Source organism: Tiliqua scincoides, chromosome 3, assembly GCF_035046505.1.
Source record: "Tiliqua scincoides isolate rTilSci1 chromosome 3, rTilSci1.hap2, whole genome shotgun sequence".
NCBI lineage: Eukaryota > Metazoa > Chordata > Lepidosauria > Squamata > Scincidae > Tiliqua > Tiliqua scincoides.
The window spans coordinates 49,982,471-51,124,143 of NC_089823.1; the positions used below are offsets into that span (position 1 = coordinate 49,982,471).

General features: G+C 42.1%; 1 protein-coding gene and 2 pseudogenes across 4 annotated transcripts; all 3 read left to right on the plus strand.

The window, feature by feature from the left end:
* Positions 1-79,724: 79,724 nt before the first annotated feature.
* ROBO1 (roundabout guidance receptor 1) lies at positions 79,725-778,889 on the plus strand. 4 transcript variants are annotated; one of them, XM_066622672.1, is made up of 30 exons: positions 79,725-79,812; positions 321,044-321,127; positions 468,388-468,714; positions 652,674-652,831; positions 671,653-671,773; positions 672,274-672,412; positions 674,132-674,259; positions 701,585-701,709; positions 703,857-704,028; positions 707,390-707,595; positions 710,556-710,637; positions 710,787-710,955; positions 711,054-711,220; positions 713,442-713,563; positions 718,446-718,677; positions 720,224-720,345; positions 724,790-724,961; positions 729,577-729,774; positions 733,735-733,761; positions 735,886-735,928; positions 740,296-740,450; positions 742,357-742,692; positions 746,880-746,984; positions 750,058-750,202; positions 750,389-750,640; positions 754,143-754,552; positions 757,040-757,192; positions 769,533-769,841; positions 777,213-777,412; positions 777,972-778,889. In XM_066622672.1, exons 1-30 carry the CDS (start codon positions 79,725-79,727, stop codon positions 777,984-777,986), a joined length of 4,962 nt encoding a protein of 1,653 aa, XP_066478769.1. In that variant the 3' UTR covers positions 777,987-778,889. The 4 variants fall into 4 exon arrangements, with proteins under 4 accessions (XP_066478769.1, XP_066478766.1, XP_066478768.1 ...); XM_066622669.1 differs by lacking the exons at positions 79,725-79,812; positions 321,044-321,127 and adding an exon at positions 410,558-411,043; XM_066622671.1 differs by lacking the exons at positions 79,725-79,812; positions 321,044-321,127; positions 742,357-742,692 and adding an exon at positions 410,558-411,043.
* LOC136646954 (5S ribosomal RNA) lies at positions 765,346-765,465 on the plus strand (annotated as a pseudogene).
* A 43,063-nt stretch (positions 778,890-821,952) lies between the features above and the next one.
* LOC136647283 (5S ribosomal RNA) lies at positions 821,953-822,069 on the plus strand (annotated as a pseudogene).
* Positions 822,070-1,141,673: the final 319,604 nt, after the last annotated feature.

The window sequence follows — 1,141,673 nt, forward strand, 5'->3', positions numbered from 1 at the left end:
GTGCTGGGAGGGCAGGCTGCTTCCCTCTGCCCCCTGAGCTCACTGCCCTCCTCTCCCTTCACCCCCACCTGCCCCACATTGGTTTCCCTTTTCAGTTTTGCCCGCTCTGCAGGCTTAAGCTCCCTGTTTTTCCCTTCCCCAACTCTCCAGTAGGATGCCCTCCTCCTCAGCCCTTGCATGTCCCCACTCAGTGCAAGGAGAGGCTTTTCCTCCACAGCAGAGGAGACAGCCTGTGTGTCTACTCAGTAGTAAGCCCCATTACAGCGGATGAAGCTTACTCCCAGGAAAGGGTGCCTGAGATGGCAGCCTTGGAGCCTGCTCAAGGCCAAGCGCAAGGACGGGTGAGTGGGAGCCTGCTCAGGTCTGTTAGATGTAGTCCCTGGGTTACTCCCAGGAAGGTGTGGAGGGCTGTAGCCTCAGCCCCCTCCTGTGCAGGTCTACTCACAAGTAAGCTGTAGTCAGTGGGGCTTCCTCCCAGGAAGGTGTGGAGGGCTGTAGCCTCAGCCTCGTCCTGTGCAGGTCTACTCACAAGTAAGCCCCGCTGTAGTCAGTGGGGCTTCCTCCCAGGAAGGTGTAGAGGGCTGCAGCCTCAGCCCCCTCCTATGCAGGTCTACTCACAAGTAGTCAGTGAGGCTTCCTCCCAGGAAAGTGTGGAGAGGACTGCAACCTGAGAGCTCCAACCAACTTGTCTGATCAGAAGTCCCATTGTAGTCAATGGGGCTTACTCCCAGGATAGTGTGGAGAGGGTTGCAGCCTGAGTGAGGGAGAACAGGCAGGCGGAGCAGAAGCTGGCCTGTGGCTGCCCCCCCTTCTTCTCTTCCCCACCTCTGGAGTCTGTCCTTTTTTCCTTCCAGCAGGGTGCCTCTGAAAGGTGGGGGGAGCTCTTTAGTATCCATGTAAGATAAGCAGATGTCAAAACCACCATAGGTATTGGAATCCTGGAAGATCTGGTGAGGAGGTAGATGTGGTGTCAGCAGTGGCCCCTTTAAGGGTAAGGCCTGGGCATCCAGCAGAGTGTGCTGCACAGCTGCAGCCACTGGAAGGCAATATGGCCCTCAGGGATATAAGGAGCACCTGAGGTAGGAAGGGGTGTGGGTTGTAGAAGGAGTGCAGGTTGGAGAGGGGAGGGTGTTGCCTTATTGACTTTGAGTTGGATAATCTGACTGACTTACTTTGGAATCTGATCTTGGACTGTGACTTGGCTTATTGACTTTGGACTCTGCCCTGGATACTCTGACTGACTTTGTGACTAATGGACTGCTGGAGACACTGGAGTTTGGTGTGTGGCTGCTGTGCCCTAGACCTGCTGAGGACCAAGGGGCTGCTGTAGTGGTGGGAGGCTGCTGGCAGGAGAAGAGGACCTCTGCAGGTTGAACAGGCGAGCTACTCTGGAGGTGGGGTCCAGCAGGAGTGCAGGGCAGAACCAGGGTCATTTGTTGTGGGAAAGAAGGGGAGCTATTTTGCTTAAAGTGGGCATAATTCTCCAGGCAGAGAATGGCCTTGGAATCAGGCAAAACACCATAGAGGACCAGGCTTCTGAAAACACAGGACAAGAATGTATGACAAAACTAACTGAAAGCTACAAGAGAGGGTTACATTATAAAAATGGGACCTATAAGAGCATAAAGGTAAAAAAAACTATATATGCAGTGTTATCTTCATTTTAGATGACAAAAGGGTTTTGTGGCTTCTGAGGTTTTTTCCCCTCCGGAAAATGGGTCCAAATGGCTCTTTGAGTGTTTAAGGTTGCCGACCCCTGACCTAAACTAACAACTTGTATAAGTGCCCATTAACAGTTGCAAGGGTTTTTCCTGAAATACCCAGCAAGGTCCATCAATATGCAGAATGTTTTATTGTTTTCCCCCTTGTATTCTGCTATTTGGATAAGGAAAATCTTTGTAATAGTGGTGTTAGATGTCAAGGTTCTGAAAGAGGTCACTTTGAAAAATTTCATTTAGTCAGTCATACAAATGCCCAGATCCTAAATCATTCTGTATTAAAAAATATATATATTGTGGTAGAGTGTGTCATGATAATTTAGCTATGCTGCCTCCATATTGCAAAAAATGTTGAACTGCAATTTTAGACAATCACAGATAGCAAATAAGTCAAGTGAAAATGGTTTCCCGAGGGCAAGTAAGCTAACTTTTTATGTTTCTAAGGAATTTATTTGTAAGGAAGAATTTTTCTCTAATGAATATATTGTCACCTCAATTATAAACATTGAGCCTCATTAATTTAATTTGCTAAATCATCCTGCAGGCACTTGATTACATATTCAAGGAAATCTCTTGGTTTTAAAAACCATTTCCTTAAGTCTTTTCTTGAGGGATATTGTTAATGATGTCTGTAGGTGTTGTGTCTCACTTTTTAAAAAGGTCAAATTAAAAGTTTAATAAAAATATCTTAATTAGTAGTTATGTTTTAATCCCTTTTAAGAGACAAGGCCTGTCTTTATTTTTGTCATATATTATCGGTAATATTTCGCATTTGTATACTGTTTTTTAAGTGTGCAAAGTCCAACATGTTGGTTCAGTTTATAGGAGGAAAACATGCAAGATCTGGCATTTAAACTGGGCAAGAATAGTTAGTTCCTTGGGCCACAATGAAACATCCCCAACTGGACTCAGTTGTGTACCTCCCATAGACTTCCCCCCCTGGGGCAGATACCCCGGGCACTGGCTGCTAGGACCCCATGGAAGCCTCCCTGAGGCTCCCAATGGGGGGGTGGAAACTGTGCTTCTGGTTTGTCGGAAGCACTGTTTATAATGTCGGGGAACCTCACAGAGGTTTCCCCAATGCGGGAGAAGGTTGTATGAGGCTCTGTGAGCCTCTGGTGAGTAGGGGAGGTGGCGATAGCCCATAGGGGGCGCCATCTTGGAATTCTGCCTGGGGCGCAGGGCTGTGGAGGTCTGCTGAATTTAACCAACTGACTGGACTAGCTTAAATTCATCTTGAAGTTTCTGACTTGTTGATGACTTGGGTTGGTTGTCTCCAGTTTTTCCACAACCTGTCTTTCAAACATGATGGGTTATACAGCATTTACTAAGTGCTTTAAATATGCACAGAATGTCATAATCTTGTCACAAAGAAGCAACAGCTAATATATACCTCCATGGATAGGGAATAGCTTTCTATGGAAGTGGGTATGGGCACAACTTCCAGACAAAATAGAGTTGAGGAACTCTCATTTAGAAATAAGCCATAGCACTTAAGCAAATGAATTTTTGCACTTTTAGGGGAACACATAAACAACTATTGCTAAAAATTCAAGGAAAGGAAGGACTTTGTTAGGGAACACTTGCTTCTTGTTGCATGCTAGGTTTGTTTTCAAAGAATCCCATTCAACCACTAAAAGAACCAAAGAACTCCCAGTAGGCAATCTACATTCTAGTTGCAGATTTTGGACTGGGAAAAGACACGCTCACTATATGGGAGAGATTTGTCTCTCCCCATTACAAAGAGATGAAGTAGCCCTGATTTACCTTGTGATTCATTTGTGTATGAATCTGCCCTTATACTGACTGACCTATCTACATCTAGCTCCAGTGGCAGACCTCCCCAGCCCAGCTCCCTGGGGCAAAGGTCCACAATGGTGCTCCCGTGGGCTGTCATCACCTCTGTGTGGAAATCCACCCCTCCCACTCACCTGAGGCTCATAGAGCCTTGTGCAACCTGAGCCTATGTCAGGGAAGCTTCCTAAGGCTTCCCTGACGCTCTAAACTGTGCTTCTGGGAAACTGGAAGCACAATTTCTGACCCTGTTGGGCATCTCGGAGAAGCTTCCGTGGGGTCCTTGAGGGTTGTGCCTGGGGCATTTACCCCATCAAACATAATGGTCTGCCACTGTCTAGCTCAGGTTACTTTCCAGGATTACAGTTCTGTGGGCTCCCCACGCCCCTGGGAGCCTGCTGCTGCATTAAGTAAAAGAAAGCCCCTAACCCCCCCAACAGCAGTGCAATCTTGGGAATTGCATTGATGCATCCCCCCACCCCGTCCCTTTAAAAGTGTAAAGACGGAGGTCCTCAGGCTGGGGCATTATGATGCCCCAGTTTGAGAACCTCTGTATTAACCTAATCTTGTCAAAAACAGTAGTGGTGGAGATTATTTAGTCTTTGAATTTCATACTTGAAATATGTGTTGTCAGTTTGATGTCTTTAATTTCAGGAAGCCTATTCAGAGTTTTGTTTGAATGTCTGTGTATGTTCCATGAAAATGGTTAGAATTATGAAACGTGAAACCTAAAATAACAAAGTAGAAAAGAAAGAAAAAACCTCTGTGGACAAAAAGACTTGAATTTGTACAGTTTGAAGAACAGTTCTTAAATAATTATATTATCTATACTGACACAAATGAAAAATCTTTTGACTAAATTATTCCACTTTTTCCAAATTTGGAAGATGAATTAATGTGACAGTCTGTTACTTTAGCTGCTTTTCCTCAATTTTACCACAGGCTTTATTGATTGGTTTCAATTAATGTATGCCAGTAAGTAAATTAACATATCACCTGAGGCATAATTCTCTAGCAGATCATATACACTGACTTTTCACAATTCCTACTGGTTTAACTCCTGTTGAGAATATTGCTAGGAGGTGCAGTGTTTTTCATCTGGACCTGAACATTACCCATGGCTGTAATGACAGGTCACTTACAGCTAACCCATGTTTCACTGCAGAGGTGTCTCTTCAAGTGACATCTTATCAATAGCAATTCAATTAGTCAGTCTTAACACCAGAATACATTTTGCATTCCACCATGCAAACTTCATTGGGAATGCATTTCTAGAGCCTCTTGACGTCTTTGGTGCTGATTTTAGCATATCATATGAAAAATTCATAGCATGTTATAAGAATGCATTGTCACTCCTGATTTTTTTTTCTGTTCCTGATTTGTCCCTATGAACATGTGAAACTGCCATATACCGAGTCAGATCACTGGTCCATCTGTATTCTCTGTTCTTTGAAACCGAACTATGGATCTTTAACAAAGTGACAAATTACTCCTGCTTACAAGTAACAAATATTGAGTTATTCCCCTAACTTTGAAGAAGTATAGCCACAGCCTTCTTTTCTCTGGTATCAGTTGGCCTACTGGTAGTATTCAGAATAGTTAGAGCTCTGTCAAATTCTAAGCATTTCCTGCATACTGGAAAAAAGCATTGAAATTAATGGTGTTTGTGAAGTTACAATGCAGTTGATGCCTCTGTAGGTATGCTTTACAACAAATAGAAAAGTGTGCGTGAACAAGAAATAATTATTGTTGTGTGTATAATTTTGTACACACACAAAGAACCAAAGCATTCCTTTATCCCTCAGAGGCAATTGATTTGCACACACAGGTGAATTTTCCATTTGGCATACAAGAGAGCAGAGATGCTTGATGACGTAAAACAGTGTGGGCCCAATCTAGAGGTGCCCTTGGGCCAGCGCAAGTCCTTTGCGCCAGCCCAGGAGGGTTGCAAACGTGCTGTAAAGCACATTTGCGCCTCCTCACGAGCAAGCCGTACCAGCGCATGGAGGTACGCTGGCACATGGAGGCTGAATCCAGCTTCCTTGGTGGCTTGCATGGCAAGCCCTGCGACAGCCCAGCTGGGCTGACACAAGGCTCTGGGGGGTGTGGGGAGGAGGCAGGAGGGAGGCATTCTGGGGAAGGTGAGGAGTGGGAGGCAGGGCTGAGATCCAGCAGTTATGCTGGATCCCAACCCCTGTTCCTGGGGAGTTTGGAGCGGCTTCAAGCCGCTCTGCTCTCCTCGGACTTGTGCCACCTCAGGAGGTGGTGCACGTCTGAGGAGACCCATGGGGCCAGTGTGCCTTACCCGAAGGTAAAGGGAAAAGATAGGGAAAAGCTTTGGGCCCCTATCCCATGCTGGATACAGTGCAAGTCTCTTAGCTTGCCTGTTCCAGTGCAGGATAGGATTACATAAGAACAGCCCCACGGGATCAGGTCATAGACCCATCTAGTCCAGCTTCCTGTATCTCACAGCGGCCCACCAAATGGCCCAGGGAGCACACCAGATAACAAGAGACCTGCATCCTGGTGCCCTCCCTTGCACTGGCATTCTGACATAGCCCATTTCTAAAATCAGGAAGTTGCACATACACATCATGGCTTGTAACCATGGCTTGTAACCCTGGCTTGATTGCACCCTGTTTCTCAAACTGTGGGTCAGGACCCACTAGGTGGGTTGCAAGCCAGTTCCAGGTGGGTCCTCATTCATTTCAATATTTTATTTTTAATATATCAGACTTGATGCTACCATGGTATGTGACTGTATTTGGGGAAATGTTACAGATCTATAATTTTTACAGGCTACTATGTATATCATGTCATTTTAACAATGACAGTAAATGGGACTTACTCCTGAGTAAGTGTGGGTAGGATTGCACCCTAGGATGGTAAAGAGAAATTTTCCTGCTTGATGATGTCATTCTGGTTATGACATTGCCTCTTGTGGATCCCAGATTCTCATTCTAAAAAGTGGGTCCTGGTGCTAAAAGTGTGAGAACCACTGATGTAAAAGATTTCCCTGATGGTCGAACTGTCCACACATTATGGTGGCACCTATACATGACCCTGAGATACTATTAAAGATTCAAGCTGCCTCTCCTGTGAATTAAGAATAATCATATTCTCCTTTCGAGCACTAGGATCTATCTTCATACTGTAGGAAAGCAAAGAGGGATTGACATCTGACAGACTTCTTCATCCTGGAACAAATGCCTCTGATGTCAAAGGGATAGTTACAAACAAACCCCAAGGGGGATCTAGCTTATCCAGCCAAGGGAACAGCCAGCCAGCCTCACCGACCCAGTGGGAATTATGTAGGAGCCGTTCTCACACTTCCCTTGACTTTGTATACCCAAGCATGGACACCAATAAGATAATTCTGCCTACATGATACGTGCCAAGGTGACCAAGTCCAAACACTGCAACCTGCATAAATTAAATAGCATCCCATCCCAAAACCCATCACCAGTCTGGGGTTGCTTTGCTTTTAATGCTTTTTTTGTTTGTTTTAGTGTCAAAATTAATATTTTAATGGCTTGTTATGATGTGTTTTTTCTCTTATTGTGTTTTTTCCATTATGATGTATTGTACATTTATTATGAAGCTCTGTAGCCATTTTGGGCATTGGCTTCAGTATGGGAAAGGTGGGATAAACAATTTTTTTTAAAATAATAAATATCTGCATATTAATTTACAATATCTTCACTGGCCCTCATTAAATAGCTAATCCAGATTTGTTATCTAACACTATGTCATCCCCCAGTTTGCTACTGTACATGATTCTCAACCAGCTGAATCACAAATGGCATATACTTAACTGATACACTGCTCCACTGTAATGCCCATGCTTTTTATATTAAAATTCCATATATAAAATAAAATGCTATAGAGCAAATTAAAAAAATGTATATCCTGCCTTTCCAATGTCAGCGGAAATGCCCAAAGCAGCTTACAGAGTTCCATCAGTTAATATACATACACTATTTAAATATGCATCCTCCAAATAAGCACATGAGACACAGGCTTGGATATTAGAGCCACTTGATTAAAATATAACTATCAAAACGGCAGCAGGGATTAAGTTAAACCACTCATTGTGTGGGCACTAAGGCTGGGGAAGAGCTAAAGTTATCCCCATGTAAGGAGGGCGTAGCCATCTGACTCCAAGCCAAACTCGGGGGAAATCCAAGTAGCTCATCACTATCAACCCCAAAGAGTCAAGGCAGCAGGGTAGCTTCAATACCCAACACACACTGTTGAGCTATGGGGGACAAGGACAAATCAGTCCAGCCGCAGTTGAGCAATCAAGCTGCAGCACTATTGCAACAGTACTGGGAAATTACCAAAAAAGTATCTTTCTGAACACTGAGAAATGTTCATGAAGGACAGTACAGGTTGAGACTAATTATTCGCTTGGGTTCCGTTCCAAGCACTCACGTGGATGGCAAAAAACGCACTATAGCAAATCAGTTTAAAAAACAAAGTTTATTTGCTCCAGTGATTTAAAAACAGCCTTGCAGATGTAAGATAAGAATCATTAAGAAGACAATCCATCAATCAGTCTTCCTCCAAGAGCTTACAAAGGTGCCCCTTCCTTCACCAATGCAAAGTGATCAATATGCTCAGGGGGAAGGGAGGGGTCGCCTGGAGAGAGAAGGATTGATGGATTGTCAGCCAGCTGCCCCCCCTCTCATTAAGGAGGCTATTGTTAAAGGACTGTTCAGTTTTTTAAACTGATTTTAAAGGGGTGCATTTTCCCCTTCTCCAGGGATCAGTACATTCCTTCTCATTTGCAGGGACCATTAGTTTTGAGTCAAATCAACACAAATAAAATCTGTGTATAAATAGGCTGGACCTGTACATCATTTTAGTTCAATTTTATCTATGTTCGTCAAGAACGTAAAAAGAATTTTTTTGTGAGTCAGAGATTCTATTTCAGGGGTGGGTAATCCATATGATTTTTAATGGTTATTGAATTCTGATTTTAAATGACTCTCATTTAAATAAAAACATTTTGTATATTTAAAACCATATTTAGTCCAAAAACATGTTGACTAACAAGGAGATCATTTCAGTATGGGGACTCTCTTCTAGATATTTTTTCTCCTAGATAGGAAGAGATGACAACAGGACAGTGTAAGAAAAATATACTGATTGCAATTGTGATTGATGTATGATTACCTAGAACAAATGGCAAGGTGTAGTGACATCCTATTGTGTCTATTTGGGATAATACTTGGATGCACTAATGTTACATTTTATGGTTATTTGTCCCCTGACACTATTTAACACCACCAATTTTCAAGATAAATGTGTTAAAAGCATTTTTATCCCACTGCTATGAAAATGTGCTTTTAATAAATTCCGTTTCTTTCAGGTCAGTGGGAAGAAACAAAGATTTTGAAGCTTTCTAAAGGCCCATATTATTTACAGAGTTTAAAATGTCATAAAACAGCTTGACGCACTATAGGAAGTCTGCTGTAATTGGAAAAATGTTTCCATACTAATGTTTGGATTACGGTAACTTGTGCGATTGGTACACATCTGGTGATAATAAACGCGTTTTTTCTTAAGTTTAATTCTGATACTGGCTTTTAAAAATGGTACTATTGGTCAGTGTTAAATAATGATGTTTACAACCCAGTTTTATACAGGATCAGGCTGTTGCACATAAGGGTTTACAACAGTGAAACAGAGTTCTGCTGTCATAAAATGCGTACTAATGAAACTCATAGTGCTCCATCAGTGGCCATCTTGTGACTGCTACTGCTACTGCATTGCTGCAACTCTGCCAATGGACCCTGTAGCGTCTGCCAGACAAGGTAGTGGTGGGATCACGGTGAAACTGAGCAGGGGCAAAGAAGCAGTGGGACGGGATGGATACAGCAGCAATGACTGTATTAACATAAGAACAGCCCCACTGGATCAGGCCATAGGCCCATCTAGTCCAGCTTCCTGAATCTCACAGCTGCCCACCAAATGCCCCAGGGAGCACACCAGATAACAAGAGACCTCATCCTGGTGCCCTCCCTTGCATCTGGCATTCTGACATAGCCCATTGCTAAAATCAGGAGGTTGCACATATACATCATGGCTTGTAACCCGTAATGAATTTTTCCTCCAGAAACTTGTCCAATCCCCTTTTAAAGGCGCCCAGGCCAGACACCATCACCATGTCATGTGGCAAGGAGTTCCACAGACCAACCACACGCTGAGTAAAGAAATATTTTCTTTACCATCCCTCTTTTTCAAACTCTCCTGCCCCTTTCTTCTCCTTAGACTTGCACCAGCTAAAGAGCTGCCACAGGTCTCAGAAGACACATTGCAGAGCAACAGGTTTACAGAGACCTAGAGAAAATAATTCCCCTTTCCCCTCTGAAGCTTCCCGATCCTACCTCCCCAGCTGGGTACAGTGTGCTACCTTTTTGGAATGGCTGCGTCAGTGTGTGTGTGGGGGGGGGGGCAGGAAGGATAGGATTGGGTTCTTAAACTAAGGGCACAATCCTAACCAGGTCTACTCAGAAGTAAGTCATATTTTGTTCAGTGGGGCTTACTGAGGAAAGTGTGGTTAAGATTGCAGCCTAAAACTAGTAATTAGTGAGGAAACCAAAGCCTTAAGTTCAGTGCCTAAAATTCATTAAAAGCCTAACCCTATTCTTCCCCCTGCCAGTGCTAGCATGCTGAGCAAGGGGGACGCTATATCCATCAGGAGGGCAGATCTGGAGGCTTCAGAGGGGGAAAATGAGGTTAGATCCACCCCTGCTGCCACCTCCCTACCCGCTGTTCCTCCCCCCCCCCCGGCTTAGTGGAATGAGTTCAATATCATTCTTTCTACTAAGAGCCAACTGTTCGTAACATGAACTGTTTTGGAGCTCCTTTCATCCTGAATTTGTACCTTGATGCATGAGTAACTGATAACATAAGTGGAACCACTTGTAGATTAAGTCTGCAATCATATACATGCTTACCTGGGAATAATTATAGAATTGTATTGTAAGCCATCTAAATCCATAGCGTTTTACAGTGGGCCACTAAGTAAATTTTGCTCCGACATATAAAATATTAATCACAATATGCTGGAGGCAATCCAGTTCTGTGACGTCAGGGCCAGACCATAGTGGTAAGCTTAAAGTAGGCTTAATGTCAGGACATTCATTATTTGTGCTGATATTTCCTCTTATATAGCAGACTCAGAAATTAGGCTCATTCATGTGGAATAGAATCTACCTATCCTGTAAATTATAACCCAGTCCTACCTAACTCTTCGCTCAGCAGTATAGTCATGCCAACATTTGTTCCTTTGCCCAGAGATAAACCTTCATTATCTGAGTAGGTCTAAGAGTTGGTCTAAGAACCAGTTGGTCTAAGAACCAGTACCACCTATGTAGGCAGCGCATGTCCAAGTGGGAAGGTAGACCGAAGCTGGGAAGGATAGGGTATCTGCTAATACTGCCCCTTACTGACCTCGAGCCACCCTCTTCCTCCCTGATCTCCACACCTTCCGTACCCCTGCCCCATTCCTTTTTCTCCCTACCTCTCATCCCCGCTACTGACTTACTGGTGCCAGGGGTTGTGAGTGGCCCATGGGTGTGCCAACCCATCTGCTAGCTGCTTATGGTGGTGGCCAAGCTGCATGGAATGTCATGTCATGTTTTGTAAGAGCTGTAAAGAGCCTTGTGCTACCAGAATACTACTTTCAGCAGCATAAGGCCCTTTTAGGATTGGACCCTATTAAGTCCCTATTTAGAGGAATATATTTAATTTATTTTAATTTGTCCTCTCCTGTTAACTCTTACCTGTTACAGCCATAAACAAAACCTATAACACTGAAAACACTTAAGTATTTTATAATTCTTTTTAAAATACATAGATTGCAAATAGTTTCACAAGAAAGAAGTTACAGTATGAGTGGCCATTGAAAATGTATAGTGTGTGTATGCCCACTGTGTGTGCTTTTGGCACCATTGATTTGTACACTGTGGTGTGCACTACTAAGCATTGTCACTGATTTTGATCTTATTAAAGATAGCTCCCTGGACTTAAAGTGAAGCAATTAGACAGAGCTTCATGAAAGGACCAGAATGTGTGAGTTTGGGTCATGTATTAGGTTCCACTGAGAATTACTTTAAATAGCATAAGCATTATGTCATTTGGAAATGTCATAAGTACTCTAAAAAAAAACCACAACTGTCAAAGGTTCTATATTGCTGTGTATGTGACTTCTGCGGACGTATGTATGGAGTGGGGGACGGATCTTGCCTGCTGGTTGGGGTACTGCTTTTGACTTTCATGCTTTCAAAGGTACCGTGCACAGAGCTGAATGCATATGGGCTCTAAGGCTTGATCTGTCAAAATATATATCCAGGTTGTGTACACAGGTTCTGTGTGAAAGAGCCAATGAGTATGTGAAATGCAACTTGGGAAGTGCAGTAAGTGGGTGTAGTCCCCACATGTGCTCCTGAATGCATACACACATTTTGATCATGTCTAGTTTTCATCTGCATAGTATTATAATGTTTTATATTTGGAGAAACAGTCCAGTCATTTGTTTCGTAACTGGATCTAACTCTGAGTGCCATTACTGCTAAGCGAGTTAAGTGCAACCCAAAACTAAAGCGTGTAATGAAAGCGATCTAGACAAGTTGGGATCTGAAAGTGGGATCTGAACAAATATCTTGCATTATGTTTTTGATTCCCAATGCTAAATGGCTAAATGCTAACCATTATGCCTAACATTATGTTTTGGCATCTAACCCTAACTGGAAACCCTAGTAATGCCATTTGCCAAGCAGTTCACCAAGGAAGTTGGTCACAAGAAGTCAGTACGTGACCACCTCTGACCTGACTGGCACCTCTTTCCCTGTGAAATATGAGGCCAGTGGGTTGGCTCATAGGCCCCTGGTATCTTCTCTCACTTTATATCTTACATGTAGAGTCTTCAGCTCTGACTTCTTCCATGACCCTGATTATCTTGCAGAACTCAACATCTAAAATAACAATATTTCCTTAAGCAGCATGGGATAATTGTAGACATTCAAGCCCAGTGAAAGTGGTTGGCAGCATGTATTTATAACACAAATACATTTGCAATAAAATATTTTGTACTCTGGTTTACAAAAATATCTGAAGAAACTGGATATCAGTCTTGCAGCTTTGTTGCCTCCTGTTTCGGCTCTAGGCTTTTAAAATAGTTTCCCAGATTTCTTCAGTGTCTGCAGTTTTTGAAGTGAACAATGAAATACAGGAATGTTTCTTCCTGGTTTTAAACCCCTCTATTAAAAAAAAGCACAAGATTTAAAAATCATTATAGAGGACAGAATTAACACTTTGATTGCTCATTAGTGAGGATGATCATTTAGTCAATATTTGCCACAAGGAAGTGACAAGAAAACTGCAGAGCCACTGAAACAGATAAAATATTGGCATTTAAATAAATGCTTTTAAAGCATTTTGCTTACTCTTCTAGATTTTATCATAAGGAAAACTACAAGTGTATACAAAACTATAAGTGTTTTGTCATATGATACTGAGTTTGAACTTAAAAAAGTAAATTCATTATTTTTTTCAGGCATATCACAGGACAATAGAATTAAAGGTTCATATTGCTTATATCGGCTTGTCAGACTCATTTCATTCAATGGGCTGAATAGCATTCATGGCGCCTGCTGAGGGCCAGAAGTGTCGTCAGTAAGCAGGAAGTAATGTCATTAAGCAGATGAAGACCAGAAATAAGCAGTTTGTTCTCACCTAGAAACCCCTTAGCTGCAAATAACAGTAGAGGAAAATATGCAAATCTTGATCATATTTTCAAGGTATGGGAAAGCCCAATTATATTGCGGGCCGCCTTTTCAGAGGTACTGCTTCGTAGCTGAGAGGGTCTCTGCAAAGTGATACCTCAGCAGAAGCAGCACTGCCAAAATGGTGGCCCACATGATAAACGAGATTTCCCAGTTTCTCAGCTCTATCTCTATCTCTCACCCCTCTTGGTTGGTCCCTTCCCCATAACATTCCTTGACTTCTGATACGTTTTTCTGTCATTCCCTCCCAGAGTCTTGGTGGGCTTGGAGCTTCTGGAAGGGTAACGCTGGGAGAGCCCAGCTATCACATGGGCTGGATAAAGAGTTTCTGTGGGCTGTATCCAGCCCACAGGTCTTAAATTTAACACCCCTTGGCTAGAGAGTCTCTGAGTGGCTAAGAGTGTTGGATATTGGTGGGGGGAAAACCCAGAAATTTGACGATGAAACTCGGTGTTTGCCTTGGGCTGGTTCCAATTTTACATATCTGAAATCGTTCCTGAGAGCACTCATTATGCCTGCCTTCCTGAGAATAAGTCCCATTGAACACTGTAAGACTTAACTTCTGAATAAGCCTGTTTAGGCTTGTGCTATACAATTCTCATCTATTGCAAGGGTAGCAGAAAGAGAGTCTGTTCCCCCATTCTTTGTAGTGTATGACCTGGCTTGTAAATATGTGGTCCATATTGTTCATTGTACATGGATTCAGCTGTTGTCATTTGAGAGCAATATGGGAACATACTAATAAATGTGGTATAAATGTTTTGCCAGTGCAATTCATGTTACAGTGGAGCTCTAGTTGCTTAAATTTTCTTTGCAGCCAGTCTGTGTTAGAGTAAACAATAGCCTATGGCAGCAGTTCTCAAACTGTGGATCTGGGACCCACCAGTGATTTTGCTCCTTAAACAGTGGGAAATGGGCTCTTTAAATAGTGGGAAATGTGGAGCATTCTGCGAGTGATCCCAGCGAATTCCACGCTGCCTGTGATGATTAAAGAGCCATGGGTCTGATAACAGGGTAGGATCGCTGCATTCCAGTTCTCGGAGTGCAGTGGTTTGTCCCTCTGCCTTCTTCTCTTGCTGCTCCTTCCACTACCAGGCTCATTTTAAAGAGTCCAGTGGAGGAAGGCACAAGGTGGGGGAGCTTGATTGCTGTGCTCTGAAAACCAGAATGCATCAATCTCACTCCTTCCTCTGTGCAGGCTCCTCTTTAAATCAAACCAGAAATGTGGAGTGCTGGGAGTGATTCTAGCATCCTCCACTTTTCCCGCTTTGATTAAAGGGTCTCTGTTAAGGGGCAGATGAGGAGACCAGTTCTATCTGTAGCAGCAAAGTGGGGGGAGGCAGCAGGCATCTGTTTCCTCCCTCCCCTCCCCGCTCCAGCTGTGCTCCATTTCCTCCTGCAAGCAGCATCATTCATTTCTTGGACAGGTAGATATAAAGCAAGTAAAGTCATATGTATGTTTTGTTACCAAGCTGAAATTTCTAAATTTAAGGTGTTTTTTTTTTGTTTTTAACCAGAACTGTAACTAATGTGATTTAAACCCCACTTCCACGTCCTTGTCCCCCTTTTTTGTTTGGTTTCTAAATCCTGAAGCCATCAAATCTTCTAGTGGTAGTTTTGCCCTTTTTAAGGGCTGAAAGATATGTACTCACTTGGTTCCATCCATTACTTTTTAAGTACCCTTCTGATGTGTAATGCATGGCACCAACTCACTCTCATTTATTTGCCATTTCTATCTTGATCAAAGCCAATCACAATCAAATTTCAACAAAAGCAGTAATCTATCAATGTTATTAGTCAGAAGCATTCACTATGTTTCTTTTGTCTTGTGAGGAGCAGGATATGAAATCCCCGTGAGATATGTGTCTCATCAAAGGCTGACAGGGACAAACTACAGTGTCAGATTTCCCTATAACATGTCCTTTCACACACCAACAAGTGAAGAAGACATCTATGCTTTTTCCACAGAGAAATAGCCAAATATATATGCTTTTTTATTTTAAGAAGTGTTTGAGTATGTATTCTGCTATCATAATTCACAGATGTTCTTCTTTCATTGTTGGAGGGGTGGGGTGGGAAATGTCACATCCAGTTTTATAAATTTATATAATGCATACTTATGGAAAATTTCACATGAAGATTGCCTTATGGTCCACACTGTGTTGCATCTAATAATGTGGTATAGAACATATAGTTGAGTAATTTTCTCCTCATATGTATATTTGTTCACAATGAATTTTTGCCCTAGTTGTCAAATTCAAATACCGTTTTTAATGTCACTTGAAAACACAGTTGTTTAGAAAAATAAGGGCTGAGCCAATTGTACATGATGTTCAAATTCATCTCATAATTTTTGGTAAAGTTGAACTTCTCATAAAAAAGTAAGCAGGTTGTATGAAAAATTGATTTTTTTTTTATGGATGCAGTTTTTTCAGCCTCAGAGTTTTCTAATTCCTGAGCACACTCCAAAAGGACATGCTTTTCAGCCAAAACTGGTTTCCAGAACAAGCTGCAATTAAAATGCAGTGGAAGATATACAGCCACATATCCTATTAGAATTGTATGCATGCACTCGCACATTTTTGTAACCTTCCCTGTAAGATGTGTGGCCACTCAGCTGAAATCTAAGCCCAGTGCACCACCTGCAATCCTGTGGTCTTTCTTTCCCTCCTGGTGCTCCAGAGCTTAGCCAGGACAATGACATCACTGAGCACTCCAGGTTCCAACAGCCACATCTACGTGGCAGTGGGGGAACTGTGTGTGTGTGTGTTAGATTCTTCTGGTTCATGACTTTTTTCAGAGAAAAAATAACAAGTGTGGCTTCTGTGCATCTTTTTAGTAGAGAATTTTGTCCACATTCATTTGAGCAACATTCCTCCATCTCATTTTAGCTTGAACATTGTTGAAACGCTTCATTTGTATTTTTGTAAATGTAATGTAATGTACACCTTTTGTACTTTTCACTTCTGTTTTTCATTTAATAAACTTTAACTATAAAATGCCTGTGTGAAGACCTCCACAAAGGCCAGATCCTCCATATAAATTTTCTTGGTTCTACAGCACTAAATGGGGTTGTGCTGATTATAGTTGGTCATGCTGAACCCTTAAAATTCATCTTACTTTATTCATGCACAATTTTTCTTCTTCGCCTTGTGTCTCCCAAGAAGCATGACAGCAGTTTAGCAGAAAGAGGAGGAGGAGTATCTAAATATACTGCATTACTTAAAGGTCACCTGCAAATTAGACTGACAATGCTTCTGTCATTTTCAGCAATGCATAATATTACCAATGATAACCAGGCAGTCTACAGACGATCATCCAGCCTCACTCAGCTGAACCATTGACTTCCACTTAAAAACTAGTTTATTGATGTTGCATGAGACTGAACCATGAAACAAAATTACAGGAAAACAAGTTTTGTTTGCAAAACAAACATTGCAAAGCATATTGTTTCTAACAAAAAGATGGTAGTGAACTTTGAAGCTGTGGAGCATGAAACCTTATTTGCAAAGAATTAACTGAACCATAGCTACAGTTTTATTCAGATTTAAAGTGAAACTCATCCGGATACAAAGGACTTCCAAGTATGCATAGGATCCAACTGTGTCTATTTAAGTAAAGGATTATATCTTGTGTCGCAGCTTGAAAAGCATAGTTGCAATGGAGGAAAGAGGGCGAAAAATGAGAGTGGTGAGAATTGTTCAGAGCAGAAGTGGATCACACAAGCCATAATGTCATACAACTATTTTTCAAAATGTAGGATTATAAGTAGGTAACATCATAAGCTTATGTGGCTATGTAACAGATATTGGGTTCTTGCCTTGGAAAGGGGTTGACGTGATTGTAGAGATGGGGGAAGGGAAGATGGACTTTATTAGATTGTTCTCATTGTCTGGAAAAGAAGTGGACAGCAAGAGGGAAGTTCAGCACACAGATTAGGTGCCAAACAGAAGGCAACAGAGCTTGTTGACCGAAGGGGCAGAGGGAAAATCTAGATTTTCTGAAGGAGATGAATTGGAAGAAGAATTTTATCTTCTAAACTCGAAGTCTTCCATTTCTCAATTTGATGGTGGTTTTCAGGATTGGCTGGTTGAAACTTCACTTGTGGAAAGGCAATAGTTTTGGTGGGGGGCTGGTGTGATGATTGACTGAACAGTTGCCTGCACTGGGCAGGGGGTTGATCACCTCCAATATCCCTTCAAACTCTCATTCTATTTTATATGTGTGGTGAATGTGATTTATGCACCCATTCTTTGCTTTGAAAAAAAAAATGCCTTGGAATGCAGCAAACATGTGGTGGTACCATTTCTACTGCAATTCTATCCGCTGTCTGTCTGTGGCATGCAGCACTGCTGACAGGTTCACACTGCATGCTATGGAGGGTTGACAAGATGGCCTGGGAGAGGTAAGTAAAAATCATTTTTACTTCCCTCTCCATAGGCCGCCTAGCTGTCAATGGGTATCCTCTGGTCTCTTCCGCTTTAGCTGGCATAAGTGTAAAGAGACACCTGGAGGTGGGTCTGGGATGGGAAAGAGGGGTAGGATCTAACACATACTGCTGCCACCAAGTTCTGTCCCCTCCCTTCATGGAAACACTCCATGCCCTCCCCACTTACTGCCCAGAACTGCCCCTTCTGCTACCTTACCTGCTCCAGTGCAGTGTCTGGGATGGGGCCTCCAGCTGTTTGCTCTGGCAGCCCCAAAACACATGACAGTGATGCACCTTTTGTGATACTGCAGCCATACCTATGGTGGCGGACTGGGATAAATATAATCAAAACACTAACAAAGAATATGTGTGCTCATGAAGATCTTGCTCAGAGTTTTCTCTACAGGTACACCAAGTCCCGAGTGCCTAAGAGCAGATTAAAAACCAGAACTAATGATCAGAGCATCAGTTTTTAATCAATGGCTATTATCTTTACTGCAAATGTTCTGTGTAGTGCTTCGGTAAATCCAATGTGCTCCCAAATATGGGTGTTCTGGTTAATGATGCATTATGTGGCTTATTGGCAAATCTCTGTTCCTTCATATTGTAAAACATAATCTCTTGTACAGTTGTGCATTTCCTGGTATGATGCAGAATCAGTATATGATAACTTCAATTTCTCTGGTAAGTTCAGCCCTTCTCTTAGCGCTATAGTACATAAACAATTTCATTCACTCTTTGTTTATTTCCTCCCCTCTAAATAAGTTATAACATCTTTAGAAGTCTTTATTGGGGATGAGGGAATAAGAAGGGAATCTGAAATTATACTCAGAAAATGAAGTAACAGTTATAATTAATAGTGCTTTCAAAATATTTGGCATTTATTTGTTGCATCATTTTAATGGCAGCTAGAGGAAAATACTTTCTCCTGCCTTGAAACACACATCTTTAAAATATTATCCCCTGAGCCATCTTTAAAATATCTTAAATATATTACCCTGTAAAATGTATTGGAAAACAAGTATAGTGTGTGCACCTCACCCAAAGGAAAACTCAGTAGGAATAACAATAGCTATAAACTCGTATCCCATGGGTCTCCAAATGGCACTTGCATAAATGCAGCAAGTGAAACTAAAAATGAAGCTTCACTGAAAGTTGCCCCATAGAAAACCGTAATGGATACTGTTAGCTATAAATACTAAGAACAAATTATCCATGTGGCTTATGCAAAATTCACTGTGCAATCTTATGCATGTTTACTCAGATGTAAGGCCCATTGGGTTTAATGAGTTTTACTCCCAGGTAAGTCTGTATAGGATTGCAGGCTCACCTGTCTTTCAAAGGTGCACTTCATATGCACAGATTTTGATCTGTAGCATGCAAATAAGACAAAATATCTCAAGTGTTAGATTTGTTGTGTGCCTATTTTGTAGCATTGTTCAGCTGGGGATGGACATTTAATTTTAATTAGATTTTCAACTAAAGTCATTTAATACAACTTATGAACCCTGGGCAGATCTGCTTTCTCTCATTGTCAGTGTCCAAAACTATTTGACTACTGCTGTGTTGTCAAGTGATCACCTTAACATTTCTAGTCTCTTTTTTTAAAGACTAGAAAAGACTGACTGCTGTGTATTTTATCTTGTTTTTAATTTTTAATTGTTTTTATTTTTAATGTTTGTATTTCATTCTGTATTTTAATGTTTTGATTGTTAGTCACCTTGGATGGACTTCAGGAAGAAAGTCAGAAGATAAATCTAATAAATAAAATAAATAGGAGTCTCATTTTGTGACTATAACTTGCTGTTAAATAATCTCCCTTTTCTCTGAAGGAGGACAGAATGAAATGAATTCTCTCATGTTCAGAACGTCTGAGAATTTACAGTACGTTGGGGACAAGCTTATATGTTTTCTGGGTAATCCTCATATTGAGCATAGTACAGTGGACCCCTGCTTCCCAATGGGTTCACTTTATGACCAAATAACTTTGCAATGGACTCTCCATAGTAAAACAAAGTTCACTATACAATAAGGGTTTCGAAACAGCAAAAGATGGCTCAATTGGCAGCAATTTTGGAGTGCTGCTGCATGAGGTGGCATCCATTGGCAGACCTCTCAGCAGATGCCAGAGCAGGTATGGCTGCAAAGAAGGTAGGGGTTAAACTGGGTGAGGAGGGCGAGTAAAGGGGAGGTGGTAGATCCCAGTGGTGATGGTATGTGCTGGATCCTATCCTGTTTTTTGCAGCCTCCCCACCCTTTATTCTCCTTGCTCTTGCTAAAGAGCTGGTGTAGGTCCAAGGAGACCCACTGTGGAGCAGGAGGCTTATGTAGGGGTAAAATCCCCTTACCCTTCTGAAGCCTCCTGATTTCCCCCTACCCCGGTATGTGCCTTTTTGGTTTAGCTGCACCAGTGAGGGGAAGGGTAGTATTGGTCTGGGTTCTGATCTGTGGGAGGGTCTGCTCAACCCAAGGAATGGATTTTTTTTTGGCACACTCGTTAGCATACAAACTTTTGACTTTAATCCTGTTAATATATCACAATTATCAGGGTTGCTTTTTCATCTTGAAATAATAAAAGAAAATAAAGGAAAAAAGGCTGTTCAGAAGTATACACCAGTCCTATCTCTGCTGATCAATACGTGCTTATTGTAATGGCTATGTATTGTATTGTATTGGCAACCTTCAGTCTCGAAAGACTATGGTAATGGCTAATTTAAACACATATACTAAGATATATATCTAATCACTTTTGTTGATAGCTCACATGAAGTTCAGCAGACATATTTGTGTACTGTAATTGCCACCAGCAGATGTGATAGATTATAATAAAAGGTTTGGCTCTGCTTACAGTTTGGAAGTACCTTGTACTGAAGAGAAGTTATAGTCTGCCTTCTGGAGACTATCACTCTAAACTTAATTGGCACCAACATCCTAGCAAACTTGGCCTCATACTTCATGAATAGGCAAAATTCCTATGAAACAGATGGACCTAAGTACTGGCATGGTAGAGAGCCAAAATTTGCATTCTGTTTGAATATCATTGACTGGATTTTCCTTTAAGAATGTATGAATTTGCAAAACAGAGGCTCTGAGTAAAAAGAGATGCCATAACTATCCTTCTTCAAATTTAAGTGAAGCCACGGAAGAATACAGGCTATTATGAAAGAGTGAATTAGGGGGAAAAGATAAAGATGTTTGTAGCGTCACCTCTAGTGTCTCCATCTCTTGGAGTGCATCAATCTGTTAAAAAACAAAATAAAACACACATTTGTGTATGTGTGTGTCATACAACACCCCAGTCAAATTATCTCTGGGTCACCCATGTTTCTTACATTATGGGCACAATCCTAACCAAATTTGAGCACTGGCATAACTGTGCCAGTGGGGCATGTGCTGCATCCTACAGTTGGGGGGGCAGTTACGGAGGCCTCCTCAAGGTAAGGAAATGTTTGTTCCCTTACCTCAGAGTTGCATTGCCCTTACCTTGGTGCTGGAAAGTTGGTTAGGATTGCTCCCTAAATCTTTGTGGTAATTGAACCATTTTGATGCAGGGGCTTGTGTATTCTAGCATTAAAACATGTTTATGATGAAAGGGCAGGACAGGTCAATAACTTATAAAGCCTCATAAATATTGAGCTAAATATAATCAGAAAGATGAAACCTATAAATCCATTATCTGATTGTTCTGCTGCATTTTAACATCATCTCGCCCCCCCTTTATTCAAACAGTTGGTAAGGTATAAGCATTAAAAAAAATCTAAAGTATCCAAGAGGGGATACTCTTATCCTCTTGCTAATTGCAAATACAGGCTGTAAATATAAACCAGAAAAGTATTTACCAACTGGCAAGGGGTGCATTATTCTAAGTTGCTGCGTATTATGTGTGAAGAGTGCCCCAGCTGTGTCATTGGTGAGGTTCAAAGGTGTTAGCGCTTGCATCTTTTAAATGAGCGTAGTAAATGAAAGTGAACAATTAAGTAAGAAATTTGGCTTGGTATCTGTGCATGCTGTGTTTTATTGTGGTGTTGCCAGCGTCTCTAAATGAAAATGCAGGAGCAAATTAAACAGCTTTATGAACTGGCAGGAGGAGCAGTTGTTCTAGTGGCTTTCATACAAATGTCTAATTAATTCTTGAAGTAATCCAAATTGTCCTTTTGTGATCAGTGAATGGGAATTTGCAAAAGAACCTGTGCAGATGAACCTAAGTGAAATAGGACTTAGGATTTAATGATTAGCTGGCAGTTTGCAGTTGCAAACTGCAACCAGGACCAGGAAATTTTAGTTAGTTTTCTCATTAATATTACATTAGTAAGTTAATGAAACATTTGGGTGAATATATTATGAATAATAGAGGCATTAATGTTATTTTTGAACACTCAATTATGCTAATTGGCATCTGTTATTTTATCTCCAAACATAAACCTTAGCTGACAAAATTCAAGAATAAACATCAATAAACACTAAAGATGGACATTCCTCCCAAGAAAATAATGACTTTTAAATAAGAGAGTGTGTGTGAGTGAATTATTACACTATGCTTTTTTCACCTTTTTGCATTAGTATCATATATCACTGTTTACAAAGGTACTCTGCCTAAACATACTTCTCTATTTCAGAGCTAATACTGTGGACATTCCTTTACACATTCAAATAGCTTCCCAATTTTAAATGGTGAAGATGTAGAACATTCCATATCAGTGCATCCCTTGTTGCCCCACCTACTGAGGTTCAATTTACATTCTAGGGGTCGGTACTTAAGTCTAACATCACTATTATTGGTAGTGAACTTGTGAAATATGAAAAAAAAATCTATTTACAATACGGTATTCTAGATTGTGTGGTCTTTTTTGAAAAGTGGTCTGACAGGGCTCTGTCACTGGGGTTGGCTGTTGATGTGGATGCCACTGGTTCTTCATGTATTGCTATTTTCATCTGGTCCTTTTGTTTCTTATTGCCTCTCTATTGCACTTCCCAGACATGATGAATTGATAATATTTTCTTCTCTACCCTAGTTCACTAATTCCAAATGTTTGCCTGTGGGCAAAATTATGATTCTTGAGTGTCCACTGGGGCAAAGCAATTGCAACAAAGAAGGAAGCCGTCATAAGAATTTCTTGTGGTCTTAGTTTTAGTTACACTAATCGTAAGTAAATTATAAGATTTACAGCCCAGACTTATACTCACTGTCCATCACAAATCCTCTTCTTCTGTTGGCACTGACTGCTGTAAAGGGCGAAGTGAGTCCCAGGAGGGGGAATATCCTAACCCCCTTCCTGAGGCCTATCCAGCAGGTCAACACAGACTTGTGACAGCAAAATAGGTTTTGCAGATTCAAGTAGAGCCCCACACACACACAGCGTAGAGTTTTACCTCCAGGAACAATTGTTCCTTACCTAGAGGGACATCTAGGTAAGGCAGCAGCCCCATACCATAGGATGAGGTGGTCACTATTTTTGCATTGCTGCATCAACTGGGGGAGTGGGCAGAAAGGATAGGATTGGGCTGTTAGACTGTATGATTGTTTCTTGGTCATTCTGCTTTCTTCATCCTCTCCTTCCTTTCTGTTCCCAGGGTACATGGCAGCAGTGGAGGGCCTTGTTAAAACTCATTTAACCCTCTCCTCCTTCCTTTCGTACTTGATAATGGTAAAAAGTGGCTGTGTTTTATTCATTGTTGGAGTTACTTCCATTCAGGGCCCACTTTTTCCTCATACAGTATTAATGCTCCTCTGGACCTTGCAAAATCTCACCTCTCTGTGTTCCCAGTCAGCCTTGGTCATGCTGCTTCCTTCATCCTCTCCCTTCCTTCTGTCCTCATGAATCCCTACATTTCTAATGTTATCCAGTGTTATCGAGCTATTGGTTTCCCCCATTGCCAAAGCAAGGGCTTGCTATTTTCAAAGTTATTGAGCTGCTTGTGATATCTCCAAGCAGTTTGTTTGTTTTGCCGATATCTTCACAGCTGTGCCTGCTTCAAAGCCTTGACCAAGCCCATTTGTAGGTTGGATAGTCATACCTTGCAAGTCTGTGTATGGGGGAAGCTTCTGTACTGATTACAAGAAATTGATTACTCAGCGAATAATTGGGTGGTTCCATCTTCCACGCATTACCATCAAGCTGTCAATGACCATTTAGACAGCATCTAATAAATTCATCAATTGGTATTAAATGTAATGATTATTTGATCCTGATAGCAATTCCAGGGAAGTTATCCTGGAATTTCCCTTCTCCTGATTGCTGATATATTTCTAATTAAGTGTCTAAATTAGTGATTTTCAACCTTTTTCGTCTCATGGCACACAGGCAAGGCACTAAAATGGTCAAGGCACACCATTGGTTCTTTGGCAATTGACAAGGCACATTGTGCGGTCAGTGGGGGGGCTCACGTCCCCCAATGGTTCTGTTGATAAATGACCCTCTCCCAAATTCCCATGGCACGCCTGGGGACCAACCGTGGCACACCAGTGTGCCATGGCACAGTGGTTGAAAATGGCTGGTATAAAAGGAAAACTAAACTTGACTTTGTACTCATATATTCTTGCATTTGATGTGCTTTGAATTAAGGCAGTGGTTCCCAATCAGTGGGTCTGTGGCCCACCAATTGGTCAAGACCCAATTTTTGGTGGCTTGCAGAACTGAGAAGGCAGATTAGGCTCTGTGCATGAAAGGGTTACACAACCCGCTACTTGGGGAGAGCACTGCTGCCCAGTCACCATTACCAGCTGCTCAAGCTTCTGTGGCTATAAACAAACTTTTTTTAGGTGGATCCTCATGCTAAAAAGTTTTGAAACCACTGAATTAAGGCATCCATGCTAAGCTGTTTGAAATTCATTTTAGCACTGGATAGCATCATACCCAAATTAGGTCTGACTTGTGTTTTATATGATATGCTCCCCCCTTCTCCAAGAAACCCTTGGAACAAAACATTCATTAAATATTTTCATCCAACTGTTTTCATTAGAAAGAACCATTGAAAGAGAATGCTTGTTACTAGCTAAGAATGCATTTCAGTGAGTGGACAGATCATTCCACCTGCATAATGAACAACAATACAATTTATTGAGGCTAATTTCACATAGCTTTGTAAAGATGGTAGGTTGGTGTGTTTGTCGTCATAGTTCCAATCAATTATTCATTAACAGGTGTTTCCTATAATGTGTATTCTGTGGTCATTGGTGGCAAGTCTGTTTGTTACATTGATTACTACTTACTTCAATTGGTTATGTAAAGTGCCTTAAAAGTGAATGGAAGGCAGCATGACTGTTTTGTTTAAGGGCCTAAGCTGCCTCAGAATCCACAAAACAGATTATATTTTATTCTTCTTTGTACTGTCATTCTCTTGCTCAAAATTCTCCATCTCCAAGAATGTTTTGAATGCTAAAAAGAATAATAGTGGAATCTATATTCCTGGCTCATCCAAGTCTTCACTCATGGATGGGTGTAAATTGCCACATCTTTGTAATGACTGCTTCAAGATGTATGGGAGATTCTTGACAGTTTAACAAAGTTGTCTAAATTGCTGTCACCTCTGTGTCAAAACCCTTCCATATAATCTTGCAGATTCAAGCAATGTATAGTGACATGGAAGAGCTGTAACAACTGATAATATGATTTGTTTAAGGTCATATGAACTAAACTTTTCCTAGTTTATTTTTCACTGCGATCAATGGGATTATGTCTACAATGGGAACTTTGCTCAAATTCTGTAGAAGAACTATATTCTTTACAGCAGGACTCTTGAAATGGCACTTGTTTCTTGCCAGGTTGTCTCAAACTCAGATATCTGTAGGATACTAGAGCAGAGCTGTGAGTTTTAATGTTGTTGACTTTAGTTCCAGCAGACTGTGTCAAGCACCTTAATTGTGTATAATGCCTTCAATTTCTGTCATTTGTCTTAATATACTATGTTATTTTCATAGGCCTTTGGCTTATGACCGTGCTCCCTGAAGACTGTGAGTGACAGCTCTGTCACTGTGACAGCCTTTTACCCAGTCATTTTGTTTTTGGTTTTATAGCAACATCCCCACAAAAGAGGCACTGAGGTCCATTGCAAGACCTATTGGGAGATATTCGAATGGAGGAAAAAGCTCCAGTAAGAATGCAAGGTGCAGTGCACACAGTAGCAATGTTTGCTGAGCCACTTGCATGACATATTTGTTGGTATTGTAATCAGGCTTAAGCTCTAATGAATATGCTTGGGTATTACTAGCAGTACGCCTCTTGACAAAATAGCCTTTCAGGCAGAATGGAGGCTGGCAAACATAGCAATTATAATGTAATCAGATATATCCCAAAGTAGCTCCCCTGCATGGCAAATGTGAGATTTGAGAAAGATTTCATTATGCAAACAACCATGATATTATGCAAGTTAAAGACAAAGCTTGCTTCTTCAAATTAATTCCTGCTATGCATGGGTGTGACTCCTGACATTGCTGGAATTGTATTTCTGTGTGCCAGTGGTGAGCAAAGACCAATATATCTATGAATGAAATTTCTTTAAACAAAATTGATAGAAATAAATTGAAATCTAGGTCACTAAGTGCAATTCCAGCAAGGTCTTCTGATTCGGCTCTGTGACAGCTTAAAATTGAACCCTTGAAAGCTATTTTACAGTCATTGTAATGAACAGCAGGCTAAATAATTGCAGCCCTCAAATTTGGAATTGTGCATCTTTATCCTTTACTGCAATGCTTTCCCTCTAAAAAGTTGAGTACTATATAACTAAAGTTTTGGAAGCGCATACTGCAAAATAATCTGTGACTAGTTGGGGTGCTCCCTTAGTCGCCTCCTGGATTTAAAATTAAACCTCTCAAAGCTCCTCATTTGTATTCAGAAGGGGTCTAGAAAATTTCAAAGATATAGCATTGTGTGCATGTAATAGTATCCCTGGTTATTTTGTAGTAATTTGCAGAGTTATTTAGATAACACAAATTTTTCAGAGTTATTTAGATAACAGATTAGCCTAGAGAAAATTATGTAACCATCTCTTCTGTATTGTGATCTTTTCAAAGGTTAAAGTGGCTTTTTATAATCTATTACTCTCATAGAGAATTTTTTACTGTACTTATTTTACTTATTATTTGCATTATATCCTTCCTCTCATCTAAGTTGATGTTAAGGTAGCTAACAAAATGTACATAAAACACCAATGTACATTTACCAATTTTAATTCAGTCCTATGTATAATATATATCACTTTAGCAGTCTTTGGCCTTTTGGGCCCACAGTGACTCTTCAGGAATTCTTCATCCAAAATATTATCTGTGGTACTATCATCCTTTCAAAGAGCAATTTTTTTTAAAAGGAGAAATGATTGTTATGCAGCACAATCCTAACTTGCGCTGGAACAGGCGGGCCAGCAGGCTCAAGGTTTGGGTGCTTAGTGGCTTAACCCGGTGCAAGAGGAATTGCTTCTCTTTACCCTGAGAAGAGCCACTGCAGCTCCAATGGGGCTACTCGGATCTACACCACCTCCGGATGTAGTGCACATCTGAGCATCCCAGGGCTGGCCCAGGCTCCCTGGGAAGGCAGTTAGGATCTGGCATAACCACCAGATCCTGGCCCCACCTCCCACTCCCTGCCCACCTATCCTGGGAATGCCCGCCCTCCCCCTACCCTGGAACGATTTCCTCCCACCTCCCCCCCCCCAGAGCCCTGCACTAGCTGACCTTGGCCAGAGCGAACTCACTTTCCCCGAGGCCTGCGATGTTGTGGGGAAGCAAGTGCATGTCCTTTGCACCGGCCTAACTGCCTCTTTAGTGGCACGAAAGTGCTTTACAGCATTTTCAGGACACTCCTGGGCTGCCACAAGGGACTTGCACTGGCCTAACGTCATGTTAGGATTGCGCCCTAAATTAAGAAATCTTTCCAGTTTTTATGAGAACCAAATTTACAAAATAAAAAGCCATAAGGTTGTTCAAACTAGACTGAACAGGGAGATCCAGCTCAATTGTTGGTTGGCAACCTTCAGTCTCGAAAGACTATGGTATAAGCCTACAGCACCCGGTATTCCCAAGCGGTCTCCTATCCAAGTACTAACCAGGCCTGACCCTGCTTAGCTTCTGAGATCAGATGAGATCGGGCATGTGCAGGGTAACAGTCCTCCCACAAAATACCAAAGGAAGATGCCACCCCTTAGCAGACAAAAGAATAGCTCACTCAGTTTCACCATACGCCCTTATTTTTCACCATAAGGTGCCCTTATTTACTAGGGGTTATCCCTATTTTCTGGTTCCTGCTGCTGAGAAACCACCTGAGTCATTTATTTTGTCCTTGTTTTGAATTTTGGGAAAATGCTGGGGGTGCCATGTTAGGATGATGTTAATCTGCACCCATGTGCACTAGAGTTCTAATGTCAGCCAGCTTCCATGTCCCTAGAAGCTGAAACTCTGATATGCATATATCTTGATGCTTATGCATATGTATGTAAGTATGTCTTACATTTTAGTAAGATTTTTAGTGCATTGCTTTCCTACTGTCTCTGCTCTGAAGACTGCTTCCTGTCTCAACCCATAAGCACCTTTGAGAATACCTTTTTACTGAATGTATTTGTACAGTACAAGATACTCTGTGATATTAAACATTCTGAATTTGGTTTGTATTTAACAGCATATTCTTAATATAGAAGAGTCTGGAAAAGAATCTTTAGCAATAGGAATTGGGAGTGATGTGATGTCAGAATAGGGTGTTGGAAGTATACAAGACCTTGTATATTCCATTATTTTCATGAGTGAAATATTAGAAGTAGTCTTCAACTGGCCCAATCCACTTTCTTCCCTTTGAAGACTTTTGAAGAATGTACCTTATAAAATACCAGGCTCAAAACTCCATAAAGGGTCAGCCATAACATGGTGGATCATCACCCCAGATTTCAGCCTATTATGTAACAAGAGGACTGCTCTTTCTGTGGCTGCTTCACCATGTCTGTCATTCTCCATAATAGGTTTCAATACGTTCCACTAACTTTTCAGTTTGGTAATCTATGGCCTGGGTATAACGTGAATACTGTTTCACTGATTCTTTTGAAAACTGTACGACCATCTAGCCCGGTGGTTCTTGAACTTTTCCGGCCCGCACCTCCCCTGATCCTTGTATCCATTGGCCACGGCTCCCCATTACAACACCACACCTCAGTTACCCCCAAAATGGGGATGAAGGTGTTATAATTATACGCTAGAAACAAGGCTGCCAGCATTCTGAGGCTGCAATCCTAACCACACTTACCTGAGAGTAAGCCCCATTGAACAAAATAGGACTTACTTCTAAGTAGACCTGGTTAGGATTGTGCCCTGAGTTTGTTAGCAGCACACCTGGAGGGTTTTGGAAAGGGAGGGGGGAAGTGATGAATTTGCAGGAGGGGAAGACATTGTTTTGTGTGTATCTGCTAATTGCAAACTGAGACCTAGAGACTGTTTGGCTGGAATCCTAACCCACCTTCCTGGGAGTAAGTCCCATTGAACACAATAGGATTTACTTCTGAGTAGACCTAGCTAGGATTGTGCCTTTTGTCTTACAATAGCAGCCAGCAGAGTACCCCCCCCCCCAAAAAAAAAAGGAGGCAGGAGGAAAAAGGGGAATGGCTAAAAAGGAATGGGGTTTTTATTTTTAATCAATTTTTGGAGACAAAACCATCAAGAGTGGCTTTTTTTCTTTTTTGAAGGGGGAGGAACATAAGAACATAAGAACATAAGAACAGCCCCACTGGATCAGGCCATAGGCCCATCTAGTCCAGCTTCCTGTATCAAACAGCGGCCCACCAAATGCCCCAGGGAGCACACCAGATAACAAGAGACCTCATCCTGGTGCTCTCCCCTACATCTGGCATTCTGACTTAACCCATTCCTAAAATCAGGAGGTTGCGCATACACATCATGGCTTGTACCCCATAATGGATTTTTCCTCCAGAAACTCATCCAATCCCCTTTTAAAGGCGTCTAGGCTAGACGCCAGCACCACATCCTGTGGCAAGGAGTTCCACAGACCGACCACGCGCTGAGTAAAGAAATATTTTCTTTTGTCTGTCCTAACCCGCCCAACACTCAATTTTAGTGGATGTCCCCTGGTTCTGGTATTACGTGAGAGTGTAAAGAGCATCTCCCTATCCACTCTGTCCATCCCCTGCATAATTTTGTATGTCTCAATCATGTCCCCCCTCAAGCGTCTCTTTTCTAGGCTGAAGAGGCCCAAACGCCATAGCCTTTCCTCATAAGGAAGGTGGCCCAGCCCCGTAATCATCTTAGTCGCTCTCTTTTGCACCTTTTCCATTTCCACTATGTCTTTTTTGAGATGCAGCGACCAGAACTGGACACAATACTCCAGGTGTGGCCTTACCATCGATTTGTACAACGGCATTATAATACTAACCGTTTTGTTCTCAATACCCTTCCTAATGATCCCAAGCATAGAATTGGCCTTCTTCACTGCTGCCGCACATTGGGTCGACACTTTCATCGACCTGTCCACCACCACCCCAAGATCTCTCTCCTGATCTGTCACAGACAGCTCAGAACCCATCAGCCTATATCTAAAGTTTTGATTTTTTGCCCCAATGTGCATGACTTTACACTTACTGACATTGAAGCACATCTGCCATTTTGCTGCCCATTCTGCCAGTCTGGAGAGATCCTTCTGGAGCTCCTCACAATCACTTCTGGTCTTTACCACTCGGAAAAGTTTGGTGTCGTCTGCAAACTTAGCCACTTCACTGCTCAACCCTGTCTCCAGGTCATTTATGAAGAGGTTGAAAAGCACCGGTCCCAGGACAGATCCTTGGGGCACACCATTTTTTACCTCTCTCCATTGTGAAAATTGCCCATTGACACCCACTCTCTGCTTCCTGGCCTCCAACCAGTTCTCAATCCACGAGAGGACCTGTCCTCTAATTCCCTGACTGTGGAGTTTTTTCAGTAGCCTTTGGTGAGGGACCGTGTCAAACGCCTTCTGAAAGTCCAGATATATAATGTCCACGGGTTCTCCCGCATCCACATGCCTGTTGACCTTTTCAAAGAATTCTATAAGGTTTGTGAGGCAAGACTTACCCTTACAGAAGCCATGCTGACTCTCCCTCAGCAAGGCCTGTTTGTCTATGTGTTTTGAGATCCTATCTTTGATGAGGCATTCCACCATCTTACCCGGTATGGATGTTAGGCTGACCGGCCTATAGTTTCCCGGGTCCCCCCTCTTTCCCTTTTTAAAAATAGGCGTGACATTTGCTATCCTCCAATCTTCTGGCACTGTGGCTGTTTTGAGGGACAAGTTGCATACCTTAGTCAAGAGATCTGCAACTTCATTCTTCAATTCCTTAATAACCCTTGGGTGTATGCCATCAGGGCCCGGTGACTTATTGATCTTTAATTTATCAATGAGGTCTGAAACATCTTCTCTTTTAACCTCTATCTGACTTAACTCCTCGGTCAGGAGGGGCTGTTCGGGTAGCGGTATCTGCCCGAGGTCTTCTGCCGTGAAGACAGATGCAAAGAACTCATTTAATTTCTCTGCCATCTCTAAGTCTCCTTTTATCTCCCCTTTCCCTCCCTCACCATCCAGAGGGCCAACCGCTTCTCTGGCGGGTTTCCTGCTTCTAACATATTTGAAGAAGCTTTTATTATTCCCCTTAATGTTGCTGGCCATGCGTTCCTCATAGTCTCGCTTGGCCTCCCCTATCACCTTCTTACATTTCTTTTGCCACAGTTTATGTTCCTTTTTATTCTCTTCATTAGGGCAAGACTTCCATTTACGGAAGGAAGCTTCCTTGCCCTTCACAGCCTCTCTAACTTGGCTGGTTAGCCATGCGGGCACCCTCCTGGATTTAGTGGAACCCTTCTTTCTTTGCGGTATACACCTCTGCTGGGCCTCTATTACTGTTGTTTTAAGCAGCCTCCATACACTCTGGAGAGACTGGACTCTTTTTACCCTCCCTTTCAACCTCCTTCTAACCAGCCTCCTCATTTGAGGGAAGTCCGCCCGTCGGAAGTCAAGGGTTTTTGTTAGAGATTTGCCTGGTATTCTTTCCCCAACGTGCACGTCAAAATGGATCGCAGCATGATCACTGTTCCCCAATGGCTCAGTAACGTTTACATCTCTAACCAGGTCCTGCGTACCGCACAAAATTAAATCCAGAGTCACCTGTCCTCTGGTGGGCTCCGTGACTAGCTGATCTAAGCCACAGTCATTTAGCACGTCAAGAAATCCGGTTTCCTTATCGTGACCAGAACACAAATTGACCCAGTCAATATGAGGATAATTGAAGTCCCCCATGATTACAACCCTGTCCTTCCTTGTCACCTCCCTGATCTGTTTCCTCATTTCAAGGTCCCCATCAGATTTCTGGTCTGGAGGACGATAGCACGCCCCCAGTATTACATCGCTGCACAAGCCTGGTAATTTAACCCACAGAGATTCTACGGTGGAGTCGGACCCACCTTCAATCTCTACTTTGCTGGATTCTATCCCTTCCTTAACATAAAGGGCCACCCCACCTCCAACACGCCCCTGCTAAAAGGAAAAAGAGAAAGGTGAGGATCCTGGGTTAAGCTGACACAGACCCCAAGCCTATGTAGGTCTACTCAGAAGTAAGCCCCATTTGAGTCAATGGGGCTTACTCCCAGGAAAGTGTGGAAAGGATTGCAGCCACACCCAGCAAGATTACAACTCACCCCAAAGTAGATGGGGGCTGCTCACACACATTCACCTAACGTGCAGATGCCAACCCTGTTCCCCCAGGCAAGACGGAGGGATGCAGGCTGGGGCATTTGGACACCCCCCCCCCCACTAGGAGCAGGCTGGCTCCTTCCTTCCCAAGCAACCTTGATCAATCCCAGGATGCCCAGGGTGAGGGGCACACTGGGAAAAGTAGTCCTTGGGGCAAGGTTGCACATGGAGAGAGTTCCATGATGAGATGCAGCACCTCTGCCTGCCCAGCCAACCTTCTCTCCCCCTCCCCCCACCATGTTTCACAGCCCTCCCAGCCTCACGCTGCCCCACCCACCTCCTTCACAGCTGCAGAAAAGCAGCAAGTCAGGAAGCAGCACATGCAACAGAGCAGAGCAGAGCTCAGCAGCAGACCAGCTGGCGGCCATCTCTCTCCCTAAGATGCCTGGCAATGCCCCTGGAGGCTAGCCACATCTCACTAGGGAGGCGGGATGCACAGATTGAATACCTCAGATCTAGCCTAATGCTAGTCATTTTACCATAGTATCCAATGTTTTAAAAATTGTCCTACTTTTTCCTTTGTCTGGAAAGTAGGAATAATGTAAAAAGGGCTAAAAGCATTTTAGTGAGGGAGGCCACCTAATGCTACACCACTGTTTTCCTTTATGTGATTTAACTGTAATCAGCTAGTTCAGTTGCCTTGGACACAAGGTATAACCCATTAACTGTAGTTGTTAAAAATTTGCTTTTGGGCGAGCATGCAGGGTGATGTGAAAATTTATATCCTGAAGTAAACAACAGGTTGATGTATACCTGCCCTCCCAAGTTTATACCTGGTAATAAGAGCCTTGTCAGAAGCAGCTAAGGACTAAAGAATATTTTTGTAGTTGAGAGAATAGATAACCATTTCTCTCAGCCAGGGAAAACCTTGCCAAAGTTTCCTAACCTTTTCTTCAGCCTTTTGAGTGAACTAATTTCAGCAATGGACCTCTTTCACTCAGACTTCATGAAGTGACTGGCAAGGTTTGTGAGAGTACCATATGCAAATAAAGCAATTGCATTGTTTCTGCCAAGAATTGAAAAGTTAGCCAACAGCAGAAAACCCATAGATTGTGGCCAGCTGCTATTACACCTTTTCTATTCTACACAGCAAGAAACATCTTAGTACAATCTTAGCATGTAATACAAAATGGGTTGTCCATCTATTTCCCTGCCCCAGTTTGCAGTCTTACAATAATTGTTGCCACTTTCAAATGAATACTTAGAAGCCATTTATGCAAAAATGCATATAATTAGGTGGACATTTTGCTCATTGTTTTGTTGCATTGTTTGCAGAAGAAGCATATAATGGTAATGGCATGGGAAGCAGTGTTACTTCTTGCAAAGGATAAACAACTTGCTTCTTAAGTCCATTTAGTGTGTGAGACTCAAGCAGGCTACCCTACAGAGCCATGAGAAGTGTTGCTGAAGTTTAACATGCATATACATGATCATGTGCAGAGACCCAATGTAGTAGTAGTAAATCTTTATTACGGTCATAAGACCAGCCACAGAGACCCAATGTAATGGCCAATGATACAACTGTATAACTCAGCAGTGAAAGGAAAATGAAAATGAGGCTGAAGGTGCACAAAAACTTTCTATAGTGGTCCACAAATAGGTTCAAACTGGACATAACTGAAATAGCTCACTCACATTCACTCTAGACAGAGGGAATCTACAGCTAACATTCACACAACAATGAAGTCCTTGGGGACAATGGTTAGGAGGAGGAGAAATTAGGAGTGGGAGAAGATAGGCACTCTTAGAGAATAAGTGCAAAGAGGGCAGAGAAGGGACATCGGAAGATTAGGTAGCCTTCCCAGAGGAATCTGGGAGAAGGATTGGTAGATTTTGGGGTTCAAGGGAAAAAGAGAGGAGAAGGAAAATGGGGGATTTTACTAAGGGAGAAGGGTTTGGGCAGGGGCAAAAGGCTGCGGCTGGACAGCTGTCTGTATCCTGTAGTGTATCCAAGCTGGCTGCTTGTTGCTTATGGTCAAGCTGCACTCTCTGGTTTGCTGCCTTTTAAGACAGCCAAAAAGCTGCCTGAAGCCTCTGGAACGTTTGTTCTGGCAATGTTGCATGCCCATAGAATTGGACTGTTAGTCTCTTTTTTGTCTTTTGTGTATCTTATTTCTGAACCTCCCCTGCTTTCTTCTATCCCTTGTGTTTCTCTTTCATATTTCTTGAAATGATCTTTCTGTTCTTTTGTCTTAGGAGACTATTTCTTGTTCTTGTTCGTTCCTTTGTTTTATTAAAGGTGACCTTCTCTGGTTCAGTCTGTAATTGGGCTATGAAAACTGATTTATATTATAACTATAAGAAAATATTTTGTTGCTGATATTTATGTTTTGTAGGTTAAACCCCCTCCTATATTTTTTAAATAAACAATACTGTTTTAATTTTATCCAGAGGGGTAGCCATGTTAGTCTGTAGCAGCAACAGAGTGACAAAGCAACAAATTTTTGTGACTCTTTAAAGGCTAACCAATTTATTGTAGCTTAAGATTTCATCAGCAACAGTCTATTTTTGCTACAATACTTAGTTAGCTTTTAAGGGGCCATAAGACACAACGTTATTTTAATTTTAGTCTTATGTTTCTTATTCATCCTTTGTTGTGATGGCCATCATATGGTCCCTTTCCAGAAGAGCTGTCCTTGAGCATGTTTTTTAGAATGACACTATTGCTTGTCCATTACGGCATTCTTTACGAGTTGAGCCAATCAGTCTGGGAGACCTACAAACAGTAAATTTTCTTTTGTGTGATCTGTCTGTGGTTGGGCAGCTAAAAGGCATGTCCTAGGGTAAGAGATTGTTCATTAATGTCAGATGAATCCCTGGAGTCATGCACTCTGTCATATTATTTTCTGCAAATGTTGACACAAATGAAGTGAAGCATTCATTTATATTCATACACACATGAATATGATAATGGAACAGTTGATTGTAGTTTCAGTTTCTTAACTTGAGTACAAATAATATATACTTTTACAGGCAAAGGGTGGTTTTAAATTTTGGTTGCCAGAATTGTAATTGTAATTGCAATTTATCAAAATGAAATAGAATTCTAATAGTTAGAAACATCAAGTCAAATGTTAGCTAGTATTTTAAGGTACCTGTGTATGTGTGGATAATGCACTACTGAGAGAGTCTAGGAAAGGATAGTAGCCATTTTCTCTGCCCACAACTATGTCTCATTTCCCATTATAGAACTGCACTCAAAGGAGAAGAACTGCCTCACAGAAAACAGTCAGACAACCATGTAGTGGTTATCTACACAGGCGCTAGCCTTAGACTTGTATGTTGGCAATGAAGCAAAGTACACTTTTCACATGCGCAGAGCAAACTTGCGCGGCCTTGGCAACATACTGAGTCTGAAACTTTGTAGCCTGTCAACAAGGCGATGTTATAAAGAATCATATCTAGGAATGTGATTGTGGTTTAGCTAGAAGGACTACTGGTTACAGCCAGTGTGAGTCTTAACATCCTCTTAGAAAAGTCCCTATTATGCAGACTATTGACTCATGGGTTAGTATTGTAAACAAGATGAAAGAATGGAAAACCCCAGCCTGTTGTGTAATGTTTGGAGAAGGAATAAAAGGCAGAGAAGGCTGGATCCCACTTCTGCTTCTTCTTCTGCATCTAGCCTTCCTTCTGCATCTAGCTACTATACTTGTCTGTTGTATTCATTGCTCTAACTCTTTGCTGCCTCAAGATCTAACTTTCAAACCCTCAGAATGCTTCTGCATTTAAAACTCTCCATCAGGCCACAAGATATAGTCTTGTGTGTCTCCCACCAAGCACCAAGGCCCTCAAAAGCCTTGGGTGCTCCCCAGAGCAGCATCTTGCGCTGCTACACATCCACAATAAATTAAGGTCCTAACATGAATTATAATATAGCCTGTGCAGTTTTAGTGGCTGAATAATGTTTGTCATGGACACTCTTTCCATTTGTAGTATGTTGTAGCAAAATGTTTTTATTAATCAGTATTCTGGTTTTCTTGTTTCCTACACATATCCAAAGTACTATTCGTAGCACCTACTGATTGTGGAAAGACAATTACTGTTGTGAAAGATATGAACACGAAGTGTACATATGAGCTAGTTAACAGCCCAATCCTGAGTTGCCTGGTGCACAGGACGGCTATGGCATCCTGAGCACCCTGGGCAGCCACCAGCAGCTCCTTGCAGGAAGCGGACATTTGTCCCTTTCCACTGGGTAAGGAAAGAACCCCTGCAATGGGGCTACTCAGCTGCACCAGCTATTTAGTAAAGGAGTCCTGTGTTGAGCCAAGAGGCCCGACGCAGGGCTCTGGATCCTGCAGACGTGAGCTTCGCTGGTCCCGCCCCCTCCCATCTTGCTTCTTCCTCTTCCCACCGCCCACCTTAGAATGCCTCCTCCCAGCCGGACTTACCTTCTACCTCATGGCCCTTTGCAGAGAGCACCAGGTGGCGCTCCACCAGCCACCAACAGAAGCCGGCCCAGTGCGATCTTGCAGTGAGACTGCTCCGGTGCTGGGCTGGTGCTAACTCCCGCATGCGTGCTTTACGGCCTGTTTGCAACAGTGCGCACCAGTGGTGAGCTGGCACGCCACTGTTCAGGATTGGGCCCTAAGTTCCTTAAAAATTAGGAAAAATAGAAGCAGTGTTAATTTGCTCTATGCCTACTAAAAATAGTTTATTTAGACTGAAATTTTGACTATCAGTCATCTTCAAGAAGTGTCTTCCTGTTGATCCCTAAACAACTTTTGAACCTGATTAAAGCTATTTCTAGAGACTCATTTATCCATTTAGGAGATTACACCATCAAGTGATGTTTAAGATGGGGTGTCAAACATAAGACCCATGAGCTGAATGCAACCCCCAGAAGGCATTTATCCGGCCCCCATTATAATTGGGCTCTCCCAGCATGATACTTGGGTTCTCTTATATCTTGAAAATATGAGCAAGATTCGCACATTTTCTTTTCTGTCATTTGCAGCTAATGGGTTTCTGGGTGAAAACAAAGTGCTCATATCTGCTTAATGATGTCACTTTCTGCTTAATGATGTCACATCCGACTCATAGCAGGCACCATGATTGACCCTCTGTGTGAATGAGTTTGACATCTCTGAGCTAAGAAAACACTTGAAGCAATGTTGCCTTCTCCGTATCACACATTTTTAAACATATGAAGGTGCTTTAAACAAAGTCAGCCTGCAGGTCCAAATAGCTCAGTAGTACCTACATTGACTAGCAGTGGCTCTCCAGATTTTTAGACAGATCTTTTCTAGCCAAACCTAGATAGCCAGGATTGAATATGTGGTCTTGCACTTGCAAAGCATGTGCTCTGTCACTGAGCTATATAGCTCTTTCCTATTTCTGCCTGTCCACCACTGCCTATGTTTTAGCAATGAGTCTGCATTAATACACAATTTACAAATAGCCAACATTTTGCAATAAAGCTCTCCTTGTTTCACAATTTTATTGCTCCTACTCTTGATTTTTCAGTGATATTTATCATACCTGCTTCCGCAGTGATTTCCAGCACCAACAATACACAGCTTTTGTTTGTGGAATAAGTCCAAAATATAGAGAATATACTTTGCATGTGAAAGTACTTATAGTTAGAGTTATGCAGCATATTGTCTGCTTTGAAGAAAAACATTACAGAAGAACTGCTATAAAAAGTGGTTATTATCTTTGTGTCCACACAAAGCATACAGCACATCTCAGAAGCTATGCTTCATATTTATATGTAATTAAAAAGCTATGGTGAAAAACTACTCAGTTAATAGCAGATAACAATTTATTATCCTTCCCGCCACTGAAATAAGAAAACTTCATTAAAATTAAAATTATAGCTGCTAAGTTACATGTACATAAATGGTAAGTAATGTTCAAATTTGAGTTGTCTACCATAAACTTAATTCATTTTTTTTAACCTGATAGGCACACTTATCTAAATGTAAATATTCATAGTATGTTTCAGCAGATAAATAAGTATCTTGGGATAGACTCATATATAGGGATGGACTTTCACAGTATATCTCAAACATCAGCTGCCCTGGCCTTTTTAGGAAACTGCCTCTGAAATGGGAAAATTGAGAAAGCAGCTTCTGATACAGCACAAGGGATTTGGTTCAAAAAAGGAGGAGCAGTTTGTTGAATATAAGGTGGTGTGCTGCAACAGTTTTTGAAAGAAAATCAAATGTATTGTGAAGAAAAAGTCTAGAATGAATAAAACACATCAGAAACCTCTAAGTCAATCTCACAGATAAGTCAAGGGCTGGTGTTGAGCAAAAATTCATTGAATTTTCTGTTACCCTCGGATAAGTTGGGGATTAAACTTAGGGAGGTGTCTAACTATAGTTTTTTCTGATTTCACCCAAGGCCAGATCCTGAAAAATAACCTACCAGTAATTGTTACTTAAGAACTGAACAGTCTCTAATTTATTAAAAAATATAGTAGAAGATCATAAGATACATTTTTAGTCTTTAACTTTTTTAATTCAGGTCTTCACAAACTTTTTGTAAACACTAGCAGAGTAAGTGCACTGTAAACACCATACCAGCAGAACAGTGGTTCCCAACCTGGGGTACATGTACCCCCAGCTGGCACTTGACAGGACTTTTATGGATACTTGAAAAAGAATTGAATAATGGCAAAAAAGGCAAGTAGTGCTGCAGCATGCCTTGCAGGGCCAGCAAGGCAGGCAGAGAGGTATCTAGTTGACTGTGAAAGCCCTACCAATAGCTAATTTTTGGTGATCAATTCATGTATGAATCAGTGATTGAAAACCAGCACAGTAAAGAAGCTGAAACATAATATGGGGCATTTGGTGGGCCGCTGTGAGATACAGGAAGCTGGACTAGATGGGCCTATGGCCTGATCCAGTGGGGCTGTTCTTATGTTCTTATGTTCTTAATATGGAAAGTGATCAATCATCAAGAATTTCTCAGGACACTTCTGGTGCAAAACAGTGCAAAGGCAGAGTCTTCTGTTCTTCAAACAGATAAAAAGTGAAAATACTGTGATGAATATATGAAGTATGGGTTTTAATATGGAGGAGATAAGGGCTTGTATTATTAATTACAAAAATTAAGTAATATGAGGGGTACAATTTATGGAAATGGGCTGCCTAGGGGTATGCCAGTGAAAAAGGTTGGGAACCACTGCAGGAGGACCATTATCAAATCCTTCTTTAAGGTGCCTGGTGTGTTAAGCCAGAGGCTCTACATATAACATACAACTTATAACACATAACTGGGAGTGTGCAATTCAATTCACAGCAGAGAGACAAGCAACAAGGAATGAATGTGACCAAGTGCATTGCACATAGTTGCAACCCTGTTTGCTCAGAAGCAGACCCATTGTTTTCATCCGGTGTTATTAAGCAGTGGTGCACTGAATTGTAACCTGGGACTTTCTTTCAGGGAATGAGGATTACATCCTAGTGTCTCAAAAAAAAAAAAAAAAAAAAAAAGACCTCCGCCAAGCATTTTGCAACATGGAATGAGGCTGCAACAGGGTTTGCTAAAGAGAATGAGGCGAGTATTTACAGTAAAACAATATAATAAAGAAGCCCATGGTGCATTCTCAAAATTCCTACTATTCCCTGCCATAAACATCTGTTAAAGAGAGTGAGTGTGTGTGTGTGTGCGTGAGAGAGAGAGAGAGAGAGAGAGATTCCGGGCCCAATCTTATCCCCATTTCCAGCACTGATGCAGCCGCAATGCATCTCCAAGATAGGGGAACATTCTCCCACTTTGAGGAGGCCTCTGTGATTTCCCTTCTCTCCCCCCCCCCCCACTGCAGGATGCAGCACACCCTGTGTTGGCAAAGTTGCATCAGCATTGGAAAATTGGATAGGATTTGGCCCTTAGTTAAAAATCCTCTGTGTTCTGCAAGATTTTAGTCTCCTCCCTTTAGCTTACTTGCAATCTTCTTGGGATACTCTGCAGTTTTTCTACATCTATTTACTTGAATTGTGCTAAGGATGGACAAAAAATACTTGTATAATTTATCTTTCATTTGCATAAAAGGCATATGGGGGTGGTGGTGTAGCTTAAAGTAGAGCATATGTTTTGTATTTCAGGTCTTGGGTTCAGTCCTCAGCATATCCAGGTCAGACTGGGAAAGATTCATACCTAAAACCATGGGGAACCACTGCTAGTCACATAGACACGCTGAACTAGATTGACCAGTGTTCTGACTTTGTACAAGGTGCTACTGGGTGTGCAACCAACAGGGCCATGCAATCTTTTGGTTGTACTCAAGGGAGAGAAGGAAAATGTGGGAAAGAAAAAGGAAGTCAGAGTTTAAGGATTCTGGGTGCCTTCTTGGTATGGAAGTCCTTGGAATGCAGCTAGAATGATTGCACACAGTGCTGCCATGGCGCCAAAATGGCTACTGTGGCATCCTGAGATGGCAGAGGGGGGGCATTATGCAAGGGAGGGCACCAGGATGCAGGTCTCTTGTTGTCTTGTGTGCTCCCTTGAGGCATCTGGTGAGTCACTGAGATACAGAAAGCTGGACTAGATGGGCATATGGCCTAATCCAGCAGGACTCTTCTTATGTTCATATGTTCTTATAAGCATGCCAGACACCTGCTGGCAGCTTGTCGGGAGAATGGGACATTCATCCCCTTCCCCTGAGTAAGGGAAATAGCCTCACAATGGGGCTACTCAATTCTGTGGTGGCTCTTAAACTGGCAGAGAATCAAGGATTCCTGTGTTGGGCCTCAAGGGTTCTATGGATCTGGTGGAACTCAGTAAAAGTGGTGTTTCATGAAATGAGTGGTTTTTTGTGTTTTGATCTTAATACCGTTTTATATTGCAATTTGAGCAGAAATTCTCATTATTTTGTGTCCTGTGGTGTTTCACTGAAAAAAAAACCACCTCTAGTTTGAGTAACGCTATGCAATTTTATACTTTTGATTGAATAATTGCTTATTTATAAGCCTAAACATCACTGCCAATGATCTTGGATCTCAACCCTGCCTGCACACCACAACCTGATAAAACTGCCAATGTTGTCTATGGCTTATTTCTTTTTTGAAGCTTTATTTGTGTACGTGAGGGTCTGTTTATGCGAGAAAAAGAGGTTAATAGAGATGCCAAATAATATTTATGTTCTTCAAGATTTTGTGAGTTTTTTTTCTTGAAGATAAAGTAAACAAGATTTAAGAGATAAAATCATTTATGTTTGTGATCTTGCATCATAAAAGAGACCTAAATGTAATGCTGCTGCAAATTTAAGCCAAATGTTGCTATATATCCGCTCATAAAAAGAATAGCAAAATGTGGAATGGAATAAAATATTAAACCAAGCTATACATAAACTGCAGGCAATTTATAGGGCAAACACATCAATGCTCATAATATTGTTTGAGGGGTGAAAATACGTGACGGTTTGACAAATGCGGATCTAAAGTTGGTATAAAAGAAAGATGTGTGTTCTGAATAGATAAATCCTTTTTTAAAAACAAAATTTTTTAAATAATTTTTTATTAATACACACAAACATACACTATAAACACATACTCCACAAACAATAGAGGTTGCAGGACATCATCTACCAAATTATTTAATACATCATTCTACATTCCTAATCTGCTATTCTTCTACTTTTAATCCTCATTAACCTAAAAAATAAGGGAGATAATTAAATTTTTTAAAAATAGAAAATATATAATTATCTCTACATACCCTTTATTACACTTATATACTATATATACTTCTTATACTTTCTATATCATCATTTCTACCATTACTGTTTATATCAACCTTCTAGACTCCTTCCAATACCTAACATACAAAATACATATGTTTTATTAATATATGTTGCTTTTTATGATCTATAAAATCCTTCTTATCTACCTTTCCCTTTCTAAAAATTAAACACTTATTATTTTACCACACTAATAACCATTTTTACTATCTCTAAACTTAACATCCCCAAGTATATTTTCAATTATATATATTTTTAACATACAAATTTAACCATTTTTACCATCATATCATTCCAAAGCAATCTCAAACACTTTAATTCCAATTCTAATTCTTCTAAATTAACCTATAAAATACTAACATATCTCTTATCTCAAATATAAAAATATCTACCAAATCATTAATCTATTTTGAATATCAGTTCTTCTCCTTATCTCAAATTCTGTCGACTCATCTTAATATCTTACATTTCTTCAATATCTTTTTCCTTGTAAACTTCACATAAATCTTTCTCCACAATTGGTGCTTTAATAAATGTCCTCAAATCCAAATTCTGGCAGATCCTCTCCTTCTCTTGATCCATTTCTATGCCTGTTGGTCCAACTGTTTCTTCTCCGCTCTTATCTGATGACATCTGAATACTTGTCTTCTGAGCTGTTCCATCAGTCTGCAACTCTATCAAAGTTCCTCTTCCATGTTGTTGATCAGTAATCTTCTCCTCCATTACGCTTTTTCCTTTCATGTCACTCAGTTTATTTATCTTTTGAATTAAGATTTCCACATTGATTTGAATTTGTAAAAATCGAATTCCTTGCTGAAGACTCAATAGAATTAAAGTTTGTAATTTTTCTTCCATGAGGTTTCCCCATTCTTCCTCCGACATTTTTCCCTTTGCAATTCTCTTTTAATCCACTAGATGTCATAAGCAGCTCTTTTTACTGTGGAATGTGAAATACAAGAACTTCAGACTAAACAAAGTCAATTCGCCACTCAGTATCCTTCCGCATATTTAAATAGTCCAAAATACTCCAAGATAAAGTCTAATAAAATTTGTATCCAATACCAATTTGCAAAATTTGTAAAGTTATATCAATCAGATCATAGTCAATATAATATCAAAATCGCACCATATCGTCTCAGGTTTTAAAAAAAAACACCAGTAAGTTGAGGGAATATCCCCCCTTTCTCCTTTTTCTCCAGAACGTTAACCCAAATCAACACAAATCAATCTTTTGAAGCCAAGATTTGCATAATACAGTCAGCACTTACTTTGATCTTCCAATTTCCTTCTTTCGTAGATGGTATCACCGCAGGGGTTTTCACAGCTTAGTGGCAAATTTCGCCATTTCTCCTTATTTGCCTCAACGGCTGTGTCCCCAGAGGAAAGCCCCCCCCCCCCCCGGCCAGGCTCTGACCTTCTCGAGACACTTTATACCTTCAGGATGACAAAACCTCTCCTGGCTTTGTCCTCAGATTTCCTTGAATCCACAAAAAAAAAGGAGAAAAACAGACTAATTCCAAGAGCTCTGGAATCTGCTACTCATGCACTGCTTGGCCCCGCCTCCTCTGAATAGATAAATCCTTATGTAGCATGTTCTGACCACCACAGATACTTTTCTTTAGGACAGTAATTACTTCACATACCAAAGTGTTGGAGGAACTTCGTAAATATTTTGTTCTAGATATTTGTGTTGGGAAAAGACTTGGGTCTCTATCTCCTCAAGAAGCTGTTCTAGGGAAGAGTTTATTCTAAATTTCACAATATTTGGGAGGGGAGTCATTTCCACTAATCTATTTTTTAGAGATTCTTTTGACTCTCTTTTCAAACAATTGACACGTGAGTGCTACATTAACAATCTTTCCAGTAGTTTTCTCTTTTGAAGGCCATCCAATGTGCCTTCAGTGCTTTCTGCTTCTCTCTTAAATTAACGGTCCAATGTAATAATGTTAAATTAAATTACAAAGCTGAGTTGGACTACCTAGCAAAGAGCTACCTCTTTATTCTTCCATCCATATACAGGTGTGCATCACCTAACGATGGGTATACGTTCCCCGAGCCCTGTTGTTATGAGATTAGGTCATTAAGCAAACATTCACCCCAGTCTAGTGCCTTTGTTGTGTAAAAAGACACTCCCTGCCAGACACCAGTTGGCTATACAGGCTACTGGATATAGATTGCCATTTCTTTGCATTAAGAGCCTCTTCGTTGTGTAAAGAGACACTCTTCTGCAGTCTATGGGAGACCTGACTGTCTCATTAAGAGCCCCTTTGTTGTGCTTTGACCACCGTCAAATATGCAGTCTGTCATTAAGTAGAAAGTTGTTAAGCAGTGCATACCTGTACTAGAAGTGTCAGTAGAAGGTGATTAAAGGCTCATGCATGCTTCTGGGCCACTAGGAATCTTCTCACAGGCAGTGCAGTGATTTCTAGTATTACAGTATTACATTTAAGTCTAGGCGAGGACCTTCATGACATTTACACTCTTCCCTCTGTGTAATTTTGCTGTACAGATTTTCACTTATCCTTACTGCACTTATCAGACCATCCCTCTTTAACCATAAAAGATTTTCAATATAAGGTCCGGTAGTGGTGGGGGGAAAGGAACAGTATAATATAAAAATTGCATCAATACATTTTTAAGAAATGACTTTTGGTTACACTGAATTGAAGACAACATTTCCTAAGCACTTCTACATTTCATTTTTGCCTCCAGTTTAAATAATTGCAAGTATAACAAACATAGGCAGTCATAGCTATCATTTTTTTTATTTCAGCAACCTTTAATGGCATAGCAAAAAGAATAAAAGAGCTACAACATACACACAACATACATAATTAGTTAAATAGATAAATAAACTGCACCAATACAAACCATCAGTTAATTATACGTATATAACCACAGAGAAATTACGCCCACATGCGCCAATCAGGACTGCTTGGAACTATTAGCAATAAGGACCTTTGTGAGGAATTCAGCAACGAGAGATGTAATATCGTGCGAGAAGTCGTGTAGAAGAAACGCTGCGAGAAGATGAGGGGGGCCAGAATAATTAGAGATAACAGGGCCCAAAATGGAGCGGCGGAGTTTGTTGAATGTTGGGCAAGTACAAAGAAAATGGATAACAGAATCAGGCTCAATACCACACCAGTTACAGCGCCTTTGATCAAAGGGAACCCGAGAGTAACGGCCATTCAACATCGTGGAGGGAAATATGTTAAGCTGAGCTAACATAAAAGCCCTCCTCTCAAGGGGGTTCACAAGAAGTTGAAAATAGGAATGGCCATTGGCTAAGGCGGGAGAGATTCCATAATAAATGGGGGAACAGATCCGGTTCATGTTAGAAAATATCCACCGGTGTTCAGACTCCTGGAGTCTCTCAAGAATGTGGGATAAAGCCTGATCAAAGTTATAATTAAAAAGAGAGTCTAAAGAAATGCCAAGAGAGGCAGTCATAGCTATCAATTTAAGGTACTTCATCAGTTGATTTAATTAGATACTTCCCTCCTTGGAATCAAATGTGCAACTCGGATGCTGAGATATTGCTTCAGGCATTCCTACTAAAGTGATAGAAGGAAGCTGTGGGGTCCACTGTGAATGGTCACCGTGGGCGGGGGGAGTAAAATTTATGTTGTGTGTAGAGAATAAACAATTCAAATGCCAACTAGAAATAAGAGATACTTGCTGTTGGCATTGTAGTTGTTTCACTTCACAGCAGACTGGGGCTATTTTAGCTAATGTTATGTGCTATCTGTACGACATTTTATTTTGTCTTGAGTTTAACAGGAACTTCTAAAATCACCAAAGAAGACAATTTGTAGGCATAATGGAAGGGCATTGCATGTGATTATTATAAATGGAAACGAAAAACATTCATGTTCTGGGAGACATCTGACAATGAAGTAAGAAGGAGTAGCATTGTGAAACCTGATGCTTTTAAAATTTCACTAAAAATGACTAAGGACGCAGTCCTAACCAAACCAATCTTCCAGCACTGGGCATAGCTGTTTCACTGGGGCATGTGCTGCATCCTGCAGTTGGAGGACAGTCATGGAGAACTCCTCAAGATAAGGCAATGCTTGTTCCCTTACCTCAGAGCTGTATTGCCCTTAGGTCAGTGCTGGAAAATAGGTTAGGATTGCACCCTAAGGGTCCAATCCTATCCAATTTTCCAGTTCTGCTGCACTTGTGCCTGTGGAGTGTGCACTGCACCCTGTGGTTGAAGGGCAGTCACTGGGGCCTTCTCAAGGTAAGGGAACATGAGTTACCTTACCACAGGGCTGCATTGTAGCTACACCAGAGCTGGAAAGTTGCATAGGATTGGGCTCTAATTCATCTTTGACATCAGAACATAAGAACAGCCCCACTGGATCAGGCCAAAGGCCCATCTAGTCCAGCTTCCTGTATCTCACAGCAGCCCACCAAATGCCCCAGGGAGCACACCAGATAACAAGAGACCTCATCCTGGTGCCCTCCCCTGCATCTGGCATTCTGACATAGCCCATTTCTGAAATCAGGAGGTTGTGCATATTAGAGATGGAATGTATATGAATAAATGAAGATCTTGCAGTAGCTCAGAGCCTATAAAAAGCCTTACACAAAGCAAGGCCGGCCTTTCCATCACTGCCACTGCTGCATCACTGACGTGAAATAGCAAGCAGCGTAGGGAGCCCTGATCCCACAGCTCACACAAGAGGTTGAACAGTCACCCTCATGCTAAGAGCAGTTGCGTGGGGCTAGCATGGGCTCCAGCGAGTCTCTGCAGGGCCAGAGGCTCATTGGAGACTGGGGGCTCCCCATGGGCCTGATTGGGAGTCCCTGAGGGCTGCAAGTGGCCCCCAGGCTGGGGTTTGGGCACCCCTGGCCCAATCCTATGGGCACAGTACCTTGATGGATCTTGTGACTGACCATCACCCCAGCCTCCCCACCATTCTGTAGCCCAGTAGTGATGGTGCAGCAGCTGGGAAGCCCCATGCCACCAGCGGCAGGCCCCAGATCACCTGCCAGAGGTAAGGTGGTGGCAGTTTAGTGGAGGATCATGTATTGTTCGGGGTAGAAGACTGGTCTGGGAATGGGAGGTTGAAGATCTAGTGACAGCAGCACATGCCAGGAAACGTAGAGATGTTTACATAATCCTCAGCCCAGTGTATGAAGGTGATATGAATATGGAAACCCAAGATAACCTTTCAAATATTGTTGCATTTTATATCTTCCAAATATTAAACTGCACATTTCAGCTACATAATGCAGCCTGTCTGGATTTTGAAGTAAACCTGAACTTTGTTTCCAAACGGAGCCTACAGGCGTGTTCCATAAGTAGGCCTGCATCTATTGGCTTCTGTAGGAACTACACTGATTAATCACAGCTGAGGTGATGTCCCACCGTGCAGAGGATTCTCCCGTCCTTCTTAGAATTAAATTATCTCTTTACTTCAAACACTGTAAAGTATGTTATACATATGTTGCCCATGGTCATTGAGAAATGACAACTTGGAAGGATAAAGAATATTGTTGCCTATATTTGGGCAGGTGAGGAATTGGGGATTAAGATCAATAAATTGAAACGGTGGCAGAAAAGGAAATTGCTTTCTCATATCTTTGTAAATATAATATAGCAAGTTAGATGAAGCATGGCCAGAATGGGATGTTTTGCTACTCTAATATATGGATGGTTTTCATTAGATGTTCAGCTAGTCTCTTCTGTTCCTTGGTTACAAGGTGTGCTACTGTCTGATGCCAGTACTGTTCACTTAACAGTCAGTCACAACCTTCCCCATGGCTCAAAGTGCTATCAGTTTTCATCAGCTGCATTTGTTTTAGAAAATTGGATTTTGAATTTGCTTCAAACCATTTTTACCGATGACAATTTTGTTTTAAAACACTCTTTGACTTTCTTGGCTATTCTGGTGGTAACAAGGTTAGTAATGTTCTACTGCTGCATTCTCCATGGCAGTTTGTTATCTGGAAGTTCTTCCCTCTCAGGTAGGCAGGCCAGGTTACAAAGTCTTCCTGAGGGAAGAGGCTCCCTCATTTCCACAGACTGATCTTAACTTTAGGCTCTTTATTTTGGAACTGAAGCAGGATTTTAAGTCACATTGCTAAAAAAAATGTTTGCCTTGACTCCACAATGTCCAAGTTATAGGGAAGTCTACATCAGTTAGGGCAGGGGTGGGCAAACTTTCAACTTTAGGGATCCTGAACCTTTAACAATTGTGTAGGAGAGGGATTTTCAGCAGGTGCAGCTTGCCATTTCACAGTTGAGAAGCTGCACCTGCTGAAATTCCATCTTCTATACAAACATTAAAGGTCCAGGATCCCTAAAGTTGAAAGTTTGCCCACCCCTGAGTTAGGGCTTTTCCAATGTATGTTCACTGAAGGCATGCCAGGAACTGATCAAGGGCCCACACTCATCACTTGTTCAGTCTGGTCAGACTGGTGCTGGTGGTAGCAGTAGTGCCCCAATATACTAGTCAGGGGCAGGGCAGGCAGTGTGCTCAGTACAGGACTTTGCCCCAAGGCTGGAACCAGCATGAGCACCCAGTACTACCTAGAGCACATATTTAGCACCAGGACCCACTTTTTAGAAAGAGAATCTGTCAGGACCCAATGGAAGTGATGTCATGACCAGAAGTGACATCATCAAGCAGGAAAATTTTTAACAATCCTAGGCTGCAATCCTACCCACACTTACCCAGGAGTAAGTCCCATTGACTATCATTGTTAAAAGAATATAAATAGTAACTTGTTAAAAGTACAGGTCCTAGTGTTCAAAAGGAGAATATGATTATTCTTACTTCACAGGAGAGGCGGCTTGAATCTTTAATAGTTTCTCAGGGCATGTATAGGTGCCACCAATCCATAATGTGTGGACAGCTGAACATCAGGGAAATCTTTACATCAGTGGCTTTCAAACTATTAGCACAGGGACCTAGTTTTTAGAATGAAAATCTGTCAGGCCCTGTAATGGAAATGCACAAGATCCCTTGAGGAGATAGAGTGTGGTGTCAACAGTGGCCCCTTGCTCTGGCAGGCAAGCATGGGGTTAACCCCAGGGCCACAGATTGCAGTGAGTGTGCTGCACAGCTGCAGCCACTTGGAGGCAGACAGGCCCTTAGGGTTCAAAGCAGCAGGTGCTTTGGGGTGTGGGTAATAGGAGGAGGAAAGCTTGGAGAAAGAAGGAAGGAGTCAAGCAAGCAAGCAAGCAAGCAAGCAAACAAACAAACAAACTAAACTGATGGATTACTGGACCTGTTGGCTGACCAATGGACTAGCTGATTAATGAACAGATGGATGAATAGACCTCTGAGGACTACTGGAGACTGCTGGAACACAGACTGCTGGAGACACTGAAATTGGTGTGTGGCTGCCACGCCCAAGACCTGCTGAAGACCAAGGTGTTGCTGTAGTGGCTGGAGAAACTGCTGGCAGGAGAGGGGAGGAAGAAGGACCTCTGCAGGTTGAAGAGGCAAGCTATCCTGTTGGTGGGGTCCAGCAGTGCTGCAGTGGAAAATTGGGGCCATTGTTGTGGAACACAGGGGAGTTAATTGGTTTAAAGTGGACATAGGTTCTCTAAGTGAAGCTTGGACTGGGAATCTGGCAAAACAGGCCTCACCACAGAAGCGATGTCATAACCAGAAGTGACATCCTCAAGCAGGAAAATGTTTTGACCATCCTAAGGTGTTTAGTGTTAAGCATATCACTTTGTACTGCTGCTTTTATTAATAGGTATTTAGTTCATTTATTCTTACAAAAAAAGCAAAATTAGTTAGGTCATGCTCACCAATTACCAAAGGATGAATGTGACCAGACAAAGCATGTTATTTGTCCTTTCTGCAACAACAGCTTTAGCCTGCCAGTTTCATTAGCAACAAAGGAAGGACTGGACTGACCAACAATCCAGAGAAGCAGGGAACACAAGACTACCCTACCAGTATTTAAAGGAATGAAGGAATGCTGGTGACTAGATTGCTTTGTGAGTGCTTTCACTTTCAGTGATACACAAGAACCTTGTACTCTCTCTGCCTCCTTACTGGTGGTGATATTATTGTCCCCCTCTGTCTTCCCCTTTCTTGCTTCTACTTGCAGGCACAAACATCAGATATGACAGGGAGCCAGCAGGGACCCTCTTGGATCTCTGTCACTCTGCCGCTACTACAATTACGGGGGATGGGTCAGAGGACCCTTCCAATAGCAGACTGCCACAGAGCATTTGTGTGGCTGAATTAATTGCTGTCGTGATAGCAATGCCTTGTTGCATCTCTGAGGAAGCCATCATTGTTCTGGATCCTATCAATTCTTGTACAATTTCTATATTTTCATGTTTATATTTATTTATACAGATTTTTTTCCTTTACTGAGTTAGCCAGCTTCTGTAGTTTTGTGAGATACCTTAGCTATGTGTATATTTATCTGGCTGCTTTAAAATCATTGCCAACTTTTTTGCTAATATCCATATCCTTTTCTCTAGTGTAAGACATAGAAAGGTGGATTGAGGCATGTGCTTGTGTTAACCATAATGAAATAGGCCATTTATTCTTACACTTTTATTTCCTTTACTAGTTTTTCACTTGTCAATTTTGCCCTCTCATCTCATAATTATGTAACTTTTCTCAATCTCTTGTGGGACGTGTTTTCAAAACTCTTTGAAGTATAAATAAATAATTCTTAGTTGCCTGTAGTTCAAAGCATTATTTCAGAGTAGGGAGATAAGATTTCCCTTGGCTTGAAAGCATGCAGTTTCAAGCTGCATTAAGACATCAGGGTGTTTAGCTAATTTTTAAATCAATATTTTTATTAATTAAAAACAAACAGATATGATCTCCCTAAATAGGATGAATATACACAACCTAACGTTTGCTGTCCTTATGTACAGTAACTCATTTTTTGCACTTACATAGGGAGTTAAAAATGAATTCCATGATCAGCAGCTTTGCACCACGTATCTATTACTGTTATGTACTACTTGAAACTGCAAGTAGGGACAGACTGTTTGCATGCTACTCTGTGTAAAAATTCCCTGCATGTACTAAATTGCATGTCAAGAAGATAGCAAGAACAGAATTTCATCACTGAAGGTTTGTAGATAGTGTTTAGATTTTAACTCTAGATTTTAACATATACATAAAAGTATAGGCTTCAACTGCCATTCAAAGACCAGAACGACATGTCCCATGATTTTTTCCCCTCAAGGGCTTTCTTTTATCATATAAGGTAGCTTTGGGGTGTGGAGAGGTACAGTGAGAAACAGGCTGTTTAGTCTTTTTGTTCCCAGCCACCTGTCCACTCCAAGTCTGCATCTGGACATTTTTCCCTGACTATTAAATGATACAGAATCTGAATTTTTACCTCTGAGGGGAGACAAGCTTCTTTTGAGTAGTGATTTTGAATGTTTGGGAATGAATAAAACAGCCCAATCTCTCCTGGTCTTCCATTCAACAATGAAACGGCCTACAGATGCTTTGCATAATTTAAAAAAATGGGGGGGGGGGCCTTCAGGAAAATTCATTGTGGAGCTGCATGAACATGTAGTTCTGCCCTAAAGTACATTCTGATAAGGTACCTTATTTCATACCTTATTTCATACCTTGATTACAAGCATATTAGATTGGACTCACACAACCACTTTAGGGGGTATGACTAAAATGGCAAAAGAATGTATACCTCACTCAATATATATCTCGCTCTTACTCCAAAGGTCTCAGGACTGTGTGCATGGTTTTTCCCTATACAGCTCTGTGGGGTAGGTTAGGATAAGATATAATGACTGGCCCAAATTTACCTAATAAAGTTTATGTCTGAGTGGGAATTTGAAATCCAAGGAGTTCAATGTGCATGTACAAGACAAATCCAAAGAGAGCCAGGGGGTAGAAAAATGGGGATAAGTTCTCATGTGCACAGCTGCCACTGGCTACACCTTCTCCCTCACCCAACACACCTAATTCCTTTTCCAACATGCCCCATTACCACCCTCTGCTCATGCCTTCCCACTATCAGTTTATGGTCACTTCAAGTCCCCATTAGGAATGAGACCAAAATCAAGTATACGGCAATAACTCAGGTTCATGTTGTCAGGGGCACCCTGATGTCCAGATCCTTTGTTTGTCCAAACAGACTTGTTCTAACTCTGAAGGCAGAATGTCACAATGTTTGTGCCATGTCTTTTGGGTTCAGATAGGGCTTTAACATGCTTTTATATTACCTTTGGAAAATGCTATCTTTTGTGTAACTTTTCAAGAGGAAGAGAGTGAGGAAAGGAAGTAAAGGGGGGGATACCTTCCTAGCATTAACCCTGGATTAAAAAACATGCATGTAGTACCCCACAGAGTATATGGGAGTTCTGTGACCCTGTTACTCTCAAAACCCTTAGGCTAAAATTCTAACCTTTGCTGAAATTTTTTATTCATAGGGATACGAATTGCAGGCCTTAGAGCCTCCTTTTTCAGCTCAGGGCACACTGTCAAGGCACTAAAATTGTCAAGGCACACTCCCAGTTTTTTACTTACATTAAATTACTACATTACAATTAATTTTTAATTAATATAATTAATACAATTAAATCATTACATGAGAAAGGGCACAATCCTAACCAGGTCTACTCAGAAGTCAGTCCTATTTTGTTCAATGGGGCTTATTCTCAGGAAAGTGTGGTTAGGATTGCAGCCAAAGAGGGGGGGGGATGTGCCTTTGGGACTTACTTCTGAGTAGACATGCCTAGGATTGGGCTTTTGGTTGCACTCTTTTTTCTCAAATACACTAGCAGGCAATCAGCACGCAGGGCAAACAATGGACTTGATACCCAATGCTAGGCATGTCTACTCAGAAGTAAGCCCTATAATAGTCAATGGGGCTTACTCCAAGGTAAATAATAATTGGGTTGCAGCCTTCCTCTTGCTCAGCTGAGGCTGCTCCTTTTTCTCCTTTTAATTGGAGAGGGTCAGAGCAGCCGCTTCTCCGCCCAAGGTTGCTGCCTGTCTCCTCTGGCCGCACAGCACACCTGAGGCCCACGGCATAGCGGTTGAACAACACTGCCTTAGAGGTTCACAATTTTTTCTCAGAGATACATTGGAGGCTACTTACAGTGCAATCCTAAGCATGCTTACTCAGAAGTAAGTTTCACTGTATTTAGTGGAACTTACTTCAGGTAAGTGTGTTTAGGATTGCTTTCATCTGTTGAAGAATTTTCAGTTTTTAAAAGTAAACCACTAAGGAACTTGTCATATCGTCATTGTAATGTTTGGCTGTTACACACTCTTGCAAGTTCTAGCCAGGGTGAAACTGAAGTATGTACTCCAGGTAATTTTGGGTATAATAAAATCAGCCTGAGAGCAGGTTACCAGAGGCACACAAGCATACAGTTTCTGGAATACTAGAGAAGGATATGTAGGGCATTATTGCAATCAAATGATGGGTATGTGTATGGTTAAATAAAATCTAGATGAGAAAAACAAAACTTTGAAATATGCATTATTGCTCAGCATTCCCTTCTTTGCATGTAGCATAATAGAATCATACAAAAGATTGATATTCAGTTACTTTAAGCTAGAAAACCAGTCATGAGCTCATAAAAAAGAGAGAGAGCATTATATAGCAGTAATCAGATTTGGATAAAAACTAATGACATGAAAGCAATTTTTGTACAGTCTGTAAAGAAAAATTTCAGTTGTTAAAAACAAAAGTATTGTACTTCACTATTTTTTAACAAAAGGGATGTGTATGTATTTCATACAGTATTAAAAACACACTTCAGATGTATTTAATCCCTATCAAACAGCATCTCCAGTTTCAACAGTTTCTCAAGATGAAGTTAACATTCTGATTTCACAATAGGTGTAAATAAGTTTATTTTTTAAGAACAGTTCTTTATTATTGTGTGGAATATAAGCTCTGTATGTGCACATGCATGGATAAATATGTGTAAAAGAAAAGTTTGTGCACAGAAACTTTGTTTTCTTTTTTTGCCATAGACTCTTTTGCCTCCTTTTCTCCTCTCTCTGATTTTGTTCGTGTCAGTCAGGGCTGCACTTGAGGCTGTTTGAGAAACAGCAGATCAAAGGAGAATCCAGAAACCCTTCTATGTATATGAGGACATACCTTAGATCAGTGTTCTTCAACCCAATGGGGTCACAAAGCCTCAGTTGTGGGGACAGCTTACGGGAATGAAAAAAGATTGCAGACCACTGGACTAGAGAACCTCTAAGTAAAGGTGTACACATCTGGTGTACCCCTTCAGGTACCAGCAGTGGCGTCACTAAGATTCGCGTCACCCGGTGCGGGAGGTCTGCGCATCACAGCATGCAGTGGGCAGGGCAACACCCCAGGTGGTAGGCGTGGTGATGTACCATTGCCCTGCCCCCACTGGTTTTTGGGCTGTATCTTTTGATAGAACCTTTGGGCTGTACCTTTTAATATTTCAATGTGGTTTGTTTCATTGCATTCTGCATGAAATTACACATTGGTTGATATATAACATGATGGTGGTATTCCTCCAAATTCTGATTTTAGTGATTTTGAACACTTGTAGAGTCTCACACACACACACACACACACACACCCATGTCAACTTACTAACACCTTATTACAGCAGTTCTCAAACTTTTAGCACCGGGCCCACTTTTTAGAATGACAATCGGTCCAGGACCCATTGGAAGTGATGTCATGGCCAGAAGTGACTTCATCAAGCAAATGAAAATAATGGTAAATAATTAAATTAAAATAAAAGAAATAATTAATAAGGGGAAGCCAATCCTGTTCCACCAAGTGAGTTTTCTCTGTAGTCTGCCTGCAATAACACCCCCCCCCCAAAAAAAATCAGTGAGATTTCCAGCCCTCCCCAGTGCCCAGTTTAAAGTTCTTCTATTTCAAGCATGCCAAGATTAAGACCCACCTGGCTTTACAAGTGCAAAATAGAAAACATTCCCCTTATCAGTTCAAGCCTCTTTTTTTTTTGTCCTTTTTAGTGGGGGGGGGGGGAAGGCTGCCTTCTGGAGCATTTGTTGTGTTCCAGTTTCATTGGATTGGGACCATTCTGGTGTCCTCACATTCCCCTTTGCCTGGCCTGATCACAAGCCAAGGCACGTCTGCCTATTCCTCCTCGGGTGTTTTTGGGGGCTGCATTCATTGGATTAGGACCATTCTGATGTTGGAGTCCTCTTGGCTTGCCCTTTCCTACGGACTAAGGCAAGCTTGCCTACTCATGAGTAAACGCGGCCACATGGCTTCGTTTTGCTTTCCATAGGGCTGAATACACTTACAGCTGGAAGGGAGGGACCTCCTTCTTGAGTGTTTTTTTTTTTGCTGCATTCATTGGATAGGGACCATTATGGCTCAGTTTCACTTTTCATAGGGCTCCATGCATTTTTTTCCTTCTGGTTTTTTGGCAATAACCTTTGAAGGAAAGGAGCTATTTCACTCTGGTTTTTTGTATTGCATTCCGCTGGAAATTCCACATTCAACAATGTACGGCATGGCAGGGTTACTCCTCAAACCATGATTTTAGCATGTCATCCCCAAGTGCGTGTCACCCCCCCTTGCGCGTCACCTGGTGTGGCTCACACCCTGCTAGCAATGCCACTGGGTACCAGGAGACTGTGTCCCAGTCCTGCTCTCAGATTCTTAGCAATTGTGGTAAGTGGGCAGGGAATAGGTGGTGATGGGGGCAGGGAAGGGCAAATAGGATCCTGGGATAGCAGTCTCATACTTTATTGGAGTCATGGCATGAAAAAGGTTGAAGATCGCTGCCTTAGGTGAATGAAAGGTGTTTGTGTATGAGGAGAAGGTAAGATGGGTGAAAGAAGGTTTGAGCCTGCAATTCCTTTCCTCTCATTCATGTATCATTAAGCTATGATTTAGGATTACAGGTTGAGACTAATTATTTGCATGGGTTCCGTTCCAAGCACTCACCTGGATTAAAAAACTCGCTATAGCAAATCAATTTAAAAAACAAAATTTATTTGTTCCAGTGATTGAAAAACAGCCTTGCTGACCTTTTGATTTTAAGATAAGAGTCATTAAGAAGACAATCCATCAGCACTTCACTCAGCCCCTCCCTTCACCAATGCAAAATGATCACCTTTCTTTCATGTGCTGGGGAAAGGGAGGGGTCTAAAGGAGAGAGAAGGATTAATGGATTGTTCGCCTGCTGCCCTCTCTTTCTCTCATTTAGGAGGCTGTTATTAAAGGACTGTTCAGTTTTTAAAACTGATTTTAAAGGGATGCATTTTTACCCTTCTCCAGGGATCAGCACATTCTCATTTGCAGGGGCCATTCGTGTTGAGTCAAATCTGTGTATAAATAGGCTGGACCTTTATATCTGAAATAGGGCCATTGCCAGTGGAATAATCAGATACATGTGTGTGGAAAATGGCATTTGAAAGAGAAAACTAGTTTGGTGGTGATTAGCCACATATCAGGACTAAAGAATTACCCTGTGAAAAATTACAGTTGTGTGAAAAGTCTTAGAGAAATAAATAAATGAGTAACAAGTTATGCACAGAGTTGAAGAAATATGCAAAAACATATGATTTAAAGATGCAAAGTTTGTTTAGAGTGAGACTCTTCAGACATAATTTTGAGACTCTTATCCAAGAAGGCATGGGCAGTTCATTTGAAGTGTAGAGTTTTTTGATAATAAGGCTGTAGTAGGAACGAACAGGTTCAGCTTAGTTCTTTAAGGGCCCAATCCTATCCTATCCAGTTTTCCAGCACAAATGCAGCCTTGCCAATGGGGTATGTGCACCGCATTCTGTGATAGGGGGACAGTCACAGAAGCCTCCTCAAGGTAAGTGAATATGGCCACAGTAACCCATGCCCTAGTGACATCTAGATTAGATTATTGCAATGCGCTCTACGTGGGGCTGCCTTTGAAGACAGTCCGGAAATTACAACTAGTACAGAACGCGGCTGCTCGTGTGGTTGCCGGGGCATGTCAGTTTGACTCTGTCGAGCCGTTGCTCCGGCGGCTACACTGGTTGCCGGTTCTGTTCCGGGCCCAATTCAAGGTGCTAGTTTTGACTTTTAAAGCCCTTTACGGCTCGGGTCCGGGGTATTTGAGGGACCGCCTCCTTCCCTACAATCCGGCCCGTGCTCTTAGATCTTCTGGGGGGGCCCTTTTGACTGTGCCGCCACTAAGAGATGTGAGAGGGGTGGCGGCCAGGAAGAGGGCCTTCTCGGTGGTGGCCCCCGAACTGTGGAATACCCTCCCCTTAGAACTGAGAACTGCTCCCTCGTTGCTAACGTTTCGGCGTGGACTGAAGACCTTTTTATTTCAAAAAGCTTTTAATTGTTCACAGGCTGGCTGGCGTTCTTGCTTTTTATATGAATTCACGGGGTTTGTTTTGTTTTTTAGCTTTTTATCATTGTAAATTGTGTTTAACTGTTTTTCATGTTGTATTTTTAAATTGTTTGTTAGCCGCCTTGGGTAAAAAGGTGGAGTACAAATTAATAAAATAATAATAATAATAATGTAAGGGAACTTATTTCAGGGCCTCATTGTGGCTGCATTGATGCTGAAATGTTGAATAGGATTGGAGCCTAATCTTGCTTACTCTGCACCCACACTAAAAACATAAATGTACGACACTGCAAAGGGGCTTGTGCAAAGGGGCTCAACTTTTTGTTCAGTTAATAAATATTCTGCTGCCAAAAGTCAATTGCCTCCTGCTCAAGAATCTCCCATTCCCTTAGATGCAGCAATCTTGATTTATGTCTGAGCAGAGACCATGTTTCCTTAAAAAAATTGCTGCAATGTTGGACTACCAGAAAGGACTGCCAACTCTGCAAATAAGAAATTCTGCACAGTAATGATGAAAAGGGTCTGCTTTTCTGTCCGCTGCAAGTTTATAGATTTGTTGTAGTAGGAAGCAGTTTCTGAAGTATGACCACAGATGCATTTACATTTCACATGTTGAAGGCCCAGATGAAGGATTGCTACCAACTCTTCAAACTTGCTTCTCATCAAAATTATCTGAGGTTGGCTCATTGTGTCTTCTTCTCTGGCCAGTTTTTTTTTTGTTTTTTTTTAAAGAGTGATACTCTGGACACAGATAGCCCTGCTGCACTCTTAGTTTCTTTACTACTTTTATGAAAGCAGTACTGTTCTAAAAAGTCAGTCTATCCTCTTTGACATGACAGATACATATGAACACCAAAGATGCCCTATTGTACTCCATTTCTATTAAAGGGAAAACTCCATTTCCAATTCCAATTATATATAAAATTCTAGACGCTAGCCATCCTAGTCAGAGTTCAAATGTCTCTTGAAAAACACTGTCCTGCTTCTGGACTGTCTAGGGCAATTTTTCCTCAACAGCTCTGACAGCCACACAAATGAATCACTTCATTTTCTACAAATAGATGTAGTGTCTTTGGTTCATAGTAGCGTGGACAACTTGCTTTACAAGAAAGATGTTTTTATTGTATTGTGCTGCCTTTGAATACTTTTTTCGTACTGAATCTTTATTTTTGAGTTGGTCTGCCACATGTTTACTCCCATTTACTGCATAAATACTGTATAATTGATCCTTATGTTATGGAAAGCTAAACCCCAAAGTACTGCCAGGTACAAAGTAAATAAACTATTTAAAAGCAAGTGTTGATATAGTTGAGTTAATTTGCATGTAAATGGGAGCCATTCTCTTGTAGATTACTGTTGCTAATTGACAAATGCTATTATTTCCAAATGCAACACTGTGATTTAAAATTTTCATATAGAAATTTGATTTTGAGCATATCAAATCCTCCCATCTGTGTTCTAGAGAGATGGTGCTTGTCCCCACTGTGTTATTCACGAAGTTAGGTGGTATTCTTCTGCTTAGTCTAACTTGATTGAATCGCCGGTTCTGCATGTATTATTCTGATGTGTCTGTTCAAGAATATATTATGTCTTAAACATATATTTAAGAGAATATATATTTCTTAAAGGAAAAAAAGCTATTTCAGTGGTTAACAGCACAATCCTATGCATTTCTACTCAGTAGGTCCTACTTAGTTCAGTGGGACTTACTTTCCCATAAGTGTGTATAGAATTGCAGCCATGTAACCCCAGTGCAATAACCCTTCAGTTATGTTCCAGTCACTGTTGTAGCCTTATTGCCCTTGAATAATATCAATAAACTTTTGGCAACCTTGATGTTTAAAAAAGTGAGTTTGGGAACCTGAACACTCTTCCATGCTGCTTCCATAGGCATGTTGGTAGTAGGATAATGCAGAGGCAAAATGAATTTCTTAACCATTCCTTTTTCTTTCTCCACTTGATGCAGTAAATGTACATGTAGGTATCTTGACTGGACAACAGTGTCTGGTGGGGAAGTTGCAGGGGAAGGGGTGTGCCTATCTGCTTCCTTTCCCCCACAAATCCACACCTATCCAGATGCATAATTCATGTTCCCAGATTTGTGTTGACTGTTGAATATTCCTTTTGAAGTCATGCTCATGTCTGGAGATGACAAAACAGTAATATTTGACCTATAATGTTCATATATACCTTGGAGAGAAACTTCCTGCAAAAATCCTGATTCTAGAAGGATTTATAGGCTCCAAACATAGCATTCATTTCTCAGAGTTTGAAATGGCCCCCTTTTTTCCTTGACATCTATCCTGATTTTGGCTTGACCCTTCTTTCTAAGTTTCTTTATGTATCTTCTCAGTTCATTGTTTCTAGTTGGGTTAATGCCTGAATCCATTTGCAGTTTTTACAAGAATATTCGATTTCTACATCTACATCATTTCAAGGGGCCGGGGGGCGGGGCGGAATATGCCTAATCACTTCTAACCTCCTGGAATTGCAACTGGCATACATCCAACTGCGAATGATATCCACCCTAATCTCCTTTTGCACTCTTCTCTGTTGTGGTAGTGAAAGTTCACATCAAGAATTATCTTTGTTTTTCAAGTGTTCTGGCAGAATTGGACATTTGCAGGTTTGACTAGTACCCATATTGCCACCATGCACAAATAGCCTCCCACCTGTGCCACATCCTCCTGCAAATGTCTTTTTATTTTATTTGTTTATTTTATTTTGAGAAATGTATATCCCACCTTTCCCATGGGCAAATACCCAAGGTTCCATAGTAAAGTGCAAACGAGTTTTTACAGGCATCTTGTAGAACCCTTCTCTTCCAGATGGAATCCTTCACATCGTGGTCATCTCATTTGGCATCCAGGGTATGCCTTCCAATCTTCTTTCAAAGGAATATGTCTTGCAAAGGAATATGGAGTGGAGGTGCTGCAGTATAACTGGGACATTGAGGAAGGCCTTTAGATGCCATAGTTAGTGGCTGCATAACTCTGGGCTGATGAAATGTCTGGACTAGCCTCGCCAGCAAGCATTAGGGATATGAGTTTGCACATCTTTTGCCCCCCCCCAGCACACCTCTTCTCCTAATTATGTGAGCAAAGGGGTTCATCACAAACTGTTAAACACGAATTTGTGGTTCCATTTGGCAAATGTTCTTCAAGGTGCAGTGCAATACGATCAAGATTGCCTTCAACCTTTAGTGCTGGAAATGAACTTCGGTACAATGAAAGGTGTGGTCCCTAATGCTATACCAAATGCCTTCATCGCTCACCTAACATCTTCAGTCTAATATAACATAGCTGTAATAAGTATTAATTAGCCTACAGTGAAGTTTACTTTGGGTAAGAGTGGGGAAGTAGCTCATTGAAGGCTGAAGCCCCTATGCCATAGGGTCTATTGCTTTTGAAGGCTATGGAAAACATGAGACTGACCCAAGGGGCAGAGGCCTATGAATGGTGAAGAATCTCTTTAGGTATGAAGTCTCAAGACAGGGGGAAAAGGGACCATTCAGCAAATGACTGAGATGCTATTTTGCCTAAAACACAAACCAGCCTGAGGACAGCTATGGTCTACCAGAGACAGAGCACTGAAGGGCTTACACAGTCCAGGGCATTAACCTTGTCATAAGAAGCTTCACCAAAATCTTTTCATCAATCTGGGAAATGTCCTTATGAAATTCTTATTTTTTTTTAAACACTTTTAAAATGCTTTTTAAACACCTGAAGAATTTTTTTTAAAAGAAAAAGAAGTGTGCTTAGGGGTGAGGTATTCAATCTGTGCGTCTGGCCTCCCTAGGGAGGCATGGCTAGCCTCCAGGGGTGTCGTGAGGCATCTGGGGGAGAGAGGTGGCTGTAGCTGCTTTGCTCAGCTCAGCTGCACATGCTGCTTTTCTGTGGCTGTGAATGAGGTAGGTGGGGCAGTGTGAGGTGGAGTTGTTGGCAACCTTCAGTCTCGAAAGACTATGGTATTGCGCTCTGAATGGTGGTTCTGGAACAGTTCTAGTGTGTGAAACTTGGTGGGGGGAGGTGGGGGAGCCTCCCCTGCTGAGAGAGGTTGCTAGCCTGGCCCTTCCATCCTCCTGCACTGTGTGCACTTGGGCTTCCCTCCCCGTCTGGAGAAGGCTTGGCCAGTGATTGCACTGAGCGCTGTGCAGAGTAGGACTGCTGGCCTGGGCTTCCCTCTTGGTCTGGAGAAAGTTCTCTGTACGGGGAGAGAAACCTGAGGTCAGAGAGGACCAGGGTTAGGCTCCCCTCCTGCTGCGGAGAGGACCCGGCCAGTAAGCAAGCTCCCATGCTGAGCACACTTGCCAGGCAGGTCCTCCCTGGTCTCTGGCTTCCCTCAAGGTGAGGAGCAGGCTAAAGGAGCAGATTGTGCTTGCTAGCCAAGCCTTCTCCTGACTGAGATAAATCGCCAGAAATCGCCCTCCCGGGCCAGAGAAGGCTCGACTGGCGAGCACAAGCCTTATCCGTACCAGGAGTAGACCTGCCTAGGATTGGGATCTGTGTCAGCTTAACCAAAGATCTTCACCTCTTTCTGTTTCTCCTCCCCCTTCAAAAAAGGAAAAAAAAAATCACTCTTGATCAGTCGAGCTTTATCTCCAAAAAATGATAAAAAAATAAAAATAAAAAACCCATTCCTTTTCAACCATCTGCCTTTTTCCTCCTGCCTCCTTTTGGGGTGGGGTAGACTTCCCAAGTTGGCTGCTATTATAAGATAAACAGGTCTCAAGTGTCACATCAGTTTGCAATTAGCAGATACACACAAAAAAAAGTCTTCCCCTCTCCCTTACAAGAAAGAAAAATGTCCCTTTCCAAACCCCTCCAGGTGTGCTGCTAACAAACTCAGGGCACAATCCTAACCAGGTCTACTCAGAAGTAAGTCCTATTTTGTTCAATGGGGCTTACTCTCAGGTATGTGTGGTTAGGATTGCAGCCTCAGAGTGCTGGCAGCTGTTTTTTTGTTTCTACTGTATAATTATAACACCTTCATCTAAGGTAACTGAGGTGAGGTGTTGTAATGGGGAGCCGTGGCCAATGGCCACAAGGATCAGGGGAGCTGCGGGCCGGAAAAGTTCAAGAACCACTGGTTTAGGTTATCATCTGAATTCTAGTCATGAGAAATTTAGATAATCATTTTTTTTTCCCTGAGAAAATGTTTTGTTGGAAATCTCTTGCTTCTGAAAACAGTTACAACTTTAACTGTTGATCCTTCAAGGTCTAGAAATTTGCAATGGTGTTAGCTTTCTCTTTGTTACATTCGTGCTTTTATGTGATCTCATTGCTTGATCCTTATATAACCTACTAAGAATTGTTATACAATACCTTTGGCAGTGGAGAAGGTCATTCCACTAGAGTACCATCCCTTAAAACAACAACTTTGTACGCTATAGCATTCTTTTTATTTACAGCATGTTCAACGTGCTTGATGTATAACTTATCTGGCAACATTGTTTCAAAAGCACAGATGTATGAAATAGAGCAGTGGTTCCCAAAGTCCTCCTTGAACTTTGGGCCTATGGTAAGTATTGGCAGGGGTGGGGCGGAGGAGGCCCCAACAGAGCTGCAGCAATCAGGACCACTGTCCTCTGGGAGGGTTTGACAGGCTCACAGCCCCCTCTGTGGGCTTCCCCACTACTCCAAATAGCTCCAATCGCCCAGTAATAAGGGCTCAATTAGTGAGGCCAGCGCGACTGCCCAAGTAAGTTTAAAAACCCGTTGTTTCCAGTGGCAGCATGATTGCTGTGGTGCTGTCAGGGCACCCATTTCTGGGCTAGTCACCTTAAGGGGGAATGGCCCTCTTCTTGTTTCCCTGGTGGGTCGTGACGCACCAGTTTGGGAACCACTGAATTGCAGGCTTACTACTATCCATTGCAACTGGACTTTAATGCAAACGTTTTGATTCTAAAGGATGCCAGTGTTCATGTTTGTAAAAACAATAAAAAGTTTTTATCACAGTTTGTGTTGTCTATTGATTGACTTACCAATTTAGCTATGGATATCAGTAGAAACAATATTGTTTTATGCCAGCAGGGAAATACTATTTTGTAATACATGTATTCAGTTCAACACAGTTATCTTAATAAACATCCCAATATGATTACATAGTTATTGAATTTCACAGTATCAAATAAGGCCTGAAGCTGCAACCTTATACACACTTACCTGCAAGTACTACCTGTTGAATTCAGTGAGATTTTCCTCTAACTTCACATACATAGGCTTGTGCAGTGAAAGTTCCTGTTATTTATACAATTTATCAAAATAATCTTGTGTAGCTATCCACCTATTTTTTCTCTTTTTTAATAACTGTGGATGGTACAATTCATAAAAATGTTGCCTACATTCATATATGCCTGGTGATCAAATTTTGGAGCCTTACAGTCCAATCCTATCCCATACCAGTCCAGAGCATGAAGCGCAGCCAATGCAATGTGCATTGTGTGGTGTGGTGAAGAGAGCAAGCAGATTGCCCGTTAGAAGTAAATAAAAATCTTTTTTATTTACCTCCCAGGCTTCTGATGGATCTCCTTGGACTTGCACCAGCTATTTAACTCCCACTGCTTGAACTACCTCCACTGCCACTTAACCAGCTCCAGAGGGCTGTATGGGAAGGTTCTTGTGCAAGGCCCTAAGCTGTTTAATCCTGGGTCCTTCCAATTGAGAGGGCAGGGGCTGTCTCTGGGCATGCCTTCTGACCCAAACTGTAGCAGCAGCATTTCCCTGTTCTCAATTCTAGCTGGCTCTTGATAATTCAAGAGGATCTAACCAGTCCACATCACTCCTGGGATAGATGGCTTGGGTGGGTGGTTCTCTTTGACTGGTCCTCTCTGATTCCCTTCCTAGCTGTTGGTTCTGTCTATCTTTCAAATGTTTGTGCACTTTGGCATGAAACTCTAGTCCTGTATCAAGCTCTAGCAACTGACCTTAGTGATTCTGGGTTGAAGAACACAAACTCTAGGTTTTGATTTAGGTATAGACTATATGTCCATAGCTTTTGCAAGCTCTAAGCAAAACTTGCTTTCAACATGAACTCATTACATGGCCCTAGAAAGTCATTGTACCTCAGCAAAAACGAAAACAAAACAAATCTTGTGCATGTGCATCATCAGCTCATCATACTCTTAAGTCACTAGCTGTTAAAAGTTCTTCATGATTGACAGGGATATTTAGAAGAATATTTTCAAGTGAAAGATAACATGGTAGAGGTAGGACACAGCAGATTTTTACATAACTTCAGATCCCTTGGTAAAACACAAAACTGATCTTACATATACAAAAAATGATCTTACATTCAGGGAAAAATCCAGACTAGAAACAAGGATTTTTTTTCTCCTTAAATGCTACTTATGTTGTTTTCAGTATAGTAGTAAAAGCAATGTTTGATTTTCTGAGTGACTTCATGGTATAGAAATATCAGATGTACAAAGATGGGACCAGAGAGCATCGGAGACTAGATTCATAGTCGGTCTTGCTGCAGTGTCACAGTGCAAAAAGGATCCCACTAGAGATGTTTAAATTGGCAGAGTGTTTTGACCTAGTAAGTAAATTGCTTTGTTTTATAGCATGAGGTAGAAACGTAATGAGATTCCTTCAGCTGTAGCACATTACTATTTTCTTAGGCAAAGATTACCTTGGCTTCTTATTTGAGAACATGCTCCATTCCCATTGCTTTCTTCTTGCTATGCTTACTTCAGGTCCCTGCCTAACAGCAACAACAGGTGACTTCAGGGCTCTCCTTGAACATTTCTTCTGTAGATTTCAGGAAAGAATGTTTGTCTTGGTAGTCATATCAATTCATCAGACTGATGACAGAACAATGTTTGTTTATTTAAACTATCTTGAGGAAAGAGCCTGGAATACTTCTCTCTTTGGAGTATGTTTGTTCTCTTTGTGCACATTTTAATTTTCTTGAGCTTAAAATGTAGGTTAGAATGATGTACATAGAGTGGGACACTATTCAGAAAAAGATTCATCTTTAGTACAGAATATGTTGCAGGTTTACAGCTTTTATTTCCTCTTACTTATATTCATTTATAAAGCCATCTTCCTAATATGAATAACTGTATGTATACATACATATACATGGACACATATAAAATATATAAGGAATAACTATTGACTTCTAAATTAGTTATACATAACTTCTGAGAAGCATTCCTTTAAAGTTTACCCTTATTAACATATGTAGATATGTGGACCCATTGGACTTGTAGGATTACAACCTGAGCTTATAAATGGTATCAAAGGATATACAATACTTTTGTATCGAGTACAGTGATGCCTTGCAAGACGAATGCCTCGCGCAATGAAAAACTCGCAAGACGAAAGCGTTTTGCGATTTTTTTTGGTGACTCGCAAGATGAATTTTTCTATGGCCGTGCTTCGCAAGACAAATTTTTTTGCATTTTTTTTTGTTTTGGTTTGTTTTAAATCACACAACCGTTAATACCCAGGATGCATTGAAGTTTTGTGCTTGAAATTTTTGAAATCCTCTGTACAGTATGTATGCCTTTAAAGAGCACTTAATAAACACTTTGTAAACCAAATTTGACTTTGTTCTGACTTTTTTTGCCCATAGGAACGCATTAATTAAATTTCAATGCATTCCTATGGGAAACCGCGCTTCGCAAGACGAAATTTTCGCAATACGAAACAACTCGCGGAACGAATTAATTTCGTCTTGCGAGGCATCACTGTACGTGTATTGCTCACAGAAGCTAAGTGATTGTGTCCTTAAGACAAAATTGAAACAGTGCATTTTTGTGGTCGTGAATTGTCTTAAATGTTTTATTAACATTCACTTTCTGAATGTTTTATTAACACACACAAGTTAATGGAATTCCTAGTTTTGTGGAAGCGTTGCATAAATACACCAGTACAAACTTGCACTGACACAGAAGTTTATAAAACCAAGAGTGGAAGGGAAGATGAGCCAAACCTGTCTTGGATTCAAGATGTATTGAGGTATTTTGTGTGCTGTTCTGCATGTTGCACTGTAAGAAGAATGTAGACAAATGGGAATAGGTTTAGAGGAGAACACCAAAGCTGTTTGTGGATCTTGAAAACAAGTCCCTTGAGGAACGTTTGAAGGAACTGTGTATGTTCTGCCTAGAGAAGAAAACACTGAGAGGGTACATGATACCTGAAGGGCTGTCACATATAAGAGGGCAAATTCTCTGTTGCCCCAGAGGCTTAAGTTACTTAGGCTCAAGTTACAGAAAGCTAGATTCAGTGCAACCAATTATCTAAGGTAGAGGGTTCTGAATCATTGCAGGTCTTCAAGCAGAGCCTTGACAGCTGTCTGTCAAAGATGCAGATCTGGATTTCCTTTTAAAAGTAAGAGGTTGAACTAGATGGTCTACAAGGACCCAGCAACTGTGTGATTCTTAAAAAAAGAAAAAAAGTGCAATTGGGTTGTTCATGCCCACTGCTTAGTATTTAAGCCCACTGCCTGCAGTATACACAGGGGCTTTGGGGATTTCAGAGTGTTGTTTTTGCTTTAAAAGTAGTGCTGTCTGCTATGGATTAGTTCCATCCCCAGTAATTGTTGACCTGTAAATGAATAGAATATTACAGAGTGCTGTAAGTGTGCAATGCTGTCTTTTCCAGAGGAAATTTCAGTATATAAAGGCTGTTTGGAACTTCTCACCACTTGGGAAAGGTGGCTCCTGAAACAATATTGATTGCGAAAAAAGTTCACTGTTTTATTTCTATTTTGTATTCTCCAGAAAGAGTCCATTTTGTGCATCTTGTCAGCTAAGTGAAATAGTTCACTGTCCATCAATGACTCTGGCGCACGTTTTAATTCCTTGTAACCTCCTGTCAAGCCCAGCTGTGTGGCTCTGAAATCACTTGGCTGGTAATTTGGTATTTATCAGATTGTTTCTGAAAAGGGATAAGGCAGTTATCTGACACAATTATCTTTGAAAATTGAATCCCCCTTTTCTGGTCCTGCTGAGGACATTGAGAGGCACTGTGAATGTTTAAAGTTAAATGCCTTTGAAAAATGCTCCTATTTCTTTTCTTTTTTTTACATCTTGTAAAAGTAGACTCACATAGTAGCCAATTTTTAAAAATCTTTCAGCCGCTATGACTTCTTTTATATAATGCTGTAGTGATAAAATGTGTGTGGGCTGTTTCCTTTATAAGACTGTGTTTATAAATTCTTACTCTGTAGAGTTGGCTTTTTGAGATGGCTTCTTGCTCTGTAGAGAGATGTTTTCTTTTTTTATATTGGGGATTTTTTTTTAAGAAAAAGTACTCTTAATTTTTAAAACATTAGCAATATATCAAGCAACAATTTCCACAGATTTTGAGGTGCACGTTTCAAAATGTTTGAAAAATTCAGAACCTCTTAAGTTCAGATTCACTGAACCATAGGATTATCTCAGTATCTGCTCATGGACATGTTGGTCCCCTATACCTCCCATGGGAGGGTTGGTCACCTCTCGTGGGGTGAAGGGCTGGATGTGAGGAAACAAGGTTTAATTAAATCTGGACAAAAAAGAGACCTGCTGATTTGGCAACTATGTATCCAACCGTTTGGGATGGCTTGGGAGTATGCCCAGGTGATGGCTTCAACTGGTGTGCCTGCTAGATATGTTTCTTTCTCAGTCAGACCTGGTTCTGGTTTACCCATGCTTTGGTCACCTCTCATTTGGAGTACTATGGTGCACTCAGTGTGGGGCTGTCTCTGAAGAGTGTTCGGAAGCTTCAACCGATACAAAATGGAGCCTAAAGAGTTTTGAGACAGGCAACATAGGTGGCCAAACTTGCTTAACGAAAGAACCACATATGGTAAACCTATTTGAGAGTCACAATATTTAAGAAGAAGCATTTAAGTTCTTAAATATATTTACTCATCATGAACATTTAAAATTGTTTTAATCCAGTGGACTCTCAGTTTATACCTGGTAAATAATTATAAGTGTGAAATTTTGTTTATCTTTTATGTTAATTGTGATGCAAACAGGAGCTCAACCAACATATTTTCATGAGCCACACATTATATGTCAAAGAGCTGCATGTGGTTCAAGAGCTGCAGTTTGACTACTCCTCCAGTGTATTATGATCACATCTTGTCTTTTGTGATTCTGGCTAGTTGCCAGTTTACTTCTGGGCACAATTTAAGATGCTGGTTATTATTTTTATTATTATTTAAAATATTTAATTATTATTATTATTATTATTTAAGGTGCTGGCAATCTCATGATTTGGGACGAATTTGCCTGATGGGCTGCCTCCTCCCATATGAATCTACCCATGCTTCTAGACCCCCTGGGGAAGATCTTCCCCTTGTCCCTTTTATCTCTGAGGTGCGGTTTGTGGAGATGCACTCTGTATTAGGCCCCCCTCCATGTGAACCTGGCTCCCCCTCTCCTGCAGTTTCAGAGAGTGCTTAAGATGCTACTCTTTTTCAGATTATGTTTAATAATAAGCTGCTTATTTGTATTTTATTGTCTTTTATCTTGTTGTAATTGGGGTTATTGCCCAGCCGCTTGGAGGCAGGTTGTGCAGCATGGCCTTTCCCAGTTTGAAGAGACACTTGGCCAACAGTCTGAGGCAAAGAGGCAAAGAAGGAAGGCCCATAGCCAGGGAGACAGACCAGGGACAGACTACACTTGCTCCCAGTGTGGAAGGGATTGTCACTCCCGAATCGGCCTTTTCAGCCACACTAGACGCTGTGCCAGAACCACCATCCAGAGCGCGATACCATAGTCTTTCAAGACTGAAGGTTGCCAACAAAAATTGGGGTTATAGATTTTATTAATATTGCTTTTCTGCTTGAAGCAAACTTGCATTTCTCAAGAAAGGTAGGATAAAAATATTTTTAAATAAATAACATTCTTTGTCATTATATCCTGTTGCATCTATAAAAAGTACTCTGTTTAAAACTGTTGCTCTACCTATTTTGCACCTCTGTTTAATACGTAATATCTGAAAGCAAGTAAAGGAAAACTTAGAGCCCAGTCTAATCTTGCTCCATGCTGTATCATGCAGCTGTGTCATGGAGGCATACACATTCTTTGGTGATGGTGGTGGTGATGGCAAGCAGGAGATCTGCAAGAGGTAATGGAAAATATTTTTCTTTTACATCTCTGTAGGTTTTGTGTTGGCCTATGTATCTCCTAGGACCTGTGCCATCTACATAACTGGCATAAGTCTGAGGACAGAAAAGGAAAATCCTGTTCGAAAAAGGATAGGATCTTGGCACATGTTAGTGCCACCAGGACCCCGCCTCCCTTCCCTAGTCTGGCTTCTGCCCTCCTGAACCGCCCTGCCCTCCTCCTCCCTGCCTACGATAGGCTCCTGCCTATCTTATGCCTTTTCTTATGCCTTTTCTTATGCCACCAACTTAGTGAAGCTGATACAGTACATCCTGGGGTCTGCAGTGGTATTGCTCCAAAGCCAAAGCTGTTTTGTAACCGTGACTTGGACTAGCCCAGTGGTGGTGTGTTTCGTGCGCTATTGCTGGGCCTTTTGCAATAGCAGGACACTCTTCCTGCTGGTTAGATGCATGATAGGATTGGGCCTTTGCCATTTATAAACTTATGTCCTGATTGTAGCTGAGCTGATACTCCATTTTCTAGTCCAAATATAAGAAAGGTCTTAATTATGATCCTGTGAAAGTTTAGGTGAAACTTAGAAAATGCTTTTGTATCTGCTTTGTAGGATGGTCACAGAATGGCTTTGGGTCACTTCCTTCTCCTTTTGTGAAAACAGTAGTAGCATTGATTTCTGTGGAGCCTTTCACTGCAGCTGAAAGTAGCATTCAATTTTCTTCCATACCTATACCAAAGTGCGCAAACACCATATCTATCCCTGAACAAATACAAATCATGAGACTTTCTTCTTGCTGCCTTTTAGAATAAATCTAGTTTATCCCAGACAAGCTTAAAGGATTATCGTTAAAGTAGTGTAGTACAGCTGTTCATTTCAGTGATGTATAGCTTAAACAGCAGTACTGTAAAGGAAGAGTATGTCTAGGAGTACTATCACTTCAAGGACAAATTACCAGCTGTCATGAGTATCACCAATTTTTATCTTGTGGAAATGATTGAAAATCATGGAAATGTAAGTTCATCAGACACTAATGTTCATGAACATTATGCATCACATGTTAAAAACTGTCTTTTTTTGCCCTTTAGAGTTCATTCAGTACTCACTTTAAGGGACAGCTCCTTTGACGGCCTAAATCTGCCCAGTTTATTTCCACAGGTGAAAGCAGACACAAGGTCCTACAGTGCTGCAAACCAACCTTGATAACTGAACTGTCAGATTTGCATATCATTGAATCAAATTTAGATCAAACCCGACCTCCTTGCCTCTTCCATTTAGGCCTTTGTTCACCAGAAGGGAGGTGAATGAGAGAGCAAACCAGCTTTGGAGGAGTGGAAATGATGGGATTGTTCAATGTTCAGTCTGCATTCCTATAGTTGTGAAGGAATCTTGAGCTGAGATGAAGTTATGCCTCTTCATATCGGAACTGGCGTCTTGGCAGCCAATATTTTGTGAATAAAGTAGCTGGTTATGCACAGCACAGTTCTCATGAAAGGATTACTAGATTAGTTCATGTATTACTCTCTTCCAGCCCAATCCAAATTATATCTCGCCCCCCACCCCACCCCCAATATCTCCAATCTGGAGACCTCTTGAGGTCAGGGATCAAATGTTGCATTACCTTGAGGAAAGCCTCCTCTGGCCAAATAGGTCTCCATGGATCTACACCAGCTATTTTCGCTGGTGCAAAATCCAAAGAGCATAAGGGAAAGGGAATGGGCTTAGGGCTCACATAGATTCATGGTGTAACATGATATGATGGGGCTGTAAGTAACTTAATAGGCAAGTGGCTATCCTGAAGTATTGTTATTTTTTGTCCTGTTACTATACAAATATCATTCATAAAAATAACTATTCCAGGTCGTGGGTGAGCAGAGTCATTCTGGAGCCTGAGATCTCTTCATAACTAGGGAATCTTCTAATCTGAGACCCTGTTGACTAACATCTCAATCCTATGGACCTGCCACCACACTGGAATTCACATTGGTGTGACTGCATTAGAAGGGGGGGGCGTGTTATGTTAGATTGGGATGCCCTCCACCAAAGGCACCCTATTCTTCCCTCTGTACCTTCTTACATTGTATAATACAATTGGAAGGAAAAAAGGCAGTAAAGCTAACGTCTGCCAAGACTATGATTGTTCTGTGCTTACACAATTTTACTTCTACAGCTGTGTGTTATGCTGATAACACCAAAGTTCAGGAAAGCAGGAAAGACCAACATTGATTAAATCCTTTCCCCATATTAACTGCAGTGCTTCTTTCCCCTTAGGGCTTGTGGACTTTTAATTTGCCATTGATTTCTTAATGATTATAGCTTCAGAAGAGGAAATGGTGTGTTTTTATTGACCCCATGGATAGTTCCTCAGGCTTGAGTCTCTTTAATTTCTGTACTTCAGAAGAAACATCATGGAATAAAATGTAGTTAAACTGGTAAAAGTTGCTGATTTTCATTATCTTGATTTTTTTCCTCTCTGTTATAATCTGATCCACTATTCAATGGCTGAAAATATTGTTTCTGCAATCAGGATTGCATACAGTGTAAACGGTTATTTTCTAAGTCAAGCAACTTTTGTTGCTAAGCAGGGACTCTGAGGGGTACTAAGTTTATTTGGACCCTCTCCCAAACAAGAGAAAAGAGGTGAAACAGAGCAAGGGCAGGGTGCTGATGGGGGGCAGAATGGGGGAAGAGAAGAGGTAAAACAGGGTGGGGGAGGGTGGTGACAGCCAGAAGTCTGGAGCCCAGGCCTACCCGGCTTCCTGATGCAGAGCCCAAGTCTACCCGCCTACTCAGCATTGGCAGCTAGATATAGTAATATGGAAAACCGAACATACTCCTAAAATCTTTTAAATATAGAAAAGTGTTCATAGAAAATTAGTATCATTGTATTTAGGTTCATACTAGAATGGAAAGTGTCCTGTGTATACCAAACTTCTACAGCAGCTATAGTCCCGCAGTTGTGTCCCTGAGCTGCAATACGCTTCTTCAGAGATACTGTAGTTAAAGCTACTCTAGCAGGCCAGTTTCCTCACAGATTTGACACTCTGCTGAGTAAATATGTATGTATTAGCATATGGCTTGTGACAGCAGTCACTGCCATGCACTGACAGTAGCGCCTCCAGCATTCTATGTGGGCAGTGGGTTCGGGTGAGATCAGAAAATGTAAGATCCAAGGAAATTTCTGGGGCCTCTCCTTTGACTCCTGGGCCCCTTTTGTGACCCTGGGCCCATGTACAAATTACCCCCTAGACCCCCCTTCTCGTGGGACCTGTTGCTAAGTAACTTGATTGATGCCATTCACTTTATTTCATAGCGGGAGGAAAAACTCAATTAGTGTAAGTGCCTTGATCACACCTTTTCACTTTGGATTTAGGAGAGAAAGCAAACAGATTCCAGTGAAGAGGAAAGCAAGATTCATAGCAAGATTTAAAGGCCTGCTCCAACTTTGGTTTCTCAACTCCCTGTACCAAACAGTCATGAAGGGAGGCCTGTGCAGTAAGGAGTTAAATATGGTCACTGTATAGGCATCACCATGACAGCCATCCTTTAATAAACTGTTTATTATGTTGATCTGGATTTAAGCAATGATCAAGGTCCCATGTCTGTCAAAGGGCATATCTGGCCAGACTTTCCCTGAAACTTCAGTATTGGTGGCAGTGGTAATGCTCTATGTACCATCATGGGAATGGTGGTGGGGTTTGCTAGAGGGGCCTAGTGCAGCTCTTTGGCAAGGACTTCCAGCAATCTGGGATGAATACTAGCTCTGACAATTTCTCAGGTATATGACTTCGTTATGGGACAAAGAGCACACAAGACTTCAACACCAGTCATTTCTGTTTGTTTTTTAACCAGATTGGTATGAGAAGAGCACTGTAATAACACAGGCCTACAAAATTGAGGGTCAGAAAATTTTTTCCCAAACTTTATAGTGGTTTGATATGAATTTGGGGTGCCAATTCCAAAAATGGCATCTGTTTTGCCCTATCACGTCTAATTATAGCCTCATTAGTGAATGGTTCAAGCAACTTCCTCATGAGGAAGCCATGGTGTAGGGTTCCTCATGAGGAAGCTGCTTGAACCATTCACTAATAAGGCTATAACTAGACGTGATAGGGCAAAACGGATGCCATTTTTGGAATCGGCAGCCCAAATATACCTAGGAATTGGTGTAACGTTTTAGGAAGCAAAACGTATGTTGGCCTGTGTGATCAGAGAAATTCTTATTTCACTTTGTAGTACTGTTTCTAACCCTTCTAACTGTTTCTAGCATCCCCACATAGAATTCCAAACTGTAGTGGACTTGAGAGTTGTGAGAAGATCTCCATTAGAGGCAAAAATGTGGCAGGATGACTCATGTCCCTATCCATGTCCGTATTTGTTCAATGTCTCAGTGTTTACCTAAGCTTTACAGCAAGTTGCTTTTTATTTTGGTGCATAAAGTGTGTAAAATGAATTTAGAATGACCAGGTTGAAATAAGAAATATAATAATATGCTGGAAATATTGAAAATGGGCAGGAGTAGGGATGAAAATTTCATTGTGAGATCTAAACTGTGCTTTGGTGGTAGATAAGAACACAACCCTGACAGTAACAAAAATCAGCTTCCTTGGAACCCAAGGGTAAAGAAATATCTGCTAACGTTATCATTTTTAAATTTTATCTTCACCTTGTATTCATTTAAACATTTCAAAATGGATGGAAATGAACTGAATTGTGTGCTATCTCCTCCCCTTTTATATGTGCAAGATTCAATTATAATGGATTCTTTATACTGAAATGTTGACATTTTCATGACTAAGGATAAATATCTGACCCCCCCCTTTTATTAACAGATAGCAACAATCATTGAATTAAAAAAAACCTGACATTTTCTGTGATAAATGTTTAATAAGCAACAGTGAAGATTAACATGTCCATGAAGTCTGCATCAGTACAATGCTAATCACTGTGGGCCGAAAGGTGCAAAGAAACTACCAAGAGGAAGAACGCGAAGTTCATTTTTTTTTTCATGGCAGGTTGTCATGATAGCAGGACCTAAACTGATAGTACTGAAACAGCAAACCAGAAAGAGATTTGAGGACTGATCACCATTATTTGCTTTTCAAAGCTTTTACATAAGCTCGCTTTAAATTACATCTTTTTTTTAAACACTTTGAGTTCAGTATCTGCTTTAAGGTACTTAAATTATCTTCATAACTGTCTATATCAGCCAATTTCAACCATGGTGTGCCACGAATGGTCCACAGGTGTGCCGCGGGAGTTTGGGGGGAGACTCATTAACTAGTAGGACCATTGGGGGATGTGAACCGCCACTAAGAGCATGCTGTGCCTTGTCAATTGTCAAGAAACTGATGGTGTGCCTTGACAATTTATTACCTTGTCAGTGTGCTGTGAGATGAAAAAGGTTGAAAATTGCTGGTCTGTATCAACGATTTTCAACCACTGTGCCGTGGAACTTTGGTATGCCACAAATAGTCCACAGGTGTGCTGCGGGAGCTTTGGGGAGGATCATTTATTAGTAGGACCATTGGGGGTTGGGACCTCCACTGCCCACAGTGTGATATGCCTTGTCAATTGTCAAAACACTGATGGTGTGTCTTGACAATTTTAGCACCATGTCAGTGTACCATGAGATGGAAAAGGTTTTAAATCGCTGGTATATATGTTTCATAATACTGTGGACACCTGTAGTTTAAACTAGGAGACAGTAGTCCATTGTTTGGAGCAGTGGTTCTCAAACATTTAGCACTGGGACCCACAGATTCTTTTATAATGAGAATCTGTCAGGACCCACCGGAAACGATGTCATGATTGGAAGTGACATTAAACAGGAAAATCTTAAACAGTCCAAGGCTGTAATCCTGCCCATGCTTACCCAGGAGTAAGTCCCATTTACTATCATTGTTAAAAGCATATACACAATAGCCTGTTAAAAGTACAGATCTGTAATATTTCCCCAAATGCCATCACATACTATGGTAGCATCAAGTCTACTAAGTTAAAAATAAAATATTGAAATGAATGGGGACCCACCTGAAATTGGCTCGCGACCGACCTAGTGGGTCCCAACCCACAGCTTGAGAAATGCTGGTTTAGAGCAGGGGTCTCTAAACTTTTCAGCCGAAGGTTCACATCAAATATCTGCCAGTGTCGAGGGCCAGAAAAACAATTAAATATAAAATTTAAATAAATACATTAGAGGAGAACTTAGATGAATAACTGAAATGAATGAATGAATGGGCTCAAATGTCTAGGATTTCTCCAAGCACCAACACAGCCCAAGGAATAAAGCACACACACTAAAATGGACCCCCATTCCCCCACTTCACAAGCACAACTCTGGTTGTGTTTGGTCAGCTGGACCAGAGGCTCTCAGGGGATCAGAGGCTGGCCGCGGGCTGGATAGAGCGTCTCCGCAGATCACATCTGGCCCCTGGGCCGGGGTTTGGAGACCTCTGGTTTAGAGGATGAAACTGTGTTCAGGGATATACTACAGTTCCAGATTACAGCTGCTTGAGCAGCTGAGAAAATGCTTAATTGAAGGCCCAAATTACTTAACCACAGAGGAAATAGCTTATTGCAATTTAATATGGCATTGAATTACCACAGATACCTGCCTAAAAGTCGACCCCACAGATAAGCCAAGGGCAGGTTTTGAGAAAAAAAAAATTCATGGAATTTTCTGTGACCCTCGGATATGTCGGTTAAGGGGTTAAACTTAGGGAGGTGTCTGACTATAGTTTTGTCTGATTTTACGGGAGGCCAGATCCTGAAAAATAACCTACCAGTAATTGTTACCTAAGAACTGTACAGTCTCTAATTTATTAAAAACATAGTAAAAGATCATAAAATTTTTATTCTTTTTTAAATTCTGGTCTTAACCACCTTTTTGTAAACACTATCAGAGTAAGTGCACTGTAAACAACATACCAGTAAAACAGTGGTTCCCAGCCTGTTATTCATGTACTCCCAGGGACACTCAACAGGACCTGTAGGGGTACTTGAAAAAGAATGGAATAATGGCAGAAAAAGGCAGGTCATGCAAGGCAGGAAGGGAGGTAGCTAATTGGCTGTGAAAGCCCCACCAATAACTAGTTTTTGGTCATCAATTCATCTATGAACCAATGATTGAAAACCAGCACAGTAAAAAAGCTGAAACATAATATGGAGAGTGATCAATCAGCCAGAATTTCTCAGGACACTTCTGGTGCAAAACAGTGCAAAGGCAGAGTCTTCTGTTCTTCAAACAGATAAAAAAAGAAAACACTGCAATGAATACATGAAGTCTGGCCTTTCATATGCAGGAGATGAGGGTTTGTACAAACATTGTACAAACAGCTTGTACAAACATTTTGCTAATATGAAGGGTACAATTTCTGGAAATGGGCTGCCCAGGGATATGCAAGTGAAAAAGGTTGGGAACTACTGCAGGAGAACCATGAATCAAATCCACCTTTAAGGTGTCTGGTGTGTTAAGCCAAAAGCTCTACATACAATCCATAACATATAACTGGGAGTGTGCAATTCAATTCACAGCACAGAGATGCAGCTGCATATATTTGCAACCCTTTTTACTCAGAAGTAGACCCACTGCTTTCCATGAGTGTTATTCTTAAGTAAGTGTGCACTGAATTGTAGCCTGGGACTTTATTTCTAATGGAAAGGAGGATCCCATCCTGGTGTTGAAAAAAAGACTTCTGCCAAATGCATGCATGCATTTGCCAAAAGGAACCAGGTTGCAGCAGCAAAAGGGAACAGAGGAGAACAAAAGGTTAAATTTGGCTGGAATTTCCCAGGAAAGTTACTATAGAAACAATCTCTGTATTGCTTCTGATGGGCAAGAGGTGCCTACCTGAGCCAGAAACAAAACTGTTCAGAGTGGAAAGCCTCTGCCCTCTGATTAACCCGGAGATAAGGCGAAGTGTGAATTGGAGCTTGAATACTTGGCAAAAATTTCACGTATGTATTTAACTTTGCTTTAGTCCAATCAGTCTTGCCTACAGGTAGATAATTGTGCTGTGACTCCAAGTATGATCACATTGTTCAGTGACTTTTGATGCAAAACATAGCAGAAGTTAACCAGTTTCAGAAGAGACGGCCTATTACGTCTCTGAACAAGTCTTACAGATCTGATGTTGCTGACAGGCTCACAACACATGCAGAGGCGCATATAAGTTCCTTTTTGAAGTGTGAGTAAAGTCAGAATGCTTCCTTTTAAAATCTGGAAATCAATAGAGGTGAAGAAGAAACATGATGAAGAAATACCTTTAGATCAGGGACATGAGGAAGACATGAAGCACATTTTTTTAATCCTTCACTTCCTTGAAAAAGTTGATGGCAGTATACGAGGTTGTCTTTTCCCCTCCCTTGTTGTCTTAATAACAACTGTATGGGATAGGTTAGACTGAGAGATGCAGATTGGTGCAAGGTCATAAAGTGAGGGCACAATCCTAACCAGGTCTACTCAGAAGTAAGTACTGTTTTGTTCAATGGAGCTTACTTTCAGGAAAGTGTGATTAGGATTTCATGACTGAGTGGGAGTTTGAACTTGGGTATCCTCAATCCATCTCTGGCACTCTGCTCACTACAGTACACTGGTTTAATTACATACTCAGTGACAAATGCATATCTAATGGAACAGTTGTAGTCTTGGTCAAAATTGGAGTGCTTTGACCAACTTAGAGTTAATTCAGAGCACCTAAGAACTTATAAGCAGCCCCACTGGATCAGGCCATAGGCCCATCTAGTCTAGCTTCCTGTATCTAACAGTGGCTCATCAGATGCTTCAGGAAGCTCTTCACTGTCATGCATAAGCAAAAATGGCTGGAGGTCCTGCATGGGTGCCAATGACTCACTCAGGCCACATTGGAGCAAGTGGTGGGGGCAGGTCTTGGGCAGTTTGGGGGAGGATCAGGGTGGCGTGCAGGGCAGGCATGGGGTGCTTTGAGGGTGGGATGTGGTGGATTTTGATGGGTTACACACACTGGGATCTTATCCCCTTTTTCTTTGACTGACATACCCCCTGAAACTTCTCAAACCTATGCCAAATAAGTAGCTTATGTAGGTTTGAGGAGACTTATGGGCAACCAGGCAGATTATGGGGACATATTTATTTACTTCCCTATGCATTGCTTAGTGGGGTGGGATAGGATTGGGCGCATAAGTGTTCCATTCAAGTGTTCAGTTCAACTATTTTTTTGTAGTTGGAAAAGTATTAATGCCACAGAACACAAAGGCAACCGAGTTTTTTTTCACAAAAATATGTACAGACCATCTTTCAATAGTAATATTTCCAGTGTAGTTGAGAGAATCATAATAATAGTATCAGAAAAGCTGCAGACTTTATGTGCTTAATGAAATGTTGGAACACTACTTGTATGCATCTTTACTGAAAAATCATTTTATTCAACTATGTTCTTATTCTTTTTAATGCAAAAAAGTTGTATTTCTCATTTTTTAATATTGAAATGATGACTGAAGACACATTATAGGTTCATTCAACTGTTGGTGTAGTACTAAAAAACATTGTGTCCATCCCAAGCACCAGACATCTATAAATATCTTACCGCCAACTGGTCTTCTGGCTAATTAACACCACAAAAACAGATAACCTCTTTTCAACAAATATTGTAAAGAGTTTAGGTCTGCTTAACTGTTATGAAATGTCAAGCACATAGAAATTTAAATAGGTGCTTTCCAAAGCAGGAATGGAGTGAAATAAATACTAAGATAACTTGCTGAATTTGGTTTATGGGTAGCTATACTTTAGCTTGAAAAGCCATAAATGTTATAGTCCTGCTTGCATTGTAGTCCACCCTTATTGGCTGAAACATTTCTAAGGTTGCAATCCTAACCACACTTTCCTGAGAGTAAGCCCCATTGAACAAAATAGAACTTACTTCTGAGTAGACCTGATTAGGCTTGTGCCCTAAGTGTCAAAACATCTCCTGCTGCCACACGATAGTGTGTTTATCTTTAATCCAGCTGTGTTTTCTAATTTTATGGCTAGCTGCTTATTTGTGTGATTCATAATCTCTAGGACAATTATATTGCAATTACAAGGAAATTTTTTTGCAGGTTGTGTGTGCATTGCTATTTTGTTCAGATAAATTGAGCAAAAAACATTGAAAATATATCTAAATTTCATTGAGAATGTAAATGTTCATTCTTTCATTCTATGTTGTTGCAGATAACATTTCTAGAAGTGCTATTGGACTGGTGTGATGCAAGAACAGAAGCAACATGAAATGGAAATGTTGTTATTTTACTGTCGTGGTAGCTGTACTCAGCCTGTCCCGGATTCATCAGTTACTTGGTCAGCTTATTCCAGGTAGAATTCAGTTTATTCAAAACACTTGTAGAGTCTTTTGCATTTCAGAATGTGCATGTTGGTATGAGTGCCTGTGTGTGAGAGGATCTGAGAAACTGATGATTTGTGGAGTATGCTCAATTCCCCATTGAATTATCCAAATGGCTTCTTTGGATTTGTCAAGAAATATACATAAAAAGGTCCAAAGAAACAGGAAGGGCAAACGTGAATTTAAGGATTAAAGACAACAGTAATAAAGAATAATTACAAAACTACAAAGAAAAGTACCAAAGTAGAGAAACCTGAAATGGTGAAAGTACACATATAATGTAAATTACTAGCTATGGCGTGTCTTCATTCCATACTGCTGCTGTCCAGATTATTATAAATTCTAGAGAAGACCCACTGAAATCAGTCTAGACAGGTGGAGCAATGCAAAAGAAAAATACACTTCTTATGGATTAGATTTTTGTCCAAACAGACACAAATTGATCTTCATACAGACATGGAGCACTGAGAGAGGTTATAGAGACGACAAGCATATATACTGTTAGGCAGAGTGTATCTAAATGGCTTCAGCATAGCTTTAGTAATTTGTCCCACCTAGCAAATTTTCTTGAATATTAGGCAACATCTCAAGAAATTTCTCTTTTCTCAACAGTTTTTTTTTTTAATCAAAGTGGGCTCCTTCAGGGGCTCCACAAGCACACCATACATGGCCACCACCGCCCCCTGCCTGATTTACTTGACCATACCTCCCATCTCCCTGTTAACAGTTTTCCTTCCTTATTTCCCTCCTATTCCAACTCTTCACTGGTGTTTGGAGTTGAACTTGGCGCTGCACCATTCTGTGCATGTCCTGGTTTTCTGGGCCTCTCTGAGACTTCTTTTAGGAGTGTAAAGGACTCCAGACCAAAAAGGAGAACCACAACTAGAGAGAGTGTGTTGCATGCAATGGGCTAGTGCTGAAGTTCACCCAAAAGTGAATTGCAGCAGAGATGCTACTAAAATGCAGATATCACTGTATTTTAGCACCCGGTTCAAGCCAGACTCCTGGGAGACTTTCCTAACAATTAGCAATAATCTAAAAAGCCTGTGTCTCTGCTGTTTGCATTATTTCAAAATTGTATTCAGGTACTTGTGATGGCAGCTGTCTGAATGGGCAATGTGAAACCTCTGGGACACATGGAAATTTCAAAATGCCAACGGTTTGTTTTTTTTTAAAAAGGAACCTTTAATAGATTTGAGCTTGCATTCTGAAAATGTAATGATGAAAACTTTGGTTGTGCCCCTTAGTGCCAAATGACTTACCCATCTCTATATTTCAGTGTTTGGAAAGCAGTTGTTTCAGAACTGTTTTCTTCTCCTGTAGAAACCCTTTTTTTCTATAGGAGAAACTTCCATGTTTTGCCTTCACAATGAAATACCATATTACTGAATGACAAGGTGCTGTTATTGATATCAAATTGGATGAATGGAATTTCAGTTCAAAATAGAATTTTAATATTTGATATTACCTGCTGAGATATGTAAACTTGGTGTGTGATATTCAACATGTATACTGCAATAACATTTTCAAGAGTGATGTTTGAATCAGATGCAAGATCAAGATCTCAGAACAGGAATTACTTTTATCTGAATTTTTTTTTATGCTCAGATGACATCTAATCAATGTTCTAATTTTACTGTTAATTCACATTGAGATTTTTTTATATGTGTAAGCCAGGTCTCATGACTTATAGTATGATAAAATAAAATCCAAAGGTCTCCGTCCTGAAATAATTCATTCTGAAATGACAAAGGGTCTACTTCCAAGATCCAAGCTGTAGAATCATTTTCTATGCATATAGTCAATCAAGAAGAGCCTAGTCAGTAATCAAGAAGGTCAGGTGCGTGAAATGGAAATAGGAGTCTGTGGAAGTAAGATTCGTGACCAGTTTCTTTATAAGTTTTCTGAATGAAAGAGTTTTATGATAGTATGCAGAAGAAAAATGGCAAAAACTGAAGCATCTTATTACATCTGGAGGATCTTTTGTGGCATAAGTTTTCATGGACTTTATCGCAGCATTATGTGTTCTCAATTGGCTGACACATGTGGGATCAAAGGCATGAAATGTGGTTGATACAACAGGCCTATGTCATTTCCACAAGAAGCTCATGTGTATACTGGCTAGAATTGTGTAATCTATTCATAACAGCAATCATAATATTTCATGCTAATTTTATACCCATGGTGGGAAGAAGTCCTCAGTTTGGATTGAACAGAACAGAATCAGATATGTTGAAAAATCCAAGTTCATCATTTTCATATAGGAACCTGTTGTGGTGAAGAACAGTGATTTTCAGGTCAGCAGCAGTGTGTCATGGGAGTCTGAAATGTTCTCCCTCTGGATTATCAATATTAACTCTTTATTAAAATCAGATTTGTATCAATTTATTCCCTTGCATAGAGACTAGACAAACTATGTTAAAGAGAGAGAGAGACATTGCTGACTGTTAATGGCATATATTGGAGGATGCAAAGGTGAATGATCACCAAGTGATATGGCTGATATTTTTTGTAGTAATGTTGCCCAGGTAAATGTGGGATAAGAATTGGTTTTGATTCAGGGTTTAGTCCTGGATTTGTACATCTGTTGTGTGATCTGTTGTTGGTGGTGAGTAGCCATTTTAAATTAGGGAGCCATCTGTGAGAAAGAGTTGTAGATAATTGAAGATACTGGTTTTAGATGGGAATTGTAAGCTATAGCAGGTAGTGCCATGTCACTTTTTCATTTTGGGATGTTGCCTTTGTAGGCTAGTGATGGGTATCAGTCCCGCCTTATTGATCCATTTCTTCTCTATATTTGGTGAATATTGTCTTTTTTAGAATGCCTAATGAAAATCTTTCAGATATGAGTCACTATCCAAGGAATAAAAATGTTCGTATTTTAAAGTGTGGTTATTGATCATGTGATAGATGGTGTATATACTGTACTAGGTAAAAGCATGTAGCTATGTATAATGGTTGGAGGCTTTATGTGTCCTAGCCACAGTAATACTTCCATGAAATGAAAGCACACACTATGAGCAGAGCTCCCTCTGAGAATTCTTGTGTAGTTATGTAACTAGTTCTTCATGGTTCAGCACATTTGGAATTTTACCCTCCTTTACCCTAATATCACCAAATTACTTGGTTTACTAAACCTTGAACATGCTAAATAACATTGCCTATGAGAGAAGCAATTTAGCTTTATATTGATGCCAGCCTGGGTGTGGCTGGGTTCCTAGTGCTCACCATTGGGCAGTATTCCTGCCACGCTGGGGAACGTGGTGGTTTTCTTACCTAGCCCGAAGGCCTGCCAGGGCCTGTCGGGCTGCTGTCGCTGTTGGGCTTGCCACGGGTGCCAACTGCCCTAGAGGAAGGTGAGTCCAAGGCCAGAGAAATACACAATACTGATAGCAGAGAGAAAACATTCAGAGACCACCATATTCAATAGTGAGAAGCAAGATGTAAAAGAAATGTTTTGATGCTTCACTGGAAGGTCAGCGGGGGGGCAGGGGGGGTAACCATGTATTTTTAATTTCACCTGGAAGGGGTTCCATAACAAATTGTGCGACTGCAGAGGAATACTCCATGAAGTTGCACACTGGATATGAAATTCTTCTCAATTTAAAAAGAGGTTTGCTGTGGCATATAAGGTTTCTGTTTGAGAAAGTCCAAACCTACCTCGGGAGTGGAGAACTAGTAGTTCAGCTCTCTATATCAGTGCCTTCTATTGCACAATATTGCAAACTTTAAAATTTCTTAATGCTCTTTGTTGTACTATGTTCATCAAACATAATATTTTTAAAAAGATTAGATGTCTCTGCTTAATGTGAATGCATGTAAAGTCATTTTAAGAACTGTCTTACACTGGTGTATTTATTTCGTGGACTCTTTTACATATCCCGGCAGATTCTTACTACTTTGCATGTAGTTTCCATGGGGAAATACTGTCTCATTCCTTTATTAAAATCGCTGCTGAGCCTTTCAGCTGGTGTCATTATATCTTACCTATAATTCACATATAAAATACACTCTTTCTACTATGGTTGTCTCCTGAGGTTTGTACTATACGTGCTATGCCACAATTTTTTAAAATCAAGATTTAAGAATGATCTCAGCACATGATTTCTAGCTTTCTCAATTTTAACATATGCTTAAGCACCATACGAGATGGTTCAGTTCAGTAAGACCTTTATTGGCATAAAACATATGAGATTGTAATGCATGCTTTACAGTGCAACCCTATGCTAACCTATCCAGAAGTAAATCCAGCTTTGTTCAGGGGAGCTTACTCTCAGGCAAATGTGATTAGGATTGACTGTAAATGTGATCTTCACATTTTAATTCAATTACTCTTATTTATTGGTCCATTTAAATTATGGCATGTAGCAAAACAAAAACAAAAAAGTTTGTAAAACAACATTCTGCTTATCCTAGTTATGAAATACTTACCCAAATAAAATCTTTCTATGCTATTGCACTTCTAAAAAAAAACATTTAGACTTAAGCAAATCTGTCAAAATTATCTCTGCAGGCCTATATTTTTACTTCATGCAAACAGCAGCAAAAGCCGAAAAGTTGGTCCAGACCAGCCATTTTCAATCACTGTGCCACAGCACCTTGGTGTGACATGAATGGTCTCCAGGTGTGCCGCGAGAATTTGGGAGAGGGTCATTTATTAGTAGGGCCATTGGGGGGATGTGAGACCCCACTGGAAACATAGTGTGCTTTGTCAATTATCAAAAAACTGATGGTGTGCCTTGACCATTTTAGTGCCTTGCCAGTGTGCCGTGAGACTGCTGCTCTATGTAGTCTAGACTGACTATATAGAACAGTAGTCTCCAAACTGGAGAATGCTGCACACTGGAATGCCTTCACCAGAGCGGCAGTTGCGTCTGTGGTGCAATGCCCAGGAGGCATTGTGCCCAGATTTCCAGACAGAAACGACTGCCCAGGGTGTTGCATTGTCCTGATCTGGGTAAAGTAAAAGCTGAGGTGTGCCAGATTGATAAGTGTCGCTCGTGCAGGGATAGGATTCTCCCAAACCCTGGCTCTGGCCTGTGGTCTGGGGGTTTGGAGAGACCCATATAGAGTGATATCTGCAAAAACAGGTTCTAGAATTTGCAAGGTTCAAGCTGTTAGGAACTTTATATTTCAACAGAATAAGTTCTTTGTGATCCACTTCTGCAATGAGCCATGTTGGTGTCTTTCATATTGCAGAAATACCTTTCACAAGGTGGCTTCCTTTAGTGCTGTTACAGTGCTACTCTTCCTGGGTTGATTGCTATCAAGATAGCCAATTTAAGATAGCCAGGGTAGCACATTCTGGCTAGTCAGTGCTACTTTCCTTCAATGATGTTTCCTATAGTGGTGTTTCAGACGGAGCTCAGCTTTTCAGAAATGCACCACCAGGGTTATCAAAAGTATTACTGGGCTCCAATTTCAGTATTACTGGGCTCCAATATTTTTTTCTATGTAGAGTAGTAGTAGTTGAAGTTGAAATGACATGAATGAAAATTGCTCTGTCTAAATGACAAGGCCTCAGCCATTACCCTATAGGGAGTTGGTGAAGCTGGTGCTAGTTGCCCCCTCAACTTCAAGATATAATTCAGGGAGAAGTCCTCAGGCCTACGCTGTATGCTTGAACAATGAAGAGATATCTGTATTTCAAACTAAGTAAGGAATCCCACAGAGCACCTTTTCTTGCTAACCATTATTAATCCAACAAATCTAGATTCAACTTAATATATGTTAAGCGCGCAGAAGTGCGTGTGGCCTCTGGGACACCAAGTGCCTCGGGAACAAAGTGCCAGGTAAGGCACCGCGAGTTTAGCATCTGTGTGAGTTTAACAGCAAGGCGAGGAAGCCAGGGCCCCAGACACTGCCCTTCTCTTCCCTTGAGAAGAGGGCAGCAAACCAGTGTAGGGTTTTGTAAGTACCCCTAAAAACAACAACAACAACAAAAGCTATGCAGTCAGCCAGCCAGCATCCTGGTGGGGGCTATCCAGTGTTTTGCATCGAGTGCAACATGTATGACTATATACCTCTGGGGCATAAGTCATGGGTGTGTCCTCGGTGCAAGGAGCTCTAGGGACTCAGGGAACAGGTCCGCTCCCTTGAAGCCTTGGTGGCTGACCTGGAGAAACAGAGGCAGGCAGAGAAGGACCATGGGGAGACTTCTGGGGACGATCAGGCTTTGTCCCACCCTTAGGCGCGCAGCTCCTCAGCTGTCTGTGTGAGAAGTCTCAGGGCTGGAGGACATCATCCTGGAGAGGAGGGAAACAATCCCTTAGGGGGGACCCCTTTTCCAGGGGACGGGCCCGTATCTGAACACACTCGGGATACTCCTCGGTGGGAGGGGGGTCGGGGGCTTCTTGTAGTGGGGGATTTGATTATTAGAAACATAGAGAGGGGGGTTTGCGACAGATGTGAGGACCACATGGTGACTTGCCTGCCAGGTGCGAAGGTTGCAGATATCACTTCTCATCTAGACAGGCTGGTAGACAGTGCTGGGGAGGAGGTAGCAGTTGTGTTGCATGTTGGCACCAACGACGTGGGCAAGTGTAGCCGGGAGGTCCTGGAGGCCAAATTTAGGCTATTAGGTAGGAAGCTGAAAGCTAGGACCTCAAGGGTAGCATTCTCTGAAGTGCTACCTGTTCCACACACAGGGCCAGCTAGGCAGGCAGAGATCAGGGGTCTCAATGTGTGATGAGACGGTGGTGTAGGGAGGAGGGGTTTAGATTCGTTAGGCACTGGGGAACGTTTTGGGACAAGTGGGGCCTGAACAAGAGGAACGGGCTTCACTTGAACCAGAATGGAACCAGACTTCTGGCGCATAACATTAAAAAGGTGGCAGAGCAGCTTTTAAACCGATCCCTGGGGGAAGGCCGACAGGAACCAAGGGGAATCCAGTTCGGGACTCCTCATCCCTATGGGGCGAGGATGGGGAGGTTAGAGAACAACAAGGCAAAGGCAGAGTAGGAGACGAAATTGGGAATGGTAGCGTGATGGAATGTGACAGATGGTTTGGCACAATGAGAGGATGTGGGGACAAAGGAGCTAATAAGCAGCGCATCCTGGGGCATTCCATGTACAAATGCTTTTAGGCGAATGCCCGAAGTCTCTGAGCAAAGATGGGAGAACTGGAATGTCTGCTGACTAAGGAAAACACTGACATAGCGGGTGTAATGGAAACCTGGTTGAATGTGGAAAATCAGTGGGATACCGCAATCCTGGGCTATAAACTCTACAGGAGGGACAGGGAGGGGCATGTTGGAGGTGGGGTGGCTGTTTATGTTAAGGAGGGGATAGTATCCAGCAAAGTAGAGATTGAAGTGGGTCCGACTCCACCGTAGAAGCTCTGTGGGTTAAATTACCAGGCCTGAGGAGCGATGTAATACTGGGGGCGTACTATCGTCCTCCAGACCAGAAGCCGGAAGGGGACCTTGAAATGAGGAAACAGATCAGGGAGGTGTCAAGGAGGGACAGGGTTGTAATCATGGGGGACTTCAATTATCCTCATATTGACAGGGTCAATTTGTGTTCTGGACATGAAAAGGAGACCGGATTCCTTGACATGCTAAATGACTGTGCCTTAGAGCAGCTAGTCTTGGAGCCCACCAGAGGACAAGTGACTCTGGATTTAATATTGTGTGGTACTCAGGACCTGGTTAGAGATGTCAATGTTATGGAGCCATTGGGGAACAGTGATCATGCTGCAATTCATTTTGAAATGCACGTCGGGGGAAGAGCACAAGGCAAATCTCTCACAAAAACCTGTATGAGCGGACTTCCCTCAAATGAGGAGGCTGATTAGAAGGAGGTTGAAAGGGAAGGTAAAAAGAGTCCAGTCTCTCCAGAGTGCATGGAAGCAACTTAAAACAACAGTAACAGAGGCCTAGCGGAAGTGTATACCGCAAAGTTAGAAGGGCTCGACTAAGTCCAGGAGGGTGCCCGCATGGCTAACGAGCCACGTTAGAAAGGCCGTAAAGAGCAAGGAAGCTTCCTTCCGTAAATGAAAGTCTTGCCCTAATGAGGAGAATAAAAAGGAATATAAACAGTGGCAAAAGAAAAGTAAGAAGGTGATATGAGAGGCCAAGAGAGACTATGAGGAACACATGGCCAGCAACGTTAAGGGGAATAATAAAAGCTTCTTCAAATATGTTAGAAGCAGGAAACCCGCCAGAGAAGCAGTTGGCCCTCTGGATGGTGAGGGAGGGAAAGGGGAGATTAAAGGAGACTTAGAGATGGCAGAGAAATTGAATGAGTTCTTCTGCATCACAGCAGAAGACCTCGGACAGATACCGCTGCCCAAATGGCCCCTCCTGACCGAGGAATTAAGTCAGATAGAGGTTAAAAGAGAAAATGTTTCAGACCTAATTGATAGGTTAAAGATCAATAAGTCAGCGGGCCCTGATGGCATCTACCCTAGAGTTATTAAGGAATTGAAGAATGAAGTTGCTGACCTCTTGACTAAAATATGCAACTTGTCCCTCAAAACGGGCACGGTGCCAGAGGATTGAAGGATAGCAAATGTTACACCGATCTTTAAAAAGTGAAGGAAGGGGGACCCAGGAAACTATAGGCTGGTCAGTCTGACATCTATACCGGGTAAGATGGTGGAATACCTCATCAAAGATAGAACTTCAAACCTCATAGACGAACAAGCCTTGCTGAGGGACAATCAGCATGGCTTCTGTAAGGGTAAATCTTGCCTCACAAACTTGACAGAATTCTCTGAAAAGGTCAACAGGCATATGGATGTGGGAGAACCCGTGGACATTATATATCTGGACTTTCAGAAGGCGTTTGACATGGTCCCTCACCAAAGGCTGCTGAAAAAACTCCATAGTCAGGAAATGATAAGGCAGGTCCTCTCATGGATTGAGAACTGGTTGAAGACCAGGAAACAGAGAGTGGGTATCAATGGGCAATTTTCACAATGGAGAGAGGTGAAAACCAGTGTGCTCCAAGGATCTGTCCTGGAACCAGTGCTCTTCAACCTCTTTATAAATGACCTGGAGACAGGGTTGAGTAGTGAAGTGGCTAAGTTTGCAGACGACACCAAACTTTTCCAAGTGGTGAAGACCAGAAGGGATTGTGAGGAACTCCAGAAGGATCTCTCCAAACTGGCAAAATGGGCAGCAAAATGGCAGATATGTTTCAATGTCAGTAAGTGTAAAGTCATGCACATTGAGGCAAAAAATCAAAACTTCACATATAGGCTGATGGGTTCTGAGCTGTCTGTGACAAATCAGGAGAGAGATCTTGGGTTGGTGGGTGGACAGGTCAATGAAAGCGTCGACCCAATGTGCGGTGGCAGTGAAGAAAGCCAATTCTATGCTTGGGATCATTAGAAAACGTATTGAGAACAAAACAGCTTATTATAATGCTGTTGTACAAATCGATGGTAAGGCCACACCTGGAGTAATGTGTCCAGTTCTGGTCGCTGCATCTCAAAAAGGACATAGTGGAAATGGAAAAGGTGCAAAAGAGAGTGACTAAGATGATTACTGGGCTGGGGCACCTTCCTTATGAGGCAAGACTGCGTTTGGTCCTCTTCAGCCTCTTCAGCCTAGAAAAGAGACGCCTGAGGGGGGATATGATTGAGACATACAAAATTATGCAGGGGAAGGATAAAGTGGATATAGAGATGCTCTTTACACTGTTACATAACACCAGAACCAGGGGACATCCACTAAAATTGAGTGTTGGGAGAGTTAGGACAGACAAAAGAAAATATTTCTTTACTCAGCGTGTGGTTGGTCTGTGGAACTCCTTGCCACAGGATATGGTGATGGCATCTGGCCTGGATGCCTTTAAAAGGGGATTAGACAAGTTTCTAGAGGAAAAATCCATTACGGGTTACAAGCCATGATGCGTATGTGCAACCTCCTGATTTTAAAAATGTGCTATTTATCAGAATGCCAGATGCGAGGGAGGGCACCAGGATGCAGGTCTCTTGTTATCTAGTGTGCTCCCTGGGGCATTTGGTGGGCTGCTGTGAGATATAGGAAGCTGGACTAGATGGGCCTATGGCCTGATCCAGTGGGGCTGTTCTTATGTTCTTATGTGCAGTGCTTTTTTTGTTAAAAAAAATGCGCAAGAACTCACAACTTAATCTATTTATTTAATCTATTTATTTATTTATTTATTTATAAACCATTTTTTAATCAGAGAAATAAGTAATGATACATCTAGACGTAGTCAATAACTACACACACACACACACACACACACACACACACACACACACACACACACACACATCCATTCCGTGTGAGCTCCCTGATAGCAAAAGCACTCCTGCCTCAGCTGGAGTGAAACACCCCATTTTTTTTAGGTGGGGAGGTGCTCCATTGGGCTATAGGAAACTCTCTCCATTGGGCTATAGGAAAGCCTATAGTTAAAGTGTTCAGAACTAATATATAAGGTCTTGAGCCCAGCTGGTGGCCATAAGCGCCTCAAGTATTAGTTCCAAACACTTTGAGCCTAAGAGCTCTTATGGCTCAATTGCTAAAGTGCTGGTCTGTGGAGGCAGAGGCTAGGGGTTCAAATCCCTAAATTTTTTTTTCTTCTTTCTTTTTGGGTGGGGAAGTGCTCCATGGCTGCAAAATATAAAGGTTGGTTGCCCGTTGCCAAAAGGGGGGCTAGTTGAGGCTGCAAAACTCAACTACAAAAGTTTTGTAGTTTCTGGCTCCTCAGACCAGCACTTTAGCAATTGAGTCATAGGAACTCCTAGGGCCCTCACGACTTACATTTGTACAAGGGCTCCTGGACCTTTACACATACGGATGAGTTAGTGGGTTTGTTTCCGTACACCAGCATTAGGCATCCATGGCAAGACTGGGCAGAACACACCCAGTTCTTGTGGACTGGAACTTAAAAAGCCTTGGCTTGATGATATCATCATGTTACCTGATTGGAGGCCTGAAACCCACCTGGTTACTCCAACCCATCTCTTGGACGTAGACAAACCACTTTGCTACCCAGCTGGCAGTTGCAGATGATCTTTAGGCTGAATAGCTTTTGCAGACAAGACAACTCTACATTCAGCGCATGGCTGGCTGGGAATGGCATTTTTCAGAGGACAAAGGCTGGTTGTAGGGGTATTTTCTAGCAGCTTTTAAAAGTCTCACTCACACTCACACGCACTGTATTTCACAATGAAATAGACATGAGTTTTAAATAATGAGTCTAGACTTTGGACTGACTTTGAGAAGACAACATCTAGTCCATCATGATAGAGAGTTTGAAAATTAGTGCTTTCTTAAAGACTCAGTAAAACAATTGAAAACAAACTTCTGGAATGTATTTCCATGGTTATGAGGAACTCCCAGCTAACTGATTGAAAGTTTGATAAATTCACAGTAGGCATTATCCCATCCATTGGGAATTTAGCCAAAAATCTCATTGGTCTTTGGAAACTGGGAATTATATCAAGAGTTTAATGAATGACAACTATTAATTTTTAATACCAGTATTTAATTGCACTGGTTTGCGATAACTTATTAAATTTTAGGGATATTTCATTTTTTTTACTAATTGTGGGATAAAGTCAACTATTAATCACTGTTTAATAATTAGTTTTTAATTTAATCTAGTTTGTTAAGGATGCTTCTTATATCTGACATCTTTATATTTCACTCCATCATAATACATAGGGTGATGTCTGAGAAAACCTGATCCCAATCAAACATCATATGTCATTTTTGCCATTCATTTTTGTTTGAAGCACATTACAGAAAGCTGTAGGTTGGGAGAACATTATTTCACACCAGCATAAGTCATATAGTACAGGATAAATGTCAGAGTTCAGTTTTATTTATAGAAATGATCTTGTGTGTGTGGAGCTGTAGCAACATGACACATGCCAATCATTGTGTGTATCTTTTGCAAACAATGCTAGGCTATTGTGAAGCTTTTTTCCCAGCTTTTCTGCTGCACTCACCTGTCACTCTTATCCTCCAGTCATAAAACACATTTACTTGGCCGAGAGTCTCTTTGGTCCTGGAGAATTTAACTTCCTACTAAATATGCTTAGGGTGCTACCATGGGTGATCAGTCCTGTTCAAAAAGGTAGCCATTTGAAACCATATCTTTAAAGAGAGAATCATATGTGCAATCTTTTCAGATCATTCTTCCAGGGGCCCGGGTGTCAGTCACCCCCCCTTTTCTTTCTTGTTTTATTTTGATTGACGCAGAGAAATTGTCAAAGTCCTCTGAATGCTTCATTTTCCTCAACTCTAAGAGTTGACCTTTGTTTATTCTTTGCCTTTTTGTTAGGATTTACAACCCTTTGTTATTCTGTCAACCAAAATGTCACGCCCGAAAAAGGGCAAATATTAAAGCAGAGGAGAAAAAAGAGAATGAGAAAGCAGCCCACATGCCTTTCTTTGTAGATGTTGTCGTGATCTGTGCTACCAAATCTTAATAAGGGAGAGATTGCCAGCTGCACTTCAATTCGAGGTCTCTTTATTAGCCTTAGTTTATCCAGCATGAGGTTTTATTTAATTGTCTGAATAGATGGTGACAAACCAAGAGGCACAGTCAGCTGCATGATACTTAATGAAGAAATCCATATTTCTAATCTAGCTGTAGAGCATACAACTCTCCAGCTTTGATGAACTGGCCTTTTGTGATGAACCGGACTGGAAAGCCACATGTGTTACACTGACTATCTAATTAAGTCATCAGAATGCATTGGAGCAAACGGAGTGGTTCACATGGACTCATATAAATAATTTCAGTTCCTCTATTACCTGGCTAATAGAAAGTGGCACTGTTCCAGATTATAACTGATAGGGGTTAGATAGTACAGCTGCTGCAATTATATGAGCAGGTAGATTTCTGTGAAACCCTTTTTCCCTTTTGTCCATGAGAATTGTGGAGTTACTTTGTTTTACTCATCGGTGTTTTGCAAGGATGTGCTGATACTGACACTTCAACTCCTCTACTATTGCCTCTTCTTCCCAATCTATCCCATACTTCTGCTGCGAGCATGTTATGTAGAAACCTATGTAGTACCCTGCTGTCATTATTCTTCAGTTTAGTGAGTCGTACATTTCCTATAGAATGCAGTGAAATGTTTTTATGTCACTGTGAGTGTTTTGTTTTCTAATTTAAATTGTGTAGCAATGGATGAAATCAGCAGGGCTTGGTTTAATGAATCCAGAGTGTGTCTTTCTGTATGTTTTGTCTATGCCATGAAATCATGCCATAATTTTTTTGTGTTTCATGCGTGCTTAAGTTGATGTTGGATACTGAAGACCCTACACCAGACACTACTGAAGATGCTTCTAGTTCATTGGTAAAAGTGGAGTCCTTGATGTGATACCATAACTTGGTCCCTCCCATTAAACTTTTTCTGGGAATTTAAAATTGGCCTCAAAGACTCTAGGCACTGGCCTGCTAGAGGCTCTACTCCTTACATATTTGGGGGCAGAGGTTCAGAGGAGGTACAGGAGGTACAGAGGAGGTGAGACTCCCTTCTTTTTTCTTCCTGCACTTTGAACCACTTCTTAGTTTGTTTATTTATTTAAAAGATTTTTATCTTGCCTTTCCTTTGCCGGACCAGATGTCCAAGGCAGCTTACAATTTATAGGAAAAAATTAAGTAAATACAATGTATAAAAACAATGAATAAACTCAAAAATAAATAAAATAAAAACCAGTTGGAGGAGGGCAAAACTATTAACATTCAAAGATTAACATTCAAAGTTCATTTGGTAAGTTGGATGGACTGCTAATACACTGGTTGGCTCCACATACAAACTAAGGGTTTGTACTAGAATGGAACACAATAGCCATGGCAGGTTACTCTCCCCCTTTATTTTGGATTGGGAAAGATTATTTTTGAAACCCCTCTCTTCTGACAGCCATAGTGAAGGGGAAAACACACTACAATGTGCTATCATCCATACATAGGGACAATATTTGTTACCATGCATTCCCCAATAAATACAGCCGACAACAGGTATGGGATTAAATGGGCCACTTTATTAATTTACAACAAGCGCAACAAGGCGAAATAGGAAACAATACCCAAACTAAGTGCGGGGTTCTAAATAGGGGAAACGACCTAGCCGTCTACGTCCCCCAGTCTCATAGGGCATCCACCCAACTCCAGGCGTAGCTCAATTGTTATTAAGCCCGCCTTTCACTGTCGCCCAAAGAGGGTAAGCCAGCCAAACTACTCTGCCTTCAGGTCACCCCTGCAAGGCCCCAAAGTTCAGACCAGGGGCTAGCCAGCCTGCCTGCCTCCCCGAGCCGGTCAAGCATCCAAAGAGCGGTTCTGGTTCACCCCTGCCCTTGCTGGCTTAGATTGGACGCCGGAGAAGGTCTTCTGTCTACCCACCCCGCACTTCTACCGCCAGTGACCAGAACAGTAAGTGATATCTAGCAGACCCAAACGTGCTCCATAGCCAGTCTGAGGTAGGCAAAAACAAAACACCATCATATTGCCAATCAGATGATGCTCAAAAATTCCTACCCGGTCCTCCGTAGAACGACCAGCTAATCCCAGACGAGCTACAGTGCGGGTGGGCGGGGGTCGCTTCCAGGAACAGAACGGGTCTAGCGCCTGCGCGCTAGATCAGGTTCAGTCGTCCCACCCCCCCAAGGCCAGCCAGCCAATCAGCTGGCAGCAAAGCCCTGCTGCCGGCTGATAGGGGGATAAGCCTGGCAATCATTGCTAGCGTGCCCATACAGGCATGCTAGCTGCCTTTCTTCTGAAACAGACCTCAGATATGCAAGCAAACAATGCATCTTCTAGCATCAAAAGATGCACAAACAAATTCTCAAACCGAGTCAGAGCTGCACATCTGTATTGCAAAACAGTGTGTGTATGGCACCAATCAGCTCCTTGGAAGCTGATTCGTGTCACATCAGTGTCTTCTGTTTCTTGACATGTCTTGGATCTGTCCAAGTGGACAGCACAGTCCACTTGTTCGATTGGAAGATCATCACGCACAATAGCCCTCTAATGTGTGAGAGTGCCTGACATTGCTTTAAGTCTTGTCTCTGAACTTGCACCATTGTTATCTTAAACATATAATGTGACTGAATTATGAGAAGGATGAATATTTATATACTGGTAAATCTTTCAGCTTTAGGACTCCCAGATCTTTAACAGTTGTGTAGAAGGGGAATTTCAGCAGGTGCAACTTGCCATCTCACCCCTGTGTTAAGTGGCAGTTTATATATAAAAAACCAACTTTATAAATGCATTTAAGTTCTTTTTTTTTTTTGTTTCTATCTTTGGTAGAAAATCAAAGAGAACACCTTTTCTTTAATTAGTTTTTGCTTAAGGCATTGTTACAGGCATCAGTGAAGATGAAAGATTCCCTCAAGGGTGCTGCAAATCCCATCTGGTTAACCATTTAAAACAAGGTTTCCATCTTTAGGCAAACAATTTCTTTCATTATGGGGGGGCTTGAGCAGTATGCATGGGACAAAATTGTAAGATGTTATTATGTATACCTTGCATTTTGAAACCAGAAAAATGAGAGTTGCATTTGCTTCATTTTGATAAATTGCCTTATTTTTGAGGTCAGAATTTTAACACCTCAGGGGAATAAACCTATTAGAGGTCTCAATATAAGCTTGCTCAATATAGAGGTTATGACCAATAGATACTTGTCCCTCACAACACTAAACTTTGGGCCACAAATATTCACAGTAAAAAAACTCAGATAGCATTTTTAAGAGAGAAACTAACTGAATGATACAACAGTAATGAAAGCATAAACTGAATTCAGAACATCTGAGTTCCGCCCCCCCTCAAATACTAGGCATTCTGAAATTAGTAACAGAAAATGTTAGCTTTTTTAAATGAATGCATTTAAGGTATATACCCTAAACCAGTATTTCTCAGCCAGTGGTACAGCTACCACCAGTGGTACTTGATGTGATGTCTGGTGGTACTCTTGGGATTCCTGGGCACCTGCCGCTCAGCATGAGGCCAGGAACGCAACACAACAAACAGTGGTAGAAGGTGGGTAGAGTGCCAAAGCATGCTTTTCTGCACTCAGAAAAGCCCTCCTGTTGACCCTAAGCCTCTTACTGATGTTTGTTGCATCACATCTGGCTCCCTGACCCAGAAGTAACTGATGATGATGTCATCACAAATTGCTTCTGGTGGTACTTCAAATAGGTGGACCATGTGTAGGGATCTGGCAGAGGACAAATGTTAAGAAAAACTGCCCTAATCTGAATTGTATGAGTTTCAGTTCTTTGACTAGATCTTTAGTCTACATGCTGTTATACTCCAACTCTCCTTTCAGGGAGTTAAGTGAATTCTAAAGTTAACAATGTCTTAAATTGATGGAATTGGCCTTATTGAGAAGCTTATGGCCGCAATCCTAACCAACTTTCTAGCACCGACATAAGGGTAATGCAACTCCAAGGTAAGGGAACAAACATTGCCTTACCTTGAGGAGACCATGATTGCCCCCCAACTGCAGGATGCAACACGTGCCCCACTGGCACAGCTATGCCAGTACTGGAAAGTTGGTTAGAATTGCACCCTATGTGATATAGTTGCAGTCATAGTGGCATAATCTTTATGCGAAGTAAGCCTGCATTTCCCAAAACAACAACAAACTGAAAAAGACAAATATTCTTCTTAGTTTTGAAAATGATGTACTTGAATGTTTGTTTTATTATTCCATCTTCAACATCCTGAAGAACAACCTCAACAATAAATTAACAGGAAACTCCAGTAGATGTAAACTAGGCATGTGATTTTAGAAGTGACATGTCACTACACTTCCACTGAATTAAGCAGGAAAAAAGTGTGCGTTGAAGGTTAATTACAATTTACAAAGGCATTCATTCAGTGTCAGGTTTGACTTTAAGATCTGGTTCAAAATATTTAACCTTTGTATTAGTGCAGGTTCTGTAATCAATCAGTGTTACAGCTACATTGCAAGGACCAAAGGAAAACCTTCAGCCAGCATTTGCAAGACCTTTTTTCTTGTTGTTGATGTTAAAACAGATAACAAATAATCTGGCGATAAAAGTTTGGCATCAGAAATAAACATGCAAAATACAGTAAAACTGTAGAGTGCAGACATCCATTATTAGATCAACTCACCTAAAAATAGTCAAACAGTTTTCAGGAATGGATTTGCATAAATCTGATTTTGCTATATGATATTGTGATAGTTTGATGGTAGTTTGAGTTCACGTAAGGACTAATCCTATCCTCAAGATATACCAGTGTTCCTCCAGATATGATGGTAACTATCTTCCCAGAATAGAAGTCTGCCTGATGATGGATGTGCTACTGATACTGGTGTAATGCTAAAGAAACAACATGCTGACATAGCTTGGATATCACTCAGATGCCCATGCAACTCTGCTGGCAAAGAAGCCAGAGGAGGGAGGAGTGTGACATGGGAAGGACGAGGAGGAGTTGACATGCATCATACCCCCTTCAGACAACAGATATGTTTCTGATGACAGAAAAATGCTACATCAATGTTACACTGGCATAGACAGAAATTAAATAAAGAACAATGGGAAAGGGAAAAACAGAGTAGGTAATGGGAGGTTATTTTTCCCCGCACAATACCAGAACTGGGGTCATCAATTCAAATTGACTGGCAAGAGAGTCAGAAGAGAGAAAAGTAAATGTCAGGTCAGCAGTATCCAGCAGTGAGATTCACACGTAGGGCAAGGTGTTGCCACATACTTGCCAGTTCTTGGTAGAAAAGAAATCTGATACTGGAATATTGCATGGTAATAAAAGGGCAGAGCCTAGTGATGTGAAGACCAGAAAAATAAAGGGAGAGGAAACCAAGATAAACAAAAATGAGGGAAATTTAAAAGTACCTTCATGCAGTGTTTTTCTAGAATGATGGCGAAACATTTTGTGAAGTAGTGTTTTTAAAATAATGTTATAGATAATTACACTGTGCCACTGCTCCTGAATTCAAACTCCATAGGTAACTATAGTAGTGTCCATACTTATTCATGCATTCACCCATCTATCTGCAAACACACACACACACACACACACACACACACACACACAATTCTTACCTGCTGCTCTGCTGGCTGAATCTTCATCTGCATGGGCCAAGGCCCAAACTGTGGCATGTAAAGCTTCCTTATCATGTAATGCAAAGTAATATCTACAGCGTGAAGGTAGATGGATAACAAAAGATTGATGCAGTAGCTGTATCCAAAGGTGGCTTCTGCTCACAGCAGGCAGGTTTACTCCTTGCACTAAAACAGTGGTTCCCAAGCTTTTTAGCACCAGGACCCACGTCTTAAAGTGACACTGTATCACAGTGGTCCCATGTGATGAAGGTTGCAATCACTGTACATGAAGGTTGGAGCCACTGTGTTTGTGGGAGAGAGGCCGCAGTGGCAGCACCTCTGCATTTGTATCCCAGCAGTGAAAAAAACTTTTTTAAAAGGTACCTGTTGCTTGTGCTGGCCCTCCAGAGGGTTTGGTTCCCTTTGTGTGTGAGCCCACGGTTCCCTCTGTGGGCCTCCCCATTCTGTGGAACAGCTCCCTGATGTGATAGTGACCCACTTCCGGTTTTTCTCCAAAAACCGGAAGTGGGTCACAATTGCATCAGGGAGACATTCTGATGCACAGGGAGGCCTACAGAGGAGGCCATGGGTTCCCCACATGCTCTGGAGGGCCAGCACAACCAACAGGTACTTTAAAAAGTTTTTTTTGCTGCTGTGGTTCAATCTTATCACCACATCACCCGCTAAGAGGGTAGCAACTGGTTCCCACTGCCCTGGGTGTTCGCGATCCCCAGATTGGGAACCACTGCTCTGTCTGAACCCACATAGCTTTATCATACTTTAAAAACAAAAAAATTTCACCTTACCAACTGAAGCCTCTGTTTTTATATTTTTTTTTACTATGGAGAGGGGCATCTTCTGAAGCATTTTTGAGCCCCACGTTCATCGGATCAGGACCATTCTGTTGGCCTTGTGTTCTTCTTTGCCTGGCCTTCGATAGAGCCAAGGCACGTTCACCTACTCCTGAGTGCGTGTGGCTTAGTTTCACTTTCTATAGGCTCAATACATTTTCCTTGTCAGCTTGGAGGGGAGGGACATCCTTCTCTAGTGTTTTTGGGGCCTTGCCTTCATCATATTCAGACCATTCTGGTGGTGTTGGATTCCTCTCTGCCTGCCCTTCAAAGTAGGCTGAGGCATGGTCACCTATTTGTGAGTAAACACACCTGTGTGGCTCAGTTTTATTTTCTGTATGAGTCAATTTATTTTGCTCTTCAACTGTCAGCTTGTCGGTTTCAGTTTTGTGTCCTACCGGTGGGCCGCTACCCACAGTTTGGGAAATGCTGCACTGAAATGTTATTCAGGAAAAGTTAATCACTTGGCCCAGTCCGGTCCTCACAGTATGCCAGTATTCTGTGATATCTGCTGGTGCTGCAATCTCTCTGCTAGTCTATACAATGCTCCTTCAGGTGCAAATGCTGGAATCCTTCTCCCTCTGTCAACACAGCATAGATTGGCCACCAGTAGAGTTCTGTGGGCACAGGGGTGGATATCACTGGGGTCCGTCTTATCTGGAACTTCCATCCTGGGCATGAGATGTCCCAGCAGACTCCTCCCAGGAAATACTGGTGTCTTCTCTTTCCTCTGAATCTTACTATACATTGTTTAATTCATGTTATATGAAATAAAATTATTAAAAACCATGGAAAAAATATGGTCTTTAAAAAATGCAACATAGAGAATATCGTATAACATTTTAATGCAATTCATTATCAATTTGATTACTTTGACACTGCTCTGTGCTCAAAAATCCAGTGAATATTGCAGATAGGCATTTGGATGCGTAGGATGTGGGGTTAATTTAGCTCATGCAGATACAACTTCTGTGTTCATGTCAACAAAGTGACTCCTGGGAAGAACTTCAATCACAGATGAAAAAGAAAATAAAATGTTTGAATAGAGTAATTAGGGACTGCATTCCTAATCTAAAATAGTGTATAATTGAATCAATTTAAATTTAAATTACAACTGAGGCCATGAGATACCAGAAATGACATTCTTTTAATTTCACAAATAAGAAAAAGCTCTAAAACATGCTACCGAACTTTCAGAATTAAATTATTTCCACATTTGGGGCCATTGATGAGATTTTCATGCATGGCTCTAGTCATTGATATTCAGTTCACATGGTAAGTTCTGTTTATGTCCCTTGATATCATCCTTTATTCCCTCAACTAAACTTTAAAAGGTTGATTTATTCTCACAGAAATTCCCTGAGATGCCAGGCTGACTTCTCCCATGGATTATCAAAGGCCTGCGATCTTTAGAAAACTCACATTTTTAGAGATATTGCCCTAGAGTGACTCATTAAAGCAAACTCAAGCTCACAACTGTAATACCTTTCAATATTTGATTTCTATAAACATTTTGTTCCACCTGGATATATAATACAGCCCTAAGTGAGGTCAGAATCTGTACAAGTTATTGCCACTCATAAAATGATATAATACTGCACAGCATAGCTCCACATGTTGGTGATCAATATTTCATTGCTTTTCCATTTTAAAACATATAGTCAGTTATTACTGCTTTACGATATACATGATATTAACTGTGTGTTTGTGAGACTTTTTATGAAACAAACTGCTTCAAGGTTTGTGTTCTTAAAAGCCCATTAAATACAGGCAGAAAGGGCATAGACTTTACTAATTTTCAAAAGTAAGCTTGAGCTGAAATTCGAATAGAATGTGTTTGCTGTAGAGATAATCATTTGTATTTAAAAATGAATTTGCATTTGTCTGATTTAAGAATTAGGACTCAGCAGTAGATGTCTAAGGATTTCCAATCTCATTTAAATGAGAAAATTACTGTTGAAAAATGACACTTTATTCTTTTTTGTATATTGTATATTTGTGTAACAGTTCTGTTACACTGTTAACATGTTCTGTTAATATGAAAGAACAATATTAGAATTTATAAGAACAAACAGTTATTGCTAGCTAGACCAGAAATTATGACAGCAGTAAACACTTATTTATGGATAAAACTATCTATAGCTTATCTAAATCTATAACTTTACCATACACTTCTCATGTACCAATGTTTCATGCTCTGAAATGTCACTTCACCTTTTAGTCTCTCACACATGACAAAGATAATCTTTTCATCCTTCCCTTTTGTTTCCAGCTTTTCAAAAGACTCCTTAAATAAGAAGTGTGTATCTAGTTGTTTAAAATGCATTGGTTTACTTTAATGAATAAAGTTTCCACTGATAAAGTATCAGTTCATTAATTAGATGTAATTTTAGTTACAAATGTGAATGTTTCAGGAGTAATGATAGCATTCCTTGATAAACAATGGAGTAAAAAAAACTCAATTAAGCATATGCTATAAGAACTATAAGAGCTAGGATTATTTTAATACCAGAAATAAGGAACAGTAAAATTGGGCAGTTATTGCCCTCAGTAGTAGTCAATGTTTATGTTTTGCTTTGAGATGAAGAAATAAAATGATCAGAAGCCTTACAGCAATCACATACATGTTATTTTACTGACACGATATTTAGACATTTGCAAATGATTAGATAAAAAACATAGTTTAAAATACTGAATTTGGATTGATTGAATGTGGATCACAGGTCATGTTAGGTAAGTATTTCCCATGCCATGGGATAGCGGCAAGAAATACAGCCTTCTCAGTAGTGGCACCAACATTATGGAGCTCCCTTCCTCTTGATTTACAAACTGCTCTCTCCGTGAAAATCTTCCAGCAAGGCCTGAAGACATTTCTTTTTAGACAAGCCTTCTGAGTTCTTGGCCTTTTTAACATCTTTTTAACATTCTGGCATTTACGGGCTTGGGGTATTTTTAAGATTGCTGCTGCTCTTTTTACTGTATTAATATTTTATTGCTGTTTTTAATAATGTTTTTAATTGTGAAGGATTTTTAATGTAATTTATGTTTTTAATGGTGATTTTGTGTTTATACTATTTCGCCATACTTTTGTAAGCTGCCTTGGGTCCCTTTGGAGGGAAAGACAGGGTATACATGCAGTAAGTAAGTAAGTAAATAAATAGAGCAGCTGCTTTGGCTTCTTGGCTAAAACAAAGGCCTGCTCAGATCTCCTTTAGGCTGCAGGACAAGAGCATAGAGCCCATCATAGGACCTTTCAGATACTTGCCTAGTCAAAATATCTTGTTTCTGTAGAGGAAGAACAGAAGGGTGTGCCTGCATCCCTGATGTTGGGTTCTGTCCTAAGGAGCATGCATTGAAGTGTGATCCTGGAAGTGAATTTCCCCAAAGTTTCTTCAGCGTAGCAGTCTTCGGTGCCTGCCAGAGTGCCTCCAAGCTGTGGAGTTGGGGGAACTCCCAGAACAGGACAATAAGGATTATTAAGGATACAGAAGGAGAGATTGGGGGGGGAAAAACTTCCCCTACCTGTTCTTCCCCTACCTTCCCCTACCTGCCTTTTATTTACAGAAGAGAAACTTCTGGTGCAAGCTAGAATGTGAAACACCATATCATACTAGGATATGGGTGCTTCATATATGCACAGAAGGGCAAATTACACAAACTTTCTTCATTTATTTGATGGAGAAGAATACTAAGATTAAGACCTCTGTACACACAAGTTTACACATGAATCGTCTGCATCACATACTACATTTTTAACATAGTAGAGCAGCCATTTTCAACCTTTTTCAGCTCACGGCACACTGACAAGGTACTAAAGTTGTCAAGGCACACTACTAGTTTTTAATTACACTATTATGTTACAATTAATAGAACTAAGGGCACAAGCCTAACCAGGTCTACTCAGAAGTAAGTCCTATTTTGTTCAATGGGGCTTACTCTCAGGAAAGTGTGGTTGGAATTGCAGCCTAATCCACTGGGGAGAATCCTAACCAGATCTACTCAGAAGTAAGTTCCATTTTGTTCAGTGGGGCTTACTCTCAGGAAAGTGTGGCTAGGATTGCAGCCTAGATCATTACATGACAATGAAAGAAATTCCCCAGAAGCTTGGAGAGGGAGGTGTATGTGGTTTCTGGAAAGGAAGAACAATGTTTTGAAGCAGGTCTGTTCAAACTGTTATCAACTGATATGCTCTGGATGCCAGGAGGTGCTGGCAAAGAGAGATGAGGCTGAGCATACTGGAGAAACGGGAGGGGGGTGAGGGACAATGAGGAGATGTGGCTGAAACAAGTGCAGGATTCACTAGGGTGGTGGGGAGAGAGAGAAAGAGAATGGGAGGCAGCTGGTTTTGAACTTTGGAAGGTGGGGAAGAGGGAGGGGTGGGGAGGGGCAGTCAGGGGTTAACTGCACTTATGATGGGGGGATGTGTGTGCAGGAGGTGGGGTGGGGGAGAAGAGAAAAGCATCACTTGGCTGCTCACGTATTAACGAAAGACTGAGACCAAGCCTCTGTACGTCTACTCAGAAGTAAGCCCCATTACAGTCAATGGGGCTTACTCCTAGGTAAGTGTGGATAGGATTATGGCCCAGTGCCCTTACTGCCAAAGCCTTGCCAGGGGAGGCAACGCAGGGAGGGTCACTTTGGGGCATTGCAAGCAAGGAAAACAGTATCTCCAGGATCCTTTTCCTGCCAGCTGCTTCTGGCTCTTACCTGCTTCCACCTTCAGGCTCACTCGCTCTCACTCCCTCCTCACCCTTGCCGCTCACCCTCACTCCCTCCATGTTCCTGCCTGCCCGGGAGCTCTTCCCGGTTCTTCTGGCTGCCTGCCCAATCAGCACATGGGGCAGGCACCAACAACAGCAGGAGTGTCCAAGCCCTTTTGCGGCTGCTCCTTTTTCTCCTGCTGCTGCGCGCAACTCCGAGCAGCCACTTCTCCCATGCGCGCAGCTGCTGCTGCCGCCGCCTGACTCCTTGGCCCTGTGGCACACCTGAGGCAGCCTCACGGCACACCAGTGTGCTTCGTTACAGTGACTGAAAACCACTGTAGTAGAGGTACAATTCATGTACCCTTTTGGCCCAGAACTCAGAGTCCCAAATAGATCTGGAAGGAACTTTTGTTTCAATTCCAAACCTGCTGCTAAAATTCCATAGAAGTTAAAACAGCAGGTAACCTAGCCAGGGGACTGAGCATTATTCTTCAGCAGGCTATTTATTTTCTGGTTTTGTACTGAGTTGAGGATGAAGTCTCTAAAACAAAAATACAGTGAGGCTCATATAGATATACTTTCTTTCCTAGATGAACTATACAACATATTATACAATTCTTCCTTGCCTACAGGATAGGCAGGTGGAAGGCTACTGGAGAGACTGACTTAAAAACTGCCCATTCAGAAATGTTCTGGCCAAGTTACTAGATGTTAGCAGATTTCTTCTTCTTTTGTATCCCTCTGGTTCGTATGTTCTCCCCTAGTCTATCAGAAAAAAAAGTAGTCTTCCACATTGAGTTTCACAGCAGAGTTGCGTAGTAGAAGGTGGAGGGGGGAGTTGGAGTATTTCAGTGATAGCTGTATTTGTTGCATGCAGTCAAGGACTGTTAACAAGTTAGCCTGTTAGTGTTAGTACTTTCTAGCAAGAGAGTGTCTCATTGCAATCAAAAGAACATTTCTGCGCAATGGCCCTTCCTCCTGTTTGAAATATCACTTTGAATATATTTTCACGAACATGTCATTTGCTGCATACATCATTTTTATCTCTTGTTAAAGTTGTTCAGAATACTCCCATAAAGGGCTTGTGTACGTTACGGCTCGATGTTAGCCCCTTTGAGATGATACACAGATGGAATGAGTGATTGACAGAGAGCAGTTTCCTTATAAAGATCTGACAAGTCATTCTAGGGAAGAAGTAGTATGATGTATGTTGACACAACATTTAGTTTCCTGTTGAATAAATATACCAAATCTTTAATGTAACAGTACTAACACCTCGTGCCAATCATTCTCAGGCTCATTAATTCTGACAATGTTATTTCATTTTATGGACTCAACTTGATGTACATAAAATATTTCTATTTGCCCTGCAATCATTTCTAGGCAAGAATTATATTTCAGAACGTGTACATTTGACTTCATTGGGTAAGAGCTGTCACAGCAGGCTTATGTGAACAGAATCTTCTGTGGACTTTTGGATTGTTGAAGATTATGTCATCAGTCAAAAGTTGATTTTCAGAGCAGTCCTGTGCATGTCTACTCAGAAGCAAGGACCATTAAATTCAATGGAACTTACTCCCCGGGAAGTGTGTATAAGATTGAAACCTTGATTGTTTGCTCTTAAGAATATGATGCTGAATACAACTTTGCACGTAACTAGAATTTAAAGTAAATTTGGAGGATTGTTTGCTACAGTAAGGACAATAAATAAATGTCCAATCCTATGCATGTCAACTCAGGAGTAAGTCCCATTATAGTCAATGGGGCTTACTCCCAGGGAAGTGTGGATAGGATTGGGCTGTAAGTCAACAAAGGGCATTTTAAAAGATAGACAAAATTCCTGTCCTGTTTCATAGTTTCTCAGGTGAAAGTATTAGGCTGTATCATTCTGTAAATTCCAAAATATAGACAAGCATCATTTTCAATTCATATTATGTTGTAATATAGAGCATGAAAACAGTAATATGAAATAATTCACATATTGTTTAATTAGAGCTGCTTCGTATGGACATATGAATCCATCATTGGTCGTAGCAATGTGTTGGCAGTAGCATTATGTAATGACTTCTCTCGGAAGGAGGGGTTTGTGACAGCAGAAGACTCTTCTGCTCTCTGTTAGTGGCCAGTCTGCAAGTGTTCCCTCAAGAGATTGCAGCACCAACCTTACTATGCCAACCAGACTTGGTAAATCAGCAGTGGGGTCAGGGGGTGGGCCAGGAGGATTGGAAGTGTAACTGGATGAGGAGGGAGAGGAACCAGTGTGGAGAGCAGGTGAGAAGGGGTGGTTCTGGTAGCAATGGTGCATGCTGGATCTTACACACTCCATTGCAAACCTGCCCCCTTTCTCTTCTTGAACAGATGCTATACAAAAAGGTGGCATGTGTCCAAGGAGACCCATAGGTGGTCCCAGGTCTTACACAGAGGTTAGTATAATTGCTTTTTACTTACCTTCCTCTTACTCCCCCCCCCCTTGCTGGATGCAGTGTGTGCCTTTTTGGCATAGCTGCATCAATATTGCTAGTGGGGAATAGGATTGAGGCATCAGATGTTAAAATTTGCCATCATAGATTAAGCACAATGTACAGAATTTTCCATATTGCCCAGTTACTATTGAGATATGTTACCCTGCATCAACTCAAGTACGAACTCTTGTTTATAACTTTTCAGCAGAGACAATTCATACATTTTGAGGCTGAGTTCCAGTGATTAGAATGAATGTGTACATCAGCACTTATTCCAGGCCCAATCCTATCTAACTTTCCAGCACTGATGCAGCTGCAATGCAATCCCAGGGTAAGGGAACAAACATTCCCCTTCCTAAGGTGGCCTCCATGACTGCCCCCACCCCCAGAATGCAGCACATGCCCTGTTGGCACAACTGCAACAGTGCTATAAAGTTGGATAGCAGTGGGCCCTCGTTCTTGTTTTGGAAGAATTGCAATATTAAGACTGTGATCGTATTTTTATTTGCCTCCATGAAGGGAGATGTCTTAGCCTTTTTTGCACTGTCATTTGAAATACATGGCTATTAGGTTGCTGCTGTTTCCAACGTGCACCCTGAACTTCAGTACATTCACCACATAATAAAGTCTCACAATATTCCAATGAGCATATGGAATTTAGAACAAGTTAGGACTGCCCCATTCACTTCCATGATAGCTGAAAAACAAAGTGCACTTCTGCATTGCATATTTGGGAATGAGCAACCTGGAAGTCTGTCTAGTCTTTGTTACATATACATATATTGTATGTTTCCAATTCAGCTTCCCTATGCTTGTGATCAGCTATATTCTTTCTGCGCCGAGGTAAAATATATGTGGACAAAATTATCACAATAAATAACCCTTATTATGTATTGGGAATTTGAAGCCCAAGAGTTGATAGCAAGCAGTAACATAATTAATTCTGTTAGAAAGAGAAGAACGCTTATGTGCATCTGCATATTGAATAAAGCATAACAATGCAAAAAGGCCCTGAAAAAGAAAATTGTTCAACCATACTACGCTATTCATCTGTAAATATTAATCTGTTTCTTCTTTTCGAAACCAGCTAAACCAAGCAAAAACTACAAAACTCAAAAAGATGAATTGTTGCAGTTATCTGTATGGGCCACATGTGTTGAGCTTCTGATGCCTGAAAGATAAGGCACTGGGCTACTTTTCACCTAGCAGGCATTAATCTTCGTCATATAAGCTCTGTGTTTGTGCTTCTCTGCGAAATGTTACCTTGCGGTTGTTGGGACACCCTTCTGTGCATGGAAAGCACTATCTCAATTTTAGTGCTGGCACAACTCTAAATGTGCAGCTTTTCTCCTTGCTGAGGGTCATTTCTCTGTTTTGAATATCCATGGAGCCTACTCTTTTTCCACATTCTTCACTATGTTTTATCTCAGTTTGCCAAACAAATATGTGTGCAGTCATATCCTAACAAACAAAGACTTTCAGTAACATGTAGAGAAATGCTTTAAAGGTCTCATGAACTTGGACACACATATTCAGAAAATGGGTTAGATGCTTGTCTGAAAAGAACCTGAAGAGTAATCTAATTCTCAGAGGAAGTCATGGGAGTGGACCACTTTTGGGAACACTATCATTGATTCTACTTGGTCTCTGAATTGATGAATGCCATTTTGTTTTGAAATGGTCAAGACACACATAGATTTGGACTTCGCAGTTGTCCTGATTCTAGCATGCATTGGAAGGTGTTCTAGAAGACAAATATTTTGGCTACTATTAAATTACCAGGATATTCACAGGCTGCATTTCATATGCATCATCCATCTCTCAGCTAAGCAATTCTGCCCATACTGCCAGCCATTCTGCACCAAGGTTGTACTGACGTGAAGCTTCTAAGTACCCACATGGCACAGAGGCAGCTGCAAGAATGCCTGTTATTCTTCAAGCTGCTTTTGCAATATTTGGAGACTGGGGGACCTGGGAATTTTACAGTGGTGCCTGGGAAGAAGAAGGACTCTCTGCTGCAACTGCTACTGTGTCCTCCCCATTGTTTGGTAAGCTACAAAGACACTTACTGGGTTAAGGTGAGGGAGAATCAACAGCCACAGTGGACAGAATTCTGATGAAGTGTGTGCGCACAAGAGGGAGGCCCGTGATTGTGCTCAAGGTTACTTAAAAGCTTTGTTTAGCTGTGTCTAAGCCTGATTAATGGAATAGATTTCATCTAGAACCTATTTCAGGTTCTTCTAAACCAGCGATCTCCAAATTTGGGACTGCTGCACACCAAAAAAAACCTCCCCGATGTGACCAGAGCTTAGCATTCCACAGGGGAGCCTACTATCTTTGTCTTTGAAATCTCCCAAAGTTTGTGCCGTCCAGCTGCATCTGCCAGAAATCCGGGCTGAGAGCCTGTTGGGGCACCATAATGCAGAAGCTGCTGGCCGGGGCAAACTTTGGGGGAGATTGGAGATGAAGATTGAGGCTCTCCCATAGAATGGTAAGCTCCGTTCACACAAGGGAAAGGTTCGGATCCAGCCCACGGGCCAGGGTTTGGCATCACTCTTTAAACAGAGTGACAAAGTGCAGCTCTGACAGACATGAGTACTACCCTCCTTAGAAAGCAATTGTGAAGCAGGATAAAACATTACATTTGGTATTTGATATGAGTGCCTGGTTAGACTTATTTTTATCTTAAATCTTTCAACAGGCATTTAAGCTTCTTTGTATGAAAGACTTCACAAACTTTTTTTTACTCTGACAGCTCCATATATCATGTTGATGTTAAATCCTGTTGGCACTTTGCCCTTGACAGTCTTCAGAATGTTACATTACATCTTCTAGAAAATTAAATCACAATAGGAGATTAACTCATCATCATCATCATCATCATCTACCACAGTTTAGGAAGGTTGTAAACATCTATTTAAACATGTTAGGGCTATTAGCATGCCTCCCTGGAGCGCTGGCAGTGATTGCCAGGCTTTCCCCCCTAGCAGCTGGCAGCAGGTGTTTGCTGCCAGCTGATTGGCTGGCTGGCTGAAGGGGTGGGATGGGAGAGCAGCCCAGGGGGAGGGGTGAGGGGTGCCTTCCTGCACCCATAGATGCCCCCCACTGAAGTTGCCAAGGGATACCCCAAAAAACAGTGGGGGGGGGCAGCCAGCAGGAGCTGATGGGCAATAGGGGTGTGTGAAGAAATACCCTCCCAAAAAAAACCTAAAGCCGCCCCCAATCAGGGTTTCCGCCTGCTTTGGGGGACAGGGCAGTCAGCAGGAGCTGATATGCAATGGGGGGGGTGAAATAAGTACCCCCCAAACAACCCCTACAGCAGCCCCTTTGAGACTGGGGGACGAGGAAGGAAAGTGGCGCTGGCTCTCTCAGCCACGCAGCACCACACGGTCCCCAAGATGGCTGCTGCAACTCAGTGCTATCACCCCCAGGTGCGGCTGAAGAAGGCTCTGCTGTGCACGCAGAGCACCCAGCCTGCAGCCTCAGCGGCAAAAGGTGCCCACCGCCCACTCCGCTCCATGGGGCGATTTCCCCCCCAACTCTCTCCCGCTCACTTGGGTTTGAGGCCAGAACTATACGGATTTCATTCGTTTAGAATGGTGGCAGCATCAGCAGCGGCTCACATTGGTTTTTCGTCCCAGGACATCAAGCGCATTGGCAGATGGCGCTCTGGTGCGTTTAAATACTACGTTCATTAATGCTAGGCCTGTTAGCATAGGCCGTGACTCCCTGGGTGAGCCTGGGGGGTAGTTATTCTGCAGTTGCATTTACCCCAAGGTGCTATGCCATGTGGGCGCGATGTGTAGGTGCGTCTTTGGTCTATAAGGACCCCTGTTGATCAGGCTCAGGCCTGGATCATGTTTGCCCCCAGTCCTGTTTCGGATGGGGTGATGTGTTTGTGATGACCAGGTTACTGGCCACGCAAGTGTTTGCCCAGACCTATTTGGGTGGGGCGATGTGTATTCCTCACAAGGTTGAGGGAATTGGTTATACCTTTTTAACCGTGAGCTATTCTAAGTGGGTGATAACTGAGTTCGCCTCATGATGTGCTTTTCTTTCAACAGGTCCGCGAGGGAGGTGCCCAGCCAGGGTCCTGATCTGCGGATATTCCATAGTTTTTAGGGCCCAGAAGCACGCCATGTCATCCAGTTTCGGCTCTCAACCGGAGCTGGGTGATGTTGCGCACATTGATTGGCTGGCCAAGAGGGGTATGTGTTGGAGTCAGTTTTTCCCAGACTTTCTGGATTTTATCGCACTCAACCTCCTGCCCCAGGTAATCGTTGTCCACTTAGGCGAAAATGACTTGGGCCAGAGGACGTCTATGTCCTTGAGGCTCCAGGCCCACAGGGATTTTACAACGCTCGTTAGTCGGTTCCCTGGAATTCCTATCCTGTGGTCTAATATGCTGCCTAGGAGGGTTTGGAGGTATAAGCATAAGCACAGCATAAGAAGAATAGACGTTGCCCGCAAAAGAGTCAATGCTTACCTGGGCAGGGTCATCATGGAGCTCAGGGGGAGTGGCTATCCTTCATCCTGGAATTTGTTTTGGGTAGCCTGCTCTTTACCATGGCGATGGAGTGCACCTTTCCCCTATGGCTTATGGCCTCTTTTTAACAGACTTGCAAGAGGGCTTGAGAACTTTTTTGGGTGCAGGGAAGGCCAAGCACTAGGCTGACCTCCCCTTGTGGCGGTAGAAGTGCGGGGTGGGTAGGCAGAAGACCTTCTCGGTGTCCAATCTAAGTCAGCAGTGGATGTGGGGTGAACCAGAACCGCTCCCATGATGCCTGACTGGCTAGCCCCTTGTCAGATCCAGGGTGACCTGAAGGCATAGCAGTTCTGCTGACTTACCCTCTTTGGGCGACGTTGAGAGGCGGGCTTAATAACAATTGAGCTACGTCTGGAGTCGGGTGGATGCCCTACGAGACTAGGGGACGTAGACGGCTAGGGCCGTTTCCCCTGCCTAGAACCCCGCACTTGGGATGGGTTTGTTTAACCCCTTTTGTTGCCCTGTTGCAATGTTTGATATTTTAATAAAAGTGGCCCATTTTAATTCCATACCTGTTGTCGGCTGTATTTATTTGGGAAGTGCATGGTAATAATTAAATGTCAGCAGATCATAAATACATTTTTTACCTCTGATAACAGTAGCGAAGACTCAAACACTCAGAAAAAGGTGGAAATTCTGAACATATTTGTTGATATATATGTCCTAAGTAATGAACTTATGATACTACTATGAAAAGGTTAATTTCAGTACAAAAATCAGATTACTGTTATTGTTGGTGTTTAACAGTCATGGGGTCCAATCCTATCCAACTTTCCAGCACCGTTGCAGCCGCAATGCAGCCATGAGAACAAACATTTCCTTACCTTGAGGAGGCCTCTGTGACTACTTCCCCACCACAAAATACAGTGTACACCCCATTGGCATAGCTGCACTGGAAATTGGATAGGATTTGGCCCATAATAAAGCAAGATACATAATTGGCTTCTAACTCATTACAGGCATATTCAAGTAAATAAATATTATGGAGTGTATTATGGAGTGTATCATAGGCGTTCTAGTAGTAATCCAGTAGATTAAATTTCTGATGTAGATGTTATCATTTTGTGGGTGTAGATCAGTGTTCTTCAGCCTTGGGTTTGGGACGTCAATGGGATCGCAAAGACTCAGTTGTGGGCTTGCAGCAACTTACAGAAATAAAAAAGATGAAGACCACTTATAAAAGCAGTAACAGTGAAATAAACTACCTTTTCTGTTTTGTATCTTTTAATACAATATAATTTTCATTCTTATTGCACTTGGACTGATCTGAAAAGTATGATTAAACATAGATTTACAATGTTGTAATGAGTTACTTTTTTGTTCGTCAAAATTACTTTGTCCTTTTATTGATTTCAAACATGCATTAACAAAGCACACATTTAGTAACAAATTGTTACTACTTTAAATTATTTTGTAATAACTGATTATAAACAACAATATAACCATAAAATAATGCAAATATCATTTTCCAATTCAGTGAACATAATATCTAGTAATATAGAAATTCAAATATTAATCTAGATGAATAATTCAGTATTTCCTATGTTGTTACATTTTAATTTTTCAGTGATCTAATACCTGGTATAAAAAACATTTATTTTACCATTCATATCAAATACAGCTTTTTTGTTTCCTGTTCTGCACTGATTCTAATACATCAACATCAGAATTGGCAATGTTCTGTAACCTCTAAACCAAAAGGTTTGCAAAATAAAACAATTGATTTCTTACTTATCAATTATGGCTTATTTTTCAGCTCACCAGGAAGCTTTATAACAAATGATAGGAAATCAATTGGTAGCTGTTGCACCTCTATTCTACCCAGAGTTTGGTCAAGCATGATAGCTAGTTTAAAAATATAGAACTGGACTTTAAAAATATAAAATTAGTTTGTCTTTTTATTGATTTCAAACTTGAATTAACAAAACATCATAACCAGTGAAACATGATTGTTAAGCGGCAGCCTAAATCACTTTCCTTGTTTAAATCAATGCTTGAATCGTAACAATTTTTGTTTGGACTGAGCTGATTAACATACATGATGTTCTCTTGCCAAAGAGAAACCGATGGCTGCAGCACAGAATTGTGTGGTGATTATTGCTTGATTCTCTTAGGGCGCAATCCTAACCCCTTATGTCAGTGCTTTCCAGCAATGGCATAGCGGTGGCAATGGGATATGTGCTGCATCCTGCAGTTGGGTGTCACTCACGGAGGCCTCCTCAAAGTAAGGGAAAGTTCATTCGCTTACCTCAGAGCTGCATTGCCCTTATGTCAAAGCAAAGCACTGACATAAGGGGTTAGGATTGCGCCCTTAGCCACAATATGTGATTATTAGTTCCTTACAGTGGCCTACAGTAAGAGTGCATACTTACCTGCAGATGGGCACCAGGCCAAGAATGTTACAAATGTGCCAGAAAGTACATCTGCACCTCCTTGTGAACTGGGTAGGCCAAACATTCGCCAGCAAAAGAGCTGGCATGGGTCCATGAAGACCCACTTACAGCCAGGTGGTGTGTGGAGACGCAAGTGTAAAATATTTTTACTAACCTCTCCTGGGCTATCTGGTTGGCCCCCCCCCCACTTTAGCACACAGTGCTCTCCATTGGTGGCACTGCACGCTTTGAACTGGTGAGGAGTGCAATTGGGCTGTCATATACATAAAAGCCAGTTATTGGATCCTGTCCTTTTGATCAATGTGGCCTGACCAAAATATGCAGAATAGTCCAGAAGACAGTGTGGTGCTATGCAATGAGAAAGCCTTGGTTCTTAATTGCCTTTCTTGCCAAGTTTCCCCATTTTCCCCTCCCTCCTGAAATTGATTGCCATTTCAAGAGTATGGTCAAGCAGAATAGGGCCAAAGACAGTGAATGAAGTAGCCTACAGGCAAGAGACCGTCTCCTGACTCTGATGCAAGTAGCAGTATTTATTCTTTGCCCTGATCCAAATTGCTTTGCCATGAAGTTGAAGGAGTCCTCCAAACAAAAATGTGTGACTTCAGAGAGGCTGTAACCCAATAAAGGACATTCCTATAGTTGCACCCTTTTGTGATGATGGGAGCACCAAGGTAGCAAAAGGTCCCTTAACATATGTGCCTTGGGGTGCCTGTATTTATGTTAGAACCATTTTTCCTTGATGCTGAGAGATCTGCTCTCCATTGACAGGAACTCCTGTGCTACCTCATCCTGCCACAGATCTATAGTACATAGGCCCTTTCTTTCCCTTGTCCTCATGATCAACAGTTTACTAGTAGAAAGTAAAATAAGTCTACAGAGAAGGATACTGAAGGATGGTGCAATATCATCATTGCAAGATACAAACTAAGCATGCTTGTTAAAATGTACTTGATCTGATCAAGCAAAGGTTTATTGAATACTAGCATCTTATATACAGAATTTTATCTATGACAAGAGAAGTTTACAATAGCTTTTGTTCGGATGTAAAATCGGCATGATTAGAGTCAGTGCAAATTCTAGGCCCACTCCATGACAATAAATAAATGGAGGTGTCGAGACTCATTTCGATCACCTTCAGTAACGACCTTGAAGGCATGCAAATGTGAAATTTACTCAATGGGGACTTTGTGGCAACCCTACGATTCAACTGTGAAATTAGAGTAGCTTGTCCTTAAATGGGAATTTCACACCTGCTGAACTAGTAGAGTCTATTTGTAAAGACCAGAAGCTGTGTAATGCCATCTATCAATCTGCTTATATGACATGGTAATACTTGAATTGCCTTGTTTATATACTTATGCTTAAACCAATTAATTACAGTACTCGCATGTTAGACTGCAAAAAGTCATCCTATGGTATGTTGTCTAATCTTATTACAAAGTTATTCACTATAACTAATTCTGAGAGTTTGAGTACATATTATTGACATCAAGCATCATGTAAATAATAAATGACATAAATCTAGATCTGTTTTTTCCACCCAGCCATTATAAAATGGGAGGGGTAGGGGGTCATGTTTGGTAGCCATCTTTGGAAAAGGAGGTTTCTGAGTTTTAGGTAGGAAATAAGGTGTATAAAATGTAAAAATATATTATGGTGGAAGCTGATGATATAAGACATCATGGATATGCTCAGTAGAAATTCCTTTCATAGCTTAGAACCATATTTCGTTTGCATAACCTCTGTAGTTTGCCCTTGCACACACAACCCATAACAATATTCCTAGTCCCTCATGTACATTGGAACATCAATATACTGTCATTCTTACCCTAAATATCCCAAAGAGCTTTGCAAGATAATCAATTTGATATTGACTTTGTAGGCACAAAGCCCACACACTTAGCAATTAATCGCATGCAGAACTGCTCATTAGAAAGAAATGACAAAGGAATATTTTCTTTTGTCTGAATAAGGCTGCAATCCTAACCAGGCTTTCCTGAGAGTAAGCCTCATTGAACAAAATAGGACTTACTTCTGAGTACACCTGGTTAGGATTGTGCACTAATTCTATTAAGTGTGTGCTTCTCTGTTCTGTTGAGTATTAGATCTACAAATGGTTTGTTCACATTATAAAAACAATAAAATATCATACAAATGCATATCCCATGTACTTTTTCATTCTCTCCGTCTGTTCAACTATCCTCTCTCGAACACTTTCCTGTTCTCTTCCTGGGTCCTTTTTCAGTTTCTGCTAAAATGCTTTCTTGCATGAAACAAAGCTGTCTGCTTCCATAAGGAAGTCACCCTACTGTCTTTACTCTGTCACTTCTTCAGCTGTCTGTGACAGATCAGGAGAGAGATCTTGGGGTGGTGGTGGACTGGTCGATGAAAATGTCAACCCAATGTGTGGCGGCAGTGAAGAAGGCCAATTCTATGCTTGGAATCATTAGAAAAGGTATTGAAAACAAGACAGCTAATATTATAATGCCATTGTACAAATCGATGGTAAGGCCACACCTGGAGTAATGTGTCCAGTTCTGGTCACCACATATCAAAAAGGACATAGTGGAAATGGAAAAGGTGCAAAAGAGAGCAACTAAGATGATTACTGGGCTGGGACACCTTCCTTATGAGTAAAGGCTACGGCGTTAGGGCCTCTTCAGCCTAGAAAAGAGATGCCTGAAGGGGGACATGATTGAGACATACAAAATTATGCATGGAAAGGATAAAGTGGATAGAGAGCTGCTCTTTACACTCTCACATAACACCAGAACCAGGGGACATCCACTAAAATTGAGTGTTGGGAGAGTTAGGACAGACAAAAGAAAATCTTTCTTTATTCATCATGTGGTCGGTCTGTGGAACTCCTTGCCGCAAGATGTGGTGAGGGGCTTGGACAAGTTTCTGGAGGAAAAATCCATTATGGGTTACAAGCCATGATGTGCATGTGCAACCTCCTGATTTTAGAAATGGGCTATGTCAGAATGCCAATGCAAGGGAGGGCACCAGGATGCAGGTCTCTTGTTATCTGGTGTGCTCCCTGGGCCATTTGGTGGGCCACTGTGAGATACAGGAAGCTGGACTAGATGGGCCTATGGCCTGATCCAGTGGGGCTGTTCTTATGTTCTTATGAGTCCTCTCTTCTTTCTGTTCTCCCCTTTTCATCGTATCTGTTGGTCCTTGTTTCACTGTGTGAAACAAGTGTGGTTCCTTGTTTCACTGTGGTTAACAATGAACTTCTATGTAATCCTAAAGCAGCAGTTCACAATTAGCACATCTTCGCAGATGATGCAGTTTGAATTGTTGCCGTGCTTATTTATGTGGCATGATCCTCCTAGGATTTTGAAGGGTGCTTTCTCCTTCTCTAGACCAGGGGTGCCCAAAGCCCAACGCTCAGGCCACTTGTGACCTCGGGGACTCCCAATCTGGTCCGCGGGGAGCCCCCGGTCTCCAATGAGACTCTGGCCCTCCAAAGACTTGCTGGAGCCCATGCTTGCCCGACGCAAGTGCTCTCAGCATGAGGGTGATTGTTCATCCTCTCGCGTGAGCTGTGGGATGAGGGCTTCTCCATTGCTTGTTGTTTCATATTAGTGATGCACAGTGCTTTTTTTTGTGAAAAAAAAGGTGCAGGAACTCACAACTTGTTAATCTTTTATTTATTTATTTATTTATTTATTTATTTATTTATTTATTGACCATTTTTTATTGGAGAAATAAAATATTTTTATGTGCTTCCCCCCTAAAGATGAACTTACTTCTGAGTAGACATGCATAGGATTGGGCTGTCAATCTCCACATCCCCTTCCCCCTAGCTACTTCTTCTACACATGGGGAAAAATACTATACAGGTGCACTTGTAGCGTGTAGTATATAGTGTGGCACTACTTCGAGGAGAGGAAGCAGTGAATGGATTCCAAAAAATGGCTTACATGAGTTCCATGTAGTAAAATTACTCTAAGCAACTGTGAGAGTAAGAACAAAAAAGGAATTCTTACACGAGAGGGGTCCTTAGGTGCACATAGAAGCAGCTACTTTTACAAACAAGCGATTAAATATGGTTTAATTCAGGTATCAGAATACTGTGTCTTTGGGAAGGCGCTTGGCATGCAATTGTATGTTCTCTGCTGCCCTGAGCAGCTGCTTTGCATTGCTGGAGAGGAGCTGCAAACGCTGGCTGGCGGAGGGCATGCTTGTGGGGGAAGGACGAGGAAGATCTCTGGCAAGGCTGGACAGCACGTTGTACACATGTAGAAACCCTTTTCACCTGCCCTTAGCATGTGAAAATGGGTGCAGATATATATCTCTGCCAGGATTAAGAGCCCAATCCTAGGTATGTCTACTCTGAAGTAAGTCTTGTTCTAGTCAATGGAGCTTACTCCCAGGAAAGTGCCTAGGATTGCAGCCTAAGAGCCCAATCCTATGCATGTCTACTCAGAAGTCCACTTTAGTGAATGGGGCTTACTGTGGATAGGATGGCAGCCTTAGAGTCCAATCCTGTGCCTGTCTATTCTGCCTCTGTTTTGCTCCCCGCCCTCCTGGAATGCCTCCGAAAGGGAGGGGCCCCTGCAAAAAGGTGCCGGAACTCCGTCCCCCCGCGTTCCATTAGAAAAAAAGCCCTGGTGATGCAGCAGCAAAGGCCAGCCTTGCTTTGTGCAAGGCCTTTTATAGGCCCGAGCTATTGCAAGACCTTCATTCATTCATTCATTTAAATTTAGTCAAATTTGATATGTAAATTAGTTTTTTTCCCCGGCCCCCTAACACAGTGTCAGAGAGATGATGTGGCCCTCTTGCCAAAAGTTTGGACACCCCTACTCTAGACTGTAATGCATGTCTCCACAATTCCTAACTTGTGATTACACTCTGATACGAACATTAAAAATTGTCCACCGTCTCTCTTACAGAACATTGTATCGTTTAGATTTAACATTTTGCCTCATCTTCTGGTCAGGTGACATACTGCTGAGCCCCTCTCCTTGCAAGCAGCTGGCTTCATCACTATTAGTGAGCTTCTGTGAAGCCAGTGAGCTTCTGCAAGACAACTGGGGAGCGAGGCAATTCTGGTCCTTATCTTCAGGTGCTGGGAGGTGTCAGAATGGGATGTTTGTGCTCCTGCCAGCACTATGCAAGTGAACAGTTGACCTTTGTGGACTGCTGACTTTGTAGACTGCTGACTGTACAATGTAAGTTGTGTACTTACGTGGTGCTGAATGCATCCTCACCTATGCCACTCCCTGGTGCCTGAAGATAATGGCACCAATTTCTCCCCCTCGATCACATCATGGTGGCAGGCAGCACTCTTGCCTAGCGAAGCACGTTACTTGCTGCAATTGCTAACTCCTGCCAGTAACCATCAATGAGGCAGATATTTTAATTCTGTCCAAAATATGTGCTCATGTGTGATAATAATAATAAATAATAAACTTTATTTATACTCCGCCATTCTCCCCAAAGGGACCCAGGGCAGCTGGTGTATTCAGCTGCTGTTCAGCTTAAATCTTATTACTGTTTCTGGTGCTCCAAAACCTGAGTCCTTATCTATCTCCATACAGGGAGCTCCCACCCCAGAATTCTTCACATTCCTTACAAAACTTTTCCCCCTGTCCTAAGGCTTTTAACCTATCACCCATATAACTTCTCCATAGGTATATACTGGATATACACTTTCTGTTCATGTTCAAATAGTTTTTGCTTTTCTGTGCACTGTGTGTGCTTTCCTTCCGACCACTCTTCACCCTGCTTACCTCCCTGCTGCCCTCCTTTGCAAAGAACTTGCAGAAAGCCTATTGCGTGGCAGCCTCCTTGTTTTAGAATACTCTTGTCCTGAGGTTTTACAAACTTTACAAACAACAATGAAATGTTAGTTTTTGTTGTTGGTCTACTCAGCCTGCAATCCTATACACTAAGGGCCGAATTATATCCATCTTTCCAGCAGTGATGCAGTCATGCCAGCGGGTTGAGCACTGTATTTCGGGGGTGGCATATTCACAGAGACTTCCTCAAGGGCAGTGAAAGTTTGTTCCCTTACTTTGTGACTGCATTGTGGCTGCATTGGTGCTGGAAAGTTGGATAGGATTGGGCACTAGATCTCCTACTTATGGAAGATTTTGGGTTCTGGAGGTCTGTTTGTGGCACGAAGCCGAAGGAGGTTGGGTTCTTCCTCACTCAGCGTAGTGGCATCTGCATAGAAGCACCAGCCAAGGATGTTCTGTGCCTGTACAAAAGTGTCGACAAAGCCACCTATAAATTGGATGTCCATAAGTCAGATGCCCATAACTCGGGGAGAGTGTGTACATATCTATGTGGGAGCAAGCCCTATTGAACATAATTGGATGTACTTCTGAATAAATATGTATAGATTGTGTTAGAAGTGGAATAGGAATGCAGAAATACTGTGAGAGAGTGTTGGTTTCCCATTATGCAAATAGAATACCCTATAGCATCTCTTTTCCCATAATACACTAGAACAGTGTTTCTCAAACTGTGGGTTGGGACCCACTAGGTGGGTTGTGAGCCCATTTCAGGTGGGTCCCCATTCATTTCAGTAATTTATTTTTAATATATTAGACTTGATGCTACCTTGATATGTGACTGCATTTGGGAAAATGTTACAGGTCTGTACTTTTAACAAGCTACTATGTATATTCTTATAAAATGATAGTAAATGGGACTTACTCCTGGGTAAGTGTGGGTAGGATTGCAGCCAAGGATTGTTAAAAATTTTCCCTGCTTGATGATGTCACTTTCGGTCATGATATCACTTCTGGTGGGTCCTGACAGATTCTCATTCTAAAAAGTGGGTCCAGGTGCTAAACGTGTGAGAACCACTGCACTAGAAGATCTTGGCCAAAGCAGAAAGACAGTATCCTTTCTAGTGTGCACCTGTTAAGGATAACCACTTTTCAGGAGTTTATAGCAAACATCTCAGTGACAGTGCTTTGTGAAGCAATAAAAACATTTTAACAAGTGTTGTGTAAATTCGAAACATTAAATAAAGCAGCATGTTGACTGGTCCCTGTCACAAGGATTTCAATGCATAACTTAAATCTACTGCTTTTTTGCTGTTAAAACCACAGCGTAAAATCAGCATGGCTGAACTGCCCATGTATGTGAAGCTCCATTAAGATTAAATAAAGGAATGTGATTATTTAATGTTAATTTCTTTTCCTGCTGTGCAAGAATGGCTGTTGAGTGTAATCTGCATAGTTAGGCTGATTTAATAAAGAGAATAATAGCTTGTAAATTGAATTGCTTTGCATTAGAGAACAGTTAGGTCTAATTTAGCTGCAAAGGTGCATTGTCTTAATGCGTTTATCAATGATAGCTGAAGGGAAACCATGGACAGTACACTTTAAACATGACAACTATTTCAGAATGTTTTAAAGAACTATATATTGTGTAGGTATATATTTCTTGCATTTGTGATTAATATATGTTATATTTTCAGTAACTTCAACATGCTTGATTCTGATTTCCAATCATGTGTACCATGATTGGCGCATCACATTGCTATTATTCAGGCCTAAACCAATGGCCCCTTCCAATGATGAGATACTCTTCTTTCCATGGACTGATCTGGAAGTAGAGAAGAGGTAGGGGAAAGGACACCTTTTCTTTTAACTTCTACTCTTCCTGCTATTGCCCTGCTACAAATACCTTGTCAAGCATATTTTCCCCTATGTCAGTGGTTCCCAAAGTCTCTGGAGATTGTCTTCTAGTGTTTAAATTCCTGTAATTCCCACTTCCACTCTTGTCTTCTCTTTATTTACGGCCTGCTTGTGTTCCCAAATGTCTATTCACTGAGCTGTGGGGCTGAGCACCTAGCAGTGATCTTGACTCCTACTTAGTTGGACTTTATATTCACTCCTTCACTCCAGCATAGAACTCTGAAGTTCCCTTCAGGTGGCACATGAAGAATTTCTACATGCCATTTTCACTAAACTGAAGATATCACAGTTGAAGATTTTTTTGTTGTTATTGTTGAAAGGGAGAACTTTTGCCCATGGTATGTGCTTGAATAAATGTATATTTTCCTGCACATCTACAGAATGTGACATTTAAACATTGAATCAAAGTCTTTAACGTCATGTTCAGCAAGTACTTTTACTTCCTGTTCAAATGCATCCCAATAACAAACCGAGTAATCGTGGGCCCTGGGGCAAAATCTTGCACTGGAATCACCAATCTTGTTAGCAGTGGTGATGATACTGTTACCTCCCACTCTCCTTATCGGCGAATGAAAGAATTTGTGGCAGCTGACCACAGTCCTGGGGGATATAGGGCACAATCCTAACCAGGTATACTCAGTCCTATTTTGTTCAATGGGGCTTACTCTCAGGAGTGTGGTTAGGATTGCAGCCATAGGGAGCTGGACTGACTGGGTGGGTGCTCTGATGAATGTAGGCCTTTGGTTGACACATGATGCTACCCATGCATAAAGAGGTCACTATTTTCTGTGGAGGATTTGTGAGGTTTAGAACATACATAGACATATGCTGTAATAAAACCAGAATAATAAAAAATGCTTTCCATGTCATGTCCATATCTTGTGTTGCATTCTGTTGATAAGCCACGTGAATGTCAAAACTCAATTTTGATTTTCTCTGTAGTTTGCCATGGGAAGGAAATCAATTTCTAGAAATGTTCAAGAAAAGAGAGAAATGGAGGGATAAGATACTATTGTCATGTAACTCAAATAGATAGCTCATCAGACCAGAATAACAATTGCAATTGGTCTGGGATTGATTTTGCCACAAAGAACTTTTCAATCATCGTTTCCTAGTACCTTTATAAATGAGATCATAAAATCTTTAGTGCAAACAAGCATAAAATCTGTATAAAGAAAACTACTGGAAAATAAACAAATCACAAATTTGTTTCGCCTCTCCCCAGAACTTAGTAGCCTGAAGTTAAGTTGTAAAATTCTTTGTAATTAATTCATTTTGATGACATAATGTGGCCCAGATCTCACTTGGGTGAACTTGGAAGATTGGTGTGGTGGCAGGATTGGTCTATATCAATGGTTCTCAAACCATTAAGCACCAGGACCCACTTTTTAGAACGACAATCTGTACGGAATCCATCGGAAGTGATGTTATGGCCTGAAGTGATATAATCAAGCAAATTAAAATAAATAATTATAAATAATTAAATTAAAATAAAACAAATAATTAAATAAGGGGAAGCCAGCACTGTTCGACCAAGTGAGTTTTCTCTGCACTGCCTGCAATAACACCCCACCACAAAAAAATCAGTAAGGTTTTCAACCTTACCCAGTGCCCAGTTCAATTTAAGTTCTTATATTTAAACCATAACACTCTCAGGACCCAACTATCTTTACAGGTCTTAAAAGGGGAAAAAAAATCACCTTACCAGCTCAAACCTCTGTTTTATACTTTGGGGGGGGGGGCTGCCTTCTGGAGCAGTTGTTGAGTTCCACTTTCATCAGATTGGGACCATTCTGCTAGCTGTGCATTTCCGTTTGCCTGACTTGACCACAAGACAAGGCATGTTTGCTTGCTCGCAAGTAAATTCGATTGTGTAGCTTCGTTTTGCTTTCCATAGACTCAGTGCATTCATCAGCTTGGAGAGAGGGACTTCCTTCTCAGGTTGTTTTGAGGGGCTGTGTTCATCGGCTTGGGACCATTCTAATGTCATTGGATTCCTCTCAGCCTGCCCTTTCCAATGGACTAAGGCAAGTTTGCCTACTCACAAGTAAACACATGATATGACTGTTTCACTTTCCATAGGACTCTGCATTTGCCTTTTTAGCTCTCGGCTTTATCAGCCAAAGCTATGCAACCTGTAATCAGGTTGTGACCACCAAGTGGGTCATGACCCACAGTTTGATAAACCCTGGTCTATATGATAGTGGATGGTTTTCATTCTGCATGTTTTCTTTTGCCTTTAAATGACCAAAGAACTGCTCTGGCTGTCTTTCCCACACTACCTGTCTCTCAGGGACACATGCTATTAATGGCAAAGCTTCACACTCACAATACAGTCCTTGATCAAGATTCAGATAACAAGATGCAGGGAAAGACATGATGCTGGCTTTTTCTGTCCCTCTATTATTGAAATATCTTGTCTTACAAAGCTGATAAAGTTATGAACTTGAGCACCCTCTGTTTTGTAAGACGTGTGTTTCAACAAAACTTTATTATTTAAGATTATTAATCCAACAGAGGATTGATGTTAAATATTTGTGATAAAGTTTTTATTGAATGTTTAATTGAACACACATTCTATTTTAATTGAGACTTTCCTAAACTTTCAGAGTGGAGAGGACTATACATTTTTTTATGTGACAAACTATGGATACAAGGATAAATATTAAATTATGTACAGGGTCCCCCTGGTATCCCTGATCTGGAGCTAGAGTGCATGACTCAGTGAAAGTTAACAGGAAGCACATTCGCTGAGTCATCTTCAATAGCTGCAGGCTGCCTCCCTGCTTGTCTTGCTACAAGCTTTCTACTTATACTACCTGGTTAAAGCAAGTAGTACACAATTCCTTCGCATTACTATAAACAATATAAACGAAGGGTAATGGGTGCAGGAGACTGCAGAGACAGAGTTCCCCATATCTGCAGTTTCCTATATCCATGGTAGGGCCAGAAACTAATCCCCTGCAAATACAGGGGCAATGTCTGTACATGTGCTCTCAGAAAAGAAATACTGCTATAGAAATTCATATTTTTGCTATCTGAGTTGCAGTCTTAAGCACGCTTATTTGGGACTCAGTGGGAGATTCTTGTTACACCCATAGAATCTGGCTGCTAGGCTGTACCTAAATCACATCATATTCTATCCTAGGATTGATGCTGCAATGCACAAGTTAAATTGCAGTGTGTGAAGTATCCCAGAGAAGATAGATTTCATGTTTTCCTGGTACATTCTCATGTTCACTGGAAGGAACCAAATGTATGGCTCATCCCAGGATTGGGTATTTTAGCACAAAGGACGAACTTTCTTATATCACACTTGACTCTAGGTTTAGGGCCATCCATAAATGTTGTCAGAACTAACAGGGGATCAACATGGACAGTGGCATAGCTAATGATCGTGTAGCCTGGTGCCAAGCTCAAAATGTTGCCCTGGAAGTGATGTCACAACCAGAAGTGACATCATGCCTGGGCTTTTAAAAAGTGAAAATTGGGAGGAACACGCCTTCCATCCCCAACAGCTCTCCACCCACTTGCTCTGCTGCCTCCCCCCCAGTCAGTGGAATAGCTAAGGCATCTATCCGCTACCTGGGGTCAAAAAAGATTTGCAGACCCCCCCCCGACAAAATCAAATTTAATTAAGTAAATAAATAAAAAGTGTGCCCCCTAATTGGTTCGAGACACTGTGCTGGGGTGTAGAGGGATGGTTATTCTCACCCTGCTAAATATAAAAGGGGCACCACTTGAAAAAGTGCCTGTTTACCCAGTTAGCAGGGGTAACTGTATTATGATACATGGAAATGAGAGCTGACTCATATTAACACTTTATTGGTTTCATGATGTATCATGATAACATGTCATTGCAACATGTCAATAACATAATAATATATCATTAGCTCTCAAAACAATCAGTCTCATAGGTCAGTTTTGAGTTAAGCAAATCCACTTTTTGTTCCAAAAGGCATTTGTGTTTTCATGTTCTGGTTAATTGGCCATGACTTTTGATAGAATACAGATATTCCAATGCAGTTTGTTTCATTGCATTCTGCATTAAATTACCTTTCCAGTGATATATAACATGATGGTAATGTTCACGCATACCAAGATTTTCACAATTTTGGTAACTAGTGTCAAGCTCAGATTATTGCCCCCCTAAAGCTTGATGCCCGGTGCAAGAGCTACCCCCTGCACCCCTTAGCTATGCATTCATTGTATCTGGAATCAGGAACTGAATTGAATTTGAATAATGTTATTTGTTGATAAACCCCAAGTATGTGCCTCATTTCCTCTCACAAAGGTAGAGTTTGGTGGAGTAATTGTCTTTTAGAATGTAGGCAGTAGAGCATGACAAATTACCATGCCTTAAAATAATTACAGGATTCCACTTTTTTTGTGAAATCAATGAAGTATGTTCCATGTTATTTAAATCCTAGTCCTAGATATTGTGTGTCTCAGTTCAACTTCTAGGATAATGCTGAATTAACTTCACATTATAATGATTGCGCTGGCACTATAAAGCTAGTTATTAGTACCTATTAGTCTTTTTTTGAACAAAGAAGGTGTTCTGTAATTCTCTCCTCCCCCCCCCCAAAAAAGAGTCAATTAAAAATACTGAAAACCATCCAAATTAGGAATAGACCTTTTGCTGTTTTATTTGTTTCAAGCACATGTGGCAGGGAAGCCTATGCCTACACTGAGCTAATTGATAATCAGTGAATTTTTTGTGAGCGTGAAGCTTGCAAGACAGGCAATTCCTTGGTGGATTGCAGTAGCATGCGGTACAGATGTAAGGGGGATCTCCATGTCACTCAGTAAGGAATCCTGTTGGTATGATTGACACATAAAGCAAGATTTTTTGCCATTCTGGTATATTTTCATGTGGAGAGATATCTCAAAGAGCACCTTTGGAGTAATCCCTCCCTATTGTCAGATGTTAAGGAGGTTTTTTATTCTAATGAAAATGATATGCCTTGTGTGCCTTTGCTGTTTGATATGCACAGAAATTCAATCAGATGCTTAATTACATCTTAACATGAGTTCCAAACAGCTGGCTAATTCCCTTGTTTCTGATTAAAGAGATTAAAAAAATAAAATTTAACTTTGCATTTACATACTGCTCTGAAAGGAAACATTTGCACATCGGTTTTAGTCATTTAGGAAATTCATGTCTGCTCAGCACTGGGGATCAAAGCTTTTAGCACTTGAATCACTGAGAGATAATATGAAGTTTTACACAGAAATTATTGGTTTACAGATCTTTTCAATATAAATTGCTTTTAGATTGTTAACATTAAAGACATGGCCCTTGATAATTTTTGACCAATGTATCATTTAGTAACTTTTATGTATTTTTAGAAATATCTGAAAAAGGTAGCACATGTGTACTTGTTTGATTTCCCAGGAGTTAGCTTTCTTATTAATCATCTCTTGCTGTCTTCTGTATTCTCTGACTTGCACAAACTCATACATTCCATTCTGAATACCCCAAATTGTTTGATGCACAAGCCACAACTACGTTTCTAGAAATCAATTGCACGCAAGAAGTCAACCAGTTCAAATGGTAAGGCATTATATTCTCATATGACACAACCATGTCCATTATTCAGGAGCCCTTTCGAGTACTGCCACATAGCAAGGGCATGGGTCACTCATGTTAGGGACTGGCCAAGACTCCAAACTTATCAGAGGGCTCTTTGGCTGGTGCAACCCCTATATCCTCACTAGTGGTGATGGTGGTAGCCCTAATGCAATCCAGAAGGAGCAGGCAGGAGACATCATGGGTGCACCACTGCAGGACTTTGCATTAAGGGTCCCTGGCAATTCATCTGGCATTGGTGGGGGGCACTAATACTGTGCTCTCAAATATTTTGCCTATTTTGTAAAATTTGGACCATTTCAGATACTGAAAAACAGACATAATCAATACAATGTTTATGTAATAACTTACTATTTTTTTTTTTAAAGAACCTTGTTTTGAAACCAAGATCATTATCAAAAGTGAAAATTCCATAATTTTTCCAAAAGCTCCATAAAGTTTTCAGTACTATAGGGGAACAATTACTCCTCACCGCTTTTAGTCCTCATTTCAAATTGAAATAAAGCTAAGGCTATAACCCTTTCTTATTGACCCTTTTCATCTTTACCTTTTCATCTACCTTTCTGTCATTTTCCTCTTCTACCTTTCCCTTTCTTTCATTGCCTACTTTTTATTGTACGAGTAAGTTCAGAATCTTTTAATGGCCTTGCTGTCTACCTTACATTCATTTTGCAAAGGCTTATTTCTTAAATAGCATCTTTCTTAGTTGGCAAATGGGTGCATGTGAGTTAAGGATATTCCAGTATGTGTACACCTGAAAAGACTGAATAAAGTGCAAGCAGATATGTCGGATAGCTGGGCCATATGTTGATGGAACTTGTGAAGAGGTACTGGTAAGCTGTCACCAGCAAGTAATCATCTTTGCTTCCTCTACATTTTCATTGCAGCTCAGCTTTCCAGCCGTGATTCATAATAAGTTTGGGAATGATTTTATTTTCATTGGTCAAATCTGACAGCTGCCCCCCCCATTTCGATTTGCAGTCACCCCACCTAAGGATTCTATAGGGGAAAATCCTGGACTGTAGAGCCTTGCGCTGTGCAGTCCATTATTCTTTATCCCTGGGTCATGGGGATTCCTGCCTTGCCACCCTTTGGATTTTTAGCTTGCTGGTACTGCTTTATGCCACCCCTGTTCAGCTTCCATCTGAGAACCACTGCTAATGTCTCCAAGCATCCTATCCCTCCCAAAAAGGCAGTGTGGTTCTCTTGCCGTTTCTTTCACGGCCACTTTCTCATTGCATACTAAGGACTTGTGTCATCGACCTCTTTCTGTCTTTTAAGACCCCTCTTTGCCCATGGAGAATAGCTTGGTCAGTACCGTTGACACCATGGTCTGCAACTTGACAAGCCTCACAGAGTACACCTTAAGAGTAAGGTTAAGTGACCTTTGTCCACAGTGCAGGCTTGCTGAAGACCCATCACTGTTTTCCTTGTCTTTGTCTAATGTGAAATCACATTGACTGCACGCTAAGTGTTTGTTGCCTTTTTTCTCTGTTTGTGAGTGCTGTGTGAGTGAAGCAATTTTCTGTCTTTGTCACCTTTTTATGGAGACAAGCAGGGCTTTTTTTTCTAATGGAATGCGGGGGGACGGAGTTCCGGCACCTTTTTGCAGGGGCCCCTCCCCTTCGGAGGCATTCCAGGGGGGAGCAAAACAGAGGCCTTCACTGGGTAGGTGCTGGGGGGTGCAGGGTGGGCAGGCGCCTGGCCCCTGTCTAACTGCACAACGACCCCCTCCTCCCCATCTCCAAGCTCTCTCCTAAGCCCAGCCCACCTCCCCTCCCCCCGCGCTCCGCTTCCCTGCACAGCTTCCAAGCCAGTGGAGGGCGCGGGGGACACATGCCGATGCTGAGGAGGAGGATGGACAGCCAGCCAGCCAGGGAGATGGGCTGCGGCACCCATGGAACACTCAGGTACTGGCTTGGTGGAGGAGGAGGAGAAGGAAGCTGGCTGGTGCAGCCCCCGTGCCAATCTGCAGCACGATCCTAGGCGTGTCTACTCAGAAGTAAGTCTCATTTCTCATTGTGCTCAATGGGGCTTGCTCCTGGGAAAGGGTGCATAGCCTTGCAGCCTGAGAGCCCAAGCCTATGCAATTCTACTCAGAAGTAAGTTCCATTGTGTTCAAAGGGGTTTACTCCCGGGAAAGTGTCATAGCCTTGCAGCCTGGGTAGACAGGTAGAGGAAGGGCTCTGAGGCTGCAGTTCTCTCCACACTTTCCTGGGAGGAAGCCCCACTGCCTTTACTGGGACTGACTTCTGAGGAGATAGCCATAGGCATTGGCTCTGAGGCTGCAGTCCTCTCCACACTTTCCTGGGAGGAAGCCCCATTGACTCTAATGGGACTGACTTCTGAAGAGACAGGCACAGGATTGGGCCCTGAGGCCGCCATCCTATCCACAGTAAGCCCCATTCACTAAAATGGACTTCTGAGTAGACATGCATAGGATTGGACTCTTAGGCTGCAATCCTCGGCACTTTCCTGGGAGTAAGCTCCATTGACTAGAAGGAGACTTACTTCAGAGTAGACATACCTAGGATTGGGCTCTTAATCCTGGCAGAGATATATATCTGCATCCGTTTTCACATGCTAAGGGCAGGTGAAAAGGGATTCTATGTGCGTACAACGTGCTGTCCAGCCTTGCCAGAGATCCTCCTCATCCTTCCCCCACAAGCATGCCCTCCGCCAGCCAGCGTTTGCAGCTCCTCTCCAGCAATGCACAGGAGCTGCTCAGGGCGGCAGAGAACATACAATTGCATGCCAAGCGCCTTCCCAAAGACACAGAGTATTATGATACCTGAATTAAACCATATTTAATCGCTCGTTTGCAAACGTAGCTGTTTCTATGTGCACCTAAGGACCCCTCTCGTGTAAGAATTCCTTTTTTGTTCTTACTCCCACAGTCGCTTAGAGTAATTTTACTACATGGAACTCATGTAAGCCATTTTTCGAAATCCATTCACTGCTTCCTCTCCTCGAAGTAGTGCCACACTACATACTACACGCTACAAGTGCACCTGTACAGTATTTTTCCCCATGTGTAGAAAAAGTAGCTAGGGGGAAGGGGATGTGGAGATTGACAGCCCAATCCTATGCATGTCTACTCAGAAGTAAGTTCATCTTTAGGGGGGAAGCACATAAAAAATATTTTATTTCTCCAATAAAAAATGGTTTAAAAATAAATAAATAAATAAAAGATTAACAAGTTGTGAGTTCCTGCACCTTTGCTTTTACAAAAAAAAGCACTGGAGACAAGAGACCAGCCTCAGGCCTTCCTTCCCCAAACAAACTCCCCTGACTGACCTATTAAGTACTCCAAGAAGAAACTGAATCTCACTTCTCCATGGCGATTCCCTGTCTGTCAAGAGTGTTTGTTTAGTAGGAGAAAATAACTTCTGCAAGACAAGTTAGTGAAATGTAGTCACAGTCCGTTCCTAGGCTCACCACTTGCCTGAAGCCTTGGTACAGGCTATAGAGAACCCCCTCCAATTGCAGTCTTTTGCTGCAGCCTGAATAACCAGGTTCTCCACTAATCTCCTCTTTTTTTCTTTCTTCCTCCTCTTTTCCTGAACCCTGAAACTACTTTTCTCCAAGCCTCTTGGAAGCCCATCTCTAATCTCCCTACATCCCTTCTCCCCTCCACCATGTTTCTCCCTCTTTCTCCTGTTAAAGAGTTCCTCTCTCCTAATGTCTCTCCTTTTAACCACTTTTCCCAGGGCTTCATTGTGTGTGACTATAGACTGAAGAATTCCCCATTTTGAGTAAGTTTGTGTGAGCTTGTGTAGTTAGGTGTCAGTGTAGTTTGTGTAGTTAGGTCTCAGTTGGAACCCCCATTTTATGTCTGTGTGTACTAAAGTAAATTCTTTTTGCAGCTTCACATTATCTCTGCTTTCCTTTCCCTCCTGAAGTACATAGCTGTGTTATTGGTGCTACAATACTATGCACAATCCCTGCACGTGATTGATTCCCCTCCTTGTATTCATGTTACATGTGTTTTGAAAAGCAATACCAGGAACACAGAGCCTCTGAGGACTGTGCCTGGGCAAATATGTGTTTTTCACATATTTTTCAGAGTCCTCTGTTTAAGTCTAAAACCCTGTACATCAGTGGTTCCCAAACTAGTGGGTCGTAACGCACCAGCCTGGGAAGTACTTGATCCTGGCCTCTTAAGGGGGGGGGGGAGAGACAATCCCCAGGATTGCACCATTGCTGGGGCAGGGGATTTTTAACTTACCTTTACCTGCGCTGGCCTCCAGGGAGGAAGGGTGTGGGGAGCCCCGCAGACGCCTCTGCAGGGCTCCCCAAGTCTTAGAAAAGTTTAAAAAGTTAAAAATCGGAAATGGTTTCCAATTGCTATTTTTAACTTTCCTAAGGTTTGGGGAGCCCGGCAGAGACATCTGCAGGGCTCTCTGCACCTCCTGGAGGCCAACACAGGTGGAGGTAAATGGAAACCCCCCCATCCCCTACAGCAGTGTGATCCTGGGGATCATGTGGCTATCTGTTCCCTGTCCCCACAAAGACTTAGAACTACTGCTCTACATACTTACCTGGGAGTAAATTCCTTTAAACTCAATTCTGCTTCTTCTTTTGGTGGAATCCTGCACCTGAGCTCATTGAAATGAACGTGCATGTCTCACAGGGCATATGTGATGGGGAGTTATGATTCATTGCAACTCTCTACCCATAGTCTACAGGGATTTACTTCTACTGTACTGTCACTTCTGTCACCTTTAAAAGGACGCCTTTAAAAAGGGATTGGACAAGTTTCTGGAAGAAAAATCCATTACAGGTTACAAGCCATGATGTGTATGTGCAACCTCCTGATTGTAGAAATGGGCTATGTCAGAATGCCAGATGCAAGGCAGGGCACCAGGATGCAGGTCTCTTGTTATCTGGTGTGCTCCCTGGGGCATTTGGTGGGCCGCTGTGAGATACAGGAAGCTGGACTAGATGGGCCTATGGCCTGATCCAGTGGGGCTGTTCTTATGTTCTTATGACACTATCATTTCAATAGTTATACTACATGATGTAATGTGTGAATTCTAAAGATGTTGTTTGTAGCCAAACACAATCTTATGAGTTGATTATCAGGTTCTTCCATACATTGTAACTATTCTTAGTACATGCTAGTGGCTAATGTGTTATTTCATATAAACACAACTAGAAAAAAGTAATAGAACTATGTAATTCTGTTTTTCAGACAAACTATTACAGGGCAAAATCTTGCTAGGTGTTAATGACTAGTCCTCAACAGTACCACATTCATTGCTACGGTACTCATGATGTTCATGTTACACATCATTTTAATATAAAAAATGTCCCCTGAAGTTATAATTCCCTAGGGAGCACCAAACATTAGATAACAATCATTCTCTGTAATTGTTTATATAATGGAAGGTATGTAAAAAATAAATTGCAGCATGACTAGCACAACAATATGGTTATGGTTGAGAAAGCATTTTCATTATAAGCCCCTGCCTCGATAGAACGCATGAAATTAAAGATTCATAAAATCAGTTGGGTCATTTGGTATGTGCAATGTGGAACAATGTAACATTCCATGCTATGTGGTATTTTCCAGTTACTGTTTAAAGCTTTAGGAAGAAAACATTCTAAACAAACACATTTTTTAAAAAAGTTTTTCTCCCAGCTGATCAGCTGTACTCATTGCCATACAATGTTATAAAAATCCATATCAGATTCCAGTGAATGGGAATCGAGTGAAATTATACACAAATGATGCAGTCCTATGCCAGCATTGTGCCAATGTTTGTGCTGTATTGATGCAGTGGCTATCTTATCCTAAACCCATCCATCACAATGAGGAAACAAGAGCCCAGGCAACTCATTGGTGCATCTTTCTCGGTCATTTTGCCAGTGTTTATGAAAATCTTGGCACAACCCACCAATCATGAAGTGTTATCTTGATGTCAGCCTGATGTGCAAAAAGCCAGTCACTGCATCTACAAAGCCCCAAAGCCAGTGGCCAGAGAAGCAGTATGAAGGTGAACCAAGCAGAGGTGGGAACCTCTGCAGATCCAACATAGTTTATTGCAATGGCACATTTGACCCTACTGAAGAGTCACTATTGGCGCGAGATAGAGAAATGAAACAGATATGCACCATCAGTATGTTGCAGCATAGGATTTTCTCCCCTCCATTATTCTACCTATGTGGTTACATTGTCTTTGCTTCCCCTGTTGGGATGGTGGAGTGGAGGTTCAGCTTGGATGTTTGTGTGTGGAGTGTGGGCACAATCTCTGCAATGAGAAGTCTGAGAAGACAAGTGCTAACATACATGCCACACATGTATGTGAGGAACAGCAGGGTGTTCACACAAAGTGCCTCCTTTGTGTGCAAAGTGCCCTTTCTCCATAGTTCTCATCACCACAGTTCCCATGTAGGTGTACTCTAAGTGTAGAGACATGAAGCCAAAGAGATACAGCCCCATGCCACACACCTGGTTATTTGATTTCTACTTTCCCTGATGGAGTCTTTTGTACTGGAGTTAATGTGCTGTCACTGGGCAGAAGGTCTGGTCTAGAGGATTGAGCTATTGTTAAGCCCAAAGCCAACTTCTGAAGGTTGCCAGTTCAAGAACACTCGAAGTTTCCGTGTGCAGCGAGAAACTGCTTGTCGAAGCTGAAAAGCTGAGTTGAGCTCTTAAGTGGGAAACAAGAAGTCTGCTGCAGCTATTTCTCAGTGTGGGAGGTGACACAACCAGAATGAAGAAAATATAGTGTATGTCACTCCTGCTCCTGACATTATCCCTTCTATGACATCGCATGTCTTCACCCCATTTGGAGGTTTGTGCTGGCTGTAATGTAGTTGTTCCATAGTTGGAGATATGTCAACATGATGTTTCACTGGTGTCCATGGCACATCAGTTGGCAGAACTGGAACTATGATGGTGGAGCTGTCATTGTACTCTTAGTTGTTGCAACTTGCAACACATAGTTGTTGTTGTTTCCCTGGCATCAAAGAATATGTTCCATATCCTATGCCACTCCGGTTGGCGTTTCAGAAGTATAGGATTGCACCATGAAAGTGATACTATACACAAAGAATATTCTTAAGTGTCGTTCAACCACACTGAAATTATTGAGGAGTTATCATTTATCTTGTCTTCCAAATTTCAGTCTTGTCAGCCAGTTTTCAAAGCATTTGCATTGGTGGGGGTGTCATTGCATATAGTAGATTGAAAAATCAATATTTAAGTTAAGTAGAAGACAAATTAGCTGAAAAGTTAAACTTCTAAGTTAAACTTGTCCCTCAAAACAGCCACGGTGCCAGAGGATTGGAGGATAGCAAATGTCACACTGAATTTTAAAAAGGGAAGGAGGGGGGACCCGGGAAACTATAGGCTGGTCAGCCTAACATCTATACCAGGTAAGATGGTGGAATGCCTCATCAAAGATAGAATCTCAAAACACATAGATGAACAAGCCTTGCTGAGGGAGAATCAGCATGGCTTCTATAAGGGTAAGTCTTGCCTCACAAACCTTTTAGAATTCTTTGAAAAGGTCAACAGGAATGTGGATGCAGGAGAACCCATGGACATTATATATCCGGACTTTCAGAAGGCGTTCGACACGGTCCCTTACCAAAGGCTACTGAAAAACTCAACAGTCAGGGAATTAGAGGGCAGGTCCTCTCCTGGACTGAGAACTAGTTGAAGACCAGGAAACAGAGAGTGGTTGTCAATGGGCAATTTTCACAATGGAGAGAGGTGAAAAGCGGTGTGCCCCAAGGATCTGTCCTGGGACCAGTGCTTTTCAACCTCTTCATAAATGACCTGGAGACAGGGTTGAGCAGTGAGGTGGCTAAGTTTTCAGATGACACCAAACTGGATGACACCAAAGTGGTAAAGACCAGAAGTGATTGTGAGGAGCTCCAGAAGGATCTCTACAAACTGGCAGAATGGGCAGCAAAATGGCAGGTGCGTTTTAATGTAAGTAAGTATAAAGTCATGCACATTGGGGCAAAAAATTAAAGCTTCACATATAGGCTAATGGGTTTGGAGCTGTCTTTGACAGATCAAGAGAAAGATCTTAGGGGGGTGGACAGGTCGATGAAAGTGTCAACCCAATGTGTGGCGGCAGTGAAGAAGGCCAATTCTATGCTTGGAATCATTAGAAAAGGTATTGAGAACAAGACAGCTAATATTATAATGCCATTGTACAAATTGATGGTAAGGCCACACCTGGAGTATTGTGTCCAGTTCTGGTCGCCACATCTCAAAAAGGAGATAGTGGAAATGGAAAAGATGCAAAAGAGAGTGACTAAGATGATTGCTGGGCTGGGGCACCTTCCTTATGAGGAAAGGCTATGGTGTTTGGGCCTTTTCAGCCTAGAAAAGAGACGCCTGAGGGAGAACATGATTGATACAAAATTATGCATGGGAAGGATAAAGTGGATAGAGAGATGATCTTTACACTCTCACATAACACCAGAACCAGGGGACATCCACTAAAATTGAGTGTTGGGAGAGTTAGGACAGACAAAAGAAAATATTTCTTTATACAGTGTGTGGTTGGTCTGTGGAACTCCTTACCACAGGATGTGGTGACGGCATCTGGCCTGGATGCCTTTAAAAGGGGATTGGACAAGTTTCTGGAGGAAAAATTCATTGTGGGTTACAAGCCATTATGTTTATGTGCAACCTCCTGATTTTAGAAATAGGCTATGTCAGATGCAAGGCAGGGCACCAGGATGCAGGTCTCTTGTTATCTGGTGTGCTCCCTGGGGCATTTGGTGGGCCGCTGTGAGATACAGGAAGCTGGACTAGATGGGCCTATGGCCTGATCCAGTGGGGCTGTTCTTATGTTCTTATGACACTATCATTTCAATAGTTATACTACATGATGTAATGTGGGTAAAAATATGACACCTGTTTGTACAGAGAATGGAAGCACATGCCCTTGAGCTTCTGGAACTCAAAAACAAACTAGCAATAGCATCAATTAAATAACACTACTAAACTATGAAATACTACTAAACAAAGGCCAAAATAAGTACTGGCAACTTTGTGGAAAATGATCAGGTTTGTTACTGGCAGTGGTTTTGAAAACGCATGTAACATGCACACACGTGTGGGAAAAAATAGTCTGCAAGGATCCAGTGTAATGGCCAGTTGTGTGACAGAATAATATGATGGTTAAAGTAAAATAGAGACAAGAGGTGAAGGTGCACAAAAGTTTATCAACGTGCTCAAAAACCAAAAAGGGGGTTCAAAATGGGCTTGAGTTTCCTCTCAAATTTACATTTAAGGATTAAACATGCTTTTGTTCAAATTTTGATCACTGAAACTCCATGGATCAATTAAGGGGGGAGGGTGATTACATTGTTCAAATGAACGTGTGGTTTTCTGACCTTTGGATTTGTGACCTCTTGCCAGCCATTCTATAAAATAGCAATGTTACTGGTCTAGCCCTTTCCTCTTTGGGCAGGTCAAAATACATGTGCTTACATGCTTGTCTCCTGCACACCTTGAATTAAAGGGAATAAATCGAAATAAAATATTGACCATGTAACAGATTGCTGTTTAAAAGAGTTGGTTGAATGAAATTTAGGAGTTGCTGGTTATGTCCAAAGGTTATTTGCAGGAAAGCAGTGGCCATGGTGGATCAGATGGCATTTACCTGTTTCTTCTGTTTAAACACTTATAATGTTCTCAGGAAAAAGAATTAAAATCAAAACAATATGAATGCATTTCAGTTTTCTGATAATGGTGGACTTTTATTTTTAGTTGTTTTTTTTTTAATCTTTGTGTTATCTTTAGTACTATGTACCTTTGTGTTTGTTTAAAAGTTTGCATAGGATTGCAGTGTAAGTGGGTACAAGTACTGAAACCTGAAAACGGCTTAAAATTTGTTAGTTTAAAAATGTTTTTTTACAGAAAAGTTTGGCATATACCACAGATTTTACCTTAATCCATTAACTCAGAATGCACAAATGGATGTTTACCTTTTGTGCTTTGTTCATGGAGATCAGAAATCAATGCGAGTTTCCATAAACCTTTATTGTCACTGCCTTATCCCTTCTCACAAGCATATCTGTGTTAGCCTCTAAGGATCAAACAGAATAATTTCCTGAGGAAACCCTAAAGGAACACACTTGGTCAGTCTTCAGAAGGGAAAGCTATACAGCAACAGAGCTAATCCAAGAGCCATTTTCCTTTTGTTTTAATGTCACCTTAGGTTCACTGCAATTTGGATTGTGATCCGGTGCGTCATTGGGGAGTACAGTATTTAGCAGCCTTATTTATCCTTGGCCACAGAAACAATTGTGGTTTTGCAGAGAGGGGGAAGATATTGATAGCCCTTTCTGCAATACAAAAATGCAGGAAATTGCTTCTGGCCTGTGTGTTTTTTTGTGTGTATGTGTGTGTGTTGTCAGAAGTTACACTGTTTACTTATAAATTACAGAGCAACTTGGAAACCATCCTGTGAATGAAAGAGAAAATTCCTCAGTGTTGTTTAGTTCCTATTTGTAGGACTTATTGCATGTAGGTATGTCTGAATAATTAGGGTTTGGAATGGAAGTCTTTTTCTGTGCCAGATCCTGTCTTACTCTGCCATCTAGTGTTCAACAACCATATTTCCATTTCTTCAAATAAAAGGCAAATTTAACTTATGTTTCAAATTAGTTACAATAACATCATCTTTTTTTGCTAATTTAGATTACACATTAAAATTACACAGCATACATTAATATAGTATCTTCCACATCTTTGTTATAGACATAATCATTAGTGAGGCTGAAATATTACAAGCAAAAATAAGTGACAACAAATTACTTGAAAAAGTTTGCAGAAACTAGTTGCACATAACTTTGTGTGCTTAGAAAGTAATCCTTAATTTTTAAACCTTAATAATCAAATTATTAATAGGGAATTTCTTTATATTAACATTCAAATACAAAATGTATTGATGGATAGATCTATCTATCCTCAAACTTTTAGCACCAGGACCCACTTTTTAGATGAAAATCTGTCAGGACCCACTGGATGTCATGACTGGAAGTGACATAATCAAGCAGGAAAATTTTTAACAATCCTAGGCTGCAATCCTACCCACACTTACCCAGGAGTAAGTCCCATTGACTAACATTGTTAAAAGCATATACATAGTAGCCTGTTAAAAATACAGACTGGTAACATTTCCCCAAATGCAGTCACGTGCCATGGTAGCATTAAATCTATTAAAAATAAAATATTGAAATGAATGGGTATCCACCTGAAATTGGCTTGTGACTCACCCAGTGAGTACCAACTCACAGTTTGAGAAACACTGCTAAAATATTGGGTGCCTTTCACATAAGCATGTCCAGTAGCAAAGCTGTTCAGCTGATTGTCCTACTGCCCAGTCTGGTCTTGTATTTTCTGCTAGCAAATGTTATTTAAAGAAAGCTCCTCTGTAATCACTGATACCCACCATGAATTAGGTTATATGCTCTGTGAAGGTCCAGTAGGTTCTGTGCTCTGTGAAGGACACAAGATATGCTCTTCCTTCAGCTGGGTTTATCTTATATCCTGCAGTTGTGGCAAAGTGTACATAGGCATAACCAAGAGGAGCATGACCACTAGGATAAAAGAGCTGAAGGCAGAGAAATTAGTGGCGGCAGAGCTCTAAAAACTGGCAATGAGATGAAATTTGACCAGACTCAGTTGTTTATCAAGAAAAAAAAAATTTACCAGACTTGCATCTTTATAGAAGCAATAGAAATACAAAATCATGATGCAACGTGAATAGAAAGGAGGAACTCTGCTAAAGAAGGATTGGCAGTGTGGGATGAAAGGCTAGCATACCTTTTGCCATGAAGAATGCCCCAGATTGTAGTGAATGTATGGTTGCAAACCTGCATGCGGTGACTTTCACCATTGTCACTCATGGATACATTTTGCCATGGAGCAACTGCATATCTGGTGTGTGCCTTTGATCCAGTGGCATACAAATGGAGGGTACACTGGGTGACACCAACCCTAGTGATCCCACTGGTGTGACAGTTCAGTGTTGTTGATCACTGGCTTAGATGACTTTTAAAGTGGATTCTAAACATTCATGGTAGACGATAGTCTTTCAGTGGTTATTAACTATGATGGCTGCCCTGAACCTACAGATGCAGGGACAGTATGTCACAGAGTCAGGGACAGATCCAGTGTTTGTGTTGGGGGAGATGAGCACTCTTAACTCCAGAGCCCGGGTCAAGCAGGTGGGTAGATCTGGGCTCCTGGTTGAACTTTGGCCTCTGTGGCTGAGGTATGCTGAGCAGGTAGACCTGGGCTCTCACCCTGACTTGAAGCCCAGATTAACTTTGTTGTTATTGGGGGGTGGTCAAAAATTAATGGGCCCTGGGTGCCAAATGATCTAGCTATGTCATTGCTTTGATCAAAACAAATCTTCCCTCTCCCCCATTTCCTATGTTTAGAAATAATTTTGGTTTTCCTTCCTTGCTTCCTTTATCTCTGTCTGACTTCATCTCTGTCTGACTCTGTCCATAATCTATATGTTTTATTTCTCTGCCTCATATCCAAAGCATTGTTTATCTTTCTTTTTTACTATCTTACCTTTGCAATGCTGAGGCTACAATCCTATACACACTTATCTAGGAGTAAATCCTATTGAACTTAGTGGGACTAACTTCTGAATAAATATGCAGAGGATTGTACTGTGGATTTATCCAGACCTGATGTTATCCCATCATACCACCCTATATGTTATATATAGTTTTTTCCATTATTGGCTTCAGTAAGAGATTGGAGTTTTTCTCCACTTCCTATTCAGATTTTAAAAGATCCATAACCTCAAATTTCTGCTATTTTTTTTTTTTTCAAATACTGCACAAAAAATAACCATTAGGAGTGTTATCAGGAGTGGGCAGGAAGTCTGTTCTAGAGGGTAGAGCCTCTGTTAGCCCAAAGTTAATATTGGAAGGTCGCCAGTTCGAGGCCACTGGCAGCTCCCTGAACGGCGAGACCTTGAAGCAGCTGACAGGCCGAGCTGAGTTATTCCATCTGCTCTTTGGTGTGAGTGAAGAAGCGTCTTGGCTGCCCTCCATGTGGGAGATGAAGGAGCTGCTTGTCAGCCTGTGTGGGAGGCAACGGGAGGCCAGAAGTGATACCAGACCAGAAAGATCCATCTGAAATGTGGTTCCTGCAAGACAGAACCTTTCTTTGATTGTAAAAATGCTCTCGGGGATTTAGAAACAGCCTGCCTATGTAAACACCTTGAATAAAGTCAGAGGACTAATCCAATGACCACAAAGGCGGCATATCATAAATACCGCAGGCACCCGCCTATAAGTTGATCCCACAGATAAGTCGTGGTCAGGTTTTGAGCCAACAATCATGGAATTTTCTATGACCCTCTGATAAGTTGGGGGTTAAACTTACGAGGGTGCATGACTATATTTTTGTCTGATTTTACTCGAGGCCAGATCCTGAAAAATAACCCTCCACTAATTGTTACCTAAGAACTGTAGTCTCAAATTTATTAAAAACATAGTAAAAGATCATAAGATACATTTTTATTCTTTTTAAATTCTGGTCTTCACCACCTTTTTGTAAACACTATCAGAGTAAGTGCACTGTAAACAACATACCAGTAAAACAGTGGTTCCCATCCTGTTATTTATGTATTCCCAACACTCAACAGGACCTTTAGGGGTGCTTGAAAAAGAATGGAATAATGGCAGAAAAAGGCAGGTCGTGCTCCAGAATGCCTTGCAAGACAGGAATGCCTTGCAAGGACCAGCAAGGCAGGAAGGGAGGTAGCTAGTTGGCTGTGAAAACCCCACCAATAGCCACTTTTTGGTCATCAATTCATCTATGAACCAGTGATTGAAAACCAGCACAGTAAAAAAGCTGAAACATAATGTGGAAAGTGATCAATCACCCAGAATTTCTCAGCACACTTCTGGTGCAAAACAGTGCAAAGGCAGAGTCTTCTGTTCCTCAAACAGATAAAAAGAGAAAATGTGGTGAATACATGAAGTCTGGGCTTTCATATGGAGGAGATGAAGGCTTGTATTATTAATGACAAACATTTTGCTAATATGAAGGGTACAATTTATGGAAATGGGCTGCCAAGGGATATGCAAGTGAAAAAGGTTGGGAACTGTTTTGCCAAATCCCAATCCACTGGGCCTTGTAAACCAGTCCAATCAATCAGAGTTGCCAATAAGCCAAGTTACAGTCCACAGTCAGGTTCCAGGTAGGTCAGTCCAATCCATCAGGGTATCCAAATCAAAGTCCAAAGCCAAAGTCCAGTCACAATCCACAGTCTGATTCCCAATTCCATAAACCAAGTCAGTCTCCTCTCCAACCTGCACTCCTTCAAAACTCACCAACCCTTTCTGCCTCAGGTGCTCCTTATATCCCTGAGGGCCTTATTACCTTCCAGTGGCTGCAGCTGTGCAGCACACTCTGCTGGATGCCCAGGCCTTACCCTTAAAGGGGCTACTGCTGACACCACATCTACCTCCTCGCCAGTTCTTCCGTGATTCCAGTACAGGAACCACTGCAGGAGAACCATGAATCAAATCCACCTTTAAGGTATCTGGTGTGTTAAACCAGAAGCTCTACATACAACCCATAACACATAACTGGAAGTGTGCAATTCAATTCACAGCAGAGAGATGAGATATTTGCAACCCTTTTTACTCAGAAGTAGACCCACGGCTTTCCATGGGGGGTATTCTTAAGTAATGGTGCATTGAATTGTAGCCTGCTTCAAATGGAAAGGAGGATTTCTATCTTGGTTTCAAAAAACAGACATGCTTTGCAAAGCATTTGCAAGCATTTGCCAAGCAGGACCAGACTGCAGCAGAAGGAAGGAGAATAAAAGGTTAACTTTGGCTGGAATTTCCCAGTTGCTGTGGAAACAAATTGCTTCTAAGGAGCTGTGCCTGCCTGCTGCTTGAGAAACTTGGTGCCTGTCTTCCCTTGAGAAATGAAACTTTTCAGAGCTGAAAGTCTTTGCCCTCTGATTGACCTCCCGGAGATAAGTCGAAGTGAGAATTGGAGCTTGATTACTTGGCAAAAATTTCACGTACTATAGGCGAATATCTGTGGTACCTAGTTATTATTTTATTACTATTATCAGAAGGGAATGTAAATAGTGGGGAGTTAATGCTCTTAAATGTGTGCCAAGAACCTTGAAAATTAGAATGTCAGGGTTCAATTTTGGACTTGATACCTGAGACACATTGAGGGCATTTGACTAATATTTAATATAAATTCAAGAAATAAATGAATAAAATGACTGGGGGGGGGGAAGGGGTGAAGCAGCCTTTTTCTGCAAGGAGCCTCCCATTCAACAACTGTCCCAGGTTATGTGTTGTATGTGGAAAAATATAGAGGTGCCAAATATGAATATGTTGATAGAAAAAATTTATGAAATAGTTGAAATGGACATTTTATCGGAAAGATTACATGATGATGGTAAACTAGATAGAATTAAGAATATATGGGCAGCTTTCTACAATTGGTTAGAAATAGAATAAATAGAACAAAATAATTTTAAAAAAACGTGGAGAAACTTGGAACTCTGTAGAAGAAATAGTTTGAGGGCGAACTAATTGTGCCATGAGAGTTCTGTGATTGGATTGCTTTTTCTTTTTCAAAAAAGCTACTACAGTCATCCAATTTGGACAGGGCTTAACCCTTCACACTAGTCTCTTGATTTAAATCACCCCATGAAGTAGTCTCTTGTAGTCTAGATGAGAAGTTTATCATCATGGAGAATAATGCTTAAGGACACAATATTCTATAGGAATGATTTGGATGGGGTTCAGGGTGTACATCCGGAGGAGAGGAGCAGGAGAAAGGGTTAGACTACATCTTCACTCACCACACTGAGATTCTGATTCGTCCCCTACTTGCCCTTTGAAAAAGATGTTGGGAATGTAGATCATTAACTCTGCCATTTTGTCTCTGGGTCTTAGGAGTACTTTTTAAAAAAAACTTTGGAGTTTAATTACAGGAAGTTTAATTACAGCATGAATTGTGATTCTCGTGATTTGGCTCCTTAGGGTCATCACAGAACAACACTCCAAAAGTTGTTACTTTGGTGAAAATTTACCAAGTGATTTCCCCATGGTTCCTAAGGGAACAATGGCAGTCTAACACATTGGAGAGCATGTTAAATGGCAACATCTCTACATATACACATAGCTGTAGTGTTCAGTTTACATGGGACTATGATTCCAGAAAAATCTGAAGTTTGCTTTTATTTGCACTGGACAAATTATAGTCTTACATTTATTTATTAGCTAAGATAGGTTGTTTTGAGACTACAATTAATTATTAATCTCTGCATTTTGGCCCAGCTTCAAGAGAAGCCACTTTAGGCTTGCTCATAGGCTTGGGCAAACCCTACAGGAATTTGGAAACAGTCAGTTCTTATGCTGTATCACAAATAAATTTTGAAACTGTCCAAATCTATGCATATTTATGCAGAAGTAAGTTCAACTAAATCCAGTGGGATTTGTTCGAGTAAATGTGCCTACAGTTGTCAACTAATCATTGTGAGCATTTATGCAAGATTAAAGCTGGAATTCTGGCATACTTACCAGGGAGTAAGTACCATTGAAATTAGTGGGGCTTATTTCTAAGTAGTGATGTTGCAATCAGGTGAGCTTAAAATATTAAACTTCCCTGTTCAAATGTTTGCATACAGAATCAAGGCAATTTCAACATGTGTACAAAAATCTGAATATCTGTGAGCATAACAAATGTTTGCAAAGATTCTTTTTCACTCGGGGCCCAATCCTATAAAATGCATGCTGGCTCACTGCTGGTATGCATTGTCGCAAACATGCTGTAAAGCACATTTGCGGGCCATAACACCAGTGCTAATCCAGCACTGGCCGGCACTGGGCTAGCACCAGGTGAGCACTGGAGCTCCTCTGCTTGGCAGTCTCATGGCAGTGGAGAGGTAGGTGGGGACATGGGCGGAGGCAGAGAGGAGGTATTCCGGGGTGGGGGGAGGTGGGCGGAGAGTGGGGACTTGGTGTGGCAGGGGAGGGAGTGGGGCAAGAGAGAGGTGGGACCAGTGGAGCTTTGCTCCACCGGATCCTGAGCCTCTATTTCTGGCCACCAGCCTGACACAGAGGCTCAGAATTCTACACCTATCCTTGGGCTGACATAGAATTGAGTATCCCCATTGCAGGGTTACTTGGCTTACCCAGAGGAAGGGAACAAAAGTCCCCTTCTCCCGAGGAGCCACCTGCAATGGCTGCAGAGCACACGGGATGCAGTGGCAGCTGTTTTCGACGCCACTGCAGCCCTGGTTGCTGGGAGTGCAGGATTGGGCCATCAAACCTTAGAACCTTCAAGGTAACTGAATCTAATTGCCTGTGAGGGCAAAAGACATCCATTGAAACAACAGAAATCCAATGATGCTTGTTGTGCCCCTTAATGGCCTACCTAATGTGAGTAACCTACCTCATGAGGATGAACCTCATATTTTCCTGAGAAGCCACACAGGGTAGAAAAATGCAAAATTAGTGGAGCATATAAAGCTACATTTGCTGAGTCAGGTACTGTACCCATGAGCTCAGTGCTGTCTACACTGACTGGCAACAGTCCTTCCCGGCTTAGGCAGAGGCACTCCCTACTCTGCCTGAGAATAACAGGGAACTTGATTAAGTGCATTGCAAGAATAACTATGGTAGTAATTGTTGGAAGCCTGTAAAGGATATGTAGCAGCTACTACTGCTGTCCTCTGCTGAGAGCTGGGATGTTATAGGAAGCTAGCCAGAGTCAGCCCTTGCTGACCTGCAGAAAAGTTACATAGAGTCACCCATGAGCTGCTACAGTCTCAGAATGCAGAAGGATGGAGACTGTCTTTGGCTCCAGTTTTGACTTGCTGAGTCACCAATCAAACACCCAACCAAATCCTATGCCTTGTGCAGACAGGGACCAGGGAAAGGGTACCTGTGCCCAAGTCAATCACACTTCTGTGAAATCAAACTGTCCACCTAGGAAGCCACACTGATTGACAATCAAGTTCACATGCTGTTGCACAAAGGGAGTAGACAACAGGTGGAAATCATAGGCAAGTAACAAGACACCCCCAATAAAGGAGTTGTTCTGCAGGTGGTGACCACAGACCACTTTGCAGTCCCTATGCTTTCTGGCTGATGTTTGGGTGACCTTTGAATGCTGGCGGTGCTGTCACTCTAGTGGCAGCATGAGGCGGAGTCTGCAACCCACACAAGTGGCTCAGGTAGTGCAGCTCATCCAGGATGGCACATCAATGCGAGCTGTGGCAAGAAGGTTTGCTGTGTCTGTCAGTGTGGTGTCCAGAGCATGGAGGCGCTACCAGGAGACAGGCCAGTACACCAGGAGACGTGGAGAAGGCCGTAGGAGGGCAACAACCCAGCATCAGGACTGCTACCTCCGCCTTAGTGCCAGGAGGAGCACTGCCAGAGCCCTGCAAAATGACCTCCAGCAGGCCACAAATGTGCATGTGTCTGCTCAAACGGTCAGAAACAGACTCCATGAGAGTGGTATGAGGGCTCGACGTCCACAGGTGGGGGTTGTGCTGACAGCCCGACACCATGCAGGATGTTTGGCATTTGCCAGAGAACACCAAGATTGGCAACCTCGCCACTGGTGCCCTGTGTTCTTCACAGATGAAAGCAGGTTCACACTGAGCACATATGACAGACATGACAGAGTCTGGAGACGGCAGGGAGAACGTTCTGCTGCCTGCAACATCCTCCAGCATGACCGGTTTGGCAGTGGGTCAGTAATGGTGTGGGGTGGCATTTCTTTGGGGGGCCGCACAGCCCTCCATGTGCTCACCAGAGGTAGCCTGACCGCCGAGATTAGGCTCATCTGACTGCCAAGATGAGATCCTCAGACCCCTTGTGAGACCATATGCTGGCGCGGTTGGCCCTGGGTTCCTCCTAATGCAGGACAATGCTAGACCTCATGTGGCTAGAGTGTGTCAGCAGTTCCTGCAAGATGAAGGCATTGATGCTATGGACTGGTCTGCCCATTCCCCAGACCTGAATCCAATTGAGCACATCTGGGACATCATGTCTCGCTCCATCCACCAGCGCCACGTTGCACCACAGACTGTCCAGGAGTTGGCGGATGCTTTAGTCCAGGTCTGGGAGGCGATCCCTCAGGAGACTATCCGCCACCTCATCAGGAGCATGCCCAGGACATTATTGCTTTATGGACATTACATCGAAGTTGGATCAGCCTGTAGTGTGTTTTTCCACTTCAGTTTTGAGTATGACATCAAACCCAGACCTCCATGGGTTGATAAAGTGATTTCCATTGATGATTGTTGTGTGATTTTGTTGTCAGCACATTCAACTATGTCAGGAACAAAGTATTTAATAGGCATATTTCGTTCATTCAGATCTAGGATGTGTTGTTTAAGTGTTCCCTTTATTGTTTTGAGCAGTGTACATACATTACTTTTCCTTTTCTTGTCATTAGACACACTTTTTCCATATTTGTCTTTTCCCTAATCCCTCCATATTTTACATTATCTCATTTCTAATTAATCCTATTTAAATAATTGTAGACAGTTTTTTAATAGTGAGGAATGGTTTCTATAGTCAATGCATGATTTCATTTTTCCACTTTTAGGTGTTTTCATTTTCATTCTCGTTCATGTTTTTTCATGTCATATATAAATATTGGCAAAGACCACTTCAAAAATTCAATGAAAACTTAGAAGGAAAGTTTATCAACCCCTGTATGTTTTTGGTCATGCTTGGAGAAATAGCTTTTTCCAAGGTTTACATCATGCAGAACAGACAATCCTTTGTCTGAAAATTAAAGTACTTAGTCTCAAGAACAAACCCTTTTAAGTGTACAATCAAGGCTAAATTGTACAACTTTAAGACTACAACTAAAGGTGTAGACTTAGGACTGAAAGCAAGAAACTCAATAATTCGTATGATTAACAATCCAGCACATTCTTACAGCAAAATCCTATGCATGTTTACTCAGAAGTTAGTCCCATAGTGTTCTGTTAGGCTTATTCCCAGGTAAATGTGTATAGGATGACAACTTTTAATACACTAAAATCAATATTTAGATAACATTGGAAACCACATTTTACAGAACAATCCTATGCAGATTATACTACCCAGAGGTAAGTACCCAGGAGTAAGACCTGTTTATTTAAATGGGACTCACTCCCCAATAAGTATGGATAGCAGCACAAATGGACTTAACTGGATTCGATATTACCCTGAATTCAAGTTCCATGCTTTTAGCTGGCTACTATCTATGTTTCTCACAGATTTTAGACAGATGCACTTTCTATTCTGTAGAGCAGTGTTTTCTCAAACTGTGGGTTGGGACCCACTAGGTGGGTCACAATCCAATTTCAAGTGGGTGCCCATTCATTTCGATATTTTATTTTTAATATATTAGACTTGATGCTACCATGGTATGTGACTGCATTTGGGGAAATGTCACAGACCTGTACTTTTAACAAGCTACTAGTATATGCTTTTAACAATGACAGTTAATGGGGCTTACTCCTGGGTAAGTGTGTGGGTAGGATTGCAGCCTTGGATTGCTAAAAATTTTCCTGCTTGATAATATCACTTCCGGTCATGACATCACTTCCAGTGGGTCCTGACAAACTTCTTATTCTAAAAAGTGAGGTTGGAAAACATAAGATCCCAAGAACTGCCTTATTGCCTGTGTGGGAGATACCTGTTATGTAGATGGGGAACAAAAACAAATAAAGGAGTTTTTATCATGATATGGCTCAGCCAGAACTATCCTCTCTTCTGGCTGTTTGAACTATGCAGTACTGTACAACATTTGTTGGGCTGTCTAAATTTTTGGACCTGATTTGTATTCTATATGTTAGTTACAAGGAACCTCAGTTCCACTTGGCTAAAATAAACAGAGCTAATTTTCCTGTTAGTGTTAGTGCTTCACTGATTCAGCTCTTTAGTCCTTGTTAAATGGGTCTTAGGAGAGCAGGCCTATCATCCTGTGCTGAGCTTTACTTATATGTGTATATGAGAGAAGTGGTCTTTTGCTATGTAAACCATTTTGTGAATGTTTTGTTAGATAACAGTATATAGTACAGGTTGAGACTAATGGGTGGGTTCCAAGCACTCATTGGTGGATTAAAAAAATGCACTATAGCAAATAAATTTAAAAAGCAAAGTTTCTTTGCTCCAGTGATTGAAAAACAGCCTTGCTGACCTTTTGACTCTAAGATAAGAGTCATTAAGAAGACAATCCATCAGCCCTTCACTCGGCCCCTCCCTTCACCAATGCAAAATGATCAAAATTTCTTTCACATGCTGGGGGAAGGGAGGGGTCTGAAGGAGAGAGAAGGATTGATAGATTGTTAGCCTATTGCCCTCTCTCTCTCATTAAGGAGGCTGTTGTTAAAGGACTGCTCAGTTTTTTAAACTGATTTTAAAGGGATGCATTTTTCCCCTTCTCCAGGGATCAGCACATTCTTTCTTATTTGCAGGGGCCATTCGTGTTGAGTCAAATCTGTGTATTAAAAAATCCGTGTATAAATAGGCTGGACCTGTATATGTTGTTGCCAACACTGTTCATTCACATGTATACATGTCTATTCCTGCATGTGTCATGCACGCACAGGATAAGCTCATACCGACTGATGATGTCTCTTCCTTTGCAGCCTGTTATAGAAAGCTGGTGAAGGAATGGGAGAACAGTCAGTCAAAACATTAGAAGAGGGAGACAGCCTGAACAGTAACAGGAAGCGTCCTGTTAGCGTTCTCTTAGTCTTTCTCCTCTAGTGTTCCAGCTGCTGCTTCTCCTGTTCCTTCTCTCGAGTGCTATAATAGGCTGCAAAGGAAGAGACATGAGTGCTTGGCGCCACATTAAGTATACAGTCCCCCTTTAGGCATGGTTTTGGTATCCGTGGGGTGGGTGGATGGGAGGGAACTGAGATACAAGAGTAGAAAGTCATAGAATATACCCTTCATAAATTTATTCAATTTTTTTTGATCCGGTGGGTTTTTGCACACCACTACCAACAGAGAAACACTGACATGTACACAGTCCATCTTCAGGTTTAATGAAAAATTAGAGCAAGATTAATGGGATGCACAACTTCTAAGGTCATCTATTACCGATACTTCTAACTTCTATGGCAGATAATAGAGGTGTCCAACAGAGCTTTTAAAATTTTTGTCAAATTTCCAGTGTTCCTCAAGACATGTCAAATATTTTTTTAACTCATGCCAGTTAGTTATGTTTAATTCTCTTCTAATCTCTTCAAACTTCTAATCAAACTTCTAATTAAACTTCTTTAATTTAATTTAAATTGTTATGAAGTAATTAACTAGGATTTTTTTTAACATGTTGATTATAGAATGAGTGCCTCATCAAATATTCATATATGCAGGATTAAATCCATAATTCCCTGAAAGGGGTTTATAAATTAAATTGCTCTTAAGAAATTTGAGGAAATCAACAGAAACTCTGTTACACAGAACTCATAGAAAACACAGTTTAATAAGATATCCATGTGATTTTCTGTTCCCAATGTTTGCTTTATAGCATTTTAATTTTTTTTAACAATTTACAAATTATGGTACTTATTAGAGCTGAAAGTGTTGGTAGGCTAATATCTGTAGTTAATTACTTGATTTATCATGGGTTGCTAAGAAGGTGGCCTCTTTATTACTGATAAGTTAGAATTTTGTTGATGGTTTCTGTTCATTTAAATCCTGCCTAAAATCCTTGAAATTGAATTGCGAACTTACTAATAGCCACTTCTTGCTTAACATTTTGTACTCTGGTATTTGTATGGATACTTTTTATTTATTCTGTATAGCACACTCATGTTGGGAAATACATTTGTTGACTGATTCCACCAGGAGCTGGGAACTGGAACTAGAAGCTAGCTGGAGGAACCTGATTACCGTATATACTGACATATAGTACCTGAAATTTCTGCCAAGTAATCAAGCTCCAGTTCTCACTTCGCCTGATCTCTGGGTCAATCAGAGGGCAGAGCCTTTCCACTCTGAACAGTTTCCTTTGGCTGAGCTGTTGCTCAGCTCAGGCAGGCACCTCCTTAGTTGCTATAGTTACTTTCCAGGGACATTCCAGCCAAAGTTAACCTTTTATTCTCCTTCCTTCGGCTGCAGCCTGGTTCTGCTTGGCAAATGCTTGCAAAGCAAGTCTGTTTTTTGAAAAACCAGGATGGGATCCTCCTTCCCAGTGCACCATTACTTAAGGATCACACCCATGGAAAGCAATGGGTCTACCTCTGAGTAAAAAGGGTTGCAAATATCTCATCTCTCTGCTATGAATTGATTTGCACACTCTCGGTTATGTGTTATGGGCTGTATGTTGTATGTAGAGCTTCTGGCTTAATGCACCAGACACCTTTAAGGTGGATTTGATTCATGGTTCTCCTCATGTCCACCTTAGAGGTGGATTTGATTTATGGATCTCCTGCAGTGGTTCCCAACCTTTTTCACTTGCATATCCCTTGGCAGCCCATTTCCATAAATTGTACCCTTCATATTAGCAAAATGTTTGTCATTAATAATACAAGCCTTCAACTCCTCCATATGAAAGCCCAGACCATGTATTCATCACATATTTTCTCTTTTTATCTGTTTGAGGAACAAAAGACTCTGCCTTTGCATTGTTTTGCACCAGAAGTGTGCTGAGAAATTCTGGGTGATTGATCACTTTCCATAATATGTTTCAGCTTTTTTACTGTGCTGGTTTTCAATCACTGGTTCATAGATGAATTGATGACCAAAAAGTGGCTATTGGTGGGGTTTTCACAGCCAACTAGCTACCTCCCTTCCTGCCTTGCTGGTCCTTGCAAGGCATTCCTGTCTTGCAAGGCATTCTGGAGCACGGCCTACCTTTTTCTGCCATTATTTCATTCCTTTTCAATTACCCCTAAAGGTCCTGTTGAGTGTCCCAGGGAGTACATGAATACCAGGTTGGGAACCACTGTTTTACTGGTATGTTGTTTACAGTGCACTTACTCTGATAGTGTTTACAAAAAGGTGGTGAAGACCAGAATTTAAAAAGAATAAAAATGTATCTTATGATCTTTTACTATGTTTTTAATAAATTAGAGACTACAGTTCTTGGGTAATAATTACTGGTAGGTTATTTTTCAGGATCTGGCCTTGGGTAAAATAAGACAAAACTATAGTCAGACACCCCCCTAAGTTTAACCTCCGACTTATCCGAGCGTCATAGAAAATTCCATGATTGTTGGCTCAATACCTGCCCTTGTCTTATCTGTGGGGTCAACTTATAGGCAAGTGTCTGCGGTGGTTTCTGCCTTCTTCCACAGGTATAGGACTGAAGGTTTGCCAAAGGGGTGAACCTCTGGTGTGAGCCAGAGGATAAGAGCCAAAGGGCTCTTTGCTCTTGGATTCTAGCCTGAGAAGATACCAGCGAGTTGGGCTGACTCCAACAGCAGGTGTCAGACCTCATCATGATCACTGTTTGGTTCTTCTCTCTGCTCGTGGTCATCGCGGCTAATATTATAATACAGTTATACAAATCAATGGTAAGGTCACACCTGGAGTTTTGTGTCCAGTCTGGTCAGCACATCTCAAAAAGGATATTGTGAAAATGGAAAAGGTGCAAAAAAGAGCAGCTAAAATGATTACTGGTCTGGGGCACCTCCTTTATCAGGAAAGGCTACAGCGCTTGGGGCTCTTCTGTCTAGAAAAAAGGCACCTGAAGGAGGACATGATTCAGACATACAAAATTATGCAGGGGAAGGATAAAGTGGATAGAGAGATGCTCTTTCCCCTCTTACATAACACCAGAACCAGGGAACATCCACTAAAATTGAGCGTTGGGAGGGTTAGGACAGACAAAAGAAAATATTTCTTTACTCAGCATGTGGTCGGTCTGTGGAACTCCTTGCTGCAGGATGTGGTGATGGCATCTAGCCTGGATGCCTTTAAAAGGGAATTTGGACAAGTTTCTGGAGGAAAAATCCATTACGGGTTACAAGCCATGATGTGTACTGTGCAACCTCCTGATTTTAGAAGTGGGTTAACTCAGAATGCCGGATGCAAGGGATAGCACCAAGATGCAGGTCTCTTATTGTCTTGTGTGCTCCCTGAGGCATTTGGTGGGCCACTGTGAGATACAGGAAGCTGGACTAGACGGGCCTATGGCCTGATTCAGCTGGGCTGTTCCTATGTTCTTATCTTTTGCAGGAGAGACTGAGTAGATCAGTAGCAGTGAACAAGGCAGTATGAAACACCTGCATAATTCAGGAATGAGATCTTCCTCCTTACTTAGGTGTTACAGTTCTGGAAGCCATCATTCTGGGGCAGTTTACATTTGCAGTGTCATAGGAATTACCCTTCCGAATGTTGAGTGGAGCGCCCTGTTTTTCTCTGCTTCAATAATCCTGGTGAGAGAAGGATGGGAACTCGGAGGAAGAATAGGGTACAGTGGAACTCTTTCTGGATTTGGAGTTTGGTGAGAGCATCTCCTGTCTTCATTGTTTTCCCACCTTTAAAATTGCTATAGAGACAAAGGAGGTAATGATGTGTGTGTGTGTGTGTGTGTGTGTGTGTGTGACAGAGAGAGAGAGAGAGAGAGAGAAAGAGTTTTCTTTTCCTACTCCCTTTGTGTGTGTGTGTGTGCATGTGCTGTTGTTACCATGATAATGTGTTTGAATGATCAACTCCAACTATTTATATTAATTTGTTATATTTAATGTTTTATTTAGTAAGCTACATTGTTCTTTTTAATGAAATTTGTAAGCCACCTTGGGCATTTGCCTTGGCAAAGGAAGGATGGAATACAAATTTCTTAATTAAATAAATAGAACTAAGTGATAACTGGGAAATGGTTGGGCTTCTACAATTTGCCCTGCCTTTTTACTGAGAAAGTCCTGATTGAAGTCGGTGAATGCACTGGAAGCTGGCATCCGCTGTGTTTGTGTGTTTCAGCTCTGATCAGTGAAAAATACCAAGGGCAAAGTACTACTTGGAGCATGTTCAAAAGAAGCCAAGAGGCCAGGAAAATTAACAAAGCTGACACAACAGTTCTGAATAAGTGTTTCTTTATTTAGATAGCGTTTTAGAAGAGTTACTTGAGCTGTTCAGCTGGCAACAGATACCCTGATTAAAGATTTAGGAAGAAAATAACTTTGGTTGGAGAAATGGTTAGAGTGAAAACAAACAGGCTAAAAAATCTAGTGTCTGTAGTGGTGAAGAGAGACTGAACTGCAAGTGAGGATCTTGTCAGTTTGAATCTTGTCATGAATTTATTAGGTGTTTTCAGGCAAGCGTCTTCACCTCAGCATCAACGGCAATATGGAGATGATACTTTATTGTAAGAGGAGCAACAATACATTTGAAATCTTTTGCACCCTCAAAAAGCCCTGTGTAAATATTAAGTAAAATTACTTTCAGTGATGGGGTTGGACTAGATCAGGACAGTCCAACTTTGGTCAGCCAGAGGGCCCCATGACTGTTGCATGACTCCTGCCTGGGCTGATGCTGGCCAACCCGGGTGGATTGGTGGTGGCATGATGACATCATCACCAATTACTTGCACTTTTGTAGCCTGCCAATTTGGCAGGCTCAAAGCAGAGGTGGGTGCTGCAGGACTTCTCGATCTCCCTGCCACACCTTTCCAGTTTCTCAAAGGAGAAGCTGGAATAGCATGGAAGAGAGACTGGGAAGCCACCTTGCCCCACTCCAACTGATGAGTGTGAAGGAGCTGGAGTACCTTCGTGTTTGTTAGCTGGAGTGGAGCGGGGCATGCTGAGGGAGCTTTCTTGAGGTCAGTTTCACAAGAGCTCCTTTTCCCAGCATCGTCTTGCAGACAAAGGCAAAGGTGCAGCGTGATGAGGAGAGTGGGGCAGGCAGGCTGCTAAGGATCGCTAGACTGGGATGAATTGGGGGGGGGATTGACAGCCTCCCGAGGGCTGCTGGAACCTGCCTTGCAGGCCACATGCAGCCCATGGGCCAAATGTTGGGCCACAATTCACTAGATAATGGTTCAGCAAGACAGTTTTGGAATTCTAAACCCCTGTTACAGTTAGAAATGGAAACTCCATGTCCAGAGGCAGTCTACCTCTGCATTCCAGATACTGGGAACAGAGACAGACAGTTAACTTCACACCCTTCTTTTGAGCATTTCAAGTCATCCGGCTGTTGAAAGCACGATGCAGGCCCACGAGGACCCAAGTCTAATTTAATGAGTGGTCCAGTTAAGTTTAAAAACTTCTTTCATAGGTTGTGTTAAAGGAGTAAAACATGCCTGTGCTCATTTCACAAAATACTTTATTAGGAGAAGTTGATTGAGCACCCTAAAGTGATGTTTTTTAAAAAGTTTTTAACTCACAAGCCCCATCATCATCAAGTCTTTCAGAGAGTAAAAGATGGTGCTAAGGTCTCTAAAAAGATGTGTATCTTGGATCCAAGCATGTCCTCCAGTTTGGGCATGCCCAGTTGAAGTCTGGCCTTTTTCGTATTGAATTGTAAATTCTATGCTAGATCACAAGCTGCCTTTCAGCCTTTCCTCAGTTTCAAAAGAGGTTTGCTATGCTGCGTTAGAGGGCTACTGATCAAGAAACACAAGTCCAAATCTCCCTTGGGCAAGATTTAGACTACTCCCTTCAAACTAATTAGATCAATTTAGATTAATTAGTCTAATTTAGACTAATTTAGATTACTCTCTTTAGACCAATTTACTTTTCCTTGCATGTAGTGTAAGCTCTGAGCCACATGCTTAACTCTTTCACTAAAATTAATGGGACTTACAAGTTCAGTTAAAGTTGCACTGAGTTGGCATGCAAGAAGCTCCCAATTTGGTCCATTTGTTGTTTGTTCTGATTAGCAGGTGCTCTCTAAATTATGTACTTTCACTTTTGCTTTAAATCTTCTGCATGCAAAGAATTTGCTCTGAAATCTTCTGCTTGCAAAGTATGGTGCTCTGCCATTGAGTTATGCCCTCTCTACAACTGCTCATCAGAAATGTGAAAGAGTAAAAGAAATGAGGAAATTACAGTATAAATTTAAAAAAACCAGATTTAATTTTTGCTGAAATTAAACATATTCCATTGTACTGCAATTTAAAGTCTGACTTTGATTACATTTTATCAGTTGCTTTTATTGCAACAGATGAAGAAAGGTTTTACTAAACTGTAGGAATGAAACAAAGTATTAATCCCAAAGCAAGGATTTTTGTGTGTATTAGGACAGCCCATTTCTGTAAGCAATGCTTCCTCACAAGTTCAGGCATATCTGCCCATACTGATATTTGTAATGTTGCAGTGGTGTTGCAGTAGGAACTATCCCAATCATTTGCCTACTTATACACCAGAATAAAAATGCAAGTTTTGAAAGTGTGGATGTCTTGTTCAGTTCTTGACTGCTGCAGAAAATAATTATATAGCTTTTACGGTGGAAGAAATGCAGTGAAACAGTGCAATGAAACAAGAGTAGCACTAAAAAAAGAGAATTTAATAAGTATATGTTTGCACTTTCTAGAAAAGTCCACTAGAGGGCAACATGTGCTAGGCGTAAGTTTTTAAGCTTTTTGATGTAAACCCACAACAGTCCTTTATTCAGCAGATGTGGATGAAGTTCATTGATTTTGTATTTAGCATTCTCCTGTATTAATTAGTATTGTTATCTGTCCTTAACACATTGATATGTGTTAATAGAAACCCCCTCTGTTTTATTAGGTTGTGAACATGGGCATTGGTGTGTATATGTAATTAATTACAATTAAATTTTAATACGTGCTTCAGTTTATCACTTGGACTGCCTTATTACCAATATTCTTGTCTAGAAATGATTTACCAGTTAAAAGGAATGCTTGAAATGCCTGTAATAAGATTTTACATTCAGGATCTGTGTGGAGTCATGCAGGAGAATGGTATTATTGTCAGCCTCCTTGAAAATAAATTGAAAATATTAACCAAATGTTTCAGAAATAATCACTTGGCACTTCATAAAAATATTTATTTTCGAACAGTAATACCATTCGTATAGGCTGTGAAATGCCGTTGACTGGATATAATGAGAGCTTCCCACAGAAAGGGTAAGACTTAAATGTGAAGGTATTATGGCTCAGTCCTATCTCCCACTATTGGCCTGGCTTTAGTGCCACTGTAAAGGACCTTGCAGTGCCAGAGCACTAAGAATTGGGGCCTTAATGAAATACTCTGCTTCTCACCTAGGTAAGGGGCAAATTAGATGCAACTTGAATTGCATGATTGAGCCTGGTGTACTTGCCCCCCCTGTAAACAGCATTGTACATGCGCGCGTGCTCTCTCTCTCTCTCTCTCTCTCACTCTCTCTCCCCCCCCCCCCTCTGTTTGTTCCATTTGCCCTGGGAGAATAAATGCTTCAATTGAAGCCAACAGCAAATTGTTCCAGTGAAAATAGCATATTCAGGAGGACTGATTCAGAGTGGGATCATGGTGGGGGGACAGGGTTAAAACTCCTCCACTCTCTTGTCTGGTCTGGAACCTGATTTCTCTCAATGCATCCCATGCATACTACTTACAGAAAAAAAGAACAAGCACACCAAACCCAACCATATGATTAAAATCACATATAGTTTGACCCTCGTGATCATACACTGTATTAAAAAAAAAAAGTTATACCATTTCAGATTGGAAAAGATTAATCTTATTAATTATTAGAACCAGACTTCCCTAAATAAAAATAAATAAATTGCTCTTATGAAGAATGCTTATGAAATAATGCTTCATTTAGGGCCCAAACCTGAAGCCGGTGGAGCCCAGGGCTCCAGTGCTGCCAAAATGGTGACCGCTGAATGCTGTGGATGCCATGGCTACCACTGGGGTCTCCTCAGGGGACGGGAAAGTTCGCTTCCTTCCCCAGGTGTTGCCAACACTGCTCCTTCATATGTACACATGTGACCTACATGTGTCATGTGCACATACACAAATACCTGAAATTGGGGAAATTAGCAAGCAAGAGGTAAAATCTAGCAGTGTGTCAAGGCTTGGGATGGTTGACATGGATGAGCACTGCAACCAATCTCATAGCGCCTCAAGATTAGGCTAACAATAACCACAAGACAGAGCTTTTCAAAGAAGATAGAGTTTATTGAAGAATCTTTTGTGGGGGGAGAGAGAGAGAGAGATCAAAAGGGGGGAGGAAATCACCTATCCTAGACTGCTGGTTATGGCTTGAATGGCAGCAAGGCAGGGCTGCTAGGTTCCCAGGTTCTTAGTAGAGAGAGAGCTGGCCTTAAGCTGCTTGCTTCTGAAGTGACCAAACTCTTTCCCAATCTGCTTGCTTCCAAAGTGAAATGCCAGGCTGTACTCCCCCACTGCCCAAATCTGCTTCTGAAGTGAACAAACTCTAATCTGCTTCCTGAGCAGGAAAGTTGTAGGACTTTTCACAAAGGAATATCTTCAGGACAAAGGGGTTTGTAGCTTTTTCCTGAGCTTCTTGGCCTTGATTGAGTTTTCCAGGAGAACACAAAAGAGCTTGATGGCCCATCCAGGAAGTTCCTGCTGAACAATAGTGTGGCAGGGTGTGTTATCTCTGGTTCAGGTGGAAGGAGTTCTTGGCCTAGAGCAGGGGTGCCTAAACTCTGGCCTGGAGGCCACTTGCGGCCCTCAGGGGCTCCCAATCCAGCCCGCGGGGGAGCCCCCAGTCTCCAATGAGCCTCTGGCCCTCTAGAGACTTGCTGGAGCCCGTGCTGGCCTGATGCAACTCTCTCAGTGTGAGGATGACTGTTCAACCTCTCACCTGAGCCGTGGGACGAGGGCACCCTCCACTACGTGGTGTTTCACATCTGTGATGCAACAGTGGCAGCAAAAGAAAGCCCTGCAGTGGGGCTACTCAATTCTATGGCAACTCTTAGGTCGCCATAGAATCAAGAGCCTCTGTGTTGGCCAGCAGACCCAACACAGAGGCTCAGGATCTGGTGGAGTTGAGCTCTACCATCCCACCATTCCCTCCTCCCAGCACACCACCTCCTGGCCCTCCCTTCACCTCCCCCTGCTGCGGAATACCTCCTCCCTGCTTCCCCTCATGCCTCCACTCAGCTCTCCGCCACCTGGTGGTCCACAAGACCACCAAGCTGCAGAGCACTGGCAATCCACCAGCACTAGCCCAATGCTGGCTGCCCGGCAGTCAGCTAGCATCGGTGCTGGAGTGGCACCGAGAGTCCTAAACATGCTTTATGGCAGGTTTGCGACACTCACCACCAGCAGAGCACCAGCGATGCAAGCTCAGGGTTGGGCTCTTAGTCTGTGATCCTGCAACCAACAATGCAGAGATAAACATAAATATATTTATAATGCAGAAAAGCAGAGGATTTTCTAAGGTGCCAGAAGCAAATAAAATAAAATAAAAAAGATCTTTTGGACATGTTGAATAACTTCTCACTTTTCCCCTGCATGGAAGACAGACGTAAGGATAAGCATACTTTCCATGGCAAATTATTTCAGATAGAATTTTGAAACTGACTGATCTTGGAAGCTAAGCAGGGTCAGGCCTGGTTAGTACTTGGATGGGAGACCTCTTGGGAATACCGGGTGCTGTAGGCTTATACCATAGTCTTTCGAGACAGAAGGTTGCCAATCAGAACTCTAAAAGTGGCTTGTCAAGTGGATCAGAATTCAGAACCATTACACAGCTCCCTGCATCACAGCCAATTTCTTAGAGTATTTATGTAGATTTAAACAACCTACATCAGAGGAAACATTTTCTTTTGTTGAATTATTATTAAAAACAAATTCAAAATAATGTTAATGAGTTAAAGCTTAATGTGCCGTTCTTCAAACCCCACTGGGCAATGAAACAGCCAATTCAGAAGTAGTGAAAAAAGAATTATCCCAGATGTGCTCTACAATGCTGTATGTTATACTAAGATAACAGAAAGAGTGTGGAACCGAGGTGGCACAGTTTGTTTCACCCTTGGCTATAGGATTTTCTCCAGAAATATATGTGTGGCAAAAAATAAAAAAAAACATGCAGGTTTTCTTAACAAATCTTTCAACATTAAGACAAAAGGATTGAGCTGATAAATGACAAGAAAAATGTATGACCCCATCCTGACTAAAGGGATGTGTGTTCTGCCAGCAATGGCTAATGCAAAAGCACCATAAAGGCCTTTGAGGTAGCGCAGGGAGCCTACGCACAGGAGCCTTCCTGTGTACGCTGGTGGAGTGACAGAGGCCAACTGGAACAGGTAAACCTTGAACAGCAGCCGGAATGGGGCAGGCAGAGAGCAAGGAGGGTGGAATGGAGAGGAGATGGGATGGGATGGACGGATTGGGCCTGGGAGGAGGGCAGTTCGGCAGTAGCAGTACACACTGAATCCAAACCTCTTCCCAACCCCGATCCACCTGCACAGATCAAGTTGGACTTTCACCGGTGATATTGTTGGCTCAGGTCCGAGTTGACCTGTTGCAGCTGCTGCACCTGTTGGGCTGTTGCAACAAATGTCCCCTTCCAGCCGCCAACTATGAGCTGCAGCGTAGCCTGTGCTGGTGCCACTGCACCGCTGCACAGGGATTTAGGTAGGATTGCACTGTTATGCTACTAGTTCTGCTTCTGCCTGCGTGCACTGGCCTATCTTCCCCCAAGTCTTGTTCCAGGCTGTTCCAAGGCTCTTGTGCAAGGCTCTAGAACTCTGGAAGTTAAAACTTCAGACTCCTTTGTGGCTGCTTTCACCAAATCCTGTTTCTGGGTTGGCTTTCCAGCCTAGCGAACTTGTAACTGACTGTGGGTGAAGCTGTTCTGTAAATTTAAAATAAAGCACAAAATGGCAAATTACTATTCAGCTAGCTTTTAGCCAAGTCAACCATCTTAGTTGATGCTTTGAGGAGGGAATCGGGGTCTTTTAAAATATGTTTTTCAGTGCCTCAAGGATAGGCATATTTTCCATGGCAATATTTTCTCGCCGGCTGATAAACATTTGCAGCATGGCACAATATGCCACTGTTTTATGGTGTGAATTTATTTCTGTTGACAGGAACCTGACCTAGAGGCTGATACAGGGCATTTCGTTATTGTTATTTAAATCAAGTAAATAAACTAGGACATTCTTTGCTTGATGGTACTACATGTCAAGGACCAATCTTCTGAGAGCTTTAAATCAACACTTTATTGAGTGTACAAAATCCACACTTGTCTGGGAGAAATGGCACAATTAACATCTTGACAAAAACTCATCTTGAGGACATGAAAGGACATCCTTATTAACAAGAGGAAAACACAAACTAGACATAACCAGTGTTCAAGAATAAAATTCCCTGCTGGTCCCAAGTTGGAAAAAAAAATGTAACAGTTATTACAAAATAATGTAATGATGCAAAATAACATAATGATTAATTTCTTTCTTATTGGTGATGATGATTTATTTCATTATTATGCACTTCCTGCATTCTTATTATAAAAATAATGCTTTGGTAGCTCACAAAACAAACTAAAAATATCAATAAAACAGGTCACTAAAGAATCCTATGTATGTCGCCTCAGAAGTAAGCACCATTGAGTAACGGCTTACTCCCACATAAGTGTGCTTTGGATCACACCACTTATCACTGAATTTGAGAATTCATATTGATATAAAGTGTGCAAAACAACTGTTGTTGAAATGGCACTGCACAGAGATGATAGTACAGGTCAGGTCTGGTTGAGCTCATGCTCAGGACCAAAGCATGTGTTCAGGCATACCCCAACACTGCTCTCCCTCCCCCACACTCAGCAAGGGTTGTTGTTGTTGTTGTTATTTATATACCGCTTTTCAACTAAAAGTCCACAAAGCGGTTTACAGAGAAAAATCAAATAACTAATGCCTCCCTGCCCCAAAAGGGCTCACAATCTAAAAAGATGCAAAAGAACACCAGCAGACAGCCACTAGAACAGACACTGCTGGGGTGAGGTGGGCCAGTTACTCTCCCCCTGCTAAAAAGAGGAGCACCCACTTGAAAGAGTGCCTCTTACCCAGTTAGCAGGGGTTCCATGTCTTAAAGGGTGAAGGGGGGGAAGAAGTGGCCAAAGCAGTCCTTCTTCTTGGTGTCTACCAGGATGTCTACCAGGTCATGTAGGCAGAGAAGCAGCTCCCACTCAGAGGAAAGATCTTTTTGTTCTCCTTCATACTGAAGTTCATAGTGGCACAATGGAGAGCTCTCCATCCATTTTGCAAAAGCTGGACATCCAAGGTCTAAGATGGCGGAGTTGTTCTTTGGTTGCCATTACTAGCCATGACATAAAGGAGAACTCTTGTTTTGTGTCTAATTAAGCACAGGAAGAAGCTTACATAGTGCATACTTATACATGCATGAAGGAGGACCTGCAACAGGGCTTGACCCTGAAGGCCCTCATGAAGTTGGTACCAACACTAGATGTACTTTTCCAGATCTGTGTGCCAAAATTGTATTGTTCCTATTTATTTCTTATTATTCTGGTAAATATTTTCCTTTATTTTACAGATTTATATTCAAGAATGTGCATTTTCTGTCTGTAATGGGAGCTTTGTTATGTCCAAATATCTAATATTCCTAATCCTAATATTATGTGTTTCAGTGATACACATTCTGATTTTAGCCTTGTATTCCATAACTAATAAAGTTATTATTGATTTTCATTTCGTATTTATTTTTTAATGCAGTAACGCTTCGGGTAAATTAATACATTTTTTTAAAGGAAATTAGACATTTTAATGCTGTTCATATCACCTTTAGATGGAAGTTATGATCCAGATGTTTTAAGATGAAGGAAAAGCATACTTTTAGAGTAACTTTGATACAATTAAAGCAGTCACACTAATGACTAAAAGTGGCCCATTTGTCAGAAGTTCCATCCAAGAACAGAAAGAATGTTCTGCTCACACAAGGACCTTGTGTGAGTGGAGTGCGCCTGTTGTTGACTGAGAGAACTTCTGATGATGGAGACCTTGTCTGGATGCTTCCTACTCCCATTCATTTCTGGTGAGGATTCGCTATTACTTCTAAGGCAGAACACCTTTAAATTAAAAGACGTTACTATCTGTATTTTTAAAACATTAACAATCCATTTTCTTACAAATAAGAAGTGCATATTTCTGTATCACTTGATGTGAACACTTTATACAGTGTACTTCCTGATCCAAAATCAAATCTAATAGGCTTAATCCCTAGAATACAGATTCTATCTGATGTATTCGAAAGTAAATAACCTATAGCAAAATGTAATGAGACTGTCCCTTTGAGTTATATAGACAAAGGAATCAATGGGGCTCATTTCACAGTTTAAATGAGGTGTCATTATTTAGTGCCAAAATCCTGGACAATAATTGATAATGAATTGCAAAGATAGTGTGTTGCTTTATTTACAATTATGATTCATCAGTTAAAGTGCAGTCATGAATAATTCCGGACAGGATGTTACATACAGTTGTAGAGGGCCTTTTATATTAGTAGAATTTTACAAAGCAGTAACTTTTTAATCATGTAGTGTACTCTTATTTCTTTGAAACATGGAGCAATGTGGCATAACGATTTGCAGTAAAATTAGAATTGAGCCAAACAGTCACAATTCACAATATCTAAAGTCACAATATTTAAATATCTGTGCACTCCTGAATTTAATGCAGATAGTTCTGTTGCCTTCATGGGATAACTCATGAGCTGGTGGTTTCAGGTTTGCTGTCAAACCATACAGCATAGAACCTTTTAAGTAGCATTAGCAATAAAACATTGAATAATGTATGGAGCATTTGAACAGGTATGGAACTGGAAAATTATATTATTTCACTTGACTGCCAAGTTTTTTACTTTGGTCTCTTACTGCACACGTGATCTCTCTCAATCTCTCTCTCTCGCATGCACGCACACATACTGAAATATCAAAGTATGTTAAAAATGATTTTTAAAGTTGAAAATTCTTCTCTATTTTGTCAAACACCATAAATCAGTGGTTCTCACTCCTTTAGCACCGGGATCCACTTTTTAGAATGAGAATCTGTCAGGACCCACCAGAAGTGATGTCATGACTGGAAGTGACATCATCAGGCAGGGTAATTTTTTAACAATCCTAGGCTGCAGTCCTACCCACACTAACCCAGGAGTGAGTCCCATTTACTATCATTGTTAAAAGAATATCCACAGTAACTTGTTAAAAGTACAGGTCTGTAACATTTCCTCCAGTGCAGTCACATATCATGGTAGCATCAAGTCTAATGTATTAAAAATAAAATATTGAAATGAATGGGGAACCACCTGAAATTGGTTTGCACCCACCTAGTGGGTCCCGACTCACAGTTTGAGAAACACTGCCATAAATTATTAGAAGAAATGGATAACACCTTTCTATTGATTTTTGGCTGAAAGTTTTAAAGCATGCTGGCATGTGTACACTGAATTCATATTAGTCGCTTCAAATAATCTTGTTAAGTGGAAGTTGATCTAAAAACTGTTCTGTTAATTAACTCTAAGAAAGTTAGGCATGCCTAAGTTCCATTGATTTCCTTAGTCATGACTAACCAAGTTTAGGACACAGGCTTGTGTCTATCTCTGTTCCGTATTGTATTACTTAATATGTTTTGCTGATATCATTTTGTTCTATTAGGGCATAACTTTCTCAAGTCTACTATTGAATGGTCTGCTTAGCCACTAGTACCCTAGGATGAAAGCACTGCAAATAAACAAACAAACAAACAAACAAACATTCCTGGAGCAAGAGGTTCAATTACCACTGTGTGACAGTTTTGGGATAGTTGACGTGGATGTGAAATGTAAACAACTTCAAAATGCATCAAATTAGACTTTTAGCAACCACAAGACTGAGCTTTAAAAAAATATATAGATTTAGAGACCTTTATTGTCCTTTAACATAAGAACATAAGAACATAAGAACAGCCCCACTGGATCAGGCCATAGGCCCATCTAGTCCAGCTTCCTGTATCTCACAGCGGCCCACCAAATGCCCCAGGGAGCACACCAGATAACAAGAGACCTCGTCCTGGTGCTCTCCCCTACATCTGGCATTCTGACTTAACCCATTCCTAAAATCAGGAGGTTGCGCATACACATCATGGCTTGTACCCCATAATGGATTTTTCCTCCAGAAACTCGTCCAATCCCCTTTTAAAGGCGTCTAGGCTAGACGCCAGCACCACATCCTGTGGCAAGGAGTTCCACAGACCGACCACGCGCTGAGTAAAGAAATATTTTCTTTTGTCTGTCCTAACCCGCCCAACACTCAATTTTAGTGGATGTCCCCTGGTTCTGGTATTATGTGAGAGTGTAAAGAGCATCTCCCTATCTACTCTGTCCATCCCCTGCATAATTTTGTATGTCTCAATCATGTCCCCCCTCAAGCGTCTCTTTTCTAGGCTGAAGAGGCCCAAACGCCGTAGCCTTTCCTCATAAGGAAGGTGCCCCAGCCCCGTAATCATCTTAGTCGCTCTCTTTTGCACCTTTTCCATTTCCACTATGTCTTTTTTGAGATGCGGCGACCAGAACTGGACACAATACTCCAGGTGTGGCCTTACCATCGATTTGTACAACGGCATTATAATATTAGCCGTTTTGTTCTCAATACCCTTCCTAATGATCCCAAGCATAGAATTGGCCTTCTTCACTGCCGCCACACATTGGGTCGACACTTTCATCGACCTGTCCACCACCACCCCAAGATCTCTCTCCTGATCTGTCACAGACAGCTCAGAACCCATCAGCCTATATCTAAAGTTTTGATTTTTTGCCCCAATGTGCATGACTTTACACTTACTGACATTGAAGCGCATCTGCCATTTTGCTGCCCATTCTGCCAGTCTGGAGAGATCCTTCTGGAGCTCCTCACAATCACTTCTGGTCTTCACCACTCGGAAAAGTTTGGTGTCGTCTGCAAACTTAGCCACTTCACTGCTCAACCCTGTCTCCAGGTCATTTATGAAGAGGTTGAAAAGCACCGGTCCCAGGACAGATCCTTGGGGCACACCGCTTTTCACCTCTCTCCATTGTGAAAATTGCCCATTGACACCCACTCTCTGCTTCCTGGCCTCCAACCAGTTCTCAATCCATGAGAGGACCTGTCCTCTAATTCCCTGACTGTGGAGTTTTTTCAGTAGCCTTTGGTGAGGGACCGTGTCAAATGCCTTCTGAAAGTCCAGATATATAATGTCCACGGGTTCTCCCGCATCCACATGCCTGTTGACCTTTTCAAAGAATTCTATAAGGTTTGTGAGGCAAGACTTACCCTTACAGAAGCCATGCTGACTCTCCCTCAGCAAGGCCTGTTCATCTATGTGTTTTGAGATTCTATCTTTGATGAGGCATTCCACCATCTTACCCAGTATGGATGTTAGGCTGACCGGCCTATAGTTTCCCGGGTCCCCCCTCTTTCCCTTTTTAAAAATAGGCGTGACATTTGCTATCCTCCAATCTTCTGGCACCGTGGCCGTTTTGAGGGACAAGTTGCATACCTTAGTCAAGAGATCTGCAACTTCATTCTTCAATTCCTTAATAACCCTTGGGTGTATGCCATCAGGGCCCGGTGACTTATTGATCTTTAATTTATCAATGAGGTCTGAAACATCTTCTCTTTTAACCTCTATCTGACTTAACTCCTCGGTTAGGAGGGGCCGTTCGGGCAGCGGTATCTGCCCGAGGTCTTCTGCCGTGAAGACAGATGCAAAGAACTCATTTAATTTCTCTGCCATCTCTAAGTCTCCTTTTATCTCCCCTTTCCCTCCCTCACCATCCAGAGGGCCAACCGCTTCTCTGGCGGGTTTCCTGCTTCTAACATATTTGAAGAAGCTTTTATTATTCCCCTTAATGTTGCTGGCCATGCGTTCCTCATAGTCTCGCTTGGCCTCCCCTATCACCTTCTTACATTTCTTTTGCCACAGTTTATGTTCCTTTTTATTCTCTTCATCAGGGCAAGACTTCCATTTACGGAAGGAAGCTTCCTTGCCCTTCACAGCCTCTCTAACTTGGCTGGTTAGCCATGCGGGCACTCTCCTGGATTTAGTGGAACCCTTCTTTCTTTGCGGTATACACCTCTGCTGGGCCTCTATTACTGTTGTTTTAAGCAGCCTCCATGCACTCTGGAGAGACTGGACTCTTTTTACCCTCCCTTTCAACCTCCTTCTAACCAGCCTCCTCATTTGAGGGAAGTCCGCCCGTCGGAAGTCAAGGGTTTTTGTTAGAGATTTGCCTGGTATTCTTCCCCCAACGTGCACGTCAAAACGGATCGCAGCATGATCACTGTTCCCCAATGGCTCAGTAACGTTTACATCTCTAACCAGGTCCTGCGTACCGCACAAAATTAAATCCAGAGTCACCTGTCCTCTGGTGGGCTCCTTGACTAGCTGATCTAAGCCACAGTCATTTAGCACGTCAAGAAATCCGGTTTCCTTATCGTGACCAGAACACAAATTGACCCAGTCAATATGAGGATAATTGAAGTCCCCCATGATTACAACCCTGTCCTTCCTTGTCACCTCCCTGATCTGTTTCCTCATTTCAAGGTCCCCATCAGATTTCTGGTCTGGAGGACTTTATATAATTAAACATTATAGACAAACATGAAAATGGCATGTTCACTTTTAGTTACTTTCCTTAAGAGATCACTTACAAGAGCTTTAAATGGTTCCATTTGAGACAACCACATTTCCTCGCCAGCCAACCAGCAGAAGAAGATGAATGGGAAACTTTTGAAATACGGACACAAAAATGGAAGCTTTAGAAGGGCGAGAGAAGTGTTACGTGAATCAAATAAGAAAGAGAGATTACAGATCCTATTAAGCTGGGCAGCTCTTTGAGTAAGAAGTTTGTGTAAGCAGCAAGGACTGGGCTGCAGGATTCCAGGTGAGAGATTATGACAGGAAAAGGTGCTCTTCTGAGTTTGGGAGGTAGCTCCTTCAAAGTCAAGGGCCAGCGACCAAATGAGGTGGCTTAGCAAGAGGCTTCCCAAGTGCCCACCAAACAGGAACATTTCCCAACTATTGAACTGCGTGGCAGACCAGATAATGTGGAGCAATGGTTTTCCTGACCACGGGACAATCCAGTAAAGAGAATAGTGTGGAAGGAGTCTCTACAGGGAAGAGTCTGCAAAAAAGCACAGCAGCATGAACATTTTTATTTGCCAGAGAGATGACCTAAAATGGAGGAGCCTCCTTTGGGGGAAGAGACTTCCAAGATGCAGCATGGACACCTCCAAGACTGAGAAATAACAAAAACACTTAGTAGCACTAGCACCTCAGTGCGCTTGTGGAGTGAAGACAACAAAAAACACTGTGGATGCACCTTCAAGGGACTGAGAAGTGACCTAAAATGGAGGAAGTTTCTACTGGGAAAGAGACTCCCAAACACACAGTGTGATAACACCACTCATCCCTTGCCTTCCATTTAAGGGCCATCAGAGCCCCTGGCTTGCTAGATGGAACTCTACATTGCATCAACTAAGAACATGTCATGGCATGCTAGAAAGAAGGCCATGCTAAAGGGAAGTTGGGCAGAGCTGCCTGACTTTGCTCCATATACCTATATTAGGATATAGCTTTGGCTGCTGTAGTACAACCTTTGTACAAGCCACAGCCTAAGATTAGGTCATAAATTAAAAAGAAAAAAAAAGTAAAGGTCAAGTGCAACACTTCACATAGATTCTCCTTTGTCTTTTCCTAGGCATTGCTTCAGGGAGGCTGTACATTTTGTTGTCTCATTTGAACAACGTTCCATTTTTGTCTCCTTCACCTTTGCAGGCCACTTCGTTTTAGCATTAAAATATCTTCTGTCAATTTTAAAATAACTTGACAATTGATGGACGTATTAGGTAAATTGCAGCCATGTGTCTGGAGTCAGAATCAACATAAAGAGTTCAATATTCCTATGGTTTTTTTTCCATCATGGATTTGCAGATCAAGGTTGGTTGCAGTTATTTACATGTAATACATATGTGTGAGTTATCAAAGCCAATATTTTACTGATAAGACTATTATTATAAAAGTACGTAGTATATAACCTTTCATGCAACCTTTGATATTATTGATGTCAGATAATTTTCAATAGAAACTATGGGAATTTATTTTGTCAAGCAATGATATGCTGTTGTGAGACATTCCTCAAGGCATAATCTTTAGAAAGCGTTGCAAGATTTACCCATCACCACTCCCATGTGCAGGAAGCAAAGTAGGTGGACAGGGCCCATCTTAGGGAGTTTGAGGCCCCCTGCCACAGGGTCCCTGCGGGGCTCCACACATTTGTTTTATGCAGGGGAGGCCCTGCTGCATGGCCCCCCACTTACTGCAACAAGCAGCAACAGCCCGGGCCAGGCCAGGTGTCAGCACAGCACCCAAAAGTAGATTGACATCCTTGCATCACCGCCAACTGCTTTCGGAGTGGCCCAATTGGAGTCAATCTCAAGCAGGGGTGGGTAGGAGGGCCTTGCAAGAGCTTTCCTTGCTTTTCTTGCTGCTTACCTCCATGCAAAGTGGCGGCGGGCATATCACTCCTACAAAGGGGTGGCATTTCCCAGGATTGGAGCCTGATTGAGCCAAATCAGTTCAATGGGCTAAAGCTGGCCCTGTAGGCAGAGCTAGATTTAACTATGGCCCCAATGAACTCACTAGTCCATACACAATTAAAAAGTCATTGAGTACATATTCGTGATAGTTCATGGGATAGAAAACCCATAGTGTTTCTCAAACTATGGGTCGGGACCCACTAGGTGGGTCACAAGCAAATTTAAGATGGGCCGCTATTCATTTCAATATTTTATTTTTAATATATTAGACTTGATACTACCCTGGCATGTGTCTGCATTTGGGGAAATGTTGCACATTTCTACTTTTAACTTGCTACTATGTATATGCTTTCAACAATGATAGTCAATGGGACTTACTCCTTGGTAAGTGTGGGTAGGATTGCAGTGTAGAATTGTTGAAAATGTCCCTGCTTGATGATGTCACTTCCGGTCATGACCACTTCCAGTGGATCCTGACAGATTCTCATTCTAGAAAGTGGGTCCTGGTGCTAAAAGCTTAAGAACTACTGAATAGATTTTTCACCACCTTGAATCCATTGACAAATCTTGAGAGCAGAAATGCCAAGGGATTGTTCAGGGATTGTTGGTAGTCCAGGCTTCATGAAAGCTCAAGGGTGGTTGGCAACCTTCAGTCTCGAAAGACTATGGTATAAGCCTGCAGCACCTGGTATTCCCAGGCAGTCTCCCATCCAAGTACTAACCAGGCCTGACCCTGCTTAGCTTCCGAGATCAGGCATGTGCAGGGTAACAGTTGAGGTGAAGAGTTGCTCTCTTCAAGGGGGTTGTTGAGAAAGTTCCACTATCTTGTGAAGATGTTAACGTCTTCCTTCATATTTCTCATCAAGGTACTGATGCTGCTAAATGCAGCAAACTTTAACAAGCTCGGTCTTGACACATCAGTGACCATGCAGCACATACAAGTGGGCTGCAATTTGTGGTGATGAAAAAGAAAGAAAAGAAAGATAATCTACCTACTTCTTTTTGAACAAAGTCTTCTAGGGAATCAGGATAAACTCCTAAACATCCTACTAAAACACAGTGTCTATCTTTGTGTCTGAACTTCCATATAAAGGGACAGACAAGAAAGCTATCTTCTGTAGTGAGAGACAAATAGGATGGAGTCCAAGCTGAGGGTCTCCAACGCAGAACTCAACTACTGACAACTGTGACAGTCTTGCATTCCTGTTGTTACCAGTTTCATTTATCCAACCCAAGTCTATAGTTTTCCTGTATGTGTCCCCCGCTTGACCTTATGAGGCTTATGAGGAGTGGTCAATAAATAGTAGAGGATAGGCATTGCATGTGAAAAGTTGCAGGTTTACTCCTTAAAATCTATAATTAAGTGCTGTTTGTAGCAAGACTGGGAAAAGACAGAGGAAAGGTGTAAGACAGAGCATTGTTAACATAAATAACACTATATGGTAGCTTCATGTTTTATGGATTTATTTAAAATATTTATACCTCGCCATTGCTGCACCATAGCTGCATTTCAGTGATATGATACCTCTATTCATGTTATCAAAAATGTCTCAAAATGGTCTCTTATACATATGCCTGTATATGCTGGGGTGGGGTTTAAAAATTACTAGGTTTTCTTTGTTAGAAACATGTGCAAGTCAGCCCCATTGTAACTGCCCTCTAGCAACCCCAGGCAGCAATCCTTACTGTGCTTAAAGTGATTATGTTGATCATCTGCTTCACTGCACTTACTTCTTGGAGTAGGGCATAAATGGGGCTTTATGGACATGCATGCTACTGCATTGATAGGCAGAAAAATATTTTTCAGGATCCAGATTGACTGGGAGGAAGACTCTGAGGGCCCAATCCTATCCAACTTTCCAATGCTGGTGCTGTAGCGGTGCAGCCCTGAGGAAAGGAAACAAACATTCCCTTACCTGGAGGAGGCCTATGTGATTGCTACTCTACCACAGGATGCAGTGCATACCCCATTGGCACACCTGCACCAGCACTGGAAAGTTGGATAGGATTAGCCCCTAAGACTATTACCATTCTCATAGTGCAATCATATGCATGTTTACTCAGAAGTAAGTTCCATTGTGTTCAGTTGGGCTTACTCCCAAGAAAGCACACATAGGATTGCAATCTTAGAAATGTTTTAGGGCCCAATCTTATCCAATTTTGCAGTGCCAGTGCAGCTGTGCCAATGGGGCGTGCACTGGATCCTGTGTTGGGGAGGCAGTCATGGAGGCCTCCTCAAGTTATGGGAACATTTCTTCTCTTACCTCGAGTCTGCATTGAGGTTGCACTGGTGCTGAAAAGTTGGATAGGATTGGGCCCTCAGTTGGCCAGATGAAACTTCAGTGTTTCCAAGCGGCCACATTTGGATATTGGACAATTTTAATTGTTTTCAAGCATAAAAAGTGCATTATCATATGATCACCTGTTTTGACCACATGTCATGTAATATATGTGGAAAATTGTTGCAACCCTTTGAATTACTTGCTATCAGTGGGACCCAGAATTACCTGCTGTTTTCTATTAACCAGCACTTTATGATTCTTCATTGTCAACAAAAGACAAATTCCTCTATGAAGAATTGAAGTAAGAATTGAAGTCAACAGACAGAACAGAGTTTAGTGGCAGTTAGATCTCATTTCATAGGGAAAATATTTTTTTCTTTGGATAGGACTTTTCATCTGGTATAGATAAAACTATAGTAATCTATTTCATGCTAGCATTGGGGTTTTCTTTCAAACGGGGTGGTGGTACTTTTTGAATTGTACACACATCACTAAAATTAAAAAGAATTTAATGAAGTATAATGCATACCTGGTTCCAGACTACTGAAGCTAGTCATATCTGCTTTGAATCGTTCATTGAAAGTTTGAGATTTTTTAAATTCTACTAGGATTTTACAACTCCCGCAATACTTTTAGTTTTTTGACAGTGTACTGAAGTATTACTTTGAAATGTGGTTAAAATGTTTTGGAAGCTTGGGGAGGGGAGCCTTTAAAAATGTTACAAATACACAATTTATATTTATAATATGCTACACACACACACACACACACACACACAAATTAGAGTTTTTATTATGTGCCTAAGAGCCATATAATACTATCTGACTCGGACATCTGGCTTCATTTATGCATGTAAGGGGTTGACAGCAACCTTTCCTAGGTTTGTGAAGGCCTGCTATTGTGTGTGTATTCTCCAGTGAAATGCTCTCCACAGCTTTTACGCTTGTGGTGGAAGAGCTCCAAGTGTTGTTTGATTTGTAGCACATGGCAATCATTCCTCCAGTATAGATCTTTGGTTGTAATATCAATTATGTAAATATCAATATTAATTTTTATTACTTTCTATATAAGGATGGAAAGAATAAATAACTGAACAAAAGTGTCAGTATTAAAACACGTTAGCGCTTACCCATATCTTTGACATCTTCTAGAATTTACACAAAAATATTCCCAAATAATTCTACCTACATTTGTGATATTCTTGTGTGTGTGTTTGCACCATGTCCAGGGTTTCTGTGTGCCACTTTACAGATTACCTATTTGAAGGATATTATCATTTTATGCATATATCTAGTGTAATGTGCACAAGAAAATATGTGTATTCAGTTGTGTGTGTCTTATAACACATGCCAGAAAGCCAGAGATTGGCTGCTGCAACATGCACACATGATGGCAAATGCAGGAGCGTGTAAAGCAGTTATTTTAAAAGCAGTTCTGTATGAGGTTGCAGGAATATGTGTAACTATAATCATGTGTACACTTCTATGGAACTCCATCTGGATGTGGGCATCTACATGTTGGCTACTAGTGGTGGCTGATCCCAGCCTATGCAGTCATAGTAATCAGCTGTAGATTGTAACCATGTTATCATGAGCCTATATTCTTTAAAACGTTAATTAATTTTGTATCAGGGATCTCTGCTGATTCAAAATGTGCTTTTTAATGTATGTTTTTAATCATTATTGCGCAGTCTAACTCTATGAACTCTTTATGACTGGCTGAAACTCCTTGCTGCCTTTACCAGCAGACATCAGTCCACATTTAAAGGACTGTGCCTTACAAATATAGAATTGGTTTTGTATTTTTTGTTTCCTGCACATGTTGTAGATATGTGCAGAGGTCCTTGTTTCTAAGGAACCTTTACAAAAATGACCTGATAGTTTTCAAACGTAGATTAACAGCCTAATCCATGCCAGTTGAGTGCTAACATAATGTGCGTTGTACCTGTGGAAGCTGCTTTACTGCATTTGTGAAGCAGTCTCTGCCAGCTTCACTGGTGGCACGGAGAAGTAGCCTCCCAAACGTCCATGAGTGACTGAAGACCTCCTGGAGCAGGTAAGGAACAGGGCAAGGGCAGACAAAACAGGGGAGTGGGTGGAGCAGGGCAGCGTTGGGGGCAAGGAAGAGAGTTGATCAGACCAAGGAGGAGGGTGGGTGGCTTGAGTGGTGGCACATATCAAATCCTGACTCCCTTTCCAGCCTCACCCACCTTCCTGGGTCAGAGCACAATTGAACCAGCTTCAGAGCTGGTGTAGGTCCAGATTGACCCACGCGGGCTTACTCCAGGCCAAAGGAACAAATGTTCCCTTACCCTGAGAGGTCTTCCCAAGGGTGAAACTCCCACATAGGATTCAGCAGAGCCCATGCCACAGGACTGGACTGTAACTGGCCTGGACACATCTGCAGTCATTCAGTATTGTGGCACAGATATAATACAATAGAAAGAAAATGAAACAATATAAAATATATTAGTTAAGAGCAGTGTAAATATTACTGTAACTGGAATTGCATTGAAGAGATCTACAAGATGAATAATATGAATATGATTTTCATATGCAACCATTTCTTAGAATCTGTAGACCTTCCCCTTTGTTCTAGTTTTCCTAGAGCAGCAAACCATTCATTCACTTATAAGTAACTCCAACCAAATCAATTAATTCTTCATGACACTGTTTTAATAGCAGAGGGTGGATAGGAATAATACCAACTATTTTTTTTATTTTCTGAATAAAATTACCTCCACATTTTTCCTCAAGCTACACTTTAAAATCCACAGTGATCAACTAGAGTTAATCTATGAAATAAAGCACTGACATTCCGTGGTAGCAGCACATTTTAAAGACTACTGCATCACTCCCTTAAACAGTGAGCCATTTGTGCTCTGGTTACGACTTCAATCAATTTTACAGCAGACTATGTAATACAGATTCATGCTTTTCAGACCTTCTTTCCTACCACTTCTTCCAAATCTATCCAGGTTTTTTTCCCATAACTTTTTTTTTGCATAATATTTCTATAGCTTTTGGATCATAATTTCTTTCTTACTATGCCATATTGAAACCATGGAAGAATATTTTAATTTAATTACGTGGCACAAGGCATTTTAGTTTAAGCAGAATTTTAATCTGATAATTATGTGTCCTTCCTGGGTTCATTTGCATGGTCAATCCCACTGGAACTATGACTGATTCTTCTTGATCAGCCTTTAAACCACTTCTCCCCATGGGCATTAGCCACCCGCACACATGGAACAGCATTCCTACCTGAAGTGGTGACATTTAGACGGTTACTGCTTTATTTACAAAATACACTATACCTTTAATTGTTTCTTCTCTATGACTCATTTTTTTCTTGCAACCAGACCAACCTCCTTCACTGTTTTCTTTCTCCTCCCTATTCACTACCATTTTCTTGAGGTTTCTTTTTTTGTATTTTTGGTCTATTCATTTTTGGTCCTGGTTCTCCGTATCTCTGGAGACATCTTGCCGTTTTATGTATTCCATCTTTTTTCTTCCCATGCGCTGTGGATCTCTTCCAACTCTATAAAAAAAAAAGATATTTTCATCCATATTACTTTGAAGATCCCCCCTGCAAATATAACCAAATATCATTATGTCTAACAGCCTTTCCAAATTGTGAAGTGGGTTTCGCTTTTCATGTTGAAGTCTGTCAGTACCATTATTTTTATAAGACAGTTCTGCACTTCTTAAATTATAGTGGCTGTGCAAAGCTTATACAAGCCTTCTTTTTATTTTCCTTTTACCTGAAAAGATATTTTGTTGGTTTTTTGTTGTATTTTTATCAAAAACAGAAGGAACTATTTTCTTATATCATTTGAAGTAGTGATCCACAAATTCAGTTGATTTCATGGTTACATGAATGTAATAGACAACCTATTTGGTCAGATAGCCCTATTAAAGTCAATACTATCTGACAGTGAGATTGTGGCCAGAAAAACAGATTTTTATAGTCCAATCCTTTCCCTGGTGACCAAGGAAGAAGGGGAGAATATGGACACCCAATTTCCCACAAATAACATTGGCAGATTACACATTACTTTGAGGCACAGCTTCCAAGACATAATCATGGCATCAACAGACAATTATTCCACATGACGCAATTTACAAAACTCTGGACAGGCTGTAAACTGAGTTCTTAGCAGAAATATTTGTTGTGATCCAAACAACAATAAGTTATCATAGGTCCTCTTACCTTCAGAAATAGCTTTTCAGGACAATGAGGAGTTTCTGTGGAAATGGGGGAGGGGAAAATCTCATTGCATGTAGAAGACTATATGCAGTATGGGAATTGCCTTTGTTATTTGTGATTTGATTAATGTAAGGTTGGAACAAAAATTAAGGCTGCAGTCCTGTAAGTTTTCCTAGAAGTGTATACAGCTATCTACTCAGAACTAAGCTCTATGGGACTAATGTCTGAATAGTCATACATAGATTTACCCTGTTGAAGTCTGAATAGACTACCACTTTAATGGAAAAATCTCCCTTTTAAATTTTTTTCTTTCGTACCTTCTTTCAAAAAGTTATGATGCTAATGTGAAATCATACTCCGCATTAACCATCAAGCAATATATAGAGTATGCAGGAATTTAGGAGACTTTTTGTGAACCTGACTGAAAATAAATATTAATTTTAAATTGTCATGATTTTTCAGGTGCTAGTGTCTAACTGATGTATTTTACAATGACATGTGCACAGATACATTGCCTTCGTCTTGCTGTCAGTCAACTGAATTTGGGTCAGCACATTTGACATTTACAACTGCCAGCTGGCAGATGCAGAAGAGTTTACTATTAAAGTCAAGGCAGTTCTTAGGTTAAGTCTAAAGAATTAGCAATAAAGCCAGCAAGAGTTCCAGAATTGTGCTCCCAGTTTCTAATGGCAAATTGTCTCCCTTGATGTGTGCTTAATCTCTGGTAGCATCATTAAAGAATGTTTCTAGTAACTATGACTGGTATACTCAAACATTTATTTAGGTAAAAAATATGTGGCTAGACTTTTAACCTTAGTGAGGTCCCTGAAGGACCACTATAATTGGTTTTAAAAGAATGTATTGACTTATGGAGCTGAGTTTCGTGCTGTGAACGTGTGACACTATAACTCTGAATGTGGAAGAAATGCTTGAAAAATCTCAAGATGACTTTGAAAACATTGCTTTTTGGCCTACAAACCCCTAAACCAACAGATGTGCTTAAGAGACCTCTTCACTGCCTATACTGTTCTGCCATATGTGCCCTGATATTCACAGAAGTCCTTTGACAACAACAGCCTTGCTGGAAAAAGGCTTGGTGATTGAATTAACTTGCTCTTACAGTAGAATTTTAATTTTCTGAAGTCTGAGACTATGGAACAGACAATAGCAATAAATGTGCTAAACCCTGTATGTTTCACTTGTTACATTTCACAATCAGCTTTTATTACTACTTGCATATTTTCATATTCAAGTTATTTTTCTTTTCTTTTTTTAAAGATCACTGTTTCATATTTAAGAAGACAGCAAAAACTAGAAACTCAAGAGATGATTGGCTGTAATACACAGCTATTTTTTGATGCTAATAAAGCAAAACTGAAACTGCATTCATATAACATTAAGCTTTTGCAATCCTACATGTTTTTACTTGGCAATATGTCCCACTAAATTTAGTGGGATTTGCTTAGGATTGGCCTTTTAGGGTTATTGTTAAAAAATAGTGCTGTTATAAATAAGAGCTAGTATTTTCCTTCATTTAGCACCAGTTCATAGGAACTGGGTCCATTCCATTGTACAAATGTTTGAAAAACACAGCTATATTTGAATTTGCAGATTACATTGGTAATATCTAGGCCAGCAAATGCAGTCTGATCTTGGCATAGGTTGTTGACCACATGATTCAGGTTACCTGTTTTACAGCCCAATCCTGAGCTACCCAAATGGCTGCCACTGCATCCAGTGGATGTTGGGCAGCTGCCAGCAGCTCCCAGTGTCTCCTCAGGGAAAGGGACATGTGTAAGCGAAGCAGCCCTGCAATGGGAATACTTGACTCTGCCCCAGCTATTTAGGCTAAGTTGGGCTGGGATCCAGTGGAGCTGAGTTCTGCCAGTCCTGCCCCCTTCCCGCCCCCTCCTTTCCCACCACGCCTTCTTCTCGCCCTCCCCCACCCCAGAACATCTCCCCCATGCCCCCACTTACCTCTCCGCTACTTACCTGGAGCTCCAGGCAGCAGTCGCCCTTCCTCCAGGCCCACACTGAGTCAGCATCAATGCTGGCCAGGTAGTAAGTGTCACAGGTGTGCCTTATGGCACATTTGCAACACTGCACGCCAGTGATGAGCTGGCACGAACAGGTCTGGATCGGGCCCTTAGGGCCCAATGTTACCTAACTTTCCAGCATTAATGCAGCCATGCTAACAGTGTGCTCATTGCATCCTGCAGTGGGAGGAGGACAGTTACATTGGTCTCCTTGAGGTAAAGGAAAGTTTGTTTCCTTACTTCAAGCCTGCATTGTGGCTGCATTGGTGCTGGTAATTTGGATAGGATTGGGCCCTTAAAGGCTTAATAAATGCCTGAGGTTTTTCTCTATAACGATTACACTTCCAAAATTATTGTTTTATTATTCATTGTCACAGGATATTTGTATGCTTAATATATTACTTTTAAGACTATGTGGCACTGAGCAAAGATTTAATGTTTGATGGGAAGACATTCTCTGACATGCACGCATACATGAGAGTATTTGGTCAATAACCTGATGGTTCTTATAAAGAGCTTGCTGGTGTTCCCATGTCAGGGTGCTGGGGACAGGACCCCAACTACCCCACTGCCACCATCCCAAGAGCATGGATCGCTAGAGGGATTCCCTGGGCTAAGCGCCCAATTATGAGCTCTACGTGCTCGCTTGCTGCCTGCGTGCACTGTTACAAACGTGCCATAAGACACTTTTGCGGGGCTTAGCACTGGCCCAGCACCATTGCTAGCCCAGCACAAGCTCCACTAGGCCAGCACCAATGGAAAGCCGGTGCTCCGCTGCTTAGCGGTCGACTGAACCATGGGGTGGCAGAGAGGCAGGTTGGGTGTGGGAAGAGGCATTCTGGGGAGGGCACAGAGAAGGTGAGGAGGAGTCATGCTGGGCAGAGGGTGTGGGCCAGAGAAGGGCAGAACCAGTGGAGCTCAGCTCCACTGGATCCTGAGCTCCGTGTCAGGCCATGTCACCTGACACAGAACTCTTTTATCCAGTGGAGGCTCCAGAGCTGCCGCAGAATAATGTAACCCCATTGCAGGTCTACTTTCCTTACCTGGGGGAAGGGAACAAACATCCCCTTCCCCCAAGAAACTGGCGGCAGCTGCCTGGTTGTACTCAGGATGCCACAGCAGCCATTTTCAATGCCCTGCGCTCCTGGCCACTCAGGATTGGGCTGTAATCCCTCTTCCTTGCAACATAAGCTATTTGACTGGTTCTCTTTAATTCCTCTCTTTTATTCCCTATAAGGGAAGAGAATAATGGTTCCCAGATACCTCAATGAGACCCAGATGAAAAGGAATAAGACTTAACACAGAGATTATCAAGGTCAATTCATTATTACAGACTATCAAAAAGGAGCTTCTGCACAATCAAGATATACAGTTGGTTTATAGGAGGCTCCCAAACCTGTAGGACTCCCCTAAGCCAGAACCCTTTTGTGAACTTGCTGGAAAACAACTATAAAGAAAAGTGAAAACCCTAACAGAGCCTAACCCTTTTACTGACTAGTCAGAATTAGTTTAATTCCTCTCATTTACTCACACTACCAGTATGCAGCTAACTCTCCCTTACCTTCCTGGTCTTATCTACCAGAAAGACAGCAGTTCCCTTTTTTAAACTGTTTTTATCCTCTTCACTAATGAACTCAACCATTCTCATCTGAATCTTTTACACCTGAGGAGCCCCAGCTACTCTAATTCCAATGAAAAAGAAAGTAAAAACTCACATAACACAACAGTTTCATGACAACCCTTATGTGTGCTTTGTTATGTTTCTTTGGTGTTGTCATGAAACTGTTGTGTTATGTAAGTTTTAGGAGAAACTGAAGCAAGCACTTAAGAATTTTGTACTTGAACTTTAAGAAATGAACACAAAATTTTGAAGTAGAATTGGTTATTTGTGGCATATAAGCAACATCATAAGAATATCTGCTTTGTTGATTTGTAATAGAGATTGGTTGATAGAACCACTGAGTCCCTGTTTTATGATATGGCTGGAATGTTTTGTGCAGGGCAAAGTTATTTGCTGTAACCAGAAAATAGTTTCACAGCAGTATTTGGAGACCTTGATGAGTTATCTTTTTTAACTACACAATTTAACATTAAGTGAGCTCTGAGGATGCAAAATTAAAATTCTGAAAATAAACAAGTCAAGGTTTTCTTCTCTTCATGTCTGGCTAAGCAGCATTGTCATTTACGTTTTCATGCAGTTTTTATGGCATTATCTTTCCCTCTCTTGGTTTGGAGAGAATGAAAGAGCAGATTGTATAGTATATTGGTCTGAGAGGCACAACACTCAGGCTTCGTTCCCTGTGGATCTGTATACTTTGTCACACATCCGTGTAGGGCTCATACCAGCTGTCTCTTATTCACTGTGGTTGTGCACATTGAAAAATGAGATAAGGACTGTAAGAATAGAAAGAAATTGTAAAAAAAAAAAAAAAAACAGCCACAGGAAAAAAAGAGTAACAATCAATCAAATAGACCAGATGCCCCAGCAAAAACTAGTACCCCAGAATATTGGGAATGACTTAGGTCCAAATCCTAATCCACTTTTCAGCACTGGCATAGCTGTGCCAATGGGGCATGTGCTGCATCCTGCAGTTGGGGGGCACTCATGGAGGCCTCCTCAAAGTAAGGGAATGTTTGTTTCCTAACCTAAGAGTTTCATTGCCCTTATGTCGATGCTGGAAAGTGGGTTAGGATTGCGCCCTTAAAGACTTTCACTCCCTCAGTACTTCACAACCTCTCTGAAGTTTCTGTATACAGTGGTGCCTCGCAAGACGAAATTAATTCGTTCCGCAAGTCATTTCGTATTGCGAAAATTTCGTCTTGCGAAGCGCGGTTTCCCATAGGAATGCATTGAAATTTAATTAATGCGTTCCTATGGGCAAAAAAAGTCAGAACAAAGTCAAATTTGGTTTACAAAGTGTTTATTAAGTGCTCTTTAAAGGCATACATACTGTACAGAGGATTTCAAAAATTTCAAGCACAAAACTTCAACTTTTTAATTTTAAAAATTTGTCTTGCGAAGCACAGCCATAGAAAAAATTCGTCTTGCGAAGCACGGCATAGAAAAATTCGTCTTGCAAGTCACCAGAAAAAATCGCAAAAACGCTTTTGTCTTGCGAGTTTTTCGGTGTGCGAGGCATTCGTCTTGCGAGGCACCACTGTAATTGTGCTCTCTCTCTCTCTCTCTCTCTCTCTCTCTCTCACACACACACACACACACAGTGAGAGAGAGAGAGAGAGGGAGAGAGAGAGACTCTGTTCCCTTCAAAGGTCCTGCAGTCAGATTGATGCTAGCATGTCCTTTACAGTTCCTCCTCCTGCCTCCAGGATCTGCACAGGCCAAACCTAGTTCAGCACTGCCAATACTGCAGCTTACAATGAGTCCATCAACCTCTAATTTCACCTCACCCAAAGACAGCTCAGCCACGGCTCATGTTGAAATCCCTGGCTTCAGAAGGGAGGGGGAGGGGATGGTGAACTCGGAGGTGCTTGTGCCAATCTGCCACATTCCCTAATCCTCCGCCTGCCCAGCAACTATTCAACTGCTCCATTCTCTATTTTTGTGTTCATTGAGCAGGCAGGAGGATAAGATAATGTGAACTTGACTGGCAGAGGTGTCAGAGAGGGTTATACTCCAACTAATGACACTTCTTGTAATATAGCTAGTGCAGAGAATGGTGCTGCGAGCAGGATGGTTCCATTACCAGAACTCACTTAACTGCATGAGGTCAAGACTGATGAGGTTTCCTCATCATTTGCAGGCATGGACACATTTTCTTTTGGGTGTTGGAGATATTGGACCCTAGTATGTTTTCATACAATGAAAGGCTGGTGTCAGGGTTAGTGATGGCAATTCTTAACAGCCTGATTCTTCTGCACGGTTATTCTAATGGCAAGGATGGATATATTCCAAACAGTAATTGACCCAATACATATTGAAGAATAAGCTGGTCTAGAAACAGATGATATACTAATGGGTGTGCCATTATGTTATCTTTGGCATGGTAGAATCATTTCCTGCTCAAGTAACACTTTCTTGAATTTCCATCTGCCAATGTCTGACTGGTCAGTCCCAAAGATACATGCACTTCACTGAATGTTAGAGTTCAGAATTGGATATTTCTGGGATTCTAGACTTGGAGAATTGTTCTTTCAGTGACCTTTGTAGAACTGCAGATTGGAGAAAGTGACACAGTGGCATCTTATCCCACTTCCTTACACACTTCCTTGGTTTAAGTGGAAACTGAGTCAGATGATAGATGAGCACATCATCAATGGCTTGCAACTAATGACAAAGCCAAGTGAATGTGATAAGTAAATCACTCCGTAAACAGCGGGTGCTACTTGTAAGAGAAGCAATCAAGAAGTCTTCTCCTCTGCCATTGGAAAGGAAAATGTCACCCAGCATTGGTATTCCAGTGATCAATGACCTTGTGAATCCAAGCTGTCTTTCCCTGGAGATAGAATTATATTTTGCTCCTTACAGTTAATTTTGCCACCTGCTCTGTAGAAGAAATTGCTTGGACTTGGCTCAACTTTGGAACTGCCAGTTTAGAAACAACAGGATCATAGACACAATCTTGTCTAGTTTGTTTGTATTGATTTCAGTCAGTATCACCCACTGAGACAATGCTGGCCTTGGGGTTGTATTGATGTTCGTATGTGAACTAGAGAAAGGCTTTTTCTGTCTCATGAAAGCCGGCTGGGTCATCTGCTGGCTGAAATAATCCGTGCATCCTCAGGGGAGAACAGACAAAGGAATGGTCTGAAGTTTGTGATAGTTTGGTTTCTGCTTATAAAAATAATTTTTTTGAAGTATGTCAGGGCATAAATTCATGTAGACAGTTAATAACTGCTCTCCCAGTTTCTCTTTCAGCAAAAGCACTGAATAAGTAGTTATGGCTGAAACTGGGCAAGATTAAGTTTCTGTATTCCCTTTAATTTGACTGTTCTATAGCCTTGTCCATCAGTAAGACAAACGTTGTCCTTTTGATCCTTTTCATATGCATCCTCTTTCTTTTTGTATTTGTCTTTGGTGCCATTCAGGTGTTAGTGAACAGTACCAGGTGGATATTAATGAAACTTCATCTGGGGTGGTTATGCAAATTTCTGAGAGGAAACTCTCAAAGGGTGATAATGGGAAGTGACTAACTCTATTTATAGGTTCGCACAGCTGCTCAAACACAATGTCTGATATCCACGTTGCCCAACTTTTTCAATTTGACCAGCCTGACATGGAGGAAAGAACATAATTGCATGGTGTTTATGTGGCCAGCTTCATATTCAAACCTGACTCTCTGCCAGGTCATGGCTATGAATACCTAGAGTGCGTTCTCCTTCATGTTAGGCAACCCAGTTTCTCATTGCATATAGGTGCCCCATCCCATATCCATGGGGGATACATTCCTGCTGTGATCACGGATACCTGAAACTGCAGATAATAGCGAACACTACTCAAATCCCCCTTTAAAACTAATGACTCGCCTGTCTTCATTTGCAAACACTTTGCAAAAGGAAGCTTTTTCTTCCTTTAGCTTTGGAATGCTTTGGAAAAGGAAGCAGACAGCAGGAACCTAGACTCATAGCTGCTAGAGGATTGCTAGAGGAGGAGACCATGAGATTTCTAACAGGAAGTAGAGAGCAGAGGAAGCAGACAGCAAGAATGCTAGACTCCGCTTCCTGTTATAGTGTTCTTGCTGTCACCTCCTCTAGTGATCCTTTAGCAGCTATTAATCTAGATTCTCGCTGTTTGCTTTCTTTTCCAAAATGATCCAAAGCAAATGGAAGAAAAAGCTTCCTTTTGCAAAGTTTTTGAAATGAAACGAGTGCGACAGTGGAAATTGGAGAACTGTAGAAAAGTAAAACGCAGATATAGGGAAATGCCTGTATGCATAAAGGAATATGTAACAACATAAAGCACATGGTATGTACCATGTAATGAAGACTTGAATTATATCTGGTCTTCATACATTCACATTCAGGAACCAAGTAACAGAAAAAAGTATGTTCACTTCTTCCCCCCCCCTTAAGTGAACATAACATATTTTGTCAATCTAACCATGACAGCGAGTCTCCATTATCGAAAGAGCCTTAGCTTCATTGTTGGTTGTTTTGAAATGAGCCACAAGCTTGCTGACAGCATCCTGGCTGCCATCAGAAACTTCTGAACCATCTTTCATTGTGGGTGTGGAACGCCTCAAAAGAAAGTGTTCCTTAAATGCCCCATGTCACAGTTAAAAGTCTGCTATGTGAGATTATACGAACGTGACATGAGAGGTGAAGATATGAGATCTGAACATCTGGATTGAAGCACATTTCTAAACTGTGCGTTAGGGCTGGATCAGGATTTAGTGGTGTTCAGTTTCAAACAAAACTAGAAACTTGAGGGCAGCCCCATTCATCTCAGCCCACAGTACATATAGTGTTATCCAGTTGCCATTTCTTATTGAGCTAGCTTATGTGGTTCTGATAATTGGAGTGCATGTTTAAGAACTCAGGGAAGTTAATAGTGCAAGTTTCTTGATGGTTTGGCATTTGAGTATCAAAGGGATTGGGAGTGAATCTGAAATAAAGTGAAGGAATACATGATTTGTTAATAGAAAGGAGCTGTATCCACAGAGAGCAACATATCCAGTTCACTAGGAAAGTGCTTGATTGCTTTGTTTTTACGTAGCTGAATGTTGAATAAGTTTGAAGAGGTTTAATAGAAAATCAAACATCTATATGCCTGTGGGTCATTTAAAAATTAAAATCAAGTATTAATGGGGCCATTCATATGTAAGTTACTGGATGGTTTCATTGACTTTGATAGATTTGTAAAATGTTTCTTTTCTTAAACTGCAATTCTGTATACACTTACCTGGGATTAAGTTCCATTAAATTCAATAGGACTTCTGAGTAGACATATATAGGATTGCAAATTGAATTACAGGCCAATCCTAACTTGTGTTGGAGCAGACAGGCCAATGAGGCTGCGCTGTATCCTGTGCAGGTTTCAGGCAGCCAGAGGCTCAGCCAGGGGCAAGGGGAAACATTGCCTCTTACCTGGGGAGAGCCACTACAGTCCCAACGGGGCTACTCCGGAAGTGGCACAGGGACTGCCCTGGGCCACTTGTCAGATCCAGGTCAGGATCCGGCATAACTGCCAGGTCCTGGCCCAGTCTCCCACTTCTCGCCCACCCCAGGAATGCCCACCACCCACTCTCCCCTGCCCCGAAACACCACCCTCCCACCTCCTCCCACTCCTCCCCATGCCCCCCAACCCCTGCAACCTACGAAGCTTGGCTGATGCAAATCTACCTTTCCTCAGAGCCCACGTTGGTGCGAGGAGGCCGGCATGCGTCCTTGTGCCAGCCTCCCTCCTCCTCCTCTTCTGGCGCAAAAGTGCTTTAGGGCACTTTCACAAGACTGGTGGGCAGGTGCAAGGGACTTGCTATGGTCCATCTCCTTTTTAGGTTTGTACTCTTAATAATAGCAATAATAATAATTGCACTGTTACTTTCAATTGCTATTTTCCTATTCCTAAATCTTCTCAACAGGTCAATTTATGCTCTTAATTAAAGCCTGGGCTTTTTGACCCCCCCCCCCCCCAAAAAAGATTTGCACTTCTGTCTTCAGTACTCATTGAAAATACCACTAAAATACTGTCTGAAACCCTGAAGTGTCTTATTCAAGTCACAATTTTAAAATACTTAGTGGAAATAGTATAAGTGACTTGAAATGCCAGAATGTAAGGTTGCAGCAACTATCTGTGATACCACTATGAGAAGCAAAAATGTCACTTCACAAAAATATAAGCCAACTAATTTTCAAATAGTTATTGTGATACATTGTGGGGGGGGGGGCAGGAAAAGAGTGGCAACCTGTTGCACAGATTTTTTGGTTCCATTCAGCATTCAGCCACCCTTGGCCATCAGTCTTTCATATTAGGAACATTTTCTTTTTATCAACATTTGTTTTAACAATTTACATTTTATGGAATAAGAAAAATCTCAAGCATGCCATCACTTTTGTAAAGATAAATTTGATGTCTCCTGAGTTGCAAAACTATCTCTTTATCCCCATGAATATAACAAGCATTCTTTCACAAAGTGAATAGATGATAGTTTAAAATGGTGATGCAGGTTAACACAGTGCTAAAACAGATACAGGTTTACACAATGCCACAACAGATTCACAATGATAGAACAATACAACTAGCAAAAAAGGGAGACAAAAATTTAAAAGGGAGATAAGAAGGAAGTTTTTGATTCATTTTTACATTTGTAAATACATAAGAATGGCTTTCTAAGATGCTCTGTGCCCTTAAACAAGCTCAGTCTTATACAGATATGTCTGTAGACAATACTGTCTCTTTCACACTGTTGTGTTGAAATCTTGCCACCTAGCTTTCAAGCATCTCCCAGTAATTGCTCTAATGATCACTATAGAAGGTGTCCATTTTTCTGCTCAGGATAGCTCTCTGATATTATTCCAAAGCACCTGAAAGATAATGTGAACTTGACTGGCAGAGGTGTCAGAGAGGGTTATACTCCAACTAATGACACTTCTTATTAATAGTGTTGGATCCAATTCAAGGTGGCCCAGAAAAATTTACATATGACATTCTCTCAGTGTTCAGGAGAGCCTTTTGACAGGAACAGAATACATGACTGGATGAACAAGGTACTTAATGAGAAACAGATGTGGTCTCCTATGTTGCTAATGAACAAAGGCTACTGTTTCATACATAAATAAACTGCCATGAAAATCATAAGCTAAAATTAAGTAGATTACAGCAGGACATTTTCTTTAGTTTTGCTCTTCACTTGTTAGGCAGTGCCTAAAATTATGTTTATTGTGCTTAGGTAGTGTTACGTGTAGCACTTGCAAGTGGTAGGCCCATTTTATAGGATTGCAATAGAATTCTGAGTATTGATACAGTTAACATGTGAATGATCCATGATCACATATGAACAGATGGTGCACTGGCCTGAACCTCAAGGCTTCCTTGGTGACCCTAGACAAGTCACAGCCTCTCAGCTTAACTTTCCTCGCAGGCTTGTTATGGATCTCTGAGTAGCCTCAAGAAATAACATCTAAAATCAACAGACTGAAGCATAGTTACATTTTCTTGTGAAAGATATAAAAGGCCAGTATTATATGGTTCCTAGTTTGTGTATAAGCATTTTATTAGGACTCATCACCTGCCTATCTACAATATCTAAAGTTTATGTAAACCAATAAGCAGTTCAATTAAAATTCATATCCAACAGAGTCGTTCATTGTAACTAGTGGTTTTGGGCACAGTCCCCCATGCAGGCTTGCACAGTCCCCATTCATTGCATCCAGACAAACGTCACTGCAATGAACCAAAGTTGCGCAACAGCAACCCAAGGCGGATTGCTTCCTTTATGTCCTGTCTTTCTTGTAAAACAAGCACATGGCTCAGGTTTGTGTTTGGCAGTTTTGTAAAACCTGCTTAGTTTCTTGCAACACTTTGACAATAACATAGCATTCAAGGACTGTAAACATTCTAGCATGTGCTTTATATACAGCACCCTTAAGGAATAACTGGACATGTGATAGACTCTCTGTGCCATAGTTATGTACACAATGTGAAACTCAAATAACAGCCAAAGGAACTATTGTATGGGTGGATATAGACTTCAGCTTATTTTTGTCAATATCCCAGGAGTGCCTGTTGTATCTCAAAGACTCTTTGATATGAAGTGTTAGAGAAATATGGCAAGGCAGGTGTTAAAGCAGAAGTTTGACAGAGTTTGAATCCATCCATATAATTCTTTTTGATTTGTTAAGTGCTAAAAACTTAGGCTTACAGTTTCACTTTCCCGTAAACACTAAATCTTTAGATATGTGTTTTGAATTGACAACATTTCCTCTACTGTCCTTCGTGTGAATGCTGTAGACTGCAAAGACTGCACTAGGTCTAATTAATTTTTGTATGCATTATATATTTATATTTCAGAGAGACAAACCTTACATATAAACTAACATTCAGTACTGGGTAACAACCATGTTCCAGTATAAGAACTGTTTCCATCTTTCACACATGCTTTTTTCCATTACTCATCCATTTTCAGGCCAAACCTATCCTTTCCCCCCACCAATGCAGCTACACGAGAAAGGCACGTGCTATATTGGGGGGGGGAGTGGGTCGCCAGTGGGTCTCCTTGGACCTGTGCTAGCTCTTTAGCTGGTGCAAGTCCAAGAAGAAGAAAGGGGCACAGAGCTTCTGAACTGAGGGGATGGCATCCATTGCATTGCTGCTGGATCCACTGTCTCCCTGCCACCGTTCCCTCCTCCCCCCTGCCCAGTTTCACCCCTGTCCACACCCATCAGTACTTACCTGGTCCTATGGCAGAGTTGCAGTGCTGCTACATCTTGCAGCACATGCAAAATGGCAGCTGACAGAGCGTTGTGCACTCCATCAGCAGCCTTTTCATGATAGCAGAAATGTCTTCTGCTGTTGTAAAAAGCTCCATATCCTCTCTTAATATGACTGGACTGTTGATCTTTTTATGAAAACATATATAAAATGATTTATCATGTAGAGGTAACTCTGTGAGCTTAAATTTTTAGCACTAAACAAATCATTCATTTTATTTTTTAATTGTTTAAAAGTAGAACATCATCAACAGGAAGTGACAACAGAGAAAGCAGATTGTGATCATGCATCCTGTTAGCATTCTCACTGTCACCTCCTTTAGCGTTCCTCTAGCAGCTATGACTCTAGGTTCTCACTGCTTGTTTTCTTTTCCAAAGCATTCTAAAGGTAAAGGAAGAAAAAGTTTCTGCAAAGGACAAGAGATGAGTCATGAGTGTGACAGAGGAATTTGAGAACTGCGGATAAGTGAAATTGTGGATATGGGACCTGCAGCTATGGGGAGCACCTGTATAATGAAAAAACTTTTGTGCATATATGCGATCACAGTTGCTGCCAACGTTGAAATACAGTGGACCCACATGTTGCAAGTGATAGACTTGTGCAAATTCAGCTTTTACACAGTTGGCGAACAAACAACAACAAAAAACCTGGCAGTTTAAATACTGCAGGCAATTCTGCTTACTAAACACATGCCCTGGGGGGAGACTGTGATCAGAGAATGAAGCTGTTGTTCCCATCTGGTCTCGTCAATTTTAAAGAGACAAGATTGGAATTTTAGTGTATTTGCAGTGTTCTCTCAGAAGTGCTTGTGTGTGCAAAACATAACATTCTTTTTCAAATTGAAAATAACTGCACTATTGTCATGTTCTAAATACATTCCTTTTCATCTAAAATTCAAGTTATAATCAATTTAAAGTAAAACATGAACATTTCAATACCACCTTGTCAACTATTCTAAATAAAGAGGTAGCCTGGAAACAGTTCTAAATCTTTAACAATATCACACATGGAGAAAAACATATAGGGTCCAGTATAACACATGTAATATATCTTTCTGTCAGTGTGCTAAAAAGCAAGCAAGATGGATATGGAGCAAGTAGGAATATTGTGTGACTTTATGTATGGGTATAAAGAGCAGTGTGTTACCTATATTTTAAGATTTGTGATCTTCAAGCCAATCTGTAGGCTGTTTGACCATAAATTCTATTGAGTTCAGTGGTTTTTAGGATGTGGAACTGTGAATTAGATGGGAACCATGGTATTTATGTGTGCAGATGCTGTTCAAGACTTAGAAAGGCAAGCAACAAATGCTTCCACTTTCCTAAACAAAAAATGCTTTGGTTTCAAGATCAAATAGGCTATTGAGACTTAAAACCTGGCCCAAGAAGATACTCCTTGGATTCATGCCAGTCAACCAGTTACATGAATGTCAGTTGTAATTGCTATTCCGGGGATCTGAAATTGACTTTTCATGCTTCATGGGTGGCAAGGCAGTGCCTATTTTTCAAACTGTAGCTGCATAGATGTTGGTTTGCATTTCTGAGGAACAGTCAAATTACTGCAGATAAGCTTTAATGCACTCTGTTAATGCATTCGTTTTTACTGCAGTTATTTACTCACAGTATCATACTGCAGAGTTAGTCCCAGTTTTATACCAGACTTTAGATACTTTTAATAAACCCACACATAACAATGATCTAGAATCTTGAAAATATCTTTGGGTGTTGAAATGCATAGTATTTTATGTTCATTCTACAGTTAATGATTAAGGGCCCAATTCTATTAAACTTTCCAGCACCAGTGTAGCTGCAATGTAGCCCAAGGTAACAACAAATGCTCCCATACCTCGAGGAAGCCTCTGTGAATGCCTCCCTATCACAGGATGCAGCACATGCCCCATTGGCATGGCTGCACCAGCACTGGAATATTGAATAGGATTGGGCCCTCCATCACAGGTATAAATATCGAATTGCTTGAAATAAATTTTATGAATTCAATGCTCAAAAACAGTCATACATAAACTGTGTTTGAAATGAAATGAGAATTCATGCATGACACTATCAGTATTTTGCATAACTTTGCCATATTGTTCTTGTCTTGTGTTAATATTTCTCTGGAGTTACAAAAATGTTTTGAAGTATTCAGTCCCTCAAACCTAAAGCAGAATTCCTTGTAACTGGAAACAGCATGTTAAAAATGATCATCAAACTAGAAAAATGGAGTCTATAGTATTTAGTTCTTAAATATCTGCAAATACATACTGTAAAACAGTAGCATGATCTCGAAGACATAATTTCCCCATCATTCTGTTCTTCCATTCTCATTTTGTTGGCATTATCCTTTATCTGGGATCTCTGGTTTGTGCAGTCCTGTATAAAATTGTGCTGCAACTGATAGTGGCTAGTGTTCTCTTCCATAAAACACCATGGAACTGATGTGGCATCAGGGATTGGTGAGGTGGGGCACTGGCTGATGGTCCACACCCATCCAATCATCCACCTGGCCAGGTTGATCCCTGATCCCTCAGTATCAGTGGTTGGGGTATTGCCAAATGCACTATCAGCAGATGGGTGGGAGCGCCATGCGGGATATTGTCCAAGGCTTTGCCCAAGTGTCCCAAGCTACTCAGTGCTGGTACTGCATGGGACATAGACTTTATGGGCCGATCAGGCTCTGTATGATCAAAAACAAAATAAGCTTTATTATACTAAGCATCCATATATTCTCTAAAAGCAAGATAAACAAGAACAGATTTTATCATCCTGAAGAAAAGTGTAGGATACGTTGTAGGATAATAACCAGGATACAGATATGACTGTACAGTTAGTTCTGTGAATCCAAGAGATCTTTTGGATTGTAGCAGTGCTCTCCCACACCACTTCAAACCCCCCAAATGATTTCCCCTTTCCACTGACCTGCCAGAAGCACAGCATGCAGCCTTTCCTGCATCTGTTAGGTGAATGGAAGCCAAGCAGTCTGGGTTCCCAGCATAGCCTGCTTCTGTTTCATGTAAAAGAGAAGTGGTATGTATGGAGCAGAAAGATTGCACTCCTGCTCAGTGGCGTAGCTAGCGGGGGGCAGGGGTGGGGGCGGTCTGCCCCGGGTACCACACTTTGGGGGGGTGGAACACCACAAATGCCCCAACATCGCTAACATCACAAAGGTTAGGCGTAACCCCATCATGCCATATACCGTTGGATGTGGCATTTCCAGCAGAATGCAATGCAAAAAGCCAGATTGAAATATCTCCTTTCCATCAAAAGTTATTGCAAAAAAAAGAAACCAAAAAATGCATTGAACCCTATGGAAAATGAAACAGCCATATCGCACGTTTACTCATGAGTAGGTGAACTTGCCATAGTTCGTCAGAAAGCGCAGGCTGAGAGGAATCCAATGATACCAGAATGGTTTCTATCAAATGAAAGTAGCCCCCAAAAAACACCCAAAAAGAAGTCCCTCCTTCCAAGCAGACAAATGTATTGAGCCCTATGGAAAGCAAAAGTTAGCCACAGGGTCACCTTTACTCACGAGTAAGCAAAAGCACCTTGGCTCCTGGTCAAGTCAGGCAAAGAGGAATGCATAGCTAGCTGCATGGTCGCCATCTAATGAAAGTGGAGCTAAACAAATGTTCCAGAAGGTAGCCCCCCCCCCCCAGAGAATAAACCAGAGGCTTGAGCTGGTAAGGTGGGCACTGGGGAGGGCTGAAAATCTCACTGATTTATTTGTGGGGGGTGTTATCACAGGCAGGCTACAGAGAAAATTCACCTGGTGAAACAAGGCTGGCTTCCCCTTATTTGTTTTTCTTTAATTTAATTATTTATAATTATTTTATTTTGCTTGATGATGTCACTTCCAGCCATGACATCACTTCCAGGGAGTTCTGGACAGATTGTCATTCTAAAAAGTGGGTCCCAGTGTGAAAAGTTTGAGAACCACTGCCTTAACTCAAAACAGGCCAATGAGACATCGGGGGGAGGGGGGGGTTGACATCCTAGTGACCAAAATTCTGGAAATTATGGCTTTTCGGAACAATACCATGTTATATACCATTTGATGCAGAATTTCATCCATTGCTTGTGGGGAAATATTCACTGCATTTATTTTTCTGGCCGTTATTATTATTCATCCCATGTCATGACTATTACTATCTCTCTGTCTCACCTACCTCACAGGGTTGTTGTGAGGACAAAATAAGTGGAGGAACCATGTACACCACCCTGAGCTGCTTAGAGGAAGGGTGGTATAAAAAGTGAATTAATTAAACAATATAATTAATAATTAATTAAACAATAAAATTAATTATTAATTAAATTAACTTAATTAATTAAGTCATATGGGATGACAAAAATTTATGGGCCCTGGGTGTCAAATGACCTAGCTACGCCTCTGCTCTTGGTAATTAACTCAGGGGAAGGGGGCAGGCTCCAAACTGCCTTCCCCTTTGTATGCACCACTAGGCAAGGGAAGGTGATCTGGAGCACAACAATCTTTTAGTTCCCCTTCTTCCAGAAACACTGGAGGGGTTGTGGGAAGCTCCTTACTGCCTCACCATTCTCCATCCTTGTATAGACTTTAAAGTTGAATGGGAATATATCTCTTCAAACTTTAAAACCCTGTGCAAGCATGGAGCAAGGGTAAGGCACAGCAGAAAACTCCTTTCTCAAGCAGCATTTAAAGTTTAAAGGGACACATTTCCTTTAAACTTTGTGAAAGAATGGGAAGGGAGGGGGGTGATCTGATTCCCACTTGCATTTGGTGTGTGGAATGGAGCAATGCAGGTCACATTCACTGTGGGCTGGAGGAAAGTGGTAGCAGACTTGAGGTGAAGGGCACCCTGAATCTGCCACTCCTTTCCCTACCCAGCATGATACAAGCTGTATCACATTGCCCCATCCCCTTCTGTGCTCTATCCATCCCCTGCCCTCCCTCACCCATCCCCCTCCCCTGCACTGCTCAGAGCACATCTTACCTGCTCCGGTGCTCTTGTCCTCCAGATCTGGAACCAGCAGGATGACCCAAGCCTTCCTGCATGTGCTCCTAAGTGCTTTATGGTACGTTTGCAACAGCCTAGGCCACTGTAGTGGTCGCTGGACTGGTGCAATGCCGGGTTAGGATTGTGTCACAGGGATCGTTACGACTGAAATAGTTTGAGAATCTTTTAAAAGTAAAAACAAGTTACAGTTGAAGGAGGAAAAAACCGATAAATGCTCATACCACTGAACTTATAGAACTCTGAAATTCAACAAGTGGCACAGCCGTTGAAGGAAAGAGATTGATTTCTTTGCTCACTGACATAAATTATTGGCAGCACATTGCTTAGGGCTTCTTGTTGCTGCTGTTTTTAGTAAGTTGCTGCTGTTTTACTAAAAAAAACAAACAGTAAAAGTAAGTTTTTGAAGTACAAAAAGAAGTGTATAGATCTTCTCCTGCCTGTTTGTCATCTAGGTCAGTGCTTCTCAAAGTGATGGGTCGCAAACCACCATAAGAAGAGAAACTGGACCATTCCCCCTTAAAAGGAGTGACCCAGGATCGGGTGCCCTGACTGCAATGCAGTGATCGTGGCACCATGGGGACCCAGGGGTATGTAGACATACCTGGGGAGGGTCCTGGAGGCTCGCAGCCTCCTCCACAAGCCTCCGCTCTGTGCAGAGAGCGCACTTCCGGTTTTCAGTTGGAGCTCCAATCAAAAACTGAAAGTGCACTCCGAATGCAAAACGGAGCTCAATGGAACAGAGGGGAGGCTTGCGGAGGGGGCTGTGAGCATCCAGGACCCTCCAGGGGCTTCAACCCCCCCCCCCAGTATGTCTACATACTCCTAGGTCCCCACAGCGCCACAATCACTGTGGCACCATCAGGGCACACCCCCTCCCAGTTCCTGCCCTTGCCAAAATTTACCAGAAGTTCTCAAACTCCTTGAGAGTTTGAGAACCACTGATCTAGGTGTACCTTGATCTATGAATGAAATTAGTAAGGTTCTTATACTTGCTTAGCATAAGGGAATTCATATGACTGCAGAAGGGAAATTCTAATTTCTTATTCTCAGTAGCCCTATACAGATGTTATTGTAACCATGGTTCCAACACTGAGAGTATACCAGCAAGCCCATTTCCCCATACTGACACAGCTCTGTCACTCTCTCACTTGCTTCCTTAAGGAAAAATCTCAGTGAGAGCTGGATCAGAAAGAAGTGTCAGAAAGGATTGGACACTGTAGGACTATAGAGATTACTCATTACAGAAGAACTGAAAGAGTCAGCTCTGGTTTCTGCCTCTGCCACAGGTTTCAAGAAACTAATGAAATTGAAAAGTGGAACATTTAAAATAAATAAGCAACAGAAGTAAATGGGATTTTTGTTCCAGATTTTTATTTTTGTTCCTGTCATAGGTCTCAAATTTTTTATTGCATAGAACTGGCTGATTTGTTTAAGCATGAATCAAAAATAGTTCTCACTTGTTCTGCAGATAAACAAATGTATAATTATTAGTATAGAAAAAAGGAAGGTGAGACCACTTTTTAAAAATCTTGATCAAAATATTCATATTTGCAGAGATTTGCAACAGTTCCACTTATAAATATTAATTGGGATTGAGTTGCTGCTATATTTGGCTATAAACCCTATGCTCTTAATTACAAAGGTGAGCAAAACATTTCCTTTGTCTGGTCATCCTGCTGTTGTGAATAATTGCCATGTGCCTTAAAATTATGTTATAAATGTTGACGGTATTTTCAGGGCTTAATTACAGACTGCTTCAGCCTATAGGCCTTGAGGTTTTTAGTCAGGAAAATCTGGGTTTTAGTCTTGTTTGCTTTCAGTTTTGGCACTGGATCACAGCCACTCAAAGAGTCACAGTTGCAGTGGAATGCAGAACCTAATCCACACAGACATGTGTTCATGTTAGTAGTTTGTCACAGTTTATTCAGCCCATGAAAGTGGAACTGTAAGTCAGTACAGTTCCTAACAGGCTACTTAAAAAGTTTAAGTGCTTTCACAGGGTGACGTGACTGATCAAATATATAAAACATTAATGTATTAAACTATGTATTTCCCACCTTACCAAATGCAGTGGATGTATCTCTTAATATTTATCACTTTATCAAGTGTGTAAAATGGGCTTCTTTAAGAAACTAGACAGCTGCGTTATCTGGGTGGAAGGCCGTTTGTGCATAGATGCAAGACAACCAGTTCTCACAATCTTTCATAAGTCTTGAACTTTTCCTTAGAGGCATAGCTACTGAACCTGTCAGTGTTTTCACCTTGCAGTGTCTTGAACATTGCCTTAAAAGTTAATGGAAGATTTTAGAGTGGTCAGATTTATGAAGCACTGTTGCTTTTTGTACTTAAAATTGTGCAAGAGAGCTAAAGAAGTGTGAGTAGGATGGGAGCAAGAAATGTTTTTCTTGAAGATCTGAGTAAAGATTTTTTTCATCTGTCCTGCTTTATTTATGTTTTATCTGGGCATAATGTTATGTTAATCTGGGCAATATATTCAAGAACGACCATCGTGTAGATGGATACTGTGATACTACATAACTGGGTGCCTGAGGTGTCAACATAATATTTCTGCAACTTTTGTATATGTTTGTATATGCATTGTATATGATGTCACATTGGCATTTTGGTAGATCAGTCAGTGTTCTACATATTAAGTGCAAGTGTTTAATTGCCATGCAGAAAGTCTTGGGACCAGGTGCCTTTTCAACTATAGCCGATAAGTGGTTATCTATGTGGCGGAGTGTATAGATCAGAGTTTTCCTGAACCCAGCACAGATTCATAGGATGCCTTGATGGTCAGACTTCCTACTTTTACAATGTTCAGTTTTCCTGAACTAGAAGTAAAACAATTAGGCAACTACTTTTCTATCATCTGTTAAAGGATTTCCATTACAAAGGCAACCTAATATGAAGATCTAGCTTCTCCAGGAAATCAAAGACATCTGACATTTTGCTAGTCTCATTTGTTGGCAAAGAGTACCTTAAAAGTCATAGAAAATGCTGTGTATTATCAGAGTTAACCTGCTGAACTGAGATGAAGACCGAATATAAATGTATTGCTTTTTGTACACAACTGTAGTTTTAAAATGCAGCTGTGTTAGGTTCTTATCCCCTGAAAGATATATGCAATCCTAATGAAGCAGCAACTTAAGATAAACTGTTTGCCCACAGTTCTTAAAATACTCATAAACTTTCCCAAATTCTGGAGAGCAAAGTAATCAAACCTTCAATTTATACAATGGCTCAGCTTACTCCCAAATGACTTTCTAGCCATTCATCCTTGTGATGAGGAAACATTTGCCATAAGAGTGTAATCTCACACTGTGCAGTCAGAATATCTAATGTAGGTGTGATATGCAGACACAGCAGTTTGTATTCATTTGTACTCAGCAGTGAGAAACTAATTACAGCTAAGGTTGGCTAAGGATACCAAGAGAGTCATGCTTCCAGTTTTCTGTCACCAGAAGATTCCCCAGGTTAGAATTTTGCTTCTAAATAACATACAAAATATTTGATCAAGATAATTCAGGTGTTATGTAGGTTGTATCAAGTAATGACTTTATGTAGTACAGCTTTGTACTAATTTGTCAATTAATGTTCCACCTCTGATGTAGTCTTGGAATATGTTCACAACAATTTATCACTGCAGAAAGCATAATGAGCTGGTGCAGCCCTCCCCCCATTCTGTGATGTTTCTCCAGTTACGTTATACTTCCTGAGGTTTTCTCTCCCACACAAACATGTTCATGTCTCATTATTGGGTTGCAAAAGTCCTGAAATTGCAAGATGGATCTTGCGATTTCCCCAGCCATTATCCAATGATTCCTTTGTAATTTTTGGAACCTTTTTCTTTGCAAAAATAAAAAATAAAAATTCTATGTTGACTTATGGAACTAAGCCCTTTCACCATATAGTCCTTGCAATTTATGTTTTGGAAAAAGGGAAGGTATGGGTACTAGCTTTGGGACATTTCAGAGACCAACTCTGAAACAGAAAGCTCAGAAAGATGCAGGTCAGAAAGAATGTGCTTCAGAGTTTTAGAATTCTCCAAGCCTGCCCAGTGTTCAATCAGAACAGGGTGGGTGGCTGGGGAAAAACAGAGCCTATTCTGCAGAAGCTAATGGTGCCTGGGCCAGTGAATCAAGTGAAGATCTCAAATCTGCCCCCCCTCCCAGGTCCCACATTCTCCTATAACATCCTTGTTAAGAAATAGAAGGTGGTTTCTGGGACCAGCCATAAGTGACAAAGTACACAATTTCAAACTATGACTCTTCCTCTTTTAAGTTCCAGGTGACTGGATGCTGAGTATTGTTGCAGTTTGGACAGTTTAAAGATCTGTTACACATCTCAAGAGTTCAGTTGTACCCTGTATCTGTGCTTTGCTGAGCATCTGTTTCTTGGGACTTTGCCAGTCCCAAAATTCCAACTCCGGAATCTGACTTTGATGGTGCTTAAAATGTTGCTGTTCTGAATACCGGTTTCCTTCTCCGTTCTTGTTGCTTCTTGTTCTTCTTGTCTTGTCTTGTTCTTCTTGTTGTCAATAAAGATATGTCCTTATCTTTACTGCTGGTCACTAGCACCTTGTGCTCCAAGTCAGCAGTCACAAACCTTGCAGAGTACCCTACAAACTCTCAGAAATTCCAAATGACATCAGACATTGAAAAGGTACTTCCAGAATTTCTCTAGCCTACAGTAAAATCTTATTTCAAGATTTTTTTCTCTCGCCCTTTAGTGGAAACCTTTTTTGTTTGTTTTTTTGTAATAAAGCTTATATCTTCAAATCTGCACTTTGATCCAGTAGTCGTATACATCTTACTACAGGAGAGCACAACACCCAGCAACAGTTTGCAGAGTACAGTGGCACTGGGCCAGTCCAAGCCACTGCCCTAAATTAGTGGCAGCATTGGTACACTGCAGTTGTGAACCCTGGGCTGTGTCAGCCTTGGTAAGTCAGCAGTGGATGTGGAGAAGAAGAGAAAAGGGGAACATTCAGAGAGGACAGGGCAGGTGGCATTTCAGGGGGAAGGGGATGGATCCCAGGGCAGTGACTTGTGCCAGGATTCTATTCTCAAAACCCCTCCTCCAAACACCGCTTGGCTCACCTCTTACTTAAACCAGCTAAATGGCTGGCATGGGTCCAAGGAGACTCTGTAGGTTTATGCAGAGTTTAGTTTAAAAGTTTTGTTTTACTTCCTCCTAGTTTGCTTCTAGGTTGCCCCCTTCCTGTCCCACAGCATGCAATGTGCACCCTTTTGATGTGGTTGCATACTGCATCCTATATGTGTGGCTGGGAGTAGGATTGGGCTCTTCGTGTTCTTATTTTTTCAAAAGTGTGTAGTTATGCTACCACATGTTTTGTGATCACATACTTATTTTACTTTGCACGCAATCCAAAGCACCCATTTGGCTGGTTGGCCGAAGAGTATTGCAAAAGTGCCATAAAGTACCATTTGCGCCATTTTCAGGCAAGATAGGCTGGCTCACAGATGTGTGCTGGCCTTCCATTGCCAATGTGAGCCCCAGGGCTCAATCAATTTGTGTCAACTGAGCTCAGCCAGTGCAGGGGTTGGGGGGACAAGGGGAGGAGGTGTTTCGGGGAAGGACAGGCGGTGGGTGTTCCCGGGGTGGGGAGCACTTATGCTGGATCCTAGCCCTGTTCCGAGGCAGCCTGAAGTAGTCCCGGGCTGCTCAGATTTTTGCCATTGATTTAGGTGGCGTAGATTTGAGTAGCCCCATTGGGGCTGCTGCTGTTCTACCTGGGGTAAGGAGAAAGGTTTCCTCTTGCCTTGGACCAAGTCTCAGACAACCTGAAATTTGCGCTGGATACAGCGTAGGCCCACCAACCTGCCTGTTCCAGTGCAAGTTAGGATTGGGCTGCCCCTCATTCAAGTTACTGTCACCATAGCCTGTCTTTCTTGACCAAACTTTGAACATGGCAGTGCTTGCCAGGAGGGTGGGCAAAAATGGTTTGGCAGTGCACAATGACCATGTCTTTTTAGTGAACAAGGAATTATTGCCTAGGTCTGTTGACCCTTCAGTATGGGTTTTGAAAGTTTAATAGTTGTAAGACATACATACTTCAACGTCTCACTTCTGTACAGTCTGGTTTTGTGTTACCGGAATAAGCAACTGCCATAAGTAATGAAGTGGTCTAAGGATGGCAAAATAGTGGAGAATAAAGAGATAGATCAAAAAGAAAAACAACAAAAACATGATTTTCCTTTTTTCTTCATGATCCATCAATGTAAGGAAAATCATCTTTAACATTAGGGCAAGAAAGTAAAAATGCATTGCATTAACAAGCAGTATCCTAGTGTATTATGCTAATGCAGTGGTTCTCACACATTTAGCACTTCCTAGAATGGAAATCTGTCCGGACCCACCGGAAGTGATGTCATAACCACACAAACCTGGGGGTAAGCCTGGTTGCATATAATGAAACTTACTTCTGAGTAGATAAGCATTGGATTGGGCTCACAGTTTTGTTGCTAAAATGGAGCTAGAGAATATTCCAAGTATATGATCTGAAGGCCTTTTGTTAACTGCAACCAAGTTGAATTTACTTCATGATGAAAACCACCTGATAATTCTGGCTTGAATCCAAAGAGCTGCTTCGGAATCTTTGACTTTTTCCTTCTGAGTGACAGGTCCTCAAGCCGTATCACAGACTGCTTTTCAAACTTTGGGGAAAGTTTGAGAAGAGGTTTGTGATTATGGTATGGGGAATTTCTCACCCAGAAGGAAGAAATTAGAGATTTTGCTGGGCAAGCCCAAACTCTTCTTTGGATCCAACTTTCTAAAAAGAGAATGTATAAGTGAAAATTGGTTTCTGAGCCTGACAGTATGAAATATGGGTTATTTTTATTATTATTAAATAATTAATATTGTAATGGATACCATTAGACATAGATAATTAGATATCAAATATCAAGAAATCTGCAATGTAAGCAACAGCATGAGTGTATTGTATCAGACTTGGATTGGCCAGTTTCACTTGGCTCACTCTTCACAATTGCATCTCTGCATTATCTTGGGTTGTTTAAAATCTGGAGGGGATACCGGTGTAGAATTGCATCTGTTAAGCAGCAGTTAAAAACTTCATGAGGAGGAATAAAGTAACACTTTTTACTATTCACACTGTAGTGTCAAGTCTTTTTCTTAGAATTGTTTATTAGAAAAGAAATCAGTGCATTACATAATATTCAGCACCAGCAATATTTTGCAGAAACATATTTTGCATGTTACATCTTCCCCCCCCCCCAAGATACCTTGACAGTCCTACATGAAGAACAGTTGGAAAAGTACAGAATTGGGAGCCCAAACCTATCCAGCTTTCCAGCACTGATGTATCTGTGCTGGACCACCAAAGACAAAAACAGGGTAAGAGCTGCATCCTGCTGTGTGCAAGGCTGTCACGGAGGCCTCCTCAAGGTAAGGGAACATTTGTTCCTTTACTTAGAGGCTGCATCAGCACTGGAAATTTGGCTAGGATTTGGCTGTAAGAAAGAACTTTGTACTTTTAGATAAAGCAAAGAAATACCTAAAACATTTCAGCAGTAGTAACCAAAATAAGAGTATGTATATTATTTCTTTTACTGACCTACAGAGGGCAGAGCAACATAACAAATGATAATTAGCGAATGCAATCCGTTATTTAAAAAAAATAGAATAGTGACCATTTGCATTAACTGAGATTAATAGCATTTTTCCTATCCAAAAATTAGGTTTAAATATAATGCAAATTCATTTCGCTAGCTCTTTTTCTTAAAATCAGGAGTATCCAAATATACTTAGTTTTCCCTGTGTTATATGAATATGAAATGCACTCAGTTCATTGTGTGTTCACTCACTCTGTTCATGGCTGCTTACAAAATCTCACAATATAAAGGAAGAGAATATTTTGCACTTGGTTAAAATGGGACATGCTTCTAGAGTTTTTAACTGTAATATGCAATATGCTTAACTATGTGCTCTCAGGAGAGGTCATTTTACCCCCAAAATAGCATTTGGAATAGTGCCTCTTAGCATAGTGGTTTCCCTTTTTCATCTGATTCAAAAGAAAACAAAAAAACTAGTAAGGAGATAATGTATATTTTATGAATGGAATCTCTCCGGGACCAGGGCACAGTGGTTTGATGTCTTCTACCTATGTGTATTTCACCAAAGGTGTAAGTAGCTCAGCATGCCATATCCTTGGAGGTAGGGGTGTATGTGAAAGGGGCAGAGATGGGGAATAACAGATAAGGAGTGACATGCAAAACTGTGTCATTGTTAATGGCAGCCGCTCACATCTTTTGGCCAATTGGTATCAACAGTGCAATTGAAAAGTTATATTAATGCCATAATTCAAAATTTCAGCAAACTATTGTCTAAAATACACTGGAAATGAAGAGAGGGCCCATATAACTATGTTTTCCACTGCAACATGATTTTTGCAACCTGTTAATGACAGCTGCTCATTTCTTTCCGAGTTTTTGCATGATTCAGTTTGTGTTATGGTCACAGGCCTTCTCTGTGTACAGATCTTCAAGAATCTATATTTTTAAACATGGGTTAGCCCCAATCTGAGCACGTATCGAATTAGTGGTTGGTTCAACAACTCAGTTGTTATCTGCCATGGCACCTGTGGTGACTGGGGCATTGGAGCCCTAGTGCCTTGCTGTCTCCTCAGATCTGCCTTTTTGCCCTGGGCCAAAATGGTAGGCTCCTTTGCCATCACGAACACTGAAACCAGCCAGAGGGAGACCATCTTCAGAAGTCCCTCTCCCACTTGAGTAGAAAATTTCCCAAGCCTATACAATGGCAGGTAGCCACAATGCAAGAGAACTGGGCCAGGTTCTGGCTTAGTTCAACTGACAATACGCATGTATAGATTAAAAACAGAAAGTGTTTATTAAAAATGCAGGGAATGTAATATAATACAAAGTGGAATAAAAAGAGCAAGCAGACTTAAAAAAAAATGACTTGGCTAATAGAACAGCAAAAGTATAACTGCCAATTAGAAGCAAACCTTAAAACAAATCCATAATTTGGCTGACTGATTCTAACTGTACTTATTTAGGCAACAGTGCTGCTGAACTTCATTACACTCTTCCAAACCCAGGGGAGGCAGGTGAGCTTTGCCACAGACAGACAAACTTTGAGAGAGCCAAGACAAAACACATGTGAACATCCTAGGGCTTGACCTCAAGTTAACTAGGTTTGAAGAGGTCATTGGTCTATCCCAGGGGGTCTCCAACTTTTTAACACGACGCCACACCATATATCTGACACAGTGACAAGGGGCAGAAAATAAATAATAAATACATGGAGAACCAACTACTGAATACAATAAGTGGGTGGGAGTGAAAGGAGGAAGAGAGCAGAGGGCAAAATTGACTTGAACAGGAAGGGGGCAGAGTTGATTTTGGAAAAGTATTGGGGGGAGCAGCCGGCAAAAAATTGATTTACACAGGAAGGGGGGGAATGGATTTTGAAAAAGCATCAAGCAACCTGCAATGCAAATTATAAACTTTTTTATCTCAGTTTCTGCTCCATTTTAAGTTTAACGAACTTTATATTCCAGGTCTCCGAGCATTAGTATATACTTCATTCAGGCACTAGAGGTGCTGAATGTAATGCAATGTAATTGAATAATTTCTTTCCATCAGATTGCATTACATTCAGCACCTCAAGTGGCTGAATGGGGAATATATCCTTGAGTGCTATTCTGAGTTATTTTTAGTACTGAGAGGCCGCTTGGGGTCCGATTAAAATCCTCCAGAGAGCAGATTTGGCCCCCAGGTCGGGGTTTGGAGACTCCTGGTCTGTCCAATTGGTTTACCACCACCTGGGCAGCCCATCCCACATGCCAATCCCAGCAGGAAGGCTGTCCAAGTTATGTTGTGCTTGCTGAACTCAGATGATGAAGATAGCTAGTCCACAAAATGACCTGTGTGGCTGTGTGCTCTTAATGCAATAGCAACAATTTGAAAATGCCTTGACAAGACAGTTTCCTAGTTACCCTAACATTGGGGCTTCCCTTGAAGAGAATAAATGAAGAAAAGAAAGTAAGGAAGCTTAAGGGAAGTGCAGGAGGTTTGGTCTAGAGGGTTGAGCCTCCATTTGCATGAAGATAACATCCGAAGGTTGTCAGTTCGAGGCCACTGGCACCGTGCCATCTTGAAGCAGCTGACAAGCTGAGCCGAGCTATTCCATCTGCTCTGAGCATGGGAGGATGGAGGCCAGAATGTGCGGCCAGATCAAGAAAGAAACACCTGAATGTTGTGGTTTCTTGAAAGATAGAAACTTTCTTTCAAACTGTAAAAATCCCTACGGGGATTTAAAAATTGCCTGCCTATGTAAACCGCCTTGAATAAAGTCTAAGGAGAAATCTGAGGACCAAGAAAGGCGGTATAGAAATACCTGTATTATTATTATTTATTATTAATAATAATTATAGTAGCCCTCTATCCTGCACCAGTAGTGGAGCCAGACAGTAGGGCTCATTGAGATCAGATAGTAGATTGTAGAGAGAACACTGTGGAGAGAAATGGGAATGGGGTGCTAGACGGGAGGAGAAGAGAGTGTGGACTAGGAGACTGACAATGCAATCCTATCTTGCACTGGAACAGGCAGGCCAAAAGGCTTGCCCTGTATCCAGCACAAGTTAGGGCACCAAAGTGGCTCAGCCAGAGGTAAGGAGAAACTCTTCCCCTTACCTTGAGGTAAGCCACTGTAGCCCCTATAGGTCTCCTTGAACTTTCACCACCTCCTGAGGTGGCACAAGTCCAAGGAGAGCAGACCACCTTCAAGCCGCTCCGCACTGCTCGGGAACGGGAGTAGGGATCCGGCATACACTTGGATTCCAGTCCTGCCTCCTGCTCCCTGACTGCCCACCTCCAGGACTGCTCTTCATCTACTCTCCCCCCACCCCAGAACACCTCTCTCCCACCTGCTCCCCACCTCTTCCCCGCTCACCCCAGAGTCTTGCGTCAGCTGAACTCAGCCAGCACAAGGCTTGTTCTGCAAGCCACCATGGAGGCTGGATGCAGTCTCCGTGCTCCAGCGCACCTCCGTGTGCTGGCACAGCTTGCTCCTGAGGAAGCACAAACATGCTTTATGGCACATTTGCAACCCTCCTAATGTGAGGTTAGGATTGCGCCCTTACAGAGACCAGGCTGTTAATAGAGAGAAAGTTGACAGGGCTATAAGGAAATGGACCCAGGATCTATGTATTATACTGTATTGTATGTGAAAGTAACAATTTATGTGCAAAGCAACTAGAAAGCTTCTTAGTGCCTGATGATACTAGTCTAGACAGTGCCATTAGTCTCCTCATGTTTTGTGAAAATCAGATTTCCTCACAAATGTTTAAGAATAAATTAAAAGACAAAACAGATCACTTATGACTCTTTTACACTTCTCAACTGCAGTATGTGCAGATATTTAATTGAGCAACTCTCTTGATGTTTCACAATTACATTGTATAGTTCATGTGATTTAGTTTTCCTTTAAGTGTTGCAAGCAGATTAATCTATTTTAAAATGCTGAAAAAGCAAATAGAGTATTTTCTCATTCTAGGCTGTTTGAAAATTACATCAGCAGAATAAATATGGCAAATAATTTTAGAGGACATTGTGAAGGAGATGGAACTCATTATGCATTAGATTGAGCAACTTCCTATGATGGTGGTATTGTAGTTGGTGGAAGTAATTTCTGGGGTCCTATGGGTAATCTCTTGCTTTTTTTGTATTACATTGATTGAATTTTTTCCCTCTATCATTGAGGTTTTATTCCTCCAGTATTTTTTATTCCTTTTGGAGACAGAGGGAATTACTAGACAATGTGCCTATCAGAGCAAGGTCATTGCAGGGGAAGTTGTATTTGCAAGTTCTTCTGACTTCTGGTTCATCCTTCTTCCAAAGAGCTTCTGATTGCCATGGCAGCAACCAACTCATTCTAGAGGTGCTGCTGTGATGGCCATATTCTGGGCCCCAGGGATGAAGAATGAGCTTTCAACTGACCAGCTGGCAGGACTTGTTGCTGATAAAATAATGGGTATCAATTCTAACATTAGAATTGTGTGGTCCCAATATAATTACCTTCAGTATCTGCTTGTCCCCAGTTTGCGACCAATGCACAATTCAACTGAAGCAACACCTTGCTGGCACAGTAACTCTGAACTTGTGATTATAGCCACCTCCTAACTTTGGGAAAAGCAAATTGTTAACCAAACAAAAGAGAGATTCCCAACTGTGGCTGTCCTTATCACCTTAATGGCTAAATTCAATCAAGGAGGCATGCTACCAATGGATCACCTGAACTAGCCACCATACCCTCAGCAAAGTGCAAAGACAAAGGCTGAAATCCTGTCCACACTTTCTTGGGAGTGAGCTCCATTGAACATAAGGGGGTTTACTTCTGAGTCGACATGCATAGGATTATGCTGAAAAGCAACACCCATCAAAGACTCTCAGGAAACAAAGAAAGCTCTTTCATTCCTGGAGTAGCTAATCCATAGGATCCTGTGGGTGAAAACAACCTATAAAAACATGTGTCACTTACACCCTCATGTTTTCATCCTGTCTTCTTGTCCCTCTGTTTGATATTGACCCTTTGGTTCTGCATGAAGCATTGCCCATTCCAGCTGCAATTCAAGGACCACTGTGCCAAACCTGCACTCAAGATCAGTACCTCCTGCTCCCATTTCCTTTCCACCCCTTTCTGTCCTCTCCCTGAATCCAGCTTGAAGTAGCTGTGCCAGCATGGGCTGGGCAGCCAGTGTTTGTGGGTGTGGGGGGCCCTGCCTCTCCTCCACCTCCCATGGCAGGGGATTGACATCAAAGGGGGTGGGGTAAATCAAATTGGGTTCCATGGTGAAGGCAGCTGCAAAGAATTTATTTAGCTCTTCATCCTGCCTCTTCACTGTTCCACCCTCACCTACCCCATCATGCTTCTTCTTATCTGAAGAAGATAAGAAGCCACTCCATGTCCTGCCACTGTGTGGAGTTCCTTTGGTCCCATCAGTGGTGTCCCAGAAGCATGCAGCTCTATGTGCTTTCAGAAGGCTTTTTGTGATAGCTGGAAAGTGTGCCCTATTACTGGAACCCTAGTTCTGGTGGTGGCGGGTAATAGCATTGGGCCGTAAATAGTGTTAGATCATCACAAGATCTACTTTGCAATAATCTGTAGTACTGTTAAATCACATAATAGATAATTTAAGAATAAATAAATTAAAATAAATAGGTAACACTGCTTTAAAAAAAAACACTGTAAAACTAAAACATACCACATGTTTGTGCTTAGTATCTCTATCATATAGCCCAAATCTTTTATGTCTTAAAACCAGTGTGTTCTCTAATATTTTATTACTTTGGAGCTTGCTGCATTTATTTTTTAACTTTTTTTACAAGAAACAAAGTCCAAAGTTTGAACAACATGAAACTGCATGTCAACAATTATTTTTAAGGTTCCCCTAGGCAGAAAGACACCATATGACTTTAATTCTTTTTAATGAAGAAAGCAACTATTTTTCCTTCCCACATGCTGTTCTCTTGTATAAACATATTAAAAAATTTTTTTACAGGATGGCGAGAATACATGAGATGGATTTTGCACTGGTCAGAATTCACTCTGTGCCTTCTTTGACTCTCCAAATATTTTGTCTGGTGCTACTACTGTCACTATATGAAGAATTATATCCTTTGAATCTGCTTAAAATGGCTTTTGTTTAGCCTCATGATCATGGAGATCAAGCAAGCTTTCAAATATTATAGGTTAAGTAACTGCATTCATTTTTGCCCTTCCTTGACTTCTGTTTCCTATATCCCAGTGTTTCTCAAACTGTGAGTCGGGACCCAGTTGGCAGCTTGGGACCCAGTTTCTCGTGGGTCTCGCAGAAGCTCCAATGAAAACATGGGTGATGGAAAGATTACTAATAGCCTTGAGCCCTAAGACTATTCAGAAATCAGGTATCTGCTAACTGTCCTGCAAACAGCTGAGCTCCTGCAGTTTGCAACTTGCGTAAATATAGGGAGATAAATGTTTGAGCATCTTTTTCTAGTTGTTTTTTTTTTTTGTAAGTTTGTCAATGACAGGAAGTGGGGGTAGGTGAAGGCTGGGTAACATAACTAAACCCCCCAAACCTTGAGGCTACTCATTAAGGCTGCCTAATTATGAATGTTTGGCAAATAAATAAATATTACTTGTATGTAAATCAATAAAATATTTCTTTCTAGATCACCTTTTTTTAGAGTCTCGTCAAGTTTGGTGGATCCTGATAGAGTGTCATTTTAAAAAGTGGGTCCCAGTGGTAAAAGGTTTGAGAACCTCTGCTGTATCCCATTATTGATTTCCATTAAATTTGCCATATATTTAGTTACAAGAAGCCATGTTCTTAACATGCAGTTAGTTAGATGCTGACTTGGGTTTGTATGAGCAGAATGACACTTCAGTCATGAAAGAATGGCAAAATGTCTACTGACTCGGTCCTCCATTGAACAGCCCCCTGCCGCCATGCCATGTTCATGGAAACCCTACAGTCCTCAAGCTTGGTTTTTGGTGGAGGCTGCAGAAGGGAGTGGGAAAGTCCTATTCTGCAATAAGTGCTGCACCCCTTGTGGTTTTCTGAATTCAAGCTTGTGTCAGACACTAGAGCAGCGATTTTCAGCCACTGCAGATGATCCACAGGTGTGCCGCAGTAGTTTAGGGAGGGTCATATATTAGTAGAGCAATTGAGGGATTTCAGCCTTGTACCAGCAGCATGGTGTGCCTTGTCAATTTTAGCACCTTATCAGTGTGCTGTGGGTTGAAAAGGGATTGAAAGGGTTGAAAATTGCTGCGCTAGATGATAATATTGTGGTCTTTTGCTCTGTTGCTTTCTGTGTCTTTACTTTTCATCTTTATTGTATTTCCTAAAATATTATACTTAATTCCGTTTGAAACAGTCTTATTTTTCTATGGCCAAAACACTCCCAGTAGTGTCTTTCTCCATAAAAAAAAAAAAAAAAACAACCTAGGGGAACTATTAGTTTCTAAGAGATAAAAATGCAGTTACAAGAGGAAAATAAATTCTGTCTGAGACATTCTCTGATATATTGAGACAAGTCCAGGAACTCATAAAAGTTCCTTATAATAACACTATGGAGTTTAGCAGTTCAATATTCAGACTGTTTGCCATTTTAGATGATATCACTTCCCAAGGAGGATTAATCAGCAGGAGGAAGCAGAAGCAGTGGACTATCATAGCTTCTGGCCAGAAAGAAGCCTGTGACAAGGAGCTGAATCAAAGAAAGATATTGTTATTCAGACTGAATGCCATTAATCTAGTAAGAAAGAGTTTTCTTTTCCTGAAGATGGCCTTATTTTCTCTCCAGGACTTGAACCAGTGTGAGTTTTAGTGAGGAGCGGGGGGATCTTAAATGTCCCCTCTTTTCTTGGCAGGCACAACTGGCAGAGTTTTTCTCAGTTGGGTTTAAAAAAAAAATTGTTTTAAATTGCAGTGTGATTTAAACATGTTGGAACTGGAGGTCTACACTGGCTTCATTCAAATCACACCTATTACATGTTGATAAATTGTGCAGCGGTCTGGCAATGTGGAGATTTGCCAGAATAATTTAGAATCTTGTGTTCAAACCTGCAGAAAAGGGATTTTATTTAAACACTTGCTTGATGGTTTGTCTTTACATATAGTATGTAGTGATTGGTTAGACTTTGAAGCAGAGTCCACCTGAGAAAAATTGGGCCCCGCACCAGGAGGAGCCCTGCGCTGTGGCAGCAAGCAGAATGAGGCAGCCACAGCTGGCAGCTTGCTCTGCAGGTGATACTCTGGCTTGGAATCTTCCATGCCAAGATAAGGAGCAGAGCACTGCTGCTAGACAGCCGTTATTCCTGCCCAACCGTGGGTCTGATTGGCTTGAAATTGCCTTCCTGCAAGCAGTTGGTGGTGACGGTGATGCCACTGCTGGGTGGCTTGCCACTGCAACTCATCCTAGTGAGTAGGGGACCACCCCCCCCCCCAAAATGTATTGCATTGGGCCCTGCAGCTCCTAAGGCCAGTTCTGCTTTGAAGCATGAACTTTGGCTGTAGGGGTGCTTTATTCCCCTCCCTCTGTTTTTTATGTAGTAATTGAAAATTTCCTGAACATTGAATGTGTAATAAGGGACAAGAAAGCTACTGCTTGGGAGTACCATGTCATGATGTCGGTGCAGAAATAGGGACAGGAGCTACTGCTTGGGAGTGCCGTGTTATATCTGATGCCGGTGCAGAAATTCTGCTTCTCATCTGTTTCAATGGTTGTGGTTCAGATGGGCCTGAGTGGTGATGTAATAATCTAGGTTTATTTTTGCTAGGTGAGCAGGCTCCAGTACAATGCAAGCAGATCCTTTCGCACACATATGTACCTACACTTTACTATGCAGCCCTGTGTGTGCCTATTCAGAAGTAAGCACCACTGAGATAAGTGGTTCCAAGGCTAGTGAGTATATAATTGGAGCCTAAAAGTGCAATCCAATGCAGGTTTCTGCAGAAATACTTACTCCCGGCAGAGTGTGCATAGGATTGCATTGTAAGCGCAGTTGTAATTAATGAGTACTAGTTTTTAGTGAAAGAAGTACTGAAATATTTCCTGAAACTCTGTGAAACTGTTTCCTTTTTCCCAGGCATTTTGTTGCCCTTGCTTTCCCAACCTGTTTTGGTTTGGGTGCCATTTTTCCCTTCCCATTAGCATCTTTCATTTTTTTAATAGTTGTATGTGTGATCCTAGCTTATTGATTTCAGTGGGGTTAACTTCCTTAGTCTTGACTAACTAAACTTAGGTTATAATCCAATAATTAAAATGACATTACAGCATCACAAAGACAATGAGATTTGACTATATAATGATGTCACCAACAGCAAATACGGAGAGTATATGTATACTATTGACAGTGCAGGCAATGCTTCCTGAATAGGTGAACACTTTGAAGTAATCATTAAAAAGAAGCAAACACTCTTTGTTAAGAGATTTTTTTTTCACACTGCTGGCTGAAAAAATTCAGAAAAATCCCATTCCTCCTCCCCGCTTGGTTCATCAGTATGTCTCATGGCCATTAGTCAATAAACAATAGACAGATATTAGAAAATATTACAAAATACTTCAAGTTGGAGATATACTGCATACTAGAAAGAGGAGCAGATTTCCCACATGCAGCATTCCTAGATTCATGATAGAGTAAAAATGGAATTTTTGTCTAAGCCTTTAAAGGTCCCTTATGCCCTATATACATTCCTGGGTAGTACAATGTAGCTCTTTCTGTTTGCATATATGCTATAGTTCTTAAAACATAGTAAAATCTATTTTAGTTAGCCTGTATGGTGTACAAGTAATGAGACAAAAGGCTCTTATTTATTTTCTGTATGTTCTTTAAATCTGTTGTAGATATAGATAAAAAGTTGCGTAAGAACAATGTAATAGAAACTATATCCGCATACAAAAAATGTAACTGTTAATAATCAGATTAATGAAATGCAAAGGTTCTTTGTGAGTTTCTTAAAGCTTATGTTCAGAGTATCTCTGTGATAACTTAACAGCCTGGTACTATCCAGGCTTCAACTGGAAGAGTTTCCAACAGTGGAAGTGAGTTCTGCTGCCCAAAAATGGCTGCAAGAGGTGGCAGTGCTCCAAGCCCACTGACGGACTCTGCCATACCCTCTGGAAAAGGAAAGGTGGTGGGGAGGGGGAGAAATGGAGATGGAAACGCTGTGGGAAAGGGTGGATCCAGCTGCAATGGTGCACACTTGATCCTATCCCCTCTTTTTCAAGCCTCCTCGCCCTTTTCTTCTTCTCAGACTTGCTCCACCTACAGAACTGGAACAAGTCCCATTGTGGAGTGGTGGGTATATGGAGGGGTCAGGAAAAATAATGCCTTCCTCTCCAAAAGTTTCCTGATCGGCCTCCCTTTGCTGCTGGATACTACATGGCTGCATCAGCGGGGGTTGGGTGGGATAGGATTGGGATCTTAGTCATCCCTAAAACTCATTTAAAGACAAGATTCTTTTTTTTGTGCAACCTAAAACTATCAGTCTAGAACACTTTCCTTAGAGTAGGGGTGTCAAACATAAGGCCAGATGTGGCCCCAGAAGCAATTTTCTGGTCTCTGTTATAACTGGGCTCTCCCAGTGTGATAACTGGGCTCTCTCATATCTTGAAATTATTAACAAGGTTTGCACATTTTCTCATTTGCAGCTAATGAGTTTCTGTGTGAGAACAAAGTGCTTATTTCTGACCATTATCTGCTTAATGATGTCACTACCTGCTTCATGATGTCAGTTCTAGCCCTCAGCAGATGCCATGAATGATAGCTTCGGCTCTCTGTATGAAATGAGTTTGACACCCCTGCCTTAGAATGAAGAAGCACTACAGCATTTTTAGCACAGCTAGGCATTTTAAATACATTTGAGACTTCAGTGATTTTGCAACACAGTGGTGGCAATCTTATGCACACGTCTTTGAGAACGAGTTCAACTGAAATAAGTGGACTTACTTCCAAGCAAATTGTAAGTAAAACATGACAGGTAATAGTATTGTCTTTAAATTCATTGGGCACTGTTGTGGAATACATTAAAGTCTGTCACTAAGTCTTCTGAAAAATTCCTGCCTTGCAACATCTCAAGAGTAAAACAAATTATATTGTATGCAGGATCAAATTGTTGATCTAATGTTAATTTCCTGGTGTATTTAATCTCCCATTAAATTTGGATTTACATTTTTATTGGTTTGGAGGTCATTATTTGTGTATGCTGTGGTATCAGTTTTCTAAATTGCAACTTTGTGCTTTCAAGCATAGCAATTTTCATTTCAAAGGGGATATATTGATAGGGCACTGAAGAGTGCCAACTGTCACACAATGCGTTCATGGGATTTAGTAGTTAGTCCTCTTATCTGACCCAGAGAGAAATTGGAAGAATAGTAATATTTCTTGTCCACCTATAGAGTTTTAAATGTTTTTAATGGGAAAAAATATATTGTTTTCTGATGTCTTCTGATGTGGTTTGGTTTTTGGTTAAAATGATTTCCATATTAAAGCTTTGCTCTCATTTCACATGACCTTAGCCAGATGCAACCTGATGTCTTCAGAGGTGAAAGGCCAGTATAATAATTTTGCCATTTACATGCTGACTCCAAATAAATGAGTACCTTTGGATTCACCAGTTTCTGTTTGCTTCTTTACACCAGATGTTAAAATTCTGTAAGGTCCCTGGGTGACCATTAGATCATAGACTTCTGGGATTTGTGGTTTATGTTTAATTTATTATTTCACTGTTAATCTAGCTGATTGTCAGAGAACTGTTTCCTTTGCATAGTTTACAGAAGTACTTACATTTAGGGACGGTTTAATTTCCCTCTAGATGGGATCATTGGCCTTCTGGCTTTAAATTTACAGAAAATGGACTTGGCATCAACATTTACAATGCCACTAGCAGTAACTATTGTATAAACATTTCTAAATTGCCTACTATAAGCACTGATGTGCTCCTTTCATTTTGTACCCTCTATAATGCCGAAATAAGCTGGTCACAGAATAACTTTCAAAACTGCACATTTGTATATGGAAGTCAGAAACATTTTCCATTTAACAAACATTTTAATTTAGATTATCAGTGTCAAAACAGCTCGTTGTGATTGGCAAATGGGTATCAAGTCTATAGCTAGATGTGATTAATATTGGTAGTCCAGAGAGAGACTTTGGATTATTGGGCATAATTATCTCATATCCAACTTTTTAGTGTATTGCTGAGTTTTGGCAGACCTAATGTGTAATAAACACAATTCATTCACTGTGGCACAATTATGAAAGTGAAACATCTAAAACTACTTTCAGTTAGCTTGGGCAAAGATTGGTGCCTCCTGTGCGTAAGTATATTGGGAGGGAAAAGGATTTTGAAAAATTAACTAAGTACTTCATAATTGGTGCCTCAGCACCTGCCTGTTCACAACCAACATACACACTAACACTTTCTTTCTGGAAATCATTCACATTTCAATGAAGAATTGCAAAATAGCAGTGCACTCCAAAGGTACCCAGGACCCTGGGTTCATTTACCAGGCATTAAAACATAAGATACTTCTTTTGCTATTATTCATGTTCTACCATTGTTTATATGGAAACTAAGGTCAGCTTTTAATACTGTAAGATATACTGCCTTGGGTCAGGAGTGCCTGGAGCATTACGCACATCCTGTTTCTGTATATTGTAATCAATGACACCATCTCTGGACATTCAGCCAAATTCCAAGGTTGCTGAGCAATGTGCTGCATGGATGACATAATCACATCATCGCCAGGTTGCTGAGTTCCATGCTGCATAGGGCTCAGCAGGACAGTGTGTGACCACTTGGTTGCACACCTTTAAGGGAACAGTGATTGTAATATGTCTTAGAACACTGTAGATATGTTCCAGGCAAACAGAGTGCAGTGTGAAATAGCGTAATAGGAGGTAAGTATAACACTGTTCTAAAATAGATGTGTTCACAGTACTGAACTCACCAGTGCATTAGGTTGGAGCCTGCTGCTTCATTGACCACTACTGCAGTCACTCCACTTACATGGCAAGGGTGGAAGATGGTTGGAGGATCTACTTTCAGGAAGATGACACAGGCTATGACTCATTCTTGGGGACTATGAAAAAAGGCATCTACAACAGATTGCCTTGCCCACTGTTCCCCAAAGTACTTCCTGGTAGCAGGTGATTGGCCCCATGCTAGTCAGAATACACTCCTCTCATTGGTGCAGCACTAGCCAGAATATGTAGTTGAAAGCTCAGCTGTACTTTGATGCACTAACTTTTTGAACTGTTCTATGAATTTTAATTTTTTTCTTCTGTTAAAATGGCGCTCAGAACAAGGAGTGCTATAATGAAGCCATTTTTAAAAAAAAATACATAGAATATTCACAGCTACTTTCTCGCAAAGTTCAGTTGTCACATGGAAAAACAAAACAAAAAAAACCATTAATCATCAACTCATTTCAAGAAACTTAACAGTTTTAGAATTGTCTGAATAATCAGAACATTTCTGAGACTTCTGAAATGCTCTTCTGTTTAAAAAGTCACTTCTTGAAAAGCACATGTGGAATGAGACCAGTGTTTTTCTTAAGGTACTGTGGTTCCATGTGACCAAATCTGACTTTGCCACATTTTTGTATGCTTTTGGCAGATTCCAGAAGCAAGTTTGAATTATTCAGCCCACATCCATTCTTTCGATCAGTGCCATTAGGCATATTTCCAAAATGAAGATTCATTTGAAAATTTGCATATCCCACAAAAATATTGTGCATATGAGTAAGAATGTCTCTCTATTTCACAATATTGAAATCTACTGTGGTTCATTGACTGATGTGTAAGAAGGTAAACACATTATGATTTAGAGCTCTGAATTCACTTGCTGAATAACAGCAAGTGATAACTTATTATTTTGGTTTGAACACAGTATCAAATCACGGTTTGGTATGACATAGGTAAGCCTTGCTCTTTGCAGTCCAATATTTTCTCATTCATATGACAACATAATTTGCCTTTTCATTCAAACTTGGCAAAATATAATTTTGTGAAACCACAGTTCACCTACAGACCAGAATCAGAAACTATAATCAACTATAGTTTCCAGTTTTGGTTTGTGGCAAATGATGGTTTAGGCCAGGGGTCGGCAACCTGCGGCTCTAGAGCCACATGTGGCTCTTTCAGCTGTCTGCTGTGGCTCCTCCCGGTGAAAGTGGCAAAGGGGTTAACAGGAGGCACCTGTGTTAGGAGGGCAGGCTGCTTCCCTCTGCCCCCTGAGCTCACTGCCCTCCTCTCCCTTCACCCCCACCTGCCCTGCATTGGTTTCCCTTTTCAATTTTGCGGCTCTGCAGGCTTAAGCTCCCTGTTTTTCCCTTCCCAACTCTCCAGCAGGTTCAGCCAATCAGCATCCAGCAGGCTCCTGGCTTTTTCTGTTGGAATGGCTCAGAGCCCTTCACCGGCTGATCACCAGCCAATCCTGAGCTGTCTTCCTCCTCAGCCATTGCAAGCCCTTGCAGCCCCCCACTCAGTGCAAAGAGAGGCTTTTCCTTCACAGCAGAGGAGACATCCTGTGTGTCTACTCAGTAGTAAGCCCCATTACAGCAGATGAAGCTTACTCCCAGGAAAGGGTGCCTGGGATGGCAGCCTTGAAGCCTGCTCAAGGCCAAGTGCAAGGACGGGTGAGTGGGAGCCCGAGCAGGTCTGTTCAAGAGTAAGCCCGGAAGTAGTCCCTGGGCTACTCCCAGGAAGGTGTGCAGGGCTGTAGCCTCAGCCTCCTCCTGTGCAGGTCTACTCACAAATAAGCCGCGCTGTAGTCAGTGAAGCTTCCTCCCAGGAAGGTGTGGAGGGCTGCAGCCTCAGACCCCTCCTATGCAGGTCTACTCACAAGTAGTCAGTGAGGCTTCCTCCCAGGAAGGTGTGGAGAGGACTGCAACCTGAGAGCTCCAACCAACTTGTCTGCTCAGAAGTCCCATTGTAGCCAATGGGGCTTACTCCCAGGACAGTGTGGAGAGGGTTGCAACCTGAGTGAGGGAGGGCAGGCAGGCAGGGCAGAAGCTGGCCTGTGGCTGTCCCCCCTTCTTCTCTTCCCCACCTCTGGAGTCTGTCCTTTTTTCCTTCCAGCAGGGTGCCTCTGAAAGGTGGGGGGAGTTCTTTAGTATCCATGTAAGATAAGCAGATGTCATAACCACCATAGGTATTGGAATCCTGGAAGATCTGGTGAGGAGGTAGATGTGGTGTCAGCAGTGGCCCCTTTAAGGGTAAGGCCTGGGCATCCAGCAGAGTGTGCTGCACAGCTGCAGCCACTTGAAGGCAATAGGGTCCTCAGGGATATAATGGGCACCTGAGGAAGGGGGTGTGGGTTGTAGAAGGAGTGCAGGTTGTAGAGGAGATTGACTGACTGGGTTTATTGACTGGCTTGGATACTCTGACTGATTTGACTGACTGACTTTGGAATCTGACCTTGGACTGTGACTTGGCTTATTGACTTTGGACTCTGCCCTGGATACTCTGACTGACTTTGTGACTAATGGACTGCTGGAGACACTGGAGTTTGGTGTATGGCTGCTGTGCCCTAGACCTGCTGAGGACCAAGGGGCTGCTGTAGTGGTGGGAGGCTGCTGGCAGGAGAGAGGACCTCTGCAGGTTGAACAGGTGAGCTACCCTGGAGGTGGGGTCCAGCAGGACTACAGGGCAGAACCAGGGTCATTTGTTGGGGGAAAGAAGGGAAGCTAATTTGCTTAAAGTGGGCATAATTCTCCAGGCAGAGAATGGCCTTGGAATCAGGCATTGGAGACTGGGGGCTCCCTGAGGGCCGCATTGAGAGGCCTCTAGGGCCGCAAGTGGCCCCAGGGCCGGGGTTTGGACACCCCTATGTTAGACCATAGTTTAACATTGCATATGAACTAAACCCAGTGTCTTCTACCTTCAGTTCACATCTGAAGAATGTGACAATCCTCCTTGCAAAATTGTAGCTTATTCAACTAAAACCTTTTGTTTTAGGCAGATCAAAAATTGAGCTTGGATCAGTGGCAGCTTTCACAACTCCAAGAAAACAGATTTGTCTTAAATGAAAAAAAAACTCACCTGGCAGGAGTAAAACAGAGCTTTTGTTTATGGCATTTACATAAGGAAAAGGCTGTCATTAAAAATTGCTGCATTAAAAAAAATGTATGTGAAGGTGGTAAGAGTCACTCTGTAATGTTTACTTAAGAATGCTACATAGATTTAGATTTATTCTCCCCTAGAAACTCAGGAACAACATTGTCCAATGCTTAATGAGAATTGCACGTGTGCAATGAGGAGAGAATAAACCTGCTTGAAAATAAATCAACATTTTAGTGCAATAAAGGACATTAGCTGTGATTTATAAGTGAGAGGGTATGAAAAGATTTTGTTTCCTTTCACTTCCCAGAGGTATTCCATTATACTCTAATAATTGCCACCTACACAGATAATCAAATAGCCTTAGCAATCAGTTTGATATAAATCTCAAAAAGCAATATTTGAATCACACCATTTTGCAGCTTTCAAGTAGGTTTATGAAGCTCAAGGGTTAAGAATTCAATTATCCACCATGCTTCTGAATTGCTGGCTTTTGCAGACTGATGCATGCACATGGGAATGTGCCAAAATCGTAATATGTCAAGTGAGCTGTTCCACTGTAAATGAAATTCAGTACCAATATTTACATCTTACAATATCTTGAAATTCACCAGTATTTCCAAACATTTAAATGCTTTCTGCCAATATTCATGTTCAAAGCTGATAAAGAGTTTAAAAATTATTTTGTTAAACAAGATCCAAAGAGAATGTAAATATAATTTTGCTAGCAAAGCTCATTCATTAATTCATGAAATATGCATGAATTAACAATATGTTCACACTGACATATTTGATTGAGTTTGTAAAGGATATACCTTGTATGGCCAGAATTCAAAAAGCCCTCTGAGTGTGTGTGTGAGAGAGAGAGAGAGAGAGAGGTCCTTCAATGCACAGATGGGGAAAAAGCTGTTTAACTGTACGACTGTTGCAGATGTTGCTGCTACACTGAATGTTTCTGATGTTTAGCAACTTTCTGGGGAGAGGGATCCAAGAGGCTATAATAGGAAATAAAGCCCCCCAAATAACACACAACCTTTGGATCCTGACTAGTGAATTCATGTTTGATAGTGGAACTCTGTTTTTATTGTGAATCTCTCTCTCTCTCTCTCTCTCTCTCTCTGGTCACTTTATTAATAAGATCTACAGCAGGGCAATCTTATTAAAACCCCTAAACCTTAAAAGCGCATGGGTGGCTAAAGTGGAGAAACTGTGCTAGCCGCCTACCACCCAAAATGTATGATAGCACTTGGCTCGAGGATGCTCCTGAGGTGAGCATGTACGCTCGCTTCCCAAAGGCCGGCCACACCCCCCAGTAGACCCGGGCAGCCTAACATGGCTGCGCAAGCCTCTGTCCTTGCACGCGAGCGCTGGAATGGAGCAAATTACAGTGGTGCTTTAAGCGTGCTACCATACTTATAAAAAAGATAAACTCAGTACTAAAACAAATTATATTTTAGTACTGAGGTTGTAACTATGAGGAAAAATGCTCAGGATTTGCAGAGACCCCTGTATATGTTTGTAGCATTCATTTAAATAAAGTATAAATGGTAGTTAACTATCTTAGAGCCCAATCCTGTGGTCCGCAGCGCGCCTGTGCACCACGGACCACTGTCACAAACGTGCCGTAAGCCACACTTACAGGGCTTACCGCCGGGCTCCCACCGGAGTTGGCCCAGCACCAGCCGGATCTGGGCTGGTGCGCAGCGGGCACCCAGGCTCCATGGCTTGGTGGTCTCCCGGACCGCCAGGCTGAGGAACAGGAGGTGGGGGCATGGCCGGGGGTGTGGGGGAGGCATTCCAGGGAGTGGGAGAGGCAGGGCTCAGGCAGGGCTGCTCACCCTACACAAGTGCCTTTACTTTAGTGTTGACCAACAGGTCGCCGCTAAAGTGAGTAGCCCCATTGCGGGTCTGCTTCCCTTACTGGGGGGGAGGGGACAATTCTCCTGAGGAGCCTCCTGTGGTAGCGCAGGAAGTGCAGGATCCGGAGGCAGCCCTCCATGGAGCCGCCGGGTCCGGGAGCTCCAGGCAGCTCAAGATTGGGCTGTCCAGCTGCAGTCCTAACCACACTTTCCTGAGAGTAAGCCCCATTGAACAAAATTGGACTTGTTTCTGAGTAGACCTGGTTAGGATTGTGCCCTTAATGTTGGAGGAGCTGGAAATTTCCACAAAGGTGTAAATATTCAGTTGATATGCATGCGCATGAAAATGTCTCACAGAACTTTCCATGTGCACATGAATATTCTCTCATGGCATTTATGAAATATGTGTTTCAACATGTGCATCACTCATATATGCAATAAAACACTTAACTTTCACATATAGTCTAAAAGTAATAAATACTTAAATAATGCTTCCTACTTCCCAATAACTGAAACTTCCATCTGTTGTTTGGTCTTAAGTACTGGCTTTTTAAAAAAAAAAAAAAAACACCTTTGCACAGTTAGGACATGTTTAAACGTTCTATAATTTAACTAGCGGCTAGGGAGGGCTCATTTTTGGTCAACTGAAACCAGAAATCTCAAGCCAATTGCTCAAAATTTTTGAAAGAGGAATGGACAAAACCAGCATTTTTCTGAAAATCTGGTTGTGTTGAGTTATAGTTTGATGTCTGATTTCTCTCTTTACAACTATGTACCTTTTAAATTTGTCGAAAGCCAGCTTTGATTTTGCAAATACCCATATAAATAGGTTGGCGTATAGCATATCTTTCTATATATTATTTCTGTGTTCCAGTTCTTCTTCATCATTTTGTAAAGCTATTGCATTAGTGCTCTGAATCCAAATGTCACACATTCCTATCCTTACAAGCTCATTATTTCTAAATGTACTGTATTAACCCTAGTCTGTATCTCTCCAAGTGTGGAAGCAGAACTATTAAACCTTCTGTTATTTGATGTTCAGTGGTTATTCCTTCATTTTCATGCTCCATAGTTGCAATACCATGCACACTTAGAAGTAATTCCAATTGAGCATAGTGGGGCATGTGTAAACATAGCACTATATATTAAAGATACCTTCCAGATATGCTTGCAAGCACTTCACTATTTCTTTTTTATTTAATTTAATTAATGTCTATTTAATTTATTTAATTAAAGTTTATTAATTTTTTAAATTAACACACAGACATCACACAATACAAAACAATGCAAATAATACAAACATAACATACATTTGAGAGTGCTGAATACCATATACCAGTACTAATTAATCATACTATACCTCCTAACCTACTTACTTAACCCCTGCTAACTGGTTAAGAGGCACTTTTTCAAGTGGGTGCTCCTCTTTTAATTAGCAGGGGGAGAGTAACTGGCCCACCTCACCCCAGCAGTGTCTTTTCTAGTGGCTGTCTGCTGGTGTTGCATCTTTTTAGATTGTGAGCCCTTTTGGGACAGGGAGCCATTAAATATTTGATTTTCTCTATAAACCGCTTTGTGAACTTTTTGTTGAAATGCAGTATATAAATACTGTTGTTGTTGTTGTTACTCATCTGCTTCTACCTCTTATTGATTTATCCATTTATGAATATCATATATAAGTTCTTCCTAATGCCCTATACTGTATTTTCTAAATAGTCACTTTCTATCAAGCGTAAACTAACTTCAATTGCTCATTAATATTAAAGCACTTCACTATTTCTTGTTGTGATGCTACTATCAGATTCCTTTTTGTGACACACCACTGTCAATATCAGCTGGCAACTATTTCAGCATTCATTCAATTCTTTAAAATATATCTCAATTTTTTTGCTTCTCTTCTATTTCACTGATATTTGTTAAAATTCATTTATTTAATGAATTTGAAATTGCCCTCTCTTAATCTTCATTGAACTTTATTGTGCTTCTATTATAATGAGACATAGTTAGCTTTAAATGAACAAATTCATGAAAATAGCCTTTCTTCTTAGTTTGTCCCTGTTTTGCTTACTATGACTTATTTCAGGGTTCTTCTAAAGTTTACTGCTTATCTCTCTTTACAATTTATGGTTAATCTGATTACAGTTTTTCTCATGAACTGAATAACACACAAACATATAAGCACATTCGTGCGCGCACACTATTACACTTAACAGGGTTTCTGTCTTAGTTGAGTTATTGTTGTGACTATCACATGAATTCACTTTACCTATTGTGACTTACCAAAGGATTGGGCCCTGAGATCCACAATGTTTGTTTTAAGTTTATACTGTACCATCATGGTTAAAGACACTTTGACATTCCAGGTATGTACAGATTTCTGGAATTGCAAGTTCCTTTGTCTAAATCCTTTCCTAGGATTTAGTTTTATTTTCATAACCACAATCCCATTTCCATGACATGAAGTCATTAATCTGTTGCCTAAGCCACAACCCTTCCCTATAATCATTCTATCCGTCCACAGAGCCATTGCAATGTATAATTCTGGTACATGATGTTAGTCACTGAGTGAAGGGTTATATGTAAGCATTGCTTTAAAATATGATATGGTAATGATATTCACCAAAAACATGTAAGACAGCTGATGTCTGATACATTTGCTTCCTGATTCACATTTCCAACATTCCTCCCTATCTTGTTGCTTTCTCTCCACATGTATGAACCAATACCACAAACAATATTCATTGGGCTGCCCAATCCTGTCCTGCACTGGAATACACTGGCCTGCGCTGTATCCAGGTGCAGAGTAGGAGGTGGACAGAGCACAACTCCCCTTACTCTAAGGGGATTTATTTCCCCTTACTGTATGTTGCGTAGCAGTGCTGGAGGCCGATCCCACCCCCCTCCTGGCCCCAGTCCACCCACTAGCCCGCCTGCTGCCTGGCTCCCACTGCCCTGAAACACCCCCGTTCCTCCCACGCCGGCTTCCCAAGGCTGGCACAAACTTACCTCTGCCTGGTGTGAATATGGCATGGGGAGGTTAGCGTGATCATCACACCAGCCTCCTTGACATGTGAGTTGTCACAGACGTGCCTTACAGCATGTTCGTAATGCTCCTGGTCTGGTGCAAGGGTCTTGCACTGGCCCAACAAGCACCCTGGATTGTGCACTAACAGCGCAATCCTAATGCAAGTGCAATACAGGCAGGCTGGTGAACCTGCACTGTATCCATCACATGTTTGGGCTAACTGCAAGCCAACCCAGGGCAAGGAGAAATACTTCCTCTTACCCCAGGTAACACTGCTGCAACCCCAATGGGAGTACTCAGATCTGTGCCACCTATAGAAGTGATGCAAATCCGAGCAGCCCAGGCTGCCCAGGAACAGGACTAGGATCTGACATAAGTGCCAAATCCTGGCCCTGTTTCCCACTCCCCACCCACAGCTCACCCTCCCCCACCCCAAAACGCCTCCCGATGCCCCCATATCCAACCTGGAAAGGCTGGCACATACTTACCCATCTGTCAGCGCAACATGATCCAATTCAGCATCCAGAGGCTGGTGCATGTCTGTACTCTGGCCTCCCTCCTCATAAGTCGGTACGAAAGTGCTTTATGGGCTGGCACAAGGGATTTGCATTGGCCCAGGGCGCCCTCTGGATTGCGTCCTAAGTAATTTACAGGGAAGAGAGCGAAACAGAATGAACCAAACAGTGTAGCGGTACCATGTGTAGCCCATGGGCTTGTGCAAAAGGCAGCATCACTGTTTCTTGTGGCAACGTTATGCTCTATTGTGGATCTGACTGGATACTTAAACACTCCTGAAAAACGTACCTTGGCTTAGTTGCTCAGCAATGATGAACAGAGTGTAATTCCATTCATGCTATAGTATTGATATATAATGTGGAAAAGGTTAAAATAGTTCAAAGGATCATTTGGCCTGATTTGTGCATGAAATCCAGAGAAAGCACACATGTGGTTTCCACCCTGCCTCAAATGCAGTATAAGCCATGTGGTAGATAATTATCCCTTTCCCCCCCATATGTGTGTGTCTGTGTGTGCACACGTGTGTGTGTAATTTTAGCACTTAGAGAAATGGTATCTTTGTTTACAAGTGGTGTTCATTTTTCATGTCATTGTTCTCACAGGAATTAACATAAATCAGTGGAGCTCAAATGTTCTTAGTTTCAGTGTGAGACCCACAGCTGTTTCCCAGAAGTGCAGTTGTGAGACATGAGAGGCACTTCGTGAGTCACAACTTAGACAGGCAAAGTCAGATGTATCCAGTTTCACACTATGATATACTCACTTTACATATGCCCACCGGAGATTATGATAACAATGGAATTGTGTTCCAACTTCCATGGAGTTGTGAGTTTAAGAAAATAGTTTTATAATTGTCCCTGTAGCATTTCTTAACTTTAGTGGTATATAATACAAATGCATCAGTAATGTATTCTCTGGAAATATTCAGTAGTGAATAGGCATAAAATTGAACCATTCTTCAGCAGCACACTTGGCTGTATGTTAAAAAGCTAAAATTGTATTTAAATGACTGTTAATGTATTTATGCATTTAATCAACACCAGAAATTATAAAAGTGACTGTGAAACACTTTGGCAACTAAAAAAAAGATATACTTCCTTGTTCTGTTTTTTAAAAAAAAAATGCTTAAAAAAGAATCAAAACCTCACTGATTGCAGTGTTTTATTTTAACTGTTTTTTGTCCAGCTCACAGGTATACATATTTGATTCCTGTTGCATATATGCAACATTGGGCAGAAATGGCTTTAAATGGTTTTATTCTTTCTATGTTGTAGTTACATTCAGATATGATACATTTGAAGCTCCATGGGCCGTACTAAAAAGCCACACCTATCGTGTGGCTGGGTCTGAAGGCTTAACATGTTTTAATATAAGCAGCACATGCAACAGTGCTGATTTGGATTGGGATCATGGTGGATGAAAGGGGTCAGTAAAGACTTTTCTTTGGGGGGGGGGTGAGAAAAAAAAGATGTGGTGATCCAGATAGAAACTGCAAAAGGAATAAGACTTTAATGCTTCCTTTTCTTGTGATCTCAATTTGGATTGAGCTCCCTACCCTTTTTGAAAACTTACAAAACTTATGGAAGTTAAAGACTGAGTTTGGTCATATCATTTTCAGGGACATCTATGAGTTTAACTCAGTCAAAGTTAAGTACTTAAACACTCATTTAATAGAAATGGAAAAGTGAAGCTCATGATATGGAGTTTACAAGTGCTTTACTTTTTCTGAATTATGGTCAACATGTGCTTGGAAGAGGCTTAAACTATGTTGGGCTCATCCAGTCCTGATATTTTGTTATGATTCTATTGCAAATACCACATTGCTTTGAAAAATAGAAATGCATTTGGAGGTTGCCAAAGATGCATTTTTGAGAGTATGCACACAATGAATGAGACATAAATCATGGGTCCTTTAAGCTATTCATTGTGAAAGGCACACTAGGGTATAATTGCTACAACCAGACAATATAATGTACTCCAGTTCCCAACATTCTCTTCCGCTAATTCTGATGTGCTGTAGAATGACCAAGAAACAGAATCCAGGATATAAGCATGCTTAATTGGTGGGACCACCACTGCAGCAGTACAGATTCAGACCCACTTCAGTGATATTACAGTTTTCATTCCTTTTCTTGCTCCTATGTAAGTACAGTCGTACTTACAGGGGTTTCTGTTCCTGGAACCCCTGTGGATGCTGAAACTTGCAGATACAGGCCGACAAAACTGAGGGTCAGAAACGTTTTCCCCAAACCTTATGGTGGTTTGATATGAATTTGTGATGCTAATTCAAAAAAAATGGTATCCATTTTACCCTATCATGTCTAGTTTTGGAGATACGGCATAGTTTCATTAGTGAATGGTTCAAGCAGCTTCCTCGTGAGGAAGTCATGGTGTGGGCTTCCTCATGAGGAAGCTGCTTCCATTCACTAATGAGGCTATACTATATCTCCAAAACTAGACGTCATAGGGCAAAACGGATGCCATTTTTTGAATCAGCACCCCAGATATATCCAGGAATTGGTGTAACATTTAAGGAAGCAAAATGTGTGTTGGCCTGTGTAATCAAATCCATGGGTCAGGCACCCTGTTGCACTCCAAATGCAACCCGAGGCCAGGGAAGTCCAGACAGTCCACAGGTTTGGAACCCATGGTTAGATAAAACTGTGGGTCCCAAATTAACGGATAAACAGTCTGGAACTGTGTATACTAGGCATTCATTCTAGTGGGAATGCATTTAGGGCAAATTAACCAGTGATTAAGACTGTGAATAAAGGACTGTGTCCTTCTTCCCCCTTCTGAAGGCAGCTCCAGGGCTGTGTGGGAATGACAATATATTCCCTATGCTTTTTCCTCAAGAGAAGTTGGATTCAGGAGAAAACAGAATTCCTAGGTTGAAAAGCAGAGGAAATATTTCTCATTTCCTTTTAACTGTGGCTACATTCCTAACCACACTTTCCTGAGAGTAAGCCCCATTGAACAAAATAGGACTTACTTCTGAGTAGACCTGGTTAGGATTGTGCCCTAAGTTTGATTAGGAGTAAAATGCAGAGCCAGGATTTGGTTTCCATGTGGCCGTACAAAGGCACAAAGGTCATGTCACTATTGTGCATGACGGAGCTGTTGGCAGAAATGGCAAGTGGTTCCACATGTGCACTGGACTCACTTGGACACTCTGCTGGCCCAGGAAAGGCGGGAGAGGGAGTAGGTCATGGTTGGGGGGGCAGGTTGTGGGCGAGGAGGAGGAGGATGGGAGTGGATCTCAGCAGTAAAGGCATACACTGGATCCTATCCTTGATTTTTTTTTCCGAACTTTCCCTGTTCCCTTTCTGTCCTCGGGTTTACATCAGCAAAATAGCTGGCAGGGGTCAGAGGAGACCCATTATTAGGGGATTAGGCAGCATACCAGGAAGTAAGTAAAAAAAGGTTCTTGCCTCTTGCTGGTCATCTGATTCCGCCCCATAGCATGCAATGTATACTCCGTCAGCTTGGCTGCATGGCAGAAGATGGTGTGGGCCAGAATTGGGTGGACGGCATGGAATACCAAAGCCAGGTCTCACTGAGGAAGAAACGGGTGCAGCTGGCATACCAGTCAGGCCCCTGGCTGACTCAAGATAGTGGTTCAGAGTATCCACAGCTTCTTTAGTTGGGGATGACAATATAAATGGGTGTCATCAGCATACACCTGACATCGACCTCCTAAATGAGCTTCTCCAGCAGTTTCATGTAGTAGTTGTTAAACAGCATGTGGAACAGAATGAAACTCTACAGAACACCAAAGGCCATGGCACAAAGCTGGAGTCCCCCAGCACTATCTTTGGGAATCTTCCCTCTAGGAAGGGCTGGAGCCATTGCTTTACAGTGACTCCAGTACCCATCCTAGCTAGGTGACTTTGTGACTATTGCCTATTTGTAAATTTGTATCTACACATACTCTTACACTAAGGACACAGCTAGACAACTTGGCAGGAGAAATGTAATTTAAAACAACAGTCATGTTAAAGGGCTAAATGCATTCACTAATGTCTTTGATTTGGACTGGGACTTTCAGCGGAGGAAGAAATTTCTGGATGAAATGGCTGGATAACAGCCATTGTTAACCAGACTATGAAGGCCAAGCTCACTAGACCTTTTTGAAATTTTAATGAAGTTATTTGAAGTTATATGAAGTAAGTTAGAAACAGTGATACTGATTTGGAAGATGGATCGATGGATGCAAGTTCTGCATCTCATCTCTTTGTTTTATATGTTCTTCAAATATAGGAACTATAAACTAAATTTTTCAGCATATGAAGATGGCTGCCAGAGACTATTGAAATCAATAGGTTTTAGCGTTTGCAATTGTGCACTATATTACAGTGTAACTGAATTAATTTATGCATTCTTTTTGTGCCAGCTGTTTTTCTCTCTACCTAAAGATATAAGAGAATATATCTGAAATCACACTATATTTTGGGTAGTTCCATTGTCTTCAGTAGAGTATTTATAATTAATCTGGATGAAAACTATGCACAGCAGAAATATGCTGGTGTTACTAAATTAGACAAATGGCTATAGTGCAATGGTTTCAGGACTGTCGCTTAAATCTAATCGTCTGTTAAAAATGTATTAGCCAATATCACAATTTGGAAGGCAGTACCTTTGTCAAATGTCGAGTTAACCAAATAGTTGGCTTATGTTGAGTCATCCATCTCCTCCAGCATCTCCTGCTGGCGAAAAGAGCCAGCTGTTTTAAAGCCTTTTTTTTATTATTCGCAAATGGTCCTGGCAAAAATCCCTGCCATTCCTTCTCTCAAGAGAGTGGTTTATTTGCTGAAGTCAGTGGTTTATTTGCTGTACAAGGGCTACATTATAGAATTCCATTCTGTAGAAAATCTAGAAGTGAATTTAAATATCAGATTTTAAAGATTATTATTATTCATTACTACTATGTCACACAAAGATCTGCATAGGTATAGGCTGAGAGACTGGAATAATTGGGGGGAAAACAATGAAACTGTTGCACATTACCTAATTTTTAAAACTGCTACGTTCTCTGTGGCTGTTAAATTGGTATGTAATTTTATAAACAAAATTAGAAGGCTGTGTATAAAATCTTGGCTGGCCAAAAGCACCAGTGAAATGAATGGAGACAGTGCAAAAACACTACAAGGATTTGCTCATGAGAATTTCCTGGTGGGTTGTCTCTGAAAGATTTTGTATGTTGAAGCTTGCAAACATTTCATTTCAAGAAGCAAACTCAGTATAAAATTTGCTTGTGTATACTTAAATTTGACAAAAGGTCGCTGCTTTGAATTAGCTTGGTTTGTGTTCCCTTTGTACTTTTCAAAGGAGCAAGGATTCCCCTTGAAACTTCCAACATTTCTGAGGAACACATTCAAAAGGCCTTGTGATATTCCCAGGGGATTATTCTGAAGATATTTTCCTGCAGGGTAAGCAGGTGCAAGCAAGCAGAGTAGCCAAGACTTTTACGATACTATGTCAGATGTTTATGCTCTTTAGAAAACATTGATAAAAACCAAGAGGTAATAAAAATCTGTTCAAACATTTACATTACACTATGTCAAGAGATTAATAACAAAATTAGTGTCAATTTCATAGCTAGCAAAGGAGGTAGGGGGGAATTTGGGGGGCAGGAGGCACACTGCCTCAGGTGTTGGGAGGTCTTGAGAGGGCCCTCCTCCTATTAATTGTCCCTGTTTGCCAGTTGCATTTGTAAGCTCACTACTGGGGGGGTGTCTCCTACGAGAGCTGAACCAGAGTGAACTAGAGTGAATTCCTCCCAAGTAAGGAATGTTGCTCCTCTCCAAAACTGTAAGGGCTGAATTGTATATTATGTGTAACATCATAATTGTGTTTACTAACTTTTCTTAGGGCACAGCCAGTTTTCCAGCAGCGATGGAAGGGCGCGCAGCTCCGCGGTAAGGGAGCAAACATTCTCTTACCTTGAGGAGGCCTCCGTGACTGCCCCCCAACTGCAGGATGCAGCACACGCCCCACTGCCACAGCTGTGTTAGTGCGGGAAAGCTGGTTAGGATTAATCAAGTAAAAAACCCCACCAGAGTCTGGAACTTTAAATAGAAGTCTGGAACTTTAAATAGAAATGATTTCAGGGAAAGAGGCTGATTTTGATATGCTGTCTGTTTCCACTGAAAATCTCTCCCCCGGCCAGAGATTTTTCTCCCTGTAGGTATGGATCTACACCAGCAGTTCTCAACCAGTGGTACTCGTACCACCGGTAATACTTGAGGTGGTGTCTGGTTGTACTTGCACGACTCCCAGATCCCTGCTGCCTGGCAGTGAGAGCAGCAATGCAGTACAGCAAGCAGCAGTAAGAGGCTCGGCTTGGTGGGCAGAGCTCCAGCGTGTGCTCGAAAGCACCCTGAGTCTTTTACCGGTGTTTGTCATGTTGCATCTGGTTTCCCAATCCAGAAGTAACTGGTGATGATGTCATCGCCAGTTACTTCTGGTGGTACATCTGATAGGTAGACCAGTGATTTACAAACTCTTACAGGGGAGTTGGGAACCAGGTAAGTGTTTGTGTGGTCAGGGAGGGAGGGGAGCAGCAATGGTCCTGTAGTGAAAACCTGCAAAAACAGAAGTAGCTGTTGACTAGAGATAAGGATTGTTTACAGACACCTCAGAGGGCATTGGAGGGGGCTGCAACACTCCAGGACCATGCAGGAGGCCAGCTTTGTCCCCAAGGTAAGAAATAAGCCCCTTGGCAGTGGCAGCATTGCAATCTCTGCAGCACTGTCACTGCCATTGGAGCAGGGCCACTCCTCTTAAGGGGAATGCCCTGCTTCTGGTTCCCTTTGTGGGTCACAAGCCACCACTTTGGGAACCATTGAGGTAGACCACTCAAAGTGTATGGCAAGGAGCAAATGTTGAGAAACGTGGATCTATACCTTTTCCCATGTGGTTAGGAAAGCAGCTTGAGGGGAGGGTGATTTTGAGTGGACAAAAATGGAAGGTTGAGGTTAAAGCTCTTTTGCTACCATCTTTCTCACTGGTCATCTGCTAAAGATCTCAGCCTTTCATAGGTGTTTTATTTCAGGGAATAGCAAGAACTATGGCTAAAGCAAAGACTCATGTCAACTTTATGGCTAGCCGCGAGGTGTACTATATGCAGTTAGAATTGTATTAGAATTGTATTCATGCTTTCCAGATACCTTTTTTCCTGGATAAGAGCTGAACTCCAGATTCTGACGTATAAAATGTTTAGCTAACTTACTATAATTTTATTTAACAGCAACCTTGGGACAATCCAGCACAAATTTAAAACAATGGAAAAGATTCAATAGTAATTCTAGGGTTTCCCTTCAGGAGAATATTGCCTCATGTGATCCCACCCTGAGGACCAAGCCAAAGCCTTGATAGTTGACAAATCTGTTGTATTTTAAAATGCAAACTGATGTGTATTTAGAGTGGTAAAATAGGCTTATAAACAGTTACATTTATTGCACCACTGTTCCTCATAGGAAGAGCCTACAGTTTATTGGAAGTCTGTATTTGTGTAAAATTCACATTCAGACCACCCAGTTCATATTGTACAGACATTGACATAAAAGAGTATTATGATCACAGCTAGTTTTAACAATAATTGAACATTTCAGAATTTTACCATCATGAATTCTTCACAGATTATATCCAAACAATATTACATGCCTAAAAATTACAGTTTACATTGTCATTTCACTATGAGGAAGGTGATGACATTAAACCTGGTCTACACTTGTGGCAAAACAAGATGGATATAAGGTGATAGAGTTCTCTTGGGTTAGAATGAACTAAATCACCAGACTGTAAGCAGATAAATTTTGTTAAGTTTCCTCTTATATTTTTTCTTTTTTACTTTCCTAATAAGTAAAAAACCAGCACAGGAAAGAGTGGGCCAGACTGAAATCGTTCTCTCTCATGTGATAGCAAAAACTATCAGGGAGTTTCTTCCTGTTTGAGGACTCATTAACAATGGAGTCTTCCTATTATCTGAATTGCAATAGCCCACTTTTGTATGATAAAAACATAGACGGACAGCTCAGTCCTACTGACTGACTGACTTACTATATTTCTTTCCTGCCTTTCTCCCAGAAGGGACCCAAGGTGGCTTACAACATAGCTTGAATACAAAAAGATAAATCACAACACAAATTAAAACATTAAAACCATCACAATTAAAACTAAAAACATCTCTAAAAAACAGCAATCAGAGATTTATACAATAAAAAGAGCATCAGCAGCAATTTAATGAAACCCCAAGCCTGTAAAAACCATGCATTAAAAAGGTTAAAAGATATTTAAAAGGTTGAGAACTCAGAAGGCTTGTCCTATCCTAACCCTTGCCAGTCCATAGCATGCAATCCTGCCAATGGAGCACATGTTGCATGCTGTGGTGGGGGAGCAATCAGATGGCCAGGGAGAAGTAGGAAAGAATATTTTATCATTACCTTTTCATAGGCTACCTGGCCATTAAAGGGTATCTTTGAATCCATGTCTGCTCTTTTACTGTTGTAAATCAGTTTAGGGGTAATTCTTTGTCAGAAAGGGGTGGAGTGCTGCTGCCACTGGGATTCTCCCACTTCCACCCCTGATCCACCCCTGCCAACGCCTTACCTGCTCTGGTGTAGCTTTGGTAGTCCATTGGTGGCACCTCCAGCCATTTGCACACATGGCTCCAGAGTGCCCGACAGCAGTACACCTTTTGCACTGCCATAATTGGATTTATGGCAGTGGATCACAAGGTCCGCTGCTGTAGGCCCAGGATAGGATTGGGCTATAGGTTAAAGAAAATGGGAATGAAACCACTGGACTGTGCACTGGAATGGAGCAAGCATGGTCTATTGGAGTAATGAGCGAGGTAAGTTTGTTCCCTCTATTTGGAGAAGGATGGAGGTACCTCTGACTTAGGGTGAAAGATTGGAAATAATAACCATTAACAGAGCCTTAGGCTGCAATTCTATACACACCTGAGAGTAGGTCCTATTCAGTTCAATGGGACTCACTTCTTTAGATGTGCATAGGCTTGTACTGTAAGTAAAGCCATTCAGTAGATACATCATGACATTCATGGGATCTGTTCGAAATATGTAATTTGAAAATCTGTTAACTTTCATAAAAAAACTCTCTCATTCATAGCTATTGCTGATAACTTTAATATTTATGTGTCATTCATGTTTACATATTTTAAACTCTATTAAGTGCTATGATTTGCATTTATATGAATGAGTTCAAAAACCCAAGTTCATTTCATGTTGAATTTTGCCTAATTCCCTACTTACCCCTACTCAAACAGACATGCCTCCTTATCCACAGGGGTTCCATTCTGGAACCTGCCGAGGATAGCTGAAACCACAGATATGGGTGACCGGTCATCCTCACGATCCCGGGGGCCGCCCCTCTGGCTTCTGTTGAGCTCAGACCGAGCTCAGGTTTCATGGAGAAACCGGAAGTGACATTCTTAATATCTTATAAGTTTATTTTTCAGTTTTACTTCTGTGTAACACTACATTGAGCATGCAAATTGATTAGAAATGAGCTCTATTAAAGTAATCGATAGTCTCATTATGTTTAGTGCTCTTTAATGGTTGCACTGCACCTAATTGTTGTGTAAGAAGGGTGCTCTTATTAGGAAGTTTGCATTTAAGAACTCTGACATATGGTGAGAGGATTTAAAAGAAGTATTAAATGTATGCATCTCAAGTGAATTGGTAGGCGATGCAAATGTTATTTTCAGCTAAATCTTCAGTAATTGCTTCCTTTCTTACAGACATTGTTCTAAAGATGTGTCCTGAATGTAGACTGGAACTGTTTAAACATGGGGGGGGGGGGGAGAGTATGTTCAGACTCTGATATTGTTCCCATTACAGTTAATGATGCTTCAGTGACCTTATTTTGTGCAGTATAGGAGATACTGAGATTTCCATGAGACACATTCTAGCAAATAGGCAGACAGGGCTTGTACCATTGGCACCATTTCCCGATTTCATATATCATCTTCTGGCAACACCTGTCTCTTATTCCCATGCTGCTATCTTTGTAACTTTAATAAATACTGAAGTGTTGAAAATAGAGGAATAACTAGCATGGATGTGTGACGTAATGGAAGTGCCATTTTCACAGTGTCCGTTCTGTGCGTCTCTGTAGTTTTATGTGAGTTACCTAGGAAATAAGTGTAGCATGAGAATGAATTGGTTGTGCTGTCAAAAATATTGCCAGAGTTACCGGCTGTTTTGGATAGTACTATATAAATTTTGTCATTCTGGGACGTTGAGAAAACGCTTGATAATCCTGTGGATATTAATCACTGTGATGATAAACAAAGTGGCCCCTGCTGACTACAGCAACACCTTATACATACCAAATATACAAGGGTGCCATTATGCGTGCCTGTTGCAATCCCACTGTTAACTGTTTAGAAACTGGTAAGCTAGCATAGCACTTTAAGGACAGATGAAATGTGATCCCTCTCCCCAGTCTCTGTTAGAAGTCCTGCTGCTGTAAAGCACTTTGGAGAAATGCGGTGGCGTAGCTGGACGGGGGGTGGAGCACCCAGTCTGGCGGGGAGCTTCAGCGTGGTGGGCAAGCGGCCCCTCCCTTCGGAGCCATTCCCGGCAGGGGGGACACAAAGCCGTAATGCTCCGTTTTGCCCCCCCACCGGGAATGGCTCCAAAGGGAGGGGCTGCTTGCCCACCACGCTGAGGCTCCCCACCATACTGGGTGCTTCACCCGCCCTACACCACCGGGGATATGTAATCTAGAAGTTACTAAAACACGTGCAGTGAATCCTTGATTTGCTAGACCTTGATTTGACAGACTGCAAAAGCAACTAGCTGGGAGGTGGGTAAGACCAGAAGACCTCCAGACCTAATGGTTTGTAGAACATCTCCAGGGTGTGAAGCCAGAAGTTTCCTGGGCATGATTGAGTTACATTGTGTGCTTAATTGCACCCTGATCCAGGAAGGTCTTGAAGGGACAAAAGGTATGGCAGTGTGTTCAACATCCAGGCTTAGGTAATTGGTAGGATAAACATTTGGAGAAAGAATTTGAAAAGACTGTCCAGGTGCCCTGGCTACTGGGCAGTTAGGCCCAAATGAAATACGGAGATATCCATGTGATAATGGGCATTTTCCATTGAATAAGCGTACATTCAAAAGCAATCCTCATTTGGGTTTCCTTATCCCATGGGTTTCAGGCCATGGAACATTTAAATATCTCTTTGCCACGTGTTGTCCTCCTAATCAGTGAGTCTGGATATTACCATGTGGGTTTTGGAATATGTGATTGCAAAACCCTTGCGGATCTTGATATCCAGGAGTTTGGTAGATGAGAACATTCTAGAACACTCTCCTGGGGAGCCCTTCTTTGCCACATCTCCTCCAGTCACTGGTCTTGCCTTTTAAAGGCAGCTGTCTCCTCCTCCTCACTTGTGATGAGTAGAAGAGATAGCTGCAAAAGTGTTGCGTGTTAACCACTGTGTCTCATTGTCATAAAGCCCAGTTAGGATTGGTCTGTTGATATAGTAGGATACAGGCATGTTCCTGTATGTGTGGTTTCAATTGTCTGCTAATGGGGGGGGAGGGGGCTCACATACACCTGACTCCCATTAACATTCTTTAAGTGCTTACCAGGAAGTATTTCTTGCTTAAAACAGGCTGCTTTAAGAATTAATTGTTATAGCTTGAGAAAAGGAGGCTACCAGCAGCCTGAATGCCTGATGAAACTAGATGGAACACTAAACAGGAAGCAGTTAACTTCTGCATCCTGTTTAGTGTTCCATCTAGTTTCATCAGACATACAGGGTGTGGGCAGCCTCACACTGTATGTCTGATGAAACTACATTTGTTCTTATAGCAACCTGCTTTAAGCAAGAAACACTTCCCTGTAAGCATTTAAAGAATGTTGGGTGCATGTGCGAGGGGTGCCATTAATACAGATGCCTCCATAGCCACAGTTCCCCTATCCATGTGGGGGGTCCATGGAATTGATCCCCCACGGAATCAGCAGCACACAAGTATATTATAGAAAAATTAATATTATCACTGTCCAGCATAAATAATGATATATTAAAATATTTTAATGTGGTTTCTAGTGTTTTCTTAAAATGTATTTTGAAAGCATTGTTTAATTCTAGTGATCTTTCTACAAGATATAAATTCTGGCAGTGATTACCATTTTAAGGTATGCAGAAGTATATTGAGGGGAAATAAAATTTTCATGTTAATCCAATTGGAAGTTCACTGCAATCGAAAAATAACCTTTATAAGCACAATGGTATTGAACCAACTACAACTGGGACTTGTTTTAAATAGATTATAGTATGTACATCATTCTGAAACAATGTATTTATGGACTGGTGTTGATAGCTTGTAGAGACTCATCCATCAGTATTACATTTATTTAGTTTCTTTGGAAAGTGAACAATGCTTGTGGTGTCTAGTGACACTACCTTTGCTATTCTAAATCAGATTACTGACCCACTGAAAGTAAAATGTGCAGGACAAAATTAAGAAAATTTTCAGCTGTATAGTTTGAAGCTTTTACTGCTATATGTTTTTCAAATGACACCAAATACTAACACTTAGCTAATTTTCCATTTTGTTTAATATTTTTACTTGTAGCTTATTTATGTTCTAATTAATTTCTAAATGGATCATGGTCCATTTCTAATGGACCTTCATAAGCTTTTAAAATTATTTTTCTATTTTTTTGCACTTTGTGCTACAAAGGATCTATTTTAAAATAAGAACAGAAAGTGAAAGGCAGAATAAAATCCAGCTTTGTGGAAACTAGTCAGAGTTTGGCTACAGAAATGCTATTTTCGAGCTGCTTTATGGGGAAACATCTTTGAAGTAACACCTCTGATACAACCCAATCTTTCTAAGAACCTTTCCAGATGATGGAACAAATGAACCTTTGGGTTCATGCTTGTGATGATGTAAGACTTGACCTCCAGTGTCTGTACCACATGTTGAACTTGGCAGGAAGAAAAACCACACATTTTGTGAGGTTTAGTTGGTATTTGAATGTTCTGCACTCCCTCTCCATTACTGCACCAAACATCTCCCCAATTCAAACTAAATGGGGGAGGGGAAGAAGTGCAGTCATTCCATGTAGCAGTGATATCAATCTTTGGGCACAGCGACTGCCAATCAATGACATAGAAACAAGGTCACAGTGCTAGTTTGAACAGTCCTGCACATTGCACTGAGAATAAAATGTAAGTTTTTAAATTAAGAGATAAAAGTCAAGGTAAATTAAAAATTAGTACAGGCGTACTCCTCCCTCCTAGGAGGGCTTCCCCAGGCATCCTAATGCCTTATAAGGCATTAAAAATGTTTTGAGCTCTAGGGCTCAGTTTGAGCCCGGCAGAGGTCAAGGTTGGATGTCCATGGCCTCTGCTGGCCTCAGAGGACACTCTGGAGAGGGGTCACATGGGCCGTCCATGGACCTGATCCACAGATAACTGAATCTTTGTATATGGGATCCACGGATATGGGCCCCCCATACTACTTTTGTGTTTTGCCCACTGTCTGTGGTGGGCTTCTTCACAAGCCGATGTAACTCCACTGAGTAATGCCTCACTTTTTCCAATCATATTAATAGCTGAACATTCGTTTTTTGTCTACTAGATTGCATCCTTATTTAGGGTGTCACTTAGCATCAATTATGCAGTTACGTTTTCTGATCTAGGTTTATGCCAAACTATAATTGGTTTTCCTACAAAAATGCATGTTTCGTGTTGTGGAACATACTGGTTATTGCGAATAAAATTAGCACTTCCACAAGTATACCAATTTTCTGCCATATGCACATATTGCAAATATCAATCATAGTGTTGTGGAGTATAATGTGAATGTGTGCTGTTTCTAAGACTTTGCTGAAATTTATTTTTGTTCAGGGTACAGTTTCCCTTTTCCCGGTTGCCTCACAGAAATGTGTTTTCATATCAAATCAAGTGATAATAATCTTGGGCAAAATTGTCTTGAAAAATAGTTTTTAAAAAAGAGTGTTTCTGGGGTGCATGTATTAGTCAGTCACAGCAAAATCATGTATATGCTAGTCATAAACACAAAACTACATTGTTTTAAAGAGATAAGAACTTACCTAAGGTTTGAAATTTTTCAGTGAAATCTTAAAATCAATCAGTGGGTCAAATAACAACCCAATGAAAGCCTGCCTGGCCTTTGTGCCATCCTGCTAATCATAGTTTAAACCAATATAATCTTCTTGATCCTCTGGTAACATAACAGCTGTAACCTAAAATTCAGTGTTTCAGTTGCTCACTCGAGCAGCACTTTATTTTGGGAACTAGCAGGCATTTATGTCCTTGCCAAATCTCTCAGAGCCCCTTTGACCATTTGGGCTTGGAATGTCATAGTGCTTCTCAATATAGCAAACAGGAAACCATATTTGTATTGTTTTGATCTCCTCCAATCATTAATGATGGTAGCTTGTCATCCTGCCAAGCATCAGATTGTACCCAAATACCAAACTGTAAATTTCCACCAAGAGTATAGAAGCCTAGACTGAACACTTAGAATACAGAGTCTCAAAACAGTGCCTGAATAGTAGTAGTGGTAGTAGTAGTTAAATAACCTGTCTAATGATATGACTTTCAACCAAAATAGCTGAAGAAACAGAGCTGCAGCGTGTCCATTATTAGTACTTTGCTATTAACCAATTTTTAAGTAATTGTAAACAACTATGAACAGCTTAAGAAATCATTTGCTTTTTCTACTTAGCAAGTCATGTAAAAACTTTTTATCTTCTGTGTTATCAGTGTCACAGTTAACCTTTCTCCACACTTCTCTAGTCCTGTATCTTATGTATTCATTTATAACTTTTGTAAAACACATTCTGTGGAAAATGCTCACGGTTGTATACAAAATAGAAACACCTCTCTGTTTACTGAATATGCCCTTTCACTACATTCAAATTACTGCCTTTTTGTTGTTTCATATAATATCCCAATACAGCTGTAAGAGTGCTAGCATGTGAATGTAAATGAATGTCCTTCTGATCACACGCTTTATTTTGTCTATTTGCAGTTGTGTTTCATGTTCTATTATTCTAGACTGTAGTTAAATTGGAGGTTTTGGTGGTCTGCCATATGCAGGGGTCAATCCCTTTGATGCGATAGTGCAGTGATTTTCAACCTTTTTTGTCTCAAGGCACACCATCAGTTTTTGGATAACTGACAAGGCACACCATGCATGGTGGCACACCATGCTCATATCCCCCAATGGTCCTATTAAAAAATAACTCTCCGCCAAACTCCTGCGGCACACTTGGGAATTATTCACGGCACACCAGTGTGCCACGGCACAGTGGTTGAAAATGGCTGTGATAGTGGGTCGTGACCACAAAGCCTCATTTGGGGTTTTCAGCAACCTTTCAAAGCCTGTGTAAGAGACAGCTTGGATCCAATCCAATAATGGATCCTTACCAAAACTGAATTTTTAATATAATACTACACAGCCTCTTTTTACTGTCCTATCCTGCAGCTAGTAAGGCCAGTCCTGCTCACAGGACCCCTCATAGGGTTTTTGTGGAGACACAAAAGGTAGGGGGAAATGGGGCGGGTTGGGGCAGGGGTGGGCAGATGCTCCTGAGGAAGGATCGACTGTGGGTCCCCAGTTGAATACTGTATTTTGGCACACACAAAAAATTGAAGATCACTGCGAAAGACAGTTCTGACCTGCAGCCTATTTATTCATTTAGTCTAATATTTTCCTGTTAACAAACCTTACTGATTATTACAAGTGATAACCACAACACCAGGGAGTATGGAAACCTTTTGCACATTTATTCTGTAGTGCTTTGTATAAATACTATCAGGGATTTATGAGCTAATATTGAGAACTTATTCCTTAATTAAAAATGAGAACACGTTATTCCATCTTTCCATGCAAGAATTTCTGGGTAATAGTGCTCTAGTTCAAGCTTTTATCCTGGATTGACCCTGAAGACTGTGATTCAGTGTTGTAAGATAAAAGCTAAGCTTGCTGTGTAATGTTAATGAAGACCCTTTGTGCAAATTTTTATAAAACCAGTTTATACTATCACAATGCCAAGCTCATTAAAGTGTGTTCTCATGTGCTGTAAACATTTGGAACGCAGGAAAAAATAGGATGAGATTGAATCGGGTATGCAACCTACACAGATGCATTTCTGCTATTTATTTTCCAAAAGTACAAATGTATTTCTTTACTTGTCTGAATCACACTTGTATAAAAAGAGACTCCTGGTCCCACCATCTTGGTGCCATTACAAGCAATCTTTGAAAGAGTGGAAAAAGCTATGTCTGAGTACTGCTTCCACTATTCTTGCGCTAAACAGGCTTTTTGACAACAAGGGACCTGTCTTCACATTACAGTATTTTTTTAGTCAAAACAGGGGGGAAAGAATCCCTTCCGCTTTCTTTTTCTGTTTGATTTTCCCTTTATTCCCCTGTAGTGTTCCAGGGAATTGATGTGGCTCAGGATTCTGTTCCAAACACATGTTTTTCTCTGCATTTGGATACCTATAAAACGATACAGGCAAAGAGCAATTTTATACTGTTCCCCTTTCCCTACATCTGCATTCTATTGAGCATTGAAAATGAATTTCCTCATCTTGCTATATGACACTCAAGGCCAAGGTAATCCCTGCTTTAAGTTCCTGGAGTTGCACCAGAGGAGTATATTTTGACCGTTGCAGCTTGTGCTCTTAGATCTTGGTAGCAGCAATAGCAGATGATGGTGCATTGATTCAGGAAGGAAGGAAGGAAGGAAGGAAGACTGATGTGTTTCAAGGAAGTCTGGTTAATTTTTGCCCAACCCACAGGTGTATGCATTTGGTCCCTGTTTCGTATATGCAAAGTTGGGCAGAAATGGCTTAAAAGTAGAATTTAGTGGTGAGGATTCAAGCAGGAGAGTGTTGTGACCTTGAAAGAAAGTACCATACAAGTGCATCTATTCTTGAGATGCCACACATTTTAATGGTACCATGCTGGATAAAGGTTGCCTACATACGGTCAAGACTGCCATAGTGACAATCGAGATGAGATTCCAGAGCAATTGAATGATACCATCAGGAGAGGCATCTAGAGAGTGGGTTTCTGTCTACTATCCCTCATATATTACAATCATTAGCAAACTATTTAGTGAAGACTTTTAGGGAAGCGCCAAAATAAACACACATACAAAGACTTGTTTTGTCTTGCCACTTGCCTTACTGTAGGAGGCAAGTGGCAAGGAACACACAAAAGAACTCTTGTATCCAACTGTGCATATGTAAGAGCCTTTTTATGGAGTCGAGTCTGTCTACATCTTTCCACAGGGCTCCACTACTTCTCTCATTGCACTATATATGAGAGGAAAATATAGCTGACTACAATCTTAAATACTGTATTTATTTTCTTAACTCAGCTGTCAATTGCAATTGCCTATCCACTTCGATATTGAAATTGATAGCAATGGAGTTGGTGGTGCAGATCAGTATGCAGCAAATGTGCTAGTTTTTAGTTAAAGTGAAAAAAGAAAACGGCAATACCAATTGAAGTGAAAGCCCCCCCAGAGGCAAAATATAATAATAATACTCAAAGTGGAAAGAATTCTTAGAAATTATAACTCAAAATGTTTTGGCTGATTCTGTATTTTGGCTTTCAGGGTCAAAAATGCCTTGTTCCAGTTAGATCAGGGCAGCAACACTATATTCTCTTGCACTGACAAGTAGTCAAAGACATCAGTAAAACAAATTAATGTGTCAGCTTTTCTATCGAAGTGACTTTTGTGAATTTAAATCTTTCTGTAAAGATGAATAAAATCTTTTAAATAAAATATGACTGTTTGCATTTCACTCCAGAAATATTTAAATCTAAATACCGCATACAGATTTTTGGATTCGGTTAAGTTTTCATGGCAACCTAAGAACCACCAATTTTGTTAGCTTAAAATATGAATGGTTGGCAGCAGACACCGACAAGCAAAAGTGAGCTAATAAAGCACATTGTTGAACATGCTACTGCTCCTGATATAGGTTGGAATTAAAAGAAATGGCTGCAGCAATTCCTCCTCCTAAAGAGATGACCTGCTGTTAAAGTCAACAGCTTTTTTTCTCTTTGATGGTCAGAACTCTTTCAGTAGCAATAAAAAGCAAAGCTTGCTACCTGTGTGATTCCTTCCAATGTGAACTTTATTGTGATTTGAATCTTGACTTTAAACATTTGCATGTAACCGGTCTGGCAAAGGCATTGTCATTTCCTGTGAGCATTAAGCGAGGAGCATTTCCCAATACAGTTGTGCACAGCTTAATGACCTTCCACGTAACGATGTTACATATATATGAAGGTGGTCAAAGCACCACAAAGAGGCTCTTAATGAGGCAGTCAGGTCTCCCATGGCCTGCAGCAGAGTGTCAACAACAAAGAGGCTTTTAATGTAGAGAAGCAGTCTATATGGAGTAGCTTGTGCAGCCAGCTAATGTCTAGCTTGGGCTGAATGAATGTCCATTTAACAACATAATCACATAACGGGAATCAGAGAACATATCCCCATCATTAAGTGATGCACACTTGTAGAAGAAAAGATGGTCATCGTCACCAGCCCATTGATTGGTTTCAGAGAAGGGTGGCTTCTCTCATTAGGAGGGCTACTGTAGACACTAGCTGTAGACCGTAGCTGCTGTCTCTCAGGTTGTAGGAACCTGTTCTAAAAGGAGAGTGAAATTTAGATTAGAGCATTTCCATTGCAGATTTAATTACATAAATAAACCTTGGCCCATTTTAACTAGCACCATCATGTCTTCGTTGGAGAATGGGCAACTGCATGGATATTATTTTGAAGCAAATTTCAGTACACCATATCTAACCATTTGTTTACTTCCACATCAAGTTTTAGGATAAGGTCATTGCAGAACCTAACCCTTCACCAGATGATTTGTGCTGTGAAAACCTGTACATTTGTACCTCTTAATGGCTACTTTATCTACTATTAGAGATACTTTAATGGCCATAAAGGCACACTGCACTTTGGAAGTAACTGCACTACCTTAAGAATAAATGAAGTGTTGAGTGTGTGTCACGTATTTGCTGAGACTGCAAATTAAAGCTGCTGTAAGGTTTTCCATTCATGAATCTTTCCTCTTTATTTGTGCTGATGCTGTACCTTAGAGATGATGTACCTCTTCCTTTTCTGTATATTGATTTTTATTCCTAGTGAACTATGAAATTGTATTCCTCTTTTTATTTGCCTTTTTAATGCACTTATTTTGTATGAATTTATTCTTTGTGGCACTAGGAGACATGATTAATATATTAAATTAAAACTTGGCACGTATTGCCTGAGCTAGGCATTAGATTCATGCATGTTTCATGGCATGGCTGCATTACACAATTCCTTTACAAATGGCAAAGGAACTGCCATAAACAGAGCAATAAAACATTTTGCCCACCTTTCTCTCATACAGTTCATAACTTTATTTTTCAGATGCAAATTTATTGCGGTAAAATAAATTGAAAGAAAAGAAAAAATGGAGCAAAATAATTACCAATGCAAACCCAAAAGGGAGAGGGGGAATCCAAAGTACTGAAAATACTTCACTGTGAAATACTTGGTTTAAAATATTTAGACCTGAAAACTTCCAGCTACTCACACTTATTGTGGTTAAGACTTTATTGTTCTAATTCATTTCATTATAGCCTCTGAGGAAAATCTTTCAACTCAAAACAAGTCAGGTATTAACATTTCATCCATATATTTCGCAGCACAATTTTGTCCGCACTTTAGGGTCATCTCCTCGTTTTTGATCGCTAGAACAATAAGATTCATAATGCAATGCTGGAAAAGCATGTGGTTGGTTTGTGGAACTCATTGCCACAGCATGTGGTGATGGCATCTTGCCTGGACACCTTGAAAAGGGGATTGGACTAATTTCTGGAGGAAAAATCCATTACGGGTTACAAGCCATGATGTGTATGTGCAACCTCCTGATTTTAGAAATGGGCTATGTCAGAATGCCAGATGCAAGGGAGGGCAGCAGGATGCAGGTCTCTTGTTATCTGGTGTGCTCCCTGGGGCATTTGGTGGGCCGCTGTGAGATACAGGAAGCTGGACTAGATGGGCCTATGGCCTGATCCAGTGTGGCTGTTCTTATGTAAAAACTAAGGGTCCAGTCCTAAACAGCAGAAGCGCTGACACTGAGCTCTAGTTCTGGTGCTGGGTGTCACAAACATGCTGTAAGGCACATCTGCAGTACCCGGAGAGGAAGGGCCAGTTGGTGCTGAGCCTCAGCACCTCTCAGAAGGTTGGCTGGTGCTCCAGCAGTAAGTAGCATTGGGAGGCAGGGAGTGGGTGGAACAGAGTTGGGGGAGAGTGGGGTGGGCGGAAGAACTGAGACAGGAGGTGGGTGCAACTGTCAGAGCTCTGCTCTGCCGTATACGGGACTCCATGTCAGGCTGGAATGTACAACACAGAGTCCCTCAAGTCTATACCAGCAAAATAGCCAGCACAGACTTGAGAAGTCCCATTTCAGGGCTTGGGTCTTTCCCTGGGGAAGGGGACAAAAGTTCTCTTCTCCCAAGGAGACCTCTGGCAGCCTCTGCAGTGCCACTGGATGCAGCAGTAGCCATTTTGCAGAGCAGAGGAGAGCTGCCGGCTTAAGGATTGGGCTGTAACACTCCTGACCTGTATCAAATATGTGCGCCATCCCCTACTGGCAATTTCTGAGATAGGGAAAAAGGTTGGCATATTCTCTGTAAATGTAATCACTGGTTGTTTTGATCAGAATGGATTTAGAACCACCTTTTCACTTGCTCCATGCAGGAAATCTGGCAGGCATGCCACATGAGAACAAAGGAGCTCCACCATCACGCACCAGTTCCTGCTAAGGAATTGCTAATCTGGTTCCAGAGTTATGGTCTTCACCCTCCCTTTCTTAGGCCATGAGGGATGGGCATCTCTAACTCAATTTCTGCCATGTGAGGGAAAATGAGATAGCGTAGCTTTGTATCAATGAATGGGGGTGGGAGAGGTCAAGGGAAAGAGAAACAAGGGATGTAATTGTTCCCTGAGTACCAAGATGGGCGATTGAGTGTTCGATCCTGTGCTTCATTTGCTGGCTTACTACCAGCACGCACTGTCACAAACTTGCCATAAGGCACATTTGCAAGCAGTACCATGGATCTAGTGGCAGAGCTAGCCCAGTGCAAGCCCGCGCTGGGCCAGCTCTGGTGCTGGACCCATTTTCCACTGCCCGTGTTTGCATGGACCTCCAGGCAGTAGAGAGGTGAGTGGGGGCTTGGGGGAGGTGTTCTAGGATTGGGAAAGGTGTGGCTGAAAGGGGGCAGGGCGGGAGTGGGGGTGGGACTGGCGGAGCTCAGCTCTGCAAGATCTGGATCCCTGTGTTGAACCGCACAACCCAAAGTGGGATTCCTTGACTCTGCACAGGCTAAAGAGCTGCCACAGAAACAAGTAGCCCCATTTTGGCGCTACTTCCCTTACCCAGGGGAAGGGAATGAAAGTTCCCTCCCCCCAAGGCACTGCCAGTGGCTGCCCAGCATGCTCAGGATCCTGTGGTAGCTATTTTGGCTCCATGGGAGCCCCACATGCCAGGCAGCTCAGGATTGGGCTGCCCTACAATCAGGCATGATGTGAGAGTGTGAGGAGGAGGCAGATATGGACATTTGAAGTGAGATTGGCAGTGGGTACACAGCTGGGGGGTCAATCCTAACAAGTTGCCTGGTCATGCTGACTGCTGCTGCTGCTATATCAATAAGTGTTCTGTAGAATATCTTTCTTACACTCATTTATTGGCTACTGTTTAATAATCAAGAACAAAAATGAAATAATGAATTAGCTTGGGTTCTCATGACGAATGGAGATGACCCAAGATGAATTCACACATACATTCTAAGACCCAGACCAATATGCAGTTGTTCCATGGCAAAATGCATCTGTGAGAGTCATCTCTCGGGAAATTTACAACCATAAATCCACAATAATCTGGGAGCTTCTTTGTAGCCAAAGTGATGCTGGTTCCTCTTCCAGTCATCTGCCAATCATCTTGCATAGATTTCTGGTCTCTGTATCCCAGCAGTACTTGCCAGCTGGGAGTGGTAGGAGCTTCTCCATGAAAGTTTGTCCTTCTGAGGGCAGTAAATGTCCTGCACTTCAGTGACAGCAGAATTCACATGCTGTTTGTTTTTTCTGCCAGCATGCATGGAGGGCTGACCCGCTCATGCCGGAGCAAGCTGCAGGTCATTCTTTGGGGCTTCTGAGCAAGTGGGCATAGGGCCATGCGTCAAAGCAGGTAGGTGGGAATTATCACCCCAGCAGCCACCCTCACACTCAGAAAAGCAGACAAACAGCCTGTTCCTATCCCCCACTGCTCCATAGCATGCAGCCGATGGCAGCAGAGTGCAATGTATGCTACTGGAGTGGGGGATGACTAGAAGGCCAATGGAGGGCAAATAAAAACCTGTCAGAAGGCCTTTTGGCCACATATCAGTATCCTTAGAGCCGCCCCAGCTATGTAGTTAACATAAGTCCGAGGAGACGAAGGAGAGAGGACAGGTTAGAAAATGGGGGATTGGATCTGGTGTTGCATTTGCCGCTGAGATCTACCCCTCTCGCCTGCTCTATGCCCCTCTCCCAAACCATCCAAAGCCTATCCTGTCCTTCAGTTTACCTTCAGCCAGAGGCTCCAGAGTTTGAGGGATGCTGTCTTACCTTCTCTGAGTATGCCAAATTCATGAATTATCCATGTGAGTTATCCTATCGTATGTTGTTGTGAACACCCATAATTATGCTATTCCTGGAATATTTGAATTTGGATTAATATTTTGCTAATGGAAAAATGCTCTGCTAGCTAAAATACCAATTCATCTGTTAGAGAAAACTATACGTTCTTGTGGAATTCTGAATGTTACTGTGAAATGCTGAGAACAGCATTTCTAACTACACTTGAAGTACTAAGATATTTATGATGATAAAGAATGTATAGCTGAATTCCAACCTGATCCCTTGAGGCTCCATGCTTGCATAATTAGGGTAGGTACAAATTAGATTTCCATTAAATCCATTGACAATTTCCATAAATCATAAAAATAAAAAATAAAAAGACAGGAAAAAAACAAGGTAATTAGAGTCAAGATGCTCAAAACTTGTGTCTCCCTTTTCAGATTGTCTGTTTACAAATCACTGCTCCACATGACAAAATAAACAAAGCTGGAGTTAAGCAGGGCATACCTTTTGACCCGCAGATGGTTAAATCAGGTATTTGCTGATGGTATAATGAAGACAGATGGCATGATCATGGATAAATGTATTTATGTTTCATTTTGATTAGATTATATTCCTCTATGAAGATGAAGCAAGAATTTGGAGTACTGAATCATCAAAGGCATTAATTGTCTTACAAAATACAAACTACTTCACATTGACGTTCATATCCAAGCACTTAGAGCATGCTTTTACGTATCCTTGAGGACTTGCTGTTGTGATTTTGAAAGTTTCTCATATTTAGATAACCAAATAATATAAGCAGTTTCAGTTTGCACTTCAATAATCTATATGCCGTATGCTTAATATTTTCATTAAGAGAGTTGATTCTCTGATTTTATGATTACATTGAAAATATGCTCTATATTCTGGGAAGTGTTATATGAAACCCATGGCTAGTGGCAAGCTATATTTGAATTAAATGGAATTACTAGGCGGTGGGGGTGGGCAGAAAGATGCTAGCCCCCTTACCTGTAATGGGTCTCAGTTTTAGAAGGGTGCAGGGGGGCATGAAATGAATAAAAATGGAGGTGGGAGTGAGGAGTAGTCTTACAGATTGAGAAGTCTTACAGATTTTTATGGATCTCTACCTCACAACCCCCCTTCTCTGCTCATAATTGTAGCCCTAAAGGGAAATAGTAACAACAACAACAAACCTTTATTAGGCATAAAAATTTGATAGGTGAAGACTCTGCACAGAGGCTGTACAGAGAATAGAAACCTAAACAGTACACACAAACAACAACAACAACATTTATATACCGATTTTCAACAAAAAGTTCACAAAGCGGTTTACAGAGAAAATCAAATATCTAATGGCTCCCTGTCCCAAAAGGGCTCACAATCTAAAAAGATGCAACACCAGCAGACAGCCACTAGAAAAGACACTGCTGGGGCGAGGAGGGACAGTTGCTCTCCCCCTGCTAAATAAAAGAGGAGCACCCACTTGAAAAAGTGCCTCTTAACCAGTTAGCAGGGGTTAACACACACACACACACACACACACACATGCACACCTACTTGTACATACAGATACAAACATACATTGAATTATACATACACACATGGATTATTTTTAAAAACAGAAGTTACTTTACAGACATTGCCAAGATATAATCTACTCAGTGGTTGCTTGGTACAGAAAGCTTTGCTCGATGCAGGTTACTCAGACTTAAGAACTGTGCAATTGAGAGGGTTGTATGCTCGACGTCACCTGCCAGAAGGAATTGAATTATAGCATTCTCAGAACGCCCTGTTTTAGCATTGAGCAAGGGAGAGAGAAATAGATGACTTAGTGCTTGATATTTGGGACAGCACAGCATAATGTGTATGGATGATTCTACTTTGCCTAAATTGCAACTACATAAACGTTCTTCCCAGGGGGCGTTTCTGCCAAGTAAGTCATTAGAGGGGATCACATTACAGGTAAAGGCCCTTCTCTCCATGGGGTGCACTAGGAAGGACAGATATTTTGGTTGTTAACCAGTTGTACTTTTGAGTTGAAAATTCAAAGGGGAACATTTTTTTCGTGCTGCGCCTAGAATCTCTTGCCTTTCTATATTTTGTAGCCTGGTTGTCAAAAGCCTGGTGATAACCTCAGGAGAGGGAACCCCTTGTAGTTAGGCCTCAAGGCCCATCTGTTGAATTTTTTTATAAAATAGTACTAGGCAAGGAGTTAGCGTTGGATCAGTCAGCAGCCTCTTTAGCAGCAGATCGTGATCAGCCCCGAAAAAGACTTTGGCCCAGTACTTTAAAAAACTGGACCACGCATGTAACTCCAGTCTATGTTGACCTGATTCCAGGCAGAGTGCTGCATAGCGAGAATTTTGTAAAGAAATTTTGATTGAACCCTTTCAGTTTTGTTATTTAATGCCAGCATCCATACTGGGATGCCATATAAAATTTGTGGTATGACTTTGGCATTGAAAGCTTGTAAAGCAGCTGGTACCAACAGATTGCCCCAGGAGAAAAAAAAAAAAGCGAGTTATGGCTTGAACCACTGGTTTGGATGAATTAATTGCAATTGAGTGATGAGAGGACCAGGAATGCTTGTAATGGAACTGAAGACCAAGGTACTGAAATTCCTTAACCTGTTGTATTAATTTTCCACTGAAAAGCCAAGACTGTGGTTTCCGTGTGTTCCCAAATACCACAATTTTGGACTTTTCATAGTTTAACTGCAGAGTGTTTATTGTAAAATATTCAATGCAGGCTTTGACCAGTCTTCATAAGCCTATTTTTGTACGTGAGATCAGAGCCATGTCATCAGCATACAAAAGTAAGGGGACGTTCACCGGTCCCAGTTTGGGGCAATGCATGTCAAACTTTGTTAGGAAGGGGGCCAAATCACTGATGAAAAGAATAAACAAAATGGGTGCCAGCACACAACCCTGCTTGTTGATTGGGATTGCAGCCGAAAGGCCACCTTGTGGGGATAATTTCACTTGACAAGACTTATTTAGGTAGAGGACACAAATTAGTTCTAATAATCTTTTGTCAAGTCCCATCTTCTCAAGTTTTTCCCAGAGTCTGTCTCTATCAATAGAATCAAAGGCAGACTTTAGATCCAGGAACGCCATATAAAGTCGAGATTTGTTTTGAGTCACCTGTTTGAAAATTAGATGGGACAGTATCACACAGTGGTCGACCGTGGACTTATTTGGTCTGAAAACTGCTTGCTCTGGGCCTATGGTGTTATAGTCAAATATCCAGGAAGAACGTTTCCTCAGTAAGTGAGATGCGTACATTTTCCCTGCGACATCCAGAAGACTTATCGGCTTGTAACTAGAGGGAAGGTTCTTATTTCCTTTATTAAAAATAGGGACCAAGATTGATCTGGTCCAGGATTCTGGAATTACTCCAAATTTATCGATTCTTGTGAATAGTTCCGCGATAATTGGGGCCCACCAGTCTGGCGCTGCTTTATAGATGTCTGAGAGAATTGCATCTGGGCCAACTGCTTTACCCTGTTTTAGTTGGTTAATAATTGAAACGACCTCATCCACTGAAACAGCAGGCCAGTATGGGAGGTCTGACAGGATAGATGCCTGAACGACAGAGGTCGATTTGGATTCATCAAAAAAAAAAATGATTCATCAAAAAAGTGCGATTCCCACAGTTTAGCAGGGATTATGGTAATACTAATTGACTCTTTATGAAAGCATCCTGATATAATTTGCCAAAAACACTTGGCATTTTTTGATCTAACAGCGTTGATTAGTAGTGACCATCTTGCTTCTGCAGTACGAGGCATCGAAACTCTAACAGCTTCCTTCAGGTGGGCAGTCAGCTTGAAATATTGGTGTAAAAGTGATCTACTGTTAATATCTCTGAATTTTTTCTAAGTGCTGCGAACAGCAGATTTCAGAGATAAGTAGATCTGATCAATCTTAGAATCATCTCACCGACCCTCAACTCTTCGGGATGAAGGGATCTTACCAAATACATTCAAGAGAGTAGATATTCTTGAAAGAGTGGACAATCCCTGGTTGATCCAGAGTGGACAACTGAGGGATTTCTTTTGTCTGTATCAATGTGCAAAATGAGTCCTTAGAGTCTTAGTCCCATTTAATTCTTTTTGTTATACATCTGGGTAGCCGTTTTCCACCTGGGTGTTAGCATTATGATAATGGTTTGGATGATAATCTAAGTCACACAACAGAGGAAGGTGGTCACTAGACTGAAGATGGTCACTTATCCAACACAAAAATTTGCTATCTGGGGAAGAAGTGGAGGAGCCACCAGAATATAATCAATAACACTTGCACCTCTAGGTGAGATGTAAGTAAATTCTCCATTATCCCCCAATGCATCTAAATCATTTAACCAAGTAAGGCCGTAAGTAATACAAAATTTAGCTAGAAGAAGCCCTGCTGCATTGATTGTTCTATCTTTCGATTGCCTTTCAAATAGACAGGTCTCTGGCAATATCTTGTCAGTAGGTAAATCCCAAAGTTGATGAAAGATGTCAGAATTATGCCCCACCCTGGAGCTGAAATCTCCTACGATTAGAATCTTATAAGAGGGAAATTTACCAGTCAAGTCATTGATTATACCACTTAGATATGCCCATTGCTTTCCTGTTGCAGATTTATCTTTTAAAGGAGGCATATATATATTAATTATCATTATGCTTTGGGGCATTAACTTCAACCAGATCACTTGTATTTTGCAAAAACTATCAGCCATAAATAGCAGCTCATGCTTAAAAGCAGGTTTTACTATTATGGCAAGGCCTCCAACTGGGCAGCCTTTTACTGCATTCTTCTGTGCGTATAAAGATATAGAAAGAAACCCTTCAAACTCAATAGGTCTGATTGCCCAATTTTCCTGCAGTAAAATAATATCTCGGTTTCTTAGAATAGTATCTAGTTCTTTTCCCTGAGTCTTTGCAAACCAGCTAGCAATATTCCAAGATGGGATTTTGAGCTGGGCCTGTGGGATGCTCAGGGAGTGGTTAGATAAAAATCAATCGGATGAAGCTGAAGGGATTTGAGTGTCTGGATCCCTCTGATTTCTTATAAGAAGATGTTGTGTCTCTAATTCAGGAGTAGAATCCTCAGACAGTCTTGACTTGGCAACCAAGTTGTTCAGCAGATTGGCCCCTTCGGGGGGGGGGGGAATAGTAGAAGACTTTGCATTTTGATTCTTGAGAACTGTAGTAGGTGGTTTATAATCACTACAGCCATCTCAAGAGTAAGTTTTGGATGTTTTTTCATAAGAGTTTTGTTTGTTACTAGCTCTAGCTAGTTTTTAAGCTATTGGGTGCTAATTATTTTACAAAATATAAGAGTAAATTTTGGCTTCTGCAGTTATTGATTGTACTGTCCTTGGTGAAGAATGAAGATTTATAAGCATTAGAAATGAATATTGATCACAGATCAAATACAGTGGTCAATGTGTATTAAATTAAGTCTTTGTTATGTTTGCAAGGTTAATACTTGCAGAATATATGTTTTTGCCATTTATTATACTGCATAGACTTTGTGATTGGAGTAAACTACAGACATGATAATTACATTTCTTACCAGTGTGCTTATTAAAGTTTCTGGTTTTTAGGCTTTTTTGTTTTTGGTTTTCATTATAAATGACATCACTGAATTTAAATAATTTAACAAGAAACTGAAAATCTAATCATCTAGTTAGAGTTGGTATTTGTTACGAGCTGCTTTGCACAGCAGTTTGATGTTTCTGTGCCTCACGGCCGAACCACAATCACCCCCGGCGACAAGGAAGACTCAGAGGCAGAAGTTCTCCACCACACTCCTCCTTTACTTATGTACAGATATTTACAAAGTCCAAGTAGTACAAACGGTACACGATCCACTCTCCAACCAACGTAGCCTCTGGGTCACAATGCTCTGCTTCTCCCACACACTTGCTTGCCTCTGCTGGACATTTATATTTCTTGCAGCCAATCACAGCATTGGGAATTACTGCACTGTCATGCTGACTGTGCAGCTGCTGCCACACACACACATGAGATCACCTGATGCAATATCACCAGATATTGCATCAGCATGAAGCTCCCAGGATGCTGAGCACTCCTGGTTTGGCCAAGGCTTCAGGCCTGATACTGTGCAGCCAGTAAATTACCAGTCAGGCCGGGGTTCAACCCGTGACAGTATTAGATTTAATACTAAGTTATTTGGAGGAGATCTGTCACTTTAACAAACATATTTACATATATAGCTAAAGGTTTCTATATTAGATGGTTTTTAGTTGTACATTCCCCCGGGGGCTGGGGGATAAGAATAGGCCCTCAGTTTGACTGTACTTGTCGTAAGAGGCGACTAAACAGCCACCGGGTAGATGGAACTCAATAGCCTGGGAAGGCAGCTCATCTGAGAGAAGAAAAACTCTGATCCCAAACCTCCACTGCCTTGTGGCTACAACCAGTTATGGAAAAGGCTTCAGGAGTCAACCGCGAGGCAAAATCCAGAGCCGGAGTCCCTGAGGCAGTTCATGGCTGAACACAGTCACGTTCTGGCAACTCCTGCCACGCCACTGGAACCAACCGTATTGGCTTCTGCCTTTCCATTGGACCATTTCAGCGACATGGAGAGGGGGGATTTGCTGCATGGGTAACAGTCTATCCTCCATACCTACTTTACCCAGGCTTCGCACACTGGAGAGGATACTCTGTTCCAGAACCACCATTCAGAGCATGACACCATAGTCTTCCGAGACTGAAGGATGCCAACAACACATAGTTGTACATTAAACTTGGATTAATAATAATGACAACACCTGAGTGCAAAGTGTTTCACATGCATAATCCCAGTAATCCAAGGCTACTGTGAAACTATCCATCGTGAGGGTAATGTGAAAGAAAGAAAATTAGTTTGTGTCTTTAGCTGCTTGCAGTATTAACTTCAGTAAGGCTGATCTGGAGTAAATGGCTCCAGCATTCTAAGCTTATTTGCAGTGCAAATTAGATTTTAACTAATTATTATTTCCTCTGGGTATTTTTGCTCTTAATATTCCATATTCCGTTTAGTTTATAAAGATTACTTTGCAGAAAATGCTTTAAGTGTGCATTAAAACAATATCCCATTTTGTAGCAATTGTATTTTCCTGCTGTGGATTTCTTTTAAGAAAGGTTTTTATTTGACATTCATGATCTGCTACCAACCAACTGAAGTTCAGTTTTAGCAGAGCTGGGTGATAACCTGAGGAAGGCTGAAATGACTCAAGGTACCATACTTTCTCAGAATCTGCACCATGTTCAAATAAGAAGCCCATAGGAGACATGAACTTATATTTTCTGCAGTGCATGAACCACAGATCGTAAATATTAAGGGAGAAAACATTAGTGCTTATCTAGCATTCCCGACAAATAGCACATTGTCTGTTCCTGCATAAAAAAGACTGAAAGGAAAAATATACAGGATAAGGGCAGAGTAGGAGAGAGGGATGGACACAGCAGAAGCTGGAGGGAGGCAATGGTACCAGCCTGATGCAAATCAGACCTGAGCTTACAACCCAATTCTATTCAGATAGTGCACTAGTGGTGCACAGGCACAATGCTTATCATATCCTAAGCTCATCAAAGCATCATTCCAGTTCAGCCTTCCTAGTAACAGTGGTGCAGTCCTCCCCTTATCCCTCCTAAATTAGCATATGTCCAAGGAATACCTTTTTCAGCAGAGCAAGGGTAGACAGATAGCACCCTTGGACGAGGGCAGCTAGGTGGAATATTTATTTATTTTAGAGATTTATATCCTGCCTTTCTGTCCAATGAAGGACACTCAAGGCGGCTCACAATTTAAAAACATTTAAAACATAAAATATGCATATATAAAAGACATTAAGAACAATAAAACACAATAAAAACCTGGATCCCAAATTAAAATTCATTCAAAAAATGCCATGCCCTCTGGTGTCAGCATAAAAGGCCTCCCTAAATAAAAAGGTCTTAAGCCTTCATCAGAAGGACTCTAAAGAGGGAGCTGTTCTCAATTCCAGGGAAAGGGAGTTGCACAAATGGGGAGCCACCACCAAGAAGGCCCTCTTTCTTGCCACCATCCCCCTCACCTTCGCTAGTGGCAGCAAAGTCAGAAAGGCCCCCTCTGATGACATGAGAGGACAGGTTGGATTGTATGGAAGGAGGTAATCCCTCAAATACCCTGGTCCCGAGCTGTTTAGGACTTTAAAAGACAAAACTAGCACTTTGAATTCAGCCCGGAAACGGAATTCAAATGGAATTTGAATTCAGGCCGGAATAAGCACACAGGTTTTTCCATGCCAGTCGTTTGAGTCTCTGTGGGAGCATGTGTGAGCTGGTGGGAATCCTTTTGTCAGGGGAAGGACTGGGTTGAGTTGCAGGTGGAGCCACAGCAGCACTCAAGCAAACTAGAGTGCTGGTGGCTCACTGTGAAGATATAGGCTGTGAGCCAGGCAAAACAGGTTTGAGTCCAGCCAAGCAGGTGACCATAACTAGCAAGACACTTATCTGACCATGACTTAGCAGAAAAACCCATGGCAGGGGGAATGAAAAAGAGAGGCAGGTCTAAAACCCACTTCGTCCACTCCATAAAGCTGCTCCCTCACCACCCAGGTACAGCAAAGACAGGCAAAGAGCACTCCATCTGACATTTAGCACCTGGCTGGGTGGTTGTGGCACATGACCTATCGGAGGAAGCAGAGTAGGGGCCAGTCATTGGGCTGGCATGTGACACAGGGCACCTACTGTACTTATAAATATTTTCAGGTAATACTTGAGCCAACTGGGTTATTCTCTACTATTGATCTACATGTTTAGGAACTCTTTAGAACCCTGTTCTTAAGGTTAATTTATATTTATTGCTAACCTTCCTGCCAGTTTGCTTGTTACATCCTGCTTGATTCCTTCCAGCCTCTTTTCCTGAGCTCCCTTGCACCCCCGCCCAGATCAAACACAGTCTTGTATTTAACCAATGACTTCTCCTGAGCTGCACCTCTGAATCATCTCTTGGCTTCATTGTCTCAGGTTCTGCATCAATCTTCCAATTTCAGCCAATACTCTTGCTTTTGTGTACTAAAGCTGCCACATCTGTAGGGAGTTTCTGAATTAAATGAAATTGTTTAGAGCAGTGTTTCTCAAACTGTGGGTCGGGACCCACTAGGTGGGTTGCGAACCAATTTCAGGTGGGTCCCCATTCATTTCAATATTTTATTTTTAATATATTAGACGATGCTACCCTGGTATGTGACTGCATATGGGGACATGTTATAAATCTGTACTGTTAACAAGCTACTATGTATATTCTTTTAACAATGATAGTCAGTGGGACATACTCCTGGGTAAGGGTGGGTAAGTGTGGGTAGGATTGCAGCCTAGGATTCTTAAAAATCTTCCTGCTTGATGATGTCACTTTCAGTCATGACATCACTTCTAGATTCTCATTCTAAAAAGTGGGTCCTGGTGCTAAATGTGTGAGAAGCACTGGTTTAGAGACTAGTGCTTACTGATTGCTATGGATAGGGCTGTGTCTATGGTCCTGCCTTAAAGCAATCCCTGATCAGTAGTCTGGGATTTGGTAAATACATTTTAATGTTTCTTATGGCCAGTGCTTTTTTTGTAAATAAAAAGGTGCAGGAACTCACAATTTGTTAATCTTTTATTTATTTATTTATTTTTATTTATTTATTTATAAACCATTTTTTATTGGAGAAATAAAATATTTTTTATGTGCTTCCCCCCTAAAGATGAACTTACTTCTGAGTAGACATGCATAGGATTGGGCTGTCAATCTCCACATTCCCTTCCCCCTAGCTACTTTTTCTACACATGGGGAAAAATACTGTACAGGTGCACTTGTAGGGTATAGTATGTAGTGTGGCACTACTTCGAGGAGAGGAAGCAGTGAATGGATTCCAAAAAATGGCTTACATGAGTTCCATGTAGTAAAATTATTCTAAGCAACTGTGAGAGTAAGAACAAAAAAGGAATTCTTACATGAGAGGGGTCCTTAGGTGCACATAGAAACAGCTACGTTTGCAAACAAGCGATTAAATATGGTTGAATTCAGGTATCAGAATATTCTGTGTCTTTGGGAAGCACCTGGCATGCAATTGTATGTTCTCTGCTGCCCTGAGCAGCTGCTGTGCATTGCTGGAGAGGAGCTGCAAACGCTGGCTGGCGGAGGGCATGCTTGTGGGGGAAGGACGAGGAGGATCTCTGGCAAGGCTGGACAGCACATTGTACACATGTAGAATCCCTTTTCACCTGCCCTTAGCATGTGAAAACGGGTGCAGATATATATCTCTGCCCAATCCTAGGTATGTCTACTCTGAAGTAAGTCTCATTCTAGTCAATGGAGCTTACTCCCAGGAAAGTGCCTAGGATTGCAGCCTAAGAGCCCAATCCTATGCATGTCTACTCAGAAGTCCACTTTAGTGAATGGGGCTTACTGTGGATAGGATGGCAGCCTCAGGGCCCAATCCTGTGCCTGTCTCCTCAGAAGTCAGTCCCATTAGAGGCAGTGGGGCTTCCTCCCAGGAAGATGTGGAGAGGACTGCAGCCACAGAGCCTTTCCTCTGCCTGTCTACTCAGGCTGCAAGGCTATGACACTTTCCCGGGAGTAAGCCCTATTGAGCACAATGAGACATACTTCTGAGTAGACACGCCTAGGTTCCTGCTGCAGACTGGCATGGGGGCTGCACCAGTCAGCTTCCTTACCCTCCTCCTCCGCCAAGCCAGTACCTGGGCGTTCTGTGGGTGCTGCAGCCCATCTCCCTGGCTGGCTGGCTGGCTGGCTGGCTGTCCATTCTCAGCGTCGGCGCGTGTCCCCCACACCCTCCACCGGCTTGGAAGCTGTGCTTGGAAGCAGAGCGCGGGGGGAGGGGAGGCAGGCTGAGCTCAGGCGAGAGCTTGGAGATGTGGGCAGGAGGGGGTTGTTGTGCGGTCAGGCAGGGGCCAGGCGCCCGCCCACCCTGCACCCCCCAGCGCCCACCCAGCAAATGCCTCTATTTTGCCCCCCCTTCTGGAATGCCTCCAAAGGGGAGGGGCCCCTGCAAAAAGGTGCCGGAACTCCGTCCCCCCCCCCCCCCGCGTTCCATTAGAAAAAAAGCCCTGCTTATGGCCCATTATAGTTCAATTCTATAAAGATAGTTCCTTTATCTAGAAATCACTCTGGAATTTTTGGAATGGGCAAGCCATTAGAGCCTGGAGAAGTGACACATCCCAACTGCTCTGACTAGAAGGGGAGGGGAGGTGTATGGGTGTGACTGAAAAAAATGAAGCACCTGACGGTATGCAGAGCTTCTCTCAGGGGATATGCTGTGAGATATCAGGTGTGCTGCCTAGTAGGTGCATTCATACTGTTTTCTTCTACTTTGTGTGGCTTATGTCCTAAAGAGTACCTGTTGAAATCTGCTCCAGGAAGTCAGGGGACACCACAGAAGAAAGGGCCCAGAAAGTGGCAGAATTCAAGAGAGATTTTCAAAAATCACTCACCACTGTAAATCTAGTGCACTTTCCCCCCAAATAAACCAAAATCTGAGTAGCACTGTGGGGACTGAGAGCCCAGTTCTGTCATCCGTTTGTCCCCCCACACACACTGGTGCAGCCACACCAAAACAGGGGCACTGTATGCCCAGAGGGATTGGGAGGGATCAGAGGGATTGGGAGGCTTCAGAGGCAAAAGGGAATTTAAATCCCCTTATACCTCTGTAAGCCTCCTACAATGGGTCTCCTCAGACTGTGACAGCGAAACCACTTGCACAAGTCTGAGGAGAGAATGGGGTGGGGAGGCTGCAAGAAAAGAGGATGCGATCTGCTGCACACCATCACTGCTAGATCCATCCCTTCTCCCAGCCTCCCTGCCCCTGTTCCTCCCTCCTCCCTCCCAGTTTCACCCCCTTCTCACTATTGCCTTACTTGCTCTAGTGGGTGTAGGCAGCTCCAACAACAGACTGGGAGTGCTGCCGCCTCAACACTCTCAAAATGGCCACCAACAGAGTGCTGCACAATCAGGGCCCAATTCTAAGAAGTGTGCGCCGTCGTACTGCTGGCACACACTATCACAAACATGAGCTAGCGTGGATCGCAGAACAGTGGAGAGTTAGGTGGGGACATAGGGGGAGGTGGGGAGGAGGCATTCTGGGGAGGTGGAAGGAGGGCAGGGAGGAGGCATTCTGGGGAAGGGGCAGGGCGGGAGAGAGGCGGGACCGGTGGAGCTTTGTTCCACTGGATCTAGAGCCTCTGGTTGGGCTGGCTGCCTGACACGGGGGCTCTTGATTCTATGCCAATCTTCAGGTAACCGTAGAATCGAGTAGCCCCATTGCGGGGCTACTCAGTTTACCTGGGGGAAGTGGACAAAAGTCCCCTTCTCCTGAGAAGGTGGCTGCCTGGAGTGCATAGGATGCAGCAGCAACAGCCATTTTCAGTGCTGCTGCAGCCCCGTACATCAAGCAGTTCAGGATTGGGCTGCCCATCAGCAGCCATTTTTTGACAATAGAACTTGCTTCTGCTGTCTCAAAAGACTGTGCATGACAGTCTACTTCTCAATAAGATTATCGAAGTGGATTATCTAAGGCCAACTCGTGAATTTATGACAAAGATGAGATTTTAACAAAGAAAGGCCTCAGTACTATGGAGTACAATTCTCCTAAATTAAAAAAAACAAAGTAAAGATTAAAAGTTAAAATAATTGTAAAGATTAAAAGTAAAATAATTGTTTGTGTACTATCAGACTAGGGCAACATATGTGCAGGACTGGTTTCCAGCTCATTATGCATGCATTTTAGTCTCATTATGTATTGCAGATTTGTAATACAGATTTGTTTGTAACCTTCCTTTAGTTGAATATGAAGCTAGAACATTAAAAAAAAAATTCTTTGTGTACTGTTTACTTATTTTCCTTCAAATACAAACATTACAGTTTCAACGTTGTAATGGTTTGTTTAGTCTATTTTCAGATGTCCACTGAGTTTGAAGGGCTTTAACCAATTGCATTGGAAAATTTCCAGACAAACATAAAAGTTACTGAAAAATTGTTAGTCTGCCAGATTGTAAAACGGATTAAATGACGTGTGCGCAATACCCTTCTGTTAGGCTGCACTCTACAACCTACAGACTCTAGATATGTCTCATTGATTTTGAGATTATGGTAGACCAAACTACACATAAAGTTGAGCCTAACCGTTATTTACACATGCACTTAATCAATCAATACATCATTTGATAACTTGCACCTGAATGTATGAGCTCCCAAACAAAGTTTGTGCTCATACTGCAATATTTTAGTTCAGTGTTTCTCAAACTGTGGGTCGGGACCCACTAGGTGGGTCACAAGCCAATTTCAGGTGGGTCCCCATTCATTTCAATGTTTTATTTTTAATATATTAGACTTGATACTCGTGTTATGTGACCGAATCTAAGGAAACGTTACAGCTCTGTACTTTTAACAGGCTACTATGTATATGCTTTTACCAATGATAGTAAATGGGATTTACTCCTGGGTAAGTGTGGGTAGGATTGCTGACTAGGATTATTAAAAATTTTCCTGCTTGATGATGTCACTTCCAGTCATGATGCCACTTCTGGTGGGTCCCAACGGATTCTCATTCTAAAAGGTGGAAGCCAGTGCTCAAAGTTTGACAACCACTGTTTTAGTCTAATGCAGCTCTTACAGCTCAATCCTATTGTCTGAAAGAGCTGGTGGAACAGTCCTGACAGTGCTGGCTGCTGAAAAGAAGCCATGAAGTGCTTTCCAGCAATGTGCTGAGTAATGTGCTGCTGGAGTGCTGGCAGGAAGACAAGATGGCAGGGGAGGTGGGAAGCGTGGAACAGGGAACAAATCGTTAGGGAGGGGTGGTAAGTACAGGAAGGTGGCGGGAGGGTTAGATCTGGCAATGGTGCATGAATCCTATCCCCTTTGGCAGCAGCCTCCCTGCCCTCTTTCTCTTCTTGGATTTGCACCGTCAAAATTCCTAGTGTGGGTTCAAGGAGACCCATTGCAAAGTAGGAGGTAAAGGATAAGGATAAGGGGATTTAAATTCCCTTTCTCTGATTCAGTCCCAGATCCAGTTTTTGGTGCAGCATTACTAGCAAAGGCAGGGTAAGATAGGATTGGGCTGTCAATCTCACAACTGATAATAATAATAATAATAATAATGATAATAATGATAATAATGATAATAATTAATAAACTTTATTTCTATCCTGCCCTTCTCCCTGAAGGGACCCTGGGCGGCTATGTTGTCTGTAACAGTGAAAGCCTATGCACACTTTGAGCCCCATTGAACACAGTGAGATAGACTTCTGAATAAAGATGCATAGGATTGCACTGCAAGTCACTCATTGTGAAGCCTCTGCATCTAATATTATGGTTACCTAGTATTTTGTTGTTGTGGTGATGACTGAAGAGCATTCTGTTCATGCTTAAGCAACTCTTCTGTATTTTGATTTCACATATGACATTCAAAGGCTTGTCCATGTTCATGCATTGGTGAACCATGTCTCTGATTGAATACTGGTGCTATAAGCATACTCATGGCCCAATCCTATCTTGGGCCAGCCTGTATGGTGCACGGCCACTGATGCAGCATCTGTTGTATCCTGTGGGCCAGCTGGTGGCCAGGCCAACTGGGAAGGGTAATTAGAGAAAAATTTCATTTACCTCTTTGACCACTGCCTATGGGACTCCCTATGGGACTTCTCAAAGCCACACCAGCTCTTTGGCTGGCATAACCTTGAAGAGCCTTCGGTGGGCATGTCCAGGACAGGGGTTCCAGTTTTGGCATGCCCCACTGCCACTGAGATCTGCCTCAGTCCTGCCCCTGATCTGCCCTGTCCTGGCCCAATCCCTGCCCCAATCCATCAACACTGCCAGTACAACATGGTCAGCAGCTGATCTGTGGGATCCTGTTGATGGCATGCAGCCTTCTGGGCCTTGCTTTAGCAGCAGCACTCCATTTACCAACTGAGAGTCTGCTGTGACAGAACTCATGGTCCACCTGCATAACATGTGGATAGGATTAAGCCATTAGTTTCTTAGATGTTAGTAATGCTTTCCAGTTTTGGTTCATCAGTCCCTCTCTGTAATGAGGAAATGCCTGTACATGGCCAGTTTATGGTTTTTATTTTTATTTTTATTTATGTTTTGGTGACTTTCAGGCAGGAAAATTCCAACTGGTGCCCACTGTACATTCTCCCATAGACTAATGGAAAGAGGTAATAGAATATTTTACTGCAGTGTTTCTTAAACTGTGGGTCGGGACCCACCAGGTGGGTCGTGAACCAATTTCAGGTGGGTCCCCATTCATTTCAATATTTTATTTTTAATATATTAGACTTGATGCTACCATGGTATGTGACTGCATTTGGGGAAATGCTACAAACCTGTGCTTTGAACAGGCTACTATGTATATTCTTTTAACAATTATAGTAACTGGGACTTGTGGGTAGGATTGCAGCCTAGGATTGTTACAATTTTCCTGATGATGTCACTTCCAGCCATGACATCACTTCTGGTGGGTCCTGACAGATTCTCATTCTAAAAAGTGGGTTCCTGTGCTAAGAGTGTGAGAACCACTGTTTTACTGCTACTTCAGCTTTCCATCAACTTGGTGGCAAATCCAGTCTGCTAGTGTAATGGGAAATGTACTGTTCTTCCTGGAGTGAAAAGGTAGTTTTTCCAGGTGATGGGTCTATCCAGATTGTTGTTGTGGCCGGGCACATATCTAGTGTTGCTTTTCTTTGTGCCATGTGTAGGTATCTGTTCCAGGTAGTGGTAGCAGCTCCATTCTGAGTGGTTATACAAAATTACTTAACTGATCAACAATACCTTTCTTATATAGATAGGATCAAAGTTAGATTCTAAAAAGAAATGTAAAATGTGGGCAAATGGAAACATTTGCCTCTTGGTTTGGCAGCAGTTTAATTTCAAAGGAGATCAAAATGGATGTTTACTCACTGAAGAAAACCCAAGACTTCATTCCAGAAGTCTCTCTGGTGCAAAGGGAGTTGATAATGTAGAGAGTTCCAGCAGAGACACATTCTTGAATTGCACACACACACTTCATTGAGTGCCTGCGTATTTTGCTAAAAGACGCTGATTTAAGTGCGTTACAGCTTTCCAGTTAAAAATACAATCTTTTTGCTTTGCTGCTGGGTCCACTTGTGTTTTCATTGATTCTGTCCTTTCACCTGCTATTTGGAAGAGTGTGTCACAAAGCTTATTGAAGATTCAAGTTGGCTCGTGATTGTGTAGTATTAAAACTTAAATGTTTGCTTTCCCCCTCTGACTCAGTTTTGAAGTTTAACCAGCTTTTCAGCCATTCTTATGTAGCTTTTGAAAAGCTTCTGTTGTGAACAGTGTAAGGAAAATAATACCACTGACAAATTATTTCAGTTTTTTTATTGTTGCTGCTGCTTCTTCACCCTGCGTTAAACTTTCTAACCTGCATTAAACATACAGAGTCCTTTCCTTCTATGTTATTTCCTACATGAACTAGCAATAAATATTAACCCCATCCTTCCAGTGATTCCAGCATCAACCAAACTTGCAGTTTTCCAACGATGCTTTGAAGGAATATTTGGGATGCAAATGGAAAAAAGGAACATTTGGCAGATTGCTCTGCCATAAAGGATATGAAACAAATGCAACACACATGATGGTAGGGCTTTGGGAGGACATAGTAATTGTTTACAGAAAAAGGATGTCGTTATGACACAAATGCAATGTTTCCATTCCTCTGTCTCTAAAATATCGCAATCAAATACAGATGAATTGTTCTTATGATAGTATGGTCAATATTACAGGGGGGGAAAGACCAGAATTTCAGCTGGTTTAAATAATTGCTTCTTTAAATGTCCATCCTTAAATCTTTTAAAGCTGCTCTCCAGCAATGAATGATGAAGTACAACACTAGCAGCCCAATCCTATAGAGAGCCTATGGCAGGGGATCTCATAGTTTGCTGCCATAAGTACTTTACAGCCTTGCAAAAGGTGTGCTGTTGTAAGAAGCAGGATCACCAGCACTAAACAACACTAAACAGTCTGGGGGTAGGTGAAAACAAAAAACTTCCCACCAAAGCCAATAAAATGGGAAGTGGAAAATTTCTACCCTCCTCCCCAAAGGGGTTTCCAGCTAATTTCAGTGTATCCAAGTGGAAGCGGGCTGGGGCACAATGACATCTTGGCTCAGAATGCTGGGTTTGGGGCATGGGTGTTGAAGATTCTGCCTTAGTCCCACCCAGAAGGGTTAGCGCACCAATCAGCTGCTGCCTTTCCTTGTCTTGCCTCAGGCAGATTGTGACTGTGCAAAGAAGCCTGTGCCCTAATGCAGCAGAAAGACTGCAGTTCACAAGGCACTTTATATAGTGCTGTATTTCCCATGAAAACCTCTTAGGTTCAGTCTCAATTGGCAAGCTCCTAATAAAAGGTACTCAGAAGCAGCAAATATCCCACTTTATCCATCTGTTAGCCTTCTAACTAATGGTTAGATAGTAGCTTCCAACCTAAATCAGTACTTAGTGGGTTTTTTTTTCCTTTGTAGGGGCCCACCCCTGGAGAGGCCTGGAACAGGTTTGTTCTACCCCCACGGAGGCCTCAGATTGGCTGGAGGGGAAGGGGTTCCAGCACCTTGTCCTCCTCCTTAGCAGAGCTGCCACACCTGGCTTGGGAGCAGGAGCTGTTCACCTCACAGCGCCCTGCTTCACACTGCCTGCCTCTCATCCCTGGCTTCCCTGTCTTATGGAGCAAGCCCGCCCCCCTTTTGGCCCCTCCCCTTCCTCCAGGTAGGGCAGAAAAGGCCTTTCCTGGTCCTGGCTTGTTTCCTTCTGTGTTCCTTGTTTGCCCTGCCAGCCTCCTCTGTCTGGCTGGGGTGAGCCAATCTTCTTTGCCCCCCCCCAAGGGCAGGGAAGCCTCCCCACCCTGGGCATGGGGTGCTTGCTCCAGGGTAAGTCGGGAGTCAGGGCATCTGGGTGGGGCCCCGACATCCTTGTCTGTTATGCTGCTGGCCCTTTGTGATTTCCTGCTAGTTTGTACACACAATTGGTCATTTATTTACAGTGAACCCTCAATTTAATAGAATAGCAGCAGGAAAGGGCTGTCTATAAATGTTGAAAGTTCATTAAACCCAAATGCATTTATTACAGTGCTTATGCCACATGTCAGTTTATGCACATTGCACAACACATATGACTGGTTTTAAAGAAAATGACAATGTCCGTTATTTCTGAAGCCCACTAAATCAAATCAAGGGTTTGCTGTGGCTATTTCCTGCTTCCAACCCCAGCAATCTCCCTGTTCAGTCATTAATTTATTTCATTATTTATTATCACAACTGCAAATTCAGGAGTACTTCCAAACTTCACACATATATTACTTTGTTGTACCTTCTCCCAAACAAATATTTTCAGGACAAGAATCTCACACTTACAGACATTATAGTGAACAAGACTTGTGCGCACTTAACAAGGAACAGTAGCTCATTAGCCATTGACGCTCCTGTGCTTAGAATATTTATTATCCTGTGAAATGCCGTCTCCAAATTATGTGTAAGTGAAACCTGCAGTTCTGTTCTTGTAGATCTATAAAATTTCAAGTAAACATATTTTTCTCATCTAAACATGCTATATTTCTTCCATATTTAGCACTGTGAATTCATTGGCACAGACTGTTTTTTTTCTATGACACTTATGTCTGAGAATTACAACAGCTGCTCTGGTATTAAAAAGACCATCCTTCACTGTGAGAAGCATCAGCTTTATTGTCTGCTCCCAACCCTAAGGAAGGAATTTGCTACCTTTTGTTACAACACAGATAGTGAAATAAGATTTCAGTACTGCCTCCTAGTCATCATGTGTTTTATAATACTATGCGACATCCTAAACTATTTGTCTGATAAGATTGTTTGGTAATTCATTGTGTACCATACAGGCCAGAATTTCTGTTTTCCCAAAAATCCAGATCTAGCATGCAAGTAACATGGCATTGACCTTTTTTTTTCAAAGTTAAGTCAGTATGGTTGATAGTTTTCTCCTATGCCAATCAGTTTAGTTGATTAAGGATTTTTTTAGCCAATATTTTAACTGGATGGGGAGGGGGGGTTGGAGGGTAAGGTGGGGTTGGAGGGTAATGTTGAAACACCTTTCAACATCTTCCAGAAAACTCTGAAACTGAATTAATGCATTTCAAGTTTAACATCTGTATGCATAAAGCACCATATGAAAATAAATCATAGCACATTCTAGGGATGGGCAAGGTGGAATACCTCTGCTAGCAGAGATTGAATTTTGTGAATGAAATAGATCCAACTTCAATATGTCACAAATTGGAATATATGTGGTGGTTATATAATATTGGTTGCAGATTTTTATAGTGAGATTCAATATTTGTCAGCTGTACTGCTTATATTGAACTTTGGAATATATATGAATCCTATTAAGCGAATCTTAGAAATTTCAACAGTTGGGTACTGAAGCACCTCTGCTTGCAGTGATAGAGGGGCATCTATGTGCAAGAATAGCTGAGAACGGTGATTGTGAAACAGGCAATCAGGTAAATTGGTGTTTACCAGTTTATTATTACACAGAGACAGATAGATTCAAAGGAACGGGCCATCTGTTGGTCTTGAACTGGCGGCCTCAGTATTGTTCAGACAAGGATTCAATCTAATCACCATCCAGTCTAGCCAAAAAAGAAGGCCTGCTCTTGCTGGCTTCAGATGGGCTTGGACAGCTCTCAACTTCATAGGAGTTGCATGTGATGGGAAGACACAATGCTTAATATATACTATTAGTCAGCTTGGGTATATGTTCCATTTGTTAACTTTACTGTGCAGATATTTTGATGAATCTGTGATGCATTTGGTTCTAATGTTTTTGAAAGCCCAGACTATGGGGGGGGGGAACCATAACTGACACCTATACTGATAAAGAGCTTTCCCTTTTATAGGCCGTCCAGTGAGGTGTAGTGGATCATATGCTGAACTTGGTCTCAGGTAACTTATCCTGAAATCCCCACTTAGCTGTAAAGCTCACTGGGTATCCTTAGACTAGTCACTGTCAGTCTAATCTGCTTTGCAGGGTAGGTGGAGAATATTCACATTTCTTCTGCTCTGAGCTCTTGAGGATGGGCAGAACAAACATAAAAAACATTTCCCAATCAGTCCTTTTGGTCTTCCATAGTATGTGGCACTTAACCACACAGATTAAACCACAAGAAGGAATGTGGTGGGCAGATGGATACATTCTTCTCTTGAGTATCAGGGTTAATTTGGGTTTCTCCATGTGCAACCTACAGTTCCTTTGGAAGTGTTACTTTCAAAATCTTCTTCTGCACTGCAGTTGGAGATTGATTTCAAGAATGCCTTCATCCCACCAAAGTTTCATAGTGGCACACTCCATTTTATTTCTGTGGTACTTGTTCTTTACAGAAAGTGAAGTTGACATGCCCTCAGTTTTTCTTCAGGTGCCATGTCAAGTTAGTGGTGTAATTCCTAGTCAGTCGCTTTCAATCTCTGGTTTGAGGGAATTGAAGGCTGCCATTTTGGGGTCAAACACAGCCCTACAAAAGACACGGTTTGGAAATCATATTGATTATAAAGATCTGTCATTAGAGAAGCATTGAATGATAACATTGAAACAATGATTGTATTCAGCAGGAATATAGAAACAAATTGGTCTTGATTACTTGATTTAAAAACATGCATGTATTATGTGAAAAGGAAAAGGGTGGATGAATTAAGAATGTAAACATTGCCTTGGTCGCTCAGAGGAAAGGCAATTGGATTGTTTGCACACATGACTAACATCTGCACTGTTTTGTGCTAAAATCAATTGTTTGGAAAAGCCCTTTTGAAGTACTATGTGGAACAGATTTGTTTTTGATAACATGCATTTCCAGTTAAATCATGAACAGTTCATAGTGTTTTAGTGCCATAATGCACATTTTGAAACAGATTGCAGTAATCTTCAATGTGTCATAATTTGCAGAAAGACTGAACAATCCCTGGCCTTCTTATGCAATCCACAGAAACTATCAAAATACACACACAGCTGAACTTATATTTCTCCATTTATTGCACTCTCTCTCTCTTGATTTTTTCCCTAACCATAAAACTCTGTTTGGCAAGGCAGCTGTTGAAGGTAGAGTAGCCAATGGACCCATTTCCTCATAACTGTTTCCATTTAAAATGGAAATTATTTTATTTCTGATGCTATAACTTGTGATGTTCTTTGAGGCGTTAGTCTTTCCATTAACATTTGGAGAGTTACGGAGTTCATTGTAGATTACTAACCCTTCATTCTCCACAACCCAGTCATAAGTACTAGGAAACTGGTGAAAACATAAGTGTTTAGTAAACGTTTGCTGTGATCTTCATTTTATTTTTGCAAATAAATTCAACTCAGATTTTTATGAAGACTATGGGAATTCATTTATCATAATGTAGACTAAAGTTAGAGATAATGTAAAGATATCTAAAACAAATTTATATTTCCCCTCTCTCTATGTATGAGCTGAGCCAGAAAGTAATAGCAAATTTTGTCTACCTTCTAGCTCTTCTTTTGCATTTTATGATGCTGGATTACCAATGTCTTGCTCATTGACCTGTACAAATCAATAGATCGTCTGTCCATTTGAGAGATAAGTACAGATGAGTAACATGCCAACAGTCAATGTAATGTTGATGCCTATTTCTGAGCACACCGTTAACTTTCTCTTCTACTTTTCTCTCTGAACTCCCAGCCTTTCTTAACTTGTATTCAATTTTCATGCTCAAATGCTGAGGAAAATGATGGTGGTATATTAGTGATATTTCTCTTGCCTTCTCTAGCACTTGATTGTGGTCAGGTAGAAACAGGAAAAAAAATCTGATTTCAATTGCAAGAAAAGAGCAAACAGAATAAGGGCCCAATCCTGTTCAGTTCATGCAGGCTCACTGCCGGTGCGCACTGTTGCACACATGCCATAAGGCGTGTTTGTGGGCCCTAGCACTGGTGCTTCACTGGCTGGCACTGGGCTAGTGCTGGTGGAGCACCAGAGCTCTGCTGCTCAGCGGTTGTGTGGACTGCTGAGTAGTGGAAAAGTAGGTGGGGGAAGGCGGGGAGTAGGCGTTCCAGGGCAGGGGGAGGTGGAAGGAGGGCAGAGAGAGGGCAGGGAAGAAGCATGCCAGGGAGGGGGCGGGGCGGAAGAGAGGCAGAACTGGTGGAGCTTTGCTGCTCCAGATCCAGAACCTCCGTGTCAGACTAGTCGCATGACACGGAGGCTCTGAATTCTACGCCGACCTTTGGGTTGACATAGAATCGAGTAGCCCCATTGCGGGGCTACTTGCTTTATCTGGGTGAAGGGGATGAAAGTCCCCTTCTCCTGAGGAGGAGGCAACGGATGCCTGGAGTGTGCTGGATGCGAGGGCAGCCATTTTTCAGCACCGCTGCAGCCCCACACATCAGGCAGCTCAGGATTGGGCTGCCTGTCACCTTGCCATCCCTAACTTGTAGTGGTTACTTGCCCAGTTCATGAAGGGTTGGAGCTGTGGTCAGAGTTGTGTAGGGACTTTGAAAGCTATCCGAGACAGAGTGTGGTTAGAACTCAGAATACATAAGGAAATAGGAATATGTGTAACCAGCCCCTACAATTAGCTGGCACTATGAAGCCTCTGAATTTAGCCAATCCTGGTATAAATATTAAAGATTTGTCCTTCTGGCTCTGCATGGTCAACCAAAATGACACAAACAATTACTGCTGCCTGACATCACTGCCTACACCAGCAATTTTTCAGGCTTTTTCATCTCAAGGCACACTGACAAGGTAGTAAAATTGTCAAGACACACCATCGGTTTTTATCATTGACAAGGCATACCGTGCTGTTGGTTGGGGCTCAAATTCCCCAATTGCCCTACTAATAAATTACCCACCCAAAACTTGACTTTAAACTTGAAATGAGGCATGTAGTGCTAATTCTGTCTTCATTACTATAATCAGGCCATCTAAAAATATATAAAAATCTGAAGAACTAAGACCACCAATATACTCCTGTGGCTTAAATCAAGGTTCATAACAGAGTTTGATTGTACCCTGGGAACGCCCATTTTGAACAGATATCCAACTTTTTAATATGTAGCCTTTTTGATCATATCTATAAGAAACAGAGCAGCACATCACCATAGAGTCATGGGAGGGGGATGAGCAGAACTGTTCAAAAGAACCAAGCAATTAATTAAATGATATGCTTGTTCATCTTGCAGGTCATGCTGTTAATTGTGCTGAGAATTGCTTTGAAATCCTGCATGCTTCATCTTAGACCTTTGGGTCTCAAAGGAGTACTGCAGGTCATATTGTGAATCACACCACAAGCAGCTAGCAGAATTATACTGACTAATCCTGTTAGCATTTAGGATGAATTCAGAAGTATCTAGATATCCATCCTTATATGTACTGAGTCTGCAACTAGGTTATGTAAAAGTTGCAAATTTTAGAATTTTAAAGCAGCAAATAGTATATTGCTTTATCGACAAAGTTAGTGCCATGGATTCTAAGACATGATTGAATTATGTTTACTGTCTTTGAACTATTACATGCATACAATTAATTTGGTTTTATACTACTTGGAAAAATTCATCTGTACCTGGATCAAAAGCTCTTCTCGCAAGGCCATTTTCCTACTTGTCTTGATTAAAACAAAAATTGTGCAGACCAGAAGAATATTCATTTGAGGACTAAATTAAAGAGCAATTCTGCTGTTCTTTTGGAGTAATTGGTAACACAGGACAGAATTCCACAGTTTTCATAGTTTTCCCCACCAAAGGATGCTACAAATTCCAGTTATTCTTTTCAGCAGCTCTGATGGTGCACCAGTTGCATCCCTACCTGAAGAATTGAAATCTGGCCATATTCATCCACAGTCTTGTTGTGTGTAAGTTGTTTTCTGTAATGTGTTGTGTCTGAGGCTGTCTTTGAAAAGTGCTCAGAAGCTTGAGTTGACTTTGAAATCTGTTCTGGAGCAAGAATCTTGTTGATATCATGCTAGTATTATTGCAGCTGCACTGGTTACCTCTTTGTTTTTGGGTCAGTTCAAAGTGCTGGTCTTGATTTTTAACTCTTTTAAAATTATTTTTAAATAACATATGGGACATGGATGTCTCAAGGACTGCCCCTTTCATATGAACCTGCCTAGGAGCTTCACTTTCCAGCTATAAACTCATTAAACTATGGAATCTCTCTCCAAGAAGTCTATTTGTCTATGTCTCCTCTTAGCTTTTGGGGAGCAGCAAAAAGGAGGCTCTCTAAGACTGAGTTAGCTGTCAAGTGTTTCATTATTATATTAGGTTTTTTAATAAATTGTGTGGCTGCTTGTTTAGTTTTATTTCTGTTTGAAATTGTTTTAAAACTTTATAATACTGAGATGTCTCAAGTGCATTTTAATAGAAAGGTGTGGGTGTTAAATATGTGAATAAATTGATTCATCAACGAAATGCTGCAGCCCTACTTTTCGCAAACCTTCATGTCGAACTGTATATACAACCACAAAGTAGTTTGTATTTCAACATACCATGCCTAGGTGAATCCCTCTAGAGACTGCACATTACTTCTTAGGCATTTGGATAAGAACAATTCTAACTTCATAACCAGCAACGTATTGATTAGATAGCACAATATTTCATGCCCTACACTTTCAACAACACATTATTAAAAAGGAAAAGGGGGAAAAAAGTCATGTTGATTCCTCAGTTCAGCAGAGCTCTTAACTGTGGAGTTCTGGTTCACTGACTTCTAAAAGGAAGCCTGTGCTTGAGGTTAAGGATGAGCTTAAGTGTTCCAGGGAATGGAATGCTGTCTGAATTTGAGACCTGCTGAATCCCAGACCCTGCAGCCTGTGCTTTCAAAGTGGAACTGGAAGTTAGTGTTGCATCTCAAGGTTGATGAAAAATAGGAATTTAATGGCCTCAAACACTAATCAGGTATAACTGGAATTAGCTAGTTTTCACAGTTTGCTGATGGGAACTAGAGAGAACAGAGAAAAGGAAGCATTCTGATTCCCTTAGCTGAATATTTATGATGTCTTAGCTTTGTTGTGAATGAATCTCTTTGTTTCCTGAGACGAAGTCCAGCATGAGTAATGACCTCCACTGAAGTGTTTCTGCAAAGTCCACTTACATCTCAGACCCAAGTGAAAGACAACATGCTCAACCAGTTTTGCCTTGTTTCTTAGCATGGATAAGCATTGCAAGTCCTTGAGTGCAGCATTAGGTTTAAAACTTCAGTTTCATGGACTGGCTTTGCTGAATTTTGTTAAATGTTCTTTTGACTGCAAATAGGAGAACTAAATTTTGTATTTTTAAACTAAAGTTTTGGGCATAATTTTTAATGCACATTCTTTAAGTGGCGTTGAACTATGAAGCAAAATGTTTTTGTTGTTTTCAGTGGAAAGATTTTGTATCTGTGAAAGACGACTGCTAGAAACTCGTAGTCCCCCTTCAACTTGTGTTCGGATCCGGAACCCAGAAGTCCGCCTTATTCCATAACACCAAAGGGAAGAGTTTCTCTTGCAGAAAGATCAATTACCATGCTCATGAAAAGCCTGTTATCTGAAACCATCACTGCTAGGAAAACCTGCAGCTGTTCATGTTTTCTCGCCATAGCACGTGTCACTGTGGCAAATGTAAAATATTTTGATCCACTAAGATTACAGAGACTGCTGAAAAGCAATAAACAAACACATAACAAGAATTGTACATAGAAATGACAGTTAATGGCCTGTCTTGAAAGAAATCAGTGGAAAGAAGAAATACATTGGAAATATTTGCTTGTAGCTAGGTTTCAGTCAAACGACTTTCCTTGAAAATTGTGAATGCTGTAGTGACACAGTCACTTCATAATCAACCATGCCTTATTAAACCTTTAACGTCTTCTATGAAAAGAAAAAATACAGCTGAATTTTTAGAACTCCACGTGCTTTTTGATATAAAATGGGGTATGAAAGAGTCAAGATTTGAGATATTGGGTAAGACACTGAACCTGAGAAGACCTGTGTATGGAAAGATAAGTGTAGAATAAAATTTCAAAAAGCCAAAATCTCCCTGTGAAACTGACAAAGTTTATAGCCCAGTCCTAACCCCATGGCACTGCCGGGTGCAGCACTGCCGAAACGGCTACAGCTGCATCCAGTGGCCCTGTGGAAGCCACCAGGGGTCTGTGGAAGGATAGAGCCCTGAGTAAGGGTGCAAGCCCCGCAATGGGGCGTCTCACGTCTGCGCCAGTTATTTTGCCAGGGCAACTTGGAGAAGCTCTCGATTGGGCTATTCAGCCTGACATGAAGGGTAGCAAAGGGTAAGGAAAAAAACCTATTTACAACCTTGATTCCACAACATAATATCCTGGACTGCAGGGTTGCCAAGATCGGCTTGGAAGAATGTCAGCTTATCAGAGCCACAGTAAGCCACAATTTCATAGGCTGGAAACCCAGAAAAATGAAAGCAATTGCAACTAGCTTATCAGAGTCACACTAGCTACCTAATGCACCAATCCCAAGTCAGGCTTACAAAACTGTGACTTGGGCGCACACCAACAAGGCTGCAAAAGAGAACCAAAGGACAGACTTCTGCCTTGCATTTCAGAGACTATTCATTGCACAGGATCAACAGATGCACCTTCCACCTCCAGCTCTAAACAATTTCAAGTGGTTTTTAGGTAGAAGTAAGGTTTTCTTCCACCACTTTTCAAGGGAAGGAAGGTGTATAATTGTATAAGCAAGTAGGGGAGCAGATGAGGAAATCAGAAGGTTACCCAGGGGAACTTGGGGTTTGGAAAATTGGGGATTTGGCAGTAGTGGGGAAAGGAAGAGGAGAAGAACTGGATGAAGAAAGGAAAGAAGTGGAAGAAATTTTCCTCAAAATGGTCTCTGAGAATAATGTAACATCCTCACCATTCCAAGAGACATTCAGGTTTTTTTGTTTTTTTTTAAAGGGCAGTTGCCAGGACAACCACCACCATTGCCATCACCACAATTCTTTCAGCCCATTTCACATACCCCTGCAAATCACAAGAATACTTAACTCACCCCATCTCTCCCACCCCATTTCACGTATCCCTGAATATCACCAACTTGCTTAATTCGCTCTCCCCGTTTCCCCCACCCCATTTCACATACTCTTGCACTCACCCACCCCAGCAGCTCTTCAGTCCTGAAGCCTCTCTAGGGTCTGACTGGAAACTTTCAAAATGGCAGTGCCCAGGCTTGCCAGCTTACAAGATACCACCACCCAGCTCACTTGCGATCTTCCAAGATGGTGCGATCTTCCACCAGCCTATCGTAACCCACCAGAGATTGGGTTGTGACCCATCATTTGAGAAATAGTGGACTAGATCAGGGGTCTCCAAACCCCAGCCACATCCTGCCCTCCAAAGGAGTTTATCTGGCCCTCAGAGCTAAAAAAATAGCCCAAAAGACACTTCTGGGTCTCCCATCATGGGTTTCTACCACATTCAGCCATTAGAGGTGCTGAATGTAATGCAATGTAATGGGGGGGGGGAAATTATCCTATTACACTGCATTATATTCAGCACTTCTAGTAGCTGAATGAGATATGCAGATTCTGAGAGGCCTCAGAATGTACCTGGAGACCTGGAATATAGCAACAGTATAATTTAAAATGAATGTCTACATTAAACTTATATGGAGCAGAAACTGAGAGAAAAATAGTTTGTGATTTGCATCATAGGTTGCTTGATGCTTTTTCAAAACCCATTCTCCTCCCTTCCTGTGCAAGTCAATTTTGTCCTATGCTCTCATCCTCCTTCCACACCCACCCACTTATTGTATTCAATCAAACTCTCAGCACATTGGTTCTCCGTGTATTTATTATGTATTTATTTTTCAGAACTCAACACCTTGTCAGATATACAATGTAGCCCTCGTGCCAAAAACTTTGGAGATCCCTGGACTAAATGAACCTTTGGTATGATCCAGCAGAGCTCTTTTTATGTTCTTTTGTAGAGGGTTTTAGTTGATTATTCTCTTGGATGGATTGGGTGATTGAAAAATAACAGAGAAATGTAAGGTACTTTGCATTATTGGAAGGATATACTTTGAACATCAAAACTTGGTTTAGTCTTAAATTCATATTTCTCTGAAGTTAGTTATGTTTGAATAAAGTTTCAATTTTTTATGTGTTGACTAACATTTATTATATGTTTTGAAGCAACTTGAAGTATTTGTCTGTGGGTGTGAGGGGTGCAAAGTGTGCCATGCCTATTGAACGAAGTGATGAACAAAAAAGAAGTATTTGAATAAACACAATAGCATTTTTGAATATAATTATGCAGCATGCTGTTCAGGAAGATGAGATAAGTATGCCTTTGTATTAGAAACTGAGGAGACCTTGGGATACGTTCACACAAATATCAACTTTTTTACTCCCTGTAGTGTCTGGGTTATAAGGATTGGTTGATTTATGGCTCAGTCCTATTCAGTTACTGTGCCGGTAGAACACTTTTTCTGCTGGCACAAGCCAGCGCAAAAGCACTGTAAAGTGCTTTGTGACAGCACAGAGAGCAACATGACAGCAGGAAGGAAGGCACCTTCCTACGCATGCGTCAGAGTGAAGGACTCCTGCAAAACCAGGTAAGTACAGTGCAGGAGCAGGGAGGAGGTAGAAGGGATGGGGAGAGTGAAACAAAGGCGGGGTGGACAGATTGAGCCCAGGACCGTGGTGGGATCAGCAGCACTGGTGCACGCCATATCGAAACACCCTTTTCAGGCCCAATCTGCCTGCATGGATCAACTCGAACTTGCACCAGCAATATTGCTGGTGTAGGTCCAAGATAACCCATAGTGGCTACTGAGGCTTATCCAAGGGCAAGGGGACCAATGTCTCTTTATCCCGAGAAGACCTCCAGCAATGGAAAGCATGTCAAAGCTGGAGGGGGTGGCAACCCATGCAGGCAACTTGCACCATATGCTATCCCCTCCCTTACTTCCTGACAACCTTCCATTCTCTCCTTGGAGTTGCGCCACCTAAATAACTTGTGCATGTCTGAGAAGACCCACTGGCAACTGGGAGGCTTATGAGGATGTAAGGGTAAATATTTTACATTCTTGTCCCAAGCCTCCCAATCCCACCCCCATCCCCATATCATGCTATGCAGACCATTTTGACCCGACTGCTTGCTATGATGAGGGAAACCATAGGACTGGGCTGTCAGTATGTTTTCTGTAATGGTAAATCCACCTTACTAACCTTTTAGAGTTCTTTGAGAATGAGAATGCAAAGAGGTAGGTCGGGATTGGTGGTCCATCTGACTTTGAAAATTGACATTGTGCAAAAGCTTTCAACAATTAACTCACCAAGCGTTCTTGGGTAAACTTAGCAGTCATGAAAGATGAAGACTGATCCTTTTATGGATAGTTAATCAGTTAGAGAACTGGAATCAGTGAGTAGGAATGAATGGGGAATTTTACATTGGAGAAAAGTAAGAAGTGGTGTTCCCTACGGATCTGTACTGGAACTGGTGCTTTATAACGAGTTACTAGAAGCTCTGGACTTAGGGGTAAATGTGGAAGTGGCCAAATTTGCAGATAACACTAAACTATTCCCTGGAGCAGACCAGATTTGTGAAATTCCCTCCCTCTTGAATTCTGATAAGCCCCTGTCAGTGTTCAGCAGGGCCTGAAGACTTTTGTACTATTCTGCATTGTCTGTTCTGTTATGAACGTTCTAAATTTGTTTTTGTTTTTTTGTTGGTCAGTGGCTGTTTGTCTTATGACCCAATTCTGTCGTGTGTCCCCTCCCGTGGCATAACTAGCCATAACTTGGACTTGTGGTGGAGAGCTCTATGAAAATATCAACCCAACATGTAGCACTTGTCTCTCTCTTCAGCATCACTTTCTTACATCAGAAAAAGGCAGTGCTCCCTTCAAGGCTATTACCTCATTGGATGCTAGGGCTTGCTTCATAGCCCTCTTTCTGTCGCGAGACCCATCTCTACACCCAGAAAGTTCACCCCCATGGTCCTGCAATGTAATGCTCTCGATGTAATGCTCTCTCACAGTGAAAGGATAGTTAAATTTAGCCCTCAGCATAATCTTGCCAAAGACCCAGCAAATCTCTATTGCCTGTCTTTGCCATTGTCTTGTGTTAATTGCAATCACACTCAGGGCCCAATCCTATCCAACCTTCCAGCACCAATGCAGTCTCAATGCAGCCCTGAGGTAATGGAACAAACATTCCCTTACCTTGAGGAGGCCTCTGTTGCTGCCCCTTCCTCCCCCCAGCTGGATGCAACACATATCCCCTTGACACAGCAGCATCAGTGCTGGGAAGTTGGGTAAGATTGGGCCCTCAGTGTTTCTTGCTTCCTTCTCTGTGTGCCAGTTTGAATTCCCTTTTAAATTTGAGACACTAAAATTCTTCTGTGTTCCTTTCACACTCACCTCCATTTTCCTTTTACCTGCCAAATTATAAAGCTGTACCATTGGCCACTACCCAGGATCCCTTCACACAATTGTCTTTCCCTTGTGCGTGCATGTTATATGTGTTTTAAAATACACTACAGGTAATACTGAACTTAAAAATTGTCTTCGTGTGTACTTTCCTTCCTTCTATTCTGTAGCTTAGAGCAGTGTTTCTCAAACGGTGGGTAGGTCACAAACCAATTTCAGGTGGGTCCCCCACTCATTTCAATATTTTATTTTTAATATATTAGACTTGATGCCATGGTATGTGACTGAATTTGGGGAAATGTTACAGATCTGTACTTTTAACAGGCTATTAGGTATATGCTTTTGACAGTCATCGGGGCTTACTCTTGGGTAAGTGTGGGTAGGATTGCAGCCTAGATTGTTAAAAATTTTCCTGTTTGATTATGTCACTTCCAGTCATGACATCACTTCCAGTGGGTCCTGACAGAAAATTGGATCCCAGTGCTAAATGTTTGAGAACCACTGGCTTAGAGGGCACAATCCCAACCTCTTATGTCAGTGCTTTCCAGCACTGGCATAGCACTGCCAATGGGATGTGTGCTGCACCCTGCAGTTGGGTAGCACTCACGGAGCCCTCCTCAAAGTAAGGGAATGTTTGTTCCCTTATCTCGGAGCTGCATTGCCCTTATGTCAGTGCTGGAAAGCACCCCTAACGGGTTAGGATTCAGCCCTAATTGTCATAACCTTCTTTGTATTTTCTAATCTCAATTCAATACTAAAAGATTAATCAAGACATAACTCTGACTCTTTGTTTATGTCTTCTTCGAAGTTGAGCTGAAATCCAGACACCCAGAGTGTTAGGGCCTAGTCAAACATTCACAGGTAGTAGTAGCATACAGTAGTCTTATGGAACTACCATTTTAGCTTTAACATGAAGGATCACTTAGTTGAAATTAGCCTGATCTAAAGCTAGCCTCCTGCATCAAAATTCACTGTTTCAGTCACAAGGCAAGGTATTCTCTTTGTTGTGGTAAATTTTGGCATGGGGCATAATTTTCAGGTAGAAATCCCTTCAAGCAATTATTCATGTGAAAACTGAGGTAGTGCAAGGGTTGGTTATAAGGGTTGATTGAAAGATTATGGCCCAGTCATAAGGGTTATTAGCACACACAAACCACTTCATATTGCAGCACTCTAGGCAGCAAGCTTCACACTTCAAAGTCTCTTAACACATGCATCAGTCAAATTTTGTGCTGAGCTTCCTTTTGCAGCAGTGCCACACATTCCTGGCATTGAGACCGTCCATGTGACTGGGCTGGGGAACGTGGTAAGCAGCTTTCAGACATTATGCTCATCATGTGGAACACTGCCATGCAGAAATGGTTTTCAGCAGCTTCCACATAAGGTTTGAATTGGCCTTTGAGGCACACAAAGGAAGTTCTGCATTCCTTCAAGTGGAGCAACTGTGAAAATAAAGAACTCTCTCATAAGTGTTCAATTTATTTCTGAAGGCTACTTTGCTCTCCCAATTGAAGATACGCAGCGGTTTCTGTCTTGTACCACAACCATGCTAATGAAAATATAGGTGCTGGAGGCTGAGGGCCACTTTAGAACCACCCTCACGCAGTGAGTATGTAAAAGAGATTGCATTAAGTCAGACTGAAGACTCTGAGGTAGAGATAATTGAAAATATTTCCTTAGGTGAATAAATTCTATTGAAGGGTTTGTATCAAGCTGATACTGTAAGGGGACAAATGGATCACAGCAGCAGGTGCTTGCCTGCAGGAATTAGATGAACAGGTCTCAGTTTATACAGAAATAATATCTTGTGCACCATTTTAGTTCTGCCTATTGGTTTCACGGCAGATGGCAAAAGCCGTTCCCCAGCAAAGCTTTTGAAAGACTTCAGTGATTTACCGTAAAACAATTGTATTATATCTTTCCTAAGGCAAAAGAATCAAAAGTCCACTTGAAGAACTCTTGATTCCCTTTGTAGATTCAGGAGCGCGGAGTCTGTGCTGAAATACATGTAAGAAAAGTCTTTTTTTTTTTTGCCTGTAATGCAGACCAAATTGAAAATTACCATCTTAGACTATATACATTGTGATTTTGTGCCAAATGCTGTAAAAGCATGTTTCTGTTCCCTGCTGCCCAACTCTACCTAAATTACCCTGTGCCAATGCAGTGGTGCCACCACAAGCTCTGCTGCAACCTATGTTAGAATTTCAGCTGCTGGAGGTCTCCTTTGGGGTAAGGGGACATTTGTTGTCTTGCCCTGGGATAAGCCCCAGCAGTCAAAAGGGTCAGCTCGGACCTGCACCTGCGATACTGCTGGCACAAGTTCGTATTTACCCATGTCAGTGGGAAGGGGCACACGCCAGCACCACCAATCCGGCCTCCTCCCAGGTCTGAGCCACCCATCCCTGCCTAGTTCCTCCTTGCCCTCCCTTTGCCCTTCCTCTGTGCCTGCACTGCACTTACCTGCTCTGGTGGGCATTGCTCAAGCCACTGGTACACATGACTGAGGCTTTTCTGCCAGCAGGCGCAGTCTTTGCACCATCACAGAGTTCTTTAGGGCATTTTTGCAAGAGCATGAAGACCTGGCACACCAGCAAAGCGTATGCCCCACCAGTGCCCCACTTGAATAGGATTGGGGCCCTCGTGTCTTTTATCTAGTGTATTTTCAGAAGCAACTACTATGTGAGATTTAAAATTGGTTCTCCTATAGTCCAGTTTTTCTCCCCATATTATGAAAGAAGGAATGGCTATTTACTCCTTCTACTGAGGATACAGCTGCTTAAATTTACTTAGGGCCAAGCTACATTTTATGTGTAATTCATGTTTTACTCTCTGCTTTTTAAAAATATATAGTATGCCAGGGAGGTAATAAAATATGGTGAAACTAAAACAGGGCTTCTAGAAGGGCTTTTATATTCTACACCTGATGTGGTTCTAATTAAGCTTAAGAAAGTGAAAGCTTTTGTCCTACTGTCAATAATGTGTGTGTGTGGGGGGGGTACAATTCCAGTTGAAACCATGGCAGTGGCAATATATTAAAGTCCTTCTGTTCCTCCCCCCACCTGGAGTACTTTTAATTTTCAACAAAAAAATCTAAACAAGGCAAAATATGCATTACACATAACATGTACTTTTGCCTTCAGTTTAGCAAATCTTTAATACTAACTAACCTCCATCAAAGTAATTTGGACTTTTTGATACTTGATGCTTTTCCCGCCTGATAGAAGCATTTATATGAACAACCATGAAAGAAAAGACACTATCAGCCCACTCCTAACCCACACAGGAACAGGCAGGTCAGCTGCTCAGCCTGGGGCAAGGGGAATTCATTCCCCTCACCCCCAGGTAACATGGCAGCAGCCCCAATGGGTATACTTGGATCTGCACCACCTAAAGAAGCGCTATGCCAAGTTGCCTGGGAATGGGGTTAGGATTTGGTCCAAGTGCTGGATCCTGGTCTCATCCCCCATTTGACCTGCCTGCTGCCTGCCCTCCCCCTGCTCCCCCCAAGCACTCACGCTGGCCTGACTTGACTAGTGCACATTTTCCAGTGCTTCAGAGGCCCTTCTGAGGGTCAGGGAAGCCCTCCGAGGCCTCTGGAAGGCCAAAAGCCAAAAGTGCCTCTCGAAGACCAAAAATCAGAAGTGCACAGATATGACAATAGGTGGGGAAATCCATGAGTTCAGGATCTGCTGTGAGATAAATCCATGGGTCCTGAATCTGTGGAAAAAGAGGCCCCACCTGTGGGTTCCTTTTATTGTTTCTCGAATGTGTACACCATCATAAATTGATACTCAAGCTGATATCCAGTCTTTCAGAAGTCATTTTAGCTAACTACATTTATTATGTAGGCAATCCTGTCTGCCATTAGGCTTCAAAGGAATGTCAGCAGCTTAACTGTGTCCAGTGATTCCAGTTATGCAAAAAATGCTTTGTTGAGCTGCCCCATTTTGGTAACCTATTATTATTTTTTAGTCTGAATTTAGCTTTGTATCAGTTACTGACAATGCAGCTTTTTCATTCAGTCCAAATTCCTAATCAGTGTTGTTAGTGAAGTGCTACCAAGTACTAAAACTTAAAACATTGTCAGTAAACTCTTCAAATTTGCTGTTTTCTCCTTGAACATATTTGATCTTTTTAATATTACATGGAAAGAAAAACACTTCTCTTACAGTGAGATCATCTTAATTTTATTTGGATTGTTCAAAAAGAAAGTTCCATCATTTATAACCCTTTCAATCTGTATTTTTGTAGTGCTTCCAAACCTTCTAACTGCAGCCAAAATTAAAGGAATTCTGTGGTCTGTTTGGATTAAATTTGACACCAGTGATAAAAAGTAGCTCTGTAGCATCCACAGTTAGAAGCTAAATTCCAGGAGCTGCTGGCATGAAATAGCTCTGTGTCCATGAAATTGCTCAGCAGAATGTTCTGATATACTGAAGTACAGAACCACAGGGCCTGCTGTAGACAATCTGACAAAATGTGACAAGCAATTTGGGGAAAATGCATTCACAATAGAGTGGCTGTTGCATCCAGCTGCTTGTTTTCATTTCACAAACCAGAGTGCTCACAAGGATGAAAGCCTCACAATGACAAACTCATACATGAAATTTGTGAGGGGTGCTGGAGGAGAGCACACAGGCTTTTGAATTCAAAACAAAGTTGGGTTGTTTATGAAGTGTCCTTCAACTTAATCTATAGTGAGTTTTTTTAAAGCATGTAGAGTTGGCTACTTTTCTCCTTCAGTGCCATGAATGGACCTGGCAGCCCAAAATGAGCAATGAGACCTATATCCCTGTCTCCACTCCTCTTCCTGCTACCACATATTCATTTAGAAACGTTATATGGTTGGAATTGCATAGGGCACGCATATGACATGGTCCCTGATCTCAGAATTTACAGTATCTAACAGAAATGCATGACATGTGGAATAACAAATAATAGACAGCTCTTTACAAATTGGTCGTTTAATGTGGTGACCAAACAATTTACAGCGCAATCCTAACTTGTGCTGGAACAGACAGCTCAGCGGGCCTGTGCTCTATCCAGCGCAGGTTTCGGGCCGTCTGAGGCGCAGCCTGAGGCAAGAGAAAACTTTTTCCCTTACTCCAGGGAGAGCCACAGCAGCCTCAATGGGTCTATTCAGATCTGTGCCACCTGACAAGCAGCTTGGGCCACCCGGGAACGGGGTCAGATCTGGCATAAGTGTCGGATCCTGGCCCCACCTCCCACTCCCTGCTTGCCTGCTTTTCGGAACACCTACTCTCCCACCGCCCTGAAATACCTCCCTTCTGCCTTCTCCAGACCTCTGAGCCAGCTGAGCTCGGCTGACACAAATTTACTGGGCCTGGGACTTGTGTTGTCGTGGGGAGGCCAGTGCATGTCTGTGAGCCAGCATACCTCCCATCAGAATAGCCCAAAAGTACTTGATGGCACTTTTGGAACACTCCCAGGCCAATGCAAGGGACTTGTGTCAGCCCAAGGGTGCTTCAGGATTGCACCCTCAATCTCGTAATGTAAGGAAAGAAACAGAATTCTTTATTAACTGGAATCTGGGCATTAACTTCATGTTGGGGCAAAAGTACTTCCAGGGTGGGCCAGTCCCCTGCTGTTTAATAGCTAGAGGTGTTCTCAAACATTTTTATTTTTTTGCAGATTTTGTTTTTTTGTGTTGCAGCCTTGTTTTTATCTTGAGTGTGCCTGGCCTGCTGCAAAGCCAAATTCAGTGGTCTTGGTCTTCTCACTTAACAAAGAGAACAGCTTTTCCTGTTGGTTTTTGGAAATGTGCACCTATTCGCAGTATTGGGGAGTCCGTGACTTGGGCTCGAGTCGTGAAAAACTTGATTTTGGGTGACTCGGCGGCTCATGGGTCACATGCATGGAAGACTCTGGAAAAGACTCGAGTCAGGGCCCCCCTGACTTGGCACTCATCCCCACACATGCTGACTCGAGTCTGCCTTTGTCTGGGGGTGCTTGCTTACTGTTTTCGCCACATGGAAAACCTCATGGGGCAAGCATTCTGACAGTGAGCAGCAGGGAGTTCCAGCTGGGAGGCAGGGAAGGGTTAATTAATTGGGTAGGAGGGGGAAAGGCAGGAGTGAGCTCTTTTTCCTCATCTCTGATAGGGAGGAATGAACCTATGAACACTGAACAAAGGATGGGCATTTGGATATTTTTATTGACTGAGGGAGAGCAGGAGGAGCCCAATTGCCTTACAATTGGCTTCAAAAGCCCAGGAAGTCAGGAAAAAACTCTTTTGCCGATTCTGCTTTCCAACCTCTTGGTTTTTGCTTCCATTGTTACTTGGGGGAACAAGCCTCATTGAATGACCAGCTGCAGTAGGATTACATGTGAGTAGGGCTGCCAAGGATCAGGTCATCCTGGTAAGCCTCCCAGTTACTGTTTGTGACCCTCCTCTTCTCTCTCACCTCTTCTGTCCTGGCTCTCTCGCTGTCCCTCCCACACCTTACAGATGGGTGGGGACAGCAGGGGAGTGTTCAAAGAGAGCTCTGACACACGCACACATTCCCCAGCAGCAGCCCTGTTTTTTCCACATTTTAAAGGAGGGCTTTTTAAGAGGGGAAACTCAACTTTAGTACATTAGAGTCAATAAAGTGTGACTCGGAAAGTGCCCCCATTATGACTTGTTTTTAAGTCGAGTGGCTGGTCTTATTTTAAGTTTTTAAGTCACAGCGGCTGGTCATGGTTCTTCCCTTTTATATACTATTTCAGAAAACTTAACTGCAATCCATACACATTTGCCTAGCAGTGAGATTTACTTCTGAGTAAACATGCCTACTGGTGCACTGTTAGGCAGACAATGACCCAATGTTTCATGCATCACTGTGGTATTTCAATCCATTATCTCTGACAACAATTTAAATTATCTGTGATATTACTTAGGCTTCAAAGCATGAGAACAAGTTTTCAGAGCCTTCCACAAGTCCTTTCTTATTGATTGGCAACTTCTAAAACTCTTGATCTAGGTCAAATCTGATTTCTTCCATTGAAAAGTAATTTAGTAAAGCAGTATGTTAACAATGAAAACCCTTGTTTGCCAAGCAAAATGTTACGTTTGACTTTGAGAATGTTCACTGAAGTAAGCATACCACGGGACACTTACATATAAGTAGAATGTATGAAAACAAAATAGGGCAATGCCATGAAACAGGAAGTTTGCAGACTCTCTAGTTGGGTCTCACCTGGGAATCATAGCACATTTCCAGGACCTCCCTTGGAGAGACTCCTCAGATATCAGTGTAACTCTGATTCATCAACTCCAGGAGAAGCAATTGAATTAAAGCTAAAATGTTTATGTGTCTGACTCACTCAAATTGCTAAATAAACATGGCCTGATCTCTGGATAAGATTTCTGCATATCTCAGGAGGAATTTTCTTTGCTCTTTTTAAAAGCTGTGATGTGTCAGCAAAGTTTATTTATTTATTTTTCAAGACTGGAACATTAATTTTTTTCATTGAAACTTATGCTATGCTGTAATTCACAAACGCAGATGTTTGAATAGCAAAATGTAATCTTTTGAAGCATATGAATGGTACCAGATACTGACCTATTTTGTGTCTGAATTTAAACTTTTCTCTCTGCCTAATTTGATCATGAGTGCTTTGGCTGTCTTAGGACCCAATCCTAACTGGCTATAGCGCTGACAGTGAGCTCCAGCACCAGCGCTAGGTGTCATAAACATGCCATAAAGCACGTTTACGGCACTGCGGGAGGAGGGAGCATCAACGCCAGGCCAACTCCAGTTGGTACTGAGCCTGGCACCAGGAGGACACTGGCAAGAGGTAAGTGAGACCGCCAGATGGTGGAATGGCCATTTGGGACATGAGGAAGGGGAGAGGAACTGGTCCAGGAGGGGGTGGGACTGGTGGAGGCCTCCCTGCTGGATCCTATCTTCTGTGTTGGGCTGAAATCCTGACACAGAGCTTCCCCAGTCTGCACCGGTAAAATAGTTGGCACAGACTCAAGGAAGCCCATTGCAGGATCTGTGCCCTTACTTGGGAGAAGGGGATGAATGTGACTTCCGCGGGGCTGCTGGATGCAGCAGTCGCCCTTTTGGCCCCACTGCAGCCTGTGACAGTGCAGCGTTTAAAATTGCCCAGCTGGAAATACACATTACAATTTGTATTTGGTCACAGTCAAAATACAGGTAGAATACCCCTTACCCAGACATAAGAAATCCAGACTGTTTCAAAATCCAGACATTTTTGTCCAAGACTTTTTTAGTGTTCTCTAGTGTGAACACTAGAAGATCATGTTCTCATTCTCATGTACAGTGTAGGTACAGGTTACAAGTTACATTCTCTGGTCTATGATATGTACCTGTATGGACATTGTTGAAAAATGTCCAAGAGGCCAGCTGACGGCGATATGATAATAGCTTTGTTAGGATGAAGAATAATTCAATTCACTCTCTGGCTATGACTAGCTAGCCAAAAGACTGAGATTGCCTGTTCAAGCTTCTTTTGGAATGTTTTGGCATTGGTGGCCACAGGTTCCTCTTCTGCTGTTACGATCCACTGCTAACCCAGATGTAAACTTTTCTCTGCCTGCTCCCATGATCAGATGCTAGAAGCATTGAGCACCTTCCTGTTCTCCAGAACTGACTGCTTAAAAATGAAAGATGTGGATTTTGCAACCTTCTGTGCACGTTGCCAGAATTCTGTCTGTCTCTCTGTTTATCATGAAGATCTTACAACATTCAGCTGAAAAAAAAGTGTAGGAATATCATGGAAACTAATAAAGTGTGATATATGCACTCTTCCCCCCCCCCCCCTTTACAGGAGAATGATCTAATACAATTAAAACATTTTAAAAATAGACTTCACAAGTGTGGTCTTACTGCTCAGCCAACAATTAATTGGGAAATTCTTCCACTTAATGTTTTTCAGACAAAGAAAGGATCAAGTGACACACAGAGTTTTCCCATTATTTCCAGATGGTTTTAATACAGTTGGTTTCATACAATGTAGGACAAGTAGCGGAACTCATTCCCTGCCATTTTAGCCTCAGTTCAGCACTAGCTTTATCTGCCACCATTTCTAGGCTCAAAAAGATTTATGAACTTGGTTAGAAGGATGATATCCATTTTCTTTAGTATAAATTCCTCAATACCCTCTCATATAGAATTTCTCCAGATGTAAGTTAGAAGGCGACTCCATAAATTCAGTCTTTTACGTTGCTCCTTATATTCTGTTTCTGCTTCTGGTTGCCTTGCAAAATGACACAGCAAGATGGATACAATTAACTAGTCTGAATTTGTGGTAGGTGTCTTGTATATACTTGCTTTACATTAAATATGGAGGATAAATAATCTCCTTCTTTGTAGTGGTTTATGATTCATAGCACCGCACCACATTATAGAAAAATAAAATAAAATTTGGTGGGTTCTTTAAATACAGGGGTAATGTGCTGATACTCTCTTAGTCATTTTTCCAAATGGAATTCATTAACCCTTCATTTTATCTTTTTTAAAGGCGTTCTTTACTGAACCAATATGCTGAAGTATATATTTAGCTTTCTGTTATTACTTTATTGTGTGGTGTTTATTACTGAGAAATCTGCACATTTGGCATCTCACTCAAGCATTTATTTAAGTGAAACTACTTTTGATTCAATAGCTCTTAATTCTGAGTGTTATTATTATACTCAAAATGTGAAATGAATTCACCTAAAACGAGAAAGTCTGCACTATACAGGCAGAAGGTCTGCATAAAGTCAGTATGAGGTAAACTCCTGCACAAATTGAGATAATACTATTTATTTAAAAACAACACATACCACTTTTTCCTATTAATTTCAAAGCACTTCACACTGATTTTATGTTGATGTCCTTTTGCTAATTGGTTGCCTATTTACTCAGTTCAGTTCCCCAAAAGAGGAGGCATTTATTGCATTGGGCTCAATAAAATATTTCTGCATTGCAACTTGGAAGCTTCCTCTCTCCCTCCCTCTTTTCCTTCTGTAAAGATTTCCAGGCTATGCTAGGTCTTACCATAGGTATAAAGGAAGCATTAATTCCAGTGAGGTGTGATAGTATCATCATTTTATATCACAGGAGAAATTTGCTTTGCATATCAGATTGGTACCCAAACCATGGTTGCCTTGCTGTGACTACACTGAAGCCCTAGCCAAATCAACCCAACAATGTTCTGGAAACCTCTCCAAGTTCTAAATCTGACTGTGGATGCACTGACCTATTCTGTGGGCTATTCTGTAATCCTTTCCAAATTGTTCAAACTATTCTGGAGTTCAACCAACATCTGTGTTTTTTGGACTTCTCAGCAAAATTTCAGAGCAAAATATATACAAACCTTCATGCCTTCTTGCATCTAAACCTATCTAATTGTTCCTTACAGCTTATAGCTGAGAGCAGTTGTTTCTGCAATATCTTAGGGACAGGTGCAAGCTTGCATTTGCAAAAATAATTCTATTTCCCAAGAGTGGTTTCTCTTAACTCATCTACATTTATTCTAGGTCAGGGGTGCCCAAACCCCGGCCCGGGGCCATTTGCGGCCCTCAGGGATGCCCAATCCGGCCCTCAGGGAGCACCCAGCCTCCAACGAGCCTCTGGCCCTCCAGAGACTTGCTGGAACCTGCATTGGCCTGAGGTGACTGCTCTTAGCATGTGGGAGACTGTTCAACCTCTTGCGTGAACTGTGCGCCAAGGGCTTCCTCCACTGCTTGCTGTTTCACATCTGTGAAGCTCAGCAGCAGCGAAATAAAGGCCAGCCTTGCTTTGTGCAAGGCCTTTTATAGGCCTTGAGCTATTGTGAGACCTTCATTCATTCATATTTTTAAAAAGGGAAAGAGGAGGGACCCGGGAAACTATAGGCCCGTCAGCCTAACATCCATACCGGGTAAGATGGTGGAATGCCTCATCAAAGATAGGATCTCAAAACACATAGACAAACAGGCCTTGCTGAGGGAGAGTCAGCATGGCTTCTGTAAGGGTAAGTCTTGCCTCACAAACCTTATAGAATTCTTTGAAAAGGTCGACAGGCATGTGGATGTGGGAGAACCCGTGGACATTATATATCTGGACTTTCAGAAGGCGTTTGACACGGTCCCTCACCAAAGGCTACTCAAAAAACTCCACAGTCAGGGAATTAGAGGACAGGTCCTCTCATGGATTGAGAACTGGTTGGAGGCCAGGAAGCAGAGAGTGGGTGTCAATGGGCAATTTTCACAATGGAGAGAGGTGAAAAGCGGTGTGCCCCAAGGATCTGTCCTGGGACCAGTGCTTTTCAGCCTCTTCATAAATGACCTGGAGACAGGGTTGAGCAGTGAAGTGGCTAAGTTTGCAGATGACACCAAACTTTTCCGAGTGGTGAAGACCAGAAGTGATTGTGAGGAGCTCCAGAATGATCTCTCCAGACTGGCAGAATGGGCAGCAAAATGACAGATGTGCTTCAATGTCAGTAAGTGTAAGATCATGCACATTGGGGCAAAAAATCAAAATTTCACATATAGGCTGATGGGTTCTGAGCTGTCTGGGACAGATCAGGAGAGAGATCTTGGGGTGGTTGTGGACAGGTCGATGAAAATGTCGACCCAATGTGCGGCGGCAGTGAAGAAGGCCAATTCTATGCTTGGGATCATTAGGAAGGGTATTGAGAACAAAACGGCTAGTATTATAATGCCGTTGTACAAATCTATGGTAAGGCCACACCTGGAGTATTGTGTCCAGTTCTGGTCGCCGCATCTCAAAAAAGACATAGTGGAAATGGAAAAGATGCAAAAGAGAGCGACTAAGATGATTATGGGGCTGGGGCACCTTCCTTATGAGGAAAGGCTACAGCGTTTGGGCCTCTTCAGCCTAGAAAAGAGACACTTGAGGGGGGACATGATTGAGACATACAAAATTATGCAGGGGATGGACAGAGTGGATAGGGAGATGCTCTTTACACTCTCACATAATACCAGAACCAGGGGACATCCACTAAAATTGAGTGTTGGGCGGGTTAGGACAGACAAAAGAAAATATTTCTTTACTCAGCATGTGGTTGGTCTGTGGAACTCCTTGCCACAGGATGTGGTGCTGGCGTCTAGCCTAGACGGCTTTAAAAGGGGATTGGACAAGTTTCTGGAGGAAAAATCCATTATGGGGTACAAGCCATGATGTGTATGCGCAACCTCCTGATTTTAGAAATGGGTTATGTCAGAATGCCAGATGCAAGGGAGGGCACCAGGATGAGGTCTCTTGTTATCTGGTGTGGTCCCTGGGGCATTTGGTGGGCCGCTGTGAGATACAGGAAGCTGGACTAGATGGGCCTATGGCCTGATCCAGTGGGGCTGTTCTTATGTTCTTATGTTCATATGTTCCATCTCTAATATATTCATTTATGTAAATTTTTCCAAATTTTAAATGGAAATTCTTTTTTTTCCAGCCCCCAACACAGTGTCAGGGAGATGACGTAGTCCTCCTGCCAAAAAGTTTGGACATCCCTGGTCTAGGTTATTATTAAACATAAGAAGTTAGACCACGTTTCTACTCCTGTATGTAAATGACTGTGCGGTGAACCAGGAGCATGATTAGTGGGGTTTTGAGCATTATTGTGGTATGCCACTGTGGCCAAATTGACATCAGTGGTTTTCACGCATCAGTTTGGCAGCTGAACTATAGTTAATATGATTTGCAGCAAAATAACTTTGAAGAAAGTACTGCATAGAGATGCCAGAACAGTGTGATAATTCTAGTCCATGAAAATTCTTCTGCTCGATGAAAACTTTTACATTTGATCTGCCTTTTTGTTAAGCCACATTTGAAAAGGAACAATTTGAAAACCACTTTATGCAGAACACAAAAGAATACATGACACCATGTACATGCACATCCTGGTTCTTGATGTATGTACCCTTCTATACACTTTGTTAAAATATGCTTGTTGAATGCGTGCTTTGCATAAAATGGTTGAACCTTTCCTAATCTTTCCTAAAATCTGGAATAAATTTAATAAAAAACTTTACATGCATACATTCTATTTGCTGGTGGATCCCAGAAACACCTGAGCAACAACTACTTGCTTGAATTCATTGCATTAGGATCAAATAATTATCAGTTTATCCAGCCATTACTTAATTAGCTACCAGGGCATTTACAAAGTCAGAAAACAATATCACCAGCAACAGATTTCATTCACACCGTATGCAATTAAATTGAACATATTAAGGGCCAATCCGAACATGCCCTTGCACTGGCCCAGGAGGGTTGCAGACCTTCCTAGAGAGCCGGCTGGGGTAATGCAAGGATGTGTGCTGACCATGCCCGATCTTGTCTGATCTCTGAAGCTAAGCAGGATCAGGCCTGGTTAGTACTTGGATGGGAGACTGCCTGGGAATACCGGGTGCCGTAGGCTTATACTGTAGTCTTTCAAGAATGAAGGTTGCCAACCATGAAGGCTGAATCCAACCTCTGTGCCGACCTGCAAGGGGACGCTTGCGTCAGCTGAACTTGGCAGATGCAAGGGTTTGGGGAGGGTGGGGAGGAGGCAGGTGGGAGGAGTTCCAGGGCGGTAGGAGGGTGGTCCCAGGGTTGAGCAAGGAGTGGGATGCAAAGCTGGGACCTGACAGATATGCTGGATCCTAGCCCCCAATCCCAAGCAGCGCGGAGCAGCTGAAAGCTGAGGTGCGCAGGAGTCCAGGACTTCACAAGTCCAAGGAGACCCATTAGGGCTGCAGTGGCTTACCCAGGTGAGCCACTTTGGACCCCTATCTTGCGCTGGATACAGAGCAGGCCTCCTGGCCTGCCTGTTCCAGAGCATGATAGGATTGCGCTATAATTGTTTCATGATATTTTTATCTGGTTATTGCACGTGTTCCCCACCCCTAAAGGGCAGAAACCATAGATAACAGATAGTTTCAAGAAGATTGCTTGGAAATATTTATCTTTTTAGGTGTGGCCAAAATATTTGGTGCTTTCCTACCAGTGCCCTTGATGACTTGTACAGATATTTTCACTACATTAATCAGCGCAGAGTATATATTGGTAACATTGTATGTGTAGTAGCTTTTATTCCTGTTACAGTATAGCATATTGGTGGAACTGTAATTGGTAGGAAGAAAGAGGATATGGTATCAATAGTTCTAGAACACAGCATTTCAGTAGCACTCATCTTTATCAAAGCTGTTTATGCCAGTGCAACCAAGTGCCCAGTTTAACTATGAATAAGCATGAATGAATGCTGAATGTTTGTGCAATTGCACCTAAAACTAGGATAAGTTACACCTCCTTGTAACTTCAGAATTAGGTGGATCACCAACATATGTAAAAGTGATCCGAAGTGTACATACATGTACAAGGTACTGTTCTTTCAAACACTACAGAGCCTAGTTTGGGTATGAGTAAGATTCAGCATCTGAACTTAATTTCCATTTAACAGGATCTGAAAGCACTGTGAATCACTTGTTCAGTAGGGAAGCATATAAGTATAAACGGACTTGGTGCAACATTCTTCTTAGCTACCAATTTACTACTTTGAACTGTTCAATTATATGAAATGTGAGAGCCTGGCACTCAAGAAAAGTATATGTATACAAATATTTTCAGAGCAGATAATGAATCCTGTACAGTAGTGGTCTCTGAAGAGATAGGAACTTCTACTATTGTGATCATAATCTCCATGTAACTCACATATAAACAGGCAATTGTATGTGAGGTCTGTGTGAAAATTGGTTTATAGAGTCTGGCACTGAGTCTTTTTTGGACAAATGTACTAAATCTTCTTAGCAGGAAAAGTAACCTTAACTGATGGAGATAATACAGCCATGACTACACAATACTTCATTATTGCTGTAGCAGCAACACAGTTGGACATTTATTTTCTGAAACCATCAATTCACTGTAGTTTCTCATTAGTAGGCAAATGTGATATTGTGCCAATCAATATGAAGAAACAAAAGAAATACATAGTGGTATGAAATTAACTATGATGCGTACATGAAAGCATCAGCTATGGAGCTTTATGAGGAAAATACTATAATGGTTACTCAATACCTGCAGCAGGTGTGCTGCAAAATGTAACATTGATGGACTCTTTATTGTGGTTCAGCTTAACACTTTGACAGTCCAGTCCTGAGCTGCCCAGTGCCCAGGGTTGCAGCGGCACTGAAAATGGCTGCCGCTGCATCCTGCACTCTCAGCAGGCAGTGCCAGAGGCTCCTTAGGAGAAGGGGACTTTTGTCCCCTTCTCCCGGGTGAGGTGAGTAGCCCTGCAATGGGACTAGCTGATTCTATGCCGACCCAAGGGTCAGTGTAGAATTAAGAACCTCCATGTCATGTAGGCAGCCCAACATGGAGGCTCAGGATCCGGTTAAGCAAAGATCCACTGGTCCCACCTCCCTCCTGCCCCACTCCTTCCCCCTGGGATGCCTCCTCCCTGGCCTCTCCCCACCCTCCCTCTGCCTCCCCCCACCCTGGATTGCTGCCTTCCCTCCTCCCCCGACCCCTCCACCTACCTCTCTGCTGCCCGGAGGTACGTGCAACCAGAGGTACGTGCAACCGGAGGTACGTGCAACCGTGCTCCACTAGCGCTCTACTAGTGCTGAGGGCCACAAATGTGCCTTATGGCACGTTTGCAACAGTTCATGCTGGCGGTGAGCCAGTGCACACTGCATAGGATTGGACCCTGAGTCATTATAAGTTACAAACATACCAGAAAGGAAAAATGAAAACTGGAACTACTGTAAAGTGATTGGAGGGGGAACATTCAGGCATTTTCATTGGAAGCAATACTATCCTAAGTATGCTGTGCTATGAAGACTTACCTGGGACTAAGCTCATTCAGCACAGTTAGATTTACTGCCACATAAATATGAATAGGATTGGGCTGCATGCCAAAACAAAAACACTTATCAAATTTTCCCATGTATAGCTTCACAATATCCACTTCCATCCCTAGAAAGAAAAGGAGGAAAATTAAATATGCCTACAATGTCTAATGATGTTGGAGTTTATTTGATATTTTAATCATCTTTCAGCTAAAGACCTGAGAGAACTATATAACTTGGAATATAGTTAGCTGGTGATATGGGATAGGAACGTCTTTGTGATGGTTCCAAAACTGTGGAACAGCCTTCCTAAGGAGGTACACCATGCTTCTTCCTTGTTTGCTTTTAGACATCAAACCAATGACTCAGTACTATTGGAGCCATATGCCACTGGAACAAGTGTTCTAGCAGTGTATGGCTCTTTCTGGTAGTCATAACATAAGACACACTGGAGTGTGTGGCCCGGACATCGCTGCAAATGGCAAGTGCCCAGCTCATCATCCTAGCAATCTTCAGCTGCCTGCTGGCACAGGTAAGTGCGCGCAGGAGGTGTGAGGGGGTGGACAGATTGGGATTGGGAAAGGGCAGGCTCAGCGGAAATAGAGTTCTGTGTGGATTTACATCAGATATTGAGTTAGCACAGCATGGGCTTACCTTGGGGCAAAGGAAAAAATGTTCCTTTACCCTGAAGAGGCCTCTGGAGGCCGATGCTCCCCCATGGGACTCAGCAGGAGGTAGGACCGTGGTGCAAAACAACCCTTATTGGGAATGAATCTTTTTAAAAGTTTCCCTAATTATATTTTTGACTTGTTTCTGCTCTTCCATCAACGGTACTGCTAATGAGTTGTTATTGGACAAAGGTTTTACACAATATGTATATTATAAATATATATGCATTTTTTAGATACTGTTGTTTTATTCAGTTTTGAATAAGTTTCATGTACAGCCCAATTCTAATTTCAGTCCCATGTGGAGATGCAGCCGTGCTGGCACAGGATCTGCTGCATCCCCTGGGAAATTTTGGCTGCTGGAGGTCTCCTTGGGGAAATCCCCAGCAGTCGTAATGGGTCAACTTTGACCTACGCCACTAAAAAATCGCTCTACTTTCTTAGGGAGGCTCACACCCAAGTTGAGGAGTGCTATTCTATATTATTTGTCCCAGTTAGTACATTATTCATGGTTGAAGAATACTATTTTTTCAAATGATAATGTCCACAATTTCATTGTTTCACAATTAAATGTATCTTTTTTAAAATTCATATTTTGTTTCAACAGAAAATGAAAACCATACAGTTATAGTCAGAATGTTGAAAAAATAAACATGACCGTAATAGACATCAGTTTCACTATAATTACTTCCTGACTATTGTTTTGTGCATTTTCCTTTGATACAGGATGCATTATTCATGTGGGTTGTGCAAAAAGAAAGACAAAAATATGGTTCGTTTACTTGGACAATTGCTGCAATGGAAATGCAAAATATTGTAAATAAATTTTCTCTTCCTATTTACTTTAATTCATTGAACATATTTTTACATTTCCTAATTGAAAACAACTTCACATAAGTATTTTAAAATAGCAGCAGGAGCAACAAATTAAAAATGAGAAAAGCCTCCATTACTGTAAAAGAACAAAAACTAAAACAAAAACCAAATGGCAGCAAAAGGGAATTTCTCAGCTGTACGCTTTCAATTCACAACTGATTATCTCACTTCAGAAAGTGATGATCTCCAGAACAAGGTCTACTCTAAGGCTAAGAGTTCATGAATGCCCTGCTGCGTAATACCCTGTATTAACAGCTCAAACACCAATCTCTGCTTTCACAAAGTACTGTAGCAGGTGAACCAAAAATATATAACTACCTTTCTGAACATAATTGCCATGACTGCCACAATCATGACAAACTTTATGGTGTCTTCACAACTGCAGGCTTCACAGCAATTGCTTGCAACCAGATGTGTGCACTCTAGAAGACCCATATAATATTTGATAATATTCTACCAACATGGATAAATTTGAGCCTGAGGGCCCAATCCTAACCAGCATAGGAGCACCAGTGCCAAACAGCACCTGCTGTATCCTGTGGTAGATTTGAGTAGGCTGGAGGTCTCCTCAGAGCATGGGGGCATTCATCACCTTGAATAAAGCTCCAGCCTGCTCAATATACGAGCTTCTTGGGGCTGCACCAGCTAAATGGCTCTATGGAGGCTTTTGAGCCTTGTGGGGGGGGGGAGTAGGATTTGACAAGGGAGGTCTCCACTAGACCCTCTCCCTCCCTAGCAACTACACAGCTGCTACCACACTTGCTTAGTGGTGTATGTCAGTATATTTACATGTGTACCAAAACTGTGTTTTGGTTAAGGACCCCAAAGAAAGACTGACGTCTTTTTTTTTAAGAGATTAAGGAGGAGGTAGGAGTCAGAAATAATAATAATATTTTTAAAAAACTGCAGTATTATTTTTTGAGGGATTAATTACAGTAATAGGAGGTGGAAATGTACAAAAACAAGGTTCAAATACCAGTGAAAGGACTGTTGCATCCTGGGCAACTGTGTCCCAGTCAAATGAACATTTGCATCCATTCTTTTTGTATCCTAGACATTTGTGTTCCAAGATATGTATATTTATTTTAGATATAATTTTCATACTTAAAATACAAAAGGTTTGGGACTGGGATAAGAGTCTTATGATACATAACATGGGGTTTGTTGCCCAGTTGTAGTTTGTTTGTTGCTTAGTTATGTAAAAACAATGGGGGGGAGAGAGGAATATCCAGAGACACCAATGACTGGGATACATTTGTCCAGGATGCAAATACAATAGTACTGTTTCATTCTGGCTAATTTCTCCCACATAACTTTCAAAATTCAGCATTTAAAATATGTTTGAGATATTTAGTGATGAAATACAACAGTGAGTAGAGTGTTGTGCAGGGTTGGGTGAGTCAAGCGCTTCTTGACTCAAGTCAAGTCACAAGTCTAGTCCTAACGGGTGGACTTTCCAAGTTGCCCAGAGTGTTTTGGCAACTCGAAAAGACTCGAGTCATGAGTCTTTCCCTTTAAAAAGCCGAGAGAGAGAGAGAGTTCTCTTTAACCATTCCTTTGATGTCCTTTGATTCCTTCCCAAGTTGCCCAGAGTGTTTTGGCAACTCGAAAAGACTCGAGTCATGAGTCTTTCCCTTTAAAAAGCCGAGAGAGAGAGAGAGAGAGTTTTCTTTAACCATTCCTTTGAAGTCCCCATTCCATCTGTAAACAAGGTGGGAGCAGGTGGGACAGACTGCATGAGAGCAGTGACAGAAGCAGCAAGAGGAAGGAGAGTCATGTGCAGCAGCTAGGGGACTTACCAGTACAACCCAATCCTTTGCAGCTCTACTCCCATTTGCAGCAGTCCCATTTGCACCAGTTGTTCAATGAGGCTTCCTCCTCCCAAGTATTTGGAGACGTGAGAAGACATGAGGTTGGAAAACGTGATCACTATGAACTGTCTCCCCCCCCCCCGGCTTCCCTGTCGCCTTCCCCCCCCCCCGGACTTCTCCTGCCAATTCCAAGGCAAGAACCCCCTTGGGCTCCTCCTCATGCCTTACTTCATTCAAAGAAAAAAATCAGACTGCCCATCAGTTCCTTCAGAGACAGACAAGAGGGTCCGCTCCCTCCTCCCCCCATCTGCTTGATGCAAAAGCAAAGCGTTTACCCTTCCCTACCTCCTGGTTGAAACTTCCCTGCTGCTTGCCTGGTCTGAATGATGACCCCACAAGGTCTTTCACACTGCAAAAAAAGTAAGCAAGCACAGCCAGACATAGACAGAGTCGAATTGGCATGTGTGGGAACCGAGTACCGAGTCAGTGGCCTCAGACTTGAGTCAATGTCTGAGTCATCAACATGTGTGACTCGAGTGTAAACAAGTCAGTGAAAAACATGTGTTTTTGTTACTTGAACTCATGTCACCTGACTTGAGTTCCCATCCCTAGTATTGTATATCACTAACAGAAAATGTAAAGCTGGCCCAAATTAAGGGTGTAGACCAGGGGTGTCCAAAGTTTTTGGCAGGAGGGCCACATCATCTATCTGACACTGTGTTGGGGGCCAGGGGAAAAAAAGAATTAATTTACATTTAAAATTTGAATTAATTTACATAAGTTTACATAAATGAATATATTAAAGATGAACTTATATGAATGAATGAAGGTCTTGCAATAGCTCAAGGCCTATAAAAGGCCTTGCACAAAGCAAGGCTGGCCTTTCCTTTGCTGCCGCTACTGCATCACAGATGTGAAACAACAAGCAGTGGAGGGAGCCCTCAGCCCACAGCTCACACGAAAGGTCAAACAGTCGCCCTCACGCTGAGAGCAGTTGTGTCGGGCCAGTGTGGGCTTCAACAAATCTCTGGAGGGCCAGAGGCTCATTGGAGACTGGGAGCTCCCTGAGGGCCGCATTGAGAGACCTCGAGGGCCTCAAGTGGCCCCAGGGCCGGGGTTTGGGCACTCCTAGTGTAGACAAACACAAAGTATATGCAGTGGTGAAGCTGAGAAGGAAGCATTCTCACCATGCTTTATTCACATATACACGTGCAATGGTGAGCACCAGCAAAATGGCCACATAAATTGGCTGTAGACAGTGATGACTAGCTGCAGCAGTCAGAAACCACTCAACCCACCCACCTACCCATCCCTGGAAGAATTTTGAAGAGTTCCAACTTGGTAATGCTCTAGTAGCACTTCCACTTTGTGACTGACCATAACCAAATGCGGTAATTCTTGCCTTTAAGTGACAATATAATTTCTATTACTGTATATGCTTCTTATGTATACATGACAGATAAAGTTGCCTTTCAAACCAGATGTTTAAGGAACTAGGACATATGATTTAATAACAACATACAAGGCTTGAAAGTTAACAGTATAGGACATTGTGACCGAACAACAGCAGTCACCTCTGTCATACCCCTATGGATGACAATTTAGATTAATTCTTCCCATTTATAATGTACTGAAAGGCTCTATTTAAAGCTTCTTAGTATTATTATGTTTCTTTTTTCAATAATCCAGATTAAGGGAGCTAATGAGGATAAAAAGACTATTCAATAATCTTTCAGTGCTGTGTGAATGCTTTTTGGCCTAAGCACTTGTTTTAATCATTTTTTAACGAATGGAGAGCCTGGCACTGTAACATGCAGTATTTACTTTCCCCCATAGAATTTGAGTCATTGGCTTCAGTAGACAAACAGTAAATAGACTAAGATAAGGTAGAGAGTCTGCCTGTATCCTGCTACTGAAGGCTCTTGTTTTAGGGTCCAGTACTCGAAAGGGCTCAGACCCACACTGCGCTGGCACTCTGTACTCCAAGGGTGCTGTAAACATGCTTTACTGCACTTTTACAACATGTGGCACCGGAACTGGAGCTATGTCCTTTCAGCGCTAGGTTTTCTTTCTTTCTTTCTTTCTTTCTTTCTTTCTTTCTTTCTTTCTTTCTTTCTTTCTTTCTTTCTTTCAATAACAGGTGAAGTTATGGAGGCAGATGATCTGCACTGGGGCCATCACAAGAAGGAAGGGTTAATAGCCCATATAGAATTTGCTCTTCCTTGCCAGAGTTAACAGCATCTTGGGAGGGGAGGAAGGTTACATGCTAGAGATGTAAGAGCAAAGTTACATTGTAAATGTGATGAGGAGAAGCCAAGGGAAAGCAAATTCATTTTGAAAGCATTTACCATGGAAATAATTATCCTATAGGAAGTCAATTAAAAGTAAAGAAAAGAAAATTTTTCGAGAGAAAAGCATCACAACAAGCATGTTTGAAAAAAATAAAAAGTGATGTTTATGCTCAGGAACTGCACTCCAGGTGTACGTAGAAGCAAGAGAAAAAATGCTTTAGACAGACATAGGGCCTAACAAAGCAAAATGTGTTTGGACTGTTAGACAAAAGTTTCCAGGCTCACTTGATTTTTTTTTTATTATGACCTAGGAGGTAGTCATGTTAAATTGTATGTTATGCATACCCATTTGATTCTAAGTCAAGCACTCTGTGAGTGACCCATCAAACAAAGAATCACATGAAGCATGCGCTTCTTAAGTGTTGGCATTTTTCAGTGAGGTGTTGAACTGTGAATGGCTATTATGAGCTCAGTCAATCAGTGTCTTGCTGGTGGAGTATTGAAACACTTTTCTTGCCTATAGCTGTCACTTGTTCTTTAATCTGCTGTGAATAAAACTGACATGACAGATGCTTGCAGGGTGCGGGGGAACCTGCTTTACGTATTCTGCAGAGCCTCAAGCTCAGAATCAGCTATGGAATGCCTATTTTTGCCATTAAAACATCCACGCACAGTACTCAGGATGGCTTCGGAAGTGCTGAAGGAGAAATGGGAAATGAACTCTGGGTGCTCTGCCAATTTAATTCAAAATTACTTTGGCATTTTAACCTGAAAGCTAAACTGTTGGTTCCGTCTTCCCATTTAGTAGCAGGCCGTGGCAGCAAATGGCAGTTGAGGAAAGAAAGCCAGATTGTTTTCAGGGAAGCTTTCAAGGGTATTTAATTCTGATGTTCAACTAAACATTCCTGTTGTTTTCCATATCACAGACTGAGCCAAGTTGCTACAATTACTCAACTGAGTTAGAACAAGCCCTGTTGAACACAATGGAACTTACTTCTGTGTAAACACACATAAGATTGCTCTGTAAATGGAAAGTATATATGTATACCATAGATACTCGCCAAGAAGGTGAGAAATTTGTCAAATCAAGCTTAGATCATCAGCTCGCCTTATCTGTGTGGTCACTCAGGGGTCAGGGCTGTTGCCACAGCAGAGATAATGACAGGGCAATCAATATCCCTGGCAACCAGGCTGCAGCTTGTCTTGAAGCCTAAGTTAACCTTTATATTCTCCCAAGAAAAAAAAGGAAGCCAAGGTTCAAGGCTTCCATTTAAATCAAGCAAGTGTCATTCTCTTTAGCAGAGCCTTCTGCTGCCTCATTCTGTTTTGCAAATGTTTGGCAGAGGACTGGTTTTTCAAACACCAGGATGTAATCCTCGTTTCCATCTGAAGCAAAGTCCCAGGCTACAATTCACTGTACCATTACTTAAGAATAACACCCATGGAAAGCAATGGGGTCTACTTCTGAGTAAACAGGGTTGCAACTATGTGTAGTTGCCGTTGCTCACAGTCATTCCTTGTTGCTTGTCTCCACTGTGAACTAAATTGCACACTCCCAGTTATGTGTTATAAGTTGTATGTTATATGTTGAGCCTCTGGCTTAAAACACCAGGCACCTTGAAGGATTTGATTAATGGTTTTACTGGTGTGTTGTTTACAGTGTACTTTGATAGTGTTTACAAAAAGGTTGTGCTGACAAGTATTTAAAAAGTTAATGAATAAAAACTTATCTTAGGATCTTTTACTAAATTTTTAATAAATTAGAGACTGTACAGTTCTTAGCTAACAATTACTGGTAAGTTATTTTTCAGGATCTGGCCTCCCGTAAAATCAGACAAAACTATAGTCAAATACCCCCTATGTTTAACCTTCAACTTATCTGAGGGTCATAGAAAATTCCACAATTTTTGGCTCAAACCCTGCCCTTGATTTGTCTGGGAGATCAACTTATACTTGAGTATCTTTGGTGAATTAGTTACAAGTAATAAACTTGCAAGTGCATAACACCATCCTATTTGCAAAAAAAAAACAAAAAAACATAACAATAAAAGGACCTCTGCTTGGTCCTTTTCCCAAAGCAAAATATGATGAAGGCTCTTGATTGTTGGGAAGAAAGCTGACTCTCAACAAATAGCAGGGGGAGCAACTAGGGCTTTCCTTACCTCACCCACAAGTCTTGGGTGGATGGCCTAGTGCTCCTGCTACAAAGAGAGAGGGGAAGTAATTTAGCTTGAGGCTGACTAAGCCCCAAACATTCTCCTAGCTATGATTTTGCATATAAAGCTGAGAGTTTGAGTGGGAATGGAGGTCACAGCTAATAGCTTTTCTCTATTCCAGTTGTGAGTTACTTCCAGTATGGCACTGTGTGCTGTCATCTGACTCATTCATGGTTTTATATACAGAAATGTGACACTAGGATTGTCAAACATCACTGGTTGATCCCTGAACCATTTGGTTGCTCCCTTTTTGTGTATTTCATTCCAGAAAAGTTATGCAAATAATAGATCCTTTCAAGGACCAAGGTGTGAATGCAAGATATTGCATTGTGGCAAGCCAGGATTTCATTTAGTGCTGTAGGCACTTGCTTTTTTTTTGCAGGTATGTTATTTATCACTATGAGAAAAACGGGAAAATCCATGAAGCCACTTGCTCTTGTTGGCAGAAAACAGATTTGTTTCTTTTTTGTTAGCAATTCACTACTGCTATAGACAGCACATTTGGTTTAAAAAAAACACTTAACAACCCTTAAAAGATTTAAAATCTAACTATTCTGTCTCTATTGCTTCATCCTTACTGATAGCTGTCCTTAACCAATTAAAAGTAAATGTCAATCATTATAGGCAGTGAAAGGATTGCACTAGATCCAGTTCTCACAAGTAGTGCTTTGAGTAAGGTTAGAACTGCAATTCTGTATACAGCTATGTGGGAGTAAGTCTTATTGAGCAGAATGGGACTTACTTCTGAGTAAATGTGCATAGAATTTCTCTTGAAATGGGGTAGACTGATGGGTAAAAAGTTGATCACGCAACAATTCAGAAGTATATCTTTTATGTAGTACACCTCAATCCTAAATCCATTGCTATGGAAGTGATACACATTTTCAGCAAACTTCAAAATAATTGTGTTTAAAATCATACTGTTCAAACAGTAGGATTTGTGGATTTTCAGTACTGTACATTGCAAGAGAAAGTTCTGCATCATTTCTTTTTATCCATTCCCCAAATAAAATTTTTCTTCTCTTGTCAGTGATTGAGTTTCCCCACAATACTGCTTCTAAATTGTCACTTGGGAAGGGACAGCATCTGAAGTTCTTTGCCTTTGTTGAAGTTTCACTGAGTCACTATAAGATAAATGGAATTTTCTCCTTCAAGCCAAGGCTTAATTATGGTAATTAGCTTTTGCAATTTGTAAAGTTTGGCAGTTGATTCAGCCCCTAATATGCATAAGCCTCTTTCTGTTACAAATTGAGCAGGTTTAATCAGTTTTAGAAAAGCAAAGTCTTACAATGTCTACATGGTATAGTCTTAGATTTTTCAGATTGGCTGTTATTTCAAACTTGACTACATCATTAGCAGGGCTTCAATTTTGTTTTTGTTTTTAATATTTATGAAACTTTCGTTTTAGCATTAATCCTCAGCATCTGTGATTATGATGGGCACTTTGGGAATCTGTCTATTGTGTGAATGTTGAGAATGAAAAGGCCGACAGTTCCTGGCAGTAAATTAACCCTCACAATGCCACTTGGTGCCAAACATCTTTAGAAATTTTGCCTTCTGCTGTGTTCTTTTCTCTCCGGATTTCACAGTAATGTCTGATTCCCTGAGCAGACACAAGCTTCATTTCATTCTGACAGCCATCTGTGGCAGTGAGGTGCTCCACCCCCCCCCCCCTTTTTCATTCAAAGACTTTAGCTGCTTGCCTTTTTCTAGAATGAATATGTTAATGAGGTGGCAGGGGGAGGGATGGAAATTGTGTCAGAAAGAAGCAACTTGGAGACATTTTTTTAGCCATAAAGAGAGGAAACCAATAACCACAATGGCTGCTCCTGCCTTTATAGTGTAAAAAATTGACTTCTGTCAAAGAATAGCAGTTGATGCACATACCTTAGCCAGATAGAGCACAGAAGGAGGTGCTTGTTGTTGTTTTTTTCTGACTCCTCTGTGGTTTTGGAACATTGCTTCATGAGGTCAGAGGCAGTTGTGGTCTGGTAAATGCTAAAGGAAGGACCAAGGAAAACAACTGAAGAGAGTATCTGTTCCAGAGATAATTTGTATTCTGTGTCGAAGTCCGGCAAGGATTGAGATTCTTGTGCAGAACAGATCTGGCGGGATAGGAATTGGGTGGAATAAAAGCACTAGACAGCTAGAACCGTGCGTGTTGCACAAAGAGGTAAGATGGCAATTCTCAAGTGTGACTCAGGAAGCTTTCCAGAGGGGGACATATGATCTACAAACCATTGGTCAAGAGCTCTGTTGAGGGATGGAGGATATGTTGTTTCTCAGTTGCCCATGACTTGCAAACAGACTGCAGCTTAGCCCTTGAATTGTGTTGTAGCCATCTACAGCTGAATGTTTGTTTTTAACAACAGAACATGATCAGAGGGCACATGACATAGCCACTTAGCCAAAGCCATACAGGCCTAGGTCTGGTCAGTACCTGGATGACTGACAGTGCAGGAAAGCTACATACATGGCCATAAGTTCCAAGAAGAAAGAAAGGTGGGGATAGGAGTGTAATAAAATAAAACAATAAACGCATGCTGTACTGGATTGATCAACTTTAGTGTGTATCGCTTTTCCATATTTCCTTCCTTTGCATCCTCTGCTGAATAAAAAATGCCCACCATGAACAGTGTATACTGTGTGGATTCTTGATATTTGATCATATTTATTGAACTCTCACACAATCAGGTACTGGCAAAGGAATTTATCAGAGGTTAGATTTTATTATTTGAAAGAAACAGGAGCCTTGCAATCTTAAAAATACAACTTGGGTGACAGAGCTGGAATGTGACTTAAGGAAGCAGTTTTCTGAGACATAAATTCTTTCTGTGTAATATAATAGCTCTTTGAGAAGCAATGGAACCCGCAGAATGCACTCTGGTTATGTACTTAATCTAGAGTGAAGGCTAAGTCACAAAAGTGACAGTGATCCATAAGTTTTGATTTTATATTTTACAGAATCTATAATATTTAAAATGTAAGAGGATGTCCAGATGCTATTTATGTATTTATTTTAAATACAACCTAGTAATACATCAGCAACAAAAATCAAAACATGGTAAATTATTGATAATCACATTCACTAATGCAAGAAATTTATAACCTACAGATATATCATTTTACCTAATATATAATCTTCAAAAAAATATAGGAATGGTATTGTTTGCCTGGCATGAGACACACATTGAAATACCCCCCCTGTTCAGCTTTAATAAACCCTCTGATCTTGAGGGAGGGGGGAGTTTACCAAACATTAGAAGTATACAATTCTTCTCATTTGTTTGTTAGAAAATGTTTGTTTTCAATGCACTTGCATCATGCAGACATAGAAACCGGGTTTAATTACGATTGATGAATATGAAACTGAATTTTTTTAAAAATGCTTGAGAAACTAGGGTGGTTCACCCTCAAAAATCTCAAACATCATTACAAAGAACATAAATATTTGAAAACTATGAAAATAACTGGCATGTCTGTGAGAGGGTGAGGAAATTTTGCTCCACCTCCTATAATGTTTTAAATCAATACATTATTATTGCATTGTTGTTTTTGAGGCAACTAGAACACTTGACTGGCCTCCTAACGATCATGTGTGCATTTATGATTTATCTTTCTGCAAATGGCCATCTCCAGCTCAATAATTAAAGTGAAAATTATCAGAAAACAGTGTATCATATGGACACCAGCATGGAGAACCATTTGCTGTGTATTCAGTGATCCTTTCTTATGCATTAACCACATTTCTCAGTGCTAAAAAGGGTATGACTTAAACAGGTGGAAATTCATGTAAAATCTTGGCGAAGCCTAGTTTGCTTCATCTTGTTCTAACCCTTCTAGTTGCCAAAGGATAGAGATTAGGGCCCCAGGACATGTGCCCTGTGGCACTTATTCTTTGGGCCCAGTTCCTTCACCTAGGGCATTGCTATTCAAACTGGGGCGTCGCAATGCCCCAGCCTGAGGGCCCTGGTCTCTGCCCCCTTAAGGGGCAGGGGCAGCCTAGAGGCGGGGCTCCCCGCAGGAGGGAAAGTGGATGCTGAGCAATTGCGCACTCGGCATCCACTTTCCCTGCTGCGGGGAGCCCTGCCAGAAATTGCGCTGGGCTCCCCGCACCCCAGGGAGGCTGCAGGAGGTTTGGGTAAGTGCACCCAAGCCCCTGCAGCCCCCTGAGCGGCGTGATCCTGGGAATTGTGCTGCTGCTTTCCCCCCTCCCCTGCTGCCTCCTCCCCCCACCCCTGCAAAGACTTACTGGCTCTCAAACTCTCGCAGAGAGTTTGAGAACCACTGACCTAGGGATTTTAATTGATCTCAGAATGGATGCAGGTCTATATTTTGGTGTATTTATTGAAAAATTGTATTTATTTTTAGATTCATATCCTGCCTGATGCCTCAAGGTGGCTTCTCAGTTCAGTGTTGGTTTGTTTTAGGACTGTTTCTATCTATCCACACAGTCACAAATACTTTATCCTTACATCCTATGCTTCCCATTGCCATGGGCTACAGTGGCACTGAAATGGCCGCCACTGTATTGCCGCTGTACGATGGGCCAGGGAAGCCACTGGAAGTTTCCTTGGAAGAAGGGGACATTTGTCCCCCTACGTAAAGCCCCAGCCTCAGCAATGGGGCTTCTTGAGTCTGCATCAGCTAAATCACTGGCGTAGACCTGAGAAATCCTGTGTCAGGCTTGCAATAGGATCTGGGCATAGGATCCAGCAAAGGAGGCCTCCGGTGGTCCCACACTTTTCCTAGCCTAGTCCCTCCTCCCGTTCCTCCCTCCCCTGCCCTAGACTGTCTCCTCACCACCCTCCCACCACCTTCTTCACACCTTCATGCCGCCCAGCGCTCAACTTTTTAGCACAGCCTTCTTCAGCCTCCCTGCTGGCACCGCTTACTCTGAGGGTACCAAAAATGTGCTTTACAGCACGTTTACAACACCCAGCCCTGGAAAAGGAAGCATACTACTGGTGCGCAGGCCCTTAGGATTGGGCTCTTACTGTCCTTACAGTGGCAGGTTCTCTACTGTGGGTAGAGATCCTCTGCTCTTTAGACTTCCTCAGTTTTCAATCATCAATTTGGGTTATAAATACACATAGGGACATTTTTTCATCATATTAGTAAATGAAAGCACTGCAGATCTAACTGAATTTGGTTGGGTTTTCAGTAGTACCTTTCAATTTACTTCCAATGGTTAAGTGAAACCCAAAGTACATTTTCAAATTCAGATTTTCCATATCGTATACTTTGAAGAAAACTTCTGCAAGGTGATGCTTTAAAATAAACCTTGGGAATTCCATTCAATGAGATACCAGCTCTGCAAATGTAGCTAATTAGTGTTTTGGCTGTTAAGAGTGTTTCTAAACCTTTGGCACTGGCTGAATACACTGTTTAGAAAACTTTTTTTTATGATTTTATTGCTGCATTCACCCGTGTCAATGACAGAAATTTATCTTGCTTTAGCAAATCAACAGATTTTTTTCTTCTGCTAAATGTTTTTGGCAACACAGATGGAGAACACAGCAATGAAGGTTCCACTCAGAGGCGTCAGATAACCGAATGGGTTGCTTCCTCCATTTAGACCAGCTTGTTGACTTGGCAAAGAGCCTTGGTCAAGTAATACAACTCATGCTTCTGCCATTTGTTAATTCTGCATAATTAAACACCAATTATACATAGCATTGTTTCATACTAGGCTCCTCAGCTGGCTTATCTTTATTATGGTTTTATGCCCATTTCCCTCCTTATTACTAAAAATTACTGTGTGTTTGTCATTATAATGAGAAGACTTAAAGGAAATCATATTTTTCTAAAGACAGAATGGGAAATGATTGTGAAGGATGGTGCTTGTTTCAGGAGTGAGGCATTGCTTTTAATGGGTGGTTTTTTTTTTGCTCTTTTGTCTCTCTGTATGTGAGAATACTGTTAATATCACAGCCTTGTTTTCAAAAGGAACCTTCCAGTGCATGTACTCTGTGCAGAGGCACACATCAGTGTTAATCGTTGTTAAGTGCCTGCTTGGAAAATTATAAGTTAGAAATTTAGATGGAAGGCTCCTAATTCAAATATTCAAACTCCTTAATCAAGGAATAAAATCTTTATGATTTTTAGAATAAATTAAGCATAAGCTTCATTTTGAACAGACTTAGCTGAATCCAGCAGTCTTAATTTACATCACTGTGCTTCAAATATTTGTTCTTGATTTATTACATTTATGTTCCACCTTCCTCACAGGAGGTAGTGGCAGTGTGCATTGCTTTTCTTTCCCCTCCTGTATATGTCCCCCACAACCCTTTCAGGTCAGGTCAGCTGAGAGAGAGTGACTAGCCCTAAGCTTCATGCCTTTGGAACCCTGGTACTAGTCTGGCACTCTTTCAGCTTCACTACCCTGATTCTCAATTATAAATGGTACAATAGCATAACCTGTTTGTGGCTGGATCACAAAACAGGGTTTTGTACAGGCCCTAAAGAAATGAGCCAGTATAAACAAGCCCACATATTGTTTTAAATCTTGCACATGTACCAAGTAAATAGCTGATATATGTGGTGGAACACATGAGCAATCTTTCTATTGTTCCCTACAATTTGAAAATCTTTAATGATAATCAGGGCATAAATACATAAACAATGTAGGGCCCATTCTCATGATTGGTCCACAACTTTTTTCTCCCCTGCAATGGATGGATTGTGTAAGAAATGTCTACTCATGTAGGCATTCAGACATATACGACTCTTATGCAGAAATGGGAACATTCCTTCTCAGCCCTCACTCACTAGTACTGAAATGGCTCAGACATGAGCAGAGATGTTTTCATTTCTGCTCAATTTAATAGAACCCTACACATAAACCTCCTTATACCCGCTCAACCCCATCTTTCCAAACCCTTTTTTCTTCTGTTTTATACCTCACTTACATGGCTAGTATGGTGGCTACAGCAAGTAGCTGTAGGGGGAATGAAGTCTCCTACTGAGATGTGAACAATAAGTAATAATGGAAAACAAACTAGCAGGTAGATATGACACTGTCATTAGCTCACTGATAGCTCAGTGGCAGATAGCACTTACCTGGGAAAACAGGTGTTGGCTGTTTGCATTCTACTGTGGGGAAATACTTAACTTCCAATGTGCCTTTCCTGCACTGTTTTCAAAGCAGCAGTTCTCTCTCTCTCTCTCTCTCACACACACACACACACACAGACTGTAAAGTTTATCACACGCCTATACTCCATCATGGTTCTGGAGGCAATATGTTATGGTTCTCCATGGACTTCAGTAAGTTGTTTCCACAACTGCTCACTCTGGGACATGTGTATTAACACGCATATGCATGCACCTGAAACGTGTGTTATGGAATCTTTTACCACTGCCTGTGGCGGTGGACACACCAACCTCCCAACTTGATATCTGAGAAAAATGAAGTTCACCCCAAAAAGACAGGTGAAGTGAATACACAGCTTATTGAGGGAATTACTTACAATAGCAGGGTGCATTGAGGAAAATGTGTAAAGCAACACAGTCACTGTAACCTAAGAGAGAGAAGAAGAAAATAATGGAGGAAATCTATGGAACAGGAGGGAGAAAGGTTGGCCAAGTTGCAGAGGTGTGGTTTTGGCTCAGCTGCTGTCAGGGAAAAGGAAGCAGAAGTTGGTAGGCAAGCACTAGAGTCATGACAGAGAAGGCAGGTCATTCTCCACTGTTCAGTTTTCTTGATCAATTATTCAGTGCTAGCAAATAGAGGGAGAGAGAAATGTATTTGTTCTTCCAGGTCAGTGGTTCTCAAAATCTGAGGGTGCTTTACTTCTTCAGTAAGTTCTTGAGGGGAGGAGCTAGGTCACAACCCACCAGTTTGAGATCCACTGTTCTAAGTGCTGTTCATCTAGGTGCTTTCTTTATTTTGCTGAACCAGCCAAGTTAGAATGAATACTGTACATGGAGTATCAGTGGCACATCTCTCAGTTCTCACATGGGTTCATTTGAAAGTAGAACAAAGTGTAGGGGCCCACCCCTAGAGGGGCCTAGAGCACGCTTGCTCCAACCCCAGGGAGACCTCAGACTGGCTGAAGGGGAAAGGGTTCCAGCACCCTTGTCCTCCTCCTTAGCAGAGCTGCCACACCTGGCTTGGGAGCAGGAACTGTTCACCTTACAGCTCCCTGCTTCACACTGCCTCCCTCTCATCCCTGGCTTCCCTGTTTTATGGAGCGAGCCCGCCCCCTTTTTGGCCCCTCCCCTTCCTCCAGGTGGGGCAGAAAAGGCCTTTCCTGGGCCTGGCTTGTTTCCTTCTGTGTTCCTTGTTTGCCCTGCCAGCTCCCTCTGTCTGGTTGGGGTGAGCCAACCTTCTTTGCCCCCCCCCTCAAGGGCAGGGAAACCTCCCCACCCTGGGCATGGGGTGCCTGCTCCCAGGTAAGTTAGGGGTCAGGGCATCTGGGAGGGGCCCCGACACAAAGGGAAAAGAAAGATAGACAGAAAGGATCCAAGGCAACTATTTTCAACCAGTGTGCTGTGGCACACTGGTGTGCCACGAGTGGCCCACCGGTGTGCCACAGGAATTTGGGGGAAAGTCATTTATTGATAAGGCCCATGGGAGATGTGAGCCCCCACTGGCAGCATGGTGTGCCTTGTCAATTGTCAAAAACCTGGGAGTGTGCCTTGACCATTTTAGTGTCTTGACCATTTTAATGCCTTGTTAGTGTGCCGTGAGATGGAAAAGGTTAACAATCACTGATCTAAGGCAGGGGTCTCCAAACCCTGGCCCAGGGGCCAGATGCGGCCTGCAGCAAGCCTCTATCCAGCCCACAGCCAGCCTCTTGTCCCCTGAAATCCTCTGGCCTACTCGATTGAACATGACCAGAGCTGCGCTCTGATTGCATCTGGATGGTGTTCTGAGGACCAGAGAGGCTGAGTGAATGAACCCACTCATTCATTTATTCATTCATCTAAGTTCCATCTCTAATTTATTTATTTAAATTTTATATTTAAATTTTTTTTCTGGCCCTCAGCACTGTGCCAGATATTTCATGCGGCCCTCTGGCCAAAAAGTTTGGAGACCCCTGATCTAAGGTGTAAGACAGTGTACATGTGTAAGAAAGGGAAGATCTGGAGAGGTTTGAAAATATTGCTGTCTCAAGTAGACATTCATAGTTCGTGAAGTGTTGGGGACCTCAAAGCTTGGCAAACTGAGGCTGCAATCATATCCACACTTACTTGGGAGTAAGTCTATTGACTAGAATAAGGCCTACTTCTGAGTAAACATGTATAGTATTGAGCTCTGAGTTCTTGTACAGCTGTGGTTCCCAAACTCTAGAGGTTGGGCTGCTGTAAGTGCTTGCTGGGGCAGGGGAAGGGAGGGACAACAGCAGTGACATGATTCCCACAATCTCACTGCTGCTGGGGACAAAAGAGCTGTTTTTGAACTTGCCCCTGACAGCTCTGGCCCTCCAGAGGGTGCAGGGAGCCTGTTGCCCCCTCTGCAGGGCTCCCCAAGCCTCAGAACTGCTAAAAAATGTGATTGTGACCCACTTCTGGTCTAAATTGGCACAGGAAAGAAAATAGAGGTTCACAGACATGTGACAAAATCCTCATACCACATCCTAGTGCAAAGTGACGCACATCTGAGCGTCACTTGGGTCACTTTACTTGCCAGAACAAAAAGAAAACAAAAGGATTTCTGAGCTAAGTTGCCAGTGCTTAGTTTAGGATTGTCCTAGTGAATATTTTTTCCTGCAAAATAAATGAGCACTGATGTTTTTCTTCCATTTGTATATATCATTCATTTTCTACATCCATATAGTTACATTCTCTTTTTTTTTTTCCTTTTGGCAACAGCAGCAGGATGTAAGCACTAAGAGACCAATCCTGGGCTCGATGTGCTGGCTCACCGCCAGCATGCACTTACAGCACATTTGCAAGTCCTGGATGAGCGCCAGTGCTAGCGCAATGGCTGGCGCTAGGCTAGCGTGGGGCAGGTGCCCAGCCTCTGCCGCTCAGTGGTCACACGGACCACCAAGCAGCAGAGAGGATAGTGAGGGAGGCTGGGAGGAGGCATTCCAGGGAGGGGAGAGGGGGAAAGCAGGCGGAGGGTGGGAAGAGGGTGGGGGAGGCGTGATGGGGAGGTGAGAAGTACAGAGAGGATGGGGCAGGCATGCCCGAGGGAGGGAGGGAGGTGGGACTGGTGGAGCAACGCTCCACTGGATCCAGAGCCTTCTCGACAGGCTCGGCGCCTGACACAAAGGCTCCTACTTAACCGCTGACCTTTTTGTTGGTGGTGAATCGAGTAGCCCCATTGCAGGGCTACTCCCTTTACCTGGGGGAAGGGGACAAAAGTCCCCTTCTCCTGAGGTGCTGCCGTGGAAGTGCAGGATATGGCACTAGCCATTTTTGGTGCCACTGCAGCCACGTGCCACAGGAGCTCAGGATTGGGCTCTAAGTCACTATAGTCTATAAAATTCTATGTGGGCTTTTGCTATGAATGTGAGATCAATTTTATTTTTCCTGGAGAGAACAGATTTTCTAATACTCATAACTACTTAAACTAAAATAACAAACAGTTCAACAGTTAAACAGGTGTTGTTGTTAACTGTATGCTTTTAAGACAAAACATTCATTGCTTACTGTTTTACAAAGCTGATATTCTGCAGCTTAAAAAAAGTCAGGTCCACCCCTCTCCACTCATTCCATAAAGTTGTACTTTCAACATGTCTTATTTGCAACAGCATTTTGGTTGGCCAGCCACACACTTATGTCTGTTTCTTTTGTAATTAGTGATAAGCAACAGAATTCTGCACCATATTTAACATAAATTGAGATTACATAAAAGGGCAATAGTGGTCAAAGACAGGCTCAAGTGGGATATTATCACTTCATCATTCCCATATTGTGATACTTAGTTTTTTATATTATTTTTTAATACTATATTTGTGATTGATTGATGGTACTTAAAACTGTAGTTGTATTTTGCTATTCAGGAAAGCTGCCTAAGTGGAACATGAGCAGAAAGCTGGAATGGAAATGCTAAAAAAATATGCAAGCAAGATTTTACTATGCTAGTGAACAATATTAACTTCCTGTTCAAACTCTTCTGTTTACAATAATGGCACAATCCTTGAATATAATTTGCAAGAACGGTTAGTGACTGACTTTTTAAACACTGGCATAGCAAAACAATTCCATCTGGAATTAATGTGCCACAAGAACAAATACTTTCAAAAAAAAAGTTGAGAACATCAATAATAAAGGAGATTGTATATCTAAATTCACCTTGGCTAAATGATGCTTAAAGAATTGAACACAAAAGAAAATCAATATAGTCATTAGTTGTTTTGCCCTCTGGGTATGACAAATGAGGAAGAAGCTTAAATTCAAAGAATTTTTTGGATACTGGAATGAAAGACCAAATCTTACTGGCTTTTAATGAATCTGGTTTTATATACTTCTTGAATTGTTATAGCACTTTGCCACTCACATTCTGAAACAAGGCCTAGCAAGTATACAAGTACCACAAATGTCATTGACTTCTTCCCTTCTAATAACAAAAAGTTTATCACATATATGTATGATTACTACTTTCTGGCAGTTGAAGTCATTATGAATGTAAATAATACATATTATTACATCTGTATGTCATATATATATATATAACATATCTATGTATGTATGTATGTCATATATATATAATGTGAAATGCACAAGACAAACAATTTAGATATTTAATAATTTTTATATATTCAAACCTCTTTTATTAGTTGAATGGACAAAAGGTCAGGTAGTCGATCCCTGTGTCAAAAGGCAGGGCCATTCATCTGTCTTCCCACCTTTGCCCCCAATCAATACATGCAGTCCAGATGAGCCTATGCTACAAAGAGTAGGTGAACCGCAACACAATACCACCAGTGTCAATAGTTCTAGGTGGATGACACATGTACATACTTTAAACTCTAAAAGAGTTCTTCTTCCTTCTTTTGTGATAACTGCCTTGGAAATTGTGTTACTATATGAGACATAATTTTTACCTGACTGCAGTGCACATTACCTGAAATGAGACCCTGTAGAACTTAGATGGACTTACTGCCATCCATTTAATTTCAGTTTCTGTCTCTTTTTCATTAGCCATGTTGTCTGTTGTAGCAGTGTAACAAAGAGTCCTGTGGGTAGCGCCTTGCTGATTAAGGCCCGAACCCTAACCAACTTTCCAGCACTGGCATAGCGGTGCCAATGGGGCATGTGCTGCATCCTGCAGTTGGATGGCACTCACGGAGGCCTCCTCAAAGTAAGGGAATACTTGTTCCTTTACCTCGGAGCTGCACTGCCCTTATGCTGGTGCCAGAAAGTGGGTTAGGATTGTGCCACAACACATTTATTGTGACTAGAACACTTGAGACCGGAGCCTTTTCCCTACAAAAGGTCCAACTATAAAACACCTGTTAGGGTGCCACAGGACTGGGTTTTGCCTTATCTGCTTTGTAAATTCTATCATATGTACAGTACACTTGGAAGTCTAGAAAAAAGTACCTGAGGGGAGATATTACTTGCAGGAGATGGATAGAGTAGGTGGAGAGATGTTCTTTTCTCTTTCACATAACACCAGGATCAAGGAACATACACTAAAATTGAGCGTCAGGAGAGTTAGGAAAGACAAACAAAAATATTTCTTTACCCAGCATATGTAACAAAGCCATAGGATGTCATGATGGTGTCTGGCCTAGTTGCCTTTAAAAAGGGATTAGTCAGATTTCTGGAGGAAAAATTCATCACAGGTTATAAGCTGTGATGAGTATGTCCAACCTCCTGATTTTAGAAGTTGGCTACCTCAGAATGCCAGATGCAAGTGAATGGCAACAGGTATCTTGTTGAGGCATCTGGTGGGCCACTGTGAGGTATAAGAAGCTGGACTAGATGGACCTTTGGCCTGATCCAATAGGGCTCTTCTTATGTTCTTAAGTCAGAACTGGGCATGTGTAATTGAACACCATTGCTTACATAATGTATTAATATAGCATTAATAATTGATACAACCATGTGTGTACAATGTTGAGGTTCTCACAAAGCTACAGATAGTTCCTGAATGAGGTAGATTACAGGCATGTTAAAAGTTAAAACAATGTTTCAACAGGAAGTCTTCTTCAATTTCTTTGTAAAAAAGTGGAAGGTCCACTGTTTGTTGGCTACACAGAAATTTGCGTGCCCACAAAGTCATGACACACACAGCGGTGATGAATAAAGTAAGGTCTTCCCTCACAGTGGCTGGGTGAACAGGAAACTCCTAGAGTCCTCAATCATAGGAGGATGCTGTTATTTCTCACTAGCTGTTAGGTTTGCAAAACAGTACTGTAGAGGGTGTGGAAATTCTAGAATAACCCAGTCCAAAGGGTTGTTGTCCCTTTCAAGTTTGTGGCCCTCAGTGATGGTGCAAGCTCAGTGCTGGCCGGTGCTGGGCTAGCACTGGTGGAATACCGGTTCTCCACTGCTTGGCGGTTACACGGACCACTGTGCAGCGGAGAGGTAGGTAGGGGCATGGGGGAAGGTGGGAAGGAGTGTTCTGGAGCGGGGAAAGCAGGAGAGGGTGGGCAGGAGGCGTGCCAGGGGGAGGGAGCGGGGAAGGAGGAAGGCAGGATCCTGAGCTTCCTTCTTGGGCTGCTCACCCGACATGGAGTCTCTTAATTCTAGGCCAACCCTAGGGTCGCCGTAGAATCAAGTAGCCCCATTGTGGGGCTACTTGCCTTACCCAGGGGAAGGGGAAGAAAGTTTCCTTCTCCCAAGGAGCTGCCGGTACTGCTTGCTGAGCACACAGGATTCAGCAGCATCTAATTTCGGTGCCGTTAGAGCCCTGCATGCCAAGCAGCTCAGAATTGGGCTATTAATTGCTTATGAAACATTGCTTATTACTTACATAAAGCACTAGTCAGTCTTAGGACATCAACCCTTTTCAGATATTCGTTGTATCCATGGAGGGAGAAGCAGGATCATATACCCAGGGCTTTAGCACCCTATCTCTATGCCATGCATTCATTTTAAAGACAAAAGAGAGCTTATGTGCATAGAACTGAATACAGGTAGGGCTTTGTTGTGTAACTGGAAACCCTGATAGAGTCACCCACCAAATATTTTTTTACTTAGGGTCACAAATGAGACCTAAGGAAATAAACCAAAAGAACCACACGTAGTGAGCTTGCCACTAATATCAGTTTGCTTCTCATGTAGCAAAACTAACCCACTCTTCTAAAGGGACAGTACTTTGAAAGATACACTATTTTATAAGTGTTTTATATGATTTATATGTTTCATGCTGCCTTACAGCCCAATCCTAAGCTTCCTGGCTTCCATTGCTTCCATTCCATTGCTGCTTCCATTGGAGCAGCAGTGCCAAAGCAGCTACTGCTATATGCAGCAAGTGCTGGGAAGCAGCTGGAGGTTTCCTCGGGGAAGCCCAGAGCCCCTCAATGGGGCTTCTCAAGTCTGTGCTGACTATTTTGCCAGCACAGACTTGAGAGACTCCATGTTGGGCTTTCTGGTCAGACATGGAATTCAGGATACAGCAGAGCAGAGCTCCACCAATCCCACCCCCTACAGCTCCAGTTCCTCCCCCCACCCCTTCCAACTCCCAGAGGCCACACCACTACCCGGTGATCTCATTTATCCCCGACAGTGGCACATCTTCCTTCTGCTCGCACTGGGTCTGGTGCCTGAGTTGCGAAGGTCCAGCACCAACACTCCCTACTCTGAGGGTGCCATAAACCTGGGCCACTTCAGTATTGGACCCTTAGTATTTTTAGCTTGTTGTGTATTGCTATTTTATCTACCACTGCCAATGGGATTTTAGAATTGTTGCTACTGTTTGCTGCACTGGCTTTTAAGTGTGTTTTGGATTTTAAATTTTTTGAAATTTGTATTCTAACTTATATTTTGTATTTTTTAAAGTAGTGATTTTACGTGACCAGCTCCTGAGAGGGCATGTGTGTTCCAGTTGCTTCCCGACTGGGGAAGTGACTGGAGCACACGCACAGGCGCTCCTCTCCAATTGGCGCCCAGGGTACTTGCCCTAGGGCAGATACACCCCTGTCTGGGGGCATCCAGGGAGAGAGCTCTATGAACCCTATTTATGAATCACCACTATCACACTGGTACTGGAGCCTCAGAGCCACTTGATTAAGTCAGGATTACCATTTTAAGGGAAACCCCTTTCCCATTAAAAATGGACTTGCATTAATTTTTACTGTCTTTTTGCCCTTAAGATAACAGTTGAATGTACTATTCTTTTCCTTAGCATAGTGGTTTGGTACACTATACAAATTGCATTTAGAGTCATACTTGATTCTTGTTGCTGGTAATGGCAAGTTAGTGTCTTACTCTTCAATTAATAGATACTGTCTGAACTATATAAGAAGGTTATTTCTGCAACACAAACATGTGTTAATAGAATTCCAGAGCTTGATTTAAAAAAAAATCATCTGATTTTGGTTACGCTCTTATCTATATTTGTTTCTGCGTAAATCATAAAAGTAATACACAATTCAATTAGGGGATCATCATATCCACTGTCTCACCAGTATCAAAGATTGTTTTCCAAAGACATGTATCAGCCTGTTTGACAGAACATGTTCTTCAAGATCCCTAACCAGTGGATACTTAGACTTCCATTTTCAATTAAATGAAAAACTCTTTCATCTCCAGTGAGTGATTCCAATAGTCTTTGTGGATTAAAATTGCTGGATTTTAAAGTGTGGATTTATTGCTGTCTAATTATAATAGCCTTTTTCTGGATGTCCTTTTTATGAGATCACGTTCCATTGTCTATAATTACCATTTCTATATCTAAAAGATTTTGATAATATATGGGGGAAAAATCAGAGGGGCATGTTATTTGACTGTCTGAGACAAATCATTAGTAGAGGCAGTATATATGACTGATTTTTAGACCTTTATATGGTTTGAGGATTGAGTTTGACTTGACTATCACTTTTATTTATCTCTGTTTGCTTGCAGTCTGAGATAAGGAGGGTGTTTTATGTTTGGGAGGAATAAACACCTGTACTGTTTTGGCATCCCCATGTGGCTTAAATCATATCATTTTTCAGTGTTCAAACTTTATTGGTCTGGGCCCTGTGCCTGCAAGGTATTTTTCTAATTATTTCAGAGCTTCCATATATCTATGAGAGTTTTGAAACTGCAGCCGCTGGATAATACTCTCAAGCTCAGGTTGTACAATATTACAAATTGACAGCGCCTCAAGATATCTGTTAGGTTGCTGTAAACCCTAGATGCCCCTTGCTGTGTTGCATGATTGCCTATGTGATATTAATTTTCCAAGGCGGAATTCTGACAAGATAGAGCAGTTATTGATTATTACCCTCCCCAGCTGTTTCATTTCAGAATGAGGTTTTATTCTCTCTGCTGTCTGAGTTCATAAACTTTAAGTAATTTTTGACCCCACACTTTCTTGTGAGGCCCACATTGATGATACTATGGAAGAAAACATTACACACAAACTTCTATGGACTACTGAAGAGTGACACATTTATTTACTAATCCTTCCAAGTTCTGATTCGTAGAAATGGGGGTAGATTTTGATCTGTTGGAATCCAACAATCTGACAGTTGGTATTTCCATCTCTCAGTTCCTGAATGCCTCAGTGCTGAAGGAGAATGAAGATTGGTATCCACATTGATTCCTCTTTATTGGTGGTATCAGTTATTCCCTGCCAGGGAGCTTCAGCTGAGCTCCTTGGCATCTTTCCTTTACTGGTACATGTGCTTGAGGATCCCTGAACTTCCTATAAGATGTTGGTACAATGGATGGTGTTGCTGCTCACTCTCCCACCGACCTGTCTGCTAATTTTGGGGAGGCTGTATACAACTTGAACCACTTGTCCCTTCTGGGTTACAGGTGTGGTTGTATTGCTGGCTTTTCTCCCATCCTGCCCAGTGACACCCTGCCCAAGGAAGCTGAGACAGCCAAACAGAGGCATGTTCACTGCTTGAAACAGAATGAAGTCTAAGGTGATAACTTGGAAATGAACCTGCTCACTGTAGATACCAAGTTTATTGCTTGAAATCCAAAGATGACAGGAGCAACAATTTGATCTGTGCAGTTTAACAGTCCTGAGATTTAAAAAAAACAACCACACACACACACCCTTTCCTAAATTGACTCAATCAGAAACTATCTGCTTTCAAACAGTTACACTGCTACTTGTCATAGCAGGTTGAGAGCCCAATCCTATTCAACTTTCCAGCACCGGTGCAGCCACAATGCAGCCCCAAGGTAAGGGAACTAATGTTCTCCTACCATGAGGAGGTGTCTGTGACTGCCTCCCCACCACAGGATTGGCACAGTTGGCACTCCCCACACACCCCATTGGCACAATTGCACAGGCATTGGAAAACTGGATAGGACCGGGCCCTTAGACATCAATTTACAAATAATACCTAAGCTCCTCTTTTGTTATGTGTAGTGCAAATCTGAAAACAGGGAAAAGTGAGAATAAAAAACCAGGGGTTCTTCATGTCTGACAAATAAGTATCCATATTCATATTTGGAAGTACAAAAGAAGAAGGTTTATTTTTCCATGCAAACTGCTTTGTGAACTACTCTTGTGGAAAATCAGTATACACAAAAGTACTCTCAACAAGAAGAGCAACAATGTTCTTTCTCCTGCTTCTCACCATTTCTTTATTTCCACTCCTTTTCTTACAAAGACAAGAAAAACACAAGCAGTTATTTTAGTAGTGAATTCTTCCATATAATATAGTCTAATGATGGGTTAAAGCCAAAAATATCCCGTATGCTTCATACTACTAGCCTTTGAGACTTTTCAGGCTCCTCATGCTTGTTGAAAAAGAGTACATTAAAATGTAATTAAGAAACTTTGCCAAAAGGAAGCAATTAAATAGGTCAAATATATAAAGTCTTGCTTGTGTTCTAGAGGACCTTAGATCTAAACTCTCTAGCCAACCACCCATTCCTATCCGCTACCCACCATCAATGCAAAATGGTGACCACTGCATCCTATGAAGGGGGCAGTCTAGAACGCCTCCTCTAGGTAAGGGAACAATTGTTTCCTTACCTTGGGGTAAGCATCCATAGCACCGGTGGGTCTATTCTGACCTGTGACAGCTAAATAGTTGTAGCAGGTCTGCATGCACCTGCTTTGCAGGATCAGGTCTGGGAATGGGATTAGGATATCAGTGGCATTGGTGTTTCCAATCCTGCCCCCCTCCTGGGTCTGATCTGCTCATCCCCCACACCCTCCCTGCCCTCTCTACCCCATTTTGCCCCTTCCCCACCCCTGTTCCACCCTCCTGACTGCCCTTCTGACTTCCCTTCATCAGCAATCAGCGGGAGAACTCCAACATGGGCAGGAAAGTGGAGGCCTTCCCTCTGGTGCTTCTGGCAGTGCACTGTATAGTGCACTGACAGAGCATCTTTTGCAACTGACACCGACTGCTTTATAGCAGAGAATCCTCACCACAGTATACAACTGGGCCCCAAGTGTGCTAAAGTCATCATAATAGCCAGGTTCTGATGGGGAGGAGGTAGGAAAAGCAGACATGAGAACTGAGAGAACCGTTGTCCATGCACTGGCCGGCTCCCAGTCACTTTGAAAAGGTAACTGGCATGCGTATGTCCTTTCTGAAACATAGGAGACAGAATGTACCATTGAGAGGCCTTTTCAGGGCTTTTGTCCCAGGGCACCACAAAAGTTGGAGCCACTAATGATAATTGCATCATGTTATTTTGCACCAGCGATGGTTTAGGTACGGTTCAAGATCTCCATCTGCTACAGGGAAGCTCAACCAATTCTGGACCTTTTGGCTTATGTCCATTAATGTATTAAGCAGATACTTTACTTCATTCACATGCTGAAGAGTTAACTTACAAAGTGCACCTAACAAGCCTATGTGAAAAACAAGTGTCTTGAAATGTCAGTGTTAGTATCAATCTAACAATTGGACACTGTGTGAACAAACATATGCTACAAGAAAAGCTTATCCATGACCCTGTCTACATTTTTTAAAATTAGTGTTTAATCAAAGATATAAATAATAGATATTGAGGAAGTTTTCCTAAAAATATGTTGCTTCATTTTATTTAAAAGATACAACAAAAGATATATTTATGTTTATAACTACGAAATTGCAGTTGTGTTGATTAAAGCCATTGACTTATTTCTCTAAATCAATATTTAACACCATTTAAATCTTAGTGGGCTACTACTTATATATCACAATTTCTGTAATTTCCATAAATTACATTCTAATTTATATACCCCAAATACATATTCCACCAACATAATCAGGCCAGAGATGGTCAGATTTTGTGTGTGAGTGTGCAGCTTTTACAGGTCCTGGTCTACTGTAAACCAAACTAAGATAGTGGTCTGTTTAGACATACACTGGCTTTTCTTGATGCTTTCCTCAATCTTAAGACTAGAAAGTGCTCTTTAAAGACACATTATTTCCACACTAGAGTTTAATGTGTTCAGAATTCTTTTTCAGATGCATCTTCCTACATTACTCTAGATTAGTGAAAGAAATCAATGAGAATTGATCCAATTTGCGGAACACAGTTCTAATATTGATAGTAGTTTATACTCATTTGCTTTTGCCTAATCTTTTATTAATGATCATCTTCAAAATGTCAATTAATATTACTGTCCAGAAATTCTGTAATATGGGCTACATAAAAATCTACCAATTAATGAAGATATACTCAAAAGAAATAAAAAGCAGAGGAAAATGGAGCGAATTTTTAGTAAAACCTTTTGTTTCTATTTCTCTGGAAACAGTAATCACTGATATATAGCTTTCCCATTAGAGGGAAAACCTCAATTAGTCTTATCACAACAATAGATTTGATTAGAAAATGAAATAGGGTAAGTAAATAAACCTTAATTATTTTTGCTATCCCTATTCTCCAGAAAGATGCTTAGAAACATATACTTTTTCTAGTGCCAGAAAAGAATTCAAATAAAATGTTATGGCTTTATATCACGTCCTACAGTAATAAACAGACACAATGCTCCTATGGTGAGCAAATATTGGACCATTTAATTATTTTGAACCGAAAATAACAAACATGTTCAAACGTGATCAGCTGCTTCTAAAATTTAATATTCAGCTGAATGTCTTGGATATAATATTCAGCCAAAACCAAATTTGCATCAAATCATATAGCATTCTAGATTCTCAGCTTCTCTCTCAACTTTCATTGCAGATATAAATACGGGCAGGGGGGCACACCAGTGACTAACAGATATACTGCCCAATCCTAGCTAAATTCCCCTGCTCCAATGCCACTGCATCCTGTGGGGTCATTTCAGGTGCTAGAGATCTCGAGGTATGGGGACATTTGTCCCCTTACTCCAGGGTAAGGCCCAGCAGCTGCAATCACGGGTGCAAGTCCACATTGGACCGTGTTGGCAGATCAGGCCTGGGAAGGAGGATAGGATATGATGTGTGCTGGTGCTGGTGTTGCCAATCCCACCTCCCGCCCAGGCCCAATCAGCCTGTCCCTGTTGCTGCCCTTTTCCATCCCATTCCACCCTCACCCTCTCCTTCCCTCACCCCCATGCTGTGGTCTTACCTGCTCCCACCCCTACACTGGTCTTGCCTGCTCCAGTGTGCTTTGGCCTAGCCATTGGTCAAAGTGCTTTACAGTGCTTTTGCAACCGCTATGAAATCATGTCCATATAAAAATACATCCAGCAAAAAGCAACATTAACAGCCCAATCCAATCTCCTGCCAGCCCATAACACACGGTGCTGCTGCCAGAGTGCACTTTGTATGCTATCAAGAGAGACAGTCCTGGCAAAAGAAAGAAATCATTTTCTTACTTACCTCCTACTAGCACCTTGGCAGCCATTGGGTCTCGTTAGACCTCTGCCAGCTATTTTGCTGGTGTAAGATAGAGGTGTCTCAGGGGGCATTCTGGGGTGGAAGAAAGTAGATAGGATCTTGGTGTGCACTGCTGCCACCTAAATCTCCCCCTTTCACTCTCTCCCTGGCCATGTCTCCACCCTGAACTGCCCACACCACTGAACTACCTGGTCAGGCAGAGCTGCTACTGCATGCATGGGACCTCTGGTCATTTTCACCGGAAGCCGTGGAACACACGACAGCACAGTGTTTGCACCATCATCCTGGGCTTTACGGTGATAGATCACAAGGTTGGCCTCCATAAAGCCCCCATAGAACTGGGCTGTAAGTGTGAAAAACGAACTTGTTTTAACTCTGACTGCTTTGAATGAAAAGCTCTGGCACTTCCGAGAAGTGAACTAGTCAAGAGTGGTTTTCAGCGGTCTGTGTTATGCTTAAAAGTTAGTGGAGAGTTTCCCATTCTCTATAGCAGACCTTTAGCAAGAACTAATGATCCAGGGATCCCTGCAACTAGTTCTAACTCGATTTCAAACAGCAATACCCCCACCCATGCTACATGGAAAAGGTGCTTCAGCGGCAATTTGTGGTATGGCAAAGGAGCATGCTGTTCATAGAAAACAAGTTTAAACAAATTTTGACATGTGTTTTTGACATGCAATAGAAGACATGGTGCCCTTGACACTGACAGCACAGTCCGATGCATGTTTACTTAGATATAAGTCACACTGTGTTCAGTGGGGCTTACTCATAGGTTAGTGCCCACAGGATTTCTCTGTTGTGACCCAGTCCCATCCTCCACCACCCTATAGTATGCAGAGGTGCTGATGTGGGGTCCTCTGCATGCTATGGGCCAGCTGGGGACCATGACGTGATGGAAAGGTATGTAAAATAATATTTTACTTACATACTCCACCATGCCATGGTCCCTAATGAGCCTACTGAAATCTTCGCCAGCTTTTTGACTGGCACACGTCTGAGTGGGCCAAACAGGGCATACTGAGGTCAAGAAGGGAGCAAAGCATAGCAGCAGCACTGCAGTCGTTGATACCTGTCACCTACTCTGTCCTGATACGTCCCCAGCTGGTCCCCGTCCCTGCCCCAATTCTTCTACACCTCTCCCACAGCCCACTCCCACTACTAACTTACTGGCACCAGTGGTGGCTAGGTGCTCCAATGGTATGAGCACATGGTCTCTAGCCATATGCACTGGTTGCCCTTTTCTGTGTGCTATCAGTGCAGCTGCCATCCCAATGGACCAGGCTTCCATTGGTGGAAATTGAATACTGTCTGCAGAAGTCCTGGATAGGATTGGGTCATTGACAGCACAATCCTAACCATCTTTCCTATGATGATACAACTGCAATGCAGCCCTGGGGTAAGGGAACAAACATTCCCATACCTTGAGGAGGCCTCTATGACAGCCCCACCACCACAGGATGCAGCACACGTCCTATTGGCATGGCTGCATTAGCACAAGAAAGTTGGATAGGGTTGGGCCCTAATTTACTAAAAGGCCCCCCCTGCTGTCCATGACTATTGTAATTTTATACTGGCCCTAGGGCTCCTGCATGCAACAGGAGGACAGACTATTGGAGTACAATTTTGATTGCTGTACAACCCTTTTCAGAACAGTGCTCAAGGATTTTCATGACACTGAGTTTCTGAGGCAGTAAAGAAATATGGAGGGAAAAAATGAATGTTTTTCATCTTTCCCTTCTGTGGTTACAAAAGCTCAATTTCATACGATAGCAATAGAAACTAAATTCTTTTAATCTTTGCAGGGAAACATGCAAGCTATATAGCTTTTTAATCCTATGTAACAGTCATTGGTGTTCTAAATATATATCAACCTGTGTTAAGGTTTTTCTAGTCATTTGCCGTCTCTATAATAACGCACATAAATTTAAGAATAAACTAAGACAAGTGTCTCTTTTGATGTCTAGGTTTTATGCAGGTTAGGTTGCAATTTTGCAAAATATGACGTGTACTATTCCTCTAAAGTTAATCACTTCTATTTATGCACATCATTTTGGAGATATGATTCAGTCTTATCACCAGAACATTCTGGTTCTAGTAGTATCTAATTGACTTTTTTATTCAGTAAGATTGAATGTTATTTTAAAATGCTACAATGATACAAGCTTTCTTTAATTATTCACAAATTAAAGCATCACTTCTGTTAGATGTCTTTGTTTTCACAGAGGATATATTTTTTCCCCATTTCTAAATACTTTTCTATTCTGCACTATGAATTTCTTCCAATAGATTTGAGAATATTTTGTTTGCTATTGACTTTATGGAACCCTACTCTATGAATTTTTCTTCAACCTGAGATTGCAATTATTTCCTTGATATTGCCCTTCAGTCCATGGAAATTTATCTCTTTCTCATGATTATAAACTGTTGCCTTTTGCTAGATGTGATCATTCTTCTTTACTTTGCACCTCCTCCGGTGAAGGTATAGTACTTATACAAACCCCCCTTCTTATTTGACAAGACACTGCTTTCCCCTCTTCCCACAAAGAGGTAAAGTCCCCTGAGTCTGTAATTGCCAGGAGATGAAGCGATGATGGGGAGTGATCACAGTCAATAGCTTTGATTAACAATAAGGTAGAAAATTAGCAATGCTAGCATTCAACCACCCTGCCTCCTCTTCCCCATATGTCCACCACAGCATGTGCTGGCTGCTTTGTAGAGTGTAGGCAGAGCACTCCACAAGCTGTGAAATCAGAGTGAAGGTGCTGCAGAAGAATAAAACTAGGGGACTACATAAAGCAGAAGGGCTATTGCTGAAGATATTGCAGAAGTTAATCCAGCCAATGGTGTGGAAGGATGGAGTGTGCTGTGTGTTGTCACTGTCTGTTTTTCTGTCATCCTTGGATTTACTTGTGTATGGACATTATTTGATCGAAATGGAAACTCCTGTTACTACTATGACCCCATCAGCAGCTCTGATATTATTTCCAACAGACTCTGATGACCTAGAGAGGGGGAACGACAGCGGAACACCACTTCCTACCTCAGATAATGAGGACAATTCACTGGGCTACACAGGTAGAGTGCATCTTTAAAAAAAACTAATCCTTTCACTTTTCTACTTCCATCTACCATTCCCACCTGTATAAAGTTGTTTAACCATCCCTTAAGACATTCATATTGACCATTCACGTTCATTCCAAAAGATGAAAATTTACTACTGAAAAATGCTTGAGTTGTTTTTTTGAAGTTGGATACAGTGACTCCAAATGTGTGATTTTTCATATTGGAGAGGTAATTCCGTTCCATTTCCTTTATTTGTTTAACTAAATGATGAGAAAACTGAATGTAAAGTTCACATCACAGTACTTTGATTTTGAAAGATCAAGGATTTCTTTTCTATTCTCTATTCTTTTTATCTGTATACAAAGTAATTTTTTATTCTTTGCAAAGCACAGTGGGTCCACATCACGTTAGGCCATATCGGGGAGGGGGAATGCACAGATGATTAACAGTCTGAATGACAGGGTAGTGCATCAGAAATCTTTTCCCCCCTTTCAGTTCTGTCTTTATTAACATTGAGCACTACACAATTAACCTCACTGTCATCTCGATTATACAAGTGTCAACTTTGAATCGCTCCCATTGTGATTACTCATGAAGTAAAGTACTAGGCAGTATCAGCAAGAATGACTGATCCAAAAAGAGTTACTGAAAATTAAGAGCAGATTATTATACTTTCTGTGTTAGAAAATGATGTACCAAGAAACAGGTATAGTTAAGTGTTTAAAAGTATATGTACTAATAGTATTTCAATTGCTTGGAAGTTGATGACATTTTATTAAAAAATAAAATCAGTGTAGTTTATAGTTACTCAGGTAGATTAAAAAAACAGGTTCAGGCATTCATCTAGGGCATAGGAATGAATGAGTGATAGAAAGTAATATTTAAATGTTAATCTTAAATATCTATGTACATGCTTTTACTGAATGGCCTCTGTTTTCATTACTGGTTCTGAAGAATCATCTCTTTGCAGCTCTTGGTAGGTGTCACACATTTTTGCCAAAAATTATTCTTTTGAAAAGATTTCTTTGTACCAGATGATTTTAAAAAGTGTTACTGATTTTTTTCTCATTGGTGTACAACGTAAACATTTTGAAGGGCTGAAATCTGAATGGCTTTCAGATCATTTCAAATATTGAAAGGTGCCTGGTAAGTTTATCCACCATTCTGTTAGATAGGTTTGGAGGTTAGTAGCACAGCAGCATCATGACTTTTGGGGGGCCATAAAAGTCAGACCAATACTTTCCTAAAAAAGAAAATGGTGTCTTTTGAGCTGGTGAGTGCTTGTATTCAAAATTATAAGCCTTGAACCCACAGCAACCATAGCAAAACTCCTACAGGGGAGTTGGGAACCTGGTAAGTGCTTGCAGGGTGGGGAGGCAGCAGGAAGGCCTGCAGAGGGGGCTGCAAGCCCCCCACACCTGCCACAACCCAACCCCTCAGATAAGTTTAAAAGCCCCTTGCTCCTGGCAGCATGTGATCGCTGCAACGCCATAGGGGCACTCATTTCTGGGCCATAAGGGGGAATGGCTTTCTTCTGGTTCCCCTGGTGGGTTGCAACCCACCAGCTTAGGAACCACTGACATAGAGCATCCACTTGGATGGACAGAAATGTCCATGAATGCAGCTCCATTGAACGTGTGGATTTGTCCATAATCTTGCAATGAAAGGAAAACTTCTTATGCACGACAGCACTTTGAATTGCATTGACTGGTGATGATGACACTTGAAGCAATATTCATATTGTTTGGTGTAATTTTGAAGGAGCAATCCTAACTCTTTGAGCACCCATGTAGGATTAGCTTTACAGCCATGACAGTTTAATGAAAGCACTATAAACAGTAGAAATCAGAGGTGTTTTGTTTCTGGTAAGGTAGGATTACAGCCAAAGGGACCGATCCAAACCAGGCCTTGTCCCTTGCACTGGCCGGCGCATGTCTCTTGCGCTGGTCCAACACGATCATGAAAGTGCCGTAAAGCACTTTCTCAACTACCTCAGTGAGGTTAGGGGGAGGGAGGGAGGTTGCATTGGCCGAACTTGACCGACACAGGAGTCTGGGGAGGGAAGGGAGGAGGTGGGGAGGAGATGTTTGGGGCAGGGGGAGGGCGGGCAGCGGGTGTTCCCAGAGGCAGGTGGGAGGAGAGCTGGAGGTGGAGCCAGGATCTGGCGATTATGCCTTATCCTAACTCCTGTTCCCAGGCAATCCGGAATAGTCCCAGGCTGCTTGAATTTGTGCTACCATTTGAGGTGGCGCAGATCCGAGTAGTCCCATTGGGGCTGCTGTGGCTTTACTCAGGGTAAGGGGAAGCAATTGAGCGGGTGGTGGCGGCCCAACTCCAGAGGGTCTTGGATGAAGTGGATTATCTGGATCCTTTTCAATCTGGTTTCAGGCTGGGCTTTGGGACAGAAACTGCCTTGGTCGCCTTGGTGGATGACCTACGCTGGAGAATGGACAGGGGGAGTGCGTCCCTGTTGGTCCTGCTGGGCCTCTCAGCGGCTTTCAATACCATCGACCATGGTATCCTTCTGGGCCAATTGGCCGAGTTGGGAGTTGGAGGCACTGTTTTGCGGTGGTTCTGCTCCTACTTGGAGGGTTGGCCCAAGATGGTGGTGCTGGGGGATGCCTGTTCGACACCCTGGCCCTTGAGGTGCGGGGTACCACAGGGCTCAATTCTGTCCCCCATGCTATATAATATCTACATGAAACCGCTGGGAGAGGTCATCCGGGGGTTTGGAGTGGGGTGTCATCAATATGCTGATGACACCCAGCTCTATCTCTCCTTTCCTCCAGACTCCAGGGTGGCAGTTGAGGACCTGGAGCGCTGTCTGGAAGCAGTGAGGATCTGGATGGGGGCTAACAAGCTGAAATTAAATCCGGATAAGACAGAGGCTCTCCTGGTTCGGATATCCTCGATGCAGGTGCTGGACTATCGGCTTGCATTGAATGGGGTTGCACTCCGTCTGAAGGAGCAGGTCCGCAGCTTGGGGGTCCACCTGGACTCGCAGCTGCTCCTGGATTCCCAGGTGGCAGCTGTGGCTAGGGGGGCCTTTGCTTAGCTTCGGCTCGTGCGCCAGCTGCGGCCGTACTTGGATCGTGCAGTCCTGGCCACGGTGATCCATGCCACGGTGACATCAAGGTTAGATTATTGTAACACGCTTTATGTGGGGCTGCCCCTGAAGACGGTTCGGAAACTGCAGTTAGTGCAGAATGCGGCCCATGTGGTTACTGGAGGTAGGCAGTTTGACTCTGTCAGCCCGCTTCTCCAGGGGCTACATTGGCTGCCCATTTGTTTCTGGGCCCAATTCAAGATGCTGGTTTTGACCTTTAAAGCCCTATACTGCTCTGGGCCAAGGTATCTTAGAGATCGCCTACTTCCGCACAATCCGGCTCGCCCTCTTAGGTCATCAGAGAAGGCCTTTTTACAAGTGCTGCTGCCTAGGGAGGTATGTGGGGCGGCAGCAAAAAATAGGGCCTTCCCAGTAGTGGCACCAACGTTATGGAACTCCCTTCCCCTTGACTTAAGAATGGCTCCCTCTCTTGAGACTTTTCAGCAAGGCCTGAAGACCCTGCTGTTTAAACAAGCCTTGTGAGCTCATGGCCTTTTTAACATCTTTTCTACATCTTTTAGTATTTTTTACTGGCCTGATTCCTTACGATCTGCTGCTATCTGCTCTTTTTTACCTGACTTTTTATCTGACTACTGTTTTTATCATATCTGTCAATGTGTTATTATGTTTTTATCTGTTTGCTAAATCATGTTTTAATCTGTTTTTAACCGTTGTAAGCCACCCTGGGTCCCTTTGGGGAGAAGGGCGGGGTAGAAATAAAATTATTATTATTATTATTATTATTGTTGTTGTTGTTATTATTATTATTATTATTATTATTATTATTATTATTATTATTATTATTATTATTATTATTATTATTATTATTATTGCTGCTGCCCTGGGCTGAGCCGCTTTCCTGCCTTGGATGCAGTGCCGGCCTGCCTGCTCTAGGGCAGGTTAGGATTGTGCTCAAAGTCTTACTGAACATAATGGGCTTACTTCTGAGTAATATAAATAACACCATTTTCAAACACCTCTAGTAGTAATATGCTTACTGTTTGTATGTGCCAACATTTGGTTAAAAAATCTTCAATTTTTCAACTCCTGACCTGATCTGTCTACTTTTAATTATTATGTGTTTTGTTTTGTTTGCAAACTCCCTTGGTCGCTTCTTCGCAGTTAGCCCTGCATTTTTTTTACAAATTATGTTCTTGCTGGCTGTGTGATTCCAGCCAAGGGGTTCACAGAGTCAGCATGAATGACATCATATTTTCATGTAACCAATTAGATTTTGATTCATGATGCTTTAACTAAAAAAGGAGTCATTATTTGCTCTCAGAATGGATGGGGCGGAATTTGATTCTCATTGCTGGAGCAAGTCAACCAACATTTCCTGTTTCCTGTATGGTGCAGCAGTGGCTTCATTACCACAGAGCAGCACCACACAGACCATTGTCCCAGTTTCCTCAAAAATGAGGATGCGTTTCTCCTCTGCAAACGTTTTCATCCACTTCTGACTCTGTGACCCAGAAAAATAACCAAAGGAATGGATTGGAAAATGTGTGTGAGCTTTCATCCCGACTGTCCGGAACTCCTTCAGTGAATGGAAGTTTCTGCAGTGAATAGAAGGAACTTTCTGCTCACAGGAGTGTGATGTGCACCTTGGAGCGTAAATGGAGACCAATTACCTTCCCCAACCATCTTTGCCTTCGATCATCTTTTCTTACCCTTGAGAGGAAGGGATCAGAGATGTAAAAGTAGATCTTATTTATAGCTTCTATTCTCAGTGAATTGGTGAACAATAATTCTCCAACTTTAAGAAATCAGATAGCTATGTGAAAAAGGTTCTCTAGCCTTACCACTTTTGGCCACCATTTTTCACATTCTTCCCAATTGTCCTACAGCTAGCACAGGCACATTATCCTCAAGCTATAGGGTGGTTGAGGGAGAGAGTTTGAAGGCCCAATCCTATTTAGCTTTCCAATGCTGGTGCAGCAGAAATGCAGCCCCAAGGAAAGGGATCAAGTATTCCATTACCTGGGGGATGCCTCCATAGTTGCCATCCTACCCCAGGATGCAGCGCATGCCCTATTGGCATGGCTGCACTAGCGCTGGAAAAATGGATAGGATTGGGACCTCAATCATCCAGGTGGATAGGGAGAGTGTCCAACCTCTTTCTACTCTTCTCTTGAGTGCTAGTATTGCTTGCTGATGTTTTAGACCAGGGGTGCCCAAACCCCAGCCCTGGGGCCACTTGTGGTCCTTGAGGACTCCCAATCCAGCCCTCAGGGAGCTTCTAGTCTCCAGTGAGCCTCTGGCCCTCCAGAGATTTGCTGGAGCCTGTGCTGGCCTGATGCAACTGCTCTCAATGTGACGGCCAACTGTTTGACCTCTCACATGAGCTATGGCATAAGGACTTCCTCCACTGCTTGTTGTTTCACATCTGTGATGCAGCAGTGGCAGCAAAGGAAAGGCTGGCCTTGCTTTGTGCAAGGCCTTTTATAGGCCTTGAGCTATTGCAAGACCTTCATTCATTCATATCAGTTCCATCTCTAATGCATTCATTTATATAAATTTATTCAAATTTGAAATGTAAATTAATTCTTTTTTTTTTTTCCTGGCCCCCGACCCAGTGTCAGAGAAATGATGTGGCCCTCCTGCCAAAAAGTTTGGACAGCCCTGTTTTAGACTGAGAGGGACCATATGCCCCTGTTCACTTCATCTCAGCTTAAGGTAGCAGCCTCTATTTTTCTGGCCTCTGCAGCAGAAATATGTAATAACTGTCTTTGCTACCACTAGCCTGCCTAAGAGGCGGCAGATACTGATTTTTACACAGTGTTCACAGAGTTTGATCTCATATGATCTAGCAGATAAGCTATTCCATACACGTTCAATCCAGGATTCCTGGACCAAATGACAAGTGATTATGTAAATCACAGCTACGTTTGAAACTGCCTTATACAAAGTCATATCCTTTCCTCTCTCCAATTGTCCACCACTACTTTGCACTGACAGTGGCTCCCTAATGCCGCGGCAGACATCTTTTCAAGTTTTCTAGTGTTGGTGCCCTTTTAACTGTGAAACCAAAAGACTGAAATTGATACCTTGTACAGGTAAACAAGTTCTCTGTACTAAGATCCAGCTCCCCAACTTCTGAGTGAGGCCAGTGGAAAGGCCTATTGGGATAATATAGGGAAAGAAGGTGCTGAGTTCAGGGAGGAGATGACTATTCATCTTTAAGCAGTATCTGGTACACATAGAACACTTCTATGTTCTTCTTTTGGCCATCTTCTCTAACCACAGTGAGTATTCACGTTCCATTTATGTTTATACGATATATATAATGACCAATTGCACCTTACATTGCCAAATTCATAAGCCATTTTAATTGATCTAAAAATTCATAAAGAGAAACAGAGATTTCAAGTAACCTTTGCATAAACTGCATAAGCAATATACAGTATATTAATTATATTGAGTATTATATGTATTTATTTTTCATATTTTTGTACCGCATTCATCCAAGGACCTCAGGGTGGTGTCCTCAAAACATCCCTGTGAGGTAGGTGAGCCTGAGAAATAGTGACTGGCCCAAGGTCAAACAGGAAGCTTCACAGCTGAGTGGGCAGTGGGGTAGCTAAGGAGGTGCAGGGGGTAGCACTTGCACGAGGCAACAAGCTTTAGGGGGGCAACAAGCTAAGCTTGACACTAGTGAGCAAAATTGTGAAAATCTTGGTATATATGATAACTACCATCATGTTATATATCATTGGAAAGGTAGTTTAATGTAGAATGCAATGAAATAAACCCCTTTGGAATATCTGTATTCTGTCAAAAGTTATGGCAAATTAATCAGAAAACACAATTGCCTTATAGAACAAAAAGTGGATTTTTTTAAACTCAAAACCGACCTATGAGACTGATAGTTGTTCGAGAGGCTCCTCTCTTATATATAGCAAGAGAAGAATAACCATCCCTCTTCACCCCAATACAGTATCTCGAATCTATCAGGGGCACACTTCTTATTTATTTACTTAATTAATTTGATATTGTCTGGGGGGGTGGTGGTGGTTTACAAATCTTCTTTGACCCCAGATAGCAGATAGATGCCTTTTCACTTTTGAAAAAGCCCAGATGTGTTATTGCTTCTGGTTGTGCCATCATTTCCGGGGCAACATTTTGAGCTTGGCACCGTTCTACATGATCATTAGCTACGCCACTGTGAGTGGGGATTTGAACCTGAATCTTCTAGGTCTAAGCCCAACCCCAGAACCATTACACCATCCTGGCTCCTTATTTTTTTCAATAGATATTTCCTTCCTACAGAAAATTCTCTGTACTTAGAATTGCATACTACATTGCAATGAAAACACTGAAAATTCTTTCATCAATAGGAATCCAAAATGACCAAAATAATGTATGCTACTTCATTATATTTGAATAAAATAAAACTCATTATGCTACTGTTTAGTTTGTGTTGACCATTTATCTTTCAGCAGTATCTGGAACAAATAGAACACATTGATATTAATACAGAAACTGCCTCAACCCCACTCCATCCAGTGATAATGAAATTAATTAACAAGCTTGCTCTTTTTCACCATCATCTTGTCCCCTAGCCAGTAAAACTGCAAGCCTTAGCAGATAAGACTGTCTATACAGCCACCACTCCCAGGATTTGGCATGAACATGGTTCCTTCTCCATTGAGATAGTAACAGTTGACTCCTTAGTTCCCAGAAAAACAGACATACTAGCTATACTCAGCAAAGTAAAAACTTCGGCCATTTCTACCTTTACAAAGCTGTTTTGTCATTTTCAGTGTTCTGGTTGTATAATTGTGAATAAACAGGCAGATAGAAATCATAAATCTTCAGTCTCATTTAAAGGAAACTAAACTAAACCCTATGGAATTTTCCCTGGACTTCATACTGCTTGGAGAAGTAAGGCGCAGAAGCATTAACGAACAGTACAGTCACAGATTTTTGTAGTTTTTAAATTCCAAATTAGTGGTCAGCCCAATCTTATCCTCCATCAGGAATGTTGCTGGCTGAGCATGTGCTGCATGTTGGGGGCGGTGAACCAGATTGCCCAGGAGAGGTAAGTAAACATCATTTTTACCTACTTCCCCTTAGGCCATATTAGGGGGAGGGGAGGATCATTGATAGTTTGGGGGTGGGAACTGACCAGATCAGGGGGAGGGGAGGATCCTCGTGCCAGCACATGCTGAGATCCTATTACCCTTTTTTCTGACCCAGCACATCCCCTGCTCTCCTTGGACTTAATCCAGACCCATTGGACGACACGCTGAGTTTTTTTTTTCCTCCCAGCCCCTGACACAGTGTCAAAGAGATGATGTGGCATTCCTGCCAAAATGTTCAGACACCCCTGCTCTAAGGAGACCTCCAGCAGCCTCAGCAATAGCCATTTTGCTGCTGCTGCACCCAGCAGTGACACTGAGTATAAGATTGGGCTGTTAGTCCAGTGTCCTGTTTAACAGTGGCCATCCAGAAATCTGTAGGAAGTCCAAAAACAGGGCATGAAGGCAACAGCACTTCTATATTGCTCATTCCTAGCTTTTATATTTTTTTGGCACTTGAACATAACAATTTCATTTAGCTATTACATCTAATGGTCATTGATGTACCTAACTATCACCAATTTGTCTAACTTCTTTAAAAAGTCTAATGGCCATCACTACTTCTTAAGGTAATGAAATTCATTAGTCAATCATGCATTTGTGAATGAAGTGAAAGCTGGTATAGCATAGTGTGTAAGCTGTGAACCAAGATCTCCCTGGTTCAAAGCTCAGCTCTGCCATGAATTCATAAAGATGCAGTCCATGTACCAAGCACATTGGCCAACAGTGTCTGATTGGTTCTGTAGCATGCTCAACTTAGCATGATTGGACTGGTTAGCTGTGCAGAAGTAACAACTAGGAGGCTTCTCTTCCTTCTTTACATTTTCTCACAGTGGCACTCAACATCCCCAAAGGTCACGAACACCCTTAACGGTTATCAGGACAATTTCTGCTCTCTCAGTTTATTATGGTTATGATGGTTCTATATAGTAAGATGTCAGCATGTTTATATTTTAGACATGAGTAGATAGTATAATTAATAAAGTAATAATGAATGTTGATTAGTCATGCCTCTATCTGCAGTAGAGATTGTGAGATTTCTCTGCACACCATATTTCCCTCATCTATTGATAAATGGCTGCAGAGTAATTTCTGAGGTGGTATTGTGCTTTGTTATTGGAGTGTGCTTGTGCATTATAAAAGAGCAGGCAGCATATTTCCTGTTTAACCTGCCGTGACATAAAATATTGGGGGATCATTTAACAGTTCACTGAATACAGCTCATTACACTGTTTAGTATGATGAGTTGTTAAATTAGCAGCACAGTTAAACATTTTCAGATAAGGTTCACTACTTGTTATTAGGTTGATGTTTACAATCCTTATTAGGGGGCATATGTTTAAGAGAAACATTGCATACTTAATACTCATTGTGAAATTTCAGTGGCCCCACTCCATAGCTTTTCAGTTTGTCAAGGTCTTAAATACATATCTATACCTTCAAAACTCCTGTATGAGAGGAAAATACTTAGAAGCATCACAGTCATTGACAAACAATAAACTTGTTTATTCTACAGCCATAACTGGTTTTAAAAAGTTGTTGATTCACTTTCTGTGTTTCTAGTGAAATTAAAAAAAAATACAATGTGACATATGCAAGGACTAGTTTTCTATTTTCAAGCTTTTATTTAAATCATTTCTTAACTTGACCTATTTTGAATTATGAGTGACTTCTGTACAAATAGAAGGTAGAAAATTATGATCAAGCAAATGTATTAACCAAGCCTGAATTGGAAGCTATCAAACAAAATGGCCAATGACTTCTTGAATAGAGTGCCTGATCTGATTATCAGATCACAAGTTCCATTTTCATTAATAAAGATGTGTTTGGGGGAAGATTAAATATTGCTGATGGTAGCAGTTCATTAATACCTCCTATACCAATAACCTACTTTAGATATTTGGTGAGCCCATGTCTACTATAATTATAATGTTTATGTGACAAGAATGAGGGTTAAGGATCCAGGCAAGAATGAGAGTTAAGGGCCCAATCCTAAACCAACCCAGCACCAGCGCTGAGCCCTAGCGCCATCACTGGGTGCCATAAATGTCCCATAAGGTACATTTACAGCAATCCTGTCAAGTGCCTGGCCCAGTGTCCACAGGAGGACGAACCACCACCGGGGCTAAGTGTGACTATTGGGCAGCAGTACAGCATCTGGGGGTGGGGGGGAATGAGGGTGAGGGGAGGGTGAGTGGGGGGAGGAACCGGGGTGGGGCTGGTGGAGCTGTGTTTCGCTGGATCCTGAACTCCTGTTAGGCCAGAAGGCCTGACATGGAGTTTCTCAAGTCTGCGCCTGCAAAGAAACCCCACTGCCAAAAGTCCCCTTCCCCCAATGTCCCTTTCCCAGCACTTCCTGGATCAGTGGTATCTGCTTTGGTATCCAGCAGGTGCCAGGAAGCTCAGGATTGGGCTGTAAGTATCTAAACAAAAGGTGAATTAAAATTAATGATGCAGTTCTCTTAGGAACCAGGCTATACTATGAGCAAGACCACATGATGCAACTGTATCTGGGCTGTATGATTTTAGATCCAAAGCACATCTTGCATTAAACACATAGTTTGGCCCTGTGTTAGGGTGGCTGTTTGAAGATTACATCATTAGGCTAGGGAAAGATGAAAGTGTGATAAAGAGCTAAAGTTTCATCAACAATAGTAGGACACTGTGAACTACTGAAACAGGTAATGGTTATCCTGATAAGGATAGGAAATTGTTGATTTCCACAAAGGAAGTCTTAATGAAATGGATGGAATACTTCAAAGAGATTCTCATGGACACAGTCCTGCTACCACACTGATAGGCAGCCATGACAGTTCATTAAAGCAGCTCCAGTTGAATTATTGAATTCTTGGTTACAATTAAGAAGATAAAGAATGGAATCACTACTGAACAGAATTTAATAAATGCTAAGCACTGGGTAACTCTTTAGTTCCTAAAACTAGCCAAACCATTCAGTGAAGTGTGGGAAAAAGAGACTGTTCCCAAGGAGTGAAAGCATGACATCATTGTCAAGATGCTGGAAAGGATGTTGTTACTGATGAGAAGAATTGGAGGGGGGTTTACCTGCTCCCTAAAGTCAGGAGCCTTCTGTAGAATTGTTGTCTGAAGAAAGAGTTGATAGAGAACTATAAGCAGAATAAAAAAATCCAAGTTAGCTTTTGGCCTGATGGTTCATGTGACAATCAGTCACGCTGAGGACCTTTAGAAAAAGTTTCATAGAACTGCCATGCTCACTGTTTTGCAATTGCATTGACTTCCACAAACAAATTCACCATGTATAGACCAGCATTATGTGAGTTATCTAGTTTAATGATGGCTTTTACTAAAGAATAACTCCAAATCATTGCGTACTGCTTGCTGATTTTTCCTTAGCAATCATTGCAATTTTACATAAGATATGTTTTGCTGTCCAAGAACTAAAAAAACAAAAAGAAAAAGAAAAATCAACCAATCTCAAAACCATAAATTGGTTATTTTTCTCCATTTCCTTTAAATCTGTTTTATTGTCAAATCATGATATACTAAAAGAGAACACACACAACCAATATTAACAATAAATAGTATATTTATAACGTTATAAAATAAAAGGTACAAAAGTATAAAGAAAGGCCTACTGGATTAGGCTATTTTCTCCAGCATCCTGTTTCCCACAGCTACCTCTGGGAAGCCCACAAACAGGAGCAAATGACACATGTCTCTCCAGTATTGGCCCTCTGAAACTGGTATTCAGAAGCATACTACTGTCATGACACTGTAACCATTGATAGACATGTCCTCCATGAATTTGTCCAATCCCTTGTTAAAGTCAATCAACCTAGTGGCCATCACATTACGTGGCAACAAATTCCACAAATTAATTATGCACTCCCCTGCAAACTCCCCTGCAGGATGCAGCAGAGGCCGCACTGGCACACTTTAATTAGGATTGGGCTGAATGCTTTGCATTAAGTTGAATACAAATTACTTTATGAGAGTGTCCATCTGCAACCACATACATCCTTAACCTGAATTTTTAAATTTATTTTAAGATAAATAAATCTCCTGGATTTTTAAAACTGGGTAGTTGAAATAGTAAACCTAATAATATTTACAGATGTTATTGAGAAAATGTTGAAAGCAAACCACTGCAAATTAGTTGCATTTTGAGTTTTGTTCATTGTCATCCACAATGCACAATGCCTCTCCTATAACTAGACATCTGGATAAACATTTTTCAAGCTGGAGTATGCTTCCCCAGGGCATGCAAGCAAGTGGAAAACTGTGCAATCAGCCCACAGGGAAGCTTTTGTCATTTTAGTGGGATCTTCAAATTGTCTCCAAAGAAAGATTCACCCGAGTACAGGTGTGCAAGATTAGCCTCCACATATTGTAAACAGCTGTGTGATATGAATAACAACTTCAGTTCAGCACTTCATCCTGGAGTGCTAGATTCTAGACTTGCCAGAAGCTAGTGATAGTCTTCCTGAACAAAAGCAGATGGGATTTTTAAATAGAATAGTATCCACTACAGTGCCTATTAATTACAAGGCTGAATACTGTTTTTTAATGTTTCTGTTTACGATAATGTTGGGAGGTTCGCAGACAGTGTTTTCAGGGTACGCTTCTTTGGGTGATAAGACTTCATATGGTATATGTAATATTCTGGACAAATTGAGCAAGCGTGAAGGAAGTACATACGCAGGTGTGCAATGCTGGTCCCAAAGCAACATTTCTGTACAGATATTCAAAAACTGTTTCTAACGTGAATATTTTTAGTAACTCTGCCACATCATTCAAACTAGTTTTGAGCATCTCTCCTCTGTCTCTCCCCCACCCCCACCTGATATTAATACATTCCTCAAGATGGTGAAAAATTAAGATTTTTATACAGTAACCAATGACCTGTTAGTATTTGGTGTCCTCTCTCAACAACCACACATAACAAAGCCTAATGTTATTCCGCAAAACAAAAACGAAAAGCTCCCTCCCTTCACATGGAAATGATATGGCTGTTTGGATAGGCGTAGCTGATTTCTCAAATAGTGCTTTGTTCTGACAGCACCAATCACCTGTTGGGCTGGATTTGGGGAAAACTACATAGTCACGGTGCCCCACCTCCTGGCTTCCTTGCCATTGCCAATTTTAGCAATAGTGGTCATATTTATTGGGTGTAAATTTGCCCAGCACTCAAGAGTTTTGAATCGGGGATTATTATGCCTGACCATAGAAAAGAACAGACATTCCAAAATACCAAGAATGCATGAAATAGTTAAACCACCATTTGTAAAGTTGTGTTCAAATGCTGAGAAACATTTTAGTTGAAGCACTGTATCAAATGAAGATGTTCAAAGTAAAAGGGTCAAACTAGACATTCAGTGAAGGGCAACTTCCATGTTATACTAACTTGTGCTGGAAGTAGGCAGCAGGCTTGCGCTGCATCCACCACAAGTTTGGAGCTAAAAGCAGCACAGCCTGAGGCAAGGTGAAGCCATTCCCCTTACCCATGTTGCACTGAAGTGGCCCCAATGGGTCTACTCAGATTTGTGCCACATGATGAGGTGGTGCAGATCCAAGCAGCCTGGTGCCGCACTGTGCTGCCCAGGAACGGGATCAGGATCCAGCATAACCACTGGATCTTGGCTCTGCCTCCTGCTCCCCACCCACTCGCCCACACTTGGGAGCACTCACTGCCCCCCCCCCCGAGCTAGCCCTGAAACACCAAAACTTTCCAGCACTGACATAGCTGTGCCAATGTGGCATGCACTGCATCCTGCAGTGGGGAGGCAGTCACAGGGGCCTCCTCAAAGTAAGGGTATGTTCATTACCTTATCTTGGGACTGCACTGCAGCTAGATTAGTGCTGAAAAGTTGATTAGGATTGTTCCATCACTCCTCAACTGACCACAGCTTAAAATGTCATTGCAATGGGTGGTACTGATGCAACCTAAGCCCAGGCTAATCTTGTAGCAACAGTTCTCATACTGGGTCGTGACCCACAAGTGAGCCATGACCCAGCTTATGGTGGGTCACGAGATGGTGTTACTCAGAATGTATGCATGTACCCATGCATGAATTTGCATGCACACAGGAAAAGGCTGATAGCACGAACATAATCATTAAGGATTTTTTTAAAATGCATAAATATTGGTGTTTTACTATGAAAATTCATGCACATTTTATCAATTAACTGACATTGTAGAACTCAGGTTATTAACCAATTCAGAACACAACAAATGTCAGCTGTTTACATGCCTTGGTAGAATTCTTCACAACGGGCAATTAAATACATCTTGGTTGAAATGAAGTCATTGAATATAGTAAAATGCAAACTTGTGGAGATTATAAAGTTCCCATGACTTAAATAAAAGATTATTATTTTTACTGGAAAGTTATCTTGACCCAGTTAGCATTACTGTTGAGGTTTTGGGTATTTATGAGCAAGTTTTCCCCAACGTTGCCTTTTGTGGTTGAAAGCAACAGCCATCAAAGCCGCTATGTGGATGATTTAATGACAGTTCAGATCCAGACTGAAAAGAACATAATGCTGTGGTGGAAGATTTTGAGTCTGATATTAAGAAACTGAGGCTGCAATGCTATACATACTTTTCTGGGTGTCATCCCCACTGAACACAGTAGGACTTATCTCTGAGTAGACATGCTATCATGCCCATTCTCTGGGCAGGCCCAAGGGGTGGAGCTTTGGTCTTGCTGGTGCAGACTGTCCCAGCTTGGGTATGACACAGAAGAAGGCACGGAACTGTGAAAAGTGGTCTGCACGTCCAATTTAATCGTGTCAGTGATTTTACATTCATAAGGGAAAAGGCAGGTCCTGTTACGTCACAGAAACCCACCCCCAACGTCCTTCAACATGAGGCATGACGCAGTCTCTGGACCCCGTCCTGGGGTTACTGATGCCTTGTGGGTAGTGGCCCAAGGTCTCAGAGAGCTGGGCTGCCACTGTTGCGCAGTATGGGCCCCGGTCTTCCTTCAAGGCTCCTCAGGGGTTGCTGGTAGGAACTGGTCCTGCTGGTATGGCAAGCCTGGAGCCTGGTATATAGTGGGTGGCTGCAGGGGAGTGTTGCCTCTGAGGTGCCAACTGGGTTCGCAGTTGGCCCCTGCCACTCTTCTGGTGGGGGGGTTGGGTCGGTTTGGCTGACCTATGGAGGTCCCCTTCTGCAGTAGCTTGCCAGCTGCTGCTGCTGGTGGTAGGAGGGTAGTTCTGGCAGGAAGATTCCCTGGGGCTGGGTGTTCTGGGGCTGGGTGTCCTGGAGCTGCTGCCTGGGCTTCCCCTCCAGGAGTAACTGCAGAGGGAGGCTGTGCACCCGTCCCCAGGGAGAAGGTACCTTCCCCAGGCAGTACTTGCCAGCTTGCATCTCGCTCCTGCCTCCCTCCCTCCCTGGGAGCCCCAGGAGGCGCGACCTGCTGCTTCTGCTGCTGGGCTCCCAAAGAGTCTGGCAGCCATCCTGACTCCGCCCCTTCTGGGCTCTCACAGGGCAAGATCTTGGCATAAACTGGCCAAGTCCTCCTGCAGCTGTGCAGGAAGGTGGCTCAGCCGTGAGGCCAGCACCTTGCCCAATGGTTGAGCAGGCAGGGCTTGCCAGTCTCACTGAAGCTTCTGCCTGATTGGGGCCACCTCCTTCCCTCATTGCCGGCCAGCCTGGGTCTCCCTGTTCCCTCCTTGCTGGCTGCCTCTGCTCCTGCCACCTTCTCAACCCTGGGCTGTGTCCATGTGACACATGCCTAGAATTGCACCGTAGGACTGCAAACCACCATCTACTTCTGAATTATTTTTTTTAAGTATTCCAACAGGTTTCCAACCAAATACTGACTAGATCTTCTGTTTCCTGGATATATGGAAAGATTTAGAGGTTTAGAAAAATTAGTAGCACAATTTTACACATGTCTATTCAGACATAAACCCAGTTGTGTTCAATGGGGATTATTCCCAAGAAAGCAGGCATAGAAGAGCAGTTTAATAGACTGCGTCTATGTTTCCTTAGCACCCAGGGCTACAATGATGCCAAAATGGCCACCGTTGTATCCAGTGGGGCCAGGGAAGTAGCTATAGGTCTCCTTGAGTTATGGCACAAATGTTCCCTTACCCCGTGTCAAGCAACAGTGGCCCCAATGGGTCTCCTTGGATCAGAGCCTGCTACTGAGTAGGCGCAGTACTGAGTAGACCCATGTCAGTTTTCTCAGCCAGGGAGGGGGGTGGAGACGACAGCAGACTCTGCCATTGTTTTGACACCTGGCGCTTGCCTGGAGCTCTGGGCAACTGGCTTCCTCCTGGTGTTGGTTCAGTGCAGGCTTGCAGTGAGCCGGAAGCAGCCTGGTGGTAAGTGTCACAGGTGTACCTTATGGCACGTCTGTGATACTCAGTGCTGGCACTGGGCCAGCATGGGCCTGATAGGATCAGGGCCTGAGTGACCTGAGTTAGGTTCAATGTAAGCAATTAGAACCATTCAATGAAATTTTTTTGAAAAAGTGAAAGTTAAAAAAGATCAGTGCAAACTGGTGATAACCCAAATGGTTAGAACAGAAAATGCAAAGCGTTCATTTTCAGCAGTATTCTGTGTTGTTGTTTTTTTTTCAGATTATATCCTGCTTTAATTCCATTTGGTGCTTGCTGGTATGGGTGCTATTAAATGCTCATTGAGATACCTGGGAAAATAATAATATTTGAAGTGTGAAAATACTTCCTTCAATACTAAAATATGGCACAAAGAAATCATACTTTATTAGCTTGCATTTTCTGGGGCAGGACAGGTGTTTAAAGAAAAGAGGTTGTAGAATATCTTAAGTGATTGTTTTCGTGAAGTATTCATACATTTTCAAAAACCAGCATATGAATCTAATTTTCTGTTGAAGCAACCTACAGTGCAAACTGAGAGTCCCATGGAGAAAGGCGTTTGCATCTGGGAGGAAAAGGACAATTAAGTTTTTAGGGTTTTTTGGCTAGATCCTCTGTGCTTGCACAGAGAGGTACTGAAATGTTGATAGAATCCTTGGTCTATATTTTGTAGGTTCATATTTGTTAAAGTTTGCCACAAAGGGGAAAACAATGTAGTCCATGGGTGTGGTATGCAGTAGAGGAAGATTAGCACTTGCTCTCCACATCATTTTCATGCTGAATATCACCCTCTCCCAAAGTGGCAGTTTGTCCTAAAGCACCCACTTTGAGGGCAAACACTGCTTTGGGATGGCAGTTGTGGATGGAAAAGCAGCACAGGGTGAAAGTGTTACGCCCCTTTACCATGTGCTACACTCCCTGGTCAAATCAGATCCTTCCCTACACCTAACATTTACAGATAATAGGATTGCTCCTGGTTCACTTCCATATTTAGTATGTCTTCTAATGATGTCTTCAAAATACACAAGATAGGTAATTTGGCCCTTTGTCATACTGCATTTCTGGTGAGTTGTGTCCTCTTGTTCACCGAGATGGTGCACCCATATCTTTGTTTTTCCATTGTCCCACAGAGGGGTGTGGGAACCTAGCCTTTTCCTAAAGGGATACAGTTGGTGACATCACTGAGATGGGAGCGAAATGTACACCCCACCTATGGCACAGGTGACCTTGCCTTTGCCTTCCACACAAAGCCGATCATTGGAATTAGACAGAAGATGATTGCTTCCTGCTGGAGCAGGTGAAAAAGTAAGCCATTCGCTGAACTAGATCATCCTGGACACTTGATGTAAGGAAGAGCAGGATTACTAACATCAGAAATGCAGAGAGATATTCTGTTCTCTTCATAACAGATGATGAAAAAATAATATGTTCTTGTGGGACATGGCTATGGAGAAGTCAAATGGAGATATATTATTGCTGCCAATTACATCCTTGTTTTGTATGTATTGGCAACCGATGTGTTTGTATATGCCTGATCCAGCAAAAACAGTGCATAGTTCTTAGTGGGACAAACGATACAGACAGGAACAGGAAGACATTCAGGAAGAGAATTTGAGAAAACCTGGTTTGTATGAATGTAGAGTTCCAGCTGCACATTCTGCTTCAGCTCTGTCCACTGATTGCTGCTTTCCTTCTTCTCTGTTTCTTATATTTCTGTTTTTTAAAAAAATACATAAAATGTTCCCAGAGATGATGCAAAAACAAAACTGATATCTGGTGATTTAGGCTACAGTCCTAAATGTAATTCCTAGGCACTGAATTCAGTGGAACCCACTTCCAGGCAAACCAAATGTAAAATAAGTAATGCTGCATTTGTGTAATTTCACGATTACATGTAGTAGACATAAGATTGTGGAAAATTAAACATGCTCATTAGCCACAATCCAGAGGGCTAGGCAGCAAGCCTCACATACAGCAGTCTTCTGACTTCTGCTTTAACATCTCTGTGCTTTTTTTGCACTTTTTGAAGTTGGATGATTTAAAAAAATGCATGCAGAGCAGCTTTGAGGTGACTTCAGGAATCAGTGGCTACACTTGCGACTGGGACAGGGAGGGAAGTGGAACAAGGCTGGGAAGGGGAAAGCATCAAGGCCACCGCTATCCTATCCCCCTTCCTGAGCTCACTTCACCTTTCTGGCACCACTTGGACTTGTGCCAGCATAATCACTGTTGCAGGTCCAGGTGGACCCATTCCAGGCTTACCCTCAGGCAAGAGAACAAATGTTCCCTTATCTAGAGGAGACCTCTGGGACTGCCCTCCCAGCAGGATGCAGCATGTGCTCCAGTGGCACAGCTCCATTGGGTGGGGTGATTCAGTTAGCATTGGGCTGTAATATATAGAAAGGTATACCTGATTTTTCACTATGTCTAAATATAGTTATTCATAGAAACTTATTCAGTAACTCAAAAGGAAAGGGCAAATTGAAAGCAGACATGAGGTTATGTGAAAAGATTATAAAAGATCGTAAACCTGAGTGTATGTTCCACTCACTGAATATTAATGTCAGTCCCTGTAGACTGTTGACATATTCACTGATCTTGGCCAACTTGCTGAAGTTTCCTGTGGCTCAGTCTTCTAGGTGTTTCGCTGGATAAACATAACACTCAGTCTTGTAGCATTATAATTAGTATGCTAAATACCACCACCACCACACCCAAAAAATACCACTGCACATTTATTAATTAAGTATATTTTTTGGTTCTTAAAATGCAGAAGGTGGGCAATTGTTTTGTGTTTTGTAAATGCTAAGGCTAATAAAGTTATTGGGAGCAACCTACATGGTCTGCCTGCAACAAGGGTTATCCTGCTTGCTGGTGTTTGGTAGTTTAAAACAGTCATTCTCAACAGGAACCCTGGGGAGCCCAGGCACATTTGAAGGGGGTCACAGATTGTGTTCAATAATAAATAATTTTACGTTTCTCTGTTCATGTTGTATCCTTGTTTGACAGGGTGGGGGAGGCTGGAACCTGAGAGTAGCTGCTAAGGGGCCGTAGCCAAAAAAAATGGAGAGGGGCAAGTTTAAAACATTTTGCTATGTTACCAACAGCAGTGGCACTGCAGCATACCCGAGCATCAGATTGCAAATGCTTCCGAAATGGCCTGCCTGGCAGCACCACTGTGTGGGTACTGATTAATATTCCTCTTTGCATACTTCATTCTGACATACTCCTGTCATACAAAGTACCTGTTCTAAGTGAACATAAATGGGAACATTCTTTGTGTTCAGGCAGGAAAGTAGGGTGTAGAAGACAGGGCAGAGCAAAGTTAAGTCAATGATGCCAGAAGGAGAGTCTTCCCTGGCAGATACCAGCTGGTCTCTCGGTGTGACTCATCAATTTCTTATGTTGCCCAAGATTGCAGAGTCTGAATACTAGATCTTGCTGGAAGAATTTTACCTTGTAGAAATTGGCTCCTCTAGTGGTACTGGAATCTTACACTTTTACTTTTTGCCACATGGCTTAGGGCCCAATCCTATCCCTTCCCCTGCCATAGAATGCAGCCACACCAAACAGGCTGCACCTTATGCTATTGTGGGGGGGGGGGCAATCAGGAGGCTTGGGAGGGGAGATGGAAAATGTTTTCTCATACCCCTCTATAAACTCCTCAGACCTGCACCAGCTCTTTAGTCCAAGTAAGTAAAAGGAGATGTGTTGACTTGCTCCAGGGAGATAGCGTCTGGCGCAAGTCATTCTCCCCTCTCCAACATGTTCCCAGCCCTTCTCCCATCCGACCTCCAATCCTCCCACCCACCTCACCCTGTTACTGAAGTCAGCAGGCCTTCTACCTTGCATGTGATCCTCTGTGACAGTGGTCCGGAAGCACGCTTATAGACTGGTGTTCACGACACCATAAAGCATGCTACACCACTGGAACATTTAGTTCTAGCAGAGGCAACACCACCTGGGATCTGGCTCTTAATAATTTTGATGGGTTTTTTTTAACTTCACTGAAAGCCCAATCCTGGGCTCCGTGTGGCAGCTCTGTGCTGCTGCAGACTACCACAAATGTGCTGTAAAGCACGTTTGTGAGCCTCACTGCTGGGCTCCCGCCCATGCTAGCCCAGCGCCAGCCGGTGCTGGGCTAGCGTGGGGCAATTGCCCAGTCTCCACGGCTCGGAGCCACGGCATGGTAAGCAGGGGTGGGGACGGGGCAGGTTAGAGGCATTCCTGGGAGGGGGGAGGCCAGTGGGGGGCAGAGAGAGGGTGGGGGAGGCGTGACGCGGAGGCGTGATGTGGGGAGGGGGGCAGGCAGGAGGTGTGCCAGGGGGGAGGGAGGCGGGTCCGTGGAGCTCCGCTCCACAGGATCCAAGGCGTTTGTGGAGGTCTCAGCACCCTACATGAATGCCTTTACTATACCACCGACCTTTTGGTCAGCGGTAAAGTGAGTAGCCCCATTGCAGGGCTGCTTACCTTACCCAGGAGAAGGGGACAAAAGTCCCCTTCTCCCGAAGCACCTCCTGCTGTAGCCCGGGGTGTGCAGGATCTGGCGGCAGCCGTTCTCCGTGCTGCCGAGGCTGGGCACCCTGGGCAGCTCAGGATTGGGCTGTGAGGCACATTAAATCAATACGTGATTTCCAAACTGCATTGGCTACTTCCATCTTAGGCTGCAATCATACACACACTTTCAGGGAGTAAGACCCATTTAAGACAATGAGACTGCCATGCTGTCACTGGAGACAGTGAAACTTACTTCCAGGTAAACGTGCATAGGATTGCATCATTAATTTATGTACTTTGATACCTAGAGTAACATCCAGTCTCAATTTATTGTGTAAATAGCAAAGTTGGTGGTGATGAAGGTGTCTGACAAAGAAGATAAAAAAAATAGAAACCTGTGGGCAAGTGGTTTACTGTAGCATCCTAGTCCAGCAGAGATGACAGATGCAAAGAAGTAGATTTTACCCTCAGATTAGCTTTCTGGTTTGGGAAATGTATGTACAGACTGGATGTAGAAGGGCATTTGGAGTGGAGACAGCTGATGCATCTTTCATTTACCCTGAATTGTGTCTATGGGATGCTAATTTTATCCTCATTGCACACACATTGTTGTGCACAACTATATCTGAATTGGAGCCAATGTGTTCAAAAGATGTTAAGCTGACCTATTTCAAGCTAAGAGACTCTAATCGTTCTACATAAGTGGCCAACATAATCATGAAATAAAAGCTGTCTGTATATAACATCACAATCAGTTTTATTCATTTTGTGCCTGTCTCTAGCTTCATTAGGTGTTAAAAGCAGCTTCAAACTCGAGTCCCACTGGTGTCGGGAACATAAGATCCAGCTGCTATGCAAAATGGAACAATAAATTAAACAAAATTAGGCACACTGGGCTTAACCTTACCAAGGCAGCTTGTAATGACAGCAAGCCATGTGCCATGCATTCATGTTTTCCACACAGGTAACTCTGATGCATAGAAATATCCAGTCACCTGACAACATTATGCAACTAAATAATGCTCTGAAAAAGACAGATATGTAGATTCAGCATTACCAGTTACTATGTCTTATACTTAACATCAGCTATATAGATTTAAGGAATTTCTTCCTTTACAATACAGGTTCAATTAGAATGTTATTCCACTTACATGAACTTTTACAATTGAGGAGATAAGTGTCGCATAAAAATTTTTTTTTTTTTTTTGTAAAACAGATGGATGGAAAGCATTAAATTGGACTCCCTTGTAATATTCTGCCAGGACTTCTGAACATCCCAGTTCCATGAAAAAAACAATCATTGACCTCTAGATTAGCATTTAAATAATAAATAGGTTACTTGCCTAATGCACTAACCTTTTACCTCAAAGACATCCTTTAAATCAATTTAATTACCAGGTACTAAAATTACAAGTGTACAAAAATGAGAGGTCCTTTATATAGAGGTTCACACATCATATAATTAAGGGAACCTATTATTATTTATTTAACGGTTGAAGTGGAAAAGGGAGAGAACCATTCAGCTGACCACATCCTTACAACATAAACGGATTTGTTTAAATATTTCAAAAGATTTTTTTATATAATCTGTCAAGTAAACTAGATAAAAAAGCAATTTTGTTAATAGAATAATCTTACAGACTTCTACAACAATGCATAATAATACAAGAATTAAGTGCTTTCCTTCTATTACTGAATAGCTCAAACGCCAGCTACTTAGTACAGATATGTATCTAAGGCAGGGATGGACGACTCAACTCATAGACTCAAGTCACCAAATATGCATTTCCTAGACTCGTGCAGATTTGAGACACTCGTGTTTTGAAAGGAGAAGTGACTCGGGACTCTGGAGCTTTTCTCAGGAACAAGTGGAGACAAGTGAGCGAGGGGTGGGTATGTTCATCTCTGGGGTTTGTAAGGAACCAATTGACACATTCTGCATGGCTGCACACACTCTAAGAACAACAGAGTATTTGTTTAAAGATTGGATGGGGACAACAGGAGAGCGTCAAATGAGAACTCCGACACACACACACCGACGCATGCCCGCAGCTCCATTTTTTTCTGTGGAGCCTTGCCTGACTTGTTTCTCAAAAAAAGTCACAGTCCCAAAAAGGCTCTGGCCAAGTCCTGAAGGCTGCCTGTTAAGACTTGTGCACAGATTGAGTCAAAGGGGGTGGGGACTTGAAGCTTGACTCGAGTCTCACTGTGGTGAATTGGCACATCTCTGATCCAAGGGCCCAATCCTATAAGACTTTCCAGCACCAGTGCAGCTGAGCCAATGGGGCATACACTGCATCCAATGGGGGGGGGAAGTCACAGAGACCTCCTAATATCTTCCCTTTCCTTGGGGCTGCATTTGTGCTGGAAAGTTGGATAGGACTGGGCCCTTAGACTTAACACTGCTACTGCAATTAAGATTTACAAATACAAGAAGATTTCTATGATGCTAATGGAATATTGGGTTTGCAATGGGTTTGCATTCCGAAAGCTGGCAGAGCAGCTGTAAATGAAAATTTTTACTGGCCCACTCAGCACCCCAAATTCCCCCACACTCAGGAGTGTGGGTGTGTGTTGCTTGTCAAAAGCATTTCCATTGCTCCCAAAACTATTACTGTCTGTATACTTCCATATGCTTCTTCCGACATGAGTATGTAGCTGGAAGGCTGGTTCAGACATGCCAAACACTTCCTTCATGACATCATGTACCCTGTGGACGTTAAAAAGTTATCCATGACACTATTCCAGCATCCCAGAAGTGTTTCTCATGCCTATGGTGGCTGAAATGTACTGCCACAAGTAGCTATTGAAATTTTTACTGAGAAGTGGTATCTGTATTCATGGACCATCCAGATCACACATTACATTTCCCACATTAAAATATTTGTATGCCAAACTGCCCTTAATGTTTGTCAGCCTGAAGCATAATTTACCTGTTGTGGAATTCTAATAGGACATCACTCTAGATTTCAAAAAAAAGAGAGAAAGATTAATTTCTGGCTATGGAGCATCTGGCTGTTGACTGATTTCACTAATTGGCAATTAACTTGGTTTAGGTATCAGCCAAGAATAGATTAAAAAGCATTAGTAATCTCAGTGAGTAAACAGGAAGTGCATATAAGTAAGCAAACGGCTAGGAAGCCAGATTTGGAAAAGGGACAGCTGGCTCTCATAATGACTCAGCTTCCAGAAATGGGAAGGAGTTACAGTGAAACAAGTCAACAAATCATATATGGTACTGAATTGCTATTATGACAGTAAACTAGTCTTATTGGGAAGCATTATGTAAAATGCCTATAATGTCTGATTTGAATGAGTTGAATCTGGATTTAGATATCTACTGTATCTCACTGTAAGTGTATCACAATGTGTTAAATGTGCAATGCATTCCACTATATATATTTTTCTTTCTTTCTTTTTTTCTTTCCCTGCAGTTTTCTTTCCCTGCAGTCTTTCCCTCTAGCTAAGGGACCAGGATATGTCTGTGCAGTTGGATAGGTGGAGCTATGCAAATGAAAGCAGGCTGCATTTTCAAAGATTAAGGGCCTGATCCTATCCAACTTTCCAGTTCCGGTGCTGCAGCAATGCAGGCCTGAGGAGAAGAAACAAACATTCCCTTACCCAGAGGAGGCATCTGTGATTGCTCCCTGCCACAGGATGCAGCATATGCCCCATTGGCACAGCTACACTAGCACAGGAAAGCTGGATAGGATTTGGCTCTAAAGTATTTCTGCCCAACTTTGCATATACGCAACAGGAAGCAAATATGCACACTATGACCGAGCAAAAAATGGGTTAAGCCCCATCCTCTGCGTTGTATCTCATTTCCAATATTCTAGAAAAAATAGAGAGGGCCAAACTACTTCCACTTTGCCAGTCACCAAGTACTTTTGCACTTGGGGGTACAGGCAATGAGGGGAAAACCTCACATGATACTGGTTGGCCAGGTTCTTACTAATAGGGTTGCCACAGGACAGGTAGTTGCTATGGGTTGTATCCTGAGATGGTTCTTGCATTTGCTCAAGAAGCTCTCTTTGTACAGTGGGGGAGAGTGATTTTCACTGATCTCCCTTTCTTCCTGTATTCCCTTGCATCCTTTCCCTCCCCGATATCTGTTTTTGATGGTCCTCCAATCTTCAAGGACAAATTTTTGGTGGTGCAAAAGGCTGTGGAGGAAAATAGCAATTGGCAAAAATTGCCCTCTCCATTACACAGACAGAACGAAATATAAAACCCAGTGTGTTGCAGTGCACGTAGCACACTGATGTGATCTGCCATATTCTGGGAGTCCTTGCAATATTTAAGTCATCTTTCCACATATAGTGTACCTGTCCTGGTGACATACATTTTGCTAGTTGTATTAATAGTAACGGGAACCAAAGCATTTTTAACACTGAAAACATAGGTGTATGCATGTATTTGCCCAGTCTTTATGCATTTTAATACATAGGGGGATGCTGAAGCTAGGTATTTAAGCATATGCATAATTCATGTACCTAAACTTACATTCACATTTAAATACTTTATTGATTGGACACCACCTTGTCTGGTCCTGAATCTATTTCCATCAACTGGAATTGTCCTTCTGACTGAAGAGATCACTGGGTCAGGGAAAATCATTAGCTACTTTGGAAAGTATAGAAAATGAACTTCTCATAGCGTAGAATTTAAAGAGTCATTCATTGTATGTATGCCTAGCATCTAGGTCTGGATCACCCACCAGCCTATAGAAAAGGATGCAGACCATCCTGGATTTCTTGCTGCAGTGTAATTTTTTTGATAATGCCACTGTAGGGGGGATGTCTGTGCCCTGATCCCTGTGTCAGGCAGCTTTAGAATTCATTGCAGGTTGTAAAACAAGCTGATAGAAAAATTGCCATGTTTGCGATTGTGGAGTAATTTACTGTATCCTTTGCATTGTGAGATAGAGAATGACCTTTCACAACATACCGCAATGTGATATTACCAAGGCAGGGTAAATAGAAAGTGTGTCACATGGGACGAAGATATATGGAGCCTCAGCATATGATTCTTTTTTTTGGGGGGGGGGGGCTTTTTCTTTAATCCAAAACTGCTACCAAGAGAACTTCAGGACTTTATACTCAATGTTAAAATGTTTCTTGAATTCCTGGTATACCTGTGGCATTTAAGAAACCGAAAGCATAAACATATTTATAGAGGCTGTGAAGCTATCACCTGTAGAAACAGAATCCTCTTTGGAAGTGGTAATCAGCATGCCACACTTGAAAAGAAATTTCATGTAAGTCTTTGGAAGCACATAAGTGGATAGAAATTCAAAACAATGTCATCTTTAATCTCTTGCCAAATGACACTGTGTTCTGCTTAACAGGCATACAGGTGTTAGAGCTCTCTCTTGTGAGAACCAAGACATCACCTTATTAACGGGTGCATAGTGTTTTGCCTGCTTCATGTTAAATGCTCTTTCTAGCTAGAGTTATTAAAATTGGATTACATCTTTGATGGGAAACTGTGGATGTCTTCAGAGCGAACTGACACTGGATAAAAAAAAGTGTTTCTGGAGCAAAACAGATTAATTATAAAAAAAGCATTAGGTTCAGTTCATTCATTTTGGAGATCAGGCTCATATTGTGACCTTCCTTCATGGAAATTAATTCAGTATTAGCAGTAACATCTGTGTAAGATACTACAAGGAATGGGCTGGTATGCTGAGCAAGAGATGAGATCCCTTGCCAGGAAGAATTTCTAAGAAAATTTCCATGCAGTATCGCGATGTAAAAAAACTGAAAGCTTCTGCATTTCATGACACAAATCTTCATTATAGTGTCTCTTTCTATAAATCAATTGTAATTCCAGATAAGGAGAGGTGTTTGAAAATAGTGTTATTTATTTTACTTAGAAGTAAGCCCATTATGTTCAGTAAGACTTAGGCTGTAATGTCTTACTGATTGGAAACAAACAACTCCAGGGATAACTAACAGCCCAATCCTATGCATGTCTACTCAGAAGTAAGCCCCATTAGTGTCAATGGGGCTTACTCCCAGGAAAGTGTGGATAGGATTGGGCTGTAAGATGTTGCCCAAATGTGGCATACAGCTGTCATCTTAGAATGTGAGGTAATTTTTCCAAAGGGAAGCTTGGATAAGATGCATGAGAAAGATCAAGTTTATTTTGGGTGTTGCCTCTTATGGCATCCATTAATAAGGTGATGCCTTGGTTCTCATAAGAGTTTGCTCACAACAGGGACAATCACATTTATTTTTCTTCTTATTTTAATCACATCTGTCTTCCATGCTCATGTCTAAGTTGCACAATGAAAGATAAGGGAAGCAGGGCAGGGAGGGGTGGACTGGATGGTGGAATGAGGGCTGGAAGGGGACAGTATCAGTGGCGGCAGCAGCACCACCAGTATCCTATCCTCCTTCCAGGCCTTGACCTGCCTTCCCAGGTCCACTTGAATTTGCTCAGAAAAAAATCTCTGGCAAAGACCTGAGCAGACCCATTCCAGTGCCAGAGGCATACGCTGAGTAAGGGAACCAATATTCCCTTATCCGCAAGAGATCTCTAGGACTGTCCCCTTCAGGATGCAGTGCTTGCACAGGTGCCACAGCTGTATCCAGCTGTGGACCTACCATTAGGTCCAATGGGGCAAATGTCCCAGGCATGAGCTGCTAGGACCCCTTGGAAACCTCTCTGAGGCTCCCGACGGGGGTGGAAACTGTGCTTCCAGTTTCCCGGAAGCACAGTTTATAGCATCGGGGAACCTCAGAGAGGCTTCCCCGATGCAGTCCTGGGTCGTTCAAGGCTCCATAGCCTCAGTTAAGCAGGGGGAGTGGATTTCTGTGCAGGGGCGGCGATAGCCCACGGGGGGCACCATTGCAGACCTTTGTCCCGGGCACGGGGCTGGGGCGGTCCGCCGCTGCCTGTATCAGTGATGGAGAAAAAATTGGGATCGAAATCTACCCTACCTTTCCCTGCTGTGCCATTATTTGAAGCACTTCTCTACATATTCCAATTAACTTTATTAGTATCAGAATCAAGCTGCAGGAAAAGTGCTTACAGCACGGAGAGTAGAGAGGTAAAGTTAGGAAAAAATTATTATTATTGAGTAGATTTCTACCCCAATCATCAATGCATAAATGCTCTCAGAATGAACATTTCCTGGGAGGGTACAGTGGAACTCTGTGAAACATGACTGTTGTACCCCATGTGGCAATGGTGCAATCTGAAGAAAAAAGGGAGGAATTCAGATGTATGTTTGGCTAGCAGTACCAGTAGCTGGAGTCTCTGGCATTCACCAAGCAGACACTCCCAGCTGTTAGCTGTTGCAAAAGAATGAGATGGCTAGGAAAAACAGTTTGTAGCAAAGACACATATGAAAATCCCGAAGGCTTATTTTCAGAAGGGGAGGCAGAGACACATAAGATTGGGTTATAAGAGCACAATCCTATGCATGTCTACTCAGAATCAAGTTCCATTGTGTTCAGTGGAGCTTACTCCCAGGAAAATGTGCAGCCTAAGCAGTGACATTACATTACAATAGAACATGTCAGTCACTGTGTGAAAATAGTACTGGATAGGCTCCTGATATTGCTGTGATCTGACTTAACTTGCAGGGCATCTTGTTGGTAATATAAATGTTTACCTATTCAATAATGGATGACAGGTATTCATGTCCAACCTTTGTGCTGATATTTATGACCCTGTTCGAGCATGTTGCCCTTTTCCTTTTTCATGACAGTGGTAATCAAGAGAACAAGTTTCTCCTACTTGAAGTCCCTCGTGCCTCGGATCAGGCTCTGAAGAATGAAATGTGATTGCTTGGCTTTCATTGCCTGATGTGGAGGATGCCTAAATAGCTAGGGGAGTTCCCCTTTGTCTGGCAACAACAGAAGCGAGACTGCCAGCTACTTCACAGTATCCGCCATCCATCAAATAATGGCATTTGGGAATAAATCCCCCTCTTTAGGAAGGCACTTCTGACCCTATTCCCTGCTTGGATGCTGGGGAAACATTTCCTGACTTTCCATTATCGTTCCCTTTTCCTTTACTGTTATAATCAGATTTATGAAAAAGAATAAGATCTCTTTACAGTGCTACTGTCCTGTCATCTCTTTCTCTTCACATAAACAGTCTCCTTCCCAACCAATTGATTTTTTTTTCTTTTTAGAATTTTCAGTGGTACCCTCTACTGCTGCTAAACTCAAATTTTAAGTAAATGTTCACCATGTCAAATTACAAACTTGCTTGGATTTGTATGGATGCAATATATATTGGACAGAAAACCACAGTGGTATTGTAATACTGCATAAAGTAAAAGGTATACTATCAACTCTTGGCATTAATAAGTTACAGTGATTTGTGTAATGTGAAATCATTAATATGCCCATATTGAGAAATGCATGGGATCTTGCATTTATGGAATTAAGTTGATTTAAGAAGAAGGAGGGGAGAACAGCATTGACCTTAATTCTTTAACCTAGTTTTGATACTTTTATGAATAAAATACTGTTAGTCCAGCAGTGGCTGTAAACAGGCAAGTCACAATTAATATGTTTCTGGATTTCCTCTTCTGGAATCTCCTGTCTGTTCCATGTAGTTGAATTAGCACAGCTGGCAAAAATTATGTTATTGATCATTTTCTCTTTTAGGTAAGGGATTCTCAGGAACTTCAAGTGACTTTTGCATCTCTGCGTATTTTCTGTTATACGGTATTGACCGTTGGGGCCAGAATCCAAGTACACTCACGAGGTTTCATTGCAACCTGTAGAATTTGTTTCCAAGTTAGCTGTGAGGATCAGGATTAAATAGTATAGGGCAGATTCTCTAACAGTCCAATCCTAATTAGGACTAGGGTTAGTTCTGCTGTTGTAAATGGCTGTACAGCCATTCTGGGTCTGCTGCAAAAAACAGCAGCTGTGCCAGAGGCCAGCTGCTGCTGTCGGCTACGTCCATCAGTGCAGGTAAGCTGGTGGTGTGTGCGGAGAAAGAGAGGAACAGTAGACTTTCTGGGCAGGGAGGGGGGTGGACAGGAGGTGGAACAAGGAGTGAGGGGTGGATTGTGGTGGCGCTAATGCATGCTGGATCCTAACCCTTTCACTCTCCATTAGTTTCCTCAGACATGTGCCAGCAAAAATAGTATTGGGGCAGTGTGGAAATTCCCTTATCTTCAGGAGGCCTCTAAACTCCACCCTCCCTCCAGTATACACCACACACTCCATTGGTATGTCCAGATCAGTGGGGAAAGGGGAGATATATTTAGGATTAGATTGTTATTTATTTTCTTCTAGTGTAATAACTTTAAAGCAATTGCTCTGAACTCATATGGGGGGAAAAATAGGATGAAGAATAGGATGAAGGACCAAGCCTAGTATAAACCAAGCCTAGTATAAACATGAAAGTCTCTCTCTCTGCAAATGATTTAATATAATCATATTTATATACGACTATTATATCATATAATATTATTATTTAATTACTTTCAAATAGTGAATTTTTTGCCATATCAGTTCTTTGCACTTTTCACTTTTCTTTGGCAAAAGACACTGTACAATAACTTTTCCTAAACAGCAAGTGCTGTTTTATATACTTTTTTATATATATATATATATATATATATATATATATATATATATATATATATATATATATATATATATATATATATATATATATATGCACAAGAATCAGTGAATTGAAAGTTACAAGAATTTCTTGTTCTTGAGGATAGCAGCATCCAAGGGGCATCAAGTGCAAATGAATATGACCTTTTCAGTCAATACTGTCTCTCTCTCACACACACAATTTACATTGTAAGAATAAATGTATATAAAAATATCAACTTATTATCAGCAGGTTCCCACATATGAAGAACAGATACACATTATATTGAAGATCAGTACAAGTATCTTCAATACAAGTACAAGTATCAGGCCTCCATATCTGCCCCATTCTCAGACCCCCACCGCGGATACAGAAAGCCACTTATAAGCAAATCCGTGATTTTCGGCCCCTTAAACCATTTGAAGGGGATTGGATGTCTGCTCCGGTTGCCTCCTTTGGCTTCCGAAGTCTGCAGAGGCTGGGTGTGTCTGCCCTCCAGGGCTTCCCCAGGCTTCCCATGCCTTAAAAGGCATTAAAAAATGCCACTTCCAGAAACCGGAAAGCTCCACTTCCATCTGGAAACCAGAAGTAGTGGTTTTTTTACCTTTTCAGCCATTCCAAAGCCCACAGAAGGCACAAGCAGATGTGCACAGCCTCCGTGGGCTTTAGAAAGCTCTCCGGAGGAGACCAGAGCAGAGTTCCAGTCCCCTTCAGAGAGTTCAAGTGGAGCCAAATCTGGCTCAGCGCAGGTCCAGGGGACCCATGTTGAGTCAGATCCACGGATATAAAATCCATGTATAAACAGGCTCCACATGTACTGTATAACAGTAGATCCACTACTACATGTTATTCTGAGTCATTATCTAACATGAAATACCATCAGCATTAATTCTTTGGCCTGCTGTCTTCTCTCATCTTTCTGCTGAACAGACCTCTCGCATAGCTACATGCTTTTTATGAATAGCACACAACCACCCCAGTGTCTTGATCCTACACGATGCTCCTTCCCAAGTGCTTACTTAACTTATTTCCTTCTTTGCAACCCTTTCCTATACTGCCCAACCACTGCTGTTCTTGGTGTTTTGGCCTCTGGGAGGTGAAACTGTTTTACGTTTGTGTTGAGTTACACAGAAATTGTCAGCATTTCTACCAGAGGGGTTCTTTTGTGACCAAGGGACACCATACAGAAGATCTTCAGAAGCAGTAAAAGTAAAAGCAGGACCTGGCTGTTTCAGAGCAGTATTATTAACTTGCTGTGGCAATAGATCAACTTTAGAGCCAAGGATTCAAAGCAGATTTTGGGGCATTCCTTAATCTGAAAAATTGATGTAGGTGAAGGGATGTACGTAACTGAATTCGCTGAGTGCAAAGTTGATTCAGAATGTGACATTTCTCCTTCTCCTTTGTCTTTTCTCATGGAGGACAGGTCCACAAGTATAGGAAGGTAGCAAGGAATGCCCCCTTGGACTAAATCCCCCCTCTAGGAATTAGTGAGAGGAAAATATTTCCCTTGAAAAACATGCAAGCCTGGTTCTATCCAATTGCCTGCAGAGATAAGGGAAAGGAACTTTTAAGAAAGCTCTGGTGTTGGCTCCTATTCTCAGTCTGTTAACTTCTTATTGATAGAGCTCATTCCCATAAACCTCTCCCTCTGCTTGCTCTGGCAGTTGATAAATAAGAGTCTATTCCCTTCTTTTGAATTCCCAAAGAAGCAGAAAGAGACAGATGCAGCTGTTTCCTTGTTAGGAAAGTAACACATGAATCAATTCACTGGATGTTACTCTCACCCAGTGCAATTGGCAAAACCCAACATACAAGAACAAAGCACAGAAAGAACACCTTCAAACCTAAATTCTAGGTTTAAAGAACACCTTCAAACCACCAATTCTAAAATCTTTAATTCCACCAAATCCCTATTATTTTTCGTGCAACTGCTAAGCTGAGCAAGGACTACATGTGCAACAATGTTCAGGTGGCAGACTGGATAGCCTGTTCAGTATATGGATCTATTCACTTCTTAATGGGGCCTGTGATCACATCAATAAAAGAACAAGCCTCCAGGCAAGTGGGTGACTGACATTAATTAGTTGAAGGAGTTTGTTCCAAGCTATCATAAGTGCCCTAGTTTGTTTCACTGTCTCCCCTGATGTGTATTAAAGTGGAAATCCTGAAACATTGCATTAGATATTTAATTTTTACAGCTGATTGTATGGTTTGTTTCCTAGTATAATTGAATTACGGCCAAATCCTATCAAAGGAGTACAATGTCAGAACGTGTGTTCTGCTGGCTAAACCTCCTATACAGTGTCACAAATTTAGCTAGGCCAGTGTGTGCCGGCTAGCTACCACTGGAGGAGGTAAGCAAGTGCAGGGGGCTGGCATGTGGCGGAAAGGGGTTGAATGGGGCGGTCAGGCGGAATATGGCAGTGGCAGGGTGAGGGCAAGGGTAGATCAGGCCTAAGAGGGGGAGGTAGTGGTGGCAGCACATGCCAAATCCCTCCTTCTTGGGCCTGATCCATCTTAACAGATCAATGCAGACTTGCGCCAGTGATTGAGCTGGTGCAGTCCAAGTTGACCCACAGCAGTGTTTCTCAAACTGTGGGTCAGGACCCACTAGGTGGGTCACGAGCCAATTTCAGGTGGGTCCCCATTCATTTCAATATTTTATTTTTAATATATTAGACTTGATGCTACCATGGGATGTGACTGCATTTGGGGAAAAGTTACAGACCTGTACTTTTAACAGACTACTATGTATATGCTTTTAATAATGATAGTAAATAGGCTTACTCCTGGGTAAGTGTAGGTAGGATTGCAGCCTAGAATTGTTAAAAATTCCCTGCTCAGTGATGTTACTTCTGCTCATGACATCGCGTCCGGTGGGTCCCAACAAGATTTTTTTTCTAAAAAGTGGATCCTGATGCTACATGTGTGAGAACCACTGACCCATAGTGACTGCTGGGATTTACCATGGGGCAAGGGGAGAAATGGAGAGCAGCCAAAACTCCTCTGCAGGATACAATGAAAACTATGCTGGCGCCACTGCATCCTCTTGTGGGGATTTTGGTGGAATTGGGCTGTTAGTTTCTGTCTTGTGTTGATTAGCTTCTTTCTCAAATAATGGTATTTCTGATAGGAAGAAATGAAGGGGTGCATTTACACCCCTGGAGACATTTATACCCACTCCTAGCTCCAGTGGTGATCCTGGCTCTGGTACCACCCGTGGCCATGACTGCAAGCTGCTGCCGCCCCCCCACTGGCCAAGCTGACACGCCCCACGTTTCATGGAAGAAATCAGAAGTTACATTTTTAAGCCCTTAGACTGCCTTCTGAAGGCTGGAGAGGCTATGTAGCCCTCAGAAAACCTTCTAAGGGCTTAAAACATCACTTCTGGTTTCCTCTGTGAAACTGGAAGTTATTTTTTTTTTTGGCCCTCCAAGGGCTTTACAAGACCTTCAGAGGGTCACGGAGGCAGTATCCTGCTACCCTGGCCCTCAGAACACCTCTGGGAAAGGCCCCCAGGGAAGACCCTCAGATTGGCACTCCAGCCGACCGACTGCTGCAGGGGCCAGTGTGGGGGAGTGCATGGTGGCACAGCACCTCCCCCAAGCCTAGCACTAGGGCATTTGTCCCCCTTGCCCCCCAGATATGCTACAGCCCAGCTCCATCATTAAGCTGCACTGAGACTCTCCTTCTTGAAGCCTTTGAAGAAAAGGGGTTTGGGGAAAAAGGAACATGCAAGAATTCCTGTTTAAAACAGAAGAGAGATGCCTGATCCTGGAATGGAAAGGAAAATTGAGTGGAGGTCTAGGCAACAGCAATTCCCTCCCCCCCCCCCACTGGTTCTATCACCAGCAGTGTTAATATTCACTTATTGCTGACAAACAGTGTCACTATAAGTGTCAAGTTGCAGACAGGCACACCTAAGGAGCAGCTTGTCTAGTTTAGACAGTTAAAGGAAGTAAATATGCTTTAAAATATAACTTGTTTAAAAGTGTGCAGAACCATACTTTGAAGCATAACACAAACATTAGAAATAGATGTGACCCTTTTTTTACATACAGCAGTGGCTTCAATTTTGAAACATAATATTCTCGTAAGTGAAATTACAGATTCTGTGTAATTATGTAGTGCTTGTAAGCTGTGGAGAACAGATAATTAAGAAATAAAAAATCTGCTTACACAGAAAAGTGAACCTCCTACCCTCTGTTTATATTGAATGTAATCTGCTTTCTAGAGATTGCCCTCTAGTGGGCATATATGAGATATGATCTCACTATAATCAGCAGTCACATTTCTATTTCCAGTCATCCAAGAAACAACTACACATGATGCTCTCACAATCCAAGCATCTGGTTAGACAGAATAACACATGTATCAGTTTGAGAGCTGCTTTTTTATTTCACTGACCCAACCCCACCACATCTGAAGTAATCCAAGCACTTCCTTTTGTAACAGCACAAGAACACAATATTTTAAAATCTTCAGAACTGAAGCTTTGTTACAGCAGGGATCATAAGCACTTGAAAATAAATTTTACTGAATTCAATTGGGTTTGTATTTAAGAACACAGAATATTATTTTAAACACAACTAAAGATCTGCAGCCAGGTCCATAACTTTTTTTTCCTTTATCGAAAATAAAGTTAAATTCCCCTTCTTATCCAGGAAGTCCTATGTCTTTTTTCTAAGACCTATAATGTGAACCCTGACTCAGTACTTTAGTGACTAGCACTGCAGTCTAGGCAAACCTACTTAGAAGTAAGTTTCATTCCATTCAGTGGGACTTAGGGTGCAGTCCTAACTTGCCCTGGAGCAGGCAGGCTCGCGGGCCTACTCTGCATCCAGCACAAGTTTGGGGCCAGAATTGGCACAACCCAAGGCAAGGGGAAAACTCTCCTGTTACCCCGTGTCACACAACATGGCTCCAATGGATCTACTCGGATCTGAGCCACCTTAGGAGGTGGCGCAAATTTGAGTAGACTGGAGTAAGCCAGGGGCTGCTTTGCACCACTTGGGAATGGGGTCAGGATCCAGCATAACTGCTGGATCCTGGCCCTGCCTCCCGCTCCCTGCCCCCAGGACTCCCTGCAACCCTCCCTCCCCCCACCTCTTTCCCGCCCTCCCTGCACCCCCTCTCCAGATTCCTGTGTCAGACAAACACAGGATGCAAACTTACCCTTCAGATCCAGCTTGGGGTTCAGATCCAGCTTGGGGAGGTCAGCACATTTCCTTGCACTCTAAAGTAAGGCCTCCCTGCCTCTAAAGTAGGTGCAAATGTGCTTTACGGCATGTTTGCAACATCCCCGGGTTGGCACAAGTGAATTGTGCCAGCCTAACCCAGAGGTTAGGATTGCACTGTTAGTCTCAGGAAAGTGTGTATAGTATTGTAGCCTAAGAAACTGGGCTAGGAATGAGGAACTCCCCATTTCAAATCACATCTCTGCTATGAACTAATTCGGTGGTCCTAGGCAGCTAGCTCTCTCTCTCTCCCTCCAATATGGGGATAATATTCAAATTCTGTACAGGGCTGTTGTAAGAATCACAAGTTTATGCATGGGAAGTGCTTTAACATTTTCAAGGTTTGTAGAAATACTAATGTTAACTATTATTACATGTGTAATTGAGCACTGGAATGGATTGCAGCTATAATCAGTTTCAAGAAAGGCCTTTTATAACCTCAACAGGGCCAGAAAATGATTGACAGATTCAACAAAGGTTTTTCTTCAAAAGTGCCCACATTGCTCAGTAAAGACTTAAAGGTTTAAAAACATGCCCTAAAAGCAGACAATGAGGCATTTTAAAAAAATTTAACGTAAGCATTTATCTCACAATTCTTCAACCCATTTGCAGTTTTTCTTACTTTCATAAAACACTCTGCCTGGCAATATTCTTATTGAGAATCAAGAAACCAGCAGTCTAAGTTTTCAAAGATTATTTTAAATCAGTGTGTGAAACCCAGTCACCTTTCCCATTGCCTTTATGGCCTCTCAATTTCTTTCTTTGTGATACGCATTTTTCCCCGTTTCCTATGCCTGAATTCTCACCAATAACCCAAGTCCCTCTTTGTTGCAAGATTTTCAGGCCATAGGCCCATCTAGTCCAGCTTCCTGTATCTCACAGCGGCCCACCAAATGCCCCTGGGAGCACACCAGATAACAAGAGACCTGCTCTGCCCATCCTGTCACCTTTGCTTTTTAAAAGCGGTATATAAATACTGTTGTTAATAATAATAATAATAATAATAATAATAATAATAATAATAATAATAATAATAATAATAATAATAAAGTACCCCTGGCCTATATTTTTTAACCCTCTTTCTACTCAGTCTCAACTTCCATCATTTCCTTCTATCATCCCTACTAGGTTCTAGCCAAAAGGAAGGCTTGTGCAGGATCTCGTATTTCAGAGATGTTTTACAGCCCAATCCTAAGCAAGCATGTCTACTCAGAAGCAAGTCCCATTAGCGTCAATGGGGCTTACTCCCAGGAAAGTGTGGATAGGATTGGGCTATTAGTCTCCCATGAAACCAGCCCTCTTTGGTGTTGGCAAATAGGTACAGTGTACTGTCTTGAGGACAAGAGGTTACATGTCCCAGACCTTTACCTTGCTCTTCTTCGACTTGTAGTGGTGTCTCTCTACCTGGTTTCCTTTCCCTCAGCTGTCTCTCTCCTCCTGATCCCCCAAGCATGTAGACCTCTCCTCATGAGTCATTACCAGTTGCATGAAGTCTATCATGCTGTGAGGTTTCACACACACATGCAAAGGGAATAGTTCCAAGATTCCCTGTTCCAAAGTTTAGGACCTGTACAACCAACAAAGATGCTTGAGAACTGTGAGTAAAGAATTTTTTTTCCCCACTGCAAGTTTCCCCACTCCCTCTCTCTGCTCCCTCTCAAGTTTCCCCACTCCCTCTCTCTGCTCCTATTTTATTACCAGCAGCAATCTAGTAGGAGTTGGTGCATTGCTTCATTAAAAAGGGTCTTCCACTTGATAACTCTCCTTAATATAGCTGCCTAGGCTTCCCTTTTCCATCATTTGGAGACTTCAATAATATTTAGCACTTTTATAGTGCCTTCTAGGTGTGCAAAGCACTTTGCAGATATGGTTCTCATGTAATCCTTACAACAACTGTGCAGGTTCAGTAAGTAAAATTATCCCCTGTTTTGCAGTTAAGGCTGAATAGAAGTAGATAAGCCTAAAAACAATCTGGTGAATTCAAGCAGAGGCAAGATTCACACCAAATGAAGCTCAGGGCTTGTTCCTATGCTGGGCCAGAGCTGGCAACCATCATGCTGCCCCAGCAACAGCTGTTGCAAAAGTACCATACAGCACTTCTGCGCCAGCTGTAAGTCCACTGGGCCAGCGCAGAGACCACTGCCAGTCAGCGTTGAACCTCAGGGCTGGAAAGACTTGCCCTTGGAGCAGCCTATGGTAAGTGTCTCCACCAGCTGGGAGAGACATGGGGCGTGGGGTGACAGGGGGAAGGCATGGGGAGAGTGGAACTGGGGGGGAGGGCAGGCCAGAGAAAGGTTTGGTCCCGGGAAGGGTGTGGAGACAACAGCAGACTCTGCCGCTGTATCCTATGCCCTTCTCCCTCCCCCCCCCCCGAGCCTGGAGAACCTACACAGGTAAAATAGCTGTCCTGGCTCCAAGGAGACCCATTGGGGTTGCCGGTGCTTTATCCATGGTAAAGGAACAAACTTTCCCTTACACCGAGGAGACTCCGGCAGCTGCTCCAGGCCCACAGGATACAGCAGTGGCCATTTCAGCACTGCTGCTCCTCTGGGCGCTGGGACAGTATAAGATTGGCTGCCCATCTCCTAGCAGCTCCATCAGCTCCACACGTCAGCTACATCATCTCCTAGCTACATCAGCTCCTCACCAATATTGAGCTACTGTAGTAATTTTCACCCCTTTTGAAAACTCTTTGCAAAGAAATGAAGAGGAAATATATCCATATTGTTGAGTCAAACTTGGCATTGTGCCAAAAACCTCTGTATTCTTTTTAGTTTTGATGAATAACATGCTGGGGAGACCAAAGGGATGAGTTCGGAGGGTTTTAGGATTCTACCCCACTGTAGTTTTGACCCCACTCATGTGCACACAAATGCACGTGCTATTTGCTATCTGCATTGAATAGATAGATCCAGATAGATGGCAGGTTGCAGATACTGTTCCCCTGAACTGCATTATTTCTACTGAGATGTGTGTATGTATATGTATGGGAAATGTGAAAGAGCATCAACCCTGTTGCCCTGGCAGTGGGGAGAAGACTCACCTTACCCTCCAAGCAGAAACAGTGGAGCTGTGATGGTCCATGTTGTGTTCATACTCCCAAGATGACAACATTCATAGTGAGAATCTACAAACTACATTCAGCATTGCACTGATCCCTGCTGCTCACTCCTTTTCAACAGCTGCCAGCCATGCACATTCCTAGCTCTTTGCAAGGCTTTTGATAGTCAACCTGACTGGTACTGTTCTTCCTAAGGGTTGATTTGTGTGTGTGCAGAAGAAGCATGGAGTGCTGTGGCCTATTTCTGCTGCAATCATAAGTACCTGCCGTTTCCCCCTCGGCTTACAAGGAACTTATGTGAGGCGACGTGACGTTCCCAACAAAGCAACAATGTTCAATACAGGGGTATTGCCGCCTGGATGGTCTCCCTGCTGTTGCACGTCTCTTATTTTCATCCTGCTTGACCTGCCAGCTGTCCCTTACATCTCTGACCCTGGGCAGAACAGTCGGGCATGTTTCTTGAACCTCCCATAGCATACACAAGCTTCTGATGGGTTTTTGGTGTCCGGAAAACTAATATGAAGAAACTCTCACATAGAATCAAAAGCTGGTAAAGAAATGATCGCATCCCTGTACTGTGTACTTATAACAACATGGACAGGCATAAATGGATGACAAATGCCCATATCATTAAAAGGTATCCTCAACCACCAAGAAAGCAAATGTCAGGGGTAAACGCAACATGCTTACAGATTACGCTTGCCAACTGCGTTAAAGAAGACTAAGCAAGTAGAATACAATGTAAGACAGGCCAGATATTAAGGAGATTAATCACTTATTGCATCAGGGAATATATGCTATAGAACATTAAATGATTAATGATCGTGTCATTAGGTTTAATAAAATAAAATCATTTCAGTTTTGGATTGAAGCCAAAGAATCATAACCTCAGAAAGAGAAGCCTTCATGTTTTCTCTCTCACTGGCACGTAAAAGGAATGAGAGAACTAAACTTGCATGTATAAACATGCACACTAACATTCAAAGTTGTGTGTATTTTCTGCATCCGTGGATTTGCCTTGTTCCTCTCCATCTATTTTTAAAATCAAGTTACTAGTTCCTCAGCTGCGAAGAGCAGTTTAAAATGTGTGGCCATTGCATGGTAACATCTCAGGTTATTTTTTATATATATACTTCTATTTATAGCAAAATGTTATGTTAATGAAATAGAATTCTAGAAGCCTGCAGAAACTTTTGTACTTCCTAGTCACAATGGGGAAGCCTAATTTGCATGTCTAGGGCTGTTTAACAAGATCACTGCTCTTGTGTACTCTTCATTAAACTATATAGAACATGATCTTAGTACAGGGATTTCTAACTTTTACTCAATGAATTGGCCATCTAACTTACTGTAGTTCCAAGATAATCCTGCTTGCACGCACTCAGCAGTACTTTCTTTCAGGGTCAAACTGTGCATTATATTAAGCACATGCTTAACATTGATGTGCCAGACTGTGCTTCCATGTGTTGAAACCTGTGTGGAAGGGTTGTTGTTGTTGTTTTATATTATTATTATTATTATTATTATTATTAAGGGAATAATAATAACGGGGAACTGTGGGCCATCATACCTACACAACTAGAGAGGCACCACCATTTATGCCCCTATAACTGGCCCAGCGCTGAGCCCAGCACCGAATGTAGAATGCCACGTGAGTACCCAGCGGTAAGTCACGCCACCTGGAAGTGGAACGTGTTTTCTGAGTGGGGGGAGGGAGGGGAGGGGAGAGTGACCGGCCAGGAGTGGGGTGAGATCAATGGAGTCCAGCTCCACAGGATCCAATCTTCTGGGTCAGGCTACTCAAGACTGTGCTGGCAAAACAGCCAGCGCAGACTTGAGTAGTGCCATTATGGGGCCTGCAATGCAGCCCCACAATGAGGAGACTCTGGCGGCCTCTGTGTGTCTGCTGGATACTGTGGTCGCCATTTTGGTGCCGCTGCGCCCAGTACCCACACTGAGGATAGGATTGGGATATCAGAGCTGGAAAGGCTCAGCTCCATTTTGGAGTTATGGATTCATCATTACCATTTAACAAGAAAATGGGAAATTTGGAGCATTGAATTCTATGGATCAATTAAGGAAAAAAGAAGGGGTGATTACATATGGGCGAACAAGCTGAAAATAAATCCTGATAAGACAGAGGTTCTCCTTGTCCGGAAGTCCCTGACTCGGTAATTGGACTATCGCCCTGCTCTGAACAGGGTCGCACTCCCTCTGAAGGAGCAGGTCTGCAGCTTGGGGGTTCTCCTAGATCCACAGTTGCTCCTGGAGTCTTAGGTGGCAGCAATGGCTAGGAGAGTCTTCCAGCTTTGGCTGATTCGCCAGCTGCAACCATACCTGGATTGCTCAGATCTGGCCACGGTGACTCATGCCCTAGTGACATCTAGATTAGATTACTGTAACATGCTTTGTGTGGAGCTGCCTCTCAAGACAGTTCAGAAACTGCAGGTAGTGCAGAACGCGACTGCCCAAGTGGTTGTTGGGGCTTGTCAGTTCGACTCAGTCAGACCACTGCTTCGGCAGTTACACTGGGTACCAGTTCATTTCCGGGCTGAATTCAAAGTGCTAGTTTTGACTTTTAAAGCCCTATACGGTTTGGGTTCAGGGTGTCTGAGGAACCACCTTTGTCCATAATCCTACACATGCTCTCAGGTCATCTGAGGGGTTCCTTCTGTTCTGCCAGATTCTCATTTCAAGCTCCACCTGGAGAATTATGCCCACTTTAAGCTAATTAGCTCCTCTTCTTTCCTCAAAAATGACCCTAGTTGTGCCCTGCAGCACTGCTGGACCACACCACTATTTCAACTGTTTCACCTGCAGAGGCCCTCCTTTCTCCCCTCTCCTGCCAGCAGCTCCTCCAGCCACTATAGCAGCACATTGGTCCGCCACAGGTCTTGGGCGTGGCAGCCAAACACCAATCTCAGTGCCTCCAGCAGTCTGTTTGGGCAGTCTCCAAAGTCCATTCGCACATCAGTCCATCAGCAGTTTCAGTAGTCCATTAGCCATCAGTTCCTCAGTCCGCCTTTCCAGTCCTCCAAGCTTTCCTCCTACTGCTACCCACACCCAACTCTCCCTTCATTAGGTGCTTTTATGCCTGAGGGCCCCATTGCCTTCAAGTGGCTGCAGCTGTGCAGCACACTCTCTGCTGAATGCCCAGGCCTTACCCTTAAAGGGGCCACTGCTGACACCACATCCTACCTCCTCGCCAGATCTTCCGCAATTCCAATACACCTTCTGACTGTGCTGCAACCAGTAGAGGTGGTGCTTTTCAACCTCTTCATAAATGACCTGGAGACAGGGTTGAGCAGTGAAGTGGCTAAGTTTGCAGATGACACCAAACTTTTCCGAGTGGTGAAGACCAGAAGTGATTGTGAGGAGCTCCAGAAGGATCTCTCCAGACTGGCAGAATGGGCAGCAAAATGGCAGATGCACTTCAATGTCAGTAAGTGTAAAGTCATGCACATTGGGGCAAAAAATCAAAACTTTAGATATAGGCTGATGGGTTCTGAGCTGTCTGTGACAGATCAGGAGAGAGATCTTGGGGTGGTGGTGGACAGGTCGATGAAAGTATCGACCCACTGTGCGGCAGCAGTGAAGAAGGCCAATTCTATGCTTGGGATCATTAGGAAGGGCATTGAGAACAAAACGGCTAGAATTATAATGCCGTTGTACAAATCTATGGTAAGGCCACACCTGGAGTATTGTGTCCAGTTCTGCTCGCCGCATCTCAAAAAAGACATAGTGGAAATGGAAAAGGTGCAAAAGAGAGTGACTAAGATGATTACAGGGCTGGGGCACCTTCCTTATGAGGAAAGGCTACGGCGTTTGGGCCTCTTCAGCCTAGAAAAGAGACGCCTGAGGGCGGACATGATTGAGACATACAAAATTATGCAGGGGATGGACAGAGTGGATAGGGAGATGCTCTTTACACTCTCACATAATACCAGAACCAGGGGACATCCACTAAAATTGAGTGTTGGGCGGGTTAGGACAGACAAAAGAAAATATTTCTTTACTCAGCGTGTGGTCGGTCTGTGGAACTCCTTGCCACAGGATGTGGTGCTGGCGTCTAGCCTAGATGCCTTTAAAAGGGATTGGACAAGTTTCTGGAGGAAAAATCCATTACGGGGTACAAGCCATGATGTGTATGTGCAACCTCCTGATTTTAGAAATGGGGTGTGTCAGAATGCGAGATGCAAGGGAGGGCACCAGGGTGCAGGTCTCTTGTTATCTGGTGTGGTCCCTGGGGCATTTGGTGGGCCGCTGTGAGATACAGGAAGCTGGACTAGATGGGCCTATGGCCTGATCCAGTGGGGCTGTTCTTATGGTCTTATGTTGAGGTGAAGGGAGTAGCAGCTAGAAACAGGGCCTTCTCAGTGGTGCCAGCCCATTTATGGAATTCCCTTCCCCTGGAATTAAGAACAGCTCCCTCTCTGGAGACCTTTTGAAGGCTTTTAACTGACACTGGGGGCTGGTGCTTTTTTAATGAATTATATTTTAATTGTGGTGATCCTGGGTGTTTTAGTGTTTTAATTGTTTTTAATACATATTTTTTTAATTTATGTTGCTATTGTTAGCCGCCTTGAGTCCCCTTTGGTGTGGGAGAAAGGCGGGATAAAAATCAAATAAATAAATAAATAAATAAATAAATGGTATTTGTATCAAGAATGGGGCTTTCCTGGCCTAGGGATCTGTGGCCTCTTCCCTAAGTCCTTTTAATTGTCACATAATGGGTTTGCTCCTTGACTTTCCAGGCAGGCACCTAGCATACATGTTTAGATGTCTCTTGTACGCCTTGAATTTTAAAAGGACCATTCTGGCTATTATTTAGTTTAGAAAAGCAAGCACATTTGTGTTAAGCATGGACTAACAACACATGGAATGTGTTCCTCAGTTGTACTTTTTGAAATATGCTAGTGTGCTTTCATGCACCTAAACACCTGCACTAGGTAATGAGAAGTTGAGCTTCACAATGGACCCCCCCCCCTTCAAGGCCTGCTTGCTAAGGAACCTTTTATTCTGCATGAAAGGAAGCTTTGCCTTTGCCACTTTGCCACTGCCACATGAAAGGAAGCCTTTGCCACTGTTATAGTAGCATTGTGAGGTTCAGCTGGGGTTGTGTTATTTCTGCAGGAAGGAGTAAATGGAAAGCATTCTGTAGTCTAGTGGAAATCAGTAGGTCAGAGGTTGAAAAACTCTTGCCTGGCAGCAGCCTGGAGTTTTGGAGTTTATTTTGGAGTTATGGATACTTTCAGAAATATCCCACATGGTGATTTCCGAGACAGCTGTTGTACTCTGGCCTCAGAAGTGTGAGCTTGTTAAAGAAGGTCTCCTTGTGATCAGACAGTGTAAGGATTTATTTGGTGTTACTTTCCTCTAGGGAGCTCATTGAGAATACTGATTCTAGGATGAAGACTATCCTAATTCCAAAGAAAGTTAAAAGAAAATTCATTGTATTAAGATATAAGTAGGCATTTCATGCACCAATACGATCACATTATATATCACGTGGAGATCTTTCGGGAAAAATCTGTATTTGCAACTTGTACATTTCTGGACTTAATTCAAGGTGCTGGTTTTTACAAATGGTTTTGCAGCTGGGTATTTGAATGGCCACCTTTCCTGTAATTGCCCCCTTTCCACACACTCAGATAATCATCTGAGAACCTGTTCAGGGACCTGTTTTGTTGGAATTTCAGGCACGCACAAGAAAGGCCTTCTTGGTAGTGGTGCAGCATTATTTTGGAAAACCCTTTGGGACACCCTCCCACTGGGTACCAAAGAGGAATCTATATTGTATGCTTTTAGATGTATGGCCAAGTTATGGCTGTTTAAGAAAGTGTTTGGCACTAGATCTTTTAAGTAGGTTTTATTCTCTTAGCTGTTGTGAGTGTTGCAGTTCCTTATTATTTTCCTTTGGGTGCAATCCTAACCGGCACATAGGCCAGCATAAGTCCCCCGGGAGGGTTGCAAACATGCCATAAAGCACGTTTGCGCCTCCATGGGAGGAAGCCGCATCGGTGCATGTAGATGCACCAACACGTGGAGGCCACCAGAAGCCTCCACACCTCGCCGCCACTTGTGTCAGCGCACCCGTGCCAACACAAGCAGCAACAGGGGGCGGGGAGGAGGCAGGAGGGGGGCATTTCTGGATGGGGCGGGCAGGCAATTGGTGGCCCCGGGGGCGGGCGCGCAGGGAGCCGGGGGTGGGGCTGGGACCCGGCGGTTATGCGACTTCAAGCCGCTCCAGAAGTGGCGCAGGTCTGAGGAGACCCATTAGGGCAAGCAGCCCTTACCCAGGGGTAAGGGGAACAGCTTTTCCTTGCCCCTGGCTGAGCCACTGCAACCAACGAACCTGCACTGGATGCAGCACAAGCCTCCTGGCTTGCCTGCTCCAATGCAGGTTTGGTTTGCGCCCTTTTTTGTTGTATTATAATTTTATTGCTATATTATTGTTTTTTTTAAATTGCAAAATGCCCTGGATCCTATGGGAGAAGGGTGGAATATAAGCTTTTAAAAATACATATTCAGTGCATTTCTAATCTTTGAGAATTTAAGCTTCAGCAGGGAAGAAGGGCAAAGATCAAGTAACACAGCATACATTGGAAGAAGTGGAGAAAAAGGTTCATGTGAGAGCAAACTATAAGACACAAAGAAGTACAATGGTTGGTAGTTTCTCACACCTGCTATGAAGGCATACAGTTCTCAATGCTTGAAGTAAAAGAATTAGGACCCAATCCTATCCAACTTTCCAGTGTTGGTGCAGTGGCAATGCAGTCCCAAGGCAAGGGGACAAACATTCCCTTACCTTGTGGAGGCCTCCGTAACTAGCCTCCCAACACAGGATGCAGTGCATATCCCATTGGCATGGCTACACCAGGGCTGAAATGTTGGATAGGATTTGGCTCTTAATCAGGAAACATTGAAGTGACAGTCTCTTATCCCAATGATAGTTAATGAATCCCTTGCAGACAATTAATTTTGCTCAAGAAAGTAAGGCAAACCACAGATTGAGGCTTCAGTACCATCAATTATAATGTAGATGTGAGTAGTAGTCTGAGTAAATATGCATAGCATTGGGTTCTATGTTGTGTATATATTATATTAAGGAATCAAGCATCTAGAAAACATTTATACATTTTAGAGTTGTACAGACCTACAATGCTTTATGGGTTTCACCACCAAAAGACCATTCTTAAGTCACCCCCCCCCCAACATTCGTCCATTGAAAATCAAGGCCTCTATGTTTATTTTTAAAGAAAAAATAGAAGAGTCTTAAAAGTCACACAAAAAGTATGAGCTTCGTTTAGCACACCTGCTGCTCGATGATGGTAGAAGAAACCATGCAAGAAAAGGAGTGGAAAGGTCAGCATGGTAAAGCATGGAGATAATTGCTATGTATGGTTGAATTAATTGGTGTGAAGTGCTCATGCACATGGAAAAAGTCACAGAGTCCCATAGAGATGCTGAATGATAACACTGATAGCTATTTCACTATCTTATTGACAAGTGTCCCCTTCCTTCGCCCCCATTTACTATTGAAGTTCTATTATAACCATAAAGCTGACTGGCATTACATCTCATTTTATATTTGTGTCATTAAATAATGTGCTTTGGTTACATACACACACACCGAGAGAGAGAGAGAGAGAGAGATTCCTTTGCCCACAGGAATGTATTGTGAACATTTTCTTTCTGGAAAGCGGTTTGCCAATTTTAATATTGTCAACTTTGCTTCTGAGAAGCACACAGAATATTATTTCCACCAATAAATAAACGATGGTGCTTATTTTGGCAGCTGCTGCTCATTTAATAGAACACAGATGTGTGAATATAGCTGTGTTTACTTTAGTGCAGGGATCACTGTAATTTATAATCACTGAGAGAGAGGCTCTATCTCTCTGCATAATCCCATAGACATTAAGGTAGGTCACAGATGTTGGTTTCACACCCAACCAAACTGTGGAAGAGTTTCTGTTTCGATATAAAGAGTTTGTCTCAAAGAATCAAATAGCAACGGAGACTTCATTTTTTAGCTAAATATATTTAGCTTAACTCAGAGAACGTTCCAAAACTTTGCCTCCTATGTCCACACAATGGCTTTTTAAAGTTAAAATAAGAAAAGGAGATTTTTTTTCAGTCACTAAAGTGTGACTGTTTCCAAACACTGAAACTGGGTGCTTAATCTATGGGTCCAGCTTAACTTCCTGGTACCTTATATGGTTTTCCAAATGCTGCCCCCCTTCCCTGGTGATGCACCAGACTCTACTTCCTGATTTGGAAAAGCAAGGGAAGGTGGAGTGAAGGAGGAAGTGCAGAACATAGGACAGTGGTCACTCTAACCCACTACTCTTCTCCACACTTCCGCTCTGTCCCTCTCTTTTCCAATCCAGGAAGTGGGAGGAAAGAAGCAATGGAGTCCAGTTGGAGGATGGGAGCTGGGCTGTCCCTGCCATTCTGTCGCCTGAGCTGGTCACTTCATCTCAGGACACAAGTTATGTCCAGCAAGTTATGGCCACAATCAACAGGGAAATTTCCTGAGCGGGCCCCACAGGAGCTCACACAGCTGTGCAAATGAATCATTCTTATGCCACTCCCATTCATTTCATTGGGGCTGGCACAGAAGAACCATCTTTGCAGGTTGTACTCACTGGATATCAGGCTTTTCTTAACAGACGCTCAGATAATTGTATTCCATCACGTCCATGAAACACAGCATATACTTCAGAGGGAAATGTTTGTGAAAAAACATTTTTTTAAAAATTAATGTATAAGCAGACTTCTTTGTGGACCTCTGCAAGTAATAAGATATCATAGAAAGGCCATTTAAAAGTCTGCAGTAAAAACGTAAGAACAGCCCTGCTGGATCAGCCCAAAGACCTATCTAGTCCAGAATCCTGTTTTCCACAGTGGTACACCAACTGCTTCTGGAAAGCCCACAAGAAAGGCATATGTCTTTTTCCACTACTTCCCTGCAACTGCTGTTCAGATGCATTCTGCTTCTGAGCCTGGAGGCCGCTCATAGGGCCCAATCCTATCCAACTTTCCAATGCTGGTGCAGCCGCAGTGTAGCCCCAAGGAAAGGGAACATTCTCTTACTCTGAGGAGGATTCTGTGACTATCGCCCTATTGCAGGATGCAGCGCATGCCCTGTTGGCACAACTGCTAAAGCTCTGGAAAATTGGATAGGATTTGGCCCATAGTCATCAGCACTAGCGGCCAATGATAGATTATCCTCCATGAATATGCCCAATCCCCTTCTAAAGCCATCAAAGCTAGTGGCCATCACCACATCTTGTGGCAATGAATTCCACAGACTAATTATGCTCTAAATGACAAAGTATCTTCTTTGTTTGTCCTTTTATCGGGCTATAATTGGCTTAGCAGCTAGGTAAGCTGGAATCTGCTGGCTGCCCTACAACACTATAGGCCTCCTGTCAGCATTCAAAATGTTCTGCTGGAAAATTCTTAAACATACGAAGCTTCCTTTTCCTGAGTCATACCACTGTGCTCTCTAACGCTGCATTTCCTGCACCGACTGGAAGCAGCTCTCCAGGGTTTCAAACAGGGTTTTTCCCAGCCATATGTTGAGATGTCAGCAACTGAACCTGAGATCTTCTAACATGCAAAACCTGTTTCCTACTGTTGAGCTGTGGGTTTTGCATGGTTTTCCCTGCATAGATCAGCTTACCCCGCTTCTCTCTCACCTTTATCTCCCACTGTGCCTAACAGATTGCTAGCCCTCTGCTTCAGATTGCATCTCTAGGAACTGACTACAGATAGTATACCACATGCCTGAAAACTAAATGCCACTAACTTATCCCAGCTGTCAGCCCTGAGGAACAAATGGCTCACAGCTCTGTGGTTAGGCTCTGAAGAAGTTGCTATGAAAGGCGCACCGAGTCCTTAGCAATTAACATTGGAAACGTCTGCTTTTTGGTAAAGTATCCTTTGGAGGAAGGAATGCGGATAACAGCTGGCCAGGTATAGATTTCTGTGAAAGTGATGCTGTAAGGCTTGGAAGTAATCCAGTAGGATCTTTTGGCAGAATGAGAAACATCTCTGAAGGCTGAGCTAAATTGCTAGGAATCTTAACAAATTAAAAATGCAGCAATCCAGAAATGATTTCTGGAACTGAACTGAGAATGTTCCCATTAGCTGAAATGTTTTGATACCTTCAGCTTTCAATTGTAATTCAAATAAACTTTTATTTCTTCATTGATTAAAGATTTCAGTCATTTTTACAATGGGTGTAATTTATGTATAAGAGGTCAGAGCCTAACTTACTACTCCATGGACGGCTCTCCTTTAATTCACAGAACTGCAATCTGGGAAGGGTTCCTTTCATTCACAAGAAATGGTCCCTGCATGACCTCAGCTCTCCTTCTGTGAATATAAGGAGCACAAACCATGGAGTAGTACATTGAGAGCCTACCCGCCCAATGGAATTTTGGTGCCATATATCTGAACATCCTGAGGCCTTGTATTAAAAGGAAAGCAGATCCATTTCCTGTAGTTACAGGTCAACTATTGGCTAGCAGTTACATACTTAGGATTATGAGTTGATTTTTTTTCTGCCATACAGATATTTCTTTGTAAAACTTCTGCCTTACAATATGCAAAAAATACTCACACCTTTGCCAAATAAGGTCATGAATATAGTTAATAACCCATGAGTATAAATCTCCTGTCTTAGCATGAGTTTTCACCTGCTTGGCAGTTCTCAGGAGACTCCAAAGGACATGAAAGCAGTTTTGCTATACTGCAAGGCTTGTTCGGAATAACTTTAAAAGCCTGATATTCAGTAGCTGCTTTTGTATGTTGCATAATGCCATGTGGAGAGAATGAAAGCCCTGAACTGCTAAATGCAGATTTAATATAATTCTTGCAGATTGACTTCAATGTACATTTTCCAGGATTGCTTTCATCTAACATGTTTTGATTTTATTAAATAAGTAAACATTCCTGATATACTGTAATATATTAAGTGTAATGACAAAAACCCTTTAAAAATGTTTTATTTAAAAAAAAATTTGGTGGCTCTTCTTGAGCTTGCAGAGTTTTTGATAGTCTATGTATGGATCATATATCTTTTGAAGAAAAAAAAAAGCCCATAGAAAGATATAATCATCATGCAGCTTTTCCTAAGTTGCTGCAGCTTTTGAATTCGTCTATTGCCTTGGGTATTTCATTAGCACTTCAACTACAGTTGCATCACATTAACCTTTTTATAGTTTAATGCAAAAATTTAAAGTAGGACGTGAATGAGTGGTGGGGGTGGGGTGGGCTAAAGGAGTTTCTCAAAGAGAATGAAGAAAAGTGAAGAGTATGAGTATAAAATGTAACAATTCCTAACAATATCAGCAAAGAAAAGCAGATGACCTACCAATCTAAATTATGGGGTTTTTTTTTGTTTTTTTGTTTTAAATGGTTGATGCTACAGAAGGCACTGTATATAGATCTAGACTCAATGACACTGTTTTATAAGTCTTAAGAAGTGTCATGGATTTATAATATAAACTGAAAGAGAATATATTGCCATCTGCTTTAGGCAGTATCTCAACTAGCTCAATTCCGATACCTGGATTTTGTCTTCAGTGTACTTCTGTTGTTAGAAGTGCATCTCAAGAAGTGATGAACTTAAAAAAATTATAAAAAATTCCAAAAGGCCTAGGTGATGTCCAAGGATTGAAACATAATACACACTAGGGGTGTGTGGTGCAGGGGCTGCAGGTGAGGCAGAAATACCTTGTTGTTGTTCATGGAAAAGCACCGCTGCTGCCTCTTCTGCCTACACCCAGGGAGGCTCTCCGTACACCTGAGAAAGTGGGTGTAAGGAGAGCCGCCTTGGATATAAGTAAGCAGGGCAGCTGCGGTGCTTTTCCATGGACAACGGGTCAGTTCTGCTTCACCTGCTGCTCCTACACTGCACATCCCTGACACACACCCTGCCTGAAGACTTAAATCTAATTAAGGACAAGAAGTAAAACAGGATAAAGAAAAGGCATAGTAGTGGTCAGATAGGAACAGCCAAGGTGCTCGGGAATACAGGGGAGGCCCTGTATCTGCGGATCCCATATCAACAGATTCACTTAGGTCCATGGGACCCTCCCGCGCGCACCCCTTCCGGAGGCGAGGGAAGCAGAGCTGAAACCTTGGATACCGGTGAATGCCCCCACATCCTTCAGAGGATCCTCTTGCCTTGCATCCTCCTCTCGCCTCGCATCATCTTCTTGCCTCCAGAGGGTCCTCTGAGCCCAGCAGTAAAAAAAAAAGATACTTCCAATTTCTCTGTGAAACCAGAAGTGATGTTTTCAATGCCTTAAAAGGCATTGGGAGACTTTGAAAAGTCACTTCCCATTTCATGGAGAAACCAGAAGTAGCTTTTCTTTACTTCTGGGCTCAGAGGACTCTCTGGAGGTGAGGGGAACTCTGCTTCATTCGCCTCTGAAGGATGTGGGGGTGTTTGCTGGTATCCGTGGTTTCAATTAACTGCGGGAGGGTTCCAGAATGGAACCCCTGTGGATACCAGGGCATACTTGTAGTTATCTTTAAAAAATCCTATGCGTGCTGACCATGATTCTGCCCTACTTTTAGTAACCTATTTATGCAAAGTTTGGTACCCATGGAATTACCACATCCCTTGAATGTTGACCACACCATTCTGTATATGTAATATTGGGTTTTATGTGGTTTTTATGCAGTGGGGCAATGGATTTCTGTTGAGCTGTCCTACTATCAGACCACCCAGATTGTTTCTTTAGTTTTCTCAAGCATAAAAGTGGTTTGGAAGTATGTCATGAGTTTGCTGAAAGGAAGCAGTAGGAGTTACTCGTATGCCAGATCTCCAGACCGCTTCCTAAATGCAGTTTTTAAAACAGTTTAGTGGCTCAGTGGAAGGAGCCGCTGAAAGGAAAAGTGTGACCCAAGGTTTTAGCCAATGTCCTAGTGTATGTGCATAACCAAGCTTGTCACATATTGTTGTATTGAATTTTGCTTGAATTGATTCTTACATCTGCAAAGGACTGAGGTGGGGGGGATGGACACACCATTTCTTTGGCACTGTCTACCAAGCCACTATCTACCTTCCAACATGCCTTCATTGGCTATCACAACACACCTGTTTACCCAGGTGTGGGCTATTTTTCATGCCTCAGGAAGTAGCAAATGAGGTACTTTTAGCAAATGTGGTACTGCAAGTAACAAATGCAGCACTATTTTCATGCTTCTCCTGTAATCTTGTAACATACTAGGGCAGAAATCAGGCCCACTCTTCCTATGGTAATATATATGAGTGTGTCTTCACTACTTACAGTGGATACACAAAGTATTGAAGCACTTGCTATTTATATTCCCTCTATTACCATTTCATGCAGTGTGCAACAAGCCTCTTAATAGTCATTCATGGATAGGCCTGTGGACCCACATTCATGGGCACATGTGCAGATTGAAACAAGAAAGGAGAAAACAATGTTTAGTTTTACACTTTCCTCTTCCTCCCCCCATACCTACTGCCAATGACCCCATACTATTAAGGTATATTCTCCAAAGTGTGAACTGCTTCAGGTTTGTTTTTGCCATAATACTTATGTTCTGTGTTATATGTGTTGTATAAAGTATTTTGATGATGTGCTTTTCACCAGTTATTTGCAATTCATACACAAATCACAGCAAGAGAAAATATGTGAGAGTTGGTCACAGATTAAGGGCAATATCATTTAACGGAAGCAGCCTCCCTCTAATTTCATAACTATCAATGTGTGCTGCATTACAACTGGACAATGTTACACAACTGTAATTCAAAACGCTCTGGTGAAATTGCATATAAAGGTTGCAAAGTGCTGAAATGGATGCTGACGGTTCATTGTATGCCACTGACAATTGTCCTTTATCAAACGGTGTCGAGTTCAAGTAAAACTTGACCCATTTATGTTTGCCAGTACTGTATATTCAAAGAGAAGAAAAACCTGGAGTCCCAGGACTCATTAACAATGCAGCAGGCTTTATTATTCAAAACATGGATGAAGAAGCTGTACTCCACCCTGTGACATTAGCTGGATGCTCATAAAACAAGCCAAAGAATTAGTCCCTTCACCAAGGGATGACATGAAACCTCAACTGTGGTAGCTTCAAAAACAGTTAAAGGCTGCCTTTGTGCTCATTAGCACCACTGAAGCGGCATTTTGTGTTGGTCGCTTTAGGTTTTACCAAATCAGCTCCGAAGAAAGTTGTTACCAGCTTGTATTCTGCAGTTCACAGGCTCTCAAAAAGAACACATTAAAACAGTTAGAATCCCCAGGGCAAATGGAGGAGATTAAGTAGCCTTCTCCTGCAACAGAATCCTGAGCAGACAAAGCTTGGTATTGTGTATTCAGTACGCTATCTCTTTCTAGCACGGAACGTTACTATTGTCCTTTCAGATTCTAGTTTACAAAGTGTTTGGGGGGCTTTGCGTAACGGTTCACTGGCACCACCGTTGACATCCATCTGAGTGTGGGAACTTTCTGAAAGGGCCATAGTGCCCTCTCAAAACTACTAACTTGTTATTACAAAGTTTGTCTTGGAATTGTATCTTTCCCAAAACTTAGACATTTCAGTCTAGTTGTTCCATTTTTTACCTGAACAAGTCTTATGTGATTCCTTTAACTTCCAGAAGATGCTAGAAACATATAATCACTTTTGAATATTTTCAGATGATTTTAATATGAATTTGTGCTTTCTGAAAACAGTGGATGTGATGGTGGAAGATGGGGTATAGGAAAAAGTGAAGAATTACAGGAAATGCTTTTACATCACAATGATACCCATAATTTTTTGGGGTGGGGGAGACACTTTGCTGGAGAATCCTTTTATTCCCATTTGCACAAGATAACTAAAATGTGTGCAAGGATATTATATAGCATAGCATTATATTAGCATGTGCACATAGCTATAAATGCATGTTTCAAATTCATGCAAATTCTCCTTTAACATCTGAAAAGAGATGTTAAAAACTTACTACCACTACAGCAATTATAAATTGAACCACTTAAAATAACTTAGTTTTACTAGATGTTTTTCCCATTTTGAAACATTTCTTTCTCTGCATAAATCCTTCCTGTCTTGGGGCCCAATCCTATTCAATGCATGCCAGCTCACTGCCAGCTCACACTGTCTCAAACATACTGACCCTTGGGTCATCATAGAATTGAGTAGCCCCATTGCTGGGCTACTCACTTTACCCAGGGGAAGGGGACAAAAGACCCCTTCTCCCGAGGAGGCGGCAGCGGCTCCCTGAGGCATGCTGAATGCAGTGGCAGCCATTTGCAGAGCCACTGCAGCCTTGTGCGCCAGACAGCTTAGGATTGGGCTGTTGGTCTCTCAACAAAAGTACTTGTTAATATTTCACTTAGTTGTATTTCACAAGTAGCCAATGGTGAAGCCTGCATTCACATTTCCTGTTGAATTATTAAATAGCAATGTTATACTTGATAGTTATGATTTAGTAATTGGACAGCCCAATCCTCTTGAATGCACATTCTGCCTAAAAGCAGATGGAAAATATGCTCTGGAGGCACGCAGAGTAGCGCCCTGCTGGAGCACTACTCCAGCAGAAAGGGAGGCTTCCTGCATATGTCACTGGATTGCTGGCCAGCTGCCAGAGCAGCTAAGCCAGCCAGGGAGCTGGAAGGGGTGGAGGGGCTGGGATGGGATGGGAGCAGGGGTGGGTGAAACTGGGAAAGGAGGGGGAGGAACGGGGCAGAGAGGTAGCGGGAAGGGTGGATCTGGTGGCAATGGCGCGTGCCAGATCCTATCTCCTCTGGCAGCAGCCTCCTTCCCTTTCTGTCCTTGGACTTGCGCCAGTGAAATCACTTGAGAGGGGTAATGGGATTTAAATCCTCTTTCCTCTCTGAAGCCTCCCAATCTGCCCCCTCCCCCGCTGGTTACACTGCATATTTTTTGGCGTAGCTGCACAAGCTGGGGGGTGGGGAGGATAGGATTGGGCTGTAAAGCAATTTATTTATTTATTTATTTTAAGACACAATCTTCAATTTTCACTTTGACATACCTGCACATTGGGAACTATTCTTCATTAAAATATTGTAGCAACTCCTGTGTAGGCATACTAGAAATATTATATACCTGTTTCAGCTGCACAAGCTGCCAGACATCAAGATTTTTACATTCTGAGTTGTTAATGTTGGCAATGTCTAAACTGCTGAGAGTTGCTGTCCCTTTGATTTGAAGCTGCTACCGCAGCTGTACTATTTAGAAGACTGTGATAAGAAAGGAATGCCAAGCAAAATGACATTTGTCACTTTTGTTATTCAATTTTCAGTGCTTCAAGTTCCCAATAAGCATAATTACAAACATGCCTGCCTGTCCACTGCAAGGGAAACTAAAATCAAGCAGTTATTACAAACTCTGTATGTAGGCTTTTCAACAATTATCTCATTCTACTTTCTGGAAGAGCCAAGTATTTAATTCATTAGTGTCCAGACACGATGGGAAACGCCTGATGTTAAAAGATTGACCCCTATGCAGATATCTGTAATTGCTTTCAATAGCATAAGTTTGTCACATGTTCAATTTTTAGTAGAGGTCTCCATGAAGGAATAATTTCATTATACTTCTGTACAACCAGTCTACTTTGATATAGTTGCTCAAAGGATAAGCCGAATGCTTGAAAGTTGTATCACACTTTTGGCCCAATCCTATCTGGGCCTTATGGTGGCAGATCTCACAAACTGCCACCTTAAGTCTGGGCCTGTTGGCATGGCAGCCAGTCTGCTGTTTCTCACATGGGTGACAGTGGCCCACAGAACAACCTCCATCCTCTGTTGTCTCCTGTAAGTCAGTGGTGGGAGAGGATTATTGAATCTGTGTGAATCAGCTATAAATGCTGTTAGAGAATGGTGGCGGGGAAGGCTCTAAAGATACCTGGAGTTGGCTTGCATATCACAACCACTGTAGGCAGCTCACTGCATGTGGCAACTGTTACCATCTAATACAGTGCTTCCCAAGCTCCTACAAGGAGCTGGGAGCACCATAAAAGTGTGAGTGGGAGAGGGGCTATGGCATCAACATGATCCCCAAGATTGCACTGCTGTTGTTGGGGGGGGGGGGAAGGTGGTTTATTAACTTACCTAAGGGAGTGTCGACCTCCAAGGGGTGCGATGAGCCCCACAAACGCCTCTGCAGGGCTCCCCAAGCCTCCAAAACAGTAAAAAAAAAATAGATCAAAAACTGGAAGTGGTTTTCAATCACATGTTTTACTGTTTTGGAGGCATGGGGAGCCCTGCAGAGGCGTTTGTGGGGCTTCCCGCACCCCCCTCCCCAGAGGCCAGCACTCCCTTAAGTAAATTATTTAAAAACTGTCCCCTCCTGCAGCAGCGTGATCATGGGGATTGCTTTGCTTTCATGGCTGGTGGGTTGCAACCCACCAGTTTGGGAACCACTGATCTGATATCATCACATTTCATGTGAACCAGCGTGCTACACAGTTGGGGCATTTTTTGTCCATGTCAGCTCAGTTGTCCAAGAAAAGGGGACTGCAGTAGCATAAACAAAACCAACACAACTGCATGTTAAGCTGTTCCATGCAGTCCATCAAGTCCATCCAGCAGTCAATTACTGTATTTGGCGTGAATGTCTTCCATTCACGAACAGCCCAATCCAGTGTAAATCCCTGAATGATGATGTGCCAGCACGGGCTACACTGCATCCTCTGGCAGATTTTTGGATGCTGGAGGTCTCCTTGGAGTAAGGGGACATTTATCCCTTTGCCCCAGTGTAAGCCCTAGCAGCCTCAACAGGTCAACTCAGACCTGTGCCAGTGATATTGTTCCACTGATAACACGTATTCCGCCAGCACATGCTGTAGTTAGCTGTAAGTTGGAATCCTTTGCCCCATTTGAGCAATTGGACTACTTACCAGCGGCATATATGCTTAAAGCTATTTTATTTTAAAACAAATCTGTCTGTGACTGTTATGCAGTTGTAGGCAGCAGCATAGCGAGAGATGCTGCAAAGCACTAAGTTTTGCAGGGACCCTCTTTGCATCATGCTTCCCCTTTGGAGCCATTCCAGGTTGGGAGCAAAATGGAGGCATAGGCTGCTGGTTGTAGAAACTTCATTGTTGTTATGTAGCATTGTTTTTTGCATGTTAGGCTTTTCATGCACATGTTAGATAGCACATGCTCAGCAGAATCCAGACTGGTGTGATTGGCTGTATGTTCACATTTGGGAGCTTTAAAGCTCCTCATTTCATGCATCAGCCTCATAGACCCAAAACCTTCTTGGGCAGCACTCCATAAGACATAAGGAACTGTTGTCAAAATGAGATTTTGCTCCTCATTCATGAGCAGAAGTGTTTTCTAGTCATATGGTGTAGTGAACATATGAAGCTGTCTTATAGAGAGTCAGACCATTAGTCCAGTGTCTACTTGTGTTAGGTATCTGGGATTTCAGACAGGAATCTTTCCCAAGCCAGCCTGAAGATGCCATGGATTTAACTTTAAAAAAAAAAAGCAGCACATGGCCTTCCCTGAGCTATGGAAGGGGGATGTCAGGAGTCAGCCAGGTCAGGCACAGTCCAGTGCTCCTTCTTTTGCTTCTTTATCCATTCAGGCAAGTCTGACTCTTGGCAACTTTATAGACCAGAGCTCTCCATGCTGCCCTGTCAAGTACAGCTTATTTCAGTTGTTGGATGTTCATCTTTGTATCTGTTCTGATGGTGTCGAGGCAGTGTGTTCTTTATCTGCCCCTTCTTCTTGTTCCACTGAGGGCGCAATCCAAACCTGCGCTGGAGCAGGCAAGCCAGGAGGTTTGCGCTGCATCCAACACAGTTTTGTTGGCTGCAGCAGCTCAGCCAGGGGCAAGGGGAAGCTCTTCCCCTTACCCCTGGGTAAGGGCTGCGTACCCCAATGGGACTCCTCAGACCTGCGCCACCTCTGAAGATGGCGCAAGTCCGAGGAGAGCGGAGCGGCTGGAAGCCACTCCGTTCTCTCTGGGGGCAGGGGTTGGGATCCAGCATAACCGCTGGGTCCCAGTCCTGCCCCCAGCTCGCTGTGCGCCCGCCCCCAGGGCCGCCCATTGTCCGCCTTCCCCCAACCAGAAATGCCCCCTCCCACCCCATTCCCCACCCCCCACACCTACCTTTGCTGTTTGTGCCGGCGCAAGCGCGCCAACACAAGCGGCGGCACAGAAGCCGCCGTTGCCTGCCTCCGCGCGGCAGCGCATCTGAATGTGCCAATGCAACTCCTGCCCACGGAGTCCTCCTATGCCGGCATAACTGCTGGTTAGGATTGCGCCATAACACTTCCAAGTGGTCCACACCCCTCAAATGGTTCACCCACCCAGCCAGTCAGACCTTGAAGCCTTCAGTATTCATTGGCAGAGTGTGCAACCAATGCACCAGTGGGGGGAGGGGGAGGGGGAGACAATGACATTGGCGGTCCAGTGCATGACTTTCTTCCAGGGCCCCCAGCAGCCTGACACCAGCACTGAGCTATAGCCCCCTCCTTGGGTTGTTCCTTCTTTTTCTGTGACATTTTAGGTGTACCTTTTTCTTTTCTTTGTGTTTCTATTTCAAGCTGCTCCACACGTGATTACAGCCAGAATGCTGAGTGATTTTAAGGGGCCTCTGGTGGCAGCTGCAATGTGTAAACTGTCCATTTACAACACTGCAACAGATTTCCTGTAGCTTCTTTTGCCTCGAGGCTGTACAGAACCCATGTGTTGGACTGAAATTCTAGCCTACATCATGAATGCATTTGAGATGTTCTTAACCTTTTCTGCTTTTGTGGCCATCTCCAAGGCGCCTGTATTATTTACTCTTTTATGTTTCAATTCTGCTTTGGTCAAGGTTGCTTTGCTGAACTTTTGTTCCTTCTATGCTGTAAATGATGCATCAGCACAACTGACTACAACAAAGAGTTATACTTTCAAACACTTTCCTGCCCCTTTTTTCTCCTCAAACATACACCACCAAAATGGCTGTCTGAGACCTGTAGGCTTACAGAGAGATAAATAAAAACTTATTTAGCTCATGATTGCCTTCACTCCCCCCCCGCCCACCATAGCATGCAGTGTGTATCTTTTTAGCATGACTGCATGCTATAGAGTGGAGGGGGGTATAATTGGACATTTGCTTTAGTATGGGAAAGGCAGGATATAAAGAAATGGTCTCTAAGAGACTCTCTTTGTTTGTGCGTGCGTGCGTGTGTATAAAAGCATGTATTATATCATTTCGTATAGTCATGGATTTGCTAATTAAAACCATGATAACAAATGGACCAAGCCTTGAAATAAAATGCATCAGCTAGTATTATGGAAGGAAAAATTAAGGGAAAATAATTAGGTTTCCAAACATAAATCACCATTCTCATGGATGGCAAAACTTCATAGCATTTACTTATCTCTCTTGAAAGTAGCACTATTTCCATGCCCTTGATTGATTTGCTTAAACATAAACATCTAGTAGTTGAATTAGTATTTTAGACTGCTATGAACATAACACAATTTGATATTTCTTTTCACTGTCCCTTGGTAATTAGCACTTGTGTCAGATGACATGTACATGATGCCAAACTGTAAATTCATTTGATACTTGGTTCATGTTTTTGGTTTGCAAACTTAATTGGGAATGTGAGCCTGCTGAATTGATAACAATGAATGGAACAAATGAATCTAGAGAAAAATATTGATCAGGCAAAAACAACAGTGGAACAGGACTTTGTGGCAACTTTTCCACATTAAACAAAAGGAGAACCACTCATCAGTTTTTCACAGGAAGATACCATTTGGCATTCATCTTTCTTCAGAGCTCTGATTGTATTCAGAGCTCCTCAGCATCTACTGTTGCATTTTCCAGGAAGGTGGATAACAGTTAGCTCCAGGTAGAGCTTTGGAAATTTTAGTTTCTTTACCCTCCACTGCTGCTATTCTGAAAACTCCTAGAAACATTATATGTGCCTCCCCCCCTTCCTCTCTTCAACAGCTGCTTCTAGAAGTACCTTGGAATGTGGTCAAGACACTCCTTAAATAAGCAAAACATCAATTAACTACAGAAGCACTAAAATCCAAGGCCGTTCATAATTAAAACAGCCAATCAGCTGTGAAACTTGAATCTGGATTTAGAGTTGGATCACAGTCATTTTGACATCTCTTATTTCTGTCTGGTTAGTGTTTAGAATTGTAGGGGTTGGATTTTCTATAATAATTACAAGACTGAAAAAATGCTCCAGTTCACAATAAGGTCATGTAAATCTTTCAACTCAGAGTTATGGAAGTTTCTATCTTGGTGTTTTATGTTTTCCTAATCTCCCAAGGAAGACCAACCTGGATTTATGCTCGTCACTAGAGCTCTGAAGATGACTGACAAACAACATAATTAGTTTTAAAACAGAAATTGATACATAAATGGAGCTATGCTATAATGGATATAAGACTTCAGATGTCATGGAGGATGTTTTTCTACCTAATCAGTGGGTGATTTTTTTGAAGTGGTAGAAATGGAAAAGAAATGTCAGATGAAGTTGGTGGAGAAAGGATAATTATTTTCCCTTACCCCTCCATAAGCTTCCCACTCCACAAAAGATCTATTTGGACCTGAACAAGCTCTGTAGCTGCCATGTATCCAAGGAGAAGAAAGGGGCAGGGAGGCTACTAAAGGAGCGGATCAGATCTGGCATGTGGAATTGCCACCAGATCCATCCCCATCCCTGCCCCTGCTGCTGTCTTACCTTCTCTGGCAGGGCAGCAAGGTCTGTCAGTGAACACAGAGTACTGCCACCTCTTGGGGCAGAGAACCAAAAATGGCTGCCGATGGAGTGCTCCATATGGGCAGGAGGTCTGGCCTAGAGGGTAGAGCCTCCATTAGCCCAAAGATAACATCTGAAGGTTGCCAGTTCGAGGACACCGGCAGCTCCCTGAACGGCTGAGATTGGCGAGACCTTGAAGCAGCTGACAGGCCAAGCTGAGTGATCCCACCTGCTCTGGGTGTGAGCAAGAAGCATCTTGGCTGCCCTCCAGGTGAGAGATGGAGCTGCTTGTCAGCCTGTGTGGGAGAACTGGAGGCCAGAAGTGAGACCAAACCAGGAAGATCCATTCTGAAATGTTGTTGGTTCTTGAAAGAGAGAATCTCTATGATTGTATAAATCCCCTTGAGGGATTTAGAAATGCCTGCCTATGTAAACCGCCTTGAATAAAGTCAGAGGAGTAATCCGATGACCAGAAAGGCGGTATATAAATACGGAGTTGTTATTATGATTATGTTTATATGCTGACTGTGGCCATTTTGTGACAGTGAAATTCTGTTCTACTATTGCAAATGCTTCTAGTGACAGCCCAAGGCTGTGAAAATATAAACAGTAATCAGTGTGCTTTGGACTCCAAGAAGAAGTTCCTTTTTAGCCTCCATGTTTTCTATGTGATAATTAAGAGAATCTGGAATTGACACAGAATTGAGCATCATATGATATATCTTCATTCTTCCAGGGTTACCCTCTGTTTATGTTACTCCTGGCCAAAAAAAATATTTTTTTAAAAAAACTGCTGAATGTACAATTTTTTTTGGGTGGTGGGTGGTGTTCTGTAATGAACTGTTTTAGTAAGCAGATTTTTAAAAAGCCAAACAAAGTGTTAACTGAGATCTTCAGATCATTTCTGTGAATGAGAGCAGTAAATTTCAGTTGCTAGAGGCTTTAAACCTTCCAGGACTTGAAATTCTGCTTGAAATTGAGTTGTTAGTGCCATTCCTTTAGTTTATGTGATTTATTCTTTGTACTCCATTAGGCTGCATACCAGAAAACCTTTAATTACGTGTTTCATGAAAATATTTGATGCAGTGTGCTCATTTCACTTTACTAACTGCCTTGCTGAGCTCTGTGTGATAATATTCACTATAACTGAGATGAATATTTCATCATTCCAGTCAGAGCTGAAATAAACTAAAAATGTAACCATGCTGAAAAATATTAAAATCATCATAAACTGTAAAAGTGAATCTAGTAGCTGAGACTTACTGTGTTGTGGTCTGTGTGCTGTGTGAGGTTGTGCCAACAAGCTAGCTGTCTGTCATACTATAGCTATACACTGCATGCTGTTTTATATTAACTCATAGAAAACTTTTTTTGGCTAATATACTTCTAAAGTTAAGTTTAGATGGCAGTGAAAGATATCCTTAAACCCTGATTATAATAAACCTGATTAAATCTTATCAATGAATACTTGAAACATGTTGAGTAGCATCTGTCACATGCTGTCTTAGGCAAGATTATGGGCTAAAAAGTAGTATATACTGCAGACCACAGTTCTTAAGAACATTTAGCATCTTGCATGAGTTTAACAGGAAGGGTTAAAATGCAGGCACTTATCTAGATTTTTAGAAATATCCCAACATTCATACAGCCATGTCATATACACCCTACATATACACCTATATACACCCTACATCTTGACATTTTGCTGTTGAGGCAAGACAGTACAAAAATGTTAATAACCAGTCAGACCAATATGCAAAGCAATTGAAATTAGACCCTCACCACTAATCCTGTTTAGATGTAATGCTGACAGTGCACAGACAAGGGTCATGTGACAAGGGCTAATTCTGTCTTGGCAAAGCAATATTGGCACAGCCCAGCATTCATGGAAACTCCTACATGTTTCCATTCATGGCCTGGCATCCTGACATCAACGTAACATGGGCATGGTCAGCCTGTCTTCACTGTGACATCAGCACATCATCTCTGTGACACTGGTGTGTCATTAGTGTGAATCTATATCTCATTGCCATGACATTGGTCTATCATCTGTGTGATGTCCAAGGAGCCAATCATTATTTCCAATCAGGCCCAACATTGGGAACTAATGAAATGTTGCCTGAGGGGTTGAGCAGGGGGGCAGGGACAGACACAGGGCAAATGAGTTGCCAGTGCTGGGGGGACGGACACAAGAGCCCTAACAGCCACTAAGAATGGGGGGCAGCCACAATGCTGGGTGGGCAAGACCCCTAACATCCACTAAGAATGAACAAAGCGGCAGCTGACACCACCCTAGATACCACACGTAACACAACATGAGGATGCCACAGCACCCTCATGTCCTACAGGAGTCACAATGGCATCAGCCACAAAGCGGCAAATGGAAATAACTGCTAGGAACTCCTACACCCATGAACAAGTCCTCTTATCCCACTCATACAAATACATGTACCCGAGGAATACCTTTTTGAACAGAGCAGGAAATGATTAGAAAGATAAGCTCCCTTGGAAGAAGGCAACCATGTAAAACAAGCACACAAGTATCTCAGTGACAAGGCTTTTTCAGGCATTGTGTTGGTGTCCATGGGATGTCCATCAATGGGTGAACTTCTAAGTTGGCAGGCTGTTGTTGTGCTGGCATACCTAGGGATGTACTAGCATATCCAGAGTATAGGGTTGGGCTGCAATTTCCACAGTTGGGTTGGAATTGATCCACTCCGCCCAATTTTTCAATCAGCTGTTTGTAAAAGACCCAGTGATAGCACAAATGTTGTGTCACTTTTGTGCGTGATGGAATCTCAGGCAGAAACAGCTCCCCATGCACACCAGATGCTGTGATGGAGCCTATAGGTTGGCACTGTGTGTGGGCTTCTGGTTCTGGATATGGAGGTGGAAGAGCCAGGGTGGGTCCTGGCAAGAGTGATTTCCTTGGGATGCTATCCTCTTTTTGCTGCCAGACTCGGCCCCTTCCTCTCCTTGGACTTATGCCAGTTGCATAGCTGCTGTGAGTCTGAGGAGACCCATTTCTGCCCAGGTGGCCTACTGAGGGGTAAAAAACAAATGTAATGCACTAGAATAAAAACCTATATAGGAAATAGTGGTTATGGTGAACAGTCAAAGAGTGTGAGTATGCCTTTAAAATTCAGGCGGGAGCTGGCAGTTAAGCTGGTATTGGGACTAAATCCTTTGGGACTAAATTGGGACTAAATATTGGGACTAGATCCTACAATATGTTTTAAACTGTGGCTTAAAGATTCAAGCAACATTCTAAATATTTTTTTTTAAAGTTTTTTACTTGCCTCTTTTTGGCCTTCTGGTTACCCTCCACCAAAGCATGCAGTGCACACTGTGTTGGCTTGGCTGCATGCTATGGAATGATTGAACTGTTAGCCCTTACTCAGCCTGCTAAACGAAGTGTATTCAAAGTTATATTTGGGAATTCAAGTGACTGTTTGAAGGAGAAGGAAGAGGGAGTTCCTCTCCTACCTTTCAAAATTGACTTTTAATTTTTTTTTTTTAAATAGCAGGTGTGAGATATATGCATGTGTGTATTGTCCTAGTTTCAGGAAAACTTATAACCAGTTTTGGAAAGCTGGCTGCAAAAACTTTTTGGTGGATTCCAGGAAGCTAAAAGATGACACACAGAGCAACACATAGAGAGGAGGAAGAAGAGTAATTTCCAAATCAAGTGTTGGAAACAATATGTACAGGTGAAGCCTATTTATCCACGTTAGTTCCATTCTGTAACTTGGTGCAATTAACAAAAGACGCGTTGTGCTAAATTGCATAGAGTTACGCAAATAGGCTGGAGCCTGACACTTCCGGATGAAAGGAAACTAAGGCAGCTGTTCTCAGTCCCCTTCCCTCCGATCTGCACTCAGCCCTCCCTGTTGCCAGCTGCCCGGCTTCTTTCACAGTTGGAATGCTGAGCTTTTAAGAGTCCAGCCCTATGCATTTCTACTCAGAAGTAAGCCCCATCCAGTCAATGGGGCCTACACCCAGGAAAGTGTGGAGAGGATTGTAGGCTAAATATCATTCTTTGCTTGGTGGGTAGGCTTGCTTGTGTCGGTGATTGCCTGCACCATTAGGGGGGGATTGGGCAAACACTCCCTGGGTTTTTTAAAGCAATCCCCCCTGTTGCTACCACACCTGCCCCTGTCTGTGTGAGAGAGTGAGCTCCACCTTGCTGCACATGTTCTGGCTACAGAGGTTTTCTGCCCCCCCTCCCCACTTCAGCCTCTTAGCTGGCTGAGGGGCTCCAGGAATGTTACTGTTCCTTGGCAAGGGGAACCTCTTCCAGGGCTATTTCCCTGCCTTGGTGAGGTGGAGCCTTTTTGCAGTGTTTTGGGCTGCCTGGAAATGGATGCCAGCGCAGGGCAAAGGAGGCAAAGGTGTGTGTGACTTTCAGTACCCCCACCCCATTTGCATTGAGACAAACCCGCAGATCCACAAAAAATCTGTGGATAAATAGGCTGCACCTGTAGTTAACAGAAAAAAAAATAGTCACAGCAGTCAGTTTTTGCAACATGGTAATACTGATATTAACTAAGAACATAAGAACATAAGATTAGATTAGAACAATTATTTCTCAAATCCAGAATATGATTGAATAGATAGCAACACTCTAGAATATGATTGAATAGATAGCATAGAATGTATAGCAACACTCTATTGAATAGATAGCAACACTCTAATCATTATTAAATTGGCATGTATGTGGTGTCATAGTCAATATATATATATATATCTGATTACTAATTATTTATCTCCAAATAATCTTCTTTTACTGTAATCAATGGTATATTTTCTGCTTCAGTTTGGCTAGGATGTACTTCTATGGTTGAATATCTGGTAAGTATGTTCACACATGCATGGCTACATAAACACATAGGCTTTTATGTTTTATACGTAGTCAGATTTGAGGTCTTTCTTCTCCAAGACTAGGTTGGCATGTTTCTTCTTTGCTTGATTATTATTTATATAAGGCAGGGGTGCTCAAACTTTCAACTTTAGGGATGCTGGACCTTTAACAAGTGTATAGAAGAGAGAATTGCAGCAGGTGCAACTTGTCATCCCACAGATGACAAGCTACACCTGCTGAAATTCTCTCTTCTATACACTTGTTAAAGGTCCAGCATCCCTAAAGTTGAAAGTTTGAGCACCCCTGATATAAGGCATGCTTTTGTTTAGCAAAAGGCAATTGCAAGTAGGTTTAAATTATGCTGAATTATTAAGACCCACTTTATAATTAATGAAAATTGTGGGTACCACTCTGTATGCACATATGTGCCTCTGATGCTGCTGTGATTACACTAGGATGCTACTACCCATAATTCACAAGTTGGGCAATCTTGGGTGTCCTGTTGTCTCAGGCACTGACTCTCTACAATAAATAAATCACACTAAGGGACCCTCTGAAAGAAGGATGGCACAAGGGCCTGCCACAAGAAGGCAGAGGACTGACAAGAATAACACCCATGTGCAAACAGAAGTGCTTGTTCATGGAAGACTGCTTAGGATCTAAGCCTAAAGAATGTATTGTGGCATAAACTTTTGTGGACTAGAGTCATCAGATAGTGTTGTCCTCTGTTGGCAGATTAGCACATTTCAACTTCATAGGACTAAATCTGGTGTTTTCCATAGTGACACATTCCAGAGTGGCAACAGTGTTAGTCTTTACAGCAAAACAAAAAGAAAGCCTTGTGGTACTGTAGCAGCTAATGAATTTATTGTGGCATAAGCTTTCATAGACAAGAGGCCACTGCATCAAATGAACCTGGCTCTTGTCCACAAAAGTTTTATGACCCAATAAATCTGTTGGTCTAGAACAAAAAGTCCTATAGCACCTTATTGTGACTACAATGTAGCTACTTACCTGGTGTTTGTTATCACAGTGATACTGTGGTATACTCTGAACAAATGATGTTACTTGTACAAAAAGCATATACATCCTTTTTTTGTACGTAATCATATGTGACCATGCTGGCTCTCATTATTCGCGCCCTAAGTTTTTTGTATTTTCTCAGTTTTAAAAAAGATAATGAAATATTAAGAAGTGAAATATTGTTGTCCATTTCTGTAATTAGGGCCGCAATCCTAACCAACTTTCCAGAACATACATAAGGGCAATGCAACTCCGAGGTAAGGGAACAAACATTGCCCTACCTTAAGGAGGTCTCCACAACTGCCCGCCAACTGCAGGATGCAGCACATGCCCCACTGGCACAGCTATGCCAGTGCTAGAAAGTTGGTCAGGATTGCGCCCTAAGACCACAATCCTATACACACTTACTAGGGAGTAAGCACTACTGAACACAATGAGATTCACTTCTGAGAAAATCTGTTTAGGATTGTGCTGTAAGACCATAATCCTTCACAAACGTACTAGGAAGTAAGTCCAGTTTAATTTAGTTGGATTTACTAAGTAAACATATTCAGAATCACAGTGCACCACTATTTACATGTCTGTATGTATGCATTTTGTTTGTTTCCATCTTTGAAACAGTATATTTTAAAAGTTAAAGTGAGAAAGAAAAATCTTCCTCCACCTAGATGCGTTAACTTGACATAGTTTATTTTTAAATGTGATGGGAAAGTTTATGATCAAAGTCATTACTAAATTCCAGTACAATGCATATGTCACTGTGAAAGTAAAAAATCAAAGATTGTCATCATTTGCCAGTAAATTGTTAAAGGCAGTGTCAAACAGTCTCTTGTCCTTGACATTTACAGTAATCCATGCACTATATTTGAGTGTAATGTCTACTTATACTTCAAATGACTCCTGTACACAGTAACATTGGGGGAAAAATGCTAGCAAACTATGTAAATGTTTTCTTTTTAGGAACAAAGTTATTCCTTTTAAATACCAAAAGTTGTGGTGGTGGTCCCATTATGGTCTCTATGAATGTTGGTCACACTTTTTGATGTTTGAATGTAGCACTTTTGAAAATTTTGGCTGTTTCCATGTATGTTTGGGCTGGGGGGGGGCTATTTGTCCTTTCCATGAATATTTTTGGAAGGGTTTTAGATGAGAGAGAGAGAGAAGAAGAAAATGGAGAATGTTGCATTAACTAGTGAATATTTCATTAGTTAGTTTCTTATTAAAATGGGTTTTACTGTAACCTCCATCTAGACTACATCTTATTCACTTCTGCCTCATTTACCACACATGGACACACAGCAAAAAATTGAGACCAAGTCACCCCAACAAATAAAGAGAAATATTTACCATGTAGTACCAGCAGAGGGCATTACAGTATAGTTCACACGCAATAAACAAGTCCAAACAAACAAAACAACAAAAGGACTCCATTTAAAATAGAACAATTTTCAATTCTGTTTTATTGAAAATCCATGCAATTTATTAAAGGATAAATAGTTCTCTATTTTTATTTTATATGTAATATAAAATTAGGTACTCAAAATGACATCCAGACTTTATACGCACAATAATATTCAGAAATTCAGTAATTTTATCCAAGGTCCAGCTAAAGCAATAAAACAACAATAAAGTACAGATCTGTAGTTATACTTATTTTCTAAGGCGATGAAGCTTGGAGACAAAGCATTTGGCTGAATCTCTGATAAAATAAATACATTTTGCAGAACTGATAATAGTGTGATGAGCTACAATTTTCCATCTATTTTCAAAATGAACATACTTTGGACAGCTTGTTATGCACAGACAACAGATGCACAGATGACTTAATAAAAAGATTAAGGTTATAACTTTAGCTCATATTTTAAAACAGTACCCTCAAAGCAATTCTTCAGTCAAATTAGAAATGCAGCAATTTTGTTGTTGTTGAATTCACTTAAATTTTACATGTCCACCAACTTCAGAATGGCACAAGTGGCACAAATCCAAAAACTGCTGCAGCGTCCTAAGCCTGCTATCCAACTCTCATCTAGGATATAAAAGATGTTGTTGTTTTTGTGCCAATTAACATATCAACAGTTCATGTCACCTTTGGGTCACAGCATGCTCCATCCATGTCAGTATTGTTCAAGGACAGGTTTCCTTTTCATTAACAAACTTATCTACTTCTGTGTACCCCAATCTAGAGAGTCCTTTCAGTATGTAGAATCTACTACCTTATTTTTGGGTAGTCCTGTTATGCTTTCAATCTGATAGGCACTCAACTACCTAAGTTTGCTGTCAGGATGGACAGAGAGATAGATCCATACGTACATAGGTAGTAGCATCAAGCCAGCTATTGTCATTCCAAATAAGTGTCTGCAATAATGGTTTTCAAATGCTTAACTTCTTTTATGCCAAAAAGATCCAAGTATCTTATACAGCCCAATAAATGTATAACTGATGTATAGCTCTTAACTTTACGATACCAAATAGTTATGTCCAAACATATGCAAGACAGGAACAATGACACTGTGTTTTAGGAATTATTTTATTGCACTACTATATTCAAAGCATATTCAGGGCATTTTCTGCACCATTGGTTATCTATGCATGCAACACTTACGAGAGCTAGTAGTTGTACGATACCTATATTCATCATCCTAATTCATGCTTACGGGTACATAAGAACATAAGAATAGCTCCGCTGGATCAGGCCATAGGCCCATCTAGTCCAGCTTCCTGTATTTGACGGTGGCCCACCAAATGCCACAGGGAGCACACAAGACAACAAGAGACCTGCATCCTGGTACCCTCCCTTGCATTTGGCATTCTGACGTAGCCCATTTCTAAAATCAGGAGGTTGCACATATACATCATGGCTTATAGCCTGTGATGGATTTTTCCTCCAGAAATTTGTCCAATCCCTTTTTAAAGGCATCTAGGCCCGATGCCATCACCACATGCTGTGACAAGGAGTTCCACAGACCAACATTTACCAACAGAGACAACAGGTACCGGTGTTAGACAGAGGGCACAATCCAAGGTCTGGCATCGGCATCTGCACCAGCCCAGAGTGTTGCAAACATGCTGTTAAGCACATCTGCAAACTACTCCGGAGGAGGCTGGGTTGAGCAAGGGTGCTCGCTGGTCCACAGAGGCCAGATCATGTCTCCACGGCACTGAAAGCAGGTATGTTTGAGGGCAGCCAGTGCAGGTGGTGGGAGAGCAGAATGGGGATGTTTTTGGGTGGGTGGGGGAATGCTGGTGGGTGAGTTAGGCCAGGGAGGGAGGTGTAACTTGCCTTTGCATCTTAGGCTGAATCCTTATCTCCCTCCCAGCCATTACACTAGGCTGCTTGAATTTGCACCAGTGATTTCACAGGCACAGATCTGAGTAGCACCATAGGGGTGGCTGGCATATGACACAAGGTAAGGGGATAGATATCCCCTTACTCCTTGTTGCACCACATCCACCTCCTCACCTGCACTGGAAACAATGCAGGGCAGTTGGCCTGCCTGTTGCAGCACAGGTTAAGATTGGGCTGTCAGACTGTAACCCTTAGCGTACTTACATACATGTGAGAAACACCCACAATATAGTGAGAGTTACATCTGAGCAGTCATACGTTGTGGTGGGCTTTAGTGGTACAGTCCTGTTTGGACATATGTGCAACTCATGTGTAACTTAAAATTGAATAAAAGGAAATTCTTCTGTTTATGATGACAGTCACATCTCTAATGCTGCAGGGGTTCCATTCCAGAAAGACATGCACTGTGTGAAACAGCTGTGTAAGAGTTGAGTTATATCTGTGAGACAGGAAACTGGTGCAAACTGGCCCTACACATCCCTGTATGCCTTGCTCCCAATGACTCAAATAATTGTTGATTGTGCCAGGATAAACAGCACTGTAACTAATCATTGCTAAAGGAAGAAGCATTACAAGGGGTATTACTGTACTAACACATTTAGAGAATGAACACTGAATAGTACCATATTTTATAAAGAACAGTGTTTCTTGTGTAAGGCTCTGTGTGTTGGAATAAGAGATGAAAGCTGCAATCCTGTACACATTTACATGGGAGTAAGTCGTTGTGAACTCAGTTGGGTTTACTTCTGAGTAGACAGGTATGGACTATGATGCAAATAGGGTATTTTTGAAAGTCAACTAGTTTCTGTAATACTAATCCTGTGAGTCACTGGGCTGGCAGAGTCAGAGCAGCTTATAGGATCAAGTTGAAGAAATGGAAATGCATTTCCATCTCATTATTTTTTTCTCTCCAAATAACAACCATTGGATGGAGGAAAGGAGAATCTGGCTTAGGAGAACAGTGCAGGGGTTGGAAAAGGAGGTTTCACCCTCTCCTATAATGCTCCAGGAATAAAAACATATGGTCATGTATATGTACCCATGTTTTTTCTCCTAAAAAGGCAAATAGTAGCTTTAGGAGGGGGAAGTTTTTTTTTACAAAACAGCAAGGGGAAAGGGTTAATATTGGGAAGAGAATTAAACCATTCTTTTTGTTATTTCAAATCAGCCATCAGCGCTCTGTTTTGTGGGGACAGATCTAAAACTAAATAGTAATGCAAGTTATCTATAGTCTACTTTGGGTGTGGGCCATAGAAGGGATGTAGGATTGCCAGTTGACTGGATCTCTCCAAGAAAGCACTCTATGCCTATAGATAAGCCTCTGTCTTCACTGCATCCTTTCTCCCTGAATATATCCACAGTGATTTCTAGGGCATTCCTTGTGGCTGCCAGCATGATCAAAAGAAAGGAGCTAAGTTCGAGCTTTTAAATTAAGGGAGGATATCCCGGCATGTATCCTTGGGGATGGGGATAAGAGCTGTGAGGCCTCTCTCTTGGCAGTTTCAAAGTGATAGGTCTTTCATTTGAAATACAGAGAAGATTCTTTCTGTTTTGTTTTTGAAGCTCTGTTTGGCTGGGAGCCAAGGGCATCCTAGAGAGTTGCCTTGTGCCTTGCAGGCTAGTCTGACCTTGGAGTAACAGATGCTGGAAGGTGTCAAGTTCTGTTACTTTCTGCATTAAATTTAAAGCAGCGCCTTTTTCTTTTCCTTTCTTTTTTTTTTTTTTAAAGAAAAAGTAAACCTAAAATGAACAGTCCTGGCCTCTGTTAAGCTGATGTCTATAACAGGAATCTCAGCTCCAGGGGAAAATTGCAGAATGTGGGGAGCTGAAACTGATCCCACTGGAATTGCCATGCTCAGAATGGAATGACAAAGGAATGACTATTATCACTGCATTTCCACTTCAGAATATGTAATTTCATAGTCTTTCTACGTTATTTCAGATGGACCCTGTCATACTACAGTAATGGACAATAATTTCTTCCACTCCCTATAGCAATATGTGTTTCACTTATCCACTTTGTGTACTTCCAGAAGTTATAAAATCAGTAAAACTTAGCCACAGGATACTGGGCTTGTCTGATAAATTATTCTATTCTCTGCCATCAAATTCATTTATTTAGCTAGCTAGCTACAGAGCTCATCCCATCCTGAAGCCTCAGGTCAATTAACAAGAGCAGAAATCAGCAAAACACAATAGCTGTTCCTGACATAGGGCCCAATCCTACCAATTTTCCAGCACTGATGCAGCCGAAATGTAGCCCCAAATGCTCCCTTACCCTGAGGAAACCTCCATGACTTCCTCCCCACTGCAGGATGCAGTGCATGTCCTGTTGGCATGGCTGCATCAGTACTGGAAAGTTGAACTGCAATCCTAACCACACTTTCCTGAGAGTAAGCCCCATTGAACAAACTAGGACTTACTTCTGAGTAGACCTGGTTAGGATTGTGCCCTTGGGCCCTTAATCCTGAGCCCAGATAGGTAGGTCTTCTGAAAGGCCCTCAGCTTGGTAAATCCTGATGTGTTGAAATGTGAGGAGTCAGAGCAACCACTGACAATGACTGATGGAACCTGCCATACAAAAGATATGATTGAGAAATTATCCCTGATGAATCTCAGACAAGCACAGGCTCTGTGTTTGGCCTAAGACCCCAAAAAAGAGAAAGAGGCCTTGACCACCTTTCCTGAAGCCAACCAATATTGCCATACTGCATCTTTAGTTTCTATTGCTGAATGTGCACTTTGCCCTTTCACAGGGAATCCCCCTTCACAGCTAATGAACAATGCTGCTGACTTTGAGGGTTCTTATACACTTAATCCTTACTCACACACAGGTTCTCCCATTTTGTTTTTGGTTCATTTCTGTATTAAGATGCTGAATAAGGGCAGTTCATATACTGGGCTATCATATAAAAAAATTCAGTGCATAAAAATTCAAGCCCTTTATTTCAGTTTGTCTGAGAAACACATATTTTATCTTTCCCTTTTCATAAATGGAATACAAACCTGTTAACAATAAATCAGAGCCCAATCCTATCCAGCTTTCCAGCGCTGCTGCAGCCGTAGTGCTCCAGTAGTTTAGGAAAGATGGTGCTCACTGCCCCTGTAAAACTTTTCATTTACGGCTGCTAACTTTCAGAATGCCGCAAAAATGGCCATTACAAACCCAATATTCCCCAGTTATCTCCCATCAGCATCACAGAAATCTTACTTTTGCAAATCTTAATTGCAGTAGCAGGGTTAACTCTTAGGACCCAGTCCTATCCAACTTTCCAGCACCAATGCATCCATAATGCAGTCCCAAGGTAATGGAATAGACATTCCCTTACCTTGACAAGGCCTCTGTGACCGCCCCTCCACCGCAGGATGCAGCACATTCTCCATTGGCACAGCTCCATCAGCAGTGGAAAGTTGGATAGGATTGATTGGTCAGTGTAGGTGGATCCTATGTGCCCTAATGATCGCAAAATGTCCAACATGGGTGGGAAAGACAAGTCCCCACCCATATATTTGCATTGGAATGAAGGTCTGTATTTGAATCTATCTTTTTTAGAAGTCAGTTTTCTATGGAGAAATTTGTATGAAATTTGTATGAAATTCTATGGAGATTTGGAAGTCTTTTCTTGATGTATATGCATAATGCTTTTGTATTTGACTGTCAGTTACATACAATATTCTGTCAAATATGTAATTAAATTTAAAAGAAGAAGAAGAAGAAAGAAAAAGCAGTTGGGTATGATTGGGCCCAAAAGCAAATAAATACCATAAAATAAAAACTGTACTAAAAATAGCTGAAAAGCTGAAAATCAGAAGCAATTTAGGACCAAATCCTATCCAACTTTCCAGCCCTGGTGTAGCCGTGCCAATGGGGTGCGTGCTGCACCCTCTGGTGGGAGGGTAGTTACGGAGGCCTCCACATGGTAAGGGAATATTTGTACCCTTGCCTTGGGGTTGCATTGCAGCTGTACAGGTGCTGGAAAGTTGGATAGGATTGGGTCCTTAGCTGGTAAAGGCTACAATCCTATAAACACTTACCAGAGAGTAATTCCCATTGACCTCAATGGAACATACCTTTGAGTAGACATGCATAAGATTGCACTGAAAAGCACTGACATTTGCAGAACAACATATTTTCACCTTCATTTGAAAACAGACAGAAAAGAAGTTAGAACAGTCTGGCCAGGACATTCCGAAACTGAGATGCCAACCACTGAGAAGGTCCTATGGTGCCCACCAAAAAGACTGTCCTAAGAAGAGCCCCTGAAGACGCTGATAGATTCATATAGGAAAGCTTGTCTTTAAAGTAGCTTAGGACTTTAAAGGCAGTCCTTAAGGCAGCCTACAGCTTTAAAGGCCAAACCTGCACTTTAGAATCTCATTTGCTTCAGTGGAAAAATATTTGAGCTGTAGAGCCAACTCAAGTGTGCTTAGCATTGTCTGGATTGGTGCCAATGTCTTAAATATATCTTGTAAGCAGTGGTGTTTTAAAATGATTTGACATAGACTATTGCTCTTACCCACTGTGTATGTTTGGAAAATAATTAAGGGTCACATAAAATAACTAGATAGATATTAGTATGTATCTGTTACATGTGTATCGCATTCTTCTGAAAAGCTGAGTGTCATTTTAGCCCCACAACAATCTTCTTCAGTAGGTGAAGGTGAGGAAGTCTTTCCATGTAAATTGTTCTTGGCATACAGGCTGCTAATTTTCAGTTGTTTGACTTTCTCTCTTGCGCTGGACAGAAAGTTAATTCTCTGCAGCTCTTTAGCCCTATAAATGGAAGGTTTGTTAAACAGGAGTAGCAATGCAGTCAGAGACACAGGACAGATGATTTATAGAATTCTATCCATTTCTAAATTGCTACTGTTATTTTTAATGCTGGATGAATTATTTTTAAAAATACACATACAAAAACCCCTTTTGCTCAGAATACATACATACAGAAAATGTATTTTAATGTATTTTTTTTTAAAAATGTGACATCGCCAGGAGTTGAATTTCACTCACAGATGCTAACTGTACAGTCGATCATTTTATTCCACCTATTTTTAATGAGACAGAGGCTTTTTTAAAATTGAAAAAAAACCTCTGGAAATTATTTTAAAATGGATGTCCTCAGAAACATTAAATGCATGATATCTGAGCAGTGAATATACTTTAGTTTCTGAGGCACATTTTCAGCACATCATTTTGACAGCCTTTCTTCATTGCCTGTATATTATGTGACATGAATGTAGTCTCAAAACCAGACATTATTGGGGGGAGGGGGGGGGTAATTCTTTCTTGAAGGCTTCAGGTGCCTGCCATAATTACTGTGGGATGGGGGGTGTTCCTATGAGTGCATGTAGTAAGATTCCATTCAATTTTATTGTGCGTGCTGAATGCATGTCATTCAAGACTTTTCTTTCCTGTGTTGGCTTTGACTTTTTCTACTGAGAGTATGTACATTCCACTAGGTGACACCCTAACACTCTTTCCCAAACTGCATATGGCAACCTGGAAAGTTTGGCATGGCTCAAATGTAAAACATAGATTAAGAAAAGAGTTTTACAGTGCAGAGCGCCCATCTAAATATCAATGGAGGTAATGCAAAATATTGTATAATATTTGTTTAGAAATTACACATTTTGGTAATTTGTTCAACAAATAATTGAAAAATAATTAAAAAAATAACCATGATGAAGCATGCTGAATTAAATTCAGAGCTTGAGTTTGCTTGAAATTTACAGCTTACATATTGAAATATTTCATAGCACAACTTCTAAGCATTAAGCATTAGATAGTTTAGAAGACACCATAAGTGTGAAATTTACAGACTAATGTTTAGCTATCGATACTGTACACACACTATTACCATGGATTTGTCTGTAGTATAACTACATTGTACAAGGATGTCTCAGATGAAGGCCCTTCATGAATCTCTGTGTTGGAAAGAAGTCGTGTAAACTGTAATGTACCCTTTATAACTGAATTAACCTTTGTTTACTACACAGAGACAACTTTCAGGTAGTGGCTCCCCTGTACTTTGCAGAGGGAGGGCAACTGTCCCTATTCATCACAGCATCCCTCCTAGTGGCTCCTACCAAAATTGCAATGGTAGCTAATATTCTTATTTCTCAATGCGTGTTCCATTAAGATTGGAAAAGGCTCCGGAGACAAAAAAAATTTTTTTAAGATCCACTGTTCTAGAGTACAAGAACAGGATCCAAGATTATCTTTAGAAAACAAAGAACTGTGCGAACACTAACAAAATTAACTCCACTGGAGATAAATGTAAAGTGCTAACTTTGAGTAGGAAAAATCAAAAGCACGAAAAGATTGGGGATACATGTCTGGCCAGTGTGATATAAGAGGTTTTACCTAGTGAGAGATGAATATGATTCAGTGGCAAATGTGATTCTAGGCTGCATCTGCAGGAATATAGTATCCTGATTGTGATGAGTAATGGTATCACTGTATTTGAGCTTTAACCAGACCCACTTGGAATATTGTGTCCAGGGCCTCTGAGGTGAATTTTATTAGGGGTAATGAAGTTGCTTTTGGGCCCTTTTGCAAAGTGGGAGGAGTGAAACAGAGCAGGGGAGGGTGGTGATGGGTGAGCAGAGTGGGGCAGGGAGGGGTGAAATAGGGTGGGGGGGTGGAGACAGTTGGAAAGACTTTGAAGCCCAGGTCTACCCACCCGTGTGGCAATGACAACTAGATACAGTAATATGGAAAACCAAACACACTCCTACGTGTCTCTAAAATCTTTCAAATATAGAAAATCATGCAGAAAATTAGCATCATCATATTTAGGCTCACACTAGAATGGAGAGTGTCCTGTGAATACCAAAACTTGCTTCTGCAGCAGCTGTAGTCCTGCAGCTGTGTCCCTGAGCTCCTATACATTCCTTCATGGTAAGCAGATCCACAAGCCAAAGAGCTCCCTTAGCAGGCCAGTTTCCTCCCAGATTTGACACTGTTAAGAAGTATCATGTATCCATTCCTCAGCCCAGCATATATGACTTGCCAGTAGCTGCAGTAGCTGCAGCTGCTTGCTAGGGGTAGTATCCCCAGCATCCCGTGAGGGCAGCAAGTCTGAGTAGATAGGAAAATGTAAGATCCCAGGAAATTTCTGGGCCCCCTCCTTTGGCTCATGGGCCCCCTTTTTAAGCCTGGGCCCGGTTACAAATTGCCCCCTTTACCCCCCTCTCCTAGGCCCTGATTATGTCCAATTTTGGGCACCACAGTTTAAGAGGAATATTGACAATGTGAAACAGAGCCAGAGGAGAGTGACTGGAATGATAAGGGGACTGGAGACCATGTCTTACGAGGAAAGTTTGAAGGAGTTGTGCGCACTTCATTTGGAGAAGAGACAGTTAAGATGCTATATGATATAAATACAAATATCTGAGGGGCTGTCATGTGGAAGATGTAATGTTCTCTGTTGCTCCAGTGGGTAGGACCTAGGTAAATGGGTTTAAATCACAAGGAAGATTTCACTTAAATGTTAGGAAGGACTGCTTGATGGCAAGAATTCTTTGCAATCTGCCTTGGAAGCTGGTAGACTTTCCATTGTTGAAGATCTTTAAGCAGAGACTTGATAGCCATTTGTCAGGGTTGTTGTAGTTGTGGACAGCCTGCATTGGCAAGAAGCTGGACTGAATTATCTTGTAGGTTCCTTTCAACTCTGATTCTATGATTTTAATATGTGAAACATGTTCAATACTGTTGTAGACTTGAATTTTGGAAATTGTAAACTCTGTGCATGTACAATTATATGGGTTTGGCCAAAAGATAGCAGTACAAAATGGCAGTGGAGCACTCTATTCTTCTACCATTTAATTGAACGCCATACATTGACCCGTACAGTGTGTACAGCCGTACAGTGTGTTAAATGGTACGTGTGCGAGAATCTTGTGAACAAAAACCGTCTCAATACTTTTGTGAGAACATCTGCAAAATTAAAGTCAATCATATATGGATAGTTCCATGAATTTCTATAGGCTAAGAATTCTCTCAGCTATGCAGCTGTTGTGCATTATTTAAACTTAAAAGAATTAAAACAGATGATTAGCACAGTATATATCCAGCTCTAATATTAAAGAACAAAGAAGCAATTACATTCAAATTCTGTTTTATACTCTAGTCTAGAAAGAATATCGGTTGGAGCACTCTGGAAGACTACTGCACAACTTTGCACTAATTATAATATGAATAAACTTAGAAGGATTGTGCCCAGACACAGCTTTAGCTATAGATAACAGCAGAATGTGGGAAGGGAGAGGGAACCCACTGAAATTTTGTGGAGTTGGGTAGGGGGCATATTGGGGCAGGAGTCTGCACCACTCATTGTAATATTGTGAATAACAGGACCCAAATATATGTTATGCATAAATGCATACAACCATATTACAATGACTCTTTTCTCCCCTGAAAAGCACTTTGGATGGGAGCAAACTGGAGCAAACAGTTGCTCCCAACTGGAAATGGAGAGACAACAGGGGAAGGGAGACACTTTTCCCCTCCTTTCCGATGGTTCTGTGTTCCAAACCTTCCCTCCCAAAGCAGTTATTCCCCCTGCAGGGTTTTACTCTTGGGGAGGGGACTTGAAATACGACATTGAAACCCTGCTTCTTGCAGAATTTTGCTCCTTTCCAAAATACTGTATGCCTTCCAACTGCTGCCATTATTTATTTGACTTGGCCCCATTTCCACTACTTTTTGTCTCTGGCACTGCAAGCTGCTTTGGCTTCAAACATTGCTGCTTGTCTTTTCTTATATTACATAATTCCCATCTTTTCCACTGAAACCATGTATGAGCCATCACCAATCACTCTTTAGGCTCAGACCACTGTTACAGCCTTCTCTTCTCTATTCTGTCCACCAAATGTAAGTTTGGCCTTTGTTCTAATTTCTTTCTTGGTCACCTAGTTTATTTATTTTTTCTTAGCTTATCTCCAACACTCTTGCATATTATGTTCAAATATCCATGCATTTGGCCAGGACACAAGGAGGCACACCAGTTCTCATAGAAGAAAACTTCTGAGGACTATATTTGGGATAGGGAGACTCTACTTGGAAGGTGGCCTTGGAACATGTGGCTTGCAAGCTCATATTTTAGACCTCTTTGCGTTTCCTAAGCAAGAACAGATTGTTCCTATGGTTTGAGTGTTCACAATTGTGCCCATGCTAAATGCGAGCTTCCACAACAGTTCCATACTATGAGCTAACATGTTCCACACCAGCAGCAGCACTGCCATGATTTTTGTATTTAGAATTTGGTTGTGTTTTTTTTAAGAGGAGAGAAAGAGAGAGAGAAAGCAGTGGGGGCAGGATGGAGAAAGAAGAAGAAAAGAGAGAAGCAAAGAAGAAAAATGAAGATATGGTGAAAAGTTAAAAATAAATCTCATGTTCTAGGTTCTGGTTCAGAAAATATTGAAGACTATTGCTTTCCTTTTCTTTCAAATTCCAAAATGGCACTTTTAAAGTTCACCCTCTCTCTGAGCACTCTGACAGTGCAAGTGTATAGAATTCAAGCATAAAATAGCTGGTGCAGAAAGTCCCAGTGGACTTTTTCCAGTATTGCTACTGGCTTAGCCTGGTTGCTACCTTTCAAGCTACAACTATATACATTTTCTGCTCAGGAGCCCCACTATAATGGTAGATGGTAAAGCTGCCAGGAAGAATATCATCACCTTCATACAGTAGCTCAGTGGAAGGGTGGGTGCCCAAACTTGTCAGCTGGAAATAGAACTGTTTTGTAAAAAGACATGAGCTCATCATAGTGGGGTCATGAACCAGTAGTCTGAGCAAACTGCTTTCATGGTATCTGATGGATGTCACAGCCCATGAGAGCAATTTGGAAAACTTCCTTAAAACAAACTTTTAATGCATGCTTAACCTCCAAGAAAAACATGTATTATTACATTTAGAATGTGCACAGAATTCTGTTTTCCCCCGCCCCGCCCTCAGCGTGGTTTCCAAATCTAGCTCCCCAAATTACAGTCCTTAAAGTTCTGTATGAACTAGCAAGCAAGCTAAACCAAGTACCCAAACAAGAAAGCTGTCATTCTTTCAGATACTGAAGACCATTTGGCTATGATATTACATGCAAATGTGATACACTTCAAAAACAGGTATTTGTCTACTGGTGGGTTTTGATATGTGTAGCTGTGAATCATACAAAAGGCTGAATCATTATGTTTCCTGAAAACAATGGTCCTGAGGTTGAAAGCAGTGTGTTGATGATATTCCCCCTCACCCTCATTGTCTAATGCTGAGCAAGCTTGTGATGGCTGCTGCACCAGCACTTGGGTCTGATATAATCAGTGACTGCTGGGTCATATATCAAACCCATAGCCATATCCACATGTAACCTACAGGCCATTGGGAAGGGTGAAAACTTCTGCATTGGGAACATGGAAAACAACATGCCTGAGAGACCGGCGTTACAACATGCCCAGACTTGCTCTCATATTGGGGATCAGAAGTGCTTCCAGTTTCTGCAGCCAATATATGTAGGGATGACTGTTGGCATCAGTTCACAGAGCTGACACCAGTCAAGCTACGCAATGTCCCGGACTGGCTCCCTATTCTCATAGTGCAGGTGTCTCCTGGGAAAAGGTACATGCATTTCACCATAATATTCCCCATACTCCTAGCTGTGCAATAGGCTGCCAAATAATAAGCGTGGGAAACCGCCATCTGGGCCAGCCCTTAAGGAGCTGGTCTTTTGGAGCTGTGAAATATTGCAGTGGAATCTAGTAATTAACTGAAAGTAGTGATGAAAGAATTAGGAGGTCATGATGTGTAGTCTGCAGTGTACAGCAATTCCAGTAATGTTATAATGACAGCCTCTGGGTGAGTCAGAAACCAGGTATGTGTATCTGGGTGGATGAACTGTTCTTAATGGTTTTAGATTAGAGTCATCTACTACGTGGGTGGTAAACTGAACATCTTCACAAATAGAAACGGTGAATAACATGGATGAGGGGAATAAAACCCTGACCTTTAAAAATTTAAGTTTCCTGACAGTGCAATGCTATGCATGTTTATTCAGAAGTAAATCCTACTGTGTTCAGTGGGGCTTGTTCCAAGGTAAGTGTGGATAGGATTGCAGTCTTATTTTTGTTCTCTCTCTCTCTCTCTTCCCCCGTGTGTGTGTGTGTGTGTGTGTGTGTGTGTGTGTGTGTTTAATCCATTTCAGTAACTGTGGCCCCACACCAATGCAGCTGCAATGAAGCCCTAAGGTAAAGAAACAGATGTTCCCTTACCTTAAGAAGGCCTCTGTGACTGCCCTCTGCACTGCAGGGTGCAGCACATGCTCCATTGGCATGGCTGCATTGACTTTGGAAAGTTGGGTAGGATGGGGCCCTGTATCTTTTCAAATATGAATGTAATACAAACCTACGTGTTAAGGGCTACATATAATATAAAGTGGAACAATTGCCATCTATCAAATATATTGAAGTAAAGGTTGCTTTCCTGTCCATGGCATGGGATAAAATATCTGACATCTGGGTTTATCATACATAAGCAGGTAGGATTTGCCACAAAATTTTGCAGTGCGACACCAACCAAACTGCCAGTTTCCCTGTTCAGGACTTTAGCCAGGCTGTAGTGATATTCAGGCATTGGTGATGCAAGGAAAGAAGAGAAGGATGCTTCAGGAGAGGGAAAGCACACTCCCCCTCCCCCTTTCCTAATCCCTTGAGACCCCCTTCTACTGTATTATATAGCACTATATAGTACTGGATGACAGTGTTTGGACTGGCTGCAGAGGAATGGGTGGTGGTTCTTGTGAGTAAGAAAGAGAAAAAAAAAGAGTGTGCTGATCCTTCCTCCTGCAACATTCCTGAATAGTGCAGGGACAGACATTTTTAACCTCACAGCACTCATCCCCAACTCCCTCTTATTCAGGTTACTTAGTGCAAGTTTTTAAGGGCTTGAACAAGCCGATTCTTTTTGTTCTCCCAATCTCCATTGAGAGAGAGAGAGAGAGAGAGAGAGAGAGAGAGAGAGAGAGAGAGAGAGAGCTTTTAATGAACTCTCTAACATTTTGTATCTTAAACGTTCTATGCCTTCAGTGTTATCTAAGGCAGTGATTTTCAACCTTTTTCATCTCATGGCACTCCAACAAGGTGCTTAAATTGTCAATGCACACCATCGTGGTTTTTTCTTTCTTTCTTTTCAACTGACAAGGCAAACAGTGCTGGGAGGCTCACATCCCCAATGGTCCTACAATCTGAACCTCACATCCCCAGTCTGACCCTCCTCCAAATTCCTGTGGCATACCTACATGCAACAGCACACTGGTTGAAAATTGCTGCTCTTATGTCTTGGAGACTCACAGCTCTGTGCCTGAGAGATTTTTCTCTTTCTTTCGTTTAGTTTACAAACTTGTTTACTTCTGCATGCCTAAGTAGGCTGCCAAGTATGTGTAATACTTCGTTTTTGGGTGGCCCCATATTCCTTCAAATCTGATAGGCGCTTTAACCACCTGAGGTAACAATTACAATGTACAAGGAAGACCTGCAACAAAATGTTGCAGTGTTTCTCTAGCACCAAAGAGGATAAAGAGCCTTGTTTCAGGGAGAAGAGATGTTGAGGATGCTGGGGGGCATGCAGCACTCTAATCTATCTATCTCTAACAGCCCAATCATAATTAAACAACCACGCAGCAGTGCACGGGCTTCACCACATCCCACAGGGCAGTTTTGGCTTGCTGGAGGTCTCCTGGGGATCAGCTCCAGCAGCTACAGTGGATCAACTTGGACCTGCACTAGCTCTGGTGTAAGTCCAAGTTGATCTGTGCAGGCAGATCAGACCTGGAATAGGGTACAGCACATGCTAGTGCTGCCAATCCTGCCCCCTCCTGGGCCTACTCCACCAATCCCCTGCCTTCATCTCCTCCCAGTTCCACCACCTCCCTGCTCTCTCCTGCCCCTATGCTGAATTTACCTGGTCCAGTGGGCATCCCTGGAACCTTCAGCCAGCATGTTGGCTAAGAACATGATTTCAAAGTGCTTTTCTGTGCTTTTGCAATGGCATGCGCTGGCAGAACACATGTTATTCCATTGCCTCCTTTGCATAGGATTGGGCCATGAATAGCACTCGTGGAAGGTGGTTCTAGAGAGTAAGGGGAAAAAAATGATCTTTGAAATGTCCTTGCCTATTTAAACATCCCTTTATCTTGACATTTTATTACTTTGTTTTTTATTTTTGATTTCTATCCCACCCTTTCAACATGAGTCACCAAAGCAGCCTGCAGTATTAACAAAAGAAATAAATTTATTACCGTAAAACCAGTCCAGCTTCCCCACAGGGCAGTTGGTATAAGCTGGCTCTCTGAGGATGGTGGGACAGTCCAGGAGGTGGAACATTGAAGTATTGTGCAGGGAGGGGAGTATCTGACACAAAATTCTTCCCCCAGGATACTTACTACAACTTTTCAAGCAAGTCTGTTCCCTCTCTCCCCTGTCCTTCATTTTCCTTAAGAACAACAACAAAAAAGGACAATAACAAAATTGGAAACACTGGCTTATAGTCCCTTTGGGGGGGGTATGTTTTTTCTTTTAATTTTCAAACATATAATTCTGTATGCTTAGAGAGTTCTAAACTATGTGAAAATCATTATCTTGCTTAGTGTGACCCTGTTTTGCTTCTATACTTCTAGGCACTTAAACAACTGTGTTAACTATTAGAAGGAATTACAGCAACCCAGTAACTCATACATGGTATTTATTATGTGGAGCTTTTTCCTGGGTCGAGGAAATAACAGGCACTGGGATTCAGCAGATGTCAATTCACATCACACCAGTATCAGGATTTCATGGTTTGGAGTGAAGGCATCTGAGGTAGCAATCTTTCTGAAGTGAACCATGTCCTGGATGGACACTGACTAGGAAACTTAAGTACATTTGATTGGGAAAAAGACAGGTGATTCCTGAGCCATTCCTCAACTACCTGAATTCAGCAATATGTCCAGTTCTCAAATTATGAATATTAACTACTCTACCAATTAAACAGAATGATTGTTGACTCTTCAGTGTATGAAGAAACACTATTTTGCTCATTTTCTGCCAACCCTTGCTTCTGAAAAGTTATTGACACTTTAGGTTCCAATACTATCCAGCTTTCCAGTGCCGATGCAGTTGTACCACCAGGGTGTGCACTGTATCCTGATGTGGGAGATATTCATGGAGGCTTCCTCAAGATAAGGCAACATTTATTCCCTTACCTCGGGGCTACAGTGCACCTGCTTTGGTGCTGAAAAGTTGGATAGGATTGGACCCTTAGACATCAAGTAGTTTAGTACCATGTGTCACTGAACAGATAAAGAGAGATATCTCCAATTTGTACTTGCGGGCTTAGAAGCATGAGTTTTCTAGGGCTTCTAATACTCACCTCAACTAGAAATTCTTCTCCAGCTCAGATCTGAATTCCTTTCTCACCCCCTCCCAAGCCATATAACCCATCAAATCCTCTCTTCAACCTCATTTACCAGGTTGGTGTGGCCAGTAGCGATGTTCTAGTAATGTCAAGTTGTGGTGAGAAGGAAGGGGAAAATATTCCTGCCCTCTCCAGTACCTAAGGGAACCTTGCCTTCAGAGGGTGCCAACCTGCACCCCTGACGATGGATCCCGAGGCGCAGGGGTGCAAGAGAAGGTATTGTGTCAGCGAGGACACCTCCTTGCACCATAGTACCTTCTCCTGCACCTCTCTCCCTCAGAGCAATTGTGAGCAGCTCTGAGCGGCCAACAGCTTTTTTGTCCAGCAAAAACAAAAAAGTGAAAAAGCCATTGGCTGATCTGAGTGGCTTGCAACCACTCTGAGCACATCCTAAACCTGAACATAATTGGTGGTGACATCACATCACCATGGTTACTTCCGGGTTAGACATTTCTGGGGGGGGGGGGTGTGATGTCCAATGTCATGGCCCCAGGTGCCAGATACACTTGTTATGCCACTGCTCCTCTCTAATACCTTGCATAAGTGCATCAGGCTAGGAGACCACCAGTTGCTCTTCAGTAGATTTTTCAAGAGCTACTGAAATTGCAGTCATTGCTCTTGGCCTTGCTTGTTGCCCAGCTTGCCAAGCATCTGGAAGGGAACATGGAGGAAAATCTTTCTCCTTCTGCTTGTAGCTTGCTGTTGCCAGAACTGGATATGGCTGTCTGTACAGTCTGGTAAGTGGAGCTTAAAGGGGTCAATTTGGTTTGGCTCAGAAATAAGCCAAGCTAATTCTCAATTGGGGGAGGGGGAATAGCTGGGCTTGTTTCCAAGTCAAACGGATGTATGCTATTTAGCTATTGCAGGTGCAAGTAGACCCCCCCCCCCCACACACACACAAGCTGCAGAGTCTTGCTCCTAAGAAGTTTTTCCTTACCCAGAGGAGACCTCTGCAACTCCCCCACCCCACAGGATACAGTGGTAACCATATTGCATCAGCAGAGGAGGGGGAAAGAATAGGATTGGACTCATAGTCAGTTCTGTCTTTGACTGAGGATCCAAGATAAATCATACAAATCCAAAAAATTAATGCTCAGAGTCAGTTTGTTGTTGCGTTCTTTCAATTAAACAAGAAGCCAACACCCCTGATTTCCTCATTTCCAGTCTGGGACTAATCATAATGGTCTGTGCTTACAAGTCTTTGTAAGAATTGCTGAAACAATATAGATGAGGTATTTTGAATATTCTGAAGTGGCATTTGAATTCTGTAATCTAAAATTCACCTTTTTGGTTGATTCACCACCTTTGGCTTCTACATTTAAATAGTGGATAATTTCAGTACATGATGGAAAATAGCGCTCGCCTACAAGTCTGGCACAAACTCTTCCTTTGTCTGAGATGCTGCTAGATGAAACCTAGCCTCTGAGTTTTCTTTTTCTCTTATCGTTACTAAGCCCCTTCCTCAGGCTTCCTCATCCCTCTACTTCCCAAACTTTCCCCACTGGACAGCTTAACAACTTTCTCTTCCCACCACCTGGAAGTTCCCCCCAAATCAGCTCCCTGTCTGTTCCTTAGCTGATGTAGTGGCTGCAGAGGTGGCAATTCCCCTTCCATGTGTGGTGGAAACAGCAGTACTTTCCACTCCAACCATAGCTCAACAGCAATGTAAGTTCCTGAGGTGTGGCTCTACCTGCAGCTCAGCAGAAGCTCCAGAAGTGACTTCTTTGCCAGGGTACTTCTGGTAAGTCATGTAGCAAATGGGGGCAGTCTGCCCATGGTGCTGCATCCTGGGGGCTGACAAGCATTCTGCCCAAGCCTCCACAAAGCAGAAGCCCCTGCCAGGTTTGACCGGGAAGGGCCTTCCTGCCTGTCCCTGTGTCCAAACGGCTGCAAATTGTGTCCCTGGAAGCAATTCGGTGGTGACACTGACATCACCGTGTCATTGCTGAACCATTTCTGGGTGCCATGCACTAGGTACTGGCAGGCCCAGGCCACTGATGATGGGCACAGTGAGTACACAGTGAGTACACAGTGAGTACACAGTGTCACATGGAGAGAGTATCATGTGGTGGGGCCAACGCCCACCCCAGGGGGCACATGTGCTGGCAATACCACTGTTTCTGGTCCTCCCACACCACCCTGCTTTTGCCACATTGCTTTTTTCAAAAAATGTGGCACTTTTTGAAAAAGTTACTTTTTCTTTTTGTTACTTTTTTCAAAAAGTAACAGAATGGGGACTGGAAAAAGGAAGCAAGGAATCCTCCATGCTTCTTTATTTCCAGGCCAAGGAGAAGAAATGAAGAAGCAGCTGAGGTAACTTGTGTGACCACTGCCAGGTAATGGGGGGGCAGTGGAGGAAATAGTTAGGTTCAGAACGCCATCTGTGCCCATCTGCTACCCAGGGGTAAGCCTCCTGTTGAACCATCAGACTGCCATAAAAGCAGTTCTTCCTGAGCCAGGTGGCCTGGAATGCTCTGGAGAGGTGCTGCTGCCACCTTCTCTACTCTGTCCAGGGAGGTATCGCCTCCCACTGCTCCCATCTGGGTGCCTCTGTAGCTGGCTTTTTCCTCCCTCATCCCCTCTCTTCCTTTTAAGCCTGCCTGGGCCTCCATCCCCAGGCCCAGGTGGTTTTCCTAGGCGCTACCATCTTGCAGGCCCAATATCTTGCAGAGCTTCCTGAGTCGCCAGGAATATCCTTGCAAGATCTCCAGCCAAGGAGCAGCCTGTGGGGGCATGGTGGCACCATCCCATGTGCCATTCTCCCGTGCGGGAGAGTTCTCCCAACATTCCTTGTACGAGACATTAGAACAGGGGTGTCCAAAGTTTTTGGCAGGAGGGCCGCATCATCTCTCTGACACTGTGTCAGGGGCCAGGGAAAAAAAAGAATTAATTTACATCTAAAATTTGAATAAATTTACATATGCTTACATAAATGAATATATTAAAGATGAACTTATATGAATGAATGAAGGTCTTGCAATAGCTCAAGGCCTATAAAAGGCCTTGCACAAAGCAAGGCTGGCTTTTCCTTTGCTGCCGCTACTGCATCACAGATGTGAAACAGTAAGCAGTGGAGGAAGCTCTCATCCCACAGCTAACGCGAGAGGTCAAACAGTTGCTCTCACGCTGAGAACAGTTGCATTGAGCCAGTGCGGGCTCCAACAAATCTCTGGAGGGCCAGAAGCTCATTGGAGACTGGGGGCTCCCTGAGGGCCGCATTGAGAGACCTCGAGGGCTGCAAGTAGCCCCAGGGCCGGGGTTTGGGCACCCCTGCATTAGAAGAAAATCTGTAGCAGAGGTAAGTGGTGAGTGGCAGCTGCTTATCTTCTTCTCTGATGTTTTATGCCAGTGCCACAACTTTTTATAGTGGCAGGCAGAGGGGAGAAGTGGTGGCTGTGCTGGATGTCAGAGGAAGCAAGCTCATCTCCCTCATGTGCACTCTGACCATGTCAAAAGAGGATGGGGCCATCAGGCAGGCAATGGGCAGATATACTTCAGCACACACCATCAATGGTGCACATTTGGGGAGATGCACTGTGTTCATGCACATGTGCACTGGTGAGGGTAGAGGGATGTAGCTGAATGGGAGGAAGCAGGTTGTTATGGATCCTCCCTGTATCTGGGTTCACTGGGGGGCCAACCTTATATTCAACATTCCAGCGCTGATGCAGCCACGAGGTGCGGGGAACAAACATGCCCTCACCTTGAGGAGGCCTTGTTGGCTTCCCCCCCCCCCACACTGCAGGATGCAGTGCATACCCTGTTGGCATGGCTGCAGTCACAGAGACCTCTTCAAGGTATACCTTGGGGCTGCATTGCTGCTGCACCAGCGCTAGAAATTTGGATAGGCTTGGGCTGTAAGATCTGTAGCAGTGAAAAGGTTAAAGGAAAAGTATCCTAGGTAGTGGTTCTCAAACTTTTAGCATTGGGACCCACTTTTTAGAATAAGAATCTGTCAGGACCCAGCAGAAGTGATGTCATGACTGGAAGTGACATAATCAAACAGGAAACTTTTAAAACCTTAGTCAGGAATCCAAACCACACTTACCCAGGAGTGCCTATCATTGTCAAAGGGTGCAAGCCTAACCAACTTTCCAGCACTGACATAGCTGTGCCAGTGTGGCATGCACTGCATCCTGCAGTGGGAAGGCAGTCAAGGGGGCCTCCTCAAGGTAAGGGCAGGTTTGTTACCTTCCTTTGGCGGCTGCATTGTGGCTAAGTCAGCTGGAAAGTTGGTTAGGATTGCGCCCAAAAGCCTATACACAGTAGCCTGTTAAAAGTACAGATGGGTAACATTTCCCCAAATGCAGTCACATGCCTTAAGTCTAATATATTAAAAATAAAAGATTGCAATGAATGAGGACCCATGTGAAATTGGCTCGTGATCCACAGTTTGAGAAACACTAGAGACATTTGGGGGGGGGTCCTCTATTTTAGGTCCTGTAGGACCTCGAGGAATTTTTTTTGGGGGGGAGTCTTGCGCTGGCAGCAGGAAAAAGACAAAAATACCAGGGTTTGTTGCGCTCCCCAGCGGCAGGCAGCCCTTTGTGGGTCTCAAAGACACTCTTCCTCCTTCCCAGAAAGTTGCGTGGAAAGAAAGCATCTGTGTTGGGGGGAGCTTTGTGCCTGCGCGGGAGCGCCCTCAGGCGTCAGCGGCAGGCAGGGGGGCCGAGGCGAGGGCGCTCCCCACGCCAGCAACCTCTTCGGGGGCGCCTGCCCAGGACGGAAGGCTGCCGCCCGGCGAGGAGCTTCCCCCTTCCACCACCAGGGGCTGCAGGAGGAGGAGGCGGCCCTGGGAAGTTTTGCTGGCAGGCACCGGAGCCCCGTCCCTTTTGTGTCCATCCCGCTTTGGAGAGGGCGGAGGAGGAGAGGTGCCCGGCGCGCAGCGTGGCCGGGGAGATGCCGGCCGGTGCCCAGCGCTGTCCGGCTGCTGCTGCTTCGGGCTCCCGGCTCTCTGCCCTGCCTGAGTGATGGGACCGCGCACTGCCGCCACCGCAGCCGCTCCTCCGCTCCTGCTCCTGCTCCAGCAGCGCAGCCGCTCCTCCCAGCCGTGCGCTCGCCCAGCGCCCCAGCCAGCGAGACCTCTCCAAGCGCCGGCGCCGCCACCCCCGGCCCCTCTCCGCTAGGCGCTGCGGCGCAGCTCTCGGGCATCTGCCTCCCTCCGGAGCCGAGCGGGCTTTTGTCTCCTCGGATGGTCCCGCGGCGGGCGCGGCCAGGGAAGCCCCTTCGGGCGCAAGAGGGGAGAAGCTGGAGCGCAGCCCGGCCCCTGCCGACAATAGAGGCTGCGCTTTCCTGGGAGCAAGCCCCGTGGAGCAGGATGGCACTTACTTTTGAGTAGACCCGCTGAGGGGTGGGCTGAGAGGCTCTTGGAGAAGAAGAAGAGCGAGCCCCGTTGAACTCCGGGGGGGATTTGGGAACCCCCCAAGCCTTCCACTGGGGCTGCTTGTGGATTTACAAATTGGGAGGCTTTGGGGGAAGAAGCCCTCGCCCTGCTTCCCTCCCACCAGCCCCGACTGCACCAGCCCTCCCTTTTGGCATGAGACGATCGAGAGGCTCCACCTGGAGACAATGATCGCGGAGTTTGTTCACTTCTCTCTCTTGGGAATCATATGCCTCTGTTCAGGTAATGCCTGCTCCCCGAGGGGCTGGACGGCGGTGTGGTTATGGTTAGGGTTGTGCAAGGGGCAGATCCTTCTTCCTTCCTTCCTTCTGAATTTGGGGTGACATCCCCTGAAAGTTGAGCTCTTCTGGTTCTCCCCGGTTTGTGGAGGAGAGATGGGTAAGCATGTGCTTCTAAGGGCGCCATCCTAGCCAACTTTCCAGCCCCAGGGGAAGCGCAAATGGCAACTCCAAGGTAAGGGAACAAACGTTGCCTTACTTTGAGGAGACCTCTGTGACTGCCCCCCCCCCCTGCAGGATGCAGCACATGCCTCACTGGAACAGCTGTGCCAATGCTGGAAATTTGGTTAGGATTGTGCCCATAGGCTGCAATCCTATCCACACTTTCCTGAGAGTAAGCTCCATTGACTATAATGGACTGACTTCTGAGTAGACATGCATAGGATTGGGCTCTGAGGGCACAATCCTAACCAGGTCTACTCAGACATAAGTCCTATTGTGTTCATTGGTTCTTACTCCCAGGAAAGTGAGGTTAGGATTGCAGCCTCAGTCTCCGAGTGTACACAATGGGGTTCCAAAGTACCTGACCTGGATCCTGCCCTTGTTTGGTCCAGCAGTAAGGGACTGAAGATGCTTGGCAATCTCTCTCTCTCTCTGCCTTGGTTCCTTCCTTCACTCCTCACTCTCACTTCTGCCCCCCCCCAACTTTTAAGCTCATTCTGTCTTTGCAAAGGATGTCCGCTGTATTGATTGTGCAGCTGGATTTCTCTGAGGGTTTTTGTGTTTTGCTGTGTTTTGTACCTGCAGCTTTTAGAGAGAGAAAAATAGGAGGGGATTAAGGGCAGAGAATAAAAGCAGAGGTATTTGTATCAGATAACTGGCATGGCAGTGATCCACAGACACTTCAACACTCCTCTGTCCACTTTTAAGTTGCAGAAGATAACTTAACACCTTGGGCCTAATCCTGTGCACTTGAGCCTCCTTCACTAGGAGTGCTGCTTCACAGACCAGTTCTAGCTATACTGTATTTACTCAGAAGTAAGTCCCACTAAATTCTGTGAGATCAACCCCCAGGTAAATGGGTTTCAGATTTCAGGAGCAAGTCTTTCTGTGTTTAGTGGAGCTTATTCCAAGACCAGTTGGCATAAGATTGCTTGCAACCTTAGGTTGTCATCCCAAACATGCTTCCTAGACAGTACAAACGCAACAGCATATATGCATAGGATTGCACTGTAAGACTATAATCCTATCCACACTTACTGTGGGCTATTAGAGACTAATCCTATCATGTCTACTCAGAAGTAAGTCCCATTAAAGTCAATGAGGCTTACTCCCAGGAAAGTGTGGATAGGATTGGACTGTTCCTCATTTACAGATCACCATATGTATGAACAGCTAGGTTAGTCTAGATCAGTTGTACAAGCTGCTACCCCACATATCCCCGCTGCTCCCATTAGTTACTATAGTCAGCAACAAGGGGGCTATTAGTTCTTGTTTGATGTGTCCAAGAGCTGTAATTAAAACAGATCATAAAGAAGCTGCAGGAAACAACTTTGTCCTACCCTAAGATGTAAGTAGTTTTGTTCTCAGATCTATTTGGAAGTAGGCAGAATTTGGGGAGAAGGGAGGAGGATCATGGTATTGGCAAAAAGTAAACCTAGAAGTGTGGTCTATTCAGTGTGTGTGTGTGTGTGTGTGTGTTAACTAGCATCAACTATTTTCCTTTATGGACACAGAAATAGGGCTATGATCCTATGAACACTTTCTTGGGAGCAAGCCTCATTGAACATAATGGAACTTACTTTTGAGTAGACCCGTTTAGGATTGGGCTGTAAGTCTAGTTGATTTCAGTGGCACTTATGCCCAAGTCAGTGAATGAGCTATGTTCTTGGAGTGATATTGTATTCAAAGAAATGGGAGTTTAAATTGAGGCATTTAGAATCTGTGTGTGAAGAGCCTGGACTTGCTAACTTTGTCCTTGTCCTGAATTTCAGATTGATGTACTTACATGCACACATGTCTGAAAGTAAAGTTTGTTATGCATGTTTTTTTGACAGTAAGGCCTATTGAATACCGCGTGCAGAATAACTGTGCATAGATTTAACCAATAATTTTGTAGAAACAGTTTTTTATACTGCCTGTTCATCCATCCAGAGTGGTCCTCTCTTTCCTAATGTCTGTAAGCAAGTTAAGGCTTGTACTGCTCAGACTTTGCAGTCCAATGGTAACCTTTAGAGAACAGACAAATTTGGTTTTAGATTTGGGCTGTAGTTACTTTCAAAGTGTATAAAGTGGCCTAGCATGTAAATATTCACTGTACAGGAACTAAACTCTGGATAGCTCTGTAAATAGTTATATGCTCACAATTTCCTACAAAATAACTGTAGAGTTGCTGGCTAGGTCTGGCAGCCTGGCACATGTGTTAAATCGCTCAGTCTGACCACAAAAAATTGTTACAATCCCATGAAACCTATTCCCTTGATCAGAGGTGACATGAGAACCGTCTGGAGAGGAAAATGAGCTACTTCCCATGTGCTGAATGGGAAATAACCCACAAGACGGGGTAACTTTGCAGTAGGGCAGCTGGCTGCTGCTCTGTTGGAGTAGGGCAGGTGACTGGGTTAAACCTTAAACCCTCTGTCTGCTTTTTCTTCAGTTCCTGAGTAATGTCGAAAGCTCAAGGAGTTTCCATTATTTCATGGAGTGCACTTTACCACAAAGTTGGATGCAAATCACAGTCCCTAGGAGCAAATTGTCTCCCTTGCCTCTTTTACCAACCCACTTGTCTCTGCTTTAATTTATAGCCCAGGGTTCTTTTGTGATTATTTTTGATTTCTTCAGTTAAAGTTTTTCACTTGTGTAAAGTGAAGTGTCAGGTGTGATATATGGAGGAAGGAGAGATCATTGAAGAGATAGGGGGATTAATGGTCATCAGTCACTGTTTGAGCTAGGTTTATGAGTGTTGGTGAGTTTCATCGTGGCCGTAAATGGTGTCATGCCACTTGTGGAATTGTTGGTTGTGGATTTTATAGCTAGAGACTTGCCAGGTTTTTAAATGCCCCTTTACCAAGAGTTTGTTAGTCATCTGAGTGCAATGGGATTCTTTATTTTTACGTCATGATGTGATTCTACTTAACTTGTTTTATATATGCCTGTGTTATACTAGTTTAGGTTATAGTCACTTTTGATTGTGTGATCCTTGTTGGCTTCGTTTTAAGTTTGCACTTTGCTTCATTTGCATTATGTACTGAAGATTCTTATTGAGTGGTAGGTTATGTTAGCTGACTGTGTTTGTCCACATTTGAATTTCAGTTTCCACTTACTACTGTGTATCACAATATGGTCATTACTCCAAACTGAGTAATTTAAAAGTTTTGGACGTATCAGACAAGCTATTGAATGAATTATGTTGAAAGATTTTGCAGAATAGATTGATTGAAAACAAAGACAAGTTAACAGAATGTGGTTAAGATCACATTATCAGCATTTGATAATTTAACAAACTTTGCTTAAGTTTCCTGTTTCAGTCATTTCATGGCAAGAGTCTGTAACTTCTTCTACAGAAGAGTGTGCTTTACTGCTGTCCTCCCAAGTAACATTTGTGTAAGTGAAATAGGTATCATTTAACACTATTTATAATGCTTTTTTGTTGCTCAACTTGGAAAACATTTCCTTCATTAGGATTAGTTGGTAATAAAAGTGGTAGATTTGCTTCCTGCACTGGAAAGGCACAAAGTACTTGATAGTAATCTTACAGTATAATCCTATGTATATTTATTCAGAAGTAAATCTCATTTTGTTTGATGGGGCTTACTTTCAGGTAAGAGTAGAGAACTGCAACCTTCAACCAGAAATAGCTTCAACCCCGCCCACCCCTCACTACTAATTTTCTCCTGCAGGCACTGGTCACAGGTCGCAGAACCCAGAAGTAAGTGCTGATAAAGCATGATGTCATGACTTCATCAGCACTTCCAGGTTCTATGCATTCTAATCATTACACCTCTGAAGACCCTAAAATCAGCATAAAACAGGTAAGGGTGCCCCCCCCCCAGCAAGTGAAACTATTTGCAGCCCATGGAGCGGAGCCTCTACTCCCTGGTCTTTTTCATTGTGTCTACAATTGCGCTGCTGAGCTGACGCATGCCTCACAGTGCCCCAGGGACTTGTCATGATGCCCACTTTAGGAAGTTCTGCACTAAACCATAGTTTAATTATGGATTAGCATTTCATCAGCAGTTGACCTTTATCTACAGCAGTCTGCGTACTATTTGTTGTCATTTTTAAAAAGTGAGTATGAACACATAAAATAGTTCCCTCTTGTTTGGTGTAGTGATTAGAATGCTGGATGTGGAACAGGTAGAGCTAAGTTCAAAACTCTGCTCAGCTATGAAGTTTATTGGTGAACTTAGGCCAGTCACTATTTCTCACCTAACCTATCTCACAGGGTTGTTTTGAGAGCCATGTATGCTTTTCTGAGGTCCTTGGAGGAAGGCTAACATATACACAAAGATAAATTTGTGCCATGTTGACTGATATGTGAAAAAAAGCTCTTTGTTGGCCGTCCTAATTGCTAACAAGCAAACTAATCTCTATCTCTCTCTGCATTTTGCTCTGAAAATAATTTGATTCTGTTAATCTACAGTGTGGAACATGCAAGTCTATAATAGGTTGTCTTATAACCAATTCTCCGTAATGAATAATATCACTGCAGGTAAACTGGTTTTATAGTAGTAGTAGTAGTAGTAGTAGTAGTAGTAGTAGTAGTAATAATAATAATAATAATAATAATAATAATAACTTTATTTTTACCCCACCTTTCTCCCCGAAGGGACTCAAGGCGGCTTACAACAGGTTAAAACAGATTAAAAACTTGATTTAAAACAAGTAAAAACATATTAACACATACTGTATCATAAAAACAGCAGTCAGATAAAAAATAGTCAGGTAAAAAGAGCATAGAGCAGCAGCAAATCATAAAAGAATCAGACCTGTAAAAAATATTAAAAGATGTTAAAAAGGCCGAGAACTCAGAAGGCTTGTTTAAACAGAAGGGTCTTCAGGCCTCGCCAAAAAGTCTCAAGAGAGGGAGCCATTCTTAAGTCAAGGGGAAGGGAGTTCCATAGCGTTGGTGCCACTACTGAGAAGGCTTTATTTCTTGCCGCGGCCCTACGTACCTCCCTAGGCAGCGGCACTTGCAAAAAGGCCTTCTCTGATGACCCAAGAGGATGAGCCGGATTGTATGGGAGTAGGTGATGTCTAAGATACCCTGGCCCAGAGCAGTATAGGGCTTTAAAGGTTAAAACCAGCACCTTGAATTGGGCCCGGAAATGAATGGGCAGCCAATGCAGCCGCTGGAGAAGTGGACTGATAGAGTCGAACTGCCTACTTCCAGTAACCACATGGGCTGCCACATTCTGCACTAGTTGCAGTTTCTGAACTGTCTTCAAGGGCAGCCCCACATAGAGTGCGTTACAGTAATCTAACCTCGATGTCACTGAGGCATGGATCATTGTGGCCAGGTCTGCACAATCCAAGCATGGCCGCAGCTGGCGCACCAGCCGAAGCTGAGCGAAGGCCCCCCTAGCCACAGCCGCCACCTGGGCATCCAGGAGCAGCTGCCAGTCCAGGTGGACCCCCAAGCTGCGGACCTGCTCCTTCAGGGGGAGTGCAACCCCAGTCCAGCACCTGCATCAAGGATTTCCGAACCAGGAGGGTACTGAAATAGATCAAGTTGTTTTATGCAACCGATCTTCAGTCAATGAGCTGGGACCCCAACTGGATTATGGATCAACTTAAGGTAGGCTGTGTCACAGATGCAATTATAATAAGTCAAATGAGTGCAGGAGAGTTTGAGAGTGATAAGGAGAAATTGTGGGGAAAGAACTAGAAAGATGAGTATAGATTAGGATTTTAAAAATGGGACCATGTTGGGGTTAAAGATGAATCACAGTACTGAAAACTACTGTATTTCTCTTACCTAAAAAAAATGGTAGGTCTCCAAAAGGCTTCTAAATTATTTCCGCTAAGGATTTCCCTTTGCTTTTTTCCAACAAAATATTCAGACAGAACATTTCTCAGATAAGATTGACTGCCAGTGTAATCCTGTGTGCATCTACTCAAGAGTAAATCCTACTGTGTTCAATAGAATTTACTGTCTGGTAAATGTGTTCAGAATTGAACCACTTCGTTGTAGTCCCAAACTGTGTGACTGAAAAGCAAAAGTGGGTGGAGGCTGTTTTGCTGACCTTGCATTTAATATTTGTTTGGAGTGTTGATCCTCCTGGTGATCGTAACTAAAAGTAGATGTTTTGGATCCACTGATCCAAATAATTTTACACATGTACCTCTGTCATTCAATTATGGAAGAACACACACCTGTATGTAAATGAGGTTTTAAATGGGAAAACAAACAAACAAGCCTTGATGTTTCCCATCTATCATATATAGTCGCTAATAATTAGCCTAGAATAAGAAAGCTATTGATTCTATGTCAGTCAGTTCATTCTTCAAAGGACAACAGTTTTAAATATTTGGCTTTTCAAGTGGCTAGGAATCACTTACTCATAGCTCCAAAGTTTGCTACATGCAGAGATCAAAGGACACTGCCTCTGCTCACTCTGAGTTTATGTTTTTTTTGTTCTGACTCTGTTAGCAAGGAGAACACAGCTTTTTCCCCCCCAGCGAATAATGCTGAAATATGGGCTAGACAATTACTTACATGGTAGTTGTATTACTGTTATTGTTTTTAAGTCAGTCTTTTGAAAGGAGTACTTTTGCAGCGACACAATTGTATAAAACTTTACTTCTGGAACAGCATTCATTTCTGCCCAGTGTGCTGCACAGTCTTGTTCAATCAGTTTCCACTCCTTTCTTTCCTCTTCTTCAGCTTTTGCAACTACAAAAACTTTGTTGTGAAACTTGTGTCTTCTTGTGTAAGCTACCTGTACCTACTGGTTTCCTTAATACAACCCCAAAGGAAAGAAATACAAAAGGCCATCTCCTATGTTGCCTTTATGTGGAAAAACTTTGTTTGCAACTGCACATCATAATAACGTATGTGTCTATTTGCAGTGTCATACAGCAGGTTCTCACATGTGGTAAAACTGACACGTGCTCTTGCATGTTTTGATGTGCATATGGTATTCGTACACAGAAGCGATATCTGTATAGAATAGTCTTGGGTGAAGTGACCCGAGGGCTGTATAATGTCGTAATTTCTGAGCAGAGACTATTTCTGTAAAATGGATGGTCTTTGCTGGTGCACAGCTTGGAGAAATTAAATACTTTCCTCACTCTTCCGCTGTTATCTTACCAGTGTATGGAGAAAACCCCTGATTTCTTTGTCTTTTCCTCCCAACTGTTTCAGACCTTTCTATCACCTCAGAGGTTTCTCTGATTTTGATTTCAAATTTTCCCAGGTCTAATATTAGAAGCATTGAATGCTTCACAGGGAGTTTGCCCTCTACTTTGCTCTCAGGGCCAGGATCCTGCAACTGCATGAATGAGTAGGGTAGAGATAATTCCTGAGTAGGGTAGAGAGAATTCCTAGTAAGACACATCCAGGTTTGTTTTATTTTCCATTTGCCTTTTAGTGTTCTTGTAATTTTGATACCACCCCTCTCTTTTGGACACTTTTTGTAAGTTCACCCATGTCTTATTCTACCCTTGCAATCTCCCTTCCATTGTCTTGATACAGTATACTACCTTTAGAATGACCCTCTTGGCTCTTTTTCTTGATTTCTATTTACTTAAGAGAGAGCAGGTAGCCACATCTCTAGTTGGTCACATTCTTCCACTCTTTGGTAGGGGGACCCCTGACTTTAAGGGTTTCCTGCCTTACTGAGAGGGAGGATTTCTGTCTGCCTTCTGTCTGCCTTCCCAGTCTGGGTGGATAACAGCAATCTGCCTTTACCAAGTGTTCCCAGTGTGTCCCTGTTTCAAGAGTAAAGCAGGAGTAGGAAGGCCAGAGCCAGTTTTTAACCACTAGGTACTGTGCCTGGTCTGCCCTCCAGTTTGTCTTACACCATACCTCTGCTTTCCCTGTCTTTCCCCGTTTGCCAGGATTCTACATAAGGACAGCAGCTGTTTCAAGCTGAGTGGCACAAAGGTATTGTTCACTCTGGATGTCATTCCAAATTTGACAGTTGCAAAGTTCACACTTCTGGCTGGTGTCAAGGGGACAGAGGCACATTCACACTTGCCCAGAAATTTACCCTTGCGGCAAGTGCTATCTAATATGAACATGTTTTCATTCTGCCATCAGGCAAGTGGTTAATCTACATGCTGCCCTGTTAAACTGGCAGTCCCTTGGCAGATGTCTAGACAAGCTGCCAGCTATTAATGCTGGATGGTTTGAACCAGCTTCAGCCTGATGATGGCTGGGTTATTGAGGAATTATAAAAATTTGGAGTCAGAAGGGATTAATTCATCTCAATTCGGTCCTGGCAGTAAGATGAGCCATGTGGTTAACATTGACTGGTACAATATCTGTAAACCATGGTCATTCCTTCAAACCAGTATATGGTTTGCAAAGGATTGCTTTAACGGCTTGTCCACACCATCCAATAAAGAAGTCTCCAGAATACCCCCCCCCCCTTTGCACAGTGTCCAGCCTTTGTAGGTTACCAATCAGAGGAATGTATTGTAGAAACCTGGTTGCTGTGAGTTCATTCTTTACTTTTAAAACAAAATGTGCACACCAGCAATGGAGAGAGCAGCAGTGTACCTTTTAAGTGGTCTTAAAGGACCACTTGTGGGATTGCAAATGACCTTTAATTATTTTATGCTATCAGAAATGAGGAAGATAAGTTTGATAAAACTTGTTAACCCCCAGAGAAAGAAAGAAGCGTAGGCTGCAGATGGGGAAATGTAAAACTAAATTGTCTTCAGAAACTGGAGAGAGAGGAGTGGCTGCTGTATTGTTGCTTGCTAGGTTTTTCTGTTTTTGTTTGGTGTAAAACTGGATACTGGAACTGTAAAGGAAGCATTTATCTCAGGCATTTCACACTTATGCAACCGCATTTTGCACAGCAGTCTTGTGGCCCAACTACACAAGCATGCAGGTGTGCTTCCTACTGAAAAGACCTCCTTTTTCTAAAATGCATCCTATGGTAGAAGGAAGTGATCCTGGTGAGAACTGGAGTGTGCAAGGAGGGGGAAGTTCATTCCTTCTCTGCATCTTGTCTTAATTCTGGAAAAAAAATTGTTTTGAAGAAACCATGTTCTCATAAAGTCCATTTTGGGACAAGTCATTGCGTGAAGTGGCTGATTTAAAAATAAAAATGCAAAGGGGATAGGAATGAACCATTTGTGAGCCCTGGTTCCAAATGGGATTATGCCCCTTCCTCCCACTGGCTGTTTTTTACAAAAGGGGAGGGATGCTTTGCGTAGAAGGCATAATTCTATAGCCTGCCTCTGCATACTTGTGTAGTTTCGGGATATAGAATATATACAATTGTATTTGTCCAGTGACCAAGTACCAGGCAATATTCCTGATGCAGAACTGCTACCTGGTGACTCCAATGCAACAAATTAACCACTACATGTTCAGTAGATGTGAAAATTCCAAAGTTGCTCAATTAAAAACAACTTTCCAACAACTTTCCAACATGCTGTTCTTATTAGGTGAACTGTAAACTATAGGAATAGAAATAATACCAGTATCTTTTTCATTGGTTACGTCTCTCCATCCTACGTTCACCAAATTGTCATGTCTCATAACCAGAATTACCTAAAAAGTGAATTGAACAGACTTGATAAGGTTTGGAATGTGAAGTGTATGCTAGCTACTAATGATGTATAGAGGGAAGTTTCACATAAGCAATAAGAAGAGGAGTTATGACTAATCGTATTCAGACTGCTTGTTACTTTTGTTTGTGCCTCTGAGGCTTATTCATGAATGATGGGAACACAACTTTTATTGGCTTAAAGTCAAATTATTTCTTACTAAACAGAAACCACTTCTTTGGGGATTTTTAGCTGTGTTTGCTGATTTACCCCCCCCCCCCTTCCTCTTTTTTCAAATGAAAATATACTGCCTTCAGAATTGTTACATTGCAAATCCCACTGCTTCAGCAGACAACTTCAGGGTTAGATGCCTTTTGAGACTGGTAAGGGGAAGGGGGGAGGAAACAAGAAAGTGAGGGGCCTGTTAAAGCTGCTGATTGCTTCAGTGTCTGTACTGCCTTCTCAAAATTCTAAAAGCTACTGCAGAAGTAAAATTGTGTGTGTGGGAAGGGGGAAGAGAGAATAGAGAATACAAATGGATGCAGTATCTTTGCTACCCTAATGAAGCACCCTGCTGGGTGTGGACAGAAGCCTCCCTTCTGGTTTACTATTCTTCAACACTTTCAGCTCCAAAGGAGCCGAGAGCTTGTTCCAGAAAATCTGAGTTCTCCCTTGTGTTAAGAGCAGAAATTGTTGCATGTAAGGGCAGAGGATGTTTGCCAACTCAGTAAGCATGTCTAATTGAGGACTATTTCAGTTCCTGGAGGATACTGTAGTTTAAAAGCAGTCATCCTAATTTCTTTGCCAATGCTAAGATTATATTTCAGGCATATGGTTAGTAAATTCCCTTGGTACAGCTGATGACATCACTAATCAAGCTGGAGCCAGGAATGACAATCAAATAATTTACCTTAGTCAAAACCTAGAACCATAAGAAATATAGACTCTGGCAAGGGAATAGTTTGCCTTCTGCAAGTGGTCTTCATTTTACTGGAATTCTAACATCTTGCACTTTTTGTTTAATTAATGTCAGCTGTAGTATATGCATTAAAAACACAACTCAAAGTCTGTCAGTTCAGTCACCATTTCTGCTGTGGAATCAACTTGCTCGTTTATGGACAGTGAAAGTGATGGTGAGAATGGTGTTTGCAGTCAAGAAAGTTCTATTTGTAGTTGGAATGCAAAGAAGCGATGTACAAACCCTTCTATAGCTGGCAGTGGAAAAGTCCTAACTAGGCTCATGTGGTCAGCATTAGTTCAGAATTGGCTGTCCAACTTTAAACAAGCCTCTCTGAGCTGTCCCACTGATGAGGAGATGACTGAATTGAAAGAAGATCCAGAAGAGCAAGGGCATGTACTAAAAGCTCATATCCACCATCTGCAAACCATTTCAATCTAAAGTCTGTGTGAAAAAAGATTATTCAGAATGACAGTGGCCATTATTCTGGGTTGAGTCCAGAGTTATGTGAGTGGAAGGAAATTTGCATAAAGGAACTTTTCCACCCTGTTCTCTCCCCAGCAATCTTTGTCCCCAAAAGCTGCTTTTGAAGGTCAGGGCTCCATCTGGAACAGGACAGTATATGGTCTGAGTGGTTGCAGGAAGAATCTGCCAAAACTCAACAGAGGCGTTTTCTGTGAGCAGAGGTCTACTCATACAACATGCCTCCACATGCGTTTAATTGACTCCTCCCTCTTTTTGGAAGATTCTTTCAACCTTAGACCCGTGACCTCTTTCTTGGGAGTGCAGTGGGCTGTTGTGGAAAAGAGGGAGTGGGGAAGTTCCCTTGTGCAAATTTCCTTCTACTTACAATTATGGATACAACTCTCTGTTTTGTGTGATTTTGGTTTGAGCCCTAAATGTTGATGAAGATTCTTGGATGAAGTAATACTTGGTATTTTCATTCCACATCACAATTATGGCTGCAATCCTATGCAAGCTTTGCAAGTTTCATGGAACACAGTGGGACTTACTTTTGAGCAGGGGTGTCCAAACATTTTGGCAGGAGGGCCACATCATCTCTCTGACACTGTGGAAGGGGCCAGGGGGAAAAACAAATTAATTTACATTTCAAATTTGAATAAATGTACATAAATTTACATAAATGAATATATTGGAGATGGACTCTATATAAATGAACGAAGGTCTTGCAATAGCTCAAGGACTCTAAAAGGCCTTGCACTTCGATGCCGCTGCTGCATCATAGACGTGAAGCAGCAAGCAGTGAAGGGAGCCAGCATCCTTACAGCATGGCTTCTGTAAGGGTAAGTCTTGCCTCACGAACCTTATAGAATTCTTTGAAAAGGTCAACAGGCATGTGGATGCGGAAGAACCTGTGAACATTATATATCTGGACTTTCAGAAGGCGTTTGACACGGTCCCTCACCAAAGGCTACTGAAAAAACTCCACAGTCAGGGAATTAGAGGACAGGTCCTCTCATGGATTGAGAACTGGTTGAAGGCCAGGAAACAGAGGGTGGAACTGGTTGAAGGCCAGGAAACAGAAAATTGTCAATGGGCAATTTTCACAATGGAGAGAGGTGAAAAGCGGTGTGCCCCAAGGATCTGTCCTGGGACCGGTGCTTTTCAACCTCTTCATAAATGACCTGGAGACAGGGTTGAGCAGTGAGGTTGCAAAGTTTGCAGACGACACCAAACTTTTCCGAGTGGTGAAGACCAGAAGTGATTGTGAGGAGCTCAAGAAGGACCTCTCCAGACTGGCAGAATGGGCAACAAAATGGCAGATGCGCTTCAATGTCAGTAAGTGTAAAGTCATGCACATTGGGGCAAAAAATCAAAACTTTAAATATAGGCTGATGGGTTCTGAGCTGTCTGTGACAGATCAGGAGAGAGATCTTGGGATGGTTGTGGACAGGTCGATGAAAGTGTCGACCCAATGTGCAGCGGCAGTGAAGAAGGCCAATTCTATGCTTGGGATCATTAGGAAAGGTATTGAGAACAAAATGGCTAATATTATAATGCCGTTGTACAAATTGATGGTAAGGCCACACCTGGAGTATTGTGTCCAGTTCTGGTCGCCGCATCTCAAAAAAGACATAGTGGAAATGGAAAAGGTGCAAAAGAGAGCGACTAAGATGATTACTGGGCTGGGGCACCTTCCTTATGAGGAAAGGCTATGGCGTTTGGGCCTCTTCAGCCTAGAAAAGAGACGCCTGAGGGCGGACATGATTGAGACATACAAAATTATGCGGGGGATGGACAGAGTGGATAGGGAGATGCTCTTTACACTCTCACATAACACCAGAACCAGGAGACATCCACTAAAATTGAGTGTTGGGAGAGTTAGAACAGACAAAAGAAAATATTTCTTTACTCAGCGTTTGGTTTGTCTGTGGAACTCTTTGCCACAGGATGTGGTGATGTCGACCGGCTTGGACGCCTTTAAAAGGGGTTGGACAAGTTTCTGGAGGAAAAATCCATTATGGGTTACAAGCCATGATGTGTATGTGCAACCTCCTGATTTTAGAAATGGGTTGTGTTAGAATGCCAGATGCAAGGGAGGGCAGCAGGATGCAGGTCTCTTGTTATCTGGTGTGCTCCCTGGGGCATTTGGTGGGCCGCTGTGAGATACAGGAAGCTGGACTAGATGGGCCTATGGCCTGATCCAGTGGGGCTGTTCTTATGTTCTTATCCCATAGCTCACGCGAAAGGTTGAACAGTTGTCCTCATGATAAGAGCAGTTGCGTCAGGCCAGCACAGGCTCCAGCAAGTGTCCGGAGGGCCAGAGGCTCATTGGGGACTGGGGGCTCCCCACATGCCAGATTAGGAGTCGTCGAGGGCCACAAGTGGCCCCAGGGCCAGGATTTGCGCACCCCTGCTTTTGAGTAACATATGCCTAGGATTGTGCTATAAGTTTTATGTTGTGGTTGCCTATGAAGAACATTGAGTAGATTCACAATATGGTGACTTGGAAGCCCATTTATTTCTGAGTGCTGTTTTTGACCTTTTAAGACACCTGGAGAACTGAGTGGAGGCATTGGCCAGAGGGCTCCTGAGTTGTTTTCTATTGATATTGTAATCCCACCCTATATAATTTTAATCAAAAGGCAGAGTATACAGCTATAACTAAATAACTGTATACTATATATTTTGTATATATACAGTATATTTAGTATATAATATATACTATATATACTATAATTATATAGAGTATATAATACTATAGTATATAATATTATATATTTAGTATATATACAGCTATATACATAGCTATATGTATACATACATACATACATACAGCTATATATACAGCCATAACTAAAAGTATAACTAAATGTCATTTAGTTATTCAAGTTAATGACTAAATATGTTTAATTATTTATTCATTGAGGCATTCAAGGGATTCACCTTGAATGCCTCCCTTAGAAGAGGGGAAAGATGGGATACACATTTTAAATAAATAATGAATTAATGTGGAGTATCAAGAACAATCTGAATACGAATATAAATGAATGGTACAGTGCAATCCTATTTTGCGCTGCAATAGGATGGCCAGGAGGCCTGCACTGTATCCAGCGCAAGATAGGAGCCCAAAGTGGTTTAACCAGAGGCAAGGGGAAACTCATCCCCTTACCCCTGGGTAAGCCATTGCAGCCCTAATGGGTCTCCTCAGACTTGCGCCACCTCAGGAGCTGGCATAAGTTAGAGGAGAGCAGAGCGGCTTGTAGCTGCTCTGTGCTGCTTGGGAATGGGGCTAGGATGCAGCATATCTGCTGGGTCTTAGCCCTGCCTCCAGCTTCCCGTCTGCCCTCCCCCAGGACCGCCCTCCACCCTCCCTTCCCCGCCCCCGGAACACCTCCTCCCCACCCTCTCCAGACCCTTGCATCAGCCAAGCTTGGCCAACACAAACTTCCCCTTGCAGGTTGGAGCAGAGGCTGGATTCAACCTCTGTGGGCCTGTGCCGGCCCAGCCAACTCTCAAGGAAGCGCAAACGTGCCGACCCTCCTGGACCTGCACAAGGGACTTACACCAGCTCAAGGGTGCATTAGGTTTGTTCCCATAGTCACAGATGTGTCCAATATTGTTTTCATGAATATAAATCTGCAAAGAAACATTTAGGATTTCATACAGCATGATTATAGTAATGCAGGTTTTTGTTTTATTTGTCTTTTTCACAGAGGTAGGTTTGACCAGGCATTGAGGAACATTGTGCATAGGATAATATATATATTGATCTAGAATATATTTTGAGTATGTACAAAACACTTGTTCAGTATATGCCCATTGTTTAAAAAATAATCTATAATTGAACTTGTAGACTTCTTCAGATGTAATCTGCATTTGTTAATCTTCCTTAGAATCTTCTGACAAGTTTAAGTGTTAGAATCTTCATGTGACAGAATCATGTAAATGTGACACGTTGCTTAATAATTTCAGGAAATGGCTCGTTAGTTCATAGATTAAAGAAGGAGACTTAACCCAGCTTGTGCTTAAATTGGAATATTGATTGTTGACAAAGGAAAATGTTATGTTTGATACCAGTAATTCACTGTTAGGTCACTTTTGTGTGAGGAGAATGAAGCATCACTGTAAAGAGGGATGTCATTATTAAATAATTTGATAGTCTATAATAGCTTCAGGGTTGCGGTGGTGCGGCAGGTTAAATCACTGAGGGCCCAATCCTATCCAACTTTCCAGCTCCGGTGTAGCCACAGTGCAGCCCCATGAAAAGGGAACACCATACCTTAAGAAGGCCCCAGTGACTGCCCCTCCACCACAAGATGCAACGCACAGCCTACTGGCGCAACAGCACCAGCACTGGAAAACTGGATAGAATTGGGCGCTGAGTCGACAAGCCTGTTCACCACAAGGTTGGCAGTTTGAATCCACACAACAGGGTAAGCTCCCTTTGCTTGTCCCAGTGCCTGCCAACTTAGCAGTTTGAAAGCGTGTAAAAAATGCGAGTAGATAAATAGGTACCACCTCGGTGGGAAGATAATTTGTATTCTGTGCGCTTAGGTGTCTAGTTATGCTGGCCACATGACCACGGAAACTGTCTACAGACAAACGCCAGCTCTTCAACTTAGAAATGGAGATGAGCACCGCCCCTAGAGTCAGACATGACTAAGCTTAATGCTGGGGGGGGGGCGGGGAACCTTTATCTTTTACCCATAATCGCTTCAGTTGAGTTCTAGGAATGACCATTACTGCCTGTACTATGAGACATCCTTGGACTCTGTGCTGAAGCAGGGCTTCAACAGGTGTTAGACCTGAACTTTTGGTTCCTCTCCTATCATAGTGAGAAAACAAATGTGTTGTCTTGCACTATACAGGGTGCCTCCAAAACATGTTCACACATTTTAATGCACTCTGATTCATATATGCTTCTCTGCAGAAAACCTGCAACACTTAACATCTAAGGGAAGCAATTGAAGAGATGTGTGGAACCATCTCAGAACATCACGTTGATGGATGTCTGCAGATCAGTTAGTCAACAGTTTTAGTGGTGTATAGATGTCAAGGGAACATTTCAAACACCTGGTCTAATTCATTAACTAATTAATTAACTGGGTTAAGTGACTGTTTCTGTGTGCACCCTATGCAGTATATGTGTGAATTACAGTATATGTTTGAATTATAGCATAATACATTTGACACTTTGAAGTGTCTACAGTTTTTTGAGACACTGTAGATTTAAACTGCTGTTTGTTTCATGTCCACATACAGGATATGTCAGGGTTTAAAGCAGACTGCCATTTCTTCTACCTGCCACCTTCCTCCCCCCACTCACTTTTATTGCATCTTTCTGAGGACTAGGGTAAATTCCCAACATGCCACTTCAGATTCTCCTATGGGCCTTGCATATACTGTAGATTTCTAGTATTGTGGGAGTGCTCTTCTGTTTAGCAAAACCTGTATTTCTGTGGAATGTCCCTAACATTCTGTGGAATGTCCCTCAGAAGTTCCATTGTGTTCAATGGGGCTTAGTCCCAGGAAAGTATTTATAGGATTGAAGCTTTAATGTTGGGACACCTTAATGTTGCTGAGGCTGAATGCATGTGTCTTTCCTTCTTAACCCATTATTTGTCAGCCAGAAGGGAGAATAAAAGTAATTTGGTATTTGGAGTTATAACTTATTTTAGATCTTACTTAATATACCTGTTACTAGTAGAAATTCTATACTGCATACATGTGTGATTTGCCCCTCTGTTTTGTCAAAGGTATATGCAGAGTTACTACTGCAATTGTCTTCTTCAATTACTGTTTGAAAAAATGGAACACAATAATTCATGTTATTAGAGAGATCCAAAATATTGAGGGCAGATATGTAAATGGAGAAACACTTCAAATTCTTGAGCAGTTACTATGCAGCAAATCTCATATGTGGATATACATCTTTTGTAACAAATTTTCACTAACATTAAGGCATTCTGTAGAAACTGTAGTAAAGCTGGCGAAGCTAATTGTTTATATATAGCACTGTAATAAGAAAATTAAAAGGGTCAAGTTGAAAACAGAGATGATTGATTCTTTTGTTTGGCTATCAGTCATTTTAATAGACATTCTGCTATGAGAATAGACAAAAACCCTTTTTTGTGTGAGTACTAAGTAGGAAACTAGCTTCCATAAATTAGGTGTAGGTTTAAATTGGATTTCTTCTAAAATGCTTTCAGCTAATAGCGTTGGTGCCAGTTGTGTGCAATCTTCGTTGTAAGTTCTGCTGAATATGGTGAAATTTACTGCTAAGTAAACATGTGTAGATTGAACTGTTGGTATGTGTGTACATGTGCAGGCACACACATATTTATTCATGGCAACTGAATGTAAGTAGATTTATAAACAATCCTACTTGGAATGTTGAATTTATTCTGAAGCATCTCTTTTGAATATAGGCTCATCAGCATTAACAGAGTATGATGCTACCAAATATGGAAGTGGTATATTTCCAGTATAGAAGTGGAACAGCTGATCTGACATTGTGTTTATTTCAGCTTAAATTTGTCTGCTTTGCTGTTTTCATCTGGCAATTATGAGGCAGAAGTGGCTGAGCAGGATTCTCACTTGTGCGGATATCAGGGGGAAAAAATATACAGTTTATCCAACTGTTCACAGATATGTAATTTTACTGAGGGATTCAAGTGGTGACATAAATGCATTTCTTCTTTCATCAGGCTTTGGACAGAAATGAAGCCAGTAAATATTGGATAGGGTTATTTCTCTCTCTCTCTCTCTCTCTCTCTCTCTCTCTCTCTGGTTGCAAATGGATACAAGGAGCTTTCTTCAATTAAATAAGCAATAAAATGAGGAAAGCTAGACATAGATAACATATTGCAAGGATCTAAGTTGAATCCTATATAAGGAATATTGTAATAAAATATGGAGGGGAACGATACCTGCAGTTTCTGGTATCCACGGAGAGTTCAGGAACCAAAATTCCAGAAAATGAAGCTAGTGTACTACTATGTCAGGTATATAATATTATTCACAAATTATGCAATTTTTTTTTGCCAGATCAAACTTAGTCCTGATTCTCTTAATATAGACTCAGAGAATAACATGGTTTCTATAGTCATTGGCCGCAATTCTAACCAATTTTCCAGCACTAAGATAAGGGCAATGTAACTCCAAGGTAAGGGAACAAACATTGCAATGACTGCCCCCCAACTGCAGGATGGAGCACATGCCCCACTGGTACAGCTATGCTAGAGCTGGAAAGTGGGTCAGGATTGCACCCATTGCCACATTTTAACAAAACATCCCACACTTAGACTTCACAATCATTTCATCACATTTCCTCAGCATTTTACTATTGGATTAGTTTGACTTGCCTTCAACTTTTGATGCCTGATAGGCTCCTTTAAGCTTGCCAGTTATAGGCAGAATTATTCTGAGACAACTTCTCTTCAAGTAATTGAACATGCAGTGTGCTGCTGTTGTTCAGTAAAAATGCATCTGATGGGCACATGATCTGGTTGTTTGGCACCGTGTCCAACTTCTGGCTTAGTGTGCAGCATTTCTGAGGTTTCTCTACTCCACCCAGACATGTGCTGTGACTAGTATTCTGTATTATACTTGTTAAATCCTGCTGGAGAAGCCTTAAAGTAGTAATTCATCATCCCACTTTTGAAAAGCTATAATAAAGAAAAATTTAAAATAGAGCTATATGTTAGTAAGAACATACTGGAGGGAAGAGGAAACTTGTTCTACTAAGAATCATAAAAGCAGTTTTTCCCCCCAGTGACTTGGATCGTACAGTATCCTGGCATGTATGTGTATCTGTAAGAATGTCTGCGGTTTTATATTATTTTTAACATGCAGTGGTACTTAATGTAAATGCTTGTATAATTAAAAGTTTGTTATGCCATTAAAGGTTGCTGAAACTGAGAAAAATTAAAAGTTTAAAATCTAATGTCCAATATAGCACACAGCTTTGAGGTGGGAATGACTGGTAGGCTGATGTAAAATCTGCAACTCTTGAAACTTGTGGGGAGTGTGTCATGTCAGAGTTGACCAGGAAGAATCCAGTTCTGACGGGTAGACTGTCTTCTAAAAAGCATTGAATTTTCCAGGCCTCCACCCTGCACATCATAACTAGATTCTATTTTTACTCATTTTTCTGTAAAATTCCAAGCAGTTCACAAAATACTAAAACTGTCAATGGAAAATACAGAATCATTAATAAAAACAAACAGCATAAGTGCATTTATGATTACATGACTGCATAATAAACTTTATTTTTTTGTTATGGCAGAAAGTGTTTAATTGCTGAACATATGTGAAATACAATGATTTTATTTGCTACAAAAACATGGACCATAGTTTTATCTTAAGCCAAAAAGAAAGACACCTTGACTTGCATTGCAGCCTAAATTGCATCAACTCACATAGGTGCTTTCACAGGACAGCAGTAATGAGTAGAGTTGCTGATCTCCTAATGTTGGACTGACATGCTTTTCTCAGTGCAGTGTATGCTGAATCAACTCTACCATGGCCTACAACTTGTGTAAACAACTGTCTTGATTCTCAACTTCTTGATGGTTCGGAAATTCTAGTCCCTGGGGGAACAACTGGCATGGATCTGAATGTAGGCTCTAAAGAAATTACTCCTTTTTTTTTTTTAAGTTTACTTTTCTGTCTGCCATGGGCAGAATATGTGCCAACCAATTCCAACACTAACACAGTTGTGAAGCCATGTGTAAATAGCTACTGTGCTTCGCTTAATATTGAAAGCATCTTAAAAAACAAAGTATTAAAACTTCAGCAAAATGGAAATATCAGGCTGTATGAATGGCAAATCACAAATAATTTTATTATTTGGATGTTTGTCTCTCCATCGCTAGTGCTTGGGATATACTACAGTTTTAGTTTTTTTTAGTGGTGCAGATACTTCTGCAGCCTGCCTCTTTTCTGTGTTGCTCTGCATCCTTAAAGTAATGCTGTAGCTCTTCCCCATTCCATTGTCTTTTATGAAATGGAGTAATGCTGTCATGAGCTGCTTCAACACAGTCTAAAGTTTCTGCCAAAGCCCAAGGAACTCAGTCAGACTGCAGCATCTCCTTCAGTGGCAGTGCTTGAAGGTACCTCAACAGATGTGAAAATCATGCAAGACATGTTACACTACTCTTATATATATATATATATATATATATATATATATATATATATATATATATATATATAAATGTATGTATGTATGTATGTAAATTATTTATATATAAATAACCAACAGCTTATTCAAATGGGCTAGTAAAAGAGGAAATAAAATAAACTTGAAATTGAAGGCTTGAGCTTGTACAGTATCATTGACTTTACTTGGGTGGCAAAAATAAAAACCTGAACATTTTCAAAAAGCTTTAAGTGCATGATTGCCTATGAAAAGTTGCAAGAAATTATTTAGTCATAAGGTAATGGTTCTCAAACTCTCTGGGAGCCACTACGTTCTTGCGTGGGTGGGAGGGGAGAGGCAGCAGGGGCGGGGGAAGGCAGTGGCATGATCCCCAAGATTGCGCCGCTCAGGGGGGCTGCAGCCTCCTGGGGGTGCGGGGAGCCCGGCGTGACCTGCAGCAGGGCTCCTCACAGCAGTGAAAGTGGATGCGGAGCTATCGTGCCCCGCCTCCAGTAGAGCGTGATTGCTCCGCATCCACTTTCACTGCTGTGAGGAGCCCTGCTGCAGGTCACGCCGGGCTCCCCGCACCCCCGGGAGGCTGCAGGGGCTTGGGTACGTGTACCCTTCTCCCTGGGTCCAGGCTGCCCCCACTCCTTAAGGGGGCGGGGGCCAGGGCCCACAGGCTGGGGCGTTGTGATGCCCCAGTTTGAAAAACTCTGTCATAAGGGTTTCATTTTTCCTTTAAGAAAAAATTAAAAACAATTGTTTTTGGTACACTTGCTACATAGATACAGGAACTAGTACTCCGTTTCCTAATGAAATATATAATGATGATGCAATTGGTCACTGGCCAACACTCAAATAGAGAAGCCACTCAGATTGCAATCTTATACCCACTTACATAGGAATAAGCCATGTATGGGGACTTGTGTCTCAAGTCACGAAAACACGTGTTTTTCACAACTCATGGGAACTCTAGTCATGTGTGTCCAGGACTTGGGCATTGACTCAGGATTTGGAGGTTTTATCCTAAAAGAATAAAGATTTGTATAGATTCAAGTCATGGAGACTTGTTATTTTGGGCCAGAGAGTTGGCCAGTCTGCTTTGTGTGTTCATGCGTGCTTGCTTATTTTTTTTTTTTGCCATTTCCACATCACTAAAAAGACCTTATGGGCAGTCCAGAAGCCAGCATCCAAACCAGCATGAGCGGCACACTTGGTGGGAAGAGGTAGGTAGGCTCCAGGAGTTGGGGGCTGGAGGGTAGAGGGGAGGAAGGCGGTTCACGAGGTGGCGGGAGGAACCAGAAGGTGGGGGCAGCCTGGGGGAGGGAGGTAACAGGCTCTGTTGTTCATCTTTTGGAAAGAATGGATGATCAATTGATTGAATGGATGGTCTGATTTTTTTTCTCTGGATGAGGAAGAGGAGGAGGAGGAACCTGAAGGATGGTAGCAGGTTCCAGCAATAGGAAAATCATGCTTGAATAGCCTAGGGAGGGGACTAAGGAGGTGGGCAAAGCAGAGGGGAGGCATTTCTTTACTATGGAAGAGGAACACCTTCCAAACTTGTGGCTCATTTGAAGTGAAGGACGTCACCACCTCGATGGTGGCAGGTAGGATGGAACATCAGGGCAGTGTTTAAATGACTTGCACACACCCCACCAGCACCTCCGTGTTTTTCTGTGGAGCTGCACCTAACTTGCGACTTGACTCATTTTTTGGAAAGACTTGGACTCACATCTAAATGACTCTAAAAATGTCTCTGGGCAAGTTGCAACAGCCACCTGTTATGACTTGTTTGCGACTCGAGTCAAGGGGGGAGGAGACTTGGGACTCAATTTGCGACTTGGCACTGTGACTCCCTCAAATCTCTGGAATAAGCCTCATTGAATGTAGCAGGAGTAACTTCAAAGTTTGCTTAGGGCAGGGGTGTCCAAAGTTTTTGGCAGGAGGGCCACATCATCTCTCTGACTCTGTGTTGGGGGCCAGGGGGAAAAATTAATTTACATTTAAAATTTGAATAAATTTACATACGTTTACATAAATGAATATATTAAAGATGAACTTATATGAATGAATGAAGGTCTTGCAATAGCTCAGGCCTATAAAAGGCCTTGCACAAAGCAAGACTGGCCTTTCCTTTGCTGCTGCTGCTGCATCACAGACGTGAAACAACAAGCAGTGGAGGGAGCCCTCGTCCCCCAGCTCACGCAAGAGGTCAAACAGTTGCCCTCATGCTGAGAGCAGTTGTGTCAGGCCAGTGCGGGCCCCAACAAATCTCTGGAGGGCCAGAGGCTCATTGGAGACTGGGGGCTCCCTGAGGACCACATTGAGAGGCCTTGAGGGCCGCATGTGGCCCCAGGGCCGGGGTTTGGGCACCCCTGGCTTAGAGCATTGTCAGTGTCCCAACAGGCAGCAGACTTATCGTTCTAACCTAGGGACATTTTTATATTTTCATACCAGGTGAGGTTGTGTTGCCAGTATTTTCTCTTCTGTCCCATCTGTGCTATGCTGTGGTAAAAGCAGGCATAACCATAGACTTGTTTGCATGGTGTGACCTTGTTTTAAGAATTCCCAGGACCCATTGTCGGAGTGAAGGAGGTGGCACTGTCCGCTAGTGATTCCTGTGTTAAGCCTATTATGCTTTTCAACTTTTAAAGTGCTTTTCTCCAAGTTGTTCTTAATGCTAGTTACGTATGTTCAGTATTGCAAATATTGGGCTAGCATTGTTGCGTTATCTGTTGACATTTTGATCTCTGCTTAGAGCAGTGATTTTCAACCTTTTTTGTCTCAAGGCACACCATTAGTTTTTGGACAACTGACAAGGCACACCATGCTGTTGGTGGAGAGCTCATATCTCCCAATGGTCCTATTAAAAAATGACCCTCTTCCAAATTCCTGGGGCACACCTGGGGACCATTCGTGGCACACCAGTGTGCCATGGCACAGTGTTTGAAAATGGCTGGCTTAGAAGCTTCCTTTTTTGCTAGACATACAGGTAGCAGACACTGTGATATCTATGTGGCTCTTAGGTTTCCGAATAAACCTTAGAAAACAGGACATTCATCCATAAGAAGCTTAAAATACAATGTTGCATTTCAAATGTAATATGACATTCTTTATTTTACTGTTTGTGTGTGTGTGTGTGTGTGTGTGTGTAAGAAAGAACTAATAAATAGGGAAATGGCCTCGTTTGCTTGTATAATACAAAGAAATCTATTTCTTCAGGCTCCATGAATCAACAGTGAAGGGTGATTACTTTAGTCTGGCTGCATCTCATGTAATTTTAGAGACTACAAATGTTGTTACAAGCAAGGTAAGGGTGAAAGTGTAGTAAAAGTTCCACTGAATGACTTTTACAACTTGGAGCTAATGTACACAAACAAAGAAATGCTTTGTTTTCCACCTTCCATTATGTTTGTAATGAGAGAGAGGTGAAAATTAGGCAATCCTGCAGGAGAGTTCAAGCTGTATTCACTTATTTAAATTTCAGACAGAAAAACCTATTAAAATATAAACTAGTCATCTCCCTGTTTAGTATTTGATCCTCAAAATGTGACAGTACCTGAAGTATTGATTGCTTAAAAAAAAAAAAAGGGTCTGCTTTTTGCTATGTGTGGGAGTTAAAACACACACATGCACATTCCTGAACCCATTCAAAAGACAGAGTAAACTATGTTCAAGTGCAAGAAATACAGCTGAGCGCAAGCATATGCTTTTTAATTTTATTTCTCTCCTTATGTTTAACTTGTGGACATTAGCTGTAAAGAATGATAGATGAATAAAGGTGTAGATTAAAATTAGTTTGCCTGTGGGATCTGGCAAAAATCTGAACAGGAAGAAACTTATGGAAAACGTCATCCTGATTCAGCACTGAAAACAGATGAAGACTTTCCACTGTACACTTTATTTTCTCTCTGAAATTAAGTTGGCTGTAGCTGTTTCAGTGTTTGTACTTGATCTATTCAATTGAGGGCACAATCTTAACCAGGTCTACTCAGAAGTAAGTCCTATTTTGTTCAATAGGGCTTACTCTCAGGAAAGTGTGGTTAGGATTGCAACCTTAATTGTGTATCTTCTTGTGAAAGAATTAGGGACTTTAATGCTTTCTTATACCCACTGGCGTTGCTAGGGGGATGCGGTGGGTGCGGGTCGCACCAGGTGATGCGCTGGGGGTGACGCGCCCTGGGGGGAGGACACGCTAACATCGCAGGGTTAGGAGCTACCGCGTTTTGCCATACACTGTTGCAGTGCAAAAAACAGAACTGAAATAGCTCCTTTTGTTCAAAAGTTATGGCCAAAAAACCAGAAGGAAAAATGCATGGAGCTCTATGGAAAGTGAAAGTGAGCCGTATTGTGCGTTTACTCGCAAGTAGGCATACTTACCATAGTCTGTCAGAAAGGGCAGGCTGAGAGGAATCCAACGACACCACAATGGTCTCGATCCAATGAATGCAGCCCCCCAAAAACACTGGAGAAGCTCCCCCCTCTCAGCTGCGAGTCTGAGCCCAAAACAAAGCCACGTGGCCACGTTTATTCACGAGTAGGCTCCAAGGACATCAGAATGGTCCTCATCCAATGAGTGCAGCCCCCTAAAACACCGGAGAAGGAGGTTCCTCCCTCCCAGCTGCCTCCCTCCCAGTCTATGGAGCCCTATGGAAAGCAAAGCAGCCTCACACTACTCACAAGTAGGCCTGGTGGTCAGGCCAGGCAAAGCAAACTAGAATATAGATCCTAGCCACATGAAGGGAGGGGGCTGCCAGTGTTAGTACCCTCTTATTGCTGGCATTGAGTGTGGACACCCATGTCCCCTGTTCCTACACTACTGTATAATATAAATACTTTTGATAACAATAATAACTTGCAATTTGATTTACAGATTTCCATTAAAAATACAAGAAATTCTTGTGTGTCATGGAGTCATACCTTTGATCGTCAAAGCTGTGTCAGAGCATGCCCTGGTGTTTTATTGGGATTGCCAGTGTTTTCCACTTAGATACAACTTAGACTTGAGGCAAAAGCTTTTCAGTGGTTATCCATGTTGTTTTTCATTATATGTTTTGTGAATTCAGTTGTTACTGAAAGAGTTTTACACTTCAAAATATTTCAGTGTTTTAGCACAGTCTTCTCAGCCTGCCATCTATGTGAGCTGAGGCAAGTCTCTGTTCTGTGAGGTCATGGTGAAAATGTAGAGGTCAGGGCTTTGCACTTAGCCTTATATAAACAGTGTTCTGCCCTAGTAAGTCTAAGAATTGATCTAACAAAGTTGAGCAAACTTTTTTGATTGGTCTCTACTTAACATGGACGTTAGCACAAAATGGATAAACTGAAGGAAAACTCAGTGTAGAAATATATAATTAAATTGCTTACGACCCCCCTCCTCCCGAACATGATGTGCTATGTAGTTCCACCTGGTACTCAGAGAAAGTGTTGCAAATCTTTGCTCTTAGCAAAAAATTTTATGCATGTAGATTAAAAAGCTATCGGTTGAGTTAGACTACATTTTGCATGATTGCTTCCTTATTTCTAAGCAAACATATTTAAGCCATTTCTTCCCAATGTTGTTCATACGCAACAGGAACCAAATGTGTACACCTGTGGCAAAAGTGGGTTAAGATTACACTGTAGTTGTCATAATTAAAGTACAGTACACTTATCGTATGTATTATTCAGATTATATTGTGCTGGCTGTCCAATATATTGAGACAAGAATTTGGCAAGGATAGCTACTGTTTCCTGTTCTCCCCCCCCCATATGTTTGATTCTCTGTGAGCCAAATGAGACCCCCAAGAGCTTGCTTGATGTGGAGCATCTTGAGTATTCCCAGGGACTTGGTTGCATAAAAGAAGTAACGCATGATTTGAAACACTGGCTGGAAACACAAATGGTTTCTGCTATTTCAGCATTACTTCTGGTTTATAAATCCTTTTCTTTCCTGAGTCCGGACACTGTTGAGCATCTCAGTAGACTCAGCTGCAAAGGAGGGAGGCAAGTTGAAGACTGGGCTGGTCTTCAGTACCAGCTGTCCCTTTCAAGAAAAAAGATATACTGCAAATAGATGAGAAGAGAAGAAAAGAAAGATGAGGTAAGCTGAGATAAATTGAATTGAAGGTTGCTGCTGGTACTGTCCATTGTGGTATGCTGTGCTAGAGCACTTACCTGACATGATTTGGCACAGAACTCCTTGCTCCCTTTGTGAAGTCAGATCATTCTTTCACTCCGTTTTGAACCCTACTACTTTTTGGGAATGAGTTGCATCTTTAAGAGTTAACATTAACTTTTTTTGTTGTTGTTTTTTAATTTGAATCTAACTTGTAGTAACAAAATTTATCCTTGCACCTCCAAAATAAGCACACCAGACAAAGGCTTGGGATAAAAGGTCACTTTTATTAATCAAAACCATAAAATCTGCAGCAGGGAGAACGAACTAAACCACCCCCCAAGTGCGGGCAACTAAGTTGGGGGAAGCAGTGCTAACCATATACCTCCCCCTGGGCTACACGGGCATCACATTGTGGCTCCAAATCATCCTTGGTCCTGGCCCGAAAGACCACCAACCCCAAGGGGTTGAGGCAGCAGAAGAGCAGAGACCCCACAGGCCACGCCCACTGGTGATCTCTGCTTGCTCAAGCCCGGGGGCTTGCCAGTCAGCCTCAGTGACCCAGACAAGTATCATCTGAGCGGTCCTGGCTCACCCTCTGACCTTGCTGACCTCCCGATGTATACCGATTCCCTACATCCCTATCTACCCTGCCCGCACGAACCTGCCACACGGGGGGGGTTAGCCTAGCGCCTGACCCCCACTGCCCCACATGAAACCAAGAGGTTCCACAAACCCTGCTGCAGGTCAGTGAGAAAAATATCATTCCCAGCAGGGGATAGGTGAACCCCACGTTATGGTGCCTTACCCTCAATCTCTGAGTGAGATAGCCTTTCTGAGTTATCAAAATGTGTGTGTCCCCCGTTTGATTTTTATGTAGATTACACCTCAAGATCCTGTATTGTAGCTACTAGCATTCATGCCATTATAACAATGCTTCTGTTATAAGGACAGAGGAGATACTGTAAGGTGAGATAATTTAGGTATATGAAATATTGAGAAGTAGTTACAGGTATAACCTAATTATTCATTGATTTTTTTCACTCGTGGTTTTATCTCAACATGATGAGAAGGGCTCTTTAAATTAAAGAAAAAAAGTAGTTTAATAGCCTTGTTAAGGCAAGAGAGAGCAGCTGGCTGCCAGTCCATCAGTCATTCTCTCTCCAGGCACTTAGAACAGCTTCGCTCCAAAGCAAGTGACCCCTCCCTTCCCCCTAAACACTTGAAAGAAAGATAATCACTTTACATTCTTCCCAGCACTATGCACTGGGTGAAGGGAGGGGTCACTGGCTAGAGTGAAGTCTTTCTAAGTGCCTGTAGAGAGACTGATTGATGCATTTTCTGCCCAATGACTATCTTTATGTCACAAAGGTCAGCAAGGCTGTTTTTAAATCACCTAGCAAAGGAACGTTGTTTTTTTAAATAGATTGTGCTTTAATGTGTTTTTTGCCATCCATGTGAGTTCTGGGAATGGAACCCTCCTGAATAAGGAGATTCAACCTGTACTTGAAATGTTTAACTAGGAGTTTGCAATTTGTGTTGGAGGTTCTGATGAGAAATGTTGTGAGTAGCTTATAACTTCACCTCTAATTCTTAGGTTTGCATTGTATTTTGAAGTTCAGATTTGTTTTTTATTTTGGAAGATACATGTGTTAAACAATAAAAAGGTGAAAGTAATAGTAGTAGTAGTAGTAGTAGTAGTAATACAGGTATTTATATACTGCCTTTCTTGGTCGTCAGATTTCTCCTCAGACTTTAATTCAAGGCAGTTACGTAGGCAGGCTATACTAAATCCCAATAGGGATTTTTACAATTAAAGAAGGTTCTGTATTTCAAGAACCACAACATTTCAGATGGATCTTTTTATGATCTGGTATCACATTCTGGCCTCCATTTTCCTCCCACACAGGCTGACAGCGGCCAAAAAGCAGGTGGAATAACTCGGCTAGGCTTGTCAGCTGCTTCAAGGTCTCACCATTCATGGTGCCAGTGGCCTCGAACTGGCGGCCTTCAGATGTTATCTTCAGGCAAACGGAGGCTCTACCCTCTAGACCAGACCTCCTGCCCAATAGTAGTATTGGAGATCAAATGTAGAGAATAAGCATTTATTTTTGTTTTGTTTTTGCATGACTTGTTGGACAGAGAGGGCATTTTATGAGCTATGTCAGAGGTGATGACAAATTTAAAGAATGGAACTAATTGAAAATTATACATAAAATTGCTGGTGCCAGCTGACCTTTGCCTGAAGGTCTCTTTTAAAAGCTCTGACATTGCCGAACTTTTTGATAACAAACACATGCAGCTTATCATAAAAAGAACCCTGCTGTACTGGGTGAAAGGCCATATAGAATGGAAGTGTGGGAGGTGGTCCTGTGGTGTTTCGGGACTTAATCTACATAGGAGCCATGGAATCTCTCTTGGATTCCTTTACCTGTCCACAAATTAGATTCACAAAAAATTGCTCAGTTCTGAGGGAAAATCTGTGTAACATTGTTAACTATTAGAGAGCAATGAACTGAAATTCTGAAGGTAACATTTAAGAGGGGAGCCCAGAAAGCTGATGTAAGTGGAAAAATTGAGAACCAGTGGGATGAAGGGAATGGTTGAGCTTAATGCTGTGTGTGTGTGTTCAGAATTTGAAGTTCCCAAAGTGACTTGGAAATTAAAGTGTTTGAAAGATTTTCCAAAAGGGAGAAACTACTGTTTTATCTACATGATGGGTAAGGTATAGCAGCAGTGTATGCATGTTAAGGATTTTGTACTTCTTCCATAGCTTAAATGCCAGAGGCAAATTTTTAGTTCCCTATTGGTTTATTGCTTTTTTCAAAACACATGGACTGGTTAATCTACTTTTTGATGCACTGCAGATGGGCTGAGTTATGTTCAAATCATAAAAACTTGCCTCGGTTTTGTGAGTGGAGTGCTGCTAATAAGCAAAATAGTTGTGAGGCGTGAGGAAGGAGAACCGAACACATCTATAGCTAGTAATCGGAGTCTGCAGGCATTTTCACCAGTTAGACAAATTCTTGCCTGCATCTGTTAAGTATTATGATGGTGTTAACTTTAATTACTTTCAATTTCTAGTCTAGTGCAACTCAAGTAGCACTTGCTGGTTGGCTACATACAGAATCATGACATGAAGAAACTTGCATAGTTCTTAGCTATTTCTAAATGTCCTTGTAGGATGCTGGAGATTTTATGCTTTATCTTTATCATGGGAGGGAGCGTTGTAACACCACGTGTTTGATGGCACTGTATCCCAGCCCTCTTCACCTGTTTCATAGGTGAAAATTTTAATATGACTTGGCTTTGAAATAATATTATTTCTTCCTCTAAGGCAATCTATACGCATTGTCCTGATACTAAGCCCCACTGAACACAATAAGACTTGCTTCTGAGTGAACCTGCATAGGTTTGTCCTCAAAATGAGCTATAATCCTAAATAATAAAGCAATTATATCTGTTTTTCACTTGCATGTTTTACAAATCAAACTCTTTTCCACTGGTGTTACCTTTTTCGAGTGAACTATTATGGCAGGGTCAACTATTCTTGTCTTTCCCATCCCCCATGTGTGAGAGAGACGCCAATGGTATTTGACTGCTTCAGTACATTGTTCCTTATTTCTTTTTCATTCCAAGGTTCAGCTACTCCAAAGAATAGCCCTTTTTTGTCGTAAGAATACCAGGCTTGCTGTTGGAGTTAGGCAGGGCACTTGCTAGCAGTGAGAATAGAACTGTAGTGTCTCAGGGATTTATGTTGGAAGCCAAATTTTGTATTTTGACTAAAAATAAATGCCAGAAGCTTCAGTGAAGGAACCCCCTACCACCAATCCAAAGCTAATTCTTTAATATACATACAACCGATATTTAAGTGCTGTCCTGAGGCAGATATTTGGTTAATTTTGTGAACTTCTAAAGGATTTTTGTTTTCTGTTTCTTTGCTAAAATTGCAGTAGTTTTTCATTTATTGTTGTTGCTATTGCCAATTAGCCAATGGTTAGATTTTTGTTCCAGTGCAGTGGTTCATGTGATGACGCAAGTTTTAGAAACATACATTCTCGGCTACGATGGGTATCACACAAGCAAAAGGGAATTCACATGTAATTCCTGGAATTGGGTTTCTGCTTACAACATTTGGGGGTTTGCATACTATTCTCAACACAGGATCAGCAATGATGCACACAGGAGCAGCTTCTTATGTAAAGGAGAGGTGAATGAAGTCTGCTTTTCCACAAGAAATGAGCAATGGAGGTTATTAGATGCTGTGGGCACCAACAAACTTGCAGAGATACACTGCAGAATGCGTAATTTTTGATTAAGGACAATTTGCCTGAATGAAAAAAAGTTGATAATAATGAGTCGCTTCCATTTTTTAAATTATTTCAGGAACAGGGCTGTACCTTTAACATGCTAATAAGCAATTTTGTATCTCTATGCAAAATTACAGACATACTTTTGGTTTGAATGTAGTTCAGATTAACATTAACAATTAATCTGAACTACAGTTGAGCAACAGCTCTCCTTCACTAGAAGGTTGACTTATCAAATGCTAACATACTTTGGAGTTTGAGATCCTATTTAACAGTTTTTCTGTAACTCATTGAACAATAAGGCAAATAATTAAGTAGCAAAACTTCGTTAATTTCATGGCCTTTTGATCTCTTCTAATAATTAACTTTGTGTTAACATGAGCTTCAACAAGTTGTACCCCTATTATCACATGCAAATGTTCACCAGTAATCTGTAGTGGGTAGTAAATTGGATTTGAAATAGATCCCTGAGAAACTTGCATCAGTCATGTAATCAAGATTACAGCAGGTAAAGAAGAATTCCTTTGTATGAGAAAGTTGAGCAATTAATACTATTCCATACATAAAAAATTTCTATTGCTTAGCAAAAGGTAATTTGTTTTGATCTTCATGACACATGGAGTAAACATAGAAGAATTCTTACCTCCTGTGAGGTAAAAAGGCAAATATAATTGGCTGCAGAATAGTAGTTTGACTTAATTATTTGGGTTTTTGAGAGTTGTAGGAGAATCTGTGGTCCATATGGTAGGAACTTGCAATTTAAGTTTTACACATAGCCAGTATTGTCCCACCAGAAACTGAGGTAATGCTGGAATGATGAAGAGCTTCAGTTTGGGTTCCTGTCATATGTCCCCCCATTTTTTGTTAACCAAGCAGCTGTGGCAGGATCCATGCTTCAGTAATTCTCCACTAATGTCTAGCACGAGAAGGAAACCTCACAGTTTGCTTCGTCTTTTTCTACAGCTGCATAACAGATTTGCAGATTCTGCCCTAGTTGTCAAAGGGTGCATGTGCACTTCACCAATCATTCAATTTGGTTTTTTCATGTTAGAATAAAAATTAAGGAGAAATCCTCCGGGGAGAGGGGAAAAAAGGAAGCAGAGGGACAGCTCAGAATTGTTCTGTGCTGGAGAGGCATTCCCAACAGTTGTGTGAGCCAGACCCACACTTAGTCCCATGCACACAGAGGCCGAATTTTATGTTCTTTCTCTACAAAAGAAAGTCCTTGTGTGAAAGACCAAGAGCATTTGAGCTTATCACTAAGCATAAGTGATATTTGAGCTTATCACAAGGCTTTATTCACACTGTAGAAAGGAACACATGCCTCCACCATAGAATGATGGAGTATGTGTAATGGAAATGTGCAAGATCCCTCTAGGAGATAGGGTGTGGTTCCAGCAGTGGCCCCTTGCTCTGGCAGGCAAGCATAGGGTTAACCCCAGGGCTCTAACTAGCAGTGCATAAGCTGCACAGCTGCAGCCACTAGAGGCAACCAGGTCATTAAGGGATAAAAGTAGCACCTGGAGAAGGGAGAGCCTGTTGGGTGTAGAAGGAAGGAGTTTGGAGAAATTGAGAGAGCAGAAGGAAGGAACTTGCAGGAGAGAGAACTAAACAGATGGATTAATGAACTGAGGAACTAATGAACTGGCTGATGGACTACTGGACCTGCTGACTGACCGATGGACCAACTGACTAATGGACAGATGGGTGAATGGACTTCTGAGGATTGCCAGAACAGAGATTACTGGAGCTTGATGTGTGGCTGCCACTCCCAAGACCTGCTGAGGACCAAGGAGTTGCTGTGGTATCTGGAGAAGAAAAGGAAGGAGGAATGCCAACAGAAATAAAAATGTTTTTAGCCTCTGTTGGAACATTTCAAGAGAGGGGGCAGTTCATAATTTGTAAGGGAGAGTGAGGAAAGAGTGGGGTTCAAAATTTCTGTAGGGTATACAGTCGGCCCTCGGTATCTGAAGGTTTGGTACCTGCAAATTTGAATATCCACAGTTACAAGCCTATGGGGTGGGCCACCTGTAACCCTCTGAACCCAAGTCTGGAGGCCACTCTGAGGGCTGAATACCATGACTCCAATTTTCAGCCCAAAACCAGAAGTTGTGGTTTTCTGCCTCAGGCCTTCTGAGGGTTAGAAAGGCCATGTGCAGCCCCTCCAGCACTCAGAAGGACCTCTGAAATCCGTGGATTTCAACATCTGTGGATTTTGGTATCCTTTGGGGTTCTGAGAATGGCACTCCTGTGGATAATGAGGGCCACCCTATATTGTTTAAAGCACTTAGATGCATATGCAGTCCCAGGGCTGGCCAACCCATGGAGCCAGCTTGGTCACCTCAGGTATTAGATTGTCAAGAGATGCCTATTTAGGCCTATCTGCTTGTCTCCATTTATCCTTTTCCTCCCACTACTTGGATTGGCAATGGAAGAGTGGGACAGAAGGGTGAGGAGAGGAGAGTGGTGGGCTAGCATTCTGGAGAAGCAGAATCTGGCACATCCCAAAATAAGGGGGGCAGTATTTCGCATGACATCTTGTATGCCAGGATATTTTGTGCTGGCTCTGCGCAACTTAAAAAAGCCTAGTACGGAGATTTCCTTGGTTACCCTGATATTGCTAATCTTGAATTTAAATGGTATCTGTAAAGATAGCCTTTGTGATGTAGAGGATTGGACAGTAATGGGTCATAACTCGGATGACTTAGATTTGAATTGCGAAAACACACTTTTTTGTGTCTGGCATGAACTCAAAGTCACGCATGTCAAAAATTTGGGCACTGATTCAGATCTCGGGGGGTTTGATTGAGAATCTGTTTTGTGTATGCTTGCTTTTTTTTTTTTTCTGCCACTTCCACAATTCGACTCGTTTCTTGAAAAGATTCAGTCTTGAGTCAAAATGACTTGAAAAACATCTCTAGATGAGTCGCAGTGGCCACCATTATGGCTCATGGGAGACTTGAGTCAAGGGAGGGCGAAGACTCAAGTCTCAATTCAGGGGGTGTGGCTCCAGCATAACCCTGGAATTAGAAGATAAATGATTTTTCTTATTGTTATTCAGTTATGTTTTCATGTGGTTTTTTTAATTCTAGAAATGATTTCTTACTGTGATATAGGGCAAAAGTCTCCTCTCTAATTTTAGATGTGGATTTCTAATTATCTGGTCTAAAAAAGCCACATCTTTGAACAATCTTATTATTAGTGAAACCCCTCTCCTCCTGCAGCCATTTGCCAATCAGTAGTACTAATTTTAGTACAGTAGTATTAATTTTAAATAGCATTTAAAATGTGCATTTAAGAGAGACCTTAATCCTTTAAAATCATCCTTAAAGTAAGAAATAGGCATCCTGTTGCGTGTCTGGTCTCAGAAGATCCTGAGTTTCATAGCAAATGCGTCATGTAAACAGTTAAAAATTGAATCGAACTATTTTTTTCATTGAAGAATCAGGCCATCAAAGAAATGTAAATTTATTTACAGAAGGAACTAGAAAGCTTATTGTTCCTTATGAGCTTATGAACTTTTGGCTTATGTTTAGAAATATAAAAATACCTTTAAGAAAAGCAGGCCCCACTACTCTTGGGTCTGGTTTTCTTTCTTTCTTTCTTTCTTTCTTTCTTTCTTTCTTTCTTTCTTTCTTTCTTTCTTTCTTTCTTTCTTTCTTTCTTTCTTTCTTTTTGTTTGGCAGTGCTCCATGAACAAAGACAGCATTCTCAGTGCTGCTGTACATGCCACATTGAAGGCAGGCCTGCATAACAAAAATAAAAATTGTGGAATAAACATCTGACTTTATTTGCACATAATGTACTACTTAGCAAGTAATAATGCATCACCCTTTCCTGAATGCTTGCAGAGGCTTCCCTTGTATTCCTGTGGGCTGTGGCATGCCAGTGGAAAAAACGGTTCCTTTATGTAAGGTACACGGTGTCATTCCAAAGGCAGTGCACTGGTTTTAATTAGATATAATATATTAGTTGCTGCATTTAGCTTTATTTGCAGATGAACCCAGAACTGCACAACATTGTGTATCTCCTTATGTCCAAACACATTTTGTACATTAATAAGGACAAACCACAATATGCGTAATACTTGATATTTTCATCCTCTACCAAGGAAAATAAGAGGGCATTCTTTGCTTTTTAAATGCTTTGGTTGGTTAATTTACAAATAAAGTATGGTCAAAATATGAAGAAAAAAAAACCTCTGTTAGCTTCTTAAATTTTAAACTTTTGGCTCCTGGTACACTTATACAGTTTGACTGTTCTTAAACATGCTTATTAGGGACCATCTACCTTTTACTCGTGATAGATATGTGCTATCCATGTGCACAGTTTGTCCATGTCCTTTAGAAGAAGCTCCAGTATTATTTCATACCTAGGTCTATTACATGTAGCCATCTTTCTATTGTAAAGAAACCACTGTGCTGCTTAAGTAGTTTTTTTCCCTAAAAGCAAGCTACAGATGTCTTGTGCATGACAGCTGATAAAAATGTTATGTTGTCCAATAATCTATCCAGAGTAGCTATTAGCTACTACTAATGGTGTAAGATGTCTAAATCTGTTTCTGGGTGAGAAAACTACTATCCTAGTTAACTCACTTTTGATCAGGCACATACATCTGTCAAGAACTAGCAGTAATTGCATTAAGAAGGAAATAGTCTTCTATTTGTGATTCCAGAACATTTTTATGGCATGTCAACCAAAAAGAAGGTCTAAGTGGAATACTTTCCGAGAAGAAAAGCAAAAACAAATCAGCTGCTCGGCTTTGATGACAAAATCATTAGTTTCAATCTTTTCACCTGTTAAGCCCAGCTGTTCCTTATAGGACTGTTTTTTCTTTAAGATCTCAGCTTCTACAAGAGTCTATAGAGGAAACTATAAACTAACTGACATGAACAATAGCTGAGTTTATAAGATATGTGGTAAGAGATGTCTCCTATCACATGGCAAAGCCCATGTTCTTAATACATTCTCCTTATGCTATATTGAGTTTTGGTGGCATTTTATGTCTGTCATTGTACTTCCTTTACCAAATCTGACTAATAGAGTGGTCTATTGACACCATCTGTCTATGGAATCCACAGCCGCTCCCATAACCTCTTGTTCATTTTTCAATAGAAAAGCATTCTTTATGTGGAACATTTTTTCCCCCACCTCAACTACCCCTCCACCCCTCTGAGATCCAAAGTAGTGATTCATGTTTGAATTTCACATTATTTTATGCAGATGGTAACTGGTCGTGCAAAAAGGGGAAAAGTTGAGATAATTAAAAGTACTGTGCAGATTCTCCAGTATAATCTGATATGTTGGCACATGTTGCATAGGCAGTAAGAAAATCCTGAGGCAGTCTGGACAGAAATAAAACAATGATAGCTCATTTTACAGATAATTCCCTTTAACTGTTCTGTTGTTCTGGAAAACCGTGTGATGTGGGGGTGCCCATTCCTTCAGAAGGCTCTGCATTTAGACCAGATCTACTGGAGTGTCTTAAAGGCCTTTTCTTGGTCTCATAAATACAAGTTTAAATGAACCAGCATGTTAGTGCAGTTTAATCTTTATTACAACTCAGAATGAACTGTGAGTGTCTAAATGAATGACTGTTACTGGAGCGTACTGTGCACGAATCTTACTGTAGTGAAAAGACCACATTTGTGTGTGTGTGTGTGTGTGCACCGCATATACCTCTTCTTGATTTTTTTTGTTCATTTATGATTGTCTAGGATGGTGAAATATACAACTCTGTATTATTATTAAAAGAAGTACGTTTTTGATTCAATTAATTTCGCTACTCTAATTGAAAACAAACCAGAGAATTAAAAAGACATACAATCCTGAACCATGATTGATTCTAAATCTTTAATAGTTTAACTTGCTGTATTTGTATTTATATTTGTATCTCTGACACTCTTTCTCTGGATACCAAGCTAAACAAATGCATCGGTAAAGCAGCTACCACATTTTCCAGACTCACAAAGAGAGTCTGGTCCAACAAGAAGCTGACGGAACATACCAAGATCCAGGTCTACAGAGCTTGCATCTTGAGTACACTTCTGTACTGCAGTGAGACATGGACTCTTTGCTCACAACAGGAGAAGAAGCTGAATGCTTTCCACATGCGCTGCCTCCGACGCATCATCGGTATCACCTGGCAGAACAAAGTTCCAGACAACACAGTCCTGGAACGAGCTGGAATCCCCAGCATGTATACACTGCTGAAACAGAAATGCCTGTGTTGGTTTGGTCATGTTGTGAGAATGGGCGATGGTCAGATCCCAAAGATCTCCTCTATGGAGAACTTGTGCAGGGAGAGTGCCCTACGGGCAGACCACAGCTGCGCTACAAGGATATCTGCAAGAGGGATCTGAAAGCCTTAGGAATGAAGCTCAAGAGATGGGAAACCTTGGCCTCTGAGCGTTCTGCTTGGAGGCAGGCTGTGCAGCATGGCCTTTCCCAGTTTGAAGAGATACTTTGCCAACAGACTGAGGCAAAGAGGCAAAGAAGGAAGGCCCATAGCCAGGGAGACAGACCAGGGACACACTATACTTGCTCCCAGTGTGGAAGGATTGTCACTCCCAAATCGGCCTTTTCAGCCACACTAGACGCTGTTCCAGAACCACCATTCAGAGCGCGATACCATAGTCTTTTGAGACTGAAGGTTGCCAACAGGTGCTGTATTTGACAAGTTGAAACTAGCACCTTGGACTGTGACTGGAAACTACTGAAAACCTGTACAGATGCTGCTGGAGCTTTGTTGTAATGTATTCCTTGGAACTCCTCTTGTCAAGAGAACCTACCATGACATGCCACAGAGTAAAGTGCTCAGGTTAAATTCTGAGGTTATAATGCCATGAATAAGGGCTGATAGGTTCACATCTAAAAGAGAAGCCCCCAAGAAAATATAAACAAGTGCACAAAATGTATTATTCATAGGCTGAATAACTGACAGGAGCTACAATACAATTTAGGTAGTATAGCTATTCTTCAGTGGAATATTTGATATTGAATGTAGCTATATGTTTTTAAAAGGATGGAGGGTGATCTGTCTCATCTTAGAAAGTTCATATGAGCAAACTGACATTTCTCACAGTAATTTTCCTTGATGTCCTCAATGTTAGACCTTGGCCTGGGTGAGAGACAGGCTGCAGTTAGGGAAGTTCAGCTGCAGAACAAGCCGACTAGGATCAAGTTGGCCATGGAAACGGGGGCCATCTGGGGTTTTGAATGTGGCTGGGCAACATGGTGTTTTGACGTGCCAGATGAGAGAAGTTGCTCAGACTGAGGATCCTGAGCCTGGAGTTACTGTATATTGAGCCACTCAGAGCCCTAATGACTCCTCAGGTGTACTTGAATAGAAAGGAGTAGAAGCAGTTCTAGTGACTGAGGCAGGGGAAGGATGCTTCAGGGCAAAGGAGATCAAGCCAATAGTTCCCTCAGTCAGGGAAAAGACTGGAGGATACAGAGAGCAAGTTGCCTGAGCCCTGCTGCCAGGTTCTCCAAGAATCACAGCACCTTATATTCAATGTTACCTCTTCAGCTGAACCCAGATTAGTCTGTGGAACTTTTGGGTAGCTTTAAGGCTTACATTAGAAATGCAACTTCCAATCTAAGTTATTATTTTGAATCTACCCGTTGACCAGAAATATCCTGTAGCCTGGTTACCAGATCAAATGTGAAAAATGATTAACTAGCACACACAATCCTAACTTGCGGTGGAACAGGCAGGCCAGCTGGCATGTGCTGTATCCAGCACGAGTTTTGGGCTGGCTGTGGCCTGGCCTAAGGCAAGGGGAAGCAGTTCCCCTTACTCTGGGTAGAGCTGCAGCAGCTCCAATGGGGCTACTTAGATCTGCGCCACCTAAAGAGCGCCACTCCCAAGAGCTTACAAAGGTGCTTCACTCAGCCCTTCCCTTCGCCAATGCAAAATGATCACCTTTCTTTCACATGCTCGGGGGAAGGGAGGGGTCAGCTGGAGAGAGAGGATTGTCAGCCAGCTGCCCTCTCTCGCTCATTAAGGAGGCTTTTGTTAAAGGACTATTCAGTTTTCTAAACTGATTTTAAAGGGATGCATTTTCCCCTTCTCCAGGGATCAGCACATTCCTTCTCATTTGCAGGGGCCATTCCTGTTCAGTCAAATCTGTGTATAAAAAATCCGTGTATAAATAGGCTGGACCTGTAGTTCCAACAGGTGAGTTCACTGCAAAAGATAACAATTTTATGGGAAGATTATCAGAATGGGCTGTTAGTATGCCTTCAATCCACCCTAGAAAATAGCTTCTATACTATAAAGCAGGGGTGCCCATACCCTGGCCCTGGGGCCACTTGCGGCCCTCGAGGCCTCTCAATGCGGCCTTCAGGGAGCCCCCAGTCTCCAATGAGCCTCTGGCCCTCTGAAGATTTGTTGGAGTCTGCTTTGGCCTGAAGCAACTGATCTCAGTGTGAGGGCGACTGTTTGACGTCTCACATGAGCTGTGGGATGAGGGCTACCTATACTGCTTGCTGTTTCACATCTGTGATGCAGTAGCAGCAGCAAAGGAAAGGCCAGCCTTGCTTTGTGCAAGGCTTTTTATAGGCCTTTAGTTATTGTAAGACCTTCATTCATTCATATAAGTTCCATCTCAAAAATATTCATTTATTTAAATTTATGTAAATTTATTCAAATTTTAAATGTAAATTAATTCTTTTTTTCCCTGGTCCCCGACACAGTGTCAGAGAGCTGATGTGGCCCTCCTGCCAAAACCTTCAGACATCCCTGCTATAAAGGAAGTATCTCACTATGTTAGTTGAGTTTAGGTTTTTACCAAACTAAGTACTGTTCCAATTTTATGATCAAATTTACTTATGAAATTATTTATACCCAAAATCTACCTAGTTTTATTTTTGTGGGATGTAAATATATTCCCATTGGGGGGGGGGACAACAACAATGACAGAATCAATGACATACTGTCCTCCACCCCCCCCCCCAATTGTACTCTCTATACTTTTTAACCTTTATTCAGGATAGGTAGTGAAAACCTATGCCTGTTACTGGCTTTTCAGACCTACTGTGTTTAATGAGACTTACTGACTAGTAAGTCCATCAAGGGCTATAATCTGAAACTTCTGCAATAATCAATTCTTTAAAGTTATAGTAAAGGCTTGTAATAGTCTTTCTTGGCTACTAGTGATTGAGAAGACTATAGGTCAAGTTGGAAACTGCTGATTGTGCTACTAGGAATAGAGCATTGTCAGCATGCTTATAAATTCCACTGTGATTGTGGTTGTCTTGAGGCCAAAAGTGAGCTAATGCAAACTGCTATGGTTTACCCCATTGAACATCCTTCTTGTGACATCCTTTTAAAGCCTAAAATTACATGTTTTGCTATTTGTGTTTTTGCCGTTATGTACTGTTCTTATGCATTTTAAAATATTCTGCAACAGTGACAGTGGTTATTAGTTTTATAGTCTTAGTTGTCAGATTAACAGCCCAGTCCTATCTAAATACCTCCCCTGCTGGTGCAACCTCACTAATGAAGTATGTGCTTCATCCAGAGGAAGGGCAGTCTGGAGGTCTTCTTGATGTAAGGGAATTGTTGTTCCCCCACCTTGAGAAGTAAGCTTCTACACCCCCCCCCCCAAGTGAGCTGACACAGAACAGTGGAGTCAAAGGGAAAGGGAGCAAGGGAAAGAACAGGGTTAGAATACTGATGCACACCAGTGTCATTGGAATCTATCCTGTATGTCCCCCATTCCACCCCCTTCCCTACCCAGGCACTCCCCGATTCCTCCCACTACCCAGCTCCACACCATTTACTAGCAGTTCTGCTGGTAGCTGCTGTGTCAGCAGACCTCCATCACTGCCACTGTTTGTGGCAATGGTACCAGAGTTGCTACCATTGGCACATTGCACGTACCACCATATAGCCATTTATGACAACAAAACTTCTGTTCTGCTGTTGTAAATCCCACTTAGGATTAGCTGTTGATTAGGTAGAACCATTTTATAATTTTGAAATCAATAGAAGTTTAATTTGTGCCTAACCCAGCAATTTCAACCAATGTGCTGTGGCACACCGGTGTACCGTGAATGGTCCATGGGAGTGTGGGGAGGGTCATTTATTAGTAGGGCCATTGGGGGATGAGAGCCGCGCACTGGCAGCACAGTGTGTCTTGTCAGTTGTCCAAAAACTGAATGTATTCCTTGATAATTTTAGTGCCTTGTCAGTGTGTTGTGAGATGAAAAAGTTTGAAAATCACTGACATAACTCATTAGTGTTCTTTTATGCTCTTGTAACTTTAGAGAAAGTCATTTGAAATGTTTTAATTTTCTAAATCAAACGTGGGCAGACTCTGGTCTGTGGTCTGGATCTGGCCTCTGAGGGCCTTCAGTTTGGTTCTTTGACTTGCTGTGACACTGCCTCCTATCCATTATTCCTCGGAATGCCTGCCAGCACATGCATGCTGCTGTTGGCAGCTCTGCTCAAGTACTTTAAATCCTCTGAGCAGCCAGAAGAGGAGGCATGAATTTGGTTTGCTACTGCTTGCAGCAGCCCCCAACTATCCCCCTTGGATAACACTGAGTGTGAGGCACCTTGACTCTTATCTTTCTCTGTCAGCGGAGGTACTGCCTAAGCTTACATTCTCATACATCTGTCTGCCATGTGGGGTAACAGTCAGTGGTTAGCTGCTCTGCCGATCTTGTTTTTTCCTCTAAGGCTGCGGTTTTCAAACTTAACTTACTGCAGTAAGTCCTTGCAGGGGACGGGAGGGAAGCAGCGGGGCCAGGGGAAAGGCAGTGTACTCCCCAGAATCACATCCCTAATGAGGGCTGCAGGAACTGGGATGTACTCATCAGTCCCTGCAGCCACCTGTTGGGGGCGTGGGGAGCCCTGCGCGAGTGTCTGTGTTTGCGAGTGCAAAACCGGAAGTGGAGCACAGTCGTTCCACTTTCGCTTTTAGAAGGCTTGGGAACCCTGCAGACGTTTGTGCAGGGTTCCCCACACACCATAGGCTGCTGCAGGGACTGGTGAGTAGATCCCTGAGCAACGCGAACCTGGGGATTGCATTGCTGCCTTCCCCCTGCCCCTTAAGGGGACAGAGGCTAGGGCTATCAGGCTGCCCCCTGCCCCCAAAGGGCTCATAATCTTTAAAAAAAAAAATCACCAGAAGAGATGTCAGCAACAGCCACAGGAAAAGTTGCTGTGCTGGGGTGAAGAGGGACAGTTGCTCTCCCCCTACTTAAATACGTATAAGAGGCACCACTTTGAAAGGTGCCTCTTTGTCCAGTTAGCAAGGGTTACACTACAACTTTCCCCGTGTGTACAGTGCACTTGTACAGCACTCTTGAATTCCTGAATGTTTCACAAAACTGAACCTTTTTAATCATAGAAGATAGCAAGGACACTTGACAATCTAAAGCAATTATGGACAAATGACACAGACTTGCGGAAACTGTGGCTCAGCATTGTAACCAAATCAGTTCCCTAACGATATTTTCAATAGGAAATGGAAGCAGAAGTTAAAGTCATTCTCAGGAAAACTGACTGCCTGTCAAAGTTTCAAGTGTTCTCAATTTAAAGTTGCTATATATCCTAGAAAGTTGGGTGACATCTTCTGTAACGAACTGGATAGTTTAGCAGTTCCTTTTTTTCTCCAGCTGTTTTTTTTTAATCTATGCCAGAAACATATTGAAAACTTGTATTTCATAGAGTGAAATGTGTTAAGTAGACGAAAAAACTTGAAACTTGGGACATAAGGAGTTGCCCGTTGGCTTCTATAACTTGGCATTGTTGGCACTGTCTGGCAGTGGCTCTCCAAGACCTCAGGCAGGGTCTTTTCTAGCTCTCCCTAGAGATGTTGGCGAGTAGCTCAGTAGTAGAATACATACTTTGCATGTTGAAAGTCCCAAGTTAGATCTCTGGCATTTCCATACGAGGTTGGGAAAGCCCCAGGTCTGGAAGCCTGGAAAGTAAATCATACAAAAACTTATTTCTAGCAACTGAGTCTTGAAACATAAATACACATGGTATCTCAATATCTGCGATGGATCCATTCCCAGACCCTCATGGATGCTGAAAACTGTGGATAATGAAATCTGTGGTTTTGGCACCTTTAAATCCTCCAAAGGTGACCAGCGCTGTGCTCTGGTTGAGACTGCAGAGGCTGCGTGCATCTACCCGTGGCCTCTGCAGGCTTCAGAATGGTCCCAGAGCGTGAAAAAATGCATCTTTCCTTCCCAGGGAAGCTCTCAAAATGCCTAAAAAAAGTTAATTCCAGTTTCCACAACTGGAATTTGTGTTTTTTTTCATGCTCTGGTGCCATACTGAAGCGCACAGAGGCTGTGGGTGGACGTGCACAGCCTCTGCTGGCTTCAGAAAACCTTCTTGAGGCAACCAGAGCACAGCTCCAGTTGCATTTGGAGGGTTCAGGTTGCGTCAAGTCTGGCTCAATGTGGGTCAGGGGAAAAAACCACACTGAGTGTGCCTTGTCAATTGTCAAAAAACTGATGGCATGCCTTGACTATTTTGGTGTCTTGACAGTGTGCCCTGAGTGTGCCCTGTGGCAAGGAACTCCTTGCCACAGGATGTGGTGCTGGCGTCAAGCCTAGACGCCTTTAAAAGGGGATTGGACAAGTTTCTGGAGGAAAAATCCATTATGGGGTACAAGCCATGATGTGTATGCGCAACCTCCTGATTTTAGAAATGGATTATGTCAGAATGCCAGATGCAAGGGAGGGCACCAGGATGAGGTCTCTTGTTATCTGGTGTGCTCCCTGGGGCATTTGGTGGGCCGCTGTGAGATACAGGAAGCTGGACTAGATGGGCCTATGGCCTGATCCAGTTGGGCTGTTCTTATGTTCTTATGAGATGAAAAAGGCTGAAAATCCCTGGCCTAGACTCTACATGTTTTGCAAGTTGAAATATGCAGTATTCAGATTTTACCCCACTGCATGAAAACCAGTAAAAGAAACCACAATCCTCAGTCTAAAGAAACTTTCATGGAATAATAGAATGCCTTTAGGCTCACTGGTACTCTCTGTGTTCATTGGCAACTAAAAGTATAGTTAGGAGCTGCAGAACCCAATCGTATCCCCTGCCACACTACAGCATGCAATCATGCCAAGAAGGTACACGCTGCATGCTATGGTGGGTGTTTGGGTGTGTATGGGGGACGTGACTCGATGGCAAACAAAAGGCAAGTTAAAAAAAAAACTTTATAGACAATGTCATTTTAGGGCTTTTATCTGTTGATGTAAAGGGCAGATATCCCCCCCCCCCAACATACTCATACATTCAATGGATGTATTTAAATTAAGTACCTTATTTAACATGGTTGTCTTTTCCCCTTCTTTAAGTGTTGAACTTTTGGGGCCCCGATATTACTAGTACACCCCAAACATTGCATTCATGCTTACCACTTTGGTCCCCAAATGTTTTTCTCTTGAAGTAGAAATCCCATAACCATGCATTAATCAGAACTTTAATTAAAAAAAGAAAATACAACGCACAAATTCAAAGTTGAGTGCTGTGGGCCAGGGAAGAGAAGAAAACTAAAGAGTAAGGTGCTCTTCTGTAGTTCACATTACAGGTTTGTCCCCTTCCCCCATACAATGTTTAGATTTCTTTTTTTGGTGGTATTGCACTGTTCGTCACGAGCTTCATTAGCTAGTGGTCATGTTGATTTTACCTGCAAAAGAATCACACCTTTTATTCTTTTTGTACTTCGTTAACCTGGTGTTCACTAAAGTTTAGTGAACGTTGGGAGAATTGACTTTAAGGTTTAAATATGACTGAGGTTGACTGCATTCCTTCAGGGATTTGTAACTAATCCTTTAAAAGGCTATTTGAAATATTTTGTTTTCTAAAAGTATAAATAGTTCTACAAAATTACCCCTAAAATTTTGCTTTAGTGCTTTCTGTCAAAGAAGCTAATAAGTCACGTAAACCAGAAATCTTTAAATATCTTCTTTGAGCATGACTATTATGTACTAAGTTTTTAAAAGCTTTGTTGGATGTTTGAATAGAAGTCAAGCAGGAAAACACAAGTGATACCTGAAGATTCATGACAGGTTCTTGAGGAAGCATCTTGAAAGGAATTAGTAAATTGTACTAACCTGAATTTCATGAGGCATTACTTTATTTAATATTTCACGGCGTGCAGTTATGCATTCTAGTACAATGTAATTGCTGTTGCTTGCCTGAATCATCAAGTGATTTTTCTGAGTGCCAATTTGTAATGTTCAGTTGGTTACATTTTAATATTATTTTCATTTCCACCCCACCCTTTTTCTTCTAAGATGCAAAGGGCAGCATAAAACATCCTCTGGTTATTGGCAGTGTTTTTTAAAACACTCCCCAAGGGCTGAAACTAGCACAGGCTGGTCAAACTTGGGGATCCTCTGCCAATCTGCTACCTGAGGTGACTGCTTTAGTTGATCTTATAGACAGGTCTGCCCTACTTCCCAGCATTTGGGGGCTTGTGTTGTGCAGTCTGCCTCTTCACAATCCCTCTATACTAGTGGTTCTCACACATTTAGCACCCACTTTTTAGAATGAGAATCTGTCAGGACCCACCAGAAGTGATGTCATGACTGGAAGTGACATCATCAAGCAGGAAAATTTTTAACTATCCTAGGCTGCAATCTTACTCATACTTACCCAGGAGTAAGTCCCATTGACTGTCATTGCTAAAAGAATATACATAGTAGCTTGTTTAAAGTACAGGTCTGTAACATTTCCCCAAATGCAGTCACATGCGATGGTAGCATCAAGTCTAATATATTAAAAAGAAAATATTGAAATGAATGGGGACCCACCCAAAATTGGCTCACGACCCGCCTAGTGGGTCCCAACCCACAGTTTGAGAAACACTGCTCTATACACAGAGGGGGCTCATGGCAACCTGACTACCAGCCGTTGGGGGGTGGGGAGAAGTATATCTAGCTAAGGGCGCAATCCTAACCCCTTATGTCAGTGCTTTCCAGCACTGACATAAGGGCAATGCAGCTCTGAGGTAAGGGAACAAATATTCACTTTGAGGAGGCCTCCGTGAGTGACACCCAACTGCAGGATGCAGTACATGTTTAGCCTTTGACACAGCCTTACGTACAAAGATATGTTTAGCCAATAAAGTTTAACCTTCAGTTATCAGTACTGAAGTGTGTTGCAGGGTGGGGAGAAGAATATGGGGAACATTTTCAACATTAGTACTTTGAGGAATTGTATTGGAAAACAAAGGCTGCAATCCTGTACTCACTTGCATTGGTGCCACTATGGTTTGTGTCACCAAATACGGGAGGCCAGCATGTGATGTCCATGATGGACCTCCTCCCATGCAGTGAGCAGAGCAATGACCCAGGTGGTGATGTACCATTGCCCCATCCCACTGGTTTTTTGGCTGTTCCTTTTGATAGAACATACATTTTTCAACGTGGTTTATTTCATTGTATTCTGCATGAAATCACACATTGATTGATATATAACATGATGGTTCTATTCCTACGTACAAACAGTGATTTTAGCAATTTTTGGTCACTAGTGATCCCCCAAGGGTATCAACTTACTAACACCTTATTGGTTTTATGCTGTGTCATAACAACATCTTATTGGCTCTTCGAACAATCAGTCTCATTGGTTCATTTTGAATTAAGGAAATGTACTTTTTTGTTACATTAGATCAGAGGTTCTCAAACTGTGGGTCGCCACCCACTTGGTGCGTCACGAGTCAATTTCTGGTGGGTCGCGAGAAGCTGGCCACTGCCATCTTGAAAAAGGGCAAAATGAAGTGTGTGGCGCCATTTTGAAAAAGGGCAAACAGACTCTGGGGGCTCCATTTTAGGCTTCCAGGCACACAGAGTAACATGCACACATGTGCAGGGCAGGCAGCGTGCCGATTTTCCTTTGTGAGCATGCTGCTGCCCAGCCCCATTTGAAGCAGAGGAGAGGAGAGCATGTGTGGAGACTTTCAGGTGCTGCTCCCTCATCCTTGGGGGGGGGGGTGCAGACCCCTCTGTTTGGCTCTCTTTTAACCTTAGGCAGGCAGGAGGGAGTGTGGAGAGGAGCCTGGGGGTGGGTGGTGGCAGAGGCTGCAGCACCCACCTGTTGCTGGCAAACGCTCAGCTAGGCAGGAGGGAGTGTGGAGAGGTGCTCTTGGGTGGAGCCTGTGGGTGGCAGTGGAGGCTGCAGCGCCTGCACCTCTCCTGGCTGAGCCTCTCCCCTCACCTGGCTGAGCATGTGCCAGCAGAGGTGTGGGCGCTGCCGCTACTGCCTCCCAAGGGCTCTATGGGTGGCGGCAGTGTCTGCACGTCTGCCTGACACGGGCAAGTGAGGGAGCCTGAAGGGGTGCCCGGTTGGTCCCTGCTCCATCACCAGGTGTGCCGGGGTGCCTCTTGCCTTGTGGTCCTCACAGCCCTCTAGCCCACCCCTCTCCCTCCCTCCGCAAAGCTGTCTCCACTGCCCCCGCCGTAGCATGGACCCCTCCCACATGGCAGACTTACCCCCTGCCCCCTCCTTCCTCTCCTGAGCATGGAGCCGGGTCCCCTGTGTGCTTGCATTTTGCCAGCCAGGCAGTCATGGAGACCCCCTCAATTGTTGCACCTTGCCACCTCTCCCACCCACGACAAGCAAGTGCTCCTTTCCAATGTAGCTACCCCACTGTTTGGCTCCTTTTAGCAGCTGGGAGAAAGTAGGGCATCCCTATCTTCTTCCTCAGCTGTGAGGGGGCCATTAAGTCAAACAGATATGATACATGTCTCCAAGTGCCTTGGCCGTCTCTTCTGCACTGAGCATATGTCTGAGAAGCTACAGATGGGGTTGGACTAGATGACCTTTTAGTTCCTTTCACTTCCACAATTTTGGTGATCTTTGGGGTTGTATGTGAAATTGACTGAAAGTCAGAGTGTGTAGCAGAGAAGCATTTGGAATCTTTAGGGTAATTTGTGAAATGGGGTGCGTTACTGATGATGGGAATGGTGGTGGTTGTCCTGGCAGCTGAGTGATTTCCAAGCCCACTGGGCTCACTCCTTGCTTGTATCTCTGGCTCAGTCTTCAGAGAACTACAGCTCTGCCATGGTCTTTCACCATGGCTGAACCTTTTTATTTCTTCCACTTTTTATTTCTTTCTCTCTTTCTCCCAGTTCTTTTCCCTTTCCACTACTGCCAAATCTCCAGTTTTCCAATCCCAAGTCTCCCTGGGTATAAAGCAGCTTCATAGGTATTTAATTCACTCTAGTATTTTTCATTCCATTCTACTGTAAATTATGCATCAAATAGTATATAACATGATGGTGGTATTCTTGAAAAAACCACAATTTTGGTGATTTTGGTCACTAGTGTATGTCTTCCCCCCATACGCGGTATGGTCCACACCCCCTAGTGATGCCACTGCTCACTTGCCTGGGAGTTAGTGTTATTTAAATAAATGGGACTTATTCCTGAGTAGCATAGGAAGCATAGGATTACACTGTAATAGTAGCAAGCTGTTGTTCTAATTCTTTTCTGTACTGAGGCCAGGGATGTTTGTACATCATAGCTGCTGTTGCCAAAATTCACTCTTATGTGATCCAGGTGTGCATGTCATGGAGAGAGAGAGAGAGAGAGAGAGAGAGAGAGAGAGAGAACACATTTGGCATGATGCTATCATCTATGTTAGATACTTGCTATTAGTAAACTGGAATGGTGTGTGCTGTGATTAACCTTCCTCTGGCAAAAGCCTTCCTCTGGCAAAAGTTGCACTGACACAGTGGATATATTGATGTATTTGCTACATTATACCAGTGTAGGTATTTCCCCTGGGGGCTGGGGATAAGAATAGGCCCTCGGTTTGGCTGTACTTGTCGTAAGAGGCGACTAAACAGCCACTGGGTAGATGGGACTCATCAGCCTGGGAAGGCAGCTCATCTGATAGAAGGAAAACTTTGATCCCAAACCTCAAACCTGCCTTGTGGCTACATCCAGTTATGGAAAAGGCTTCAGGAGTCAACCTCGAGGCAAAATCCGGAGCCGGAGTCCCTGAGGCAGTTCATGGCTGAACACAGTCACGTTCTGGCAACTCCTGCGACGCCGCTGGAACCAACCATATTGGCCTCTGCCTTTCCATTGGACCATTTCAGCGACGTGGAGAGGGGGGATTTGCTGCATGGGTAACAGCCTATCCTCCATACCTACTTTACCCATGCTTCACGCACTGGAGAGGACACTCTGTTCCAGAACCACCATTCAGCGCGTGACACCATAGTCTTCCGAGACTGAAGGATGCCAACACACACCAGTGTAGGAATTACAGCGTCACAATCCTCAAGATATGTCATTTTAAGGGGCTTCCAACAAATCCAGCTGTTGTATCTGGGTCATAGGATTGCCCCTTAAATCCAGCATTCTGTCCATCATCACACAGGCTCTCCTAATCCACTAAATTAAGGGCACAATCCTAACCACATCTACTTAGAAGTAAGCCCCATTTTGTTCAATGGGGCTTACTCTCAGGAAAGTGTGGTTAGGATTGCAGCCTTAGTCTGTCATGGTGTGTGGCAATCTCTGATCCCTCTTCACCAGAATTGTATACTGTATTTCTGCATCTGAACCTGAAAAGCATGTTGTCTGGTTTGGCAGGGAAGAACCCTGTACCCTGCTTGATATTTTATGCATTATAGCAATTACCTTTTTCTAGACAGTAACATTTTAAAAGACTGTTTTTTAAAGGATTAACTAAACTGAAGAACTGTCAACTAAGAAGTTGTGTAGCTAGTTCCACATACACAGCAAGACTTTTGGAGCCATTTTGTTCATAAACAATCTTCAGCTGTGGACTCTTTTTTTCCCCCCTCCTTTAGCAAAACAGAGAGTTACTGTAAGATTTTTAAAAGGCTCTTTAGGTGCACACATGTGCTTGTACACAAAGAGGCTTTCAGGAGTGTTGCCATGGTTATAGTCTTCTGTTCTACCATACAAATAAAATATCTTATAGGAGAAAATTAATGCATTAAAAATGTATTTGTTTAGTAAAATTGTGAGAGACTCAACACACTGTTGAGTAAAGTAACTGTTTGGTAACTTTAAAATATCTTTATAGAGTTGTTTTGCAAACTGCTTGTTAACGTTAAATATATGAATCCATGTAGTGATGTGAAGGCAAATGGATTACGTATGTAGGAGTAACTGGCATAAGCCTCCAGTGTGAAATGTCTTGAGATTCCCCCTACCCCCAGTCATCCTTCCTTTGGCATTTTTCCCTATCTAACTGATCAAGTGTGACATTCCACAAATCTGTTGTAAGGTCCCACTGAATCTTGCAGCAATGTGGGTGCTGAGTGAAATCTGCTAGGTCAATGGGGACCTTGGTTGACTACCTGCTGGAGGTACCTGCTACTTGACAGAGAGTAACAAAGGGAATTCTGCATGCCTCACACAGGTCAAGGCAAGTCTTGAAGGGACAGTTGCAATATTGTTGAATCATCTGGACCATTTCCTGGATAGGCACAATCTCAGTTCAGGATACAAACTTGCTCTAGGGCAGGGGTGCCCAAACCCCAGCCCTGGGGCCACTAGCAGCCCTCGAGGACTCCCAATCCGGCCCTCAGGGGGACCCCAGTCTCCAATGAGCCTCTGGCCCTCCGGAGACTTGCTGGAGCCCGTGCTGGTCTGATGCAACTGCTCTCAGCATGACGGCCAACTGTTTGACCTCTTGCATGAGCTGTGGGACGAGGGCTCCCTCCACTGCTTGCTATTTCATGTCTGTGATGCAGCAGTGGCAGCAAAGGAAAGGCTGGCCTAGCTTTGTGCAAGGCCTTTTATAGGCCTTGAGCTATTGCAAGACCTTCATTCATTCACATAAGTGCCATCTCTAATATATTCATTTATGTAAATTTATTCAAATTTGAAATGTAAATTAATTTTATTTTTTCCTGGCCCCTGACACAGTGTCAGAGAGTTGATGTAGCCCTCCTGCCAAAAAGTTTGGACACCCCTAGGGCATAAACCTGCTAAATGGAATTGTGGGTGGAGTTGCTTCCACTATTAAAACTTCTGTTTTTCTTGGGTTTTTTTTACTTTTTTGTTTTTGTTTTGAGAGGCTGGCTAGACCAGGTGAGCCCTCTGCTGGGTCTGAGACGTCATCCAGTGCTCATTCTGACTGGCCTATGATGTCACCCCTCATTCTTAACCTAATGCTTTATTCAAACACAAATACTCTATAGATAGGCGCTGGCACACTCTGTCCAATTTACATGGTGTCTTGGATGGCCAAACACCGTATGTTGTTTCCAACCTCTACATATGTAATTCGGTTTAACTTCCTTTTTTCAGATATTTGATCCTTGTGTACAGGTGATTGACTTCACACATTGGGCTGGTCCAATTTATTTAAAATGGAATTAAGGCAAAGTATGTAATGAGTAGATCCACATGATAGCTGTCTGTGCCAGTATGTAATGTTCTAATTTTACAATAAGATAATAATTTTACAAAATTTTCTTTGTATGAGCATGTGGTTGAATAGTCATGTCACATGTTTGTGTAATGTACTCAGAATTATACTTTGAATCCAGCAGATGATTATATCTACTCATGGGATCATAAGAACAACTTGTTTTATTCTTTCCAAAGACTAGTGTGGGGAATTTATTGTACAGTTTTTATTTTAGTAGTTCAAGATCTGCATTTTAAATGATTTTTACCCATTGTTGTTCTATTCAATATAGTTATATTAATTTACTCATTGCCCACTTACTTGTAAAATGATGAATATAAAGTGAAAACTATTTTTTTTAATTTAAATGGTTTTCTGTAGGATTTGCAACAAGTAGGGAAATACCCCTTTTTAAAGTGAAATTAACATGCAAGGCTCTGTGAGTGTGTATGTACTCAAATTTCGCTCTCGTTCTATAGACTGCTGGTTCTATACCAGCGACAGAAATCTTTGAACATATATCTGAGCATGTAAACAGTATCACTCATTCATAGTAGATGCTTGTAGCCATAAGCGGATAAAGAGACTTTCAGTTGGGCATTATACCTTATGTAAGCATTAGAAGTAGCTAACCTTCTGTATTTTTTATGTTTTCTGCTGACGTTCATGTCCTGTCAGTAAATAACTTTTTAAAGAATATACAGTATAAACTGTTCCGACATTCCACTTACCTTTTGAGGAAAATGGAATGAAATTAGTTTTGCAATTGCAAATTATTTATGTATTTTACTATTGGTTTTGAAGATATAACTTAATATAAAAATAAGGTATCCGTTCGGCTAATGACCCAGTCCTGCTAGCCAGAACAAGCATTCTGGCAGCACAACATGCTTTCCAGCAGTCGTAAAGGGCTACTTTCCAGCACAGGTTGGCTGCCTGCTGCAGCAGGTAAGAGTGTGTAGGTCTGGAAGGGAGGCAGGAGTAGGCAGAATGGGGAGACAGGGTGGGGAAGAGGTGGGGATCATGGCCTGGGAAGGGGGTGCATTCAATGGCAATGGGGCCCACCGAATCCTAATCTTTTTCCTGGGCCCAATCCACCTTCACAGGTCCATGTGGAACTGTACTAGTTATATTGCTTCTGCAGGTCTGACCAGACTCACCAGACCAGCAGGGTCTTAGACCAGGAGAAGGCAACAAATGTTCTCTTATCCTTTGGAAGTTTCTGAAGGCTGAAACTGTCCCTCAGGTTGCAGCAGTAGTTGCACTGATGCCACTATATCTCCATGTAGGGAATTAGTTAGGATCAGGGGTGGATCCAAGGGCGGGGCCATGGATGTGTGGGCCTTCCCAAATGGTCTGGCAGCAGGAAAGGGCTCCCACTAGGCTGGGGAGCAAAATTGGGAACGCCCTCTGGGTGGGGAGCTGGTGAGATTGGCTGGAATAGGAGCCCAAGTCTACCCAGACAGTAGATCTGGGTTCCAAATCCAGGTGGGAGCCCAGGTCTACCATCTGGGTAGCCCTGACTCCCGCCTGGATTTGGCAGCCAGATCTACCTGCCTGGTAGATCTGGGCTCCCATTCCAGTCAATGGCTCAAAGTCCAGACGGGAGCCCAGGTCTACCAGCTGGGTAGACCTAGGCTTCCGCCTGGACTTGGAACCCAGATGTACCTGAGCTCCCAGTTTAGCTTGCAGTCTCTATGACCAAAGTTTGGGGGGGCGGGTGGACTCCCATTCCAGCCAATGGCTCAAAGTCAATGTGGGAGCTCAGGTCTACCCACCTGATTGACCTGGGCTCTGGAGTTGGTTGTGATCATGGCCCACACAAACGCTGGCTCTGCCCCTGGTTAGGATCTGGGTGTAAGTCTGTAATCCTATGCGTATGTCCATGAGAGTAACTCCTGTTGAACTTAGTGGGTCTTAGTTCAGAGTAAACATGTATAGGATGGTTGTACTAATTGCATTATATTTTTTTAAAATTTGTTGTGTGTGATGCAGTGCACTAGGGGAAGATATTATGTTAGTCATGTAAAAAATTTTTGTATATACTGTATTGTGGCATAAGCATTTCTTTTGCCATGAGTACTCTGATCAAGCAGCCATTTCTATAAGTAGCTGTTTGATCTATATACTCATTGCAAAATACATTATTGTGCTGTACTTCAGTTAGGAACACATAGATGTTGTCTCTGTATCAGAAAAAGTGTAATGCCTGAAATATTCTGAGAGAATTGGTGTAGTCTGAATGCCTTCGTTTGGAATGATCAAATGTGCAGCCCATGCCTCTGTTTGAATATAGAGAATTGTCTATTTAATAATAATTTAAAAATCCAGGCATCCACGTGCTCTCATATGTGCAAAGATGTGATGCTCCCTATTAGTTTCAGTTACTGGAAGCCGTTTTGTATGCACAAAGGCTAGGAGCACAGATTCAGTTATTTAATTTTTGCATATGAAGAAACTTTCTTGAGTCTTTGGGCAGATCACTAAATTTGGGGAGGGGGAGATTTCTAGACTGTTAATCTTCAAAATACAAGTGGCATAGGGTTTCAAAGCAAAAGAATATAATAGCAATAAGCTCCAGTCTTTCACTCCGGCTTCCTAGGGCTTAGGGGGTGCTGATCTTCCCCACATTTAAGTTTCATTCTAACCACAGTGACTATAGGGGCAGTACCCCGCCATCCCCATCTTCAAGCTGGGAATGAAGGTTGGAGCTTCTGTTGTCATGATTATAATAAGGTAGTGGGACACCCATCATGCTGATGGCAATGAGTGGATTGTCTGCAGGTCTGACCAGTAGTCACCCACTGGATCCAAACACACGGTGTGCATTATCTTAGTAATATTATCTTAGTAATATCTTCCTTACAAAAAACCTGTAAGGAAGGCCAGTGTTCAGTCCTCCTTAGTACTGAAACTGAAAGATATTTGGGTCAGGAATTCTCTGCTTCTCCCAGATCTTATTTCTTTCTACTGATACACCAACTCTATAACCAATTTGTGTTTAAAAAGCCGCAGTGTAAATCAAATTTTGGGTAAAATTCAGGCATTCGTTTTCAAATAAACGTGTAAAAGTGATCTGTGTTGTTTGCACAGTAATTGTTCATTTAACCCACTGCATGCAACATTTGGCATGCTACATGTTGAACTCTGAAAAGTGAAATTTATACTAGAGAAGGTTGTGCAAGTTGTTAGTTTCCTGTAACTCTGTGTTATGAGCTTTAAGAAGAAAAAAAAGGGTTCTTTGTAGATAAAGCATGTAACTATTAAGTATTGTATTTCTGTGTTCACAAACTACCCCTTGTGGGACAGATCTGACAAGAAAATTACAGGATTAGTGCCCTTTGTAAGATTTATGTTGATACATGAAGTCACTTCTAGTCAATAAAACAGAAATTGGAACTTACATAACCTGACTATAAGGAGAGGAAAAATTAAAAGTGTAGTTGTGAAAGATTTCTCAGATGTCAAAGCCGTTACATTGCCTCTGGTGGTTGCCATCAAATTTGCTGTGCTCTCTTCATGCCACTCATCTGCTCATGCAATGTACAGGCCAGCGTAATTTAGGGAATATTATGGAATGTTGCAGACAAGATTTGCTTTATTACAGTACGTTGGTAGAACAGTGTGCTTTGAAGGTGATTGATATATTGGCACATCTGAATCTGGCATTTGCCAGCAGTCTCCAAACTAGAGACCTCTGCATGCCAGAAACCCTTTCCCTGACTGGAAGAAGCTCTCTGTTTCACTGGGGAGCCTCCTATCTGTGTCTCCAGTTTCCTCTAAACTTTGCACCAGGCAGCCACATCTGCTTGGAAATCTGGGTACAAAGCCTGCTGGGGTGACGGGCAGCTGGGGTGGAAGTGGCTACCCGGTGTGAAAGGTAAGCTCTATTCACATGGTGGAAGGGTTATAATGAGCTCTGGATCCAACCCGTAGCACAGAAAGAGGCCTTCTTGTTCATTTCCCTTCAATTAATATTCTTGGATACCACACAGGAGTGGACAGGCTGTTATCATTACTAAGATTCTTACTAATATCTCCACTTTAATACCATGCTTGTCTTGGAATGGAAGTGTGGATAACTGTCTCGCTCTCACTTTCTTTCTTTCTTCTATGGCTAATAGAAGCTTTGGGGAAATGATTTTAAGGTGAGTGAAAGATCTCTTCAAGAGAGGATTAAAGTCCCTCTCCCTGCAGTGTGGCCACAACTCAAATTGGAACTTGTTTAACCAAAGAAAAAGATCTGATCGCAGATATGTCCATGTCCCATCTAGTTCAGTCTAAACACCTATCATTCTGAATGCCGCAACTCATATTTAAGTCTTTTCAGTGCTTTTTTTGCACTTGTTAATGCATTCTGATGGTACAAAACCTCAGAGTTAGTACAGTCTAATGCAGCCATTTTCAACCACTGTGCCATGGCACGCTGGTGTGCCGCGGATGGTCCCCAGGTGTGCCGTGGGAGTTTGGTGTAGGGTCATTTATTAATAGGACCATTGGGGATATGAGCTCCCCACAAACAGCAAGGTGTGCCTTGTCAATTTTCCAAAAACTGATCGTGTGCCTTGACAATTGTAGTACCTTGTCAGTATGCCATGAGACGAAAAAGATTGAAAATCACTGGTCTAATGTATTGAAGTGAAGGACTGTTGGTTGGCTTCTTAGGAATGTTTGTTAGAACTATCCAAGCCAGAACAAGTCCATAGGTGATGGCAGTATACAGAGTTTGAGACTGATAATGGGAAATAGCAGAATGAATGCATGCTCATGCACTTGTCTACAACCTGATAAAATTCAGATAAAGGAATTCCACATAGCTGCTATTCATTTAAAAAACAAAAAGCACAAAGCATTGATTGGATATAAGCTAATACATAGTTGTTGTTTTTTGCACCAGCATAGCTAAATAGTATGTGGTGTCTCTCTCTGGTGACTGAAATTTAAAGTAGTCACAATTTTCTTTTGGGTGGCAGGCAGAAAGATTTGCATGTGCAGAATCTCATAAAAATTGATATAACTATATGTAATAAATTGGTAACATTTTGATTATATTGCTATTCCCTGTTTTACATTACTGCATATCTTATTCCAGGTACTGTCATGGGTGTGCCAATAGTACAGGGAGTCTAGTCATGCTCTCTTTGCCAATAGTACAGGGAGTCCAGATCACAGTGCCAGCTTAATTTAGGGAGCTGGACGTCTGACAATGTGCAACTGAGGCAGAAATTCCAGAACATGTGGGAGATCAGGACCATGGATAGCTCTGACACTAGGCCAGATAATAGCAAGCAAGTTGGGCTTGGATGTTGTTCCAAGAGTTGTGTGAAGCGGATGGGCAGCCCAGCCCTATGGGCTAATGGCGCCACATGGTACAGTGGCACCAAAATGGCTGCCACTGTATCCCATGGGGAAGAGCAGCTGCTGGAGTCTCTTTGGTGTAAGAGTACATTGGTTCCATTACCCTGTGCAGAACTCTGCTGCCCCCAGTCCTTGGATCTGTGCCAGCTCCTTTTTGGCTGAAAAGGCCATTCTGAACCTCGCAAAAAAATAAATATTTTTTATTTACAATTTCTTTATTTAGGTCAAAAAGGCTTTTCTGAGCCTGCGGGGCTGAAAAAGTCCCCAGGAGGCAAAGGGAGCACAGCTCCCCTTGGCTTTGGAGGCTTCATTTAGTGCTGGGCATCACTTGATGGGGTGCAGGAATGCATCCCAGTCATTAAGCGACACATCTGTAATTGCATTGGTTATAAATGCATGCATTTTGCTTTAGAAAATACTTTTTAAATAAAAATAAAATACCTTGGTAGTTTCAGCAGTCTTGAAAAGTTTGTATACTTTCACTGAAATGCATGCATGAGTGTATTATCTTCTAAGGGCCCATTCCTATCCAGTTTTCCATCGCTGATGCAGCTGTGCCAATGGGGTGTGCATGGCATTTTGTGGTAGAGCGACAGTCACGGAGGTCTCCTCAAGGTAAGGAAACATTTGTTCCCTTACTACAGGGCTGCATTTTGGCTCCATCAGTGCTGGAAAGTGGTATAGGATTGGACCCTAAGCTAGGTTATCTCCTAATTGCGCATTTGGAAACAAGTGTTGACATTCATAGATTAGCCTACGGCTGTTTGTTGAAAATGGACAAAGATAACAGGTGAAACGTTTTGTCAAATGATTCACATTGTTAGCACTTGTTTTGATACCAGCTATTCCTCCATATCTTAAAAAGCAGTCTAAATTAAACATCTGAGTTTTATGTGTGGTTTTTGTTTATTTAGGGTCTCGTCTTCGCCAAGAGGATTTCCCACCTCGAATTGTTGAACATCCTTCGGATCTAATTGTTTCTAAAGGAGAACCAGCAACTTTGAACTGTAAGGCTGAAGGCAGACCAACACCAACTATTGAATGGTATAAAGGAGGAGAAAGGGTTGACACTGACAAAGATGATCCTCGGTCTCATCGGATGTTGCTGCCAAGTGGATCTTTATTTTTTTTACGCATAGTTCATGGCCGCAAAAGTAGGCCTGATGAAGGAGTGTATGTCTGTGTAGCAAGGAATTACCTTGGTGAAGCTGTGAGCCACAATGCATCGCTGGAAGTAGCAAGTAAGTCTTCCTCTCTCCACCCCCTTCACCGGCTATCTCTTTAGCAGCAGTTGCTTGAATGGAATTTTAAACATAAAGCTTTGGGCTTTGAATGGCTGGTTTGAAAACATGGTAAGAAACTGCTCAGTTCGATTTGATTGGGCAACACTAACATTCTACCAACACTTGTATGAAATGTTCTCCACACATGTGTGTACATGCAGATGATAAGATTAAGGCTGTAATCCTATGCATGTTTTCCAGGAGTAAGTCCCATTGAACACAATGGCATTTACTTTTGAGCAAACCTACATAGGATAGCACAGTAAATGGATGAGAGTATCTAATTTTGCTTTAAAATTTGCTTTGCTTTGCTAGATTTGTATCCAACTATAGGTGTAATTTTGCACAAGGATACTTTTTAAAAAAAAAATATGGCCCAAATTGAGGTTTGAAATATTGAAGATTAATTTTGAAGAAGTTCTTTTGTTTGTAAGAACCAAATTGTCTGAAGTAGTTGCAGTAAAAGTATCCTTATACTTATTTCTATGTACCCAGCATCATTTCATGTTATCTATTCACTTCAGTGGGCTTGCATTTGCTTCCATCTTAATTAATGGAACACTTAGCATTCCGCAGTCATATATTCTGCTTGAATTCATATCGGCATAGACAGTGGCTGTGCATAATTGCTGCTGCCACCAGTGGCACAATCTTATGCAGGTCTACTCATAAGTAAGCCCTATTGAGTTCTGAGACTTACTCCCATGTAAACGTGTATTAGGATTGCAGCACTAGCCATCTGTTGCTTGCAGTGACATACTTACATGATTAGTGCTGCAACCCTATACACACTTACCTGGAAGCAGGGATGGGCTGAAACTCAGATAACTCGATCATGAAAACACACTTTTTCACGACTCTTATGGACTCAAATCACGCACCTCAAACTTGGGCACTGACTCAAGACTTGGGGATTTTACCCTAAAAATGAAAAGACTCAAATAGACTCTCGCTTTTGTGTGTGCTTGCGACTCTGTTGTGTACGTATGCTTGCTTGCTTTTTTGTTCTTTGCTTCCGGGGCTTGAATTGATTTTTAGAAAGACTTGAGTCAAAATGACTTGAAAAATGGCTCTGGATTAGTTGTGACAGCCGCCATTATGATTTGTGGGTGACTCATATCAAGTGACAGAGACTCAGGACTTGACTTGAGTTTCGGTGCTATAGCTCCAACACATTCCTGCTTGGGAGTAAATCTAATTGAACTCAGGGGGTCTTACTGCATAGTAATGTTTTAATCTGAGCACAGTAAGTGTTATGAATGTTCTATATATAAAGTATCCAGTAAAATCTTTTAAACACGATATTCTTGTATTTTCTATATTAATTGTTAGAAACGTTTTAATTAAATGTAACTCATGGCTGGTTTTAATACATTATTAATACAAGGTTAATATTTTTACTCCACCTGCAAATGATTGATACATGTAGCTTTCCATAATGCATTTGTTGATGCTGTATTTTGCAACAGTTTTAAGTGAAAGCAGGTTGATGTTGGCATAAGGCAAATATATTCACATGAAACACTTCTATATATGTTGCTGATGCCTCTTTTCCACATTCTGTTGAACAATGGAAATATTTGGTAACCGTAGCCTATTGTGGAGGGTACTTCTGTTCTGAATACATCAGTTCTCCATAAAAATGCTGTCAGGTTTGAGTAAGGTCTAAATTGGCATTGCTGTATTGTTACTGTCATTTTACTTGTCAGTTAAAGTGTGCTTCCTAGTCTTGTCTTGAGTCATTTTGATTTAGATTACAATGAGAAGCTTAGTGATAAGATCTTGGTATTTATGCGAAACATTAGTTCTACCACAAGGTTTATCAAGTGCTTTAATAAAACTTTTGAGATAAGGATAAAATAAAAATATGGTAAGTCCTTGAAATATTTGTCCTAAAAACTTGTATACCATTAAATTGCTCATTTGGTTTTAAATCATACAGGCTAATCTTGGATGCACGAAATGCATGGTGATTTGCAGAGGGTTGATATTGGGCAAAAATGTGAACTGTTCAAATTTAATGTGCATACACATCTCTAAAAATGCTGTAGGATTGGTGGTTTTGTTTTTGTTTTAAACTTCCCCATCAATAGCAGAGAAAGGTTCTAATAGCAAAAAAGGAAGATCTTTTTAGCCAAAGAATGATTGCAGTCTAGTGGAAAAGATTCATAAAATTAAAAATCTGAGCTGTTGAAGTCTTATCCAAAAATAGTTCAGAGAAAAGTAGTGTTGAACTTGTCACAGGTTTTGCTTTATGATGGCAATGCTGTGTGAAGGGAATGGATGCAAAAGTGTGTCAGGATGGCTGCTGTTTTGGCAGTTCTAGGGCTGAGGGCAGGTGCCTTTGTCATAACAGTTGGTGTTTAATAATAATAATCAATATATACCTAAGGAACTTCTTAGGTTTGTCCCTACAGACAAACAGCTGTACTGTATATTAATTTTAAACTTAGCTTTGTATAATTGTAAATGGAAACCATCAAAATTAAGCTTACGTTCATGATGATGGTAAGAAAAAGATTAACAACAAAGGGCCTTGATATTATTATACAACTCCCCCCTTTCCCCATTTTCTGCTTTCCTACCATCTTTCTTCCATTGTTGTTCCCATTGATGTTACCCTAGAGCAGGGGTGTCCAAACTCTTTGGCAGGAGGGCCACATCATCTCTCTGACACTGTGTCGGGGGCCAGGGAAAAAATTAATTTATACTTCAAATTTGTCTATATTTACATAAATGAATGCATTAAAGATGGAACTTATATGAAAGAATGAATTCTACTGAGCTTATTTATCATACAAATATTTCTAGGCAGAGACACGACTTAGCAAGGCAGGGACACATGAGGAAAAATATTCCTAGGCAGAAACTCATGCCAGCAAGGTAGAAACACATGAGAAAAAGTTTTTCACCAACCCCCCCCCCCAGCACTTTACAAAAATGCACAGAACCAACAGAGTTGCACCATTTGTGGATTGCAGAAGGCACACACCCAAATACAGCAGGACACAGAAGTTAACCCAGAATAAGGAAAGGGGGAGGGATGTTTGACTCGCAGGAGCCACTCACTCACACCAGGAGTAAATTAACCCAGAAAAAGGACCTCACAAGCAACGGAGGGTAGGATTGGAGCTCCCTGCGGGCTGCAAATGGCCCAAGGGCTGGGTTTTGGGCAGCCCTGACCTAGAGATATTCCCCAATTGTTTTTTTTTTTATAGTAATGTCCTTGATTAATAAATATTTAATGAACTTATAAAGAAAGAGCTCATATATATAAAAACTGGGAACCACTGACTATTTTAAAGGAAAGTAGTAAATATAGTAGGTGATCTCTGGCAGCATACCAAATATGTGGTCCCTTAAAGTAGAATGGAGAAGATATAATTGTAACGGGAATTCTAAGCTGCCCAATAAATACTTTGTTCTATATTTCTTCTTTGAATTCTACTTGTCATTCCTTCTGTTTTGTTCTAGGCACAGTTGCTTCAATTTTAAACTTTATTTTGATTAACTATTGGAGGTAGAACTAGATATGACTAAGTTCATTGAAGTTGATAGAACATGCAAGAATGCAGGAGACTGAAATCTTAATTTTCTAAAATAATTTTTTTTATCAGCAAAGGCAATGAAGTAGAAACCCACCCACAAGAGATGCCATGCTACCATTTAAATGTGTTCAGCTCTCTTTTCCCGACTTTCTGAACCCTGCCTTTTGATCACTTGAAATGTACTTTAATTAAGTCCTTGTTTTTGTTTTTGAGGAATATAACCAGGTTCAGATTACCATCTGCTGGGATGTATTCTCTGGTAGTGAAAGGTCCTATGCAATGTAGTAAAGGGCATGTTCTTGGCAAAACTATGTTGGGTAATTTTCTCTATAAATGTCAGTGTTCACAAGCTAGAATATAGGATTGATCAATGCTTATTTCTGTAAGTACTTCTGACAAGAATCTAGCAAAGGCACAAACATTTGAAATATTAAACACTGTTTTTCAGCATTTAAAATAAGGAATAGCAAATTTAATTTTGGTTAAAAAGTTTTCTGTCAACACATCATAGATTAACTGCAGCTGCTTCATGTGCTTGAAACTCTCTTAGAGGAGCTTGAAGTAGGTGGATCTCAAATATTTCTCTTTTTTCACTGATGGAAGAACTGGACATGTATTTCTGACTGCCATTTAATTAGTGGTTCTTGTTGGAATTGTACTTGTTGCTCTTAAAGAAGGTCCGTTCAACACAGAGAGTTAGATATATTCAGCTTAGCTGATAGCAGAATAGGCTCCTTCATAACAGACAGTTATCTTACATAAAATCACTATAATTTGAAGACTGCCTCTAGTTCAATCAATGCAGTTAATCAGAATATAATATGGGACCAGGACTGACCTGTCAAATAATTGTATGATTCATAGGAAGAATATAGTAACTGTATAGAGATGGAGCATCTAAAGTCCCTACAGAATTGAAGTTTTCAGGAAATGCTGCAAAAAAGTCAAATTAGAAAGTCGTGTTAAAAAAAAGATTCACACTGTGTTGACACTTATATGAAGGCAGCAGGTTATGATAGAGATGTGGAAAAAAATAGATAAATATCTAAATATTGCTGAGACAGAAGCAGTTGATAGTTTTAATAGCATGGATTCAAGCTGAGGGGGCAAAGTACAATATGGTCATGTGGAAGTTGTAGACTTTTTTGTTTGCAAAATAAATGTGAACTTTTTGAGAGAGAGAACTCTCAGAAAAAGGTCTCTGAGGAAGAGGGTGGAGAGAGAATTTAAATAATTTGTTTTTAAATAATCTAAAGTTGACAACTAGAACTGTAACTATTGACAGTTAAAGGTTCCATGTGATTGGTATTAGAGATTCAAAACTACAAAATAAAATTGTGGATGAAATGGATCTCAATTTAGATACTGCAAAAGGAATGAGCTAGACCAGCGGTGTCAAACTCGTTTCATACAGAGGGTCGAAGTTAGCATTCAGGGCTCCAGCTGAGGGCCGGATGTGATGTCATTAAGCAGAAAGTGACATCATTAAGCAGCTAATGGCCAGAAATCGGACCCTGTTCTCATATAGAAACTCATTATCTGCAAATGACAGAAGAAAAAATCACAAATCTTGATCATAGTTCAAGATTTGGGAAAACCCTGTTTTCATGTGGGCTGCCATTTCAGCTGTAATATCTCAGCGGCTGAGAGCCTGAGGGCTAGATGAAAAGCTTCCGAAGCCCGCATCTGGTCCCTGAGCCTTATGTTTGACACCCCTGAGCCAGACAGTTGAGATCACCTGTAAAAGGCTAAAAATAATGGTCACCCAGATGTTGTTGCTATAAACAGAAAAGATAACTTATAAACTAAGGAGCAAACCGAGAGAGTAGGATATAAATCAAAACAACTTGTGCCGAAAGGCATAAAATGTGGCATTCTATAACTTCTTACGCAGGGAGCACTATATCCCTTGTAAAAAAGTGGAGTTTGAAACAGCAACAAACAACTACAGAAAAGGAAACTTTTTTGTGTGCATGCAATTGAACTATAGCAGAACAGCAGTTGGGTCAGCACTTGCAGAAGCATTCTCTGTGGGTGCAAAATCTAGAAGAATGGAAAAGATTCTAAGAGATAAGAAGATTCCATGTTATGTATTTCATTTGGCCCTTCTTTCTAACAATAGTAGTTTACGATTCCTGCAGTAAATCATGTTCAACCTGTTCACTTTGACATGGCTCACACAACAGATTATAGACACGCGTGGCCAAGCCTTGTACTCTTAAGGTCTCCTTTACGCTTCATCTCATGTTCTGTGATTCCTTCTATCATTGCCTTACTTGTGGAAACCATAGTTTGCTGTTACATGTGAACTTGGCAAATCATGTAAAATGCAAACTATGTTGTATACGAAATCAGAATTGGAATTCATGGTTTGAAAGCAGTTGCTAGTTTTGATTTTCAGGCAGATTATGGTTATTGCAAACAAGGAAATGAAGGAAGGAATCTAATGTATGAGAGGGATGACGGAGGAAGCGGAGTGCCTGAGGCTTGGGCCCAAGTGGTTGATAGATAGTCTGTTGTTAATGTGAACTGAACCATTGTGAAGATCTTGTAATTATTAGGAAAAGAAATAAGAACTTTGTAATTCCTTGGTTATATGTGCCTGCTGTGAATGGTGGAGCTGAATTCATCACATTATTCTGTCTAGAAAAGCTTACTTTTGTTTATAGTCAAAGCATAATTGTAGCATATATAATAGAATATTAGACCCTGACCCTGAATAAACAGAAATAATTTGAAGGATTTCTCGTGATGTAATATAATTATGTGATTGTAGAAATTCCCTTTTCACTGTGTAACAACTAAAGATAATTTCATAAAAGATGGTCCCAGAAAAAAAATTGAAGGAAATCATATATGAAACAATGCAATGCTTGGTATAATAAGGGCCCAATCCTTTTCAGCTTTCCTGCACTAATGTAGCTGCAATGCAGCCCTGAGGTAAGGGAGCAAACATTCCCTTACGTTGAGGAAGCCTCTGTGGCTGCCTCTCTACTGCAGGATACAGCGCACACCCCATTGGGACAGCTGCATTGGTGCTGAAAATTTGATATAACTGGGCCCTAAGAATATTGACTTGTTTTGTAAGTACAGGTGAAGACTGTTTATCCGTGGATTTTATATCCATAGATCTGAGTCAATGTGGGTCCCTGGACCCTCATTGAGCCAGGCTTAACCCCACCTGAACATTTCAAAGGCACGTGGAGCTGTGCTCTACTCGCCTCCGGAGGGCTTTCTGAAGCTCACGGAGGCCATGCACATCCACCCACAACCTCTTTGGACTTCAAAATGATCGAAAAGGCCGAAAAAAGCAGCTTCTGATTTCTGGAAGGAAACCGGAAGTGACATTTTTAATGCCTTATAACACATCCCCTTATAAGGCATCTCCATTTGGCCTCCTTATTAGGCACCCCCTTATAAGGATCCCCTTATAATGCATCCTGTCTGCAGAAGTCGCATAGTATTCTGAGAGACCCCTTCCATCTGGCTCATCAGTTCTTTGAACTGTTGCCTTCGGGTAGACGATACAGAACTATTAGAGCACGTACCACATGATTCCTGAACAGTTTTTATCCCACAGCCATAATTACGTTGAATAAGGCGATATAGTTGTTACCATGCTCCTGGGCATTATGGCCTGTTATACTGTTTTTATATTATGATGCATGTTGTATAGAATGTGTGGGTGATTGTGCAGAGTGTGATTGTTGGAGTTGTAGTATATATTTATGCTTGTATCTCTAAGGTGCATAAATTTGGTTGTGCTGTAGCACAATGACAATAAAGTTACTGCTACTGCTACTGCTACTGCTACTATCTTCATTGGGCTTCCCAATGCTTTATAAGATATTAAAAACATCACTTCCAGTTTTCCTCCAGAAATTGGAAGTCTTTTTTTGGTGTTTTTTTTTGCCATTCTGTAGCCCACAGAAACCGTGGGCGGTTGCGTGTGGCCTCTGCAGGGTTTAGAAACCCTTCAGAGGTGACTGAGCACAGATCCGGTTGCCTTCGGAGTTTTTAAAGCGACTGAAACCATGGATTTCTGTATCCACTGTTTTTGGTACCTGCAAAAGGGGGGGGCGTCCGAGAATGCTACTAAGTGTTACTCGCAGTTACTGAGTCCCCACCTGTAGAAGACTTAAGTAAGGACAATGCAGTACATTTTAGTCTTTCAGCACTCAAAATATTATGCATGTGTCCCTAAAGGCATGGCAGCTCTGGCTTAGAGAGAAATGCTTTCCTGTGATTTTTAAACTGTTTTCCCGTGACTTGGGCTATGATATGGGTTTCTTACCTGGCTCATTTCAGTCACTACAATGCAGACAAGATAGGGAGCTGCATTGATTGATTGAACTGTGTACCAGTGGGAACGAGAGCTATTTACATGAGCTTTCATTTCTTTGAGATTCCTTGGGGACCTGTATCCTGAAAGTTCATGTATTCTTCCTGCTTCTTGTCACCTTTCTCTCGTCCTTTGGCCTGCCTGTCATCCATAAGAATGAATGCGATCAACTCAGCTGTCTGCCTTGAACCACTTGGTACAAGATCAACTTTTTTTTCCCCATGCATTTACACAGGTACATGACTGTGTAGAGAAATGTTAGCATGGACTGGGCAGCACACAAAAACAGTTGTTTTTCTATGATCTTTGTGGTCCTTCCAGTCACTGTGTTTGCCTTGTGACTATGTGCACAGATTTTGTGGAAGAAATAACGGAGAGTTTTCATATGTAAGTTCATTCCAAACCTGCAAATCAACATGAAGGATTATTTTTGCGTTTGTGTAGTTCCTTGTTTCACATTTCAGTTACTCCTGTGAGAGTCCCACAGGCTCCACAAGTATAGTCCTCTGTCCTGCTACGGCTTGTTTTTGATGCATACATCCTGCAGACGGGATTAATATGATGGATCTGTTTGACAGCTGATCAGTGCTTCTCAAACTGTTACATTCTCACAGTATTTAACTTAGGAAAATATTGCTGCAAAGTTATATGGAAATAGCTTATCTTGCCCTTTTTTAACATAAAATGTCCATTGAATATCTACACTTCCTTTACACTGAAAATAAATCAGCACTTTATTTGGGGTCAGATTTGTGAATGCCTCCTAAAGTCTTCTTACCAAGTAATGCTGTATTGTCAATACTGTTCAGAATTCTTTATCATTTTGCTTTATAAATTATTGCAGTGTAACCTCTTACCAAATTGCATTACATCCCCATATTTTCTTCACATTTTAAATTTATTGTTATTGTTGTTAATAATATTTATATACCATTTTTTGAATGTGATCAGATCATTTTCTTTTAATCATTTGCCTTGAGGTAAGCTGTGCTTCTGGTCCAAAAAGTCTGAATTTTCCTTCACTGCCCGTAGTGCAGATTCAAATACTGGTGTTGCTCACACAGCAGATATCTCTGCTGAGCTTGCAAAGACACAATTTTGACAGCCAGATAATGCCATCCACTTCTCCAGCTGTCAAACATCACGCGCTTTCATGCACCCAAGAGAGATATCTTCTGGACACCCGAGTGGACAAGTTCACAACTCTCAAAGGCAGCCAGGCATTGGAGATGGGGAGACTTCCAAGCCTGTCCGTAATGCTTGCCCCCCAAGGTGTTTTTTGAGAAGGCAAGGATTTTCATCCATTTTTACTTCATTTTCTCCAATACGGTAGAAAAGCAGGGCATAAATAGAATAAATAACTATACTCATGCAACTAGTTCTAGATTTCTAATGAAGCTTTGTGTATTTTTTAAACCACAGACCATCTGCTGTCCTTCACAGCAAATCACATTTGAAATCTTGGGAATCCAAAACAGTTTGTACAGTGTGTTCAAAGTTGTAGTAGAGGCACTACGTTTGCAGTAGCAACCTGTGTCTGTGTGTGCCCCCCTCCAAATGCTGGTCCCATATTTTAAATATTGGTTCTTGTTAGTATATTACAATGAATAATAAGGTGGTATTTGAAATGTTAGATACATTTCACCTTCAGTATCATTAATTATTACTCTGGCACCTCAGTATTATTTCTCCTATATTGCAGTTTGAGGGCAGGATGGGGGGGGTGGCTCACCTTAAGACTGCCTGAGTTCTTTGTAGATGTAACATTTTTTGAACCAGGTATTTCCTGGCTTACCGCTTGGCCTCTTAATGAACTATAGGCTGATGGGTTCTGAGCTGTCTGTGACAGATCAGGAGAGAGATCTTGGGGTGGTGGTGGACAGGTCGATGAAAGTGTCAACCCAATGTGCGGCGGCAGTGAAGAAGGCCAATTCTATGCTTGGGATCATTAGGAAGGGTATTGAGAACAAAACAGCTAGTATTATAATGCCATTGTATAAATCTATGGTAAGGCCACACCTGGAGTATTGTGTCCAGTTCTGGTTGCCGCATCTCAAAAAAGATATAGTGGAAATGGAAAAGGTGCAGAAGAGAGCGACTAAGATGATTACGGGGCTGGGGCACCTTCCTTATGAGGAAAGGCTACGGCGTTTGGGCCTCTTCAGCCTAGAAAAGAGACGCCTGAGGGGGGACATGATTGAGACATACAAAATTATGCAGGGGATGGACATAGTGGATAGAGAGATGCTCTTTACCCTCTCACATAATACCAGAACCAGGGGACATCCACTAAAATTGAGTGTTGGGCGGGTTAGAACAGACAAAAGAAAATATTTCTTTACTCAGCATGTGGTCGGTCTGTGGAACTCCTTGCCGCAGGATGTGGTGCTGGCGTCTAGCCTAGATGCCTTTAAAAGGGGATTGGACAAGTTTCTGGAGGAAAAATCCATTACGGGGTACAAGCCATGATGTGTATGTGCAACCTCCTGAGAAATGGGTTATGTCAGAATGTCAGATGCAAGGGAGGGCACCAGGATGAGGTCTCTTGTTATCTGGTGTGCTCCCTGGGGCATTTGGTGGGCCGCTGTGAGATGCAGGAAGCTGGACTAGATGGGCCTATGGCCTGATCCAGTGGGGCTGTTCTTATGTTCTTATGTTCTACAGTGCATTTACCCTAGATCCCTCTTGGCGATGTTGGCACCATCATTTCTGAATTCACATTTAAGGCTAAGATTGGTGCACTTGTAGTGTCAGATGGTCTGGCTAGTTATGAAATCTAAGCAAAAAATATTTCATGAAAAACTTCATTCATCAAAAATGGCTCTTGAGTTATATAAAATCAATTAATACTTTTAAAGATGGTTTGGGTAGCAACAATTAAAATTTCCAAATTTACTACTGTTTAAAATAGCCTATTACATAATTGCTTCTAGACATTGTCCCTATCTCAGGGCCCAATCCTGTCCAATTTTCCAGTGCTGGTGCAGTTGTACCAGACCAGTGGGGTGTACGCTGCATCCTACAGTGGACAGGTAGTCACTTAGGCCTCTGCAAGGTTTGGGAACATGTACTCCCTTACTACGGGGCTGCATTGTGGTTATTCTGGAGCTGGAAAGTTGGATTGGGCCCTCACTCCTTGGTCATTTCATCTTACTACTGGGAGCTAATGAAGAGAATAGTACTGACCTTTCAATTTAAAAGAATAGAAAAGAAGTCACTTACCTGGATGAAGTGGGGGGGAGAGGGGTTTTTTGATGTGGTAATCTGGTTGAATCCCATGCTTAGGTAATGCAGGTGCTTGAAACACTAGGCATCAGACTCTGTTCTTCAAACTGTTTAGAATATAATCCTTGAAACAACTTTTGTCTTGAGGCTTCTAAAAATGACCTGCAGATGTTTGAGCTTCAGTTGCTCAGACGGAGACAGACTCAACAATTCCTAATTCTGCCCTTGAGGGTAGGCCAGAACCAAAGTGTTAATATTAACCAGATGTTGGTGAATACCTTTACACAAGCATGTGCCAGCAAGCCTCTTACTTGCATTGTCCTGAAGTGCTAGGGTCTGCCAGAAGCAGAATGTATTTCCAGCCCAGCCTGTGTCTTCTGGGTCCCTAGCCTTGTACTCCCTTGGTTATGGAGGTCTGTGTTTAGCATGGCATAAACCCACAGATTAGAGTTCTGCTAAATATTAGCTCTTGGATTTTTTACAATGTCTAGCAAACAACTACTCCTGTCATTTGAGGAAGAAAGCAAGGAAAGCAACAACACTGGTGAGTTAAGGATAATAAGCAATAATTGTACAAATAATGTGAATCTATTTTTTCCCATGTGTGTGTAAACATTTGGGAAAGACTGGGGAATCTCCTAAAAAGACATTCTTTACTGCTATGTTCGCTGTTAAACTTACTGCTTAGCTTACTTTCTTTACTGTTAAATAAATCAAAATGTCAGTCTTCCTTTCAGCATTAATATTTGTGGCAGATTTTTGAGACCTACTGAATCTTCACTATCACTAAGATGAAAGAACAGCTCAGGACTCATGGCTATCATGGCAACCATGGACCTATTTCAGTTAATTATGAATCCAGATGGATTCTTGATGGCTCTGGGAGATTTTTCACCTCCTAGGGCTAGCAGTTGACCAGAAGCTTTGGTTGACCCATGGACTGAGGAAATGGCCAGATTGGTTCAGGTTATTTGTGCTAATCTGCTGCAAGTGTCTCCTTCAGTGTAGAACTAGGGTTCCTTTTCTTTGGATACAGTTATCGGGTAAGGATCATGCTTGACTTTCAACTAGAGTAAATATCAATGCTAAACACTTAAGGCACAATCCAAAGAACTTGGACCAGCGTAGGTCCCTTGTGCCCGCCCAGGAGGGTTGCAAACATGCCATAAAACATGTTTGTGCCTCTTCACGAGCAAGCCATGGCAGCGCACAGAGGTGCGCTGGCACATGGAGGCTGAATCCAGCCTCTGTGGTGGCTTCTGTGGTGAGCCTTGGCCCAGCTGGGCTGATGCAAGGCTCTCGGGTAGGCGGGGAGGAGACATTTCAGGGCAGGGGTAGGGCAGGCAGTTGGTGGCCCTGGGGGCAGGCAGGTGGGGAACGGGAGGCAGGGATGGGACCCAGCAGTTATGCTGGATCCCAACCGCCATTGCCGGGGATTTCGGAGCAGCTTCAAGCCGCTCTGCTGTCCTCAGACTTGTGCCACCTTAGGAGGTGGCGCAAGTCCGAGGAGACCCATTGGGGACAGGGTGCCTTACCCATAGGTCAGGGGAAGAGTTTCCCCTTACGTCTGACTAAACCACATTGGGCCTCTATTCTGCGCTGGATACAGTGCAAGCCTCTTCCAGCGCAGAGTAGGATTGCGCCTTAAACATTTTCTTTCATGTTGAGTTTCTTGAATTCTATCTTAAGTTAGCTAGTAATTTGTTTACAGCCCAATCCTAGACATGTCTACTCAGAAGTAAGTTCCATTGAAGTCAGTGGGGCTTACTCCCAGGAAACTGTGGATAGGATTGGGCTGCTGAACAACATTGCCTATTTTGCTTATTGATCTTTATTCCATTCAACTTGTAATAAATCTCAGTAAACTGTAAACTGTAAAAGGTAAAAGGTTCATACCTTCGTAAGTGCCTTTCCAAGGACAATTAAGATGTGGTGATACTGATTCATGTTTTGTGTCATGAGACAGGTGAGTGAAGAACCATGCGGTCGTTCAGCTGACTACATAAAATGACTTTTTAGAAACATGACATTTCCCTATTGCATTTCCCCAATAAGACCAAGCAACATAACTGGTGTTGTGATGATGGGAATACAGTGCACCTCTATTGCATAGATTGTCACTGTATCACCTGACCTTAGCGGTCATACTCATATTCATAGTTTTAAAGACTACATGGGCCTACACACATTTTGTTGTCATAATAGTTAGACCTATTCTCGGGTATATTTGGGGTGCTGAATCAAAAAATGGCATCAGTTTGGCTCCAGTTTTGGGGTATGGCACCTTATGTGCTGATTCAAGCAGATTCCTCATGAGGAAACCATGGTGTCAGCTTCTTCATGAGGAAGCTGCTTGAATCAGCATATAAAGTGGCTATACCATACCCCCAAAACTGGAGCCAATCAGGCAGACCAATGCCATTTTAAAATTCATTACTCCAAAAACATCCTAAATTTGTTCAAACATCTTTGGCAACTTTTCTTCTTTTTGGGTGTAGGCTTGTGCTATTGTTCTCCACTGGACGGGCTACTTCACACTTCTCTTGTATGCGAGCAGAAAGCAGATCATCCACATCCTGATTCTTTTTTTTTTTAATAGTGCTGAGGTGGCATTGAGTGACGTTCTGGGTCATGCCACGCCTGCCTGCAGGTTCCAAGTTGTCTTTATGGCTAACTTATTTGGCTACCCCATATAAGTTAAATATGTGTGTTCATACTTTGAATGCAAGTTTAAAGTTGTGGGGAAACCTTGAAATTAGGCTAAATTTGCAGTAGAGAATTATTATTAACAGTATTTATATACCGCTTTTCAACTAAAAGTTCACAAAGCGGTTTACAGAGAAAAAATCAAATATCTAATGGCTCCCTGTCCCAAAAGAGCTCACAATCTAAAAAGATGCAAAAGAACACCAGCAGACAGCCACTAGAAAAGACACTGCTGGGGGAAGGTGGGCTAGTTACTCTCCCCTTACTAAAAAGAGGAGCACCCACTTGAAAAAGTGCCTCTTAACCAGTTAGCAGAATGCTGACTGTATTATATACATATTTTTTGGAAGCACTTAATGCTACTATTTCCTAGGGGGAGAATAAGGAAAAAGTTTATGCTGGCATTGTAAAGCCCAACTGAAGTCCTCATGTCACATAGGTAATGAAGGATATGCTTTTAAGGAACTGTAAACCTATATCCCTTAAGCCTAGCAAATGAGGACCTTAAATGACCTTGAACATAAAAGGTCACTCATTTTGATTTCATCTTCTTTTTAACATTTGCTTAAACCAATCAAGTTGCTCAATGAGCTTGCTTTGTGTTGTTGTGTCCAGATAATACTGATGACAATCATCTGACCTAACTTGGATCCCGCATGTAAATTGCTTTCAGTTGATTGCATTGAATGCTAAATGAAATTTAATTTAAAAGTCTCTTCAGCATTGTAGTGGATGGTACTCTACGTCATCTGTTAAGCAGTGCATAGTCAGCATATGGCTGTTCTTCTTCTATTTAAGCTGTTTTCTCCTGAGAAAGGGAAATTCCCTCCAGACCAGACAGACATCTGCTGGCTCTCTTACCAGCAAAGCCACAGAAGAGTTATCTTTCCTGTGATTAAAAGAAATAACGTCTGGAGGTTTTTCGTTTTTGTTCAATTAATCAAAGATTAAACCCATGTGGGACTCGGGGAAACTGAGCTTCTTTGTGTGTTCCATCTTTTGCTAGGGACGCCAGGGTTGAAATTCAAGATTTTCCTGACATAATTCTGTAATATAAAAGTGTAAAATACCTTCCTGATCCGAGACAGACACACACATGGGCACACCTGACACACTTCATAATCCACAGTAGCATATATAATATAAAAATAGTCCTGTTTACATTCTTTAGAAATTCTGGGCTATTTTGTAATATCTAATAAATCAAAAAGGGGGAAGGAAGAAGTAATGCATATTAAAAGTGCTGGCTCCAGATACAGTCCATCTTTTCCTACAGAGAGGCATTTGTGTCATTCCCCACCCCCCTTGGTTTCTTAAACCATTTCCAGATGGTCAGCACCCCATTATTCCAGCATCCTCAGTTTCTGTTCAGTTCCTTTATATAACATTGTTGCTATGTATTTTGGGAGAATCTGAAACCTTACATATCATAGGCATGTCTGTGGGTTTCTTAAAAAGATTCTTCTTCCTGTGCATAATGAATGACTTGCAAATATCACATTAGAACTATGGTTAAGGCTCTTGAGTTGTTTTAAAATACATGCAAGTAAATTATTGTCATTTCCTCTGTACCTGTTCCGCCCCCACAAACCAAGAAAGCAGAATCCATTTTGTCTTTGCTAAAGTTGTACTGAGCTTGTGAACTGAAATTTCATGAGACCAGGATGGCAGCAATTAAATAGATTCTCTGAATACCAGACTACTTTTAGATTTTTTTTTTCTTCATCTGTCAGTGGTAAGAGACTTAATATTGTCTGTTTATCTGAAGATAATGTGTTTGGCTCCAGGTTTATTAGTGAAATTAGGCTGTGCAAAAGACTCTGTCTAGGTTTGGAAATTTAAAGTACTTAAAGCTAGCATCCTTAACAGTTTATGGCAAACAGTAGTTTCATTTATTGTTTTCTATAACTGAAATTTTTTTTACTTTTGTGTGCTTTAAAAAAATAAGTTTTTTTTAACTCTTGTAATTTCTCTGATAAGTTTAAAACTGAGAAACTTCTCCGTTTTCTCTGAGAAGCTTAGGTATAAAATACAGTCAGAGTCATAATATTCAGGACAATCTATTTATTCAGTTGAGCGTAAGACACCTCATTCTCTGAAAATGTTTTGGTTATACAGTTAGCCCTTGTTATCTGTGGAGGTTCCATTCCCAGAAATCCCCACAGATCCTAAATCCTTGCAGATGCTGAAACTTGCAGATAACCAAAACAGTGGGTCAGGGCTCTCACCTGACCTCTATATAGGACTGGAAACATTTTCTGGTCACATTTGGAGGTGTTCTGAGGTCCAGAGAGGCCACATGTGGCCTCTCGGGTCTCAGAAAACCTCTCCTACATGACTGGAAAGTGCTTCTGGTCACGTCCAGGAGGTCAGGTGGGGATCCCTTCACCACAGATTTGGAACCCACAGTGAGTCAAAACCGTGGGTTCCAAACCCACAAATTAAAAGGGCCCACCTGTATTTTGTATCTCACCTTTCTTCCACCATGAAACGCAAGGCAACATGAGGTTCCCAGGCACAGTCATTACTTATCTTTAATAGTTTGACTGCATTATCATAGCTTCCAGGATATAGTCTGAGAATATAACTTACCTTCATTCTTACTCACACTTAGAAAACTAAGTTAAGATGTTGTCACCTTGGTAACTGCATATGGATTGTTCTTTTAGAGTCTTAGCTGGTGGCTTTACTGTTTTCAAAAATTTTGTCAAAGCAGGAATTAGCACCTTTCATGAGGAACAGAATGTGCAGGGGATTGCCATAAAATGTGTAGCAGCCGTTCTCTTCTTGTACGTGAAACCCTCATGCCAGGTGTACTGCTATTGCGCCCTGAACAGTTCAAAACAACTGACTGCTCTTGGTAAAACAATGCCATCCTGCACACTAGCATTCTACCCACTTGCTCGCTGCTCTCCAAGCATCTGAAATTCAGTCTATTTATTTATTTTTCACATTTTTATACTGCCCTTCCTCCAAAGAGCTCAAGGAGGTTTACACAACTGTTCCCCTCTTGTTCTCACAACAACCCTGTGAGGTAGGAGAGGCTAAGAGAAAGTGACTGGCCCAAGGTCACCCAGGAAGCTTCATGGTTGAGGGGGGATTTCCAGGTCTATGTTCACCTCCCAAACCACTACACCACCCTGGCTCTCTAATTTGGAGTGGTTCTGCATGGAAGCTGACATGGATACAATATGATATTGTTCTGTGAGTTTCTCAGTCTCTTGACATGTGAAATGGACTGGGTCATGCCCTATCTTAGAACAAAGAGCTATTTAAAACCATTTCTTGTAATAGCATTACTGTCTATGTACATGCCCACCCATAGTCTGGAGGGACTGGTTTTGTGTAAAGACTTCTCCAGCAATATGTTATCATTTATTACTGGCAGTCAAATTGAAGAATTTTCCTTTTCAACCAACACTTTTCAACCTAACCTTACGTGAGTCCTGACATAACACAAGGGAAGTTAGGAATACATATAGAGTGCTGGGCATGCATCATGTGGAGGTTATTTTCACAAACATCATATTCGCTTGATACATCCCAACTTCCTCTGCAGTCATGCCAAGATGTAGCCACATCAAGCAACTCAGTAGCAAGTCCCCAGAGAACTGCAGTTTGGAAAAAGTTCTACTTTTGGTATGTACTACCGCATTTCTATGGAATGGTGAATGTACATGGTTATTAACTTCATTTATACAGTATAGTGCCTTTATACTAATGCAGTCAAGGCAGCTTACAGTTTAAAACATTAAAAACAAAAGATTCAAATGATTTAAAAAAAGAGTAGAATTTTCACATAACCTTGCGGCTCTTTTCTGGAGTGATTGGCATGAGCTTCCTGATCAGGGCTTTTCCACTCTTTGTATTCCCATATGTCAGGACACACTGTCAGGACATGTGTGTCTGAAATTGGGTTGAAAATAATTTTGGAATCAAGTGAAGTAAGACCATATATACAAACCACAGTGAAGATGGGCAATGCCAAAGGCTTTTTCCTCTTCTGAAAATCATGTCCACCCATATGATGCAACTCAATGCATTTTCAGACAAGCATGTATCTGCAAGAAGACAACAAAGCATTTGGTATTTGATCAAAAGAGTAAATTTTAAGTTGTATTCTGATCCGTGGTGGCTACTTGGTTTTAACATTACTTTTGTTTCAACACTTCTGCTTAAGAAAGCTCTTTTGTGAAGTGAGAATATAAGAACTACACTAAAAAGACTACTTTCCCCCCATTTTTGCCTTGCTTTTCCACCAAAAGGAAACAAATTTAAGGAGGACTGTGATCCAGAATTATGTAACATGCATTCAGGTTCCCAGCTTGGGTTCCTTCTTGGCATGTGTTTCTGCCTTGTATTTCTTGGAAGTAAAAATGCAATCTATGCTTTCTAAGGTTAGACCTGAATGTTTTCATACTTATGGCTAACTCTGAAGGTAAATATGCATGGCATGTTCCAACTGATGTTATTTTTTAGTAATGTGGTTTCTCTTGCCACTGTAGATTTGATTACAGTTCTTACTCAATTGAAGTGAATGAATTTTCTTTAGTACAGCATTTGATTTGACTCAGGTATGTACATTCTTGTTTCTGCTTATGAACACTGGCTACAGTTTGCTTTAATTTAAGTTTAGTTTTGGTTTAAATAAAGTCAAAGTGAGCAGATCTTTCATAGATATGCTAATAGGCTCTTGTTCATCCTATATTACAGTTACAACTATCAACTGATTAAATAATGTCGAGTTAATAAGAATATACGAAGAGCCTCACTGGATCAGTCCAACTTCTTGTATCTCATAGTGACCCACCAGAGTTGTTTCATCACCTGCCTTTGAACTGATTCAATAAACAGAAATGGAGGAAAATGTGCGTTCACTTAATTTTTAAAACTCTTGGAAAGAATGGTCATCTAATTTCACAGGCCTACAAAACTGAGGGTCAGAAAAGTTTTTCCCAAACTTTATGGTGGTTTGATATGAATTTGGGGTGCTGATTCCAAAAATGGCATCCGTTTTGCCCTTTCATGTCTAGTTTTTGAGATATAGTATAGTCTCATTAGTGAATGGTTCAAGCAGCTTTCTCGTGACGAAGCCATGCTGTAGGCCTCCTCATGAGGAAGCTGCTTGAACCATTCACTAAAGAGGCTATGCCATGTCTCCAAAACTAGGTGTGATAGGGCAAAACGGATGCCATTTTTGGAATCGACACCCCAAATATACCCAGGAATTGGTGTAACGTTTAGGGAAGCAAAATGTGTGTTGGCCTGTGATTTATTTAATCCATCCATGTTGGATTGGAACCACAAATTCCTCAAACAAGTTATACCCGTGAATTCCTAGCACCATCACTAAGAATAGGTTTTCACTGAAAAATCATTCTATTGCAAATTAGGATCTGACAATAAGGGTGTTATGGCCACATGGTACTTCTTTGTTCTAATTGGCCTGATCAAAAGTAAACATGGCCAAGAAAGGGCAGAAAGACACTGGTGGTGGTGCTTCTACTTTTAGGATTAACCACATAAAATTGCCTGGGACAGTGTCAGGGTGGCAACTGTGGGAGAGTCAGGACCAAAAGGCATAAGTTCAAGAATCTGAATTTATGACTTGGGAACATGGAATCAAATCAGGAGACAGCATCAAAGGGTCAGAAATGACATCAGGAGTCGAAGTCTAAAAGTAAGCTGAGAATTGAGAGCAAAGCCAGGAGGCAGCAGAAGAGAGTCAAGCTAGGAACCTCAGAGACAAGGAGACTTTGTTCTGAAAAAGACCTAAGCCAAACAGGAAACCCTTTATTGCCATTCTTATTCAGAAAGATCCAATTTTCAACCTGGATAGGTGAGGCCAATCCAGAGCCTGAGAGCCTCTTGTGATAGTCCCAAGCTGTAGTTTTGTCAGCTCACTATACAGAGCAGCTCATAACACTCTAAGTTTCTCTGCTTTAGTCCAGGCAGATGGTGCCAGGGCGTAATAGGAGGCAGAAAACAGTTGCTGATGTTGCAGGAATAGTGTATTCGGTTCTAGCCACAGTAATAGGGCCCGCCATGATAGGAGTGACCTTCTCAAATAATAGTGGTAGTAGTAGCAGAGGTTGCAGGAACTGCATCTCCAGTTTTAGCAATGAATTTGAGCAGCTTTTTGAAAGTTTGGTGACCATAAAATGAAAATGGGGAACTGAGGAAAAGACAAGTTAGAGTTTGTCACCATGGTTCCCTAGATACCAGTGGTTCCCAACCCATGGTCCATGTGGTTTGTGAGACCCTGAAAAGTGGCTGCTAGGTCTCAGGAAAAAAAATGATTGCCTTCTATCACTTTTAGTGTCTTGCCAAGTGAGTGTCCCTCCCTGTACCACCGGGGGGGGGGGAGGGGGGAGGAGGAGGAGAATTGACTTTTGCAGTCAGCACCGAAGTATTGGCTGCAGCTGTGGGCAATCCGTTCTCCACCCTCTCTGGTAGTCAGGAGATGCTTCCCTATGGACTGCGAGAGAGGGCGGAAAACAACTGCCCTCAGCTGCAACCAAAACTTCCAGCGTCTCACAGAGCACGATCTACCAAATTTAATTGTATTTTTTGGGTGCAGTGGGGGTGAGGGGTGGGGAAGTTGCATGTGGTCCAAAACTATTCCAATTTTTGCCTCAGTTGTCTGATAACTCCTCAAGGTTGGGAACCACTGCTAAAGACAAACTCCTCCTTTCAAATGTGAAAGACATTCCAGTTAACCCAATGTATTTCATATGTTTAACCAGATTCTCGAAGGCAGTTGAACTGAACAGAGCTATTTGTCAAAATGTAGGGAAATTCCAGTGTGGAGGCACCATATGGGAGCCAGAGTTATGATAAATAGGTCAACAAAAACTTAGGTATTAAGTTTTAGTTAATACTGTCTTTGTATGTTTTCGTTTTTTCACCTATTGTTTAATGAGCTCTGTCAGATCAAAAGTTCCTTTGGAGTTTCAATAGCTGAAAGCAATAATAGTGAAATAGGTCTGAAGCAACCACATGATTTAATTTGGAAACTTTTTTGGACAGGGAAGTTGTAAAAGCAATGTGAACAACTTGTCCTTTGTTCACAGAAGTACAGAAATGCTTTTGGTCAATTTGCAAAACCACAGTAATTAGTTCAAAATGAAGTCACGCATTGTTTTCTCATGAATAATTTTACGCTTAGGTCTGACCTATTTTCATAGGAAAAGGAACATTAATTTTTTTAGGGTTAAAAATATGTGCAGAATCCTGAGTGATTTCTCTTAAACATTTTGTAGATACAGGTGTGCGTTAAGGTTTCTTTTTGAAAAAAATTGAGTGGTTTCTGGTGGCTAAGGATACAGGTATGTTACAGTCCATATTGTAAGGTCTTCATAGTTTTAGCTTGTTATTACCTGCCTGAAACGTTTTGAGATGGTGAGAGCAATGTCTACTGGGGCGAATAATTCACAGATCAAATAGGGCTTTCTGCTTAAGTACTTAGATTTATTTGCCCATCAGGCAAGGCATTTCATTGGGCTGGGGAAATCTAGGTGCACCAGTTAGACCTGGAAGATCCAGGTTCAAATCCCCACAGCCACAAAGCTTCCTGGGTGATCTTGGACCAGTCACTGTCTCTCAGCCTCATCTACTTCACAGCGTTGTTTGTGAGGACAAAAGGAGGAAAGCATCCATCAGATTTTAGCACTATGCAGCAGCGTGGCATCCCACCACTTTCAGCACCCCCCTGCTGCCACTTAGTGCTCCCCTGGTAATCCCACCGCCGTTCAAGAGGCAGTTCCACCCACTTTGGGAACCACTATTCTAAAAGCTTTTGTGCGTAACTCTTCTTTCAAGGAGCACCTAATAATCCCCCTAATAATGCCTTACCAAGTGGACATGTTGCACATGTGATGACCTTGCACTTGTGCAAGCTGTGTAAGATCAGGTCCTCTACATTCGCCCTGCGCCAGGTAACTGTGCAGTGTTCACTGACTTTATGCACTAGGTTTTTGCCTTGCCAATTATTGGCAAGCACAAAGACCAAGAGACTTTTAGCAATATCTGGCATGGTAGCAGAGTTGTCAAAATCTGATAACATTTCCTAATGTTCATGATATCTTGCAGAGGACCTAGAAATGTTTATCTTCCAAATTGTGAGTATTATTTATGTGGACTTCTGGTGCCTAGTTTTGTTATCCCCCCCCCCCCGACAATGAGTCATAAAGCTTTTATGAATAAACCAGGAAATGGAAGAGAAACAGTGACGAAACACAAAATGCAGTATGGACTGCTTATCTTTCCCCCATTATTTTCTATGCAGATCATGGGTAAAGGTTGTTGGTCTGGAGCAGGGGTGTCCAAAGTTTTTGGCAGGAGGGCTGCATCATCTCTCTGACACTGTGTCGGGGGCCGGGGAAAAATGAATTAATTTACATTTAAAATTTGAATAAATTTACATAAGTTTACATAAATGAATATATTAAAGATGAACTTGTATGAATGAATGAAGGTCTTGCAATAGCTCAAAGTCTATAAAAGGCCTTACACAAAGCAAGGCTGGCCTTTCCTTTGCTGCCGCTTCTGCATCACAGACATGAAACAGCAAGCAGTGGAGGGAGCCCTTGGCCCGCAGCTCACGCAAGAGGTCAAACAGTCACCCTCACACTGAGAGCAGTTGCGTCGGGCCAGTGCAGGCTCCAACAAATCTCTGGAGGGCCAGAGGCCCATTGGAGCCTGGGGGCTCCCAAGCGGGCCGCATTGAGAGGCCTTGAGGGCTGCAAGTGGCCTCAGGGCCGGGGTTTGGGCACCCCTGCTCTGGAGGCATGCATATTTCGCTTTTTCAGTATATTACAGTCCATCTAGCAATAGTTCACCCAATAGTTCACTTGTGAAAAGAATAAGTTTAAAAAAAAAAAAGAAGCTTCCATTAGAAGCAAGGGTTTGTACAGGATCTAGTGTAAAGTCTTTCAAAGTCTGCCTTTACAGCTATTCCTCAGAAGTCAGGTTGTTAAGGCTAAGGCTCATGGAAGGACTTACAGATGATTCAAACTATGACATTTGACTTTAATTAACAAGCCAGTCCAGCAGAAATTGAATTTCTTCTCGTTCACCTCTTAGTGAGTATAAAATGCTCCAAAAATAGGATGCCTTTTTGCCATATAACTTTGATTATATAAAGAACGTTACATTGTTAGCTATTCTCACTGAATAGCCTTAAGGTTTTTCAGTTCTTTTCGAATGCCAGTTATGTTTCACCTGAAGATGATTGGTTTAAAATCCAAAATGTATTGTTGTATTTCATGAGAGGAGCTTATGCATTTAAACTGTACTTCAGGAATTTGGCATAAGGAACCTCCTCTAGGGATATGACAGAAACTGTAAGCGTGATACGATTTGCCAGCTGCAATAGTGAACATCCTTGAATAATTTGCATAGCATCATGTCAATCCAAAAGTTTTACAGAAATTTACAAATGACGTACTTCATGTGAACAATTACCATTTTAAAAAATGTTTTGTCCTGCGCATGAGTTATATAATGGTAAGGAATACTTAAAATCTGCAGGTTAGCAAACCATTAAAGAACAAGAGTTTAAATTCTGAATGCCAATATGTGTGTAACAAAATCTTTCTCGATGGCCGACAAACATATAAGTAGTGGTAGGCAACTTCTCAGGATCTGAAAAGCCACTTAGTATAGAAATAAGTGCTCAATAGAGTATTTATTTGTTGCTGACTACACTATGCCTAATAGTAGATTCCTTTGTAATTCTCACTTGTTAGTAGCTGTGTTTGCGCAGGTGAAGTATTTTCTTTAGGAATATGTGAAATATGCCCTTTCTGAACACATATGTACTCCACCCATGAGTGACCTGTTATTTTGGAACCTGATGGGCATCCCAATCCTACTGAAATTCCCCTGTGCCGGTACAGCAGGGTCAGCATGGCTTGTGCTATAACCCACTGGGGAATTTTGCAGTCTGGAGGTCTACTTAAGGTAGGGTTATATTTGTCCTGTTGTCTTTGCTGGCTAAATCACCAGCGTAAGTCTGAGTGGATCCATGTTGGCAGATTTGTTATAGGAAGGAGGATAGGATATGGCGTGCACTGTATTTTTAATGGGAAAAAAGTATGCCCCTGGATGCTAGTTGCAGGGGAGCAATGATGAGAGAGAAGTATGCCTTTCTGTCCTACTTGTGATCCACTGTGGGAAATAAGATGCTGGCCTAGATAGGCCTTTGACCTGATCAAGTAGAGCTTTACCTATGCTCTTAAATGTAACACAATATGGTGTATGAATTGTAGTTCAATAAAAATTCAGTCTCTATATCCTTACTTAGTATACTATATGTGAAACAGCTGTATAATTTTAAACATAAATCAATAATCTAACCTTGCAAAATCGTTCCAGAAAACTGTTAAGAAAATATAGTGTTACTGTACACACGCATTCAAATCTATTTTTTGTGAACAGTCCCTCTTATTTAACCTCTGTAATTACCAAGAATATTTTGCTGACAGCATTGTTTAACTAATAAAGTATATTTGAAGTATTGATTTTCTGTCTGATAGCTGGATGTATCTGAAAAAGAATGCTGACGTGAGTATGAAACTGAGGTTTAAATCCAAGCCCTGAATGTGTAGAATTGTGAACAATCATGTTGCATTCAATTTGGTTGCCAAGATGCCATGTTCGTTCAGTTCCTTAAGCTTGAAAACACATATCACTGAACTCAGTAGTAAAATCTCACTTGATTCTAATGTATTCGAATTGCACCAATCTTCTCTGGAAATGGCTGACACTCATTCTTCCTCAACATCAAATAGTGTCATGAAATAATTAATTTAGAGAAACTTCTTTCTTTGCTTTGTTTGTAAAATAAAATTTCAATTGGTCATAACTACAGCTACTGAGGGGTGGAAAACCTGTATTAAATTTAAATTTTATAAATTTATATCACTATTCATGTTCGGTTTAATACTCATAATCCATGTTAAATTAGCATACCTGCATTATTCATGAAGATACTGTAATGCTATATCACCAATGGGGTCCTTGAAAAATGGCTGCTTATGAATTTTGCCATCAAATCCTAGATGGCATCGTAGAGTTGTAATGGACCCCAAGACCATCTGATTAAATTCCTTGAAATGAAGGAGGACAGCTCACCTACAACCCAAGCAGTTAAAATCACTGTTCAATACAGAAAACGGGCATGCTGAACTTTTTTTTTTTTTTGAAGAAAACTGATTTGAGATAAATTTTCAAAGGTGAACCACACCAGATAATAGTGTCATTGGCAACAATTAAGTCCTGATGATCTTGTCAGTAGTTGAAATTTCTTTCCCACATTAAACCTGGGAGTAAATCTTCAAATCCCGTAAATCAAGGGATTAATCACACACTCCTAGGCTTGTTATCTGATGTGCAACCAAATCAGCTGTACTGCAGTACCTTTACTTTCATCTTCTTGGCTTTCATCACTTTGCTTTTCAGTCATTTTTAATTTTTATTCATTTTTTGTGAGTGGAAAAAATATGTTTATGTTATGAAAAAATATGTACAACCTTTCAAAATTCACATTTCAAATTCTGTCCATGTGTTTTCCTCTTTCGTCCGATTTTCATCCAACCTTCCCTGACATTCTTATGTTTATTTTTTTCTTTTATTTTTGCTCATTTAGGTTTTGCAAGCATTTGCATGTGCTGTGCAAATGCTTTATAAAGTTATTTAAGTGTTGTTGTTTTTTGCCGGCCAAAATAAATTTGCAAGCTAAGTAAGGGTGTGCTTGATAGTCATCCATTTTTGACTTTCATCCATGCTGTATCTCTACCCAGATGAAAATGCAAGGTATTGCTCCTTTTTTATTCCAGCCTTAATGAATCTCAGTTGAATATGAATGACTGTACTTTCCCAGGGTTGGTCCTAAGCCAAGGAATTTCATATTTCACCTCCCGACCAATGCACACGCACAATCATTTTTTTTTCTTTACCAGTTACTAAACATTAAACACTTAACTAATCTTTTCTAATCCTAAGGGTTCCAGCTGTTACAATAAATGTCTTTCCACAGGGGGGCAACAAAAAAAGACCTCCAGGAATACATGTCTAGAAAAGTAGAGAAGTTTAAATATAAATGAGATCATTTGTCCTAAAACACTGCTGTACTGGCTGAAGAGGAACAGTAAGGCAATTATATATGCTTTTATACAGCATACCACCCTTATATTTGAAAATTAAATACTGTAGTCCTTCAAATTGGTTGTCCAATAAGACATAATATTGTTGAGATAAGTCATTGTATTGTGAGTCTAGTTTTGTTACAACTGTTTCTCAAACTTTGTCCGCCAAATAGACTTAATTCTGGATCAGGTTGCTCTTTTTTGAAATCTTTGGAACTACTAATTCTGGAAAAGAAAAGGTGAAAAGATGTTTGTGATATCTTCATCACTTTTCACGAAAAACTTTGAATGTATTTCTTTGGAACCCTTGATATATGTGTTGGCTGTATAGCAATGTAAGCATGTCTACTCATAAGTGAGAACCAGAGAGCTTCAGATTATTTGTGTATGGCAGTGTTTCTCAATCTGTGGGTTGGGATTCACTAGGTGGGTCGCGAGCCAATTTCAGGTTGGTCCCCATTCATTTCAATATTTTACTTTTAATATGTTAGACTCGATGCCACTATTGGATGTGACTGCATTTGGAGAAATGTTACAGACCTGTACTTTTGACAAGCTACTATGTATATTCTTTTAACAATGATAGTCAATGGGACTTACTCCTGGATAAGTGTGATTAGGATTGCAACCTAACTTCCCTGCTTTCCCTGCTTGATGATGTCACTTCCAGTTATGGGATCATGTCTGGTGGGTCCTGACAGATTTTCATTCTAAAAAGTGGGTCCTGGTGCTAAATGTGTGAGAACCACTGGCATATGGTGAACAAATGCTTGTATAAACCTTTCCAGTGTTAGGACAAGGTTAAATTGTACTACATGTATCACATTATTAAAATTAAAATGAAAGTGAAAAACAAACTTAAAATGCCTTCCCCAGGCATGCTTACCCTAAGCAGGTCACTAACTTAGGAGAGACAGTGAATGACTATTTCCCAAAGAATGGGCATTTTCACCCTTACTCAAAGCTGTGACACATCACACTCACACACACATTGACACAGACCAACTACTGTATTTTAGCTGAGATGCAAGGTATTAGCACATTAAAATGTATGTATGTCTTTATTACAGGATTTTAGATGAAGGCTGCACAATCCAATGCACATTGCCCAGTTAATAAATACCATTGAAATAAATGGATTTACTTCTGAATAGATGTGCATAGGATTGGGCTGAAAATGCATTATGAAATCATGGCATTGTATAATGTAGAATTATATGCTTGAAGGCTAAATGCTTTAATTCTCATCACTGAACTTTTTAAATTATTGCTATGGCTTTCAGATTTATAGTGGGATGTGAGCAATACATTAAAAAAAAAAAAAAGCACCAAAGCATTTTGTATTCCAAAACCCAGACTCTTTATCCATGGTCATAATTGATCAGAATGTGATTAAAAGCAATGGCCACTTAAATCAATTTGGGTTAAATAGTGCAGCCATCTTGCTAATAAGCAACACTAAATAACTGGTAAATTTCTTAATCAATGGCAGCCCAGATGGTAACTCTTTTTGGAAATCTAAATAATAATAGTGGGAGAAAAGTGCTTTGTTTTGATAATGAAGATGTAGGAGCAGATGAGACTGTACAATAGATACACACGTTATAGAATGTAAATATATAGTGAAAACCCTGAATGGCATTTAAATATTTAAACAATTAATAAACTGTAGTACTATATTGACAGTGACAAGGGCTGCTATATTACATAGTCTTTTCCCTAGGGTATGTTTTCTATGGGCTTCTCCCATTAATTGGTTCCAGAACATGCGCCTTTTGCCTCAGTGAGGACATTTTGAACATCACAGTTAAAAACCTATTTGATGCATCTATGCAATTTACACTGGTTTGACTGTCTGAATAATAAAACACATCTAAAATAGTTAGAGGTGTGTGTGTGTGTAAATTCTTATTTCTTATACGCCTATTTTGTTATGAACCAGTTCAGATAGGGGGTCGTTAGGATTTCATTAAACTTAGCATCACAATTAATACTGCTGTATTTGAAAGATGGAGCAGGGATCTACCAAGTACCTAGTTTGGTGGTAGCTCTTCTAATTTCTGCTTGTGATGGGCAACTCCCAGTTAGCAATCACATTAAGGGATGCTAAAATCAGCTTTCTTGAAAAGCTGTACTTTATTGGCTGTAATGTTTTGCACATACCTGGAGCATGTATGTTCTCTCAGTGCCTCTTGGGACTTGTGGTGCAGACTTGAGAAGAAAGCAATCTGTCCTAAACTTAATACTGATCCAAAGAAGGTTTCTTTTTTCAGTGATGGGCAGTAGACTCGATGAGAATTCCTGCATTATTATTATTATTTTTTGGGGTGATAGAAAAGAATTTAGTGAATGGTCCTAATGAGAGATCCTGTTGCACACACATTGTAGTCTTGCATTCGATCCTCAAAAGGAGTCTGCAGAACAGTTGCTCTGATATGGGGTTTTAGTGTATGGGTTTTTAGTGTTGCAAAGTGATGAAAGAGGATTAGATATCAGGGTATTAAATCATGTGTTATTTATCAGGATTGCCTTTTGGGACCAGTGCATGTGCAATTTTCAAAGTTGGATTGGTAGACAGCACACATTGATTAATATATGTGATTGCCAAGTCAACATAAGACAGGTTTTATGCATCCAGTGCTAGAGCAGTTCTCATTGGGCCCCCCTCCCTAGAAAGCGCTTTTAAGGAAAATGGTACTCTACAGTGTATCTGCATGTTATGAACTGACCGACCTATCATACTGAACATATCAATTACAAAATTTGATATCACTAATCTCAGTGAGAAAAATTACCATACTCTTATTGACATTTGAAATAGTGGAGTGCATAGGGAAAGCATAAGTGACGTGACATTAAAATGTTATGATGTAACTGTTCTAAAATATTATGATTCCAGATTCTCAGGTGCATGCCACCTTTTTGTTCAGGTTTTCCATCCATGCACTTTTGTTTAACACAAATGTTGCTTCCTCTTAGAAGAATAACACAAGACAATGAACTATTTGAATTCTCCCTGACCAAACATACTTGTTGAAACTATTAGTTGATCTTAAGCTGTATGATATGCACCTGTTTTTAATAAAAAGTATTTGGTATTGTTAGTTAGTAGAACCTTTATTGGCATACTTTATGCAATACTACATATGTTCTGTACAGACCTACGTCTTCAACACAGTATCACTGGTGTGCACTAGCCTGACACTTAACAACAACACATAAAAAAGCTGCCATTCTCTCCACTACATTAGCCACATCTGTAGATAGAGCAAACCGAATCTTGTCCTGATCCCGCCACTTTTCTCAGTATGGAACCTAGGAGCTTTTATTGCGTCTCTTTTAAGAAGTGGAATGCGAAACTAAAAGTGAATTCTAAAAGCAAATGCGAGACTGTTACTATGACCTGCCCACATTGACAGCGCCTTTTGGCATATGACACCCCATTAAATCTGCCATACAATAGGGCAGATGGCAGGCATTATACCTAGCTAATAGGAATGCCCTTCGCTCTTGTGGCCCGTTAAAGGGGGGGAAGCTGCCATTTGACCTATCTTGATGGAAATATGTAGATGCAATGGTGAACATCTTTTATTAGCAGCATTCAGCAACTCCTGATTTTCTATTTCCATGATTCTCCTTTTAATTGTTCAAAATGCTTGCTCTTAGCTTGATTAACCCATTAAATCAAGGTCTATTCCCAACTGTTTTAGTTTCTTCACAAGTGGGATGGTCCCTATAGGTGGTCCATTCAGGGTCTACCATGAGCTGATATATCAAACTGTTACAGTCCACATTATAAAATCTTCTTAGCCAAAATTCAATTCAATTCAAAATTCAGTTCAGCAGAGCCCTTGTCTCCAGCAGAGATTGGCCTGTCTCTAAACAAAGAATGAATATGGGACACAACCAGGTAAGCCCAGGGTTTTGCACAAGAAAGAGGACTGTATCTGCTCTATTGAATGATTCAATGCATTTAACCAGATTGGGACACCATAAACAACTTGAGTTATTTTTGCCCTGAAAACTTGTAGTGTAGCTGGCACATAGCTGTTACCTCTATTAAAACAAAACCATATGATGGATTGAGCTAAAAGCTGCACTGCACTAACTACAACTTGGTGATGCGGGGCCCAGGAATATTTATAATGGAAATTAATTCCCAAATACAGGTGCAGCCTTTTTATGCACTCCGCCGCAATTAGGAAAAATTGTGCTAAATCAAACCAGAAATGACGTGTTTTACACAAATTGCATACAATTACGCAAATACGTTACAGCCTGACACTTGGGGATGGAGGGAAACTAAGGCAGCAGTTCTCAATCACCTCCCCCTCCTCCGCTCTGTACTGAACCCTCTCTGTTGCCAGTTGTTCCCACTTTTTTCACAGGTGGGAGGCTGAGCTTTTAAGAGTCCAGTCCTATGCATTTCTACTCAGAAGTAAGCCCCATTGTAGTCAATAGGGCTTACTCCCAGGAAAGTGTGAATTGGATTGTAGCGTGAGAGCTCAGTCCTATGCCTACCTACTCAAAAGTAAATCCCATTCTAGTCAATGGGGCTTACTCCCAAGAAAGTGTGAAGAGGATTGTAGCCTGAGAGCCCAGTCTTATGCCTGCCTACTCAGAAGTAAGTCCCATTGTAGTCAATGGGGCTTACTCCCAGGAAAGTGTGGAGAAGATTGTAGCCTCAGAGCCCAATCCTATGCCTGCCTACTCAGAAGTTCCATTCTAGTCAATGGGCTTACTCCCAGGAAAGTGTGGATCAGATTGTAGCCTAAATCTCATGCTTTGGCTTGCTGGGAAGACTTGCTTGCTGGGCTGTTTTGTTTGTGTAGGCTGGAACACAGAGAGCCTACACCATTTCAAGTCTGAAGGGGGGGCAAATTCGGCAAACACTCCCTGGGTTTTTTTAAAGCAATCCCCTCTGTTACTACCGAACCTGCCCCTGTGTGTGTGAGAGAGAGAGAGAGACAGAGAGAGCGACAGCACTCCACGCTGCACGTGTTCTGGCTAGAGAGGTTCCCCCCTTCCCCTATTCAGCCTCTTTGCTGGCTCAGGAGCTCCAGGAGTCTTACTGTTCCTTCGCAAGGGGAACCTCTTCCATGGCTCCAGGGCTATTTCCCTGCCTTTTTGCAGTGTTTTGGGCTGCCTTGAAACAGATTGAGAATCCAGCGCAGGGCAAAGGAGGCAAAGGTGTGTGAATTTGAATTCCCCCAGCCGGATTGGCATTGAGATAAACCCACAGATAAAAAATCCGTGGATAAATAGGTTGCACCTGTACTTAAACTGCTTAACCTGCTCAATATTGTTTCTCTTGAAAGTCCGTGGAGCTGTCTCCTTATTTTGGCAAAAACCACCTTTGATTTACTGTAATTCAGTTGTTACTTGTTATTATCCAAATATTCCGCACAGCTATTTATCAGATGTTTCATTCCCAGATGAGTCTGGGAGAAAATTACCACATCATCTGAGTAAAGCAGTAGAAAGACATGGTGTGATCCAAATCTTGGGCTGTGGCCTTCCACTCTGGCTAGATGGGAAGCCAAATCTTTTAAGAAAAGATTGAATAAGGTCAAAGCTACGATACAGCCTTGCTTGACCCCCTTATTTGCTGGAAACAGTTGGGTTAGGTCTCCTTTCTAGGATGACCTGACCTGATAGCAAGTGTCAGTATACAATATTCTTATAAGAAACAGGACTATGTTTGGTATAATATTCCTTGTGTCTCTGAATATTAAAAGTGTGACGATAAAGCCTTCAAATAATAATCAGACTTTATTTAATGTTATACTGATGGAAACATCAATTATGCAAATCTGCCAAGGCAACATTGTAAAGTGTCAATAAATATTTTCTACCCTTTACTAGTTGGAAGTTTATCATATTTGTTTGGAAACAGAGGAAAAGAAAAGCAGGACACATTCTTTGCAACTGGTTTCATAAATCTTTATTACCAATGATTATCCATTTTCAAAGAACAAATAAATTTATCATAGTTGTTTATATATCATCACTATTTGACTAGAAATAAGCTGTAATTCATTCTTCAGAATTGATGGATTCTTTTGTTTTATTATTATTGTATTGATAGACGTAACATGTTAAATCTGAATTTTAATTTCTGCTTTAAATTGTGCGCTCTGTTTAGCAATCGATACACCATAATTGGAGAGCAAAAGGAGAGAAAATGGGTTCACAGTTTACATCCCAAATGTTGTCAACCTAAAAATAAAATGGAAGCCAGTGGAAATGGGGGCAGAAGGTAGGGAGGCAATAGGAAAAATAAGAAACAAATCAGAAGCTCAGAGAAGTATGACATGAAGTTAGGGGATGCATCAGCCATGCTGAAACTAAGCAGCTCTTGTCAGGATTAGAGATGCCTAGTAATTCTATGTGTGAGGGTTATTTGGAAAGTAACCTCTGGTAGGCTGTTTAAAAAAAAAAAAAGAAGGAAGGAAAACAATTCTGTTATGCGCAAAGGTTGCTTACTATACAAAACTACTTCTTGTCATAATCACTAACCGAACTGAGCCACTTGTCACAGCGTGGCACACGTTTTTGTGTGCCCTCATCAAAGAACATCAATGCAGTCCCCATTCAGTGCTTTTTGTGAATGTCCGTGATATTTTTGGGCACTCACCTTGCACAAAACATGTGCTAGGCTAGTTTCTTACAATAATTTCATACAGAACTGTTGTGTACATTCCTTACAAAATACTTGGTACTCCCCTGCAACTCTGGTGACAAGTGATCTTGTTGAATGAGTTGACAGAATTGCACTGGGGCGCTTAAAGCCCTGGTACCATTTGCCCAGCCTCACCAGATGGGCTTAGGGCAGAGGCAGGAAAATTGAGGCAACTGATTGACTGCTGGATCAATTGGGACATGGCATGGCTGTTGCTGGGACCAGCAAGGTCTCCCCAGCCTCAATCCATGCCTTTTCAGCAAGCCCCCCCCCCATGTCCAGTCTGAGAGTAGCTGGTCGCTCCATGTGGGGCACGGATAGGAATTTTTGGCTGGTAACCTGATTGGCCGTGGTTATTGGTTTTATTGCCTACCCAGGACTGGCATTTGGACGTGGTGTTATAGATGTAGTTATTTAAAGGTTTCCCTTGGTGGGGCAGGTGGTGTGCTGGGTGGGTAGCCAGGAATGGGGGTGGCGTGCATGCTGAGGTAAGCAAGGTCAGGGGGTGAGCCAGGATCGCTCTGACAACACTTGTCTGGGTTGGTGAAGCTGGCTGGCGTCCTAAGCTTCTGTCTCGTGTCCTTCTTGGGGAGTACCTGGGTAATCTCAAGCACTTTAGGTTCACAGTTTCTGAACTTTCCATAGTCTGTGAAATTTGAGGAAAGTTGAAGGTAAGTTCAGAAATAGTGTATTCATACACAACTTAGGCTTTTCATTCATTCATTCATTCATTCTAGGCTGCATGAGGGTTGGGGGAGGAACCAGAAGAAAGTGGGGCCAGCCGGGACACAGTGGAGGAGGCTCTCTTGGCAATATCGGAAAGGACGATTGGACTGCCTGACTCTTTTTTTTTTTGCATGAGGAAGGAGAGAAGGAGGAGCCCAATGGACCTTGGAGGAAACCTCAATGGGACTTCTGAGTAGAACTGCAAAGGATTAGGTCATAAACCTCTCAGCTGCTGCTTTTGTCCTCTCACGCTGTTTGTCCCCTCTTGTCTTAACGAGCTCATGCCCTCTTGGTCTGTGGTGTGCTGCTCAGTGTGCCCGGAGCTCCTTCTGAAGGGTGAATCAGGAGTTGTGATGTGAATGGGGGGGGGGGTCATCATTGGGTTTCGTGTGGAACCAAATGTTTTTCTGCACTGCTACACTCACTCCAATAACAGCACATGTTTTGTATGCATAAATGAAATGCAGATGGTGGTTGAAGTGAAGGCCATTGCTGACTGCAGATGGGATGGGAACATCAGGGGATTGTTAAATGAGAACTCGGACACACACACCCCACTAGCAGCTCCCTTTTTTCTGGTTTTGTCTTCTGACTCGTTTCTTGTAATGACCTACAACTCAAAATGACTCTATAAGTGGATCAGGTTGAGTTGCGATGGCCACACGCTATGACTTGGAGTTGCGATGGCAACTCGATTCATGACTTGGGATCAGTGACTAGAGCACATCCTTGGCTGGAAACTAGAAGTTGGGGCTGGTAGACTTGGTGAGCCAGTTAATAGAGTTTTCCAGATCATCAGGTGCCAGGTATTGCAGCTTTTTAGGTGTTTTTTTTCTCTAAATGCAAGTTGCTCACATCTGACCAGGCAAGAGTGTCAGAGTTTTATAGAGCCAAGTGAGGTTCCATTGGAACATGGTGGCCTCTGACAACTGCATGGCAGGGCCATATTAACCCATGGCCAGGCCCCTAGGTTTTCAGGTATTTCAGGCTATCTTTTGGCGCCTTCAGTCTTTCACCCCACTAGATCTGACAGCCTGACCCTGGTATGTGGTCTAGTACCTGGTGGAGGTACTAGACTACAGTATATAGCCCTGTATCCATTTTGAGGGTCTCCTGATGAATTCTATTCATGATTTTTTGGGGGGTGGGGTGAATAACAGAGTACAGGTAACAATGCCTCAGCAAAAAAGAAGAAAAAAAGATGGGCCCCTAGTCTCTACGGAACCTCTAGGCCTCAGCCTAGTCAGTTTTATTAATAATATGGCTTTGTTGCTGGGTCAGCAAGCAAGCTGTAGGTCGTTGGTGTCCAAGCATAGTCAGCCAGAAGTTTCCTTTTCTGGTGAGTTATCACAGTGGATTAGAGAATATAGATCTGGGCACAGGAGTTTACATCCTGGTGACTTATTGGGCATTATATTAGTATTGATTAGTGCCGGGGTGGAAGCACCAGGACCCACTCCTTTGATGCCCTGTATCTTGGCCAGCCAAGACCCACCTGAGTTCACCACTACTGATTAGGTTATCAATAAGAACCACAGGTAAATCTAGTAGATATATGTCTGTGGAAAAGCTTAACCTGAAAAGACACTTCCTACTAAGAATATTTCCTACTACCATTTCATACTAAGCATTACTTATATACCTGTTTTCCTTCTGTAGATAGATATTGCAAACATCTGTGCATGTGTGTAGTCTAAATCTTTGGTGCTTGACCTGACTTTAATGAAAATTTGCTTTAAAAATAATTAAAAAGGCATCGTATGAAAAATTAAAACTATAGAATCAGTAGGAAATAACGTGTATATATTTATATATAGATATATAATCCAACCTTCCAAAATGTCACTTTAATACAAAACTTTAATAGAAAAATCAAGGTTGGAATGCTTCATAAGTGCCAACAATATAGGTCTCTGAAAACAATTTCTGTATAATACAGAAAGTTTTGAAATGAAAATATTGAGGCACAATATCCCTCAGTTTCTAACCATTTCCAAAACACCATATCTAGAGAGAGTCACAGTAGATTTTCTAAGCACAGTGCTACTAAATACTTCTTGAAAGTATTTCAAATGAAGTTTTTAATTGTCAGATGATCAGATTTTTGACCTTAATGAGTAGAAAAGATTCTTGAAGATGAGTAGAAAAGATAACCCCTGGAGACCAAAACTGATAAGGCTGACAATGTGCTGTCAGACTGTCCAACATAATATTTACATCCTTGGATATAACAACTGATCTAAATTGATAGTAGCTCTCTTCAGGGCTCACCATTAGATTTGTTTATGACAGTTAAAGTCTTTCCATCTCCTCCCCATGCTCCAGTAAACTAGTTTTCTGAGGCGGGAATGTCATAACATGTTGGAGAGAAAAGAAGAAAAGCTATGAAATTGAGAAGTTAAGTGTAGTTGTTCAGTGGTCTAATTCCGCTGCAGCATCAAGTGACAGAGTGTATAATCTATAAATATAAAAAGACATTAGCCACAAGACTAACTTCTATCCAAGAGTTTGAAAAATCAGTGTAGTTAAGTCTGTCAGCTTACAAATCTTTATTTCTTTTAAAAAAGAGAATTACTCAAGATCACTATAAGAAGGGATTACCTTTGTTACTCTTTTGTTTAAAAAAGGCTTAACATTTTTAAAAATAGCCATTCTGAGAAGGTGAAAATCAGAAATACAGTCATGCGCCGCTTAACAACAGGGATCGAGACCGTGATCCCTGTTGTCAAGCGGAGCTTGACGCAGTCTGGTCCTTCCACAAGGAAGGGGATGCTCCACTCCCCTTCCCTCCAGAGGGTTGTCTGAGCTTCCCAGAAGCAGTGTGCATCTGCACGCTGCCTCTATGGGGCTCAGACTGAGGGAAATTGTGTCTCTTGTGCAGAAATCGCATGACAAACAAGATTTCCCTCAGTCTGACCCTTGCAGAGGCAGCAGGTAGACGTGCACTACCTCTGGGGAGCTCAGAAAACCCTCCGCGGAGCTCCCTTTGCTTTTGGAGGACTGGGGTGTGGGCTCCCAATGACCACACGTGGTTGTCGGTTATGTGATCCCAGTGTAAGCTGCAAGGTTGCAGAATGGCACACACCTTTATAGTAAAAACATTCAAAAGTTTTTCTTTGTGTTCTTTGATTCTGCTCTTTAAAAATGCTAAAGAGAGTCCAGAGGTTTTGCATTTTTAATTTATTTGTACCTGTTCAATTTTTGAAATTTATAAAGTTGTACTTTCAGGTTTTTCTCTTTAAGTTTAGGAAATATAGATTTCAAATAAGCAAAGGTATGGCAAAATTGCTAAAAGCTCTGATACAAACTGGGATGTTTCTGAGTTGAATTTTGTCTTTCCTTGAACTCACTAGGTGCTGCAGGTGCACCACTGTGGATGTTAATTCTGACTTACTCTACAGGGGTATTGTAAGAAGATAATATGTGAGGGATGGTTTAAACAGCTATAGTGCTATATCAATGCTAAGTAGTAATCTTTTGTAAATCTTTGTATGCAGTCTACATAGGGCTGTCCCAGAAGGCACCCTGAAATTTCAGGTAATGCAGGATGTTATGGTGTGCCTCCTGGTGTTTATAGATAGGCATGCAACACAGTTGTGAAGCATATCTGGGATATGTAGTTAGCCATGTGCATATTCATCTTATTTTATATTGGCTGCACTGGCTGTCGATATGACTTTAGTTGCAATTCAAGATGTTGAATCTTGCCTTTATACATTGAACATACCTTGGAACCACCTTTCCCTGTGTTGTCCCTCATACCTGTTGCTGATCATCAAGTAAGACCCTGTGTTGTATTCTGTTACTTTGTGAAATAAGAAGCTGTAGGACCTCAACCCTTGTTGCCCTGATTTCCTCTGTGATATTCACAGTAATGGTTCTTTGGTGCCTGACATTCAGTATAGTGATGTCATTCAAGATTTAGTTTTTAAATGCTTTCTATATTTCCTTAAAGTATATTTTATTTGTATGTTTTAATATATTTTGGGAAAGGAAGGCTATAACTGTCCCAAGAACAAGAAGAGTGGCTTAGGAATGATTTGAATAAATAAAAATTTTCCCCTCCCATCAGTTACATGTATATTACGCAGGCATTCTGATTCATATGGTAACTCGATTGGAGACTGAAGTTTTCATGGATTATTATGTGAGTAATAGCCATTATTATGTGAATGAAAAAGCCACAAATTGAACCTGTGCATTTTGAGAGCTCCTGATGAGTTCTGGTATAATGTTCCCCTCCCCTGCTGTATTACTTCTGTGCTAAGTTTATTCCAACTTGGTCAGTAATTCATGCCAAAGAGTAAGTTCTATGAGACCTTATTTTGGAGCAACACCTGTCATTTTTACTCCAGGTTCCTCTGTGTGGCCATCTTTCTATGTTTCTTATGGTAACCTGTATTATAGGTACCTGAGGAAAATGATCTTGATGTTCCTAGTTAAGTATGGGAAGGTCTCCATTTGACATGAATTGTTTTGCCATATCAGAAGTGCACAACTCAATAGTGGCATGACCAATGCAGCAGTAGCACCATAGAGAAAGACTGCGGCAAACTGGTGTGAGAGTCGCCCTGGCATCTTAATCTCCATGCATTGAAGGTGCCAGACAGTGACAAATTTGGCTACTGTACTTTTAAGGAAACACACACAGTTAATCATGATTGTGGCATGTCTCCTTGTTGCCACAGGAGGAAGTTGCAATCAGTGGCGTAGCTAAGGGGGTGCAGGGGAGAGCAATTGCACCAAACATCAAGCTTCAGTTGACCTTGAAACTAATGGCCAAAATTGTGAAAACCTTGGTATGTACAAATAATACCATCATGTTGTATATCATTGGAAAGGTAACTTAATGTTGAATGCAAAGAAACAAACCACATTGGAATATCTGTATTATATCAAAAGTTATGAGCAATTAACCAGAAAATGTTTTCATTGTGAAAACTTTGGTATGCCTGAATAATACCATTATATTATATATCACTGGAAAGGTAATTTATACAGAATTCAATAAAATAAACCATACTGAAATATATGTATTCTATCAAAAGTTATGGCCAGTTAACCAGAAAACCTTTTACATATTTACTTAATAAATTTTATTTGATTTTTGTCGTGGAAGAGGGGGCTACAAAATCTTCTTTCACCACAGGTAGTAGATGCCTTAGCTATGCCACTGCCCCATTTTTTCACTTTTTTAGAAGTCTGGATGTGACATCTGGAAGTGATGTCACTTCCAGGGCATCATTTTGCATTTGGCAGTGGGCTACACTTTCATTAGCTACGCCACTGCAATAAGATGAAAATCCAAGCTTGTGCAACAGAGGGCTTATGCTTCTTCTCTCCGGTGGGGTCTTGACATTTGGGAAACAATAGAATACGCCTAGCTCAGGGTTTTGACAAACTCAGGCTTGGTCTTACAATAGCTGTAGAGCTTTCCTTCTTCTATACTTCTGTCCCCTCTTGTCCTCTTTCTTTTCAGTAAAACAAACTCCTTTTCTGAGCACTTCTCTGTGCTTCTCTCAGTCTGTAAAGAGACTTTTTTTTCTTAACTTCCTCCTTTCTTGGAGAAAGGCCCTCTTCCCTACTCTTAGTACCCCTTGTTCCTTACATTCTCTTTCTTCCCTGTCATGCTCGCAGTCCTTTTTCACAATATTACTTGCTATAATGGATTACAAGAAGTAGAAAACAATGCTGTAAGTTTAGAAATTCAGCTTTTCCCATACACTTGTGCTTGTAGATTTGTCATTTGTTGCTTTGTTTTACAAGTTCAAGATAATATTGTTGAGAAGAGAGAGTCTCATTCTTCAGGTCATTATGATGGCAAGTAGGTCTAGTAAACTCATCTAATGCTGATCCAAGAAGTATTAACTAGGACAGCATTCTTCAACCTATGGGTCACGACCTCAATGGGGTCACAAAGCTTCATTTGGAGGGGGGGGGTTGTGGCAACCTTTCAAAGCCTGTGTAAGAGAGGGCTTGGATCCAGTCCAATAATGGTACTACCATCATAACTGAGTTATCATACTACCTTACTTATCATAACTGCTCAGGCTGCTACCTCACAGGGTTGTTGTAAAGACACAACAGATAGAGGAAATGTGGTGGGCAGAGGGTTGGGAGATCAGGTCACAGAATGAGGGAGCAGGATCAGCGGTCGGTCCCCAGTCTCATACTTTATTTATGGTTTTATGGGGGGGAAGTGTCGTGGCATGAAAAAGGTTTTACACACCATGAAAACAATAAGCAAGCACACCCAAACACAGGCAGACTCAAGTCTGCAAGCTTGGGGATGAGTGCCAAGTCAGGGGGCCCCGTCTCAATTGTTTTTCCGACTCTTCCAAACATGCGACTCACAAGTCCACGAGTCAGCGAAAAATGTGCATTTTTGCAACTTGAGTCCAAGTCATCTGAGTCGAGTTCCCAATCCTGCCAAATGGAAGAATAATCTCAATTTTATATCATTTTTCCGTTGCTGTATTGTTAGAATGTATTCAGAATGTATACACTGAAGAAGATATCAAGAAGTGAAATCAATGTAATAATAATCAAAGACTGTGAAAAATGAATTTCCCTTATTTCTTTCCATTAATAATTCACTTCAATACTTATTATTGCTTTAACTAGTTCAAACAACTATCAAGAAAAAATTGCTTGTTCAGTGCTACAGATAAAGCATAATAAATACCAAAGGAACAAGATTCATTATTGATATCATTAGGATATGTTCCCTGTAATTTTAAATAATTGGAGTGCTTAAAAAAAAACCCTGCACCAATAGCTAATTAATATCAGTAACTACGTAATGAACAGGCAGAACTTTTATGAAATTGAATAGTGAACTATACAAACAGCATTAGTTTCATGTTTTTGTATTGTGAAATTATAAAGTGGAGTAAAAAATGAAATCTAATTTCTATAAGCAAATAGCACCCTCCTCTCACACACATATGTTTAGATCTTTAATGATTTGCAGGAAAATGATGTTGGTTACAACAGTTCTACTTTAGAATAACTTCTTTGCTTCCGGGTTTTTTTTCTACCTTTTATAATGAAATCGTTAAATCTTTGGTTCAGAATTCTTGAAGTTAATGGAAACGTATTGGGGTAAAAGAGAATTTATTAGATCGCAAGACATAAAGCTGTATAAGTAGAATTTAAAAAGCTATAGGAATGCTGAATAACGACAGAGATTACATTGGAATTCTGAGTGTAAAATCATTGATTTGAAAAAACTAGTTGGTCTACCCTATTCTTGAGGAAGACATAATTTATTTTCTGTTCCATGGTGTGTATGTGTGTTTCAGCTATGCACTTCAAATGAGTAAAATTCTCCTAACTTGAACGTGTTTTTACAATGTCAGCTGGCCTGTCTAACATCTTGACAAGTATAGCCTAAGTGTATGTTGGCTCAAATTCACCTCCAGAAACAGATCTTACTTCAAAGCTCTTAAGACTTGAAAAAGGTCTTGTGTATAGTTCACTAACAATAGGTCACATATCTTCAAAGATTCCTCTAGGGCCTCAGCACTGTTAAGGAGATAACAATGAATAAAGGGATTTTATAGCATCAGAGATAGGATTAAATGAAAGAAATTTTAAATTGAAAAGTAAACTTAATCCCATTTAAGAAAAAATGCCTTAATTTATACTGGCCATCCTCATTAAAAGTAGGCTTTTCTGTTAAATATAGACTTTAAGGAGAATTCTAAGGTCAGAATTAGCATTTATTCCCTTTGAAGAATTCTTGAATTATTAAAGGATTCTTTAAAATACTCTATTACTCCATGTTGTTTTCTCACCTTGTCTGTTGGCTACTATCAAAGAATAAGTGATCTCAATGTTGTCTAGAACTGGTGCATCTTTACAAATGAAAAAGTACAGAGGATGTATATGACTACTTCCATGGGCGATGCATGGTTTGAACATTAGAGTTATTTCAGTAATGTATGTTGCTTAGCATTTCAGACCTTCCCAGAATGAGAGTGTGGTGGTGGTGGGGGGGGAGAGAACCTGTCTTTCTTATATCTTTTATCTCCTTTGAGATATATATTTTATTGTCAGATAATGCTTCTTCTGACAAGATAACTTTTTTGATGCAGGGACATTTTTGCATGGGGAAGCATGGAGAGTCTCTCTCTCTCTCTCTCTCTCTCTGTGGTAGAAGTGGGAACTCAAGTTCAGACAACTTGACTCGAGTTCTGAAAATATGTTTTCCATGACTCAAGTCACGGATGTCACTGACTCTGACATGACTTGCAACTCGTGACATTGACTCTCCCAATTATTCCTTAGGGCAGCAGTTTTCAAACTCTCAGGGAGAGTTTGAACTGCAGTAAGTTCTTGCTAAGGGGTCTGCAGGGACTTGCATGCACTCACCAGTCCCTGCAGCAGCCTGTCGGGGATGCGGGGAGCCCTGCACTAGTGCCTGCAGGGCTCCCCGAAGCTTAAAAAGTGAAAGTGGAGCAATCCCACCCCACCGCCGCAAAACTGGAAGTGGAGTGCAATCGCTTAGTCTCAGAAAACCCTTATTTGAATATGGGAGGTAAGAAGAAAGAGCTTTTGAGCATAAGCAGAGTTCCTATCCCATAGACAGACAAACTGGAACCATTCCACTAACCAAGTTACAAGTCAGCCAATCTTCCAGACAGGATTGAACCTCAGGACATGGTTTTAGAACAGTGATTTTCAACCAGCATGTCATGGCACATTGGTGTGCCGCAAATGATCCGCAGGTGTGCCGTGGGAGTTTGGGGGTGGTCACTTATTAGTTGGGCCAATGGAAGATGTGAGCCCTCTCCCTACCGGCAGCATGGTGTACCTTGTCAGTTGTCAAAGAAACTGATGGTGTGTCTTGACAATTTTAGTGCCTTGTCAGTGTGCCCAGGAGATGGAAAAGGTTGAAAATAGCTGTTTAAGAAGTTAAAGAGTAGAGGTCTCTCAAGTTTTGAAGTTAGGGTAGGGTTCTTTTTCATCTGTATGTGCTAAAAATAAACAGATGGAAGGTGTCTGTCCTTTTGTATCAAAAAGTGTCCTGCAAAGCCTTAGGCCATGTTGTATATGAAGAGTATTTCCACTTTCTTCCCCACCCTTTGTTATTCATATTTGAATACCTCCCTGGCCTTATCACTAGCCTTTTATCATGTAGGTTGACAATAGCTTAGTCTCACCCTCCTAAGGGCAAGCAGGTGGAGAAACCTCAAAGCAGGGAAGAGCTCTGAAACTCCACAGCAGGCCTTACAAATAACACTTTGCTCTTTTCTGAGTGCCATGAAGCCTCTTTAGATGTGAATACAACAAAGCCTATGCTGTCCATTTTTCACCTTTTAAACTTGCAGGATCAAGAATCTAAGCATCTGTGGCAGCCATAAATACATGTGCCTAGATAAATAAGCCTTCTCTGGAAAACTACAGAACTCTGTATTAGGCACATGTCTGATTCCTTTTGCTCCTTTAGAGGGCTAGAGAAAGGGGCCTGCCTGGGCAATTTAAGAGGTTCCCTCTGTCTTTTTTCTGGAATACTGCATGGCACCTGCTACCTTTATTCAGTACTCTTTTATCCCTGCTTTTAATCTTAATTCACAAGGTAGCTTGCAATATATTTAAAATTTACACACACCAATACATAACTATATCAATCAAAAGGATCAGCAGATAAAAAATAAAATACAATTGTGGGATCTGCAATTGTGGGATTGCTACAACTGCAATAAAGCCCACTAAAAGTGAAGGAAAACAAGGTTTTTATTTCATGTCCAAAGACCAGTTTGATGCCAGTTTCAGAACACAAGCACCGTGAGACGACCCCCCCCCCCGTGTGCTTTCTTCGCTATGGTTTGGAAAGCGCTTGGACATGCTAACCGACCGCTGAGATGACCAGGAACCAGGCAGTGGACTGTTAGCCAGTGCTGCTACCTGCTCCTCATAATTTCCTTGGAAATGTCTCTGTTGGGCTCTGGACTCCTGAAAAACAATGAGAAACACTGACGTCAGGATACGTAAAATGGCCCTGATGGAAGAAGACAACAGTCCAGTGCTTCCTCTGCTCCACCCCACCCTAGCAAACCCAAAAGAAAGGCTTACTGGGGATCATGTGGCAGCAGTGCACCATTCTCACGCGCACTCACACATTACCTGGTGCTATTGAGCAATTCCCAGGTGTCCTATCCTCTGACACAGTAACGGGGAACAGGACACCCTAGAATTGTAAAAATGGCACTGGGAGAAGAAATGATCTGCTGCTTTCACTCCTTCCTCTCATTCACCTGGAAAGCATCCCTTTAAGCTCTGCCTTGCAAGGCAGTTGAGGGGAGCAGTGACAGCAACAGGCCCTCACTTTCTCAGGGCTTGGCTGGGTCCAGGTCGGCACCCTTTCTTGGGCCTCCGGCATGCGCCTCATCTATGGAACCACCTTGCCAAGAGTGCTGTAGCTAGCTCAGGAGGCCAGCTGCTTCATTAGCATGGCTCCTTGATTTAATTGGGCCATGGAACTGATGAGAACAGCTAGCACTGGGGATCTTTATTTTGTGTTTGTTAACAGCCGGTGTTCTCCAAGTCAGGGAATTCCTAGAAGGTTGCTTTTGTCCACACAGGGTCAGATATGTTGTACAGTCAAGGAGCAATTTTCCCAAGAGTAAGCAAGGCTTCTTCCAAGCCAATATGATATAGCAGGAGCGGAGTGGAGAGGTGATTGTACTGGCAGTAGGACCGCAAGAGGCTTTCCTCTTTGCCTATGGATCTTTGGCCTCTTGTAATCGGTCCTGCTTCTGAAACTATCTTACTTGCCTGGGTCATGCTCTCTTAGCATTGCCATGTACACAGGTATGCACATGTGTCCCTCTGTATGCTTCAGAATAAAAGAGAAAAGTCTTGTCAGACAACATGACATTTTAAATCAGTGATTTTCAACCACTGTTCTGTGGCATACTAATGTAAGAACATAAGAACAGCCCCACTGGATCAGGCCATAGGCCCATCTAGTCCAGCTTCCTGTATCTCACAGCGGCCCACCAAATGCCCCAGGGAGCACACCAGATAACAGGAGGCCTGCATCCTGGTGCCCTCCCTTGCATCTGGCATTCTGATACATAGCCCATTTCTAAAATCAGGAGGTCACACATACGGATCATTGTAACCCATAACGGATTTTTCCTCCAGAAACTTGTCCAATCCCCTTTTAAACGCGTCCAGGCCAGACACCATCACCACATCCTGTGGCAAGGAGTTCCACAGAGCAACCATAGTAAGGAAATATTTTCTTTTGTCTGTCCTGACTCTCCCAACACTCAATTTTAGTGGATGTCCCCTGGTTCTGGTGTTATGTGAGAGTGTAAAGAGCATCTCTCTATCCACTTTATCCTTCCCATGCATACTGGTGTGCTGCGAATGGCCCACAGGTGTTCTGCGGGAGTTTGGAGAGGGTCACTTATTAGTAGGGCAATGGGGGATTTGAGCAGCATGGTGTGCCTTGTTGATGGTAAAAAAACAAAAAAAAACTGATGTGTGCCTTGACAATTTTACAGCTTGTCAGTATGCCATGAGGTTAAAAAGGCTGGAAATCACTGTTTTAAATAAATGTATCAAGTTTTGCTTATGCAGACATATCTTTAATTTACCTTTATGAAAGTTATTCAAAGTGGACTATTGTGTTATTTTGAACATTGCATGCAACATTTAAAACAGGACTGATAGATTTTTAAAATCCTTTTTTAAAGTAGATGTCTGCATTACCAAACCTACTGCTTCCTTCCAATTTGTTGGTGGCAACTTCCAGAGCACTGACTTGTTTCATGTCAAATGCATATTGGCTCCTGTAATAAATCACTGATGAACAGCCAGCTCTTTATTTCTACAATACTGCCCCAGCATTGATTAATGTGGCTCTTGTAATGGAACAATGGTCAATGTGCATATACACATGAAAAGCTCTACAAAAGCGATAGATAGCTTTGTCCTACATGCTGCATCTTATTAAAAGAAAAAGGCAAACAAAAAAGCCCTCTTCCTTTTCAGAACCTCTGCTAATTGATTAACACAGTCTTATACAACCTGTTCTTTGCCTAAAACTGTGGTGTAATTATTGGCTTTCACAGCATTCAGTTTCATCTTTGACAATTTCAGCAGGCACATATGTCAACTTAAAGTACTAAAAACAGTAAGGTGTGCTCCTGTTAGCGGCCAGCAGCATTGCACACATCAGTGACATTTTAAAGTGTTTAGGATAAATGGTTCCTATTTAAATATCACGGTTTTGCTTTCAGTTTCACCCTAAGGTAGTTAACTGGAACAAGTTTTTTTTCCCTTTTACATAATTTTTTTCAATTAACTGACAACATTTAAAAATAGAAACAGTGGGAAGTCTGGTGCTGTAGCCGTTTTGTGTAATATTTATTTAAAAATCAATATTCAGACTAGTGTTTCTGTTGTTGGGGTCTCTCCCTTTTAAGGTCTGCTAATGCAAGGGTTACAGCGTAAGGACTCCTAAGGACTCCTTGTGTGGCAAAAGTGTGCCTTCTGTTCATGGCAGAAGTGCTAATTAGAATTCTATCCTTAATTTTTTGGGCAATGTGTCTGGTATAGTGAAGAAGCTGATCTTACATAAGGTCAAATAAACAAGTAATAAAATAAGCTGATCTCTTACAATGAATTAACTTATCAGTTTACAAAGTCTTTCACATGAAGGTAACTAAGGGCGCAATCCTAACCCCTTATGTCAGTGCTTTCCAGCACTGGCATAGTGGTACCAGTGGGACATGTGCTGCATCCTGGCCTCCTCGAAGGAAGGAGCACGGAGGCCTCCTCAAAGGAAGGGAATGTTTGTTCCCTTACCTCAGAGCTGCATTGCCCTTATGTCAGTGCTGGAAAGCACTGACATAAGGGGTTAGGATTGCACCCTAAAGTTCCTTAGGTGCTAACTAGAAGTGTGCATGCAATAGTTGCTCTCTCTAACCCCAGAAGGGAGAGTAGATTTAACAAAGTTGCAATCACATTAAAAAATCTGTAACATGAGTATTAATGGTGTAAACACAAACTACTGATGTCAACTACTATTAATGTCAGCTTTCAACTTGTGGGGATGTCTTCCTTCCAGGGATTGTACCTGGATCTCTCTGGGTCGGTTTTGCATGGCCGTTCCATGAGCACCCACATGACATGAGGCATTTGCCACAGCAGCCTACTTATCCATTAGTGCCCTTGTGTGGGTGGTTGTTTCCCTGCCCCTCACCCTATCACCATGGCATGCATGGCATCGATCATTCAACCACACTTTGCACCCACTTGGCATCCTTGTGGGCACTTGACCGCATGGTCATTAGTGTGTGGCCCTCTTTGTGCCCCTGAACCTGAAAATTTGTGCCCCAGACATTATGGTGGTGGAGAACAGGTTGCTCATGACAATTGTGGAGCCTCCCCTCTCCGCACTTGGACCTTTTGTTGTTGGGAGCCTGGAACCTTGCAGGCCTCTCATCCTGGGGCTTCCTGGCGTGGAACTACTGGGGGCATCCCTGTCTGCCAGTGAAGCTATGAAATGTGACCCAGTCCACATGTTATTGAATAGGATTGGTGATGGAGCAGCATCTGAAAGAGAACAAACTCATCACACAAACTCACGTATGTAATAACAAATACGTAAATCTAAATCCTGTATTCTTTTACTCAGAAAATGACTGATGGGCTTTACATGGCAAGTACACAAGTTCCTCATCTTAAAAAAAACACACACCAGATGTATTCAAATGCATATGCCAACACTTTTAAATATGAAAAACAACCAAAAACCGTTGTCACTTTCACTTTACAGCTATTTTGGAACCTGTTCATATTTTTTCAAGATAGGTCCATCAACGAAGCAACTGAAGCATAAGTTCTGTTAAAGAGAGTTTCTAATCATGATTTGGAAATACCTTGCTAATAGTTTCAGTTAGATGTTCTGCAGCTTCTGATTAACTGCTTGCAGATTAGGAATAGCTCAGCAACAGCAAAATTGGGTCGAATGTATACACTTACAGCATGTGAAAAGATAGTGCCCTTTTTTCTCTTCACACAGTTCTAGCAAAAGTCACAAACCCTAGATATATGTGCTTTATGCTAATCACACTGAGATCAGGCAATTGATATTCAACAACATAACACAACCAAGAAAGCACAAACAAAAAATCTGCCTGGGTGGTTTCAGTTAATATCATTGTCCACTGCAGTGCCTTGAAAAGTTGATCCAGAGAAGAAATTCTAACAACTTGGTTTAGCATCCACTGAAATACTGATAATGAATTCAAATAGCTATTCACTTGTGACAGCTTTGGAACTGTAATCCTTTTCTGAGCTAGTTACAGTGCTTTGCAAAACACATTTTACTTGGAAAGGTACTGAATATCATCTTTTGTTTCAGAGTAATCAAAAATAGAATCCTAAAGCTGAAACTACAGAACAACTGGGAAAACTTACTAATCATATTTCTTCTGAAAGGAATTTCAAATTGTTACTGGTTTTGCTGCTAATGAATTTTCTAAGGGCTACCTGAGAAGTTGGTGAATGCAGTACAGGTACCTCTCATTTTACACAGAGTTTATGTTTTTGAAAAGCAGAGCTATCACAAAAATGTGTAAATTAAAAATACACTTTCCCCTGATTATCGGCACTTAATTAGTTTCTGAAAGCTGTCCTTATAGTGAAAATCTAGATGAGTACAGTTATTACATTAATTTCAATGGAAAAAAATTCTAACGTTCCAAAACCATTCCAAGTTCACCCAGAAATCACCCTAAATTCCTTATACCAGTGGTTTTCAGGCTGGGGTGTTGTGGCACACAAGCCTGAAGGCCCTGGCCTCTTTCCCCTTAAGGGGCGGGGGCAGGGGGAAGGCAGTGACGTGATCCCCAGGATTGCACTGCTCAGGAGGGCTGCAGGGACTGGGGTGCACTCACTAGTCCCTGCAGCAGCCTGTCGGGGTGTGGGGAGCCCTGTGCAAGCATCTGCAGGGCTCCCCAGCTCGATTGCTCCACTTTTCCCAACCCTAAGTGCAGGGGTGACTGCAATAACTACTACAGCATCTCTCTCCTTAGCGTTGTAGAAAAGCTGTTTGCCCGAGTTGCACTAAAGAGGCTCCAGGTACTTGTAGAGAGCGTCTATCCAGAATCGCAGTGCGGATTCTGAGCCAGCAGGTCCACCACTGATATGGTCTTCTCCCTTAGACAACTGCAGGAGAAATGCAGAGAACAATAGCCACTCTTTATAGCCTTCATAGATCTCACGAAGGCTTTCGACCTGGTCAGCAGGGACGGCCTCTTCAAGATTCTCCCAAGATCGGTTGTCCACCCAGGCTCCTCAGCATCATCAGGTCTTTCCACAAGGACATGAAGGGCACTGTAGTCTTTGATGGCTCTACATCAGACCCCTTTGACATCTGAAGCGGAGTGAAGCAGGGCTGTGTTCTCGTGCCGACCTTGTTTGGGATTTTCTTCACTGTCCTGCTGAAGCAGGCCTTTGGAACTGCAACAGAATCTGTCTCTGGACCAGATCAGATGGAAAGCTCTTCAGCCTCTCCAGACTGAGAGCAAAGTCCAAAGTCCAGCTGAAATGTCTGCGTGACTTCCTCTTTGCCGACGATGCAGCTGTCACCGCCCACTCTGCCAAAGACTTCCAGCAGCTCATGAACTGTTTTAGCAAGACCTGCCAAGACTTTGGACTGATAATCAGCCTGAAGAAAACACAGGTCATGGTTCAGGATGTGGACTCACCTCCCTGCATTACAATCTCTGCGCACGAACTGGAGGTTGTCCATGACTTTGTGTATCTTGGCTCAGCGATCTCAGACACTCTTTTTCTCGATACCAAGCTAAACAGACGCATTGGCAAAGCAGCTACCACATTTTCCAGACTCATAAAGAGAGTCTGGTCCAACAAGAAGCTGACGGAACAAACATACCAAGATCCAGGTCTACAGAGCTTGAGTACACTTCTGTTCTGTAGCGAGTCATGGACTCTTCGCACTCAACAGGAGAAGAAGCTGAATGCTTTCCACATGCGCTGCTTCCGACGCATCCTTGGTATCACCTGGCAGGACAAAGTTCCAAACAACATAGTCCTGGAACGAGCTGGAATCCCCAGCGTGTATACACTGCTGAAACAGAGACGCCTGCGTTGGCTTGGTCATTTCGTGAGAATGGGCGATGGTTGGATCCCAAAGGATCTCCTCTATGGAGAACTTGTGCAGGGAAAGCGCCCTACAGGTAGACCACAGCTGTGCTACAAGGATATCTGCAAGAGGGATCTGAAAGCCTTAGGAATGAAGCTCAACAGATGGGAAACCTTGGCCTCTGAGCGTTCTGCTTGGAGTCAGGCTGTGCAGCATGGCCTTTCCCAGTTTGAAGAGACACTTTGCCAACAGACTGAGGCAAAGAGACAGAGAAGGAAGGCCCATAGCCAGGGAGACAGACCAGGGACACACTATACTTGCTCCCAGTGTGGAAGGGATTGTCACTCATTTCAGCCACACTAGATGCTGTGCCAGAACCACCATTCAGAGTGCGATACCATAGTCTTTTGAGACTGAAGGTTGCCAACAAATAGTTTCAACACTGAATCTTCTAGTCATGCGGTAGATACAGATACTAGATATATATATTTTTTTAACTCAAACACAACTCATAAACCAAAGACTTCCTGCACCTAATGCTCCACCAACAAGAAGTAAGATTTTAAAAGATCCTCTTATTCGCAACTCATCTCTGAAGCCATTTTTTCCTCTTGAGATGTATGTTTGTGCTGGTATTCTCTTCCAAAAAAGAGCAGTTTTACCCAGATTGAAAACTGCCTGGCTGAATAGTCTCTGTTCTCAACAACAGCCTTCAGAGTCTTGAGGAACTGCTCAGCAGATGCAGCCTCCCTGCTCATCTTTATATTGTGATTAACCATATCTCTGCTGAAGTTAGCGACCAACCAGAACGTGCATTGATTGGCTTCACTGGGTCTTCTTCATCCTTATGTAGCCTTTCAGAGACTGGCATGTTGTCCTGATTTTGTTTTTCATTCCATGTGCTCATCATCTCCATCATGTGTTCCATTACAGAACTCCAAGCATAAGAAGTTTTCTTTGCTCTTGCAGATGTCCCTGACTGACCCCTTTATTTTCGCAGCATTATCTCAAATGATACAAACAGTTCTCCCATGTAAACCAAGCATGCAGCCAGCATCTGACAGCCCTCTCTGAAGACAGGGATCATATCTAATTTCACATCAATTGTGTTTGCTTTTCTTACCTTTTTAGCTTTAGGCTTCTCAGACAAGGCAAATGGAAGTTTTCCAGACGTGGTTGATGAGGAAAAACAAGTTTCACAATAAAAAATTGCACATGACTACACTACCAGCTGAACATGCGAGAGTGTGCAGATAGTATCACCATGTTATTTCAAAAATTTGTGCACTTTAATTATTTGTTGGTATTTAAATAAGTGCTAATAATGTCTAAATTAAAGACATGTAGAATGAAAGGTACCTGCAATGCATTACATTTATGGAGTTTGGAAGTGGGTCTTGGGATCATATATAGTGCATCTAGGTAATTATGTGTGGGGTTTGAACTATTTTTTTTATGAACAGACATTTAGAGAGTAAGCAAAACTCAAGGGAATTTTTCCCGACAGTCTTGTTTTTGGCAACCTTCAGTCTCGAAAGACTATGGTATCGCGCTCTGATAAAGCTGCTTTCTTTGGCATTTGATTGTTGCATCAGTCTTCTACCTGGGTCAATTGACAGCTGGGTTGACTGCAGACAATGAGAACAGTGTATTTGGCTAGTAGTGCCAATGTTCCTTCTAGCTTTTGATGGGAGTATGCAGAGCCATGGTTCTGAGCTGTCTGTGACAGATCAGGAGAGAGATCTTAGGGTGGTGGTGGACAGGTCGATGAAAGTGTCGACCCAATGTGCGGCTGCAGTGAAGAAAGCCAATTCTATGCTTGGGATCATTAGAAAAGGTATTGAGAACAAAACAGCTAATATTATAATGCCATTGTACAAATCGATGGTAAGGCCACACCTGGAGTATTGTGTCCAGTTCTGGTTGCCACATCTCAAAAAGGACATAGTGGAAATGGAAAAGGTGCAAAAGGGAGCGACTAAGATGATTACGGGGCTGGGGCACCTTCCTTATGAGGAAAGGCTATGGCGTTTGGGCCTCTTCAGCCTAGAAAAGAGGCGCCTGAGGGGGGACATGATTGAGACATACAAAATTATGCATGGGAAGGATAAAGTGGTTAGAGAGATGCTCTTTCATAGCAGACTTTTGCATTCATTTCTGACTCCTGCTGAGATATCATCTCTCCACAGGCTTCCACAGGTAATGGTGTTCCTTGTGTACTTGCAGCCTTTTGGTGGACTGAGTTATACATCCATCTCCATGCTAGATGGAACCACCCTAACTTACATATTCCTCCAGTATCCAAACTGTATGTTTGCCGAATAACAAAGCAAGCATCTCTGTTCTTTCCCAACCTTTGGATTACCGTGGCTCCAAAAACTCAACATCCAGAAAGCTGAATGCTAAACCCTTTTTGGCATGTGTGGCATAGTGTCTGAGATAATACACTCTAGACGTGGCACTTTTAGCACCAGGATCCATTGTTAAAACATAATTTACCTTTAATCTGCTTCTTAAAAGTATACAAATAACAAAAAATCCTATTTTTACTACTTCATACATCATAGTAGATCTTTGGAAGTTAGTCATTTTGTTAAGTGGCTCGCATATATCAGTTGGTTGCCTAGCCCTGCTCTCCAGTGTTCGACAATGATGTCATTGGCATTGCCAAGTTCTGGAACATCAAGAGAGAAGCTGCATAGGACATCGATTCCAACTTTGCTTCCACCGAGCTTAGAAAGAAGGCCCTAGTTTCCTACCCTAGGAAACTAGGGTAGATGGCTATGATCTAGATGCCTAGCATCTATGATCTAGTTGCCTAGGCATCGTCAATGATGCCTCATAGAGTGCTGTTTTAGGCAGTGTTCATCTTTCTTGGAACAAATTCCCCATATTATTGGAAGTAACTCAATTTCTATACACCATAACAGTTTTGTACTATCCTCTTTCCCATGTTGGGACAGATTTCTGGGATACTACCAGCAATTTCTGAGCTAGTCCATGTTGGCAGGATTACTTGGATTTTATTGTAGAACATGAATTGGGGTGGGGGACTTGGCACTTGGCTGAAGCTGCATTCCTGTAGATCTCAAGATGGCTGTGAACCAATTCAGATAACCAGATTTTCATGTGGGAAGGTTTTACTGTTTTAATTCACATATTTATCATTTTTTCAAATAAAAGTTTATGTTGCTCCTTGGTCATCTTTATTATGTTACCTAACTAGAATTGTCATTTTACAATTGCTTGCCTTCTTTATTTTGTTTTTTTTTTCACCTGCAGATTTTCCTATAGATATCATCTGAAGTTCATATACTTAGCTCAGAGTATGAATCTTGCTGACTTATAATATTAGTCTCAAGAGGCAAGCGCTGATGTTCCCAACTTCTAAATTTTCTTAATTAAAACCAATTAAGGCTCAACTTCTACTCCCCCTAAAAGGCTTCCACCCTCTCTTCTGATCCATCTGTTTTGGGGCCTCTTCCTGTTGCTTTCTGCGTCTGTGCAAGCAAGCCCGTTTCCAAACGTGTTGAGAAAATGGTATATCCCAATGTTTTGGGTGCTTAATTCATTTCAGGAGAAGTGCTGAACCCCAAGAAAAGGGGGGAGTGGACCACTGTCTCATTCTTTTTTCCAACTGCAGCAAAGAAAATAGGGAAGGAGAAGGGGGTAGGTGGTTCACAGGTGATGGAAGGCTTGAGCTGTTCCAATTTGTGGGTGGGCCCAGTTGTTATATGATTGTAAAAAGAGTTTGACATTCCAGTTCAGTTTGAGGAGGTATGTGTGCTGTGTGATCACTTGTTTTCAGATTTCACACTGCTAAGTGTTCTTTAGATACTTGTAATGTTTTAAACACTTGCAGTTCTTGTGAGGTATGTTATTTTTTTTCTTCTCTTGCTAAGCATTTTTTCTTTCTTTCTATAAACTGTAGTTTCTAATGTATCTAACTTTGTGTGTGTGTTCTGTGTGTGGGGGAGTTGGGGTGCATATGCAGGTAATCATGATAACGCTTTTGTTAATTTTTCTATGGTTATTTTTGCTTTTAATAGAACGGGCTTATTGTGGAGATATACAGAGCTAATACTTATGTACTGTATTTATTTATAAAGAGATTTCCACTTATGTGTCATAGGGCTTGTTTGGCCTCTCTACTTGTGAGGAAGCAGTGCTATTTATTACATGCAAAAATCTTTTTTAAATTTTTATTTTTTGAAAGACATATTTGGTTACCACAACTATGATAAAGCACAGACAGTGTTTTTGGTTGAAAATGTTACATTTGTATCCTGTGTTTAAGAGGCGTACAACCAGCTCTTCCCTTGACTCCTCTCTCTCCCCTTTGCTTTTCGTATTCAATAAATTGTCAAACATGCCACTTTTCCCTTAACAGTGATATGGCCCTTTTTTCCTCTTCTGTCCTCAGAAACTCTGCTGGTCGTTGAGAGTACCTGAATTAGGGACCTTAGTTTGAATTCTCTGCAAAGTGCTGTGCACGTAGGTGACACTATAACAGGAAGCATGATATTGAGATGAGTTGGCTTTTGACTGGGCAAAGCAGATCATACTCTTTGTGCTTCCATAAGCAAACAACCAGAAAGTAACCCTTCAGAAATGATAACACTTGTATTTACTATGTGATAAGCTGGTCACCTGTATTTACCACTCCTGACAGACAAGAAGTCCGGACAAATCTTTCACTAAGTGTACTTTTCTTCTGGTGCAGAGAAAACTGTGCACAGAGCCAGGATGTGTAGGTCCTGCCCTTTGTCCCATTTCTTGACTGCTATTTTATCTTGGCTGACTTCTAGTATGTGTGTTTTAGTCTTTTTTTATATTAAAAATGATGGATTTTCAAGATCCTAGCATTTTTACATGGCATAGTCCTTACATAGTCTTATATTGCACTCCTTAAACCAATGATCAGACAGCTATAAATAGCAAATAGTAAAGAAACATAGCAAAGCATGGATAGTTCTTAAAAATTAGGTTAATGGGTGTGCTAGCATGCCTAGTGCCAGCTGCCTAAATCAGGCTCATCTGTACAGATGGCTCAGCGGACGTGAGCGGATGTCTTATAAATCTAGTAGAGGGCACCTCAGTCCCCTGTGCAATTCATGTACTGTTTCTAAAGAAAAGAGACCAGGTGTTTTTCAATACATGAGGTGAGTTGCTTTCTGCTTTGAATGCACATGGAGTTCATTGAGTGTGGAAGTGATTTGCCAGATCGATATAACAAAGTAGTTATTTTGGTTATAGTGTAATAGGGATACACTGTGCAGTTAGTAATTGATTTTCTAAAAGGAAACACCATGCACAGCTCATGAAAGAAATAATTATGATCTTTGGCTGCAAACTAAAACCTAGTCTTACTGCTGCTTTTTTTGGATTTTTTTAAAGAAGTATTTTGTGAAAGAGAAGGACAGAAATAGTGTAGCAACAACTTATATAAGTGCAGTGGTCCCCAAACTATTTTGACTGGTGGCTTCCTTGACGTATTGGGCCACTGGCTGCAGCTCCCCAACAGTCCTTCAATACTATACATTGTATAGGGTAGTGTTGTTGTTTTTTTGCAAGAATTCTATGGCTCCCCTTGCTTGCTTCTGCAGTTCCCTGCAGAGCCATGGCTCGGGGTTTGGGAACCGCTGTTGTAGTGGTTTGATTTCAGAGGCAGGAATGGAATAGATTGCCAGAGAATAAAACAACTGTTTTTGAGAGGCAACATTGTCAAATCTGCCAAGGTCTAGTTTTATGCTGTATTTTATGGTGTATGAACAGTAGTGTTGTCTTGCATTTGGTTTCATAACTTTTGTTTTGACACGAAAGTTTATAGCACCTCATCCTCCAGATTTATTGACCACTTGAGACATTTGTCAGTTGCAAAACTAGCATATGATTAGGGGATATTAACTCATGGGAGAAAAAAATGTGATATAACTTTGCACACAGCTGTTACTTTTCTGTGATATAAAGAGCCATTGTTCATATTCGAAGGTACCTGACATTCTTAACTGGAAACAGGAACAATCTCGGATAACATTTTGTAGTTGGCAGTGTCAGCAGATAGTGTATTTATCATTGTCTTGATGAAAACTGGAACACCGCATCTCAATTTTGTAGTTTTACAGGTGTATGTGTGTGTGGTAATTAAGTAAATATATTGATGCCTTCACAGTGTGTGTTCTCTCTCTCACACACACACGCTCACACTCACAAAATACTAAAATGTTATAGACATGTGAACCTGAAGGGGGAAATGTTCATGTCATTAGGAACTGAAAAAGTTTAAGGGGGAAAAAGCCTGTGTTTCTTTTTTTTTTTCTCCCCATTTTTTTTCCTGCGCCTTCATGCCTTAGAACTAGAAGCCTTCAGAATTTTTTAACATTTGTCTAAAGTGAAGTTGAAATTAAGGTTAAAACTGAAGATATCATAATGTCCTCTGAAGATATTAGAACAAGAAAATAGCTCTGTGTTGGCTTGAACCAGATCAGGCAGAAGGAATAATTTTTAATAGGGGAAAAAATTACACCGTGTTATTGCAGTGCAATGATGCAATGGATGATGCATCATCCATTTGAGAAATGGTTGGTTTCTAACATTTGTCATTTGAATTATGGTGGGAAAATATGGATATTTCTACTTTCCAAATAAATTATTTAGAGATGGTTTTAAAATGTGGTAATATTAAAAATTCAGTGTAATATACGGCACACATACCCCATATCTGTGGTACTTGTGGTTTCACTTATCTGTTATTCTGCGGGAGACCTCCCCACATCCCCTGTACCCATTTATTTTTGTTTTCATTCTTACCTCTTGTGCCAAGGTTGAACATGTCTTGCTTTCACTAGTCGCTACAAGCATGAAGCTTATTCAAAGACAAGCATGCAGGAAGCCAGAGGGGACAACCAGAGAACGTTAACAGGAAGCAGGAAACAAAGTTAATGGATGCAGGGCACGTGAAGATAGGGTTCCCCTGGATGTGGGGGGGGGGGAGACAACGCCTGTATTTTAAAGGAATCTAACTAAGGGCGCAATCCTAACCCCTTATATCAGTGCTTTCCAGCACTGACATAAGGGCAATGCAGCTCTGAGGTAAGGGAACAAACATTTTCTTACTTTGAGGAGGCCTCCATGACATCCAACAGCAGGACACAGCACATGACCCATTGGCACCACTATGCCAGAGCTGGAAAGCACTGACATGAGGGGTTAGGACTGCACCCTATGTAATTTATTTACATAGTCATTTCTGTGGGGCTTTAAGTAAGACAACGGAGCACAGAATTTATAGAATGAAGTGCACGTAGCACTCTAGTCATTCTGAATAATGTTGAACATTGCGCCATCTGAACCTGCTGAGGCACAGGAGTGCTCATGCTTCTGTTTGTGGTTTGTTTTTGTAAGGTCCAAAGGGGAATTTGCGCAGTGATGTTTGGCTGCACATCCAGTTTGAGAGGAAAACACGCACACACTCTTCTGTTCCGTTTCCTCTTCAGCCATATGTCAGCAGTGCAACAAGGTGTGAGTCACCTTTTACAGCCAGATTGGCTGCTGTAATATTCAGAAGCTCTGTAAGTGAAATTATTGGCAATATATATGACACACGCATGTTTCTGAATGATTGCACAGAGTGATAGTTTACATGAGAATAGCCCTTACAAATTTAAGACCACCACAAGAGTTTTCGTATTAATTCACGTTCTCTTATATGCAATTCTTCTCTATGGAAAAACTTAGTAAGTTTTGTGCCTATTTTTGTGAATCCATTCTGCAGAATTAAGGGGGATGGAAAACCATTGCAAAAGAGTACTAAATGTAGTTTAGCCTACAGAAACATTTGCTACTTCACATACATTCTTTCCCACATATCCTTATCTACCAGCTTGAACAGGCTAATTCTCCATTAGAATTAGGATGGATTGGCAGGTGGCTGACCACAAGACTACAGTGATACTATGGTCTACATCAGGAGTGTCAAACTCGCCTCTTGACAGGGGCCACATTAGATTCATGGCACCTGCTGAGGAACAGTGGCAGTAGCAGTCCTGGGGTTTTTCTTGCCTGGGGCTGCCACCCTATTTGCCACCCCCTGCCCCTGATCCAGAAGTAATTGTGTCATTATGTCACCACAATCACTTCCGGAATTGTGCTGGGAGTTCAAACCTCTCCTGACACAATTCTGTACCTCTCTGGGGTGTGTCTTTCATCTCCTTCAAGGGGAAAAAAGATGCGGTCCACAATCACTAATAGAGTGGCTGTGATTTGCAGCCACTCTGGCTACGTTTCAGCGGTGTTCTGGGCCACCACCCCTCTTGCTTTGTAGGAGGAGAGAAAGAGTGGCAGTGTGCTGGTGTGCTACCGCTCTAGGCTGCCTCTTTCCTCTCCTCCTACAAAGGAAGAGAGGCATTTGCCCTGTTGCCCACCCCTCAGGTACACCAACGGACAGCAGTCTGAGGGCCGGAGTTCCAGGGCCAGAAGAAAACTGGAAATGACTATTTAAGACCTTCTGAAGCTCAGGGAAGCCCTCCCCAGCCTCAGAAGTTCTTGTAAGACCTTAAAACTTCCCTTCCAGTTTTTCCCTAAAATTGTAAGTGTTATTTTCAGGCTATCTGAGGCCTTAGAACCAAAGAGAGCCTGAGAGGCGGTGCACAGCATCCCCAGCCCTAAGAACACACTCTGGAAACAACCAGAGCACAGCTCCAGCAGTATGTGGGGGGACGACGACGACCAGTCCTGGTGAAGAGGTTCCATGGGCCATATCTGGACTTTAGACTGCATGTTTGCACCGCTGTTCTACATATTGCCTGAAATATGCCTACACATTTTTATTTTGTTTTATTTTAAATTTGACTGTTTATGTGCAAGCTCCTTTCAGTACTTTTTACAGAAAATTGGGACAAATGCAGAGAAATTGGGATAAATAACAAATACTACTGTTGATAATAATACAATGTGTTTTTCAAGTTGGCAAAATCTTCATTAGAATACAAAGCTGCATTATATAAAACATAATAACTCAGTGCTATATGTTTGATACAGTTAGTTTTAAGAGAGTCTACTTTTTGGAAAATATAGTAGCTCATTGCCATCAAAACTCTGAAGAATAGACTTGTCTTCCAACATGACTAGTCCAAGTACTACAAATTCCAGTAGAATGTACAAACGGCATAGGAAATAAAAGTAAACTTGTCTGTCTTTGGGGGCTTGTGATCAGCAAAGTTTGACAAAACAAAACCAACTAAGTGCCAGATTCATTGTGAAAGGGTTTTGAGATCAGCAGAGTAGGAAAATAAAATTTATTTCACTTAGGTTCAGAAATGGCTCACAGTTCCAGTCTTCCATTTTCCTCACTTCCTGAGTTAAAAATTGTTAAACTATGAATGAAGGGTATACAGTAGTGTCCAACTGATATACACTGGAAGAGTAAATAGTGGTTTAACGCTGATAGAGGATTGTCGTCTTGGGTGAATACCCTAAGGGTTATGGGATCCACAGAAGAACATCAATAACTATCTGCCATTTTTTCCAAGGTGCTTTATTGGATGTTTGATAATCCTCACCCTAAGTAATCTCATCAGTATGCCTTCTTCCTCTTAGAAGAGCAAACAAAGCATAGCTCTAGTGGGATTAATTTACTGTAGCCCGAAGCAGCAATACGGCACTGGAAGGCACTGTGTTGAATAAGTATCATTATACCATCTGTTGACAATGTCAAGTCAAGTCAACCTTTATTAGGCATAAACATTTGGTAGTGTTGACAATGTATATCTGTTACAGTAGCCCATGTACAACAATGGTTCAGCATCCAGTATTGGCAACTAAAGTTCACAGTGTTGAACTCCAGGAGTCATCATTGGATATGGATGCATTCTGAGGCCAGGTTTGTGTTTCACAGTATTTTATATGGAGGTTGATATTGGTCCATCCATTCATAAGTAGTAACTGTCATTCATGCCATGGTACTCTTCAGGATACAATAATCTCTTCATAACAGGTTACTTGAATTTGTTTATACCGATGTGGAGGCTGTGTAGGTAACTTGAACACTGACTAGCAAAGCCACTGCAACCTAAACTCTTTCAACTTACCTTTTCGTGCACTTAGTCCAATCTTTAAAGCTACCGTCCAAACACTGGGTTTGAATACCACATGCAGTTGGAGCAGTGTTCCTGGTAGTGGTTCCAAGTCGAGGAGCATTTCTTCTTTCTGATGGGATTCATATGCATGGATTATTTTGGAACAGGTATAAAAGGTTGTGTTTTGGCTAGCATTTGGTGCCAGTGGTTATACATGTTTGGGATTTGGGTTGTGTGTTTTAATATGTTGATATTCAGCCTAACCAGCAAGGTTTTGCCAGGTCTACAAATTTTACTAGCTTACAGATTTTTCCTAGGCCACACACCCACACATCTGTAATTGGTTGTCATAATGTCACTACAATAAAAATATCCCCATCCCCAAAAAAGGTTCATGTTTAGTTGCCTAGAGGGAATGACTACTTGCCAGAGGCAACCAGGCAGTTTGCTTCTTACAAGTCTGTGTTGGGTTAAGAACAACTGATATTTGCTTTCTCTCAAAATGCATTTGAATTTCTAAATTTCAGCTTCCCCCCTCCTTGTCCAATGGGTTTTAATGAGCAAATCTAAAATGGTTTCATTGTCTTCCACTCAGTGGCATCGGTAGCGGGGTGCAGAGGGTGTGGGCCGCACCGGGTGATGCGTCCTGGGGGTGACACGCCCTGGGGGGGTGACGCACTAAAATCGCGGCATTAGGAGCTACCTCATCATGAATGTCCAGCGGAGTGCAATGCAAAAAACCCGATTGAAATAGCTCCTTTCCTTCAAAAGTTATGGCCAAAAAACCGGAAAGAAAAAATGCATGGAGCCCTATGGAAAGTGCAAATGAGCCACATCGCGCGTATGCTCGCGAGTAGGCATAATTTCATGCAGAATGCAGTGAAACAAACCACATTGAAATATCTGTGTTCTAACAAAAGGTACAGCCAAAAACCAGTGGGGGCAGGGCGATGGTACATCACCACGCCCACTGCATGGGGTGCCGCGCAGGCCTCCCGCATCGGATTATGCGAATCCTAGTGATGCCACTGCTTCCACTTGTTCTAGATTTTGCACCTTTGAAAATTCAAGTAATGAACAATCTGTTCAGAAAAAAAATTATATAAATCTGGTTTGTGGTAATAGTTTTGGTATTCGAAGTTGATCAATATAGTAGTACAAATGATCAAATTTACCAACTATTTACTTCTCTACTCCAAATGATGTTATCGCACCTTCACAATTTATCTAAAGGAGCATATATCCTACCAATCAGTTATTTTAAAATGTTTTAAATGTAGGTTAAAGAATGTTTAACTTATGTTAATACAAACATTTTCCCCATAGCTATGCGGTTTTCAAACTCTCCAGGAGTTTGAAACCCGCAGTAAGTCTTTGCAGGGGCGGGGGGGGAGGCAGCAGGAGCAGGGAGAAGGCAGCGACACGATTCTCAGGATCGCGTCACTCAGGGGGCTGCAGGGACTGGGATGCACTCACTAGTCCCTGCAGCAGCCATCCCTGTGTGCAGGGAGCCCTGCGCAAGTGCCTGCAGGGCGCCCCAGGTCAAGGAAAGGCAGAGTGGAACGATCTGCTCTGCCTCCGCAAAAGCAGAAGGGGAGCGTGATCGCCCCACTCTCCCTTTCCTTGACCTGGGACGCCCTGCAGGCGATTGCGCAGGGCTCCCCGCATCCCCAGGAGGCTGCAGGAGGCTTGAGCAAGTGCACCCAAGCCCCTGCAGCCCCCCTGAGCAGCACGATCCTGCAGATCACACTGCTGCCTTCCCCCTGTCTCCTGGCTGCCCCCAACCCTTAAGGGGGCAGAGGCCAGGACCCACTGTCTGGGGCGTCGCGATGCCCCAGTTTGTATACCACTCCCACAGCTTATTTATTTATTTAAATGACCTGCTACATGACATTTTGTACTGGCTAGAAACACCAGAACTAGGGGGCATCCACTAAAATTGAATGTCGGGAGAGTGTCAGGAGAGAACAAAGGAAAACAGTGGCAGACTTCCCCAGCCCCGCGCCCAGGGCAAAGGATGGCACCCCCACAAGATGCTGCTGCCCCGGCATACAAATCCACCTCCCCCATTCACCGCAATGAAACTCAGCCTTGTGTGACTCCAGAATGAGTCTTAAACTGTGCTTAAACAGTCTTAAACTATGCTTCTAGCACAGTTGAGGCACAGTCTCTGAAGGAGCCTCAGTAAGGCTTCAGCGTAGTCTGAGAGGCACACGAGGCTCCATGCCTGAGGCATTTGCCCCTTTCAGTTAATGGCAGGTCTGCTACTGAAGGACAATATTTCTTTACCCAGTGCATAATTAATCTGTGGAACTCCTTGCCATAGGATGTGGTGATGGTGTCTGGCCTAGATGCCTTTAAAAAGCGATTGGACAGATTTCTGGAAGAAAAGTCCATCACAGGTTATAAGTCATGATGGGTATGTGCAGCCTTCTGGCTTGAAAAGTCAGCTACCTCAGAATGCCAGTTGCAAGGGAGTGGCAACTGCATACAGGTATCTTGTTTTGTTTGCTCCCTGAGGCATCTGGTGGGCCACTGTGGAAGTTGGACTAGTTGGGCCTTTGGCCTGATCCAGTGGGGCTGTTCTTATGTAACTGAGGCTCAAATCTTAACTCACTTTTCAGCACTGGCGTAGCTGTGCCAAAGGGGTGTGCAGTGCATCCTGCAGTTGGGTGCCATTCACGGAGGCCTCCTCAAAGTAAGAGAATGTTTGTTACCTTACCTCAGAGCTGCATTGTCCTTATGTCAGTGCTAGAAAGTGCGTTAGGATTGTGCCCTAACTCAATCAAGATAAAGTATTCTCCACTCTACAGACATAACAAGAAATTAACATTAAAAGCAGTGTACAAAATTTGTGTGTGTGTTTGTGTGTAGACTTGAAGCATCTTGGAAGCAAGACTAACCCATCCACAAGACTGGATAAATAATTACTTCAAGCAGTGGGAAGGAGCAGATTGGCAGGAGTGCCCCACATCTGCATGCCAACTCTCCCAGCCTGCTGCCTAGCCAGATGCTTAATTGTGTAGCCCTGTTTTCATTCACTCTCAACAAGTGTTACGAAGATTAAATCAATAGTGACCCATCCAATGCTGCTGCCTTGAACAAGCAGGCATGCTCACCATCTTTAAAAATGAGGTGAAAAATTTGGGTGCTCCTTCCGTTGCCAGCTCAACCTGGGTCGGGCCTACCTGGAAAACCTAACAAAAACAAACAAACCCCTATCACACTAGTCACAATTTCAGTGTTATGGCAGGAACTTCATAGACTTTAAATGAACTGTTACCAATCCACAGCACATAATACTGTTTGAACACACAAACTTTGAATAGCTTATTACATGCATTGATGATGCAGTATATGCAATTAGGCTTTCAGAGGGATTTATTTGCTCAGCTTTTCCTCTAAATGGTAGAGGGAGGGCTAATCATAAGCTGTTGAAACTTGTTGGCAGTAGTGTTTAAAATATTATGCCTCATTTTTCTTTAAAGGTCTTCGGTTAAAGTCATTACATGTTTTTACTAGCATGTTCATAAATTATTTGTTGATAAAGAAAAATGGTTTGGCACAACCAATTCACTTCAAGATTGATGATCAGTATTTTAAGGGGTGAGTTTGTTTTTACTGAGGTTGATGCGCATATTTATCTCAATTTTTCTAAAACAAGTTGATTCCAGTGGTTCTGCAGTAAGACCAGGTAGAGGGTGAAGCTTCCTTGCATACCTGTAGGATTTCTAAATTTATATAAATGGATGTGTTTCAGTTACATATATGCTTTTATTACATGTTTATGAGTATACAGATTAGATGATAAGTAACCTCTTCATATTTTATGTATGTATTTGAAGCATAGTCGTTCAAATTTGGCTATCTATACCCCATTTATTTTAGGAACTACTCCTGTACTTTTATCATTGATGCCAAATTTGGGGGGGGGGGAGTTCCCCATAGTATGCTGCTGCCTTTAAATACCAGTCTGCTACAGCATGCCATTTCAATTTATTAAAATCTGATTCATGTGGTGCCAAGTTTATTCACAAAGCTTTCGCTGGCCCAAGCATATCCATCAAGACAAGAAAAATAGGAACCTCCCATGGGGAGAGTTGGATAGTTAAAGTCTGTGAGCTTAGTTAACTTCAGTCTGCCCTAATTCTAAAAGATTGCTGCTGTCCACTTTCTTAGCACATCCATTTTTATTTCCTCCTAAATGGTCAAGAGGGCATAAGCTTAAATATATGAGCTAACAGAGCTTCTGTGGTCCAATCTGCTAATTAGACTATCTTACACAGATGGTATTTGGACTTTTTTGTTTGGTGAAGAAAGCATGTGGTAATGATATTCATGAATTTTTATAAGATCAAACATGCTACTTAGGTTTAACTTGCATATTTCCTAACCTTGAAGTAAAGCCAGACCACTGGGTGGGAAAAAAAAAGGGGAATTTGAGTCTAAATGCAGAATAACTTTTTTTTTTTTAACCACACTGGTATATAGCATCGCCTGGAAATAGCTACTCTGGTGTACCATTTCCCATTTGAGTGTGTGTTCTGAAAGCCGCAGCAAAACAGTAAGCAATTTATGCTGTTAAAATGTCATGGGTTTCTATAGATTTGCAAAGGTAAGTAGCTATCCAGAGACAAATAATACTTACAGGAGGCCTGCGCTGTATCCAGTGCAAGATAGGGGCCCAAAGTGGCTCAGCTGGAGGCAAGGGGATGTTCAGCCACTGCAGCGCCAATGGGTCTCTTCAGACTTGTGGTAGTGGCACAAGTCTGAGGAGAGTGGAACGACTTGCAGCCGCTCTGTGCTGCTCGGGAACGGGGGCTAGGATCCTGTATATCTGCTGGATCCCATCCTTTCCCCCCGCTCCCTGCCCACCTGCTCCCAGGACCACCCCCCTCCCACCTCCTCCCCACTCTCCCCAGATCCTTGCATCAGCTGAACTCAGAGCATTCACCAGAAAAGAGCCCCTCCCCAATTGTCACATGCCTTGTCTTAGGGGAACCTAGAAAAGGCCTGAGAAGATTTTTTTTAATAGTCTGGTATATATATAAGGGTGCAGTCTTTTGAAGTGCCCAGGTATCTATGGCTAAGATTAAAACCAGGACTTTTTGAACTGTGATCATAATGAAAGTGGTGGCCAGTGCAGGTATTTCAAGCTTGGAAATATGATTCCATTCATCCAGACATGCTCAGTGCTCTTGCAGGTATACTTTGAATTTTCAGAGTTGTCTGCCAAGAGAGGATTCCCTGTTGTATTCATAGTCTCATGTGTAGAAGAGGCAGACCTTGTTACCCCCTCCCCATTATTCCATCATTTTAAACGAGTGAAACTAGTTCAAGTTACTTTTTAGAAAAGACATGAGAAATGATGGATACAACAAAAAGGAGCTTTACAATAATGTTACAGGAATGTCTCCACTAAGAGTATTTTTCATGATAATTGCTAACACATTGAGGCCCAAGTGACGTAATCTGAATCCCATCTCAAGTGGTCTCCTTGAGAATGCTTTACTCCTGGATTGTGCCCCACAGAAGACTGTTAAAGGTACTGTTTTACATCCAGTGTGTCTCCCAGTGTTTGTCCAGTGTGGAAGTCCATAGCTTCAAGAATCTATACTTTCTAATAGACATGAGTCAAGAAGCCAGAACCACCGAGAACTCTAAACAAAACACTGTCGTTCAGGTATGGGCATCCCTTAAAAATAAAAGAAAGGCAATGGTGGATCAACTGCTGAACTAAATGGAATATAGTGGCATGTGATGCAAAGAAGTTTAAAATACTTGCTTTGCTATACTGCCCATACATATCTGCAAATGAGAGCTGGTATCAGCCTAATGTGGAAGTTTTTTCTCATACAGAGAAAATGAAGTTTTTTTCTCATACAGAGGTGTTTTGAAATGTTTCTCTTCACTGTTGTAAGTATGGGTCGACCCTTAGTCTTTACACTGAGCGTATACTTTGTTGAGGCAAATGGCAATATTGATTGAAAGAGGAAAGTACAGACTCAGAATAACAAAGAAGAATATCAAGAAATCCTTAGAGCAACTGAATGAAAAAGGTCATTGCTGTTTGGTTGTGTTCACTAAAAGTTCCTGACATTGCTAGCTGAAGAAAGCACCGTTTGTTACATGAGTTCAGAACTCTTAGAGTATATTGATGCAAAGCTGTTCTTCTAAAAGTCTTTGTTATCAGAACTCATAAAGCATCTGGATACTGTAATGCATTTTAATATTTTTTCCTATGTAATAGGAAATAATATCTCTTTACTTGTGGCTGCTTCAATGTGTTATGTCATTTGCATATTATATTGCTATAGAGATACAGTATATAAAGATCAAGGGAAAGTCTGATATATAAAACATAGTATCAAGCAGAGATACAAGTAAATTTAGAAGGCGAAAAATAAAGGTCAACACAAAGATAGCTATCAGATGTGGAAAAGAATATTGATAGAATCATGACAGATAGCTGATCACTGCGATCAGAGCATTGATTGCGAATAATACAGGCAGTCAAGTGAAGACTGATGGGCGAAGTTTAAGTTCGCAACAGGAAGCTACTGAAGGGACTTGAGATAATAAGACTCTTTAAATGATGCTTAGAAAGATGTTAGACAAGATGCTGGGACTCTAGAAGACAGTTTCTGTTTGCACTAGTCACCAGAAAATGACTGTGATTGTAGCTTCAAGAAATGGTGATTGTTTCTTTTTAACATCATAGCGAAATGGAGTGAAACTTAAGAACTGTGCTTGGTTATAATATACCTATCAACATTTTGAAATATTTCAATGCATCAGAAACTTTCCCTTTCCTAGAGAATAATGGTACATGTGTCCATAGAGAATAGCTTCAAGAAACTATCCTTTCTAATTTAGGGCATCTACGGCATTTGTCCAAAAGGAATCTGAAACTTTCTCTTACTATATCTTTCTCATACAGATAGAAAGTTTCCATATATTAATAAAAACACTAAAGACATGAAGGGGGTATATCTGACTATTGCTAAGACAAGCAGGAGAAATATGAAATACTGTAGAATGTTATATGAACTGTTAGAGATTTGAATAATTCAGGTTCCGATCCTATCAAACTTTCCAGTGCTGATGCAGCCATGCCAATGGGGGTGTGTGCTGCATTCTGCAGTGGGGGGGGGGGAGAGGCAGTAATAGAGGCCTCTTCAAAGTTTAAGAATATTTGTTCCATTAGGGTGGCCTTGTGGCTGCATCAGCACTGCAAAGTTGGTTAGGATTGGGGCCTCAGTTGTACTTGATAAACTTTTTTTTGTTTAAAGGAAGTTTAAATCACATGAGCGAGAATGGATCGCCTCTGTTTTAGCAGTATTCTGTGCAACATTGCCTAGTCTTGGTAGCTGGTGAAAACAACAAATGTGAAAGAATATCATTTTGCTTTTCTGGAACCTAAGTGAACCTAATCTTATATATGTATTCTTAAAAAGTGATTAATCACTTTAAAACAAAAGTCTGTTGGCACCACACAAGCCAGTAAGATGTCTTGATAAGTTCAGAAGAGCCTGGCAAAAAGTCTTTAAAGATAACAAAAATAGTTTTTGGTATTGCTGGTGGAATGTAAATAAAGAAATGAAAATCTAAGCTATTTTTATGAAATGAAAATCTGCCACAAAGTGGCCCACAACAGAGAAGGTCCTGCTGTAATCACAGTAAATAACAAAGGAGGACCTTTACCAAGGAACTTTAATGAACAAAAAAGCTGCACACTTAGGGAAAGCATACCTCTTTAAATAGTGGTGAGTTACCCATGGCAGAAGTATATTCCTGAAAGTCTACAGGGTACAGCTATTCAAAATCTAAAGATTAGAACCAGTGTCTCTAGGGCAGACTTACATAAAATGCATTACAATAATCTGTGGAAAGTTACTAGTACTATCGATGTCTGCATTTGAAAGCAATTTTCAGCCAGCTTTACCAACCCAGAAGTTGGTAAAAGGTGTCATTGATGCCAAGATCAAGTAGCAATGCAGGGTCAAGGTAAACCTACAGACTGCATTTTTTTTTTTTCAGAAGTGTGACCCCATTCAGAACTAGCAGTTCTGTATCAGAAGGGGGGGGGGAGTCTTGGGACATCAAAAACTCTGGGAACAGTCTTTCTTGGACCACCCTAGGGGGAAAAAAACTGATGCAATCTCTTGCAATTTCCTGAAGTGCAGAGGATGAAGAATTCCAGTTTCATTTGTTTCCTGCTCCTGAGAGTTTCTCTGCCAACATCCTTAGCTACCGTAGATTTCTTACCTTAAAAAATGCTAGCATCTCTCCCTGCTGCAAGACACTAATCACAACTGGTTCAGTTACTTTTCTGACTAGCCTTCACCAGCCAAAGTGAAGGTGGTAAGTGGCTGGTGGTACATCTCTAAGGAACTTGGTACTTGTCTAGGTTTGCATGTCAGCTATTTCAGTTCACACATTCCTGATATAAATCTATAATTTTGTGTGTATGTGAAGTACCTAAAATTAGGTGCTATACAAAATACATAAAAAGAAATGCCTTGGCTGAAAAATTGTCTTATTTTTGTGCTGTTCAGTATGCAGTTGTGAAAAGAAATTGCATGATTGTGTGGTGCTGATAATGTTATATGTGACATCTTCTGCTCAAAGCCAAGTCCAGATTCTGGTAGGATTTCTAGATCAAGAACGAGCAGTTGCTCTTATCCACTTGGCAGGACAACTTAGGATACAACACATTAATTGCAAGTAACTTTCTTTGAAAAAAGGTACATTCTAATCCTAGGGATGTCTCAGCTTTTCAAAATGGTCTTTTGCTTGTTACTTGGTAACAAGCTGGGGTACTTGGTGTGCTGTGCTAAGCTAGGAGGCTACAGCCCAAATCCTAACCAACTTTTAAGCACTGGCATAGCTGTGCCAATGGAATGTGTGCCACATCCTGCTGTTGGATGGCACTCATGGAGGCCTCCTCAAAGTAAGGGAATGTTTGTTCCCTTACCTTGGAGCTGCATTGTCCTTATATTGGTGCTGGAAACTAGGTTAGGATTGAGCACTACGCAATCATAGATAGCAGCAATAGGGATATATTTCTTCAACATTGTCCATTCCAGCAGCTGCAGAGTGGAACAGAAGATTGCAATCATTTTAGTACATATCAAGATGACAACTTTTGCCATTGAACCTAGAATTTGATTTGTCTGACAAAGGAAATGCACCTTGATCTGCTGTGCAGGCTTAGAGTGTCAGAAGTGGGAATTTGGTGGCCAGGTCTGTCTAGTTCTGACTTTTACAATCATAAAAACCTTTCTGTTTTTTATGCAACCTCCTGAAATTTTATACAATTATTTTCTGGCTAAACAGTTTATAATTCCTTGCTGGAAACGGTGTGCTTTGAGGCTCATTTCTATTGGATAACTAGTGAACTGTTTAAAAAGGGTATCTGCTTCAGTATCTTTAGTGGATATGGGAAAACAACTTTCCTCTTACAAACAATTATGCATATAGTGAAATTTAAAGCATTTGGTCTTTTATGTTTTGCATCTCAGCCTGGCTATGTTGGCAGAGGCTAGCATTATTTCAGTCTGAAGTTCTAATCAAACTTTATGAAACATGAACTGTCACCACTTGAAAATAAACAGGAAAAGAACAAATGAGGGAGTGTTCCATTTCTAATGTAATTATTTAATGCTCCAAGTAGTATTGTGAAATGTATATAGTACATATAGGTATCAGTAATGACTACCCTGGGAAAAGAAGCAGACTCTGGCTTGAATATCATCACAGACTGGGCTTCAGTGGGTGGACAAAAGAATGTGGACAGTGAAGAAACATGATCTTACAACTTAGTCTGCCCATCTATTCTCTTTATAGACGAATAGAGGCATGAAAATTTGATCTCTCCATAGGGAGATCTTGGTGCAAGTGACACAATAAATCCTTCTGTACCACAAATAAGTACTAAGAGTCCCCCTATAGTAGTGAATAAAATACACCAGACATGGAGGCATAGCACTCTTCTTTCTCTGTCATACAGTTTTTGTTTTTACACACAAAAAAAGGCATTGACATGCAAAAGAGTGAGAATATTCTTCTTTTCCCCTAGTATTAAAGTAGGTTATCTTAACTCCTTTGACAAATTTATATAGTCTCCATCTTAAAAAGAAGAGAGGATATCTTCCACATTTTCCTAAAACCAGTAAGAATACAAATGTACTACAAAATTATGCTAAGTTTTAATCTGGTTTTACTGTCATGGCTTCCCTCAATGGTGCATTTATAATTGTGCCAGAAATTTTGTGTGTAGTCGCCTGCTGCCTTGTTATAACTTCACTTCCAATAATTCATTTATTAAAAAGCCATGACAATAAACTGGTTAAAAACTCAGTTAAGTTTCCTGTGAATTGCTGTCTTTTTTAAAAGTGATTTTAAGTGTTTCCAAAATAGTCTAACGAAAGTGCATGAGCACCTCAGAATTTAGACAACTTATATGATTACTGCTAATCTACACAGTTGATTAGTAGTTAAATTCTCAAAATGGCTAACACAACATGCCTCTTCTCAGGATACTAATAATGCCACTGCAACCCTATATATATTTACTTAGGAATAAGTTACAACATCCCATTGTGTTCAGTGGGCTTACTCCCAGGAAAGTGTTCCTAGGATTGCAGTCCAATTCTATTGGGCTCAGCCACCAGCAGAACACATATTAAAGTAGCACAAGTTAAACCCAATTGCATTCTGGTGTCTCTGCTGGGGTGTGTGTGTGAGCATGAATAGAATGCCAGATGAAGGGGAATTGAAGTGCGACGCAAGTATCTTGTGGTCTTGTGTGCTCCCTGAGGCTTCTGGTGGGCCACTGTAAGATACAGGAAGCTGGACTAGATGGGCCTTTGACCTGATCCAGGGAGCTGTTCTTAAGATCTTTTTATGTTCTTATGTATTCTTCTGGTGACAACTGCCTTGCAGCACTGTAAAAGGCACTCTGGCAGTGCTCAGAGTAGCAGGCTGCAGGAACACCTGCAAGAAGGCTGGAACCTTCCCATGTGTGTCAGAACCAGCAAAGGATCACCTGCCAAGGCAGGTAGGATGGTGGGAGAGGGCAGAACAGGGTGGGGAAGAGCGGAATGAGGCAGCAATGGGGGAAGGGACAGTGATGGGGCAGAGAAAGAGTAGATTGGGTACGGGAAGGTGATGGGGCCTGTGGGAGTGGTGCCGCCAAATCCTAGTCCCCGTCATGAACTTGATCTGTGGCACTGGTCCATGTGGACCTGCACCACTGAATTTGCAAACACAGGTCCAAGTAGACCTCTTCACGCTACATAGGTTTACCCCCAGGTAAGGTAACTGCCCCCCCAACAGGATGCAACTGTAGCCATTTTGGAGTTGCTGCATCAGTGGGGGGGATAGGATTGGGTTGTCCAAGTCATTGAAGTCAGTGGTATTAAAGGCATGACTAATGGGACCTGCATATTTGATGTAAATTATTTGTAATGTAAATAACATGCATAGTGCCAGTATGGATTGTAACAGTAGTGCGTGGTGGTGCTTTAACCACTTTCTTCCACTTTCTTGATTCAGAAATCTTCCATTGCTACTAATCCTGATCTGGGACCCTTGTATTTGTGGTGGAATAGTCAAATGCATGGACTCCACTTATTCAATGGGTATATCATCTGCTTTGGTCATAACTAAATTTAAAGGAAAAAAATGCCAGTTTTAAGTATCTTGTTGAGTGAAGCCCAGAGTAGCAATCAAAAAACCATGTGTTGCAGAATAGTCTGAGCTCATTCTGATCCCAGTGTTTTGAGGTTTCAGGTGATCTCTGAAATAGTCTGTTTACAATATAGTTTTCTGAAGCTGCTCTTACTGACATTTTTGCTCAAGAATTGCCAAGAGAGCCATAGTGCAGGGATAGTAGTAATATAATGTATTCTGAATGTAAATAGAAAGTGTATGTAGAATTCCATAGAGACAGGTTTAGTTTTATTCAGGTTTAACTGAAATGTGAATTAGGCACAGTGCACTTCTTCAAGCTAATTTCTAAATAGTGTTTGACTTGTCTGTACTTAATATGAAAGCAAGTTATGTGATCTGGAAACAGTTACTTTCTCGAGGTCAGGTAGCTGAGAGTGTTAACGTACTCTAGCATCTCAGCATATACATATCTTTTTTCCCTTACTTTTGTTTCCTACAGTAGTTTAAAAATGGATAATTATGGGTAATGGTTATGAAGTACCACTCTCTTTCTTGAAAGCATAATTCACAGTTTCTCCCCCTCTGTCTGAAAGGTATAGTTAAGTTTTCAACTTATTCTCTATTGTATTTGTACTAAAAGCTTTCCTGAAAACCGTCATGTGGGAATTGTTCTTGGAGCAAAATGGAAATGGTTTAACTGCTCTTGGAATCTACTACTATGGCTTTGTTTATTCACTCTCCTTATGACAAACGTGAAAGAAGACAGGCTAACTAAAATGAAGACAAAGGGTTGTCTCGTGGCACTTGATAGATGGGCACCAATTCATCTTCAGTCCTTTTGTGGAAAGAATTAAATTTTGTAATAGGTATCTACATGGGTAAGGGAACTGTCAAAACCAGGGGTGCTCACACTTTTTTGGCTCGAAAGCTACTTTGAAACCCAGCAAGGCCCGGAGATCTACCAGAGTTTTTTTTTACAATGTTCGCGCCATCATAACATATAACATTTATGTGTACAATGTATGTTGGTGTACCTTGAGCCCCACTGAGTTTAACAGGACTTACTCCTGAGTAGACATGCCTAGGATTAGGCTGTGAGGCTGCAATCCTAGCCACACTTACCTGGGAGTAAGCCCCATTGAGTACAATGGGCCTTACTCCCGGCGTTTCCTCCCAGAGGCACCTGAAGGGGGGGGGTCGGCACTCCGCAATCTACTCATTTTGCCTCGCGATCTACCAGTAGATCACAATCCACCTATTGAGCACCCCTGGTCAAAACAGATATCAAATAACCTTATAGTACTCTTCCCAAAAAGTGCTCACAAAGGTCTGTGAGGAAATATGTGGAGCTGGTGGGTGGGTTATAAGGAGATGAGCTTTGTGACTAAGTGACATATTAGGGCTGGGATACAAGGCCATTCATAGATTCAAGGAAGTTGCAAGGTGGTAGGAAAGCAGTGGAAGTCTGAAGCATGTCCTTAGGACATCTTCGGTTCACTGGTGTCTGGACTCTTGGGAAACCGTTCCTTCGACAAGGGGCTGCTCTGTGCAACAGTTACAATGGCACTAGCCTACTAGCAACCTTAAAAGGGAAAAGCTGCAGCTAAGTGGCAGAATGCATGCTTTGCACGAGGAGGTCCCAGGTTCAGTCCTTCACAGCTCTACTTTAGAACATTCTTGAGTTAGCAAGGCTGGAAAAGATCTGAGTCCTTGGAAAAGTGCTTTCAGTCCAAGTATCCTGTGCTAGACCTGATTCTATGTAAAGTAGCTTTGTGTGTTTATAAGACAAACTGAGATGCTCCCTTGGAAAAGGAATCACAGTAGTCCAGTGTTTCTCAAACTGTGGCTCAGGACCCACTTGGTGGGTCGTGACCTGATTCCCGGTGGGTCACTAAAAGCTAGGCGCAGTCATATTGGATGTTGGCAAATGAGCTGGGCGCCACCCTCTTGGAAGCTGGAAAGTGGCAAAGCTGGCTGTGGATGTTCAGAAATGGCAGCCGATGGCTTCAAAATAGCTGCAAGTTTTGCTGTGGATAGCTTTGAAATTGCTGCGGATTTTAAAAAATGGCTGCAGATCGATTCAAAATGGCCGCTGCAGATTGAGAAAATAGCTCCAAAATGGCTGGGGATAGGCAAGAATAGGGAATGAATGTCACAATGTGAGTAATTTTTACTTAATCCCTCTTATTTGTGCAAAGTCAGTGTTTCCCCAACTGTGGGTCCTGATTGTCAACAGGCAAGCTGATAGCAAACAAGGAAAATGTATTGAGCACCCTGTAAACCGAAATGGAGCCAAACAGATTCATTTACTCTTGAACAGGTGAACGTGCTTTGGCCTGGTGCAAAGGGCAGGCCAAGAGGAATGCAACATCACCAGAATGGTCCCGATTCGATGAACACAGGCCTCAAGAAGCACTCGAGAAGGAAGTCCCCTCTGTCTAAGATGACAAATATGTGGAGCTGTATGGAAAGTGAAACTAAGCTATGCAGTTGTGTTTATGCATGAGTAAGCAACCAGTCCTTGGCTCCTATTGAAGGCCAGGCAAAAGGGAATGCAAAACCACCAGAATGGTTTTGATCTAATGAACGTGGAGCTCAACAAAAGCTCCAGAAGGCAGCCCCCCCACCACAGTACAGGAAAAAGTATAAGAGGCTTGAGTTGGATGGGTTCTTTAATTTTTTTTTTAAGTCTTGTAAGGTTAGCTGGGTCCTGGTGGTGTGTAATTTTAAAAAGTGTGTGCCAGTGCTATAAGGTTTGGAAAAGATTGCTTTATTGGAAAGGGTTGTTGTCTTTTACAGGCTCCCCCCCCCCCCAGTGGAGCCTTATTTCTTCTCATAATGGGTTTTAATGCTTTTTAGAGGGATGCTTGTAATCTCAATCCAGCCCAAACAAAAAGCATAATAACTTAAATTGAATTGGGCACCGAGTAGGACTGAATTTTTTTTTTGGGGGGGGGGGTGTTGTTGAGGTTATTGCAGCACAGAGAGAATTCACTTGGTGGAACAGGGGTGGTTTCTCCATTTCTTTTTTTTCTTATTTGTTCATTTATTTGTTTAATTTTATTATTTATGTGTATTTATTTTAATTTATATAGGGTGCAATCCTAACCCACTTTCCAGCACCGACATAAGGGTAATGCAACTTCGAGGTAAGGGAGCAAACATTGCCGTACCTTGAGGAGGCCTGTGTGCCTGCCCCCCAACTGCAGGATGCAGCATTTGCCCCACTGGCATAGCTATGCCAGTGCTGGATAGTGGGTTAGGATTGCGCCCTTAATTACTTATAACCTACATATTTAGGATGAATGGCACAATTTCAGTGCTAGCCATGGGCAATTTCAGTGCTTGCTGCATTCTTAGGAAAGCTCTTCCTGCTTGATGATGTCACTTCTGGCCATGACCTCATTTCCAGGTTAATAGCATCACTTCCAGTGGGTCCCAGTCAGATTGTCATTCTAAAAAGTGGGTCCTGGTCTAAAAAGTTTGAGAAGCACTGTAGTAGTCAAAGTATAAAGGATGCAAAGCAGATAAAGATATGCACCAAATATTCAGCTACTGCTATCTAGTATTGATTTTATACAGTGATTTGTATACTATTCATACAGCTATCTAGTTTAATGTTGGTTTTTTGTCCCTTATCATTTTGGCATTTGATCTCACCAAAGATTTTTATAGGACTACGTATCACTGATCCCATCGTGCTACCCCCGTGCACTCTTCGCTTACCCTCAGCTCCAGATGTCACAAAACATTCCGTAGGGCAGTGGTTCTCACACATTTAGCACCGGGACCCACTTTTTAGAATGAGAATCAGTCAGGACCTACCGGAAGTGATGTCATGACCAGAAGTGACATCATCAAGCAGGAAAATTTTTAACAATCCTTGGTTGCAATCCTACCCACATTTACTATCGTTGTTAAAAGAATGTACATAGTAGCTTGTTAAAAGTACAGGTCTGTAACATTTCCACAAATGCAGTCGCATACCATGGTAGCATGAAGTCTGATATATTAAAAATAAAATATTGAAATGAATGGGGAACCACCTGAAATTGGCTCACGACCCACCTAGTGGGTCCCGACCCACAGTTTGAGAAACATTGCCATAGGGCACTCCAAGGCCAGCAGTAAGGCCGCAGCACCTGTACTGAGCAATGCCAGTGGTGCTGGGCCTCAGTGCTGAGAACTTGTGCTGTGGGAGCCCCAGATGGTAAGTTTTGCTGCTGGTCAGCAGCAAGGTGTTTTGAGGCTGGGGAGGGTGGAACTGGGCAGAGAGAGAGCAACCCTCTAGGGAGGATCAAACCTGGGAGGGGGGCGGAGATGGTCGCAGTGGCTGTCGCCAAATCCTGAACCCTCTCCCAAGCTGTGGAGCCCTACGCAGGTCTCCTTGGTTCTGCACCTGCTCAAGAGCAAGTGTGGATCCAAGTAGACCTATCCGGGCTGCCTTGGCTCAACACGGAGTAAAGGAAACCAAAGTTTCCTCTTCCTGAGGAGACCTCGGTCTGCTTCCCTGGCCCTAATGGGATACACTGGTGGCCATTTCGGTGCTGCTGGCTCCTTGAATGCTGGGGAAGCTTAGAACTGAGCCTCTTCTTCCAAGAGGTTTGTAAAGATTTGTCAATAAAAGACAAAACAGGAAAAAATATCTGCTGGCAATAGGCAGTGAGAAGAAACACATGAGATTATCAAGAAGGAAGATTTCTCAAAAAGGGCACAAATCAATGCCACATAGTCAATTGATCAAGAGCTGTATGTGTTTGGTCATCAGCTCTATAAATGCAGAGTCACCTAAGTGGTGTATTATTACTGGCAGAGTAAGCATCCATTGTTTGAAAAGAAAACTATGACCTCGTTTTACAGAAAAAGAGAAAACTGCTGAGCCCAGTCTGCAGGCCACTCTTTTCTTCTTCCTTGAAAGTCTTTTACTATTTAGAAAGAGAGGGTGTGTGTGTGTGTGTGTGTGTGTGTGTGTGTGTGTGTGTGAAAGAGAGAGAGTGAACACATAATAGCCTTTTGTTTTGTGAAGTCACTTGTAGCTGAAGGATATGATAACCACTATAGATGTATGGAGAAAAGAAAAAGGAGGCGGAAATAAAGGTTGATCAGTTAGATCTGATCTGAAGTGGCAGAGTATGTTTTTCAATAGTGAAATTGAGAGGAGTTTTCAAGATGAAAAATAGGATAACTTTGATCTTGTTAATATTGAGCTGTCAGCAAGCTGTCTTGAAATACATATCTAGGTTCAATCTGATATCAGCAGGGAAATGCTTTAATTTATTGAAAGTATGCATAGCTTTCCAAACTTAAGCATAGACCAGTAGCCCCTGCAAGGCACTGCTATTAGGTATAATTGCAGAGCACACTATCCATGTTTTAAAGAAGAGAGACAGTCCATCTAACAGCAGGGACCCTTCAAAGATGCTTGCTGGCTGGTAGTGACCGGGTGTGTGTGTGATGAATTCTAAGTACCAATATACTGCATTTTAGATGCTTTAATTTTTGCATGGTGGAATGCGTTTTAGCAGTATCAATTTGTAACGTTATAGCGCAAACTAGAATGTATATGTCCCGGGTAGATGGGACTCGTCAGCCTGGGAAGGCAGCTCATCTGAGAGAAGGAAAACTCTGATCCCAAACCTCCACTGCCTTGTGGCTACATCCAGTTATGGAAAAGGCTTCAGGAGTCAACCTTGAGGCAAAATCCGGAGCCGGAGTCCCTGAGGCAGTTCATGGCTGAACACAGTCACGTGCTGGCAACTCCTGCGACGCCGCTGGAACCAACCGTATTGGCCTCTGCCTTTCCATTGGACCATTTCAGCGACGTGGAGAGGGGGGATTTGCTGCATGGGTAACAGCCTATCCTCCATACCTGCTTTACCCAGGCTTCACACACTGGAGAGGACACTCTGTTCCAGAACCACCATTCAGAGCGTGATACCATAGTCTTCCGAGACTGAAGGATGCCAACAGAATGTATATACAGGTTCTGCCTATCTAGACACGGATTTTTTATACACGGATTTGACTCAACACGAATGGCCCCTGCAAAAGAGAAGGAATGTGCTGATCCCTGGAGAAGGGGAAAATGCACCCCTTTAAAATCAGTATAAAAAACTGAACAGCCCTTTAACAATAGCCTCCTTAATGAGACAGAGAGAGAGAGAGAGGGCAGCTGGCTGACAATCCATCAATCCTTCTCTCTCCAACAGCCCCTCCCTTCCCCCTGAGCACCTTTGCATTGGTGAAGGGAGGGGCAGAGTGAAGTGGTTGGAGGAGGACTGATTGATGGATTGTCCTCTTAATGACTCTTATCTTAGAGTCAAAAGGTCAGTATGAGCAAAGAAAATTTGTTTTTTAAATTGATTTGCTATAGTGCGTTTTTTTTTGCCATCCACAAAAGTGGATTTTTTGAGTGCTTGGAATGGAACCCACATGAATAATTAGTCTCAGCCTGTGCTTTAGGAAAAGTATATACTATAATCTGATACCTAGAAGGGTGGGTCTGCTCCAGCCACAGTTGATGTAATCCATGAGACTTCCTGACCTAGTATCCCTCCAGAGAAACACTGCAGTACTTAATTTGGTTAAGGTCTCATCAAACTATTTTTGAGATTTCACAATAAATCAAGAAAAGCTCATCAACCTTTTCCAATTATTTAGCAAAAGTAAACCTCAGGATTCTTTCCAAATGCCTCTTCTTATTCTGCTTTAATTGGATAATATATAAAGGAGCACACAAACATATTCTTTCTAGCTTCAAGTGACAACTTCCTAATCTTTATCAGTCTGATTTTTAATAAAAACTTCAATTAAAATACATGGACTAGCTTTTCAAGTACATATAGGTTGTTGTAGGAGTCTCTTTCCACTCTAAACTGTTAGTGGGTCAAAATGTTGCTTCCAAAGCCTGAGAAAGTCTTAATGTTCTGATCTATGCTGCTACCCTAGGGTACAATCACAAAGAATAATTTTCCCTGATGCAGGTAAAGTTGGTGCCAATTGGTGTCAAGTATACTATAATACAGCTTTTTTGGAACAGGTAACTGCATGTTGCTAAAACATAAAGTACTTACGGATAGGATAAATAGACCATTAAAAGACCACCAAAAGCAAGCCAAAACAGTTTTATGCTACATCTAGAAAATTGTCAGATACAACTTTGGCAAGGGAAAGACATTCCAAAGTTAGGCAGCCACTGAACATAGCTCCATAGTCATAATTTGATACCTAAATGGTAAACTAAGGCTGCAATCCAGTGTAAACGTATTTGTGAGTAAGTCCAATTTAACTCAGTGGGGGTTACTTCTGAATAGGCATGCAGAAGGTTAGAATCCTATATTCATCTACCTGAAAGTAAGGTTAATTTAACACAGTGGGATTTTTGTCTTTGTAGACATGCATAGGATTGAACTGGAAGAGCACAATATTAATTTGATTTGGGATGGAATCTAATATACTGAAGGGCTAGTGCATCATTTAAATGAATAAAAAAAATAGATGGGATGCTATCTCTCAGGCATGTTGTGTCCAATCAGATCATTTGATGCTCTTATATGTTCTCAATTAAGGAACATGACAGACAATGGAATACTGAATATTGTTGCCTCAATTGACACAAGCTTGTTGAAATGCAATCTGCAGAGTGCAAAAGTTGATAGTTTCTCATTTATCAAGGATAACTTCATGTGGAGTGCAGTACACTGTTGTTATTGTGAATGATAGTCACTAGGCTTGACTAATGAGAAGAGGCTATAAGACTTGTTTACTAGGCTGCATTGCCATTTCTGCTATGGTTCAGGTAAAAACAGGTCCATGAAAGTGTGGTCTTTTCCTTGTTCAGTGTGGCTGCAGCATCGGATACAGAAACACCTGCTGATATGACTGTCTGGATACTATTGTGTCTCAAGATGTTTTTTCCTGGAGATTGACACCTGGCACTGGCCATTGTTCTGCTAGCCAGCAGATTTTCAGTGGCTTTCAGGTGCTCCACACAACCGCTCAGAGCACCCATAGTTCTTTCCATTTTGTAGCAAGTTTTCCTAGAAATAGAAGAGTGGGTTAAAATTCTTCTCTTGGTTGATAATATAATTAAACTTTGCATATTTCTTTATAACCAACACAGTTCATTTTTCCCTCATTGGTCACTGTTCTCTGCTCACTGTTAATATATTTACAACCCAATCCTAACTTGCACTGGAACAGGCAGGCTGGCGGGCCTGTGCTATAACCAGTGGAAGTTTCAGGCAGCCAGAGACTTTTCCTCTTACCCCGGGGAGAGCACTGCAGTCCCAATGGGGCTACTCGGATCTGTACCACCTTGGGAGGTGATGTAAATCCGAGCAACCTGGGACTGTCCCGGGCTGCCTGGAAACAGGGTTAGGATCCAGCATAACTGCCGGAATCTGACCCCTCCTCCTGCTCCCCGCCTTCCATCATGAACAGGAAGATATTAGCTGATAGATGCTGGAATTTCTATTTTCCTTTTTGAAGTTCATTATACAGTATTATGTATAATGAAAAACTTTTAGATTTGCCTTCCAATGTGACCAGCTAGAAACTCTCAAAATCGAGTATTATAATATATATGTTAAAAATGGAGTCCACAGGATGAGATGGGCTAGTCTCCTCTCCATTTTAGGGTGCCTGTACCTACATAGTAGTTGTCAGCTCCTGTGAGTGAGATGCAACCAGATTGCCCTTGTGAGAGGAAATATTTTCAGAATGCCAGCAAACTGCAGTTTTTATTTAGAATCAAACACACAGTGCAGAAGACAGATTTTGTCAGTGAGGCTCTTCTGCAGCTCCACAGACACAAGCAGAGAGCACAAATAAATGACACATATATTAACAGCCTTTGCTTCGGGAGATATGACATAGCTTTCAACCTTGAGGTGGGCTCCTAATGCATAGAAGGAGAGTGATCCCCTCCCAGGTGTGTAAACCCTTAGCAGCCGCTCCCCGTCTTCTGCCTGCTGTTTTATTCTTCCCCATCCAGACTGGCAGCAGGGATGGTTGGTGGACAGACCAGGAGTCATCTGGCTGGGTACAGGCCAAGTTCCAGACTGGTACAAACTGGCTGCCTGTGCACTCTTCCAGAATCAATGGCTCTCCTTATCACTCTTTACTTTCTCTTTATCTCTCCTGAGCCCTTCATAGTGGAAATTCTATGGCTTCAGCTGCTAACATTGTCTAGTCTCCTCTGCCCCCTCCATACCTGATAAACTAATTTGCAAATGTTACAAAACTAGCAGGTCAGTGGTTTTTGAAAGAGCAAGCATGTAGAATCCCAAAATGGTAGAACTTGTAAGTGTGGTCCAAGCCTTCCCTGAGATATATATTATATTCTTAATTGCATGCCTAGTTTTATATTGTCCTACTCAGAAAGTAAGCACTAAAAGAATTCACCCTTTAATCTTTTTTTAATACCTGGACTTCAGATATTATTCAACAAAAAAACAAAATGTTGATTGCACACCCGGGCCGTCTGTAGAGGATTAGAAGCTGTGTGGCTGAAGTGAATGAACACTTTCTCTTTTTATGCCTTTCTAAGAAAATTGTTTGTTTTTGTTTCACTTGGTTGAAATCCATGTTACTGCACACCTGTCACTTTCAATATTATGTTGAGAATGGTGGGTTTGCACAGCTGTGACTGATACCCTAATTTGATTTGTAGAACTTTTAACTACTGTACTGGAGGTTTTTGAGTCAATTTTGCCTATCGAATATCAAGACTGATTTTACAAAGTTAGTGTGACAACACCATTTTGAATATTACAATAGCCTGAAAACTCAAGAATACATGCACAGTATTGCTTAATTAAGCAAACTAGTCTCTGGAGCTGGGCAAAGCAAAGAATATTATTCGGCTCACTTCGGTCTTTATAGACAATTGTGTTGTACTTGGCTATTGTGCTACTGTAATATCCAAAAAGTAACTTGAGCAGAAAAGATTCTAAAGCTTCTGATGTACCTGTTAAGTTTGTGAATTTCCCCTGCACAGGTTTTTATAGCAACAGTACAACAATGTTTCTTGAATGGTCTTGAGTTACACCCAATTTATATAAACAGACAGTGGCAGTAATTTAGGCCATTCATGTTAACTCCTCCACCATCACCAGAAAGTTGTGGTGGTATGGTGAACATTTCTGTATCTATGTTGCAGTTCTTGGGGGTAAACTCCATTGATCATAACGGGACTTACTTTTGGGTAGACATGCATAGGATTCTGCTGTTACCCACATTTATTGCCTTTGTACCTAACTTTTCCAATAGCATTAGTCTACTTTTACATGACTTCAGTTAAGTGTACTATCCTTCTCACTGTCACATCTATAACAAAGCATGATACTTTTTTTGGGGGGGGGTGACGTTTGGGGCCAGGCCCAGCACTTGCCCTCTATCTTGTATGGTCTCCCAACCCTGGGGAGCTGCCTGCTTTTTGCTTAGTAACAAGAGCTTGGACACAGCCCAAGAGCCCCAGGCACTGCTGATATTATAAGGATTGGATGCTTAGACTAGGCCCATCTTTGCCGCCACCCCCCCCCCGGCCCTGTCCATGCTTTATGTGCACCAATTATGCTGCACCTGCGGCACAACTCCTTTTCCCTAATTGAGAGGGCATCTCTCTCTCTCCTACATCAGCCTAATCATTGTCAACTGTGTATGGCCTGGTAAGATGGGGAGAAACCGGGCAACAGCCTGGGCACATCGATCATTGGCTGACAACCAGTATATTTTGGCCAGTTAGCACTGAAAACCCCTGATATAAACTTGCACTAATTTAGCTCAACTCAGTTTTGACATCTGCACACCACTACGCCACTCCATGAGCCCATTTAACCAGCACCTCTTAAGTCTTCTTTTGTATGCTTAGAAAATAAAGAATTCTAGCACCTTGACCCTGGCATGTTATTTTCTTCAATCCTTAAAAGAACCTCTCAGCCTGTGGCACAGGCTGTAGGCTGACCCAAGGCGGGGGGGGGGGGCAACTTTTCTTTGATTGTCTTCCTTAGACTTTCTAAGATAGTCGGAATTTTTTTAAAAAAAAATTAGTATAGTTTCTGAATGCATGATCAATGTACCAGTGTACATTATGCTTGCAAAGCATTTGGACTTTATGAACTGAATGGTCACAAATATATGAAATGTATACTACAGAAAGTGTCAGTGTCAATGTGAGTGCTAAACCAATGCCCATTCCTGTGGACTGTATGTATAACCTTTTTGAACTGGGTAGATGTCACATTATATCCACAGTGAGCAAGGTGTATTCCAAATATCTGCCAACCAGGATCTGGAGCGTCTGTGTCCGGTTCACCACCCGACACTGAGGCTGTTGATTCTACAGCATCCCAAGGGTTGCCATAGAATTGAGTAGCCCTATTTTGGGGCTACTTCCCTTACCCGGGGGAAAGGGATGAACGTTCCCTTACCCGAGGAGCTGCTGGCTGCCCGGTTGTGCTCAGGATGCCGCAGCAACCATTTTCATTGCCACAGCAGCACCACACTCTGGGCAGCTCAGGAATGGGCTGTAAATGTGGCATGTAGCAAAAGAAAATGTTGGGGAGTGAAAGTTAATGTGAATAATGCAACTTGCATACTAAGTGCAGGAAGACCAAGACCATGCCAGAAGAACTGAACTGTGAAATGACAGTAGTGTGGTGTTTATGTTTTACAATGTTGAAATCTATATGTGGTCATAGCTATTTTTTTTCTTAAATATTGACATTAAACACACTGTTGTTTTCTGCAGAGCTTTATCTTTTTGTCACTGTAGTTTTATTGATTGCAAATAAAACTCTTAAGATGTCTTGAAAATTACTTTGACCTTGAGAACCAGAGAGTTTTGTCAAGTTAGAAGATTTTGTTTCTAATTTTATCAGTAGGATAGTAGAGCTGGATAATGCCTGTCTTGCTTGCAGAAGTGCCGCTGCAGTCAGTGCACGTGATGAGGCTGCCACCACACATGGCTGGCGCCCATGTGAACAGGCTGGCAGAGCGTGTTCTCATCATCAGTGCCGGTAAGGTGGGGGTGGGCATCGGAAGGAACGGGACAGGGAGGGGAAGAAACAGAGGGTGTCTGGGTGGGGAGGGGGACAGGTTGAAGACAGAACAGGGGTGGGATGGGAGGGATGCAGCGGCAAGCACCAGGATCCTAACCCCTTTCCCTGTCCCTCTCCTTGGTTCTTTGCTGTCCCTCTCCTTGGTTCTTTGCTAGCAAAAAGATCTCCTTGGTGTAGATCTGAGAGACCCATTGAATCAGCAGACACCTCAAGGTAACAAAAGTTCTCTTACCTTGAGAAGACCTCTGGACCCCCCCCCCCCCATGCAATGCACACTGCATTGTTTAGTTAAGATTGAGCTGTTAAATATGACTAACTAAATCCTAGATTATGTGATCTTTCTAAAGATTAGGAAGTTGCAGAATGGCAAAGTATATGAAAGTGCTTAATTTCCCCCCACTTCAGATCTGTAAATGGCCTTATTTTCAGCAAAGCTCCTAAGCTTCCTTTATCAATCTCCCCACGTTTGCATGATAGTTTCCTTCAGAAATTTACACCAAGAATTCACCTGACAGCCTCTTACTGTTGAACTGTTAAGGTCCTTGATCAGACGGAGCAACATTAGTGCCTTGGATTGCACTAATGCCAGGCAATTCAAACATCTCGGTATTTTTATAATGCAGATGTATATGGAGAAAAAGGCAAAACCTGAATAAATGATTATGCTCTCCAGCAGGTTGAGTCAATTCCGTGGGTGCTGAAGGGCCTTGTCCTCCTTGAAAAAGGAGGTTCTACCATACCTTCTTTTGAAAGATGATTGCTGATTGCTACACTGCCTGCAGACCAACGGAGCACTTGATGGTAACTGGAAGTGGAAAATATTCCATTTTTATTTGTAAGATGTTGAAGAAACTTGGAACACAGTTCCCTGTGAACTGTGCATTTCTGATGGCAAAATAGGTGCATTTTCCTTTCTGTCTGTGGGACCACAGGGAGCCTTACTCCAAGCTTGTAGGCTGTCCCATTGTGAAACATTTGTTTGGATCTATTCGATATGTCTTGGTTGCGGTAAATGTCTATTTCCAACTCTTTACAGCTCTTGTATTAAAATTGATCCCTTATTTCCAGAGTCAGCTTGCCCTTTCAGTCAGCTGTGGATGAAATATCATCTGAAAACACATTCTCTTGCCTATGGAAACCATTTCAAAGATAAAAGCAAATGATTTCAGAACGATCAGACCTACTTCTCCATCTGTTCTTTCTGAGCAGATTGAAAAATCAAATTTAATTCTGGAACACCCTACTTTTTGTTGCATATGGTCAGTCTCAGTGCTAATTGTGAGGTGGAAAAATTGCAAAGATACAATCACTTTTTTGATATTTCATTGTGAAGCCTACGCTCAAACATGATTTTATCTTTTTAGCTCGTACTCACCACCCCTCCTTCATTCCTTTCCTTATTAATATAACCTGTTCTGCTCCTTTACTTGCCTCTCCTACAACTGTTTGCTCCTCTCTCCTTTGTACTGCAGGTCTTGACATAGCTGTATCTTCAGCAGATAAGCCTCTATAGGGGCCTCTTGCTGTCTCTTACTGTTCAGTAAGGGCAGAAATCTGAACAAAGCAATGTTAGATTACAATTATTTTCAGCTTTCCACATCCTACTTGTGTGTTGACAAAAGCCTACAAGCAAACTTAAAGTTTCTGGCTCATGAATTGTTCTCTGTACGTTGTCTTTATGCATTTGTTCAAGAATGGTTTCTCCCCTTTTATGCTTTTTTGCATAAATGTCAATTATAAAGGAATAATAAAGACTTGAGGCATTTGAAAATACTGAGTGGGGAGTCGCCTATAATGAAGCTCTAGAAGCAACTCCAGCCCGCCAATCAAGGAATAAACTTGACAGGTCTTCAAAAAGAGGTCACGTTCCATTTTTTCCAATTAAATAACATACTGTTGGATTGTAGTAAGCCAACCAGGAGCAGTGTTAAACAATATATTCTATAGAAACTCGCTATAATGAGTGTTAAGATGCTGTTTTTCCATTTTGTTATTGATTTTGTTTGGGGGTAAAAACCCTGAGGAAAAATAACGTCTTTTGCAATGAAATTATCCTCACACTGCTAATTTGTTCTAATGGCACAATTCTGCAGTCTTACTTTAAAAATGTGTTTACATTTGGTATGCTTGAGAAGGTTTTCTTTTTTAAAAAATTCTGAGAACAATGAATAAAAGTTTGTTTACTCTGGAAATGAATAAATAATTATTTCAAATCATATTTCAATCATAATTCAAAGATGAGTTATTAGGAGTGTATCATGAATAAAATATCAGTCACAGCAAATACTAGAATCCTATAATTGAAGTACTATAGTGCCTTGGAAAGGCTGTTTTATGGCAGATAAGCAGTTTGGAGCATCTATAAAATGAACAATGGTCTCCATCCAGTGAATTCACATGTGCACCCCATCTTTTGCATATACAATGGAATTCTCCTATTTAAAATAGCAGTTCTCAAGGAACTCACAGCCCTATTTTTAAACTTAAGGAAGCTTAAAAAGTAGTTTCTGAGGCATCATTATTAAATTTACATCATGTCCCTTGCTCTAAGGGGCTTAGGAGTACATGGTTTCCCTATTATAACCTCACAATAACCCTGGGAAGTAGATTTGAATGAGAGATAATGACTGACCAAGTTCACTTGGTAAGCTTCATGGGAATTCAAACTTTTTCTCTTCAGACCTAGTCCAACACTCTGTCTCACTGGCATGTGTTTGGGGTGGGGCTAAAAGAGTTCCGAAAAGTAAGAAAACATTCTGATATTCAGTATTACCATTCTGGTGATGCTCAGTTGTAATAGGGTATCATCTTCTATCTGTAAATGTCTTTAGTGCTAACTATTTTGATAGAAGAAGCTCTGCTTTCCTCATCTAGTAAGCATAAACTATGTCACTGTATTGGAAAGCATTGTAGAGCTTATCTCCCTTATTAAATGTTTCTGTTCAGTGGCAATCTTTCTCATTCTAAGCAATTATTGCTATTTTTGGATATTATCAGAAAACAAGCAGTCAACATCTTCTAGCTATGTTTTAAAACAGTCTAGAGACATGGCCATTATTTTCAGAAAGCGTGTTTTGGGAATCTCGTATCTTTTTACCATATGGGAACTTAAAAGCTTAACAGATGCGATCCTCGGAGAAATTATATTTTACTGTTTCAAATACAGTTTAGAGGACTATATTAATTTGAAAACACGCTAAAAGCTCGCACATGACAGAAGAAATATACCATAGATTTGTTTGCCCCAAGCTAAGAAGACATAAGGTAAGGAAGCAATTAATGTCTTTGTGGTAGAACATTTAAACTTGATGCCAACTGTGAGAAGGACTAAAATACATATTGATGATGTAAGCATGGCATAGCCCTTAGTAAAACCACTGTTGTAAACAACACTCTGATCTTTTAACAGCCATGCTGGTAGATAGCTTTGCAAAACCATCCATTGAAAATAGTGGCATGCCTGAATTAAAATTTCTCATAAAACTAGGAAAAGTATTTGTTTTGCTTTAAAAGATTTTGTTTACCAGTCATCAGTGGGGATATATAGTCTCTTTGAGCAGTGTTATAATTCTGCGATATTCTGATCCCCATCCTAAGTTACTTCAGTAGAGAAGCAAACAGTAGATATTTCCAATGATGCATACTGAGGACTGATATACGAATGTATTGTTTATGCTAATGCAGATGGCAAATGTGCACAGGCACTTGCATGCCCAGAGGAGACACAGCTTGTAAAGTAGTAACATAGATACCACCCATGTATCCTGCAAGCACACACGCAATACAGATCTGATCATAAAGTGCATTTATTTTTTCATGTATGCAGATGTTGCAAATTACTCCCTTTCCAACTTCTTCCAAAGCTCTCATCTCATCTAACTACTCTGTCCTGGTTTCCTATCACTGCTTTAGAATTCCATAACAGTTCACTCAACATCTATCACTCAGCCTCTTTACATTCCTCCTAGTTTGTTGTAATGAAGCTGTTCCTCTCTTGCTGTACTGTGCTATTGTCTTCCCTTTGTTACTGCCCTTCATAAGCAAGGAAAAGTTGGCGGGGAAGGGGGGTGAGAAGAATTCTGTAACTGCTGAGCAGCTGGAGTTATCAGCTCAGGAAGCATAAGTGAACTGTCCGTTCCTTCTTATCAAGAGATTCTGGTTCTGTACTGTGTCTCCACTCCATGCTCCACTTCCTTTTTCAGTGACAAGGATAAAGAATAATGGAATATGCTGTGCAGAATGGGGGGAGATTAAATGTATTTGAATTGAAAGAGACCCTCTCTTATTGATGTCTATATGCACATGAAAATACACAATCTAAAATTGCTTAGACATTTCTTTAAAGCCAGCCAGAAACCTAAATGATGAAAAAAGAGGTTGAAAGACTAAAGGTAAGCATTAAACAGATAATATTTTTTGTATGAAAATATGTTACATTTGCAGCAGATGTTGATTAATCTCTAGGCAAAGAGTTCAGAGCCCAATCCTGTGCTCTTTAGCACCAGTGGTACAAGCGTACCGCTGGTGCTGGGTGTCATAAATGTGCCATTAAGCATGTTTACAGCCCCCTCTGTGTAGGGACCACTAGTGCCAGCCAGCACCAGTTGGTACTGAGCCCACTCTGGACAGTCACCACCCGGAGCAAGGGAAGAGCTCTGGGCAGTGGTAAGGTTTGTCAGAGCAGGAGGAGCCTTTCTGGAGTGGGGAGAGGGCAGGGTGGGGGGAAGAACCAGGGCAGGAGGTGGGTGGAATCCAGTGCTCCATGTTGGACTGAAAAGCCTGACATGGAGCTTCTCCAGTCTGCACTGGCAAAATAGCTGATGGAGACTGGAGGATACTAATTGGGAGGCCTGCACCCTTACCTGGGGGAAGGGGAGAAATGTCCCTTCCCTCGAGAAGACTCCGTCAGCTGCTGTGGCGCCCATAGGATATAACAGTAGCCGGTTTGGCGCTGCTGCTCCTCTGGGTGCTGGACGGCTTAGGATTGGGCTGTAAATGTGTTAAAATGGTACTATAACTCAAAGAACAGTGTTAAGCAAGTGAATACATTTTTTGCAGCTGAATTCCTTTGGAACAGAAGAATGCTTAATAGAACATTCTGTTTACTTTGAGCCCAGTTGATTCACATTGTATAATTATGTCGTTCAAATATGTCCTTGCTTGTTCTTTGATTGTTGTACTTTAAATATGCACTTAGCATTTTTTTTTCCTTTTGGCAAACAGTTAAGGTGCAAGTCATTTTTGGCTCCGGGAAGTAACAAAATTATCATCCAATGCAAACAGAGTTCATGAGAAGGTAAACTACTTACTGTCTCACATTGTGAGATGTGTTTGCTTATTCAGGCAGCTTTTGAATGAAATGGATTTGTTAACAATGCCAGTTTGAAAAGATTTCATTTAGCATTTTTGTTTGTTTCACTCAGGTTTCTTTTATACATTCACAATATTCATTCAAGGAATGGATGACATGGGAAATCTGGTTACTGAACATTGTTAACATTTCAGTTGTGTCAAGCAGAGTCAAGTGAAGCATTGCCTAATGTTTGGCTTCTGTGACAATAAACACAAGGCCAAGGATATAATGCTAAGTTCTTCCTATTCATTTTCAACTACGTTCTGTCTTTAAATAGTTGATAATGTCCCAGTTATTGTTTGCTAACATTGCTCAGTGAATCCTTCCAGTGTGATTATATGCTTGTTGGATAGAATACCCCATTATCCAAAATCTCCTTTGTTTTTTGTTATCTTTCTATGAGAAATGTCACATGTGGGCCACGTGGACTAAATTGAACTTCAGTTAGCAGTCTGTTGGATCAAATAGTATAAAGAAATAAGTAATTATCAATGGTGTATTACTTCAATGGAATTTTGAATATTGTTATGTAACAACAAGCCTGTAGGTAATAGTAACTGACTGACTTGCTTTCCTGCAATGTGTGTGGTATTATACATTACTGAATAGTTTATGGAAAAATTGTATAATACACACAGTTCATTGGAATTTGAATAGGATTGAGTAAGATAGTGGGAGAGAGATGAACAAGTCATAGATATAAGTGGATACATTTGACAAAAAAAGCAGTAGAAGCATATTCTTTGGATATGCAAAATAAACCTCTTGGCCTTCTTATGTAACTTGATAGATGAAGACAATTGCTTAACCCATGTGTACTGTCATTAGTGTGGTGTTATGTCCAGGTTACATATCTATCCCATATCCATACTAAGTAACCAACAACAGTTGTGTTCTTTTTTTAAAGCTACCTTTTATATTAAGGATTTGAGACAACCAAAATATGTTTTGAGCACAATGTGATTACCAACAAAATCTGGAAGGAAAACCACTAATTGTATTTAAAAAGAGCTAGAAATGGGATGCATAAGGGATTGTCTCTTTTAATGTATGCCACTACCAGTAACATTCTGGCCATACCTAGCTCTAGAATGCCCTACCCAGGAGATTGGAGTACTGAATATGGCTCCCTCTCTTGTGGCCTTTGTCTGCTAGATGGTTTATCTGTGTATCACTTTGTTTTGACAAACTTCCACTTGCTATTCTGTTATTGTTAAAGGCTCTCTCTCTCTCTCTGTGAGGGTGGGTTCTTCTGTTTTTAATTGGCGTTGTCTAAACCCTCTTGAGTGCTTCTGTTTGGAGGCAGAAAGGCAAGATATGAATAAATGGCCTAGTTAGTAAATAACAGCCCAGTCCTGAGCTGCCTGGTGCCCAGGTCAGCAGCAGTGCCAAAAATGGCTGCTATTGCATCCTGAGTGCAACCTGTGTAGCACTGGCGGCTCCTCAGGAGAAGGAGACTTTTGTCCCTTTCCCCCAGGTAAGGCGAGTAGCACCACAATGGAGCTACTCAATTCTATGGCGACTCAAGGGTCAGCATAGAATTATGAGCCTCTGTGTTGGGCTGGCGACCCAGAATAGAGGCTCAGGATCCAGTGGAGTGAAGCTCCAACAGTCCCGCCTCCCTTCCACCCTACTCCCTCCCCCCCGGCATGCCTCCTCCTGCCTCCCCCCATGTCTCCACCCATGTTTCTGCCGTCTGGTGGTCTTCGCAACCACAGAGCAGTGGAGGTCCACTGGCGCTAGCCCAGTGCCAGCCAGTGCTGAGCTAGCACCAGCGCTGGACTGGTGCTGAGGGCCGCAGATGTGCCTTACGGCACGTTTGCGACAATGCATGCAGGCACTAAGCCGGCACACACTGTATAGGATTGGGCCCTAAGTCATTTATTGTATAGAATCAGAAAGCATAGTAGACCGTTTCTTAGCCATTAGTAAGCCAATACTGTTAGTTTGAAACTAATGCTAGTGATCTTGCCAAAACTTTTAACTACCAACTCAGAGTTTATCCTCTGAGTTAAAATAAAAGACTACTTGCCAGAAGTTATGAGTGTTGCGTATCACTTTCTTTTGACAAACTTCCACTTGCTATTCTGTTGTTAATGGCTATATTCCTTCTAGACTCCACCTCCCCAACTGCAGTATGGGAATATTGACGTACCATATTAGGTTGCTGTAAGGATTTACACCAGTATAATGTATGTGAAGTGCTCCGTACATTCAGAAAACGCTATATAAATATTTAAGTACTGTTTTAACTAAAGCAAGTAGGGGAGCAAAAATTGCCCCAAATTTATTTATTGGAACAGCAGTAATAGTTTTTGGGGGAGCTTAATTTCCAGTTGTTACAGAGTTGCAATTTTTTTATTATTTTGTAACTAGTATTAAAAAAGGCAAATTCGATTGACTTAGATTCATTGCATTCTTGCATGTCATAGAGTAGAACACTTACTGTGACCTATTGCACAACTTCCCTTTAGAATTGTGCTCTCTTCATCTCTAGTAAGACTACCAGATACCATAGTTAAGCTGTCAGGAAGTCATTGGCAGACTACTTAAGCAAATCACATTGTTTTAAATTGGTATGGTCATGAGAGTGTCAGAAATCCTTTGAATATTTGCAGGCTTCCTGTTCACACTGACTAGGGTGCATTTTACTTTTTTCCCTGTCTGCCTGTCTGTCTGCCTGTCTGAAATTTATGGAAAGGTTTAGAGTATTCAGATTTCTTCAAACATTTCTTTGAAGAAGTGACAGAAGAATGCCCATTCATATTCTTCTGCAAACTGTCATAATTCTAGTTTCTGAAGGAAGCACCAGTGTTGTATTCAGGGGCAGTTGATTAACTGTGTATTGACTATCCCCTTAAGGACCATTCAGTCTCCAGAGTCCCCCATCCCGCTTTTCCTTTAGGCAAGGAGAAACTGTGCTGGAGACCTGTATTAAAAACTATGCCAGACACCTACATACTATAGCCATGCTAATAAGCCTATTTAGTTACTAACTGTCAGTAGCTTGTATTCCAATTTCCTCTTTTGTGAGTAGAAGGTACTCGAAGAAGGGTGCCGTTTTCACCAGTCAACTCTTAAACTCCGTGTGCCGCACAGAATTCTGTTCCAGAGGGCCCCCAATCACTGGCACAGATTATTGGCAGGTGCAGAGGACTGCTGTGCTGAGAAAGCACTGGAAAGTTTGCTTCCACAGGCTTCCTTACAATTTAATGTATGGAATCTGAATTCAGTAGTCAGTATTCAACACATCTACAACTCTTTGATACCCACCATAGAGAGTTTCCGTCAACCTGTCATTTGTTCCTTGAGGCTGTGCTCTGAAGTAAAAACTGCCGGCTATCTGTTTGTAATTTCTGGTGGGTATTTAGGAATATAAAGTTCAGACCTGTTAAAGAGTGCATAGTTGAAAGCATTTGTGCATGTTTTGGAGGAACAGGAGTCATAAAATAAGAAACTAATTATAAAATACATAGTGATCAAGATGGATTTAAAGGTATATAGGTTTGACTGAAATTAATGATAGTCCAGTTTGCTATAATAACAGCTTGCAGTTGTGTTTATTTGGAAAGTAGTGGAGAAGTCATTGGTCATGGCTGGCCAGTAATGAACTCCCAGTACCGAGAAAGTGCAAGCAGTTCATTTGTCAGGTTTTTGTAAGCAGCAACTGTAACCAGCTTTAGTGGAAAATTGAATAAAAATAAATAAAACAAAAGGTTAAGAACTTATAAGATTTTAATGCTCTTTCAACTTAGTACTTGAATCCAAAAATCCACAGGAAATTTACAGTAATTGTAATATCAGAATAGCTTAGCTTACAGGGCGGTAAGCATAATATCAGAGTGGCTTATATATAACATCCTTTTATTTCTTTGTTTTCTAATCATGTATGTTTTACTGATCGTAATTTAAATGGATAGTACAAAACTTAAATATGAAGTACTGCTTCATAAAGAAAATTAAGACTGCAGGCAAAACTAGAATATTAGCATGCAGGTTAATTGTAACCTGCATTGCCAATTGAATTCATTTCAGGATGGTGAAATAATATATTAATAAACCAACTTTTTAGCCATACTTAGAGCATACTAAAATACTTACCTTTGGTGTAAAAGATCCATAATTTTAAATGAGATCCTTTAAACGACTTCAGGGTTGGTTGCAAATTGATAGGAAAAACATTAATGTGCTCCATGTCTACTAGAAGTTGTGTTTCATTTGCCAGACCCTTTTCACCAAATGAAAATACTCCAGCAATTTGCAGAAGGACCTTTCAGATAAATACCCTGCAGACTGAAGGCATTTACTATTGTATTGTACTTCATATCTAACATTTGGGAATTAATTATGGCTTTATAATATATTGCTCCTATTTCTTTGGCAAAACCGTCTGACACATCATTTTTGTACTTTTATGCATTGCATATAGTGTACTTCAGTTATCAGATTTTTTTTAAAAAAAGATATATTATGTTTGATGCCAGCAGTTTATGATTACAAGTTCTAAAAACTTGTAACTTTGGGCAAGTGAAACAATTGTAAGAGCTCAGTTCATTTCTTCAGGGGCTCTCATAAAGTACTGCTATTCTAGTACATTACAAGTGTCTGCCGCTTACCAATGGTTCGCTTAATGACGAACTGCATATATGACGGTCGTCATAGCACATTAAAGATGCTCTGAATGAGACAATCGCATCTCCCATAACCTGCAGCAGTGTATCTGTTTACACAACAGAGAGGCTCTTAATGCAAAGAAGAGGCAATCTATCTCCAGTAGCCTGTTCAGCCAGCTAGTGTCTAGCAGGGATTGTCTGTTTACACAACAAAGACACTAGATTGGACTGAATGTTCACTGAATGGCTTAAGGCGCAATCCTAACCCCTTATGTCAGTGCTTTCCAGTACTGGCATAAGGGCAATACAGCTCTGAGGTAAGGGAACAAACTTTCCCTTACTTTGAGGAGGCCTCCGTGAGTGACACCCAACTGCAGGATGCAGCACACGGCCCATTGGCTGGAAAGTGCTGGAAATTGGCCATTGGCCCAGTGCTGGAAAGCACTGACTTAAGGGGTTAGGATTGTGCCCCTAACTGCATAACAATGGGGATTAGAGAATGTATCCCTGTAATTAAGTGGTGCATACCTGTATTTTAAAAATTAAAAAAATGGACCCAAAAATGGACATTATTATAAATTGTGCAGTGGAAGAAACTTGATCAGGAATGATTTATTGGAATCTTTTACTCCCTTTAATTGCAGTAATTTTTAATTACAGTTACTTTATCCTGTTTGCATAGGCAAACTGCTATTTTGATAACAGTATGAGTTCTGACTTTGGCACTTAACTATTCTTGCAATATACCTTGTGTGTAGTAAACCTGATTTTGTGCTGAAATGACTGTAGTTCAGTGCATTGGATTGTGCTGCATATATTTTATCTACTTAGTGTTATATTTTATCTACTTATCTATTTAGTGTCAATTCTGAATATTGGGATTCATAGAGCAGGAACCTCAAACTGTGGCACATGGTGCACCAAGAAAAGCTCCATGGTGTGGTGGTGGCAATTCCACCCTGCCACCTTAACCATTCCATCCTGCCACCTCCTGTTTTCAATGCTCTGGGGAACTGCTTCTGCTGCCAATCACCCCAGAAGGCTCTGCATCCTGATTTCTTGGGGGAAGTGGCTATCCAGCATGAGTTTCTACAAAGATTGGCATGAAGATGGGAGGCAACAGGGCAGAACGATAAGGCTTGCTATCGCCGTGTCCGTGCCAGGTCTCCGTGTGCTGGATTCGACCCATAGGCAGTAGTTTGGAGGCCCCTGGTCTAGAGAAAGCAGTATGAAGTTTCCAAACTGAACTAATTTTATAATCAATTGATTTTTATTTATAAATTATTTGATTAAATTTAAAGTGTCAGTCCTGGTGATTGGGATGCACAGAGCCACTCAGTTGAGTTTTCATGCTTAGAAGGCTCTGGGTTTTGCATTTCAAAGTGCAGTGTCTGGTGACATATGGCAAACATTTTCTTGAAACCAAAGTTGTCAAACACAGACTTTGTATTAATACAACACTCAGATATCCCAAAGGGGGGAGGGGAATACATTCCTACCATCAGGATGCAGAGATTTTTGGATCTATCCCTGTGCGTATGTTTTAAACAACTTGTTTTTTCGTCTTTTGTTTTTGTATAGTTAAATTTATCATGCAGACATGTATATACATACATGTGCTCACATAAAGAGTAATTTGCATAGAATTGTTATGTATCTGTTAACATTAAAAATAGGTCTTTCTCTTTACCAACTTGGTTACTTGTTGCAGTGAGACTGCATTGTGAAGAGCTGCTAGGTAGCTCCACAATTAGCTACTGCTTCCTTACATCAAGTCTGAAAACCTTTATTGGCATTAAAAGAAACAGTCAATGACACAAAACAGTAAAACAAAGCCAGCGAATGACTGTATACCAAGAAAAAAAAACACAACAGGGAAATAAGAAAACAGGCAGAGAATGAAGAAACTATATAAAATCAGGAGGGGAATTTTAACTTAGAAACAGTGGAAACTGCTTCCTTACATTGTACTGAGTGACAAGCATCTCAATTTTCTGACTTGCCTTCCTGCAGCTGATAACAGTAAAAGAAGGAAAAGTAGCCACTTTCAGAGAAATGTCTGTGTAGAGCCAAGCAGAAGAAACTAGGACATTTCCGCTGCTATTTTTATTTCTCATTTTCAGCAAGGAAGAGCAGCTACTTCTTATAGAGGAAAAGGATTGAAAACCAGCAGTATGTATCAATTTCCTTCTTGGCTCTGTAAAGAGCCTTTATTATGAGGATTAGGGCCAAACTAGTTGAAAACCATGTTGGAATCCTGTTTGGGACTTCTTAGAGCTCTTTTCTGCATGGAAAGCAATCATGGAAGTCTGGATCATGGGAATGGCATGATGGGATTAATAGTTTTTCCTAGCCCATTCGTCCACACTGAAAGTCCCCCTTCCCACGCTGTTGGCAGCAAATAGTTTCAGGAATACAGTGTCCTTCAAAGGTATTTTCTGTGAGAAACTGGGGGGGGGAGACTGGTGGGGGGAAATTCTCTTTTCTGGCAAGTTGCAAGCCCAAAATGGATCAACTACTCCAGGTGCTTATTCGAAGATGAAAATATGGAGAGTCCCAAGCATAGAATTCTAACCTACTTTTCATGCATTATGTAGCAATATTCCCTCCAAAAGGTCCATGCTACTGTGCAGACCCCTTCACCTGCTGTACAGCAGTTCCTCAGCATTTCCAGACACATGACAATGACATTGCTGGACACACTTTGGTGGACTTCGAGCTGTGCACCTTATAAGAAACAGTGACTCTGAGTGGATGTCAGTAGCTCTTAATGTGGCAGGTGTACAGGACAGTTAGAAGCCTGCCTGGGTGCTCTCTAACTTCATCTTTCTGTCACAGAAAGATGAAGTCAGTTACAGTTGGAACTGGAGGCCATAGCAGGAGGTATTGTATGGTGGCAATGGTGTGATTCAGTCAGGGGCAGATCCATTGTTTGTTTTTTGGGGGTGTGTGTGCCATGAACACTACCTTAACTTCAGAGCCCAGATCAACCAGGCAGGTAGACCTGGGCTCCCAGTTGAACTTTGGCCTCCATGGCCTACGTTTGCTGGGCAGGTAGACCTGGGCTCCTGCGCAGACCTACCTGCCAGGTCGACATGGACTCCCATTCTGACTCTGCCCTCTGGAACCGCCTCTTCCAGGCAGGTAGACCTGGTCTACCTGTTGAACTTTGGCCACTGTGGCCAAAGTTTGCTGGGTAGGTAGATCTGGGCTTCCGCCCAGACTTGGCACCCAGATCTACCTGCTGGGCTCCTATTCCGTGTCTTCTGGAGCCACCTCTTCCAGGTGGGTAGACCTGGACTCCTGGCCATGCTTGGGCTGCTTCCTATCTTGGCAGGTACCCTTTCCTGCTGGCACAACAGTTTGGGGGGCACGCACCCATGGTCCCCCTTGGGTCCACCCCTGGGTTCAGTAGATGTTATTATCTTCATTAGACACAACAAGCTAGCTAGCTTCTGGTGGTCACTCTGTGCATAGAAAGTGAGCTTGCCAATTAACAGTTTGGCTACTTACATTTTTGTAACATGCATGATCGCTTTAGCCCACCCGTCATCATTTTACACTGGTTATTTCACATGCTCTTATTGTAACAAATTGTGCTGTGAAATAGAGCTTAGAGAGGATTTCAGATTTGGGCTGAATAGTGTGGTTCTTTAACCTGTTGTGTCGATCTTCAATGTTAGTCCAGGTGCCTCCATAGCCCAGTGTGGCTGCGCTTTTTTCCCTGTGATACTGAACTCTAGAAGCACCTGTCAAAGTGGAGAGGATGTTCACCATGGCCAAGATAGTGAGGAGATTTGTAGTCTCCTGTGGCAGCAATGGACTGCTACCAAAATGCAGAAAAACAGACCCTGTAATAACTTGACTTTGGAAGAGCAGTTGGTTGATTATCACAAATAACATGTCTGGCTCTCTGCATGACCTGCTTTTGAAATCTGCCTCTAGTGAGCACGTTGTAATGCAAGTTTAGAGTGCCATTTCCATCTGGATGTTGCAGGGCTGAACAGGTTTAGCAGCACCATTGCAACAGCTAGTCATTCCAACCCTACTTGGACGTAAGGCTTTGTGTCTCTTTCTGCTATGAAACCCATTTCTTTATCTCTTTTGATGGGGGTGTGCTTCCCCTCAGCAGGTGAATTAGCGGCAGGATGACTGGCGTAATTATCGACAATTTCTTTGCTGTCTCCACGGAAACGGCCAAAATGTAGTTATAATTGTATGAGCTGTCTTTTTCTTCTAAGCATAGAGAGATACCTGCATATGTACCCTTTCAATTTCAGTGTTATGGTTTTGGACTTTTTGAAAACATTGTGATACATTTTAAATAATTCAGCACATTGATAATGAGAAAGATCCCAGCTTGTAGTTTGTCATGGAATAAGGCAATATTCTAGTGACTGCTCATGTGGCTCTGTATTTGACTATCAAGTTTATAGCCCATTACTCTCAAAATGGAAGAAAAAGCAGCAAATAATATCAACTTTCCTTTAGAGCCTCTCTCTCTTTACAACAAGATATACGGGGGTAATCATGGCTGCTTCTTTCCCATACCAGGAAGAAAAGATCTGGGGTACAGCTTTTGGGCTAGTTGGGCATTTGTTTTTTGTTTGGCTTACTTCCAAGTACGTGAGTTTAGAATGCAGCCTGGGATTGCAACCTAAACACACTTATGTGGGAGTAAGCCCCCTTGAATATATTGGGGCTTACTTTTAAGTAAACATGTAAAGCATTGTACAATCATTTGGTTACTATGATTTATTAGATTGTGAGCCCTTTTGGGACAGGGAGCCATTAGCTATTTGATTTTCTCTGTAAACCGCTTTGTGAACTTTTGTTGAAAAGCGGTATATAAATACTGTTGTTGTTGTTGTTGTTATTAAGGGTTAGACTAATCTAATTGGGTAAGAAGCACTTTTTCAAGTGGGTGCTCCTTTTTTTTAGCAGGGGGAGAGTAACTGGCCCACCTCACCCCAGCACTGTCTGTTCTAGTGGCTGTCTGCTGGTATTCATTTTGCATCTTTTTAGATTGTGAGCCCTTTTGGGACAGGGAGCCATTTAGTTATTTGATTTTTCTCTGTAAACCGCTTTGTGAACTTTTAGTTGAAAAGCGGTATATAAATACTGTTAATAATAATAATAATAATAATAATAATAATAATAATAATAATAATAATAATAATAAGGGTTCAAATAACATTGAAAGGCCAATATAACAAATGGTTTGTAATTTTTTATGGTGTGTGCACACACATTTTAATATAGAAGATTTTTTGCCTTCAGTGTTTATATGTATTTGCACAGGGTATAGCCAACCCCATGTAAATAAATGAATAGAGAGCACCAAGCACCTTATTAGCAGCTATTTGTTTCCAGCCATTTTCTTATTGGAACAAAGCATGTGTCAATAAAGTCTGTTTAATTAGTTGGAAAACAAAGTGTGAATTCAGGGTGTGCCAAGGCTGGGGACATGGTGAATGGGGTGTTTGAACAATACACACTACTTGATGCTAGTTGATTAAGCAACAATGGTTGTCATTTTTAAAAAGGTTGAATAGGCCAACGTTCTTATTAGCACAAGTCAGAAACATGTTTTCCGGATGTAAAAATGGTTGAATTATAATGAATGAACCCCAGCCTAAACCAGAAGATTACAAATCTATTAATCTCTGGCCTTCAACTGTTGTGGCAATAGTTCTCTCTTAAAGAACTGCTAGGAGCCCCTGAACTGAGGCTTCGAGTCTCTCTCTCTCTCTCTCTCTCTCTCTCTCTCTACACCATGCTAGCAGTGAATAGGGGGCTCATGATCACTGAGGAACCATGAAATGCAAATATTGTGGACTCTGGGAGCAGAGAAACCTCTCTCCTTTGAAAGTCTTATCATGGGGCCAGCTAAGGTAAGGGATGGGACTAGGATGGGACAAAGGGATCCCTATCTGCTAACAGAGACAACAATTGTAGTCCAGTCAGGGTGTTTATTGAGCAATAGAAGTGATAGTGATAATGCAGTATCTGAAAGAGAAGTGCGTTGCCAACCATCTCCCCCCCCCCCCCAACTGTGTGCCATTGCAAGTTATCAATGTTATCCAACAAACAGCCATGTAATAGGTGCCAGTGAGTTCTGGTTGCACTAGCTGGTTCACTATCTGCCATGCAGTTTGCAGATCCACAGGCATCTGCCTGTAACAAGGAGAAACAGACAGTAAAAGGCACTTGACAAACAGCATCAGCCACACCTGTTCTCTGCTTGAGAGGCATACTCAGTGTTTGTGAAGGATATTAGTGCCACCTAAGTGATACCACCTAAGTATGGGTATCAGTGATGCCTGTAGAGGGTAAGATCATGGTGGCTTCCAAACATAATCTTTCCCTCTCCTGGGGTGCTGCAGTAAAACCCTGCAGAGGACTCACTGTGTTCAACTCCCTGTGGCAATGATGCAGTCCTTCCACACAAAAGCTTCCAATGAAGGAGGTGGCACATCTCTGTTCCCAGAGAGCCCCATGAGGAAGGACGGAGAGTGGCGAGGCACCACATGGGGAGCCTGGTCAGGCAAGGAGGGGCAGAGGGAGCCCTGGATGTGGTGAAACCTCTGTTAACTGATGAAACCTTTGTTAACTTGTTAATTGGGGTAACTGGGGTCTCCCATTCCCCATGAGTGCCAGATAACCCAGCTTTTACTGTAATTGGTAATTTCTGGTCTTTAGTGCTATCCTAAATTTTGTTGCCTGAGACAGGCATCATCACGCAGCCTAACAATAAGAAAGACCCTACCATAAATCAAAACAAATGATCCTCTCTGCTTCTAATAGATTCAAAATGTTAACATTCCTTTCAGTGAATAGAAAAATTGATCTGCAGAAAATACTCAGGTATTTCCCTGGGTCACAAGACATAGTTGGGGTCTTTTGGAAGCCTTCATAAAATTGCTGATATTTTCAGGAATGACTTTGTTTGATAAAACTTTTGTTTCAAGTTTGTCAATCCAATTTGTGCTTTCAGCTTGTATTTGTTTATACTGAAGATTGGTATTAAAAGCATGCATCATAAACAGTTCTTGTCTCATAAGCTTACATGGTGAACGAAGCAGTTCAGGTTGTACTGACATGTTTGAGCAAAGATAATGGATAACTTGCAGAATGTATCAGGTCCCCCTTTTGGTAAACCTAGCTTTGCTTCAGTGCCCAAAACCCCAGTCTGCAGTGTGATTAATAGATTTTTTGTCCTTTTTCGAGACTATTTTTATGAATGCATTTTTCAAACTGAGACAGAACGCATTATCGCCTTCTCGATCATTGTAGTAAGTGTTGAGATCTGAGAAGGCCAGCTGTAGCAGCTGTGTTTCCCCTTGAATCACAGAACTAAATAACTTTCATCTCTGTTGCTGTCTCAGCTGCTAGTCTCAAGTATGGCCTTTCCATAACTCACAATTTCAAAGCAGTGTAAGTAACCTCTTTGGAATGTTTTTGGAAAACCGCAGGAAGGTAATGTGTGAGTGTGAGACTTTTTTTTAAGGCAACAGTGCCTGTCTATTTAAAATTTTCTTTTTTTCCAGTTTTATGTCTATGATGTCAATAGAACAGGGAGAACTTATACATTAAGACTGCTTAAAAAAGATTTTCTAACAAGGGAGGATAGGGCAATCTTTCCAACTAAATTAGCTGAAAGTGAGATATTTATTGGATGTATTCATTTTGATATCATTAAATTCCTGTCTTGTACTCAAATACTTGTGTGCAGTGGGCTACTCAACTGAGTTTCTAAACTCCTGAAACATCATAAACAAAGCACATGCAACAGAGATGCATTTTAAAAGGAAAAATAGAACATGGAATAACTTTACAAGTTTAACTTGAAAACTGAATTTAAAGTGATTTATTAAGGTTTCCGAAATCAAATTGTTTTATTTTTGATCTGATTTTCTGTTTGAAGGGGCATGCACAGTAATTTACAAGAAAAGCCTGGGGAATTTTGCGTCTGGAGGACACATCAGGGAATTCTTAATTTAAATTGTCATTGAAATTGTAAACTAAGAAAGAATTAAAGTTGGAAAGATGACCATCATACTTCTATAAATCTCTCTCTCTCTCTCTCTCTCTCTCTCACACACACACACACACACACACACACACACACACACACACACACACACACACATACTGTATTCTTGTATTATTCACAATATTCTCTATTCAAAAGCTGTTCCCACCAAACTCCAAAACGTTTCCAGGTTGCTCTAATTAAAAAAAAAAAAAAAAGGTTTTTAGTTTGAAATGAGGGCAATTTGAAGAGAACCTGCTACTAGTACACATGGAGTACTTTTCCCAGTTCTCTCCTACAAGTCCTGTTGTCCTAATGCTCCTTCAGTGCCAGACCAGTGCATGTACTAAACTACATATTGATCTTTTTTTATGCTTCTCGGTTAGCTGGAAGGCAATCTCCTGTGCAATCTGATCTAAAAGCTCAACGGTCAGTAATAATCATCTACCAAATTGACAAATGGCATGCTAGAGTCCTGGCAGATGGTGTCCATGAACTAACTATTGCATATATGGGTGCTTTGAGAACAATCTGTGTGGAGTTATGTTATGTGTTATCAGTGCTTTTTTGTAAAAAAAAAAAAAAAAAGTGCAGGAACTCACAACTTGTTAATCTTTTATTTATTTATTTTTAAACCATTTTTTATTGGAGAATAAAATACAACTAGACATAGTCAATAACTACACACACACACACACACACAAACGCACACATACAAACACGTCCATCCTGTGTGAGCTCCCTGATAGCAAAAGCACTCCTGCTACAGTTGGAGTGAAACATAAAGGGTTGTGAAAGACCTGGCAGGGATCAGGTCTACCCTCATCACCCATTGGGAGTGTCTGCCTTGGACCTTTCAGGCTCTCAGTCTCTTGTGCTGAGATAGGGAGGGCTCCAAATACAGGATCCCCCCAATGGTCTTTGATGATTATGTGCGTGCATGTATCTCCTACAGGACTCTTCAGGGAGGAGGGTTCAGAACACCTGCCCTGGCTGGTAACTGCTGCTGTAGCTCCTGGAGTGAGCCCCCTGCTGGAGGCTGTGGGTTAAGTCCTACCTGGGACTTAAAAAAAAAAAAAAAGGCCAAAAAAAGTCTGCTGGGACTGAACTTTGAGGAGTTTTGCAGCCTCAACTGGCCCCCCTTTTGGCAACTGGCAACCAACCTTTATATTTTGCAGCCATGGAGCACCTCCCCACCTAAAAAAAAAGAAGAAAAAAAATTATTCCTTATGGGGATTTGAACCCCCAACCTCTGGCTCCACAGACCAGCACTTTAGAAATTGAGCCATAGGAGCTCTTAAATTCAAAGTGTTTGGAACTAATACTTGCGGTGCTGATGGCCACCAGCTGGATTCAAGACCTTATATATTAGTTCTGAGCAGTTTGACTATAGGAGTTCCTATAGCCCAATGGAGAGGGTGTTGGGCTGCGGAGCACAAGGTCAGAGGTTTGAATCCTGCCTTACCCAGCAGTGCAAAAAACACTTTTGACTATAATGGAGGGCTGGGCTGTGGAGCACAGGGTCGGAAGTTCGAATCCCGCCCTAGCCAGCAGTGCAAAAAGAGAAAAAAAGGGGGGGGGAGCTTGTGGGGGAGAAAAGGTGCCGGAACGCCGTTCTGGTGCATTCCATTACAAAAAAAGCCCTGTGTGTTATATGTAGTGTCATCAGTATACTGCATACGGTCCTTTATGAAGAGTGGAAAGAGAGTTCCCTACCCAATAGGGTCACAATTTAGATGTCAACACAAGTGAGTGAGATATGAACACAAGTGAACACACCCAAGTGGGTTGGAGGCTGGGGAAATAGGGGTGCTTGTGCATTTGTTTCAGTGGCACATACTTAGCATTGTTAAAGTTGGGAACACGGATAAGGCGTAGTGTGAAGTCTTCATGGAAAAGACCAGTTTTAAGAAGGGTTTTGAAGTTTTTGGTCTTCACAGTGTTGTTTTCCATATGTAGGTGGCATAATCTGTGCCTCTTCTACATAGTGGCTCTTACCATGGGCTTTCTTTCCTGGGTTAATTAATTAACAATGATCCCTCAATTAACCAATATCAAGTGTTGCTAACAAACTAGAAAGAACATGCCACTAATTAACAATAAAATGTTTATCTCTAAAAAATGATCATGATTATTTTCAGGCGCATCCTCGCTTAAGTCATCGTAACATACGGACTAGTCATATAGGTGCCAGCAATTTCTGCAATTGTTACGGCACTATTTTCAGCTTCTCCAGTTAAGCAAATCCTTTGCTGCAATATCTACACTTGGCTAGTTCATGTTACATTATCCATATAAATGCATACATTGGAATGATTGGAACTGATAACATGCAGAAGCAATTTTTTAGATTTGACCCATCATATATTCCTCTTTTATTTTTGCTTCCAGAAGACTTTCTAATACTCATCGCATTTCCCAGCCTATGGTTTGAATTGTTCCATACACTTTGGGAATACGCGTCTAGGAAGGGGTTGAAAGAGAAGCATTCATTACCATTCTCTGAACCTTTTAAATGCTTTCACCTTTGTTCATAAACCTATCACTTGTGGTCAACTCAAAGCCTAGTATTGATTTACTGATCTCCAAACCTGCCACTTCTAATCGCAGACCTTTTAACCTTTTATCTGTTGCTAAAAAAGGTTAGATATCGGAATTCCAGTATCTAATAAGACTTGGGTACTTAAAGGCCAGAAGATTAATTTTGTGTTCCTATCAGTCAGTTAAGCAATTTAAACAAAAGATGAAAATGAAATGCATGTAATTAAAGGTAATTAAAAATACTTAGCAATTCCTAGTGAAGTCTCTTGATAAGATTATGAAAAGACCAGGTTTGTAAATTTTTGCAGAACATATGAAAGTGCTCATTAAAAAATCAGGAAGACTATTCCAAATGTAGGCGCTCTGTCTGTCTGTCTGTCTTTCTGTCTGTCTCTCTCTGTGAGAAAAAGGGAAGGGGACAGAGAATAGTTGCACAGTTTTTTGCAAGGCTTTGGAGTTCAACTAAAGAAAGTGGTAAGAAAAGGCTGTAGTCTTTATATATCAGTATTGTAAACCAGGGATCCCCAAACTTTCAGCTGTCAGTGCCACAGCACACAGTCTTACGCTAAGAGTAGGTTGGAACAAGTCAATGATAGAAAACAAAGTGCATACAGAATACATCTTGTACCATTAAATTTTCATAATATGAGAAAAGTATTTCCCACTGCAGGGCTGTGCGTTTTTTATGTCTCTCTCTGAATGACAGTGACTCAGCAGTCACTTCATCCAACAGGAGGAAGAAGGTGTGTGGTGATGGGCAGCAGTGGTGGGAGAAGGAGAGGGGTAGTCATCATGTAATTATGATATTTTGCTGTTTAAAATACGTTGGTAGGCCTAATGAGGCCCCCATACTGGAGCTTGGGAATCCCTCTTCTAACTGTATTGAGTATTGCACATCTAAGCACCATATTCTGATTCAGCAAAATATTGGGGCCATGGTACAATATTTTTTTATATTTAGTCTTAGGATTCAGAAGACTCATATTGACCCCATTCCAAATTCTGAAAAGGAAAGATGACTTTCTATTATGGCATTGCAGCAAGTGAGTCAACATTAGATTCAGATCAGATTTATAATTATCTGAATGTTAGTTTAGGGATCAGGAATGGACTGTGGGATTGTGCCTCTCTGTTCACCATCAGGTTAACCCTGTAAAGCAGGGCTTTTCAACTGAGGCGTTGCGACGCTCCAGCCTGTGGGCCCTGGCCTCTGCCCCCTTAAGGGGCAGGGGCAGCCTGGAGGCAGGGAGGAGGCAGCGGCCCGATCCAAAGGATCGCACCGCTCAGGAGGCGGGGCATGATCGCTCCGCATCTACTTTCACTGCTGTGGGGAGCCCTGCTGCAGGTCGCACCGGGCTCCCCGCACCCTCTGGAAGCTGCAGGGGCTTGGGTATGTGTACGTGCAGCCCCCGAGCAACGCGATCCTGGGGATTGCGCCTTGCCCCACCCCTGCTGCCTCCCCCCTCCCACCCATGCAAGAACTTAGTGGCTCTCAAACTCTCCCAGAGTTTGTAAAGTGTTATCACATTTACTCCAATCTTGTGCATAAGAAATTGTAACTAACAGCTTAACACTAGGCATGTCCACACAGAAGTAGGGCTCACTGAATTTAAGGAAACTTAGGGCCCAATCAAATGAGGCTAGCACCAACACTGAGCATCACAAACATGCCGTAAAGCATGTCTGCAACGTTCTATGCCGTGTGGGCCCTGGTTCAGGGCCCATGCTGAGCCAGCTCGTTGGACACCGCCCAGGAGGTGAAACAGTGAGTGGGGGGTGGGGTGGGGGGTGGGGGTAGGGCAGGAGAAGGAGGGCGGGGGAGTGAACGGGGCAGAACCAGTAGAACCTAAGCCCTGCATTTGGCTTCCTGGCCCAACACGGGGCTACTTTACTCTGCGCCGGCTAAACAGCGGGGCCACTTCCCTTACCTAGGGAAAGGGGACAAATGTTCCTTTCCCCTGAGGGACCATTTTGATGCCACTGCAGCCCTGGGTGCAGGCAGCATTGGATTGGGCAGTCACTCCCAGGAAAGTGTGTATAGGATTGCAGCCTAAGAAGCCATACATCTGTTCCATTTTAGAGATGAATTTGAGCTAGGTATTCCAGGACTGGTGGACCATATAGTTCTTCACTAAACACAGATACCCTGTCCTTTTGTGCCATTGTGTAAACTGCCTTGATAAGACTTGACCAATAGATGCTTAAGGAATTATGCACTGTGGGAGAACTGTGTAAATAATTTCACCCAATCTGCTGCTGGCCTAAATGGTTAATCCAAGCAGTAGCTGTTTTGTTTTTGTTTGTTTTTTTGCAAGATTACAAAAAATCTTGATTACCTTGATCCCTGTGATATATATTGTCTATCACAGTTGATCTTTTAAACAGACTTGTTATTCAGTGGCTAAATTTTTCTAAAACATATAAAGTACAAAAGCACTTTAATAGATGCATTTTAAATAGCAATTTTCTGTAAAAATGGTGTAGAAATGTGGGTTCATTTTCCAAGAATATCGTTTTCAAAGAATGATTCAGCAAACTTTAACATCCCAGGTAGAGTATCGGCTTTCCATATTTGGTTAAGGAGTTAGGCTGTTCTAATAAACCAAACTCCCTAGTTGTGGTTACCCTTGGGAAAACATATGCTAGTGCCAAGACAGAGGTCTTAATAACAGCAGTAGATTTACCATCTGCCACCTCGGTGGACAAATAATAATGGATTAAAGATTTAATGCCTGGGAGGGATTTTTAAAATTAATTTCTATCTTGAATTTTGCTCACCAGATAAAATGCCATTAAAATCTGTTGAAGGATTCATTGATTATGTTTGCTCATCCACAAAGGAGGAATTTGTGTCTTCTCCTGATATTTACTTTTTACCAGAATTATCTGGCAAGAAAAGTAGTACAGAATTAGGGTGAGGACTGGGTGGGTCTTTTAATTTTTGGCAGATTTTCTCTTTTGTTTCCTATATTCAGGTTTTGTTAGCATACATGAGAAAAGGATGCTGTCTCTTCTCCTGAATAAACAACAACAAAAATCATTCTAAAAATGCTCTGAAAAAAGAAATTAAAAATACCATATTAAAATGTTGCTTTTTATTTACGTACATTAATGCAAGTAATTTATCTACATAATCTTGGTGAACAGGCTGTTCTACTTATTACCTGCTTTAGTTTACTTTTTTTTGTTCCCTCTGCTTCTAAAATGTTGTTCTTGTTGTTCTTCACAGCCTAGTAATATTTATTTGTTTTGAAAAATGTATATCCCGCCTTTCCTGTGCCAAACAAATGCCATGCCGTATCTGTTGCAGATTAGATCCAATCCTTGAGACAGAATTTGAGATTGAAGTTATGAGTTGTACAGTGTTGTCATGGTTAAAGTAAAAAAAAAAAATACTGAGATATGTCTTAAAGAGAAGGAAAACACTTGGATATTGTCTTCTTTTTTTGAAGGAAGCAAATCCTATTAATTTTGATAAAATGTATATAAAATCACTTACATCAGTGGTTTTCAAATTCTCTTGGAGAATCTGCACTGCTGTAAGTCCTTGCAGGGGTGGGGGAGGCAGTGGGGGCTGGGGAAAGGCAGTGACGCAATCTCCAGGTTTGTACCGCTCAGGAGGGCTGCAGGGACTGGGATGCACTCACCAGTCCCTGAAGCAGCCTGTTGGGGGCACAGGGAGCCCTGCACAAGTGCCTGCAGGGCTTCCCAGTTTGTTAGAAGTGGAAGTGGAGTGATCGCGCTCCACTTCTGGTTTTGTGGAAGCGGAGCGGGATTGCTCCACTTTCACTTCTGACAAGCTGGGGAGTCCTGCAGGCTCCTGCACTCCCTACAGGCTGTTGCAGGAACTGGTGAGTGCATCCCAATCCCTGTACCCCTCCTGAGCAGTGCGATCCTGGGGATCATGTCCCTGCCTCCTGGCTGCCCCCAGGAACTTGGGGAGTGATATGGACAAACACTTTTTTCTAGTGTTCAGCATTTTCTCTAGTGTTCAGCAATCAGAGAGCCGGTGTGGTGTAGTGGTTTGAGAGGTGGACTTAGACCTGGAAGATCCAGGTTCAAATCCCCCCTCAGCCATGAAGCTACCTGGGTGACCTTGGGTCAATCAGTTTCTCTCAACCTCACCTACCTCACAGGGTTGTTTTGAGGACAAAAGGAGGGGAGCAGCTGTGTATACCACCCTGAGCTCTTTGGAGGAAGGGTGGTATAAAAATGAGAAAAATAAATAAATTTTGAACCTAAAATACTTTTATGAACAATGGTAAAATCTACTTGATTGGACTGGGCTTTGGGGCTCAGAAAAGTCAAGAAAACGTTATTGAATTAGATGAAATCATACTTGTTTTCTTTTGCTTTTGTTATCCACTATTTTCACATAGACTATATGTATTTTCAACAAGATGATACTGACAAATATTCCTAACCCTTTGTATAGTCACAGTTACAGGAAGATATACCGTGTTTGTCCGAAAGTAAGACCTAGTGTGTTTTTTGATAATTGCTGAAATATAAGACTTACCCCGAAAATTGCACCAACCTTGTTTGGGATCTTGCACCAACCTTGTTTGGGATCTTCTTCGCTGTCCTGCTGAAGTAGGCCTTTGGAACTACAACAGAAGGCATCTATCTCCGGACCAGTTCAGATGGAAAGCTCTTCAACCTCTCCAGACTGAGAGCAAAGTCCAAAGTCCAGCTGAAATGTCTGCGTGACTTCCTCTTTGCCGACGATGCAGCTATCACTACCCACTCTGCCAAAGATCTCCAGCAGCTCATGGATCGTTTTAGCAAAGCCTGCCAAGATTTTGGACTGACAATCAGCCTGAAGAAAACACAGGTCATGGTTCAGGATGTGGACTCACCTCCCTGCATTACAATCTCTGCACATGAACTGGAGGTTGTCCATGACTTTGTGTACCTTGGCTCAACGATCTCCGACACTCTTTCTCTCGATACCGAGCTAAACAAACGCATCGGTAAAGCAGCTACCACGTTTTCCAGACTCACAAAGAGAGTCTGGTCCAACAAGAAGCTGACGGAACATACCAAGATCCAGGTCTACAGAGCTTGCGTCCTGAGTACACTTCTGTACTGCAGCGAGTCATGGACTCTTCACTCACAACAGGAGAGGAAACTGAATGCTTTCCACATGCGCTGCCTCCGACGTATTCTCGGCATCACCTGGCAGGACAAAGTTCCTAACAACACAGTCCTGGAACGTGCTGGAATCCCTAGCATATATGCACTACTGAAACAGAGACGCCTGCGTTGGCTCGGTCGTGAGAATGGATGATGGCCGGATCCCAAAGGATCTCCTCTATGGAGAACTCGTGCAAGGAAAGCGCCCTACAGGTAGACCACAGCTGCGATACAAGGACATCTGCAAGAGGGATCTGAAGGCCTTAGGAGTGGACCTCAACAAGTGGGAAACCCTGGCTTCTGAGCGGCCCGCTTGGAGGCAGGCTGTGCAACATGGCCTTTCCCAGTTTGAAGAGACACTTGGCCAACAGTCTGAGGCTGAGAGGCAAAGAAGGAAGGCCCATAGCCAGGGAGACAGGCCAGGGACAGACTGCACTTGCTCCCAGTGTGGAAGGGATTGTCACTCCTGAATCGGCCTTTTCAGCCACACTAGACGCTGTTCCAGAACCACCTTTCAGAGCGCGATACCATAGTCTTTCCAGACTGAAGGTTGCCAACTACTACCCCGAAAATAAGACCTAGTTGTGATCAGGGCCAGGAAGGGGGGGCGGGAGAGGTTCTCGGGCAGGGCGGGTGGACAACATAACTGGGAACACTGTACTCCCATGCGCCATCTAGAAAGCGCCTGCAGATGAAGGAAGAGCCAACAGTGGATGAACAGACATGTCTCCAGGGGCTCCTGAGAGACAGTCTGTTTTCCCCAAAAAAACTGCAGGTCTGAAGAGGATCTGAAGATCTTTATCAGGAGATAAGATGTTTCCACGGTGCAGGTACCAGAGATTTTGAAAGCCCAACGGGGGAGGGGGGCTTTCTTCTTGGAAACCTAATTGTCAGGGACAGTATTGGGGGAGGTGCAGTGTCTGCAATCAAGCTGCTGACTTCATGATAAGATACCATATGGAAGAAAAAGCATGAAGCGTAAAGTTTAAGTTGGAAATTTAAGATAAATATGTGTTACAATATTGTCCCCGGCTTTGATTTACTAATTTGGCTAAAAGCCCTGGATACACTGAAGGCGTTAATGAGAAAGAGTTTTGTCTCCTTGAGACTGTTTCTTTCGTTTTGTTTTTCTCCATTAACCACACTGTTATCTGTAAGAAAAATTCAAAAAATGCCTTACTGAAAATACATGTGGTGGAAGTAAGGAGAATAATATGCTGTGGACATCTTGTGGATTAGAGAGAAATTGCAAGATGGAGCCTGTTCCAGATATTTGAACTCAAATGATCCTCAAAAATTTGGAAAAATTGCTCACAATGAGAAGACAGCAATTGAGTTGGTCCTTGCAGTTTCAAGCCAGTTTAAAGACTCTTTCTCAACAGATAGATGTGTGCAAGGAGCAGTTGGAAGATGTGAAGAAAACAGAAGATAAACAGAAGGAGAAAGCGGAAAAGATGATGGTGAGGGATGAAATCATCATCAGAAGTGTGGTTACAGAAATTAGAAGAGTGGAAAATCAACAGGATCTAGAGGGGCCACTGATGGAGATTGAAATAGAGAAGATGGACAGAGTAACATGGGTGCACAAAATACAAAATTTGTTGGAACAAGAAGAAGAAAACATATCCCAGTTAATTGGAAGAATGAACATATCTTATACAAGAAAGTGTGGGCTTATTGGATTCTGTTATGGAGATAAATTATTAAAGATATTACAGGAAAAAGAATGGAAAGAAAGAAAAAGAAACTTGAAGGTTAACCTGAGGGTTAAAGAAAATTGGAGGATTTTATTTAGTTAATAACTGGTTTAAATTTACTTAAAAATAAATATATACCAAATTGATATATATGAATTAGAATGAATTAGAAAAAATAGCTGGAAATGTTAGCATGTGGATGAATTGTTTTATAGGTGGTTATGTAGTAGTAGTAGTAGTAAATAAACCTTTAATGGCATAAATACATTGATGAAATAAATTTAACAGGACAATGATACTAGAAAATATGTGGCATGGTTATTATGTTAAAGAAAACAAAATGTAATTAGATTGGAGAATGGTAAAGAACATATAAGAGATTGTTGGTTTTATTATAATTTGGAAATTAGATTATTATTATTTGATATTAATGAGTAATTGAACTAGTTGAGATGATAAAAAGTGAATATTTAGAAAAGATATTATAGGGAATTAGGAAAAATCTATTATATTTGATATAAGAAATATATAAATGAGTAGAAGTTAGAAGTAGATGGAAGAATTGTTTTATATGTTATACTTTGGTAATTAGATTATTTTGTTTTAATATTAATGAGTAATTGAAGTAAGTTTATGCTTGATAGAAAGTGAAAATTTAGAAAATATAGTACAGGGCATTAGGGAAAATTTAGTATATATTATATAAATAAATGGATAAACTAATAAGAGGCAGAAGAAGATGAGTAGTAGATTAGGAGATATAGTATGATTAATGAGCAATGGTAAATGGTATTTAGCACTCCTAAATGTATGTTACATGTTTGTATGCCTGTGTGTGTTAATTAAAAATAAATAAATAAATAAATAAATAAATAAAGTGCCTGCTGTGCTGCCTTGGGCAGAGGATGCTGAGGAGGAGCTGAGGCGCTCCACACGTTCGAGGAAGTAAGTCCCATTAACTATAAAGGGACTGACTTCTGAGTAGGCAGGCATCCTCCTGGGTGCTGAGGGGATATTTTTGTACAGTATATTTTTGTACATGAATGAATTAAGACCTACCCCAAAAATAAGACGTAGTGTTTTTTTTTGAGCCAAAAAAATATGACAGTGTCTTATTTTCGGGGAAACATGGTAATAATATATCTTTAGCATGGGCTAACAAAATGTAGTGGCAACTAAATTTGGGAGAGGGCATCTTTGTGCGTATTTTGTAAACACTTGAAACAAATGTCTTACACAGTTCAATCATGCCATTAAAATCACTGGCTATCCTGGAATCCCTTTGAATCTATAAGTTTATAACAGCAATCTGATGTGAAAGCACAGGACATTTAGCACCGGAGCCCCCAGAAGTATGATTAAACCAGAGACCTTATTAATCCCAAGGCATCTGAACTACCACTGAGCTATGATCCTTGCCAAAAGAATCCCAGGTTGTCATAAGCCTCTAGCCAGAAAGGCATTACGATGACAAGCTTTGCATTATGGGCAAATAAGAGACTTCTCATAAGAAAAAGCATTCAAACATAGGAGACATTTAAGTACTTTGAAACAATTTTATCCATAGTGCAGTTTATGTACTAATTAAATTTGTGTTTAAATAAATGGGATAGGAGAGACTGAAATGAAAGCATATGACTGACTTGTCAGTTACATCCCTTGCCTAGAGATTTGCCTTCCTGATAATGGGCATGCATGCATTCCTTTTTCTTACAGAACAGTAGTAAGTGCCTACTGAACTATTTGAATGCAGACTTTGTGTTCTGTTTTCTGTTGCTAATATACTATTACTTAATACACAGTAGAACAGCATTTTAAAAAAATATTTCATTCGTTCAGGGCTCTAAATCTAAAAATTAAACTAAGATGTTTATTTTCAATTTTGTTTCTTCAGCATGGAGGGAATTGCTGAAAGGTATTCTGTGAATGTGGCCATCACATTCCAACTGGTAAATTAATGTTTTGATGTATTTTACAGAACATTGAAACAGTATAATCTCTGGTTGTCATTCTTTTCAAGATGAAGTTTATCATGGTAGTCATGTCTTGAGAAATCTTCCAGGCTGAAATCTTCCAGTGGACTGCTGTGAGGATGTAACAGCTCATAGAGCTGTTTGGGGAGCAGCTATGGGTTAGTGGCAGGGCACATTCTCTCCTTGCAGGAGGTTTTAGGTTCATTCCTTGGCATTTTCAGGTAAGTCAGAGAAAAATTCCTCTGTGAAACGCTGGAGGGTTGCTGTTGATCACTGTAGACAGCACTTCCTAAATCAGGGTGCCAAACTGGTTTCATAACAAGTGGGCCAAATAGCATTCATGATGCCTGCTGAGGGCAGGAAGTGATGCCTTTAAGCAGAAAGTGATGTCATTAAGCAGGTCGTGAGCAGAAATAAGCATGTTTTTCTCACTTAGGAACTCATTAGCTGCAAATGTCAGAAAAGAAAATAAGCAAATCTTGATCATATTTTCAAGATATGGGAGAGCCCAATTACCATGCTGGCTGCTATTTCAGCAGTGATGCTTCAGCACAGCTCAGCAGCTGGTGGTGGTGGTGCTAGGAGAGCCTGAAAGCCAGATAAAGAGCTTCTGTGGGCCCCGTCCAGCTTGAGGGCCTTATGTTGGACGCCCCTGTCCAAAATGGACCAGTAGCCTGAGTCAATATAAAGCAACTCTCTCTGTAACTTCTACTGGCTACCATATCAACGTTAGGCCTCAACCAATCACACTGAGTGGCACTGAAAGGATGCTGCAAGTGATGGGAAACTATTGCTGCATACATTCTTTATGGCTGGTTGCAACTGAAAGATAACCAAGAAGCTCTGCACCTTCATATCATTTTGAACTCATAATTTTTCAGCCTGCCTAATAATTATAAGGGGTTATAACTTGGTTTCTTTACACGTGTAAAAGGTTTGTGGTTTCACTAGCCTGTTAGGAAAGTTAGTTTAAGAAGTCCCCCAAAAGCTGCTGCAGCAGATTGTTGGGCCATTGACAGCAGCATAGGGTTGTTGAAGGAGGGGGAGATTACCCTGTGACTGCAAGAGGAGAAGCTAAAAGAGGCATGCTCCTCTAGCAGTTTCCCTCATGGCATCTCATTATCTCCCTTTTCCCTTGCTGCCTGGCATGTCACTGCTAAGAGGCACCAGCCCTCAGTATCATTTGTTATGGTGTTTATTAAAGAACTGAATAGGCAAGGCAAGATAAAATAAAGTAAATGGTGAGAAGATGCAAAAATTACAAGGCACTGATTGAAGGGAAAGCAGGGCTGTCCTATAAATGACAGTTTGGCACCGTTGGCAAGGAACTTAAAAAAAACGAATGAATGAATGAATATATAAATAAAATACCCTAATGCAAGTTGCTAGCTCTTTAGCTTCTTACACAGCCCAAGAGACGGGGAAGGGTGTCCAATTTCTGTAACCCTATGAGTAGAGATTTGATTTTTTGTGATAATGAAACAAAAGCACATAACACCACTTTCTGCACTTTTTCATTTTTTTTAAAGCAACAAAAATAAAAATCCTAAAACTGCCCAAAATTTTTTTCTAACATCAGATTGGCTGTGTAATGACTGTGGCTGCATCTGCTGACACTATATCACCTATATCACCTAACTAGTATATATTTAAACATATTATAATTTTTAATTATAATTTATAAAAAAAAAAAGATCCTTGGAATAAACACACAGTTGTACTTTCTATACTTCTTCCTTGGGGGAAAAAAATGAAATCTGCCAAAAAAAATAAAAGCATTTACAAATACCTCTACCTAAGAGAGATGGTGAGCCTTTTACTGATGTGTGTACATGAAACATCAGTGATGAACTGGTGACACAACCAAAGACATAATTGTGTGTGCCCATAGAAAACCTAGGGTTGCTAATGTTTGATTGAATGTTCTCTGATTGAATAATTTAGGACCATCTTGGTTTCCCAGACCAGATTAGGTAGCCAAGCCAATCAGTGGGTATGTGCCAAACTCATCAGCAGGGTTGGCCGGCATCCTTTGTCTCTGAGGAGTGCTAGATTTGGACAAAAAATCCTTGTAAGACTGATCTAGGATGCAATGTGTTCCTTCGGTAGTGGTGCTCATTGAAAGGAGCAAGATCACTGTAAGCAAGTGCCTCAGTAATTTTTAGGGTGCTGAGGCATCACAGATGTCTGGAAGATTGAAAAGTTCTAAAAACAGAGGGGCAGCACAATCTTGACTTGCGCTGGAACAACGCTGTATCCAGCACAAGGTTAGGGCTGAAGGTGATTCAGTCTGAGGCAAGGGGAAACTTTTCCCCTTACTTCAGGTAAAGTGGCATCAGTCCCAATGGGTCTGCTCAGATCTGCGCTGTCTGATGAGCTGGCGCAGATCCGCACAGCCCAGTAACGGGGCTAGGATCCAGCATAACTGCCAGGGTCTGGCACTGCCCACCCACCCCCAGGAATGCCTGCTTCCCGCTCTCCCCCTACCCCGGAACGCCTCCCTCTCATCTTTCCCCACCCTCTCCATGCCCCCCCCAGGCCCCTGCGCTGGCTGAGCTCAGCCAGCATGAACTCACCTGCTGCTGCTGCTGCCGCAGAGGCTGGATCTGGCCTCCGTGGGCTAGCTTACTTCCATGTGGCTTACAGGTGTGGCTTACTCTCACGGAGGCGCAAACATGCTTTACGGCACGTTTGCCACCCTCCCAGGCTGGTGCAAGGGACTTGCACCAGTTAAGCAGTTAAGATTGTGCCCTCAAATAGGCAAAAATTAGGGAAATGCAAGAATTCTTGCCACACTATTTCATCCATATGGTTATCATCCCACTCTATGTATGGATTGAATATTTTTGTTTTATTGCTTTTGAATTGGATCTTGCTGACAGCAGCAGCACCTAAAGTGTAATTAGGCCAAATGTTCATTGGCTAAGTTCTAACATAATACAGTACTTGGTAAAAGTGACATTTATTATTAGGTGATGGAGTGCAACTAAAATCAGATTCAATACTGAAAAAGCTCTTTTAAATGCCTGATTTCTAATTAATGCCTAAGATGTATTATAATAACTCAAAACATTCCTCAGTAGAATGAAACAGTGTACCCTGACAATGATCGGCCAAGATTTACAGTTTTTAATTATAAATAGTATAGTATTCTACTAGGCTAAAATTTCTTATCGTGCGTCCCCTTGAAATTGTATTGAAGGTCCTAGGAACCCTGCTTATTCCATGTTCATCTCATTTTAATTTCCTTTGTTCTATGAATCTTCACATGTTTTATAGCATGTGAATAACATAAACCCATTACCGTTAAATGTAAGATGTGGTTACAGCTTTATAGATTGCATTAGAAGGTCAAAAAAGTCTTGTGGTTACACAACAGTAATTCTCAAGTGCAATATGCTAAATGAATCATTCAATATTTCTGGGTCTTCCAAGAACAAAAATGGTTGAGAGGAAAGTCTGTTTCCACTGGCAGAAGGCCATCTTTTTTCACACTGCTGTGACAACATTAGGATTCTAGCAAAACACACTCTTAACTTACATCAAGAGTTTCATCTACTAAAACACCAGCTCAAAAGACAGCCTCTTGAAAAGGCAGCAAATTTTTTGGAGGGAGGCGGGGAGCGGTCACTGTGAAAGGAAGCATTGCCTGATTATGCCCTTAGAATACATTGTGCCTTTAGAAAAAGGAGTGTCTTTTGGTATAGGAATTTCACTAACATTAACCTTGGAAGGATAATTTGTTTTCTAGATTCTAGTGAGAAGGATTCACTGGGGAATTGATGGGAGGGACCCAACGTTTGGACCTAGAATGGAGTAAAGTTTTAAACCAGGGGTTCTTCATCTCTTTATGATTACAGACCCCCAATAGATTGCCCAATATGTACCCATACCCGCTTCACCAGACTGTCAAAATCATCATCATTGCCAGTCCTATTAGGACACAAGTATGACTTCAAAAGATGTTGATAGCTTGGTATTACTTTACATATGGATACCTAGGAACAGAACGCCTCAATCAGTGTCTTGATAATGGTGATAGTTAATAATCTAACAACATTTTTAAAAAATTGTCCAGAGATCGAGTCCCATACTCGCATCATTTGGCTCCAATACCCCCAAGGGGTATCAGTACCCCTGAGTATCTTCTCCCCACTCCAATCACTCTCCCCCTTGCCTTTCTTCCGTAAATGAAGGCTTGTGCACGTGTGTTTGCCAGAGTAATGAGTAGTTTCTGCACTAAAACCACTTCAGAGGTAGCAGACCCATCATATTTTTCTTCACTTGAATCTTGTCCAACACTTGGATGTGGACTCTGAGGTTATTTTTTTTTTTCTCTTGTGAATTAGGAAGAAGGAAATGAAACAGTTTTTGTAAAGGTGAGACTGACAGGGGTGGGTAGTTTGGTTGGGGAACCTTGCCAGTCCTGAGTTTCAGGTGATTCACCTTTACCAAGCACTGTGTTACTGTTCCCTTTTTTCCCTTAAGTTGTTTTTTTTAAACTTCTATCTTAGGCACAAGCAAAGTAAGATCTGAATCAATTTGTAGAGAAATAAAAGTTTAAATGAATCATAGATGTGGTAGGAATATACATAGACTAAACAAGACCTATTACTCTTCTCCCTTCTTGGCAAAGAGAGATTATTGTGTTTTTACATCTTACAAGTAAAATAAAATTACTATTTATCCACACCCAATACAGTACACTTACTAGCCTGGGAAAATAATTGACAGTTTAATACAACATTCTTCATTCAACTTTAAGCATCTTTGAACAGTTCAGTTCCTTTCTTGCTAATTGTCTGACTTACTTGCTGAATGCTTATTTTAAACAATACAAACAAAACAGAAACTATAGGTGTTTTCTACTGATTGCATTACAGTTCCTTTTAAAAATTGAAATATGAGAAATCTAAAACAGAATAAAAAAGATGCGTAAGTCTTTTTATTCTTTTAAAAAATACTTTCATCAGTATTTTCAATAGGTATAATGTGAAATTAACACAAGACCAACAAGTCTACTGGAGCAGTTGCAAATATATTTAATTTTATTGTCTTGCTAGATTGAATGCAGCACTTATAGTTGAACTGCATTTCTAAGTGAGTGAAATTCAGGCAGCTTTCAGTTTTTAAGATCTAGTAATTAATGTGTTAAGCATATTGTCTCTAATGCTTGGGGTGCATTGGTTCCTGGCTAGATTTTTAAGAAAAATAAATTTGTTGTTCCCAGAAGAAATGTTAGCAGACAAAAATGGAACCAGATTATATGTGAATGTTTTAGGCTATTTTTCATAATTTTTTTGTTGTGTGATCTTAAATGGAGAACGGTTCATAAAGTAGATTGCGGATTTGGAATATGTAGTATTGAATCCATGTCAAGTTCATGATTCAGTTTTTATTTTCAATAGCGTTGTTGGAAAGGAGAATGTGTCCAAAAATATCTTCTATCCCTTAAATTGGTATGAGGTTTCCTTGGGGACAGTGGTTTGGAATTTATAGAGAGAAAAACTTAAGAGTTTTAATTTCCAGCTTAACTAATGCCAGGACAATCAGCTAAGCTCCAATACTAGGAATGTCTGGATCTAAAGTGAATTAAAGAGAAATGTAGTGAATACTTGTCAGTTCTGTTGTCCAAAATGAAATGTATGCTGTGATGGTGGAAGCTATTTCTATGATTGTAGTGCAATAGGATCTGGCATGATATTTCTCTAGAGATGAATGCAGCCTTTCCATACTCTTTTAAATAAAATGGGAAGAATACATTCATATATATGGTGCTCTCTCTGCTAGTCAAATCATTTTACTTCATTTCTGTCAAAAATTGTATAGTATGCCATCTGCATTATGTTTTTAATTAATTTATACCCCACTTTGACTTCAAAGAACTTGAGATTGAATATACAAAGTTACCTTATTTTATCCTTTTAATAATCCTGTGAAGTTAAACAGGGCCTAGTAGAGGGCGGTAAAGGCGGTAATTTGTACCTGGGTCCAGGGTGCAAAAAGGGGCCCTGGAGCCAGAAGAGGGGGCCCTGAGTCTTACAGTTTCTTGAGAGCTCAGCGCAGCCAACCCACCTCCCAAACCTTCCCTGTGCTTCCTGTGTGCTTTCCGTTTAACCAAAAGGAGTTATATGTGGAGGGGGAGCCCTCCACTACAATGAACACCATGACGACGAGAAACAATGTGAATTATTTCTCCTTATCTGTAATTGTTAATTCTTTCTCACCTGATTATAGCAGTGGTTTTCAAACTCTCTTGGAGACTTTGTACCTCTGTAAGTCCTTGGGGGGCGAGAGAAGGCAGCGATCACTTTCACTTCTAACAAGCTGGGGAGTCCTGCAGGCGCTCACGCAGGACTCCCTGCATCCCCCGATAGGCTGCTGCAGGGACTGGTGAGTTCATCCCAGTCCCTACAGCCCTCCTGAGCCGCGTGATCCTGGGTATTGCGTCTCTGCTTCCTCTCTGCCTGCTCCCGCCCCTTAAGGGGAAAGAGGCCAGCGCCTTCACGGCTTGTGCCTCCCGGCTTGTGCCTCCCCTGATCCTTGTGGCCATTTTTCACGGCTCCCCATTACAACATCTCACTTAAGTTACCCCCAAAATGGGGATGAAGGTGTTATAATTATACACTAGAAACAAAAACAAAAAAAACAGCTGCCAGCACTCTGAGTCTGCCAGCACTGAGCACTCTGAAGCTGCAATCCTAACCTCACTTGCCAGGGAGTAAGTCCCATTGAACACAATAGGACTTACTTCTGAGTAGACCTAGCTAGGATTGTGCCTTTTGTCTTACAAAAGCAGCCAACAGGGTAACCCCCCCAACCCCCAAGGAGGCAGGAGTGTGGAAAGGATTGCAGCCACACCCAGCAAGATTACAACTTACCCCAAAGTAGATGGAAGCTGCTCACACACACACACCCAACATGCAGATGCCACCCCTGTTCCCCCCCAGGCAAGACGAAGGGATGCAAGCTGGGGCATTTAGACACCCCCCCCCCCACTAGGAGCAGGCTGGTTCCTTCCTTCCCAAGCAGCCTTGACCAATCCCAGGATGCCCAGGGCAAGGGACACACTGGGAAATGTAGTCCTTGGGGCAAGGTTGCACACTGAGAGGGCTCCATGATGAGATGCGGCACCTCCGCAGCTACCCAGCCAGCCTTCTCTCCCACCTCCCCCCACCATGTTTCACACTGCCCCACCCAGCTCACCTCACGCTGCCCCACCCACCTCTTTCTTAGCTTCGGAAAAGCAGCAAATCAGGAGGCAGCACCTGCAGCTAAGCTGAGCAGGGCAAAGCAGAGCAGCTGTGGCTACCTCTCTCCCCAGATGCCTCACAACGCCTATGTTGGCTAGCCATGCCACCCTAGGGAGCCAGGCCTCACAGATTAAATACCTCAGGTTTAAACTCTATGTCCTTGTCCAAGTCCCATATTCTAAATACCCATTACACTACTTTGGGTGAACTATTGGATGTACAGCACAGAAAAAAACACATCAATCGGCCATAGTGTAGTGTTGTTGTTTTTTTTTGTGATTGATGTAACATGCAACATTCTGAACACTTTTAGCACCAAGAATAACATGCCTTCCTTATATTTTTCATGCAGAAGTTGGAAATCTGAGACTTGTGCTCAGAAATTTACTCCCCATTTCCTGAGAGGTTGTTTGACTTGGAGCGCTGATTGTAATCTCTAAACAAGCTTCTAGACTAAATTACAAGTAGTTTTATTCCATATCTTTGTTCTTAGGGTACGTGACACAATTGAAAGTTGTAGCAATGCAGAAGTATACTGGGAATGAGTGGTGCGAAGGGTCAGCTAGGTTAGGTTGGGCATTGCTCAAGGACCCACAAGGCCAACTTTAGACTGCCCCCAAGTTCACTACTTTGAAAAATCCTGAGTTGTTTTGATTCTTTATTTTTGTAACTGTGTATGCTAGTTACATAAACCTCATACGTACGTACGTACGTACATACATACATACATATTACATGAAAATCTAGAATCAAAGTACAACCCTAGATTTTCAAAAGAGGTTGTTTCCATGAGTCTTCTTTAGAGAATTATGAACAATTCTGATTGGTCTTTGGTAGTGGGGGGCAGTGTCTATACTCAAGTACTTTTTTCCATACACCAAAGTACTTTGTGGCCAGAGATGCTCCCAAACAGCAGGATCTTAACTGCTTGGGAGCATCCAGTTGGCCTTTGGGAATAGAGAGGAAGCAGGAAGTGCACAAACCAAGCAGACACTTCTGGCTCCCTCCCCCAGAACCCAGTGTGACCAGCATGGAAGAGTGGGAGGCAACAGACCTGCCTATTGGCGATTATTACTGCCACCGCCATATCCTACCCATTTCCACCTTGTCCAGCTCCCAGGTCAGGAGAGTAAGGAATGCCAAAACCTAGGCAGACAAGTGGCAAGGGTGTGCATACGCCTAATTAGGCTGCCACTGATACTGGGTAACATCTGCTTGAAATCCTTTGTATGTGGCTTCCTGCTTTTGCACAGCTGGCCATATGCAGTACAATCACCATGTGCAAAATTTAGCTTTCGCCACAAAAACCATTAACTCCATCCATGTAAAATGCTTAATTTTAATGTAGTACTGGCACAAGCATAGCCACAAACAATATTTTCAAATGATGTCAGGGTGCTAAAGAGAAATGGAAAATGATCCTCTTTGTCTTTCCTTTAGTTTCACTCTTTGACTTCCTTGGAGTTTCATTTTAATTTCACAAGTGGAAGACCTGATCATCAGATTCACTTGGTATAACCTCAGATTTTATTTATTGCAGGTAAAAAAACAAGAGGCACAGGATGAGAGTTAAACCTGAAAAATTAAGCTTTCAGTTCTATCAAAAAACAATTCACACAATGTGGATGACCTTGAATTAGAATTTTAGTATTTTCCTGTACTTGAGGAATTGGTACAATTAGGCGTACTTGGAAACTTGCCCTTAGAACTTTATGTTTTCACTAACATGTTCTTTCATGTTCAGCAACATGAGTTTCATTTGAAAACTCATCCTTACCACAGCATTAAACCAGCACTATAATATTAAAGTACAGGTCCAGCCTATTTATACACAGATTTTTTATACACGGATTTGACTCAACAGGAATGGCCACTGTAAATGAGAAGGAATGTGCTGATCCCTGGAGAAGGAGAAAATGCACCCCTTTAAAATCAGTTTAAAAAACTGAACAGTCCTTTAACAATAGCCTCCTTAATGAGAGAGAGAGAGAGAGAGAGAGAGGACAGCAGCCTAACAATCCATCAATCCTTCTCTCTCCAGGCGACCTATCCCTTCCCCCTGAGCACAGAAAGGTGATCACTTTGCATTTTAAACTTCCCAGCATTGTGAAGTAACTAAGAGCGTCTTGCACATGCGCAAAGAAAGCAGCATGCTGCTGCCTTCCAACTGGACCTTCCTCTGCACTCAGAGGCTTCCGGGGGGGGGCAAATCGTGGCGTGCGGGCAAAGAAGGACAGGGAGAGACTTGGAAGAGCCAGCCAGGCTTCTCCCCACCAGCCTCTGTCAGCTCAGCTGCCTGGACGGGATGGGCTGCCTTGGGGTTGCAAGACAGAGCAGCTTCTCCCCCCAGCTGGACTGGGGCAGACCTGTGCAATCTCCCCTCTTGTGAGCCTGCCTTGAAAGCAGCATCGCCGCCGCCGCCACCCCACTGCCGTTCACACCCCTTATGGTACTGCTGCCCCCTGTCTCCCAGCACTTCTTCTAGGGCTCTTTGCAGGAGTCTCCTCCTCTGCATCATCTCTCCCTCACTGGAAGCGCCTGGAAGCCACGATCCTTTCCTGCCCTGGCTAGCACCTCCTCTCTTTACACCTTGCTGGGGTGAGGGGGGATCCCTGGTTGCCTGGCTGCCAAGAGAGCAGCTAGGAGGGGGGAGGGAGCAAGCCTGGCATGTGGGGGAATAAGCCCCATTGCTTACCTGGAAGTAAGCCCCATTGCAAATAATGGGAGTTAATTCTGAGTAGGCATGCTTAGGCGAGCAGCTGAGAGGGGGAGGCATCTCTCCTTATCTTCCTTCTGAGGGGGATACTACTGTTCTTATTTACAAAAGCTCAAGCTACTTCTTGTATTGAGGTGCATGAGTAGGGTGCCCTTGCTTCTGACTAGTACTGAGCACAGTATCAACATCCATATCAGTGTTAGTTTTAAGCGTAATACAAGAAGTATTATTATTATTATTAACATTATTTATATACTGCTTTTCAACAAAAAGTTCACAAAGCGGTTTAAGTATCTAGAGATTTTGTAAATAAAGACGGAAATAAAAACAGTAGTAAATACACAAATATTTTGTTCCAGATGTTGTTTTATTTTTATTCTTTCTGCTTGATGGCAATAGTAGTGAGGGCAGGGAGAATTGAAAGAAGCTTCTGAGCTGGAATACTTTCACTTGTCATTTACAGTCTGAGTTCCTAGGCAAAAACTTCCTGCTTGATGACATCACTTCCAGCTCTGACATCACAGTGATGTCACTTCCTGTTTGATGATGTCATTTCTGGGTATGACATAACCTCCAGGTTGATGACATCACTTCCAGTGGGTCCCAGACAAATTGTCATTCTCAGAAGTGGGTCCCGGGCTAAAAAGGGTGAGAACCACTGCTATACAGTTACCAGGGAGAAAGTCCCACTAAAATAAATGGACTTACCTCTGAATAGGCATGCCTAGAATCACACTGTATGAGTGCCTGCTACGTTTACCACATTCCCTTACAAAATGGTGAGCAGCAGGAGGTCATGAGGAGGCTGGTGATTAAATACCAAAAATTATTTGGTTTATTATGAGAGTTGAGCCACAAATAATTTTCCTTTCTGCTCCACAATGCATAGGAAATTAACTTCCACACCATGCAAGAAGTAAAGACTTTGTATATTCTCTATAGACTAATGTGCTTCCTGTATCTCACAGTGGTCCACCAAATGCCCCAGGGAGCACACAGAACAACAAGAGACCTGCATCCTGGTGCCCTCCCTTGCATCTCGCATTCTGACATAGCTCATTTCTGAAATCAGGAGGTTGCACATACACATCATGGCTTGTAACCCGTAATGGATTTTTCCTCCAGAAACTTGTCCAATCTCCTTTTAAGGGCATCTAGGCTAGATGCCATCACCACATCCTGCGGCAAGGAGTTCCACAGATTAACTACATGCTGAGTGAAGAAATATTTTATTTTGTCTATCCTAACTCTCCTAACACTCAATTTTAGTGGATGTTCCCTGGTTCTGGTGTTGTGTGAGAGGGTAAAGAGCATCTCTCTATCCACTCTATCCTTCCCATGCATAATTTTGTATGTCTCAATCATGTCCCCTCTCAGGTGCCTCTTTTCTAGACTGAAGAGGCCCAGCCCAGTAATAATCTTAGTCACTCTCTTTTGCACCTTTTCCATCTCCACTATGTCCTTTTTGAGATGTGGCGACCAGAACTGGATGCAATACTGGATGATTTATGTAATGGCATTATAATATTAGCCATTTTATTCTCAATATCTTTTCTAATGACCCCAAGCATAGAATTGGCCTTCTTTACCACCGCCGCACATTGGGTCGACACTTTCATTGAGCTGTCTACCACCATCCCAAGATCTCTCTCCTGTCACAGACAGCTCAGGACCCATTAGCCTATATGTGAAGTTTTGATTTTTTGCCCCAATATGCATTACTTTACACTTACTTACATTGAGCTCATTGGGCTAGGAAGGATATGTCCTAATCACTTGCAAAAGATGCACCTCATGAATGTCTCTTGATGCACCGCTGTAAAGCATAGGGCTTCCCCATAATGCCATTAGCTAAATGTCTAGACAGGGGTTCTGTGTTTCCTCTGGTTTTCCAGAATTAAACAGCACTTCAGTCTATGGATGGTTAGACTGATAAAGTGTTTTTCTGTGTAGCAGAACCAAACTCGTGGCGTGTCTCATTAGTTTTGTGGCAAGCAAAAAAAGATGCTTCCAAAAAAGAAAGAAAAAATGTCTCATTCTTGGGACATCATCTGGCCAACAAAATCCTAAAACAAAACAAAAAAGATCTTTTTTTGAGGGAGAGTAACCTAGATTGTGGGGAGATTCCAGACCCCAAACTTTGCTCAGACCTCCGGCAACACTATTCACCTTCCCTACAAGCATTCTTTTATTCTAATTCCTCAAGCTAGTGCCAGCAAGAAACAGGGTAGGCAGCAGCCATGTTGGTTATTTGCAGGAGCATTGCTTCAAAACCCCATGCAATTATTCTGCCCATACATGCCAAATGCTATCCAACTTTCCAACGCTGATACAGCCTTGCCAACAGTAAGTGCACTGCACCCTGCAGTGGGGGGGGGGGGAGTCTTGGAGGCCGCCTCAAGGTAAGGGAATATTTCATTCCTTACCTCAAAGCTGCATTGCGGCTGTATCCGTGCCGGAATGTTGGATAGCATTGGGCCCTAAGTGTTACTGAAACACAATGGGCTTACTTCTGAGTAAAATAAATAAACACCTTTTTCAAACACCTCTACCTATTGGTCATGTTAATATTATATGAGAATGATCTTTAACAAGTGTGAAATCTACAGTATTGACAGTTTTAAGGTCTGTTAAGATATTTAAACTTTTACCCTGAAAATAAGGTTCAGTTATTACTGTAGCCGTGAAGACAAAGTCTGTGGAATTGTGCTGAAAGGAAATTGAAAGGAAACATAACATTAGGATTTATGTCTCATAAACGTTTGTCTGTTGTTAGGATTGCAGACTTAAATTGGTATCATTTCTTTCCAGGACTGGAGAAAGCCAAGTAAATGCATAAAAGTTAAGTACATTACTATATCTTTGCAGTAAAAAGCAACTGCAATTGACGGTATCATCTACACACACATGCACAAACAGTGCTGTTTTCAATTTACTTTCAGATTACAATGCAGAAAATTGTTATTCTTCTGGTTCATCTTTAGTTGTGTGGAGGAAAAAAAAACACCAAAAGCCACAGAAAATAAGGCACTAATACTATGCATGGTGGATCCTTTCTGGAAATAATCAGACTAGCAGGGAAGAGGAAGAAGAGGCCCACAGTCCACTGGGAAGTGAACTTAAAAGTCTGATTTAAATTATCTGCAGCATGACTGGAGTTTGAGCAGGGCTCTGGACTACCCTTGTCGACTTCCTAGTGCTTGAACACCCCTTTTCCTTAGTTCAGCTGCTTTCCAGGTTGAGTCTTCTTCTGTTGGCCCTTACCTGCACAATATTGTCCCAATAAGTAGGTTCAAATTATCATGACTAAATACGCCTTCTCAGGTTGTCTGACCTGAGTAGATAACCCAGGAATCCATTATTGACAGAAGGGGAGACGTTCAGAGAGAGCTTCCTATACTATACTTTCAGCACGAGTACGGGGGGGGCCATATCTGCAAATTCACTTATCCGCGAATTCGACCTACCCTCCACATGGGTCTGCCCCCCATGTCCCCAGCCTCTGCTGAGCTCATACTGAGCTCTGCAGATGAAAAAATGCTACTTCCAGTTTCACAGAGAAACTGGAAGTGATGTTTTTAATGCCCTTTAAGGCATTGAGAAACCCGGAGAAGCCCTGGAGGGCTTCCTTGGGCCTTCCAATGTTTTATAAGACATATAAAGGTTACTTCCGGTTTCATGAAGAAACCAGAAGTCGTGTTTTTTTTCCACCCACAGAGCTCAGTGTGAGATCGGGATGGACATCCTTGGCCTCTGCTGAGCTTAGAGGCCCCTGTGAAGGCAAGGGGCAGGCAGTCCCTAGGACTGCGTGGATGGGTGTTTACCCGTATCAGTTATCAGGTTTCAGTTATCTGTGCGGGGTTCCAGAATGGAACCCCCGTGGATAAGGGAGCATGCCTGTACTAAATATCTGAAAGACAACATGATTCCATGTTCTTCCCCATACCCAGGGAGTGTGTGACTGGATGCTTGATGCCACTGCCCCAAGTCTACCACAGTGTACAGGACACTTTTATTTAAAGAGACCATGTGCATGTTCCATCATGTGGTCCCTTTAAACAAAACTGGAAGTCCTACACTTGCTGGTTTGGGGAAACCATGCAATGGAACATAGTAAGGAAGTGGATCAATGTAGCTTGTTTCTACAGTGGGGTGGAAGGAGATAGTGGTGGCGGCAGTGTGAAATGAAGGGTACCCTGAATCCATCACTCCTTCCCCCCCCATCTGCCTCCATGGGGCACATGATTGGATAGTAAAAGTATTTTAAATAGGACATGCAAGAAGGCTGTTTTTTATTTGTGCTATTATAATGTTCTGACCATGCAGAGTTTGTGGCTTATGCAAGTCTCATTTTTCTGGCTTTGTAACACTGATAGGTGGGATGCACTCATGGTTTAGCACAGTGGTGTCAAACGTAAGGCCCGGGGGCTGGATTTGGCCCACGGAAGCTTTTTATCCGGCCCTCAGGCTCTCATCTGCTGAGCAGTGCTGTGGTGTTACTGCTGAAATGACAGCCCATGTGAAAATTGGGCTCTCTCAAATCTTGAAATATCATCAAGATTTGTGTATTTTCTCTTCTGTTGTTTGCAGCTAATAAGAACATAAGAACAGACCCACTGGATCAGGCCATAGGCCCATCTAGTCCAGCTTCCTGTATCTCACAGCGGCCCACCAAATGCCCCAGGGAGCGCACCAGATAACAAGAGACCTCATCCTGGTGCCCTCCCTTGCATCTGGCATTCTGACATAACCCATTTCTAAAATCAGGAGGTTGCGCATACACATCATGGCTTGTACCTCGTAATGGATTTTTCCTCCAGAAACTTGTCCAATCCCCTTTTAAAGGCGTCTAGGCTAGACGCCAGCACCACATCCTGTGGCAAGGAGTTCCACAGACCGACCACATGCTGAGTAAAGAAATATTTTCTTTTGTCTGTCCTAACCCGCCCAACACTCAATTTTAGTGGATGTCCCCTGGTTCTGGTATTATGTGAGAGTGTAAAGAGCATCTCCCTATCCACTCTGTCCATCCCCTGCATAATTTTGTATGTCTCAATCATGTCTCCCCTCAAGCGTCTCTTTTCTAGGCTGAAGAGGCCCAAACGCCGTAGCCTTTCCTCATAAGGAAGGTGCCCCAGTCCCGAAATCATCTTAGTCGCTCTCTTTTGCACCTTTTCCATTTCCACTATGTCTTTTTTGAGATGCGGCGACCAGAACTGGACACAATACTCCAGGTGTGACCTTACCACAGATTTGTACAACGGCATTATAATACTAGCCGTTTTGTTCTCAATACCCTTCCTAATGATCCCAAGCATAGAATTGGCCTTCTTCACTGCCGCCGCACATTGGGTCGACACTCTCATCGACCTGTCCACCCCCCCCAAGATCTCTCTCCTGATCTGTCACAGACAGCTCAGAACCCATCAGCCTATATCTAAGGTTTTGATTTTTTGCCCCAATGTGCATGACTTTACACTTATTGACATTGAAGTGCATCTGCCATTTTGCTGCCCATTCTGCCAGTCTGGAGAGATCCTTCTGGAGCTCCTCACAATCACTTCTGGTCTTCACCATTCGGAAAAGTAATGAGTTCCTAAGTAAGAAAAAAGTGCTTATTTTTTACTATGATCTGTTTAATGACATCAGTTCCTGCCTAATGACATCACTTCCGGCCCTCAGCAGGCATCATGAATGCTATTCAGTCCTCGGTATGAAACAAGTTTGACACCCCTGGTTTAGCTTGTGTAGAAGTGCTAATGCATGAGGGTGATAGCTTTGTACTGGTGAATCTGCTGTATGAACAGATGTGATATATCAGTAGGATACATTTGCATGCTGGATGACCATGAAAGGTGGTTTTAGTTAACTTTCTCTTGCCTGAGATAGCTAGTAAATATAGTAAATTGGGAGAAAATGAGGAAGGCTTACACCCTCCCAACAATGCTGTTAATGTCATTAAGCTGAAAGGTCGCAGTTTTTATCATTTTCAAACTAGTAATTCCTCCATTTTGTTCTAAAAGCAGCAGATGAAGTCATCATTAGCCAGATATATAAAAAGTTATATACGTACTCACTCACCTACTCAATTGCTAGATTTCAAGTAATCTAGGATCACCACCAGATGGACTTTAAGATTTATATACAGCAAACAGTTCCATAGTCTAAAAAGAGCACATGACATACTTCTGTAATTAAAAAATAATTGTCCTACTATGAACTCAGAAGGGATATTATTTCCTTTTCAAATAAATATTTTATTGCATATATATGTGTGTGTTTACCATATGATTGGAATATTGTTGGTTTTAATCAGATTGTGAAGTTCTTTCTTTAGTGCATGATATTTTTCGTGTTCTCATTCACCATGTTAGTAACTCTATTTAATTTCATACTGTATTCCCAGCAGTGGCATAGCTAATGATTATGTAGCCCGGTGCCAAGCTCAAGATGTCACAACCAGAAGTGATGTCACGCCTGGGCTTTTAAAAAAGTTAAAATTGGGAGAAACTCACCTTCTCCCCCCAGCAGCTTGCCACCTAATTACTCTGCTGCTTCCCCCCAGTCATTGTCATAGTGAAGGCATCTAACTGCTACCTGGGGCCAAAGAAAATTTGTAGCCCCCCCAGACAAAATAAAATTTAATTAAGTAGATAAATAAAGTGTGCCCTGATTGGTTCGAGACACTGTGCTGGGTGAAGATGGATGGTCATTCTCCCCCTGCTAAATATAAGAGGGACACCACTTGAAAAAGTGCCTTTTACCCAGTTAGCAGGGGTAACTGTATTAGGATACATAGAAATGAGAGTTGAATCATATTAACACCTTGGTTTCATGCTGTATCATGATAACATGTCATTGCAACATGTCAATTACATAATAATATGTCACTGGCTCTCAGAACAATCAGTGTCATTGGTCAGTGTTGAGTTATAGAAATCCACGTTTTTGTTCCATAAAGCAGTTGTGTTTTCATTTTTTGGTTAATTGGCCATAACTTTTGATAGAATACAGATATTCCAATGCAGTTTATTTCATTGCATTCTACATTAAATTACCTTTACAATGATCTATAACATGATGGTATTATTCATACATACCCAGATTTTCACAATTTTGGTCACTAGTGTCAAGCTCAGCTTGTTGCCCCCTTAAAGCTTGATGCCCAGTGCATGTGCTACCCCCTGCACCCCCTTAGCTACACCACTGATTCCCAGTGTTAAGTATATCATTGCTTGAGAATAACCATTTGTCTACAACTTTCGAGGGCTAAATGTCACTTGCTTCAGTCAGGAGTATGTGTTGTCAAGTATTAGTAATACTACTTGGGAGAAAAGCCTATCCTGGCCATGACTTCAGGTATGCTGGAGAGCTAATAAGATTAGTTCGCCTTGTAGTCGGATTAACTCAAGATACGCAAGTAACATGTAATTATTGGATATATCCTTTTCTGCCGAATAGATTTTAGGTTGTTATAATTAATATATGGAAAAAATGTTAACAGGCCAGATCAACCAAGATACTTGGACAGTCACCTAATACTCCTACGAATCTGCCCATATCTGCTTCAGTGAGTCGGCATTTAGAGTTCCTGTTCAGTTGTGGCACCCTGTCTGTGGAATTACTCCCAGGCAGCTCCAAGAGACAACAATATCATTGTCCTTTAAACAATTGCCTAAAATATTTTTGCTCACCAAGGTTTTTAATAGGTGATCTGTCATTCTGCTACCTTTATAACTGATTTTTACTCTGGTGGTATTTGTTTTACCTGCTCCATTGATTCTGGCTGATGCTCTTTTGTCAATTTTTATTTGTGAATTTTTATTGTTTTAATTAAACAGCTCTTACTCTAATCTTGCTTTGGATGCTGTTAATAGAAAAGAGGCACATACACTTGTAAATAAAATTATTATTGGTTTTTATTTTGGGTACCAATTACTATTTCTAAGACAGATTTGTCAGTATATGTACTTCTGTTGTGTGTTCTCAAACACATAAAAAGCTAATTTGAAATATTTAGTAAAAAAGGTACTGCAGTAGTATCTCCATAAATGTGGATTAATTCACTTTATTTTTTTCCCTATTTAAGATATTTTTATTCTGGTTTTCAGATAGAAACTTCACAATGTGATGTAGATTAAAACAAATATCAAAAACTAATGAAAGGATAGGGATAAGCAGCAAACTAACAAACAAAAAAAATACTAAACATCAATCTTATTAAAATGTTCTAAAAACCTGAGGTGAATAAAAGGTCTTCACCAATCAAAAAGTTTAATCAATTAGCTAGTAAAGCTTCTTAAAATCCTTCCCAAGGTGTTTTGAAGTTGCTTGTATGATAGAAGTATCCCAATTTCTCCCTTCACAATAGTAGATTTACAATGCAATCAAAGGTATGTCTACTCAGAAGTAAGCCCCACTGAATACAGTTATACTTACTATGGGTAAGTTATAGAAATAAGCTGCAGTCCTATTTACACTGGCGTGGGAATAAGTCCTATTGATTGGGGCTTTTTTGGGTTAATTGAATTGAGTGGGCCCTCCTTGTGGATCTGCAGTGATCTGCAGGCTTGCCATCTGCAGATTTGATTATCAGCAAGTGCTGAGCCCTGTAGCTGGACAGCCTCAGAGACCTCCCAGATGCAACCAGAGTACCTTTCTGAGGTGCAGGGAGGTTGCACACAGCCGCCCCATCCCTCAGAGGACATCCTGGAAGCTTCTGAAAGGCACTTTTGGTTTGAAGGTGAGGACCCCTCCCCCTATAGATTTCACAATCGTGGAATTTGGTTTTTGCAGGGGGTCCTGGAACAGATCCCCCATGGATACAAAAGACCTACTGCATCTAATACAACTAAGTACTTTGACAGAGAAAGATTTCAGACTCATCTTGTTATATTCCTTGTATACCTCCACAAGGACATGAAGGGCACTGTTGTCTTTGATGGCTCCACATCAGACCCCTTTGACATCCGAAGCGGTGTGAAGCAGGGCTGTGTTCTTGCACCAACCTTGTTTGGGATTTTCTTCGCTGTCCGGCTGAAGCAGGCCTTTGGAACTGCAACAGAAGGCATCTATCTCCGGACCAGATCAGATGGAAAGCTCTTCAACCTCTCCAGACTGAGAGCAAAGTCCAAAGTCCAGCTGAAATGTCTTCGTGACTTCCTCCTTGCCAACGATGCAGCTGTCACTACCCACTCTGCCAAAGATCTCCAGCAGCTCATGGATCGTTTTAGCAAGGCCTGCCAAGATTTTGGACTGATGATTAGCCTGAAGAAAACACAGGTCATGGTTCAGGATGTGGACTCACCTCCCTGCATTACAATCTCTGCGCATGAACTGGAAGTTGTCCATGACTTTGTGTACCTTGGCTCAACGATCTCCGACACTCTTTCTCTCGATACTGAGCTAAACAAATGCATCGGTAAAGCAGCTACCACGTTTTCCAGACTCACAAAGAGACCAACAAGAAGCTGACGGAACATACCAAGATCCAGGTCTACAGAGCTCGCGTCCTGAGTACACTTCTGTACTGCAGCGAGTCATGGACTCTCCGCTCACAACAGGAGAGGAAACTGAACGCTTTCCACATGCGCTGCCTCCGACGCATTCTCAGCATCACCTGGCAGGACAAAGTTCCTAACAACACAGTCCTGGAACGTGCTGGAATCCCTAGCATGTATGCACTGCTGAAACAGAGACGCCTGCGTTGGCTCGGTCATGTCGTGAGAATGGATGATGGCCGGATCCCAAAGGATCTCCTGTATGGTGAACTCGTGCAAGGAAAGCGCCCTACAGGTAGACCACAGCTGCAATAAAGGACATCTGCAAGAGGGATCTGAAGGCCTTAGGGATGGACCTCAACAAGTGGGAAACCCTGGCCTCTGAGCGGTCCGCTTGGAGGCAGGCTGTGCAGCATGGCCTTTCCCAGTTTGAAGAGACACTTTGCCAGCAGTCTGAGGCAAAGAGGCAAAGAAGGAAGGCCCATAGCCAGGGAGACAGACCAGGGACAGACTGCACTTCCTCCCGGAGTGGAAGGGATTGTCACTCCCGGATTGGCCTTTTCAGCCACACTAGACGCTGTGCCAGAACCACTTTTCAGAGCGCAATACCATAGTCTTTCGAGACTGAAGGTTGCCAATACAATACCTCCAATAAATACCTCCAATAAATTCTGCACTTCACCCTAAGTCTATTGTTGCCCCCCTCCATCCTGTCACTGATGCAGGCTGCAGTGATGCGTTTCCTGTTCACCTGAGTGAGAAGCAGAATTACCCCTTATTACCCCTGCAGTTTCCTTAAAGGTGGAAGTGCAGGACTTCTGACTCTATAGGAACGGTGCACGCTGCCTCTTAAAATAAAACTGTAAGTCTCACGCTTCTGGGTTTATGATACTGTGTGGGAAGCACAGCAAAGAGTGGTTCCCTTCCCCCTTGTCTACGGCGCATAGCAGAGGTGGCAGCTGTGGTGTCGGCCTGGGGCAGCACTCCAGGGCGTGGTCAGTGGGCACCAACAGGCCAAAGTATTTCACATTTGCCAACAATTTAGCAATATTTACATTTTTAATCATTTTTTAATAAGAAAAAGCCATCTTTCTTTTAAATACAGCCTAAGTTTCTGTCAAAAATAACCTACTAGCAATTAATAGCAAATTAAAACTATATGAAGTGGTTAAGAGTGCAATTCTGTGCATATGAACTCAGAAGTAAGTCTGAGTTTGCCGCATAAGACAAATATTTGTGACTTTTGATCACAAACTTATTTCTCAATCATATGCTTGTTAAGATTGCTTTATTGCCTGTACTGCTAACAGAAGAATGACAGAACCGTGTAACCTTCCAGGTGAACTATACAAAGTTTAAATTATTATTCTTAACTTCCTTTCCAGAAAGCACAACAGGTGGCCTTTCTAGCAAGTTAAGCTAATTCCTGGTTTAAGGAAATATGCCAGTGTTATCTGAACTGGAATACACACAAATCACTTTAGACATATTTTTTTTCATTATCAGAATTGGCTTCTTGCTTACACCGTTGTGCTCCTTGTTGGTGCTGTGCCCTGTATTACTCTTAATTTTATTCTCATTCTCACACATTACTGCTGCAGTAGCACATGCTACTTCCATGTGACTTCTTGCCATGCTGTAGGTCAGAATCAAATGAGGGAGGAGTGTGATCTAGTTGCTTCCCATATATTTGTTTCCTGACTTCCAGGAACAGTGGTCCCCTATATACAGATATTGCTGGAGCAGTATAGAGCCACAAAGGCGTAGTTCCCATTCTTCCAGTAATAAGTGATTTTGAGATAAATAGGTTAAGTGACAGGGCCAATGGACACAGTTTTGCTTAATTTTCTTCTACGTGTTCAGTGCATGGAGAAGGATGCAAACCTGATTTTGACTGAAATTTGGGAATGGAACATTGTACACATTCTAAAAGAGGGATAGGTACAAGATTCAAAACATAGGAACTGGAGCCTGGATTCAAAAGCTCATTATTCCCTCCCCAGGAAGTGCCAAAAATTATCTGAATGCTGTAGCTCTCGATGCTTCTGGAGGCTGCAGGGACCTTCAGAATGGCACCCACAGCACAGACACCTTTTCAGTGACCCCTTTTCAGTTGAAAGCTTTCACCAGCCATTTTAAAGGGGTTTGCACTGGTCGCAGGCACCATTCTGAAGGTTCCTGCAACCTCCAGAAGGTCTCTGTGTGGCAGATATTGAGAACAGAGGTGTGGATAATGAAACAAGGTAGCAATTCTGCAGATAGCTACCTCATATAAAGAGAATTGACTCTGTCTGTGGGTAGAGACTTTCCAGCATGAACATTTCTGCTTGAGTCCTCCAGTTGCTCTTAAGAACATAAGACATAAAACATAATAAATAGTCTTGAAATAATTGGAATGAAATCTAGCGGAGGGGATAAGTGCATAAACAATAGCATTGTTAGCATTGCTCAAACCTTCAAATCATTACTCTTTTCCATGTTTTTCTTTTACAGTAGGCCTTCATATTGTGAAGCCAAAGCTAGTCTACTATGGAACAGCATTTTAGACATCACACAGACAAATTGCCTGCTTGCCTGCCTGCCAAAGGGCCAACATAGCAGTAATCAACATGTGTCTTTCAGCAGCTTTGTAGAGACAATTGTCTTCTGAAAAAGGTCTCCCCTCTTCCCTAAAAGAAAACTAGTGGTTTCTTAGAGATGTGTGGCATTTGGTGGGTGTGGGCAGATTGGAGGGGGAAAAAATGCCTTAAACCAAATTAATAGCCAAAGCCACATCTGCTGTAGCTTTTTTTTTTTTTTAATTTTTGGAAAGCTTCACATGAAACCCAGTTTGCAAGCTGGCGTTTTGGAATAATTTTCTTTACATTGGACCCTGGCTTTATTGCAAAAGGCAATTAAGACCATATGTATGAAGTTTCTTGATCCAAATTTCGCTGTCTCACATGGACTTGGGAGCAATACATGGTAACATAAGTGCTGAATTATGAAACTAGTTATATAGCAAGCATATTTTTTACAATATATATTAAATACTAATTTTTACAACACATGCATTTGCCTGCTTGAGATTTTGTCCCTGAATAATACAAGTTCTCTTGTTTCTTAGTTTTTGGTCAGGTTTTTGGAGGCTCTGGTTGACCTTATAGTTTTATGATGGCTTTAAAATGCCTGCACTGAAATGTATATTGTGTTTTAAAAATTAGAATGCTTCATGACTCAACCAATCAGATTGCTCTGCTTCAGCCAATTAGGCTTCCATAATATGCCATTACGTTAACTAAAATGCAACAATGAAAATTGGCAGGAAACATTTGCTTCAGGATGAAATTGTTAGCATGAGGCTGCTGCTATGAAAGACAGGTCATGTAATAATTTTAAAGGATTGTTAAATATTGAATCATTGAGACTTATAAAGAAATAGTAGTGTCATTAATGTGTAGTTAACAAGTAGTATTTCTCTGCCAAAAGCCAGAAAAGAGGTCATATATTTATTTGGATTCTTCTGCCTACATTCAAAATGACACTGTTGACTCTGCTCCTAAAATACGTTGCTGGCTTAAATGATGATAGGTTCCTTACAGGCTTGAAGCCCTATTCCTACTATTCTGTTAGCATGTGTGTGCTTTGTAATTGTGGGTTACCCTTTTGGGTTACTCAGTTTAGCTTGTGAAACATGAAAATTATTCAGACTTCAATAGAATTCAGCATTCACTTTCATTCTGCCTCTTGCCAGCTGAGTTCTCATAAAATGTTTGACAGGCGGGTGGGGTTGAGTATACAGTGTCTGGATTACTGGCAGTGGTGGTGATGGCAGTGGTAGCAGATGAAATTGCTAGAATAAATGTGAACCAAAAAAATCCACCTAGGAGCAGAGGCATCCTCTTCTACAGCGATTTCCAAGCACTGTGCCATGGCATATTGGTGTGCCATGGGAGTTTGGGGGAGGGTCATTTATTAATAGGACCGTTGGGCGATGTGAGTACCCCATCAGCAGTACAATGTGCCTTGTCAATTGTCAAAAAAAGATGGTGTGCTTTGACAATTTCAGCACCTTGTCAGTGTGCCGTGAGATGAAAAAGGTTGAAAATCGTTGCTCTACTACATGTTAGTAGATAAGTCACTGATAGTAGATAAGACATAAGTTGGATAAGACACTGGTAAGCATATTGTCCATTTCAAATCAAATGTATTTTAATTCTTTTCCTGACTTTATTTTGTTAAGCAACAACTCAGGTGCTATATGGGCCTTTTAGGAAATGAACATAAAGAGCCCTGCTGGCTCAGGCCAAGACCTCATCTCGTCCAGCTTCCTGTATCTCACAGTGGCCCACCAGATGCATCAGGGGAGCACTCAAGCCAACATGATACCTGCATCCCCACCTGCATCTAGCACTCAGACATATGCTACCTCTAAAATCCAGAGATGGCATATAATCATCATGGCTTGTAACCTGTGATGGGCTTTACTTCCATAAATCTCCAATCCCCTTTTAAAGACATCTAAGCCAGGTGCCATCACATCATGTGGCAAAAAGTTCCACAGATTAATTACGCACTGGATACAGAAGTATTTCTTTTTGTCAGTTCTAACCCTCCCGCCAGTGAACATTTTGGTGGATATTCCCTGGTCCTGGTTTTGTGAAACGGAAAAGAACTTCCATCTATCAACTTCGCTCTATCCATCTCATGCAAAATTTTATGTGTCTCAAACATGCCCCCCCCCAGACATCTTCTTTTGAGACTGAAGAGCCCCAAACACTGTTGTCTTTCCTCATAAGGGAATCATTCTGGTAACTCTCTTCTGCACTTTTTCCATTTCCATTATACCCCTTTTGCAATGTGGCAACCAGATCTGTTTGCAGTAATCCAAATGTGACTTACCATGCAGCCGCAATTCAGCCCTGAGATAAGGGGGAAAATTTCTATCTTTAGGAGGCCTCTGTGACTGCTGTTCCACCACAGGATGCAGTGCGCACAGGATGCAGTGCATCAGCATTGGAAAGTTGGATTTGATTGTGTCCTAAGAGCCCAATCCTGTGGTCGGTGGCAAGGCTCCGTGCCGCTGAGAACAGTTGCAAACGTGCCATAAGGCATGTTTGTGAAGCTCACTGCTGGGCTCCCGCTGGTGCTAGCCCAGCGTCGGCAGGTGCTGGGCTAGCGCGCAGTGGTCATCCGGGTTCCGCAGCTCAGCGGTCTCCTGAACCGCCAGGCTGCGGAATAGGAGGCGGGGGCATGGATAGGGGCAGGGAGGAGGCATTCTAGGGAGGGGGGAGGCTGGCGGGGGCGTGGACAGGGCGGAGGGAGGCATGCCAGGGGGCTGGCGGCAGGCGTATCGGGGGAGATTGGACGAGTTTCTGGAGGAAAAATCCATTATGGGGTACAAGCCATGATGTGTATGCGCAACCTCCTGATTTTAGGAATGGGTTAAGTCAGAATGCCAGATGTAGGGGAGAGCACCAGGACGAGGTCTCTTGTTATCTGGTGTGCTCCCTGGGGCATTTGGTGGGCCGCTGTGAGATACAGGAAGCTGGACTAGATGGGCCTATGGCCTGATCCAGTGGGGCTGTTCTTATGTTCTTATGAGGGAGGGAGGCAGATCCAGGGCGCTCGTGCAGGGCTGCGCGCCCTACACAAGCGCCTTTACTTTAGAGAGAGTAGTCCCATTGCGGGGCTGCTTACCTTACTCGGGGAAAAGGGATGAACGTCTCCTCCTCCCGAGGTGCTTCCCATGGTAGCGCAGGAGGTGCAGGATTCAGTGGCAGCCCTCCTCAGGGCTGCTGAAGATGGGCGCTGCAGGCAGCTCAGGATTGGGCTGCCCGTCTCTTATATTCTCAGCTAAAAGGCTCCATTATTTCTCCTCATTACGGTATTCCAACCCCTTAATTTTTTTTTAACCTTTTTCCTAACCATATGTTTCGTGAGATGGGCAACTAATATTGTATGTAGTTTTCTAAATGCAATGCACTATATATTTGGATAATGGCATTATGAAGTTTCTTGAAAATGACATTACTTCCTTGGCTGCCCTGTAGTATAGCTCAGTTTCAGTGGAACTTCTCACATAGGTATCTGAAATTGTGTCCTTAAGAATTACTTACCGTGTTTAGCAAAAACTCTTCTGGTAACTGTTCAAGATAAAGACAAGCATGGTCTTGAGACCACAGGTGAGCCTCACCAAGGAATTAAGGTGATACCCAATTATTAGTTCACAGAGCTGAGGACTAGGTAGTCAAAAGTGATTCATATTCAATTTTGTGATGGTGTCTTTGAGGGCCAGTGGAAGGGGGGGGAGTAAAATAATAAGAGAATGTTTTTTTCCAGAAGTGAGAATTTCCGAAAGGGAAGGAGTCATAAAAGTTTTCAGAAAACTCATTTGTTTTGGCTCAGCTCGGCTCTACCTCAAATCATTAGGACTGACTCCCAACAGCTCTAGCAAATATCCCATAAGGGCTTTTCTTCAACATATACTGTTATTGATCCCTCAAAGCAAACATGTCAATAAGAGAGAGCTGAATCTGGCTGGAGAAAGAGGGACACTTGTATATAGGCTTCTCCCACTGCTTTCTAGTTCATTATGCAAATATAAAGTACTAGTAGTTTTGCACTGCCCCATATTTGGGATAGGAAGGCATGAAGCATGATGTTTATCTAACCATTACTTGGTTAATGGCATTTGCTGATGCAACAGTCTTAGTAATTCAGTTCCTGATGTGATCCTGAAATAGCACATCATCTTCATTCTAAGAAAAGCACATCATTCCCAGAAGAAAAGGTTGAGGTTCTTAGGTCCTGGGTCATGAGTCATGGCACAGATACATAACAGTATGGTTTTTGATGATGTAGCAATTGAGACAACCCATTGGACACACTTATTTTCTGCTGCTGCTGAGTATCATCTTTCTGGATTGTGAGAATACCATTTTTTTCCCATCTCCTGGTTCATGCTGTTTCATCCTTTTTCCCTTTAGCAGTCTGAAGCACTCTGTTGCTTCTCAGCAAGTTGACCAGCCAAAGAGGCTGTTAAAATTTATGTGGCAGAGCTCTTCCGCTGTGTAAATGGCTAAGAAAAATAAATATCCCTGTGGAGTATCTGGCCCCATCCTAGTAGAAATAGTTGTTCCAAATAAATAAAATACAAAATCATTTGGTTGTGATGTTGTAAACTGCTTCTTTACGAGTAAAAAGAAAAATGTGTTACAGCAAATAGAGAAATTACTGGGAAATATTTGCCTGAAGGTATGATAGATACATAATTATAATCAATTTAAGATTATCTTTGTCTTAAAAAAAATTTCCTTGGGTTTTGTTTGTTTGTTTGTTAATGAGAAGTAGATAAAATCTGGCTCCATAACCTGGAAGAAAAACTTATTTGAAGAGAAAAAGCAATAACCATAGTGACTTTTCTGTGTCGTTACTTGCACTGGTAATACAAAATCTAGTTTTGGAATTGGTTCATCTTCAATCTTGCATGGTTTGCTTATTTTTTCCCCTTTTACTCCTATTTATATGTGTTAAATTTACAAAGCAACAGTACCTCCTTAGAATCTTTTAACAGCTAAGTCAAGAAAAAATAAAATCCCTAGTATGTAATTTTGCTTAAAAAATATAAGAAGTGCCTTTCTGGATCCAACCAAGATTCTCCTAGTCCAGCATTTTAATTGTTTTGAAAGAATTCTTGCAGAACACTGAACCTAGATAGTCACCTGCAGGTTGACCAGTAGTCCTCTAATGCATGGTTCTCCAAACCCCAGCCTGGGGGCCAGATGCAGCCCGCGGCAAGCCTCTATCTGGCCGACGGCCAGCCTCTTGTCCCCTGGAAGCCTCTGGCCCACTTGGCCAAACATGACTGGAACTGTGGTCTGGTTGTGTCTGGAGGGTGTTCTAAGGTCCAGAGAGTTTGAAGGAATGAGCTCATTCATTCATTTATTCACTCACTCATCTAAGGTCCATCTCTAATTTATTTATATAAATTTTATATTTAAATTTTTTTTCCGGCCCTCAACACCATGCCAGATATTTAATGCGGCCTTCTGGCCAAAATGTTTGGAGACCCCTGCTCTAGTGGAGGATTAACTATCCACTTGCTTTGCCTGCTCCGGTTCATTGGAAGTTGGTAAAATTACTGTTTGCATTTTCCCTTATGGCTTTAAGCTTCTGATTTGAGATGGATATTTTCCACCTTAGTCAATTTATAAAATGCTCTATATTTGTGATATTTAAGATTACATTTTTTAGTTACTACATCTTGTTGGATTTTTTAATGCTTAGCTACTGACCTTGTATGTTTCTTCAGTAGATTTGGATGAAACTGCCTTAAGGGATTGTTTTGATTTTCTGTTATTTTGAAACCTTCCTTCTAGTGTTGCTGTTATAACATGCTTTTAGAGCGTGCTTCTGGAAACAAAATAAATGCATTTTGTGCTGTGTCAGAAGTGGGCAGCAGGAATTAGCTTCATTTCAGTCTGTCTGTGGCAGGTGGTTTTCACCCAAAACTGCCTCGAGTATCTTTGATAACTATATACAGATGTGCATCACTTAAGGACAAGGATATGTTCTTGGATCCTCATTGTTATGTAGTTAGGTCATTAAGTGAACATTCAGCCCGAATCTAGTGTCTTTGTTGTGTAAACAGAAACTCCCTGCCAGATGCTAGCTGGCTGCACAGGCTACTGGAGGTAGATTGCCTCTTCTTTGCATTAAGAGCCTCTCTGTTGTGTAAACAACTCTGCTGCAGGCTATGGGAGACCTGACTGCCTCATTAAAGCCTCTTTGTTGTGCTTTGACCACCATCATATATGCGGTTCATTGTTAAGCAGACAGTTGTTAAGCGATGCACACCTGTGCATTATTAAATGACCCACATTTGTCTAGCACAGGTGTTTCTAAATTTTCGGCTGAAGGGCCACATCAAATATCTGGCACAGTGTTGAGGGCTGGGGAAAAAAATTAAATATAAAATTTAAATAGTTACATTAGAGATGGAACATAGATGAATGAATAAATGAATGGGCTCAAATGCCCAGGATTTCTCCAAGCACGAACACAGCCCAAGAAATAAAGCATACACTTAAAGGGACCCCCATTCCCCTATCCCACAAGCACAACTCTGGTTGTGTTTGGTCAGCTGGGCTAGAGGTTCTCAGGAGATTAGAGGCTGGCTGTGGGCTGGATAGAAGATCGCCGCGGGCCGCATCTGGCCCCCAGGCCAGGGTTTGGAGACCCCTGGTCCAGCAGGTAGTGTCTCTTACAGAGAGTAATGGAAATTTCCCTAGTTTGAAGAGAATGTTGTTGTTTTCCCCCTATTCAAAATATAATTTGTTTCCCAAGAATCACAGGGTGCAAGTGTATGACTGCATTGAACAACCAGCCCATAGTCTGCTGTTATGAGAATATGGTGCACCATGTGTGCATCAAGCAATCTCCCCTTCCATTGTGCACCAGGGAAGGATACATAAAGGTACTGCTCACAGTTTATCTTAAAGAGCAATGTCTCTCATTCTGTTGAAATAAAATATCACTGTGATCTAAAACTGTGATGCATATGTGGGGTCCTGAATTACAGCCTGTTGTTGTTGTTATTATTATTATTGCTTTTTTAAAAAATGCATATTTCTCTGTTCTGAACCGTGGATTATAAGTATTTCACTCTCTGTATATAAACTGGAAGGATATGACTAGTTGCAAAGGCTCCAGATCTGACACCAAGGCCAAACTCAACCAGGAGACCCTTGGTTGACAGACCCATGTCCTAAGACTCCTCCAGAGGTAGCAGCCATGAGTCAGATTCCTCCAAGAGGCCAGCCTCCTTGTCAGCAAGAGCCACACTGTTCCAACACAAATGCAGACAAGATCCCCATCAGGAAATAGACAAACATTTCATGAAACAAAATTTCCATCCTTGTTGGAATTCATGTGACATGATCTGTAGCATGTCTACGTTAGCCCTGTAAAGTAGCATCCATGACCCATAATGCTGTTGTTTATAGGCATGAAATTTATTTGTGTATTGCCTCTGTAGAAGCAGGATGGGATTACCAATTACTTGCTTTGCTCTCTGCATCACTGAATGATATGCTATTGTGAAGTTCCAGTACTATACTGTAAAAAAGAAGCTGCCAAGACAGATCTGCACTGTACATGATGCAAACAACTGGTTCAGATAGACAAATTAAAGTAGGTCAGATGCATAAAGCATATCACTACTTATGCACAGAAAGTAAAAATAAAAGTATTGAAGTCCTTTTTAAATATAGTAATTCTTACATGATAATCACTTCCCAGAAATTGACAGGCAGTCCATATATGGATAGTCACATATGCTGCTCTGAAATCATAGCCAGTTAGGATTTCCAATTTATATACAGATAATTAAATGCTTATTTACCCTCCCTTTTCTGAATGCAGCTATTCAAAACCAAAAAATGTAGCAATAATTACATGCCATAATCCAGCAGCCCACATGTGCATCACACCCACACATTTTCCATTATGCATATTTAGTGCTCCTATTAAGTATTTCCTGCCTCTTTTGAAGTGGACATAGAACTCTGGTGAACTGAGAGAAATCTGGAACATGCAACTATATTGCAAAATCATTGCAGTGCATCTCCTTGTATTTGAGCACAGAGACCAGTAACTTCAAACCAGTACACGCAGTAATCCATTAACATCACTTTCTTTGGATACAGAGCAAAATGCCAAGGAATAAAAACAAAGCCCTGATTCTCTGAAAGTCTGCATTTACTTTTCATTGAAGTATCATTTTAACTAAACACATTTGCTTTGGAGTATTAAATATTACTTTTAATAATAAATTTAATTTAATCTAAGAAGGGGCAGCCCATCTATTTGAATCATCCCCGGCAGATTGCAGAAGGGTGAGGGAAGCGGATTCAGGGTGGCACAGTCTACCATCACCTCTCTCCAGCCTGCCAGGATGCATCATGCACTGATCTGCTTACCGGCCGCTGAAAGCAAGCAGAAAGTGGATCGCTCACCTCCTTACCTTGCTTCTGCAATGGGTTCTTCAAAGGCAGAAATGCAGGACTTCCAGTTTGCTTTTTTACAGGGACCATGCAAATGAAGGGGCTGCTTCATTCCTGTAACTCCTTTAAATCAAGCAGGGAAGTCCTATACTTCCACACTCAGTTGAACAAACTGCTTGAGGAAGCACAGTAAGCAGTTTTGTTTTTTGTTTTTAATTGTTCAGAGGCTACAGAGCCAAGGCAGCATCAGGCGGCATTCAGGTCGCTCTGCTGCTGAAGCTAAGTAATCTTAAGGTCTAATCTTATCTAAATTTCTAGCGTCAGTGCAGCACCGTTGCAGCCCTGAGGTAAGGGAACAGACTTGTTCTTACCTTGAGGAGGTTTCCATGACTGTCCCCCCACCGCAAGATGGGTGGGGGGACATGCCCTGTTGGCATGGCTATATCAGCACTGGAAAATTGGATAGGATGGGCCTTTAAACTTATGCTTTCCCTTGTTCTCACTATTTCCTTTAAGTCCCTTCTTTGAAAGGCAGTAAAAGGGTGTCATTAGAAGAAATCTTTGGGGAGTCAAACCTCGTACTTCACTTAATAAGAACTGTGAGGCCTCCCTGTGGGGGAGGGGAGGGCCCGCCCGGCCTTTCCGAGGGGGACCCCCTGGTGGAGGCCTCAGACTAGTTCCACCACACGAAGGGGGGGTTGCGTTACCCGGTTCCCCCTCTTTGGGTTGGCAGCATGAGCTAGTCAGGAGCAGGGGCTGCTAGCAGCAGATACTCCTGCCTGCTCTGTTTACTCCCAACTGCCTTGTCATCCCTGGCCTCCAGGTTTATGTAGGGCAGACCCCTCCCCTTTGGCCCTTCCCCTTCACTCACAGGGAGGGTACAAATAGGGCTTGTCTCTGGTCCTGCCCTCCCCTGGGCTTATCACAACTCCTCCCCTTCCTCTCTCTGTTTCCCTCCCACCTCCTCTCACCTGGAGCTGCCAGGGTTGTTCCTGAGAGGGCTGGGAAGGCTGCTGCCTCTGCTCTGGTCCAGCAGCCTTACATAAGAACAGCCCCACTGGATAAGGCCATAGGCCCATCTAGTCCAGCTTCCTGTATCTCACAGCGGCCCACCAAATGCCCCAGGGAGCACACCAGATAACAAGAGACCTCATCCTGGTGCCCTCCCCTGCATCTGGCATTCTGACATAACCCATTTCTAAAATCAGGAGGTTGCGCATACACATCATGGCTTGTACCCCATAATGGATTTTTCCTCCAGAAACTTGTCCAATCCCCTTTTAAAGGCGTCTAGGCTAGACGCCAGCACCACATCCTGTGGCAAGGAGTTCCACAGACCGACCACATGCTGAGTAAAGAAATATTTTCTTTTGTCTGTCCTAACCCGCCCAACACTCAATTTGAGTGGATGTCCCCTGGTTCTGGTATTATGTGAGAGTGTAAAGAGCATCTCCCTATCCACTCTGTCCATTCCCTGCATAATTTTGTATGTCTCAATCATGTCTCCCCTCAAGCGTCTCTTTTCTAGGCTGAAGAGGCCCAAACGCCGTAGCCTTTCCTCATAAGGAAGGTACCCCAGCCCCGTAATCATCTTAGTCGCTCTCTTTTGCACCTTTTCCATTTCCAGCCTTTTGCAGCCTTTTCCCTTGGTAAGCTGGGGACTCGCCGGAGGAGGGGAAACCCGACAGAAGATAAGAAGAGCCCTGCTGGATCAGGCCGAGGGTCCACCTAGTCCAGCTTCCTGTATCTCACAGTGGCCCACCAAATGCCCCAGGGAGCACACAAGACAGCAGACACAATCTGCATCCTGGTGCCCTCCACTGCATCTGGCAATCAGAGGCAGCTTGCCTCTAAAACCAAGAGCTTACACATACCTACTATGACTTGTAACCCGTAACGAACATTTCCTCCAGAAATTTTCCAATCCCCTCTTAAAGGCATCCAGGCAAGATGCCATCACTATATCCTGTGGCAAGGAGTTCCACAAACTAATTACACGCTGTGTAAAGAAATATTTTCTATGTGTGAATGGGCATGGTAAAAGAAAATGAACTCTATTTTGGGACTGAAGTATGCTACCTATCATCATTAAAAACTAAAAATCATAATTAGTCAGTTTCCACCCCAGCACCTGGGGGTTAGTGCACTGGCGTGGGGGCAATGCAGTGATGCAGGGGGTCATGTTGCTGCGTTACTCCACCCCATGCACCATAGGACCCAAGACGCAGATGGTGTCTGCAATCTTCTTACATTTGTACATATGTAGGCACCTCTGGGGGATTTCTGATCATGGGGAGAGATGCTTATGCACATACATACTATGTAGAAACACGAGTCATATTGTGGAACATGTGCATGTTAGAGCAGAGCTCTGAAGTTATAATATTCCTCCCATCCTATCCCATTCATTCCAAGTGTGTAACTCAACACTGAATGCATGAAAGTGTCTCTTATGCTTTTGAGTCCTGATGAATTCAAAATATTGTTATCCTCCAGTAGCAATTATTTCACACATTTCCACATATCCACATCTTTGTTTTTTAAATGCACATACATTGCCTATTGTTTGCTAAAATTATTGACACTTTCCATTTCTGTCATTTGTGTTGACAGTATAGGAAGTGGAGAATTGGGGTGATTATGCCATCAGTATGCTGATGATATGCAGCTCTTCAGCTTCTTTTCATCACACCAAGGGAATGGTTTCTGTTGGTTTTCACTGTGTACTTTGGGAGAGATAAGGAATTGGCTTAAGAGTGTGTTGGCTGACATAGAACCTGATGTAATGCCAACTGCTTGAAAGCAGGTCTGGCACATGTCACATTTATTTTATTTTATTAGATTTTTATTTTGCCCATCGTCAAGGGAGCTGGTATCTCCACCTGGTCCCCTCACCCTAACAGAAACTAGAAGAAAAAAAGAGCATTAAATAACTCACTGTGTGATTCTCTGTAGTTGTTGCAGTACATCTTCTTGATCCTTTATGAAAAAGCAAAGTCAGAAATTATTCCCATGTTCATTCAGTGTCCCAAATCATTAAGAGTACTTCTAAAGCAGTGGTTCTCAAACTTTTCAGTCTTCAGAGCCCTTTACAGTCCTAAATGGAGTTTCAGGCCACTCCATAGCACAAGAGCAGTGTCTGAAGGAGCTTCCAAGTGCTGGTGCATGCATGGAATGGTGCAGCACTGAGCAGATGGTGGCCACCTATGGTATGCTTGTGGAGGCTCTGAAGAGGTCTCAAGGAGTCCTATGATTCTTAGGAACACACTTTGAGAAACACTGTCCTAAAGAAACACAGTCGTCCATTAAAAATTATTCTTTTTTAAGCTTCAACACTGTCACCTACTCCTGTTAATCGATGGATTAACAGATTTAGTATGTCTCCCATGTGTAACTGCTTTCCAGCTGGGTGGGTTTTTTGCTTCTCAAAAAATTAGGGAATGTGTATGTAACATATTTCTTCCTCTTGTGAGTTCTGAGCTGTGCTTTTGGAAAGCATGTCTATAATATGTGATAGCTAGTGCTGTTTTCCAGTTGTGTAATTGTCTAAGGCTGCAATCTTGAACACATTTTCTAGTGAGTAAGCTTCATGTAACACAATGACTTACTTCCGAGTAAACATGCTCTGCACTGTAGGATTATTTTAATATTAAAGCCCCAGTCCTGCAACAACAGTACAGCTACACTGACAGACGGTGTGCTGCATCCATTGGTGGTGATGGGCAGGGTTGGGAACTCAAGTCGCAAAAATGTGTGTTTTTTGGTGACTTGGCAACTCATGAGTCATGCATGTGGAAGACTCTGAAAAAGACTCGAGTCAGGGCCTCCCTGACTCAACACTCATCCCCACACATGTAGACTCAAGTCTCCCTGTGTCTGGGTGTGCTTACTTACTGTTTTTGCGGCATAGAAAACCTTGTGGGGCCAGCATTCCGATGGGCAAGCAGCAGAGAAGTTCCAGCCGGTAGGTAGGGAAGGGTTAATGTGAGCAGAAGGGAGGAAGTGGGACTGAACTCTTTTTTTTTTTCTTTTCTGTAACAGGAAGGTAGGACCAGATGATCATTGGACAAACGATGGGCATTCTCATATTTTCATTGGCTGAGGGAGGGCAGGAGGGGCCCAAGGGGGTTCTTGCCTTGTGATTGGCTGGGAAGGGAGGCAGGGAAGGCAGTTCATAGCGATCACGCTTTCCACTATGGCTGGTGGGATGTGGGAACCCTCGTTGAATGACCAGCTGCAGTGGGATTACTTCCAAGTAAGGCTGCCAAGGATTGGGTTGTCCAGGTAAGTCTCCCAGCTGTCACATAACCCTCCTCCCGCTTCTGTCCCGGCTCTCTCACAGATCCTCCCACCCCTCAACATCAGAGGAGTGTTCAAAGAAAACTCCAACACACACAGAGACTGGCAACAGCCTCATTTTTCTGCATCATCTTTCCATCCCTCCCTTGTTCAAACTGGTCTGCCTTCTGCTTGTGGAAGAAACTCTAGGATACAGCACTGCATGTTTTTTATAGTTACAATTCAAATAGGTTTTTAGATATTCCAGGATACGTTGTTAGGGTGAAAGTACGCACATTCAAACTACTGACATCGTTCACCATAGAGCATGGATCATTATTTATACCTTTTCTTAAGGTTCAGAGCATTTCATACACTTCTCACCTACTTTTTGTGACAAGTAGACTAGGAAGATTATTGCCACAATGAATTTATGGTAGAGACAGAAAATCAACCCAGGACTTTCTAATTTACAAAATAGTCTCTTAGCCATTATGTTTCACCAGTTCTCATTATCATCACAATATTGCAATTTGGGATGTATGTCTTGCACCTGATGAGTTTACAGATGAAGGACTCAGTTCTATCCGACTTTCCAGTACTGATGCAGCCATGCCAACAGGGCATATGCTGTATTCTGCTGAGGGAGCACAGATATTCAAGGTGAGGGAGCATTTGTTTCCTTACCTCAGGATTGCATTGCAGCTGCATCGGCACTGGGAAGTTGGATAGGATTGGGCCCAAAGTATATTTCAACTGAGAATGTCTTTGTTCACAACTCGTAGTTACAGCAACTTTACTCCTTGACTCTGAATATGGTGTATTTTTTTCTGAAGTAATAGTTTGTGCTTATTGCACCATATCCAACTTGGCTCTGACCCGTTTTCCATGGAAGAAGTAAAAAAAAAAAGGGATCTGTGACAACTGAAGGAACTTGGCAATGTGTTCAGGTGACACTTGTGATTGAAAATGCAAATAGGATAAACTGTTACCTCATTCTCTGAGAAGGGGTGATTCTCAGTGGCTACTTAACTAGGATTAGGCGTAGTGGTTGGCTTCAAGCCATGTAAAAGCAGTCAGCATTAAGTAAGCATTAAGAAAGAACATAAGTTGTTGCTGCATATTATTTCTCCAGGCATAGCTTCAGGCAAACATTTGTTTTGTAACTATTACAAATGGAAACTCATGAAAATCCAGGTAAACGTTTACTGTAATTGTTTCATAATTTGTCTCTGCACCCTTTCTACCAACATGAGATGTTTGCCTATTGCATGGCAGTGTTTTTTTTTAAATGAAACTCAACTTTTTTCCTTCTATAACATCAGCCAGAAAGGGATGATGGAAACAATTTAAGGAACCATTTAGAAATCCAGCTTACATTACCTCTGTAAGCTGTCCCCAAGTAACATCCTGGTTATGTTTTGGAGTTTTATCTGGAAATTGGAACATGCGGAAGTAGGAACAACTGGGTCTTGCAAGAAACCTGTGTGAAAGCACCAGATGGACTGTGCCTGGGTGAAAATGCTGGTGATCTCGGACATCCATAACTCAGGGACCCAGTATGTACATTTTTTGCACCTTTAACATATAATTTAATCCTTCAGGCTTGGTGTGAAGCTTACTTCTAGTCCCTCTTTCTCCATGGTCACTTGTTTTCTCTGCTCTCTTTCTCCCTGAAAAGCTTTTCCTCTTTGCATCCCTTTTCTGAGCAAGTTTTGACCTTCTTAGTTTCCTTAACCTACTGGCAACTCTTCATTCTTCATAGGAATACGTTGTATGACGGCACAAGCTGACGCACACATTTTGCTGTCTAAAGTTAGACGTTTTCCTGGGTATATTTGGCACACTGATTCAAACAATGGAATCAATTTAGCCCTGTCACATCTAATTTCAGAGCTACGGCATAGCCTTATTAGTGAATGGTTCAAGCAACTTCCTCTTGAGGAATTCATGGTGTAGGCTTCCTCATGAGGAACCATTCCTTGAACCATTCACTAATGAGGCTATGCTATAGCTCTGAAACTAGATGGGATAGGACACAACTGATGCCGTTTTTGGAATTAGCACCCTGAATTCATATAAAACCACCATAAATTTTTTTTCTGACCCTCAATTTTGTAGGCCTGTGTAATTTTAAAAGACTAATAAAACTTATTCATACTGCTTGAAATTGGGTGATTATTTGTGCTGTGAGTTTCTCTTCTAATTGGGTTTTGTGAAGGACTTCATTTCCCACTGATACACTTTAGCTGACATGTTTTCAAGTCTAGTACAGGGGTGGGAACCATACTGAATTAATTGTATGGCAGAAGACAAGTCAGGTATTGCAAGTTAGGTTTTTATTTTCATGCACCACTCATGACATTATAACTACACCCCGGTAGTTAAGTGGGTATATTTTAGAAAAACTTTTGCATGAATAATGCATGTTCAGGTTCACAGCTTTTAATTTAGTTACTCTCACCCTCATCGAAGGAAGTGGCACAAGATAAAGGCTGAGTGCTTGACTCACAGAACCACCTCTTTGCCCTAAGACAGGGGTGTCCAAACATTTTGGCAGGAGGGCCACATCATCTCTCTGACACTGTGTCAGGGGCCAGGGAAAAAAAGAATTAATTTACAATTAAAATTTGAATAAATTTACATAAATGAATTTATTAGAGATTGAACTTATATGAATGAATGAAGGTCTTGCAGAAGCTCAAGGCCTATAAAAAGCCTAGCACAAAGCAAGGCCAACCTTTCCTTCATTGCTGCAGCTGGATCACATATATGAAACAGCAAGCAGTGGAGGAAGCTGTCATTCCACAGCTCACGCAAGCGGTCAAACAGTTACCCTCACTCTGAGAGCAGCTGTGTTGGGCCAGCATGGGCTTCACCAAGTCTCCGGCAGGCCAGAGGCTCAATGGAAACTGGGGGCTCCCCACGGGCCGGATTGGGAGCCCCCGAGGGCAGCAAGTGGCCCCAGGGCCAGGGTTTGGGCACCCCTGCCCTAAGATGTTATCAGAATTCTGAAGTCATGTGCATGTATGCTTGGTCATTGTATAGAACCCCATAATCTATATGTGAATAATTTGTCCTCCACACTCCTTATTTGTGTGCATGGATACCTCTTTCAGTGCACATTTGCCTTCACAGGATTTCCAGCATCTTTTAGTATGGGTCTTCATTTTGTGCACAAACCCTTGCCCAATAGAGTTACTTCTGGTTACTGTTGTAAAACTGTTGGAAAAGTAAGGGGGAAAATGAATTAGTGTATTTTGCTTAGAGCACACCATTCCAGAGGGGGTTTTTTTCCGTCCTTTCCTGTGTACAATTTGAGGTGTGGCAGGAGATCTTAACTTAAAACCATTCAGCACAGTCATTGTCATGGATATCTATCTTATAGAAAAAATCAACTTGGTTGCATTACTGGGTTAGTTGATTCTTGGCGTGTCTCTGAGTTTGGCTAGTCACAGATCCAAGCAGACATGGTGAAATTGCTTTTGATCTCTGTGGCAATACATCTGTAAATGTTTACTTGACATTTGGTAATCATTTTAGCTTGGGCGCACTGCATAAGGAGTGTGTGTGTGTGTTTTACTTGTGAAAAGATACACATATTCTGCATATTTTTTCATACACTTGTAAATTAAATCATTTGCTCTTTCGAATAATGCTGTTTGCTCTTTTTATAGGTACTTGTCATAGAAAACAAGTGCTAGTAAAATGCTTCATCGTATAAGATATTTTTATCAGGTTAAAGAAAATAAGTGCAGTTTCTGCAAGTTATGAATATATGACAGCGGAACTCTGAGGCTGAACTAATACTGTTTAGGGAAATCTCAGCCTGCTGTGAACCTCAATTTTTCTTTTGCCCGTCTTCTCTCTGATTCAGGTTGTGTCGAACAATAGTGTCGATAGGGGTGTGTGGGGGTGCAGGCTGCACTGGGTGACACGCACTGGGGGGGTGACATGCTAAAATCGTGATGGTTAGGAGCAACCCTATCATATTATATACCGTTGGATGCGGAATTTCGAGCGGAATGCAATGCAAAAACCCAGAGTGAAATATCTCCTTGCTATTAAAAGTTATGGCCAAAAAACTAGAGAATAAAAAATGCATGGATCTCTATGGAAAGTGAGCCGTATCGCACGTTTACTCACGAGTAGGCAAACTTGCCTTAGTCTGTAGGCTGAGAGGAATCCAATGACACCAGAATGGTCCTGATCCAATGAATGCAGCCCCCAAAAGCACCTGAGAAGGAAGTCCCTCCCTCCAAGCAGACGAATGTATTGAGCCCTATGGAAAGCGAAACGAAGCCTCACTGTTGCATTTACTCACAAGTAAGCACATGTGCCTTCGCTGGTGTGGAAGATCAGGTGAAGGAGAGTGCAAGGCTACCAGAATGGTCCTGATCCTATGCACCTGCAGCTAAACAAGTGCTCCAGAAGGCAGCCTCCCTCCCCCACACTAAAAAGGATCAAAATAGAGGCTTCAGCTGATAAGGTGAACTTTTTTGAGACTTGCAAAGCCAGGTGGATCCTGACAGTGATCTGGCTTAAACAGAAGCTCTTAAATTGAACTGGGTAAAGCTGAAAACCTTACTGATTTTGGAGGGGGGTGTTAGTGCAGGCAGGCTACAGCGGAAATTCACTTGGTGGAACAGGGCTGGCTTCTGCTTATTTGATTATTTGTTTCACTTTAATTATTTATACTTATTTTAATTTGCCTGATGATGTCACTTCTACCATGACATCACTTCTGGTGGGTCTTGGACAGATTGTCATTCTAAAAAGTGGGTCCCAGTGCTAAAAGTTTGACAACTGCTGCTATAAGGTGTTAGTAGGTTGACACCCAGAGGGTAGGGGTGTGGCACCATTAGTGACCAAAATCAGTAAAATCACAGTTTGGAGGAAAATTAGCCAGCATGTTATATATCAATCAATGCGTAATTTCATGCAGAATGTGTTCTATCTTTGTTCTATCAAAAGGTACAGCCAAAAAACCAGTGGGGGCAGAGTGATGATACATCACCACGCCCACCACCTGGGGTGTTGCCCCGCCCACTGCATGGGGGTGACGCACTGGCATCCCGCCTCGGGTGACGCGAACCCTAGTGATGCCACTGCACATGAATGCTCTGTCTCCTTGATCTGACCCTAGCAAAATAGGTTTTCTCTTACACGATCAGTGAAATATTCTTTTCAAATAAATGGATCAGGTATTATTTTCTTCTTTTGCCATCTGAACAGTCCCAATTTTGAAAACACTTTGTGGGTCAAGAATTTATAGAATTTTTTCAGGGATTTAAATCCTATGACCTTGCAGCTAGTTCTCCAAGAGTATTTGAGCCCTGGGTTGTAAAGGTTGAACTCTATATGGGTTACCATTAGCATAGGAGTTGTATGAACTGGTCTGGTATAAGAAATTTTTAATCCTGCGTTGTTGCTCTTCAGTATTCAGCCAAAAGTTGTGCTATTGTGGAGTCTGCAGAGATGGGCTGCAATCCTGTGGGTAGCTCAGCAATGTCAATGGAATGTGGATGCATGCAACTAAGACTTGGAAGTGACTGATACAATTAAACTAAATAAAAATAATATGTTTCATGTAGAAGGCTTCGATGAAAGAAAATGCATAGCGGTAGCCTTGATGAAATCTAATATTTACATTAAGAAATGCTTCCTATCTCCTAGTGATGAAAATTAGATTCTTGAAGTGAGGAAAAATACCATAACTTTTTATTGTGCTTCATTTTTGGTGGTGAAATTGATCCGCTTTATAGAAGGAGAACAAAGGCAAGCTCTGCTGAATTTTATCTCTGTATTATTTTCAATTAGTGGAAGCGTCAGAATGCTTATGCTTTTGCCAAATTAGAGAAGGTTTGTATACATATACAAAGAAAAGAACAGGTTGAGCCTATTTAGCAGCAAATTTTATATCTGTGAATCTGGCTCAGCATGGGTTCCTCAGACCCACAGATCCAATTTGGCTCAACCTGAAGCCTCCCGAGGTTCTTCTGAGGCTCGTGGAAACCACATGCAGCCTTTACAGGTCTCAGAGTGACCTCTTGAGGTCCTAGAAGGGCTCATCTGGTTTTGGGCTGAAAACTGGAAGTGCCCTTTAGGACCTCTGAAGGCCATTCTGAGGCCCATAAAGGCCATGCATGGCTTCTTCTGGCCTCAGAACAGCTCCAGATGTGTCTGGAGCAAAGGATCGGGTGCGTTCGGAGCTCCAGTGGGCCAGAAAACCACGGATTTCATTATCTGCGGTTTTCAGTATCTTTGGGGAGTTCGGGAATGGTTCTCCCGGGATACAGAAACACCACCTGTAGTAACTTGCATCTTTGATCCAATAGGTAAAGCGTTTTTATACCAGCATACTTATTTTACATCCAAAGAACATATCAGTCTCAATGTAATAGCTTCATTAAAATTAACTTTATATACATCTCACCGTTTACTTTTGGAACCAGTTCATCATTGGAACCAGTTGTTTTCTTACATGGTAAACTCAGTAATGTACTTAACTTCAGAATCTCCAGAGAGTAAGTCAGCTCCATTATTCGCTAGACAAAAAGTTCAGCAGATTTTATACTTATTTTCAGCATTATCTTATAATCGTTTTTGCCTTTCAATGTGTTTGATGCCTGTAGAATTGCCTCTGAAGAAGAAATATGTCATGGCAAGAGTTTCTTCGTGTAGTTACATTCAGAACAGGAGGCCAAGCGAGACTATGAGGAACGCATGGCCAGCAACTTTAAGGGGAATAATAAAAGCTTCTTCAAATATGTTAGAAGCAGGAAACCCGCCAGAGAAGTGGTTGGCCCTCTGGATGGTGAGGGAGGGAAAGGGGAGATAAAAGGAGACTTAAATGGCAGAGAAATTAAATGAGTTCTTTGCATCTGTCTTCACGGCAGAAGACCTCGGGCAGATACCGCTGCCCGAACGGCCCCTCCTGACCGAAGAGTTAAGTCAGATAGAGGTTAAAAGAGAAGATGTTTCAGACCTCATTGATAAATTAAAGATCAATAAGTCACTGGGCCCTGATGGCATCCACCCAAGAGTTATTAAGGAATTGAAGAATGAAGTTGCAGACCTCTTGACTAAGGTATGCAACTTGTCCCTCAAAACGGCCATGGTGCCAGAAGATTGGAGGATAGCAAATGTCACACCTATTTTTAAAAAGGGAAAGAGGGGAGACCCGGGAAACTATAGGCCGGTCAGCCTAACATCCATACCGGGTAGGATGGTGGAATGCCTCATCAAAGATAGGATCTCAAAACACATAGACAAACAGGCCTTGCTGAGGGAGAGTCAGCATGGCTTCTGTAAGGGTAAGTCTTGCCTCACCAACCTTATAGAATTCTTTGAAAAGGTCAACAGGCATGTGGATGCGGGAGAACCCGTGGACATTATATATCTGGACTTTCAGAAGGCGTTTGACACGGTGCCTCACCAAAGACTACTGAAAAAACTCCACAGTCAGGGAATTAGAGGACAGGTCCTCTCGTGGAATGAGAACTGGTTGGAGGCCAGGAAGCAGAGAGTGGGTGTCAATGGGCAATTTTCACAATGGAGAGAGGTGAAAAGTGGTGTGCCCCAAGGATCTGTCCTGGGACCGGTGCTTTTAAACCTCTTCATAAATGACCTGGAGACAGGGTTGAGCAGTGAAGTGGCTAAGTTTGCAGACGACACCAAACTTTTCCGAGTGGTGAAGACCAGAAGTGATTGTGAGGAGCTCCAGAAGGATCTCTCCAGACTGGCAGAATGAGCAGCAAAATGGCAGATGCGCTTCAATGTCAGTAAGTGTAAAGTCATGCACATTGGGGCAAAAAATCAAAACCTTGGATATAGGCTGATGGGTTCTGAGCTGTCTGTGACAGATCAGGAGAGAGATCTTGGGGTGGTGGTGGACAGGTCGATGAAAGTGTCAACCTAATGTGCGGCGGCAGTGAAGAAGGCCAATTCTATTCTTGGGATCATTAGGAAGGGTATTGAGAACAAAACGGCTAGTATTATAATGCCTTTGTACAAATCTATGGTAAGGCCACACCTGGAGTATTGTGTCCAGTTCTGGTCGCCGCATCTCAAAAAAGACATAGTGGAAATGGAAAGGGTGCAAAAGAGAGCGACTAAGATGATTACGGGGCTGGGGCACCTTCCTTATGAGGAAAGGCTACGGCGTTTGGGCCTCTTCAGCCTAGAAAAGAGACGCCTGAGGGGGGACATGATCGAGACATACAAAATTATGCAGGGGATGGACAGAGTGGATAGGGAGATGCTCTTTACACTCTCACATAATACCAGAACCAGGGGACATCCACTAAAATTGAGTGTTGGGCAGGTTAGGACAGACAAAAGAAAATATTTCTTTACTCAGTGTGTGGTCGGTCTGTGGAACTCCTTGCCACAGAATGTGGTGCTGGCGTCTAGCCTAGACGCCTTTAAAAGGGGATTGGACAAGTTTCTGGAGGAAAAATCCATTACGGGGTACAAGCCATGATGTGTATGCGCAACCTCCTGATTTTAGAAATGGGTTATGTCAGAATGCCAGATGCAAGGGAAGGCACCAGGATGAGGTCTCTTGTTATCTGGTGTGCTCCCTGGGGCATTTGGTGGGCCGTTGTGAGATACAGGAAGCTGGACTAGATGGGCCTATGGCCTGATCCAATGGGACTGTTCTTATGTTCTTAGTAACACTGCATGATTATGAGTTTTCTGTCCTCTATAGCGCTTCTGGCAATTTGTTTACTTTTTTCTGGGGAAAAATGTTTTTCCCACTTGGACTGTAGTTACTGAATGTGGGTAAGAAAACTGATTTTTAACTTTTTAAAAAAACTACATTGGTATTGAACAAGTTTAAATGCTGTGAACATGAAGAGCAGTGATAAAAGGATAATAACTAATATGCTTCATAGTGACAAGATAAACCACTGTGGATAAATAACATACAGGTCCAGCCTATTTATAGACTGATTTTTTATACACAAATTTGACTCAACAGGAATGGCCCCTGCAAATGAGAAGGAATGTGCTGATCTCTGGAGAAGGGGAAAAATGCACCCCTTTAAAATCACAGTTTAAAAAACTGCTTTTTACTGTTGTAGAGAGACATACAAGTGATTACAGGTATAACCTAAGTATCCACAGATTTTTCTATCTCAAAGCTGATGAGAAGGGCCCTTTAAATTAAAGGAAAACAGTTGTTTAATGCAGCGATTATAACCTTCTCCATTCTTTCCCCCTTGCTGGGGCTCCTGGTGAAGGGTGGGATTGCTGCCTCCTAGTGAAGCCTAAGTGCCTGGAGAGACACTGATTGCCTCTATGTGCATCACAAAGGTCAGCAAGGCTGTTTTTAAATCACCAGAACAAAGAGACTTTGTTTTTTAAATTGATTTGCTATACAGGTCCAGCCTATTTGTAGACGGATTTTTTATACACGGATTTGACTCAACACGAATGGCCCCTGCAAATGAGAAGGAATGTGCTGATCCCTGGAGAAGGGGAAAATGCACCCCTTTAAAATCAGTTTAAAAAACTGAACAGTCCTTTAACAATAGCCTCGTTAATGATAGGGGCAGCTGGCTGACAATCCGTCAGACCTTATCTCTCCAGAAGACTCCTCCCTTCCACCTGAGCATGTGAAAGAAAGGTCATCGATTTGCATTGGTGAAGGGAGGGGCTGAGTGAAGTTTTCTAAGCTCTTGGAGGACTGGTGGATGGATTGTCTTCTTAATGACTCATCTTAGAGTCAAAAGGTCAGCAAGGCTGTTTTTAAATCACAACGAAAAGCAAAGAAACTTTTAAAAACTGATTTGCTATAGTGCGTTTTTTACCATCCACGTGAGAGCTTGGAAGGGAACCCTCACGAATAATGAGACTCAAACTGTATTTTCATTCTATATCAGAACATCAGATTCTGTTTTAGTAAATATATATACTCAAGTCTGATGATATGAATTAGCCAGAACACTTAATTATTCTAATGCTCACTTTGAAATAGCTTTGGAATAACTTGGGGGTGCAGCCTGAAGATGGCTCTTTTGAATCAGATGGAAACAGAAGCCAAGATCAGAATCCAGCAAGGGAAGGATGGGGCACTTATGCTGGTGCCCAAGTTCATCCTTGGGAAATTCAGGTGTAAGCTCTAAACATGCATGCAGCCTTTAAGGACTATTATGGGCCAGTTATTTCTATATAGAAATAAGGAGGATTTCCTTTTTTTTTTTTTTTTACATCTTTTAATGATAAAATATTTCTCATAAGAGCAGCCCCCCTGGATCAGGCCATAGGCCCATCCAGTCCAGCTTCCCGTATCTCATAGCGGCCCACCAAATGCCCCAGGGAGCACACCAGAGAACAAGAGACCTGCCTCCTGGTGCCCTCACTTGCATTGGCATTCTGACATAACCCATTTCTAAAATTTCTAATTTTTCTAATAAAATTTCTAAATTTCTAAAATGTCATTAAGTTTTTTCTCTGCATTTTTAAAAAGTTATTTGCAAGTACAAATGAAGGCAAAATTAAAAAAAAAAACACTGTATAACTTTTGAATTAATGTTATCTTACCACAACACAGTTTTGATTATAGCCAGTTATTTTTGTCTGGCCTTTACATTTAGAGAACACTGAAAATTTTTTTCCTCTTGTGATCTATGCTGCATTAAGTATGATCAAGGGGTGTTTACTTCCATTGTGAAGTGGTCACAATATCGATATGCACCATGTGGTTCACGGGCCTCACCTCAGTGTTCAGAAGAATCAAATGTTACTAAACCTTTCAAAAGCTGAAAGCAGAAAATTAGTCAATCTGTGCTCCTTTGCAAAAATGAAACCAGAATGAGTTCATACAGTTAGCAGAAGTATCAGTAAAGTTTTTCCTGAATTCTACCACTTCAGGCTGCTACTGAGGGAATCCAGCCTATTTGAACTTGAATTTTTTTTTTTAAAGAAAAAATGGTCATCTCATTCAAAACAATCATGTCAATGGAAACTGGTTATTTTTCTATGTTCAGAATTTTTTTCTCTAGAAAATCTAAAATTTGCAATTCCTTATCTGTAGCATGAAGTGGCAGAAAACTTAGGAAAATCTTTACCCCCTGATTAAGAACATAAGAACCCTGCTGAATCAGGCCCACTAAATGCCTCAGGGAGCACACAAGACAACAAGAGACCTGCACATACACAGGAGGTTGCACATACACATCATGGCTTGTAACCCATAATGGATTTTTCCTCCAGAAACTTGTCCAATCCCCTTTTAAAGGCATCTAGGCCAGATGTCATCACCACATCCTGTGGCAAGGAGTTCCACAGACCAACCACACGCTGAGTAAAGAAATATTTTCTTTTGTCTGTCCTAACTCTCCCAACACTCAATTTTAGTGGATGTCCCCTGGTTCTGGTGTTGTGTGAGAGGGTAAAGAGCATCTCTCTATCCACTCTGTCCATCCCCTGCATAATTTTGTATGTCTCAATCATGTCCCCCCTCAGGCGTCTCTTTAATAGGCTGAAGAGGCCCAAATGCTGTAGCCTTTCCTTATAAGGAAGGTGCCCCAGCCCCGTAATCATCTTAGTCGCTCTCTTTTGCACCTTTTCCATTTCCACTATGTCCTTTTTGAGATGTGGCGAACAGAACTGGACGCAGTACTCCAGGTGTGGCCTTACCATCGATTTGTACAATGGCATTATAATATTAGCTGTTTTGTTCTCAATACCTTTTCTAATGATCCCAAGCATAGAATTGGCTTTCTTCACTGCCGCTGCACATTGGGTCGACACTTTCATCGACCTGTCCACCACCATAAGAACATAAGAACAGCCTGATCTGTTCATAAGAACTCTCCTGATCTATCGCAGACAGCTCAGAACCCATTAGCCTATATGTGAAGTTTTGATTTTTTGCCCCAGTGTGCATGACTTTACACTTACTTACATTGTGATGAATATAAACTGACCTTTAGAGTCTAATTCACGAAGTGTTCCATTGGTGAAGCAGGTGAAATAGTTTGTCCAAAGTGTCATAACTGATAACCACAGCCTGGCTATTGGCCAAATGATCCAGGCCGTTTCACTGACTCCTAGCTGAAGTATTCTGTTCCCATTTATGGGGAGGGTGGCAGCAGGGGTGGGAGTGGGCAGAATGGGCCTGGGAGGTGGCAGGATCAGCAGCTCCGGCACACGCATTATCCTATCCCCCTCCTGGGCCTGATCCACTGACATAGATCAACTTGTTATCACTGGTGCAGGTCTGAGTTGACCCACTGTGACTACTGGGGCTCACACTGAGGCAAGAGGACATATGTCCCCTTAACCTGAGGAAACCTCGAAGAGACCTCCAGCCATCAAAATTTCCCTGCAGGAAGGTAGATGGCCAGTCGTTTCCCCCAACCAGCTACCCGCATGGCAAGGTTGTTTAGTCAGTGCCCTGCTGTTATTTATGTGTTAAATAGTTAATAAATTGGCCCAGTTTTTTCCCCAAGCCTGTGTCTGGTGTAGTTATTGCTGGTGCAGGGTATCAACCCCCCTTTGAATTCCAGAACTATGGGTCGTGTTACATGCACACTGTCTTTTTCACCTAGTGCCAAATCACTGTTTGAAGCTATAATTGTAAGTATGTATTTAGAGCTCAATCCTGAGCTTACCGCTGGCATGTACTGTCACAAACATGCTGTATGGCATATTTGCAAGTCCTAATGCTGGACCACCAAGCAGCGGAAAGCGGAGGTGGGGAGGAGGCATTCTGGGGAGTCAGGTGGAGGGTGGGGAGAGCGCAGGGGGAGGCATGCCGGGGAGAGAGAGCAGGGAGGGAGGGAGGGGACAGGTGGAGGCTCAGCACTGGAGAGGAAGGCTCTTACCTTGCCGCTGACCTTTTGTTCAGAGTTAATTCCTTTACCCTGGGGAAGTGGACGAAAGTGCCCTTCTTCCGAGGTGCCACCCGCGGCTGCCATGGGAGCACAGGATGCAGAGGCAGCCATTTTTGGTGCTGCTGCAGCCGCGCACCAAGGGAGCTCTGGATTGGGTTCTTCAGCAGTAGTTTAATAATCAAAATTCCAATATTGGAACATGTTACTCTAACTACTACTTACATGGGAAGTACTTTAGCTCTGTTACAAATTTCATGGACAGTTTTTAAAAATATTAGATAATATGCAACTCCAGAGAATAACTGAGCGACATCTCAGAAATCTAATGCGAAAAAAGCTTTTTCCATTTTGAAAAGTTCTTCTGCAAAGTATAAATTTCACCTAGCCTCTGTCAACATCTGTTCACAAATGCTTGGTGAAATTTATGGAGTGACAGGGTCTAGCTCTGCTTCTTTGACCCTGTTCAGTCTGAAAAATCCAGGAAGGGGCTGAGATTCCTAATTGTGCTGGGTGGTTGTGGTATAGGGAGTAATCTATCTAGCCATTGGGTGATTATATCAGTTTGAGGTTAACAGCAAGGTCCAAGTGAACACTTGTTACCATTCTTATGCTGTAATCCTATACACACTTAACCTGGCAAAGTCATATTGTTCAATGGGGCTGACTTCTGTGTAGATAGGATTGCACCATCTGTCTTCCTTGCTGTCAAAATGCTATTGGATACTATGCTTTTTTAGAGGCCTGCGAGCCCAATCCTATGCATGTCTACTCAGAAGTAAGTCCTATTATAGTCAATGGGTCTTACTCCCAGGTAACTGTGGATAGGATTGTGACCTGAACCTGGTATTGGTATTGATTATAGATTGTTCTTTAGGCTAATTATACGTTTTAAATAATTATTGATAAGTGAATAATAATGAATGACTATGCCTGACTTGCATAATGGGACCACCTTAAAACTGGGGTTTAAACAATAACTTTATACAAACCATTAGTACTTTTTGAAACAAAAAAAAGTTGAATGAATGCCTTTTTTTGCAAAAATCATAACATGGTCAAATGTGGAACATACCTAAGGGTTCTGTACTTATTTATGAATAGAATTAGTTGACTTAAATTGATTTTAATTACCAACAAAAAAGGCTGATTTAAATCAAGTTTCCATTTTTCTAATTCATATATTTCCTAAAAGAGCTTGCCATACTAATCGGATGCCATAACAATTAAAACATATTTGTTTGCAACTACTTAGAGCCTTTATACTCCCAGGAGCATGATCCAAAACTTCTTGTAATGAAAACCAAATATATTCTGCACTGTCCAGCAATGTTTTTTTCATGTTGAAGGTAAGAAGTCATATAACAAATAATTGATATTGTGCAGGATGTACTGATTTGCTGAGCACTTAGGTCCCAATCCTATCCTCCACACTGGTACAGCCGTGCCAAGAATGGGCATGCTATATCCAGCCGGGGCAGGGCAGTTGTTGCTTGGGAGGCTTCAGCAGGGATAGGGGTTTAAATCCCCTTGCCCCTGTATAAATCTCTCCAAGGGTCTCCTAGTGATTTCACTTGTGCAAGCCTGAGGAGTGAAATGGGTGGAGAAGCTGCTGCTGGATTGGATCCGATGTGTGTCTTTGCTGCCAGATCCACCCTTTCTCTCCCACAGCCTTCCTACCCCCTCATGCCCCCCACTGCCTTGTTTCACCCCCTGTCCAACCCCACAGCTGCCTTACCTGCTTTGGTGGGTATAGGCAGGCTCCAGAGACAGTCCTGGAACACTACTGGCTTGTGTGGCTACACTCCTAAAATGGCCACTAACAGAGCACTGCTTGCTCCGTCAGCAGCCATTTTGCTGCTTCCTTCCTCTGCCACAGAGGGCTTTGTACACTGGCCCAATCCCCGTTATTTACTAATGCCATTGTTGTGCTTGCTTCTCAGCCAATTTTACCCTCCTTTTAACTTGAGAATAGGACCAGAGGATCCAGCTGTAATTAGGTAATGGGAAAAAATAGTGATCTGTCTGCTTGTCCTGGCAGCTAGCGACCATCTCCCATAATGTTGTTATAGTTAACAAAACTTTCCGTGTTAGATTAGGACTTGTGCTACAGAAGCAAATGTTAAAACAAAGCAGCTATAATATGTGTGTATTTCCTAGTTAGAGACTTTCTAAAACACTAGCCTAAGAAAAAACACAAACATGCACACATCTTTTTGTCACTGTACACTGTGTTCTCATTCAGAATTGAGGCGGGGGGAGCCCTGGAGAGATAATTCTAGTAGCATGTGATCCCAGATAAACAAGGCATACATACTCACATTTATTAACTTCAATATGTGTTTTTCTGAGTCTGTTATAAAACGAACAGATCATCTGAGCTGTTGTACAGGAATGACCAGGCATCTGACTGAAGGCAGCAAATCAGCTGCTTCCTGTATTTTCCTGATTATTCCTGATTTTGAAGCTCTCTGAGAGCCAGGAATTCTGGAAAATTAATGAAATGTGTAGTAATAATCAGCTGATAACACATTAGAATCTTCTTTGTGGCATCTTGTTTGATCCTATGACAAAGAATATGATTGTCAAGGTTGCAAGAAGTTTCCTCAACTTTTGACTAATCTTATCTCTTGTTCTTTTGCACATGTCAAAAGTGAATTCAAGGACTTGGGCACCAGTTTAACATGATGTCCATTTAATATGTCAAGTCCATCATCATCATCATTATTACTAACATCAAAATAACTCAGCTGATAATGATTGTATATGTATACACAAACAACAACATTTATCAGTTGGTAAATTCTCATCCTCATCCTCGTCCTCATCATCATCCAATTTTTGCACAGTCGTGTTTTTGTCTGGAAACAAAGGTGCAGGAACTCAAAACTTGTTAATCTTTATTTTCTTAAAACCATTTTTTCTTGGAGAAATAGGTAATAAGATACAACTAGACAACACGTGATTAACACGTACAGAGAGGATAACAAAAAGGCATTCAACACTATTGAATACAGATATATTAAAAATAAAATATTGAAATGAATGGTAACCTACCTGAAATTGGCTCATGACCCACCTAGTGGGTCCCAACCCTTAGTTGGCAACCTTCAGTCTCGAAAGACTATGGTATCGCGCTTTGAATGGTGGTTCTGGCACAGCCTCTAGTGGGTCCTGATCCACAGTTTGAGAAACACTGTTCTAATGTAAAATGCACTAAAATACACTGTGCCTACAGTTATCAAGTTAACCACTCTTTGCCATTGGCAAAAAATAGTTCAGGACAATCTTTAATCTATATCAAAGACTTGCAAAACTGTGGGTCAGAAAAACATTTTATCAAAATTTATGGTGGTTTTTTTATGAATTTGGGTTGCTGATTCCAAAAATGGCCATAGCATAGGCTTCCTCATGAGGAAGCTTCTAGAACCATTCACTAATGAGACTATGCCATATTTCCAAAACTAGAAATGATAGGGGAAAACTGATGCCATTTTTGGAATCAGCACCCCAGTGGCATCACTAGGATTCGCATCACCCAGTGCAGGAGGCCTGTGCGTCACCCCATGCAGTGGGCAGGGCAACACCCCAGGTGGTGGGCGTGGTGATGTACCATCACCCTGCCCCCACTGGTTTATTGGCTGCACCTTTTGTTAGAACACAGATATTTCAATGTGGTTTGTTTCATTGCATTTTGCATGAAATTACGCATAGATTGATATAAAACATGATAGTATTGTTCCTCCAAATTCTGATTTTAGTGATTTTGAAAACTTGTAGAGTCACGCACATCCCTGTGTCGATAACAACTTATGGCAGCAGTTCTCAAACTTTTAGCACCGTGTTTTGCCAGATTCCAAGGCCAAGCTCTGTCTGGAGAATTATGCCCATTTTAAGCAAATTAGCTCCCCTTCTTTCCCCCAACAAATGACCCTGGTTCTGCCCTGCATTCCTGCTGGACCCCACCTCCAGGGTAGCTCACCTGTTCAACCTGCAGAGATCCTCTCTCCTGCCAGCAGCCTCCCACCACTACAGCAGACCCTTGGTCCTCAGCAGGTCTTGGGCACAGCAGCCACACACTAAACTCCAGTGTCTCCAGCAGTCTGTTCTAGCAGTCTCCAAAGTCCATTCACCAGCAGTCCATTAACCATCAATTCCTTAGTCCATTAATCCAGTCTCCCCTGCCTCAAGCTTTCCTCCTGCTGCCCACAAACCCTTCCTGCCTCAGGTGCTCCTTAGACCCCTGAGAGCCCTATTGCCTTCAAGTGGCTGCAGCTGTGCAGCACACTCCCTGGAAGCCCAGGCCTTACCCTTAAAGGGGCCACTGCTGACACCACAGCCTACCTCCTTTCCAGATATACTGAGATTCCAATACACACCGAGACCCACTTTTTAGAATGACAATCTGTCCAGGACCCACTGGAAGTGATGTCATGGCCAGAAGTGGCATCATCAAGCAAATTAAAATAAATAATTATAAATAATTAAATTAAAAGAAATAATTAAATAAGTAGGAGCCAGTCCTGTTCCACCAAGTGAATCTACTGTGAAGTAAGTCCTATTGTGGTCAATGGGGCTTACTCTCAGGAAAGTGTGGGTAGGATTGCAGCCTGTGAGCCCAATCCTATGCATGTCTACTCTGAAGTAAGCCCCAAAGTGGTCAGTGGAGATTACTCTGTAGCCTGCCTGCAATAACCCCCCCCCCCAAAAAAAAAAGAATCAGTGAGATTTCCAGTCCTCCCCAGTGCCCAGTTTAAAGTTCTTCTATTTCAGGCATATCAAGAAAAAGACCCTCCTGGCTTTGTAAGTGCAAAATAGAAAACTTTCCCCTTACTACCTGAAGCCTCTTTTTTGTCCTTTTTAGTGGGGGGGGGGGGGCCTGCCTTCTGGAGTATCTCCAGCTCCATGGGATCGGGACCATTCTGGTGTCCTCACATTCCCCTTTGCCTGGCCTGACCAACAGCCAAGGCACGTCTACCTACTCATGAGTAAACATGACATGAGGCTGCTTGCTTTCCATACGGCTCAATAGACTGCAGCTGCGAGGGAGGGAGGCAGGGACCTCCTTCTCCCTTTTGTATTTTTGGGGGCTGCATTCATTGGATCAGGACCATGCTGACGTCCTTGGAGTCCTCTCAGCTGCCCTTTCCGATGGACTACTAGCGAATAAATGCAGCCACGTGGCTTCCTTTCTGGCTCAGGCTCGCAGCTGGGAGGGATGGGACCTTCTCCGGTGTTTTTGGGAGGCTGCATTCATTGGATTGGGGCCATTCTGGTGTCCTTGGATTCCTCTCGGCCTGCCCTTTCCGACGGACTATGGCAAGTATGCCTACTCATGAGTAAATGCACACTATGGCTCACTTTCACTTTCCATAGAGCTCCATTCATTTTTTCCTGCAGGGGACTACATAAAAAAAGGTTCAGGAACACCATTCCGGTGCGTTCTATTACAAAAAAAGCCCTGTATCCAGCTATTGAGTCCTTCCCAAGGGCCTAGGATAGGCAGCTATTTTTTGTTTTTATGTTGTTGCATTACAAGTATCGCCATAGTACATGTGCTGTTCCTAGTTATTATTATTTTCCCAAGATGGCTCTGAATAAGGACCCTGTGGTGTGAGCCTCTCTTTGCCATGGATTTATTTCACAATATCTGGTAACTTTTAACCAGTAACTTTGCGGATTCATTATTGGGGGTTCCTGCTACATATTTTTGAATTCCTTGTGGGGAGTTTGCTTTGGTGAGATTGAAAGGGATCCTTATTGAAGCCGATATGGGCAGGAAGATGTGCCAGAGGCTGCCTTCACAACATAGCCCTCTGCTAAAAGCTAAACAACTAAGATTGGAAGATTGTTTAGTAAAACATCTTGAGTATTGCATTTTAGGCAGTGTGTAGCTGAAGAATACAAAAACCAAGCATGAAAATGAATGGAACAGGTGGAGTTGACATTTGACATCAGTAGGGATCACAAAGCATTAGCATTCACTGAAAGCACAAGTCCATGGCCTAAACAAGCTAGAGAATGCTCACTTGCTTGCACTAGTGTAAGCACTGGTGAAGTTCCCGTTTGACATGACTTCATTAGACTTTCCATACACATTCCAGTGTTTGAAGAGGACCATCCCAGTGTGTGGGCAGTAGCTAGCAGAATATACAATATCTCCTGCAACATCAAGTTGTTTGTTTGTAGTGGTGGTGGGGTGCGTCCGCAAGCACTTGCACGCACGCATGTGTGCATGTATGCTCTGACCTAGATTGAATGATCCAGCCTCTGTTATTCATGCACTCGTTATATCCAAGTTAGAATGCCGTAACGCGAAAAAAATTACCTTTCCAGCTGCTGCCTGGTCCTCTATGGGCCTACTCTGACCTATACTAGCTCATTTGCTGGTGTAGATCTGTGACAGAGGGCCAATCCTATCTAACTTTCCAGCAGTAATGCAGCTGTACCAATGGGGCGTGCGCTGCATCCTGTAGTGGGAGAGCAGTTACAGGGGCCTCCTCAAGGGAGCATTTGTTCCCTTACCTCGAGAATGCATTGGCCCTGGAAAGTTGTATAGAAAGGAGTGTGTCAGGTCTGGATGGAGGGATGGGTTTTAGCAGCTTGCCCCAACCAACCCTAGCATGATCCCCACTCTGATCTGTCCCCACCACCAGCAAAACTGTAGCAGTGGCTGGTCTGTGGGGCACTGGTGCATCACGTGTCCTTTTGGGCCTTGCGCTGGTGTCAGTGCCCCACAGTCCAGCAGAGACACTGCTGGGTCAGTGTTTTGCACAGATAGAGTTGGGTTGCAAGATACCTACAGTAGTATGCACAACTTATCCTCTACATTTTCAGCAGTCCCAATCCCTGATTGACTTATAAAATGAGGGACTGGTAAGTGCATGCCAGCTCCTGCGCCCCCCCCCCCTTAGCGACGTGATCCTGGGGATTGCATCACTGCCTTTCTTCTGCCCCCGCTGCCTTCCCCACTCCCCCGCACGTCCTTACAGTGGTTCTCAAGTTCCCTGGGAGTTTGAGAACCGCTGCTATAGAATTTACTGATACTCTCACATCCTACTTTAACTGTGGCTTATAAACATACAGTTGAGCAATGATTCTGTTTGGATGGGCTGTAGAGCTGCCATTTTACTTTACCAGATTATTGGCAGCATGCAAGAGGGGTGAGGGAAAGGAGAGGAGGGGCATATAGGCTTTAGCAGCTACAAGTTGTGTTCCCATTCTGATCAACCTTACGTTGTTGATCCTGTGAACCAGCTCCTTCTTTTTCACATTCAGAGCAGTGATTCCCCCGTGCTTTGAATGAAGCCTGATTTAAATGAGAGTGCTATGCCAGGTTTTACTATCAGTAAAACCTGTAAATCAGTAAAACCTGATAGTGAACTCTTGGAATTCATGACTTAATGGTGGCGTAGCTGGAGGGGGGCTGAGCACCCAGCCTGGCAGGGCTGGTGCAGGCGGCCCCTCCCGTACGGCTCCATTTTGCTCCCCCCACCAGGAATGGCTCGGAAGGGAGGCGGTGCTTACCCACTGCGCTGAGGTTCTCTGCCAGACTGGGTGCTCCATCCCCCCTCCAGCTATTCCACTGTGACTTATTCTGCTTGATTCTGCTTTATCAAATGGTATGTGCTGAAGTGTTATCCTAATATTTAATTTTATTATCTGTGTCCACTTGATTTTACTATGCATGCTCAGAGCTTTGAGCATTTTGCTAGCAGTTTACTCTTAGATAACAACATAAAACAATCAAACATGGTTTTACTTGCTAGGATTTCATGATTTCTCTCTGCTGTTGTACTTTACAGAGTTACGATGTAATATAAAAGTCTCTCCTGTTCAAAGAAAGCAGATACCTATTCCAAACATTTCTTATAAATAAAAGGTATCAGATCTTAAATAAAATCTACATGAAGCATAAAATCTGTTTCCTTTCATTCTGTTTGGTCAACTGAAAAAGAACATCTGTGCCATCATACTTGCTGCAATTTTCCACCCTAGCAATTACCTACAAGAGCAAAGATCGTGTGCAGTGTTAGATAGCAGGATAAAATGGAGCAGAGTTTCTGTTCAGGTTGGTAATTTAGTGGAAAAGCTCTGATTAAGCTAAACTTGCCAAAGGGTGGTTAAGAGTGCTTTCGAGTGCTTTATATGATATCCTTCTAGTTTAACTTGGTTGGAAACAATACACTGTGTGTGGTGTTATTATTGCATATAAAATAGGTTACACATGCATTATTCAGAAACAGCATTTTTAATAGAAATTTAAAAAATTGTTTATTTGCACAATATATTGAATCATGGGCAAATAAATTCAGTATTTCAAAAGTCAGAATTATTTAAATATTATAGCACATTATAGTTCAATTTCTATCCTATTCAGCAGTAGGTTGTAGGGTATTTTGGAACCATATTAACTAGGTATCAACCAAGCAAAATATCATCAGTATATGGTGGAGTACTTTTTAGGGTTGTCATTCAGTAAGATCAAAAAGGGTTTCCAGTTATTACCTACAATTGAAACTATTAAAAAGTTATATTTGAAATATACATTACTTTGAAAGTTGTAAATTACAGAAATTTGTTGTTGTCTTATAATCTCCTTACCATCTAAGTGTGGGTTCATACTGTCTGTCTGATTTGAGTTCCCTGAAGATTCTTCACCAAACACTTCATTGCTATGCTTTAAGGATCTTATGCAAAGGAACACAAATTCTGGAATAGTGGGGCAGCTATGTGAACAGACAGACCATTTGTTTAGTTATCCTGAGAAACTCTTAATTCTGTTTTGCTTTCCATTTGATTACACAAATAATTAATTAATATAAATCTGAAAGTGGTTGAAAGAAATGAGCTCTGTTTCCATGTGTTTTGGGCTGTATGGCTCCTTATTCTTAGAATGTCTTCCTTCCAAGACATACAGTCAGTGGCTGAATCTGAGACACTCTGGGGCAAACCCATGTGCTAGACCTCTATGATACACTCTGCCTTGAGCAGGCCTGTATGAACACACCAGCACTGAGGCATGAAGCATCCATCCAACCTGTCCACTTGCCAGTGATGTAGCTAGCGAGGGGCGGGGGGGTGCGGTCTGCCCTAGGTACCAGCTTTTTTTGGGGGGGGGTGACACCACAAGTTAACAAAATCGCTAAGATTGCAGTGGTTAGGAATAATACCATTATGCTTTATACCGTCGGATGCAGAATTTCCAGCAGAATACAGTGAAAAAAAACTCTAGTGAAATATCTCCATTCTATTTAAAAAAACAACACAAAAGAAGAACCACCAGAAAACAAAAAATACATGGAGCCCTATGGAAAGTGAAACTGAGCCATGTCATGCATTTACTTGTGAGTAGGCAAACTTGCCTTAGTCCATTGGAAAGGACAGGCTGAGAGGAATTCAACAACACCAGAGTGGTCTTGATTTGATGAACAAAGCCCCCCCAAAAAACACCAGAGAAGGAAATTCCTCCCTCCAATCTGACAAATGTATTAAGCCCTATGGAAACCGAAACTAAGCCTTTACTCGCAGGTAAGCAAATATGCCTTGGCTCATGGTCAAGTCAGGCAAAGGGGAATGTGAGGCCACCAGAATGGTCCTGATCTGATGGAACTGGAACTCAACAAATGCTCCACAAGACAGCCTCCCCCCCAAAAAAGAATAAAACAGGCTTCAGCTGGTTAGGTGAATGTTTTCTATTTTAATCTTGTAAAGCAAGGTGGGTCCTGATATTCAATTGATGTGGACACTGGGTAGGGCTGAAAATCAGACTGATTTTTTTTGTGGGGGGGGGGGTGTTATTGCAGGCAGGCTATAGAGAAAATTCACTTGATGGATCAGGGCTGGCTTCCCCTTATTTAATTATATGTTTTTCTTCAATTTAATTATTTATAGTTATTTATTTTAATTTGCTTGATGATGTCACTTCCAACCATGACATCACTTGAAAAATTAATTTTGTCATACGGGGTGACAAAAATGTATGAGCCCCAGGTGTCAAATGACCTAGCTAGGCCACTGCCACTTGCTTGACTGAGAAATGAGCTAGAATAGATGGAGATTCTTCAGTGATTATGAGCACTCAACTCAGTGAGGTCAGGGTAGATCTCAGTGCTGCCTCAGTGCTTTCCTCAATGCTACCAAGGGAGGAGAACATCCTTGCATTTCCTTTTCATAATTATCAAGAAAGGGGGCAAGATAGCTGCCTTCTTTCCTCAGTGTACCTGTGGGAATAACATGGCCACCCACTCCCCACCAGAGAGTTGACAAGTGTCTCACTCAGATCTGCGTTTCACATTTGTGAATGGGCTTTCTAGGAATCTCTAGCAGCCCATTTCCAGATTTAACAGACAAGAAAAATCAGCACTGGAGTGTGGTACTTGGCTGGCTGTGTCACTCTGCTGCTGCTGCCTCACATAAAGGTGGAGGAGGCCTTCTAGGATCAGCTGGGTGAGTCCTCAGAGGTTCATGGGCCTTTGGCCAGTTCCCAATCTAACCCCACTGACACCAATTCAAAAGAACTGTAATATTTCAGAAATTGTCCATCAATACTTGTAGGGTACAATTTGCTACACAGCTTGCAAACTTTTATTCTTTTGGTTTTCAAATGGCCAAGCATACATTCATTTGGTTTTGAGTTCCGTAGATAAACTAAACTTCTTTACAGACTCTGTTCGCTTTGTATTATGTGAATTATTTGCAAATACACAAAATTATCATATTGTTGGCATATTTTTCTAACACTTTAAGACCTTTTTTACATGCAGAGAAGTCAAACAGCAACTGTAAGGAACTTCAGAAATATTTTTACTGAAGAGTTATAATTAAATAAGTATTTGTTGGATTAAAGTTTTGCCAAACCATACATATAGCGATTTATTTTTCTTTGAGCTTCCGTCGAAGGCTTGAGAAGGTTTATGAATGTAAATAAACACGAATCAATAGGAGCTCTGTTTCTATTATATCTCTGGGAATTTCTGTACATTTGGAGAGCAACCTGCAGCAAGTTCAGTGGATGGTTAGGTTTAACCTTGCTCCTCCATCAGCTTGATTGGCTTACATTCTATCAGCAAGGGATTTAAATTTACTCTGACACATTTTAATTGGCATTTGTGCAACATGTACACACAGATGCTGAATTCATTGAGAAATTCTGAGTTCCATCTGCTTAACTAAATTTGCCCTCTATTAAAATATATAATAAAATAATGCTATGTCTTTCACTGCTTACCCATATATTTATTCTGCCCATATTTCCAATTGCCACATTAATAGCAGATACCACATGCTTGGTATTAATTGCTGAATTTAATTAAAGAGCCTTTATTTTACTTGCCCTTTTCAGTGTCCCTGCTGTATCTTACTCAGGCATGCTTCTTTTCAGTTTGCAACTAGTGGGTTTTATCAGTGGGTGAAATCAATGCTACTTATGCCAGACTAGCATGGAAAAGTAACAGAAATATTTTATCCATTCTTTCAATCTACTCCTGAGCTGCAGGAAATATATGTAACTGTATGGGCATTAATGCATATTTATATGTCATGTATGTAGGGGAAAATATAGATATCGTAACTGCCAAACATTCAAAATATATTGTGGCATGGTCTTTGCCAATAGCCTTTGAAATCCAAATTATAGTTGGGAAGCACATCAGTGAAAACAGAAGTTGCCATCACAGTGCTCAAATAAATCCTATACGTACCATCTTTGTGTCAGAAAAATCTATGGTCATCAGGCCACTACTTATGATTCAGTCCTATGCATGATCGGAACACTGTGTGTGCATGCAGGGCTCATTCTCACATTGGGTGTGGCCCCTTTTATTGGGTCTTCTTGTTCCTACATAAGAACATAAGAACATAAGAACAGCCCCACTGGATCAGGCCATAGGCCCATCTAGTCCAGCTTCCTGTATCTCACAGCGGCCCACCAAATGCCCCAGGGAGCACACCAGATAACAAGAGACCTCATCCTGGTGCTCTCCCCTACATCTGGCATTCTGACTTAACCCATTCCTAAAATCAGGAGGTTGCGCATACACATCATGGCTTGTACCCCATAATGGATTTTTCCTACAGAAACTCGTCCAATCCCGTTTTAAAGGCGTCTAGGCTAGACGCCAGCACCACATCCTGTGGCAAGGAGTTCCACAGACTGACCACGCGCTGAGTAAAGAAATATTTTCTTTTGTCTGTCCTAACCCGCCCAACACTCAATTTTAGTGGATGTCCCCTGGTTCTGGTATTATGTGAGAGTGTAAAGAGCATCTCCCTATCCACTCTGTCCATTCCCTGCATAATTTTGTATGTCTCAATCATGTCCCCCCTCAAGCGTCTCTTTTCTAGGCTGAAGAGGCCCAAACGCCGTAGCCTTTCCTCATAAGGAAGGTGCCCCAGCCCCGTAATCATCTTAGTCGCTCTCTTTTGCACCTTTTCCATTTCCACTATGTCTTTTTTGAGATGCGGCGACCAGAACTGGACACAGTACTCCAGGTGTGGCCTTACCATCGATTTGTACAACAAAATAAATAACTGGAAGACTGTTTTTGCATTATTCAGAACTCTGCCTGAAGCAATTTTTTTTTTCAGAAGCTGCAAAACTAGTTAGTTCAAAGTATCATTAGTTTTTTTTTCTTTCTTTCTCTCTATTCAGTTATTTAGGAAAGCACATATGTTCTGTTGAGGAATGTGCATGGGGTATCTGTAAGCTCATCTCAATTCAAGATATCCTTGCATGCAGAAAGTTTATGCTTCAGGGAGACTGTTTCTAGGCTAGCCTTCACTGTGAAGAATTAGATTATCACACATCATGAAGAGATTTTAAAGCATTTTCAGTGCATTTTAAAACAAAGCAGTTTCACAATCCAAAGCAGCTCTTTGTGAAAGATTAGACATTGTTTTGTACCTCTCTATAACTTTAAAGGAGTTCTGGTCTAGAGGGTAGAGCCTCCCTTTGCCTGAAGATAACATCCACAGGTCACCAGTTCGAGGCCAGCGGCACTGTGCGACCTTGAAGCAGCTGACAAGCTGAGCCGATTTATTCCATCTGCTCTGAGCGTGGGAGGATGGAGACCAGAATGTGAAACCAGATCAGAAAGAAACATCTGAATGTTGTGGTTCTTGAAAGATAGAACCTTCTTTCAATTGTAAAAATCCCTACGGGGATTTAAATAGCCTGCCTATGTCAACCGCCTTGAATAAAGTCTGAGGAGAAATCTGACGACCAAGAAAGGCAGTATATAAATACCTGTATTATTATTATTATTATTTTAAAACTTGCTCTGAGTCAATGAAAAGTAAAGATATTTCCACAGAATCCTTGATAGTTACATAGTGACCTCTAACCATGGAATCGAATACCTTCTATTGGAATTCATTTGAATGCCCCCCCATCTGGGATGAAAGAGTTGGTGTTAGTTTTTTTTTTTCTCTTCATGTTAGAGTAGTTCCACTTCTTCAGAGTCATGATGGTAGCTCTGCTCATGCTATCAGTTTGGGGGAAAATATTTCACTTTTCATTATCTTTCTTCCCATAGTAACTTATATTTAAATAATAATTGATTTGAATACAATGACATTTGTCTTGCTAGAAGATACTTAATGCCTAGCTTCAATTTCAAAGTAAAGATTAAGGTATCATGCATATCTTTCTCTTTGAATTAGGCAGTTCCTTTATCTTGGGAAAAAAAGTGGGGGCTTTTTTAGGCACAGGGACTGAAAGAATTCAAACTGGAGCTGCTATTATTATTTATTTCAACCTGCGCATATAAATTTTCTCCAGTCAAAAACAAGAGATACAAAGAACTGTGGTGCTAAGAAAATGGGTACAGTAGTGACAAATTTAGCAAGTTTAGCAAATCTAGTAAGACCAATAAACATGTTTCTGTTCACTCAGATAAGAAATGTTTTGAAATTATAAGAATATAATACTTATTTGTTATATTTGTTAAATTTCCAATCCATAACTATTTTAATTGCCCATTTTTGTCTTTGTGCCCCCCCCCGCTCTATAGGGAGAATTCAGTCTAAATTTTAATTGTACACCTGATTTTTTTTCCTGCCTCAGTATTCAGTTGAAATAGACGTTGTGTATGTTCAGTGGTGTTAGATTAATTTCCACTGGTGAATTCTTAAATTATTTATACTATTAGGGAATAAAGTGCAGTTTCATTGTTTATGGCACTGGTGCTTCTCATTAGGAAGCTTCATTTTTCGTTTAATTAAATCTCCAGATACTTTAATATGGCCTATGCTTCCATGAGACATGCATGTGAATATCAGTTGTTTCTGTCACTGCTGACTGAATTTGGCTATTAACTTTTAAAAACAATTTGAATGATGGTAGAATTTTCTCTGATAAAATTTGTTTGTACAAAGCATATAAATAGAATGGTGATCATTCTACCTGCTGTAAAAGATTAATGGCTTCATGGTATTCATATAGTAGTAAGTTAGGTTCAATAATTTAATATACTAAATAAATCCACTCACTTTCTTTCATTGGTAGAAACAAAAAAGGAATGAAAATGTCATTTAGCTCCTTTGTGAAGCTGCTTTATCCGAAATTGTTGAATGAATTTCCTGTGTATAATAGCAAATCTAATCTGATGTAGTGTAGTCCCTTTAAAATATGCAAAATATGCATAAAATTTCCGCAGCCTTCTATAAAACAGTCTCCTAATTTCATATCTTATGAGAATCGCTAAAAGGCGTGTAATTTTTTGTAAGAATAGCACAGAAGTGGATAAAGATAAATAAATTTACGCAGTTTATAACAAACAAGGACTTTTACACTTTGTGTGTGTGTGTGCATACATGCACAAGCATGTGTGTTTTCCAGTCTTACACAAAAAAATTAAAAAGACTCCCTAAGCAGCCATTTCTTATTGCAAGGCAATGGAAGGTGCCAGTCAATTTCATTTAAGCAAAGAACAGCCAAGCATTTACTCCAGCTAGGAAGATTGTACTCTGTTTTACAATGTGATATGCAAATGAGCAAAATATCTCTGGGGATTTTTATTTTTCTCTTTCAGAACCAGAGAAGCTGAAAACAATGTTTTAATGCTGTTATCATTTCCTTTGCTATATATTTCAGATCTAATAATTTTTTATGTTTTCCTAGTTATAGTGTTTGTGAAATGTTTGTTAGGGTCTGTGTAAGTGAGGGAAGTACCAAAAGGTGTACAGGTGGAGCCTTCTTATCTATGGGGGTTCCATTCCTGGACCTCTCTGTGGATACTGAAAACCACAGTTAATGAAATTCAGTTTTCAGAACTCACTTTTGCTCAGAATAGCCTCTGGAGTGGTTCTTAGAAGACTTAGGTTTTACCTGTTTCCGGTTTTACCGGAAATAAACTGGTTTTACCTTATTATTATCATTATATTATTATACTTTATTTTTACCCCGCCTTTCTCCCCGAAGGGACTCAAGGCGGCTTACAAAACAAGGTTAAAACAAATTAAAAAACATAGTTTAAAACAGATAAAAAATAACATATTGTAAAAACAGTAGTCAGATAAAAACTAGTCAGATAAGAGCATAGCACAGCAAATTAAAAAAGGATCAGGCCTGTAAACAGATGTTAAAAAATATTAAGAGATGTTAAAAGATGTTAAAAAGGCCAGGAACTCAGAAGGCTTGTCTAAACAGAAGGGTCTTCAGGCCTTGCCGAAAAGTTTCAAGAGAGGGAGCAGTTCTTAAGTCAAGGGGAAGGGAATTCCATAGTGTTCCTTAGTTTCTGGAAATATGGTTGAAAACATGTGACTGAGGAAATTTAGCTAATGCAAGTTCACAGAAAAATAATTTTACTGGATATTTTGGAAAATGTCTTTTGAAATGTAATAGTAAACCACTAGTGGTTCTCAAAATGTGTGTCAGTGACCCAATTATTTGTGGTCTGTGAAACTGACAGGGTAGATTAGGCTGTGTGCATCAAGGGTTAAACAACGTTGTACTTGGGGGGGCACTGCTGCCCAATTACAATTATAGTCACAGAGGCTTGAACAACTGGTAAAGTTAAACTTTTTTTTAAGTGCGTCCCAATGCTTAAAAAGCTTGAGAACCACTGCACTAAGCTGTCTCTTAGGTGTCCGACTCCTCTTTGGGGGCATCTGACTCCCACTTTGTTTTATTTTTGTGAGTGCATGTGCTGTGATCTACTGTCAAAAACTTGAAACAACAGCTCTGTTACCTTGCAGCAGGACAATAGATAACTGCTTATTTTGCCTGTACAAGTTTGTTCTGCTTAGTATCTTTCAAATGTTCATCCCTCTTGTTTTTCTTCTTTTAAGAAAAACTTTCCAAAGATGCATATTAATTTCTAAAGCATGTTAATAAATACTCCCTAAAGAAAATGATTTCATTCAGCTCTGAAATCCCCTATCGGTTTCTGTTTCTTTTTATAACATTTCATTATAATAGCACACTAAGGCTAAAATATTATGTTTCATGTAGCACTATGAACTTACATTTACATCTTAGGTGATTTGTCTGTTGTATTTTTAGCCTACTTTCTGGACAAAAGTAGTCTCCTGCAGCGGCTTGCAGCAATTAAAATTCAATACACAATGCTACTGGCAGGCACTATACATAAATAAAACTAAAACACAGGCCTTGCCCTCAGGCTTACAAACTAAAAGACAAGAGTCTGGAGGGAGATGGAGCAGAGAGGAAAGATAAAGGAAGGAGACCAGTTTGACAATACAAGAACACAGAGATGAGTAATTAACAGGCATTTACATCCAGGTGGGGCCTGGCTGAACTTCCCTTGCTGGTGTTCATGCTGAGATGGAGATAGTGAAATCTCCCAATAGCACTAGGACTTTCTGGCCAGTGAAAGCATCCAGCGTATACCTCTCTTGCCTCTGTAGTTATAGGGCAACTAACAGCTGGATTCTTGCTGGGAGGGAGCAGAAGTCAGCTGAGTCTGAGTTCACTTGTTGTTGAAACTTTTTACCTGATAGAACATTAATTACACAGGCCTACAAAATTGAGGGTCAGAAAAGTTTTTCCCAAACTTTATTGTGGTTTGATATGAATTTGGGGTGCTGATTCAAAAAATGGCATCCGTTTTGCCCTATGATATCTAGTTTTGGAGATATAGTACAGCCTCATTAGTGAATGGTTCAGGCAGCTTCCTCATGAGAAAGCCTACACCATGGCTTCCTCATGAGTCTGGACCAGGGAGAGGAGGATTGTTTCAATCTCTCCTTTCCTTCCAGAGAAAATACTAAGGATTGGGGACTGAGGCTGCAGTGTGAAGTGAAAGGAGCAGCCCTCCTGTCTCTGGCATTGTGCAGTCTGTCTACCTTTCTTTGTGCCTTCCTAATGGTGCAGGCATAAGAATGCCTAATGAGTTTATGACAGCTAAAAGAAGTCTCAGGCTCTCCCTCCCTTCCTCTAAACTCTTGCAAAAAACTGGGGAAGGGAAATAAGAGGTTGGCAGCAAAAGGTCTACATGGCATCTATCAGGGATGGGATTGAGCCTGTGGTCTGTCAGTTTGCAACCTTATACACAAACACACACACCACTTTTTTAGTTATGAATTTTTCTTTATTACTGAAGTTCAGAAAATTGAATGAATGCTGTGATGTGTTTGTAAGCTCCCCATGGAGCAGCTTCTTGGAGGAGATAATATGTTACCAGTATACACACTGCGTGATTTTAAAATTGAGAAATGTGAGCATAATATTTTAATCTTGGAAAGAAAAATTAGGAATTTTTTTTTCCTTCCAATTATTCCTGCACCCATTATGCAATTCCATTATGCAATTATTCCTGCATAATGGGTGCCTTAAGCCCCAATATCTTTGTGGTGCAAGAGCTGATGCACCACTCCAAGCTGCAGGGGAAGTTGCTGAATCACGAGCTTGCTAGTGTAGCTGAAGGTTTCTGATGTGGTACAGGAAATTATTGCACTGCAGCAGCCCCTCTACTGTGAAGATAACATTACAGCGCCTAATTGCATGATGTGTGCATTTTTAAACTGCATTTTTAAACTGTGAACACTTTTTAAGGAACTCAGTATTAAAACATTTTTATCTGAGGAAACCACATACTCCGGAGATCTGTTTCTTTCCAAAATGAAGAATAAAGGCACCCCAAGAATTTTCATGTCATATCCCCTCATGATTTTTAGGCAATCTAAATGTTTTACAGTGTGTCCTCGCTATCCTTGGGGATCCATATCAGGACCCTCACGGATACTGAAATCTGTGGTTGTTCAGATCTGCGGGGGACACTCAGATGACCTCCAGATGCAACCAGAAGTGCCTTTCAGTAGTGTCCGTAGGCATTCTGAGGCACGGGGAGGTCACCTGCAAACTGCAAGCACCTCTCAGAAGCCTCTGGAACGCCTTCTGAGGCATGAGGAGGCTGCATGCAGCCTCCCTATGTCTCAGAACACCTCTCAGGCGTGACTGGAAGGTACCTCCAGTCTGGGAGATCTCTTGAAGCCCTCCAGCTGCAGGTCAGAACCCACCGTGAGTCAGATCAGTGGGTGCTGAACCTGCGGATAAGGATGGCCAGCTGTATTTGTTTGTTTGGTTTGCCCAATAGAGGATTTATCTATAAAGGAGATTTTAAAAAATACATTAGTCATGCTGCTGTTGTTGTCTGTAGTACAGGCATTTTAGTGTTTAGAAAATAGGCCGGTTAGAAATAAGTCTTTTAAGTTTTTTCTAATGAGAAGATACAATTTTTCTAGGGCCCATATGGACCTCTGCATGCTCCTGGGGCTGTAGGTGGATAGAGCACATGTTGCGTTTGCAGAAGATTCCAGATATAATCCTTGGCATCTCCCAGGTAGGTCTGGGAAAGATCCGTATCTGAAACTTCTGAACAGCCACTGCCAGTCAGCGTTAACATACTGAGTTAAATTCATTAGTGCAGTGCTATAAGCACATGGCAAACACATTTCCTAGTTAAACTGACAGACGAACATATCAAGCCCATCAATCTTGTCATCCCCACCCATTCCCTTCCTCTGTAGTTTCTGCCTTCTTTTTGCTCCAGCTGGGAAAAGGTAACAAAGTATACAGCAGGGTGCCTAAGATGTAATGTCTTTGGCCTCAGCACCTAGCTGCAGTGGGCTCTATTAATCTTCCCCAGCTGGACCAGGAGGATGTGGCCGTGCTGCAGGGATACGCAAAAACCAACAGCTTGAATCAGTGTTTGATTTGCTGGTGTGATCTTTGGTCAATTCAGTTGTGAAGACAAGTGGCAGTTTTACTTAAGAATGTTGCAAACCCTTCTTTTATATTATTTCTGTCTTCTCTCCCAGAAGCATCCTTCTTAACCAACTTTAGTCGCTCACAGCCCAATTCAACCGAAACTAACATGCAGTGATGCAGTGGTGCTGGTACAGGCTAAGCTGCATCCCACAGGGGATTTTTGTCAGCTGGAGGTCTCCTGGGGTAAAGGGACATTTGCCCCTTGCCCCAGGATAAGCTCCAGCAGCCACAATGGGTCGTCAGACCTGCGCAAGCGATATTGCTGGTACATGTCCATGTTGATCTGCAGGTGGATCAGGCCCAGGAAGGGGCCCGGGATTCGGCGTGCACTGCCACCATCCATCCTACCTTCCTCCTGAGCTTGATCTGCCTAACCCACCCCATCTCCTCCCCGTTCCCCCCTCCCCACCCCATTCAAACTCCTCCCCACCCTCCTGGGCTTAGCAGCTTATCAGCGAGTCCTTTTTGTTCCACCAGTGCAAAGGGGGCTTCTGCCTTCCTAGTGGCACATCAGCTTCCTGCAGTGCTTCAAAGCACTTTACTATGCTTTTGCAGCAGGTAGTGCTGGTGGAACATGTATTCCGCGAGTGCTACCTTTCTGTAGGATTGGGCCATAAGCTTCCCATATTTCCTTGACAATTTTTGACTTTTACAAATATTAGTATGATTTACTGACATCCATCCTTCATTACTGTGACGTGTAATATAAGCATCTCCCTTTGATAATTGTAATATGTTTATGTGGGACTGTTGTAGCAAACATCATCTTGTTTAGAATATAACAGCCAGGCTGTTGATAGGGGCTTGCCAACATTAGCATGTTGCACCATTGCGTTAGGATCTTCAGTGGATCCCAGTTTGTTTCTCGATGTGATTCAAGGTACTGATCTTCATCTTTAAAACCTTAAATGATCCAGGATCAGGCAGCTCAAGAACCACCAGGTCTGGTCAGCTGGATACTTACCTCTGGGCTTTATGTGGATGTTTATTGGAAAGATGACCTTTTCTGTGGTTATGATTGGGCTACAGAACTTCTTTCCAAAAGTCTGGCACCTTCTTTACCATATCTTAGAGATCTGGTGATCTGTCCTCTTTAACCTAGGTATCTGGTGTTGTATCATCTGTTTTTTGTTTCACCCTGGCAGACTGACTATGTTGGCATGTTGACTTCTGGAATTTGTAATTGCTTTGAACTATAGCAATTGTGTATAGCAGTGGTTTTCAGACTGGGACATTGTGACGTCCCAGCCTGAAGGCCCTGGCCTCTTTCCCCTTAAGGGGCAGGGGGGAGGCAGGGAGGAGGCAGCAACGCAATTCCCAGAATCACGCCACTCAGGAGGGCTGCAGGGACTGGGATGCACTCACGAGTCCCTGCAGCAGCCTGTTGGGGGTGCGGGGAGCCCTGCGCGAGCGTCTGAAGGGCTCCCCAGCTCGTTAGAAGTGAAAGTGGAGCAATCACTCCATTCAACCCATTTGACTAGCCACAGTTCCCTGTTTTTATTTCAGTCTCTTCATTTCCGAATGATTTTTAGCTTCCAAAATGAGATACACATGCTGAAAATTGAACCTCCTATACCTAAAAGAACGTACTGTTTGGGATTGCAAAGTGTGCTGCTAATACATCTTCAAAAGGAAGCGTATGTTCAGTTTACATTTGAGACTCAATTTATAAAGGACAGAGAAGAAAAATTGCTTTTTCAGCAAGAGAAGCAATCCTTAAATTTATAACTTTATGTTCAATTGCCAAAGCCTGAGGCAATCCCCAACTACGTATCTCTTTTACAGCTGCAAAAATAATTACATGACTGCTATCTTTGGAGTAATCTTTAATGGATTACATTCTGTTAGTTTTTCATTATGTAATGTTAGAGCCAAAATAATTAATAGTAAATGGAAAAAAAATATTTTCCTGTATCTATCCTTAGTCCTTTGATGTTTTCCTAAGGCATTTGTGATCTGCTGGTTAATTGGTGAAAAGTTCTCAATTTACAGACAAGGTAAAGCGCTTGTAAGATGGGCTTTAGCCTAACAAGTATAGAAATTACTCAAGTAATTTGCTTTTATTAGGCTGGTATTGAACTTCTTTGTTGCTTCAAAGGTGTTTAATAAAATCCAAAGAGCTATCTGAAAGGTTTTCATCTTAGATTTTATGAGCTTCTCCAGACATGAAAGTCACTTAAGATTTGTACAGGAACATTTAATTAGATTTTTTTTTAAAAAAAAGTCATAGTATGATTCGATTAAAATCTTCATTTTAGATTACTGACATAATCTTGAGTCTGAAAGATCCCCTTTGCCCCCATTCTCAAAAATGATCTCTTGTGCTGTACCATTTTAAATTCCTATATATACTCAATTATAATACAGTACATATTCTCTTATTTTCATATATTTGTCACAAGGAGCAAATGTCAGGAGGAAGCTTTACATGGTCCTCTTGCACTCATTAATACCTTCTGTTTATTTTTATTTATTTATTTATTTTTTGATAGTGCACTCTTCAGTTAGTTAATAAGCTTCAAACACAGATTGCAGATGAGATCGAGCCAGATTCACCAGCATTATGTTTTTTTTTAAAGCTGCCCACTGGAAGCACAAGTGGGTCCCAATACATCACAGTACACTTGGAAGATTTGATTTTTTTAAAATACTGTATACTTTTTACAGGTCTAATCTCTCAAATCTAAGATTTGGGATCATGACAAGTTATGATTTATGAAGCACATTCAGATAAAAGATCGCTGGGTCAGACAAGCTGGCAAAAGCCACATGGGCTATACTGTTCCATGAGCAATGGGGAGAGACCTTTTCTCTTCCTGACCCATAACGCACTCAGAAATGACTCTGTACATATGTGCTGGTGTGTGCACCTTTGGATACATGCGCTGTGCTCTTCCAGTTTTAATCTGTTGGCTGTTGAGAGTAGTGAGAGCCTCACTACTCTTCACACAGACTGGGTTACAGAATTGACTCATTTAGCTGCATATGAATTTATCTGTCCTTATTCTAGCAATACTAGTGGAAGTGGGAGTAGGGGATGCTCATTGCTCAGGCACAGCTTGGTACAAAAGGGAAGGAACAATGGAGGGCAAAGAATAGTTTGGGTATTACGTATAGGAGGAACTGACAACGTGGTCTTGATAGATTTATTTATCTTGGTTCAATGGTTCCAAACCCAGTGACCCAGAAGACACAACAGATAGAGATTAAACAAGTTTGCACCAAAAGTATAGGCAATACTGGAAAAAATATGAGCCTGGTAGTCAGGAACCTAAAAATATAATACTGATGCCTGAAAATTCTAATGTGTATATATTTGGGGATTTTTTTGTTCATTTGTTTTTTCACTACATTATGATTAATCCTGAAAACATAATACAGTACAAGTTTGTGGTGAATACAGGCATGCACCACTTAACATCTGTTCAAATAATGATGGGCCACATATATGACAGTGGTCAAAGCACAACAAAGAAGCTCTTAATGAGGCAGTCTCATAGCCTGCCTGCATAGTGTTTACATAACAAAGAGGCTCTTAATGCAAAGAAGAGGCAATCAGTGTCCAGTAGCCTGTGCAACCACTAGTATCTGGCAGGGCCTGTTTACACAACAAAGGCAATAGATTGAACTGAATGATCGCTTAATGACCTAATTGCATAACAACAGGGATAAGAGAATGTATCTCAGTCATTAAGTGGTGCACACCTGTAGTGAGATACTGACATGAAATATTTTTGTGGGAATCTGTGCACATTCAAATGTGCAACACATTGTGGATGATAAAACTCAATAAAAATCAAATCAAAATGTCTTTGACAGCGTTTCACATCCACTGTCCACTGGTATATTTACAGGCACAGGAGAGGAAGCTCTTTTGTTCAAATGCATGGGACTCCATACAACAAGATACTGACATAAATTATAATGCCCCATTAATTTTTAATTCAGTTTGTGAAGCTGAGTTCATTTAATGAAGATTTTGGGAATATTAGAGAGAAACCTCTCCCACTCAATTCGATAAGTCTGGGTCTGATTGTTAGCTTTTTAACGAGTGAGCTGCAAACTAAGAGCAGGACAACAGAACAATAACAGATGAAAATTCACAAGTAGCATTAATGCAGCTATGCCAGTAATGTGACAAAAAATTAAGGAGATATAATAATGATGAGAGCTTCTTCATTAACTCAAGAGGTGTTCTTTTCTGTTCCTAGGAATTATTGGCACAATGAGGAAGAGTGACAGACACAGTTACTCTTCCGCATACAGAGCCATAAAGAAGGAAGAATGTGTAGCCCAACCTTTGTGCAAAAATAGCAATCTGTTGCCCCCTTTGCCAAAATGATAGTTTGCATTCAACGTTTCACATGCTTAAGTCAGCATCCTTGTCACTGATGACTGTATTTTCTTTGCTTCCCCTCCCTCCCTCCCATCTTTCAGTACTGCGTGATGACTTCAGACAAAACCCTTCCGATGTCATGGTAGCAGTAGGTGAACCTGCTGTGATGGAATGCCAGCCTCCAAGAGGCCATCCCGAGCCTACAATTTCATGGAAAAAGGATGGATCCCCCCTAGATGACAAAGATGAAAGAATTACAGTAAGTTTTGGGGAAAGATACTAAAAATATAGTTTCACATGCATCTATTATGTCTCTCTTTCAACTGCACACACTGCTATATTTTATTAGCACAGGAAGAATTTCAGTATTTTTTGTGTGAAGTTCAGCGTTTTCACTGTGCTTTAAACCTGCTCTTCTAGACTAGAAACTAGACTAGAAACATATGAAGGACAATGAATCCTTAATTGATTTACAGCAATACATGTTTTATTCAACAGCATTAAACTTGTTTGTTACAGAAAGCTTTTTTTTCTTTCATTTCCCCTCATTGATCTGGATATACTTTACCTATCTGAATAGTATGTCTGCATGTTCCTACTTGACATTGTTTGAATAATTGTGTGGATAGATGTATAATGCCTGTGCCAGGTTAGTGAGAGCCCTGGAGCACAGCCAAGGGGACCCCCATTTGCACTGAGAGCTACCACTGGTGCTGTAGGGGGTCAGGGATCAACCTGAACAGGAGGGCCTTTGACCTCTGCCTGACTGACCAGCCACTGACACTACCCCTGTAGATGCATTTTGAAGATATTTGTATTAGCATTTTGTTCCCACAACTATGTTTTGAAAAGTTTTTTTAAAATTCTGAATTACAAAAGAAGTTGCTGCATAGAAGTTTTCATTGGGCTGTGGAAAGATGTAAAATTAGTTAGATGCCGTAACCATTCTAGATCACTTGTCTATTGCCTGGCCTATTTATGGTGGATAAGCATTGGATTGGGTATTTACTTCTGGGTCAGGTGATGATGAACTGGTTGTGGCAGTCAATTAGTTTCCTTTGCAGTGGTGGGGGACATACTCGTATTTGGAATATTTGCCCATGGAGCCTTATGGATCCTGATGGTTCTGGGGAATTTTCCTGCCACTCAGACCAATGATGCTCCCATGGCCCTGATTGACCTTTGAAGTGGGGAATGACTAGGACCATTAATACAGTTGCACCACATCATCTGCCTAACAATAGATCTGAGTCAGCTCTGTGGGTTACTTGGAAGCTGTTGGCAATGAAGTGCCTGGGCAAATACGTATTTTGAGCAATGGTGGAGGAAGACTTTCTTAGCCAGATGAGATTGCAGCATGCACGAAGTTGCCACCCTCTGGTGCCACTGTCCAGCCACTTTACACCTCACTAGTCCCACATAGGCACGTTTAAGGGGAAAGGTGAAAAATTATGAGGTGCAAGTGCAGAGAAGCTGTCAGACTTCTGGAGCAGGGTGCCTTTTTCAACTGGGCCAGTATTTATTCAACTGTGATTTGGTCACAGAAACACTGGAGCTTCCCACAGAACCCTGGTTGAAAAATAGTTATCTAAGAGCCCAATCCTGAGGTCTGCAGCACAGGTCCGTGCCTCAGACCACAGTTGCAAAGGTGCCGCAAGGCACATTTGTGGGGCTCACTGCTGAGCTCCCGCTGGAGCTAGCCCAGTGCCGGCTGGAGCTGGGCTAGCACGCGGCGGTCACCCAGGTTCCACTGACTGCTGAGCTGTGGAACGGGAGGCGGGGGCGTGGCTGGGGGCGTGGGGAGGTGTTCCGGGGAGGGGGAGGCATGCTAGGGGGCGGACAGGAAGCTTGTCGGGGGAGGGAGAGAGGCGGAGCTGTGCTCCGCAGGATCCAGGGCGCTCATGGAGGGCTGCGCATCCTACACGAGTGCCTTTACTTTAGCGCTGATCTTTTGGTCAGCGCTAAAGAGAGTAGCCCCATTGCGGGGCTGCTTCCCTTACTTGGGGGAAGGGAACGAACGTCCCCTTCTCCCGAGATGTCTCCTGCAGTAGCGTGGGAGGTGCAGGATCTGGCAGGAGCCCTCCACGGAGCTGCCGAGCCTGGGTGCTGTGGGCAGCTCAGGATTGAGCTGTCCGCCCATAGAGATGCATGCACAGTTAGTTTTCCAGAGCTACTTTCCCTGGAGACTAGCCGAGCCCAAAGAAATTTTTGCAGTTCTGTACTTGTTTTAGTTAGTCTGACTTAGCAGGATGTGGGGGAGGATGTGGGGGAGGGTTACTCAGAGTTTTAGAATCTGTGATTGGTTTGTTTGTTTTCTTTTAACTGTATTTGGAGCCTTATGTGGAAGGCCGTGCTAGCCTGTACAATTAGAAAATAACAGCAAGTGTACAGTAGTTGGGAAGAAACTTCACCTTCTTTGCATCATATTCTACAACTGTCCGCATTATTCAGTCTTGACATGAATTAGAAAGGAAGTGTAGAGAATGATGTGTATGAATATATAATCTAAATACTTTACATATACATTAAAGGGGTGGAGATACCAAACACATTATTCGTAATTGGCTTCAAAAAGTGAGAGGTTTGGCCTGGAAGGCTGGCTTAAATTCTGCGAATCTAATTTTCCCCCTTTCATAATAAGTCTTGTCTATCATTTATTCTGAATCATTGTCATTCGCCTTTTAAAAGGAAAATGTTGAGAAGTAATTCATCTTTTCAGGCTTGTGATTCTTGGCTTTTAAGAGCAAAGTTACAAAATGAATAATGCATGGGATTTTTTTTTTTGTCTTGGTTTTGTGTATAAAACTCAAATTTTGAATGACAGCTCAGATAAGTTATAACTCAGTTTTGCTCTGCCTTATCCCCTAAAAAGCAAACAGAACCTGAATATTTTGTTATGTCTTGCCAGATTAGTTGATGGACACAATCTGTGTGCTTGTGTTTTATTTAATTTATTCAATTCTTTATTATAAGAGTTATGCCACACACTTTTCCCTCCCATCAGGGGCACACTTAATTTGGCTTACAACAAAGGATGAAGCACAGATCAGTGGTAAGAGATGAAAGAAGAAACAGCAGAAAATTAATCTCTGCCCCAAGCAGTGCATCTTTGCTTTCAAAAGATGAGTAGTTCTAATAGGGGAACAGTGAAAGAAGAGACAGCAGACTATGATTCTGTGGTTGTCTGAAGTGTAAGCAAATAGTTTTAACCCTTGAATGCTTGTTTCAGGTTCATTTTGACAAAAATCACAATATATGGTACCTGACAAGGTGTTTGCTGCATCTCTCCTTTCCTAGAAATATGTCCATTGTTTCTAATTGTTGTTGCAGTGTTGAGATGTATTCTAGACGTATACTTACTGCTGTCTTTTGTCTATTTTTTTCCTGTACTTCGGTAAGTTTCTATAACTCTCTGCAGAACGTTAAAGGATATTGAGGCATTGCTGCTTGGGTTCAGATAGCTAAGGTACTGCAGATTCATTTTGATTACATGACTAAATTGAGATAATTTACTCTGGATCAGATAGCCTCAGCAGACTTCAATAGTGATGCACCAAAGTGCCTGCTGATCTAATTGTTAGCTATGAAAGGCAATGATTGTTGATAGCTGACAACACAAACTCCTTTGGAATCACTTTACACATTATGAGGTGAAAAACGGATGTGTGAATCCCTTCTGCTGATGACACATTGCAGCATGATAGTTGAATTGTACATACAAAGGAAGCATGTATTGTATTTATCTTCCCAAGGGTGAGAGGCATGAGTTTGAGATAATGTGTGGAACAACTTCATGCAGGAGATGCTCAAGTTACTTCATCACGCAGTACCCATCTCCTTGTTCTCTGTTCCCTTTGCCTGCATAGCCTTTCTTGTTAGGACTGTTCACATGTTATTTATTTATTCATTTATTGGATTTGTAATCCACCTTTCTCCCCAAAGGGCACCCAAGGCAGCTAACATTTAAAAGTCATAAAATATATAAAATAAAACAACGATAAAACAGATAATAAAACAAACAGCAGCAATAAAAACAGCAGTAAAACAATGGTTAAAAAGCAACCATCATGCACTCTATCAGGCAAAGGCCTTCTGAAATAAAACTGAAATGTTAAACTGTACCAAGACTATCTGTAATCTCAGATGCAATCATTGTTTGTCTGTTCGTGGGTACAGTTAATCACATAGTCTATTAATGCAGGTTCAATCTTTGTACAATATATAGGGGGGAGTAACTGTCCCTTTTCACCCAGCACAAGGTCTTTTCTAGTGGCTGTTTGCTGATGTTCTTCTGCATATTTTTAGATTGTGAGCCCTTTGAGGACAGGAAGCCATTTAGTTATTTGACTTTTTCTATAAACCACATGCAAACCTTTTTGTTGAAACATGGCATATAAATACTGTTAAAAATAAGAAGAGGAAGAACAGCTGTTGCCATTTTGCTAATCTACTCTGCTGCCCTAGGCAACTGAATGCACAGTCTTATTCTGGTTCTCTGCTGGTGAGTGGTCGCTACACTAGCACAAGCTGTTGTAAAAGCAGCATAATGTGCTAAACGACAACTCAGAAGCCAGCAGGACGGCCTAAGCTGGCCTGCCAGCACTGGATCCAAGCTGCTGGTGGATGCGGGTTCATGCCAGCGGTTGGGGAGGGGCTGGTGGGAGGGCATTTTGGACGTAGGGAGGGGTGTTTCTGGGCTCCAGGAGGAATGGGGTGGATCAGCCCCAGGAGGGGGCGGGATCAGCGGAGGATTTCTATAAAGCATTTAATCCTTTTTTCAGCTGGTGCTTCTCCAATTCAGAATGTTGAAGTCTGCATTTTGTAATTATTTGTAATGGACCACAACATACATGAAGGCCTTTCGAATAAGGAAAGTATTTACTCCTTTTTTCAAAGAAGAAGAAGTGCAGTTCTGTGCTTAGACATTCTCTATTTTTGCTCTCTATAACTAGAGATGCTTGCTTCCCGTGAGTAAGATAGGTTTACCGCCTAAGTCTTACTGAACACAATGGGCTTACTTCTGAGTACAATAGTTAACACCATTTTCAAACACCTCTTATCTATAACTGATTGCATGCTGTTAATAGTTCTGCAAAGGCAGGTTTACAGAGTTTATTTTTTAGAAGAGCTCTCATTGTCTTTCGTCCTGGCCTTTTGAAGCAAGAGGTCATGCAAGTTTAATTTCCAGAGTTAGGGCTGCATGTAGCTACCTACAAAAATTAAGGTATGCCTCTTTTTTAAAATACAGAATTCACTTGTTTCATTTTTCAGTGTTAAGGTTTCCATCTGTGTATAGATTAATTATAATAGGCAGTACTCATTATTTGTGGCAGTTACCTTTTAAGGACTGCATCTGACAGAGACACCTGCGAACAGTATTATGTCAAAATATCCCCTGATTAAAATGTTGATCACTCTTCATGTCTGAGACTCTGAAGGGGGATATAACTGGTTGATCTCTGCAGTTTTGTTCCCAGTCATGTTTTAGCAGGAAGAATCTGAGTATCTGCAATCTAGTATCTATTTAGCATCTACAATCTGAGTATCAGCTGCTAATGGTAGCTTTGTAAAGCTATAAGAGACACCATATAGATGTTTTAAATGACCCCTCTTGATCTTTATGCTGACTTTTCAATCATTATGTTATCTCAATCAAACTGAGATAAACTTATTCTAAATTTTGGGGACAAAGCGTTCTCTTGCCTGGAGCTTGCAGACAGATGTGAATGATTAGTGTGTCCTTGTTTGGATGGCTTTGATACATTTTATTTTCTTTTAGTCTAGTCATGTTTCACATTTGGCTTATTTTGCATTCCACATTGGATGGCTTTGCATTTCTAAAGTTCTTGTAATGTTTCTGGCCATATGAAAAGTGTAATTCAAAGCACAAAAGTTTCAGAAATAATATTTGTTTCAGGTCTTTGGTTTCCTCAACTGAACAGAGTTGCAATTACCTCTTTTCAAGACTGTGCCAACTACAGATATCAAGCATGTGCAAAAGCACAGAACTGACATACAAGATGTTGGACTTCAGCCAAGTGTCGCTTGAAGGACTAGCCAAAAAGTGTAGATACTTTCTGTCATAATGTGTATAGTTTTCGGCTTTGGGTAACCAAGCTGAAGTGGTTTTATTTGTACTGAAAGCTATTTTCAGGGTGGTAATGAAAGACAGAAGGGAATATCACTAGATGTACAAGTGGGAACTGCAATAAAAAGTTGCCATATCCTAGCCCCTTAGAGGAGTGTTCTGGTCATGGTTTTTGCCAGCCTGAAACAGGAGCATTCAAGCTTTGCAGGAAAACTGGGAGATTCTCACCTCCTTGAGGGCTCCTCTGCTGAGCTAGGCAGATTTGGTAGAGGCTGATGAACAGGTTCTCAACCCTGCAAGAAACAGAAACACCAGTGTCCTTAACACACAGGTTCCCGTAGGGCTTGGATTTTAGCGGGCAAGGAAAACACTACATCACAGTAAAACCATACCACCAAGCAGGTGTTTTAGAGAAATCAGTTCAATGTTATTCATAAGGGTTCTCCAAAAAATTATGCAAGAGTTCCTTTATCTGTCACTCTTTCTGAGGCAGGGAGCAGTGGTTATTCAGAAGGGCAAGAAAAGCAGAAGGTTTTCTTTTTTCCTTCCTGCTAAAACAACCAGGTATGGCTGGGGGGGGGGGTATTTTAACATTATGGCACATATCTCACCAACATCTTTCCACTCCCCGATACTTAAAATAAATTTTATAAAGTCTATAGTTCATATACATCAGTGTTTCTCAAACTGTGGGTTGTGAGCCAATTTCAGGTGGGTCCCCATTCATTTCAGTATTTTATTTTTAATATATTAGACTTGATGCTACCATGGTATGTGACTGCATTTGGGGAAATGTTATAGGTCTGTACTTTTAACAAGCTTCTATGTATATTCTTTTAACAATGATAGTAAATGGGACTTACTCCTGGGTAAGTGCGGGTAGGATTGCAGCCTAGGATTGTCAAAAATGTTCCTGCTTGATGATGTCACTTCTGGTCATGACATCACTTCCAGTGGGTCCTGACAAATTCTCATTCTAAAAAGTGGTTCCGAGTGCTAAATGTGTGAGAACCACTGATATAGACTGTTAGGGGCTTGAGTAAGTCTATTCTCCCCTGCCCTCTCTGTTCTTGTTTTTCTGTTTAAACAGGTACCTTCAGCATTTTCAGCTGTTCTCAACTGAATTTATTGATAAACTTGCCCAGTCTGGCCAACTCCTGGTTCTTTGTGACACCTTTCTCCTTCCTTTTTTCCCCCCTTTCTGGAGTGGAAACAAGACATGCCCATAGAATACTATGAAGAATGTTAGTGTGGCTATGCCTTCCCACCTTCCAAACAAGAGAATGCAACCAAGTCAGGAATTAGCCTTTCCCAGATAATGAGTTCTGCATTTTCTTATATCTGTGCTCTCAAATTCCATGACATCTTAGAAGCTGACATGGCTTTTTTAAGGGTTTTTGAAACTGTGTTTCTTTAATTATAGTCTTATAAATTTCTGTATACTTATCTACACTCCCAAGCATATAGAAATTGCTACCTTATTTTTGGTTGGCTCTGTTTCACTTCCAAATTGGCTGTCAGAGTTCAGTCCTTCCTCTTCCCCTGCAGATGCAGCCACACCAAAAGGCATCAGCAAAAGGGGGAGGGGGAAGGATTGGGAGACTTCAGAAGGGAAAGGGGACTTATGTTTATATTATATTAATTATATATATATTAATATATATAATGTTTATATTAAAATAAATATTATATTTATATTAATTATTATCCTCTATGGAGAACTTGTGCAAGGAAAGCGCCCTACAGGTAGACCACAGCTGCGATACAAGGACATCTGCAAGAGGGATGTGAAGGACTCAGGAGTGGACCTCAACAAGTGGGAAACCCTGGCCTCTGAGCGGCCCGCTTGGAGGCAGGCTGTGCCGCATGGCCTTTCCCAGTTTGAAGAGACACTTGGCCAACAGTCTGAGGCAAAGAGGCAAAGAAGGAAGGCCCATAGCCAGGGAGACAGACCAGGGACAGACTGCACTTGCTCCCAGTGTGGAAGGGATTGTCACTCCCAAATTGGCCTTTTCAGCCACACTAGTCGCTGTTCCAGAACCACCTTTCAGAGCACGATACCATAGTCTTTCGAGACTGAAGGTTGCCAACAGGAATTAATTATTATAAAATATCCTGCTCTGCAGTGAGCCTCCTTGGACTTATAGCTGTCACAAGTCCAAGGAGAGAAAGGGAACAGTGGGGGGTTCCAAAACGGGATAGAATTCCGTGTGTACCATTGCCTCCAGATCCATGCTCTCTGTCAGCCTCCTCATCCAATTTGGCACCCACCCACCCTCTGCCCCCACTGCTGTCTTATCTTCTCCAGTGGGTGCATAGGGGTCCAGCACTTCTGCATAGGAGGTGCATAGGGGTGGAGCACTTCTGCCTCCTGCAGAAAATGGCCACTGCCTTCTGTCAGCAGCCATTTTATGACAGGGGAACTCAAATGCTTTTGCTAAGCCGCAGTCTGATGGGGCTGTCAGTCAACCTGCTGATCTCTCTCTCTCTCTCTCTCTCTCTCTCTCTCTCTCTCTGTGGGAGGAGAGTGAGAAAACTTGTGTGAAACAGTGAATGTTAACAGCATGAGTTCACACAACTTGGAATAAAGAACAAAGATTAGTGAGTTAAGTTTATTCTGTACAGCAGTGCCTCCAACGGAGCAGGAAATATATACCTCAAAACTCAAGTACTGTGAGAAATAGTGCTATAGAGCAGTGCGACTCAGACTGTAGTCTGTGGACCAGCTGCCAGTCCATGATATGTCTTCTGGGGCTTCCTTCTTCTGGCTTCTCAGTGTCTCTTGAGGCTTGCCACACAGCTTGGTCACACACTAAGCTTACTAAGCCAGAAAAGCCAATGTGCTGTGGACTGGCACTATAGTTAGTTTTGACAATAATTTGATATAATCAGAAATGTTGTCTGCTGTTTGAAATTGCTTCCATGAAAGTTGACACTTCAGACCGACATAATCATTCCAGTCTCTAGAAATCTGCAAATAATTTCAAAGAAATGTTCGTCACCTTATAAAGAATCAAATCTCCATTTTTTACAGCTATCTTAAAGTAACTGCCGAGCCAGATACATTCTGTTCTGTTCAGTAGAAAGATGATGTTTTTCCTTTTTAATTCTATTTATGTCACAAGATTTCACAAGAACATTTTATTTTTTACACATTCTATTAACACAGTCAGGCTTTATAGTACAATTGTATCCTCTCCCTGGGACAAGGAGGGCACTTCTGTTAGCATATTACAAATAAACTATTGTTTTGTTGTTGAATCATAGTGTTCTGCCACATCCGGATGTGTGAATTATTCTATTTTAGATTTATCACACACTGTTTTGTGTGACTTTGCATGTCAGTTAAGCTTAGTGGGCCAGCAACTCCTTTTTGCAGCTGTGAAATGTATAATATAACATTCTCTCACTGAAGCAGATCTGAAATTGGGAGATTCAGTGGGAGATGAACTGGAAAAAATGCACACATAATACATTCTGTAAGGAACACGAGTGGTCAGAGGACTTGAGGAATGTCCACAAAGAGGACAGTCCAACTGCAACTATTTCTCCTTCTCTTGCATCTTCACCAGACTGCAATTTGTGTAGATAGTCTGACTGTTGTGAAAGTGGAATTTTGATGCACTACAGTTCTCATACACTTTCGGAGATTAGTTCTTACAGATGTCACAGTGGTCTTTCAACATGTAGTATGATAGCAACATGTGATAGCCTTGTCACATTTCACATAGCACCTGATTTCACGTTATCATCTTATCAGTTACTTCCCAAGACCAAAGAACCTTTCCGTTAATGGAAAGATCATATAGATTTCATGCAGAGGAAATTTAAAGTCTTATATAGGAGATATGCTAGGTATGCATTCACCTTTCTTTGACCTATTAGTATGGATATTGATTCACCTTTCTTTGACCTATTAGTATGGATATTGATATTTAAAACAAGCAAATGTCATGATCCTGCTACACTGCCCAAAGTAGATCACATGTTTTGAAGAGAGAGACTGGGTTCCATTATTGTTTCAATTAAGAGAACAGGAAATTCTTAGGTACTTTGTGCTAGTTTCCTCACCCTAACCCACATATTAAAGTGAGACATAAAGCATGAAACAGGAGTATTCCTCACTCACCCACCACCAACAGCCATAGGGAAGCAGAAGAAAACTGCTTTGACTTTACAGAAAACTTGCTCGGAACCAAGGTGTTAAAATCAGAGGGATACAATACATGACCTTGAAGGGATATGGACTCTTTTTCTGTTGAACAGACCATCTTGCACTTGAAGAGTATCAAAGAGAGAGAACAGCACATGCCAAGAAGCCTTAATGTGTTTTATAGAATGGCTCTCCCAAGCTGATGTGCTACCATGCGACTGTAAAAAGAGGGATGGAGAACACAGCACCGTGTAGAACACAGGAAGAAAAAATGTCAAGGCTTGTTTCATTTGGCAGAAACGCATGGGATTGACAAAGAGGAACTCAGGTTTAGCAGGAAGAAAAAGTAATTGGCTTCTGCTTTGTACCTGCAGTGACAGAAAATAGCAATTAGGATTAGGAGAAAGTGGCATGGCACACTGACCACTTGTCAAAGACAGGTATTCTTACAGGAACAGACTTGATAGCAGGTTACCCTCAACATAGCCCAACTAATGCAGCATGGCTTACACAGCAGCAAATGGTGATATTATCTTTATTTTGTAATTCAGGTAGATCTCTTTGAGATTCTTAATCTTAATGTATGGCTTGTGACTTCTTTTTTTTTTTCTGTCCAGACAATTTTCTATATTTTTCAATAATGTCATTATGAGCAGCAGATGATCTTTGTGTGTGGCTGAGGCAGCTAATTGTCCTCAGCTGGTTTAGAATTTTTGGCCTTTGAAGTGTGGGGATAACTTGGTAGCAGTGATGCTTGGGAGCAAACACTCCAGAGAAACGGATTCATAAAATAATCCAACTTCCTTGAGGGCAGGAAGACAAAGGCATAACAGAAATTGAGTTCAGTTCAAGTTCACTTTTGTTTCTGATTCATCCATTGATTGTACAAAAGAGAAGAAACGCATAGTTATGATGAATCAAGAAAAAATGCGCATAACTTAAATTTTACCGTTCTGTTCACAATGTATTCAGAGGTTTCTATTTTCTATAACAGGATATTCAGATAATTAAGAAATATTAAAAAAAATAGGACGTCTCATTTCTTATGTTTCTTAAACTTCTGAGCAAGTGGCTTCCTGACTTAAGCCAAGATACTGTTCCAGAGCCAGAGCTATATGGATTCTGTTGTTGCCTAATGAATGCATAGCAAAAATATGAGAACAGAGTTCCTGTAAATACAGAGGTGAATTTTCTTAAGAGCGCAACCCTAATGACACACTAGGCTTGTGCAGGCCCCCTGTGCCAACCCAGGAGTGTTGCAACATGCCATAAAGCACATTCAGGGAGTCAGCTTGCCCAGTCCAGAGGCCTGTGCTGGCCCATGGAGGCCAGATCCAGCCTCTGCACCGCCAGCGCATGGTGAGTTTGTGCTGGTCAGGCAGACCGGTGCAGGGGTTGGGAAAGGGTGGCGGGAGGACATAGTAGAGGCTGAGAGAGGTGTTTTGGGGCAGGGTGGAGCAGGATGCGGATCAGGTCCAGGAGGGGTGGGATCAGTAGTGGCAGCCCTGCTGTATCCTAACCCCCATTCCTAGGCCTTGCAGCCTTATGCAGGGTACTCGGATTTGCACCAGTGATTTCACAACCAATTAGGGCACTTTCCTATGTGGTAAAAAATCTCTCTCTCTCTCTCTGGCCATATTCACATACTACTCTGTTCATGGTGACCAGATGTTATATATCTGCACAAGAGGACAAGGCACCCCAAAATGTAGGACATCCAAAACATGTAGTATATGACAAAATAAAAGCTACAAATACATATATATATTAATTTCATGTGGTTAATTAAAAAACTATATTGCTTATTATTAAATGTAAATTATTACATATCCTTTATTACATATAAATTGTTAATTATAGGAAGGCTATGCGCTGCCTGCAGTGGCCTGCTCACAGGGAAAAGGAGGACATCTAAGTTCTTTTCCAGAACACGAGGCTAAAAAAGAAAACGTCCTGGAAAAAGAGGACATCTGGTCACCCACACTTGGATGTTATCTTCTCCTGTATCTAGAGCAGCCATTTTCAACCACTGTGCAGTGAATGGTCCCCAGGTGTGCCGTGGGAATTTGGGAGAAGGTCATTTATCGGTAGGATCATTGGGGAATGTGAGCCTCCCATTGACAGCACAGTGTGTCTTGTCAATTGTCAAAAAACTGAGGGTGTGCCTTGAGCTTTTTAGTGTCTTGCCAGTGTGCCTTGAGATGAAAAAGGTTGAAAATCACTGATCTATTCTAGAGGATATGACCTGCATTCCTTATTCTGGAGCTATCAGCTGACCATAAATTCACCTTCAAAGAGACTCCTCTAACTATCAAGCTATATGAAAGCTTAGGGATATTATGAGCTATTCACTTCGCATCACGGAACAGTATAGTTATATGCACAGTAGTAGCTATGGTAGTAGATTTCATGTAAATAAGATTATGTTTCTGCCTTCCTTAAATGCTTCTAAATATCCCACACCCAAAATGCCTTCTAACTTATCTCACTGACATCTGACAGATATTTCTGGCAGGCTGTTGGATTGTGCATAGGTGTATCGTTGTTGAGAGTACATTGGGGGTGGGGGACATGCCAGGAGAATTGCTGTTTCCCAAGGATCCTGCGGGGTTGACAAGAAACAATGGGTTCAAGTTATAGCAAAGCATAGTTAGGTTAGATGCCAGGAAACATGTATCTTAAAAACTGTCTTTAACCACAGGAAGTACTTAATCTATTCATCCGTATGAGATGTGAATAAATTCGAGAGAGTGATATATGATGGATTGTGTATCATTTAGATTAAAAAAATATATATAATTGCTTTACAGTGACTGCAAACAGTAAAAAGTAGGCCTGCACTGAGTATCCTAATATTTCTTTGAGCTGGAAAATAGTAGTGATAGGATGCGTATGAAAAGATTTACTAAAAAGGCTGTTACTATATTCAACTTATTTTTCAACTCTGTTCAGTGTCGTTCTTCCCTATCTGCCGTCATTTCAGAGCCATTTTCAAATACTCCATATTACTGTTTCTTCCTCCTTTCTTGTAATAGACACATGGATGATCTCAACCTATTAGTGTTCGTTAAGTAAACAGGATATCACAATGCTACAAAGTCAATCAGATTTGGCTAGGTGATCATGTCACTAAGAGGAAATGAAATGAGTTGAGAACAAGGGAGGAGAGAATCTTCATTGAAAGACAAATGTTCTTTCAGGCATGGCCAAAAAATCATTATGGGAGGGCATCTTTTCGCCCACTCCAGAAAACAAAAATGTTCCCCAGACCTGAAAGGTTGGCTTAGTGTTTAGAAAAAAAAAAAAGGCATATCTTCTGAGAACTTCTGTGTTTGTGGGTAAAAACAATCATATAAATTGTTTCTTTAAATGTAGATATATGCTGAATACTGTCACTATTTGATATAAGGAACATAAAGATATGTTCTACTTATTAAAGAAAAAATATTAGCTGGCCCCCTTTAATGTTCTATTTGACATGCCTCAAATTTTCCTTGAAATTTCTGCACTGCAGGTTTTCTAGATGATGAAGTACGTACTTTTTGCTTCTATGCTCAAACAATCTGTGCCAGAGGCAGAGAGAGAGAGAGAGAGAGAGAGAGAGAGAGAGAGAGATCAATCTGTATGCAATGCATTCTACATAATATGTGCATGTTCATCTATCTCAATAACTGACTGTCATCTTTGTGTGCATATGTCTTGCAGTGATCATAAGAGTCCTATCTTCCTCAAATTGTCAAGTTTTCCCAGATAGATTTCTAGCTGTAGGCAGCTTTAGCAAAGTACTTCATATGCCCCTTCCAGCCAATGATCATATTTAGGGTATCTAATGCAGTTTTTCAAGAATCTTTCTTTTTCCATCTGTGAAGTCCATCCCTGGGGCAGGGCCCAGGGCAGAGCCTCTGAGGCAGCAGTACCAGAGACACAAGCCCAAAGAGGGTGGCAGTGAAGACAAGGAGTTGCGAAAACTGGTTTGCACACCCGGTTTAATCGGGTCAATGTCTTTACATTCATTGGGACATGTTACAGCACAGAGTACCACTTGTACAAGTCCTTAGTAACAAGTCCTTAAGTCTTTATCAAACACAAAGCAGAGTCCTTGTTCCTTTCACAAGTCTCTATGAGGGAATTAGCATGAAGTATGCATGTGCTGCAGGGGTCTGGTCCTTACCCTGTTGAGGTTGAGGGCGCTCAGGTGTTGGTCCAGCGCGGACAGACTACTGCTCTCTTGGTTAGCTCCTGTAGTTAAGGTTGTGGTCTGGTCCCTGATCATGAGGTTACCGGTAAAGGGGGTTGAGCCCTTGCAATTCTGCCCCCTCAGGGGGTTCAGTTGGGATGCCCTCTTGGTGTCCCAGATGTTAGGTGAGGGATAGGCTGCCCTGCCTATCCCTCTATTGGCACTGTCCCTGGCAGAGGTGGGTGCCCGGGTTTTCCCAGTCACCTGAGTGGGGGGGCTGTCCTGAGATGCTCCCTACCAGGCAGCTTCCCCCAATGGCCACCAGGGGGCAGGCTGCTGTGGCTCTCACCAATCCTCCCCCCTCCCTTGCCCAGGAGCCTCGGGAGGAGCCACCTCCCGCTCAGCGGTTGGGCTCCTTATGAGCCCTGCAACATTGACGCCTGGCTCCTCCCCTCCTGGGGTTTGGCTGGGCCCAAGATCTCTGGCCATCCAACTATCCAGCCGCCCGCACCTACCGCATTGTGTGGAAGTGGTGCGACCAGACAGCTGCTTCCGCAGGTGGCTCCCTTCCCTCTGGGTGGCCGCGCTGCCTCTGCCCACAGCACAAGGGCTGGCTGGGCTTGCGGGTTCCTGCCTCCCCGCCCTGCGGGTGGCCCTTCCTGCCTCCCCGCCCTGCGATTCCCTGGGGCAGCCGCACCACCTCTGTCTGCGGCTCGAGGGTCGGCTGGGCTTGTGGGCTCCTGCTCCTCCAACCCCCAGGTTGCCCTGCTGGCTGCCCCACGATTTCGCCAGCCCAGGGGTACGGAGTTTCCCTGCTGCCTGCCGTCTCCTCCCAGGTCCTTCTCGTCGCAGGGTAAGTCCCCGGGCGACACCATCACACGTGTTCAGTCTTCAATCAGAATTATTATTTGTGATCAGAGTTCTGAGCACAGCTTGGTTAACTTTGAAGCAAATCATAAAGTGGAGGTAAAAGAACGCATAAACCCTAGGATGCTGCATTATGAACCCATTCTGTATTAACTGTATGAATGAGCTTTGGAAAGATTGAAAAGATCATATTTTCAATGGGAAATTGAAATGCTGCTTTGGGAAATGTTGGAAACAATAAAAATATTCCTATACCACTTTTCCTATACTCAAAGGAGTGTACAATACTAAGGGTTTTTAAATAAAACTATTAAAAATGACAAAGGTGCAATAAAAAGATGTAAAAAAAAGAATATGAGAATTCTGACAATTATGCTCTTACCGTAAGATGAAAGTAATTTGCCTTAAAACAGGATTGTATACCTTCATAGGATTTAGATGTTTTACAGCCCAATCCTAAGCTGCATGGTGCAGCCAGGCCACATGGCCTGTGCTGCATCTAATGACGTTCAGAACCCGGCTGAAGGTCTCCTTGGGGTAAAGGGATAAATTTCCCCGAGTAAACCGCCAGCCGTCCCTCTGGGGCTGCTCAGATCTGCGCCAGCCATTTAACTGGTGCAAATGTGGGAAGCCCTGTGTAGGGCTGCCTAGCCTGGGAAGGGAGTTAGGATACAGTGGAGGAGACCTCCACCAATCCCACCCCCCCTTTGGGCCCGATCCCCCTTTCTGTCCTCCCTGTCCAGAAATGCCACCTCCCTGCCCAGAAACATCCCCACCCTGCCACCCTCCCCATGCCCCCTCACTTCCTGGCTCTGGCTAGTGCTGCTATTGGATACAGTGCCAGCAGGCTTACGCAGGCCATTGGGCTGGTGCTGCCAGCTCACAAGTACCTGAAAGCATTCCTTCCAACATGTCTGCAACTCTCTGAGCCAGCATGGGGATGGCTGTGCCAGCTTAAGCCGAATTTAGGATTGCGCTGTAAGCATCATACTTAAGAACATAGAAAGCTGCCTTATACAGAATCAAACTATTGGTCCATCTAGCTCATTATTATTGACACTGACTGGCAGCAGCTGGAATCTTCCTCTACCTTAAAATACCAGAGATGGAATCTGGGACTTTGTGCATGCAAATTATGGATTCAACCATTGAACGAGAGCCTTCTCAGTATAAATGGAATATATTTTAAACTTCCTGTTGTTGTTGTTTTTAGTCCTGTATATTTGACTACTGGGTTACTCAAATGCACAATACTTTGATGAAGACTATTGAAACAGCACCATTTCCTCTGTGTAGAACAATCAGAAAAAAACATATTAATGAGAGGATACTCTTAATTTCAATTGAACTGAATTGAATTCTTTTTAACGTCTCTGACATTCAATTAGCCATAAGAACATAAGAGCTCTACTGGATCAGCTCAAGTAACTACCAGATCCAGCATCTTTTTTCCAACAGTGGTCCTCTGTTCGAAGGGGAATAAAAGATAGTTATCCTCTCATTTCTGCTCCCAAGCAGTTGTTATTTGGAGACATGCAGTCTGAAGTGGTACAATCCAGTAACAGATTTTCCACTTAATTTGTTGTTTGGGAAAACCAGGTGAATCTGTTGAATCTTCCAAAGTCTGGATCTCCGCATAGATTTTCCCTGGACATTTGTCAGTTAAGTTTAGATGGGTTTAGGAATTGCTGGAGGTCTAAGGAAAAGAGCCACAGATTAGATAGTTTTACTGTAGTAACAGTGCCCTAGACTGAACTAATTCCTCAAGGCTCATCAGGTGAAATGAATCAGAACTGATGGATAGTGTCAAAAATTTGTTTTTGGTGACAGGACAAAGAGTCCTGGAAATTGGCAGTGTCTGTTAGACTCTTTCTGTACCCACGTTTCATCCTACAAACTGCTTGCGTAATTAGAACTGCATTCTTGATGTTCATAGGATTGATTTCCTTCTGTAGCTCATAATTAAGATTCTTTTTAAAGAATTCCCCCCCCCCCAAAAAAAAATGACAAGGAAAAAGTAACCAGTTGTGTTTATTACTGTTCCACAGAACATGCTAGTGTCCTGTAGTGCAGTAAACCAGGAGTCTCCAAACCCCGACCCCGGGGGCCAGAAGCAGCCCGCAGCCAGCCTCTGATCCCCTGAGAGCCACTGGTCCAGTTGACCAAACACAACCAGAGTTGTGCTTGTGGGGTGGGTGAATGAGGGTCCATTTAAGTGTATGCTTTATTTCTTGGCCTGTGTTTGTGCTTGGAGGAGTCCTGGACATTTGAGCCCATTCATTTATTCATTCATCTAAATTCCATCTCTGGTGTATTTATTTAATTTTTTTTTCTGGCCCTCGTCACTGTGCCAGATATGATGCGGACCTTCAGCCAAAAAGTTTAGAGACCCCTGCAGTAAACTAACAGCTTGTAATCAAACCATCACATTCACTGTTAAATGACAGAATTTCTTCTAATAGTGGATTATACCTTTTCACCCATCAAGTGAGAAGGTATTATGGTGATTCATTTGCAGAATGGCAGTGTTTGTGTTCTGATTTTAGTTCCATGCTGGTAAAATGGGAAGTGCTATCGACAGTCAACAGCAACAAAGAAGCAATTTGTCCTTGGTAGACTATATTTAAAAACAAACCAAAAAAGACTTTTAAAATAATAACACCTCCAAACGTTTTCAAGATACAGAATCCAAAGAAAATTCAAGCTTACAAGCTAGGAAACTGGCAGACTGGAGAGAGAAACAAAGCGGAGAGTTAGTATGAGAACTGAGCCTATATAGTCAGCAGGCTTAGGAGCTATAACTGTTTCTATGCTATTCCACTGCAGACTGCAGTTGGCAGATCAAATATTTGTTCATATTTTCAAAAAATAATACCCTAGTTGTGCATTTGGAAGAAAAGTCTAAGAACCTAATATGCTAGTTTGCTACACGTGGGAGCGTTCAGACACTCACAGCATAGTAACAGATACATCACCAAATCGCTACTTTTTGACACAATGTTTGGAACAGGATTACACAATGCACCACTTCTGATCCCCCCCACAAGGCCTTTCATCCCAGAGATTGAGTGCAGTACAGGTACCGCATGGCAGCTGACCAACTGCTCATTGCTTTGTTGGAAAGTGGGGAATGATTGTCTAGAGGGGTTTTAACAAACTTTATTTGAACCATGAAACTTCTGTTGCCCTGACCTGCTAAGCTGCTAAGCAAATCTCCCTAATTTTATTACTGTTATGACTGTTATGCACCGTTTTTTTCAACAGTCCCTAAAGCACTTTACATGTGTAGCTTCTTGTTCTTAAGGAACACAACCATATTAATCAATTTTATCTTCATTGACAATATTGTCATTCAGAGTTTGAAAGCAGAACAGTTTTATGTTTTTTCTCATGGTCCTTTGGCTTAATCAGTTTTGTTGCTAAGAAAACTAGGATAGTGTAGTGCAGTGGTTCTCAAACTTTTTAGAGGACCTAGATGCTGCTACCTGATTTATGAATATATAAGTAAAGACTATGTTGGATGCTGGCCATACAGTCTATCAGATTCTTTTCATTGCTAACTTTGAGGATCAGATATAAATCACTCACTTCCAAGGTTAAACAAACTGCTGGATGCATGCTTATTTAACAAGTCATATTTCAGCAGTACCCTTGCTTGAAGTTTTTTTTTCAACATCTATGATATAATTTACATTTATCACCATTGTATATAGGTGTGGTATGTTAACCTACTTACTTCAGGGCTTTATGAATAACATATTATTTTAGTTACTTTTGATTTACTCCTTGTTTTAGATCAGAGGAGGAAAACTGATGATCACCTATACTCGGAAGAATGATGCCGGCAAATATGTCTGCGTTGGAACAAACATGGTGGGAGAAAGAGAGAGTGAAGTGGCAGAGCTCACAGTTCTAGGTATGGGAAGTGTTGCTAACACAAATCTTTAAAAATAAATAGATTCCTAACTGCACATGACTTTAAATTAACAACAAAGTCTCTTCTCATGATGTTTGCTCTGTTAATTGGGTCTCATACTGTGGAGCCCTTGGCAATGAGCAACATGCACCCTTCTAAAAATATTTATTATCCTATCAATCAGTGGAGACCCAGCAGAGCTGGTAAGCCTGCACAGAGTGGAATGGGATGGGGGAAGGAATGGGATGGCGGAAAGGGGTGGTGATGCAGGCAGTGAGGAAATTAGCCCAGGCCCAGGAGGTAGGCAGTATCGGTGGTGGTGCAAGCTGAACCCCGAACTCCTCCCAGGTCAATGTGAACTTGTGCCACTGATTAAGCTTAACACGTGGGAGAGCCTTGCTCAGTCTGCTGTATTAATCATTGCATCTTGAGATTTGCATGCCTTCTAAATCCCTTTATTTCTTTCACACTGTCTTCTGTTTCCTATTTGTTTCCTTTAGAAAGGCCATCCTTTGTAAAGAGGCCAAGTAATTTGGCAGTAACTGTTGATGACAGTGCAGAGTTTAAATGTGAGGCACGTGGTGATCCAGTGCCAACCGTAAGATGGCGAAAGGATGATGGAGAGTTACCTAAAGCAAGGTACAGTATCAGCCATCGCTTGGAAAAAGTTGGGTGTGATATTGTTTTGTGATTTGTTTCACTTTAATGTGCACAGCAATTTGGAGAAAGTAACAGTTTGAACTAAATTTGTAAGAGCCTATGAGTGTCAAACACAGCACATTTCTGTGACATGACTGATCATCTTGTCTGTGACATGATTGATTCTGTTCTTTGAAGAAGCTTGTATAATTAGACAGTAAAATTTAAGCAACAGTTCAAACAATGGAAAGACAATTGGTGTAAAAAGCATATATCTGCTCTTAAGGGACTTCTTGCAAAGTTTTCAATTCATTTCATTTCTGTCATTCCTATAATTCGGGGGTAAAAGTTAAGCACAAATGTGAAAAAGATGACATTTGACAAAAGGTAATTTCTTCGTTTTGCTCAGATTGGTTTATAAATAGAACTTTTTTCCCCTTAAGTGACAGAATACCATTAGGATTTGGATCCCCTTGCTCTCTGCCTCCAAATGTTTTTGCTGCCTGTGAATTCATTGTTTTGTTTGCCTCAAATAGTCATTCGTCCCTTTGTGATCCTTTAATATAGGGTTCTTTTAAGTATGGAATAGCTACCTGGTGTGTGTGTCTGTGTGTCCATGCAAGCGGTCTCTATAGGGATCTGCACACCCTGAAAACAAGAGCAGTTCAATCACTTTGTCTTCCATGCAAGGGGTTATATCCTAAGTTATCATTCTGCTGCGTACGGGAGCTTGCATTTGTGGAAGTGATAGCACAAATATTGCATTCCTCTCATAACTTTTACTTTCGGATTATTCCCCCCTTCCCCCTGCTGGCCTTCTGCCATATCCCTTCTCACTTTGAAGGGCCCTCCAGCTTCAGATGTGGCTTTTCAGGGGCTTGGGGAAGAAGTGGTGGTGTCAGGAAGGTTGCTTCTGCTTGGGGAGTTGCATGAATGTAAATCAGAGTTCTACCAACTGTGGCCCAAATCCTAACCCACTTGCCAGCACTGGCATAGCTGTGCCAATGGGACATGTGCTGCCTCCTGCAGTTGGGGGGCACTCACGGAGCCCTCCTCAAAATAAGGGAATATTGGTTTCCTTACTTAGGAACTGCATTGCCCTTATGTCAGTGCTGGAATGTGAATTAGAATTGCACCCTGTGTTAAACAATTTTTAGAAGGCTGGCAAAACAAAAATATTAGGTAGTTTTATGAATTATTTCAAAATAAGTATTTCTTTTGTTATTGAAACTGAATTGCATCGCAGTCCTTAGCATTTTGTTCTTCTGCTCATCTTTCTTGGCACAGTCCTAACCCACTTTCCAGCACCGACATAAGGGCAAGCAGCTCCTAGGTAAGGGAACAAACATTCCCTTATTTTGAGGAGGGCTCCGTGAGTGCCCCCCAACTGCAGGATGCAGCACATGTCCCACTGGCACAGCTGTATCAGCGCTGCAAAGTTGGTTAGGATTTGGGCCTCAGTCACAGAAGAAATGTTTATGTAAATACAGGTCATTGTTATAGTTGTTGTTTCTCAAAATATGATTAAATTCACTTTTGAATGTTCTGAAGTAATATACTTTCGGTCCAATAAGTGTTTTCAGAAAAGCAATATAAAACTATTAATACCAATTTGAGTAGTCTTGACTGCAGACAATCATATTGTGATAAAGACAGCCCTAACTCATACTTAGCAATGATACTGACTCTGTCTAATATGTTTTTACCTTTTCTGTTTAGATATGAAATCCGTGATGACCACACCTTGAAAATCCGAAAAGTTATGGCCGGAGACATGGGGTCTTACACGTGTGTTGCAGAAAACATGGTTGGAAAAGCAGAGGCATCAGCAACCCTAGCAGTGCAAGGTAAGAATTATTTTAAAATACTATTTAATCTTGGAGAAAGAAAGAGTGAAAATGAGTTTTCTAAGCAATAATGTTATTAGACTCATAAATACTGCAGGAAGCTTGCTACCAAAAAACTGAAAGGTCACTTGATTGCTGAATTTCCACAAAACTACTGAAGTGTTTCAAATATGATTTTCTTTCCTTGTGTGGAAGGAGTTATGCTCTGTAATGGAAAGAACATAAAGAAATTTTTAACCCCCGTGCTTAGTAGCAGGTTTTTAGTAATAAGATAGTTTAAGGCAGAACTTTTCAAACTGGGGCGTTGCAACACCCCAGCCAGAGAGCCTTGGCCGTTTTCCCCTTAAGGGGCAGGGGCATGGGAGAAGCAGCGACACAATCCCCAGGATTGCATCACTAAGGGGGCTGCAGGGACTGGGATGCACTCACCAGTCCCTGCAGCAACCTGTCCAGGGTGTGGGGAGCCCTGTGCAAGGGTCTGCAGGGCTCCCCAGGCCTTGAAAAGTGAAAGCGCAGCAATCACGCTCCACTTCTGGTTTTGTGGAGGCGGGGCACGATCGCTCCACTTTCACTTTTTAAGCTGTCGGGAGCCCTGCAGATACTCGCTCATGGCTCCCAGCACCCCCAGCAAGCTACTGCAGGGTTTGGTGAGTGCATCCCTTAGCAACGCAATCCTGGAAATCACGTTGCTCCCCCCACCCCGCAAGAACTTACTGCAGTTCAAACTCCCTGAGAGTTTGAAAACTGCTGGTTTAAGGGTTAACTCACAGGGATAAACTTTTTCTTTATGTCTTTGAATCACACTGAAGGATTAAACTGAAAATTGGCAGATTTTTCTCTTTGTAGTGTCCCTTGTACCTTTTCTGCATTAGTCTAAATAGAAGTATTTCAGGTTTTGCTTTCAGTTAATGGAAACACAGCATGTATCTACTTTTGTATTTCAAACCAACTTAATACTGTTACTCATAATCATTTCACATTAATATGTGAAAAGGGGTCACTGGACTACTGTTAACTCTTGCACTGGAAAATTCTCACAGAACACATTGAATGAGTATGTGTGAAAATCTGTCATTGGCTTTATATATACCTTCCAGATGTTCACTCTTCAGAGAATCCCTTACTTCCTTTCCTGGCTAGAAGACAGACTGATGTCATACCATTTTGCCCTTCAGCTAATGTTTGTGATCTTCTGTCTTGTTCCCTCTTCTTTATAAGTCTCTAGACTCTGGTACATCTGGATTTCTCAGTGTTTGTTAAAACTTGTTTTGATGCACCTTCTCTGAACAACTATGACTACTTCTGGTTGTTAAGTACTGAGCTCATTATTTGCTCAACTTTCCATAAAAGTGCAACTGCTCCATGCTGCTTATGATGACCAACTTAATGCAGGAACAGTAGCGCTCTATTTTTTTCTTATTAAGGTGGGAAACATTAATGAGTAATTTCAGCTACCAGAGTCTTCCTTCCCGCTTCCAAGCATTTAAAGCTGCTTTTAGCACTGAAAGACCCACGTCCATGTCATGCAGAGGTTCCTTGCTCCTCCCAACTTTGCCCAGAATGCATCACAGTGCAAATCCTGCATGATGGCAAGGCCAGGCAAGAGCAATCCACGTACGACTGGCACTACGCAGATCAGGATTCCGAAAGAGTAATGTCAGTGAAATGTATCTTGTGTATAAATGATAGCAAGATTGAGACCAAAATTTACAAAGTTCTATAGCACTTTTTCCAGTGGACCATATGATAGCAAGCTGTGTTCTTCCCCTGAACTGTAGGATCTGCAGTGGGTTTAGGGCCAAAAGGGGCTTAGTTTACGCATCTTCTACCTTGCACCTAAAGGCATTGTAGATTCTTATGTGAGGTTGAAAGTGAACTTGCCAGAAATTCTCTGTAAAACTTTAAAAGTAATTCAAATGTCTGACCCCTATGCTTCTTTTTCAATAGTAGTAGTTTTCTTTCCTATTTGCCAAGAGCAGTTATCTAGTTTCTCTCAGTATGTATTCAAAGAGAAATTATTATTGTAGACCCAGTTTCATTCCCAAAGAAATTTAGAGTGTATCAGAGAAGAAAATTATTGTACCTATTTTATTATAAAAAGAATTGAAAATGGATTTCCATCCTTGAGCCGCTTGCCAAGCAATCACATTTTATCTGTAGAAATCTGAGCCATTACGAAAATCTAAACCCAGTCTTGTTTGTTTTTCTCCCGATAAGACATAAAAGGTATCTAATCCATTATCTTCTCTTTGAATTAGTTTCTGTGGTGAACATTCTGTGGCTTTTCAGAATGCTTAGCGACTGCTTATTCAGGTAGTGGCGTCTCGCTGAATGCTACAAATGGATTCTCCCTTCTTTCAGTACAGCAATTAAGCAATCAAAGAGGTCCTCCCCCATTTTAGATCTGTGGGCTTGCTAGTTCATCCACATTGTCTGCATTAGACACATCCACCAAATGAAATGGACAAAGATTTCAAATGAAGTAACTTGCAAACAATATTCCAAAGATTGTCTCCATTCAGAACTGACAGCCCAATCCTGAGCTAACCGGGGCGTGGGGCTGCAGCAGCTCCAAAAATGGCTGCCACTGCATCCTGTATGCTCTGGGCAGCCGCTGGCGGCTCCTCAGGAGAAGGGGACTTTTGACTTTTGTTCCCATCCCCTGGGTAAAGCAAGTACCCTGCATTGAGGCTACTTGATTCACTGTCAACCAGAAGGTCGGCGGTGAATCAAGAGCCTCTGTGTAGAGTGGTGAGCCTCTCTGTAGGGTAGTTCCACCTCCCTCCCCACACTCTCTCCACCTCCCCGGAACACCTCTTCCCATCCTGCCCTCATACCTCCACTTACCTTTCGGCTGCTCAGCAGTCCGTGTGACAATCAAGCAGTGAAACTGCAGCAGCTGCCCAGCATTAGCCCAGTGCCGGCCAGCACTGGGCTACCACTGGCGCTCGCCCAGCACTAGGGCCCGCAAACATGCAATGTGGCAATCACTGTTCAGGATTGGCCCTTTAAAGGGCATTCCAGTTTTGTGAACTCCCTTCCCGATATTAATAGTCCTGACTTCTCTGCAAGTTTGTTATGGTCCAATGGAAACTGACACAATTTCTCATTTTCTAGTATCTTGCTTTTGTCCCCAAAGTACAAGATATATATTTTTCTCTTTTTCATAAGGCATTTTATTAGCTAGAAGTAGTTAATTTCTATTTAATAATCAATATTAAAGTTCATAAATACTTGATGGTAAAGAATTTGTGTGTTGCACATTATAATTTGCAAATATTACACAGGAAAAATTGCATTGTTAATATCTAACTCATTCCTCCAGGTGTTTATAGAGACAGAAGTTACCACTAAGTACTTATAAAGACAGTTGATGCATCATAGTTTGTAACCTGATATGGCTTTAAAGATATGCACTTTCCATGTCACTTTTCCCACCTCTTTTTATGATTCAGTTTTCAATAAACAATTTATAACAGAATGTTTTATATGTAGAAAGCTGTACGACTAGTGCTTGCCTAGGGTTTGTCATTCTTCCGATCACCTAACTGCTTAGGTGAAGAAAACATTAAGTAGGAGTTTTTTTTGTTTTTGATTGATTTGTTGATTTTTGCTCTTCCTGCTTTTATCTTTCTCCAAGCATACATCTCATATAAGTTGTTGGCAAGTCACAACTTATGTGTAGTGTGAACCCTTTCCAAAAGGATTTGGCTTCTGTTCCTTTTCATTCTCATTGGAAGACAAAGCTTCATAGGTGCAGTTTTTCCATCACGGTACTACAGTAAGGTACCCTGTTAAAATTAATATTGGTTTAAATGACTGGTTGCTTTAGAAACCAAAAATGGAAACTATTACTTCAATAAAAACATTCCTTGGCTGTTTGCCAAGAGTCTTAATTCAGTACAAGTAGATGTTTAGCCCCAGTTGCATAGTGTAACTTGTGCAACAGTTTGGAACTTTCCAACAGGTTGATTTTAAAATTTATCCTGGGAGCAAAATGGAGATCTCTCTCTTTTTAAAGTGTAATCTAGCTTCTCTTGCCTTGATCTCAAAAGTAGGTCATAGCAGTTCTCAGCTAAGAATGATCTTCTGCTCAAATGGAATTTTTAGCTTCATGTTCAGGGTGATTGTCCTTCTCAAAAAAGGTAGTTTCAGTTACAATTGTGCATTAAAAAAAGAAATCAAGGAGTTTAAAGTATAAAATGCATTCTTAAAAACCTGAGGGGTACACATTTTGAACAAAGGCAAAAGCAGAACTTAAATTACCTACAGCCCAATCCTACCTTAATCCCTGTGCAGCAATTTAGTGGTGCTGGTGTGGCTTCTGCTCCGTCCCACAGGAGATTTCAGATGCTGGAGGTCTCCTTGGGGTAAGCCCCAGCAGCTGCTATGGTTCAACTCAGACCTGCACCAGCTCAATCACTGGGACAAATCCAGGTTGATTCATGAGGGTGGGCTAAGCTCAGGAAGTGGCTTGGGATTTGGCATGCACCACTGCCGCTGATCCTGCCTCCCTCCTAGTCTTTATCTGCCCCCCCCCGTCACCACCCCATTCCACCCACTCCTCGCCCCATTCAACACTCCTGGCGTCCTTCCTAGTCGTTATCTGCCCCCCCATCACCACCCCATTCCACCCACTCCTCACCCCATTCAGCACTCCGGGCCTCCCTCCAACTTCCTGCATCTGTCAGATTGTGTGGCTGGCTGCTCACCACTTGTGGTGGCTCACTGCTTGTGGTGTGTAGTGCCACTTGCACTGGCCTGGTCACATTTGTGATGGGTATAAAGAAGGTGATGCCAGTGGAATGCATGTTCAGCTGGTGTAATTCTCCAATAGGATTGAACTGTTACTTACTATCACCCCCAAGTTATAGCAGGCTGCTAATGTTTATTGTTCCAAAATGTCTTGCCAGAAAAGCGTTGTTAGTCTGTGGAAAACTGTAAAGATTTCTTGTTTGATCAGTTCCAGAATGGACTTCTTTAATTGCAAGCTATTTAATAAAGTAAGGTAGGAGGATAGTTATATACCAATATAGATCATGGTTTTTTTTAAGAGAAGTACAAGAAAATAGAGCTCTAACACTAATCACCATAAGCTCAAAGGACTTGTAAAATCTACAGTTGGTTTTATCTTCTACCCAATTAAAAGAACTCTTTCAGAACAGCTTATCCTCATAGATCAAAAAATCTCCTTGTTGAACCTGTTTGTATACTGAGAGAGAGAGAGAATTTATCTCTTAGACATCATTATTCAATCAAGCAATCAAAAATTCTTAAACTCTTCCTGCATGTTGATTCATAGTCCTCAACTACCTTTGTCAGTTACAAACTGTAACTTTACTAGAATTGAGGTATACATTTTATTTAACTTCCTTGCATGGCATCACAAGAGTTAAACAAGAAAACAATGAGAATACTTGGATCTGTTCACACAGCCTCTAGAACAGAACTTGTCTTGACTGGTAGCCTGTTGTTCACAGCCATGTGCAACCCCCCGCTCCTCCCCTGCATATGACTCCAAATTTAAACAGTCCCTCGAAAGACCTAGTGTTGGTTTGAGGGAAATCTACTGCAGTTAGGTCTCTGATTTGGCAAAGATACAACAAACTTAGAAACAAATGCCATAATACAGAGAACTATGATGTTTTTTAATTTGTTTATACACACTCGTTTAATAGCGCAGCCTGCCTCTGCTAGCCTGCCTGCTACTTTGTGTTGCAAAGTAAGAACAAAAGGAAAACCCTGCTGAATTAGGCCAAAGGCCCATCTAGTGCAAGATCCTGTTTTCTGCAGTGACCCACAAGCTGCCTCTGGGAAGTACAGAAGAAAGGCATACTTCTCTCCTACCATTGCTCCTCTCGAATTTGGAAGCATTTTGCTGTTGAACATGGAGGTAGCACATAGAAATAATGACTGGTAGTCATTGAAAGTACCCCTATACAAAAACAAACAAAATAAAAAGCTATGCAGTCAGACAGCCAGCAGTAGGGTGGGGGCTATCTAGTGTTTTGAATCGAGTGCCACATATATGACTATATGCCTCTGGGGCATAAGTCATGGGTTTATCCTTGGTGCAGGGAGCTCCAGGGACTCAGGGAACGTGTTCGCTCCCTTGAAGCTTTGGTGGCCGACCTGGAGAAGCAGAGGCAGGCAGAGAAGGACCGTGGGGAGACTTCTGGGAATGATCAGGCTTCGTCCCAACCTCAGGTGTGCAGCTGTCCAGCTGCCCAGGTGGGAAGTCTGGGGTTGGAGGACATCGTCCTGGAGCGGAGGGAAACAATCCCTTAGGGGGGACCCCTTCTCCAGGGCATGGGCCCGTATCCGAACGCACTCAGGATACTCCTCGGCGGGAGGAGGGTCTGGGGCTTCTTGTAGTGGGGGATTCGATTATTAGAAACATAGAGAGGGGGGTTTGTGACAGATGTGAGGACCACATGGCGATTTGCCTGCCTGGTGCGAAGGTTGCGGACATCATCTCTCATCTAGACAGGCTGGTAGATAGTGCTGGGGAGGAGGTAGCGGTTGTGGTGCATGTCGGCACCAACAATGTGGGGCAAGTGTAGCCGGGAGGTCCTGGAGGCCAAATTTAGGCTATTAGGTAGGAAGCTGAAAGCCAGGACCTCAAAGGTAGCGTTCTCTGAAGTGCTACCTGTTCCACGTGCAGGGCCAGCTAGGCAGGCAGAGATCAGGGGTCTCAATGCATGGATGAGACGGTGGTGTAGAGAGGAGGGGTTTAGATTCGTTAGGCACTGGGGAACGTTTTGGGACAAGCAGGGCCTGTACAAGAGGGACGGGCTTCACTTGAACCAGAATGGAACCAGACTGCTGGCGCTTAACATTAAAAAGGTGGCAGAGCAGCTTTTAAACTGATCCCTGGGGGAAAGCCAACAGGAGTTGAGGGGCATCCGGTTTGGGACTCCTCATCCCTATGGGACGAGGATGGGGAGGTTAGAGAACAACAAGGTAAAGGCAGAGTAGGAGAAGAAATTGGGAATGGTAGCGTGATGGGATGTGATAGACGGTTTGGCACAATGAGAGGATTCAGGGATAAAGGAGCGAATAAGCAGCCCATCCTAGGGCATTCCATGTACAAATGCTTTTATGCAAATGGCCAAAGTCTCCAAGCAAAGATGGGAGAACTGGAATGTCTGGTGACAAGGGAAAACATTGACATAATGGGCTTAACGGAAATCTGGTGGAATGCAGAAAATCAGTGGGATACTGCAATCCCGAGCTATAAACTCTACAGGAGGAACAGGGAGGGGCGTGTTGGAGGTGGGGTGGCCATTTATGTTAAGGAAGGGATAGAATCCAGCAAAGTAGAGATTGAAGGTGGGTCCGACTCCATAGAATATCTATGGGTTAAATTACCAGGCCTGAGGAGTGATGTAATACTGGGGGCGTACTATCCTCCAGACCAGAAACCGGAAGGGGACCTTGAAATGAGGAAACAGATCAGGAAGGTGACAAGGAGGGACAGGGTTGTAATCATGGGGGACTTCAATTATCCTCATATTGACTGGGTCAATTTGTGTTCTGGCCACGAAAAGGAGACCGGATTCCTTTATATGCTAAATGACTGTGCCTTAGAGCAGCTAGTCATGGAGTCCAACAGAGGACAGGTGACTCTGGATTTAATATTGTGCGGTACTCAGGACCTGGTTAGAGATGTCAATGTTATGGAGCCATTGGGAGAACAGTGATCATGCTGCGATCCATTTCGACATGCACATTGGGGGAAGAATACTGGGCAAATTTCTCACAAAAACCCTTGACTTCCAATGAGCGGACTTCCCTCAAATGAGGAGGCTGGTTAGAAGGAGGTTGAAAGGGAAGGTAAAAAGAGTCCAGTCTCTAAAGGGAGCATGGAGGTTGCTTAAATCAACAGCGGAAGTGTATACCGCAAAGGAAGAAGGGCTCAACTAAGTCCACAGGGGTGCCCGCATGGCTAACCAGCCAAGTTAGAGAGGCCATAAAGGGCTTCTGTAAGGGTAAGTCTTGCCTCACAAACCTTTTAGAATTCTTTGAAAAGGTCAACAGACATGTGGTTGCGGGAGAACCCATGGACATTATATATCTGGACTTTCAGAAGGCGTCCGACACGGTCCCTCACCAAAGGCTACTGAAAAAACTCCACAGTCAGGGAATTAGAGGGCAGATCCTCTCCTGGATTGAGACCTGGTTGAAGACCAGGAAACAGAGAGTGGGTGTCAATGGGCAATTTGATCTGTCCTGGAACCGGTGCTCTTCAACCTCTTCATAAATGACCTGGAGACAGGGTTGAGCAGTGAGGTGGCTAAGTTTGCAGACGACACCAAACTTTTCTGAGTGGTGAAGACCAGATGTGATTGTGAGGAGCTGCAGAAGGATCTCTCCAAAATGGCAGAATGGGCAGCAAAATGGCAGATGCGTTTCACTGTAAGTAAGTGTAAAGTCATGCACACTGGGGCCAAAAATCAAAACTTCACATATAGGCTAATGGGTTCTGAGCTGTCTGTGACAGATCAGGAGAGAGATCTTGGGGTGGTGGTGGACAAGTCGATGAAAGTGTCGACCCAATGTGTGCCGGCAGTAAAGAAGGCCAATTCTATGTTTGGGATCTTTAGAAAAGGTATTGAGAACAGAACAGCTAATATTATAATGCCGTTGTACAAATCTATGGTAAGGCCACACCTGGAGTATTGTGTCCAGTTCTGGTCGCTGCATCTCAAAAATTTAGAGATCTAAATTCCATTTAGTGGAAATGGAAAAGGTGCAAAAGAGGGCAACTAAGATGATTGCTGGGCTGGGGCACCTTCCTTATGAGGAAAGGCTATGGTGTTTGGGCCTCTTCAGCCTAGAAAAGAGGTGCCTGAGGGGGGGCATGATTGAGACATACAAAAATATGCATGGGAAGGATAAAGTGGATAGAGAGATGCTCTTTACACTTTCACATAACACCAGAACAAGGGGACATCCACTAAAATTGAGTGTTGGGAGAGTTAGGACAGACAAAAGAAAATATTTATTTACTCAGTGTGTGGTTGGTCTGTGGAACTCCTTGCCACAGGATGTGGTGATGGCATCTGGCCTGGATGCCTTTAAAAGGGGATTGGACAAGTTTCTGGAGGAAAAATCCATTACGGGTTACAAGCCATGATGTGTATGTGCAACCTCCTGATTTTAGAAATGGGCTATGTCAGTTGCAAGGGAGAGAACCAGGATACAGGTCTCTTGTTATCTGGTGTGCTCCCTGGCGCATTTGGTGGGGCCATTGTGAGATATAGGAAACTGGACTAGATGGGCCTATGGCCTGATCTAGTGGGGCTGTTCTTATGTTCTTCTTAAAGATATGTCCTCCATGACTTTGTCCAATCTCCAACCCTTTCATGGTGACCTCCTTCTGGAACTTGTAGTACCTTTCCTGTTTATTGGCATACACTCTTGTTGAACATCTGTTTTACTGGTTTAAAAAAATCTTTATGCAGTGTCAGGCTTCGTGTGGGGGCGGGGCGGTTGCTGTCCTTGGAGCTTTGTTCCCTGCCTCCCAGGCTTTCCCCATGAGATAGAGGAGGCCTAACGAAGGGTGTAGGGGAATGCCTCAGGAGCCTCAGCTGGGCGACCAGAGGGAGGGAGTTACAGCACTCTTCTCCTCCTTTCTGTGTCTTGAGGGTGGTGTTCATCAGTGGGGCAGCAGGAATTGCTCCACACCTTTCCCCCCCCCATCACAGGCCTCCCTTATGAAGCCCTCTCTGCTCCACCCTTTCTCCCTCACCCTCCTCCCACTTCCTTTGTGAGAGCCTTAAAGGGGCCTGGGGCTCTGGTCCTTGCCTCCTTTCTTTCCCTTGTGTTTGGTGGAACAGCAGCTGGGCAGCCGTGCCCGGGGTCCAGGCAGCCTCTCTTCCTCCTCCTCCTCCTCCTGAGGCTTTTGCTGCCAGCCTGGGGACCCTCCCCCAGCTGCTCCAGGTAAATTGGGGCGGGAGGGAAGCAGCTGTCCCCAACATGCAGGCTGGAGATGTTTGACCCTCTCAACTTCCACTTACTCTTTCCTTTTTGCTAGTCTCCTCACATCTGAAAAGATCTTTTCCATCCCATATGCCTCTGTTGAACTTCCGTAGAAACTCTCCAATTCTAGGGGTTTTGAAAATGGTTTTTTTTTTTGCAGATTTCATATTTCAAAAAGAAGGAAAAAGGCAGAAAGCAGTGTTATGTGTTTTTCCCCCCCCAAGTTCACATTTTTATTAATTTTAAATACTTTACTTTAGAAGTCTACTAAGTAGATGATATAGTGTCCGCAGATTTAGCCACAGTATTATTTCTAACTGGAAAAGTAATCTATTTTAATTTCTGGAAAATACCTTAAACACCAAAATGTGGTTTTTTGTTTTGTTTTTTTAAACACAAAATGTGGTGTTTTGTGTTTTTAACAAAAACACCTCTACCAATTTATATGCTAAACTGGACTATGGTCACTATGGTCGCACTTTTCCCTACTTGTTCAACAGCGCTTACAACTTGCACTTGGTTCTGGGTGCCACATGGGATTAAACCTGGAGTAGCTTCCTCTCTAGTAGGTTCCAAGACCAACTTTCTAGGGCAGTGTTTCTCAAACTGCAAGTCGGGACCCACTAGGTGGGTCGCGAACCAATTGCAGGTGAGTCCCCATTCATTTCAATATTTTATTTTTAATATATTAGACTTGATGCTACCGTAGCATGTGACTGCATTTGGGGAAATGTTACAGACCTGTACTTTTAACAGACTACTATGTATATGCTTTTAACAATGATAGTAAATAGGACTTACTCCTGGGTACGTGTAGGTAGGATTGCAGCCTAGGATTGTTAAAAATATTCCTGCTTGATGAAGTCACTTCCGGTCATGACCTCACTTCCCGTGGGTCCTGACAAGATTATTTTTCTAAAAAGTGGGTCCCGATGCTAAATGTGTGAGAACCACTGTTCTAGGGCACAATCATTTACTGTATCTAGAATTTTTTTTCTCTTTGTCATGTTTTCCTGAACATGAATTTACCCAGTCTTTGTGAAGGTACTTGAAGTCACTCATTCATATAGCACTTTTTCTTCTGCTGAGACCTTCCTGATTCCTTTCTCCAAGTCCAGGATATCCTTGGAACTTCTTTTGAATTTGAAACTTAGGAAGCATAGTGCAAAGGCTTGTGCTTAAAGCAAACAAATAAAACCCAAAGGAGCCTCCATGCAATATTCATGCACCATGCAAGAATTCCAGTAACAAATTTGTGGCTCAGTTGGGTGGCTGCGTCACCAGAATATGCGTTCTGGTAATGCAGCACACTTTATGACTGTTGCAAAAGGCGATATGCCATAGAGCAGAGCCTGATCATCAGCGCAAGTGGCAAGCAGCCACATCTGCACAATGGTGGTCACTGCAGGAGTCCTGTTGCTGGTAAATTGGCACAGGTGGTAGGTGAGGCATGGGGGGAATGGGGAAGGGAGTGGGACGAATGGGGCAGAGACCAGGACAGGGAGGGGTGTGTGTCAAGGCCTGGAAGAGGGTGCTACCACTACCCTATACCCTGGCCTTGAACTACCTACCAGGGTTCACTCAGACCCTGCCAGCAAAGTAGCTGGTACAGACCCATAGGGATAGCAGAGGCTTGCCTTGGGGTAATGGAACAGATGTTTTCTTACCTCAGAGGCCTCTGGGACCCAAAAACTCCTCCACATTGGCACCTTTGCTTTTACAGTGAAATATCCCTAGACCAGGGCTTTTCAAACTGGGGTGTCACGACGCCCCAGCCTGTAGGCCCTGTCCCCTGTCCCCTTAAGGGGCAGGGGCAGCCTGGAGGCAGGGAGGAGGCAACAGCGCGATCCCCAGAATTGCACCACTCAGGGGGGCTACAGGGGCTTGGGTACACGTACCCAAGCCCCTGCAGCCTCCCGGGAGTGTGGGGAGCCCGGCGCGACCTGCAGCAGGGCTCCCTGCAGCAGTGAAAGTAGATGCAGAGCGATCGCGCTCCACTTCCGCGGAAGCGGGGCGTGATCGCTTCTCATCTACTTTCACTGCTGCAGGGAGCCCTGCTGCAGATCGTGCCGGGCTCCCCACACTCCCGGGAGGCTGCAGGGGCTTGGGTTCGTGTACCCAAGCCCCTGCAGCCTCCCTGAGCGGCACGATCCTGGGGATCGCCCTGCTGCCTCCCCCTGCCCCTGCTGCCTCCCCCTCCCATCCACGCAAGAACTTAGTGGCTCTCAAACTCTCCCAGAGAGTTTGAGAACCACTGCCCTAGACACTATTCAGACGTTTGTGTCTCTTTAAAGCAGGGGTGCCCAAACCCTAGTCCTGGGGCCACTTGCAGCCCTCCAGGACTCTCAATGCGGCTCTCAGGGAGCCCCCAGTCTCCAATGAGCCTCTGGCCCTCTGGAGATTTGTTGGAGCCCGCACTGGTCTGACACAACTGCTATCAGTGTGAGGGCGACTGTTTGACCTCTCACGTGAGCTGTGGGATGAGGGCTCTCTCCACTACTTGCTGTTTCACGTCTATGAAGCAGTAGTGGCAGCAAAGGAAAGGCCAGCCTTGTTTTGTGCAAGGCCTTTTATAGGTCTTGTGCTATTGCAAGACCTTCATTCATTCCTATAAGTTCATCTTTAATATATTCATTTATGTAAACTTATGTAAATTTATTCAAATTTTAAATGTAAATTAATTCTTTTTTCCCCCTGCACCCCCCCACATGATGATGTGGCCCTCCTGCCAAAAACTTTGGACACCCCTGCTTTAAAGAAAAAGAAGCTGATACTTCCTTTGGTGCCCATGTACAAAAGAGACAGAATAGGAAGCTCCAAATGATAGATTTGTTCTGTACCACCTATCAACTTGCAAAATGTGGCAATTCTTTAATAGCATCTTTACCGAAAAATAAATGATGCAAGACACCTTTTTGGCTGTACAGCTTAAAGGAGGAACCATTTTAACTTTAATGACTGCTGTAAACTATGATAGTACTTTAGATTTCTATCAGTGATCTTAGATGTCTGTCAGCTGACTACACTATTTCAAGTGTACTGATAGAAATCTTAAAAGCTAATGAGAAAGAAAGGTAACTTTATGACCTGATTTCGGTGAACTGAGAGCAGTTGGAAACCAGCAAGGCTGCAATGACTTATGGAAGACACAAATGCCCTGAAGGTGCCACTCGTCGTATCAATTGAGTGTGCAATGCAGTATTGCCGCTACTGTTGCTACACATTCACTTCAATTAGTTAATTCAAACAAATTAATATCTGAATAGATGGTAGTAACACAATTTACCATTCATAATAGATGGTAACACAGTTGTAACAATTTATAAATACATTTAAACTGCTAAGAGAGTAATATATATGAAACAATTATATGAAATTAAAGAAGTACAGATTAGTGTGGCTTGAGTGATTGAGCGAGAGATCAGAATCCCAGGTTTCAATCTCATCTCTGCCACAAATTCATATGGTAGATTTAGGCAAGCCAGTCTCAGCCTCAGATCCTCAATTGCAAAACTTACATATTGGTTGCACGGATTACAAGATTTTATTCATGTGGAATGCATTGAGCACTTGTTTAGTGTTTATATAGCACTTTCATTATATATCTTTCATTGGAATACTATTGATATTCTGAAGTAAATATTCAGGCAAACAGTGTTGTCTCCAAATGAAACTTTTAAAATGGGAAGTTAAAATACAGGCTTGGATCCAAACCTGCTCTTGCATATGCAGAGGGTATTTTGCTTGAAAGATTTCAATGCTTGCGAAAGCTTTCTTCATCAGTAGCCCTCCTGCTGGTCTCCCTTCCATAACTCTCTTTTGGCAGTTTCCCTCCATTTTGATAGTTGCTTGCCCCTTCCCCCAGCTCTGAATTGTGGTGCTGTCACTAGTTTATTTCAAATCTATTGAAGTTGGTAATTGCAAATAGTTTTGTTCATACAACTGAATTTCTCTTAAGGTTTTACCATAAAATAGCATTCAAAGGGGAAAAATACCAAACACTATGAAATATAAATCTTGTCTCACAGCCCAATCCTGTGGTCTGCGGCACGGCTCCGTGCCACAGAAGACAGTTGCAAACGTGCCATTAGGCACATTTGCGGGGCTCACCGCCAGGCTCCCACCAATGCTAGCCCAGCGCCAGCCAGTGCTGGGCTCATGCCAGGCAGTGGCCCAGGTTCCACGGCTTGGCAGTTTCCCAGAGAGAGTTAAAGAGAGCTTAAGAGAGTAGCCCCATTGTGGGGCTGCTTACCTTACTCGGGAGAAGGGGACAAAGATGCCTTTCATGGTAGCACAGGAGGCGCAGAATTCGACTGCAGCCCTCCTCGGAGTCACCAAGCCTGGGCACTGCGGGCAGCTCTGGATTGGGCTGTCAGTCATTTATATTTTTACTGGAATGAATCATAGCAAACACAAATATATACATTTCAAAATGTATATATTTAGTAACAACTCTCCCACACAATATTTACATAGCTGTATGCAATAAGAACATAAGAACCCTGCCGGATCAGGCCCAGGGTCCATGTAGTCCAGCTTCCTATACCTCACAGCAGTGAGATACACCAGGTGTATCTGTACTTACATATCACTGCCACTCCTCTGCAACTGGTATTCTGTTTACCCTCACCCCCCCCCCCAATGACATACCAGACTGCACTTGGGTTTAATTTGGGCCCATTTTTAAACACAAGTGACCAATTTTTAATGTATGAAACCTACTGAACACACCTTCCCTCCTCCCTTGCCAATCTGGGGAAGGCAAAAAAACTGCCATTCCAGCCCTCATAATGAGCGACCAGCTAATTTCAAACTGTACGTATCCATAAGAAAAGGAAAATTTATGCATAGCTGTTTTTAAAGAAAAAAATAAATATTTTAACGTCACTAATTCAGCTTCTCAGGAACAATACACAAAATCATGAAATCATGCTTCTCTATAGTTCTTAGTCTTGCTTTAGCAGCATGTAAATGGTTAATGTTGAGTAGTAGTTTCATAGCAAAACAGACATGAAGCTATACTGGTGTTAAGTATAAAATGTTAAGACTTCTGAAGGGGTCTATAATACAGTGTCTAATGAACCATTTGAATTTTTATAAAATCTTAATCTAATTGTGAGATGTTTCATATGTGTTTTGCTATAACTTTGTGGAGATACACTAGAAAATTATTAAACAGCATGTTAATGTTCAAATAATGATGATTTTATTGTCCTGACCATGCAGGTGCATTCTGAATATTCCAGTCAGTTCATGGTTCATCTTCACTTTGAAAAGATGAAACAGCTTGCAGTAGCCTGCCATATGTGAGCTCTTTCTGTGCAAGGCTTAGTAGTTCAGGTTTCTTTTGAAATTGTATCTGTTTAAGCCTACAGAGCTCATTATTAAGTATTAACATTACTAAAGGTCAAAAATTACATCACTCTAGTGATTTATTGCCCATCATTTATGCTCAGTTTTTGGTAGTCATTGATCATTGAGTAATTACCCATCCTAACCCCTGATTTAATTGATTATCTACAGGTTTCCTTGAAAGTTTACACTTTAGATGACAGTTTGAAGTTTTTTGCTACCCAAGAGAGCAGGCATTTCTACAGTGGGCACAAGCCAGAAAACAAAAAGTGTACTCAGACTTATTTAAAGAAGTAAGCCTTTAGCTTCCAGCTAAGCTCTTAAATCTCATTGATTTCTGTGTGACTTTGGCACAAAAAACTTTCCTCAGTCTATACTCACTGGGTGTAATTTAGCAAGCAAGCATTGCTGGACATCTTTCCCACACCAGCTGTGGATTGCTTTCACTTTGGATTCTCTGTCTGCCTTAATCTAAGTTCACATGTGATTTGCTGAATCATGGCTACTCCTTCCAAAATACAATTTTTTGAACCCTTTTAAAATAGTGATAATGATGTCCTTCATACTTGGGAGGAGGGCCTGGATTCTTTCCAGCCAAGATCCATACGATTAAAGGACCCTACCATTGATTACTTCTCAGCGAGACTAGAGTGCTCAGAGTCTCCAGGCTGTAAAACCCTGTGGAGTGCTTTTGCTCCCAGCCCAGAGAGCAGGTGCCTTTTCCATCAGGTGATGGCAAATAGCCCCAAAGGGCTCTGCATTATTGCAAAGGCCTCTGGGCAGTCTCCACTTCTGATAGAAGGGTACTCACCTAGATAGTCACTAAAGTCATCAAAATAATGGGATAGTCTCCATAATTGAAGTCATACTGAACAAGATCATCCAAGCCTTGTTGTTCCCTATGGAGACGTGGATGTGGTCTTTTTGTTAATGTCTTGAACACCATGGTCTATTTGTGCTATCAAGCCTGGTAGTCAATTCCTGACACCTGAACAAAGGTGTTGTTCAGCATATATCCTTAAAAATAATTTTATCAAGAGATTCATTTCCTGCTGAAAAAATAGTTTTCTCTGTTTTTTGAATTTTCTCCCTTATCTTGATATTTATATTACAGCCTATTATCATAGCAAATTGTGTTACACTCACTGCTACCAATCATCATAATCACAGTACATATAATTTAAATAATATAATTAAGATGTTTACAACTAAATCATCTCAATACTCAAAAAGGAATTAGTTTACATATATGCACAATTGCCTTGCAATTTATCTAATTAAACATAGCACAATTCTATGCATATTTACTCAGAAGCAAGCCTCACTGAGTTGCATGGAACTTACTCCCAGGTAAGTGTTTCTCAGAATATATCCTTAGTCACTCTGATTTACAGTTTGCTTTGCAGGATGTGAGCTCTGATATGCACATATACCTGCAAGAACATTTGTACATCTGGACAGAGAACTTTGAGGCAAATGCTTACCTTTTTTTAAAGTAAAGGTTAAAACTGGAACATTCATGAGTACAGTCATGCCCTTGTATCCGTGGGGGTTCTGTTTTGGAACCCCCGCGGTTACCTGAAAACTCAGATACAGGTGAATGCCTGCTCCCCCCCTCCAGAGGCGAGGAGTTTAACAAATGCAACAGTTTAAAAAATGCAACCTAAAAGGGTCCTCTGAGCCTGGAAGTTCTTAAAAAAATCACTGGGAGCGATATTTTTAATGCCTTATAAGGCATTAGGAGGCCCGGTTGCACATGGGGGGGCTCCACTGACCCAATCTGCAGATTACTGAATCTGGGGATACAGGGAGCCCCCCTGTACTGTAATTATCTCCTGAACATTTACTTTTGGACTATAAAATATAAAGGTTGAGAAATTAGAGGACTGCTTGCAGTGTGTAGTGAAAATTGCATTTGATCAGGAGTCTATCACATATCTCAATCACATATACTTTCATTCCTTAGCGACATAGTTGCTCACGAGTAAATCCATGAGACTCATTATTGACAATCCAATCTTACCCTCTTCTTTATGGCAGCACCTTGCTGTCATAAAAGGACCAGTGCCTGACGGCTCACAGAGTACACTGCCACAAGGCCAATCTGAGCTGCTACCACAAAGCATCAGTGGCATTAGAGCTGTATTGCCATGGCCGCCAAACCAGATCAGTGCCAATAAATTGGTGGGAGCATTTTGTGGATAGGGGGAGTTTCTGGGGGAATTGGGAGAGGCAGGGAACAGGGTTGAGTGTGTGGATTTAGGCACACACAGAGCAAATCCTATCCCCTTGTTACAGCTTGTTCCTCCACCTTTCTCTCCTTGAACTTACACTGGCTATAATGCTGGTATAAGTCTGAGGAGACCCATAGGCTATCAGTGGACCTACCCTGACATAAGGGAATATAAATTCCTTTACTCTAAAGAGTCATCCTGATTGCCCCCTGCTGTTAGATTCAGAGCATGGCTGCATCAGTACCAGTGGCAGGGGATAGGATTGGGGCATGTGTGCTGAGAACATAGCCAAATTATAGAATTTGAATTATATTAGACACTATAATTATAACACCATAGAATTATAAAGACACTAATGGTGCAGAATTATATAGTCAGTTGTAGAATGCCTAATAATTAGGTACCATAGAAATCTAAATATAGTATTCAAGATTTCTAAATTTTCATTGAAGCTAAATTGGGAGATAATAATGTGGAGACTCTGGCAATAACTTATTTTTGTTATGTGGAATAAGTACTTGTTTCAAAAGTATTTCACACAATTTTTCTTTGTGTAATACAGATTATCTTATTATTAAAATGTTCTAACCAATGTATCTTTCATTGTCCTTTCTGTAATGAAAACAAAGAACTCTGTTGATATTGTAGACATTCGTGCTTCCAGCACTTGATATCCCAATGTTCATGTTCTGTTCGTAAAATAGCGTGTCCACCAGTAAGACATGAAGGCTATGGCACATTCGAAGCTACATTAAGAAACGGGGGCAGCTCTCTAGACCATCTGACTCTGTCCTTTGACTTTTATTGCATGGCCATTTATAAACGCAGACTCAATGTAATGGAATATTTGGTCTTATATACACTTCCTTCGGGGGGGGGGAATCTGCAAAATTAAGCTATTTAAAATTGCAGACATTACATACTGCTTGATAAAACTGCACATATGTCAAATGTGATAGTTGCTTTCTTAAAATCTGAAAGATGGCCTTTTATGCATTTAGAAGGCTTGAACACACAGTAAACTTAAGAAGACAGTCATCTGAAGCAAATCAGATTTGATAAAAGATACTTGCAAAATATGCGACTACTTCCTACATTACACAGTTAGGCAAAAATTGTGGGTAGATAGAGACCACCTTCACTGGTGAACCAAATCATTATTTGCCCTGTATTTTGTTCTCTCTGTGTAGAAACATTACTGCCCTCTATAAATCATAAACAGTACCAGAAGATGGCAGGAATTGGCACTTGAAAAATGACACAATCCCTAAGGAAGAATTCTGTTTAAGATAATATGTATGTAATAGAGATATGCACACAGTCTCCTCCTGTGCATGCATCTGGTGGGCCGCTGTGAGATACAGGAAGTTGGACTAAGTGGCTCCATGGCCTGATCCAGTAGGGCTCTTCTTATGTTCTTATTCAGAATTAAATCCCACTGTATTCAGTGAAAAGTTGAGTTAGTCCACACACTGGAGTGGCTTTAGTAGTGTATTTCAGAAATTAAACATTTTTAGATGCTTTTAGATGGTGAGAAGACCAGATCAGTGCTGTCTGTAGCAGTTCCTGTGTGTCTTACAACATGGTGTCTTACTTTCCATGGTGAAATAGGTTTTGCATATGTAGGTATTTTCATCAGCCCATTTCACTATGAACTGAAGGAAAATTCACTTTGTAGTAACTTCACAGTACTTAAAAAATAGTTGTGCAAATGCTCCTTCTCTTGTAACTTATGTTAAGCATATGCTTAATTACTTTTCTAGATCTTGCATCATAGGTGTCCATCGATCTAACATGTGTTGAGTACTGAAGTTGATTTACAGTTGGTTTACAACATGCAACTTGGCACAACTAAAACATTTTTTGTTCAGTATCCACCCTGTTGTCCTTAATGGTTATCCCCACTAGCATATATTATGAAATAAATGGCTCTTAAATATACTACCTAACTATTTAGCATGTGTTTTTTAATTGTCTAGTTTTTGCATAATTGAATTATGGCATCCTGAATGCAGCCAGATTCAAGAGTGGTGATATGATAACCACATCGTACATCCATTTTGTTTTCATACCACATATGGAGCTTGTCCTATATATGGTATACTTGATCATGAACTCATGTTTCCTTTGCCTAATGAATTTTGACAGGTGGAATATTATTTTCTCAGTGAGTTTTATTGAAGGTTAGTATATTGGAGGTGTTTACCAACTAATTATGAAAGTGTACTCATGCTTAACAGTAGTAATTTTTAATCTCTTCCTAAAAGGCTAAAACCAAATGAAAGCACTGAAGGACTTAAGATATGCAGATCATCCCTTTAAAAATCCGAATGCTTTGGCATTTACCACAAATAAGTCAAATATTATGTAAATTATTCTGTACTCATTCATTGAAATTATGGATAGTTTTTTTCTTTTTTTGAAAATGTATAGCTTTTTATTCTGTGTTGCATGTTTATATAATACATGGTGAGTAAAGTTGGTATACATAAGCAAATGTATGGGTATTCTGTATGGTATAATGTATACAATTTTATGGGTATTCTGTAATTTAGAAATACACAAGTTCAATAATTTTCTTTTAGTGATTATACCATTCTTTGCTTTTTTAAATAACCATAATCGCTTATAGATTCTGAAGTGGAAAGTTACAGTTTAAATTTACAAAAGTTGAGTTTTCCATTTTCAGTTACACTTTTGACCCTTTCTGATTTTGAATAATATTAAAAATAGCCTTGAAGTAAATGAAGGTAATATGCTGAATATTTACATTGTGAATGGCATTACTGGAAATTGCTAATAATGATAACTCAAATGGAGTCTTTAAAAAAATCAGTCTAGAGGTTTAGCACATTTAGCATTATATTATAGGTGCTCTGTTACATCTTCTGAGAGCTTGATATATATTGGCTAGACACATTTTGCCCAGCATTGTGTCTCATTCTTCTCTGAGTTGAGATCCTAAACAAATTGGTGTCCAGAAAAGTTATGTTTCATACATGTGTTCCCATAGGAGCTCATGAAGTTGTGACTTAGGGTGATACACACACAGTTGTAGAGTCTGGTATGGGTGAGGCATGGAAGCAATCTATAGACTCATCGCCATGTCATCACCCCACATATGTTAACATAATATATGAAGTGGAGCCCATATAAGTATGTCAGAGCCCAATCCTGAGCTCGGCGTGCCAGCCCACCGCTGGCATTCACTGTTGCAAATGTGCTATAAGGCACATTTGTGGACCCTAGCACCAGTGCTCTCCCAGTGCTAGCCCAGCACTGGGCTAGCACTAGGCGAGCGCTGGAACTCTGCCGTTCAGCGGTCATGCAGACCACTGAGCAGCGGAGAGGTAGGTGGACATGGGGGGGGGAGGTGGGGAGGAGGCATTCTGGGGGGGAGGGGGAAGGCAGAAGGAGGGCAGGGAGACAGCAGAAGGAGGGCAGGGAGACTGCAGGGAGGAGGCATTCTGGGGGGGAAGGAGCAGGGTAGGAGGAAGGCCACCAGATCCAGAGCCTCGGTGCGAGGCCCTTGATTCTACGCCAACCTTCAGGTCGCTGTAGAATCAAGTAGCCCCATTGTGGGGCTACTCACTTTCCTGGGGGAAGGGGACTAAAGTCCCCTTCTCCTGAGGAGCCACCGGCAGCTACCTGGAGTTTGGCAGCCATTTTTTGTGCTGCTGCAGCCCCACATGTTGGGCAGCTCAGGATTGGGCTGTCAGTAAGCTTCTAGGCCCCATTACAGATAATGCCATTCACAAAAAGGATTGACAGAATCAGAAATCTAGAAAGAACTTAGAAGTAATTTAGTTTGAAATTGTATCCTAAGGTAAGGTGTACATTAGCTCATGTCATCCAGATTGTGGTTCACAGCAAGCAGTAGAAATACCCAGTATGATGTGTCAGGGGTTCCCGCAGGCAAGAATTCTCTTACTAGGACAATCTGTCCATTAATACTTTAAAAAGGGTAGACTATTATGTGACTATGGCCTATGTTTGCTGTACAGAAGAATTCTATGTTGGAGAGAAGACACTTGTGTCATATGTTACAGAATATGTACAGTTGGTTTGAACATGAGCTGGAAGCTTATTTCTGTATCTCATCACACAAAGATATTCTATGTTAGAGTTGTGTGAGTGTGTGTGACTGTCAGGAACCATAATCTTTCTCCATTGCTATGAGTTGCTGCAGCCTACAGCCTGGGGGAAGTAAGAGGGGCAGTATGGAAAAGTTCATTACGGGTTACAAGTCATAGTAGGTATGTACAGGCTCTTAGTTTTAGAGGCAGGCTAAATCTGATTGCCAGATGCAGGGAAGGGCACCGGGACACAGGTTGTGTCTGTTGTCTTGTGTGTTCCCTAGGGCAGTTGGTGGGCCACTGTGAAATCAGGCCAAAGTGAAACCAGCTTCCCTGGAAGCTGGACTAGATGGGCCTTTGGCCTGATTTAGCAGGGCTCTTCTTATGTTCTTATGAAGGTTCACCGGCATGGGTGCTTTTGGTAGGGATTGATTCTGCCATGCTTCTGCAGGGAATATAGTAAAGCTAAACATTTTGAATGGATTCAAGGAAAAAATAGTTCCTTATTTTGAAGACAGTTTTACTGGAGTCCATTCTGAATCTGGAGTGATGGAGGACTTTCCCATCTGTAATTTTACCTACCTGTAGGTTCAGTTCCATCTTTCTGTGTCAGCATCCTTATCAAGATACCCTTTGGTCATACACATATATATGTTGTGAACAGCAAATGTTGGGGGAAAATCACTCTTGTCTGTACTGAAATGGGGAAAAAACCAGACGAGTTTGCTTTATCCAGCAAAACAGACCATTTTTTACCTTACTGATCTGTCTGGATATATTGAATAGCTATTCTTCACTTCTTACTTACGGGAAGTGTAATTGCCTCGAACATAGAAAGTGATTATGAAAATTGCTCCTAGATTAGGAAATGAAGAGAGCATCCTAATACATTTTCATTCCATTTCCCAGCATGTAGTATGTAGTGGACAATCATTTCACCTGTTTCAGCAGGTTGGGGGTTCACACTGCACTGAATATGATCCCATCACTCTGCTCAGCAGGGAGATGGATCCTTTTCACACTTTAGTACATCTCTTGTATCTCCTTGATTTTTCATGCTTCATATCTCCTGGTTTAGAATTGAGCTTTGTAGCTAAAAGGAGCAATATATGCAATCAGCCCTTTGTCTCATGCTGTTTTTGGTATATCCTGAACGTGTTTGTGCTTTCAATAGTAACATTTTGATAACTAGGTGCTACTAGACTTAAAAAAAAATCATTTTACATTCTATTTCATTTTATGTTTGGTTTTATTTATTCCATGTTTTCTTTTGTTTTTGTTTTTAGTTGTATCTGGTAAGTTGAAATTTTATTGGCCATCTTCTAATCATCGTTATCCCTGTGACTGGAACTCCTCTCCCCCATTTCATCCATACCCTTCCATATCCGCCAACAAATCAGCTTTCATCTTTCACTTGTAATTGACTGGACAGACTGCAAAGGGCAGATTCTGCATGACGTATGGGTAATTTTTGTGGCAAGCAGCAAAGGTAATGGGTTGCTTATTTTTTCTGTTTTAATTGTTGTAATATTGAACTAAAATTTTATTTTTAATGTTTTCATTCAGCTGTAGCTTAATGTGTTTGATTCTTCTCTTTTAAAAAATCCAGATAATGTGCATTTTTTTTAAAGATATGCAATGACATGCCTCATATATGATGACATGCTTTGACCATACTTGCTCAAAGTAATTGAAAGGTTTTTAATAAATACTTCATATTTCAGACCCACTATTCATTAGATGAACAAGATTTCCACCTTTTGCATTACTTTCTGCAGGTTTAAAATTAACATAAGAACTACTAGAATTACAGACCTTAAAGTACTGAATATGAAGATTTGTTGCTTAAAGTTTTAATCATAAATTGAAATTTGCTATGAGGTTGAAGGCAAGCTGTGGAGACAAACTATCATCTCAAATTTGATGGGAAAAGATTGCTTCTTCTTCCAGTTTTATTCAAATTGAGTATTTTATGGTGAAACAACTATGATTTTCCTTCTATAAGTAGGAACCAATGATGAGACTTGATCATGCTTTTAAGTCTGGGTCTTTTGCAGTTCTGATGGGATTTGATCTTGTTCACCTGTTAAATTAGTTTGTGTGTAATGTGAATAAGGCTACTTACAGCCTAATCCTACCTATTCCCTACCCTGCTGATGCAGCTATGCCACCAAAGTGTGTGCTTCATCCTGTGGGGGGAGGAGAGTCCCAGAAATCACCTCCAGGTAAGGTAAGGGAACATTTCTTCCCTTACCTAGGGCCAAGCATCTGGAGTCAGAATGGGTCTACTCAGACCTGTGCCAGTGATTTAGCTGGTGCAAGTCTGAGTAGACCACAATGCAGATTGATGCCTGGAAGGAGGTGTAGGATATCACCAGTACCTCTACTGCTGATACCACCCTCATTATTCCCCTGTTGTGCCCCAGTCTCTGCCCTGTTCCCCTCCCTCTCTGCCCTGTTCTGGCTGCTCTCTGCCTGCCTGCCTGATGCCCCACTGCCATTGGACTCACCTTTCTGGGTCAAGTTGGTGTCCTCCTTTACTGCAGGCTATTGCAGCAGTTCCCTTAATGTGGCTGCTGGCAACATGCTGTGTGTAGCTGCCATTTTATGACACAAGAACTGTGATCTGCTGTTGTAAACCCCTCCCTGCACCAGCCCAATTCTGCTTAGGGTTGGGCCATTAACTAATGTATAATGTCGTAGTGCGTGCCTATGTTGCCAGTTCCCTAATACGATGAAAAAATGCATTACAGCTAATGCTTGTTAACAAAGATGCTTTGTCCATTAAATTACGTTATTATTTCACACATAAGATAAATTATGCCATGTCTTCAGTATTCTCAGAAGAAATCTAAATAAGGTATGTGTAAGGTGTACATATATTTAATGGACTGATTAATAAATGATTCATCAAATATAAAACATTCCATGGTCGTGTAACTCTTATAATAGCTGCATATATATGTACCAAATATACATATACATACACACACATATAAATATACATATGTATACATGTGTTCACACACATATCTCTGTGTGTGTGTGTGTGTGTGTGTGTGTGTGTGTGTGTGTGTGTGTACACGTACACATGTATGTACCGGTGGTCTCTAACTTTCAACTGCTATGCCATTCTGTGGGTTCTGCAAAGGTGCTGTGGGTATAGCACCTGACTGTTGTTCAGTGAACTCGAAAGCACTTTACATTATTCTTTTGATACCTGCTAATATTATTCTAACAGTGCTTCAAGGGTAGTGCAAATAGTTGATAAAGAGACATGGCAGCTGTGTCAGCATAATGAAAGACTACCAAACTGGCATGTTGAGAACATGGATGCTGATCTTTACAGATTTGTGCAGAAATATTTATTATTGAACTTCATACACCCACTATACCATTCCATGGCATTTATTTGGCTACCACAAAATTGCTGGAAATTGAATACAGGTGATGGTTAAATCCAAGTTGCTTTAATTCAGTTCTTAATTAGAGATCTCAGCATAATAAGGAAAGGGAACGTCTTTAAAGTATGTTGGAACCAAGCTGTTTGGATAAATGCTGATGTTCTCCTGGATCAGAGTTGATGATGATCACCTGTTACAGAGGCATGATTGAGGGATATTAATCCTGAATTTCAGAGGAAGTCTATAATCTGTTTATGAAAAGCTTGAGCCTTTGTGTGACCGGGGGAGACATGATGCTGGTAGGTGGTCCCTATCTGAGCACAAATTCTACTAATTATTATAATTTCAGCTGTTTAGATTCAGTTGTCTGCAGTTTACAAAAGTCCAGTCATCACCACCAAACACATTCACTTTAAGACTACTTCTTTGCAATAGTGCCTTATGTTGTTAACAGACACTCTGTAAAGCTTCTGAATCAGTCTGTAGCATAAATTCAGAAAACACATTTTGCTGCCACAATGATGAAAGGCATGTTTTCCCTTTACCTAGTGTGAGATCTACAAGAAACTGGCCCAGCCCAAGAAGTCCCCTTGAAACCAATTATGGTTTGAGGAAATCAGACTTTGAAAGCTTACCAAAATTATGATGGTTTAGGAGCCATTCATTTATTGCTGGTATTCAAACAATGTCTGAATTTGTTCTTGTAGATAATGTTTTTCTGTAGATCCCATCATAATATAATTATGCAATGTCACTGCATGCTGAAACAAAAAAAAAACTTCTCTGTATGTTTCTTAGAAGAACATGAAACTAGACTGAATTTAGATATACTGGCAAAGCCTGTGTTTTTGTGAATTTAGATAGACTGGCAAAGCCTGCTCCTCTCTACATATTGCGGAGATTAGATACTGTTGCTTTTGGTTAATGGAAAACTATAGTTGCATGTGAATGCAGATTAGAAGTGGATATTTCTAAACCTCTCCCTTTGCATGGAGGGAAGGGAAGAAGATGAGGGAGCATGTGGTGTTATGCACATGTTGGCAAACTAAGGGTTCGCCATTATCTTTGAATGCACTTTTCTAGGCAGATTTTTATGTTTCCTTAGCATTAATGTTGCATGCAATCCAAACTATATAATGTGTTTTTTAAGTAGTGATGATCACAGCTGTGAAAATCCTAGACTAACATTGAGGTGTTATTGTGACTTTTTGTACAGTAACAGTAAGGAAGGGGGTAAAATCATTAGTCTTTCAGGAGGTCAATGAATTAAGGATCTGAAAAGTATAAAATAATTAAGATCTCTTATTTAAGCCATGTCTTTTGAAGCATAAGAGGGAAAGCTCAAACAGAGATATATTTTAAAGGAATCTTTTGTTATAGTGTAGTTCAGTAACTGTGCCTAATACACTCAACTGTCATAGTGTAATGTAACTGACATAATTTTTGACGTTCTATTTACTGCTAGATGAAGTGGCCATTTAAGTCTGTATAAATCAAACAGTTTGGACAATGCTGGCAGTATTTATAATGTCACGATGAGCAGATGTTTCAAATTTGCCTTCATTTACATATATATTTTGTTTGAACATGCCCTTGCCTATGTAAATGAAGGAGGTATTCCGCTTCACTGTTGCTTTAAATTCATTCCTCTTCAGTAATTGCATTGAAGATTTTTAAATGGTTATAATTTACACAGTAGCAATCCTGGAGCTTTTGAGTTAAATTGAAAAATTTTTGAGCACCCCAGCCTACATCAAAATCAAGCCTCTTATGGAAGCAATTAAATGACTCCTAAACTACAGTAAATCAAAGATGATGACTTTTGTGTACCTAAACCCTGAATTTGCAATCATTTTAGTGGTTTTTACAGTAAGAGGTTAGTAGTGCAGCATGTGAATGAGGGTTTTTTTTTGGGGGGGGGGGTTGCTGTCACCTATGGAAATGCTTCTTTTTTAAAGAAGCATACACCCATAGAGTAGTTTTTCAAGAATCTTCACTGAAGGCAAATTAGGCTTTGTGACTTCAGACAAAAGACTATTCAGCTATGGTTCTTTAAAAAAAAAAAAAAAAAAAGGTGTGCTTATAAACACCTGGGGCACCAGACTTAGTTAAACCATGCCAGTGTTGGACCTGAACACCATATTCTGTATGTAGAAGGGGACCTCTCTTTATGCAAATACAATGCGATATGTTTCTATGTAACATGAAGCCTGTCCCCTTGATTACAAATGGATCCTTCTAATTCTACAGTACCTTCTTTGTTTTTTCTCTTCAGAGCCACCACATTTTGTTGTGAAACCTCGTGACCAGGTGGCTGCACTGGGCAGAACAGTGACTTTTCAGTGTGAAGCCACGGGAAACCCTCAACCAGCAATATTTTGGCGCAGAGAAGGAAGTCAGGTAAAAATACTAGTGAAACGTTGTCAGCATCCAATTTGGCAACATCCAAGCTATATGGGCACCTTGTTAGTCTTTGGGGTGTCTAGCACTCACATTCTGGAAACCCTTATGGTGTGCCTTCATGCTTTCCTTAGTTCTTGCCAAAGAGTATATGTACATTCTGTGTATATGTACATTCTGCATGTCGAAAAGCAGCACATAAATATTGTTAATAAAAATATTCTTAAAACTCCAGCCTGTTTGTTTAAATTTGGCCAGAATATGCATTCTGACCTGTACCTAGAATTTTCTATTCCTAAATAGCTGCATGTGGCCCACCCCTAACTCCAATTCCATTCTCCCACAGATGTTTACCCAGTAGCTTTCAGGCTGCAGAACATAGATTATGTATGTATTGAGGTCAAATTTAAATAATTTCTTTTTTAAAAAAATAGTATATGGCCCAAGACTAAATCTTAAATCAAGCTGTTGGCCATCTACCTTTATTGAACAGTTGCCAATGTGCAGCAGGAAAATGAGAAGGAAAAGATCATTGATAAGGATCTGTTAGTACTTATGGTGTAATGAAAGATGGGTATATCCTGTTTGTTTTGGTAATTTCAGGGACATAAATTGTAATCAGAAGGGGAAAGCACTAAAATGCTTCTTTGTGAAATATAAGAAGTTAAAGTATTTTTTTAGTCAGGAACAGAAAACTGGATCAGGTGTTTGATACTCTATATATGAGAAATTGAGTTCAGACTTTCATGACTACAGCTTCTAATGTGTTACCACAGCAAGTGTAACAAGCATTTGTCATTACAAGGCTTTTATAATGATATGTAAAACTGGTGACAAAAGCTGGAAATTCAATGAGCTACTTTAAATGTGCAGAATATTGTGGAGTGTAGGCCTTTTTTCTATTTTGCTTATAATACCTCTTAGTTTCAAAACTGGTTTGTCATTCATTTGTGGGGGGAGGCAGGGAGATTGGTGTATAAAAAAACATACAGATATAACCTAATTATCCACAGATTTTTTTTACCTGCAGTTTTATCTCAGCGCAATGAAAAGGGCCTTTAATTTAAAGCAAAAAAGTCATTTAACAGTAGCCTTGTTAATGGGGGAGAGGGCAGCCAGCAGACAATCCATCAATCATTCTCTCTCCAGGTGCTTAGAATAGCTTCCTTCTGCGGCAAGCAACCCCTTCCTTCCCCCTGAGCAGTGAGAGAATGCAGGTGATTATTACCTCCTTGCTCCCAGATGAAGGGAGGGGTTGCTGCCTCGGAGTGAAACCTTTCTAAGTGTCTGGAGAGAGAATGATTGATTCTGCCTGAAGGTCTGCCTGATGGGTCTATTGTGCATTACAAAGGTCAGTGAGGCTGTTTTTAAACCACTGAGCAAAGGGACATTGTTTTTTAAATGAATTTCCTTTAACACAATTTTTGGTATCCACATGGGTGCTGGGAATGGAACCCTCCTGGATACATGTACTCAACCTGTACAAAATCCTTTTGGTATACAGGAGACCTGTGCATGCCATTTATGCAGTGCAAGAAGCAGAAAATTATTGCTATTGCTAAGGGGAATGATAGGGAAAATTTAAAAAATTAAATCTTTTTTCTTTCTTATTCTAATTTGCAGATGCAATGTTTTTATAGAGTACATTGGTAGCATTTTGCAAATGTCTTCAACAAAATACATGCTACAACAATGTAATGACCACATATTAGCAATTATAATTCATATATTTGCATTCTTATTATTTTGTTAGTTTTGAATGCATATGACTAATCATTGTATGTTACAGTTCTTTGTACACTCAGAATTTTAAATGTCTAGTAGAATGCTAATTGATTTGCTGCTTGAACCTTTGCAAGTTAAGGAAAAAATAGTTCCACAAAAATACCTTCAATGTAATATGCTACCCTTTTTCATGGGGAATTCATATTGAAACCGATGTTTTACCATATAATCCCCAAATAACCTCAACGTCTATGTTCTCTCAACATCACTTTCTTAGCTGAAAATGTCTCTCAGAATTAGACTATAACACACTAGAATAAGATCAAGCTTATAGGGTATTCTGAATATTAAATGCACATATATATGAAGATAATCAGTCACTCTGCTTTTTACACTTTTCCTGCTCTGATTACATGTTTCAGAACCTGCTCTTTTCATACCAACCTCCTCAGTCTTCCAGCCGGTTCTCTGTCTCACAAACTGGTGACCTCACTATTACAAGTGTCCAGCGATCTGATGTTGGATATTATATCTGCCAGACTTTAAATGTTGCAGGAAGCATAACAACAAAAGCATACTTGGAAGTAACTGATGGTAATGTATATAAAAAAATTTATTTTATTTTTTATATAAATTTTTATACCACCCCTTCCTCCAAGGAGTTCTGGGTGGTGTACATGGTTCCTTTCCATCCTTTGTCTTCACCCTGTGAGATAGGTGAGACAAAGAGATAGTGTCTGGCCCAAGGTACCCAGGAAGTTTCATGGCTGAGCAGGGATTTGAACCTGGATCTTCTAGGTTTAAGTTTAACATCAGAACCACTACACCATCCTGGCTCTCTTAATTTTATGTTGCTAACATGAGGTGCAATTTGTTAGAAAGGAAAGGGGAAAATATGTGAAAATCGTGACTGTCTCCCCTTGCACAAATGATAGATCACCACATGAAAGGATGAGTTTGGATACAACCCATAAGTATAGCAAAACAGAAGGTAAATATCCATTGGGTTTTGTTTTTTTTTCTCACACAGCTATGGATAGCTGTGATATAGTTGTAACATAACTGTGAAAAGTATTTTAAACACCAAAGCAAAGTAGTTTAGAGAATTCGTAAGCAAGCAATGCAACAGCAGATGGAAAATATTATAGAGTAACTGTGAGTTAAGTCAGAATTCAGTATACCTGACAATGATGCACAATTTGAAGATTATGGCAGGGAACTATTTCAAACTCTCACAAGAATGAAAGAAAATAAAGATTATAAGAACTTAAGAACAGCCACACTGGATCAGGCTATAGGCCCAGCTAGTCCAGCTTCCTGTGTCTCACAGCGGCCCACCAAATGCCCCAGGGAGCACACCTGATAACAGGAGACCTGCATCCTGGTGCCCTCCCTTGTATCTGGCATTCTGACATAGGCTATTTCTAAATTTCAGCAATTTCAGGAGGTTGCACATACACATCATGGCTTGTAAACCTTAATGGATTTATCCTCCAGAAATTTGTCCAATCCCCTTTTAATGGCATCCAGGCCAGATGCCATCACCACATCCTGTGGCAAGGAGTTCCATAGACCAACCACACGCTGAGTAAATAAATATTTTCTTTTGTCTGTCCTAACTCTCCCAACACTCAATTTTAGTGGATGTCCCCTGGTTTTGGTGTTGTGTGAGAGGGTAAAGAGCATCTCTCTATCCACTCTGTCCATCCCCTGCATAATTTTGTATGTCTCAATCATGTTCCCCTTCAGGCGTCTCTTTTCTAGGCTGAAGAGGCCCAAATGCCATAGCCTTTCCTCATAAGGAAGGTGCCCCTGCCCAGCAATCATTTTAGTCACTCTCTTTTGCACCTTTTCCATTTCCACTATGTCCTTTTTGAAATGTGGCTACCAGAACTGAATGCAATACTCTAGGTGTGGCCTTACCATCAATTTGTACAATGGCATTATAATATTAGCCATATATATATAATATTAGCTGTTCTGTTCTCAATACCTTCTCTAATGATCCCAAGCATAGAATTGGCCTTCTTCACTACCACCACACATTGGGTCGACACTTTCATCGAACTGTCCATCACTACCCCAGGATCTCTCGCCTGATCCGTCACAGACAGCTCAGAACCCATTAGCCTATATGTGAAGTTTTGATTTTTTTGCCCCAATGTGCATGACGTTACACTTACTTACATTGAAACGCATTTTGCTGCCCATTCTGCCAGTTTGGAGAGATCCTTCTGGAGCTCCTCAGAATTAATTAGCACACAGAATTAATTAGCACACAGCAATGTATCTCATTAAATTTTGTTAAAAATACATGTAAGGCTAAATATTCAGAGATGCCTTGGGCATTTGCTCTGGCATAGGAAAGGCAGGATATAAATAAATAGATAAATAAATGACAGTTGATGGCTCGACGCAGATCCATGGATGAAAAATTCTCAGATATACAGGTTCCACCTGTATTTAAAAAATAAATTACTAAGTTAATCATTTGCTTCACACATACAACACAATTAACAAATTAGGAATGCCGTTATATGATGTTTCACTTGACTTAAGGAGGAACCATAGTTCAGTAGAAGAGTATCTGTTTTGTGTGCGAAGGTTTCAAGTTCCATCCATTTCATCTCCAGGTACAGTAGAGAAATATTTCTGAAACCTTGAAGAGCCAGTGTCTGTCAATGTCAACCATACTAAACTAGATGACCCAATAGTTTGAGTATAAGGCACCTTCCTATGTTCTTACAATTTAATATTGTTCTTAGAATACTGAAACTTTGGCATGAAAGAGGAATTAGTGAGAAATCCTTGTGAAAGATAATTGCTCAACTCCATATATGATGTCACCAATCACTAAATCTGAGTAAAGCAAGCTAGAAAACTGAAGCAGCAAAAAGACTACAGTCAGTGGTGTTGCTAGGAGGTGTAGGGATTGCAGACTGCACCAGGTAACATACTCAGGGGAGGTGACACCACTACTAGCCAAAATTGTGAAATCCTGGTATTTTGAATTATACCATCATGTTATATATTTTGTGATGCAGAATTTCATGTAGAATGCAGTGAAACAAACTGTGTTGAATTATCTTTATTCTGTCTAAGGTTATGACCAGATAGGAAAACACAACTACCTTATGTTACAAAAAGTGGATTTTCATAAATCAAAACTCTGGTTGTTCCAATAGCCAATGAGGTGTTATGACACAGCAGTGAACCAATAAGGTTTTAGCATGAGTCAGCTCTCATTTCCATTTATCAGAACTAATATTAGAACTCTTATTCTGTTGTGGGAGTGTCATCAAGCTGGCCACTGGTTTGTGGTTGGTTACTGATTTGTTGGGTAATCTGCACAGTTGTATATCTATATAAATAAAGTTGTATAGAAGGTTATAATGGAGGTGACACCAACCTTAGTGATGCCTCTGCATTTACGCTGTGCATATGATATTGTAATTAATTCTGTATGGTCTGGTACAGGAGCAATTCCATCATGGGGTTGATGCGATGAGCTCTTGCACTGGGTGACACAAACTGTAATAACACCTCTGGCTACTGGCTACTCTGGCGCTCTGTTCTCAAACATCTGCTGAATTGTTGCCTTCCTCTCCGAGTTCCTAGTTTGCTATATGAAAATCCTGAACTTCTACCTCTCTAAAAACTTTGACCTGCTACTTGGTGGGGTTTAACTAGAAAGATAGTGAGAACACCAGGGAGATTCTAATATACACATCACCTTTCTCCTCTTTAAAAGAAGTATGCCGTAGATATTATTTTATGTTCTGTAGCTGAAAATCATATAATGGTCTCCTGAATAATGCATACCTTCTATTTTAATTACTTAATTATCTTTAGATTATTTTAAAGCCCAAGGGGACTGCTGTTGCTTAGATGATTAGGAAACTACTTCCAGTTGCAAAAATCTTTTTTTGCCCCTCTCTGTTGTTTCTTCTGGCAGTGATTGCAGACCGGCCTCCTCCTGTAATTCGACAGGGTCCTGTGAATCAGACAGTAGCTGTGGATGGAACTTTGGTGCTCAGCTGTGTGGCTGCAGGCACTCTAATGCCCACGATTCTCTGGAGGAAAGACGGCATCCTCCTATCCACCCAAGATTCCCGAATAAAGCAGCTGGAAACAGGCACATTACAAATTCGCTATGCCAAGGTAGCCTGCACAGTTCTTTCTCTTTTTTTTTCCATTTTGCTTGTCTTTGGTTTTTTGCCTCTGGGCCCTCAATGTTGCAATCTCTAATTTTTGAATTAATGAAATGTTAAATAACTATATTAATATCATCTTTATGTGATGCTTTGCGTCTTCAGAGAGCTTATTCTGCATTCCCAAAGTACCGCAGATTATAATAGAGCCTCTGGCAAGTTATTTCAGATTTCATAAGTAAAGTTCTCCTGAGGAGAATTAATTTAGAAAACCGTTTTTCATGAGAGGTGGGCTGGTGGCGAAATAATACCTGTAAATGTACACAAACTTCAGAAATGCAGGTTTTATAAACTTGCATCAGGATTCCACAGTAACTATTAAAGTGTGTGAACAGTTCAGTGGCTATACTTCTGTACCTGTAGCTATCTCTATTGTTATTCCTGACTTTCCTCTCTGTTCTTTTCATAATGTGCATATTCATACGCAGTATTAATATGATCTATAAATATAATCATATTAAGGTAAGCAAATATCAAGGTGAGTTGCTAAGGATTTGAAGAAGCATGATTGGTCCATGCATTCTTCCTGGGAGACAAGTTGCAGCAAAATGGTTTGCATCTTTACACACCTGCTCTTACTTGCTGGTTGTTTTGCCTCAGGGTAAATTGCTTCATAAAGCTAGACCAAATGTAAAGACATCCTGCTATTATGATACGTTAACCCAAAACCAGTCCATGGAACTTGTCATGCTAGCACAAAATTTGTATTGTTGCTGATTTTTTAAAAAAACATTTAATTTGACCTTTGAAAGTAGTTTAACATCTGGTTATTTTGTGTATAGGTTTAGTAATAACTTCAGGTGGGCTTTGTCTCGTGTTCATGCTCAGATGATGGTAGTTTAAACTGTCATTTTATTGCCATGTTATCATATTTAATTGTAGTCTTAAAGGCTCTGACATGCCTTATAAAGGCCTCAGATGTCACTTTCAGTTTTCCCCTGAAAAGCAGAAGTTGCCTCTGCTTTGGAACACCCTCTGGAGCGTTCACGTCACACCAAGCCCACGGGTTCAGGACCCGTGGATAATCAAGTCCATGGGGCCCGAATCCATGGATAACAAGGACCTACTGTAAGGACCTTGCAAACCAAAATGTTTGTTCATGATTTTCCCCCTTTAAGCTCATATGTGAATACTGTACAATGTTGCATTCCATTTACAGCCTCAGACACTGGATTCACACCTCACTTTCCTTTGCAAAAGTTGGTATTCTTTACAGTTTTTCTGCTATGTTAAATCCTAACAGTTTCAGGATGATCTCTGCATTTTAAGAGAGTGCCTGATTTTCTCATAGCTTTGTGTTCTAAATTGAAACCCCCCCCCCAAAAAAAAAATCATTCAACATCCTCTCCTCCAGCAAATTGTGTTCTCTCTCTCTCTCTCTCTCTCTCTCTCTCTCTCTCTCTCTCTCTGGGAAGTGCTACCTCCAAACTATTTATTAATGATGATAATAGCTTAACAGAGCTAGTAGAAACAGCCACTTCCCCATGGGAGGCTGGAAAGCAGAAATTGTCATAACCATGAAATTTAGCTTCTATACCGTATAGCTGAGTAGAGATTTTTCAGCTTCTTGCTGCCCAGTCCTATCCCCTGCTATGGTATAGCATGCAGCCACATGGAGGCTGTGCTGACTTCTGTGGTAGCAAAATATTTTCTATTTACTACCCAGTAGGTTGCCCTCTGTCTATAAGTCTCCTTGGACATATGCCACTATATAGCTAGTGCAGGTCTGAGGAGAGTTAGTGGGTGGGGCAGGTAGAAAAATGAGGGATAAGATCCAGCATGTCTGATTGCCAAAAGATCTACCCCCTTCCTCCCCTGACATTCTGCTCAGTTCTACCCCCAAAATGTTCCATTACTCTCCTGGTCCACCCCCACTGGCAACTTACCAGCACTTGCTGAGTCTTCTGTGGCTGTGCCACTCTTTTCACTGTTTATGGCAGCAGCCTGGCAGTGTATGACAGCAGCCTGCATTTAGCACAACTGTAAAGGAACTTGCACTGCAAGAACAGCTAGTTCTAGCAGCAAAAGGCCCCAATAGGGTTGGAGCCTTAGTTCTTTTCATTAAGGCCTGCTACAATCCCTATTTACAGCAATTTTAGGACCTAAGCTACATTCTAGGAATTCCACATGTTAGGGAAGCTGAAACATTGACAAATGGAGGCTTGAGGACTTCTAAACTTCCTCCATCGAGCTCTGATTTTATATACCAGGAAATGGCCCAAGGTGATTTCCTACTGCATGTCCCCCAAAACCTGGCAGAAGGCAGCATGCATCCCCCAGGCTCCTCACTTTGCTCCTTCCTGCACAATCACTTTCAACAAAGCATGAACTCCCAGAATGTCCTGAAAGTTTCCGCTTTGTTTAAATGAACTGAATGGGAGGGTGCAAGGTTTAGGGAGGGAGCAAGGATTAGGGCAGCGGGTCTCAAACCAGAAGTAGCATCCACAAACCGGAAGTCACTTCTGTGGGGCATTCTGGGGCCAATGAAGGTTGATGGAGTGGGTTGCAGGCTCAGAGCAACTCTTAAGCAGGCTGTGGGGGCTTTCAAGAAAGCACTGCAGTGCTACAGAGGTCATTGCATCACGTCCCAGCACATGGGTTCACAACCCACTGTACATCGGGTCACAAGCTATTGTTTGAGAAAAGCTGTGTTAGGACAGGAAATTTTTAAGACTACAGTAAAAAATAAATAGAAGATAAATACATGAATCTTTTTTGTATGTGTGAGCATCTATGTCCCCTTTCAAGGTTAAGTTGATTAAAATATTGTAGTTTTTAATTATCAGTATGTGAGTGCCTGCTTTTTCTCTGAATACACTTTCTAGGGCACTTTTAGTCAGTTAATTCATATTCACATCTATCGGTTGAAAAAGTAATGATGTCATAGACTTTTTTTCTCTTCTGTTTCAGCTTGGTGATACTGGTCGATATACTTGCATTGCATCAACCCCGAGTGGTGAAGCATCATGGAGTGCTTACATTGAAGTCCAAGGTAAAGTCATTTGGATAGATGAAAAACTGTACAAATCAACAGTTACTAATTGACCTTTGATTATGTAATCAATTAAGAATATGGGTGCAAACACATGAGTGATTCTATGTCAGATTTCTTTTCATATGCATTTTTGTCACATTTGCTAGAATTTGGCGTTCCAGTGCAGCCACCAAGACCTACGGATCCTAACTTGATTCCCAGCGCGCCATCAAAACCGGACATTACTGATGTTAGCAGAAACACAGTAACACTATCATGGAAGCCAAATCTGAATTCAGGTGCAACTCCAACATCTTACATAATAGAGGCCTTCAGGTATTGTATCTTTCACATGAACTGGTTGAACTTATTAGATGTTATTAAATCACAGGCATGAACTAACCTGTGGATGTGTGTGTATGCTTTATCCTTAGCCATGCAGCTGGCAGCAGCTGGCAAACAGTAGCAGAAAACGTGAAAACAGAAACGTTTGCAGTTAAAGGACTGAAACCAAGTGCAATTTATCTCTTCCTTGTGCGAGCAGCCAATGCATATGGAATTAGTGATCCTAGCCAAATATCTGACCCAGTGAAAACACAAGGTAAAATATATATCTTGGGCTTTAGCTCAGAAATTTGCATGGCTTATTTAGATTTCCTAGGTTTGCTATTTTGATATTGCGGTTTGCTGAAGTAAAGCATATGCATCCATTTTACCTAGTGTTAACACAGATTTATACTTTCAAGTTTATATTTTCTGGAAAGGCATATTAGTACATCTATATACCCTATCTGTAGGCTGCATATAGGGTATAGAGCTGTTCGAGGATTCTCAGGCACAAGCCATGCAGGCCCTCCAAAACCACAGTGGTCCCTAACCATTTATGTTTGTGTGCACACATACTAGCTTACCCTCCTGGTCTATCCAGAAATTGGGCAGAAGACATAGGAGAGCCCTCCTTTGCACAGTTTCAGAGCGGTCCAGACATCGTGCTGGAGTGTGGGTAGCTGGCTGAGGGCCCAGTCCTATCCAACTTTCCAGGTCCAGTGCAGCTGCAATGCAGCCCCAAGGTAAAGCAACAAGTGTTCCCATACCTTGAGGAGGCCTATGTGACTGTCCACCCACTGCAGGATGCAGCACACACCCCATTGGTATTGCATCACTGGCCCTGGAAAATTGGATAGGATTGGGCCCTCACTCATTGCCTTGACTGCCTAGAAAGTGAGGAGAAGGAGGTGGGGTGATCTCTCATGCCATTGCTAGAGTGGCGGAGCACTATGCAGCTTTCCCCTCTGTCACCACATCACCATGGCTTACTTTGTGATTGAGGGAACAGCCAGCGCTGGTTCCAGATTGCTGGGGGCCCTGGTGCAAACTCCTGCACTGGGATCCCCATGGCATCCCCAGTGGCACATTGAGTGCTTCTGCTTCTGCTGAAGGTTTAGCAGTCAGCCTGGCTCTGGTGGGTGTGGTCCCACAGCTAGTGCCTGCCCTGGCCCTACTTTTGATTACCTCCTTGGGATGCTGATACCTTCAGCAAGTTGGTCACTCTCATGAAGAAAAAAGTTCAGAAACGTTGAACTGGGTTCTACAAAAGTGGGGGGGGGGGAAATCATGCTGCAAGAATGTACAGTGACCTGAATCGCTAAACAATGTATACTTGACAGCCCCCCCTTTTTATTATGGTGTACACTTTTGTGTCACAGACCAGAGCTGTAGTATCAAATCTGAGTTTCTTGCACACTTGGGTATCTGCTGCCAAGGCTGCACTGTAAAAACGCAAAGAAGAAACAAGTTAGAATCCTAGGATCTGCTTTGCTCTGGGCCTCTCCCAGAGGCTTTTCCTTTTCCCTTCCATGCCAGACTGTTTCAGCTGCAGAAGAAAGTGGTTCTTGCCTGGTAAGGCTGCAGTCTTAGGGGTGAGAGCAAGAAGACACTCATCAGTGAGGCTCTGCAAGGACCGTTATGGCACTTAGTGAAATCTGCTTTAAAAAATCATAGTGGAATTAGAAGACCTGAGCTGTTACAGATTTCTCTTAAATTGTCTAATAATACATGTGGATGGTTGTCTGTGCAAAGTGTTTACTTTGCAGTGTTGCACTTTGATCTGACATGTGCCAAGGATTCTATATCAGATTTTAATTTTCTTGTTACAAATTGAGATTTCTTTGGGCTGTCACTTTTTTAGAAGCAGAAAAGAACAGAAAAATACTGTATCAATGGGGCACTCTCCATTTCAAAAGCTGTGATTATCTGTGAATTGTAGCAATACTAAATGTGTTCTGTTTTACCTTGAATTTTTGTATGTCCTGAATGTAAAATCTTTACATCCCCGTGGCACAAGTTAAAGCCACATTACACATTAATTAGAATGCCTCCATTCATGTATATCAACAATTATCCTGAACATCTTCTAGTTGATACTGACCTGCAGAAGTCATGAGGAGGGAAAGAGAAGAGTTGTGTTTTTGTCTCTGTTTCTATAGAAAGGCCAGCATCCATGAATTTAATATATACTGCTGAAATAAATCGTGCTCTACTATGCTGAATTTATTTCCAAAATACATCTATAGTTCGTACATTTCTTACTTGTTCACATCTTTGTGTCATTCACAGTGAGCAGATTTGCTTCTTTTTTGCTTGGTGAGAAAAGTTGTTGCTTCTATAATTGGCCATCATTATCTCTATCTTGTTATAATCCCTTCATTTCATCTTTCTCTCTCTAGTTTCATCCTGTCCTAGATACGATAAAAATGTCAAACATTATTTCTTTATAAAATTCTGTCAGTGGCTAATGGTAGGAAAAAACCTATTTTTTACAGATGTTTCACCTACCAGTCAGGGTGTGGATCACAAACAAGTACAGAGGGAGCTGGGTGATGTTGTTCTACATCTCCATAATCCCACAATCCTGTCATCTTCTTCAATTGAAGTTCACTGGACAGTAAGTAAAACCAAAAAATGGTAGGATCCTATACAAAAAAGTCTCTTAAAAGAAAACCAATCCAAGAAGACATTGATGATCTGAATCTGAACAGATGATGACAAACTGTTCCTGGGAGTTAGGCACTTTAATAGCAATTCATTTAATAAACATGCTAATGTGCAAACTTGTGTATGCACTTGTGTGATTAGATTCTAGTGTAATGAGGGAACTCATCCAGGTTTGGCAAAGTTTTCAGTTTTTATCTTGTTTCGAGGCTACCAGTGCCCATAAGGGCATAGACATATTGATTAAAATATGGTGCAAATAAGGTGCCCAATGGCATGTTTGCTTTTTGGCCCTTTTTAATTTTTACTTATTTTTAAAATGTATACCCACAATTTTTTTCTCACTGGAGGAATCCAACTTACAAAAGCAATTAGACTATACCATTTTGGGCGCAATCCTAACCCCTGATGTCAGTGCTTTCCAGCACTGGCATAGCGATGCCAATGGGACGTGTGCTGCATCCTGCAGTTGAGTGGCACTCACAGAGGCCTCCTCAAAGTAAGGGAATGTTTGTTCCCTTACTTTGGAGCTGCATTGCCCTTATGTCAGTGCTGGAAAGCACTGACATAAGGGGTTGGGATTGTGCCCTTATACAATAAAGAAAAAAATCATTTCATTAATTAAAAAAAGCAGCAAAACAATCAAAGGGGGCAACAAAGCCAAATCAAAAGAACCCAGAACATGACTGCTGAAAAACAGAAGTCTTCATTATCCATTGAAGAAATGGCAAGAAGGGTGATAGGAGTATTTATAAAATGACAGGAAATTCCATAAAGTAGTAGTCTTCGCCAGGCTGGCCCTCTTCTAAAGGCCCAGTCCTATCCAGTTTTCCAGTGTTGGTGCAGCTGTGCTGCTGCGGCAAACACTGCATCCTGTGGTGGGGAGGCAGTCACAGAGGCCTCCTTAAGGGATGGGAACATTTGTTCCCTTACCTTGGGGCTGCATTGCAGCTGCCCCGCTGCTGGAAAATTGTATAGGATTGGGCCCTAAATCACTGTCGGCCTAGCCTCAAGGCAGCAGAACATGCAGGGGATCCTCTCTTCTAGGTCTTAACAGATGGGCAGATTCGTGTAATGAGAGACCATCCTTCAGGTATCCTGGTTCTAAACCTCGAAAGAGCTCTGGTTTAATCAGTGCATTAGCAGGTTGTAGAGCGGAAAAGGTAAACTGAAAACTTTGGCAAACTGAGCATACAGTTTGGAAAATATTCACATTTACCCTGTAAGCTGTTGTAGTGAAATGGAGGGTGGAACTAACACATGCTCATTTCCATAGGAAATAAAACCTGGCAAAAGTATATCAGTAAAATTTGGAATAAGAGATGTAGAAAGAAACAGGGACTGAAACAGATCATGCAATCTAAATGGGGAATTAAAGTAAATGGAAGTTGAATTTATCCAGGCATTTAGTGGAATACAAAAAAATTGATTTGCTTCTGGATTTTGCTTTATTTATTTTTTTACAATATTTGTAGGCTGCTTTTCCATCAAAGACACAGAAAGCAGCTCACAACAACATTAAAAACGAAGGGTGGCATCCTGACTAGCAAGTCTGCACAAAAGTAAGCTACTTCTGTGAATGTGTCACACCCCTCATGAGAAGCCCTGCATGTAGCTTTGTGCAAGGAACCCTTCCGTGAATGGAACATTCCGTTCTGTGTTTACAGAGGAAATTTCCATGTGCACAGTGAGCTCCTGATAGTGGAAGTGCTAGTCAGGTTGCCACCTAAAATATAAACAAGCAAACAATAATATTAAAATGTGTAGAAGAATTGTTCTTTGTTTTATATTTAAATGTAGTTTGTACCCTGCCTTGAGAACTATTGATTAGTATGGGAGTGTACGGGGGCCGCTGTATCCACAGATCCCATATCTGTAGAATCACTTATCCGTGGATCGGGCCCGTGAGCACCCCCCCCCCCTGGTGAGTGCCTCCTCTGGAGGTGAGGGAGCGCTGCTCCCCTTATCTCCAGAGGGTCGTCTGAGCCCAGCAGAGGCCACGCAAGTCTATGCATGGCCTCTGCCAGGTTTCCCCTGAGGGCTTCCCCAGGCCTCCTAATACCTTATAAGGCATTAAAAATGTCACTTCCAGTTTCATGAAGAAACTAGAAGTCACGTGTTTTTCATTGTAAGGCTCAATCTGATTCTGGCAAAGGCTGCAGACAGATGTGTGCAGCCTCTGTTGGGCTCAGACGACTCTCCAGAGGTGAAGGGAACAGAGCTCCCCTTGCCTCCAGAGGGTGGGGGGACAGCGTTCTCCCATATCTGCAGTTTCACTTAACTATGGATACGGGGCCTGTTCATTATTTTAAATATATAAAAGAGAGTTTGCTGTTGTGACACTTGGTAACTGGAAGAGGGCCACCTACACAAAGGGCCACCTGCAGTGTGCTTTCTCTTGTATAATCAACCACTTAAAAACTCACCAAGGTTACTTGGACAGTTTTCTCTGACCTCTACAGAAATGCTGCTCTAAACAACCTTTTTATTGTTACTTTTTGGTAGACCAGACTGGTCTGTGGAATCTGTTGTTTTTTTTAACCTGTGTGATATATTCACAGAATAATTGTGCTGACATGATATTGATTAGGTAACAAAGGAAAATAATTTTAAATAGAAAAAAGCAGGGTTCACTTTTAATTAGGTCCTTTCACAGTTTTTAGCCTGCCTGTGCAAAAGTGTGGAGAACATCCCTATCAAGCAACTTCAGCATATAAAAGTCTCTAGATATATTGAGACTTTATGCTGAAATAAACATGATAGTCTCCACAAATAAAGTGCATACTCTTGTGTTCTACGCATGTATAAATGCACTTGCCACATGCATCAGTTGATTCACATGGTGAGTCAGCATGTCATCAGTACACCTGTTCATGTCACCAACACAGAGGTTAGTTGGCATACTAATGCTATACACAATTTACCAAGATTTCGGAACAGAGAAATTGACTATAAATGAAGACATTAATGCAAACTTGGATCCTGATCTTAAGGAGCACTCAAACCACAGTTGTCCAGTTTGAATGTCATAGAATATCTTTAGCAAGTTAAGAATGCAGTTGGAAGCACAAAAGCCCAGGGAAGAAGGAAGTACAGTACTTGTGTTTGTTACTGATCCCATACAGTGGTGTTGCAGGGGTTACAGGCTGCACCGGGTGAAGTGCACAGGGGAGTGACACCACTGCTGGCCAAAAAATTTTAAAATCTTGATATTTTTGAATAATACCATCATGTTATATATCAATCAATGGGTAATTACATGCAGAATGCTCTGAAACAAACCATGTCGAAATATCTCTATTCTATCAAGTGTTATAGCCAAGAAACCAGCAGGGGCGGGGCAATGCTGCATCATCATGCCCACCACCCAGAGTGTTGCCACACCCACTGCTTAGAAGGAGGTCCATCAAAAGGATGACATGCTGGCCTCCCTCAGCAGATGACACAAACCCTAGTGACACCACTCATCGCACAATCCGTGGTTTGTTGGTTCATCGGAATATACTATGTTCAAATGGGCCAACTTGCTTAGTACAGGACAAAGCAGTTTTGGAACACTTATATAGGCATGATTGCTGTCATGTCTGTTTTGGCCCTTATAAAATTTATCCCAGAGTACGCCCATGTGGCAAAACCTAACTCGTGCCATGGGTGCAAACTGTGGAGAAGCAATTGGAGCTCATGCACCCTCTCAGACATTGCCTGGCCGACTGCCAAGCACACCCTCAAACTCCAATTTCTTCCCAACTGAGGAAGCAGTTTGAGCACGTGTGCTGTAATGACATCGTGATGCTGCGTAGCGTCATGACATCAAGATGTTGCCATGGGCGCCCAAAGTCTCTGTTTTATCCTTAAATGAATAGCAGACCCATGCAAAATTCTAATCGGTTTTGTTTCAATCTGCCTTTATATTCTAGATTTTTCCCTCAATAAATAATGTTAAGTTTTGGCCCCATTTCAGTGAGAAGTTAAAATAGCATCATATCTAGTATGCAGTGTCCCCACTGAGAACATGAGAGTAGAGGAAGTGATTTGCTTAATCTGGATATATTTAATTGAGGGAAGCACAGTTTGCAGAATGTAGATTGTGCCAATTGGCTGCCTTTGTTTTTAATCCACTGTATTTAAAGCAAAGCAAAAAGAGATCACAAGTCATTCCACAAAGCTGATAAATTGCCATTCCTCTCATTAGATAGGGGACAACTAGGGAGTTGGGGAATGACTAGGTTTTTGTCAGATTGGAAGGGTAGCTTGATCTCTTATCTTCTGAATGTTTAAATGTTAATATCTTCTAAAAGTTGAGACAGATTCCTATGGTGACAGCATTTTTTGGGACTCATATTCTATTGTGTTTCTACTGTCTGAATTATCACCCCTGGTTTCAGATATATTATTCACTTTCATTTATTTTAATAGCTCTTTCAATATTCTTTGTGAAAGAGGCTGGACTGATGACAGTGACTTGCCAGTCCTAGCCATATAATTTTATGTAGAAATAGGGATGATTTACCATGCGTTTTTTATTTGTTTCTATTCTTATCCGAAAAGGATTCATGCACTAGCCAGTATACACCATGGGAAACTAAGGGACATTCAAAAGCACTTGATGATACAGATATGGGAATTTGTTGTTCAAAGAGAAAAAGTAAAAAAAAAAATTGAATTTGAGAAACCCCTTTCATAGCTCTTTGGATCCTGGGCATTACATTCTCATGAGGTGGAAGAAATGCACACAAATGCACTCTATGATCTACAGGGATTTAATTAACATTTTATCATCTAAAATGTTTATACTTGCTGACTTATTAATACGGTGGTTTTATCTCCTCTGTTAGGTTGACCAACAATCACAGTATATTCAGGGATATAAAATTTTATACAGGCCAACAACAGCTTCTCATGGGGAATCTGAATGGTTGATTTTTGAAGTCAGGACTCCAGCAAAAAATAGTGTTGTCATTCCTGAACTAAAGAAAGGAGTAAATTATGAAATTAAGGCTCGACCTTTTTTTAATGAATTTCAAGGAGCTGATAGTGAAGTGAAATTTGCCAGAACTCTGGAAGAAGGCAAGTAGTAGCATGGCTATCTTCCTCTTCTCTTTTTGAAGTACTTCTCTGGCCTGTTCCTTCCTGATGTGTTCATTACTTGATTTTCTTTGAAGTGCATTTTTTATTGGAATGTAGCCCTTCACATCTAAGGAGACTGTCAATGCATGGGGCTGATCATTATGTGATTTGTTTGTTGACACAGAAGTAAATATTCAAAAGCATGCAAGTGAGAAATCCCATCAAAGACATAATAGGAAATGTGCTCTTTTACTCTTATTTTTTCTGCTGTGTGCGTTCCTGCATGCTGAGTTCATGGTCTGGTCACAAATGACTTGTGTCAAATTCAGACACTTGATAATCACTGTCTAAAGTAGATAGCAGACACAGCATTAACCATCAAAGGACTGTCGTTCAAGGAATAAAAATTACACATTAGGGGACTTCCTTTCTATACCAGTCGCAACAAGAGAATTAAAAGACGATGAATGAAGGCAACAAGCGTAAGCTACATTAACACCACTCAACCTCCTCCTTGCTGGTATGTGGTACAGATTAAAGGAGTCAACAAGTCTGTCCTTCCTACCTCTCCAAATCTGATCATACTTCCATGGGTGCTAAATGCAATAGCTGATATAAGAAGAGCTAGATGAAATTCTGAATGGCTGGTTGATTATGATGGGTCTTTTGAAGTTTTACCATCTATATGGGAATAAACTTCTGATGTATGAGAAAATGCCCTTTTTCCATCCCATCTGATATGTGTATGTTAACTGAGCAGAAAGATGACATACACATCTTGAAAAGGCATGTTCCTCTCCACTTGAGACTGATAGCTTGATCAAGTCCTGGAGCCAAGTAGAACAAACCTTCTGATGGTTCATAGAAATCAAGCTTCTTGGGGTTTACTCTTTGGGAAACTGAAATAATTCTGTGATCCTGCTTCTGTCCCTTTCATCGCGCATTTCTATCCTTAGCCCAGGAATGAAAATGGGCAATGGCAGCAGTCTGTTTATTTTTGCTTTGACTCAAGCCAATCCATATATCAATTGAGGGAAAAGAGGGTTCATTTTCCATACAGGCACAGATCACCAACACATGCATGAACAACTTTGTGGAGTTTCTAGTATAGTTCACGATATGCATGCTGGTAATCTGTGTTTATGGTAGCTGATTCACAAAATAATACATTGCATTCTGTATAGAAAAGCAATATAAAGCCAACATACAATGTGAAACAGTCAACACTCTTCACATGGTGACTTTATCACCTTATTTTCATGTGGGGTGTAGCTTATTTGAAATCACTTCCACACACACAAATTGTCCAAGCTATCACATTAAAGAAACCTTTCAGAAGTATTCAAAAAACACATCTGCCAATGCTGATACTGTGGTATTGATATCTTCATGCAGAACCAAGGAATTGCAGTGATATTTGTATGTTACAGAAGAAACTTTGTGTGCACTCCAACCTAGCTGCAGTCTATTAAAATCTTTTACTACATAATTATGATGTTACTGAAAAGGCTGCTTTAATCACAGTCATGCTTCTTTCTACAAACAGCTCCGAGTGCTCCTCCTCAAAGTGTTTCAGTAACCAAGAATGATGGAAATGGCACTGCAATTGTAATAACTTGGCAGCCTCCACCAGAGGACACACAGAATGGAATGGTCCAGGAATACAAGGTATACAGCTTTGTCCTTGCAGATTATTGGCGAGCTATTGATAAAGAACTTGTTTGTGGTTGCTTGGCTCCATCTGGTGGTAAAAATTAAAGCAAAATAACATGATACTCCCATATCACTGGAGTTGTATTGTGTTCTTCACTTATTATGTGCTTTCAAAAGGTGTGTTAACTGTAAAAATAAATTTTAAATGACTCAATATGCAGTCATAAAGAAAAATATGCAGTTGGCAATTGCCCATATGCTACTTGTCTTCTTATTCTATGAGAGAATTGCAGGCATGAGCAAAACGGGAAATGTTTTCTGTGTAAAAGTAGATGTGGTATGACACAAAAGTAATCAGAAGGTATGGACAGAAAATAAGTTGAATAACAGGAAAAACTCAAGCCTATGATTTTACCATGTTTAAAATATAGGAAATACTTAAGCTTATTTTAAGTTTTTAATGTATGGAATGCTAAAGATTGTGGCTAAGATAATGGTTCTCAGAAGTAGCATTTTGTAAGTAGTAAGGTTGCAATTGTTGCAGTGTTGCTTTCCGTAGAATATAAAATAAACTATTGGATGAGTAAAGTAGTTTCACTTTACAATAGTTTCAGTTCTATCTGAAGTACCTACATATGTTGTTGGCCAAATCCACTGTTGATCATCTGCACAGGGGAAACAGATGCTACACAACAAGTTTTATTTCCGGACCAAGAAAAATGTATCCAAAACATCTCAGGGATGTGCCAGAGTCACTGTGCCAAGTTGCAAGATGAGTTGCGTGTTTCTGAGCCCCTGACATGAGTCGACTTGCAAGTCATAATGGGCAGCCATTGCAACTTTTCCTGAACAACTGTAGAGTCTTTTTCTTGGGTCTGAGTCAGTGACATCCGTCACTCGGGTCACAAAAACATGTGTTTTCCCAAGTCAAGTCTTTACCAGTCATGTTCCCATCCTTGCCCTGCATTCTACTGCCCTGCTTTCTAATGCTCTGCATTCTACTGCCCAGTCAAGGCAGTCAGCTCTGTCAGTGCTTTATAACGTTTTTCAGGGAGATGACTCAAACCAAGTCCATATCAGTGTTGAGTTCTGTCGAAGCACACGTAGCTGATTCTGAGCAGTAGAAGTGATTGCATGCTGAAACGTTCAACCACTATCATAACCTTAAAAGTACGCAAAGGATTTCCAAAAGCTAAGTCAATGGCCATTGATGGCACACTTGAACACTTGAAAAAAAGTTTCAACTATGTTTTTCTATCTATCAAAAAACATTGACATTCGGGGGGGAAAAAGACTCCCCTCTCTCGAGTTCGTAAACTGATCTAACCAGCAGTCTTATATCTAATTTCTCTGAAATTACAGCCTGAAAGATGTCATATCAAATAATGATAAGATTTTTCATGGTTTTACCTGAGAATGTGGTACAATTACTGCTCTCTAGTTTAGGCATAAAAAAGAGCATTCTCCCAAATGTGTCTCCTCTTATTCTAACCTTTTCCTCTTTAACTACAACCACAGTGCCAGCAATTTATTTATTTGAAACTTCTGCAGACTTTGCTGGGGTTTTTTTTTTTTTTGTTAAATTACTTTATATAGTAATAGAAATGAAACAAAAAATATCCAAGCAAATCTTAGTCATTTGAATAAACTATTATAGAATTCAAGGTTTGATTTTCAGCCAGTGTGTGGAAGGAAGTTAGCAACTTGGCATTATGGAGAAAGGTGTGTGTTTTAATGAGGATATCCAACTTTATCCAATGAGGTATGGGATTTTTTTGTTTGTTTTGCTTTAATTTTAATGAAGCTATCCTTCTTTAAACATAATGCAAATAAGTCTTTCAAATATTTTGTTGCTTGTCTCTAATCCCCAACCACCTTTCTGTTACAGCAGAAATAGAAAAAGGGTGGAGATCACTTAGCTTTATGGTCAATCTAAATATTAAAATACCTTTCAATGCCTGATTGCCTGTGTAACTTTCACATGTAAGATGAAACTTGTAAAGGAGGTTTCATTTAATAGCGAAACCTTGGATGTGAGCGAGGGGGTTTCAGCACTCACCAAATGCTGTTTTGAATTAATGCTGAGGCAGTGAGAGGGCAAGGCAATAAAAAGAAAGAAAGAGTACATGTAAGTGGAAAAAGTCCTAGCTAGCATCTAGGGACACCAGGTTGCTGTGAGTTATAAGGAAGTATCTGCCAGTATAGTTATGAAGAAGGCATTCGTCTGCTACATATCTGGTGTTTTGCTCTTTCTGATTAATGTGGATTAAGTAAAAAAAGTGGAGTAGTTTTCAGTACATATCCTCTGCACGCAGTACTTAGGTGTCAAATCCACTATGCATGGGATAGTGTCAGAGGTGTAAGAGGTGTAGCTGTACAGTCATTCTGTAAAAGCCTCTCTGGTATGTGTTGCAGTACCAGACTTGCCAGATGCCTCTTAATTTTAAAGGTTATTTCTTATCTAAGAAATGCAGGTCTGCAGAATCTAATAGGAATCTCTGGTTTCACAATTTTGGAGCATCATGGAAGTAGAACCCCAGGTTTTTAGTTACAATTCATCTCTTCTTGTTTGATTCTGTTCTTGATATTATTACTGGCAGTGCTTTTAAAACATGCGTAAGATGAGCACATGTGTAGCAGCCAATGGCACAGCTGTGTGATTCGGCAAGGAAAGGAAGAGGGAGGCATGGTTGAGATGTAAATACAACAGGATTTATTCTAGTGACTTCAAAAATAGTGTCTAGCTGAACTTGCTCACACATGTCTGAACCCTCAGACTAAGCTGCTGTTAGGAAGGGAAAGAGAAGGGAGGATAAAGGAAGTCCTTAGAAGGGTAAGTGAGCAGGGGGAGAAGGTGGATTTCCCAGAAAGACCTAGGGTTAAGGAAGTGCATATCTCAGGGTGCAGGGAAGGTAGAAAAGGGGAGGTAAGTAGGGAAGATGAATTGAAATGGAAGGGAGAATGGTTCCTGCAATTCAGACCATAGTGAAAGCCTGTGGTAGAGAGCAGTCTGATCCTGTACGTGAACCTGAGGGCTATAGGCAAAGAGTGAGCCTTGTGGCAGGCCTCCACTTCTGGTGGGGGAGGTAGTATCTCCCACTGAATAAAACCTGTCTTTGCTCCTGTATTTTAGCGGAACAACAAACGTAGTGGGTTGTGATGCTTTGGTATTTAAGAGCACCTTACCTCACAGTCTGACCCTGAGGTCATCAGTCCCAGTCTTTTGGCTGAAGCTAAGAGTTTTAAATGTGTGTGTTTTAGACTGATGGGCTTTTCTTTTGGGATCACTGAGTAACTTTTCCAGCCCCTTTCATTCAGTGGTGCTGCATAGCAGAGCTCAACACCCTTTTCACAAGTTCAGAAACTTAACTGATGCAAAATGAGGTGGCGAGGATATTCACTATAAGTCAGAGCGTACTACATCATCTGTATTTGGCTACCACTTTTTAAAGTTATGTTTTTGACTTTTAAAGACTCATATATCCTAGGATCATGATATCGTAAATATTGGAGTCAGCCCTTTGCTCTGCATCCCTTTGCAATTCACAGTACTGTACTGTAGATAGGAACATGTTGGATGGCTCCAGTATGATGGAACATCTTGCCAAGGGATGCCTACCTGGCCCCATCACTGTTTGCTTTATAGATTTTTCAGTGTTCTCTTGCTAGTATTCGTCCATACATTGAAGCCCCCAGAAATGTTTTTCAATATCATTGCTAAGTTTAAGTTGAATTGGTTGATAGTTACTTTTCAGATAGTTCAGCGCTTTGTTTTGAAATGTTTAATGGTGTTTCATTTGGTTTATTTATTTGATTTTTACCATGTCTTTCTCCCCGAAGGGCTCCCAAGGCGGCTCACAACAAATCAAAAATACATATGCAATAAAATACATAAACTCTAAAATATAGATTGTAAGCCAACTGGCTGCAAACAGCAGCAGTTTATGTACTTTACCATGCTGGTATCTACTTCAAATACTTTCAAGAAGAAAAACGGGATGTAAATTTATTGATGTAAATGAATCATAGAACATGTAGTCCATCCATGTTTGAGTCTGTTTAAACTCATTCAGCTCAAACTGTATTCTCTGTATAAAGTAGGAGAGTCCCAGTGTTCTGATGCCAAGGTCTTCTGGGAAAACATATGCCCTGTATTGTTCCTCACAGTTAATAGTCTGGTGAATTTTGCGCCATTAATAATTACCATATGGACTGTTCAGAATTTTAGCAAAAAGAAATGGTTACATATCATTAGGTTGCACTTAGTAACCTTATTCACATGGTTTGTTTTTATTGGTGTTTATGTAAATTTGTTAACAGCTTTTATAACAGATTCATTCACTTAACTAAACTCCACTCACTATGTATAGTGGAAAATACCATATGGCACATTTCCTATCATTATTTATATCTCTTCTTTTACAGCCTGTGCACATGACATTTGCTTTATTCCTTGTAGGTTTGGTGCCTTGGCAATGAAAGTCGGTACCACATAAACAAGACAGTGGATGGCTCCACACTTTCTGTAGTAATTCCATCACTAGTTCCTGGTATTCGATACAGTGTGGAGGTGGCAGCAAGTACTGGAGCTGGTGCAGGGGTGAAAAGTGAACCACAGTTTATTCAGTTAGGTAAGCCACTTGCAATTCCTGTCCTCTTTATTTTACATTTGAGGTGGTGGTGGTGCACTGTGGGGCAAGGGAGTTATCACTACTATAGACCAAACAGATTTTGGGAGCTTTCATTGCCTCCCCATCTGGTTGTTTGCAGTTTGAGTTTGAACATATTATGAAATGCTTCTGCTGCTGTACAGTACAGGTTGTGTATACATACCTCTGTTCCCCACCTGCTTTGCATTCAATTTATGGTGCCACAGCACCTCTCAAAACAGCCTATGTTCTCCTATAGATGCAGAGGCAACTTTGAAGGCCAATTTTGATCAGAAAAAGAATTGCCTGAAGGGAAAGAGTTAACACCTTCTCAATCACCCTCCTACCCACCCTGTGCTGCCTTTAAGTAAAAAAAAGAAAAAAAAAAGAAATGAAAAGCTGATCATTTTGCTTGTTTTCAGTCTGGTGAAATAACTCCTTCTAACTCTCCAAGCCAGCTTGTTATGTTGATGTCTCCATCTCCCAGAACACACATTGGGAAGAGGGTCATTTATCTCCTCTAAAATCGGTGCTTTGCTAAATTTTTGCCAGCTCAGCATTCTCTGCCTTTGTATGATGGAAACTTATCTTCAGGATCATTTGATCACATGCATCACTTTCTCAGCCAGATATTGGACCTGCTGTGATAGAATAACAACATTTAAATATAAGGAAATAGGTTTTAGCAATGACGGGGTTTTTTTGGCTCTGTCAGAGGAAGGGCAATTTTAGCATTTCTCCCTACTTCTCTCCCTTTCTCCAGTTTTTACATTCTTTACCTACATGTCCAGCAGTTAAGAGAGAATGTTATTGACTCTTAGCTTGCCTTGCACAGTCATAGGGTGCATAAGCAGTTTACAGAGAAAATCAGAAAAATTGAACATCACTTTTTTGACTTCCCTAATCCACCCAATGCTTCAAGCTTAGTTGTCTACCTCTGTTTTTTTCTTTAGTATTTTTAAGTGGCTTGCATGTTCTTTGTCACTTTAGGATCTAAAGGGGGAAGCTGAGTTTGTTACTGACACAAGGGCCAGCAAGTCAGCATTGTACTCATCCCTTCCGACTACAAAGGGAAGGACAGGCTTCCTCTGAACTTGAACTAGGGGGAGACAATTGTATGCCTGCCCAGAACGTAGTAAGTGTGCTTGTCCAGCAGGTTAGCTACAAATTATGTGCTATCACAGCACACACATGGATAATGGTAGATAAGGCATTTCAGGTTCTTTCATGTAGCTTTTCAGTGTGAGATTTGTTCATTATATACTGGGCCTTGAGGAACATCTTGTTCTTCCTCCAACACAGAAGTTAACATTCCTTATAAACACATTAACCTGTGTGAATACACCTAATGCATTTATGAGAAGCTTCACTCAAATAATTATGAATGTTACGTGCATAATTCATGCATTAGATGTCTCAAGTGTAATGAATACAAGCATCTCTCCTTGAACTTTTATTGCTCTAAGAGCTCCCATTATGAGAACTGATTTGTGAACTAATTAACTTGCCTTTCATGATGATCTGCCAGCAACTGCAAGTATCTGTACTCCCTAATGTTCTTTTGTGCTTTAAGTCACAACTCCTGCAGTGGGCCCAATGAGGCTGTGATAGGAAAACTCCTTTGAGCTCTGTAAGATCCCCTGGGTGGCTGCAGCAGTTCAGGTTGGGTCTTTTGTACAGTGGCATATAAGTTCACTACTGTGCATATAACCCATCTGTGTACTGCAAACATGTTTTCATAAATAAAAGTGAAGTTTGTGGATAGCCAATAATAAAATATCAGAAAACTAGATATTGTTTAATCTAGTTAATTTTCATGAGTATATATGCATGTGCATATATTTATAAACATTATGATTGGAATTGTTAACTTGCTATGAAAGTCAAGGAAATTGAGAACTAGATGCTAATTAGAAGCAGATAGTTCTTGATTGTTGAATATTGTTTATCAATTGTTCTGTCTCTTTTACTGTGGTTCAGAATTTCCAAGAAACATACTAGTCACTCACTCACCAAGGGCCCAATCCTATCCAGTTTTCAAGCACCGGTGTAGCCACAATGCAGCCCCAAGGTAAGGGAACAAATGTTCCCGTATCTTAAGGAGACTTCTGTGACTGCTACCCCACCACAAGATGCAGTGCATGCCCCATTTGCACAGCTGCACCGGCACTGGAGAAGTGGATAGGATTGGGCACTCACTCACTCACTCACTCACTCACTCACTCACTCACTCACTCACTCACTCACTCACTCACTCACTCACTCACTCACTCACTCACTCACTCACTCACTCACTCACTCACTCACTCACTCACTCACTCACTCACTCACTCACTCACTCACTCACTCACTCACTCACTCACTCACTCACTCACTCACTCACTCACTCACTCACTCACTCACTCACTCACTCACTCACTCACTCACTCACTCACTCACTCACTGTATTTGCGGAGCTAGTGTTTGTATATGTAGTTTTGTGATCTCACAGAAATTGTAATAAGATCTGCTGGATCATAAGATCTCATGAACAATGGGCTCTGCATTGTAGTCAGAGTTCAGTACAAATCTTTTTATTGATGAATATTCAACTTAACTATGAGGCTTATGGGTAAAATCAAACAGCCTTGACTTTGTGATATTTGAGACCACAGGAGGGAGTGCACTCATGCTGTACTGCCATGTTAAGCATAGGAAACCACACAAATACCTGAAGTGGCTGATTGAATGATACTATTACCATCACGCTAATTAGCTAACAACTAGTATCTCATATGAACCATTAGAGCATTAAAGGTTCAAGGAGTGTTTTATTGTATTCTACACACTTGAGGCACTCACTGCAGTAACTATGTACTTAACATGAGGAAGAGTTTTGTTACTGTGTTTGTATTATAAATTGTCTTTGTTTCTTGAAGTGTTAAATTGTGCTATATTTTTTCTGTGCAAAATTGATAATGGGGCAGTAGGGAAATATACTCTGTTCCACTAAAAGTATTCCTGAAAATATCACAAAAGATGCAGGTGCTCATGGTTGTTTTTTGTTTTGTTTTGTTTTAAAAAGAGAAATGACTAGATAATGTGTATGGACACTAGAAGTATCTGATTTTCCTGAAAGGGAAATATTTGTAATTTGCAATATTTAAAAAAGAAAAATTGACAGCTAATTGTTACAGAATGAGACACCCATATTTAACTATATGACCCCAGCTGCTATAATAAATGAGTTGTAGAATGGCAGTTTAAGGCTGCAATCTTATACACACCTACCTGGGAGTAAGTTGAATTCAGTGAGGCTTACTTCTAAGCAAACATGGCCAGGATTGAACTGTAAATTAGTCACACCACACTTTATACAGTTAAGCCTTCATCTGGCTAGGTATGGAGTGGATGGGGTGTTTTTGTATTTTCATAAAATCTAAAATAACCCAACTTGACCTTGCACAAATAACCATGAAAACTGTAAATCTGAAACACAAAAAAAGTGTGTCTTCAAGGGTGAAAAAGAATTATTGGCCTGCTTATTGAATTTTCATTCTATCAAGGTCTTTTAAGATCACAGAAGATGAAAGCATCTGTAACATAAAATAAAATGCCTGGTCATCAGTAAAAGGCACTTATTGCTTCCCAGAAAGGGAAGGTATTCAGCCTTGATGCCATATAGAATAAAGTTATGAAACTCTAGAGAGGTAGAGGTGTATATGAAGTAAAAAGGAAATGCTGTTAGGAGCTTAATTATTTGTTTGAAAATGTGCATTCTAAAGCTGCAATGTTTGTTCATTGTTGTCAGACTGAAATGATGCATGTTGTCAGTGTTCTCTGGCTTTTGATGCAGGTGAATAGATTAAAAATACAATCCTATTCATTCCTACAGTAACAGGACATTTGCGTCTTGGTCAGTTGTGTCCTGGTCAAATGCATTGGACATTTGCATCCATTCCTTGGCATACCAGACATTTGTGTCCTATTAAATGTATATTTATATTAGATGTACTTTTTATTTTTAAAACACAAAGTTAGGGTTAGGGTTGGGATGAGAAACTTAGGATATATTGCATGAGGTTGGTTGTTCAGTTATAGTGGGATGCAAACAACCAAGATGCAAAAAAAAAAAAAAAAAGTGAATGTCCAGGGACACCAATGACCAGGACGCAGTTGACCAGGGCACAACTATGCAGGACGCAAATACCCTAGTACCACATGTCTACCCAGAAGTAAGTTCAATTAAGTACAAGGGAAGTTACTCCCAAGTAAATGTTTATAGGATTGCAACCTATGGTCAGTTTCTGCATGCAGGAGACAAGTGATATCAGGAAAAGCTGATTAGAAGATTTTTAGTATAAACTCAAAATGTAATATATAAATGTATAGTATATATTAGTATGTGTTTGCAATTTTATTAATTTGCTGTACATTTTTGTTTCATAGATATTCTTACTTTTTATTGCAGCAGTGTCACTTTCATCTCCTCTTATAATTAAGAAACTTTTAAGAAATATGAAACAGCAAAGGGATCCCAGCAACAGCCATTGGAAAATCAATCAGTCACTGTCTCATTCAGTATTTTCCCTTCCAAACTTCTGGTGTTTTCTTCCAGATTCTCATGGGAACCCAGTGTCCCCAGAAGATCAAGTCAGTTTAGCCCAGCAGATTTCAGATGTTGTAAAACAGCCAGCATTCATTGCTGGAATTGGTGCTGCCTGTTGGATTATCCTTATGGTTTTCAGCATCTGGTTGTACCGCCACCGAAAAAAGCGAAATGGACTCACCAGTACTTACGCTGGTATCAGAAAAGGTATTTTGTGGTTCCTTCTTCTGCTAATTTGTTTATTTTTGAATTTATAGTCTTCTCCAGGCCGCAAGACATGGTAACAGTAAATGAAAAAGCAGATTTAGAAAAATCATGTGATAATGAATAACCATCTGGACTGTCTCCTGGTTTAAGCAACACTCAGCCCAACAGAATGATCTTAAAACACTTCCTGAAAGATGCTTAAAATTCAGTGTACCCCAGTGGATCAATTTCTGTTACCATGTAGGAGTAATACTGCTTCTTTGCCCTACCCATCCTGACAAAATGGAGACTAAACTAGATCTAGAGAGTCAAAACTTTCTCACCAGAAGCAGGTGCTAAACAATGTTTTTGGATACCTCTGCAGTCTGATAATCCAGATGAAATAATGAGCCCAGGGCCACCCCAGTTCTATCAGGTAGTTTACAAGTAGGGAAGATGGAATTTCCCTAATGGCTTGTTACAATTTATGGACCTGGTCAGTGATGAAACATTGTGGCCCAGTAAATGTCACAGATGTACCAAAAAAGCTGGGCCTTACACTGATTTGTGTCAGATTTCTCTGTAACAGCTAGTTGAAATCTCTTGTCTTGTTTTTAACCAGTTTTCTTTTGACTGTACTAATTGCATGATGCCATGAGATGTTTTTAATACACATTTCTTCGTCTAATACTGTTAGTTGGATGTAAATGAGTTAAATACACAGCATGCACTGTTTAAAATTCTCATACCTCGTTATTTGATGCTACCTGCAGTCTTGTGTGTCTTACACAGTTTTATAGGCAACACACAGGAAATTTTCAATAAATTTCAGAACATTTCATTTATAAGATTTATACCTAGCTTTTCATGAAATTACCAATATAATGTACACAAATGGTAAAAAAAAATTATTTATACTTTTAAAATTATACATTAATGAAGGTCCTTTACTAGGAGCACACATGCCCCTAGTGGCACATGGATACTTCCTAAGTGGCACACGGAAAGTTGCCTGTCATGGACATGCTGGCTAATGCAGGGCTCCACAGCTGCAAGCACATGGTGCTGTTCCTGGCATAAAGCCCAGACAGGCAGTGACAAGGCCCAGATTAGGGTGAAGAGAGCTGAGCAGAGGTTTGGCAGACCACGTGGGCTGATGAAACATGCAAGCAGATTCTTCTCTTCTTAACGTAAATTGCCAGAGATCAGGCCATTGCAAGTTCTCTCTGATCCAACATAGCTGCGTCCTCCACAATATGGGCCCACCCACTGCGTATTAGGCTTCATTGGGTTGCCATTTGTAAATCATAATTTGTATATTTCAAGTCCTCCATTAAGTTTTCTAGCCATCTTTTCTTTTGCCGCCCTCGTGATCTTATTTATACACCTTTTGCAAGATACGTTTCCTTCACTACGTGATGGCTATCCATGTGATATGTGGCTGAACCAGAGTAACCTGGATCCAGAGAGGGCCGAAATAAATTGGAGTGGCATGTTTAAGATTCTGTATATTAAAAGTGGCACATGGCTTGCTACGGGTTGGCCACTCCCATCATAAGACAATATGACAAAAGAAAAGCTGAGGAACAGGTTTTGGGGTTTCTTTTTTTTTTTTTTTTTTTTTTTTACAGTCTAGCTTGAAATTTTGACAACTGTTAACATATTTTTGTATTTGCATAAGCTATTCCCAAATATAATGTATTCATATACTGTAAACACTGATGGGCGCACTAAGTGGTTTTATTTGTGCAAGGTTTGATAATTAAGGTGGGGTGACAAGACAGAATGATTCCACTTAGCTGGACCTATGCTCAGTTTCTTACAAATGAAACTATGGAACCAATCCACACTGGCAGATGGGACTTGCGCCAGCCCATCGTTGTAAGGGACTTTCGCGCCAAACGTAAGGGGAGATAGGCAAGCACACGAACATGCACCAGCCACCCCTTGCCCCAGGGAGGGTGAGTTTGCGCCAGCTGAGCTCAGCTGGAGCAGGGGACAGGGGCGGGGTTGTGGATAAGGGTGGTGAGGAGATGGGAGGAAGGTGTTTTGGGCGAGGGGAGGGCATTCCTGGGGGCGGGTGGGTGGGGAGCAAGAGGTGGGACCACAACCTGACACTTATGTCAGATCCTCACCCCGTTCCTGGGTGACCTGGGGCAGTCCCGGGCTGCTTGGATTTGCACCACTGATTTCGGTGGTGCAAATCTGAGTAGCCCAGTTGGGACTGCTGCGTCTCTCCCCAGGGTAAGGGGAAAATGTTTCCCCTTGCCTCAAACTGAGCCTCAGACAGTCCCAAATTTGAGCTGGATGCAGTGCAGGCCTGTCAGCCTGCTTGTTCCTGAGCAAGGTAGCATTGGGCTGCCTGTTGAGCGTATAGATCACATTAAAATTACAAGAATCCTTCAGCATTTCTAATGTCCTTGTGTTTGCAGAATAATGCAGGCGTGCTTTATTCTTTCATGAATGGTGCTTGTTTTAAATGTATGTGGGTGTGTGTAGGCATTATTACTGTTCCTCTGAATTTCTTTTCCTTAATGTCACTAGATTCTTTGACTATGTGAGAGGAACCAGCAGGAAGAAATCACAATAGGATTCTTGCAATAAAAACAGCTCTAGTTGCAAATGAAGGACAGTACTTGAATTAGGAGAATTGTTCTGAGATTTTTAGTTCAGTGCAATATTTCTGGAAATAAAGTGGCTTTATAAGAAGCAGCACATATGCAGCATGTTCTAAATTAGGCTCTTCTGGTCCCTTAGAGATTTGAGGGTCCATCCTAATACAAAAGTCAGGCCTACATACTTAAAAAAGGGGGGGGAGAAGCTATTGGAGCATCTGTATCTCAGCCATTCCATCATTTCTTTGTGGCAGGTTTGCTAACCTACATTCCAAGGCCAAACCACATTTGGAAATTATTGTGCTGTGTTTCACACATCTCTTTGTTTTGCTCAGAATTAAAGAGAGCATTTCATGGCTTCCTTCTTTCCATTAGCAATACAGACAATATATTCTATTGTTCAGCATAAGAGGAAGTGTGTGCTAGAAAAAAATGGAGTAGATGTTATTCTGGAGGTCTGCTATTTGATGAGAGGCCTTATTGATTCAATTATGTATAGATCTATTGGTGATGTGAAAATGAAGGGTTTTTTCCCCAGAGAGAATTATTCTTTTCTGAGCTGTTTGTTTTTAAATTCATAAGCTAGTGAGTTTAGACAGCTTATTTGCAGCTGAGCTAATAGTTGAACATAAACACAACAATTAAAAAAACTGAAAAATAAAAACTCTTGCACTGCAGTCCTCTGCACTCCTTGGAAATAAGTCCCATTGTGGTTCAATGTGGTTTACTCCCAAGTCAATGTGAACAGGACTGCAATCTTAGTTATTTTGTGTTTTCTCAAATACTATATAATGAAAGAATGAACAAATACTGTAATATTGAACAGTTAACAGTGAACACACTTCAAGGTGCAGGTATGGTAGAATTGGCTCATTTTTAATTCTTGTTTAGCTATCCCTAATAATTGCGGATCCTTTATCAAATGCTGAAGTGCCCATATCACTTCCTTTTACCAAGAATTTAGTTCATGCAGTAAACATAAAAGGCAAGCAAAGCCTTGATAATAGTTATAAAAGTACACATCAGTCTATTTTTCGAAAGATTAAATAGTGTATGGGTTTTGTTTGTACCGAGGTTTTACAGCACAACATAAGGCACTAAAGTGAAGGTCATTCAGAGGCTAAACCACACTCTAGTTCTCTCAAGAGCATAGTACAGCAGAATGCCATTCTTCCTTAGAAATGGTATCTGTGGCGACAAGCCACCTTTTTAAATCACAAATTTTGTTTTATTCACATATCCATGTGTCTAGACTTGTTTACCCTAGCTTTATGTTCTGTTGCTACCTTGATTTATACTAATGTTGTATGGTCTCCCTTTCTCTCTTCAGCTTAATAACCAGTTTTTATTGTGTTTTGATTTTCAGTCCCGTCTTTTACCTTCACACCAACAGGTATATATTTGCACTTTTCCCTTTACAGTTTGGCATGTGCCTGTGAATACTGTGTCACTTTCTCTTTTTCTTCTCTCTTCATATAACCAGGCACAATTTATATAGGAGTTAACTATCACTGGTTTTTCTCAAGGAGAACTGCCTTGTTATTGATATCTTGGCTATTTTATGGATTTAACATTGCTATAGGAAGTATACTATGTTTCAGTTCCTTTGGAAGGCTGTATAACATCCTGTAGTCTGCCATGCCATGGTTATTTTTCACTAATTCAGATGGCTTGTGTTATTGCAAAGGTGCTGGCTAATGCCCTAAACTTACAAAATGGAGTACGAAAGGACTCTGCATGAAAGGAAGGCAATATTCCTTGCTAATGAATCTTAATGGAAAATTGCTTGGCACACTGAAGGAGTCCTATTTTATAGGTTTCCCTTAGATGTCTGTGACTTGTTACAGACCATAGATTTTGTTCATAGTGAGGATTAGAACTCTTCTTGGAAATTTGGAAAGATTTGAAAGCACTATGATGTAGGATTTCCCAATAGTAGGAAGTCTTGTAAAAACAAAATGATATATATGACATCACTAACATGTAAACATGCCTCTGTACTAGACATTATAATCTACCTGTACTTATCACACTGATCCTTGGCTGATATAAACTGATGTAAACTAAATAATGGTCAGTTACAATAATGGACTAAAACAGAGAAATAATTGAAATTATAGAATGTCAAATTCCCTTTTAAAAGTGCCCCTCTGCAAGAGTTTGAAATCCCTAACAAAGATTATAATGGACACAAATTTTAGCAAGTATACAGGTGTATTATTTAACACTTCTGTGCTGTGTAGTCTATACTTAAATGGTTTTGTTGTTTTGAATTTCAATTGAACATTTAGATATTAATGCGTGTGATGGGCAGACCAAATTATTCCAAATCTTCTGAAAAGAAAGTTATTCATTCAGATTTATGAACTTTTTTATAGTCCTTAGAAGTGGGTACTTAATTTTTAACATAGTTTTGCAGTGTCTTCTCATTTCCTTTCAACCTTTATATTAACATAAAACCTTAGATTACCTGAGATAATTGTGGAGTATTATTGGTCTCCATGTTCTCAAATTGTTCTCATATAATTTCCATGTTTTTGAACAGTGGGGCTTGCATAAAAAAAAATTAAATGAACATAAACAAGATTAATTTTGTAAAACTTAGTGTAAGTTTACATTTAAGCATGTTTAGACCCAAAGTGTTAGATTTCTCCCAGGAATTGAGACTTTAGAACTGTAAAGACTTAAATATATGAATCAGTACTTGGGTCAGCAAGAGATAGGTGCACAACAGCAGAAAGATCTGACAAGGTGTGGGCTTGAAATGCAGGCTGCATTTAAAATTTAAGACTTTTCCATAATTCAGAATCCCACTAGTTTAGTTCCACTGCATTTAAATGGTAACAGACCCTCTTCTTTAGCAGCACTTTCAGCAAAAGGCGTAAATACCATTGGCTGCTACGTTTTAATCCTGTTATTGTAATCGCTGCAAGCAGTTATCTCTGCCTTGCAGACCCCCACTTCGGACTTCTTCTAAGGAGCAGAATTTGGCTGCCTTTTAAAACACTTTCCTAGTTTGGGAAATGCATAGCGGTGGAATCTATCATCATTTACGTGGAAGCTAATCTTTTTAACCCTTTGCGTAACCTGGTAAAGATGACAAGTTTATTTGGGTTTCTGCCTGTTTCATACACAGATTTTCAGGCACAATTCTTTCTGAAACAGTCCCTCATTTATAAATATATTTGGGAATATTTCTCAGACTAGCTTATCTACTGTACTTTACAGTATATTTTGTAAAATGCAAAGCACATATTCAACACTGTTGCCTTCAAGTAATCTTTAATCTTTGCCTTGTGGGGAAAAATACTCCTAAGCTATGGTGGGCACTTATAATGTCATTACCATGTAGCAACAAAGTACAAAACTGAATTTGCTTGAATAGAATCTACTCTAAAAATGAGTGTAATTTGGTGAAAAGGAAACAGGTAATAGACATTTTTGTAGTGTTGCTTCCCAGAATCCAGGAACCCATTCAAAAAATTAACCACTGTACTGTTTTCATTTTATATTTCAGTAACATATCAAAGAGGAGGAGAAGCTGTAAGCAGTGGAGGCAGGTAATTGAAATGTGTGCCTTACAGGTTTCTAAGTGTAGTTCAACAGAATAAACTGCAATATTTTCAGTTCAGAGATGTGGAAAGAAATGTATCTCAGCAAACAAACAGCAGAGGGAGCACTTTAACTTCAAACTAAGTCTTGGTGATACAAGTAGCTAAATTGTGGCATTTAAGGAGATAAAAATATATAGTAATGATAACAGAAGACAAAACACATTCAGTGGCAAAATATGGAAACACAGCAACTGTCTATTTGGTGCTTTGTAAAAAATAAAAATGTAATGTGTGATAGCAATCACTACTTGGTAGAAATCATAAACTAAAAGTATAATGGAATTGAATTACTGAGTTGTGATGAGAAATGAATACAGCTCCATCTTCAGGATACAGCTAAGACTTAATTAACCAATGGCTAGAAATTATCTTCTTGTATGTTTTTGCCCCCACGCTTTTCCTTTTGTTGCTAGCCCTGGTTGTATTTTTAAAATAAAACTGGGAAGGCAAATAATTTAATTTGGGACATATACGTGCACAGCGTCTGCTCTTTAATGTTAGTTATAGCCGTATTCCATGACTTCAAACTGTCTTTATAAGAAAACTATGCACAAGCACCATGCTGCTCTGAAACTACGCATTGATGTGTTGCTCTGATACTATGCATTGCTATGCAGATGTTCAGAACTACAGTTGTAGCCGTTCCACAGAGGGAAGGTGCAGTAGATGGAATTCTTGCTCACTGTATCTTCTGATTCTTTGGAGCTCAGCAGCTGAAAGGTGCTTCCTTGGCAGAAGCTGTACTGCTGAAAGGGTAGCCCACATGATTATTGGGCTTTTCCAGCACTTCAGCAGTGTCTTTCTATCACACCCCTCTTGATCCTTTCCCCATAGCCTTCAGAGTCTTCCTTCTGTCTCTCCCTCCTGAAGCTTCAGTAGAAGCAGCACTGCTGGAATGGCATCGCAGGGAGAGCCCAAATATCATGTGAACTGGATGAAAGTGTCCATGGGTCATATCCAGCTTACAGGCCTTATGTTTGAGAGAATGTACTCCACCCTTCTTAAGCAATTTCTGTCCAATGTTGCATATACACAACAGGGACCAAACATGTACATCTGTGGGCCTGGCAAAAATGGGTTAAATCCCAAAGAATCTCAGTTTTGAGCTAACAAAATAAATACAAAAAGTCCCCCATGGTAGCAGAAGTAAATCTTTAAAATAGTACGTGAGCTAAACCAATCTTTACCCTACGTTTCTGTTTTTGTGGCATAAGGGATATAAAAAGCAAGTTGGAGTAATGGGCAGAACCAGGCAGGGAAGTAGGACAAATCAGGGATAGGGACAGGGGTTTGTTGGAGGAGAGGAGGAGTGTCACCTAGCACAAGCAATGGACACTGGATACTGTCCCTTCCGAAGCCTTTTTCCTCAAATTTGTGTCAGCTAAAGAGCTGGCGCAAATCCAGGAAGATCCTTTGGCAATTGAAGGGCTTACAGAGGAATAAGGAAAAAATATTTCACTTTACCTCGCCAAAGCCTCCACATAGCATGCAGCATAGCCTGTTTTTGCGTGACTGCATGTTGTGGTGGGGAAAAGGGTAGGATTGGGCTGTTAGTTATGTTAAATCAGGGGTGTCCAAAGTTTTTGACAGGAGGGCCACATCATCTTTCTGACACTGTGTTGGGGGGCCAAGGAAAAAAAGAATTAATTTAAATTTAAAATTGGAATAAATTTACATAAGTTTACATAAATGAATACATTAAAGATGAACTTGTATGAATGAATGAAGGTCTTGAAATAACTCAGGGCCTATAAAGGCCTTGCACAATGCAAGGCTGGCCTTTCCTTTGCTGCTGCTACTGCATCATAGACCTGAAACAGCAAGCAGTGGAGGAAGCCCTCATTCCACAGCTCATGCGAGAGGTCAAACAGTCGCCCTCACGCTGAGAGCAGTTGCATTGGGCCAGTGAGGGCTCCAACAAATCTTCAGAGGGCCAGAGGCTCATTGGAGACTGGGGGCTCCCTGAGGGCCACATTGAGAGGCCTTGAGGGCCGCATGTGGCCCCAGGGCTGGGGTTTGGGCACCCCTGTGTTAAATCAATGTTAGATAGTACTAAGAGGTCTCTCCAGGAGAAAGGAATCCACTTACTACAACAAAAAAGCAAATGGAAAATTATGTGGGGTTGAGGTCTGCCCCATGAGAGAGAGAGAGAGAGAGAGAGAGAGAGAGAGAGAGAGAGTTCATCTCAAAGAACTGCTTAGCATCATAAGAGGTGTTAGAATACTTGGAATGAAAATCTAAGATTTGACCATGAGAATTAGTAGCTCATCAAGCTTATATAAATTATACTGATAAGCTACAGGCAGCCTGAATGCTTGAAGAGCAGGAAGCAGTTAATGTTTGATCTAGTCTCTTCAAGCATTTAGGTTGCTTACAGCCTGCCTGCACATGCTATAAGCTTGCATGCTTATAGCATCCTGTAAAAGGAAGAAACATATTCCACTTGTAAGCATCTAAAGATAGAGGGGTAGGGGGTATGCTAGGGTTCCCCCATATCCACAGTTTCTATATCCGTGGAGGGGTGGGCGCGTAAGAACAGATCCCTGTGGATACAGGGGAACACTAGTGTCTTTAAAAGTTTTAGGTTAATATTTTGGGTATTGTCTCAAGTTGAGAGTTAAACTAAAATATGTGAGGACACAGTACTAATTCTAAAGTATCAAGAATTAAATCCAAAGGAAAGAAGAAAATGCCTTTTTAATATATTTCATTGAAGAAGAAAAAAACCATGGCTTTCTTTATATGTAGAAAATGTAGAGAAAGCCAGATGAGCTACGAGATGCAATAAGCAAGGGAAAATGCGATGTACATCGTATGAGCAAAATACTTAAGAAGAATTATTCTGGCTGATATTAAGATGCTCATAATGGAATATAAAAGCACAGACACAGCCTGAGAATGGTTGGCAGAGATTTTTAAGAGGGCAAGGAACTTTCGGAAATTAACTTCCCAATCCTGTCTGACTCCCTGCGTAGCAATGCAATGGCACCAGCTGCATCCTGCAGGGACGTTTTGGGGGAGCTGTCCCCTTGCCCCAGGAGAAGCCCCAGTCGCCGCTGTGGTTAATTTGGACCTGCGCCAATAACATTGCTGGTGCAAGTCCTTGTTGGCCTGGGAAGATGGATCTGGCTCTGGAAGGGGGACATTTGGCATGCGCCACCACTTCTGATCCTGGGCCACCCTCCTCACTGCCCTTACACTCACCCCCAACCTGTTTGACCCTCTGCTCTTTCCCCATCCTGTATCACTCCCTGCCTGGGCATACCTGCCCTGCATTAATCTGCCAGTGTGCATGGGAAGGCTCTGACCTTCCCATCAGCTCTCCAGCAGCGTATGCTGCCAGAGTGTGCTTTATGGTTGCTTTGCAGCAGTCCACACCAGTGGAATCCATTAGGATTGGGGTGTAAGGTAGGGTAGAGCAAATCCATAGCAGTAGGGACATAAAGATTATTTAAGATGTGGGAGAGAATGGAAAGCAACTCTACGGTGAAGACAGCCATCATATAAACTAAGTAACGAAGAGTAAATGGTAGTGAAATTCTGGACAGAGTTATGAGAACTGAAGTGTGCCAAGAAAAGACTGCAGTAGTCAAGGGAAGAGGCTTGATTATGGATTTATTGCTATAGCCAAGGATATGAAGAAGTGGGTTTTTGCAGAAAGAGAAATGGCATTACCTGCCATCTGGCAATAGGTGGGAAGCACAGTACAGAACGAATGACAGATAAAGGCTTCATAGATAGTGGTGATGGATCTGGAGTAAGTAACCAAGGCAAGGAAACTGTGTGAAGTAAGCTGGTCATGGTTTGTTTTGTTTGATTTTTAAAGAAAGCTTCAGAATTCAAATTAATAATTGCCTTTCCACCACATGGTAAAATCAGAAACCATTAAAAAATACACTAAGAGAAGAGCAAAGCAGTATCCATTTGAATAACAGGATTTCAAAATATCCAATGTTGTTTGACATACATTCTCACAAATGGAATCCATACCAGGTGTCTATACCTTGAGAACCATCTCTGAGAAATCCATGACCTGAATCCTACAAGTTTTTATAACTTCAATGAAGAGGCCCAGAAGAGGACTTCTTCAACAGATCTCAGGGAATCAGGAGGTTTTTATAGTCACCATATGGATTTTATTTTAAAGCACTCTCAGTGGCAGCTATTTCCATGCAAAAAACCATTTGTGTTCTCTGAATTAGTTTGGGGATCAGGTAACTTTTCACCATATCAGCACAACATTTTATTTTAAAGTATGAGCAAGTCCTATAATAAATATGCAGCTTTTGATCATTAATAACTGTGTTTTGAAGGCCAGGTCTTTTAAACATCAACGAACCTGCCACTCAGCCATGGCTTGCAGACACATGGCCTAATACGGGAAACAACCATAATGACTGTTCTATCAATTGCTGTACATCAGGGAATGGAAACAGTGATAGCAACCTCACTACATATAGTCGACCAGGTAAGTGTTGCTTATTGTTAAAACCATTTTCTTCAAACTTTATTTTTATTGTTTCATGCTTATTTACTCTCTGTGTTGCACTGCTATCAAATATGCTTCTTGTTACTATGCTACTTTGACCCTTACAAGGTACAAACATAGGCCCACTGAAAATTCAAGACTTGTTCCAGTCATGTATGGTCAGAAGGGATTTAGCCTCTTCAATGACTTACTGTTCCTGACTTCCCCCTCCCCCTAGTGTACCCATAGCTGTATTGGAATTGTGGAAGATATTACCGAGGAGATAGGGTGTGGTGTCCACAGTGCCCCTTGCTCTGAGTAAATGCAGGATTAAAGCCAAGGTGGTAGCTGGAGGTGTGCTGCACAGCTGCAGCCACTAGAGCATAAGGAGATCCCTCAAGTATATAGGGAGCACCTGAGGCAGAAAGGGTTTTGAAGGAGTGCAGGTTGGAGGTAGGAGAGGAGACTGACTGACTTGGTTTATGGAATTGGGAATCAGACTGGATTGTGACTGGACTTTGGCTTTGGACTTTGATTTGGATACCCTGATGGATTGGACTGACCTACCTGGAACCTGACTTTGGACAGTAACTTGGCTTATTGGCAACTCTGATTGATTGGACTGGTTTACAAGGCCCAGTGGATTGGGATTTGGCAAAACAATAGCACTTAACCTGATTGATCCCATAGGATCAATGGTTCATTACCTATGAATTTGCTATCCACTAGTGTTTCCAGGAACCTAACCCTAGCAGATAATGAGAATGACTGTACGTTTCTGTATCTTGCAGAGATACCGCACAACTAGCCCATTACTATGAAACATTTCTTTACCTTTTCAAGTAGGTAGCTGCAACCCAGCAGGTTGTCTTACACATATGCCACTGCTATAAACAAACTTATCTTTGTGGTCATTGCAGCAGTAGTAGCTGAATACTTCTATTTTTTGTTCTATCAAATGTGCTGGATCTTGATTTCAGAAATCCTTTGGCTACATTCCTGTATGTCTTCAGTCCTATCCTATCCCCCACCGCCAGTGCGACTGCACCAAAAAGGCATGTGCTCCTTCCTATGGTGGGGGAGGGGGAATAATAAAAAAACAAACAGGAGAAAAGTAAAAATAAAAAACGTGAGGAGTTGTGCAAAAGGAGATAAGATCTGGCATGTACCAGTGGCTCCTTACCACCCGATTCCTTCCCCTCCCTGCCCAGGAATGCCTCCATTCCTCCCACTCTCTACTCATCCACTGCCTGCCCCCATCGCTGCTCTACCTGGCACTGCCAGAATGTACCTTTGCCACCAGTGGATTCACTGGTAGCCCTGTTGTGCTTGCTGGAGGCCTCAGCAAGTGCAGTAGATCCAGGCACTTCCAGCTGGAACTTGACACTTCCACCAGCAGGACATATGTTCCGCCAGTGTAAATGATAGGATCAGGCCATTAGTTCTGTTTATAGATTCAAATGCTGCTGAATTACAAACAAGATAGTATTACTTCAATCTGAAATATTAAGTGATACGTGTCAGGTGCATCCTTGATTTTGTATGCCTCTCACCGAAAAAGTCATTTGCTGTAAATTTGAGATCAGTGAGCAGATGCTGACATCAGAGAGCATCTCCCTATCAGAGAAAGTACTTTGCGTGTTTCCTTGTCGGAAAGAAAAATGGATATAGTGAAATCGGGAAAACCATGTTTTCATAAGGAGATACACCTCCTGTTTTAGAGTCACGGAACTAAATTGTCTCTTTACTAGAGTTCAGGATTCCAGTTCAACATCTATCAACTGGATAGGCTTCAGAAAGCTAAGTTATGTCGTTGTGCACAAAAATTAATGTGCATGCAAGTCATAACCATATTTGTTGTAATTTTAACACATTCCCTCCTTTTTCCTTCTTGTTGTATGGTTAGCTGATTGTATAGCAAATTACAACAATCAGTTGGAGAACAAGCAAACAAACCTGATGCTGCCTGAGCCAACAGTTTATGGCGACGTAGATCTAAGCAACAAAATCAATGAGATGAAAACGTTCAATAGCCCAAATCTAAAAGATGGAAGATTTGTCAGCCAACCTGGGCAACCTACACCTTATGCCACGACTCAACTCATTCAGTCAAATATCAGCAATAATGTTAACAGTGGCAGTGGGGAAACGAATGAAAAACACTGGAAACCTTCTGTGCAGCAGAAACAAGAGGCTGCACCAATTCAGTACAACATTATGGAACAAAACAAATTAAACAAAGGTAAATCACTTCGTATATGGTTTTTTCCCCTCTTTTGTGTGCTAGAGAATTGTTGGGTTCTCAGCTGGTGCAGACAAAAAGGACTACATATATTTGCGTCTGTCCGCAATGATTTAGACCATCTTGGGATCCGATAATTGGTTGCTGGAGTGTAAAACTTGCCAGGATGAACCAAGCACTGCAGTACAATCTAAGCGCCTTTGTAGATTTAGAAATTCCCAATTAACAGTGTCAAAGAGCTAATTAGCACTACAATAATCTTTAGAGATTGAATTTATTCTAACAAATAAGCAGCTGTATCTTAAAAAGAGAATTAAATAAAATATATTGCCATATAGCTTTGAGATTAATTTAAATTTAATAATAACAAATGAGTGATTGGTTAGCACTGAGACTACATCTTTAATTCATAAAGCAGATGCAAGGTACAGACTTTATATACAAATTTTAAAATAGGTCAACCCATTCTCCTAGCAGTGAATGGAGGCTAATTAAACCTACGTATTCATGGAATGTTGCATATAAAAAATCTGTACAATTGTGCTAAGGAAGCTGACTGTTCTGATGAATTTTAGCCCTATTGCTTGCATTCACCAGCTTGCTTTCAGTTCTGGACTGAAATAGTTGCTCTGGATCAAGAGGATCAACGTCAAGCTTGAAATGAATTGATTTCAGTGTTAACTTGAAATATCAGAATGTTTTCTGGCCTTAAGCGTAAATTTTTTAATGTAGTATGTGGGCTATAGAAAAAGAAGTGATGTGATTTCTTACTAGTCCTTCAGGCTACCATGCAGTGTACTTTAATAACCTGATTTGCAAAACACTGGAGCTGCTCTTACTTTGAACTTTCTGAGCTCACTGTTGTAGCTCGCTTGGTCACCTAGTGATATTGAAAAGGTAAAGGACATGTTTCATTACAAAAGGTGGATTCAATTTATTTACTACCTGACCTACTTATCCACAGAATGGTTCAGAAGCCACATAAATCTGACATGAATGTACAGCTGTTTGTTATAGCAGGGAAGGTTTTTAATTATATTTTTGCCTTACATTTTTCTCCATGTTTTACTGAGGTGGTTTGTCTCAAAATTTGAGTGTTCAAATTTTGAAAGGATTAGTTTAGGATAATAAATTGGCAGACTTTAAAAATTATTTAGCAACCACACGTGTGAGTTTTAGAGCTGCATATTATACAATTAAAGAGACTCTTTAACATTTTATGGTCACAGTTCTAAATGTTTTGTAAAGGACTGATTTGTTATTTCTCCTAGATTAAATAGATGTAGTATGCAAGAAAGTAGGATCTAATAACACTGGCCAAATGCTAGGCAAAATATTCTGATGCTGGAATTTTCATTTTGGCCTCCTTTTCCATTTTCTGTATGTTGTACTTTTGAAAAGAAAGGGTATCTACATCCAATGTGGACAGGTTCATTTTGGGTTTCTTATTTTCTAAGCCAAAATGGTCTGTCTCACAATTTACCTCTTAGCTTGTATAACAAGAAATAACTTTTTGATGAGTTTTGGACTGTGTTCCATTGTTCCTGTCTCGCATCCATTGGCTCTGTTTACGATTTCTTTTTATTTGTTTCATGAAATGAAAGTCAGTTCCTGGTACATTTCATTCATGTCCATTAGATATTTCTTCAGGAAAAATACATTTTTTAAATTGAAGAATACAAAATTTATATGGAAGAAAGATATTTTCCAAATCTTGGATTTAAGAAAAAAAAATCACTAATTTAATTAATTGTTTATACAGAGCACTAGAGCAGGGGTCTCCAAACCCTGGCCTGGGGGCTGGATGCGGCCCATGGCAAGCCTCTATCTGGCCCATGGCCAGCCTCTTGTCCCCTGAAAGCCCCTGGCCCACTTTGCCAAACATGACTGGAACAATGCTCTGGTTGCATCTGGAGGGTGTTCTAAGGGCCAGAGAGGTTGAATGAATGAGCCCATTCATTCATTTATTCACACATCTAAGTTCTATCTCTAATGTATTTTTATAAATTTTATATTTAAGTTTTTTTTCTGGCCCTCAAAACTGTGCCAGACATTTGATGCAGCCCTCTGGCCAAAACGTTTGGAGACCCCTGTTTTAGAGAGAGAATATGAAGCTCACTCTCACTGCTACTAATGATGAAGCATATCTCTTACAACAGAATGTCTCGTAATGGAGATCATTGCAGGCATAACGCACTAATTCCCCTTGGAGACTGATCTAGAGAAGATGATAAAGAGCCCTAAGTGGCAAGCTATTTATCCATGGCAAATTAGTTTTCCCTCTTTTGTGCTCCTTTGATACCCACTATTGTTACAACCCAACCCAACCTAAATCCCCATGTGGGAATGCAGTGGTGCCAGTGCAGGCCATACTGCATCCTGTGGGGGACATTTAGCTGCTGGAGGTCTCCTTGGGGTAAGGTGATATTTGTCCCCTCACCCAGCAGGCCCAGCTGTAAGCCCCAGCAGCTGCAATTATTCAACGTGGTCCTGTGCCAGTAATATTGGTGGTGCAAGTCTGTGTTGATCAATGCAGACGGATCAGGTCCTTGACAGGAATTTGGATACAGTGCATGCCGGTGCTGCCAACCCCACCCCCTCAGGCCTGATCTGCACACTCCCTGCCCGATCTTCTCCCCTTCCTCCCACTCCCGCGGTTGACCTATCTGCTGTGGCAGTCCTTCCGATGGCCACCAGCACCAGCAGGAAGGCTCCAGCCTTCCTGCCAGCGTGCTGGACCTTCTACTGCTGCTTTTGTGATAGAGCACACTAGCAAAATGCAAGACAGCAAAAAGAGGAATGAACAAAAAGATATGGGGCCCTGTGACCCAACCTTTTATACCTTTTTCCCCCATAGAAACCTATGGGATATTTAGTGGGGTGAGCTCATCAAGGAACATTCTTTTGTGACTTGATGGCCCTTAATTGGGATCAGAGTTTTGCTTCTCTCAGATGAGCTGCCTTCCCAGGCTGATGAGTCCCATCTAACCGGTGGCTGTTTAGTCGCCTCTTACGACAAGTACAGCCAAACCGAGGACCTATTCTTATCCCCAGCCCCCAGGGGAACTCTGATCCCAAACCTCCACTGCCTTGTGGCTACATCCACTTATGGAAAAGGCTTCAGGAGTCAACCTCGAGGCAAAATCCAGAGCCGGAGTCCCTGAGGCAGTTCATGGCTGGACACAGTCACGTTCTGGCAACTCCTGCGATGCCGCTGGAACCAACCGTATTGGCCTCTGCCTTTCCATTGGACCATTTCAGCGACGTGGAGAGAGGGGATTTGCTGCATGGGTAACAGCCTATCCTCCATACCTACTTTACCCAGGCTTCGCGTACTGGAGAGGACACTCTGTTCCAGAACCACCATTCAGAGTGTGACACCATAGTCTTCCAAGACTGAAGGATGCCAACAAGGCCCTTAATTGTTCATGCCCAGCCCTAAATGAGTGCCATTATTGTTTTGTACTCTGCCAAGGGAGCAGTGGCTAGCAGAGACCCCTTGATAGCTTAGCAATTGTGACAGTAGGAAGGGTTGGGGTCTTGTCTTTTGTGTCACTAATGACTGTTTACTTCAAGTCAGAAAGCTCCCAGAATGTGTCTTTTGTAATAGTTCAAATGTGCTATGCAAGCAAGGTGCATCTGCTCATGGAGTTTTCCAAGAATTGAAAATCAGACAGAACTTCTTTCAAACCCGGGGGGGGGGGGGCAGAGTGATTGCTCCTGACAAATTAAAAGTGTTGCCTACCTAACAGTCTATGGGATCTGTGGCTCTTGCCATCAGTCCCATTCTAAAGTTACGTTACTGGCCAGGATCATGCTCTACTTGCAGACACCCTGTGCCATGTACATGTGTATTCACATGTATCACTAATCATGTGACTAAATAAAGGAAATAAAAAGATTGTCAGGCAATAATTTATGGCAGTAATTTTCCCCCATACCTAAAGAAGCCCACCACAGTGTTAGCCTTATGGAGCTAAAGGCCTCAGCTGATGCTCTGCATAATCCCGGATTTCACCCTTAATTAAAGGCACATATTTTTCTGACAACTTCTCAGTGGCTCTTAAATCTTCTGTAATATAAATGAAAATTTAAATGCAAAACCCTTCTTTTTCAACAAAAAAAAATAGTAGTATGCATTGTGGTAAGCTTCAGGGAAATATATTCTTGTTTTATTAAATCTACAGATTACCGAGTAAATGATAATGCTCCAACTATTCCCTACAATCAGACGTATGACCAGAATACAGGAGGGTCCTACAACAGTTCAGACCGAGGGAGCAGTACGTCAGGTGAGTATCCATGAGTCTAGGGCACATTCTGGAAACACTGTAAGGCCTTCATGAATATTAATTCATTAATAGTGCAGTATCAGGAATATTAGCATGCTTTGCCATCACTTCTGCAGATTTAATGTCAAGCATTTTAATATTTTTTTACACTTTACAACAGCTGCATTCTAGTTCTGCAAGCACTTTGTACCCCCCCCCCCCAGCAATGCTGTGATTTGGGGGAGGGCACAACAGGGCATCACATTTTCTCATTTGGAACAGGGAATCCTTTGACCCATTGTCAAAGCATCAAAGGTGGCAATGCATTTTACTGGTCTGCACTGATGGCCCTTGTGTAGTGATAGATATGCCTGATCCAAGCAAGGAAATCAGTGTACGAAAACAGGCTTCTACACTCTTATACTTACTGGATCAGGAATCATGACTTAAATTAGCTGGGTGATGAAAGAGACAGCATCTGCATTTCGAATCTGTCCTGCATAGCTCTTAGTGGGATACACACTTGGATATGCATCTAAAAATACATCAGCAAAATGTGGATGGTAATGCGCATCCCACTCAAATCAGTGCAAGGAGGATGGACAATTTCTTTGCTCAGATATGTATCCATTCCATTAAATTGAACGTGTGTCCGAGTTAAGCTGCAATTAAGATGTGCTGTTTTTTCCTGACAGACACACAAAAGTTTCCTCCTGCATGTTATTTTCTTAAATCGGAGTCCTTTGGACATTTTGCTGACAGTTTCATTGTCCATCAGTACATGACAAGTCAGTTAGCACCTGGCTGAACACATTTACACTTGTCCTCTCTTCCTCCACTCAGAGTAAGGACAACGTGAAAGCTTCATTGGCTCTCAGTGATGTCATTTTGAAGCCAAATCTGATTGACTACTTTGCACCATGATGTTCTAATTCATGTTACTTTATCTCTTGTTGTCTGGGATCACAAAGAGGTCAACAGATGTTTGGGCTCTTCAAGTGTCAACACTATGGGGGGGGGAACTTGGTTTCAAGGAAAAGTTTATGATCATCAAGGTTATCTCTTTCCAGAGATGTTTAAACAGAGTTTTATAGCTGCAATCCTTTGTACACTTACCTGGATTAACCCCATTAAGCATGGTTTGATTAGACTTTCTTCTCAATAAACATTTCCACTTGTAAACATGTTTAAGATTATAGTTTATACTGAATGTCTTTTAATTTCTGTTTGGCTGTATGTGGTTGAAGTGTTTAAAAAAATAGTACAAAGTAGTATTAGTACAATAGTACTATTGCAGCTAAGATACTGCAGTAACAGCTAAGAGAGATCAATGTGCAATAACAAACGGAAATCATTTACAATGACATCTTTTGTGAGGGAGTTTACCAACAGTGCAATTACTGTGACACACTTTTGCCCAGCATCTGAATATATATACTTTTTGCCCAATATCTCAATAATATAATGAATTTGTTATTCATCTGTACAGGTTGGTATCCTTGGTATCCAACCCACAGATACTGAGATCCATGGGGGTCCATAGCAGACCTCCGGATGAAATCTAAGTGCCATCTGGACATGTCTGGAGGTGTTCTGAGGTGCAGAGAGGTTATGAATGACCTCCCTGTGCCTCAGAAAACCTCTGAGAGGCCTTCTGAGGAGCAAGGAGACCTCCTTGATCCTCAGAAGGTCTCCCAGATGCCTCTGAGAGGCACTACCGGTTTCCTGAGAAACCGGAAGTGCCTCTGAGGAGGAGGGAGGTTGCGTCCAGAGGTCTGCCGTAGGCCCTCCAGATGCATTTTCAAAATCCTCATTGAGTCAAATCTGTAGGTTCTGAATCTGCAGATGAGGTGGACCCTCTGTAATCCAGTTTAGTGAAAAATGCTTACTATCTCAATATATTTTTTGTAAATACTTTTTTAAATTAAGAATATTTGGTAGGATCCATAGGTTAGAGAGACATGTTATGCATATGTGCTGGAGTTTCTGAGAGCCATCCTTTCTACTGCAGCCATCTGCAATGTGCTAGATGACTTCGATACTATGTAAGAATCTGCAGTTAAAAAGAAAATACAGAAGCTCTAAAGCTAGTTCAGAAGCACTTGAGTGCATGTGTTGGGATCCCTGGTGATATGCCTATATTAAATATTCCAAGTAATCAAACTTGAAAAACATTATTATTATTAGAACATAAAATCATTAGGCATGCCTAAAGTATACAAATTAGTGGTGTCTCTCTCAAGTGCCAATTTAGATTACAACCTATGTCAAATTTCCACTCCAAATGCAATAGCAACTGAATAATTGGCTTTTTTTCTTTAAAGATGCTCAAATGGCTAAAGTCTGTATCATTCTACTGTAAGCCATAATTTTCCATGAAGAGTGGCTGAAAACATTTATGCCACACTTTCTTCTGCTGCATTTATTGTGGGTTATTTTAGTTCTTCCAGTAATTATTTTCAACTGCACCTGCCATTTGGAATAAATTTAGTAATTTCATTATGCCTAAAACATTTCAGTGGACAAGTATAAATTACATATATTCATTGACTTAATTCAACAGCGGAACTTTAGTAGATCATATCTCTATCATATTGTTCGTCAGACTCCAGCAATTAAATAACAGAAAGATACTTTGGAGACTATATCTACAGCTCATTTGTTTTAGGTGATAATCTACAATGCAATTAATAGCTGTAGGAAAATTGCTTTAATTATATTGCTTGTAAAGTTCATTTATGATTTTAATGTATTTTAGCCATTTATTAATTCAAGTTACGAGCTCTGTGTGTATTTCCTTGTTAAAATATACAACAATAAGATTTGTACGAAAGCTGATTTGGATTTAGAAGCAATGATGAGGCATGCTGTCAGTGCCTTAGTCTTTAAATGTTAATATCCTTACTGAAATCAACAGAAGCCAATATATACTATCACTTGTTCAAAGTATCAGATGCTCATTTTGAGTCCCCTAAGCGCTGGAAGACTTATTTAATTCACCATTAGTCAAAATCCTAAGAAGACCACCTTGAAAGGCTGTCAACAGTTTATTCTAGGGAGTATGGCATGATGCTTTATATATATTTCTTCATAGGGAGTCAAGGACATAAGAAGGGTGCTAGAACTCCCAAGGCATCAAAGCAGGCTGGCATGAACTGGGCAGATCTACTTCCACCTCCTCCAGTACATCCTCCTCCCCATAGCAATAATGAAGATTACAGCCTATCTGTGAATGAAAGGTAAGATATTATTTATCAGTAAATATTTTGCCAATCCATTGCCCAAGTCTATTTAATTAGCTGAACAATAGAATATGAGCTCATAGTATAGAAATAGGCTTAGTTCTACACAAGTCTTTTAAAGTTATTTGACCCCATCATAATGAGTTTTGTGTTTTATTTCTCATTTTCTTCAATTAATGTTAGCTATGACCAGGAAATCCCATGCCCAGTGCCACCAGCAAGGATGTATCTACAGCAGGATGACCTGGAGGAAGAGGAGGAAGATGAACGAGGACCTACACCCCCAGTTCGGGGAGCAGCTTCATCTCCAGCAGCTGTGTCTTACAGTCATCAGTCTACTGCCACACTAACGCCTTCTCCCCAGGAAGAACTTCAGCCTATGCTACAGGATTGCCAGGAGGAACTAGGCCACTTACAACACCCACCAGAACGCAGGTGTGTTACCAAAGCATACTGGAAAAGAACCTTGTGTAACTCTGTTTTATGTGACTAATGCACTGTACTGGATTAGAAAATGTAAAAGCTGTATTCTCATATAAGTGAGTTAAAGCACTTTTAATTATATGACTTGGACGAAATTCAATATGGAGATTATACTTCGGCTTCTCATCTTCTACACATTAGCATAGTCAGTCATTAAAAAAAGGCCATATTAATAGGTATACCAAAATTATGATTCTGTTGCTTTCAGAAGATTTCAACTTTATAATGAAACAGCATGCATTATTTCATTGGTTACTATGATATAAAATTGTATAGCATATTGTATTATTGTATTGGCAACCTTCAGTCTCGAAAGACTATGGTATCGCGCTCTGAAAGGTGGTTCTGGCACAGCGTCTAGTGTGGCTGAAAAGGCCAATCCGGGAGTGACAATCCCTTCCACACCGGGAGCAAGTGCAGTCTGTCCCTGGTCTGTCTCCCTGGCTATGGGCCTTCCTTCTTTGCCTCTTAGCCTCAGACTGTTGGCCAAGTGTCTCTTCAAACTGGGAAAGGCCACGCTGCACAGCCTGCCTCCAAGCGGGCCGCTCAGAGGCCAGGGTTTCCCACTTGTTGAGGTCCATCCCTAAGGCCTTCAGATCCCTCTTGCAGATGTCCTTGTATGTATAGCATAATGCATTTAAAAAACTGAATACAGGTCCAATTTTCCCATCCCAAAAAACATACACACCAACACTTAGAAGATACAGGTAAGGACAACTAAAACTGTTTGAAATGTTGGAGCATCTTCCATGTGAAAAGAAAACTTAAAAGGTTGGGGTTTTGGGGAAAATATGTCAAACATTTTAAAAATTGTGACAATAATTGGAAAGAAACGTTTTCACCGTCATTTTCTCTCTGTAATGTTCTTTGGATTAGATCACTTTTAAAAGAGCCAAATTCATGGAAAGTAAATCTTTCAATGGTTATTAGCTAAAATAGCTATAAATGGAGCCACCTTACTCTGAAGCAATATACATCTAATTACAGACTATGAGAATAGACAAGATAACTCTTTTCATCCTTTACTTGTGTCCTTCCCAGGGCCAAATAGCTGGTCACCAAAACTATGAGTCTATGGGCTCAAATAGACAAACAAAACCTCATACAAATATTTTTGAAACCCACAAAGTCAGTATAAAAGCATCAGTCTAAAAGTCAAGTTTCACTTATCTGGTACAATCATTCAGAAGGTATACAAAACAAAACAGGTTCAGTTGCTGTTTAAAAACAATATAAGAGTGAACTTGCCATATCTACCTTGGGAGAGAATTCCATAGATATGGTGCCATGCTGAAAAGGCCCTGTCACTTGTGTCTATCAGCCAGCTCTGTTAAAGTCTGGCCAAAAAGCAGGGCAAATAAAGCTGATCACACTCAGGCAGGGAGTACTGGTCTTTGAGATAACTTGGTGGATATCTGCAGATCCCTTAATCAACTATGTCAGTGGTGTATAGATGTCAGTGGGGACGTTTCGAGCACTTTAATGAATTATCAAATTACAGTGCAATCATATCTTGTGCTGGAACAGGCAGGCCAAGAGGCCTGAGCTGTATCCAGTACACGATAGGGCACCAAAGTGGCTCAGCCAGAGGTAAGGGGAAACTCTTCCCCTTACCCCAGGTAAGCCACTGCAGCCCCAATGGGTCTCCTTGGACTTGTGCCACCTCCAGAGGTGGCATAAGTCAGAGGAGATCGGAGCGGCTTGAAGCTGTTCCGCGCTGCTCAGGAACAGGCGTTGGGATCTGGCATAACTGCTGGGTCCCAGTCCCGCCTCCTGCCAGCCCCAAGGACCACCCTCTGCCCATCCTCCCCCTGCCCCAGAATGGCTCCATCCCATCTCCTGCCCACCCCCAGAGCCTGCTTGGCCCACCCTTCGGCCCCTCAGCCCACCCCTCGGCCAAGCTTGGCTGGCTCAAGGCTCCTTCTCCAAGTCAGCACGGAGGCTGGATTCAGCTTCTGCGGGCTGGTGCACATCCAAGCACTGGCCCAGCCGACTCACAGGGAGACACAAATGTGCTTTACGGCACATTTGTGACCCTCCTGGGCTGGCACAAGGGACTTGCGCCGGCCCATCCCCAGGTCAGGATTGTACACTTAATTAGTTAACTTGTTCAAGCAACTGCTTCTTTGTACACCATGTGCAGTGTTTGTATGAATTAGCGCATAATAAATTTGACAAAAGTGTGTGTACATTTTCTTGAGATGCCCTGTAGGAATAATATAACTATTTCACTGGTCCCCAACAGCACTCTGATGGCCACATTCTGCACTAACTGCAGCTTCCAAACGGCCTTCAGATGTAGCACCATGCAGATAGCATTGCAGGACACAACTACGAGCATATGTCACTGCAGCCAGATTCAGCCAGATCGCAGATATTTTTGTGCACCGGCTGATCTAGTCAAGAATGCTCCTGGCCACAGCTGTCACCTTATCACAGCTGTGACAAAGCTTTGGATCTAGGAGAACCCCCAAACTTGAATACTTGCTGTTTTATATAAAATAACTCAATTCAAGACCAAACACCTTCAGCTAGATCAACAGAATTCCTAACTAACAGAACTTGTGGCTTGGTCCAATTTAAGTTTCTGCTTGTTCCCCTCATCTAGATCAGAACTGCTTTTAAACACTGCCTCACAATTTCTACTCGCTTCTTAGGATCCAAACGTGAATAATGTATGTTATCAACATTCTGTGGACACTTCAGCCCAACTTCCAGATCACCTCCCCCACTGGTTTCATGTAGACATTTTAAATAAGACTAGGGAACAAAATGGAACCTTGTGGTGCCCCATAGGCTAAGTCATGAGCAGTAATCCCTTAGCACTACCTTCTGGGATCTAGCCAATTGAATTAATGGAGCCACTATAAATTGGTGGCTCTCAGTTCCACCCAGCAAATTAAGGGGGGGGGGGGTGGATACCATGACCAAATACCATGACCAATGGTTTGAAAGGCTCCTCTTCCAGTGCAGGTTGGCTCCTCTCCCAGTACAGGGTGGGAAAGCATTTATCAGAGTGTCCAGGGCAGTTTCCTCAGTGGAAATCCTCAATGGATACCAGATTGAAATGGATCCAGATAATCAGCTCCATTGTGAACCACCTGAAGTTAACAAGTTACTATATGCTCCAGTTACTCTACTCTTTCAATTGCTGTCATTATTTATTGGGTGCATATATTATAATCTCATGGGAAAAACCTAATGGATAGACCAAAATTATATTTTGATAGCAAAGAATGTTGAATAGTGTCTTTCACAATAAGCAAATTGTGTAGGGATGTGTAGGGATCAATTGTGCAGAGATGAATTACTTCATATTACACAGAAGTCGGTCATTTCCATTTACAAAAAAATTATTTGTTCAAAATTTAAGAAAATGTATATCTTTACTTTTACATGAATAATTTCTTAATTATGATGGTGATAAAAGGTAACACTTTTTATCTGCATGTAGACGTCAACCTGTGAGTCCTCCTCCACCTCCAAGGCCTATTTCTCCACCACATACCTATGGTTATATTTCTGGACCTCTTGTATCAGATATGGATACTGATGCACCAGAAGAAGAGGAGGATGAAGCAGACATAGAAGTTGCCAAGATGCAAAACAGAAGACTCCTTTTGCGAGGCCTTGAACAAACACCTGCTTCAAGTGTGGGAGATCTAGAAAGCTCTGTAACAGGTTCCATGATCAATGGCTGGGGTTCAGCCTCAGAAGACGACAACATTTCAAGTGGACGATCTAGTGTTAGCTCTTCTGATGGATCCTTTTTTACAGATGCAGATTTTGCACAGGCTGTGGCGGCAGCAGCAGAATACGCAGGTCTTAAAGTAGCAAGGCGTCAAATGCAGGATGCTGTGGGAGGTAAATTTAATTGTTAAGAATATCTCTCAGATGTATGACTGTCATCAGATCTCCTCAGTGAGAATTATTGTTCCTATGTGAATCCTGTGAATGCACTAAAGTTACATATCTAAAGAGATATAAAGATACATAAAGGTTTTAGGGCACTCCTTAAACCACACATAAATCTGCAATCAGGTGACATAGCACTGTAACATATTTTGGGGTAGTGTAGGGACCTGGCGTGCCAGCAGACAGGCTGGAGCGTTCTTGCACGCGCCATTAGAGCAACAAAGGCCTTCCAGAGCAGGTAAGCATGGGCAGGGATGGAACGGGGTAGGGGAAGGTGGAACCGGGAGGAAACAGAGTGAGTAGTGGATGGATCAGGGCCAGGAGGTGCCAGAATCAGCAGTGCATGCCAAATGCCAATCCCCTTCCCAGGTCCGTTCCACCTGTATCAATCATTGTGGACTTGCACCAGTGATATACCTGATGCATGTCCAAGTTGACCCATTGCAGCTGTTGGGGCTGACCCCAGGGCAAGGGGATGAATGTCAAAAATCCCCCATGGGATGCAGCATAGCCCAAGCTGGCACCGCTGCATCAGCACTTGGGGATTTAGGTTGGACTGAGCTGGATCTCATTCCCAGTCTGAAATGTAGGATTTTGTAGCTGTACTGAGATTGCAGATGAATAGTCCAAACTTTATGTAAAATCAAAATTACGGGCAGAACTCAATTATCCGCAGACCTGTCCCTCAGTGCACCCATTACAAGTACTATACCTTTTATTTTCGTAGTCATTCTTGCAGCATGAGTGCTTCTTTCTTTACATTCTGCTAATCTGAATAATTGAAATGCAGGCAATGAGCCTGAATGCTAGAGGACAACTAACTGAATGTTAACAGGTAGCAGGAACTCCTGCTTCCTGTTAATGTTCAGTTGGTTTCCTCTCTGTAACATGCAGTTTATTACCTGCACATTCTGTTTCTCAGTTTATCAAAATGAAAAGGAAGAAACACTCGCCCTGCAAGCACAACTACGAAAATAAATGGTACTTGTAATGGGCCATGGGGGGGGGGTTGTGGGGGGCACTGTTTATATAGTGTTCCCCCTTATCTGCAGCTTCCAGTATCCAAGGGGGGCTAGGAATGTATTCTCAGTTGTTCATAAGTTGAGGCTTAAATAAGTTCATAAGTTGAACCTGCCTGTTTATAAGTTACATAAGTTGGGAGTGCCTCGATTTGGGATCACAAAAATATTTACTTTTCCTTTGTGAGCCTTACAGGGCAATCCTAACTTGCGCTGGAACAGGCAGGCCTGCGCTGCATCCAGCACAGGTTTGGGGCGTCTGTGGCTCAGCCAGGGGCAAGGGGAAACTTTTCGCCTTACCCCAGGGAGAACAGTGGCCCCAATGAATCTACTCGGAACTGCGCCACCTCAGGAGGTGGCACGGAGCTGAACAGAACGGAGCAGCCTGGAGCCGCTTTGCACTGCCCGAGGAATGGGGCTAGGATCCAGCATAACTGCCAGGTCCTGGCCCTGCCTCCCACTCCCTGCCCACCCTCAGGAACCGCTCCCTACCCACCCTCCTCCCACCCCTAAACACCTCTTCCCTACCCTCCCCATGTCCCCCTCCCAGACCCTGCATTGGCAGAGCTTGGCCGATACATACTCACGCGCTGCTGCCACTGCAGAGGCTGGGTCCGGCCTCTGTGAGCCAGCAGACCTCCATGCGCTGGTGCAGCTTACTTGCACAGAGGTGCAAACGCACCTTAAAGCAGGTTTGTGACCCTCCCAGGCCGGCGCAAGGGACTTATTGATATAAACCAGGGGTGCCCAAACTCCCACCCAGGGACTGCTTGTGGCCCTTGGGGACCTCCAGTCTGGCCCGCAGGGAGCCCCTAGTCTCCAATTAGCCTCTAGCCCTCTGGAGACTTGCTGGAGCCCGGCGCTACTGTTTGACCTCTTGCATGAGCTGTGGGGCGAGGGCTCCCTCCACTGCTTGCTGTTTTACATCTGTGAAGCAGCAGCAGTAGCAAAGGCCGGCCTTGTTTTGTGCAAGGGCTTTTATAGGCCTTGAGCTATTGCACTTCATTCATTCATATAAGTTCCATCTCTAATATATTCATTTACATAAATTTATTCAAATTTTAAATGTAAATTATTTTTTTCCTGGCCCTTGACATAGTGTCAGAGAGATGATGTGGCCCTCCCGCCAGAAAGTTTGGACACCCCTGATATAAATGAAAGCTGGCTAAGAATATGAGTGATTTGAACAATATCCACCCATCTAGACAAGCCTTACTCTTGAGAAGTCCAGTTAACTGACCCAACAAGGATGCAGAGGACCTTTTGATTTTACTTTTGGCCCTTCTCCTATACCTGTTTGTTTTCATGTTTGGCTAGACTTTAATCTCACTCAGAAACATAAAATTCCAGGATGAAAAGAGAATTGCTGCTCCAGAAACAGGCAACAAATTGAAATGTATTTTGTTTTTCTTTCTAGGTCGTAGACATTACCATGCTTCACACTGCCCCAGACCCACGAGTCCCATATCTACTGATAGCAACATGAGTGCTGCTGTAATACAGAAGGTTCGACCCACCAAAAAGCAAAAGCACCAGCAAGGACATCTGCGAAGAGATGTCTACACAGATGGTAAATCTCTTTAGACGCACACTCTTCTAGTGAAGCTGCACCATTTCTGCAGACATTATATTAAGTGACAAAAGTACTTGGCTGGTGCTTCCTGTTAAGATGCTCATTTAACGTAACACATTGTAAGCATCATAGTTTTTAATCTGTACCGGATCCTCTTCTATACACATACATAACGATTGCATTTGTTTTCCATAATACCCTAATCAGCAATTGACTATCACTATTTTTGAGACCAGACACTGCAAATGGGCACAACATTTGAAAAATGTGAAAAATAATGCATGCATGAGATTAAAATCTTCATTAAAATAAATCCTCCATGGTGTCATTTTTCCCATCACAGAAACAATTTAACATTCAAATAGCAGGCAGCGAAATCATTGAATTTTAATCCTAACCATAGTATTGTTCCAAGTGGTTACTTTGTGCACCAAAAGGCAAAATCTAATCATCTCCTCTCATGCCTTCACACACAATATCGACTCCTGCTGAAAAGGTAATGCTTGTATTCTCTGGGGAGTATAGAAGGATAATGCAAACATTGTGATGTTGTCTAGAGAGAGCCTTTAATGAAAATACCTCAGGAGGGCCAGCTTTTATTAAACCACCACCTTTCAGTTTTATAAAACAACCAAAGGACTTTGTTGGAAATTCATGTAAGATATATTCCCATAGACTTACCCATCTCTTCAAGTTTTCTAAATTTGCTAAAGGGGGGGGGGAGCATGACAGAGGCATCAGTCCCCCACCTTCTGGTGCTCAACAACAATCTGATTAGGACTTTCATTACCAGTCAGAAAATTTTGAAAGTGGGGCATCATTTGCCATTATCATATGAAAGCCTAATATTATAGATACTTATCCAGGGTTACAAGAAGGGGTTTTCAAGCCACTTCTCCCTGTGATTCCTGCCACTTGACAGAAAAATTTAATACAAAGCGCACAGCATGATGAGCAAAAGTAATTTTGCAATGAGTGGTTGTCCATGCCATTATCTGTACTTTATTCTGAGTATTTTCTCTCAGTAGCATCTATCTGATATTAGACTACGTTAAATACTAGCATGACACAATGCACCTGGGCCTCTTGGCTTTTGCCCAGGCCCCCTTTGTCACTGAAACTGAATTGTGAGAATATTATCTGATTTCAAGAGGTTATTAAAGCAGTTTTCTTCGTTCTTGTGTGTGTGTGTGGATGGAGAATACAATGTGTAAATCCCAAAACTATACCAGCAATTTTATATTTATGGAACCCCTGTGATGGCATTTTGCAAGAATTTATAGATGGCTTTGTAGCTTTTACCAGTTTTAAGTGAGAGCCCCTCAGTGAAAAATCTTAATAAGCAGCAAACTTTGATATGAAAACATCTGTACTAGTTAAAATACCAAAAAGGAAATCCTGTTTGTAGCTCTGTGGTCATTCCCCCCCCCCCCCAATCTAGAAATAAAGAGTTGCCTTTGTTGGCAATTTTGTCTTACAATTTTTTATGCCAAGTTAAACTACACAGCACTGTCATTTGAAACTGCAGCTGCTCTGACAAAAATATTACATTCTGTATTCTCAAGCTATATTCTCAAGCTTATTTTTGCACATTTTCTAATTAGACATGAATTTCCTTGAACCTATGCATTATAATTAATGTGGCCTAGAACTGGTTATATAGACAGCAGGCAGTTATTGCTCTAATATTTGCAATAGTAATAAAAACTGGTTCAAAGGTTGTGTGTGAACATTAATTCTTCAAATCCAATTATATGATTAAGTTTGGAATCTCCTGAAAGTTATAACCATGTCATTGCTAACGTGCATACAGAGAGAAAAATCATACCTGTATAGAATACGCTATGTGAACTTTCCTTTTGGAAAGAATAATGTAGGTGTATGAAACAGCACTTATTCTAGATACCTAAGGTTTTTCTTGCATTTAATGATGTGGTGTGACTTGTTTCTTTTATGGTGCTTTCTTCTGCTTCTTTTCTGGTCCTTAATGAATTGATGCATTGGTCTGAGGGAGAAGAAAGCAACTTCACTGTGTTGGAATGTTTTATAAGACTGCTTTTAGGAGGGGATGCTAATTACTTTTAACATGTGCATTTACTTCTGAGCACAGAAACATTTGCAAATATTCTTTCATTTATGCATCCATCTCCTAGGCTTCTGTGATGCCTTTCAAAGACAGTAGTATTGAAGAACTTTCAACTTATGACTGCAACAGTTATAAATCTTTGGAAGCAGCTTTGCAGAATCATTTACATCAGGGGTGCCCAAACCCCGGCATGCGGGCCACTTGCAGCCCGCTGCGGGTCTACGTCTGGCCCCCAGGGGGTCCCCCCACCTCCAATGGGCACTCAGCCCTCACCCCAGCCCCCGCTGGCCTGCTGCGTGAGCTCAGCACCTTGCTTTCCCTCACTGCTGCTGAGCTCAGTGGCAGCGAAGGAAAGACAAGCCCAGCACGTGCGCAGGGCCTTTTATAGTGGGAAGGTAATGTGAGACTTGCAGGTCTCACGTTATTTCCCACTATAAAAGACCCTGCGCACTTACCTGCTGGTCTCTTTTTTCTTGCCCATGGGCTGGGCTAGTTTCCTTCCAGCCCCAAGTGTCAGGCTGCAGTGTATTTGCGTAACTATGGAATTTAGCACAACACGTTTTTTTCTTAATCATGCAGGGTCACGTGAATACATAGGCTCCACCTTTAATTCCATTTTGTCATCATGGAGGGGTGCCCTGGCACCAAAACATCATAGCCTGTCTGAGTAAAAACATGGCATCCAGAGCTCCATCTTAGTAAAAAAAAAAAAATTAATAAAAAATGAAAATGATCCTCCCCCCCTTAGACCTCAGATCAGTTTCTGCCTTTCCTCTGCTTTTTAATTCCAGCTTGGAGTACAATTTCTTCACTGTTCCAGGACTTATAGCTGCCCTCAATATGGTAGTTTCCTCCTGGGATGTCAAACCATTGGTAAAGCAGGTACTTTTACTTCTCTCATGGATTCTGACAGTGCAGAGTCAGATGGCAGAGAGAACAGAGTGGCCCAAGTCTGTCCCAGTATTAAGGCACATTAACAGTTGTAGTTTGGATGGGTCTTTTAAAATTCAAGAAGGACAGACTGACACATCTCAGATCTGTTCGGTTTCTAATCACAGTAGCACAATATCAATATACTTTTATTGCAGACATCATGGGTCAGGAGGTGCATTATAGGTACTTCAAATCAGAACTGACATGCAAGAAACAGCTAGGGCAGTTAGAATCTTACTCTTTTCAAAGAACCTAGTACAAAGCATACTAGAAAACATGTAATAAATGCACTTCTCCCTTTTAACAATCTTGCCTGACCTATTTACATATTTGAAAAGTGGATCTAAACTATAGGTTTTGAAGTCTCCTTTTATTATTTCATATACAGTTCTCTTTGAACTGTGGCTATTTGCATTTGATCTATCACTTATCGCAAAGTCTTAAAATGTTACATACAAGTCAGCAGAGTGAAAATATTTCAGGATTCGCTATGCTAGCTGGGTTAGTGACAAAACCAGGGTTCACACTGGAGGTTTCATTGAGTCTTGGGGGCACTTTCAAGTTCAAGAGGTGTGTGATCTTCCACATACTTTTGAATATAAAATGAAGCATATCCAGTTAGGAAATTAGAACCATTTATGAACCTGAAATTATACAGTGCTTTACAGTGTTTGGGTGGATGACAACCTTGATATAATCATAGACTTGAGAAGCTATTTGTAATGAGCAAATTTTAAATTTCCTTTGATGGAACCAGCCATTACATTTGAAATATTTTTAAATAATTATTTGTGCTTCCCTACTTCATTATTAAATGCCTGGTTGGCTTGATTTCCTTCCCTCTTGATAATTTTCCTGTGGTTCCTCTACCCTCTCGTTTAGAGTGGCGCTGAAAATTACAATCACGCTATTTAAAAGCACCTACAGAAGATTTTCCCTGTAGGACATGCTATAAAATTGCATTCGCTAATTGTTTTCCTTTAAGCAGGCAACAATGCAGCAGTGATATGCAGACATGTATAAATGAAATAGTTGAACACAGCTGACCTTTTCTAGTTACCTCTGAGTTCCATATATTGGTTTGATGTCACTCAGTGATTTATTTTTTATTTCTCACCATGGAGACCTCCATTTTCTTTTTTAATAACTAAGTGTGCCAGTTTGCAGAAGATGAAGCAGATTGATTCTGGATTTTCTCTGTGATTTGAGCTGTTAAATAAATACCGCAGGGGTGAAATAGTGTTGACCTCTGAAAAGTTTCCTTTTTTGATTTGAAGGATTCCTCTCAGCAAGGAATGGTGTGTTGTAATGAAAGTTTCTCTACCTTCTCTGCAGGTTGTGATAAAGCTTTCTGGAAAGAGCATATCATTTGGCAGTCATTACTGGCATGTGCAAAACCACATTTTTAACAAAATGTTTCAACAGGGAGTTACTTTTCCTTTAAATACCATGCATGTCAGTATTCATTTTTCAGAATCCCCAATATACACCTGGTTATATATTTTAGGTTGAAAAACATGGAATTGCATGGTTACCTACTTTTTAAATGTTTGATTTAGGGAACTACACTGCTGCTGAGGTTATAAAAGTGATATACCACCTTGAACCACCTAATGGGACCTAGTAGTGTTTTCCGCTTTGCCAGCATGATTATTTTACTAGCTGACACAAAACCAATAAGTCTTGACTCAGAATTCTGTGTGTACTTGTATGTGGTCACTGAGTTCTTGTGTGATTCTGGGCTGTCTGTTCATTGAACCAAAAAGAGATATGTGCATATAGGACAATGTGCATTCAGACTCCCTCTATTGCAATAAACAGCCAAATTCTTCTAGGTGGGGAGCACTCCTGCACCAATTGATACTTCCTAATTTGAAGTATGTCATCAGTTATACATCTTCAGCACAACATAACAATAAGGCTCTTTTGCAACCAATAACCAATATAGATACAGCCTAATCCAATGCACATTTACTCAGAAGTCCTCCTTTGTTCACTGGAGCTTACTTCCAGGTGCATAGGATTGTAGCATTTAACGGATTCAGAATTCTAGAACAAGTAGGGATGTGATTATTGGAAAGTTATTTCTGAACAAATGATATTTTTAAATATTGTTAATGAAACTGAGGCTTGTTGTCCACTAAAATAAGAAGATTTCTATCCTGTTTTGCAAAAGTAAACAAAGTAGTACAATAAAAAATCACAGTAAGCATAGTAATCTTTTTGGGCCTTTTAAAGAGCCAGGATCCACTTTTGCTTCAGTATACAGCAGGGGTGACCAAACTTTTTGACAGGAGGGCCACATCATCTCTCTGACACTGTGTTGGGGGCCAGGAAAAAAAAAAGAATTAATTACATTTCAAATTTGAATAAATTTACATAAATGAATATATTAGAGATGGAACTTGAATGAATGAATGAAGGTCTTGCAATAGCTCAAGGCCAATAAAGGCCTTGCACAAAGCAAGGCTAGCCTTTCCTTTAGTGCTGCTGCTGCATCACAGACGTGAAACAGCAAGGAATGGAGGGAGCCCTCATCCCACAGCTCATGCAAGAGGTCGAACAATTGCCCTTATGCTGAGAGCAGCTGTGTTGGGGCAGTACAGGCTCCAGTAGATCTCCAGAGAGGCTCTTTGGAGACTGGGGACTCTCCACGGGCCGCATTGGGAGTTCTCGAAGGCCATAAGTGGCCCCCAGGCCACGGCCACAACCCTGGTCTACAGCATGGGACACATGAAAGTTGGCCTAGCACAGTGACTAGAAGACTGAGCTGGAAATCACAACTCCTCTGCTATAAATCTTGCCACTGCCATGTGGCAGTAACTCACTTAGCTCCCAGCTGCAATATAGTGATAATGCTTATGGGGTTGTTGTAGAAGTTCTATGAACATTTGAAAGCACTATGCAAATACTGAGATATGTTTTGATTTTGTATACTGCGCTATGTATTTCTAATTCTTAGCGTGATCAGCTGCAAAGGACACATCCTGTACATTTAGTGGCTGTATAAAAGAGATTTGACAACAGTAGCTCCTTATGTAAAAGTGAGAAATTACATATAGTGGAGTTCACTCTTCAGCATAATAATGAACTCTTTGCTCTTTTGTATTGATCACTTTTCCCATGTGTGTTAATCTGTCCTTTATTACTGTCTTTCAGTTTGTCTTTAAACAGCAACCAAAATGATGGTGGTGCTATCAGTGCAACCTGGCTTAGATTGGTATGCAATGTATGTATGAGTCCCAACCTCATAGCTGAAGACTCTGGCACATTGTCTTACCAACATATTGCTTTCAGCCAAAAATTCCAGATTAGTAAAATTCTAAATTCTAAAAACTGAGAAAGTCAAAACATTATGTATGAAATCATTATTCTCCAAGCTGTAGCTGATCCTCCATTCAGTGGCTTCAGTGGCTCATAGAACAGACTGAAAGTGACTGCATTGCAATATACTCATTCTTGGGAGTAGGTGCCATTGAATATAATGATACTTTTAAAAATAGACATATGTAGGATTGCACTGTAAAAGTTTGATCTCAGAGACTAGGCAGTTCTGGTTCTGGTCAGTATCTGAGTGAGTGATTGCCAAATGTTGTGCTTTTCTTGGAGGAACCATGGCATACAAATGGGATGTAACTTAACTGACCTCTGCCAGTTTTGGCTTTCTGCTATGACCTCCAGTCACTATGACCCCACACCTACTGGTGATGTTGTCCTTGTCCCTTTGGTACTGGTTTATATTTAAAAATGTGCCAGTACCACATATATTGCTACAACACATTTAAACATATTGTAGCAACAGGATTGGACTGCCCATCACAATAACTAATTTCACTGAAAGCTGCCCGATATTGGATTACACCAGTAGTTCCTTTTGATCATATAGACGAGTTCATCTGCTGTGTCAACACAGACTGGCAGTGACTTTCCAAGGTTTCAGGTATAATTTTTTTCTGCCTTGAGGTGCCAGGGAACTTCTGTTTGCAAAGCAAATGCTCTACCACTGAGGCATGGCAATTTCTGAGCTGGCTTGACTTTGCAATGAATTCTGCTTTCTCTTGGAGAATTGGCTCTCATGTAGCTATTGCCAACTTTTTAGAAATTGACTAGAGAGGAATAAAGGAACAGGTTCACATCCCTTCATATGTTCATGCCTAGCTGCATATAAGTTGCACCTGGATGTTGTAGATCAGGTGGAAAAGACCCATGTGATTGGCCTTGCTCATATGGTTGCAGTATTCAATGTGCAGCAATAATATTGAAGAACACTGTGGAAAGTATCTTGGGGGGCGTACACATGGGTGCACATGAAGGAAGCAAAGTGAATCATCATGAGGAAGAATTTACAAGAATGTTCAGACATAGGATGGGGTTGACAATGTGGCACAAATAGTTCAAATAGGAATTTCAATTTTTTAATGGTTTAGGACAGCAGTTCTCAAATTCTCATGGAGAGTTTGAACCACTGTAAGTCTTGGTGGGGCGGGGGGGGCAGGCAGCAATGCGATCCCCAGGATTGTGTTGCTAAGAGGGGCGCAGGGACTGGACTTTACTTACACAAAGCCGGAAGTGGAGCACGATCACTTACTTTCTGGAGGCTGGGGAGCCCTGCAGACGCTCACAAAGGGCTCCCCGCACCCCCAGGACGCTGCTGCAGGGACTGATAAGTAAATGCCAATCCCTGCAGCCCCTGAACGACGCGATCATGGGAATCATGTCATTGCCTCCCCCTGCCCCTTGAGAAATTTGAGAAGCCCTGGTTTAGGAAGCGCTGAGCTAATTTGCATTGTACGAATCCCACTGGTAGTAGAAAACCACTATGATACTCCTATGTAAAAAGTAAACAGATATGGAGATCTATTCCTAGCAGTATGTCTACAATCTTTGCTGCTGTGAAAAATACACCATAACCTTCTTAGAACAGTTTCCCATTATTTCATTGGTCCATCTTATAACTGTACAGCCAACTGAAATCTTGTTCTTTTAATCCAAATCATTACACTTGTGCCCACTGGCTCTGTTTTCTACTTGTACATGCTGGTTGATACTGCATAAACTCATTAACCGGAAGGCACAGCTGAGATTTAGAAAGTACTGTTATTTTCTTTCTGGGATATATTCATTACAAATTGCAGGCAGCAACTGTTACCCTGCACATGCCCAATCTCGTCTGATCTTGGAAGCTAAGCAGGGTCAGGCCTGGTTAGTACTTGGATGGGAGACCGCCTGGGAATACTGGGTGCTGTAGGCTTATATACCATAGTCTTTCAAGACTGAAGGTTGCCAACCAAATTGCAGGAGCAAGGATTTTCAAATTTCAGCCTTCCTCGTTCTGCAATGGATGCACTTGTGATGAATACATTACAAGCACATGGCTATTTAAACCTTTTACTGAACCATTTTCCTCAGATATATTTCCTTCCTTGATCTATACCTGTCATGTTACCAGGGTCCTTGATGCAAAGTACCCTTATATCATACTTTCCTCTAATGAATTTTTGAAAGCTTACATTGCTTTTATGATACTGTTGTGTGCTATTATGCATGACTTGCAGCTTTTTTAAATTTTAAAATGTTAATTGTTAATGAAAGAAGTAGCATGAACAAGACACACATGTAAAAAATTGTTTTTAAAAGACTTTGTTATATTCTAAAGGGCAATAATAAGGTCTTTGACGCACCAATGCTCCATTTTTCATTGCCTGAATGTTCTTGGAGTGCTCCCTTTTGTCTGTTTTTGAGTATTTCCTAATGCTGTGTTTAATTTTTTGCACACTAGTGCACACCTACAATTAAAAGATGCAACCCACTGAGGGTCCAATCCAGTTTTCCAATGCCGGTGCAGCTATGCCAGTGGGGCATGCACTGCATCTTGTGGTGGGGCAGCAAACACAGTGGCCTCCTTAAGGTATTTGTTCCCTTACTTTGGGGCTGCATTGTGGCTGCACTGGTGCTAGAAAATTGGATAGGATTGGGCCCTTAGATGACAGCTATTTTATTACAAAACTTTCACAGAGGAAAACAATTTAATTTATGATGTGATATTCCATGCATGGATTAATATGAGATACCTGCAAAGTCAGTAATAAAAGTAGTAACTTTTGACATGGTAGTGCAGAATTAAGAAATACTGGAAAAATTGCAGTTTATAAGCTACTTTGATTTACATTTCAGACAAGAAAAAAGTTAGTTTCTACATAAGCAGGGTTTTCTACATAAGTAGGAACTCTGAGGTGTGAGTTCTTCAATGGTAAGGAATTAAAGAAAAATTGTAGTATAAAGCAGGTGGACAGTAGGTGTAAAATTAAATTCAAGCAACTGAAGGTAGCTGTACACATACATGTACAACACTAGATCTCATTTGATTAGTCTGCATTTGAAGATTCTCAGTCAAGTGTGTCATTTGTTTCCATTGAAAAGCATTGTATTCAAAGGGTTGTAAGGTAATATGAATCATGCTATGATATGATGAACATATGTGTTACCTGGTTCATATTTAAAAGGAATAACATGAACATTAAAAGGTAAAACGTAAGATGACTTGTAAGACTGGATTTGGCAAGAGGATTTGATATGTGGGTTCTCTACTCTGGGCATGATGGTCATTGATTCTGTGTAACCCTCTAAAACAGTGGTTCTCAAACATTTTGCACCGGGACCCACTTTTTAGAATGAGAATCTGTCAGCACCCACCAGAAGTGATGTTATGACCAGAAGTGACATCATCAAGCAGGAACATTTTTAATAATCCTAGGCTACAGTGCTACCCACACTTAGCCAGGAGTAAGTCCCATTTACTATCATTGTTAAAAGTAAATACATAGTAGTCTGTTAAAAATACAGATGTGTAACATTTCCCCAAATGCAGTTATATACCATGGTAGCATCAAGTCTAATATATTAAAAAATAATATTCAAATGAATATTGAAATGAATGGGGACTCACCTGAGTCAACCCACAGTTTGAGAAACACTGCTCTAAAAGACTGTGTCTAAAGTGCTGACCTCTTTCATGGTTTTTCATTGTTAAAAGAGCCAAGCAGAAGATTGTCTTAAGCAACTATGGTGTGACCACTTTTTTCCCCTTTATTATCCTGACTTTGAAGCAGTTCATAAATTGCATCTAGCACTTTGGAGACAGTGAAAATTTATGCTTGCTAAATCTGAAAAATTGCTGAGCCGTCTCCTAAGTTATGGAAGTAGAGATTATCATCAAAGAATCAAAAATATTGAGGAAGATACAAAGACTGGCTAGAAAGCACAAAAGTTGACACTCATATTAATAGTAAGAAAGCATAAGTATGTGATGGATGGAAGAGAGCAAGAGGGATACAAACAAGAAGTCCAAAAATATGGGAAGGCCAAAATTTAGGTGGAAGGATTTAGAGATGAATGAAAAGAATTGTATTAACAGATTTACAGATCATACAAATTAGGAGTTGAAAATATAAAGAACAATCACTAGGAAGGTGTCATTTTTGCTGCATATTTGCCCTAAATTTAGAATGGAAACAAATGCGCATAAAGTCTTGGAGTCAAAGAACTGTAAGCAGGAGAAAATATGAACTTTTGTGCAAGTGCTGGTGGAAGACTTCTTGCAGTGAAACAGTACAATGTATCAAGGAGTTGCAGTATACCATAAAGGAACACAGTGAATAAGGAAGGTATAGGCTGGCATGGTACCACAATAGTTTTCCCAGCTTCTGAGATCACTCTATTGTCTTATCTCAGCTATAGTGTATGCAAGGAAGACTGAACCTCCCTCTCAGATTTTGACTAAACTTTTGACTATTTTATTGCCCCAGAAATGGTTTTTAGCTTACTATTTCCTGAAACACTTGCTTCATTTTTCCCCTTTCAGTAATTTTTAGCTTTTTGTCCGGGGTGACCTTTTGACCCTGAAAATACCCAAGCCAGTTCTGTTTTCCCCCTTTTGCCACTGTTGAGCACAACATATAATATAGAATGAGAAAATGGTGCTTTCCTTCACACAGATTATAGCATCTAAGCTCCAGTGAGCTTTGAAAATTGTTTCCATAAAGTCTTACACGCAAGAGCTTGCAAACAGATATGGCCTTAACTGCGTTTGTCAAACCTTTTTTTAAAGGAATTTTGACTGGGGGGGGCAGCATGCTAAGGGTCATATTCATAACATTAACCATAAATGTGAACTATACACAACAGCATGCACAATACTAATTCACTTGTATTATGCAATATAAAGTAGACCAGGGGTGTCCAAACATTTTGACAGGAGGGCCACATCATCTCTCCGACACTGTGTCAGGGGCCGGGAAAGAAAAAGAATTAATTTACATTTAAAATTTGAATAAATTTACATAAATGAATATATTAGAGATGGAACTTATATGAATGAATGAAGGTCTTTCAGTAGCTCAAGGCCTCTAAAAGGCCTTGCACAAAGCAAGGTTGGCCTTTCCTTCGCTGCCACTGCTGCATCACAGACATGAAACAGCAAGTCGTGGAGGTAGCCCTCATCCCACAGCTCATGTGATAGGTTTAACAGTCACCCTCACACTGAGAGCAGTTGGATTGGGCCAGCACGGGCTCCAGCAAGTCTCCGGAGAGCCAGAGGCTCATTGGAGACTGGGAGCTCCCTGAGGGCCGGATTGGGAGTGCCCGAGGGCTGCAAGTGGCCCCCGGGCCGGGGTTTGGACACCCCTGAAGTAGACCACTAGATTTGTGTGCCTAACCAGGAACTATGGAACAATTAACAGTTAAAATTGTTTTCAGAGTACTGTGCTGATGATCCCTGCCTGATAAATGCTCATGTTTATACTGTGTGAGGGGGAGCAAAGCCTTTACTGGGAAGGCTAATCTGTGGGACTGGAGGGTTCCATAACCCCCTGTTTTCAAAACTAATAAAGACACTGGCATTTGGAGGTCACTTTGCTTATACAATGCTTTCCCCTAGCTTGGAAACAGAACTCCTGAGAGAGGCAGACGCTTTCAGCTAGCAGAGGGATGGAAATCATTGTCTCCTTCCCAGTTTAGGCCAGGAGTCTGCTTTTTAAAATTCCAACCTTTAAACACATGTTTGTGATATTTTGGAACTTTTATATTGGGAATTTTTGATGTAGAGAGATGCATCTGAAGAACCATCTTCCAACACACATGGTTGGCAACCTTCAGTCTCGAAAGACTATGGTATAAGCCTACAGCACCCGGTATTCCCAGGCGGTCTCCCATCCAAGTACTAACCAGGCCTGAACCTGCTTAGCTTCCAAGATCAGGCATTAGGGAACCTGAAGATAATTGGGTTAATTGGCTGACTGATTTTCTTTCTCTTTCTCTCAGACCTACCACCCCCACCACTGCCACCTCCTGCTATAAAGTCTCCTACTGCCCAGTCTAAATCTCAACTGGAGGTACGGCCTGTTATGTTGCCAAAGCTCTCTTCCATAGAACCAAGAACAGAAAGGGCAGTGGAAAGAAAAGGTACAGGCTATAAGGGGAAAGAAGGAGCTGATGGGCGTCAGCATCCTGATGTGCGGACAAGTTCAGGGGAGCGCCGAGAATCGCATGAGCAGCAAAGTGATAGCAAACCGCGAGGAAGCAAAACAGCAAGACGAGATGGTACACCAGCAAAAACGCATCTTCTCCAAGGTGAGCTGATACGTTGGCATGTGTTAATTAAAACTCTTTTTGTAGTTATGAATAATGTTTTTGCAGCATAGTCACCAAACCACATTCCCTGCTAACATAAAATCTTAGCAGGACTGTCTCCAATGACAAATATGGAATCTAGTCTCCTGAAATGTAATTATACCATACGACAAAACGAACTTGCAGCAATGAAATCAAGCAGGAAATATAAGGAACTAAAATCTTCAGCAAATTAAAATCTCCTTCAAAAAACTTATATCTCCTGTATATCCATGATGTGCTGCATACATGCCTCTTAATGTACAACACCTAAAGCAAAGCATTCATGAAGACCTGCAGGTTTTCGTTAGCCTGTATCACTGCCCTTTTACATTGCAGTGTTTCTTTCACATTTCTAAAAACAAATAGTGCATCGAAGCTTGCTTAGTCCCATCTAAAAATGTGAAGCGCGTACTAACAAAGAATGATAACCTGGGTTCTGGATGTCTAGGCTGTAACATACCATCTTGCAAAAACCATAAATGGATCATACTAAACCAACCTAATCTCTTTTTATGGCAGCAAGTAATTTCTGATAGAGGAACATGTACGAAGTTATCTATACAGGCCTCTGCAAAAGCTATTCCCAAAGGAGCAGGCCAGTCGTTGATACTGCCTATCCTGGGCATGAAACAACAGAATAGAAATTGGTAGTAAATTGGTTAAATGGGTACAAAAGAAAAAGGTCATTGTAAATGCCAACAGGTCACAATAAAGAGAAGTCATTAGCAAGAAACTTCAGAATTGGTACTGTGGTTGTTGCTTTTCAATTTATATATTAATAGCATAGAGCAGGTGGTAAACTTGCCGGTGACACTGAAATTGGAAACACTGTTAATGTTTAAGTAATTTATCACCTTCGAAAACAGTATTAAAATATTAGAGGAAAGCTCCGTGTATTGATTTGACTTGGAGGATTATAGAGCTGGAAATGTCATTAACAGATAACCTATTATAACTCTTTCATTCCACCCTTTTACATCAATACCAGGTTTTTAGTTCATAAAACCAACCGTTATGGACATATATCTGAATTTGTTTTGGACTTCACATTGTTAGAACTGGAAGACTGTGCTTTCCTATTAAGGGTTAGGTATTTTTTTTTTTACTGGTGAAAAACTAAAGTATATTTTTATTTTTAAATTTTACTTTACAAAGCCATTATCTGCCATGCACAGATGCATGACTGTAAATCAGATACATTCTAGGACATAACTGTTCGTGGTCTTTGGGTTTAGTCTGTGGCTTGGTGTGCCAAATTCCTATCTTTAGTTTATTTCCTATCTTCCTAAACCCCATGTCCCTCAATCTTCATATAAGCAATCTATTCATATTAGCAATGTAATGCCTGAATGAGGAAGTCTTCAGCTGCAAAAATTTCCATAGGTTGTTAGGTACCTTTCAAGAGGTTATCTATTCAGAACAGCTGTAGCTAAATTTGGGGCTCACACATTATGAAGCTTGCACAAGTTGGTCATCCAAGATAATATGAACTGGTCCTTTGAAATCAATGGGACTTTAGTGTTGATTTCAGTTTTTAGTGGTTACAGACTTGACTTGCAAGTAATTTATTTTGTCAACATTACACCCATTGCGTATTATTGCTCTTCATTCATCAAAGCACAGGTTGAGACTAATTATTCCAGTGGATTCTGTTCCAAGCACTCCGTGGATAACAAAAAAACTATAGCAAATTAATTTAAAAAACAAAGTTTCTTTGCTCCAGTGATTGAAAAACAGCCTTGCTGACCTTTTGACTCTAAGATAAGAGTCATTAAGAAGACAATCCATCAGCATTTCACTCAGCCCCTCCCTTCACCAATGCAAAATGATCACCTTTCTTTCATGTGCTGGGGGAAGGGAAGGGGTCCAAAGGAGAGAGAAGGATTGATGGATTGTTAGCCTGCTGCCCTCTCTCTCTCTCTCTCTCTCTCATTAAGGAGGCTGTTGTTAAAGGACTGTTCAGTTTTTAAAACTGATTTTAAAGGGGTGCATGTTTCCCCTTCTCCAGGGATCAGCACATTCTTTCTCATTTGCAGGGGCCATTCTTGTTGAGTCAAATCCATGTATAAAAAATCCATGTATAAATAGACTGAACCTGTACAATTTAACCCTCTTTAAAGGGCAGTGCTACAAGTGTTCCACAATCATAATCAAAGCTCCTGAACACAGCCACTTCTTTCAATCTTGAGTCCTAGAATTTATATTTTAACAATTCTCTAGCCTTTTTTGAACACTTTGTCTTGATGGTTGTATAATATTGTTAATTGTGGTTGGAATAGTTATGCATGCCACCCATCAAGCATATACTGTTCAGCTGTCTAATTGTGGAATAGCAAGAAACACGCAAGGTTGTAAAATCATTAACTATCATTATTTTGACACTATTTTGACTAGAAATTATTGTTCCCTCTGTATGGCTACATTTATTTCTTACCATTTGTTTCTAGCTGTTACAAATGTCAACTTTTTACCTTCTCTAGACTGTAGCACATATTGTTTTCTCAGGACAACATTTGGGTTGTAAGTCAATCCATTGAATTGCCAGTCTTGAATGTCCACCACCTGCTTTGCCACTCAAAGTGAGGGTTTCAAATCATGGAAATTGTTATACATTAATAGAGGGAATGGATTGCTTTACTCAAAGGCTATTTGTTAACAAAGCCATTCAAACCTACATCTTCACATGGCCTTTGTACAGGCATACAATAAAAGATTTAGGAGTTTTCCTTGCATTACCCCCTCAGCTTTCAGACAACACTATCAGCTGTGCTGGCAAAGCAGTTCTGGAGGAAGAGGAACACATATGTGCAGCATGTACAACATTATATAGAGAACAATATGGCATGCACTAGTGAGCTGAAAGGTGTGTGTGTTACATGTTCTACATGTGTGTGTGGGCATGTTCTAAGACACAGGTAACACATGCACATGGGGGAAGTCTGTTGTGTGTATGCAGGGACCAAGTGCAGTGACTCACAGCACAGCTTAAGCCATTTATGCCCAACATTTTATATACACAACGGACCAAATGTGTATACCTGTGGGCCAGGCAAAAACAGATTAATGGGATGTGAAATGAGGAGGAAGACAAAGTTAAAGATACAACAATAGATTGCACTGCCTTCTTATCCCCATGATAAAAGCTGTGTACATAAAAAGTCACTTACGCTGTTGCAAGGTTGAGGGATGCAACAACAGACGAACAACTCGGTACTCAGGAGTGAAAGCTTACAAGCTTTTATTGAATTGCATGCAATTGGCCCACAGGACTCATGCCACAAAGCATGGAGCCCCGTCTGAATGCTGGTCCTTAACCTTTAATACATCTCACAGCTCTTTGTCCTCAATCTAGACCTCATTCGCTGAAGATTTGACATCATAGATGGGGCTAACTCTTAATAGGCTAAAGATAACCTTAGCGATACCTCGTAGGTGAGTTTCAAGTTACAGGTTTCCAAAAAAGGTGAAATTAAACACATTGAATTACAAAGTTTTCAAAAGCCAGCAGGGAGTGCTATAATATCATTTTATCCAGTATTGACCCAGTGCTGAACCTTATTCACATCCATCAATTCAATTAGGTCTTCCTTGACAGGTCTCCATATCATCCTCATTAAAAGAGATGACACAATGTACTTTGACTGGTACCGTTATCTTTATCTGCATACCTTTCTCTTATACTAATGTCAACATCGAACACCTGTGAAGCCTTCCTGCAATGTTAAAGCTTTTGTCTGTTCTTAAGACTTTTCTAAAATCAAGCAAACTTTTGGTTCCTTAAGACTTACTTCTAATGACTAGTATGTCCCCATATATGTTGGTTACACTTTAGGGCAAAGACTAATTTGCCTATATGTGCCTTTTCCTCTGAAAGCATGGAAGAATAACAATTTTAAAACTATAAGTGAACACAGGCAGACTGTCCTTACTAAGACGTGTATACTTCTGTCAAAATGAGGCCTATCTGTTTGTTGCCTAGCATCTTTATCTATTTGCATTCCAAGGTGTTTACACCTTGCATTCCAAGGTGTTTACACCTAAGCAGCTTCTGTGAGAATAACAATTTCGCTTTAAATGAAGTCAAGCAGCCTTTTACTATTCTGTGTGCTTCTATGCTTTAGCAGTGTGGCTTTTAAACTTTTGCACAAATGGTATGTTACCCATTTGACGAACAGGCCTTGCTGAGGGAGAGTCAGCATGGCTTCTGTAAGGGTAAGTCTTGCCTCACAAACCTTATAGAATTCTTTGAAAAGGTCAACAGGCATGTGGATGCGGGAGAACCCGTGGACATTATATATCTGGACTTTCAGAAGGCATTTGACACGGTCCCTCACCAAAGGCTACTGAAAAAACTCCACAGTCAGGGAATTAGAGGACAGGTCCTCTCGTGGATTGAGAACTGGTTGGAGGCCAGGAAGCAGAGAGTGGGTGTCAATGGGCAATTTTCACAATGGAGAGAGGTGAAAAGCGGTGTGCCCCAAGGATCTGTCCTGGGACCGGTGCTTTTCAACCTCTTCATAAATGACCTGGAGACAGGGTTGAGCAGTGAAGTGGCTAAGTTTGCAGATGACACCAAACTTTTCCAAGTGGTAAAGACCAGAAGTGATTGTGAGGAGCTCCAGAAGGATCTCTCCAGACTGGCAGAATGGGCAGCAAAATGGCAGATGCACTTCAATGTCAGTAAGTGTAAAGTCATGCACATTGGGGCAAAAAATCAAAACTTTAGATATAGGCTGATGGGTTCTGAGCTGTCTGTGACAGATCAGGAGAGAGATCTTGGGGTGGTGGTGGACAGGTCGATGAAAGTGTCGACCCAATGTGCGGTGGCAGTGAAGAAGGCCAATTCTATGCTTGGGATCATTAGGAAGGGTATTGAGAACAAAACGGTTAGTATTATAATGCTGTTGTACAAATCGATGGTAAGGCCACACCTGGAGTATTGTGTCCAGTTCTGGTCGCCGCATCTCAAAAAAGACATAGTGGAAATGGAAAAGGTGCAAAAGAGAGCGACTAAGATGATTACGGGGAGAGCACCAGGATGAGGTCTCTTGTTATCTGGTGTGCTCCCTGGGGCATTTGGTGGGCCGCTGTGAGATACAGGAAGCTGGACTAGATGGGCCTATGGCCTGATCCAGTGGGGCTGTTCTTATGTTCTTATGTTCTTACCCAGGTTGCTGTCATCTTCCGTCATATAACACAGCCTTTGGGGCCCCATGCAGCTTCTGTGAAACTAACAATCAGCTACCAAAATGATTCTTTCAGGCAGCTTTTCTGTTACCATCGTATGTGTTGCTCCAGTGGCCTTTACATGTGGGTTACAATCTGGGGTCACCGTGCCTCATCACAACTAGGTCCTAAAGACCTTAGGTTTCAAGGCAGTAGAAAAGAAGGAAAACCTTTACAAGGATAAGGAGGTGTGTAACTAACTTTTGCCAAAGCTGCTCTCATACACCGTGTACCACGACATTTGTACATACATACACAAACTCAGACCTGGGTTTACTCAGCCCTAATTAACCCAAATTGGGAGAATTTAAACCGAAGGGGTCAAAATGCAGGGTATGATTGTTTTGGGATAATTGATGGGATAGTACAGTTACCCACAGACACTATCAACTGCTGTCTCAATCACTCTTAAACAATGTGATAATGGTGAGAGTTGCCAAGGCCAAGGTTACCTATGCACATCTGCTGAGATAAGCTTGTAATGTATATGAAATCATGGGCCTAGAATGCCAAGACGCAGTGATTTCCTGACTCATAAGAACATAAGAACAGCCCCACTGGATCAGGCCATAGGCCCATCTAGTCCAGCTTCCTGTATCTCACAGCGGCCCACCAAATGCCCCAGGGAGCACACCAGATAACAAGAGACCTCATCCTGGTGCCCTCCCTTGCATCTGGCATTCTGACTTAACCCATTCCTAAAATCAGGAGGTTGCGCATACACATCATGGCTTGTACCCCATAATGGATTTTTCCTCCAGAAACTTGTCCAATCCCCTTTTAAAGGCGTCTAGGCTAGACGCCAGCACCACATCCTGTGGCAAGGAGTTCCACAGACTCGAAGTTTATTTATCAGTTTATATCCCGCCTTTCTCCTCTGAAGGCACCCAAGGCAGCTCATAACAACATCAAAAACATAAAAATTATAAAACGCAAAAAAGAACATAATGCAACATTAAGCCACTACCCTTTCTTGGGAGGAGTTTCTTGACAGGCAGCTCAATGAATGCTGGAGTTGTGTTTTGGAGGGCACTTGAGAGAAGGGTGCAGAGGAGAACTGAGTAAGTTTGGAAAGGAAAAGAGCAGTCTGGTACCTGTTCTGAGTGCCAGCTGATACATCAGTCAAAGGGGGTGCTTGACGCAGCACCAGTGGATCATCCAAACAGTTGAGGAGCAGCAGCAGGTGTAGCATATAGGCTACAGATGAATAGCAACAGGATAAACAAGGCAACATGAGGGGTTTCTGACCCAGTCTTTTATAATCAGAATCATCACAGGAACATATAGAGCAGCAATTTTCAATCTTTTCAACACTGACAAGGCACTAAAATCGTCAAGTCACATGATGAAGTTTTTGACAATTGACAAGACACACCATACTGCTAGTGGGGGCTAATGTCCCCCAATGGCCGTACTAATCAATGACCTTCCCCCAAATACCTGTGGCACATCTGTGGACCACTCACAGCACACTAATGTGCCATGGCACAGTGGTTGAAAATGGCTGGTATAGAGGCTACTCTTGGCTAAACTCATAAAGGACCTTTCTGCTGTGTCCTGAATGACCTTAATGGTCCATCCCCAGCTCTAAATGGATTCCTCTGCAGTTCTGTATCCTGCAGAAGATACAGCCGTCTTGATTAAGTTTACACTGGACTTTGTTTACTTCAAAGTCCATTTGCTCCCAAAATGTGGCTGGTTACAAGTTTAAATCTGCTGTCATCAAGGTGGGGCCGGTCATGGAATTTCCCAAAAGGAAAAGCAAGGCTTTGCTAAAACCAGCCAGCTAAAACTCACAGAGGGGGTGGCTCTACAGCACTGAATGTTTTCCTTAAGACCTGAGGGACCTAATGCTTCCTTTCATCAGCCCCAGAAAAATGCCACGAGAGTGACCAGGATCATGCACACCTGGCACTCATCTAGCATCACATTCACATGTATAATGAAATGTCAGTCAACAGGTGAATGACCACAATTTATACTGGTCATTGCTCCATTTAATAACCATCAATGAATTCTAGGGCAGAAATGGAAATACTGAATGCATTTGGTGCATGAATTTGCCTACAGCAACATTTAAAATATGTATAATTCTATTCACAGAAGACATTCTGCCATACTGTAGACCTACATTTCCAACATCAAACAACACTAGAGATCCTAGTTCCTCAAGCTCCATGTCCTCCAGAGGATCAGGAGGTAGACAAAGAGCAGAGCAAGCAAATCTAGGTCGAAGGAATGTTGCAGAAATGCAGGTACTTGGAACATTTGAGCAAGAAGATGAAGAAGGAGAAGAATTACAGGTAACATGAATTTTGATACATCATCAGAAGGGGGAAATCTGTTTTATAAAGTGTTTATCATGTAAAGCTAATTTTCTTTTATCTTTAGATTATTTATTTTACAGTCACTTAAATTTTTGGCCTCATTAAAAAACATAACTGCAATCGTATTAATGTTTCATACTTACCCCAACACTGCAGATGTAGGAGCTATACAACGTTTTGAATTTGTTTGCATTTTAGGATATTCTCTGCCAATTAGATTAGATTCAAGATGTAAGAGGTAAAATGAGACAATTAATGCTAAACATAGATTATAAAAACAAAATATCAAATGCATCTATGAACATTAAAACTATTTTAATTATGATTTTAAAATGTAATTGCCTTTATTATTTTTAAAATCTGTATAATCACTTTTTATTGCGGTCTGATCTTAAGCACAGTTTATTCACTGCTTAAATTACATCTCTGGGTAGTATGACATAGGAGTCTTTTGATCTGCACATTCTCAAAAAAATCATGAATGAAAATATTTTGAGCAAGATAATACCAGCCTTTTTTTTTTTTTTAAATACAGGAAACGGAAAGCTGAAGAAGAGCTGTACTGTAACACATTTTAGAAATTAATCAAAAAGATATCACTCAAGATGCCTCAGTCTGATATTTGATGCCAGATGTTCAGTGCAATCAGAGTGTACAATTTCTCACCTTTTTTCCATGCTACAAGAATGTTAATCTTTATTTTGTTTCTTTTAAAAGAATTTTATAATGAATATTGCCTGTTTATTCCCTTTGGCTAAATACAGCACATTTTCTGTCCATGAGAGCAATTAAATGACTTTTTGTGGTGCTATGCTAGCTGTTGCTTCCATCTTTGGGCAGAGGGGAGAGCCCTAGTTTGCTCCCACTGGGGGTAATGCAGTACAGTACAGTTAAGTCACTAGACCAGTTCATAGTCCTATGTATATAGACTATCGTTGACTGGACAATGGCAAATTGCAAAGAATGACATCTATGCAGAAGGTTTTCTAACCTTGCAATGTTCTTATAGGCTGCACTTGGTGCAAGTGGCATTGTATTTTCTTCCAGCAATCCAAGTCCTTTTTAGCAAAAAATACGATTTAATACAATTTGCATTAGAGTGGCTCATACTGTAAATATGTGCTCATTTTCCATACTACTTTAATTTGTCTAGACTTTCTCCCCTTTAATCATGAAGGTACATTCTTTACTGCAAATATTTTTTAGGATAAGAAGAAGGCATGTCAGTGAGAACTTGGCAGTTATGTCATCAGATAAAGTTAAGTTTATCCAATACTCTAAGAGTTGTTGGCCACAGCCAGTGCTCCTGAAAATACAAATTAAGAAAGCAATGGACATTTTTAAGCATCATTGGGAAAGGACATCATCATGACTGGCCCAAATCTCAGACCTCTACTTTATAGTGTCAATTCACCTTAAAGAAGAAGTGCCACTTAACAAAATTATGTTTGATCTTTGGGGGTTTTTTGGGGGTGGGGGGTGGGGGGACAGGGTGTTTGTTTTTTGTAATGCACTGTTTATTTTTTTTATTTTTGGTTTTAAAAGCACAATCACTAAACTTTATTTGTAAAACATTGTAACTATTAACCGTTTTTGTCTTATTGTAAGATGTTAAGCTTTTGTGTTTGTTTTTTCATATTTTGTTAATGCTCTATGTTTGTATTGGGACTATTTGAATGCTGACAGATGGGTAAAGGTAGGATACCTAAGAAAGGGCCATAAACAAAACATTTTTTCTGTCTTCTGGACTTTAAATTTTCAACTTTGCTGTGTCCTGTCTTGACATTGAATTTTCATTAAAACTGAAATAGAGCCATTAGTTCCTTTGAAATTACAGGATGATGTCCCCTGTCTGTAGATTTTTACAATCTCTTTTGTAATTATAAAATTTCTTTGTCATCAGTGCTAACGGAAAATTGTGTGTTTGTTTATGGACAATTATCAGGCCTAGCCTCAGCGGGGGGAAAAATGAGGAGTGTTTTGGTATTTACTGAGGGCTAAAAATTTTCATTTAGCTAATTTTTAAGAAATGGGTTCAATAGAAATGGTGTGCAGTACTGAGGGAACAATCCGTTTGATTAATGTTTTTCATTATGTTCATGTACGAAACCTCATATTTTAGCCATAATTTTGCATACCGAGGATTCAATAATCATAAAAGTAATTTTTGTCACATTATTTATTAAAAATGTTCTCAAATACATCATCCTTTCTCGTCAAGTTTCTTGTTTTATCTAAAGACTCTCTTTAAGATCTCTTTCTCATTATGGTAACACACACAGTTGTTTCTGCATACAGCCAGCAAGGCAGGTTATACTATAAATCAAACTTTGAAATCACAAGAAAGCTGTTAATTCTCAGCACCACAAAATTTTAGGACTAGAAGGGTTGCAGAGTTGTCTCATCTGTGACAGAACTCAGTAAATGGCTTTATACAGTTGACAAGGAAAATGCCAGTCGTCTGCTGCAGTACTTTCCTATGTGCTCTGCTCAGATCTACTGGCTGCTGGTTGAGCTGGGTTTGGGTCACCTGTGTAATTGCTAATGTCCAGGTTTCCATCCACTGCAGCACCCCACCTGGGAAGAAAGAGCCAGTCATTCACTTATATAGGTGGGAGAAAATAAAGGGGTATGTTCAGGAATACTGGCATGGTACATCCTAACCATAACCCTAGCATTGAAAAATGTGACACGTTTCAGTCCCATTGAAGCATACCTAAGTACTACAAGTCAAAGTGAATGCTGTAGTCTTAACAAAAAAAAGCTTCTGATAAGTCTGCTTCTATCTCCTAAGGCCCATCCTGAGTTTTGTTTCTTGAGCATAGTAGAAAGCAGCAGAATCTTGGGAATCAACTTTAATAATCACAAAAATATGGAAAAATAAGCATCTATTATGTGAGCTTGGTTGGCAACCTTCAGTCTCAAAAGACTATGGTATAAGCCTACAGCACCCGGTATTCCCAGGCAGTCTCCCATCCAAGTGCTAACCAGGCCTGATACTGCTTAGCTTCCAAGAAGGACAAGATTGGGCATGTGCAGGGTAACAGTTGCTACTCAGTTGAACTTATCCCCTGGGGGCTGGGGATAAGAACAGGCCCTCAGTTTGGCTGTACTTGTCGTAATAGGCAACTAAACAGCTACCAGGTAGATGGGACTCCTTAGCCTGGGAAGGCAGCTCATCTGAGAGAAGGAAAACTCTGATCCCAAACCTCCACTGCCTTGTGGCTACATCCAGTTATGGAAAAGGCTTCAGGAGTCAACCTCGAGGCAAAATCCAGAGCCGGAGTCTCTTAGGCAGTTCATGGCTGAACACAGTCACGTTCCGGCAACTCTTGTGATGCCGCTGGAACCAACCGTACTGGCTTCTTCCTTTCCATTGGACCATTTCAGCAAGGGGGGATTTGCTGCATGGGTAACAGTCTATCCTTCATACCTACCATAGATACTCAGGTATAGTACATGAAATTTTTACCAAGTAATCAAGCTCCAATTCTCACTTCGCCTTATCTCCGGGTCAATCAGAGGGCAGAGCCTTTCATCTCTGAACAGGTTCTTTCTCTGCTAAGCTTAGGCAGGGAGCTGGTTAGTTGCTATAGTTACTTTCCTGGGACATTTCAGCCAAAGTTAACCTTTTATTCCCCTCCATTCCCTTTTGCTGCTGCAACCTGATTCCCTTTTGCAAAGGCTTTGCATTTGGCAGAGGTCTTTTTTTTCAGTACCAGGATGGGATCCCCTTTCCATTTGAAGCAACAATTCCCAGGCTACAATTCAATGCAGCATTACTTAAGAATAACACCCATGGAAAGCTGTGGGTCTACTTCTGAGTAAAAAGGATTGCAAATATATGCAGCTGCATCTCTCTGCTGTGAATTGAATTGCACACTCAGTTATGTGTTATGGGCTGTATGTTGTATGTAGAGCTTCTGGCTTAACACACCAGACACCTTAAAGGTGGATTTGATTCATGGTTCTCCTGCAGTGGTTGCCAACCTTTTTCACTTGCATATCCCTTGGCAATAATAAATTGTACCCTTCATATTAGCAAAATGTTTGTAATAATACAAGCCCTCATCTCCTCTCTATGAAAACCCAGACTTCATGCATTCATCACTGTGTTTTTTTCTTTTTATCTGTTTGAGGAACAGAAGATTCTGCCTTTGCTCTGTTTTGCACCAGAAGTGTGCTAAGAAATTCTGGGTGATTGATCACTTTACATATTATGTTTCAGCTTTTTTACTGTGCTGGTTTTCAATCACTGGTTCATACATGAATCGATGACCAAAAACTAGCTGTTGGTGGGGCTTTCAAAGCCAACTAGCTACCTCCCTTCCTGCCTTGCTGGTCCTTGCAAGGCATTCTGGAGCATGACCTGCCTTTTTCTACCATTATTCCATTCTTTTTCAAGTACCCCTAAAGGTCCTGTTGAGTGTCCCTGGGAGTATATGAATATCAGGTTGGGAACCACTGATTTACTGGTATGTTGTTTACAGTGCACTTACTCTGATAGTGTTTACAAAAAGGTGGTGAAGACCAGAATTTAAAAAGAATAAAAATGTATCTTATGATCTTTTACTGTATTTTTAATAAATTAGAGGCTACAGTTCTTAGGTAACAATTAGTGGTAGGTTATTTTTCAGGATCTGACCTGGGGTAAAATCAGACAAAACTATAGTCAGACACCCCTCTAAGTTTAACCCCCGACTTATCTGAGGGTCATAGAAAATTCCATGATTGTTGGCTCAAAACCTGCCCTTGACTTACCTGTGGGGTTGGCTTACAGGTGAGTGTCTGCGGTACTTTACCCAGGCTTCGCGCACTGGAGAGAACACTCTGTTCCAGAACCACTATTCAGAGCGCGACACCATAGCCTTCCGAGACTGAAGGATGCCAACATACGTGAGCTTTGAAAAGTTAATGTTTTAGAGTTTTATGCACTTAAAATGTTCTTTGTGCTTGCATTTGGATATATTGCTATTATCATATGGGGCAATTGGAAATGATCCCTCCCTGTTTACAAAAGAAGCCACCACCCCCTTCCAAAGTTTGGTGCAACTCATAAGTCATTTCCAGCCTTCCAAACCATCTCCCTTCCACCCACCTACCCTCGCTGGCTTCTTGCAAGGGGGAAACCAGTGGCAAGGAAGGCTGGGACTAGTGTGATTAGAAGCACCTGAATGAGCATAGCTTTCCAGCTTTGAGAAAACTTTCAGAGAAAGCCCAAGATTTTGAAATATAGTCTGGGAAAAAGAAAAAAAATCAAAAAAGCTAAATGCACTCCATATTAAGGAATTTCATTCATCTTGGCTAGTGATATATAGTTATGTGTCAGTCAGAATGACTCTTTGTACTTTTTGTTAAAATAAGAATTCTACATCTAGCATCTTTTGTGATTTTTATTCATTTTGTATTTGCTCGTTGCTTTATCAAAAGGATTTTTTAAAACGTTGACCCCAAGTGGCCATCCTCACTACCATTGCTGTGTTCTGTTTCCATATCTGCTTTGGGCCAGAAAAATATGCTTTTAAAAATTATTTTAGAATTTGGTTGATTTAGTCTCTCTCTCTCTCTTTCACACACACACACACACACACACTCTCTCTCTCTTTTTGAAACTGTACCACACTTCAGGGAGTTAAAACACGAATCGGCTTTTATATGCCCAAATGCAGGAAGTGTTTTGGATACTTCAAAATGAAAAAAGCATGAATATATGACAAGATTTGGAAATTCTGTATTTTAAGAGCTTTTATGAAACAAAAACTCTCATTTTAATATTGAAGCTAAATTGTTAAAATGCATTTTGCATATGATTTTCTTTTTAAATGCTGTCTCTGGAGTAGTTGAAAAGTATTGGATCTAAATGCTTCAACATTCATATATATCCAAGCATGAAAAAAAGGCTGTTCTTCCATCACTAACCGAAATAAGTAATTGTTCATCGATGGGGAAGTCAGAGCAGCAAATCCTCTTTTCAAAGCCAAGGAGTATTTAATTGGTTTCTGGATGCATTTCTGAGGAAGTCGTAATAGTGCAGAAAGGTTAGAGAATTTAATACTTCGTTGTCTTGAATGGATCTAATGTGTGTAGATGTTTCAGATTATGTAGTTGTGTGTTTTGAACAGAGTCACGTATTGTTTAGGAATTACAGAGGTGCTGCTTAAAAATAGTTTCACCTTTCCAGCAGCAACAAAATCTGCTTCAAAAATTCATACAAAAAGCAAAAGTGAAGCATTTAGTAAAGGTCTTGTTTACAAAATAGTAAAAGATGAAACAAAGCATTTCACTCTACTAATATCCAACTATAACTCTTGGAAATAAGGACAGGTGAAGATGATGAACTTTATGTACATAATCTACAGGTTAATTTCAATGCTCATTTAGTTCTGACCCTTATCCAGAATTTTGGCTTCATTTAAAGCTTCAGATTTGCATGGAGCATTTTCAGTACCTTTGATCTGTTCACAAGTGATGCCTTGAATCATCTGAGATAAATCATTGCTTGTTCTTTAGAATCAGAAATGGATTTTGTGCAGCAGTTGTAAGCTATTGCTGAATTCTTTGGAACTGGTTCAGAGAACTTAGGGGAACTGTTGAAAAATAGGGGTGGGCTTGGTTGTAGATTAGAGTGGTGTTGGTAAGTATGACAGCTCATCCACATGTCATTCCCCCCCCCATATCAACCCTTTTCTCTGGCTCCATTATACACCCCATTGACTTGTGTGAAGAAATGGAACTGGGCTGCCAAGAACCAATGGCCAAGAGGTACAACATCAAAAGCAGGAGCAAGTTTACTCCTAATGCTTTTGCTGCTGTCTGTTTCAAGCATAACAGAGCTTGTGACTATTCTATTCTGATGTCCTAGTAGTTTTGTGTAGTCAGAGAGTCACAGCTCCTCTCACTGTCATTGTTTAGCTGCTGTGGGAAGCACTGGGCTAGGTAACAGGGTGTTGAGATATGGAGTAACCTCTCCATTTGAATTGGGCTGCATGAGCGAACTTTGGTAAATAAAACTAACTAATGCCTAACGGCGGCCATGGTCTTTCAGATGGCATCAGTTCATGAATTTCAGATCCCTTAACTGGAAATCCTTGCAAGCATACAGGAAATAATTGTTCACTGTATGTGAATACATGACATTATACAGTCATGCTTGAATAAGATTTTGCTGTAGATTCAGGCCCTGATCCAATGAGCCTGTACCATGCGTGTATACACAGGGTTTCCCATTATTTTAAACCAGATTGATAGCTTATGACAAATCCTAAAAACCCCACTGATTGTAAGGCCGATCACAAGAGCATCTCCTAGCCTGCCCACTTCTACATCACCCTGAAGTACACAAGTTTGCAACACTCAGCTCCAGCATAGGGCTGGAGCTGGCCCAATAGGATGGAACCCTTATACTTTCCCCAGTAGGTGCTCAAGGTGACCGCCACCAACAAAATACAATAAATACAAGATACAAAGTAAAGTGTACGCTTTTTAAAAGGACCCCTAAATAAAACAACAACAACAACAACAAAAAAGCTATGCAGTCAGACAGCCAGCAGCAGGGTGGGGGCTATCCAGTGTTCTGCATCGAGTGCCACATGTATGATTATATGCCTCTGGGGCATAAGTCATGGGTGTGTCCTCGGTGCAAGGAGCTCCAGGGTCTCAGGGAACGTGTCCGCTCCCTTGAAGCCTTGGTGGCCGACCTGGAGAAGCGCAGGCAGCCAGAGGAGGACCATGGGGAGACTTCCGGGGACGATCAGGCTTCGTCCCAACCTCAGGCGTGCAGCTCCTCGGCTGCCCGGGTGGGAAGTCTCGGGACTGGAGGACGTCATCCTGGAGAGGAGGGAAACAATCCCCTAGGGGGGACCCCTTCTCCAGGGGATGGGCCCGTATCCGAACACACTCGGGATACTCCTCGGCGGGAGGGGGGTCCGGGGCTTCTTGTAGTGGGGGATTCAATTATTAGAAACATAGAGAGGGGGGTTTGCGACGGATGTGAGGACCGCATGGTGACTTGCCTGCCTGGTGCGAAGGTTGCGGACATCACTTCTCGTCTAGACAGGCTAGTAGACAGTGCTGGGGGAGAGGTAGCGGCTGTGGTGCATGTCGACACCAACGACGTGGGCAAGTGTAGCTGGGAGGTCCTGGAGGCCAAATTTAGGCTTTTAGGCAGGAAGCTGAAAGCCAGGACCTCAAAGGTAGCGTTCTCTGAAGTGCTACCTGTTCCACGCGCAGGGCCAGCTAGGCAGGCGGAGATCAGGGGTCTCAATGCGTGGATGAGACGGTGGTGTAGGGAGGAGGGGTTTAGATTCATTAGGCACTGGGTAACGTTTTGGGACAAGCGGGGCCTGTACAAGAGGGACGGGCTCCATTTGAACCAGAATGGAACCAGACTGCTGGCGCATAACATTAAAAAGGTGGCAGAGCAGCTTTTAAACTGATCCCTGGGGGAAGGCCGACAGGAGCCGAGGGGCATCCGGTTCGGGACTCCTCATCCCTATGGGATGAGGATGGGGAGGTTAGAGAACAACAAGACAAAGGCAGGGTAGGAGAAGAAATTGGGAAAGGTAGGGTGATGGGATGTGATAGACGGTTTGGCACAATGAGAGGATGCGGGGACAAAGGAGCGAATAAGCAGCCCATCCTGGGGCATTCCGTGTATAAATGCTTTTATGCGAATGCCCGAAGTCTATGAGCAAAGGTGGGAGAACTGGAATGTCTGGTGACAAGGGAAAATATTGACATAGTGGGCATAACGGAAACCTGGTGGAATGCGGAGAATCAGTGGGATACCGCAATCCCGGGCTATAAACTCTACAGGAGGGACAGGCAGGGGCGTGTTGGAGGTGGGGTGGCCCTTATGTTAAGGAAGGGATAGAATCCAGCAAAGTAGAGATTGAAGGTGGGTCCGACTCCACCGTAGAATCTCTGTGGGTTAAATTACCAGGCTTGTGCAGCGATGTAATACTGGGGGTGTGCTATCGTCCTCCAGACCAGAAATCTGATGGGGACCTTGAAATGAGGAAACAGATCAGGGAGGTGACAAGGAGGGACAGGGTTGTAATCATGGGGGACTTCAATTATCCTCATATTGACTGGGTCAATTTGTGTTCTGGTCACGATAAGGAAACCGAATTTCTTGACGTGCTAAATGACTGTGGCTTAGATCAGCTAGTCACGAAGCCCACCAGAGGACAGGTGACTCTGGATTTAATTTTGTGCGGTACGCAGGACCTGGTTAGAGATGTAAACGTTACTGAGCCATTGGGGAACAGTGATCATGCTGCGATCCGTTTTGACGTGCACGTTGGGGGAAGAATACCAGGCAAATCTCTAACAAAAACCCTTGACTTCCGACGGGCGGACTTCCCTCAAATGAGGAGGCTGGTTAGAAGGAGGTTGAAAGGGAGGGTAAAAAGAGTCCAGTCTCTCCAGAGTGCATGGAGGCTGCTTAAAACAACAGTAATAGAGGCCCAGCAGAGGTGTATACCGCAAAGAAAGAAGGGTTCCACTAAATCCAGGAGGGTGCCCGCATGGCTAACCAGCCAAGTTAGAGAGGCTGTGAAGGGCAAGGAAGCTTCCTTCCGTAAATGGAAGTCTTGCCCTAATGAGGAGAATAAAAAGGAACATAAACTGTGGCAAAAGAAATGTAAGAAGGTGATATGGGAGGCCAAGCGAGACTATGAGGAACGCATGGCCGGCAACATTAAGGGGAACAATAAAAGCTTCTTCAAATATGTTAGAAGCAGGAAACCCGGCAGAGAAGCAGTTGGCCCTCTGGATGGTGAGGGAGGGAAAGGGGAGATAAAAGGAGACTTAGAGATGGCAGAGAAATTAAATGAGTTCTTTGCATCTGTCTTCACGGCAGAAGACCTCGGGCAGATACCGCTGCCCGAACGGCCCCTCCTGACCGAGGAGTTAAGTCAGATAGAGGTTAAAAGAGAAGATGTTTCAGACCTCATTGATAAATTAAAGATCAATAAGTCACCGGGCCCTGATGGCATACACCCAAGGGTTATTAAGGAATTGAAGAATGAAGTTGCAGATCTCTTGACTAAGGTATGCAACTTGTCCCTCAAAACGGCCATGGTGCCAGAAGATTGGAGGATAGCAAATGTCACGCCTATTTTTAAAAAGGGAAAGAGGGGGGACCCGGGAAACTATAGGCCGGTCAGCCTAACATCCATACCGGGTAAGATGTTGGAATGCCTCATCAAAGATAGGATCTCAAAACACATAGACAAACAGGCCTTGCTGAGGGAGAGTCAGCATGGCTTCTGTAAGGGTAAGTCTTGCCTCACGAACCTTCTAGAATTCTTTGAAAAGGTCAACAGGCATGTGGATGCGGGAGAACCCGTGGACATTATATATCTGGACTTTCAGAAGGTGTTTGACACGGTCCCTCACCAAAGGCTACTGAAAAAACTCCACAGTCAGGGAATTAGAGGACAGGTCCTCTCGTGGATTGAGAACTGGTTGGAGGCCAGGAAGCAGAGAGTGGGTGTCAATGGGCAATTTTCACAATGGAGAGAGGTGAAAAGCGGTGTGCCCCAAGGATCTGTCCTGGGACCGGTGCTTTTCAACCTCTTCATAAATGACCTGGAGACAGGGTTGAGCAGTGAAGTGGCTAAGTTTGCAGACAACACCAAACTTTTCCGAGTGGTAAAGACCAGAAGTGATTGTGAGGAGCTCCAGAAGGATCTCTCCAGACTGGCAGAATGGGCAGCAAAATGGCAGATGCGCTTCAATGTCAGTAAGTGTAAAGTCATGCACATTGGGGCAAAAAATCAAAACTTTAGATATAGGCTGATGGGTTCTGAGCTGTCTGTGACAGATCAGGAGAGAGATCTTGGGGTGGTGGTGGACAGGTCGATGAAAGTGTCGACCCAATGTGCGGCGGCAGTGAAGAAGGCCAATTCTACGCTTGGGATCATTAGGAAGGGTATTGAGAACAAAATGGCTAGTATTATAATGCCGTTGTACAAATCAATGGTAAGGCCACACCTGGAGTATTGTGTCCAGTTCTGGTCGCCGCATCTCAAAAAAGACATAGTGGAAATGGAAAAGGTGCAAAAGAGAGCGACTAAGATGATTACGGAGCTGGGGCACCTTCCTTATGAGGAAAGGCTACGGCGTTTGGGCCTCTTCAGCCTAGAAAAGAGACGCTTGAGGGGGGACATGATTGAGACATACAAAATTATGCAGGGGATGGACAGAGTGGATAGGGAGATGCTCTTTACACTCTCACATAATACCAGAACCAGGGGACATCCACTAAAATTGAGTGTTGGGTGGGTTAGGACAGACAAAAGAAAATATTTCTTTACTCAGCGCGTGGTCGGTCTGTGGAACTCCTTGCCACAGGATGTGGTGCTGGCGTCTAGCCTAGACACCTTTAAAAGGGGATTGGACGAGTTTCTGGAGGAAAAATCCATTATGGGGTACAAGCCATGATGAGTAAGCGCAACCTCCTGATTTTAGGAATGGGTTAAGTCAGAATGCCAGATGTAGGGGAGGGCACCAGGATGAGGTCTCTTGTTATCTGGTGTGCTCCCTGGGGCATTTGGTGGGCCGCTGTGAGATACAGGAAGCTGGACTAGATGGGCCTATGGCCTGATCCAATGGGGCTGTTCTTATGTTCTTATGTTCTTAAAGCGCAATAACAAGAATGACAAAAGTTAACATTCTTTTAAAATTATAATAAAAACCACAGCCAAAGCAACACACAATCCAGCCCAAGAAGGCAACACACAACCCAGCACAACACAACCCATAAAAGCAACACACAACCCAGCATGCTTCTCCAACTAGGAGAGAAAGTATGCAGGCAAAATCTACACATGACAATGTCAAATACAAGTGCACCAGGGAAAACCTGTGAACTTTATTATTTTCACAAGTCACAGGGTGTTAGCTAGCAAGAAACAGCATCAAATTATTCAGACATCAAAAAGCAAATGAAATTTAAAATGGTAATGGAGTGTAAAGCTGGACAGCATATAGACAGAATGATAAAAGGAACACTTTATGTGGAAAAAAAAGATGCTGAATAGGAAGAAAAAAATGTATATAGCTGACCCTATGTGAAATCAGTACTTGAAACACAGATTTAAGCGAACACAGAACAATCCAAATTACTTCCCTTATCACAGGTATAAGAATTACTATGGTGCTAACTAATAGATGGGGCTACCCTTCCAGGAGGGCTTTTTGTTAACAACCTTTTGCTAGGCAAATATAAAAGCAGAATATCTACAAATACCAGTGAAGGGACTTTAATTTACCAGACAAGTCAGCAGTCTAATCATATGGGGATATTAAGCAGTGTGCCTACTCAGCAGTAGACTCCATACAAGGCAGTGGAGCCAATTGCTTTTAATATTTTTGAAGCATGACAATAAAATGATATTTATTGAATTTTTGCTCAGATCTAGGCAGTTATTTAGCAGCAGCACTATTGTGAAATGCAATGGAATCTCTTTAGTATTGACATTTTCCTGCTTCTGATCTCCCATCCATTTGAAAGGAGACATGTGTATACAATAACAGTCCCCTGTGGGTTTAAAGCAATGAAAACTTCTGTGAGCATATCTGATTACAGCAGGCAAATGGACAATGGCCATTCAACAAATTCAGGGATACAGTATCTTAAACTTTGTGGACATAGCAAAAAAATAATGGCCAAGAGTTACAGTAATTTTAGCTATCTCATCTTTATTCAGTGCCAAGACCTTTTGAAATGATCATTTTTGTCTCCAAGACAATGTTCTCTATTTGGGAACTTAAGAGGCTTGTCAGTGAAAATTAAGCAAAAATAGAAGCTGTAAGAACTTTGGGTAGATGTACTGGTGCCACTAGAAACTTGAGAACACACACACACACACACACAAAATATGGAAAAAGGGATGCTTGCACTGTTTCCATTACCACAGTTATTTAAAATATTTATATGCCATGTTTTGGTCCCATTGAAGGAACCACTAAGATAACTCTCAACTCAGGAATACATAAAAATCAATCAATAATATCAATTAACCACAAATAAAAAACAGAAAAGTGGTGAGCAAGGAAAAAAAACAGTGAAAAAAAAGATGGACAGTGCAGTGTTGGGATCAGGTTCCATTAAATTAGGTTTACCCTCATGAAAGAGTATACAGGTGCTGCCCCCTCCCATATCCGCAGCTATCCATGGTCCCAAAAGCCCATTACCTTTGTTTTTCTTTATTAGCAGTGGACGCATGCATTTTCTTGCTTAACAGAGGAACAATTTCTTGCTTAATTGAAGAATGCAACATGCAGGAGACTAACTGAACATTAACAGGCTGCCTGCCTGCATGTCGTGTTCCACACTTAAGCCGACTATTGTTGCCATTTTTCTTAGCCTACTTCAGAAAGAGCCTAACTGCTTCTGAATAGGGGAGTGGGATAACAGGCAACAATGGCCCAATCTCCAGAAGGTCCTCAAGGATAACAATTTCCACCCCCTCTCATTTTGAAGCATGGCGATAAAACAGAAAAGTAAACAGCAGCATAATTTAACACCCAAGCTCTGGAGAAGGTAAAAGTGCAGCGTTTCTATAATTTCTCTACAGTAGCATTTTCCAAACTGTGACTCATGAACCACTGTTGAGCCACAAGCCCATGGTGTGGTGGATCGCAACCATATGTGCATTGGACTTGACAATGCTCCTTTCAGTGTAGCCACATCTTATTGCTGCGGTTTTCAAACTCTCCAGGAGTTTGAAAAGTGCAGTAAGTCCTTGGGGGTTGGGGGGGCGGGGGCAGGTAGCAACACGATCCCCAGTATTGTGCCACTCAGGGGGGCAGGGACTCACCAGTCCCTGCAGCATCGTCCTGCGGGTGTGGGGAGCCCTGCACGAGTGCCTGCAGGGCTCCCCAGCTGGTTTGAAGTGAAAGTAGAGCAATTGCGCTCCACTTCAGTTTTGCGGAAGTTTGCCTTAAGGGGGCAGAGGCCTGGGCCTTCAGGCTGGGGTGTCACAACACTTATTGGGTGGGCCTGGAGGCCTTTTCTGGGTCATGCCAAGCCAGCAACCTACTGTACTCACAATGGCGCACAGAAGTAAGTGAAAGTGACTTCCGATTTCAGGGTGCAACTTCTGCTTTGATCGGCTATCCCTTCTGCAGCCCATTTTGAGGCGCGCAGAGGCCAATAGGTTGCTGGCCTGGTACAACCTGTAAGAAGCCTCTGAGCCTGCCCATTAAGGTATGTCTGCACTGAAAGGGCCATGGCACTGCAACCCACCAGGGAGGATGAGATGCAACCCATCAGGGAGGCTGTTTTTAAATAGCTGAGCAAAAGGACATTGTTTTTTTAAATGGATTTGCTTTGGTGCAATTTTTGCAATCCACATGAGTTCTAGGAATGGAACCCTTGCAAATAATGAGACTCAACCTGTACCTCCTTTCAACAAAAAAACAGTCACTAAGCAATTCACATAGTTAAATAAATATTTGAAAAAAGTCTTACCCTCAAGTATGTTGCAAACCCATGTACATTTAACTAGAACCAAGCTTCATTTAAAAACACTCTGGGTGCAATCCTAACCCCCAGGTTAGGCCGGCGCAAATCACTTGCATCAACCTGGGGGTGTCACAAATGTACCGTAAGGCACGTTCAATCAACTTCAACTTAAGAGTCAGCAGCCTGCGCTGAATCCAGGCCCAGCAAGGTAAGATTGTGTCAGCCAAGCTCAGTCAATGCAGGGGTCAGGGGGGCATGGGAGTGCAGGGAGGAGGTGGGAGAGAGTCATTGCAGGGCAGATGGGCATTCCCAGGGGCAGGTGGGCGGGGAGTGGAAGGGGGCCAGGATCCAGCAGTTATGCCAGATCCGAACCCCATTCCTGGGCAGCCTGGGAAGTTCTTGGCTGCTCAGATTTGTGCTACCTCTTGAGGAGGCGCAGACCTGAGTAGCCCCCTTGGGGCTGCTGCTTCTTTACTGGAGTAAGGGGAAGTGATTCCCCTTGCCCTGGGCTGAGCCACTTTTAGCTCCAATCCTGCCTTGGATGCAGCGCAGGCCTGCTGGCCGGCCTGCTCCAGGGCAGGTTAGGATTGGGCTGTCTAGAACTTACTTCCAAGTAAAAAATGAACAGCTTCACACAATAGGATGTACTGCCTCTTCCTTTTCTCCAGCAATCTTCCTGCCTCCCCCTCCACAGGTTCCACTGTAGAGGGGAGCTGAGTGGAAGCCATATTAATTAAATAACCAGGACCAGATAAATAACCAGATGCAAGGGAGAGCACCAGAATGAGGTCTCTTGTTATCTGGTGTGCTCCCTGGGGCATTTGGTGGGCCGCTGTGAGATACAGGAAGCTGGACTAGATGGGCCTATGGCCTGATCCAGTGGGGCTGTTCTTATGTTCTTATGACCATCTTCTAAGTAAGTTTCAATGTGTTATAGCTCAGTCATTTTGCAATGAATCTGGACCAAACCTTCAGAGATGAGAGAACTTGACTTCTAATTGCCCCAAAGCAATTTTTAGGAAGTTTGGGAAAGCATTTTCAGTTTTGTGAACAAAAAACATGATGAGGTTTGAAGCAACATGTATTGCTCATTTCCCTAGAGATCTGGGAAATTTATGAGGCTCATGACCTCTAGTTAATCGATCTCTAATTTCAGGAAGATTGGGTTAATTATGTTGATTGTTATTAACCGTATTTATATACTGCTTTTGAATGAAAGGTTCACAAAGCAGTTTACAGAGAAAAATCAAATAACTAAATGGTTCCCTGTCCCAAAAGGGCTCACAATCTAAAAAGATGCAAAAGAACACCAGCAGACAGCCACTAGAAAAGACACTGCTTGGGTGAAGAGGATCAGTTACTCTTTCCCTGCTAAATAAAAGAAGAGCACCCACTTTTAAAACTGTCTCTTACCCAAATAGCAGAGGTTTGTTAGCAGTTTGTTATTTTATGAACAAAATAATGTAGTGACTCTTTTATAATGTGGTGACCCCATATGGGAGTAAAAGAGGAAGGAAAAATCTTTTACATGAATAAATAAATGCAGAGTTGGAGAAAGCATCTTCTCTCAAGTCTTTAGCTGCCCAACCTACCAGCCAGCAGGCCACAGTTGCCATCTCTAATTCTAACACCAATGCAGACCAAATATGCCCATGGCAGGGGATTATGGAAGACTACTGTCTTGGCTAGAAAGGGCTCACATTTCTGTATACTGCTCACTTTTGTTATCTCTGGGCATTAGAGGAGGACAGTGCAAGACTGTACTCCACAAAATCATAAGAATAAAAGTAGTGTTATAACATTTCCTAGGAGTACAGTCTTGTCATAAGCTATGTGAATGGAAAAGTAAATGATTTGACATTCACTATTTGTCATGCCAATATTCCAGCAAATCTCATTGTCATTTAGCCTTTAACTGTCCAGAATCCTCCTCTATCATTTTATTAAATTGACGTTTCCTTTACATTCATGGTTTAAATATCCTTAGATCCTTTTTCAACAGAAGCATCTGTGAAAGGCACTTTGTAGCTACATCCTAATCAATAAGGGTCAGTTCACTGACATTTTACGTGAGCAGCATATTATTTCAGAATTAACCCTATTGATATTACTCAAAACAAGGAGCACTGGCAAAATTTAGCTTCAAAATGAATATTTCGCAACTATAAATCAATGAAAATTCAAGTATGCATTGCAAATAAAACCTGATTTTATTTGAAAACCTGTTGCTTTCACACATAGCTTGTGAGCATTTCAGGATATTGAGGTGTTAAGGAATCTAGAAGCTATTCTGTTCTTTCCAGCAACTGTGTGGAGGGCAATAACTATTCTGTTGTGAAAATGGCAATCTGCCCATGCTCAGACGCATTCTTGCACTCTGTACAGGCCAGTGTTGCACTCTGAAGAATGTCCAGTGTGGTAGTTAGAGGGCTGAAAGTGACATCCAGGTTCAAATTCTTGTTATTATCAATTATAATAACAACCTACCGCCCTCCAGCTCTTCCTTATTCTGGACTAGAGCCATAGGAGATTGGGCTGAAACTGTGATAATGCTTTGCATTTTCAATCAGAGGTTCAGTGCAACTTTAGCCACCCAGATTTTGGTGACTTCTAGGACAGAGATAATTAAGCAACAGGAGGAAAAAGATAACACATAAACTAGCAAGAGAGAGATTGGGTGATACCCAGATTTCAGAGCATACATGTAGGACTGAGTGGTCATGAGAAAAATCCTGCTGCATCTGGCCCAATGCCCATTTAATCCACCATCCTTTTTCTGTAGTTGCCCACAGCGGCATCTGAGAAGCTCACAACCATGAGAGAGAGACACATTTCTCTCTCACCATTACTTCTCTCCAAGCTTAAAAAAAGAAAGAAAAGCCACCAATACCATAGGCTGACCGCATAAGGAAGGTGTTCCAGCTCTCTGATCATTTTGACTACCTCCTTTTGTAGCTTACAGTGTCCTCCTTGAGGTGTGGAGACCAGAACTGTACACATTATTCCAAATATGGCCATACCACTGACTGGTATAGGAACAATATAATGGTTAGCAGTCTTATTATCAATCGTTTTCCTAATGACCCCATGCATGGAATTTGCCTTCTTCACAGCTATCAAACACAATGTTTTTGTTGAGTTATTCACCATGACTCCAATATCTCTTTCTTGGTTCATCTCTGACAGCTCAGACCCCAACAGTATAATTGAGATGTGGGGCAGTAGTATAACAAAGGTGGGGTGGGCAGTCCTTCCTGGCTGCACACCTTAAGGGGATACCAGTGTGCATATCCATTCAAATGCCAGGTAGGCCTGGCCTCCCCCAGGGGATCTCAAGGCCGAAGCCAGGTCTACTCATGGCTTTGAGCAGCCAAGGATAGGGAGGTGGGAGCAGTCCATCCTGGGTACTAATGGCACTAGCTACATCACTGAAGTTGGGTTTTTTTTTTGCACCAATGTGCATCACTTTACATTTATTTAGCAGGCCTCTGTCCACTTGCATGTTGATGATCTCAAAGAACTCTAGAAGTTCTGTGTCTAAAGTGATTTGTTAGGGTATTTGTTTCAATACCCTAACAAAAAGCTGCAGCAAAGTCAGTTGCTTACAGATCAAGCATCTTCCATCTAAATTACTGTTTTTCCTCCACTTACTTCTGTACTGTTGCTATAAGCTATGCTAAAAAGGCAAGTAGTTAATAAAAGGTATACTTGTTTTTTTAAAAAAAGTGTGTGCCAACTGCTACAAACATTGTAAAATGTAGATGCAAAGGGTGATCACATAAAACACCTTCAGTAAATAGGCCCAGCAATTCACCCATTAGCCACTGGCTTTTAAAAAAAAACACCGCATACAACTGGGCCTGCTAAAGGGCACAGCTTACTGCAGACATGTAGCAGGAACGAGACAAGTAGAACATCTTGTGGTTCCCATGTTTTGGAACAGAAAAGGTATGGTACCTGTGATGTATGCCCAGTCTTATGGCTGGCCAATCGGGTGGTGGATCAAAATCCTACTGTCAGATTGGCCCTCTAGTTTAGAGTTTCAACAGCACCAATCATGGGGAATCTGGGCGGAGCTAAGGGGTATAAAGCCACGGGTGTTTGCCTTGTGTTTTCATTGCCAGGTTCTGTTCTGAAGATGAAATAAATGTGTTCAGCTGTTATCTCTATGCCTTCCTTTATTTGCATGGACCCACTATTTAACAGCACCCCTACTCCCCAGCTACGAGAATACCCATTCCAGATGTAGTGCTAAAAGTTTCTGGAGCTGACTTGCTGTCTAAAGCCACATAGGGACAGTGCTGGAAAAGAGATAAGAAACAGAAGCTTGTACTTACATAATTGAATCTAGTGTTCAATCTAGAAAAAAAACACATAGGATCATTCTGTAAAACAGAACAGCAGGCATAATGTATGGAATATTGATAATTTGGAAGTGTTTGAGTCTAAAATGGAAAGAAGCGAAGAGCTCAACTCACATCTAGCATGTGTCAAGCTATTTCCATGTACACAAGAGTGGTCCAGCTCGGTACTTATGTGCTTTAATAGATTCAACAACATGTTTTCAGAACCCTATCCTTAGAGAGGTTGTTTCATACACTAATCATAAACCTATAATTCCTATAAAATCTGTTTCCTACTAGGGTAACCATGATGAATATTATTAACCTTCAGTATTCTGAATTTATAGACACTGCTGACTATTAGCTTTTACAGTACACAGGCATCAAAACATTTCACATCACTGGTACAATTAATCTTCATTTATATAAGAATTAGTTTCATATGTCAAGAAGTTTTGAAAACAAATGTATCAGGATAAGCCATAAGTAAAGCAGTACCTCTTGTCAATTTGTTTCTCAATTATATTCCAAATGCCTTTTCAATAAGCTTCAAAGAGCTTTATTTATTATAAAACCACTGAAGTGAAATAAATTTGTATTACAATAAGAGGAAAATAGACTTTCTGTGGATTCATTCTCTCTCTTTTTAATACTCGCTTCTTCTGAGCTTTCTTTTTTAAAGATACATGAATGTTGTCACTACTTTTTTGATATCTGTTTTCCACAGGCAGAGGGGGTGAGCATATCCCAACCATCACTCTTAATTCCTGTGAAAGAAAAGAATAAATGGTGTGTAAAAGCTTAGATAGGAATAAGCAGAAACACAATCAAGCCTTTAAAAAGGTTAATTTAAAGTTAATGTGTATAAAGAGATACACATAATAATTAATTGCTATCTGTGTTTAATTTTCATCACAAGATAAAGTGATTTTGACTCACTGAATGACCCTAATTACTTTCCCCTAGTGTTGTATTATGATTTGTTGGCATCCTTCAGTCATGGAAGACTATGGTGTCACGCTCTGAATGGTGGTTCTGGAACAGAGTGTCCTCTCCAGTGCACGAAGCCTGGGTAAAACAGGTATGGAGGATAGGCTGTTACCCATGCAGCAAATCCCCCCTCTCCACGTCGCTGAAATGGTCCAATGGAAAAGCAGAGGCCAATACGGTTGGTTCCAGCAGCATCGCAGGAGTTGCCAGAATGTGACTGTGTTCAGCCATGAGCTGCCTCAGGCACAACTATTATGTATTATGGCACAACTACTTAAATGAACTACAGAACTCTCCTTATGCCACTTTATGCCTTTGAAGTATCTAAATTTTTAGCAGTAAAAATAGATGTCACAGTGCCATGATTTTGTTGTAGCTTGGCAAACTATGCAAGTTAAACAGAAGCCTTTCACAGAAGCTTCTCTCAATAAAATAGAAGGCGCACTTGAAAGAGCAAGAACTGAAACACACAACACTTGCAGCACGGGAAGTTAAAGATGGGTTTTAATCCAATTGCAGTTTTGTCCAGAATGAAATCAGCATTTCATCATGTGCAGATTCCTAGTGAGTGTGTGCTGAACTAAGAGAGAAGACAAAGTCATTCATCTGACAGGTAAACACTTCCTTAATGGAAACCTGACATGATGAAAATACCCGTCTGATCTCACACAATATAGCCTTCTCGCACTTTGTCACACTAAATCCCATTTTCACATGTATACTGGGTCTAAGTTGCGGGTGACTAACCAGGAAAAAAGATACTTTTCCCTTGCTAACCATACATTCATGATATGTATACATACTGTGCATATTAAGACCATACTTCATCATCCATTTCAAGTACATGTGCAGCAAGTATAGCACCAACTGCACATCTTAGGAAAGCAAGTGGAGAACAACCAAAGTGATCAGGGGGCAGAAGCACTTCCAAATGAGGAAAGTCTACAACATTCAAAACTTTTTATTTAAAGGCAAGTAAGGGGCGACATGATTGGGGCATATAAAATTAAGCATGGGGTGGCTAAATAAAGGTTTCTCTCTCATACATGTGCAACACTAGAACCAGGCACCATCCAATCAAACTGACTGGCAGGTGAGTTAAAGAAAAACAGAAGTGCAGTACTTTTTCTTAGTGCATAATTAAATCTATGTAATTTGCAACCACAAGATGTAGCAACGGCCACTAGCTTACATGGCTTTAAAGACAGTTTTAGACAAATTCATAAAGCCTATTAAAGACTGGAAAGGCATAGCAATAGGTCAGTGAATAATACCATTTGCAGAAGAGCCCTGGTGTGGACCGAAATATGCCTTCATCCCTTGCTTGTGGGCTTCTTAGAGGCAGTTGGCTGGTGGTCACTGTGAAGGATGGTGGACCTTGGGCCTGATGCAGGAGATCTTTTCTTGTGTTACTGCATAAGTTGTGTCTCAATACAGCCTTATCAACATAGGAAAAGTTCCTGGTCTATTTCTTAACACAAAATTAGTTCAAAAGAAAGTGTCACAACCAACTCAAAACATTCTGGCTTGCGTTATTCAAGGCTTGCCTGTAGCATTTTATTTCAGGATAGAATTAGTTACTAGATTCTTTCAGATGTGGATCAAAACAAGGCCTTTTGATATTATGTCTTTTTCTATTACTGTTTGTTATATTTTCATGATGTATGCATGATGAATCTTAGATTAAATGAATTGTATTCCATAAGAGACTGTTCAATTAAAACATCATGTTAAAAACAATTCTGAAATATTACAAAAATTGCTTTTTAGTACAGCCTTTGTATCTTATTGTAGTGTCACTCCATTCCTTCCTGTGCTTTTGAAAGGATTAAGTCATCCTATGCAGTAACCAACAGACCCAGAAATGGAACAAAAAGCTGGGGTCATTGAAATGACCCACAGTAGGCTGCCAGTAAATGATGTGTTCACTGTATTTTTCCACTAAAGGTGTGAGGTGCATATAGGTCATCTAGAAGCTGAAACAGCTGGAAAGAAGCATTCACACAGACCAGTGTCAAAAGCTTAACTTCCATGTAGGAGCATGGCTCATTGGTCTTTAAAACTTTAGTTCTGAGCAGCCTGGACCAGCTGGAGGTGTCGCTCTTCAGTCTTACCAGTGGACTAAAAGCAATGGAAATTCATCCATCCAGTTAGCCAAGCAATTCTTGTTTCATTGATTTCAATTGTTGAAATTTAAGTATGTCCGTAACCATCTCACTTAAAATCATTGATTAAAATGAGATGGAAGGTAAAGTTAACCCTGACTGAACTGTGCCCAGAGTAAATAAATATTCTGATTTGTACTATGTGTTGTTGTTTCATTATATATGTTTATGGCTAGTACCAACACTTTATATGAATACAGATATCAACTTTATTTTTCAGACAACAAAGATCACAACAATGTTGGAAACATATGTTATCTATCATCATTAATGTATTGATTCTCAACACTAAAAAGTATATGAAGCAGTTTGCATAGCAAGATAAATTTAACTTCTTTGCCCAGACGGCTCACAATGCAGTAAGATGCAAGAGAGACAACAGAAAAAGTTCAGAAGGCTAAATGCTGGGGTGAATAGGGACAATTGTTCTCCCCCCCCACTTATGTATAAGAGAAACTTGCATAAAACTGCCTCTTAGCCCAGTTAGCTGGGGCAAGCTTTAGTTAATATTAGCTTCCGCAGGAGTTCTCTGTGAAACATGCACAACCTGGGTGGTGGTGCTATCTTTCTATATAAGAGTATTCCTGAACCTCTGGGTCACAATCCCAATAGGGTATGAAGCCTCATTTTGAGGGGGGGAGGGTCACGACAACCTTTCAAAGTCTGTGCAAAAGAGGGCTTGAATCCAATCCAGTAATGGTATTGCCTTCCCAAAACTGAATTCTTGATATAATCCTGTATAGCCTCTCCTTGCTGCCCTGCCCCACAGCTCCTAAGGACAACCCTGCTACCTCACAGGGTTGTTGTGAAGACATATAAGGTAGGGGAAAACAAGGTGGGCAGCGGGTGGGTGGATTGGGTTCCCAGGGGGGCAGTTTCGGCTGTGAGTTTCCAGTTTCATACTTTTATTGGGTCTTGGCACCACAAAAGTTGAAGACAACTGTCAGTGCAGTATAAAAAGTTCTGGTCATGTCTTGGCGGTCTGCGTGGAACGGTCTGCGGGGGGGGGCGCGAACCAGGGGTTCAGTGTTTGTGGTAGGGCAAACCCATGAATAAAGAGGCCCCCACCTGTACTTTATAACTTTTCAGTAAATTTTACACATTTCTCAGATGTTCAATGGGTCAACATTGTTGCTTTGCAACACTTTCTCTTTGACTAATTTGTTGTTAAGAAATAGACCATAATTTTTTCAAATGTCCTGAAAACTGGAACTCTGCTCCGTCTCGTCCATAAATCTCTTAGCTATCTCAACACTGTGACTTTCCATCTCTCGTAAAACATTTCCCTACTTCGTAGACAATGTCCTTGTGCTTATGAATGCCAACAAGCAGATTTTGTGCTGGCATGGAAAGTCTGGCATGGAGAAGTTCCATGGGAATCTCTAACTGCTGGATACTATAAGATGGAAAATTATCAAGCAAGAGCATCTGGAAGTGGAGAACTTAGTACAATGGGCCCACTATCAGTGGATTTGGAACCCGTGGGTTTCACTGTCCAAGGGTCTCGTACCTGCGGGGACATCTCCACATGGACCCTCTAAAGGTGACCGAAGCTGTGCCCTGGTGACCTCCAGAGGGTGTTCTGAGGCCAGTGCAGGTCACATGCTGCCTCCCATGGCCTCTGAACACCTTCTAAATTCTTCTGGAGGCCTTAGAAGGTCACTTCTGATTTTCAGGAAAAACCAGAAGTGATGTTTAAAGGCCTTTGGAGGGCCAGGAGTGCTGCACTCCTGATGACTCCAAAGGATTAGAGGGCTCCAAGACTTGCTGAGATTGTCATCTGCAGGTTTCATTATCCACAGGGGTTCATGGAATAAAATCCCTGCAGATAACATGGGCCCACCTGTATAGTAATACCTTTCATCACGCTGCTTCCTTGAGTGCTGATTTGTTACAATACTGTGTCCTGTGATTGACACCTACTGCTGCCAATGAAATCAATACAGTCTGGATAGCATGGGACCAGTCAGCCCTAGCTTCCTGCCTCATAGGAAATGTCTGCTATGGCACTGTTACATGCTATTGGAACACCCAGTCGCCTTAGAAAGGCGAGATATAATAATAATAATAATAATAATAATAATAATAATAAATGGAGGTTTACGTGTTTCCTAGTAAAATAATATGTAGCTTACAGAACTTTTTGCATAGCTGTTGACTTTCAGGGAATGCATCCCCCACACTATTGAAAGTATTGCTGTACTGAAGAAAAGTGAATCAGATTGTTTCCAGGAAGCGCTTGTTGCAAGATGTAGCCAATATTATTTTAGATTTTTTTTATACACGGATCTTGAACAGCAAGCCATTAAACGTTTAAAACTCAACAATGAAATGTTCTTAGACTGAAATACTTCCCTTTGATTTCTGATTATGACATTCTGTGAAAGGTCGTCAGAAATTGAATGTATAAAAGACGCTCACTGTATGATTTGTAGCAAAAGAGGTTAGGCTTCCTAAATAAAAAGCTTTTAAAAAACATTCTGAGCCTATTCAAGCACCAAGTGAATATAAAGTGATCTAACTAGAGAAGAACCACCTTTGGAACAGCCGATTCGGCTGGTACTGGAAGGATTCCTGTTTCATGGATGGAAATAAAGGAGTTTCCTTTCTTTACAATTTGTGTTCTAATCTTGACCTAAAAACCACCACTAGTGGGTAGCAAGTCTCCTCTCAGGCAGTCTGGGAAGCACAGAACATTATGAATTCTTGTCCATACGTTCTTTATCCTGAGGAAATGTCAGTGCTGCTATTAATCATCTTTAAAAACAATTTATAACCATTAATCCAGAGAGATAATTACAAGAAATAATTGATTTCTGTGCACTTCAATTGTATGTTTTGAGAAGTTTAAGCTATCATAAATTATTGTTTACATTTATATTTAGAGTGAATAATGATTCAGCATGAGTTAGCAGATTTACTGCTTCATAAGTTTGGATCTTTCTATGCCTTTGAAGCCTGACTAGCTGAATTAGGTATAAAAGTAATTCTGGGATTTTTTTATTTTTATTTTTTTTGCACTTTTCCATTGGCCAAGGAATGAGATGCTGACTGGCTGTCTTCTGATTCTCTACACATGCTTTAAGGGAAAAGCTGCTGTTAATAAGCCAAAAAAATTTCGATTTTCTTTCCTTTTGGGGCACTGGCATGTGGGAAAGTGGTGGCAGCCCACCAGATACATACTGCTGAATAAGTTCAACTTGAGGATTTTAGAATTTTCTACCATGCTGCGGATCTCCAGGGAGAAGAAAGGTAGAGAGGAGCCTTGGAGGCTCAGTGACACGGGGTTAGTGTGTACTTTATAAGGGACATCAGTCAGCTCAGGCACTGATTGACTCCCAGGGGCTCAACTGGCTAACCCCTGAAGTTTCTCCAATGTTGGTAGCAGCAGCAGCAGAAGTCACACTATCACTGTCCTGTTCCATGTTACATGGTCAATATTTTATTTCTATTTATTGCCTTTAATCCAAGGCATGCAGGAGACATGCATCTAAACCTGTGTACCTGGTGATGGGTGCCTGCCTGGAGAGCAAAGGACCAATCCAATTTGCAGTTGGGCATGGAGTAGAGAAGGGCAAACAAAATAAAATAACTTGGTGCATCTGGCTAGGATTACAGTACCCATCACTAGCTACTTATATTGTCCAAGAAATACTGACCCCCTGCACCTCCTGGAAAGTACATAGGTGTCCTGTCCATAAATCAACATTAGATATTACGGCATACCTATAAAAAAACACATGTGCTTGAACTTAAGTGACTTAGCTTCGTTAGTGTGGAGTGGAGCCCACCTAGCCATGCCACCCCCTTTGAAATCCTAGACAGACAGGTTTGGCTGCCCAATTGGTGAGGCTTAGCTACTCCAGGCCAGGAAGAGTGATATGAATCTACCAAAGCACATGGCTAGCTGATAAAGGCCTTTCAAAACAAAAACCTGCTGGATTTTAGACTACTGACCCTACACAGGAGCTTGTGAGGAGTTGGAAAACTCCAAAAATAAGGAAAAATACGTAAAAATGGGAGGAACAAGGCATTCATCACACTACATAAACCAGCAATTTTCAACAAGTGTGTTGTGACACATTGGTGTGCTGCGTCTGGTCTGCAGGTGTGCCGCAGGAGTTTGAGGAAGGGGCATATATTAGTAGGGCCATTCTGGGATGCGAGTCCCTGACTGGCAATGTGGTGTATCTTGTCAATTCTCAAAAAGTGATGGTGCCTTGACAACTGCAGTGCCTTGTAGTGTACCATGAGATGAAAAAGGTTGAAAATGGCTGACGTAAACAAATTTTCAAAAATATCTATAGCAGCGTTCCTCAACGTTTGTCCCCTGCTGTACCACTTCCCATAGCCCATCTATTGGAAGTACCACTGGAAGTACAGTAATTGGCAATGTTGTCATCACCAGTTCTTTCTGGATTAGGAAGCCAGATGTAACATGACATGAGGCTCAGGGCAGACAGGAGGGCTGTTTCAAGCATGCAAAAAGCACATGCTGGAACTCTGTCCACTGATCTGAGCCTCCTACTACTGCTTGTAGCATTGCGTTGCTGGTCTTGCTGCCAGGTGGCAGGGGTCTGGGGGGTCCTGTGACACCACCTCAAGTACCACTGGACACTACTTCAAGTTCCACTGGTGGTACGAGGACCACTGGTTGAGAAACACTAATCCAGTATCCAGTAAAGTTCCCTTCCAAAGAAAATGACCCTGTAACAGTCATCCATGGAACTTCAGTGAAAATGGAATTGAAACTCACAGTACCATTGCATTGTAAAGAGCCAGCTAAAGCAGCATGTGGTGAACAGGGTAAGGTAGTTAATAACTAATGAGTTAACAATCCATATATTTTACTAGGAATGACAGGAGATATCTCAATGTTATAGACAGAGTTAACTCTTAAACTTTAGGTTATGGGGGTAATGACAGAGTCACTTCAAGACACACAAAGTTACTATTGCTTCATTTACTTACTCTATAAATCATTTTAAATATAATATTCTTTCATGGACTAATAGTTTAAAATGTCCATTTAGAGTTGATTAAACATCAACTTTTATTTTTCTAATGCAATATTCAGACACATCAAGTATAGTGTTGTGAAATCAGCTTGATGGTGTGGAGTTAAAACTGTGAATATTGGCTGGTAGGTCATGAAATCAGACGCAATCAAGGTTGCTTCTTAATGGGAAGTCAACTGAAAATCTGATAAAAGCCACATAGGCATCTGAGGTGAAGGGCTTGGGGGAGAGTTTAAGGTGACCCATCCTCCCTTCTGTGGTTGCTCAGTGAAAAAACACAGTAATCTGGCATTTTCTGGGGAACGTGTATTCTGAGTGAGAGAGGGACTTGATGCAATTTCAGACAGAATCTAGAAACAGAAGACAATCTAAGCTCAGAGCTGGAGCACCTTGGGATTCAGGGGAAGTCCCTATAACCTATGTGCAGAAGAGTTATGATACATGCCTCCACTCAAATGCTCAACCTGTATATTTGTAAATAAAGCAGATATTAGAAAAAAGCACAATTAATCATCCAGCAGTGAGCTCTCCACTGAAAGAAGCCAATACCAAAATCATGCACTGTCCTTCATACTTCTCACTGCTTGAGGAAGTGGGGCACAGCCATATACTGTTTATATTTATATAAATACAGGTGAGCTGAAGAGACCTAAACAAGACCTAGAGAATTTAAAGGGTTTCATACTGTGTGCTTTTTGCACACACCTTAAATACCTACAAAATATGCATGAAAAATAGGTTTAGATGACAGCTATCATGCATTTAGATCAGATATGTTGGGCCACCAGGAGATGCCAAGTATGAAATAAGGCTTGGTATACAGTCTGGAGAGGTTTCAGAGTCAACAGTACAACAGGTAGGCCACTAAGAAACAGGTGTAAGATTTTAGTGCTGGGGAGTCCACTGATTAAATCCCAAGTCCATAATGCCCTACCAGCTCCTCCTTGAGCTTCCCTCGCTGACTGCCATAGGGTACACCAGGCATTGATCAAACTGCTCATTGAAAGACTTTCCATCAGCAAATCAAGTGGTCCTCCAGCTCCCCAGTCCAATGCACAAACATCTGACCCTCAATAGTTTTGCCACATCATTTGCGTACAAGCTGCCAAGGTGCTGGCAGTTCTTCTATTGCATATTGGATAAAGTGAGGTGCTGCTACTAGGTTTGACTTGGCAAGAAAAGAAGTGTGACAATTGTTTGCTTTGGTCACACATGCAGCAATGAAGAAGGCTGTTCCAATCTACCAAGACAGTGCTGCAATTTGAGAGAAGAGAATGACCTTCTAGCACCAACACTGTACACCTTGCTGAAAATGCAGAATGGCAATTCAGGTGGTAATCCAGTCAGGGTAACCCTTCTGACCTTCACAGAAGTGAGTGTCTAACAGACCTTATAGTGCAAGTCATGCAAAAGAAATTACTGCTGAAAAGACTTGCCACAAACCCTTGGAAAAAGGGCTTTTTCTTCTCAAACCTCAAGTAATATGGAGATTTTGCCTGCAGTTTGATAGCCTGGCCTTAAACTGTAACCTTTCTTTAGTAGGAATAGCTAACTTTGTCACTGAGAAGCTTTCCAGTTTCACTTTATTTGACTGTAAGCTTGAAAGCCTCTGGCCTATAATACTTCCCTTTCTAAAAAATAGCATTTCATGCTCTTGGTCTTTTTGTGAAGTTGTTCTGCTGAATGACATGCCCTGGATAAAGAGTAAGCTCAAGAGAGACATGATTACTGTAGTCTTGCACATGCTCTGCACAGATACAGAGCTTGGAAGAATGTAACTTATAGCAACATGTGCCACATTTAATGAAATAGAAAAGTTGCTTCTTATGTTGTCCTTTAGGATACAATAAAATATAATACCAACATGTCTAAAAGAATTATGCATGCCCGTTTAAGGGGACAAATGGCATTGCAGACTAACTATATACACATACAATTTTTTATTTTATTTTAATCTAAACTAGAATTACTCAATGCCCAAGTACAGCTCACCAAATTTCTCTGATAATTTCATGAACAATTCAAAGATCCACCAACACTGAACCCAAGTGATCACTTTCAGGTGATCACCAAATCCACAATAAATGTTATGGTAAATTCACCCACCCACCACCTTACAAGCATCCTCCAATGTGTGGTGATCCATGAGAACAGCCAACAGAACTGTGTCCTTCAGTTCAAGTTAAACCATGGGCATCATCTAAGGCAGAAATATGAAGAGGGCAGGTTTGGATGAAACTCAACCCCGCCCCCATGCCCAGACCTAGTATCTAGAACATGTACACTCCATGTATACGCACATCCTGCTCTCCCTCTCGCCCAGCATGCCATACTGTCATTGGCAAATATTGGGGGAAGATGTCTCCTTGTGCAATTTAAGTACTTTTTCAATTGCACATAGAGAGGCAGTTTGGATGATTCCCCTCCTTGCTTAGGTAACTTTGCTCTGGTATAGCAAAATAGGGATTGGGATACACACTCTCATATATCTCCAGTCACACAGACAAGACCTGGTGGACTGTCTTCTGATGAGTCCATTGTCAGCAGATCACTTGAAGGGACTTTTTGAGTTAGAATGTTTCAAGTTTCAACCTTACCTGGCAGTATGAACAACTGAAATCAACCCTAATATACTGGAAAACAGAAGCCCTGAAAGGGTTTCAGATGGTTCTGTCCCTTTCTAAGTTTTCTCTGTCCCTTGTCTACCGTAGGATCCAAGAAATTACTTTATATGCTCAGCTACATCATGTGCATTTGGTGCAGCTGTATACTATATGCCTGCATCTTGTTAGGACTCATGTGGGACTATTTGGCTAGAGGTTTGTCATTTTAGAACCCTTGTTTTAGCCTGAACTGTAATCATTGACAAAATTGACTTACTAGGTCCAGAACAGACAGTACAGTCAGATCATACTGATGTACATAACAAGAAGGGTCTTTACTAATACAACAACCCTCAATTTTTTCCTTAGTGTAGCAGAAAGGTCAATTTTGTAAAAACAGAACCTAAGTTATCATCCCTTTTATTATAAACTAAAAAGGTTGATTTTGCCCATCACCTGTTACTTTTTAAGCATTCAGTCACTACCTCTCTCACTCAGGCCCAGATCATAACCAACTTTCCAGCACTGGCATAGTTGTGCCAATGGGACGAGTGCTGCAGTTGGGTGTTACTCACAGAGGCCTCCTCAAGTTAAGGGAATGTTTGCTCCCTTACCTTGGAGCTTCATTGTCCTTATGTTGTGCTGAAAACTGGGTTAGGATTGCATCCTTAGTCTTTTAAATCAGAACTAGGTTTATCCCATTATGACTATATTCCAGTAAAGTAATGATCGATGACTATATTCTAGTATAGTCATACACATCACTGATTTCAGGTTTTACACAAAAAAATGGATCAGTTACAGTTTATAAATGTTTAAGAAAAAGTATAATAAATGAACATATATGCCCTGTGCAGAGAACCTTTCTTCCAAGTCACGTTGTAGAATAATTAAATGCAGATGTAAAAACGGCACTTTAATTTGCATTTACACAGTAATACACAATACTGTGAATTGGACGATAGCTTGTTGTACATCACTTAATGAGACTTAGCTCTAATGTGTTTTATTGGACTAGATTATGGGATGAAATCATGTCTATTAATATCAATAGGAGCTTTGCCAGTCATTTCAATTGGATTGGATTGTACCTTAAAAGGCCCTTGTTGCCAACCAACCAGAAGCCTATTCATCAGGACCATAAGAACATAAGAACAGCCCCACTGGATCAGGCCATAGGCCCATCTAGTCCAGCTTCCTGTATCTCACAGCGGCCCACCAAATGCCCCAGGGAGCACACCAGATAACAAGAGACCTCATCCTGGTGCCCTCCCTTGCATCTGGCATTCTGACACAACCCATCTCCAAAATCAGGAGGCCGCGCATACACATCATGGCTTGTACCCCATAATGGATTTTTCCTCCAGAAACTTGTCCAATCCCCTTTTAAAGGCGTCTAGGCCAGACGCCAGCACCACATCCTGTAGCAAGGAGTTCCACAGACCGACCACACGCCGAGTAAAGAAATATTTTCTTTTGTCTGTCCTAACCTGCCCAACACTCAATTTTAGTGGATGTCCCCTGGTTCTGGTATTATGTGAGAGTGTAAAGAGCATCTCCCTATCCACTCTGTCCATCCCCTGCATAATTTTGTATGTCTCAATCATGTCCCCCCTCAGGCGTCTCTTTTCTAGGCTGAAGAGGCCCAAACGCCGTAGCCTTTCCTAATAAGGAAGGTGCCCCAACCCCGTAATCATCTTAGTCGCTCTCTTTTGCACCTTTTCCATTTCCACTACGTCTTTTTTGAGATGCAGCGACCAGAACTGGACACAATACTCCAGGTGTGGCCTTACCATAGATTTATACAACGGCATTATAATACTAGCCGTTTTGTTCTCAATACCCTTCCTAATGATCCCAAGCATAGAATTGGCCTTCTTCACCGCCGCCGCACATTGGGTTGACACTTTCATCGACCTGTCCACCACCACCCCAAGATCTCTCTCCTGATCTGTCACAGACAGCTCAGAACTCATCAGCCTATATGTGAAGTTTTGATTTTTTGCCCCAATGTGCATGACTTTACACTTACTGACATTGAAGCGCATCTGCCATTTTGCTGCCCATTCTGCCAGTCTGGAGAGATCCTTGATGTCTATGTTGTGTTGTCTTTGTATATTTTTGTTTTGTTTTGTTCTTTCTCTGTATTTTATGCCAATAAAGGTCTTACTGAACTGAACTGATAAAACATCATCAAGCATCACAGTAAAGGAAAAGGTAAGATGGTTCTTTCTCCCAAGGAGCTCATAGTATCTAAAAAGAAACACAAGGGAAGGACCAGCAAGAGCTAGTGGGAGACATGCTGCATTGGGATGCATAGGGACAATGGAACTAAAAAAGTAGGTGCAAATATTGCATTTGGTTTTTGTCAGATTGAAAAAGTATGTCTCACATTTCATGAGCCAAAGGGACTGCCATTAATCCAAGGAATGCTATTCTCCTCTTTAAATTAATTGGTTTTCACAGAGGCACTCTGGCAATATAGAAACGAACCTCATCTTATATAAGAGCATGATATATACTCAAATATAAAATACTTAGTTTCTTCAGGTAAACAAGAAGCTTTATCATATTGTCCCAACTACTTAGGATACGACACACAACATATATTTTAAAGAAAAAAATGGTTATGAATGTACATAATTTTACCACTTCCATGACAGCATGCACCTCACAGGTTTATCTGCCACAATGTGTACACAAATTTGGCCTTTGTGGATGACAAATGAAAAGCAGGAAATTGAGGGCAAGTATTGATGGTGTAGGGCAATGACAAAACAGCTACGGCTTAATTTCCAAGCTACGAAGTACAAATGGCTCTCATTTATTTTAAACCATTGTAGTGGGTGCTCAGTTTCTCTGAAAATCAATTGACTGCCATGTATGATGATTGTTAAGAAAACTCCCCAATCTGTAGTCATTAAAAAAAAGATCTCTCTTTATAATGCTGGACAGTAAATGCACAAAAAACAACATAAGACCTCTGTGATTGATGTAACAATCAAAGTAGAAGATTATTATGGAAAGGTAATACTGTATATATAAATGAGTATTTGGAGAACATGATATATTCAATGTGTTTAATAACTAAATGTACAACAGTTACTAACGTGTAAAACTGATATTTTCCCATTTTTTAGGTCTAGACACTTCCGATTTTCCGTTATTGCATAATTCTTTTTTTCTCTTTCACTGTGGCAGCTTATATTGCAAAAATACATATTCTCACCACTTAGTGAATACTAATTCCTTTCTCTGCACCATAAATCAGCTGGACTGCCAAAATAATACATATCCTTTCTGGGACTCTCAGCTCCCATAAATAAAAATTTCATTTTCTGGAACTGACAATCTGAGTTTCTAATGTCATAGTGAGCTCTAATCATGCCACTTCCTTTTTATGACCAGCATAAGTATTACAGGCATATGGGTTTGATAGATCTGCAATTGTCTGGCTCGCCCCTCAGCTTCAACATAAAACAGAAGCTTAAAAGTTCACTGTATTTGAATTTTTTTGTCTGATTATATACAGTCCTTTTGGCCATAAGCCATGTCAAGTTCAACTGCATGTTCAGGTAGTTCAACTGTGGAAAAACAAAACAAAACAACTGAAATAAATTAGATGATTGATAGTGCATTTCTATAATTCAGTTACACCAGTAGGAACGTAGCTAAGTTAAAGTCATGCCAACATTAGGTACTCTATGCCACCATTTCACCAAGGTTATACCAGGGCACCTCATGCAACTCTACTGGCAGAGGGGCTGGAAAGGGGTTATCGGGAGGGAGGAGTAATGGGAGAGAAATGGGACCCAGAGATCCTGTCCCACCTACTGACAATGGTATAACATTTGCTGGTGAAAGAACATACCCACAATGCTGTCCTTGGAATGTTAAACATCACAGTTGTCCACCTCGTCCTGTTTCACTGACAAAGGCATGACAGAGATAGAATTCCAACCATCTCTGCAACACAGTATTCCAGCAGCAGTATATACAGTAAACATATAGCTGCGCAAGTGAGTTTATTTAAAAAAAAACTCAGAAGGGCAACTACCATTAGTGCCAATGGGAGATAGCAACCACAGGACCCCCCAAATACAGATCAGAACTGTGGTTAGGGCAATCCTCCTGCCCACAATTCAGACTGGGGTGCCCTGTGACTGCTATTTACAAAAATACAGAATCAAACAACTTGTTTAAAGTCTAGTTTGGGTATTGGAGCGAGAGCAGTGCAAACCAGATAACATTGCCCTCAGTCTGAACAGGTTTCATTTGACCCACCTGCCCAACATGTTAGGCTACAACTCTCAGGCCATTTGGCAGCAATTCCACTGACTTTGAAATTATTACAGTGATTTCAGGGCTGCAGTCTTCTGTATGAGAGAAATGAATGTTTGCTTCATTATAGTTCAGCTCTTAGAAGAAGTTAATAAAAGCAAAAAAATGTATCTAAATTTACATTATTTAGAAAGAGAGTGAGCGAGATCCGTTTCTTCCACTGACTACACACAACGAAAGGACTGATCCGATGGCCAAATAAAGCATTTTCTTTCTGGACTAATCAGCTTCATTCACTGTACTAAAGCTGAGAAAGCACTGATTACAGACACAGTTCAGAGCCTGGTTATTCCATTAACGATATAAATATTTTTAATACTGCCATTCCTAATTGTCATTCAGTGCAGCAGTGCAAGAACTGTGGATTATTAATCCAAGCCTGGCTATGTTGACAGTACTTGGCCTCTGCCTTTGTGCTCCATACACTAAGTAAGAATTAATACAACACACTTCACACTCTGTCATGTCCCATTGCTTAATTAACCTATCAGAAATATTGTGTAGATGGGTAAGAAGATTTAGCTCTGTGGGTTGCATTAATGTCACTTGATTTCTTGTAGCTAAATCCCTCTTCACAGCTTAAAATTTGCTCCCCTGCATATACACTTGGCTTTGATATTGTACTTACACATACTTCTGCTCACTTGAGCTTCTTGGCTTCCAGGGCAATTTTCTGTAGTATTGTTTTCAGTGACTGAAGTGACTTTATCATGTTTTTATCATAAATTCCATTATAAATACTACCTTTCAAAGCTTTATAACTCAGCTCTGAAAATTTGTTCTAGGCTTACATTTTATTCAACATCTATGGCAGTATAGTCTGCCTATATATTGTTTTTATCTAATCCATCCACCAAATTCTTATTTTCCACAAAAATTTAGGCCTAAACTAGATGTTAAGCAGGAACTTAGTGACTGAACTCCCCACAGTTTGTCTCTCTCAAAACACAGTTCTGAGAGTCCAGAATTCGGACCAGGATTGCATCTTTTTAGATTGTTTGACCACCTATTATGCACCTTATACACCTATTAAATTGTGTATAGAATTGTAGCCTTAGATTCTAAATCAGAGTCTGTTATCAGAAATTCCAGCCTGATCTGGGCATGCCAAGGATTGAACATGGGAGTGGAACCTTACCCTTATTAAACTTCCTTAAGATGTGTCTTTCTAGGTGGTACTAATAAAGATATTACTGTAATATATTGTGACTTTTTGAGGTTCTCTCTTTCTGCCTCCCAGTCCAAACCATATCTAATTTCATAAACCTACACCTTTTCCCTGCCCCAGCCCCCCTTTTCTTCCAAGTTAAAAAGCCCCTAATTATTTTGGTAGCCTATCTTTGTACCCTTGTACAAGGTTCTTTGTACCTTTCCCCATTATACTCTTTTGGAGATGGGGCACTACTATCTGCATAGCACACACGCCTGCATCACTTCTATAATGGAAGTGGAAGCTTCTTGATTCCTGTTGACATTTGTTTAGTCTTCTCTAGCATTCAGGTTGTCTACCTCCTTGTTTCCCTATAAGCTTGTTAGCTTGTAGCTTATGGTAAAAGGAAGACACATGCAGTACTAGCTTGGCACCAGGCTATGGAAGCTTAACAAAGGTATTGGACATGGGGGAGCAGAGATAGGGTTCCCCCTTATCCACGGTTTCTGATATCTGCTGGGGCTGGGAATGTTGCCCCAGTGGATACTGAGGAACACTTGCATTTGAGCAAAATAAGTTTTGTAAGCTGCAATGTAAGGGCAACTTCTCTGGAGTTACTACTGTACTTTAGGACCACGGCATTGACAGATCATTCTTCCTGAGAGACAGAGAATAAGCAGATAACAGAAATGAAAATAATTTTGCATCACTGCATGCTATTCCTAGGAGAAATCAATCGAAATCAAAAATCAAAATTAATCAAATCAAAATTTAAATTTAAATCAAATTTAAATCAAATCAAAATTAATATAATCAAAATTAATAGAAGCTTCACAAGTAAAATTAACAGTGTTCTGGAAAACAGCAGCAGCCAATTGTTTATATCCTTTTATATTTTTGAGACACAATAATTTAATTTATGTAGGAATTTTGTTCAGTGAAGTGAGAAGGAGCTATGCTTTAATTGCATTAATGCAATTGAATTGCTGCCAAACTAGTATTGCACTAAGCTTGTGTGAAGACTGACTCATATGACCACTTTTAGATGGATTGTGGCGAGGTGACTTTTCCCATTCCATTCTTACATGACAAGGTGCCCTTGGGAAAACACTTCCATGTGGTAAACTCAAGTATTTCCATTTTCTAAACTTCTCTTATTTGTGGACAATACTCAGAATAATCTAATGTACCAGTTTACCAGAGCAGCCCTGCAGAAGACATCATTCAGTACATGGTGACTCTTTCAACAAAAATTGTTCTAGAAATGGACTGGAAGGTGATATTTTAAAGTCTGAATTGAGAGATTTCAGTTGAGCTTCTTTCTGTATGGCTTGAGTGTTCAGCATGTATTTGAAACACCAAGTTGATAAGCATATAATTATTTAAAAAGAAAAGAAACACTGAAGGTTCATAAAATACATTTGTTGCTATTTAAGGAACTAGGAGCACATTCCTAATGTCCCTTGTGCCAGCCTGGGAGTGACACAATGCCATAAGGCACATTTGTGCCTCCAAGAGAGTCAGCTGGGCTGGCGTAAGAATGTGCACCTGCCTGTAGAGGCCACATCCAGCCTCTGCGCCACCCAGAACTGGTAAGGGTAAGGGCGTTTTGGGGTGGGGGGAGGGCAGGCAGTGGTCAGGCGGGCGTGGGATGGGCCTAAAGCACTTGGGCCAGATCCTAACCCCTCTCCTGAGCAGCCCAGTATTACATCAGTGATTTTGCTGACACAAATCCAAGTAGCCCCATTTTGATGGCTGGGGCATTACTCAGGGTAAGGGAACATAAGTCCCCTTACTCTGAGCTGTACTCCTTCCACCTCCTAACCTGTGCTTGGTATGGCACAGGCCAGTTGGCCTGCCTATTCCAGCACAGGTTAGGATTGGGCTGCCAGTTGTTTATAAATCCCTCGATATAACCTGTTGCATTGCATGAAAATTGAAATTTCTCCACCAGAGCAAAAGAGACTCTGACTTGCACTGGACCTATCCTAACTTGCACTGGAAACAGGCAGGCCAGTGGGCCTGAACTTAGTTTGGGGCTGACTGCAGGCCAGCCCCGGGCAAGGGGAAAAGTTTCCCCTTACCCCATGTCATGCTGCAACAGTCCCAATGGGTCTACTCGAATCTGCACCACCTGATGAAGTGGTGCAAATCTGAGCAGCCCAGGACTACCCTGGGTCACCTGGGAACAGGTTCAGGATCCAGCATAACTGCCGAGTCCTGACCCGCCTCCTGCTCCATGCCCAGCACAAATATTTGGCACTAATATTTTTCCCCAACTTCTATGTGGATCATAGCAACCTGTTCAGAAGCACTGTGCATTTTAATCTTTTTGTTATTAAAATCAAACAAAGTGACGGTCCACTGAATTGGCCTTTAATTTCTGAACAAACTCTCACTCTAGGCGAAAACAAAGATGTTTCCGTTTTTGCAGCATGTGCCTAGTTTTACAACTGTAACTTGCAAAAGCTTACAATTCTGGCCCAGATGTAGCAAATCACCACCATATTAAATGTGAAGTGAATTTGGGGTCATTGATTTCCATTTTTATCTTGGTTGCAAAAAACAAAACAAAAACAAAAACCTGTTATGGGCAGATTTCCATTGAAATGAATGGGAGTCAGAATCACTTTTGCCCTACTGCCCCTTAGTGGAGAAGTTTCCATTACTGTGCGCTTCCTGTTATGTATTTTGAAAAGAATTCCCAGAACATGTGAATCTGGGAATTTCTGGTGTGTGTGGTTGTTTAGTGTAAAGTCTTAATTTATTCTCAAAAACAGCTTTGCAAAGACATTGCTAACATCTGCTTTCATGCTGCTGCACTTGCCTTCCTTTTTTCCCCTCCTGTTGAAACCCCTCATTTCTTACCCTTTTTTATCTTGCCATGTTGCACTAAGAGGTAGGCTTCTCTCCCTTTTGAGACAGGATTTGGGGGCCTTAATTCTTCATTACCCTGAAGAGCCAGGCCAAAATGGTCCTCGTTACAAGCAACTTTCCCGAGTTAATTTCTCTGTCATCCAGAAGTTGTTCTTCATGACCGATCTTAAAACACCACAATTCAACATGCGACAATTATCCAAGGGAACAAGGAAGATCCAGGAGCAGCAGAACTGCCAAACATCCAAATCAATCTTTTTCCCTGCTGGAAATTTCACTATGGCACTCTTTTCCAGCCTAAGAAAATATACTTGTAGGATGAAGTAAAACAAATTACATATGCTGTTCTAGAAATCCTGGCTATTGGATTCCAGCAGAAATACTGAACTACTTATAACTTCCTCAAAAACAGATCTCGACATTTAGAACACAGTCCTACCATATTAAATATACAGTTTACTCAAGCAAAAATTTTATATCCAGGCATAATTTACATTTTATCTTAGCAACTTGCATATCTATCATATGAATTCTACAAAATGTAGGCACATCATCTTCAACAGCCTACTTATATTGGTCCAGAGAATTATATCACATTTCAGCTAGAATTTGTTTCTGTGCTATTTATCTTGTTGACTTATCCCCACCCCCAATTCCACTGCTATGGGCTGAAAAAAACAAATCTGTCTTGATGTCAAAGTAAAAAGTGAATACATTTCAGTTAGAATTCCGAGTCTGGTTCAAACAGACAATGCAGTATCTCATGGTACACAAATGTGAGTTAAAGCAGGTCATGTTCAAAGTGTACAACCCGAACAGGGGGAAAAAAATGACTTCTACATAAAACTGAAGTGAGAAACAAGAAAATGATCAAAATAAATACCGGAAGAGCTAGAAAACTAATTAGCCCCGAAGGAATTATAGACTCACATAAAAATCGTAGAAATGTTCTGCAGTAAAGGTACCTAAAGGAAATAGAAAGCATAAGATATATTTTAATCAGATAATGTTATTGGTGAAGGACAAAGTGACTGAAAATTTTCTCCCTGTACCTACATGTATCAAGCAAAATGTAGAGTCTGCTCAAAGTCCTTGTTTAAATTTCAGAATATTAGAACAGATAAGTTCCCTACTTACGTGGACCCTGTACTTGTTAGGTTACAGAGGTCTGTGTGTATGTATAGGCTTTTATGTCATAAACAAAATTGTGAACAACGTTCTTGAAAAACAGTACAGAAATATTTCTTTAAATAAATTATCTATAAAATAGATAATTCACTTCCCAGAGAATGTACACTTTGTGGTAAATCTGCTTTTGTTCTGTTGTTGTGCAGTATAAGAGCCTTAGACCAGGTTAGACAGGGTATTTTAGGATTCAGTAGAAGTGCTGACGGTTCTTTATTTGGTTTGTTGACTTGGCGTGCCCTTTGTGCTTTTCAAACTATTTCTGCCTTGACATTACTACTGGTGATGTTGAACAATCTGCTTCCACCAGGGTTGGTCTAGTCATGAGGCCATCTGAGGCAGGTGCCTCAGGTAGCAGATTTGTGGGGACACCCAAATCTATCTGGCCACTCATCTCAACTGCTCCTCTGCCCCACCTGGTGGATTTGAAGAAGGGGACAGAGGAAAAAGAAAGCTGAGAAGATGGTGATAGGTTGGCTGTACTGGAAAAGGAAGAAGGGGACTGAGTGAAATATATCCTGAAAGTCAAATCTGGCACTGATAGAAGGGAAGTATGTGGGTGCTCAGAACCTGATTTATTCTGGCCATTGTACTCCTTAATCCGATTTGCCGGTTCAGTTCCAATCTCACGTACCCTGCCAACACTCTCTTTCTCTCGTATTTGATGTCTCTTCTGATTCCCTGCATGTTACAAGTGTTTTCTATTACTTATAAGAACATAAGAACATAAGAACAGCCCCACTGGATCAGGCCATAGGCCCATCTAGTCCAGCTTCCTGTATCTCACAGTGGCCCACCAAATGCCCCAGGGAGCACACCAGATAACAAGAGACCTCATCCTGGTGCCCTCCCTTGCATCTGACCTTCTGACATAACCCATTTCTAAAATCAGGAGGTTGTGCATACACATCATGGCTTGTACCCCATAATGGATTTTTCCTCCAGAAACTTGTCCAATCCCCTTTTAAAGGCATCTAGGCTAGACACCAGCACCACATCCTGTGGCAAGGAGTTCCACAGACTGACTATAGAAAACTTAGAAGTGTATTCTTAGAATATACACTTCTAGAAATAGAATACACTTCTAACTTAGAATAGAACTCTATTCTGTAGCATACAAGATACTGAACTATGAGTGGCTTCACATGTTAACTATTTGTAACATTACCTAATATATTTTTCCTCACTAAAAGAAAAATAAAAAAACAGTACATGCAAAAAAAAGAAGTATAACTCATTCAAGATTCCCTTTTCTATGCATATAATTAACATGCAAAGCTGCTTTGTCTCTATCAACAACAATCTGAACTACCTTGGATTATCTCATCTATGCTGTGTAATAGCTTAACATGAATGTTCACCACAAAACAAGACCACTTTAGTTTTAACAAGGGAATACCCCTGAGGTTGGATGAGACAAAGAATGAAGAACTGTCCAACAGAATGAATTGGTGAACATTCCATTATTGCAACTTGGCATCATTCCGGTGACTCTGGCAGAACTAAGTTACCTTATTAACAATTCAAAAGATGTTTCAAGTTGTAGTTATTAAATTAGTTATTCTGAAACAATCCTACAGAAGAAACAGACTCTACGAACACTACTATATGGAACTTGAGTATTATGGCATTTGTCCTTCAAACAACTATTTATCTGTGTAGAAATACTATATACTGGTAGATCGGAGTTGTTGAACAAAACATTAATAGAACATAAGAGTTGCTTGAACGTGTTCCTTCACTGACTTGAATATTAGGATGACTGAAATTCAGGTGCCTGAACAATGTTGTGTTTTACTTGTTTCACCCATGGAGTATTCTACTGTTTCATGTTCCTGTCTTAAATAATTTGCTCTGAATTAAAGTAATGGTTAAAGGCTTTTAGAGATAAAAAAATAATCTTGTAGTTCTAGAGAAGTCAATATTGGAGAATCAATATTCTGAGCAAGTACAGCCATTCAGGCTGAATTCATCCTCAGTAATGTGTACTCTGAATTTTTAAAATTGGACCAGACAACCAAGTAAAGTTTTCTTTCTTTTACAAATAACTCAGGTTAATTCATCAGATACAAAGATATGAAGAAAAATAGTTTTCCTGTTAAAGGGGCAAGATCTGACTCTGACTCCAGAGGTCTTTGAAATACTGGTGGTACTTGAGGTGTAGCTGGTGGTACTCACGAGACCCCTAGACCCCTACCGCCTGACAGCCAGACTGTCAATGCAACATGACAAGCAGCAGTAGGAGGCTTGGTTCAGCAAGCAGAGCTCCAGCGTGCACTTTTCATGTGCTCAAAAATGCCCTCCCATCCACCCTGAGTGGATGTACTGGTGTTTATCATGCTGTGTCTGGTCTCCCAATCTGGAACAAACTGCTGATGACAACATTACCAATTACTTCCGGTGGTACTTCCAATAGGTGGACCGTGCAGTGGCGTAGCTAGGTCATTTGACACCCAGTGCCCTCCACTGCTATTGCTCCCCTGCACATAGTACTCAGTGACATCGTAGTACTCAGTAACATACTACCCCTGCATCTGGATGTTCAATGTAGCCATCATGCTTAATAACCACTGACTGACTATAGTCCATCATGAATGTTTAGAATCCATTTCAAAAGTCATCTAAGCCAGTGACTAACAACATCCATCAGTGGCATCACTAGGGTTGGTGTCACCCAGTCTGGTAAATAAGTAAAGTTAATGGGGATGACCCCAGTCTGGTAACGCATGGGGTCATCCCCATTAACTTTACTTATTTTACTATAGAACAGTACAGGTCACCCTCCCAATCAGTAACCAACAAACAAACAGTGGCCAACTTGATGACACTCACATAACTGAATAGGAGTTCGAGTATTAGGTCTGATACTAGAAAAGGGAGCTGACTCATAACAGCATCTTATTGGTACCCTGCTGTGTCATAACAACATCTCGCTAGCTCTTAGAACACTCAAGACTCACTGATCAGTTTTGGGTTAAGGCAATCCACTTAGCTACACAAGTCAGTTGTATTTTGTTTTTTCTGGTTATTTGGCTATAACCTTTGATAGAACAAAAATATTTAAGTTTGTATCATTACACATTCTGCATTAAATGACACATCAAATGATATATAACATGATGGTATTATTCCTAAAAACCACAATTTCCACAATTTTGATCACTAGAGGTGTTGCCCCCCCTCCCAGGTGTCACCCAACACCTTATTGGTGCCATGCTGTATCATAACATTTCATTGGTTCTTTGAACAATCAGTCTCATTGGTCTGTTTTGAATTAAAGAAATCTACTTTTTGTTACATAACACAGTTGTATCTGTGTTTTCTGGTTTTTTTGGTTGGCCACAACTTTTGATAGAACAATGATATTTCCCCCCCCCCATTTGTTTCATTCCAACCTGCTGTAAATTATGCATCAAATAGAATAGAACATGATGGTATTATTCCTAATAACCCCAATTTTGATCACGGTGTCACAATTTTGGTCACTAGTGGTGTCACCCCCCCAAGAGTGGCTCCCAGGGTAGCTTGCCCCACACCCCTTGCTTGCTACACCACTGAGACCATGCAAAGAGATATGGCAGGGGACAAACACTGAGAAATGCTGCTCTAAACACATCATTTCAGTGTCTTCATTTGTTTTGAAAACAAAGGGAGAAGACAAAATGGCCCAAAACTGCAGTGGGGAGGTAGGGGAGCTTCAATACGTTGCCCCCACTGTGGTTCAAATCTCAACCACAGCACACCATATGCTATTTTTAATGGGGAAAAAACTTTTAGTGAAAGCTTTTATTTTACTTTTAGAAAGTATTTTATTTTACCCTTTATTTAACCTTTTATTTTACTTTTATTTTAAAAACTTTTAGTAAAACCTTTTATTTTACCATTAAAAATGGGGAATGTAGCACCGCCATAATGATTGGACCAGCAGTGGAAGCAAAGTACTAAAAGCCCCCTAACCACCTAAAGATTCTGGGTCATTTAATCATGCATGCATGTGCACCCACACTCGTGCTCTCCCAGCTCCTCCACCCCATTGTGAAGCTTGAAGCCAACTTCATTGGTGGATATCCACCCAATGGTCCTGCTAGCCAAACAACAGCTCAGTGGAAGCTGTTGTAGCACCCAGTGATGACATCATCATTGGGGCTATTTCTAACACACCATTGCCAGTGACAACCACAGCTCCCCCATTCTTTGTCAAACTGGAAGTCAGAGCTCTACACCTGGTTAAGAAAGCCTTACAGCTAAATTATAAGTAGAGGCAGCTGCAACAGATCTGATCTGTGCAGAATTCTTACAATGCTTTTTAGAAATATCCAAGTACCTCTTCACAAGTGGAATGAGAAATCATAACTTATCGCCCAAAGTTCAGTATGAAGTTTTAGCATAAAGAAACATGAAATGATTGCTTGCTATGTGATAGATTCACTTTCCGTTGACACACAATACCAGAGTTTGTGACAAAGACCATCTTTAACTGTATATAAGCAGTTACATGTTCTGCCACAATTCAAGCAAACCTCTGATTACAGCTGAAAGGAAGCACAAGGCTGCAGTGCTGCAAAATATCAAGGGATGCTCTAATGGGCCTATGATGCTGTTAAGGGGAAACTGCAAGAACCGACTGTCCCATCCCAGCAGAGCCAAATGATGTGGCAGCTGTATTGCATTAGGGATGGGGAAGAAGTGCCAAAGCAACATTGGCTAGAGCTTGTACTGGGAATCCTAGTGCCATTTCCAAGCAGTGGCTCATTGGATTAAGTCATTAATCTGCAATATATCCATTGACTTCAGTACAAGTACTCTGGTATAACTGCTCCAAAGATGAATGCTTACAATATTTTTTTGCATGGTATTTGTTAAGATTAAACTGTGCACAGACACCCTTCAGTCTCGGAAGACTATGGTATCGCTCTGAATAGTGGTTCTGGAATAGAGTGTCCTCTCCAGTGTGCAAAGCCTGGGTAAGGTAGATATGGGTAATAGACCCATGCAGCAAATCCCCTCTCTCCACATCGCTGAAATGGTCCAATGGAAAGGCAGAAGCCAATACGGTTGGTTCCAGTGGCATTGCAGGAGTTGCCAGAATGTGACTGTGTTCAGCCATGAATTGCCTCAGGGACTCTGGCTCCGGATTTTGCTTCGAGGTTGACTCCTGAAGACTTTTCCATAACTGGATGTAGCCAGAAGGCAGTGGAGTTTTGGGATTAGAGTTTTCCTTCTCTCAGATGAGCTGCCTTCCCAGGCTGACGAGTCCCATCTACCCCGGTGGCTGTTTAGTCACCTCTTACAACAAGTACAGCCAAACTGAGGGCCTATTCTTATCCCCAGCCCCCAAGATAATGCATAGCCCCCAGGGGAATGCATAGGCAGCAACTGTTACCCTGCACATGCCTGATCTCATCTGGTCTCGGAAGCTAAGCAGGGTCAGGCCTGGTTAGTACTTGGATGGGAGACTGCCTGGGAATACCAGGTGCTGTAGGCTTATACTGTAGGCTTTCGAGACTGAAGGTTGCCAACCATTTTGCACAGACAATGCACCTGACATTTCCACACTCTACATCCATTAGGATAGTATTGTGATGCCCAATGGAAAAGGTATGCTTTTGGTTATATGCTACAGCATACAGTAGGAAACTGCGCAGCTATTATTGCACTGATGTTCAATTTATGTTGAATTGGGGCAACATTAGCCAGCATAAGACTACTTCTGCAACTGTTAGGAAATATTGGAAAAATAATGTTAAGCTAAAGGGTGAAGGCCAAGGTGGTGGGCTTTAAGTAGTCCAGTGTTTCTCAAACTGTGGGTTGGGACCCACTAGGTGGGTCATGAGCTAATTTCAGGTGGGAACCCATTCATTTCAATATTTTATTTTTAACATATTAGACATGATGGGGAAATGTTACAGAACTGTACTTTTAACAGGCTACTATGTAGATACTTTCAACAGTGATGGTAAATGGGACTGACTCCTGAGTAAGTTTGGGTAGGATTGCAGCCTAGGATTGTTAAATATTCTTCTGCTTGATGATGTCACTTCTGGTCATGACATCACTTGCTGTGAAGTAGTCTATTGTGCAAAAGTTCCCAATCAGGATACTGCCTTTCACGTGGAGATAAAACCACAGGTGAAAATCCATGGATAATTATGTTACACCTGTATTTACACATGCTGAATTATTTGCAGGTACAGTATCTGATTTTTGAATAGCCTCAGGGCTTGAGGAATTAGTTATCTGATCTTTCCATTACCCTTTGACCCACCAAAAATCAGGTGATGACCCAACAATGAGTCCCAGCCCACAGTTCGGGGACCACTGTTCTAATGCGTTTCCCTCTCCCCAGAGGCCTGACTGGACTTCCTATTTCATTTGGCTTTCTCCTGAGTTTTCCCTTGTTCCTCTGCTTGTACACTATGTATTTTGCTGCTTGCTGTTGTAATTTTTTTTTGTTTGTTGCTATTTTAAAATTGGCTTTTAATAATGTATCACTAAAATGTCGTGAGCTGCCATAGTGGTTCCTTTAGTAGGAATGAAAGGTAGCCTAGAGTATTTTAAGTAATAAATAAATGTTTAAAAAGGGATCATGATAATCAAGTTATTTAAAAAATTATACAAAATAAATCTTCTTAAAACCGCATTTAGTTGTAAGTTAATATAGTTTAGCGATTAGATTTGCACCACTACTTAAGAAATACATGAAATAATATCGGGAAACTGGATTTAAATCACCTCAATTTAAATGAATGCTGAAAAGTTGAAGTGTTGAAAAGTTGACTTTGATATTATTCCTGTATCTTAACTACAGTACCTTACAATACAATGGTGAACTTTTTTTTATAAACTGTAAAATCTTACACTCAAGCTGTTTCTAGATTGTATTTAAAGTTAAACCTTTAATCCTGCCTCTGAGCTGTAAAATGCAGCTTCGCAAATCTCTGAATCTTCTTATCGCAAAAACTGTGTCAATGGCTATAAAAAGATGTCAGCTGCTCAATCATTATCAGCAGAAACAATAAATAGCTTTATTCCACTGATAAATAAAGACCTTGCTAGCTAGAGCAGCAGAAGACAGTGTGCTCAGTGTTACATTGGGATGTAGCTAGATTTGGAATGCCACATTCACCAAAGGTGGTGATTTAAACTGAGTAATTATTATATATCCACCATAACTGATTTTATTGGAGATTTCTGAGGATCCTGATCCGGGCTCAGATAGCCCTCACTAGATCGAGACAACTGTGGCAATTCTCACAGAAAAAAAACAAACCATGTTTTGTATTCAGTGGTAGCCAATGCCTCACATGGGTACCACAAAGCTATTTGTCCACCCTGCCAACCCAATCAGTGTAACCAGTAGGAACTCTTTAGTTCCCAAACTGTGGGTCAGGACCCACCATTGGATCTCAACCCAATATTTGGTGGGTTGCATAACTGACAAAAAAATGTATTGAATCTTATGCAAACTGAAAGAGAACAGCACTTGTGTTTCCACTTGTAGATGGACATGTCTCAATTTTTTTTTTTTTTTGAAGGCCAGGCAAAGGGAAATGCAAGGCCACCAGAAAGGTCCTGATCTGATTAATGCAGAGCAAATGCTGTAAGGCAGTCTGCCTCCACCTATAATAAACAGGATAAAAACCAGAGGCTTGGGCAGCTGGTAAAATGAAAACTTTTTTTTGTTTAAATCTTATAATTTATAAACCTAGGTGGGTTATAAACCCAATAAGGGTGTTATTTTAAAAAGTGGGTCCAAGTGCAAAAATGTTTGGGAATCACTGCTCTACAAAATACACTGTGCTTATTTATTCTGTTACTGCCTGTGATACAAGTCACCTACCACCAAGGAATACTATCCACACATGGTACCAGACCACCTCAATGCAGAATATAACTGTGTCACAATCAGAGAGTGAAACACAATATACATACAGTCCAGATCAGTTAAAAACCTCTCAAGACCACAAACTGAATTCAAGGCAGAGATTGAGCCTGAGCCATAGAAACATCAAACCATTCATTTTAAGTCAACATTTGCAACTAAAATACAATACCCAGAAAACAAAGCAGTAACCTTTCCATCCAGATCCCAAATAAATTCCTCCTGAAAAGGAGAAATTGAAAGAAAGCAGGTTGCAGACCCACCCATGACAAGTGATTCTGGCCAATTTCTTCAGGAGGCTTGGTTTTTCAAAGGAGCAGTCTATGACTCAGTAGTCAACGCCAATGATGTGCTTAAAGCCATAGCAGTGCTGAGACTTCATGTGAGAATTCATCAACAAAAGTGTATATTTTTCAATACCAGATTCACATGATTCTGAAAGACATCTCCCATGACAAGTCAAGCTGAAATCAGGCTGTCTCTGAACATGCGCAGAGTGCCTCTCTCACCAACAAGAAACTAATTAGGACTGGGACACGGAATCCACCTCACCACATAGTAATTCAAACCAATACATATTGCTTTGGACAGAATCTGTTATGACACAGCAAGGACAACCAATGATGTATATATCTTCAATCAGAACTGCTTGCAGGTAGGATTGGATCCACTGAAGAAAAAAAAAGCAGGGGCAGCATCAGGATAGCATTTTAAAGTTGCAAGCTCTTGCTGAACATCTGTATGTTAGATGTCCCATGCTAAAGATATAAAAATTAGCATCCCATCATTCCCATACTGCAGGGGTGGGCAAACTTTCAGCTTTAGGGATCCTGGACCTTTTACAGTTGTGTAGGAGAGAGAATTTCAGCAGGTGCAGCTTGTCATCCGTGAGATGGCAAGCTGCACCTGCTGAAATTTCCTCTTCTGTACAGTTGTTACAGGATCTCTCAAGTTGAAAGTTTGCCCACCCCTGCCATAATACAACATCTTGGCAAAGTTGTTGTCTGAGAGTCTTAAGCACACCAGTTGAGCAGGACTTCCAAGTATACGTGCACAAGATTATTCTACAGCCTGCAACTGTTCTCAGCATTACTATGTTACATGAGATAAAAGACTCAAATCGTGTGTTGGCTTCTGCTCAACACTAAAGCTTTCCTTTTACCTTCAGTCCATTTCTCCCTCCCCATTCCTCTTGCAATATGTTTTCACTTGTTTCTCTCAATCCTGGTCAAATCAGTTTGCATTTCTCACCCTCTGTTTTATTTTCCAAAATTTTTTATTTCTCCTTCCAAAATGTTTTTCTTCTGCCACCCCCCCCCCCACCCACCCAATCACAATATTTGTTTTGGCATGCTCACATTATTTAAATACTGGTTCTAAACTACTGCTACTGTTTGAAATTAAATTAAATGTCTGAGAGCCCAATCCTATGTATGTCTGCTCAGAAGTAAGTCCCATTATAGTCAATGGAGCTTACTCCCAGGAAAGTGTGGATAGGATTGCAGCCTCAGTCAAAGAGGTTTAACAGGCAGCAAAGCCTCCTCACCAAAATCCCACTACACCAAAAGTTTCAGAGTTTTGCCAGGTAATAGGCAACCAGCCAAACAAGGTTATTATCTGACTGTTGCCTACCAGGCACTAGTCAAGCCATCAAAAAATCATTTCAAACAGTCATTTATGCATCTCAATTGAGGCAAAAATAAGGAAACTACACAGAAAACACCCAAAATTAAGGGCAAAGAGACAAATTAAGAACAATGAGCTGTAGTAGCAGCAGCAGAAACAGAGGTTATAGTATCCCACAACAAGTTATCTCACTCACAAATGCAGAAAAGAATCTCCAAAATGGCTACTCTCACCCTGCCAGCAGCCATCTTTCTTAAGTGACAAGGTCCTGCATAAAAGAATCACATTACGCAACAAGCATGGGCTGTAGCCGTTGGCAGGTTCATATTGAAAATATTGGGGACTTCAAAACCTAATAGCATAATAAACACATGCTAGTTATTACAAACACAGGGATGGATGCATTTAAAGAAGAAGACAAAAAAACCCAAAAGTATGATATGGGTGGACAAACAAGGTTGTATCCTGGAAAAATGTGCCCTCGAGGAGATATAACATTGAACTTCTGAATCTTGACTGCTTCTCAACAGATCCATTTAAAATGTGTCCAGATGCATTTTAATGTGGCTTCCTACTAAATTTCAGAGAGTTCAAAGAAATGACCTTAATTTGATTGAAATGGTCACTTTTCAGAAGCAGAGCTAGAAGGGGGCAGTGGGACGGTAAGTACGGCATGCTTTGCAATGCACCACGTAAGTGGCCTCTCTCCCTCGGAATCAGAGCCATTTGGGAGAGTGACAGCAGCATATGATTGGTTGCTGATATGAATGGCTCCGATACCAAGGCGGAGGGGCCGCTTACATGGCACGTTGCAGAACATGCTGTACTTACAGTGTCCCCCGTAGCACTGCTTCTGCTTCTTTTGATGGTGAAATGTCTGACCTACCCATCTTTCAGTGCAAATCAGTACATGTTTAGCAAGAAGTAATTCCTACTGTGTTGAATGGGACTAACTTCCAGGATAGTGTGAACAGTACAGGATTGCAGTCCTAATTAACTATGCAGCCATTACCATGCTTCTAGAATAAGCAGATGTAAGGAGGAAGCCTTGCTTCAGGGCAGGCTAGTAATTCTGTCAGGGCTCAATCCTAACCCCTTACATCAGTGCTTTCCAACACTGACATAAGGGCAATGCAGCTCTGAGGTAAGGGAACAAATATTCCCGTACTTTCAGGAGGCCTCCGTGAGTGACAGCCAGCTGCAAGATGCAGCACATGTCCCATTGGCACAGCTATGCCAGTGCTGGAAAGCACTCACATAAGGGGTTAGATTTGTGCCCTTAGTAACTGTTAGGAGAAAGCCTGTTTTCTGTTTTGAGTGCATTTTTAAAACCCAGGAAATCTTTCACTGCTTGAGAATGAAAATGCATTGAAAAATGCTTTCTTAAGAGATAAGAAAATATTCTTAGAGTGGCAGAGATTGCCTGTATTAGGCAAACTGGACTCTGTCCATGTCTGTGGGACATGGCTGCCTTACTGGGTTTCTGCCCTCCTACATGATGTACTGAGCTGCCATTGGGCAGACCGGAGGTGGGTTCAGGAAGGCTGCATTGCAGTGCTGAGGCCTCCAGGAACCACTTTTCGATTGCAGAAATACTTACAAAACTTTCCTGGAGGCAGAGGGGGAATAATTTATTTGGTTTCACAAACACAAACCAATAATCAATGTTGGGAACTCGAGTCAGGTGACTTGGACTCGAGTCGCAAAAATGTGCATTTTCTGGTAATTCTGCAACTCATGAGTCACACGCATGGAGGACTTTGAAAAAGACTCTAGTCAGGGCCCCCCTGACTTGGCATTCGTCCCCACGGGTCCTGACTCGAGTCTTCCTGTGTCTGGGTGTGCTTGCATACTGTTTTCGCCACATGAAAACCGTCGTGGGGCCAGCATTCCAATGGCGAGCAGTAGAGGGGTTCCAGCTGGCAGGCAGGAAAGGCTTAATGAATCAGGTGAGCTCTTTTTCCCCATCTCCGATAGGAAGGAACAGATGATCATTGGACAAAGGATGGGCATTTGGATATTTTTATTGGCTGAGAGAGAGCAGGAGGAGGAGCCCAAGGGGTTTCTTGCTGTACAGGGAGGCAGGAGAAAACTCTTTTGCCCGATTCTGCTTTTCAGCCTTATGGCTTCTTGGTTCTGTTCTTTCTTGGAGGAGAGAGCCTCATTGAGTGACTGGCTACAGTGGGACTATTTCTGAGTAGGCTACCAAGAATCAGGTCATCCTGGTAAGCCCCCAGCTGCTGCGCGTGACCTTCCTCATTCTCACTGCTTTTGTCCCAGCTCTCACTCAGTCCCTCCCACCCCTCCTGCCCTGTTTATAGATGGGCAGGGACAACAGGGGAGTGAGTAAAGAGAACTCCGACACACATGAATGCATGCAAGTTGAAGACAGGACCAGTGGACACAATCCTAAACCCTCCATCATTCAATATTATTCTATTATTTAATTGTGTAACGGGTTATTGCCATGTTTCCAATGTCTGCTACTGAGATGGGATTATATTTCCCATGGCCCAATCCTATCCTCTGCCAGTCTGCAGTGTGCAGTGTCCCTGACACGGCATTTGCTTCATGCTGGGTGAGGACCAGGTTGGCTGGGAGAGATAAGTAACGACATTTTTTACCTGCCTCCTCAACCACTCTGTGGTCCCCAGTGGGCCTACTCAGATCTATACCAAGAGCTGACATGGCTCTGGTAGGCTAAAAAGGGAGGATCTGTGCTGGGACAGAGAGGCTAGGATTCTGTGTGCATCACTGCCACTACGATCCACCCCCTGCTGCCCTGCACCCTGAACCGCCCTGCCATCAGCCAACAACCACTGGTGGCAGGTCTGCCAAATGCCACTGGTAGTGTGAGGACTATTGGCATTTGCACCATTAGCAGTTCTCCACAGAATGGCGGAGCTGTTGCCATGCCAGCAGCCAATGAGATGCACTAGTGGACCTAATGTTCCACTAGCTTGAGACCCAGTCCTATCCAACTTTCTAGGGCCGATGCAGCCACAATGCAGCACTACAAAGGCCTCCTTGGCTGCCCCCCCCCCCCACAGCAGGATGCACACCCTTTTGGCATGGCTGCATCACTGCTGGAAAATTGGATAGGACTGGGCCCTTAGGCACTGGTTTCCAGCACTGATGCAGCTGCAATGCAACTCCAAGGTAAGGAAACCAATGTTCCCTTATCTTGACGAGGCATCCATGACTGCCTCTCCCCACAGGATGTAGCACATATCCTATTGGCACGGCTGCATCAGCGCTGGGAAGTTGGATAGGATTGGGCCATTAGTGTTTTAACATCCTACTAGATTTCGCCATTAGATAATCCACTGCAGTTAATCCATTTTTGCCCAGCCCACAGGTGTACGCATTTGATTCCTGTTGCGTATATGCGACATGAGGCAGAAATGGCTTAACTACTGGTGCAGGCCATTATGACAGCCTTTTAACAGCATCAGAAAAGTTAAATTTTAACATTGCTGATACTCAGCTAAAATATGTACTATGCTAGGCATAGTACTAAAAACTAGAAATGGCCATTGAAGAGGATCTGTCCAATAAACAGTCTTCAGACTGCCTGATATGTACTTTTCTCCTTTTTTTCCCTTGCTGTGGACAAGAAAGAGGGATACTGGGATAGGCAAAGGTGGGTCTTTCAGTTGTTAAGAATTTAAGAGGTCCCCTATTTTAGGAAGATTGTAATTGTCTTTTTATGTGCGTGTCTGAAAACAAATTGCATTAGCATGGTGGGCATGGCTGCCTCCTTAGCTTGGTGCCGTGCTATATATCTGTTTTTCATTTGGCACAGCTTAACATTTCAATTCTCTCTTGATATTTCATGTGCCCGAACTATATTATCTATGTCTGAGTGAGTTGATAAGACCCTTAGGCCAAGGACTGTGTCTTCCTATGTTGGTACAATGCCATGTATTGTGACAACATATAATAAATCATCCAAAGAGACTATGATAGAGCAAGAATGTTTCCTGCAGTGCGTACAGTACTACCTTGGCTGAAATCCACATAACCATTAAACATTGTTCCAATTGTGAAGGGGGACCTAATCCCACAGATTTCTACTGGATTTAAGTAGTGTGGTGGTACTGACATGCCATTTCAAGGAGTCAATTCATTTTACTTTTCAGTGTACTTTTTCAGCGCACAAGTATTGGGTCAATCAAGTTGAACATTTCTTAACCTTGCAAACTGTTTTCTTTCGTATTTGCTGACATTCTCCCATCCATAACATATTTGCTGACATTCTCCCATTCATAATTCGATTTTATCTTTCTGTAGTAATATGTCTCCACTGTCAGATAATGCATGGAGGTGGTGAAGAGAGAGTCAGAATCATGTTTGCACATCCCACCCTCAACCAGTACATATTCAAGAGATCTTTCAAAATGTAGAGTTCCAGATTACATTGAAAATACTAGTATTGGCAACCTTCAGTCTCGAAAGACTATGGTATCGCGCTCTGAAAGGTGGTTCTGGCACAGCGTCTAGTGTGGCTGAAAAGGCCAATCCGGGAGTGACAATCCCTTCCACATTGGGAGCAAGTGCAGTCTGTCCCTGGTCTGTCTCCCTGGCTATGGGCCTTCCTTCTTTGCCTCTTAGCCTCAGACTGTTGGCAAAGTGTCTCTTCAAACTGGGAAAGGCCATGCTGCACAGCCTGCCTCCAAGCGGGCCGCTCAGAGGCCAGGGTTTCCCACTTGTTGAGGTCCATACCTAAGGCCTTCAGATCCCTCTTGCAGATGTCCTTGTATCGCAGCTGTGGTCTACCTGTAGGGCGCTTTCCTTGCACGAGTTCTCCATAGAGGAGATCCTTTGGGATCCGGCCATCATCCATTCTCACGACATGACCAAGCCAACGCAGGCGTCTCTGTTTCAGCAGTGAATACATGCTAGGGATTCCAGCACGTTCCAGGACTGTGTTGTTTGGAACTTTGTCCTGCCAGGTGATGCCGAGGATGCGTCAGAGGCAGCGCATGTGGAAAGCGCTCAGTTTCCTCTCCTGTTGTGAGCGAAGAGTCCATGACTCGCTGCAGTACAGAAGTGTACTCAGGACGCAAGCTCTGTAGACCTGGATCTTGGTATGTTCCGTCAGCTTCTTGTTGGACCAGACTCTCTTTGTGAGTCTGGAAAACGTGGTAGCTGCTTTACCGATGCGCTTGTTTAGCTCGGTATCGAGAGAATGTGTGTCGGAGATCGTTGAGCCAAGGTACACAAAGTCATGGACAACCTCCAGTTCATGCTCAGAGATTGTAATGCAGGGAGGTGAGTCCACATCCTGAACCATGACCTGTGTTTTCTTCAGGCTGATTGTCAGTCCAAAATCTTGGCAGGCCTTGCTAAAACGATCCATGAGCTGCTGGAGATCTTGGGCAGAGTGGGTAGTGACAGCTGCATCGTCGGCAAAGAGGAAGTCACGCAGACATTTCAGCTGGACTTTGGATTTTGCTCTCAGTCTGGAGAGGTTGAAGAGCTTTCCGTCTGATCTGGTCCGGAGATAGATGCCTTCTGTTGCAGTTCCAAAGGCCTGCTTCAGCAGGACAGCGAAGAAAATCCCAAACAAGGTTGGTGCAAGAACACAGCCCTGCTTCACTCCGCTTCGGATGTCAAAAGGGTCTGATGTGGAGCCATCGAAGACAACAGTGCCCTTCATGTCCTTGTGGAAAGATCTGATGATGCTGAGGAGCCTGGGTGGACATCCAATCTTGGGGAGAATCTTGAAGAGGCCGTCTCTGCTGACCAGGTCGAAAGCCTTTGTGAGATCTGTGAAGGCTATAAAGAGTGGCTGTTGTTGTTCCCTGCATTTCTCCTGCAGTTGTCTAAGGGAGAATACCATATCAGTGGTGGACCTGTTGGCTCGGAATCCACACTGCGATTCTGGATAGACGCTCTCTGCAAGTACCTGGAGCCTCTTTAGTACAACTCGGGCAAACAGCTTTCCTACAACGCTAAGGAGAGAGATGCCGCGGTAGTTGTTGCAGTCACCCCTGTCACCTTTGTTCTTGTACCGCGTGATGATGTTTGAAAATACTATGTGCTATTTATTGCATGCATGCAGAATTCATGAATGCATGCAAATTAGAGGCAGGACCAGTGGACACAATCCTAAACCCTCCATGCATTCAATCAATATTATTCTATTATTTAATTATGTAAAGGGTTATTGCCACCTTTCCAATGTCACACTAGTGCAGTGACCCTAATTACCAGGAACTGTGTGGATCTCAGACCTTCTTACATTAGTCTGACAGAACCCAGGAACAAGCAGTGTAAGCTCTTCCTCTGGATAGCGGGACAGTGAAATGCCAACAGGAGAGCCTTTGTTTGGGGCTATCTCTGTGCCCTCCAGTCCATTCAGTAGGTTGGTGAGGCAGAGTTTACAGTGGCCTCAGAGACTTGGATGGGGAGGGAGTTCCTGCACTCTGTCTCCACCTCCACCCAGCAAGACTCTTCTTATGTTCTTATTCCCACAAGACATATCTCTCTCTCTCTCTCTCTCTCTCTCTCTCACACACACACACACACACACACACATACACGCAATGAAATCAGGTAGTTGCTGGTGAAAGTTTTCAAATGCATACTATTCTAGAATGATTTATAATCTATACTGTTGATCTGATTTGTGTGTATGTGTGCTACTTATGACCAATTTTAGTTCATAATATCAGATCTTATAACCATTAATCTAGACTGAGTTTTTATTGCTGATTGTTACTTAAGGATATTAAGGATTGTTAATTTAATGTTTAGGAAACTGAAGTCACTTTTTATGTGATATTTTGTGTCTTATCACATGTACTGGAATACTATATGTACTGAGGGGGAGAGGAGGGGGAGATGGAGGGAGAAGAAGGGTGGATCAGGGCTGGTAAGGGGCGGTAGCAGCAGCACACACCAATATCCTAACCACATTTCCAGCCTCCATTCTCCCAACCCAAGTCCATGCAGACTTTAACCAGCTAGAGCAGCCATTTGCAACTTTTTGCAGGTCACGGCACACTGACAAGGCACTAAAGTTGTCAAGGCACACTGCTAGTTTTTAATTACATTATTAAGTTACAATTAATTTAATTAATATAACTAAGGGCACAATCCTAACCAGGTCTACTCAGAAGTAAGTCCTATTTTGTTCAATGGGGCTTTACTCTCAGGAAAGTGTGGTTAAGATTGCAGCCTTAGATCACTGCATGACAATTAAAGAAATTCCCAGGAAGCTTGGAGAGGGAAGTATACGTTCCGCCTTTCCAGAAACCACAATGCTTTGAAGTAGGTGATCACATGGTTATCAGTTGATATGCTCTGATATGCCAGGAAGTGTTGGCAAAGAGGGGTGAGAATGAGCACATACTGGAGAAATGTGGGGCAGTGAGGAGATGTGACTGAAGCAAGAGCAGGATTCAATGGGGTGTGGGGGGGGAGAGAGAGAATGCAGGCACCTGATTCTGGACTTTGGAAGGTGAGGAAGAGGGAGGGGAGGGCAGTAAGAGAGGTGTTAACAGCAGTTATGAGGGGGGAATGTGTGTGCAGGAGGGCAGGAGGTGGGGTGGGGGGAAGAGAAAAGCATCACTTGCCTGCTCATGTATTCAAGAAAGAGTGCAACCAAGCTTCTGTACGTCTGCTCAGAAGTAAGCCCCATTATAGTCAATGGGGCTTACTCCTAGGTAAGTGTGGATAGGATTGTGGCCAGCGCCCTTACTGTCAAAGCCTTGCCAGTGGAGGCAAGGCAGGCAGGGTCAATGCAGACAAGGAAAAGGGTCTCTCCAGGATCATCTCCTGCTCTCGCTGCTCGCCCTCACTCCTCCATGCTCCCACCCACTGGGACCTTTTCCAGGCATCTCAGGCTGCCTGGCTGGCTGCTCAATCAGCCACAGCAGGTGCATAGTGGGCTGCCCCTTTTTCTCCTGCTGCCGTGCGAGGCTCCAAGCGCCTCTTCTGCTGCCTCTTCTGCTGCTGCTGCCTGACTCCTTGGCCCCGCGGCACACCTGAGGCAGTCTCGTGGCACACCAGTGTGCCACAGCACAGCGGTTGAAAACCACTGAGCTAGAGAGTGCAAGGTGGAGACCTCCAGAAGAGAAGGAAGCCTCCAGAGACCAAAACTACCCTGAAGTATTCAGTTGGTGCCACACTGGTGCAGCTACCATGCGAGGAATTGCATAGGATCAGGATGAAAGAGTGCTTTGACTATTTTTGACAAAGACAATCCAATTAGTGAGTATAGCTCAAAAAAAGTGAGTAGAAATGTGCTGTCAGCTATGCAGTGTTACAGAGAAATACTGCAAGATAAGAAAATGAAAGCCACCGAAAAAACATTGTTATTGCATTTCTTGGAAACATCACAGGATCAGAAATTTGGCAACAATTATCTCAGCCATCAAAATCTGTAGCTTCCATCTTCCATTCCCAGTTGCCTCCCTCCTTAATTCACCAGTCATAAACATAAGTGTTACATGATTTTTATCCTAACCCAGTGGGTCTCAAACTGATGGGTCACAACCCACCACCCCGAGAAGCCCTGTCTCTGCTCCTATAAGAGGCAGCAATGTAGTCCCCAAGATCGCACCACCAGTGGCATCGCTAGGGGTGTGTGGGCCGCACCGGGTGATGCGCACTGGGGGGGTGACACGCACTGGGGAGCTAAAGCACTAAAATCACGGTGGTTACGAGTAACCCCATCATGTTATATACTGTTGGATGTGGAATATCCAGCAGAATGCAATGCAAAAGACCCGAGTGAAATATCCCCTTTCTATCAAAAGTTATGGCCAAAAACCTGGAGAACAAAAAATGCATGGAACCCTATGGAAAGTGAAACCGAGCCGTATTGCGCATTTACTCGTGAGTAGGTGAACTTCCCTTAGTCCAGGGGTGCTCACACTTTTTTGGCTCGAGAGCTACTTTGAAACCCAGCAAGGCCCGGAGATCTACCAGAGTTTTTTTAACAATGTTCGTGCCATCATAACATATAACATTTATGTGTACAATGTATGTTGGTGTACCTTGAGCCCCACTGAGTATAACAGGACTTACTCCTGAGTAGACATGCCTAGGATTAGGCTGTGAGGCTGCAATCCTAGCCACACTTACCTGGGAGTAAGCCCCATTGAGTACAATGGGCCTTACTCCCGGCGTTTCCTCCCAGAGGCACCTGAAAGGAGGGGGGGGGTTGGCACTCCGCGATCTACTCATTTTGCCTCGTGATCTACCGGTAGATTGCGATCCACCTGTTGAGCACCCCTGCCTTAGTCCATCGGAAAGGGCAGGCTAAGAGGAATCCAAAGATACCAGAATGGTCTTGATCCAATGAATGCATTTTAATTTATTTATTTTAATTTGCTTTATGATGGGTCCTGTCATTCTAAAAAGATTGTCATTCTAAAAAGTGGGTCCCAGTGCTAAAAGTTTGAGAAGTGCTCCAATGAGATGTTAGTAAGTTGACACCCTGGGGGAAGGTGACACCACTAGTGACCAAAATCACTAAAATCACAGTTTGTAAAAATAATGCCATCATGTTATATATCAATCAATGTGTAATTTCATGCAGAATGAATGAAATAAACTGTGTTGAAATATCTTTATTCTATCAAAAGGTAGAGCCAAAAAACCAGTGGGGGCAGGGCGATGGTAGATCACCATGCCCACCGCCTGGAGTGTTTCCCCACCCACTGCATGGGGGTTGACGTGCTGGCCTCCCACACCAGGTGACACAAACCCTAGTGACACCACTGCACACCACCACTGGGGACAGCAGGTTTTTTTAAACTCACCTGTGTCTGCACTTTGGGGCTTGGAAAAACAAAAAATTGTGATCGTGACCAATTTCTGGTTTCGCAATTGCAACCCAGAAGAGAGTCGTGATTGTAATTTTTAGTTTTTCCATGCCATGGGGAATGCTGCAGAGGTATCCTTGGGGCTTCCTGCACCCCTGCAAAAGCCAGCGCAGACACAGGTGGATTTTTAAAAAGCCCCTGTGTCCCCAGCAGCAGCACACTCCTGGGGATAGCGTTGCTGCCATCCCCTGTCCCCACAAAGTCTTATTGCGCATCTCAAACTCTGGGAGAGTTTGAGAAACACTGCCCTAACCTGTATCATTTACATACTTTCCTATAGTAAAAAATTTTAATTTATGCATTTTCGAGAAATGTATTTTTCAAAAATGTGACCCTGTGTAAAAGAAGAGATGCCTGTATAACTTCTTAAAATGAAGATACATAGCAAATAATGCTACTTTCAGATTCTGTTCTGTCGAAATGGCTGGTAAATGTTTGCATTACTGTTCGTCGGTCCCACATTATGAGGAATTGCAATGAATATTCATTTTGTTGCTGTACCACTTTACCATCAACGAAAATGAAGGATTAACTAAGGCAATACTTTATTTCCTTCTATAATTGAGAATACAGAACATTAATTATATTATTAATCCATCTTGAAATGTTCATACAAAGCTATTTTGAGCCATTAGTTGCGTCATTGTAATTGATGGATTACTGCATTAACGTTTAATTTAGTTTTGTTTTCAAGGCATAACACTCAGTTTCATTCAAGTTAATTGTATAACCAAATAAGGAAATAATTTCCTCAAAGCGAATGAGTAATGCAATTCCAGGATTCTTCCCAATTTAAACCATCCTTTCTTCCTATAAAAGAAGTAGACATTTCAGTTTAAGAATCTAAGAATATTTAAACACAGGAATTGGGATTTTGTATCCTTATACATACACATGCCACCATGCATCAAACAGTCCAGTCCCCACGTGGTGATGCAGTGGTGCTGGTGCAGGCTAAGCTACATCCCACAGGAGATTTTTGGCTGCTGGAGGTCTCCTTGGGGTAAGGGGACAAAAGGGGCAAGTCACAGTGGCTCTGGGGTAAGTTTCAGCAGCCACAGTGGGTCAACTAGGACCAACTGGCACATGTCCATGTTGATCTGTGCAGGCAGATCAGGACTAGGAAGGGGCCCAGAATTTGGCATGTGTCGGTACTGCTGCCAATCCTGCCCCCTCCCGGATGGGCAAGACACACTCACCCACCCTGTCTCTTCCCAATTCTGCCCTCCGCCCACCCTGTTCAATCCTCTCCCTGCCCTCCCCCTCACCCATTCTGCCCCTCCCCCCCACACCAGGCTTATCTGCTCTAGCAGCCTCCATTGCTTCACTGGCCTGCATGGGAAGGTTTCAACCTTCCCATTGGCTTGCTGGCTTCTTGTGCTGCTGCAAAGGGCTTTATGGAGCATTTGTGGAAACCAGCACCAGCAGAATACGCATTGCGCAGGCACTGCCTATAGGATGGATTGGGCTGAAAGAAAAAGAAATATTATCCATATTATTTCTTTCTGAAAAAGAAATCCATTATCCAATTAGAGTATTTTTCACTCACAAAAGATATGATCAATAAATTCTTAACCTTCTCTTCCTCTCTATCACAGCCTGATTTTCAAACTATTTGTTTGAAAATTCTCAGATAGGATCCAGTAACATTTTTACGATATAGTCGTGCACTGCTTAACGACAGGGATTGGGACCACAATCCCCGTAGTCCAGTGGGGTTTGATGCAATCCAGTCCCTCCGCAGGGAAGGGGATGCTCTGATCTCCTCCCCTCCTGAGGGTTGTCTGAGCTTCCAAGACGCGTGTCCATTTGCTGGCTCTGCAAAGCTCCGACTGAAAGAAATTGTGTCTCTCACACGACTTTCTGTTTCACCAGAAGAGAGACGTGAGAGACATGATTTCCCTCAGTCTGAGCCTTGCAGTGCTGCCTCTGGGAGGCTCCGACAACCTTCCACAGGGGAGGGGAGCAGAGCTCCCATTGCTTTCTGAGGTTTGGGGTGTGTGCCCCCAACGACCATGTGACCACACGTAGTATTCGGTTATGTGATCCTGGCGTAAGCCAGAAAGTCGCAAAGAGGCGCACCTCTGTACATAAAACAGCAGCATGAAAAAATACTAATACTGTATGCCAGTGGACCCATACCGGGATCTGCTTTTTAAAATGACACTCTGTTGGAACCCACCTAGCTTTATGAGACTAAAAAAAAAAAGTTTCACTTTACCAGCTACTCATGCCTTGGTTTTTATACTTTTTACTACAGTGGGGGGACCCCTTCTAGAGCATTTGTTAAGCTCCATGTTCATCAGATTGGGACCATTCTGTGGCCTTGCGTTCCCCTTCACCTGGCCTTCAATAAGAACCAAGGCACATTGACCTACTCAATGTTACAGTTTGTGATGTTGCACAGAAACAGCACTCTGTATGCCATCTTCCAAGAATTAATTATATAAAGACCTGTTCATACTTAGAACCCTGGTGTATTGAATCTGATAATATCTAGTCTGGCTAGCAGTGCTTGCTGCAGGCAAAAATCTTTCTCACCCCTGCAACTTGATCTCCATTAAGCAACGATGAACACAACCGGGGATGTGTACAGTGTGAGATTTCCCACTGAGATGTGACTCTTTCTTCCCAAAGGTACAGGCTTCCTCCCCTCTTAGGCAAAGGTTCCAGATGGCTTTGAACTGACAATCATAGTTCTGCAAACAACAGGGTTCTTGCTGTGAGCCACCATTTATTTGCAGATGCAGCAACTCTTAGGGTCAGACTGTAAAAGGTACATTTTATTATATAGTGTTTCAGAAAGAAAAATGAAGAGAAAAAAATCTTGCAAGCATGAGAAATTACTCTGGTGGAAGCAGCATAGCTCATTTGCCTCCAGCATCAGCTGGGGGTGGATGTCATATATTCATGTCATGGCATAATGGCACACTCTAGGCTATTCTCATATACATTCTCATTCCAAGCTCATTTGTCAATTGTCTGTAAATCCAACATCTTCCTCATGTGGGCTAGTTTATATATCTTTTTCTCAGCTGGCTGTAAACAAATTTCATGTACTGTGTGGCAGATGACAAATAGATGGAGTTGACCAGGTGAGGTTTTGGTGCAATCTACACATTGCAGACAGGCAAGGCCGCTGATGCTGTGTGCTAGAAAAGACAGCAGCTGTCGCATCTGAGGAAAAAAGATAAAAAATAGTTATTTTGCAGGGCTGAACTTTTTTTTCCTGCTTGCTCAAGAGTATCACAGAGGGATTTGCTTTGCACTTGTAATTGATTGCTTTGTAATGGCTCGGCTTAAATGCCTAAAGGCCCGATCCTATCCAATTTTCCAGTGCCGGTGCAGCCATGCCAATGGGCCATGCACTGCACCCTGTGGTGGGGAAGCAGTCACAGAGGCCTCCTCAAGGTGTGGGAACACTTGTTCCCTTACCTTAGGTTGAGATGTGGTTGCACTGATGCTGGAAAGTTGGATAGGATTGGGCCCTCAATCCTTAAGATGTGCTTTGGAAGTGCTATATTCCAATCACTTTTGGTGTCTAACTTGATCACATTAGATGAAAGGTTCATATCCTAAATTCACTTGTGCACATAGAAGCGAAAGATCATGAGAATATTTGTGAATCTGAAACCAGTTTAAGGATTTGTGTGAAGTATTCATTATGGACAGCTGCTTGTTCCTTTCTGTTGAAAGGATTTTTTTCATGAATAAAATATACAAAATCAGACAAAAATGTTGATTGCCTAGCTGAATCAACCCATTCATTCTGATTGTCTTCTTAGTTGAGAACATTTCTTACTACCTCTATACCTATATTTCCTACCTTATACAGAGGAGAGACCTTCTAATCAGGGGCAACATGAAAGTGACGCAGGATAGGGGTCAAATAAAAGTGGCGCAGATACAAGTGGCAATTCCTTCCCTTTTTTTTAAACTGAGGGGTACCATATTTGGTTACCTTTATAGGGGGAGGGGAAACTGGCAATCGAGTATCATTACCTGAATCTGGTTCCTCTCTCTCATTTAACCCCATCTTAGCACACTGTTGCAGCTCAATCCTGTGTGTCTTTTATGACAGCAGAACAATTACTCCTTTGTTCTAAAACAGGTGTGCCCAAACCCCAGCCTGGGGGCCATTTGCAGCCCTCGGGGACTCCCAATCTGGCCCAAAGGGAGCCCCCAGTCTCCAATGAGCCTCTGGCCCTCAGGAGACTTGCTGGAGCCCGTGCTGGCCTGATGCAACTGCTCTTAGCATGAGAACAACTGTTTGATCTCTTGCGTGAGCTGTGGAACGAGGGTTCCCTCCACTGCTTGCTGTTTCACTTCTGTGATGCAGCAGTGGCAGCCAAGGAAAGGCTGGCCTTGCTTTGTGCAAGGTTTTTTATAGGCCATGTTGCATGACCTTCTTTCATTCATATAAGTTCTATCTCTAATATATTCATTTATGTAAATTTATTCAAATTTGAAATGTAAATTAATTTTTTCCCCAGCCCCCAATACAGTGTCAGAGAGATGATGTGGCCCTCCTGCCAAAATGTTTGGACACCCTTGTTCTAAAAGGTCCAGTGACGGTGCAAACTTCATGCCACTGCCAGGTCAGTTGCAGCCCCACCACCACAGAGCCTGGGTTTTGCTGACTCTGGTAATGTCATGGGTGGGGAGGGGGAGTTTTGAAGTGGGGAATGGGGAGCTAAGTGGGGACAGATTTATGCATGTATGGGCATCCTCCAGATCCACATTCTCACACTCACTTTAAAATTTTAGCAAGTGATATTTGGTAGTTATAATTTATAGAAACTCTCTTTTACAGTTTAGGTCAAATTGGTTCTCAACTTTTGAACAAGCCTGGAGTATTTATGTTGTAGTGGAGGAATTCATGGACTTAACCAATGTTCATATATCTCATTGTTCTGAATATAGAAGCTGATCTTTGAATATGTTCAGACAATATCAACACATCAACCTAGCTTCTCTTGCTATGTTTTCCAAAAGCAATCAGAGCAAACATCCAAGTATCTTTTCTGATACTATGAAAAACTCAGTAAAGAGATAAAAATAAGATTATATTATCATGATGTATATAGTAGTATAGATATTCAAGTCATAACAGCTCAGTTATTTCTTTGCCATGTAACCAGAAGCCATGATTCTGTTTAAAAACACATATTTTCATTTTCCATTCTGTTAAAATCACTTCTTTAAATACCCATTTCCTATCATCCAAATCTTCTTCAAGCTCATCCACAAATAGTCAAAACAATTACTTTTTAACTTTGTCCTCCTTGTATATATTAAAGCAGGATTTTCATAAGCTTTCTTATTTATATTTATATTAAATATGAAAACGTCAAATGTATCACTTTATGTATAATACATAAAGGTAAAATGGTTTGAACTGATTCCATTGAATCAGACTTTATTTGCATATTATTCAAACAATTCACTATTATGCTGTAGAAAGCGATAGATGAGAAGAGGCTAATGCCCTCATTCTTTCTTAAACTCCAAGTAATCTCTGATCTCAAAACCACTGCAAATCAATGCAGCATTGTTTATTATGCTGGAAAATTTCTTGTCTTAGAAGGACTGCGTGCATGTGCATATATGTAGACAAATAGGACTTGATATCTAGTGGAATGACTCAGGATACATTATTTATTATAGGTTACCGATGATCTAATAACTCACAACGCAGCGAAGCAACATCAAGAACTATCCTGCAACCTCATTAATAACCTTTTAAAAAATAATACATTAATAGGCTGTCAGTCATACATACTGTTCATGTACTCATTATTCTTTTTATTTTATTTTAATTATATTATGCACATTTTTAAAATATATGCAGTATTTGCATCTTAATATTCTCTCTCAATAAATTATTTTGAAGTTTTCTTCAGCTAGAATAAAAACAGACACAGATTTTTTTTTTTGCTTTGTTTTGTATTTCAAGGCCTAGATATGAGAAATATTCCTTTGAAATCCTAACATTTTCTTTATCAGTTAGTGGGAGACCCCTGTGTCAGATTGCTGAGTCCTTACAAAGTGAAGTTGCTGGGAGATTTAGTGCACAGGAGAAGTTATTGGAGAAGAGAGCCCAATCCTGTGGTCCGTGGCATGGCTCTGTGCCACGGATCACAGTCACAAACGTGCCATAAGGCACATTTGCGGGGCTCACTGCCGGGCTCCCGCCGGTGCAAACCCAGCGCCTGCCGGTGCTGGGCTAGCGCCAGGCAGTGGCCCAGGTTCTGTGGCTTGGCAGTCTCCCAGACCAATGGGCTGCGGAATGGGAGGTGGGGGCATGAACAGGGGCGTGGGGGAGGTGTTCTGGAGAGGGGGGAGGCTGGCGGGGGTAGGCAGGAGGCATGCCAGGGGGTGGGCGGGAGGCGTGTTGGGGGAAGGGAGAGAGGCGGATCCACGGAGCTGTGCTCCACAGGATCCTAGGCACTTGTGCAGGGCTGCACACCCTACACGAGTGCCTTTACTTTAGCGCTGACCTTTTGGTTGGCGTTAAAGAGGGTAGCCCCCTTGCTGGGCTGCTTACCTTACTTGGGGGAAGGGGACGAATGTCCTCTTCTCCTGAGGAGCCTGTTGTGGTAGCGCGGGAGGCGCAGGATTCGGCGGCAACCCTTTTCGGTGCCGCTGAGCCTGGGCGCTCCGGGCAGCTCAGGATTGGGCTGTAACTCTTCCCCGTTCATGCCCCCCCATCACTTCTACATATCTGTTTTCTTCTGGTGGGCTCTGAGGCTAAAGGTAACTCCTGTTCGGGTGTGTTAACTCATGACATAGCCAGCATTGAAGGACACTTAGGCCCAATCCTTTCCAATTTTCCAGTGCTGGTGCAGCTGTGCCACTTGCACATGCACTGCATCTTGTGGAGGGGCAGCAGTCACAGACTCCTCCTTAAAGTATGGGAACATTTGTTGCCTTGCCTTGGGGCTGTATTGCAGCTGCACCTTGGCATCCTTCAGTCTCGGAAGACTATGGTATCGCACTCTGAATAGTGTTCTGGAACAGAGTGTCCTTTCCAGTGTGCGAAGCCTGGGTAAAGTAGATATGGAAGATAGACTGTTACCCATGCAGCAAATTCCCCCTCTCCATGTCACTGAAATGGTCCAATGGAAAGGCAGAAGCCAATACGGTTGGTTCCAGCGACGTCGCAGGAGTTGCCAGAACATGACTGTGTTCAGCCATGAACTGCCTCAGGGACTCTGGCTCTGGGTAAAGTAGGTATGGGTAAAGTAGGTATGGAGGATAGGCTGTTACCCATGCAGCAAATCCCCCCTTGCTGAAATGGTCCAATGGAAAGGAAGAAGCCAATATGGTTGGTTCCAGCGGCATCGCAGGAGTTGCCAGAACGTGACTGTGTTCAGCCATGAACTGCCTCAGGGACTTCGGCTCCGGATTTTGCCTCGAGGTTGACTCCTGAAGCCTTTTCCATAACTGGATGTAGCCACAAGGCAGTGGAGGTTTGGGATCAGAGTTTTCCTTCTCTCAGATGAGCTGCCTTCCCAGGCTAATGAGTCCCATCTACCCGGTGGCTGTTCAGTCGCCTCTTACGACAAGTACAGCCAAACTGAGGGCCTATTCTTATCCCCAGCCCTCGGGGGATTGCAGCTGCACCAGTGCTGGAAAATTGGATAGAATTTGGTCCTTAGTTGGTTCTTTAATCCTTGAAATACTTTCACTTGGAGAAATCTAGTGAAAGAATGTGTGTGCAATATATGGCGTTATTCAGTCAAATTATGTTTAGGACTTGCTGATTTATGATCCTATCCTATCCCCCAGTTATGCTGCCGGAACACCTGTTCTGGCAGTGCAATGTGCTTTCCAACTGTCACAAATGCAACACACCAGAGAGCGCGGGCCGAAAATCAGAGAGCATGGGAGACTTTCCAGAATGGCTTGTGATATGGTGTGAGAGGCTACAAAGAGAGGAAATTGGCCAAAATTGGGCCAAAATCTACATTTCTAGATTCCAAATTTCCATTGAACAAGTGGAAGTCCTGAAGCAGGGACAGTGGGCATGATCCCATTGCTTCTTCCACAGGTTCACATTCACAGGTATGGTCATATGTGCAGCATATATTCAGTCCCACACTATGTTAAGCATTGATTTCAGTGGTTTAAAAGAGCTTAATTCTGTGATAGAATTTAGCCCATGACTGTAGTAACATGAGAATCTGGTGAAATACAGATAATGTATCTGATGGTTTCCTCATTCCAGCTCCTTTCTTTCCCTTTCCACCCTTCCAAACAAAGTGAAAGGAAATCAAAGACAAACGTAAGGAAGAGAAAAGTGTGTTAAGTTTTTCAAGGAAACTTGGATTATAGTTAATAAGGTAATGATGTATTAGCACACAGACAACACGACGGTTGAAACGTGGTTAATGTATAAAATATGTGCTTCCACAACTTGCTTATTTTTAGATCTCCATTCTCTTTCAGAATTTCCATAATGAGCATGTTGTGCCTGTCAGCATTCTGCTTCCTAACTGAAATCTTCAATCTCTTTCATCACCAAAGTCTCAAATGTCTTGTCAAACCCTGTAATTATTTCCTAGAGTCAAATCTTCCATTTAATCCTCTCAACAAAGCTTGTGCAAAGTATTGTCACTCGGGGGGCATAAAGTGAAGGAGGACAAGATGTGTCTGTGTCATCTCTTCTGCTCTAGATAATGCATAATAGATATCTTATCATTTGATATTCCAGACTTATAATGCAAAATAGAAAAATAATAGCAGCCATATTCTCTCTTTACTCTGTCTTTTCCACACTGAGTCTACTACAAGAAAGTAGCAAAACCTTTCTCCTAAAACAAGTGAACTTAGACCTTGAAGATCCAGGTTCAAATCCCCCTTCAGCCATGAAGTTTCCTGGGTGACCTTGGGCCAGTCACTTTCTCTCAATGATCTTCCTCATCTATCAGTTGGTAGGCTCAAATCCAGGAAGACTTCTCTGGCACTCGCACAACATCCGCACAACAATGTTAACATCAATGCCCAATGGAAAGCTAAATGGGCAGTCGAACACCCAGAAACGGGTAGATATATAGACGATCCTACACTTAAGGTGCCAGGTTTCGACTTACCTTGCCAGCACTGGAAAACTTTGAATAGGATCCATACCCTGCATGGTGTTTGTCAGGACTCAGTGTTCAAATGGGGACTAGTATCTACCCCTCAGTGTGATTGCAGGTTCTCCCACCAAACCATGTACCACATTGTGTCTGGCTGCAAACTGAAGGCATATACTGGCCCATGGTCTGACTTTTTCTTTGAAGGTAACTCTGTCCTTGAATGGCTGCATGAACTGGACATTGACATTTGATCTAGTCTAACCGATTTATAAGTCCATGTATTTTATATATATATATATATATATAGATAGATAGATAGATAGATAGATAGATAGATAGATAGATAGATAGATAGTACCCCGGGTAAGGGCTACGCGCCCCTTACGGCCAGCCCCTTATGGCCAGCCCCTTACAGCCAGCAGAGGCCTCCGCAGCTGCTTCCTCCCCGCCATTTGTGCCAGCGCACCAGCGCCAACACAAGCGGCGAAGGTAGGCGTCGGGGGGGCAGGGAGGAGACAGGAGGGGCGTTTCTGGGCGGGGGAGCGCAGGTGATGGACGGCCCCAGGGGTGAGTGTGCGGGGCTGGGACCTGGTGGTTATGCTGGATCCCAACCCCCATCCCCGGGGAGAACGGAGCTGCTTTGAGTCGCTCTGCTCTCCTTGGACTTGTGCCACCTCCAGAGGTGGTGCAGGTCCGAGGAGACCCATTGGGGCACGTAGCCCTTACCTGGGGTAAGGGGAAGAACTGAGCCACTGCACCCAATGAACCTGCATTGGATGCAGCGCAAGCCTCCTGGCTTGCCTGCTGCAGCGCAGGTTTGGATTGCGCTCACAGTAAGTTTTCAATGAACAGTGAAACAGCTGTCAGTATCTTTTCATGTATACTGAGATAATTAGAGAATGGGTGGCCAGTTGGGTGCACTCAGTCAAAGAGCGCATAATTCTCTTGGTGTGCATGTAATAAAGCAGTTAGATTACTGTTTGGCTAATGTTGCATCTAGAATTAAGTGAAGGCTCCCCAAATGGTAGAATTTTCTTATCAGCTGAAGGCATCTGAGATCACAACTTTGTAAGTAGGTTTTAATAAGGAAGGCGGTTCTATTGTTAACATTTTCTGTTTTTATTGACTGTGAAAAATTACAAGACAAATTTCACAGGGAGGTTTGAGCAGAAAGGATTTCAAAAGTCTCTGATGGTCATAAAATTGAAGCTGTCAGTTCCTTTAAAAATTTGGTACCAGTAAGGTTTCCACCTACTGCATGTGTTCACACATATAGGACTAATGACTTTATACAAAAGCAACAATAAATTCCTTTCAAGCCTGCTCAGATTATTAAGGAGAAACTAGGTTAGTAGTCCAAATCTCACTGAAGTGAGTCATAAAACTGCCATTGATTTTAATGTTTCTGGATTGCAAACTGAATTATCCTGGCAGGGACAGTTACTATCTTACAGGCACAGCTGTTTTTAATGTGTATATTGCTTGCAATAGGGATGTCTGCAGGATTAACTTTAGACTTGAAAGGGAAAAGATAATGCAAATGTTGGAAAATAAAACCAGGTCATAAAAACAGTAGCAGCCATATGGCATGAAAGCTGAAAATATGCCTCTTACATAGATACTTAATAGGCTAAAACTGGCTGCCTGTCACCTGTGAGCTTTCCTAGTCGATGCCTAAGCTGTTGCCTGATTTCATGACATGTTCACTACAGAGATGGAAGAACCATTCGCAAAATGTTGACAACTACCATGATGGAAGTAATGGGCTGATTTGACTTGGGGCAACATGACACATTGCTGAGAAGCATGCAGCAGGTTTAAGAGTTGAGTGAGAAATAATTTAATGAGGCAGCGATGCTAGAGAAGGTATGAGAAGGCTATGTAGAAGTAAACTTTGAAGGTGCCATCACATTCATCAATTACAGTTCTGTGCAAAAGTGTCATGTGTGCAAGAACAAGGGTGAAATATGAGTCTGCACACCTCCAAAACACTGGGGGAAAGCGTTCTAGTAGGGAAGATACTTGACAAGTGAGAATACTTAAATTTCCATCAAATCATTTAAAAAAATGAAATTGATCATTAGACGTCAGCGCCATTAATGTAAAAACCTGAAAAGTGTATGTAATAAAGAAAAATATTAAAAAACAGAATATTTAAAATTTCTGGCAGGACTTTAATTAGTTAGATGTTAACTCTGCTAGAACCAAATGCAAATCGAAGAGGAAGGGTGCATTTTTGAAAAGCACTTCTGGATTGTTTTGTTTCATGGCTTATTTGCAGCATTTGTCTGGTTTGAGGCTATTTTGGAAGAAGTCCTAGAAAATGCACCTCATTTGATAAATATGGTTGAATTAGAGGAACACCCATGATGATACAATATCATTAGCTTGAAAATATTCTTGATGGCCAAGAGAAGCAAACCGAACAGTCTGAATCACAGATAAAAGTAACTTTGAGGAAATGTGAAATGGCTTAATAGGTTTAATTTGAATTTTATTATTGAGAGGAAGGGAATCTGCTGCTAGGGAGAAATGTTGTTTTAGGAACAGTAGGAAATACAATTAAAATCCATCTTGGATAAGTCTAGAGTGGGGAGAGCATCAAATGCAAATTAGCTAAGTGGCATTGTTACAATCATAAACAGAAGGCACTTAAAATACATAAGCTGAAATCAATACAACTGAGTGCTGGGACATCTCAAAAAAGAACAGAACAAGTTGAGAACATAATCGGAAATATGAGTTGTAAGAAATATTTCAGTTGGTAAGAGCACCTTATGTGTCATTTAGAGCAGTGTTTCTCAATGTTTGCCCTCTGCTATATCTTTTTGGTTCACCTTTTTGAAGTACCACTGGAAGTAACTGGCAATGACATCATTACCAGTTACTTCTGAGTTGGGAGGCCAGATGCAATGTGACAAACACCAGTAAAGAGGGTCAAGATGGATGGGAAGGTTTTTTCCAAGTGCAGAAAATCATGCTTTGGAGACTGTTCGTTGTGCTGTGTTTGTTGTGTTGTGATTCTGGTCTCACTAACGGGCACCAGGGGTCCTGTGAGTACCACCTGACACCACCTAAAGTACCACTGGTTGTACCAGTACCACTGGATGAGAAACACTGATTTAGAGTGAATGCCTAAGGTGGAAGGCTGCATAGTTTAGGGAAAATAGAGAGCATAAAACAAGATGTAATTATGGAATAAAAAGGAGATGGCAAGTGAAAATTTTAAGTACACTACCAAAGTATGTAATTTTGCTGCTTTTTACATTCCCTTGCAACCCAGTCCTAAGCTGTGCTGGTGCAGCCTGGCCACATGGCCTGCACTGCATCCAATGTAGCTTAGGAGGCAGCTGAAGGTCTCCTCAGGGTAAGGGGATTTATTTCTCCTTACCCCATGTAAAGCCCCAGCCACCTCTATGGGGCTTATCAGATCCACACCAGCTATTTAGCAGACCACTCCACTGGGTAGGCCGGGAGGGGGTTAAGATATAGAATGTGCTGCCACCATCAATCCCAACCCCTCCTGGGTCCAATTCTCCTCACATTCCACCCTCTCCCTACCCAAAATGTCCCCTCCTTGTCTCCAGACCACCCTCCCACCACACTCCCTATACCCCCTCCCCGCTACCCCACTTCCTTGTGCTGACTGACACAGGGATGAGATCCAGCACTTCTGAGCTGGCGCACACCTTCATGTCAGCCCAGTTGACTCCCAAGTAGACACAAACATGGCTCATGGCATGTTTGCTACACTCTGAGCTGGTGCAGGACAGCTGTGTCAGCTCAAGCACAAGTTACGATTGCAACGTTAGTGTTTTAAACATAACCTACAGAAACAACCCAATCCGATCCCGTCACCAGTGCAAAAGCAGCCACGCCATAAAGGCATGTGCTGCATCCTGTGGTGGTGGTGGGGCGACCCAAAGGCAAGCAAGTAAAATAATTTTTACTTACCTCTGCTGGGGCTGCCATGGGTCTCTTTGGACACATGCCACCTAATCTGTTGGCATATGTCTGAGGAGGAAAAAGGGGCAGGGAGATTTTAAAAAGAGAAGATATGATCCAGCATGCACTATTGTCACTGGATCCACCCTGCTGCCTCCACTCTCCAAGTCCTCCCCCTCCCCACCCAGAAATGCCCCCATTCTTCCCCTAATCTGTCCCAACTGCCAACTTATCAGTGCCAGCAGACAGTGGCCTCTCCATTGCTCTCCTTTTTGCCTTTGCCAGAAGAACAAAACTGTCCTGCTTCCTGTTAATGTTCTTTTAGTCTCTCTCTAACATACAGGCTAGTTGCCTGCACATTCAGTTAAGCAAGAATGTCCCTCGTTAAGCAAGAAATACCTATGCTTCCAGTGCTATTAACGAAAAACAAAGGTCCTGTAATGGGCATGAGGGCATGAAGGGCCCCCCGATCTGTGAATCTGCATATAACTGAATCCATAGATACTGGGAGACATCTGTAAAGACATACAAAATAATGATCCCTGTATGGTCTAGGGCAGTGGTTCTCACACTTTTAGCACCAGGACCCACTTTTTAGGATGAGAATCTGTCAGAACCCACCGGAAGTGATGTCATGACCTGAAGTTACATCATCAAGCAAGAAAATTTTTCACAATCCTAGGCTGCAATCCTACCCACACTTTCCCAGAAGTTAGTCCCATTGACTATCATTGTTAAAAGCATATACAGAGTAGCCTGTTAAAAGTACAGGTCTGTAACATTTCCCCAATGCAGTCACGTGCCATGGTAGCATAAAGTCTAATTATATTAAAAATTAAATATTGAAATGAATGGGGACCCACCTGAAATCATCTCATGACCCACTTAGTGGGTCCTGACCCACAGTTTGAGAAACACTGGTTTAGGGAACAACTCAATGTTTACCCCTACTGCTGCTGCTGATTTAAGCAGCTTTCTACATTCAGAAAAGTTTCTGCCTTCAGCACCTTGTGTATACTCAGGCTGCTCCTGATGTGTTTTGCAATATACTAGGCTGTGTCACTGGTTGTATATCAGCCATATTATCCCAAATGGCAGACCTACCCCATTGGTCTTCTAGGGATCAACACAAATGCTCCCCCAGTTTCCACAAAACTATTGCACCAGTGGTGTGAGCAGTTTATTACAGACAAAACCACAGTTTGGACTGGTGGCAGTATATCCTCAACAATAATTGGAGTTGTTGTCCTCAGAATATGGACAGAGTATGGACATCCTCAAGGTTAGTCATGTTGGTTCCTAGAGTGCCCAGTGTCTGACTAATTGTATAGACAGATGTAGTCCAAGATGGCAGCACCTATCCTATTTCAACCAGTGTGCTGTGGCACACTGATGTGTCGCAAATGGTCCACAGCTGTACCACAGGAGTATGGGGGAGCGTAATTTATTAGTAGGGCCATTGGGGATGTGAGCCCCCACCGGCAGAATTGTGACAATTGTTGAAAAACTAATGGCGTGCCCTGAAAATTTTATTGCCTTGTCAGTGTGCCGTGAGATGAAAAAGGTTGAAAATCACTGCTATAGCCTTCTAGGAAGCAATCTGAATGCCCCTTTAGAGATATTACTATTCAAAATATGGTTCAAGAGGGGCAAAAAAAAGCTGAAAAATTGAAAAACAACTGTTTTAATAAATTGAATTTCAAAGTTATTTTTCCTAACCAATTACACATTCTCATTATAAAAAAGACAATGGTTTTTATCTAGCATAGGAAATTAAAAAAAATAATGTTAGCCCTTCTTGATATTCAAAAGGATGACAGATTGCAGCAGGTTCATAAGATGTTAGGACAGTTCCCAAATCAAGACATTTTCTTTCTCCTGTCAGTTTTTTTCCTGGCTCTCATCTATTAGGATTCCCAAACAAGACAGAAAAAACCCCTTACTTCATGTTCCCAGGTCATTTATCCTTTCCCATTAACCGCCCTTTCTCTGCCCTCTTTTCTGCCAAATGTGAGGGAAGCAATAGTCAAGGAATTCCATCTATGGAGTCAAACTCAAGTTCCGATTTAACCTTGGAAGGAGGCCATATGATTGACATTTCCATTGCTAGAGTTGGTCCAAGCCATTACAAGAGCCAACTAAATTTCATTTTGCCTTATCTGCAGGTTATCATTCTTACAAGAATCATCACATTCTGACAGGATCTTGATTTAAGGCTTTCAACTCAAGCTGAATTCACAAGGTCAAAAAGATTTGAGGTTTGTTCATAATACAGAGAGGGAAGATGGAATGCCAGTCCCTTCAAGGCTTTAGAAGTGGTGAGGTGTATCTCATATTCCCATTCTCAATTAGGGCAATTTTTAAATCTGTCAAATGGCTCACAATTTTCTCTCATAGTTCTTTTCTATATTTCTTCCAGGTATGAAATCTATGACAAATTTTGCCTCATTTCCATTTTCACACTATTTGGAAGTTTAACAGTCTGATTATATATTTAATTCAAAGCAGACATTTTATGTGATTTTTTTTAAAGCATAATGAGATGGTGTGATTGGTTAAGGAAAAATAACTTTAGGCGCAATCCTAAACCAACTTGGAAACCAACATAAGAACATAAGAACATAAGAACAGCCTCACTGGATCAGGCCATAGGCCCATCTAGTCCAGCTTCCTGTATCTCACAGCGGCCCACCAAATGCCCCAGGGAGCACACCAGATAACAAGAGACCTCATCCTGGTGCCCTCCCCTACATCTGGCATTCTGACTTAACCCATTCCTAAAATCAGAAGGTTGTGCATACACATCATGGCTTGTACCCCATAATGGATTTTTCCTCCAGAAACTCGTCCAATCCCCTTTTAAAGGCGTCTAGGCTAGACGCCAGCACCACATCCTGTGGCAAGGAGTTCCACAGACCAACCACACGCTGAGTAAAGAAATATTTTCTTTTGTCTGTCCTAACCCGCCCAACACTCAATTTTAGTGGATGTCCCCTGGTTCTGGTATTATGTGAGAGTGTAAAGAGCATCTCCCTATCCACTCTGTCCATTCCCTGCATAATTTTGTATGTCTCAATCATGTCCCCCCTCAAGCGTCTCTTTTCTAGGCTGAAGAGGCCCAAACGCCGTAGCCTTTCCTCATAAGGAAGGTGCCCCAGCCCCGTAATCATCTTAGTCGCTCTCTTTTGCACCTTTTCCATTTCCACTATGTCTTTTTTGAGATGCGGCGACCAGAACTGGACACAATACTCCAGGTGTGGCCTTACCATCAATTTGTACAACGGCATTATAATACTAGCCGTTTTGTTCTCAATACCCTTCCTAATGATCCCAAGCATAGAATTGGCCTTCTTCACTGCCGCCGCACATTGGGTCGACACTTTCATCGACCTGTCCACCACCACCCCAAGATCTCTCTCCTGATCTGTCACAGACAGCTCAGAACCCATCAGCCTATATCTAAAGTTTTGATTTTTTGCCCCAATGTGCATGACTTTACACTTACTGACATTGAAGCGCATCTGCCATTTTGCTGCCCATTCTGCCAGTCTGGAGAGATCCTTCTGGAGCTCCTCACAATCACTTCTGGTCTTTACCACTCGGAAAAGTTTGGTGTCGTCTGCAAACTTAGCCACTTCACTGCTCAACCCTGTCTCCAGGTCATTTATGAAGAGGTTGAAAAGCACCGGTCCCAGGACAGATCCTTGGGCACACCGCTTTTCACCTCTCTCCATTGTGAAAATTGCCCATTGACACCCACTCTCTGCTTCCTGGCCTCCAACCAGTTCTCAATCCACGAGAGGACCTGTCCTCTAATTCCCTGACTGTGGAGTTTTTTCAGTAGCCTTTGGTGAGGGACCGTGTCAAACGCCTTCTGAAAGTCCAGATATATAATGTCCACGGGTTCTCCCGCATCCACATGCCTGTTTACCTTTTCAAAGAATTCTATAAGGTTTGTGAGGCAAGACTTACCCTTACAGAAGCCATGCTGACTCTCCCTCAGCGTGGAAACCAACTTTCCAGCACTGGCATAGCTGTGACAGTGGGGCATGTGCATCTTGCAGTTGGGGGGCAGTCATGGAGGCCTCCTCAAGGTAGGGCAATGTTTGTTCTTACCTCAGAGTTGCATTGCCCTTATGTCAGCCCTGGAAAATTGGTTAGGATTGCGACCTTTGAAACTCAATTTAAGGGGGAAAAAAAACTTTTCCCCATTTTTACAAATGAATGAACCAAGTATAACATGGAGACCAAAGCAGAGATGGGAGTGTGTCAAGGCTGGGAAGGATAGGATATCAGCGGCAGCACTGCCAATAACACTATCTCCTTTCCTAACCTTATCCTGCCTTTCCAGGTATACTCAGACTTGCACCAGCAAAATTGCTGTCAAATTTGGGTAGACCCATTCAGGCAGCAGAAACTTTCCGCCAGGCAAGGAAACAAATGTTCCTTTACTCAGAGGAAACAAAGCAAGAATAATGCCTTATTCTTATATAAGGCCTACTTATAAGGTTCTGAAGAAGTATATTGTATAATCAGCTCTTTAGACAGTAAGAAAAAAGTAAGATTATTCCATAATTGTTAGGTGGAGCAAAGATAACCAGGTCTGTCCCACCTGCTCCAGAATTTGCTTATAATCAGGAAATACTGGCTGTTCTGGTCTCTCATATTGATAAACAAGCAATAGGATAGAGCTGAGGTTTTAAAGCTGGGGCATCATAATGCCCCAGACCAAGGACCTCAGTTTCTGGCCCCTTAAGGGCAGGGGAAGGCAATGGTGCGATCCCCAGGATTGCACCGTGGCCAGGGAGATGGGCGTTTTTCAACATTACCTGTGTCCCTGCTGGTCTCCCTAGGGTGCGGGGAGCGCTGCAGAGCCCTCTGCAAGGTTCCCCGTGGTTTGTAAAAAGTTTTTAAAAAGCTATAGCAACCCACTCACGGTTTCGTAATTGCAATTCGGAAGTGGGTCACCATCACTTTTTTTAACTTTTTACAAGCCGTGGGGAGCTCTGCATAGGGCTCCATGGGGCTCTCTGCACTCCAAGGGAGGTCAGCAGGGACAGGTAAGGTTGAAAAATGCCCCTTTGTAGCCGGCAGCAGCGCAATCCTGGGGATTGTGTCACCATCATTCCCCACCCCTGCAAACACCAGAAAATTGCTCTGGTTCTCGAACTCCATCAGAGTTCGAGAACTGCTGGGTTGATACTTTATCCCAGCAGTTCTCAAACTCTGATGGAGTTCATCGTCTTGCTTCCTGCTAGAGGCAGATATTCTTTTTTCATTGAACAGCTGAGCCGCTGATTGCCCAGTAGGTGATATTTTATCAGGGCTGTGGCTGGATACCCACACAAATTTCTGTACACGCAGCAATTCACAAGACTGCTCAATTAATCCTATTCATTCTACAGTATTCATTAATTAAAATATATGGTCTATTGATTGACCCTTTGAACAAATCTTCAGCAAGAATGAATTAAAATCAAGATTTATTACAATGTCTGTAATTGATCCAGCCTGCATCCCGTTTCTTTCATTACTACACCTGTACTCTACTGCTATCCATCATTTTATCAGCAGACTGAGCTCACAAATACGTATGCACCATTTTACTTCTTGTGATCACTGTGTGATGCTCAATGAATGTGTGAACTGCCTCCATTTTGAAAAAAAAAAATTGAGTTGGCATCTAGCTAATGTGAAAATTCAGTCTGTGGTGCTTAGTGACATCACTCATTACCAGGGATGGGTGACTCGACTTGTAAGACTAAGACTCGAGTCACCAAGCACGTGTTTCCCAGACTCGTGCAGACGCGAGAAAGACCTGTTTTGAAACCGGAAGTGACTCAAGAGTTGAGAGTTTTTCTTGGGAAGAAGTGGAAACTTGGAAACTCTGGTGCTGCACTCACTCAAAGAACATCAGAGCTTTTGTTTACAGATGGGATGGGGACATCAGGGGAGTGTTAAATGAGAACTCCAACACACACACACACACACACACACACACACACACACACACACATGCCAGCCACTCCTGTTTTTTCTGCAGAGCCACGCCTGATTCGTTTCTCAAAAATACTCTGACTCAAGTCAAGCAAAGTCCCAAAAGGGCTCTGGCTGAGTCATGAAGGCCACCCATTAAGATTTGTACATTAATCCAGTCGAAGGGGTTGGGGGCTCAGAACTCAATTTGAGTCTCACTGTGGTGGATCAGCACATCCCTGCTCATTGCACACATGAGTCATCACAATGCTACAGTCAATATAATAAAAATCAGGGCTGCCTAGGGATCATACAAGGTGAAATGGGTTGCCTCTGGTGGTAGAAGGGTACAGGCAGCACCCTGCAGCCATCTACGAGCCACATCTCGTACCACCACAGCTGCATTGTCATTTGGCTGCCTTACCTGTTCCACCTGGTTCTGCTGCTCTATGGTTTGAAATAGAGTGGCAGCATAGAGTGGAACAAGGAAGTTGGAAGAACCACTACCCCACTTCTGCTTGTCCTGGATTCCTTGTTCTACCCTGCTCTACCATGCTATTTCAAAACAGCATTGCAGGGCCAGGATGAAGCAGCAGGTATTGGGAAAGGAAGGAGGGAGACAGCAGCAGTGACTCAGGCAGGGCCCCACACTACTGCCACCGCTCTGTTGTCATTGTTGCCACCATCTTCTTCCTCTTCCTCTCAAGTGAGGAGGAGGCAGCAGCTGTAATGGGCAGGCTAAAAGGGCCACCACTGCTGTCTCCTCTCTCCTCCTTACTTGTGGAAGGGGCAGAGATGAGAAATTGCTGCCATCATCATTGCCTCTCATCTTCTAAAGTGGAGGAGGTGGAAGATATGTGAGGGCGGCAGCAACAGAGGGCAGTTTCAGATGTGGTTCCCCCTTGGGTTGGGCCTGACAAGCATGCATGTGAACTAGCCCTAAGGCTTCCATAAAGTGGTTAAACATACAAAGAGTTAAATAAAGACTAGTGAATTGTATAAGAGCAGACCTGGGTATCATCCATAGTTGTACTGGTACAGAATTTAATCAGCGGGCGAATTAGAATTCTGTGAATTTAAGAATTCTCATTTTGGAAGGAAGTTTGTCATAGTGTTTTGGAAAACAGTTACAGTAATTGTGGAATGATCTCAGCAGTGGCTTTTTTGTAAAAAAAAAAAAGTGCAGGAACTCACAACTTGTTAATCTTTTGTTTATTTATTTTTAAACCATTTTTTATTGGAGAAATAAAATATTTTTTATGTGCTTCCCCCCTAAAGATGAACTTACTTCTGAGTAGACATGCATAGGATTGGGCTGTCAATCTCCACATCCCCTTCCCCCTAGCTACTTTTTCTACACATGGGGAAAAATACTGTACAGGTGCACTTGTAGGGTATAGTATGTAGTGTGGCACTACTTCGAGGAGAGGAAGCAGTGAATGGATTCCAAAAAATGGCTTACATGATTTCCATGTAGTAAAATTACTCTAAGCAACTGTGGGAGTAAGAACAAAAAAGGAATTCTTACGAGAGGGGTCCTTAGGTGCACATAGAAACAGCTAAGTTTGCAAACAAGCGATTAAATATGGTTTAATTCAGGTATCAGAATACTCTGTGTCTTTGGGAATGCGCTTAGCATGCAATTGTATGTTCTCTGCTGCCCTGAACAGCTGCTGTGCATTGCCGGAGAGGAGCTGCAAATGCTGGCTGGCGGAGGGCATGCTTGTGGGAGAAGGATGAGGAGGATCTCTGGCAAGGCTGGACAGCACGTTGTACACACGTAGAATCCCTTTTCACCTGCCCTTAGCATGTGAAAACGGGTGCAGATATATATCTCTGCCAGGATTAAGAGCCCAATCCTAGGTATGTCTACTCTGAAGTAAGTCTTGTTCTAGTCAATGGAGCTTACTCCCAGGAAAGTGCCTAGGACTGCAGCCTAAGAGCCCAACCCTATGCATGTCTACTCAGAAGTCCACATTAGTGAATGGGGCTTACTGTGGTTCTTAATTTTTCTTTTACATCAAAATATCCCATTAACAACCCAGATACCATTGTAATGCTGAAGTGTTGCCCAAAATAAATGAATACAATTTTGGAAGCAACATTAGAGACAGGAACATGGAACTCCTCTGACTTGAATAAACTAACATTTCTGAAGCTTCTACCTTGGAATGCTTTGTTGATATCTTATAACATAGACATGCAGTGAAATAGTTTGTTGATTGCAGTATCACACATTTTCGCTGTTATGACTTCTTCCCTTTGAATTTCATGCTGACACTTTTCAATGCAAATTCCTGAGATGCTTTTGTAGCCTCCTGTTTTTCCTCCAGTTCTTTTGCTTATTGTGTTCTGTGCAGCAAAACAAGTCCACCAGGAACAAATAGCCTTGCTGGAGTTGTATTCTTTTTCCTCAGAGTCACAATTGCTGTATGAGAAAAAGAAAAACACAAAACAGCTGTGCAGGACTCTATATTATTTTGACTCCGATGGCCTCTTTCAGATATTTCAACAAAGAGCTTTGTTGAACCATTTGATGCCTGATAATAACTAACAGAAATAGAGTGATTCAGTGAATTTGTTTCCCTTAGAAATGTCTGACTACAGCCTTTTATTTGAAACTTCAGGTAAAGCAATACCGCAGACAAACATTCCATGAAAGTTGATATATTCAATAATGACCTGGAAGAAGCCGCTAGCCACACAGAAGGTTATTATGGGTAAATGTTCCAAAAGTATGTTATGCGAGCGTGGATGTGGATTCAACATGACCAAATTGAATAACGTATTTCTCTAGCACAGCCATTTTCAACTACTGTGCTGTGGCACACCAGTGTGCCACAAGTGGTCCACAGGTGTGCCACTGGAATTTGGGGGAAGGTCATTTATTAGTAGTGCCAATGGGGATGTGAGCCCCCCACTGGCAGCATGGTGTGCCTTGTTAACTGTAAAAAACCTGATGGTGTGCCTTGACAATTTTAGTGGCCTTGTCAGTGTGCCATGAGATGCAAAAGGTTGAAAATGGCTGCTCTAGCACAAGGAAACTTGTTCTAATTTCATAGTAGATCAGAACCCCAGGCTTTAGAATCATTTAATGCAAGTATGCCCTACCTGCATACAAAAACTGCAAAATGGCTTATTTTAGAGTATTATTGCTACTATTGAGTTTATTACTTAGAATATGTCAAATAATTAATTTGGGATCCAGGTTTTTAATTGTGTTTTATTGTTTTTAATGTCTTATATATATTTATGTTTTTAATTGCGAGCCACCTTGAGTGTCCTTCATTGGATAGAAAGGCAGGATATAAATTTCTAAAATAAATAAATATATACACACACACCACCCGATTTGCAACATTTTCTGCTGCCTCAAGGCAAATTTGCAAGGAGATAGTGGTTGTTTAAAACAAATAATTTGTGTCTGTGTAAATCTATAATAGAAAAAAAGGTTTACCAATTGGTAATTGCCTTGAAGTTGCAGTAGTGACTTACAGCCCAATTTTATCCAACGCTGGAGCAGCTGGGCCATCAGGCCCACACCTTACCCAGAGTTGGATTTGAGCAAGCATGAGGTCTCCTTGGGTTAAGGGAACATTTGTTCTCTTACCCTGTGTCGCACCCCAGCCTGCTCAATGGGCTACTTTGATCTGTGCCAGCTGCTTAGTTGGCACAGAACCAAGTAGCCTGTGAAGGGCTTTCAGCCCTGGGATAGGGAATAGGATGCAGAGTCGGCCTGCTCCACCATCCCTGAACCATCCCTGCTGCACAATCACGCATCCTGAAACACCCTCCTCTTCACATCCTGAAACACTCTCCCCGCTGCCCAGTGCAACACTCACCTCCTGTGTCGGGTGGGTTGTAGTGTCTGCTAGATAGCACAGGCCTTCCCACTGGCGCTGCTTACTCTCTGGGTGCCAAAATGAACTTTATGGTGCTTTATGCCACCCAGCTCCGGTGCTGAACAACCTTAGGATTGGGCTCCTAGTATTTCAGCCAGTTAATGTAGATTCTGCTACATTCCAAAGACCTCGATCCTATTCCCCACCATGCTATACCATGTAGCCAATGAAGCAGTAAAAAGTTTGAGAACTGCTGAACTAGGCTTCATATTTGCAAATACTGTGTTGTATAACAATCACAATGTACATTGCACAAAAAGCATTTTTGTTTTAAAATATGACTTTCAAAAATTTCATGTACAAGCACACAGCTGTTGCCTCTATATGGCTGGATTCCAAGCCACATAACTAACAGCACAGCACTACATATGTGTTCTTAGCAGTAGGTCCGATTGTGTTTAGTGAGAGGTATTCCCAGGAAAGTGTGCACAGGATCGCAATACCAAACCAGAATACCATATAGGATACTGTAGGAAGTTGATGCCAATCATATGCCTTCCTAATAGCTGTCACAACAACAACAACAACAACAGTATTTATATACCGCTTTTCAACAAAAAGTTCACAAAGCGGTTTACAGAGAAAATCAAATATCTAATGGCGCCCTGTCCCCAAAGGGCTCACAATCTAAAAAGATGCATCACCAGCAGACAGCCACTAGAAAAGACACTGCTGGGGTGAGGTGGGCCAGTTACTCTCCCCTGCTAAATAAAAGAGGAGCACCCACTTGAAAAAGTGCCTCTTGAAAAAGTGCCTCTTAACCAGTTAGCAGGGGTTAACTGTCACCACCTGCTTAATAAATCACATCATCTACCTAACACATGAGTAACTGGAAAACAGAATTTACTGTCTAATGCAGGGGTGTCCAAACATTTTGGCAGGAGGGCCACATCATTTGTTTGACAATATGTCGGAGGCTGGGAAAAAAAGAATTTACATTTAAAATTTGAATAAATTTACATAAATGAATATATTTGAGATGGAACTTATATGAATGAATGAAAGTCTTGTAATAGCTCAAGGCTTATAAAAGGCCTTGCACAAAGCAAGGGCGGCCTTTCCTTCACTGCCACTGCTGCATCGCAGACATGAAAAAGCGAGAGGTTGACTAGTCGCCCTTACACTGAGAGCAGTTGCACTGGGCCAGCACAGTCTCCAGCAAGTCTCTGGAGAACCAGAAGCTCACTGGACACTAGGGGCTCTCCACGGGCCAAATTGGAAGCCCCGGAAGGCCACAAGTGGCCCCCATGCTGGGGTTTGGGCACCCTGGTCTACTGTAATAGGAAGCACTAGAAGAAGTGCCACAGGGAAGTGACAACCAATCCTCTTTATTACCCTTTTCACTATATAAAACACTTGAGAATGTTTTTGCTGAAGAGTGGATAAAAAATTCTAAACAAGCAGGTACATTTTGGTTCATATAAATTGAGCCTGAGAGCCAAGGCATGTATACTGGTCAACACAGATATGTTGCCAAAAATCACCTTGCCATAGCTAGATATTCCTGCCTCACATATTGAAGGAACCATGTACTTCTAAGACAATTGGAACATCTTCTTAAGGATTCCCAGCTCAGTAACTGAACAATGTCCAACCAAATTCAGTTGCAGTTCCTGAGGAAATGAAAAATGAACTTCTGCCCAAGTTAAAATCTGCCATTTAGTTCGTTAGAACTGTTGAGTTGACCTCAGTGTACTCCATTGCTTCAACAAGCCTTTCTTTTAATAATCAGCTTTCAAGGCAGAAAGCAAATTTTACTATGGATCTTACTCCATATCTCTCTCACCAAAGCTTTTTGGATTTTTATAGCCCATGGGAAGAGGTATGAAGAGTCAATCACTTCTTCCAAGCAAGGCAAGTCCACACAACTCTCCTCCCTGCAGCTGGGGTAAGAATTATTATTAACAGTATTTATATACCGCTTTTCAACAAAAAGCTCACAAAGCGGTTTACAGAGACAAATCAAATAACTAATGGCCCCCTGTTCCAAAAGGGCTCACAATCTAAAAGGATGCAAAAGAACACCGGCAGCCACTAGAAAAGACAGTGCTGGGGTGAGGAGGGCCAGTTACTCTCCCCCCCCCCGCTAAATAAAAGAGTACCCACTTAAAAAGTGCCTCTTACCCAGTTAGCAGTTCTCATGACAACCTGTCATGTGCCTGGGCAGAGAGTTTTTGAATGGACATGATATACTGAATACAAACCTTGTTTCTGTTTTGAGTGATCTACTGACATATTGTACTGGACAAGTTATTTAGTGTTCTGTGATGCAAAGGCAGGAAACATCTAATAAGTATCTAATACAACAACAAGCAATTAAATAAGACAACCATCAATTTTAAAAAAAATCACTATTTTATTAAGATTTAATAAAAGAAGCTCCATTTTTATCCAGAGTACATTTGTCCATTTTATCTGGCAACACTGTTGCTAACTTTGCTAGAAGGCCAACTTGAGAAGCAACAAGATTGTGTGACATCACAACTGTTGTCTTTGCAGGAATAGACTCTGGAGGAATATGTTGATGAAAATGTCTGTTCATATATGTGTCAAACCGATTCTTGGTCAAAAGAGATTGAGTGGACTTCTATAATCTCTCCATGCCTTTTTTTAATCCAACCAGATGAGTCAAGGTAATCATACGGACGTCAGCTGTATAGATATGCTCTACCTCAGCCATAAAGACTTGCTCTACATTCGCTCACTTGTCTCCTGTGCATGGACCTTTCCAAGAAGGAGGTTAGGTTGGGGCAGCCAGAGACTGCTTGGACTGCTATCTTTGATGTCGTCCAGTTGGCGTAATGGTGGCCACCCAATAAGAATGCTGTATTGCAGGCAAGGGAGAGTTGGGGCATGTAAGGCAAGAATTAGGAGGACGTGCAGGCCTGACTGTGTTTGCCTCTGTCCAAGAAAAGTGCTAGAGACTACACAAAAACTCCTCCCCACAATTGCAGCAAGGATTCCATGAAAACAGCAGTACCCTCTGTCTCCATGGTATTACTATAGAAGAGGAAGGAAATTTTGAAAATGGGACACAAGACAGTAGTTTCAGTCGTCTGTTCTGGTACTGCATTCATTACTTCTCTTTTCTACCTTACTACTTTTTTTGGAAAGAGCTGAAAATGTTCATTTGAAGATGTGTTAAAGTTTCTCTGCATAAGAAATTCTTCTCTCTTTTCCTACCCATTTTAGGATCTCTGCTTCAGATTACAAACAGATCTGAGTTTTTTAAATTGTTCTTCTGACCTATGCCTCAGTTTTCCCCCCAACACCTCCCTCTTCCTTCATTTCTCCAGGTTCTGCTTTCATCCTCCCTTTCACAGTTTCTGACCATCAACATAGATTTATTGCTCCTTGCCCATTACCCACCTTCTCTCTCTTCTTCCTTCTCCCTTCCATGATCACATTTTTCTACCACTCAGCTCTTTTATTCCCTTTCTCCCTTCCTTTCCAACATTCTCCCTAAATTCACCACCATCATTCTCTTTTATTCCTCCTTCTCTCTTCACACTTTGGTGAACTTAATTTTCCCAAACTGAGCTCTCTTCTTTCAACATTTTCTCTCTTACATTAGCAGGCTCAATATGCCACCACATGCCTGTTTTTTTATTCTCTTTTTCCACAGAGCACTCCCCTTCTCCCCCCTCCCCCGTATTATCAGGCTCAAACAGCCCACATAGTTGTCTTTTATTATTTTCTTCTTTCTTACAGTATCAGTCTCAATCTGGTGACACATGGAAATATTTTCTTCTTTTCTGTCTTTCATTGTCAGGCTTAATTTGGCCACTACTTACCTATGTCTTACTCCTTCCCACCACTACCCTATGTTATCAGGATAAAACTCTTTTCTTCTATTTGTACTACATTATCAGTCTTTGACCACTGATTATGCCTCCTCTATTCCTTTTTTTTCCTGACCAGTTAGCTCCCTTCATTCCTCATTTTCTTTCTTCCTTTAATAGGTTTAATTACACAGGTAAGTGTTGGTATCTTTTCTTTACTTCCTACAGAGCACTCTCATTCCATGTTTTCACCCTACATTATAAGGCTCCATTTCTCCACATTTATGTCTCTTTTATTCCTTATCTTTTTACATTATGAGGCTCTCTCTGGCTACCACTTAGCTCTTCCTTTTTTCATCCCCAGTGAGCCCTCTGTTATCCTTCTCTTTTTGTCATATTTTTACCTGGTTCAGATTGGCCACCTCTTACCTCTCCTGTATTCCTTCTCTTCATTCTCACATTACCAGGCTGAATCTGGCCAAACATTGCTCTCTTCTATTCCTTCTGACATTAACAAAGTTGGTTGGTCCAACACTTACATGTGTTATGGAGCTCAATCCTGAGCTGCACAGAGTGCAGGGCTCACATGGTGCCAAAATGGCTACCACAGTACCCAACGCACAACCAGGCAGCCCACAGTGGCTCATCAGGAGAAAGGAACTTTTGTCCCCTTCCGCCAAGTAAGGGTAGTAGCCCGCAATAGGGCTACTCGATTCTGTAGCAACTCATGATAAGGCGCAGAATCAACAAGTCCTGTGTCAGACCATGCAGCCCAACATGGGGCTCAGGATCCCATAGAGCCAAGCTCCACTGGTCCTGCCCCCCCACTCCCTCCCCTGCCACACTTCCCTTCTGCTCTCTCCCCACTCTCCCCCTCATGGAACACCTCCTCCCCACCTCCCCCCACACTGTCATTCACTTCGCCGCTGCCCAGTGAACCAGGCAACCATTGGGCAGCAGAATGGGGGTCCAGTGCCAGAGCTGATCCCAACACGGGCTCGTGCTGGGCTCTAGCTCCAGTACTGGGTCCATGGTAAGGGCTTGCAAACGTGCTTATGGCATGTTCGTGACAGTGTGTGCAGGCGGTAAGCCAGCACGCACTGTTTAGGATGAGGCCCTTATTCCTTTTTCTTCTGCATTATCACTGAGCTCTCCCAACATTTCTTCCCCACATTATCAGGCTCAATTTGGCCACTACTTAGTTGCAATTTCTTTTTCTTTCCATTCTCAGGCTCAGGTCCCTGCTTAGTACTCTTGTGTGCCTTCCCGGTGCTTCCTTGCCCCAGTGAAGGACTCTTGCCAGGCTCCAAATATCAGAAATGATCCATCCAAAATCTGACAGACCCAGGAAGCCCTAGAGCTTCTCCATGCTTCCTTCCCACACAGAAGGGCACTTGCCAGGCCCCCAAAAACAGAAAAAACCCATCAAAAATCTCAGAGATCCAGGAAGCCCCAGAGCTTCTCCATGCTTCCTCCCCACAGAAAAGGGCCTTTGCCAGGCCCCAAACAGCAGTTATAATCCACTCAAAAAGTCAGAGACCCAGGAAGCCCTAGAGCTACTCAATGTTTTCTCCCCCCAGAGAAGGGCCCTTGCCAGACCCAACAGCAGATATAATCCACTCAAAATCTCAGACACTCAGGAAGAACCAAAGCTTCTCCATGTTTCCTCCCCCAGAAAAAGGGCCCTTGCCAGGCCCCAACGAGAAGAATTAAACCATTCAAACTCTCAAAGACCCAGGAAGCTCCAGAGCTTCTCTATTCTTCCACCCCAAACAGAAGGGCCCTTGCCAGGCCCCAAAGAGCAGAAATAATCCATCCAAAAAACTGAGAGACCCAGGAAGCAACAGAGGTACTCCATGTTTCCTCTCCCCACAGAAGGGCCCTTGCCAGGCCCCAAACAGCAGATATAATCCCCTCAAAATGTCAGAGACCCAGGAGGGCCCAGAGCTTCTCCATGTCCCCCCCCCCCGAGAAGGGCCATTACCGGGCCCGAAAGAGAAGAATTAATCCATTCAAAATCTCAAAGACCCATGAAGTGCCAGAGCTACTCCATACTTCCTCCACCCAAAGAAGGGTCCTTGCCAGGCCTCAAAGAGAAGAAATAATCCATTCAAAATCTCAGAGACCCAGAAAGCCCCAAACCTTCTCTATTCTTCCTCACCCCACAGAAGGACCCTTGCCAGGCTCCAAACAGCATATATAATCCACTCAAAATGTCAGAGAGCCAGGAAGTCCCAGAGCTTCTCCATGTTTCCTCCCCCCAAAAAACAGCCCTTGCCAGGCCCCAAAGCGAAAAAAATACTCCATTCAAAATCTCAGAGACCCAGGAAGCCCCAGAGTTTCTCCATGTTTTCTCTGCCCACAGAAGGGCCCTTGCCAGGCTCCAAGAAGAATTAATTCATTAAAATCTCAAAGACCCAGGAAGCCCCTGAGCTTGTCTAATCTTCCAAACCCCAGAGAAGGGTCCTTGCCACCCCCAAACAGGAGATATAATCCACTCAAATGTCAGAGACCCAGAAAGCCCCAGAGCTACTCCATGTTTCCTCCCACCAAAGAAGGGCCCTCGCCAGACACCAAATAGCAGATATAATCCACTCAAACTGTCAGAGACCCAGGAAGCCCCAGAAATTATCGATGTTTCCTCCCCCGCCCCTGAGAAGGGCCCTTGCCAGGCCCCAAATATCAGAAATAATCGAAACAAAATCTGAAAGACCCAGGAAGCCCCAGAGCTGTTCTATTCTTCCTCTCCTCAGATAAGGGCCCTTGCCAGGCCCCCAACAGCAGATATAATGCACTCAAAATGTCAGAAACCCAGGAAGCCCCAGAGCTTCTCTACTCTTCCACCACCCATAAAAGGCCCTTGCCAGGCCCCAAAGAGCAGAAATAATCCATCCAAAAATCTGAGAGACCCAGGAAGCCCCAGAACTACTCCATGTGTCCTCCCCCCAAGGAAGGGCTCTTGCCAGCCCCCAAAAAGCAGATATATGCCACTCGAAATGTAAGAGACCCAGGAAGCCCCAGAGCTACTCCATGTTTCCTCTCCCCAGAGAAGGGCCCTTGCCAGGCCCCAAACAGCAGATATAATCCACTCAAAATGTCAGAGACCCAGATAGCCCCAGAGCTTCACTATTCTTCCACCCCCCACAAAAAGGACCTTTCTAGGCCCCAAAGAGCAGAAATAATACATCCAAAATCACAGAGGCCCAGGAAGACCCAGAGTTTCTCCATGTTTCCTCTGCCCACAGAAGGGCCCTTGCCAGGCCCCAACAAGAAGAATTAATCCATTCAAAATCTCAAAGACCCAGGAAGCCGCAGAGCTTCTTTATTCTTCCACCACCCAGAGAAGGGCCCTTGCCAGCCCCCAAAAAGCAGATATAATCCACTCGAAATATCAGAGACCCATGAAGCCCCAGAGCTACTCCATGTTTCCTCCACCCAGAGAAGGGCCCTTGCCAGGCCCGAAACAGCAGATATAATTCACTCAAAATGCCAGAGACCCAGGAAGCTCCAGAGCTTCTCCATGCTTTCTCCCCCAGGAAAAGGGCCCTTGTCAGGACCCAACGAGAAGAATTAAACTATTCAAAATCTCAAAGACCCAGAGCTTCTCCATGTTTCCTTCCCGCAGAGAAGGGCCCTTACCAGGCCTGAAAGATTAATTTGGCCTTTAAAAGGCCTTAAAAGATTAAGAGAATTAATTTGAATTAATCCATTCAAAATCTCAAAGACCCAGGAAGTGCCAGAGCTACTCCATACTTCTTCCTCCCAAAGAAGGGCCTTTGCCAGGTTCCAAAAAGAATAATCCATTCAAAATCTGAGAGTCCCAGGAAGACCCAGAGCTACTCCATATTTCCTCCCCCTACATAAGGACCCTTGCCAGGCCCCAAACAGCAGATAAAATCCACTCAAAATGTCACACACCCAGGAAGCCCCTGAGCTTCTCCATGTTTCCTCCCCCTAGAGAAGGGCCATTATCAGGCCCGAAAGAGAAGAATAAATCCATTCAATATCTCAAGGATCCAGGAAGTGCCAGAGCTACTCCGTAGTTCCTCCTCCCAATGAGGGGCCCTTGCCAGAACCCAAAGAGAAGAAATAATCCATCCAAAAATCTGAGAGACCCAGGAAGACCCAGAGTTTCTCCATGTTTCCTCCGCCCACAGAAGGGCCCTTGCCAGGGCCCAACAAGAAGAATTAATCCATTCAAAATCTCAAAGACCCAGGAAGCCGCAGAGCTTCTTTATTCTTCCACCACCCAGAGAAGGGCCCTTGCCAGCCCCCAAAAAGCAGATATAATCCACTCGAAATATCAGAGACCCATGAAGCCCCAGAGCTACTCCATGTTTCCTCCACCCAGAGAAGGGCCCTTGCCAGGCCCGAAACAGCAGATATAATTCACTCAAAATGCCAGAGACCCAGGAAGCTCCAGAGCTTCTCCATGCTTTCTCCCCCAGGAAAAGGGCCCTTGTCAGGACCCAACGAGAAGAATTAAACTATTCAAAATCTCAAAGACCCAGAGCTTCTCCATGTTTCCTTCCCGCAGAGAAGGGCCCTTACCAGGCCTGAAAGATTAATTTGGCCTTTAAAAGGCCTTAAAAGATTAAGAGAATTAATTTGAATTAATCCATTCAAAATCTCAAAGACCCAGGAAGTGCCAGAGCTACTCCATACTTCTTCCTCCCAAAGAAGGGCCTTTGCCAGGTTCCAAAAAGAATAATCCATTCAAAATCTGAGAGTCCCAGGAAGACCCAGAGCTACTCCATATTTCCTCCCCCTACATAAGGACCCTTGCCAGGCCCCAAACAGCAGATAAAATCCACTCAAAATGTCACACACCCAGGAAGCCCCTGAGCTTCTCCATGTTTCCTCCCCCTAGAGAAGGGCCATTATCAGGCCCGAAAGAGAAGAATAAATCCATTCAATATCTCAAGGATCCAGGAAGTGCCAGAGCTACTCCGTAGTTCCTCCTCCCAATGAGGGGCCCTTGCCAGAACCCAAAGAGAAGAAATAATCCATCCAAAAATCTGAGAGACCCAGGAAGACCCAGAGTTTCTCCATGTTTCCTCCGCCCACAGAAGGGCCCTTGCCAGGGCCCAACAAGAAGAATTAATCCATTCAAAATCTCAAAGACCCAGGAAGCCGCAGAGCTTCTTTATTCTTCCACCACCCAGAGAAGGGCCCTTGCCAGCCCCCAAAAAGCAGATATAAGCAGATTAAAAGGCGTTTAAAACATCACTTCCCGTTTCCTTCCAGATCTGCATTAAGCCAGATGTATTTAAAATATGCAGATAAACTAGCTCCATCCGTACTTATCTCTCTTATTCCTCGTCTTTCCCTCCAGTGGACTCCTTTACATTCCTCCTTAAATTATCAGGCATAATTTGAGCACTATTTACCTATATCTTATTCTACCACTGAGCCACTTGGTATTCTACCAAATACCACTATTTCCCCCCTTTGGTATCAGGCTCAAATTAGCCACACTTAGTGTAACTTTTATTCATTTTCTTTCCTCCCTACGGAGCTCTCCCTCATTCTCTGTTCTTTTCCTATGTTATGAGGCTCCCTTTCTCCATATTTCTGTCTCTTTCCTTCCTTCTTTTTACATTATGAGGCTCTCTTTGGCCACCACTTAGCTCTCCTTTTTTTTCATTTTGCACTGTTATCCCTTTTTCATACTTGACCTGTTTCAGATTGGCCATCTCTTAGCTCTCCTGTATTCCTTCTTTTCATTCTCACACTACCAGGCTGAATCTGGTCAAACTTGGCTCTCTTCTATTCCTTCTGACCAGTAGCGGACCTCCCATTAGGTATGGTGGGCAAATGCGTGAGCCTTCAGAGCCCCGCAGAAGCCTCTCTGAGGCTCCTGACAGGGTCAGAAACTGTGCTTCTAGAAAAAAAATGGAAGCACTGTTTAAAGCCTCAGGAAGCTTCCCCAATACAGCCTGTGGTCACACGAGGCTCTGTGAGCCTCAGGTGAGGGGGAATGGATTTGTGCACAAGGGAGGCACCATCATCCTGCGGGGGGGGGGGGCACCATCTCGGACTTTTGCCCTGGGGTGTGAGGCTTGGGAGGTCCACCACTGTTGCTGACATTATCAAGGTCAGTTGAGCCAATACTTACCTGTGTCCTATTTCTTTTTTTAAAAAATTGTCACTGAGCTCTCCCAACATTTCTTCCCTAAGTTATCAGGCTGACTTGCCCACTATTTACCTGCGATTCCTTTATTTTTTCTTTTCTTTTTTTCTTTTCTCAGACTCAATTTGATCACTGCTTAGTTCTCTTGTATGTCTTTCTTCCATTCTTGCAGTAGCAGGTTCAATTTGCCAACTACCTACCTGTGTCTTATTCCTTTTTCTTCTTTCCCACTATGCTGTCTGATTCCTTTCCCCCACTACTATGTCTAGCTCAATTTGGATTCACCCAGCTCTCTTTTATTCATCATCAGGTTCAGTTTGGCCCACTGGCTCTTTTTCATTCCTTATTTTCAGTCTTACATTATCAGACTCAATTTCACCACTATGTAACACTCACAGTACCTTTCTCTGTCTTATTCTTTTTTTCTCTTTTCCACCACGCAGTTCTCTCATATTCTTCCTGTTTTCCCTACATTAACAGTGTCAGGGTTCCCCTCCTTCCAAGTCCCCAACTTACCCAGGGAGGAGGCTTCTGGGCCAGAGGATCAGGGAGGAAGCCGGTGGAACATGGTGCCACCTCCCCATAGGCTACCTGGGCACTCCTGTGGGCGGCAAGGCACAGCAGAGGAACCCTGCATGCCGAACCCCCCGCTTTGCCCCCCCACCTTGGAGGAGGGAGGGGGAGACAGGATGCAGGCCATTCAGCTGCTAGGCAGTTGCCCCTCCGCCACCTTGGGGGGGAAGGGGAGCACTTCCTTGCCTAACCAGCCAGGGCCTGCCTTGCCAGGCAGGGCACCTGGCTGTGACATCAGGAGCCCATAGCTGGACCTCCCCGAGTCATCTGCAGAGCTACAGGACCCTGGTAGGCAGGGCCAGCCCACCCCCCAAAGGCAGAGACCAGAGCAGAGGCAGCAGCCTTCCTAGCCCTCTCAGGAACAACCCTGGCAGCTCCAGGTGAGAGGAGGTGGGAGGGAAACAGAGAAAGGAAGGGGGGGAGTTGTGGTAATCCCAGGGGAGGGCAGTCCCAGGGACATGCCCTTTTGTACCATCCCTGTGAAGGAATGGGAGGAGCCGAAGGGGAGGGGTCTGCCCTACATAAACCTGGAGGCCAGGGATAAGGCAGTTGGGAGTCAGAAGAGCAGGCAGGAGGATCTGCTGCTAGCAGTCCCTGCTCCTGACTGGCAAATGCTGCCAACACAAAGAGTGGGAACTGGCTGATACAATCCCCCCTTCTTCTGGTGAACTGTTCTGAGGCCTTCACAAGGGGGTCCCCCTTAGAAAGGCCAGGCGGGCCCTCCCCCCCCACAGGGAGGCCTCACAAACAGATTCATTTTGAGCACACTTAGCTCTCTTTTATTCTGTCTTTTCTTTCTTACACTATAATGTTCATTTTGGCCACTTCTTACCTGTGTCTTATTCCTTTATTTCCTATTGAGTTCTCCAATATTGTTCTATTTTCCCCTACATTAACAGGCTCATTTTTATCCACACTTAGCTCCCTTCTATTCCTCTCATATTTCTTACATCATTAGGCTCAATTGGGCCACCCCTTCCCTGGGGTTTTTCTTTACCACCACTGAGTTCTTCCTGATTTCTCCCTGTTTTTCCTATGTTGTCAGTCTCAATTTGGCACAATTAGCTCTCTTTTAGTTCTTTCTTACATTATCAAGCTCTATTTGCCACCACTTCCCTGTCTCATTTCTTTTTTCCTTTCCCACTGAGCCCTCCCTTATTCCTCCATTTCCTCCCTACTTTATGAGACTCAGGAAGTCCACGTTTTGCACTTTATTTCATACCTTATGAGGCTCCATTTGCCCACACGTGGCTTTGTATTTTTATGCCTTTTCTCTCTTACTTCATGAGGCACAATTTGGCCACTACTCACCTGCATGTTATTCCTTTTTTCCCTTTCCCATTAAGCTCTTTCTCTCTTTCTCTCTCTCATTCTCTCTTTTCCTCTCCTATGTTATTAGGCTCAATTTGGCCACACTTATCTCTTCTTTATTTCTTCCTTTCTGTTTTACATTATAAGGCTCTATTTGACCACTTATGGCTCTAACCAGTGGTGGGATTCAAATAAATTAACAACAGGTTCTATGTTCTAATGACCATTTTAAGACATATGAAAGGCAGCGAGACTTCGAAGGTAAGTTAGTGAAAGCAGGCAAGGCTGCAAAGGGGGTACAGGGGGCCATGGGTATCTGGATAATTGATGGGAATACTGGGGCCCGCCCCAGTATGGACCATGTGGTCAGCCACCCCCTCACTGGCCAACAGAAGAGAAGGTGGGCATCACTTCTGATCATCCCCAGATTGAGGGCCCAATTCTATCCAATTTTCCAGCACTGATGCAGCTGTGCCAAAAGGGTGGGTGCTGCATTCTGTGGTAGGGAGGGCAGTCACGGAGGCCTCCAGAAGGTAAGGGAATGTTTGGTCTCTTTCTTCAGGGCTGCATCAGTGCTGGAAAGCTGACAGGATTGGGCCCTAAAACTCTTCTGATGTAAGAGTAGCATTAACTATTGCAGCTCCTCTTCTGCCACAGAGCATCTTTGACCTGCAGCTGAATCTCAAAACTTTTTTTAGGAAAAAAAAAATCAGAAGTAGTTTAATTAAGCCATTTCTGCCTAATGTTGCATATACACAACAGGGATCAAAAGTGTACACCTGTGGGCCAGGCAGAAACCGGTTTAAAATCTTGCTGTCTTGTTGTCACTGTGCTGTGAAACAAGGCTGCAATCCTATCCACACTTTCCTGGGAGTAAGCTCCACTGACTATAACGGGACTTGATTCTGAGTAGACAAGTATAGGATTCGGCTCCAAGTTGGCACTCCGCACCTACCTGCGAGTAAGCCCTATTGACTATAAGGGGACTTACTCCTGAGTAGACATACCTAGGATTGGGCTCAGCTTTCAATGCATCATCCTTCTTTGAGCCCATTGCTTGCTACCATAACAGGTAAACCTGCAGGCATTCCGAGCTGCGGGTCAGGCGCCTGCTCCCCTCCAGCGCTCCTTCCCAGAGCTGGTTTTCCTTTTTGCGCAGAACACCTCCCCAAGAAGTTGCTGGTAAACTGAAGTTGCTGGTAAACGCCCCGGACATGCGTGTTTGCACGAAGTGTGCCCAAGCGGGCACGTCTGCTTGAGTGAGAGGCAGCAGCAAAGCCCTGGAGAGCCAAGAGGCGCACAGGGCGGGGTGTGCAGTCATTGTTTCCTTTGCAGGAACACCATGCAGTGTAACAAACATTGCCCTTGGGGTAGGGAAGGACCAGGGGAGACACCAACCCAGCCAGGACTCAACCCCCCTCCACCACCCTCAAGAGCAATGCTTATTTATTTTTTGCTTACTCCAAGCCAGGTCCCAATATCATACATGCCCTGGTCAATTACTGCACCAAATGTTTTACATAAAAGATTTTTATTAAACTTAAGGGAGTTCAATTGCTCCATAAAAACATTTTCATATGCAACACAATAGCTTTAAAAACAAGAAATCTTAAAGAGGCTAAAACTATACTTACAAATCTCAGTATTGCTTCCACTATCAAGCTATAAGCTTCCTTCCCCCTGCACTCTCCTTTCCAGGCACCCAACCCCAGGTTTTATTCCTTAGTTGTTAATATCCTACACCTGACCCAGCCCATCTTAAAGGGGAAGGGACTTGCCCCACCCCGTGACACGCCCCTCCCAAGTTGGAAGAGATTCCAGCCAAAACTGGAACTATTCCAACCCACGGAATGAGATCCACATTAAAATTAAAACCATAAACATTTCACTATCCTGTAAGATACAGTGCCTGCACTATGCCTATACTAGGACTGTCAATCATCTTGTGGACCCCATCTCCGTGACAATGAATCGGCCACAGAATTTAAAACTCCCCGAATATGGGAGATAGAAAATGAATAATCTTGTAAAATCAGTGACCATCTTAAAATCCTTTGGTTAGTAGACATACGCTCCAAACTCTGAAGGGGACTATGATCACTCTGGATTTGAAAATGGGTGCCTAAAAGAAAATGGCGTAACTTCATTACTGCCCAAACTACAGCTAATGTTTCCTTTTCCACAGTGGAATATGCTTGTTCACGCTTCAGCAATTTACGAGAAAGAAAAACAATAGGCTTAAGTTGACCTTGATGATCATACTGGGCCAAAATTGCACCCAGCCCACAAGAACTTGCATCCGTCTGTAAAATAAAAGGCTGTGAATAATCTGGTGCAGTTAAAATAGGTGCCCTAGCCAAACACTGCTTAAGAGTATCAAAAGCTATCTGACAAGCTAAAGTCCACTTAAGTTTTTCAGGAGCATTCTTTCTTGTTAAATCTGTGAGTGGAGCAGCAATCTGGCTATAATTCTGTACAAATCGCCTATAATAACCTGACAAGCCCAAAAATGCTAACAAGTTTTTCTTAGTTTTTGGAGGTTCCCAATCTAATACACTCTTAACTTTAGCCTGTAATGGTTGAATTTGTCCACTCCCTACTCGAAACCCCAAAAAATCTACATATGACTTAGCAAACTGACACTTGGATAACTTAACCATAAGCCCCACCTGCTGGAGTTTTGTGAGGACCAAATCTAAATGTTTCAAATGTTCCTCCCATGAATTTGAAAATATACAAATGTCATCCAAATAAGCAATTGCAAAAGTACTAAATTCACACAAAACTAAATTCATCAACCTTTGAAATGTCGCTGGAGAATTTGCAAGTCCAAAAGGCAAAACTTTAAACTGGAATTGTCCAAATGGTGTAGAAAAAGCAGTTTTACATTTACTATCTTGTGCTAGTGGCACTTGCCAAAACCCTTTAGATAAGTCCAGGCAAGAAATATACTGAGCTCCACTAACTTGATCCAAAAGATCATCCACTCTTGGTAAGGGATGAGCATCAAATGTTGTTATCTTATTAATTGGACGGAAATCAACACAGATTCTAAACTGTGGATCTCCATTCTCATCCAACCCCTTCTTGCCAACCACTACTGGGACACTAGACCATGGACTACCTGCAGGCTCAATAACATCTAATTCCAACATCTCCTGTATTTCTTTTTCTAAAATCTGCTTTAATTTCCCAGAAAAAGGACGACACTTAGTCTGAATAGGAGCACTATGACCAGTATGAATAGAATGTTCAACAAGAGTGGTTCTGCCTGGTTTGTTATTAAAAACAACAGAATGTTCCTGTAAAACTTCTCGTAACTGGACTTGTTGATTCCATGTCACATCCTCAGGCAACTCCATTGTTTCCACCCCATCTGGTTCCTTAGTCTCTGCAAGAAGATCTCTATCAATCCTGTCCTCCTCCTCGTCCAATCTTAAGGTTAAGACAGAAACAACATGTTCATAATAAGGTTTTAACCTATTAACATGGAGAACTTTTGGTTTCTTATGTCCCTCCACTGGCACAATCAAACAATTAACATTAGACAAGCATTTTTTAACAATATATGGACCCTCCCATTTGCCCTGCAGTTTATCTTGACGATCCGGTTTTAACACCAAAACCTTAGATCCTGGTACAAATGAACGTATACGACATTTTGCATCATAACGTTCTTTCTGAGAGGCACGTGCCCCCATCAAATTCTTTTCAGCACATTCCCTCACAGTTTTTATTGTTGACTGAAGAGTTGTCAAATAGTCCTTCACTGGAACCGGCATATGCTGAAGCTTACCCTGCCAATGTTCTTTAAGTAAATCCAAGGGTGTCCTCAATGAGCGTCCAAAAACAAGCTGATTAGGACTAAAGGCCAGCGATTCCTGAGGTGCTTCCCTAAATGCAGAAAGTAAAAGTGGAAGCCCCAGGTCCCAATCTGCCCCATGATCAGCAACATAAGAGCGTAACATTTGAGTCAAGGTCTGAATTGCTCTTTCAGCTACCCCATTCCCACGCTGATTATACGCTGCTACAGGAAGATGTTGAATACCTGATATCTCTGCCATTTTTTGTATTAATTTACTCACAAATTGAGGTCCCTGATCTGAAATCAGTGTGCGAGGCACTCCTAACCGTGCTGAAAAATCAAGAAGTACCTTTGCTACTACTGGAGCAGTAATGGATGATAATGCAAATCCTTCCACATACCTTGAAAAATGGTCAAGAATTAAAAGAATATAACGTTTCCCAGTCTTAGTTGGACTCAAAGGCCCGAGAATATCTAAAGCAATTGTTTCAAAAGGTGCTAAGGGAAATGGATAATATTGCAATGGAGCCCTAGTTTCATCAGTTGGTATTCCTCGAAATTGGCAAGTTTGACATACTTTACATTTCTGCTGAACATCTCGCCAAATTCCAGGCCAATAAAATCGCTCAGATAATCTAGCCAAAGTCCTCTTAGCTGCCAAATGCGCTCCCCATGGGGATGCATGTGCAGTATTCAGGAGGAGTTCCCTAAAAGCAGTAGGCACAACAAGTTGTCTGGCAGGTTTCCATTCAGAAGAATGACCTTTACGCACATAGACCCGATAAAGGAGGCCTTGTTTCCAAAAAAAACCTTCACTCATTTCTGCCATATCTTCTTCTCTTGATACTGCTTTCTCTCTACAACTTGCCAATGACAAATCAGATTGTACCAATTCCCTAAACTCACGTTGAGTAACTTCACTCTCCAATGCCATAGTCCATGCCTCTCGCAATTGTTGTTGTTCTTGATCTTCCAACTCCTCTACCCTTTCTGCACTCATAGACAATGCTGCCCTTGCACCCTCCACATTATTACTTCCATCCTGACATATAGCCTGTGCACGGGTAATAGCTAAAATTTGCGTAGTACGACAAAGGACATCAGCCCCTAAAATCAAAGGTGGTATGGGCTCAGGATGTATTATAACCGGAACTTGAGCCTCAAAATCTCGAAACTTAATATGAATTTTTGCAACTTCAAAATAACGTGTTGAGGTTGCATATGACCTAGCACCCATACAAACATCTTTACAAATCATATCTTCTGTAATCAAGGTCCTAGATACACATGACACATCAGCTCCAGAATCCAAAACAGCACGGACCTTCATACGTCCATGAAACAACTCCACATCCTCTTCCCTTTGCTCAGATGCCCATTTTCTTTGTTCAGGAGTAATCCACTCATCTGGTCTAATCTCTCTCCTTCCTTCAGGTTTTCTCAAAAAAATTGTGTTGACTCTCACTGAACACTGTGCCACTGTCCCCAAGGCCTCTTGAACACCCACCTCTGTGTTCTCAACAGAACTCATCCTTCCTGCCACTACTCCTGACTCAGCAACCACCTCCCGCTGATGACTTGTAACTACCCTTGGCACAACATCTTTATTTGAATTTTGAGACTGTCCATTTGCCAATGCAGTTACCGTAGAGCCTCCCAAGCCTGTAAGAGTAGATACTTCCTCATGAACATCTTGTAAGGCTTTGGCCACACCCTCCTGTTCCCTAATTTCTGTAAGAGCAGCCACATCCTCCACTACTGGATGCTTAATATATCGAACCTGTGGGCGACCACCCTTAGCATCCCCTCTTGCCTTATACTGCTCACAATCCCTTTTTACATGGCCAGGTTCCTTACAAAAAAAACAAGTAATATGGGATGCAGTATCTACTAATGGAAGTCTCTCTCTTTCCTTAGACTGTCCAAGCCCTTTACAAACAGTACGATTTGACTCACGAGGAGCTGACAGTTCCTGAGAAACTGCCTGCACTTCCCGCTGTTCTCTATGTGAGCCTATATCATACTGTCTCTTCTCCCACCCACGATCAAACCGTGGTCGTTGTTCTGGGACTCGACGCAGATTAAAATCTCCTGGTCTCCTTGCAAGTATAGCATCTCCCAGATCTGCAGCTTTCTGGGGCGAATCCGGCTTCTGATCCTCTATCATAGCTGTAAGATCTACTGAGAGTAAAGAATAAAATTGTTCTTTAAGAACCACATTCCTCAACTGCTGCAGGGTCGTAACTTTTTCTGCCTGCAGCCATAAATCTAATCTGTGTTCAAGCTGAGATATAACCTCTACTAATGAATCTCCAGGCTGTCTCTTGAACTGACGAAACCTCCTACACAGACCATCAGAAGTAAGGGCTAGTCTGCGAGTAAGAGCATCCTTAAATTGTTGGTAAGTAGCTTCCTCTGATAAAGATGCCAAAATGTTCACAGCCACTTTATCTTGAACCAAAGGAGTAAGAAACTTTAAATATTTACTTTGTTCCACTCTGTTCTGTCTCATAGCTCTTTCAAACAAACACAAATAGTCCAAAATATCCACATTAGATGCCCATCTTGGTAGAGTACGTGGATCAATCTGTGGTTCTTTCTCCATTTCTAACCGACGCTGGTACTCTCTCTCTTTTTTACGATCTCTTCTGTCTTCCTCAAAAAATTGACGCTGGTCCTGTAACATCTGAGTCTGTACTTGCAGGAGCTGATACATTAAACTCAACTCCCCCTTCATAGACCCAGCAACCTCAGAAGCACTTCCTTCATTGGAGGTATCAGGCAAAACTTTGTGCTTAACTTTCAGGCGAGCTCCAAAGTCCCGAGCCCCTCCTACAGCACCATCATATCCATCATTGTCTTCTTCCATCTCCTTTAAATTATCCAGTTCTCCAGAATACTTAGGAAGTGACATTGTTACTCCTTCAGACTGCTCCTGAAGAAAATGAAACTTCAAACGCTCCGTCTTGGGAGTAGGGAAACTCTGCAACAACTCCAATTCAGCAGCTGAAAATTGTACTGCTCCCAGAAGTAACTTAGCAGCTCCTTTCCCTAAGCTATTTTCCTGTTGCATTCCTCACTCCACAAAACAAAAAACAGCTACTGCAATTGCATATTAATCAGTGCAAATTGACCAAGGACCATGTATCATTGGTTAGCACCACCCAGTTCTATTCCAAGTGACCAGCACCACTATTCCTTCTGTTAGGTACAGGTGTGCATCACCAAACACCGTGACTCACCACACCCACCTAACAATTCACCACTGGAGGTACCCACCACTAATTACCATGCCAGACACTTAGTAGAGTCCACTACTATTTACCATGTCAGGCACTTAAGAACCCTGGCTGCCACCATGTAACAAACATTGCCCTTGGGGTAGGGAAGGACCAGGGGAGACACCAACCCACCTTGCCCCACCCCGTGACATGCAGGGCAAACGTCAGTGTGAATGGAACCATCCTCACAGCAGGAGGGAAAGAGGCTACACACACACACACCCCACACTCACTCACATACATTCAGACTTACCCACACCCACCCTTTAACACTCACACCCCACACTCACACTCTTACACACCCCACACCCACCGCTCGCTCACACACACCCCATACCCTCCCCCCACACTCATTCACACAGTCACACTTACCCACCTCCACACCCACCTTCTCACTCACACACCCCTCTCACACTCCCACCCCCACCACTCGCTCACTCACACACACACCCTACATACTCCCCCCACACTCACTCACACAGTCATTTACCCACCCTCTCACACACATCCCCACACACTCTCACACCCCCACCCCCACTGCTCACTCACACACACCCCACACTCCCCCCACACTCACACCCCCACACCCACTGCTCACTCACACAGTCACACACAGTCACACTTAACCACCCCACCCCCATCCTCTCACACACACCCCACACTCACTCTCACACCCCCACACCCACTGCTCACTCACACACACCAAACACTCCCCCACACTCACTCACACACACTTACCCACCCCCACACCTACACTCTCACATACCCCACACTCACTCTCACACCCCCCACACCCACCGCTTGCTCACACACCCCCTACACTCCCCCACACTCACTCACACACAGTCACACTTACCCACCATCTCACACACACCCCACATGCACTCTCACCCCCCGCGCCCACAACTCGCTCACACACACACCACACACTTCCCCCACACTCACTCACAGTCACTTACCCACCCTCTCACACCCCCCACTTGCTCACACGCACACCACACATTTCCCCCACACTCACTCACACACACTTACCCACCCCCACACCCACCCTCTTACACACACCCCACACTCACTCACACCCCCCATACCCACTGCTCAATCACACACACACACCACACACTCCTCACACACAGTCACACTTACCCACCCCTACACCTACCCTCTCACACATACTCCACACTCACACTCTCACACCCCCCACACCCACCACTCACTCACACACACACACTCCCCCCACACTCACTCACAGTAACTTACCCACACCCATACCCACCCTCTCACACACACACCCCACACTCACACTCTCACACACCCCACACCCACCGCTCACTCACACACCCCACACACACCGCTGACTCACAAACACCCCACACACCCCCACGTTCACACTCTCAAACCCCCCACACCCACCGCTCACTCACACACACCCCACACACTCCCCCACACTCATCCACACCCACACCGACCCTCTCACACACATACCCCACACTCACCCCACATTCACTCACACTCTCTCACACACACACCCACTCACACACACGCCCAGAGGGAATGAATGAGGCGCTACCTTGATGATGATGCTCCTCCGAGGGGTGGCCTGGGTGGCTTCGAGGAGCCCAGTTTCACGGTCCGTGGTGGTTGGAACCGCCAGGCTGCTGCCGCCAGGAAAGCGCTTGGCAGCGGCGGCTCCAGCCATTGAGACTCCGCTCCTGTGCTTGTGTCTCCTCCCCGTGGGCTCCTCTGAGGCTCCGTCGTGCCCTTGCCCAACAAAGCCCGGGCGCTGCAACTCTCCGAGGCACAGGCGCAGCCCTGCGCAACTTACTATAGGAGCAGGCTTCCTGGTGGGGACCTCTGCGGCCAATGGACACCCTGTGGGTGGCCGTGAAGTTTGTCCTGTGAGTTTGTGAAGTTTGTCCTGTGAGCGGCTTAGCAAACGGTTTGCAGAACCCTAGCTACATTAGGTACGGTTTCTACAGAACCGGTGCGAACCGGCTGAATCCCACCACTGGTTTTTCTGTCTTGCATTATCTGTCTCATTTTGGCCATTTTACCTGTGTCTTATTCCTTTCCCACAGAGCTCTCCCTCATTCCTTATTTCTTTCCTATATCATCAGGCTCAGTTTGGGCACATTAAGCTTTCTGTTATTCCTTCCTTTCATTCTTACATTTCCAGACTAAACTGGAAATTACCAGTGTCTTCTGTTTTTTCTTTCCTATCAATGGGCTCTCCCTTATTCCACCTTTCTATCACTGTATTCTGTTTTGTTTTTCTTACCAATTTCTGAATTTCCCCCTATTTTTTAGTTGTCCTCTAGTTCATTCAACGTTCTTTTAGTACTTTCCCCCCTTGCTTTTGAGGAGAAGTTGGTTTCTTGGGCAGAGGTAGAACAACTGAGCTTGCCATGTCCAAGCTGTGGGAACTCCCACTTCTTTCCTGGTTTTAAAAAATCCTCATTGCCTCCTTGCTAGTTGGCAGACTTAGGCTGCAATCCTAACCACACTTTCTTGAAAGTAAGACCCTTTGAACAAAATAGGACTTACTTCTGAGTAGACCTAGTTAGGATTGTGCTCTTAAAGACTTAGTCTTACTCCAGCTGGGAGATCTGAGATATGGCAGTCAGGTTCTAGAGATGTTGGCTCATGTCTCCTTCTTGTTTATCAGTATCTTTATATATAATGCTCATTATGGAGAGATCATTGAAGAGAACAGTTACTTATGCTTTTCTAAAATTTGATTTAGGAAAAGGAGGATGAGTCATCAGATAAGTGGAGGAGGCTGGGTTTGATGGATCATGGTTGTGCTGGGGTTCCCACAGCAAATGGTAATGGCTACTTCTAGACTTGCCTTTTGGTTGCAAGTTCTTTTCAGGAAGGTCCAGTTGAAATTTGGGGAGATAGTAACTAGGGATGTTGGTATCTGGACTCAATTAGACATGACTTTGATCAGTGTATTGTATTGGCAACCTTCAGTCTCGAAAGACTATGGTATAGTCTGAAAGGTGATTCTGGCACAGCGTCTAGTGTGGCTGAAAAGGCCATTTCAGGAGTGACAATCCCTTCCACACTGGGAGCAAGTGCAGTCTGTCCCTGGTCTGTCTCCCTGGCTATGGGCCTTCCTTCTTTGCCTCTTTGCCTCAGACTGCTGGCCAAGTGTCTCTTCACACTGGGAAAGGCCATGCTGCACAGCCTGCCTCCAAGCGGACCGCTCAGAGGCCAGGGTTTCCCACTTGTTGAGGTCCATCCCTAAGCCCTTCAGATCCCTCTTGCAGATGTCCTTGTATTGCAGCTGTGGTCTACCTGTAGGGCGCTTTCCTTGCAAGAGTTCTCCATAGAGGAGATCCTTTGGGATCCGCCCATCATCCATTCTCACGACATGACCGAGCCAACGCAGGCGTCTCTGTTTCAGCAGTGCATACATGCTAGGGATTCCAGCACGTTCCAGGATTGTGTTGTTAGGAACTTTGTCCTGCCAGGTGATGCCGAGAATGCATCGGAGGCAGCGCATGTGGAAAGCGTTCAGTTTCCTCTCCTGTTGTGAGCGGAGAGTCCATGACTCGCTGCAGTACAGAAGTGTACTCAGGACGCAAGCTCTGTAGACCTGGATCTTGGTATGTTCCGTCAGCTTCTTGTTGGACCAGACTCTCTTTGTGAGTCTGGAAAACTTGGTAGCTGCTTTACCGATGCGTTTGTTTAGCTCAGTATCGAGAGAAAGAGTGTCGGAGATCGTTGAGCCAAGGTACACAAAGTCATGGACAACCTCCAGTTCCTGTCCAGAGATTGTAATGCAGGAAGGTGAGTCCACATCCTGAACCATGACCTGTGTTTTCTTCAGGCTGATCGTCAGTCCAAAATCTTGGCAGGCCTTGCTAAAACGATCCATGAGCTGCTGGAGATCTTTGGCAGAGTGGGTAATGACAGCTGCATCGTCGGCAAAGAGGAAGTCACGCAGACATTTCAGCTGGACTTTGGACTTTGCTCTCAGTCTGGAGAGGTTGAAGAGCTTTCCATCTGATCTGGTCCAGAGATAGATGCCTTCTGTTGTAGTTCCAAAGGCATGCTGCAGCAGGACAGCGAAGAAAATCCCAAACAAGGTTGGTGCAAGAACACAGCCCTGCTTCACGCCGCTTCGGATGTCAAAGGGGTCTGATGTGGAGCCATCGAAGACAACAGTGCCCTTCATGTCCTTGTGGAAGGATCTGATGATGCTGAGGAGCCTGGGTGGACATCCGATCTTGGGGAGAATCTTGAAGAGGCCGTCCCTGCTGACCAGGTCGAAAGCCTTCGTGAGATCTATGAAGGCTATAAAGAGTGGCTGTCGTCGTTCCCTGCATTTCTCCTGCAGTTGTCTAAGGGAGAAAACCATATCAGTGGTGGACCTGTTGGCTCGGAATCCGCACTGTGATTCTGGATAAACGCTCTCTGCAAGTACCTGGAGCCTCTTTAGTGCAACTCGGACAAACAACTTTCCTACAACGCTAAGGAGAGAGATGCCACAAGATGCCAACTTTCTTACAATGCTAAGGAGAGAGATCAGTGTATTAGTCCTTGCATATTCATATCTTTCACCTCTATGAATATGGTCTGAGAACAACCCAGATAAGGGTTGCAGTGAAAGGCAAGTGAGGTTTTAAGCCCAGATTCTGCTGCAGTTTCAGTCAGGGCCTCCCTGTGCATGTTCCATGTCCTGGGAAAAAGCTTCTATTGGCTTCAGTGGGTAAATGGGATACATAGAGCTCCCTGGTCTGGTTTCTGATAATGTTGAAAAGTAAAAGCTAAAGGTGGCCAGCCCCCTCTGCAGTCCCAGACATGATCAGAAGACTAGAAATTGAGGAGAACCCTTCCCTTTGAATATCTTAATAACCTGTGTCTAGGGATTTCTGTTTTAGATCTTGCAATCTTCAACTCTCTTTCTCTATTCAAGCTATTCTTCATGTTCCTGGAGACTGTGCTTACTGCCACTTAAAGTGGCTACTTAACTGTGGCATGATGGTGTTCCCGCATCTTTAATTTACTTGCCAAGAGAGAGAATCCTAGAGGAGCAAAGTGGCTGATTCTGCAGATGACATGTAGGACAATCTTCTCCAGGCAGCCTTTCTTCTTCCCTGCTTGAAATGGAAAGTACATTTGCCACACCTTCTCCTCAGTCTTGTTATGTTGTCAGTTCCCATGAAGTGTTCTGTCATTGGGTCCTGCTCCAACCAGCCTGGCAGCAGGATGCTGAATGTTCCAAAGAGGAAACCATCATATGGCTGATTTCCTTATCTTCCTTCTCTGTCTGGGGCACACAATTCCACCTGGTCACAGTAGTATTCATCCTAGTACTGATTAGAGCTGTCTTGGCTAAGGTCACTCTCTGGTCTTGAGAGGATAGGAAGGAGCATTCTTGTTGGCATCCTTCACTCTCGGAAGACTATGGTGTCACGCTCTGAATGGTGGTTCTGGAACAGAGTGTCCTCTCCAGTGCGCGAAGCCTGGGTAAAGTAGATATGGAGGATAGGCTGTTACCCATGCAGCAAATCCCCCCTCTCCACGTCGCTGAAATGGTCCAATGGAAAGGCAGAGGCCAATACGGTTGGTTCCAGCGGCGTCACAGGAGTTGCCAGAACGTGACCGTGTTCAGCCATGAACTGCCTCAGGGACTCCGGCTCCAGATTTTGCCTCGAGGTTGACTCCTAAAGCCTTTTCCATAACTGGATGTAGCCACAAGGCAGTGGAGGTTTGGGATCAGAGTTTTCCTTCTCTCAGATGAGCTGCCTTCCCAGGCTGACGAGTCCCATCTACCTGGTGGCTGTTTAGTCGCCTCTTACGACAAGTACAGCCAAACTGAGGGCCTATTCTTATCCCCAGCCCCCAGGGGAAGGAGCATTCTTAGAGATGGTCAATTCTTGGAGTTGGAGCATTCTTAGAGTTGGTCAAAGAAGTGCATGCTCTGTTCCCATTCAAGGGAAGGCTCTACTTTGCTGGCTGGATAGAAGGAAAAAAGAGATCACTGTGTGAAGAGGGACAGTGATCCAGGCACTTGTGCATCCAGCAGCGGGCAAGGGATTGTGAAACCCCACCTGCAGGAATGTTACTTTTCAGTTGAGACCTTTGGGTTCCAAACACCAACAAGTGGTTTGATCAGCAGTGAAGCTTCTTCCATCGCTGAGAATTCCCTAGTGCAGATGAAAAGGGAATAAAGTTGGATTCTTAGATGCTCAGGGGTGGGGGGAATTAAATGCTCCTCCCTTGCCCCTCTCAAAACCAACATTTCCCAACTCTTTTCACCAGGGGTGCTCACACTTTTTTGACTCGAGAGCTACTTTGAAACCCAGCAAGGCCCAGAGATCTACCAGAGTTTTTTTTACAATGTTCGCACCATCATAACATATAACATTTATGTGTACAATGTATGTTGGTGTACCTTGAACCCCACTGAGTATAACAGGACTTACTCCTGAGTAGACATGCCTAGGATTAGGCTGTGAGGCTGCAATCCTAGCCACACTTACCTGGGAGTAAGCCCCATTGAGTACAATGGGCCTTACTCCCGGCGTTTCCTCCCAGAGGCACCTGAAGGGGGAGGTCGGCACTCCGCGATCTACTCATTTTGCCTTGCAATCTACCGGTAGATCGCGATCCACCTATTGAGCACCCCTGCTTTTCACTATAAAAACTAAAAACTACTACTACTAATACTCCTTGTTGAACTGCTTGTGTAGAGGCCAGGGCAATGAGACATCCCTTCCTTTATTAGAGGGTACCAGCTTCCTCTATGTCTTTTCCCATAGCTTGAACTGTTCTGTTACCTTGCCTGCACAACAAAGCATTCCTCCCCTTGTTCATTATTTCCTCCACCCTGACAATGCCTAATTGCTGTGAAGAAATATTTAGTAGAGACTAAGGGCCCCTGAGAGGCTTCACTCAGACCCCTGGATGAACATCATGGTACAGGGCAGGTCAGCTCACCCCCCACCATTCTACCCCCCACCGCCCAGAGAATATTGCAACTTCAGGCAGCTCACACACACCTCTGCCGCCTGAACTTTGCCTTAACTTCCAGTTGTCCAGTGACTGACAAGGGCAATGCAACAGAGCAACAAATTGTGGCCTCTGTCATTGATCAGAACACTAAGAGTTCCTGGCATGTTTTATATAATTATAAGCTGCCACGGGGATAATTTTGATCAAAAGGCTAGGTATAAAGCTAAAATAACAAACTACTCACCGGCCTCTTTAAAAGAGATATTTCACCTCTGTTTGTATGTGATGATCCTTGCAGCCAGGATGGCAGGTGTAGACTCAGATCTGAGCAGGGCATCTTTCATCACTGCCTGACAGAGACCAAGGGGCAAGACAGAGAAGATGAGAGATGGTAGAGATGGCACCCAGTGGAGTTCAGTAGGGTTTCTCCAGACCCCCTTCCACACTTTGCTATCCTCCAAATGTCACAATTCACTGGGTCTTTGTTATTGACAACTCCTCAGAACAGGAATTATTGCTCCACAGTATCTAATGTTCTTGAAATTGGATTTGGCAATTTCATGACCAATGGCTGCATGCTCCCTTCCTACGGCCACAACGTCAAGCTTGGCTTCACTGGACTTTCTTTAATCTGATCCTGGGTCATTTTTCCTAAAGGGCGGTATTGTGGATTACAAAATACAGTCAATAGTCATCATCCTCTCCTTTCCCAACAATTTCTCCTTCTCTTCACCATCATCACCTGATGGGAGACTCCAAACCACCTCTAAAAGTGGCTCAACAGCCAAAGGGTTTCAGCATTTCCTTGTACAGATGGTTTCAACCAGCACCTTGCAAAACATCCTCTTTGAACTGTGTTCTGGGCTTTGTTTCATCTTGTGTTGGTTCTACTAGGGTTCTACTAATTAAACCTTCTTAATTGCAAAACAACTATTCCTTGACACTGCAAGGACAATCCTTGAGTTCCTTTGACAAAACAGGACTCAAGATGCCTTCCACGGGACAGAGCAGCACAGCTGGAAATGTCTAGTTGGTTACTTGAGACTGAGGGGGGAAATCCAAGTTATTCTTGGATTATTATCTTGGAAATTTCAGGGGAGAAATCCAAGTTATTCTTTAAGTGGGTCTTCTATCTTGTATCTTGAGCCTCCACACATGCTGTCCTTGCATACTGTATTTACCCAAAAGAAAGACAACAGTGAAGGAATGGTGATCCTCCTTAAAAAGAAAAGTTAAACAAAATGTATTTTATTATTAGTCTGTATTCAGTATGCAATATAAAATCTTCACTAACTTTCAATAATACTTTGTCACCTTCTTTAGCATTTTCCCCTAGACCAGCATTTCTCAAACTTTAAGGGAGCTTTACTCTCTGAGTAAGTTTTTGCGGGGAAGGGGCTAGGACAGTGATGCAGTTCCCAGGATCACATCACTAAGGGGGGGGAACGGACGAGAGGGGTGCTTTCCACTTACTTTGAACGATGTAAGGCTGCAGCAGACTGCAGGAGGTGCCGGGAGTCCTGTGCAGCCCTCTGCAGCACTCCCCGACTCTCGGAATCTGCAATAAAAGTGGGCGCAAAGCACCTCCTACAAAAACAGAAGTGCCTTGCACCCGCTTTTACTGAAGATTCCAAGAGTTGGGGAGTGCTGCAGAGGGCTCAGCAGGGCTCCCCACACCTCCTGCAGCCTGCTGCAGCCCTATATTGTTCAAAGTAAGTGGAAAGCCCCCCCGCCCCTTAGCTTCCTGCCTCCCTCCCCTTCCCCTGCCGTTTAAAGGGATGGGGGAAGCTTTACACAAATTGGTGTGTCGCAATCCACCAGTTTGAGAACCACTGCCCTAGACTGCAGGCTCCCCAACACTTAGCCAACCTCAACCAGGGGCCACCTGAGGTATGTTTTCTGGAACTACTGGAACCCCCCCCGCCCCAATCTTCCATTCAGGTATATACAGAATTTGTTGATAAAGAAAATATAACTGAAATGCCAAAAAATCTTCAAAGGAGACTGAGTGAGAGCAGATTTGCCATCAAATCTTCTCATGGCTCAAAAAAGTGGGGAGCCCATTAAAGCAAAGAGGAGAAGCCTCTTTTGCCCACTGCCATGTGTCACCTTGTGGGATTCTGAAGATGCCCACAAAGGAAAACGTTGGCTGCCTTGAAACATTTAATTTGGTTCCAAGCATCACTTTTCAGATAACTCTCTCCTGGCTGGCAAGGGACAACTTTCTAAGATTGCCTGAAGTATCAGAGAGATTCAGAATGTAGAAATCATTAAAAAATCCTTCTTAGATCTTTCAGTATCTTTCTATCAGTATAGATAGGAGGAAAAGTATAGCCAGGGGAACCTTGCCAAAATGCACTCTCTCCTGATCATTAGAACCAACATCACTACTAATACACTAAAATAATCAATAAGATCACTAATACTCTCTTCATCCCTCCCTCTTTCTCACCCTAACTCAGTCTTTATAGTAGAAAAGATGAAAAATGCAAAATTAGGTTCAACCAAGAAAGACTTTCTCATCTGGTCTAGTCTTACTGGTCTGGTGAGGGCAATGTTCTGATCAACTGACAGTTGAAACAAGGGACTATGATGTCAGAGTGATGTCACAAGAAAGCCACCACACTACCTGGAAACCACTGTGAAATCTAGCACCCTGATTTGAGCACAATGTCCAGTCAAAGGCTACAATGACCAATCAAAGGCAAGGTGTCAAGGCCACAGCAAGTGGTATTCAGTGGCCTCAGAACTGAGAGGTTCCACATGGCAATCATGATTAGTAGCCATTGATGAGCTCTTCTCCATAAAATTGTCTCCTCCCAAACTGATAGCCATCACCTTTTTTGCAGCAGCAAATTCCAGAACAATTTTGTTTCTTGTCTTTTATTGGTTTATCAGTTTCTTTCATTGCCTTATCTTGTCCCTTCAGTACAAATCATCAGGACAGTTGGAAACATAAGATACTGTAGCATACATGAAACACTTCTCCCAACAGTGGGAGCATAAAGAAATCTTTGGCTGGTGCTATATGTTGTGTGATTAACTCCTCTTTTCTGATTAACTCCTCTCTTCCATCAACTTCATTGTGTCCCCCAGATAACTCTCTCCTGGCTGCACTCTCTCCTGAACATTAGAACCAACATCATTACTAATATGCTACAACAAACCATAAGATCACCAATACACTCTTCATCCCTCTCTCTTCTTCTCACTAACGGGCAGCCCAATCCTATCCTGCCTGGCACCGCTGGTAACAGCAGTGCCAAAATGGCTAGCACAGTGTCCAGTGGGGCCAGGGAGACCACTGGAGGTCTCCTTGGGGGAAAGGGACTTTTGTCTCCTCCTCTGAGGAATATCCTGGGCCCCGGAATGGGACTACTTGAGCCTGCACCAGCTTTTCAGTTCAATGCGGGGTGCGCCCCCTCTCAGGCCAGTTCCTCCCCCATTCCACCCTCTCCTGACCCAGGAACACTTCCCCCACCTGAAAAAGCTTCACCACTGCCTGGCAGTGCTACTTACCTCTGGCCACTCTTTGCCAGTGTCCTCCTGGCATGAAGGCCCAGCACCAACTGGCTCTGGCCCAGTGCTGGTGCTCCCTCCTCTCTGGGTGGCACAAATGTGCTTTATGGCATGTTGGCAACACCCAATTCCAGTAGTACGAGTGTACCACCTGTGCAGAGGGCCATAAGATTGGGCCCTCAATCTCTTTATAGCAGAAAAGATGAAAAATGCAAAATTAGGGCCAACCAAGAAAGACTTTCTCATCTGGTCTAGTCTTACTGGTCTGGTGAGGGCAATGTTCTGATCAACTGACAGTTGAAACAAGGGACTATGATGTCAGAGTGATGTCACAAGAAAGCCACCACACTACCTGGAAACCACTGTGAAATCTAGCACCCTGATTTGAGCACAACGAGCAGTCAAAGACCACAATAACCAAAGGCAAGGTGTCAAGGCCACAGCAAGTGGTATTCAGTGGCCTCAGAATTGAGAGGTTCCACATGGCAATCATGATTAGTAGCCATTGATAGACCTCCTCTCCATGAAATTGTCTTCTCCCCTTTTAAAGCCATCAAACCGGTAGCCATCACCACTTTTTATAACAGCAAATTCCAGAAGTTTTGTGTATTGGTTTTAAAAAATAAAACCAATAAAAGACAAAATTTGATCAGTTTCTTTCATTACCTTGTATACTGAACTTCAGTACAAATCATCAGGACAGTTGGCAACACACAGAAAAACAAGATACTGTACATTAAACACTTCTCCAAACAATATGTCTGGGAACATAATGAAGTCTTTGGCTGATGCTAAAAAGACATTATATGTTGTTTGATTAACTCCTCTCTTCTGAATCAATGCCCATCAATTTCATTGAGGCTCCCAGAATTATGGGAGATGGAGGACAACTCTAGTCCCTTTCTCCGTAGCATGTATGATGAATCCCTGGGTTCTCCACTACTTTTCTGTTCCCTTTTGTCTGTTTTCTCGTATTTTTGGCAGATTTAACTCACCAGCAGCTTCTGTGCAGTCAGCTACTGTGACTATCCCAGGTAGCTTTGTCCTTTCGTTTTGCAAGTGCCATAAGCAATTAATATGGGTCAGAGTTCATACCAGGGACAGGACTCTGCCTGCTAATTGGCTCCCATCCCAATCTGTCTGGGGGAGGGGCGTGAAGGGGGGTGGGACAGACAAGTATCTAGATTATCCCTTTCCATTAATCAGGTAAACTGGTGACAGGAACTAAGCGGTGTTAGCCAAAAACTTGCAAGCCCACTAGGAACTGAGTGGTCTTCATTCCAGCTGCCCGAGAGCCCACTCCATCACCTCAGAGTATAATTTTGAGTAAATGGGTTGTACGTTGAAAATACATTGTGTTTTGAATTTGAAGATATACATTGTTCCACTGCCTTATTCATAGGAATATTGGGGAGGAGGCAGGTTGCAATACTGCACAGTCAATGAGTGCTGCAGAGAGAAGTCTGTATCCTGCTTCTGAATTTAAAAAGCAAATGTTGTTATAGAACATACAGCTGCTAAAAATCAACAGTATTGGACAATTGCTACTGCTTTCAAAACAAATGTACTGTACTTGATAAAAATCAACATTATATTATTGTCTCTTAAAAGAAGAATAAGAAGTCACCATTCCATTCACATTGCATATCAAGTAAGTGTCATTATGAAAACATCATTAATATGGAAATTGCAACACTTTGATTAGCACTTGCAGCCCCTTTTGTAAAGAAAAAAAACAGAGGAAGGAACTAACCAGATTGCAGCAATTTACATAATAAAAAAGTGGTGGCAGTGCCACCAATAAGTAAAACTAAAGAAGGCTATAATATATTTTTAAACAGTTTAATGCAGTTTTAAAAATCTGGAGGACAAAGGAAAAGAAAATATTTTTCTTTAAACTGACAAACTCATCCAAAAGAGAATAAATCATAGATGGATGATGTCTTGTGGGATGATACTCTAAACCATGAGCCCAACAATAGAGTATTTGGGATCATTGCATGGCACCTCTGAAATAAAATGAAGGTTCTTTTGCTACATTCACAGTACAATCCTATGCATGTCTACTCATAAGTAAGTCCCATTATTTTCAATGGGGCTTACTCCCATGTAAGTGTGGATATGATTGCAGCCTAAGGCCTCAATCCCTTTCCCCACCAGATTATGTGATGCAGCAGTAGACTGCAGTGCTTCATTGGGGGGGGGGTGTGTGTGTGTGTGTGATCAGATGACCCAAGAGATATAAGTAAAAATATTTTTAACTAACCTCCCAGTAGGCCACCTGGCTGCCAATCAGTATCCTTGGACCTACATCAGAGAGTAGGTCTGGGCCAGGAAAGAAGATCCAATGCTGCTGCCGCTGTTGCTGAGATCCACCCCCTCTGGCCCACTCCCTGCCCTGATCCTCTCCCAAACTGTCCAAGACCTGCCCTACCTATGCCCTACCTCTTTCAGCACTTCCAGTGGTGGATTGTGAGATAGGCTGCCACAAGCACCCAGTAGGATTGGACTGCCCATAAGGTTCCTATAAAAATATGCAGGAGCTCATAGACTTCCATTTACGTTCGAGGGAATCAAAGGCATTGCTTTCAAAAGGAATGGTATTCTAGACCAGGGGTGTCCAGATTTTTTGGCTGGAGGGCCACATCATCTCTCTGACACTGTGTCAGGGGGCCAGGAAAAAAATTACATTTCAAATTTGAATAAATTTACATAAATGAATATATTAGAGATGGAACTTATATGAATGAATGAAGGTCTTGCATTAGCTCAAGGCCTATAAAAGGCCTTGCACAAAGCAGGGCCAGCCTTTCTTTTGCTGCTGCTGCTGCATCACAGAAATAGCAAGCAGTGGAAGGAGTCCTCGTCCCACACCTCACACAAGAGGTCGAACAGTTGGCTGTCATGCTGAGAGCAATTGCGTCGGGCCAGTGCGGGCTCCAGCAAGTCTCTGGAGGACCAAAGGCTCATTGGAGACTGGGAGCTCCCCTAGGGCCAGATTGGGAGTCCTCCATGACCACAAGTGGCCCCAGAGCTGGGGTTTGGGCACCCCTGTTCTAGACTGTACTGATAGTTCAATATTACAGTGCCTAAAAAGAAAAACCAAGAACATCCATGAAATGCTCAGTTCAGTATTTAAATTCTTAACTCTTCATAATAATGTGTTCATGGAGAATTCTTGCTTTTAACTTCTGCAAAATCTTGCTTGGTGCTCATCTTTCTTATCAAGACAAGTCATGACAAAGTTCCATCTCGGTTTTTTTTTGCTAATTCTGAGGAACAGTTATACTGTTTAGTAATTCCCTGTTAAAATCTAAACTGTACATAACAAGTCCAGAAATTTTCTCATTGATTAGTACTTGGATATCCAAGGCTAAGAATTCATAAATTTGAATGAACGCTATATAACAGCTATGGCAGCTGTTACCAAACTCTCCAGAAGTTTGAGAGCTGCTGTAAGTCTTTGCAGGGGAAGGAGGAATGCAGCCATGTGATCAGGATGATTGGACCCCTGCCAGGGCTTTCAGGGTCATTTTTATACTTACCTTAGCTCATGCTGGCCTCTGGGGGATGTAGGGAGCCTTTCGGGCACACCTGCAAGGCTCCCCAAGCCTTGTAAAATCTAAAAATAAAGATAGCAACCCACTTCTGGTTTATTGACTTATTGGCCATTGTCTAGGAAGATTTTCATTTCTTGTTTCACCCACAACTATAGTGGGCATTTTCAAATGACTAGAAGTGAGAACCACAGACTGTTTGTCTCACCCCAGAGCAACTGACAATAACTATCCACTGATCTTATTCACCATGTATTCCTTAAAGGACTATGCACTTATTTTCTGTAACCCAGTTCTTTTCCTGTTCCAAATTCCTGAATTCTCCTGGTTGGGATGTGGGGAGGACTGGGGCAGTCGAGCAGATTGCAGGAGGGCATGGATCTGGCAACAATAGCACACTTCCCCACCCCCTTTCTCTCCTTGGACTTTAGCTAGTGATTTTGCTGGCGCAGGTTCAAGGAGATTACAGGGCAAGAAGCATACAAAGGTCTCTTGCTCCACCTCCCTCTACTGGATACAACATGCACATTTCTGGCATGGCTACACCAATGGGAGAGCATGGAAAGGATTATGCTGTTAGTCTCAATAATAGCCATTGTTATACATATCTTTCATGAATTTGTCTAATCCCTGTATAATAATAGAATGTGGGAGGGGGGTGGCACATACATAGGTGTATGGCCTGTTTTTTTTTTTATTATTATTATTACTGGCTCTGTATCCTGGTTTGGATACTTGAGGCTTGGAAAACTTGAAGGAAGTCAATCTGCCCTTTTTGAAAGCCCAAGAGTTCAGATAACCTTTCCAGATAGGTGCTAGCTGTGAGGAAGCAACAACAGATGGCAGAACAGGCTCCAAAGCCATCAAACATACCTTTTCAATCAGCTGTGAAACTGATTGAAAGTCCACATCAGCTTGCTTCCTCAGTACTTGCCCAGGGCAGAATTGCCCATTCATATAAAAGGTGACACAAGTTATCTGATGCCCATCCCACTCCTGGATGGATGATGGCCGGATCCCAAAGGATCTCCTCTATGGAGAACTCGTGCAAGGAAAGCGCCCTACAGGTAGACCACAGCTGCGATACAAGGACATCTGCAAGAGGGATCTGAAGGCCTTAGGAGTGGACCTCAACAGGTGGGAAACCTTGGCCTCTAAGCAGCCCGCTTGGAGGCAGGCTGTGCAGCATGGCCTTTCCCAGTTTGAAGAGACACTTGGCCAACAGACTGAGGCAAAGAAGGAAGGCCCATAGCCAGGGAGACAGACTGTACTTGCTCCCGGTGTGGAAGAGATTGTCACTCCCGAATCGGCCTTTTCAGCCACACTAGACGCTATTCTGTTGGGCAAAAAGGCGGGGTACAAATTAATAAAATAATAATTAAAAAATAATATTCCAGAACCACCATTCAGAACGCGATACCATAGTCTTTCAAGACTGAAGGTTGCCAACAGTATCCCACTCCTTCATTTCCATTTGCTTCATACTTTTTGTACCTAAACAATGGAGGTTGTCAGTCAGCCAGGACTTAGCAGGGCCATAAGAATCATCAACCCTCACTACTCCCAGGTTGAGTTCTGTTTGCTTTTTCAAGTTTCTCTCTCAGTTGCACTGAGATTACTCAGAATGTCAAATTGTATGCCCCTGGGTTCATTCATGTAAGGGAACTGTCCTTACTAGATTGAATTGCCAAGCACATCACCACTACCAACCTGGGCTCTTGTCTGGTTCCTACTTAAGGAGTAAGTATCTGACTTAAACTGGGAGTCCTTGGTAGGTAAGAACTGAAAGCTAGAACTGGATTCAGGTGCCACCAGTTCCCCTCTATACCCAGTGAAAAAACACAGCTGTAAATAGGTAGAACTTATTTAAACTTTTAATAGGTTACACAAACGAAAAGACATGCACTTCAAAGTCATAGATTTAAAGAGCATGATCACCACACAACAACTTAAAAATAATAAAAAGCTACCTCCTAAGCACTAGCACTAACACTATCACTCACCAAAATATAACACATGTCTACAGATCTTAGTACGAGCCAATACTGCCGCGGTCAGCATTGCCCATGCCGAGATGAAGTGGTCAAAGCTCAGGTCCATAGACAGACAAAAACTAAGGCAAAAGATTCTTATACCTGACTCTGACTCTATAGCCAATCAGAACTCAGACCCACCAAACCTTCCAGAAGGCTATGTGCTCCGGAGCTGTCCACTCATGGTGGCGTCTCCCCTCATCTTGAATCTCACAGCAATGGTGCATCTAGTAATCAAGATATCTTTGAGCCAATTAGCAACTATATGTGGAGCTTGCTAAGGGCAGAGACTGCAATGGCCACTTCCACTATCTCCAAAACAAGTCTTTTTTGGTATGCCTTAATGAGGAACTTTCCCACAATCCAAACTGCACCCAGCTAGTTACCAACATGGCTTCAGGCAGAGACCTGCAATTGCTTTTACCAAACTAAGGGCCCAGTCCTATCCAACTTTCCACCTCCAGTGCAACCAGAATGCAGCCCAGAGGAAAGGGAATTACTGTTCCCATACCTTTAGGAGGCCTATGTGACTGTCCCCTCACCACAGGATGCAGCACATGCCCCATTAGTATAGCTGCACCGCCCTGAAAAAATGGATAGGATTGGGCCCTAAGTCATTACTGTCACAGCAGTACTACAGAAGTTGTGCATTCTGATAGAAAGCAACAGATTGGGTTCTAAAACGTCACATTGCTTCTCATTCTAGTTCACTATCCCAGTCAGCTCATGGCTCTGTATCAACATGCAGAAAAATTGAATAGGACCTTGTCAGGTGTTTTTTTTTTTTTTTTTTTGCATTTACTAGTTTCCTGCTTAGTCAGCTAACAAACTGGATAGATTGATTTTTATGGAGCTATCTGCTCAGATTTTATAGACCCATTTATACAGGTTTATTCAACAGTATTTGAATCTCTAGTGAATAGTTTTCTATAGATTCTTTTGTGCATGTCCAAGTATGTTTGTAGTTATTTAGTATTTTATTAGACAAATTGCTTTTTGTGAAAGGCTAAGTGAAATGACCATATCCTTCCTTTTCCTTAGGCTGTTATTCCAAAATCACGATATCTATCTAAAACAGCATTTCTCAATATTTGCCGTATCACTTCACATGGTCCACCTATTTGAAGTATCACTGGAAGTAACTGGCAATGACATCATTGCCAATTACTTCTGTGTTGGGAGGCCAGATGTGATAGAACAAACACCAATAAGATGGTCAGAGTGACAGGAGAGCTTTTTTTGAGCCAGGAAAGCATGCTTTGGAGCTCTGCCTGCCAAACCTCCTACTGCTGTTTGTCACATTGCATTGCTAATCTCACTGCTGGGCAGCAGGTGTTCAGGGGTCCCAGGAGTACCACCAGACACCACTTCAAGTACCACTGGTGGCATCCATACCACTGCTTGAGAAACACTGATCTAAAACATGTGTTCCATAATACAGTAATACCTCTTATAATATGTTGTAGATATGTTCTTAGAAAGCAGAAATGCTGTGTGAAACAGCAGTTTGGAAGTAAACATTGTTCTAACATAGATGCGTTTATGGTTTGTATTTACCAGTGGATTAGATTAGAGCTTGCTGTATAGTTTACTGCTACTGCCGTCCTCCTTCCTACATGGCAGCAGTTAAGATTATGGGAGGAGCTACTCTCAGGAGGAGGAGTCAAATTTTATCCCTGGGAATTATAGGCTTTTTGTTGAAAAAGGCACCTGAGGTAGATTGCCTTACCCATTATTTTATCTCCCAAAGCAGTTCCTAGTAGCAAAGGATTGACCCTGTGCAGCTTCTGTTGGATGAAAGCACAGCTGTACTTTTCTGTAGCAACCTTTGGAATAGTTTTCATTATTCTCTTTTATAATACTTTAAAAATTACAGTCAGGGCATAGAGTATCATAAATGAAACAGTTATAGGAAGCAGTGTTATAAGAGGTGTTACTTAATAATAAATGCAATTAACAAACTGTATGGTTTGGTGTGGGTGATAGTTAAATAACCTCAGTGGCCTCAACGTGTTTAATTACATGTATGTGAACCACCTACACAATTAAGGGAACTGGAACTGGACTTTTCAGGAAGTGCGGGGAGGTGCTAGGATGTGCATACACCATGAGAATTCACACCATTTATTGTACAGGACTGACTGGACAATCCGAACCAGCCCTATATTGGAAAAAGGTGTGGATTTAGAGTATAAAGAAAACATAAGGAAAAATTTGATAGCCAATTATTATCTGATCCTGTGTTTCCTTTTAAGGTAGCTTCTCTGGTGTTGAGCAAGCATCATCATGTAAAGCAAATCCACCATCATTATCAATTAGACTAAAGCTGCAAGCAATCTTGTTCAATATACATTTGAGTCAATACCATTGAACACAATGAGATTTCCATTGAACACACATACATAGGCTTACACTGCATGGCTTCTTTCTGGGTCATCCCCACACTTTAAGGTTGCCCTTGGAAGCTGCAGTACTACACCAATGTTTCCCTTATCACTTCAAGGAAGAAGATTATGCATGGGCTGCACATGCATCATTAAACACCAGAGCGCATGCAGCTGTGAAAAAGGATTGAAAAGTCTGAAAAAAATATAAACTATCAGCTTTTATTTCATGGTCTCTTTCCATTTCAGGGTAAGACAAAGAGAAGCAAGCCTGGTTTCACCAAAGCCAAGGACAATACTACAGGGGGTTAGACAACAGAGACAGCTTTCTGCAGCCACATTCTCTTTCAGTATGAGCATATATTTTCAACCATATAATTAGTTTCCTGATTCCTCCTCTTTTACCCTGTGTTTCATTGAAATGAAATAATATTATTGTCAACTCAATAAAAGCAGATACTGACACCCAGCTTGACAATGCTATGGAGCAAAGTGTTTAGACAGGATCATGCTATTTTGGGTAGGTGGGGGGGGGGGCAAGGGAGGTGTTATGAAAAAAGGGAACAAAGCACCTAGTTGCTGGGCCTCTGTTGCATATATTAAATTGCCTGGCAGTACATTTCAACAAGGAAGCCAAGCCAGCTCAAAGGCCTAGCCTACAACCTCTAATCTTAGGGAGCTGAACTCTATTATTTGCCATTAAAATGAAAGGATGCCAAACTGAAACAGATGTCTTCAGCAGACACATCTTCATTACAGATGAAGTTTAGGGAAATGGAAATTGAGCCACAAATTTTATTTTGTAGATTATGGGGCTAAAGAGCTTTTCGGCTGGGCCTGGCATTTAAAAACATAAATTATAAAAGCTCTCTGAAAACCAAGCACTAATTAATGGCCCAGCAGTTCTGCTGAATCACAATGTAAGAATGAGAGATGTTATGAAAGGAGTCGTTTAGCAATAACCAGTTACCCCAAACACAGAGACCCCAGGTCACACAGTGCCTGACACTGTTTAGTGGGTCCATGTTGTGCATCTCAATAAAGCATTTTAATTAACTCTTGGGGGTATGTGAGACTGATTCTCTGAAGAAAATCTTCCAGAGGAACTTTAATAAAAATTGAGCTGGAAGTTGCCTGATTTGATATGAGAGTTTTATGAATATTTGCCAGTGCAGGTGTTGAGTAAAAACAGAGGGATTTAAGGTGATCTCTGTATTTTATGACAGTTAAACAAAAAAGGCCAGAAACCAGAGGCAAAGTTGTTTTAATGATGCAATTTAAGCTGGTATATCACATTACTATGAAACTGCCCTCTTCAACTTTAGATGTCTAATATAAAACTACAAACATTAATATTCTGTATATCTGGGTGTACTTCCATATGCCTCTAGCACTGGATTAGACGGTCTGGATTCCAGAGTTCAATGACATTTTTTTCCTATTTAACAAATTGTTTTCAAACATGCTTTACAGTTAAATGAACTTAATCATTTCAATAATATCCATCTCTGCCTATGGGCACAGTGGAACACAGGAGTTAAATAGAGGGTTCACAGTTTGTTTTATGAACTTTTCAGGAAATAAGTGGCCTCTTCCAAAGATTTGCGAAAGAACATGCTTTTCCCTGTGGTAAGATAGAAAGCATAACTTCTAAAGAATTCCTCTTTTGACATGGAAGGCTATTTTGATCTTTGACAATTTGAACTGTTACATCAATACTTGAAGCAAAAGTATGGTTTTGTTGCTGTGAATTCTTTTGCTTTATATATATATATATATATATATATATATATATATATTCCCGAATTTGTCTAAATCAGTGATTTTCAACCTTTTTGGTCTCACGGCACACTGACAAGATATTAAAATTGTCAAGGCACACCATCATTTTTTTGACAATTGACAAGGCACACCATGCTGTTGGTATGGGAGGCTCACATCCCCCTATGGGCCTACTAATAGCTGACTCTCCCCCAAACTCTTGTGGCACACCTGCAGACCATTCACGGCACACCAGTGTGCCACGGCACAGTGGTTGAAAATGGCGGGTCTAAATAAACCTTCCTACAGCAAATAAAAGAACTGGAGCTTTCCAAGAACAACTATAGTTAGTGCCCCTATTGTGGTGGCCTTGCTCCATGATCTGTGCAACCTAGATTGGTTTGAAAACCACATGAAAACCCCTGCTGTCACCACTGCCTCAGAAATATTTAGGATGCTTTTAACCAGGGGTGTCAAAAATAAGGCCCGGGGGCCAGATGTGGCCCTCCTGCTCTCAGGTTCTGAGCAGAGCTGAGGTGTTACTGCTAAAAGGCCAGCCCACATGAAAATTGGGCTGTCCCTTATCTTGATCAAGTTTTCCATGTTTTTTCTTCTTTCATTTGCAGCGAAGTGAGAAGAAGTGTTTATTTTTGACCTGTTTAATGACATCGCTTTCGGCCCATGACATGATGAATGCTATTTGGCCCTCTGTATGAAATATGTTTGACACCCCTGCTTTAACATATGCACTGATTAAGGAGGTATGTGTTACTTGTGGTCATGGATACATTATTTATTTTACAGAAATATTTGTATCTTTGTTAGTATAATGGGACTCCACAGCTGCTCACAACACTTACAAGACAAGTACCCTGTCCTTCTGCCTCTACCCTTAATGATCCTCATCTATCCAGTACAGTACTTGACCCAGTCTGTCTTGACCATAGCTGCCCCCTCAGGCCCCTTTGACCCTTGTCCACCTGCTCTGCCATCAGAGTTCTTCAGCCACAGCCTCAATCCAAGCCCAGCCAAGACATGTCAATAAGAAATTATAATAAAAGTGCAACTGACAGGCTGTGAAGTAGGACTGAACTGGAGGCAAACATAAGAGCATGTAAACTAGATGTACCTTACTCTAAGTCAGCCATTTTCAACCACTGTGCCGTGGCACACTGGTGTGCCGTAACTGGTCCCCAAGTGTGCCACGGGAGTTTGGTGGAGGGTCATTTATTAATAGGACCACTGGGGGATATAAGCCCCCACCAACAGCATGGTGCACCTCGTCAATTGTCCAAAAACTGATGGTGTGCCTTGACAATTTTAGTACCTTGTCAGTATGCCATGAGATGAAATAGGTTGAAAACCACTGCTCTAAGTTATCTCCAAGGGGGGGGGGGGGAGAGCATGCTTTCTCTGGGACTGTTAAGTCACTTTAGCCACCTCTTTTTTGGGAGGTCTAATTTCTTATTACAGGGTGGACTTGATTTAATTCCTCCGAACCAGGAGCCAACCCATATTTGTGTCAGTGAATCTATGTGGATCTACATAACCAGATTGTCTGCATTGTTGAATGTAATCCTTATATCATGCATTGACACCCACTCTATGAGATGCTTAGAGTGATCCCTTTACAAGTGAAGAACTGAGTCTGAAGAGGACTTTCCAAAAACGTAGCTATAGTTGAGTTGGAATTTGTATACGGCAGCAGTTCCTGAACTTTGACTGGTGGCTCCCATGACTGACTAGGCCATTAGCCATGGCTTTCAGTTAGGACTACAGTTCTATACATTGTATAGGGTGGCAGATTTTTCACGAGGATTCTTTTGGTTCCCCTGGCTGGTTTCCATGTCTCCCCAGGGAACCACGGCTCACAGTTTAGGAACCACTGGTATACAGTATATATTTGCCAAAATCCATTGTGGCTTCATAAGTAAATCTGAAATGGATCATGAATCTAAGGGCCAAACTTTCAGTTATACTAAGCATATCATTAGAGTTGATGTGCTTAACTTTTCTGTACTAAACTGCAGGCGGAAATCCAGATTGGTAGCAGCAGTCTGCTGCTAGCAATCATGGGACATGATTGAGTCATACAAAATCTGTTATGATATATGCCCCAGACCTATAGTCTATTTGCAGGCTGGATAGGGAAAGGCTAGGCCCTGATGTCTTGGCCTGCATACATGTAGTATAGCCCAGGTGCATCATGGGATTGGCTGATGCAACAGGGCACAGCAGGGATGATGCAATACCCTGCAATACCATATCACCAGACAATGAGTCATGCAGTCACCAGATCCTAGCCCACCTCTCATTGGCCAGTGCCAATATATATTGGAGCTTGTGCAAGCTACTGTGTGGGAGATGTTATGTGGAGTGTCTGCGGGAAGCTATGTCAGTGGAGTTGGTGACCTGAGCATTGAGAAGAGTGCTATCTTTGCTGTTTGCTTGCTAAGCTGCCTTTGCACTGTAAATATTGTATATATCTTCAAGTAAAGGACATTTGGTGGTGGAGCACTGCCGTGTCTGTGCCTTGTTATTTACTGGGAGTATCTGCCTGATCTTGAGTCTCGAGCTGCGGTGTCGGCTGCATACTTCAACAAAATCATGCAGGGGATGGACAGAGTAGATAGATAGACGCTCTTTTCCCTCTCACTTAACATGAGAACCAGGTGACAGCCATGAAAGTTGAGTGTTGGGAGAGTTAGGACAGACAGAGAAAATATTTCTTTACCCAGCACATAATTATTCTGTGGAACTCTTTGCCACAGGAAATAGTGATGGCATCTTGTCTGGGTGCCTTTAAGAGGGGACAAATTTCTGGAGGAAAAGGTCATTACAGGTTACAAGTCATAGTAGGTATGTGCAAGCTCTTGGTTTTAGAGGCAAGCTGCCTCTGATTGCCAGATGCAGTTGAGTCTGTTGTCTTGTGTGCTCCCTGGGGCGTTTGGTGGGCCACTGTGAGATACAGGAAGCTGGACTGGATGGGCCTTTGGCCTGATCCAGCAGGGCTCTTCTTATGTTCTTATGTCTGGCAAAGGAACTGAGTTTTAAAGGCCCCTCACCTTCTCATCTCATGTTCCCAGTCCAAATTGCACTACTTATTGTGTACAGAAAAGTTAAATATGTCTAGTACTATGCCTAATATAACGTGCAGCATAGCCCTAAATGTGGTCATTAGTGTCCCAAGAACTAGAGCTAAGCTAGTGACATTAATTAATGAGATGTGAAAAAGCAGACAAACATTGACACAGTTAAACCCTGGGAAGTATTGAGGTTCCTTGAGGGGAAAAAAAATACTATTTTCCTTCCCAAAATGTCTGTAAGTTAACACTGTGGACTGTAAGCAGAACCATTTCTGATTCTTGTGCTGCTTATATTGCAGACTACTGTCTGCTACTTTTGAGCTGAAAACCGTTTCCAATTTGAATGAGTTCACAGAGGTGCTGTTTACTGTGGAGCAAATTTCAGTTGATTTGATACAGCTCGAAGAAATGCTTTCTCTCAAAATATCTTATGTATAAAGAATATTGGAAGCTGTAAACTAGAGTTAAAATATTGCTATTTCATTTTCTGGTGTCCTCAATTTCAGCCATTTTTATCCTGACATCAGTTGTGCATTATAGGACACAATCCTAACCAGGTCTACTCAGAAGTAAGTCCTATTTGTTCAATGGGGCTTACTCTTAGGAAAGTGTGGTTAGGATTGCAGCCTTAGTATATTACTATTTTATTCCAAGACCCATTTATGGGTTCCTGATGTTTTACATGGGTTACTTCCGTGTAAAAGAGAGACTGCATGAAGCACAAGAGTGCACTGCAATATCTTCCACAGTTTAATGGTACAACATGGTATTTGAGCTGCTCTTGAGGTCTGGAAAAGTAGAGTAAAAATACCTTAAATAAATTTATAAAGAGCAATGTTTGTTCCCAGTTGTTTCCTCACCATGCCTTCCAGAAAATAGCATAAAGGGGATACTCATGTCCCAATCCTATCCTCGCAACTTCCTACATGATGTAGTAGTGGTACCAATGGAGTCCATGCTGCATCTTATGGGGGAGAGGTGACCAGAGGGCCTGGGAGAGTTAAGTAAAAATATTTTTTACTTATCTCCTCATAAGCTGCTATTTAGCTGGCGTAAGTCTGATGAGCCTCAGGTGTGTTGGGCTCAAAAAGGGGGATAAGATCCAGACGTGTGTATCTGCCATTGAGATCCAACCACTCTCACCCTCAATCCAGCCCCTGCCCACCTGCTTCTCACCCCAATCCTTCTCACTTGAACCACTGACAAACCCCCCCACCACCACATTACTTGCTCCAGCACGGCCTGGGTGAGCCACTGGCGCACACACATGGGGCCTCCAACTGTTTGGACCGGCGGTCCTGCAGCCACATGACAAATACTTTTGCCATTTCTTTGGAATAAAGGATCATATTCCTTTACCCCATTATTCCATACCTTTAAAATTATGTCAGGCTATCTGTTTTTATTTCTTTGAAATGTTTTAGCAGGTAATGTATATTAATATGCCTTAAGGTGGATATTTCAATAAGTCTCAGTGTATCTGCTACTGTCCTGTCTGTGATACTATTATAGGTCTTTACAGATCCAATAAAGGTCTTTAAGGAAGTTTCACCAGATAATCTAAATAAAATTTTCTCTTCTGTGACCCAGCTATGTTTTCCCAGTGTGTTCCATCACAAAGTATCCTGACACAGATCTGACAGCTGGCACCTCAACAGAAATACCAGCATCTTCTAAGCTTAAGCTCTTTGAGGATTTAATCTATAAGCCTGAGAATTTGAACAGCAGTCTTTACTAGACTTCATTCTGTCACAGTCGGTGCTTTGGTTTTCACTCTTGGGGGAAAATTTTTTTTTTTTATATCATGTTCCTTTCAGCCATTAAAAAAAAAACACCATATACTGTCTTCTAACTTTCTAAGGTGTGCAACTCCACCAAAACATTTGCGGAGGCAGGCTTAATTTCAATGGAGCTAAAACCAAACTACTTTGCAATCGGCTGTAGTTTGATACATGGATAATTACGAAATTGCCTTATATCAAGTCAGGTCACTGCTTCATCTTCCCAGTACTATTTGCTCCAAGTGGCAGGGGCTACCTAAAGTCTCAAGTAGAAGTCCTTCCCAGTCCTGCTTCCTTTTAACGGGAGATTCTAGATATTGAATTGGGGCCTTCAAAGCATGTGATCTCCCTTTGAACTACAGTTCCTCACTGGCATATCAGAGGCATCTTTTAAGTGGCGGGTCTCTTATTTAGCAGGAGAAAAACAACTGCCTCTATTCCAGCCATACATCTTTTCGAATGGCACTTTGCTAGCATCTGTCTTGTGTCTTGTGTCTTGTGTGGGTAGGAAGGGAAAAAAACTGGGTGTGTAGGGAGGAATGGGGCAGAGAGGTGGTAGGAGAGGGTGAATGCAGTGGCAATGGCTCATGCCGGATCCTATCCCCTCCTTTTTGATGTTGCCTGCCACTTTCATCTCCTTGTACTAGCTAGTGAGCTGGGTCAGGTTCAGTGAGGCTCATAGGCGTTCAAGGGGTTCATGGAGGGGTAAAGAGAAATAATTCCTCTTTCCCCTTCCAAGCCTCTTGATCCACCCCTGCTGAATGTGAGCTTTTTTGGCACTGCTGCATCAGGAAGGGGGATTAAGATTGTACTCTTGATCTTCATATTTCACAAAATGAGGCTGTAAACTGAGGTGATAGAATTTCAGACTTTCCTCTTCACATTGGGGGGGGGGGAGGCTACATATTTTTGAATAATCTCCCATGCACAAAACATTCTGCATGAGGTAAATCAGCAAATCGGGGAGAGGTCTGCATTAAACCTATGATCAGTGGTCTAGGTTAGGCAGGTTGGGCACAGACTGAAGGCCCACACACCTTTCAGAGCCCATCTGGTCAACCACTGAAGTATGCAGTACCCACTTTTTTCAGTGGGCAATGGTGTAGCAACATGGTCAGCTGAACATGACATTTGGTCACTGCCTTTCAACGGTGGAGAGTGTGGGAAGGAGTAAAGACCAGTCGGAATTTTTCATTGTTCATTTTTCCATCCCTCAGCCTCCAGCCAATCAACTTGCTCCACTCAGACCTTCTGAACCCAGAACATTAGTGTGGAGCAAGTGTGATTGGTCAAGGAATATAATACAATTTCCCTGCTTCTTCCACCCTGCCATTTAGAGATGCTTTTTATTCATAATCTGGCCAAGACCCAAATGCATAGCACTGAACAACAAAATCAAGATGGCTTCTAACTACTTCCAGACTCTTTCAATATTTTATAATATGCATACAAAATATTTAACCCACCCTTCTCACTCTTTCTTTCAAAGTAATATTTTTTAAACAGCTTAAGAAGGTTTTTATTCAGTTTCTTTTCTTAGTCATGACTGACTCTTGTGTTTTGTCCTTGGGTGTCCTTCCCTTTCTTGAGCAACCTAGGCTGGCAGTCAGTGACGTAGCTAGAGGGGGTGCAAAGCACTAAGTATTGCAGGAACCTCACAGCGGCATATAATACTCATAATTCAAGGAAGAACTTGAGGATGCAAAGTTTCTCAAAAGAACACTGCCAGCAGTGGCGTAGCTAGACAGGATGCAAAGCACTAGGTTTTACAGGGAGCCTCACCACAGTGTGCAAGCGGCCCCTCCCCCTCGGAGCCATTCAGGAAATCCCCCCACCAAGAATGGTTCCGAAGGGTAGGGTAGGGCCCTTGCACGCTGTGGTGAGGCTCCCTGCAAAACTTAGTGCTTTGCACCCTGTCTAGCTACACCACTGCTGGCAGTTCTTCCTTGAATTATGAGTTATAGTAATCATGTTGGCAACCTTCAGTCTCGAAAGACTATGGTATCGCGCTCTGAAAGGTGGTTCTGGAACAACGTCTAGTGTGGCTGAAAAGGCCAATTCGGGAGTGAAATCCCTTCCACACTGGGAGCAAGTGCAGTCTGTCCCTGGTCTGTCTCCCTGGCTATGGGCCTTCCTTCTTTGCCTCTTAGCCTCAGTCTGTTGGCCAAGTGTCTCTTCAAACTGGAAAAGGCCATGCTGCACAGCCTGCCTCCAAGCAGGCCGCTCAGAGGCCAGGGTTTCCCACTTGTTGAGGTCCACTCCTAAGGCCTTCAGATCCCTCTTGCAGATGTCCTTGTATCGCAGCTGTGGTCTACCTGTAGGGCGCTTTCCTTGCACGAGTTCTCCATAGAGGAGATCCTTTGGGATCCGGCCATCATCCATTCTCACAACATGACCGAGCCAACGCAGGCGTCTCTGTTTCAGCAGTGCATACATGTTAGGGATTCCAGCACGTTCCAGGACTGTGTTGTTAGGAACTTTGTCCTGCCAGGTGATGCCGAGAATGCGTCGGAGGCAGCGAATGTGGAAAGCGTTCAGTTTCCTCTCCTGTTGTGAGCGAAGAGTCCATGACTCGCTGCAGTACAGAAGTGTACTCAGGACGCAAGCTCTGTAGACCTGGATCTTGGTATGTTCTGTCAGCTTCTTGTTGGACCAAACTCTCTTTGTGAGTCTGGAAAACTTGGTAGCTGCTTTACCGATGCGTCGGTTTAGCTCGGTATCGAGAGAAAGAGTGTTGGAGATCGTTGAGCCAAGGTACACAAAGTCATGGACAACCTCCAGTTCCTGTCCAGAGATTGTAATGCAGGAAGGTGAGTCCACATCCTGAACCATGACCTGTGTTTTCTTCAGGCTGATCATCAGTCCAAAATCTTGGCAGGCCTTGCTAAAACGATCCATGAGCTGCTGGAGATCTTGGGCAGAGTGGGTAGTGACAGCTGCATCGTCAGCAAAGAGGAAGTCACGCAGACATTTCAGCTGGACTTTGGACTTTGCTTTCAGTCTGGAGAGGTTGAAGAGCTTTCCATATGATCTGGTCCAGAGATAGATGCCTTCTGTTGCAGTTTCAAAGGCATGCTTCAGCAGGACAGCGAAGAAAATCCCAAACAAGGTTGGTGCAAGAACACAGCCCTGCTTCACGCCGCTTCGGATGTCAAAGGGGTCTGATGTGGAGCCATCGAAGACAACAGTGCCCTTCATGTCCTTGTGTAAGGATCTGATGATGCTGAGGAGCCTGGGTGGACATCCAATCTTGGGGAGAATCTTGAAGAGGCCATCCCTGCTAACCAGGTCGAAAGCCTTCGTGAGATCTATGAAGGCTATAAAGAGTGGCTGTCGTTGTTCCCTGCATTTCTCCTGCAGTTGTCTAAGTATAGTTGCAGTTGTCTAAGTATAGTGCATTTCTCCTGCAGTTGTCTAAGTATAGTTGCAGTTGTCTAAGTATAGTTGCAGTTGTCCTGCAGTTGTCTAAGTTGTCTAAGTGTTATAGTAATAGAGGGTCAAAATGTAACCGATCATAACTCAAGATGAACTTGCCTTTTACAGCTCCCTCTTGTACAGCGACATCTTTATGATGATTGTCACCTGGCTATTATTCCAAAACACAACATTAAAAAGTTGTAAATAGCCTTCGACCCAAGGTCAAAATAATAACCACTGAAAAACATTTTGCATAGGAATATGTTTGCAACCATCATGCATATTGGTTCCACAGTACGATTAGAACACGCAAATCCACCAGTATATCTTGGGCTGCCTAAATGTTCCACCAAATGTATATTTGTCTTGCTTTGAAATTTTTATACGTTTGTTCACCTTATGAACATAAACAGAGAAGGAGACAGAGCCAGGAATTTCTTTGGTCACCAGTATTCTTTCATCCAGGTACTTGGCAGTTGGTTCTTAGCCAAGGTCAAAGGAATTATACTGTTGGCATCTAGTCAAAATACAGATAAGTTAACAATTCATTGTTGAAAATGTGCTGCAGTAAGTTAGGCTGCAATCCTGCACACATTTTCTTGGGAATAACCCCCTTTGAACACAATGGGACTTGCTTCTGAGTCCACATGCATTTGATTGGGCTGTTAGTCAAAATATCTTAAAAATCTCAATACTTTTAGATTCAGAAATGTATCAGTTCTAGTAAAATTCTGTAAATACAGCTGGTTAATACTCTTGCAGACAAGGAAGCACAAATATTGTTAAGTAAGTGCCCATCTCCAATTTATAGTTAAAAAAGAAAAGTGAGATGACTTATTGTGTGCTTGGGCAGATAAAGAATCACTCCATAAAAGGAAAGAATTCACTTTACAAAAATTCATGAAGACACTAAATAGCATTACATATTGTTTATCTCTATCCTAGGAAAACAGATTATCCAAAGGGAATATGGAGCCTTCAGAAAATGATACTATAGTGATACCAGCTAAAAACCTCAGTCCAATATCCAAAGGGCATTATTATACAGGAGATGGCAAAGATGACATTTGATACTGTGAAAAAAAGATATGTATATCAGCCATCCTGGGGAAACTGGCCTCCCAGCTGGAATGCTTATCTGTTTCCCATAGACTCTGCAGGCATTCACCTATCCTCATACTATTTATACTGTGTCCACACTTTCCTCCTTTTGGATGCTGTTATGGTTTGTAGCTCCATCTGTTCAAAATATACATTTTAGGAGTTTATAATAATGCCATCAGCTAAATAGCTTTGCAAATTGCAAATATGGTTAAAATATACAGAAAAGATAAATCCATTATACAAAGGAATTGGCAATTTTTGCAGTCTTGAAATATATACCAGTCTGGATGCAATTACCTTTTGTTATAGCTCAGGTGTGGAGTATGGTCATGTGTAAACATGAAGCTAGAGCAGTTTTATAATTACAGTTTCAATTTCTTCAGTTCTATAGAATTCAGCCCAGGAAGATGAAACTCTGTGTGTATGTGTGTACCTGTTTTGTGGGGGGGGAAAATGGGAATTGCAACACAAAATATGTCAGGAAGCATATTCTGTGTTCAAGTCTGTAATTAGGCTTGCAGTTTAATCAGATACAGCACAGGGTGTTATGTTCTGGTTGATTTAAGCACTTGCAGTACATTTCCTATAAGGAAAAACAAAGAGGAGCTAGGATTTAAACCAGCGGGGCAACTAGTTACATGCATCCACTTTGTGTTGGTGTTTCTCAAGCTGCAGTACTCCACAGCACATGGCAAACTTCTTCTGAAACTGGCAGCTCAATCCTAACCTGTGCTGGAACAGGCAGCCTAGCTAGCCTGCCCCATATCCAACGCGGGGTTGGGGCTGGCTTGCAAGGGAAATTCATTCCCCTTATCCCTAAACAGATGGCGCAGATCTGAGCAGCCCAGCACTGCGCTGAGTTGCCTGGGAGCGTGGTTAGGATCCAGTACAAAGGCTGATCCTGGCTCCACCCTCCTACCGGGGCCTGGCCTGGAAAGTTGCAGGCAGCTGAGTCACACTGAGTCAGCAGAATTACTCTGCACCTGAGCCTGCCACACCCTAGTTAACAGAGCAGAATCTGATTGGGTGCTCAGACTACTTAAACCACAGTCTGCAGCTCTACTAGTGCAGTAGGTGTTAAACTGTGATACTGCTGCTGGAGACTTTGATGAACTGATTGTGCATCTGCTGTGAAAGACCTTGGACTGACTGTTTTGTGGATACTGATTTGGATAAGGTAAAACTGGACTGCTGTACTCTATGTGTATGACCTGGACTGTATTTTGACTACTCTTTGTGTTAACCCCCTTGCTCTAATATACACCAGCTAATTCAAGGACTCTGCTGGTCTTTGTGTATCCTGCTGTACCCTGGGACATACCTAAGGTTCCTCTCCAATCCTTAACACTGCAAAGGCTCCACCTTGCCCAGGCAGGGAAATAGCCTTGGAGCTCTGGAAGAGGTTCCCCTGGCAAAGGAACAGTAACACTCCTGGAGCCCCTGAGCCAGCAAAGAGGCTGAAGGGGGGGACCAAAAATCTCTGTAGCCAGAACACGTGGAGCGTGTGCTTTTGCTCACTCACACAGGGGCAGGTGTGGTAGCAACAGAGGGGATTGCTTTAAAAAAACCCAGGGAGTGTTTGACAAATTCCCCCCATTGAGATGCTGCAGGCAATCACCAACACAAGCAACCCCGCCCCCCATGGTGCAGGTTATCAGGGACACAAGCAAGCCTTCCCACCAAGCAGAGCATGAGATTTAGCCTATAATCCTCTCCACACTTTCCTGGGAGTAAGCCCCATTGATTACAATGGGGCTTACTTCTGAGTAGAAAGGCATAGGGCTGGACTCTTAAAAGATCAGCATCCCATGTGAAAGAAGCCGGGCAGCTGAGCAACGGGGAGGGCTGAGTATAGATGAGAGGGGATTGATAACAGCTGCCTTAGTTTCCTTCCATCCTGAAGTGTCAGCCTGCTGTGTATTTGCATAACTATGGAATTTAGCACAACGTGTTTTTTGTTAATAACAAGGAGTCACGGAACCGAACTAAATAGGCTCCACCTGTATAGTGCACCCTGCTGGATTTAGAAACATATGTACTTTTCTAGGTTTTAAGGTGAAACCCCACCTGTATGTAAATCATAGCCAATCAATTGTTTTGCCCACTTGTTGCCCACCTATTTCCCATCTTTAATGCAAATTGTACCTTATCTGTAACCTATTAGGTGTTTGCCCCATTTCTGATGTAAAATTTCAGCCAATGGGATGTCTAGATTTTAGGACAAAGAGCCAAAAATTGTATAAATGGTCTTGACAATATTGAAAGCCTGCTCCCATGCTTTGGACACTAGTCCCATGGGCTGCCATTGCATGCAATAAATAAAGAGCCTGCAAACCTTCACTCTTAGTACCGAGTCTTTTTGATTGACCTTACAACACAACCAGCTGCCCATGATGGAATGAAAAGAGCAGCTAACCCCCTCCCCCCAACTACAGGGTTTTTTAATGCTTTAACTTAGTTCTTAGCCAACCAGAGATCAGACCTGCTGAAGCTTCTGAAAAATGATCACCTCATCATCTTAGGCTACTCTCAGTGACACCACCCATCTCATGAATCACAGCTGCAGCTAATTCCCAACTAGCAAGACCTTGAGGATTCAGCATGCTAGCAGATCTCTCACCCAGCTGAAATGAGATTCAAGATTAGGAACTTCTTTCCCAGTCCACTAACGAGTTTTGTTCCCACAGTTGCTGCAAAATGACTGCAGACTTGCAAGATGGAGTAAGACCTAAGTACCCAATCCCATCCAGTTTTCCGGTGCTGGTGCAGCTGTGCCAATGGGGCATGCGCTGCATCTTGTGGTGGGGTAGCAGTCACAGAGACCCCCTTAAAATATGGGAACAACCTTACCTTGGAGCTGCATTACGGCTACGCTGGTGCTGGAAAATTGGATAGGTTTGGGCTCTCAGTGATTTTTGAAACTGTACCTCACAGTTCTGCTGTCATAAAGAGGATTGGGCTGTGTATTACCTCATGTTTGAATTGCACTCTATGTGGGGCTGCCGATGAAGACTCTGTAAACGTCAACTGATACAAAATGCAGCTGCTTGGTCACTACTGGATGCTCATCAGCATGATTGTGTAATGTCACACCTGATATAGCTGTATTTGCTACCAGCATGTTTCTGGGACAATTAAAAAGCAGTGCTTATGACTATTAAAACCCTTTGCTTAGGAGTATTTCAGGGACTATCTTTTCTGACATGAATCTGCCCATCCTGTGAGATCTTCTAGGGAGGCTCTCTTGTGGGTTCCACTTCCTTCAGTGGAATGTTTGGTGGGAACCCATGAGAGGGGAATTCTTGATAGTGGCCCCTACCCTGCAGAACTCCCTGCCTTGTGAGGTGCAGCAAGTTCCTTCATTGTTGGTGTTTTGTCTGAAAAGCTGCCTTTTTTAGTAGGTTCTGATACACTTTACAAAGCATATGGGTTTTGTTGTCACTAATCTTACTTTTTATATTATGTTTTAATTTTTGTTTGTAAACCCCGGTGAATCCTTGGAGCCAGTGCAGGGTGTTTTTAAAATAAATAAAATTGCTCAGCCTTTGGTGCATTCACTGGAAATGAACAGGACTCATTCTGTGTGAAACAGCATTCCAGGAAAGCCTCATTGCATTCTCTTAGAAATAAATTATTCCTGGAGTATCACCCTTTGTGCTTTAATGTGCACAAGAGCTGCTGATATACAGGAGTCCTCATTCATTTCAGTGCCTGATGAAGTCCTTGAAAATTGGGAATCTCTGTTTGCACTAGAGCCCTGATTCTGAGCACAAAGGGTAATGCATTATAAAGGCCAAGTATTCTGTCATGTTTAGGACAGAATCCTTTTAAAGATGCTGTGGAATTATGAATTAGCATGTGTATTATCAAGCTATACTTGTCAGAGTCAGGATAGGCTATGGTTCTCTGTTGACCACACATATGTGAAGTGGTGCTGCGTTTATTTTCTTAGCTGCCTTTATTTTCTTTTACTAGAATAAAAGAAAATATGACAAAGGGCAGGTTATGGGGAAGCCTTAAGGGAACCTGTTGTATGCAGCAGGATTTATGAAGCAGAAATGTGTGGTTACTAATTCACTTGACCGGTTGTGTATCTCATGTTGGAAGTTTAATCTATAGGAGTAACTCCAAAAAGTAAGGTGTATAGATTTTTTTTAATGAAATTCCAGAAGCCAAATCTCAAATCAACACAACAGTATTCCACTTGACAATAAGATGATCTTAAATGCTGTAATTAAAAATAAGCACTTTCATTAAATACTGAACCCCCATTGTGCAAATTATCCTAGAAACATTTTGCATAATACTTATGAATCCGTAATAGCTAAGGATACAAAGCAAATGTTACCTTGAATAGACTAAAATGTAAGCTTCTTCCATGATATAGTGACTGGAAAATTGCAGATCTATGACCTCCACAAGTACCTAGGATTACCTGGCTGCTGGAATCCTACACTTTCCTGAGGAAACATCCTACATTTTTCCAGAACATTAGTAACATTTCCTGGAGTTACTTCTGAGTAGATATGCATAGGACTGCACTGCAGGCAGTTTCAAATCCACAACTTCACAGTACAGGTGGATCCTCGTTATTTGCGAGCGTTCAGTTCCTGGAGCCCACGCGAATACCAAATTTCAGAAGTGGGCGGAACCCAAATTTCGTGTGACTTGGTTCCACACAAAATTTGCCTTGGATGGGTGACCAGAAGCCGCTAGCTAGAGACAAAGGAGTGTAGACTGGCATCCTGAGAACCGGCCTGAGGAGTGTTTTTCAACTGCATGTGGAAGCTTAAAAAGCACAAGAGCTGGGAAGCCAGGATGATGATTGCACCATGAAGGGAAGCATCTGGAGAAATTGAGAATTCTATGAGTTTCTTCCATAGAATAAAACTGGTAAAAATCTCATTTGAAAAAATAGGGTTTATGGTCAGCCTGGCTATGTAAACTGCATTGAGTCTACAAGAATTAAGTCTATTAGTCTTCAAGAAAGGTAGTATATAAATAATAGGGTGCAGGGAGCCTGTGTTGTGGCAAATGGCACAGCTGAACAACTTGACAGGAAAAGGAAGATGGAGGTGAAGGTGCAAAAGAATTTAACTTAGTGCTAAAAAACCAAAAAGGGGGTTCACAGTGGGCCTGTCTGGAATAACTCACTTACAGCACAATCCTATGTGTGCCTACTTAGAAGTAAATCCCACTGTGTTCAGTGTGGCTTACTCCCAAGTGTGTACGATAGTGTGCGTATGATTGCATTGTATGATCTGTGTGTACGATTGCAGCTTTAATCCTTACTCTAAATGCGGGAATTCTATGGCTAATACACACACATACTAGAGCAGGGATAGGCAGCCTATGGCTTCGTCCACCACCCAAAATCATCCAGCCCATTGTCACAAAAAAGATATCCACCTAGAATTCAAGTTCATAATTCTATCTCTGTAAAGTGTCTCCTCCACTTTGTCCTCGCTGCCTGCTGAGAATGGCTCTGATGGGGAGGGGCAACTTTCGTGACCCATTGAGGTGCCCAACAGGGGCAGTGCTGTGCTCCCCCTGTAGCTACATTACTAGGGAATAGTGGTTTGGGCACTGATTTACATGGGATTGCAGCAAAGGGAGAAGGGGTTGATGCCTCCTCCCTGCATGAACTAATCCATCCTACATGACTACTATTTGGATTCAAAACAAAAATAAAACCTGAAGCACAAGTGACACATCCACTTCACCTGTAGTTTGACTTTAAAATAAGGCAGAATTAGTACAATATGTGCTCAGATAAGATTTCAGGGTCAAAGAGCCAGTATGCTCAATTACTTACCTAGCTGAGGACAAAGAGAATGTCAAAGGAGACTATTTAGGGTCATTAATTCTGTTTTACAGAGGGAGTGGGGAAGGAGACAATCAAATTCACTTGGAATGCAGATGAATATTCATGAGAGGTTTTCCTTTGTGAAAGGAGCTTCATCATTTTGCAACATCTCTCACCCAAATATGATGAGTTTGCTGAAAAATGATCGTTCTTGATTGGAAGAGGATCTTTCCCCCTTTTTTGTGTCTATTTTGTGGTACTTTCTTTAAACACACACACACACACACACACACACACACACACACACACACACACACACACACACACACACACACACACACACACACACACACACACACAATTTTTCCTCAGAGGCATAGCCTGATCTTCAGATATCTTTGCTGGGGCAAGCCCTGCTGAACTGACAACACTCATGCTGGCAGAACTCTATAAGGATTGCAATCAGATTCTGCTAAGATGTTCTTTATTTGAACAAGAACAAAGGGGATTTATCTCCAGCATTTTAACATAAGCAGAAGATTTAGAAGCCATTGATTAATCAAATGCATATGATTGCATTGATTGCATGTTTTTGTTTAAACAGCCAAGGATTCAAATAAAGTAACATGGATGAAATTCCTGTAACCCTTGCCTTTAGGGTATTTCTTTGATTATTTTAATTAACTTATATTTTTCACTTTAAATTTCTGACCCTTTTGTTCTCTTCTCCCTCCCCCTCCTTTTTCCCTGAAGTAGCCTCCATTTCATGAATGCAGCATAACTTAGGCTATCTTGGTCTTTCCATAAACATATTGAAATAATAATGGTTACACCACATTAATTGATTTTTTTTTTGTAATGGGGAACTATATCTTTATCACTTTCTCTGTAAGGAAACCAATTACAAGAAGATTGAATGTTTTATTTTTGTATTTGCTTCAATACTACTGTTCTTGAAGCAGTTCTGTGATGAAAAAGAATTCATATTTCAAGAAAACCCTCAGACTGGAAAATTTTTGTTTGTTTTCCTGTGTGGGCTACCTCAGGTATTTGTAAATGGCTCCCTGTAGAAGTCTAAATAAATCTAGGTATACAGTCAGGGACATCCCATCCATGAGGGCAACAAAAGCAGTTGCCTCAGGGAGCAGACTGGCAGTGGGCAACCACTTCCATCCATCTGCTCACTTCTGCTTATCCTCTTCCTCCCACTCCCTGGATTGGAAAAGGAAGGGTGGGACAAAACAGAAGTGTGGAGGAGATGAGAGTGGTGGGCTAGTGTGTTGGAGAAGCAGAGGCTGGCACATCACTAGGTAAGGCTGGCAGCATTTGTCATGGCACCTCAGATACCAGGAAGTCTTAGGCCAGCCCTGGACACAGCCACTTGGAAGAACCAATGGCAGATCTATTCAACTTATGCAAATTGCTGCTGAAGCAAGGATTGCCATTTCCATCCACTATGAGTGGAATCATGGAATCATCTGAGTGAAAACTCTTTTACACTGCTAAAATTGTGCGGGAGTAATCGTTGTTGTTGGCAACCTTCAGTCTCGAAAGGCTATGGTATCGGGCTCTGAAAGGTGGTTCTGGAACAGCGTCTAGTGTGGCTGACAAGGCCAATTTGGGAGTGACAATCCCTTCCACACTGGGAGCAAGTGCAGTCTGTCCCTGGTCTGTCTCCCTGGCTATGGGCCTTCCTTCTTTGCCTCTTAGCCTCAGACTGTTGGCCAAGTGTCTCTTCAAACTGGGAAAGGCCATGCTGCACAGCCTGCCTCCAAGTGGGCCGCTAAGAGGCCAGGGTTTCCCACCTGTTAAGGTCCACTCCTAAGGCCTTCAGATCCCTCTTGCAGATGTCCTTGTATCGCAGCTGTGGTCTACCTGTAGGGCGCTTTCCTTGCACGAGTTCTCCATAGAGGAGATCCTTTGGGATCTGGCCATAATCCATTCTCACAACATGACCGAGCCAACGCAGGCGTCTCTGTTTCAGCAGTGCGTATATGGAGTAATCATGCAGTGGCAATCTCACAACTCTTACAATATGTAAATTGGCTTTAACACAAGAATCCTAAATACATGAGATGAACGTAAATTCATTGTCATTGATGAGTTCTGTCTTCATAATATGTTTCAAGTTGGTATGTAACATATACTCTTCAAAACCTTTTATTTTTTGTTGTATCATCAAATCAGTTGACTACTCTAGTGCATACAACTTAAGGTTTGCAGCAAAACAGCAAACACTTTAGTACAGTGGTTCCCAAACTGGTGGCTCATGACCCACCAGGGGAACTGGAAAAGGGCCATTCCCCTTTAAGCGGAATGGCACAGAAATTAGCAGCAACAGGATCAGGATGACTGTGCTGCTGCCAGGGAGGGAAGGATTGTTTACCTTACCTGCAATCTCTAAGTCTCTCTGGAGAGTCTGAAGAGTCTGGGGTCCCCTCTGCAGCCCGCCACAAGCCTCCAAACTCCTATTAAAAGGGAAAAAAGAACTTCTTCCAGTTTCACAGCAAAAACAGAAAGTGTTTTTTGTTTTCTTTTGTGGAGGGCTGCAGAGGGGGTTGCAGGCTCCCCAGACCCTTCAGAGAGCCTTAGAAACCCACAGGTAAGTGTAAACAACCTTTCCTTCCCTGGCAGCAACAGGATCATCCCCTCTCCTTCGAATACTTACGGGGTTCCCAAAGTCCAAGTAGTCCCAAAGTAGGACTTTGGGAACCACTGCTTTAGTGACTTCAGTCAGATTATAATGACTTCCTCAAAGTCATTTACACTGTAATTGCTTTATTCCTGTATGAAAATAATTATTTTGCAGTTTTGAAGAATGACTCCCCAACTCTGCACGTCTATCCAAAGTCATTTCATGTTTCTAACACTGACATTCTTGGAGGGGAAATAACGTGCTAAGTTTCTTCAGTGCCTGGCCACCAGTATAAAGTGGCCCCTCTTTCTTGCCTTCAGAGCTGTTCAGAGCAGAGAACAAAGCAGAGGCATCTCCTCCACTTCGCTCTCCCTGCTCTGATTGGCTCTGCAAGCAAGAGAGAGGGGTCTTTACACTGGTAGCCAGGCACCTGAAGAAACATAGCATTTTGCCCCCCCCCCCCTTCCAGGAACACCAACATTCAACAGCAAAAGTCAAGGACAAGTTCAGTACCTTTAACCAGCAGTTGGCCTGGAACTAACAACATAAGAACAGCCCCACTGGATCAGGCCATAGGCCCATCTAGTCCAGCTTCCTGTATCTCACAGTGGCCCACCAAATGCCTCAGGGACCACACCAGATAACAAGAGACCTGCATCCTGGTGCCCTCCCTTGCATCTGGCATTCTGACATAGCCCATTTCTAAAATCAGGAGGTTGCACATACACATCATGGCTTGTAACCCATAATGGATTTTTCCTCCAGAAACTTGTCCAATCCCCTTTTAAAGGCGTCCAGGCCAGACGCCATCACCACATCCTGTGGCAAGGAGTTCCACAGACCGACCACATGCTGAGTAAAGAAATATTTTCTTTTGTCTGTCCTAACTACCCCAACACTCAATTTTATTGGATGTCCCCTGATTCTGGTGTTATGTGAGAGTATACAGAGCATCTCTCTATCCACTTTATCCTTCCCGTGCATAATTTTGTATGTCTCAATCATGTCCCCCCTCAGGCGCCTCTTTTCTAGGCTGAAGAAGCCCAAACGCAGTAGCCTTTCCTCATAAGGAAGGTGCCCCAGCCCAGTAATCATCTTAGCTGCTTTCTTTTGCACCTTTTCCATTTCCACTATGTCCTTTTTGAGATGTGACGACCAGAACTGGACACAATACTCCAGGTGTGGCCTTACCATAGATTTGTACAACGGCATTATAATATTAGCCATTTTGTTCTCAATACCTTTTCTAATGATCCCAAGCATAGAATTGGCTTTCTTCACTGCTGCCACACATTGGGTCGACACTTTCATCGACCTGTCCACCATCACCCCAAGATCTGATCTGTCACAGACAGCTCAGAACCCATCAGCCTATATGTGAAGTTTTGATTTTTTTGCCCCAATGTGCATGACTTTACACTTACTTTCATTGAAACTATGTTTCCTTGGGTCCTAGGAGGATGCCAAATACCTAACTGTCTTTTGTGCATAAAGTTGTTAGCAACAAGTGAAATGAAGGAGAACCTGGAAGCTAGCACAACTAGGATTGTGTTACCTCATTTTTTTTGCTAACACTACTCTACCAATCTGTTATGCCCGCATTCTCTCGCATTCTGTTGCCAACACTGCTCCTTCACATGTACAGGTGTGTCCTACATGTGTCATACACACATACAAAAATAACTGAAATTGGGGAAATTAGCAAGCAGGAGGTCAAATCTAGCAGTGTGACAAGGTTTGGGATCATTGACATGGATGAGCGGTGCAAACAATCTCAAAGTGCCTCAAAATTAGGCTAACAGTAACGACAAGACAGAGTTTTTCAAAGGAGATAGAGTTTATTGAAGAAATATATCAAGAGAAAGACGCATGTAATTTCAGGTCTGTTACAGAGAGGAGCGATACAGGTACTTGCAAATATCTGTGTTTGGACAGCAGAAGCTGGTTGGAAAGGTGACTGAATCTTTTTTTTTTGGGGGGGGGGAGAGAGAGAGATCAAAAGGGGAGGGGAGTTGTCTGCTGCATAATCCTAGTCTGCTGGTTATAGCTTGAGTACAAAGTCCTTCCTGAGCAGCAAGGCAGAGCTGCAAAGTTCCCAGGTTCTCAGCAGAGAGAGAGAGAACTGGCCCTCAGCTGCTTGCTTTTGAAGTGATCCAGGAACTCCCCTATCTGCTTCCAGAAGAGGGAAGTTATAGGACTTTTTACAAAGGAATTTTTGACTGGACAAAGGAGTTTGGGGAGATTCTATAGCTAAGCATTTTGAGCTTCCTGGCCTTGACTAAGTTATCCAGGAAGACACAAAAGAGCTTGATGGCACATCCAGGGGAGTTCCTGATGAACAATAGTGTGGCAGGTTGTGTTATCTCAGGTTTAGGTGGAAGGACTTCTTGGCCCAGAGTCTGAAAAGTTGGGCAATTGTAATTTAATTTAACATTCCGGCAGGACTTGTTCTTGCTAGCTATCTTTTTGTCAGATTTCAAGCATCCAGATTTAATCAACCACAGAGGGGCCTTTCCTTGGGAGCCATCTTTGCTAGCTATCTTTTTTGTCAGATCTCAAGCATCCAGATTTAATCAACTACAGAGGGGCCTTTCCTTGGGAGCTAGCAAAATCCCACCCCTTTTCACAGATCAGGGAGGTCTTCCTGGCTCTGAAACCTAGATGGAGTCAGTTAAAACTGCACACGTTTGGGAAAGAGGGTGTCAGTTCATAGCTTCAAGAAAGCATTTAACTCTTCAAATCTTCTGCATCTAAAAGCTTTATATAACCTTCAGATCATGCTGAGTATCCTAACATAACATAAAATAACATTATCAACGAGTCCTAACATGTCCTCCTAGTTCTTAATGCAGAGTGAAGTTAAATAATGGAGTGCACAAGACTGCACATATATTAGTAAGGTTTTGTCTGTCATCAGAATCTTTTTTCTATTAATCCAGCTCTACAACTTGGTATTAGGGAGGAGAGAACAACAAAGTTATCATGAGTGCATTCTTTTCCCTGCTATCCTTTCCCATTGGTATTCTGTGCTGAGATGCCCTTGAGCATCATGATGTAGCACCACTTCTGCTGGAGTGCCATCATGTCATAGCAATCCCAGAGGTGTTTAGGTACCATCAGGCCCCCAGGTGACCTGTCTCTTGGAGTGCAGCTGATTGCCAGGAGATATTAGTTATTATGACTAATGTGCATTTATTTAAGTGTCTGGAAGGCAAGAAGAAATACAGTAATGATATTAAAATAAAAATCTCTATGAGCAATTTTGCTTCTGTTTCATACAATAGTTAAATAAATTATGAAAGCTGTAAAACACCATGCATGGGACCCATAAGCAAAAAGCACACAGAGCAGGGTAGAGCTAAAAAAAAGTGTTGATGTTTTCAATACTGTCATCCATCACCATAATGAGCATCCAAAACCCCTTTGAAAATTAGATGCCTGTGATTACACAGATTTCCAAGTGTAAGCTTCTGCTGTATCTGATTCTGAAACATATTAATATGAATGTTATGCTAATTTTTATGCTTTTGACCTAGAATTTATTTCAAAGATTCAAGAGGATATTGCCTAATTAACTAATTCACTCATTCCTTCTCAAAGCTACCTTCACCTTCTCACTTCATTAGAGGGAATTTTTCCCCCTTTTTGTTTTTGGAAGAACAAATAAACAAGAATGCTTCAGAGATATGATATTTATTTCAACCTTAAAAAGTGTTTCCTCACACAAATGGAACTGAGCTGTAAAAATTATTGTTCCACTCTTAGCATCTCCAGTTTGTTGGGGTTTTGATAGTGCTCCTCTCTTCATAGGATTTTTTGTGATTAAATTTAAGGCAGGTAAAAACAGTTTGATTTTCATAAGCTGTTTGACCTTGTAGGACTGAAAAAACACAGGATACCTGAATTCTTTTGTGTGGAAATTCAAGTACACTCCTTCACATGTACAAACAATACCAACATTAAAAAAAAAAAATCCTGATCTTGCACCAATGTGAAATCACAATGTGATAATTTTAGTAATTTAGTGTTTTAAAAAAGAAAATATAAATATTTTAATTATGCAAATCCACATCATTTTAAGAGTTGATGTTGAATGTTCAAAATGTATAATACAGACATATATAAAAACATGCTTTAAAATTATAATTTTATTTTATACTATCATTGCAGGTAATTCCGCTATGCTGTAATACAGTCTGACAAGGAAAACAATGCTCTTATTCCCAGTTCTTTGGCATCCTACTCATGTTTGTAGCCATGAACTGTCTAGATCAGGGGTGCTCAATAGGTGGATCGCGATCTACCGGTAGATCGCGAGGCAAAATGAGTAGATCGCGGAGTGCCGACCCCCCCCTTTCAGGTGCCTCTGGGAGGAAACACCGGGAGTAAGGCCCATTGTACTCAATGGGGCTTACTCCCAGGTAAGTGTGGCTAGGATTGCAGCCTCACAGCCTAATCCTAGGCATGTCTACTCAGGAGTAAGTCCTGTTATACTCAGTGGGGCTCAAGGTACACCAACATACATTGTACACATAAATGTTATATGTTATGATGGCACGAACATTGTAAAAAAAAAAACTCTGGTAGATCTCCGGGCCTTGCTGGGTTTCAAAGTAGCTCTCGAGCCAAAAAAGTGTGAGCACCCCTGGTCTAGATACTTCTCTGCATACATGCCTGTTAGTGTGGCACTTTGTGTGTGTGTGTGTGTGGGGGGGTGCAATCCTATCCTGTGCTGGAACAGGCAGGTCCAGCACAGGATAGAGGCCCAAAGCAGCTCAGCCAGAGGCAAGGGGAAACTTTCCCCCTTACCTCTGGGAAAGGTGCCCTTTCTTCTATGGGTCTCCTCGGCCTTGCGCCACCGCTTGAAGCTGCTCTGATCTTCCTGGGAAAGGGGGTTGGGATATGGCATAACTGCTGGATCCCAGCCCCGCCTCCCACTCCCCACCCAGGAACGCCTCTTTCCCGCCTCTTCCTCACCCCCCTGCCTACCTCAGAGCCTTATGTCAGCCCAGCCAGGCCGACACAAGCCTCGGTGCTTCTATCAGCGTGGAGGCTTGTTCCAGCCTCTGCAGGCCAGCGTGCCTCTGCGCGCTGGCCTAGCCAACTCCTGAGGACGCGCAAATATGCCTTATGGTGAAGGGCTAGATTGCGCCGTGTGTGTGTGTGTGTGTGTGTGTGAGAGAGAGAGAGAGAGAGAGAGAGAGATGCTTCTTTTTCTGTGACTATGAGGCACTTCTCTGTGTGCGTTTGTGTCCGTGATGCGAGTTTTCAGTGTGTCTGTCTGTGAAGCAATGACGTAATTTTGCACTTACAGGTGGTCAGGAAGCCAGGCAATGCCAAGGCCTGCTCCAGGCAGCATTCGCTGCTTCTTGCCCTCAGGGAGCATTCGGTAACACCGGGCCTTTGTCACCTGACGTGCCCTGGGAGGGAGGGAGGCAGAGCCCAGGGCAGCGATGAAGATGACAATGCGGAGGTAGAGGAGGAACAAGGAAGGGCAAGTAAGCTGAGGTGGTAGAGGCAGTGCTGCTGCTTCTCTCCTGCTTTCCCCTCATAGCAGCAGTGGTACACCTCTGAGTGGAGCATGAGCCGAGGCAGGGATCCCTGCTTATTCCTCTCCGCTGCTCCCTCCCCACACACACTGCAGTTGGGCATGGAGATGCAGCCTACCTTCAGAAGAGCAGAGCACATCCGTCTCCTGCCCACCCCACTTGCACACAAACCCATAGTTCCCATTCCCACAGTGCAACTCCAGCTTATGAGGCTGGGTTGGGCAAAGACAACCACTGGCCTCTGCACAAGGCCAAATACCAGTGGTTGCCAATTTTTTCCTCCGCTTGGTGCAGCAGCCCAACTCCTGGCTCTTCTCTACCTCTGGAAATGGGACTCCAGGCTGGAGGATTTTGGGTGGAGGGCTGGATCTGGCCTCCAGGCCATAGGTTGCTGATCTCTGGCCTAGAGATTCATAGACATGTTATTGGGAAAACTGCATTTACAGAAAAAAGAAAGCAGGGTCTGGCCTCCTTTTCTAACCTTCATTCCTCTTGTGTGTGACATACATAAACCTAGTGCTCTGTGCCAGATGTGTAATGTATCACTAACTCTTCTACAGCAGTAACTTCACAATTTGGGGGTGCTCCTGCACACAGCCTTGTTCCTGGGTGTTGATGTGGTGGCTGAGGCCTGCTGTGCTTTTACCCAGTTTAGGCTGGTGTGCCAATTATTCTGTTTCAGAAGGAATTGGCCATAAGGAGCCACACCTCAGTCACCTCATAAGAGAATTATGGCAGCACACTACATGTGGGCTACCCTTGAAAGCTCTCCAGAAGTTTCAACTCCAGAAGCTTCAAAATGCAGTTGCTATGGTGTCAATTGGGGGAAAGGCTTTCCAATCACGTTTCACCTCTGTTATTCTAGCTATATTAGCTACCAATTTGTTTCCAGATGCAATCCAAGGTGCTAGTTACTATCTTGAAATCGAGTTACAGCTTAGGACTGTATTGAGGAAATATGAAGGAATGGATGGGTAAATTCCATATAGATTCCATATGAATTTACCCATCCATTAAGATAGGAGAGACAGGCTCTTGCATGTCCTGCAAACTTCTAAGACTAGACTGTCAGTGATGAGAAGCCCTTCTCATTTTCCCTATCACTTAATGTTTGTTGGACCTCACAGGAGACTAAAGACCTGGTTCTTTCACAAGCCATTTCCTGGGCTCTCTTGATTCCCAGCCCAATCCTGAGCTACCAATGGTGCCTAGCCTTGGTGGCACCAAGAACAGCGGCCGCCAGATCCTGTGCGCCTCGGGCTACTGCAGACTACACCTGGGGAGAAGGGGACTTTTGTCCCCTTCTCCTGGGTAAGGGAAGCAGCCCTGCAATGGGTCTACTCACTTTACCGCTTTACCAAAAAGTCGGCAGTAAAGTAAAGGCGTTCATGTAGGGCACCAAGCCCTGCATGAACACCTTGGATCTGGTGGAGTGGAGCTCTACGGACCTGTCTCCCTCCCTCCCCCAGCATGCCTCCCTGCTGCCCCCTCCCCACCCCCCGCCTCCCCATCACACCGCTCCTCTGTCCCCTGTCTGCCCCCTCCCCGCCCCTGCTTACCGTGCTGTGGCTTGGCGGTCCATGAGACCGCCAAGCAGCGGAGGCTGGGCACCCACCCCCCACCAGCCCAGTGCTAGCCCACTGGTGGTAGCCCAGTGGTGAGGCTCACAAACGCACCTTACAGCACATTTGCAACAGTCGAGGCCAGGATTGGGCTCTTGGTTGCTACCTCCTCTGATTTAATTCTGTTTGCTTTAAAGTGTTTTGCTGCTGCTCTTAAATGCTTTTTTACCTGTATGATTTGTACTTATAGTTTAATTATTATTTTTGTAATAGGAGAAAATGTATGGTACTTTACAAAAATAAATATCAAATCTAAAGTATGGGGTAGCATGCCATATACTATAGTATATATGTAAAGTACAAATCCATGTATGCTTTGCCCTTAGATGGGTGGCATTAAATTTTATATAGAATCTTTTTGAATTATCTGCTCTTTTACTGGCTGCTATTTCTGGTTTTTTTGTTATTGTAGTGAACAGTATTTGGAATGAACTGTTGTAAACTTCTTGAAAAGGTAATATTGTTGTAAAGGTGGAATATAAATGTTTTAAATACATAAATAGAAATGAAAGTTCTTGTCCCCACACTTTCTTGATCTACATAGTAGCAATGCATAATTTTAGTCTGTTTACTACTACAATGAATATAAAAGGATGCAAGATTTTTTTTCCCATTTCTACTTTCCCTTTTAAAAAAGTCTTCTGACTGTGGAGATGGATACAACATGGAAGATGCATTTTGTACTGAGACAGTCCAGACCAATAATTATTTTTATTTGTGATGGAGATATTCAGAGTCCATTTAGCCTTGGAGCATATGAGTCAAGGATCCTGGAACACCAATAGACTGCCTGCCTATGCTTTTGAAGGGAACTGCTACCCCACCAAGCAGTGGTTTCATCCCTACCCCAAAATGGCAGTTTTACTGACCAGGAAGCTTTTGTTTTATCAGGATTAATCTTTTTATTTGTGCTCATCCAGCCCATTGTATATTATAGATTAATGTCTCTTGACACAGCAATAAAAGCATGCATAGTGCTATCTTGTATCACACATTCTAAAGCTTGATCCTGTACCTTTGAAATAACCATGGGCTCAGTCTCTTAGAGTATTTGAAGCGAAGGATAAAGAATCAGAAGAAGGTGATTAAGGGAGTCAAAGGTCATCACTGATAGTGCAATACCATTTTTCTCAGCCTCTAAGATGGTACAGATCTTTTTTTTTTCCCATGGCTGTATCATCTTGTTTTCCAATCAATTTGATCAAATAATACCAAGAGCTTACTATATAAAAGGTCTGTGTGCTTCCAGGCACAATTTACTCACACTGAAACTAAATTGGGAGAGCAAAGCAAAAGAAATGGGGATTATTTGAAGAGTTAGCAGTAGGTGAACGAGAGAGCATAAAGTAGTGAGACACTGCACTGACTGGGAGTCCTGCTCATTTGAGAAGTCCTGTTAATTTTCGTAGACCTCATACCACATGAGTTAGGTCAATTTGTCACTAACATCAAATTAGGTGGTGAATCTGTTTTTGAACTGTACTACTTCAGACTGCAGATAGTTGCTTGCATGACTGAATACTTATCCAGGCAGAAAAAAGAAAAGAAGAAGAAAAAGAAAAACCTGCCACATAGAAAACTAGAAATTGGGAAGGAAGGTCCTAGACCAGCGTTTCTCAGTGCTGCTTTCCCAACATAGCATTTGCTCTAACTCTCGCTGCAGAAGTACCACAGGAAGTAGCTGGTGATGACATTATCGCTAGTTATTTCTGGGTTTGGAGACCACAATGGGAACTTCCAATGGCAATAAGAGGCTCAGGATGGTTGGGAGCCCTTTTTCAAGCACACAAAAACTGTGTGCTGGAGCTCTGCCTGCTAGGCTCAGCTTCCTACCGCCGCCTGAAGCATGTGTTGTGGTCTCACTGCAGGGTGGCTGGTGCCGTACGTACCACCCAACACCATCATACCACTGGTGGGACACGTTCCACTGGTTGAGAATCCCTGTCCTAGACCACCTTCTACCTGACACTCTACAGAAACCAAGCACAGGAATTTTTTTAATGAGATTTTAAATTTATGAACCACCTGTGGCATATTAGGCAGTATAACCCAGAAATAGGGCTATTAAGATGAACTAGGCCCAAGAGTGAATAGGGAGAGATGTTGGCTCCATTTCCTAGACTAGCAGCCCAGAGGGGATAGGATCTGAGGCATGCCATTGCTGCCAGATTCACCCCCTCCTGCAGCCTCCCATTACACCCCCCACCCAATTTCACCCCTTCTCTGACCCCATTTTGCCATCCACCCATCCCTCCCTAAGCTGGTTATACGGGGTGACCCAAAAGTAGATGGACAGTAAATGATAACAATTATTCCACCTACTGTCCACCTACTTTTGGGTCACCCTGTATAATGGATCCCAATTACAACCCACTAAGGAAAGGAATTCTCCAAGGTTCCTCCAGGGAAGTCAAGGAACAGGAACATAGCTACAAAACTAAGCCAATAATTTATTGCATATCTCTGTTTTATCAAGCACAAAATGCCTTGTAAAAATCAGGGAAAAAACAACAAGAAAACTAACAGCTGAGATATTTTTTGATCTACTAAAACAGTGGTTCTCAAACTTTTTAGAGGCCCTAGAGGCTGCTTTCTGATTTATAAATGCCAAGGGATTTGGTTGTAATGGTGACTGGGCGTCATTGCTTCCCCCGCAAGTAGCAGCTTAACTCTTGATGCTCAAGTTTGTCCCTTGAAGTGCATAGCCTATTTTGCCCTGTCAATTTTGTGATCCACCAAAAATTAGGTCACAATCCACTGGTGGATCCCAGACCCACAGTTTGAGAACCACTGGACTAAGGGCCCAATCCTATCCAATTTTCCAATGCTGATGCAGCTGTGCCAATGGGGTGTGCACTGCATCCTGTGGTTGTGAGGCAGTCACAGAGGCCTCCTCAAGGTATGGGAACATTTGTTCCCTTACCTTGGGGCTGTATTGCGGGCTGCACCGGTGCTGAAAAGTTGGATAGAACTAGGCCCTTAGATGTCACTGTTAAAACTAGGAAATATGATAAGGCAAGTCATACATTTGAAATACAAATCCGAAGTAAAATACAAACACAATAAGTCAACAATAAAAGAGAAGCAAAATAAATAATTGCGAAAATAAGCCACAGAAAAACCAGAAGCAACCATTTTGAAACTTCCCCTCAGCAAAACTGTATTTTTTTTACACCTCCTTGGTAGGGACAAAGCATACTCTTCAAGTAGACATATTCAATAGGCACCTATAGTTTATTTGTGTACTAGTTACTGATGTCTGTGTAATGAAATCTGAATTTCAGATATGAAAATAATTCACAAGTGGAGCAAAAATATTTTCACTGCTCTAGTAGCCAACCCATCCTCCTGCTTTCTCTAGCTTTAGTGACAACCCGTGCATTCATCTGGGTGGCAACTCTTTTATAAAGGGTATACAGATACTTCTCAGCCCTCATACAGAACCCCACTATTTCTGAAGAGCCTTCAATCCCTAGATTTACAGATAATTGGTAGCATCGAAATATAAAAAATAAGCTTTCTACATTGTAAGACACTACATAGTGTGAAGTTACTATTTCCAGGACTAGGCACATGTTGCTCGACCCCTTGGAAGCAGCTAACTTCCTGAAGACAGTATATATATCTTATTTTCATCTCACATAGGGTATAATAGAAAACCCAAAGACTCTTTGGGATCAGCAGGGGGATCCCAAAGGGGATCAGCAGGAATACAGATTATGAACACTCCCAGCAATATGAAAAAAATTGCAGGAAGCTACTGCTCTTGTTAGAATACGATCCATATGGCTTTATTGTCTGATTTCACCTTTCTCATTCAGTAGGGATTTTTTTTAGACTGTTCTTATTAATGAATTGCAGCCCAAGGCAGCAACCTCATCAGGATGAGGTTATTGCTAAATCTGGAAGATATAAAAGGAGAAATTTTGAGAAATTCAAACGGCAACAACATTTGGCAATTTGCAGTTAAATTTGTTTGTTATCAATGAGGCCTGTGTAATATGTGTACAGCACATCCAGGCAGAACATTCAGACAATAAGCTTGACTGTTTATTACGTGCTTTGTGTTAGGGATAAATGAGTTCTTCTGCTGTCAGTGTCATTTTTGATGTTGCAAAACCAAATCAATATCCAACAATTTCAACATGCCAAGACATCACAGAATTTTCGAACAGAGAGTGCTCTCTGTCCTGGTGTTTCAATTCTGCTTGTTCTTTTACACCTGGAGGATAAATGTTTAGCCCAATAGAGATTGCAGTATAAAACCATACTATCAAAATAGTGGAATGTTTCCAAGTGCTTTTTTTTTTTAGTTAAAAATACGTAGATAATTAAGCAAACCTGGAGAATAGAATATCTGAAAGACACAAGCAAAGAAGGCCAGGGTAATCATAGCAAATGACCTATATGCTGGCTTAATTCAGGTCATGGTTTGGGACACAGGAACAGAACATGACATCTGAAGTCAGCTACTAATCATGTATGGGTGATTTTTCATAACCATTTTCATTGGTTTAGTTCAGGATTGTTGTTTCCTCCATTTATTATATGTTAATGGGTCACCTGTCATTATGACAAGTAATGGGGGAAGGCTTTTCCATTGTGGCCAAGCCATCATGGCCACAAGTTAATGGTAAAAAGGAGAGTATGACCAACCTGATTCCCAACACAAAAGGAAGGAATAAGCCAGTTTTGTAACCATCAGTGTGCAAGCCATATTACTAATATTCATTCTACAATTAATAATACGCAATGTACATTTACAGTGTGATAAAAGCAAAAGACTTGAATATAGAGGGTGGTAGAGGAAGGGATGACTTGAGAGATAAGGCGGAACATTGGGACAGAGATGGTCTTGGTCACTTTGATTGTGACCTGCATCAAAGACTAGACAAAAGGAGTGCATCCCTGTTGGTCCTGCTGGACCTTTCAGCAGGTTTTGACACCATTGACCATAGTGTCCTTCTGGACCAACTGACTGTGTTGGGGTTTGGGGACACTGTTTTGCAGCGGTTTGGCTCCTTCCTGTCAGATTGGACCCTGATGGTGAGGCTGGGGACACCTGATCAGCACCCTGACCAATAATCAGCACCCTGATCTTCATTCTCAATAATGCACAATTCTACCTGATGTACATGAATTAAAAAAGACATTACTGGGTTTGGTGTTCCCTGCATGGATGCTAGCCACTTTCTCCACACAGTGGCTAATAGCAGCGATGACTGAATGAATGAGGCATTAATAGCTTTGAACAATCCTCTATGGATGAAGCCATTAAAGCTCTTGTAACCTTGACCTGAAGGCAGAGCTTGAGAATATAAGATGACCCCTTTCTCTCCATCCTTGTGCAGTCAATTTCTGGCAACTGTCTGAGACAAAGACAAAGAAGCCAAGAAAGAAAGAGCCAAGAGTTTGAGCACCTTGGGGTGTAGAACTGCTCTTTGAGGATCTAATATGATCTGTTGTTGCATGAAGCGTTGTGCTATTTACCTCCATCCAATTCCAATTTCTGGATGGGGACGTCTGGCGGTGGTGGTGATGGAGCAAACTTTTTGGATGATAGAGTCGAGCTAATGCTGTGCAGGATACTCTGGGGTTCCCTATGCTCTGCTCAGCAGTGGCACAACTCTTGTCATCTAAGAGGTTTTCTCCATCGCCACCCCCTCCAGGCTCAAGGGCTTTTGGATACTGCCCATGTGTTCCAACCCTTGAAACTAGCAGGCTACCTGATCTAACATTAGAGATTGGTATATCACTACTTCTGTCCTTGTGACTGGCAGCCGGTGATGACCCTCTAAATAGGTCATCCCCTCATAGAAGCAGGAGACAATTATGTATTCTCTCTCTGTAGTGAATAGGCCTATGTAGCATGCCGTTATGCTACAATATGTTCCCCCTGTCTGTTGTCAAAACAGCTTAGCCAGAGACCTTTGCATAATACAGTATTACCTTTCTCAGGGGGCAGGGACCTCACTGCATATGTGCAAGTATATTGAAAAGAAGTGCCTTAAAATAGTATTATGTCTTTATCTTATGCATATTCTTTACAACTGAAATCCATCACATTGACATTAGTACAATTTCTTTTTGCTTCAGTGTTCTTACACATGCTACTGCAATCTATTGGCCTCATATAAATGGGACATAAATCTAGTGGTTTTTTTTCCTGTTCATAAAATACTCCACTCTCTATCATAAAACAGTGTATTGTGTAGGAAAAAAAAACCCAAAAGCAACAATACTTGAGACACATATTATTTTAGGACAGGCTGCACTAGACTTTTATTAAGTATAACCCCAGAGAAAGAATAGAATGGCAGGAGCCCTTCATCAAATTATTAGCGTACAAACATTGTCAAAAGTTATAGCTCGCAAACAATTCCATCTATACACTAATAGCAAACTTGTCAATCCATTCCCCTCACTACATGCCACCACGTGCAAACTAGCCTCTGGTCTCCATGCCATTACCTAAGCATGCATTTACTAATTAGGAAATAGGAAGGGCAAATGTTGGGTAGATTACCTTGATCTCATCTGATCTCGGAAGCTAAGCAGGGTCAGGCCTGGTTAGTATTTGGATGGGAGACCGCTCGGGAATACCAGGTGCTGTAGGCTTATACCATAGTCTTTCGAGACTGAAGGTTGCCAACCATAATAAGGAGAGGGTGGCCTGTTGTTGACTCCACCACCAACAAAAGACCTTGAATTGTGTTTGGGAGTTAGGATTGTCTAAGTCAGATTGAGCAGGAGTAGGTGGCTCTCTAGCCCAAGCAAAGACTCTTTGTAAAGTGCAGATCCTCATTTGTAGATAAATGTCGCTTTTCCACAAACTTGAAATGCTTGCAAAAATAACTGGGAAGATCTTGTACATCTTTGGTCTACGCTAATATTGCAGGATAATTATTCTTACGTTTCAACATTTGCATACCCTCTGTCCAAATCAGCAATTTTCAGCCAGTGTGCCGTGGCACATTAGTGTGCCACAAATGGTCCATAGTGTGCTGCAAGAGTTTGTGGGGGGGGGGGGTCATTTACTAGTAGGGCCATTGGGGGATGTAAGCACCTCACTAGAAGAGTGGTGTGCCTTGTCAATTGTAAACAAAACTGATGATATACCTTGACAATTTTAGTGCCTTGTCAGTGTGCCATGAGATGAAAAAGGTTGAAAATCTCTGGTCCAATGAATAGACCACATGTTTAAAAACTTTTGTTAAGTCCTCAGTCCAATCCCCCACCAGCAGCACTGATTCATCTGCACCAAAAAGGTGTGTGCTGCATCCAGCGGTGGGGGGAGGGTAACCCAAGGACAAATGAGAGGTAAGTGCTAAACATTTATATAACTTCTACATAAGCTCTGGGGCTGGCTATGGGTCTTCTCAGACATACACCACCTCTTTTGGTGGCATATGTCTTAGGAGAGGAAAGCTTAGGGTTAGGGTTAGCCCAGCAGGGGCATACCCAGAGGAAGCCTCCAAAGGCCGAACTTCCCCTGTAGGTTGCAGCAGACATACCGTTGGTCCCACTGCATTACCATGCAGGGAGTTAGAATGGATTGGGCTGTAAAAAAATATTTTTACTTACCTCTGGTTGGTCACCTCCCCCCCCCCCCCACCAAGCTGTATAGCATACAGCTCTGTTGGCATGGCTGTATGCTCTAGCGTGGCAGGGAATCTGATTGGGCTGTAATTCCTATTTAACAGGAATGAAGAAGTCAGTCTTTTCACTCCTGTACTTTCTTGCACATATCTACTGTCTCTGAAGTCCTCCATCATGGCAAAAGAATAGATCTTATCAGAAGGGGCAGAAGGTCTGGTCTGGGGCAGAAGATCTGGTTTAGAGGGTAGAGCTGCAGTTAAGTCCAAAAACAACATCTGAAGGTTGCCAATTCAAGAACACTGGAAGTTTCTGTGTGCAGCAAGATGAGCTGAGCTGACATCTTGAGTGGGAGACAAGAAGCCAGCTGCAGTTGTTTCTCAGTGTGGGAGGTGACATGGCCAGAATAAAGACCAGACAGAAAAAGATCCACCTGAAAAATAGTGTGTTCTTGAAAGACAGAACTTCTTTGTTTATTGTAAAAACACCTTTGGGGATTTAGAAAAAGCCTGCCTATGTAAACCGCCTTGAATAAAGTCAAAGGAGCAATCCAATGGCCAGAAAGCCTGTACACAAATACTAGTATTATTATTATCATCAGAGACATTATGTTGCTGTTATCTGGCAGTTTGTTTAGCTGCTGTGCATAGGACCTAGAATGTGCGAAATGTGTGAGATCCGAAGCCCCACGTCGGGACATACATGTGTAAACTATCGATTTTTCTTTAAATTATATGCAAGTGAAAAGAAAGGGATTTGCCCATTACTTACTAATAGTTTAAAGGAAAGAGCAGCAAGAAACAGATATGTACATGAACCCAATGCAATATTCATATGGCTTTTTTTTTTAATTCCATAGAAGCATCTCATGGTGCTTAACATTGCAAAGTATTGTTGAATGTGTTTGTTATGGACACCCTTAGGCTACACAGACAACAGCTATTCTACTCATCAACCCTGGATTTAGGAATGAGGATTTCAGCGTTACCCCTTTATTTAATCCTTTTACCCTTTTCTTTCACACTGAAGCTATGTCTTTTGCCTTTGGAAATGCTTTGAAAATTAGAGCTCAAACATTGGATCAATAAGTATGTTCTGAAAAACTCACTAGTCTGCTAAGCTTTTATTTATCCTTCTACCTGTCTTTTCCTATCTATGTACAGCTGTCTTCCTAACAAATGAAGTTACTTGATTCTGACTTCTTCCATCTGAAGAAGGCAGTACTTGAGGGCAGATTTTTAGAGTGCACAAATATGTTTCATCCTATCGTTACATTAGTATTTATTTTGATGAATCCAAGATGAATGTTTGGTTTCATTCAGTTCAAAATGTTTTAAAAAGGCAATTTCATGCAGAATGCCTCTCTATAGGTTTTACTCCATATATTTAACATATTCTTTAAACCTTTTTGAAATGTGGATTGATTTGTAGAGGAAAACTGTCTTTGAAAAGATGCACATTCATACATAGAAGGTCTACAGTTTTGCGTGCTGCTGTAGATATCATCATGCTTTCCTTCATTGCTTGCTGCCCACCAAGGGCCAAGCTTCATGTCACAGTCATCATAAGAACATAAGAACAGCCCCACTGGATCAGGCCATAGGCCCATCTAGTCCAGCTTCCTGTATCTCACAGCGGCCCACCAAATGCCCCAGGGAGCACACCAGATAACAAGAGACCTCATCCTGGTGCCCTCCCTTGCATCTGGCATTCTGACATAACCCATTTCTAAAATCAGGAGGTTGCGCATACACATCATGGCTTGTACCCCGTAATGGATTTTTCCTCCAGAAACTTGTCCAATCCCCTTTTAAAGGCGTCCAGGCCAGACGCCATCACCACATCCTGTTGCAAGGAGTTCCACAGACCGACCACACGCTGAGTAAAGAAATATTTTCTTTTGTCTGTTCTAACTCTCCCAACACTCAATTTGAGTGGATGTCCCCTGGTTCTGGTGTTATGTGAGAGTGTAAAGAGCATCTCCCTATCCACTCTGTCCATCCCCTGCATAATTTTGTATGTCTCAATCATGTCCCCCCTCAGGCGTCTCTTTTCTAGGCTGAAGAGGCCCAAACGCAGTAGCCTTTCCTCATAAGGAAGGTGCCCCAGCCCCATAATCATCTTAGTTGCTCTCTTTTGCACCTTTTCCATTTCCACTATGTCTTTTTTGAGATGTGGCGACCAGAACTGGACACAATAATCATATGGTTTGTTCTTGCAGTTACACTGGATGCCAAAGGCAGCTTCTCTCCCAGGGTAAAGAGAATCCTTGATGGGTAACAATTTTTAAGGACTGTGTTGGTGAAGGAAAAGTTAAAAAAAAACACAACAAAAACAAACAAACAAAAAAAAAAACACCTGTCACTATGGCCTGAACATTTATCACCCTCCATTCCACTCCCTGCAGCTGCAATTTAAGAAAAAGCTGGCAGGAACTTTTACAAAGGAAATCATTTGAGAGTTGCTTTGATTTTGTTTCTATGAATTGAATAGGAATCTCATACATCTAGCTGATGGTGCTGGGGAGGTTAAGTCTTGTGCAATTCTTTAGTCATGTGGCTCTTAACACAGAATGCCAGAGTGAAAAGCAGAACCAGCCCAAAGACTTCCAGGTTTCCGAGGTGGTGCACCAAATGCATCCCCCTTACCATACAGCATCCCAGCTGCCACCACTGCTGCTTCTGGGCCTGCTCTCTGGGTTTATTTTTTAAAAGGTGTGGGGAACAGAATGGAAGAAGTGAAAAGGGGAGAAGAATGGACCAATGTGTTGGAGACAGAGGACACAATCCTAACCAGGTCTACTCAGAAGTAAGTCCTATTTTGTTCAATGGGGCTTACTCTCAGGAAAGTGTGGTTAGAATTGCAGCCAGAGTTGAGTACCCCTTGCACCAATCCAACACCTGAGATGACCACTGCAGCAGGTGCCATGGAATGAGCCAGCCTTCATGAAAAGGAACATAAAGGCCATCATAAAACGGTTCTGCCTATACAATCTTGGCCTACAGGCAAACCTTGGTTCTACAGGCAAACTACAGGTACAAGAGGTGTTTTCAGAATAGTTGTTCTAGCTACATGCACAAGAGCAGAAGACACACAATTCAAAAAAGGTCAATGTTCACTGGGTCACTAGTCAACCTGCCTTTAGGAAAGTTCTTTACCTGATCCAAACATGGTGACCATTCACACCTTGATAAGGCAAATCAATCTACTGAGGACCCGATCTTGAATGTTTTGCACCAGCTCAGCGCTGGTGTGCAGTGTCACAAACATGCCATAAAGCACAGCTGTGACACTTATTGCCCGGCCAACATGCACACTGGTTCAGTGCGAGCTCACACTGAGTCAGTGCTGGGCAGAGGATGGACGACCACCACCTGGAGCTTCAGGCAAGCTTCAAGAGGCAGAGAGGTGAGGGGGGGTTTGGAGGGAGACATTTCAGGGTGGGGGAAGGCATGGCGGGAGGTAACGGGGCAGGAGGGGGTGGGACTGGTGGAGCTCAGCTCTGCTGGATCTGAAGCCCGGTGTGCCCCCCCCTTTAGCCAGCGCAGGGTCAAGTAGTCCGATTACGGGGCCGCTTGCCTTACTCGGGGGAAAGGGATGAATGTCCCTTTCCCCCAAGTTGGTGTTGGGAGCCACCCACAGCTGCCCAACTGTCATAGGATGGAGAAGCAGCCATTTCGGCACTGCTGCAGCCTTGGGTGCCTGGCAGCTCAGGATTGGTCTGTGAGTCATTCCAAAGGGATGCTATTCTGAGGTTTGTTGTTTAACAAGGATAGAAAAGAAGTGAAAAGCCATATGGTATAATATATAGTGACAGGATTTCATCAGTTTTTGATGAAAATGTGTACTCTTAATGCCCATATCAGAATACTAGAAGTTGGAGAGGGGAAAAAAATCTCACAGCTTTTAACAACTATTTGATTGTACCAAAATCAATAATTTCTCCTACAGACAGAAAACTCTGTCAATGGATTTTTTCCAGAATGTACATTTTGCATTTTTCACAATGTTTATGCTTTGGATGAGTTAAAGGGCAAATAGAACTCTAGTGTGGATTTTAAAATTCACACAAAAAAGAAACTTTACAGTCTCTCATGAGAAACCATAGAATGAGATGTCTAACTGGAGACATTATACCAACATTTGATATTAACTCTGGTTTTTAGATTGGTAATTACAACAAATTATTTCTGGAATGGGTATAAGAGTAGAAAAACTTCAACATACAACTAGAAATCTTTTGAAGATCATGTCCATTTCAAGACTAATTCCCTCTAACCTCCCAGGGTTTTTGTGCCCCACAGCCAAGGCACCACATAGGAGAGACTTATGCTTACACTCACACCCTTGTAGTTTTATATTCGTATATGCATAGAAAAGACACAATCCAGCCAAATTCAGCATATGTAAATCCCATTCATTTCAACAGGAAAATATGTATGGGCTTATGTATACACTATTGAAATCATTACTCTTCAATGCTCTTAATTTTGGCAAGGTTTTACCCATATTTTTAATGGTTACTACCTCTGTTCAGTGTGATGAACCTCTCTTTTCATTGGCTGTGTGGTTTCTGAGTCTTTGTATATGCTACACCAATGTTTCTCAAACTGTGGGCCAGGACCCACTAGATGGGTCACAAGCCAATTTCAGGTGGGTCCCCATTCATTTCAATATTTTTAATATATTAGACTTGATGCTACCATGGTATGTGACTGCATTTGGGAAATGTTACAGACCTGTGCTTTTAACAAGCTACTATGTATATTCTTTTAACAATGATAGTAAATGGGACTTATTCCTGGGTAAGTGGGGGGGGGGCGGATTGCAGCCCAGGACTGTTAAAAATTGCCCTGCTTGATGATGTCACATCTGGTCATGACATCACTTCCGGTGGGTCCTGACAGATTCTCATTCTAAAAAGTGGGTCCCAGTGCTTAAATGTGTGAGAACCAATGTGCTACAGTATTGATATTCTGTTTTGAATATTGTTAGATGATGGGTAGCCCAATCCTAACGTGGTGATGCAGAAACACCAATTTGGCATCTTCTGCATCCTGCAGGAGAGTTTTGGCAATCTGAGGCCCCCTCAAGGGAAGGAAACATTTGTTCTCTTCCCCGGGGTAAGCTCCTGCTGCTGCCATGGGTCAACTTGAACCTGCTCTATCAGTATCACTGGCACAAGTCTGTGTTGACTGGTAAAGGTGGATTTGGCCTTGGAAAGGAGTTGGGATCCACTCTCCTCCCACTCCATCACCTCTATGTTCCTCCCACCCCATTCTACCCTTCACTGCCTCCCTCCCAACTCCTGCATGATCTTACCTCCAACGGCAGGTGTCTACCGTCTGTCATTGCATGGACCTGGCCACTTGCTACTTGTCGCACTTGAGCTAGGAGGTTTTTAATGTGAAATTTTATGAACACACTAAAACTGTGTTTTATATTAGGTTTCTCAAATCCAGAGTTGTTGCCTAACTCTACGTTCCTCAACTCAGTTTACAGGAATGTTACACTCTCAGCTATAAACCTCCCTATTTTCTAGGTGCACAGAACACCCTCCAATTTAAATCTCCTCTGGGCCACAGCAGAAGGATTTGCATACATTGCCTTGAAGGGTCTTTAAATCATAACAAGTTTTAGAGATATGCTGTCAAGTCACTGTTGAGTAAGAACGTTATGTTGTTGCAGGCAGAATATGCCTACATGCAAAAATGACTTCTTTTTAATATATTTTGTGGAAGCTGTAAATAAAGAGACTCATTTAGAAAGATTTTTTTTTGGGGGGGAAGGCGGTGGATTACTCAGCTGCTGACAGTCACACAAGTAAAACCAAGCTATTTAAAAAAGAGAGAGAAATAAAGATTATTTTCACAGGTTAAGTAAAGTTTTTATCAAGACAGCCCCCCAGAAAACATTAGTCTCTTGACAAAAGAATATTTGATATTTGTTCCTGTGAGCTGCATGACAGACAGACTAAGATATGAAATGAATTTTGATGTTTCTGATCTTACCAAGAATAGTTCTGCAAGGCGGCTAGTGTTGCAAATGGTTGGCAACCTTCAGTCTCAAAAGACTGTGGTATAAGCCTACAGCACCTGGTATTCCCAAGCAGTCTCCCATCCAAGTACTAACCAGGTCTGACCCTGCTTAGCTTCCAAAATCAGACAAGGTCAAGCATGTGCAGGGTAACAGTTGCTGCATTTCCTAATTCCATGTCATCACATATATTATGTTCACCTCCAAAAACATTTCAAATGTATTCCATGTGTAATGGCAGTGTTATGTGAAATGCAACATGATGGGAATATTTAGAATGGTTCAAAGCCATGGGAACCAGTTTGATTTGTATTTGTCTTCTAGCTTGGGATTCGCATATTTGGCAAAATCAGCTAAAGATGTAGGCATTGAAGGTGGACTAATGCAGAATTCTTGTTTGTACATTTAAAACTCAAACCGAAACAACAACAGTAACAATTCAGAAAGGAAGAACAAGAACAATGGCAGCCATTGTTCGGCACTGACAAAGCGTGGCTACATCTTCCTTTTCTGTGGGGTAATACAGATAGTAAATTTGAAATAACACTCACTTGAGCGACAAGGGATGACCACAGGGGATGTTTAAATAAGAGAAATAGGCTCTGAATGGTGTCAGTGTAAGTGGTTTAAATACTGTTAGGAAAATTAAAACAATACTCCAAGGTCTAAAATATACCTTGTCATTCTAATTACAGTGAGAGAGAATAAAATGAGTTTTAGTTTCAAGAAAAGGGATTTAGAGGTCTATGATATAGGCAAAAATTAAATAAAAGCATTTTCAAACTCTTTTCACAATTAAATCATCATTCTGTCTTCCCCAGATACATACCCATTCACATTTGGGTTTCTGGGTTTTTGGGTTTTTTTTAATGTGTGACTATGAAAACGGCAAATAATATATAGTGAAAATAAAATACTGTTTCTAGTAATAACATGCATAAATAAAGTTCAGTATTTAGGAATCTCCTGATTATAATATCAATCAAGAAAATAGAATAGAAATAATTATAAAACTGACTGATCCACAGCCCAATCCTATGCATGTCTACTCTGAAGTAAGTCCCATTATAGTAAATGGGACTTACTTCCAGGTAAATGTAGATGGGATTGGGCTGCCAATCATTCTTCTGCTAGGTTGGCAATCATTTTAAGAGGAATACCCTTGCATCTCATAGTCATGATTCTTTGCATTCCTACTTTGCAACAAAGTAGAAAGCAAAGCAATATTTATTACAGGAAAAAGATACTGAACAAAACTCACATGGTTATTATTTCTGGCCAACTCTGTTAGCACCTACTAATCACAATTGTGAGCAGCAATGAGAGTCCAATCCTATCCAACTTTCCAGCACCGGTGCAGCAGCAATGCAGCCCCAAGGTAATGAAACAAATGTTCCCATACCTTGAGGAGGCTTCCAAGACTGCCTCCCCAACACAGGAAGCAGTTCATACCCCATTGGCACAACAGCACCAGCACTAGAAAATTTGATAGGATTGGGCTCTGAGTCTCCTTACTGTAATGTAGGGAAGGCTCTAATCATTGTATCTTAAGGGCAGCGGTGCTATGTGTCACTGAACCTAGGTCACATCCCATTTTACATAGTATGCGCAGGCAAATTGCCAAGAAGAGTCAACACAGTTTCCCTTATCAGATGCCTGAATAGCCCAACAGTGTGGTATACAGAAAGTGGCAGCCAAAAGCTTCAAGGTTTCTCTCAAAGAGAGCATCGGATTCCCTGGCAGCCCAAATACAGGCAGCAGCAGCCTGAAAACAATCAGGTTTGCATGAACAGGAACTTCCTGGAAGCTCAAATAGTGTGTACTAGGTTATGTTTTTGGATGCTTACACACTCAGGTTTGTGTGCTGTGACTGGCTGTTGAAAAGTAGTCTCCAGCATGGCTGTGGAGGCAGGCAGGAGAAAAGTGGAGGCTAAAAGTGAGACCTAGTGCTCTCAATTGACTCCAAAAGTATTTTTAGTTACTCCATCTCTTTTGCATATGTAACATCATAAGGTTATCAGGGTCAAGACCAGCCCTTGAGTGAAGGCAAGAATCTGATGTAGGTTGGGGCTTTGCACTGCTAGAACTAGTGTTCTGGCAATGCAAGGTCTGTTATGGTGGGGCAAAAGCCAGGCTGATGCAGCAAATGGCAAGATTGTGGCATATGCAGCAGTGGTTCTGAGAGGCTCTGCAGGCACCAGTAAGTAGGTGGAAGTGGGCTGGGTGGAAATGGGAAGTAACAGGATATACTGGGGAGGAACTGGAGGTGTGTTGGGATAGGGAGGGAATGGATCCAGTGGCAGGAACGCATGCTGGATCTTACACCTCATTTTTCTGCCTGCCCTGCCTCCTGGCTCTCCTTGGACTTGTGCCAGTTAGATAGCTGGCACAGGTCCAAGGAGATCCATAGGCAAATGGACAGCCTACCAGGGGGAAAGAAAAAATATTTTTACTCAATAAAAGGTGGTATTTTTACTTACCTCCTGAGCTATCCAATCACCCCCACCATACATAGCATGTAGAGCAGCCTCCATTGGTGTAGTTGCAGGCTATAACGTGGTGGAGGGCAGGATTGAACAGTAAGCCCCTTTTTCAGCTCCAGTGCAATCTAGATTTTTCTCGTTATATTGGAGGCATTTGCTGATATAATGGTCCCACTGGCTAAATTCATTGCACTGATTTATTATTATGCTTTGCCACTGCAGGGTGCTGCCAATGACCTCACTTTCCAAAACAGCACAGTGTCTCCATCTTGGTTCCTTAGCTGACATTCTTGAAAGTCATCCAAGACTTTGACCTGGAGGGGGTGAGACCAAGATCATGCTAATTGTAATGGATAGCTGTAGCACTGCAGGGCAACTGATCTTACAAGAAAACATTTCTTTTTCCTTGTTTTTCTATATCTCTTAATAAAAACTATATTCTTCTGGAAAACACTGTCTTGTGACAGAGTGACCAGATACAATGGAGGGCAAAGTGCCTGTGCCTTTAACCAGTGTATAGAAGGGGGAATTTTGGCAGGGGTAGCTTTTCCATGTTGAGCTGCACCTGCCAGAATGCCCGATTCTAAACAGCGGTTAAAGGTATAGGCACTCTGTCTTGTGAGTACTGTTGGTCTAATTAGAGACACTTTGAGGGTGTTCAGTCCACTATGCAGTCAGTGCTTTGCAGCAGGATGCAAGTATCTTGTGATCTTGTGTGTGCTCCCTGAGGCATCTGGTATGCTGCTGTGAGATACAGGAAATTGGACTAGATGGGCCCTGGGCCTGATCCAGCAGGGCCCTTCTTATGTTGTTATGCTTCCAAAACAGCCATACACTGCATTTAGGCCTTGCAAGAGAAGAGATTTCAATTGGATAGCAGGAAAAATTTCCTGACGGTAAGGGCAGTTCAGTAGTGGAACAGATTGCTGAGGGATGTGGTGGATTCTCCCTCACTGGAAATCCTCAAGCAGAAGCTTGACAAGTACCTGCTGCAGATTCTCCAGGAGGATTTCCTGCTACAGGCAAGAGGTTGGACTAGATCAGGGGTGTCCAAAGTTTTTGGCAGGAGAGCCACATCATCTCTCTGACACTGTGTCGGAGGCTGGGGGAAAAAAGAATTAATTTACATTTAAAATTTAAATAAATTTACATAAGTTTACATAAATAAATATATTAAAGATAAACTTATATGAATGCATGAAGGTCTTGCAATAGCTCAAGGCCTATAAAAGGCCTTGCACAAAGCAGGACTGGCCTTTCCTTTGCTGCCGCTACTGCATCACAGACGTGAAACCAAGCAGTGGAGGAAGCCCTCATCCCACAGCTCACGCAAGAGGTCAAACAGTCACCCTTACGCTGAGAGCAGTTACGTCGGGCCAGTGCAGGCTCCAACAAATCTCCGGCGGGCCAGAGGCTCATTGGAGACTGGGGGCTCCCTGAGGGCCGCATTGAGAGGCCTTGAGGGCCGCATGTGGCCCCAGGGCTGGGGTTTGGGCACCCCTGGACTAGATGACCTTTTAGGTCATTCCAACTCTATGATTGTTATAAATTTCCCTAAATGAGTTTAGTTGTGGGCTGAACAAACAAGGCCAAAGACCGTGTGTGTATATACAAGGGGATTTAATACTGACCCTATGCTGCCCAGCAGGTCTAACACATGGATAGTACTGTGCTGTTAACATTTGGATTTGCCCTAGAGAGTTTCCATCACTATTATCATTTGACTACTCAAATCACTTATACCAAAGTAGCTATTAAATAACCCCATTAACTTATGTGTGCATTAGCTTTCTAAAGAATGAATTTCCTTATGGATATCTGTATATTTTAGATTCTTCGCATACCTTATCCAATAGAAACATTGTTCCAACAGTGAAGATAAACATAACATTGTAAGTGTGCTGTAAATGGTTTTACACACATTTCATTCATTTATTTTTAGTGTAGCAAATGTGTGTGAACCACCACCGCAGTAGAAATATTATGCCGGTCTTCATCCCAAAAATGGTTAGAACATAAGAACAGCCCTACTGGATCAGGCCATAGGCCCATTTAGTCCAGCTTCCTGTATCTCACAGTGGCCCACCAAATGCCCCAAGGAGCACACCAGATAACAAGAGACCTGCATCCTGGTGCCCTCCCTTGCATCTGGCATTCTGACATAACCCATTTCTAAAATCAGGAGGTTGCGCATACACATCATGGCTTGTAACCTGTAATGAATTTTTCCTCCAGAAACTTGTCCAATCCCCTTTTAAAGGCATCCAGGCCAGTCACCATCACCACATCCTGTGGCAAAGAATTCCACAGACCAACCACACGCTGAGTAAATAAATATTTTCTTTTGTCTGTTCTAATTCTGTTGTCTGTCTCTGTCTAACTCTTTGTCTGTTCTAACTCTCCCAACACTCAATTTTAGTGGATGTCCCCTGGTTCTGGTGTTTTGTGAGAGTGTAGGTTTGGTAGCTATGCTACAGTGTGAGAGAGCAGGTTTGGTAGCTATGCTGCTATATTCTTATATTCCTTTCCCCAACTTTCAGGTGGATTGTGTAACTATAGTATGAATCCAAAAGCCAGATGCTGACTAGCAGCAGAAGGCAGTGCTAGCCATGAAATAGTGAGGGACAAAAATCCAACAGTATAAAATCCATATCACCTAACATAATCAAGGCTGCAACCCTATATACACTTTCCTTGAAGTAAGCCCCACTGAATACAATGATGAGACATGTATGAACAGATGTATTGGATTGTGCTGTCTGTTAAAAACAACAGCTAAAACAATGTCAGAATGAAACACTTGGCCAAAATCCATTGTAAGGCACACGAAACAGATGTGTTTTGAGGAAACACATTAAGGTAGACAGAACCTGTGACAGAACTGCTTGGTCAAGGCATTGTATAGGGTTGTGCCACCGATTAATAGGTCCTGCTTTTGGTCTCCAGCAAACAAACCTGAATAAATGGCAGACCAGAGAGCAGGGCACAAGAAGATGACCTGAGTAGGCTCATGGGGTACACATAGTCTTTCAGGCAGATGTAGATTACGGAGATGTAGATATGGAGCTTTAAAGTTAATAACCAGTACCTTTAATTGGGACTGATGCATTTTACACCAATTAACAGCCAAAATGGGAGATAGCACAGAAAAACTTGATGAATCGTTTAGCTATTTTTTGCTTCAGAGAAAGGGCAGAAGTGACACTTCAGTTTCAGTGATTGGGGAGAAGAAAAATTTAGATGAGGGAGAAGAGTCTCAGCAAGGTTCAAAGGTTTGCTTTGGATTTATTCAAGGCTAAATTGCAAAAAGAAGTGCATTTAAAAGCATGTAATGTGGTTATTTTTTATACCTGCTATTATGACTAAGAAAAAAGATGTGCCCCTGTAGCATATGTGGTCTGAAACCACAGGAAGGTCTTGCCCTTCTTAAATGGCAGTCCTGAGCATAACACATTTTTAATGTGAAATGTGACTTATCACCATGTGTTTGTGCCTTTGTTCCAAAAGTCATGCTTCTTAAAGAGCCAGCCTTCCATTTTATTTAAATAGGAACTAGTCCTTTAAAAACAGGAACTTTCTATTTAAGTAAGAGGAGGAGACAGAATTATTGCAATTGTGATTAAGAAAGAATAGGCTACATAGTGGTACCACACAAGACTAGGTCTCTAAACACATGACACTTACCCCCCACCCATCATCTCCATTTGTCTCCAAGTCTTTTTTGCAATGCTTATGGGAGATTCATGAATAATGAGTTTGCTATTTTTATCTCATTTAGAAACCTATTGCTTTCTAAATGTCTGAGGGTTGCCCAGACACATGCTCTGCATTTTGTTGTGTTTGCAGCTATAGATGAATGTACCCCAATGTGATACCACACATAAATCATGTCAACACTGTTAAGATTAGAATCCTTGCAGCCTATGGCAGCTGTCACATTCTCAACAGTCATGTGACTAAAAGGTGTATGATATCTACATTGTCATTACTCAGCCTTTAGTTAAAATGCTACTTCCGTATCACAAGTAAATATGGCTGAAGCCCTGAGCACATTTACTGGAAAGTAAATTGAACTTCTCGAAGTTACTTCTAAGTATACATGCTTAGGACTGAGCTGAGAATCAAGTGAAACATGTAAACAGATGAGAGACCAAAAAATATCTTCTAAGCCACATGCCAGGAAGCCTATGAGTATATCTTTACATTAGGAACAGGAATAGCAGAATAAATCATTAGTTCAAAATAATTAGTTTGCATATGTTACCCCTGAACAGTATAAATATGGTCATTGGTTTTAAATGTACATGCTTTCTTCTGCTATCTACAGAGGTAAGATGGAGCAGTCATTTTCATCACTAGAAATTGCAATAATTTTTTTTAGTGTTTAAACCTTACACCTGTGTAACAGTTTAATTTTTTCTGCAAGGTTTCAATTCCATTCTGAATCTTCCTATAAAACATTGAGGGTTTCTGTCTTTGGGTTTGTAGGTTATACTGTCTCTTAGCTACATGCTGTACCTCTAAGTTTGAAGGTAGGAATGAGAACCAGAACTAAGTATTTCTACCTTTTTAACCATTTTATGTTGCTAAAAAAGGATCATTACTACATTGTGTTTTGAACAAAAACAATCATTTGCCCTTTAAATACTAGGTATCACATTTTGCAGTAAATACAGAGCATAGATTGTTATTAAAAACCCACTTTTATTTTCTTTGTCTCCATTTGCTTTTATTGTCCATCATTAATCCAATACAGTCATTTTTTTACTGCTATACTGACAGGTTTCAGACTATGACTTTGAAAGGTGGATGAGATGTTTGGTATGGCCTCCATGCATAGTTAGGATAATTGCCATGAATCTGGCCAGGTGTAGCTAAATGATTTTTCAGGCAACGAACTAATAGCAAAGCTTTTTACACAGTAATTTCCTTGGTAAGGTTCAACAAAATGAAAACTCATCAGAAACCCTGCTGGGATTCCATCAGCAAGCATTTATTTGCAGTTGCTTCTACACCTGCTTACACAGTAATAATACACTAGTGAGTTAAGTCTCTATGCCAATGCAAATTAGCTTTATTTTGAACCAAACATTGGATTTTAGCACATAGGAGAAGCAGAAAAATTTGCTGCCACTAGATGGATATCACCAATGAAAAAAAAAAAATTCCACACATACATATTGCCTATGGCTATTGCTGCTTTTCTTTATGCAGATATATCCCTTAGGATTATCCAGTTGCTACTATTTATAGCACATATCTGGAACATATGCCTTGCTTCATGGTATAAGAAGGATTTTTTTTTCTTTTCAGTCCGAGTACCATCTGCAATTTGAATTTGTTTTAAAAGATGATCTGTATTTCAATCTTGGAAGAAATTCCTTCCTTTATACCATATGGGAATCTCTTCTCTAGAGGATCGGTTCCTCTCCATATGCTTTTATTTTCTGCAACAAAGCCTTCTATGCAGCTTTTAAAGCAATCCACAGTGGCTGTTCCATGAACCTTTACATCAAATATTGGCATTTAATTAATTCCTCATTTTGATCAGATTTAAGATTATAGAATTAAATTTGAAGAAACCGAAAAGATTATCTTGTTCCTCTTTGTGGATGCATGCTGATTCTTCATTAAAATCTCAAAGGATCCTATTTGGGTTAATCCCATTTTCCTTTAAATTGTGATGCAATGTTAGAGCCATTTATGGCTATAGGCTTTATTTTATATCAGCAGTTTTGCCTACAACCAGATAACTTCTTTAGGCATACAAATATCCAGTGGGACTTTGGACTCTTCTACAGTTCTATACTGCTATCACTGAAAGAGAGCAAAAAAGGGAGAGGTTATTGGAGTATCTATGAGACCTAGAACGAGAGTGCATGAGACTTGGAACTAAAAAAGATGCAGAAGAGAGTGACCAAAAGTGATTGAAGGGGACAAAAGTCCCCTTCTCCCGAGGCGCCACCCGCAGCTGCTGTGGGAGTGCAGGATGCCATGGCAGCTGTTTTCGGTGCGCCACAGCCGTGCACCACGGGAGCTCAGGATTGGGCTCTCAGTCTACAGAAAAGACGCCTGAGGGGAGACATGATTTCGACATGCAAAATTATGCAGGGGATGGATAGAGTGGATGGAGGAATGTTCTTTTCTTTTTCACACAACACCAGAACCAGGGGACATCCATTAAAACTGAGTTTTGGGAGAGTGCAAACAGACAAAAGAAAATATTTCTTTATACCCAGTGTGTAATTAGTCTGTGGAATTCCTTGCCACAGGAGGTAGTGATGGTGTCTGGCCTAGAATCCTTTAAAAGGGGATTAGACAGATTTCTAATAGAAATGTCCATCATAGGTTACAAACCATGATGGGTATGTGCAACCTCCTAGTTTTAGAAGTAGGCTACCTTGGAATGTCAGGTGCAAGGGAGTGGCAAGAGGATGCAGGTGTCTTGTTGTCCTGTGTGCTCCCTAAGGCACTTGGTGGGCCACTGTGAGATACAGGAAGCTGGGCTAGATATAGGAAGCTTTGACCTGATCCAGCAGGGCTCTTCTCATGTTCTTACCTGAACTGGTGTTTAACAAGTGGAAGGTTAGGTGAATTGAGAGTTCTACTGCATTCACCAGCCTTATTCCCCTATCATTCTTCCCTTCTAACCATATGGTCATTCAGTGAGGCAGAATGCAGAGCAGAACTGGTCTTGGTTTTCCAAACTTGTCCCTTCCAAACTTGTCCCTTGTCTCCCAAATGGATTGCAGCTTATAGCCTTGAGAAGGAAATAAAAAATGTAACTCCTCTTCAGTCAACTACTGAACACACAGCTGGGGTTTGTGGGAAGATTTCATTAATAATGAAATCTGCTCCTGTCCTCCTGCCTAGCACTCTCACTGGTTCTGCTCCTTGACCTTGTAAGAACAAACTGGGATTGGCTTTTTAGATAGATTAATCCTGTCTATTCTTCAAGGGAACTGAAGAGACCTAGCCTCACAGCAATCCTGCAGGGGGAGTTAGACTATTGGCTCATTAGATTGGTCCACTATGATAGTTAGGATTGGGATAACCACAACAGTAGGAGAGGGGAATGTATGAGAAGGGAAAAGCAGAATTGTAGAAATTCAAAAAACTCATACCAGATATTTCAGTCTTCCCACTACTATGTAAGGGTATCCACACACCCTTTTCTCATAGATCAACATATGTAAACTATTTGATGAATAATGCAGAGTTTAAATTTATATGACATTGAAATATTTTGGAAACCACATACGGGATTGGGTTACAGAATATAAGCCTTTTTTCAAATAAAAGTGTTATCCTTAGAATGGCTTGGAAATGTATCCTTAAAACAAGGTGGAGTGAGTAAAAGAGGTTTCCTACTTCAGTGAAGCGGCCCTTCAAGATGTTGCATAGTTTCAGTCACCACCCTTACATAAGCATGTTTAAATATCAGAAGCAGGAAAGAACTATTCTGTTTCAAATGAATAAAATATGTATTCCAATTATTAAAAGTCAAATGTTGAACATGGCTGCTTATTTATATGACTGTGCATGGGAATTTAGGAGTCAGGAATCCATAGTAATCTGTAAGATGCTGTTCAGTTGCAAATGCCCAAAGGATCAACCTCTTACAACACTGTCAATGAGCTGTGGAGACTTGCTTTTAAAAAAATGTAGTTACCAGTTTTTTAAAAGTTCAGGCTAGTGCTGAGCAAAAATCACCACTGGATGTCTGTTCAGTGGACTATGTATAATCAGCAATTGAAATCCTTTTGGTTCCTAAGGGATAGGTGTCTGTATTAAACAAAGACAATACAGAATTGCTACAGTAAGCACCCTAGTGAGCAGTTTCATCAGAAAGGCCAAAGAATGGAAATTGAAAAATTTCTCTCACATATAAAAACTGTGAAATGCCAAAAGCTATTACAAAAGGCTTGCATCTCCGATTTCCGTTCTTTACCACCTATGTGAATAAATACAAGGCAAGCTGATTTGTTTTCTTTAATTTCAAGCAATGTAACATTATAAGTGTTATAACAACAGCCTAACAAAATGTCAGGTATTGCTTTGCCATTCAAGCAGCCCTGCTAATATGGGGGTGAACAGGCAAAAAAGAGGTGCCCCTACGAGCCAAGATTTAAGAAAGCATGCTGTTTCTATTGTTTTGGATTTTTTCTTTGTTCGGCTTGCTCCGTTTGCCGTGCTTGTATAATGTAGCTTTAGCTGCTGCAGTGAAAACGGAAAAACTCCATTTGCAGTGTTGCAGTTAAAACGGGCCCCAGAGGAACAGACTGTTAGTGAGGCATAGAAGGGGTACAGTAAGTCATCTTGGAATCATCACATAAGAAACACCTTGGTTCTTTTTTTTTTTTTAATGGGCATTATAAAGGCTAAACTTGTATCCAGGACTTACAGAAAATAATCCTAGCCCTAGACAATAAAAAAAGAAAAAGTGAGATGTTGATATGTTGTATGGAACAAGAATATTGCAAACATATTTTTCCAGTGACTAAATTTAACAATACATTTCAAAGAAAGACAACCCTTGGGTGATTTGCTTTTTATAAAATACATAAATAGTTTTTGAAGATTAGGTGTAGAACCACTATATCTTACATCTCTGTTTCCTTTTATGTAATAACATTGTGGTCCTGGGGGATGACAAGAAAGAATAGTTTCATTTACTAGGTCTTGAATTTTAGTGATTTTAAACCTATAATTTTGTGACAGAGAACCACAATATTACTTTGTAATTTATGTCCAAGACCACCAGGAAAAGTCTGGAGGCATGGTTGAAAATACAACTCTATGCTTTTCTCTTAGTTTATTTTTAGTATTTCCTACTGGATCCTATACTGAAATATTCTCAGGGTAAGGTTTTAATCCTGCATCTTTAATCAAACTCCTGTAATAGTTTCAACAATTATAAGAAGCATTTTAGGTAGGAAAAGCTGAATATTCATGTGTGTCCGTATGTACATGCGTGTGTATGTGAGAGAGTGCGCACTTTAAAGCAATTGGGGTCAAACCCGATGTGATCCTAAATGTAAAATTTGTTTCTATCTTTTTAAAATTAAACTAGCCATAGCTGGAGGGTGGAGGTGGATGGGACGTAAGCTGGTATATGAAACATGGAAAGGGAGTATGTAGGGAGAAAAGAAAGGGAGTCCTTTCTTTTCACATGAGCTTCCCTTTGGGGCTTCCCTCCTGAAGCTAACAGTAGCTTTGAGGGTGAATTCCTTAGAGACTACACCACAAGAGGAAAGATTAAATGCCTCTTCCCTACACACCATTATCCTGATCCTGGATCAAGCCTCCTATGGTTATTTTAATTCTCTCCCCCCCCCCCAATGACAGAAACACAAATGTCTCATTTACCATTCATCTCATCTTGTTTGACCCTAATGCAAATTACTTACTGATATTGCACAGTGACTACGAATTTCTGGGAAAATCATGACTCAAATCTTACCTTAGCCTCAAACTGGAAAAGTGACTATGAGGCAAATTCCCCTCATGTCAGTGTAGTTTCAGCTGTATAATTATGAGCTTTTGTGGTGAGTTTGGAAAAAAGCTCATCATTGTTCTAACAGTTCTCACCCAGTTTGTAAAGTTGGTTCATGATGGTGCAGTACATAAATGTGCCTTACTGTATTGCTCTTTGCCTTCGGAGAACTGTGCTTGTCAGCACCACGCATGACTAAGAACTGCTTGAAAGTTCAACCTTGACCTCCGTTCCCCATACAAAAGGAACAAAAGGAGGTTTTAGATCAGAATTGGAGAACAGAAAATATCTGCAAGAATGAGAAGCAATACAGAGAATTTATGCAAATAAAAAAAGACAGTCAATAAGCTATGAGGTGATGTGGAACTTAGTTCACAGTGATCAGGAAGAGCTCCAGTACAATTTAATCCAAAATAAGAGATTGATGGTAAAGTACTTTTGCTCATACACCTACAAAGCAACTGTTTGTGGGATGCTATCCACAGACTCCTAATCACACATGCGCAGAACCTCATATTATATTATACTGTATTGTAAACTATAGAAGACCTGGAGGAAGGGAATGGCACAATAAGAGCCCAATCCTGCTTCTCAAACACAAAACTGAAGTGGTCAGGATTGCCTTCTGGAGGGCTCTACACTGCTGGAGAACCCTGCTGAGGCTGGCACCAGGCTCCCTCGACCCCAGGGAGGCTCCTGGTGGTGGTGGTGAGTGGCAACATGCCCCTGCGCCCAGATCAGAGGTGTGATGCTGGGCATTGCATCTCTGCCTTCCCCCTGCCCCCCTGCCTTCTGAGGTAAAGATGAAGTGGCTCTCAAACCCTCCCTGAGAGTTTGAGAACCACTGATTTACACCTTTAAATACAAAAGACTAACAAGACAATCCTTTTTTACCATTTTATCCACAGATGTTTTGCTTTTCATTTTTTATTTTATTTACTTCTTCAAAGGTTGCACAGTGCTTTTACTCAGCATTTGAACACACATGTGCATTTTTTTTAAGGAGGTCAAATAGCAAGTATAGAAACCATCCATAGCAAGGATATTTCTCTTCTCCCAACAACAACAAAAAATCCATTCTGTGTGGACTGGATAGTACATCATTATTTTTGAATCGTGACAGCTGATTGTCTTGAAAGGTCTGAAATCATGTTTTCAAAATGTGATGAAACTCATGATTGTCTTACCCATCACAGCAGAACGTGGGGGAAAATGACACACACTTGAATTTTGCTGCACATTCACACACCACTATTCTCATTGGCTCTGATGATAAAGTCAGCTTTCTAACTTGCTCGTTTTCTAATGTTTGCAGTACCAGTGTGTTTCACTGCCAAAAGTTTTATATCTTGTAAAAATCATAGAAAGTTAACATGAACAACAGAAGGGAATGCATCCATCTCTACGTATCTGTATCAGTGATGCAAAATAAAGAATCTCAACATAACTTTCCAAAAATTCTTTCTGATTTTTTTTTCATCATTGAGACATGTTTATTGGTCCCAAATGATTTCACTCATACGTTTAAGTAATTTGTTTAACCTTTTGGCTGTGTAATTTATTTGATTTATTCATACAAATGAAGACAAGAAATTACATCAGCTTCCTACACTGTGGCACAGTTGTTCTTTGTCAGACAAATCTAAGGCGAGAAGCCACTGCAAGTTCAAGTTTTGTAGCAGCCCAATCGTATGCATGTCTACTCAGACCTAAGTCCAGCTGAGTTCAATGGGACCTATTTCCAACTAAGGGCCCAATCCTATTCAACTTTCCAGGGCTGATGCCAACAGGGCATGCACTGCATCCTGCAGTGGGGGGGCATTCAAAGATCCCTTCTCAAGGTAAGAAAACACTTGTTCCTTTACCTCAGGGCACTGGTGGTCCTGGCTGCCATGGTGTTGGAGGCAGGGGGTACAAATGCAACCCCCTCTTCAGAGTAATTGCAGCGATGTCATCATGTCATCGCAGTTACTTCCTGGACGGTGCCAAAAATGGCTGTGAGCTCATAGCCATTCTTGGCACAGTTCCATGCCACTCTGGATTCCCTCCTTCTTCCCCTCTTTTTTTAAAGGGGGAAGAAGGAGAGCAGGCAGCTGGGAAAAGCTCTGAGGTGGGTGCAATTGTGCAGCCACTCTGAGCTGTTCTGAAACCACCCCGCTGGCCTCCTCCTCTTTAAATAGGGGAAGGAGGAGTAGTTCTGAGGAGAGCCTGCCCTCCTCTCATGCAGCTTCTCCTATTTAAAGAGGAGAAGGCCAGGCGAGAGTTTCAGAAAGGCTCCTGGCTGTGTGATCACAACCATCTCTGAGCCTTTCCCAGCTGCCCACCCGCTCGGCCTCCTCTACTTTACAAAACTAGCTGGGTAGCCAGCCCCTGGAGTGGCACAGAGAGGCTTCAGGGTTGGTTGTGATTGTGGCCACCTTTGGAGCTTTTTCGTGCTGCATCGAAAAAGCCACCCTCCTCTACAGTTTTTTTTTAAAGCACTGGCAATGGGAGGGCACACAACTGGGTGGAGGGAGCGATTTTGCCACCCCTCTCATGTGGTACCCTGGGGCTTTTAACCCCCTTACTCCCCCTAGGATCGCTACTGCCTCAGGGCTGCATTGGTGCTGGACAGTTGGATACTATTAGGCCCTAACTGTGTATAAGATTGCAGTCAGGCAGCTCAATCCAAACCAGAGCCGGCACAGTGGGGCTGAGCAGTCCATTCCATATCCTGTGCCGCAAAATCGCTGGGGCAAGTCTGAGAATCCTGTGTAGGGCTTTCCAGCCTGAGAAGCATGTTAGGACATGGGGGGGGCCTCCTCCACTGACCCTGCCCCTTCCCTGCCCGGAACCACCTTGATTTCCCCTGTACCTGTGCCTCTTGGCACTGTATTTACTGGCACTGTTGGCTATCGGGCTGGATACAGTGCTGGCAGGATGGTGCAGGCCTTCCCACTGCTGCTCCCTACTCTAAGTGAATGCAAACATGCTTTCTTGACACATTTGTCATAGCTAACACCAGTTCAACAGCCACTGTATCTGCACTGTGCAAGATTAGGATTGCGCCATGAGTCTATCAAACAACTATCATGAATTCCTACACATTACTATGTAATTCTAGTTGCCTTGTGGTAAGATATAACTTCTGGTGTACCTAGCAAAACCATTAGTTGTATACCACCCTAACCCAAATATTATCCATGTCATTGAAATGGAACTATTTGTGGATGCAAAACTAAAAGTATAGTTGTATGGTAAATCATTCATTATCTGATTAATTAAGTTCATGAATATTACTGTGAATTCAGAGTACCTCTTTCATAAATGCAAACGTACAGTGTGAACACAAGGTGCCTCTGGGAACAGAAGGGCACATTCCACTCATGTTCATGCTGAACTCAAACACTCATTCTGTTCTGAAAGGGAGCTTGTCTCATGGAATGTGCTTCCATTCATAGCAATGTGACTCTGGATGTGACCCACTATCTGATTATCTAATCTTATTGTTTATTTACTTTTGCATCTCTAGCGCTGACTGAAATTGTTCTCTTCTCCCCCCCCCTCCCATTGGCTGTCCTATGTTAACTGGGGTAGCAGTTGTGAAAAAATGGAAAAAACACATACTGTAATTTTCTACTTTCTAATAAAAAGTTTTTTATTGACCCTGACTACCTAACAAAATGTTATTGCTTCTGGCGATATAAATGGAGCCCAAGAAAATGGATTCTTTCCAACCTCCCTACAGTAAAAACACAAGATCATAAGCTGGATCAAAATAAGACGGATCTAATCTAGCATCCTGTTTTCCATGGTGGCCATGCAGTTGCCTCTGCGAAACCCACAAGCAGGAGAGGAAAGCAATACCCCTCCAGCACCATCACACCTCAGTAGCAGGTATTCAGAACACCCTCTCTGAACCTTACCCAGAAGACCTTACCCAGAAGTAAGGGTAGAAGTAAGTAGGTGGCATAGAGCCTTCCTAACTAGTAGCCAATGTGTTCCTCATGAATTTGTCTCTTTCCTACATCTTGTGGTAGCCAATTCCATAGATTAACTATGCTCTGCATGACAGAACTTCCTCGCATCCATTCTAAATCTCCCGCCGACTGGTTTCATTGGCTTACCCCAGATTCTAGTGTGATGATGACACAGAGAGAAAAACATCTTTATCCATACTATATATAGCATTATAAGTTTTAACCATATTCCTTTAATCACAGTTTTTTTTTTTAAAGCAGCTAGAAAGATCTAAACACTGTAGTTTTTCCTCACAGGTAAGTTATTCCACACATTCTTCCTGATCTTTTGCTTTCCCTCTTCTTTATCCTTTTCAACTAACATCTGTGACACACTAAAATAACACACTGATATTGTGCAGCTTCAGCAGAAAAGAATTTATGATGTTGGGACCAGAAGTAGTAAGCAGTTCACAGCAGTGCTCAAATAGAAGAGGCCAGAGCACCCTAGCTTTTGGCTGGCTCTGTTTTTAGAAGATTAATGGGGGGCATAATTTTGCCAAAAATGGGGGGCAGGAGTCAGGGATCTTGTGGATTGTATTAAGGGCTCCCATAATTCAAAAACTGGAACATAAGAAGTTGTCCTTTACCAAGTCAGATGATTGATCCATCTAATTCAGTATTATTGTCACTGATTCACAGCAGCTTTCCATAGTCTCAGTCAGAAACAGGAACTTTACTCAGCCCTACTTTGGAGATGCCAGAGATTGAAACTGAGACCTTCTACATGAACAGGAGATGCTCTGTCACTGAGTTCTTTCCCTACTGACTGACAATAGTGCTCAATTACATTCCACTTCAGAGTAGGACAATTAACCCCTGCTAACTGGACAGAAAATGAGCTTCGGCAAGCTTCTTCAGTACTCTGGGATGTAGTTCCTCTAGTCCTGGGTGCTTACATTCATTTAACATAACTAGGTGTTCCTTTACTGGTTCTTAACCTGACCTGAGCCAAGATGCCCTCTCTCCTTATTTGTGTAGCTGTTGTCAGGTTAGGCCACTTGTCCCTTGTGGGAAGAGATAGATACAAAATAAGAATTGAACAGTTCCATTTTTTCTGTTACCACCTCACTAATACTAATACTAATAATGTATTGTCTCTCAAACACATGCATAATGAACTCAAATTAAGTGACTTCTGTAGCACAGTTTCCTTTACCTTTAGACAGCACTACCCAAACTTACCTCTGTCCTGATGCCCTCCATGCTGTAGATGCAGTGTTCAGAACCTGGTGATGCAAACATAGCGCTTGGAATTCAGAACCTCCATGCTGCAGGTGCAGTGCTCAGTGGTGATGACATGTAATATGTGACATGATTTCATCGTAGTCAGTCACTTCTGGGTTAAAAACGGCAATCAGAGGCTCAGGGCAGGAGGACAGGCCCTTCCAGCAGGGAAAAGCTTACACACTGAGCTCTGCCTGCCAAGCCAAGCCTCTTACTGCTGCTTTCAGCATTGTATTTGGTGTTTGCTGCTGGGTGGCAAGCATCCTGAGATGCCCTTGCATGTTCACCCTGCCACTCCTGGGAGCTGTGCATCACAGATTGGCAACAACTATTTATGGTAATCCAACTTCCCAAATCTTTTTAGCAGCCTGAAGCTTGATAATCTAATTTCTATCAGAATTTGTGCTTTGAGTTGCTAAGAAAAATGAAAACAGTTTTACAAATTGTCACAGTGTCAACAGATTGACCAAAATGCTTCCTATTCTGTTAAGTGGCCTTGAGACTGAAATAATTACAGCTATCTCTTTGAAGCACCTGCCAGAACTTTGACATCTATTTATTCCTTCCATATTCTAGAAATATCTCAGTCATGTTCAACCTGTTCTCAGCACAGCCTACATCGGTTTTTACTGATGGAGTCCCAATCAAAGGCCATCAGTTTTATAGCCTCAAGGCACTTATCAAGGTGTCAAACAAAATTTGATTTTTACCTCTTTGCATTCTTCTGAAGTGAAGATGACTCACACTTAGTGGCATTATTCCAGATATAAGCATCCTTCAGTCCCGGAAGACTATGGCTCACGCTCTGAATGGTAGCAAACCTCATGTTTTCCAATTATAATAAATTATCCTCACTACAGAGTGATTGTTGCCGTTTCTAAACATACTATCTAAAGTATGCTAGAAAAGTAGCACTTTGCTTAAACCCTGAACATGAGTTTTTAAAGTGAAGGATTCTAGCTGCTATCTGGCAAACATGGGCTACACTAAAAGCAAGTCCTATGTGCATTTTTTTAAATTAAAGGACAAATAGGCCACAAACAGATGTACTTGCCATACAGTCGATTTTACAAAAGCAACCAGACCACACACACACATTCAACAAACAAGTTGAAGATTGTGCCCCACAGAAGATTGTGCCAAAGAACAAATGAGTATAAATGCAACCAATTTTGTTTTAAATCAAAGCCATCTTATAATTGAACAATGTTCGCTCAAAAAAGACCACAATTTTAAAGAGAAATAGACCATAAATAAAACATGAGATGCACATTTTTAGGTTTTTTAGTTCTGGAATGTGATCTAATGTGATGAATATTACACAAAGCAGAGGAGAGGAAAATTAATTCAGTTCTTTTATTGCACTCTTTTCCTCAGCTATGTAATTGCCCTTACACCCCCTCCCAATAAAAACGTGAGACAAGTTATTTGGAATATAAATTGGCCCACATTTATTGAATAAAACCAATCATAAATCTTTAAACAACTCTGCAGCAAGTCCTACCTTGAAAAACACCTCTCCATCTGACCTAGAGGAGTCAGCAAGCCACCATCCATTTCCCTTTTGGGCATTCTCACCCTGACTCAAAGCTGCAGGTCATCACTTGACAGCCTGAGCTTATCTATGCCAACCCAGAGGAGTTGAGGAAGCCGAACTCCACCACCTCCTCCAAGATGGAAAGCATTTATGATTACCTTTACAATCCAAGCCTGAGGGATTACTAGTCAGTCTCCCTGAGCCAGCCAGCATCTCAGGATCAATACTGATTCCCCTTCTGACTCCTACTTACCTTAGGATGCACTACAAAATCCCTACTCCTGCTCCCTGGCCCACACTATACTGCTCAGTTGTGACCATCCTGACCAAAGGAAAAACACAACCCTAAGAGTCTTGGAGGCATTAAAAAACCCACTCACCAAGGCCAATTAGTTGGACAGGAAAACCATATTTGGTTAATATAAAATGCTAGCTCACACAAGTGTGGAAAAGCGGTAGTGTGATGAGCCATTTCTATTAATTCTAACCTAAACCATTCACATGGTTGTCAATAGAAATGAGAGCAGAGGAAATATGAACTGTCAGAGAAATCTTTATTTTGGGTTTAGCATTTCTGCAGTGATAAATGATAGCTGTGAATGCTGATCATATACACATCACATACTATGTAAACCATTCTATGGAACAAAAGAATTTGTTGTAAAGCAGCCTGTTCTCTGGGTTACAGTGTTTGTTGATATCTTCCAAGCTCTCTCTGAACAATAAATGCATAGAATTAACAACTAGTTATTGTTATTTCCCCTTTCCTTTGTGAACAAAAATTTAAAAAACCTAATTTTTTTTTAAATGAACAGAATCTCTATATGTTTAATCTGGCTCACAACCAATGTAGACATGGAGAGGGCAGTTACTGTGGGGCACTGAAAACCACTGTGACTCTGAGAGAACTGAGAGTGCTTTGTTCACCCCATCACAAAGTACGTTTTCTTATGAAAGCAAAAGAAAGAAGGAGCGACATTGTCTCACTAAATGTTGCTGAAAGGTGAACTTTTAAGTTTATTCAGCATTTCTACCACTAGCACTGCAATATAAGAAGACAATGTTGTGCAACTTGGTCTTCCACCTGGCCTTATTTTATACAAAAAGACAGTAAAGCAACTGAATGGATAAAATACAATTAAAAAAACAAAACAAAAACACAGCACAACACATCTGAGGCTTCCACAAAGGGATAGGTCTTTGATACAAAGACCTATTGTTACAAACAACAATTATGTTAATTGTATCATTGAACTAAAGATCCCTATTTCAGAATGCTTTAAAATTTTGCACACATAAACAGATTAGGTTGTTAGAGTGCAGATCACCTTTTCCCATTTCACTTCAATTTCTCTATAAGTGGGTTGCAGAAAATGCAAAGGTGTGCAGTTTTATAATCTCCACTACAGTATTTTATTGGAACTCTAGTATAATGTACTTGCAGCGCTGACATGCCACATTAAAAAAATTGCAACAGCATTCAAAACATACTTTTCATTTGAGCATCTTCAAACTGAAGAAAGTAGTCATGTCTCTCTGACTATTCCACATCCCACTAAAGAGAATGGCAAAGTGTCCATCTGCATTGTCTTCAAATACTACGAGTTACATCCAAGAGAGATTTGAACTTGTGCTTCATGAACAGCAGCCCCAGGTTCTGCAGAGACAAACTCCTTAGACACTGAAGACAGTCTGAAATGCAATTTGTGATATGGGATGGGGATGTGCCTCTCAAAAGGATGAAGTCAAAGTTTCCACTGGGTACATTTTTCAGCAGTTCTTTGGATCCAAGCAACTGATTCTACTTATGACTTGTGAACAGTAGCACTGTTGGGGTGGGGTGTGTGTAGGAGTCTCCAGCAGAGCAAAAAACAAATGGCAGCACAACAGAAACTCAAGGCTGATGTCCAAGGCAATCTCTCAGAAGGCAAAGAAGCACTTGACACAAGAGTTAGGTTCCATCACCAAGATATGTTATATACAAGGATATTTACAGCAACACTGATCAATCATCCAGCAACACACATATACAGCGGCCTGATTCCTATTCCCCCCAGCTCACCATTGAGTGTTTGTCTGCGGCCTTGTTTTATGCACAAGGCACGCCCACAATCAGGTGCACAGAGTCAGCAATCAGGAACAGCTGCTACCTGTTACTTGCTACAAACAGACTATTCACCATAGCGTTTGTTACATTCCCTCCTGTGCACAGGACCTGAGTGATTTCCTGGGTTCAGACCTCTATTTGCTCTTACAAAATTACTTTAGGAGTTAATCCCTGTGAAATGATGCTGTCCTATAATGAGATGTAAGTTTCACTACTGATGCCAATTTGGGGACCTTGATCATAGTAAACTTTTAAACAAAGGGCAATTCATACTTCACTGACCAAGGCATGAGAGCCATATTCCTGTAAATTCTTTCCATGCCACCTAGATAACTTCTGTATCTAGAAACCACCTGAGCAGGGACAATGGCAGGACACATGACTACTGTAACATCAGCCAGTCCACAAGGAAAACAGTCCAAAGGAAAGTATTTGAGTGGCAAGAACCATATCCTTAACCTTACTAATGTGGTTTTGGAAGTGGATATGATTGAATGGCAGGGAAGATTCCATGAGGTACTTGTTTCTATGTCACTGCCAACAATGTGTGAACCACTTTTATGTGTGAATCTACTTTTAAACTTCTCAAACAGCAAATAAACCACAACTGTAAAATGCACAACTGGGCCAATATCTAAGAAAAATGCTTTGCAACATTACATACGGTTTCTCAGAAATGAATACCATATGCTTCATCATTTTTTGATGTATGAAAAAGTAGGTAAAGAGATATATGTCCCTGTTCATATCTGGCACTGAAATGAAACTTAAGAGTTGGAACAAAAACATCCAATGGCTTGTAAGTCAGCATCACAGCAAATACAGGTTGAGTCTCATTATTTTAGTTCCCAGAACTCATGTGGATGGCAAAAATTGCAGGAAAGCTAATAATGTCCTTTTGCTCAGTGATTTAAAAACAACCTTGCTGACCTTTTGTAATGCACACATAGACCATCAGTCTCTTTCCAGGTGCTTAGGAAGGCTTCACTCTGTGGCATGACCCCTCCCTTCCCTGGGAGCCCAGCATAGGGAAAGAATGGAGGGGGTGATAATGACTTGCATTCTTTCATGTGCTCAGGGGAAGGGAGGGGTTGCTTGCCTGGGAGTGAAGCTGTTTTAAGTGCCTGAAGAGAGAATGATTGATGGATTTTCTACAGACTGCCCTCTCCCCCATTAATGAGGCTATTGTTAAATGCCTATTTTCCTTTGATTTGACTTCTCATCACTTTAAGATAAAACTTTGGGTGAAAAATCTGTGGATAATTAGGCTATATCTGTTCCTGACAACAGAGTCAGAGACATTCTTGCAGTCTCGGGACATCTCTTTTGGGATAAAGTGCTTCCAAATTAGAAACCCAATCCCACCCCCACCCCACCCCTATCACTCTATAGCATGCATCTGTGCCAATGGAGCACATGCTGCATGATATCATGGGTGGGGAAATTTTCTGAAGTCAACAAAAAGTAAAGAAGTGTTTTACTTACCTCTCAGAAGGCGCCTAGTCAGCAATGGGCCTCTTCATAACCTTGCCAGCTGGCATAAGTCAGAAGACAGGAAGGTCAAAAGCATCACAAAATGCTTATGTAAGGTTGAATTATCCGAATGCTGTAGGTATTTTCAGGGTATAAAAGAACCAAGCATAGCTCACATAATTTGACTACACAGTGTAATATTGAATGAGCTCTGATTGAATTTCTCTTTTCTCTTAATTTTTGTTAAAAGTAGGCTGGAGGGGTCTTTGTGGGATCATGACCACATCGCTAAGGAATTAATAACTCATGGATTACACATGGCTTTTCTGATTAAAAATTTTGCCTAAAAAATAGCTGCTATTTGCTCCACTTGGGAACTCAGATGTGCAACATTCTTGTGCCTTGTGGACAGCACATGAGGAATTGTGTGAACACAACATTTGCTAGATCCAAAGCAGGGCTAGCCTCATCAATGAGGCCAACTGATGCTGTTGGATCTGGCAGCAGATTAGTGGTGGGCACTTTGTCTCCACTGTTCCTACTTCTCCTTCCTTCTCGGTATTAGACAAGGAAGAAGGGCAGATAGGATGAGAAAATGTGTGGGGAGGAGAGTACTGAGCCAAATCATTGGAGAGTGGAAGGAACAGAGTCTGGGAAGGATGGGCAGCATTTTGCAAACCACTGTCAAGAGCTCTTGGTCTGGCCCTGTTCCAGAGTTATGACATATCCAACAACCCAATTCTTCTATATTATAGTAAGACTTATCTTGGAAGCTGTCAGGAATAATTCAGGGAAGTAGAACAACCAGCTACTGAAGGCTTTCATATAAGGATTACCCTAACAAAGAGCAGGAAGTAACATTCTAAATTCTGTTTCCAATGTCAGTGAGACGTATTTTGGATGATTTGCCAGCATCTGGAGTTGTTGGAAATCAGCAATTAGGAGCAGAGTTGATACCGGTCTTTCAGCCATTCAATAACGGAGGCACTCTTACATTGTGCAGACTGATTTAAATATATCTCCAGTGTCGCATGGCACAGAACGTGTGTGCATGAAAAGATATGGGCTCTTGATTCAGGAGTAACAAACACATATAGGAGAGAAGAACCAGTCTCCTTTTTAGCATTGCAGGAAATTAATTAAAACAGAAAGTACAGCCTATCACTTCTGCTGTTTATAGGGGCTTGCAGAGCAATGAAATTCCATAGAGTTCTTCCAGTATAACTTTTCACACTTTAAGAATAATTTTGCCAAGTTAGGGCCCAATCCTATCCAATTTTCCAGTGCTGGTGCTACTGTGTCAATGGAGTATGCACTGCTTCCTGTGTTGTGAAGGCAGTCACAGAGGCCTCCTCAAGGTATGGGAACATTTGTTCCCATACCTTGAGGGCTGCATTGCAACTGCACTGGAGCTGGAAAATTGGATAGGATTGGGCCCTTAGTGGACTAACAGGTTAGAGAAAATCAAAGGGAAGGGCACAAGGAAGGAGTTGTAGGCATATTACTGAATCATGTTCTCATCTCTTTTATCTACTGTTTCTTAAAGCTGGTAAACATATGACATATTATGTTTGTGGAATACAGTAGAGTATGGAATGAGGTATATGGACCTGAGACTTTATTAACTTTAATGTTACACAGTGATTTATATATCTCAAACAGATTCAGAACATACAGGCAAGGAAACAAAATCTCCTTATTTTATAAGGATATGATGGCTTCCCAGGAAATCTTTTTAAGCACCAAAATTTACTACTGCTTGTAAAGCATGTCAGCTTTCTATAAAAAGGAAAACAAAGAAGGAGGTATTATTTAGATTATTATCTAATTTATTATTTTAGATTCCATCAGTTAGTTCTGTTGAGCAGTCAATTTTCAGTGTTTTTTTAATTATATCATAAATGTAACTATCAATATTCCCAGGCCATTTCAACTTTTACCCTTTCCCTACAAATACAATTCTTTCTGTGAAGCATGAATTGTTTCCTTCTTTGTCCACAAATCTTGCAAATAAAACAGTAGCAGAAGGCAATAAATTCAACAGTTGAATAAATCACTCCATTTGGGACACATGAATTTTTTCCTAATGCACTTCAGAACATGATTATCTTGAAAGACATCCCCCTCCTCCTTATAATTCAGCATTTTGAGATGAAGTTTTCAGCCCCAGAACTTTGATCCTGCTTATAAATATCCACATGTGGGTAATTTTTTTTAATGATTCTTAGCTGCATATGCTCATGTGTTTATCCAAGAACTGAGCACCTCTGAAGGGAGATTATGGGCTCTGAATGTGAAATTCTGGTCACATGGAAATTGACATCTATTTGCCACTGGATACAGTTGAACCAGGGACTTGCCACACAGATGAACTGGAAAAGACATTGACAACAGGAGAAACCTGTGTAGCTAGAGAGCTGCCAAGAAGTCTGAACCTCAAAAGTGTTCACTGACACTCCTTTTGAAAGATAATGTATTTTTACAGTTCATTCTGTTACCCAGATCAATATCAGAAACATACTTCTTATATATTCTTATAGAAGCCTGACAATGTGCTTAGCTTTGCAACAAAACAATATACAAGATCTGGTAGCAGCAGTGTCACTAGGAGAAGTGGCACTCACAGTGAAGACATCTTGTCACTTCTGGGTTCTCCCTTCTTTAGAACTCTGGAGCACTTGATAGCAGGCACTTTAGTAAAGAGTCTCCAGCAAACATATGCTGGTAAGCAATGTGGCCATGTGTACACTCTGGCGTTTTAAGGAGTCTCCAGCAAGCAAGCAAGCAAGCAAGCAAGCAAACAAGACTCTTTAGAACTCCAGGGGCCACATCGCTTGCCAGCAGGCACTTACTAAAGGGAGAGGGAAATTTAAGAGGGAGACTCTTTACTAAAGTGTCTGCCATTAAGCACTCTAGAGTTCTAAGAGTCTCCAGAGTCTTGTTTGTTTTCATTGAGGCTGCACAGCACCCCTTCTGGCTTGGTGCCCAAGTTGGAACATCCCTATCCCCTGTTTTTTATACCACCGCCCAATAGTAGCCTATCAGAGTTAGCATAACTTTTACCTACTTCCTCCACTTCTGGGATCTGGCATGATCCTGGGACAACAGTCTCCATCCTTGCAAACACTGCAGTACTCAGCAAAGCATCTATATTGTATAAAGGTCTGGAGGTGGAACAAGGAGAAAGGGCTCTTGGAAGCTCCTTCTGCAAAACTTTATAGTGGGCAAATCCCATAATTAACAACCCAATCCTAACTTGCATTAGAACAGCCAGGCTGAGTGGCTTGTGCTGTATCCAGTGCAAGGTAGCTTCTGGCTGGAAGGCAACTCAGGGTAAGGGGATATTTTCCCCCTACCCTGAGTAATACCCTAGCCACCCAATGGGGCTACTCAAATCTGTGCCAGCAAAGGGCCCAATCCTATCCAATTTTCCAGTGCCAGTGCCACTGTGCCTATGGCATATGCACTGCTTCTTGTGTTGGGGAGGCAGTCTTGGGCCTCCTCAAGATATGGGAACATTTGTTCCCTTACCTTGGGGCTGCATTGCGGCTACGCTGGTGCTGGAAAGTCGGATAGGATTGGGCCCAAAATCACTGGCACAAATTCAATTACACAGCTTCCTGGGAGTTCTATATATACCTTCCTGGGAATAAACCAGACGTACATTGGCTTGCACTGTAAAGGGATTTTTAGAGTTACCAGATCCAGACCCTGCAAGAGCTCTTCTTCTGTTGCCACAGCAGTGAAGGAAAATGCTGCATAAGTTCCCTTCTATGTGACTACAAATGTACATTAGCTGTCTCATTGTAGGCACCTGACAGCTTTAAGTGGGACAGGATTTCTGCTTAGGCCACCACAGCTGAAACAGAAATTACATGTTGTTGTTACTATGACTATAATATGATTTTCTTATCCATATTTTATCTCTGTGACAGTAAGTCGTGTTAAAAAAACTTGCTCTACATCTATCATTTGCTTCCTACATTACTGATAGGACAGCAAACTTATAATAACAAAATAAAGTGAAGTTCCATTACGCCTTACTGGAATAAACTTTTCCTGTCATGAGTCCATTTTATTAATAACATTTCACTTTGAATTGCATTTAAAACTAAGTGCTGAAGCAATTTCCTGTGCAATAACAAGAATTTACTACCACTTTCTTCATTCAGCAACATTTCATCTTATACAGTAGAAGAACTACAAATCCACCCAATTAAAGTATAGGCTATATTTTTTCCCAATTTTATTACTGGTGCTCACTTTGCCTAGAGGAGGCATAATAGCTTTAATTACCATCACTGTTTACTTAGGAAACAATAGTACAACACATCCTCTCCCCTCCAAAGAAAACATAGCTAAAGGACAAAGTTCTCAGGATGGATGGACTCTCTTTAGCAGGTGAGAACCTTTTATGTAGCTATCAGTGTGTTTCTACAGCTGCTGAACTTTAACACTTTTCAAGGAGCTTGCTCTGGGCTTGATTTTGTCATTAAAGATTAAGCAAGTATGGTGATCAGCCACAATAAAATTTGTAAGGACATACACTATTTTTGTGGGTAGGATACATTTACATTTTTGTAAAACATGATATAAAACATTTTGAAAGATATAAGCCTCCGTATATTGAATTCTTGCCAGAAATAAGATTTAGGCTGCAATCCTATACGCACTTTCCTGGGAGTAAGCCCCACTGAAAATAATGGGACTTACTTCTGAGTAGACATGCATAGGGTTGAACTGTCAATTCTTGTGTTATGCAATAGCTTTGATTTTACCTTAATTTTATTCTATTCAATTGAGAAGTATGAGTTTGAATGGAGACAGTATCAAGGGTTAGCCATGTTGGGCCCTGACTATGGGCCCACATTTATCTGAAGTCTAACCTTGTCAGGCCAACTGTCAAACCCTTAGTACCATTGGCAGTGCCCAATGCACCACCAAAGGAGTGCCATAAGGATCTGGTTCCAGCAACCTGGCACAAGCACTGCCTGCAGTGGCTTTATGTTCTAAATACATGAACAGAAGCAGTGGTGGTCCTGGGGGGATCAAAAGCCCCAGGGCACCTTGCCTGTGGGGCCTATGGGGACAGCGCTGCTGCCATGGCCTCCGCCCACCCTCCAGAGCCTTTCCAAGGCCTGGGGAAGCCCTGCGCTGTGTCCACAGTCACTCCAAAAGCTTTCTGATGCCTCCAGGGGGTCGTTAAACAGTACTTCAGGTTTTTCAGAGACTTTATAGAAGTACCATTTAAAGACCTTCTGAAGGCCTCAGAAGGCTTTCGGAGTGCCCTTGGACATTGTGTGAGGTGCCATACTGTAGGTAAGTCTTCTCTCTAGGGGGGAGCAGCATGTTGCAGTCCTGTCCTCTGGGGCTACGCAGGGGTCAGGTGTGCAACTGAAGTAAGGAAGACCACAATCTTCTTTTATAATTTTTTTGTACCATATGATCTTTCAGACCAGCTGAATGTTTCAAATCTTAAATTTCTGATGGAAACGTTTGAGATAATTTCTATGATACAGTTGAGTAGTTCACTACATAGTTCACTGTAGTGTGGTTTTAAGAACATAAGAAGAGCCAGGCTGGATCAGGCCAAAGGCCCATCTGCTCCAGCTTCCTGTATCTCACAGTGTATCTTTGTTTCACCTGATCACAGCCAGAATCGTTGGTAGTCCTAATACACTACTAGTCTGACAACCCAATTCAACTTAATCCACCACAACATGCACCCACAGGGAAGTTTTAGCCTCTGGAAGCCTCTTCAGGGTAAGGGAACATTTGTTCCCTTTCCCCGAAGTAAGCCCATGCTGACCCACCAGGTCTACTTGTTCCTGTGTCAGCTGTATCACTGGCACAAGTCCACATGCACCCAAGTCAGAGAATTGAGTCTGGGAAGGGTTAGATTTCAGCAGACACCACTGCCACAAAAACCACTCCCTTCCCAGTCCCAATCTGCCCCTGTTGATGCCCAGTTCTGCCCAGCTTCCTGCCCACCCCCTGCACACACTTACCTGTGCTGGTCAGCTGCTTGCCACTTGTGATGGCAGCCAGGCCATGTGATCCACCTTGTTACCTTTTGGGACAGCTGGGAAGCAGGGCCTAGGAGAGGGGGGTAAAGGGGGAAATTTGTACCCAGGCCCAAGGTCCAAAGGGGGGCCCAGGAGCCAAAGGAGGGGGCCCAGAAATTTCCTTTCACATTTTCCTATCTATTCAGACTTGTTGCTCACATGAGATGCTGGGGACACTACCATGACTGGGGATGCTGGGGAAACTACTGATGCCACATGGGTGGGTAGACCTGGGCTCCAAAGACTTTTCCAGCTGTCTCTACCCTCCCTTCACCCTGCTTCACCCCTCCCTGCCCCTATTCTGCCCCCATCACCACCCTCCCCTGCTGTTTCACCCCCCCCTTTGCAAAGGGGCCCCAAAGAAATTTTGTACCCCCTGATAAAATTTCTCTCAGAGGCCCTGCTGGGAAGCACCTTACACTGCTGAAACACCCATTCTAGCAGCGTAAGGCACTGATAGGATCAGGCCACTAGTTAAGCATAAGTACAAGTTATAGAGGTCAGGATGACAGAGATGAACAAGCTGATTTATCCTAGCCAGTGCCATATACATACATAAGGTTTTTTCCCTGTTAAAGTGAAGGTTTCCCATTCAACACAGTGGTCTCCATGGTTTACGTGATGGGGGTTAGGGGAAATTTTACTTCAGTCCCAGGTCTTTTTACTCCTATAAAAAGTGAACAGTGAAAAGTAAGAAGATTTAAATAGACTGAGAATCCTGATTGCCTTTCTTTGATCCATAAGCCACCATGTAAACAATAGTGAGCATTTGGACCATGGTAAACAGTCAATGATACATAACTATACACAGTGGGCTATGAAGGATCGGATATTGTAAAAAAGAGTATGTGACTGAACTGCCCTGAAATTCCTGCTGCATGTGTACAGAGATTGTTGTCTAGGATAAAACCATGAGACAAAAGCCTCTGAAACAGCACCTGAATCTTTAATTGTGTAAACAAAAGAAAATGGTCAACTTAGGTTCAGTTCTGTCACAATCTCAGGTAAGAAACTACATAAAATCATTAAGCACAGAATTTTCAATGTGACCTATCAAGAAGAATTAGACATGAACGTTCCATTAAAAATAAATGGAGTTGCAGGTTTAATTTTCACAGACTATGGCTGAAAATGTACCCTGAGTCTATTTTTCCCTACTAAAATTGAACCAAGTGAATAATTTATGTAGTTCAATTTTTGCATTATTCTTTGACTGATTTCTAAAGATGGAATGCATTATTTCCTAGGATTTCCTTAAGAAAAAAAAAATCTTTTAAAGGACAAACTAATTATCATTTCTAACAGCTAAAAGATTGGTTTTGATCCTTATAACACCCCTTTCACCATTAAGTTCTGATTGTATTTCTTAAGGGAATACAAGTTATCTGGAAAGAAAAATGATAGTAAGGTAAGGGAAGCCGAAGTAAAATTAAAATCTTTATCCAAAGTGCAGAGCATCCAGGTGCAGTACAACTGTTTAAATGAACTCAGGATAGATAAAGTCTCTTGGTGAGATGTTACATCTCATTATGTGAGCATGTTCTGCTATTTAGATGCCTTTAGAATTTTAGTGGACTTTGCTCATATTCCCTCATCCAATGTCTGGCAAAAGGTTTCCTGCCACCTTTTTTTGTAGCCTCTTCAGAGGGGGAAAAAAAAAATTAATGGGCCCAATTCTCTAGCCCCAGATGCTGCTGGTTTTAAACAGGTTTAATTCCTGGAACATTTGCAACATTACTCCTAGCTACTGAGTAGAGTACCATCATCCTGTAACGTCATGGGGAAAAGAATAAGGCAGTGGTTCCCAAACTTTTCCAACTGGCAGCTCCCTTGACCATCTGGGCCATTGGCTGCGGGTCCCCATTAGGGCTACAATCCTACCTATTGCCTAGGGCAGCAGGTTTTTTGTGAGGATTCTGCAGCTCCCATGACTGATGTCTGCCATTCCCTGGGGAGACATGCTCACAGTTTGGGAACCACTGAAATGAGGATTAAGAACTTTGACTCAAGCAGGTTCTCTGGGATGCTTTGAAGAAAACATTTGTCTCGGCTTTATTAAAAGTTATTTCTCTTTTATAAAAGTAAGAACATAAGAAAAGTCTGGCTGGATCAGGCCAAAAGTCCATCTAATCTAGCCTCCTGTATCTCACAGTGGCCCACTAGATGCCTCAGGGAGTGTTTGAGACAACAGGAGACCTGCATCCTGGTGCCCTCTCTTGAGTCTGGCAAGGGCTATATGTATACAGGGCTATATGTACATCTGGCAAAGGCTGTATGTGTAAGTGAGCTATATGCACACAAAAGATCCCAGGATTTGATGTCAATCTTTCTGTCAGATTCTGCATTAGTTCCCTCCCCCCCCCCCCCGGTTGCTGAAATTTAGCAGAATAAACCATATTTAGATTTCCAATCAAAAGTTCCCAAATTCAGTAATGTGCATTTTGTTCTATTTTTTAAAATGACTTAATATTCACTGTATATTGCCCAGCCTATGTTGATGCTTCAAAACTTAGAAGCAAGTTAAGTCCTTCCTACACTAAGGCTGCAATCCTAACCACACTTTCTTGGGAGTAACTCCTATTGAACACAATAGGATTTATTTCTGAGTAGACCTGCATAGGATTATGTCCATTGTTATCAGCCCAGCTTTGGGCATTTGTCAGACAAGTTACCTGCTGCTGAACCAGTAGAGGGAGCACAGAACACATGATTACTTCCATTTAATTTTAGTCAAAGAGTTGACTTCCTTAAAGCTAAGCAGTGGCTTAAGTGATTCACAAGCTGGAGAACTCTACAGCTTTCTGATTCAGAGCTATCTCATCAGTTGCTTTTCCTTGACATTTCCATTTGATAACTTTTCTGCCTTATAGCTGCAGAGCAGCACCACTTAATAGAGTTCACAAGTGACTTGTGGTAAACTGATCAACTCTTATTGCTCTCCTAAAATACCTTACGTTAAGCATCTTGTGTACTATCTGTAAGCACTATAGAGAAGAAAGATGGAGAAACCTCAAAGGTCATAAAATGCTTTTAAAATGCCAGAAACTTCTCAGAACTGTAAGGTTGGAAAGATGCCACTAAGCACAAGGGATGCATGGACCCATGGTTAAAATAACAAGATATAACAAGAGGCACATTTTTCTTAACACCTGCAATTCAAACTTGACAGAGATGTGTAGGTATTCCTCAGAGATCTGATCCTGAAGTCAACACTCTTTTCTGTTAGCTACAGTCATCTGTAAATACTGGAACCCAAACAAAGACTATTTCTTGTGACAGATCTGTCTGACTTAAAGGCCGTTCACACTAACACTACTGGTTGTTGCCTAGTGGCACTCTACCTGAATTTAAAACAGGCCTTTGTCCAAAAAACCTGAACAAACTTGGGAGGCAGTTGGAGCTTCAATTTATTGAAATTATAAAAAGCAGTTTCTTGAGCTCTAAGTTGTTTTAAATCATTTTTCCAAAAATAGAGTGGTTTCCAGAAATACTAGGAAAAATCATATGGGTATTTTAAAATGCTTCTCTTTATTCTGCATATCTATTCCTTGATGGCTGAACCCATTTCTAGATTGTTTCAAATGCATCCAGATTCAGGAAGAAAAAAAGACATTTACAATAACTGAAGATATGGAATTTTGTCTGAGGCAAACCTAGTAGAATGGATTGAAACCTAACATTTCCTTCATCCAGTAGAATGAAATATTAGAATACAACCTAATATACAGTGGAACCTTGGTATGCATTCCAGAGTTCCATTCCAGAACCCTCCGCGGAAACCGAAATCCACAGATACCAGCATCCAATTTTAAATCCCTTGAAACACACACACAAAAATCAGGTTTCCTGTCTTTTCACGGCCAAACTGCACTGTTTCTGTTCTAAAAATAGCTGTAGAGGCTTGGAAATAGCACAGTGTGGCTGTGTAAAGGTTGAAACCTGATTTTGGCACTTTTTTGAGGAAAAAGAATTGGACAGTGTTATCAGCTGGCATATGAACTGAGTGAAATTTGTGGATGTCAGAACTGTGGATACTGATGTCCCATTTGTATAAACAATGGAATTATTAGAAATGCCTGAGTTATAACTAGAACTTTTCTGTTGACCTATAAAACTAGAGAAAACGAGAGCTACAAGATATATGAGAAAGGACCTTAAGAAGAAATGGAAGAATTTTTAAAGTTGTGAAGAAAAAAGAACAGAGAAACACTGAAATGTCCTTGTTCCATTAATATCAGAAGATGAACTAAAAGAAACCAGTTGCAGGGAATTTTAATTTCCTGATGATAAGTTGACAAGAATATTTTGCTAGGACAGGGATGGCAAATCTATGACATGCATGCCAAAGGTGACTCACCACAATGTTTTGGGTGACACACCAGCATTCACTAGCACCAATGATAACTGAGCTGGTTTTACTCATATTTCATATTTGTAATTATTTGACTTTTTATATAATGCATAACACCATACATGACTGGACTGTAATTTTTAAATAAATGAAATGTAAAGTATTGTTTCTCTTTTGTTCAAGTAGGGAGGCGATACACTAGCAGAGTCAAGCTAGGCATTTTCCAAATTTTTGACACTCCAAGCCAAAAAGGTTTGCCATCACTTTACTAGGGTATTATAGAAGCATTTATGACATTTATATTTAGAATGGGAACAAAGTCTGAGTTCAGCATGGAGAAAGGTTTCAAAACTGTTGAATAAGGACAAAACCAGAGAACATTTTAACAGGTACAGGCTTAGATAGGTCAAAGCCATTTAAAGTGGAGGTCAAGCTGAACAAATCTGATTAACTTCTTCAAGGAAGTGACAATGACAGCTGACATAAATGAAGCAACAGACATAATCTACTTGGACTTCAGGAAGCCTTTTGCCACAGAACCACCTCAAAGAACAGCACAGAAGACTAGAAAAGATGGTATTGATGGCAAGTCCTTAAAGTGAACATTGAAGAGGAAGTCATTAAAGGTTAACAGCTAATTCAAATTTAAATCTAAGCCTTTTAGAACTATCTTTTTCAGACTTGTGCCTCTTTTTAAAAATAGAAACCTTACATTCAGCTTCTAAAGGAATGCACAGCATGCTCTCTGTGACAGCTCAGGAGAGAGATCTTGGACTGCTGGTAGACAACTTGATGAAATGTCAACCCAATGTGCGGTGGCAATGAAGAAGGCCAATTCCATGCTAGGGATCATTAAAAGGGGGATTGAGAATAAAACAGATGTACAATGCCATTGTACAAATCAATAGTACAGCCACACCTAGAGCATTGTGTTCAGTTCTGGTCACCACATCTTAAAAAGGACATAGTGGAATCAGAAAAGGTGCAGAAGAGAGTGACCAAAATGATTACTGGGCTGGGTCATTTTATAGATGGAGATCACAGATACTAAGAGATGGCTTGCTATGAATCTAAGGGCACAATCCAAAGAGGCCCTTGGGCTGACGCAAATCCCTTGCACCGGCCCAGTGTTGTCACAAAAGTGCCATAAAGTACTTTTGCATTGATGTAAGGGGAGATAGGCTGGCACGCCAGGTCCCAGGATGAGGTGAGTTTGTTTCAGCCAAGCTTGGCCAGTGCAGGGGTTGGGGGGTAGACATATGGAGGGCAGAGAGGAGGTGGGAAGGAAGTGTTTCGGCGCTGGTTGGAGGTGGGTGGCAGGTGTTCCCAGGGGTGGGCAGGCAGGCAGTAAGAGGCAGGGCCAGGATCTGACACTTATGCCAGATCCTAGCCCCTTTCCCGGGCAGCCCAAGGCAGTTCTGGTGGTGCACCAATTTATGTAGTGCAGATCCAAATAGCCCCATTGGGGCTGCTGTGGCTCTCCCCAGGGAAAGAGGAAAAGCCTCCCCTTGCCTTGGGTTGACCCATGAGCAGCCTGAAACGTGTGGTGGATTCAGTGGAGGCCCACTGGCCTGCCTATTCCTGTGCAAGTTAGGATTTGGCTGCCAAACATGCAAGCATAACTAAGTCAAAGAGCCAGCTGGAGGAAGATATCTCTTTGGCAGCACAGGCAGAAGGAACTGCAAAGTGGCAAAAAGCCTGACATAAACCCTACTTAGACAACACATCTTGGGATATGAATGTGTGAGAAGAGGAAATGGGATGGTACCCAATGGCCTGCCCACTCATCCATGCATTCCTCTGAAGCTGTGAACAGAGCTTTGCAAAATAGAGTCTGTCAGTATTCAGAGAGAGTCTATTCATGTACAGCTTCTGTATTTGTAGGCTGGTCACAGCTTTGAATAACTGTATGGAAAAATAATGAGACCAGCAGCTTGATCCTATTCTGCCCTCTTCATATCTTAAGGGAGAATCAGAAATATACCTGCTGGCCCTGCTCTCTCTCATTTCCCAGACCTTCAAAAGCATTCATTGTGCACATTCCCTATTGCAACCTTGACCTCAACCCACTTTTGCAAACTGGCATCTACTTGCTCATGGCAGGGCGAGACTGCCAGCACTGGGGCAGCTGCTGCTATGACGCCTAACTTCAACAGGCATGCCCGGACTGTGCGATACAGCCTGGGTCATAAGCTGCTTCAAACCTGGGCTGGCAGAAAAGGGACACTCTATTGCCTGTCACCAACACTATGCATATCACTTCAGATGGCTGAAGCTACTGTCACAGACATGTGCAGTTGCCCACCTGAGGTTGATCAGAGCTGGCAGACACCTGAGAGGGGGAGCTGGTTTTCAAAGTTGAAAAGGCAGACCACCACCACAGCATGTGGTTGGTCTGTGGAACTCTTTGCCACAGGATGTGGTGATGGCGACTGGCCTGGACGCCTTTAAAAGGGGATTGGACAAGTTTCTGGAGGAAAAATTCATTACGGGTTACAAGCCATGATGTGTATGTGCAACCTCCTGATTTTAGCAATGGGCTATGTCAGAATGCCAGATGCAAGGGAGGGCACCAGGATGAGGTCTCTTGTTATCTGGTGTGCTCCCTGGGGCATTTGGTGGGCAGCTGTGAGATTCAGGAAGCTGGACTAGATGGGCCTATGGCCTGATCCAGTGGGGCTGTTCTTATGTTCACTGTGCTTTCACTGGTATTGGTTCCCCTGTAAAAGTACAGACTGCCTTGCTAGTACGGCAAGGGAACAACAGGTCAATATAATGGAGCCTGTGAACTTACCTTTAGTCTGATGCTGATTTGTGGACTGAATATAAAGTGAAGACTTGGACTAAATGCCACATTTTTCCATAAAGAAGTCAAGAAGTCCATAAAGACATAAAGAAGTCAAAGGAAGTTGTGAACCTTCCTTAATTGATAATTAACTTTAAAATATGAATATATGAAGTTGTCCAAGTCATACCCCTGGTCCACTGATGCTAGAATCATGTGTTTTGACCAGCAATGGCTTTCTCAAGGTCTGAGGCATAAACGTTTTCTGTTCCTGGATACCTAAACTCCTTTAACTGGAGATACCAGATATAAACCAAATGAGATAGAAGAGCTCGCAATATATAAATTTTAGCCCTGTTTGACATATTTTAAAGTAGTATGGCATTGTTGACCCTTTTGACAGTACTGCTTACAAGCCCTGTTTGTTAGTTTCAAGTTAAATATAGATTAATGACACAATCTACCATGGAGTTAGCCATGCTTAAAGCCCCATGATTTCAACAGTATTTAAGTGTTCTTGACTTTTACAGTGGTTCATGGCCTTTTGCACTTAAATTTCTACCTTCTGTCAGTTTCAGATTATCAGTGTTCATTCGTTATGCTTTGTCTATGGACAAAATCTAGCTGAAAAATAAAATGGGGATAATAAAGCGTAGGAACAAAAACAGGCTTGTTTTGAAACTAAATAGCATCAATCTGCTTTTGTTACTATTATACACAATGTAAAAGAAGACAGTGATGTGGGAGAAGACAGTCTTAGGGCCAAATCTTATCCAATGGTGGGGAGGCAGTTACAGAGGCCTCCTCAAAGTAAGGGAATATTTGTTCCCTTACCATGGGGCTGCATTGTGGCTACACCAGAGCTGGAAAGTTGGATAGGATTGGGCCCTTAGGGCTCCATCCTATTTAATTTTTCAGCACCAATGCAGCCCCAAGGTAAAGGAACAAACGTTCTCTTACCTTGGGGAGGCCTCTGTGATTGCTCCCTCATTACAGGATGCAGTGCATGCCCCATTGGCATGGCTGCATTGGCACTGGAAAGTTGGACAGAATTGGGCCCTAAGTTACTAGTTTTCATCTGTGGGTGGAACGACTATTACCACAATTTTCAAACTTTTTCAGCTCACAGTAAACTGACACAGTGCTAAAATTGTCAATGCACACCATCAACTTTTTGTCAATTGACAAGGCATGCCATGCTGCTGGTAGGGGACTTACATTTCCCAGTGTCCTACGTACTAATAAATGATCTTCTCCCAAACTCCCACACCACACCTGTGGACTGTTCACAGCACACTAATGTGTTGGTGAATGATACATTTTGTAGCAAACAGTATGACATCTATAGGGGATACATCCCTGGTCCCCTTGTGGATACCAGAAACCATGGATACCAGTTCCATTTTACTGGTATCCTATTTGTAAGAAATGGTAAGGTATGAAAAAAGTGGAAGGTTGTTCCAGAGGAAACAAACGTAATGAGTGCAGGGAATTGTGGATAAGTGGATCCATGGATCAATACCAGGGGATGCCCACAATATAGAGGGACTGATACTGCATCAGTTTGCAGTTCGTCGTTACTAAGACTTTCAAGTACATTACAAATTGCTCAGGGAAGTATCACATACTAATCTGCACCCTCTGATATTATTGCAAAGCAGTGAAAGTTTTGCTTCCTTTTCCCTGCCCCTGATTGTTTTTACTTTTGCCTGCCATAAATTGAGATTACATTCCACAATATCAGTCTATTACTGCTTTATGATTTATCATCACTATCTCAAATGAAGGTACAGAAGAGGAGGACAAGACAACCATTATGTTTGTGGAGGGTTCAGGGTTTTTACTCAAGCCATTATGGAAAGTATTTTTATTAGTTCTGTAAACTGTGATATTTCAGGCTGCAGTAACTGTTTGCATATAAAGACTGATATTTCTGTTGCATAATATGTTTTCTCTAGTTAAGAAAAAGGTTTTGGAAGGCTTTATATAGCAGAGGAGCAGGACAAAATTCCAGATATATAAGCTCAAACACTGGAACTCATATGTAACTACAGGTTCATCAAATAAAGAAAAAGAGGAAACTAGCAGCAAAATACATCCAAAGAAAAATAACAGTAGATATGGAAGGAGAGACAGAGCAGATCTCAGATTGAAAATTCAGGAATGTTATGCTTCACAGCTCAGTATATGCCATGTGCAGAAGTTATCACCCAATTGGAAGTACGAGTTTCGAGGACCATTAAACACTGAACATTTGTAATGTCCTTCAATTATGGGAACAATTGTGCTAAATAACTTTGTGCTGATAGTGCGTGAACATGTGCATTTTTCTCATCAACTTTCCAAATTTCGCATTTCTTCCTATCAGAGAGGTTGACTGCTCACCGGATTGGGATACTGAATGCTTTAAAACATCAAGCTATTGCTTCACTAACTTCTCAGCACCCTTTCACCCATCTTGCTGAAGAGCTAGTCTTTTCATTTAGTGTTTCCTTTTGGCAATTAAGTGTTGCATTATTTGCCTTGTGGAACAGATGCCACACTGATTTAGTCCATATTTGTAATCAGCAGAAATGTAAGCAGAGATTACCTCATGTTTCTTTTCTCTTACTGTCCAGGAGCACTCCTGGCACAGGAGAAAAGTCCAGCATTTATCAGGCCTGACAATGTCTTATCTGATGGTAACACCCCGGAAAGTGATTTGGAGACAGCCTGCATGGCTCAGCACTAATTCAGCACAGAACCTCTGTGGCCATAGCAACAAAGGCAGGTCCAAGAACCCTGGAGCTGGGTGGGACAGGAAATATCAAACTAGATATAAGCAAGAGGCAAGGCTTTTAAATACTGCCACCAGCTAAGGGTGAGAAGGCTGCAATTCAAGGCTGGGGGCTCTCAGTGGCTGGCCTCCTGAAGGAAGGAGAGTCAAGTTCTAGTCCCTGGGAGGCTACCCTCAAGCCAGCTGGGGGAGGAACCAGCAATCAACCAATCCCCTTCCCACCAGATACTCTGAGGCCACGCTGAGCACATGTTTTCTTTCTCTTCTGCATTCTCTCTCTCTTCCTCAGTTCTGGTCATCTTGTGGGATTGGCTGGATGCACATGACCAGAGGGAGCCTTGGCAATAAGCAGTAGCACATGACAACTCAGCTATTCTTAAAGTGATAAATATGCATTGCAAATGGACAGTGTTATACCACAAAAAGTAAGAGTAACTGCTGGCTTTACAGTCTACAATATATTCAAGTATTGTGGTGCAGTGCCACATCTTTCTTCAGTAAAGATGTAAGCACTGAGTAGTTGCTGGGGAACTAATTGTGGACAAAGCCACTCATCATGAGAAAAAGGATTTCATCAACTGTATCTATTGTGTGTTGGCTCTATCTATTAACAATGAGAAATGGGGTCAGGAATGGAGATGGTTTCTTTTTAAAATATTCTCTGTTAGTAGGTTACCTTGGTCATGACCTCAGGTTATTTATACTAGATGGTAGCTGTGTGACCTTTGTAAGAGGAAATTGTGGTTTGCCCTAGTTCCCAAAGGACAGGTGATTATATCCATCAGAATCTGAATTCCTCTTGTTATTAAGAGACCAAAATGCCAAGATAAAACCCACCACATCTTATTCTTTAAGGAACACAACATAGAGCTTCTGTAATAGTATCAGAATGGTCACTGAGCTCCAAACTATCTCCTATGAATAAGCAAAAGACATTAATTTATAAGTTCAAAATTCCTTTATCAAACAATGTTAAGTTCAGCTGAATGCACCGCAGGTCACCTAATACCAATGTGGGGTTACTCACAGCCCCATGTCACACTATAGCATGCAGCTTTGCTAATAGAGCATGTGCTGCATGCTATGCAGGGAGGCAAACAGTAGGCAAATACCTTTTTTTTTCCTTCTAGTAGGTCTTCTGGTGGCCTATGGGTTCTTCGCCTGTAATGTACCTGGCATAAGTCCAAGGAGAGAAAGGAGATTGGTGAGGTTGAAAAATCAGAGATAGGATCCCAGTGCAAGTTGTTTCCACTACGATGCACCCCTCCATCCCCCAAACTGCCCCCTGCCCTCCTCCTCTCCACCCCAATAACCTCAAACCTCCCTGGAACTTCCCCCTCCCCACCCATGACCCATCCCCTCTGCTGACCTACATTGGTCAGTACAGGCCAGGCTGTATAGTGGCAGGCATATAGAGCCTCTGGTTGTTGGTACCGGTGGTTCTGGAGCGCCCGACAGTGGTGTGCCTTTCACACCATTGTAAATGGATTTAAGGCAGTGGATTGTGAGATCCACTGCCATAAATGGGGGATAGGGTTGGGCCATCAGAGAGCTTCTTTGAATATGAGTTCAGATAAAGCAAAGAGCACAATATAATTCATAGTTATGGTCTCTCTTATATGGCGACCATTTCATTGAAAGCCATAAATTGATGTGGGTCTGGTCTGTTGTATTACTGCTTTTACAGGTTTCAGCACTACTTGTGGAACCCTGTTCTTCTGGGTGCTACCATCTTGAATCATGCAAGATCTTGCACAACTTCACATGATTCAAGATGTTGGCACCTAGGAGAGCAAGTAAGAAGACGGCCCTGGGAACATCCCATAGCACCCATGCGAGTTTGCTGTGGTGCCCTTGGGTGTGGTGGTGCACAGTTTGGGAACCACTGGGTTATAGAAATCAGAGTTTCATGTATAATTGTTTAAAAGTTTAATTTATAAAATTCAGTGCCTTCAAAGCTGTTAGCACAAATGAGAAGCACAAGTATTGTTTTATAAATCAGAAACATGAAAATAAGATGTACACTGAGGGGCTCTTTTGAGATCTATGGTAAAATATAAGTTGATACTAAATTTTTTTTTAATGGTGACCATGAATTACCCACATTCCTCTGATTCAGTGTGATGCTTTCTTATAAAAAGCAAATTAGGCTGAAAGTAGTAAGTGCTGCAAAATCTATGCTTATGTAGCTCCAAAGTATTGTTTAATCTTAATATAACTGAAAGAATAAATGATTATGATTATTGCCTTGTGTGAGAGGCTGATCTTCTGATAATAAAGATTTTTATGGCAGGATAGAATGCCTGTGCCTGAGAAGGGGAAATAATTATCTGGTAATCTGAAAAGCAAAGATTGCAGGTATTATATACATGCTGACGGAGGCCTAAATCTTGCTGTGACCAACACATGAAGTAATGAGTGTTAAGCTAGGCAAAGGGAAGTATCCATTATTACCTGCTAGCAGCTACATGGGCAGACTTAACTGAAACAGAGAATTCATCTTAAATTCAAACACAGAATACTTTGACAACTAAATAAGTTAGGTTTGAAGCTGTAAGCAAAAGTAACAGAAGCTACAAAAACTTAGTGTCCCTTAGTCCAAATGATATTCATCACTTCCACTATACAGGCATGCCCCCTTATTTATGGGGGTTCCGTTCTGGAACCCCCCCCCCGTGGATAGCTGAAACTGTGGATATGGGCGAATGTCCATCCCTGCAGTCCCAGGGGGCCCCCCTCCAGAGGAAAGGGGAGCTCTGCTCCCCTTGCCTCTGTAGGGGCCTCTGAATTCAGCAAAGGCTGAGGACATCTGTCCCTGGCCTCTGCCCAGCTCAGACTGAGCTCTGAGGGAGAAAAAAAAAGAAGTGATTTCTGGTTTCACAGAGAAACTGGAAGTGACTTTTTAATGCCTTATAAAGCATTATGAGACCTGGGGAAATATTCAGAGGGGGTGCAGATGAGGCTGCATGCGCTAGGAGGCCACCTGGATCTAATCAGTGGATAAGTGAATCTGCAGATACAGGATTCACAGATATGGGTGCCGACGTCCCCCCTGTACATTATTTAAGCCCACTGTTCTTCAGCAAGACTCAAGATGTCATGCGGAAGGTTACCAAGTGGTCTGCCATCCAGGTACCAACTAAACTCAGGCCTCCTTTTTTCTGAAAGCCTTTCCAAACATTCACTTGACAGCACAAGCCTATGTGTCTACTCATAAGTAAGTACTATTGTGTTTAATGGGACTTTCTTCCTGGGAAAGTGTGGATAGCATTGCAGTCCTAGTTACTCATACATTGTGTTTTGCTTTTTATGTTTTGCTTTTGTGTTTGATTTAGTTTAGGATGAAACTATATACTTAGATACCTGTAAGTCAAGAAATTTCTGCCAATAAAGAAATCATCTCCTTGCCTTATCTGCAGGTTACTCAGGAGTCAGGGCTATTCAGGCAGGCAGGAAAAGCCCAGAAGAGACTAAGAGGACAATGCAGAAATAATTAATTTGCCTCCAGGGCAACCAGAGCATTAGTCTCTGCAAGGTGCAGCCAAAGTTAATCCTTTCACTCCTTCCTCTTGAGAAAAATGTAAGCAAGGGCTCAAGGTTTCAATTTAAATCAAGCAAGCCTCTTTGGCAGGATCGCACCCAACCAGGGTGACCAGATACAATGGAGGACAGAGTGCGTATACCTTTAGCCATTGTATAGAAGAGGGAGTTTGGGCAGATGCAGCTCAACATGGAAGGATTTAAAAAGCTGCACCTACCCAAATTCCCTCTTCTATAGAGTGGTTAAAGATATAGGCACTCTGTCCTTCATTGAGGGTCCAATCCTATCCAATTTTCCATTGCCAGTGCAGCGATTCTAATGGGGCATGCACTGCATCTTGTGGTGGGGCAGCAGTCACAGAGGCCGCCTTAAGGTAGGGGAACATTTGTTCCCTTACCTTGGGTTTGCATTGCAGCTGCACTGGTTCTGAAAAATTGGATAGGATTGGGCCCTGTATCTGGTCACCCTGCACCCAACCCTTCTGCATTTTGCAAATGTTATGCAAACACTTTGCACCATTTTGCAAATGTTTGGCAATGGTCTGCTTCTTCAAATACCAGGATGTAACCCTCATTTCCATCTGAAACAAAGTCCAAGGCTACAATCAATGTATCATTACTTAAGAATAGTTGGCAACCTTCAGTCTCGAAAGACTATGGTATCGCACGCTGAAAGGTGGTTCTGGAACAGCGTCTAGTGTGGCTGAAAAGGCCAATTCGGGAGTGACAATCCCTTCCACACTGGGAGCAAGTGCAGTCTGTCCCTGGTCTGTCTCCCTGGCTATGGGCCTTCCTTCTTTGCCTCTTAGCCTCAGACTGTTGGCCAAGTGTCTCTTCAAACTGGGAAAGGCCATGTTGCACAGCCTGCCTCCAAGCGGGCCGCTCAGAGGTCCCACTTGTTGAGGTCCACTCCTAAGGCCTTCAGATCCCTCTTGCAGATGTCCTTGTATCGCAGCTGTGGTCTACCTGTAGGGTGCTTTCCTTGCACGAGTTCTCCATAGAGGAGATCCTTTGGGATCCGGTCATCATCCATTCTCACGACATGACCGAGCCAACGCAGGCGTCTCTGTTTCAGTAGTGCATACATGCTAGGGATTCCAGCATGTTCCAGGACTGTGTTGTTTGGAACTTTGTCCTGCCAGGTGATGCCGAGAATACGTCGGAGGCAGCGCACGTGGAAAGCATTCAGTTTCCTCTCCTGTTGTGAGTGAAGAGTCCATGACTCGCTGCAGTACAGAAGTGTACTCAGGACGCAAGCTCTGTAGACCTGGATCTTGGTATGTTCCGTCAGCTTCTTGTTGGACCAGACTCTCTTTGTGAGTCTGGAAAACGTGGTAGCTGCTTTACCGATGCGTTTGTTTAGCTCGGTATCGAGAGAAAGAGTGTCAGAGATCGTTAAGCCAAGGTACACAAAGTCATGGACAACCTCCAGTTCATGTCCAGAGATTGTAATGCAGGGAGGTGAGTCCACATCCTGAACCATGACCTGTGTTTTCTTCAGGCTGATTGTCAGTCCAAAATCTTGGCAGGCCTTGCTAAAACGATCCATGAGCTGCTGGAGATCTTTGGCAGAGTGGGTAGTGATAGCTGCATCGTCGGCCAAGAGGAAGTCGCGCAGACATTTCAGCTGGACTTTGGACTTTGCTCTCAGTCTGGAGAGGTTGAAGAGCTTTCTGTCTGATCTGGTCTGGAGATAGATGCCTTTGTTGTAGTTCCAAAGGCCTGCTTCAGCAGGACAGCAAAGAAGATCCCAAACAAGGTTGGTGCAAGAACACAGCCCTGCTTCATGCCGCTTTGGATGTCAAAGGGGTCTGATGTGGAGCCATCAAAGACTACAGTGCCCTTCATGTCCTTGTGGAAGGATCTGATGATGCTGAGGAGCCTGGGTGGACATCCAATCTTGGGGAGAATCTTGAAGAGGCCATCCCTGCTGACCAGGTCGAAAGCCTTCATGAGATCTATGAAGGCTATAAAGAGTGGCTGTCGTTGTTCCCTGCATTTCTCCTGCAGTTGTCTAAGGGAGAATACCATATCAGTGGTGGACCTGTTGGCTCGGAATCCGCACTGTGATTCTGGATAAACGCTCTCTGCAAGTACCTGGAGCCTCTTTCAATGCAAACGCATCCAACAGATGGGAACATTTCAAGAATGCCGTTTACAACAATGCCTTGTCCATATTTGGCAAGAAGACCAACAAGACGGCAGACTGGTTTGAAGCCCACTGTGAGGAGTTGACACCAGTCATTGAGGAAAAGAGGAGAGCTCAAGCAGCATACAAGGCCTGTCCCAGTGAGCGCAACCTCCAGGTCCTCCGAGCTGCTCGCAGCAAAGTCCAGCAGACTGCCAGGAGATGTGCTAACAACTACTGGCTTCAGCTCTGTTCTGAGATACAGATAGCAGCTGACACGGGCAACATCAAGGGGATGTATGATGGTATCAAGCAGGCCCTAGGTCCAACACAGAAGAAAATTGCCCCTCTGAAGTCTGCCGCAGGTGAGGTCATCCAGGATCGGGCGCAGCAGATGGAACGCTGGGTGCAGCACTACTCTGAGCTATATTCCAGAGAAAATGTAGTTACTTAAGAATAACACCCATGGAAAGCAATGGGTCTACTTCTGAGTAAATCAGGTTGCAACTATGTGTTGCTGTGCTTGCTCACGCTCAGTCCTTGTTGCTTGTCTCAGTGCTGTGAATTGAATTGCACACTCCCAGGTATGTGTTATAAGTTGTATGTTATACATTGAGACTGGCTTAACACACCAGGCACCTTAAAGAAGGATTTGATTAAAGGTTCTACTGGTATGTTTACAGTGCACTTAACTTAGTTATAGTGTAAATGCACTTACTCAGACAGTGTTTACAAAAAGGTTGTGAATACCAGAATTAAAAAAGTTAATGAATAAAAATGTATCTTATGATCTTTTACTAAATTTTTAATAAATTAGAGACTATACAGTTCTAGGTAACAATTACTGTTAGGTTATTTTTCAGGATCTGGCTATGAATAAAATGAGACAAAATGACAGACAGACACCCCCCCCCCCAGGTTTAACTCCCCCAATAATTCTCTGAGGGTCATAGAAAATTGTTGAAAATCTGCCTTCGTCTTATCTGTGAGATCACTCAAGTTATCTCCAGTATGTTGCATGTAGGACATGTAACAGGTTGATGACAGACATGCATTTAAAACAAAAACAAAACATGGAAGGAACGGGCAAAATCCTAAGGCCCTCGCTAGCCTAGTATGGTTTCACCTTATTTCATGCTCCACCCCTCCCCCCACGAGCATAAATTTGGGCCTGGCCTTACTACATCTTCACACTGTAGCTGTTAGATCACACAGTATCTTGCACAGCATGGCTTTGCATGTCACTTGTAGAAGGCGAACGCAGGGTGAACTTTGCTAGGCAGCCTGGAGAATTGGGCTGTCAGTACCGATTGCCATAGATGAATGCCCCATACTGATTTCCCCCCCTAGTGTAATGAAGTCTGCATGCCCTAATTTGGGCTTTTATTTTAATTTGTCATGTAGTAACATAGTTACAAATGTAATTTGTGTACAATTATGCAAAATTTCATGCTGGTTGTGGATTAATAGTATGCATTTCTCCCTATGCATATACATTGCATGCAAAACCAACACACTGCAGTTTGATAAATGAATTGCCTGTTAGGATTTTTAATTATGGTATAAAAGAAATTACATGACAATTATTTGTTCTAAGCACAGAATTAGTGTTTTCCTGAGTTAAAGACAACATCTTATATAGCTTTTTTGTAAAGAAGATTCAAAAAATATTTTACATGTCTGAAACTATGTGACCAGTAAACTGAACATTTACTCTTTTGGAGTTAATGCATTCTTAGCAACAATAATTTACTTTATATATATATTTTTGGCTAAACTATATCAGGGTGATCATGTAGAAATGGAGTAGGGCCAAAAGAAACAATTGATTACAGATGGGACTACATTTCCTTTGTTCTTTAATATTTGCTCAGCATAAACACTGACACATGTGATAGAGACAAAATGACCCTGGTGCGGGGGGAAAAAAGGGGGGACGACAATCTGTTGCTTGAAAGCTATGCATGGAGTTATTTATTTGAATACTAAATTTCATACTTGTGCTTTTTTCTTTTTATAATGTCCCAGCACCTATCCTTTCTTTCAAGGCCCAATCCTGAACTCTCAGCACCGGCCCTCCTCACTGGCTCTCTGCAAGGCACACCTCCAACACTCAGCTCTGAGTCAGCGCTGGCACCAGCTCAGCACCAGTCCACGCTGAGTCACGCTGGAGGCCTGCTGCACATCACCTGGAGCAAGGAGAATGAGCTACGGGCTACGGAAAGGTTAGTTGGGGTGGGGAGGGAAGCGTTTCAGGGTGGGGGAAAGGCGGGGTGGGGGTGGGAACAGGGCAGGAAGGGGAGAGGATCAGAATCCCCATCAGGCCTCCTGGCCTCTGTGCCAGCAAAATAGCTGAAAACTGTTTCATGTGTGGGATCCTGTAGTCCCAAATAGATACAAATTTAAATAATACATTTAAATAGCATTAGCCATTCATTTGCATAACTGGAAACAGTCGATATGCAGCACCAGAGATTGTTACTCTGTATCCTGAACCAAGATCTATAGGCAAGGGGTGAGCTCCTTGGAAAGCCATGAAATCAATTCAACCTCTAGCAGTGGAGGAATTGTTCTCTCCCATTGGATAAACTTTCCTGTCACTGCAGCTGCTTAAAGGAGCAACCTAGAATTGAGCAACTGGCGTGTCAGTCAAGAAAGTCCCTAATGAAGGCCTGGAATTAAGCCTGGGCTTCCCCTAAAACTGTTTGAAAAATATCAAATTCACTCACATGCATGCAGTACTCACACACAAAAGTGAAAATGGCAAGGAAGATCGTGAGCAATTTGTGGAGAAGTAGAAAACCTGCACCAAAGATCAATTTATTAGTCTATGGCCACAATCCTAACCAATTGTCCAGCACTGACAATGAAACTCCTAAGTAAGGAAACAAACATTGCCTTACCTTGAGGTGGCCTCCCTGACTGCCCCCAACTGCAGGATGCAGCACATGCCCCACTGGCACAGCTATGCCAGTGCTGGAAAATAGGTTAGGATTGCATCCTGCGTCTGCTGGATTGAGTGAAATGCACTGTAGGAGTCATGGGGCAAGAGTGCCAAGACTGGGTGAATCTCATGATCAAAGTGGGGTTGAAAGGTAGAAAGAAGGCTTTGAAGCTCGCACCCAACTTTAGGCAGTAGCCTGTAGTCCCTGCAAGGAGGGAAGCAGGGCAAGAGAGCCAGAACTGCTTTCCCAGAGAGAAGGGGCATTTGGCAAGGCAACCCACAAAGGCTGACTGTCCACCCATACACAGACACAGTGGCTTCAATTGTGCTCAGGGAGGGAAACAAGGAGAGAGGCTAGAAAATGAGGAGGAAGAAAGGGCTACTGATCCTGGGTTCCAGCCTGGCATGGAGGTCCTTGGATTGTGACTGGAATAGGGGTGGCTTCATGCAGCACCAGTTAGTCGATGAACAATTGAGCAACAGTGAGGCAGGATGAAAATTAGGCATGTAGAGCAAAGACACATAGGCTAGTTTTCTCCTCAGAAAGGCGGTTTACATAGGCAGGCAGTCCTAGACTTGATGAGAGTCTTTACAGTATTGTTCTCTGTACTGTATGGAACCTTTGATGGTGCAGTCATCTGTTTTAACTGCATGTGATCCTTTGTGGGGCAAACTCATCAAGGACCCTTTCTTTGTTAGTTGAGGGTTCTTGATGGGTGCTGTGTTGCTTTGCACCTGGCTGAGGGACTGGTAGCTAGCTCAGGAGGTCCCCTGCCTTATTAATATGTCTCCTTGATTGAGACTGGTCATGAGTTGGTGAGGACAGCTAGGGTTAGAGATCCTTCTTTTGTTGTGCTATTTGTTTTCCTGAGTCAGGAACCTCCTAGGAGGTGGCTTTTGTTACAAGATCAAATTGACTGCACCAGAGAGCTGCAGTTCATTCTCAAATTTTAGAGCATGCAAAGCTTCATCTGGACCAGCCTGATGGTGGTGGGGGGGGGGGGGGACGACTGCTCTGATAAACCAAGTCTATGGCCTTCTTTTTGGTGGTTGAATCTGAGGCCTCATGCCACCACTACCAGTCCTGGAACTTGGCATCATATCATTGCTCTGGGCAGTGCTTTCCTAGCAGACACCCAGTGCCATGTAGACATGTGAACATGCATGTTTTCTTTCACACACTGATATAAAAATAAATAAAATCAGTCAGGCAACATATTGTACACATAGGTTGTGTGGAACTTAAAATCTTATGTAAGGATTGCTTAGATTGCCTTGAGTAAGACACCAAAAAAGAATAGAAGATGCCGAAAAAGTGAAGCAAAGGATTTGCAGTAGCCCTATTTAAAAAGAAAACAAATTTTTGTGTGTGTTTTAAAGACCATTTTAGTTGAGTACTGGGACTCTGCAATTTCTTCATTTGGGATCTCTGATAGAGATGGACTTGACCTACTTTGAGTCATAGTTTTACCGCTTACGGCATCTTGAAGCTCATCTTTTTGTTTTACCCAAACAGAAACTTACTTTTTCTTATCCCATTAGCCTCATGGGATGTGAACAGGGTAAAATGCAGTTCACTGGAGTTGTGTATCAGTGTCTTAATAAGGAGAGATAAGAAGTCAAGGAAAGTACAGATATTGTATACAATAATATCTTGCCAGAGTAATATAAAAGTACAGATTTTATATAGTACCATAGGCTGAAAGCTAATATGCTGACAGCATGGTTTAATTCTATGTGCCAAGGAACACAACGGCATGCCATCAAATAGTATATTTATATATATTGATATACATAGAACATGTAGTGTGCATTGTAATACAGACACTTTTAAATACTTATTTTATATAACTCTACCTAAGGAACATTAAACGGTACCAAAATGGTAACTTAGAGCCCAATGCTATCTCCCACTATCTTCTGCCATGCAGCCACGCTAATGGAGTGTGTACAGCATGCGATGGGGGAGCAAACAAATGGCCTAGGAGAGGTAAGTTGGTTTTTTTTTTTAACTTATCCCCCCCCCATAGGCCGGTTGGCCATCAACAGGTCTCCTCAGACCTGAGCCAGCTCTTTGGCATAAGAGCAAGGAGAGGCAGGGGGTGTGTTGGACCAGAAAATGGGGATAGCATCCTGGCTTGTGTTGTCCCCCTCTACCCTCCAGCCCTTGAAACTCCATCAAGCAGGGCCCATGGGGGAGGGGGTAAAGAGGGTAATTTGTACCCAGGCTCAGGATCAAAAAGGGAGCCCAGGACCCAAAAGAAGGGACCTAGAAATTTCCTGGGATCTTATGTTTTATTATCTCACCCGGACTAACTGCCCACATGGGATGCTGGGGTTGCTACTGTGGGCATGGTAGTGGCCCGGCAACGTAGTATTCACTGGGCTCAGGAATGTATACATGACACTCCTCAACTGGGAGTGTCAAATCTGGGAGGAAACTGGCTTGCTACAGTAGCTCTTTAACTTGGGGATCCACTTACCATGAAGGAGTGTACAGCTCAGGGACACAGCAGCAGAAAAAAGTTTTGATACACATTTTCTATTCTAATGTGAACCTAAACATGATGGTTCTAATTTTCTGCTAATGATTTGCTATACTGAAAATATTTTAGAGAGACTTAGAATTGTGTTTGGTTTTCTGTACTACTTTATCAGGCTGCTGACACCGTTTGGACAGGTAGATCAGTGGCGTTTCTTGGGGGGGGCAAGGGAGTCAAATGCCCCAGGGTGCATGCCTCCAAGGGTGGCACCACTTTCTTGCCCCCTGCCACTACCCCGCTCCCATCTGGGGGCCTTCAGAGAGCCAGGGAGACCACGTACTGCCTCCCCAGGCCTCTGAATGCCTTCTGAAGCCTCCAGCAGGCTGAAAATAGCTACTTCTGGTCTTCAGCCCAAAACTAGAAGTAGGGATTTTTGACCTTCCAGAAGACTCAGAAAGCCTTTGGAGGGCTGGGAAGGTGGCACATGACCTCCCTGGTTCTCCAAAGACCCTCAGGCAGTAGGGGTGGCACCCTGCAGTCCTGGCCCTGGGTGGCACAGGGGTAAGGATTGCCAGTGGGGTAAACCTAGGGTTCTCATCGGGAAGTCCAGTAGACCTGAATGCCAAAGACTATTCTGCCTCCCCCCACCCTCTCTACACTGTTTCTCTACCATTCTGCCTGTCCCTGTTGCCACCCTCCCCTTCACCTCCCCCTTTGGGAAGGGGCCCAAAAGAAACTTTGTACCACCTGATAACATTCCTCTCAGAGGTCCTGCAACCTGCCTGCCCCACTGTCCAGACTCTGAGCCCCTGCCTGGCTTCGCAGGAAGCAATGCAGAGCAGTGGCAGCAATGGACTATTTTCTTCTTTCCCCAGCATCTTCTTCCCTAACAGAAGAAATTACAACATTTGTAATTTACACATTACAAATTCTGCTGCCACTTCTCCTCATCCTAGTCTAGCTAGGGGCTCAGATCCCAATGACTCTTTGGAATCTTACACAGAAGAGATGGGGAGCAGCAGATATTCGTATCACCACTACCCATAACTACAGCAACAACAGTGAAGAAAAACTGTTGCCTGTCCACTGCCCAATTCCTGGGCCTGGGTTGGAGGGGTTGCTGGGGCCCAAAGCATGGGGGCAGCATACAGCAGGGGGCTATTTCAAGAATTTTGCCCCCAAGCTTCCCAAAAACTAGAGCTGACACTACATTAAAGGTATATGCCTGGCTCATATGTGAAAATATGGTACTACTATATTTCTTAGCACAGAAAGAACATCTCAAATGTGGGGTCATAGGATGGTACAGTTTCTTTCTTCCACATAGAGAAATTTGCTATATGGAGAGCTTTAAATAAAACAAAACAAAACAAATAATAACTTTGTCAAAATTACTGCATTCAATTAGTCTAATATACCATACATACAAATAATACAACAATACATTAGATAGATACTGGCTGTATGCATAAATCAAGAAACGGTTTCCAAATGTTTTCAAATAAATCCATCCAAAATTGACGTCTATAAGCCATTCATTCATATGTAGTGATTGTCAATAGGCTATCAGTCCAATGTGTAATGGATGGAGGGTATTTATCCTTTCCGTTTTTCATAAACAACCTTGTAGCTGTCATTAGAGCGCAGAGAACCCAACTTCTTTGACTACCATTTACTCTGCAAGTCATTGGTATATAGTTCAACATAACATGTACATCAGTAAATATCAGTTTTTGTCCCATTACAATATTAATATTGTTGACAACTTCTTCCCAAAAGTCATATATTGCTGGGCAGGACCATAGCATATGAGTCATTGTGGCATTCAATACATTACACCTCCAAAATCTTGGTTCAGCAATCAGTCCTTTATTATATAACCGTTGAGGGGTCCAATATATCCAGAAAATAATCTTCTATTGGATTAATTGCATAAACTTGCTATATGGCGAGCTTTACCTTGCTGTATATTACTTTTTAAGGGTTTTGACACTTTGTTTCTGTTTTATCTTTAGTGGATTATTTTTTATTGTGGTAGTTCTGCTTTATTTTTAAATGATTTTATGATGTATTATAAGGTACCTTGTTGGTCCCTTAGATGGGATAAAAAGATGGCATATCAATATTTTTTATAGCACTCTGTGTGTGTGTGTGTGTGTGTGTGTGTGTGTGTGTGTGTGCATTTGAGAGAGAGAAAGGGAGAGAGAGCGCAGCAATTCTAAGTCTAAAGATAGAGATATCCCATTAGATGTGATGAAGAATTGGGATATTTTATGTTTCTTGTTTAGCACTGTGATTCATTTTATAGCATGATGAATTAACTGTGAGAATACAACATTATAGAAACAGTGGTAGTACCCATTACACAGGAAATCAAATTAAGGCTTTTTACACAATAATAATTTTATTAAAGCTGTGACAGAGCAACTGAGTGTGAGATACAGTTATATTTGCTTTGGAGATTGTCTTGCTTAGCAACAGAAAATTATAATTCTCATTAGATAAAAGGAAAGAATCTTATTCAGTCTACTACAATACTTAAATTATGGGAATGCTTCTTAGGATATATGCAAGAGAATTGGTGAATGCTGTACTTAAGAACACTATAAACCAAGGATATTCTAGTTTCACTCTCAGGAATGCATATAAGGACTACAGGTTTAGGCCTTGTCTAAGAATTATCAGGAAATTGTTACTTCTCACAAAAGTGCACAAGCACAATATTTTGAAGATATAATGTTGTCACCTGTTATTCTGTGCTCATGGCAGGCTTTCAATCCCACCTCCTGCCCTCTCTCTTGGTGAAAGTACCTCACAATTAAAATAATCACTTTTTGAGATGGAACAGGGGAATGCATAAATAAAATATAAGGGTGTGTGCGTGTGCATATGTAAGCCCCAACATAGAGTCTTTTGGAGACACCCAAGATCAAAGCACTGGCACCAGCTCGACCTGATTCTCACCAGACGCTCCAACCTTCCCAGCATCAAGATCACATGCAACTAGCAGGGTGCTGCCTGCGACACTGACCACTCCCTGGTGTGCAGCAGAGTGAAACTGCAAACTAAGTGACTGTATCACATGAAAAAGGAAGGAAGACCTCGTATTGACACCAGCAAGACCCGGGACCAGGGAAAAGTGGAGGAATTTGCACAAGCGCTTGAGGAATCTCTTCCAGGCCCGGCCGATGCAGATGCAGATGCATCCAACAGATGGGAACATTTCAAATATGCCGTTTACAACACCGCCTTGTCCATATTCGGCAAGAAGACCAACAAGATGGCAGACTGGTTTGAAGCACACTCTGAGGAGTTGACACCAGTCATTGAGGAAAAGAGGAGAGCTCTAGCAGCATACAAAGCCTGTCCCAGTGAGCGCAACCTCCAGGTCCTCCAAGCTGCTCACAGCAAAGTCCAGCAGACTGCCAGGAGATGTGCTAATGACTACTGACTCCAACTCTGTTCCCAGATACAGTTAGCAGCTGACATGGGCAACATCAAGGGGATGTATGATGGTATCAAGCAGGCCCTAGGTCCAACACAGAACAAAATTGCCCCTCTGAAGTCTGCCACAGGCGAGGTCATCCAGGATCAGGCGCAGCAAATGGGATGCTGGGTGTAGCACTACTCTGAGCTGTATTCCCGAGAAAATACAGTAACCGAGGAAGCACTGAACAAAATCAAGTGCCTGCCTGTGTTGGAGGAGCTTGACAGTGAACCAACCCTAGCAGAACTTCACGTGGCCCTGGACTCCCTCACCTCTGGCAAGGCACCTGGGAAAGACAGCATCCCTGCTGAAGTCCTAAAGTGCTGCAAAGAGATCATCGCCACTGAGCTGCATGAAATCCTCTGCCTCTGCTGGAGAGAAGGTGGAGTACCACAGGACATGAGGGATGCAAACATCGTCACGCTGTACAAGAACAAAGGCGACAGGGGTGACTGCAATAATTACCGCGGCATCTCTCTCCTTAGTGTTGTAGGAAAGCTGTTTGCCTGAGTTGCACTGAAGAGGCTCCAGGTACTTGCAGAGAGCATCTACCCAGAATTGCAGTGCAGATTCCCAGCCAATAGGTCCACCACCGATATGGTATTCTCCCTTAGACAGCTGCAGGAGAAATGCAGAGAACAATGACAGCCACTCTTTATAGCCATAGATCTCATGAAGGCTTTCGACCTGGTCAGCAGGGATGGCCTCTTCAAGATTCTCCCCAAAATCGGATGTCCACCCAGGCTCCTCAGCATCATCAGGACTTTCCATGAGGACATGAAGGGCACTGTAGTCTTTGATGGCTCCACATCAGACCCCTTTGACATCCGAAGCGGAGTGAAGCAGGGTTGTGTTCTCGCGCCGACCTTGTTTGGGATTTTCTTTGCTGTCCTGCTGAAGCAGGCCTTTGGAACTGCAAAAGAAGGCATCTATCTCCAGACCAGATCAGATGGAAAGTTCTTCAACCTCTCCAGACTGAGAGCAAAGAGCAAAGTCCAAAGTCCAGCTGAAATGTCTGCGCGACTTTCTCTTTGCCAAGGATACAGCTGTCACCGTCCACTCTGCCAAAGATCTCCAGCAGCTCATGAACTGTTTTAGCAAGGCCTGCCAAGACTTTGGACTGACAATCAGCCTGAAGAAAACATAGGTCATGGTTCAGGATGTGGACTCACCTCCCTGCATTGCAATCTCTGAGCATGAGCTGGAGGCTCATGGGCCCAGAAAAGAAAAGATGGGAGTGCTGCAAATCAGAACTCTCAGTGGGATGTTCCAGCTTCCCATTAGGAATAGGAAGGAATAGGAATAGGACAAGGAATAGCATCAATAACCACCTGCGAGAAAGCCATACCCATCAACCTACTTCAATGGCAGGTCCCTCTGTGGAAATTGTCACCTGAAGGCTTAGGCTTCCACTTCACCATCTACTAGATCTCCACATGAACCATGCCCATTCCAGGCAACGCCCACACCAGGTAAAGGAATGAACTGTTTACTTTGCCCTTTGAGACCCATTGCCCACGTCCTTTCTGGTCAGTCTTTGGCCATCTCAAGTCCAACTGTCCAGAACTTTGTGGCCAAAACATGTTTACCCTTACAAGGCCAGGCCAGAAACTTCCATCTTGTTCTTTGCTAGCACTCTTCAGGCAACCCCCCCCCCCCCCAAAACAGGCAACCAGTGAAACCATGGCTATCCTACAAGGGACAGGCAGAAACCTCTGTTTTGCTCTTTGCCAATGGCTTACCTGGTCAGAGGACCCCAAAGGCTACCAGTGAATAAGAAGAAAGCAATTTCAACTTCAGCCTTAGTGTTTATACAATGAAAGGCTAAGCAGGAGTCTTAGGGGCAACTTTTGTTTTAAGAGAAACGGCTAGTCTTAAGCAATCTTACTGTAACATGTAGTTGGGTTCTACGAGTTGGGTTTGTACATGCACACCTCAGTAACAGCCAATCCAAACAGGAACTTTTCCCTTGACCAGAGACTGCTTTTGGTGAATGTACAAGCTGTTGGAAGATCTTAGCACAGATCTCGCCCATCATGTGCAGTTTGGTCCTCAGTTTGCAAATTAATAAAGCACCACATTTCATGGAGTAAAATCAATGAATTTGCACTGAACTGCAATGCATTCAATTGCATTGAATTGGGACAATCTGTCACAATGTAGCAGGGTAATATCCATTTTTTTTTTTCCAATTTATAAAGTACACAAACAATATCTTTTGTTCTTGTCACACTGTTGTAAGAGCAGATAGATGAGGGAGATTTTTTAACTGCTATGAGTTTATCTTTTCCTCTTACAGAGTTCTTCATTTTTCAAATAGTTCTCATTGGGTCTTTTGGTCTCATCTTACTATTTTGGTTTTGCCATGACTGCTGAATATTTCAGGCAAAAATTTGAAATGCTTGGAGTATTATATATGTTTCAGCATATTAAAATATTCTTCTTCCTTGTAAAATACAGATGAGACAATATAAAGGGAGGACCTTCTGAAATAAAATTCCCTTTCTAGTTCTTAAGATTTAAAAAATTGCTTTTGTTTTAACACACCATTTTCCTACCTGAGATGCCTGCAATCCATGCATTATCTTGACATCAACATATTTCTGAATGGAGCCACTTAGTTTCTCAGAGATTGTCCATTTGACATTTACCCTTTGCTTTTAGGTAGGCAGTCACTTGTTTTTAATCTCCAGTGTTGTGGCAGCTTTTTCCCTCCCCTCTAGATACACAGTTGTGAGAATGGAGGCAAGCTTAGAATGTTGTGAAAGTGTTGTGAAATCAAACCTATTGCTCCCTACATAAACTGTTAGCTATAAAAGCAAGTATATGTCCTTAGACATCCACTGCAAGGTAGTCAGAAAAAAGGACACGAGGTGGCTGAAAGGCAACGAGCCAATAAAGAGAAACATATTGATGGTATTGAATATAATTTAAACAGAAGGAAAAGCACTGGAAAGAAAAATGCTCTCTGTGTTGCATTTCCATTCTCTGAGCTGACATAATGCCTGAATGCATAATGTATGAGTAATGAGTTCTTTACTGGTGCAGGAAAAGGTTATTTGCATTGCATGCTCCATCCCACCTGGGCCTGATCCAACATCAAATAAAAGAGTCATTCAGTGCAAAGGTTCTGAAAGCAGCAGTATTTAAGCATTTTGTCCTTGAAAGCCCATAGGTAGAAATTGTACTTATAGTGATATGTAGAATATCTGAGGTAGCCTTTGCCAGCTGTATAAATGGAGAAAGCTAGTCAGCATTAGAAGAAAGGGAATGAACAGAATCAAAGAAAAAGTTAGAGGTGAGCAGAACTGTCAATCCTGTGCCACAAAATGTTGAAATGGCAAATAAATGAGAATACATAGTAGATTAGCCATTTGGACCATTCTTTTTCATTTGTTACCCCCATTTGTTTTTGGACCAGTAGGAGGATGCTTAATTTGTAGCTCTTCCAAGTGGGGGCTTGAGGAACATTGAAGTCACTTCCCTCCGTCATCCTTCCAAAGGCTGCTATGTTTTCACCCCACCTGATAACACCTTTGATATTTTGTCAATCTGGGATATTGTGGGGGGAAATGGCTGCCACCAGTGGGAGACCTTATGGGTGGCATCCAGAGATCTGAGTTTGTGTACACTGCATGACTGCCAACTATCCCCCTAAAAGCATCACTGCTGAGGGTCAGGTGGTCCTCACCACATAGGATATGGCATATGGGGATTACACTCCTCCTGGCGATGAGTGAGTCAGGGAACTGGGTGACCACAGAATCTCCTTCCTGTTCCATAGCTGAAGCTTCAGGAGGGCAAGAGAGAAATTCTTGCACCAGACAGATGGGGCTATCACAGGCATGGCCAATGATTTATTGTTTAGAAAAATTACTAGAGCACGTATGAGAGCTCAGAACGTTTTTCCAAAATGGATGCCAGACTGAAGCCTGTGCAAACAGAAAACAAAACAGAAAACAATTATTACTTGACATCGCTGGTGTAGGTTCCATCTGTTGTATGGTACATCCCCATTAGTCATCATCATTCATCTAAATGGACTCTGATGTGACCCAGGTTATTTTCCTTCCCTCAGCCTGAGATGAAACAGGAAAGGTCTCATTGTGGTTTGGTATCAGAGAACATTACCACTACAGCAATAACACTGTATAGAAACAAGGCAATGAGTAATTATAATTAGGAGCTATAATGCATGTATTTGATGGACTGGATTATGTTCACCACCAGTTCCTGCTTCACAATAATGTGAAGAAATTCTGGTGGGAGCTGGAGAGGTGAGAAGGGAAATATTCATTTTTTTCCCTTGTGTGTTCATCAGAATGATCATGGCCAATCCTAATGACTTGTTTGTAAATAGGGCAAAAATGCTTTCACTCTAATAATGTACTTGCCTGCTGAACAGCATAATGGGGTCATCCCTTTTGTTGCAATTCTGGTCCCCCCCAGCTTTTGCTGGAATACTGCAATGATTATCATAATGTGTTTTTAGTGAACTCTGTCAGCAGAGCATGGCATGGCTCATCAGACACTCATTGGGGATAAATGTTAGATTTAATATTCTTATCAGGCTGTTGGAGCTTGGTAGCCACTGACCCTTTCCCCACTCATATCAAAGTTACTCACACTCCTACTAGTTTGGAGGAAAAAAAAATAGTCCATGTTTTATGTCTGACTGCACTTGAAAAGGGCTGAGGCCAGAACAGTAGAAAATGAAAAGGACTGAATGCCTTCATGGTAATCAGAGGATAATGTCCAGTTGAGTTTCAATAACCTCTACCCTCAAATTGACTAATTCAAGTTGCTATCATTTTTCACACATCTGAATGTATTTTGATTAATATGAAGATTATCTTCGATGTCTCTGATATATTACATTCCATCTGATATCCCCCTCAATGATGAGACTATGTTCCATTACACATAACCCTTTTTGAAGCACTTTTGGCTTAATATTGATATTTAACTTCAAAGTTTTATCCTCTAATTTTAGTTTAGCAGTCCATAAGTAGATTATATTAATCCTATTTAAATTTGTCAAATCTATGTTTATTCAAAATTGATCATTACAAAATTATAACTATTACAATATCATTTGTACCAGGAACCTTGTGAATCTTATTGCACAGTGCCTTTTTGTCATGTGAATACAAACCTTACATTGGCTACAGTGAATGTATATTAGATTAAGATTTCTTTTTTGCTGTTCTGTCTATATTGACATTTACCTGTGGGACAAATATTGTAAGAGAGGTTTATTCAGACAAGCATTCTGGAACGAGTATGATGCTGGCCATGTTCCTGTCTTTTTTGTCAAAATGTATTTGCTGCATATGGTATGATGTGCCTCGTTCTTTGGGAGGTGGATGAATAAATACATTCAGAAGGCAACTGGAAAACAAAAATGTTCAGAAGAACATCTACCATTGTAATGTATTTTTGTTCATGCAGTTTTATGTGAGCATTGAATACTGTTTCATACATTCAGAGCCTTTTTATTTCATATAACATCAGCATTTTGGACATCGGAAACTAGTGATGGCATGTTGATGTAATGGACGTTGAATACTCATGATGGAATGTAAATGTCGATGCTGTAGACCAGGGGTCTCCAAACATTTTGGCCAGAGGGCCGCATCAAATATCTGGCATAGTGTTGAGGGCTGGAAAAAAAATCTAAATATAAAATTTATATAAATAAATTAGAGATGGAACTTAGATGAGTGAATAAATGAATGAATGGGCTCATTCATTCAACCTCTCTGGCACTTAGAACACCCTCCAGATGCAACCAGAACACAGTTCCAGTCATGTTTGGCCAAGTAGACCAGAGGCTTGCAGGGGACAAGAGGCTGGCCGCAAGCCAGATAGAGGCTTGCCGTGGGCCACATCTGGCCCCTGGGCCGGGGTTCTAAGAAGCTGCTGCCTGATTTATAAATGAACATAAGAACAACCCCACTGGATCAGGCCATAGGCCCATCAAGTCCAGCTTCCTGTATCTCACAGTGGCCTGCCAAATGCCCCAGGGAGCACACCAGATAACAAGAGACCTCATTCTGGTGCCCTCCCTTGAATCCGGCATTCTGAGATAGCCCATTTCTAAAATCAGGAGGTTGTACATGCACATCAGAACTGGACACAGTACTCCAGGTGTGGCCTTACCATCGATTTGAACAATGTAATATTATGTGAATCTTCAAACATTCGAAGTGGCAGAGCTGAAGAAGTCATGGTAGGAATGAACACTTTACCGGATGTTTATTACAGCCCAATCATATCCTTCCCCACTGCTGGTGCATGCTGTATATGGAGGGATGAGGGGGAGAGTGGGAGGTTTTGGCATTTAAATCCCCTTTCCCATCTGTAAGCCTCCTGCCCTTCAATGGGTCTTCTTGAACCTGTGCCACCAATTTCACTGGTGCAAGTCCAAGGAGAAAAATGGGATGGGGTGACTAATGCTAGAAGGGATAGGATCTGGTCCACTCTGTTGCCTCAGGATCCACATTCTCCCACAACCTCCTCACCTTATTCTTCCCCCTCCCTATACAATTTTGAACAATGCTTTAACTCAATATAAGGGAACTGTTCCTAGAATCTTAGGGGGTTTCATACTTATGGACAGCTGTCATTTCTGGACTTCACATATTAAGGGATTCTTTCAGTTAGCTGACTAACAGCCCAATCCTATCCACACTTTCTTGGGAGTAAGTCCCATTGACTCTAATTAGTCACTTGCATAGGATTGGGCTGTAAACATGCATTATATTGCACTGTTAGATTTCCAGATGGATCAGTTTTGGATGCAAGGCAAATATATTGAAACACTTAATCAGGGATGAAAGATATAAGGACTAAAATAAAATATAATCCTGCTAAAGTCTTAGAAAGAAAAATGTCACCTTAGTAATATGCTGCGTTATTAATGCAGCTTTTAAACTATTATCTTAGCATGTATTTTGTTTTGTTTAACCACTGTTACTGGCCTAGGTGTATAAGAAAATATTGTAGCTGTGTACATAAAATCATTCAAAATTGCATTACATATAACAAGAATAAACCTAGTGGGTGCTCTGTGTATGCACTGAGTCTTGTGATTTGTCATGCGTGCTAAAATTGATTGAGCAGCCTGGCAGAATCAATAATTTTTTACATGTCAGAGAATGTGTTTCTTGGTTCGTCAGACATACTCTGGCAAAAGCTCACTGGCAGACTGCAAAATTGTTCCTTCAACAACGTGAGTGTTCAGCAGACTGGGAATGGCTTGGTCATGGTTCTGCTGCTCACTGTTCTTTTTTACTGGGCTATTTCTACTCCTTTTCACATAACTGAAAAGAAAACATTCATAGCTCATGCTTCCATTAGGACTATAGCCAAGGGAACCAAACATTCCTTTACAATTGTACACGTACACTGTTGAACATATAAGGTACGTTTTCTGTGTCCTATCCAAAACCATTATAGATTCATCTGCATTTAAATTTTATAAACACATAATCACATGAACTTGCATGTTGTTGAAGCTGGTATTCACCACTCAGGTTCTGATTGCAATTCACAGAAATTTGAATACAGCTGTAATAAATTTGCATAATCAAATGTTAACTATTAAAAGTACAGTCAGTTGCTGTTATCTGCTGGAGTTAGGTTCCTGGAAAACCTAGTGGATACCAAATTAGCAGATACTGAATCATTGAGCCTATGAGGAAAATGGGGTTGGGTTTCAGGGGATCCTCTTTGCCATACACTCTATGAACTTTATGAACCTGAATCTTAACTTGAAATCTATGGGGCTGGGTGACAGCATCAACATATCCAACATCTGATGCTTCCTCCTCTGTTCTGGCTATCCCTGGATGCATTGAAGGTTGTAGTGATGGTGATTTCTGCATGCTGGCTATACCTCAACTCACTCAAAGGTTCAGGCCCAACAACAAGGCCTCATAGTTCAGCAGTGGGGAGGAGGTTGTTTCACCTGTCCTCCTTCTCCACCTGTCTCTTGGTTCTTTCCCTGGGCTTGTACCTGCCCCGGAGCAGCTCTCAGGTAGTCTTCCAGAGACCTCTCATCATCTGCCTCTCATTATCACCAGAGTTGTGAAGGTTCCGCTGGAATTCCTGAGATGGTGCCCAAGTTGGCAGGACAAGTCTGGAAGCAGATACAAATGTGTCTGACAATCCTTCATGGGCCAAGACCAATGTCCATTTGATGTGGAAAACTGAGCCAGTCCAGAGAACTTTCAGCTTGCACTGGCACAACATTCAAGGATAACGAGAACAGTCGCAGTTAATGGCAATAATAGGTGGCAATTCTCTCATCCACATATAAAGAGAACCGACTATAGCAGCATTCTCTTCCTCCTCCTCTGTATATATTGTTATACCCTCTGATAGTAACATTAGAATGGTACAAAAGATCAGAAGGACATGAATGTGGCAACCACTTTGCATCATCTCACTAAACCCGTTTATCAAACTCCACACATGCTTATTGATGTTGGGAAAGATAATTGGGGGAAAAGACATAAGAAAGTACTGCTGGATCTGATCCAGGGTTCATCAAGTTCAGCAAACTGTTTCCAATGCTGACCATTCAGATGTTTGTGTGAAGACTACAAACTGTCCCTCAGCAACTAATATTCACAGCTGTATTGCCTCTGAACAGGCTTTAGTGATTGGCCGAGGGCTTGTGCCTATTAGAAGTTCCAACAGACTGGGTCAATGCCTAAACCAGCCATTTTCAACTGGTGTGCTGCGAGTGGTTCCCAGGTGTGCCACGGGAACTTGGGAGAGAGTTATTTATTAATAGGGCCATTGGGGGATATGAACCCTCCAGTGTGCCTTGTCAATTGTAAAAAAACTGATGGTGTGCCTTGATCATTTTAGTGCCTTGCCAGTGTGCTGTGAGATGAAAAAGGCTGAAAATCACTGGCCCTAAACACACAGTATTGGCAGCAGTGTTGGTACCCAACATGCAATTTGTATTAGGTGGGGGATCCCATAGAGGGCACAGAATAATCTGGCACTAGCACTGCCTCTGAATATGTAGGGTTCAAGTAGCATTTGTGGCAGTAGCAGTTAGTAGAGCACTCCTGAATTTGACTAATCATCTTTAAAAGCCATTTAAGCCAATAGCCATCAATATATCTTATATTTATCTATGTATGTATATGCAGGAACCACAGTGGCACCTGGATTTGTAAATTCAAAACTAACTTTACTGTCTTCCTCACTACTATTGGATTTGAGGACACACCACTAGAAGATTCCAAAGAATCAGTCAATGATTTCATTTTTCAAATGAATTGAGAGGGTGCAGAAAAGGCAGGAGAATGAAGGTGAAACAGGCTTGTAGAATTACTCAGATCCTTTTGAACAGTACAGGAATCAATATACTACCCAGTGGAAAAATAAGCAGGATAATCAAATAGGTAAATAAAGATATAGTGGAATGGTAGTGAGGAAAGACAGCATGGGAATGCTAATCTACTGAGCATTCAACAATTCATCTGCAATAGAAGTTCAAAAACTTGCATTCAGCAGATGGAAATCTTTGTGGAAGTTATAGAATAAAGTCATACCTCTCTTACAGTCCAATCCAGCATAAATTCCCATGTGGTAACACAGCGGCACTTGCACAGGCTACACTGTATCCTGCAGGGGAATTTTGACTGCTGGAAGTCTCCTTGAGGTAAGGGGGGCATTTGTCCCCTTGCTCTGGGGTAAGCCCTGGCAGACACAACAGGTTAACTTGGATCTGCACCAGTGAAACTGCTGGTGTCAGGGGATCAGGCCAGGAAAGGGGCTAGGATACAACATGCACTGCCACTGCCAATCCTGTCCCCTACCTGGGCCCAGTCTTCCCACTCCTTGCCCATGTTGCTGCCCTCCCCTGCCCCATTCCATTTCCTTCTTGTCTTCTCCCATCCTTTCTCTGCCCCTGCATTAAACTTACCTGCTGCGGCAGGTGTTCTTTTTGCCAGCATGCACAGGAAGGCTCTGACCTTCCCACCGGCATGCCTGCTGTGAATGCTGTCACAAAGCACTTTATAGTTTTCAACAGGATGGAGGCCAGGTGTGCTGGTGGAACATGTGTTCTGCTGGTGCACCACTTAGGATCAGGCCAGTAGTTTAGCAGTCCTTACACACTGATTTTTTCTATCCCATACCATAAGAACATAACATAAGAACATAAGAATAGCCCCACTGGATCAGGCCATAGGCCCATCTAGTCCAGCTTCCTGTATCTCACAGCGGCCCACCAAATGCCCCAGGGAGCACACAAGATAACAAGAGACCTCATCCTGGTGCTCTCCCCTACATCTGGCATTCTGACTTAACCCATTCCTAAAATCAGGAGGTTGCGCATACACATCATGGCTTGTACCCCATAATGGATTTTTCTTCCAGAAACTCGTCCAATCCCCTTTTAAAGGCGTCTAGGCTAGACGCCAGCACCACATCCTGTGGCAAGGAGTTCCACAGACCGACCACGCGCTGAATAAAGAAATATTTTCTTTTGTCTGTCCTAACTCTCCCAACACTCAATTTTAGTGGATGTCCCCTGGTTCTGGTATTATGTGAGAATGTAAAGAGCATCTCCCTATCCACTCTGTCCATCCCCTGCATAATTTTGTATGTCTCAATCATGTCCCCCCTCAAGCGTCTCTTTTCTAGGCTGAAGAGGCCCAAACGCCGTAGCCTTTCCTCATAAGGAAGGTGCCCCAGCCCCGTAATCATCTTAGTCGCTCTCTTTTGCACCTTTTCCATTTCCACTATTTCTTTTTTGAGATGCGGCGACCAGAACTGGACACAATACTCCAGGTGTGGCCTTACCATCGATTTGTACAACAGCATTATAATACTAGCCGTTTTGTTCTCAATACCCTTCCTAATGATCCCAAGCATAGAATTGGCCTTCTTCACTGCCGCCGCACATTGGGTCGACACTTTCATCGACCTGTCCACCACCACCCCAAGATCTCTCTCCTGATCTGTCACAGACAGCTCAGAACCCATCAGCCTATATCTAAAGTTTTGATTTTTTGCCCCAATGTGCATGACTTTACACTTACTGACATTGAAGCGCATCTGCCATTTTGCTGCCCATTCTGCCAGTCTGGAAGGATCCTTCTGGAGCTCCTCACAATCACTTCTGGTCTTTACCACACGGAAAAGTTTGGTGTCGTCTGCAAACTTAGCCACTTCACTGCTCAACCCTGTCTCCAGGTCATTTATGAAGAGGTTGAAAAGCACCGGTCCCAGGACAGATCCTTGGGGCACACCGCTTTTCACCTCTCTCCATTGTGAAAATTGCCCATTGACACCCACTCTCTGCTTCCTGGCCTCCAACCAGTTCTCAGTCCACGAGAGGACCTGTCCTCTAATTCCCTGACTGTGGAGTTTTTTCAGTAGCCTTTGGTGAGGGACCGTGTCAAACGCCTTCTGAAAGTCCAGATATATAATGTCCACGGGTTCTCCCAAATCCACATGCCTGTTGACCTTTTCAAAGAATTCTATAAGGTTTGTGAGGCAAGACTTACCCTTACAGAAGCCATGCTGACTCTCCCTCAGCAAGGCCTGTTCGTCTATGTGTTTGATGAGGCATTCCACCATCTTACCCGGTATAGATGTTAGGCTGACCGGCCTATAGTTTCCCGGGTCCCCCCTCTTTCCCTTTTTAAAAATAGGCATGACATTTGCTATCCTCCAATCTTCTGGCACCGTGGCCGTTTTGAGGGACAAGTTGCATACCTTAGTCAAGAGATCTGCAACTTCATTCTTCAATTCCTTAATAACCCTTGGGTGGATGCCATCAGGACCCGGTGACTTATTGATCTTTAATTTATCAATGAGGTCTGAAACATCTTCTCTTTTAACCTCTATCTGACTTAACTCCTCGGTTAGGAGGGGCCGTTCGGGCAGCGGTATCTGCCCGAGGTCTTCTGCCGTGAAGACAGATGCAAAGAACTCATTTAATTTCTCTGCCATCTCTAAGTCTCCTTTTATCTCCCCTTTCCCTCCCTCACCATCCAGAGGGCCAACCGCTTCTCTGGCTGGTTTCCTGCTTCTAACATATTTGAAGAAGCTTTTATTATTCCCCTTAATGTTGCTGGCCATGCGTTCCTCATAGTCTCGCTTGGCCTCCCATATCACCTTCTTACATTTCTTTTGCCACAGTTTATGTTCCTTTTTATTCTCCTCATTAGGGCAAGACTTCCATTTACGGAAGGAAGCTTCCTTGCCCTTCACAGCCTCTCTAACTTGGCTGGTTAGCCATGCGGGCACCCTCCTGGATTTAGTGGAACCCTTCCATATTTTTCTCTCTTTACTTGGGTTACCCTAAAGGTAGCAATGCTGTATAAAATGTTACGCGGGAAAAAAGACATACATTTTAAAACTTAGCATACTTTAATTAACAGCCCAATTTTAACTGGGGTATCTGCTGCAAACAGTGAGCAGTGGTGCCCAAGTGACAGTGGCCTCCATGGGAGCCCTGGTGCTAATAAGATGGTATAGGGTGAGCAGTGGACAGCGACAGAACAGGGCTGGGACCATGGCACAGTGGGGGGTGCCAAAGGTAGGGAGGCTGACCATATCAAGTGGCAGCAGTTCCACTGATATCCTATGCCCCTTCCAGGCATCAAACTACCTACCCAAGTCCACTCAGACTTGCACCAGCAAAATCACTGATGCAGGTCCACGTAGGGCCATCAGGGCAATACAGCCTTACCCCTTGGCGAGGGAACAAATGTTTCAGTACCTGGAGGAGATCTGTGGGACTGCTGTCCTCTGCAGGACGCAGCATGTGCTCTGGTGGTGTGGCTGTGATGGCAAGGGGAGATTTGGATAGGATTGGGCTGTTAGTTCAGTTCAGTTTTTACCATGTCTTCTAGCCATATCTGTTTTGCAAATAGCCAATAACAATTCATTTGAGAAATACTCAGACGCTATGACATCATGTACCTAAAACTTGTACTACATCACCTATAAACAAATACTTGTCAACAAGAGGATATAATGAATTACTAAATATAAGAAGCAGTAGCTAGATAAGAAACATAGAGCTCTTGCTTAATCTTATTGCCACCATTTTCCGTGTTTTCATCAAACCATAAAGCACGCCTATGATGAAAAATGGCAAATGGATTTTAAAATATAGCTTGACAGAGGAAAAATGCTTTATAGATAGAGAAAAGCAGCAGAAGTATCTCAAAAGGATTCTGAAGAACAAAGCAAGATATTATGAATGTGCACTCTTATAAACTTGAACAAATTAAAGTGTCAGCACTGTGAACAGCATCTTTTGGAAAGAGGATTGTTTCTACAGTATACACAATATATGTATAACAAGTCATCTAAATCAATGTTATACATTGTCTTTAGGCAATTATTTCTTCTACTATTTGTCAAAGGAAAGAAGTAAATTGCAAGCAGTTTTGAACTGTTATTTTGCTGTAATTATACTTTCCTTTTACAAAGATATCATGATTTATGTTGCTGACTAGGTGCTCCAGGGTTATTTTGTGGCATTTATTATATCATGGGAAGAAATAATTTAAAAAAACCAGGTACACAGAAGATAGGCAGAGGCGAAGATGTGCAACGCAGCCTGAAATTAATTTGAGCATCTAAAGATTTATATGAGCACTTTAAGTATTTTATGATCACATTAGGTCAATTTACTACCATGTGGGCACAGTGTACCTCTGTATGAAAATTTAATTTTGACCTCTGCCTACATGTTAGGAATGGTCCCATAAACAGAGACAGCTGGTCACATATATGAGATTCATGAATGCCATCGGGTATCTCAAATATTCAGTGTGTAGGAAGGTTAGCAGTGCTAGAATATTTAAGCCCACTGAGTAACTTCAAAAGGAAAATGTTGACAGTGGTGTTGAGCAACAACTATTTAGGATACAATTTTCTTCTACAAGGTTATGCTGTCAAAAACACACACAGCATTGTTCACTTGTACAGGTTTTAGCTGTATGGCCCAGTCATTCTTCCACAAGGAATACGACAGATTTTAAATCCTATCACTTCACAATTAACTCTTTAATATTTCAAATAATTTAGATCAGTGTTCTCCAACCTGTGGGTCGTGACCCCAATGGGGTAATGAAGCCTTATTTGGGAGCTTGAGGCAACCTTTCAAAGCCTATGCAAGAGAAGGCTTGGATCCAATCCAATAATGGTCCTGCCTTATCAAAACTGAGTTATTGATATAATCCTGCACAGCCTCTTCTTGTTGTCTTGCCCCACATCTCCTAAGACCAACCCTGCTTAGGCTGCTTCCTCACAGGGTTGTGAAGGTAGAAGAGGTAGGGGAAAATGCAGCAGGTGGGGGTGGAGGATCCTGGGAGAATCCTGGGAGGGGGCGGAATTGACATTGGACTCAGAGACTGATCCAATCAGGCTTGCACCAGCCTAGCACCAGCGCACAGTGTCACAAATGTGCCCTAAGGCATGCCTGCAACAGTCTGCACTGGTCCAGCACCGGAGCTGGCTCAGCATGACCCCGCACTGAGCTAGTGTCAGGTGGAGGATAGAGGATCACCACCTGGCGTTCTGGGTGAGTGCTGGGCAGTAGAGTGGTAAGTGCCGGGCAGTGGAGAAGCATTCTGGGGGGGTAGGGGAAGGGAGGGAGCAGGGTGGGAGGGGTGGATGGAGATGGTGGCAGGCCCTGCCGCCATATCCTAACCCCCCTCCTGGCCCAGAAGATCAGACACGGGTCTTATCGATTTTGCACCCGCTCAATAGAAGCAGCAGATCCAAGGAGACCCATGGGGGCTGCCTGGGGATTACATGGGGTAAAAAAGCATAAGCTCCCTTATGCTGCCTCCCAGCCCCATGTGATGCAGCAGTAGCCATTTCGGCACTGCTGCAGCCCTGGGAGCTGGGAAGCATTGGATTGGGCTGCCCTACTTTATTTATTCATTAGTTTTGGGGGGGTCATGGCACGAAAAAGGTTGAAGACCACTGATTTAGATCACTGTTTGAAAAACTGTAATAGGTTAACTCTCCTAAACGGATACCAGAGGTCTAGGCTTTTGTCAAACAGATCACTGCCTGATCATCCAAAAGCATCAATATGTTTCTCCAAAGGAGAGACTCCATTCTTGCTTGCAAGATGGTCATGGGGAGTACCTGAGGTAAGAGCGTAAGGATGTCCCATTAAGTTATACTAGAATCCTGAAGTTTCTATTGTTGTTACAGGAGGCAGTTACTGCTATTCCAGAGTACATAAGAACATAAGAACAGCCCCACTGGATCAGGCCATAGGCCCATCTAGTCCAGCTTCCTGTATCTCACAGCGGCCCACCAAATGCCCCAGGGAGCACACCAGATAACAAGAGACCTCATCCTGGTGCTCTCCCCTACATCTGGCATTCTGACTTAACCCATTCCTAAAATCAGGAGGTTGCGCATACACATCATGGCTTGTACCCCATAATGGATTTTTCCTCCAGAAACTCGTCCAATCCCCTTTTAAAGGCGTCTAGGCTAGACGCCAGCACCACATCCTGTGGCAAGGAGTTCCACAGACCGACCACGCGCTGAGTAAAGAAATATTTTCTTTTGTCTGTCCTAACCCGCCCAACACTCAATTTTAGTGGATGTCCCCTGGTTCTGGTATTATGTGAGAGTGCAAAGAGCATCTCCCTATCCACTCTGTCCATCCCCTGCATAATTTTGTATGTCTCAATCATGTCCCCCCTCAAGCGTCTCTTTTCTAGGCTGAAGAGGCCCAAACGCCATAGCCTTTCCTCATAAGGAAGGTGCCCCAGCCCCGTAATCATCTTAGTCGCTCTCTTTTGCACCTTTTCCATTTCCACTATGTCTTTTTTGAGATGCGGCGACCAGAACTGGACACAATACTCCAGGTGTGGCCTTACCATAGATTTGTACAACGGCATTATAATACTAACCGTTTTGTTCTCAATACCCTTCCTAATGATCCCAAGCATAGAATTGGCCTTCTTCACTGCTGCCGCACATTGGGTCGACACTTTCATCGACCTGTCCACCACCACCCCAAGATCTCTCTCCTGATCTGTCACAGACAGGTCAGAACCCATCAGCCTATATCTAAAGTTTTGATTTTTTGCCCCAATGTGCATGACTTTACACTTACTGACATTGAAGCGCATCTGCCATTTTGCTGCCCATTCTGCCAGTCTGGAGAGATCCTTCTGGAGCTCCTCACAATCACTTCTGGTCTTTACCACTCGGAAAAGTTTGGTGTCGTCTGCAAACTTAGCCACTTCACTGCTCAACCCTGTCTCCAGGTCATTTATGAAGAGGTTGAAAAGCACCAGTCCCAGGACAGATCCTTGGGGCACACCGCTTTTCACCTCTCTCCATTGTGAAAATTGCCCATTGACACCCACTCTCTGCTTCCTGGCCTCCAACCAGTTCTCAGTCCACGAGAGGACCTGTCCTCTAATTCCCTGACTGTGGAGTTTTTTCAGTAGCCTTTGGTGAGGGACCGTGTCAAACGCCTTCTGAAAGTCCAGATATATAATGTCCACGGGTTCTCCCAAATCCACATGCCTGTTGACCTTTTCAAAGAATTCTATAAGGTTTGTGAGGCAAGACTTACCCTTACAGAAGCCATGCTGACTCTCCCTCAGCAAGGCCTGTTCGTCTATGTGTTTTGAGATCCTATCTTTGATGAGGCATTCCACCATCTTACCCGGTATAGATGTTAGGCTGACCGGCCTATAGTTTCCCGGGTCCCCCCTCTTTCCCTTTTTAAAAATAGGCGTGACATTTGCTATCCTCCAATCTTCTGGTACCGTGGCCATTTTGAGGGACAAGTTGCATACCTTAGTCAAGAGATCTGCAACTTCATTCTTCAATTCCTTAATAACCCTTGGGTGGATGCCATCAGGGCCCGGTGACTTATTGATCTTTAATTTATCAATGAGGTCTGAAACATCTTCTCTTTTAACCTCTATCTGACTTAACTCCTCGGTTAGGAGGGGCCGTTCGGGCAGCGGTATCTGCCCGAGGTCTTCTGCCGTGAAGACAGATGCAAAGAACTCATTTAATTTCTCTGCAATCTCTAAGTCTCCTTTTATCTCCCCTTTCCCTCCCTCACCATCCAGAGGGCCAACCGCTTCTCTGGCGGGTTTCCTGCTTCTAACATATTTGAAGAAGCTTTTGTTATTCCCCTTAATTATTCCCCTTTTATTATTCCCCTTAAAGTACAAAGCCTAAAGGATGAATCAGAAGTCAGAAAGGCTATGTGACAATTATGAAGTATATCATTTGGAGCAGTTGAAATATATAGTGTTGCAGATGTCAGTTGATAGAGAAATAAAATCAGGAACATGGAGGACAAGTGAAAGAGACAATTGACCTGGTCCTGCTTATATCTGTGTCTAGGAGGTTTCCTGGAAGAGTGTGGGTGGGGATGTTTGATACCTTTGCACTTTGCAGGAATGTTTCTTGAGGAAAGTAAATATTTCATCCATTCACTTTCTTAATCTCCAGAATCATACTCTGTCCCTTGCTGTATAGAAATAAAAAGGTTCACATTTGGGGTTGGCAGCCAAACTGAAATAGCAGAAAAAGCCTTGAAGGCATACAGGGAAAAAAAAAGTGTGCTTTCTCCCATTACCCCTTTCATGAGGCCTGAACAGCACTATAAGACATCTGTTCCAGGCTGGCTGGAGCCTTGAACAGGAACTTTTTGAAGCAGGGAGTGGAAGCTAGAATGCACCATTTTGTTGCATGAGCCACAGAGCTCAGATGATTGACAGCCCAATCCTCTGGGTTTCAGCCACCAGGTTTGAGACTGCTGAGTAGCACTTTGCTGTAGCACTGGCAGGAAGGCCTGGGCCTTGTCACATGAATTGCCAGACCTGCACAGGCCTACTGAGGCAGATAAGATGGTGAAGAAGGCAAGAGGGGGTAGGGATGGGGAGGGGATGAAACTGAGTAGGGGGGCATAAGGGAGTCAGGGAGGTTGCACGAGGGGTGGATCTGGCGGTGCACACCAATTTCTAGTCCCCTTTTCTACAGCCTCCCGATCTCCCTTCTCTCCTCTGACTTGCACTAACAAAATTGCTAGCACAGTCTGAGGACATCCATTGCAGAGCGGGAGACTGACGCAGGGGTAAGGGGATTTAAATCCCCTTTATCTGCTGAAGCCTCCCAATCCAACACCCCCCCATCCAGTTAACCCATTTTAGCTTGTTTCCACTTTTCCAATAATTAAGCCAACCTGCAGTTCCCTGAAATGGAGCCACTTCTGAGTGAATCTTTCATGTCTTAGGAAACTAGAGGTTTCCTACCTAGGAAAAAATTTAGAGGTTTTCCCTCTGCCCCCCCCCCCCACTCTATAGCTGTGTCTTGTGTGGTAGTAGCACTAGGGAGGGCACCAGGATGCAGGTATCTTGTTATCTGGTGTGCTCCCTGGGGCATTTGGTGGGCCGCTGTGAGATACAGGAAGCTGGACTAGATGGGCCTATGGCCTGATTCAGCGGGGCTGTTCTTATGTTCACTATTCAAAGTGCAAAAATGGGCTTATTCACACCCACTGCCCCTTTCTGGATCATGACACTTGTTTATAAGACTTGGAATTAAGTAATCAAAATCATTCCGACAGTAACTAGCATTACTTTGTGTCTCTTACCTCCCATAAATAACGTTACCATGAATTTACTCCCTTCTGTCATACACATGAACTATGGGCTCATCTGCATGCTAGAATGGAAGGGATTTTTCACAGTGTTTGTTTCTACCCTTGTTTATCAAGTTTCTGCATAGTGCCTTTGAATATTTCATGTCCTAGAAAACTCTGTGGCCTTGATTTGCACTGATTCAGCTCAGTCATGATGGGGACTTCAGAGCAGACAGAGTGCCTTTGTTGCCTAAACTAAAAGGATGGTGTCATCTGGGAGTTATGCAGTATATTGCCTTGAATTCATTTGTATATGATACAGATTTATTTAAAATAATTGCCACACTTCTTGCTTGCAAGAAGCAGCAGAGAAGTGGCCTGGAAACTATGTTTCAAGAAACAAAATGTTTGTGGGTATCAGGAAATTGGAGAGGGAGCGGTGGAGAGACAAATGGGATGCAGGGGGGAGGGACAAGAGAGGGGATTGTGGGTATCTGGAAATTGGAGAGGGAGCGGTGGAGAGACAAATGGGATGCAGGGGGAGGAGCAAGAGAGGGGTTTGTGGGTATCAGGAAATTGGAAAAATGGCAGTAAAAAGTTAAAATACCAAAGAGCTACATATAGTAGAAGAAATCTGAGTTTATAAATATAACCACGGGTCATACCTGTGAAAATGATCACAGGTGATATCCCTGTGAAAATGATCACAGGACATACCTCTACCTGAGTGCCAGTTTCCATCAAACATAGTGTTGGGCAAAATCAGCTGACTCTGAACATCTGTGCACCAGAAAACCCCTCCCCATTCCAAGCAGTGCTTACCATTCTGCCACACCGCCACTTATCTTTCTGCCTGATCTGTACAGAGGGATGCTCTGGGCAGTTGGGTCTATTGCCCATTGCCCTATCAGGCCCTATTAGATTTTTGGGCAGATCTGAGTGTCCATAGCATCTCTCTGTACAGATCAGGTGCCAGGAGCAGCAAAAATGTGACAGAATGCTAAGCGCTGATCACAACATGCCGGGCTTTCTCCAAACACTGGATCAAGCCCACTAACCATAGAGTTCTGGGCTAGATCAGTGGATTTCAGACTGTCTTCTGGGAAATTTGAAGTTCTTGGGAAGCTTATCCAAGGTTTCTGCTGTAAGAGAAGCTTCCTTTTACCTACAGCAGTAGTTCCAAAACTTTTTAGAGGCGGCTGCCTGATTGATAAATGCCAAAGGGCATGGCTATAATGGTGATTGGGCAGCAGTGGTCCGCCCAATAGCAGCTTGTTTAACTCTTGATGCACATAGCCTAATCTGCCCTGTCAGTTTCACAACCCAACAAAAATTGGGTCACGACCCACTGGTCCTGAACCCACAGTTTGGGAACCGATAACCTAGAAGAAGGAGCTAAGCGGTAGGGTGTATTGTAGGCAACACTTTCAGGAGCAAACAACATGTTATGTGAAATGCATTTTAACATCATGTACTTAGCTCTGGCTAACTCTCTTAACAGAGTGCAGCTGGAGGACCTAGTCTTGGTCAGAACCATGGCTTGCATGCAGGAGGAGATTAACCCTTTCTCTTCCTGCAGTTTGCCAAATTGTCAAAAATTGCCTCCCATCCCAGATTTTTGTCACAGGGCAAATAGCAACTTGTTGCTACTTTTAGAGGGAAAACAGCACAGGGGGAGAAAGGTCCCTCCCCCCTACCTGTGCATCACAGTCTCAATGCAGAGCAAAGATCTGTTGGCTGCATTCTGTTTTAAAAAAAATTAAAAATTATCAGCCAGCCCTAAGCATCCATATTAAAATACTCTCAATTTATGCAGTGTGGTGCTGGGGCCCAAAAATGCATCCTTGAGCATTTAAAATTGTCATTTGGGAGTCGTGTAGCACATACGCTTGAATTCATCTGTATTTTATAGAATATTCTGCAATGCAGAAAGGTAGTTTCGTGGCAGATACATAGGGAATCCTTGCCAGACAAGGCAATGTGGAAAAAGCTCCTTGTTGCTAGAAAATTTGAAAACCACTGGGCACGATTCCCAATGTGTGACTCAGTATAAGGAAGTTTCTGTCTGCATAAGACTGATAGACCTAGTGTGTGCCCTGTCAAATGTACACATTACATGGCTCTCAATTAGAATAATTGAATTGTATAGAATTTCACAAACAAGGACTTCACATAAAATGCTAAATGGGTTCACTGGAATATTATTCATTGTTTCAGTGTTTGTAGTAATACATGAATTTACTGTTTATTTCTTCCTACCAACATTTGACCTCTGTCCTGACCTCTAGCCATGCTGATTATGAGTTATTATTTTAAGCTCTAAACAGGAAAGTGTATTATGGGTTTTGACCTTGGCTATTCATGTATCATTCATATCAAGGTCGTGCACTTGCCTTCCCTCCCATAAATTAAACCAAAGTTCATATTTATCAAGTATTCAAGCATTTAGAAATATTGCTATGGCATGAATAGGTCACTATTTTTTTGTGAAACATTAAGTAATGGTGAGAGAAAAAGCAGAATAGCTGTATAGCAGGATTGGAGAAATAAGTTTCAAATTATTTTGAAAGCCCAAACGCATCATTATCAGTTTTGCCTTGTGCATGTACTTTGTTATATCTGAAATAGCCCACACCCAAACCATCTAACCAAAGTCAGTGTATGAAACATTCTAGTAGGAAGTAGTGAATGAACAAAGCCCATACTCAAGCATTAGAATACATATGCAACAATAAAACTACTGTAAAATCAGCCTTGTCTACTTAGAGACACTGCATTAATTTGGCAACCATAAACAGTTACAGCCTTGGATGTTTCACAACCCTATCTAAATCCTCCCCACCAGTGGAACCACAGGAGCAGAGCGTGCTGCATCCTGTGGGATGGGGGAGTCCCTGAGGCAAGCCTTTGCTTGCAAGGTAATTTGTTTCCTTGCCCAGCAGCAAGCCTTCGCTACCCTGCTAAGTCTACTCAGACTTGGGATGGGGCACCTTCCTTATGAGGAAAGGCTACAGCATTTGGGGCTTTTCAGTCTAAAAAAAGGCACCTGAGGGGGGACATGATTGAGATATATAAAATTATGCAGGGGATTGATAAAGTGGATAGAGGAATGTTCTTTTCCCTCTGACACAACGCCTTTAATAGGGGATCGGACAGATTTCTGGAGGAAAAGTCCATCACCAGTTACAAGCTATGATGGGTGTGTGCAATCTCCTGGTTTTAGAAGTAAGCTTTCTCAGAATGCCAGATGCAAGGGAGTGGCACCAAGATACAGGTATCTTGTTGGTTTGTGTGCTTCCTGAGAAATCTGGTGGGCCACTGTGAGATACAGAAAGCTGGAATAGATGGGCTTTTGGCCAATCCAGCAAGGTTCTTCTTGTGTTGTTACCTGTGCCAGTGATCTGGCTGATGTAATTCCAAGCGGACCTGGGAAAGCAGACTGAGGACTGGAAGCAGGATAGGATATTGCTGGTGGTGCTGACATCAACACCATCACCCTCTTGGCTCAACACACACCCCTCCTTGCCCTAGTCTCTGCCCTGTTGCTCCCCTCCCCGCCCTGATCCGCCCATCCCAGCTGTCTACTGCGCCAACTTACTACTTGTGGCAGTGGCTCAGCTGCATGGAATGACACTAGAAGGCCAGTTCTGGAAGTGCAGTAGGCCCATAGGATTGGACCCTAATTTTCAAAAATTGGATTGCTCAATTTACAATTCATTTTTTTAATTTGTTGTGTTTTCAGATTATTCTGATTACATTTTTTTCTTTGCTATTTCCTTTACTTTTTTTTAAACCTTAGATCACTTCAGTAAGCATTTCAGAGTCAACAGTCTGTCAGGCAATGATTGTTAGGTTGTTCACACATTATGTTCTCCAAGTGTCTGTGCGTGTATGCATGAATGATTTTGTGTGATTGACTACATGAGTTCATTTTCAAAGTGAATCCCAGAATTGCACCTCAAAATTGTAGGGTGCAATGTTTGTGGAACATAATGTGGAAAATAATATGTGAATGACTGTATTTGCATATAGAAAAACAGTCTGTGTACTCAGCATACAGACTACATGCATGCAACATAATTTCTGAATGGTCTGAGGATGGAATCCTAGGCTTTCTTGGGAATAAGTTCAACTGAACATGGTAGAGCTTACTTCTGAATAAGGATTGAGTAAGATGCATAGGATTGCACTTACCTGGGAGAAGCACCAGGTATCACTATAATGGGATTTACTTCTGAGTAGACATTCATAGGCTTGGGCTTAAAGTATAGATGGAGTCTCAGTACATTTCTGTTGGAGAAGAAAGGGTGTTTTTTGTAAAAACAAAAAAACCCTAAAAACTAAAGAAACAACAAAATGGGGTTAAAAAACATGGACTGTGCTGTTACATAGAATCAAAGGGTGTGTGTGTGTGTGTGTGTGTGTGTGTGTGCACGTGCGCGAGAGAGAGAGAGTCCACCCAGTTCTTGAATTAATATGCAAGACATTAACAAGAAAAGGAGGGGCTTTTATTTAAACTATCAGTGGAATATGTTATTGCCTTCATTTTCTATTTTAATGATTTTGTCTTGGAAACTCTACCTTGTTGTACAACATATTTGCTGTACACTCTTGTGCCTTGCATGGAATTATTACATAATATCAAGAAACATGGGGGAAGGAATTAGCATTCTCTTTTAAAAATAAAAAAAATCTTGGAAGTGGATAAGATTGTGAATTTCTCTTTTCTATTTATTTTAACATGAAAGCTTGAGTTTCTCCAGACCTACCATGTGCAGCAAAGCTTTCTGATTTTCTCTGCCAGAATTAAAGTAATACTTTGTAAGTGATACTTTAAAGAAGCAGCACTGGTTTATTTCATGGCAGTGGCTATCCATGTATAACTGTAATACCAGATGGTTGCACTGTTTCACAGCTGAAGTAGCTCATGCTTATAGAATGGTTTCCAGTTACTAATGCTGAAAAACTCTTATTTGCAAAAGCAGGAATATGGTGCCTCACTGGCAAAGATTCAAAGGCTATTTAGATTGCTCCAGTACATCTCAGATTTGTCCACACCATTGGATGTGTTAATATGGCAAACCACTAGTTTCTATAGTTAACAGAAAGTAAACTGAATTTCACTGTATAACAGGGTCTCTCTCCCCCCCCCATATCTTTCAAGAGAGAGAAAGAGACTCCCAACAGGAATTTTTCTCTTTCTTGTCCAAAATGCTGGAGAGTTGTTGCAAATCAGAATACTGAGCTCTATGGAACAATGGTCTGACTCCGTACACAGCAACAAAATCCACAGTTTTTACCCAGAAGGTTCCAGGCTCACAGCCCAATCCTGTCTACACTTTCCTGGGAGTAAGCCCCATTGACACTAATGGGACTTACTTCTGAGTAGACATGCATATGATTGGGCTGTCAGTCTCTATTCAAAAGCATTTCAGATAACATAGCTGAAAGAGACCTCTGAGATCTTGGAGAGGCTGTCTGAGTCAGAGTAGGTAGTACTGGGCTATGTGGTTCAGTGGTATCACCCAGTATAGCAACATCCTATTTGCATATTCCCAATTCCCTCTATTCCCAATGAAAATTTTACAGCTATGCAGCATACTTTAGTAAAAGTTAGTGATGAAATACATCAGTAGAAAGACTTATTACAGAAATATAATGAAAATAAAATGAGAATATCGAAATAAAAATGAGCAGTGGTTACTCTGCCCTCAATTAAGTGAAACTTCAGATTAAGAGTTATTTTTAGAGAACAATAAAAAATAGAAATAGCAATGGGAAAAGTCATTTTAAATTTTAATGCAAAGTGAAATACAATATAGATCACTGGTCATTGTAGATTAAAAAATGAATTTACAATGACATGAATACAAGAGGCTTGGCTTCCTGCATGCCTTTCCTAAATTTGAGACATCAGGAGAACAGGCTTACTTACTGTAATTGAAGAAAATGGTAAGTTACTTTTGGAAATGTCGTGCTTGCAATCAATATAATTGACCTGAAATGGGAAAACATCTATGTTACTCTATTATGTGACCAAAAGAAATGCTACTTTTGTGAGATAATCATGGAAATTAACATTAAAATGAGTATGATTTGGCCACAGGAAATAACTTAGGACCCAATCCTATTCAACTTTCCAGCACTGATGCAGCCATAAAGGGGCCTGAGTTAAAGGAACAAAATTCCCTTACCGAAGAAGCCACCATGATTGCCCCCCCCCCCCAAATAGCAGGATGCAGCTCACGCCCCACTGGCACAGCTGCATCAGCACTGGAAAGGTGGATAAGATTGAGCTCTTGCAGCCCAATCCTATCCACACTTTCCTGGGAGTAAACCCCATTGACTTTAATGAGACTTACTTATGCGTAGACATGCACAGGATTGGGCTGTAAGGGCCCAATTCTATCCAACTTCCAGCACCGGTGCAGTTGCAATGCAGCCTGGAGGTAAGGGAACAAATGTTTCCATACCTTGAGGAGGCCTCTGTGACTGCCTCCCCACCAAAGGATGCAGTGCACACCCTTTTGGCATGGCTGCACTGGCACTAGAAAACTGGATAGGTTTGCGCCCTCAGTTTCCAGGGCCACCTTGAGATCAGCTGTTTCTGCTGATATATAAAAATCCTAAGCAAATATCATAAGAGAGACTGCCTCCCTTCCACTTTATTTTTTAACTTCCTAGAAAGTGGGGCTATTTAGCTCTCACTAGTCCAGAAACTAAATAAGTATTCAACCTTTTGGAGACAGTATCTTTTCTGTGTCTGAAAAGAAACATTAGCACACAGATACAATTCTGCGGTATATCTTTTATGTTCTGAAATTCATTGTGCACTATTCTGATTCAAAAGGCTACATTTCGGACTAGACAAAATGTGCATAATGTTTCAAGTGTAATGACAGTGTAAACCAATGCTATGGAAAATGTGACAACACAGGCAACATAGAACAGGTTTCAGTGTGACAAATTACAAACTGGATGGCAAACCAACCCACCCAGGTATTTGGTGGAGGGAGAGAAAAACAGACAGACAATAAAACCTTTTGAAAGTCACAATTCCCCAGGAGAACATGCCATCACATTGTCCATTGATTTCAGAGTTCCTTTGTTTGTTTGATGTATTTAATCAGGGATTTTGCTAACTGGGCAAAAAGGCACTTTTTCAAGTGGTGCTCCTCTTATGTTTAGCAGGGGGCTAAATATTTAGCAACCCTATTGTATACCCGAATGTTTTGAAACTGTATACTTAATATATTTTAATACCCTAAATCTGTGATTTTCAAACTCTCAGGGAGTTTGAAACCCGCAGTATGTCTTTGCAGGGTGGGGGGGGAGGCAGCAGGAGCAGGGAGGAGGCAGTGATGCGATCCCCAGGATCATGCCACTCAGGGGGGCTGCAGGGGCTTGGGTACATTTGCTCAAGCCTCCTGCAGCCTCCCGGGGGTGTGGGGAACCCTGCACGACCTTCGGCAGGGCTCCCCAGGTTAGGGAAAGTGAAAGCGGAGCAATTGCATCCCGCTCCGCTAAACAGGAAGCGGAGCGCGGTCGCTCCACTTTCCCTTCTGATGGGGCTGCAGGGACTGGGGTGCACCCTCCAGTCCCTGCAGCAGCCGTCCCTCAGCGTGCGCTAGTCTCTGCAGGGCTCTCCAGGTCAGGGAAAGTGAGAGTGGAGAGATCACGCTCTGCTTCCAGTTTTACGGAAGGAGAGCACAATCTCTCCACTCTCACTTTCCCTGACCCAGGGAGCCCTGTAGGTGCTCACACCTAGCTCCTTGCACCCAGGGACGGCTGCTGCAGGGTCTGGGAGGTGCACCCCAGTCCCTGTAGCCCTGTCAGTAGGGAAAGTGAAGCAATCGCGTTCCGCTTCCGGTTTAGCGGACTGCGATCGCTCTGCTTTCACTTTTCCTGACCTTGGAGCCCTGCCGAAGGTTGTGCAGGGTTCCCCACACCCCCGGGAGGCTGCAGGAGGCTTAGGCAAGTGTAGAAGATGTATCTTCTATAACTTTTTAGATTGAGAACCCTTTTGGGACAGGAAGCCTTTTAGTTATATGATTTTCTCTGCTTCTCAGTTGTTCCTTCCATAAGACAGCCCTTCAGGTATTTGAAGAGTGATATCATATTCCCTCTTCGCCTTATCTCTCCTGGCTAAACATACCAAGTTCCCTCAACCTTTCTCTCTCTGTTTGACTTAGAGTGCAATCCAAGCTGGCACTTAGGCCAGCTCAAAGGACTTGCACTGACTTTTTGGTGTCACTAATGTGCTGTCAAGCATGTTTGCATTATCCCAGACCCAATGAGTTCACACTGGCCAAGGAAGGCTGGTGCAGGGATTGGGGAGGATGGGCAGAGGGAGGGAGGATCAGGGGTGTTTTGGGTGAGGGAAGGTGGGGTGGGACCAGCCTCTGCCATTCCAGCACTCAGGCTGGATCCTAAGCCCCCTCCCAAGCAGCCCAATGTTACACAGGCTGCTCAGATTTGTGTCACAATTTCACTGGCATAGATCCAAATAGCCCCATTGGGGTAGCTGGTGCATGACACAGAGTAAGGGAAATTAAATCCCCTTACTCCACTGCACAGCAGTTACCTCCTACTCCATGCTGGATACAGCACACATCAGTTGGCCTGCCTGTTCCAGCACAGGTTAGAATTGGGCTGTCCAGCATTTAACCCCAGTCCAGCCTTGACTATACATCCTTCTTCTGGATGTTTTCTCTGTTTTACTGTAACAGTTACTGACCTTGGTCCATCCTTGACTGCTCTCCTGCCTCTGGCATTTTACTTCCTGTAATGGAAATGCACAAGACCCCTAAAAGGCACTAGGGTGTGGTGTCAACAGTGGCCCCTTGCTCTGGTAGGCAAGTTTGGAGTAACACCAGGGCCTTAAATTGCAGTGAGTGTGCTGCACAGCTGCAGCCACTTGGAGGCAACAAAACCCTCAGGTATAAAAGCAGCACCTCAAGGCAGGAAAAGGCTGTGGATGTAGAAGGAAAGAGCTTGGAGTAACTGAGGGATCAGGTGGAAGGAGCTTGGAGGAAAGGGGATGAACAGATGGACTGGACTGGACTGGACTGGACTGGATGGAGGAGGCGGCGGCGGCGGTGGCGGCGGCGGCGGCGGCGGCGCCGCCTGCCGCCGCCGCCGCCGCCACCACCACCACCACCACTGCCGCCATGCGGCTGCCATGCCCAGGAGCTGCTGGGAGCCAAGGTGCTGCAGCAGCAGTGGTTGGGAAAGCTGCTGGCAAGAGAGTAGAAGAAGGAGGAACTCTATGGGTTAAGAACATAGGAAGAGCATATGAAAAGCCCCACTGGATCAGGCCATAGGCTGATCAGCTTCCTGTATCTCACAGCGGCCCACCAAATGCCCCAGGGAGCACACCAGATAACAAGAGACCTGGTGCCCTCCCTTGCATCTGGCATTCTGACATAACCTATTTCTAAAATTAGGAGGTTGCACATACACATCGTGGTTTGTAACCCATAATAGATTTTTCCTCCAGAAACTTGTCCAATCCCCTTTTAAAGGCATTCAGGCTAGATGCCATCACCACATCCTGTGGCAAGGAGTTCCACAGACCAACCACACGCTGAGTAAAGAAATATTTTCTTTTGTGTGTTCTAACTTTCCCAACACTCAATTTTATTGGATGTCCCCTGGTTCTGGTGTTATGTGAGAGTGTAAAGAGCATCTCTCTATCCACTCTGTCCATCCCCTGCATAATTTTGTATGTCTCAATCATGTCCCCCCTCAGGTGCCTCTGGATCCCCACTGGATCAGTCAAAGGTCCATCTTCCTATATCTCACAGTGGACCACAAGATGCCTCAGAGAGTACACAAGACAACAAGAGACCGGCATCTTGGTGCCCTTCCCTGCATCTGGCATTCTGAGGTAACCTACTTCTAAAACCAGGAAGTTACACATACCCATCATGGCTTGTAACCTATGATGGAGTTTTCCTCCTTTTGCAGATTGAACAGGCAAGCTGTCCTGGCGGTAGACATGCCTGTGCTTTCTGCAGGATAAGGGTTATTTTGAGTGAAGAGGGGAACTAATTAGCTGACAGTGGGCATAAGTTCTCTAGACCAAGTTTGGAAAGGGAATTTGGCAAAACACTTCTCTCTTGTCCAGGCCTCCCTAGTCAAGACATGACAGGCCCAAATTTTTATATATGCCATCCCTTATTAGATAAGTTTAGTAATTTAGTTCTTGCCTTCCCATTCAAATAATCAAGGAGGGTAATACCACACACACACACACAAAATAATGTTGAAAATTATTACAGAACTGGAGACCAAGTAAATAATTTTTTAAAATAATTGTAACCATCATTTTTAAAAACTTCAAAAGTGGGGACTGAAACTATTGACGCAAATTAATTAAAACCCAACCCTAGTCAGCAGAGAAATAAAATGTTCTGCAAGCCAAAAGCATGTCCAAAAATGATCTTCATTTGATAACAGAAGACCACCAGAGAGGGTGTGAGGTGAACCTCCCTAGAAAGGGAGTTCCATATTCAAGAACCAGGAATGGCCACCAAACTCAGGAATGACCAGCAAAGAAGTTTGCCATCACACCCCAACCAAATGCAGTTCAGATATAAGTGGAATACAGAGGTGTTTCACAGAAGATCCTAATACAATGATGACTTGTACTTACAGGACATGTGGGTGAACCCTCAACCACCATGCAAAATATGACAAATAGCAGAATCCACACAACTGCAAAGAAGTTTTGCACATTGAAGATAATATTAAGGAATGGAACATTCATCAAATGGAATGCTGGCTGCCATGTAAAACAGGATCTTGTAATGGAGCATTTCTGATCTTTTCATCTTTGCTTTAGAAGAAAGTCACTATAGCTCTTCTAAAACAACTTGCCTAGCCATTATAATGTATACTTTATTGTGTGCAAAAAACAGTGAGTAAGAGGATCTTGGGTAATATCTGATCAAAGCTACTGCAGAATAATTCACAACCCTATCCAACTTGCCAGTGCTGATGTAGCCAAAAGAGCATGCACTGCATCCTGTGCTGGTGAGGGCAGTCATAGAGGTTAAGGGAATGTTTGTTTTCCTTACCTCAATGCTGTATTGCAGCTGCATCAATGCTGGAAAGTTGGATAGGATTGGGCCAAAATATACTCCAGTGCAAACTTGCTTGGAACATTGTATATCACGTGGATCCTAACTGGCCACTTTGTGAATGGAAAACTTTGTGAATGGACCACTTTGTGAATGTTTTCTCTTCACAAAAGAATAATTGTGCACTTGCACACAACTCTCTTTCCATGAGCAGAAGGAGCTTCATTTCATGAAGCAGAAATTTAGGATCCAACCCAATGTCTTCGGCTACAATACTAAGCAGGTGTCTGGGGGAAAAAAATTCCATTGAAACCATTGGGTTTTACATTTGAACATGCGCTGCCTCTGACACATTCTCAGCATCACCTGGCAGGACAAAGTTCCAAACAACACAGTCCTGGAACGTGCTGGAATCCCTAGCATGTATGCACTGCTGAAACAGAGACGCCTGTGTTGGCTCGGTCATGTCGTGAGAATGGATGATGGCCGGATCCCAAAGGATCTCCTCTATGGAGAACTCGTGCAAGAAAAGCGCCCTACAAGTAGACCACAGCTGCGATACAAGGACATCTGCAAGAGGGATCTGAAGGCCTTAGGAGTGGACCTCAACAAGTGGGAAACCCTGGCCTCTGAGCGGCCCGCTTGGAGGCAGGCTGTGCAGCATGGCCTTTCCCAGTGTGAAGAGACACTTGGCCAACAGTCTGAGGCTAAGAGGCAAAGAAGGAAGACCCATAGCCAGGGAGACAGACCAGGGACAGACTGCACTTGCTCCCAGTGTGGAAGGGATTGTCACTCCTGAATCGGCCTTTTTAGCCACACTAGACGCTGTTCCAGAACCACCACTCAGAGCACTATACCATAGTCCTTTGAGACTGAAGGTTGCCAACAAAACATGCCAAGGAACAAACTGTTAGTCTGAGAGATTGACATAGTGACTGTTGCCTTTGGAGTATTTTCAATACTTTCCTCACAAAATTAGGCAGGGCTAACTGCATAATCATATATACAGGGCCAGACCTGCAAACTGTGAATACCTTTTGTTATCGGAAAGTTGACAAGGCTTATAGCGTGCAAGGCTAGCTGGAAAGCATGTCCTTGAATCAAATTCATATAAATGGCTGAGATTAGTGCTTGGAAACTGCTCAGCTGCTGAAATGTTTTCAAAAAATAATTGTGAGGGTAGTTCAGCTCATGCTCATCGTTCTGAACTGCAGTGATGACATTTTACACTTTTTGGCAAAGCTCAGGCAGTGTACAGTTGATGCTCTTACATGATATTTGCCTGCTGGAATGCTTCTAATCTAACATTTACTGAATCGAAATGTAAATTGAACATGCCTGCTAGAATTCTATGGATCTTTTTTCCTATAATATAGTAGGTAGCCAGCCCTCACAAAAAAGGAAGCAAATAAACCAAAACAAAATTTGTATTATTATTATTATTATTATTATTATTATTATTATTATTATTATTATTATTACCAGCAGCCACAGCCACAACCACCACCACCACAACCACCACTGCAACCACCACCACATCATACCGCTTTTCAACTAAATGTTCACAAAGCGGTTTACAGGGAAAAATCAAATAACTAATGGCTCAGATTTGCACAATATTTGTACTGTATTTGTATTGTGCATATTTTTATCCATTTCAGTCCATTGCACTGCAGTCCAAGCTTTTGTAACTGATCTCATCAATGGAAAAGAAAATCCAAGTCCCTATCACTACTCCTACAGGAATTGCCTGTCAGGCATTCCCCATCGCATGAGACTTTCTCCAAAGGAGAACATGGAATGGCATGGCAGGGAGACCAAAAAGCCACTGAAGCAGCAGCAGGAGGAGGTGGTGAGCTGCAGTGGGGTTTTCAGGAGCTGCCAAATAGAGCCTTGTGGGCCGCATGTTGGGCCACACTGAACTAGATCATCAGCATGGAGCCCATCAGATTGGCTACGTAACATTACTGATGAAGAACAATGTTAATTCAAAATAATTTTTAATAGGAAAGCCTATTAGTAAACAAAAAAGGGGCACTGAAGATGCTGCTGATAGTATATGAAGAATTATCTCTGGGGCAAAATCTTGCTAGAATCAAGTTTCATGACAGACCTAGCCACAACTACCATATGCTGGATTGTAGTAATTACTCCTTTATCCAGACCCCCAAATGCTTATGTTGCTTTAGTTATATTGAATTAATCCAAAATAGTTCCAATTTATTATTATTATTATTATTATTATTATTATTATTATTATTATTATTATTATTATACTTGCTCCCGGTGTGGAAGGGATTGTCACTCCCGGATTGGCCTTTTCAGCCACACTAGACGCTGTGCCAGAACCACCTTTCAGAGCGCGATACCATAGTCTTTCAAGACTGAAGGTTGCCAATACATTATTATTATTATTATTATTATTATTATTATTATTATTATTATTATTATTAATAATAATAATAATAATAATAATAATAATAATAATAATAATAATAATAATAATTTATACCCCATCTTTTTGCCCAATGGGCACACAAGGTGGCTTGCACACACTTTAAAAATACAACATTAAAAACAATAATTAAAAACATTTAGAAGTATTTCTATCGCTTGCATGCTAATATGCTTTTCTCAGCCCAAATCTTTTGTCCTTCTGTGCAACCTCTTCCCTCTGAATTCATCTTGCCAACATTTCTTCCTAGATGTCCACCTAGCCTGAACAGAACACAGGTCCTAATTACTCTGCTAGAATCCTCTTCTGTATTATGCTTTCCAGAGATATATTTACTTCCCTGTATCACAGACATTCAATTTTAGGGTGGTCTTTGACTCTTCCTTTCCTATCTTCCCTCCACCAAAGTGATATGATTCAAATATTAAACAAAGCCCTTTGATTTAAGTTCAGTCAGTATTAAGATGCTTACCATTTTTCCTTGGGCTCCAAAAGATATGGGAAACTAGAAATTAATTTCCTGCCACATAAGCTGTAAAGACTTTGTACAGTCTCATATATTTTGTTGACTTTACAAATTAAGCTCCAGGCACCTATTCTTTGACTGGGTCTTTCAGCTTGACTTGGATAGGGAAGAAATGCATCCAGACAGAAATCCAGAAGCAAAGTTTCCCTTATCGCTTGCTAGAGATATGCCTGATGAATGTCTGCCTAGTGTCTCTTCAAGGCACAGCACCTCCCCAAAATACTACTTCTACTATGGTAAATGTGTCCTCTTAAATGTACTCCTTAACACAACTTTTTCAAGAGATTGCCAGAACTGAACCACTGAAGTAAATTGGCCAATCCTATTGGTCTATTATTAGATCAGACACAGAATCCATGTAGTTCAGTATCCTGTTTCCAATGTCCATGTTCCCTATGGTGCTTAGAAGCAGAGTTTGGAGACAACAGCCATCCCATTCCTAGCATATATTTAGAGGTAGACTGCCTCCTAACACAGAGGTTCCATTCCTAATTATAACTGCTAATAAGAACCAGAAATCCCTTCCTGGATCAGTCCATAGGCCCACCAAGTCCATCATCCTGCCTCCCCACACCTCAGAACACCTCCTGGATGTAACTGGAAGTTGCCAGTGCAAACTGAAAGAGACTTCCGGTCATGTCCTGGAGGCTTCTGAAGAGGCTGGGAGTCTGCATGTGACCCCTGGTGGGCCAGGCGCAGCCCCCAGGTAAGAACTGTGGTGTCGCACTCCTCCCCAGCAGAATTAGGTATCTGCAGGGGGTCCTGGAACAGATCTCTTGCAGGTACAGAAGGCCCACTGTATCTAAGTATACACAAATAAACAGGAAGTTACAAGTTTCCTTAAGCACCTGTGTGATTTAAATAGCAAACTACTTTATCAGAAATAGTGGTTTAAAGATTGGTCCATAAAATCTCCAATCTCAGCATTTGCTAGGCCAGCAAATAAATGGTTTGTAACACAGACAATTCCTAACACCACTTTCTGTTTTACTTATTCTGATAGAAGAGTTTTCCACAGTCTTAGAAAAGCAATTAAAACCAGTTCAGGTATTTCTAATCATGGTTCCATATCCTCTGAAATTCCATACTGTTTAATGATTGAATTGGATGCCATTTCTTAATCGGTCCAAGGTTATTAGTTGGGGTAGAATTTTAATTCGATCCTCCTCAATATGTGTTGTCAATATTATTTATAGTTAAATTAAAAATCTTAATAGCAGAAACCCAGTGAGCATAGCAAACCTTGTTGTTAATAGTTGCATAGTCTTGCTAGAATGATGGCCTATTATGTAGGTTCAACATGCCATGGAAAAATGTCACCATTTGTAAGCTTTATCACAGGAAATTAATTAACAAAGCAATAGCAAGCTCTTATCGAACACCTTTTATAGAGTCATGTGTGACAGAGGTGGCCATTATTAATATAATTTAATTAAAAAAAATAAGTCACACACTGAACCCTACCATCATATATCTTGAGCTAATACAGCAAATACGTTTTTTTTCTCTCAAAAGTTATATTTCTGGTCGGGATCATTTACATTTGATAGTTTTCTTGAGGCACAGTTTCCACAAAAGAGAAGACAACTTATTCCTCTTAAGGCAGTGAAGTGTCTGTTGCATTTTGGAGCATAATAAACCAAAAAATGAAATAAGCTGGGGCAGTAAAAAGATGCCACAAGACGCAAGGTCAGAGCATCTTCCAGAAATCTAAATGGCACTAAGCTGTCCGCATATAACTCAACATGGCACTGTCATTTCCCATAAAGTCTGTTAAGAAAAGGATACTGGCATGTTGCTTTAAGACTAAAGGAACTGATCACAGTGACCGTCCAGCTATATGTGTAAAATTGGGGAAAGGAACAGTAAGCTGAATCTACCAACTACTTCCAGTTGCCTGAGTGGGTGCAACAAATATATGACTAACCAGGACTAAGTACTGCCATGCAATGGGAGGTTCAAGCAACATTTCAATACCTGTGCAAGACGGTCACAGGAAGCAGGTTGCATAACAGATGAGAAAGCAAGAGGAGCAGAGTTAGTTGAAGAGGCCTATGGAATATCAGAGGCAACAAAAAGTGAGGTTTTTTTTTTCCTTTTTTAAAATTTGGAAGAGGTTAAAATGACCAGGCTTCTGTACTAGAGCATGTTACATTCATTCCTGCTGGGCCCAGTACAGTTTACTGGCTTTTGAGAAGCATCAATAAATACAACTTGAAGGAAAATGACTACAGTTTGGAGTTAAAAAAAAAAAGTTAAGTCCAATAGTAACACATTTGTAGCAAGTGTGCAGAGTATCTCTTAGACTAAATATACCCCATATTTTAACTGAAGTGAGATGTGGTTCTGCTTGCTAGCTAAACTCTATCTCATAACATGAACTTAAGTAGCTGTTTTACACCAAATCTGGTCATTTAGCTATCTTGCTTGGTATTGTCAACAGACTGGGAGTAGCTCTCCAGCGTTTCAGACAAGGAGGGTCTTTCCCAGCCATAGTTGGAAGTGACAGGGTTGAATCTAGGCTCTTGCGCATGCAAGGCACATGGATTTTACCACTGAGCTATAGCCCCTCCCAAATACTAGGGCTCACCCAATAAAGCTGATTGACAGTAAATTTAGGCCTGAAAAACAGCCCAATTTTGTTGAGCTGCTCCGTTGTTGGAACTAGTGTTCTGCCAGTGTTGGCTACTATAAAGTGTACTCCAGCAGTCTGTTGAGTAACCAGGTTTCTTGCTGGCATAGCAATTTTCAGTTGAAGAGGGCATGTCTGCTATGTTGGATTTAGCACTTTCCATTCCTATGTTGCCCCCATACCGCTCCCACAACACACCCCAGTTCTGCCTTCTGCATCATGGGGTTAGACCAGGCTGTGCCAAGCTTGTGGCAGTGCAGTGTTTTTGCCCCATTGCACCGCCATCAGGTTCGAGTCCATCAGCAGCCTCCACCAGTTGGGGTATTATTGAGCTGGCAGAGCTCTCATTACTCCAGTGTTTCTCATGGATGGGATTGGGCCGCTAGTGTATTTTTATAAAGGTCAAATTCAAAAAGGATCCCATGATAGCTAAATGGAATCTCCAATGTACAGAGAAAGTACACCTGTAAATACCAGAAATTGAGGACAAACAACAGAAGTCAGTCTTCTCTTTTATATTCTACTTTTGCATTTCCCAGATTATTGCTGTTGGAAATATAATGCCAGGTTAGACAGATATTTATTCTGATCCAGCGATCAGAATTGTTATATTATTTGGACACTAGTTAACCAAATGTTTAAGTGAAATGTCTGTTTGACCAAACTGGATAAAAAATGCTGATGTGTATTTTGGGTTGTTCAGTACCATCATAAAATAGATTCATGTACTCACAAATCATCACAAAATTCATAAAATATGCAAAGCAATTATGAAGGGAATGGTGATATTTGTATTTATTTTTTAAAACCTTGTTCACACCTTATGAACAAAGTTATCAAAATATCTTCCAAATTAAACCTGACAATTCATCAAATTGCTTCTAAACATAAATGATTTTAATAAACCCTATACCAAAACTTTGCATTCTCCTATTTTACATATGCTGTTTATTTTTCTAGGTCAGTCATCTTTTTTTATGGGGCTGATGCCAATGTGTAAATATTTTGATAGGGGACATTTGATAGACAGTCCATACTAACAAATGTTGTCTGATATTTGAATGTCCTTATACATTCTCTACTCAAGTAAAAGCTTTTACTATTGCTTCAAAGTCAATTCAGGTTTTGTATGAATTGGGATTAGGAACTGTAAAACAGATATTCAAATCCCTCCTGTATAATGAACTTGGCTACAGGCAATGAGTTCAGAAACCAGCTTTGATGCTGAGTCAATATGTATCCTTGGACAAGTCAAGTCTTCAATTATTTAAGAATTATTAGGATAGGAAATTCTTTGAAATTGTTATCTGAAATGTACATCTGCATGTCAAATATGACAGGTGTCCAGTAATCAGATACATGCATGTAGCCCAAATCTAACCATGTCTATTTCAGAATCAGCCCCATTTATTACAATTGGTCTTGTTTCCATGCAGCAAGTCTTAAGAGAGCAGCTTTAGCAGACCTATTCAGGAGCTATGCTAAAAGATCAAAATAACTGGTAGTGCTGTCATCTGTTTTCACCATTTAGTTCCAGGAAAGTAATATAATTTGCTTCTCGTTGCATGATCATGGTAGGTTGCACGGTGGGTGTTGCACTTCTTAACACATATTTATTTTCTATACAATCATTCCCAGGGGTTGCCTACTCTGAGGCAGGGTTGCCAACTCAAAAATTCTAGTACCTGATTCCAGGGTCAGCTTGGCTACAGCTGGGTCCGCAGCTGACTGAAGTGGCTGTTGTGAGCAGCAAATTGAGGAGGAGTGGCAAACTGAGGGTTGTCCTGCACCATATATCCACTGACTCACCTCTCGCTTACCATGCAGCAAACCATTTTAATTGGCTCTCCACCCTGATCTCACTTGCTGAGAGTGAGCAGGAAGAGGATTGGGACAGAGACAATCAAAGGAGGGGGGAAAAAACCTGCCACTGTCACCTCTTCCTCACCCACCAAGCTGCTTAGGAAAGCAGCTGGGTGGTCAAGGATGTTGTTGCCACATCTGCTTAAAAATGTGTAGGAATGGCCAACACATGTACCTCAAACAAGCATGTTAAAGGATCTCCAACAGTTGACTGTGGCACACTTTCAGCACAATCCTATTGGGCTAAGCTGCCAGTGGAATGTTTGTTCCACTGGTGGTGATGGTTGAAAAGCAGCCATAAAGCACACTCCGGCAGTGTGCTGAGCAGCACAGTGCCCAAGTACCGGCATGAAGGCCAGAACCTTCCTGCCTATATCAGTGGACCCAGAAGGACAAGGGCAGGTAAGATGGAGGGGGAGGCGAGGCAGGTAAGATGGAGGGGGAGGTGGGGAGGGTACAATGAGAACAACAGTGGCAGAGAGGGAGTGACACTGGGCAAGGAAGGGGAAGAACTGGCAGGAAGACTGTGGGATGGGGTGGATCAGGCTGTGATGGTGTGCACCAGATCCTATCACCTCTGGCAGCAGTCTCCCTGCTTCCTCTCTCTCCTTAGACATGCACCAGCAAACAGATTGAAATTGCTGGTGCAAGTCTGAGGAAAGCCATTGTGGAGAAGGAAGTTTATGGAGGTGTAAGGGATTTAAATTCTCTTTCCCTTCCGGAGCCTCCTTCTCCATGCCCACCCCATATATGCCTTTTTGTTCACAAAGTGGTTTACAGAAAAAGAAATCAAATAACTACAATAAATGGCTCCCTGTCCCAAAAGGGTTCACAATCTAAAAAGATGCAAAAGATCACCAGCAAAAGCAATGAGAAAAAACTCTATGCTGGGGTGAACGGGGATAGTTACTCTCTCCCATTAAATATAAGAGGAGCATCACTTGGAAAAGTGCCTCTTGTTTTCTCACTGAACATTTAGCATCTGATCTGGACTGGTGAATTCTAAGAAAGTGAAGAGCGCTCTCGCTCTCGCTCTCGCTCTCTCTCTCTGAAATTTTTTTATAAAGAGAAGAAAATGAGTTGTGGCAGGCAAGCAGGCACACGAGCAGGAGGAATTTAGCAGTGTGGGAAAGTGCCAGTCTTTGACTTTGAAAGTGAACAAGCTTGACTTACTTCTGGTACAGAGACTGGATCCTTCAGAGGTAGGAGGAAGGCTGGAGAGACCACCTGCTATGGTTGTACTTGCGAGGGACCTGAAAAGGAGGACGTCACAGCACTGGCCTGTGTTGTGCTCTCTTGGCAAGCATCCCATACCACATACACAAGTACAAGCAGGTCAGGTATCATTCATCCAAAATCAAAGAAATAAAAAGGCTGACAGGCAATAGATTTTACATTTAATTTCATATATTTCTTTAAGGCTGAGGCTGATTGGAGAAGGGTGGAGTCTGCCATATTCATTGCAAGAAGGTTGAATTTTCTCTCACATTTTTGCCTGCTCCTCCCTATGCCTGGTACACAAAGGTCCAGGAATCTTAAAGTTGAAATGTTGGCCACCCCTGCTCTGAGAAATGGCAATAACCTATCAATTCTCTCTATCTATTCCTAGACAGAGATATTTTGCTAATACCCATTGACTTTATTAAGCAGCCACACAAGAAGTGTGAACATGAATAGAGTATTATGAGTAGCACATAAGGGCCCAATCTTATCCAATTTTCCAGTGTTGGTGCAGCTGTGCCAATGGGGCATGCACTGCATCTTGTGGTGGGGCAGCAGTCACAGAGGCCTCCTTAATGTATGGGAACATTTGTTCCCTTACCTTGGGGCTGCATTGCAGCTGCACTGGACCTGGAAAATTGGATAGGATTGGGCCCTGAGTAAACTGCAGGAGAGAGAAACAGGAAGGTTTTAAAAAGTTTAACTTTAAAGATCTTTTCATCCTAATCTAACCTATTTCCTCAGTCTGTTGTTTACAACAGAGTCACAGTGAAACTGTCACTCCTGAGAGTTGGCACTTTTTAAAACATTCCAAAGGTTAGAAGGGCAAACCTTTGGATGAATGAGATGCCAAACATTTCTTTTCTGGGAGAGAGGCCCGCCTCCCATATAAGCATACTGAGGAGGAGACTAAGGTTGTTCACGACAACACCCAAGAGATAATGGGCTGTCAAAAAAACTTATACGTTTTCCTGCAATGTTATATGACAGAGATGGATCCGCTGAAGTGCTAGAGTATATATACTCTGGTTTCTCTTCAGATTGTATAAATCTATTCTATATTTAACACCTCAATTTAGTTTGCTTTGTTTTTACACCAGCATAATTTTATATATGGCTGTGTTTGGAAAAAAAAAAAAGTTGTCTTCTTTTTGGGGTCTGTATTCCTTCATCGTACAAAAGGAAAACTCAAAGTAAAATAGCTAAATTGATTGTATGGTTTTTCATCCTACATTTCTGCTCAGCTACATGCATATATATCATATGAATGGTGTGCACATTTACCAGACTTCTTTCCAAATGCCCAAAAATTTCCCTATGCTGATCACTTTCATTTGGAAGGAAAAATCAAAGATCACATGTACAAGCGGACCCCGGTTTCAGTGGATCTGGTATCTGTGGATCTGCTTATCCGTGGTTCCCCACATACTACCATCTGCTTGCACACATTAATGTTGTTTATGCTCATTACAGTCATGCTAAATGTCTCTTGCTCTAACCAAGCAAGCAGGCACACAGCATCTTGCAATTACTGTATGAATCTTGCTTTAATAGACAAGCAAGCACACAGGCTAGAAGGGAGAGTGAACATTTACTTCCTGCTTACATTCACTCTCCTTTCTAGCCTGCCTGCTAGCTTGCCCTAACTCTATTTGAGCTATGGCTGTGGATTCACTCACAAATTGAAACACATTCTCTTGGTCCAACAGGGAAATATATGCATCTTTTTTCAAAGTTTGTTCCAAATTTAGCTGCTGTCATCATAGATATGGGAAGAATAAAATCAATCACTTGGTGGGAGCAAGTCCAAATCAAGATTGCCATGAGAAGCAATGAAATGGCAGATTTCATTTTTCATAGACTTAAAAGTTGTATAACACTGTGATAGAAACAGCAGTCAGTGTTTTGAAGAGCTTCAGCACTCTAGTTGTAATTTCAGTATTAGGTCATTTTCTTTAACACAAGTAGCTTCCCTAAAACTAAAACACTTAAGCACGTAGGACCAACTTAAGTGGAAGTGTTCGGGTACTTAAGGTTAAGATCATACTAAAGCATTCAACAGGATTAGGAATAAAAAGATCACAGCTTGCAGCATTTAGCCTTGAACCTCAGTAAATGCATAAAACTGTGACCAATGTCTCATCAAAGTCATTCTGTAGCCTTCATTTACAGACTTTCGCTATCTATGTAAATCAGTTTCTAATTAGCACTTGCTTTTAAAAATGTAACATCACACAGTTCCTTTTTCCTTTTTTATTTGACAGGAGCAAAAAAATTTTGGGGCTTATGGGCACTGATATCTACCTCAGATTCTTGAATTACATTTTTTCATTTCCCTATCATTTATTTAGTGTATGGCATATAATACATGAACTTATATAACAATTAAACTAGGTCAAATATCAATGTCCAGTTCATCCAGCCATTCAAGGACAGAGTTACCTTCATTGAAAGACCGCGGGCCAGTATTCACCCTCAATTTGCAGCCAGGTACAATGTGGTATATGGTTTGGCGGGAAAACCCACAATCACACTGTAGGGTAGATACTAGCCCCCATTTAAACACTGAGCCCTTGCAAACACCATGTAGGGTACAGATCCTGTTCAAAGTTTTCCACTGATGGCAAGGTAAGTCGAAACCTGGAACCTTAAGTGTTGAATTGTCTACCTGTTTCTGGGCATTTGGTAGAAACTTAACTTTCCAATAACTTTCCAATAACTTTCCCATTTAACTTTCCAATAACTTCCCTATCAATGTGGGCACAGCCCCACTTTTCATAATAGAGAAGCCTCACCTGACTAGGAACCTTGAAGATTGATCCTGTTCAACCAGCAACTCCTGTTGGAGACAATGCAGTGATTCAGGTCAAACTAGATCAAACATACAAATGCTGTGTTTAGGACGGGTTTTTTTGTTTGTTTTGGACGAAAGTGCAATGGTAGGGGGCTGCAGATTTTATCAGAGCAGCAGCATGTTCGTATCTAATTCTTTTCCTGGGGTGATTTTCCCCATCAAATAAGCCATCTCAGTTGTTTTTCTTATGGCAAGGGAAAAGATATTTCCCAACTAGCTTTGCTTTAAGATGAAATCATTGACTAAAGCCAGAACAAAAATGAAATGCTAATAGTTCATTTTCTTCATAAAAGGATGCTTTATCTGCTTCTATAACTGTGAGTGCTTAGGTATATTCTATAAAATACTTTGATGTCAGTTTTTAATTTCTGAAAATTGAGGAGGGAAAAGGATTCCTTTGTTTGCTGCTTAGTAAACTAACAAATATAATCATTCTTGTTATCACCAATCCAGGGAAAAGACTGATGCAGAACATGAAAACAATAGGCAGTTAAATATAATGGTTTGTCTCCTGCATGGTCAACTGTGTGTTGGGTTGGTCACCTGAAGTCTACCCTGACTAAATCCAGGGGAAAATTCTAGCCTGAGAGTGCAATATTTCTAATTCACAGCACAATCTTGCCTCTCCCCACTCCACATTCAGAACATTATACACCATCTCTGTGTTTAATGTGATTGAAGTAAAAGGACCAGTTTGCCCCATGTACTTTCAATTAAACATAAGGAAAAGAAAACGAAATAATTGTGTCAAGCTGTTTAAAAATTCTAGATAAACATGCCATGTTCTATGGCTCCCTTTGGGCTTATGATGGAAAAGCCCATTTACTTTTGAAAAAATTTGCTTCATATTACCAAACTTGCAAATGATCTGAGTTTATCAGCTAATTTTACAGTGTTGGCAATTGTTTTTGTACTGTTTCTGTTATTAACAATAACAACCTCTGCACAGTGCACTTCCAGAAGTATTAATGAGTGGGGTTAATGGCCTGAAGCAAAACCAGCCACTCATGAATCCCCCAGAAATGCCCTGCATTTTGGTCATTATTGCTTCATTACAATGTAAAACTAATCAGTTGCAATTACAGTATGTTAGAACTGTTCATCCAACATTAACCCTTTCAAAGTGGTAACCATTGAAGTATCCTTTGTGAAGAATAACTGCAGGATAAGTAACTTCTAACTTCAGCATTGTGTATAAACAGCAGCATTGATTAGATGCTAGTGATAATTATATTGTGTCTATATAGCCAAAGGTATTACAAGACTATGACTTTTGGACTATTTCTATTTAATATGTGGTGTTCCTCAAGCTAAAAGCAACATTATTTTTAAGACTAAGCGCAGTGCGATGAGCATAATTGTGTTCAGGAATGAAGGGAAAACATCTTTTTTCTGTTCATACATGGCACTTAACCGGACAAACAAACAAATGAACAATGCCATGTTCTTTTCAATATTATGTATCCCTACAGATACCCAATGGCCTTAAAAACTAACAGATGTATTGCTGCATAAGCCATGATCCAGAAAACACTTTGTGGAATCCATTAAACCATTTGTGCCCAATGTTGCATATATATAACAGATCAAATGTGTGCACCTCTGGGCTGGGCAGAAATGGGTAAAGTAGTCTCCATGTACAAGTGGATATAAAGAGATTTGTTTGAAAGTTTTGATACAGTGGGACAAGAGCACCGATGAATACAGCATCCCATCAGAGTCATTATGGCCCAGTCTCAGCTAGCACCACTGACAGTAAATTAGTAACAGAGATAAAATGGCATTAATATTTAAACTGAAATGTTTGAGGTAGGGCTGTGGTTTGGTGGAGGAGAACATACTTTGCATGCATAAAGTCTCAGGTTCAAGCCCTGGATTGCCAGTTAGTAGAGAGAGAGAAACATTGCTGTGTGAGCCCCGGACAGCTGCTGCCAGTCTGTGTTGACGGTGACTGATTCAGATAGACCAATGAATGGTAGCTTTAATAATCAGCAGCTTCTGCCCTGTTATCCAGTTTTGGAACAAGTGGATTTAACTGACCACAGATTCCAAACTTACAGTGGAGGCCTTGACCTGACCACCTGGACACAACCAGATATTGATCTATTAAAAAAAAAATTGGTCACTTTTTACTAAACTGATATCTAAAAATAGCATAACATTTTAAGGAAATAAGAAAGGCATGAAATTCCCAAAGTTGTACTCTGTGCAGCCCTTATTCAATTCAGATTTTGATTGATTGTGCCCTTGTTTTACTTTGCCTGCATAAAGGAAATTGTAGGGAGTCTGTTATTTCTCCTAATGGAAATAAGAGTGTCAAAGTTAGCAGCAGCAAAAATTTACTGCATGTGATTCTGTAAACTTATTACAGGTTTGCGAAGTCCCTTGGAGGGTGGTAGACAATTGCAACCACTGTCAAAACTAGCAGCTCCTTTTTGTTTGTCCACAGAGTGCTGACGTGTTCATAGATTCAGTTAACAAATAACTTACTCTGTGAACAGCTGAAGCAAGCTGTGTCAACAAGCCAGAATATGAATTATTACATTCTGCTACATCTATTAAAGCTAGAGAAGGGAGTGCATGATTACAGTCTAGAATATGTGCTTAGGAAAGGAGTAATGGTAGCTCTTCAACATTAGTTTTTGATAGAAAACATCTGTTTTCTGTTCCCTTCTTTTTCTAATTCCTTGAAATAGGCACTTCGAAATATATCCCAGTGGGATTAGCCTGAACCAGGTCACCAAGACGCATTTCTTATGCAGTACCTGAATCTGTTGAGAAAATCCTTTAATTAAAAACAAACAAACAAACAAACAAACAAAACCTCAGTCTTTAATACTCTGATGCAGTGGTTCTCACACATTTAGCACTGGGACCCACTTTTTAGAATGAGAATCTCAGGACCTATGATGTCATGATCGGAAGTGACATCATCCAGCAGGAGAATTTTTAACAATCCTAGGCTGTAATCCTACCCACACTTACCCAGGACTAAGTCCCATTTACTATCATTGATGTACATAGTAGCTTGTTAAAAGTACAGGTCTGTAACATTTCACCAAATGTAGTCACATACTATGGTAGCATGAAGTCTACTATATTAAAAATAAAATCTTGAAATGAATGGAGATCCACCTGAAATGGGCTCACGACCCACCTAGTGGGTCCCGACCCACAGTTTGAGAAACACTGCTCTAATGTTTGTCCCAGAATTGTTGGTTTCAATTGCATTGCAAAGGAAGGAATTATATTTGCTTTATCATGATAAAAATGTCCCATTTTGGTTTGAAAAGTTACATTCCAATCCTCGCGGTGATGCAGCAGCGTCGATATAGCTTCCCTTTCCTTGGGGCTGCATTGCACCAGCTGCATCGGTGCTTGAACATTGGTTAGGATTGGGCTGTAAGGCAAGTGAACTGCACTGCAGTAACAGTACAAAAATTTTAGAAAATACTTGGAACAACTGGTGTGCAGTTTCCTTTTCGATAGTGATCATAGACCTGATTCAAACATAAGTATTATTTATGCTGATTAGCATGGATGCTAACGAGAAGGCTACTAAATGGAGCGGGAGCTTCATGTGTTCTTTGCCAATTGAACCAAGTCAGCAAAATGTTTCTTTTAAGAATTCTTTATCAACCACATGAGTGCTGTTTCACATGCCCAGCTTTCCACTTACAATGGATCCCTGTTGACCTGTCATCTGAAATATATGTTTAGAACGTTGAATATATGGGTTTGATCAGCGAACTTGTAGTCAGAAATACTCTGATTTCTGGATTCTGTAGACTGCATTTTGTAAGCTAAAGCGCCTTGCAAGTATGGCCTTGTTTTGGAAGCAAGGTGCTAAACAGCATCAGTTTGAAGAAAAATAGAGCATGGTTGTGGAAGCAGTACCTGGAGTTATTCTACTCAATCTGGGTATGGATTGGTGATTGACTGATGAGGTTAACATTCCTGTAAGCAATTTTGGGGTTTAAACGATACTTCAGTACCACATAAATCACATACAGGTACCTCTGAATAGAGATCAGTTTCCTATATAAACTGTGCCTTTCAGAATGTTTCAGAAGAAGGGAGCCATTCATTAGAGTCATTAGCTTTCACCATAGATCCATTTAAATTTTCATAATTTTGTTGACATAGAACCCTCTATCACCGGCTCATTTTTAAAGAACAAAATTCTTCTCCATTCATAGAAACATATATTCCACACCAAAGACATAAATGTACATCTGGTATAGCTGAAAGTGAAACCATGGCTTCCCATTTGAACCACACCAGGTACAGGAGAGAACCTAAAACTGTGTATAAAATTCTTTCCTGTGCATTATGTCCAAACCATATTTGTTTTTAAAACTCTGTTATGTTACAATTCAACTGTAGCGTTCCTCGGAGGGGACAAATGCTCCCATCGACAAGTGCAAGGGGGACAAATGCTCCCATCGACAGGCATGGGGGGCAACACTGCCCCACTATCCACCCTGCCAGCGCCCCAGTCTGAGAGCTACCCCCAAGGGCCTTTCCCCAGAGGTGTTCTGAGGGCCAGGAAAGCGGTTCGTGGCTTCCCTGACCATCCAAATGCCTTGTAAAGCCCTCGGAGGATTGAAATACATCACTTTCTGTTTCACAGAGGAAACTGAAGGTGACATTTGTATGGCCCTGGTGATGTCCAGGGCCATGACTTCAAGCTGCTGACCCCTCCACTGGTCCTACCCCTGCCTCCCTTCTGGAGGCCCGGGGAAACTCCCTGATCCTCCAAAGGCCTTGTAAAGCCTTCAGAAGGCTGAAAAACATCATTTCTGGGTTCGTGGAGGAAACTGGAAGTTACATTTTGATGCCCTTACAAGGCCTCATGAGGGCCAGGGATGCTTCCTCTGCTCTTAGAATGCCTCCAGAAGGGAGGCAGGGGTAGGACCAGTGGAGGCGTCAGCAGCTTGAAGTCATGGCCCTGGGCATCACCAGGGCCAGGATAGCCACTGCTATTCAACTATCTTTTCTGAAAAGATGTGAGCTCTTATGCTACCTCCTTTCCACCTTCTCCTTGTTTGGATAAACTGCTGAAATGTAGATATGCTTTCCTAATTTTGCACGTCTTGACAGTAATACGAGTAATAATAATAATACGAGTAATAATAATATGAGTAATAATCGTATAATTATGTGAGTTGGTATGCAATTTGCAAAATGGTGGAATAATCAGAAAAATAGTGGATAGTTCTCTTCAAAGATATGTTCCCAATATTAGAAGGGCTGAAGAGATGTTCTGTAGAAGTGTTTCCAAAATTCGCTTGTTTAACCTGCCATTACTGCCAGGTTCAATGCTTGTGACACTTTGTTGAAAGGCTGCTTTGACATGCGTTCCGGATGCCAGTGCACACACTAAGAGCAACAGGACAAGGGGCACTCTCTGGATCTTTGAATGTTAAGACAAGAAAACTCAATTTTTATACCCTAGGGAAACTTCACAAAGTCATTAGAATGAGAGTTAGGCACCTGAATGAAGACAGCTGTGATGGGTAATCCAAAAAAAGATACGGATTTGGAGCAGTCTCTCAGAGTGTTTCCAAGACAACAGTGCGAAGGACATGAAGTAAGTCATCAAATATAACTCTATAAAATATATCTTTTTCACATTCACAAAGAAGAGATAAAGGCTGGATTTCTCAGCATGTCCACTATGAAATAAACTCAATTTAACTGAGTAGAATTTACTTGTGAATAAATATGGTTAGTATTGGGTTATTACTATTCAAAAGGAAATGGAAAATAGTATATCATGTGTTACTTTTTTCTTTTAAAAATTTAAATGGTGTCCCCAGCTCTCCTTTCCTTCCAAAAACGATATTTGAGTAATACTGGAGGAAGGAACAAATAGACATACACTGAAATACTATACATGTCTATTCAGAAATAAATCCCATTGGATTCAATAGAGTTTACTGTCATGTAGCATCCTGCATAGGATTACACTCAGACTTAATGCAACATATTCAGTTCATTTAGTAAGAATCCTGAGAAAACTGAGTTTAGCTGTTACTGAAACTTCCACTCATTTTGCCAGCTGTTTTCTTCATTTTCAATATGCTAAATCTCTATAGGAAACATTCTTGCTGTAGAGCAAAGGTCACTTGCAAAGAGAAGACAACCTCTGACAAAACTGATGTGTAAAGCATTTTAGAGTACAGACAAACAATATCTGGTATGCACTCATTCTTTACTCTTTGATTTTCTTTTAAACTGTTAGAGCTTGATTCTTTTCTTTCTTCTCTTCCTGTTTCCCTTGTTGATCCTTTCCCAATTCTTCTCAGTGATTATTCCCTTCCTATTACCAATCTGGTGGCGGAATTTTTAGCAGTAGTCTCTAAGGCCAAAATTTAAAGTTAACTTTCCCAAAGCTGTTCTATTTTATTATGTTATTTATTCTCTGTAAACTTTTAATATGCCAATAAAGGTACTGAAGTGTGTGAACTGTTAGAGCACAATCCATCTAAAATTAAGCCCAGAAAATCCTATTGATTTCAGTGGAAATGTTAAGTTTAAATATTTTCCATTAGACTCGGTATGGAGTAATGCAGCGATTTTCAACCTTTTTCATCTCACGGCACACTGACAAGGCTCTAAAATTGTCAAGGCACACCATCAGGCTTTTGACAATTGACAAGGCACACCATGCTGCAGTGGGGGGGCTCACATCCGCCGTTGGCCTTACTAATAAATGACTTTCTCCCAAATTCCTGTGGCACACCTATGGACCACTCAAGGCACACCAATGTGCAACGGCACAGTGGTTGAAAATGGTTGGAGTAATGTGTTTATCTTTGGGTGGATCACATCATAGGTATTCTAATTAGCTTTAGCATGTTTAGCTGCTATTCCCATTTGTAACTAAAAATCTACACATAATCTCTAAAAACGTACATATTTAACTTACACTTCTCAGCCCACGCTCATGTGTCTCCGTATGTGCATGAAACTTAATTGGAGAAACAAGCCACCACTTCCATAAAGGCTTCACAGCACAATCCTATTTGCTTTGGCACTGCTATAAAGCACATAGTTTGGGGCACAGAAGATAGGGGTGCTGGTGAGAAGGCCTGTGCTGTCCCACCAGCACCAGTGGAAGCCTTAATGTGCACCAGAACAAGTAAGCTCCATACTGGGCAACAGAGGGGTTAGGGCAGACCAGGGTGGGGGGAGGATGGAGATAGGGCAGGGGGTGGGCAGATCAGGCCTGGGAGGGGACAGGATTGGCAGCAGCCACGTGTGCTGTATCCTCCTACTGGGCAGGAGGTCTGGTCTAGAGGGTAGAGCCTCCGTCTGCCTGAAGATAACATCCACAAGGTCGCCAGTTCGAGGCCACCGGCACCATGCGACCTTGAAGCAGCTAACAAGCTGAAGCCGAGCTATTCCATCTGCTTTGAGCGTGGGAGGATGTGAAGCCAGATCGGAATGAAACACCTTGAATGTAGTGGTTCTTGAAAGAAAGAACCTTCTTTCAAATTGTAAAAATCCCTATTTAATAAAGGATTTAAATAAAGCCTGCCTATGTAAACCGCCTTGAATAAAGTCTTGAATAAAGACCAAGAAAGGCGGTATATAAATACCTGTTATTATTATTATTATTATCCCCTTCTCAGGCCTAAAATCCCGACACAGTTCCACTTGAACTTACACTGTGCCTGCAATTTAGCAGGTGCAGGTCTGAGTAGACCCATTGCCATGGCTGGGGCATTCTCTGGTGCAATGTCCCCTTACCTCGACCTCTAGCCTGCTCAATTCCAGCATAGGATGCAGCTGTCCTCACTGCATCGACATTGGATAGGGTTGGGCAGAGCCCATGTGGGGAAGGGCTGGATTGAGGCCAGGAAGGGGGCAGTATCAGCAGCAGTGGTGCCACTGATATCCTGTCCCCTTCCCAGCCTCAGACTGCTTTTCTGGGTCCACTCAGATATGCCAGCAATTGCTGGCACAGGTATAAGTAGACCTGTAGACCAGGTATGAGTAGATCTGTGCTGGCTATTTTGCTGATGCAGACTTGAGCGACTCTGCATTGGGCCTTCTGGCCCAACGCAGAGGTCAGGAAAGGGCGGAACATAGGTTCCTTGATCCCATCCCTGGCCCGTGCCGGTTCCTCCCCCTTCCCCCCGGTTCTACCCCAAGAGGCTGCACCACTGCTTGGCAGCTGCACTTCGCCCCAACAGCAGCATGTCCTCTTCCTGCCGGCACTGGGCCTAGTGTCTGACTGGCATGGGAACAGCACCAGCACTCCTTACTCACTGGATGTCGTAAACATGCTTTATGGCACTTTTTACAGCACCCAGTGCCAGCACTAGGCTCAGTGCCAGCTCTGGCTGAGTTTAGGACTTGGCCCTTAGATAGGATTGGGCTAAATAATAATTAATGATAGTGCTATATTTCTTGTAACTTATCTTGGTAAGCTATCAACATGTAATGTATAAGTCTATAAATAATTGGATCTTATATATTGTGTGGTCCATATACATAGTCTCTTTGGAGGGTATAAATTTATCCAGCTGTCAGTTAGTACTGTAGACTTCATCTGAAATACTTTTCATTGTGGAATAGTTGTCAATATATAGCAATGGGCAAAAAACCTGACACATTCTCTCTCAAGACAGGAGCAGTAATATGAGTTGCATCATAAAGGGGCATATGAGGTTTAATTAGCAATAAAGTTAAGCAGCAGAAGTAGATCTCAGTTAATTTTTATAATTTTAGACTTTCTAGGATGCAGCCAAATGGCTTAGTGCATGAAACAGTGATTCATGGCTAATAAGGGCATATGCCTTGGGGAGATGAATATATGCTAGCCCAACATGTTGACCTTTTCCCAAAGACATAGCAATTTAATTATCTACTTTGAAAAGCACAATTATAGAACAATTCAAAGCCTGATTTATAGCCACTTGCATTATTCTTATGAATAAAAGTAAATAGGACAAGGGAACAACTTTCTACAGTACTGTTGGATAGTTTTCTTCCTGTTTTTGTCATTGGATATGTGCTACTTTCTTTTTTTCAGCATGAAATCAATATAGAAAAAGAATTATACAAGATCTGGTAGATTTTCATCTGCATGATCAATATGTGGCACACTTTATAACATGGCAAAATACTGATTTAAATGGAGGATCCTTTAAACCCAAATGAAAGATTTGAAATGCTTGTGCCAAATTGATGCAAAATGCTGATGAAGATGTTCAAATAAAGATGATTTTCAATGCCAAAGTTTACCTTCTCAAGATATGAAATTGGAAATTAATGTTTCTTTACAGGAACTTATCTCCTCCTAAAGGAAGGTCATTTGTGCTTCCAGCCTCTGGGTGAAAGTACTGAGTTCTTGAACCTGTCTCGTACAATTCCCAACCATACAAACTTAAGGCTGTAAGCTCCTTTGGGACTTCACTGGTTTCCTCCATCTGCTTCTTTCCAGCTGCCTTCTTTGCTAAGAGCCCAATTATATCTGCCCCCCCCCCCGCCTACACAGTGGTGCTTACTGTTATGTCCTGTGAGGAACAGCTATGGAGGTCTCCTCAGGGTAAGGGAACAATCATTCCCTTACCCAGGGTAAGCCCCCGTGGCATGGGAGGGGGGCTACAAGAACCTGCACTAGCTAAATAATGGACCCCGCATTGCAAGATTGGGTACAGAAAGGGGGCTAGGATTTGGTGGCCACTGCTGCTGAAACTGTCCCCTTTGTAATCCTGAACCACCCATCTCCTGCCCCTTCTCCACCCAGTTTTTCCCCCCTCCCCGTCCCCCCCCCCTTAAGAACATAAGAAAAACCAGGCTGGATCAGGCCAAAAGCCCATCTAGCCTCCTGTATCTCACAGTGGCCCACCAGATGCCTCAGGGAGCACACAAGGCAACAGGAGACCAGGTGCCCTCCCTCGCATCTGGCATTTTGAGGTAGCCTACCTCTAAAATCAGGAGGCTGCACATACTCATTACAGCTTGTAACCTGTGATGGACTTTTCCTCCAGATATTTTTGTCCAATTCTGTTTTAAAGACATCCAGGTTTGATGCCATCACCACATCCTGTGGCAAGAAGTTCCACAGACTAATTACATGCTGAGTAAAGAAATATTTCTTTTTGTCTGTCCTAACACTTCCAGCACTCAATTTTAGTGGATGTCCCTGGTTCTGATGTTGTGTGAGAGGGAAAATAACATCACTTTATCAATCCCCTGCATAATTTTGTATGTCTCAATGATGTCCTCCCTCAGGCACCTCTTTTCTAGACTGAAGAGCCCAAAATGCTGCAACCTTTCCTCATATGGGAGGTGCCCCAGCCCAGTAATCATTTTGGTTGCTCTCTTCTGCACCTTTTCTATTTCCACTATATCCTTTTTGAGATGTTGCAACCAGAACTGGATGCAATGCTCCAGGTGTGGCCTTACCATCAATTTGTACAATGGCATTATAATATTAGCCATTTTATTCTCGATACTTTTTCTAATGATCTCAAGCATGGAATTCGCCTTCTTCACCACTGCCGCACATTGGGTCGACACTTTCAATGATCTGTCCACCAGAACCCTAAGAACTCTCTCTTGATCTTTCACAGACAGCTCAGAACCCATTAACCTATATAAGAAGTTTTGGTTTTTTGCACCAATGTGCATTACTTTACACTTACTTACATTGAAACTTATCTTCCATTTTGCAGCCCATTCTCTCAGTTTGGAGAGATCCTTCTGGAGCTCTTCACAATCCCTTCTGGTCTTTACTACTCAGAAAAGTTTAGTGTGATATGCAAACTTGGTCACCTCACTGCTTAACTCTGTCTCCAGGTCATTTATGACCAGGTTGAAAAGCTGTGGTCCCAGGACAGATCCTTGAGACACACCGCTTTTCATGGCTCTCCACTGTGAAAATTGCCCATTGACACCTACTCTCTGTTTCCTGGTCCTCAACCAGTTCCTAATCCCTGAGATAACCTACCCTCTTATTCTCTGACCGTGGAGTTTTCTCAGCAGTTTTTGGTAAGGGACCATGTCAAATGCCTTCTAAAGTCCAGATATATAATATCCAGAGGTTCTCCTGCATTCACATGCCTGTTGACCTTCTCAAAGAATTCTAAAGGTTCGTGAGGCACAACTTGCTCTTATAGAAGCCATGCTGGTTCTCCCTCAGCAAGGCTTTTTCATCTATGGCCCAAATCCTTACCCACATTACAGCACTGGCATAGCTGTGCCAATGGGACATGTGCTGCATCCTGCAGTTGAAGGGCACTCACGGAGACCTCCTCAAAGTAAGGGAATGTTTTTTTCCTTACCTAGGAGTTGCATTGCCCTCATGTCAGTGTTGGAAAGTGGGTTAGGATTACGCCCTAAGTGTTTTAAGATTTTATCTTTGATTAAGCTTTCCACCATCTTACCTGGAACAGGCTGACCGGCCTATAGTTTCCGGGTCCCCTCTCCTTCCTTTTTTAAAGATTGGTATGACATTTGCTATCCTCCAATCCTCTGGCATTTTAAAGGAAAAGTTACCTTCTGTCTCTCCTGCTGACCTACCTGCATCAGCAGGAGATGGGATAGACAACTGTGCAAGAAGTGTCCAGCCTTCCCATCAGTATCCCCAGCAGCGTTATACTGAGCACACTGCCGAAGCATCTTTTACGACAGCGCTGACCGCTTTACAGCAGTCAGCACCAGTGGAAGAGATGTACGAGACAACAATGGCCAGTAAATATAGGTTTGGGCTGTAGGCCTTGTCAGTGTATCACAAAATCTTAGAAAAAGTACATGTTAGATTACACGTTTGGCTCTGTAAATGTGTCTGACTACTCAACACCACTCTGACAAAATATATTTCTTTAACCATGAGAAATAGAACATTTTAAAAGGAAGTTTTGATTTCTGAGATTGTATTCAGCCCCTGTGACCTTCATGCTCAACAGTCAGATACAGTAATTATTCTTCTTTTTTTTTTTTTTTTAAAAAAAAAGGAAGAATGTTTTAACAATGGAAACTGAATGTACAGTAAACAATGGACAGATGCACCAGTTTCATAAGTCCTTTCAAGATCTGTGAACACACTGAAGAGATGTAACGGATTTCTTTTAGTGCTGGCAGAGTCACTTTAAAGCCTTTTTTTTATTCCTGATAGGAATGTAAATTAGAACAAAAGAAGTGAAGAAAATATTAATTTAAATAGCTTCAGTAGCAGTTGAACATTTTCACTCTTGAGTGATTAGGTTGTTATAAATAAACTGGTTTATAATCACTTTCAATAACAAAATCAATCATCCTACTCTTCAATTAATTCTGCATAAGTAAATAATCTTCTCTTGTCTCTTTCGTGAGACCTTTCCACACCCAAATGTCTGCTCATTTGCAGACCATTTTTTCTAACTTGTTTGTTCTCCCTTGTTCACTCTTTCTTGAGTTGATGTTCATTTTGTGGAAAACAACTCCTTGCAATGATTAATATAAATGTGCACTCTAAATAAAAAATTAAGTCATAAGAATATATTAAGCTTCTGTTTGTCTGCAAAAACTTTTCCAAGGTAAAAGCACAACTGGTGCCATGAATATTGTAACTGAGATTCTTACATGTTTACAAGGTACAATCATTTAGGCATAGGTTGTTGGCATCCTTCAGTCTCGAAAGACTATGGTATCGCACTCTGAATAGTGGTTCTGGAACAGTGTCCTCTCCAGTGCGCGAAGCCTGGGTAAAGTACGTAGATATGGAGGATAGACTATTACCCATGCAGCAAATCCCCCCTCTCCACGTCGCTGAAATGGTCCAAAGGAAAGGCAGAAGCCAGTACGGTTGGTTCCAGTGGCGTCGCAGGAGTTGCCAGAACGTGACTGTGTTCAGCCATGAACTGACTCAGGGACTCCAGCTCCGGATTTTGCCTCGAGGTTGACTCCTGAAGCCTTTTCCAAAACTGGATGTAGCCAGAAGGCAGTGGAGGTTTGGGATCAGAGTTTTCCTTCTCTCAGATGAGCTGCCTTTCCAGGCTAATGAGTCCCATCTACCCAGTGGCTGTTTAGTTGCCTCTTACAACAAGTACAGCCAAACTGAGGGCCTATTCTTACCTCCAAGCCCCCAGGGGTTTTGGCATAATCAAGGTGCATTTCATATATTCGAATACACTCCAATCAATCAACATTTTCTTCCAAAATGCTGAATTATATATAAGCCCTCCTCCCCTGCCTCTCCAAGCAGATTTGCACAAAGTGGTCACAGGCTCACAGACACAATCCAACCCCAGTTGTCCGCCCCATCCCTCCCCACACTGATGCTACCCCACCACTAGAATGGGCACATCATCCTGCAGAGGGGCAGCCTGGAGATCTCCTCTGAGTAAGGGAATATTTGTTCACTTGCAGGGGGCAAGCCCTCACTGCCTTGGCAGGTCTACTTGAACCTGCATTCCGTACTGACTTAACCAGTGCCTGGGGGTCATGGATGGACCACTGTTGCACCTCTGTGGGCAAATGCAACAGTGGCCTGGGTGTGCAAAATGGCATGTTGCCTTTTGTGACAGCCATAAAGGACCTTGCATTGCCAGAACACTAGTTCCTGTAGCACAAGACCCCATTAGAATTGGGCCATCAGTTACTCTAGTGCAGCACTTCCCAAAGTGTGGGTGGTGACCCATTGGTGGATTGCTAGCCCAAGCACAGTGGGCTGAAATCTGAGCTCTCCTGCTCCCACTGTGCTGGTTTGGCTCCAAATATTAGCCAATCCAGAAGCCCCATTACTTACTGGAGCCTACAGAGGTCTTTCCTAGCCCAGCAACCAACTATACAGGCCTCTGCAGACCTCAGAATGGCCCTCAGAAGCCTCCATAAGCCACTTTCGGTTTGCTGCTGAAAACTGGAAGTGGCTTACAGAGGTTTCTGGGAGCCATTCTTATGTCCATAGAGACCTGTAGAGTCAGTCACTGGGCCAGGAAGGGCCTCCAGCACCACCAGGAGCACTGGACAAAGGATGATGTGGGTCACAGTGCTGCAAAGTTTGGGGACCCCTGCTCTAATGGAATGTTCTGTTCCCCACTGAATGTGGCATATAGCTGCAAGAGCAAGAATGGACAACACCTGAAAATGACCACCTTCAACTGAGAATCAGAAATACCACTAGAAAAGTGTCCCTAAAATCAGTGATTCTCACCAGCATGTGGTGTGTAGCTTGTAAAAGGTGAAGCAAGTCATGCAAAGTTCTATCGGCTTGTGTGTCTAACTTCACCCTATATGACCTGTAGCATTAGTGATCCTGCACAGCTCTCAGGGAAACCCTACCACCTGCAAAAATATACTGTAACTCAGGGTTTCTCAAACTGTGGGTCATGACCCGATTATTGGTGGATCGCATAGCTGAAACTGACAAGTTGATAGCTGAGAAAGAAAATGCATGGAGCCCTATAGAAAGTGAGACTGAGAAACACTGCCTGTTTACTCATGAGCAGATCATTGTGCCTTGCACCATTGCAAAGGGCAGGCCAAGAGGAATCCAGTGCCACCAGAATGCTCCCAATCTGATGAACCAAAAAATACTCAAGAAGGAAGTTCCTGCCTCCAAGCTGACAAATGTATTGAGCCCTATGGAAAGCAAAACTATGCTACACATTTGCATTTACTTGCAAGTAAACAAACATGCTTTGGCTGGTGTTGAGGGTCAGGCAAAGGGGAATGAAAAGCCACCAAATTATCCCGATGTGATGAAGGAGCAGTTCAACAAATGCTTCAGAAGGCAGGTCCCCCCCTAAAAAAGATAAAAAACAGAGGCTTGAGCTGGTAAGGTGAAACTTTTTCTTTTCTTTTTAGGGTTTGAGGTTATTGCAGGCAGGCTATAGAGAGAATTTACTTGGTAGAATAGGGCTGGCTTTCCCCATTTCATCTCCTCTTATTTAATTATTGTTGCTAAAGGAGGCAGGGATTGACTTGAGGGAAGACTACTTCTCACATGGGCAGTTCTACCTGGCCTGCTCCACAGCTCACAGCAGCCTGGTGATCCTGGTACCTGGGGGGAGAACCACCAATGTGATCTACAAAGGGTTTCTTAAGTAGAAGAGAAAAGGTTGTAGGATTTTTTTCGCATTTTTTTTCTCACTACAATCTTTTTTATTTCTTCATCAAATGTTATATTTCAGTTTCCACTTCCATCTTTTTCTGCATCAACACGTTTTGCTTTATTCAAACTATATATAACTTTTCTTTATTAACTTGCATTAACTTTTGCAAACACCTTTCACAAAGCACATGTACTATGCTATTATATCACAGAACCAATTCAATAAAACAAAAATAATAATATATAAAACAAAAATGTTATATACCCAGAAGTATTATAATGTGATTGTTTTTAAATAACAAACATCTATATATTTTGAATTCTATGTACAAATGTCTAAAAATTTCAGGTGAAATCTCCATTGCAGATCTACTGTCAGGTGATTTTAGAGTCCATATGAATTTGCAAGAATTTTCATGTTCACATTCAGATACATGATGCTATTAGGTTGGTCATTTTTAAACTAGTTTCTTCACCATTTGTATATATCTATACATATTTTACAGCCCAATCCTGAGCTGCCCAGGGCACGTGGCTGCACTGGTGCCAAGAACGGCTCCCGCCTATGTGTCTCAGCCTGCTGCAGCTGCGCCTCGGCAGCAGGGTAGCAGACCCACAATGAGGCTACTTACTCAACCAAAAAGTTGGTGGTAAGGTAAAGGTGTTCATGTATGGCGCTGAGCTCCACACGAACACCTTGTATCTGGTGGAGTGGAGCTCCACAGGACCCCCCTCCCCTGGCACGCCTCCCACCTGCCCTTTCTCCAGACCCCTCTCCCCATCACGCCTCCTCCCTGCCCTCTATCCGCCCTCCGACTGCCTCCCCCTCCCTGCCCCCGCTTACTGTGCCATGGCTCAGCGGTCCGTGAGACCGCCAAGCAACGGAGGATGACCACCCTGCCCGGTGCTAGCCCAGTGCTGGGCTAGCATGGGTGCTGGCCCGGCGTTAAGCCTCGCAGTCGTGCCTTATGGCACGTTTGCAACAGTGCGCTCTGGCAGAAAGCTGGAGTGCCGAGCTCAGGATTGGGCTCCCAATGATGCATTTCTTGTCAGAGTACCTGACTAATATTTTACTGGTTGCTCTGCTGAGATTGGCAGACAGGTGATAAAACACCCCATAGAACTGTCTATGCATCCAGATTTTGGGGGGGGGGGGGAACACGATTGTAAATAAAGATGTAACCTATGAAATGTATGCAGACCTAAGACCTAAAGCTCTTTTGAAGAGTCTACAAACAGTGCAGCTGATTCCTGAAATTTATAAACAGGTGATGTTCTATTTCCTTGTTTTTGAACTAGAATGGTAGTTCTTTCCATAGTCTGGTCATCCAGCTGGTTTCAGCAGGTTCATCTTTGTAATCTGTCATACTTTATATTGTATGTCTATAAAGATGTTTGAAAACTGTCAAAAATTTTCCATCTGTTCACTCTGCAATGGAGTCCAGATGGTGAAATCTTTCACGTAAGAATGTGGCACAGAAGGCTGGTGCACAAGTTGTAGTAACCATATGAAGGCCATACGGCAAGTGGAGTGAACCTCCCTGAGAGAGATTTGTGAGATATTCCAAGATTCATCTTTCTGGGAGATAAGGTTGTATAGCACCTGAATTTGGCCATCACAATTTGGCCCTGAAACTCTCCCAAGAAACTTAATATCAGATAGCTCAGAAATACTCTCGTTAAGGGCACAATCCTAACCAGGTCTGCTCAGAAGTAAGTCCTATTTTGTTCAAGGCTTACTTGAGGCTTACTCTCAGGTAAGTGTGGTTAGGATTGCAGCCTTTGTTTATCTTAGTAAGATGGTACTTGGCAGTATAAGATGGGTACTGGGCAGGATGTCTGGTCTACAGGGTAGAGCTGCAGTTATGCCTATAGATATCATATGAAGGTCAGCTGTTCAAGACCACTGGAATCCCCTGCAGCAGCAAGACCTTGACAAGATGAGCAGAGCTGTTTTGGGTGAGAGCCAAAGAAGCCAGCTCTGAAGCTCTTTGTGTGGGAGGAGGCAACAGCCAGAATGTGACCAGACTGTGAGAAGATCCTCCTGGAATGTACTCAGTTCTTGGAAGACAGAACTTTTCTGTTCATTGTAAAAACTACTTTGGGGGTTTAGAGAAAGCCTACCCATGTAAACTGCCTTGAATAAAGCGAAATGAGCAAACCAATGACCAGAAAGACAGTATATAAATACCTGTTGTTGTTGTTATTACTATTAATACTTTTTCTGATACTAATATCTTAATGTTTTGCTTATAGCTTTAGAAAATTGATTAAAGCATTTTAAACAATAGTAGTAAGGCTACATTGTGGTGACCCATTCTTAGGAGTAGATCACCATGCAGGTCAGGAAATTTTAGTTATACAACCACCAAATATTAGAAATAACTATCACTTCTGGGTGAAGCCATAGCTTAGTGACTGAGCAAATGCTTTGCATGCTGAATGTCCCAGATTCAATCCTTGATATCTCAAGATGGAGCTGGGAAAAACCCTCGTCTGAAACCCTGAAGATCCACGGTCACTCTGTATAAATGATACTGCATTACATGGTCAATATTTTATTTCTGTTTAATTCAAGGTGTGCAGGAGATGCAAATTTATACATATGAACTTAGTGCTAAGTGAGTGCCTGGAGAGTAAACCAGTAACATGGCTATCTATGTACAGTATTGATGGCAAAATGTCTGCGATCCACATGTGGCTAACAAGATCACCTTATTAATTGTACCATGTAATCACCCCATTTCTTCATTGATCCATGGAGCCTATCACTCCATATTTGAAGAAAGCTGTGTTTACTCCTTAACTTCAAATGGCGTTTTCACACCTCCAAAATGATGACGCTTTCTAGTTCCAGAGCCTGCTGGAATAACGTATTTGTTGTCTTGTGACCCTAGCACCATAGCCACCTCCCTGGACTCTTGAGTTTGGGTAAAATAACTAATATAAAACAAAAGAAAGGTTTCATACCTCCTCCAGTGGTCAACACCATAATTAAGCTCAAGAAAGGAAGGAGGTTAAGGAGCAAATGGACCATCTAAACTAGTTACCGTACCTTCAATTAGGTGGGAAAACAAAAGCAGAATCCAGCTGGGGCCCTCATCTAGCAATAGAAGATTCTCTTATTGAGTTAGCCCATCTAACAACCCCATAGGATTCTATGGGGGGGGGGAATTTACACAAACTGGTTATTAGAGCCTCATGTCCTTTGCTTCTCCATCTGCTGTCCACTATTTTGCCTTGCAATCTGTTTACAGAGCATTAACCTGCTGGTGCTTAGTCAAGTCACCCCTGTTTCAACTGCCATCTAAACCCCACTGTGCTAGCCAGTGTCCAGGATGAAAAACACTGCAGCAGCTAGAATCACCAAGCATCACTACCTTGATTTGTATAATCGCAACGTTTCTTTTTCAGGCCATCATGATTGTGCAGTCATAGCAGGATCATGCTAATAGTCATGAACTATGCCTTTAGCAGCATGAAGTTCAGCTGTTAACCCAGCGATGCCCACCTACATCTGCACAATCCCACAGCACTTGCATGAGGACCACAGTGAGCTGTTCTTATATTGCATGAAGAACAGAGTAGCAATCCTGTATGACTTCTTTTACACACTATATTAAACAGAAAATAGGTTAAGTAGAGCCTGGACCATGTTCATATACTTTATGCAGTATAGATATGTTCCCCTTTCTTAAAAAGCAAAACTCCAAACCATTAACATCTATAAAATATTCTAAATGAACTGCAGTGCAAACTTCCATTGGTGTGTAAACCATTCTAGTTCCATTATGTTTCAAGAAGTTACATTAGTTTATATAAGTTCTTAGCAGCTTTTTAAATTAATATAGTGAGGTGGTTTAGACTCCTGTTGACCAAGCAAAAGTGGTATGGAGAGGGAAGAAATATGCACATTGATTGGGAGCCTTTTAAAGGTTAACCATGATTTATGGTTACAGATAATGATCGTAGACATAGAGTAAAAGCAGTGATATTATTGAAAATGAGATGGAATTTACAGTAATGCTCTGTGGTCAGTCCATTTTATTAAATGAATGTTTTGCCTATCAGCTAGGGATTTGCTGAGCATTTTTCAATGACAATAAAATTATTGTGGCATGCCTGATGTGTCTACTTTCCAACTATGAAACATGTACATGCTTCATTTTTCATTTTTTTAAAATGCTGATTTCTCCCACCAAAGCAACAATTAAAGCACAACAACATACTGACTTTCTTAAATCAAGTAAGTTGCAACTCCACAAAAGCAAAATGTTGCATCTACTTATTGTGCAATATTGTCCTGAATAACATTTTTTATTTAATTCACTGCAGGATTCTGCCTCCTTGGTAATATTTGTCACTGCAGGCATGGCAGCACATTCGTGGCATTCTGACATCCCTAATGTTTATCTGTATTCTCTCCTATTTCCCACAGGTTCTATACAGATGCAGGAGGAGGCTTGGGTATGTTTCTAATGCTTGTACAATGTCATTTGAAATAATATCCAGAGGGGCAAAAAGAATATTCTTGTTGCTAAACAAATGAGCAGTTTAATTGAGGAATCTGTTAAAGAACCCTACTAAATTCATAACTTCAGACAATGAAACAAAATAAAATGACAATAGCTGCTATCCTAACCACACTTTTAAACATCTTTTTAACATCTGTTAATATCTTTTTTTAAACCTGGTTACAGGCCTGATCCTTTTATGATTTGCTGCTCTATGCTCTGAATAATAATAATAATAATAATAATAATAATAATAATAATAATAATAATAATAATAATAATAATGGAAGCAAATGTTGGTACATGAAACAGAGACTTCCCAGAAGACCATAATGGGTTAGATTCACGTGGGAGACAATGGTCCCTAAAATAGGTGTCCAACCAATTTATTACTACCAAAATGTTTACATAGAAAAGCCCTACTTTTCATTGAAGGTTATTTGTACAGTGGAGGAGGGCATGTGACCCCTACGCTTTCTCCTATATTTTGTCATGTAGATAACCTTATAGAGTAAGACTGAGTGTTAACTGGCCAATATTCAAAATTTCTTGTCCAATCAGGAATCCCAATGAAAATATATATAGCATTTCCTTCTAAACAAGAAAACCTGGATCTCTTATGTCTGAAAATCTTTGAGTAATGCGCACAGATTTTTAGATTAGAACACTGGAGAATAATTCTTATCAGTAGCTGAAAACTGATCAGTATTTAAGCTGAACTATGCCCCTCTTCACGTAAAGGAAACACTAACTGCCTGTGAAGAGGAGGAGTTGGAAGAGAAGCCATACCCCCCCTTTTACTTCTGTATTCTGCTAACATGTACAGGTATTCTGTATTATACTTGCATGTATCCTACGAACATGTACACCTGTATACTGCCTCCTGATAGGGAGGAGAAAGGCAGGAAATAAATATTTTAAATTAGTAAAAGTTTATTGTTTTACCTTAAGTATTCAGGTATGGTGGTTAGAGAAAAAGGACAAACTCTTCCCCTTACCTCCAGGTAAGCAACCACAATCCCAATGGGTCTCTTTGGACTTGTGCCACCTCAGGAGCTGGCGCACATCTGAGGATAACGGAGTGGCTTTGAGCCGCTCCGCACAGCTCAGGGAACATGGTTGGGATCTGGCACAACTGCCAGGTCCCAGCCCTGCTTCCTGCTCCCTGCCCACCCACCCCTTCGAATGCCCATCTTCCCCCTGGAATGTCTCCCTCCCGCCTCCTCCCTGTCCTCCCCAGACCCCTGCATTGGCCAACCTTGACCTTCCGATGCAACCTTCCTTCCCCAGGTCAGCACGGAGATGGGATGCAGTCTCTGTGGGCCTGTGCATGTCCCTGCGCTGACCCAGCCAACTCCCAAGGAGGCGCAAACATGCTTTATGGCAAGGGACTTGCACAGGCCTAGGGAGCAGTTAGGATTGCGCCCTTAATCACCTATGGTTCTCCTTGGACCCACACCAGCTATTTGCTGGTAAAAGCCCTCGGAGAGGAAGGGGCTGGGCAGTTTGGAAAATCAGGAATAGAATTCAGTTGCACTTTTGCTGCCAAATTCTACCCCTTCCATCCCATCATCTGCCTTCCATTTTTCCTGCCCTAATCCTTTCCAAAAACTCCCTGATCGTACCTCTGAGACGGCCCCCTTCACAGCATGCAGTACACACTCCGGTGGTGCGGCTGCATCACTACTTTTTATTTAATTATTTTTTTTAATGCCTGAGCTGTTAGTAACATAAGTTGCAACAAATTGTAAGAAGCACCTGAACACTTCTCCTGTTTGGTCTATATATACCTTACTAAATTAGGAAGCCGCTCATACAAATCCATTTTTTAATGAATAGGTAGACATGTTACAGCATCAGCTGGAATACTGCTCAAGAGGTGCATTTAACAGCCAATCTCTTTATATTGGGATGAACAAATTCAGAATAAATCCACTTATGTTTTGTCCCCTCAGTGATTGAAATATATTACAATCAATATTTCACCTTTTTAGAATGCATCTTTGAGATTAGTTGAGCCTTTAGTCACTCATTTTAATAAAACAGATTCCCAGAAGAACACTTTATGGGACAACACACAAACCTCTGATTATCTGTATTGTATTGCTGAAGATTACAGCAGAGTTTTCTCAAACCCTTTGTGTATTGCTTGTTCTCTCCACAGAGTTAGTATGTGCCAATGACAGAGCTAGATGATACCTATTACACTTTCGGAACCAATCATTCAATGCTTGGTACGTAAGGAACATCTACAGTCACCTCTTCAAGGAATCCATAAACATAATCTATGTTGCTTTGTCCCCTACCTTATAACGTATTAGATTAAATATGTTATCTATACAAATATAAAAATGACAGAAAAACAAATAATCATCCAGTAGGGGGAGCAGGAGGGCAATATTTCTGTCAAACTTGCTGGTAGTAAAAATGTGAGTTTGCATAATTAAGGAAAAGCTTCTCTATGTTGCCTGTTATTAATAATATTCTGTTCTAAGGCAACTACAACTTGAATATATAAATGTTGCAGGGAAGAAGCTGAATCTTCAACTTGGACCTAGGGTCATCTGTTTTCTTGCAAGTTGATTCCCTGGTTGTTACAGGAATGCATCTCTAGTGCATCTTTTGCAGATATGAATGGGATATGGCAGAACATTTTGGAATTGTGCAAGATAGATTTCATGAGATTAGAAAAAATAATCCATCAGTTGTCTCTGGTTATGGCTCAGGAGGTATGAGAAGAACATAAGATCTGCCTTGCTGGCCAAACTAAAGTCCATCTAGTTCAGCATTATTCTGTTCCCAACAGTGTGCCCCTAATGCTTCCTGAAAATTCACAAGAAGAGAATGACCCTTTCTGCGGTTGGCTGCCATTGTTTGGTGTTTAAAGATATACTGCCTCTGCAGCACTGTCAATGTGCCATTAGAGCAGGGCCTCTCCCCTTCAGGCGGAATGCTCTGCTTCCAGTTCCCCTAGTGGGTTGTTACCCACCAGTTTGGGAACCACTGGTGTAACCCATTCTCCTCTCTTATAATCCTAACCAGTGGTATAGTTAAGGGGGTGCACGGGGTAGCAGTTGCACTGGCATCAAGCTTTAGGGGAGCAACAAGCTGAGCTTGACAATGTATGACTACCATACAGTATGGTATGGCAGGAGGTCTAGTCTAGAGGGTTGAGTCTCCATTTGCCTGAAGATAACATCCGAAGGTTGCCAGTTCGAGGCGACCGTGCGACCTTGAAGCAGCTGACAAGCTAAGCCGAGCTATTCCATCTGCTCTGAGTGTGGGAGGATGGAGGCCAGAATGTGCGACCAGATCGAGAAAGAAACATCTGAATGTTGTGGTTTCTTGAAAAATAGAAACCTTCTTTCAAATTGTAAAAATCCCTACGGGGATTTAAGAATTGCCTGCCTATGTAAACCGCCTTGAATAAAGTCTAAGGAGAAATCTGAGGACAAAGAAGGCAGTATAGAAATACCATTATCATTATTATTATTATTATTATTATTATTATTATTATTATTATTATTATTATTACCACCATCATATTATATATCATTGGAAAGGTAATTTAATGCAAGAAACAAACTGAATTGGAATATCTGTGTTCTATCAAAAGTTATGACCAATTAACCAGAAAATGAAAACACAACTGCATTATGGAACAAAAAGTGGATTTTTTTAAACACAAAACTGACGTATGAGACTGATTGTTCTGAAAGCCAATGACATTGGCATTGGCATGTTGCAGTGACATGGTGTTATGATACAGCACGGAACCAATGAGCTGCTAATATGTGTCAGCTCTCATTTCCATGTATCCTAATAGAGTTACCCCTACTAACTGGATGAAGATGCAGTTCTCTTCTTATATTTAGCAGGAGAGAATAACCGTCTCTCTTCACCCCAGTACAGTGTCTCAAACCAATCAAGGGCATAATTTTTATTTATTTACTTAATTAAATTTGATTTTGTCTGGGGGGGTACAAATTTTCTTTGAACCCAGGTAGCAGATAGATGCCTTAGCTATGCCACTGACTGTGTGGATATGGCAGTGCAAGTGGGTGGCAAATTGCTGGTGTGGAGGCAGGTTTCCCCTTAATTTTCACTTTTTTAAAGGCCCAGGCATGACGTCACTTCTGGTTTTGACATTTCTTCTAAGGCATTATTATGAGCTTGGCACTAGGCTCTGCCTATTAGCTATGCCACTGATCATAACCATAAGTTACTTTGTACACATGTGCACACACACCCATACCCCTCTCTCAGGTATTGGTCCATTCCACTTTTCCTGTACATTACAGCAGTAGCATTTTTATATGCTGGGGATATTTGATCTCAGTAGGTTTGAGATGTGACCATACATCAGTATGTTTTCCCAGGGAATTTTCTGTGGCTTGAGGAAAGTTTTTGTTTAGTTTTTTGATCTAATAGTTCTTCTAGATCTACCCTCCAGACATTGATAACTGCCTAATAGCACCACCCCTGGTGTATATGAAAGCAGTAAACATATTTTTCTCTTTGAAGTTTGCATTAGCACCTTCCAGGCAAAATAAGAAAGATTCTGACTTGGATTTTTCTTTGAAAATTATGCAGTTCCTAGAGCTCACCTAGGAAATTAGACTGACTTTAGCTTGTAATGAAAACTGACTAAATTTATGCTATTCCTCATTTCTATTATTTATTGCAGGCCTTGACTGAGTATATTGATTTTATGCCAGCCTGTGTTCTTGTCACGATTTTTGTCACACAAATAAGGTCTCTGAAATGCAATGCCTATATTTTATGAAACCTAGCCCTGTGCCATTTCCAGCTGACCTTTTCAGTATTCCGTATTTTGATGGGCTGCCCATATTCAGAGGGCCTTAGTGAGAACTTGGTTTTGTCCTAAAAGTTGTGATATTCATACAAATTAATATATTACGTGGGCTTTAAACCAAATCCATTAGTCAAGTGAGTTGAAGTTTTGACTCAAAACTCTGCCTGATTCTTTGGGTCTTGAGAGACTCTCCAGAATAACTCACAGCGAGTGGGGTGTCACAGCAGAGTCTGATGTGTCTTAAGCAGGGTAAGACTGTCCGGAAATAATATAATGTTGCTATCAAAGATTATTCCTTTAGGTCAGTAATGAGTTAATAGAGGCCCTTGAAGAACATCATCTGCCACTTCCCAACTGTTAAAACTCAAGAGCAAAACTGGGGTATAGTTGACTGATATTTGTCATAACAATACTTGTGGCAAAACATAACAATACATAACAATTGGTGGCAGGCTGTTAGGGGAGTAGAAATTGTGGCCTCTTCTAAGTGACTGACCAGGGTTAGATTATACTAACATGGAAGTTAGTATAAACCTCAGAAGTGGCCAGCATATCATAAGGAAATGGTTCGGTTCTTAAGCCATTTCTGCCCAACGTTGCATATATGCAACAGGAACCAAATGTGTACACCTGTGGGCTGGGCAAAAATGAGTTAAACCCACTCTCTGAATCATTAGCCCAGTTCAACATGCATGGGAGGGCTAAAAGTGTTCACACCCATTGTTCCAGAAGTCTTGGTGTCATATTCTAAGCATAAAGTCCTTCTTTTCCCTGTCCTCTCTCTGAAACTTCTCCATATAGCTCAGAGGGAGTTTTTCCTCAGAGCAGGCAAAACCACAGGATCTAGCCATTTACTTGAATCCCCATCCCACTTAATAAATGTGGTTGAGTAATGGAATTTTAAAAGCCAAGGAATCTCATCTCTCATTTTTACAATTGCTTGCATGTATCTAATATCCCTGGTTAATCTTGGCAGTGTTCCCAAAGTGTTCAATTTACATTATGACATACCTTCAGTTTTCTTTCAAAGGTGATTGAGGCTATGGGAAGCTGTCAGGAATAGCTCTAGGGTCTATCTTTGCCTTCCCTTGTCCCAAGTCTCCCTGAATTCTGCCTAGTCTGTTTCCTGCTTGTTTGCATTTAGCTTTCATCCATGTTGAAACTTGTCCCATGGTGAAGGCTTCACTCAGGAAAGCTCAGACGTTACAAGTGGTGACAGAGGAAAATACAAGTGACTTACACTTCCTTTTCTTTTTCTTTTTGGCATTTTATTCCAAGGCAGGAATTGGCATGTATCCACAGCAGAGAAATGTGAAACCTTCACATATATGTGGACCTCACACATCCAAATGAACAAGTTCTCATTTCAGTGTTACACAGGAAATGTGAACAGGAAAAGCATAACATGCTTCATCTGTCAACACACGTAATCTGACGGTACCGCTAGCAGCACTGATGTGCTTTTGAAAGAATGGGAGGTAGAAGTGGTCTTTGGAGTGACTCCAGCGCTGTGCCACATGACAGCTAATCAGCACCAGGAGAGATGCTTTTTATTTACACCCCTGATCTCCGAAAGAATGCAGCAGACACAGCTGCCAGCAGTGTCTTTTGGTGCACTCCCAGTTCTGTAGATCAAGGGCAGCAGCCATTTAAAGGCAACTGTAATGTAGATTTTTAAAAAATTATAAAGCATTGTCTTGTGTAAATAGTATGGAATTATCCTTTGGCTTTGCTTTGGCAGTAACTACTTAGAGGGTCACTTTTTAAACTGCTATTAAGAATTTTTTTTTACAGAGTTTTGAACAATTAGACCCATTATAACAGAAATCATTTGAATCAGCAGTAGAAGCTCTGGTAGTCACTGCATTTTTCATATATTATTTGACATTATCTGAAACCAATCCAGCAGGAGAAAGACCCAAAGACCAGGGAAGATGGAACAGTGTATCTTTTTTTTTTTTTTTTTTTGCTTTTGCATTAACTAAATTGGCAAGATGCTGCAGAGATTAATATTAAAAACAAATTAACTTTAGGAAAATGTAATAACAGACATGTTTTTTTCCAGGAGACCTGCTCCAGACCTTTACTATCACTTGCTCAAATTAACCTCTAGTAATTCCAGCTGCTTTAAGCAGTGGAAATATTTCATTAAATGAACTGCCCCTCCCCTGGCTTCTACCCACTTTACCCTTAAAGAACTGTATACCAAGGTGTGGTATGCAAAACCTGATGCAGACTAGTAAAGACAAATGATTTTTTTCCCTGTGGTCCTAACTCTCTGGATCTGTGTACATGCACGACACATCCCGCTTGCTATATTCAGTTGTATTGTCAGTCGAATTCAATTTCTGCCATACGATCTTCTCTAGCTTGTAAAGTTAAATGAGATTTCATATATACATGGCATAGCACACATCAGCCCATGTATCCAAAACCCACTGGCTTGGAGGTGCATATGTAGAAAGTTCATGTGCAACTTATTCTGGATTAACTTTCATTGATTGCTGTGAGTGAACTATGTGACCACACTACCAAACAAAGCATTCTCTTGCTTGGTATTTTTATTGTCTCAGTTCTCTTGATATTTTCATGTGATTGTTATAGGGTTGGCCCTTTCATGAGGAGAGGTGAGATGGTTGCTTCAGGTGGGATAGGAGGTCAGTAAACGCTGCTGCTGCCACCACCACCACCACCACCACCACCCCTAAGGTGCTATCCTACCTGCCTCCTCACTGCTCCCTTTCCTCTCTCTCTCCCTTTCCCTCTTCCCCCTGCTAGGTGATGTGTCCTCTTCATGGTCAGCCCATCCATGAAGTAGACAATGTGGTTTGTGTCAAGTGGCAGATTGCAGGGAGAGGCAAACAATTTCAGGGTGCCAGTCATCCCAAGTCTGCTCCAACCTCCCTTCAGCTCCCCACTCTGATCCACTTCTCATTTTCTAAATGCGAGTGGGGAGGAAGTGGATCAGGAAGCAGTGTTCCATTTCCCTACCCCTTTTCCTTGCTCTTTCCTTACTTTCCCTTTAAACCAGGGGTCTCCAAACCCTGACCCGGGAACCAGATGCAGCCCATGGCGAGCCTCTATCTGGCCCATGGCCAGCCTCTCCTCCCCTGAAAACTTCTGGCCCACTCAACTGAACACGACCAGAACTGTGCTCTGGTTGCATCTGGAAGGTGTTCTGAGGGTCAGAGAAATTGAATAAATGAGCCCATTCATTCATTTATTCAGTCTTCTAAGTTCCATCTCTAATTTATTTATTAAAACTTCATATTTAAATTTTTTTCCAGCCCCCAACACCACACCAGATATTTGATGCAGCCCTCTAGCCAAAAAGTTTGGCGATCCCTGCTTTAAACAAATAAGAAAGGAGCAAGGTAAGGGGATTGCTGCTGCTGCTGCAACCACCCCATTTAAAAAAAGAAAAACTGCATGGAAAACACTGATCCACTTCCCTATCTACTTGCCTCACCCCTTCCTTGGACTGTCCCTTTAGAGCTTCTACCATATTCTGTGCTTCCTGTTTTGTTGAAAAGGATAATGCAAAGAAGGAGCATTATGAGGAGGTAGGGAACTGGATTACAGTCTTCTCCATGGTTTTTTTGAAGGGGGCTCATGGTGGCAGGTCAGGGGCTTTGGGTCAGGTGAAGGATTGCCTTGGAGCATCCCTGATTGTCCTCCATTGCACCTGGTGTGCTCTGTTAGTGGCTACTGCTCTTGCACTGGCTCCTCTTTTTCTATTCAGTCTTCTCCTTCTGGAAGAGACAATGGGAGAGCATGATATATATAATGTATTTCCTTAACTCTCAAGCTCTTTGGCAAACATCATCCAAGCAAAACAGAGAGGTAGAAATAATCATTTGTATGGTGTGTGTGTGTGTGTGTATTTTTTTTTACAAGCAATGAGGAAAAAAGTCTCAGCTTGTCCTCAAGGCTCACTCACTGGGTTAATCTCCAGATAATCAACTCCTAATCAACTCCTGTTCTTCTGTCTGTTGCAAAACTGTCAGACTCTTGTTGGAAGAGGAGATGTGCTTGCTTATCTCCTCCTGGTAATTATCTCCCTCTTGGCAGTTCTTTTTCTGGTCCTGGAATGAGATGCCTTGTTTGTGCCTAGTGCACAAGGAAGTGGGTGTCCAGCTGGGGCCAGCTCTCCTGGCCACTGCCACAGGGATGCAGCTCCACACACCTGAGCTCAGTGATGATGCCATTGCTGAGCACCTCTGGAAGCTGGTGTGCCAGAGCACTTCAGCAGTCAGAGGTGCTTCCAGCTGGGCTGAGCAGGTAGAGTGGTGGTGGGGATTTAAAACAGGTGAATGGGGAGGGAGGATGATTGAGAGGGAGTAAAAGCCAACATAGAGAGTATATCCAGCATAGAGAGAAGTAAAAGAGAGAATGGGAAGTGATATAGAGCAGTGGTTCTCAAACTGGTGGGTTGCAATCCACCAGCTTGTGTAAAGCTACCCCCTTTAAGGGGTGGGGGCAGGGGGGAAGCAGTAAAGCAATCCCAGGATCTCACCCCTGTGGGGTAGGGGGCAATATTTTCACAAACCGCACATGCTCCCAGGGTTCAGGGGGTGCAAGGAGCCCAGCACAGCGCTTGCAGGGCTCTCCGCGGCTAGTAAACAGTTAAAGTTCCAAATGCGATTAAACCAGAAGTGGAATTTCCAGTTTTGTCACGCTTGGAACTTTCACTGTTTACAAGCCATGGAGAGCCCTGCAAGCGCTGTGCTGGGCTCCTTGCACCCCCTGAACTCTGGGAGCATGTGTGGTTTGTGAAAATATTGCCCCCTCCCCTGCAGGGGCACGATCCTGGGATTGCTTTGCTGCCCCTGCCCCCCCCCCCCCCACAGACTTACCCCGGGAGTAAATCTCCTGGGAAGTTTGAGAACCACTGGTATAGAGGAATAAGTGAAGGGAGAACAAGCCAAGAGGGAAAGAAAGAAAGAGGGTGTAGAAAGAGGCAGAATGGAAAGCAAGACAGCAGAATGAGTGAAGGAGGTAGTGGAAGACTGAGCAGAGAGGCAGCTGGCAGAGAGAGCAGCAGGCACCTCACCTTGGATGATGGGGTACAAGGGGTTGGAGACATGACACACAGCCAGCAACATGAATAAGCACATGGTTGCTGACCAGATTCCTGACTCAGCATGGGCTGCAGGTATCCGCAGGGGTTTATGTGCTGGCTACAGAACCTTCTGCCTTCTCTTCTGCTTCCCAGCACTTAAAGGTAAGGTAAGGTTCCCCCCTCAGTCTCTGCACAGCAACTGCCAGTGGTTTCACTTACAGTCAAACCCTACTCCAACTATGCACTGTATCTTTATGCACACAGGTACAATGAAGCCCTGCTGGTGTAGAAGTCCATGCACTGATGGTATTGGCACAGAAACAGCACAGCATCAGAAAAATACCATGCCAATGTGGCTCATATGTCACTTGGGTGCCAGTTTAACTCTCCTGTGGAAAGACCAAAACAGGAAGGAAGTTGATTGGGGCATAACTTGGGAGGGATGAGGGGGTATCAATATTTCCCAACCCCGCCTTCAGGCCAAGGGCACACTCCTGATGCTGGAAAAATGTGACACCAACCACAGAATTGCTGTAGATAGGATTAACCCCTTGGGGAAGGGAAAAACAGCAACAGCTTCTGCCACCCTCTGCCTCACCATGGTGCATAGAATCCAAACTGCATTTGGCAGCTAATCATAGTACACCAACCCCAATACTAAAGTCCCTGCCAGGGAAACTGCAGCTCAGATGATCAGATGCATGGCATGGGGCTGTGCTTCTCTGGCCTCTCAAAGGGAAAGGTTGGTGATGGGAACAGTGGTGAAAGGGCACTTGTTCACACAAAAGGAGGCCTTGACACAAACAATCTCTTGCCCCTCACAGCATGTATGGCAAGATATTTTAACTCCTTGTCTTCTCAGAGTTCTTGTTGCAGTTATTCTGGCCTATGCATCCAAACAGCCATCTGGAACACCTGCCTCATCATGCCAACAGGGGAAGGAAAATGCCTCCAGTCATGCAAAAGGTGAGTGCCTTGCTGGTTAGGGAAAGTCCCTTGGAAGGCTCAAGTCCACCTGGCCTGGCTCCCAGTCTATGCCTTTGTGCAGTGAGCAACCAGCAACCTGCTTTACCTGAATGCTGTTGGGGCTCCCCTTATGACTTGTCCCAGTCCCTGACCTGGCATGACAGCTTCCACCTGGTGAATGCCCCCACAGGGAATTGAATCATTGCCATGGAAGAACTTGTGTGATTGTGTCACATGGCTGTCCTCTTCCAAGGAAGCTATCTCTCTACCCTTGTTCTACTTTGTTCAAAAAGTTATTCCTTAGATTTGTGTGTTTGTGTGAATGGAATTAGGGGACTTGAACCGTGAGTGTAGTAGTTCTTTGCTTCTGCTGCTGATGCTACTGTAACTCCTGTAGGAGTTAGGGGTGCTAAGGCATCCTTGTGTCATGTTGTGTGTGTAATCTTTGGGACATTTCCCCATGGCTGGGGGTGGTGCTTGCTCCTGTGTTGCTCAGTCCTAGTGGCCAACAGGAAGGAGTCCTCCCAGCATTGGCTACTGGCTGGCCCTGTGCCTGCCTCTACTCTTACTTGGTTCACCCTGGTGAATCAGCTTGCTTGTTTCACGCTGGCTTCTCTGGTTACCACTGTTGGGACTAACTGGATATGGTGATTTGCTCCTTGGATATTCCACTGATGTTGCACAGATGTCACACTGGTGGTACTCCAATGTCACAGTGATAGCTTATGACTGTCTTCCCCAAATACACTCCAACATCATAATGATGATGCACCAATATGAAGATGATTCTCCATGGATAATGGGCTGTGTCAGTGTTTCCATGGACACTGAGGGTGTAACAGGAAGGGCTGCTCCAGTGTTGTTTTGCCAGGATAGGCTTGACATGTGGCTCTAGTTGTGCCGGTGTTGGTTTGCCATCTACATGACGTTGCCAGAATGGGCTTTGGCTATAACAGGCATTGTGCTGGCATACACGTGTGGCATGATATCTGAATAGGATTGGGCTGCTACTAGATCATCTCACTGGCCACCACTACCACTATCTGCACTTGTTCTGCAACTGTGGAAATTGCTAGTAATTGTGGACATAATCAATAACATTATCAGTATTCACACTGGTATCTACTACCCTTCTGGCAAAAGGTAATAATTTTTGTACATTCTGTCTGGGGGTGAAAGTAATGGCATTACCTATTAAAGATGACACTTACGCTAACTAGTTATGAATATGGTGCCACCACAATCTGGAATCACATTAGTTGTCAGTGTAACTGAGGGTCAGCAATAAAAATATAACAGAAAGACACAGCAGTTACTTTCTTAGTATGGATTTTGACAGGGCATTTTTTTCTTTCGGCTCACTATTTGCATTACATTAACAAGAAACCCACAACCGAAACACAAAATCAAATGCAAACAAGCCAACTTATATATGTTAAGTGTATTTGGATTGATTAGTTTCTTCTTATTTCTGAAACAATTAGCCTTTTTCTGCATTGGCCTCTTCATGATCTCAAAAAAAAAGGAAGAAATAATATGCAAAGACAGGCAGGAGTAGAAAATAGCTGTTTCTGCAAAAAGTAGTCTCTCTCTCCCTCTCTCCCCATAGCTTCATAATTTACTCCCAGTCCATAAGGTCTTTGGCTGCAATGATTGGGATGATGGATGGTTCTACTTCAGCTGCAGCAAAGAAGATACAGCAATGCATCACTCCATTGGAAAAACAATAGAACAAACAAACCATAGGGACAGTATGGCAGGCAGAGGGCCAAGGGAATTCGCTTGGGTGGAAAACTAGACAGCTGTACCCTGGAGTTATGTAAAACACAGCATGTAGATATTTCTCCCATTGTGACCATACTTATGTGGAGACTGATAGCAATAGATTCCACCCATGGTGAAAGTATTTTCCACTTGGTTTTTCAGACATGATCCAAGTTTAAAAAAAAAAAAAAATTCTACCACAGTGACATTTCTGGTGCAGTTAGGTTAAACTCACTGTGTGTGCTCAGTTATGGCACAACTGCAGATTAACAGCCCAAGTGAAGAAGGCCAATTCTATGCTTGGGATCATTAGAAAAGGTATTGAGAACAGAACAGCTAATATTATAATGCCATTGTACAAATCGATGGTTAGGCCACACCTGGAGTACTGTGTCCAGTTATGGTTGCCACATCTCAAAAAGGATATAGTGGAAATGGAAAAGGTGCAAAAGAGAGCGACTAAGATGATTACTGGGCTGGGGCACCTTCCTTATGAGGAAAGGCTATGGCGTTTGGGCCTCTTCAGTCTAGAAAAGAGTCACCTGAGGGGGGACATGATTGAGACATACAAAATTATGCATGGGAAGGATAAAGTGGATAGAGAGATGCTCTTTACACTCTCACATAACACCATAACACATAACATCCACTAAAATTGAGTGTTGGGAGAGTTAGGACAGACAAAAGAAAATATTTCTTTACTCAGTGTGTGGTTGGTCTGTTGGTCTGTGGAACTCCTTGCCACAGAATGTGGTAACAGCATCTGGCCTGGATGCCTTTAAAAGGGAATTGGACAAGTTTCTGGAGGAAAAATCCATTACGGGTTACAAGCCATGATGTGCATGTACAACCTCCTGATTTTAGAAATGGGCTATATCAGAATGCCAGATGCAAGGGAGGGCACCAGGATGCAGGTCTCTTGTTATCTGGTGTGCTCCCTGGGACATTTGGTGGGCCACTGTGAGATACAGGAAGCTGGACTAGATGGGGCTATGGCCTGATCCAGTGAGGCTGTTCTTATGTTCTTAATCCGGAGCTGTCCAGATTGCAGGGCTGCCGTAGTGCCAAAAATGGTTGCAATGTTATCCTGTGCACGCCAGGCAGCTGCTGCCATCTCTCTAGAGATGGCACAGAATCAGAGTCCCATGTCAGGCCGCATGGCCCAACACAGGGTTCAAGATTCAGTGGAGCTAAGCTCTGCTGGTCCCGCCCCTCTCCTGCCCTGCTTGCTCCTCTCCACCTGCCGCCCACCCTCCCCCCAGCCCAGAATGTCTCCCCACACCCCCAGTCACCTCTCCACTGCCCAGTGATCCGGGTGACCGCCAGATGGCGGAACATGGACCCAGCACTGGAGCTGGCCCAGCACAAGCTTGTGCTGGGCTAGCTCCGGTGCTGGGCCCATAGTAAGGACTCACAACCATGCCTTACAACACATTTGTAACAGTGCGCACTGGCACTAGACCGGCATGCAGGGCTCAAGATCGGGCCCTAACACTGCAATACTATGTTTGTTTACTCAGAAGTCTATCTCACTGTGTTCATTGGAGCTTACTCCCAGGAAAGTGTGCATTGGATTGCAGTCTAAAACATGTTACAGAAAATCAGAGATGTTCTTGAATAAAATACTAGCACATAAACTTTCACCGATGTTGTTAACACTGCAGCAGATGTGATTCAAGGCAAAAATAAATGTGGTATCAACACCATTATTAACAGGTACATGCTGTTGTTCAAAATTTAGTAATAATTATTCAGTCAAACTATCAGCACCCTCTGAATATTTTTGGTACTTTGTGTCACATTCCTGGTCTCGTCAATGGACACCAGGGATCCTGTGAGTACCTTCAAACAACCAAAGTACCACTGGTGGTACCCATAACCACTGATTGAGAAACACTGAGATGCAACATATAGCAATCATTGCAAGTTAAGGTGGCATTAAGTTTTGTTCAGGCAGAACATTCCATAACAGAAAAGTTTGTTATAATTACCCTATTATCATGGCGGGGTACAAGCCATGATGTGTATGCGCAACCTCCTGATTTTAGGAATGGGTTAAGTCAGAATGCCAGATGTAGGGGAGAGCACCAGGATGAGGTCTCTTGTTATCTGGTGTGCTCCCTGGGGCATTTGGTGGGCCGCTGTGAGATACAGGAAGCTGGACTAGATGGGCCTATGGCCTGATCCAGTGGGGCTGTTCTTATGTTCTTATGTTCTTATTCCAGCATGGGAAATGGGGTTGACAATATAAAAGACCTTTTAAAAAAAATTTCTACTGTGTTTTTCATAACACATATACTTTTGATATCGGTTGCATGTACATAAGACACAGCTTCATACAGTTGGACTGATCATAGGCTCTATCACCATACCCCTTGGTTTTCCAGAATCCCTTATTCTGGAATAGTGTGAAGGAATCTTTTCAGTGCTTAGGCTTTTCAATCTTACTTTTCTCATGCACTGTTCATTTTTTTTTTTTTTTACTAACAAAAAGGAAACATAAGACTTCATTCTCGTAGTCTTGCATTTATACATTTACTAAGAGGAGCAATTTATCGGCTTACAGGACAGTGGTGAAGTATGAAACAATATTAATTTTATTCCTGATGAGCACATTAGTGGAACAAGGTTGGGTTCTCCTGCTAGGCAGAATTAGTTTGTGCCAGTATGGGGGACCAGACCATTGCCATATTAATGTTCAGTAGCAGTAGGGGTGACATTAATCCCAGTATTCCTATTTATTCCTTTGGCTTGACAACATCCACGAATAAGAGGTATCAGGTATCGTGTTCCATTTCTTTGTAATAACAATTTGGATTATTAGGACCCCAGGGTTCCTTCTGGTATTGCGTCCCTTTTCAAGAATACGTGTCTTGTTACTAATTAAAAAAATATGTTTGGCAGAAAAGCTGGTGGGATATCTCTCATGTGCCAACTGTCTGCTCACCAGCCTTTAACAGGGTATAAGAAACAGAAAGGGGGAGCACAAGCTTTGTTACATGAAGTAGGTGAATTATTAGTTAAGAATTTCAAAACAATAAGTATTCCAACAAAGCGTTGGCCTGCGAGACAAAGCTGGATAGATGTAAAGAGGATATTTTGTTTCAATTCTGAAAACTCATGAGCATGTCACACATTATAAAAGCTAGGTGTACACATTAAAAATTTTTTGCCAATAAGTCCTAAAAATGCACTGTGTGAATGTGATGATGTGTGTTCATCACATTCACACAGTTCATCATGAATATTTCTATATCGTAGATACTCAGGTATAGTACGTGAAATTTTTGCCAAGTAATCAAGCTCCAATTCTCACTTCGCCTGATCTCTGGGTCAATCAGAGGGCAGAGCCTTTCCACTCTGAACAGTTTCCTTTCTCAAGCGGCAGGCAGGCAGGCGCCAAGTTTCTCAAGCAGTAGGTGGGCACCAGGCAGGCAGGGCAGAGATTGTTTCTGTGGCAACTGGGAACTTCCAGCCAAAGTTCACCTTTTAATCTCCTTCCTTCTGCTGCAGCCTGGTTCTGGTTCTGCTTGGCAAATGCTTGCAAAGCAGGTCTGTTTTTTGAAACACCAGGATGGGACCCTCCTTCCCAGGCTTCAATTCAGTGCACCATTACTTAAGAATAACACCCATGGAAAGCAGTGGGTCTACTTCTGAGTAAAAAGAGCTGTGAATATATGCATGAATATACCCCTGCTAACTGACTAAGAGGCACTTTTTCAAGTGGGTGCTCCTTTTTTTAGCAGGGGGAGAGTAACTGGCCCACCTCACCCCAGCACTGTCTGTTCTAGTGGCTGTCTGCTGGCATTCATTTGCATCTTTTTAGATTGTGAGCCCTTTTGGGACAGGGAGCCATTTAGTTATTTGATTTTTCTCTGTAAACCGCTTTGTGAACTTTGAGTTGAAAAGCGGTATATAAATACTGTTAATAATAATAATAATAATAATAATAATAATAATAATAATAATAATAATAATATGCATCTGCATCTCTCTGCTGTGAATTGAATTGCACACTCCCAGTTATGTGTTATGGGTTGTATGTTGTACATAGAGCTTCTGGCTTAACACACCAGACACCTTAAAGGTGGATTTGATTCATGGTTCAACCTTTTTCACTTGCATATCCCTTGGCAGCCCATTTCCATTGTACCCTTCCTATTAGCAAAATGTTTGTAATTAATAAATCAAGCCCTCATCTCCCCCATATGAAAACCCAGACTTCATGTATTCATCACAGTGTTTTCTCTTTTTATCTGTTTGAAGAACAGAAGACTCTGCCTTTGCACTGTTTTGCACCAAAAGTGTCCTGAGAAATTCTTGGTGATTGATCACTTTCCATATTATTGTCGTAAACTTGGGTCTCACTCCCAGGGTTTTGGGTGCTCAGAGTTGTTGGTTCTGAACCCTAGAGCCCTCAAAGATCCCTGGTCGGCAGTACTGCCACCACCCTGTGATAGCCAGTGCCTCAGTCCAGGGAAACCAAGACCCTTTAGGCTTAACTATATCCCTTGTAGGCACTGAGCACTTTCTTTACTTAAAGTCTCAGTCCTCAAGTTTCTAGTCCACAATGAGGATTTTTGGTAGCTTGCTGAACGGCTAGGCAGGATTCTGAACCTTTGTCCCCAACAGACAATGAACCAACATGGTAAAAAGATTTTCTACTTTATTAAATACATAAGGTTACAAAAAGGTTACAAAAGGCAGCAAATGCTAGAGGCATAAAAACTTCTAGGAAATATCAGCATAAAACAACAAAGCTAACTTGCTAACTCTATTATTCTCTAACCCTCACCTGGGTCAGCTTCTTTTGTAGATCCTCAGGCCAGTTACCTATGGCCACATGGTCCTGGTGGGGCAGGATGTGCACCCACCACCTCTCTCACCCAGAGACAAGGAACAAAGACCCTTTCCTCCAGAAGTGGGGCTGGAAGCTCACCCTCTCAACTCTTCCCTCCCCCCTGGAAATCTGCAGCTGCATTCCATCCTTGATGGGCGTCTTTCTGGCTCCTAGGTGCTACATAATCACCATCCATTGAGATGTAAATCCTAGCGGCCAGGAAATGCAAGCCACTTCTGTGTTACTGTTTTAGCTTGGTTCAGGCCTTGCAGTGCTACTAGGCCTGAACTGTACATATCCATGACAATTATGTTTTAGCTTTTTTACTGTGCTGGTTTTCAATCACTGGTGCATACATGAATTGATGACCAAAAACTAGCAATTGGTGGGGCTTTCACAGTCAACTAGCTACCTTCCTTCCTGCCTTGCTGGCCCTGGAAAGCATTCTGGAGCATGACCATTCTTCCATTATTCCATTCTTTTTCAAGTACCCCTACAGGTCCTGTTGAGTGTCCCTGGGAGTACATGAATACCAGGTTGGGAACCACTGTTTTACTGGTATGTTGCTTACAGTGCACTTACTCTGATAGTGTTTACAAAAAGGTGGTGAAGACCAGAATTTAAAAAAGAATAAAAATGTATCATGATCTTTTGCTGTGTTTTTAATAAATTAGAGACTACAGTTCTTGGGTAACAATTAGTGGTAGGTTATTTTTCAGGATCTGGCCTCGGGTAAAATCAGACAAAACTATAGTCAGACACCCCCCTAAGTTTAACCCCCGACTTATCCAAGGGTCATAGAAAATTCCATGATTGTTGGCTCAGAACTTGCCCTCGACTTATCTGTGGGGTCGACTTGTGGGCGAGTGTCTGCGGTGCCACTTTCCGGCGGAAATGTTCACAAATTAGTAATTGACAAAAAATAAAAAAATTAAAGGCTCCCTGTCCCAAAAGGGCTGACAATCTAAAATGATGCAGAAGTAATACTAGCACATAGCCACTAGAAAAGACACTATGCTGGGGTGAAAGCGACAGCAATTCTTCCCCTGCAAAATATAAGAGGAGCACCATTTGAAAGGTGCCACTTCACCCAGTTAGCAGGGCATCATAGAAACACATTCATAAGCTGAGATGGGACATGACTCCCTGAAAAATGTAGTTTGTGCCAGAACCAGATTTGTTGTGAAGATATGTGCTAAAACCTTTCCATTATGGCTTACTTCAGGAAGGATTATACTTTTCCGCATGGATATTGTTGGTCTTCTGGTCCACTTCCTCAGCTGAGACCGGCAATGTAGTGTAGGTAGCTGCATCTCAATAAAAATTTTCCTGTGTTTTTGCTCACATGCAGGCCCTAGTTAGTTGGTGTGTTTGGAACTGGGATGAAATTTTATTCAGTGAGGGGCTATGCCTGAATGAGATATTCTAAAGGCACAAGCTTGTGCCTTTATGTTCTTCAAGTAATGGTGTGAGTGTGGCTCCCACACACACACCTCTCTCTGGCAAGAGCAGCAACACAGAATCAGAACCACAATGAACTTAAAATTCAAGCCCTTCCATTATAACTGGTTTGTAGGTTGGACTGCCACTGTATAATATTGCAACTCATCTCTAAAGATAGAGATGGGAGTGTATGTATGTTTTTAGAATTAGATCAGATAATACTGAAGGTACTGAAGTAAAAGAATACTTTATTTTCCAGCTGAAAAATATTGTATTACTTTGCTATCTTGTCACTCTGCTGAAGAAATAATACAACCTATTTTATTATCTATTGTTTAGTGAGAAAGAAGACTTTTGTTTTATATTCTAGCACCTAATCTTCTCTCTGCTTGTTCCCTAGCTGCACACACTGAGAGGATTGAATTGCACATCCTTCAATATATCAATCTATAGCACAAATCTTTTTGCAAAGTACTCATCTGCCTAAAGACGAATGTGTTCCTACTTGTTTGAAATCAGGGCACAATCTTTCTTGCATAAGTTCAAGACACAGTATAATAGCCTGAGGGACCGCATAAGAGTGTGACACTGAGAAAGTTCCACAGGTCTCACCCAATCTACCTGTTATGTGTCTTAGTAAAAAAGTTGCTAGGGGAAAAAAAAGAAAAAAGGAATTAAAAATAATGCTAACCTCTATCCTTAATATACTTTCCAATTGTTAGCATGTTTGCTGACAGTTCAGCAGTCAAGGTGCTCATGAGTCATTTGTAAAGCTGCTGTTCCCAGTCCATAATATATGTATTTGTAATAGGCAGATAGATTCAACGTCTAGAATATATAGGAATATAAATGAGTACGTACATATAATTAAATGCATATATCCATCTCTACAAGGACAAATTGCCTCAAATTTCATTACAAATGTACTTCCAAATGAGAAAGGTAGATTAAAAAGTGATTATGCAAATAGCATGATAATTAACATTTCAAATGTTAGAGACAATGAGCATCTGAAATGCTACTATTATGTTCGATCTGGCACCAAAAATAGTTCTCAGATAGGAGACAAGGAAATACTTTCCTTAGAACTTGAAACAACCTTCTGTAAGAACATTGTTTATCATTTCACTTCATCAAGGCACCAATTATTGGGATTAGGGGATCACTGACAATGATAGGTATTTCGTCATGGCTCCGGTCTGGCATTGCTTTAGCGCTTACAGATGGGACTCCCAGAAGCCCTAAGACACTGAACCTTATTCTACCTGCAGGAACCAAAGCAGGTGTGTTCTGCTGCTGATGCAGCTTCAAACAGAACATATCACAGGTGATGCTAATTAAGGAAGTCCAGGGAATATAAAGGAGCTCACATTTTATTGCAGATGGTGGAGTGCCAAAGGTTAGTGAAAAGCTGGATTGTCTGGCCTGGGGTAGATAAGAACACAAAAGGGCACAGAAATGGATTTGAATACCACCACTTATCAGCGTGCCTTTTAAACTACATTATGCTGCATATAATGGGGTGCTTTTAGTGCTAAATTTGGAAGTCCTTTTATGAATGTCCTAATTTATTACCATCAATTTGTGTCACCATTTCAGTTGTCTCCTCTTATTTCTTCATCCAAGAAAGAGGGCGCCAAGTCAGCATTCAGCTAACCTCAAGTGGCTGTGTTTTTTCCCCTTAGATGCTGATTGAGAACTGTTAATCTCTACCTTCTCTCTGTTATGTGCCTTAGTTCAAACTCTCTACATACCCACTCTGTAAACAATAGTTTGACAAGATGTAGTTAATATGCTTTATTCATCTAAAATTGCACAATTTCTTTAGGAAAAAAATGCCAACATATGATAAACACTATCCAGAAATATGAGAATAAAACAGGCAAGAGTATCTCATTATGACAGTAGATTTGATTTATGCTGTATTAGTGGTACCTTAGTGTGGTCTTTATCCAAATAATGAAATGTGGGGTGGGGGGGGCAGGGGCGGGAAATATGTTTTAGATACAAATCCTGTGCTGCATTTTCCAGGCTGGGGATAATTTCTATGGCTGATTTCCTGGTCTAATCTCTGACTGTAGCATACATGTACGTGTACTGTAGAGTTCTCACAGGTCACCACATTACACAATCAAGTGTTCCCCCCCAAAAGTCTCTGTCATCAGATGAGACTATTATCTGGCAGATGTTCATGGAACTAACCCCCCCCCCCAAGCTAATGCAATATAATGTTGCATTAACAGAGGCATAGAGCTCAGAACAGAAGAAAGCAATTATTGAAATAATCTACTCCACTCTGCATTATTCAGAACTGATTTGGAATAGAGTGTCCAGTTCTGGGCACCACATTTATTAGAAGATCAATGACAAGCTGGAACAGGGTCAGAAGAAGATGGCAAAGATGGGTATGGAAACCAAGTCATATGAAAAATGATTGCATATTGTCTGGAACCTTCAGTGCTGGTTGCTCAGTTGAGGGTGCCACCAACAGCAAGGGAGAGGCATCCAGGATGGAGACTGAGGACCATGCTCGGGAATGGAAAGAGGAGCCCAAGCAGCCTCAGGCATTGCCAGGAGAGTGGGTTAAGCCACCCAGCTTCCTCCTCCTGCCTTCACCTCCCAGGGAACACAAGCAGATACCCTCACAAGATAGATACCTACCCGTTACGGATCTCCTCATTGGCTGCTGGGGAACCTTTAACCTATGGTCTGCCCCTTGCCTGCCCTATACACACTTATGAGGCACCTAGGTAGCAGATGGCTACACTCCTGCCAGATAACAGGCTGACAATGCAACCATGCAACCCCAGCAACCTGCCAGCAGAACTGGCAGGACAATCAGGTCAGAGAGAGGAGGCTCCCTTCAGGATCGGTGCTTGTGAAGGGAGCAAGTGTTATCTGGCAGGCCATCTGTGACCCAGGTGCCTCACATCAAGCCCAGGGGTGGCTGCTGCATCAGGCACTGATAGCATTAGCCAGCTGAAATTGCCCCAAAAGGTCCAGCAGTTACTATGTTGGGGGGGGGGATGCTATGCCCAGGTCATCTGGAAAAAGGGCCCAGTCAGGCTGTGGCAAAGACCACTGTCAGAGGCTCTGCCAGATGGCCTGTGAGGGCCAGAGGTGAGGACCACCCTGGACAGGTTGAAAAACTTTTGTATGTGTTATGTGTAGCCTAGAAAAGAGAAGACTAAAGGAAGATATGATTGCCATCTTTAAATATCAGAAGAATTGTCACAGGGAAGAAGGGTCAGACTTTTTCTCCGTGATTCTTGAACTAGAACCAATGGGTTATAACTACAGGGAGTATATTTAGGCTAAACATTAGGAAGAATTTCCTAACTGTAAGAGCTGTTGGGCACTGGAACATTCTGCCTTGTGTAGTAGTGTTTTGTATAGGGCAAAAGCAGTAAGAAATGTTACAATGAGAAGAAGACCTGCAGATTTTTTATTCATTTCTATATGACTTTTCAACGTACTAGATGTTTTATTCCATTTATCTATACAACAGTATCACCATGAACTCTGGCATGAGGTGGGCTCTGGCATGGAAAATCACATACCCTCATTGTTGCTAACATTTCAGCTGTTACCCTATACACTTACCAGGGAGTAAGCCCCATTGAACATAGTGAAACTTACTATGTTTAGCAATGGTTCCCAAAGTGCTGGGTTGTGACCCACAATCGGAACTGAAAGGAGGCATTCTCCCTTAAGGGGAGTGGTTCTTTTCCGGCAGCTCCGTTACTACCAAAGGGCTTATTTTTTACCTAAGGGACAAAACTGGCCTCTTGCAGCCCCCTCCAATGTCTTCAATGTCATGTAAACATCTCTGATTAGCAGCTAGTTTTCATGCAAAAACCAGAAGTAACTGCTGACCAGTGATAAGGGCTGTTTACACAGCTACTGAGGACATCTGAGGGGGCTGTGAGCCTCCAGGAGCCTACAAGACTCCAGCCCTGCTGCTCAGGTAAAAAACAAACCCTTGGTAGTGATGGAGCTGTGATTGCTGCAGTGTAGTCACTGCCCACATCACCACCTCTGCAAACACTGACCTGGTTTCCAACTACCTGTAGGGGTGTGGGAAGCACTAATATATAGAGATTTCACCTTTCTAGTGGCTGCAGCCAGGAAAAGAAAGCACAGGCTGTACCATTACATGAAAGAGCACACATTTTGATTGCAATTTTCACATTGCTAACTGAATATTTCTTTTTGGTGGAAGCTATTAGAAGATAGTATATCACACAGAATGCTCGCTAAAAGCTCACTGGGTTGAGAAAGTCTTTTCATTTCATACATCATTTACTATAGCAGCTGCACAAAGTCAGCAGATCATTTACACATATCTTTTAAAATTAGAATATTGCCATGACATATTCTGGACAATGACCATTATCCATTTTTTAAAAGCCTAGCTCCATTTGTCTTCAAGGAGTAGCACCATGTACTCCTTGAGACCCTCCACATGAAGTTGAAGCCTACCACTTAACAGATGGGTTTAATTGGGAGAGGGAGGACACCTGCTTGGCATGCTGATGGTCTCAGGTTCAATCCCTGATGTCTACAGATAGGATTGAAGAAGACCCACACCTGAAAATCTAGAGAGGTAGCCTAGAGAACACCAAAGTAAGAAGACCAATAGTCTGATGTATAAGGTAGCATCTCATGGACCCAAAGTGACCTCTTTTTGTTAAACAGAACAAGGGACCTTATCTGTTTTGGGATTATAGTACATGGGGAGGGGGTGCCAACATTCTGCTGCCCCATTTTCTCAATGGACCCTCCCCTTGCAAATCATGTACAGCATTGTTTCTCAAACTGAAGGTCAGGACCCACCAGGTGGGTTGCAAGCCCCTTTTAGGTGGGTCCCCATTCATTTCAATATTTTAATATATTAGACTGCTATGTGACTGCATTTAGGGAAATGTTACAGATCTGTACTTTTGTATATGCTTTTAACAATGATAGTCACTCCTGGGTAAGTGTGTGTAGGATTCCAGCCTAGGATTGCTAAAAAATTTCCTGCTTGATGATGTCACTTCTGGTTATGACATCACTTCCGGTGTGTTCTGACAGATTCTCATTCTAAAAAGTGGGTCCCAACGCTAATTGCTTGAGAACCACTGATCTACAAGGTATTTGCTGAAAACTGCTGCTTCAGGGGGTGATTTTCAGGAAACATACAGGGGAGAAGTGTGCATGCTCCATTGTGTTGTGGTTCTGAGCTGGATTGGGTCCCTCATGGCTGCCCCTGTTTTTTTAAAGCATTCTTCTGGTCCACTTCACATTTTAATCCCAGCTGCTAATTATAGGCCATGTAGAGATCACATCACATGTAGAGATTGCAGGCATAAATGTTCATGTGAAGGAACTATTTCTAGGAGTGGGACTGGGACACCACTACACTACAGTAGATGGTTCAGAGGTGATTAGACCAGCTACTTGGGATCTTTTCTAAGAGGTCTTTATCACTGACCCACAATCAATTTTAAGATACAAATACTAATATTATGAAAGCTTTCGTGGACTCACCTCCCAGCATTACAATCTCTGCACATGAACTGGAGGTTGTCCATGACTTTGTGTACCTTGGCTCAACGATCTCTGACACTCTTTCTCTTGATACCGAGCTAAACAAACGCATCAGTAAAGCAGCTACCATGTTTTCCAGACTCACAAAGAGAGTCTGGTCCAATAAGAAGCTGACGGAACATGCCAAGATCCAGGTCTACAGAGCTTGTGTCCTGGGTACACTTCTGTACTGCAGCGAGTCATGGACTCTTCACTCACAACAGGAGAGGAAACTGAATGCTTTCTACATGAGCTGCCTCCAACGTATGCTCGGCATCACCTGGCAGAACAAAGTTCCAAACAACACAGTCCTGGAATGAGCTGGAATCCCTAGCATGTATGCACTGCTGAAACAGAGACGCCTGCGTTGGCTCGGTCATGTCGTGAGAATGGATGATGGCCGGATCCCAAAGGATCTCCTTTATGGAGAACTCATGCAAGGAAAGCGCCCTACAGGTAGACCACAGCTGCGATACAAGGACATCTGCAAGAGGGATCTGAAGGCCTTAGGAGTGGACCTCAACAGGTGGGAAACCTTGGCCTCTGAGCGGCCTGCTTGGAGGCAGGCTGTGCAGCATGGCCTTTCCCAGTTTGAAGAGACACTTGGCCAACAGTCTGAGGCAAAGAAGGAAGGCCCATAGCCAGGGAGACAGACCAGGGACAGACTGCACTTGCTCCCAGTGTGGAAGGGATTGTCACTCCCGAATCGGCCTTTTCAACCACACTAGACGCTGTTCCAGAACCACCATTCAGAGCGCGATACCATAGTCTTTCGAGACTGAGGTTGCCAACTACTACTCTTTTTATCAATGTGAAAAAGTTTTTTTTTAACTTACCTGTGTTTGGTGGTGGTACTGACAACCTGAAAGTGCTGTACCAGCAGCACATACAGGTCCCCAGTCAGATAGCTACACTGATTGGGAACCAGCCTGAGGAGGGAGCTAGTTCTTTGCTGGCACGTGTTGAGGAAAGAGAGGGATGAAAGAGCTGAAAAGAAATAACTTGTCTCTAAGAGCTGAAGGAAGAACAGAGCCACAGGAGACCACTTACCTCTGATGCCTTCTGCAGGTCTCTTGCTGGTACCTTCCAGGTCTTCTGCTGAGGAGGACTTCATTAGCATTGGGAGATGTAATATAAATTAGTGTTTGCCTGTAATTTTGCTTTTGCTGTCTTTTTCTCTTTAGTAAATCTGTTAGCTGTTTTTACATCATTTTGCTGTCTCTCTGCTCCCTCATTCACATCACCTTCTCACAAGTTCCCTGTTGTGGAAGAAATTTCTGCAAAAGGAACCATGGTGGAAGGGCATGGCACACAAATGTACTTTCCATAAACAGCCTCTTGACCTTCACAACATGCAAGGCACAATAGTTTGTTAAAGGTTGTCTCCTCAGAATTTTTTTTTTTTTTTTTTTTGCAAGTATTCTGCCCAAGGAGGACTTCATACTCAAACACTCAGCTGGAACCTCTATTTCATCACTATGACTAGTTTTATATAATATCATATTACTGAACCTGAAACAAAAAAGAGTATCACTTGCAAACAATGACAATTCAAATTCTTTTCCCTCATAGGTAGTTTGTTATTAGCAAGATAGGATTACAGCCAAGTTTTACTGAACACAATGGGTTTACTTCTCAGTAAAATATCTTTTTGAAACACTTCTGCATATAGGTGAATGGTTAATGCTGCAATCCTATGTAAACTTACCTAGCATTAAGTCCATTAAACATTGAGAGGGTCTTCTCAGTAAACATGCATAGTACTTCACAGCAAAGTAAATGTAATGTAATTTTTGTTCTAATTGCATATGGTAATTGAAAATCCACTGAACTTCCTTCTTTTTTGAACAAAAGTACTCATTAAGCATTTGTCACATGCCACATGGTTGGTACTAAATCCAAATTTCAAAGCCAATTTTATAATATAGATAGGAAGTTAAGACAAAGGAAACAATTAGGTGGCAAATTACTAAACCTATAGTTAGACTTGTTTCAAAAATGTCATGTGTTAATTGTGCAACTTATACACTTACGTTCTGTGTTTCTAACTTCTTTTAGACATCCTCAAAAACACTGTGAATAGGCCTTCTTGTTCATCTACCCCTCCTCCCCCCACTGTCAGAACATATTTTCCATTGCTTTTACCTTTCAGAGCCACTGTGAATTTCTTATTGAAGGTTCATGCATATTTTCTTTTGAAGATCCATCCTTCAAGTGCACCAGGTCAGGCCTTTTGACTGTTCTTTGGTACATGAATACTGAATAGGCCATAGAACACTCATTCTTTTTTGTGTGTGTTTGATCCAAACTTTGAAAACCGTTTATAGAACGTCAAAAGGATGATAAAAATAGAAAAAAAACTTCATTCTTTCCCTTACTTCCTATGTCTGTGGAGTGATTATATTTCAATTGTGCTGATCCTTGGATTACCTGGTCATCTCCTCAGTGCAGAGGAAAAACTTTCGCCCATTTGCCCAAACCATGTATCTTACAACTTAATATTTAAATAAGTCATGTATAAATGTTCTAAAGAAAAAGTATTTAGAAAACTTAGGCTACAATCCTAGATGGCTTACCTGATAGTAGATCCCATTGAACTCAGTGTGACATGGAGCCCAATCCTATGGGCCTTCACTGCCAGTGCTGAGCTCTATGCTAGGTGTTGTACACTTACAGCAGCTGTGTTCTATGCTTTAGGTACACTTGTGGCAGCCAGAGAAGAGGAGGCAGTGGCGCTGAGCCAGCTGCAGTAGGTGATATACCTCAGCACTGCGTGGATGGCCGTCTGGCGCTCTTCCAGCACTGGCTAGCAGTATTTTCAGGGTGGAGGGGGTGGGATTGGCCCCAGAAGGGAGGCGTAGATGGTGGTAGGCTCTGCCACCATATCCTATCCTCCTTTCCAGCCTGGGCAGCCCAACACAGGCTTCCTTGGCTCTGTGCCCACTCAAATGCAGGCACTGAGCAGAGGAGAGACATTGCCGCCTGCTACTGTCTACTTGGTGTAAGGAAACAAACATTCCCTTTCCCCCAGGAGACCTCTGGTGGTAACCTGACACCCACAGGATCTGGTAGTTGCCATTTTGGTGCTGCTGGAGCCATGGGCACTAAGAAATATAGGACTGGGCTGTTACTTCTGTAAGCCTGCATAGGCTGAGCAATACTTAGCGATACAAGTATAGCTTAATGAGGTAGATTAAGAACACCCTTAATGAGGTAGATTATAGAAGATGCAGATTTCAACCAGCACCGATACAAAGAGAATTTTAATAATGTGGTGAGCACTGATTGAAGATGGGTCTCCTGCTACAATGTGCTTGCATGCTGAGGATGGAACGTGCGCAACAGTGCAAGTTTAATCTATAGGTCCATGGTGTCATGGTGCTATAGCTTGCTTTAGGCTGTTCCCTCAGATCTTGTGATCAAAGTCACACACACACACACACACAATTTCCTAGTCAAGTCTAATAAATAGCTTACATAGTGGCAACTATCTTGGAGCTAGATATCTTGGGCTTGCAAGATATTTGGAATTCCATATTTATTTAAATTATCTCTGTCATGGGGAAAACAAACTCTTCTGAAACCCAGCATTAAAAATCAAGTGCCTATTGAAGTGCATCTTTAATCTAAGGCAAAGGTCCCCAAACCCCAGCCAGGGGCCAAATCTGGCCTGCGGGAGGATTTGATGAGGCATGATGCATGTGGTGGGAAAGGTTGATTGTTTTGGCCCACAGCAACCTGCTGATGGACTGGAAATGCAGGGCCTTGCGTGGAGAGATGCTTCTGCTGAAGAGGCTTCCCCAAAGATTGCTCCAGAAGGCTCTGTGTGTGTGTGTGTGTCTGTTTCTGTGGAGGCAAACACAAGAGTAACGTCTGCCCGATTCTCAGCTACCAAAATTATAACACACCCTTTGAAAACCTGAGAGAAGGAGTTCCAGATACATTCAATACTCTGATCAGTCAGTCCTGTCTATCCAGTGTGTACTAAAAGCATGTTTTCTCTTTACAAATTAATTTCTCAGATTTATCCCAACTTATTACTCAATTGTTCCCCAACTGTTTATCCCTCCAATACATTAATTCTCTCCCCAATCCCTCCAAATAATTTCTGCATCAAATTTTCCCCCCAAATATTGATTCTTGACCATATTCCTCCTTTCAAAAATTTTACCCCCAAAATTAATTTTCCTTTTCAAAATCCACTCCCCCTTCTTGTACAATTTTGCCTTCTGCTCCCCCAAATCCTTTTTCAAAATCCACCCCCCCTTCCATCTCTATTTATCATTTTAATTTATTGATTTTTCCGACCCTCAGCACCATGTCAGATATACAATGTGACCCTCATGCTGAAAAGGTTGGAGACCCCTGAATTACAGTAAACATACACTTATAACCCAATCCTAAACTCCCTGGTGCTGCTGGGTGCAGTGGTGCCAAAATAGCTACACCTGCATCAAGCGGGGCCAGGGAGGCCTCCTTGGGGGAAGGGAACTTTTGTCTCCTTCCCCCAAGGAAAGCTACTGGTCCTGCAATGGGGCTACTCAAGTCTGCATCAGCTATTTTGCTGACACAAACTTGAGAAGCCCTGTGTCGGGCTTTGTAGCCCAAAGAGGGGGACGGGATCCCATGGAGGAGATATCTGCTGGAGTCCCTGTAATGGTGCCCAAGATGGTGGGGCAAGCATGGAAGTGGACACAAATGTGTCTGACAATTCTCTATAGGCTAATACCAATGCTTGTATAAAAATGGCCCAATCCAGACAACTTACTAAAAAATGAGGAGTATAATTCACAGATTTATGAGAAGAGAGTTTCAGATAATGGGTGGTGGGTGGCAATTCTGCCCCTCACAGATAAGCAAATTCACATAAAGGGAACTTAATGTATTTGCCACATTATTTTTAGCACTGTGATCTGAGGCAACAAAAATAAATTGGCAAAATGAATTCCTTTAAATTCATTTTCTGCTTTTCTCCTCTTCAATGCCCACTTAAAAGTCTAAGCTTGTAATCCTATACTCAGTTGCTTAGGAGTAAATCCCATTGAATTCAGTGGGGCTCACTTCTGAGTAGATATAAATGAAGCATTGTAAGTGTAACATGTGAATTAGATGCTTTAGCAACAGGCTGCTCTCACACACAGCTGGTAGCCATAAGGAAAGTTTGAAGAGGGTGGGAGGAACCTGGGTAGGGCACAGTCTTCATCTTTTTGCAGTTTAATGAACTGATAGAACATTAAAATGAATATCAACGAAATGAAAAATTCCTCATTCCATTGTGCCTGTAAGTAAAACAAGATTTCTTTTTTGCTAGGTTGGAGGGGAGAAAGTTGATTGTGGGGGGAGAGGGAAGAGGTGGGGAAAATGGTGGGATTAGCTGTGGTATGAGCATGTGCTCAGAGGCAGGTGGCTCCTGAAGTCTAAGTTTGTGGGAAAGTAGGAGACTGCAGTCATTCTGGGATGGGAGCAAAATACTCTGCACTTATCTTCCTCTATTGCAGAAGTCAAGTTCTATTTTTGAAACAGACTCAGAGGTTAAATTTGGCAGAATTTAAGCAGAGGGGAAAACAATGAGACCTTACCTGCAACAAAAGGGGGGCAGAGGAATTATGAGAGGAGGACGATAAACAACCTCTTTTGTGAAGAGTTGCTAGAGCAGGGAAAATGAGGAGGAGGAAAAGAGAGTACTGTAGTTGAAGTGTCTGGTTGTGACTTGCTTGCTGCAGAAGGATGTGTGTTTTTAATAGGAAATGTGCTGAGGCTTTAATCAGCATAGGCACACACCATCGCTCTGTAAACCCTGCTTCTTAATCTGAAGTGTGTGGGAAGGAAGGGCAGGAGAGAGGGTGCAATTACTCAGTGTTCAGGGAAAAGCATGTTGCATGTGCTGAGAGCTGCTTATTTAATGTTGTTTCTGCTTAGGAATTCTGTGCCTTGGATTCAGTAGTCATTTAGAGTTGTGCATTAGTGCTCCATTTATAGTGGTACATACAAGATCCTCTAAATGTTATGCATGCACAGGGTGACTAGATGTCCTCTTTTCCAGGATATGTCCTATTTTTTTTTTAAAGTCTCATATCCTGGAAAAGAACTTAAGTGTCCTCCTTTTGCCTGTGAGCGGGCAGGCAGCGCATAGCCTCTTATAATTAATAAAGTACATGTAATAAACTATATATAATTTAGTTGTAAATGTAATAATTAATATAGTGTTTAAATTAACCGTTATCAATATATGAGTGTTTTTAGCTTTTATTTTGTTATGCGCTCTCTCTCTGTATAAATAAATAAAATCTGACTTTTTGTGTCTTGCCTTGCTGCTTCTTGTCACCTGGAGCTGTTTGCTTGTATGCATTTTCTGGCTTTCATGTTGCATATCTCAATTATGTTATGATATTGGGCTGTTGACACATTTGCATGTGAATTGGTGGGGCTTAACATTTCATCTGTGAAATCTTGTGGGGGCAGAATTATATATCTTCCTTCCAATTCTCTTTTGTAATGTTTCTCTTTTGTGCTGTATCTACCAGATGAAGTCAAACTTTTACTCAAGTTGATAAAGCAAGCAATTGTGTGTGTGTTTTAATGTATGTTGGTAAGCATGTCTGTTGTGAATATGTGGTCATTGGTTCACTTCTTAGGGAGGGAGCCAATTTGGCTTCATGGATTATTCTGTGCTTCATTAAGTGCTGTGTTAGCCTTTGTTGGGGATACAGCAGAAAAAATTGCTGATGGTACTCTTAATGCTGACACGTCTGCAGTTGTTCCATTCAAGGGTATCTCCTTTTCATAAACAGGAGTAATTAGCCCATCTGACCATATCCCTGGGAATTGCTTTTCTTTGAAAAGTGATAGCTAACTCATGGATAGCTTCTAATTTCTGACCTATAAGGCTGATTTATTTGGCTTCTGTAGGTGTTCCTTTTAATTTTTTCCTGTATAGAATCATTTAAGTTTGTGCTTAACAATTTTTCATGTATTTACAGTTTCTAAACCTATAAGCATCAAACCGCATTCTGCCAAAAGCGATACATGTTTGTATAAACCCAACTGAAAATCTACCTAAAATGTAAATGGCCCAGGTTAGATAATTGGTGATACCACCAATTACACAGGTCTGCAACCAAAAAGCTGTTTCCATAATTTTATCTGATTCTTATGTTTTTTGGTGTGCTGAATTTGAAAATGACCACTGTTTTTTCCTGGGACATCAGGTTTTTTCACAATCGAAATGTGCCTTGGTCAAACAGGTAGCTGGAAATCGCTAAATTTCAAATTCATCATACTTGGGGGGGAAAAAACTGAACATGGAAAAACAAATTTATTTTCATTGCCAGTGCTCCCAAAAACATGAAAATACATGTTTATTGGTCCTGATGGTGATAAGATAAAAGTTTTTCGATTTGGAATTCCTATGATGTGGCGCGAGCAAAAGAATCATAGTGATGATTGTTATTTCTGTTCCTGTGATGTGAAGGGGTACAATTCAAAGTGGAAGTGCACCATCACGTATCCCAATCTTCCTTCTGCTATTCGTCCCATTCCCCATGGTCCAGACATCCCTGTGCCCGACCCTCCTACAAACCTGGATGAAGTCAATTGTCCTGACGAGAATGGAACTGTACCTCAGTATGAAGATGGATCAAGTTCTTCAGATGTTGAAGTTGACGAACCAAAACTTTTCTCACAAGAGGAACTCAATGATTTGGTGAGAGACCTAGATCTACCTAAGCAATCTGCTGAATTACTTGGTTCTAGACTTAAAAGCAAAAATTTGTTGATGGAGGGTACATCTTTTGCATGGTACAGACATCGGGAAAAAGACTTTCTGTCTTTTTTCATAAGGGCAATTTGGTGTTTTGCTCTGATTTAGAGGGGTTGATGGCTCAGTTCCACATTCAGTATGATTCTTCTGAATGGAGGCTTTTCATTGACTCTTCCAAAAGAAGCTTAAAAGCAGTTTTACTTCACAATGGTGGCCGTTATGCGTCCATTCCTGTTGCTCATTCGGTGTACTTGAAGGAGACTTATGAGAACTTGGAGTTGGTACTCAAAGTGGGTTATCAAAACCAAAACTGGTTGGTATGTGGGGATTTAAAAGTATTGTGTATGCTGCTTGGACAACAGGCTGGGTACACCAAATACCCTTGTTTTCTATGTTTATGGGACAGTAGAGACTGACAAAATCACTGGAAGCAAAAAAATTGGCCACCAAAAAGTCTAGTTGTTGGTGAAAAGAATGTTCTCAGAGATACATTGGTACCCCCTGAGAAGGTTTTATTACCACCACTCCATATAAAATTAGGATTAATGAAGCAATTTGTTAAGGCGCTTCCCAAAGATAGCGAGTGCTTCAAGTACTTGGGATCCAAGTTTCCAGGTTTAACGGAGGCAAAACTGAAAGAGGTTTTTTTTGTTGGCCCGGATATTAGAAAACTCATATCCGACAAAGACTTCATCAGTTCAATGACTCCAACTCAAAAAGAAGCGTGGGTTGCCTTTACTGTGGTCATAAATAACGTTTTGGGAAACCAAAAGGACCCAAATTTACAAGGAAATGGTGGAAACAATGTTGAAAGCGTTTCATAAGCTTGGTTGCTCCATGAGCTTAAAAGTCCATTTTCTCAACTCACACCTTGACTATTTTCCTGAAAATTTGGGAGCAGTGAGTGAAGAGCAGGGAGAACGTTTCCATCAAGATATAAAAGAAATGGAAAGAAGGTATCAAGGGAAATGGAGTGTAACGATGATGGCTGACTACTGCTGGTTGTTGTATAGGGATCTTCTGGAAGCCACCTACAAGAGGAAAAGCTCAAAAAGAAGTTTAGAGTTTAAAAAAAGACGATTTCACAAGCAATCTACTTGAATGTGGTGTTAATTTTGTTGTCACCTGTGCAAATGAGTTAATATTTTTCATGTAAATAAAATATTTGCGTTAAGAGATCTTTTAAAACGATGACCACCCGTTTGTTCGAAAACCTGACGTCCAAGGACAAAACTGCTATCGTTTTTGGATTCAGCGCACCAAAAAACATAAAAATCAGTCAACAAAACCAAAACAGCTGTCCAAAAATTTTTTTTTGCAGACCTTTGTTATTTTTCAGGACAGGAGGAATGAGTGAAGAAAGAAATCCAGTTCTTCACCTCCCCCCCCCCCCCCATCAGTTGGATCAGACTGCTAATCTTTGCCTTCAGTCATTTTCATTCAAGGGCTTTGTAAATGCAGGCCCAGTCGGAGGATGGTAGAGGGACAGCACAAAACCTTTTGCTGCCTTTTTTATTAGTACTGATGTTTTTATTAATGATTATTTTTGGGAGCTACCTTGGGTGGTAATGGCAAGAGACACACTCTGAAAATGTTTTAAAGAAAACAAATATGTAGATAAACATGACTATGGATCTATCTAAAGTTGTAAATGAAGAGCCAGTTTACATATTCAGCACACATTAACAGCACAATTCTATTCAGAAGTAATCCCCACTGAGTTCAATAGGATCTGTTTCCAGGTGAGTGTAGAACAGTGGTTCCCAAACTTTTTCAACTGACAGCTCCCTTGATCTGTTGGGCTACTGGGCATGACTCCCCATTAGGGCTACAGAGGGTTTTTTGCACGGATTCCTCAGCTCCCCTATGTGGCTGAGGGAAACACTGGTATAGAGGATTACAGTCTTAAGTATTGTATAATCAAATGATTGGACCTCAAGTAATATAGATCCCTACCCTTTTCTCACAGGGTAAAGAGCAGTTGCAATCTTTATAGGGAAAAATGGTACATTCTTCTCCTGCTATCTGTATGTTTGCTATGCAGATTTTCACCTAACTGCACTGTGTCTGGTTGTGCTTCATTATCCCACTCAGATATTTTCACTATAAAGTCTGAGACAAAAAGAGTTAAGCATTACCACCTCCTGCTGTCAAACAAGATAATGACACATGGAATCTGAATGTTTTTTCAGTTTGAATGAAGCTACTTGAGCTGCTGAGTGGTGCATTGAGCTGCAGAGTTCCCTCTAATTTTTGTCCCTAAGTGTGCAAAGTGCTACTGTGGCTATGCTCACAGTGCTCCAGAGAAGTCTCCCTCTTGGTGCTCTAATGGCTTCTCTCTCTCAAGAGAGAAACCAGTACAGAACCATAAGAAGAGCAAAAAACAGAAGCTGACAGAGCACCAGGAGAAAGAGCAAAATGAGAGGCACTGCTGCCTACAAGATTAGACCATCTAAGCCAGAGTGTGCATAAGAACATAAGAACAGCCCCACTGGATCAGGCCATAGGCCCATCTAGTCCAGCTTCCTGTATCTCACAGCGGCCCACCAAATGCCCCAGGGAGCACACCAGATAACAAGAGACCTCATCCTGGTGCCCTCCCTTGCATCTGGCATTCTGACATAACCCATTTTTAAAATCAGGAGGTTGCGCATACACATCATGGCTTGTACCCCATAATGGATTTTTCCTCAATGGAATTGAGCTGCCTTCCTTGGAGGTAAGGAGTACTTAGAGAAGCAGCCCACAAGGTCATCTGGTGAGCTGGGTGGGGGAGGTTAGGCAGAAAAGAGGGTAGCGGTGTAAGAAGGGCAAGAACATAAGAACAGCCCCGCTGGATCAGGCCATAGGCCCATCTAGTCCAGCTTCCTGTAACTCACAGCGGCCTGCCAAATGCCCCAGGGAGCACACCAGATAACAAGAGACCGGCATCCTGGTGCCCTCCCTTGCATCTGGCATTTCTAAAATCAGGAGGTTGCGCATACACATCATGGCTTGTACCCCATAATGGATTTTTCCTCAATGGAATTGAGCTGCCTTCCTTGGAGGTAAGGAGTACTTAGAGAAGCAGCCCACAAGGTCATCTGGTGAGCTGGGTGGGGGAGGTTAGGCAGAAAAGAGGGTAGCGGTGTAAGAAGGGCAAGAACATAAGAACAGCCCCGCTGGATCAGGCCATAGGCCCATCTAGTCCAGCTTCCTGTAACTCACAGCGGCCTGCCAAATGCCCCAGGGAGCACACCAGATAACAAGAGACCGGCATCCTGGTGCCCTCCCTTGCATCTGGCATTTCTAAAATCAGGAGGTTGCACGTACACATCATGGCTTGTAACCCATAATGGATTTTTCCTCCAGAAACTTGTCCAATCCCCTTTTAAAGGCGTCCAGGCCAGTCGCCATCACCACATCCTGTGGCAAGGAGTTCCACAGACCGACCACACGCTGAGTAAAGAAATATTTTCTTTTGTCTGTCCTAACCCGCCCAACACTCAATTTTAGTGGATGTCCCCTGGTTCTGGTATTATGTGAGAGTGTAAAGAGCATCTCCCTATCCACTCTGTCCATCCCCTGCATAATTTTGTATGTCTCAATCATGTTCCCCCATCAGGCGTCTCTTTTCTAGGCTGAAGAGGCCCAAACGCCGTAGCCTTTCCTCATAAGGAAGGTGCCCCAGCCCCGTAATCATCTTAGTCGCTCTATTTTGCACCTTTTCCATTTCCACTATGTCTTTTTTGAGGTGCGGCGACCAGAACTGGACACAATACTCCAGGTGTGGCCCTTACCATAGATTTGTACAACCGCATTATAATACTAGCCGTTTTGTTCTCAATACCCTTCCTAATGATCCCAAGCATAGAATTGGCCTTCTTCACCACCGCCGCACATTGGGTCGACACTTTCATCAAGCTGTCCACCAGCATCCCAAGATCTTTCTCCTGATCTGTCACAGACAGCTCAGAACCCATCAGCCTATATCTAAACTTTTGATTTTTTTGCCCCAATGTGCATGACTTTACACTTACTGACATTGAAGCGCATCTGCCATTTTGCTGCCCATTCTGCCAGTCTGGAGAGATCCTTCTGGAGCTCCTCACAATCACTTCTGGTCTTTACCACTCGGAAAAGTTTGGTGTCGTCTGCAAACTTAGCCACTTCACTGCTCAACCCTGTCTCCAGGTCATTTATGAAGAGGTTGAAAAGCACCGGTCCCAGGACAGATCCTTGGGGCACACCGCTTTTCACCTCTTTCCATTGTGAAAATTGCCCATTGACACCCACTCTCTGCTTCCTGGCCTCCAACCAGTTCTCAATCCATGAGAGGACCTGTCCTCTAATTCCCTGACTGTGGAGTTTTTTCAGTAGCCTTTGGTGAGGGACCGTGTCAAACACCTTCTGAAAGTCCAGATATATAATGTCCACGGGTTCTCCCGCATCCACATGCCTGTTGACCTTTTCAAAGAATTCTATAAGGTTCGTGAGGCAAGACTTACCCTTACAGAAGCCATGCTGACTCTCCCTCAGCAAGGCCTGTTCGTCTATGTGTTTTGAGATCCTATCTTTGATGAGGCATTCCACCATCTTACCCGTTATGGTTGTTAGGCTGACCGGCCTATAGTTTCCCGGGTCTCCCCTCTTTCCCTTTTTAAAAATAGGCGTGACATTTGCTATCCTCCAATCTTCTGGCACCGTGGCCGTTTTGAGGGACAAGTTGCATACCTTAGTCAAGAGATCTGCAACTTCATTCTTCAATTCCTTAATAACCCTTGGGTGGATGCCATCAGGGCCCGGTGACTTATTGATCTTTAATTTATCAATGAGGTCTGAAACATCTTCTCTTTTAACCTCTATCTGACTTAACTCCTCGGTTAGGAGGGGCCGTTCAGCAGATTTCAGCTGCACAGCACTTCTGATACAGCTGTGGCAGCGAAGCTTACAGGGAATGTAGGATTCACATTCTCCCTCACTGATCATTAGTGTTCCAGGGTTGTCCTCACCATCACTGTATATGGGCTGACTGTACAATGGATTTGACCACATTTGCTAATAAGGCAGTTCTAAGCACATTTACTTATGAGTAAGCCCCACTGCACCTGGTGGGATCGCCTTCTTAGTAAACATGCATAGGAAAGGCTGGCATAGAAATATGCTCACCAGCATTTAAAATCCTGCTTTGTCCATGTAGCTCAACCCATCAAAGTAGGCAGACTAACTTGTGACTTTTCAATTAATTTGATTCCTTTCAGTATCCTAAAGCTTGCTATATTAAAAAATTGGAAAACCATTCAGATTTTTAAAAAATTGTTTTATTATTTCAACCCAGCAAATGCACAGGTTGAACTATCATCTGCCAAGTTAGTGGCTTATTCCATAAAGCAATAAATATTTTTGACGGTGTATGTAGGCCTGTGTGACACATTTTCCCAGGATCAATGCTGAGACCTCTGAACTAAAGTAAAATCATCTTTCTAAATGGAATACTAATTTTTGCTAAGCTGCTTTTTGAAGACAAGGCTCTTTTTAAAACCCAAAGCTCCATACAAAGGATGGAGGGGAAAGAAGATGGAGACTGCAGTTGATGAAATGCAAATGAGACTTTGCTCAGACAGCTGGCTGCTTTGGGATGACATGTGTGATGAATGGCTCTTAAAACATGAGCAGGCATCAGGCTTCAATTCAGTGTCAGACTGGCAAAAACAGCAGCATTACTGGATGCTTCCTTTAATTAATGCAACATTTCTGCATTAGTCCGGACACCGCCGATAAATGGGAAAGAACTGATATCAGTGGTAATATCAGAAATCTTTCAACCTTGAAGCTGGGATGCGTTAGCCAAAAGCTGCAGTATCGTAAAAGGTTTAATTGTATTTGTAATGTACCAGTGCACCATGACAAAAATGGAAGATAGTGTAGGTAGGCCCGGGTAAGCCAGTGATAAATGAGTGTGAGTGAGTGATTACAAAGCAAAGAGGACTCTGAAAACAGACAAAAGACAAGCAAAAAGGGAAAAGGTGGGGGGACGAAGATATCAACAGCTATTCTGATGTGTGAAGTAGGTGCAGAGAGAAACCTGGTTATAGTTTCCTGTGGGGATGGACTCACAAAGCAGCTTAACATAAATCTCTCATCCTAAAGGGATTTCATTGACAAAAGTGAGATTTAGCACCTGAACTGCTTGCTGCTGAACTTTGCAGAGAAGAGCTTTTGCCAGGCAGTTGGGAGCTAGAAAGCATTGCAACTTCGTAAATCAAAAACCACAAGTCAAGGTTTTCTACTAATTACAGATTGGAACAGGTACTCCAAAAACACCCATAAGTCATCCTTTTCATGCTTTAAAAAGATCATTTTTGGATCATGTAGTACTATCCTGTTGCACAACAAGGTCACAATGTGACATTTAAAAAGTGCCTTGGAATGTCACGTGGCCAACCTAGTCTGAAAATGGAACTGAATGTACTTGAAACTGTTTACAGATACTGTAAGATGTGTATACAGGTACATACACCTGGGGAGATTTTTTTTAAAATTGAAAGGATACCTGTAGAATGTAATCTGAGAACAAGAATGTATCTAATATATATTGTTGCATGCCTACTACTTCCATATGCAGCATGAAGTTCTGGGGTAAAACTATTTGAATTTGGTGACTGATAGCATTTTAGATCCTGAGAGAAGTCAGTATTGTATCCCAAGATACCTTCAGCCAACTCCTGGTACTTTCTGTATTGCTCTGAAGAGGTCACTTTTGTACACACGCACAACACCTATTGGCCATCACTCCAGCTGAATGTGAGTGGAATATATTGGCAGCGGTGGCTTCGGCTTTGGAGGGAAGCCATGGGACCTTTTCAGGGCCCCCCTTGATTGTGACTTCCATGCACTTGTGTCAGCTACTCCTCCCCCCCCCCCCCCAGTGCCAAGGAACTTGTTAGCACAAGTTTTTCATACTGCCTGTTAGAATGGTGGCAGTGAGATAGTTTACTAGTCCACTGTCTGGTTCCTGATTAACTGTCAAGTGCGGGCTCTCTTGTAGGGCTGCATCCCATGTATGGAACAACAACTGTAGGGACCTTTTCCCAAATTCTGATGGCTTTAAGGTAAACCTGCATAACATAATGTAGATGTTTTCCTTGGAAATCTTGCTGGTTCATATCAGAGCTCTTAAAGCTTCTTTGAAATGTTTTGTCTGAGAAGAAAACCTTAAGTGCACTTCAGATTCTGCTGTTGGTGAAATTAGGTGGGAACTCCATAAGAGAAGCATCTTTGTGCAGCAGATACTTGCAGGATGTGAATGTTCAACATGATTGTGACAGCATATTCTTCTTCAGAGTGTCAGATTAAGTCATGCATTGTATCCATAAGCATAATATATTTGGTTCTGTACACTGTTATGGTAGTGCTTTTTAAAATGTGTATTACATGCACACACAGGTGAAAAACAACTGTGTGCCGGGATCTGTGTTAGTGGCCAGTGGCACAGTTGCGTGATTTGGCAAGGAAAGAAAAATGGAGACAAGAGTGACAAATGCAAAATATTTATGTTAGTGACAAAACCAAAAAGGGAATTCAAACTGGGGCTCTGTTAACTCACTCACATGTTACTCTAGATGGGAATTTCATCACTATGTTTTGCACGCTATGGAGCCTTGGGGAAAGAGGTTAGAAGAAAGAAGGGGAGGGGAACTCCTTAGGAGGAGGAGGAGAAAAACATGAGTAGAGAAGGGATATATGGAGATTAGATGGATTTTCCAGAGGAACACAGGAAGAGGGAGACTTTTGGGTACAGGGGGAAAAAAGGGGGAATTAATGGGGAAATTAGTGGAAAGGGAGAGGTTCCTAGACCATGGCAAAAGGCTTATAACTTGCTTGCTTCTTTGAATCAAGGGTCAAAGGCAGGGAAGTTCACCCACTTGCAGTGGGGTAGCTAGTCTCTCCCACTTAACAGATGCTCTTAATCAATAGCCCGAACTTCTGAAAGAAGGTTTCATTTGGCATGGAAGATTCTCCCTTTTGGAGCCCTTGGTGGATTGGTTAAGAGCAGTGGTTCTCAATCTTCTTGGTGCTATGACCTACCATATCCTCCATGGTGGGTCACAATACAGGAATGACTTACTGGAACGGTAGTGAGGCCGAGCTGGGTTGCGCTGGGCTGGTGACCCATTCTACTGGCCTCTGTGGTTTTCCAGTTTTTAGAAGCAGCCTTCCAAGGCTTCTACAGGTCATTCTTAGGCCCACAGCAGCTAGTAGAGTGGGTCGCTGGCCCAGTACAAACGAGAAGAGTCTCCCTATCCTCCCAGTGAGTAATTTGGCTTCTGGAATTGTTCCAATCTGTAGCCAAAACAAACAGGCGGGTGAGAGAGCCCAGGTTGTGACTCACATTACATGGGCTCGCAACAGACCCACAGCTTGGAAAACCTTGGGTTAAGAGAGTTTATTTGGGGAAGGAAGTCTGAAGCTGGTCTTAGATGTACACGAAAACAGTGCAAAGACAGAAAATGGCTTTACATGTTCAATCAATCAATCAAACAATCAATCAACAGTATTTATATACCACTTTTCAACTAAAAGTTCACAAAGCGGTTTACAGAGAAAAATCAAATAACTAAATGGCTCCCTGTCCCAAAAGGGCTCACAATCTAAAAAGATGCAAATGAATGCCAGCAGACAGCCACTAGAACAGACAGTGCTGGGGTCAGGTGGGCCAGTTACTCTCCCCCTGCTAAAAAAAGGAGCACCCACTTGAAAAAGTGCCTCTTACCCAATTAGCAGGGGTACACAAACCACACAACACTCAAAATAGACAGGAAAGCTACAAACCCTAAGCATGCAGTCAGTGTTAACTGCAAGAGGCCTCAGGCGCCTCTTTTCTAGGCTGAAGAGGCCCAAACGCCATAGCCTTTCCTCATAAGGAAGGTGCCCCAGCCCAGTAATCATCTTAGTCGCTCTCTTTTGCACCTTTTCTATTTCCACTATGTCTTTTTTGAGATGCGGCGACCAGAACTGGACACAATACTCCAGGTGTGGCCTTACCATAGATTTGTACAACGGCATTATAATATTAGCTGTTTTGTTCTCAATACCTTTTCTAATGAACCCAGGCATAGAATTGGCCTTCTTCACTGCCGCCGCACATTGGGGCAACACTTTCATCGACCTGTCCACCACCACCCCAAGATCTCTCTCCTGATCTGTCACAGACAGCTCAGAACCCATCAGCCTATATGTAAAGCTTTCATTTTTTGCCCCAATGTGCATGACCTTACACTTACTGACATTGAAGTGCATCTGCCATTTTGCTGCCTATTCTGCCAGTCTGGAGATCACTTCTGGTCTTCACCACTCGGAAAAGTTTGGTGTCGTCTGCAAACTTAGCCACCTCACTGCTCAACCCTGTCTCCAGGTCATTTATGAAGAGGTTGAAGAGCACTGGTCCTAGGACAGATCCTTGGGGCACACTGCTTTTCACTTCTCTCCATTGTGAAAATTGCCCATTGACACCCACTCTCTGTTTCCTGGTCTTCAACCAGTTCTCAATCCATGACTTGTCCTCTAATTCCCTGACTGTGGAGTTTTTTCATTAGCCTTTGGTGAGGGACCGTGTTGAATGCCTTCTGAAAGTCCAGATATATAATGTTTACAGGTTCTCCCACATCCACATGCCTGTTGACCTTTTCAAATAATTCTATAAGGCTCGTGAGGCAAAACTCAAGAAGGTTAGGCGGAAAAGAGGGTAGAAGTGTAAGAAGGGCAAGCTGTTTTAATCAATGTAGTCTGGTCTCCAAAAGGGTTCTTTTGTTCAAGATGGAGCCACTCTGAGGCAGCACTTATCAATTATAAACAAACTGTATTAAATATAGAACTAAGTTCACAATTGCCACGAATGGTCCACAGGTGTGCTGTGGGAGTTTGGGAGAGGGTCATTTATTAGTAGGGCCTTTTGGGGATGTGAGCCCTGTTATTTATGCAAGTTTAATGTACATGTTACACAGGATCGAAATCCTGCATAACCAGTTGGCCCAGTCTTATGGCTGGCCAATTGGGAGGTGGAACGAGATCCTACCTGTCTGATTGGCCCTCTTGTTTAACCTGCCAATCAGGTGGACTGAGACTGATTCAACAGCACTAATCATGGGGAATCTGGGCGGAGCTCAGGGGTATAAAGCAAGGCTGTTTGCCTTGTGTTTTCATTGCTAGGTTCTGTTCTGAAGATGAAATGTGTTGAGCTGTTATCACCTTCATTTATTCACATGGACCCACTATTTAACAAACTCCCTACCAGCAGCATAGTGTGTCTTGTCAATTGTCAAAAAACTGGTGGTGTGCATTGACATCTTGTCAGTGTGCTGTGAGATGAAAAAGGTTGAAAATGGATGATCCAAGTTAGAAATAAAAGACATCAGGTTGAAATATTTACTAAAAGCTAATTGGTGCAAGGGGATTGCAGCAAAGTAGCTAAAGGCTCTAACACCGACAAATTCATATGCTCAATAACACAGCCATTCTTACCATGCTAGCTAAACCATTATGGCTAAACCTGCAGCACTGAGGGTGAACCATGATGGAGTTGCTCGTGATAAGATTGTTCCTTTACTTCCTTCAGGTCTCTTACTTTGTGGCTTACCTTGCGGCTGTTGCTCCTGAAGAGCTTTTTCATGGAATGTGCTTCTTCTGTTTGTAATTTCCACTTTGTCTCTTGGACCGGAAGATTTTGTCTCAGCTGGCCAGCTTAATACAGGAGAGGTACGCTGAGGTCCCGAATAACCAAAATATATTTCAAGACCTTGCTGAGCATAACCTTGAGTTCTAGTAAGAAATTGTTCTTTCCTGCTTCTTCAGGGACCACTTTGTTTTAAGCAAGTTAGAGTCCTGCTTTATATCCCTTCAGTTCTCCTTTGTCAGTGTTTGATCTTTCTATTCAGCCAGCTGGCCATTCACACATTTGCTCCTTTTCATCCATCTAATTAGTAAAGTTCTAAAGAAAGAAGGGAGGGGGAATAAAAGGCAAGTCTTTTCACTTGCTAAATGCACCATAATGATATCATAATGAGATATCACAAGTTGCTGGCATTAAATAATATAGCAAAATGGAGTCTGGACACAATCTGGCTGAAAATTGCGCCCATTTCAGTTCTGACAGTGGGGTGTTACTGATCCTGGGTACCAGTGGGCATAGTTGTACTTTGCTGGAATGAAAGTGATTTAATGCAGCACCAGCAGATTAATGCTCCACAGATAATAATAATAATAAAACTTTATTTTTATCCCGCCCTTCTCCCTAATGGGACCCAGGGCGGCTAGATAGTAAGGCAAGGTGCAAGAAGAACAGTGGTATGTTCAAGAAATGAAGAGCACATGGCTCTAAAGCCCAGGATAGTATAGGTTTTTATCCCATAGAATCCTGTGGGATTGTAGGTGGGGTGCACAGATACCTCCGCAAGTTATAGGAACATTTGTTCCCTTACCTCAAGTCTGCGTTGAAGCTACATCGGTGCTGGAAAGTTGGATAGGATTGGACGATCAGTCAGTTGTTCCTTTGTTACTAGTTGAGCATCCCTATTGGATAATGCTTTTGTTTTCCTACCTAGTTGAGGGTGTGGAGTTCTGTTGCCTAGATTAATCGTGGAGTTGTGAGGACTGTTGGAGGTGTGAACATTTTGTAGAAGTTGTTCTTCCCAAACTTGGGAATCCTTAAGAGGTGGCTGTGGTCACAAGGTACCAGGTATGCTATCCCAGCAGGAGTTGAAGCTGATAGGCTTCATCTTCAGCCTACCATACTTCATTTTGGAAGTATGAAAATTCAGCATAAATTTGAGGAAGCAAATTGTTTTTCAAGTATGGAGTGTTGGGTTCCATGGTTCAGTGGTGGTGGTGGGTGATCACAGGGTTTCATCAAAAGTGTGGCCTTCCTGGCCTGTCAATCTTAGGCATGATCCTTCCCTTCTGCATGTCTACCTGTCTGGATTAAGAAGAAGTTGTGGACATTCAATTTGGCGTGCTGAGAGGCTACATGTTTAAAAGTCAACTCTCTGTTTTCAAGGCATTTAGCTGTGCCAGAATTGGAAGTAGTTCTTCCAGTTGAGATCTGCTAGATCTGGCTAGATCTGGTAAGGAAACCATGAAATATTCTGGTAGGCCTTACTCAAAATATTTATTTCTACTGCACTAAACTATTTAAATCCCTAACCAAAGATGTCTCTTTACACAAGATACTTAAATCTTTCTTCCCTACAATGAAACTGTAGATTTCATTAGAAAACCTAGTATTTGTTTGGAAGAAAAATGATTTTGAACTATAGCTTGGCATTCTTCTAAGTAGAAGGGGTATTTGTTAGATACTCTTTCTGTTCATTTTTGAATATTCAGCTAACCAAATTGACTGTGAAAGGGATCAACTCCCTGCTTCATAATGTGCTGTTTGTGAGACATGAGGTAATTGTCCCCTGGCTCAATTAGAACTGTGGTGTACACAAAACCTAAAATATCCCCAATGGTCTTCTATGAATGTATGTTGGCTTTGCATTCTAGACTAATGGAAGCTAGTCATGAAGAAAGGACTGTAAATCACTTTGGCCAAGCTGACCCAAAGATGTGTGCCAAATTTCAGTGTCAACACACATTCCACAATAAAAACAAAATTGTATTTAGCAGAAGACAAACAAACAACAATAAGGGTTAGACAGAAGTCATCCAACTGCAAAGCTACACACAGATGGCTTCATTTCCCCTTTGGGAGCCCAGAACAGAGTGCTAGTGATCTATCATGGACCCACATTCTAACATTATTAGAGAAATATGCTACTCATACAGTCTAGAAGAAAAAGTTACTAGAAAACACTGAATATTATCAAACAAAAATCCACAAGCTGAAAGCCAGCACAGAAAGAAAAACAGAAAATGAAATGTCACATACATTCTCAGTTTGTAATTCACTTACAAAAAAATAAAATGTTTAAAGGCTCTTGTTTTAGCCACTGACTGATGTCTCAAAGACCTTGGGACAACTTGAAGGCTGTGAACATGACCTCTGTAACCCAGTCAGCTTATTGTAGGATGTGAAACTGACAAGAGGCTAAGAATCCAATATGGAACATTTCTAGCTATGCTGAAGTTGATGCCTTTGCATGGTAGAAAGGAAAGGAGTTGAAAGGTTATAAGACAAAAAATACAAGTAGAGTTATGGATGAAATGCAAACCTGCCAGGAATATGGGGTTAAATCTAATATTCATGGTACAGAATTATTGGTGCTTTAGAAATGCTTAGCATTTTCAAATGTGTATTTAAATACTGACAACTATGGCTAAGTTAGGTTTATGAAGAATGTCTGGTCATGATGGTAGCAATTTTGGCAGACTACAATGTGTGTGTTTCAAATAGCTTCACATGAGTTTCCTGCTTCTATCTGTGTGTTAGATATAACAACCCATAAAATCATTGCTTAGTTCAGTCAAAACCAGAGACCTAGTAATGGAATTGACAAGTTTTCCACAGTAGCTCTTTATAATATGTGCCACAGAATAAGATGAATAGTGATGCAATTTTAATGAAATTAGTGCATATGCTTTGGAGTAGCATGTCCAGTCATTTTGACTAAGTTGAAAATAACAGAAGTTATAATTTGCTCACATTATGCAGTTTTGAAAATGATAGATGGTGAACAAATTGCTGAAAGCAGTTTCTAACCATACCAACACACACACACACACACACACACACACACACACACACACACACACACACACACACACACACAAATTTAACCAACAGAAGATACTTGAAACTGATCACCATAAATTAGAAAAGTCTACAATCATTTTGGGAAAGTGCTTTGTAGCAAATTATGGGAATAACTTAGCCAAAGACAGGTAAGTCAATGAATCTTCAAATTCTTTAGTGAAATATAATTTTAAGCACAATTTATATTTCCATTCAAATCAGCTGAAGCACTTGGTTTTGACTGGTGCATAATATTAACCTTACTATGTGGTGTTAACATGGTAATGTGTTTACCCCATCTATGTCTGATTTTATCATTTTTTAAATCATTTATCTCTTGTTATTTCTGTCATTCTTTATACTGTATATGACTTTCAATGCATTTAAGGGCACAATCCTAAGCCCTTGTGTCAGTACTTTCCAGCACTGACATAAGGTCAATGAAGCTCTGAGGTAAGGGAACAAACATTCCCTTATTTGAGGAGGACTCCGTGAGTGACACCCAACTGCAGGATGCAGCACATGCCCCATTGGCACCACTATGCCAGCACTGGAAAGCATTGACATAAGGAGTTAGGATTGCACCCTAAGTATATTCTACTTCTTTACAACTCAAAATACAAAAAGCAATTTTAAAAATTGAGTTTTCAAGAAATTTATGTCTACAATCTGTCCAAATGCATCAGGGGGAATAGCCTCCTTATATACTTTAAATAACCTGAAAACATAGCTATGAACAATTTCTAAGTTATGCATGCAGTAAGGTTTATCTCAAGGACAGGCTAGGATTGAAACACTGCAAAGCTCTGAGTGAATTTAGAGATTGGCAGCACCCTTTTCAACAGATGGTGTCCTTTCTGCAGATGAGCTGCAGGCTCCTTGGGAGCCATTACTCAGGGAACATCAACAAGCCAATTCCAGCATTCTTCCTATTCTCCATATTCAGCAGTCTTTGGGGTGCTGCCAATATTGGAATTTTTAGTCCCATTCAGAGCTCAAATGTATCCTATGTTTAGCTTCATTTTGTCTCAGAATAGCATCATATTAAATATGTAGACATCCATCTTATTCGGTAGTCATGTCAGCTTTTTTATTGTTAGAATAGTAATATTGCATTTCAAAAGGCACAAACAATGCAGACAAAAGTACAATGGTAAAAGATACTTTAAAAAATTAGATTTTTACTGTAAGTTTGCTCACCAGCATTGTGAGCTGAGCCTGGAAATGAGCAAGCATTCACTTTGTAGAATTTTCTAGATTAAATGTTCCCAAATGTTTTAGCATCAGAATCCACTTTAAAAAAAGTTTCGCTTTATCAGCCACTCAAACCACTGTGGCTACAATGGTGATTGAGCAGCAGTGCTCCCCACAGATAGCAGATTGTTTAACCCTTGATGCACATAGCCTGATCTGCCCTGTCAGCTTCGTGAACTACCAAAAACTAGGTTGCAACCCACAGTTTGTCAACTGCTAGATTGCTCTAGATCAGTGGTTCTCAAACTTTTAGCACCAGGACCCACTTTTTAGAATGAGAATCTGTCAGAACCCACCAGAAGTGAAGTCATGACCAGAGGTGACATCAAGCAGGAAAATTTTAACAATCTGAGGCTTCAATCCTACTCATGCTTACCTGGGAGTAAATCCCATTTACTATCACTGTTAAAAGCATATACATAGTAGCCTGTTAAAATTATAGATCTGTAACATTTCCCCATATGTAGTCACATGCCATGGTGGCATCAAGTCTAATATATTAAAAATAAAATGGGAACCCACCTGAAATTGGCTCACTATCTACCTAGTGGGTCCCAATCCATAGCTTGAAAAACACTGTTCTAGGTTGCTTCTGGGCAAATATTACTCTACTGAATGTTTCGTTGAGAGATGGGGCGGGGGAAACAGAAGAATTCTTGCTGATTGAAGGTGAAGAATAAGAAAGATTTACCAAGACATGGCTGTAGTTGGGTTTGCAAAGACAAAATCAGGCAACTAGAAGAATGAGAAGGAAAAAACCTCAGCTGAGTTGCACTATACATGGTTGACATGCAAGAACCTTGGAAATAAAGGGAATGGCTCACTGCCAGTGGCATTCCACTGCAGCCTGAACCCAAGGACCCCTTCTCCTTTCTATCCCAGTAATACTCCCTAATTTTCCTTCCTCCTTTCCTCCTTATGTTCCAAAATTACAATTTATGCTAGGTCACACTGGAAGCCCATCTAATGTCCCTATGACCTTATCCCCCTTCTTGGTCTTTCCCTTCTAAGGAGTTCCTCTCTCCTCATTCTCCTTCCCCTAGGGCTCCATACAGTGTGAATGTTAGCCATAAAATTCCCCTGTTACACCATAGAATTAAAGGTTTGAGTGAGTGAGAAGAAACATCTTGAGCACTAAATTACATCCTCTTGTTGTGCCTTTCACCATTGCCTCCGTTTTCCTTTGCCCAGCAAATTCTATAGCTGTGCCATAGGCCACTACACGGGTTCCTTCAACATGACTGCTGTTTTTTTTTTTGCCAAGTGTGCTTGTTACGAGTGTGTTTGTGTGCACACGCGCATGCGAGGTTTTTTTAAAGCCCTACTGGTAACAAGTCTGTTATGCACCTAGGCTATGGTATATTATGACTCTTCTTACTTTAGAGGTAGTTTTTGTGATTTGTTAGCTAGGCAATCTCTGTCCTGTAATAGGATATCATAAACTAAGGCTGCAATCCTAACCACAGTTTCCTGAGAGTTAACCCCATTGAACAAAATAGGATTTACTTCTGAGTAGACCTGGTTAGGATTGTGCCCTAAGTGTTCACTAGTAAATATTGTTAAGAATGGCTTTGAATAAGCATTACTCACCCTGTAACAAAAATAGGGAAGTGTGATAGAGTGAAAAGATTTACTTAGGACCCAGTCCTAACCCACTTTCAAGTGCTGGTGCATCTGCAATGCAGCCCCAAAGTAAAGAAACAAACATCCCCTTACCTTGAGGAGGCCTCTGTAACTGCCTCCCTGCTGCAGAATGCAGTGCACACCTGGTTGGAACAGCTGCATTTGTGCTGAAAAGTGGGATAGAATTGAACCCTTAATTTAGTTATCCACTTCCTATCCACTTCCTATTGACTTTGTCTTCAAAATATTTTCTTTGTCCTTCCTTTCTTTTTTGAAACTCCCTTTGGATGAAATTTCTTTGGATGAAGTTTCTGGCAGATTGTACTTGCAAACAAAACATAATAAATCACCTTTAACATGGTAATTTTCCCACCTTGGTTGTCACAGAGCAACACACTATGTTGTCGTAATATTATACCATCTTTCAAAAGATGACTCCATCTGCATTGTATATTATCGCATTATATGCATCATTACACTGTAACCATAAAAAGGAAAATGAAAATATGAAAAGGCCTCAATATCTTCATAACAATTTCAAGTTTGTGGGGCATGTGAAAAGCAATTCTCATTTACAGGAGATATATTCATCCCCCCCCCCCAAAAAAAATGACCTAAAACTGATAACAACACAGAGGCTAAACTGCAGAGCAGACATATTCACTATTTTTCTGCCCCAGGTTGTGAATATTGGTGTAATGAAAAATGTCACGTGAGTATACAGTGCCACAACAGAGTTGCTACAGAAAAGATTCCCAAAATTTCACAAGAAGGCTTTGAAGGATGCTGCAGAGCCTGTGATACCATGGGAGGCTAGTTAGCCCAGGCAAGAGACTAGAAGAGAGCTTTCCTTCTGAGATGTTGGCTGTGTCTACTTAGCAACTGGAGCAATTTGGTCTTGGGATGTGAAAGTGAAGGGCTACATTTTCCTTAGAAATGTAATGAGGTTTTAATTATTGAACATGTTCCATAAAGTTTATGAGCCCCCATCCCTAAGAAAAGGAAACACAAGACTGTTTAGTCTAGTAGTTCCCCTGGACTGGGATGGTGGGTCTTTTGTATTATTGTTGTAATCCTTGATTTTGATTGAAAGGGGATATACGCCTAAAAATAAAGTATTTTTGACTGGCAATTGTAACCCAGGCTCTTCCAAGCGATAACACATTTCTACACAACTTGATGCCATACTCCTAGGGCACTGTAGCTTAATCAGTATTTGACATCCTAATTTTGTTTATTTGTACTTATTGAAGTATGCATAGAGGTTTAAAGAATAAAGTTAGGTAGAAAAAAACATCCCAGTTCTCTGTTGTGTTTTGCTCACAGTCTAAATGTTTATTGATGGTTGACTAAGGGAAAGTGTACGGAAATGGGCAATAGAGCATTTGAGACAGTGGACAAATGGGTGAGGAAAGGGCCAGAACAGATAAATGTGAAGAAATGCAATATTTAGGCATAATTTCTTTTGGAGAAGTGGTCTGAGACTAATGTCAATTGTACCAGTGGGGGAAAAAGTTTTTAAAAATCAGTTTGAAGTGAGTAAAAGAGAAAGGTAGTACCATAGTGCTGGATATATAGTATTTCCCGTAGTAGGTGGAGTATATTCAACCTCGGAAGTGTGTGTGTTTCCAGGCATAGAGAACAACAAAAAAGAAAAAAGTACAGGTGGGACATCAATATCTACTGATTTGATACTGTGGTCCACATTGAAATGCCTTGTAACAAGGAAAAAAGCACCAAAATCCAATTTCCTACCTTCGCGCTGTTAAACCGTTCTGGTTGCAAGCCTCCCAGGCTTAAACATAGCATTAAAGACCCACTTCATGGTTTCTTCCTTGTCCGTTGTCGCCTCACAATGCATTGATGTAGATGTTATATTGCATTCAGCCGCTAGATGGGGTGAATAATGGAATCTAACTGAATTATTTACCCTGTCCAATGACTGAATGCAGTATAGCGTCTATACCTTGTTATAAGGCATTTTAAAGTGGACCCTGGTATCCACTGATTTTGGTATCCACAGAGGGTTCCGGAATGGAACCCCAGTGGATAATGAGGACCCACCTATATATTCAATGTAAGATTGCAAGAGACATGTGATGGTTGAGGGTAAGGGCAACAGAATGGTGAGGCTTGGAAGAGTTAAGGTCACAGATATAATGGGAAATCAGAACCAAAAGGTAGGAACAGAAAGGGTGGAGCAAGGCTGAAAGTAGCTTTAAAGGTATTTTAAATAGGGGTTTTAAAAAAAAAAAATGGGAGTGCTATGCTTGCACAGACAATTGTCTAAATGCAGGGGCAAACCCTTATGAGAGTTTGCTTGTGATTATCTATATTTAACTTAAACTGTAAATACAAGTCTTTTGTCAGAACTAAGCTCTTACTAGTACAAGATTAGTATTTCCAAGTACATATCCCCATTTTACTTCAACATGATAAATTCAAGATTAATGCTATGAGGATGCTAAACCAAATTCTATCTATGTATGCATTCTGGTCATCTGTTGGTTGACAGTAGGACATCTGTTCAGCTGACACTTGCAGAACCCATTCACGGAAATAAGGCTAATAAATGGCATTTAAAGCATCATAATTAAAACCAGGACATTTATGAAGTCCTTGGCCATTGACAATAATGTGTTTATATTATTTTGAAAGTACACAAGTGCAGTTAGAGTTAGGCTGTTGAAAAAGTTAGGCTGTTGACCGATTCTCGGTCACCTTCCAAGATATTAGTATATGATCATGACCTTTTAAAATTGTACCTGCTCCTTCTGGAAAGGCAGTATATGTTTCCTCCAAATGAACAGCGACTGTAGAATGTCTTATTATGAGATCTGCATAGCCAGAATTTGCAAACAATCCATATATCACTGATTTTATTATTTATCAATTTGTATCCCTCTTTTCAACTGCATAGAACCCAAAGTGGTTTACAAAAATTATAACATTTCTTCATTTTAGTAGAAATACACTCTAGTCTGACAATATGCTGGAAGGGGTTTAGTGTATACACACACAGTTTCCACATGTATGAGCCCCAGCTTTTCCTATTGCAGGGTTTCCTTAAGTATGAATCACAATCCACTGTTGCAGAGGTTCCCAAACTGTGAGCCCTGGCTTCCCAGGAGCTGTGGAAACCAGAAAGGGAAGCCGTGGAATCCTCGCAAAAAACCCGTCACCCTGTACAATGGATAGGATTGTAGTCCTAATGGGGGGCTGTGGCCAGTGGCCCAGAAGGTCAAGGGAGTCACCAGTCAAAAAAGTTTGGGAACCACTACACTAGTAGGTTGTGAGCCCATGTGCAGTGGGTCACAAGCTGGGCCCTCACACCTGCACCAGGACTGTTTGTCTCCAGATCAGAGTCATTCCAGAATGAGGGTGCTGGCCCAGCAATTTTTCCGACCACAGAGCCTCAAGGGAAGGCCTCTTCTGGATTGTGCCCAGCCAGCATCTCACTCTATTGGCCTTTATGGGCCTCAGAATGGACCACAGTTTTTGCCTCCAAAAACTGGAAGTCGCTTCCGGATGCTTCTGTGGGCCATTTTGAGGCATGTGAAGGACAATAGAGTGGGTCTCCAGCCTGGTGTGACCCAGAAGTGGCCTGTGAGGCCTCTTCCAACACCACCAGGGGCATCAGGACAAGTTGGGTTGTAGCATGGAAAACTTTGGGAACCACTGTCCTTCAGTAGAATAGTTCTGCATCCCTTCTTGTTCCTCTATATGAATAAGCAGACCCTTAACTGAAGTGAATGGGGCAGTTCATGCATACGGTTATGGAGTGTTCACAACAAAGCATGCATGTGACTCTGGCTTGAGATAACAAATTGCCGTCCAAGAAGTATTTCTGAGTAGGGTCATTCTCCTAAAGTCCATATAGTCTTGCATTGTTACCCTATAATTTCAGCATAGAGAACATAAGAAGAGCCCCACTGAATTAGGCCAAAGGCCTTTCTGGTCCAGCCTCCTGTATCTCATAGTGGTCTACCAAATGCTTCAGGGAGCATACAGAACAATAAGAGATCAGCATCTGGGTGCCTCTCCCTTACATCTGGCATTCTGAGGTAGTCTGCTTCTAAACTCAGGAGGTTGCACATACCCATCATGGCTTGTAATGGACTCTGATGGTCTTTTTCTCCAGAAATTTGTCCAATCCCCCTTTAAAGACATCTAGACCAGATACCTTCACATCCTGTGGCAAGGAGTTCCACAGACTAATTGCATGCTGGGTAAAGAAATATTTTCTTTCATCTGTTCTGAGTCTCCTGATAATCAATTTTAGTGGATGTCCCTTGATTCTGGTGCTGGGTGTTCTTTTCCCTCTCATGCCTCTATCCACTCTCCCACCCCCTGCATAATTTTGTATGTCTCAATCATGTCCCCCCCAGTACCTTTTTTTGTGATTGAAAAGCCCCAAATATTAAGGGCCCGATCCAGATCTCATAACTGGTGCACACTGTAACAAACGTCCTGTAAGTCACATTTGCAAACCTTATCGTGGGCCCAGCGCCAGGACAAGAGCAATGGGACAGCTGCGGCGCTGGGCCTGCAGTCCGCCCCAGGCACTCCTTGTGAGGTTCCAGGTGGCTGAGACATAAGACAGGACGTGGGGGAGGAGGCGGGGAGGAGGCGTTCGAGGGCAGAGGGAAGGTGTGGTGGGGGAGGGAGCGGGACAGCGGAGCTCGGCTCCACTGAATCCGGAGCCCCATGTCAGACCACGTGGCCCGACACAGGACTTCTTGATTCATCATCAGCTAAAGAGCTGCCGCAGAATTGAGTAGCCCCACTGTAAGGCTATTTTCTTTACCCGGAGGAAAGGGATGGATTTCCCCTTCTGCCGAGGAGCCAGCGGCAGAACAGAACACGTAGGATGCCACGGCAGCCATTTTGGCATCGCGGCTACCCCGCACGCTGGGCAGTTCAGGATTGGGCTGCCTGGGGGTGCCCCATCCCAGGAATCATTTTGGTCATTCTCTTCTGCACCTTTTCCATTTCCACTATATCCTTTTTGAGATGTGGTGACCAGAACTGGACGCAATGCTCCAGGTGTGTTTTCACCATCAATTTATATAAAGGCATAATATTGGCCATTTTATTCTCAGAACTTTTTCTAATGATCCCAAGCATGGAATTAGCCAGCCTTCTTCACTGCTGCCACACATTGGGTCGAAACTTTCATCAAGCTGTCCACCAGCATCCCAAGATCTTTCTCCTGAGCTGTCACAGCCACCTCAGAACCCATTAGCCTATATGTGAAGTTTTGATTTTTTGCCCCAATGTGCATGACTTTACACTTACTTACATTGAAGCGCATCTGCCATTTTGCTGCCCATTCTGCCAGTCTGGAGAGATCCTTCTGGAGCTCCTCACAATCACTTCTGGTCTTCACCACTCGGAAAAGTTTGGTGTCGTCTGCAAACTTAGCCACTTCACTGCTCAACCCTGTCTCCAGGTCATTTATGAACATGTTGAAAAGCACCGGTCCCAGGACAGCTCCTTGGACACACTTCTTTTCACCTCTCTCCACTGTGAAAATTGTCCATTAACACCCACTTTCTGATTCCTGGTTATCAACCGGTTCCTAATCCAAGGAAAGGACCTGCCCTATTATTCCCTGGCTGCGAAGTTTTCTCAGCAGCCTTTGGTCAGGGACTGTGTCGAATGCCTTCTGAAAGCCCAGATATATAATATCCACAGTCCTCCCGCATCCATATGCCTGTTGACCTTTTCAAAGAATTCTTTAAAGCTCGAGAGGCAAGACTTGCCCTTACATAAACCATGCTGATTCTCCCTCAGCAAGGCTTGTTCTGCTTACAGTAGTTTACTATTGGGATGTTTTAGTTATCTATCTCTATTAAAAGAAATTAAATTGCTTGCCCATTGTCTTGGGCTTTGTTAGGCAGCCTAATTTTGAACTGACCATGTTCCAAAGAGCAAAAAAAAAAAAAAAACTGATTACAAAAGCAAAATGTGTTGCAATGCACCAGCATTTGGCAACACCTGAACTTGCACACAGCCTTTTGAAACAATGAAGGCTGTTTTGCCAGAAACTGAACTATTTGTGTGATGGCCAGCACCAAGTGCTGAACTCTGTATGGATCAATGCAGGTGTATTTACCATTGGCACAAAGGAGTGTGAGTAAGTCCTCCATAATGGCTTGAATTGTATCTTTCATTGCTTGTTTACCTAGATCCAGATCCTGAATAAAAGCGATGGAATCACAATCTTATGAGGAGTTCTTCATTGTTTAAAGTTCCTTCTGTTGTTCTGTGTACTGTGGCACTAGAGATAACACATTTTAGATAAGCAAATACCACTACTGAGACAATCCAAAAATACAGGGAATACAAGTCTTTATAGCCAGTCTCTACTGGTTTGCCCATCTGCTTATGCAGCACACAAGCATGTGTCTGATAGGAGTGAACAATAAAAATGGAGTACTTCTGAGCATTTTTCTATTTTAAATAATAAGTTGGTGATAACCAGCATAATTATTTATCTCTCTGGACAGCTGTGTTGGTCTACCAAGAACCATCAAATGCATGGTCATCTTGATGGCTTTAATGTTGGATAATTTCCCTTTGCCCAGGTGGTATTAATAATCATTAGTCTTGTTATGTGCAACAACAAAAGGAAGTCCATCAAAGATTAATCACTAGAATTAAGTTTGTAGTAGCTTTTCTAGGGAAAATTGAAGTCTGTAGCAAAAGTGTGTCATCTAAAGATAATTAGCGTTTTGTGTTTGAAAGAGAAGAGGTGAAGAACTGAATGACCACAGACAATAAAATATATTATCCTCTTGCTCCATTACCAAATGGCTCTTGTTGGGTCCAAGCGCAGAGGCTTTATCAAAGCTGTTTTCTAAATTCAGAGCTTGCATCTGTCTGCTGCATCAAGAAGGATGAGAGCAAAAAGCTCATCCATGTAATTGTACTTCCCATTAAATTTGCAGGCACATTTCATCTTTGCCATGTGGTGGTCCCAAAATTAGCAGGATCTACAAACAGAAGCTGAACTTATTACTCTGAACAAAAATGAGTCCAAGTTAGCATCCGTGAGCAATTCATTGCCCCATAATTATATCAAATGTGAAACCGTCCATTGTTTACAAAAGCTGCCACTGCTGTCACAGACACAGGCCTATCATAAGTGAAAGAATGAGATTTTTCCAAATTACTTTCAACTGGTTGAGCAGCAGTTCCTTCTCTCAGTTCGACACATGAAGAGAGAATAATTTGGAAGCCTGGCATGCTTCGTGGCTTTAACTACAGCTGATCTAAAAATGCAAGTTAGTGAGAGTAAATAAAATGAAAAACAAATAAGGTTGCAATTCTAACCACACTTTCCTGAGAGTAAGCTCCATTGAACAAAATAAGACTTACTTCTGAGTAGACCAGGTTAGGATTGTGCCCTACTAGGTTAAAGTTAAAGTAAATTTAAGTATGTTTGTTCCTATGTTTTTAATGTTGCATTGGTAATCACCAAGAAAGAGAAACCATATATTATTTTTTTCTTTATTTAAAAGATTTATACCCTACCTTTCCTATTCCAATGGAAATGCCCAAGGTGGCTTACATAATCCATACAAAAATATATAGTATATGAGACAATGAATAAAGTCATTAACAGTGATAAATAAAACCATGAGGGGCAACTAGTTACACTGGGGTAGGCAAACATTTTGGTAGGAGGGCCACATCATCTATCTGACACTGTGTCGGGGACCAGGAAAAAAGAATTAATTTGCTACACTGTAGCAGCTTCCTTATGCTGATTAGCACCTTTAGGATATCACTGGTCCTGGAATGCGTGTGTGTCTTTTGTGTTTAATGTTTCTTGTGCCCAATTTGTAGCTTTTCATTTTCTCAAAGAAGTCTTCAAATTTTGCCATTTTTCTACTTCAGAGCAAAGAAGGAGAGCTGTCAACTCTTCAAATGAATTGTTAGGATGCCTGTGAGTAGAGCCCTCAAGGAGTGGAACCCACAGTGTTACCAGAGACAGGGCTAAACAGTGTTGGGCTCTGCCTGGAGAGTAAGAGGTTCAGTGCACTGTCTAAAGCACTGTCTAAAGCAGTGGTTCGCAAACGTACCTGGGTCACAATGCCCCTGCAATCCCTTCTTCCTGGGTCAGCCAGGTGCTGCCATCTTGGATCTCATGAAACCCAAGAGGGCGGCACCCAAATCTTGTGAGATTTTGTGAGATCCAAGATGGTGGTACCCAAATCTCTTGAGATTTGTTTTGGATCTCTCAAGATCCAAGATAGCAACACCTAGGGGAACAGGTAGGAAAACCTTAAAGTATCGGTAAGCACAAGCATATCATACAGTGAAAACATTTTTTAGCCAAGAGACAGTGGGTATCCTATCCAAAAGAGTAGCTTGTCAGAGAAAAAAGTGTTTTCATTTGCTGCTACCTATTGCAACCCCTTGTTTGTTTAGTTCTGTATTTACATACTGCTTTCCTCAGATTTCTTTTCAGGTATTACTCAAGGTAGTTTACATAGGCAGGCTGTCCTAGACTCAATAAGGGTCTTTACAATATTGTTACAATATTGTACAATAGAACCCTTCAGTCTCCAGATGTTTTCCTTTCACTATGTGGTCATGTCTTAGCTGCACAACACTTGTCTCGAGCTTCCATAGGTAGCGACAAATCATGCTAAACAGGATATTCCATTTGTTGTTGTGCTTGTCACTGATGTTCTCAGCATTCTAGTCTGTCCTCTCACCATGGCACGTGACTCCTCTCTCACAGAGAGTCCTGTTAGCTTATCAGTGACTTCTAGTTTTCCTTCCAGGAACAGATTGGGCTGCTCCTTAGCTTTGGGCAGTCTTCAGGCAGCTCAGCCTCCAGACCACACCTCCTGCTCAGGTCAGCTCTTATCATGTCCTCCAGTGACTAGCTGGTAGGCAGTGGGTTGGAACTGGTACACGAAAGAAGACATTTCCTCTCCAGAATTGCCTTCTGAGGAAGCGTGAAAGTTGTGAAAACTGAAACAGAGATTTTTAGGAGAAAAACTGTGCTATATTTTCCCCAACTGAAAGCATTTTTATTCATACCTTGCGTTACTCATTATATTCAATCCAGATTCTCTGAATATGCATGCATCTATTTGAGCAGGTAAAATTGCACCATCAGGTTTCAGTGTCCTTAAGTGAACTATAATTTGACAGGAGAGAGCATTCATCTTGATGTAGTTCAAAAGGAAAGAAAAATAGAGGCAAGAAAATAAACATAAAAAACCCCACCACACACACCCAAAAAACTATACAGTTTCAACTGTTAATCAGTAAAAACTATGGCATGTAAGCACAGGAAGCTGCATCTGCTAGCATAATTCTGAGCACTAAAATAATCCACCAATAGGAATGAAGAGAAGTTAGGTGATGAATTGCTAGCAGCTGCATCTTTACTGCATAGTCAGGATTTTATAATAAGCCTGTAGGTAGTTAGTCTCTGCATAATTTTTCTTTGGGATACCAAAAATATCCTTTCTGATGAAAGGTTTCACTAGCTTTCGGTAGCTTATCTGCTTTTTCTCTCCCCTAAGAGGAGAAAATGTTGAAAATGCATGGCTTGGCACATCAGGATGTAGGTTAGGGTGTGTCCACATCACACCATAATTGTACACACCATGATTTTGTTTTAGCACATGGGGATCTTATGCAAGTGTGACAGATCTGTTTTTGCACTTTTTTAGGACTGGGAAATACAATATCTGGGGAATTTGCTTTAAAGAAAATTTATGACGACAAAATCTTGTACACTAACTATGCAATCCAAAATTGTTTGAAAAATGAAAAGAATTTCCACCTTTTCCAAAACAGACCTGGAAGCCCCAATATGCATATTGCAGTGGTTCCCAAACCCTGAGAGCTAGGGAGCTGGTAAGTGTTTGTAGGGGGGGGGGGGAAGGCAACGCGATCACCACAATCCTGCTGCTACTGGGAGGAAAGGGTTTTTTTTTTTTAAACTTACCTGGGGATCACTGTGGCTCTCTCGGGAGCCCAGGGGCCCCTCTTCCAGTCTCCCCATACCTCCAAACCGCTGTAAAATACTTTAAAAAGTCACTTCCGGTTTCACAATGAAAACCAGAAGTGTCTTTTTAAAAGCATTCTACAGTAGTTTGGGGGTGCCAAGGAGCTCCTGAGACTCCCTGGAGAGCTATGGAACCCCCAGGTAAGTTAAAAAAAAATAAAAAATAAAAAAGCCCTTTCTTCCCTGGCACCAGTACAATTGTGGCAATCATATTGTTGCCATCACTGTTGTCCCACCCCTTAAGGGAGTAGCAACAGATCTTCCCTGGCTGAGGCATTGTGACCCCTGTTTAGGAACCTCTGGCTTAATGGGTCAGTACCTGGCCTCCTTTTGCATCTTATCCCTCTTCTAGGAAATAGCCATGGTATTGTCAGACTGCCTCAGTACTCTCTCTCTCTCTCTCTCTCTCTCTCTCTCTCTCTCTCTGAACCATAATCACTAAAGCAGGAATGGACTACCATCCATTCATGACCAGAATGAAAAATATTCTTAGGTTCCGTACTTAAAAAGGTCAGCTCAACCAAGTGCAGCGGGGGCCCTTTGAGAAGAGCCAACCTCTATGATAGCTAGGCTAAGGCCCTATTGTATTTTATCAGTACGACCACCCTGAATTCCCCAGGGTGTCATTTGAACAGGATGGATACCTTTAATCTCAGTTTAGGTCCCCCCTGCAATCAGGAGTCAGCTAGAATCCACTTGTCTAGCTTTTACACAGACCCCATCACATCAGCTAATCCTTGAAGTTAAGAATACATGGATAAAAGCTGAATTCCTCCTTTCTCCAGAATGAGACTCAAGTGGTGCCTCAGGTATAACTTATAGAATATGCTCACATCTGCCCTCTGTGCTTCAAGGAGCAAAGTAGGATCCAGGAACACAGGCAGACTACCAGCCAGGTGTATTGGAGCCACTGAGAGAATACCAATTAAGGGCCAAGGTGCCAAGCTTTACCTGGATGTAATTCTTATTTATCTCAGTGGGGCTTACCTCTGCGTAAATATGTATAGGATTGTTCTGAATCACTCATGAACGTACCTTGTGCTGAGTCAAAACATTAGCCCATCTTGCTCAATATTATCTATGCTGCCTGCCATTAGCTAGTCAGGGTTTGCTTGGCCTTACCCTGCATGCTGCCCAGCTCAGCATTCCCGTAGCATCCTTCCTGGGTTTCTGGCCCTCTGGGAAAGTCGAGCCAGCAGGCCTGGTCATAATGCAGCCCAAACACAGCAGGTGGAGCTAGCTGTCAGCTCAGCCATTATGGGGGTGGGCAGTGATGGGTGGGAGGGGCATACTGGTCCAGGAACAGAGCGGGATCAGTGGTGGTTCCCCAGCCCTGTAGTTTGTTGGGGTCACAGCATGAAAAATGTTGAAGATCCCTACAATATACTGTACAGCTAGCAGGTGGAGTTTAGCTTTCATTAATTTGAGTAATGGGGTCTTAGTCCTTAATCCTTGATATGACAACTGGGAGCATTAAAAGCATATCCTGCTGTCATCTGTTGCATAACACAGGCCTACAAAATTGAGGGTCAGAAAAGGTTTTCCCAAACTTTATGGTGGTTTGATATGAATTTGGGGTGCCGATTCCAAAAATGGCATCCGTTTTGCCCTTTCATGTCTAGTTTTGGAGATATAGTATAGCCTCATTAGTGAATGGTTCAAGCAGCTTCCTCATGAGGAAGTCATGGTGTAGGCCTCCTCATGAGGAAGCTGCTTGAACCATTCACTGAAGAGGCTATGCCGTGTCTCCAAAACTAGACGTGATACGGCAAAACGGATGCCATTTTTGGAATCAGCATCCCAAATATACCCAGGAATTGGTGTAACGTTTAAGGAAGCAAAATGTGTGTTGGCATGTGTAATCTCCATGAATCTATTTCAGAATGTTGGCTCTTCCCTGTGCAGATGACAGTAAGAAGGTTAGTCATTACTAAGCAAGCTCCACTAATTTAAAATTGGGCTTGCTTAGGATTGCATAGAACAGCAATTTTCAATCTTTTTCATATCAGGGTACACTGACAAGGTGTTAAAATTGTCAAGACACACCATCAGCTTTTTGGTAATTGACAAGGCACACCATGCTGCTGGTGGGCGCTAATATTCCCCAATGGCCCTAATAATAAATGATCCTCCCCCAAATTCCTGTGGCACAGTTGCAGACTATTTGCGGCACACTAGTGTGCCACGGCACACAAAAATCGCTGGCATAGAACATAGAAGGCATAAAGCCAATCTCTTTGTATGATTGACTCAAGATGTTTGAAATTTGAGAACAGAATTCATGAACAAGTGCTGACAGAAACCTAGTATCCTGGTTATAGTTCTTGTTTGAAAAATGTATATTTTCTAGACTAGTGTTGGCATTATATGTACACGAATACTCTCAAGGAAATCTGATGGAAGGAAAGCTATGGTATTCAAAACCTTCCTTACACTTTAAGGTCACAATCAAAGCCACCTTAAATTGGGGGGTATTTTGTTCATGGTAAGCAAAAATAAATGTTTGACATTCTGTACCATCAGTGCATTTGCATGTCATAATTTCTTGCTGTACCCAAATTACTGCAGTGCCCTGCTGACCAGGGACTGGTCCCACGGCAGGAGCACTTTACAAAGTGTGGTGGGGAGGCTCTACCTCACCTGCCTCCCCATCCACCACACATCCCTGCTGCTGACAAAATATTTTCAGTGTCTGTGTGAATTACCTCAGCTTTCCTTCCTTGATTTTCCAGGTGGTTGCTTTGGATTCATGCAGTGCAGCGTTCTGCTGTTGTGTTTGCCTAACAGGGCAGTTTTCATTTCCCTAATGCTTTCAGAATGTTAGTCAATTCCAGCATTCAGTTTTTCCTTTGTTTTACCACATAGACAGATTGCTGGGAAAATGGTGGTTTAAATAAGTCACACAAACTCTCCAGTACAGGTGACATAAAATCTACTTTCATAACTAAATCATGCTCCTTGCAAGTTAATGTCTTCTATTTCCAGTAATGAGAAAATCTAAGTCAATCTTACTTGCAGAAATATAGCACCAGTAATGTAAAATACAGTGGGGTAAACACAGCACTCATTAATAGAGCAGTAATTCTGAAAATGAATATACAACAGTCTGTGGCTCAAAGTGATAATGAATTAGGCTGCAGTCCTAACCACACTTTCCTGACAGTAAGCCCCACTGAACAAAATAGGACTTACTTCTGAGTAGACCTGGTTAGGATTGTGCCCTTAGTCAGACATGAAACCATAAAGTTCTATGGAGCATTTCAATTTTTTTTTTTTGAAGTGGAGAATCTTCTGGGTTGGAAAAATTCTTTTTGAAATACTTATTGGGGAGAAAAAACCCATAAGCAATTATTTCCATCATTTAAAGCTTGCATTTTTTTCCTAAGGTCATTGTGTAGTAACAACAAAACTGAAAATGTTTTATAAATATATCCTTTGTAGTGTTTTTTCAAAAGATTTTAAAAATGCAGGAAACCTAAAATGCAGGAATACCTATGTGGCATTTTTAATTGCATTAGAAAAATGTTTATCCACTTCTTTCAATTGGCTGTTTTATTATTTCATATATACATAGTCTCTGAGAACTGGAGAACAGGCAGAGCTCTGCTAACAAGGAACTCTTGAGAGTCCCCTTCAGAGGAAACCAATCGTTTATGGGCCCAGTAGTGAAGGTTTCAAAACTGCGCACAAAGTTTCCTGAAAATCTCAAGTTAGATTAAACAGTATGTACAGCTATTCAGAAATAGGGTTATTTCTAAATAGCTGTACATACTGTTTGATCAAACACATGAGATTTTCAGGAAACTTTGCACAGGTCGTGCCTAGTTATCCATGGGGGTTCTGGAACCTCCAGTGGATTAAAAAGTAACAACAGTAGATACCAAACAAGTGGAAAAAGACCCACTTTAAAGACCCACTTCCAGGTTCAGCTGCAATTATCATGTCAGCCACCTTTTCAGCAGTAACACCTCAGCACTGCTCAGCAGCTGAGAGCCCAAGGACCAGATAAAATTCTGCTGTGGGCCATATCCAGCCCCTGGACCTTATGTTTGACACACCTACTTTAGGTGATGACTACCATTACTTTGGCATTAAGGGGATTTCCTCCTCAAATTGCCCTGTCCCACTTCGGTTTGAGCTGACCAAAATGCATCTATTTTTCAGGGAATTTTGCTGGCATGATTAAACACTACTCACCAGCTGTCTCCAAAATGGAAAGGCAAACCATATAAATGCTGTAGCATCTGAAGGGGACAAAATCATATTTGTGTTTCTCTTCTTAGATTTTGGTAAGTTCCCAAGGAGCAAAGAAGCAAAACTGGTGTTTGATGACTTATCTTGTTTCCGTGAAAGAAACAGCTACTTGTATGAATAATGAGGTCAAAGCTAAGCTGACATTGTGTTACATAAATGGGTAAGAATGGGGGAGGAAGCTGTAATGGAGATTTATGAATACTTAGCACTTTTAGAGATTGGGTGCTAAAATAATATTTACAAAGTAATTGTTACCAACAGCAGGGAAAATGTAACTACTCGCAAGAGTGATAGGCATAACAGAGGCTTCTGCTGTACAAATGTAGTGTACAATGTCGGCTGCCATTGCCTTGAACCTTGTCTCCCTTCTAATCAGTTGTAGCAGAATTGAAATGATTGGCTTTTCTTGAAATGAACTTGGCAGCCTCAATTGGATTCTAATAGAAACAGTCCTGTAAAGAGATTCTAAGTGGTAAGGTTTCTGTTGATCATTATCTTATGAAAAAACAGCAAACAATGAATGTGTATCTTATTAGAAGAGTATTGCATATGGGTGGCTGTATAATTCTTGACTAGCATAAATAGTCTGTTCTGTGACTTTAGTTAATTTTTTTTCCTCTGGATAACCAGTTCTTATCATCCTGTGTCATATCTACAGCATTGATATGCATTGGTATGAGGAATAAATATAAGCCATACAGCAGAAATTCCTTCTTCAAATGATGCAAAGTATTTAAACCAAATAACATATAGCCTTGTTTTTCTTTATCTATTACAGAACAAACAACATCTTTATACATGAGAGATCTCCCTGCAGTCTATTTTAAAAGATATTTTTATTGGATTTTCTCATCCACAGTGCATTCTAGCCATTTATATTCTTAACTCTGTTGTTGCCCTTCTTTGCTTGATGAAATCACCATCCATTGCTGTTTCCAGTTGATAGCTACAGATCAGTGCAGTTCAGACATCTTCTGATCTACTGAATGGCACTAAGTGGCTCTGGTTGATGGTCATGTAGGGTTGTAGTTAATGCCACAGCTAAATGCCTGTTGTCTGCTTCACTGGAGAGATCAACGGAAGCAGCTGATTGAGTGCAACCTCATTTGAATAGTTAAACATCCTCTTCATTTGAACATTAACTAATTTGCATGACAACATTCCAATTTGCCATCTATCACTTAAATGATAGCTTGAGAAATATAGCTCTCTCCAGTACTCTGAATAAGTAAAGCTTATCAAACCTGTAGATGAAATATCTATCGCACGACTGAGAAACTCACAAATCTAGACTTCGGTCCAATTTCTGAAAATCAGTCCAGCCACTATGTAAAGGAGAGGTAGTGTAAGCACTGTAAAATGGAAGAAGATATTGGTGCCTTTTAAATTAAAGACAATTCCTTTCTACATGGAAAGGTGGCATAACGCACAGAAGCTTTGAACTTTAAAGTGCACCTTATGTTTTCTCTGAAAGGGATCTCTTTGTTCTGTTTAATCAAAACTGCTTCTCAATGTATTTTGCATTTTATTGCTTTTCCTTTCTTAGGGAAAGAGGTCACATGACTGGGTACTGGAAGCTATTCACACAGGCTAAACTTACATTTCTAATGCGTTTGGTTCATAATGAATAGTAAAGTTGTAGGCTTTCATTTTCCTTCAGATACTCCTTCCTCTCCACCCCACCTGCCCAATGCCCACCTCATCCATGAGGCGACATGGCTTTTTGAAGTGGCAGGTGGATATGGGCAGCACTCTCTTCCCATTGGCCACTACTACAACTGCCTTACCTTGCCGTTCTTACTTGCTCTGAATTTTCACTGTGCTGTCCTGGTTCTAAACAGAGCAGCAGAACCAGCCAGAAGAATGAAGTTGTGTGAAGCAGTGCTCAGCTTTTAAAATAAGGAGCAAACCTATCCTTTTCCAGAAGTGGTAGATGATTTTCCAGAATGGTAGATTACCCAACTTCCTTCTTTCGACTGACTCTGCTGCTGTTGTTTTACTCTAGGGCAGCAGATGAAAGACTTGGAGGAGCAAAGAAGGTAAGAATGAATGGGAGAAGGGCTGCCTCACTGCCAAAGATTGTGGCAGTGAAGTTATTGAGAGAGGGAGGAGATTGCTTCTTTCAAAAGTGTACTTTGCCATATGCTGCATAACACCAAGTAGTGACATTACCAAGTAGGGCAGGAGGTCTGGTCTAGAGGGTAGAGCCTCCGTTAGCCCGAAGATAACATCGGAAGGTTGCCAGTTCGAGGACACCGGCAGCTCCCTGAACGGCTGAGAATGGCGAGACCTTGAAGCAGCTGACAAGCCGAGCTGAGTGATCCCACCTGCTCTTGGTGTGAGCAAGAAACGTCTTGGCTGCCCTCCGTGTGAGAGATGGAGCTGCTCGTCAGCCTGCATGGGAGAACTGGAGGCCAGAAGTGAGACCAAACCAGGAAGATCCATTCAGAAATGTTGTTGGTTCTTGAAAGAGAGAACCTCTAGGATTGTAAAAATCCCCTTGAGGGATTTAGAAACGCCTGCCTATGTAAACCGTCTTGAATAAAGTCAGAGGAGTAATCCAATGACCAGAAAGGCAGTATATAAATACCTAGTTAGTTATCATTATTAATTAGAACCTCTGTTAGAGTATAAAACCGAATTCCATCGGTTTTCCATGTTTTTCTTTTCTCAATAAATGTTCTTGTTGTTTACCTGAAATAACTGCTTGACTAACCACCATTCATGCTTGTTAACACAAAAAACTCTCACATTGTATTGTCACAGGTGGCAGCCAGACTGGGCACTGGGCATCCATGCCCATTGAAGGAACCATCCAACTGAGCAGACCTCCAGAACACCCTTCCAGTGTAGGTGTGAGTCAGCTGAGGGATTCTTGCTGCTGCTGCGGCACTTGGGCACAACACAGGTTGTGCATTGTTATCCACTGGGGTTCTGTTCCAGAACCCCCAGTGGATAAAAAAAATCAGTGGATACCAAATCAGTGGAAAAATAGCTTTAAAGACCTACTTCCACAGTGGGTTTCTGATTGACAAGGTTTCTTTCTCCTCCATTGTCACCCCAGAATGCATTGGTATAGACCAGGAGGTCTCCAAACCCTGGCCTGGGGGCCAGATGCGGCCCGTGGCAAGCCTTTAGACCCCTGCAAGCCTCTGACCCAATAAACCAAATGTGACCATGATTGTGCTCCAATTGCATCTGGAGGGTGTTCCAAAGGCCAGGGAACACCCCTCAGAATGCCTTCTAAAGGCCTAAAAACATCACTTCCTGGTTTTCCTGAAAAACCAGAAGTGACGTTTTTGGGCCGTCTGAAGGCATTGGGCTTTCTAATGTATTTATGTAAAATTTATTTATTTTTTCCAGCCCTTGACACCATGCCTAATATTTGATGTGGCTTTCTGGCCTAAAATTTTAGAGACCCCTGGTATAGATGCTATACTGCATTCAGCCACCTGTTTCGGTGAATAATGGAATCGAATAGAATGAAATTATTCCATTAGATTCCATTATTCACCCCATCTAGTGGCTGAATGTGGTATGGTATCTATACAATGCATTCTGGGGCAACAATGGAGGACCCAGAAGTGGGTCTTTAAAGCTATTTTTAACCCCAAGAAACTTGCAACCGGTGTGGTTTAACAGCGCAAAGGTAGAAAATGGGATTTTGGTGCTTTTTTTCTCCCTTGTTACAAGGCATTTAAAGATGGACCCTGGTATCAGTGGTGAGTCAAATCAGTGGATAACAAGTCACTGGATACTGATACAGTGGATTCCTGTACTTATAAATGGGAGTGTCCCCCAAGGTCCCTCCATGTCACTGTAGGGACTTGAAAGGTACTCCCAGTGGTGGTAGGAGCTGCTGTCACTGGTAAACTTGGGGGGGGGGGAGGGCTGATAGTACAAGACTGCACTTGTTCCTAGGCAGAGGAAAACAAGAAATAATTATGTTTCTAAAATAAGATTAAAAAAAAATAGGTGTTGTTCTTATAGTTCATCACATTGTTATGCTCCCAGAATAAAAGTCCCTCTTTGCAATGATACATTTTAATCCTAAATGTGAAAGAGAATAAAAAGTTGATTCTGTTTTGTTATGAGAAATTGATCCACCTCTCATATTCTTTTGTTATCGTTTTGGGTCTTAGGGAATATAACACACACATTTGATTATGTGTACTGTAAATGTCATCTCAAAACAAAGCTGGCTCGTTTGCATAAAATGGGCCTTGTTGAATTTTTTTAAGCATGTGATTTCTTGGGTTTCCAGACCCTATAATTTTATGTCTCATTGATATTGTCTTTCATAAAGAACTTTCTGATGAGAGCAATACGCTTAAGGGGCTTGGGCTCCCCTCCAGTAGCTTGTGTCACAGCTCCACTGGTGGTCATCTTTTTTTCATCACCATCTGGAGGTCCATTCATTTATACTTTTAGTTTTTGCTCATCCTGATTATTGTATCCCACTGATCCTGTCTTATACCTTTTGCTTTTTAACAGGATCCCCCTTACATGCTCTGACACTATAAAGCAGTTAATAGCACATGATTAGCTTGTGCATCAATACCTGGGTCTTTTGAGAACTGAAATTGGTCTTTATCTTCTTTGGCCTGTGAAAACAAAGACTTAGGCTGTAGAACCATTGCCTTCCCTTGAGTATTAAGAGAACAGTGAAAGCTGAATAATTTCAAATAAATTTATTGGATGATACAGAGTCATAGATTATAAAGGCCTGGAGTTGTCTTTATGTCTGCTGGCCATGCAGTATGTGCATCTTGGCTAAAATGGCTATATAAAATATTAATATTTTGAATGCAACTATGCAATTATTGTTCAGGAATGGTGTGTGTGTGTGTGTGTGTGTGTGTGTGTGTGTGTGTGTGTGTGTATATATATATATATATATATATATATATATATATATATATATATATATATTGTCCTTGATGCCTTCTTGTTCTGTTTTATTGTACTGTAAAGAGTGAATGGATTTAATAGCCTTTGTCCTTTTCACAGGAAAAAACCCTATGGAGTTTTGGAATTATGATTGAAAAGCAAATTATTTTTTAAATCTTTCTATTTGACTGAATGAATTTACTTTTTCAAAGTCAACCATTATAAAGAGATTTGAGCACATGTTTAGCAAAACTATTATACTGCGACTTAAGAAATGATTCTGAAAATAGGATTTGCAGTTTTAAAATTAGTTATCCAGATTTGTGGTTTGCTCACTACACACAGCATTCAGTTTGCAGGAGCCTTCTATATTGGGGTGTCTGGAAAAAAAAATTCAGGACAAATTGTTGGAGTTTTTGAGGCATAAAATGCTCCTCTCACCTAGGGCAGCCAATGCTGACTCCAGTTATTCTCCAACATGTTCTCTACCATGATGAAATATTAAGTCAGGGAGCCCTGGTAAAATCTCAAAGGGCCTAATCTTATCCAGCACAGGAGCTGCGACTCCAAAAGGCCTCTGCTAGATCCTGCACTGAATCCTAGCCAACTGGAGGTGTTGGCTCCAAGGACTACTGCCAGATCCTGTTCTGGATCCAAGCAGGCTATAGGTCTCCTCAGAGAAGGGGACATTTGTCCCATTCCCCCAAATAAAAGCCCCAGCCTGCTCAATGGGGCTTCTTGAGTCAGCACCAGCTAAATCGCTGGCACAGACTCAAGAAGCTCTGTGTGGGGCTTCCAAGCCTGATATGGGGGATATGATTTGGCAGAGGAGGCCTCCACTGGTCCCACTCCCATCCCGAGCCGCTCCCTCCCCCTGTTCTGCCCTTCCCTCACTTAGGGAATGCCTCCTCCCACCATCTTCCCCATGCTGTTTGGCACTTATCTGCTCAGTGGCTGAAGGTTGTTCTGTGGCATCAATGGGGTGGTGAAGGCCTCTCCGCTGGCACTGGTCTGTTACCCCAGCAGGCTTTGTGCCTGGATTTCCAGGTGCCTGGATTTCCATGCATGGCTGGCCAGCGCAAAGGTCGGGAGGCATTCAGCAGCATGACAGAGTGGCCCCCAGGAAGAACTGTAAGCTCTGTTCACCAGGTGAAGGATTGTGGAAGGCACTGGAACTGGCCATGGGCCAGGGTTTGGCACCTGCTGATCAGTAACATCTGATACTTAATGGTGGACGTGGGTGGGCCTTGCCTGTTCACCTGGCTTCTAAGTGTCAGAGCCAGGACCTTAGAATAGCATAAGTAAGTAGTGTATGAATTTTACCAAGTAAGAGTAATCAGTGTATGCTTTATTTTTAGCTTGCCTTTTAGCATCATTGTCAACCTTTACTGTCACCCCATTTTATTGTGTTTGTGTCCCTCATTTTCTAAGATCACCGTCTCTTGTTTATTCTTGCAATTCCCCTTTGTTGCCTTGATACATTGTGCAGTCTTTAAAATAAATTTCCTTCCTTTTTTTGATTCCACCTGCCTGGTCTCGGTTCACTCAGCAGGGCAGCAGGTGACAGTCTCTAACCACTAGGTGTACTGCCTCGTCTGCCCATCATTTGAGAATCCCACTTCCAGCATAACTTAATTTTGCTGCTTCTGTGGCTGTTTGATGGCATGATTATCCCACTTTCCATCGTTTAGCACAGCTCTTCTGCTCCAAGACAAAAGTCTCATAGTGTAAGGTTGGCCAAACACCCCCATTTTGCCTGGGCAGCACTTTCACTATCTGTAATACAAAGTTGTTGTGTAATGCAAGAATAAGAAATGCATCTCTCCATTGCTACCAGATTTCCTTCACCCTTTATGCTATGCAATGTTTGAGTGTACCTGGCTTTGTAGCATCCCACCAAAGCATTGACCAAGGGTGGGGTCTAACTTCGTAACCTGCAAGTAAGACTGTAGAGTAACAGGCTGGAGCATAAGACTGTAAAGTTTTGGGTCTGTTTTGACTTGGCCCAGTTGGGTATTAAGAAATGTTTGATGTGTTCAATGAGTACATGTGTGTAAACCACTTTTCCTGACAGAATAGAATGGGGCTTCTTTGTTTGCATGGGTGATTAGAGCCCCACATATCCCTCAACTGTGGCTAGATAACAAAGATTCAATGAGACTACACAAACGTAAGCCATAAGCATAACTTTGCACACAGAGGTAATGCATTGGTAAAAGTGTCCACACAATGATCACATCTTTTTATGGGATTCAAATGGGATCCGAATTCTATTAATTGGCCTTGATGCTGAAACTGTACACTTAGGGTACAGTCTAAACCAACTTTCTAGCACTGACATAGCTGTGCCAATGTTTCTAAACCAACTTTCCAGCACTGACATAGCTGTGCCAACTTTCCAACACTGACATAGCTGTACCCCTGCTAATTGGGTGAGAGGCACTTTTTCAAGTGGGTGCTCCTTTTTTAGCAGGGGGAGAGTAACTGGCCCACCTCACCCCAGCACTGTCTGTTCTAGTGGCTGTCTGCTGGTATTCATTTGCATCTTTTTAGATTGTGAGCCCTTTTGGGACAGGGAGCCATTTAGTTATTTGATTTTTCTCTGTAAACTGCTTTGAGAACTTTTAGTTGAAAAGCGGTATATAAATACTGTTAATAATAATAATAATAATAATAATAATAATGTGGCATGCACTGCATCCTGCAGTGGGGAGGCAGTTAAGAAGGCCTCCTCAAGGTAAGGGCATGTTTGTTACCTTACCTTGGGTCTGCATTGTGGCTAGGTCAGTGCTAGAAAGTTGGTTAGGATTGCGCCCATACTTAGAAATCAGTGGAGCTTGCCCATCTGTAATTAGTGTTGTAACAAATGGCCTTTTGGTCATGCTATTTTTGGGCCACCCTTGAAGGCTGTTCAGAAATTGAAATCCTTCCACAATGCAGCTGCCCATACAGTCTTGGGCTTGGTGCTTGATTCTGCCCATCTGTTAGTCCTGGGCCATACTAGCTGCTAGTTCATTTTTGGTCACAACTTCAGGTGCTGCTTTTGACCTTTAAAATTCTTTATGGCTTGGGGCTGGGATATTTCAGGAGCTGCCTTATGAAGGGACTTACCCCTGAGGTCATCTGTAGGGGCCCTGCTACATACGCCACTTTTGTCAGATTGGTGGCAACAAGGGCCAAGGCCTTTTCTGTGGTGAAACTGTTAATACAGACCTCCTGGTGGAGTTGAGAACTCTGCTGTCCTTATTCACCTCCTGGTGGGGCCTAAAAACTTACTTTTTCATCTTGCTTCCCCACTCTTCTCTAGTTGGTTTGCTTCATTGTAGTTATTTTACTGTGTTTGTGGTCCTCCACTGTAGGCTGTATTTTTGGCTTTGTTTTTTTAACATACACTGCAAAGCTGTTTGTACAGGGGTGTCGCCGTATCCCCAGGCATTCCACACAGTTTCACGTATCCACGGAGCAGATCCATAGGTTCCTCTTGCGCATGCCCCTTCAGAGGCAAGGGGAGCCCTGCTTCCTTTGCCTCCAGAGGGTCTTCTGAATCCAGCAGGGGCCGTGCACATCCAATGACTATTATAGGCCAAAAAACTCACTTCCAGTTTTCAGTCAATAATCATCATTTGACCTATAATCGTTTTTTGGCTTATAGTTGTCATTCTGAGCTTGGCAGAGGCCGTGGGCAGATGTGTGTGGCCTCTGCTGGGCTCAGAAGACTCTCTGGAGGCAAAAGAAACTCAACTCTCTCGCCTCCAGAGTGTGTGGGGGAGGGTGTTCCCTCTTATCCATGTTTTCAATTAACTGCAGAGTGTTCTGAAATGTAACCCCCGCAGATACAGGGGCACGCCTGTGCTGCTTTTGATTTTTATTTATCTTGCTTTCTTAGTATGCTTTTAATGTATAATCAAGCGTATGATTATTTTATAGTGGTAATGAATTATTCGAAGTCTTGTTCAGCACCCTGACAATGGGGAGGGATGGCAGGATATAAATTTTATAAATAAATGTGACGTATTTGCTTTGAAATTATCTTGTGTGACTGCAGAAAAGGCAACCCCCCTCCCCCAAACTCTCCCCACACTGGCCTCGCCAAACATTCACTTTGATGCTGTTTCCTTCCTGTTAGTTTGCCTGGATCCTGCTGTTTCTTTGTCCTTGCTATCCTTGGCCTCATTTGTCCTCCCTGCTACTTAATCCTATTGACTGTGGAGCCCCTCATGGATGTGTTTTGCAGGTATGTGTAATAGTACCGTATGGGATATAGCACTGTGATGTCTCAAAAAAGGCATGAAGGTCACTGCCTCCTTTAAGTCTAAATGGCAGTAAGGACGAGAAGGTGGTGCGAAGAAGCCTCTGAACAGCACAAAACAATATGAATGAAAACATAGGAGCTGTGCAGGTAGGATTGAACCCTGTTTGCAACTATAGTAGTGATGATAACTTGCAAAAGCACCTTATACCATGAAACATTTTGGACAAAATTAATGTTCATACTTCTGTATTTGAAAATGCCATCCCTGTGAAATGCAGTTGCAAAATGGACCACAGCAACTCCCTCCCTCCTCCCACTGAACAGTATCTCTGTTTAATTGCTTCGTTGCTGTGCCCTGTTGTGATGTTCTTAATGTATTGGGAAGAAGCATCCATTCTGTACCCTGATTGCTTACAAAGAGATGCTGTGCCTCTTTGGTCTTTTTCCCGGAGGAGTCGGGCAGTTTGCCAGCATTTCATTTTCAAGTGCCATTGTTCACCTAAGGCCCGAGTGAAAAAGCTTTGGCTTATTTATTACTAATCCTTGCCTAAGTAATGACCATTTTAATCCCTTTAGTCTGTCTAACAAATTTATCAGACAATGACACCGAACGCACAATGTCACAAATACCTTTGACATTTATTTTTTTCCATTTAATAGGTAATTCTGGAATTCACACATCCCTTGAATGGCTTTATTGGTTCATGAAGTCTGCCTTTATGAGCATTCCATTGACAAAATATAGATCTAAATCACTTGGGGAGGGTTCTTTTCAGCGTGGTTTCATTAGGTACCATCTTGACAACGTAGCAATTGTATGAGTAGCTAGGTTTATTACCATCTTTAATCCTTCTGAATGTGAATCTTTGTTACATGCTGAGTACATATCCATATAGACTCATTCAATATTCATATGCATTATAGGTTTGGAAGAAAATTGTTTTACTAAATAACTCTTGCTGTTTTATTGAGATACCAGAAAGATGGAGTGGGGGGGGGGGGTTTGAGGACTTCCAAACAATCTCTATTTCAGAGTGTGGGTGGTGCAGTGCAGTCTGAACTGAAATAGGTTTTGCTGAACAAGTTTAATTCTGACAACCAAGATCCTACAGGTAGACATCACAATGGTGCACCAACTTTTTTTGTACTCTTTTACTTAAATTGGTATCCTGTGCTGAACAAAATCATCCTGCTATAACTCCATTCTGGTTCTGACCTCCTTAATCAGTGCTGTACACAAACAGTTGTTCATGACACAACACCTGCATGCCACATTGACTATCCCATCTAGAGAAGTTTATTTTATTCTGCTTCTCTTTCATGATAAAAACCCAAGGTGGTGTTCATGTGTTTCCCAGGCAGTCACCCATCCAGGTGTTGACCCAGACCTGCATAGCTTCAGCAAGGTGGCTGGACCATCTGTCTACTAGGAAGTGTGATTATCATCACTCTAAGGAGGCATCACTGATTAGAGGCATCACTCTAAGAAAGGAAAATGTGCATACTGTAAGAAAAGGAAGAAGAAATTTCATACTGGATAATTGTGTAGTTCGTTAAACAAAGTTAGGTTAATTTTTGATGCAGCTCAAGGTGTTGGAACAACAGTGTATTGAGGGTGGCGGTAGCAGTTTTGGCATTACATCAATGGTATCTCTGTGGTTCGGTCACCTGGTGTGGTAATGATGTCACCCTCTCTGATTGATGGTTTCCCTGCAGCCTGTTTTGGCCCTTTCCCTGTCCTGCTGTGCTCAGGCACCCTCCTCAGCAATGAGATTCACTGAACTTGAGTGCAATAAGCCAGAGGCTCTGGCATTTAGAGTGAGTTGATCATGGCAGGGCGTGAACTGAAGAATGCAAGTATTATTTTCCTGACGGTGAACCCTTTTGAAGTGAATTAACATGGCTACTATTAAAAATGCTTTCAAGCCATTTGGGTGATTATTGTGGCATCAGGAGCAGCTATGACAGTGGAGGATCATGTGGAAGGAAGAGATCCTGTTTGCCCCACTGCAAGGACCTCCTGTGGGCTGATCTGAGTGAGCCCTGGTCAGTTTCCTTTTGCCAACAAAGAGCAAAGAGGCTCTGTGGGGCTCCCCAGGACTTGCCCACAGCCACAGTCACCAATGCCCATCCAAAGAGCCTGGATTATCATCTAGCCACTGTCACTGAAGATCCCAGGAGGCATTGTGACATCTTGTAATGTAAATACTATCATAAGAGCACCTGATAGTCTCCTGCAATTGCCATTGAGCAGTGAAGGATGCAAAAAGAAATGGAGTTACCGTGATTTGACATTTTGGTGTCACCCTCCTAATTGTGTCACCCAGTGCAGTCCACATCCCTCTGGTGATGCCATTGCACTACACTGGTTGCACTGATGTGATGTTTGGGGCCAGCTTAAATTGCCCATGTGGTGTATTGGACACAACACTGTCTTTACATAGTTTGCAGATACCTGCCTGAAACTGGTATCTGCCAGTGCTGTACCCACACTACTTCTTATTGTGGTGAAAGTGAATTGTTTCTGAGCAAAACATCATTTAATATAACTGATGGCAATTACAGCACCTGCTACTATCCATTTATGGCTGTTGCCATTTGATGCACAGATATCCTTCCAGTTTCATGGTTGAGCTTTAAAATTGTTAAGGGATACTATGGATATTGGATGACGGCTTTTCCAATAGAGGCTAGTGTATGGCTTGGCAAGACAAAGAATGCATGTTTAGTCAGAAGTAAGTCCCACTGTGTTCAGTGGGACATATTCCCAGATAATGTGCAATCCATAATCATTCATTCACCTAACAGAAAATGTTTTCAATGCAGTTTGTAAGGAATACATCCCTAGGAGGTGTTTAAGTCTAGTATTTGGTATGGCATATTTGATATGGCATTGTCTGGTTTTGCTATGTAAACTGCTTTGTGGAATTCTTTTTATGTTGAAAAGCAGTATATAAAAATATTTAATAATAATAGCATCAAATTTGGTATCCATGTGTGATTGTATGTATAATATAAAGCAAATTATTTGAGTTCGTCATGGGTCATCCCATGTCAAGTCGTCTAGTTTTTGTAAAGTGCTCCGCGTGACCATCACGGATTTTAATGAAATTTTGTGTGTAGAGTCCCACGTTTGACCCCATACTGTGACCATGTTCAGTATGATTGTGAGATTTGGACAACTTCGAGACATTATATCTCTCTTTCTGTTTTTTCAAAACAAGTGAAACCTAGCTACCTTATACAACTTGTTGCGCTCTATTTAATGGAACTAATAGCAATTTTTTGTCGAGCGTGTCCAAAGTGGTTAAAATTGCAGCAAATTTGGCCGAAAAAATCAGTGATCAAAAAAATTCCAAAGTTTAATGTTGAATAGCTCCAGCAATAATTAAGTAATAATTGTGAAATTTAGAACATAATATCCCAATACAACTTTGTTTTCAAATATTTAATTTCAGCCTCCTTGCTCTTTCCATTAGTTTACAAATTAAGTGTAAAGTTGATGATTTTTGTAAAAAGGCCAAAAATAGGGTATTTTCAACCTGCTTTTACAAAAAAGTACCTTCTAGAAATGCCTTTAAACAGATCTCATTAGAAAGAGCATGTTTCAAACCCCCCAGAAAAATGGGTTTGATTTTCTAACTCAGGCAAACAATGCATGCAAAATAGGGACAAAGTTGGGAGACATTGCCATAGCAACAGCCTATATTTCAACAGGCAATTCTGTCATTTTTCAGGTCATGCTGATTTTTCTTTAACAATTTTTTTATCCAGCATTATAACTATTCCATGGTGACCTTGTCACTACCAGTTCAAGAACTTGAACTGGCAACCCCATTGCCGTAGGGGGTCACGCCCAATAGCCATGCAATACCAGCCGCAGGTGGGTTTCTTCATCCCTGTTCCCACGCCTGTCATTTGGTTTCTTTGTTGAGGTTCCAAAGCCTTGTGTGGGTATCTGTCTGGTTCCCAAGCCAGTGATTGGGCTGCTTATCCTAGGTTCCCAAGCCTAAACTGGGTATCCTATATGCTCACAGGCCTTTTGGGTGACTTTTTGCACTCCTTTATGTTGCCAAGCAATAGCCCGTGCCGCATTGAAGGATACGTTTTGTATAAATGACATGGTTATATAAGTGAGTGCTAATGCTGGATGCAACAATCCCTGGATGGTGGGACCCATCTAGACCCCTCCCATGTTTCATGAAAGATGATGCCTGGCCAGTCATTCAAATGCCAGGATAGTAGAAACTGAACTGTACACCTCCAACCTCACCCAAGTGCAATTAACAGCCCAATTCTGAACTCCCTAGCACTGGTGTTACGAGCATACCGCCAGCACTGGGTGTCACAAACATGCCATAAAGCATGTTGACAGCATCCAGAGAGCAGGGAGCACTGCCAGTTGACACTGGGCCTCCGTGCCTGGAGGAGGAGGATGTGTAGCTGCCAGGGGTAAGCAACACCACTGGGTGGTGATGTGGCTTTTTGGGGTGGGCGGAGGGCGGGGAGGGACCAGCCCGGGACTGGCAGAGGCCTCCTCGTATTCCCTGACACGGGACTTCTCTTGTCTGTGCTGGCAAAATAGCTGGTGCAGATGAGAGTAGTGCCATTGTGGAGCCAGGGGCTTTCCTCGGAAGAAAGAGACAAAGGTTCCCTTCCCCGAGGATATCTCTGGCAGCCTCCGTGGTCCTGCTGGGCCATTTTGGCACCACTGTACCTGGCAGCACCATAGAATTGGGCTGTAAGTCAAACTTTGTCTCTAATCAAGAGACTTAAAAGCTTCATCTGACCTGCATTCCAACTAAATGAGGCTTTCCCATCTGTTCAGGCCCTCTGGCCTTCTTTAGCATACCTTCATGCTATTCTTTTGTCACTCAGAAAGCCTCTCACTTCTTTTCTTTTTTGTTCGTTGTTTTGATGCCTTTGGTTGGCCCCTGAAATTCTGAGTTGTATTCTTCAGAAAGTAGGCTATTAGTGCACATGCTGCCTCAGTTTCTCTTGGAACTAGACCAGGGGTGCTCACACTTTTTTTGGCTCGAGAGCTACTTTGAAACCCAGCAAGGCCCAGAGATCTACCAGAGTTTTTTTACAATGTTCGCGCCATCATAACATATAACATTTATGCGTACAATGTATGTTGGTGTACCTTGCATAACCACATGAGCCAATATTGCACAACACAACATAATTAACTATAAACATTTTTTGTAATTACTTGAGTTTACTTTGATGACTTGCACTGAAATGAATCAGCCAAGGATGCATAGTCGGACAGTAGCTGCTGACAGCCAGCCTCAAGCACACTTTCAAATGTTCATCAGTCATGGTGGAACAGTACTTGGACAATGATCTTCATGTAGGAAAAGGCTGACTCACATAAATAAGTGGAGCCCTTCCTGCCTCAGGTGCTCTTATATCCCTTAGGGCCCTATTGCCTTCAAGTGGTTGCAGCTGTGCAGCACACTCTGCTGGATGCCCAGGCCTTACCCTTAAAGGAGCCACTGCTGACACCACATCTATCTCCTCACCAGATCTTCCTCGATTCCAATACAAGTGGGGGGGGGGGAGCAGATCTCTATACAGACCAGTGCAAAAACAGGGGAAAGTGGGGGAGGGAAGATCTCTATATAGACATCACAGCAAGACCAGTGCAAAACCCCTTGCACACAGAACCAACAGATGGAAGTTGGGGGGGGGGCAGATCTCCATACATACCAGTGCAAAAGCAGGGGAAAGGTGTGGGGGAGGGAAGATCTCTGTATAGACATCACAGCAAGACCAGTGCAAAACCTCTTGCACACAGAACCAACAGATGGAAGTTGGGGGGGGCAGATCTCCATACATACCAGTGCAAAAGCAGGGGAAAGGTGTGGGGGAGGGAAGATCTCTGTATAGACATCAAAGCAAGACCAGTGCAAAACCCCTTGCCCACAGAAGCAACAGATGGAAGTTAGGGGGGGCAGATCTCCATACATACCAGTGCAAAAACAGGGGAAAGGTAAGTCAGCCCCAGTAGAGTCAATGGGGCTCACTCCCAGGGATGCGTGGATGGGAGAGAAGCCTGCCAGCGGCTCCTCTCCCAGGGAGGAGCCTGCCAGGGGCTCATTCCCTGGGCTCGCTCCCTGGACTCACTCCCTGGGCTCGCTCCCTGGGCTCACAAGCCTGCCAGGGGCTCACTCCTAGGGATGCGTGGACAGGAGAGAAGCCTGCGATCGACTCATTTCACCTCGAGATCGACGGGTAGCTCGTGATCGACATATTGGGCACCCCTGCTCTAGACTGATGCGCTGTCATTGCATTCCATGAACTATGAGCTGTGCTCATGTCTACTTGGAATGTTGGACTGTATGTATGCCAATCCTATCCAAATGTCTTTGGAGCTCCAGGACCTGCCCCAGAACATGCAAAGTTTCCTCTGCTTGCTCAAACCCCTGTATCTTATGCATTTGCACACTTGGTTTGAAAGAATTGAGGCTCTTTGGAAAGGGACAGATTTGGAAGGGAGATAACAGGAATTATCCTCATTGTTGAGGTAATCAGGCCAATATTCTCTTGATCTGTTTTAGCTGAGGAGGGACATGAATACTGATATATGGCATAACTTTCAATAGGCTGTGTCTGCGGTTTTGAAACTCTCCGAGAGTTTGAAACACTCAGTAAGTTTTTGCGGAGGCGGGGGGAAGGCAGCAGGGGCAGGGGGAAGGCAGCGACGCAATCCCCAGGATTGCATCGCTCAGAGGGCTGCAGGGACTGGGATGCACTCACTAGTCCCTGCAGCAGCCATCCCTGTGTGCAGGGAGCCTTGTGTTAGCGCCTGCAGGGCGCCCCAGATCAGGGAAAGGGAGAGTGGAGCAATCTGCTCTGCCTCCGCAAAAGTGGAAGCGGAGCACGATCGCCCCAGTCTCACTTTCCCTGACATGGGGTTCCCTGCACACAGGATGGCTGCTGCAGGTACTGGAGGATGCACCCCAGTCCCTGCAGCCCTGTCAGAAGGGAAAGTGGAGCGATTGTGTTCTGCTTTCGGTTTTGCGGAGCGGGGCGCGATCACTCTGCTTTCACTTTTCCTGACCTGGGGAGCCCTGCTGAAGGTTGTGCAGGGCTCCCCGCACCCCTGGGAGGCTGCACAAGGCTTGGGCAAATGCACCTAAGCCCCTGCAGCCCCCCTGAGCAGCGTGATGTGATCCGCAGGATCACGCTGCTGCCTTCCCCCTGCCTCCTGGCTTCCCCTGCCCCTTAAGGGGGCAGAAGCCAGGACCCACAGGCTGGGGCATTGTGACGCCCCAGTTTGAATACCACTGGGCTATGTATTTGAATATTCATGTGAATACAGATGTCCATCTATGTCCTATCTCAACTTGGTTATGTGTCACTAGAGCCAGATTAGGACAAAAATCTTGGCAGGCTGTGAAACAGTTTAAAGTAGTGTGGCGAAACTATCAGTGTTGACCCACTTGGTGATAACAGAGACTTTTCCTCTTCTCATTCAAATTGAGGGCAATGAGAAGGATTCAGTATAATTGGCTAACTGGGCACTATGACATAGAAGCCATAGCTCAATATAAGCTTCTTGATTGTCCCAGATTTAATCCCTGGTATCTCTAGGAATTAAGGTCCTGGCTAGAAAAGGCTTCTACCTGCCACCCAGTGGCAGTATACAGTACTAAGTTAGATGAACTAATGGGTCCATTGGCTTGTATCATGCAGGGGAAAAGTCCTCAGGTCCTTAGAAAACAAACCTGGACTACCATGTGGATCTCATGCACTCTTAGAAGGAGCAACCTGTATCTGAAGCCCAAGTGGAAGATCTTACTTTTTCGTGATCAGAGGCTTCACACTCATGATGCACCAGAGGGCTAGAACAGAACAAACATGTGGAGATTTCTTATACAGCTTCTAGACTTTTGGTTTATCCTGTCTAATGCTGTCTGTTGTGGCTGGTCATAGGCAATAGCCTTTTAAACAATTGTACTACTTGGGATCCATGGATTTCACCTGAGACCTCTGGTATGTAAAGCATGTGCTCTTGAGATTGGGTATGTATGTGAAGCCTCCACATATTTCCCTTGACAAATGTTGAGCAGAAGCAAAGTTTCTTCTGTTGACAAAGGTAGACTCTGTTGGTAATTGACTAGTAAAATGTCCTTTTGGACAATGAGATCTAGTAAGACATTTTTGGGCAGGAACTAGAGAGAAAAATGTCAGACCTGGGAAGATAGATAACATGAAGGACAAGGGAATTCTGGGGGAAATGAAACTGGCCAAATCCAACAAATGATACAAAGGCAATGTTTCCAAACATTGGAAAGCTGGTGCTTCCCAATGTAAAAGAAAATTCCAGATAAGACCTGCAAGATAACATAAAATAAAGCATTTCGTTGACAGCAGTTAGAATATTTTATATGCACTAAAAAGGGATATCAGATATTTGGCTGCTTTCCACAGACTGATGATTCTGGACTAGCGCCATTGCCTTTATTTTCTACTTCAGAGTAAGGACTGCTGCAGATGTCACTTCAACATATACTTAAGCCATTTCTGCCCAATGTTGCATATACGCAACAGGAATCAAATGTGTACACCTGTAGGCTGGGCAGAAATGGGTTAATGTGGTGGCTATATCACAACTATTCATTTAAAATAAAATGTGAACATGGAAGCAAAAGGAATGTGGACTTTGCAATCTTTGTTCAACCAGCTCCACTATGAAGTTTGAAGGATAGATTTATTTTTTTGCAAAGCTTCCAAGAAGCTGGAAAGCTTGCTCCTGGAATTGCTTTCAAGCATGTTACATGCATCTAGCATCCTGTCATCATATAGTTACATATTTGTACCCAGAGGAATAATTTGAGCAACATTATATTAGGCCTGTACCTGATAATCCAAATAAAAAACTCAAAGCTCTGTTAGAAGACAGAATATATAAAGAAATCCTGGGAAACAGGAGAGTTAGACAAAGGTCTGATACTTGGAAATGCTGTGCTCTCCTTCTATCCCTCTGCAAACTGCAATGCCTACTTCGTACATTAGTTGGATTTTGTAATCAAAGTTTGCTGTGTTCCAGTCCAAATGGAAATCTACCTTGGTGGTCCATAGGGTTGGGACACTTTTTTAACATGCTCTTGTTATTGTTTGAAAAATAGTCCCAGCCATGTGGGTATCACTTCACATGAGCTATTTACTATGTGGGTCAAGTTCATGTTGTTGGACTCTTAATAGCAATCTGTTTGCCTGACCAGTAGCTAATCTAAAGTAGCAGAGAAGCTAAGGCAAGAGGCATGCATCTTCCTAAAGTTTGGTCTGTGTTTTACGTATCATAGCTTTAGTTTCCATGGTAGGAGATAAATGGTTAACTTTATGTTAAATGCACACAAGGAATGCAACAGAGTTTATCAATGCTGTTCATTTTTAATGTATTGAGAACTGGCATTGTACTTGCTATAAAAATATTTCCAAATTATAAGAACCTCTTTTCTGGTATTAGCAAAAGAGGAAAATTCTTATTACAGCTCCATTCTGAAAGATATAGATGAAGGAAACCATCAAGAAATTTGCTCACCAAGCATAGTGCCTAAGTATCGATGTCTATCTAGCAGTCTGGAAATGACTCCCTGCCATTAATGCTGTAACCATACTGAAGCCAGGCACCTCACAAAGCTCCTAGATGGTAAGGGCAGGGCACAACCAATTAATCAATGCCAGACTATTTGATTTATGAGTTGGTGCATTGTTCTATAGTTTGCTGTTTTGAACTGAAACCATTCCAAAGAGCTCACTGGCAAAACAGCTATACTTTTATTTAAAAAGGTATACATATATTGGATTCAATGGACTTTCAGATTGGAAGAAAGTATTGATGTAAATCTTTCTAATAAACAAAATGCAGAGTCCAGTACAGGGCATCTCTGATTTAAAAAAAAAAAAAGCTTTCTAGATGGCATGACATCTATTAAACATGTGGGAGGCTGTATTTTCAGTCTGTGGTAGCTGTCACACGATATATAATCCAGTGATGAACAACTGGACAAATCTCCAAAATGTAACTGAGAAGAGAGCAATCATTATGTTGGCAAAGTAAAATGTATGAGTGAGTTAAATATATTTGTAGAGAACACATTGGCTAATTGAGTGTCATATCTTCATAACCAGTGTTACTATTTTTGTTAACTTTGATTAGAATGGCATATAATATATGCAATAAGTTTAAAATTGAAAAAAAGCTAAAGTTCAGAAAATGGAAGCCTAGGTAAGACATGAGGATACAAAAAGTTACAGTCCACATGTTAAAATAAAAGAGATCAAAAATTCTGCTCAGTTCATACAACCAAACTGGCGTCATTCATAAAACTGCATTTCAGGCAGAGATTGACATGGAGAGGCAATTGGTGAGGTAGCACTAGTAGAACACAAAGGCAGAGGTGATGCTGGCTTTGATAGATCTGCGCTGCTTTCACATGAGCATGTAATGATGGAGAAGAGCGCTTTCCTGTTGTTTCTCAGCTGCAACAAGGCTGCAGGCTAACAGATGTGTCAGAACAACACAATCTTAGCTGATTCATTAGACTTTAGGAAAACCTAAACACAATATAGGAAAGATACAAGGAAACCATCATGTAAAATATCATGGAAAATATCATGTTATCTTGTTCAGTATCTGAACCAGGTTGCTGGCAAGAGCAGGGCAAAGCTAGGAGGTGTCCCCCTGCCCCACTAGCATATTGAGTTCTACCACTGCCACCAGCACTGATTATCTTCTCCCTGCAAGTTTCTGAAGAAGCAATCTTTGTATGATTGTCATGTTGTAGGGATTTTTCAGCTGTACTTTACTGACATTGTGTCTACTTCTAACAATTTGGAGTTCTAATTTGTAAGGTCAGATACCTATAGAAAAATATGTATTAGTTATGTTGGTTTAGTCTTGCAACATCTAGCAGATATAACTGTGTATTACTATTGAAATGTCCTTACAAGGACGTGCTGTGGGTTCCAGAACTAGAAAACTGTTACAAAACCACAGAATCATAGAGTTGGAAGGGGTGCACATGGTCATCTAGTCCACCCTCTGCCTATAGCAGGCAACCCTCCTAGAGCAGGGGTGTCCAAACTTTTTGGCAGGCGGCCCACATCAGCTCTCTGACAATGTGTTGGGGGCCAGGAAAAAAAGAATTAATTTACTTTTAGAATTTTAAAAAAATATACGTAAATAAATATTAGAGATGGAACATATGAATGAATGAAGGTTTTGCGATAGCTCAAGACCTTGCACAAAGCAAGGCCAGCCTTTCCTTTGTTGCTGCTGCTACTTTACAGACGTGGAACAGCAAGCAGTGGAGGGAGCCTTTGGCCCACAGCTCACGCAAGAGGACAAATAGTTAGTCCTTGTGCTAAGAGTAGTCACGTTGGGCCGGTATGGGCTCCAGCAAGTCTCTGGAGGGCCAGAAGGTCAGACTGGGGGCTCCTTGCGGGCCAGATTGGGGTCATCAAGGGCCGCAAATGGACCTGGGCCAGAGTTTTGGGCACCCCTGTCCTAGAGCATATCTAGCAGTCAGTCTTGGCAGTCCTTCACCGCCCCAGTTTGTCTTCCTCATAATATCCCTTAATTAACATGATGTCTCCTGAAAGTTCAGCATGAACCCCTTGCAAAGTAAAGTCCTGCTTGGCTCTCAGAAATGCCAGCCAGAAACCAAGATGGAATTAGGTTAGGCTGCACATATGCTGGGGATAGCAACTGTTACCCTGCACATGCCTGATCTTGTCTGATCTCAGAAGCTAAGCAGGGTCAGGCCTGGTTAGTATTTGGATGGGAGACCATCTGGGAATACTGGGTGCTATAGGCCTATATCATAGTCTTTCGAGACTGAAGGTTGCCAACCACGCTGGGGATAAAAGGACATTTATAACACCAAATGTGGCACGTTCCTCAGTTTACAGTCAAATCTTCAAATTAGTGGCTTGCATTCTACATACTACTGGTAAATAATATGCAGGAAAATGATGAATCTAATTCCCTGCTCCATCTTTCTCTGATTAGTATCGACTATGTAGATTGAAGATACTATACACTCAGACTAATCATAACCACATTTACTCAGTTCCTCTGATGGTGTTACTTATAGGTAAGTAGGCCTTACTTTGCTGGATAGGGCTGCACTACAGAGTGCTTCATCAGTGACCATTTGGGGAGTGCTGTCCCCTGGTAGCAGTTGTCCCCCTGGACAACTGTCAGACCTGGACATTGTCAGACCTTGTTGTGCCTGCCAGAGCAGGTAAAATAGGGTGGGGAGGGGCAAAACTGGGCAGCAGGGAGGAGCGGGGTTGGATCCAAGTGATAGTGTGTACCTGATCCTATCCCCTCCATCAGCAGCCTCCCCACCCCATCTCTGTCCTTGAAGTTGCTTTGGACTTGATGGAATTTACTAATGAGTAAATATGCACAGGATGAAGCTGACAGGTTTTAAAAACATTTAGAGCTGAAGTGTATTTGGAGGGGGGGGGGAAATTCTTGTAAAAATGACATTTTTTTATTTTTGTATTTCAGTTTATAAAAGACTCCTAGTTATGAATGCTGCTGAACTGATGAGAAATGAGAGGAAGGAGACAAGGCATAAAATTGGTAAGTTTTAAGTCAGTACCTAACAGTGCTGCCTTAACATCCATCAGCTACAACTGCAAACCTGAGAGCAATGGGATTTACTTCTTAGTAAACATGTGTAGGGTTAGACAGTAAATAAACTATTAAAGATTTCCTTATTTCAGTAAAATTTGAATATGTTTGAACCCAACTCTGAATATCAAAAGTAAACAAAACCTTAAATTTCTGTTGTAGAAACTTGTTTGTTACAGTGTGAAAGAAAACAAGATGAATACTTTGAAAAACTTATTCTGGCATTTGGACTGGTTTTAACAAGCTGAGTCATTCACAGAGGTTTGAAACAATGTGGTAATAGACACAATGCTGCTGGAAAGTCTCCAGGAATCTAATTGCAGCAACTATGACAGGCATTTCTGAATTATATAGTGAGTGTGTGCCAGCAAAAGGGTTGTGGAGATATTGGCATACAGGTCCACAAAGTATATGTCCTTAAGTGCAACCTGAGAATGTCAGCACATTCTAGCATATTTAGCATTCAACCCAGTAAGCAATCTAAGAGCCAGGCTACACATATTAATAATGTGATTAGCCCAAGTTTGACTTTTATAAAAAACAGTCATTTAAGTAGCATGGGTGGACTGTGTTGGGGGTATCCTTTAGCTCAGGGCTTTTCCTCAGGGGGCTGTAGGGGCTTGGCTGGACTTACCAGAGCCTCTTGCAGCCTCCTGGGGGTAAGGAGAGCCCTGTACGACCGTCTGCCGGGCTCCCCAAAGCTGAAAAAGTGAAAGTGGAGCCATCGCGCTTCACTTCCGGATTTGCGGAGAACATAAGAACAGCCCCATAGGCCCATCTAGTTCAGCTTCCTGTATCTCACATTGACCCACCAAATGCCTCAGGGAGCACACAAAAGACAACAAGAGACCTGCATCCTCATCCCTCCCTTGCATCTGGCAATCTGACGTAGCCCATTTCTAAAATCAGGTGTCTGCACATTCCCAATATGGCTTGTAACCTGTAATGGATTTCTCCTCCAGAAACTTGTCTATTCCCCTTTTAAAGGCATCTAGGCCAGATGCCATCACCATATCCTGTGGCAAGGAGTTCCACAGACCAACTACATGCTGAGTAAAGAATTATTTTCTTTTCTCTGTCCTAACTCTCCCAACATTCAATTTTAGTGGATGTCCCCTGGTTCTGGTGTTGTGTGAGAGGGTAAAGAGCATCTCTCTATCCACTCTGTCCATCCCCTGCATAATTTTGTATGTCTCAATCATGCCCCCTCTCAGGCGCCTCTTTTTTAGACTTAAGAGGCCCAAACGCAGTAGCCTTTCCTCATAAGGAAGGTGCCCCAGCCCAGTACTCATTTTAGTTGCTCTTTTGCACCTTTCCATTTCCACTATGCCCTTTTTGAGATGTGGTGACCAGAACTGGACACAATACTCCAGGTGTGGCCTTACCATCGATTTGTACAACAGCATTATAATATTAGCCATTGTGTTCTCAATACCTTTTCTAATGATCCCAAGCATAGAATTGGCCTTTCTTTACTGCCACTGCACATTGGGTTGACACTTTCATCGAGCTGAAAGTGTCAACCCAAGATCTACCACCCCAAGATCCTTCTCCTGATCTGTCACAGACAGCTCAAAACCCTTCAGCCTATATGTGAAGTTTTGATTTTTTGCCCCAATGTGCATGACTTTACACTTACTGACATTGAAACGCATCTGCCACTTTGCTGCCCATTCTGCCAGTTTGGAGAGATCCTTCTGGAGCTCCTCACAATGCTTCTGGTCTTCACCACTCAGAAAAGCTTGGTGTCATCCGCAAACTTAGCCACCTTGTTGCTCAACCCTGTCTCCAGGTCATTTATGAACGTGTTGAAAAGCACCAGTCCCAGGGCACACCGCTTTTCACCTCTCTCCATTGTTAAAATTGTCCATTAACACCCACTCCATTGACACTGTGGGGAAAGGATGACAATTCCTCCAGCTAGCCCAATCCATGTTGGATCTCCCATAGCTACAGATGAAGAGGCAAGCATTCTATGGCAAATTACATTATTATAGTCCTTAAACATGAAGATGTATATTTGGAGAATGTGGGAATGGTTAATATGTGAGGATACTTTCAAATGTGTGTGTCTACATGGGAAAACATAGTCCTGTTATGGAGGGAGCGAGAGACCTGCATGGTGATTGAAGGTATGAATGGACTTAAGAGATATAAAACTAAAATATCTGAATAACTTGTTCACTGTATGTGGACTTTGAACAAGTTCATATAGAACTGAACAGAAATGCTCAGCTTCCCTGGAAAATTGAATCTGAATGTTGAAAAAAGCCAGCAAATTCATTAACTATGATTAGTTAAGTTGCAACTTCGGCTCCATTGTTTTTGTTATTCAAACATTGTAACTTAGCAGTTTTTGGGTTGGCTGTTAGATGACGTTTTGGTACCAAGTTGACTGGCCCTACTCAACTTCCAGAAACTCCTATGGATTCCAGTCTAATCTCTGGGGGAAGAAAGAAGGCATGTGGCCCTTCACCTACCTTAATTTTTCTCTTTTCCTTCAGCACCTACAGTATTGATTTACCTCAAAATGCAAGGAATGGCACCAGGATGCAAGTCTCTTGTTGTCTTGTGTGCTCCCTGAGGCATTTGGTGGGCCACTGTGAGATACAGGAAGCTGGACTAGGTGGGCCTATGGCCTGATTCAGTGGGGCTGTTCTTATTTGGTGGTGAGAGAGTCTAGTTAATGTGCAGGAAAGGACTACCTATAGGTACAACCAACCAATCAATCTCATGGGGAAAACATTATAGATCCCAGGTTTGATGTCAGTGTCAGTGAAGTTGATGATTCTGAGAGTATAGAAAATCAAATAAGACTTCATACATCAAGTCTACCAATGTGGTGAACTACATTTCTTCCCATTCAGGAATAGAAAGACATGCTCCCACTGTGTTTTCCATTCACTTTTTGAAGATGTGATGTTAATATTCATTAGATAGTGCACCTTTTCACCAGGTTCTATATAGGTTAGGGGCATTTTGAAAGTAGGGAGCTCTTTTTTCATTTGAATTAAGTTGGTCTGTATTATATACTAAGGAATGTTCATGCATGTTGGCACTTAAATGAACAGGGACATTGCTATATGCAGGGAACAGATAGAGTAGTTGAACCCAGAATTATTGTCTGTAGGCCTGATATGATGGAAACATCAAACTAAGGGCACAATCCTAACCACTCAGAAGTCCTAGTTTGTTCAATGGGCCTTACTCTCAGGAAAGTGTGGTTAGGATTGCAGCCTCAGATGCATATACTACAGGCATGTGTGGCCTACTTTGGGAAATGTGTCAGAGAGAGGCGTTCAAGTACCTTCTCGGACAGTCTACCCAGTTGTACTCTAACAAATGAGTGTAGTAGCCTTCAACTGGTCATAAGAGCTGAGTTTCACTGAACTGTATACAATTTTAGAAATGCCTGTGAACTTTCAGAAGCTATGAACTGTTCAAGGCTCTTGAGCCAGAGTGGCAGTTTTTAAAAGAAGCAGTGGGTAGGAAGTGGATTGAAGGAATAGAAGAATTGATTGCTCAAAGAACCTGACCCTCAAGCACTGTATATAAAGGAAACCCTTGTGGAAATGGGCTAGGACAGTGGTTCCCAGTCTTCTTGTTGTTGCACCCCCCTCATCCTCTGTAGAGGCTCACAAAACAGGAATGACTTACTGGGTCATGCCTGGCCGATGACTCATGCTACTGGCCTTTGTGAGCCTCAGAATAACCTGCAGAAGCTTTGGAAAGCCACTTTCTGTTTGCTTCTGAAAACCACAAGTGGCTTTCTGAGACTTCTGTGAACCATTCTGAGGCCTGCAGAGGCTAGTAGAGTGGGTCGCTGACCCAGAAATGCCTCCCCATCCTTCCGGTGAGTAATTCGGCTTCTGGAATGTCTCTGATTTGGAGCCAAACTGGAGCAAGTGTGGGTGGGAGGCCCAGGTCATGACTCTCCCCACATGGGCTCATGACCCACAGTTTGGGAAACTCTGGGTTAAGAAAATTTCCTTTTCCAGCTTTCTATTATCTTTTCTCCAGAAATATTCCTGGCAGATAATAATAAATGATTAAATAAACACAGGAAAACAAATCAATTTTTTTTACATTTTCTTGGTCAGCATTTACAAAGACAGTACAAAAACTTTTTATCACGTTTATGGATTTTGTTAATGTGATTTGTTAACAGGGCCTCATTTTCTCCTTTTGCCTGGTTTGCAATGTCAGTGAAGTTGATGGGGTTGAGAGCAACGAAAACCACAGCAGGACTTCATAAACCAAGTCTACTTATGTGGAGTAGTTAGATGTAGAATCACAGTATGTATTTTTTATAATAACATGATTGCTCCCGGTTTAGGTTTATATTTACTCATCGTATATTGAGTGCTAAATTCAAGTTTAACATAGATTTGAAATGTGGAAGATTTTATCCCCCCCCCCCCCGTAAATATACAATACACACTCAACATTACTATTAACCAACTTTTATGCCCATTAAACTTTGCTTCACTAACACATGAAACACATTGAGGTCATAAACTTTTTTTGTGTGTGACTGAACAAACTGTAGTCAAGAAACAATTTTATAAAAAAAATTTAGAAAACAGTTCTAAGTGCTGCCACTAAACCCCATTCCGTTAGACGTATTATGCACAAGAAATTTTTTCAATTATAAAAAGGAAAAAAAATGCTTTTTTTAAAAAAAGGTAAATTACACTACATTTTAAAAAATATGTTCTGTGATCATTTAAGTACACTGAATTAGGTGAGAGAGACAGAATGCGAGAGAGAGAGAGAGAGAGAGAGGTTTCACCTCTAAAATTATGGGGATTTGCCATACGTAAAATAGGATCTTGTAAAAAATACACACAAAAACCAATAGATTTAGATATTAGCCAATAATAGGCAGTGATACCTAAGTAAATAGGCTTAATACTGACGTACACCTTTCAAACTGAAAAGATAAATACACACATCTGAAGTTATCTGGGATAATTGAATTTTGAAGATAAATTTGCTGGTAAGGTGTTCCACCAAAGCTCAGCACAGATTTCTCAGAGCTAGTTAAAAAGGAAGACCATGTCATGATATAATCCTGGTGGGCTTGTACAATGTTAAAATGCATATAGTTAATCGAATTTCAGTATGCCCTTAATTAAAGCCTTTCTGGATGTGGAAAAGCTGGTGCTACTCCATGCTTTTGGAATGTACAGACCTGTAAGAACTCTATTGTCTACACATTGTATCGTGGATCACGTGTAAAGTCTGGTTTTGCATAGTACCTGGAACACTGATTGCAGTCACTTCTGTAGTTGCTCCCATCCACTCTGAGCACTGGGTGCAATTTTCAGCAGCATGGTTAGGGCATGTGACCTACCACCTAATATGGTGGACATACCACAATACAGGTATGTGTTGCATAACATTTCGGTTCATGATGGACTCCATATATGACAGATCCCCCAAGATTAAACTTATTAAATCGCCTGCCACTATCACCACTGGTGTACCTGGGGAGTAAAGGGGGGGGGCAAATGCCCCAGAGTGCCATATCTCCAGGAACAGCAACGGCAGCCCCCCGCTGCCCAAGCGTGTCCCTGCATACCAAGGTAAGGGTGGAGTGACAGGTTATCTTGACAAGCTTGTCTCAAGTTTCATCTAGGTCAAAGAAACTTGGACAGTGATTGGTTTTGAGAATGTCCGTGAGAGGTGGCATTGATGGTGAATTAGGAGAAAAGTCAAATAAGGGAGCAGGAACTGTTCTGAGGTGGATCTTATGTGTCTGTAATGGAAGAAAATAAGCAGAGGAGGGCTTGGTAAGATGGAAAATGTGAGTACATGGACTCTGCTTCCCATCCTTTTGCCTAATGGGAGGGAGAAGTATGAGCAGGGAGACTGAGGATGGCCAGGAGCATGTCAGTTTTTCTTTTTGACTACTGTACTTCGTGTTCTGTGATGTTGGGACAATAATTAAATCTCATGATGACACGTTTCTCGGAATGTATCCCTGTCGTTAAGTGACACATACCTGTATTGTATAACCATGTGATCTGCTCTAACCACATGGATGGAAATCATATATGTTAGCCAGAGTGTTCTGAAGCAATACACAGGTGGTTGCAACTCCAGGAACATATAAATCAGTCCAACAGTGCTGGACAGTTAGGATGGATTACAGTGATAACTTCTGCCTGGTAGTTTCTTTCAGTAATCTTCCAGATTTCTTTCAGAAAATCCCTGTCAATAGGATCATATATTACTGTTTTGTGACTAGGATTCATATATTTGGAATGTTGCATACCTAAATATGGATTGGTCTCTAATGTCAATATATGGATCAATCACAAGATCAGGATACACAGATATGTGGCTCAAATTACCTTGTAGTAAAAAAAATTGTCATGGAAATCCACCTTTATAAAATTGTCACCCACAGCATCAAAAATGGAGGTGCATGCAATTCTGACTGAATAGCAGGAAGCCCATTGGAGCCTGAGCAAAACTCAGGT

What these genes read in the sequence shown, in the direction of transcription:
- ROBO1 (XM_066622672.1), top strand. Translation starts at nt 79,725, where the DNA reads ATGAAATGGAAATGTTGTTATTTTACTGTCGTGGTAGCTGTACTCAGC. An exon ending in TACATAATAGAGGCCTTCAG is followed by an intron (nt 710,956 to 711,053) that starts GTATTGTATCTT and finishes CTTTATCCTTAG; the next exon opens with CCATGCAGCTGGCAGCAGCT. An exon ending in GAATGGTCCAGGAATACAAG is followed by an intron (nt 720,346 to 724,789) that starts GTATACAGCTTT and finishes TATTCCTTGTAG; the next exon opens with GTTTGGTGCCTTGGCAATGA.